Source organism: Schistocerca serialis, chromosome 2 (genome assembly GCF_023864345.2).
Source record: "Schistocerca serialis cubense isolate TAMUIC-IGC-003099 chromosome 2, iqSchSeri2.2, whole genome shotgun sequence".
In the NCBI taxonomy this organism is placed as follows: domain Eukaryota; kingdom Metazoa; phylum Arthropoda; class Insecta; order Orthoptera; family Acrididae; genus Schistocerca; species Schistocerca serialis.
Window position 1 is genome coordinate 387159650 of NC_064639.1, and position 941949 is coordinate 388101598.

The 941949-nt window shown below is 42.2% G+C and overlaps 2 protein-coding genes and 2 non-coding genes across 4 annotated transcripts; 3 read left to right on the top strand and 1 right to left on the bottom strand.

The window, feature by feature from the left end:
- Positions 1–3407: 3407 nt before the first annotated feature.
- LOC126456012 (ubiquitin-conjugating enzyme E2Q-like protein CG4502) lies at positions 3408–654343 on the top strand. Its single transcript, XM_050091767.1, has 8 exons — positions 3408–3461; positions 217219–217309; positions 384801–384872; positions 534614–534868; positions 576894–577128; positions 591458–591844; positions 611600–611745; positions 650088–654343. Exons 4-7 carry the CDS (start codon positions 534624–534626, stop codon positions 611726–611728), a joined length of 996 nt encoding a protein of 331 aa, XP_049947724.1. The 5' UTR covers positions 3408–3461; positions 217219–217309; positions 384801–384872; positions 534614–534623; the 3' UTR covers positions 611729–611745; positions 650088–654343.
- On the bottom strand, positions 515883–515955 carry Trnat-agu (transfer RNA threonine (anticodon AGU)). Its single transcript has one exon. It is a non-coding gene; the product is annotated as a tRNA-Thr (tRNA).
- Positions 618942–619016, top strand: Trnaw-cca (transfer RNA tryptophan (anticodon CCA)). Its single transcript has one exon. It is a non-coding gene; the product is annotated as a tRNA-Trp (tRNA).
- A 130717-nt stretch (positions 654344–785060) lies between the features above and the next one.
- LOC126457213 (NEDD8) lies at positions 785061–828656 on the top strand. The gene is made up of 4 exons (XM_050093320.1): positions 785061–785197; positions 785296–785313; positions 785535–785647; positions 828011–828656. The coding sequence occupies exons 1-4, from the start codon at positions 785180–785182 to the stop codon at positions 828099–828101; spliced, it is 240 nt and encodes a 79-aa protein (XP_049949277.1). The 5' UTR covers positions 785061–785179; the 3' UTR covers positions 828102–828656.
- The last annotated feature ends 113293 nt before the right edge of the window (positions 828657–941949 follow it).

Sequence of the window (941949 nt, forward strand, 5' to 3'; positions counted from 1 at the left end):
TGGCGCGCCCTGGGCATGTGCCTGAACAGCTGAATCTGATTTCAAAAATGGCTCACACTCTGGAACACAATAAAAGATTCATTCTGGACGTTTGTGAATGAACAAATAAATACCCTCATTTCACATGAACTCCTTACAATGAGCCCAGCAACGACCTGGACATGAAACATAGTGGAACAGACGAGGTGCCTGTGGACATGTATCTATTCGGGGATCAATGTACGTGAGAAGATTATCTATTGCGTACTTCAATACCACAAGAATGCGTCTCTTCTCTTCAGAGTATAGTCTCTTAATTACTGTGAGAGAGACTGTGATTGTAAAAACTTTTGTTTTATGCTGTCTTGGTTGGGAAATCCTTTATCTGCTTAGCAGATGGAATCGGAAGTGTTTTAAGTGTTCGCACATCAACATTCATTTTTCCTTTGAAAACTGTGTATATTGTATCACGAATGTAAGTATACTACTACCCATCAAAATTTCAACACCATGAAGGTGGCCTACAACAAATGTCAAATTGGCTTGAAGTGTAATGTATACTGGGTTATGCTATGCAAGCACTTCATCTCAAGCATACAAAGAAGGTAGGAGTAATGCCCCCTATATTCTGTATGTAATAAAAGATTACACTGAGAATTTCGTCTGTTTCTTAGTGAGACTGTCGTAGCATGCCTGGTGTAGGAAGGGAAATGTCTACCAAATCGTACCACAATTCTAAAGTACCTGGATTATGGCCTATTGGGACTGCAGTTTCACTTTCTGTAGTATTTCTGCTTCTGTCTCATGACATGTGAATATGGAATCGATGGATTCAGGAAGACCATACTCAATGTCATGCGAGATTTCAGTGGTCTCTTGCCACTGGCGCCTGGAAGGACAGACATATTGTTTACTCAGCTGTGCACAGTCTTACAGCCTTGTTACTTATCTTGAGTCAGTAAATAAGCTTATTTGCAGCAAGGCAAGTATCTGCAAGGGCACCACGTAGACATGTGGAACACCACACACAACAATTATAGAGATTATTGTACTGGCTTCCCTTGATTTGAAAATAGAGGAATGGGCACAAAGTAACAGATTACAGTGGCACCATGTCGTCGTTTTAGGCCAGTGTCTGTTCTGTGTCAGTCACGAAAACCGACAACGGAGGAAGAGCACTATGCCCATAGTTTGAGGATGACACGGCAGTAGAACAGTAACGTTAGAGTCTTATGGCACCTGTTCTGACAGAGTTTAGTTTTCGTCTGAACTATGTGCAACATCACTGTGTATGAATCTGTTTGTTAGATTGCATTTCTCAGTGTCATATGGCCCACCAACTGCTGTCTTTGTAGAGCGTGCCATGGGGTTACATAACACAAGCATACGTAATTTGCATGACCACCTCGATACAGACTGTTACCTGGCCAGCATGTTCACCAAATTTCACATCCACTGAAAACCTTTTGTTATTGGTTGACAAGAGACTAACAAACCACCAGCATTACAACTGACACAATTGAAGCAGGATTGGTTTAACATACCAATTTAGTTCATTCAAGTTTGGTTCAACTCGGTGCACAGCTGGTTTAGAGCCATTTATTTTTATTTAATCGTATGGTGATTTTATACAATATACAGTTGATATAAGGCAAATGATATTATACAATATACATATGATATTAGACAAGATTAAACCTTAATGTCCGTGTTATTCAACCAGTAAATTGAGCTGGGTGTGAGAGTGAACAAGTCATCGGGAATTCCAGGGTATGAATGAAGTGGACAGCGTCGGACTAGATGTTCAATTGTATGCTATTCTTGGTTACATTCACACATTGGAGAACTGATCCAGCCCCATTTGTACCTGAAGTACCTACAACAACCATGTCCAGTCCTTAACCTGTCGAGGCGGCACGAAAGGTTCCTCGGTAGGTCAAAACCTTTTGGCTTCTTTGTGTGATCAAGGTGATGGGCTCTTGTTGCCAATGTTTTTGTTGACCATTCATGCTTCCAGCTTTTGTTTAGATCAAAACCATCCGCGATGAGTTGTCCTGCAGTAACACTTGTCGGTCTTCTTGATCGCAATCGTTGCTGTGGCGGATGACAGAATTCCTGGTGCAGTGGTAGAGAGGATGATGCAGAGATCTTCTTGGCCTCCCTCAGAAGAGCTTGTTTCCGCCTTAAGTGAGGTGGAGGGATGTGACTCAATGCAGGTAATCAGTGGAGTGGCATGCTGTTGATTTGATGGAACCAGAAATGCAGCGCATTGTGTCGTTAAGTTTTGTGTCCACCTTCTTCACATGTACACTTTCCAGCCAGACAGGTGCACAGTACTCGGCAGCAGAGTACACAAGACTGATGACAGTTAAACGCAGACCACTGAGCTTATGTAGTATGTTGTTCCTTGCAGCTACTTTATGAGAAAGCTTGGTGATGTGCTCTTCGTAGCTCAGGGTTATAACTAGAGTGATTCCGAGATATTTTGGGAAAGGACTGTACCTCAATGTCTGTCCATTGAGGAGCACTCTTGGTTTGTAGTTCGCAGCACGATTCGCTAGATGGAAACAAGAGACTTCAGTTTTTGATGTGCTTGGGATTAATCACCAGGTCTTAAAGAAAGTTGACATCTTCTCCAGATGCTCCGTAAGAATTCGTTCACCATCTTCGAAATTACTGCTCTGTGCTACCAGTGCGATGTCATCAGCATAAATGGGACTGCAGCTTAGTGTATAAAATTTGCACTGTAAACAAACTATGAGTAAATTTTTTATTTGCTATACTTCCTATAGTTGCAAATTCCAGAGGCAGCAATTACCGTCAAATGTGTGGCATAGTGACCAGTTTCTGTTGTAGATGACGATAAGAGAGAGTAGTTATGGTACAAAACAACAGCCAGCAGGGTATTTTGTGTTGGTTACTATGAGGAGTGTGGCGTGGTGACGCGTTTTGTGAAGATGAGAGATCGAACTGAGGGAGTAAAACGTGAGTCCGACAATTAGGCCGAACCTGTCGAATAGCAACCAAGAAGCAAGTACTGTGGTGAGTAAGTCATGATAACAACAGTGCGACGTGAGGCATGCACAATGTTGATTTTATCCTGCTCATGTTTCGTGATTAGCACGAGCTCCTGATGTTGGCAGAGACGAGATACTGCAGACGCTACCGTGGAGGTGTGACAGCAGTGGCCAGCGCCGTTGGCGTGCAGAGCGGCGTGGCTGGCAGGCGCGAGGAGCGAGCAGCGCGGAGAGGTCCCTGGGCAGTGCGCAGTGCGGCGGGCAGGCCTGCTAGCCAGGCGAGGCGCCCGCAGCGGCCGCGGCCGGCCATCGATCTGCGCGGCGCGCACTGCGCATGCGCGGCGTCGCCGTCGCCCAGGAGGCAGCATCCGGCAGCTCTCAGCTGACGCAGCCAGTGTCCGCCAGGCGAGCGACCGCGCCGCCTCGATCTGCCAGCCGACCGCCGCAGCCGCCGCCGGCAACTCGGTGAGTACCACGTGCTCGCGCGCAGCTACGCCCCCTACTACGTCTGTCACCACCAGGAGACCACGCGTTCCGCAAGTAAATTGTGTGTGTCACAAACAGCTGTTTTTGTGATTCTACCTCGACATCATTTACGCAATATACATTGTCCACTGACAACAGTCAACTCAATAAGGAGATGTCAAGCATTTATAGTTTAATCGTAGATACTTAAATCGATGCCATGTGACCAAGGAATTGCTTTCGGCTAGTGTTTAACATTCCGCGGAAACTTGAGGATACCATACGTGTTTAACGATTCGCAATCCAGTGGTTTTGAAATGCTTATGCTTTCTCTCTCTCTCTCTCTCTCTCTCTCTCTCTCTCTCTGTGTGTGTGTGTGTGTGTGTGTGTGTGTGTGTGTGTGTGTGTATGTGTGCGTGTGTGCGCGTGTGAGCGTGTGCTTGAACGCGTGCACGCCTGAACATATGTTCATGTGTACGGTGACAATGAAATAAGTGTTTGACCGGAAATGCTGTACGTCTTATAATGTAGTGTTTTCTGTACGTCAATGTACTTGAATTGCCTTCTGTGTACAATGGATTTCATGTGATATTGTGACTTCTGTTCATATTACTGTAATTTCCTGGTAAGAATTTAACAATGGACTGTTTGTGGTAGAGGAATGCTACAACATGCGCGTAAATATGGGAGAGTGACGTCTACAGTCAGATCGTAATCATTTGCTGAGGCATTTCCCTCGAAACAGATGCGAATCTGTCAGAACAAAACCAACGGCCCATCGCACCGCACAGAAAGAAATATAGTTACAGCTTTCCAGCCGAACAACTTGCTAATATTTATGGGTACTTGAAATTTTTTAGCTTATGTGTTACTAGTCAAACAGTTTTTCTCTGGTGCATTAGAGCAGCTGCTGGAGTTACTACAACTGCGTTACTTCTGCATTATGTTGCATAGTTTATGGTAAATCTAATAGAAACTTTATAGGTTAAATATTTATACAGATTACTGCGAATATTTCACATCAAAAGAAAAGTTCTTATGTAATTCTACCTACACAATTACTGTTATTGCTCTATCAAATGTTCCGCACCTACATTTGTATAATTCACTTATACTTTATTTCCAAGAAGTTTGATGATCAAGAAGATAACGTCCTCAGATCTGGTTAATTTGGCTGACGCTGATGAAACTTCAACGTTTTTTGTACATGGCACTCTAGTGCTGGGTGTTTCCAAGGTAGTCCATAATTTTTCAGCCTAGCTCAGATTACTTGTCGTACGTATACTCCTATAAACGTAGGTGAAACTAATTTCATACTACATCCCAAGAACTACAGCAATATGGTGTACCTCAGAGCATCGTCAAAGGCTATGAAAACTTGATGCCATTGACGTGTCACAATATTAGCGCCGTAAATTTTCACTTTAGTCCTCGGGAAGTTAATGAAACGAAAATGATCAAAGAGAAATGCTATTAAATGACGTCGAAGAGATGGTACTCTGCAAATATGGGAATGCAGATTCTCATATAAACAAAAGTAGTTTCACCTTTCAAGTAGCGAATCTGAAGTGTTATATGTTACCTATAACGACAATGTACAGTGGATAGTGTAAAACACAGCATAAGGAGAAATGCTACACATTAAGCTTACCCTAATCATTTTCGGTGGACTAAGCACAACATACATATCTGTGTCCATCTCGTATGATAATGGGGATACGAAGACAATATGCTCTGTGACAAAACTGACATTCTGCACCTAGGGATGTACCGTATGAACCTCATTGTCAACAGACGAGCATTTGACTCATGCTGAATTCTGGAACCTGGCCTTTTTGAACTGTAAATCCAATTCGGAGGCAAAAATAGTATTTTTTAGCATACGTTTGAGGTACGTATAGGTTGTATGGTTCCTGACGTTGAAGCATACACAGTAATTGTATGAGATATTTACGTTACTTTTACAAATCTGCCGTACTTCTGTTTCAATAAGAAACATCTGAACAAAGTGAAAACTGTTGCCCCATTCCCAATTCAATATATTGACGCTTGCTGTGTTGATCGACTTATGTCAAGTGTGACTGGAGGTTTTACACCTATTCTGATAACCTTATGAAGCAACATTTCAGTCATAGAGCGGCGAGATTTCTAATTGCTCGCACAGTGAATTACAATGTCTCACCACAGACAGCGACTGTTTATTGACGTAGTCAGACTACCTAATCTCGAAATTTATCTGACAGTATAACACAATTAGCAATCTTGGAGAAAAATTTTATTACATGAACGAAACAGCACTCAAAATTTCTGTTTAGGAGAGATAAAAACGATTTGCATATGAATCGTACATTTTTCCTAAACACAGCTTCAGCCACACACAAGTACTCCGTTTGTTTTTCTTATCATGAATATTTTTCACTCCAAGGTTGACCGATTGTTTGCAAGACACTCCAGCGAACTTTTCAGATATATATTCAATCCTTGGGAATGTTCATCGTGTTATCACTTAGGTACTCTCATTGTCGTCTACGGCGTAAGATATTGGCAGCTGACTGCCTTCATAAAATTGACAATTCTAAATACAAGTGGTTCAAATAAGAAAATAACTTATATTAACTACCATCTCATTTCCTCGAAAGAGTGTGATGTACGTAAAATTCATTGAGCATGGGATTTGAAACGTAATTATTTTGTGGCTTACTGCTTCCTTACCTCACTGTGTCATTGACATAGTTTCAACCGTCATAATTACAATAAAATAGTAAGTAGTTCACTTATTAGTAAGCAGTACTCGAGCACTTAATTCCTTAGCGTTAAAGGGCTTGGCTAACGACATCAGTAACTCATCCTAAGCGAAGAACAGCTAACCCAGAACAAATAAGCTATCCTTGGGAGTGAAAACATTCCTTATTTTAGCTTGTCTCTACCTTTCTATTCTGAATGGATCTTTCTATATTCTTTATCCCTTTTTGCATGTCAGCCATAATAAAGCAATATCGTCAAAGAACTGATAGGATTCAGAAAATGCACGAAATTTCCTAGAAAATTACAACGAAACCTATGCTTTTTGCTGATTCACTTGTTAACAACAGTAGTTTTTACATTTCTTGCGTCAGTCTTCGCTTTTAAAATAACTTACTTTTGCTTACAGGTCAAAGCGACAAACTAAAACAAACTGTTGTTTTTATGTTCCTGTCAGAAAATGTGGCTAAGATTCATCCTGGCAGTAGTCGAAATCTGTAAATCGTTTCACAATTGTCAATCGTCTGCATTTATTTGAACACAGAATGGCTGACACTTATTTAGACCCGTTCCTATTCCTTCTATTTTTTATAAGTTTAATTGTTATGTAGTATTTAACTTAAACTATACGTTTGTAAGGAATGATAATTTTACGTCAGCTGTTAAATCTGTCTGCCAACAAAAGAAACGAGACATCAGAAGCGTCATAAACGTTACCGGGTGCGAAAGCGTGCAGATGTCACGTCACTCGGTCTTCCCGTCACGTAATTGGACGCTAAGTTGCCCTTTGGCGAAAGGGTGACTTTCCTGAGTGGCTCGTGCGGGCGTGTAATGTTTTCCTCAGAATGGAAACAACATCTAACCACTCAACTAAGCATTGGTTGTGTTTTGTTTTTCTGAATGTACTTAATTTTTTCCAGGATTCGACATATTCCGAATTCAATGTAGGTGTTGGAGATCGTTCGATCTGTGTGACATATTAAGAGGCTTTTGAGTTTCATGGAATTGCACATGTGGCAAAGACTAACAACAGAAGCACAAGCTGTTTTTATTTCCATTCTAGTTTTTTCTAGTAACATTTCGGCCATTTGCTTGACTTACATTTTAGGGATTAATAGTTTAATCAGCAAATACTTCTGATGCAGACATATTTGATGTACGCGCTAGAGCTGTGGATTTTCGTCATATCAGATTGTAAACATTTCTTGTTAAGCCACAGACTGAAATGACTTTGTCAGAGAAATCCACCGTTTAACTTCGATATCGGAGATGAACATTTCTTCCAAGTATTATTATTTTTGTATCACCGAATGTTCCACCCAATGAATACAGCGTCATCGTATAAGGAATTACGTTCTTGAAATCTAGGTTACGTTGAGACCGCGTTACTCCGCTGTTCTCAACGCCCTATACCTTAGACTGATAATAGACTATTATTAGGTTGAGGCTAGTTTCTCTATCCTCATTTCTGGCTACGTTATTCCCCGTTCACCGAGCGATGTAATTTTCGTATCGCCAACGTAGTTTCCTGTTGTCTACACACCATACTGTTGCTCATTCGCTACTATTGTGTTCTTTACGTACGACATACGTTACTTTGAGGCAATGTTCTGCTTTTGTCTACATTATATAATTTACGTTGTGGTTCGGTTGCTCCTTCCACCATATCCTTTCAGTGAAGGGTATCACTCCTTAATATTTAACAAAAGAGCCTCCGAGAAATTACAAGAGGTCGAGAGACCTAATCAAACGTTCGAATTACGGACTGTAACATAATAATTACAGTTTTTAAAATTATCAAAAGATTAGCCAATAGTCTTCCGAATGCAAGTTCTGTGCACTAAGGGCCATTAATTCGGAATTCCGGTGTTAGTTTAAACATTAATTTTTGTTTCTGCATTTGCCTCAACAGCCGGCCGTTGTGGCCGAGCGGTTCTAGCCACTTCAGTCTGGAACCGCGTGACCGCTACGGTCGCAGGTTCGAATCCTGCCTCGGGCATGGATGTGTGTGATGTCCTTAGGTTAGTTAGGTTTAAGTAGTTCTAAGTTCTAGGTGACTGATGACCTCAGATGTTAAGTCCCATAGTGCTCAGAGCCATTTGAACAATTTTTTTGCCTCAACATTTTTGTGTACTGCTGCTATTATTACATTGTTAGTGGAATAATTGTTGACTTTCGCGAGGTAATTCTGCACTGCGGCAAAAACCTCATATTACCATGGACATCTGAATGGCGCATATGCAAAGCGAAACGGCCGATGTATTTTAACTGCACTTGCTTTGTTACCAATATTGGAAGTATACTGAAATTGGAACCATGAAGTTTTTATAGCCCTTTCTGTGTTTGACGTATTTTGCTCAGATTTCTGAGAAAGAACGTACGAGATCATGCTGAAAAATAATTCCTCACTTATTATGTAAAAAACCCTTAAAGCTTTTTAAATGAAACAAAACTAGTTAACATTCTATATCTGTATTCTTCATGTGTACTTATTTATTTTTCGCCGCACGGAGTGGCCACGCGGTTTGAGGCGTCATATCACGGACTGCGCGGCCCCTCCCGCCGGAGGTTCGAGTCCTCCATCGGGCATGGGTGTGTGTGTGTTGTTCTTAGTATAAGTTAGTTTAAGTAGGTTTAAGTCTAGGGACCAATGACCTAAGCATTTTGGTCCCTTAGGAATTCACACACATTTGAACATTTATTTTTCAACAAAGTCTCCCAACAAGATAGCAGTTTGTTGATACCATCACTGTAGAATGCATCAGTTTGTTGACGAAACCACAACCTCACCTCTGCTTACACCGCTTCATCACTAACAAAGTGAAGACGTCAAAAGTGTACCTTACGTTTTGGAAACAGAGGAAAATCGGATGCGACTAAGTCGGGACTGCATGAAGGTTGATCGATCCAACGCATCGTATTGTAGAAGATGTCGCAGCGGTGTGTGTTGTTGCATTGTCCTGCTGAAGAAGAGGGTGCTCCTTGTGTGGACGAGCGCTTTCAACTCGAAACTAGATTACAGCTCGCTGTTTCTCGCATTCCGACACAGTTACGCTTTACACCGCCGTGTTACACGCTACAATTTGGAACCATCTGGCGGCAGAGGATTGCAACTTGCATCACTGAAGCAGGAAAGTCGACCGAGTAATATCCATGACATGTAAAACCTCAACCGATACTGTGAACAGAATAAAATATTCGGAGAATTCCCTTTCAGCACGCCCTTGTATGTTTACCACAATACGAACTGCCAGTTAAGAAGCTATAGCTACCTATTCTGGTAATACAGTGCAAACTTCTCTCTGAAGAAACGGGCCCTCCTGCAAGCCTATCTTTTACGGGGACAAAAACGCAGACCTTTATTCTTCTCCGTTATATTATTTCTCTTTTTGAACACTATTCTAACTGAGTACACAGCACGACCTCTTTGGAGTGTGCAAAGATAGGGACCAAGAATTGACAAATGGTATATTTTTAGTCCTTGTTAGTGATGCAGACGAGTGATTCAGCTGACGGAGCGGTCTTCAAGAAAGGAAAACGTCCAGCCTCGAAATCCAGACAGACACACAGTTTAAGCCAGAAAATTTTTATGAATGCGTAGCCGCCGCACAAAACCCCCACATGGGTTATGTTGAAATCATGTGCTGATTTTGAATAACATTTGAAACTAACAAAGCCGAGAAGGTGGTGGGTCCAGAAGTATTTCAATTAAATTTTGCATAAAATACGCTACGCGATTATTTCTTCCTGGTTAACGTCTCTCAAAAGTCTCTAACATAGTGCGCATTTACAGGTAGACTGTAAAAGGGCTCATGTTGCAACACATGAATAGCAGGAGTCCTGGCTGAGTCGCGAACCCGAAAACAATTTCAATGAAAGCAATCCTACAAGGTAGATGTCCACCAAGGTAACATTCTAAATTTCAATGAAATTTTGTAAACACGAATAAAATTTTGAAGCTAGGCATGGTAGCCATCTAAGCCATGGCACCTTCCTCCATATTTTACAGCTGCTACCACTAAAAGTGACAAATTACTTTCACATAATATTAATCTATTAAGATTAGTAGATCATATATTACATCCATCAGTCAATAATCTAGGACGAATTAGTTTAAAGGATTCTATGATTTTTCTCGTACCTTTCAAAGAAATTGCATTCAACGCACCAGTATAATCAATAATTGTAGACTCCTTCTACGGAATGTTTGGCCCTTACATCTCGTCCTGTACAGTGACAGGATTGTAAGACTTAGACGTAGCCAATAAAGTATAGCAGCAACGCTCAGCGAATTAAAATTGAGTTCAGTTGACTAAACGCCGGATTGTTCACGGGAAATCCTATTGAAGTAATGAACAATTTATTCAGAACTGCCTATACAGCATTCTTCTACCTCCATAGTTTATCTCGCGTTCAGATTATAAAAGTTCATTAAGGACTAGGGCCTACGGGGACATACATAGGCTTTTACCGCTTGGAAAGAGCGTGGTTGCTGTCGGTAATAGCTACTCATCGTCTTATGCTGTACGGAGGATATTTCAGACCTACCGTTGCGATGCATTTTCTCGGAATCGGGGCGTTCGATCTTCCTCGTGTAAACTGCCTTTCAGTCAAACTAACAAGGGGAAAAAGGATGGTGAAACTTAGATTGTATGGATGACTCTGGAAAGTGAAGATACACCATCAACTTCAGAATTTAAGTTGGTAACAAGGGAAAAATTAATAAGGTAAAGAAAAGAGCCCTCCAAACTTCTACTTTGTGTAAAAAGGTTATTTTAATTTTGCAACGGCGATAAAACGAGAAATCTGAGACCACTGAGATAGAGAAAAAACAGTGAGTACAAGCAGCATTCTATAATTTACGTTCTTCAGTTATATGTAGGAGCCCCATTATTTCTCAAATTATTATTGTTGTGGTAAGCATTAACAGCTACGTGCTTCTTACGGCTTTTTATTGCGGTATGTTAACTGACCCATGATTATATTTCTCGTTAAAACGAAAGCCCAGTATTGCTACGTTTGTATTTTATGCTTGAGCTTTTCTGGCAACTGTTAAGTGTTCCATAATGGTTCATATCGTCGTTTGACTTTGAGCTACCGTACGATAGCGTTGTAATACTTCCTCTCACGGTGTTGTTTGCATGTTTTGACGTTCCGAATCAGTCCGTAATTGCTCCTCAGTTGTTTAGTGTTCCTTTGTTGTAGATTACGAGATTTATTTACAGTTATTGCAAGTACTAAGTGTAGATTGTACCTTCAGTGGCCATTTTTATGTCATGAGAGATAGTATACGGTGTCGTTGCCTCAGGACAGGAGGTGGGAATAACTGATCCTGTGTTCAGCTCATACAGTGGCTGTCAGGTAGAGTGGGAAGGATGGTATGTGCGAACATTTGTTTACCACATTCATTGGCTATTAGGTAACGGGTACTGGTAACAGTTCCGGGAGAGAATGATAGGAAAATACTCTGAAAATATTAACTTTCATTTGTCTTTCTTACTTGTTATAATTTCATTTTTAATTCAGTATTTGTAAAATTAAACAATGCTCCTTTTATGCACCATGCTCCATGGACAACCAGGCTAGAATGCCATCACACTACACGTGTGGGTGTCCACCTCATGCTACTACTTGCATATAATAAAATTTTGGCTCATTTTTGTGCAATATGTGACGTATTTTATAAATGACTGTTTTTCCATCACAATAAACGTGTTTTAGGCATTTTTAAACATTTTCAAGAATTTAATCTTGCTAGTGACAACTTTCGAGTATTATTAACGACAACTGAATTGATCTAGGGTAGGTGGTTGAACAGGGTCAGACATTGGTTTTAAAGGGGTCTTATGAGACCTGTGTATTCACAAAGCAACTCCAAGTGTTACGACAAATTAAATTGAAGCTGAATATCGTATTTGTTAAATATGTAATTGGTTAGATACGATGCGATGGCACATATGTGTTCTCCGTTGCATTTAACTACGGGATGTGAGTTAACTAGTTATTTAACAGTGCTAATCCGAAATCTGGTCGTGTCTAAGCCACTGAAAAACTGTACCGTTTTTTCCCGTTTATTTAACTAACAGTATTTTTTGATGTATGTAGAAGATGAGAACGGGTACGTGTTCTTAAATAAAAAGGTAGAATCATTTAATGTCAATGCCTGGGAGACAGAGGTCTAGGGTCAACTATCTGGTTGGAGAGATTTGCTACATTTGCGTGCACTGGCACCTAACCTTCACGAAAAGCGAGAGTTGTGCCTTTGGCTGATATCACTTTGACGATTGGTCACAGTGTCGGCAGTATTCTTTGCTTTTATTTTCCTCCTTTGTTAACAATAGCTTTGCGTTGCCCCGAGCCCAGGGAAGATGGTAAACTCCTGACGTGGGGCGTAAGGCCATGTTGATGGCCTGTGCTTCGCCGTCTGTATTTGTGGGAGTGCCGTCGGTGCTAATGAGTCGTTACGGTAACTGTCAGGCTACACGCTCACCTCACAAATTTGCACCTGGCCTTATGGCTCTACAGCGCCTGTTTCACGCGATGGTTGGTTTCATAACAGAGTACTCGACCGGCATGTTATCAGCATCTGTATTTCATGGATCCGCCGCCTCTGATGTAGAAGCGTGTCAGTTTCAGGCTGAGAGGTCAATCCGTCCCGTTCAGACTGACCTCATGTTCAGAACAGTGCTCTTATTCGTGCTATGTCTTTCCTTTGACTCTCTTTATGCTCGACATCTCTCCTGCACACTCATAGCCTGGAAGCCGGAACTAGCTCGTCCTTGCATGAGCTGACTTGCAAATGTATTTCGTGGTGGAAAGTCCGTAAATTTTCTGTTCGAGATCTGCGTTGTCCTTGAACCCTGGGTTCCTATGGAGTCAGGGACGTTAATAGCAGACTGTGTTCTTGTAGTACAGAGAAAGCATTATTCGCTCAGTATTTACATGCAAATACCCTCGACAAGTGGATGTAAATACTGCATCTACATTATTCTGCTGTTCCACTAGTGCGTACTGAGAAGGGATTAATTTGTTTGCATATGGTTATAGAAGCCAGTTTTTTTATTTTTTTCTGGCATATTTCGGCCGGAGTGGCCGTGCGGTTCTAGGCGCTGCAGTCTGGAGCCGAGCGACTGCTACGGTCGCAGGTTCGAATTCTGCCTCGGGCATGTATGTGTGTGATGTCCTTAGGTTAGTTAGGTTTAATTAGTTCTAAGTTCTAGGCGACTGATGACCTCAGAAGTTAAGTCGCATAGTGCTCAGAGCCATTCTGGCATATTTAATAGACTATAAATAACTTGGATCTAAAATGACGTTTCTTGTCATGGAACAAAGAAGGAGGAATATACAAAGAGAATACCTATATTTGCCTTCGAAGTGATCTAGAAGGAAGTTGGCCGTAATCCATTTTCAAATACAGATTTATGAAGTTGCTTCAATCTGCCATTAAAGATTTCCTTTGGAATACAGCGAAGCAATGGTGTCAAAAGTCTATGTATGTGACCTTGATGGCAACCATCCTACGGCATTTCGAACTGAAAATAAGAAATCTGAGGTCCTGTGACGTCGGTTCACAGAGTAGGTAGATGAAACATTGAAGTTCGCATACGAGATGCCTGTCTATTTTGTGCGACACAAAACTGGAATAGAAGTCTCTGCACGCACATGCACACGATTGGAACACAAGTCGTCAGTACATTTATTACTTTTTATCCGTAACTTGTATACTACTACTAGCAGTTTACAATATGTTAGCTAAGAGGCTGAAGTGGCTACCGAATACTGGTGTGCGTGTGTGTACGTGTGTGTTAAGCTGCAAGCCAATGCAGTTTTTTTACTCTTTTTTTATTAAAGACCTAAGACTCTTCGTCAGGAACTCGATGCTTCGATATCATCCAGTTCATCACAGAGTTAGACTCTTGATGCCAGCTATCTGCTTCGATGTCCGTCTCGGTATCTGCGCGGTCAGCGTAGCTATATACCAACCAAAGGGGCCGGGGTTCGATTCCCGAATAAGTCAGAGATTTTCTCGACTCGGGCAGTGCGTTTTGTGTAGTTCTCATCTTCATCATCACTGACGAGCAAGTCGCGTAAAAAGCGTCGCAAAGAAAGAGACGCACCCGGCGGCCATTCGTAACACGACACACAGAGAGAGAGAGCCTTCCTCAGATGCGTATTTGTTAATCAACAATTGTCTTTGTATTGATAAAACATACGTCAACACCTATCCACAATTATTTCTCTCCTCCCAGCTACATTAGCCGAAGGTATGCACAGCGGAAAGATTATCGTATGCTACTGTACACGTCCGAATTTCAGTAATTATTCCTTCGCGATCATTAAGGGAAACATCCTTTGAAGTAATGTTTCTTGACTCGGACTGAATTCTGAGAGCAGTGCTGTCAACGGCTTTCTATTACATTCTCTTATTGACAAGGTGGCCGGATTTTCTCGTGTCGTGTTCTAGATGGAACAGCTTACCACAATAAGATTAAACACATTTACATTCGGTAATTTCTTGCCACACATTGCGAGATACTCATACTTCCGCGGTTATACATTAAAAAGTGAAGCATCTACAAGAATACCGAATAACCAAATTTTATTTAGTGTGTGTATGCAGCATAATAAACAGACTACGTGATTATTACGAGTGACGTTCAATAAGTAATGCAACACGTTTTTCTGAAAGCGGATTGGATTTATTCAGGATTCAATTACACCATATTATTTCACGTTGTTTTGGCTACAAAAACCTATTTTTAACATAATCTCCCTTGAATGTGACGGCCTCACGCCACCTTAATGAGAGGGTTTGTATGCCTGCATGATACCATTCTCCCGGCCGACGTTAGAACCGACTCCCTGCTGCATCAGTAAACTCACTATTGTCCGCTTACTGCTTTCCACGAAACCTTCATTGGGCCAAGCAGATGGAAGTCGGAAGGTGCCCCAACTGGTGGACGAGTGTCAGCATTAATAACGAAGTCCAGTTGAGTAGCGAGGTGTTTGATTGTGATCCGTCAGTCACCTCAGAACATCCGCATTTTCCAACACTATAGGAGTCACCGCTGCATGCGGCCGGCCGGCACACTGGAGATCGGGCATGTTTGTGAGACCTTTTGCGATGATGACAGACTCCTCTCCCAAAAGATACACCGCGCTTCTGTTCATTGCCAGATCTCCATCTACATTCTGCAAGCACCAGTGAATATCTGTGAAACTCCTCTTTTCCGCCATAAGAAACTCAATGACAGCTCTCTGCTTGGGACACTATTTTGAAGGTTCAAAATGGCTCTGAGCACTATAGGACTTAACTGCTGAGGTCATCAGTCCCCTAGAACTTAGAATTACTTAAACCTAACTAACCTAAGGACATCACACACATCCATGCCAGAGGCAGGATTCGAACCTGCGACCGTAGCAGTAGCGCGGTTCCGGACTGAAGCGCCTAGAAGCGGCCGTCTTATTTGGAGACTGCGTATAGCGTTACCTCCTATAGAAGCCTCATCAAACTATAGGTGCTGAAGTGGGGGTATTCCACGATGCTCCACAACAAATTCCGCATGTTTTCAGCTGAAACAGTCCGATAGAAAAAATGTGATAGCCTTGGCAGTTGGTGAACCCGCTCAGCATTAAGATCGATCGGTTAGGACTGCAAGAGCAACACAAGGTCTTCCGTTATCTTGTTGAAAGATGTCACGGATACACTGAACGTAGGGCACAGCCACTGGCCTTACGTCGGAAAAGCAACGGCAGCTGTCCAGTTTACATATGTTCGAACCAGAGATGAACGTGTTGAGTACTCTTTGGCACCCCATTTCGTTACGATGAAGAAGACAATCTGGCTAATTTTGTTCTCCTCGTAACCTCCACACCGGAATACATTCACTGTGTTGCTGTAAGCTGAAACGTGACTCACCTGATAAAAAGATGTGGTGCCAGTCCTGTGACAAGTGTTGACATTGGTCGCACCACCATCGGTGCACGTCTACCTGCTGGTGTGTCAACGAAAGCCGCAACTGTAGTCGCCTGCCTGACAGTTCGTCCTGCTCCATATGTCGTATCGCTGTCACTGCGGAAATTGCGTTCTTGACTATAGGGAAATACACTACCAAGTCACATTGATGTTACCACCTGTCGAAAGCCTGAATAACCATCTTTCAGAGCGCGGAGCGCTGCGAAACGTACAGCAAGAGAATCAGTGAGGTTCTGGGAGGTGCCGATAGCGAGGTGGTGCCATGCCGACTCCAGTGACTTGGCCAGTTGTGCTAATTTTCGCCGCGCGGAGTGGCCGCGCGGTTTGAGGCGTCATGTCACGGAGTGCGCGGTCACTACCGCCGGTGGTTCGAGTTCTCCCTCGGGCATGGGTGCGTGTGTTGTTCCTGGCATAAGTTAGTTTGTTACTTTAAGTAGTGTGTAAGTCTAGGGATCGATGACCTAAGCAGTTTGGTCCCTTAGGAATTCAGAAAGATTTGATCATTTTTGAACTAGATTTTTCTGTTGAGGATCCATGATGCGAACAGCCCGATCGAGATGATCCCACAGATTCTCGATTAGGTTTAAATCCGGGGAGCCAGGGGAGTACTGTGAATGCACCCTTCAAACCACGCATGTACACTGGGATCTGTGTGACACTTCGCATTGTCCTACCTAGTAGATGCCTTCGTGCTGACCAAAAACAAACCGCATATAGAAGAGATCACTCAGGGAATTCCACGAAAACATTTCCCAGACCGTAATGTTCCCTCCTTGTATCCCATCAGAGGTTTTTGCCGTACACGCCAACAGCCATCTGCGGTATGGAGAATAATAACGTGATTCGCTTGGAAACATCACCAGTTGCGGTATTGGCGTCCAAGGGCCAACCTTCGTCTCTGGCGAACAGTAGTCAGCATGGGTGCACGAACCAGGAGCCTGCTCTGGAGGCGGATGCACTGCCACTTTCAGTGATCAATCGTAGGGAAGACGGTAGCACCTTTGTTCATCTGAGCGGTCAGTTGCTCAACAGTTGCTCGTCTATTCGACTTTACATATTTCCGAAGCAGTCGTTCGCCCCTGCCATCTACGGCACGTTGTGCACCACAGTTGCCTCGGCAATGGTTTTAGATAGCGCCATTTTGCCGTGCACGGTATATTTTAACCACGTCGGCACAAGAAAAGTTTAAAAACTTAGCAATTTCGTAAATGATTCCACATTTGTCCCGAAAGCAAGTAATGATGCACTTTTGAACGTCAGTTAAATCGCTCCAATTCGGCGAGACTAAAAGAGTGCACTGTTTTCCGCGACCCTCCGACATGGTTTATACACTGATCAGCAAGAACATTTTGACCACTAACGATGTAAGCCCGTCCAGGTGATAGCAGCGTCACGTGGCGAGGAATGACTGCTGGTCTGAAACATGCACGGTGCACGTAGTACCAGTAAGCGTGCTGTCCGTGTGTAGAACGGGCAAGGTATGCCATCTATCGGAGTTGACCGACGGCTTATTATGGTGGTCCGGAGGCTCGGTGTTTCAGAAACTGAACGACTTCTCGGGCGTCCGAGAAGTGCTGTAGCGATTGTCTTCAACACGTGGAGGAACCAAGGTGAAACCAGTTCCAGATGGCAAATGAGGGCTAGAGTGCTGACACATTATTTGCGTATCCGATATAGGGATCGCATCAACTGCAGCCTGAAGATGGCGCATTGAAGCGCCGAAACTGATTGCAACAAAATAAAATAAAATCATAAGGACGTCTGTAAGTGTTTTACTTTCTCACAATAGTAAACGGACGTCGTCCCAAAGACCTCCTGCGAAAAGGATGGATGTACAAAACATCCAGATGTCGTGGGGTTGGGCGGTTACCCCTCATTACAGATGTCGGACGTCATAAGCAGGGCAGCCTGGTAAAACAGGATAGGGGCGAACTGTATCGGAACTAACATCATGTATTAATGCTGGGCAGAGTACAAATGTGTCTGAACACACGGTACATCGAACGCTCCTAACGATGACGACCCATGCATGTGCCAATGTTAACAACTGATTCAAATGGCTCTGAGCACTATGGGACTTAATTACTGAGGGCATCAGTCCCCTAGAACTTAGAACTACTTAAACCTAACTAAGGACATCACACACACCCATGCCCGAGGCAGGATCCGAAACTGCGACCGCAGCGATCATGCAGTTCCAAATTGTAGCGCCTAGAACCGCTCGGCCACCGCGGCCGGCGCCAATGTTAACACCACGACATCGGCAACTATGACTGAAATGGGAACTTTACCATCGACACTGGACGTTGGCGCAGCGGCAGAGCGTTGTATGGCCTGACAAGTCCCTATACCTCCTCTCCTTCATCATGCCGATGGTAGTTCGCGAATCCGTCGTCTTCCAGGAGAACAGCTTCTTCACGCATGTAGTAAGGGTCGGAGACAAGCTGGCGGTGCCTCCATTAATCTCTGTGGAACATTCACGTGGGCATCAATGCGTCCAATGGAGCTCGTGCAAGGCACCATGACGGCAAAGGAGTACTGCACACTGGTTTCAGACCACGTACACCCCTTCTGGTGATCATGTTTCACGATAGCAGTGGCATTTTTCAACAAGACAGTGTGTCATGTCACAAGGCCAGGAGCTTGATGTACTATTTTGATTAACACACTAGCGAGCTCCAGTTGATGTTCTGGATCCATAAATCGCTGGATCTGAATCCGATCGAACACATCAGGGATGTGATTGAAAGTGGTGTCAGAGCTCAACACCCTCCTCCGCGGAATTCTCCGGAGTTAGGTGACTTGTGCGCAGATTTGGTGTCAACTCCCTCCAGGGACCTATCAAGCCCTCATTGCTTCCACGCCACGACACGTCGCTGTTGTTATGCCTGCCAAAGGGTGACCCGCCGGCTATTATGTAGGTGGTCATAATGTAGTGGTTGATCAGTGTATACCTTCCACTGTTAGTGCTGTCAACCGCCGTCTACGAGTTGTTATTGCACGTTGACGTTGAACAAACGATGCTCACATTAATGTGACCCGACTGTGTAGCGTGGCTGTACGATTGTGCACGCCGAGCGCACAACTGCCTACGCTTTCCGACTCTAGTAGTGAGGGGCCGTTGAGATCCTGCAGGGTATCTAGTGCGACCCTCTTGAGCCCATCGATTACATATTGGCATGATCGCCGTGAGATGTCGACCAATGCTAGCAGCAGTATTGCGGAACGAGAAACTGCCGCCTCGATATTCCACGATCCCGTTGCTGCCGCATTCCGAAACTTGTTAGTAGACGTTTATCTGCTTTTATGAGGCAGAATACGACAGTCTCAGTAAGTAATAGCATTTTATGCTATTTCTTCTTCTTTGTTCATTTTCTTGTGACTCTGACCCGCATCGTCGTGGGTTTTCATGGATAGGAACACATTTGGCATGGTTAGTTGAAGGGGTAGTCGCATGCCTTCCTGTCCAGTAACCCCTCGGGCCGGAATGTGTGCATCCCAACTGTCTGCGTGAAGTGCTATTCATGTGAAGGCTAGCGGAAATTTTCTTAATGTCTGGGATTCTTGTAATAGGCGGAACTTGGTTATCAGGGCGATGTTTACCTAGTTGGATGTGGGAAACCGCCTATAAACGAATCCAGGCTGGCTGGCAGACTGACCTTCGTCGTTAATACGCCGGGCGGGTTCGATCCGGGGCCGATGCACCTCCCCGTCCCGGAAGCGGCCTCTTTAACGCACACTGCTATCCACGCGGATAGCCTTTAAATGCGACTGTGATGAGAAATCCGCTACCTAATTTTTCCTTGTGTAGAGAATGCAGACGATGTTACTCCCACATTGAAACACCGGTCGTTTGCATTTCCAAGCACGCCAGTTTGACGTTTATTGCATAGCAACTTCAAGGTTTTGAAATTGTAATGGTCTGCACTGTACGATCAGACACTCTCCACAAATTGTACACTGTTAGTATTTTTAATAAAATAATTTTAAAAATGCGGGATAACAGAATAGAAACAATGCAAACACGCGACGAGAGTTGCAGTCTCCCTACAATCTCAGTGCTGTCCCTAGTGTGTGTAGCTGCCTGATCGATGCAGCTTTGTGACTGTTGTAGTTGCGGCAACAAATACGGTAGTGTAAAACTGGCACCAGAACTACCAGTTGAGGTTAAAGCTTTAGGTACTGCACTCTGCGTGACTTAAAAAGTAAGTTTCGAAGCAAGAACTCCATATGTAAAGTGTCCCTGAAGCAATCAAGGCTTTGAGTCAGTTACATGAAAGCGCTGTCATAAAACAGTTAAATCTTAACTGATTCTGCAGAAGATACAACAATTCAGATAAATCTCCTGCAAAAGAGGGGTTCAAAATCAGGTCTATGTATATTTCTCAAAAAAAAAAAAAAAAAAAAAAAAACATAGTATAGGCCAAATGGAAGGGAGCCACCGATGTACATGGTAACTGATTATAGAAGAATAAAAAAGACTTCAAAACTTAAATATGTAGATGAAGTAACACAACTAAATGCTTTGGGCAGAGAAGCTAACTTACCAAAGACATGAAAAATGAACGTGACATTTCGAGTAACAAGAAATCTGTATAACAAAAAAGTCAGTTCTCATAAATACAAAACTTTCATTAGACCAGAATATGCCTTTATGCTTCAGAATGTCTCTCCTTATGTATAGCCATACAATTACGTTAAATAAAATAAAATTAAATTAAAACAAACAGAAAAATATTAGGATCACAGTAATTATGACAACGGGAAATGGAAATTAAGAAGTAATAATGAAGCTTATGAAGAAACAAAACGGATATTAGACACAATGAGGAAGGGACGACTTTTATTCCACGGGCACTTAAAAAAGACAGATAAAAAAAGAATGACAAAACAACTTTTAGCGTTGACAAAAACATCATTCACATGAATCAATGAATCAAAGAAGTTGAAGCAGATCGTTGGAGCAGATCCGAGGGAAATGGAAATGACGGAAGAAGAAATAGAAACGTTCTGAGCAAAAGTAAACGGTCTCCAGCACTTCCACAATATAAACGGAAAAAGAAAAGTATAGGGAAAGAACGAGAAACTTCTGGAGAGAAAGGAGAAAAGGAAGAAGACTTAAGTTGTTTCATGTGTTGCCTAGTACACCAAAACAATAATGAAGAAATGTGAACGATTATAAGCTTAGCGGAAATGGAATTTTAAGACGGCAAAACTACTTCAAGTACTACAGCGACCTTGAACACTAAAACGTTTCATTACAAGAGCGAGTTGGTAAATGGTGGAGCCGTACGTCCAAGTTGTTAGTGGCGAAAATTGTATAAAATTGCTCTACGTTTGACTTTTTTATGGAGTTCAGAGATAAAGTGCGCAGAGTTTGTCCTCTCAGGTCATCATGCTCGGGCGAACTTTCCGAATCGATTATCGGAATATTAACGACACGAGCGTTTTTGATGAAGCTCCGAGGAACCCAGCGTAGGCCGCCAGACGCGAGTAATGTGGTATTTTTTCCTAAGCTACTCGAAGCCGCAGCATGAACATGGCCAGGTCTGCTTATTAGAAAGTAATTGGTGGGCAACCAAAAAAGAAACTGGCACAATCTCAGCAGATCATACCGCATTTCATCTGTTTATCGTTCACAGGACGCATAAAAATAATTATTTACATTATCACATCCTTTGTCAAGCCATTTCATTTACATTCTGCCACCCCCCCCCCTTTCGCTCTCTCTCTCTCTCTCTCTCTCTCTCTCTCACTGACTCACTCATTCACGCGCCCGCACACACACAAACACACACACACACACACACACATACACACACACATGTTCTTTTCTTTTTTAGCTTCAGTCACTTCACAATTTCATACATACTTTTATATTTTTTCACTCCTATTAGTTGGTTTAAATTTTCGCAATTCATGCCCTTAATCATATTTTGTAATAGTGATGTACCGAGTGTCTCACTGTCAGTTATTATAAGAAATTACAATAAAATAAGTTTTGAAACTATCTAATGGCTAGAAATTTAACAATACACATCGAAACATGAAACCCACAGAAAAAAGTTGTATGCTTCACATTGTTCGGTATGGAAGTTTACTGTAGTTTTTAGTTCACATTTAGATTTTGTACAATAAATTACAACCATCAGTCTCTAGACAAAAGCAAAGCGGAACGCTTTTCTTTCTGTGGAAGTCGGTATATACGAAACTCACTGACCTGTATTTCTTTTGCAATGTTTTATTCAATATATATTCACAATGGCTCGATTTCTAACAGGTCATTTTCATGTGTGACAGATATGTAGATACATTCTTGTCGGTATGAAAGTGAAGATGACCAGTTCAGCTAAGTGCTAATAATATGGGTGAAGATCGCTAATGTATCCAAACAAACATTGAGACCGCTCGTGCACCCATATTCCACGGTGGATATGGACAGCCAGTAGTTTTAACATAGATACATTATCTCAGTGGTTCTATTCTTCATATGAATTACCAATTAGATTATGACTTCAACCTTTAAATACACGCATGATCTACCTCATGTCTTTTAATTACAGAAGCTTGATCATCTTCATTGGGTATTCACCGGTCAGAATATTAGACACCCGATTACAAGTGCACACTGATCACTTTGAAGTGCTGTAGATAGTTCGGAATTGGAATCTGTCAGCCATTTGACATAACGCTAAAGTCGTCGTCACACGGAAACGCAATGGGACTTAACTTCTGAGTTCATCAGTCCCCTAGAACTTAGAACTACTTAAACCAAACTAACCTAAGGACATCACACACATCCATGCCCGAGGCAGGATTCGAAGCTGCGACCGTAACGGTCGCGCGGTTCCAGACTGTAGCGCCTAGAACCGCTGGGCCATTCCGGCCGCCAAGACAAGCGGTTGTCAGCACACGGTACGAGCTGGTTAACGTGATTTTTGCGCTCTCAGCGCTCTGCAGCAGCAGTTGGCTTTGTACGGCTCGCAAACAACACAGTTTCTTCACGAAGATGGACAAGCGTAAAATTCCTTTGCTAGCTCTATTATGACCGATTTTCCACCATTCTCCACATGCTAATCATGTTATGTCTGTGGTATACGTAATTGAAAACTTTAATATCCGTGAACATATAATAAGACAAAAGGGAAAGGTAGATGTCCAGTCGATAAGGACATCAGCTCACCAAATCGAACAAACTCGCTCCTGACAGAGAGCGCACTTACATTTACATAATATCAAATATTACAGAAATTACTTCTATTACTTTCGTAACAAAGTCCTAAACCTTGATAGGGAACATTAAGGTGAAAAAAATTTGGACTTTGCAAAACGCGGTGTATCCTCTTTCTCATAAAGTTGTGCATCTACTAACATGTGCTGAGTGTCTACGTTGAGCGACCTTGTGTTATGTCTTCTAAACGCTTTAATCGCCGAATTATTATTAACCGACTTTTAATTATACCAAATCCTAACAAAAGCGATACGTTCTTCATGAATCTTCACTTTGCCGCTGCCTTAGAACGGCTTACTTTATGAAGCGAGAATAACTAAATACGAAAATTCTTTAACTATCAATATGACCCTTCCCGTAATTATATTACAATACATCGTACCAACAACGATTCGGTCTCGAGACATTCGTTATGCTGGTGCTTAGAAACACATACATTCATAGGGTATAAGGTATAACATAAAAACCAACGAGTTATGGCTTCTACTGAACACGACAAATACAATATGACGTCTCACATGTACTGATTGTGACATAGGGAGCGTTCTTACTTCCTATTGGTTCCGCGTTACGTGGTGGATTGCCGAAATATTGCAGAACTTATTTTGAGTTTCGCGTCAGTAAATGACTCGTCAACGTGAAATAACACGAAGTGACGTCACAAAACTCGTAAAGTGCCAGGTCAACGTTAGCTAACTCGTCTAGTGTGATGGGCAGCACAGTGCAGTCAAGTAATGACTTGTGTCTGTGCTGGTTGGTTGTACGGTATCAACGAGTAAGCTGGGTCGACGTGAACACGTGACAGAACGGCAGAAAGTAACCGTCATGTTAGGACGTGCCCATGACCACATCGCGAATGAATTTACCCCGAGTGTTTGTGTATCGACGTGGACTGTCAAATGGTTCAAATGGCTCTGAGCGCTATGGGACTTAACATCCGAGGGCATCAGTCCCCTAGAAATTAGAACTACTTAAACCTAACTAACCTAAGGTCATCACACACATCCATGCCCGAGGCAGGATTCGAACCTGCGACCGTAGCGGTCGCGCGGTTCCTGACTGAAGCGCCTAGAACCGCTTGGCCACCGCGGCCGGCCGCGGACTGTACAGCGTGTCTACAAGAAATATATACCACTGACAGCTATGTACACGGACTAAGAACACCGGTCGTAAAAAGATCCCAAACGACAGGGACTGGAGAGAGGTGTTACGCCCCGTCAAAGACAATCGGTTCCAAAACCACCGGGAAATGGTGCTGTCAGCGAATTCAGGTCTGTCTCAACCGGTTCCCGAGTGAAAACTGCGAAGAGAATTGCGTGAAAAGACCGCTAATTTTAAATTGCGAAGGAAACAGCATGCAGTGGATATTTGGAACTGGGTAATTCGCAGAAGTCCCTTGCTCAAGCGGCACATGAAACTGCACGTCGACAGTGGACCGAGAAAATGGACGCTGCACACTAGCTTGCTGGAAATGCGTAGTGTGGTCCGAAGAATCGTGATTTTGCCTCTTTTCGAAATATGCTTGGCGGTGAGTGGAACGAAGGCTCATTGAGACGTTTCACCGTAATGCGTGAAGGCTACAGTTCAGGTCGGAGGCAGTTCTGTGATGCCTTTGAGGTGTTTCCGTATCATGAGTGGCGTCCGCTAATTTAGTTTACTGCCAGTGTGAACCTTGATGTTTGCTTCATCTTTGTCGGTAGCCTTTCTCTATATGCCCGTGATGAATAAGCTGTGGTCACTGCTGTCTTCCAAGATTACAACAGCCGTCCTCACAGGTCCGTATGCATACCTGTTGACGAACACATAGGCGTCCTACTGCACCTCGAACGATCCGCTAAACTGTCCGGTCTTAATCTCATAAAAAATATCTGAGGCTATCTGAAACAACGGGTGAAACGCAGCAATCAACATGCCAGAAATTTAATAGTTCTAAAGGGATCCAGTCGTCAGCCAGTATCTTCGCATGGACATGGTACACCTGTAGAAACTTGTGGGCATTCTTCCTCACTGGAGTGATATCATTGTCAAGGCTAGGGGTGGTCCTACGCCGTGTTAGGGTGACTACCTTTTGTATTGACGTAAATTTCATTTATTACGATACCTCTCTTGGACGAGGTTAGGGCAGGAGTTAGGCGTTGGCCTGGTCAAAGAAATTATTCTGGTATTCACCTGGAGTTATTTCGGAAAACAAAGGAAAAACTAGATTTGACGTCTGGACGGGAACTTAAAAGGAAGGAAGGATAGTTGGCTTTAACGCCCCGTCGACATCGAGGTCATTAGAGACGGAATACAAGCTCGGATTGTTTCAAGCACGGGAAAGGGAATGAGCCGTGCTCTTTCAAAGGAAATGTCACGGCATTTGCCTGGAGCGATTTACGGAAATAAAGGGAAACCTAAATATGGATGGCCGTACGCGGGCTTAAATGCGAGTCCAGTGTGCTAAACACTGTGGCGCCTCGCTCGGTGACGAGGACTTAATTGTACCTGTTTGACCGCTGGACCACCTTATGTAGTCTGCTCTCGATCTTTTTAGCGGGGTTCTGCTCTCCTCCATCTTCGGCGGAGGTTTATGCCTGTGGGATTTTCCTTCGGACTTTCAAATGTCAGTAGATAGCTTATTTTCTTCTTTGGTGGTCCACTGCTGTTGTGGCTCTGGGCTAGCACTTGGATGGGTGACCATCCGGTCTGCCGAGCGCTGTTGGCAAGCGGGGTGCACTCAGCCCTTGTGAGGCAGACTGAGGAGCTACTTGATTGAGAAGTAGCGGCTCCGGTCTCGTAAACTGACATACGGTCGGGAGAGCGGTGTGTTGACCACATACCCCTCCATATCCGCATGCAGTGACGCCTTTCGGCTAAGGATGAAGCGGCGGCCTGTCAGTACCGTTGGACCTTCCTGGCCTATTCGTTCGGAGTTTAGTTTTTAGTAGGTCTCTGGGACGTTGTGATTTTGTCAAGACGTCTTGACACGCCGCTTGTTAGTGCCATTCAGTTCATTCATTTAAGGTTTCACGTCTTCCAAAAATGACAACTTTGATAGATCAAGTCCATAAAAACATCTACACATTTCGTTCCGGAGCTCGTAGAAACGAAACAGAATTTTACAGCAAGTGGGCCATCTCACTGGAGTGTGGTAAGGCAACTCACAAAATTCAGAAGATATTTATTAAAAAAAAATCTGGAACTGACGGTGGTTGACTGTATGTCAACGAACGAAGTTCACGGAAGAAAAGACTGGTTTCACTGCACAAGTAATATCTAAGTCTTTCCCACAGAGTGCTTCTGATGTTTGATGCAGCATGTGAACGGGAAACTTGGAATTTGCGAATCTTCCACCCGAGTCCTGTTCTTTGAACATACGTCATAAATTGAAGGCACATAGCAGCCAGGAGATCTAATATCATAAAATAATATTTAAATTTAAATCGTATCACAATGTCTCGTGTTCCATACGTTTTATCAAGCCAATTAAAGTCTTGTTTACCTACTTTGGACTGCCTTAGCAGATATGACATAATAATGGTCTAACCACTTTCAGCACTGTACTTGACCACAAAATAAAAGCAAAAATCTAGATAGTATAGAAGACAAATAAAGTGATACAGCCAAATGGTGGTTTATATTTTTCAAAAGTAGTTCAAGTACTGTCGGCGGGTCGGATGAACTGACATCATGGGCTGGATCCGTCCCGCGGGCCATAGTTTGATTACCCCTTCTCTAAACCTCTTCCGAAGGTAAAGTACTCTATCTACCTGACAGAGTTGCGCTATCAGAAAATCCTCAAATAGGAGCAAAGCGGAAAGCATTATTTTCTTTTGTCTATAGCCGCACTTTTACTTCGGCAAAATAAATTTTTTCTAATTGTTTTGGTTCCAACCGACAGAACGATGCAAAGTGAATTTGAGTGCTCCCTTTTCCAGACTTTGTAGACGATAAATAAGTGTATCGGCCGCCTCTCCCCAGAATAAAGCTGCGACCTCCGGAACCAGTCGCAATTGTACAGAACAGACACCAAGATTCTGTGGGAATACGGACGCTGGGTTTAGCAGCGGGTGGATCTGGCTCTGCCACACCCCAGTTTTTTACCCACAGTTCTTCGACATGTTGGCGGCATATTAGACGCCTGTGGAAACTGATAGCTCACTGTACATTTCCGCCCACGCTATCTATCTGCTCAAAGCCCATGAGGACTGGATGTCTCACTACGACGAGTGCTCAGGTATTCGTTGCGTTGAAGACCAGCCAGCATTTCGCCGTCCATGACACCAGGTTGTCTCAGGCGGAATGGAGTCTGCGCTGCATAAGCTGGACACACAGCCTGCATGCGTGGTCTGTCAGTTCCTTTTAATACAGAGCTTATTGGGAAAAGGAAGGAAGATATTGGTTTAAGATCGACGACGAGTTCATTAGAGACAGAGCATTGCGAGGAAGTTCACGTGTATTTTTCAGTTTAACTATGATGGAATTTCGGGAAATCGGGAAGAGCTGGAGAGGTATTTGAACCGCTGTGCTGCCGGCAGTGACTCCATTGCCTTAACCACTGCGCCAAGTCGTCTTGTGAGCCCGCTCGTGGACCGGACCGGCTCACCTTGCTCTGACAGACGGCGCGCGCCGCCGGGAAGGCCACTCCTAGCGCCACCTGCGGCCGCCGCCAAGGTCCGCGCCCCACCACGAGCGCACGTCTTCTCAACACTAGGATCCCTCCCAGCGCGTGTGTTCTCACCGCGTGCAACAGTTGACGCGCATTCCGTGCACCTGTCGCACCAGCGTGCAGAACTCGACAAGTTCGCTACAGAAACAGATACCGCACAACCAGTCATAAATTTTCTGATCTGTGCGGCAGGTAAAGTGTTTTGCGTCCAGCTTCTTCCCGTAACTGTGGCCGATGACCTGTACGGCCTGATTCATCATTCCGAATTATAACGTGTTAATCGTTATCTTGAAAAAATAAAGTTATGTAATTAACGTTCTGTTTGTTTGTAGGAAACGTCTGCAGTCTTGGTACACATTGGAATACCTGCTCCTCTGTATTGTTGCATACTTGTACAGAGACCAAAACAAAGTGTCACATCCCATAAACAAAGTGGGCTGTCGTGACGTAGTTCTGTTCCTCCATTTGAAGGGGGCAATGCTGCAACAATCCTTCCTGAACCAGTGCAAGTGGAAGGCAACAATGCACCTTCATAAGAGATATTGGTTAGGTGCTGAGTATGCTTCGGGCGTGGTCAGACTAGTCTGATTGACGAAGAACCAAGTGGCAGACAGTCTCTTTGTGAAGAGCGGCCGGCGTGCAAAACAACTTGAGTAGGCTCCATTTTCAGTTTTTCTGTTTATTTCTTACCCTCATGGAAAAATAAGTGGATTACCTGCAGTAGCGTACATGATGGCGATACAATGAAATCGCAGAAGGACCTTGCTATTATTGTTGAACGAATATGACGAACGAGGTCTACTTCGTCTGAAAGGGACAATTACGGCCTTTTGATAAACAGAAGGTCTCTGACGTTGACCCGAAAGTCATGAAAATTTAAACTGGAACCTGACTGTGAAAAATATTTTTTTACGCATCTACGATATCGATTACTAAAAAACGTTATGCCGTAATTGCTGGGCGAATAACAGAATCAATGAAATTGCTCTGACAAAGGGCGACAAGATTACTTCCTCTTCGTGGGTAGCCGGGAAAGACTGATGATACCCCAAGTGAGCCACAGCTGGAGAACTAGTAAATTCGTATAGCATGGATGGCTTGGAGTCCCTGAGGAAGGATGCTCAGCCACCTTTTTTTCAAGTTCTCTCAACTGGACGCCACTTTGGCTGTTAATAATATAATTATTACTGTTAATAATATAATTGAACTATAAAGTTCCAATTAAGGAAATGTAAAGCCAATATGAAAGCTGCTAACTTTTTATTTTAGCGTTTAAACTCCCCTTAACTCACTTCAACAATCGTATCGGGGAAAGAGTACCTACAGTTTAAAGTGTCGTTCCTGGCATATCTTCGCATCATTAGGAGCTGAAGTCTAGCGTAAACTAAGACTGAAAAATTCCGGTGTCTCACCAGGATTGAATCCTAACCACTAGACCGTCAAGGCCATCAGCTACAGATATGTCACTCTATCTACAGGACACGTCATACTTATTACAACTCTCTAAGATCGAGTTAAGAACTGTCTATAAATGCGGATATGAATGAACTCTACAAGACGTGGTCCTCCATTGCTCATTGTGACACAATATTCTGTATATATCGATCTGTACACCGCTATAAAAGGCTGTCAAGCGTGGAGCACATAGCTTGCCGAACAGGGCTTGCGACACATTATCAGTTTAGTATAAGGAAGTGTGCCGCGATGGCCTTCTCATGGCCGGCCGCAGTGACCGAGCGGTTCTAGGGCCTTCAGTTTGGAACCGCGCTGCTACTACGGTATCAGGTTCGAATCCTGCCTCGGGCATCAATATGTGTGCTGTCCTTAGGTTAGTTAGGTTTAAGTTGTTCTAAGTTCTAGGCGGTTGAGGACCTCAGATGTTAAGTCCCATAGTGATTAGAGTCATTTGAACCATTTTTGAGCCTTGTCATGGTGCGGCAGTAGCAAAATAGGAACAAGTGTGAATGTTCTGTGGCGAAAATACGCCCGTGGAGTTCGGGTAGCCAAGTTCGGTGCACACATTGTCAATATTCAGGCTAACAAAGATATCACATAGGAAAGAAGTGTTAGTTATGAAACTCTTTTTAATTTATTGGCTTTTGGGACGATTCCATATAGCTGTCTCCACAGTGAGATGTCATCTATGACGATACGAACGTAAGTACAACAACCAGTCCCTGAGCGAAGAAGCTCTCCGACCCGGCTGAGAATCGAACCCGAGCCCCTTCGCTTAGCAATCCACCGCTGTGACCGCCCATCTACAAAAGCGGAATTCTTTAAAACTTGTTGACGAAACTAAGACTCGTTGCCAAAACCCTCAAGTCTCGGCAAATATCTTGCAGCCTAATCTATGCAAGCTGACTCACGACCCACTGGTAGAAGAGCTACTGTGAAATTTGGTAAGTAGAAGATAGGGAGTACCAGAAGTAAACCTGTAGAGAAAGCTCGATCGGTAAGAGCATTGCTCCAGCAAAGGGAGATTCCAGGTTCGCGTCCCGTTCTCGCACATTATTTTCCTGCCAGGAACTTCAATTAAAGCAATCTCCACTGGAAAACAAAAGATGTACTGTATTCTGAGAACGTAACTTTGTTCTCATACCCGGTGACCACCAGCTTATGTCTAGCGTAAATGCAGACTGGAAAATTGAGAAAATTTAGAGAACCAGAATTTGAAGCCGACTGCAGAACAGTTGTATTGCCACCAACACACATTTCGCATAAGGACCGCGAATATAAGATACCAGAAATTAGTGCTCAACGGAGGCACATAGACTAGGACTTTTGATTTTTTACGAATATCGGGAATCCGATATATCGATATTTAAAGATTATAAATATATCTGCCCCCGATAAATCGAGAAAAATGTCATATGTCGGTGGAAAAAGTATTGACCTATTGTATTGTATGTAACTGGGGACCTAGAAACGACGGAGAGGCTTCGTGTCCGCCGTAGCCCTCAGTGGTTCACAACGCCACAACAGGCCACAGCAGTCCACTCACCCCACCGCCGCCCCACACCGAACCCAGGGTTATTGTGCGGTTCGGCGCCCCAGTGCCCCCCACCCCCCACCACCAGAGAACGTCTCACACTAGACGAGTGTGACCCAATGTTTGCGTGGTACAGTAATTATGGTTTACGCGTACATGGAGAAAGTGTTTACGCAGCAATCGCCGACTTAGTGTAAGGGGAAAGAGTCCGCATTCGCCGAGACAGATGGAAAACTGCCTTAAAAACCATCTACTGACTGGCCGGCACACCGGACCTCGACACTAATCCGGCGGGCAGATTCGTGCCGGGGACCGGCACGCCTTCCCGCCCGGAAAGCAGCGCGTTAGAGCGCACGGCTAACCGGGCGGGCGAAGTATTGACTTACTGGCTTATAAAAATATCGGCAGCACATTGTAAATATACTCCCACTATTAGAGCTGTATATTCAAGTACTGATTTATTATTAGATATTTATAGATAAATCAACAACTTACCAGCCTACATAGAGCACAAATTGATAGGGAAACGACGCACTTTCACGGTTGGCGACAGCCACTTTGCTAACAATGATAACTGCATGTAAGTGGCAAAATAAAAAGTATCCAGTGGGTCTGTCGTTTGATTTCGTCACATATCAGATTTGTCCGGAACACTTCATGTCGACTTCAGGTTTTTTCATTTCTGCAAACGCCATAGAACAAGCAGTTGTAGTGTCAAAATTGCGTGGTGAAGTTAACGTTGCATTTTCTGTTGGTAGTGCCGAAAACGTCAGCATTTCCACTCACACATCTTTGCTCTCGTCATCTATATTTTTGACCATCATTTTCAGCAACTGTTTTTGAAGAATGCTGACGTGAAGAAATAGCACACTAGTTGCGTCAAAGATGTTACTGAACGCAACTGGTGTGCTATTTCTTCACGTCGGAAATCTTGTTTTCCCAATCACAACGCCCTACGCCCTTGGCCGCGCCCCTCCCCCCTCCCCCGCCCCCTCCCAGGGAAATCGGACCACTACTTTGTGCGACCTACATTTTCTTCACAGAGTCAAAGAGAAAGACTGGACGAGATGAAAGCTCAAAAAGTAGTAAGACTACTTCACGCATTGAAAGTAAAATTACGTTCTACTACACTTTCGAAAGAAGTGTTTCAAATATTTACCGAAAATTGCGAAAAAATCAAGTAAAATAAAAATATCGGCACCTAATATTGCCATTTTACTACCGATATATCGGTGAGAAAGATATCGCAGACGCATATAGATATTATTTTAAGAAGCTTCGATATATCGATATTATGCCAACGGCCCTAATATAGTTAGTCGTTTTTCCTTCGCATTATTTGCGAGTGGAACAGGAAAGTGGTACAGGATACCCGTTATCATGCACTGTATGGTGGTTTGCGGAGTCTGTATGTAGATGTAGATAGTCGATGGAAAATAACCCAAAAAAATTTAATCGTTTGTGAATAAAACCGGCTGGATCGCTTACTAAATTTGATACTTTATTTATTTTCCTTGAGTTGGCGCCTCGATTAGGCAAAGTTTTTAGTACGGACAAGGGCTTTGGGATCAGTGATTTGCTTCAAACTTTGTACACCTTCAGTAGGCCATTAAAACAACGTAATGTGCAAGTAATAAGGTGCAATAATACTTCGGCAGTTCCGAGAAAATCGCAAGAGGAGTTTCACACTTCTATTGCGTAACTGATGTATCTGTGCGCAAGGGCTGGGTGTTAAGAGTTCACGGTGGACAAGTGGTTAGCATTCGAGCAATAGAAGCAAACGTATACGAGGCAATGATTCCAATCCCACTCAGACTTAACTTTTAATCGATATTTTTTCATTACTGATCGTGTTATTTGAATTATATAATGTTTGAAAGGCAATATAATATCAAACAACCACATATATTCGGATGAAGTTTTAGTGAATTTCATGACTACTTAATATTTTTAATTAAATTATTAGAACAAACAAATTATCACTAATGAATGTAGAAACGCATAGAGTTTTCTGACAATGTATGACTGTCATTATTTGCGAAATCCCTTACACATGCAATCTGGTAAGGTACCAGGAACTACTTTGCACCTGGACGCTTCGAGCTGTAGACACACAGGCAGGCCCCATTTGACAGTTAACCTGCCCAAAGGCGATATGTTGCTAATGTAGCACAAACGGATAGTGTAGGCGCAATTTTTTTGAATATCACAGAATTTACACTTATACTACAAGAAACGAAAGTTTGAGCCTCATACACGTTCGTCTTACGAAACTTGAATGCTAAGCACTTGACCACCATGAACTATAATAGCCGTTACCTACAGACAGATACATCAGTTACATAGTAGACGCGTAAAACTTCTCTTGCGATTTTCTCGGGATTGCCAGAGTATTGCACCTTATTACTTGCACATACATTGTTTTAACGGCCTACTAAAGGTGCACAGAGTTTGAAGTAAATCCGTGATCTTAACGTCGTGGCTTCCCTTTGAGACAAAAAAAAAAAAAAAAAAATATGGCTCTGAGCACTATGCGACTTAACTTCTAAGGTCATCAGTCGTCTAGAACTTAAAACTAATTAAACCTAACTAGCCTAAGGACATCACACACATCCATGCCCGAGGCAGGATTCGAACCTGCGACCGTAGCGGTCGCTCGGCTCCAGACTGCAGCGCCTAGAACCGCACGGCCACTCCGACCGGCCCCTTGAGACAGAATTGAGCCATGGGGGCTTCCCTTCTTTCAATTCTCCCGCTGTGCAGACGAGAGAACTAGCGACTCCGCGCTACAGAGAGCGCTTTGCAACCAGGGAGAGCGACCGTGCCGCTATGAGTAAAGCTCAGCATAGTGAAAGTACGGCCAACTTGTCAGTGGCCCACTGCGCCCCTGCTGATACATGTATCACCAGCAGGGTAGTGGGCCCAGAATGGCGGCTGTTGGAAAGTTGGCCTTACTTTTCCTATGCAGAACTTTAACAGTGAGCGGCGAGGCAGCAGGTGCCAGCGGCACAGCGGTTTGCGGCATTGAATCGGACCCGGCTCCACTGGGAGTTGTGCGCTGTGTGGGGCCTGAAGTTGGTCACGTTGGCTGTTATGATTTGGTATGAGGAGTATTGACAGGGCGGTTCTCCGACATTATTCACGAGTGTGCATTATTATAGGCGATATTGGCCCTGTTTGTTCCTTAAGCGCCAACATTTACTTCATTTTTACGTTCAAGTAATTTTCCTCTCAAATGGGGATTCAGTCTGTATGAATTAATGTACTGTTTTATCGTCAGTCTCAGAAGTTGCTTTCAAAATTTATCATATCAAATAATTACCCCCGCCCCCCCTCTCCCGAAGTATTAGATACAGACTATATCTAATACACTTCTACTCGCTGTAACATTTACATTATTTTTAGAATAAAAATCTGCGAGTATATCTGCTATTATGTAGCATCTGTGTTCACCGAAAGTTGTTGGAAGAAGATGCACATAGTTGGAGTCTTTCACAAACGCCAAAAATTAAAAAGAAAAAGAATCTTACTACCATGAGATTAGGCGACCCTGGACGCCAATGGTGCAACGCGATATCCGTACCCCCCCTCCCTTGTGGCAAAACGATCACTGAGGCAGCTCATTGTTAAGAACAGCTTTTACATGCAGGCACTCCAAGCTGTTCATAAATGAGCTCTTCAGTATGTTCTCACGATTGGTTAATGAACGAGCGAACAAGCTAGTTGCACCAGAGGGTCTCCTACTGGCAAACACTAAAATCAGCAACTTACGAGAGGCATTCAGTAAGTACTGCAACACCTTTTTCTCTGGACCAGTTTCGGTTTAAAAAATGCAGAATTCTTTTTGTGGGACGTCGTAGAATATTCCTCCTTCATCTACACGTTCATGAAGTTCCAACTGTTAGTGGGGTTATATGTAGCCTCTCAAATGTCGTCTGCAACCGAGGTGCGTTCACTGAGTTTCTGTTTGAGGAAAACCAGTGTGTCTACGGAGACCTAGCATTGAACAAAAGCACGATGAGTCGTTGGGCGAGTGTTATAATCGCAACAAGGTTGCCCAAACTTCTCCGGTATCACTCGTGCTGTGTGCCTGCACACAGCCATGATTCTTGCAATGTTGGAACTTGCGGACAGTCTCATTCGAGGTCCATCAAACACCTCGCTGCTCAGCTATACGTCTCTGTTGATCAGCGAGAGCATCTCACGAAACTTCACTGTCCTGTTCTTCCTCATCAGACCTACATCCCGGATCTCGCACCTTCCGCCCTCTATCCGTTTGGCCCAATGAAGGATGCACCCAGCGGGAAACAGTACGTGAGTGATGGGGAGTTTATTTATTGACGCAGCAAGACGATGGCTCCGTCGACTAGCAGAGTGGTACCATGCTGACATACAGGTTCACCCATTAAAGTGGCGTAAGGTCGTGCTATTGAACAGGGCTTATGTTCAAAGATATGGTTCTGTAGCGTAAAGGGTGGAAAATAATGTGGTACATTGGAATCCTGAATAAAACGAACCTGCTTTAAAAAAAAGTGTGGCTTTACTTACTGAACGCCCTAAAGTAACTGGTGCCGAGATAAACTGAAGGGCTTATTTCAATAGTGGTACAAGTCCATTTTTGTTCATTGTGAGATACAGAGTCCTAAAGTTAAATGAGCGCTGAAAAATCTGCAGTTGAGATACCAGAAATATCCAAGCATATGGCTTCTTGCTAGAGATGAACCTTTCGTTCTGTTTGTTTGGATCATTAATTTCAGAAGCATTATAGGCAGAAAAGTGGAGGTAATGGACTTGTACCACTATTGAAATAAGCCCTTCAACTTTTAGCTTCAGTATGTAAGTTAAATATTACGCTAAGTTCAAAATGGTTCAAATGGCTCTGAGCACTATGGGACTTAACATCTGAGGTCATCAGTCCCCTAGAACTTAGAACTACTTAAACATAACTAAGGACATCACACACATCCATGCCCCAGGCAGGATTCGAACCTGCGACCGTAGCGGTCGCGCGGTTCCAGACTGAGGCGCCTAGAACCGCTCGGCTACACCGGCCGGCTATTACGCTAAGTTTCCATCTTCATATAAGTAGAAGAAATAAACTTGCGAAAACAATTTAATCCTTTGGTAACACACTTTACTGTTGTATGTCTAGCTCATTAATGCCGCCACAGTTACTAGACCGTTGATTATGTAAATTAGCAACAGTGATTGATTAACCAACAAAAACGTAAAAGCTCTTTTCGTTCAGTCGGAGAATGATGATCGATTGCGCTGAAAGTAATATTTCTCACCGTGGATGAAAGACGAAAGCTTTTAAACGGAGACTCTGTCAACCGTTCGAGTATATTGCGTCACAAAAAAGGGATTAAGCTCAAAACACTTACAGGCGCAGAAAAAATCCATTATTCAAAGTAGCGATTGAGTAGAAGCATTCTATCGACTTTAATGCGGAGAAAAAAGGCAGCGAAGAAATGAAGCGTTCCATTGATCCACGAACGAGACCTAGTCCTGGTATTAGGGAGAAAATCGTTTTGGCAAGGCATTAAAGGATAATCTCCACTCATTTTACCCTATTCCGTTCCCGTGAAAAGGTCGTCGCATTTCTGGCGAATCAACCAACAGCTTAAGGGATTCTGTGAATTGATTTATAACTGAATGAGATTTAATTTTATAGCAACGCGCTTGCGTTCTCTCAGGGCGTATGTACGAAACTACAGGCTTTTAAGAAAATTTAGGATTTTCTGTTAAATAGTCCTTTTTCCCAAATATAATAATAAGCAGATACTGGTCTGAAAATGTTCTGCTGACATTATCATACAATGTGATTTAGCCCCAACTAGAAAATTTGGTGAGCGCCAACAACTTATTGATACGCTAAGTGGTGTAATACTGCAAAAAAACCGTATAATCATTGAAGAAAATTGAAAAAAATGAAGTCACAATGAGTATGAACAATACAATGAACTAGCATTATCTACAGCGATTTCTCCGTAATTTTGAAGGAATAATATTTTAATTTTTCTCTAAATTGGATATGTTGACTTTTTCTTGCAAAACATACGTTTGACACTGTGCTCTTCGTAGAAGTGTGTCAAACTATTAACAGACCACATTTTTTAGTTAATGAATAGCTGTATGACACATTGTGGGAAATTACATCTTATGTTCTAGGGAAAATTCAGAAAACCGACAATAAACGTCAAAAAATATTAGAACGCATTTAAACCTCGTGTGAAAAAATAAACTCTAAGAAAATATGGTCAGTCTAACTTAACCGTGCAATCCCTTAACCTATCGTATGACATGTTTTACAAACACTTGTTACAAGGTAACATGGTTATAAATACTGGCGCGTTGTGTAAACTGAAGCGAAGTATCGAAGAGGGAATAAAACACATACGCAAAGGGAGTATCGATATAAGTCAATCATACATTTTATTGATTTCTTAATACATTTTACATCAGCTGTAATACTTTTCCTTGATATCGTAACTTTTATCATTAATGATGGTATTTGTAGTTCACTTACGGGCACTTTTTCTTCAGATCAAAAATAAGCTATGATATTCGAATCGTTAGGAAGGTACAACACTGAGAACATTACACAAAATTTGATTTAAAGAATTAACTCACATTCCAATCGCCCAACAAAGATACAATACACACACTGTCCTCATCTGCACTTATCAAATGAAATAAGAAGTATAAGAGGCGATGGTAACGAAAAAGAAGCTGCGTTCGAGTAAATAAAAAGGCTGAAAGAAAATACTTGCAACAAATGAAACTAAGCCTCCAGTGACAGTTGATAATTTAGGCAGACAGGGACAATGTAACAAAAGTTGTGTGTTAGTCGCACAAAATGACATTTATCTCTCAAAGCACATATCTAACGGAGGTCATACGTTGAAGCCAGGAGTGTTCAGATATTTTCGTATTTCTGGAAAATAATGTCATTTGTAGCCAGAAACATCATATATAGGTTAGAGAGTATTGAGAGGAAGGAAATTGCAGATATCGTGTGACTGGTGAGGGCATTGCATTTTGGGTCTAGAATGTTGGTCAGCTAACGGGAAACTATTGAAAATCCTATAGTCTGATTTACGTTAGTTGGCATCTGACTTTTAAGGCTCCCCAAGATTGCAATATTGTCGTAAAGGAAATCGGCTGTGTCTTTGGAAAGACACGAATGAATCTGAAATGCACGTGTTCTATAGATCTTTATTCTGCTTCTCTGTAGAAAAACGCTGTTCTTAACGCTAATTGGGGTCGCTGATATGTTAATTTCTTTCGAAAGGGGTTAGCTTTCGCCGTCATGGGAACAGCTTTACATTTATAGAGTCACATCTCTGAAACTGCTGAACTCTCAGAGATAAGTTTCGTTTATTGTTGAATAAAATAACTAGCTCAGCAACAGATCTCTCAAAAGTTTCGTACCGCAATTGAGTTTACATGTATAAACTTCTGAAATCAGTGCTTTCCGCATTTTTTCAATATTTAACTAGTAACAATTTTAAAATGTGTCATAAACTGTTTTCAATTTCAATTAAGCTGGAGTTGCGTTGTTTCTTGAAATAGGTGAAATTTTCGCGGCAAGAAACGTTTCCTACTTCATTGGCAGACACAATGCTTCGCTTAGTGAATGTGGCAACACAGTGGGAGCCGAAAGTGCCAGGCTGCCATTAGAGTATTGCTGCAACCAGCAATGCAGCCGTCTAGCTGTCAAGTGTCAATTATATTAAACTGGACTATTCGAGAAATTCTCTATGTAGAGGCGGTATGTACGAACAGTAACTGGAACTTTGCGAATGTAAATGGTCATAAAAGAAACAGGATGCTGCTATTAGGGTAAGACACGAGAAAAAAACTATTGTGCTATGCAGAGCGCGTATTTACAGTGAACGGCTGTGTAGGGTAGTATCTGAATGTTTTCCAAGGCTATACCATCCATCCCTTTGTTGAGACTCTCCCTCTTTCACCACATGGTTCGCCACAAATACTTATACAGGAGTCAGTATCGTGCTGGACTGTTTGTCTCTTTGATGAATGGCATGAATAATTCGGTATTCCCTGATGAAACTTTCATGCGACGAAAATGTCGGCGGTCGACATTAAAGGACCAGTATTGCCAACTCCTGTTGTACGGGTTCCTCCGATTCAACACAGAAGCTAGAACAAAATCATGTACCCTTATCACCATCAAAAGGAAGAATGGAGATTAGAACTAACTGTCACGCTAATTGTGAGGTTAATAGAGACTTAGCATTAGCATGATATGGTAATTGATTGATTGTTGTTGTTGTTGTTGTTTTGGTCTTCAGTCCAGAGACTGGTTTGATGCAGCTATCCTGTGCAAGCTGCTTCTTCTCGGAGTAACTACTGCAACCTACGTCTTTCTGAATCCCTTTAGTGTATTCGTGCCTTGGTCTCCCTCTACGATTTTTGCCCTCCGCACTTCCCTCCAATACTAAACTGATGATTCCTTGATGCCTCAGAAAGTGGTATGCCAACTAATCGCTTCTAGTCAAGTTGTGCCACAAATTCCTCTTCTCCCTAACTCTACTGAGTAGCTCCTCACTAGTTACGTAATCTACCCATCTAATCTTCAGCATTCTTCTGTAGCACCACATTTCGAAACTTTCTATTCTCTTCTTGTCTAAACTATTTATCGTCCATGTTTCCCTTCCATACATGGCTACACTCCATACAAATACTTTTAGGAAAGACTACCTGACACTTAAATCTATACTCGATGTTAACGAATTTCTCTTCTTCAGAAACGCTTTCCTTGCCATTGCCACTCTACATTTTATGTTCTCCGTACTTCGACAGTCATCAGTTACTTTACTTCCCATAGAAAAAGTCACTTACTACTTTAAGTGTCTCTTTTCCTAATCTGATTCCTTTAGCGTCACCTTATTTAATTTGATTTCATTCCATTATCCTCGTTTTGCTTTTGTTGAGGTTCATCTTGTATCCTCCTTTGAAGACACCGTCCATTCCGTTCAACTGCTCTTCCAGGTCCTTTGCTGTCTCTGACAGAATTTCAATGTCGTCGGCAAACCTCAAAGTTTTTATTTCTTCTCCATAGATTTTAATTCCTACTCCAAATTTTTCTTCCGTTTCCGTTACTGCTTGCTCAATATACAGATTGAATAACATCGGAGATAGGCTACACCCCTGTCTCACTCCCTTCTCAAACACTGCCACCCTTTCATGCCGCTCGACTCTTTCAACTGCCATCTGGTTTCTGATCAAATTGTAAATAGCCTTTCGCTTCCTGGACTTGACCCCTGCCAGCTTCAGAATTTGAAAGAGAGTTTTCCGTCAACATTGTCAAAAGCTTTCTCTAAGTCTACAAACGCTAAAAAGGTAGGTTTGCCTTTCCTTAATCTATCTTCTAAGATAAGTCGTAGGGTCAGTATTGCCTCATGTGTTCCAACATTTCTACGGAATCCAAACTGATCTTCCCCGAGGTCAGCTTCTACCAGTTTTCCCATTCGTCTGTAAGGAATTCGTGTTAGTAATTTACAGTCGTGACTTATTAAACTGGGTAATTAATTACCGTAGTATTACTGAAATCTCAATAAATGTGACTCAAATATTTCAAGACAACCACGAAAAACTTAGGATGGCTTAACTGTTACCCATTTATGAAGTAAACTCTGACGTGTTTGCGTTGTTGCGTCAGACGGAGCTTAAATTCGATTTTTGGTGTAAGTCTTTCAGTCTTCGCCTAAGAATTTTATCTCCTGACAACTAGAATGGGAACTTTATCTACACCGGGAAATTTATCTGTGACCACCAGTAAAACATTAACCAAGATATTCGGAGTTCATGGAGTACTTCTCAAGATTTACGTTCAACAACAAAAACTGAAACTCCGAATGCGTGATAATTTTGGTGTAAAATGTGCCACCGTAACCGAGTTCGCTAATACATGCCTGTCTGGTGGTGGTCGATTCAGGTGGACGTTTCGAATTCTGGTGTTGGAGAAATTTTCGCCTTCAATATTCGGCCGGGAAGAGGAAGGGAGGTCTTGGCGTAAAGACCCTGATCACAAAATATCGGATCGATCTTGTGGACTGAATTCTAAACATCTGCAAGGTGTATATGGTGGCAACGGATTTCACCATCTAGCTTCTCTCATAATCACACAACACGAACATGGCGTCATACGAAACACACATCGATTAAAGTCACCTACAGTCAGGAGGTATACACAACTGTTCCACATCACGAGGAAACGGGTCACTGAAAGCGCAGAGATAGAGAGAGAGAGAGAGAGAGAGAGGGAGGGAGGGAGAGAACCTATCTTTCAGCTCTACCTCACATTCAGAAATGCCTTACAACTCTTTCTGACTGTCGCAAACACAACGTCCAGCAAAGAATCGAAGTGAATAATCACAGGCATATAACTGTCATTTTTCGGGGATGATCATAACAGCGTCCTTCGAATTGCGTTCTTCCTTAATCTGCATGTAGTTTCTAGGTTTGTTTGATTAAATCAACAGGTCTTTGTAATATAAAATCCTTATCGCACAACCGCTTTTAAAAACGTCTATCTGACAAGAGTCGTCCTCCACAGTCGAGTTGTCAGTGCGTCTGACTAATGTGGAGAGGCCGCGTTCAGCCTGGACACTACCAGACATTGGTGAGATGATTGGAACGGGGTGCAGCCAGCCTCGTGATACCAGTTGGGGCGCTTCTTGAATGAGCACCAGTGGCTCCGTTTGGAAGTCTACAACACAGGAGAGTGTGGTGTGCTGATCCCACAGTCTTCCACGACGCATCCTTATGATGCCCTATGGTAGAGGATGAAACGGCGACAGGTAGACGTCGTGTGTCCTTGAGGGTCTGATCGCGGACTTTATTTTTTTTATGTATTTGAACAAGAGCGACGTAGATAGCCCCTGCAGGCCTGACTTGTAGGGAAAGCTGACCCTCCTAAAATCTGCCGACCGGGGTGGCCAAGCGGTTGTAGGCGCAACATTCTGGAACCGCGCGACCGCTACGGTCGCAGGTTCGAATCCTGCCTCGGGCATGGGTGTGTGTGATGTCCTTAGGTTAGTTACGTTTAAGTAATTCTAAGTTCTAGGGGACTGATGACCTTAGAAGTTAAGTCCCATAGTGCTCAGAGCCATTTGAACCTAAAATCTAACAACGCATCTTTCTTCCTCTCCCTCTCCGTTTCTCCTGCAGCCGTCACGGGTTGTAATAGGTCCACAATACTCCACGGTTAGAGGCGTAAATTGACGTGATGATAAAAGTTAAATAAAATGTATAATAAAGAAATGCAAAAGTAACGAAACTATGTGCATAGAGCATTTAACTTTTAATACAAATTAATTATTAATAGTATAATAGTTTTTATTCTGTAGGAGTCCTATTATAATGTCACGTGATGAACGATTATGTCATGACACGAAGCGAATAAAACTGTTGTTATGTGACAGCTTGAGATGGAATCACAAATAAACGATAATGGAAAAGAAGTGAGGAAATTTAGGAATCGTCTCTATATTCGTCTGGAATTAGTTGGGAAATTCATAGGGCAACTAAATTTGGTTGACTGGATGTATCGCAACACCCGTTTAATTTCAGCAACACTCATACCTAAAATAGGTATTTCCGCAGACGATTATGCAAGTTTGTCAAGAGAAAAGCCTATTACTTCGTGAAAATATGACATTTATTGCTGAGTACTTTTAATTCATGTGAAGGAACGTTGTCAGTATGTTTCGAGCACATGTGCTCGTGGGAAAAAAAGGTGCTTGCCACACACAGTTACTTCCTCCGCTTTGTGTTAGCTTAAGGGATGCAGCTCATCCATTCAGACAAGAGCCTCTTAACCTAACAGAGCTGGAAATGCAGCTATGTCTCGTGATGAACTCAAGGCTCTTAATAGTGGCCTACATGAGGCACTTTGCGCAAACGTATTATGATGATTTTTGAACTAAAAATTGCATGATTATGAATAGTCGAACACCAAAATATTATTTCAATTTGCATCCAGGAATGGAAATGCATACAGTGAGACGTGTATTGAAACTGATAGTTGACACAATTGCGTTAAAACTCTACTGGTAATCAGGAATAATTGTTCATTAAGAGTGATTCCTTATTCTCAGTGCCTGACAAAGCGCAGAACTCCTAATGGGGGGAAGAAACGAAACTTCTCTGGTTGGGAGGGTACGTGGTGTTATTGCAGTGATTATAAATTCGAGTCAAATTGACACTGAGCCCACTAATCAGTATGATGTAGCACCCGGTCTGGCTTTGAGGTATGCGCTGATCAGGTCGGAAACGGTGTCAAAGTTATTGCTTCCTGTCCTGATGCAAGCTGGCCACAACTGTTGGACTGGGTTCTTGGTATCCTGGCTACGGTACTGAGACGGATCTGACGTCCGAGCTGGTTCAACATACGATCCACTTGCAACAGTTTGGGGGAATTGCTGGCCACACCAGCACCAAGATGAGACAGTTGCTACAAAGACATTCCATGTGTAGACGAGCATTCTCCAGTTGAAAAATAGCATCACGATACTCTCCATGAGCACAATGAATGTCTGTGACGTACCATTGTGCCGTCAGAGTTCTGTGAGTCATTATCAGCCGCGACCTGAAGTCTTACACGACAGATCCCCACACCATAGCCGCGCGGGGTATCCGCGCCGTCTTGGGCGCCTTGTACGGATCGAGTGGCTGCCCCTGTCAGAGGTTCGAGTCCTCCCTCAGGCATGGGTGTGTGTGTTGTCCTTAGTGCAAGTTAGTTTAAGTTAGATTAAGTAGAGAGTAAGCTTATGGACCGATGACCTCAGCAGTTTGGTCCCCTAGGACTTACCACAAATTTCCAATTTTTCCCCACACCATGACGCCACGAGTAATTCCGTTGTGCCTCTCCAGGGCACGGCCGTACTCGCCGAAGATGGTCACACGGGGTGTTTCAGAACTGTATTCATCGCTGAACACGATGCACATTTATAAGCAGTCCTTGATCCCACTCCAAACGCAACCGTTTGTGCCGTAAGTTAATGAGACTATACAGTAGGACGATAATTCCCTAGTGCTGCTGCTGCTAGTCTCTGGCCAATAATTTGGGATGTCACGAAATGTTACAGGGAGTCCATTACTTGTCCTCGTATGACAGGTGCAGGTGTATGGATTACGATGTGCTTGGTGTACAAACAACGAAATGGTCCTCCCATGTGATGGTCGACAGCACCTTGCAGTCTAACATCAAGCCGCTGTCGCTTCAGAACGCACCGTAAATCTGGATATTGCACGATTCGATCAGCCCACTAGTTGACTAGTTTACATTTTAGGATACCCATAGTGTGGCCTCTTCCAAATTCTGTCTCCGTGCCTTTTATCTGACGCTGTTCACGCCCCTTATATAACCTAACAGGCCTGGCAAACGAGACACTAACAACACTAACGCATTGTGGTAGCTGTTGTACTTGTCGGAGAGCACTACGAATCTAATCATTTACCAACCCACGAATGAAGTCAAAGTGTGCAAAGTTACATCGACATCCAGACATACCTCATGGAATAGTCGGTAACTGATGAATCGGTTTACAAGAAGCAGAATATGTGACGATCGTTTTACGGTAGTGGACGTACTTCCGAGATCAGTGGGAAGTGAAGGCCTCTCTTGATGTTGTACAGCGACAGCCCGATTTGCATGCTGAGGGTTGACATTTTTAAGCAATTCCGACATACTTTTAGGTCCATTTCGTAATATATCTGGAGAAAATAAGAAAAAAATGACGAGACTCCTGCTGCGAGGGCAGACTTCAGGTACTCTGCATTAGCCGTTTGTGCTCACGCCGTCACTTGATGGCTTGCGCTCTCGTATGGAATTCAGCTGGCTCGCGACAACGTCGAACTCTCGCAAATACTTGAGGAGCGCACTTCCTCGTCCGACTGAAACCGATGTCCACGCATGTCTTTCTACACGTCGCCAAAGACGTGATCCGGGCTGTAAGAAGGATGGTGCAGTGTTTCCCAACCAAATCGCTGACGTGTAGCCTTTCTCAGGTTGGCAGTGTGGGGGTGGGATTATCGTGCAACAGGATGACTCCGTCCGACAGCCCTATGGCAGAGCCAGCAGTGGAAACATGCCCCATCTCCCCCGCTAAAATCCAATGTTTTTCACAAGTTCCGGTGAGGTCGTGATGTCCTCCTTCGACTGCAGGGGGCCTCTTCTCGTTGAGTTCCTCGAGCGTCGAACCACAGTCAATGCGCAGCGCTATGGAGACACTTTGCAGAAACATAAAGCCCAGAAATGTTGTCGTACGGAAGCAACCTGTTGCACGATAACGCCCGCCCCCAAACTGCCAGTCGGACGAAGGCTAGGCTTCAGCGATTTTGGTAGGAAACACTGCAACATCCTATGAACAGCCCTGATCTTTCACCGTCTGATTTCCACGTCTTTGCCATACGGCCCGTATCTTCCACCGTATGATTTTCACATCTTTGCCGACCTGAAGAAAGACATGGGTGGACGTCGGTTTCAGTCGGACGATGAAGTGTAAGAGTGGATGCGGTTGTGGATCTGTCAGCGGCCGAAACAGAATCTGATCGTCTCGTCTCCCAGTGGGATAAATGTCTGAACGTGTGTGACGATTACTTTTGAACGGAACCATTCAATGGTCCCGTTGTGGCGTGTGTTCGGTTTTCATTTGACAGCCCGTCATACGTGTAGTCGAAACCTGTACTACAGTCGTTTGAGAGGTGGGCAGACTCGGTGACCCGCTGTAATTTCTGCCTCCACTGTGAGTCACAAACAGTACTGGAAAACGTGAACGTGTAGCCTGTGAAGCGGTGCGTTACCAGGCAGTTTGGAAGGCGACCTCTGGGAAGCGGCGTGCTCCTCAGCGCGAGTGGGCGTGTGTCACTAGCAGCACGCGCTGCCGCGGCGACAGCCGAGGCCGGCCGGTGAGCGACGGAGCGCCTCTGTGGCCAGCCGTAAACGCCTGCGTGACTCACAGCGGCCGCCGAGGATTTCGCGGGTAAACGAGTCGTGATCATTTCCTAGACTGTAGCAGGCGAGCTCTCAGGCACGCTACCACTGAGCCAACAGCTCACTGCCACCACAACAGGTGTTGCGCGACGCTTTCGGAAGGTCGATACCGCTAATCCGCCTAACTGCCTCACAGAAGCTTATCCACCTGTGCCTCTTTGAAGATCAGTTCCTATAAGAAGTTGGGAAGGAATTAGAGTGGAGAAGCATCAAGATTTTACTTTTGTGAGACCTTCTGATATTACCCACTTAGCTAACCTTCGCTTCAAGGTATTTTACAGATTATAATGAGCAACACTTATCTTCGTAAATAAAAGATGTCTAATCATGTCTTACCCCCCTCCCAAACAAACATGCACACACACACACACACACACACACACACACACACACACACACACCCACACGCACACACATACACACACACACATACACAACACACACACAACACATTGACTCACACTCCAATGATATGATTGATTTCTTAGTTTGGGATACAAACATGTTGAGGTAGAATGAGATTTTCCCCCTGCAGCGGAGTGTGCGCTGATATGAAACTTCCTGGCAGATTAAAACTGTATGCCGGACCGAGACTCGAACTCGGGACCTTTGCCTTTCGCGGGCACTTTCCCGCTAATGACAAAGGTCCCGAGTTCGAGTTTCGGTCCGGCACACATTTTTAATCTGCCAGCAAGTTTCATGTTGAGGTAGTTAGGACGTAATTTGTACAAACATAAAAAGAGCCAAATACGTGGTGCAGTCACAGACTTTTAATTAGCACACCGAGGAAATAAAGTTACGTAATTTTTTATTTGCTGCCATATATCTGCAGTCCTGGTACACACTCAAATCACCGCACGACAGCATCACAGCACACTGCTAGAGGAGACAGTTGATGAAGATGAGTGTCGTACGGTAATTTGTTTGCTGTTGTATCAGGCCAATACAGACGCATAACTAGTTCATCTAGATTCACCTGTTACAATTGCAGCACTTCCGCAGGTACCGAAAACGAAATACTGTGCGGTACTCCACAAACAATAATTGCATGACTTTATTCTTTCGAGGTGATAATTAACCTACCCGAGTATATGCTCGTACAGTGGGTACGCATAACGTAGGGACGAAGGTAACTAAATATGATGTCCCACTACCAAGTAACATAGCTCTATAAAACTTGGACGATATGTACAGAAAACTGCTGCAGTATAGTTCATAAGTTAACTGAAAGAAATACACAAGGAGATGGACAGAAATGACACATTTATTCAAAGACAATAATTCCACTGAAGCCACCGCGGTATAACATGTTATCCTGGACATTACAAAAGGCGAGACATGGTTTCTAACAGGGTATGCGATCACGACGGTCAGCAATGTGTACTCTGCAATGTGCTCTCATGCTGGTCACAAGGTTGGCACAGAGCTCTTATGGTAGGGAGTTCCACTGTTCCACCAGCACAGTTGACGATTGGTGGATGATCGTTGGTGCGTGTGGACGTGTTAAATATGTCTCCTCAAATCATCCACACGTGCTCGACAGTATTTTAGCTAGAGCAAGGGGCAAGTCAGTCCATTTACTGAATTTCCTCTAGTGCCCAGAGATCCTCCACCTGCGCTTCTCGATGCGGTCCCGTATTGTCACCCACAAAAATTAAGTCAGGGGCTAATGCTACCCTGAAAAAACGAGTAAGTGTCGGAATAACTTTGACCTGTTAGTATACTGTGTTCAAAGATTTAAAGTCAGAAAGCCCATGCAGCATTATGCATCTCCATATTGTGTAGCTTCTCTGTATGGAGATAAATAATAAGTTGAGTATTGTGAACTAAAGCTGTTCTGAACTGAACTGGACTAGTTCCCTATTTAAAACATCGCACGCACGCGCGCGTTTGTGTGTTGTGTGTTGTGTGTTGTGTGTGTGTGTGTGTGTTGTAAGTAGGCTGTTTAGGTTTTTATGTTGGTAACGCCATCTAGCGCTCTGCATGAAAATCACTGGCTTTTATGTGTGCAGTCTGTGGCTGTTGGCCATTGTTGAAATAGTCGCTGTTGTAGTGTTGGGCATTTGGATGTGAACAGCGCGTAGCGTTGCGCAGTTGGAGGTGAGGCGCCACCAGTGGTGGATGTGGGGAGAGCGATGGCGGAGTTTTGAGAGCGGATGATCTGGATGATCTGGACAGAGACAGCAAATTTGTAAGACTGGATGTCATGAACTTATATATATATATATATATATATATATATATATATATATATAATGACTTTTGAACACTATTAAGGTAAATACGTTGTTTGTTCTTTATCAAAATCTTTCATTTGCTAGCTATGCCTATCAGTAGTTAGTGACTTCAGTAGTTAGAATCTTTTATTTAGCTGGCAGTATTGGCGCTCGATGTATTGCATTAGTTCGAGTAACGAAGATTTTTGTGGGGTAAGTGATTCATGAACGGTATAGGTTATTGTTAGTCAGGGCCATTCTTTTGTAGGGATTTTTGAAAGTCAGATTGCGTTGCGCTAAAAATATTGTATGTCAGTTTGGTGTTGATCAGAATAAGTAAAGAGAGTAATGTCTGAGTACGTTCAGTTTTGCTCAGCTGTTTGAAAACCAAATAATGTAAGACGTTTATCGGCACAGCCATTCATTAATTTTTCTAAGGGGAGGTTTCAGTGTGTGTGTGTGTGTGTGTGTGTGTGTGTGTGTGTGTGTGTGTGCACGCGTATGTTCTAATCCTAAACAATGCAAGTGGTATAATTACGTATAAGCTCTCTGTTGAAGAGAGTCTCCAAAACAGTCTGAAACTATGTAACTCTATTTGAATAAACTTCTACCAAACTACTTAGAAAACGAAAAACTATATACTAAATGAGCTGTGCTATGAAACTGAATTCTGCAGTGCAGTGCGCAGTGCTACAATGCATGTCGTCATAGTACGTGAATTGCAGTTTCAGCACTCGAAGCTAACAGAAATTTTCTGTGCAAATGCCTTGGCTAAATGAATTTCAGTCACTAAATGATACACACCCAAATGTAACACTGCACGGTAAAAATAATTCTGTCTGTATAAGAAATGAAATCTGAAACGACTTTACCAAAATTTAATCTGATAACAGCTTTGAAATGCAAAGCTAACTGTAAATGATCCTGCTGTATTCTGACTGTGATGTTAAACTGGCCATAACTAATTTTTGAATGGCTTACCTGCGGCAACGGACACTCGGTACAGCTCGAAAGAGATGAACATAAACGTACAGCGAAGCAGCAGACTTGCTAACGGGAAAAAAGCCACGCCTAGTGTAACACAAGGACGTGCAGCTATTCTAAGCATATTAAGCTACAGTTTTGGTCACTGTCTTTCGTAGAGTGCAGTGTGGGAACACGCAATTAAAAATTCATTTCTTTTGTGAGGAGACGATGGAGAAAATTGCATTTACTAAATGATGTAGAAGAGACCATGATTAAAAAACTACACTGAAACTCTGATACCTCGCTCAACAATTATAACCATCTTCACAAAACTTACTAATTAGAAATATGACTCTGCCATGAGATTAATTATTGAAATGACAAAGGAGTAGTATCTGTGTCTTCTGAACGCAAGCCATGTGAATTGATAACTTTACTTAATCACGTCTCAATAATCGAACTAATTAACCCGAACCAGAGCCGGCCGCTGTGACCGAGCGGTCTAGGCGCTTCAGTCTGGAACCGCGTGACCGCTACTGTCGCAGGTTCCAATCCTGCCTCGAGCATGGATGTGTGTGATGTCCTTAGGTTAGTTAGGTTTAAGTAGTTCTAAGTTCTAGGGGACTGATGACCTCAGGGGTTAAGTCCCATAGTACTCAGAGCCATTTGAACCATTTTGACCGCGCACTTGAGCGCCCCACAAACCAAACATCACCATCATCATCTGCCTTGTATTAATGTCTAACAGGTGTCTGGATTCTTTTGATTAGATGATGTACCTTAAGCATGTGAGCTTCAGGGTCAAGTACCTGATCTGTATCGGTAGCCATATTTAAACTCCTAAATAACACCTCATATTTCTTCATCAGTTTTTGTTATCCAACCAATGGCATGCCTATTATTTGCTTCCATACCAATATTTTGGTTCAACTTCCGTGCTTAAATGTCCTTTCTTCTTGACAGTAAATTATAGCTCTCCGCAATTTTCAACATATTCTCGAAACTTTCTCTATAAATCGATTGATACGAGATCCCTAACACATACTTGCACTGTGGAGTTCGACCTGTGGTAAGTCGCTTCGAATGCTGGCGATGGAAAAAATTTTCACTGCCATTATTTGGCCGGTAAGAAGAGGAGAGGTGTTGGCGTAAGGTTTCTGATCCTGGTTTAAATACCAGACCTCTCCGCAATGTTTATGAGAGCAGGGCGGAGGAGGAGGAGAGTAGTGTTTAACGTCCCGTCGACAACGAGGTCATTAGAGACGAAGCGCAAGCTTTTCGTTTTGTTTTTTTTTCTTGTCATTTTTTTATTGTTTTTTTTTTATTTGACCGTCAGCTTGGGTGAGGGAAGGATGGGGAACGAAATCGGCCTTGCCCTTTCAAAGGAACCATCCCGGCATTTGCCTGAAGCGGTTTAGGGAAATCACGGAAAATCTAAATCAGGATGGTCGGCGACGGGATTGAACCGTCGTCCTCCCGAATGCGAGTCCAGTGTGCTAACCACTGCGCCACCTCGCTCGGTGCAAGAGCAGGGCATGTGACACTGTTGATGGTGATCCGTCCGTCGGGCGGGGACATTATGCTTGGTGGGCCCCCTGGTGCCATGCGCGAGGAGAAGGCCATGTACTGGCACCGGGTTTCACACTCTCCGTTCTCATATCATCATCATCATCATCATCATCATCATCACCATAGGACACAAACGTTACACTACACACTTCCTCCCCCCCCCCCCCCTCACTACTCTCTCTCTCTCTCTCTCTCTCTCTCTCTCTCTCACACACACACACACACACACACACACACACACGCACACACACACACACACACACACACACACACACACACACAATACATACATGTGGTATTACGAAGGTTGTAGTGGAGTATGTTAAAAAATAAACAAAAACAAAATCTATGTGATCTGAGGCTTTCCCGGCGAATGTGTTGTGTCCAAGGTTCTCGGGTGTCCAGCCGGATCCGATCGACGAAGTTCCACGATATTTCGGCGAATAACCGTTCCGCCGTCATCAGGTGGTGCTGATGGAATTCCATAGAAGGGGAACGAGGGTATCTCAGGGAGGGAAGAAACGTTCTTTATCACTTACCTGTTAGTTTTGTTTCACCTTCACTCTATATGTGTGGAGTCAGATCCGTTGACTTATGTTCAATAAAACCATAGTTAGTTAATTGTTACACTGATACCTGTTAAAATGACACCTTTGGAAAAAAAACTATAATTTGATGGAAATCTGGAGGTCATTATATCGGTAATTTTTCGGAAATTACTGTTGCATAATGGCTGAAAGAATACTGAACTGCACCGATTAAAATATTCGAAATGGTATTAAGTGTATTAAAAAATGTAAACTAAAAGTTTTCCAGAGAAAGAATCGTAGTAAATATACAAAAAACGTTGAAATAAAGGAAAGCAAGGCTTACATGACGAGCAACTTCATAATGGGATGTTACCGCAGACATTTCAACATGTGAACTCTGTGATGGTGATACATATTGCATAAAATACGAATGCGCTCTGAAACTTTCATAAATTAATCTCCGTTAAAGCTTCATAAATTATATTTGTGTTTAATTAATCAGTTTACATTTTCCTCTCATTAACAGCTTGCCTTATTTGAAGTCGTTTCAGCTAGCGACGTAAACTCACCAAATGAAAATGCAAATATATTTCTGGGACGTATGTAGATACCATATTGAAAGTGGAACGGAAGTACATATCCTGGATATTTGATTTTTACATTGTTGGCTCTAATACTGTACTATTTTAGAACACTGTAGAGAAAGGGTTTTCGCCTTGCAATAACTAGACTTTTTCTGTCTGTCATCACAGTTTCTTTTCAGAGTGCGCGGTAAATTTTTTATTGTCAATTCAACCACGATACGTAGTTACTGAACTGTAATTATTTTGTAATTCTAATAATGATGAATTTGTATTGACGTCTCCACGAATGTTTTTTTTTTTCTTTTTTTGGATGTCATAGGGACATTTTGTCTGCTTCCTGAGATGTGTGTGATACGATGATACGACTGAATTAAAAGAATTTTAATACGCTAGAACCAAACGTGGCCGAAACTTCGTAAGACACTTCATTTTCATCATCATCATCATTATCTTCTTCTTCTTCTTCTTCGTCTTCTTCCTGAAACGTTTCTGCTTATACCGGTCGTTCACAGAGCTTCTTCGAAGCTTTTCTTTTCTATCACAGTCAATCATACAGCAGTTCGCTGTCTTCCAATTGGTCTTCGTCCAGATTCTGTCCAATCTAAGGCTCATCTTGGGAGTCTTTCTGGTGCCTTTCTTTTAATGTGGCCAAACCATTAAAAATTATTTCTCTCCACGGTTGCTTTTAGGGGGCTTGAATTTCAAGGTCTTTCCTATTTTTCATTCCTTATCCTGTCCCGTCTCGTCTTACCCAGGATCCCTCGTAGAAAGACCATCTCTGTTGCTTGCATTCTTTTCAGTCATTTCTATGCCCAAGTTCAACTTTCTGATCCATAGGTCAAAATTGGAAGATAATGACTTGTATATAATGATCTTTGCTTTGGTAGGTATTTATCAATTTATGCTTGTCTGATACACAGTTATAAAATTTCGAAAAAAATTCTGTTCCATTCGAAATTTTGATGTTTTCTTTATTGGCTAATTTACTTCCTACATACCTGAAAGGATCTACTTCTCTAACTGTTTTTCCATTAAAACTTATATCTTTCATTTTTTACATTTTTCCTGCTTCACTTGCAAGATCAAGTAGTACAGCCAAAAGATCGCCTGTAATGTTTGCTACTTCCTTCTCAAAACTACAAGTAATCACAACCGTAAGCAGTTTCATTTCTTCAAAACGTCGATTTCAGGCGAATATTGAGACTTTGGGGATGAGTCCCAATTCAAAATGGAAATATTTGAACTGGAAAAGGTAAGATGTAAAATGACTAGACTTTACCCTTAGAATACAGTGATCAGCTAATTATCTTCTTCATATTCTTCTTCTCTTCAGTTACTATGTTACGATAAATCCTATCCAGGGGCCCATTTCGCTAATGTCAGTCCCATACCCCTATTTTTAAGAAGAATTACTTTTGAATACTAACAGAAATCTAAAACTATGCGTCTTCAGCAGATGCTCATATAATCTTCTCTTTCAGCTTTCTATTTTGCTAAAATGTGATTCTACCTTAGGGATTTTTCTTTTTATCAGAGAGTTCCTCTCAAAAAGTCGATTGCTATTTTTTTGGATTTGGACCTCATCAACTGTTCGTAAACACTAAAGCTGCATCTAAAATGAACTTTTGTGTAGTCGTATGTGTTCGTCTGAGTTTTGGGTTTCTATGCATGTACATTACTGTGTTTCCGAATATACTTCCAAATTTTCAAAGCTTGTTCCTTGTTCATATCCTCGTTACACGAAACAATCGCAAGTAACTAACATCTTTACTTTCTCTATAATAATAAACGATAAAGAAGCACTTACGGTTCCCGCGGCTTTTCCGTTGCGTGCTGCTGTTGGTAACGGTTTACGTGCTGAATTATGTGAATACCATGAATCATAGGATATGGGTAGCGAATCACATTGCTCATTCGTAATTTCCTATGCTTCGTAAAAGAAGGTAGCTGGTGTTTTATTTCATTCGCAGGAATTTAGGCTGAGAAATGAGGTCACAGGCTAGTTACGACCTCAAACACAGCGAGGGCTTTGTCGTGACAGTGGTTGTAAGGATCGTTTCAGTTGCAGCAGTTTAAACTGGTCGCACACTAACCACTATCTTGGCAATCGCGAGACATTCCGAAAAAAGAGTAAAATAAATGTGAGAAACAGATTATAAATTTCAGGGTTGCCAGTTTCACTCAGTAATTTAAGGTGTGCTTAGATCCCAACCTAGAAATTACCTCGGAAACCGTGACATAGACGGAAGAAACATGTTTAGCTGCAATTTTCATAGGCTATCGTATTCAAACACCGAACCGATTACGATCAACAGTAATGCAATGGCAGCCGTAGCACGCAACGGAAGAGCTGCGGAAACAGTAAGTGGACTTACTCAAAAAAACTATTGTATTATCGCATAAAATATTTCTATTGCGACTAATCTTCAATATTCTGTGTGATGAATAGATCATCAGCATAAACATCGCAGTTACTGAAATTCTTTTTGCCTCATGAATCAAATGAATCCCTAGATGAACCTTATATTTCCAAGTTATAAAATAAATATTAGACGCTGTTGCCGATAGGCAGTGAATCCTCCATTTATGAAGAGACACTATTCTATTAACGATTGATTTACATTACGTAAAATAATTTTTTTTTTACTACGGGAGTATTACAACACTTATGGACAACGTTATCAGGACATAGTTACTGCAGAAAGTTTAAAGAAAAATTCTAACAAAGGCTCTTATTTCATTCAGAAGGTCTTTTAATTTTCATTACTTCGAATTAAAAGAGCCACGACGCCTGCAAAACGTAGCACTGGTTTATATTTTTGCATGTTAATTTATCTAAGAACAAGTACCTGTTTGAAAATCGGTAAATGGTAAGCGCATTTTACGCAGAACTTTCTTCTTTCTTAGAAACACTTGGAAACACTGATCTCGTAATGTGCTTCAAACCAAATATTTGGACCGTCTAACGCATATGCTAAACAGATGTAATTCAGTGCGTACTTTTTAGGAGATCGTATGACTAGCACGTAGTTCCTTACGGATTACGAAGCTTGTAAAGCACGGAAGAAACTAAATAATAGCCAGGACGGTGTACTGGCGCTCTGCAAGAGCGTCCCCAGAGGCCCGTTGGCTTGTTTACGAGGGAATGTAGGTCAACCGCCACAGTAAAACGTAGCACCACCATTCACCAGGCATCACAGTAAAAGACTACACTGGGGAGCCCAAATGAAGTGGTCCGCACTCGCTGCGGTGGGTGGGAGGAGGGTGCTTCGCCGAGCGCCCTCTCTCTCCTCCCCACCCTCCCTCCTCTGACCATACCCCCTCTCCCTCCTCCACCCCCCCCCCCACCACCGTCTGCCGCAGGCGCTCACCCTTTCTTGGCTGGATGTTTGCTCCTTGCTCCAATCCGCTCCCTCCACCGCGCCACTGCGATTCACTTAATGTCAGCGGCGGCCTTCTGCAAAGCCTTTCAGAGGTCAAGGTTCTACCAGATTTGGCCCGAGTCCGTTGCATGAATAATACACGCCTCGCCACTTAACAGAGAGATTCCTGCAGTCGTCGTCTCCTGCTGTCGTGTTCCCGCAGTGAGTGTTCTTTGCTTTACCGCTGATAATTTCCTGTACAAACGGTGGGCTTTAATTTCACTCGATTATCTGAATAGAAACAGCATATTATCAGCTCAAAGCTACGGCCGAATGATAGAAAGAGCTTGAAAAACGTCATATTTCTATTGTCAAGGATTGCTGATCTATAATTCTTGATTTTTCACTACTCTCGCTCTACAGGTCATCTTCTGGTGTTAATTGCAACCTCCTCTGTGGCAACATAGTAACTCTGATACATCAAATGAAACATGAATCATCACACACACACACACACACACACACACACAAACACAAACACACACACACACACACATATGCGCGTGCGTGCGTGCGGTTGAAAATAGTCTGAAAAGCTTGTAAAGGCGTGCTAAGAAATAACTGATATCAAAAAAATTCCATACGTTGCGCCGTTTCCAATTTAGCCGATGAAGCTAGCCGATCAAGTTGCTGCGTGTGAAAATTGAAATAGCCAACCAACGACAGTGTAGCCATACAAGTTCTGCGTTTGTTTTCCTCAAACCGAACAAACGTAGCTTTTCTCACCTTGCTTAAATTTATCACTTTCTAAAAGAGGCACATTTCAACTGGTAATGAGCATTTAAGCAGCAGCAGAATATGATATAACGGGAGTAGGATTCGTTATGAACAGGAAGCCAACGCACAAGTGTGTTACTTTGAAAGCTCGGTCATACGGTTGTTCTCATCAGAATCCACAGCAAACCAACACCGACAACCATAGTTTAGGTATACATGCCGACGTCGCAAGCTGAAGATGAAGAGATAGAGAAACTACATGAGGATGTTGAATGCGTAATTCAGTACGTAAATCTAACAGTCATGGGAGATTGGAATGCACTTGGAGGGGAGGGAGCTGAAGAAAAGGCTATAGGAGAATATGAGCTTGGTACTAGGAATGAGAGAGGAGAAAGACTAATTGAGTTCTGCAGTAAATTTCAGCTAGTAATAGCGAGTACTCTGTTCAAGTTTCATAAGAGGAAGAGGTATACTTGCGAAAGGCCTGGAAATATGGGAAGATTTCAGATTACATCGTGGTTAGGCAGAGATTCTGAACCCTGATACTAAATCGTAGGGATCACCCAGGAGCACATTTAGACTCAGATCACAGTCTAGTAATGATAAAGAGTAGGATGAAGTTTAACAGACATTACTCAGAAAAAATAAGTGCGAAAAGGCGTGGGATACGAAAGTATTAAGTGATGAGGAGATACGCCTGAAGTTCTCTAAGGCTATAGATACTGCGATAATGAATAATTCAGTAGGCAGTTCATTTCAAGAGAAATGGACATCTCTAAAAAGGTCAGTCAAAGAAATTGGAAAGAATAACATAGCAACAAAGAAGATAACTGCGAAGAAACCAACTGTAAAACAATAAATAATTCTGTTGATCGATGAAAGAACTGTTCAGGAAAATTCAGGAATACAAAAATACACGTCACTTAGAAATGAAATAAATAAGAATTGCACGGAAGCTAAGGTGAAATGGCTGCAGGAAAAATGTGAAGAAATCGAAAATGAAACGACTCTCACAAGGACTGACTTAGCAAATAGTCAGGACAACCTTCGGTGGCATTAAAAGTTAGGGTGGTAACATTAAGAGTGAAACGGGAATTCTGCTGTTAAGAGTGAATAGATGGAAAGAGTACGTTGTGGCCTCTATGAGGGGGGAGACTTTTCCGATGACGTGATTGAAGAAATAAGTCGTTATAGAAGAGATATAGGATCCAGTATTAGTGTCAGAATTTAAAACAGCTTTGGTAGACGTAAAATCGAGTAAGGCAGAAGGGATAGACAACATTCCATCAGAATTTCTAAAATTTTGGGAGAAATGGCAACAAAACGACTTCTCACGTTGGTGTATAGAATGTATGAGTCTGCGATATACCATCTGACTTTCGAAAAACATGCACACAATTCCGAATACCGTAAGAGCCCAGAATGCGAGGATTATCACACAACCAGTTTAACAGTTCATGCAACCAAGCTGCTGACAAGACTATTATGCAGAAGAATGAAGAAGAAGATTGAGAATGTCTTATATGACGATCAATTTGGCTTTATAAAGGCAAAGGCACCAGAGAGGCAGTTCTAACGTTGCAGTTGATAGTAGAAGCAGGATTAAAGAAGGATCTTGCGAAGCTCAAAGGATATGTCGACTTTGAAAAGCGTTCGATAATGCCAAGTGATGCAAGATATTTGAAATTCTGAGAAAAATAAGGTTACATACAACATGTACAAGAGTCAGGAGGGCATAATAAAAGTGGAAGACCAAGAACGAAGTGCTCGGGTTACAAAGGGCTTAAGACAAGCATGTAGTCTTTCATATATATAATGTGTGTGTGTGTGTGTGTGGGTGTGGGTGTGTGTGTGTGTGTGTGTGTGTCAGTGTGTTTCTTGTCCACCAACCCTTTTAATATTATTATACTTCATAGGTGACAGGTATCACAAACTACTGTGACAGTATACATTTTTTAAGTAATGGATGTGTATGTGTTGCTTATTTTGAAATTTACTAATTGCTGTATGTTAGGAACTTAACAGGCATCAAGACAACAGCATGTAATGTGCTTAGCAAAACCACTCGTAAAGATTAGAACAGTCAACTGTGTGTTTCTCGTAATTAATAAAAGGACTGCAGCCTTCTTAACATATTTTTGCTTTTCAGAAAAGTCATTTTTAAATGAACGGTCTGATTAACAGCAAAAAAATTTTAGTTCGGCATTCTACAATTCTGCGATGCCTGACGTTGTGTCTTGCACATCTACTGGAGGAAGAGCCTTGACATCATTAGCAAGCATGCAGTTCTTACGTTATTTTCTGGGCTGACATCGCCATTTACTGCGTTAAGATTCTCAACAATCTCAGCTGTTTTAGTGACATATGCATGCGTTGCTATAAAGCGCTGAGCTAATGTCCGAAAGCAACTGGCTACCGGTTTGACTGTCCAGAGTAAGGTTTTTGTTGTTTCCACGTCACAGTAGCGATGACAACCGTAGAAATGATTCGAATTTGCTTACATTACGTTAGCAAGAGTCCAAGATTGTTAAGAGGATATCTTATTTGCAGACGAAAGCTAATTTAATGTTTACAAATAGTCTAGAAAGCCCGGCGGCGGCGGTCTATAGTTATGTAAGTATTTATCTTTGGCTGGGCAGGATTATGCTCTCTTATTAGTGACATTATTTTAAAAACTTTAAAGACTCTTTTAAAAGACACAAAATTGATAACGAAGTAGGCGGAACCTTGAGGTTAAAATTAAATATGAGACGCTCAAAATATTTCGGGAACTTATAAACACGTTAAAGTTATCAAAGAATTCTTATAGTCGCCACGTACCAACGCCGATGGGAACATATGGAGAATCTTAGACACTCGCTGACCCTCTTGAGCAGCCCCACATCCCCACAACATGTCATACACATCGTTCTCACAGGTCTTACTAAAATTAATTTTTATATGCAGTTTCTATTTTTTAATAAAGGTCGTAGTGTAATAACATGGCACTAGCAGTTTCTCTACATAAGCGTCTACATCGACATCTGCACTCCGCAAGACACCATACGGTGTGCGACCGGGAGTACATTGTGTACCACTGCTATCTCCTCCTTTCCTCTTCTAGCCAGAAATGTTTCGCGGGAAGAAAGATTGTTGGCAAGCCTCCGAGTAAGCCCAAATCTCTTATGTTCATTGACTTTTCTCGAGATACACGTAGTAAGGAAAAATATATTGGTTGAATCATCTATCGAATTTTCACAGTAAACTGCACAATGATGCAGAACGCCTCTCTTGCAGCGTCTGCCATTTGAGTTAACTGATCATCTCCATAAAGCTTACTAAATTATCCTGTAAGAAACGTGATGCTCTTCTTTCGATCTTTTATTTTTCCTTTTCAGTCCTTTCTGATACAGATCCCAGTCTGATGAAGTTTTGGACGAAGCTATGTCCTTTGTGGATGGACTACTGTTCGCATTCTTCCAATGAATCTGTCTGCAATATGTCTCATCTATGATTAGTTTTATGTGGTTGCTCCACTTCAAAACGCTCCGTAAGCAACGTCCAAGATATTTTGTGGATGTAACAGTTTCCATTGATTGATCTGCAATCGTGTAATCGTAACACAATGGGATTTTCTGCCTGTTTATCCACAATATGTTATATTTGTGTATGTTGAGGGTCAACTGCAAATCCGTACACTATGCGTCACTCCTATGATGGTCTTCCGGAATATCGCTACAATTTTCTAGTGTTGATACTTCTCTGCATGCAAGGACATAACTCCACTCTTCTCCAAAACGTGAAAGATCTGCATTTTTTCCCAGTTACTGGCAGCGCTTCGTTCCTCCATCAATATTGCTCCTAGAAAAGGAGCAATTTGTTGCGCATGCCCTATGTGGAATCGTATTCGTATCCCATTATGTCCAACGGTCAGTGCTTACCGATATGGATGCGATAGTATGCGTACCTAATATGTTCCCAAAAGCCGTCACAAAATCGGGATTTTCTGGTACTCATACCTCGGGTTCTATTGGTGATTAAAAATGGTAAGTTCATGTGTTTGGATTGGCCTTGGGGTAGAGGCCATTTATGTACCCAGAAGAAGGACTGTCTTAATGTTAGTTCTTTTTGCATTTGATGTGATCTGTGGTGGACTTCATGGGCCTTATTGAGGCACCAATAGTTCATGGGCGGTTCCTCAGAAAGACCCCACAAAAAGATATTTTATATGTTTTCGCCTCACTAGCGGACCGAAACCCCCACCTAAGATTCCAAGTTGGCTGGTCACAGCAAATGGCTGTAATTTTTACAATATGTTCCTAAGATCCCGATCTCTAACAGTCTTGAAAATTATCTTCATATCTTTATCCGTTTCTAGGACACAGAGGTTCAAAGTTACCATACTAGTAAACGTGAAACACACACGTTAAATCCGGTGTGAGGCGAAAACGTTATCTGGTAACTCCATGTCATAGTACTGAAGCACATGCAAACTTTTCTGCACGTTAACTCCGTACTGAGGTGTGAAATTATTTTTGCGTTATTTCAAGTTCACATATGCGAAGTATCTAAACTTTACTGACCAATGCAATTCTCTTCTTATAAGATACATTCCTTGGTGCAGCAACGAACGGAAGGAAACCAGCTGAAAAATACTCCTATCGGAGCACAAGATGTGAATATATTTCTGTTTATTTAAAAGACTCTGAGCGATAAGTGGCTAGCAGCAGCCTCATTCTATTCTCCTCAGACCCTTGAAAATTTTTCTCAAAAATTTTGGCTTGTGAATGTATTCTCACAGAGAGAAGAACGCAGTGGCAGCGGCACAGAGACGGAAAAGTTATAAACACTGGATGATAGTAGACGGTGGTTGCCTTATAGAAAGAGCGAAGGAGACAATGGTAATGTGTGTATGAGAGAGAGAGAGAGAGGGACACAGTGACAATGGAACATAGTTAACAGAGGCAGAACATTACAATGAAAAGAGAGAAGAAGAGAGGGGAGAGAATAAAGAGAAAGTGGAAGTGAGTGAGAGCTAGAGATAAAGAGTGACAGAGTATATGTCAATGACAACGACGAAGAAAGAGAGAGAGAGGGGGGAGGGGGGGAAGGGAGAAACAGCGAGTAGAGACAGTAGCAGTAGTTAGGAAGGAATTGGATATTCGCGGTAAGAGGTAGCAAGAGGGAGGCAGTGACAGTGGAAGAAGACTATAGTAGTAGGACAGAACGAAGGGGACTGTGACTGTGATACAGGAGGCAATAAAAGAGAGACACAAAGAAATAGTGTCAATGGTTGTACCGAATGCATGAGTGAGAAAGGTCAACTAAAAGTGAATGGGTATGAGCGACTTATAGCGATGGAGTGGTAGGTGTGAGTGAGTCACGGGAGTCTGAGGTGAGCTGCTTGTTAAAAGAAGCGCGAAAATGTTCGCATGCCAAAATTTTTGGGAAAATTTTTAAAGATGCTGAGGTAGGTAGCACTTTAGATTCAGTCTTTCAGATAAATAAGAACGTGTTCGCATTTTTTTCTTTTTTTTTTTTTTTGCTCCAATAGGAGCATTTTTTATAGTAAATATGTAAACGATCCTTGAAACGCTCCTAAGCTACTAACACAAACTCTTTTGCAAACCAAGAGAAGTATGTTTCTATAAATTTTTTCGACTTAGATTTTAACATTTGTGTCTTTTTCATATACATCTTCCCGTTTTACTGGCAGCATGTTGATAATGGAACATCTAGAATTGCGCACACCGTTTTTTTTCGACCAAAAAGGAAACGTTAGGCGGTTACAAACTGTTTCACAGTTTAGTATTCTCTGAATGAAATCTGCAGTATCTTCTAAGTAAGTTCACGCTGCATACAGGGACGGCAGGGCGAAGAATTCTGAGACTCCTGAATAACGACTTAAGTGAATTTCAAATTAAGACACCTTGAGGTTATGGTAAATCATCCCAGGTGAAGAAGACATTCCCCACATCAACATGATGTTAGAAAGTACTACCTTAAAGTACTCCAATTCACATCATTTTCCTATCCGTTGCGTTTTTACCATAGAATCGTGTTAACGTTCTTTGTCATATGATCTTACAGAAACAACATGTCTGTAAAAGATGTTCTTCGCCACCTGAGAAGACATAAATGGAAGCCAATAGCGCCTTATCGGGCACGCCTGTGCCGTAGATTCGATCGCCAGCATCTTAATAATGTGTTGTGGTTTGAGGGTATAAGGCGCTGTTAATGGAGGCATTAAGCCTTGTGATCCGCTGACTGCCCATCGGCAGGGGCAAGTTATAATGCCGCACTAGATTTTGCCTTTTCCTTCTCCTATGTCTATTATAAGCAACAACACTGGACTTAACAGCCTTCTCTGTCGAACATTTAGGTTTAACGTACACATTTCCTTATAACCATCCAAGAAAGCTGCAAAGAGGAAACAAGTCAACGACACACAATCACTGGACAGCTGAAATACCACTCATACCGTACCAGCCATTTTTGTCATTCTAGCTCCGTGTTTTTTTGTTTTACAGCGATAAGCAGTAATGCTTGCATCAACCACCAGAAGTGACTTCAACGCTTGATGTACCTGTCATGCAATCAGTACATTATTCATGTACAGTTATCTATTCAACTGCCAGTGGCAGCTCATTCAGCAAATCTGGCTGCTTCCTATGTACAGAGAATCGTGAGGCTTTGCAAAGTCTACATTGGCGGCCAATAGAGTGGTGTATTAGTCACATCCCACTCCAATACTGCCAGCCAGTAACGCATACGCCAGGTGTAAAGCTATTGTTGAGCGGTAAATCAGTTTACAAAATTCTGGTTTAAGCTGTTCACTAATACGGCGCAGTGTCAGAATTATGAGTTCCTTTATGAGAACCTCTGGTTTCCAGTTCTTGAACAGATGCTTCACGGAGCTCTTGCCGTGTCAGGTACGTCTGCTTCGAGCTTTCGATGGAAGGAAGGGAAACTAGGGTTTAAAGTCCCATTGACGTGGAAGTCGTCAGAGACGGAATTCACGCTCGGAATGTTTCAACGATTTCAAGAAATCGTACGTGCCCTTCCAAAAGAACCATCTCGCCATTTGCCTCGAGTGATTTAAGGAAACCACGGGAAATCGAAATCTGGATAGCCTGACGCGGATTCGAGGCGGAGTCCTCCGGAATACGATTCCAGTGTGCTAACAACTGTGTAATGTTATTAAAAACAAATGGTGACCAACTACATGGTCGTCCACTGATAACTAATGATTCCTGACCTGACTATGGAGAACACGTTGTCTATATCTAGTCTAAGCTCGAACGTTAAAATATATCATTATTGAACGACTGGTGGTTCTGTAACTTTGGTTTCACATACGCGAGCATCGTTTTGAGACAGGAGATATTCACACTATAGTATCTTCGCTGCAGTTTAAAGCAATACTAACAGTCGACCTAGGAGAATGATGGATAGTGGTCATTGCCTTCGTCTGTTTCAGTACCTGTTGCTTCTTTTATCCTAACAGTCAACAGAGCTTAGCATATTGCCCGAATCAACTAAGACATCAAATTACAACTACCTGTTGTGAATGACCAAGCGTTCCAAAAAGTAGCGATTTGAAATCCTGAAACAGTTCTTAAAAATGTCGAAGGCCGTCGAAGAATAGGCAAAAGAAAAATACCACGCTTTAGGAACGTCTTAGACCAGACTGACCCCAAAACGTTGGGCAATCTAACACTGTCGCTGAAGAGAGACGAGACTGTCCATGGTGCATAGCACAGGGGAATTGGCGAGATGCCTAGGAATAAAATATGAAGAGAGAGAAGGCTATACTAATGTCAAGCGGGAAGTGTTTACGGAATGGACATGGTATGCAGACGAAGAGTAAGACGTAGACAGCATAAACGTCAAGTGGGCAGCTACTAGTAGTAACCATTCGTCGAAAAATCGTTTTGTACCTGATACAAAGTTTAGTAACATATGCAGTAAGGACAGAAAACACAATAAGCTTGTACCTTACTGACACACTGTCATACTGCGAAATTTTCCGGACCTCCGATATACCATCACTGACAATAAGCTGCATACCTTTTACGACAATATTGTGACGAGAAGCTACGTCTTAGTTTCCTGTTGGTCGCCTCCCTTCGCTCTCTTCACTGCTAAAATTCCGTCTGCATTTCCACCTGTGCAAGCTAGGTAAGATGTCTGGCGGCTGATACTTCTGGTATCGGTATCATTGCCACTGTCCCCTGTCCCATTCGCGAATGGTGCGTGCGAAGAACGAGTGTCGGTAAGTCTTCGCATGAACTCAAATTTCACCGATTTTCTCTTCGTGGCCATTTCAAGAGGCTCGTGCGGGAGTAAGTAATACACTAGCTGGTCAAAAGTATGCGGATACTTGTTAGTAGACATTAATATAGGGCAGACCAGTCCATTTATATTCTCTAGGGATTAGCCAAACCCAAATCCTTCCATCGGACTCCCACAGGGTGTAGCTTGATTCATCACTCCAAATCATTCGTATGCAGTCATCCACCGCCAAGTGGCATCGCTCTTTCCAGGAGCTCAAGCGTCGTTTAGCATTGACTCCAAAAATACGTGGCTTTTGAGGGGCTGCTCGAGCATGATACCCCATTCTTTTTAACTCCTTATGCATAATGATAGCTGGCCAGCTTTGCAGTTCACGAGTGATTCCTTCCACATACTTCATGCGATTTTTGACAACCGCCCTCAGCAATGCTCGGTGGTCTCTGTCCGTCTCTACGTAAGGGCCGCCCGGTTTTGGTTTAGCTGCAGCAGTTTCCTCGCGTTTCCTTTTCACAGTCATATCACTAACAGTGTACTTGGGCTGGAAGGGTTGAAATGTCGGTGACGGATTTGTTACCCAGACGACGTCCAAGTCCATGTTCGTAGGCACTGAACTCTCCTGAGCGACCCCTACTCCCAGCCTCCTTTTACACTGGAAGTCCGCCTTTTGTGACATACCGTGATCGATTCAGCATTACATAGGGGTGCCCGCATACTTTTGATCAGATATTATACGTTTCTTGGAACTGGCGCTCTCGGAATTTAAACAGTAAACCTATCCTTGATGCACAGCGCCTATATTGTGGTATATAACATGAGAGCGTTTCCATAACACTCTTGCCCTTACTATAAAAACTTTTAAAGAAATACGCCGCTCTTCTGTCTCTTAACCTGCCCTGTCTGATACCTGTCTCAGATTGACGAACAAGTCTCAAGAATCGTTCGGACAAGTGCTTCGTGAAACACTTCGCTTTCGATCGCAAGAGGGGCATGATACATACACTGCAGAGTATCTGAGAAGTCGACGAAGCGAAAGTGACCGTGAGGTAAACAATAAGAGGAGTCTTCAATGAACTGGAAAGTAAAACGTTGCAAACTGATTAAAAACCGTAAGAAGCTCTGGTGCTACCTAAAGTCAAAAAGTGGATCAAAATAATCCTTCCAGTCGCTCAGTGACAGGGTGGCTTCGAAACGAAAGGTAAAAGAGAAAACGCCGAAATACTAAATTCGGTCTTTCAAAAGTATTTCTCCATGGAAAGTCATAGTACGGTCTCTCCTGCCAATCGTCACATAAACACTAAAATGGCTGTGGTAGTGGAGCAAGAGACTCAAGTAAAAGACACCTCGTCCGGATGAAATAACTTGTAAGACTCTACAAAATATTACACTAAATAACTTGCTGAACATCTAGCAGTAGTTTATCGCTGGAGCAACGAAGAGTACGTAGTGACTACAAAATAGCACAGGTCATTCTCGAAGAAGGGTAGGACAGATGAAGGTCTAAATCGCCAACGAAATCTGTTGTAAAATTATGGAACACATTTTATGCTCGCGTATTATTACGTTTTCGCAGAACGAGAACCTTTTCTATAAAAATAAAATAGAATTTCACAGAGATCTTGAGAAAGCCAGCTTGATCTGTTCGTCCATGGGATCCAGGGCGACCAGTAGATCGAGCGTTCCTTTCTATGGCAAGACATCTCGTACAGTTCTGCAGCTTCGTTTGGTAAACAAAATAAGAGCTTACCGACTATCGGGCGAGATTTCTGATTGGTTTCAAGACTTTCACGGGGGTATAATTCAACTCGTCGCTCTTAACGAAGCAATGAACTCGCATTCCAGAGGACGATGACTCAAATCCGCGTCCGGCCATCCTGATTTAGATTTTCCGTGATTTCCCTAAATCGCTAGAGGAAAACGCCGCGGTGGTTCCTTTGAAAGGGTACGACCAATTTACTTACCATTCATTCAAACATTCCCAGCGAGTCGTTAACCCCAACTTCCTTCTTAACGGAAGAAAATCGACAAACGCATAAGTCTGTTCAGGAGTATCAGGGAAGTGTGACAGGACCTTTTCGGTTTACAATACACATAATTATTCTAGTGGATAACCTCGAAAACTCCATGAGGCTGTTCGCAGACGAAACAGTTCCTGACAATAAGGTAGCAACTCCGGAATATCGTAACGAATTTTAAGGGATCTGCAGACGATTGATGACTGATGCATGAACGTAAGTAGACGTTACGTATGGTTCAATTACACTATTGGCGACAGATCACTGTCAATAGTTATGTTGTGTTATGTTATGTTAACCGGGGACCTAGAAACAACGGAGGGGCTCCGTCCACGCCGCAGCCGCAGTGGTCCACAACCCCACGACGACTACGGCAGTCCACTTCACCCCTCCGCCGCCCCACACCGAAACCAGGGTTATTGTGCGGTTCGGCCCCCGGTGGAAGCCCCAGGGAACGTCTCACACCAGACGAGTGTAACCCCTATGTTTGCGTAGTAGAGTAGTGGTGGTGTACGCGTACGTGGAGAACTCGTTTGCGCAGCAATCGCCGACATAGTGTAGCTGAGGCGGAATAAGGGGAACCAGCCCGCATTCGTCGAGGCAGATGGAAAACCTTCTAAACACCATCCACAGACTGGCCGGCTTACCGGACCTCGACACTAATCCGCCGGGCGGATTCGTGCCGGGGACCGGCGCTCCTTCCCGCCCGAGAAGCCGTGCGTTAGACCTAACGGCTAACCGGGCGGGCTGTTGATACTTACGACCGTAAAATAACGTAATAGTAAGCATTCAGGGAGAAATTAACTGGAATGACTACATGAAGGATATTGTAGTAAAAGTTTATGCCAGGCTGAGATTCGTTGTGGATTGTAATTCATGCACAAAAGAGGTGATTTATGTGTTCGAAAGTTTTTTATTGTTGTTCTGAAATCCTTACCAGATTGAATTAAAAGATGCAGAGCAGATTCTACAAAGAGCGGTGAATTTTTTTTTTTTTTTTTTTTTTTTTTTTTTTTTTTTTTTTTTTTTTTTTTTTTTTGTGATACCGTTTAGTCAGATGGAGAGCGCTAAAATTATGCCCAATAAACTACGGTAACAGACGCTACAAGAGAGGCTGAACACACGGAGAGGTTTCCTACTGAAATTCCAACAGAGTGCGTTTCGAGAAGAATCGGGCAACGTATTACTCTTCTCTCCTCAGACCCGCTATACCCCACCCCCAAACACACAGACACACACACACACACACACACACACACACACACACACACACACACACACACACAAGCCTCACGAAGTAACAAGTACGTCAGAGAAATTACACCCAATACGGAGATTTACCGGCAATCATCTTTTCCACGTGGTGGTGTCAGTCTTCAACGGAACAAGTAAGGGGGAAGGAAGACAGTGGTAACGGAAGTACACGCCACTCACCTACCGTAAGGTGGCTTGCGGAACGTAGATGTGGATGTAACTGAATTCCATTTACTTAAGATTCTTCCAACGAATCCCAGGCTGGCAAATGCTTTACCTACATTTAATTGTATGAGGTCCGGACGTCAGTCTAAACCTTCCCTCCAAGAAACGACACATTCCCGAGTATTGTCCCTGCAACGAGCATTCCCAGACGGTCGGGAAATGTGGAGAGGGACACCGCCGTGAGACGAGTCTGTGTTTAGCCGGCGGTGGCGGGCCAATTGTGAAAGCGTTACGGTAATGGACCTGCCGCAAACGACGTGGACGCGGCCTGTTGTCCTCCGGTACAGCGCGCTCTGCGCAGACCACCAGCGTGCGGAGAATGCGCCATTCATTTCGCGTCGTGTCGATTTCCTTTCACCCAGTGAGAACTGCGCTATGGCTTTTTTGTTTTCTCTTCTTCGAAAATTACTAGCCACGTGCATTACGGGTGCTATAAGTACTTGTCGGAAGGAACCTTTCGAAACTTACAAGGCCTCAGTTAAAGATCAGTTTTGTTCCCCTAATGATACAGACCTCACGATACACACTCTAAATTATATGAAAATTGCAGTACCAATGAAGGAAATAAAATTTATGCCTCAGACCAGATTCACAGTGTGTGGCTATATGACGCTTAGTACAGATAAAGTAAATAAGTTTCAATTTATTGCTACGCTATGAGAAAACAAGTTTGCTACGAACGAGAACAAAACCCATTGTTTCGCCCGTACTGGGGTACTGCTGAAGATCGAGAATATTCCAGGCATACATAGCGTGGCAGAGCAAATTTTCACATGCATATTTATTATTATTATTTATTCTTTTCAACTTTGGGTAGCAACAACCATACAGCCAACAGTAGTTACAGAAGTGTCACATTAACATAACTGGAATATCCACAGTAGAAGAACGAGATTTCGGTACACAAACATAAGCTCTTAATGTGAAATAAAAACAGTAAAAGTCCAACACCATACAGCGATCAGAGGTTACAATAGTGCAACGTCAACATTTGTACGATTTTTGCAATAGGACAATGATAAGAATGTGAAGTACAAAGATAAGTTCGTTAAAAACACCAAATTACGACGCAGGGTTCGATATAGTTCGGTTTCCATGGGAGAATGGCATCCACAGAAACTTGAGCCGCACAATTCATAGGTCAAAGTTGTATCACTTCTTCTACTGCAGTGTATTTTATTTGTTCCAGACGCGTTTCACCTTTCACTTTAAGGAATCTTCGTCACTGAAGATGCCTTAAAGCGAAAGGCGAAATACATCTGAAACAAATAACATACACTGCAGGAAGGAGAAGGCGTTTTTTTATTTAAAAAACCAGTATTTCTGTGCCTGCCGCGAATGATAGCCGCGCAAACCTACTTGTTGTAGAAGTTGTAGGGAAGACGTTGCCCTCAGCAACCAATTTCTTGTACAAGACAACCTGTGCGGCCTAGTTTTTAGCAGGCCTACATGCCAATATGACATGATTCAGATGCGCCACCGCCATTGTCCTGATCAGTGTTCAGAAGCGATGATTTTCAGCCGGTATAGATGCGCGGTGTAAAACCCGTGTCACTAGCCTCGTGCTGACGGGAGAGATCAAATGACGTCTACTAAGCTTTACCGAGGTCAACGATGACGTTCGGTTGTATGGCCGTCAGGTGGCCGCCCTTAGAGCGCTGACAGTCGTGCCGTGCGCAATTACACACGTGATAGGCAGCTTTCTTGACCGTCGAGTTGCAGTCCGTATCGGGGAATCGTGCTGGACGAAATTGTCCTTCCGTAATAATCCCCTTGGCGAGGGATCAACAGTTTCATTATGTATAATGCCCTTTTATCCAAAGTAAGCTGACGTCAATAACTAACACACGTATGGTTGACAGATAAGAGACTGTGTCAGATTTGCTGAAAAATTTCAAATTCCCGACTCTCGAATAAAAATGCCCCGTATTTCTCAAAAACTCATTTAAAAAGTTCCAGAAACCTGTTGTCTAGGTCTATATCTGCACTCTGTATACCACTGTGACGCGCATGGCAGATATACTACCCTCTGTACCAGTCATTAGGGCTTTCTCCCGCACCATTCACTTATGAAACTTGGGAAGAATGATTGCTGTAACGCACCCGTGTGCGCTGTATTTAGTGCAACCTCGTCCTACGGGGGCGATATGTTGGGGGTTGTAGTATATAGCTAGATTCACGACTTTAATAGATTCTTGAAAGATTGTAAGTAAGCTTTCACAGAATAGTTTGAGTCACCTTAGAGCGTTTCCCAGTTCAGTTTTTTCAACACCTCCGTAACACTCTAGCGCGGGTCAAACAAATCTGTGAACACGCGCGCTGTCCACGTTTGTATATGTTCCATATCTCCTGTTAGTCCCAATTGGTGCGGATGCCACACACCAGCGGTATTTCAGGATGTGTCGAGAAACTTTTTTTAAACTATCTGCTTTGTAGGCTGATACCATTTCCCCAGTGTTCTAATAATAAAACGAAGTCTACCAAATGCTTTACATACGAGTGCGACAATGTCCACTTCACATCCCTACAAACTGTAAAATGTAAACTTTCACGTCCGGAAATGACACAATTAATAAAATTATTAATGGCATGGTCGAACTGATTTTACCTTACAGCATAAGATGGTTCAACTCAACTGCTGTGGTCATCAGTCCCCTAGAACTTAGAACTACTTAAATCTAGATAACCTAAGAACATCACACACATCCATGCCCGAGGCAGGATTCGAACCTGCGACCGTAGTCGCACGGTTCCGGACTGCGCGCCTAGAACCGCGAGACCACCGCGGCCGGCCACACGGCATAAGAGCCCGGAACATTTTGAGTTGAGCTATTCTGACTGTGAGTAAACTACGTTGTAGTCATAGGATAGCAATTGTTACTATCATTACTGTTACTAATATTATTATTACTATCATTATCACGTGTCACCTTCCGGGTCATATGTAATTAGGAAGTTGTTTGTTTCGTGGCCTTGTCTGTAATCGGGAAGAAATTTCAGTGATCTCTGGAAGCTAGAGCAACTCAAGTTTTATTTTTAATAGGGCTACAAGAGCGCTTTACACGTCACCAAATCCAGATAGCAAGATGTCGAATTTCTTAATAATGAAACCAGTTAACTGTTTGTTCTTTATGTCGTATGACGCCTTGCAGAGAGAAATGTTACCAAACTCAGTCTAATTGTTGTGGAAGTGAGAACATTATGTGCACTTTGTGCCGTCATACGTGAACATCATATTAAAAATAAAGCAGGGGAAAAAGGGGAGTGTTACATATGGCCAATTATGGAAATTTTCTTCAGTGGCGGTTTTGTTTCGTCACCACAAAGTCTGCGAACAATAATATTAACCATCGCAATACCACGGGGGGTACTTTATGAACTTTCGTAAATATTGGAATCGAGTTAGGTACTTTGTATTCTAAAATTTTTGTGAAAAAAGTATTTAGTGTTTTTAATTATGTGTTCTACCAGATTCGATAAACGTGTTAACTTCTCCAGTTAAATTAAAATCGTAGTAGTAGATGTGACTTTCCACAATGAATGTCATATTCAATAGCCTCAGGTTCAGGACCCTAATCGAACATCAGTTTGTTGTTAAAAAGTATGTTGTGAGTAAAGTCAACAAGTAACGAAATTTGTATTTTTTAATTTTTTGTGGTAGTCATTAAATACTCCCTTGCCCTTCGATAGTACACGTAAGTGCGTTGGTATGGCCAAAAGTGTGATGAATGATATTGTCAGGTCCTCACCCATCAGTACCTTTTTAAATACAAAATTTTGAAAAACACAGCCCTCAGTCGCGAACACAATTCGTAACTTAGGTTTCGGTGTCACAAGGGACACCTTCTTCGGACAAAATTAAAACTAAATGTTACAGCATAACGTACCAAAAATTACGAAAGCTGCGGTCATACATGACAGCGTCAGATAGTCAGGTGCAAGCCACTAGGGGCTGCCATGTGTCCTCTGCTACAGTCAACACAAAACTACCTAGGTTACAAATTAATTGCGTTCGCGACTGAGAGCTGTGTTTTTCAAAATTTTGTATTATACAACAGTCGCTGATTGACAGCCATGTTAAAAACCTTAACCTTTTTAAGTCGCAGAGACATGCAAGTAAACATTTTTTCGAATATCTGTCATTGTAATAGAACAGATACAATATTCACTTGCAAACTGACGTAGCATTCTTACTGGTTTACGTAAAGGTAAAATTTTTTGGATGTTTTTCTTTCTATCTTTAAAATGTTTAGTCTATTTACTGTATGAAACAATAACGTTGCTCCTCGGTTTCTGTAACACTCGTTTGCTGTCAACGCCGGTGTGCGTAAGTGTGTTCCTGTCTTCCTCTTGATCATAATATTCTACGAATAGCAAACCCTACTTGTTTATACTCAAAGAGCCACTACTTATTTTCTACCGTAACTGCAGAACATGGGCGATCAGAATGGTGCAACATCCCAAGCACCAGCCCGGAGCCTGCAGCGAGAGTGCCGTGCAGGTGAGTTTGAGCAGCGAGAATCGCTCGACGCGGGACAATGGGCGCATCCCGCGGCGAGTGGGCGCCGAGCCGCTGAGTCACGGCACGCACAAGCGGTGACCCCGGACACGCGGAAGCGACACGGAAAGGCGAGGCGCCGCAGACTGCGCGAGCGCTGCTGGCCCGCTACCGGCGGCCCGCGCCGGCCGGCCTTGGCTCCCCAAGGCGGCGGCCGGCTCCCGGCAGCGTGGCTGCGCGCCGAACATACTCGGCTTTGTCTCACCGCATAGAACCCGCAACGACGACGGCCGAGCCAGTCGCTATGCCCTACTTTCCGCGCTGCTTCCCAATACAATACCACCTGACATTTACGTCGATTCACATTGGTCGTGACGGAACGCACGAAACAACGACCCATCAAATGACAGCACGTCCACGCTAGACGAATCCTCACAGTCGTGTCTCGTCAAGCCGCGCCGCGTCGCAGGGCCCACTACTGCACACCAATGTCAGTTTACGGTGTGTCCGTCTACGTAAATAGATATCGGGATTTAGCATCCTCTATGTAACACCCCAAGAAACCCGAAAACCCAAATAAGAATTCCATGATAATTTAAAGTAGAGAACAGTGTTATCCTGACAGGTACGACAACTTTGACGTAATATAACACCTTAAAGTTTTCATGAACACCAATTTCAATAATAATTACTGAGTATATCATGATAAAAAGCTAGAAAGAAAGAAAGGTTATTTTAATTAGCTATCAAACATCTTAGTAATAACCAAAAATTAGTACGGCGAAAGTTAAGTCCAAAGTAATATGTCGGTCAGAGATAACATTTATTGTGAAAGAGAGTTGTAAACGCGACGAAAAGGAAATTCAATGCGTCTACAATGCTCGATCATGGAAAAGTTAGTCGCTTGCTAGCTTGCTTGCTATCAAGTTGAGAGAGAGCACCGTTTCTTATAGTACTACAAACGGAACGCTACGACATTGTTTCTATTCAAAAAAAGTAATATTGTGTGACAGAGATGCGCGGACTTTGTTCTCACTTATTCTGACTTGAGAACTTGAACTGAAGTGATATTCTGATAGTGTACAACGAGTTAATGAACTTTAATTATTAGAGATTTTATTGTTGGAATCAACCTTCATCAAAGTGAACTGTTACAACGAAGAATGCACGTAGTATCGAAGACTACAATACCTGATTAGCCTGGAGTAGGAAACATTAATACGACCACACGAAGGTAATACAAATACGCCGACTGTAAAAGTTGTCGTAATTGTCACGATCACCGAACCGAAAAGAATCGTAATTGATCTGATCCATCGGCGTGCGTGTGGTGTGATGAACTGCTAAGAAGGAACAATAAAATTACTCGGCAGTAATGGAAATCTCACGTGTTGGCTCCATCATTAATTGAACTGTGTGATAGTTGATGATCAAAATTAATTAACTACGAACATTTTAATTTAAAGAATGACCTGACGAACATTGAGCATTGAGAGGAGTGTTTTGCCGAAATAATATCACGACGCACCAAAGAAAGATAGCATTATAGATTATCTCTGTATTTGCGTCTTGCCGTAATGAACAATTCTGCCTAGCAACGTAATAACAACTACTGATACGGAACCGCAAAAGAATTTTTCCTCGCTTCAGTGATGTGAAACGACGCCGGTGATGAATGATTCACTCAATACTGCAATAACTAACTAACCGGGCATAGCAAATCATCATAAAACCATAACAGATAATTAAAAACAGCAGTTTGCATCGCTGAGAAGACTGTGCGGACTCGCAAACGGACTTTTATACATTCCTCGAGGAACAATTTTCTTTACAGATTTTCAGGTGCAGTTCCACGTTATCCGACGGGGACAACCATCACTGCGCGTTGCGTCTCCATTCCACCGACCGAGCTGTAGCAGTAGCGGCTCAACATCAACAGCGACAACAAAAGGGGAGGGGGGACGTCACATCTACATTAAGCAATTACCAAATGTAGTAGATGTAGCTTCTTCTCCAAGACTTCGCCTGCTGCCACTGCCGGTTCCGTCTTCAAAGTTTCCCTCCGCCTTCTCCTTTCTGTTCCCATACCGGAAAACGTCACTCCTGTCGCGCCTATGTGCTCGTCCTGTTCGTGATCGTGGACACCAGGCCCAGGTTCCGGTTGCCAGGAAAGGCGGATTTGTTCAGTCTGAAGATAACGGACAGTTCTTTCCCTTTTTTTATCAGTCTTGTGACTGGTTTGACGTAACTTGTCACTATTTCCTCTGCTGCGCTATCCTATTCATCTCAGAGTATCACTGGCTCCAAATCTCATCAAAAGTGTCCGGACACACCTTTACAATACGGAATTCACGATAGGCGGACCCGCCACTATAAAAGGAGACGAGGAGGGTCGTGTTGATCGTGGTGAACAGAATGGGTTGCTCAGGAGAGCTCAGCGACTTCGAGTATGGACTAGTAATTAGGTGTCACCTCAGCAACAAATCCATCAGGGCTATTTCAACCCTTCTCAAGCTAACGAAGTCGACTGCCCGTGATGTGATCTCTTTGACATTACTAATTTTACCCGCTAATTGATTGACTGACTAGATTTATTCTTCGTCTGCTTATCCTAAGGCTTAAAAGTACAAAACATGTTTCTTACAAAGGCAGGGTAAATTAGACGTACCACAAGAACTGAAAAAAAGGAAAAATGCTTATAATCAAACGTAATACAGCGCGATGCGGAATATATACATCGGTGCAACATCTGCGAAAGCCTTTCATTGTGATTTTGCCAATTAATCAGTTTCAGCCACCATGGCCAATCAGAAATGACATGAAAATAGCAATAACACAATGAATTTACCGTAGCATACCAACTGCACTACAGCTTTGCGTTATACCTAAAACTTATTTCGTTATATACCACCTAACATAGCGATTCTGCCAAGAGTTTCTAATAAATAAATCTGTCACGTTATTTCACTTCATAGAAACTTTGCTTCTTCCTAAGGATCAAAAGTACCGTACATTCCAAGCTTTATTTGCTCTAAACATATTTAAAAATAAGTAGAAAAAATAACAATTTCTTTGCTTGTCCTTTGTTTACTGCAGACTAACGTTAAAAGCTTCATTCCTCCCTGTCTCTCGCGTTCAGTTACAGTAGTTCTTAGTACTTATATTTATGAACTTAAGTGGGTGAGAAAATTAATATTTAACGTCCCACCATCAACGATATAATTGGAGACGGTGCACAAGCTTATTTTGTGAAAGTAATCGAAACGAAATACGCCTTGTCTTTTTCCAGGGAATCATTCCAGTATTTACCCCAACTGATGTTGCGAAACCATCTGCAGGTGGTCGCTCATGTCGGCACCAATGATGTGTGTCGCTATGGATCGGAGGAAATCCTCTCTGGCTTCCGGCGGCTATCTGATTTGGTGAAGACTGCCAGTCTAGCTAGCGGGATGAAAGCAGAGCTCACCATATGCAGCATCGTCGACAGGACTGACTGCGGACCTTTGGTACAGAGCCGAGTGGAGGGTCTGAATCAGAGGCTGAGACGGTTCTGCGACCGTGTGGGCTGCAGATTCCTCGACTTTCGCCATAGGGTGGTGGGGTTTCGGGTCCCGCTGGATAGGTCAGGAGTCCACTACACTCAGCAAGCGGCTACACGGGTAGCAGGGGTTGTGTAGCGTGGACTGGGCGGTTTTTTAGGTTAGATGGCCTCGGGCAAGTACAGAAAGGGCAGCAGCCTCAAAGGGTGCGGGGCAAAGTCAGGACATGCGGGGGCCAAGCAGCAATCGGTATTGTAATTGTAAACTGTCGAAGTTGCATTGGTAAAGTACCGGAACTTCAAGCGCTGATAGAAAGCACCGAAGCTGAAATCGTTATCGGTACAGAAAGCTGGCTGAAGCCAGAGATAAATTCTGCCGAAATTTTTACAAAGGCACAGACGGTGTTTAGAAAGGATAGATTGCATGCAACTGGTGGTGGCGTGTTTGTCGCTGTTAGTAGTAGTTTATCCTGTAGTGAAGTAGAAGTGGATAGTTCCTGTGAATTATTATGGGTGGTGGTTACACTCAACAACCGAGCTAGGTTAATAGCTGGCTCCTTTTACCGACCTCCCGACTCAGCAGCATTAGTGGCAGAGCAACTGAGAGAAAATTTGGAATACATTTCACATAAATTTTCTCAACATGTTATAGTCTTAGGTGGAGATTTCAATTTACCAGATATAGACTGGGACACTCAAATGTTTAGGACGGGTGGTAGGGACAGAGCATCGAGTGACATTATACTGAGTGCACTATCCGAAAATTACTTCGAGCAATTAAACAGAGAACCGGCTCGTGGAGATAACATCTTGGACCTACTGATAACAAACAGACCCGAACTTTTCGACTCTGTAAGTGCAGAACCGGGAATCAGTGATCATAAGGCCGTTGCAGCGTCCCTGAATATGGAAGTTAATAGGAATATAAAAAAAGGGAGGAAGGTTTATCTGTTTAGCAAGAGTAATAGAAGGCAGATTTCAGACTACCTAACAGATCAAAACGAAAATTTCTGTTCCGTCACTGACAATGTTGAGTGTTTATGGAAAAAGTTCAAGGCAATCGTAAAATGCGTTTTAGACCGGTACGTGCCGAGTAAAACTGTGAGGGACGGGAAAAACCCACCGTGGTTCAACAACAAAGTTAGGAAACTACTGCGAAAGCAAAGAGAGCTTCACTCCAAGTTTAAACGCAGCCAAAACCTCTCAGACAAACATAAGCTAAACGACGTCAAAGTTAGCGTAAGGAGGGCTATGCGTGAAGCGTTCAGTGAATTCGAAAGTAGAATTCTATGTACCGACTTGACAGAAAATCCTAGGAAGTTCTGGTCTTACGTTAAATCAGTAAGTCGCTCGAAACAGCATATCCAGACACTCCGGGATGATGATGGCATTGAAACAGAGGATGACACGCGTAAAGCTGAAATACTAAACACCTTTTTCCAAAGCCGTTTCACAGAGGAAAACCACACTGCAGTTCCTTCTCTAAATCCTCGCACAAACGAAAAAATGGCTGACATCGAAATAAGTGTCCAAGGAATAGAAAAGCAACTGGAATCACTCAACAGAGGAAAGTCCACTGGACCTGACGGGATACCAATTCGATTCTACACAGAGTACGCGAAAGAACTTGCCCCCCTTCTAACAGCCGTGTACCGCAAGTCTCTAGAGGAACGAAAGGTTCCAAATGATTGGAAAACAGCACAGGTAGTCCCAGTCTTCAAGAAGGGTCGTCGAGCAGATGCGCAAAACTATAGACCTATATCTCTGACGTCGATCTGTTGTAGAATTTTAGAACATGTGTTTTGCTCGCGTATCATGTCGTTTCTGGAAACCCAGAATCTACTCTGTAGGAATCAACATGGATTCCGGAAACAGCGATCGTGTGAGATCCAACTCGCTTTATTTGCTCATGAGACCCAGAAAATATTAGATACAGGCTCCCAGGTAGATGCTATTTTTCTTGACTTCCGGAAGGCGGTCGATACAGTTCCGCACTGTCGCCTGATAAACAAAGTAAGAGCCGACGGAATATCAGACCAGCTGTGTCGCTGGATTGAAGAGTTTTTAGCAAACAGAACACAGTATGTTGTTATCAATGGGGAGACGTCTACAGACGTTAAAGTAACCTCTGGCGTGCCATAGGGGAGCGTTATATGACCATTGCTTTTCACAATATGTATAAATGACCTAGTAGATAGTGTCGGAAGTTCCATGCGGCTTTTCGCGGATGATGCTGTAGTATACAGAGAAGTTGCAGCATTAGAAAATTGTAGCGAAATGCAGGAAGATCTGCAGCGGATAGGCACTTGGTGCAGGGAGTGGCAACTGACCCTTAACATAGACAAATGTAATTTATTGCGAATACATAGAAAGAAGGATCCTTTATTGTATGATTATATGATCGCGGAACAAACACTGGTAGCAGTTACTTCTGTAAAATATCTGGGAGTATGCGTGCGGAACGATTTGAAGTGGAATGATCATATAAAATTAATTGTTGGTAAGGCGGGTGCCAGGTTGAGATTCATTGGTAGAGTCCTTAGAAAATGTAGTCCATCAACAAAGGAGGTGGCTTACAAAACTCTCGTTCGACCTATGCTTGAGTATTGCTCATCAGTGTGGCATCCGTACCAGATTGGGTTGACGGAGGAGATAGAGAAGATCCAAAGAAGAGCGGCGCGTTTCGTCACAGGGTTATTTAGTAACCGTGATAGCGTTACGGAGATGTTTAGCAAACTCAAGTGGCAGACTCTGCAAGAGAGGCGCTCTGCATCGCGGTGTAGCTTGTCGCCAGGTTTCGAGAGGGTGCGTTTCTGGATGAGGTATCGAATATATTGCTTCCCCCTACTTATACCTCCCTAGGAGATCACGAATGTAAAATTAGAGAGATTCGAGCGCGTACGGAGGCTTTCAGACAGTCGTTCTTCCCGCGAACCATACGCGACTGGAACAGAAAAGGGAGGTAATGACCATGGCACGTAAAGTGCCCTCCGCCACACACCGTTGGGTGGCTTGCGGAGTATAAATGTAGGTGTAGAAACCTAAATTTGGATAGCCTCCCGGATTTGTACCGCTCTCCTCTCGAATGGAGCTCACACGCCACCTCGGTCGGCATTTATATCCTTGTTTACCCGCAGTGCAGATTATTCCATTGCACTTGTATTCTAAGACATCGCGTCTCTTTCGCGACAGACAGTAACATAGACATAGTGGGTATTGTGACACATAAATACCGTGCAAATACCAAAAACCGGCAAGTGAGTATCCACTAACCAGCAACGAGAAGTATAATACGCTCGTAAAACTGTTGTCCCTTTTTTCCTGTAGCTCGAGGACTGTTTGCTTTCAGAGATGGTTTCATGCTCAGATGGATTTAATATTATCATGTTTCTAGGGACTGATGCCTCCTTTACTTTACGATGGAATGGAAAGGTGTTTGTTTTTCTGCAAATGGTTTAAATTATTAATCTGTTTTTCAATGTTTTAGTTCTTTGCATTTTTTGCTTTTAAGGCAGAAAAGGGAAACTAATCAGGAAAGACCTTCCAGATTCCTTATCCTTGATACAAGGTGATGAAGCAAGAACAGTTGAACGCGTTTCTATACCCATCTTTAACAAGATTACTATAATGGATCCCCTCCCTCTGACCCCTCCCCCCCCCCCGCCCACCATGATGCTAGCTGAGACGAGGAGGGGAGGAGGGCGGGAAAGGGGGTAAGGAGGGGGAGGAAGGGAGGGGGGAGATACAATCGACTGCGCCCTCCCACCTGCTGACTTCATTATTTCTCTCGCCTTATTTTACTACTGTCTGTCCTGTTTATGTTAATCACATCTTTAGACTTTCTAATTTTACTTCTACAGGTCTCCTGGCCACACTGCTAGAAAGAATTCTTTATTCCATTAGTGTCTTACCCTACATCAGGACGAGACGGGTGGGAGGTGCCTCTCGCCATATATGAGTCGTGGTTGAGCCTTTAGTCTGCTCTCTGACCTGCAGTCCGGTCTGCCTCATCTCCCATTCAGCATTGCTTTCACTTCCTCGATTTTACCAATTCAACACCACAACTCGATCAAATTTCTGACTGATGTCACCAACCATAGCTGGACCATTCTTTGAACGAGAGACTGCTAACCTCACTGTTTAGTCATCTCGCACTCACCAATCAGGCAATCAATTAACGAACGAACCAACCTATCCAGGATATTACTTTCGTGGGTGTTGCAAAATGGCTGAAACACTCTGGCTGGTGCGTGTTCCAGCGAAATGCTCCTTTTTCCAGCGTGCACTATGATTATGCTACATTATCAGATCTGATTGTGCAATGTTGGTATCAGGCATTCACTTTGCGTAGCAATATTCAAAAATTCGGATTTACAGCGTTGCTTCCTGGTGAGTTGCACGATCTTACAAGGTAATTTAGTTGCTTAAGAGATGGCAGCTCCTTCCATCAGTTCACCACTCCAAATACAGTACCTTAGAATGTCTCTAGTTTTCCTTGGACGCATGACCTCCAGAACAGTCGTTAGATGTTTTTCCCGACTGCTCTACTGAATACCACGTAGTAGGTTCCTAGAAAACAGTGTACACTTGCTCAGTGGCCAACAGACGCACCGGCTAAGATAGAGTGACCTCAGAGGGAGCGATGCGCTGTGTAAGACGAAGAGGTGGCCTCCCGAGCAGCTGTGGAGGCGGCTGCGAGGCCGGCCCAGCCATTAGGCCACTGACGATAAAGGCGACCTGACAAAGGGGCGGCCTTGACCACCGCGTCCGCGCCTAGCGACTGGCCGTTCGTGCGACGCCCGTAAGCGGGAACTCTGTCAGGGCACTGCACTTCTCTACAAAAGATCCTAGCATACGCTGAGAACACAAAATCCGTGGAGTATTAATGCTTAAGGCGGAGAAATGTAATACCAATAGCCTTCGCAGCTACATCAACCCACAAACCTCTTTGGAGTGTTTGTTTACACCCAGTGAACATAATGGGTAGGATATACATGTTACAACAGAGTAATGCAGAAGTATGTCATTTCTGTCACAACGAATAAATAGAAGGAGGGTGGCGGGGAGATGAGCAATGGCAAGGAGCAGTGTACTAAGTGACACTTCAGCCAATAGTGTCATTTCCGTGCAGCTGTCACTTGTGTGCACTTCGAGACGCGCGTAAAATAGTACCGTTGATTTTCACGTTATTTTCAGCATGAGTACATCGCTTTGCCACTGCAGTACACATTATGGTTAACATAAAGCAAGTATGAAACTTCCTGGCAGATTAAAACTGTATGCCAGACCGAGACTCGATCTCGGGACCTTTGCCTTTCGCGGGCAAGTGCTCTACCATCTGAGCTACGCAAGCACGACTCACGCCCCGTCCTCACAGATTTACCTCTGCCAGTACCTCGTCCCCCTACCTTCTAAACATTACAGAAGCTCTTCTGCGAACCTTGCAGAACTAGCACTCCTGAAAGAAAGGATATTGCGGAGACATGGCTTAGCCACAGCCTGGGGGATGTTTCCAGAATGAGATTTTCACTCTGCAGCGGAATGTGAGCTGATATGAAACTTCCTGGCAGATTAAAACAGTGTGCCGGACTGAGACTCGAACTCGGGACCTTTGCCTCGGAATGTAGGGGCGAGGTACTGGCAGAAGTAAATCTGTGAGGACGGGGCGTGAGTCGTGCTTGGGTAGCTCAGGTGTTAGAGCACTTGCCAGCGAAAGGCAAAGGTCCCGAGTTCGAGTCTCGGTCCGGCAGAGAGTATTAATCTGGCAGGAAGCTTCATATCCGCGCACACTGCGCTGCAGAGTGAAAATCTCATTCTGGATAAAGCAAGTATGTCAAGTATTACGTTTACAAGGGGCAGTGGCAGTTTTCCAATAACATATTTTTGTCTATAGAGAGTCAGTAGCAGATAAAAAGTGGCCCAATGTGGTGCTTGCCAGAGCGCTGCCGTTTACCAGGCAACAGCTGAAACTATGAGTGTGCGACTGAGAGATACAGCACCATGGTGACGTCGCAAAGTACTGAAGTACTAGGTGGTTATAATTAAAGTGCAGCTACTCAAGGAGGTCGAATGTGGGATAAATTATTGTATGGTAGCGAAACTTGGTAGGTGTGCTAATGCGTTAATGCGGAACCGATTAACGCTGATAAAAAGTAGTAGTGCCAATTTAGGCCACCAGGTGCAAATCTGGCACTGTACAGCACCTCGTCGACGTCTCCGGTACTCATATAGAGCAAATTGTGTAAGTGGCGGTTAATAATAAAATTAGCATTATGCCTTCATCACTTGTTCGACCTTTTCTGCTCACATACCGTTCCTAATCTATTACATATGGAAACTTTTCTATACATCTTTCTTGCATTCACAGATGCAGCTTTATATCTACTGGCCAAAATTGGGACTAATTTTTTCAGCGTAAATCGGTTCCGCGTTAATGCCTTATAATATCAACGAACTTTCGCTGTCATATGATAATTACAGCCCACAATGGACTTCTGTGAGTAGCTGCGCTTTAGTTAAGACAGCCCCAGCATTCGCCGTCTCTAAATTCGCAGAACACCCCAAGCACCCACCTTCTTACAGGTACACCACTTCGGGTGTATGGTATTGTTGCACAGACAATCACGACTCCACCGTTGACGCTTATCAGATGCATACTAAAACGGAGAAATTTCAGGGACGGATTCCTGACTGGAAATGGAGAAAAAATGTCCTATGAACACGTGTCCATAAATGCATCGTTGACACGGTGGATGGCGCTGACGAAGGACAGTTTCTTTGACTACGTGCGGCGTGTTCCTTGTGTGTTGCACGCTGTGTGAATGTCGCAGCTTACTGTAAGCAGCAGACTGCTCCGGTATGCATGTCGGTGTTTGTGTACGGCCACGCAGATGGAAAAGGTCGAGAGACAGCACGGCTATACCAAAACAAATACCCTCACAGATACCAACCACATCACATAACATTTCGAACGCTTTTTGGGTGTTTGTGTGATCATGGGTCCTTTCAGATAGACAAAAGTGCAAGGAAATGGCGAACTGTGCGTGCACCAGAGTTGGAGGACTGTGTTCTACAGGATACCTTAGTACAAACTCCAAGCAAGTGGCCCGCCAATATGGTGTAAGCCAAAGTACGATTATGTGTATCCCGCATGAAACCGCTACTATGCATATCACCTGCAGTCGCACGGAGTCCACTTTGAACAGCTGTTGTGAGGTGGATACGATGCAATTCTGTGCAGTGTTCGGGGACGATTTGTTGTCGCTGCACGAGCACCGCCCGTTTCCGGACACATGTTCATAGGATCTTTTTCCCTCCATATTCAATGAGGAATCCGTCCCTACAGCTCGTCGGTTTTATTAAAGTTCACCCCGTATTTTTCGTTTACTTTTCACCTTCGTCGCAGTACACATTCAGCCAGCTCAGCCATGCTTCCTGCAACACGAACATATTTGTTTTAGCTACTACTGAGGCTAGGCAAACAGTAGTAGCACATCTGAAAGCCACGCCAAAGGGCGTTGTGGAATACGAATCAAAGAACTTCACTTTAGAGGAACAGAGCCATCCCGGGACGAGTGTGGTCAGCTGATTATTCATCGTAAAAGAAAGGACGATCATTCGCCGTTACTTGATGACTGCAGCCAATAGCGACCGACGAAAACTCTACGAAAAGATCTAAATGTCATAATGGCAGACTTAAATGAGTTTTTAATTCAGGAGCTACCTTTGTGGCACTCGAGCTGTAGGTAGTCGATTCAGAGCCAGTGATAGGCTTTTCTTCCGTCAGTATTTGGTCAGCAACGGCAGGAGTCAGGCTGGCATCCAGTTTTATACCTCCAGACTTCGCACTGTATACAGTGTAAAAATACGATGTTACTCCTAGTTCTTAATGAAATGACTGCATGCGATGGAAGGGACATTAAGTTCGGAGGCCAACTTGGTCTTCTTCAACGTGTGCAATGTGGAGTAACAGGAACGGGAGAAAACTCTATTCATGTCACTCAACACTCGTCACCAGAAGAACTTATAACCATCGGCCACATGATACAGATACGAACACTGCCGTTCATAACGGGTCCAAAGGAGACAATAAGAAAAAATTTCCACGGAAACTGCAAGCAAAAGACAGAAAAGGAAGTAAATATCACAGCAGTGATACAGATATCTGTGCTGTGGTAGGCTGGTGAAATAAACATTCCGGATTAAAGTAATAAGACTTAAACGAGCAGTGCACCGGAGAGGATGGGTACCTTTGCACAGAAAACAGATAAAGGGTAAACAAAACAAAGACGAAGGGATGTCGTAGTGAAAGCGACTCAGTAGGTATCGAAACTTGAAGAGACAAGAGAACAAGTCTGCTGCCTAGGAAGCAAGGTTAGAGAGGTGACCGACGAATCACATACGTAAGCGGCAGATGGAAGCAGGTAAAGAAAAGTTTTTCCAATATATGAAACGGTAGTATGAAATATTGGCATGGAAACGAGGGATAGGTTCTGGAATTATACTCCTGAAATTTAACGTTGTGTGAAAATGAAAGATGTGCCATGCGAAAAGAGGATAAGATGAAGTAAGCACACTGATGTGTAACATGAGTAAGTTCGAAGATAAGTTCACAAAGAAATTATTAAGGGTCGAGATGCTGCAAACAATAGAAAAACGGTGCCAGGAAGACAAGTTGTAATGTACCAGTGGATGGTTTGTAGAATGCGGATTTGAAAAGTGAGACGCCAGAACATGTAAAGATGATTATGCAGACCACTGGGACTACTAAATATGAAGATATGAAATGATGAGAATAAAAAAAACTTCTTAGGTGTTATTGAACCAGTAAAAAGAAGAAAACATTCGGTAGGGTAGAACAACGCCCCTCTGTGTTAGGTTAGCGAGATGGGAATGGCGATACTTCATATCGCCTTTCTGATGCTAGTAGTTGTCACTGATGGATTGGAGTATGGTAATGGAAACACGATATGTTGCATTCTACTTGCAAACGAGGTTCTGTGCGACTTGACGATTACTCTATAGGCCAGCACGTTTTGAGTGTGTCTCGATGCTTGCATAGCGTCTACCGTTTTTCAGCAAGCGTCGAATGATACCAACTGTTACCAACTGCTGCCTGAAAATCATATGCATACCATCATCGGATTCACTTACCGTCAAATGATACATACTCTGCCAGAATAATGTTTTAGATCACAGGGCAAGGACAGTATAAACTGCTGGGATGAACCCAGAGCATCTTTTGTGCTACTTGTTGAAGAGACTTGTCTGTACTCAAGATCCTTCATACACAAACATCTGAGAACTTCTGAAACTATTGTCAAGGCATGGCTCAGGATATAGTAAAATTTCTTACTTTCTCCTTGATGTAGTGATGCTATTTTAAACAGTTGTAGTAAATAAATTATTACATTCAGCTGATGCCGTAGTTCTAAAAATGCAAGTGTGTGATCATTTTTCATCGTAGAAGCAGCTAGCACGACCAACGTTTGTGACTAGAGAGATAGGTAGCGAAGCCAATTTATGATATCTTTATTAGTTATACGTTTTGCTAGCCTTTTTATTTTATAATAAATATTTCTGAATTACCTGTGTGGTAGACAAGTAGAAGTATCGTAAAATGTGTTATTCGCAATTGTGTGACAGCATATTAAAGCTTTTGGATCACAAGGCAGCCGAATGTTAAAGTGGAACATTGGAGATTGTACATAAGCGGCAAATCAGTGCGAACAATTGATGCTAGCCTTCCTTGTATCTGATCAGACGTCGCGTCGGTAACTGAGTAACTACGCTCACCACCTTCCCATCGCTTTCAAACTCCTTCACAGCCTCCCGGTGTCCACCGATACCTTGCCGTATGTAGGTCAGCGCCGGCACTATCCCCATCGGGATTCGTGTAGTCGCGCAACGGAGTAGTACAGACCATTCACAAAGGGCTGAAAGCTAAATATATCTGAACCTGCAGTACATGCTGCCAAATTAAGCCAGGGACATGGCCCATAAGCCGGAGTCTGTGCACATCAAATTCAATATGCTACGTGCTTCACCATTCCATTAGACGGCCTTCCAAATCAATACCGAACGTAAAAACTAAAAAAAAATATCTCAGTAGCCAGTGCCGTGGAAGCTAAAGCGAGGCCATATGCGCTGAATACTGGCCAGCTAGTCCGATAATGTCCGGCTCTGTGCCTGGCAAGTTTTGATGTCAGGTTTCGTTAAAATTCCCGAGCGTGTTAAGCGCACAATTCTACACAATCCTCGGTTAAAATCTCCTTTCTTCTGATCTGGTTGCGGAAGTGGTATTGATTCCTAGATATGTTCAGTCTAACATAGATTTATCATTTTAATCAAGCTTCGGGTTTTTTAAACTACTCCTTATGCAAAACACAATTTATTTCTTCTTATTCATCCAGACATGTTTCGATGGCTATATGTCACCTTTCGTGGGTCAAATTTATTTCTGAAAATATAATACAAAGTTCATGGTCTTTTATCCAGCTTAGGCATAAAAATTATAACATGTGGGTTCTGTCTGGTTTGTTTCGATTGCTCATCTAAAATTACATTGGTAATTAAAAACATTTCTACAGATAGACTTTTGTGCTCTTTTTTGTCGTTTTGACAGCACGTCATCTGTCAAATGCACAGATCACTTCGTGACTACTTTGCAGATGATATGTTGTCAAAACGACAGAAACGGGCACAAAAAAGCCGATATGTACAAATACGTTTTCACTAGCAGTGTAATTATCAGGTGACCAATCAAAGTAACGAAAAGAAAATGCACCAGTTAGGCCTAAACTACATAAGCGACAACAACTTTCATTTAAATTTTACAGAAACAAATTTGGCCCACATAGGCATCGAAGCATGCCTGGAGGAATAAAAAGAAATAAACTGTGTTTTGCATTAGGTGAAGTTTAAGAAACAAAACAAAATACAAAAAAATTAAACTGCAAACACGTTAACAGGAGATTTCAACCAGAGCAAAACGATTTTGATCAGGTTTATTTATCATTTCTAATGTGATTTACTTTTTAACAAAATAGTACACTTTTCCAACGAAACTAACTCACAATATGAAACTTTCCTTTCCTCCACTCCCGTGGAGTCACGGTTGCGACCGCGGTGGGGAACCACGCACTCTTTCGTGATGCACGGCGCGCGAGACTGATTACGGGGCATAATGCTCACCAAATTCAACCACAAACATTTTTTAGCGGACATAGTGATTCTCTGCGCTGCCACACTAAAAATTCTACATAAGGCTCGCCAGTCGCGCCTAGACCCTCACTTCTCACACCTCCAAAGTCAATCATTAAGAGCCCTGTAGCTGTATAACTACTTAAAGTAACATTCCGTGATCCGACCACTAAACCGGAATACGTCAACCGCTAACAGCTCATACACCATCTCCAGCTGGTGGCTAACAACTCCCGCTGATAATCTTCATAAAAACAAAGCAGGAAGACGCTGCAAAGTCAAGAAGCAAAACACCTCACACAAAAACGCCACAGAAATTTGCACGGAAACAAATGAAATTTACTGGTATCAGTTAACCCAAGCCAAGTACAGTACTTATATCCAATACCACCTCCATCTAGCTGATAGCCCCACGCTCTACTCTGAGGCCTCTTTTTCTGAAAAAGTCCACACTCTCTGATAGAAGACACTCGCAGAGAAAATTGGTAAACAGCCTAAGCAGAATTCGAAGCCCATACACAGCAACGCTATTTAGAATGCTGTGTAAACCTCCTGTAGTAGAAAAGAAACGTCGTCGTGCACAAAAGATAACTCACGCCGGACATACAAAGTGACAACCACATCAACATACAAACTCGGCCACAGAGGGCTCATCTCACCACTTGCCACCGCATCCCTACGGTGCTGCCGGCTAAGATCTCGCTGCAACTGAGCTCCACACCACTCTACATCATTCTACGTTTAGTTCTTCGAACCAGTCGAGTTCAGTAGCAGAATGTAGGCATTGTCACCGGCCATCTCTTGCTGCTGGTTACAGCGCTCCTGTAAGGTGCTGCCTTCTGGCAGGACGTTCAAAAATTTTTCTGCAACGAATGCTGCATACACTGGCCGTCATTGGGAACATTACTCTTCCTGTAAGCCAGCCATCTTGGCTCCAGCAGCAACCCGTTTAGGAATATTAGGGAAACAGGCCCTCTCTCTCATGATAGAGTACGGAAATGAGCAATAACAGAAAAAGGTTACTGTTTTTCTTCGAAATATCTTAAGATCAGGAAATACGTGTAACGCATTCAACTTATACCGTGAAAATCTGAACGAGCAGTTGATATGTGGTGCGTAAATTTCCTTTTCACTAAAGTCTGCGCTGCTGTCATACGATACTCGTAAATCAAGAATAGGTTAATACCGTTTGAGGCACCTCCAATCATCTTTCTCCATCATTGTCAAGGATAGCTGACGGTTTCTTTACATTTATTTATTTATTTAGCGTATGGCTCATAACATCACAGTAAAAATTACAGAAACAACACGATTAAAAAAAATCACATATGTATAAACAGAACAATAAATAACAATTTGTATATAAGGACACCACCAATTGTAAATTTGCACTCACAGAAGAGCAATCACAAACAAACGTCCAGCTTAGATAATATATAGTCGATTGCCTCTTGGGTCGCCATTAGGAAATCCTGTGGGTTACCCTCATATGCCCTTAGTGGGCATTCCTGCACGATGTGTTTGACCGTCTGTCTCTCAGCGCCACAGTCGCAAGCGGCCGAAGGAAGTTTACCCCATCTGTGTAAGGAGTCGGCGCATCTCCCACAGTTGGTTCTGATACGATTAAGAGTTTCTTTACAGTCACGATATTTAGCATCTGTTCAACTCATTAAAAAGCAACGACAAATCCTCTCCACCTGGTTTCGCTGTGAGAGCGGAAAGTGGCGTGATTATCAACATCAGTCAGCATGTTGCGTGAAAGACGTGTATTTCGTAACCATTTTTCAGTTTCAAAATAATAAATCAACGGAGGTAGACGGGCTGATGTACATACACAGCTTTTAAAAATACAATTGCGTAGAGTATCAATGAAATCAAAGCTGGTCACATTGCTGTTAATGTACTAGAAGGGACAATACATCACTGACAATCCTATGCTTTTATTATGGGCTGAAACAACCGTTTCGCAAGCGTGCCAAATGCTTAGTGAAGATCAGTTATGAAAATACGAAATGGAGTCATCTGGCGCAGGAGCCTGTCTGTTTTTTTCGCTCTAGAATCTCACAGCTGGTGGACTAATCTGATTCAACACATTGACGAAATTCTAAAATTACCTCTACAAAAATGGGCATGTAGTTAGAAAGAGGCTGCTCTATATTATCTGTCCAGAAGTATCCGGACACCCCCATGGAACGCAGAAGTGACAACTAAATGTCACAGTGGCGGCTCCGCAGTATAAAAGGAGGCGGGAAGTATTGTACTGTAAGTACGGAAGCAATAAAGGCAGAATGGATCAGTCAGCGGAGCTCACCGACTTCGAACACGGGTTAGTGATTGAATGTTACCTGAGGCGACTCCCACGGCGACACTTTAGCCGTTCTAAATCTCTCCAACTCCTCTCTAGCTATTGCGATTGTGGAGTGGGCACAGCTTATCCTATATCAGGAAGACCTCATTCACTGACGGACACGGACTGTCGAACACTGCGAAGGTTGGTTTCAAAAAATAGTATGAAATCAGCGGAAGGAACCGCTCGTGAGTTCCAAAGTGCCGCCAGCAGTCCAGCTAGCACAAAGATGTTGCGTATGAAGTTAAGAAGAATGGGGTAGAATGGTCGAGCAGCTCCTCATAAGTAACTCACTTCTATAGCCAATGCTAAGTGTTGCTTGAGGTGGTTTAAAAGGCTGGAGATGAGCCGCCAGCAGTGGTGGATGTGGGGAGAGAGATGGCAGAATTTTAAGAGCGGACGATCTGGACGTGTGTCCACCAGAAATACTGGATATCATGAACTGATATATATATATATAATGACTTTTGAACATTATTAAGGTAAATACATTGTTTGTTCTCTATTAAAATATTTCATTTGGTGACTATGCCTATCAGTAGTTAGTACCTTCAGTAGTTAGAATCTTTTATTTAGCTGGCAGTATTGGCGCTCGCTGTATTGCGGTAGTTAAAGTAACGAAGATTTTTTTTAGTGGTTCATGAAAGGTATAGGTTATTGTTAGTCAGGGCCATTCTTTTGTAGGGATTGTTGAAAGTCAGATTGCGTTGCGCTAAAAATATTGTGTGTTAGTTTAATGTTGATCAGAATAAGTAAAGAGCGAAATGTCTGAGTACGTTCAGTTCTGCTCAGCTGTTTGAAAATCAAATAACGTAAGGGGTTTATCAGCACAGTCATTCTTAAATTTTCCTAAGGGGATGTTTCAGGGTTTAGGTTTGGTTAATGGCTAGACAACTATCGCTGCCTGCCATCATGTGTAGCCCCAGCAGTGAAGTACAGAGGAGGTGGAGTTACAGTGTGGGTGCATTATTCGTGGTTAGGGGTTATTATAGTGAAGGTTTTTTTTGTGTTTGTTTTTTAGTCATCAGTCTTCTGACTGGTTTGATGAGGCCCACCACGAATTCCTCTCCTCTGCCAATCTCTTTATCCCATAGCAGCTGTTGCAACCCACGTCCTCAGTTATTTTCTGGGTGTATTCCAATCTCTGTCTTCCTCTACAGTTTTTGCCTTCTGCACCTCCCTCAAGTACCACAAGTCTTAGTAGATGTCCTATCGTCCTGTCCCTTCTCCTTGTCACTGTTTTCTGCATATTCCTTTCCTATCCGGTTCTGTGCAGAACCTCCTCATTCCTTACCTTATCAGGCCACCTAATTTTCAACATTCGTCTGTAGCACCACATCTCAAATGCTCCCATTTTCTTCTGTTCCGGTTTTTCCACAGTTCACGTTTCCACAATGCCGTGCTCCAGACGCACATTCTCAGAAATTTGTTCCTCAAGTTAAGGCCTACATTTGACACTAGTATATTTCTCTTGGCCAGGAATGCCTTTTTTGTCAATGCTATCCTGCTTTTTATGTCCTCCTTGTTACATCCGTCATTGGTTATTTTGCTGCATGCGTAGCAGAATTCCTTAACTTCATCTACTTCGTCACCATCAATCCTGATAAGTTTCTCGCTGTTATCATTTCTGCTACTTCTCATTGCTTTCGTCTATCTTCGATTTATTCTCAATCCATATTCTGTGCTTATTACATTGTTCGTTCCATTCAGCATATCATGTAATTCTTCTTCACTTTCATTCAAGGTAGCAATGTCATCAGCCAATCGTCTCATTGATATCCTTTCATCTTGAATTTTAATTTCACTCCTGAATATTTCTTTTATTTCCATCATCGCTTTTTCGATGTACAGATTGAATATTATGGGGGAAAGTCTACATCCTTGCCTTACACGCGTTTTACTCCCAGCATTTTGTTCTTGGTCGTCCACTATTATTATTCCCTCTTGGTTCTTGTACATATTGTATATTACCCGTCTCTCCCTACAGCTTATCACTACTCTTCTCAGAATATCGAACATCTTGCACCAGTTTACTTTGTCAACGCTTTTTCCAGGTCGACAAATCCTATGAACGCGTCTTGATTTTTCTTTAGTTTTGCTTCCATTATCAATCGTTACATCAGAATTACCTCTCTGGTGCTTTACGTTTCATAAAGCGAAACTGGTCGTCATCTAACACCTCTTCAATTTTCTTCTCCATTCTTCTGTATATTATTCTCGTCAGGAACTTGGATGTATGAACTGTTAAGCTGATTATGCTATAATCCTCGCACCTGTCAGCTCTTGCAGTCTTCGGAATTGTGTGGATGATATTTTTCCGAAATTCAGAAGGTATGTCGCCAGACTCATACATTTTACACACCAACGTGAATAGTCGTTTTGTTGCCACTTCCCTCAGTGACTTTAGAAATTCTTAAGGAATCCCCTCTGCCCTATTTGTTCTTGAGTCCTCTAAATCTTTCGAAAGTTTTAATTGTAGTACTGGATCCCCTGTCTCCTCTAAATCGACTACTATATCTTCTTCTATCATATCAGACACTTCTTCCCCCTCATAGAGGCCTTCAATGTACTCTTTCCGCCTATCTGCTCTCTCCTCTGTATTTAACGGTGGAATTTTCGTTGCGCTCTTAATGTTACCACGCTTGATTTTAATTTCACCGAAGGTTGCTTTGACTTTCCTATATGCTGAGTCAGTCCTTCCACCAATCATTTCTTTTTCGGTTGCTTCACATTTTACAGCATTCTGTACTGCGTACAGTAGACGAACAGTTCGGAGGCAATGGCTGTATTAGCTTGTCAGTGGACCCTGTCATAAAGCGCATGCGTGAGGCAGTAGCATTCGTGACCTGCCCAGAGTCTCAGTCTGAACCCAAAGGAGCATCTTGGAGATGTGTTAGAACGTAGACTTTGCTCCAGCTCCCAACATCACTACCTCCTCCGGTTTCTGCTCTTGGGGAAGAAGGAGCAGCCATTCTTCCACAGACATTCACACACCTCATTAAAACCGTCCCCAGCAGAGTTAAAGCCAACAAAGCCAAAGAGTGCACACACTCCATATTAATGTCGACTAACATGTGTCCGGATACTTTTGATCAGATAATGTAATTAATGTTCTGACCGAACGTCGACGCTGCTACATCAGAAGCTGTGAATGGCTAATATTGGATCAGTGGACGGCGCATTAACTCGTGTACTAACCCACTCGCCGCCCGCGGCTAGCGGCAGCGTTCAACGGTATCCACCTCACGTGTCCTGCCATGACTGATTGTCTGTCGAGTGTGCTTATTGCGCTGATGTGGGCCTATGTCTTACACTATATCTACCGATATTTTCCATTCCGTCAAACTTCAGATGAATTCGACAACAAACGTCAGTGCATAACGTGTTTAACGGTAAAGGTCGGTCATTCTAGTTTAAGGTTACTCTTTAACGTTTATCAGTTTTCACCACAGTCCTGGCGCAAAGCGTGTATCACGAAACGGTGCCTGCCAGAGTCAGGCTAATTTCTTAACGAAGCTCGTCGGATGCCCGGCATAGCTGGGCAGGGACGGACAGAGCGGGGCGCGCCTTTCGCCTTTGAGCTGGCTCTGCGCCCACACCGCAGCAGACCTCACCGCGGCTCGGCCTCTCGGCTTCATTCCGCTCCAAGTGGACTTCCTCCCGACAGCGGCAGCACAGGTCCGCTCTCAAGGACTCAGCCGCGAGCCGCAGCAGCAGCAGCGGCAGACGTGCGTCAGACGAATAGCCGCGCCGCGCCGGGCCGGGCCAGCACAGCTGTCACGCGGCTCACGCAATCTGTCCGTAATTTACGTCTTCGCCCTTTCGGTCGCCGCGGGTTAGTAGAAAAACACTACAAGGACAAACAGCTACTAAAAGTATACTAGTTTCCGGCAGATAGTGTCTATCGCAACAGGCAACTCAAAACGTAGGTTGCAAACAGTGCGCCAGTATCGTGTTCTCTGCTAACAACGATACAGAGTGTATGACAATTATAAGCATAAACAGTAGCTGTAAGGACAAAGATACAGTCAAAAAATTGTAATAAACGTGGCCCCGGAAACCAATGGTTTTCACGTAACGACGTGCACTGCAAGGGGGGGGGGGGGGGATATAGTACACCTAGAAAGACGACGTCGATTTTGATCCGATGACTGTATATGCCACCTGGGAGATAGAAGCTGAACTGATAATGGTTTTAATGTCACCCACCAACACATAGATTAGTAGTACAACTAACAGGGCGCTCAGTGTGGTACAGACGCGTGAAACAAGCAGGCAACCATGCCACAGAGACGTTCTCTTGCCTTCTACAGCCAAGTGGGCGAATTTGAAAGGGATCAAATTGTGGCATTCCAAATGGTGGGTCAGTCCTTTCGGAGAATTGCCACACGAGTTGGACGTGTAGCGTCAGTTGTGCAGCGATGCTGGTATGAGTAGTCATGTGAATATTCGAACCGATAGTCCAGGTTCTGGACGCCCACCAGTATCGACTTATCGTAAGGGCAGTAGTGGCAGATTGTACAGCTGCCGCAGCACAGGAGAGCGGGCTTGTGAGCCCGGACGTGTCAACACGAACTGTTGCGAACCGGATATTAGCAGTGGGACTACGGGCACGCACAGCTCTAGCCTGTCTTCCAGTCACACTACAGCACACCACAGCTCGACTCGAGCTGTCAAAGCATCATTTGAAAGATGAGATGGCGAGCCGTGGTCTTCAGCGGTGAACGCAAATTCTGCCTGCGCGCTAATGATGGTCGTTTGTGCGTACGATATAGACCTGTTAAGCGCTGCATTCGTCTAAGATGTACTGCCCCCATCCCAAGCCTTGCGATCTGAGGTGCGCTAAGCTACAACTCTGGTTCACCTTTGGTGTTTCTGGAGGGACGCTAACCAGCGCTCGGTACGCGCAGAATGATGTTAGAGTCGTTCTTCGCCGTTCTTGCAACAGGAAGGTTATGTGCTGCTCTGACAGGACACTGCTCGCCCCGCATTGCCCTTGAAACTCAATGTGCTGTCCAAGACGTGCAGCGACTTCCCTGGCAAGCACGATCTCCAGACTCGTCTCCAATCGAACACGTGTCGTGTAGGATATGATGGTACGAGAAGTGGCTCGTGCCGTTCGTCAACCAACAATTCTTACAGAACTACGTGAACAGGTCGAGCAGCTGTGGCACAACGTATCCCAGGACATTATTCTCTATGTGTACGATCGACTGAATGCACGAATAAGTGTCTGCATTTCCATCCGTGGAGGATACGCCACATACTAACATGGATATATTTCGGCATGGGTCGATAACTAATGCCTCAGAACTGCTTGTTCTGTTGATTTGTAAATGAATTTTTTTCATGTGCTCCGCATTCACTGTTGCAACAATAAATTTTGAGAGAACTGAAAACATCTAAAAAAAATGTATTAACTTCTTTTCGGCGATATATACGCAAACACAGCCATGCAACCGTCACAACACTGCTATTGTCTAACGCTACCTTTATTTCGAAACACCGCAAGTGATAAATTGCCCTCGTTCGATTTCGTCATCATTCCGGGTACTTAAATACTAGTACATGGCTTTTCGGCAACAACTAAATCGGTCGTAGCTCGCCAGTAACAATGTTCCCCCAAACTAAAATCCATTGGATTGTTTGGGAGGGGATATTCTAAAGTTTTGACGTATTCTAGAACTGTTGGTAGTATCAATCACTCCGGAAACACGTCGTAGACGGTCGTCAGTGAATTCAAAACACACCTAAAATTTTTGAACTTATTTCGGCATCGACGAGGTCTCATGCTGAAACCTGTCTCCACGTGAACGGTGGCCATGTTGTAATGTGTTTGTCATGAAGTGCATGTCTCCTCGAGAACTCTTGTTATAAGGTGTTCATGTACTTAGTCGTAATGCACCTTATCGAGAATCCATTCGTTTTTGGACCAACTTTTATTTAGTTTATATCGTGCTACGGATTATATTGTCCTCCACCCGCCCCTTTCGTTTGTAAGTATAATACACTGCCAGAAATAAATCACAACACCAAGGAGGAGCTGTGCGAAAAAAACCAACGTTGCTGGGCATGTTTGTGCATTTGAAAGATGATGTCTATTCAAATTTCACGCCAGTCGCTTAAGAGTGGCGCCAGTAGCGCCTCTATTAGCATGCAAACCACGTTTGCTTTAAATACACGTTGTAACGGTCGTCAGCATCTGTTAGCTTTGAGATTTGACGTAGTGAGTTGATGTTTCTCCAACAGGATAACGCTCGCCAAATTACCGCTGTTGTAACCCAACGTGTTCTACAGAGTCGTGTTGTTTTGGTCTGCTCGGTCACCAGGTCCGTCTCCAATCAAGCACAAGTGGGCCATCATCGGACGACAAGTCCAGTGCCTTCCACAACGAGCATTAATCAACCGTCCCTATATTGACCGACCAAGTGCAACAGTCGTAGTACTCCATCCCATAAACTGACATCGGGCATCTGTAAAACCAGTGCATGCGCCTTTGCAAGCTTGCATTCGACATTCCAGCTGTTACACTGGTGATTAATGTACCAGCATTTGACATTTGTAATGGATTATCTCGCTTTACGTCAGCGTGTGCTCTTACAATGTTATTCATTTAAATATATTATCTAGATAAAATATATTCCCAAAATTTTTTAGTGCTGAGATTTTTTTCCGTCGGTGTAGCCAAATACATCTACATCTACATCTACATCTATACTCCGCGAGCCACCTTACGGTGTGTGGCGGAGGGTACTTATTGTACCACTATCTGATCCCCCCTTCCCTGTTCCATTCACGAATTGTGCGTGGGAAGAACGACTGCTTGTAAGTCTCCGTATTTGCTCTAATTTCTCGGATCTTTTCGTTGTGATCATTACGCGAGATATATGTGGGCGGTAGTAATATGTTGCCCATCTCTTCCCGGAATGTGCTCTCTCGTAATTTCGATAATAAACCTCTCCGTATTGCGTAACGCCTTTCTTGAAGTGTCCGCCACTGGAGCTTGTTCAGCATCTCCGTAACGCTTTCGCGCTGACTAAATGTCCCCATGACGAATCGCGCTGCTTTTCGCTGGATCATGTCTATCTCTTCTATTAATCCAACCTGGTAAGGGTCCCATACTGATGAGCAATACTCAAGAATCGGACGAACAAGCGTTTTGTAAGCTACTTCTTTCGTCGATGAGTCACATTTTCTTAGAATTCTTCCTATGAATCTCAACCTGGCGCCTGCTTTTCCCACTATTTGTTTTATGTGATCATTCCACTTCAGATCGCTCCGGATAGTAACTCCTAAGTATTTTACGGTCGTTACCGCTTCCAATGATTTACCACCTATGGCATAATCGTACTGGAATGGATTTCTGCCCCTATGTATGCGCATTATATTACATTTATCTACGTTTAGGGAAAGCTGCCAGCTGTCGCACCATGCATTAATCCTCTGCAGGTCCTCCTGGAGTACGTACGAGTCTTCTGATGTTGCTACTTTCTTGTAGACAACCGTGTCATCTGCAAATAGCCTCACGGAGCTACCGATGTTGTCAACTAAGTCATTTATGTATATTGTAAACAATAAAGGTCCTATCACGCTTCCCTGCGGTACTCCCGAAATTACCTCTACATCTGCAGATTTTGAACCGTTAAGAATGACATGTTGTGTTCTTTCTTCTAGGAAATCCTGAATCCAATCACAAACCTGGTCCGATATTCCGTAAGCTCGTATTTTTTTCACTAAACGTAAGTGCGGAACCGTATCAAATGCCTTCCTGACGGCATCAATCTGCTCGCCAGTGTCTACGGCACTGTGAATTTCTTGGGCAAATAGGGCGAGCTGAGTTTCACATGATCTCTGTTTGCGGAATCCATGTTGGTTATGATGAAGGAGATTTGTATTATCTAAGAACGTCATAATACGAGAACACAAAACATGTTCCATTATTCTACAACAGATTGACGTAAGCGAAATAGGCCTATAATTATTCGCATCTGATTTATGACCCTTCTTGAAAATGGGAACGACCTGCGCTTTCTTCCAGTCGCTAGGTACTTTACGTTCTTCCAGCGATCTACGATAAATTGCTGATAGAAAGGGGGCAAGTTCTTTAGCATAATCACTGTAGAATCTTAAGGGTATCTCGTCTGGTCCGGATGCTTTTCCGCTACTAAGTGATAGCAGTTGTTTTTCAATTCCGATATCGTTTATTTCAATATTTTCCATTTTGGCGTCCGTGCGACGGCTGAAGTCAGGGACCGTGTTACGATTTTCCGCAGTGAAACAGTTTCGGAACACTGAATTCAGTATTTCTGCCTTTCTTCGGTCGTCCTCTGTTTCGGTGCCATCGTGGTCAACGAGTGACTGAATAGGGGATTTAGATCCGCTTACCGATTTTACATATGACCAAAACTTTTTAGGGTTCTTGTTTAGATTGTTTGCCAATGTTTTATGTTCGAATTCGTTGAATGCTTCTCTCATTGCTCTCTTTACGCTCTTTTTCGCTTCGTTCAGCTTTTCCTTATCAGCTATGATTCGACTACTCTTAAACCTACGATGAAGCTTTCTTTGTTTCCGTAGTACCTTTCGTACATGATTGTTATACCACGGTGGATCTTTCCCCTCGCTTTGGACCTTAGTCGGTACGAACTTATCTAAGGCGTACTGGACGATGTTTCTGAATTTTTTCCATTTTTGTTCCACATCCTCTTCCTCAGAAATGAACGTTTGATGGTGGTCACTCAGATATTCTGCGATTTGTGCCCTATCAGTCTTGTTAAGCAAATATATTTTCCTTCCTTTCTTGGCATTTCTTATTACACTTGTAGTCATTGATGCAACCACTGACTTATGATCACTGATACCCTCTTCTACATTCACGGAGTCGAAAAGTTCCGGTCTATTTGTTGCTATGAGGTCTAAAACGTTGTATATTTACGGAAATAAGTTCTGCATTGAGCGAACACAGATTCTTCTTCATTAACAGCCGAACATATTGCGGTGAAGTTTCGTTATCGTCGGTCGTACTGGCTGTAAATCGACACTCACATCTGCAAGTGGCATGCTGCACTGCCATATTAAAATAAAGGTATCGATTGCGAAACAAAAAGAGCTAGGAAATGAAAAAGCTCCATTGTGAGAAAAACTAGAAATGAAAACAATCATAATTTGTTTGTTAACGAAAAACTTAAGAAATAACTGTACTCCACTTCTGTATCTTCACTTTACTGGTTTCAGAAATAGCAACCGGCTCAGCCGAAACTGGTTTGGACGAAAATAAGTTTTTGCGCCAATAACTTCATTTCTACATGATGTGGGCGAACCAACAGTCTAACGAATATTGTACCATTCTCGTATGACACTTTGTGGAAATTTGCTTATGATGGGCTCCAGACCAGCGCCTAGACACAACCGTTAATCCGCGCTGTATCCGTCGGTGAACAATGGGAGCAGCAACACGCATCGAGAAAAGCAGCCGTTAATGAGAGCTGCTGGCAGGCGGAAGTGTGGGCCGGCAGTAATCACTGCGCCCTCCGCCTCTGCCGCTCTGGAGCCGGCGCTGATTGCACTCCGTGCTGAGTCGCGAGGATTACTCTGCCAGCTCGCAGACACACGGCGAGGTCTTGCTAGTACTGTCGGCGGCAAGAAAATTTCATTCTGCACTACCAAGGGCACAGGACAGATCAAATAATACAGACTAGTTGCCACGATAGTAATGCTGTGGTTTCCAGTTGATGAGTAGATTTGTGTGGTTGCGACATCTGCGTCGCGGCCATGTCTGACGCGACATGGCACCTCTTGTTGTGGTACAGAATTCCTGGCCACGCTCTTCCTCTTGCTATTTTATTCGCCAGAGTCAATTTCAGGTATTTGGGAAAGGAGGTTGGGGGAGGGTCTATGTCCAGTCTAGAGCCAATGGGTCTGTCTTTCAGCAGTCCTTCCGAATAGTTCGTGGTTGAGGCGTGCATCTACATCTACATTTATACTCCGCAAGCCACCCAACAGTGTGTGGTGGAAAGCACTTTACGTGCCACTGTCATTACCTCCCTTTCCTGTTTCAGTCGCGTATGGTTCACGGGAAGAACGACTGCCGGAAAGTCTCCGCGCGCGCTCGAATCTAATTTTACATTCGTGATCTCCTCTGGAGGTATAAGTAGGGGGAAGCAATATATTCGATACCTCATCCAGAAATGCACCCTCTCGAAACCTGGACAGCAAGCTACACCGCGATGCAGAGCGCCTCTCTTGCAGAGTCTGCCACTTGAGTTTGCTAAACATCTCCGTAACGTTAACACGCTTACCAAATAACCCTGTGACGAAACGCACCGCTCTTCTTTGGATCTTCTTTATCTCCTCTGTCAACCTGACCTGGTACGGATCCCACACTGATGAGCAATACTCAAGTATAGGTCAAACGAGTGTTTTGTAAGCCACCTCCTTTGTTGATGGACTACATTTTCTAAGGACTCTCCCAATAAATCTCAACCTGGCACCCGCCTTACCAACAATTAATTTTATATGATCATTCCACTTCAAATCGTTCCGTACGCATACTCCCAGATATTTCACAGAAGTAACTGCTACCAGTGTTTGTTCCGCTATCATATAACCATGCAATAAAAGATTCTTCTTTCTACGTATTCGCAATACATTACATTTGTCTATGTTAAGGGTCAGTTGCCACTCCCTGCACCAAGTGCCTATCCGCTGCAGATTAACAATTTCGCTAGGATAATAATAGGAGCAGCACCAGGCGGGCGCGGACCTCGAACGGAACGCCCGACACAGGCCGGGCCTCAGAGAGCTGCCACAGATGGCGACCAAGTCGGGCGCCGACGTCTGAGGGAGCACCGGGGAAGAGACAACACATTACAAGTAGCGCCAGGCGGGTGGGGACGGCAAAGAGAGCACACAGCACCCTCTGGGTATAATTACTGGACAAGATCCTTCAATACGGCAGTCTCAGGTAGCACCTGAAGAAGGCAACGAGTTACGTGGCCGAAATATTGTGCCAGAGCGACACAAACATCCGGCAGTAGACCCGCTTATTCCACATCTCATAGTCAAAAATACTTTGTAGACTAAGCCAGTTCATTTAGCATGCGTTTTGTCGCGGAGAAATGCAAACCATTTGCAGGGAACTGAGAGTTGTTACCGAATCAGTTTCTGCATAATATGTTATGTTCAGTTCTACCATTGTTTGTAAAAACCACGTGCTGTGATGATTCAGATGTGTCGGTATCAATAACAGCAGATGCTGAACGTTCTAATCGAAAATTCGTTATTTTTTGACCATAGCGCACGCAGGATTAATATTTCTTGATCGCTGAACAGATTGGGCTACTTAGCTGCTATCGAATCCAGTTTGTTGTTATGCCATAAGATGTAACAAAAAATGTGTGTGAAATCGTATGGGACTTAACTGCTAAGGCCATCAGCCCCTAAGCTTACACACTACTTAACCTAAATTATCCTAAGGACAAACACACACACCCATGCCCGAGGGAGGACTCGAACCTCCGCCGGGACCAGCCCACAGTCCAAGACTGCAGCGCCTCAGACCACTCGGCTAATCCCGCCTGGCCCAAGATGTAGCCACTAAGTAACAATATGTATTAATAATTTCAGTTTGCATCGAGACCTCTTCACTATTAACAACGTTTAGAATCCCTTATAGCCACATGTAATAACAACAGCTTGCTAACTGCTATCTCCAGTAACATTATAGAAATTTTCTTTACACAGAGGCTTCCCATACAGTTCTTGAGTTTATTTATCCCTGTGGTGGGAATATAATGTATAATCGCCTGTCACCAGCTTCAGAATTCACACGTCCTGTAGAACAATGCAGCTCACCGTATGAGCGTCCCCACTGGTCAAAGATAAATTAGTGCGAGTGGTTATGTAGGGTCATAATTAGCTTCGACGAATCCAATTTAACTGTAATGATGCGAATCTAGATTCGCCACTTGATTGCCAAATTACCGAACACACTTCTGATTAACCGGCTTGCCCAAGACACATAATAAAATAAGTTTCATATGAAAGTAGTGCTCCCTCTGAACGGCTTGTGTATGGTTGAGTGATACTTGGACTCAACAGAAAAGCTCTCTTGCACAAAATACGTGAGTGGGACGGGAAGAAACCTTACTAAGTGGTGTGACCTACCCTCTGCCATCCACTTCAGAGGGGTTTTCAGTGTACAGATCTCGACGTAAATTTAGTTCGTGAACAGCACTAATCAAAATTTCAGACATTATAACTTGAAACACGAAAAAAAGGGAAGTTTCAGTGTTAGGCTGACGGAGATGTCGCCACTGCACTTGTGTGCCGCGCATCTGAAGTATGGCTGGACGTGGACAGTAACTGGTACTCAACATGTCAGGCGGTGGGATCAAACAAAAATAGCGTCTGATTTTAAAACGCTGATCAGATTACAATCGTATTCACTCTATGACAAAACCAGAGATATTTTAGTCGACAGCTGGCTGTGGCAGATTGTGAACAATAACTATCGACTCAGTAACAGCTGACCTCATCTCGCCATTGAGGTTCGTTTATTACACCGCCATTTTCAGACTCAAAAATTAAAAACAGGAAAAAAATCCAGCACCCAGATCTTTGTTACTATGTAAGTTACTCCATATGGTACTCCCGGGTACTCATCACTCGCTACAGCAAATTGTTTGCATGATAAAATTAACACTAACAAAAGAATCTAATCGGTTCTACAATTTGACAATGTTTATTTCTCTGTATACTTACTGTACATAACCCTTTCGATGAAATATTTCATTCCGGGTGGTTATAATTAAAGTGCATCTACTCAGAGACACTGTAATTATCGTATGGCAGCGAAACCAATGCATTGATGCGGAACCGACCTACGCTGGAAAAAGAAAATAGTTCCAATTTTGGCCACAAGATGCAAATCTGGCCCTGCAAATGCTAGAAAGACGTACAGAAATGCTTCCAGATGTAATGAATTATGAACGGGACATGGCAAGAAAGTCAAACAAATGAGAGAGGCATAATGTTGATTTTATTATTAACTGCCACACAATTTGTTCAATATGAGCACTTGAGACGTCGACGAGATAGTATACAGCACTAGACTTGCACCTGGTGACCAAAATTTGAACTTTCTTTTTTTTCCGTAAATCGTTTCCACATTAACGCATTACCATACATACGAAATTCGCTGCCATACGACAATTACGGCCCACACTGGAGCTCCATGAGCAGTGCACTTTAATTATAACCACCCGCTAAATTCAGGTGGCTGTGTGTCCCTTCTAATGGTCTCCTCTCCTGTCACTTTCAGTGTCAAGTTAGTGATTGCTGTCTTAATGGCCAATTAACCTGTCCTTACAACACCCAGCTGGAAAAATACAAATCAGACGTTTCCTGCTAATCCTTCTCTGGTTTTGCCGCACTTCCATAAACACTATGCTCCCGAGGAAAAGTTCGAGAAACATCTTGCTAAGTCGCATCTGGATATTTAATGCTAGTGGTGTTCTTCCGTTAAAGGGAGCTGTCTGCGCCTGTGTCAGTCAAACTCAGATGTGTCTCTTGCTTCCATTACGGTTTTTAATTTTGTGTAATAGATATCGCATTCTTGACTCCTTGTGCTATCTTCCCCACTTCTGAAGTTCAACAAGTTGCTATTCCTCTTTTTACTACTCATAATCACTTTCGTTATACTTTTCTTTATTCATAAAACTTATGTTATTTTGTTACACATATACTGTCCATACTATTCAATATCTATTACATCTGATTTGCTTTGGCTTATATCTCTTACTGCTAATCTGTAAATTTGTATTTGCGATCAAAAATTTTTCTTTACTTCCTCATAGCGGTAGCGGTAAACTGTAATCCTGTGTTATGCCCACTTAACACTAACTTGTCCTACATAATTTTCTGGGTTTACCACTTCCAATCTGATCAATCTACAACAATTATGGTACACTGTAGGGCACGTCCCATTAAAGTAGCTCTATGTATTACTCTACAAAAATTACTGAAAGAATTGCAACAAATGGCTCTGAGCACTATGGGGCTTAACAGCTATGGTCATCAGTCCCCTAGAACTGCTTAAACCTAACTAACCTAAGGACATCACACAACACCCAGTGGTCACGAGGCAGAGAACATCACTGACCCCGCCGGGAATCGAACCCGGGCGCGGGAAGCGAGAACGCTACCGCACGACCACGAGCTGCGGACAAAGAATTGCAACAACTAGCCCCAGTCTTCCCAGCAATGTTTATTTTCTTCAGACCATGCCACCTGTGTATCACATTTCAGAAATTCCAAAAATGTCTTTGGAAAAGTTCTAGCATGAATTTTAAGGCTTCTGGTATTATGCCCTGCCGGAAAGAAAATCGACAAGACAGATTTCTTTCAAAAGTTATCTCTCACTGCTGTTTGTTTGGGAAAGTAAAAAAGAGTGACTTGCTCTTGTTATGTCTATGCAACATTTGCATGGTAAGCCGAATCAAGAGTGACTGCATTATTTTGCAGACAAACGCTCTCAGATCAGAATGAATCTATCACTAATGGCGTCGTTGTGAACGTTATATTAAATCCTGACCTCTTTTCCTTCCATCGAGACTCTACTCCTGTTTGCAAGAGGACGGTGGTGGTGGTGGGTAGTGTTTAACGTCCCATCGACAACGAGGTCATGAGAGACGGAGCGCAAGCTCGGGTTAGGGAAGGATTGGGAAGGAAATCGGCCGTGCCCTTTCAACGGAACCATCCCGGCATTTGCCTGAAACGATTTAGGGAAATCACGGAAAACCTAAATCAGGATGGCCGGAGACGGGATTGAACCGTCGTCCTCCCGAATGCGAGTCCAGTGTGCTAACCACTGCGCCACCTCCCTCGGTGCAAGAGGACGGTATCGTTGCCAAACGTGTATGAGCTGTAACTGGAGAAAATCGCGCTGAGTACCCAGAGTTGAACCCAACCTGTGTCTTTCTGATTCTTAACCTCAAATCGCAGGGAATGAATTTCATCAAACAAATGGGTTATCTTTGATGTGAAGTCTATTCTCCAGAAACATTTTTCCTTTCTGGAAAGGTAACAAGATTAGAATGTCAATGGATGAAGAGGCTCAATGAGGATGGTGCTGAATTACATGTTTTGATAGAAAGAGGAATTAAGTGTGTTTTTTTTAGGTAGCATAGCAGACGCAATATAAGCAAAATGGACGAGAAACTTTAGGATGAATTAGGAGACGATCAGTTCGGTTTTAGGAAACGTAAGGCTCGAGAGAGACAGTTCTCAAGTCGTTGTTGATAATGGAAGGATGCTAGAGGCAGCTCTAGATGGTAGAAATTGTTGGGGAAGACAGAGACTGAATTCATGCAGGATATAACTGAGGACCTAGGGTACAAATGCTCCTCTGAGATGATAAGATTGGCTCAGGAGTGGAATACGTGTGGGCGGGGGGGGGGGGGGGAGGGAAGGGTGGCGGGGTCACGTCAAACCAGTCAGAAGACTGGTGACTCAAAAAAAAGGGCAGTTTGCCTCCATAGTTTGACAACTACTCGGCGGCCCCTGTGGAGCAGAGGGAGAGCGCGATGCGGCGGTAAGAGGCCTGAGTGGAGAGACGGCACTTGGTTTTACTAGCGAAGTCGGGCCGTGTCGGCTGGTAAGTTGCTCTGTCCTCCCCGCAGGCGGGTGCCGGCCTCATATCCGCAATGCCCTCTCGCACACACGCGGACCGTACACAAACGGCGGCTGCCGCGTTTGTGCTGAAACGTTTACGAGACAGTCTCATTACTTTCAGGCATATGTAATGCAATGAAAAGGTCTCGGCCAGTATTGCAAACATCTCACCTCTACCGTGTGGACGAACTGAGTGTTAACGCTTTTGCAATCAGCCATTTTTGAGTCGCATATGCTAAAAATATAATGTGTATTTGTACTGTTATGCAGCGTTCTACCTAAATTGTCATACATCTTACTGTATACCATGTAAAAATATGGAAAAATACCACTTACCCATAAATGTATGTAGTCTATTAAGAGCTTAAAGAGATTGTTCTAATTTTTTGCTTTAAGTTGACAGACCAAATTTTAAAAAATCTTTAAAATTTTTATAAACATTGTACTTTAACTTAAGAAGGCTCACTGCTATCCACAGAATCCACACACATTTCTGTGTAAAATGACATAAGGGAAATGAATTTTTTATAATAATTTAGAAAGATAATAATTATTTATTTGAAGACAACGTTACAGTACTCTGTGCAGTTGCTTCAGTGTACTGTGCTTCTTCCGTTTTTCTTCACATCGTTTACAGTACCACCGAGAACATCATTGTCACTTTCTGAAACGTTGCTGCTTTCGCTAAGACACTCTGAATCACTAGTACATTCCAGAACTTTACGAAGTCCTCTACCCTGCCCATTGTAGGATGAATTTTTAACAAAAAAAAAATCACAAAAGTGAAAAAATAAACTGTAACTAACTAAAAGACAAATTACACCGAAACAACATTCAGTCATGGTACTGTATAAAAACAAGAATGCAGAAGGACAGAATATAAGGAATTACTGTGAAATATGATGCCAACAAACGAACAACGCAGTAGCAGAATAATCGAATGCCGATATTTACCTGAAACGAAGCTCAGTCGATGATAGTTATCGACCTACACATAGATTGAAGCGTTGAACATCTATAATCGGCTTACCATCACTATATAGTGGCGAATACTATAAGCTAAGCGAGATAAAACAGAGCACCAATGAATTGGAACGCTAACAGTATTAGCATTGGTAGGGGAACGATGATAGATCATTTCCTGACATTCAAAGTGTTAAAAAAGAAATATACGTTATTTTTGGCTGAATTCGCAATTTGCTGTCTGTCACTTACACTGATTATCCAAAACATTATGACCATCGGCTTAACAGCGCATTGTTCCATTTTCGGAACGTAATAGAGCAGCGATGTTGGTTGATTCGAGAAGTCCCTGACATGTTACTGGAAGCGTGTCTCACAAGATGTCTACACACAGGTCACGCAATCACTATAAATTATGGCCTGTGGTTTGTGGCCGCGGAACTGGCGCCAGACCACGCACCAGATGTGTTCCATCGGATTCACAACTGGTGAATTTGATGATCAAGGCATTAACGTGAAATCATACTCTCCAAACCACTGTAGCACGACTCTGGACACGCTGCAGAAAGGTGCCACTGCCGTCGGGGAATACCTCAGGCATAAAACTAATGGCACTAAAGCAGAAACAGAAATTCTCAACTCCCTTTCCAAATGGTACCTTACAAAGAAAAACACAGGAGAACTGTCCCAGTTTCATCCTCGTAGCACTGAAAATATGAGTGAAATAAGTATTCTTGTCAGTGATGTTGAGAAACAGATAAAATTGTTAAAATGTAACAAAGCTTCAGGGCCCGATGGAATTCCTATCCGGTTACACTGAATATGCAGCTGTGTTGGTTCTTCTGGTTGATCCGTCGAACAAAAGCCCTTGATACCGATTTGTTGTAGACTCTTCTAATGGAATGACTTCAATCGTGCTAACCAGGATGGTTCCGAAAACATATATCACGTGAAACACAAATCGCACTTTTCTCACATGGTATACTGAAAGCCATGGGTCAAGTCTGCGAGGCAGATGCAGTATTTCCCAATTTCCGAAAGGCATTTGACTCTGTATGTGAGGCGGCGGGTTAATTATAATATTGATAATCAGTCATATGTAATAAGAGGAAATATTTAGAATATTGTTCGCCGTCTTTTACGGGAGCCCGGAAACTACTTCTCTGGTCATCCAGAAAGCGATGGATAACATACTGACCATAGTTTCCTGTCTGCAAGTCCACAGCACTATGAGCGGTTCAGAGGCAACCTCTACGGTAAGTTCCTATTAAATCGTCTTTCGCCCTGACTTCTGATAATCAAAATAATTGCTCGCCACAAAAGTGGAAAATAATTGTCACCACTTGCCACGCGGATTTTTTAACATTACAGGCGGCAAACTAACAGTTACTTCCGCGAAATCTAGGCGATCCAGGACGGTGTACATTCCTCGCGATTTCACTTCCTATTTGAAGCGAAAACATTGGTTTAGTTGCAGTCCGTCTGTGTTGTCAGCCGAGACATCGCGTACTCCGGCGTTTGACTGACATGGATGGTATGGTGGCTGGGTGCGAAGTGAAGCGAGTCTTGCCTCTCAGGCCGTATTTATATACGGGCGCAGCGGACGACCAAGAGAACATCTGATGTTATCCGCCCTATGCCCATGGAAGCAGCCTGTAAACGGCGGCTTTCTCGGACACACAATATTTTATAACAAGGTTGCGTATTAATTTAAAATCTCTTTAATTTTTGTATGACTGTACTTAAGTTGGTTAAAATCAGAGAAAAAGCATTTAAACTTTGCCGTCTAGAATTTTCAGAACGGAACTGACAGTAGAACATGACCTCTGAATTATAACTTTAAGAGAACCTGTATTTGTTACTATTTACATCCAGGCCTTGAAACCTTTTACAGCTTTATTATTTAATAGGTATCATCATGTGCTTTAACCAAAACTTTCTGGCATTAATATAATAGATACTTAATCTACTACAAATAAGGATGTTTTTGTGCCAAATTTAATTTTCAGCAAATTACCCGAAAACTACTAGCGGTAGCTCAGTGGGGTTACATAATTAGTGTTCCTATACTAAACTGAAGCTTCATACAAATTTTCATATTTCTAAGTCTAATATCAAGCACTTTCAATTTTTATTAAAAAGGTGGATTCTGACCAAAATATTGCTTTAATCACGTTGAGCCTTGTACCAGTTCATTTTACCAGATCTGCACATTACGACCAGTGTCTGGGTTATCATTTAGCGCCACTTTTTTTTTCATAAAACTATGTATTTAGGGAAAAATGTTCATCTGATCGATCTGAGATTTGACAGGTTATACATTAATATACTAAAGCACATGCTGACAAAGTTTGGAAAAGTAACTTTAACTTTTAATTCCATTCTTAAATTATGGTGCAATACATGTGTGCTACGCACAGACGCGTTGTGGTGACGTGGTGCTGCTAGCAGTGAACAGGGGTAAGTTCCGGCGCACTGGCTCGCCTCTGTATCTCTCAAATGATACAGCGCTTGTTTCGCTACATGTACCACACCTTTGTTTATTATCAAAAGTACGATCACGTAGGGTTATCTAGCAAAATATGTGACTGGACAGAGAAATTTGTGCTAGGACCACCTGCAGAGCATCGGCACTTCGTGCTGGGAGTGCGAATTGGCCCTCGATGTAAACAAATGCAACGTATTGCGAATACATAGACAGAAAGACTCTTCACTGTGTGTTTAGACAATTGTAAAACAATCACCGGAGCAGTGACATCCGTAAAATATCTAGGAGTATACCCATGGAACGATTTGAAGTGGAACGACCACATAAAATGCATCGCGAGTAAGACAGATGCCAGACTGAGATTAACTGGAAGAATCCTCAGGAAATGTAGTCCATCAACAAAGGGAGTAGTTCACAAAACACTCGTTTGACCAATAGCTGAATATTGCTTGTCAGTATGGGATCCATATCAGGTGAGTCAGTTGGAGGGAATAGAGAAGATCCAAAGTAATGCAGCACTTTCCGTTACACGTTCATACAGTAAGCGCGAAAGCGTCACGTAGATGCTCAGCAAACACCAGAAGCAGACGCTGCAGGAAAAGTGTTCTGCGTCACGATATAGTCTATTGTTAAAGTTCCGACAGCGTACATTCCTAGAAGAGACTACCAGTATATTGTTCCTCGTTCGTGTAGCTCACGGATAGGCCGTCATGATAAAATCAAAGAGATTCGTGCTCACACGGAGGCTTACCAGCAATCATTCTTAACGCGATTTTACGTGACAGTAACCGGAAAAGGGGCAGGTGACACTTGTACACAAGGTGTCCTCCGGCACACACTGCAAGGTGTCTTTCGGAGTTTAGATGTAGACGTTGATTTAGATGTTGTTGATAGAGGTAATCCCGAGAAAGCCTACTTACAAAGTATCAAGAATTGGCTTTAAAGGGTGGCTCTAGGCGTATACTAATACCCTCTGTGTATCGCTCCTGTAAGGTTCGTGACGATAAGATCAGATTAAGTACTGCACGCATGAAGACATTTAAACACTCACTCTTCCCGAGCTCAGTACGTGAATGGAACGGGGAAAACCCCTAACTGGTACAATGGAACGATCCTTCTACCATGCACTTCACAGTGGTCTGCGGAGAATAGATGTATATGTAAAGGATGCAAGTAGTCCGCAATAATATTCACGTAGTCCACAGCTGTCGTAGTGAGTATGATTACTGCCACAAACATAACGAAGGTCGAGTGAACGTCTGCCAAACCAAAATACTGCCGCACCAGCCAGCGTCAGTGGAACAGTCGAGCAGTCATTTCCTTGGATAACGGCGTATCTGGATGAGACCATCGATCTTGTGTAGCAAGAAATATGATTCATCCCAGGTGACGGTTTCGTTGACCTACGGTCCTACTTCGATGATCCCGACGATGTCGTTGTGTCAGCATGGGAACAAGTGGGTCAAATGGCTCTGAGCACTATGAGACTCAACGTCTGGGCTCATTAGTCCCCTAGAACTTAGAACTAGTTAAACCTAACTAACCTAAGGACATCACACACATCCATGGCCGAGGCAGGATTCGAACCTGCGACCGTAGCAGTCTCGCGGTTCCAGACTGCAGCGCCTAGAACCGCACGGCAACTTGGCCGGCTCTGTCGTCAGATCTACCACATATCGCCACATGTCCTGCTTTACAGAATGGTCAAGCCTTCGATCTCCACGTTATGCGATGAGGCGTGGACGTACAACACATTGACGTCTTCTCGTAGTTTCACCGTCCTTCAAAACTTCTGCTCACGACAGCTACACGCGAAAAGCCGTCCATCTTTGTCGTTTCAGGGGTAATCATATCCTGGCTCCGGGCCGTAACCATTTACCCGTAGTCAGTCACATACGCCGGTGTATTTTTCCGTTTGCGCCTCGTATTGTTGCTAGAATGATCCTACACTCGGCTCTGTTCCGCTTTTGTGGTTTCTGAGCTGTGTGGCTCGATCAGCGATATTTCCGCCGCCGGTATGGGTCATCTTTCCGGTTGTGTGCGCAGTGCGCGTTGGCGCCACCTACCGGACCGATCGGGGAGCGAGCGGTAAGCTTTAGCAAGTAGCGTGGAATTTTGCTTTGGGACGCCAAGCAGTAACGTCGTTTGCCAAGTCTGGCGGACAGTACAGGTGTGCGAGGCAGCAGGAAGAGCACATCTAAAAGGGGCTGTTTACCCGTGTGACGGCGCCGTAGCAAATATCGCCGGCGTGGAAGCAGTCACGTTACTGGGAAGCCGTTGGTGTATTTCGCTTGCTATATGTCTCCTGGCATCGGGATCTGCGGCGGCTGGCTTCGTCGAACAAGCAAGAGGGTAAGGGCCTTCCTTGTGCTGTAAACTGTGGCCGGAATCGACTACTGGGTTCAGTGCTGTTGACTTCATTTTTTCGGCCGCTCGGTGCTACTCCTACTGAATCTGTCCACGAATGTGTTAATCTCAACTTGCTTAGTACGCAAGGTTCTAGTGAGAGCTGTATATGATGTGATGATTAACGTTTATTAGGGCCTGGAGTACTGATACATTTTTTTGTAGATTGCTACTGTCACTTTAACCGCAATTGAAAATATTTTGGCTGGTCCTTGGCTAAGTGCCACCTGGTTATTGTATTTATATCACACGACGGTGTTAAGCTGGCCAGTTGCTATAGATATACGTGGATAAAATTTTCCCTGGATATATTTTGCCGTGAATTGTAATAACACTACTGTTACGTTTCTATATGAAGTAATAGTGCGTCTGAGAGACACGCGTCTAATTCTAAATGAGTAGTTTCATAAATTCTTCGGAGTTACTGAGAGGGCAGTTGTTATTGTGTGTTCAAATAGTTTGAAACTGATTCTGTTATTGAAAGTACGAGAATTCCTTCAATGACAGTATGTGCATATTGTTGTAATTCTGGTTTTATCACAAATTTAAGTGTGGCTATTTGCTCTAAGTCGCTTTGTGTTTTTCGTCGGGGCGGGGGAACTCGATATACCGGTAGCCTGCACGCTAGTTACTTGCATTTGATTTCGTTTTATCGAGACTTCTGCTGTTTGTCCTGGTAGCAGGTGCGGGGTCCCGGCTGTGTCCTGCTTGTGCTGTTTTGTATTTTCCGCCCCCTTTGCCCGCGCGTGCCGGCTGGCCGTGTATCTAGTTCGCTCGCGGCTTCATGTATAATTGGCCTTACGCACATAAGATTTGTACTGCTTAACTGATGTGCATTAATAGGTTGAATAATTCTACAGATGATGTGCTGTAATGAATTGTTGGGTTTCTAGTTACTTAAGGCAGAGGTCAGTCTGTTGTAGATACCCACTAGTTCTGGGATTTTTTGTGCCTATTCGTGACCGTCGCTGCTCCCGTTTGGGGGTCCATGCCGAGCCTGTATTGGAAACAGTTGAGTGAGTGTGTGTCCGCTTCTGGGAGTAGTTTGTTGAATCCCACGAGGTTGCTTGGTCACATGAAATTTTATATTTTATATCCTACATTGTACGGTGCCTGCCATTTAAGTAACGTGGTTGTGTGCCATGGTATCTGATTTGTTGTTTCCTGTACTCTGAATTTCAGTTGGTAATGCCAATCACAGCAGTAATGAAAAACTACATTTCCTTGTTAAATTTTAGTAAATTGTTCTTCAGGTTAATCATAGTTTTTGAGTAAATAATTTTTAACTTATTTCACTAAATGTGTAATAGGCTATAAGTGCCGTGGTTTATGAATGTTTATATTTTGAAGTAACTTGCTCCCACCTAAATGGTGATTTTAAAAATGTGTTTATGATTTTATTTGTTATTTGTCTTGTTTAAATGTGCCAAATAAATGCTAAGTGCAACTGTCGATGGTGATTGCCTGATGTGTGTCTTGGTCCAGTCCTACCGCCCCACAACGTATTGTGCTGAGCTTGTGTCGTTGTGTAAAAGATTGAATGCCATGCTGTGCTGTCACATCAGCTTCATTACCACGTCATCTGCCAGCAGCGCTATGAATCTAACTTTTGATTGCATTGTCATCTAATAAGAAATATCTACTTTCATACAGGGTGTTCGGGAATTCCCGTTAGAAACTTCTAGGATTTGTAGAGAAGAGTGAGTACATAACCAAAAAAAAAAAGGTTCAAATGGCTCTGAGCACTATGGGACTTAACTTCTGAGGTCATCAGTCCCCTAGAATTTAGAACTACTAAAACCTAACTAACCTAAGGCAGGATTCGAACCTGCGACCGTAGCGGTCGCGCGTTTCCAGACTGTAGCACCTAGAACCGCTCGGCCACTCTAGCCGGCTGAGTACATAACATTCTGAACATGAACCCATGTCCATATCGTTTCCTTCCTACGACCGTTTCAATCCATATGTTTAGCTCATTCACTTCTGTTTGAGAAAGTGAATTAGGCGTGACGCACCACAGTTATTAGTAACAATTCTAAAGGAAACATAACGAGACACCCATTTATCATTTAAGCACATTTGTTTGTATTAGCACTTAAACATATGTGTTTACATTTTTCCGAAACAAAAAGTAACTCAGCATACTGTATGTACAAGAACAGTACTGATACATTACAATAGCGGCTCGATATGGCAACCACCAACGTTATTACAGACGTACCTACGAAGCATCTTCTGGTATACATCTGCCATCCCACCTGGTGTCTCTTCAGTTTTTAGTGCAGGGCCAGAATTCGTGCCAGCTGATCTTCATCTGTCTATACAGGAGTCTCGTAAATTAAACTTTGCATATGACAAAACAAGCAGTAGTCCAGAGTTAAATCCTGCGATCGCGGCGGCGAAGTGGTTGGACCACCTCGGCCTATCCATCTTTCACCATATAGTCTCCCGAGATGTCTCCAAATCGGATCTGAGAAGTGGTGCACCATTCACCTGCAACCACGTATCCTAACGGGCATTCAGTGACACAGCCTCCAAGAACGGGTCCATTACGTTTTGTAGGAAGATCAGGCATGCAGGACAAGCAACTCTTAACTTTTCTCGTCCCCTCGGCAGACTTAGAAGCGTTACACATCTGAATGGAAACCGTTGTCGAACAGAAATGTTACGTCTTTGGACATGAATTACTATTAAATGTATTAAGTACACACTCCTCTTTACAAGTGCTAAAACCCTGTAATGGGAATTTCCGAACACCCCATGTGTGTGGTTTATGTTCTTTCGGATATTCGGCTGTCCGAACGTGACCAGCCCAAATTTCCGACTTGTGGCGCACTACATACTTAGTGCCTCCTGTCTAGTACCTTCATTGCTCACAGACTCACACTAATTCCCGGAAGAAGTCGGACAAAGAGTTCATCTGCACTGAATGATCTTTAATTGCCGTCAAGGCGCATATTTTTATATATGAACGCGTATTTTATATGTGTCTCTTCTTTCGCTATTGTTTGTGCTTGAGCACGGGCATAGAGCGTTTAACGCACATAGAACATTTATGCGGTAGCTACTGATTTCTTCGGTTACGTTTGTCCCAGTAATTACGTAATTTGGCACAAACGTTGCAGCCCGCAAAAACTTTCATTTTCCTACACGATACATTAGCATATTAATATCTAGCGTCATTTAAAACAATTAATGTTCGGTCGCTGGATTATCCGCTCCGCAGCCTATCAAAGTATTAAAGACGTTTTTAAAAAAATGGTTCAAATGGCTCTGAGCACTATGGGACTCAACTGCTGAGGTCATTAGTCCCCTAGAACTTAGAACTAGTTAAACATAACTAACCTAAGGACATCACAAACATCCATGCCCGAGGCAGGATTCGAACCTGCGACCGTAGCGGTCCTGCAGTTCCAGACTGCAGCGCCTTTAACCGCACGGCCACTTCGGCCGGCAAGACGTTTTTAAAAACTACCTTTTTCAGTCTTTGTCGCTGTTGGTTATTTCAAGGTTTCCAGTTTCACACACAGTCACACATCTTCGTGACTGTTAATACCGAGTTCTAATCCAGAGTTACAATTATTAAAAGAAAAAAAACTATCAGTTTACAAAAACAAAAATATTCGTAGTTACAGAGTAACCTGTCGTACAGAAATACTAGAATTCATTGTCATTTACTGAAAACGAAGTTGTATGTAATCCCTTTATCTTACAAATCAAGATCATTTTGGTTGCCGCAAAATTACACTTGAAATAATTAATACACAAAACAATACAGAGCATGTTCTTAACGCCACAGACTTTTTTCGCTTCTCGTGACAGTCGGCATAATCGTCTTGAGAGATTCAGTAACTGTTTAGAGACGTAAGACAATTCAGATTTATTGTTCCGTCTCAGATGCACATGTTTAATTAGATTACATGTTTCAATGAGTCTGGATCATCTTCAGATCTAACAACGGAACCTCCCCATCGCACCCCCCTCAAATTTAGTTATAAGTTGGCACAGTGGATAGGCCTTGATAAACTGAGCACAGATCAATTGAGAAAACAGGAAGAAGTTGTGTGGAACTGTGAAAAAATAAGCGAAATATAAAAACTGAGTAGTCCATGGGCCACATACGCAACATAATGGAAAAATCTGAGCACACGAGGGGCGTGGTCCCGTGGTAGCGTGAGCTGCTGCGGAACGAGAGGTCCTTGGTTCGAGTCTTCCCTCGAGTGAAAATTTTACTTTCTTTATTTTTGCATAGTTATTATCTGTCCGTTCGTTTATTGATGTCTCTGTTCACTGTAATAAGTTTAGTGTCTGTGTTTTGCGACCGCATCGCAAAACCGTGCGATTAGTAGACGAAAGGACGTGCCTCTCCAATGGGAACCGAAAACATTTGATCGCAAGGTCATACGTCAACCGATTCCTCCACAGGAAAACACATCTGATATATTCTATACGACACTGGTGACGGCATGTACGTCACATGACAGGAATATGTTGTCGACCCACCTAACTTGTACACTTGGCGAATGGGTAAAAAGATTCTTCTACCTTGCCCGATTTAGGTTTTCTTGTGGATGTGATAATCACTCCCAAAAAAGTGATGAAAACATAAGAGTTTGTCACATAAACTGAAAATAAAAAATTAAACTTTTCACTCGATGGAAGATTTGAACCAAGGACCTTTCGTTCCGCAGGTGCTCACGTTACCACGAGACCACGGCGCTCTTGCACTCCCAATCTCCTTGATATTGCCTATCTTCCCATGAACTACTCAGTTTGTATATTTTGCTTATTTTTTCACAGTTCCACACAACTTCTTCCTGTTTTCTCAATTGATCTGTGTTCAGTTTTTCAAGGCCTATCCACTGTGCCAACTTATAACTAAATCTGAGGGGGGTGCGATGGGGAGGTTCCCTTGTCAGTAGTTGCATCAGCAACTCGTCTTGTCTACTCACAACGACAGAGTCCAATACTCTTGCGGTTCTGAGTAGACAAGACGACTTGCTGACACGGCTACTTTGATCTGAAGATATTCAGAGTGATCTAAACATCTAATCTAATTAAAAATGTGCAATTGAGACAGAACAATAAATGTGAATTATCTTAATTCAGAATGCTTGTGCATTGTAATGTAATACATATATATGGAAGTGAAACTGATAGTGTTTCTACTGTATAACATAGTTTAGTGTTTAGTTTACTTTGCAACTACGAATGTGGTATGCAACACAATCTTTTCTGTGAACAGATTATTTTCTGTTAACTTTGTAAAGCTTAGTATTAGGAGACCAGTTGTCGTTGACTATCTCATTTCTTACTCGAGCTGAAATTGGGCGATGGTACATTAAACCAGTTATATTGAAATAATAAACAGCGACAGTCAACTGGAGAACGTATTTCTTCTACAAGCTAGTATCGCGGATCATTCTTTATTGACAAGAGTGTACAGTTTCGAGAAAGAACAGTGGTATAAACTCTTGGCTCAGATCCGGGAAGAGAGAGAGGGTTTCCTTCCGACCATCCAGAAATAGTTCTCTGAGATTTCCATGATGTACTTTACACCATTGTAAGTTGATTCCCGTGCCTTTGTCGATTCCGTTTCTAACAGACGTGATAGTGGCGGCACGATGAACTAACCTTACCTCTATCAGCATTTCTTCTCACACCCCCTCTCACCCGGTGCTTGCCCTTCACTTGAATGTAACATACGAGTATTTCCTGCGAGCTACACACCAAGAGCAACGACCTTGTACATCGCGAAACAGATATATCATCCTAATACATTCATCATTGCCATAATTTAAATCTGAGTAGATATTTCGTGTACTTCTTAGAACATATTTAATCCATTTTAATTTATGGATGTCTTTGTCACACTGACGGCCTGTGCGCATCGAGATGATGAAGTTATACAGAGTGTTGTGGATTGGCAAGAGAGCCAACCCACTATGAGAGGAAGCCCAAAGGCACGCGTTTAAGCTCACGCAGGCTGGCGTGAGGTCTGGAACAGGACAAGGAATTTAGACTTCAGAAAAAAGGTGGTACTTGGTGGAATACTTAACTTTAACCAATTAATTTTGAACGTAGCTCTTGTCTGTACATTATTTACAATATCAATAGTAACTGGTAATGACGCCTTGCTAGGTCGTAGCAAATGACGTAGCTGAAGGCTTTGCTAACTATCGTCTCGGCAAATGGGAGCGTATTTTGTCAGTGAACCATCGCTAGCAAAGTCGGTTGTACAACTGGGGCGAGTGCTAGGAAGTCTCTCTAGACCTGCCGTGTGGCGGCGCTCGGTCTGCAATCACTGATAGTGGCGACACGCGGGTCCCACGTATACTAATGGACCGCGGCCGATTTAAAGGCTACCACCTAGCAAGTGTGGTGTCTGGCGGTGACACCACACAGAGAAAGAACAGTTTTGCTTTAGCAGTAATAAAGAAATAGCCGAAGCAACTTAGCTGTTAAGATTGAATTCTCTTACACTGTATTACATTGATTGTATGGTGTGGTGCGTGCGATGCGGGAATTCGAACAGGGACCTGTGAATAACAGCCCATTATGAAAAGAAGGAAACAGAAAAGTCCGTGGCTAGGTGAAGGTTTCAGGAGGCCCGTAAGGCACTCTTATATGATGTATTTGATAGCACCCTGCTCACGAATGGCAGGATTCGAATCTCGGTCTAGCACACAGTTTCGAATTGTCACATGTAATCACCGTTAAAACTTACTTTTAAGCACCAGTACATTCGTCCAAATCATTACTTTCAATAGTGCATAGCTTTATATGTCTCAGGAGGCTAATGTAAGTCAGGTTAACGGAATATGATTTGAGAAATCAGATTGGCAGCGAACTTAACCGTGGTATGAAAGCTTCAATTACCGGATAACATCAGTCCGTTAGTACATAGCATATTACGTCTCCGGTTTTAATGCACTGAAAATAATGAAATTTGACCTATGAATGAGCAACTACGTATTTTGAGTAATTGTAGTGAAATAGGAGGTACTGCACCATAGCATAAAGGAAAAATTAAAATTCTCAGTGACTCATACGCGAGTTCAATGTATAGAAACAAGACGTTTTGATCGTTTACCTAATAACATTCAGTGTGTGACAGGTAGCACGGAAGTTTTAAGTTTAGTGTAAAATCATTTCTCCAGGACAATTCCTTCTATTCCATTTACAAACTGGTAGTAATCGTTCGTAGACGTCCTGTAAACTGACTCGTTGCACAGCATTTCCATAAAAGAATCATTCAAATGATCTATAAAACATTTAACTAATCTCTAAAGGACTATTAATGTAAGTTAAATCAAGATAAATAGCAACCGACATTTTCAACTGTTCTAATACCACCTATTCGCGTTTATCACTCCTTTTATGAAAGATACGTGCAGTGCAGATAAAACTGCTAATGGAAAATAACTTACTTGAAAGTAATTTCTTGAAGTATTCTTCGCTGCAATAAGTGGCTGTATAGAACCACTCCATATTCTTGATAATCCCCAAAATATTATTTACAGAGTTGGAAAGTAATGTGCAAAGCGACTGATGTACTCGTGTACTCGGATGACACAATGCAAAATAGATATTGATCCTTACATGTTCTACCAAAGACGCTACTCGAACGAAGAGCTAACATCACTTACGCGAATACACAGCTGCAAAGCACGTCCAGTAAATGAACCTGAAACCTTATGTAATGTAAAATTATGTCAGTGCAATATGAGCAAGCATTAGTCTTACCACCAGTCCCGGACAATATACATTAAAATGCCCTTCTCAGTTTCACAAGACAGATGTCTGAAATTTACAAGACGCTGGCAGGCATAACGATGTTCACATCTTCAGGCGAAAATTATGTATTAATATTACTGGCCAGCTAGACTCCACGTTCAAAATACTGTCTAAAGAGATACCTTGTACTACTGAACCGAAGATAAGGCTATTCGAGCAGACGAAAAGAAAGGGTTTGAGTCATATGAGTGATGTACAACTCACTTGGTGTTACATAACATGAAAGACCTTTATGAAAGACGGCTTTCAGGTGTTACAAGAGTGTATTAACAAAAGCAGCGGAGTATAGTGACTTCGGTGGAAAGACGACAGCAATTGTTCGCTGGCTGCCACACTGGGTTCCGTCCCCCGGTACGGACCTTATTCACAAGAGCGCCAGGAGATCCGCTGTGTGAGGACGGCGAAGAGTGTGAGTGACCTTGTTTCCAAGTTCCGACCGGGCAACTTGCCACAGTGTCAATGCCGCTCCGCCAGCTGAACTTGGTTTCGGCCTTGTCTGTCGCAATACGTGTTTTTGTCCCACTTTTCCGCTCAAGTACACACATGAGATACACAGCGTCCTTTTACGTGTACGTAAATACTTTGGAAGCCACAATATTTCATACAATTATTTGTCACTCCCATTCCCTTAAAAGCTACGAGAGGAGTGCTGGAAAAAGCAGTCTGTGTAAATCTGTATCAACCCTCCCATGTTCTTACGGTTGTTCCGCTGGATATGTAGTGGAGGCAGTAGAATCATTTTTCAGTCTATCTCCAATATACTGTTTTTGAAACTTATTAATATCTCAAATAACTTACTAATATCTTAAATATTCCCTTTCACAATCCACGAGCATCTCCTTAACACTTCCCTAGCTGAACCGCCAAACGACACTGATATTCTTTCAACACTTCCTGTAGTCCTGCTTCTGATACTCGGGCAGTTATCAAAAAATGTCCTGAAGCTTCTCATACGTAGATTCTTTTGCATCTGAACTATATTTTTCCTCTACTCTTCTAAAAAGAGAGCGTTTATTTTCTGCTCCCACTACTTATTTTATGCATTCGACCCAATTTTCTTATCTTGATAACAACATATCTAGATATTTTATCGAGTCCAGTGATATACCAGTAAAATAGTTAGCTCAGTAGCAAACTCTGTCTCATCCACATGCTCATTTCCTTGCACTCATCCATATTTACGGCGAGCTACCGTTTCATGAAATGAATATTTTATCTAAGGTTTTCCCTAACGTTATAAAATGATTCTTTGCTACACATAACTGCATCGTTGCATCACATAATAGTTTGCTGCCCATGGCACCTGACAGGTCGTATATTTTTATTTGTTTCTGATGAGCACCCATCATCCAAAATTACGTACTGCGTTTCTTAAATCAAAATGTCGACTTTTCGATTCATTCAACATAGTGAAAAGAATTATTACTTTTCGATTCATTCAACTTAATGAAAAGAATTATTACTTTTCGATTCAGTCAACGTAATGAAAAGAATTATTAATCAGGAGGAAAGTCGAAGGACGTGTTAAAGAAGCCATTAAAAACTTTCTACAGTAGAGAGGTAATGTCTTTACGTCCCATCCAGAACAGTGGTAGAGAGGACAGAGCCATCACAGTTGAATAGCAATCTCGTAAGATAACTGTTAAATATTTGGAACCTAAAATGTAGGCTCACAATCACTTATTTTGTTGTATTTCGAAGGTTCATCCGTTCATCATAAACAACTTAACACAGGAATCTGAATTCCGTGGAAAGTGTAAACAAAAGTTCGTCCAGGCAAAGAACCCAGAGCAGTCTCATTATCTTATAAAAGTGAAAAGCGTTAAAACACAACGATTAAAAAGTCAATAAAATGATCGTGGTCACTTTTTCCGTAAACATATCGTGCTCAAAAACGTAGCCCTCCAGTAAAGGTACTTCAGCAAAACTGATTCAGCATGTGTGTTGACATTCCGCTTGTCACCGCGACACAACCAACTTTCAAGTCACCAGAGTATAATCTATTTTTGCAGAAGTATATCTGATGATGGGCTACTTTTAAAGAGGAGGACGTTCTTACTGTATAAGAGAAATGGCCAGGAAACTTTTATTGACTTTGATACGGATGTGTTGTACCGTTTTTACCTACAGGCAATGAAGACACTATTGCGGTAATTGTATACTGATGATCGCCTATAACTGCTTTCCATGCAGTGCAGATTCTCGTATTTATATATTATTGACAATGAAGGCATGTACCATCGAAACGAGTAATAATTACTGTCTTGCATCACGGATGTTTGAGACTAGATTTTAGCTTTTAGGTTTGTTACAGCCGAGACGTTGCATCCAATCACGAATAAAATCAACAACTGCACTGCAGGCCCACAGATAGAGCGAAAGGCTTACAAAAACGTGCTGAATGATTTTAAAAGGAACGTAAGGAAAGCTATTCGAGCATTGGAAAGTGAAATTTGAGGTACAAAGTTATTTTCTAATTGCTTCCAAATGTTTACCAACTCTGCATCTATCTAGCTGATCGTTGATTATACTAGTAGTGAAACCGAAGATGAAACGAAGTCAATCGGTCAGTTACGCCGAAGAACTTCGGATTACAGTCCATTCTTCTGAATGCGACACTGTCGCAGAAGTAACTGTTTAGAGGTAATGATAATGGAGTCATAAAGCAATTTAAATCTTCCATTAGATGGAGGTAATTGGTGATGGTACGGTATCTGTTAATGGTATATTATATCGATTACGACTCTCCTTCCAGTACCAAGTTGCAGAGGGACTCTGGGCCAGAAATTTGAGAGTAAATGCGAGGAACTACAGACATATGCCACCGACGTTAGTTGTAAAATTAAATAGTACATGTTGCCTTTGCGTACGATTACTTTTTTCTTTTTTTGCCGAAAATCTCATCCCCAAGGATTAATACCTCTGTACGGGCTTTGTAAATACCTAATTCAATACTCACCTTGCGAGTTTCCTTTAGTAAAGCCATATAGTTGTTGATATCAAACCTCAAGCAGATGCAATTGTTCTCGCGTCCAGCAGCGTTCACATTCATTTTCGCGCTGCTGTCTAGAAGCTATCAGTTCGTGCTTAAAACTTTATCAAGCCAAGTATGCGGCTGTACTGAGAATGTGTTAGCAAACATAACTCAGTTCTCGGTTTCGATGTAACGTAAGAGTCGAAAACAAAGGCCGGCGATAAGCCTTAGCAAAATGTCGTCGGCCAATAACTCTTCACGACCTGTTAAGTACTTCGGTCTTTCTCTGAAGTTGTTCGCAGTCTACATCTTTAGAATTTCGTCGCGAGATGCAGAAAGACAGCATTATAAAGACTGATACAAAGATTAGCATCTGAATTCCACCCTACTTGAATGTAATATAATCCGAGTAAATAGGCCATACAGCCAATGTTATTGCACTTCCGTCGAACAATCACTGAAGAAAGTCAAAACCAGAAAAGTAAGGTAGTGCCAAACAGGAGCGGACTAACGTAGAACTATCACATAAATAAAGCGAAGGGGAAGGGAGATCCCATTATAAAATGCATTGGAGGAGTAGGACGTAAGTGAACTTCATCCACGAAGAAGGTAACATAGCCTACAAAATTGTTGTCCGGTCTATGTTTCTTTGTTAGTCGTCAGTCTGGAATCCCAGTCATGTTTAAGGGAGAATGTAGAGAAGTACAGAGAAGCGCCACGTTATTCGTCAAGGATATTGCTTGGAAATACTTAGTAAACTCTAGTCGGAGTTGTAGAAAGATTGTTTACATTGCAGAAATATTTACTCTTAAAACGGCATGTCCAGCCATTCCACGAAAAGTCGGACACATAGCATCTCTTCCCACATGTTTATCACAAGCGTGATAATGGTATAGTTTGAGAATTTCGGGCATACTGCCACTCTTTCTTCCGCGTATCATGAGTGTACAGGATATAATGTGGGGAAAAATGGAACTAGCACACAGCGTACATTTCGCCGACCCTGGCTTTCAGAGAGCTATTTTACAGGAGGGGAGTTGTTCCAGGCAATACAAAATAAAATAGTTGTAATTACGCTGTAACTGGACTGAGTTGCGTGGGTCACACTCCGCGAGTAGTTGTCCCAAAGTTCGCTGTTTCATCCACCAATACAGTTTCTGTAGGTTGTCACTTTTATTGATATGAGCCACAGTAAGATGAGGGAAGACTAACGTCACAAACGAAGTGATGTTTTTGTGCCTTGCTTTTTGATTCTGACTGCGAAAGAAAACAAAACAAAATATAAATCCCTCTTGCTGAGCCGGCCGCTGTGACCGAGCGATTCTAGGTGCTTCAGTCCGGAACCGCGCTGCTGCTATGGTCGCAGGTTCGAATCCTATCTCGGGCATGGATGTTTGTGATGTCCTTAGGTTAGTTAGGTTTAAGTAGTTGTAAGTCTAGGGGACTGATGACCACAGATGTTAAGTCCCGTAGTGCTTAGAGCTACACTCCTGGAAATTGAAATAAGAACACCGTGAATTCATTGTCCCAGGAAGGGGAAACTTTATTGACACATTCCTGGGGTCAGATACATCACATGATCACACTGACAGAACCACAGGCACATAGACACAGGCAACAGAGCATGCACAATGTCGGCACTTGTACAGTGTATATCCACCTTTCGCAGCAATGCAGGCTGCTATTCTCCCATGGAGACGATCGTAGAGATGCTGGATGTAGTCCTGTGGAACGGCTTGCCATGCCATTTCCACCTGGCGCCTCAGTTGGACCAGCGTTCGTGCTGGGAGTGCAGACCGCGTGAGACGACGCTTCATCCAGTGCCAAACATGCTCAATGGGGGACAGATCCGGAGATCTTGCTGGCCAGGGTAGTTGACTTACACCTTCTAGAGCACGTTGGGTGGCACGGGATACATGCGGACGTGCATTGTCCTGTTGGAACAGCAAGTTCCCTTGCCGGTCTGGGACCGATGACCATAGCAGTCTGGTCCCTTTAATCCCCCAAACCAAACCAAACCTTGCCGGTCTAGGAATGGTAGAACGATGGGTTCGATGACGGTTTGGATGTACCGTGCACTATTCAGTGTCCCCTCGACGATCACCAGTGGTGTACGGCCAGTGTAGGAGATCGCTCCCCACACCATGATGCCGGGTGTTGGCCCTGTGTGCCTCGGTCGTATGCAGTCCTGATTGTGGCGCTCACCTGCACGGCGCCAAACACGCATACGACCATCATTGGCACCAAGGCAGAAGCGACTCTCATCGCTGAAGACGACACGTCTCCATTCGTCCCTCCATTCACGCCTGTCGCGACACCACTGGAGGCGGGCTGCACGATGTTGGGGCGTGAGCGGAAGACGGCCTAACGGTGTGCGGGACCGTAGCCCAGCTTCATGGGGACGGTTGCGAATGGTCCTCGCCGATACCCCAGGAGCAACAGTGTCCCTAATTTGCTGGGAAGTGGCGGTGCGGTCCCCTACGGCACTGCGCAGGATCCTACGGTCTTGGCGTGCATCCGTGCGTCGCTGCGGTCCGGTCCCAGGTCGACGGGCACGTGCACCTTCCGCCGACCACTGGCGACAACATCGATGTACTGTGGAGACCTCACGCCCCACGTGTTGAGCAATTCGGCGGTACGTCCACCCGGCCTCCCGCATGCCCACTATATGCCCTCGCTCAAAGTCCGTCAACTGCACATACGGTTCACGTCCACGCTGTCGCGGCATGCTACAAGTGTTAAAGACTGCGATGGAGCTCCGTATGCCACGGCAAACTGGCTGACACTGACGGCGGCGGTGCACAAATGCTGCGCAGCTAGCGCCATTCGACGGCCAACACCGCGGTTCCTGGTGTGTCCGCTGTGCCGTGCGTGTGATCATTGCTTGTACAGCCCTCTCGCAGTGTCCGGAGCAAGTATGGTGGGCCTGACACACCGGTGTCAATGTGTTCTTTTTTCCATTTCCAGGAGTGTATTTGAAACATTTGAACCTCTTGCTGAAACGTTAATAGCAAAGAGGGAAAAAATCGAATAGTAACAAAATTAAATGGTGCACCATTCAGAGAGGAGAGTGACAGTATTTCTGATTGTGCCGGCAGTGTTCACAATTATTTTCATGAGTATTTTGAGAACTCAGAATTATAAAATAATTAATTTAAAAACGGAAGGATTCCGAAACAGACGAAAGCACACATCCCTAACTTTGACCTTGCATATGCAGTTAATACCAACAGCAGTGGTTGAAAGTGCCAATAGACATACAATAAACCCCTGCCGGAACAACGAGCGAAAACCGATTTGAACAAGATTGGTGATTCACACACACTATGCTATGACTGCATTATGAAGGATATTCTCCTATGTTTTGTTAGCTGTTCGCGAACCATTTGATCGGACAGATCAAGAAAAGTTGACGAGCTGAGTTATAAGTTAAAGAAAATGTAACAGAGAGCTGCATGAAATCAGGGAAGTACCAAAAAATGCTTTACGAGTTTTTAATATGTGTCATTCTTTCGCAATTGAGGCGAGAAAAATTTGTATTAGTCATTCGTGCGGAGGGCATGCCGATCAGACACTTCACGATGAAATTTTTGTATATGAAAGAAAACCATGCACCTGAAGCGTAAAAATTATCACACCCAAATGTACTCACCTTTTCCAACCCTGTGATGTTTATTTTACAGCTAGGCTAAAACGTGTACTAGAAGAATTCAAAATACTCCCTGTTTGCTAAGGACAAATAGGAAAATCGCTTCGAGGAAAGATTGCATAAAAATACATTCCATAATTCAGCACCAACTAAGAGTACCTGCTTACACAGAAATAATCAAATAAGCGTCGTTCGCATAGAAGTTGCTGCATGAGATAACAATAGTTTTGAATCCAAACAAACTGTGCTTTCCGGTAGCGCATCTGGAAAATCCGTGTGCCTGGAAGGCAGTAGCTTCCATTAAACGCCCGTGCTTCGGTTGCTTCTTCGACAAATATCAACCGGAATACTGTTCTAGCACAGCAAGCGATGCAAGCGATTGAGACTAAAACGATTCTGTATTGTAATCTGTAACGGAGTACACATTTGTAGAAAGTTTCCTGTAGTGATTGATTTCTTAATGAAATTACACCACTGGCCATTAAAATTGCTACACCACGAAGATGACGTGCTAGAGATGCGAAATTTAAGCGACAGGAAGAAGATGCTGTGATATGCAAATGATTAGCTTTTCAGAGCATTTACACAAGGTTGGCGTTGGTGGCGACACCTACAACGTGCAGACATGCGGAAAGTTTCCAACCGATTTCTCATACACAAACAGGAGTTGACCGGCGTTGCCTGGTGAAATGTTGGTGTGATGCCTCGTGTAAGGAGGAGAAACACGTACCATCACGTTTCCGTCTTTGATAAAGGTCGGATTGTAGCCTACCGCGATTGTGGTTTATCGTATCGCGACATTGCTGCTCGCGTTGGTCGAGATCCAATGACTGTTAGCAGAATATGGAATCGGTGGGTTCAGAAGGGTAATACGGAACGCCCTACTGGATCCCAACGACCTCGTATCACTAGCAGTCGAGATGACAAGCATGTTATCCGCATGGCTGTAACGGATCGTGCAGCCACGTCTCGATCTCTGACTCAATAGATGGGGACGTTTGCAAGATAACAACCATCTGCACGAACAGTTCGCCGACGAACCTGGGTACACGAATGGCAAAACGTCAAGTTTTCGGATGAATCCAGGTTCTGTTTGCAGCATCATGATGGTCGCATCCGTGTTTGGCGAGATCGCGGTGAACGCACATTGGAAGCGTGTAGTTGTCATCGCCATACTGGCGTATCACCCGGCGTGATGGTATGGGGTGCCATTGGTTACACGTCTCGGTCACCTCCTGTTCGCATTGACAGCACTTTGAACAGTGGACGTTACATTTCAGATGTGTTACGACCCGTGGCTCTACCCTTCATTCGATCCCTGCTAAACCCTACATTTCAGCAGGATAATGCACGACCTCATGTTGCAGGTCCTGCACAGCCCTTTCTGGATACAGAAAATGTTCGACTGCTGCCCTGGCCAGCACATTCTCCAGATCTCTCACCAATTGAAAACGTCTGTTCAATGGTGGACGAGCAACTGGCTCGTCACCATACGGCAGTCGCTACTCTTGATGAAATGTGGTATCGTGTTGAAGCTGCATGGGCAGCTGTACCTGTACACGCCATCCAAGCTCTGTTTGACTCAATGCCAAGGCGTATCAAGGCCGTTATTACGGCCAGAGGTTGTTGTTCTGGGTACTAATTTCTCAGGATCTATGCCCCCAAATTGCGTGAAAATCTAATCACATGTCAGTTCTAGTATAATATATTTGTCCAATGAATATTAGTTTATCATCTGAATTTCTTCTTGGTGTAGCAATTTTAATGACCAATAGTGTACTAAGGCGAAAATGACTATTTTCGAATAATTTTGCCTTACATTTACAGTTTAATAAAATTCAGTACGATGATATTTAAAAAAAGACAAATGACAGCATCTGATCCACTTCCGCCAGCGTCGTAGTAGTGAACCTCAGCTTGTGCTCTACGCTCGCTTGGTCCAAACCTGCAACGTTACCGGATACAAGAGGTACGCGAGAGGTCGATTTTCTCGGAAACTAGGAGCTGTCCCTCGAAAAGGTCCCAGCCAGGTACAGAGGGCAGGTCCCTCTACACCATAACTACGTAATACACACAGAAATCCGTAATTACAAGTTATGATGGTCCTATTGCAAAGCTACTGATATGCAATCATTTCTTCGACGATCTGAACTTTGTTGAGGTGCTGGAGGCACGAATTTAAAGAATTTATCACAAAAAATGAGTCACTGTTTGAACATACACTGACGGATAAAAACGCAACATCAAAAAATAATTAATGTAGTGTAATGAAATTTCGGGAATACTTTTGTTGAAATGGCTCTGAGCACTATCGGTGGTCATCAGTCCCCTAGAACGTAGAACTACCTAAACCTAACTAACCTAAGGACATCACACACATCCATGCGCGAGGCAGGATTCGAACCTGCGACCGTAGCGGTCGCGCGGTTCCAAACTGAAGCGCCTAGAACCGGTCGACCACTCCGGCCGGCGGAATACTCTTGTCTAGGTAAAAGTGATTAAGATTGCCAAGATAATATGTTAATAGAAGCACGAGATAAAGCCATTGCAAATTGAAAAGCTTTTACATTTATAACAGATGTTGGCGCCAGAATGCTGTCTGCAAGCATGTAAACGTGGATTCATTGTGTTGTACAGGTGCCGGATGTCAGTTTGTGGGGTGGAGTTCCACGTCTGTTGCACTTGGGCGGTCAACACAGGGACGGTTAAAGTTGCTTGTGGATGCCTCTGAAGCTGTCGTTCATATGATGTCCTGTATGTGCGCGACTGGAGTCAGATCTGATGATGGAGTAGGTCAAGACAACAAATCGACACTCTGTAGAACAAGTTCAGTTAGAACAGTTGTATAAGGACGTGCGTTATCGTGTTAGTGAACAACCCATAGAATGATATTCATGAATGAAGCACAACGGCCGGCCGCTGTGGCCGAGCGGCTCTAGGCCCGTCAGTCCGAAACCGCGCGACTGCTACGGTTGTAGGTTCGAATCCTGCCTCGGGCACGGGTGTGTGTGATGTCCTTAGGTTAGATAGGTTTAAGCAGTTCTAAGTTCTAGGGGACTGATGAAAAAAATGGTTCAAATGGCTCGGAGCACTATGGGACTTAACATCTGAGGTCATCAGTCCCCTAGAACTTACAAGGGAACCTCCCCATCGCACCCCGCTCAGATTCAGTTATAAGTTGGCACAGTGGATAGGGCTTGAAAAACTGAACACAGATCAATCGAGAAAACAGGAAGAAGTTGTGTGGAACCGTTAAAAAAATTAGTAAAATATACAAACTGAGTAGTCCACGAGCAAGATAGGCAACATCAAGGAGAATGTATGCTAAGGAGCGCCGTGGTCCCGTGGTTAGCGTGAGTAGCTGCGCAGCGAGAGGTCCTTGGTTGAAGGCATCCCTCAACTGAAAATTTTACTTTCTTTATTTTCGCAAAGTTATGATCTGTCCGTTCGTTCCTTGACGTCTCTGGTCTCTGTTCACTGCAATAAGTTTAGTGTCTGTGTTTTGCGACCGCACCGCAAAACCGTGCGATTAGTAGACGAAAGGACGTGCCTCTCCAATTGGAACCGAAAACATTTGATCGCAAGGTCATACGTCAACCGATTCCTCCACGGGAAAACACGTATGATATATTCTATACGACACTGGTGACGGCATGTGCGTCACATGACACGAATATGTTGTTGACCCATCTAACTTGTACACTTGGCGAATGGGTAAAAAGATTCTTCTACCTTGCCCGATTTAGGTTTTCTTGTGGATGTGATGATCACTTCCAAAAAAGTGATGAAAACATAAGAGTTTGTCACATAAACTGAAAATAAAAAATTAAACTTTTCACTCGAGGGAAGACTTGAACCTAGGACCTCTCATTCCGTAGCTGCTCTCGCTAACCCCGCGACCACGGCGCTCTTTGACTGCCAGTGTCCTTGATGTTGCTTATCTTGCGCATGGACTACTCAGTTTGTATATTTTACTAATTTTTTTCATAGTTCCACACAACTTCTTCCTGTTTTCTCGATTGATCTGTGTTCAGTTTTTCAAGGCCTACCCACTGTGCTAACTTATAACTAAATCTGAGGGGGGTGCGATGGGGAGGTTCCCTTGTTAGAACTACTTAAAGCTAACGAACCTAAGAACATTACACACATCCATGCCCGAGGCAGGATTCGAACCTGCCATCATAGCGGTCCCGCGGTTCCAGACTGAAGCGCCTAGAACCGCACAGCCACAATGGCCGGGCGGGACTGATGACTTCAGATGTTAATTCCCATAGTGCTCAGAGCTATTTGAACCGTTTTGAAGCACAACAGGTCGAATCATCAGATTTACGTACAAATTTGCAGTCAGGGTGCATGAGATAACCACGGGAGTGCTCTTGCTGTCATACGAAATCACACACCAGACCATAACTCCATGTGTAGATCTAGTGTGTCTGGCATGCAAACAGGCTGATTGCAGGTCCTCACCAGGCCTCCTCCTGATTAATTCACGGCCGTCACTACCACGGAGGCTCAACCAGTATTCATCATAAAACACAACAAATCTATACCCTGCCCTCTACTGAGCTATCGCTTGACTCCACTGAAGTCGCAAATGGCAGGGGCTTTGCGTACAGTGGAATGCACGCTACAGGGCGTCTGACTCAGAACTGTCCTTCGAAGTACCCGATTTCTAACAGTTCTTTGTCACTGTGGTGCCAACTGCTGCTCAGATTACTGCTGCAGATGCAGTACGACACGCCAAACCCGTGCGCAGAGTAAGATGGTCTTCCCTCTGTGTTGTGCCACACGGCCGTCCGGAGCCCGTTCCTCTTGCGACCGTACATTCTCGTGTCCACCGCTGCCAGCAGTCATGTACGTGGCTACATTCCTGTCAGGTCTTTCTGCAGTATCACAGAAGGAACATCCATCTTCTCGTAGACCTATTACACGTCCTCGTTCAAACTCAGAGAGCTGTTAACAATGGCATCTTTGTCACCTTAAAGGCGTTCTTGACTAACAGCAACTCACCATGTCTAGTCTCAAACGACTGCTACGATTGGCAAGAAATTTGAATATAAATCACTTTTCAGATGTAGAAGCACGCCTACTAAGTTTTTTTTATGTCGTTTAACTCCTTCTTGGTGTTGCGATTTTTTTCCGTCAGAGTATGTTAGGAAACTTAAGGTTTATGCAGGGCAACAGCTTACGTTAGATTTCATCACCCCATTGAGATATTCATACAGAAGCGTCACGCAAGTCGCTTCTATATCACTAAAACAATTCGCAGCACTCCTAAAGGCTGTTTTCTGATCTTAAAACTGGGAAATTAAAAAAAGATCTGAACTTCTTTGTTTTTTGAGAAAATGGCCAATTTAAGACTGAAATCCTTGAATCAATTGACTTTTTATGTCACAAACATTACAAAACTATGTAGTTTTCAGTGAACAATGGAATTACATTTTGGTAATTAATAAGAGAGACAGGTAAACGAGTAAATGGATCAAGAAACAAGCTGGAGTAGATGCAATTAGGATAGAAGACGTAATTATGACTAATGAAAACGAAACAGAAGCGTGTGGTATATGCAGCCAGTCAACTGTATGGTATATGGACAGAAGACGTTGTCCACTGGGCTCCAGGAGATAAAACCAAGAGGATACGATGGAAAATGAGTAGATGACATGAGAAAACATGCAGGATCGTCTTGGAAACGTTCTGTAGAGGCCCTGTAGTACGTAAGTCCAGAGATAGTCTTCGTTCTCATTGGATGTCAACTGTATCATGGTGATTGTATATATTTATCGCACCACTATTATTATTATTATAAAAGCTATATGCCAGGACTACGAGTATTGAATATCGGGTGCAGAACTATTGTCGTGGCATACAGGGACACTAGTGTGAATGGCGTTTGTGGCACCGATTTCTCACGCCGACATTTTTCCCTGCAGGAAATTTAAATAAAGGGTACGATTGCCGTCGTAAACTGCAGGTCTCAGACAATTCCGACTCTCTATCTATAGACGCGTGCTCCAGGCTGTTAGTTTTACAACGTGACGTCGAGTACACGAAATACCAGTCAGAAATGTTACTCCGGTTGCCGTAGCATGACAAACGAACATTACGGTAAACACCCGATAAATATTTCGACAAATGAAACGCTGTATTCAATATTTCATGCAACGGCGTCGTCCGAAGTTGGACTATTGGGTAACGGCATGTTAGATGTGAAAGTAATAATTTCCGGATCTTCCACAATATGGTAACTTTTCCTGAAATAATCTTCTAGTGATACTTTTACAAGGGCATGTCGTTATCTCGGCGTCTATATAGCTAAACAGAAAACACTTTTGCTCCTAGAAGACTTTCTTTTACAACTACATAATCGGTAAACTGTTTAACGCTGAACTCGGAGGTTAAGCAACCGGGAAAAGGGGTCAAGGTGGCTAATGCCACATTGAATACACGGTCATTCGCCTGAAGCTGAGAAGACAAGAGAGTAAAATTCACAAAATACACATCTGTCTCGAGTCTTGTTCAAGCATCTAGATCAAACAAAGACACACACACATTATTCCATACATACAGTATAAACCCAATCTGCATGCAGTAATTATGCGTGACTTCGATACAGAACTCAGTTATCCAGAATGAACATAAATTTCCCTTCCAGTTAGCTGATTATTTGGTTGTTTAGCTGCGATAGCTATCAATTAATGACAAACGCGATTCTCGCATGGCCAGCGCAACAGACGGATCACAGGCCGATGATCACAAAACTGTGGAGACAACATAGCTGTAATCACACTGTGACGTTTCATATTAAAACTGATAAAGCGTAGTCCGTCGATTAACGGTGAAATTATTTCCAGGTTCAGCTTTACTGTGACCCATCCTACTGCGATCACCACTTGGATAATGGTATGCATCGCCTTGCAGATGTCATTCGATAGTTTGACTATTAATAGCCTGAGCGAACGTGGTTCTCGACTTTTCTGTTTGTCCGGGCTGTTCGCTTGACCGCTTTTACAACAGTAAAACACATTTAATTCTTTATGAACGTGATGCTATCAATGCCGTTGCTACAAAGACGATTGTGAAACATAAACAGGATAATAGACGTTTCTTCCAAACGTGTTTTCTTTAAAACTAGAAAGAACACATTACATTAATTTTGTACTATTAAAAATATAACATCACACGTTAACTGTCATATTATTGGAGGAAGAACTTTTTTATGTAACAATAGCGACTGCACCTTCGTAAAATAAATACTTATTTACAGTCTTGTAAAACTACTGTCGTACATTATGACCAATTACAGTGGCATGATTAAGCTGTGAATAGCAGCAGATCCTGAAGAATGCCAGCAGAGGCGTCGAAACGTCAATCATGTGGAAGAAAAGCCGTGACCTAACATCGTAGAAGAGTTTACTTCAATCGTTAGAGATATGTGTACAGCATAAGATGCATTGTACAGCAGAAACGATTAATACTGTTGATCATGCCGCTGATAATTGGTGTAATAACAAATGCTAATTCGGCATATATTCTTCTTGCGTAGCTTCGACCGAAACTATTTCATCAATACATTCAAGATACTAAATGTCAATGCTTCAAAAATATTTTTAACCTCACAAATGCCTCTGATTTTATAGATTATATACAGAGCCGAGAACAGACAATGAAAGTCGAGTACTAAGAGGGAAAGCCGGCCGCGGTGGTCTCGCGGTTCTAGGCGCGCAGTCCGGAACCGTGCGACTGCTACGGTCGCAGGTTCGAATCCTGCCTCGGGCATGGATGTGTGTGATGTCCTTAGGTTAGTTAGGTTTAAGTAGTTCTAAGTTCTAGGGGACTGATGACCACAGCGGTTGAGTCCCATAGTGCTCAGAGCCATTTTGAACTAAGAGGGAAATAGTATAAACTTGTCCGATATTGAAAATTACCTGGATTCTAAGCATGGTATCCCAAAGATTCTTTGCTTGACCCTGTTTTGTTCCTGCGGTTAAAAGACTTATCTCCCATCACGTATCTCGATGCTTTCAACTTCTTTGATCGGCATCTCTTCCCACCATTTAATTATTTCAGAGAATGCACAGTTCTCCATGGCGTGTTGTGTGTGAAGTAGTGGGAGGGATTTAGAATGCAGCAGAGAGAAACATCACAGGCCTTCATTAATGAAGAATATTCATCTATGGTGTATGTTTACGGCTTTTGCGACCGTAGCGCTGTCGCTGCTGTCAAAGGATACCGTCGGTCCTTTGCGACACGCGAATTCCTAATCGTAGAGCATTTACCAGAGAGTTCAGTACAATGACTAAAACTGGTATTCTTCAGAGTTCCCGTTTTTCTTCGGAACGTGTAGTTCAACAACCCATTGCTGAAATGGTGCGCTGTAGTCCTACAACCCACAGACGGCTACTTCCTGCACGTATCAACGTCCCAAGAACGCGTGTTGACGAATATCACATTCGGAAAAGTTGTACCTATTTCACGTACAGCGTCTCCACAATCTTCACATTGGCGACAATGCTACACGATTTGAATTTTGCTACTGGTTGAATGACAACCGTTATTTCTCCCACTAATACCGTTTACTGATGAAGTCACATTTATGCGAATGGGATCAACCACACACGTAAAAATCATCTATGGTTCTATGGTCTGCCGGCCGGAGTGACCGAGCGGTTGTAGGCGCGTCAGTCTGGAACTGCGCTACCGCTACGGTCGCAGGTTCGAATCCTGCCTCGGGCATGGATGGGTGTGATGTCCTTAGGTTAGTTAGGTTTAAGTAGTTCTAAGTTCTAGGGGACTGATGACCACAGCGGTTGAGTCCCATAGTGCTCAGAGCCATTTTGAACTAAGAGGGAAATAGTATAAACTTGTCCGATATTGAAAATTACCTGGATTCTAAGCATGGTATCCCAAAGATTCTTTGCTTGACCCTGTTTTGTTCCTGCGGTTAAAAGACTTATCTCCCATCACGTATCTCGATGCTTTCAACTTCTTTGATCGGCATCTCTTCCCATCATTTAATTATTTCAGAGAATGCACAGTTCTCCATGGCGTGTTGTGAGTGAAGTAGTGGGAGGGATTTAGAATGCAGCAGAGAGAAACATCACAGGCCTTCATTAATGAAGAATATTCATCTATGGTGTATGTTTACGGCTTTTGCGACCGTAGCGCTGTCGCTGCTGTCAAAGGATACCGTCGGTCCTTTGCGACACGCGAATTCCTAATCGTAGAGCATTTACCAGAGAGTTCAGTACAATGACTAAAACTGGTATTCTTCAGAGTTCCCGTTTTTCTTCGGAACGTGTAGTTCAACAACCCATTGCTGAAATGGTGCGCTGTAGTCCTACAACCCACAGACGGCTACTTCCTGCACGTATCAACGTCCCAAGAACGCGTGTTGACGAATATCACATTCGGAAAAGTTGTACCTATTTCACGTACAGCGTCTCCACAATCTTCACATTGGCGACAATGCTACACGATTTGAATTTTGCTACTGGTTGAATGACAACCGTTATTTCTCCCACTAATACCGTTTACTGATGAAGTCACATTTATGCGAATGGGATCAACCACACACGTAAAAATCATCTATGGTTCTATGGTCTGCCGGCCGGAGTGACCGAGCGGTTGTAGGCGCGTCAGTCTGGAACTGCGCTACCGCTACGGTCGCAGGTTCGAATCCTGCCTCGGGCATGGATGGGTGTGATGTCCTTAGGTTAGTTAGGTTTAAGTAGTTCTAAGTTCTAGGGGACTGATGACCTCAGCTGTTAAGTCCCATAGTGCTCAGAGCCATTTGAACCATCTATGGTCTCAGGAAGGTCCACACGTTACAGTGGGCACTACGTTTGAAGTTTGTTTTTCGACCAGTGTTTGGTGCGGAATGATTGGTAACATGTTGATAGGCCCAGTCATCTTAGAACATCGAATGGCTGGAGAGAATAATTTGCATTTTGTGGAAGATTCGTTTAATTAACACTTGGAGGACGTTCCTTTCGCCAGGCGGATTGCAATGTACTTCCAGCATGACGGTTCCCCCTCCAAATTTTACCAGACGTGTGAAGAAATACATCAACCCTAATCTTTGGATTGATCGTCGTAGTACAATTAACTGGACACCGAGATCCCCAGCCATTACGCCATTAGATTTTTGTTTGTGGGTAGGATGAAGTCTGAGGTGCACAAACGAAAGGTGAATAACGAGATGGCCGGCCGGGGTGGCTGAGCGGTTCTAGGCGCTACAGTCTGGAGCCGCGCGACCGCTACGGTCGCAGGTTCGAATCCTGCCTAGGAGATGGACGTTTGTGATGTCCTTAGGTTAGTTAGGTTTAAGTAGTTCTACGTTCTAGGGGACTGATGACCTCAGAAGGTAAGTCCCATAGTGCTCAGAGCCATATGATGCTCCAGAGCCATACACCACACACGATGGACTTCCCTCTCGGTAGCGCCACGAGGTTAGCAGAAGCCCGGTCTTCTTGCGACCGTATATTCTTGTGACCACCGCTATCATCAGTCATTTACAGTGGCCACATTCCTGCCAAGTATTTCCGCAATATCGCAGAAGGAATATCCAGCTTCTCATGGCCCTATTATACGACCTGGTTCAAACTCACTGTTGTGTTCGTAACGGCGTCTTCGTCGCCATCAACTCACCACGGCCTGTCTCAACAGCTACAGCTTGTATTTAAAGCAAACAAGTTTGCATCCTCATACTGGCGCTACTATCGTCGGTCTTATGCGATTGGCGCGAAATCTGAATGGATATCATCTTTCAGGTGCAGGCACACCCCTATGAAATTTCGTTTGTTGCACGACACCTTCTTGGCGTTGCTATTTTATTTCGTCGTTGTAGTTAATGGTACCGTGTCACCGTTCATCATCTCTGAGGATTATGTAAGTGTTTTTTTACCAATAATAGTAAATGTTCTATTGAACATCATTTAGCATTTATACGTGTTGACAGCCTGAAGAATTAACGCTTACCTGAAGGCGACAAGCTATCGGGTACCACACTGGATTGTTTTGTCCAATCCCTGTACGTGAGTCTCCAAAGTTTCCTGAATGCGAGGCGAGTGCGTGTGTGTGTGTGTGTGTGTGTGTGTGTGTGTGTAGTATATGTGGTCGAACTATCAGTTTCATGCGAGCTGCGATAATGCCAGAGAAGCAGCACAGCGACATCCGACGACCATTACGTCAACGCCCTTTCTTTTGTAAGGCGAGACGAAAGGAAGCTGGGTGGTGGTTAGTGGACGTAGGCTTCGCCTCCCCCGGGGAGCGTTAAACGGCGCCGGCAGACAGCAGCGGCAGCGGCAGTCGGCGGCCGGTGACAGCTCGGGCCCAGGCGCCTGGCGGCGGCAGCCACAGAAAAACGGCGAAGCTGCACGTGGCTGGTGTCGGGTGTCGCTCCCACACGGAGCCACACCTGCTGCCGCGCCACTCACGCGCTGGTGGTCCACACGTCTGCAAATCACCGCGCGGAGCCTCGACAGAACCTTTGTGAACAGCTGATAAAACGTCACACTATTACAGATTAAATAGTTCTGCTAACAGTGTTAATGTACTTGATCCGAGAAGCAGCTAACAGGGTACATATCTGTCTTCACAAGGTAGAAAATAAAACATAAAAAACTTTTGGCCAAGATTTATGAACGTGTTTTTCTGAGACAGCTACCAGTCACAATTTTTTGTTAACTTGTTTAAATCATTTAATACGCAACCTGTTTCAAGACACAACTTCATGGTCAGCCAAATACACTGAAGCGGCAAAGAAACTGCTATAGGCATGCGTATTCAAATACAGAGATATTTAAACAGGGCTAATACGCACTGCGATCGGCAACGGCTGTATAAGACAAATGTTGTTGTTGTCATCTTCCATCCTGAGACTGGTTTGATGCAGCTCTACATGCTACTCTATCCAGTGCAAGCTTCATAATCTCCCAGTACCTACTGCAGCCTACATCCTTCTGAATCTGCGTAGTGTATTCATCTCTTGGTCTCCCTCTACGATTTTTACCCTCCACGCTGCCCTCCAATACTAAATTGGTGATCCCTTGATGCCTCAGAACATGTCCTACCAACCGATCCCTTCTTCTAGTTAAGTTGTGCCACAAACTCCTCTCCTCCCCAATTCTATTCAATATCTCCTCATTAGCTATGTGATCTACCCGTCTAATCTTCAGCGTTCTTCTGTAGCAGCACATTTCGAAAGCTTCTATTCTCTTCTTGTCTAAACTATTAATCGTCCATGTTTCACTTCCGTACATGACCACACTCCATACCAATACGTTCAGAAACGACTTCCTGACGCTTAAATCAATACTCGATGTTAACAAATTTCTCTTCTTCAGAAACGCTTTCTTTGCTATTGCCAGTCTACATTTTATATCCTCTCTACTTAGACAATCATCAGTTATTTTGCTCCCCATATAGCAAAACTTCTTTACTACTTGAAGTGTTTCATTTCCTAATCTAATTCCCTCAGCATCACCTGACTTAATTCGAGTACATTCCATTATCTTCGTTTTGCTTTTGTTGATGTTCATCTTATACCCTCCTTTCAAGACACTATCCATTCCGTTCAACTACTCTTCCAAGTCCTTTGCTGTCTCTGATAGAATTACAATGTCATCGGCAAACCTCAAAGTTTTTATTTCTTCTCCATGGATTTTAATACCTACTCCGAATATTTCTTTTGTTTCCTTTACTGCTTGCTCAATATACAGATTGAATAACATCTGGGATAGGCTACAACCCTGTCTCACTCCCTTCTCAACCACTGCTTCCCTTTCATGCCCCTCGACTCTTATAACTGCCATCTGGTTTCTGTACAAATTGTAAATAGCCTTTCGCTCCCTGTATTTTACCCCTGCCACCTTCAGAATTTGAAAGAGAGTATTCCAGTCAACATTGTCAAAAGCTTTCTCTAAGTCTACAAGTGCTAGAAACGTGGGTTTGCCTTTCCTTACTCTTTCTTCTAAGATAAGTCGTAGGGTCAGTATTGCCTCACGTGTTCCAACATTTCTACGGAATCCAAACTGATCTTCCCTGAGGTCAACTTCTACCTGTTTTTCCATTTGTCTGAAAATAATTCGCGTTAGTATTTTGCAGCTGTGACTTATTAAACTGATAGTTCGGTAATTTTCACATCTGTTAAGACCTGCTTTCTTTGGGATTGGAATTATTATATTCTTCTTGAAGTCTGAGGGAATTTCGCCTGTCTCGTACATCTTGCTCACCAGACGGAAGAGTTTTGTCATGGGAGAGTTTTGTCTGGACTGGCTCTCCCAAGGCTGTCAGTAGTTCTAATGGAATGTTGTCTACTCCCTGGGCCTGGTGCGCAATTATTAAATCGGTTATTGCTGCTACGATGGCGGGTTATCAAGATTTAAGGGACTTTGAACGTCGTGCTATAATCGGCGCATGGGCGATGAGACACAGTATCTCCTAGGTAGCGATTAAGTAGGGACTTACCCTTACGACCATTTCACGAGTGTACCGTGAATATCAGGAATACACTAAACCAAGATATCTCCGACATCGCTGCGACCGGAAAAAGATCCTGCAAGTACTGGACCAACGACAACTTACAATAATCGTTCAATGCGACTGAAGTGCAATCCTTCCCCAAATTGCTGCAAATGTCAATGCTGGGCCATCAACAAGTGTCAGCGTGCGAAACATTCAACGAAACATCATCGATATGGGCTCCCGGAGCCGAAGGCCCACTTGTGTACCCTAGATTACTGCACGATACAAAGCTTTATGCCTCGCCTGGGCCTATGAGCACCGACGCTGGTCTGTTTATGATTGCAAACCTGTTGCCTGGTCGGACGAGTCTCGTTTCAATTTGTATCGAGCGGATGGACGTGAACGGGTGTGGAGACAACCTCATGAATTCATCAAAGTTGCATGTCAGCAGGGGACTGTTGAAGCTGGTGGAGGCTCTGTAATGGTGTGGGGCGTGTGCAGTTGGAGTGATACGGGACCCTTGATCCGTATAGCTACGAATCTGGCAGGTGACACATGTGTAAGCATCCTGTCTGATCACCTGCATCCGTTCATGTCCATTGTGTATTCCTACGAACTTGGGAAATTCCAGCAGGGCAATGCGGCTCACCGCACGTGCAGAATTCTCACATAGTAACTCCTAGAACTCTCTTCTGAGTTTAAACAATTCCGCTGGCCATTAAACTCCCCAGACGTGAACATTATTGAGCATATCTGGGATGCCTTGCAACATGCTGCTCAGAAGAGAACTCATACAGATTATGGACAGCCCTGCAGGATTCATTGTCTCAGTTCCCTGCAGCACTACTTTAGACATTAGTCGCGTCCATGCCAGGTCGTATTGTGGCACTTCTGCGTGCCCGCGGGGATCTGCGCGACATTAGGCAGATGTACCAGTTCATTTGGCTCTTCATTGTATAAAATTACAAATTATAACACAATTGCAAATAATTCTTGATGTAGTTGTATTTTGTCTCGGAATGTGCCGTTTCAGATTAACAGAGTAGGTCAAAGCACATGCCCCTGCAGAATACAGCTACTATAAAAGCTATGTGTATTTATTTCAAATGTTCTGTATTGCCATTAAACTCTGAAGATGAAATTATACCCCAAAGAGTTGGACAATTTAAGTTAAGATAGTTAATAAATAATTGGCTTGCTTACTCTCACTTACACCGAGGATACGTCCCGTTCCACTCATATGTAGAGCAAAATAATATCTCATTATTATTCACAGTGCTTATAGTAGCCTGCGTATGGGGATCATAGTAACTGAAATGTGCCACACTAAAAACTCTATAATAATAAAGATATAAAAAACGAAATAGCGTATATCATCTTTGACATTACTAGTAAACTTCGGAATATCCGAGGAAACCAGACGGATGAAATGGTAACGATATTCGCAAAGTTAAAGGACAAACGATTTGGTGAATAAAGACATGAAAATATAGAAACTTGGAATGTACGCAGCCTTGCCTATAACGAACATGAATTACTAAGAGGAAGCTAAAAACGGTAAGAAGGGCTTGGTTATGCTGTCGAAAACTAAGGAAAGTAGAAAGGAACATGTGATTTGAGAAATTACTCAATAATTTATAGCGGTGAGAATGGAGCAGCAGCAGGAGCAGCTATTCTAGTTAATAAAAAACGGAGGAGCAGAATTACATTTTATAGTTCGACAATTGGGTAAATGAAAGTAATGTAACATGCAGATTTAAAATAAAAAAGGATGTATGAGTATCGCATCAATGTATGCTCCTGTAAAAGGAAGAACGGCTATAGTGCAATAGCAGGCGATATGAATGCTGCATGAGCCCATTCTAAGAACCCAGTCGCAATAAATGAGGAAGGAGCAATTAGTCAGAAAGGAAAAATATTATGAGTCTTTGTGAACTTCCGAGTAGAAAATACCTTTCTTAAGCTTGGAGAGGATCACAAATTTATCTGCGCGTTCCACGGTTGTGCGTCAATAATGAAGAGATGGAAAAAATAATTTAAGTCTTGACCGTGATAAGAGTATGGATATAAACTCTGATCATTTCCTTGTATGGTGCAAAGTAAAATTTAAACTAAATGGGCAAGAATATTACACAAAAACAAAGCATCACAGGAAACAGTATGAAAAACTAACTTACTAGAAGATACTAAGATCAGAAATTTATATCAATCACTTGCAAGATTATACATGGTAATGGAGTGTATGAGTACTGTTATCAAATTAGAATGGCAGAAACTAACTCAGCTGATTGTAAGGATGGCCCTCGAAACCTTGGGGAAAAGAAACGAACACAAAACTAAAAAGTTACTTACTATTTGGAATGAAGAATTAAAGCATGCTGTTCAACGGAGAAAGAAGCTACACCTACAAAGAGTCATAGATGAAACTCTTCAGACATTGGAGGACTATGAAACACAAAGAAAACAAAGAAGATACTAATAGCTGCACGAAACGAAAGCTCAGAAAAATGAATATCTGGACCAAAGACGTGCTCACAGTCCAAAATCTACCGAATTCAATGTAATGAAAGACCTAAACAAAGATGAAAAGGATGTGGCAAGTTTAGACATTCTAAATAGAAAAGAGTCGGTGAAGTCCTGCAAAATCTATGATTGGAAGAAGAAGAAGAAGAATAAGAGGAGAATAAGGAAGCAGAAGAAATGAACAGAAGTCTTTCGGAAAATGATAAAATAGAAATTCAGGAACGTCAAGAGACCTTAACAAGCTATAAAAATCGAAAAGCTCCTGGAATGAAAAATCTAAATGTTGAAATTTTGAAGCGCCTACCAGAAGAAGCTAAGTATAGGATTTTAGATTTTTTAAATCAGTGCTGGTGGCAAAGAAAAACACTAATGAAATGATCAAGGACAAATTGTCGAAATTATAGAGGAACAAGTCTCTTAAATATGGCACACAAAGTATATGCGAAGCTATCTGCAAATCGAACGAGAAATATCGTTGACAATACATTAATAGAAGAACAGGTTTTCGGAAAGGATTATCCTTCTCAGATAACATTTTCGTATTAAAACAAATAATAGAAAAAAGAAGAGAATATAATGTAAAAACATACGTAGTCTTTATATACTATAATAAAGCTTTTGATAACGTGCACAGATGAAATCTAAGGAATATTACGAATTAAAGAGAAATATCACTAAATCTGATTGAAGTTACACGAAATGTATATAGAGTAAAGTACCTAAAACTTGCATCGCAAATATTGCTGAAAAGTGCTATAGATATGTGGCTTTCACAGAATGAATTGGTAGTCAGGATCTCGTATTGTTAGACAGTAAAGAAATTGTAATATCTAGAAAGTGTATTTTTTGTGTAAATATCCACTCTTTTAAATGGAACAACGCCTATTGACGTCAACAAACAAAAAGTAAGGTAAATCAGAATGTTATTGGTGTTTGTTGTAAGATTCTAATGTGAGTAGTTTCTAAAAAGTGTACGTTTGCGCAAAAAAAATACAGTTTCTAAGTATTATTACAATCTGTTGATTAGTTAAAAATACGAGCCCCTGACAACTAATCCATTATGAAACTTCCTGGCAGATTAAAACTGAGTGCCGGACCGAGACTCGATTCGGGACCTTTGGCATTCACGGGCAAGTGCTCTACCATCTGAGCTACCCATGCACGACTCACGCCCCGTCCTCACAGCTTCATCTACTAATCCATTTAGGCGTTTCACCCTGTATACAAGAACACGTATTACTGTAAAGCTAGAATCTTGAAATGTCGTCCAAGGAAATATTAATAAAGAAGTCAGATAAGGGTGCTGCGCTTTCAAATATACATTTATACGAAGTTTCTAGGAATAGAAACAACTGATTATGAAATGTAATAAAAAGTACAGCTTCAAAGGAAGAAATTTTATCAAATCTCCCCAGAGGTCTTTCAAAGCTGTGAAAACCGGAAAGCTTCTTGAATGGGCAATATAAATATAGAACTTTTGAAGTACCTATCAGAAGAAGCTACGTATACGCTTTTAGATTTTTTAAGTCAGTGCTGGCAGCAAAGAGGACCAGATTCCAGTTGCGGATAACGAAGATAACTTACTCTTTACAGGGTATGCTGTGTGAACCGTATGAAAGATCATGGCACCACATTTTAAGCATATCGACAAATAAAACCAAGTCCGCGGCATATCAAAGCTCCCAACCAAGATGTTAATCCATATTAGTAAACAAAACTATTGAGGAAGCTACCACGTTCAGGTCCTTAGGCTATGACATATCATATCCCGACGAAGTGGATACTGATAAAAAGATTGAGAGATTCATTATGGTGCGTGGCACCATGAAAAGAAAGGTAAGGGGAAAAGCACGTAAAGACACCATGCTTCATTTTAAAGTTACGGCGATTCCCTGGGGACTACGAAGTGGAAGCTGGGCATGAACTCTAAAGCACATAGTAGACTCCAAGCAGCTGAGTTGAGATTTTTTATCATGACAATGAGTAGAAGCCTATCAATTGTTTTGTTTGTCTGTATGATGGTCTGTCACGAATTGTTGCTACCATGTATTTGTATCACATGACTGACTCTGGTTGTGGCTCATTTACCACGCGAACAAAGGTTACTACGTTTATTACGTCTCGTAAAGCGCACAGCTTTACACTTCCCTATGGTTAACTGCCATTCCTTGCACCAGACCTTTATTCTTCCAAGAGTTAAATGGCTATTATTATATAGTTTCTGCCACACTTGCTTCCTCTAAGGTAACAGCTACATCTTCTCAATGCCTTTGTTGGCACTAATTATTCCCTACGTCGTCCTGTTAACATGTCTCCTTTTCCCCTTGTCAGTCCTCCCTCTGACACATTTAAGTCACTTATGTTTCACAGATTACTTCCCGTCAGTGCCAAGTGTAGTGTGTTTACCGAGGAGTCCTTAACCACTGCCGGGCGGAGTGGCCGTGGGGTTCTAGGCGCTACAGTCTGGAGCCGAGCGACCGCTACGGTCGCAGGTTCGAATCCTGCCTCGGGCATGGATGTGTGTGATGTCGGTAGGTTAGTTAGGTTTAATGAGTTCTAAGTTCTAGGCAACTGATGACCTCAGAAGTTAAGTCGCGTAGTGCTCAGAGCCATTTTGAACCTTAACCACTAAGCTGACTACTGTCTCTTACGGTGTATTACTAAATCCAAAACCTTTCGAAATCTCTCAACGTTCAACGCATCTGGTTACACTTATCCAACGCTTTCGGAATACCGTGTTTTAAGAGCTTCATATGGGTACATGTTTTCGAAATGCATGCTTTTCGTCACCGATTACATAGTTTTATTGCAGCTGGGTCTTTGTATTTCAACGCTTTTCTAAATGTAGGAGATAGTTTTCAGTAGGAAGAAACTGAGGTAAATTCTGGGTAAACGAAGAGAATTCTATATAAGACCTGACAAGTACTTCATTAGGTTTCGGGGCATAAGTTGCAGCGAATTCAAATACTTACAAAACCCATCTTTTCAGTGGGACAGGAAATGAATTGTAGCAGCGGTATTTTATTTTCCTTGCCACAAGAACATTTACAAACAGGATCGATTCTTTACTGAAAATGGAAATAAAAGTTTGGCGTCATTGGCCAGGAGGTCCCTTATGGGGCAGGTCCGGCCGCCTTGGTGCAGGTCTTATTACATTTTACGCCACATTGGGCGACCTTCGCGCCGGATGGGGATGAAATGATGAGGAAGCCAACACCAAGTCTCTGAGCGGAGAAAATCACCGACCCAGCCTGGAATCGAACCAGGGCCCAGAGGATGGCAATCCGGCACGCTGACCACTCAGCTATCGGGGCGAACAATTCTTTGTCTGTTTCGAACCTAGGTAGAGATCTCTTCTAAACAGCACGTTGCACGGTATCCCAGTTACGCTCAATAATGTTCATGTCTGGGGAGTTGGTAAGCCAGAGGAAGTGCTTAAACAGAGAAGAGTGTTCATGGAACCACTCTGTAGCAATTCTGGACGTGTGATGTGTCGCATTGTCCTGCTCGAATTTCCCAAGTGCATCGAATGCACAATGGACATGAATGGATGCAGGAGATCAGACAGGATACTCACGTACGTGTCACCTGTCACGGTCGTATCTAGAAGTATCAGGGTTCCCATATCACTCCAATGCATACGTCCCACACCATTACAGAGCCTCCACCAGCTTGAAAAAATTGGTTCAAATTGCTCTGAGCACTATGGGACTCAACTGCTGAGGTCATTAGTCCCCTAGAACTTAGAACTAGTTAAACCTAACTAACCTAAGGACATCACAAACATCCATGCCCGAAGCAGGATTCGAACCTGCGACCGTAGCGGTCTTGCGGTTCCAGACTGCAGCGCCTTTAACCGCACGGCCACTTCGGCCGGCTCCACCAGCTTGAACAGTCCCCTGTTGACATGCAGAGTCCATGAGGTTGTCTCCCTACCCGTACACGTCCATCCGCTCGATACAATTTGAAACAAGACTTGTCCGACCAGGCAACATGTTTCTAGCCATCAACAGTCCAATGTCGGTGTTGACGGACCCAGGCGAGGCGAAAAGTTTTGTGTTATGCAGTCATCAAGGGTTCAGGAGTGGGCTTTCGGTCCCGAAAGCCCGTATCAAAGATGTTTCGTTGAATGGTTCGCACGCTGACTCATGTTGATGGTCCAGCATTGAAGTCTGCAGCAATTTGCGGAAGGGTTTCGCTTCTGTCACGTTGAACAATTCTTGTCAGTCGTCGTTCGTCTCGTTCTCTTAGGATCTTTTTCCGGCCGCAGCGATGTCGGAGATTTGATGATTTACCGAATTCGTGATACTCAAGGTACACTCGTGAAATGGTCGTACGGGAAAATTCTCACTTCATCGCTACCTCGGAGATGCTGTGCCCCATCCCCGTGCGCAGACTATAACACTACGTTCAGACTCGCTTAAATCTTCATAATCTGCCTTTGTGGTAGCAGTAACCGATCTAACAACTGCGCCAGACACTTGTTGTCTTATATAAGCGTTGTTGACCGCAGTGCCATATGCTACCTGTTTACATTCTCTCTATATTAATACGCATGCCTATATCAGTTTCCTTGGCGCTTCAGTGTACAGCAAATTTCTTCGCATGTTTTGAGAGTGCTTGAATTGGAATTTTGGTATGATAGTTACAGCGTTAAAGGCTTCACTTACGGTTGATCTTGTTTATTTATGCAGCGTATGGCGAAAAACAAGGCAGTATTATACAGATATAAGACGATCGTAGTAATGGAAAACAGAGCATAGAGTGAAAATACTTTATACATACAGAATAATAGCTTGTTGTTGTTGTGGTCTTCAGTCCTGAGACTGGTTTGATGCAGCTCTCCATGCTACTCTATCCTGTGCAAGCTTTTTCATCTCCCAGTACCTATTGCAACCTACATCCTTCTGAATCTGCTTAGTGTATTCATCTCTTGGTCTCCCTCTACGATTTTTACCCTCCACGCTGCCCTCCAATACTAAATTGGTGATCCCTTGATGCCTCAGAACATGTCCTACCAACCGATCCTTTCTTCTGGTCAAGTTGTGCCACAAACTTCTCTTCTCCCCAATCCTATTCAATACTTCCTCATTAGTTATGTGATCTACCCATCTAATCTTCAGCATTCTTCTGTAGCACCACATTTCGAAAGCTTCTATTCTCTTCTTGTCCAAACTATTTATCGTCCATGTTTCACTTCCATACATGGCTACACTCCATACAAATACTTTCAGAAATGACTTCCGGACACTTAAATCAATACTGGATGTTAACAAATTTCTCTTCTTCAGAAACGCTTTCCTTGCCATTGCCAGCCTACATTTTATATCCTCTCTACTTCGACCATCATCAGTTATTTTGCTCCCCAAATAGCAAAACTCCTTTACTACTTTAAGTGCCTCATTTCCTAATCTAATTCCCTCAGCATCACCCGACTTAATTAGACTACATTCCATTATCCTTGTTTTGCTTTTGTTGATGTTCATCTTATATCCTCCTTTCAAGACACTGTCCATTCCATTCAACTGCTCTTCCAAGTCCTTTGCTGTCTCTGACAGAATTACAATGTCATCGGCGAACCTCAAAGTTTTTATTTCTTCTCCATGAATTTTAATACCTACCCCGAATTTTTCTTTTGTTTCCTTTACTGCTTGCTCAATATACAGATTGAACAACATCGGGGAGAGGCTACAACCCTGTCTTACTCCCTTCCCAACCACTGCTTCCCTTTCATGTCCCTCGACTCTTATAACTGCCATCTGGTTTCTGTACAAATTGTAAATACCCTTTCGCTCCCTGTATTTTACCCCTGCCACCTTCAGAATTTGAAAGAGAGTATTCCAGTCAACATTGTCAAAAGCTTTCTCTAAGTCTACAAATGCTAGAAACGTAGGTTTGCCTTTTCTTAATCTTTCTTCTAAGATAAGTCGTAAGGTCAGTATTGCCTCACGTGTTCCAGTGTTTCTACGGAATCCAAACTGATCTTCCCCGAGGTTGGCTTCTACTAGTTTTTCCATTCGTCTGTAAAGAATTCGTGTTAGTATTTTGCAGCTGTGGCTTATTAAACTGATTGTTCGGTAATTTTCACATCTGTCAACACCTGCTTTCTTTGGGATTGGAATTATTATATTCTTCTTGAAGTCTGAGGGTATTTCGCCTGTTTCATACATCTTGCTCACCAGATGGTAGAGTTTTGTCAGGACTGGCTCTCCCACGGCCGTCAGTAGTTCCAATGGAATATTGTCTACTCCGGGGGCCTTGTTTCGACTCAGGTCTTTCAGTGCTCTGTCAAACTCTTCACGCAGTATCGTATCTCCCATTTCATCTTCATCTACATCCTCTTCCATTTCCATAATATTGTCCTCAAGTACATCGCCCCTGTATAGACCCTCTATATACTCCTTCCACCTTTCTGCTTTCCCTTCTTTGCTTAGAACTGGGTTTCCATCTGAGCTCTTGATATTCATACAAGTCGTTCTCTTATCTCCAAAGGTCTCTTTAATTTTCCTGTAGGCGGTATCTATCTTACCCCTAGTGAGATAGGCCTCTACATCCTTACATTTGTCCTCTAGCCATCCCTGTTTAGCCATTTTGCACTTCCTGTCGATCTCGTTTTTGAGACGTTTGTATTCCTTTTTGCCTGTTTCACTTACCGCATTTTTATATTTTCTCCTTTCATCAATTAAATTCAATATTTCTTCTGTTACCCAAGGATTTCTACTAGCCCTGGTCTTTTTACCTACTTGATCCTCTGCTGCCTTCACTACTTCATCCCTCAAAGCTACCCATTCTTCTTCTACTGTATTTATTTCCCCTATTCCTGTCAATTGCTCCCTTATGCTCTCCCTGAATCTCTGTACAACCTCTGGTTCTTTCAGTTTATCCAGGTCCCATCTCCTTAAATTCCCACCTTTTTGCAGTTTCTTCAGTTTTAATCTACAGGTCATAACCAATAGATTGTGGTCAGAGTCCACATCTGCCCCTGGAAATGTCTTACAATTTAAAACCTGGTTCCTAAATCTCTGTCTTACCATTATGTAATCTATCTGATACCTTTTAGTATCTCCAGGGTTCTTCCATGTATACAACCTTCTTTCATGATTCTTAAACCAAGTGTTAGTTATGATTATGTTGTGCTCTGTGCAAAATTCTACCAGGCGGCTTCCTCTTTCATTTCTGTCCCCCAATCCATATTCACCTACTATGTTTCCTTCTCTCCCTTTTCCTACACTCGAATTCCAGTCACCCATGACTATTAAATTTTCGTCTCCCTTCACAATCTGAATAATTTCTTTTATTTCATCATACATTTCTTCAATTTCTTCGTCATCTGCAGAGCTAGTTGGCATATAAACTTGTACTACTGTAGTAGGTGTGGGCTTCGTATCTATCTTGGCCACAATAATGCGTTCACTATGCTGTTTGTAGTAGCTTACCCGCATTCCTATTTTCCTATTCATTATTAAACCTACTCCTGCATTACCCCTATTTGATTTTGTGTTTATAAGCCTGTAGTCACCTGACCAGAAGTCTTGTTCCTCCTGCCACCGAACTTCACTAATTCCCACTATATCTAACTTCAACCTATCCATTTCCCTTTTTAAATTTTCTAACCTACCTGCCCGATTAAGGGATCTGACATTCCACGCTCCGATCCGTAGAACGCCAGTTTTCTTTCTCCTGATAACGACATCCTCTTGAGTAGTCCCCGCCCGGAGATCCGAATGGGAGACTATTTTACCTCCGGAATATTTTACCCAAGAGGACGCCATCATCATGTAATCATACAGTAAAGCTGCATGCCCTCGGGAAAAATTACGGCTATAGTTTCCCCTTGCTTTCAGCCGTTCGCAGTACCAGCACAGCAAGGCCGTTTTGGTTATTGTTACAAGGCCAGATCAGTCAATCATCCAGACTGTTGCCCTTGCAACTACTGAAAAGGCTGCTGCCCCTCTTCAGGAACCACACGTTTGTCTGGCCTCTCAACAGATACCCCTCCGTTGTGGTTGCACCTACGGTACGGCTATCTGTATCGCTGAGGCACGCAAGCCTCCCCACCATCGGCAAGGTCCATGGTTCATAGCTTACAATGTTAAATTCAGTTTCTCAGTCCAGTCAACAGCAACTGCGGTCAATACCAACAAACCCTTGGCATTGCCATAAATGACATTAAGAGACTACATTCCTGCACAGTATGTTGGAGGGTCTCCCCATTGTTTTGCCCGCATCTGTACTATAATTTGGGCCTTTTTTCAGTTTTGAAAGGAAGTCCCTGCATACACCATGCCACCTATGGATTCTATCTCCTATTTTCAACCCTGATGGTTTATTATGGGTATTTAAATCTGTTTGAATTCATGGTGGTGCATGTTGGATTAATACTTGCTCCCATATATGATGTATAACAAATACATCAAGAACTTCAGCATAAGCTTTTACAGCCGGAAATCAGCCTAGCAGACGTAGCTCTTGTAATGTAGCCATGAATGAAAAGCTCGGTTTGTCCAGCATCTACTTCTGTAGCAGAGCATCCCACCTCTTGAGTTCAGTTTGCTGGTCAGCTTTCTGGTATAGTTGCCCTCCCGGTCGGCAAGCGTAAATGGTTCAAATGGCTCTGAGCACTATGGGACTTAACATCTGAGGTCATCAGTCCCCTAGAACTTACAACTGCTTAAACCTAACTAACCTAAGGACATCACACACATCTATACCCGAGGCATGATTCGAACATGCGACCGTAGCGCTCGCGCGGTTCCAGACTGGAGCGCCTAGAACCGCTCGGCCACACCGGCCGGCGGGCAAGCGTCTTTCGATTAAACTGCGGACTGGGCTGGCACTCGAAACAGGATCCTTTACTTTCGCTTGTAGTACGCTTACCATGAACCGGAACCTGTAATTGCGACTAATCTGTGACGTGAATGAAGATGAAACGTGTTACATAGGCGATTATATACAGTGTGAGAGCGTACTTCATGATGCATACTCACCCATTTTTAGACTTGTTGGACGCCATAAATCTGAACTTCATGATAACTCTCCATCTCATCCAGTCGCCTTTGCGGGAGTGTGAAACAGGCGGACAAGCGAGGCACTCCGTCTTGGTGTCCTCCAGTTGACGCCCAGACCGTAATTCTCTGCCACGGCTCGTTCGCATCAGTTAGCATCCCATTTGCAGCGACGAGAACTTGCTGTTGCTTCGAATGCTGTTACACCAGGCGAGCAGTACAGTTAGCTACTGGTGTTCATGACAGGTCTTCCTTTTCAGAGGACAGACATTAGCAGTAATCAGTAAACAAGGCCAGCGTGTTAACATAAGAGTCCCACGGAAATTTACGCACTAGGCAAAGAGTTTGAGAGAAAAGCAAATCCACCAGTGCATTTCCGTAAAATCCGTTCCACATAAGAGGATACTGACTTTTTGGTGCTCACTCACATTTTGCCCAGTGCTCGAAACTTGACAGGCGGTTAGAAACAAAGAAAAATAATTTCTTCTGATTTCATTTCGTTTGGACCAATGCAAATCTCTATTAAATGTGTCTTTAAGATGGTACTGTATAACGTGGAATCTCAATCCTTTTCGTTAGATATTTTTTTATCAGAATTATAGATAACTGCAGTAAAAGAGCGGACAGAGAGAACACAGCGAAATGCTAATCTTTCGCAGGCTAAACCACTTCCCGACAGAGTTCTACATGGAATTCCACTCACAACTGACAATATTATTACACCGAATTTATCTAGAAAGCACCAAACTTCCTAAAAGTGTAACGAACAACTATTCATTGAAGATTTGAAACGCTGACCGATGCAGAGACGTTATTATAGCAACTGGCAATAAAGCTGAAGTGGAAACCGCAATTAGTATTGGTTTTTAACTCTTTTAACGCCATACCATGCGTTCAAGTGTGTGTACTTCATCATAAGGTACTCACGTTCGCCTGTTTTGTTTTCAGCGCCACAATTTATATATTAGTGACTAGAAAACTTTACCTTCTAGAAATTGTTACAGTTATACTTGTCGTATTAAATTCACCACTCAAAAATATATACGTAAAAACATGTCCTCTTTCAAGGGGGCGCGAACGTCAACAAAATATTTGTCGAATTTCTGAAAAGTGAAGCATGAATATTGTCATTGTGAAACATCGCTTCCCTTGAATCGCCAGTTGTCTACCGGTTCTTACAAACTCGTTGCTTGTTGCGAACGTTCACACATCTTCAAACATACAATCATACCAACCTACGAGCCGCTCTCCCATCCCTGTTCATCTTGCAAAATTGAATTTGAATGTATCACATCAGACCCGCCTTAGAGTTGATGACTGACACAAACGACACCGAAGCAACTACTCCAGTACTGCTTTGATTCGTTTAGGGAACTCCTTAACGGATGACCTATCGTACATGACAAGATAAAATATCTCCGTCTGTCAATGGGAACTGTGCTTTTAAACGAAAAATGCAAATTTTCTTCGAAGTAACCTCATAAAACATAGTCGGATTAGTGGAACAAACAGAAGCAATTCAGAGGCGTGCTGCTAGATTTGTTACGGGTAGCTTCGATCAGCACGCGAGTATTTCAGAGATATTTCCTAAATTCAAACAACTATCTCTGGAGGGAAGAGGACGTCCTTTTAAAAATATTGTTGAGAAAAGCCGGCCGGTGTGGCCGAACAGTTCTAGGTGCTTCAGTCTGGAACCGCGTGACCGCTACGGTCGCAGGTTCGAATCCTGCTTCGGCCATGGATGTGTGTGATGTCCTTAGATTAGTTAGGTTTAAGTAGTTCTAAGTTCTAGGGGACTGATGACCTCAGTAGTTGAGTCCCATAGTGCTCAGAGCGATTTTTTTGTTGAGAAAATTTAGAGAAACCGCGTTTGTAGCTTAGTGTAGAATGATTCTACTGCCGCTAACGTACATTTCACTTAAGGACCGCGAAAATAAGAGAAATTATGGCTCATACGTAGGCGTATGGACAGTCGCTTTCCCCTCGCTATATTTGCGTGTGGAACAAGAAAGAAAAGACTAATAGCTGTAAAAGGTATCCTCAGTCATGAACCATACGTTGGCTTGCGGTATATGTACGTAGACGTTGATGTAGTACAGCTCTTTTGTAGTGCTTTCCACGGAAATGATTCCATCCGTGAAGTGCAGTACTTGAAGATCTATCATACAGAAAATCTAGGGTGCCATAAAGCTCTCACTGGCTTTTCCAGACATAAACGTGACTGGGTGTTTGTGTTGTCCTCCTCATTTCATCATCATTCATGAAAGTGGCGAGACTGGACTGAGTAAATATTGGGAATTTGTATGGGCGCTGATAACCGCGCAGTTGAGCGCCTCCACAAACAAACATCATCAGACATAAACGTAATTAGATTTTGGAATAGGTTGAAGCCAGAGAATGCCTAATCTGGAGAACAGGATGAATGTCCAAAATCTGCCTACCAGTTCCTCTGCTTCTCGATGGAAATACTCTGACTCCGTAACGAATCAAAACTTGAACATTCTTATGTTTAGCTGAAAAAAAAGAAAAAGTGCGGGTAGGTGCAAGACTCACTACAAGCAACTCATGGATCTAACTTTTGTAATTGTTAAAATGTAATTAGGCGCATACTAAATCTTCACATGTTTGTCTGGTATGTATTGCCCTATAAATAAATTGGAAATCCACCAATTCCACTCAGCGTTTTCGGGGGATCTTCATTGGTTTGTAATGCAGATACCGCAGTATATTGACAACTGCTTTGCAGATTTCCAGATGTATGTGGCTCCAAATGTCTACGTACAGGTCGTGCAATTTCAGCAAGTTACGGGCTGGTGGTTTTTGGGTGCGTAGCTGGCGCCCGATAGAAATGCAGATGTACTCCATTGAGTTCATTTCAGACGAATTTCATAACTAAGACATTGACGTGACTTCATTACAGTGTTCCTCAAACTGCTGCAATACAATTCTGACCATTTTATACGAAGGCGAAGAAACTTGCGCAGGATAGAGTAGGATGGAGAGCTGCCTCAAACCAGTCTCTGGACTGAAGACTTCAACAACAACATCCAGGAATGTACCATCGCCATCGTCATCGGGGAAGACATAAAGTGTGAAGGGTCCGCAATAATGCTCCACAGCTTTCGATAACCAGCACAGGTCCCACGTGAAGCCCACATGAGTGTCTCTCACAGCTTAACACTGCCGCTCCCCTCACCCGCGACCGGCATACGTGGCGCAGTGCGTGTTTCGCAGAGAGGTTCACGTGGATGACTGCGTATGAGGACTCGACTGTCGACAAAACACTTGTGGATCCATCAGCACTTACTCTGACAGAACTGCTACAGATCACCAGCTATCCTGCTTTAGAGTGAGCAAGCCTCCGACCACCACGTTTGTGATGGAGCGTGTTCAATGCCTTCTCGTAGTTTTGCCATCTTTCAGCCACTTTCAGTACATGTTCACGAGAGTAACTGGGAAACGGCCGCCCAACTTTTCCGTTTTCAAAATGCTGATTTCCGTGGAAGTCCCCTAACAATTTACCCTTTGGCAAAGTCTTTTATGTCAGGAGATGTCTCCATTCGTGGACCGTACTGCTGCCAGAATGATTCGTCTGTTCCGCTTATAATGAGCACTACAATATTTTTGTGGTCACAGGGTCCATATACTGAACAATCGAAAACATACATTACAACTACCCCCCGTCAATGTCTGTTCAATTTTTGCATCGGTCTGGCAGCATCCGTATTTGGGCATCAAACTATTCTTAAGGCGTATCCCGCTGCCACTGGTAGACAACTGCATGAAGTTCGTCATTGGTTGTGAACTTCTTACCCCAATGAACTCTTTTATTGCATCAAATAGGGCACAGCCGCTAGGGGACAGATATGGTGCATACGGAGGTTGCGGCAGCACAGTGAACCCTAGTTCTCGCACGGTGGCAGTGGTCTGGTGACTGACAAGTGGCCACGTTTTCTCATACTGGAGCAGAAAGCCACGGTCCCATTTTCCGTGGCGACTTTGTTTAATGCTTCGTCGGAGTCAGTGCCATGAACTACAGCACAGATCACTGTCAAGGGTCGTACTGAGAGGGAACCAATCCACCAGCAGTATCCCTTCCTGATCCCAGAAAACAGTCGCCATTTGTTTCTGCGCGAATAGTCCCGGCCGTGGCTTGTTGTGACGAGGGCTCCCACTATACTTCTACTCCAGCATTTCTTTCCTTGAGTCTCGTAGGACAACCATGACTCGTCGGCGATGACCACGCGCTCAAAGAACTCCACGGGACTCCACTGTACTGTTGCACCAACTGTTGACATATCTCCACATGATTCTCTCTCAGCTCATTGCTGAAGGCAGGGGGCGTCCATTGTGCACACACCTTCTTCATCTTCAAATCCTCATAGATGGTGGTGTGGAAGGCCTTCTCTGGTTCATCAAACGTTATTCGCCCGTGCCCCATTATCAAGTCATTGACACGCTGTGCATTGTTGCAAGTTGCTGGACGCCCAGTGCTTTCGCGTTTCTCAGCGCAGTTCCCGCCGTCTCTGAACTCTGATACCCAACGAAACACGGATCTGCGACATGGTGCTGTTTCCCCACATATGGGTACTAACCTCTCATGGATATCTGAAGTAGTCACTCCTTCTCACTAGAGAAATCAAGCTCTTCAACATTGCCCATGCTTTTCTGCTTCCATGTTATCTTTTCGATATCCACCATTGTACACGCAGGCGGGAACAAGTACTGCTGCAATGCGCCACCTGTGAGAAGCATCAACAAAATCCGGTGATGACAGAGAGTACTATGACCTATCTTATCACATACAACGACACGTATTTTATTTGCAGAACTTATAGGGGGAGTGCCATTCAATACTGAATGGACTATTCTTATCGTGTCAAGTGCCCGCAACGCCACCAAGTGGCATTTAATTTCGCGGAGGGCAGTGGTCTTAATACAAATAACAGAAACCGCGGCCGGCATCCACCCTATTAAAATCTTTCTGTGTTACTACCGCCCCACATTAAAAACTTTGTGTTACCACCGCCCCACATTAAAAAGTACTTAAACTTCTAAGATACTAATCTGATGTTGTGGCTGTGTTGCAGCCGCTTTCCCCAGTGCGTGGACTAATTAGCTAGGCTGTTGGTGCTTCAGTGTATTGCGTTTCTAATGGTATCAGAAGATCATTGAGTTCACAGTTCGCAGAATTTTTACTGGCCGTAAAATACTATTGGGATCGTCGGCTATTTTAGTATTTTAAGCATTTTATGAGATGGCGCAGCAATACACTCAGAAGGGTTTCAACAAATAGTCATAATGTTCTGCCTCATCAGTGTTATCTCCATTTGCAATCCCCTCCGTCCGATGCACAGCTCGCCTTGCATTTGGTTGAAAAGAACAAGTATGTACAGGGGTTCGGATCCTGAAAACCCCATTCTGCTTGTCAGTACAATTTCAATTCTTTTTCTTCTCAAAAATATTCGTAGTTAGAAACTCGTTTGCTCATCTTCCATATTGGTGCGATGTTGGTAGAGAAGAATTTGGGCTTACAGTAGGTCATATCTCAAACAAGCGGCTCTGATTACTCAGTGAAAGAGTGAAATGAAAAATGCTTCCGTGATTTGCTCTTCAGTGGTAATTCTTCCTTTTTTGAATGCTTTAGCTATTGGATTTCCTTGAGAGGAAAGAAAGAACGATTATAATTTTCAAACAGTTCGTTAGTTTCGTACTTTGTGTATACTAATGAAGACGTGGAGAGACTAGTATTCGTGGGAGAGTTGCATGTATTGGCAGCGCTTAAGTTGTAATATATATATGCCTTGTAGCCATGAACTGACGTAAGGAGCAGGCGTCAAGCGGTGCTCCCACACGTTTTATAGAAACAGGATTACTTGCATGTTGCACATGAAGACTGCTTCTTTTCTTTGTTAACACTTCATTCAACCGTATGCACAACTTGCATTAATGGTTTCAAATAGAGAGGCATCATATTAGTGTCTATATATTTACTGAATCCATTTATGTATTTCCCCTTTTGTGTTATCTGGAAAAACTCACACAGATTGCTTATATTTCTGTCATCTTCAGCAATGTATGTTTCTTCGGGCCAGTGGGCTGTGGTCATAATTTTCAAGTCTTCAAATAGCATTTCGAATTTTTCGTCACGTTTGGCTTTTAAAGAAGTAAGGTGTGAAACTTTGCTTACATTTTGCACTAACCGCTGCTTGGGATTTTCTGCCAAGCTCCCCAAAAATTTTCTGCGTTGAATTTCTTTTACTTGGCTGTTACTGTGTAGAGTTATGTCTTTGACTAAGTAAGATTTCACAGCGCTCATGGCTTGCTCTAAACATGGATCTGGACAATATGCCATTAACTCTACAACGTGGGCTGTGCGCTTAATTACCCTACCAACAGCTGATAGTGGGATCTCTCTTTCATGTAGACGCAAGGATAAGTCGGAAAGCTCTGTTAGGGCATCATAGAACAGACTTAAATTCTTAATGACTTCATTACTAGTCATAACTTTCCATACAAAAATTGTACCGCCTCTTTCTTTGCCATCTCTTTTAGGATCATTTGCAAATTGTGTGAAGTGCTTTTATAAGAGTCCGTAACTAGCTACAGGGCAGTTTAATAAGGCTTTGTCGTTATTAACAAATATATTCTCACGTTGAATCGGAAATTTAATATCTTAAAATTTCTCGTACTACCACTCAGACGTATCGGAGCATATATTTTGCCGTACGGGAATTGGAAATTCATTTCATACCGGTACGTAGTGTGTATTTTTCACAAATTTTGTCAGACAAGCAGCATAAGCGCCACTGAACTGGCTTAGCCGTACGAGGTGTCTGGTAGCCAGTAGGTTAAAGCTTACGCATAGTCGGTGATTGTACTCAGCAACGGATTTCGTTAAACGGTACGCCCGCCAGCAGCACTGTGTACAGTTGTGGGAAGCTAACTGGGCGACAGGAGGCCGTGAGCGGCCAATTCTCACGCTGTGAGGCAGTGATTCAACCTGAAGCGGTAAATCAGCACGCCGCCACGCTCTTTACTGCGCGCAAGCTACGACAGTAACCCGATCCGTTGTTTACCATCCTTGTTGTGGAAAACAGTCTGAGGATGAATCCAGGGCACAGTTAAGGAAATCCATTTTCTCTTCACACTTTCCAGGAAGCAAGAAACAGGATGATTGTAAGTGATTAATCGGTTTCTTAATGTTGTTATTTCCCTGACATTGAACATTAAGGGAAGTTTCAAGTTACGCATTTGGTTTCACATACCGTCTAGGGATATAATTTTACAGTGATTTTGATTACAATATACCACCGTTACAGAACTGTTGTAGTTGGTTCGTATCGATTATACGCAAAGAAACAGACTTGATGTGGTTCCGCGGGCATTTGGATGTAAATATGGACACAGTATGGGCACACTCTCACATGCATCTATATGTATCCCTGTCTGTTGTATTTATGCCAATTTTGAGGGATTGTAGTTCTCGACATAGTGCTTAACTAGTTATGTTCGGCTACTGTCGTCCTTCCCGGATTCATGACACTTGAGGAACCATGGACCCACTCTTTCCGCTTATCTGACGAATCGCTGATTGTGTCGTTTATTCACAGACAAGGAATTTTCGGTCCCGTCCACGCCGCAAGATTAAAGTCGTGATTTAGCATACCTAACCTGATGATGTAGTTTCTAAAATACGAAACCACTTGGTAAATAAATTATTTACAAAATAACAGCCAGGTGATTTTTATTCAAAAGAAAATATGGATACACGATCTCTTAGCAGTCGGAAGGCGGCTCCAAATGCTTTGCTACGCGAGACGCACTGCCAACAAGTTAGAGGTCTGGCTGGAAAGGCGAGGATACAGTTGTTACAATACTGGACAGGAAATAACGTCCCACGAGCGAAAGTGTATTTTGACGTTTTCGAACAGTGTGTTTCGGCAGATATTTTCATTGCAAAACTATCACATTGCACGTGTATTATATATGCTGTATGTAACAAGTTACAGTGGAGGAGAAAGAACAGCCTTTACGTGAAACCTGCCTGCCTAAAGCGCACAGAACGTTAAAATGACTTGCGAGAGTGCAGCCAGGTACCATCTCCGACAACCGCTTGTCAACGATGTCACCTGGATACACTCCGTATTTCAATAACAGACTTTATTTCGGACGTGACTGGGCCCTGCCAAATTGCCACGCGGATTACTGAGTCTGGCTGCAGACACTTGCACATGGTTCCCTCTCACGCCAAATCTCTCTCTGCGTGTTTTCTCCTTCTAGGGGAGTTCACTCCTCCTCTAGCACCTTTGTTGAAAACGAGAACATGCATTATCACAGGTATCGGCTTCATCACATCAGAAGCGATCAAGGGGGCCTAACGAAAATCGAGGTACCATTTGGTCCCCTGACATACACGCTGATCTGTTATAGATTGCATCTACAGGTTATGTCAAACATTTTGAGTCAAATTGAAACAGGTGACGGTGGGACGATCAATGCATCATGGTGTAGGGGTAGCGTCTTTGATAAATAATCATCCGTCCCGGTTTAGAAACCCGTCACCACTCAAACTCTGATTAATAATCAGCATTGGCTGCCGAAGACTTCCGACATAAGAAGACGGCCTTGTCAAAGAGGCGGAGGAGCGGACAGAGGTTCAGGGCACTGTCTTGGGGTGGAAAACTGCCCTTAAAGGAGAAAGAGCTGCATTAAAGACACATAACGTGTATCCACAGGACATGTGGCCTGTAATTGAAAAAGTGTCATGATGATACCTCCATTGGCAAAATATTCCGGAAGAGTCTCTCATTCGGATCTCGGGGAACGGACGGCGAAGGGGCAGGTAACCATGAGAAAAAGACTGAATAACCAACGAAAGGACAACGTTCTGCGAGTCGGGACGTGGAATGTCAGAAGCTTGAAAGTGGTAGGGAAACTAGAAAATCTCAAAAGAGAAATGTAAAGGCTCAATCTAGATATAGTAGGGCCAGTGAAGTGAGATGGAAATAAGACAAACATTTCTGGTCAGATGAACATATGGTGATATCAACAGCAGCAGAAAATGGTATAACGGCAGTAGGATTCACTGTGAATAGGAAGATAGGACAGAGTGTGTTACTGTGAATAGTTCAGCGATAGGATTGTTCTTAGCGGAATCGACAGCAAACCAGCACCGACAACCATAGTTCAAGTGTGCATACCGACGTCACAAACTGAAAGTGAAGAGATAGAGAAAGTGTATGAGGATACGGAACAAACAATACAGTACGTAAAGTGAGATGAAAACCTAATAGTCGTGGGGGACTGGAATGCAGTTGTAGGGGAAGAAATACAGAAAAAGGTTACAGGAGTATATTGGCTTGGGACAAGGAATGAGAGTGTAGAAAGACTAATTGATGTCTGAAATAAATTTCAGCTAGTAATAGCGAATACTCTGGTTCAAGAGTTACAAGAGAAGGAAGTATACTTGGAAAAGGCCTGGTGATAAGGTAAGGAGTGAAGGAATATGTGGAAAACACTGACAAGGAAAAGGGTCTGGATAATAGGACATATGTTAAGACATCAGGGAAGAGGAAAAAAACTGTACAAGAAGACAGAGATTGGCATACATCCAGCAAATAATTGAGGTCATAGGTTACAAGTGCTACTCTGAGATGAACACGTTGACAGAGAAGAGGAATTCATGACGGGCAGAATCAAACCAATCAGAGCACTGATGATTCAAACAAAAAACAAAAGAAAAATACATTGTATTGAGATAGGGAACCAACAGATGGAATTGCATATTCATTGTGTTGTGGAGATTGTGGACATCATCAGCGTAAACCACATAACAACTACATAGCCCAAAGTAATTGTTCAAAGTGAGGAGCACCAGTCTCAATGCAATCGTAGCAACGGAATTTTGGAAATTTGTGGCAAGGACTATGGGACCAAATTGCTGAGGTCATCGGTCCCTAGGCTTACGCACTACTTAATCTAAGTTAAACTAACTTACTCTTAGGACAACAGACAGCCATGCCCGAGGAAGGACTCGAACCTCCGACGGGGCCTGCAGCTGCAAGGCCGCCCCGGCGCGCTCGCCAGCCGAGGACGCGCATCCGCGAGGTCGCCGCAGGGGCGCTCGTGACGCCGCCGTCTCCTCACATCGCTGGCATTTGCGGCGTTCCAGAGCTGCTGGAGGAATACCCTTGTGTACCACAGAATGGAAAAGAAAGGTGGAGCAGACGTTAGCACACTGGACTCTTGTTCGGGAGGACGATGGTTCAATTCCCAGTCCGGCCATCCATGTGTAGGTTTACCGTGATTACCCTAAATCACTCCAGGCAAATGTTAGGGGTGAGGTAATGGAGATCGCTACTACTGTCATTGCAAACGTGTTCAATTTTTTTTTTTTTGTAATTTAAGAGAAGCTGCGCCTTATATGTAGATACTGTTTTAAATAAGGATAACGTGTCTGGCGATATGACAGATTCAGTGCCCCGTTAGAGCTTCTGAAATTCCAAAAGTTAATGTTACGATAACGATATCTAATCAGTATATCGAGCACCGCCACTATTATACCTACCATCACTGGGTTTTCTTGAGAGTTACTTAATATCTCATCAAACGTTTCACGAGGCACTTTTAACCACAAAACTATAAGTTTTTCGTTTGATAACGAGTTACTTTCTAACATCACCGTGTACAGAGCTAGACTGCCTCATGACCACACCTAGTAGTCTCTCACTTGCCTGTTCAGGCAGCATTTCCGTCTGAGATCGGCCACCTCCGCCGACATTCTTCCCGTAAATTTCAGTCATTTGTGCATCTTCCAAAAGTTCTTTTCAATGAATAATGTTGCAAATAGGAAACATCAGTGTAAGGATTAAGGGAGGTAGGACGTCAAACGAGTCGACTTGGAGCAGGAGAGGCATCACAGGACATTTTACTTTTACAGCTAAATTCATAAAACTTTGTCAGAATCTTCAGGAAGGATTCAGGATTCGCACTCATTGCAGTGGAAGTTCGAAAACAGAGCAAAATAAATTTTTTTGCGTGCGAAATTTCATCATTTTTTCACTTACTAATGGCTGCATTTGTTGCTATAGGTACACTTTTCTTCATAAGTTAGAGAGATTCTTCAATGAATTTTGCACAGCATACATACCATACTCACAGGTGTATGAAACTCTGGAATTTATTTAATTTATGATAAAACGAATGAACTGTTATATTTTAAACTTCATGTTTAGAAAAAACACAAATTTTTTAGTTAATTACCTCAATTTTTGCCACAGGTTTTAATAGATTTGGAAAATTCTGGAGTTTCATACACCTTTAAGTATGGTTTGTATCCTGTGCAAAATTCATCGAGGAATCTCTCTTACTTATGAAGAAAAGTGTACCTATAGCAACAAATGCAGCCATTAGTAAGTGAAAAAAAATGATGAAAATTCACATGTAAAAAAAATTATTTCGTTATGTTTTCGAACATCCACTGCCATGGGGATGAATTCTGAATCCTTCCTGGCCATGCTGAGAAAGTTTTATGAATTTATTTGTAAAAGTATAGATAGTGGAAACTAAAATATTCTGTGGTGCCTCTCTTGCTCCAAGTCAGCCCGTTTGACGTCCTACCTCCCTTAAAGTACGATCAGCCTGGTTTTTTAATAAGTTATTTAGTAATTATTTTCACTTGAAGTTAAGGAAATTGCAGCGAATTATTAAAGGAGCTCCTACAATATGCCGTACCTCAAAGAAAAATTATCCTACCGAATGAAACTTCCCCACGCACTGGATCCAGATGGCTCGACTTTTGTCGTAGTGGAGTGGATAATGGATAACCTACCTATTCTGGCAGGCACAGCCACAGCTGTGAATGTAACTGTGTCATAATGCCACAGTCTGTCCTGATTTACGCTTCCCACGGTTTCCCTACATGGCTAAAGGTCAGTTGGACGCTTCCTTTGAAATGGTAAATTTCTTTTTCCATCCTTTCCCCGAATCCAAATTTGAGCTTCGTCTCCAATGACCACATCTTCGGCAGAACGTTAAATCCTAACCCTCCTCCTCCAGCTCGACATATTACGCCGTTTTACTGCCAGCAAGGCCTGTGCTTGCATCGCCAGTGACGCGGTCACGTACTGTGCCTCAAGCAACTTAACTAGCACACCAACTGAGTGAGGTCAGGACCAAGGCCATCGAAGACACGGGATCGCAAAGTTCACTCCACCAGCGCACCTGTCAACAAGCGGCAGGAGACAAAGCTGTCTCCCTGGCAGGGCAGTCAGTACGCAGCAATACTGCTGCTGTGAAATACTTAACCTTCATACTCCCAGTGATCAGCTACGAGTGAACCAATGAATGACCACTAATCGGTTACATTCATACCTTGATGCTCATTAAGGTCAAACACAAAAGCTCTGTTCACACTAGAGGACGCTTACTCGTCAGCACAGAGTATCAGACACAGCTTTATCTATTTGCTTACATCAGCTTCCTTAACCAATTTTCAGTTTCAATAAACTCCACCAACAGCCGTATACTTTAAGATATTTTATTTTATTCTGAAAGCAACCAGTTTCGGCATTTCCTTTTGCCATCTCTGGGCCCCATACGCTTTTATCCAAATAAACGAACTTGTCGTACAGCGCCATAAATCACTGGATCTCGTGAATTACGATCGTTACACAATTGCCTCATACGAAGACGTGACAGCAACTGATGGTGAAGGTTGTTAGGATAATTCAACAATGGAATGTTGGTGTGGATGAACAAACACGCATTTCAAAAAATGGCTCTGAGCACTATGGGACTTAACAGCTGTGGTCATCAGTCCCCTAGAACTTAGAACTACTTAAACCTAACTAACCTAAGGACATCACACACATCCATGCCCGAGGCAGGATTCGAGCCTGCGACCGTAGCAGTCACGCGGTTCCGGACTACGCGCCTAGAACCGCGAGACCACTGCGGCCGGCAAACACGCATTTGAATGGTAGCTTCATTACCAGGCCTTTTTCATTGTAATCATGTGTGTTTTGTGATTGGGAAAGTTATTGATACCTTTTTCATTCGTTTGGTTAGCGACATAATACTCAGCATAAACGGAAAACCTTCTATTGGTGTCTGAAGGCCTAAGGCGCGATGATAACAGCGCACCTGCAGTGTTAGCTTCTAAAAACTGGGTAAAAACGTACACCACAGTTAGTCAGAACGCCTGCTTTTAGTCGTGAAGGACGTTACAGAATCAAGAACGCGGAGAATGTTGCAACGAGTTGTTGCAAAGTTCAGTTTTGGTCTCCCCCCCGTATAACAATTGCATTACCTACCTGCGCAGTATAATCACGGAGAACATAACATTTCTGCAATGTGCACACGGTGGCTTTATCTTCGGGTTAAGCTTATCAGTCGATAGCTTACGGGCGCAGTTCACAACGGCAACTCCTGTGTTGAGATAATGGCTTACGTGATATGAGTTGAAAACACAAGCTACAAAATCACATCGTTGAAACAGTTGTGCTCGTCTCATACCAATTGCCTCTTGAGGCTGTTGTCCCACATCTACAACTACGAGCGCTATTCGGAAAATAAGATCCCGTCGGTAGCGAAATGGAAACCTCAGTCAAAACCAAAAGTGTTTTATTTGCAGCAGTTTGCTGCACCTTCCAGTTATTTCTCTACATAGACACCACTCCGTGTTTATACACTTGTCGTAGCATTGTGCCAACCTTCGAATGCCCTCGTTATAGAAGGCAGCCGCCTGTGCTTTCAGTCACTTCTCAACGGTGGTCTGCAGGTCGTTGACTGTGCGAAAATTTTGTCTTCATAGCCAGCACTCCATAGGAGCAGAGATGAACCAAGGGAGCCAAGTCCGGGCTATATGGTGGCTGATCAAACACTTTCCATCGAAAAAGCTGCAGGGGCGTCCTCATTGCTGCTGCAGTGTGGGGCCGAGAATTGTCATGAAGAGGGAAATGCATGAGATCAGGCGAAACCATACCAGGTGGGAGACTTTACTATTCTAGGTATCATTACGTGTTCACTGTGTACTCAGAAGTCTGTGCTCAGAACTGAAAAGGGCAAAGTGATGCGATCGACGCTGCCCAACACGTCTTTGCAAAGCTTCGCCAGATTTTCACTGTCGTTTCTCGTACTTATGCGTCGAAAATTAACTAGGACGTAGTACACAAAATATGCTGCTCAGAATATGAGGATTTGGTGACGTCAAATGTCAGCGAAGTTCTAACGCTTCGCCGGCAAATTTTATGTCTTTGAGTAAGAGGGTGGCTGCTGCAAATCTGCCACGACAGGTTATTTGATGTAGTTAATACTCGAGGAATGGCTAACATATCTACAACGGTCAACTGTTTGGTGCCTGAGGACGTAACTTTAGAGTCACGATACTAATTGTGAACCGTTAGGAGATCAATAAATCTTGTCGCACAACGTGTTGTGGTTATTAATTTACTCTTAATAAACCCCATTACGAATTACCGAAAGTGTGTTAGCAGATGATCCAAATGACTTAGAGCCGAATGCTTGAAACTTGATCATAAAGTGCTTAGTCGGAATTATTCTGAATTGCTCGAACTCTTCTTCCATTCGTACAAGTTATGGGGTTTCTGTGGTAATGTTGAGATCCGCAGACTGACTGGAGTTTGGGTAAGCATTCTAACTTGTAATGCTTGTGTGTTATTAGATTCTATTAAACTGGGATGTGCTCATGTTACGGTTACTCCTGAGGCCAAAAGAACAGCTGTATTAAGTAATGGAATTTGTATAGGATTAAAAGGTTGAACTCCTATTGGAGGTCATAATATTCCTAGTTCAATCAAACGCTCATTCTATACATCTCCGTCTCCTTACGGCTCAGGTGCAGTGTGCTTCCGGTATCACTGTCACTACTACCGTTTACTTCTTTGTATTCTATACTATAGTTGCGATCGTGTCAAACTAGCATAGTTTGACGCATCGATACATAATGTAAGTTAATAAAAACTCTCCTGTACCGTACAGTACTGCTTTGCGTGGTATTTTCATATTTTATTTCTAACTCTTCCAGTTTTCAGCACTTTCACCGGTCCGTACGTCGCCTTGGACTAGATTCTGGAGATCTCTAGGCCGTATCGAGCGCTCCGTCCATGCTGGAGCCTCACGAAGTGTGCTTATATATTCAACGGATTTGCATACGAATTACAATTATTTCAGGTGAAGGTAATTACTTTTGCTTATTTCTAGCATGATACCCGCTTAAACAGTAAAATTTGGGCTCAATTTTTAAGACAGCTTCCCGAAGCAATCCATATCCGCACTGACGGCACTAAAACCGCTGTCTTTGTTGAAAGCGCCCTCTTCATTCAAAGTTTGCCGAACGATTTACCTAAAATTGCCGAGGCAAGCATCATGAACTCGCGACCGTGCTAGAAGCGCTACCTTTTTTCTCGCTGGTAAAATCTACTCAACTGATTATACTCAGTAATTTACTGTTTCGACCATTCTGAAAAACTTTATTCCTAGCATAAAGGATCGTTGTACTGTTGACAACGATGAAAAATGTTATCTTCTTGTGGGTGTTGGCACTTATCGAGATTAATGAAGTCGTTCTTCGCTTAGTCAAATAGGTTGGTACAGTAAGAGAGATACAAGCTGAAATTTCAATTCCAGCCAACATTTGAACACCGTGACAGCAGAACAGAGAGAAGTGTTCAAAGAAATACAATTAAACTCGATCCACAATGGAAATTCATCTGGGGCGGATGAGATGCTTGTGAGTGTATACATAGATTATGCGAAATAAATTGTTCTCCCTCTAGCATAAATTTACTACAATCACTAGAGCCACGATGGATACCAAGCGATTGGGGAAATGTGCATATCTTTTCCGTTTTTTAAAGCACGGCTGTCGAACGGATCCAAGTAATTACAGGCCAGTGTCACGACGTCATTCTGCTGTAGAGTTGTGAACCATATTTTCTGATCATGCTTAATGATGTTTTTGGAGAACGAAAACCTCTACTATAAAAATCAACGTTGGTAAATGAAATAGATATTGCAAAAAACAGTTCGCCCCTATAATTGCTTGGTCTTCCGTGGCAAGAGTCTGTTAACACGGAAGTTTCCTGGGTATGGTATCGCGTCATACTGTAAAAAGCTATCATTGACGAAATCAATGTTTCGGCCACGGTTACACTGGCCTTCTTCTGGGTCTATTTGTTCAACAGTCGACCCAGAAGAAGGACACTGTAACAGTGGCTGAAGCATTGGTTTCATCAATGATAGTTTTTCACAGTATGACACGATACTATACCTAGAGAAATCCCACGTTATCAGCTCGCTCAGTTCGTCCATTAAATCTAGTGCGGCGTGGACAAAAGCACCCAGATTGACGCTGTGGTCATCAACTTACGGGAGGGACGCAATGCAGTTCGGCGCCATCGTTTGTTAAACAGAATACGAGCTCACAAAGCACAGGGCCATGTTTGTGATGTAAATCAGATTTAACGGTAGAAAATCAACATATGTAAAGCTGATTGCGAATTTACGCTATGGAAGAGTTACAGTGCCGGTATGCTTGCAATTGTACCGCATGGGAATGTGGAGGGAAGTCTGGGTGAATAACACGAAGAATAACAATTAGCTACATTTATTAACAACAACACATAAATTAAAACAAGAAATAAGTGTTTTACAGTGAAGAGTCAAGCTAGACCAATCAACTGTACAACTCTTTAGGATACGATTTTAGAAAACTAAAACCTAGATTTACTTCGCTAAGAGATAACTTTACGAAAACTGAAATATTATAACAGATTTTCTTCAACGACCATCAGCTTATACTGAATTTAAATGTTACTGCTTTACTACAGTCCAAACACACAAGTCTTTAAGAATGAACTACAATATGAAATAGTAGCTTGAATTTAAATTAAAATAAATTGTAACTTAGTGATTTAGGTTTAAAGCAAACGTAGTACACCACCATTCAATAAATGACTAAGTTCAAATAGCAGTTGAACTTACGGTGCTAATACATACGTACTCCAACTGTATTTGTCGGTTACAATGTACGACTGATTCAGAAATAAATTCCAGCAACCAGATTGTTTATTCCTCCAGGGGAGCGTACATCTGGTCAATCGTTACAGTGCCACGTAATACTACTATGCATCATAGGCCACACGGCTACGTAACGGTGTACACAATACAAGAGCTCAGGTAATCTGAAAAGAAATCTAAGCTAGTGCCCACCTTGCGCGCAGGGTAGCCGCGCGGTCTGGGGCGCCTTGTCATGGTTCGCGCTGCTCCACCTTTCGGAGTCGAGTCCTCCTTCGGCCATGTGTGTGTGTGTGTGTGTGTGTGTGTGTGTGTGTGTGTGTGTGTGCGTGTGCGTGTGTGTGTGTTTTGTACTTAGCATAAGTTTGTTAGATCAAGAAGTGTGTAAGTCTAGGGAACGAGACCTCAGCAGTTTGGTCCCATAGGAACTCACCACAGATATCCAAAAAATTTAGTACCCACCAATAACCGTTATAATTTCACTGTACTAATCTGGACTAGATTTATTATGTTTACCCTGAAAGAGTCACAAAGTGTAGCAGTTGCCAACGAGGGAAGACAGTCGTTCGTATATTAAAAGGCAAAGTCCACTTAACTTCTCGTGAATTACCATAGTCTATAATATATACTAGGCAACAGACACTAAGCAGGTAAGTTAAACAGTTCAAATAACCACCAGCCAACTCTATTACAAAAGCTCTTTATTATTAGTTGCCGGTTAACTCACTGAGCCTTATCTCACTTACTTATAAATAATTGATAAACTAGTCTTGGTCACTTGACACAATTTCGCTTGTACTTACAACAACGTAAGAAAAATAAAAGTGCCGATACTAATAATTACACAAACCGCACAAGGATTAAACGGAGGCGCCGCCTGTGAGCAGAGTAGGATTCGTTTAAAATAACGGTCAAATTAGTCACACATCTCAAATACCACTACTGCAGCTACTAAGCGGGCGGACAGCACTGCAGAATTACTTAGCCCGTCCAACGCTTTAAAAGAAACGTACCGTTCAGTTTCAGAGTTCCTGGTATTTCCATAGGCTATATACGATTATAACTCCCACCAAAGAAGTTTAGCTGTGAGTAAATCAACTATCGTCCCGTAGTAATTTCCACATCCGTCAATAGTAGGCAGGAACGCTAAGTGGCATCCAACAAGGACTGTGACCAAGACGCCAGACCGTATAACGGGACGAATACGACACACTTTTCCTGTTACCAGCTCGGTAACTCATGCCCCACATCGAAGTGCCTGCCGAACTACCTCGAACCACCACCGACTGGCTCCCTCCGGACTCCCGCCTCCCCAGCATGGCCCACTGGTTGTGCCACCGTTGCAACCAAAAACTTAAAGTGCCACAGATGTGCCACCAGTCGGCACACAATATGTATAGGTTTATTTATAGATAACTCCTGCATTTCACAAGAAAGATTGTGCAGAAATTATAAGACATAAAAAAATACAACGTATCAGTCAATGGACCATCTCTTCATGTTTTTAAGTTACGTTGTAGATGTTCAAAAAGAAGACAGTTTGCGATAAATGTCAACACGTACGTGCGATTCAAAGAATTCGCTGACATTAATTGCCCATGAAGAGGCGACAGGGACGCGCTTTGGAAATCTATTCATTGGGTAGCGCGAATTAATTCGATGCGGCATTACAGAGCGAATGGTTTATCTCTATGTTCTGACATGCATGTCTCGTAACGCAACGGAGCATATTAGTAATACAGACTTTGAGAGCTGCTCTAGGTGTTCTTTTTCTCTATGTCTTGCACTTTTAATGCAATCGTCTTCTGAGACCCAGGACATGCCTATGAATAACCTTGTATTAATGATCTAGTGGAAAATATTGGCTGCTACATGTGGCTATTCGCAGACGATTGTGTTGTCTGTAAAAAGGTTACACCTCCAAAACACTGTAGCGAAATGCAGGAAGTTCTACAAAGAGTCTATGCGCAGTAACAGACAGTTGAGCCATAGGTAAATACATGCAACGCATCACGCATAAATGGGCAGGGAAGGGAAGAAAGTGGTATTATTAGTACTCCTCGACACTCATCCTAAGGTGGTTTTCAGAGTGTATATGCATACGAGAGGGGGGGGGGGGGGGGGTTCAATAAGTGATGCAACAATTTTTTCTGGAAACAGGTTGGTTTTATTCAGAATTCCAATACATCATCTTATTCCCATCTCTTTTGGCTACAAAACCCTATTTTTCATAATAATCTCCGTTCACTGCAACGGCCCTACACGACCTTACTGGGAGGCCCTGTATGCTCGCATGGTACCACTCTACTGGTCTACATCTTGCTCCATGAATGACCTGCCCGTCATCCACAGAGTGCATCCTTCATTGGTCGAAACAGATGGAAGTCGGAAGGTGCGGGATCCGTGCTGCAGGGTGGATGAAGAAGAACAGACCAACGAAGTTCCATAGTCTCTGACGATCTGCGACAAAAAATTGTCACCATCAACCTCGCAATGCGCAAGCACTTCCACACTGATGGTCTTTCGTCGCTTTTTATGGTCTTCTGTTAAGCGGCGAGGAAACGATCGGGCACACACCATTGAGTATCCAAAATGGTGGTCTCTCAGCGATACCAAAAGAGACGGACAGTTGTGCTGCGAGGTGTGTGAGCGTGATCCGTGAATCACCTCGAATGAGAGTGTCCGCACGTTACAACATCGCATGAGTCACAGCTGTGTGTGTCCGGCCGTCATGTGGGATATCCGACAGGTTTGCGCGACCAAGTGGCGATGATGAAGGATGCTTCGTCCAAACACTCACCGTGATTTTGTTCACTGCCAGGTCTCTGTAGACGTTCTCCAAGCATCTATGAATATTTGCGATGCCCTATTTTTCCGCCAAAAGAAACTCAGTGACAGCTCTCTGCTTGGAACGCACCTCTGTTGCAGACGCCATTTTGTCGGCTACGTATAGCGTAGTCACCTATCAGAAATTCATGAAACTATAGAGGCTGGAGCAGGAATATATCACGATGTCCAGCAACAAATTCCACACTCTTCATCCGAAACCGGACGAAAAAAATGTATTGCATTATTTATTGAACGCCCGTCGTAAGTAGAAACCTCAAATACGAATTACAGACACGTATTATTTATGAGCACTATAGAAGACCAGAACCGAGGATGCAATCAGATAACAATACACGAAGACAAGAACTTTGCAGCAATTCACTCCATATTTCCAAAGTCAAAGTAGTCCAGGTTATCTATTGTGAATACGTAGTACAACTATATCATATATCAGTCTGGAGATTATGATCCACCATTTGTCCAAATGGAGCGGCTTCATCTCATTATCAAGGTCCATAAAACGTGGAAAACGCAAATCATGATTTTGCTTTGTTAGACATATTAACATACAAATACTGGAAATGGAACTCGGTCTATATTGCCCTGTAGTGTACTTTAATTTAATATGCCGTTAGGCATGGTCAAAAATAGTAAGTAAGCGTCAAACATGTATTGGCAAACAAATAAGATTCTCCATTAAGCATGTCATGGTTTAAGGTTCCAGCAGCCCTTAACACTTTCACAAAGCTCTGTTTACCACAGAACTCATCCACCAAACATTGCAGTAGCTTTTTACGTATACATCAGTGCCACCAATGATACAGCAGTCGACACAAAACTTTTTTAAATGTGTGTGTATTTGTTCAGCTCAGGATCTCCTGTTTCGAAAGCCAGCCTGCTCTTCTCGTAGTCGACAATCCGATTCTTCTTGTATTCCTTTCAGAAGGCTTAGGCAAAAGACCTTGCCTGACAGCAAGAGAGGCGTAATACCTCTTTAATTTGTATAGTCGGTTGGATTTCCTTTCCTCACTAGTGTAACAATGATGGTGATGAACTAAGTCCGGACTTCCAATTTCAAAATTTCATTTGAGAATTCATTGAAACCAGCCGATTTATTAAACGCTGTGATTGTTGCGCATACCTCTATTTGTGTGATATCACCTGTTTTTACCATTACCTCTGGAATTTTTGGCTCAGTGAGCGTTACCTGAGTAGCCTCATTTAAGGTTTCTTTGGAGTATTCTAGTCATTGGGCAGCTTGTCCATCTATTATGAGCAGAAGTTTGCCCCTTTTATCTTTTATGTGGCCGTTTGAAAAAGAATGCCCTCCAATAAGTTCTAAAACGATACGGTATAATGTCCTGATGTCGTTCAGAGAGGCAGCATTTTGCGCCTGTCCATGTTACTATTCAAACTACTCTATTCTGTAGCTCTAGAACCGCTTTTGACTCGGCGGTCTAATTCTGCATATTTTCGTCTAGCTGCCTGATACTCTTGCTGATCTTTAGCTTGCTCACGCTGTTGCTTTACCATCTTTCTTTCACCTATCATATAACAAGTTCGACCTCGAATCCATAAGTCTTTCTCTGCGTTCTTCCCCGTCATTCAATTCTCTTCAGCGCGTCTAGTCACAGAATCACTACAGAACCAGTATAGGATAATCTGAAACCCTCACTATTACCATTCATGCGCTGTGCTGTAGCAAAGGACCCAACAACATGCTAAAAGCCATTACAGTCATTCCTTATTAATTCACTCGTATAATCCATAAGACGTGCAAAATAATGACCGGGAAGTTCATCAAAAACATTCTGCAGCTGCTCATAAAAAGCATCATCTTCTTCATCGTTTTAGTCTTCCGTTGATGCATAGTCCTGCACAGCAGTTGTCCTGGTGTGAACAGAATGAAAGCGTGCAGCTAGACTCAGGTTTAACAACCAGAGTCTTCCCAAACATTGTGGTGACACCTTTCCGTTCTAATGGAGAAAAAGAGGACTCACACCATCTCTGTTTTGGGTTATTCAGACGACCCGAAATTATGGCAGCGGTCTTTCAGAAATTTGTATAGATGGGTCTTCTGCTGCCAAGCAGTGTGAGGCTCTGTTAATAGCATAGGATCACAATGCTTGTTATGCGCTTTTCAGACATACTGTCGCTACAGACGTTCGCATATAACACTTAAACAATGACGCTCTTTGTGTAAAATTTATCGAGTAGAAGTAATGTGTAAATTAATTTTCAACTTCTGGAATATCACCTTATACTATGTGTGAAAATGTATTTCGCTGTTTGACGCTGAAGGGCTACACATAATATAAAACAAATTTTCGTACTCTATCTAGTAGGCCTACAAAACGTCCCAAGTAGCCGAGCAATATGGTAGGAGCATGATAACTAAAGAGGGGTTCCCTTTACAGAAAAGTGGCCTGTCCCAACTACAAAATGGCTCTGAGCACTATGGGACTTAACTTCTATGGTCGTCAGTTCCATAGAACTTAGAACTACTTAAACCTAACTAACCTAAGGACAGCACACAACACCCAGTCATCACGAGGCAGAGAAAATCCCTGAGCCCGCCGGGAATCGAACCCGGGAACCCAGGCGTGGGAAGCGAGAACGCTACCGCACGACCACGAGCTGCGGACTGCCCCAACTACAGGCTCAGGCTCTTTTGTGTTTATATCTTAGCGGTCAGAGGACAATAAAATAATAATAATATCAATAATAATAATAATAATTTCTTGCCCTCATAGTAACATATAATGCTGAAATAATTACATGTCAATATTAAAATTCTTTCGACGTTTTTCTTTTTTTTTTCTACATTTGGCTTTATACAAATAAACAAGAAAAAGCGATTCTATATACTGTTATCGTGTCAACTATCAGTTTTGATACAGAGCTACTTTATCTATGGTAGTGACTATTTTACCATGGACATTCGCCTGCATATTATCAAGAGCACCAGAAACCTTTCCAGCAGTAGTGTTAGTTATCACCTCCAACGACCTACGATTCTTCTTTGCACTGTAATCAGGAGAGGTCCTACAACGATTGCTACAATCCTACACTCAATCTCGTCAAAATTACTTTAGTCGCGGAATTCGCATACGATCGGACGATTTAAGACAAGCAATCTTTATAAAGCAGCAAGACATACAGCCACCATCTTTGATCCCATCAAGACCAGTGACCGTTTCAGCCAATAATTGCTGTCTAGAAACACGTTCTAAAGAATACAAAAATCTTCGTAATTCAGCTACATCCAACATCATTAATGTATCCTACACTTTCGAATGCTTTCTTCCTCAAGGAATTATTCTCAGTGACACCCTCCTTCGTCGTGTTTGCCACTGCCAGATGGTCAGATGGTTTAATATACGTCCATAAGCCTATCCTTTTTCTTGGTAGGTTTTGTCACAGGCTTTCTTGTATTTCTTAATGTCTATTGATTACTTTATCCACGTAATTCTTAGCGACCCCTCCAACGTTTCCTTCATCTCACAGATTTCCTCATTGTTCAGACTTACTTCTCTCCACTAGTGAGCTCCAAGCTTATATTTTCATATTATTTTGCTCAATTCTATAGTAATAAATAAGAGTGAAGTTATCTTTCGTCATAAATATAGTCCTCGTATGTCTCACTCTCCGCGTTTGCTTGCTCATTTCACTTATGTTCTTTGTGCCTGCTTAGTAGCAAGCTAACATATTTCAGTTTCTCCCATTTACACCCGTTTTCTTGTTCAGAAACTTTTTAATGCCTCCTCCTTGCTATTCGTATTGATTTTATTCTTAAATTTTTTTTGTTTTCCTTATTCTGATTGTACAATCATCAATCGTCGCTTAAAAACATGTTTCAGTTGAGGCCATTTGTTGCTTAAATAAAATGTTTTATTCGTCATCATTGGCCAGTTTAGACCACATGATCAGGATCAAGTGCCCAGTAACATAGTGCCATCTTTTTTATATTATTGTGTTCAAATAGAGTTCTCTCTTTAGAAATTATTCCTCTTCCCCTGTTTCGCCTCTGCATGACACCATTTACACACAATTAGGAGTGAAATATGCTTTAAATAGTTTATAACTCTTAATTTTTCTTTGTTAACTTCTCCTTTTTTATTACTCTAATAAAACTTTTTAGACATTAATCAAAATTTCCTGTTAGTTACATATTTCTCTGTAATTGCCTCACCAGCGGTTTGCATTACAACATGCGAACTGAAAAGAATTCGTGCGATCACTTTTCTAATATTCGTACAACTGGGATAATTAACATCACTACGTAAAAGGTTTCCCGCCAACAGTGCTGTCCTGCGAGAGTCTGGACAAAACAACCTTTACGGGCAGTTAGCTTGCTCTACCGCTGCGGTAGCCCTACTGCTGCCCACAGCAGTACAACATCTGTTCTCAGTGCTCTGCATGTCGGCGCCACAACAGCAGCACGTGCCTGTGGCTACGTAGTACAAGTTTGCAAAGCTGTTGTGTCCTGTTGTTTCACTCAGGAGCTACATATTCAACCGAAAACTGGAAACTAGCCATTACGATTATAGAACTGTCGCGCTGAAAGTTATAAAATTTCATTTACCCTAACGAGTGTGTTTGCTTTCAACATGTGCTTTTGAAAGGGACTGCGAAATGTTACCCCCTACTACGGACGTCCCTGGCCAACTGCGCCAGAGTATTGCTAGCGTGGTGTGACCTCCTTTATGTTGCAGAACACAGCAGCAGACATCTGTAGTAGAAACACTGTGTATCGTGACGCCAGTCAACAGACACATTGGTGCGTCGCAGATGTAAATAGTATGAAAATGGTCTGAGAATGACTTCTTAAGAATAGAAACTTCTCAGGATCTAAAAACTCAAGAGCAGACCATGAAGTCAGATATATATAATGTAAAATGTGTAGCATTCCAGAAATTTTACATTGGTCAAATGCGCAGGTCTGTTAATGTCTGCTGTAGAACATAATAGCATAGGTGGTAACAAAACAACCTTTGATTCTCATCTGAAACAAATGCGGACATTAATTATGAAACATAGATCAAAATCTTGATATGTCATTCGGCACCGGGGACCGAATCGCACAATAACCCTGAATGAATGGTTCGGGGTTGTGGACCACTGCGGCTGCGGCGGGAACCGAGCCTTTCCGTCGTTTCTAGGTCCCCGGTTAACATACAACATACAACCAGTAAGATTGCGGACGCTCTCTGCAAGAGGATGGTTAAAAAAATATGTGCACCCAAATGGTCCGAGTCGTGTTTGAGAATATGAGAATCGACTGATTTTAATCATCATTTTAAACACCTCAGTTTAATTGCCACTGAAAGTAGCGTCGAGGGAAATCTAAGAGACAATAGCAATAGAAAATATAAACCAAGCAGCATCATGTAATAAAGATTTGGACTGATGGAATTAAAGCAAAACTTGACAACTTAATATGAGAAAGGCCCCAGAGAGGTGAATGGTGGCGGAGATGAAGCAAGAGTACTTCTCGGACAGACCGGACCATTCCTTCTGTGGACAGAGGCTAAGCAGTATTTTCTGAACACGTCTGATGGAGAGAGACACGTCTAATGGAGAGACTCAGTCAAGCATATCTGTTTAGGACATTTAAAGCCGACGCACTACAAACCTCCTGCCACCACACGTGCTCACCCTGTTGCCTGGAGCCGCGGGCAACCATCCTTCAATGCATGGGAGTCACGCCAGGAGATGTTAATAAGCTATCCTCCACTACTATGAAAGTAATTCCCAAAACACGTCTGATTTAAATGTAGTACAGGCCATTTAATCAAACATTAATTAATTTTCAGAGCAATGTCATTTTTCTTGTCGTATTTTGACGTGCTGTCCTCACTTTCGGCCTGCTTTTGCCGAGGTTACTCAGAAGATGGTAGACGTGGTCAAAGGTCGAATGGACAGAGCAGGTGTAAGATGAGATAGAGCATTTTGACGGTTGAGTGCCGTACTTACAACCGAAGCATGCACCCAACGAGTCACCGCTATCGTTCCACGATCGTATTTCATTCGTTTATTTCGTAAAGTTGAAAACGGAGAGACGTCTATTTCGGCTAGTTTTCCAGAAAAACTTTCGATCTCATCAGTCCTCTCGCCTATCATAAGCTCAAGTTAGTCCGGTAGCCCAGTGACTAAGAGCAGAGTTCCGAAATTTCACGCCTCGTGATAAAATCCGCTCTTATGTTTTGTTTTTCTTTTGTTACCGCGGAAGTATGTCACATCAATATTTTTTGCGAAATTATAAAACGCAATGGAATTACTGACAATAGAAATCACCTTTTCAAATGTTATTACAAATAGATTGTATGATCACAAACCCCATATAATCTTATATAATTAACAGTACTTGAAATCAAAAACGTAAAGATTACAGTATTTCAGTTTTGGCTTTGTTTTTAAATTTTAACCTCCGGGAGAACCAATACATTCATAGAAACATTCAAACCATAAAAATTCTGAGCACCAGAGCCACATCCTAAGGCACATGCACTACAGTCAAATGTTTTTGTCTAAATATCTTAAGGAAAACAGCCTCACGAGCGGTAAACCACGCATATCGAAGCATTTTTCCTGGAATTGATTGTGGGTTATTTAAAGTGTATATTGTACTGCATAGCTTCTACTTGTGATTTCCCTTCGTAGTGCGATGAGTGTACCGCACTTGTATAATCGGCGAATGTAGTTTTCCAACTGGCCGTATGGCTTACGTAACAATATACGCTTCTTCGGACAAAAAGCCCATCATCATTTTCCCACCCCACAAGTTAATAACATACTGAAACCCATTTCCACGCAAGGTTGCAAAACTTTGTCCAGAAACGCATGATAGGTTTCTTCCGTGACCTTATCAGATTTTGTGGCCGTTGCGTGCACATTCTGAGGTCGTTCCATAAAACAGCTAACTTCATGATGGACTCGAGGACCAAATTTGCCACGAACTTCTTCGAGAGAAACGAAAACAATTGGTAGTAGTTTTTTGAAAGTTATTAATCCGTGATAAAACCCATTTTTAATAAGATCTGCAATCGTTATTTCTTTAGCCATTAGTTCCATTGTATTTCTAGATGTCATAAAATACCGATGTCACATTCTTTCACGAGAAGGAAAGAAAAAAAGACATCAGATTGGGTTTTACTACGTAGCACAAAATTTAGAAAGTGTGCTCTTAGCCACTGCGCTACCATGGCACTTGGTTGCACACCGCGCGGGTAGCCTGATGACGACGCGACGAAACTTTGACCGTAATTTTCTCGGAAATGCGAGTTGGGCCCGTTATTTTCATCGTACTGTCCTGCAAGTTTTGACCGTATCATAGAGCGACCCAAGGGAGGGTTCCCCTTGTTAGATATGTAACACATGCTTCTCAGCGCGAGCGTTTTATAGTAACCGACATTTTTTGCCGTCAGGTTTGTAGTTTGACACCTTGACCGCGTGCGGTAACGCACTGATCGTCGGTTAGCGATCCCATTACTAGTCAGCTGGCCTGTAAACCTTTGAACCTCGATTTATCGATTGGATGGTACTAGAACATGAGGAATGGAAGTGTTGATTTCATTGCGATTCGCTTTATTTAATGTCGCTACAGAAAATCTGCATACACCAAAAAACCAAGTATTCGGTTTAACGGGAAGAACTTATTGAGAGTTTGCAGCTGCTGTTTTTCCAACAGAAACTCTGAAAGTTCTGGCTTCTGTTCTGTTCATAAAATGAATATCTTCATTAAAACCTGACTACGCACAAAAGGGTATAGCTTCGTCGGCAGCAGACATACCAATCGAAATGAATGTGACACTACGATGCTTTTTTAAATCTCTATCTTCCTCTACAGTTTTTGTCCTCTACAGCATCCTCTAGTACCATGGAAGTCTTTCCCTGATGTCTAAACAGATGTTCTATCGCCCTGTCCCTTCTCCTTGTCAGCGTGTTCCACATATACCTCTCCTCCCTGATTCCGCAAAGAACCTCCTCATTCCTTACTTTATCAGTCCACATAATTTTCAACGTTCGTCTGTAGCACCACATCACAAATGCTTCGATTCTCTTTTGTTCAGGCTCTCCCGCATACAATGCTGTACTCCAACCGTACATTCTCAGAAATTTCTTCCTCAAATTAAGACCTATGTTTGATGCTAGTAGACTTCTCTTGGCCAGGAATGCCCTTTTTGCCAATGCTAGTCTGCTTTTAACGTCCTCCTTGATCCGTCCATCATTGGTTATTTTGCTGCCTAGGTTGCTGAATTCCTTAACTTTATCTACTTCGTGATTATCGATTATGATGTTACGTTTCTCGCTCTTCTCATTTCTGCTACTTTTCGGTTTACTCTCAATTCATATTTTGTACCCATTAGACTGTTCATTTCATTCAGCAGATCATGTAATTCTTCTTCCTTTTGGCTAAGGATAGCAATGTCATCAGAGAATCTTATCATTGATATCCTTTCAAATGGAATTTTAATTCCACTCCTGAACCTTTCTTTTGTTTCCATCATTGCTTCTTCGATGTACAGACTGAAATGTAAGGGCGAAAGACTCCATCCCTGTCTTACACTCTTTTTAATCCGAGCACTTCGTTCTTAGTCGTCCACTCCCATTATTTCCTCTTAGCTCTTGTACTTATTGTATATTACCTGTCTCTCCCTAATTCTTAGTCGTCCACTCCCATTATTTCCTCTTGGCTCATGTACTTATTGTATATTACCTGTCTCTCCCTATAGCTTATCCCTACTTATCTCAAAATTTTGATTGTCCACTCTCATTATTCCCTCTTGGCTCTTGGACATATTCTATACTACCTATCTCTCTCAGTAGCTTATCCCCATTTTTCTCAGAATTTGGAACATCTTACACCATTTTACATTGTTCAACGTTTTCTCCGGGTCAACAGATCCTGTGAATGTGTCTTGCTTTTGCTTTACTCTTTACTCCATTATCAACCGCGACGTCAAAATTGTCTCTCTGGTATCTATTGTCTTTCCTAAAGTCAAACTGATCGTCATATAACACATGCTAGTTTACTTTTCCACTCTCGTGTCAGCAACTCGGACGCTTCAGCTGTTAAGCTGATTGTGCGATAATTCTCGCACTTGCCTCAACTCTTGCAGTCTTCAGAACTGTGTGGACGATACTTTTCCGAAAGTCAGATGGTATACCGCGAGACTCATATATCTTACACGCCGGAATGAATAATCGTTCGTTGTCACTTTCCCCAACGAGTTTAGAAATTCTGATGGAATGTTATCTATCCCTTCTGCATTATTTGATCTTAAGTACTCCAAAGCTTTCTTAAATTCTGATTCTAATGCTGGATCCCCTATCTGTTCTAATAAACTCCTGTTTCTTCTTTTATAATATCACACAAATCTTCCCCCTGATACAGGCCTTCAGTGTAGTCTTTCCACCAATCTGCTCTCTTCTCTGCATTTAACAGTGGAATTCACAGTGTACTGTTAATGTTACCACCCTTGCTTTTAATTTCACCGAAGGTTATTTTGACTTTCCAGTATGCTGAGTCAGTCCTTCCGGCAACCATTTCTTTTTTGATTTCTTCACATTTTTCATGCAGCTATTTCGTCTCAGCTTCCCTGCACTTCCTATTTACTTCATTTCTCAGCAATTTGTATTTCTGTATTCCTGAATTTCCCTGAACATTTTTCTACTTCTTTCTGTCATCGATTAACTGAAGTATTTCTTCTGTTACCCGTGGTATCTTCGCAGGTACGTTCTTTGTACCCATGTTTATCTTTCAAACTTCTGTGATGGCCTTTTTAGAAATGTCTATTACTCTTCAACTGACCTGCTTATTGAGCTATTCCTTATTGCTGTATCAATAGCCTTCGAGAACTTCATGCGTATCTCGTCATTCCTTTGTACTTCTGTATCCCACTTCTTTGCGTACTGACTCTTCCTAACTAATGGCTTAAACTTCAGCCTACTCTTCATCACTACTGTATTGTGATCTGAGTCTGTATCTTCCCATGGGTACGCCTTGCAATCCAGTATCTGATTTTGGAATCTCTGTCTGACCATGATGTAATCTATCTGAAATCTTCCCGTATCACCAGGGTATTTCCAAATATACCTCCTTCTCTTGTGACTCTTTAACAGCGTATACGCTATTACTAGCTGAAATTCATTGCAGAATTCAATTAGTCTTTCTCTTCTCTCATTCCGTGCCCCATGCCCATATTCTCCTATTACCTTTTCTTCTACTTTTTCCCCTACAGTGGCATTCCAGTCCCCCATGACTATTAGATTCTCATTTCCCTCATACGTATGGTATTACCCTTTCAATATCCTCATTTTTTTTGTCAACAGTCTACTGACTGGTTTGATGCGGCCCGCCACGAATTCCTTTCCTGTGCTAACCTCTTCATCTCAGAGTAGCACTTGCAACCTACGTCCTCAATTATTTGCTTGACGTATTCCAATCTCTGTCTTCCTCTACAGTTTTTGCCCTCTACAGCTCCCTCTAGTACCATGGAAGTCGTTCCCTCATGTCTTAGCAGATGTCCTATTATCCTGTCCCTTCTCCTTATCAGTGTTTTCCACATATTCCTTTCCTCTCCGATTCTGCGTAGAACCTCCTCATTCCTTACCTTATCAGTCCACCTAATTTTCAACATTCGTCTATAGCACCACATCTCAAATGCTTCGATTCTCTTCTGTTCCGGTTTTCCCACAGTCCATGTTTCACTACCATACAATGCTGTACTCCAGACGTACATCCTCAGAAATTTCTTCCTCAAATTAAGGCCGGTATTTGATATTAGTAGACTTCTCTTGGCCAGAAATGCCTTTTTTGCCATAGCGAGTCTGCTTTTGATGTTCTCCTTGCTCCGTCCGTCATTGGTTATTTTACTGCCTAGGTAGCAGAATTCCTTAACTTCATTGACTTCGTGACCATCAATCCTGATGTTAAGTTTCTCGCTGTTCTCATTTCTACTACTTCTCATTACCTTCGTCTTTCTCCGATTTACTCTCAAACCATACTGTGTACTCATTAGTCTGTTCATTCATTTCTGCAGATCATTTAATTCTTCTTCACTTTCACTCAGGATAGCAATGTCATCAGCGAATCGTATCATTGATATCCTTTCATCTTGTATTTTTATTCCACTCCTGAACCTTTCTTTTATTTCCATCATTGCTTCCTCGATGTACAGATTGAAGAGTAGGGGCGAAAGGCTACAGCCTTGTCTTACACCATTCTTAATACGAGCACTTCGTTCTTGATCGTCCACTCTTATTATTCCCTCTTGGTTGTTGTACATATTGTATATGACCCGTCTCTCCCTATAGCTTACCCCTACTTTTTTCAGAATCTCGAACAGTCTGCACCATTTTAAATTGTCGAACGCTTTTTCCAGGTCGACAAATCCTATGAAAGTGTCTTGATTTTTCTTTAGCCTTGCTTCCATTATTAGCCGTAACGTCAGAATTGCCTCTCTCGTCCCTTTACTTTTCCTAAAGCCAAACTGATCGTCAACTAGCGCATTCTCAATTTTCTTTTCCATTCTTCTGTACATTATTCTTGTAAGCAGCTTCGATGCATGAGCTGTTAAGCTGATTGTGCGACAATTCTCGCACTTGTCAGCTCTTGCCGTCTTCGGAATTGTGTGGATGATGCTTTTCCGAAAGTCAGATGGTATATCGCCAGACTCATATATTCTACACACCAACGTGAATAGTCGTTTTGTTGCCACTTCCCCCAATGATTTTAGAAATTCTGATGGAATGTTATCTATCCCTTCTGCCTTATTTGACCGTAAGTCCTCCAAAGCTCTTTTAAATTCCGATTCTAATACTGGATCCCCTATCTCTTCTAAATCGACAACTGTTTATTCTTCTATCACATCAGAGAAAACTTCACCCTCATAGAGGCTTTCAATGTATTCTTTCCACCTATCTGCTCTCTCCTCTGCATTTAACAGTGGAATTCCTGTTGCACTCTTAATATTACCACCGTTGCTTTTAATGTCACCAAAGGTTGTTTTGACTTTCCTGTATGCTGAGTCTGTCCTTCCGACAATCATATCTTTTTCGATGTCTTCACATTTTTCCTGCAGCCATTTCGTCTTAGCTTCCCTGCACTTCCTATTTATTTCATTCCTCAGCGACTTGTATTTCTGTATTCCTGATTTCCCGGAACATGTTTGTACTTCCTCCTTTCATCAATCAACTGAAGTATTTCTTCTGTTACCCATGGTTTCTTCGCAGCTACCTTCTTTGTGCCTATCTTTTCCTTCCCAACTTCTGTGATGGCCCTTTTTAGAGATGTCCATTTCTCTTCAACTGTACTGCCTACTGCACTATTCCTTATTGCTGTATCTATAGCGTTAGAGAACTTCAAACGTATCTCGTCATTCCTTAGTACTTCCGTATCCCACTTCTTTGCGTATTGATTCTTCCTGACTAATGTCTTGAACTTCAGCCTACTCTTCATCACTACTATATTGTGATCTGAGTCTATATCTGCTCCTGGGTACGCCTTACAATCCAGTATCTGATTTCGGAATCTCTGTCTGACCATGATGTAATCTAATTGAAATCTTCCCGTATCTCCCGGCCTTTTCCAAGTATACCTCCTCCTCCTTTGATTCTTGAACAGGGTATTCGCTATTACTAGCTGAAACTTGTTACAGAACTCAATTAGTCTTTCTCCTCTTTCATTCCTTGTCCCAAGCCCATATTCTCCTGTAACCTTTTCTTCTACTCCTTCCCCTACAACTGCATTCCAGTCGCCCATGACTATACTTTCTTTATCTCTTCATCTTCAGCTTTCTCCGTCGCTATTTGCACTTGGACTATTGCTGTCGGTGTAGGTTTGCTGTTTATACTCATAAGAACTACCCTGTCACTAAATTTTTCACAGCATCACAAACTCTGCCGTGCCTTCCTATTGATAACGAATCCTAGTCCAGTTACACCACTATCTCTGCTGTCGTTATTACCCTATACTCATCCGACCAGAAATAAAACTTTTGCCAATGGAGAGAGCATCATGATACTTCTTCAGCGGCTAAAATCTCGTATTTTGATATGTAAGGAAGATAATATTCCTGAAGCAGTATGTACCGGAATATTATATGGAAGTGCAACATAGCCCGTGAATAAATCGGGCGAAGCAAAGTTAGAAGAATTTGAAACATAACACAACAGGAAGTCTGTTGTAAAGTAAGTAGCCAGGTAACTGTGCAATTCAGACATAATTGAAAGAACAGGCGACGAAAGAAATCTTTTTTATTTTCTTTCATTTAGTGGCTTTTGATCCGTGACTGAACTCTCAACTACAATTTATTTTATTTATTTATTTAATCGTATGCCTAGGGCCCCCCGTCGGGCAGACCATTCGCCGAGTGTCGGTCTTTTAATATGACGCCACTTCGGCGACCTGCAGTGGATGAGGATGATAGGATGATGATGAGTACAGCACAACACCCAATCCCTGGGCGGAGAAAATTCCTCGACCCAGCCGGGAATCGAACCCGGGCCCAGAGAATTGACATTCCGTCACGCTGACCGTTCAGCTACCGGGGGCGGACAACTATAATTTATACGTACTATTGGTAACCAATGTCAGTTTTGACTATTATCTACTGGATGTACAACATCCATTTTTAGCAAAGGAGGTACAGTTTGTAAAATTAGTATGTACGCACCACGCTTAACTATGCACTGAAATTAAAATTCAGTTACAACAAAATAGTATCATTATCAACTAAATAAGGTTGTAAAAATACACTACACTTTGTGTCCAGCTTGTCTTCTGACGCACTGGGTAGTTGGGGTCCGTCGTCTTACAATTCGATTCTTCGTTTCGGTTCAGCTCCCTAGGGGTGGCGCCTCTCGCATTTGGTCTCGTGTTTCCGGTCTTCTTTGGGGCCCCCACCCCACCCCACACCCAAAAGAAAATAGAAAAACTCTTGCCGTACTCGCAGGATACAGATCTTGCCGTTTCTGATAATATGGGGATTCTAGATCCCTTGAGAGCTATGTATGCCGTTGTTCTCAAAAGAGTGATAACACAGTGACGGCCTTTATACTCTATGACATTGAAATCCGATCAGTGCTGTCTGTCTTTTCGGCCCATCGTAATATCATATGCTTCATATGATTTTATTTTCGTTCTCCTTCTTCTTCTTATTCTCCACAAACGCAAAGAGTGCTGTCGATCAGTCTCGAACTATGTAAATGTTTTTAAAACGACCGTGACTGAATTTTATTCGACGCGACGAACGATGTCTGTGTTTCGTTCACTGCACTGCAGGACATGAAGAACACAACATGTAAAACATATTGTCGTGAATGTAAGATGTAACAAATATGCAGCCATGACAAGATTAGAACAAAATACAGATCGATATTGCCAAACCATAGAAAAACTCGTTAAAAGACAGCTTGATCGAGAAATATTCTCTCATATACAGAATGATTCAAAAACCGGTATTGGTTTCCCCCTCATATTATTTAGTCTCATAGGATTGTCATACACGTCTTAGAACTAACACGGTTATAAAGCAGTAGGTACAGAGTCATAGAATTTTCCATTGTTCAGCAATGTCTCCCGCAAGGTCGATACATTATTTCAGAAAAAGGTGGGTTCATTCCTTAACGAGCGCCAGCACTGAGTCTTCTCAGAAATCTTCTCCGTTCGTGGAAGAGAAGTCTGTCGCTAATGATCTCGCTGGCAAAGAGATATACAAGACTTGAAGGAAGGTAATACCAGAAAACGAAAAGACGACCTAATTCGTTCCGAGCGTAACAGAAAGCAAAATATTTGTACAGAGCTTTTAACAATGTATGAGAGAGTAATTGTTTAATGTCATTAACTTTCGCCTCGTAATTGGGTCGAGGTGTGACGTTCATATTTCGTATATATTTTCATCGCACTAGCAAGATACCGCCTCAGGTATATTCAGTAGATATCAGTAAAAAGTGACCTAACTTAGATGTTCGAGGTGTGTGAGTAAGTAATAAGACTGCCCGAGTTTTGTTTTGTTTTTTATTTTATTTTATTTTTTTTTTTTTTAGGCAGCAATACTGTCCACTTCAAAGTAGATCCCTTCGGCAACTACACACTAGCGGAGCCGTTGCTCCCTGTCTTAGTAGCAGCGCTGAAAGGCATCAACTGGTAGGACTTTTAACATGTCGGTCAAATTATTTTGAACGTTCTTCAGAGTACCAAACTGACGCCCTTTTAAACCATTTTTCATTTTGGGAAATGAATAAATTCATAAGGACTCAGACCAGGTGAAAAGGAGGGCTGTGGATCAAAAATGTCGTGGTGGAAGTGGCCGTGTGATGTGGGGCGTTGTCATGAGGCTGCGACCACTTGTCTGCAGTGTCTGGTATCACTCGATTCACCTTGTTCCTTAACCTCTCAAGTTCATCTTTATAAAACACTCAGCTGACAATTCGTCCTGGAGGAGCAAATTCCTTACGCACGATACCCCTACTGTCAAAAAAGCAAATCAGCTTTGTTATGATCTTTGATTTGCTCATTCGAGCTTTTTTTGGTCGAGAAGATGTCTTGGTGAGCCGAACCTCACCTGTGCTCGTACGACTGAACCATTGGTGGTCATTGGCAATACTCTCAGGAAAGTCGTCACACACGTTTCTTCGACTGTCCTTTTCCCCAGTTGGAGGTTTTTCGGTACCATGTTGGCAAAAATCTTTCACATGTGCAAAATTTAGGTCAAAATTAGATGTATGGTGAAAGGGTCTATCTCTTCAACCATCATTCTTATTGTGAAAAATCTGTCTGATCTCACTGGAGTACGCACACAATCGACGTTTCCGTCAGTTTTTGAAGTTGAAGGTCTCGCTGAATGAGGTTCACCTTCAACTTGTTCTCGGCCCTCCAGAAATGATTTGTGCCAGCGAAAAACTTGTGCTCTTGATAAGAAATCTTTCAAAGGTCACACTCACGGATTCCCCACGTTTAACACGAAACTTGATAGCATAATGTTGCTGTTCCATTTTCACAACAGACAACAAAACACTTCACTGATGCCGCTCTCAAAAACCAGATGATGGCTGTACGAAGCTGAAAGTCTGACTGAGCATCTGGAATGGATGAACACAAGTAGAACAACACAGCGTTGACAGATGAGTCTGTGTTCTCAATATTATTTCTCTTCCACACATCACACAACTAAAAATACAATCCTTCTGTTACCTACAGACAGTTTAGATTCAAGTCATTTCGTTAGTTTTTCGTCCTGGAATAACTTACAATAGCTGAAAACACATCATTACCCTGCGATTGTCGTTGTTATTCATACGGATACGAGTTACCAGTTTGTGCTGCTATGGTCTTCAGTCCGAAGACTGGGTTTATGCAGCTCTCCACATGAATGTACCCTGTGCAAGCCTCTTCATCTCCGCATAACTCAGCAGCTTAAATTTCTCGCCAAGCGCAGTGCAATGGTTTCGCTATTACATGACCTCTCGCCAGCAATGCATGGCCGGCACCATAAAGTCATTATGGAGGCAGGTACTACAGCGTCCCTCAGGAACCTGCTTCCTGGTCTTTCCTGCATTTTTTGTCATGGACACCCCTTGCTGCCTCCAAACTGACGATTCCTTGACGCCTGTCCTCATGCTTGTTGACAATCGCTTGACACATGGCGCATCAAAGCAGTTTCCTTTCCGCCCCAAACTGCTGAAAGCGTACGAGTTCGTCATCGTTATACGGGCTGTGGGAGTGGTAGCGGCAGTTGGTGCCGGATGCCCTTTGTGATGCCGGAATTTGTGTGCCCCATCTGTTCGAGTCCAGAGTAAATCTTTGGCAGGATCGCCTCTTGTAACCCTGGGAGCGGCGCGTTAACGCTCTCGGCTGTCTGGGCGGACCCTGAAAGCACCATAACTCGTCATAAATATATTTCATACTCATTGTTTATGTTCCCCTTCTTCAATATTGTATGCATATACGTTGTGGCCTTCTGCATGTATCGAGGTGATTAAGTAATGAAATAACAACTGTCCATCTGATACCACACTCCATAAACTATTAAAGTTCTTGGCTCAAGTGATAACGCCCGTAGCAGGGCCCATCATTAATATCACCTTAAAAGCGCAATAGTTTATTAGATTAATGGCCCGTTTTATCAGGCTGAGTAGCAACTAATGATCCTTCCAGCACGTGACCTGAAAGTTTCAATTTTCCATGAGTTTTTAGACTTTCCAAAGAATAAACTTTCCGCACTATTTCACGAAATTATTTTCACACCAGAATAAAATGTTTTACTGCAAATCACTTCTCATTCAGACTCGTAGTCAGATTAAAAGGCCCGTTAATCTAATGATTCATAGTGGTTTTAAGGGGATGCGTATTTCAACCAGCAATAATCGCTAATGGATCGGATCTAGAACAGCTCACTCCACTCCTATGAGTGGAAAATGAAAAAAAGTTAATAGGCTATTAATGTTAGGTCTCCACATAAATAATCTTCGAGCTACAAATGATAGCCAATAAAGTGCAATAAGGTACGTTGAGTATATTCTTGAAATAAATATTACAGGCCGTGAGACGTTTGTTCCCCCACATCTTATAAATATTTCAATTCATGGTCAATTCAGAGTTAAAGAGAACTAAATTTTGACCTGGCTTTGTGTGAGGTACGTCGTAAGTCAATCAAGAATAATAGTTGGCCACAATATTATAGCACGTGAGACTAAGGGCGCTTCGGTAGGCTTATCGTGAGACTGCATCGTGATATTTTACTAGGACACGCTGCAGCGCGGAGTGACCGCGCGGTTGGAGGCGTCATGTCACGGACTGCGCGGCCCCTCCCGCCGGAGGTTCGAGTCCACCCTCGGGCATGGGTGTGTGTACGTTGTTCTTAGCATAAGTTAAAGTAGTGAGTAAGTCTAGGGACCGATGACCTCAGCAGTTTGGTCCCTTAGGAATTCACACACATCATTTGAGGACACGCTGGAACACTTAGCAGTAAATGCGCGACTCTTTTGAAATCTTTCACAGTGCAATGCGCTTTCCTTAGTCACCGCTGTACTTGTTTACTGTAACGTCATCGTGTGTTTCCGATAACCGCCACACGAGGCCAAGCGCTGTAAAAACGCGGTAGGATAACACATTGCAACGATTGATAGAACATAATTAAATCTGTTCGCTCAATTTGATGTTCTCTGTTCGAACAACTATAATTTACATTCACAAGACTTACAAGGGGAGGCCGCCAATTGTGAAATTCAGATTCGATTCATACTGCGCATAATAAAAGCTCATGGCCAGAGGTGTAATGTGGCAAAGCAGCAAGATGCACTTCTCAGCCGTTGTCGAGAAAACCGACAGTTAAAAGAATACTCTCCACGATTAATAACGTTCTACAGCGTCGTGGCGCAGCGGTAAGCGCTCGGGTTTGTAATCCGAAGGTCGCCGGATCGAATCTCGCGCCATGCAACCTTTTTTTTTTTAGTATTTGTTTTTTGTAATTCAAATGTGTATTTATATGCACACACACACACACACACACACACACACACACACACTCACATATACACACACACACACACACACACACACACATATATATATATATATATATATATATATATATTCCCGGTAATCAGTTGCAACAATTATGCATATAATAAGTTGTTGAAAGTCGTTTGTCGTGGAAAAACTGGCGACTTCAAACATAATTGTTTTCCGCAAATAAAGTTGTATTTCACAAATTTTATTAATTGTCTTCATAATGTTTACCACGTATAGTTAACGGAAGACGTAGAAACGATATTCCGAAACGAATACGTATAGTGTAAGTCAAACGTTCGAATTAGAATAGAGACCCCACGAACACAAATTTGCTGTGGCAGATATGAAATATAAACTCCGTTACTCGCTCGTTTCACTTGGACAGATGTTGAATGGGCCGAAACGAGCCCCCGCATAACAGGTAGATGCGGTCCCTAGCGCAACTTACAACATCGTCGAAAATCAGTGCGGATGTGAGAGCTATGGTACACCCTGTTAAACAAACGGAAAAATGGAGGCAGTACAATTGGAGAGCGATCCGCCTTCACCAACATGCATAAGCAATTCATTAATAGTTTATATATAAATTTGAATTACAAAAAACTAATAATGAAAAAATGTTGCATGGCACGGGATTCGATCCGGCGACCTTCGGATTACGAACCCGAGCGCTTACCGCTGCGCCACGACGCTGTAGAAAATTGTAAATCGTAGAGAGTATTTCACCGCAACGGTTTCTTTTAACTGTCGATTTTCTCGACAACGGCTGAGAAGTGCATCTTGGTGCTTTGCCACATTACACCTCTGGCCATGAGCTTTTATTATGCGCAGTATGAATCGAATCTGAATTTCACAAGTGGCGGCCTCCCCTTGTTAGCCGATTACACGAAATATTAACTCCTGTGTTCCAGGAATAAATTACCAATATATATTCACCAAAGGTACTTCATAATAGTTGAGATTAGCTAGCGCTAGAATAGAGTTTGACAAGAACTGTCTATCGTTGCTAATAAACTAACGTTCTAAGTAACGTTCATGGAATGTCGCACCGAATACACAGAACAAACCAAAATCCGGCGCCTCTAGCGGCTGGATTGCGAAGTAATTGACAGATCACGTAAACAGAGCAGACGACGGTAACTGACCATCTTGTTCGCTACAGATTTCATGTTTCTTATTCAGGAGCGGTGGCGCCCCAATACACCATGGCTGCCAGAGTATTGTGGCCGGCTTTCGTTGCTCACAGCGTCCTGGCATGGTTAATTTCATTTTCCCCAGCACCTCCGGATAATGCGCCGCGTAGTTACAAAACCTTCTTCTATAACAATTTTACGCACGTTAGTACAAGGTAAATCAACTACTTGTGGTTTCTTCTGGTCGCTCAGAAATGTTGTTTAACTTATTCTTCTATTTGAACATTCCGTGCGAGGATTAAAACTTCATATTTAACGTTGTCAATGGCAATGCGTTACTACGTTGCACCCTTTTATTTCCGCTGAGCAGTAAAAATTTGATCACTGTACTTTTCCTCCACAGCAGTACGACAAACCGTCATTCTATGTTCGACTGGTTGAAACAGAGAAATAATCGTAATGTACATCTCTATAGCTTCTCTCCTAGTGTATGCAAACCTACACAGCTCTTAACACAGAATGACATCTATACATGGTGTCATATACCGAACCCCCCACACGCAGCTTGCTTTCATGATCTTTCCACAATACAGGAGCCAAACAGTTAAGCAAAACAGAGGACGCCAGAGGCAATGAACCTCCTCGCTATCTTATTCCCTCAGTCGCTCCATTCCTGAGTCTACTTACTATGTCTCACAACTCACGATCGGAACTGTTGTCGTACAGGCAGGTTTAACCGAATTAAAACGGGAACACACAATTGCCGCTTTCAGAACGGCCTTCGAATGTGATAGTCCGTCTCCGGCCAGTGATGTCCTTTCCCTTTAAATCCTTGTGCTTTTCCTCTCCCTCTTACTTAAGGAATCTCACTCAGCAGCCAGCAATTACAAGTTCTTGGTATATCTGTGCGATCATAACTTCATCGTCACAATTACGTCTAGGCCAGAGTCTTAACTTTCTCTACCTCTATGTAAACCGTCCGATGTAGAACAGAGTTTCTCGTCCTGACTAATATATAATAGTAACTGTTACAAACAATGTCTATAAATATGAATGAATGCAAGTGACGCTGATAATGCAATATGAATTATCAGAAAAAAAAACGAAAAAAATTATCGGTGAAGTGGAAATCTGAAGCGTTTCTCTAAACAAATTGCACCTTGTCGTATATTACGCTGTGGAATAATGAGAAAAGGTATGACAAATTATAACACTTTCGCAGCATGCACAAATTTTTTTCTAGCTGTACTGCATACTTGTAAGAATTTGGAAAAAAAAATTCGCTTACATGGACACGAGTCACTGTCCGCCATGTATACATATTCCTATGTCCATAAAGCCTAACGTAGTGAATATGAGAAAAATGAATCATTTCATCTGTCTCGTTACTGTTTGCTGTTTAGAGCAGAGCCATCGGTGAAATCAAGAGTGAGTGCATCCGTTGAGTGCCACCGCCGACTTCAGCGTCTCTGACGTTGCTCCGCCACAACCGACCAACTGCCACACACTCACCATGACACGGAAATATAACTGCCACACTAAAGAAGTTAGGACAGTACTAGTATCGATAAACGCTGCTGCTGCCACTGATGGAGGCAAGTGAGCAACTCGTTCAGATAGTAACTGAGGGAGGAGAAAGACGCCACTCGATGGTGACAAAATGCCCAAAAGGAAAAATGGCATTAGTGCGAGCCGACAACGGCTCAGTTCCTTTTGTACGTACCTCCACTATAGTCTCATAACTTCCGTAGCGCCTTGTGAATATCCAGTGGCAATCGCGGCCATGAACAATGCACTATTAGCATCCTGTGGTGCGCGAGACAAATGGTTCAAATGGCTCTGAGCACTATGCGACTTAACTTCTGAGGTCATCAGTCGCCTAGAACTTAGAACTAATTAAACCTAACTAACCGAAGGACATCACACACATCCATGCCCGAGGCAGGATTCGAACCTGCGACCGTAGCGGTCGCTCGGTTCCAGACTGTAGTGCCTAGAACCGCTGCGCGAGACAAATCACACGACGTATTCTCCCGTAAATTTGCACAGACTCGATTAATTCTAGGCACTGCTATACACATACTGTTACGCTAAATAAGAGTCGCCAGCCTTGCTTTGATCCACGAGACAGGGTGAAAATAGGCCACCCTGCAGCAATCAAACAACTTTTCAAAAGACACCCAAATCGAACTACTCGATTGGAAAACGAGCACTGCGAATGGTAACTACAACGTCTTCAATCAGTTTATAGTACCTCCTCCACACACAAAACAGGATGACAGGCTAAAGTTAAAAGGGGAAATGGCATACACAGAAACATGACAAGTCACCATTGGAACCAATGGAATTTATTGAATTCTATAAGACCTATCCAAGGTCGCCGCGTTATCAAACACTGCTTCCAGCTATCTGATGTTTCTACGTTCTGAGCCTTCTATCCCTCTAATAAATTTTTGCTCATTAAGTAACTCCATTTCTCCCAAAATCGAAAAATAAATACTGTACATTGATCACTTAGAATCATGGTCGTCAATGGATACAACCTCGGAATAAATATTCAGTGTATGGGTAGTTTTATAGTTAGTAATTATTCCGTCATTGTGTCCACTGACTACCATATCACGTGTTACTATGCACACGAAGTGATTTTTGTTACATACAAGGACGATGAATCCACGTACATTTGTGTACCTGAAAATGAGCACAGGCTCGAAACTGACCGGTAGAGCATAATAACTTACTCATTGAACATGAAATCCGGGGATAAATAATATTCTTTGGATTTACTGAGGCTACGGTTTCCACCAATTGGAATTCAAAAAGTTTGTCCCCGTCACCCATTTCCGCTAAGATCAAGTCTGAAACGGCATATTCTGGTGTGGTAAACACCACTTACAGATTAGGCCTTAGGTCTGTTCCGACTGGCTGATGCTGCGGTGCTGTGGGGGACAGGGCAGTACGATGGGCGGTCTGTGGTCATGGGACAAGTGATCACCATGTCGCCAATCACTCAGCCGTTATTGCCAGTAGATGAATTCTGCTCATGCAGCTGCTCCTTTATTCTTCGAGCAGTTACTCATTTTGCCTCGCCTCAAGTAGCGGAGTGGACCTCGTACCAACCCCTAAACTAAATAATAATAATAATACTGGGAATCTAACCCGGATCCTTCCGCCCCGTAGGCACCGGCGCTTTCTATTTTACTATTCGGCTACGCAGGGGATGCATAATGAAGTTATGGAACACAAATGTTCTGCCTAGATATTCTTTTACATCAGTCATACAAAAAAAAGGGTAAGTGTGATAACATAGTCATCAGTTCGATAGGGAAAAACCGACGGATCTGACCTATATTACCATAAAGCGAAAAACTAATTAAGAATGAACTGACAAGCTTCTTTAATTTTGCAATTTTGTGGTAATAATTATTTACGATTCGCAAAACTTCCAGCAACTCTGAACTCTGCGAATGGTGAAACAGTGTTCAGTGCATCGCGAGTTCTATCTACATTTCCTTCTAAGAAAAAGAAAGTTAGCGATCCATTGCAAGGGTAGATACATCTGACAACAAATGCTTCCTCTGCGTCACTACTATCCTTAGCGGCACTTGTTTCTCTCACAACCGGCACCCCCATTAAAAAAAAAACTAAGTTAAAATCTGTGCAATATACTTAGAATTACTGTTTGTAAATCGCTTGGTTGTTGAGCTCCTTACTTCTGAACTGGCGGAAATTGTAAGTTGGGGGGGGGGGGGGGGGGGGTGGGGGAGAGATTGTTTGGGGAAGGAGACCAGACAGCGAGGTCATCGGTCTTATCGGATTAGGGAAGGAAGTCGGCCGTGCCCTTTCAGAAGAACCATCCCGGAATTTGCCTGGAGTGATTCAGGGAAATCGCGGAAAACCTAAATCAGAATGGCCGGACGCGGGATTGAACCGTCGTCCACCCGAATGCGAGTCCAGTGTCCAACCACTGCGTCACCTTGCTCGGTGAAATTGGAAGACTTCAGGCTGCTAATCCTTTGTTTGTTACCACTGCCACTAATAATAATAATAATAATAATAATAATAATATAATAATAATGTTTAGGCCCTACAACACTGTAACGCCGTTGCGTAGTTAGCATTCTCTTGTGTTGCCAGTTAGTTCGTTTATTGTTGCATAGCGAATAATGAAGCAATATCCAATCTATTGGGGGAACTTCATACAACTTGATGCCACACTTTCGTAGTATAGTAATGGAAATATTTGTTTTTATTTAATTTGAGTTATTTAGATGAGTTATTACGCCAATTTTTGTTTGAAATTTATAAGTTTATTAATATAATAAAATAATTTAGATTTTTCAATGAAGCTACAGGCTTCAGAATAGCAAGCAGGTGTTATATTGTTCAATGTTTTGTTTTTAGTGGTGTAATTATATCTTTTAGACCGTAGCGATATCTTCTGCTCCGTTACCTCTCTCTCAGTTAGAATCTCGTTTACATTTATGTTAGTTATCGAAAAGGGTTATTTATGAAAGTTTAGTTTCGTACGAGTTACAAATAAAATAGAATCAAAAGTAATCTCTGGTTGAGCTTCGTTATTTGTGAACTTTAATATGTGTAATTATTGCAGTGTTAAGATTTTAATCTGAGGCTAATTAGTTTAAAATGCTAGAGTACACTTAGTATAATTTTAAAGTCAGTCTCAATTCAAAAGCAGCTAAACAATTTTCATGAAAAAGTTAACTTCCGATCGCAGCACAGAGTGATCGGCTGTCATTTATTTGAAGAATTTCACTGACTACATTGCAGCAACCTCTCTGACTTCCAGCGTGTAATCTCACGTGAAAACTTAATTACGACGAATATAAGGTGTCAAAACATTTATTTTCAATAGTGAATGCTTGAAATTAATTCTAATTACAAACAAATAGTGCTTGTTTATTGAATTAGACTGAGCTTACTTAATAACAGGGCTTGTGAGCCGACCATTCTGGCCGAGTGGTTCTAGGCGCTTCAGTCTGAAACCGCGCGACCGCTACGGTCGCAGGTCCGAATCCTGCTCGGACATGGATGTGTGTGATGTCTTTAGGTTTGTTAGGTTTCAGTAGTTCAAAGTTCCAGGGGACTGATGACCTCAGATGTTAAGTCCCATAGTGCTCCAAGCCATTTGAACCAGTTGAAGGGCTCGTGAATAAACAATTTACGAGTATGTCAAGCTACGCTACGTCCGATATTACTGTTACAAGAGATTTTAATTAAGTTTGTGATTCGTCCTCCTAGCTTTAAATAAAAACAAACTGAACATGACCCTGCAGATTGAAGACATCATCACCCGCCAAACTGATAAACTAACATTTAGCATCTACGAAAGAGGAGGAGCCACAAACTCAGAAGCTGTTTGTATGATACTCCAGCATATGTGACGTGTCTCAATTTTTCTGTCATAGATACATATGTATAGTTGGTGGGCTATGTGAGGAAGCCGTTGTTCATACATTAGTTTAACGAGTTGTAATCTCCACCACATTATGTCACGCATTAATGCTGCTGTTTGAAAAAGAATGTCGTTATTGGTAACTTTGGTAAACAACCATACAGTCTTACGAAACAGTGGCAACAGTAACGATCTTTTAAAAATAATTTAGTTTCGTGACCGAAACGCAGTTCAACCTTTTGGGTATTAACAGTAAGAAGATTACATTCTACGCTACAGAGGGTAATTACTTCCAGTTTGGGAAACACTGTACTAGAGTTTATAGTAGTACTAACACCTTGGTGTGGAAGGAGAGAAGGAGCGGAGCACCTAGAAGCCACGCGAGTGGTCCGCTGCGCGAGGTGACGGGGATCCGCGGCCAGAAGACGTCTGGCCGCAGCTGCAGCTGCTTGTCGTGAGATGAGCCGCACGCATGCGCAGAGGGCGGGCGCTCCTGCAGCACGTGTGCAAGTGTAATGACAGGATGTCCACCCACTTACTCATCAATTGCAGGCAGTGTCACCAGCTGTGACAATCTGTGAGGTGTGCACACGGTGTTCTGCAATTGCCGATCATGGGATTTGGCTGACTTCTGGCCAGTCGCTCGCGTACGATATCATGTACACCGTTCTGTCGCCCTGTGTCAAAACCAGAGAAACTGTTTGGCTCCAGCAGAGAGATAACTGGATTATTATTCATGGCCGCTCAGTGTCAAGTGCCCTTGTGTAAGCGTGAAGGCGGGTTCATTTAAATGGACTGAAATGAGATTTTTTCCGTTGTTCAAATGGTTCAAATGGCTCTGAGCACTATGGGACTCAACTGCTGAGGTCATTAGTCCCCTAGAACTTAGAACTAGTTAAACCTAACTAACCTAAGGACATCACAAACATCCATGCCCGAGGCAGGATTCGAACCTGCGACCGTAGCGGTCTTGCGGTTCCAGACTGCAGCGCCTTTAACCGCATGGCCACTTCGGCCGACTTTTCCGTTGTCAACTGTAAACCTCGTTCATTTTCCACTTTTGACCAATTTCTGCTGTTATGCCATTTTCACGTGCTCATTAAAGTGCATGAGCTATCAGCGGGTAAACATAATACTGAGGACAGGTAGTCATGTGCACAACTGGCATAGAAACACATTGAAAATAGAAACAGAAAAGAGAATACTGCTTATGCGAGTCAGTTGTAAGATCAGTAGTGATCTAACACGCAATATCATAACTAAGTGCACGTTGCAGAATTGTTGTCGTTCTTGTTAACACAACACAGGTATCTGAACCCGGTTTCAAACAAGAGCTCTATGTTTATACAGGGTGTTACAAAAAGGTACGGCCAAACTTTCAGGAAACATTCCTCACACACAAATAAAGAAAATATGTTATGTGGATATGTGTCCGGAAACGCTTAATTTCCATGTTAGAGCTCATTTTAGTTTCGTCAGTATGTACTGTACTTCCTCGATTCACCGCCAGTTGGCCCAATTGAAGGAAGGTAATGTTGACTTCGGTGCTTGTGTTGACATGTGACTCATTGCTCTACAGTACTAGCATCAAGCACATCAGTACATAGCAGCAACAGGTTAGTGTTCATCACGAGCGTGGTTTTGCAGTCAGTGCAATGTTTACAAATGCGGAGTTGGCAGATGCCCATTTGATGTATGGATTAGCACGGGGCAATAGCCGTGGCGCGGTAAGTTTGTATCGAGACAGATTTCCAGAACGAAGGTGTCCCGACAGGAAGACGTTCGAAGCAATTGATCGGCGTCTTAGGCGTCTTAGGGAGCACGGAACATTCCAGCCTATGACTCGCGACTGGGGAAGACCTAGAACGACAAGGACACCTGCAATGGACGAGGCAATTCTTCGTGCAGTTGACGATAACCCTAATCTCAGCGCCAGAGAAGCGACGTGGTCAACGTTACCTTGTACATCAACAAGGTAACGTTGACCACGTCGCTGTATGGAGAGTGCTACGGGAGAACCAGTTGTTTCCGTACCATGTACAGCGTGTGCAGGCACTATCACCAGCTGATTGGCCTCCACGGGTACACTTCCGCGAATGGTTCATCCGACAATGTGTCAATCCTCATTTCAGTGCAAATGTTCTCTTTACGGATGAGGCTTCATTCCAACGTGATCAAATTGTAAATTTTGACAATCAACATGTGTGGGCTGACGGGAATCCGCACGCAATTGTGCAATCACGTTATCAACACAGATTTTCTGTGAACGTTTGGACAGGCATTGTTGGTGATGTCTTGATTGGGCCCCATGTTCTTCCGCCTACGTTCAATGGAGAACGTTATCATGATTTCATGCGGGATACTCTACCTGTGCTGCTAGAACATGTGCCTTTACAAGTACGACACAACATGTGTTTCCTGCACGATGGAGGTCCTGCACATTTCAGTCGAAGTGTTCGTACGCTTCTCAACAACAGATTCGGTGACCGATGGATTGTTAGAGGCGGACCAATTCCATGGCCTCCACGCTCTCCTGACCTCAAACCTCTTGACTTTCATTTATGGGGGCATTTGAAAGTTCTTGTCTACGCAATCCCGGTACCAAATGTAGAGACTCTTCGTGCTCGTATTGTGGACGGGTGTGATACAATACGCCATTCTACAGGGCTGCATCAGCGCATCAGGGATTCCATGCGGCGGAGGGTGGATGCATGTATCCTCGCTAACTGAGGACAGTTTGAACATTTCCTGTAACAAAGCGTTTGAAGTCACGCTGGTACGTTCTGTTGCTGTGTGTTTCAATTCCATGATTAATGTGATTTGAAGAGAAATAATAAAATGAGCTCTAACATGGAAAGTAAGCGTTTCCGGACACATGTCCACATAACATATTTTCTTTCTTTGTGTGTGAGAAATGTTTCCTGAAAGTTTGGCTTGTGAGTTCTAGCCCCAGTAATATACCAGGAAAGTGTATATTTGTAGCGATAGAAGAAATGGAAATTAACTGTTCACTTTATTGATACGCAGAGTGCTCACATGTCATTGACAGCTATGTCCCTGAAATGCCTCCGTACACTGTGTGTTTGTATTGATAATATGGTATTCCTAGGCCAGGTGCTCTGGATTAACATTTGCGTGCCAGTTTTATCTGCAAGTACGTACATCGAATTTAGTTTATTTTTATGAAACTATAGTGATACAGATTAATTATTTATGTTGTTGTACAGGAGACCTGAAGATACTATGGTGATCGAACATGGTAAAATGTTTGTTCAGTCTACCACCTACATTAGTGAAAATGACGTTCTAAAAATACTTACAAATTATGAGCCACCATCTTCATAAAATATACTAATTTAAAAAGTCATATACTTAGCTCTTGTTGGATGTATCAACGACAGTGAGTTTCTCATTGCCACGCGCATTCTAAGAGTTCCCGGTGATTTACACTGCCCCGTATCCAACTTGTTTACTCACTTTGCATGTAAAGTTCAATATTGAACTCTTTGTTTCTATCATTCATCAGAGCGGTTCGGTATTTCAGAACAGAACTCCTTATCTTATCGAGCGATGTGTCGCGGTAGTAAGAGCGGTCTCAGGATCATTACCGAGCAATGTGTCGCGGTGGTAAGGAATTTGGATTCGAATTCGAGAGCACCAGGATTCAAATTCTCTTTCGTCCACCAAGATTTAGTTTTTCGATGAATTCCCTAGATTGTATAAGGCAAAGGCCAGGATGGTTTCGCTGAAAGGGAACAGCTGAATCCATTGCCCATCCTACAAGGACCCGACGTTTTGCGTCGTCTGTAATGACATCGTGTCGATAGTAAGTTAATCGCTAATCTTCCTGCATGGGGAAGCGTAATTTGCACACGAAAGAGATGATTAATAATATTCACAAACAAGCGATTCTTGGGTATTGTTCGTTAGTCGGAGCCCTTTACCAAGCTGAATTAATGAAAGAGAAAGGGAAGATCAAAAGTGGAACTGCACGATTTGTCACTCGTTTATTTAGTCACAAATATTGCGCAAAACGTGACACATTGCATTTTTCGGAGAAAACCTCAAGAGCAACTCTTCAAATTCATCAGAAAATTTTCCTGATACTTCACACAACAGTGTCGGAAAAGTGAGTCTTATAACCAACATAGTCAGATCTGCAGATGGCTGTGTGGAACCGGAACCGTTCACAAAAAACATAGATGGACAACAAAATCTGTTGGTGAAGAAATGTTAAACGAAGTGCAGAGGAAGACACTCAACGCCTTGCAGGATCTCAGTGCAGCCACGGGGCTAGCACCCAAAATGACGGACATACTGCGTCTAATCAAAAGTATCTGGATATCGCTTCGTAATGCGGAATTGACCACGAGACATCACGAGAGCAGACCCGCTGGTATAAAATGAGGCGGAGAATTGTGCTGTCAGTAACGAAGCAGTGAAACAGAATGGGTTTGGCAGCAGAGGTCAGCGACTTCTAATGTGAACTAATCTTTGAATGTCACCTGCGTAACATCTGTTGGCGGTGTGATTATGAAGTGAAAATGCAAAGAAACAACTACTACAGCTAAACGAAGACCAGGAAGACCTCATGTACTGACGCACAGATACCGTCGAGTATTGCAAAGGCTTGTTGTAAAATATTGCCTAAAATCGGCGGAAGGAATCACTCGTGAATTCCAGAGTACTTCCAGCAGTCCAGCTAGCACTGACTGTGCCCAGGGAGTTAATAAGACTGCGGTGCAATGGAAGAGCAGCTCTGCATAAGTCACAAATTTCTGTATTCAGTATTAAGCGTCACTTGAGGTAGAATAAAGAGCGACGCCTCTGGATGGTGGATAGCTGGAAACGAGTAATTTGGAGTGATGAAACAAGCTACACTCTGTGGCAATCAGATGGAAGGGTTTTGTCATAGCGAATGCCTGGAGAATGTGACCTGCTATCATGTGTGTTGCCAACGGTGAGGTACGAAGGAGGTGGTTTTACACTATGGAGTGTTTTTCGTGGTTATGACGTGGTCCCGTTATTGCGCTTAATAAAACGTTAAATGCAGAAGGATGTGAACACATTTTACAGTCAGGTGGTAAGTCATGGGATAGCGATATGCAAACCTCCAGATGATGATAGTATCGCGTACACAAGGTATAAAAGGTCAGTGCAGTGGTGGAGCTGTCATATGAACTCAGGAGATCTACGTGAAAAGGTTTACGACGTGATTATGGTCGCACGACGTGAATTAACAGACTTTGAACGCTAAAACGTACACATGGGACGTTCCAGCTCGGAAACCGTTAGGTAATTCAGTATTCCGAGATCCACAGAGTCAAGAGAGTGCTGAGAATGCCAGATTTTACGCATTAACTCTCACCAACTCCATCGCAATGGCCGACGGTCATCGCTTAACGACCTAGAGGAGCGGCGTTTGCGTCGAGTTGTCAGTGCTAACAGACAAGGAACACTGCTCGAAATAGCAGCAGAAATCAATGTGGGACGTATGACTAACGCATCCGTTACGACAGTGAGGCTAAACGTAGTGTTGATGGGCTAAGTTAGCCGACGACCTACGTGACTGCCTTTGCTAACACCACGATATCACCTGCAGCGCATCTCCTCCTCTCGTTATCATATCGGTTGGACCCTAGGCCACTGGAATGCCGTGACATGGCCAGGTGAATGTCGATTTCAGTCGGTAACAGGTGATGGTAGGGTTCGAGCCTGGCGCAGACCCTGCGAAGCCGTGGACGCACGTTATCAACATGGCACTGTGAGATCTGGTTGTGGCTCCATAATGGTATGTGCTCTGTTTATATGGAATAGTCTGGGTCCTCTGGTCCAGCTTAACCGATCATTACTGGAAATGGTTATGTTTGGCTTCTTGGGGACCATCTGGAGCCATTCATGGACTTCTTGTTCATTAACAGCGATGGCTGTCACTAGGCCAAAATGGTTCACGATTGGTTTGAAGAATATTCTGGACAATTCGAACGAATGATTTAGCCACCCGTATCGCCCGACGTGAATCCCAAGGGACATGTATGGGACGTAATAGAGAGGTTAGGCCGTGCACAACATCATGCATCGTCAACACTTTCACAATTATGGAACGGCTATAGAGGCAGCTTGGATCAGAATTTCTATAGGGGACATCCAACGACTTGTGGAGACCATACCACACCAATCTGCTGCACTAAGCCGGGGAAAAGAAGGTACGACAGTATATTAGAAGGTATCGCATAGCATTTCTCACCTCAGCGTACAGAATTTTGTGCTGCGTGCTTTAGAGGAACAGTTCGGAGACTATGATTCTTTCACCATGACACTGCACCCTGTCGTAAAGCAGCAACTACGAAGTAATGGTTTGCCGACAGTAACGTTCCTAGAAATGACATTCCCGATCTGAACCCAATAGAACACCTCTGGGATTAGTTAGAACATCGGCGTCGCTCCAGACCGCAACATCCAACATCATTATCCACTTTGGTTTCCGTTCTATAGAAAAATGTGTTGTCATTCTCCTTCATAAAGACAAAGAGTGGACACACCACATATTAATGTATACTAATAAGTGTCCTGAAACATTTCATCAAATAGGCTATCGTCCGCTAGGGCGTGCAGCATCGTACAGTCACTTACCTTGAGCATGGGAATGTCTTTTTTGCAGAAAGACAAGTATCTACACGGACAGGACGACGATAGCTTTCAGAGTGGCGATCGTTATTACGGCTTCCCTTGACGCAGCATCAGAGAGAGGCGCGCAGACAGTGGCACCACTTTGCGTATTCGGGGGACTCCCTTTTGCCGTTTAGAGCTGCATGATGAACGATTGCTTCTTTGGAGTCTCAGAACGAACTTTGGCAAATGGCATTCGTCACCATTACATAGCGTAACTATCTGAATAATTTCTTTTATCTTTTCGTACCTTTATTCAATCTCTGCATCATCTGCGGAGCTAATTGGTATATAAACTTGTACTGCCGTGGTGGGTAAGGGGTTCGTGACTATCTTCACCACAATAACGCTTTCACTATACTGTTCATAGTATGTTATCCGCGTTCCTATTTCTTATTCGTTATTAAACCTACTCCTGCATTACCCCTATTTGATTTTGTTTATAAAGCTGTATTCATCTGATCAGAACACGAATTCCCACGATGTCTAACTTTAGCCCTCCATTTCCCTTCTTAAATTTTCTTACCTACCTACGCGATTAAGCGGCCTTACATTTCACGTACCGATCCGCATAATGCCAGTTTTATTTCTCCCCATAATGACGTCCTTCCGTGTAGAGCCCGCTCGGAAGTCGGGGACTATTTTACCTCCAGTATAGTGCCGTCATCATTTAACCACACACCAGAGCTTCCTGCTCTCGGGAAAAGTTACAGCTGTAGTTTCCCCTTGCTTTCAGCCGTTCGCAGTACCAACACAGCAGGGTTGCTTTGTTTGATGTTACAAGGCTAGATCAGTCAATCATCCAGACTGTTTCCCCTGCAACTACTTAAAAGGATGCTGCCCTTCTTCAGGAATAACACCTTTGTCTGACCTCTCGAGAGATACCTCTCCGTCGTGGTTGCGCCTGTGGTACCTCAGTCACGCAGGACACCCCATCAACGGCAAGGTACATGCTTCATAGGGGTGGGAGGGGGGGGGGGAGGCCTATCAGTAAAACCTCGTTATTTGCATCCTTCCAGATGTTGCAGTAGTGTAGATCCTAGTCGTTAGAATGTAAAGGATACTACCGTGTTTGCACCAGATGTCTATGGACAACAGACTACGTCGTATGGAATAACTTCTCTTAAAGACAAAATGTTCGCTGACGCTTCCCTGTGACGCTAGGCGTCTTTTATTGAATTCGTCAGCCCTAGGGCGATGAGATTTTACCAAACTAGCAGGGTCTGCTAGCAGGTGAGCTGCATCTGAATACTACCTCCCCCAGTATTCACAGTCCTGACACATTGATGTGAACGCCGCCCATGTTCGACGTCAAGCCGTAAAACCCACTCATAGAATGCCAATGTAGCACTACCAATGGAGGTTACACGAAGCGTGTCGGAGATCGCGGAAAATAGTGCAGTCGTCTTAATGTGGAAACAGCGATATATCTGCTGTCAAAAAGGGCGTGATCATTGGCTTTCGAGTCAAAGGTGGAATCATTTCCGAAACGTCTTTGTCTGTGGTTAAAGTATACCTCGCATAGCAAAATGGCGCTTCTAAAACCGGCGCCGAGTCAACTGTGTAGATATGTACAGGCCAAAAGATGTCCAACTGTTGAGCAACTGATCACCCAGATGAATCGAGGAGCTACCAACAGTGCCTCCTCAACGATCGATCCGAGAAAGTTCCCGTGTATGGGCTTTCGCAGCAGGCACAAGATTCGTGTATACATGCTGACCACTGTTCATCGGTAACAAAGGCTAGGATTTGCACGCCACTATCGCAACTGGACGTCCACTGAATGGCGATAGGTGGCCTTTTCAGATGAACCACGTTTTATGCTGCATCGGACAGATATCTATTGGCACACACAGCATGAAACGTCTGAAAGCAAACACCGTGCAACAACCGTTCAATCGTTGCAACTCCGAGAGGGAAGAATGTTTCTGTGCGGCTGGTCCCGGAGGAGGTTCGAATCCTCCCTCAGGCATGGGTGTGTATGTTTGTCGTTAGGATAAATTAGGTTTCGACCAGAAATCCTTAAGAATGAGTGTAATAATACCATAAAACAGCCGCTTTGTTGATATCGTTTTATTAGACAACCAGTTCTGACGTTCCAGTCATGTCATCTTCAGGCCTGTTGCACGAATGACACCAAGTAGCACTCGTGCATGTGTGACACGCCGCCATTAAGCGTATCTGGTTCCGTAGATATCCGAATTTCATCAATTTGTGAAGAGCACACATACTCAAGAAGTTCGGATATCTACGGAACCAGATACGCGTATTGGTGCCTTGTTTTGTATATCCACGACTGGTATTTGGTGCCGTTCATGTAACAAGCCAGAAAATGACGTGACTGGATCGTCGAAAAGGTTGCTTAATAAAACAATATCAATATAAAGGCTGTAGGTATAGTACTATTACATTTCATCGACCAGCCGCTGTCCAGAGCTCCTGGACCCAGGATGGAGGTACGTTTACATAAGAATGAGTGTCTGTAAGCGACAAAGATATTTCAGAAGCTTGGAATGGCTCCTTTCATGCACAGCAGGCGACTGGTTTACAAGCCGTATACATTGCGTGAAAACGCCGCAAACTGCCTACGCCCTTCCGCCTATCAGAGGTATAAAACTGTAAAAGAAGCCTAGCTTCGTTGGATGCATCAGCGAACATTTTGTGCGTAACGTAAGTTCTACATCTACATTTACATACATACTCCGCAATCCACCATACGGTGCGTGGTGGAAGATACCTCGTACCACAACTAGCATCTTCTCTCCCTGTTCCACTCCCAAACAGAACGAGGGAAAAATGACTGCCTAAATGCCTCTGTACGAGCCCTAATCTCTCTTATCTTATCTTTGTGGTCTTTCCGCGAAATATAAGTTGGCAGGAGTAAAATTGTACTGCAGTCAGCCTCAAATGCTGGTTCTCTAAATTTCCTCAGTAGCGATTCACGAAAAGAACGCCCCCTTTCCTCCAGAGACTCCCACCCGAATTCCTGAAACATTTCCGTAACACTCGCGTGATGATCAAACCTACCAGTAACAAATCTAGCAGCCCGCCTCTGAATTGATTCTATGTCCTCCCTCAATCCGACCTGATAGGGATCCCAAACGCTCGAGCAGTACTCAAGAATAGGTCGTATTAGTGTTTTATAAGCGGTCTTCTTTACAGATGAACCACATCTTCCCAAAAATCTACCAATGAACCGAAGACGACTATCCGCCTTGACCACAACTGCCATTACATGCTTGTCCCATTTCATATCGCACTGCAATGTTACGCCCAAATATTTAATCTACGTGACTGTGTCAAGCGCTACACTACTAATGGAGTATTCAAACATTACGGGATTCTTTTTCCTATTCATCCGCATTAATTTACATTTATCTATATTTAGAGTTAGCTGACATTCTTTACACCAATCACAAATCCTGTCCAAGTCATCTTGTAACCTCCTACAGTCACTCAACGACGACACCTTCCCGTACACCGCAGCATCATCAGCAAACAGCCGCACATTGCTATCCACCCTATCCAAAAGATCATTTATGTAGATAGAAAACAACAGCGGACCTACCACACATCCCTGGGGCACTACAGATGATACCCTCAACTCCGATGAACACTCACCATCGAGGACAACGTACTGGGTTCTATTACTTAAGAAGTCTGCGAGACACTCACATATTTGGGAACCAATCTCATATGCTCGTACCTTAGTTAGGAGTCTGCAGTGGGGCACCGAGTCAAACGCTTTCCGGAAGTCAAGGCATATGGCATCCGTCTGACACCCTTCATCCATGGGAAAAAAGGGCGAGTTGCGTTTCGCAGGAGCGATGCTTTCTAAAGTCGTGCTGATGCATGGACAGCAACTTCTCTGTCTCAAGAAAATTCATTATATTCGAACTGAGAATACAGCGTGTCACAAAAAGGTACGGCCAAACTTTCAGGAAACATTCCTCACACACAAAGAAAGAAAATATGTTATGTGGACATGTGTCCGGAAACGCTTACTTTCCATGTTAGAACTCATTTTATTACTTCTCTTCAAATCACATTAATCATGGAATGGAAACACACGGCAACAGAACGTACCAGCGTGACTTCAAACACTTTGTTAAAGGAAATGTTCAAAATGTCCTCCGTTAGCGAGGATACATGCATCCACCCTCCGTCGCATGGAATCACTGATGCGCTGATGCAGCCCTGGAGAAAGGCGTATTGTATCACAGCCGCCCACAATACGAGCACGAAGAGTCTCTACATTTAGTACCGGGGTTGCGTAGACAAGAGCTTTCAAATGCCCCCATAAATGAAAGTCAAGAGGGTTGAGGTCAGGAGAGCGTGGAGGCTATGGAATTGGTCCGCCTCTACCAATCCATCGGTCACCGAATCTGTTGTTGAGAAGCGTACGAACTCTTCGACTGAAATGTGCAGGAGCTCCATCGCGCGTGAACCACATGTTGTGTCGTACTTGTAAAGGCACATGTTCTAGCAGCACAGGTAGAGTACCCGTATCAAATCATGATAACGTGCTCCATTGAGCGTAGGTTGACGAAAATAAAATGAGCTCCAACATGGAAATTAAGCGTTTCCGGACATATGTCCACATAACATCTTTTCTTTATTTGTGTGTGAGGAATGTTTCCTGAAAGTTTGACCGTACCTTTTTGTAACACCCTGTATATTCGAGAATCCTACAACAAACCGATGTTAAGGATATTGGTCTGTAATTTTGAGGATCCGCCCTTCTACCCTTCTTATATACATCCCACTCTATACGAGGTAGGTTGAAGTCGCCTCCGACTAATATAGCATGATCCGGGTACTTCTGCGATACAGACTGTAGACTCTCTTTGTATGATTCTAGAACTGTCACGGTGGAACCTGGTGGCCTGTAATAACACCCAACAATTAACTTTATTTCTCCTAGCCCTGTTAAACGTGTCCAGATAACTTCACAATCGTGATCTATCACCCCTAGACATTTGACGTGTGAAACACATCTCAAGTTGGTAACCGCCTTATTAAAATACCACAGAAAAACGAAAGGTTCTGAAACCCACATTTAAGAACTAGTGTAAAAAAGCCCAACACAAAACACGAGCCTAAGCATTAAAAGTGTGCATCGTTGGAGGACACGGGCGCACCGTGTACCGTGCGCTGCAGACTGTGACGGGGCGGGAGGGCGCAGGCGTGTTTGCCATGCAGATGAAGTCGTTGCTTAGGCACCGTGTTAGCGGCCGGCCCCAGTAATTGCGGCCATCCACTCAGGCCATCCGCCGCTGCCGAGTTGGCGCCAACTTGCCGTGGGCGCCGGCAGCGCTACCTGTATCCGGCCCGCGCCAACTCCCGCCCAAGTCCTGTGGGACGTTAAGGTAAACAGCCTCCGCCCGCTTATCTCGCTTTGCAACAAACTCCATCTTGACCTTACACAGAGTAGCGCACGTTTATCGCCAACAGAAACTCGTCCAGAGATTATGGAGGTTTATGAGGGCCCTGCTTCTTCGTTTTCAACAGCTAAAAACTGCTTTTAACTTAGAGGTGAATATGATGGAACTATTTTAACCATAGTAGGCTGTTAGTTTTACTTCTTTAATGGCCGGCCCGGGTGGCCGAGCGGTTCTAGGCACTACAGTCTGGAACCGCGTGAGTGCAGGTTCGAATCCTGCCTCGGGCATGGATGTGTGTGATGTCCTTAGGTTAGTTAGGTTTAAGTAGTTCTAAGTTCTAGGGGACTGATGACCTCAGAAGTTAAGTCCCATAGTGCTCAGAGCCATTTGAACCATTTCTTTAATGCACCATGCATATACACCGAGGTGACGAGTCATGGGATGGCGAGATGGTGGTAATTTCGCGTGTGCCAGGTAAAAAAGTGTAGTGCATTTTCGGAGCTGTCGCCTGTACTCAGGTGACACATGTGAAAAGATGTCGTACGCGATTATGACCGCATGACGGGAATCAACAGACTTTGAAAGCACAATGGTGATTGGAGCAAGATGCATGGGACATTCCATTTCGGAAATGGTTGGGAATTCATTATTCCGAGATCCGCAGTGCCAAGAGTGTGCTGAAAATATCAATTTTCAAGCATTACAATGCAGTGACCGATGGAATTCTCTTAACGACCGAAAGCAACGGTGTTTGCGTAGAGTTGTCAGCGCTAATAGGCAACCAACACTGGTGGTAACTAACAGCAGAAATCAATGTGGGACGTACGGTGAAAGTACGCGTTCTGACAATGCGGCGGAATTTTGCGTTAATGGGCTATGGCAGCAGATGACCGACGCGAGTGGCTTTGCTAACAGGACGACATCGCCTGCAGCGCATTTCCTGCGCTCGTGCCCATATTGGTCGGACCCTAGACCACTGGAAAACCGTGGCCTGGTCAGGTGACTGCCGGTTTCAGTTGGTAAGAGCTGATGGTAGGGTTCGAGTGTGGCGGAGACCACACGGAGCCATGGACCCAAATTGACAACAAGGCAAGCTGGTAGTGGCTCGATAATGGTGTGAACTGTGTTTACATGGAATTTATTGGGTCGTCTGATTATGTTCCGCTACGTGCAGACCATTTGCAGCCGTTAATGGACGTCATATGCCCAAACATCGATGGAATTTTTAGGGATGACTATGTCACTGGGCCACAATTGTTTGCGATTTGTCTGAAGAACGTTCTAGACAATTCGAGTGGAATGATTTGGTCACACAGATCGCCCGACATGAATCTCGTCGAAAATTTTAGGACGTAATCGAGACGGCAGTTTGTGCACTAAATCGTGTACCGCTAACACTTTCACAATTCTGGACGACTATAGAGGGCAGCGTGGCTCAATATTTCTTCCAGTGATTTGTTGAGTCCAAGCCGAGTTGCTGCACTAAGCCGGCGAAAAGGAGGTCCAACACGGTATTATGAGGTATCCCATGGCTTTAGACACCTCAGTGTAAATTGCATCATTGGTCAGTTTGCACCTTAGCCCATTTTTAACATAAGACGAAACAGCTTTTATAAAATGTGACACAAACATCACCAACATGTTGAAAATGGTATGATGAGTGGCAGATAGCTCTGAATGTAGAGAAATGTAAGTTAATGCGGATTATTAGGAGAAACAGTGCTGTAACATTCTAATACAGCATTATTAGGGTGCTGTTTGACACAGCCACGTCGTTTAAATACCTGAGCGTAACGTTGCAAAGCGACATGAAATGGAACGAGCATTTGAAGATTGTGATGGGAAGGAGCATGGTCGAGTTCGGTTTACTGGGAGAATTTTAACAAAGTGTGGTTCATGTGTAAATGAGACCGCTTTAGGACGCTGTATTCCTGAATACTGCTCGAGTGTTTGGGATCCACGCCAGGTCGGATTAAAGGAAGAAAAGAAATTTGGAGACGGGCTGCTAAATTTGCTACCGGTAGGTTCGCAAAACTTGGAAACATTATGAAGATACCTCCAGAACTCAGATGGGAGTCCTTGCATGGCAAGTGACGTTTTTTTCTAGGAACACTATTGAGAAAATTTAGAGAACCGGCATTTGAAGCTGACTGCAGAACGATTCTACCGCCCCCAACATACATTTCGCGTAAGGACAACTAAGATAAGATACGAGAAATTAGGACTCTTATGGAGACATAAAGACGGCAGTTTTCCTGTGGCTCCATTTGCGACTGGAACAGCAAAGGGAATGACTAGTAGCGGTACAAGGTACCCTCCACCATGCACCGCATGGTGGCTTGCGGCTTATGTATGCAGTTGCAGATTAGCACAGTGCGTTAAAGTAATAAAACTGTCACGCTACAGAGGTTAAAATGATTCCACCATTCAGAAGACATTTGAAAAATGACATTATTCCACCAGGAATAAATAATAAGAGTTTTACTACACTTTACGTGAGTAGTTAACCACGAGATAGTTTTGCGCTACGGAAGTCTCCATTTTTTCAAATCTGATATGTGACAAACGTTATCATTCTCTCAGCATTGTTCGTAGCGATTCAAAAAGAATCCGGCTGGTGTCTGTTGCTGAATTTTTACTACGGACGAGACCTGTATTCCCAATTTCGTCAGAAACGTAGTAGGTTTCAGTGCAGTCGGCCTTGATCAAAAAAAGCAAAAACGATTTCATTTCTTAATGTTATTGATTACCATTCAAACGGTAAAACAATAACTGGCCTATTTTACGCATCTTCTCTAAGCCAACTGAGTATAAAAATGCGTAAGATGAAGAGAGGCTAGCAGAAGTCACCACAAAGCCAGCTGTGGAAAATCAAAGATTTATAGCAAAAATTATTGGTACGTCCACCCTAATTATCATATTTAGTATCCTATGTCATTCAACTTATCCATTATCTAAAGAAGCTCGGGCGGCAAAATGTATATATTTAGTGAATAGAGATCGACTGATTTCGTGCGGTGCTAACAAGATGACCATGCCCACTGATCATCACCGGTTTCGTCCAAATTTATGGAATAGGCAGGGTTTGTCCAGAAATGAAAATCACAGAAGTGGGAGCTCCAGGTGGCCAAACGTTTACAAAAAAAAAAAGCTTTTTTGTAGCTAGTAACGCGAGGTATGTTCGCTTAGTTTCTCGGAAGCGGGTTGCGCAGCGGAATGAGTACAGAATGGTAACCAAGGGTCGAGGTGTCGAGTCTCAATGTGGAAACTTTTTGATTCATGTATGTTACTTACACTGCAAATAAAGCGAAATAGTGCTCAGTTTATTGTGTTTAATATTTTCATAAAGGGCATCAAAAGGAAAAGAGAGGCAAAGGAAAATTTGGGATTCCAAATAAATTTGCATTAAGGTGTACACGAGAACTTCGGGCATAAAATTAGTTACTTTCATTATATAACTGAGAGTGATTTACGCGTGCTTGGTTGATATTCATCGGTGAAACGGGAAAGCAGCAATTCTATCAGCATTTTGCAGACATTATGAAGGCCCCATTTTTTACAATTACATTGTTGTTTACATAATTGGTTTACATTGATAAAAGGATCTCTCGCATAGCAAACCACATGCAACGCACCATTTATCCAAATACTTGTGACGGTTGCTGGTGGTATTCAACGGAATGTATTTTGATGCAGTCTTCTCGGAATGTGATTTCTTTTTTTCTCGCGATATGAGCAGTTTTGTAGGTTTTTGATCAAAATCTTACATGATGATAAAAGTATACATTGCTAGTTTACACTAGCAGAGTGCCTTCTAGGGGCAGCCACTTAAACACTGCACGATGGCAATAATTCTTCATCTTGAAAAATCTTGTTGTATAATTGTGGATTTTCTCTCCTGAATAAATTTGTTCTCCTGCGCTTAGGAATCGCTTTCTGCATCAAAATACATATTGAAGCAAAACCCGATCGAGGCCCTGTCTATGTGGCAACATTCTTTGCGTCACTTTAGTCACTGAAATACGCAGGCTAATTGTAAATCACTGTTACTAACTTCTAGGTTTTGTGGCAGCAAAAAAAAAAAAAAAAAAAAAAAAAAAAACAAAGCTTCGAAACACAAGTTCGAAAAATCTTTTTTCCTAAAAGTGAAATAGACTATACTAATACGCCAGGATGAAAATTTTACTCTACACCTTGGGGGCTCACCTAAGCCATTATGAACCAACTTGTCAAAAAACTGTGTATCTTGTCACAACTCGATAGGCAGGTTAGTCAGGTGCTTACACATACGGATGTCCAGTAACCGACCCACCGAGCGATCTGCTGTAGTGGTTAGCTCAATGGACTTGCCTACGGAAGGACAGTGGATCAAAGTACCATCCATTCATATTTATGTTTTCCCTAATATCCTTAAACCGTTCCAAATAAATGCTGGGTTCGTTCCTTTGAAAAGGACACGACCGATTTCCTTTTCCATCTTCTCTTAATCCGAGCTTGTGCTCCGTCTCTAATGACCTCGCTGTCGACGGAACGTCAAATTGTCGCCTTCCTTCGTAAGCGTTCACGTTATTATTTCTGCCCTTTCTGCAGTAACAGAGTAATAATTTCATTTTTATTCTGAAGTTCCAACTTTAGCGTCTTCTCCCATTCATAATTTCCCAGTCGATATCTTCCATTAGGACACAGGTTATGTCATGTTGTTAAGCTAGCGTGAAGTACGTATTTGTCGAATATTCAATGGCGGCTGCCTCCACTGGTACAGTATGTCTTGTATAATGTACAATAGTTCAACGAAATGTTCATGAACAATGCTGCCCCTTTCGTAGGTGGGGCACTCGTTGACTCATAACACGACTCCTGTTGAGATAAGTAACTGACCACTTGATAATGGACTATCAGCCATTATAGATGAAATTTCATGAGTAGCTCTGAATAAACAGTATGTATGCATTTTCGTCTTCCTCCTCCTCCACTATCTACGATTGCAAATACGTATGACTAGTCTAGCTACACCGAAAGTAATAGTTAGAAAACATACTGCATATTTCCAGTGACAACCGGTAGTAAATATTCGGTGAACATCGAACATCGATGAGAGTAATATTCGAAGACAATTTCTTCAAGCTTTTTTGGCTGAAAATGATAATTTTCAGATTCTCGTACTTGCAGGTGACTTAATGTCATCTTACACATAATTCTGACAGCTACCATATATATATACTCTGTGTGTCCCAAATATAAATTGTTTACTGTTTCGTCGACAAACAAGCTATGAAACAGACAAACAACGAGTGAAAAATCTGATTCTCGGTTTGGATGGAGTCCAGATAACGAGCAAACGAGTTACGCACCTCATATGCTGACGAATACGGATGGGGAAACTATCAAAATATCAGCTAAAATGACCTCAACCCAATGCAGAACTGAAATTGTGGAGGTTATTTCTAAATGTATTCTATTCAGAATACCACCTCTGTACCTTCAGCGAATGAGATAAACTGCGAAAACTTCGAACTGGGCGGTTGTTTGAACTCCTGTCCTTCAGAATATGTTCAAGTGTCTTAACCACCGAACCACCACGCTACGAATGTGATGATGTGCTTGTGGTATTCATGTATACTATGAACGTATTTTTGCAATCAGTTTTCTGTGAAACTGTCTCCCTTCACTTATCATTATCCTGGCATTGGTTATTTACTTGCTTTCAGCGAAATGCTGACGTACTCTTACGACAGATGTTAATTGTCAATGTAAAGATGTATGCCAGTTGTGCTGACTTTGTAACAAGGGTCCCTCATTACCTTAGACGAACTTTGCGTTATCAATTTGGCAACTTTCTGTGTTACTTCCACCACTCCTTCACTAAATGTTGAGCTCATAGCCCCTAACGGTGCCGCGCCTCCGCCTTGAATATCTCCAAGAATGAGCTTCTCCTGTTCGGTGCCATTACACTTAAGTTGCGGGCACCTGCTACCGAGGAATTTATCTGCTCTACGTGCAGGGAATGAGGTAGCCAGAGCGTGCCGCAGATTAAATTAATTCCGCGCCTTTCTGGCGGCGTCAGCACGAGGATTACGAGAATTTATTAGCCGGCTCTTCTCGCCAGAAGTTCCCTCAACTGCTTTAATTTCCTTGCTTAGGACGTTGCCAGTTTCCTTCGTTCCGCGCCTTAACTCCACGTTTTACGTTGCGAAGGGTAAATCTCAGGAGGACAAGCTCTGCCTAGGCGAACGTAATAAAAAGCCGTTCCAAAAGGTAACTTCAGTACTTCGACTGAAGCTTGAAGAAGTCCTTGTGATAGTTGTTTTCTAATTCGGAAGTGTGTTTCCGTGCGTTTTCCGACATCAACCGCTGGCTTCTACAAATTCTAAACAGAAAACAAAAGCGTAAAGCACTACAACAGTGATCATGTGAAAACCAGATGCGTTGATGTTGTATAAAAGCTGTTTCCCAACAGCAATAACAGAGTAGTTTTATACTACGCACGAAGATGTCTTGTAAGTACATTTGTACATTTTGCTCTTTCTCCTAGGTCAGATTAATTATTTAGCATGGAAAAGCTACATATTGCAAAGAATTATAAACGAAAACGGTTTTCCACTCCACTTTTGTCGCCTTACGTATTCTGTATGTAGATTATAGTCCGTCATAAGATAAAAGAACAGTAGCTGGTGGCTGTTACAATTTCAGTAAGACATCTGTTGTATTTTCATGTATCCATAGTTTCATGGAGATATCCAACGGAACTAACTTTTATAACATGAAATTTTAAGTTATGACAAATAAAGAGCCTTTTTCTGAAGCAGATTGTTAGGAATAGATGGATGATAAACGCAGATCTATGATAAACGCAGAGAGAGGAGAATTCGTTAGAATTATACCACAACACCATGACTCTAACGAAAACATCGGCCCCTTGAATGCGGTACTCTCCTCCAAAGTGTCAAGGAGCGGTCCAGAGAGTCTACTTATTCTTATTTGTACTCTCCAGCTTTCCATAGCCCGCACCCCAAGGCTTGTTCCGGAGCCTCAATTGTGTTATAGCCCTGGGCGTGAAAGGCACGTGTAGTTTAGCGCACAGTTTTAAAATTACGCGTATTATCTACCCATATATATTATTGTGTGTGTGAGTATGTTTGTTACCCCTTCACGATGAAACGGATGGACAGGTTTTGAAGAAATTATGAATGAAATTATCATATACCCTGAATTAAAACATATACTATTAGAAAAAATGTGTAGTGTAAGATGTTTGTTGACTTGAAGAATATAATGCGCAATGTGGAACATTAATTACTCTTAAAAAAAGCTATTTAATCTTTGAGTTTTGAACTTCGGTGCATTTATGAAAATGTTTTTATTGTTTAATGTCTCCTACATAATAACATTCAACGTAATAAATAAAACGTTTATGCAATCTTCAAAGCGTTTAGTCCATTCCTTCATACAAGGCCATTGTATTTTAGCCGCTAAGCTTCAGGTGTATCGTATAGCTTCCGAAACGCTTGCAAACTCACAACGCTGGTATCATTTAAATGCTGTAAGACAGAGAGATGTGATGCTTTTACACGTAGTACGTGGCAGATTTCTATTGAGGCTGAATTTTGTTATGATATGGGAGTGTATCCGCTGGTAACAGGCACAAACGTGAGGCCAGATGACATTGCTGCAAGTAGAAATATTATGAAATTTACGCTTCACCGAAACTAGAAATGGCTTATTTTCTGTCTTCGTCGACATAGCGTGTTTGTTACTCCTTCACGCTGAAGCGGCTGAACGGATTTGAATGAACTTTGGAACTGAAATAGCCTATGCGCTGAATAAACACACATAATACCTTTTATTCACAAAGAAAGTCACAGTTCCCGTGGTATGGTCAATGTGACTGCTGTTCTCGTGGGATGGATAACGTGACTGGAATGTCGTCCGTGCGACTTAAATATGAAATGAATACATTAAGTATAGCGTAGAGATTAGTTTTTTCCTTACGTACACGAGTGAGTTGTGAGTGACGTACTTTCTGTCAACTTCTCCCATAGTTTTTTTCTCGGATGCCGCGCTGTCTACTGGGCCGCAAGTGGTTGGCGCCTCAGCACCTCTAACAAATCACTTTTTTGAAGGAACGTACTCTTGGATAGTGAGTTTCAGCATTAATATTTCTTTATAAATAACTGTTCATCCACGGGTAAAACAGCGTGATGCAGCTAGTACAACATATACTCTGCTGAAAAAAAAACCACTTCTGATTTTACTCTAGTAAAAGGTACGCATGCAAGACTACAGGATAGCTTGAATGTAGTCGAAAAAGAGTAAAGAGCAGTTTCAGCAATATAATGGTATTCAGAAAAAATTTCCAACATGCTGTAAACACGTGAATCGCGAAAGAGAGATATTTCCTGGCAAGAATTTAAAAAATGTATGCTTAGAAATGTTGCGTTTAAATGGATGGATGTTCTGTAAAGGCTCCAGATGCGCGGAACAAACAAGGTATGATATCAATAATGAAAGTTCTCCTTTGCACATTTACAGCTGATTGATAACGTTGAGAAACGTAAAAGGTGGCACCAGTCCGGCAGTCAGATCATCGCCCAGCCATCAATAATGATGTTTCCCGTAACCGAATAAGGCGAATACCCGGATGATTGCCGGCTGGGGTGGCCGAGCGGTTCTAGGTGCTCCAGTCTGGAACCGCGCGACCGCTACGGTCATAGGTTCGAATTCTGCCTCGGGCATGGATGTTTATGATGTCCTTAGGTTAGTTAGGCTTAAGTAGTTCTAAGTTCTAGGGGACTGATGACCTCAGAAGTTAAGTCCCATAGTTCTCATAGCCATTTGAACCATTTGAACCCGGCTGATTCCTTTGAAATGTTTCCGTATCCTTATCCTATCAGAGCTTGTGCCATGTGTCTAGCGACGTCATCGCCGACGGGATACTAAGTACCCTTCTTTTCTTCAGATGTGAATATGTGGTTTTATTGAAATGCCCCTTACCTGCGGTAGCTCATGATCATTTAGAAGAATTCTGTGTATCACCTCATCTCTAAACAATGAAAATGTGTCTGAACACATTAAAACAAATACTTCTTTTAGGTGACCGTCAACGGCTGAAATATATAAGCTTGGCACTGTGTTGTTTTTTAATTTACTATTTATTCCGACAGGTTTCCGTCCAGGGAAAAGAAATGTGTAAAAACCCTCACATCTCATGTAAGAGTATGATAGAACAGTATCGTCTTTACTGCAGATACAAATATTGTGCACACCGTAATATCGCAGTATCCTGCAAAATGCTATAGCCCATTCAGTGGGAAGACACAAACTGACCCTATAAAAATCTGAGTCCCATTCAGTGGACAATGTCAAATTGCCAGTGAATGAGCCACGGCATTTGTTTAAGAATCTTCTATATTATGTTGCGCACGATATTTGTGATTGCAGTTAAGATGGTAATTTGCGTTGTACCACGTACGACATGTAAGACATTTCAATTTTTTTTTTTCGCTTTGGTTGATGGTTCAAGATCGAAACCTGGTGGAATAAATAGGAAATAAAAAAAAGTACTGTCTATGTATTTTCTACGAGACATTTGAAAGGTCAAGTTGAAGATGCAGTCGGCATGGTCCTATATCTTTTTAATAGAAGTCATGAGGTTCTTCCATATTTATAATGAAGTTAAATCGAAACCAGAATGTGAATTGAGAATCAGTGACTTTACTTGGAGACGGGACATAAATACCGACACGCATTTCCTAAACGATTTGTCTGGAAACGCTAACGTACTTTATTGGGAAAGTTTTTGTTAGTTTTATTCACCGCAAGCTACAAGTAATCGTTATCATATGGTCGTATTTCTGTCTTTCCAGGAGTGCTTCGCAGGGACTGCTCATCCCTGTACAAGAGACTCCGCGCTAAAGCAGCTGCCGACCGCTCATTACAAGAACGACGACGCTCTGGGTAAGCAACTGAACCATTCTCTCTCTCTCTCTCTCTCTCTCTCTCTCTCTCTCTCTGTCTGTCTCTCTCTCTGTCTCTTTCGCATGTGTCACCTCCACAGCAGTGAAAGTTGTCGTGGTCTCACGGATAAAGAAATCGTGAACACTCTGGTGAGTGCCCTCACGGCTGGAGGATATAATGAATCTCGAAAAACCCTCATTGCATTTGGAAGTTCACTCCACTGTGATCGGCACTCTTTTCTGTAGCTCTCTTACAAACCGGTGCGAATCCACGTTAAATTAAATTGTAGAGAAGTGAAATCTCTATGCTGCTGAACATACAAAAGCTTCCAGAATGTTAATATTCTGTTCCATTTTTTATTCCTTTCTGAGCAACAAGGTTACTGAAACATTACTTAATGAGGCAAAAACATGAAATGTAAATTCAAATCCCGCTTCTAGTATTTATTACCACTTCAAATCTCTACATGTAAAAGGCAATGGCCCGACTGACTTATCATCGGCCAGGCCAAACCACTACGGATAAAAATTTGAAATTTGCGGAGGGTGTTGATTTTATACGTTAGGTGTCGTTTAAGAAGGGATTTTTTGATATTCCAGCCCCAAGGGGCCGAAACAGCGGGATAAAAGGCTTTGTGAAAAATATGTCGTTATTAAGGCAATTGTGGAGTTGTAAGTACGAAAATTGGTATTTGGTTTCTTGGTCAGAAATAAAAAATATATATACTTCGGTTTTCTTGGAAATTCAACCACAAAGAGGGTGAAGTAGTGGGTGAAATTGTTTTTGAAAATAAATCGTTATTAAAGAACTACTAAAGCATTTTTAAAGCTACATCTATTAAAATTTATATTTGACTTCTCCGTCATAAATAAAAAAATGTGTCTCACTGTTTTTGGAAATTCAGACCTGTAAGGGAGTGAAAATTGAATGAAAAGTTTTATGGAATTATTCCGTTATGAAAGCATTTTCAATGCTAAATCTACGAAAATTTGCATTTGACTTCTCTTTCTCTGTTAGAAATTTAAAAAAAGTGTTTCACTGCTTTTGGAAATTCAAACCCTTAGGGGGTGAAACAGGGATGAAACTCTTTAAGGAAACGTTTTCATAGTTAAAAAAATTTTAAAGCTAAATGTATGAAAACTTGTATGTCACGTCTCGGATATGAAGAAATACGTGTTACGGAACGAAAGTTTCTATGGCAATATAGCCAAAGGAATGCAAAAGGGATAATCAACTAAAACCTTGGACTCCAGGTACCAGAATAGCTTTTTGGTCAGAAGTATTTTTGGAAGAGAATGCTTCTATGGCCTTAATTTGCGTGAAAAGTTTAGAAGGTATTGTAGTTTGTGAACAACCTAAAAATTTCAGTAGACAAAAATGTTTAAGAAAATCTGTGCGGATCACATAGTTTACCCGAGCGAAGCAGTGGGCGGTAAGTGAGTGAGTTACTAAGTCCCGAAGTCATTAATTTTACCAATCATAGAATGCAATAGATTCGGGGACTGGTGAAAATAATCATCGAAGATAATATTTTAGTTCGCAGAAAATCCACCACACAGTTGAAGTAATGTGTTCCCGAAATAAAGTTGACAATTTTTTGCTGCCGTTCGAAGCAAGTTAGGGCATCCCGTTTCTTAACTGCGTCGTCAGAAATTTGTTCGCTTAAGGATAATTTCCAAGGGGGTCGGGCTTTTCCGGCAGTGTACCTTTCGTCATCGTGTTGATGCTGTCCAACACTGCGTGTAGTTCGACAGCCTCTTGAATTGTACTGTGCATATGTTTTTGGAAGGTCTACCTTGGTTCCAGTGTTTCCTTCGGCCTTGGGTGTTTGTGGAGAAAGAGCATTTCCAATAGAAATTACTCATCATTCCTTTTATATTCTTTATGGTATGAGTTGATGCAAAAAAAAATACAATGTATGGGAGAAGTCCTAGTCGCTTCCTTACTGACCTGTACTGCTTTCATCTAATTCTGAATGAAATAAATGTTTCATTGATGATGTAATATTTATGGAAACGCGAACGAGCTAAAGTTGTATTCTAATCAACCAATGAAAAACGTAACGGAATGAAAAACCACAGGCCCCTCAACAAGTACGTGTCTTTGATATTTGAGACTCAGTCGAGACTTTCTGCGCTTCGTGTTGAGAGACGTCTTATTTAACCTGCTATACTGTACATTCCAAATAATGTGAAACACATTGGATCAGGCGTGCGATGATCTACGTACGCTATCCGATCCCTATTGGATTTAGCCCGCTCTTCGTAATATAACACGAGGCTCGTCTGCCGGTGTCCTTCTTTCATTGTATTCCACTTCCACAAACAGCATGTAAGCGTTGTTCGTCTTTCGTTCACACTCTTATCGAAGAATTAGTTTTCTGGTGCGTGACTGAAATATGACTTTCTACTATAGCTGATTTTGTCTGTCTGCTTATTCTTGTAGGGTCGTACAAATGGTTCTACGATCACGAATAAGTAGAGCTGAAGAAACCGTGTTCGTGTGTGTGTTCTGTTTCATATTTCTCTAAAAATGGTTCAAATGGCTCTGAGCACTATGGGACTCAACTGCTGTGGTCATAAGTCCCCTAGAACTTAGAACTACTTAAACCTAACTAACCTAAGGACAGCACACAACACCCAGCCATCACGAGGCAGAGAAAATCCCTGACCCCGCCGGGAATCGAACCCGGGAACCCGGGCGTGGGAAGCGAGAACGCTACCACACGACCACGAGATGCGGGCCCATATTTCTCTCTCTCTCTCTCTCTCTCCCCCTCCCCCCCCCCCCTCCCTCTCCCTAACCCCCCTCCCCCCCTCTGTGTGTGTGTGTGTGTGTGTGTGTGTGTGTGTGTGTGTGTGTGTTTGTGCTTATTTGTATCATTTGGTGACCGATCCATTATTTGCGAATGAGAATACAAAATTGAAAGGAAACGAGTGTAGCAGCCTGTTCAAAGGAACCACCGCTACACTGATTTTGCTGTGGGAAACAATACAGAAGCTAAATCGTGACTTCAGGACGAGGATTTGAAGCTCACTTCTCCTGGATATGAGTCCAGTGTGCTAACTCACCGCACCAGTCGTGACTGCATATAATAATACTGGAACCACTCATGGGCCTGCAGAGGAACAGTAAATTTATTTTTTCCTGCAGATGCTTTTTGGGTCGAAAGAGGATGTCTTCAGTGTAGCAACGAAAAGGGTAATCGATATGACATACTTTACTCGAACCGTGGAAGTGGGAAAGTTTCCGTCGTCATCTTTTGGGCTGTCGGGTGTGAAGAGTGTGTAGAGTTTCTTCTTTACCAATGTTCTAGGTAAAATACCAAACGACTCCGACAAGTAATATGCAATGCAATACATTGTTGACGCTGATCTGTTCAAGGCAACCGTTAGGTTGAACAGTTAAGCTGAACAGACCCTTAAGTGGTTCCATAGAGGACCTGATTATATGGCAGCACCGATTTTTATTTTCTTCTTTTTTTCCATCATCATTAGCAATGGCACTGATAATGTTCTGTAGTACCAGTATTCATCGCAGTAGTCCCTGCTAGTAATCTGCACGTCTGGGAATGGACGCTTGTGCTGTCGCACTGGCGTCCATGCGAAACACTTTTACAACAGAATTTTCGGCAAGAGAAGATTCTTGAGAATTAAAATAGACTTCACACGGCTGCTTTACGCGTCTGCTACGTTCAGTCACGTATTTTATTACATAGGATGTCCACAAAAGAACGACCCGGTTATAAATTTTAATATCATCAACTGTAAGTCTTGGAGAGTGTTGGTTCAAGGTCGCGATTGAAGAGTAACTCGAAGAAGCGTATACACAAGTATTGCTTTGTTGTTTTCCAGATTGTAGCGCCACATATGGAAATCACTGCTCCTAAATGTACAGCATTTTGTGTTCTGCTGTTTTCTAAGAGTGATTCTATAATTCAAGTTCAACGCGCGTTTAGTATAAAGTTTAATTGTGATCCTCTAAGTGATAAAAACATCCGCCGAAAGTACAGTTAGTTCGAAACGACCAAAAGTGTCTTTCCTTCGTAGTCCTAAGAAGTCCGCTCGGAAAGCAAGTCTTGAATTTCAGTTACCAATGACGACAGCATGGAAGTTTTAAGAAACCCATAGCAGTTACAGGTGATACAAGCTTTCTAGCTAGATGACTATAGCGTATGTTATAACTTCGCAAGTGAGTAGTGTTGCAGCAGAAGGATAATGCAATTTTTCATCTAAGTGAGGCAACTTTTCACCTAAGGGGGGGGGGGGGGATGGTTAATACCAGTAGTTTTCGTACCTAGGTGTCACAACATGCTCATTGACCTGTACAATACCAAGGAGATGCCACAAAATTAAATGTTTTCTGCGCTTCGTCCCGACGTAAAGTGTACGGATCGTCTTTTTCCCACTGAAGCTACTTAACAGAGGTGGGTTGTCTGGATACGTTGCAAAAGAATGAGAAGGTGAACCTGAAGGCTTTATTTGGCGAGAAGATGGAACCTTTCCCCATTGACATCCCTTTGTACGGAAGTAGTTGAACGTCGAATAGTCTGACCTTTGGATAGATCGTATCTACGTTCCGCCACTAGGTAATGATTTGCCAGAGCTGGTACACAGAATTTACGAGAATATTGTTTGCTTATTAACCAAGGCGTGGAAAGAATTTCATGTTTGGTTGGATGTGAAACGTATAACTAAAGGTGCACATATTGGTATATTCAACATTTGTAACAAACACTTGGTTAGTTTGTCTTCAATTTGACATATGGTCTAAATTAAAATTTTGTAATATACCACCGAAACTGGAATGTTGTTTTTAGGACACCCTTTATTTTGTAGGACAGAGAACCAGTACAAGGTATTTTTGTTTCTTTCTTTTTTAACTGAAATTTCATTTATCAACCCCTAAAATAAAATAAAAGTTGTTATATCAGAAATTGAACGGAAAAAATACACGTATATAATTTACTGTGCGACGATATTTCCCTGATATCGTGTATAAATGTGTGTGAATCTCATTATACGCCAAGTCCTAAAACAACTTACGCCATAGGCATCGTGATACGTTTTAGATTTTGAACTCGTCATAGTTAAAATATTCAAAATGTTAAAATGCGTACCCGCAATACACTTTTTACCTTCTGTTATTGACATAATTTTCCTGTCCATATATAGCGTTGATAATGCAAATTTAACTTTCCGAAACCGGTCTCCGAATAATTTCATAGGAAATTGTAGCTGGTCTCTGGATCTCCTTCCTTTACAAAATGGATTGCACATCTGTGGACCTAAATAAAGCACTCCGTGGAAATGCATCAAAATAATGCTAGTTTGTTTATGTGTACATTGTAACACCTCAGTTTAGCCTCTGATGTAGAACACCATAGCTTTCAGTTAGTGTTTACGGCCACACAAATTGAAACAATCGTGGGTATCAGAGAGAGTTTATGTGCAGATACAACACACTTGTATTGACTGTCTTTTAACACCGTGTCCTTGACTGTTGAGACATTGGTCCTACTGGTGTTCCAGTTTTCTTGTCCCCACATCGTTACGATGCCTATTACTTCCTCCTTGGAGGAATCCACAGGACGCCAAGCCGCCGAGGACAAGAGTCAGTGCGGTTGCATATTGCGAGACATTACTCGTATATGTACGCGAAGGGACACGCTTTCGCTTGCCGTCGTTCTACTGTACGATAGTCAAGACATGAAAGGATCACGAGTGAGTCTATGGTACAGCGTAGGGTTCGATAGTTCACCGTAGCGTGGAACAATGGGCGCGATGAGGGCGCAATGTGCGTCCGTCTCTGCTAAGCGTTGGCTCCTTTTGTGTAAGACAACACAAAAGAGGACCGACGGTTCATAATGAGGATTCAGTGGGTGCCTTTTACATAGAGTTCTCGGTCATTACCACGTGATACTGCACCACAAAGACTGAACTTCTGCGAATCCATTTCGCTAGTATATCACAGAAATCGACGAATAATCATTATCCCAAAGGGCACGTCAGATGGGACTGTGGTGGCGCAAATAACTTCTTAAACAAAGTGACAGTCCTTGGGTGCGTTGCCTAAACCAGTTGTGATCACTCGGAAGCTCTTGTGTATTGTGGCTTCGTTTGTGGAAGGCAAGACATGTGGTTGATGACATTCCATGTAAATTGTGTCAAATAGTTTGAAACGGCAGCCCCAACACAATTGCACGTTATGGACTTTCACCTTCTCTTCTGCAGACGTCTCGCCGTTCTTAACGTCAGCATCTTGTTTGACTTAATATACCCCACTGCTGGGAAGAGATTTCAAAATTATGACGATGATACTGTCAAACAGTTAGTTACCTCTTATTACTATATCTTGCATCGATCTTCGATATGAAACATGCTACCTCGTTATGATAAGTGTCCCAACACAGATATCAGTTATTTTGTAACACACTTGAAGGTCCGAACTCGAGTTTACAGCTGTTTCCTTCTACTACAAATTGCTGCCTTGCTAGTCGAACTTACGTCTCGAAATTCCTTGTTAGTATCAGTGTACTTATACGAGATGTCTTGTATGCCCATCTCAGAGCCGTGTCTTGTCTATGTCACGATACTATAGACAATGCCAACGTTACTTCACCCTCTCACATTTCAACAGTAACTTCTCTGATGAAACATTTTTTAACCCAGACCGATTAGCGCGGGGTCTAGAGTTCATGAAATGAATGCTGACATTTTTCCTCGTATATAGTTAAACCCTTATTTAAAATACTTGCTGCTCGAAACAGCTTCATGCAGGTTGTTTGCCAGTATATCACATCGCTTTAGAGGATAACTAGCCTTTCCCCAGAGGCTTCGCCCGCACACGTATACTGATCACACCTTCTCCTGCCCCATGTCCACCTCTTCCTCTTTCTTTGTGTCCAGTTCATCCTCCCATCTCCATCTATCTCCTCCTCCTTACCCTCTCTGTTACTACATCTTCGCCTCCCCCACTCTTTGTCCATTTCTCCACTCCCTCTCTCTGACCATATCTTCCTTCCCTTCCTCTGACCATACCCTCTTCCCCCATTCTCTGCCTCTGCCTCCTCCTCTTTCTTTTCCACCTGCCCACCAACCCTCTACACGTTCCACCTCTCTCATTCGACTACCCCTCCCTCCATTTCATCCTGCCTTTTACTCTATGCACCCCCTTCTCTATCCTTCTCAATCCGTCCCCAGCCATGTTCATCAGCACATGTAGCCTCTGCAATATAGTTCAATAAAGCGGACCAGTACTACATCCACAGCGTATCTGTCATGCAGGAGAGTCTACACATCAGGGGTTTGAAAATCATTTATTTTCCCCTGACATACAGGTTGCCACCTGAAGCAGGTCGATAAGGCAAACTGTTGCTATTAACTTTAAATGCTATAAATGGGAATATTTTAGGTTAGGTTTTGGTGTGAGGGGGATCAAAGACCATTTCATCGCCGTAATTTAACCAGAAGTGTAGGAGAGCTGGTGGCTGGTGGTTTACAAATCCCAGACGACATAACTATTGAGCTGCATTCCAAACTTCTGTGCAGTGTATCAGGGGAATTCGGTCATCTGTGAATGTTGAGCTTGCTATCTCCCTTGGTGCTGTACGAGAGGAGTATGCACTGTATCAGAATAGCTTTCACCTTCCCCCTTCATTTTTGATACAGAAGGTACAAGCACCTTGCAATAAATGTTCTATTAGCAAAAAAAATAATAATCTGGAAACAGCCTTCCATTTCTGTAGCTCCGGTTTCTGTCCACCTTGTTTCTTGCAGGGCCAATAGATCAATTTGATACTTATCTGCCTCCCTTACTACACATTTTGCTGCCCCAGGTTGGTATAGGCTTCTGACATTCCAGGTCCCTAGTTGTATTTCCTTCCGTAGTCCTTGTTCTTGCTTAGGTCGTTTTACAGAGATCAGCCCTATCCGAGGCTCTTCTGTGATGCTAGTACCGGTGATTATTTTTTCCAGTACGGGTTGGTAGCCCGTCGCCAACCCCCAACCTGGAGGACCAGGATTTTTCATTCGGAGTTTTCTCCCGTAGAAAGATTGGCTTCTCCACGCCTATAGAGGTCTTTCTGCCCTTTTGTACATATACCAGGGAATGACAGGAAAAGGAAATGGTGAGGACAGGTTTGGGATAGGAAAGGGGAGCGATAGATCGTTGTGGGACACACTTTGTCTGGCTCCTCCCCTTTGGCCTGTCTGGCATGGGTGACCCTGCTGGTAGCTACGCTACTGACGGCATAGCCCTCCGGATCCGGAGCGCGCAAACCTCCTCGCCCACACGGACAATGCTACGTTAAGGCGGTGTCCCCTGAGGAGGTGATGAAGAAGAAGATTAGCAAAAAAATAATAATCTGGAAACAGCCTCCTTGGCTGTGACAAACCCAGTTCCCCACAATATTCTTTCATCTATGATTGTTAGTTTGGCAAGAGAACTTCTGTGCAGTTTGGAAACTGCAAGAGAGGCACTGTCAGAAATGAAGTTGTGAGGGCAGGCAGTCAGTCGTGCATGGATGACTTAGTCAGTAAGGGGTAAGAGCTCCTGAGAGGAAGTATAAAAAATGAATTAAATTCTGAAGTTGTACATTGCTGCACAAGTGGTACATGAAGTTTAGGAAAATATGACAAATAAATACAGTGGTAAGATACTCATGTCCAGTTTACGTGGCCTGGAAGAAGTAGCGCAGGGATGACAGTAACTGGAATTTATTGTACATATAATTGAGTGAGTCTAATGTGCACTGGTGATGAATTCAGACTCTGAGTATAAAAAGTTCAGAAGATTGTGGCATAAACTCAGTAATTTAGCGAAACCTTTTTTCTAAAGTGAAATAGAAGAATCAACCAACCGTTGACAGGGAAATTTCGCTGCCCTTCCTCCTTCATTTTGCTACAGTTCGTGGAAAATACATAAACATTACGAAGTTTCGTCCCACGTATGTAAAGTATTATTCGAAAACTGTACAGTATTTGACCATAATAACAGGGTCAGACATCTGAGAGAGATTTTCCATGGAAACTGTTTCAATGTTTTTGATGTATCCACGGCGCACAGAGGCTCCACGCAGTTCAGCAGAGTCAGTGAGGTTGCCCGTCTAGCAGGCGTGTGCGGCAAGACGACACTACGGTTCCGGTCAAGCGTAGTAAACATCAAAAAAGGTTTTGCATTACCACGGCTCCCAGAGCTCCTGAAAATAGACTTTCACTGTGGATATTGTATCACAGACACAGCCCCTTTGACTGTTCAGAGATGTCACTAAACCCTCCCAAAGACGTAAACAGCCATGCATGAGCAGCGCCTATTAGGCGGAGGGGGTCCGACAGACGATCAGTTCCAGTCATTTCACCAGGAAGGAAGTACACGGCTCGTGTTGTCTGTAGTTCAACCATGTCTAGACGGTCAATACCGCGGTTCGATCGCGTCCGCATTGTTGCTTTGTGCCAGGAAGGACACTCAACAAGGAAAGTGTCCAGGCGTCTCGGAGTGAACCAAAGCGATGTTTTTCGGACATGGAGGAGATACAGAGAGACAGGAACTGTCGATGACATACCTCGCTCAAGCCGCCCAAGGGCTGTTACTGCAGCGGATGACCGCTACCTACGTATTATGACTCGGAGGAAACCTGACAGCAACGCCACCGTGATGAATAATGCTTTTCGTGCAGCCACAGGACGTCGTGTTACGACTCACTGTGCGCAATGGGCTGCATGATGCGCAACTTCACTCCCGACGTCCATGGCGAAGTCCATCATTGCAACCACGACACAATGCAGCGTGGCACAGATCCCAACAACGTGCCGAATGGACCTTCACCGATGAGTGTTGCATATGCCTTCAACGAGGCAATCGTCTGATACGTGTTTGGAGGCAACCTGCTCAGGTTTAAAGCCTTAGACACATTATCCAGCGAGTGCAGCTGATTTGGGGTGGCATTATGCGGGGCCGACGTACGCCACTGGTGGTCATGGAAGGCGCCGTAACGGCTGTACGATACGTGAATGCCATCCTCCGACCGATAGTGCAACCATATCGGCAGCATACTGGCGAGGCATTCGTCGTCATGGACGGCAATTCGCGCCCCCATCGTGCGCATCAGGATAGCGACATCGCTCGACTAGAGTGGCCAGCATGTTCTACAGACATGAACCTTATCGAACATGCCTGGGATAGATTGAAAAGGGTCGTTTAGGGACGACATGACCCACCAACCACTCTGAGGGATCTACGCCGAATCGCCGTTGAGGAGTGGAACACTCTGGACCAAAAGTGCCTTGATGAACTTGTGGATAGTATGCCACGATGAATCCAGGCATGTATCAATGCAAGAGGACGTGCTACTGGGTATTTGAGGAACCGGTGTATACAGAAATCTGGACCACCACCTCTGAATGTCTCACTGCCTAGTGGTACAACATGCAATGTGTGGTTTTCATGAGCAATAAAAAGGGCGGAAATGATGTTTATGTTGATCTCTATTCCAATTTTCTCTGAACCGAGGTGACGCAAAACTTCTTTTGATGTGTGTATATTGCTGCGCCGGTCATATGGATCTCAGTATCGTTCCTCCCACCAGTATTTAGAGGACTGAACGGCCTGACGACAGGAGAATGAACAGGAGTTCAACTGGAGAGTCAGCGGATCTGTTTACTGGCTGACTTACTGCCAGATAGTACGACATGCATCACTTCCTGTTCTCGACGGCCGCCGCTCTCCTACAACACTCCTCACTCAGCGAATGGAGGTGGAAGTGTCAGTTAATCTGATGAAGCTTCTAATACTAAGTTATTACTAGTCAGTAGTGTCTAATAGCTGTTGTGAACTTTTACTCAGAGTTGCTACAATATTTTATGCTCTTTCAATACATCAGTATTGTTTATTTTTCCTTAGCTGTAAGATACACTGGAGGACGATGTCTTATCTCTCTTCCATCTAATGTCACAAATGCTCAAGGTATGTTTCCGCTAACACAGTCCAAGTTGGACAGCTCTTACAGTGCCCCATCCCTCTAGAGACAGGTTTCGTGATGGTGCTGGACAGGGGAGATTGTAAACTTCTGAAAGAGTGCGGCGATTTACGCCAGGAGTGTGAGAACAGGCAATGTACTGATGGAAAATTACGTTTCCATGGCGTTGTAGGAACAGCAGCAGAATGGGCTGGAGGCTGATCTGAATATCTTCTGTACTGTAGGTGCACAGGCAGCTAAGGGTATAGCTCTCCACGTCATGAAACTTAATGTGGTTCACTTATGATATATGCACTGCATAGACTACAAATACCTAGAAACGCCAGCACGGAATCTACTGTCACAAACCGACACAAATTTGCCCCATTATTTTGTACAATTGTGTTTTCGGGAGACCGTCAGATTTTGGTTGCTCGGTGACGAGTTGTGAGATGAAGCTTGGCGAAAGACAGGGACGAGGAACTCGTATTTTACAATTTCTAACATAGTACTGCCTTCGAAAACATTCAAGGAATTGTGAGAAGGCTTCTGAAAATACAGTTCATGTAGATAACTGAGATTTTATTGTGGACACGTGGGGGGGCTGGAAGGTCCTCTAGAGGCACTGCCTAATATACTATTCGTAACTGCATCCTATGTCGGGGCCACTTGTCCGTGGAATATACCAACGCTGATTATCGTAGTTCTGGAGGGTAGCTGCGTTCACATTCACGTCTTGACTACTAAGTTAAGCAAACGTCGTGAGCTGACAGCATACCAATCGTAGCACAATCAACGTCGCATCCAGCATTACTATAAGCTGAATTACGACGAATGGTGTCTTTCATCTAGCTTCCTCTCATAACTCTCGGCAGAGAATTTTTATACGCCCATTACTTTTTTCAATGTTTATAAATGACATAGCAGACGACGTCGAAAGTTCCATTAGGTTTTTCACAGAGTATGCTGTTCTGTACAGAGAAGTCGCAATGCTTAAAAATTGTGGGGAAATGCAGGAAGACCTGCGAAGGATCGACGCTTGTTGCAGAGAGTGGCAGTTGACCCTCACCATTTTGTATCCTAGTGCGCATACGCAGACAAAAAGAGCCATTATTGTATGATTACACTATTGCAGAACAATTACTGGAAGGAGTTACTTCCGTAAAATGTCTAGAAGTATGCGTACGGAGCGATTTGAAAAGGAACGACCACATAAAATTGATCTCGGGTAACGCGGATGCGGGACTAATATCGTTTGGAAGAATCTTCATGAAATTCAGTCCATCGACAAACGAAGTAGCTTACAAAACACTCATTCGACCAAGGTTTCAGTATTGCTCGCCATTCTGAATCGGTGCCAGATAGGATTGATAAAGCAAATAGAGACATTCGAAAGAACAGTATCGTTTTTCTTTACAGCTTCATTTAGTAAGCGCGAAAACGTTATGGAAATGCTCATCCATCTCCAGTTCCTGATGTTGCTAGAGAGCCGTTCTCCGTAACGCTGTGGTCTACTGTTAATGTTTCGAGAGCGTACGTTCCTCGATGAGTCAACCAATATACTGCATCATCCTGCGTATACGTCGCATAAAGACGATGAAGATAAAATCTGAGGAACTCGAGCCCACATAGTGGCTTACCATCAATCTTTCTTCCCACGAACCATACTCGACTGGAACAGTGAACGGGAGAAGGACCCTCCGCCACACACCATGAGGTGGCTTGTGGAGTGTAGATGTAGATATAGGTTAGTAGTGGAGTAGGTTACTAGTGTAGTGGAGTATTGGGTGAGCAGGGTGTTGTGTGCGAACGCTGCGATAGTGGAGGCACTGGTGTTATGTTAGTATGTATGTGTGTGTGTGTGTGTGTGTGTGTGTGTGTGTGTGTGTATGTGTCTGTCTGGCACATTAAGTCCATTTACTTCGAATTTAGTTTGGGCAGAGGCGTCGATAAATTTGTAGAAAGACATATCTCCATTACGCTGTATTTAGAAAAGTACTGTTTTGTTTTTCCGGTGCCTGTAATACAGGCTGTTTATAAATTAGTTATACAGAAGAAACCTTTAATTGTGAAAAAGGTAAATAACTTACAGAAAAGTTTAATACAGAACTGGATGCAGTAAATTTTCAAGTTTTATTTACAAATTTACCATACGGATACCTTTCTTGACATGGTAAATGTCGTGTCTCTAATCAATTTCCTGCCAAATCCTATGAAGCAAGTCTTGATGTAAGGTGGAAACTGCTGTCTTATGCTTTGTCGCAAGCTCGGCGACGTAACCCGGAAGCGGAGGAACATACAATCTACCTTTAATATAGCCCCACACAGAGAAGCCCATTGGGGTTAAATTAGGTGGCCGTGGTGGCCAGCATATTGCTCCACCACATCAAATACAAATCGGCACATTCCTACGGAGATACGCGACAACTTCACGCTGATAATGAGGCGGCGCGCCATCTTGCTGGAAAATAAATTCTGTCCCCATATCCTGTAGTAATTGAAACTATAGATAATTTCAACCATAGGCAGGTACAATTTACTCGGCAAAAAAAAAGGACCGTAAATCTTGTTACAACTTAAGTACAAAAAACATTTGCCTTAGGCGAGTAGCGTACATCTTCTATTACGTGACGTGGTTTCTTCTCACCTCATATCCGAATATTGTATCGAGTCACTTCAGGGCAGGTATGGAAGGTACATTCACGAAACCATAAACAACATTCAGCACTATCTGCACTGTTATGCGACTCCATGATGATTACTGGAATAGCTCATTCACGTCTGCCACGTAGCCGAAATGTCGGAACTGCCAGTGTTAGATGGAAGTAAAATATACCGCATTCAGTGCTGTATCAAAAATTTATGTAAGTTATTTACCTTTTTCGCAATTAAAATTTCTTATTGTATCGCCAATCTAGAAACACAGTGTATATGCTATTATAGAAGAAAAACACAAGTGATCCATAACAAATTATAGAAAACGAGACATGCACGAAAACAACCGTGGTACTCACATACAAAGCGCGTTACCCGTGCGAAATTTGGACGTATCAGCGGCGGAATGAGAGGGTTCCTTGGTGGCGGACGCGTGTATTTTGTGGTGGCAGTGCGACGCCGGGCAGCTGGGAGAGGACGCCGCGTAGCCCCTGCGTGCGGCATGGAGTATGGAGGGCTCTCGTGCCGCAGCCCCTCGCAGCTCGCGGCTCGCAGCTAGCGGTACCCCCCGGCTGTCAGGTGCTTGCCGCCCCACGCACGCCTCTACTTCACGTCTCGCTCCGACATCCACTCCCTTGTTTGGCACGTAACAACGCGTGCAACGACTACAAACAGCCTGTGTGCTTCCCACAAGTACAGCCTGCCCCTATTGTAGGATACAGGATTCTTTCCCTCCCCCCCCCCCCCCCCCCCCGAGAATATCGTCTAATTAGTCTGGCAATCAATACTGAAACAGAAAGCAAGAACATGAGGGTTTGACGTGTCGACGACGATCAAGTCAGTAAAGGAGGGGCACAAGCTCAGACTGGCAAGGAAATCGACTAACTCGTCCAAAGGAAACGTTACCGGAATTCAATTTGGAGATTAAGAGGTTTCATGGAAAAGCTAATTATTTACGGTCGCATGAGAACCGCCACCCTCCAGAACGCTAGTCTAGGGCTGTGCCATCTCCCTCTGTAGAACCGAAATGTATCATAAATCAACGAACATCTACATCTACATGGGTATCGACATGGGTACGCTGCAATTCACACTTAAGTGCCTGGCAGAGGGTTCACCCAAACACCTTCACAATAATTCTCTATTAACCCACTATCGAACAACGAGCTGAAAAAAGGAACACCTACATTTTTTCCGTGTGAGCTCTGATTTCCCTTATTTTATTATGATTATCGTTTCTCCCTATGTAGGTTGGCGTCAATGAAATAATTTCTGAAACTACCTGGCAGATTAAAACTGTGTGCCAGACCGAGACTCGAACACGGGACCTTTGCCTTTCGTGGGCAAGTGCTCTACCAACTGAGCTACCCAAGTCCGCCGCTCGTGGTCTCGCGGTAGCGTTCTCGCTTCCCGAGCACGGGGTCCCGGGTTCGATTCCCGGCGGGGTCAGGGATTTTCACCTGCCTCGAGATAACTGGGTGTTTGTGTTGTCCTCATCATTTCATCATCATCCAGGAAAGTGGCGAAATTGGACTGAGCACAGATTGGATCATTGTACGGGCGCTGATAACCACGCAGTTGAGCGCCCCACAAACCCACCATCATCATCATCATCATCATCTGAGCTACCCAAGCACGACTCACGCCCCGTCCTCACAGCTTTACTTCTGCCAGTACCTCGTCTCCCACTGTGGGGACGGGGCGTGAGTCGTACTTGGGTAGCTCAGTTGGTAGACCACTTATCCGCGAAAGGCAAAGGTCCCGAGTTCGAGTCTCGGTCTGGCACACAGTTTTAATCTGCCAGGAAGTTTCATACCAGCACACACTCCACTGCAGAGTGAAATTCTCATTCTAAAACAATTTCTCATTCGGAGAAGAAAGTTGGTGATTGAGATTTCGTGAGAAGATTCCACCGCAACGAAAAACACCTTTAATTTAACAGTGTTCATCCCAAATCCTGTATCGTGTCCGTGACACTCTCTCCTCTACATCGCGATAACACAAAACGTTCTGCTCTTCTTTGAACTTTCTCGATGTACTTCATAAATCCGACCTGGGAAGGATCCCAGATCGCGCAGCAGTACTCCAAAAGAGGACGAACAAGCGTAGTGTAGGCAGTTTCTTTACTAAATCTGTTACATTTTCTAAGTGTTGTGCCAATAAAACGCAGTCTGTAGTTTACCTTCCCCACAACATTTTCTATGTATTCTTTCCATTTGTTCGTAATTGTAATTCCTACGTATTTAGTTGAATTTACGGCCTTTAGATTAGACTGATTTATTGTGTAACCGAAGTTTAACGGATTCCTTTTAGCACTCACAGTTTTCATTATTTAGCCAATTTTCGCAACATTCAGATATCTTTTCTAAATCAGATTTCGTATAAAATACCATGTTTTGATTTATTCTGTTTGAAGGGTGACCACGGAAAATATTTTAACTTTCGGGGACAGCTGAAGAGTGATTATGTCAAACATTCTAAGTATTAGGTTTACAACTTTGCTTCCGCCGTTTTGCAATGGATAACAGTAGCGGGAAGTTGGGTGCATGTGGCAGGTCGTAAGTGTCATACAATAAGTTTAAGAGTTTGTAAACCTAACGCAATCGAAATATTAGTCAATTTGTGACGGAAACATAAAATTATTCTAAACTGAATATTTATTTATTCATTGCTTATCAGCCTAACCAGATTAGGGCCTTAAGCCCTCTTTACATCTGACCAGCACCAAGACATAAAAAATTACAGAACTATAACAATAATAATAATTTACATTATTAAGATAAATAATAATTGCGAATAATAATAATAGTAACATTGATGATAAAGTAATGAAGCAATTAAGAATATGCCAACTTACGTGCCCAATTCTCATAATTTCTTGGAAATTTTCATTTTCTATTTTAACATGAATAAATCGGTGGTTGAGGATCGTAAAATACTGGGTGAGACTTATGATGAGTCACCCTTTAGTGACCGAGCGAGGTGGCGCAGTGGTTAGCACACTGGACTCGCATTCGGGAGGACGACGATTCAATCCCGCGTCCAGCCATCCTGATTTAGGTTTCCCGTGATTTCCCTAAATCGCTTCAGGCAAATGCCGGGATGGTTCCTTAGAAAGGGCACGGCCGATTTCCTTCCCCATCCTTCCCTAATCCGAGCTTGTGCTCCGTCTCTAATGACCTCGCTGTCGACGGGACGTTAAACAGTAATCTCCTCCTCCTCCTCACCCTTTAGTGAAAAAACGTGCAGACAACGGTTTCAGCCCTTCAAGAAGGGTGATTTTGATATCGAAGAGCGGTCTGGCGCTGGAGGAGATATTTTTGGAGCTGCTGAAACCTACGGATCAATCGCAGGAGATCGTTATGGAATGCGATTGATGCTTTTGATGACAAACGGCCACAGTACGTTGACAAACGTGAAAAAATTGATTTTGCAGCATGACAGTGCTCGACCCCAAATCTCAAAACCCGTCAAAACTTAGTTGGAGACGTTGAAACTGTAAATCCTGTCCCACTCACCGTATTTTCCAGACTCTGCTCCCTCTGACTGCCACATTTTTCTACCAGTGGCACACGACATGGCTGACCGGCAATTCCGGTAATATGAACACTTGCAGAATTGGATCTATTCACATATCTCCTCAAAACCACTCAGTTCTTCCACCGCAGGATTCATATGCTGCCCGAAGGGTGACAGAAAGTAGTGGCCATCGAAGGCCAGTACTTTAAATCGTAAATGTTTCGTAGGTTTTTGACAATAAAGCCTCGAAATTTGAGAAAGAGAGGGGGAAGCAGATTTGAAGACCCAATATCATTTTTTTCCCAAAAATCATTTTCAACGCTCTTGTGTTCCCAGGTCCCTACACCAATTCCAAGTACCAAATATGGGAAAGTGTTTCAAATTCGTTACTAGATGGCGCATGTACTTTGTGCTAAAATTGCTTCCTTCTGGAGTTTCAAGTGGCATGCGTCAAAGTCTCCTAGGTTTAATTTATGCACGTTTATTTGGATTTGTTTGGATTTGGTTGTATCAACAAACCAGCTGTGTAATGGAAGGAGACAATCTGGATTTCAAGACCAGAAAAAAAAACCTGGAGAAGAAGGGTAAGTGAGGTCTTTATCGGAAAGACATTCACAACGTGGTTGAAGCTGTGAACACATTCCAAGCAATTCTAATGCGTAAAACCGTTTTTATAGATACTCCTGAGACATTGTTGTCAATGTAGACGTCTAATATTTCCAAACACAGTATGGTCAAAATGTCCCTGCTCCATTCATCCCAAATGTTAGTTAAAAATTCTTACTTTTAAACAGAAGAAGGGAAAAATGTCAGCGAATTCAAAAGATTTTTTTTGTTTATTTATAGACGCAATCACATTCTTATGACGCAGTCATAACCAGTTTCAGCCATACAATGACCATCTTCCGATTCTAACAAAATCACTCACTCCATTGACAAAATGTCGTTTTTTCCCAGATTCAAAAGATGACTGATGTATCACAAGCTGTACTATAGCTGAAAGATTAACAATGTTTATCAGTTACAAAACAGAAAGATCTGGTGATGATATCATTTTTCTCTCAACAGCTCAGAAATTGCTACAATAAATAGTATCTGAGCCCAAGAAAGGAGTTGCTTAAGAAGACCGTATTGAGAGATTTTCTTACTGAATATAATTTTGTAATTCTCTTGTAAAAAAAAAAAAAATTAAAAGATGTAAGAAATGGCTTTTGTTGACTACAGCTCTACGAGTTAAAAAATTACTGCCCTATTTCTGTACTCGTTTTATCACAAATAAGATGTGGCTCAGCATTAATAGCACTTGAAACAAACACCTTATTGGCACTTAAAACCTGTCAGTTCTCTCGTGTGACATCTATAGCGTCCGTAATAAATTATTTATTTTTTTTATTTCTCTCGTTTCTTAAGGTGATGAGGAGAGAAACATAATTCTGTTGTATCATAATACCTTCCCAATTTTTTTCAACATAAGTAAGTTATGTACAAGAAGAGATATAATCATTATTTCATGATTCTCTAGACAACTGCCAGAGGCATTTAGAACGTTGTTCATAAGAGAAAATGTATTAGTTTCAGATGAGAAATCCTGCTCCGAAAACTATCAGTTATGGAAGTAGTTCACAAAATGTAGAAGTTGCCTTGATCTACTGACGATGATAAGAATCCACGTACACACATGATTATAATAATTTTATTTATTTTTTCAACCCTCAAAAAGTTTTACGTTAAAGGCAATTGTTTAAAGTGGTGTTGCCTAGTTGCCACAGATGCGAGATATCATCTCACGTTGTTTATCATATCCGCTGAAACATTGTTGGTGTACTTCAGACTACTTCGTAATCAACGAGAATACTTGTCTTGCCACGATATCTTCTTGACAATCGACGTCTCTCCCACAATAGCCCTTTCACGTAACGCAAACCATATGAAACGAAATGGGGTAAAATATGGTGAAGGAACTAGCCACGAAACATGTCTTGCTGTTCCTATCCATCTTTCAGGGAGCTTCTGATGTTTATATTCACGCGTTTGATGGGCACATTGAACTGAGACTAGAGTTGCGCTCCAGCGAAACTACTGTTCAATACTTTTGTTACACTATATAAATGGCGCAGTAAATCGTAGGATTATCGGTAGTATTGGTGGCACTGCTAGGGAAATAAAGGTAAATCAGTGTGTAAGAGAGAAACTGAGAACTGTAAATGGGAATGAAATGGAATAGGCAGAGTATTGGCGCAAACGTGCAGTAAATTCAAATTAATAATGCAGGAAAAATTGACAGTTATTAATGTTACCCACAAATCATCAATAAAAAACCGTCAGGGCCTAGTTTGGGAATACATACTACTCTGAAATTGGACATGTCGAGGAGAGGGGAGGGGGGATTAATCATTTTATCTCACCACATGACAATACCGGCGGGGCATGACGCCGCTGGCGGCTAATGTGATGTTGACGAGAAGTGTCGATCTCCATGCGAGTAGGCGTATTGTCGCGTGGCCATTGATTGACAGCAGTCAGCCGTTATCTCCGTATTTCAAAGTATCCACGCGTTTGTGGGCTATGGTGGAGGAAGGAAGACTGGGTTTGAGGTCCCGTCGACATCGAGGTCATTAGAGACAGAGCACAAGCTCAGATTGCGTCAAGGATGGGGAAGGAAATCGGCCATGACCTTTCAAAGGAACCATCCTGGCATTTGCCAGGAGCGATTTATGGAAATCACAAAAAACCTAAATCGAGATGACCGAACGCAGGTTTGAACCGTCGTCCTCCCGAATGCGAGTCGAGTGTGTTAACCACTCGCTCGGTGTGCGTAATCATGACAGCTACTTAACTCGTCTCATGTTCTTCGCTTCCCGCTTAATCGCTCTTCAGGTAACACCACCACCCAGTGGTCGACGTATTTGCGTTGTATTCGACAGAGCAGCAACTCTCCGGCTCCCAGAGCACATTCGGCGTCTGTTTTTTGCAGGAGTTTGACTGTAGAGGCAGCATGCACATTGTATTTCGAGTTGTGTGTGTGTGTGTGTGTGGGTGGGGGTGGGGTGTGAGATGGTGGGAACACAGGCAAATGCTTCTATATCCTTGTACAAAACCGACAGAAACATTACACAGTAGGAAATGAAAACGATGTTACAAGATGACAACAGGTTTCGGGATGAATGCAGGGATCAGACTCACAAGAAGACAGCTCCTGAACGGTTTTTTCCAAATTTATGGTATATGCACCGTACGGCTAGAAATATAAATGATAGAAGTGGGAGCTCCAGATGTTCTACTGCTTCGGAAGAATAGCATTTTTACCGCCAGTCGGGTGATGCATCGACTATTTATGTCAGCGTAATTTCTAGGCAGCGGTTAGCGAAGTGGAAAGAGTACATACTGGTAATCTGAGGGTAGTGGGATCGAGCCCCTACACGGAAATATTTTTTTCCATTTTCAGTTTTTAAGATACAAACAATCCAAATAAACAGAAATAAAGCTAAAAAAATGGTTCAAATGGCTCTGAGCACTATGGGACTTAACATCTGTGGTCATCAGTCCCCTAGAACTTAGAACTACTTAAACCTGACTAACCTAAGGACATCACACACATCCATGTCCGAGGCAGGATTCGAACGTGCGACCGTAGCGGTCACGCGGTTCCAGACTGAAGCGCCTAGAACCGCACGGCCACACCGGCCGGCAATAAAGTTCAACAATGTATTGTATCGATTAATATTTTCACTATAGGCATGAAAAGGAAAGGCAAAGCAAATTTGTAATTGCAAATAAATTGCCAAAAAAGGATTGTAACGCGTACTCGAGAACTTGGTACATAAATGTAGCTACTACTATTATTTTACAGGTGAGGATTTACTCGTGCTGGGGTGATATTCATAGTAAAATCGAGGGCATCCGTAATTTCCTCGACATCTACACCACGAATCTATTGTGGTGTCCGAAGCTCAAAATTAAACTAACAGAATACAGTGTCTTCGTGGACGCTGTAGGTACAGCCCTTTCTTGAAAATTTATTTGCGATCCCAAATTTTCTTTTGCCTTTCCTGTTAATGGTTTTATGAAAATATTGATAAAGATGATACATTCAGCATAATTTGGAATTATTAGCAGTGTAAGTAACGCAAAATATGAAGACAGGCAAAGAAAAAAATTCGCGGGAGGACTCTGCCCTACGACTCTTGGATTACCGCTCTGTTAATTTTTCTCTACGCTAACGGCTATCTGCAAAACTATAACAAAATGACTCATACCTCACCCTACTCGCGCGTAAAACGCTTTTTATTCGAAATGCTTGGCCATGTGGAGCTCCTACTTCGGTCATTTCTGGCCAATCCACGTATACAGGTATACCATAAATTTGGACGATATCGGTGATGACGAGTAGGCGCAGCCCCTTGTCTAAAAACTATGTAGAAAGCAGGCCGAAATGCCTTTAGTATGTAAAGTTATAGAACTTTACGCGAACAGCATGCAAATCATATAGCTTAACCTCATATGGGAACTTTCAAAACGGATGTCCTGTGTGACTTTCAGAATGATCACATAATGAATCCAAATAAACTTAGCACGAACTCACAATGATTTCTACTTCCACTCTTGTTCTTCAGGGTGCTAAATTTCCCATATGCTTTTCATTGATGAGCTCAATTTGCAATGTCACCTAATAAATGATTGACGTTGCAGGTTCTTACGCTGTCCGCCGTTACGGTGCCAATTCCCTGGCGGCTTACAGTCAAGATTTTCTTCTGAGAATGCCTTCTCTGTATTTGCTAAATTTCCCATATGCTTTTCATTGATGAACTCAATTTGCAATTTTATCCAATAAATGATCGACGTTGCAGGTCCTTACGCCGTCTGCCGTTGTGGCGCCAATTCCCTGGCGGCTTACATTCAAGATTTTCTTTGCAAAACTTCTGAGAATGCCTTCTCTGTATACCTGAGTTGCCAAGAAGGCTGTAGCTTAGCAACAGACCCATTTGTTTGTAATGGAGATGTCTTTAGCTTCGCCCTCCCCACCTCATGTGTTACAAGTAGGTCATCGAGAACTTGGTAGCATCACTCGGCTGTGAGCTACTATTTAAACGAGACATCCATTTCTGAACCAAACACAGCAAGTTTAAACTACAGCTGTCCTTCTTCTGCGGCGTTCAGATCCCTTTTGTCCAGAGCGTTCGACTGCGAGATATTAGAAACCTCAGTGTACACGATGTTATGCGGGAAGAAAGCATTTATGCACTAATTAAATATACAGCGCAAGTAGTGTACCGCCTCAAAATATTTGAAAGAAGACGACATGACCGCATAGAATCAGCAATATATTCTTTTTTATTCGATGGCTAGATTCGAGTTCGTTATTTATCGCCTTCTGATCAATGTAATCAAATCATACTGGACTGCAATGCCCTCTTACAAATTCACCACGCACATGTATTGACGTCTTTACTCAACGGCGCATGTTTCATTATTACGCCTATTGAGTATCCCATCTCTGGAAGAACGGATTTCAGCTGGGTAAATCACATGCGCAGAAAATTAAGGATTGACTCCACAGCGCTGCAGCGCCTGTTTCCTAAACACAATGCTAAGCCCAAAGTCGGTAGGAGTTACATCTTGCACTTCTTATGAAATGAAATGCAGTGAGAAAGGGACAGGATGCAAAGGAATCGAGGCTAACATAGAAGTATTTGAAGAAACATAGTCCAATTGAAGTTCTTACGATCAGCACAAGGATACTGCCGTGCTCGATAAACTCGAAATTATGATGTTCGGCAGAGGTATGAAATGAAACTATGGCCGCTAATAAGACTATAGTAAATTCCCGTATTAACTTCCTTTGAACAAACGTTAAGATATACATGTAATTACTCTCAAGTATTACTTAGGGTTTTGTCGAACTTGCTTACTGTGACACACTTACCAAACACATTTTTCCTCAAAATTCAAAATGAAATATTCAGTTCCTTCCATAGAGCTTCTATATTTCCAATCTCCTCTATGTAGTATTAACATCTCCAGTCATACAAATCTGAATATCATTTAAATTTCTGGAGCATGTTTTCGACATTACTCAAAATTAGTTACCCAAAGGTAGCATTATGTAACGCTAGAGATTTTCCTACTTGACATATTTTAATGTCACTTCTGAAATCGACAGAACATGAATTTTCTTTCTGCAGATGTTTCATGTGGCTTCCTCTTGTCACACGGCAGATGTCTAGTCTATAGGAAATTTCTTCGCATATGCTCGAGAGTATGCCCGGGGACGACCTTCATCTTTCTCCCTATGTGCCACACAATCTGTTTCCATAAGTGCTTTTATAGTCTGCCTAAAGTGGAGCTTTGAGAACCGTTCTGAAGCGTCTCTTTACAACAATGTTGGCGACGATGTTTAGTGGTCCGGCAAGGCACACATATTGTTAGCACGTTCCGCAAACCTGCTCGTCTATGTTGTGTTTACCTAATGGTGCGACATCTGCCGGCGTAGATGTGAAACTTGAGGACATGGTGTAAGGTGTGAAGAAGGTGTGAATCAGTCAGTAGTTTCCAAATTATTTAGGGTCACTTTCAGGTATCTATTTTAAAATAACCCGAGACAGTCAGTGTTCCAGATTTTCTTCTAATATTGAGCTTGTTGTAAATTCAAATGGTTCAAATGGCTCAAATGGCTCTGAGCACTATGGGACTTAACTTCTGAGGTCATCAGTCCCCTAGAACGTAGAACTACTTACACCTAACTAACCTAAGGACATTACACACATCCACGCCCGAGGCAGGATTCGAACCTGCGACTGTAGCGGTCGCGCGGTTCCAGACTGTAGCGCCTAGAACCACTCTGTCACTCCGGCCGGCGCTTGTTGTAAATTAATATTGCTACGTTTACTGCTTTAAGCCACATTTATATGACTCATTAACGTCACCTACGCTCTTTTTCCAAACTTACTCACCCTATGTTACTTTAAAAACCTGTCATTTATTGTTGTAGAACGAAGAAACTGACTTACTAAGAAGTCAGCACCGTTTCCCAGAACTCTGAACTGGTTTCATGTATTACGAAAGCAAAGTCGTTTAGTTTCGACGCACACATCAATTTCCTAAGAAGGTTTTCTTGCAACAGCTGTCCAAGGAAAAGTCACTGGAGGGACAGGTAACTAGTAAAGATCGAATCGTAGGGTCACGTCAAAACATTTCGAAATATGTGTCTAATGTTGGCATCAACACTACCCATAGACGAAACAGAACTGAATGAGACGTTAACTTTACGTCATGTCAAAGATACTGTGCAAGGATGTCATGACATAGCATTTGCCAGGAAGATGGCTTCAGGTAAACATTTTGTGTGGTATAGGCTTCTAGTCTGCTGATTTTTGCTGTTCACCTCTGCCTTACGCCATTGCTCTTGTTCGTATATTTTGTGATTTTCACATTTTTATTTAGTTACTTGCATTCTCGTGACACAAGCCAATGGTGTTTTAAGAGAATAACAACTTTTGTATTAGAGTCTGTGTATGAATGAGAAAGTGTCTCATACACAAAAATTTATTATTTATGGTGAAGGAAAAACCCGAATTGTTCGTAAAAAAAGAATGTAAAAAACACTCGGAAAATCATTTTCAATTACTGACTCGACAGTGCATCAGTCACAGCCAAGGGGTGAAGGCTATTTCAGGTCTTTCTGTTCTCATGACTATGAAACGTAAAGGAAACAAGCCGAAAGGGACATGGCAAAATGGCGGTGTGATCTACCTTAACATATTCTCTCCGTACTGTCGTCACGTTTTCATTAGGTCGCTTTCTAAGTGTCTATTCGGTACAAATTTTGCAATTGATTTTAAACTAACTTCCCTATGAGCTAGTGTCTTGAAAGATTCAACATAGCTCGGAACTGGATGACAGGGCAATATTAAATCCCTTTGTTGGGTGGTTGGGTGGTGTTCACCATTGCCATTTCACAACGAGCTAGAGACCTGAAATTTAACACAACTGCCAACAGGATTAAAATGCAATATTAACTCGTTTTCTTGTCTCGTGCGTGACGGAGGGTACTATGTGCACCACTATTTCCCCCTTTTTCTACTGTTCCGTTCACGAATGGTTGGCGTGTACAACGATTCCTTTTAAGTCTGTAATTTTTACATTCATGAGACGTACGTACGAGGAAGCAATTTATCGGTTGATTCAGACGAAGAGAAACTAATACATCCGAAATGTAACACATGTCTCTTGTAGCCTCATGAAAATTTTTAAAATTCATTGAGAAATTTCGCATACAAGACTAAAAAGCAGAAAATAATGATTTATGTAGAAATAATTTCTTAATGTAACACGTTTTTAAAAATGGCTCTGTGCACTATGCGACTTAGCTTCTGAGGTCATCAGTCGCCTAGAACTTAGAACTAATTAAACCTAACTAACCTAAGGACGGCACACACATCCATGCCCCAGGCAGGATTCGAACCTGCGACCGTAGCGGTCGCTCGGTTCCAGACTGTAGCGCCTAGAACCGCACGGCCACTCCGGCCGGCTATCACGTTTTTAACTCGAACTAAAAAGTAGAAACTAATTTCGCTTGTATATCGTACTAGGAAAAGTTATTTTATGCATTTCAGTGCGATTTAAGAAAGTGTTATATTAAAAACTGATTTTTACATAAATTATTGTTAGATATTTTATGTAACAAACGTAAGTTGGTGTTTGATGTATTTTACTGTTTGTATGGCGCTTTTGCTTTAGGTGCGTGTAGCGTGAGTAGTTTAAGGGGCTCCGGAAAGGCTCAAAATCATGAAAAGTTCAATTTTTACTTTTTTGCGTTTTCTGAATCTGCAGACTATTATCTTTTAATAGATATATAATTTATTCAATTCCGAAGACTACAACTATTTTTAAATTTTTTTTGAAATGTGTTCTACATGGGCGTGACCCACTGTGGCGCTGTTAAACTGCTGTCAAATGGTGTTATTATTAACGTCCGTGTTCATCAGGTACATTTTAGTGATGTGAGATAAAGTATGTGTTGTGGCTAACCTGTGATGGTTCAATATATATAGCTGGTGTGATTGTCGATTGTTTCATGTTTATTTACTCTGTCGTTATCTCGAAAATATTCGTAATTAATTCTGTTTCTTGAGTCTCTGTTTTGTTGAAGTATAATAATGAGTAAAAGTAAAGTTATTAGAAATCCTCTGAAGGCTTTTAAGGAAAGGAGAAATGTTGGAAAGCCAAAGGTATGTGTTATTACTGTAAACAATAAAGACGATAACCAAGTGAGTGAACCTAACCTCTCAAGTACACCTGCCCATAGCAGTCAAAGTGGGAAAGAAAATACTTCACAGAAGAAGCTTGGTTCAATGAGTGAAAACTATGAATGTTTTATGGGCGAATCGGATGTGAGTGAAATATTTGATATGTCGGTTCTCAAAGGAATTTTTTCAAACTTTGTAAGATGCATTCATTGTAGTGAAGTTGGTCTGGAACTCTCCATAATAAAGCACGTAGGACTTGCTAGTGAAATACAACTGAAATGTGATAAGTGTTCATACATGACCACCTTTTGGAACAGTGTTGCAGTAACTGCAACTGAAGAAAATGGTAGCAAAATCTACGAACACAACAACGAGCGATGCTTGCTTTAGACAAGGAACGCCTTCGGGCTGCAGACGGGGCTGTAAAGAGTCTAGAAATACAAGCAAGAGTAAACAGGAGGAGGAACAAGAGGAAGCTGGAGGAGGAGTTTGCAGAGGATGAAGATAATCCATCCTATGGACCTGGAATGCACTAAAAAGTTAATCCAATCTTTGTCGCTCGATTCCCAAAACTTTTATTTTCTCATACTAATTACATGTTCTCTAAGGATCTTCCAAACATATTTGTTTCAAACTTTTAGTAAATGTTACACAGTACCTTCTGCATAATTTAACACAGCCTTTTTCCAAAAAACTGTATATTTTTGAATATATAAATAAAAAATTGCAAAAAAATGTTGCGAATTTTCATTACAATTGAAAAAAAATCATCTTTAATAACTGAACTAAAATTTTGTAAAATCCCTGTGTTAAGTTGCAGCCGATATTCCAATAAATAATCTGTAAAAAGTTCAACTTCCTACCTCAAATACTTTGTGAGGAAAGATGTAATTTATAAGCGTTATTTTAACATTGCAAGTATAGGGCGTTCCGGAGCCCCTTAAAATATGAGCATTGCCAAAAGCTTACAGTATAACTTTGTTTTGAAGCTGAAGAAATATATCTGCTACGATTGCAAGATAGGTAACGTATTGACAATTCCCTAACTTATGGAATGACGGACAGTCCCACAAGACTCCATTTTCGTCATTCAGCACACTACTCCGCAATACGACGTGATATCGGCAGTCAGTCAACTCTTGTGTGAAGTGATCGTCGTTTCAGAGTTCGCTGACCTGACGTTTTCGCTGGCGTCCTGTGTGAATCGGACTCTACCAGGACAGGGCAGGAGCGAGTCGGCAACCAGTGACGCAGCGAGCACGCCGCCTCACAGCCGGCGCTGCGGGGCAATTAGAGGGAGGACATTCCGGCGAGCTGCGGCCCTTGTCTGACACACCTGCCGCTCTCACGGCCACCGACTGCTGCGGACGGCCAGCGTCGCATTCGCCCCTGTCGCAGGCCGGCTCGTAACGACGCCGACGTCGCTGCGTAATTAAACTGTTACACCTGCACAGTTGCGAGCAACGGCCTGCGCTCTGGCGCAATTTCTATCCGTCCTTTCTATTCCGGCCTTTTTTTCCGTTAACTTTTGCGCGACGGAAATACATTTTAATGTTCAAAGAGTCTGTAGGGTATAGAGGAGCTCTTTCCGCTCATTTCAACTGTGAGCCCCGTACAGGGTGAACTTTAATAAAATCGACAAAGTGTAGGGACAGATTCCTGACAGGAAACGGAGGAAAAAAGGTCCGGTGAACAAGTGTCCGAGAATGGACGGTGTGCGTGCGACGAGGAAAAATCTTCTCGGAACACAGTACAGAGCTTTATATCATCCACGTCAGTACAGATCTTCTATTTGGCCGGCATGGGATGCAATGCACGCGTTCACACATCGTAAAATGCACTGTCGTACTCCTTTGCACATACCAGCCTCTCTCCGAATAGAGTCACAGGTGTCCGGTCTGCACATCAAGAAACGGTACACCATACGCAACGCTTATTAAATGCCCCCAACTGGTATTTTATTTCAAGCACAAAGCTTTTCCTACAGAATTTCATACTGTGCTGTTCGAAATATAGTTCACGAAACATGCCGAGGTATATGGGAGTGGTTCTGCGGTGTACTCGTACATTTGTCTTTGCCAACTACAGAGGAATGGGAAACCATCGCACGTGACTTCCACAACAGACGGAATTTCCCCAGCAGCATCAACTGCATAGAAGTGAAAAATATAAGCAAGAAATGCCCCAAACAGACAGGGTCGATATATTTCAACTCTAGGGCTATATTTCTGTCGTATTGGAGGGAATACCTGATGCAAATTACAAGTTCATTGCTATCGAAGTTGGAGCTTACTGTAACCAAAGTGATGTGGGAACCTTTTCAGATTCAAATGTGTGTCAGCGGTTTGAAGCAAACACTTTAAACGTACCACAGAATCAAAATATTCCGTCGACTGACGTTTCATCACCCTTTGTTCTGTTGGGTGATGATGTCTATCCTCTAAAAACATATTTATTGAAACCATATTCAAGACAAAAACTTACAATTGAAGAACGGATTTTCAGTTATAAACTATCAGGGGCTAGTCAATGCGTAAAATATGTTTTTGGTATTCTGGTAGCCAAGTCGAGGCTTTCAAAAGCGGAACTGCAAATCGATCCACATAAAGTTTGTTGCATAATATAATCATCGATAAGGAAGGTCTTCCTACCCATGATATTCCTGAGGTGGTCTTGGAGCCCCTACGCAGTGTTCCAGACACGGAGATATAATTACTACGGAAGAAGCGCGTATGGGGCTAGAGAAACCCAGAAAAATTATTTTGCTGGTCCAGCAGGTGAAATTCCGTTTCAGTACAACCTACTATAATAATCTATAGCTCTACAAGTCATATTCTTGGCGGATGGATAAAAAAACTAATTCTAATTGCTTATGTACCTAATTAATGTAAACCTCATATTAGAATAGAAAAATTTTGCTTACTGCTAGTGTTGAGTTCTGTAGAAACTTTCTCTCACTTTTGTCGTGAAATATCTCTGTTATGATAATGTTTGTCTCTCATACCCCACAAGCACCTGTTCTCGTGTATAACACTGTTCAGTTTATAGTAATCCATGGTGAAAAACCCAAATCACTCGAAATTCAACGTACGAAAAAACCCAAAACAGACACACGTAGCACGAAAAAATCAAACTTGTTGGAACGCTCAACTGGTTCTGACAACGTCGTGCATGTTCTGACGCGTTCGTCGCTGCCTATGTAACACTCTCATTGGAAAACAGGCGTTTTTTTGTTCGGCCGAATTCGTCAGAAAACATTTTCGCCAGAACTCGCATAACCATAGTCTTAGGCGACTGATGCGAAATTTGAAGAGGCGTCACCTTTCAGATGTAGAAACAAACGTACCAGTTTTCGTTTATGGCGCACAACTTCTCCTTGGTGTTGCGAATTTTTTTTTCCTTCACTGTATTTTGTTCAGCTTCTCACTGAGATTTAATACAGCTACTATTTAACAGCAGCGCAGAATAATCTGAAAACACACTCTAAATGTTCTGATTTAGTGAAAGCTTGTGGCGTATCTAATAGCCTCCTGTACAGTGTTACTACCACCTGATGCTAGACTCTGGTGCATACACTGTCTCTTACACAGCCGCAAGAAACTAAAATCAACTGACACTTCAACGACACTATTCCACGACAAAAAAGATTCAGTGCACGACATTCGGGTCATAGAGGATGGGTGGGCAATATAGAAACGGTTTGTCAGTAAATCATAAGTAAAATAACTTTTCTACTTCCACCCAAGATATTCTTTTTATTTATGTTTTTCACGGCTCGTTTCGGGAAAGGGTTCCTATTTTCAAGTACGTTAAGTGGTATGCTCTTTATTCCCAATGTTTTCCATGTATAAGGTGCTGCATTGTTCTGGGTGTTTTTACTGTGATGTATAGAAAAGCCCTCAAGTTTTAACTAACGATCGATCTTTGAATAGAGTTAGTATCGAAATATGGGAAGAACTTCAACTTCCTGTTTCCTTGTGATGTACTTGCGCAGAAATTCACAGACATTAAGCAGCACACCTAGTTTTCTTTGGGCAGTATGCAATGAAATTAGAACACGCACATAAAAACACAGATGTTTTAACATGTAGTCACCGCAGGTAATGTCATAGGTCATCCAGAGTATGTACAGGTACAGAGGGTATTTATTTTGATAATTTGGATGATTATTGGTCATATACACAATATAAGAAATAAAAGACCGACGCACAACTAAGGAATTATCCGAATGGGACGGAAATCGGTAGATGTGGTGTCCATGTTAAAACAAACAAATCATTGCAGTTTCCGAAGAAATGGATGATTTATTCAAGAGAAAGAGCTTCAAAAACTGAGCAAGTCAATAACGCGTGGTCTATCTCTGCCCTTATGCAAGCTGTTTTTCGGTTTGTCATTGATTTATAGAGTGGTTGGATGTTCTCCTGAGCGATACCGTGACAAATTATTTCAAACTGGCACGTTAAATCGTCACAAACCTTAGCTGGTTGACGGGTTCTACCCATAATGCTCCAAACATCCTGAATTTGGGAAAGATCCGGTGATCTTATTGGCCAAGTTATGGTTTGACAAGCATGACAGAAAGCAGTAGAAGCTCTCGCAGTCTGCGGGCGGGCATTGTCTTGCTGAAATGTAAGCCCAGATGGTTTGCCTTGAGCAGCAACAAAACGGGGCGTAGAATATCATCGACGTACCGCTGTGCTGTAGGGGTGCGCCAGATGGCAATCAAAGGAGTCCTGTTTTGGAGTGAAATGGCACCCCAGAGAATCACTCCTGTATGTCGGGCAGTATGGCGGGTGGCAGGTTGGTATCACTCCGCTGTCCGGCGCTTCCCCAAACATGTCTTCGCTCATCATCGAGTCTTGGAATCTTATTGACTGGAGTTTAATCGTCTTCAGTGATGTCCCGATTTGAAGTGAGCCACGATGATCAGCGAACACATTACTTTACGTTGTAAAATTTTTAAAGACGCTACTCACAATGGCAGACTGAACAGAGGCTGTATACTTTGGGTCCAATGCACTACTCATCGGTATCTTTGAATCGCTTCCCTAGTAAAAGCAAAGATTACTGATTTCCTATAGAGGTTATACAATTCTAGATAACGGGGAAATCTTGACGGTCACTTTCTCTTTTCTCGATTGTGGTTAACTTTTTGACACTGATGTTGGTATCCTCTGGCATACAGTCCGGTTTGTACAATCTATGCGTAGATGCAAATACTTCTCAATTACATTGAAATTTGAAGCCTTTGGTTTATACTGTTTGCACAACGAACTGTCAGAAGCCTTAATGAGAGTAAGGATTCGTGCTGCAACCTCTTCCGCTGCGTGGGTTGCAACACCCACATCGCTGAACTGTTTAATTATGTCTGATAATTATTGATGGTACTGTAACGTTCGGCTTTTCCGTTACTCGGAAAATCCCCACGTATCATTTCAGGGTAAATGCGAGGTCGTTAACGAGCACTAATTCTATAGGCGCCCTCCCACACAGTTTGTAATAATAGTGACGTCATCGCTCGCTGTTTTCAGTGCCCGTTATAGCCGATACGGAGCATGTACGAGTCCCTCTTCACATCCAGAATTCTGGAGAATAATTTCATTCGCCTTGATAGACTTATTTTATTGCTCTGTTTGGATGTACCGGCTTTATGTTTACGCGCACTACTTGATAGTATTCACTTTCATTCAGTTATATACAAACATCAGCAAAAGTAGCTACCCAAATGGTTGCACAAAGCTCGAAATGTCAACTAAGAAAGAAAGACAAACATCTTACATATAAACAAAACGACAAGATAAACCCCCGAAAAACTTTCATACTGTAGATATTATACAATGTAGTTATACTGAACGAGAAAAAAATCGCAATTATGAAAAATAATTAAATTAGAGTAATGGAAATGGAAATGAGCGTTTGGTGTCATTGGCCGGGAGGCCCCTTACGGGGCAGGTCCGGCCGCCTTGGTGCAGGTCTTATTACATTCGACGCCACATTGGGCGACCTGCGGGCCGAATGAGGATGAAATGATGATGAAGACAACACAACACCGTCCCTGAGCGGAGAAAATCCCCGACCCAGCCGGGAATCGAACCCGGGCCCCCTTAGGACGGCAGTTCGTCGCGCTGACCATTCAGCTATCGGGGCGGACATTAGAGTAATGAAATTTCTAGGTAACATATTTAAGTGACTGACAATGCAAGAACACAGGCTAACGTAAGCGCGAGCTAATCCATTGCAAATCTGAAATGCTGATTCGTTAATAACCGGTGTAGTCCCCAGAATGTTGAACTGATGCATGCAAACGTTTTTGCATTGTGTCGCAAACGTGCCAGATGTTAGTTTATCGGATGGGATTCCATGCCTGTTGCACTTGGTTGGTCAGTACAGTTAATGCTGGTTGTGGATGACGCTGGAGTTGTCTTCCGATGATGTCCCATATGTACTCGGCTGGAGACGGATCTGTTGATCGTGTAGGCCAATGTAAAATATCGACAATCTGTAGAGCATGTTGGGTTAAGACAACGGTGTGTGAAAGAGAGTTATCCTATTGGAAAACACCCTGTTCCTCAATGGCAGCACAGCAGGTCGAATCACCATATTGACAACAGGGTGAGTGGGATAACCACGAGTGTGCTCCTGCTGTCATACTGAATATCACCGTAGACCTTAATTCCAGGTGAAAGTGCTGTATGTCGAGAACGCAGACTGCTTGTGTTGGTTAGAACGAGGTGTTCAACTGGCCTGGTTCTAACCAACACACAGCCATGACTGGCACCGAGACAGAACCAGCTTCATCAGAAAACACAACAGCCCTCCACCCTGCTCTCCAGTGAGCTCTCGCTTGACACTACTGCTGTCCCATATGGCGGTGGCATGGTTAGCAGAATGCACGCTATAGGACGTCACGTTTGGAACTGTCCTTGAAGTCAACGATTTGCAAAGTTTGCTGTGTCACTGTGGTGCCAGCTGCTTATAAGATTGCTACGATGCCCCAGAGCCATTCGCCGAACACGATGGTCTCCCCTCTGGGTACTGCCACGTGGCTGTCCGGAGCACGATCTTCTTGCGATCGTACGCTCTCGTGACCACCGTCGGCAGCATTCAAGTACAAGTATGTTTGCAATATCGCAGAAGGAACATCCAGCTTCTCGTAGCCCTATTATGCGCCCTCGTTTAAGGGCATATTTGCCGAATTATTGGCATTGTTGACTAACGTCAATTCATAACGTCGAATATCAAAGGGAAATAACGCTCACGATCGTTAAAGCGTGTATCTAAAGCAAACGTGATTTTCATCGTCAGAGGCTGGCGCAAAATTTGGATAGAGATCATCTTTCAGAAGCACGCCTACCAACTTTCGTTTATGTCGTACAATTCCTTCTTGGTGTTAAGATTATTTTACGGTAGTGTAAATATGGCTATATACATGTGAAATATACGGAAATATACGTAGGTGAATTTTTGTGCTCCTGACTTTGTGAATATGTGGCTAGGGTAGTCACAAATAAAATCCCCATCGTAGATTTTAATTCTTTTAGGCCCCAATATAAATCAGGATGATGCATTACTAGTCAGGATCTGCAAGGCGAGAGAAAAGGTTAATGAAAGTGGTGAGTAGGATTTAGCACTGTATAAACTATCAGATCAAATGCATCCGGACAGCAGTTAGTGGGCACTGATAACGATTGTGTCTACGTTCACCATTATGAACTCTGTCCGGGACACTTTCAGTGTCTGAGTGTCTGTGGAGGAATCGCTGCCCATTATTCCTCAAGAGACCGCTCCCGGTAGCTGAGTGGTAGCCGGCATGATAGCTCAGCGTGTTCGGTCAGAGAGCTGGTTGGCTGAGTGGAAGGTGTAGTGTAACGACGTAAGTTTTGTATAAATGATTTTCTTTTGACATATGGCCTTGTGCAGACTTCGTCACCAACGTCAGTTACAAAACACTTCGGAATTATTTAAGCTCTTTTTAAAGTGGTCGCTGAATGGTTCTTGAACGAAATTGTAATTAAAACATCATCATTTGAGTCGTATGCGCAGAATTACGTCACTCAGTCCAATTGGTTTGCGCAAACGTTTTTCAATTTAGATGTCGTTTGTTTCTTCTCAGAAATTATATTAATGCAAGTTATCTGCTTTAATAAATATTAGAACCACATTGAATAAACTTTCAAGACTCAAACTCGCGATGAAAGTTGTCAAAAATTAATAATCCTGTCAAATAAATTAGTAATACTTCTTCCTTAACATAATTCTTCATAAATAAATTCTCGGAACACGTATTTAAACTTTTGTAGTATACACTAGTTTATTATCTTCCTATATACTACATATAGATGTGAACCTGAGCCTTAACAAGATGGGACTGAACATTTCCAACATGATTAAACTTTCTATGACGTCATTGTTGTAGAAACATTACAAATTCTTATTTTTTCAGTTTTTAGAAGCACGACGCAAATACTCGGTTTCAGGATCTTCTGTTGCTCTTTGGCTGTCGACCTGCGACGTATAGTGGCCAGCAATTTTCTCTCTGGTCCCGGCAGTGAAGATGCTGTCTCCGTTCGTTGCGCCGCCCTCTCCGTACGTGAAACATAAAAATAAATACAAAACTTTAGATAATTCACAACCATTACAAATATTTCAAAATACATAAACAAAACACTAAATTAAACTTATATTCACCTGGAAACTGGGCTGACACTGGTGATGGGTGACGCTTCAATTTCACGTCCCACTACAAAGGATCAACAAACGAACTTTAACGGACGTCATGTGACGTCCGCAACGACCAAACACAACGATCAACAACGAACAAAATGCAAAAAAAGAAAAAAAAAGTGGTCAGCGTGACAGAATGCCAATCCTAAGGGACCGGCTACGATTACCGGCTGGGTCGGACATTTTCTCCGCTCAGGGACTGGGTGTTGTGTTGTCCTAATCATCATCATTTCATCCCCATCGACACGCAAGTCGCCGATAGTGGCGTCATGGCGTCACATCGAGAGACTTGCACCCGGCGAACGGTCTACCCAAAGGGAGGCCCTAGTAACACGACATTTTATTTTTATTCCCCAAGATATGAAATCGGTAAGTGATGTTGGAAGCTAGGGCCCTGAGTAAAATCGACGTTTTAACGTATCCTAAAGGAGTTCCATTGTCGGGACTCTTGGCAGCCCAGTCCATTTCATGAATGGTATTGTCAACGAATCATTGCCGCGCAGATGCTGCTTTATGAAAGGTACATCGACGTCCATTGGACGCTAAGCCGAGATATTCTTTCCTTTTATGACAGAGTGCTTTGTCAAGCGGATACAGTCATCGTCACCGAACTGTTCCTCTACTATAAGTCCACAATGCTGTGAGACGTATTTATATCATTCCGCATTAACGTTTTCTTAACCGCAGTAAGAGAGCCATACCCTAATCACGTTCCATAACACAGCCTCTTCTGTACTTCACCATTGACACTACACAGATGCCAGGTAACGTTGGACCCAAAACCTTCCATCGGATTGCCACCACTCCACATCACTTGGAGTGGCCGCGCGGTTAGAGGCACCATGTCACGGATTGCGCGGCCCCTCCCGCCGGAGGCTCGAGTCCTCCCTCGGGCATGGGTGTGTGTGTTGTTATCAGCGTAAGTTAGTTTGAGTAGTGTGTAAGTCAAGCGACCGATGACCTCAGCAGTTTGGTCCCTTACGAATTCACACACATTTGAACATTTTTCCAGTCATCCGCATTCCAACGAGGTCTATAGTTTCACCACCTCAACTGTCGCTTAGCATTGCCTACAGACATCTGTAACTTACGAATAGCTGCTCGACAATTGCTCCCAGTTTTTTAACTCCTTACGCACGGCCATTGTTCTAGCTGAGCTGTTGCTAGCACTTTGGATCCAGGCGTTATTCTTTCCGCTAGTTTCATGCGATTTTTTATAACCACATTTCGTAATGCTCGACAGTCCCTGGCAGTCAGCACATGAGGTTCGGCTGGTCCTCATTTAGCTGTGGTTGTCCCTCACGTTCCCGCTACACAGTCACATCAGCAACAGTCAATTTGGGCTGCTTTAGAAGGCTTGAAGTATCCCTGTTGGACTTGTTACTCAGGTGACATCCAATATGTGTCCCAGTTCGAAGTCACTAAGCTCTCCTGACCGACTCATTCTGATGTTACTCTTTCCCTACTATCAACAAAATACACCCAGTCTACGTTTACTTTGGCCTCTCGTGACATCTACTGGCCAACTGCGCATTACTTAGGGTGTTCAAAAATGGCTCTGAGCACTATGGGACTTAACATCTGAGGTCATCAGTCCCCTAGAACTTAGAACTACTTAAACCTAACCAACCAAAGGACAGCACACACATCCATGCCCGAGGCAGGATTCGAATCTGCGACCGTAGCAGTCGCGCGGTTCCGGACTGAATTGCCTAGAACCGCTCGGCCACAAGGGCCGGCTACTTAGGGTGTTAGCATTCTTTTGATTACATGGATTTTGTGCGTTATTGTTGCAAATAATGAAGCAAATCGCCCCTGAAATAAAGAAGACCTTCCGGATTTGAAAAGTACGATTAAATGCATTTTAATGTATAAGGAAAGAAGGAATCGATGATCAGCGAGGTTTAGCGAAGCTGGATACTTCAGCATTCCTGTTAAATAAAGTGAAAGTTTGAGAACGAGGCGGGTGAACACTCTAACAGACATGATACGTTTCTTCACTATGCGTAGGACACAACATATTGATGCGAGACAGATTTCGTTAACCTATACAAAGACTAATAAGTAGAATTAATGTGGGATCACTGGTGTCCCAGCAGCTTTTCGGGAAATGACAACCAGCGGATTATGCGAAAGAAATACGGTAGTTCATTCTTCTGTGTCTGTTGCCAACGATAATTTCGTACTAATGAATTTAAACCTCGAGCTGGCACGCCTGTGTATAAAGTGCGCCAACTACAAATAATATTATCAAATGGCTCTGAGCACTATGGGACTTAACATCTATGGTCATCAGTCCCCTAGAACTTAGAACTACTTAAACCTAACTAACCTAAGGACACCACACAACACCCAGCCATCACGAGGCAGAGAAAATCCCTGACCCCGCCGGGAATCGAACCCGGGAGCCCGGGCGTGGGAAGCGAGAACGCTACCGCACGACCACGAGATGTGGGCAATAATATTATCGTGCACAGTTCCATTGTTGTTTTACAATAACAGGCCCCTACTTATTCCTGCATTATTGTTTCAGCTAGCACAGCGAGAAGTTGTGATGTCATAAATTCACCTGAGCTCAAGTAATTTAAAATAAACTGTGATTCTGTCATCTTAGTGTACAAAGCACGCCGCGCTCCCGATCATGTTAGTAATTTTTCCTTCACTTTAATTTCGTTCCTTTTTAATCGAATCAAAAGATAACACATAACAAGCGGGTATATCACTGTACAGGGCGGGATCAAAGCTGACAGACAACGAGCTTGATTGTTTACTCAATGGGGATCCTGAGTTCAGCTCTGTACCAGACAACGAAAACGATGACGACTCTGAAGGAGAAGAGGAATTTATCACACGAAGTGACCACGATTCACATTCTGATCAAGTCCATGATTCAGATGATGACTGAGAAGAGACACTCTCCACTTGTGGTATTTTTATTGGGAGCGACAAAACCTGTAAATGGAATAGAGTATGTCCTAATGTGACTTCTAAAATAAAAAGAAAAAATATTATGAAAATATTCCCTGGGACTACACGTGTTGCCAGAGGTGTCACAAGTGAAACAGAGGCTTTATGTCAATACTTAGTCTGGAAATGATTGATGAAATTGTAAAATAAACGAACATATACCTTCAATCTAAGAAAGCATGTGTACAATATTCCGGGGAAAGAGACGCTAAGGAAACTAAAAGATGTGAAATAATGGCATTGTTGGTATTACTGTATCTCATCGGGACTAAGAAAGCAAACAACACAGATGTCACTGAACTGTGGACAGCAGATGGTACTGGTATGGAGGTTACGAGAGCTGTCATGAGCTACAGAAGATTTCTGTTCCTTTTACGATGTGTCCGATTTGACGACAAGAGTACAAGGCAAGAAGGAAGACCGAGCGAGGTGGCGCAGTGGTTAGCACACTGGACTCGCATTCGGGAGGACGACGGTTCAATCCCGTCTCCGGCCATCCTGATTTAGGTTTTCCGTGATTTCCCTAAATCGCTTCAGGCAAATGCCGGGATGGTTCCTTTGAAAGGGCACGGCCGATTTCCTTCCCCATCCTTCCCTCACCCGAGCTTACGCTCCGTCTCTAATGACCTCGTTGTCGACGGGACGTTAAACACTAATCTCCTCCTCCTCCTCCAAGAAGGAAGAGTAACTGATAAACTTACTGCAACAGGGCAAATATTGAACGCCTTTGTGGTGAACTGCAAGAACGCTTATAGTGTGGGACAATTTGTGACAGTAGACGAAAAGTTGCAAGATCTCTGGGGTCGCTATTCTTTTGTTCAGTATTTCCCGAACAAACCAGCGAAGTACGGGATAAAGATTTTTGTTTTAGCAGATGCTAAAACATTCTTCACTAGTAATATTGACGTATATTGTGAAAAACAACCTAAAGGACCATACGATGTTTCTACTTCTTCCTGTGATATTGTAGGAAGGCTAGTTACTCACATTGAATACTCAGGAAGAAACAATGGATAATTGGTACACTAGCTATTACTTAGCCAACTCCCTTTTGAAAAAGCGACTGATATGCGTCGGCACGTTGAGAAGAAACAAACGCGAGATCCCACAAAAACTTTTACCTGGGAAATGTTGGGCTATCCACTTCCCTTTATTTGGGTTTCAGAATGATGTCACGCTAGTCTCGTATGTGCCGAAACAAAACAAGGCAGTTATATTTCTTTAAACTATGCACGATCTTGGAACCATTCACGAACTTACAGGTAAACCAGAGATAGTTTTGGATTACAATATAACAAAGGGAGGAGACGACACAGTCGATCGACTGGGAAGTGCGTATTCCATCGCACGGGTGACAAGAAGATGGCCATTGGTTGTATTCTGTGCTCTGATGGTTATGGCAGGAATCAATGCTCAAATAATTTTTCATGGAAATGAGGCAAATCCAAAAAAGAAGAAAAGAACTTTCTAGAAAGATTTAGCACTGTCTCTTATGAATCCTCAACTAGTGTAAAGAGCTGATATTCCTTCACTTGCTGCCGACATTGCTACTTTCCTCGTGAAATACAAAGACCAACATGTTGAAAGAACTGAGGAGCTACCAGTAAGAAAAGAGGTCGGTATGTGACATGTGGCCGAGGAGGAAACACATCTGCTACCGTAAGGTGTAACTCATGGCATAGCTTTGTTTGCAAGGGACACATAAAAACAGTGCATACATGTGAGAAGTGTGGAGGAGTTCCCGAAAATGCGCAAGACAATTAAATGTGTATATGGAAGGAACTTTGTGATAACTGATACTTCTTCAATATACACAACCTTTGTTCTTTTATATAGCAATGAAAGAGTGGTTTTGTTCAGTATGTGCTTAAAAAAGTGTTGGAATAGATTGATACGTCACCTGCAGCAATAGAATGATATGACAGTTCATTTGTTTGATCAAATAGTAAATTAGCGATGTAATATAATTTTCTTGTATTGTTGTTTAAATAAACTAAAATTAAACTGTGATTTAGCTCATACATGTTCCCTTGGTAGCATAATGATAGTTTCTGTCTACGTGTGTACAAAGTGCGCCACGCACCCGCTCTTGTTACAAAAAACGGCACGCGTGCTCGAGGGTTAAAAAAAATGAAGAAAAAGAAAAAAAAACTATGTTGACTTTGCAGTTACTCAGTTGGGTGATGATGGCCTTTCAAATAAAGGTCTTCATCATCCAACTGACAACGTCTTCAAAGAAGACAATGCAGGCTGTTTGAAAATTTCAGTTATAAAATCCTAGGACTTGTAGAGGGGAGTGCGTACACAATATTTTGAACAGGAACCCATGTCCGGAAAATAACCATTTCCGTTCTACGATGTTTTCATTTCAGATGTTTAACTCATCCATTTCTCCCTCAGAAAATGAATTAGGCGTGACGCAATACACTTATCAGGTAACTAATCGAAGGAAATATAAAGAAACATCAATTTATCACTTAAGCACATTTGTACCTTATTACAGACATCGTACGTACGAAGCACACACCAGGGAGATCCCACAAGGTCTCTCTTCAGTTTCTAGTGCAGCGGCCAGAACTTGTACCAGCAAATCTTACTCTGTTTCAATTTTGCATACAAACCCATAAGAAGTAGCCCACACGAGTTAAATCCGGCGATCACGGCGGCCACGTGGTTGCACCACCTCGCCTTATCCATCTTTCACCGTACTGTCTTTCGAGGTGTCTCCGAACCGCACGTGAGAAGTGAGGTGGTGCACCATCATGCTGAAACCACAGGTCCTGACGGACATTCAGTGACACAGCTTCCAAGAACGGGTCCATTACATTTTGTAGGGAGATCAAGTATGCAAGACCAGATACACTGAGTGCGAGGAGGTATGGCTCCATTCAAATGACCGTCCAGAATACCTGCCCATACGTTAATACCAAACCGATGCTGAAATCTCTGAATGTGGATGGCATGAGGATCATTGTCTGCCCAGAAATGGCTGTTTCACGAATTCAGGACACAGTCGCTACTGAACTTATATTCACCTGTGAACAGAACCTGATATGGAAACAGGGGTGTGTTGATACAGCGGAGCAGAAACCACATGTAGGAGGTAACACGTCGTGCAAACAGCTGAACCCACAGCGTGCATCCTTTGTAAGTTGTACGGATGTAGTTGTTGCTCACGCAGAACGTTCCAGACGATACTGTGCCTAACACCCACTGCACGCGCAATTATTCGAGTACTCGTAGGCGGGTTCTCTTCGACGCGATGCAGTACATCCTCAAATTCGCGGGCGTGCAACGTTGCCGTGGAGCACCATAGTCCTGCACCCCACTGTGTGTACCTGTTTCTCGGAGAAAGTGTATAACTTGGGCAAAAAGTTTATGCGATGGCGTGCTACGTTGCGGAAAACGTTCGTGATACAGCCGAATAGCAGCTCTTCCGTTAACTCGAGTTTCGGCATACACAAAGAGCGGGTCTGTGAATTCCGAAAACGTGTACCGAACCGTATTTGCTGTATCGGAGACTCACAGATATTGGATAGGTTTCCCATCAAGGCAGAAGTTAAGTGGCATCAGGTGACCGTCTGACGTAGTACACATCTTTCTGTCTACCTTATTGCATACCAGGACAAGGAACTCTCAGACTTCTTTCGTTTCCTCAGCAGACGGGAAGTGTTACAGATCTGAACTGCAACCCTCGGAGAACGGAAACATTTCCTACTCAAAATATTATATACTCACTCCCCTCTACAAGTCCTAGAACTCTGTAACGGGAATTTCCGAACTCACTATGTACCAGTGAAGAAAATGGGAAACATACGAGGGTTGGAACTCTAATAGTGGCAACGATTTATTTGCTGCTCGCACAAAATAGAAAAGTGTTTCAAAGTTTTACTGACCTTCAAAGTAGTCACCATCATTGTGTATAACCCGTTGCCAGCGATGTAGAAGTCGAAGAATACTCTTAGCACTGCCACTTGCGTTGACAGTTCGAGCGGGGCGGTCTAATACCAGACGAATTTGCAGCAGTCCTTAAGTGAATGCCGTGAAGTGTTCCCTTCAGTTTATAAATCGAGTTGAACTCACTAGGGCTTAAGTCAGGGGAATGCAGTAGGAGGTATAGCACTTAGCAGCCCCATTAGTAAAAAAATCAGTAACAGCTTGCACTATACGTGCTTGACATTGTCCTACAAAATGATGGTCAGGTCCTGCAGAAAGTGTCATCACTTCTGTCTCTAAGCTGGTCGTAGGTTGTGTTCCAAAAATGAAGAGCTTACAGTACACCGCGCCGCTCTAACTGTTTACACAACAGCCACTGCTAAGAGGATCCTACGACTTCCACATCGCTGGGAACGGGTTATACACAATGCTGGTGACTACTTTCAAGGTCAGTAACACTTCGAAACCCACATCCTTTTTGTTCGAGCTGTAAATAAATAGTTGCCACTATTAAAGCTCCAACCCTCGTCTAAAATTCGTACTGAAATTATTGCAAAGCAAAACTTATCTCTGAGACTGCAGTCATTACAACGACACAAATATTAAACACCGAAGTCACAATAGTGCAATGGAAGGGTGAGAAAATTTATATTATTCGTTACAAACTGGTAATAAAATTGAAATTTAGAGCTAAGTAGTTATGTATTTTTACAAGCAACAGCTACTCCGACAGAGAGAACAGTACGTAACTACAACAGAAATACGCGTACCCCTGTAAATATTGAAAACATCGAAAACATAAAAAAAAAATAATTTCAAAACAAAGTAAACAACAAATTGGGGAGTGTTAAGATTTGCTTGGGAGTATCAGGTGAAGGTTAGGAGCAAACAGATGCTAAGGTTTGTTTGATTATTTAAAAATAATTTGATTCACAATTTGTATTTTTCTCCCGTCTGTGATTAAAGAAGAGATAGATGCTGATCTTGTGCAACTAACACAGAACATCACTGATGGACAGAATAGAGGGAACAGAAACAGGAGCACTAATTTGGGCTGCAGTCTGTGTAACAATGGACGGTAGTCATCATACAGCAAAACATTTTCCAGTGGCATGTACAATTTTTGTAATAGCAGAAGTGTCAGTGGCAACATTTAATATAAGTTGATAAACGATTTTCCACAGCATGAATAACAGTCTATTCTACGATGACTGTCACAGGTAGGTGCCGAAATAGTACTATGTACGAGGTAATTTGATCAAGACATGGAGTAACTGTGTAGTTTGTATCTCAGTTTCAATAAATTAAGTAAAAATACCTTCATATAAATATCTTCTCCAGTCATTGAAAAGCCCACTGGGAAGCTAATTCTTTGTTTTTTGGATTTAAACCTAGCTTATAATTATCTCTCGGTTGGTTCAGCAAGTTACGATTTAAAAACATGTAAATTATGTTGGGCAGGTTGAACACGAAACTTCCAGTTTATCTTCCCATATACAGTCTCACTAATAGATCGGCTATAAAAACACTTTCTTCACGCAAGAATGACGCAAAATAAACTGCTGGTTATTCTGGCACTGAATATTTCAGTCACGAACGCCGCCCGCCATCAACAAGATTATCTTTATAATTTCATAGATTAGCCGATTCAATAAATAGAGCACTTGAATGTAATTAGGTCTGCTAAAGTTTACTCCATGTTGTGCACTGTTGTAATACGGTGGTGCGCTTGCATTGCCGTAATACAACGGCTACTCTTATTCTAAAAATACTGATATTTTCCGCCTGGAATGAAGCACAATGAAAGATTTAAAGTGTTTATGTCTTCACTATAAATTAAAAATTCATACAAAACAATGAAATTTATGTACTGCGTTCTATATCTCTCTGTGAGAAACGAACAGCGAGTTCAACCTGTGTTCAATTTGTTAGTTTTTTTTCTATAAATTATACTAATAGAGGACATCGTCAGAGGTTATGAAGAGGCAAGTGATATAAAATATTACCTTTAACTTGTTCCTACGATAACAGTCTGCTAATTAGGAGCGTCCATTCGCAATATTTTATTTGCAGTTATATTGAGACATGTTGTTGTTGCGGTTTTAAGTCCGAAGACTAATTTGAAGCATCTCTCCATCCTGCTCTATCCTGTGCAAGCCTCTTCATCTCCGAGTAACTACTGCAACCTACATCCCTCCGAATCTGTTTACTGTATTCACTTATTGGTCTCCCTCTATGATTTTTACCCCACACGTTCCCCTCCAGTAATAAATTTGTGATCCCTTGATGTCTCAGAATGCATCCCACCAACCGATCTCTTCTTTTGGTCACGCTGTACCACAAATTTTTCTCCTCCCCAGTTGTACTCGGTACCTCCTCATTAGTTACGTGATCTACCCATCTAATCTTCAGCATTCTTCTGTAGCACCACATTTCAAAATCTTCTGTTCTCTTCTTGTCTAAACTATTTATCGTCCGTCTTTCTCTTCTGTCCATGGCTACACTTCATGCAAATACTTCCAGAAAGGACTTCCTGGCACTTAACTCTAGCCTGGACGTTAACAAATTTCTCTTCTTCAGAAACGCTTTTCTTGCCATTTCCACTCTGTATTTTACATGTTCCGTACTTCGACCATTATCAGTTACTTTGCTTCCCAAAACAGCAAAACTCATTTACTATTTTCTCATATCCGAATCTCATTCTCTCAACATCACCTGGTTTAATTCGACTACATTCACTTCTCCTCGTTTTGCTTTTGTTGATGTTCATCTTATGTCCTCCTTCCATATACTGTCCATTCCGTTCAAGTGTTCTTCCAAGTCCTTTGCTCTCTCTGCCAGAATTGCAATGACATCGGCAAACCTCAAAGTTTTTATTTCTTCTCCCTGGACTTTAATTCCTACTCCACATTTTTCGTTTGATTCCCTCACTACTTGCTCAATCTACAGATTGAAGAACATCGGGAATAGGCTACAACCCTGTTTAACTTCCTTCTCAACCACTGCTTCCCTTTCATGCCCCTCGACTCTGATTACAGCCCTCTGGTTTCTGCACAAATTGTAAATAGCCTTTCGCTCCCTGCATTTTACCCCTGCGACCTTTAGAAGTTGAAGGAGAATATTCCAGTCAACATTGTCAAAACCTTTCTCTATACAAATGCTATAAACGTAGGTTTTCCTTTCGTTAACCTATGTTTTGTGAGAAGTCGTAGGGTCAGTATTGCCTCGCGTATTCCTTCATTTCTCCGGAATCAAAACTAATCTTCTCCGAGGTCGGTTTCTTTTGTAAATGATTCGTGTTAGTATGTATTTTGCATCCGTGTCTTATTAAACTGGTGGGTGGGTAATTTTCACACCTGTCAGCACCTGCTTTCTTTGGAACTGGAATTATTATATTCTTCTTGAAGTCTGAGGGTATTTCGCCTGCCTAGTACACCTTGCTCACCAGACGGAAGAGTTTTGTCATGGGAGGCTCTCCTAAGGCTGTCAGTAGCTCTAACGGAATGTTGTCTACTCCCGGGGCCTTGTTTCCACTTAGGTCTTTCAGTGATTTCTCAAATTACTTAGTTATTACTGTTAATCGTCTATAGGTTATTTGTGGTACAGGAAACGATGACGCAGTGATACGTGTGTCGAACCATTCTATAGACGAGGGTTATACAGGGTGACGAACATATATTGGTGCACGAAACGTTATCACAGCAAGTCAAACTCGCCATCTTGTCCTCATGGTCGTACACCTTCGCCAACAAGTGTCGTCTCACCAGTAGAGCCCTAACCTGGTGTGAACCTGCTCGCTTCGTTGGTCTGCTGCAGTTTGTTGCTGCCTGTATTGATGGGACATTTGTCACTGGATAAGTTTCCATTAACCAGAAACTATTAACCCTTAGATCGTAAAAGGTGCCTCAACCACTGACATGCCGACATGTTGGACGTGTCTTGCTGCAATTTGTTTTACAGTGTTGGCAGCATGCGTGTTGAACGTTACCAGGGCGACTGTACTAACAGCCTGCATTGCTGGGCGGTGTAGCGGACAACCACCAAGTGACGGTTGGGCCACAATTGAATATAACTTGCCATCGCCAGTCCCACGTATTAATTGCAAGGAGATCATCGGGCACCATACCTTCAAGGCTTTAGATTAGATGCACTGTCCCTATTTCAGTTGAACTCAACAATTTCCAAGTGCTCACAGAGATTTTACAGACTTTTCAGAGGTAAAAGCTCCGAAAACTCTTTGCAAAATCTCTGTGACTTAGTGACAGCGGTACAGTCAGTTCTTTTTCGCTACTTACAATACTTAGCTGTTTAGCGCAGCTAGTGAAAATCAGGAAACATGTAAGGAATCGCCTGTTCCAAAAGAGGAGAAAGGATAGCACTGTGGACTACGGACGAAGTGAAGATGTATTCATTTCTCTGTCAATGAAATGAGGAAACGTACTGTTCAAGAGGTCTTGAAACCGATTAACGCATACGTAAACATCAATTGTTCATCGTTATTGAATAAAATGCTAATTAAACTGGCATTATATTCGAGAGAAAACTGGTACTGTAAGTTAGACGTAGACATGCTTTCTCTTCAGATGGGACGTACAGTTTTCACAATTTGAAATGACAAGACATGAAGAAATATGGTTTTTTTTACACCAATGCAACACATAAAAAGTTAAATTCATAAAAGAATTTCTGAGTTGTTGGGTACCTACTAAAGCCCTCAGTCGTCCTGTTTTCCGTGGTTTCCCTAAACTATTTCAGGCAAATACCGGGATAGCTCCTCCTTTAAGGCCACAGCCGACTGCCTATCCCATCTTTGTCATTCCAGACCTGTACGTCGGTGACTGTTTTCATATATGAATTGTAATACCAACACATGTGCAATACGCTTACAAGAGAGATCTACGGTAGTAGTAGTAATTAGAGTAGGTTATGCGGTTGTAACTCACGTCAAAAGTCTTATAATCTAGAAAATCATGACACAGGTTCAAAAGTGACATGCGTGGAAGTAATTACAATCCGTCAATAAAGCGTTGCAGAGGAAAATATGCCATTTTTACACACAAAATTCACAAATGAAGAGCTAATATAAATTACTGTTATTTATGTCGATTACTCTCTTGTTTTCAAAATTTTCTGCACTTTTTGTACGTGATGACACTAATGAAGAACTGGAAGTGCAAGAAAATTAAAAGAACGAAAGACAAACGACTATTAATAGTCTAAAGTAAACCGGTGGATAAGACACACACAGTGTCTATCTCTGTTGACGTTACTGCGTTATAGAATTCAATTATACATGGTCATAGGTTCAAATGGCTCCGAGCACTATGGGACTTAACTTCTGTGGTCATCAGTCCCCTAGAACTTAGAACTACTTAAACCTAACTAACCTAAGGACATCACACACATCCATGCCCGAGGCAGGATTCGAACCTGCGACCGTAGCAGTCCCGCGGTTCCGGACTGCGCGCCTAGAACCACCAGACCACCGCGGCCGGCCCATGGTCATAGGAAATGGAGTTTATCGACAACCAGATCTCTATGAGAACCAACATAAAAGTACTCTAGGCGATAGAATAATTGCTAGAGAAGAAGGCACTTTGTAGCAAAACGTATGTATAAATACAGTAAAAGATTGCAATAGGATCAATATAGAAAACCTGGGGATACTGTGTCACGGTATAGTGTGTTCTGTTAACTACGTAACATATACAAATACTTTTAAAGTTGTTAAAATGTTACAAAAACGGCATGAACTTTTCTTAGACACATAAGTCACACTAAGTGTCTCAGTCATACTCAGATAACCCAGAAAATACGGCGACTGCTCGCGGTGAGGACGAAGGTCCAGGTGTAAGGCTCATTTTCATTTGTCACCGCATATTCGTTTTTAAAAAAGGAGAATATAAAATTTGCAGCATTAATGTGCATTAAGTTCATGTAATTAAGCTGTTTTGAAGTTATATACGGGGTGAACGATAACTCCGCCAACAAACTTTCTAATGTTCTTCAGACATATAAGAGACCCACGGCCTCCGGCGGCTCGTCATTGCATTTCACAAAAAAATGGTTCAAATGGTTCAAATGGCTCTGAGCACTATGGGACTTAACTGCTGTGGTCACGAGTCCCCTAGAACTTAGAACTACTTAAACCTAACTAACCTAAGGACATCACACACATCCATGCCCGAGGCTGGATTCGAACCTGCGACCGTAGCGGTCGCGCGGTTCCAGACTGTAGCGCCTAGAACCGCTTGGCCACTCCGGCCGGCCATTGCATTTCGTTTAGTCTCTTGTCCCAATTCGCTTTGTGTCTGTACTGCACCGAAAATATCAGCACAAAAGTGCAAATGTAGACAGTGTGTGCTGAGTGTCTTGTTTCTCGGCACCTGCTCTCGACAACAGTCGTGCCCTGTTTAACTCGTTGTCCTCAAGTTTGCGTTCAGTACTACTCGATTCTGTCTTAGGATCACTTTCCCGCCAGTTGGGCGCGAACAGTGATACACAGCAGTACTGTGGATAGGTTTTTCCGATGAAAAGTCAGGCGATATAAACCTCGTGTATGGGTTCACAACGACTCTGCGCTGACGTGTTCCACCTTCGACGGTAGCTGCATCAACACACTTTTGCATGTGAGAGTTGTTGGATTACTATATGTTGTGTGTTATACGCTTCGGTTATTACGTACTACAAGCTTTTTCACTACTTTGAAAGTATTATTACTATGTAACGAGCCACCGAACCGTGGTGGATCTCCTACACCAAAATATTCAGAAGGTATTCCTGAACAACCTCTGAAAGTATGTCGATAGATTTCTGGTTCGTCCTATATATTAAGCATATTTAGCATAACTCGAACGGAATGGTTAGTGTCTTGAAAGCAGATTGTAATAAGAATATCATCAAGAATAAAACGACAGTAATAGATCGTAGTGGAATAAAATCGGACGATGCGGAGGGAATTAGGTAAGGAAATGAGGCGCTAAAAATAATAGATGAGTTGTGCTATTTGAACAGCAAACTAACTGACGAACGGCGAAGTAGAGAGTATATGAAATACAGAATGGCAATAGCAAGAAAAGCATTTTTTGAAAAAGTGAAATACAGAACTAAATACAAGTGTTAGGAAGGCTTTTCTGCAGGTGTAGGAAATGTATTCATATTTGTGAATAAGAACCACCATCAGCTGTATATTGGAATGATGATAGTGAAAATTTGTGCCAGAGTGGGACTCAAACCCGGATTTCTCGCTTTATGCGAGTAGTCGCCTTATGCGTTTCGGCTATCCGAGCACGTATCACGGCCAGGTCTAAATTTCCAGATGTCGTCAGCCATGTGTCGCAACTTCCATTCATACGTTACGTGTATTACCGTCCGTGAAGGACAGGTCTACTGAGAATCGGGAGTGTGGTATTGGTGAATAAATACGACGTGCATGCACGCATGCCTTGTGCGGAGGTAACTCCTGGACCATAACAAGTACAAGAAGGGAATAGAAGCTTTTGAAATGAAGAATACTGAAGATTAAAGGGTTAGATCAGATAGCTATTCAGGAAGTACCAAACCAAAATGGAGGGAAAATAAATTTATGGCTCAGTTTCAGAAAAAGAAGGTTTGTGTTTTGATAGGAGGCATCGTAGAGCGTCAAAAAATCATCCCTTTGGTAATGGAGAGAACTCTGTGAGGAAGGAGATGGCGGGGATGGGTAAAAATTGAGTCCTAAGGTTGCTCGACAATAAGCAGGTTTAAATGGTCGTATGTTGCAATAGCTATGAAGAGATCCAAAGGCTTGCACAGAATAGACTAGCATGGAGAATTTCAGCAGCCCAGCCTTTTGACTGAAGTCCACACAACATCAATGACGTAATAGCTTCTAAAGTAGATAATGCAAGTTTTGCATCTCTCTAATCCGTTACTATTTATGATGGCGGCTGTGGTACGGCGAACAAAGTTCTTTTCAGACCTGAGGAGCTAAATTAATCAGCTAACTGCAGAGTATATATTTAGGACAAGATGCGAGTGATTTATGAATAGCTGTTGATATAACAGTTTAAAAGGACCCAGCACTTCCACACATTTGTGAAATGGGGTGGGGCGATAGTTTGGAATAGTGCGCATCTACTGCGACCGATGTGCACAGTTGACAGTGGCATTGTGCGATCGCGTGGGCGCGTGACAGCTGAGTGACGGGTGTCCGGCGTTAATTGGAGGCCTGCCCACGCGGCAGACGCCGCGGTTTGATGACACGGCAGCCAAACGCAGAGCCGGGGGCCGGGCGCCGCCAGATAAATCCCACCATTTGCGGTCTGCCCGGCTGCGGCTGCCACTGCGGCTTTTCGACGCCGTGCATCGTGAACATGCGTCGCACATAGCCTGCCGGCTAACCGGGGCGCGTGCAGTTAACAAAGTCACCGCTTCACTGAGCGGAGCTTCTTTCATAAGCACAAGCAGCACTCCTTTCTTTCTACACTACTGGCCATTAAAATTTCTACACCAAGAAGAAATGTAGACGATAAACGGGTATTCATTGGACAAATATATTATATTAGAACTGACATGTGATTACATTTTCAGGAAATTTGGGTGCATAGATCCTGTGAAATCAGTACCCAGGACAACCACCTCTGGCCGTAATAACGGCCTTGATACGCCTGGGCATTGAGTCAGAGCTTGGACACCGTGTACAGGTACAGCTGCCCATGCAGCTTCAACACGATACCACAATTAACCAAGAGTAGTGACTGGCATATTGTGACGAGCCAGTTGCTCGGCCACCATCGACCAGAGGCTTTCAACTGTTGAGAGATCTGGAGAATGTGCTGGCCAGGGCAGCAGTCGAATATTTTCTGTACCCAGAAAGGCCCGTACAGGACCTGCAACATGCGATCGTGCATTATCCTCCTGAAATGTAGGGTTTCGCATGGATCGAATGAAGGGTAGAGCGACGGGTCGTAACACATCTGAAATGTAACGTCCACTGTTCAAAGTGCCGTCAATGCGAACAAGAGGTGACCGATACGTGTAACCAAAGGCACCCCATACCATCACGCCGGGTGATACGCCAGTATGGCGATGACGAATACACACTTCCAATGTGCGTTCACCGCGATGTCGCCAAACACGGATGCGACCATCATGATGCTGTAAGCAGAACCTCGATTCATCCGAAAAATTATATTTTGCCATTCTTGCACCCAGGTTCGTCGTTGAGTATACCATCGCAGGCGCTCCTGTCTGTGATGCAGCGTCAAGGGTAACCGCAGCCATGGTCTCCGAGCTGATAGTCCATGCTGCTGCAAACGTCGTCGAACTGTTCGTGCAGATGGTTGTTGTCTTGTAAACGTCCCCATCTGTTGACTCAGGAATCGAGACGTGGCTGCACCATCCGTTGTGGATAAGATGCCTGTCATCTCGACTGCTAGTGATACGAAGCCGGTTGGGATCCAGCACGGCGTTCCGTATTACCCTCCTGAACACACCGATTCCATATATCTGCTAAAAGTCATTGGATCTCGACCAACGCGAGCCGCAATGTCGCGATACGATAAAGCGCAATCGCGATAGGCTACAATCCGACCTTTATCAAAGACGGAAGCGTGATGGAAGGCATTTCTCCTCCTTACACGAGGCATCACAACAACGTTTCACCAGGCAACGCCGGTCAACTGCTGTTTGTGTATGAGAAATCGGTTGGAAGCTTTCCTCATGTCAGCACGTTGTAGGTGTCGCCACCGGCGCCAACCTTGTGTAAATGCTCTGATAAGCTAATCATTTGCATATCACAGTATCTTTTTCCTGTCGGTAAATTTCGCGTCTGTAGCACGTCGTTTTCGTGGTGTAGCAATTTTAATGGCCATTAGTGTACGTCTACATTCATATCTGCACCTATGATCATGTTGGTTCAACTTTGGAACGCACTTGGTTCAAATGGCTCTGAGCACTATGGGACTTAACATCTATGGTCATCAGTCCCCTAGACTTAGAACTACTTAAACCTAACTAACCTAGGGACAGCACACAACACCCAACCATCACGAGGCAGAGAGGAACGCACTACATCAGTGATTGTGCGTGGTATAGATTCAACAAGTCCTTCAGAGATTTCTGAAGTTATGTGGCACCAGATGCTTTCGCACATGCCACGCACTTCATTTAAATCGCTTGCCAGTGGTTTATTTGTGCGGAGATGGGGCACGACAGCGTCCCAGATGTGTTCAGTCTCGTTCAGATCAGGAAAATCTCTTCTTTCGGCGGAAAAACCGAGCATCTCATAGGAGCTTGCAGAATGTCTACGGAGACCAGGCAGTGAGCAAAAGCACGGTGAGTCGTTGTATGAGGTCTGTCATCCGATCTCCCTAGCGCTGGTCGGCTGCACGCAGCTGTGTCTCCTGCAACGCTGGAACGAGCGGACACCGTCATTCGAGGTGCTCTACAGATCACATTGAGACACCTCGATGCTCTACTGGATGTCGCTGTTAGTAGTGCTGACACATTCTTCCGTCAGTTGTGGTACTCAAAGGTGCATACCCACCGGTTTCCTTACTGCTTAACAGTAGACCATAAAGAGCAACGAAGTACGATCTGAGCAGAATTGCTTGCGCGTTACGAGGCTGATCGCGACCATTTTGTGTCGAACATCGTCTCAGGCGATGAAACATGGATTCATAATTTTGAACCGGAAACAAAATGGCAGTCTATTGAGTGGCGTGACACCACCTCTCCTGCGGAGAAAAAGTTCAAAGCCGCGTGCTCAGCAGGTAAAGTTATGGCGACGTTCTTCTGGGACTCTGAATGTGTTATTCTGCTTGATATCTTTCCTCATGTTGCAACGATCAACTCTGAAATTTATTGTGCTGCCCTCTGGAATCTGAAGAAACGCTTCAGCGTATTGGTCACCACAAAAATGCAAACGAACTACTTCTACATGACAGCGCAAGGCTAATCAAAAGGCTGCGCATCCGAGAGGAACTCACAAAACTTCATTAGCCCGTTCTTCCTCGGGAGGACGACGGTTCAATCCTGCGTCTGGCCTTCCTGATTTAGGTTTTCCGTGATTTCCCTAAATCGCTCCAGGCAACTGCCGGGATGGTTCCTTTGAAAGGTCACGGCCGACTTCCTTCCCTAATCCGATGAGACCGATGACCTCGCTGTATGGTCTCTTCCCCCAAACAACCCAACCCAACCCGTTCTTCCTCATCCATCCCGCAACCCGTATCTCGTGCCTTTGAACTTCCGTCTGTTTGCCCCAACGACCGATGCACTCCGTAGGAGGATCATGGGGACGTTATTGACGCAGTAAGACGTTGGCTCCGACGCCGACAGTAGAGTGATACCACGCGTGCATAAAGGCCATCCCAGTAATGTGGCATAAGGCCGTCACATTGCACGGAAATTACGTTGAAAAAAATGATTTTGTGGTTAAAAAGTGGGGAATAAAACCAGCCTGCTTCCAGAAAAAAAAATGTTTTCCATTACTTATTGAATGCCCCTCGTATTAACCACGATCGGGCTCCAGTTGATGCCGACCGAATCTGTCATGGTGCCTTCCATTACTACTACATACCCGTTAAGGCCTAGCTGCATCCCCCACAGCGTAATGCTACACCCTTCAGCGTGGGTCCATGGTGCTGTGCATGTGGAGCCAGACGTTCTAGTGGGCACTTCGGTTTCGGGCAAGACTGTCGACCTGGAGTAACAAAAAACGCGATTCATCCGGCCAAGAGCACGTTCACATCCATTCTCCACTGGATGTCGATAATCCTGTCGCCACTGTAATCTTAATCGATCGTTGGAACAACGGATGACGATAATCCTGTGACCACTGCAATCTTAATCGATTATGTCGTTGGAACAACTGGGGACACGTAGCGGTGTCTGCTTAGATGCCTCGCGTTCAATAATGTATGCTAAATAGTTTTCGCCGGTATACTAGTGCCTACACCTGTGTTGCACGCTGTCGTCATATACGTACGAATCGCCACCTATACTGCTTTACAGAGCAGGCAAGCCGTGGACCTCCACATTCTGTAAGGAGGTGAGGACGTCCAACAACTTGTTGCCTGCTTGTGATTTCACTGTCCAACCTCTTTCCATAGATGCTCACGACAGAAGCACGCGAAGAGGTGGTCGTTCCCATTTGCCAGACCGTAACAAAATATAACCCTTGTTCCAGTCTCTTCTGTCAGTGAATTTCTGCATCTGCGACCCGTATCGTCTCCAGAACGAATCCCTATTGACTCTGCTCTGCTTATACCCTTTCTTCACCGCGGCACGTACCTGCAACGCCACCAGGCGGCACTCAGTCGCACGGTAGGAAGTGGTCATAATGCACGCATGTCCAAAAAAATATAGCATCGAACCTTACAGGTACTGTCAAATACAGACATTGGCCTAATATATTTCACTCTCAAGTCAAGGTAACATGGCGAGGAAACTAAATAAGGCTCTCTCTGTGGGTGAATCACATAAGAGTGCGAGAACAATGGGCACCAGACACTGGGACGTGGATGTTTAGGTATGTCCGTTCTAGTCTCGGCCCGGAAAAAATTTTCATTTGTTTCCAATACACTGTATTCAGAATTTGAGAATACATTTCATGACTTAATGTTTTGGTTCATGAGTGCATACTCCATAAGCCACCTTATACTGCGTGGTGAAAGGTACTGGCGGAAGTAAAGCTGGGCAGCTTAATCGATAGAGCACTTGCCGGCGAAAGGCAAAAGTCCCGAGTTTGAGTCTCTGTCCGGCACACAGTTTCAATCTGCAACGAAGTTTCGAAGGTACTTTGTTTACCACTATCAGTTCGCTATTCCACTGAATAATAACTCGCGGGAAGAATGGTCGTTAGTACAACAACATGAAAGTTCGAATGTCTCTTGTATTAACCTCAAGTATTTTCGCAAGGTATACGTAAGAGAAAGAAATCTATTGGTTGATATTTCTAGCAATGTACGCTCCCGCGATTTTGACAGTAAGACATACGGCGACGCTCAACGCCTCTATTGCAGTGACTGCTGCTGCAGTTTGATAAGCATCGCCGTGAAGCATCCGCACGCACTGAATGAAACTGTGTCGAAACATAGGAACTTCTTAGGATCTTCCTATTTTCTCTATAGATCCATCTGGTGAGGGATCCATACTGACGAATAATGAGGGAGCAAGGATTTTGTATGCTGCCTCCTTCGTGGACGATTCTTGCAATGTGTCTGCCTCGTAGGCTCGTATCGGCCTTTTCTAGGATTAGGTTCACATTCTAAGACAAAAAAAAAGACTTGCCGTGGGAACTTTCGCGGCGGATGGATTAACGTGTGACGCTGCAGAGCAGTTTCACAGCGCAGGGAACGTGTCGAAACCAGGACATGAAGTCCTTGCAAATTTCATTCTGTGGGCTGTAACTATGGCTCGCAGACAGGCGCGTGAACAATATGCGCAGATGTCAGTATTTGAGAGAGAACGTGTAGTTGGGCTCAAAAAATCCAGTTGGAGTAATTAGCGAATCGTTCCACATTTAAATAGGAGCGATGCTAGTATTCGACGATGTTGGCACGAATGGGTGAACCATGGGTGGACACAGCGACAAAAAGGAAACGGTCGACCTAGAGAGACGACAGAAAGTGAGGACCGAGTGATAGTCTGAGAGGCACTAAGAGCCACGGATACAGCAATTTCATCGATCCGACTCTCAACTGGTGCTTCAGTGATCACAAGGACCATTAACATACGACTCACAAAAAAGAGCTGAGGTCACAGCGCCCCTTGCGCATACCACTACTGACCTCCGTACACTAACAACCCCGTTAGCTGTGGTGTCGACCACATTTGGCCTGGAATCTCATTGAATGAACTATAATTACTTTCAGTGATGAGTCCCCCTTCGAACTGAGCCCCGATGACCTGCGAGGGCGTGCCTTGAAACGGCCTGGTCAGCGATGGGATACTAACCTGTCTATCACTCCCCATAAGGACCGACAACGTAGTGACGGTCTGGGATGTCACTGCGTTTCATAGCAGGATCCTTTTGGTAGTCATCTGCAGTGCCCTAACGGTACAGCGGTATGTCGACGATATTCTATGCACCGTTTTGTTGCCGCTCATGGTAAGTCATCTTGGACTTGCATTTCAGCAAGATAACGCCCGCCCGCACACGGCATGAGTGTCTGCTGGTTGTCTTCGTGCTTGTCATACCCTCCCTTGTCTGGCAAGGTCGTATCTCACCTATGGAGAACGTTCGGAGCATTATGAGGAGCGCCCCCCAATCATCACGGCAATTTGTCGATCTAACGCACCAGTTGGACAGAATTTGACATGATCTCACTGAGGAGGACATCCATCTACTCTTTCAACCAAGCCAAGCCAAATAACTGTTTTAATAAGGGCTAGAGGTGAACCAGCGCATTATTGATAAGCTCACGTTTTTAGGATCTTTCTCTTGAATACATCATTCAGTTTTCCTGAAATTGCTTTCGTATCCAGGATGTCAGATTTTCGACTGTTTATGAATACATTTTGACGTAGCAACTCAGTTGCACTGTTGACTGGGTTTTGGTTTGGTTTGCTTATTATTTGTAGTATCCCCAGGATGACTAAAAAAAGTCATCCGTCTTTCAAATGGCTCGGTGTTGTTTACTATGTTTTCCTACCTGCAGCTAATCTTTTCATCTGTGACTAGCTACTACGTCCAACATGCTCCGTAATCTGATTCGCATATTGCAGCAATGCTGTTTTCTCCCTGAACTGCTCCTGCCAGACCCAAGCTAAGCACTGCTGGCGCCGTAGTAGCCTACTTGTCCCACTCGCCTGTCCCTTCCGGCAACGGACTCCCATACACTTCCCTCTTCACTTATTCCTTCTCTTACTTCCTCATTTCGAGCTTTATATGCGCCTTAATTTTTAATATTCCTGCATAGCATTGATTTCAAATGCTTCCAGTCCCTTATTCTCAAAGTTCCGATCGTCCACGTTTCATTTCCGTACAGTGCGGTGCTCCGTACTAACACTTACAGAAAGCTCTCCCTTGTACTCGATACCTGAAGATTTCTTTCTTCGCATTTTGCAGTTTTTTTTAGTATCTTCTTTACTTCACCCATTCCTAACGTCTTACTTCCTAAAGAAGAGAATTTTTTTTACTTCTTCCGTTACTCCCTATTTTGATATTCAACAACCGTTATCTCTTTCCTAATATTCTTCATCACCTTCGTCTTTCCGTTGTTATCATTGGGACTTAGGCTTACATCTGCATTACATGGTCTAAAATACTATAAGCAAATTTGAAAGAACACAGCCATTATAAAGGGAAAAATGGTCGCAGGTATTGAACTAGCTAATCAAATTTGGAAATCTGTGGTAAGATCTTATGGGATCAAACTACTGAGGTTATCGGTCCCTAAGCTTACACACTACTTAATCTAACTTAAACTAACTTACGCTAAGGACAACACACATTCCCATGCCAGAGGGAGGACTCGAACCTCCGACGGGAGGATTCGTGCGAACCGTTACAGGACACATCAGACCGCGCGGCTACCCCGCGTGGCCTAGCTAATCATTTAGGACGGCTAGCCACTTCGGAAGATTTATCTTCAAAATTACTAGATATAAATACTGAACAGAGGCCGACGTACCCTACTTCTGAGTTGTCATATACAACTATAGTGTTTAAAGTAATCGTACGTATACAATGTTGCCGAAAAAATTAGTTTTTATTGCTGATAGAAGACTTAATATTGACTTTTATGTTCCGTATATGTTCTTCATACGATAGAACATTCCCCTTCAAACTTAGTACATCTATCCGACACAAAGAGGACGTTAGTAGGTAATGAATGTCTTAATTTTCACATAAGTGGTACTGATTTTCACAGAAGGTGTTACGAATATAAGTGCTGTTATTCTATTTCTTTGCACATTTTCTGCCGTAAGCAACTTCTACCTTGAGGCTCATTTTGTGAATGTATACGTTGATCATGAAGTGTCTGATGTCTGCTACTCTTCTCTGATATCCTCGCTAAAGCTTTCGCCATATAAGCCTGCGTTTGATCGAAGGCTGTCACAGGTTCAAATCGATGTTTGAAGTGAGCACAGCAGGAAAGGCTAGTTCCGTAACATGGTAATGACTGACACGTCTCTCTCGTTCTCATCAGGAGTTTGTTAGGGCTCTTTCATGTTTGCAGTGAAGTCGCCAAAACCAGTAAAACGACTCCCCCAGCTAACTAGACTTCATTTGCCATATTCGTGGTGCGCAAATTGCGGGTGGAGTTGCGCATTCGCTGAAAGCTTTCTAACGAGTGAAGACAACTCTACCATTTAGATTCCTTCCTCTTCCGCACGATTCCGCAAAATGAAGTTATTACGCCTCGCTGGAGAGGTTCTCCGTGCTAAATACTCCTGCCTGCGGGCCTATTCCGCCTGCAGCAGTAGCGGTGATCCTCCGCTGCGTCCCATGCAGTAGTCGCAATCTGGCAGCCGGTTTTCTGTGGACGCTAATTTCCCAGCGGAGCTTGCAAACGTCTCCCCCCAGACAGTCAGACGCGTCACCGAAACGAAAACAACATTTGATGTGGATATTCTTTCCCGTGTATCTGCGCAATACAAATGAGCTACCACTAAGTAATTCTGACCTGATAGTTCATTATTCCTTCACATATAGGTATAATTTCTTATAGGAGTATTAAAAATTGTTCTCTGTTCGAAACAATAAATGATTTCCAGATTGCATCTCGTCAAAATTACACTACTGCCCATTAAAATTCCTACACCAAGAAGAAATGCAGATGATAAATGGATATTCATTGGACAAATATATTATACTAGAACTGACATGTGATTACATTTGCACAAAATTTGGGTGCATGGATCCTGAGAAATCAGTACCCAGAACAACCACCTGTGGCAGTAATAACGGCCTTGATACGCCTGGGCATTGAGTCAAACAGAGCTTGGATGGCGTGTACAGGTACAGCTGGTTTCGCAGGGTTCGAATGAAGGGTAGAGCCACGGATCGTAACACATCTGAAATGTAACGTCCACTGTTCAAAGTGCCGACAATGCGAACAAGAGGTGATCGAGTCGTGTAACCAATGGCACCCCATACCATCACGCCGGGTGATACGCCAGTATGGCGATGACGAATACACGCTTCCAATGTGCGTTCAGCGCGATGTCGGCAAACAAGGATGCGACCATCATAATGCTGTAAACAGAACCTGGATTCATCCGAAAAAATTATGTTTTGCCATTCTTGCACCCAGGTTCGTCGTTGAGTATACCATCGCAGGCGCCCCTGTCTGTGATGCAGCGTCAAGGGTAACCGCAGCCATGGTCTCCGAGCTGATAGTTCATGCTGCTGCAAACGTCGTCGAACTGTTCGTGCAGATGGTTGTTGTCTTGCAAACGTCCCCATCTGTTGACTCAGGGATCGAAACGTGGCTGCACGATCCGTTGTGGATAAGATGCCTGTCATCTCGACTGCTAGTGATACGAAGCCGGTAGGATCCAGCACGGCGTTCCGTATTACCCTCCTGAACACACCGATTCCATATATCTGCTAAAAGTCATTGGATCTCGACGAACGCGAGCCGCAATGTCGCGATACGATAAACCGCAATCGCGATAGGCTACAATCCGACCTTTATCAAAGACTGGAGCGTGATGGAAGGCATTTCTCCTCCTTACACGAGGCATCACAACAACGTTTCACCAGGCAACGCCGGTCAACTGCTGTTTGTGTATGGAAACTTTCCTCATGTCAGCACGTTGTAGGTGTCGCCACCGGCGCCAACCTTGTGTAAATGCTCTGATAAGCTAATCATTTGCATATCACAGCATCTTCTTCCTGTCGGTTAAATTTCTCGTCTGTAGCACGTCATTTTCGTGGTGTAGCAATTTTAACGGCCAGTAGTGTATCATTGTGATTTGACAGTTAAATACAATTACCGATAGTATCTCATTTCTTAGTCAAATTCGCTCAGCAACGCCGGATTTCATTCGACTACATTCCATTCCCCTTGCATGCTTTTTTATGTCCATGTTATAGATTTTTTCTAAAACACCATCCATTCCATTTAACTTCTGTTCAAAGTCCCGTGCTGTCTCTGAAAGAATTACAATATCATCCGTAAACCTTAGTTTTTAGTTCTTCTTCCTGAACTTTAATTCCCTTTCGAAATTTCTCCTTGGTCTCTTTTACTGCTTCTCAATGTACAGGTTGAATAATGTCGTGGATAGGCTACAACCCTGTCCGCTACCTTCCCTATCTCTGCTTCCGTTTCATGTCCTTCGACTCTGCATTCTGGTTTTTGTTTAAGTTTCAGATAACATTTCGCTCCATGTGTTTTATCTCTGCGATCTTCAGAACAGCAGAGAGCGTATTGTCAAAAGCTTTCTCTTGCATGCTTTAAAGAAACATCGGCACACACACAAACAAACAAACAAAAGGAACGTGTAAAATAGTTTTGTCACGACCTATTCTCCTAAGAAAATAAGTAATTCTGAAAGATTGTCGTCTACTCCACTGACTGTGTTTTGACTTTCAGTCCTCAATCAAATTTTCATATCATATCCTCCATCTCACCTTCATTTACTTCTTGTTCCCCTTCCAAAACATTTACGTCAAGTTCATTTTCCTTTTATTGCTTTCTACATGTGCTTAGTACTGGCTTGTCATCTGAACCCTTTATATTCAGATATTTGCGTCTCTCTTCTCCGAAGTCCTCTCTTATTTGTCTACAGGCGTCGTCTGCCTTTCCCCTAGTTATGAATGCTTCTACAGTCTTCAATTTGCCGTATAGCTATTGCTGTTTAATTATTTGTGCCAATAATTAATCACACGCTGCTAAAAGTAGTAAATAAATTGTTATTTATATTAAGTTTATATTTATTTATGAATAGATGACACTACACCACCTACAATGGCACTGAACTGTGTGTTAGTGGTATGTAACTCACGTATTTTGAAAAATATTCTTCTAAATGCACATTGGCCAATAGAATGTACGTAACTGTTGAAAATATAAAAAATTCTTCCAGATTTGAAGTTCAATTAAAGTTTGCCGAAACTAGTCGGTCACGTTTGTAACTCATTCGATCTGGGCAAATAAAACTTCAACCAGAAGATTATATTTTTTTATTTTGAAAAATTTTCCTTGCATTGATGGGGAAACATGCGTCAAAATGTATGTCCTAATGTAATGAAACCAAAGTAGTGTCGTCAAGAAATACACACAAAATTAGCTCTGCTTCATTACACATTTTAAGAATATAATGTAAACTAAACGACAGTGCTGGCACACTTATCCTTTTAAGGGTACTTCTGTTCAAGACAAACTGATGTCCAGTAATAAAATATTCTCGGATTTCAAGCAGCTTCAAGTGGTTAACTGCCCATGAGCTTTCGGCGAAGATCATCTCTGCCATTGTCAAGTGGTAGACTGTCGTCTGAATGCCGCTGCCATGCTTACAATACATGAAACAACAGAGATCAAAATATCGCAGAACACTTTCAGTAGCGAGGTGGATTGCAGTTGAGTACGGCCTGGGATCCCATGATCGGAGAGTTGAAGCTGGCGTGGCGGTCGCTCAACCAAAATATTGCCATTTATGGCGCGGGACTCGACACCAGTGACGTCACTGACTGAGGCGCGGCTATATATGCACGACAGAGCCATTCAAACAACAGTCAATCACTTGACAATGGCAGAGTCGTTCTCTGCCGAAAGCTAGTGGGCAGTTAACCACTTCACGCAGCCTAAAAACTGAGAGTATTTTATTGGTGGATATCGCAGCGAAAGGATGCACTTGTACATGAGGTACAGTAGCCACAAAATACTTGTATGTCACAGCGTCGTTAGTTGTCGGTATTATAAGCTTATTCGTAGTCGTCAGTTTTGTAATTGCACAAAATGGAAAATTATGTAGCAGCTGCTGGAAAATCGTCTTGTGACAGTGGATGAAACAGCCCCAAATGTGAACAGTAGTTATGGCTCAGTACATCACATTATTCACAGAATATCTGCTAGATGTGTGCCGTAGTAGCTCATTCCAGAACACTTTACAGTACTCATCAGAAATTGAACCAAGTGATTACCATATGTTCAGGCCACTCAGAGAGGTGGAGGAAAAAAAATTCTTTCCGATGAAGAGGCGCGGCCGATGGAGCACACGACCAAAATATTTTTTTTTTTCCAGAGAATCCGTACACTACCTACGCGCTGGAGGAAGTGTGTTGAACGACAGGGAGACCACGTTGAAAAATTATACACCTGTGTTCCACATTTGTTCAGTATTTTTTAAAACATTTAAGGTTTTCATTTAATCCCTCTCGTAGAAACTAAATAAATTTCTTAACAACAAACACAAATCCGTTTACGCGTTCACTATCTGTTTTTGGGTTAACAAGACTTCTGAGCTAGAAAATGCCATCAAGGATTACATATACAAAATAATGCAACACTAGCATCCCCGATTGTAAAAAAATCCTTTGCAGTATTTCTCAATAAAAGAAACAGTTGAAATTATCAGAAGCAATCTGCTAACCCATAATTAGATCAGTACTGCAGGATGTACAGTAGTAATTAAATTTTAAGAGTTTGCTTTGGATTACAATTTTTTCACCTTCAGTTACAAAAATACCATCGAAAAGATGGTCTTGGGTGGGTAATAGTCTGGCTGGCACTTTAGCAGATAATTTTGTGAATGATTTAGAATGTAATTTCTTTGCTCAGTTTCCAAACCAAAAATAATAAACTATTTAATATAAACGTTATGTCGACGATATTTTATTACTGATAGAGGGTGACACCAATGAGACTATCGCATTTGCCCAAGCAATAGTCAGCGTGCACTCAAAAATAACTTTTACTACGGATGTAGAAGAAGAGCACTTCATTAACTACCTAGACCTTACTAATAAGAAAGTTGATAAAAAACACATTTTCGATATTTAGAAAACGCACATGCAAAGCCACAGTGATATAAAAGAGCCACTGCAGTGATTCACCGGCTCCATCGTTTCCCTTTGGTCGACGATGAAATACCTATGGAATTCAGCATTTTAGAGCAAACTGCAATAGCCAATGGCTTTTTATAAATGACGTTATGCATCCCTACAACAGGCTAAAAAAAAAACGAAAAATAAATGGTTGGCAGACGCTCTCAGAAAACAGTACTACTAAAGAAAGAACGAAAACCATCCAGATGCAATTTCACGACAGTACGTCCCAGCAAATAGAGAACTGTTTCAGAAAACCGAATGCTAGACGTGGTATCCAAGTTTACGCACTAAAACTTTACGTGAAACATAAGTTGAGAAGTGCACGTGTCAAATTTAATAGCTCTGGTGCATATAGGGTTGATTGCAATAATTATAATAAATAATTTATCGACCAAACCGGTCGCTCTTTATTGTAAGATTTAAGGAGCACTTAAAGCCAAGTAAGAAAACAGCCTCTGGGATGCACTTAACAGAAACCCGCCATACTATAGGGAGCATTGAGAATAGTATACAGTATTCTCCGCATGTCGCAAAAAGGTGGTACCCTTGATGTCTTGGAAGAGATTGTAAAGCCAAAAAGGAGGAGCCAGGAAGTGTGCCCCATGGGCAGCGCAGTTTAGTATCAAATCCCTACTTTGCCTTGTTTGATAATGTTTTACTTTCTTCATTGAACGCCTCTCGTGTGTATATCTTACCCAGTCGTCACCTCATAGCTGTATATACTACATCACATACTCGTTTCATCTTCTTGGGTTGATCGCATTACTCTCGTGTTTGATAGTCCCTTGTTTGTTAATGTAAAGTATTTTATTGAATGTATAATCACACAACTTGACAGATCGGTTTTTGTGCCCTTTTTTGTCGTTTTGACGGCATGTTATCTGCAAAGTAATCGTGAAGACATTTGTGCACTTTTAATTACTTCTTTGTAGACAGTGGTTATCTTACTGTACTTACATTTTCCATCGTGTTGTTTGTCTCTAGTGCGTATCTCTTTCTACTCCTACAGAGTACATTGTTTGCACATACTTTTTTACATAATTTCACTCTGACATTTACTTCGTACTGTTTTCCACCAAACGCGTCTTGAACAGACACTTCTGCCTCCGTACTCATTGAGAGGTGCAGTGTCGTTATCGCTACACACTCGTTCATCGATTGCCTTATATTTAGTGTGGGTGGTAGTTCTGAACGTTCCGTGAGGACTATGGTGGTCTCTCTGCAAGGACTGAACTTAAGTGACGTGTGTGTGTGTGTGCAAAATGAGAGAGACAGCCTGATGGAGGAAGAGACAGAGGGAGAAACAGATGGAGGAAGACTAAGAGACAGAGGGAGAGACACGTTGAGGGAGAAGGGGAGGGAGAGACTAATGAAGGGGAAGGTAAAGGGAGAGGTAGAAGAGATAGAGGGAGATATCTGAGGGTGTTTGACTATTATGTTTTAGTTGGGGAAGTGTCTTTGTATAATTCATCGAGTGTTTCAGTGTTTTTTTTGCACAGTGTTGTATTTTCGTTCAAGACTTAGTTTCCTTGTATCATCGCTTTTTGTATGTGACAGTTCTCTACTGTGAGGTTTCCATAGAGACTGTTGCTTTCTCTGAGAATTTTTACATCAGTGTCAGTGTTTTTAGTGTTACGATTTTCTTGTATGATATGATCTGAAGAAAGTGAAATGTCTGCTGTTTACTTTTTAAGGCTCTGAGGTGTTGAGGACGTTTGGAAACTTCTGTATGTATGTCGTATGTAGATAGATTGGCATCAGCTACAAGTTAAGCTACAGCTTTGGAGAATTTGTCTTAGTGTTTACATTTTTCGGTACTGTGTTATTTGTGTGGAATGATATTCGTAGTTCTTGTTTCTTCAGGGTGTTCTACACCGTGTGGGTTGTTTTCTTTCTGTATCTTAGTGTGCACCATGCTGTGTCCTTTATAAAGCATTTGGTCCCCTTTGTTTATCAAATGTCTGTGTTCCTGATTCTCTTTTGTGACTGGTGATTTGTTGATGGTTTTTTCTTTTTAATTGACATTTTTTATTTTGTTGTTCAGTTTGTTTATTATTTGTGTGTTGTACCCATTATCTCTCGCTATCCTTTGTATTGTGTTTACTTCTTTTGTGTAGTTGAGTTTATCCATTGGAATTCTATTGAGCCTGCATAGTAAGTATCTGAAACTTAAGAGTTTGTGTGCCTGGCGTGATTGCAATGGCTGTTCTTGTGGCTATAAGTTTTTTGAATGTCCCAACCTTATGTTTCTTCTTGATTCTGTTTATAGTGATTTGTAAGAAATTAAGTTTCGTGCCTGCTCCTGTCCCAGTGGTGAATTTTATTAATGTTAATTCGAAAGGTTGCGGGTAAAAATGCACTCGTTAGCCCGAACAGACTCTTTAAAATGCACCCTGTATCAGCGCCGCCCCGAAATCATCAAAAATAGTTTTCCGTTCAAATATCGGAAAACTAGTAAAATATTAATGCCGCTCAAAGAAGCACGTATCCTCTTCTTTATATTTTGCAGGGTATGGTGAGCCTCAGTACCGCTTTAATAGCATGGCACATAAATACTGCCCTAATCGTAAAGTTCGTTGATGCGTGAAGCTACAACCATGTTACGAGGCCGCACTATTATGGGAGTTGTTACCAGACGCCGGAAAGAGCAGTAAACTCTCCTGTGGAACTGGAGATGAAATAACAGAACACTCTCATAATTTTATAACGAGGTGAATCTACAAAGTGTTCATATTTACTTAAACACGAAATCAGAATTTTAGGCACAGCGACAACGACGCGATTTTCTCATATTCGAGTTTTGCAGTAGAGTTTGATTAAGAGTCATTCCTTGCGTTAAACGGAGCGAGATGTACGCTGATAAAAGAATACCATTTACCGAAAATGACGTTCTTTGGTATCGCAAGGCCTCAGATACCATTAGTTTAATCCACAGACTTTTCATGCTGTCTCGTGCATCGGGAGTATGGAAGAATATAAAGGTGATACATAGTATTAGGACATCAAGCTAAACTAGCTGTTGATACCACTCCAGAGGAGTAAGCTAAGTGACAGTTACAGGTGGTCGGTCTCTCTCTCTCTCTCTCTCTCTCTCTCTCTCTCTCTCTCTCTCTCACACACACACACACACACACACACACACACACACACACACACACACACACACACACACAGTTAACAACACAGATTTGCCCAGGGGTTTGAACGTCTCGGATTCGATTTCTAGTGATCAAAGTATTTGAAAATATATGCAGCGGCAATGACAAGATGACGAAAACACGACGTAACGCTCCATATGTACTAATTCCTGTCATCTAGAAATAAAATTATGAGGAAGAGTTCACATTTTGAAACGGAAACGTTGATGGCGAAAACATTATGGTCACTGCATATTGTGAAACAGAATGCAGCCTAACGGCTTTGTGGGCTCCTGTCGTGGAAAGGTATGTATATAAGTGAAGCGGAGAAAAATGGAGAATGATACTATAGACGATGTAGGCGGCAATAGGAGAACTCCACTGACGAAAACGAACAAAGGACGGATTGCTATGGCCCGGCGCCTGGAATCAGGCGTTCCGAAACGGTGGGTTCTGTGTTCTCGTGCTTCTATCGTTATCATCTGTGAAATGTAGTTGCCTGACGGTGAAACCAAGCGTACACGAAAAGGTATCGGACATTGTCTACTTATAGAATGTCAAAGTTGAAGGATTGCCTTCTGTGTGAAGCAGAATAGGTGGCTATCTGAAGACAGTACAATACTGGCGCAGGCGAAAAACGTTTCAGGGCACACCACTCGGTGCACATAGTTGAATATGGGGCTCCGCAACAGACATCACTTATGTTTCCCGATGTTGTCTCAGAGCCGTGCGGTTAAAGGCGCTGCAGTCTGGAACCGCAGGACCGCTACGGTCGCAGGTTCGAATCCTGCCTCGGGCATGGATGTTTGTGATGTCCTTAGGTTAGTTAGGTTTAACTAGTTCTAAGTTCTAGGGGACTAATGACCTCAGCAGTTGAGTCCCATAGTGCTCAGAGCCATTTTTTTTGTCTCAGAGACGTCTATAATAAAGATTGCAGTGGACACGGAATCATCAAGATTGGACCGTATATCAATATAAAAATGTCGTCCACTCGGATGAGTCACGTTTCTTGTTACACAGGGTCGATGATCGTGTCCCGATAAACTGTCCTACTGGCGAGTGGTTGCTCGAAACATGCACCGTCCCACGGGCGTAGGCCGCCGGTGGCAATACACCCGAACTCGGGACTTTTGCCTTCCACAAGCAAGTGCTCTACCAACTGAGTTACAGAGCCGTGAGTTGTGCTTCGGTAGCTTAGATGGTAGAGCACTAGCCCGCAAAGGGTAAAGGTCCCGAGTTCGAGTCGTATTCTTAGCTGGCATAACAGACAAAATTTAAAATTCACAGTTATGTTTACAGCAATCTGTTGTCTCTTCCCTTTCGGTCGATGTCAAGATTTCATTAAAAATCACCAACAACGAACACATAAGGACATTGTTCTTTCCGTGCTGGGAGATCTAAGTTTGGAGCGATTTTGTAATACACGATATACGACTCTCAATAGATCGTGTCCTATGGGTTTGGGACCAGTTTCGTTTCGCTAATCAATTCTGCCACATCCGCTACCTCGCTAACTTCGTCTCTGCGCGCCAGATTACGAAGTTTGTTAGGCAACCCACGATACGCACGACTGCTGCGGGAAACTGCCTTTGTGCATCGCTGTGAATGGACGCTGTTATAATGTGGTTAACTGCAACAAATGTTGGCTGTGTCTGTGTATCTGTTTTCCTGTTATCATTTAACTACAGATGATAAATCCGCTGTAGGTGACCTAGAACAGCTTTTCATTTGTTCACGTAATAGCACTAGTTGGACTGAACGTATATACAGAATAACGTTTTGAGGCTAATCTGCTTGCAGCGATAATGTAAGCTTCAAAGGACTCTCAATGCTACAGTTATTCAGACAATAGTGAAACACAGTATCTGATTCTGTCTGTACTTACGTTTATCAATGTATTCCATCATACATGGTGCGGCAACGTTCATAGTAGGATATAAAAAACACGCCATCAGGCAGTAACTGTAATTTATTCATTACCTCTTATGTCAATTAATAGTTAAAGGAATGCCACGTACTAATGTGTAAGTCATTGTCCATTGCGTGGATTACTTTTTGAAAATGACTCCTGTCAAATGATGCCTCCTCTGCACGACACATTCATCTAGTCGGCGTTGGAAGCTTTCCATAACTCAGTGTAACGAATTCCCTGGGACATTGCCGATGACAGTTCTGATGCGATCCTTCAACTCAGGAATGGTGGCCAGAATTTGCACGGATTTCTTGCGACAGACATTTCCCGGTAGAGTAATTTCCCGTTTTGGTGACATTTCCTGGCCGACTCGCTCACCTGACCTTTTATGTGCAGACTTTTTACTTTGGGGCTACCTGAAGCAAGAAGTGTTCCGAACACGTTGTGCCACCATTCCTGAGTTGAAGGATCGCATCAGAACTGCCGGCGGCAGTGTCACAGGGAATACGTTACGCCGAATTATGGAAAGCTTCCAACGCCGCCTAGATGAATGTGTTGTGCAGAGGGGGCATCATTTGACAGGAGTCATATTCAAAAACTAATCTACGCAATGGACAATGACTTACACATTAGTAAATGGCATACCTTTAACTATTAATTGACATAAGAGGTAATAAATAAATTAGAGTTACTGACTGATGGTTTGTTTTTAATATCCTACTGTGAACGCTGCCGCACCCTCTATTACATCATTGCAACATATCGCAACTACACTCGTGCAACATTTTGAAATGACACATAACACAGCAAGTAAGACTAGGAATCTCTACAGTTATAAAGACGCGCTAGGCAAAGTAATTTCTATGCAACAAACGCTAAAAATACAGAACAGTTTTCGAGTAAGCGTTGTAATTATTTGATTTTTTAGACGATGACAAACAAAAGAGTTTATTGTGCTATTCTCACTATCAATGTCGAAGCTAATTACCTCAGTTTTCACGCGGCCAGACAGGACATTTTGATCTGTCGAAATGTGCAAACATGTCCTGTTTTAAAAAGCCTGAGTTTAGACAGCCGATCACGCGTATGCCAACGTTAGATGAATATACGATGTAACTATAAAACTGGCGGACAGCTCTCATAATCTGACAAATGGTTATTCGTATGTAGCTCCGGGATTTCTGAGGAAGTGTGCCATGGCTCTTAACAAATGAAATCTGGACTCATGTGATCAGCTCACGATTTTTGAGTCGTCTAGGGTGCAACCGATACGGTTACGAGTTCAAGGGAGGCGCTGCATCTGATGTCGTGCTGTTAGCAAAGGCACTCACGTCGATCGTCTGCTGCCACAGCCCATTAATGCCAAATTTGGCCGTACTGTCCTAACGGATGCGTTTGTGTACGTCCCACATCGAGATCTACGGCTATTTCACGCATCGTTGCTTGCCTGTTAGCTATGACAGCTCTACGTCAACACCGCTAGTCTTGGTCGTTAAGGTTGTCGGCCACTGCATTGTCCGTAGTAAGAGGTAATGCCTGAAATTTGGCTTTCTTTTCATATTCTTGACACTGGGGCCTTCGGAATACTGAATTACCTGACGATTTCCGAAATGGAATGCCTTATGCGTCTAGCTCCAACTACCATTCCGCCTTTAAAAATCTGTTAATTCTCGTTGGGCGGCCGTAATAATGTCGGCAATCTTTTCACATGAATCCAAATGAGTACAAATGACAGCTCTGCCAATGCACTGTCCTTTTATATCTTCTGTACACGATACTTCCGCCTTCTGTACGTGTGAGTATCCACGTCCCATGATATTTTTCACCACAGAGTGTTACACTATACAGCGTGGTCCATTGATAGTGACCGGGCCAAATGTCTCACGAAATAAGCATCAAGCGAAAAAACTACAAAGAACGAAACTCGTCTAGCTTGAAGGGGAAAACCAGATGGCGCTATGGTTGGCCCACTAGATGGCGCTGCCATAGGTCAAACGGATATCAACTGCGATTTATTAAATAGGAACCACCATTATTTATTACATATTTGTGTAGTACGTAAAGAAATAAGAATGTTTTAGTAGGACCACTTTTTTCGCTTTGTGACAGATGGCGCTGTAATAGTCACAAACGTATAAGTACGTGGTATCAGGTAACATTCTGCCAGTACTGACGGTATTTGCTTCGTGATACATTACCCGTGTTAAAATGCACGGTTTACCAATTGTGGAAAAGGTCGATGTCGTATTGATGTATGGCTATTGTGATAAAAATGCCCAACGGGCGTGTGCTATGTGTGCTACTGAGTATCCCGGACGACATCACCCAAGTGTCGGGACCTTTCGCCGGATAGTTACGTTATTTAAGGAAACAGGAAGTGTTTAGCCACATGTGAAACGTCAACCACGACCTGCAACAAATGATGATGCCCAAGTAGGTGTTTTAGCTGCTGTCACGGCTAATCCGCACATCAGTAACAGACAAATTGCGCGAGAATCGGGAATCTCAAAAACGTCGGTGTTGAGAATGCTACATCAACTTCGATTGCACCCGTACCATATTTCTATGCACCAGAAATTGCATGGCGACGACTTTGAACGTCGTGTACAGTTGTGCCACTGGGCACAAGAGAACTTACGGAACGATGGCAGATTTTTTGCACGCGTTCTATTTAGCAGCGGTAACATAAACCGGCATAATATACACTATTGCGCAACGGAAAATCCACGAGGGCTTCGACAAGTGGAACATCAGCGACCTTGGCGGGTTAATGTATGGTGCGGCATTATGGGAACAAGGATAATTGGCCCCCTATTTTATCGATGACAATCTAAATGGTGCAATGTATGCTGATTTCCTACGTAATGTTCTACCGATGTTACTACAAGACGTTTCACTGCATGACAGAATGGCCATGTACTTCCAACGTGATGGATGTCCGGCTCATAGCTCGCGTGCGGTTGAAGCAGTATTGAATAGAATATTTCATGACAGGTGGATTGGTCGTCGAAGCACCATATCATGGCCCGCACGTTCACCGGATCTTTGCTATCGTGATCCACCGACAACGCCTGACATCATGCGTCAGCGCATTGTCAGTGCATGTGCGAAAATTACGGAAGGCGAACTGCTCGCTGTTGAGAGGAATGTCGTTACACGTATTGCCAAATGCATTGAGGTTGACGGACATCATTTTGAGCATTTATTGCATTAACGTGGTATTTACAGGTAATCACGCTTTAACAGCATGCGTTCTCAGAAATGATAAGTTCACAAAGGTACATGTATCACATTGGAACAACCGAAATAAAATGTTCAAACGTACAAACGTTCTGTATTTTAATTTAAAAAACCTACCTGTTACCAACTGTTCGTCTAAAATTGTGAGCCATATGTTTGTGACTATTACAGCTCCATCTATCACAAAGCGAAAAAAGTAGTGCAACTAAAACATTCATATTTCTTTACGTACTACACGAATATGTAATAAAAAATGGGGGTTCCTATTTGAAGAAACGCAGTTGATATCCGTTTGACCTATGGCAGCAGGGACCGATGACCGTTGCAGCCTGGTCCCTTTAATCCCACAAACCAACCAACCAACCTATGGCAGCACCATCTAGTGGGCCAACCATAGCGCCATCTGGTTTACCCCTTCAAGCTAGACAAGTTTCGTTCTTTGTAGTTTGTTCGTTTGACGCTTATTTCGTGAGATATTTGGCCCGGTCACTATCAATGGATCACCTTGTATAGGACTTTCCCCTGAGCTTCGGCTATACCTGCGGTAGGGACAAAAGGTACCATGACACCTGTGGACTACGTGATTATTGTTGCGGATCACCTGCATCCCTTCGTGCAGGATGTCTTCCCCAACAGCGATGGCTCTTGAACTTCAAGCTAATCTTTATTACTATTGTCACGAATTTATTTTATTTTATTGGGAGCGTTAATTTAATTTAAATTGATATGGAGGCACTGTTTTTAGAGTTTAGTGTTAATGTTTTCACTGATTTTCTCGTATTATATTTATGGCTCAAATTTTTCTGTTTTATATTGCACGCCATCGCACTTTCAAAGATGACATTCACTGTGTGATCGTGCCTCGGTATAGATGAGTAAATGCAATGTTTTAAAAATATTGAAATTTCATTGATGACGATAGTCAGTTAAGGTCTGATAATGACTAAGTCAAAAACCGGCTAACTAAATAAACTGATCCCGTAGAACAAAGACAATATTATCCTTTTCATTTATAATTATGTTGCACTGCCAACAAGCGACGATAGAATCAGTTTATGTTACGTCCTTAGGTAAGTGAAACGGCAGCTCGACGCGACATCTGTAGGTTAGTCGTGCTTTTCGGCGACGTTTATGTTTCAAACCACGAAAGATTTAGTTGTTACAAGACCTTCTATATAAGTGATTCTCAACTATTCTGCGACCGTTACCCCGAGCGTAAGCAGATTTTTAGTTGGTATTTTCCCTCCCTCCCATATCCCGTAACCTAACCCCTCCATCATAATTAATTTTTACAAAGAAAAACAATTTCCTCTGAACTCTTTCACATCTTTAAAATGGCGGAAGATAAATGATATTTAATTTTTGTAGATGTCTTACTAAACCACGAATTAATCAAGCAATGAGACAACTGGTACTGTTTATTTCTACCATCCTTTTTCTTATGTAATGATGAAGCAATTCTCTGTGCGTCATGAGTGCCACGTACAACTCCTTCTCAGAATATCAAGTTATCCACGCTGAGAGAGACACTGATAAGGAAATTTCACTTTTGTTCTTATCGAAATTTGTTTCATCACACTCTATATCCCATTTAAAATAAACCAATAAAAATTTGTTGGCAATAATTACGCTTACTGTCTGTAAATCATTTGATCGTCGGACACCTACCTTCTGAACTGGCTGAGATTGGAAAACTTATCGCTACCAAAACTTTGTGTCTGACCACTGTTGCTAAAAATAACAACAAAAATAATAATATTAATAATACTGTGTAGGCCCTACAGCAGTGTAGTAACTATTCAAAACTTACTGATGTGTTGTGCTGTTAATTAGTTCGCTTATTGTTGCGAAACGAATAATGAATCCACTGATAAACTGTGGGAACGATGTACAACTTGGGAACAGACATTGCGTGAGATATTTAAACATAGGTCATCTATACATTTACTGTTACGGATGCGTAGTACAAAATAGGATGTATGTTCAAATGGCTCTGAGCACTATGGGACTTAACATCTGAGGTCATCAGTCCCCCTAGAACTTAGAACTACTTAAACCTAACTAACCTAAGGACATCACTCACATCCATGCGCGAGGCAGGATTCGAACCTGCGACCGTAGCGGTCGCGCGGTTCCAGACTGTAGCGCCTAGAACCGCTCGGCCACTCCGGCCGGCCAAGATGTATGTGCACAGGGAGTGTACTACATGAGAAAATGTTGTTCATTTGTTACACAAACTGTAACTACTATCGCACTGTGCCACACATTAATGCTACTATTTAAAAAATGTTGTTATTGGCAACTTTGGTGATCAGCATTATAGCCTTATGAAGTAGTGATGATAGTAACAATCTATTCAAAATAATTTAGTTTCATGACTGAAATATAGTTGAAACCGTTTGCTTTTACTCCTCATAAAGTTACATTTTACCCCTCAGGGGGTAATCACCCCCGTTTGGGAACCACTGTTCCAGATGATGACAAACAACTGTGATTGAACTTAATTCACAGTGCGCATGGAGATGGAAGATAATTTCCTTTCATGTTCAGCTTTCAATAACAAAACTACGTTCCATTTATCTGGAGGAATGATCCGCTACAACGTAAGAATATGAGGAACGCAGCAGCCACGCGCTAAAGTCGAAAAAAGCTTTTTGAATTTTTCGATGTTTCCCGAGAAAGGGTTTGTGGTCAGTTCTTTTTTTCGAAAAAGTCGCATACAGAAATTAAGTAGCTGCATATGTTGAAGATCTGGCTGTTTCAACATTTTGTTTCTCAATATGCAGTGCTCCGCCGCACTGCCATCCGCGTGTATGGCACTTCTTAACAATGAGCTGCCCCAGTGCTGCATCGTTTCAAAGAAGATGGTAATAAAATTTGAATACACGGGCGAGCTTGATGTAGCACGTGGAAGAGGAATTCATCCTGTCCGGATGGAAGTTATTGAAGACCGTACTGTTGCTGTAACTGACGATGCAGCACGTGACCTGTGTAGTGTTAGTGCCCCTGCAGTGTCACGAGAATTTTCTACCACATGGTCAACAATACGGAAAGTTTTGCGGTCTATTTTACACTGGTACCTGTACAAGATCCAGACGGTGTAGCAATTGAAACCTCACGACCCGCAGCAACATTCTGAATTTGCTCTTCAGTTTCTGACACGGATCGAAGTACATAACATGTGACAGGCCCATATTCTATGGAGTGACGAGGTCCATTTTACACTACAGGGTGCAATTAATAAACAGAGCTGCCCAATTTGGGGTACTATTAAACCGTGTGTTGTTTACGAAGAACCATTGCACTTGCCATATGTGAGTTTGATACGTTTGCACGTTATCGAAGCCTCCTTGTACAGCATGCGGTTCCTGCTTTGAAGAGCGCAACTGCGTGGAAATCACTGTTTTCAAGCAAAACGGTGCAACACTTCCTGTTGCTTACCTAGCGAAAAAAGTGCTTACTACAGTGTTCCACGAAAGTGTTATCTGTACGCAGGTTTCCCAGATGCATAGCCGGCAAGATCATCTGATCTGAACACATTTGACTTTTGGCTCTGGAGATATCTAAAAGAATGTGCATAACAGGGACACGTTCGGTCTCTACCAGTTCACCTGCTCTGAAGGCCAGTATACGGGAAAACGTTGCTCCGATTCCACCAGAACTTCTGCGAGCAGCTGTTGATCACGTAGTACTACGGATGCAGCGACTCGTCGACGCCTCCGCTGCTCGTATTGTAAGTGGCAGGTAATAAAAAAATCAACTTTATGCCTCTCCCCCATTGTTTGACCTTTTATGCACACGTTTCTAATCCATTACTTACGAAGACATTTCTATAAGTTTTTCTTATATTCACAGCACCAGATGTGCACCTGGCGCCCGAAACTAGAACAACTTTTTTTCATTATGAATCGGTTTAAAATTTCTAATCAAGCTTCGCGGCCATACAATAATTGCAGCCCATACTCGATTTCTGTGACTAATTGCACATTAATTATAATTTCCCAATATGTTAAAATGGGAGTGGGAGTGAAACTATACTTTTCCGGCAGTGTTCGAGTTTACTTCTAGCATTTTCCTTGGAAATTTGTACGAAAATATAAACACTAACGTGTATTATAATACTGCTATTTGTTTTGGCGGTTTATCGGATTGTTTTAGAACATTACAGCGTCGTTAATTTCGAGATGGATGAAAGAGCTCGTCGGACAAAATAGTAGCCAACCCATTAAAAGAGCAGCCTGCTCGCTTCCGAGGTGGTTCCAGGAGGTCAACCTGACCCTTGACCACTGACACTAAGTCATGGCAGCGGAGTGGTGGGTTCGCAGTAAGATGGATCAAACTGCAGACGTGACACACGACACAATGGCGAAAATCAGCTATCGTATTTGGACGTGCCCATGACAATACGGTGAATGAAGATGCCCGATTTATTGGTGTATTGATGATGACTGTACAACCTGTCTACAAGGAATGACGTGCCACATTCAGCCATTTAATACAGCAAAAAGAAGCACTGGCCGTATAAAAGATCCTAACCCATGGAAACGCGACACGAATGTCAAGGATATAGGTTTCAAATCCAACAGGAATGGCCGCTATCATCGAGTAGAGTTCCATTTCAGCTTGCTTCCGAGCGAAGACAGCGGAGAGAAATGTATACAATAATTTAGAATCCTATACCTCAAATGACGTCATTCTTCTCATTGGGACATAAAATTACATGTCACTGCTGGACCAGACAGCGTAGAAAAGCGTTGTCTCGAGAGTCACGACAGCACCTCTTTTCAAATCAGGCATGACGTCGTATGCACCGACAACGCAATTAAGGTTTCAATTTTCAATGTATGAAGGGTGTGGTTCAGACCGCAGATGGTTCACTGATGTTTTTGTGGTGATTTTCGCTACCATGACTCGGGAGCCGTCACTCAGGTTACCGTAAACATGAAACTAGATGTTCTTCTTAGCGCGTCAATGACAACCATTTAAATGAAGAGCAGTGCCTTAGCAGGGTGCACTGTTTTTGGAATTTGTGATGCTAGATCCTCTTCCGTCACGATGCCTAAGGAGACGGCATAAACAGGGCAGCGAAGGAAATGGATTGGATCATCGTGTGCTCAACACCACACACATCAGACACACCTTGGTTATCGTAGAGTTCCCATTTAATATGGTAGTTTTACTTCGTGTAATGCCCACGCGAAGACCATTAAGTGATCTCCATATTGGCTGTGACAGGCTGCTTGCAAGGGATAGGTCCTCTATTGTTGGTGTCCAGTGACTTTTAGCTAGTACCTGCCAGCGTTGAAGCCTCTCATCCGTCTTTGACTTCACTAAGGTATAGGAACTACAGATGAAGCTTTATCTACTGCGAAGAGGTCGAGCAGCACGTTCATGCCCATGAAGTGGGTGTCTGTCGACGGTGCTGACTTAACTCTTTTCAGGTTCCGCTGTCACTACCCGTCTGACACCGGATTGAGCAATTGTGGCCGGAAACTGGGTCTTCTCGACTGGGATTCGTGTCAAGCATCCTGTCACCTGCCGGCTAGTTTTGTGAAGAGCAATGTCAACCTGTTTCGACTGACGGGGTTGGTACTACACAGGGGAAGCATATTTCTTGCCGATAGCACGAGGCTGGAGCCGACACCGGAAGTAAATGTGGGTGTGCTCCCCAACTTGTGCCTTTGAGTTTTTTAAGATACTGTTTCATGCTACGACCTTCATTCTGACACTATCACAATGTTCCTTTGAATATCAGATTCCTATCAGGAATAACCGCGTGGTACATCGAAGTAGAGCTGTGACTGACAGGAGTTCTTAGCCATGAGACTTTTAATCTGTAGTCAGCATATTTCACAAGCTGCGACATCGTTTTTATGAAACAGATCTGATGATGGTCATTAAAGACCGAAACCGGTAATCTGTTAACAAAAAGCTTGTGACCATAGACGTAAATTAAAGGAAACTTGTCAGCATATTTGATACGGAGAGGAAAATCGCTGACATAAGTTGTTGAGTACGAGCACCGAAGACGTCGACGTGATCAACAGTTGCTCGAAGAAGTTCTGGTGGAATCTGGGAATGTTTTCCCGTATTCTGCCCTTGAGAGCAGGTAGAGTCCCTGGTAAACACATTTCCTTAGAGATCCCAAAGCCAAAGGCACAAGAGTTCAGATCAGGTGACTTTGCCGGCTATGCATCTCTGAAACCTTGTAGATAACATTTTCGTGGAAGGTTGCAGAAGCACGTTTTTCACTGGTCGAGCAACATGAAGTGTTGCGACGTCTTGTTTGAAAACAGTCGTTTCAACACAGTTGCGCTCTTTCAAAGCAGGAACCACATACTGTACAAGGGGTGCAAACGTATCAAACTCACATATGGCAAGTACAATGGCTCTTCGTGAACAACTCGCAGTTGAATAGTACCCTAAATTGGGTAGTTCTGTGTATTAAGTGCATCCGGTAGTGTAATATGTGCATCGTCTCTCCATAGATAATGGGCCTGTCACATGTCATCAACTTCGATCCGTACCAGAAGCTTTTGCTTGGATTTGGCTTCAGGCTGTTGGCTTCGTAATGCTTTTCTATTTCATCAAGAGCCTCTCAATGCCTCCAGATGTCTTATACCGGGAACAGAGTGCCAGGTCGTCGACATGAACAAATGAGGTGCACGCCTTGTTACATGACTGATCGTTCGTGCACTAGTTAAATAGTGTTAGAGCAAGAACGCTACCTTGGGAAGGCCGTTTTTGTTTTGCGCCACCGACTTTTATGTGTTGAAAACTAACACAGAAACTTTTGTTGCCGAGCAGCTCTGCAAAGATCTTCACTAAGCTGTAATCTTTGGTTGTGTTGCACACTTTTGGGAGAATTTTCCTGATGTGTCGTAGGCCGCTCGCAAGTCAACAAAGGCAACACAGGTGACAAGATCATTCTCGAAGCCGTGCTCGATATGCCCCCGGATGTTTATTTTTCTCGGAGGGCAAGTGCTGCCATTTCTTCATGTATGAGTCCGCTAAATACTGAATGAGAGTAGAGATAGTTAAAGCAAAAGTTATGGTATTTCAAGGATTGGAACCCATAAGACACAGAATTGTAGGAGATGGACCATTAATTGAACAACTAAGATGATTTAAATATTTAGGGTGGAATTTTAAATTTCTCTAATCAGATGATGCAGAGCTCAAATGGGCCAGATTCAGGCACTTCTGTTGAACCATGTAATTTATATTAAAACTTAACGTACGGAAAGAAACATTAATTAAACTTTCCACAGAGATAGCGTTGCCTTTTCTGTTGTACGTTAGTGAATGACGGACCGTAAAATCTGATCAGTTATGACGAATCGAATCATCAGAGATGAAGCTCCTCCACGTTGTAGCAGGATATTGATTATTGCACTATAAAAGGAACACCGATATTAGACAAGAACTAAATGTTGAATCGATTACAAACATAATTAAGAAATACCGACTGAACTGGCAAGACAATATCCACTGTATGTCTAATAATAGAACTAAATCTGGAAGACGATGATGAAGTTACTGTGGAATGCGCTGGTTATTGCTTTATCAAGCCTTTGACTCTTCCGGACATCTTTCAGAAAAGCTCCTGTGGGCAAACTTCTGTCGACATGGATCTTTTATTCAATCTTTTGTGCTGATTCATCAGTGGCTATGTCAGACTTTCCATTCCAGCTTTATGGAGACCACCACGTCGACTTCATGAAATATACGACTCTTTCTAGTTACACTTCCTAAAACCCATAAAAATTTTATCTTAAACAAAAATAAGTATCGGTAACCATTTCCCCATTTACGTGCAGACAACCCTATTCTTGCAACACAAAAAATATCACTACTGAAATCTAATGGCCTGGAATGTGAATGTACGCAGTTACGGAGAAGACTGTGCTGCCTTTTGTGAAAGCAAATATTTTCTGCCCTTTGACTTACGTATTTATCCAGACGCTCTTCCAACAATGTCTACGTTTTCTGATACAAGAAGCAACAAGACACATCTTTACTATTAACAGTTCATTAATCAGGAATTGTTAAATACTCAACATTTGCCTGTACTCTGGTGTTGGCCCATAGATGTCTCATTCCGAACGTAATATGAGAATATAGACGAAAAATGAAAACGTAAACATAATTAAAAACAGGATACACAAAGGGAAAGAAGGTAGTGGAGCATCAATAAATCGGTTATAGCTATATGATGCCGATAGTTGGATCTGAGAAGTGTTGCCGTCCAACAAAAACACTGTTCATCCTTAATGCTGTCATACCACAATATCTCCAAGTAGTAAGTTAAATTCCTATGGTATTGTGTGATGTAAAATAGTGACTATGTGACAAGCAATTTTAAATTATGAAAATGAAGAGGACAGTACGATTTAAAATTCAGTACTATATTTCATAAATAAAACCGTTTGTAGATGAGGATACATAAATAGATAGTAGAGTAAATTCTATTAGCTGACGGCCGACTAGTACTGGATAGCGAATTGTATCAGACAATAGCTGTTTCTAAGCTCTAGCCCAAGTGTCAGCACCTTGCGCGGCACTGCAATGTGAACTATGGGGAAACAACACGACTCATGTGATTTTCAATCAAAACAACAGTGCGTTTTGGAAAGTTTTTCTGTGCACGGACTCAACCTTGGAGCACTGTGCATTTTTGTGCATTTATTACATTTTTACAGTGTCTGTAGATACAACACACATTATTTCATGTACCACAGGCTGACAGTATCTAACACAAGTAATAATCGGAATGTTTTTGTGAGTTTTTCTTTAACAGGCAAAGACTGAAAAATGAGGACTTAAATGCGATGAAAATAACGTTAAGGAAGCTGTAGATACAACACCGTTATTTATATTTACTTGTAAATATTATTTATTATTTTTACTTGTAAATATAATTAATGGTTTTTCGTGTTCACCCACTTTACGTGTGCCTTAGTAAATCATTCAGAAAAAATACTGCTTTTAATTGGTTAACCTCAATTAATTACTCATACAAACTACGTCGTTATAAAACGTATAACATACTGAGAAATAGATTCGCATTGCATGTTACATCGCACAATGATACGTAGACGAGAAAATCAAGCCGACTGATCCCTGATGACTGTGTGATGCGCGAGGATGTCCTAGTGTCAGGCAGAGTGGGCGCTGTTTGAAGTCGTCAGCGCTGGATAAGCAATATTTATCCAATTGATATCCGCGCCGCCGATCAGGTCAGCAGTGGAACAGTTTGCTCTGCACACAGTTGACGTATCGATTCTGGCAGACAGCAAGATGGATACGCCTGTCCAGCGCAGAACCGCGGTAACAGTCAAGTAACGCACAGTTACCGCCAAGATTCGTCCGAACATAGACCTCTTTCACAAATAAGGATCTGGTTTCACTTCAACAAGTAACCGACCAAAGAAAGGTCACGAAACATTTCTTGTGTCTTTTAACACACGCCGGCTTCAATATCGCTGTGTACATTATGCTTTTTGTTGTTGTTCTGTTACCAAATATATGAGCGATACCTCCGTAACACGTCTGCAGTGTAAGGATAAAATTTGGATGTGGTAAGTTCTCTGATTATTGTGATATCAGCACCCCTGGGGAAGATGTAAGGCAGTTCAGATTAGTGTCAAGTCAGTGACGCCGCTGCAACTTTGTGCTGTTTCACTCGATTAACTAGCCCTATTGATCTTTATTTGTGTAGATAACTACTGTCAAAGACCATAAAATACACTCTAAAAAAACAAAGATAAAAAACATGACACACCACGGAGGAGTTATCCGAATGGACCGGCTGCTGTGGCCGAGCGTTTCTAGGCGCTTCAGTCCGGAACCGCGCGCCTGCTACGGTCGCAGGCTCGAATCCTGCCTCGGGTATGGATGTGTGTGATGTCCTTGGGTTAGTTAGGTTTAAGTAGTTCTAAGTCTAGGGTACTGATGACTTCCGATGTTAAGCCCCATTTGACCCATTTATCCGAATGAGGTGGAAATAAGCATAAGTGATGTGCACGCAAGTACAAAGAAATGGTTATAATTTCAGAAAAATTGGATGACTTATCCAAGAGAAAGAGCTTCACAAGTTCAGGAATTCAGTAACGCGTTGGTCCACCTCTAGCCCTTATGCAAGTAGTTATTTTGCTTGGAATTGATTGACAGAGTTGTTGGACGTCCTGAGAGATATCGTGCCATATTCTGTCCGACTGGCGCGTCAGACCGTCAAAATCCCTAGCTGGTTGAAAGCCCTGAAATCTCGTCGACTGGAGTAGAATTGTCTCCAGTGATGAGTCCTGCTTCGAACTGAGCTCCGATGATCAGTGAGAACGCGTCTGGAGACGTCCCAGACAGCGGTGGAATACCAACCCGACTGTCGCCGCCATATGGCCAGACATCAAGGAGTGATAGTCTGGTGCGGTACTTCATTTCATAGCAGGACCTCTCTGTTATCATCCGTGGCACCCTTATAGCACAGCGGTACGGCGACGATATTCCACGACCCGTTTTGTTGCCCATCAAAGAAAGCCATATTGGCTTCCATTTCAGCAAGATAATGCAAGAGTTTCTACTACTTGGCTTCGTGCTTTCCAAATTTTCCTCGTCTAGCAATATCGCCGGATCTTTCCCCAATTGAGAAAATCTGGAACGTATGGGCAGGGCCCTCCAACCACTTCGGTATTTTGACGCTCTAAGGCGCCAATTGGACACAATTTGACACGATATCCCTCAGGATAATACGAATAGTGAGTTGCATAAGTGCCATAAATGGACCATCTTCTTATTGACTTGCTCAATTTGTGATGCTCTTTCTCTTGAATAAATCATCCAATTTTTCTGAAATTTTAAGGATTTGTTTGTCAGTGCACGTACACAACATCCAGTGATTTCCATCCCATTTGGATAATTCCTTCGTTGTGCGTCTTTTCTTTCTTGGAGAGTACTTCTATAGCAAAATCTTAAACAAGGAATTATTCACTATCTTCTTTGTTGCTTGTATGCTCACGCTACACAAAACACGGCATTTCTGTACTTGGAAGAATAAAATAATTTTGATGAGTTATATAACTGACGTGGCTGATTCGGCTGAAATTTCATTACTTTAACGGAGTTCGAAGCTGCCGTCGATCTCTATAGGATTTTTAACATATCTCCGCTATTAAGGACTAGTGAAGGGCTTTTACAACGAAGAGCCAAAGAAACTGGTACACTTGCCTAATATCGCGCAGGGCCTCCGCGAGCAGGTAGAAGTGCCGCAACACGACGTGGCATGGACTATCTGAAGTAGCGCTGGATGGAACTGACGCCATAAACCCTGCAGGGCTGTCCATAAATCCATAAGAATACGAAGGGATGGAGATCTCTTCTGAACATCTCTTTGCAAGGCGTCCAGGATAAGCTCAATACGGTTCTTCTCTGGGGAGTTCGTTGGCCAGCGGAAGCGTTTAAACTCAGACGATTGTACCCGGAGCCACTCTGTAGCAATTATGGACATGTGGCGTGTCACATTGTCCTGCTCGAGTTGACCCCGTCCGTCGGAATGCACAACTGACATTAATAGATACAGGTGATCAGACAGCATGCTTACCTACGTGTCATTTGTCAGAGTGGTATCTAGACGTATCAGGGGTTCCATATCCTCCAGCCGCACACGCCCCACACCGCTACGGAGACTCCACCAGCTTGAAAATTCCCCTGCTGACATGCATTGGTCCATGTATTCACGTCTCCATACCCCTACACCCCGTGCACCCGTGGTCTAGAGGTAGCCATAAGATTGCACCTGTGGTCTATGGGTAGAGTGTTCGATTCTTAATCAAAACGTCTTCGGTCCCGCTGCTGCTTAAATTTTGATAAATAATCAACATTGTCAGCCCAAGACTTCCGGCATAAGAAGTCAGCCTCATTCTGCCAACGGCCTTGTCAAAGAGGGCGAAGGAGAGGACAGAGGTTCAAGGCACTCTCTTGTCCTAGGTGTGGGAAACTGCCCCTAAACGCGGAAAAATCAGCAATGATCAATGGCATGAGTATGCAAAAGGTAAAGGAAACCATTGCATTCATGACGCGTAACGTGTATCCACAGGACATGTGGCTAATTGTATAAGTGTCATGATGATCTCTCCATTGGCAGAAGATTCCAGAATAGTCCCACAGTCGGATCTCTAGGAGGGATTGCCAAAGGGGAGGTTACCATGAGAAAAAGATTGAATAATCAACGAAAGGATAACGTTCAACTAGTCGGGGCGTGGAATGTCAGAAGCTTGAACGTGGTAGGGAAACAAGAAAAACTGAAAAGGGAAATTCAAGGCTCAATCTAGATTTAGTAGGGGTCAGTGAAGTGAAGTGAAGTGGAAAGAAGACAAGGATTTCTGGTCAGATGAGTACAGGGTAATATCAACAGTTGCAAAAAATGGTATAACGGGAGTAGGATTCGTTATGAATAGAAAGGTAGGGCAGAGAATGTGTTACTATGAACAGTTCAGTGACAGGGTCGTTCTTATCAGAATGGACAGCAAACCAACACCGACATCGATAGTTCAGGTATACATGCCGACGTCGCAAGCTGAAAATGAATAGATAGAGAAAGTATATGAGTATATTGAAAGGGTAATACAATATGTAAAGGGGTATGGAAATCAAATAGTCATGGGGGACTGGAATGCAGTTGTAGGGGAAGGAGGAGGTTACAGGAGAATATGGGCTTGGGACAACGAATGAGAGAGGAGAAGGACTCACTGAGTTCTATAAGAAGATTCAACTAGTAGTAGCCAATACTCTGTTCAAGAATCGCAAGAGGAGGAGGTATACTTGGAAAAGACCGGGTGATAAGGGAAGATTTCAGTTAGATTACATCGTGGTCGGACAGAGATTCCGAAAGCAGATACTGGATTTTAAGGTGTACCCAGGAGCAGATATAGACTCAGATCACAATATAGTAGAGATGAATCAATACGCAAAGAAGTGGGACGCGGAAGTACTAAGGAATGACGAGATACGCTCTAAGTTCTCTAAGGCTATACAGCAATAAGGAATAGCTCAGTAGGCAGTACAGCTGAAGAGAAATGGACATCTCTAAAAAGGGCCATCACGGAAGTTGAGTAGGAAAACATAGTTACAAAGAACGTAACTGCGAAGAAACTATAGGTAACAGAAGAAATACTTCAACTCATCGATGAAAGGAGGAAGTACAAAAATGTTCCGGGAAACTCAGGAATACGAAATACAAGTAGCTGAGGAATGAAATAAGTAGGAAGTGCAGGGAAGCTTACACCAAATTGCTGCAGAAAAAATGTGAAGACATCGAAAATAAATGATTGTCGGAAGGACAGACTCAGCATACAGGAAAGTCAAAACTACCCTCGGTGACATTAAAAGCAAGGGTGATAACATTAAGAGTGATACGGATATTCCACGATTAAATACAGAGGAGAGGGCAGATAGGTGGAAAGAATACATTGAAAGCCTGTATGACGGCAAAGATTTTTCTGGTGGGAAAGAAGAAGAAACAGGAGTATATTTATAAGAGATAGGATATCCAGTATTCGAATCAAAATTTAAAAGACCTTTGGAGGACTTACGATCAAATAAGCCAGAAGGGACAGATAACATTCCATCAGAATTTATAAAATCATTGGGGAAGTGGCAACAAAACGACTATTCACGTTGGTGGGTAGAATTTGTGAGTCTGGCGACATACCATCTGACTTTCGGAAAAGCATCATCTACTCAATTCCGAAGGCGGCAAGAGATGACAAGTGCGAGAATTATCGCACAATCACCATTACAGCTCATACATCCAAGTTTCTTACGAGAATAATATACAGAAGAATGAAAAAATGGAGGATGCGCTATATGACGATCAGTTTGGCTTTAGGAAAGGCACGAGAGAGGCAATTCTGACGTTGCGGTTAATAATGGAAGCAAGACTAAAGAAAAATCAAGACACGTTCATAGCCGGCCGCGGTGGTCTAGCGGTTCTAGGCGCTCAGTCCGGAACTGCGCGACTGCTACGGTCGCAGGTTCGAATCCTGCCTCGGTCATGGATGTGTGTGATGTCCTTAGGTTAGTTAGGTTTAAGTAGTTCTAAGTTCTCGGGGACTGATGACCACAGATGTTAAGTCCCTTTGTGCTCAGAGCCAAGACACGTTCATAGGATTTTTCGACCCGGAAAAAGCGTTCGACAGTGTAAAATGGTGCAAGGTGTTCGAAATTCTGATAAAAGTGGGGGTACGCTATAGGGAGAGACTGGTCATGTACAATACGTACAACAGCCAAGAGGGAATAATAAGAGTAGACGACCAAGCAGGAACTGCTCGTATTAAAAAGGGTGTAAGACAAGGATGTAGCCTTTCGCCCCTACTGTTCAATCTGTACATCTAGGAAGCGATGATGGAAATAAAAGAAAGGTTCAGGAGTGGAATTAAAATTCGAGGTGAAAGGATATTAATGGTACGATTTGCTGATGACATTGCTGTCTTGAGTGAAAGTGAAGAATAATTACATGATCTACTGAACGGAATGAAGAGTCTAATGAGTACAGAGTATGGATTGAGAGGAAATAGAAGAAAGACGAAGGTGGTAAGAAGTAGCAGAAATGACAACAGTGAGAAACTTAACATCAGGATTGATGATCACGAAGTAAATGAAGTTAAGGAATTCTGCTACCTAGACCGTAAAATAACCAATGACGGACGGAGCAACGAGGATATTAAAATCAGACTAGCTATGGCAAAAAGGGCATCCCTGGCCAAGAGAAGTCCACTAGTACCAAACATCGGCCTTAATTTTAGGAAGAAGTTTGTGAGAATGTACGTCTGGAGTACAGCATTGTATGGTAGTGGAATGCGGACTGTGGGAAAATCGGAACAGAAGAGAACCAAAGCATTTGAGATGTGGAGCTACAGACGAATGTTGAAACTTGGGTGGATTGATAAGGTAAGAATGAGGAGCTCTGTACAGAATCGGAGAGGAAAGGAATATGTGGAAAACTCTGATAAGGAGAAGGGACAGGATGACAGGACACCTGTTAAGACATGAGGGAATGAGTTCCACGGTACTAGAGGGAACTGTAGAGGGCAAAAACTGTAGAGGGCAGGAACTGTAGAGAACGACAGAGATTGGAATACATCCAGCAAATAAATCAGGACGTAGGTTGCAAGTGCTACCCTCCGATGAAGGGGTTAGCACAGGAGAGGAATTCGTGGAGCTCCACATCAAACCAATCAGAAGACTGATGACAAAAAAAAAAAAAAAAAAAAAAAAAAACACTCACTTGCATCCGATCATCGATGCAATTTGAAACGAGAGCCATCCAACCAGGCAACAGGTTTCCAGTCATCAACAGTCTAATGTCGGTGTTGACGGGCCCAGGCGAGGCGTAAAGCATTGTGTCGTGCAGTCATCAAGGATACACGAGTGGGCCTTCGGCTCCGAAAGCCCATATGGTTCGCGCGCTGACACGTATTGATGGCTCAGCATTGAAATCTGGAACAATCATGGGAAGGGTTGCACTTCTTCAACGATTCTCTTCAGTCGTCGTTGGTCCCGTTCTTGCAGTATCTTTTTCCGACCGCAGCGATGTCGGAGATTTGATGTTTCACTGGATGCCTGATATTCACGGTACACTCGTGAAATGGTCGTACGGGAAAATCCCCACTTGATCGCTACCCCGGAGATGCTGTGTACCATCGCTCGTGCGCAAACTATAACACTACGTTCAAACTCTAAATCTTGATAAGCTGCCATTGTAGCAGCAGTAACAGATCTAACAACTGCACCAGACACTTGTCGTATTATATAGGCGTTGCCGACCGCAGCGCCGTATTCTGTCTGTCTACATACCGCTGTATTTGAATACGTATGCCTGTACCACATTCTTTAGTGCTTCAGTGTATACTGGTTTAGCGTGGCGATCGGGGGTATAGCAAGAGGTATGTTATGGAAAGCTTTATTATTTTATATGTTTTTTCACACTTTTCGCTAAGTATGAACTTAAAGTGCAGTAACAGCTATTAATGGATGACAGCTGAGTAGGCTGCGAAAAGCCTATTAACAAGAAACTTACACATCTGGACCATTCCAGCACGAAACCAACTACAATCAGTGTTAATAATCTTATTCGAGGATACTAACGTACTCGAATATTAAAACTGTAGAATTTGCCCAGATTATAAATCTTCTTGTATATCGACAGCACCCTAACTGTCCATGGTACTGTTTATTATTAACACACTGCACATTCGTTCCAGTCATCGGAATTTCGACTTAGTGCCTGACGTCCTGTCCACCTGAACGCCTCGTGATCGTATCATCACCACTCATTTGACATCTACAGCTGTGTAAGGATTTTTCTTTGTTTTTTCCATTATTATGACCTACTGTCGTGTTGGGCCTGTGTGTTTTCTACACTCATTGGCCAATGTTCTAATAGACTCACTGTAATTCATTTTCAGGCTTTCTTTTCGTACTGATATACTATATTTTCGACCTTTTATGATCTCATGGAAACCAGAAAGAAAAGAACTTCTGATTACTTGGCTCGTAACAAAATGTGGAGATTGAAATAATGCTATATGACCCTAATTTTGGCTTTAGGAAAAGCAAACGCACCGGAGAGGAAGTTCTTTCGACCTAGGAAAGTTTTTCGACCTAGGAGAAGGGACCGACGATGCATAATAGTGGACTCTGTTCGAAATTTTCGCGAAACTTGGTGTAAGATTATATAGAATATGCACAAGAAACAAAAAAGGAAGAAGAGGAATGGAAGGCCAAGAAGTAAGTGTGCTCGAATCAAGAAGTGTGGAGGAGTATTAGGCAGCAGATTAGCGACAAATTTAACATCAAAACTGTGGACTACAAAGTAAATAAAGTTAAGAAATTCTGCTACCTTTGAAACAAAACACACATGATGGATGAAGCAAAGCAGACCAGCTCAGGCAAAGAGAATATTCCCGGTCAAAAGAAGTGTACTTAGCATCAGACACCGATCTTAATTTGAGGGAGAACTTCCTGAGAATACACTTTTTGAGCACAACATTACATGGAAGTTTATAATGGACTGTGGGAAAACAGGCAAGAGAATCGAAGCACGCGAGACGTGGTGCGTAAGAAGGATTAGTGGTCTGAAGAAATGAGGATGTTTTCCGCAGAAATGGTGAGAAGAAAACCCTAACAAGAATAAGGTACAGTACTGTAGGACATATGTTTGGACATCATGGAATAACTTCCCTGGTATTTGATGGACCTATAGACGGTAAAAATCTGTAGAGGTAGACATATTAGAGAATATGTTCATAACAAAAATACGGGGTAGGCCGCACCAACACATTCGAAAGACTTGATAACCCCCTCCCCCCCCCCCACCCCGCCCCCACCCCGCTCTACACACTCTCACACACTCCTTCCCCCGCATTGTGTAGTGACTGCTTTAGGTTGGTAGTTTCTACGCTGAGTAAGAAAGCGACTTGTAGTTGCAGTTATTACACGCAGACACTTACGTGAAAAAGACTTACGTGAAGAAGACTTCCGTGAACTCATCCAGCGTCAAGCTCATGTGCTACAGGCGACCTTACATGAATGTGACCCTCAGGCACTGACTGTTATTCGTCATGTATTTCTGTATGCTAATCCCTTCACGACCGAGAAAACAATGCACACACAAATTATACGTTAAGAGTGAGCGATTATACACAACATACATTTCTGCGATAACTACCAGTAATGAATAAAAGTTTTCACACTTATTGAAACTTGCAGGTATCTATTTGGATTTTTTACGTTCACACTTGAAGCCAAAAAGATTTCTAACACATACACTCAACAGTAACTCTTTGTTCGCCATGTCTGGCTCGTAGTTTTCTGCAATACCTGTAGTCTCTTTTATCAACACGTTTCGTGTCAGTTAACTAGAGGATCATGGACTCACATATATCTTTCACAGTTCGCGACTATTGGCCATCACGAATATCGAAACGAAAAGAAAGTTTAGTTCTTTCTTTCACACTCGAGGCCAATGTGTTGACTTTTTGTCATTTTTTGGAAGAAATGTTCTGTAAACGAGAACTTTATCGGCTCTACAATGGAGTATTTTGAGAAATACTGACTTTCTCATCTGACAGAATCGTTAGAAATTACCTCGACATATTGTCTGGCCTTCTAGGGAAATTTTATAGTGTAATATAGTTTATGTACACCGGTCATGACCCTGTCTGCAACAGAAACACATGCCAACGTTGATACTACACATACACACAATGAACTTCAAGAAATTGACAGAAAAACGACGCACGTACGTTTACTGCTGCTTAAGACACGTCCAAACGCTACCTCCTTCCTCATTCGAAAGTGCAGTCGCAAAGGAACAAAACTGCAAAGGAATTACAGCAAAAATTCTGTATTTTGCTTATAAAACTGATACTGCTTACCTGTAGGTAAGACACGGTTATTCGAAAGGCAATTTTTTTCAGAGATAAGATGCAAAAATTTGGTGCTTGTAAACAAAATACTTTTGCAATTGAAATATCTTCAGTAGTTTGCCTCTTATGACTTGCATAGAGTTATCTAAAATCAATTTATAGTTCTCTCAGCTGCGATGAAGGTCATTACTGTTTGTACCAGTTTCGATTGTTATTGGACGCAGTCATTTTCCTGAACAATGACTAAATTATATATATTGTGTCCTGTAGTAAAACTAGTGTTTTTAATGTAATGTAGAGTGAGGTTCAATGCCACGTATGATCCACACAGACCTGTAACAGAAAGAATTCTTTGACCTCACAATGATTATGATTATTAGTAAAAATCGAATCTGGTAACAATAAGAAAGGTTTTCATAGCAGCTGATACAATATGATTTTCGATATTTTGATGTTATCCGAAGCTACAAATTCCGTTAGGGTTGTTTTTAGTAGGAAGTTTAGTTGGATATTTCGGTATGAAATTGCTTCACGACACTATATTCTTATGCATAAGCAGTAACGTAATATCGTCAGTTAGTAATTATGTCCCACAAAATTGCTCTGCAGTTGTAAAGGTTCGGACATTTCACAGCTAAATGGCTGCACAAATGTGGATAGTTCTTTAAAACTGAAATACACGCTTTCTGATGTCGTGAGATATTTAATCGGCTGCGCTCATATCTGTACAAAGTTACGCTTTCTGATTTTGCGGGGTTCTTAATCATCTGCTTTCATACTTGTACTAAGATTGTAGACCTGTATGAGCTCCAGTGTGGTTTCATTTTTGTCTTCATACGTCTCGGGAAATATGTGTGCACTTGGTAAAGAGTCTGATCAAATTTGCTTGTCGTCTGCTTAATAGCGCAGGAGATATCCCCCAAAAACAGGAAATCTCGCAGTTTTTAATCTGTTATCTATTTTCGAGGAATGACGCGTTCTCAATGTCCATGCCTTTCTTGGCTGTTGAAAGCCTAAAGCGCCTGTGGAAAATCAAACAGGAAAAAGTATTGTGTAGATACATCTTTATGATAACGGCCGCAGAGTTAAAAAGTTCAATTAATTATTGATCCCCGAGTGGACCTTGCTAGATGTGTCACAAAGAGTGAATACAAAATAAAGTCTTGAAAGAAGTCAACGATCGCTGCACGAACATCCTACATCATTTATTCAGATCAACTGTAAATTGTGCGTTTCGGCAGACTGCTATCATCAGATTCAAAAAGAAAGAAATAATCAATACAGAATTGAGTGCTTGCAAGGATTTGTCTGCAGTGGAACAGCGACCATTAGAAACTAAAATTGTAGACCAGCCGCAAGTCGCATGTAATTTTTCATTATTTTTGCACGTTTCTCTTGATCAACGCATCTTCAGAAATCACGCTACCGAGGGCCACCAGTTAGAAATATCTGACTGTTAAGAGCTACATACAGCACGAAATTTGTAACGTTTCGCTCTCGGCTGCATAATTTCTCAAGATCTTCACGTTGGTCGAGAGAAATGTGTAAAAATAATGAAAAATTACATGCGACTTGTGGCTACTCTACATTTTCAATACAGAATAAACAAATTTTGTAATGAATCTCACCATCCACAGGTTGGCACTTGCACAAATTAGCAGTTGCACATGGCACTGCTAAATTTGACATATTCTTCATTGGTTAATTTTTTCTTCTTGAAACTGATGATGGTACTGTGCCGAAAAGGCTAATTTACAGTTGACGTTGATAACTAGCATACCATCTAAGACCAAAAAAGTCGCACCACAAAGCAATCATCCGAATGGTACGAAAATCGGGAGACGTGATGTACACGTGCAGACAAACAAATTATTGCAATTCCAGACAAATTGGATGATTTAATTAAGAGAAAGAACTTCACAAATTGAGAAAATCAATGAAGCATTGATTACCTATAGCCCTTACGCAATCAGTTATTTGGTTTGGCATTGATGGTGGAATTGTTGAATGTACCACTGAGGTACGTCAGGTTCAGTTCAGTTCAATTGACGCGTCAGATAGTTGAAAACCCAAGCTGGTCCGAGTGCCTTGCCCATAATGCTCCAAACGTTCTCAGCTGGAAAGAGATCCGGCCTGTTACTGGTCAAGGTAGGGCTTGGCAAGCAAGAAGTTTCTGGAGACTCCCTGAATGCCGGCCCGATATCAACCTGACTGTAGCCCGGCTTGTGGCCAGACATCCAGGAGTGATGGTATGGAGTGCGTTTCATAGCAGGACCCCTTTGGTTGTGATTCGTAGAACCAGTATAGCACAGCGGTACGTCGACGATATTCTACAACTCATTTTGTTACCCTTCACGGCTAGCCAAGCTGGGCTTGCATTTCAGCTAGATAATGTCTTCCCGCCCACGGCGAAAGTTTCTACTGCTTACCTTCGTGCTTGCCACACCCCACCTTGGCCACCAAGGTCGCTGGATCTCTCTCCAATTGAGAATGTTTGAAACATTATGGGCAGGGCCCTCCAACCAGTTCGGAATTTGATCTAACGCGTCATTTGGACAGAATTTGGCACGATATCCCTCAGAAGGACATCCAACAACTTTATCAATTAATACCAAGTCGAATAGCTGCCTGCATACGGGCCAGAAGTGGACCAACTTCTTACTGACTTACATGTACCGATTACCATCCCATTCGGATAATTCTCCTGTGGTGCGTCGTTTTCTTTTTTTGTCTTAGAGTGTACATTAGAGAGAGTGGCGTTTTGCCAGATATATATACAACCACATGTTTACGCCACAGGTCACTATTCCCAAAAAAACAGGGGGAAACAGTCAACATCTGTATAAAATGGGATTTATGTGAGGGTCACTCCAAAAGAAATGCACACAATTTCTTTTAAAATCCATCTTTTATTCTACATGTTTGAAAGTTTCACAGTGTGTAGATACATCCTTTAGGAACAATATTTTCATTTCTCGATATAATTTCCATCCCTCTCAACTGCCTTACGCCATCTTGGAACCAGCGCCTGTATACCCGCAAGGTAAAATTGTGGACCAACCTGTTGGAGCCACTGTTTGGCAGTGTGCACAAGGGAGTCATCATCTTCAAACCTTGTTCCACGAAGAGTATTTCAGTCTCCCAAAGAGATGATATTCACGTGGAGCCAGGTCTGGACTGTAAGGCGGGTGTTTCACTGTTGTCCATCCGAGTTTTGTGATCGCTTCCATGGTTTTTCGACTGACATGTGGCCATGCATTGCCGTGCAACAACAAAACATCCTGCTTTTGTCGATGTGGTCCAAAACGACTCAGTCGAGCTTGAAGTTTCTTCAGTGTTGTCACATATGCATCAGAATTTATTGTAGTTCCACTTGGCATGGTGCCCACAAGCAAGAGTCCTTCGGAACCGAAAAACCCCGTAGCCATAACTTTTCGGGGAGAAGGTGTGGTTTTGAATTTTTTTTCCTTGGGTGAATTTGCATGATGTCATTCCATTGATTGCCTCTTCATCTCTGATGAAAAATGATGGAGCCATGTTTCATCACCTGCCACAATTCTTCCAAGAAATTCATCTCCACCATTCTCGTACTGTTCCAAAAGTTCGCTGCATACCGTTTCTCTTGTTTTTTTGTGAGCCATTATCAACATCCTGTGATCCCACCTGGCACAAACCTTTTTAAAGCCAACATGTTCAGTATTCTGCAAACACTTCCTTCCCCTATCCCAACGTAGCGTGACAATTCGTTCACTGTGACACGTCTGTCAGCAGTCACCAATTCGTTAACTCTGTACACATTGCCTGAAGTCTATGCAGTACGAGGCCTGCCGCTGCGAGGACAATCCTCAATATTGCCGTGCCCACTTTCATCACGTAACTTGCTTGCGCACCGACTAACTGTACTGAGATCGACAGCAGCATCTCCATACACTTTTTTCAACCTCTTGTGGATGTTTCCCACTGTCTCGTTTTCACAGCACAGAAATTCTATGACAGCACGTTGCTTCTGACGAACGTCAAGTGTAGCAGCCATCTTGAAGACATGCTGTGACGGCGCCACTCACGGGAACAGGTGGAACTAAGTTTGAAAACAAGCGGGAAGGATGTATCTACACACTGTAAAACTTTCACACATGTAGAATGAAAACTGAATTTTTACAAAAATAGTGTGCATTTCTTTTGGAATGATCCTTGTAAATTGACTATTTCAAAGGAGACAATATATTACAATTTATCTGCCGTTACAGACTGTTACGAACTTTCTGTGTTCACCCTGACATTTCAAGCGTGCGTAGCGGCAGAGGCAGTACAAAATGAGTTGTCGGGCGTTTCCGTGGCTTTTTCTGCAGCGCGGCCACGTAATCAGTGGGAACGGCCTCGGGGGGCAGTGTGTCAGCAGCAGCTGCAGCAGCAACAGCGCTCTGAGGTGCAGCGGCCAGGCTGCTGGTTCGTTACTGGCCTCTGGGGGCGCGGGGGTCGGGGGTCAGTTTACGGAGGCCGCTGCTGGTTGGGCGGCTGTTACATTTTCATCAGGCGCCGCGGGATTTGCTACACGCCCTCTGAGCGACGACGGCCGTATTTCTGCGCCGTTTCCCGCGGTTCTGCAGCCGCCGGAGGTCCGCTGTTTCCATCGCGGTATCCGGGCGTCTACTCGGCAGGTGGCGTTCATCACGTGAGGCGTGACACGTCCCGTGTATTTTCAGCACGTGGCGCAAGCGTAATTTGTAGTAGTGTTTCAACCATGTTCCAACGCTCTACAAACATATCGTAGTATTCTAAAACCAGAGAAATTTTTGTCCTGTACCTTTCCAACATTTCATCTGTTTTTTCTAATATTGTTCTTTTCATCTGCTTTCGAGCATTACATTTCATTGATCAAGAATTTCCTCATTCATCCGCTCTGTAAAATACTGTTGTACAACATGGCGTCATGGAATTACGTGTACTACTTTCGCAGCCTCGCCCTGTAACAACGAAACACCAGCTACATATTCATACCTTCCATTGCTAAAATTCTTATTTTACTAACATAAGCTGCAATGAAAAACTTCAGTACTGGTATCACTTTCGTCACTAATCATCATGAGTCACAGGAAGTTTCCTATTAACAGGAATTGTTTATGTACAAACTGGGTGTTTACAAGGAAAGTAACACTGGACTCGCATTCGGGAGGACGACGGTTCAATCCCGTCTCCAGCCACCCTGATTTAGGTTTTCCGTGATTTCCCTAAATCGTTTCAGGCAAATGCCGGGATGGTTCCTTTGAAAGGGCACGGCCGATTTCCTTCCCAATCCTTCCCTAACCCGAGCTTGCGCTCCTTCTCTAATGACCTCGTTGTCGACGGGACGTTAAACACTAACCACCACCACCACAAGGAAAGTACAGCTACTCACAGAGCTCCAGTGTGGACTGTAACTACCGATTTACACTGGAAAAAATTAGTTCCAATTTTGACCACCTGGTGCAAAGCTGACACTGTATGGCATCTCGCCGATGTCTCCGGTGCTCATATTGAACAAACTGTGTGAGCGTTGGTTAACAACAAAATCAACAATATGCCTTTCTCAGTTGTTTGATCTTTCCTGCAAATGTTCCGTTCTTAATCTGTTACGTACGGAAACATTTCCATATGTCTTTCTTGCTTTTTGCATTCGCAGCGTTGCTCGTGGTGGCCAAAATTGGAAATAATTTCTTACCAGCGTTAATAAGTTCCAGTTTAGCGCATTGGAATACCCACCAAGTTCCGTTACCTCTGTGAGTAGCTGCACTTTAATTATAACCAACCAGTACATAAAGTTCAGCTCCACTGTGAAGAAAGTCAGAAACTTAGACTGAACAACACAACCCGAGACAGAAAATCTAAACATTAGTGAGATGATTGCACGGCCTCTACCGCCTGGGGTTCGAGTCATCCCTCAGGCGTGGGTTCGTGTGTTTTTCTTCGCATAGGTTAGTTCAAGTAGTGTGTAAGAATAGAGACCGATGATCTCAGCAGTTTGGTCCCTTAGGAATTCACACACTATTGAACATCTGAACTGAGATGAATTAGAAGACAGGCATCTTCCACGTTAAGTAGGCCCAGAGTGAGCAGGGCCTCAAGGACGTAGAGAATGTGATAACAACAAAATACGTAACATATATTTATAAATTAATAAATGTGCAGATATGCCTTTCTCAATTTTTAAGGGAAATGGTGTCGAAGAAATGGAGTAATTTCTAGTTAGAAACTTTCTTACTTATAAGTTAGTAGCAAACTTGGCACATGAAGTACATTAAATATTTTTACAACACTTGCTCACAGATGTCTTATTAATGGACTGAAGACGAACAAAAGTCAGAGGTTACGTAAGACTCACATTATTGCATATTATTAATTACATATACAACAACTAGAAATATTAAGAAATTCATCAGTGGACCTTCAGGCTTCTTTTAATTTGTATTTCATTACTCAGCAGCCAGATTTTATATGGCTGTTGACATGTTATCGAAAATCAATATTACTGAATAATAAATTTTCTCTCTACGAAAAAGATGCTACAAATTTTTGCGTAAATAGTTTGAAAAAGATGTAGAGCAGGCGCCCAGTGGTTTCCCAAATAAGTTCCATCGTATTCAGATCATCCGGATTTGGTGGCCAAACATCACGTGAGATCACTACCAAAGTCCTCAAACCGCTAGAGCACGATTCTGGCCTTGTAACACGAACAGTTATCCTGCCGGTAGACGTCATCGCCGTCGGTGAAGACGTCGAGCCTGATGAGGTGCGCGTAGTCCGGAATAATGTTGTGATGTTCACGTAGTCCACAGCTGTCACGGAGCCCTCCACTGCTGCTACAGGTCCCGTGGTGGGCCCAAGATAATATCCTCCATTGCATAACACTGTCATCAGTAGCGTGCGCCCTAGCCGGAGTGCATGTTTCGAGCAGCCGTTTGCCTAATGACGGCGTATTCGGTCACAGCCATGGAATTGGCGAAACAAGGGAAGAGATTCGTCCTCACGTTCCCATTGATCTACAGTCCAGTTTCGATGATCCCGAGACCAATTTAATCGTTACTGACGGTATCGTTGCATCACTGTGGGAACGCATAGGGATGTTCAACAACATGCTCCGAAATACTTGTGCCCTGTACCAGCTTTGTACTCTGTCGAAAGATTTTCCATAGACCGCCACTCACGAAGATTTGCACAACTGGCAATCCTCCGACTTCTAATTTGTGTCACGAAAAGTGGACCCCCCATGTTTTGTCGCCTACTCGTCGTTTTATCGCTCGTCACCCACCTTCCGCAGATGTTCATGATATCAGCATGTGAACAGCCACCAGCTTTGCCGTTTTCGAGATGCTCATTCCCCACGTGCCGGGTCACAACACTGCCTTCCGTCAAAGCCGCTAATGTCAGTGGACTTCGGAATTTGCGTCCGTATTATCGCCATAATTATTCCCCATTTGCGTCTGATTCGTTTACACACTTACTTTAACGCATCAAGTGCCCCAGTACCACCAGACGGCATTCACTCCCTCAGTCGGCAGTGGATATAAGGTTTTCGGTCACAATTGCATCTAAAATGTCTGTTTATTGGTATTTTTATCTTCCTCTGCATTATTTAGACGGAAAAAGGCCACACTAGGAATTGCAAATTTCAGCAGAAGTTTTTCATCATTTCCTCGTGACCAGTCGCATCTGGCGAAGTTAATGTATTAAATAAACAGAAAAGACATATGAGTCATCGTAGTGAAACCTATTTAAATATTCTGCAAGTTTAGCACAAAAAATTTTTAGAAGCCACTCTGGACATTGTACAACATTCAGAAATTTTCTGACAATGGGTACACTGAAGTTCTCAGTACCTTTAACAAACTTTGACTTAAGAAATACCACCCAATCAAGGCTCATGTTGCACATTTTACTTTTTCTTCTATTTCATTTGCAATAAGTTTGTCACTATTTTTGTAGACGAATTTACATGATAAATCTTTAATGCTTCATTTCATTATGGTTATCATAATTGCAAGAAAATTGTAGAGTATTCGACAGAAATCTTGTTTCCCTAAAGTGTATCTCTGTGTAATAGCACTGCTTCAAGAGGGTATTTTTGAAACTGCCGAGCTCATGTGACCAATGGTTTCACAGGGTAGTTTGTTGTGACTATCAGTTTATGATATAAAACTACGTAGAGGAACAAACAAATAGTGAAGCATATTTTACAAAAAATCATGAGTTTTATAGTGCTGTACTTCATTTTTTCCAGTAGGGGTCATAAGTCTTTTTCGTTTACTTAACAGCACTATCCCCTTCACGTGTGACACTTTCATCAGACAACGACGAGAAGCCACGACTGAAAATTGGAGAAGATGAAGCTTTGCTCTTAAGCTTCGCATAAGCACCCTTTTAATCTGCTTCTACATACATACTCCACAAGCCACTATACATTTCTCTTATTTTATATTCGTGGCCACTTCACGGAATGTACGTCGGCGACAATAGGATCGTTCTGCAGTTCAAATGCCAAGTGTCTAGATTTTACCAGTAGCGTTCCTCTGAAAGAACGTCGCCTTCCCTTCAAGAATGCCCATTTGAGCTCCCGAGGCATCTCCGTAATGCTTGCTTGGTTGATTTGAGGGAGGGTACGAAACAGCGAGGTCATCGGTCCCACCGGGTTAGGAAAAGATGGGGAAGGAAGTCGGCCGTACCCTTTAAAAGGAACCATCCCAGCGTGTGCCTGAATCGATTTAGGGAAATCACGGGAAACCTAAATCAGGATGACCGGACGCAGATTTGAACCGTCGTCCTGCCGAATGCGAGTACAATATGCTAACCACTGCGCCACCTCGCTCGGTAGTAATGATTTACTTCCGCGTTGTTGTGTTGTTCGAGCCTCCCGGTCACTAATCTAGCGGCCCGCCTCTGAATTCCTTCAATGTGTTCCTTTAACCCAACCTCGTAAGGACCTCAATCACTTGAGCAGTAGTCAAGAATGCGTCACACTAGTGTTCTATATGCGGTCTCATTACAGTCTCCCAATAAATAGAAGTCGACCATTTGCCTTCCCCACCATTCTTTTTGCCATATTTCAACACGTTATTTCTTCCGAAACTAGAGAGCTTTATTTTCAGTTGCCTTGATATGACACGTGAATGAATCGAGGTCCACAAACTTGTGCTGTCTCATACAAATGCAGAGATATTCACAGGTACCTCTAGGGCGACAGAAGAGGACTGCATGAAAACTGAGAGACATACACAAATCAGCCACATATCAGTAGATAGAAAATTTCTCCAATTCTGTAACTTGCATTACATGTGCTCAGTATGGTCACCGTTTGTGATTGGGCAAACGTTAGTTGATAGTTGATGGTTGGAGGGACAACATCACAGTTACGGATCGTCTGTGAAAACCAATTACAGACGCTGGCCACTGATGCAGCGTCTATGCGGATGGTGTTAACCATCTGAACAACAGCTAAGGCCTGAAGATGATGCACTGAAGCAGCGAAACTGGTAGCCATACAATAAATGACATCACAAGGACGGCTGAAGGTGTAACATTTACTTAGATAACGTTAAAATAAGTGTACATTTCCTTGAAGCCCCCTCTGCTGCTGACCAAAAAGGTGCAGCAATAGCAGTCCGCTTTGGATAAATCTGTTCATTAGGTTGTCTGTCTGCAGAGGGAACTAATTCGATGCCACAATATGGAGTGGGTGGTTTGTGTAAATGCTGATACACCTGTCGCCTAGTGGTGTGCTCTGCAGCAACGCCACTGTGCGTATTTTGCATCGAAGCTTAGAGAGATGCGCTATCCACTGATACTTCTTGGATTCTTCACGCGGTCCACTTCTGAAACACCGGAGGTACTAATGAATAACCATTTTTCTGGTTGTGAGTGTTGAGCGGCAGGTTTTTTGGTCATACAGTATGTTACTGCAAAGTAACTTTGGTGTATGCAGGCTCGAATGTGTCTTATAAGACGGAACAAGTTCTGTCCAGCAACTTGAAGACGAAAATATATATCTTCGCAATCGATAGCGTGCGTAACACAATAAACAAAGAATATTTTGTTTTTTATCGACTACAGCCGCTAAGCCAGTGCGTTTTCAGTGTGTGTTCAATAGAAAATTGCTTTGTCTGCCTCCTCTATATAACTATGGAGAATTCTAACCTTACTTGCTGCGTAGCGTATCATTTTAAACTGTTGCAAGAATGTTATTGAGATAATATTCTGTAATGATTTAAAACGTTTATCATTATGTTCCTTTCTAAAAGTAAACAGAACCATATTCTGGGGTCACAACTGTGTGAAAAATTGTAGCATTGTACTATGACTGCAGGCAGATTAACCTTAAAACACAACTTCGTACATGTGTTAAGTCCAACTAGTGATACTACGTGAATAGGTGAAAAGATGTTCTAGGTCACACAAATCAGAATTATCCTTTGTAGTTAAATGATAATAGGAAAACAGATATACTGACATAGCCAACATTTATTGCACTTATTCGCATTGTAACAGCATACATTCACTGCGACGCACATTGGCAGCTTCCTGCAACAGTTGTGCGTATAGTGGGTTGCCTAACAAACTTCGTAATCAAGCGTGCAAAGAGAAGCTAGCGAGGCAGCGGATGTGGCTGAACTGGTTAGGGAAACGAAACTGATTCCACACAAGTAGGGTGCGATGTTTTGGCACCTTTTATTAAGTATTACAAAATCGCCACAAACTTCGGTGGCCAAGTGCAGATATACCAATGAGCTTTTGTGTTCGTTGTTGGATGATTTTTAAGGAAATCTTGAATTGGCAGAAAGGAAACAGATTCATGATCGCTTTAAGCCGAACTAGGGAGAATAAATTGTTCTGTAATACCATCTAAGAATCCTGAACGTACAAAGAAATCTGTGAACAGTATGAAAGGATTATTTTTACGAGCAGCACTGAGCAGTGTAATGTTAATGGAATAACGTCATGGTGGGACACGCCTATGTTGTTTAATGAACACACAGCTATTTTCACGCAGTAGACGCGGTAGAGCGGAACATACGTTTTATGTTCTTGTTTCTTTGCAAAGGTAAATTTCGTCGCCAGATGTTGTTTTACACCCCGGGCTTTATTTACTCTCTGCCTGCCATCCATATGACCTTAAACAATTTCTTCGTTGTACACTTTAGATACTCTTGAAAAAAAATGAAGACATATATATTTGAGTTAGTATTCTTGTCTACTGAAGCCACCGGAATTTTGCGAAATGCTATTAGAAGTAAGTCCAGGTTTAGAACGTTGAATTATTATTATTATTATTATTATTATATACATACTTTTACGTTAAGATTTCATATACAACATTGGGATTTAGCTAATATTCGCATTGATTGCATCAGTCTCATCGGCGTCTTGAGAGACATACGAAGCTGTACGGAAAGAATATCTTAAAATTATTGACCCCTACGCTTACTACAACAGGGCAAAACAGTGACACATCTAAGCCTTTTATGATGACATAGTAAGATTTATTCGTACAATGATTATAAGGAATGTGAGTGAAAGCTCCTGCAAAAATTGTCAGTATGCGCTAGGTTTACTGGAATTCTCCCAAATACCTTACTTGTTGCACATCCTAATTCCAACACAGATCTGATTTTCCGGATTACGAGTGCTTAATCCGATTTAAAACAGTATGTATTCTTTTGGATATGACACCACCAAGATTTCAATGTCTTACAGAATAACTGTCCATTGAGCAATATTTTTTCAGTAACTACGTATGCATACACATCTGAACTAAAAACTCGCCTGATCCTTGACGGAATTACATCATTGCACTTACCGAGGTGAAAGTGCTACCAAGATAATCATGTAGGCTTGAAGCCTTGCTCTAGCTTATATGTGAATCATTTCAAGAAACAGAATTTCAGCGTAATAGTTACATTAATTTTACATACTCCTAGTTAAATAAGACACGCACGTATCCTTGATTCGTTTCTTGGAGTTGATATTGGCAGAGCAAACTAAACAATTTTAGTACTTTAGAAAGTATTAGCAGCTTACCAAAAGGAAAGCTTGCCCGTGTCATCGGTTTGATGATTTCTTGTAGAACTGATTAATGTATGTTGCAGACTGCTGCAGGCTTTTTATTCGTTATATGAGCTAGTGCCTGTAACATACAGTTCCTCTGTCTCGTTCTTCTTTTCTTTTGTTTTTTTTTTAAAGATAAGGACTCTGTTGCTTTTCTTGAAAGACTTCGTATCGGTAACCACAAGTCTCATCAGCTAGTATCTGCACTGTGATGACAGTATAGTAGTAGTAGTAGAGGGGTTTTGGGGGCGCACGACAGCATATGACAGTATAGGAATACCCAGATGCTCCATTTCGATAACTGTAACAAAATTCCGGAAGATGGAGGCATAAAAGGCATTGAAATAGAGTGCAAACAAGGCAAACTGTACTGGTATATCTAAATACGTTAATACACAACTTTGTTTCTTGTAAACTATTCACCTGCTCTGTCTAGATGGTTCTCGCAGGACATACAAATAACACTTCATTGATGATTTAGATAAATAGTTTTAATAGGGCTTGAATAGGGAATATCCCAAATGTGTACCAACCAAGATTTGTCATGTCATATTGTGTCACCAGTACGAGTTTTTAGATTATTGCCATTGTGTATCCTGTGTTCCATTTTCATCTTGTCGACTTGTTTTAGTATACTCTGATTGTAAATCTTGTCTTCTATTGATTAAATCCTTTGTTAATCTTATGTAGCCCGTCCGGTTAGGCGTTCGGTCTAGCTCACTTCTTTCCGGATTGGGAAGAAGTGCCTGGTACCCGGCACGAACCCACACGGCGGACTTGTGTCGAGGTCCGGTGAGCCGGCAAGTCTGTGGATGGATTTTAGGCGGTTTTCCATCTGCTTCGGCAAATGCAGGCTGGTTCCCCTTATTCCGCCTCAGCTACACTATGTCGGCGATTGCTGCGCAAACAAGTTCTCCATGTACGCGTGCAGCACCATTACTCTACCACGCAAACATAGGGGTTACACTCGTCTGGTGTAAGACGTTCCCTGGGGGAGGGGAGGGGGGGGGGGGGGAGGTCTACCGGGGGCCGAACCGCACAATAACCCTGAAAGAGCAGTTCGGTTTGGGGCGACGGAGGGGTGAAGTGGACCGCGGTAGTCGTCGTGGGTTTGTGGACCACTGCGGCTGCGGCGAGGACGGAGCCTCTCCGTCGTTTCCAGGCCCCCTGTTAACATACAATACAATACAGTAATCTTATGTAACTTTGTACCAGGATACGACTTAAAATAATATCTGCCATGGACTGCAAAACAAATTGTTATATAACATTTCCTGTGCTGAGATGGCTGTATGGGCACGTTCCGAAAGCCGATAATTGAATAAAAAAGTAAACAACGAACCTCTAAGAGCGGAAAATTAGTATGAAACTATCCTGTGCGCTACAAAATAAAATAATTTAGAGCTGAACTGCCTGTTACCCAGGGTACTGGAAACAACACGATTTCCATCCCTGTTTCTCGGATATAAAAATAGCGGTGCTGCCGCCCTTGGAAGGTCTTCACTTTACCTAGTAATACTTGTACGTCTAAAGTTGGCGGAAGTCAGCTGAAACTGATCATGGCAGTAAAATACGCCACATAGACTGTTCTTGTATTGTGACGTAACAAAACAGGGATTGTGTTCCTCGTGGCGACTCTGGAGATACAGCGAGGTTACAAAAGTCATGAGACACCACCTGATATCGTATTTGACCCAATTTTGCCAGGCGTAGTGCAGCACCTCGACGTGGCAAGGACTCAGCAAGTCGTTGAAAGTCCCCTGCAGAAATATTGAGACACGGTCGCTCTATAGCCGTCCATAAATGCGAAAGTGCTGCCGGTGCAGGATTTTGTGTACAAATCGACCTCTCGATTGGGTCCCGGTTTCGGGTGATACGTGTGGCAAAATCATTCTCTTGAATTCTCCAGAACGTTCATGAAACCAGTCAGGAACGACTGTGGCCCGGTAGCATGGCGCATTGTCATGGGGACATGAAGACCGTGAATGGTTGCAAATGGTCTCCAATTAGCCGATCTCCAATTAGACGAACATTACCATTTTCCGTAAATGATCGGATGAGCTGGACCCGAGGACCCAGTCCATTCTATGTAAACACAGCCCACACCGTTATGGAGCCACCACCAGCTTTCACAATGCGTTGTTGACAACTTGGGACCATGGCTTCGCGGAGTCTGCGCCCCACTCGAACTCTACCATCAGCTCTTACCAGCTGAAATCGGGATTCATGTGACCAGGCCACGGTTTTCTAGTGGTGTAGGGCCCAACCTACATGGTGATGAACCCACGAGAGACGCTGCAAGCGATTTCATGCTTTTAGCAAAGGTGCTCGCGTCGGCTGTCATAGCCCATTAAGACCACATTTCCCCGGCTGTCCTAACGGATACGTTCGTCGTATGTCCCATATCTATTTCTGCGGCTACTTCACGCTGTGTTGCTTGTCTGTTAACACTGTCAACGCTACACAAACGCCGCTGCTCCAGGTCGTTACGTGAAGGCCGTAAGCCACTGCGTTCGCCGTGGTGAAAGGTTTTCTTGTCACACTCTTGAAACAGTGGAGCTCGGAATATTGAATTTCCCCTGCGTCTAGCTCAAACTATCGTCCCGCGTTCAGTGTGTTAAATCTCGTCATGCGGCCATAATCACGTGAGAAACCTATACACACGAATCACCTGAGTTAATGACAGCTCCGACAATGCACTGTCCTTTTATACCTTGTGTACGCTCTAGTACCTCCATCTGTATATGTGCAGGTAGCTATCCCAGATAGCTATCCCAGTACTTTCGCGGGCGGCATGAAATACCTTTGTCATAATGTATTACTGGAATCGGAGGCGCCGAACGATACAAGGAGAGGAAGAACGGGATCGGAATGCGGTTCGCCTAGGTTCCCATACTAGGACTGCAGACTGGTGCCGCAGTAGGGGGCGGGCTGTCGGCTGGCAGATTTGCGGTTTGGCGCCAGCAGCGGGCGAGCTGTGTTGCATTGCGGCACGCGCCGCACCACACCACGCCCTGCGGACTCTGGCCAGACACGAGTTCGCCACACAGCCTACTACCCACCTCACCCCACCCGACCACTATCCTCTCCTACGATCGCGAGCTACTTGACCACATAAGGTCCTCTCTAAAAGTTTTAGCAGCCTACAAATAAGTTTTCGTTCTACAGTCCATGTTGATACGCTGCTGACCATTAAAATTGCAAGAACAGGAAGAATAGCAAATAACGGAATTTTACTTATCTTAAGTATATAGTATGGGAAGGACAATACATTCAAAAACGTGTATATGATGTGGGGTATACAGAGACCGAAATTTACTACGAGGGGCGTTCAAAAGGTAGTACAACACATATTATCTGAAAGAAGGTTGGCTTTATTCAGTATTCCGATAAACCATATTATTCCCCTTTCTTTTCGCTACTAAACCCTACTTTTCGGCATAATCTTCGTTCAATTCGACAACCTTAAGCCACCTTCTGGGAGGGCCTGTATGCCCCCATGGTACCACTTACTGGTCGATGTCGGAGCCAACGCCTCGCTGCATCAGTAATCTCCCCCTCATTCACCTACTGCTTCCCGCGGAGTGCATCCTTCATTGGACCAAACGGATGTACGTCGGAAGGTGCGAGATCCAGACAACAAGTTGGATGAGGAACAACAGTCCAATGAAGTTTTGTGAGCGCCTCTCGGTTGCGGAGAAGTGTGTGAAGCCTTGCGTTTCATGGAGAAGGAAAAGTTTGTTTGCATTTTTGTAGCGACGAACACGCTGCTGTCGTTTCTTCAGTTTCCTGAGGGTAGTTCAACACACTACAGAGTTGGTCATTGCACCACTGCGGAGGACATAAAACAGAATAACCCCTTCAGAGCCCCAGATGTGCGACGCCATGACTTCACCCGCTGAGCGTGCGGCTTTGAACATTTGCCTCGAAGTCATGAATCTATACTTCATCGCCTGTGAGAATATTTGAGAAAAAGTGGTCACGACCAGCCTCTTGGCGCGCAAGCAGTTCCTCACATGTGGTCCTTCGTTGCTCTTCATGGTCTTCTGTTAGACGTTGAGGAACCCAGTGAGCTCACACCTTTTAAGTTCCCCAGCTGTTGGATGAGTGTCTGCACTACCGACGGAGATGTCCGGTTGACCAGCGGAGTGTCTGATCGTGATCTGTCGATCACCTCGAATGAGAATGTCCGCACGTTTCAGCATTACAAGAGACACTTGTAACAGTTGCGTGCGATCGACCGCTTTCGGGTCTCGTCATGCAGGCACCTATGAACAGATGCGTTGTTCTGGTTTTCCTCCATAAGACACTCAATGGCAGCTTTCTGCTTGGAACTCACCTCCGTTAAAGACGCCATTTTGAAGACTACGTATAGTGCCACTAATCGTAACTTAATGAAACTATAGCGGCTGAGGTGGGAATGTTCCACTATGTCCCACAACAAGTTCCCCATTTTTTCAACTGAGAGAAAAATATGTTACATTGCTTACAGAACGCCCCTCGTACATTACAAGATCAAACAGCTAGACGGGATTGCATTGACGTAACCAAGTAAAATATTCCTCGTTCTGAACTGCTTTGTAGAAGACATTTTGATGTACATCAGAAAGAGTTGCTAAAAAATTAATTTTTCTTCATGGCGTTAAAGTCCTCGTCTGGCCGACATCCAGTTCTCCAAGGCTACCTACATTCACAGTTCAAATGGTTCAAATGGCTCTGAGCACTATGGGACTCAACTGCTGAGATCATTAGTCCCCTAGAACTTAGAACTAGTTAAACCTAACTAACCTAAGGACATCACACACATCCATGCCCGAGGCAGGATTCGAACCTGCGACCGTAGCGGTCAAGCGGTTCCAGACTGCAGCGCCAGAACCGCGCGGCCACTTCGGCCGGCTACATTCACAGTACCAAATAAATATTTTATATACACTACTGGCCATTAAAATTTCTACACCAAGAAGAAATGCAGATGATAAACGGGTATTCATTGGACAACTATATTACTAGCCACGGGTCGAAACACAACTGAAATGTAACGTACACTGTTCAAAGTGCCATCAATGCGAACACGAGGTGACCGAGACGTGTAACCAATGGCACCCCATACCATCACGCCGGGTGATACGCCAGTATGGCGATGACGAATCTACGCTTCCGCCGCGCGGGATTAGCCGAGCGGTCTTAGGCGCTGCAGTCATGGACTGTGCGGCTGGTCCCGGCGGAGGTTCGAGTCCTCCCTCGGGCATGGGTGTGTGTATTTGTCCTTAGGATAATGTAGGTTAAGTAGTGTGTAAGCTTAGGGACTGATGACCTTAGCAGTTAAGTCCCATAGGATTTCACACACATTTTTTTTATGCGTTTACCGCGATGTCGCCAAACACGGATGCGACCATCGTGATGCTGTAAACAGAGCCTGGATTCATACGAAAACAACTGCCATTTTGCCATTCGTGCACCCAGGTTCGTCGTTGAGTACACCATCGCAGGCGCTCCTGTCTGTGATGCAGTGTCAAGGGTAACCGCAGCCATGGTCTCCGAGCTGATAGACCATGCTGCTGCAAACGTCGTCGAACTATTCGTGCAGATGGTTGTTGTATTGCAAACGTCCCCATCTGTTGACTCACGGATCGAGACGTGGCTGCACGATCCGTTACAGCCATGCGGATAAGATGCCTGGCATCTCGACTGCTAGTGATACGAGGCCGCTGGGATCCAGCACGGCGTTCCGTATTACCCTCCTGAACCCACCGATTCCATATTATACTAACAGTCATTGGATCTTGACCAACGCGAGCAGAAAATGTCGCGATACGATAAACCGCAATCGCGATAGGCTACAATTCGACCTTTATTAAAGTCGGAAACGTGATGGTACGCATTTCTCCTCCTTACACGAGGCATAACAACAACGTTTCACCAGCAACGCCGGTCTACTGCTGTTTGTGTATGAGAAATCGGTTGGAAACTTTCCTCATGTCAGCACTTTGTAGGTGTCGCCACCGGCGCCAACTTTGTTTGAATGCTCTGAAAAGCTAATCATTTGTATATCACAGCATCTTCTTCCTGTCGGTTAAATTTCGCGTTTGTAGCATATCAACATCGTAGTGTAGCAATTTTAATGGCCTGTAGTGTATTTTAAAATTGTACAAATGTGACATACGTAATAGAAGGATCTAAGGTCTGCCATATAACGACTTTAAGGGTGAAACCCGTTGCAGAACAATGAACGTTTTTAGCGGCTTGTAGCGGTTTTATATGTAAATCAATTAAACACATTCTCATTAATCTACACTAATATCTGGAGACATGATGTCTTTAACGTTGCAGCACATGCCACATTTACACAACGAATACGACGATCAAGGTGATTATATGGATGGTCAATAGAATTAATATATGGAATTTGCACTGAAGAACTTTAGAAGGTGGTTCACCTGCCTAACATCGTGTAGGGCCCTGCGAGCACACAGAAGTGTCGCAACACGACGCGGCATGGACTCGACTAATGTCTGAAATAGTGCTGTAGTGAACTGACACCATGAGTCCTGCAGGGCTCTCCATAAATCCGTAAGACTACAAGGGGGTGGAGAACTCTTCCGAAACGCACCTTAAAAGGTAGCCCAGATACCCTAAATAATATTCATGTCTGGAGAGTCTGGTGGTCACTCTGTAGCAATTCTGGACGTGTTGGGTGTCGCATTGTCCTGCTGGAGTTGTTCAAGTACGTCGGAATGCACAATGGACATGAATGGATGCAGGTGATCAGAAAGGATGCTGACGTACGTGTCACCTGTCAGAGTCGTACCTAGACGTATCAGGGATGCATACCACTACAATTGCACACGCCCCACCCCATTACAGCTTGAACAGTCCCCTGCTGACATGCAGGGTCCTTGGATACATGAGGTTGTCTGCGTACCCACACACGTCCATCCGCTCGATACAATTTGAAACAAGACTTGTCCGACCAGGCAACATGTTTCCTGTCATCAACAGTCCAGTGTCGGTGTTGACAGAACCAGGCGAGGCAGAAAGCTTTTTATCGTGCAGTCATCAGGGGTACAAGAGAGGGCCTTCGATTCCGAAAGCTGATGATATTTCGTTGAATGTTTCGCACGCTGATACTTGTTGACGCCCAGCATTGAAATCTGCTGCAATCTACGGAAAGATTGCGCTTCTGTCACGTTGAACGATTCTCTTGAGTCGTCGTTGGTCCTGTTGTTGCAGGATCTTTTTCAGGCCTCAGCGACGTCGGAGATTTGATGTTTTAGCGGATTCCTGATATTCATGGTACACTCGTGAAATGGTTGGACGGGAAAATCCCCACTTCATCGCTACCTTGGAGATGCTCTGTCCCACCGCTCGTGCGCCGACTATGACACCACTTTAAGACTTACTTAAATCTTGATATCCTACCATTGTAGCAGCAGTGACTGATCTAACAACTGCGCCAGACACTTGTTGTCTTAACTGGTGTCGCCAACAGCAGCGCCGTATTCTGCCTGTTTATGTATCTCTATACTTGAATACGCATGCCTATACCATTTTCTTCGGCTCTTCTGCGTGTATATGATGAAGGTACTGATTGTGGCCAACCAACCACACTTTTATCTGTGTGTCAAGTTGCAGTGTCACATTGAAAAATGTTGTGGGGTACTACGACACAACATACATTGCTGTAGGACGGAGCGGCTATGCTGGGAAGACACTTGCGGGCGCCAGTGGCACAGCGCTGCGGAGGGTTGCATGGGCGGGCCTTTGTGTAGTGCGGATGTCGGGCGCCGGATAGCGCCATCTCGTCTCCTCCCGGCCAGTGCTGCGCTGCGCTGTGTTTCGCTCAGATGTTTGCTGCCACCACGTCTTTTGTCTCCGTCGGCGGGCTTTCTTGCCCCGCGGAATCTCTCCGCCCCTGGCAACGCGATGCGACACAACAGCTGCTGTTAACGAGTCTCTGCCTCTCTGTCTCCCTCTTTCTGCTACGCCTATCTGCGAGCGGCTCCCGAAAAACTCGGGCTCTAAGCGAAACTTGTTGTGGGAGCACTGTCGAAAGAGCGCAGTTTGGTAAGGCGAGCCCTCGGGAAGAGGGAAGAACTTGTTTGAGATGAGGCCTGATCTCCACGGGCAGGCACTTTGCGGATGGTCTGCACTCTCCCGTGGACACATTTGGCAACTTTATCTCTCATGTACGGCGTAGTAATGGTTTCCAGAGGCTGCTTTAAGTGCTCACTCCTCAAACATTCACTTAATCTTACGACTGTAGGTTTTTGCGATACAGAGACTATCTCGTGAGTGTTTCGCATGAATTCGCTTCTATAAGCGAGACTGGTCACACTAATATAGTAACGCGCGATGTGGTGCTGGCAGGCTCGAAATCCTGGTGTGTGACATAAATCCAGCACCAGTATGACGCGACAGTCCTGGCATCAATGCATCTCTGAATCAGCAAAAAAGCGTGATCTTCGGTAAGTGATCTTTAATTACCAGCTGACAAACGCGGCATCGCTGTGGTATCATACAAAAATGAACTGTATATCTAGTGTAACATCAAAACAAAAATCATTTCGATGTATTAAATGAAATTATAAAATAGATGCACAAATGAATATGTATAATGTATAAATACAATATCAAAATTAAGAAACATGATTCCGGACATTTTCTGTACTCTGGGCGTAGCTTTTTTGCGTGTCTACAACACGATTTTGTAAACGTCTCTCTGACAACATCCCTCTATAGCTCTATGTACCGCCGTCATTTTCGTCTACAGCCCTTTGCGCTTCGCAGTTGAGAGCTGTCAAAAGCGCTGCCAGGTGACAGAGATGACCTAAGGTGATTCCAATGTAGGAGTGTCTTAGCGGTAAAGAATAAAGTGATGCTGCATCGTCCAACTACCTCACTGTTTATGACGTCATATCTCTTTAACTATGTGTCGTAAAATGACATAATTGCATGGCTGCATTCAGCGGCTTATGTGCATACCGTCAGCGAAATGTGTTGCGAATAGGATTACTAGAAGATAAGTAATAAATTTAAACTTCATTCACAATACAGCTGATTTTCGCGCATCTCAGTTTTTATGTCGTCATAACTCCTGAACTGTGTGTGGTACCATGATATGCGAGGGTAAGTCAATCATTATCCTCAAAGTAGCTATAAAATTTTATTGAAACTTACAAGACCACCATTTTTCGACATAGTCTCCTTGCGTTTCAACACACTTGATCCATCGTTGTACAAGATTCCTGATCCCCTCATAAAAGAAGGTTCTCGGTTGAGCTGCGAACCAGGAATGCACCACTTCTTTCATTGCTTCGTCCGAGGCAATCGACGGCACCTTAAAGCCTGTTTGAGCAGACCAAACAAGTGATAGAAGGGGAAAGATCGGGATTATAAGGAGGATGATCCAGTACTACAAATTTGAGTTTCTGGAGCGTTTCAGCAGTGTGGGCAGCAGTATGCGGACGGGCATTGTCGTGCAACAACACGACACCTTTTTCCAGCAGCCGCGCGGGATTAGCCGAGCGGTTTTGGGCGCTGCAGTCATGGACTGTGTGGCTGGTTCCGGCGGAGGTTCGAGTCCTCCCTTGGGCATGGGTGTGTGTGTGTCTGTCCTTAGGATAATTTAGGTTAAGTAGCGTTTAACCTTAGAGACTGATGACCTTAGCAGTTAAGTCCCATAAGATTTCACACACGTTTGAACGTTTTTTTTTTTTTTTTTTTTTTTTTTTTTTTGCCAGCAATCCTCGGCGTTTGCTTCGAATTGCAGGCTTTAGCCTGGCAGTATGCATCTCACTGTAACGTACACTGTTTATTGTTGTGCCCCTTTCCCCATAATACTCCAGTACTGGACCTTATGCATCCCCCACCCCCCCCCAAAAAAAAATTCGTAAGCATCAGTTTTCCTGCGGACGGTTGTGCCTTGTACTTTTTCTTGCACGGCGAATTTGGATGTTTCCATTCCATACTCTGCCGTTTACTCTGTGGCTTGCAATGATGGATCCATGTTTCGTCACCAGTAATGATCTTGTCTAAGAAGTTATCCCCTTCGTCACAATAGCGATCCAAATGTTTTTTGCAGATCTCCAAGTGCGTTTGTTTATGCAACTGTGTGAGTTGTTTTGGGACCCATCTTGCACAAACTTTATGGAATTCAAGTCTGTTGTGGATGTTTTCGTAGGTAAAACATGACTACTTTGCAGACGATGTGCCACTTAGTCAATAATTAATCGTCTATCTAAGAGAATCATTTCACGTGAACACACAATGGTTTCGTGCGTCACACTTGTGTGACCATTTCGGAATTTTTCAATCTAATCGTAGACACTACGTTATGGAATGACACTGTTCTCGTACTGTACCGAAAATCTTCGATGAATTTCGGTCCCTGTTACGCCTTCCGACCACAAAAAACAGATCACTGAACGTTGCTCTTCTTTGGTGCGAATAGACAGCGGAGCAGCCATGATTAACACCACGGCAGCGATAATGAAACTAACCTAGCAGCTTGAAAATTGCAAACAAATAAACAAAGCATGCTTCATCAACGTAAAACGACAGTACTACTAAAATAAACAAAAATATAACTAAAATGAGGATAATAATTGGCTTACCCTCGTAATTTTGTAGGTGCATTTAGCGGCATGTGTGATTACTGCTGAGAAATTTATTGCGAATACAGATAGTAGCACAGAAATAATAAATTTAAACCTCATGCATGATGCGGCAGCTTGTCACACGTCTCATAGTTGAACTATGAGAGTGTTGGCTGACGGTGAGGGATATGTATACCAAGTTTGGTTGAAGCCGGTCAAGTGGTTTGGGTGGAGATTTGGACACACACACACACACACACACACACACACACACACACACACATACACATACACACACACACACACACACACACACACACACATGCCAGGGGACTGATGACCTCAGAAGTTAAGTCCCACAGTGCTCAGAACCATTTGAACCATTTGTGATAATCTGAAAGGCGAACAGCTTGGTTTGATACTAAATTATTGAAGTTCCTTTTTTTCTTTTAATTCAACTTTCATTGGCAGCTATGTTTGCGGAGGCACGGTGTAATGACCACCCTCAGAATTTTGTAAGATTTCTACTTAGTCCCCAACTACATCAATTTTCGGATAGCCATTACTAAAACTTTCAAAATATTGTTATAAAATCTTTTGCCTTGATAACTAAAATACATTGCATTACAGTTGATTAGCACTTTCGGTTGCTAAACAACAGTTTTCAGATCATTCACGATAAAAACTCTGAGTCTAAGAACGTTGTAGGCTAGAACACCATCGTCTGATAGTATATCTCGGAACACGCTCATTAATGAGCCAGGTTTCAATACATTGTTGGTTATACCAACGAAGTTACAGTGTGTTCTGATACATTGTATTAAATAAGCTTGATCAAATTTTCTTACTTTTATATTTTCCATTTTTAATATTGACGAATAAAAGTTCGTATCGAGAATGTGTAAACTTTGTACTCAGATATACTTCTTAATAAGCATGGTTCAGAACTGCACTCTGCAACTTCGTCGGTATATTTCCAGAATGAGGTTTTCACTCTGCAGCGGAGTGTGCGCTGATATTAAACTTCCTGGCAGATTAAAACTGTGTGCCAGACCGAGACTCGAACTCGGGACCTTTGCCTTTCGCGGGCAAGTGCTCTAGAGTTCGAGTCTCGGTCGGGGACACTGTTTTAATCTGCCAGGAAGTTTCGTCGGTATAATCAACAATGTATTGAAACCTGGCTCATTAGTGCGCATCTTCCGAAATATACTACCAGAGTATGGCGTTCTAACATTCAGTGTACGTAGATACGTATTCCTTACCATGAGTGGCCTGATCATCGTTGTTTAGGAACCGAAACTAGTAATCCACTGAATGTGATTGTGCTTTTGAGATCAAGACAATAAAAAACTAACTCTCATTTCTTGTTCCACCGCAGCTGCACATTTTTGATTAGATTACATGTTTCGATCACCCTGGATCATCTTCAAATCACAGTACACACATGTTCAGAAAAGAAAACAGAACACATTGAACGACCAGAGACAAGACGATCATATTCACAGGACATCTACATTAGTATGTTAATCAGAAATGGTTAGCATTTAAACCATGTCGCGGCCGTTGTGGCCGAGCGGTTCTAGGCGCTTCAGTCCGGAACCGAGCTGCTGCTACGGTCGCAGGTTCCCATCCTGCCTCGGGCATGGATGTGTGTGATGTCCTTTGGTTGGTTAGGTTTAAGTAGTCGAGGGGACTGATGACCTCAGATGTTAAGTCCCATAGTGCTCAGAGCAATTATAGCCATTTTTTGAACCATATCGGCCCGCTGGTTGAACGTCAACATCGATATCGCGGTGCAGTACCACCTGCCGGTAAAATGTGCCTGCAGCTGTAGTTGTCGCTATAAACCGTAGGTAATGGACCAGTCTTACTTGAACAGACGTGCAGGTCGCCTCCTGACGTATGCGCGAGCCATAGCATCGGATCAGTGAGTCTGAAAGAGGGCACATTATTGGCATGAGAGAAGGTGATACATACATTCGGGAAATTGTGCTCATATGGGTCGAAGGGTTTCGGCAATGCAACGGTTATGTGCAGAATGGTTGACGGAAGACCGTAAAACACAACGAGATGGGCCAGGTCGCACCACCCAGGTCACCCTACGAGAAGATCGACACGTCATCCGAATAGAACTGCAGGCCCCAGCTCTGGGGCAACAGTGTAACATCGTACACTATCAGGATTGACAGTCCATCTCAGTTTATTAAGGCATGGGTTACGTGCGCGTTGTCCACGTATCCCCCTATATATGACGAATGTGCAGAAACATGCTAAACTGCAATGATTTATGGAACGACATCAGTGGGGACAGGAATGGCATCAGGTAGTTTTTTTTTTTTCGGACGAATCCAGGTTCTGTTTGTTTAAGAATGATGGCTGCATTTTGATTCGCTGCAGAGAGGGGGAGCGGTTTCACAGCGACTGCATTCGCACAAGACATACAACTCCAACTCAAGGCCTTATGGTCTGGTGCGCTATTGGATACAACCACAAATCACAGTTGGTATGTGTCCAGGGCAGTGCGACCAGTGTGACCTACGTGAATGATATCCTGCGACCCGTAGCCATACCCTTTCTGCACAACACACCAGACGCCACTTTCCAGCAAGACAATGCACGACCACCTGTTGCTGCACGAACACGTGCCATTTTGGTGTCAGAGGATGTCACCCTTTTTCACTGTCCCGTCAGATCACCAGAGTTGACGCTAATCGAAAATGTATGGACTTTGGAACCAGGTGGCTGCAGCATGGATGACTATACGACAGGACGCACCGATGCCATCACGATGGAACAAATTATCAGGGTCCATGGAGGGTGCTGTGCCTACTAGGCAACAGCACACATGCTGGACCGACGTAGCTGAAATGTTGATCATGTCTTGTAAATATGAACGCAGCCCGCCCCACACACCCACACTCCCAGGAACTATGGACCTTGCCGTTGGTGTGGAGTCTTGCGTGCCTCAGCGAAACAGACAGCCGTACCATAGGTGCAACCACAACGGAGGGGTATCTGCTGAGATGCCAGACAAACGTATGGTTCCTGAAGAGGGGCAGCAGCCTTCTCAGTGGTTTCAGGGGCAACAGTCTGGAAGACTGACTGATCTGGCCTTGTAACACTAACTAAAAGGGCCTTGCTGTGCTGGTACTGCGAACGGCTGAAAGCAAAGGGAAACTACAGCCGTAATTTTTCCATAGGGCATGCAGCTTTACTGTATCGTTAAATGATGATGGCATCCTCTTGGGTAAAATATTCCGGAGGTAAAATAGTCCCCCATTCGGATCTCCGGGCGAGGACTACTAAGGGGGGCCTCGTCGTCAGGAGAAAGAAAACTGGCGTTCTAGGGATCAGAGTGTGGAAAGTCAGATCCCTTAATCGGGCAGGTAAGTTAGAAAATTTAAAAAGGGAAATGGATAGGTTAAAGCTAGATATAGTAGGAATTAGTGAATTTCGGTGGCAGGAGGAACAAGACTTCTGGTAAGGTGAATATAGGGTCGCAAATACAAAATCAAATAGGGGTAATGCAGGAGTAGGTTTAATAATGAATAAAAAAAAAATAGGAGCGCGGGTGATCTACTACAAACAGCATAGTGAACACATTATTGTGGCTAAGATAGACACAAAGCCCACTCCAACCACAGTGGAATAAGTTTATATGCCAACTAGCTTCCAAGGGGACGAAGAGATTGATGAAACGTATGCTGAGATAAAATATTCATTCAGATAGTAAATGGAGACGAAAATTTAATAGTCATGGGTGGCTGGAATTCGATAGTTAGAAAAAGGAAGAGAAATATGGAATGGAGGTAAGGAATGAAAGAGGAAGCCGCCTGGTAGAATTTTGCACAGAGCATAGCTTAATCATAGCCAACACTCGATTCAAGAATTATGAAAGAAGGTTGTATACATGGAAGAGGCCTGGAGACACTGGAATGTTTCAGATAGATTATATAATGGTAAAACAGAGATTTAGGAACCAGGTTTTAAATTGTAAGACATTTCCAGGGGCAGATGTGGACTCTGACCACAATCTATTGGTTATGAACTGTAGATTAAAACTGAAGAAACTGAGAAAAGGTGGGAATTTAAAGAGATGGAATCTGGAGAAACTGACAGAACCAGAGGTTGTAGAGAGTTTCAGAGAGAGAATTAGGGAACGACTGACAAGAACAGGGGAAAGAAATACAGTAGACGAAGAAAGGGTAGTTTTGAGAGATGAAATAGTGAAGGCAGCAGAGTATCAAATAGGTAAAAAGACAAGGGCTTGTAGAAATTCTTGGATAACAGAAGAAATATTGAATTTAATTGATGAAAGGATAAAATATAAAAAATGAAGTAAATGAAGCAGGTAAAAAGGAATACACACGTCTCAAAAATGAGATCGACGGGAAGTGCAAAATGGCTAAGCAGGGATGGCTAGAAGACAAATGTAAGGACGTAGAGGCATATATCACTAGGGGTAAGATAGATACTGCTTACAGGAAAATTATAGAGACTTTTGGAGAAACCATTTCCATGAATATCAAGAGCTCAGATGGAAACCCAGTTCTAAGCAAATAAGGGAAAGCAGAAAGGTGGAAGGAGTATATGGGGGGTTTATACAATGGCGATGTACTTGACGACAATATTATGGAAATGGAATAGGTCTTAGATGAAGATGAGAGATACGATACTGCGTGAAGAGTTTGACAGAGCACTGAAAGACCTAAGGAGAAAAAGGATCCGGGAGTAGACAATATTCCATTAGAACTACAGACAGCCTTGGGAGAGCCAGCCCTGACAAAACTCTACCATCTGCTGAGTAAGATGTACCACATAAGCCTAATACCCTGAGACTATATTAAAATTCCAATCTCAAAGAAAGCAGGTGTTGACATATGTGAAAATTACCGAACTATCAGTTTAATAAGTCACGTCTGCAAAATACTAACACGAATTCTTTACGGGCGAATGGAAAAACTGGTAGAAGACAACCTCGGGGAAGATAAGTTTGGAGTCCGTACAAATGTAGGAACACGTCTGGCAGTACTGACCCTATAACGTATGTTGGAAGATAGATTAAGGAAAGTAAAGCCTACGTTTCTAGCATTTGTAGACTTAGAGAAAGCTTTTGGCAATGTTGACTGTAAAACTCTCTTTCAAACTCTGAAGGTGGCAGGGGTCAAATACAGGGAGCGAAAGGCTACTTACAATTTGTACAGAAACCAGATGGCAGTTATAAGAGTCGAGGGGTATGAAAGGGAAGCAGTGGTTGGGAAGGAAGTGAGACAGGGTTGTAGCCTATCCCCGATGTTATTCAATCTGTATATTGAGCAAGCAATAAAGAAAATAAAATAAAAGTTCGGAGTAGGAATTAAAATCCATGGAGCAGAAATAAAAACTTTGAGGTTTTCCGATGACTAATTCTGTCAGAGACAGCAAAGGACCTGGAAGAGCAGTGGAACGGAATGGACAGTGTCTTGAAAGAAGGATATAAGATAAACATCAACAAAAGCAAAACGAGGATAATGGAATGTAGTCGAATTACATCGGTTGATGCTAAGAGAATTAGATTAGAAAATGAGTAGTAGATGAGTTTTGTTATTTGGGGAGCAAAACAACTGATGATGGTCGAAGTAGACAGGACATAAAATGTAGACTGGCAATGGCAAGGAAAGCGTTTCTGAAGAAGAGAAATTTGTTAACATCTAGTGTAGATTTAAGTGTCAGGAAACCGTTTCTGAATGTATTTGTGTGGAGTGTAACCATGTATGGAAGTGAAGCATGGACAATAAGAGAACAGGAGCTTTCGAAATGTGATGCTACAGAAGAATGCTGAAGATTGGATGGGTAGATCACATACAGGGGGTACTGAATAGAATTTGGGAGAAGAGAAATTTGTGGCACTACTTGACTAGAATAAGGGATCGTTTGGTAGGACATGTTCTGAGGCATCAAGGAATTACCAGTTTAGTACTGGAGGGCAGCGTGGAGGGTAAGAATTGTAGAGACCAAGAGATGAATACACTAAGCAGATTCAGAAGGATGTAGTTTGCAATAGGTACTGGGAGATGAAGAAGCTTGCACAGGATAGAGTAGCATGGAGAGCTGCATCAAACCAGTCTCTGAACTGAAGACCACAACAACAACATCTCTAGTCGTTCAAGGTGTTCTGTTTTTTTTCTGAACATGATTATAGTTACTACAGAAACTCGTCTTATCTATTCAGAATCACATATCAGAGTCTTCTGATACGCGGTTCTGAGTAGACAAGAATGATTGCTAATATTACTTCTATCTTAAGACGACCACTGTGATAGAAACATGTAATCTAATTGAAAATGTGTATCTGAGACGGAACAATAAACGAAAATTATCTTAAATTTCAATACAGTTGCTGAATATCTCAAGACGAATATGTCGGCCATAGTGAGAATTAAAGCAAGGTTTTGGAAATGTGTAGGATTGCTTAGCTGTAGCACCTGATTATGCCATTTCTTACTGTTAACTGCTACTGTTGTTGTTTTTGGTGTTGTGTTCAGTGTGGAGACTGGTTTGCTACAGCCGTCAAAGCTAATCTATCCTGCGTAAACCTACTCTTTTCTGAGTAACTGCAACAACCAAATGCCATTTGAATCTGCTTGATATATTCGTTCATTTGCCTCCTCCTACAGCTTCCAACCATTATTAAAATGACGATTCATTGGTTGCACACCGGTAACCTAATTACATTGAAAGCCGTTTCAAGCATCAAAATGAAATAGAAAATAACTGTGTTTCGCAAAAGATGTACCACCAATACTTCGTATGTAGCGAGAACGGAACTTGAACAAAGAGCTAATTATCCCCACAATGACTGATAGAAGTAACAAACAAAAATTAAAAATATTCCTCCGTAATGCCGGGTCTTTATGGGAAGACTGACTGAATATATCTGATTATAAAATAAGGGTGAGAGCGAACCTGACAAGGCGAAGGCAAGCATAGAATTGATTGTAAATGTAAAAGAGCAATTATTGTATAATTGCGAATTGGGAGCACGATGGCCACAGCTGACGCTTCAGCAATGCCATAAAACGCGGCAGATTGAATGGAATAGAGGTATCTGCAGCGCCCGCACGCAGACTCCCGGCAGTGCAGTGAATGGACAGCGCGGGTGTTCGCTTGTCCCGGCGCGGCCGGTTTTGCGCAGTAAATATTTTAGCGCTCGCGATAATCCCGTTATCCTGGCGAGCTCAGCGCCGGCGCCGAACGAGTGAACGCATTTTTTCAGCTGTGCTGCCACCCTCCACCACACCCCATCCCCTACTCCGCTGCCTCTGGTAGATGAAAGCTCTGCAATCGTGGAGTCCTTGGAGCTCCACAGCGTTAAAAAGTCACGTGGGTTTCACACGGATGACGTTACTGCCTGCATCACCTATACCAGAAACATTTACATCCTAAAAGATGCTGTGGGGTGGAAGGGGAAGGGTTAAGCAAATACTCGCTCTTTGGTAATCAGTATCATTGAAATTAAATTTATTGTACTACTTATCATTCATGTAATATTGTCGAGACACTATAGGTGTTCCAAGTGGATGTACGATGGGTATTTATAACGTTTTAACTGTCACCTTGAAAAAATAAAGGCCGTAAAATTGTATAATGTGGTCAGCACTTCTCTTCATATTCACTTTCCAGTTCCACACCTTTTTCGAAACGATGGACATTTTGACGGAGATTTTGACTGTAAAGGTCTGCATTTTGGGTTTCCAGGAAACGCTCCAACTTGAAAGTTAAATCATCATTCTCGAAATTACCTGTCATACAATGGTTTCTTCATTCGAGTCGAGAAGAAATGAGCCATTTCTGGAAAATACGAGGGCTGTCCAGAAAGTAAGTTACGATTGATCGCGAAATGAAAATCACAGTGAAAATCAGAAATGTTTCATTTGTAACAGTTAGCTACACCTTTCAGCTACTTCTCTACGTAGTCGCCGTTCTCACTCAGACATTCGTCGTAGCGTTGTACCAACTTCCCAATACCCTCATCATAGAAGGCAGCCGCCAGTGCTTTCCGCCAATTCTCTACGCTGGCCTAAAGCTCGTTGTCTGTGCCAAAATGTTGTCTTCATAGCCAGCGGTTCGTTTGAGCAGAGATGAAACTCAGTGGGAGACAATTACGGGCTGTATTGTGAGTAACCAAACATTTCCAATTGAAACGATGCAGGAACATCTTCATTGCCCCTGCAGAATGAGGCTGAGAATTGTCTTGAAGAAGAAACCACACGACAGTTATGTAATGTTGGTTGCATAGCTTCGGGGGAAAATTCTCACCAGGTCCTCGTACTTGGCGGGAGACACTATCTTCTATAACATCTTTACGCGCTCACTAAGAGCTCAGGAATGAAAAGAGCGACATAATTCTACCTAGATTCATACTAGAGACACTGCCCAACACATCTTTGCAAAGCTTTATCGGATTTTCATAGTCGTTTCCACTTCGCGACCGATCGTAACTTACTTTCTGGACAGCCCTCGTAGGACGGGGTAGGGTTGGGAGGGGAGGAGGGAGCAAAATTACCATAGTTTGCTAGATCTCGCAAGCAACATGTTTGACTTACTTGCGCAGAATTAGATGGGGCTTTGTTGCGCACCCAGCAATATACGATGTTGTTAAGGCGGCTGAGTGGTTGGACTGAGACCAATATTTCTGCTGCTCCCTAAATTTAGAGAGGTTTTTTTGAATGGGTGTAAACGGCCGCGGGACCCTATGGGCGGCGACCTCCTGTCACGGACAAAACGGGAAATGTTGCATGATGTGATTTTCACTGTTATCAATATCGACTCGATCGAGAAATTTAGGTCTCCGAAGATCAAGGACTCCGTTTCTCGCGATGCCTCCTTTTTTTCTATATCAGAGTTGCCCTTCCTGGTAGTTTTTATAACTATCCATCGTACAAGGTCGATGCGGCCGACACCTGCGGAAAATACGCTTGTCAACGCCCGGTGCAGCGGTTACACACGCTGTTTCTGTCCTTTCCGGTGACGCCTTCCGTGTAACTGGTTTTGTCGACAACAAATTTGTGCGAGACTATAGTCGACATATTCTTCAAGGGAGAACAACATGTACCGATATTTGAAACTGTTCTGATATAACTTTTCAGTTTTAGCTGCACATTTTTCACTATATGACACCTATCTCTCTGGACCATCTTCTTTTTCCTGCCCGGGGTCGCATTTTAATCTGAATGTGGTAATGTTAGTACAGGGTGTTCCACAATTTTTGACGATTTCATATTTGAATAACACACGCACACTAATCACGCAACGAACTTGAACATTTTACACAAATTACAACATTTACTCATGATTACTTAGGAAATACTACACGGGCAAATGACGACCAATCGCGGCTGCACATTACTGGAGGTGTTTCACCCAGTTTTCGAACACACTTTTCGTAGCTTCCTGACACGCAGATGATCCGCCCGGAGAGCCGTACGCTTTAGCTCGCCGCTTCGGGATTCGCGGAGACACGTAGGCTACAGATCGAAGCCGTATGGCGGATTAGCTAAAAGGACTGACGTGCCGGCCATCCAATATGTACTTTTTAGACGGTTTTCCTCATCCAACTAGGGAAATACCTCTGTACCCAATCCCAGCAAACATTTAAAAAACGCTCTCACATTCTCCCATGGGATAAAGTTAGACGCAGTCAATCAGTCTACATAAATTCTGACCGCGATGGAAGGGAATGAGAGGGGGCGGGGTGGGGGGGGGGGGGGCGGGAGGGAGATATGGCAACAGGTAGACCACCTCCTAGGACTAACATAGCCACATCCATATTAAAATGCTGACCCCGTGCAGAAAAAAGAATAAGATACCTGATAGGAAGGTATGTTTACCGAGCGATGTAAGGCAGCTGACAAGACACTGTGCTCGTAGCAGTAGGCATTTCTTGCCACTCATATTTGAATTTGCTAAGTAAAGGACGTAAGACAGGGATTTAGTCTTGCGCCCCTACTGGTCAATTCATACGTCGAAAGGTCAATGACGGAAATAAAAGATAGGGTAAAAGTGAAATTAACATTCAGGGTGAAATGGTATCAATGAGAAGACTCGCTTATGACATTGCTATCCTCAGTGAAATTGAAGAACAGTTACAGGATCTGGTGAATGGAATGATTCGTCTAATGAGTACATAATATGGACTGAGAGTAAATCTAAGAAAGACGAAAGTAATGGGAAGTAGCAGAAATCAGAATAGCGATAAACTTAACAGCGGGATTGACGGACAAGAAGTAGATGAAGTTAAGGAATTCTGCTACGTAGAGAGCAGAATAACCAGTGACGGATGGAACAAGGAGGACATCGAAAGCAGACTAGCAATGGTAGAAACGGCATTGCTGGCCCAGAAAACACTACTAGTATCGAACAAAGGCCTCAATTTGAGGAAGAAATTTCTGAGATTGTACATCTGGAGCTCAGAATTGTATAGTAATCAAACACGGACTGTGGGACCGAAGAGAAAAGAAGCGTTTGGTAGGTGGTGCTACAGAATAATGTCGAAAATTAAGTGGACTGGTAATATAAGGAATGAAGAGTTTCTCCATACAATCGACAAGGAGAGGAATATATGGAAAAGACTGACAAGATGAAGGAACAGGATTACAGGACATCTATTAGGACATCTGGAATAACTTCCATAGCACTACAAGAAGTTGTAAAGGGTAGAAGCTGTAGAGAAAGACAGAGAGTGGAATACATCAAGCAAATAACTAAGGACGTATGTTGCAACTGCTTCTCTGAGATGAGAAGGATGGCACAGGAGACGAATTAAGAGCGAGACGCATCAAACCCGTCAGAAGAATGATGAATCAAAACCAGAACAAACAAAAAAAAAGTAAAAGGAAACAAATGCCTGGATGCTTCTTTTGAGATGGGCACGACCGACATCCTTTCATAGTTAGTTTGTGCTCCGTCTCTATTACTTCGACGTCATTGGCACGTTTAGCTTAATCTATCTTTTTATTTCGAAAGTTGTTATGTCTGGCGACAGAAAACTGAACGCATAGTAGTACCCTTGCGATAAAGGTTCTCAATTTTGTACAGTGACAGTGTAAGATCTTCCAACAGTGCAGCACAGGAAATTTGACTTGTTATCACTCTCGTGGTTCTAGTCAGGATGCATCAGAAATAATTTTACGAATACATAAATCAAAGTAAGTCACCATAAACAAATTCATAATTACTCCTCCGTTCTGTAGTGCAATATAAGCTGCTTGGGAGCTTTACAGTATGGTACAGCTGAATGTCATACCAGAATTTGAACTTGTAACTTTGCTTCTAGCGGTAAATGCTCTTAACAACAGCTATCCTGTCGGTCTTTGATTTGAGTCCTGGTGCGGTACACATTTTTAGTCCGCCATGAATTTTAAAAATAGATCCACACTCAAGTACAGAGTGAAATAATCATTCCGGGGATGATATCTATGCTGTGTGTAAGGCATTTCTTGCCGATATGTCTTCTTCGAGGATTGATAATCCGCAAAGTGTGCAAAAAAGCTTGTACGTAGTTTGAAAAACAGAGGAACGGATGCTCACAGAATGAAAGCTGCCAGGACAGTTCATGAGTCGTACCGGGATATCTCATTCGGTTGCACTGTCCACAGTAGTGACGGTTCCGGATTCGATCTCAGTTTCAATCTAGCAGGAAGTTTACATATATTAAAAATACAGGGTGGCTATAATTAAACTTTCACTACTTGAGAGAACCCCACGAAAAACGTGTGATCGTAGGACAATTAAACTTTGTGGAAACTTTTAGACGGGCACGGGGAAGGGAAATAACGAATTGACCATTGAAAGAAACACATTTTAAATTCCACATGAGAGGGTAACATTTACTAATTGCTTACCATATTTACGTTCTAGATTACGAACGTTGCTCCACGTGACGACCATCTGCATCCACAACACCTTGGAATCGCACTAGAGATACCCTTTCACAACTGTTCGCAGCACTTTTCGAACGGTGAATAGTGGAATGTTCAGCTGTCGTGACACAGTTCATGCACTGTTTGAACATCGCATATTGCATCCATAATTCTCCACGGGAACAGTAATATTATCAACAATTCGTGGCGCTTTTAACCATCGGATTCTCTCAGGAACAATTTCCGAATTGCCAGTTAATTCGAACTTTTCAATCATGTTCCTCAAACCAGTTGCGGAACGAGGATCTCTCGGTATTCCTTTAATCTGTCGATACACTCGAAGAGCAGCAACACTATTGCTATTGTTTCAATAAAACAGCATTACGAGTGAAACCCCGCTCAGTTTGCACAGATCCGTGTTGGCTGTCTGCAGCTGGAATGCACACTGCTGATTGTGTTTCGGCCCTACTCCGCTGTACCAGTGCCAGCACCTAACTCCAAGATATGACAGTAACACTGTAAAGCTGAGTACTCATACGGTAACTAGTTCTCCGTCTTCACTGGCTAGGGAAGCGAAAGTTTGATTGTAACCTTCCTGTAAACATGGAATTTCCTGGCAGATTAAAACTGTGTGCCGGACTAAGACTCGAACTAGGGACCTTTGCCTTTCGCAGGCAAGTGCTCTACGAGGTACTGGCAGAAGTAAAGCTGTGAGGACGGGGCGTGAGTCGTGCTTGGGTAGCTCAGCTGGTAGAGCTCTTGCCTGCGAAAGGCAAAGGTCCCGAGCTCGAGTCTCGATCCGGCACAGAGTTTTAATCTGCCAGGAAGTTTCATATCAGCGCACACTCCGCTGCAGAGTCAAAATCTCATTCTTCCTGTAAATATATATCCGAATTTTTAAGTTCTCTAGTTACTTAAGAAGTAAAGTCCACTAATTCAAGCTTACAACTAGGCTACTAATTAAAATTCACTTTTATACAGAGTCATTCAGCTACCCCTATCACTGTCGTTTCATTCAACCGGAAATATTATAGCTGGCCCTCATAAAGTAAGCGCGAGATTTTCATTTTCCCTCGCTCTCAATGCGCAAACTGGTTAGTTCTAAAAAAAAAAAAAAAAAAAAAAAAAAAAAAAAAAAAAAGTGATCAGGACCTCTTTGTAGGAAATATAATATAGTTACGTTTCGTACTGGAATATGTTTTCGCTAGAGATCGTAGTTTTCGAGTTATTCAACAAAAAAGTACAAATGTGATCTTAAAACTCACCCCCACTCCCACACTCAACCGCCATCAGTCAGGATTTCTAGAATGTTGTTTGACACTCCCGCTTACCACTGTACAAATGTTTTCGACTGCACCAATCGGTTCTCACATTCGATTTGTGTCGGTCATTGAGTGGCCTTATTACGCGACTGGTTTAGTCGCGCACTTACAAATTGTAAAACTGACGTTTGCGAAAGTTTTGCCTAACAAGTTTGCGAATTTTAACAACATAAAATAAATAATTAGATCGTTGTATTCGTCAGGCGTTCTGACTACGTAGCTACTGTGCTTGTAAGGGTTAAGTTTAGATCAAACTCTCAACGTAATTTCTTTTAGTGTAACGTTTACAAAATCTTTTTTTTTCGTTCATTACCCTCACGGGCACGTTAATTAAGTATGTTAACGACATAGCGGGCTATGCAGGTGGCTTAATAGACAAATTAGTAGAGACCAAAAAAAAGGTCGACTATCGAGAATAGTTCCGTGAAATCGGAAATTTTTGTACAGTTCTGGGAGGTAGCGCCACGAGCGAAATACCAGAAATCCCTACTGGTAATCGATGAGGTTCGTTTGAAGGTCAGTTTTGTACGTTTTTCTTGAATAACTCGATAACTTTGGCCTCCACTGGAAACATGTTCAATTACAATATTTAACTACATTAAATTTCCTACAAAAAGGTCTTCTCATTTTTTCTGTAGTAGTAATAGTTTTCGCGTAGCGCGAGAGAGAATATGAAAATCTCATGCGTGGTTTGTAAAAGCCAGTTGTAACATTGCCGGTTTCATAAAACGACAGTGGTAGGGGCTGCTGAATCACCCTATAATATAACTGAGTAATAATATCCATATAAATCAATCAGCTGACGCACACGTTATGCCTTCCACGGCTATTTGTTGCTGTGGAGGCGGGTTTACATTTGACATTCATGTCCATGTTAGGTTAGTGTTTTCTGACCTTTCTGCATACATGATATCTCGCAGATTAAACTTAAGTGACGTCAGGTGCCGTCTGACGTAGTACACGTCATCCAGTCTACTCTACTGTATACCAGGAGAAACAGCTCTGAGACTTTTCTCTTTCCCTCAGCAGATTTGGACGCGTTAAACATCGGAATTGAAATCTTTGTAGAACGGAAACGGTACGTTTCCGGACATGGGTTCCTGTTGAAAATATTATGTACTCACTTCCCTCTAGAAGTCATACACGTTAGTAACGGAAATTCCCGAACACCACGTCATTATCATCATCGTCGTCATCATCGTTTTCCAACTTCAGTTTCCCGGGTGTGGTGTACAAGCGTTCGCCATCTTCTTCTGTCTTCATACATGTTCTGTTCCAGGACAACTTCCCATTTTTGTCCTTTCTCCTTCACATGTCAGTCTTTATCCACCGTTTTCTTGGTCTTCCCAGTGGTCTCCTTCCTGTGAGGTTCAGGTTAAAATACTTTTTTCCAGGTCTTTCACTGTTCGTTTTCATTATGTGCCCATACCACTGAAGTCGAAGTTTCTTTATGACACTGGTAACAGGAACCTCAATACCAGCTAATTTCCTCTTAACCTCATTCCTGATTGTACCTGTTCTAGTTGTTTGATTCATAGTTCTAATAAATCTCATTTTGTTGCCTGAATTGTGCTGAGGTATTTGTTTTGTAGGGTGTATGTTCAAATGCGTGTGAAATCGTATGGGACTTAACTGCTAAGGTCATCAGTCCCTTAGCTTACACACTATTTAACCTAAATTATCCTAAGGACAAACACACACGCCCATGCCCGAGGGAGGCCTCGAACCTCCGCCGGGACCAGCCGCACAGTCCATGACTGCAGCGCCTAAGACCGCTCGGCTAACCCCGCGCGGCTTTAGTTTCTAAAGCATATGTAAGAATTGGTGCGAAATAGGGGTATTACATGATCGCTTTTGCTTTTCGTGGCAATTTATCGTCCTAGAAAAGCTGCCTAACTCGACTGTAAAAACTGGATGCTTTATATGTCCTGCTGAGTGCTTCCTGCCCAATAGAGTTGTCTTTCAAGATCATGCTTCCTAGGTACTTCAAATGGGAAGCATATTCTAAATTGACTCCTTCTATAAATATGTTTGAGGTTGTTCCTTGCCTGTTGAGGAACATTTATACTGTCTTTGTTTCATTTATTTTTAGTCCAAAACTTTTGAATATGTTGTTCCAATCATTAAGTTTCTTCTGTGCTTCAGCTTGTCTCTCTCCGTACTATCAAATCATCAGCAAAAACCTGAGCGTTTGGTCCGCTGTCTATTTTCTTGATATATTTTGCCTTGTCCATTACTATTAAAGACAGGAGTGGTGATAGGGCACGTCCTTGTTGGTCACCTCTCTTTGTTTCAAACCATTCTGATCATCTGTTAGGTAACGGACGATCGAGGAACACTGTCATACGTTTTTTCAATGCCCACAATCACAAGATTTCTTCCATACTCCCAGTACTTTTCTGTCAGCATTCTTACTGCAAAAATAAGCTCCATAGTACCTCAGTCTTTCCTAAATTCATGTTTTTCTTCCTCAAGTAAAGATTCTGCTATCTTTCTAAGTCTCATTTCTATTATCTTTCCTAACAGCTTCAGGGTGTGTCTTAGCAGCATGATGCCTCTGCAATTTCCATTCGTCGACTACCCTTTTTGAACTCCTTTGCTCCAGTCTTCTGACTTTTTGTTTTCTTCCGACATCGCTAATAACACTCTATATAGCTGCCTTTATCACGTCTGAGCTGAGATCATCGAAGCATGTCGATTTTCTATTCCGCATGATCTTTCATGCTGTTTCTACCTCACGCCATGTTAATGGGTGTCCGTTATTTTGGACTTCAATAATTAATTTACAGTGTTTGATAGCTGTGTTGTCCCCTTCTCTATTTGGCAGCGCGTTGAACAATTTTTTCATTTCATTCCTCATCCATTCCTATGTTCGTATTGAGTTACGGTCATCTGCTTCCGGTGCAAAGATACTTCATATTCACTTCGTTTACTCTTCAGTTGTTTGAATAGAAAATTCCTACTTTCCTATCGGTCTTCCTCTATCCTCGCAGTAAAGTCCTCCCAACACTTGTCCTTTTCTTCCTGGATCAGTCTTTTTACAGCTAATTTCTTTCTCCGATATTCCTGTGCTAGATGTCCAATTGCTAATTCATTTCGTATATCATCTATTTTCTGTTTCTCATGGTCTAATTTTCTTTTCAGTATGTTCCTGTCTTTTACTGCTGTCTTCACTTGATCATTCCACCAAGGTGTTTCCTTCTCTTTTAGTGAGCCATTAGCTTTTCCGGAAATGTCCGCGGCTTCTTTAACAAGGGTTTCTTTGAATAAAGACCCATTCTTCTTCTACTCCCCCATTCTCAGTTTTGGATAATTTGGCTGTTTATCATGCTTCGTAGTTTTTCATATCCTTCAAGACCCAAGTTGAACTTGGCATTCTCTTTTGCTTAAATATTGACACTTGAACATCTTTTAGGTCAGTTAACAGCCGCTGGTTGCTATCTAGGCACTCACTGGGCATGCCTGTAACATTTGTATCATACTGACCACTTTTCTATCCGTGTTGATGAAGTCTATCATAGTCTTGAGCTTTCATCCCAGTTGTATCTCGTTATTTTATGACTTTGCCTCTTCTGATACCACGTGTTCTGTATGGTTAAGTTGTTACGCACGCAGAAATCAATTATGTTCTCTCCTTTCGCATTTCTGTTCCCATAACGATGAGGACCGATTGTGTTTTTGCGTCCTAGTCTTTCTTTACCACCTTGAACATTCAGATCGCTCATATCGATGGTGTTCTCCTTTGTGATTTGTTCTTCAGTTTCATTAAGGAAATGCTCTTTATTTTCCGCGGTACATCCTGTCTGTGGTGCATATACTTGCAAAACAGTATGCTATGTATTACCAGCCGTTAGTCTCATCTGGATGATCCTGTCACTCACGTATTTGACGTCTGGTTGTGTGTCTATATCTTTATGAAGAACGAGGCCAACTCCATTTTTGGGTTCACTGTTGTTACCACTACAGTATATCATATATCCATTTGTCAGTGATTTCTTCCCACAGCTTTTCCACTTTGTCTCACTCAACTCCAATATCCTAGTTTACCTCTGTCCATAGGATCTACTAGTCCATCAAATTTGTTGATGAGAGTGAGGATACTGAATGCTCCAATTTTTAGTCGTTCCTTTTTGGGAGGGTCTTGTGTCTTCCGGTATCTTCCATGAGCATCAGACATTTGCCCGTCGTTACTTCGAGCGGTACTAGAAGAACTGTCGGTCTTGTGTTTTTCATTCTTCCATCCGAGGCCTGGCTTAGGTTTGAAAGCAGTATATATTTGTTGAGCTGCTGACATTCTATGCCTTCTTTCAGGGTTTTCTCCCTTAGCCTTTGAATATCCTTCTTCTCCACAAGGCAGTGCCGCCTGAGGTAGCCGCACGGTCAGGGGCGCCTTGTCATGGCCCGCGAGGCTCCCCCCGTGGGAGGTTCGAGTCCTCCCTCGGGCATGGGTGTTTGGGAAGTCCTTAGTGTAAGTTTTTTTAAAAAAAAAAAAAGTTGTGCGTAAGCTTAGGTACCGATGACCTCAATAGTTTGGTCCCTTACCACAAATTTCCAAAAATTTTCCACAAGGCAGTGGTTTCCTCTTCTTCTTATTCTCAGGGAGGATAGTTTGCCTCATCCGCCATCTCCGCCATTTCGAAGGTCTCCTTCTACGCCAAAGGTGCAGCTCTGGTCTTCGCCCATAACCCTAGGTGAGGGTTCCACTTTATACCCTCTGAAACTGCATCCCTGGCTGAACTTAGCCATCTTTTCACACCGGCCTACTGAAGTAGAGGATTCCCACCCACGCATCGTGCGTCAGGCTAGAATTACTCAGGTGGATGGTAGGGGAGGTGCCGCTATCTCCCATGAGCCAGATTAGTGGTTGTGTATGATGTCACAGCCTGTACATAGTACAAGTAGTCAGGTTTAAGATGCCAGGATAGTCATTTCGGAAGCTGTCAAGTGAGGCTGTTAAGCATGACAACGCGGATGGTAACGCTCGCGCATCTTATCAGTTGTATCAAAAAGGGTTTTTAGACAAAAGTGTCGTGTCTAATACATTAATCATCGAATACTCTCTATCCATGGAACATGGATTACTACGCTAGAAATAAATCAAGCAATTACTCGTTACGTTATAGTGACAGTAATGGTTCAAATGGCTCTGAGCACTATGGGTCTTAATATCTATGGTCATCAGTCCTCTATAACTTGGAACTACTTAAACCTAACTAACCTAAGGACAGCACACAACACCCAGCCATCACGAGGCAGAGAGATTCCCTAACCCCGCCGGGAATCGAACCCGGGCGTGGGAAGCGAGAACGCTACCGCACGACCACGAGATGCGGGCAGTGACAGTAATACCATATGTCAGAGGCCAGATAACCTCCATTTACGAAACATTACATGGCTAATGAAACAACTGCTGAGCAAATCAAGAACACACTTTTTATTGCTGTGTGCAACGGTGCGGAGCGAACGCGATTCTCTGCTACTGCGTAAAACCGCAGTGAGTTTTAATGAACAGCTCGGCACGCGGCGTCACCAAGTGTAAACGCCGGCGAGCCGTGTGACGCACATTCGGATGGACTTTTGCCACGTCAATTAATATTTTGCATGTCGTATTTAATGTAGCCTCTCATTTGGCATAAAATAAACCACCTCCGCCACAACAGAAGGCCCATTCTGCCAAAACAAACACGGTGGCACACACAGTTCAGTTGACAAATTAAAGGCCGAAATCGTTGAATTTCGTTTGGAAATCGGATGATGTGCAGCTCGTTAGATACTCATACAAACCGGATTCGGTGTGCGGAAAAGGACGAAAGTAACCTTTGCACGATGTGTCACTACCAAGTAGTATATCTCGATGATGCTTGGGCCATACATAGAAAGAGGTGTTACGGGTAATGCAAAAGATATCTAAAATAGGCAATGAGGAGAACAGAAACAACACTTTTATTTAAAGACAGTAATTTACCTGAAGCCACAGTCATTCATGATGGTCTCCTTGATATTACGAAAGGCAAGACATGGTTGTTGATTAGCACGGATGGCAGAGCATTCTCTGCAACACGCTCTCATGCCGGCCACGAGGTTGATAAACAGTTCTAGAGGTAGGGCGATACTTTCCTCCACCAGCGCTGTTGACAAGCTAGATGGTCGTTGGTGCATGTGGATGTGGTGCAGTACATCTCGGCATCGCATCCCACAAGTGCTCGATGAGATTTAGGTCGGGGTAACAGGAGAGCCAGTGCATTCGCTTAATAAACTCTCGTTCTAGAGGAGCGTTTACACCCGTGCAGCTTTCAGCTAGTAGCCGTGAGGTTGTGCTTCGCCCCACATGCAAGTAGAGGCACTTGTCTCCGTGTCTGGTATGAGGAGAATACTGGGTCCCAGGGGCTCCGGACTTTGCACTGGTGGATGCGCCTCCTTGCCTCTTCGTACAACGGCTGCATACGGCTACTGCGCACGGAAAGTTTCACAGATGTAAACGCATCTAAGGAGCTCTTCCAACTGCATTGTTATCCGCAAAAGTAGTGAGGGTCGAATGCATCGCTGAAAAATCGCATGCGGGGATGGAGTACAATGTCACAATAACATGTACTGGCGTGAGTACCATGTTCAAAGATTTGGATGTCAGTACGCTCATGCAACATTACGCCTCCGTATAGGGCAACCATCGAACCACAGATAATGTTCGACAGTGCTCACAAGTACAGGATGACGGCATTACCATCAAAGCGAATGGAAACTTGATAAACAACAAGCCATAAGTCGAAAACATTTTGAATAGTCATTTTTTAAATGTTGTGGAGAAAATCTAAATGTTCATTAGAAGAAGCAAGGTAGTTAAAGGAAGAGGCCTTACCCACACCATTTGATACAAATGAAATTCCACCCACCTCTCCTTCTGAAATTAGGAAGATAATAAACTCTCTCAAGAATAAAAGCTCACATGGAATTGATGGCATTTCCAGCAGGATAATTAAAGCTTGTTCCCAAGAAATAAGTGGGGTTCTTAGCCACATATGTAATAGCTCTCTGAAGCAGGGTATTTTCCTAGATAGACTGAAATATTCTATTGTTAAACCACTGCATAAAAAAGGGGATACGTCTGATGTCAACAACTACCGCCCAATCTCTCTTCTGACAGCCTTAGCCAAAATTCTTGAGAAAGTAATGTATTGTAGAGTAGCTTCACACCTTTGTAAAAATAAAGTTTTAACGAAGTGTCAGTTTGGTTTCCAGAAGGGTTTTTCAACGGAAAATGCTATATATACTTTCACTAACGAAATATTAAATGCTCTGAGTAATCGGAAGTCACCCGTTGGGATTTTTTGTGATCTATCAAAGGCTTTTGATTGAGTAAATCATGGAATACTTCTAGATAAGCTCAAGTACTGTGGTATGAATGGGACAATGCTCAAATGGTTTAAATCATATCTAACTGGAAGAGTGCAGAAAGTTGAAATAAGCAGTTCACATAATATGCAAAAAACTGGTGATTTCTCGAACTGGGGAACAATCAGGAATGGGGTGCCGCAATGATCGGTCTTGGGTACTCTGCTGTTGTTAATATATATTTATGACTCGCCATTCTATATTCACGAAGATGCAAAGCTGGTACTTTTTGCCGATGATACAAGTATAGCTATCACACCCAACAGACAAGAATTAACTGGTGAAATTGTAAACGACGTTTTTCAGAAAATCATTAAGTGGTTCTCTGCAAATGGGCTCTCATTAAACTTTGACAAAACACAGTATATACAGTTCCACACAGTAAATGGAATGACACCATTAATAAATATAGACTTCGATCAGAAATCGGTAGCTAAGGTACAATATTCAAAATTTCTAGGTGTATACATTGATGAGGAGTTGAACTGGAAAAAGACACTGAGAATCTGCTGAAACGTTTGAGTTCAGCTACTTGTGCTATTACGGTCGTTCCAAATCTTGGCGATATACGTCTCAGTAAATTAGCTTACCACGCCTATTTTCATTCTCTGCTTTCGTATGGCATCATATTCTGGCGTAACTCATCATTGAGTAAAAGTGTTTTCATTGCACAAAAGCGTGTAATCAGAATAATTGCTGGAGCTCATCCAAGATCATCCTGCAGACACATTTAAACAGCTAGAGATCTTCACTGTAGCCTCACAATATATATATTCACTTATGAAATTTGTTATTAACAATCCGAACGAATTCAAAAGTAATAGCAGTGTACATGGCTACAACACTAGGAGAAAAGATGATCTTCACTACTCAAGGTTAAATCTAACTTTGGCTCAGAAGGGGGTAAATTATGCTGCCACAAAAGTCATTGGTAACTTACCTAATAGCATCAAAAGTCTGACAGATAGCCATATAGTATTTAAAAGGAAATTAAAAGAATTTCTTAATGGCAACTCCTTCTATTCATTAGATTAATTTTTGGATATAGTAAGTGGGTAATTTCCTCTAACCCCCCCCCCCCCTCCAAAAAAAAATTGTCATGTAATATTTTGTGTAATGTAATATCTTGTGTAGACACCTTTTATTAACCTGACACGTTCCACATCATTACGAAGTGTCGTTTTCTTGATCTATGGAACAAGTACTAATCTAATCTAATCAAGGGTCCTTCAATAAGTAATACCCCTCATTTTTTTTAAATAAAAAAAAGCCATAACATACGCACACAAACGTCCTTGTTGGTGCTTCATATTTGATGTTTGATCTGTGCGCCGGCGAAGTTTCCAACCGTTCTGGTATATTGCAGAGCCGTAGTATAGCGTCAAATTGATGTCTACATCCGACTCACGTTACAAGCAGCATGCTGTTCTTGAATTCTTGAGGGTAGAAAAGGAAACCGTGGTGAACGTGCATAAACGTTCGTGTGGTATGTTTGGCGATGCTGCAGTTGGTGGGAGTACATTTCGGCGATGGGTAAAGAAAGTTACAGCCTCAGGAAATACAGAAACAGCGCACCATGATCAGCCACGCTCGGGACAGCCTGTCACAGCCACTGCTCCAGACATGCTGAATCGTGTGGATGCCATTATTCGTGGCAACCGACGCATCACAACTCGACGTTTGGCTCTACAGTTGTCGGTCAGCAATGTAAGTGTGTCTGTAATGATCGAGACTGTAGGATATTCAAAGAGGTGCTCACGATGGGTTCCACGAATGCCCACAGTGGACCAAAGAAAGGCCACTTCATTTGAATTGTTGGAGCATGCCGGCCGGCCGAGCGGTTCTAGGCGCTTCAGTCTGGAACCGCGCGACCGCTACCGTCGCAGGTTCGAATCCTGCCTCGGGCATGTATGTGTATGATGCCCTTAGGTTACTTAGGTTTAAGTAGTTCAAAGTTCTATGGGACTGATGACCTCAGATGTTAAGTCCCATAGTGCTCAGAGCCATTTTTTGTTGGAGCATTTTGAGGCCGACGGAACACACTTTGAAGATGTCGAGACTGTCAGTCATGCAATGAAAAGATGGCTACGCCTACTGGACAAGAGTTTTTACCAGCAGGGAATACTCATTCTTGCACAACGTTGCCATACGGCCATAGAAGGTGACTGAATGTAGAAAAATAGGACATGGACAAGACATGTTGATATATATTTTCACCAAATTCTGACTCTTAACAATAAGTAGGTTCTGAGAAGAAAAGGTGTGGCTTGTACTTTGCGCATTACGTGTGGTTGGTCCAGGTGTTACGGTGCTGACCCGCAAATTTTTGTACGTGGTACACTGGCCAGTCAACATTACTGTGACACTGTACTCCCTCCCACTGGGGGTTTTTTTCGGAGGTGCGTTCACCCCTGATTTCATTTTCATGGGTGACAATGCGCGGTCACGTCGAACGAGGAGATATTCGGCGATTGGAGTGGCCCTTCCGCTGCCATGACTTAAATTACATCGAGCATGTATGGAATGTCCTGCCGAGACGTATTCAAACACGTCTACATGCACCAACGACCAACCAGTAGTTATCAACCGCTCAGTAGGAGGAATGGAACGCCCTACCGAAAGCACACCTTACCAACATTGTGACCAGCACGAGAGCTCGTTGCACGGCACGCACCGTCGTGCGCATTCATCTCACACCCTATTAAGACCAATGTTCCGACTTTTTTAATATCCAGGGAAGCATCATGATTTACGGTGAAAGCAGTATAATTATTGTTTTCGAATAAACGCGTCATTTCTGTTCGTATCACTGCGTGTTACTTTGTCACCCTCTGCACTGTACTGTACTACACTGTAACGGTCCTTTATACGCATGGTCCAAGTTTCATCAAGCTATGTTACTTGGCAGTGACGTATGCTTCTTCTTACCTAACTACAGCTTCAAAAAAGCAAGCCAAAATACACTGATCGGTTAGCAACTTTATGATGACATTCTTAATTGCATGCTGACACGCCTGTGCAACACAATGCAGCAGCGATTCGGTGTGGTATGGATTCGACAAGTTCGTAGAGTTCGTAGTAGGTTAGCACCAGAAGTTTGCCAACCGGTCACGCAGTTCTCGTAAACTACCGGCCGTTGGTGTTCGAGCGCGGAGATGGCACCCAACAGCGCACAAAACGTGTTCCATCGGATTCAATTCAGATCAGATTTTTTGGCCAAGAAATCATCGTGTTTTCACTCTCATGCTCCTCCAACCACTGTAATACGGTCGTGGCCTTATCCTGAGGGTAGTTGCCGTCGCCGTCAGGAAACAAATCAAGCATGAAGGGATGCAGGTGGTTCGCAACAATATTCACGTAGCACACTGTTGTCACCGTGCTTTCGATTACTACCACAGGTTGCACGGAAGCACGTGAATATTCCCCATGTCTCCCGCAGCCCTGTGTCCGTGGCGCAGTGAACAGTTGCAAGCATTCGCCTGAAGGTGTATTAGAACACGACCTGCTGGAATAACGAACGTAATTCAACCGTCCGGACAACAAGTTTCCATTGACTCGCGTCCATTCTCGATGCTCCCGTAAACATTACTATTATAACTGACTGTCGTTGGGTCAACATGGTAACACGTAGAGCTCGTCTGCTGTGAACTCCGTGTTCAACAATGTACGATGAAGAGTGTGCTCCGAAACACTTGTGCCAGTAGTAGCTTTATTCTGTGTCGTCAGATCTGTCACATATGGCCTCCTATAATACTGCACTTTACAGTGCGGGCAAGAATCTGACCCTCACGTTCTGTTACGAGGGATAGACGTCTAGCAGCTAGTCGCCTACTCCTTGTTTCACCGTTCTTCAACCACTTTTCACGACAGTAGCACGCGAGCAGTCGACCAACTTGACGTTATGGGATATGATCTATCCAGCCCATAATAATCTGCTCTTTTATCCTAGTCAAAGAAGTACAAATAACCTCGGTAGTGTAACAGACAACATAATGAAAGTCATGACCTTGCGGCGTGAGCCCGGCCGGGTTGGGGCCAATGTGAGGGGAGGGACGCATGTAAAGGTCATTCTTTTTAAGTTTCTCTCGAATATCTAGAAAATCGTGGCAACTTGTGGAAATACACTCCTGGAAATGGAAAAAAGAACACATTGACACCGGTGTGTCAGACCCACCATACTTGCTCCGGACACTGCGAGAGGGCTGTACAAGCAATGATCACACGCACGGCACAGCGGACACACCAGGAACCGCGGTGTTGGCCGTCGAATGGCGCTAGCTGCGCAGCGTTTGTGCACCGCCGCCGTCAGTGTCAGCCAGTTTGCCGTGGCATACGGAGCTCCATCGCAGTCTTTAACACTGGTAGCATGCCGCGACAGCGTGGACGTGAACCGTATGTGCAGTTGACGGACTTTGAGCGAGGGCGTATAGTGGGCATGCGGGAGGCCGGGTGGACGTACCGCCGAATTGCTCAACACGTGGGGCGTGAGGTCTCCACAGTACATCGATGTTGTCGCCAGTGGTCGGCGGAAGGTGTACGTGCCCGTCGACCTGGGACCGGACCGCAGCGACGCACGGATGCACGCCACGACCGTAGGATCCTACGCAGTGCCGTAGGGGACCGCACCGCCACTTCCCAGCAAATTAGGGACACTGTTGCTCCTGGGGTATCGGCGAGGACCATTCGCAACCGTCTCCATGAAGCTGGGCTACGGTCCCGCACACCGTTAGGCCGTCTTCCGCTCACGCCCCAACATCGTGCAGCCCGCCTCCAGTGGTGTCGCGACAGGCGTGAATGGAGGGACGAATGGAGACGTGTCGTCTTCAGCGATGAGAGTCGCTTCTGCCTTGGTGCCAATGATGGTCGTATGCGTGTTTGGCGCCGTGCAGGTGAGCGCCACAATCAGGACTGCATACGACCGAGGCACACAGGGCCAACACCCGGCATCATGGTGTGGGGAGCGATCTCCGACACTGGCCGTACACCACTGGTGATCGTCGAGGGGACACTGAATAGTGCACGGTACATCCAAACCGTCATCGAACCCATCGTTCTACCATTCCTAGACCGGCAAGGGAACTTGCTGTTCCAACAGGACAATGCACGTCCGCATGTATCCCGTGCCACCCAACGTGCTCTAGAAGGTGTAAGTCAACGACCCTGGCCAGCAAGATCTCCGGATCTGTCCCCCATTGAGCATGTTTGGGACTGGATGAAGCGTCGTCTCACGCGGTCTGCACGTCCAGCACGACCGCTGGTCCAACTGAGGCGCCAGGTGGAAATGGCATGGCAAGCCGTTCCACAGGACTACATCCAGCATCTCTACGACCGTCTCCATGGGAGAATAGCAGCCTGCATTGCTGCGAAAGGTGGATATACACTGTACTAGTGCCTACATTGTGCATGCTCTGTTGCCTGTGTCTATGTGCCTGTGGTTCTGTCAATGTGATCATGTGATGTATCTGACCCCAGGAATGTGTCAATAAAGTTTCCCCTTCCTGGGACAATGAATTCACGGTGTTCTTATTTCAATTTCCAGGAGTGTATTTTCCAGTCCAAAATTAAACTATGTTAAATTTCCTACATAAAATATGCTATTCATTTTTTTCTCTCGGACCAATATTTTCTGTGTTGCAGGAGACGGAAAAATCGCTGATTAGTAGTATTAAAAATTGCGTTCTAAGTATAAAAATTGATGTTTATTGCTAAATCAAGTGGCTTAAGAACAAAAATTTGTGTGCCACATCTAAGTGCATTAGATCCGCATTAAGGGATAACTTGTGCTCTGAGGGTGTATCAGGGTACAAAGGCGGAAGTGGAGGCTGAAGGGAAGGTAGGTCGACGAACTGTGATCATGCAATCCCTTCTTTCATTGGTCAAATATTGTAAAATGAAGAGCGAGCGGGCGTTTCTCTACCGCAGCACGCCACAAAACCTAACTGTGGCGTAGTTCATAAAGTTATACCCTCCCTTCCGCAGTTCACCGTACGGATCACTGCTGAAGCAGAGTGCAGACGCTCCCGGCGGAGGCAGAAGTTAAACTGGGAGTCAAGACAGTGTTGTTATTCAGTCTGTACTGTGAGAAAGCAGTAAAGAAAAACGAAGAGAAATTTGGGAACAAAAGTAAAGTGGAGGGTGAAGAAATCAAATTTTTTATGTTTGCCGATGACGTAGTTCTGTGAGAGACAGCAAAGAGCTTAGAAGGTCATTAGAACTGAATGGATAGGGTCTTGAACAAATGTTATAAGATGAACATCAGCAACAGCAAACTACACTAGGACATGCCGAAGCAACCAGAGTACAAAATGAGATTGTAAAGTAAATGACAAGTTTTGATATTTGAAGAGCAAACTAACTGGCGATGCTACAAGAAGAGTCAGTCTAAAATGCAGACAGACAATAGCAAGAAAAACTTTTCTGAAAAGAAAGACTTTTTTAACAATTAAGATAAATTTAAGTGTCTGTAAGACTTTTCTCTAAGTATTTGGAAGACTATTGTCTTGTAGAGGAGTGATACGTGGAAAATAAAGTGTACAGATAAGAAGCAAATAGCTTTTCAAATGTGATGCTACAGAATAGTGCCGAACATTAGGTGAATAGATAGAATGGCTATTGCGGAAGTACTGGGGCGAATGAGCAAAAATAAATTTATGGCTAACTTGACTAAAAGAAGAAATAGGTTAACTGGACATATTTTGAGGCCTCAAGGACTCGTCAGTTTGGTAATGGAGCTAAGTTTGGGACGAGGAAGCTGTATTAAACCAGTCTTTGGAATGAAGCATAAAAAGACAACAAAGACATCTCGGAAGAAAATCTACTTTGTTTCTAATATTATCATGGATTTGTGTGTAATTCCCTCTACAAATAAACAAATTACAAATTAGAATATTACTATAAACTACCCGAGCAAAGGTGGTGAAAATTCCAAATGTCAAATTCAGAGTACGGGATTCCGCCTCCTCTGGACAGATGTTGGATGGTGTAGCAGCTCCAGTTGTAGGGTCTGAGCCCTTGCCACCCTTCGCTGGACCCCTCGCTAGCGGCGTCGCATCGCAAGGCGGCAATTAACAGATCCCTCGTTTTATTGACTTCCCCCCTTATGCTGCCCCCCCCCCCCTCCTCCTCCTCTCGAAACGTCCCCTCTGCGGGACTTTCGTCCGGTCGATAGCGACAGGCGGTTATCTAAATCGTCCCCAGTTAACGACGATCGTACAACTGCGTCCACTGTCGTAATTAGTGTTATCAACAAGCAGTAGAGAGTATTACAGTATTCAACGGATAAGAGGTTCTTGTCGACTGTAGCGGATCGATAGTTCGTTATAGTTTATTTCAGTTTGTTTTGTTTGTCTGTTTTCGAAGCATTTACTGCCGTTATAAATCATTAAGGTGAGGGAATAGTACTTACGGACTGCCATTAATGGATTTGTTCATCAAGTACGGAAATGATGTCATTTCCAAGTACTTAAAATGATGTACAAAAATTGTTTGTGAACTGATGCACCGATGTCACTTAATACTGGTTACTGTTTCACACAGGCACAGTGCAGTCACTGAAGCACACAAATAGCAACCTCTTGTGACATTTCGGCGACTCATTTCTGGATATTGTAATTATAGTACTTTCTCAAAAGGTTAAATTTTCCTTTTCGTCAGATCAGAAGGTTTTCGGATACACAAAGACATTCAAATTTCGTCATATGGACTGTCGTTAACCTGTGTACTGTTATATTTTCGCCATTATCCAATATAATTTGTGTAACGTAACAATAGTAGCAAACGATCTATTTAAATCTGATTTTATCGATTAAAAATGAATCATGAAAGCCTTCAGCTGTGAAAACAGTTGGTTCGTTTATGAATAACTTTCCTGCAACCACTTATGATTTCCTTTAATTTATGTTTCACACAACGCGCTTCACGAAATGATTCCCATTTTCAAGTGCATTTTTCTCTGCACGTTATGCCATTTTCACATAAGGTTTTTGATGTGTGCGGTTCTATTTCGTTGTGTTGCATTTACTGTAATATATACACAACGTGCATTTTTAGTTTGTCCTCTACCATTAAATGTAATTGGTGGCGAAATTTGAAAGAACTTGTCCTTACAGTGCCTTACACATGTTAAACATCACATACTACTTTCTGTTCACAGTATACATCGAGAATAACTTAAATAAGTAAAATGCTACAAGGATGTTTTTAGATGTTGTTAACAGACATAATTTATCGGTCTTCCACAGAGTATGGTACCTTCTTGTACAAAGGTTATTTATCTTAACAATCTGGTTCATAATTTGCTTATATCTATTTTATAATGGTGCTATTTCTACGTGTTACTATTTTTATTTTAAGTTTACTGCCGACTCATTTGAAATGAAATGAAATGCTCATGTGGCATTGTTGACCGGGAGGCCCCGACCGTGGAAGTTCGGCCGCCGGATGTAAGTCTTATTTCAGGTAACGTCACGTTGTACGACTTGCGCGTCGGTGATGATGAGATGGTGATGAGAACAACACAACACCCAGTCCACGGGTGGAGAAAATCTCCAACACGGACGGGAATCGAACCCGGGCTCGCGGCATGGGCGGCAAGCACGTTACCACTGAGCTAAGTAGGCGGCCGAAGTATCTGAAGAAATTCTTAGATTCACTTTCAAGTTTTCCGTTTAATATATTATCTTCTTGTTTACTGTAATGCGAATATATTGTCGCAGTAGAAGCTAAGTAGCACAGTCGCCGTAATGACAGCACGGTAGCTCAGCGTGTTCGGCTAGAGAGCCGGTTGGCCTCTGTAAGTGAAGTTAGTGTTCGTCATTAATCTACTTACACCTTCTTCTACGTGACAATATCTACAGTTCTTCTAACACATCCACTTTATGCTCTTTATTTAGTCGGCGGAGTACTTTGGCATTTTGCTCTGCGTTTCCAAATGGGTGTCCTGTATTATGTACGTGTGCAGCTATTGCTGATGTTGTGTGTCTGTTGTGTATATAGGTTTTAATGTGCTCTGTGAACCTGATGTTGAAATTTCGTCACGTGTATTATAGGTAGAACAGCACTCCCGGCATGTCCCTTTGTATGTTCCTTTGTATATTCCGAAGTCTCAGTATGGATCATGATTACACTTTATATTATGTATTAGTTTTTGTTGTAGTTTATTAGCTGTAGTAAACCGACTTTTTACTTTGTTCTCTTTGAAAATATATGTGATCTTCTGTGATATACTGCCAACGTTTGGGATGCTGTGTCTGGCTCTCTCTTCACTGTGTCAATGATTGTGTCAACCATGGAAACAATGTAATCACTGGCAACTACAATCTGTTTCAGTATGTTGATTAAAAGATATTTTAGTTTCCCTCTATAGTACTGATCTTAGAATGACTGTTATGTGTTTGGAATCCCCTCTCACTATCAGCAGAACGTATGTACATATCTTCTATAAAATTTGTTTTCTTTATGCAGGGTTCATGGCTGCTAAACAGTTTTCATTCTAAGTGATTTACGCATATGACAGCTATGGTACCAGATATACGTGCTCTCCCTGCTAGTCCATCTGGTTACTGATAAATGTTGCCATTAAAAGTTAAGGAGTTTTATCTTAGGATTAGCTGGAGGAGCACCAAAAATTCAACGCTCTCTGTGTTTGCAAGTTTCTTAAGTTTCATGAGGTTCTTTCGGATTACTATTAAAGCTTCTTGTATAGGTATGTTTGAGTAAAGGTTGGTAATGTCAAGTGATAAAAACTGAGCATCTTGGGGGAGGTTTTTGGCTTCTTCAGTTAGTATCACGCTATTTTTTATAGAGCATGTTCATTCATAAGTATACTTTTTCATCAGTATCTTTGCCAGTTTCTGTGACTCTTTGTATGCTGGGCTGTTTATAGAGTTTGCCAAGAGGTATTTCAGATTACTTCTTTCTGTATTTTTGGCTATGCTCTTAGGCTTGGCGCCTTTGGATTCATGCATGTAAGTCATTTCATTTCAGTTTCTGTCATTACGAAATGAGTATTCTTTAAGTTCCTTGAGAAAGAAATGAAGAAAGATAAATACTGATGAAAAATTACATATATGAAACAATATAATCTATAAAAAAAGCATGATACTAGCTGAAGAACTAAAAGCCACAAAACTCCCCCAAGATGCTCAGTTTCTATCACTCGACATTACCAGCTTTTACTCAAACGTACCTATACAAGAAGCTGTAACAGTAATCCAAATGAACCTCATGAAACATAAACTTGCGTACACAGAGATTATTGAATTTATGGACCTCCTTCAGCTAACCCTAAGTTACAACCTTTATATTTAATGGCAACATTTATAAGCAACCAGAAGGCCTAGCAGTGGAACCATGTATATCTGGTACCATACCTCTCATGTACGTAAAAACTTTGAACAATTTAGGCAGCCATGGACTCTGCCTAAAGAAAATGGAATTTTATAGAAGATACGTGACACACTGTTAGTGAAAAACACAACAGACGTACTAACTTCCTTGAATAATCTACTTGAGAAAATTATATTTATAGTGGAACACGAACAAGACAAAAGCACCGATTACCTGGACCTAAATATTACATGACACAGCAACACACGCACTTTCAAAGTTTATAGGAAAAATACAATGACCAGCACCACAATCCCTGCAACCTCATGTCACCCAGACATCCATAAGTCAATGCTGCATAGGGACACTAATATACTTTTGAACCAAAAAAATAGGCAACATGAAATAAACATTGTTGAGTTTACATCTAAAACATCTTTGTAACTGTTTGTATATGTGAGTTATTTTCGATTTATACTGTGTACGGATAATTGCGTGAGATGTTTAACAGGTATAACGTTATTCACAAATGGACCCTAAGAACACTGTAAGTACAAGTTCTGAATTCCGCCGCTAACTACGTATAAAGAGCGGTAACAAACTAAAAATTGCGCGTTGTTTTTATATTGGAGTAAAGTCAACAGAACGAGGCACACCTCATACATCAAAAGCATTACGTAAAAATAGCGTAATACGCAAACAGAAACGTGGTTGAAAATGGTAATCGTCTCCCGAAAAGCTTGGTATAAAATATAAATAAAAGAAAATCGTGTCTGGTACCAGAAAAGTTATAAACTAAGCCATTAAACTATTTAAAGTATCTGTTGTTCATTCGTTTGACGTATTGTCTTTTGCTTTTAAAAAATCATTTGATATGTACACTGGAACACACGGAACAAAATGTACGAATAATACGGAGAATCAGTGTAGTACATAAATACTTTTTTAGAAGCAGGAAAGAGTGGATTCTGAAACAACCACATAATCAATAGTTGGTGGAACGGCTTCAGGTCTGACACATTTATGGTAATAATATCAGCTCACATACTGTCTTTGTACTTCAGGATGCAAGTTATGCGACACACGTTTCAGGGACACTCTGTTCCAAGTCCAATGACGATTAATTTCACTAAGAGCAATGTGTTAATAAATATGCCTTTAAACAGTTGTATGTCACATTGCTAATCGACAGAAAGGATAGGTAAAACAGTGACAAGAAAATGAATTAGGCACACCTCTTACGACGAGGGGATTTTAAGAAGACTATAATGGCAGACCAAGTAACTTTTATTGAGTGCTACACTAGACATGAAAGTAAAAGACCAGTGACACTATTTTTTACCGTAGTCACCAACTGAAAAGAACTTTCGGCAGGTTCTACTAATCGCTTGTTCTTCGGCGACCCATAGGACACGGAACCATTCGAGAAACTTTGTATGAACGTCATCGCTGAAAAATCTACGATTGCTGTGAATCAGTTCCTCGATTACCTGGACGTTGTAAACTACACTGATCAGCTAAACATTATGACCACCGACCTACTATCGATATAAACCCGTTCAGGCGACAGCAGTGTCACCTGGCGAGGAATGACTGCTACTCAGACACACGCACGCCGCGTGTGGTAACAGTGGGACTTCAGGCCGTGTGTAGAATTGGGAAGGCGCACGATCTATCTGAGTTTGACCGAAGGTAGCTTATGATGGCCCAGAGGTGCGGCAAAAGCATTTCGGACGTTGCGCAACTTGTTGGGTGTTCGAGGAATGCTGCGTGAGTGTCTTCAACACTTGGTGAAACCAAGGTGAAATCACGTCGCGACGTAGTGGGGTTGGGCGACGACCCCTCATTACAGATGTCAGACGTCGTAGGCTGGACAGACTGGTAAAACAGGACAGACGGCGACTGTAGCAGAACTAACATCAGATTTTTAAGGCTGGACTGAGTAAAAGTGCGTCTGAACACACGGAGAACCGGACACTCCTAATGATGGGCCTCCATAGCCGACGACTCATGCATGTGCCACGGTTAACATTATGGCATCCGCAAATACGAGTGAAACAGTCGACGTGACAGTTGACAGTGGAAGTTGGCGCTGTGACAAAGCGTTGTATGGTCTGATGACTCCCGGCATCTTCTTCATCATGCCAATGGGAGTGCGCGAATCCGTCGTCTTTGAGGGGAACAGCCCTTTGACACCTGTACTTAGGGGCGGAGACAAGCTGGCAGCGGTTCCTTTGTGCTCTGGGGAAAATTCGTGTGGGCACCCATGGCTCCAGTGCAGCTCGTGTAAGGCACCATGACGGCCAAGGAGAATCGCACACTGCTTGCAGGTCGTGCACACCTTCATGACGATCATATCTCCCGATGGCAGTAGCATTTTCAACAAGATAATGCGCAATGTCGCAAGGCCAGGAGTATGGTGATTTAGTGGTTCGAGGAACAAATTGGCGAGTTGCACTTGATATGCTGGCCCCCAACTAGCCAGATCTGAACTCGATGGAACACATCTGAGATGTGACTGAACGTGGCGTCGGAGCTCATCGCACCCTTGCCGGAATTTACATGTCTGTGCAGATGTGGTGCCATCTCCCTCCAGCTACGTACCTAGAGTGGTGCTGCAGTGGTTATCACATTGGACGCGCATTTGGGAGGGCGATGGTTCAAATTCGCGTCCGGCCCTTCAGATTTATGTTTTCCGTGATTTCCGTAAATCGCTTCAGGCAAATGACGGGATGGTCCCTGTGAAAGAGCACGGCCGACTCCCTCCCCCCCGTCCTTCCCTAATCCGAGCTTGTGCTCCGTCTCTAATGACCTCGTCGTCGGCGGGACGTTAAACATTAATCTCTCCTCCTCTTCCTCCTCCGACTTACCAAGGCCTCATTGGTTCTATGCTAAGACGTATCACAGCTGTTACCGGTACCAAAGGTGCAAATATCGGCTATTACGTAGGTAGTCATCATGTTCTGGTTGATGAGTGTACGGTAGATGTCGATGGCCTTCCTTCCAGATCAGCATTAGCCACATTTGTGCGGCTTTTATCAAATTTTCGGCACCATTTCACTATGGCTGGATGAGAAATTGCGTTTGGTCCACATCTAACAGAATTTCAATGTGAATCTGTGATCAAGTTAGACGTTCTGCCCACAAGTACTGTACAGCCCAGCGTACTTCAACTCTGGAGTAGGTTTCCAGCAGCCGTGCCATTTCACTCGCATCCTGTGATTCACATGTTAACGGCACTGTAGCAGAAATATTTCTACAGGAGAAAGATGACGTACTCTCTTTGGGCGATGCGCTTCCCGTTTCGCGCAATGGTCTTGGTGTGCAATAACATTTGTGGTTTACTTTTTGAAGCCCTACGTAGTTCGTAGCCTTCCCCTCCGGAAAAGTATGACGCCACCAGACTAAGCTTTCTTGCGTTACACGGTATTTATCATATATCAAAAATAACAGCAATGTTTCGTCGCGCCAGGTTTATAGAGTTTTCAGGCACAGTTTATAGACCTGAAGATCGCCATACATTTTATATTATTTTTTTCTGATGTGTATACTATTATTCCAGACAAAAACAACTTATTGTGCTGTTCTGCAGATCCAACTTCTCTTGCGGAGAAGCGGCGTGCATCTGTAGTTAAATTCAATTACGTTGCTTCTTCGGTTCGTGTCCAGTAGCAGGACCTCATCAACCATAACCTCAAGTTTATCTAAGACTGTTTTAAACAGCTTTTACTTTTTTTGGAGCAGTTCTCTCAGTAGATATAACCGCACCACCGTATCTGCATTTACTCCTTCCTGCCTGTACCCCCTTCCGCACGCCACTGTAACTAACATCATCACCAGCTCAAGGCGCTGCAGTGCTGCCCAGCTCTTGGTTCTGTTCTTGGAAGACATTTTCATCGCCTGTAGACGATTTTCGAGGAAAGGAGAGAGAGTTTCGAAGAGTTCCTAATTACCAGTATGTTGTCTATGTTTTGAGTTTAGCTTCAAATGTCTTACAGAGTCTCATGTAGTTTTAGTGCCTGTGACACTACCGATGGTGATTGCCTGCTAGGAAAGTTATGCTCTGAAGCATCCACGATGCTAACTGTCTCTTTCAGTCTCCACCCTCAGCCTTCTTAGCATTTTCATAGTCATCCGTGATAGAACAAACGTGTCAACACACTGCACAACTACGCATTACACTTTTGCACACGAGACAAGTACAAACTTGACGCACTGTATAGTTTAGGGAACGGGGAGCCCTGCTTCAGCACATCAGTGTCTCAGAAACACCCTGAAACAACTCACAGAGTTCGCATTAGGACCTGTTCCGTAGTTTTTGTAGTGCATTGAACTTTCCTTCCTTTCACATTCTCACCATTATCTAATTAACTGGGCCCGTATAACTTAATGCATATCCTGTGAATCTCTATCGGAAGAGGTCTTCCAGCATTTTAGTTGTTGGTATCATCAGTTAATTCTATTCACTATTTTTGTATTACTACCTTTCGAAAAATTTTATTTCAGTATTTTTGTATTATTACCTTCCGAAAAATTTTACTTATAACAAGAGCCCATGTTTAACTTTTGCAAGCGTACTACAGATTAAACTTGGTCGCATGTATGAACTGGCTTCTTATACCTTTCTTGTTTCATATGTCTTGTGTGACGCTGTCTCGTAGCGGGCTGCACTCGTTTTAACACTGCACAGATTTCTCCACGGCACTGGCTTCTTGCGTAGCTTGCATTTATAGCCCAGCGCAAAGCCCAAGCGACTGGAAAAAAGCAACAGATGACTCCCATACGTAAGAATGGACCCGCAAAATTACAGACCAATATCCTCAACATCAGATTACTGTAGAATTGTTGATCATAATCTCAGTTCGTGTGCAAAAAATTTCCTTGAGATTCGAAAGCTTCAATCCAGAAATCTGGACGGATTCAGCAAGCATCGCTCATGCGAATCTCAGCTTTCCCCTTCCTCTCATAACACCCTGTGAACCATGAATGAGGGGCATCAGGTAGATTGCATATATTTCTAGATTTTTGGAAAGCGTTTCACTCAGTGCCACACTGAATGCTGTTAACGAGAGTACGAGCTTACTGAATAGGTTCGCAGATAGGTGAGTGGCTGGGAGTCTTTTTAGGCAATAGAACAAAGTACGTTGTCCTCGACGGCGACTGATCGCTAGAGACAAGGGTATCGTCAGGAGTGCCCCAGGTAAGCGTGATAGGACAGCTCTTGTTCTTTTTATTCACACACGATCTGATGGACCGGGTAAGCAGCAATCTGCGGCTGTTTGCTGATGACCCCAAGATGTGTGGGAAGTCGTCGTCATAGAGCGACTGTAGGAGGATACAAGATGACTCAGACAAAATTTATAATTGGTGTGAAGAATGTCAGCTAGCTCTAAATGTAGAAAAATGTAAGTTAAGCAAATGAGTATGAGAAACAAATCGGTAAAGATAGAATATAGCATTAGTAGTTTGTTGCTTGACACAGTCATGTCGATTAAATGTATAGTAATAACGTCGTAGACCAGGTAAGGATGGTAGTAGGAAAGGAGAATGACCGACTTTCATTTATTGGGATAATTTTAAGAAAGCGTGTTTTATCTGTAATGGAGACCGCATATAGAACACCACTGCGACCCATTCTTGAGTACCGCTTGAGTGTTTGGGATCCCCACCACATCAGATGAAATGAAGACATCGAAGCAAGTCGGAGGCGGGCTGCTAGATTCATTATCTGTAGTTTCGATCATCATATTAATATTACGGAGATACGGAGATGTTTCGCGAATTCAGGTGGGAATCTCTGCAGGAAAGACGACGTTCTTTCGAGGAACACTATTGAGATAATATAGAGAAGCGGCGTTTGAAGCTGATGGAAGAACGATTCTGCTGCCGCCGACGAACGTTTCGCTTAAGCACCTCAAAGATAAGGAAAATCAGGGCTCGTACATAGGCGTCTAGACGATCGTTTTTCCCTCGCTCTATTTGCGATTGGAACAGGAAAGGAAGTGACTAGTTATGGTACAAAGCACTCACCGTTCGGTGTGAATGTATGTAGATACAAAACTTTGGAATTCCATTTCCTCCTACCGTCATTCCAATTCTTATTGTTTTGTTATTGCCCCAAATTCTGTGCTAATGAAGCTCTGGATTGGATTTAATAATTAACCTGGCGATTAATAGTTAACCTACCTTCGTTGGATTAGATCATAAACATATACGAACTTCAGCCGCTTCCTTCCTCTTTTGCGGATTTCTTCCTGTTTCAAACTAATCTTTCACCTGCTTTATTCCCTTCTCGGTATGCTCGAGAATTCTACGCCGTTTTAACTAGCACTTTGCTTCGTCAGTTGTCACATTTATTACTCTGTCCTATCCGAAGACAGTTTATATTATTTGTCTGTTCCTGTATCTCGCTCTAATGGTTCTCCGGGTTCAGATAACCGTCTTGCAGTTCACTCATATGTAGTAGGAGTCATGGTTTATGCCCCAAAATTTACGCAGTTTGTGATGTAATTATATACTTTACGAGTTCAGTAACGCAGGTAGTTACGGAATCTCTGCTTCAGGATTCCGCAATGCATTCTCTTTGCCCGCGGCCATACATTGCGGCGTTAAGACCTCACGTGACCTTTCCAGTGCACATGAATATGCAGCCATTATTATGCTAAACTGACGCTTATGGGAGAACATAAATTCCGCAATCGCCGTCTCCCCTTTGAACTCCCCAGCGAGGGGACTATACATTGCGGGTCTGAGGCTGGCACGTTCTCTTTATCAAGTGTCGCGGGGTAGGGAGGGCTGGGGTGAACTCTGGCGAGGCGCCCAGTGCATACCAAACAGGGCGCCGGGCTGGAGATGCCACGCACTGTCTCCTGCACGACGCCACCAATACGTGCACTGCGCCTCATCTGCATGACTCTATGTAGAGTTCATGACGGATCTGGAAGGTTATCCGCAGAACAGTATAAAATATAAAGCCGTCCATAGAGTTCACTTTACGAAACGAAAGTCACATGACGTAGTAATATATATGTAACACAGCAAAGCACAATAAGGAAAGGAGGACACTCGGCCAGCGTAGGCGAATGAGCAGGAAACTGAGAATCCAGCGCGATACTCAAAATCACGTCTCTCCGTCTACCATCTGACTGAAGGTCAGCAATGTTCGAAGGTCAGCAATGTAGCCACAGGTTCCATGAGTTCGGAAAGCGTCATTACCGGAACATCCGACGCCAGTATCGCTCCAAATAGCAGTAGAACAAGGTATCATTACAGCGACCACATGCCCCTCCAGCAGATGTTATGCATATTTCACTATTAAACCACTCGGGCCTCTAACGACGTGATTACTGGACAGACTGTCTGTCATGTAAGGCGAATTTCTTGCAACGATGCGAATCCACGTCCAGGTTGACGTTAATGACGTTGTCATCGAAGACACATGTCTTTTTCCATATGTTCCTCTGGCGGTACCTTTTTTTTTTTTTTTCACCAACGGCGCAGCATAGATTTAAATGGCTCCTTTATGCCTTTATCTAACATTCTCTCCATTTGCTATTGTAGAACTTCAGCGTTAGGTCGTTTTCAGGTCTTTAAAACGGAAGCACTAAACATTGGATGCATTAGTATAACTTACGAATTTAACACAAGAACAAATCACACACTGAAGCGACAAAGAAACTGGCACGCATTTTCAAATACAGAGATATTAAACAGGCAGAATACGGCACTACGTTCGGCAACGCCTATATTAGATAACAAGTGTCTGGCGCAGATAGGTTACTGCTGCCACAATGGCAGGTTATCAAGATTTGAGTTTAAAAGTGGTGTTACCGTCGGCGCACGAGCGATGGGATACAGCATCTCCGAGGTAGCGATGAAGTGGGGATTTTCCCGTACGACATTTCATGAATGTACCGTGAGTATCAGGAATCCGGTAAAAAACCAAATAGCTGGCCGGCCGGAGTGGCTGTTCGGTTCTAGTCGCTACAGTCTGGAACCGAGCGACCACTGCGGTCGCAGGTTCGAATCCTGCCTCGTTAGTTAGGTTTAGTTAGTTCTAAGTTCTAGGCGACTGATGACCTCTGAAGTTAAGTCGCATAGTGCTCAGAACCATTTGAACCATTCGAACCAAATAGCTGGTATCGCTGCGGCCGGAAAAAAGATCCTGCAAGAACGGGCCAACGACGACTGAAGACAATCGTTCAACGTGACAGAAGTGCAGCCCTTCCGCAAATTGCTGTAGATTTCAATGCTGGGCATCAACAAGTGTCAACGTGCGAACCATTCGACGAAATACCTTTGATACGGGCTTTCGGGGCCAAAGGCCCACTCGTGTACCCTTGATGACAGCACGACACAAAGCTTTACGCTTCGCCTGGTTCTGTCAACACCGACATTGGACTGTTGATGACTGGGAACATATTGCCTGGTCGGACGAATCTCATTTCAGATTTTATTGAGTGGATGGACTTGTACGGTATGGAGACAACTTCATGAATCCATGGACCCTGCAAGTCGGCAGCGGACTGTTCAAGCTGGTGGAGGCTCTGTAATACCGTGGAGCGTGTGCAGTTGGAGTGATATGTGACTCCTGATACGACTAGATACGACCCTGACAGGTGACACGTACGTAAGCATCCTGTCTAATCATCTGCATCCACTCATGTCCATTGTGCATTCCAATGGACTTGGGTAATTCCAGCAAGACAATGTGACACCCCACACGCCCATAATTGCTACAGGGTGGCTCTTCTGGGTTTGTCCGCAGCTCGTGGTCTCCCGGTGGCGTTCTCGCTTCCGGAGCACGGGGTCCCGGGTTCGATTCCCAGCAGGGTCAGGGATTTTCACCTGCCTCGAGATGACTGGGTGTTTGTGTTCTCCTCACCATTTCATCATCATTCGTGAAAGTGGCGAGACTGGACTGAGCAAGTTTGGAAGTTTGTACAGGCGCCGACAACCGCGCAGTTGAGCGACCCTCAAACCAAACATCATCATCATCTTCTGAGTTTAAACACTTCCGCTGGCCACCGGACCCATAGACATGAACATTACTGACCATATCTCGGATGCCTTGCAAAGTGCTGTTCAGAAGAGATCTCCACCCCCTCGTACTATTACGGATTTATAGACTGCCCTGCAGGATTCATGGTGTCAATCCCTTCCAGCAGTGCTTCAAACATTAGTCGAGTCTATGCCACGTCGTGTTGTGGCACTTCTGCGTGCTCGCGGGGGCCGTACACGATATTAGGCAGGTATACATGTTTCTTTGGCTCTTCAGTGGTTGTCAATTTGTGCTGGAGGATTATAGCTTACTTATTGTAAAATAAATCTATGAACATCCAAACGGCAGTTTGCATCCAAGTATTTCATACGAATAAAAACCGAATAACTATGTTGTCTCCTGTAAACGAGCTGAAGATGAATAATTGTACTCACTACGAGTACTACCTTCCATTGAAAGTTAAATACCACTGGCTGGTACGCGTCGAGTCGTGAAATGGAACGACTTGGCTTGGCTCACTCTGCAACCTCTCTATCTTGTGTCATTCACCTACACGTCTTCCGACCAATGCGCTCCCATTCAGTTCGAGAAACGAAGTAAACAGCAGACCAACATTAAATTTCTTCTGCAGAAGCAATATTTAGTGCATTAAGTTTCCTATCGTTTTCTTATTTCTGTATTTTCTATTTTTGAAGGATCCTAGGGAGCTCAAATTTCGAACAGATCATTTTTAAATGGAAAGGAGCCAAATTGTAGTGTAGCTGAAGAAGAATTATAGAGAATTTTAAAAAATACCATTGAAATCTAACTTAATATAAAACGTGCACTTTCTCTCATGACTGCAAACTAACATAGCCGTTTGGGTGCAGGTACAATATGTGATCAAAAGTATCCGAACACCTAGCTGAAAATAACTTTCAAGTTCGTGGCGCCCTCCATCGGTAATGCTGGAATTCAGCGAGGTGTTGGCCCACCCTTAGCCTTGATGACAGCTTCCACTCTCGCAAGCATACGTTCAATCAGGTGCTGGAAGGTTTCTTGAGGAATGTCAGCCCACTCTTCACGGAGTGCTGCACTGACGGGAGGTATTGATGTCGGTCTGTGAGGCCTGGCACGAAATCGGCGTTCCAAAACATCCCAGGTGATCGATCGTATTGATAGATGCAATCGCCATCCCCGAATTGCTCTTCAACAGTGGGAAGCAAGAAGGTACTTAAAACATCAATGTAGGCTTGTGCTGTGATAGTGCCACGCAAAACAACAAGGGGTGCAAGCCCCATCATTGAAAAACACGACCACACCATAACACCACCGCCTCCAAATTTTACTGTTGGTATTACACACGCTGGCAGTTGACGTTCACCGGGCATTAGCCATACCCACACCCTGCCAACGGATCGCCACATTCTATACCGTGATTCGTCACTCCACACAACGTTTTTCCACAGTTCAATCGTCCAATGTATATGCCCCTTACACCAAGCGAGGCGTCGTTTGGCATTTACCGACGTGATGATGTGTGGCTTATGAGCAGCCGCTCGACCATGAAATCCCAGTTTTCTCACCTCCCGCCTGTCATAGTACTTGCAGTGGATCCTGATGCAGTTTGGAATTCCTGTGTGATGGTCTAGATAGATGTCTGTCTCTTACATATTACGATCCTCTTCAACTGTCCGTGGTCTCTCTGTCAACAAACGAGGTCGGCCTCTACACTTTTGTGCTGTACGTGTCCCTTCACTTTTCCACTTCCCTATCACATCAGAAACAGTGGACCTAGAGATGTTTAGGAGTGTGGAAACCTCGCGTACAGACGTATGACACAAGCGGCACCCAATCGCCTGACCACGTTCGAAGTCCGTGAGTTCCGCGGAGTGCCCCAGTCTGCTCTCTCACGATGTCTAATGACTACTGAGGTCACTGATACGGAGTACTAGGCAGTAGGTGGCAGCACAATGCACCTAATATGAAAAACGTATGTTTTTGGTGGTGTTCGGATACTTTTGATCACATAGTGTAGGTAGAATCATCAATTTGTTTGAAGCTTGATTTATTTTCTGTAGATAATGTTTGTTCACACGATAAGAAAAGTCCTGTGTGATGCAGTGTAGTTATTTTGGAGGCATATTTACTCTCTTGTTTCTCCATGCATAAGTACCTTTGCAGATGTGTGTAGCAAATTTCTGAACAGTCGGCAGGTGATAAGTGAATGTTGTCTCAAAAATCAACGTATGCCAGTCATTGAATGCTATTTTGTCTCGGTCGGAGCTGAAAGTTTTCCTACAGGTCGGATAGGGGACCTACAGATGGCGTAAATATCACGGAAACTGGATGCTCAATAAAATAACGATTTGGGAATTTAGACGGCTAGAGGTGGTCTGATTTCACAAGCTGCGTTATGGTCGCAAATTGAATAGTGACCCGAAAGTAGAATAAATTTCCTTTACTTCACATCTATGCTCACATATTTTTATGTCCTTAGACTGCCGGTTTCAGTCAACAATGACCATCTTCAGATCCGTTTTATAAAAACATGTACTAATATACTGGAGCCATAGTGGCATCGTCAGATGGTTGTGTTTAGCATTTGACGATGCCACGGGCTCCAATATGTTAGGACATGCTTTTATAAAACAGATTTGAAGATGGTCATTGCTGCCAGAATCCGGTAGTCTAAGGACATAAAAATATATGACCATAGATGTGACGTAACGGAAATTTAGTGTTTTGATTGGATACTCTGTACTGAGCGACCGAGGTCCCGACGATGGACGTACAGAGACTACGTTATACGAGCTGGAGTCGAGTAGGATTATCGATCTCCTGGAAATGTGTTGATCATATCCTACTTAGTCTCATACAACGTATGACAAGGTATGGCTCTACGACAGTAATATAGGTGTGTAATCCGTGAATCCTTGAATAGAAGAGGTTCGTACGCAGGGGCAAGCGAGTACTGAACCATGCAATGTGACAAAGCATGCGCTGACCTCCGTGTGGCCGACATGTCCATAACGGATTGTGTGTGTGTGTGTGTGTGTGTGTGTGTGTGTAAAGAAGAGAGTGGTCTTCTAAGGGCAAAACCATGCAGTCGTACAGCGAATCAACAAACAAAAAGTTAACGCAGCTCGGTCCGGGCTGTGGATTTTTCCTGAAAATGTTTTCTTATCAATATGTGATTTAATTATCAATCTCTTTAACAAAATGGTTACAAAGAACATTATAACACACGCTACGCAATAACATTAAAGGACCACTTTTCTGAAACCCTGTCATTTTCTCCCATTGTGACGCGGAAGTTCCTCCCTCATGGTGGAAAAGCGTGGCAGCCTGTGACGTCACCCTAGGGCTCGGCGACGCTTCAAACAGCAAGTTGTGGACAAAAGCGAAAAAAAAGGCAATGCTCAGAAGTTCTTATGAGGTGTAAGGTGAATCACACTGTTGGTAATTTCACCACATTTCTCTCTAACACCAAGACGGGCGTCTCACTTCATGGGAAAGTCGCCACATCTCGTGCCTGAGGAAACACAGATGCTAAAAATCGAAGCGAAAAGTCTCCAGGAGCACCCCTTGTCTTACGGAGTCCATTATCACACATCTCGCTTTCGAAAATGACAGCTTCCAGTGCGATGTGCAACAGGACGACGCTCTTGATAACCTTCGACACTGTTCACCCGCTTCCATCAATTTCAAGCGTGTTTAAGACTCATATGAAGCATCATTCATTATTTTGTAATTTTCACACATGTTCTGGCGAATACTTTTATTGCTTTACTTTATATTCTAGCAGTGTTCCGCAGGCTCTTCACAACAACACCAGAATCAATATCTTAGCTAAATGGTTTTCCACACTACACCAATGTATAGCTTTAAACAATTCTAATTCATAACATACACCGGAACGTTGATGTCACAGGCAAAACAAATACTGCGCAACAAACACGTACAGACGTGATCTATCCGTTGTGGGATCAGACATTACTTATACATTATTATCTCGTAGTTATTAGTGATTCGTATCTGACAACAATTTGTCACACGAGAAAGTTGGATCAACGAGTGAATACACATCAAAAACTAGCTGCTACAGGCGGCATTAAATCATTTAAACATATAAGGTGTCTTGGGAAGTGTTCTTCACCAGTCACAGTTAATGTTTTGTGGACGCGTGTGCAAACAAAACCATGTGACATTCTCAGGAATGTGCCCAAACTGACGCTGATTCCATGTCAAGACCATTAAAAGCACTGATTGCAAAACGTCACAGATTCACAACAAAACAGAGTCAGAGGTCCTATGCAATTCCGTAATGATAATCATTTGTGTAGCGTCACGTAGCTATCATGTTGTGTAAAAATCATTTTAATGACAAGTACCTTTCTGACTTTTTGGTGTTGTAATTTCATAAGGGTCGTGTACACTGCATTCGAAGCTCAGCAGTGAAGAATAGTTAGATGCAATGAACTGCCGCCTGTTTTCATGTTGTAGATTTTGCAGTATTAGTATACAGCAGACGCGTACTTGACATTCGACAAACTAGTTTTTGTTTTCCTGAATAAATTCCACGTCCGTGAGTTATTTCAGATTTATTTAATCCTATTTGTACAGAGATCTGGACTGATCTGAAAGTGTCAGTTTAACAGAATGCAAAACTGTATGTTTAAATGTCCAGTGAGTAGTACGTGGTGGACGTACCGCGAAATGAAATGAACTCCGAAGTGGTTTTCAGGGAGACTTGGGAAGCAGCGGTGCTTATCAGCGCCATAAAATATGCAGATAGCTAAATCGGATGCTGCGATAGGCCACCATCCGCCCCTTCCCGTACTTATCCCCCTATAATGGAGCTCGTCGTGGAACGGTGTTTGCCTTTACACTCGTGGAGAACGACGCTATTCAACCCAAAATACCCTACGAGATACCGACAGTAAAGCTTCAACTGAATTTTTTGTCGCATCTAAGGTTTGTTTCTGTCATTTCACTAACTCGAGTACAAAAAGTGGTATTTTTAGTCGTTAAGTTAATGGCTATAGTGTGGAAGACCCAAGACAGAGAACACTCAGTAAACACTTCCACACAAATACGCAGTGTTTTCTACAAAAGACTTCAGCTTTTACTCGAATAGGAAAGTGCCAACGTGGTTACCGATGGTTGTAAAAGTTCACGACTCTGTGACGAATACGGGAAGAGCAGAGTGACCGTTTCTCTAGCGAGCAATACATATTAAAGTAAAGGGATTGCTACCGCATGAAACATGCAGAAAAACGTTGTTAAGACTTTTCGCAGCTGCTACTGGAAATCAGCTAACACAAGAACATTTTTGAAAAACGTTTGAGTACTGGAATTAAGGCTGAAACAGGTCAGTTACTATATCTCAACGCAAGAATCTGATACGCATGGGAAGTGGTGACAGATCAACCACACATAAAAATCCATAACAGTGTAATCATTGTAAAGGGTGAGTCGGTGCTGATGTTACAGTTTTTCAGGCACGGTGGAGTAGGGTAAACGTATCATTTTGCGGTAAGCGACCCTGGTCCGGAACCGACCGATTTGAAAGTCTTAAGCGAAAACCGTTCTGGTATCTCTGGTAGTGTTTTTGTTCAGATTGTAGGGTTGTGTAGCGTACCGTGTACAAAGAATAAAAAGTATATAGGGTGAATCGTCTAAAACTTACACCGCTGATATTTCGGAAATGGGAAGTGCTACTGATGCGCGGTTCTGACAGAACGGATTGGTAGTTGGGGCTCTTATTGATAGCTAATAAATAGATTATAATAATACTTACAAAGTGTATTTTTTTAAATGGAACCATTCCTATTGAAACTAACAAATTAACACTTTGCCGTCCCCACGTTTGGTACAAATTTATTCGCTTGGCGCCGGCAGCGCTAATTCAGATTACGTGGCTTGTCGCCGGCCGCTTGTCAACTTTCCGTTGATGACAAGCTTCAAAACATTGACTTTTGAGTGCTTTAATTTTTCCGGAAATCCTGTCTTTTGCCGTATTGTTCCACAAACTCTAATTTTCTTTTCAAGTAACTTCTCTGCAAATTCTACACTGTTTGAATAAGTATACCTGTAGAGGTGATGCCACTTTGCATAAGAAAGTGTCAATAGTTCCATCACTGTTTTTGCTCAAGGCTGTCCAGCGCCCGAATATATCTTGAATGAGGAAATGTATCCCGAACTTGAATCACACAGCATCCGAATGAGTATGTCATATTTCGTAATTTTCGACGGATCGTAAACTTTAAAATTTAACCGTCCACTGGAGGGTATCATTCCTTCATCAATTAAGATCTTTTGACTTAGATTAAACGTTTCTTTAAATTTTTTGGAAAAATAATCAATTACGAATTGCATTTTGAAAAGCCGGTCGGCGTTATCCGGTTCATTATTGCTGTTGGTAAAATGTATAATTGATAATATTTGACTGAAACGGTTGCGGGACATCGTTTTGCGAAATATCGGTGTATCTGTCAACGGATTCGTTGACCAATAATCATCGATCCTTGCTTTTTTTACACTTCCCATAAGGATAGCAAGCCCAGACCATTATCTAAGTTCGGGTTCCGTAGCGTCGACAATATTGGCATTTTTAAACCAGTTTCCTTCTATTGAAATTTTGACTGTAGTAGTTGTTGGTTTCGGTACTTATATATTTAATCTTTGGGAAATATGTTTGGACCCGGAGATCCTTCAAATTTATTATTGGTCCTCGGTAAATCAAAATCTGACCACTTTGCACTGTCTTCTTCGTCTGATTCATTCCGAATCAGTTGGCAACCGCAGCGTTCGCCGAATTCTTCTTGGAGGTACTTCAATATCTTCCCACGATTCTACTTCACTTTCATTTTTTTGATATCCGATGTCTTCTTCCCAATCGGCCGAGTAGTCCAGAACGTCAGACAAGACGTCCGCGCATTCATCGTAAATAATCGTATCGTCTTTCTCGTCTCCCATGATGAAAGGGCACAAGCACTCACAAAAACAAAAAACTTGTTGACGTGTGCAGCTTATTGTTATCTAAAAAAAAAAACGACAGAATGCAAAAGATACTAAAGCGCTGTCGCCGGCTACTGCGCGATACTATGCTCATGACACCACTGTGGTGTCGCCGGCCACTAACAAGGAGAAGGCATCAAGACACGGCCAACTGTTTCGGCTCAAATTTGGCAGGTCGCTTGTGTACAACCTAAAACGAAGGAATCTAAGATATTTTGGGTCAACACCCTCGAAATTTTGAGAAAATCGCCCCTAAAGGTTATGACGAGTAATCGACTCAAAATTGGCGGCATCGATAGATAATTGTAAATAGACCATTTTCCATCATTAGGAGTAGGGTTCGAAAATGCATACTTTTCCAGAAATCGAGGTAAGAAACTTTTACAACTGCCGCTTCTGTACCCACATGGTAAACGCTTTTCGCCGACAGCATCGATAGCGCAACGGCCAAGGTAACTGGCTGGGACTTGGAGAACCCGGGTTCGAATCTCGGATGTTGTTCTTTTCGTTTGTATTTTTTCCATATTTCAATTAATAGGGATAGGAGGGTTAATAAGGTAAGTATTATTATCATTCCTTATTGATTTACTTACCTTATTAACCCTCCTATCCCTATCAACTGAGATATGGAAAAATACAAACGAAAAGAATAACATCCGCTGCGTTTCTTCGAGATTCGAACCCGGGTTTTCCGATTCCCAGCCAATTACCTTGGCTATTGCGCTATCGACGCTGTCGCCGAAAGCCGTTTACCGTGTGAGTACAGAAGCAACAGTTGTAAAAGTTTCTTTCCACGATTTCTGGAAAATTTTGCGTTTGCGGACACCATACCTGATGATGAAAAATGCTCTATTTACAATTATCTATCGATGCCACTAATTTTGAGTCGATTACTCGTCATAACCTTTAGGGGCGATTTTCTCAAAATTTCGGGGGTGTTGACACAAAATAACTTAGTCCTTCGTGTTAGGTTGTACACAAGCGATCTGCCAAATTTGAGCCGAATCGGTTGGCCCTGTCTGAGGCCTTCCCCTTGCGAGCGATGCTTTGCACACGACACCACTGTGGTGTCGCCAGCCGTTGACCGCTATTTCGCGCACGACACCACTGTGGCGTCGCCGGACGGCAGAGTGTTAAGGTAGAGTAAATTAGAACGTCAGTGGCGTTGGTTGCAGGATTCTAGTGCGGGTCGTTTACGAGATATCGTATTTTGAAAAGTTTCCACACCGATACTTGTGCAATACCTGTGACAGCACACACTAAAGAACAACACTAGCGCGTAAATTACTTACGAGGACCAGTGAAGAGACAATCGACCATCACAGGATGTGTTCAGAATGACCACCGACAGCGGCAATACACGCTTCCAGTCTGACATGGAACGAATGCTGCACACGTTATAGCAATTCAGCGGAAATGTTCGAGCAGGCTGTAGTAATACGTCGTTGCATATTATCGGGTGTAGACAGCCTCTTTCAGCTTTCCCCACAGAAAGAAGTCGACAAGAGTCAAATTCGAGAACGGTCTGGCCAAGGTACTGGTCCTCTGTATATAATGCAACGACGTCGAAGCAATTCGTGAAGACAGGCTGTACTACTACGTGCACTGTGGGTTGGACAGCCATCACGGTGGTGCCGCAGCTTCCTCCTAATCTGCAGACGAACGTCTTCCGTGGAAGATGATCTGTTAGGAGGCTGGGCGTTCAGCGATCCTACTATAAAAAAACGGGCCTATGAGCTGATGGTTCACTATCCCAGACCACACTTCTGCATTCTATGGACGCTGACGTTCCATCTGATGAAGCCAACGGGGATTGTCAATAGGCCAATAGTGCATGTTTCGGCGGTTTACCTGACCATGACTGGTAAATGTTGCTTCACCACTAAACAAGAAACGTGATATATCTGGTGTACCCTGTGTACAGAAATTAACACGTTTCTCACAATCGTTTCCATGCAGTTCTTGATGGATAGAAATTTGATAACGATGGCACCTATGTCGGTGGAGATGCATAGGACACTTGTCTGACACTTGCCGCTTCTTCATGAGATCAACTGCAACAGGATCAAGAACATTAATTTCCCCTTCTTCTACAGTCACTTTTCTCCTTATGTTACGTTGCCTAGGTGTTACACTACCACTTTCACGTAACCGGTTGCAGAAGTTAATAAGTAACTACCGAGATGGTTGACGTCTCTTGGGATATCTTGCCGCATACACCGTTCAAGAACGTTCTTCCTACACTCTCCTTACATATAGCGCACGTCGGCTTTTTCTGCATTGGTAGATCTATGGTGCACTCACGACCTACTGCTTGGACTGCCACACACTGATTAGCACGTAACAGAACACTCAAGGAACACGTAAGCACATTGTAAGCAAACATAACAACATCATACCTAGCAACTACGCAGGTTGAATGGTACAAACATGCGTCGGCGTGGATACTTTTATAAATACGATACCTCGTAAACGACTCGCACTAGAATCCTGCAACGTACATCACTGACATTATAATGTACGCAAATTTCAGATTTTTTAAATTTCAATAGACATTATTCCATTTAAAAGAGCATGTTTGCACAAAAAATATACTTTCTAAGTATTATTACAATCTCTTTATTTGCTAACAATACGAGCCGCTGACTACCAATCCATTCTGTGAAAATCGCACATCAATAGTACTTTCCATTTCCACAACATTTGCAATTCAAGTTTTAGGTGATTCACCCTGTATAATGGTATGATTGATTAAATACCTCCACTTCAACATTAATCTTTCAGTTTGTGATCCGTGCAGAGGACTTCATGAAAAAATAACCGCAGGTCCTCTCAAACATTATATAAATACCAATAGCTTTGCCGAGATGCGTGTTTTCTTAACAAATGTCTGCTCCACGGTGCGAGTACACGGTGCTACATAACATACTTTAAAGAACATTTTTAGCAGTCTAAAGAATGAGTGAGCGGTTATATAATGATCAGGGTTACTACGAATAAGAAATGAAAACACTGCAATAGTAAATTTCTTTACCTTGGAGTTACTCTTTTGAAAATAACGGACTATTTCAGCCTGTGCCATTTGTCGTGATAATATATCACTATATTCAGTGTGACAATAACATATAGTGAAGCAGTCGAAGAAAAGTAATTGCGTCCAATTCGCTCAATGGCTGACGAAAGAAGAAGTGCAGAAGTACAAGAAAAAGAATGAAAGTCGCCTAAAACAGATGATGGACGAAATTCCATCAGACTGTCTCTATGTAAGCGTTTACTCTCTCTGCTAATAACTAGAGCACTCAATATAAATATCAGCTGTACTTAATCAAAACGCTGTAGTAGGTAACTTTTAGAGGCCCAGACTGAGAAAAAGAGCCCAGTAATCATGGGCTCTAAAATGCATACCTTAGGGGCTGTTACCACCTGTTCATCTTCACTACTGTGAAACACATTTCTTCTACTGAACAAGTTCTCATAGCTCATATCCATTATAGAGCCCATGATTACTACACTTTTTACCTTGCTTTGGTCCCTGAAAGTCGTCTATCCTACAATCTTAGCAACAACAGTACCAGTACGTTCCACTGTCAGAGGTATTGGAATGGTTTCCGCTTATAACATTCGGCTCGGTCGCTTCTGGAGAAAATTCCCTTACTGATGTAAATCGATATATTTATCGTTCTCCATCATCCGTGAAAGTTTGTATCATCATCAGGGAATCATCCTGCATAAAGGTAAACACATCCATGTAGGTCAGTAAAAGTCTCCCGCTTCCTTCCTCGTAGCCGGCCAGAGTGGCCGAGCGGTTCTAGGCGCTACAGTCTGGAACCGCGCGACCGCTACACTCGCAGGTTCGAATCCTGCCTCGGGCATGGGTGTGTGTGATGTCCTTAGGTTAGTTAGGTTTAAGTAGTTCTAAGTTCTGGGGGACTGATGACCTCAGAAGTTAAGTCCCATAGTGCTCAGAGCCATTTTTTCCTTCCTCGTAACCCAACGCTTTATCAATTTTACTTTAGCAGAATGAAGTACAGAACATCAGTATCGATAATTTTCTAACAAATTATTGTTTGGGACTCATATATGGAGAACTAAATTACAAAGATTGGAGATGACATGTTGAAAAGAATGAAAAACACCGATAAGCTTAAATGTAAAAAAAATTCTGTATCTGGTAACAAGGTCAATTCTTCATAGCCGGCCTCTGTGACCTAGCGGTTCTAGGCGCTTCAGTCCGGAACCGCGCTGTTGCTACGGTCGCAGGTTCGAATCCTGCCTCGGGCATGGATGTGTGTCATGTCCTTAGGTTAGTTAGGTTTAGGTAGATCTAAGTCTAGGGGGCTGATGACCTCCGATGTGAAGTCCCATAGTGCTCAGAGCCAATTCTTCACACTGAAGCCAGTGACCAATTAACCCGGAAACAGCTCATTTTTGGAGCCATATTTACTGGAACCTTTTTTGCATCTATTATCGAATACTTTCACACGTGTATGTTTTACGCTATTAATTATGATATTCTCTGTACTCACATCGTAGCAACCATACGAGATACACGAAAGCATAAACAACAAGCTAAAGAGCCTATTACGCTGAACAGTAACACTTTTTACGCCCATAAAAAATAAAATTAAATGTGATTCATTAGTACGAACTTAAAAGTAACTAAATATTTTGTATAATTAGTAACTATTTAACCAAAGGTGACATAATGGGGATTAAATTGACAGAGTAGAGAAGTCCATGAGCCGCATCAGTTGAAATACCTACCTTTGTCGGCAACATTATACAAGGTGTTTATAAATGAATATCAGGGTTTTAACGCTTTATAATATTTATTACATTAAACTTACAGTTATAAATGATATGTCAAATAACAGAGCAACTCAAACAGTTTTACCAAGAACATTATAAATGTTCAATGTCAGCACCATTTGTCACACGGCACACATCAAATCTGTAGCCCAAGCGCTGGATAGGCCGCAAGGCGCCCACTGACAGGGCTTGCTTTGCATGGCCTCCACGTTCACTCGACCTAACACAATGCGATTTTTTCCTCTGGGGCTTCATCAAGGATCGTGTGTATGTTCCTCCGCTACCAGCAGACCTCCCTAAATTAAGAAATTGGATTGAAACAGCTGTTGCTACAATCGCCTAAGACACACTTATCAACGTTTGGGAAGAACTCAGCTATAGACTTGATGAGTACCATGTGACAAATGGTGCTCACTTGGACATTTATAAGGTTCTTGGTAAAACTGTTTGAGTTGCTCTTTCATTTGCCGTATCATTTGTAATTGTAAGTTTAATGTAATAAATATTATAAAGCGTTACATCCCCGATATTCGTTTATAAACACCCTGTATTTCGACGTTACAAGGCAGTAACATGGAAATCTAATCAAAAGCGAGTTTAATTTATGAAACGTGGCAGCTACATAAATAGGAATGCAGCAGTGCTGGAAAATCAATACGTACTATCATTATAATACATGTTTTATATGATATACTTGGTTGTTTTGAGTTGATTACTGTTGTCGTAATTAAAGTCTCCCGTAATTTAAATTTTATTATAATTATGAGATGACTTATTACACCAGCCTGAAGGTGAGATAATTTTTCGTAAGAATGGTATGAGACTGATTATTAATTTAAAAAATTGTGCACTATTAATGAAATAGTAAAAATATGTAATCTTGATATTACGTTTTTATTAATTCCAGACGAACAATCCATCGTATAACGTACTGTACTTAGATTTGCCCGCAGTAGACGGACCTGTGATCGTTTTTGCAGCGCAAAACTCGATTGTATCGGTTCCCACTTAGAGAATTCTCTCATGTGTACCCTCAGCACTTGTAAAGCATTTCAGTGTTACATCATAGTTTGGGTTTTCATTTCGTAGTTTTTCGGACTTTGCCGATTAGTTGAACTTGTAACGTTTCCAATAGTATTTAACGATCCTGTGTTATTATTTGTGACTTGATGAACGGTTGGGAACTGCATTTATTTGCAGTTGGTGGACCAGTCGGAAGTTGTACCTGTGTCTGCCACAGTGGGGTATAGAGCGGGTGCAGTTACAGAATTTGGCACGGAAGGCTATTCCAGCGACATAAAATTGTTGAGTTTGTTCGAAATCCAAACATAAATTAATTGCACAACTATTGCATATCAGGTTTGTAGAATTAAACTATTTTTTTCTGTTTATAGCCATATAATTGTCATTTCAGGTATTGTTGAGCAGCGACTTTCGCTTTGTTAAAATATGACAACCAAATATTTGTAAAGAAAGCTGTGAATTGCAACGTCTATTCTTGACTACTGAATCCCAATGATCTCATGTCTGTGTTTTAATCTGAGCTCTACGACCGAAGCAAAGGTTTCCGGAACATGCTAATACTGTGCTCAATTTTACCTGTATCATAGTGGCGAACCCTGTGTGAGTCACTCCCATCGCAGTGATATCACGGTAAATTTTTGACGGGATATTCGTGAGAAGATAATTGTGTTAAACAAGAAGCCGTTAATTGTATTCGTTTTTGAGTTACGAAATTATTATCAAGCACAGTTTTTCGTCACCAGTTGATAATGTACAGAGCTAGTAGCGATTGCACTGCCTTTGTCAGTTATAAACATTAAACACTTCGGCGAACATTGAAGTGCTCGTAGTATTTTCCACTGTACAATCATGTAACTCGCACCTTTTATGCACCCATAATATGATTTTTAAAATCGTTAATTTTTGTCGGTTCTGCGGACATACTCCCGACCGTGACCACAGACCATTCCCTGTTGTCTCTCGGATCTACGTATCTCCCTCTTCACCGAGCGAGGTGGCACAGTGGCTAGCACACTGGACTCGCATTCGGGAGGTCGACGGTTCAATCCCGCGTCCGGCCATCCTGAATTAGATTTTCCGTGATTTCCCTAAATCGCTCCAGGCAAATGCTGAGATGGTTCCTTTGAAAGGGGACAGCCGACTTCCTTCCCTAATCCGATGAGACCGATGACCTCGCTGTCTGGTATCCTCCCCCAAACAACCCAACCCAACCCTCCCCCTCTTCAGTTTCTCTATTACCGACGCCACCCTTGGACTACCACCCTGTCATTCCTTTGGTACGGTGTGTCCACCTGACTGCCATGCCGTCATCACGCGAACGCCAAGCAATTGTTCACAGTAACAAAATCCATATTTCTTCTATGACAGCCTGATGAATTGTGGATGAAGCCCGACCAACAGACATTACATGCATTGAGCGAAAATAATAGTGCATTGAGAATGGCTGGCTTCTAGCCGTAATCTAGATCTGCACAACAAAATTTAAAAAGGATGACTGATCGCTGCAATCTATAGTTTACAAGGCAATATAACAGTCGCTGAGTGCAACAGCTTTCTGGATGGAAGGCAACCTGATGAACACTATACGTTTTCAAACTATTCCTTTCCTTGTAGTACTTTTGGAACCAAAGAGTTAAATCAAACTGGCTCTGAGTCCAGGCTCAAATTCAAATTTAATATGTCTATTAAGATTATTAAAATGTGTGTTAATAAATATGTGAGGTGCCATCTGACGTGTTTAAATATATGGTCACCTTATATCGGATTTTATTTATGATTCAACGAACAGTTAGGACTTGTATTTACTCTTTGAACAATAAATTATTTTGAGTATCAGCGCTCAGGATGCAGAAATTTTACGGTATTGTTTTCACTATAAGGGGACTCACTAGTCAGTGGATGAACAAACATTTTTTAAGCACACTTGAGGCAGGACTTTGCTGATTATACCGAGATAGTGTCTAGTTCACGCTCAAAGTTTGCATTTGTGAATAATACCTGCGATATTTGTTGAAATAAGCAGTTCCTTTATTGCAACCATGTTAGCTACAATGATCTGTAGTAGCTTGTCCCATTATCACCCTAGCATTCATTTATTACGCATTTCCAGGATATGATGCAGTCATTTTGTGTACTGAACTACGGTTATATACGACCACCCTCCAACACAACGAATCGCTAAAAATCGTTTGTATGGTTGAATTTTAGCTAAATCGGCGATATTCGAGCCGTATTTTTAATACATTTTACCATATTCACAACAGCAGTCACGCCGTCCTCTTCTTCTATATACTTCACTTTTTTGTGGCAAATTTCGAGAAACAAAGCTCTGATGTTGACCATTCTCTGTGTGTGCAGGTGTCATGAGGTCGAGCTGAGCCGCTGGCAGGTGGACGGGTTCCGCTACACTGCTACTGTGCTGACAGATCGGTGAGTGCCCGGAGCATGCAGTATATGTTGAAAGGTTACTATAATGTTTGCATTGTGATTGATCAAATTTATGTACGCTAAATAAAATATCCAATGTTCAACTGAGTAGGTTAATGAAGCTGGATTCTACTGAGTAATAATTCGTACAATGCACAAATAAGGACACATCACTGACGGCAAATTATAAACATATTAATTCGACATTTGAACAAAGGTGACTTGAAAAAATGTACTTCCTGTGACCACCGGATCCACTGCTCGTCGAGTTCCCTTTTGAAACTGAAAATCACAGTTGATAAAAAGAAATTAGCTACTAGTGTAAGACATCGAGAGAGGAAAGGACAGTTACATAGCCAGATTGATAGTACCGCCTGTTATAGGCTTATGAAAGCCTGCAACAGATGGTAAGTGCGGAAAACAAGAATAAATTTGCAGGAAAAATTATTCATTATTGAACGAGATCTGTTTTAGTTTCCTGTGTTTAGTCATTTTATTTACTTATTTTATTTATTTATTTGTGGAGTCATAAATCTTCTTACTGGTTCGATGTGGTTCGCCACCAAGTCCCACTGTTTGTTGGATGAATTTCAATCTCTGTCATTCCCTGCAGTTTTTACCCACTACAGCTCCCTCTAGTACCAATGACGTTATTTCCTCATTTCTTATCCCATGTCCTATCATCCTGTTCCTTCGTCTTTTCCGTGTTTTTTTCCGTACTTTCCGTCTTTCACCGATTATGCAGAGAACCACCTCATTCTTTTCAGTCTGATAATTTTCAACGTTATTGTGTAGCACCGCATCTCAAACGTTTCGATTCTCTTCTATTCCGGTTATCCCATTTCCATGATTCACTATCATACAATGCTGCGCTCCAAACGCACATGTTCAAAACGTTCTTCTTCAAATACAGACCTAAGTTTACTATCAGTAGACTTCTCTATCACAGGATTGCCCTGTTAGCCTGGCTAGTCTGCTTTTTACGTTCCCCTTCTTTTGTCTGTCATGGGTTATTTTGCTTCCAAGGTAGCAGAATTCCTTAACTTCCTCGTGATCACCAATATTCATGATAAGCTTCTACCTATTCTCATTTCTGCTGCTTCCCTTTACTTTTGTCTTTAGCGGTTTACTCGCAAACTATATTCTGTACTCATTACATTGTTCATTCTATTCAACAGATACGATAATTCACTTCAACTTCATTGGAGACTACAAGGTCAACAGCAAATCTTATCGCTGACATACTTTCACTGCGAATTTTATTCACTCATCAATTTCTCTTTTATTTCCGCCAATATTTCTTGGATGTACAGATTAAACAGCAGGGGCGAAAGACTGTATCCCTGCATTGCACCTTTTTTTCGTCTTTAACGTTTTGTAAACAAGACTGTCATATAAGGTAGACTCGCTAGTTAATAATATACAAAATCCATAAAGAGAATGCGAAAGTCCACTAGTAATGGAGGTAACAGTGCACATTATTCAAGCAAGGAGATCAAGGAAATAATTGTAACGGGCATTTATATACACTCCTGGAAATTAAAATAAGAACACCGTGAATTCATTGTCCCAGGAAGGGGAAACTTTATTGACACATTCCTGGGGTCAGATACATCACATGATCACACTGACAGAACCACAGGCACATAGACACAGGCAACAGAGCATGCACAATGTCGGCACTAGTACAGTGTATATCCACCTTTCGCAGCAATGCAGGCTGCTATTCTCCCATGGAGACGATCGTAGAGATGCTGGATGTAGTCCTGTGGAACGGCTTGCCATGCCATTTCCACCTGGCGCCTCAGTTGGACCAGCGTTCGTGCTGGACGTGCAGACCGCGTGAGACGACGCTTCATCCAGTCCCAAACATGCTCAATGGGGGACAGATCCGGAGATCTTGCTGGCCAGGGTAGTTGACTTACACCTTCTAAAGCACGTTGGGTGGCACGGGATACATGCGGACGTGCATTGTCCTGTTGGAACAGCAAGTTCCCTTGCCGGTCTAGGAATGGTAGAACGATGGGTTCGATGACGGTTTGGATGTACCGTGCACTATTCAATGTCCCCTCGACGATCACCAGTGGTGTACGGCCAGTGTAGGAGATCGCTCCCCACACCATGATGCCGGGTGTTGGCCCTGTGTGCCTCGGTCGTATGCAGTCCTGATTGTGGCGCTCACCTGCACGGCGCCAAACACGCATACGACCATCATTGGCACCAAGGCAGAAGCGACTCTCATCGCTGAAGACGACACGTCTCCATTCGTCCCTCCATTCACGCCTGTCGCGACACCACTGGAGGCGGGCTGCACGATGTTGGGGCGTGAGCGGAAGACGGCCTAACGGTGTGCGGGACCGTAGCCCAGCTTCATGGAGACGGTTGCGATTGGTCCTCGCCGATACCCCAGGAGCAACAGTGTCCCTAATTTGCTGGGAAGTGGCGGTGCGGTCCCCTACGGCACTGCGTAGGATCCTACGGTCTTGGCGTGCATCCGTGCGTCGCTGCGGTCCGGTCCCAGGTCGACGGGCACGTGCACCTTCCGCCGACCATTGGCGACAACATCGATGTACTGTGGAGACCTCACGCCCCACGAGTTGACCAATTCGGGGGTACGTCCACCCGGCCTCCCGCATGCCCACTATACGCCCTCGCTCAAAGTCCATCAACTGCACATACGGTTCACGTCCACGCTGTCGCGGCATGCTACCAGTGTTAAAGACTGCGATGGAGCTCCGTATGCCACGGCAAACTGGCTGACACTGACGGCGGCGGTGCACAAATGCTGCGCAGCTAGCGCCATTCGACGGCCAACACCGCGGTTCCTGGTGTGTCCGCTGTGCCGTGCGTGTGATCATTGCTTGTACAGCCCTCTCGCAGTGTCCGGAGCAAGTATGGTGGGTCTGACACACAGGTGTCAATGTGTTCTTTTTTCCATTTCCAGGAGTGTATTTACGGACTTCGTCCCACAGAGAAAGATGATTATCCAATATTTTAATAACACCACGGTAATGCTCAACAGAAAAATTTAACAATTAACTTGCTTTCAGCTGAGAGGGGCTACGTAAGCATGAGGGAGTAACGGATGACAAAGACTGTGAGAATGTCCTCGCCCACTTTGTTCCGAAACTCAAACCATTCGCAAAGCACTGAATTCCGATTCACACGAACCGTTCATAAAATGAATCAATTGACTACGTATGAAAGAGACATTCAAAGCAGAGTGAAGGTAACGTTGAAAATTATGAAAGCAGTACCTCTCCTATACCCAATAGCATCGTGTGATCTCTCTCATGAAAGTTTCGTTGTGCAACTTTCCATCTGCCCCCTACCACGAAATACTATCAGCTTCGCTAAATGCTAAATCAAAATGCACCTTCTCAAACTTTCCCTGCCAAAGCAATGACTCGTTGTCCCTTCAGGGAACTCAGTGATATATTACTGTCTCTCTGCCGTGTGTCAGTCCAAAGAATAGATCGCAAAGTTTTCAACCGATTCACACAGGCGCACATCTTTGGACATGTAGTCGCCTATGTCAACTTGAGTTAAGCAATTAAAGGAGACAAAATAGAAACCAAATTTCATTTGAGATGAAGATTGCTGTCTGCTGAACAAGTTTCTCCATCCTCTTCTTTCCTACTACTCACAAAGTCCTTGTTAGTGTTGTTAAATCCTAATCCGAATTCTGTATTAAGTTCAGAATCACAGATACACAAAACCAGTACACAAATCCTTTATTTTTTGCTATAATCTGCTGCATATTAACCACTCTCCAGAAAACTGCACCGGCTGAAAATCTGCTAAACTGCAGGTGATAATGGTATTCGAATAAAAACAACTGCGTCGTACAACTCCAAAAGATTATCTATTCCTACATTTTAGTCCTGGCAATCATACATACATTTTTGGTGAAGAAATGGCTTGTTTTCTATAATGCAAGCGCATGTTTGTTTTTACACAGAAGCAGGCTCACAGTCCAACCAGGAATATATCTTTTGTTTCTTATTTCTTCAATTTTCCCAATTGTCTGGCAAGAAGTATGAAATTCGAGAGAGCTGCCCCACCTACTGAAACAGCAAAACAGTAGCAAAGTGCAGACACGTCACTGAAGCAAATCTAGACTCACCCCCCACCCCACCCCACCCCACCCTTCCCCACCTATCACTGAGACCCTGATCTCACATGAATATGCTGTCCATTTCACTCAAGAAATCTTACTTTCCGCTTTGAGTTATTCTACTGTGAACCTTTGCAACAACAACAGTTTCAAATAACGCCACGCACCCTTGTTTCCCCCCGCCCCAGCCACCATCCCTAAAAAGCTCTATAAAAGGTAGATGGTTGCCATAGCAGACGGCGATTTCGTTTGAGGTTAGTCACAGTTTACCACAAGAAGTACACAGTGGTGTGGTTACAAGAGGTATGCCTCTATGTATCAGAGCTGGAAATATGCCAGTTTCCTTTAACTTTCGAGATAAAAGGTCAAATTATATTACGTAGACAAATAAGGAATAAAACCGTAGCATAGATGTCACAGTGATTGCACTTCTTAACTTTCTGGGTAGGTCCAGCACACTTCATTTTAATCTTAGAGATGATGTGTTTATTGTAATGGATAAATGCGAAATGGAAGGAAGGAAAGACAGCGACTCAGACTGAAGCAGCCAGGTAGCCCAAAGAATACTTCTTATGTTACTGGGAATCTATATCCTGTAAGTGCTATTGACCAAGCGATGTGGTGCAGTGGTGGAATACTAGAATCGTATTCAGTAGGACCGCAGACACCCAGATTTAGTTTTATCCGGGATTTCCCTAAATTGCTTAAACTACACGATCGTATGGTTCCTTTGAGAACTCCGCAGCCTTGACGAACCCATGCTTGTGATCAGTCACCAAAGATCTCGCCGTCGAAAGGACGTGAAACACAAACCTTTCTCTCTTTTCTGTATATACTTTTACTGTAGCATGCAACGGTTTCAAAAATATTAGTTATTTCCGTAATATGGATCCTCTGGAACTATATCTTTAATGGTTTTGTTTCCTCACTATTAGCCCCACATACTGTATCGTAGCTTTCAATCTATTCTCGTTAGACAATGTGTCTATAGAATGAAATTTTCACTCTACAGCGGAGTGTGCGCTGGTATGAAACTACCTGGCAGATTAAAACGGTGTGCCGGACCGAGACTCGAACTCGGGACCTCTGCCTTTCGCGGGCAAGTGCTCTACCAACTGAGCTACCAAAGCACGCCTCACACCCCGTCCTCACAGCTTTAATACCGCCAGTACCTCGTCTCCTATCTTCCAAACTTCACAGAAGCTCTCCTGCGAACCTTGCAGAACTAGCACTCCTGGAAGAAAGGATATTGCGGAGAGATGGCTTAGCCACAGCCTGGGGGATGTTTCTAGAATGAAATTTTCACTCTACAGCGGAGTGTGCGCTGATATGAAACTTCCTGGCAGATTAAAACGGTGTGCCGGACCGAGACTCGAACTCGGGACCTTTGCCTTCCGCGGTCGAAGGTCCCGAGTTCGAGTCTCGGTCCGGCACACCGTTTTAATCTGCCAGGAAGTTTCAATGTGTCTATACTATAGACAATGTGTCTAATAGTATATTTTAAATACGACAGTATGCCATCTTAGTCATTGTATAACATTAAAACATTTGATAATGGCAACTTAAAGCCGAAATTATGATCATGTAAATGTAACACTGCAAAAAAAAAAGAAAAAATATGACTGTGACCCCACATTATGAAAAATTAATTTCTGAAAGTGTTTCGCGTAACAACCTCGAAGACAAAATAAGAGAAATTAGGGCTCTATTGTAAGCTTATAGACCGTAGTTTTTCCCTCGCTTCATTTGTGAGTGGAACAGGAAAGTGAATGATACGGTACTCAAGGCCAAACACTATATGGTGTCTTACGGGTGGTTGGTTGGTTGGTTGGTTTGGGGAAGGAGACCAGACAGCGTGGTCATCGGTCTCATCGGATTAGGGAAGGATGGGGAAGGAAGTCGGCCGTGCCCTTTCAGAGGAACCATCCCGGCATTTGCCTGGAGTGATTTAGGGAAATCACGGAAAACCTAAATCAGGATGGCCGGATGCGGGATTGAACCGTCGTCCTCCCGAATGCGAGTCCAGTGTCTAACCACTGCGCCACCTCGCTCGGTTTACGGGTGGTGTATGTAAGGAGAATGTATGTATCTAAAACAAAGAACAGGTCTATACGTGGAGAGGCGCTGAATGAAACGCGTTTGGCTATCAAGAGGACAATGATGGAAGCCGTCAATGACTACTGTAACGTAAAGCTGTCGAAAGACTCTTCACAAAACCCATAGAAAAGACCTGTTAGTTGCACTAAACTTAGTTCAGTCAGACACGAAAGAGACAGGAACTGAAACTGAGAGTAGCAAAGCAAACGCAGAAAAGCTTAATTCTTTTTTCAAATGCACCGTTACGAAGAAAACCCCACGAGTACTGCCCCAATGTAATTCTCGTATCACATAAATAATGAGTGAAATAGATATTAGTGTCAGTGGCATTGAGAAGCAGCTGAAATCGTTAAACTGAACAAACACCCAGGGCCCGATGGAATCCCTATCAGATTCTATACCCAATCTGCGACTGAGTTACTCCCTCTGTTTACTGTAATCTACCAGAGATCGCTCGAACACAGAACCGTGGTCGGTAGCTGAAATGAAACCACACGTCACACTCGTTTAAAACAAGGGCAGCAGAAGTGATCCACAAAACAATCATCAATATCCTAAAACGATGCTCTGAGTCTAAACGTAATCAAGTATCTCAAACAGAATGAGGTCCTCCGTGCCAGCCAGCATGGATTTCTAAAACATGAATCATGTGAAATCCAGCTCACACTTTTCTCACATGACGCATTGAAAGCCATAAATCAAGACAGTCAGGCAGATGCAGTATTTCTCGTTTTCTGAAAATAATTTGATTCAATATTACACTTACGCTTGTTATCAAAAGAACGATTGTATGGCGTATCAAAGAGAAATTTGTGACTGGACTGAGAATTTTTGGTAGGGAGCATGCAGCAAGTTAACCTCGATGGAGACTCATTAACAGATGTAGAAGTAACTTCAGGTGTGCCTCAAGAAAGTGTTTTGGGTCCCTGGAAGTTTTATATTAATGACGTTGTGGACAATATTAATACTAACCTCAGAATTTTCACAGAGGATACAGTTATCTATAATGAAGTGCAGTCTGAAAGAAGCTGCAAAAATATTCAGTTAGATCTTGATAAGATTCCAAAGTGGTCCAAAGTTTAACAGCCTGCCTTAAACGTTCATTAGAGTAACTTCGTGCACTTTACAATGAGGAAAAACGTAGTACCCTCTGATATACATCAGCGAGCCACAATTGGAATCGTAAACATTCAGATACCTGTGTGTAACACTTAGCAGGGACCTGAAGTGGAACGATCACACAGACTCAGTTATGGGTAAAGCAAGTAGCACACTTCGGTTTATTGGTAGAAATTGGACAAAGACAATGTCTGCAAAAGAGACTGCTTACAAATCACTCGTCCAACCCTTCCTAGAATATTGCTCAAGCGTGTGCGATCCATATCAAGTAGAACTAACAGGGGATATTAAATGTACACGGAGAACGGCAGCACGAATTGTCACGTATTTGTTAGACCCTCGGGAGAGTGTTACAGAGATGTTGAAAGAAGACAGAAGTAAACCAATCCCAAAAAATCTACTTATCATGTTTCACGGACTGACTTTAAATAATAAATCTAGAATATACTACGGATTCCTACATATCACAGCAGTTAAACGGCATTCTTCCCGCGCTCCATATGTGAATCAAAGAGGAAAAGCCCTAATAACTGGTACGATAGGACTTACTCTCTGCATTGCACTCCACTGTGGTTTGCAGAGTGTGGGTGTAGTGTAGACGTAGATACATATCTTCCCTACGAAAGTGGATTTCAACCGGAGTCAAATTTTTCTTCCTTTACGACGAACATCAGTTGTCAATTGCTGAAATACAATATGGTTTTTAATACTATATTTAGTATGTGTTTATTCGTGAACGTGTGAAAGCATTTGTTCAATGTGAGACCTGAGTCGCTGAAAGTGTTACCTGGCTGAATTCCCGGAAGTTATTTGAACATTTGTTCAATGTTTCCGTGAGTTCTAATTTGGTTGCTCTGGTTGCTCTGAAGAGTGCATCGCTCTTCACAAGGAAGTACTGGTGCTGAGCGGTATAAATGTACAGAACACAGATCTCTCCTGAATTACTGCAGTCTGCCTAATCAAATGAGTCTGGCTACTTTTTTAAGAGTTCTCTCGGAATCACTGGCGAGAACCTGGGTGCAAAGCTAATTTAAAACGTAACTACTCTAACAAAATTCACTCGCTGTGAATAATATGCTAGACTGAGCAACGTAATTGCTGCGCCGCTCCGAAAGGGAATACTTTAATTGTGCAATTCTGCCGAGTATTTCGGGCTACGGACTTCCATTTGCCGCGCAACGTCACACAGTTCTTATTATGTTGTTATAAAGCTCACAATAATTACTTTCTGCCACTCTCTTTCGTAGTTTATCTTTTGACCCTTAGCTGTGGATGGAAGACCTGTATCATAAAACGTCATCTTTCGAAATCAAAAAAATATTTCTCCTAAATTGAACTTCGTATCTATCCTCAACGCAACTTCCTTCTTTTTTATTAAAGTGTTGCTACTTAGTATAAACATCTAGTGAATAAAACACGTCTATGATAATAATAAAAGTAAAAACAGCCAGAGATAACTTAGTGCGGAACAGAAAACTTAAAACTACGCAATTATCTCGGGAACTGGAAAAGAAGCGTAATAGGTAGAACAATTGTCCTATGGCATCTGACATCAAGGGGTGACTCAGAATTTAAGAGAGGCACAAAACGACATCTTAGTTCTATCCTAAAATGTAGCAATTCAATTTTCTTCGGTAACAGAAGGAACACGAATCGTGTTCGCATCAAAATGTGCCCCTTTCACCATTTTTCATAACCGACAGATGAGTCAACATTAAGGTACAAATTGCCAGTAACAGTACATTCCCCGTGCCACATTACGGTAATCTATGACTGATCACAAAACAATCTTTAGCGATGTATCGAGAGAGACGGTGACTTCGTGACATAGTTTTTCTTTCAGGCGACAATGGAAATGATGCAAAAGTTGACTCCTACTTCAGCAGAAAAATCAAATGTCATTTGAGAACGCAACTACAAATTCCTATGTGGGTTAATTAGTTAATTTAGTCATTTTTCTACACTCGCATCTCACGCCACATATTTAACTACGTTGTTCTGGCGATTGTTCCGAGCAGATATTTTGAATAACTATTTCGTCCGTAATGGACTGCATTGTGTGCGCTGCTACTTAGTCAAGTATTACGAAGTGGATTCGCATTTCGTGAATCTGTATTGAAGTCACCTGTTTGCGGCACATGAAAATTTGCGCCGGACCGGGGCTCGAACCAGGATTTCCCGCTTATTGCGAGCGATCGCACTAACCACTTCGGCTATCCTAGTGCGCCTCCAGGAGTGACCCAGACTTCAGCTTCCGCTCGCACACTTCGTGATTCCCGCGTTCTGGAGGCGTGTTCGGATAGCCGAAATTTTTAAGGCGATCACTCGCGATAGTTGGCAAATCCGGAGTCGAGTCCCGAGCCGGCATAAATTTTCCAGGTGCCAATCCAAATTCGCGAAATGCGAATTCATTTCATAGTACTTTGCTGTAATCATCATAGCAGTGTCGGCTCCTTCATATTTGCACTCATGTCTGAACGACATTGTGATTTGAAGATACAGAAACTGTATAAACACAAATATTGTAACCATCAATAATATTACAGCAAAAATCTTGAACAAATAGCTTTGGTCATCGACACCGATTTAGTACAACCACTACGCACTTCACTTCTGATTTCATCGTCATCAGGTGATAAGTTACGTTCATTACAATCTTTTTGTGATTACTGAACTGCACATCAAGTGACAGCAAACATGTATATACACATTAGAAGAATATTGAATAGACAGAAAAACGAGGACACTCATACAACTGACCCTTATAGACACCAAATCCAAAATAAAATTTATGAGAGAAATCTCAGACCCATTCGAGATGCATACAGGGGTCAGACAAAGAGATGGTCTCTCACCACTTTTATTTAACACTGTCTTGGTCAAAATTATCAAACAATGCGAAGGAAAAGTAAAATGAATTCAGTAAGGAAGAACTTTTGCAAACAAGACGATTATAAAATGCTTGGCATCTGCAGATGGCATTGCACTACCCAGCAACAATAGATAAGAAGCAATGTAATGCTTACATGAACTCTCTGACAAAACAGGTCTACAGATATCGTATCAGAAAACGCAATACAAAGAAAGAAAGAACAACGAAACCAAGCCATGTACAGAAAATACGGAAAGGTTAACAGAGTGGAAAAATTCAAATACCTCGGGGAATGTATACAGATAGAAGGATTAAACAAGGCATCCAACATACAAAGAACAGAAAAGCTTCAGAAACTGTACTGACATGGGCGCACTATAATAAAAGAAGTATTTCAAGACAGGCTGAACTCAGCCACTATAGTAGAGTTGTGCTCCCAGAAGCACTCTACGCATCAGACCACAATATGAGCGTCAGGCATCACAAAGACAGAAAAAATAGAACGTAAAACCCTCAGAATATTTTTTGGAGTAGTACACAGAAATGTCATATGGATGAAGATATCAATCAAAGAATTACATGAACGCCGACTAAAGTGATATTGACACATGCACAGAATGAACAACAACAGACTCACCAACAGGATTTTTGATGCAGTAAACAGTGGAATCAAAAAGCCAACTTCATTCAAGAAATAGAAGAATACTTAAAGCAATAAATGAGAGAGACAGATTCAGAAACAAAATTGTGAAAACGAAATCTGAAATTAATAAAAACGAAGGAAACAAGCAAAATTTGGGCAGAGCAAAGGAAACAGGAACACAGCCAAAGAATGAAGAGGTTTTGGGAAGAGAAAACGAAGAGAAAAAAAAGGAAAAAATGAATAGTCATATGACATTCAAGAAACCACCATCCTGGAGGCAAAAATGTGCAATAATAATAATAATAATAATAATATATGTGTATGTGTGCGCGGCACAGTTTTATTTATTTTAATATTGTATTTCTATGTCAGTCACCACTGTAAGATGACATATGACCTCGAGAACGAATTTCTAATTTTGCAGCGCACAGTGCGCGCTGTTTTGAAATTTCCTGGCGGATTAAAACTTTGTGCCGTTCGGAGATTCCCTTTGCGGGCAATTTTCTTTCCAGTCAGCTACAAAGGCAGGATTTACGATCCGCTGTTACAGTTTCGCGGCATCTCTCATCTGCGCTCCAAACTTCAGAGAAGCTCCCAGGGGCACCTTAACGGGATTCGCATCCCTGCAAGAATGTTGAGAGCGCATCGTGCGGAAGTTACGGTTACGGATTCGAGTCGAGTTGCAGCACACAATGTACTCTGTCGTTAGGTTTCGATATGCAAAAATTTTTTGTGCATTTATAACAGTATCGTATTGAGTGCGACTTTCCATTTTATGATATTGTCGTGCTCATCGAAACGGGTAGTCGGTGTAAAACAGTCGTGACAGACGAAAAATTCTTGCTTCGAACATCCTGAAATCGTGTGTGATGTCAGGCTTAAGAAGTCTATATACATCTTACACTGCTGTTTCCTGGGAGAAAAAGTCCTGGAGCTTGTTCAGATCATGTCACAAAACAGTCCAAATACTGGCGCCGCTTTTATTTTCTCAAGATTAGTCAGTTTCCATAGATTTTCAATCGACAACTTTCCGGTGTAATACTGATTCCTGGTTTACATTTATAACTCATCAATCACACAGTCTTTAGGAATGTGGGCACCACTATGTCCCCAGTCCTTCCCCACCGCAACCAGTAACCCGGCCTCCTGCGCCGAAGTGGAAGCGGCCACTGAGTGTAACCACCCCGGCCGTGTCGTCTTGGCACGCCACGGTCGCTGACCCAGTAACCCGCCCACCATGGCACGTGTAGCTCCGCGTCGCTTAACGCCCTCATTTAGTAACCTCAACGCGTCCCCACTCGTTCATTCATCTACTGCCATTTCGTAACACCAGAGCCAGCGCGTGCGGTAGCCACGTGTGTGCCTGGGGAGGGAGCAGGAATTCGTGTCAATCGTCTCTCCTCGTAATGGATCCTAGTTTTTGGTAATCTATAATTGCAAGGACGAACTTAAATAGCCTTAATATAAATTTGCTTGCCTAACTGGGTGTTAAGAGCAAATTTGATAATAATAATACTATTCAAAGAATTCGCAGATGTGCAGCGGATCGTCCAAGATGGTTCATAATTCGTCGTACGGGCTACCCGTCTTTCTGAAAGAATGCGCTGCAAGAGCAGTAGTTCTACGTGAATGAAACCAACAAGGGTGAGGGGGTGCTAACATATCCAGAGAAAAGCAAGCGCGATGAGGCAACGGCTGTGAAACACGTATATGTTTACTGTCTCTGCTAACGTGCTCAAGGTTTTTTACAAGCAAGCAAGCAAGCGCGATGAGGCAACGGCTGTGAAACACGTATATGTTTACTGTCTCTGCTAACGTGCTCAAGGTTTTTTACTAGCGTGTGGCACCCTGAATATAGGACATATTCACAACATAGGGAAACATGAAAATAAACCTTGTAGTGTGCATTTATCACGAGCTGTTGGCTTGCCTGTATTGTTCTTGTTCCGCCTGATACGAAACAAGTGAGGCTGAATTACGAAAGGAAAATGGACATCACATATAACTGGAGGAAGAAGCATAGTAAATGAGTGTAAAACACACACGTACCGACCGAAGACATTTATCACTTGGCCGTGAAATACTGGGGGATAGATCATGGTTACGACAAGAGCAACCAAAAATAAAAGAAATTATATCAGCGAATTACATGAAGCTGCATCAAAGTATTGTATTTCAAAACAAGTGGTGTTTAGCTATGCCCAGCGTATAGGCCGGAAGACAAGACAATGTCTTGCGCTATCACGGCGAAATAAAGTACATGAACTATAAATTTCGCAAAAGATCCATGATCAGCCGGTACGGTAGTGCAGAGTGGCATCCGGCACGGTAGCTCAGCGTGTTCGGTCAGAGGGTTAGGTACTATCTGTAACAAAAAAACTGAGTGAATGGATCAACGAAGAGCCTAAATGGGTGTCATCGGACGTCCACCTCGATCCAATTCAACGAACAATATAGAATAGGGCAAAAAAAAAAATAAAGCTTGGTCAGAGGGTTGGCTGCCCTCTGTAAAAAAAGAAAAAAAAACTGAGTGAAAGGCTAAACGATGAACTTGAACGGGTGTCTTGTGACGTCGTCTGTGACCAAACGGATCGATCGAAAACGGAGAAAATGATCAATTTTTAAAAAAATGAAGTGTCCATATAATTTGGGTGTTTGTTGTGATACATGAACAGAGAGGAATTTAGCCTAGGAAACGATGATGCACACGGATCGCGAGCAAAATCGATTAGTTTTCTCTTCAGTACGTGCCTATTTGACTCTATATGCTAGAGAATTTTGACGCCGTCAGAAACGGGAACAGAATGCAGAATGTGTTCCGCTAGACCAAGAAGAAGCAACAGCTGAATGAGGCCACAGCGTAGCACTCTCTCTTCAGCAGACAGTGTTCAGTGTGCCCATGCTCAGGGAGGAAGAAACTAACAACTGCAGTCTATTACAACATGTGGGTGTGACAGTTGAAATGGACCACTTTCAACGGTGATTAGATAAAGAAGTGAGAGGTGTCTACACAAAAGCCTATATCCCTTCTTAGGCCAACTTCTAACAGAATCTAAATAGATTCTGTCGGTACAGTACGCGAATACTGTAGTTTACAACCAGAACCAAAAACTAGGTTTTGAACTATCATCGAATGATAATGAGACATGACTTACTTAATTAGCCATTGCAAACTATTCCTTTTGATCTTTGCAACGATGCTCTATGTTCATGGTGGTCAAACACAGCCGAAAGCGCAACTTACTATCAGCATTTAGTGAATGCTGAAGATTCCCCGTAACAGCATAGATTTCCTGTTCTACCTAATGGTACCATTTCCTCGTCGGATGGCTTAAAAATCAAATGGCTCTGAGCACTACGTGGCTTAACTTCTGAGGTCATCAGTCGCCTAGAACTTAGAACTAATTAAACCTAACTAACCTAAGGACAGCACACACATCCATGCCCGAGGCAGGATTCGAACCTGCGACCGTAGCGGTGCTCGGCTCCAGACTGTAGCGCCTAGAACCGCACGGCCACTCCGGCCGGATGATTAATTATACTTCTTGATGTAGGAAATCGTTAGAGATATGCAATCTCTCCTTGAGACATAATTATTTTATCTAATATTTTGCTGCTTTTGCTTTTTTTAAAAAATTTAGTCTTTTGACTGATTTGACGTTGCCCGCCACGAATTTCTTTTAGATATACAGAACCACATTTCGGTGGTTGTTCTGTTGGTTTGTGGTTTTGATACAGAATTGAAGCGTCATTTTTGTGGAGATAAGGGAACAGCGACCGAGAGATATCCGTTATCACTCCGAATTTTATTATTCAATTGTTTTAACCGTAGCCATACATAAAGCTGTCCTTAGGTTGGTGTAGAATTTTTCAGAGTAAATTATCACATAGCAGTATATAGGTAACACTGCAGACACTTGACAAAGACATTACAGTATTGGCGCTTTACACTGAAGTGGATCAACCCAGTAATCGAATTTCTGAGAACTTTTAATTGTTTTCCATTCTTTCACTTTGTTTAGAGTGAATCGACCAAACAGATGATCACTCTTCTGGCAATGAAGAAAGGAAGTATTGGTTTGAATATTTCGTAGACACCGAGATCATTAGAGACCAAACATGAGCTCTTATTGGGACTTGATACCGGCCACAGCCACTTTATGGGAACCAACCGGGCAGTCACCTGAAGTGGTTTAGAGTAACCGCGGAAAACCTAAATCAAAGTTGGAAACAATTATTTAAACCTCTCTCCTAGTAAAAGATTGTTCCAGTGTCTTACTGAGTACAGCGTTTGTTTCTTGTTACTCCGTCTACACAGCCCGTATATTACACCAAAACAAAGAAATACGTTTCGATTACTCCGATTCAGAGCATCATTCCTCAATCTTTACGTAACGTATATATCGTGATAAGCGTACAAAGTTACGATTTATAGCTCCCAAATCCATTTCCTAGGCCATTTATGTTGTAAAAGTCAGTTGAACGAACCCCTCCCGTTCTGTCTTTGAACTGGGAGGAAGAGAAAGTTTGCAGACACGAAAAGGGATGGATATTCAGCGGCACGGGTCACCTTTGATGTTTAAAAAAAGCTTCTCGGGCGAAGCGCTGTCCGGGTTGAAAGAGAAAGGGGGCAGTGGTCGTTATGCAACGGTAAGCAGTTTTTAGCGGAATGCGTCACATTTCAGTGTTGTTGGTAGTAATATTTTCGTAATGGATCACTCAAAAAGCACTGAAATAGTCGTCTTCCGTCAATTGAGTTTCATACTGGGACCCTCAAGACGGTTGCAATCAGTAAATGATATCGCTGCAGACCTATATCATTGATTAGTTCAGCGCAGGTGGATTTTTCTCCGTAATGCACAAAAAACGTAAATATCGGTTATACTAAATCAGACACCTTCACTGACATAACTTTTAGGTTGGACAGGCCACTTGTAAATTTCCGAATAGCTCAGTTCGTCATTCACTCTTCCCAGCTGATGTACACCTTTGACGTGAAACCAGGCAACACTATACTGAATGGCCGGAAACGTCATGCAAGACTCCAGCGATGAAAATACATTCTTTTTGTCACTAACGTAATCAAGTCTTCACAATGTCGTAGCCGTTGTTCGGCAACTCCATCGTCGTAACAGTGATATATCCTGCTAAATTGGCTTGACTATCTTATCATCTCGATGAAATATGCTTAATAATTCCTACTTAAGATATCATATCGAGTTAGTAAAGTTTTTTGATTTCAAGAAAGTCGTTGCATGCTTAGGCTACCCCTGCTCTCATTTTTCACGTTGTAAGCTACCTACCTCAGCTAAGATTATGGTAATGAAAGAATTTTTACTGTAGTAATGCCTTGTCCACATAGTTGTAATGTGCTCACTCTCTAAAACAGTAGTTGCTTTCGATATCATTTCTAAATTTGCGGCAGCCCCTGTGGCCGAGCGTTTCTAGGCACTTCAGTCCGGAACCGCGCTGCTGCTGCGGTCGCAGGTTCGAGTCCTACCTCGGGCATGGATGTGTGTGATGTCCTTAAGTTAGTTAGATTTAAGTAGTTCTAAGTCAAGGGGACTGATAACCTCGGATGTTAAGTCCCATAGTGCTCAGAACCATTTGAACCATTTTTCTACATTTTCTGCAAAAGCTGTTATCACTTACTTTCGCAAATCTTTAACTGAGCTGATAATTGTCACAAGTATGTGACGAATATTAACCCTAGGTGTCATACATCTCCTGGAAACCTCACAGGAGTAACCATAGTCGTTCAAGTTATATCACCAATAAAATAAGAAATAATCTCTTAACAGATTCGAAGCAACTGTCTGTGACACGAATCTGTATTTTCTTCATAATCTCGTTATCAAACAAGACGGAATAAAATATGAAACCAATGATCAAGCTTGTTGTATGTGTGACCTATGGTAGATCTAAAGGTGAAAAACTTATGAAAGTGCACAACTGCACATTCCCTATTTCTTCTGCTTCGTTTCTTTTTCAGTAGTCATGCACTCAGTTTTTTACATTCTTAGCCCACAGTTTGACTTATTACTCCGTGACATCGATGCGTTAGTCTATTATCCATACTATCTCTCCATTTTGGTTATATTCCTGATATCCAAGTTGTATATGACACAAGGCAGCACGTAGATACAGTCTGTTTAATATCAACAGTGCTTCGTATCTTACTGTTTTTTGACATTTTGGATAAGGCTGTCTTGCCTGCATTTTTAGTTTTCTTAAAATAAGCTTTTGTCATAAGCCGGACAGGGTAAATATGCAACTCGTTTGTATATTCCAATGGCGTAATCTGCCGTCGCTTTGAAGCTATCCCTTACATTGGTGTCTGGTAGCGGAGCTCCACTGATTATTGGCTGGAGCAGGCTGTGGATAGTAGTGAGCACATTGCTAGCTGTCCATAAGGTTCTTCACATTCCTATTGCAGCTGAGACTGCACAGTACTGCTGACGATGTTGGGCAGCCCTCGTATGCTCACTCATATTCGGGATTGGTACTGACTGATCTTGGTAAATTCTCGTAATATTCCTTTTTCTTACCGCCGAAGTAACTTCAATAGTCATTGCGTTTATATTATACCAGAATCGTAAATTTAATTTTTCGTCCCTACGAAGATCATTTCTCGATTAAATTTCAACTGGTTTTATATTTCATGTTGTGAACTTCTGCATGAACCACAACTAGAGCAAAGATAAAGGCCTTAACTAAGCAGTGTCATGTTTGCTCCGTGGCACAGGAAGGCTATATAAGGCAAGGCCAGTTGCTGGTTCAGATCTCATTGGACTATCTATGTGCATCGCTTCAGGAGCCAGTATGGAATTCAGTAGCGAAATGCTAAGAAAACTTTTGCATTCCGCTGTCTGAACGATCAGCTTATTTTTATTTATTTTTACTTTTAATCGTCGATATCTTTGTGTGATGCAATAAACTTATTCATTATTTGTTATTGTTACTATTATTGTTGTTATTCGTTCACTCTCAAGAGTTTTCCATTCGAATTTGGTACCCACGGAAATGACCAATGAATGTGAAAGAATGGAATGTTGGACGTCTCGCCTTACAGAATATACATATTTACCTCGGCGTCTTATTTTCAGGGTAATAGGAAAAACCTAACAAGAAAAGTCGACAGTCCGAGGCTGATGACACAGGCAGTACTCTGCAGCAATTTATGTTTATTTAACACCATGTCGGCAGATACATTCGTGTCGCAGTATACCACTCAGCATTCAGATACCTAGTATAGATGCTACCACTGCTACAGATAGCTACGAATTTGTGACCTCGATCATGTTTTACCACTGGTTCAGCTACTGGTTTCGTGTTACATCTGGAAATGGAAGACCGTATTTGACAATTTTGTACTACTGCTCTTGGAATGCCAACGAATAAAACAGGGTTTTTTCTTGCTTTCATTTACTCAGCTACATAAATTAACACGGAAATTCCGGGTATTCAAGTCCTTGTTTCACTCGTGACATTTAATTTCCAATAACACTCGTAAACCTTCTGGCAACATTGATCCAGTGCCTCGTGGAGGCAAGCACAGTGGTCTGGATTCGAGTATCAAGCGACACCACACACAAAAGTTGCTGAAAAGGTTCGAAGGAACCATCAGTGACGTGGATTTGGTGTCTTTAGATCATTTAGGGACCAAACAAGAGGGGAACATTATGCAACGACTTAACAGGTTAGATGGAATGCATTACATGGATAGATCTCAAGGTGAAAAACTTACGAAGGCACAGAATTACACATAGCTCACATCTGCAGTTTAGTTTCTCTGTTAATGAACGTAATTTTGTTTCTTGTCTTCTGAATCCTCAAATGAATTGATTGCTGCGTGACAATGAATAATTTCTTCTTGCTTCCACCACCACCAACAGACTTATGGCTTCTCGTGGTAGTCGTGGAATTGTATTTGTATGTGGCACAAGACTGCACATAGACGCTGCCGAGGTGCAAAGTAATTAACATCTTACTGTCTAAAAACAAGTGAAACAAGTTTGGTTTCCAATTCCTTTTTATTCGACTGAAGTAAGTTTTCTTTGCAAACTATAAATTTATTTCATTAGTTTGTATTTTGGAACAATTTTAATCGTGATGGAAAATAATATACCTCAATACTACACATGAGGCATGCTGCTTGAAGAGAAACTAATTTCACTGGCTTTGCTATCTTGCGCTGAAATTATAAAACATCGGAGTTAACAGCCTCCTTCCACGCCGTAAAACTTCAAAAATGAATGTAACTGTATGCCTTAATATGGATAGCCTGAAAGGCAACGTTAGAAAGTTGCTGCATAAAAACCAAACATACTCCCGCGTTCACTCTGAGAGCTTATATAAGACGGACATGCCAAGCATTTCACTACGTAGCTGCACCTGGCACTGCTAAGAACTGGCTAGAAAGTTGCAAATATTTGACTACGTTGTGACAGCGCAATTACTTCTGCGTGTCGTCCTGAATTGTTGCGTCATTTGGCACTCTGTTTGCACTCCGGTGGTTGTTGTTAGTGACCGAGTGAGGAGCGTTTATATCCGCTCTAGCCGGGTGTTTTACAACAAAAGCTAGGCTCCCGTCACGTAGCCAGCTGGAGAAATGCAGCTTTGTGCTACAGTATGTAGCAGTCTACACTGAGAAGACAAAAAAATCATGGGATACGTCCTTATATTGTGTCAGACCTCCTTTTGCCCAGCGTAGTGTAGCAACTCGACTTGTCGTGGACTCAACAAGTCGGTGGAAGCCCCCTGCAGAGCCTTGCTGCCGTCCATAATTACCGGTGCAGGATTTTGCGCATGAACTGACCTGTCGATTATGTTCCATAAATGTTAGACAGGATTCACGTCGGACGATCTGGTGGCCAAATCATTGGTTCAAATGGTTCAAATGGCTCTGAGGACTATGGGACTTAACATCTGGGGTCATCAGTCCCCTGGAACTTAGAACTACTTAAACCTAACTAACCTAAGGACAGCACACACATCCATGCCCGAGGCAGGATTCGAACCTGCGACCGTAGCGGTCGCGCGGTTCCAGACTGAAGTGCCTAGAACCGCTCGGTCACACCGGCCGGCGCCAAATCATTGTCTCCAATTGTCCACAATGTTCTTCATACCAGTCGCACGGCGGGTATTCGTCCATAAAAATTCCATCATTGTTTCAGAACATGAAGAACATGAATGTGCTCCAAGTAACCGAACCTAACCATTTCCAGCCAATGATCGGTACAGTTGGACCAGAGGACCCAGTCCATTCTGCGTAGACACAGCCAACACCGTTATGGAGCCGTCACTAACTTCTACAGTGATTTGTTGACAACTTGGGTCTATAGCTTCGTGGTGTCTACACAACACTCGAACGCCACCATCAATTCTTACCAGGTGAAATCGGGACTCAACTGACCAGAGCACGGTTTTCCAGTAGGCCAACCGGTACGGTCTTGAGCCCAGTGTTGTGCTACAGGCGATGCTGTGCTATCAGCAAAGATACTCGCCTCGGTCGTTTACTGCCCGCACTGACCTAATGGATACGTTTGTAGTACGTTCCACATTGATTTCTGCGGTTATTTCACTCGCGTTGCTTGTCTGTTAGCACTGACAACTCAATGCAAACGCCGCTCCTCTCGGCCGTTAAGTAAAGGGGGTCGGCCACTTCCTTGTCCGCGGTGGGAGGCAGTGCCTTAAATTTGGTATTCTCGACAAACTCTTGGCACTGTGGATCTCGGAATATTGAATTTCCTAACGATTTCCGAGGTGAAATGTCTCATGCGTTTAGCTCCAATTACCATTCCGCGATCATAGTCTGTTAGTTCCCGTCGTGCGGCAGTAATCTCGCCGGAAACGTTTTCATACGAATCACCTGAGTACAAAAGACTGGTTCGCCAATGCATTGCTCTTTTATACCCTGTGTACACGATAGAACCGTCACCTATATCAGGCTATATCGCTATCCCACGACTTTTGTCACCTCAGGGTATACTCGCTCTGGCTCGGCATGTTGCGTTAAGAGCTAGGCTCCCGTCAAGAGGCCAGCTGCAGAAACGCAGCGTCGTGCTACAGCATGTAGCGGTCCAGTCCGCCTCTGACGGCAGCATGCTGTGTTGCAGAACATGACGTCCTGCCTGAGGCTGACGCAGCAACAAGAGGGACAGAGGTTGCAGTACGTCTACAAAAAGTGGACAACTGCATCAAGCCAGTCTTCGGGCTGTGCTGCATCAAAGCAGATTTTTGTCTGTCAAAACCACAGCAACATTCCGACAACTGGAGTTGATTTTTGAAGGCAATGACGTATATTTTTTGCATGGGTCATCCATCTTTTTATACGATCGTTGTAGAAACAGCTCAAAAACTAGTAGCTGTCCGTAACTGTGGCTGACTCTCTGGGAGCGTTAGGCACGCAGTGGCCGGTGCTGACCGCCGCTGCCCACGTCGCCGCCAGCGGGCAGCGGGCACCTGTGACAGCGGCTGCAGCCCGACGCGTCCCGCCGCCACCAGCCACGCCGGCCGCCTCCGTTCGGATGCTGTATTGATCGCTAGGAGGCGGCGTCGCGGCGGCCGCGTGGTCCCCAACACCCTCCGCCACGCACCACGCGCTGGCCCCTTTCGCCACGGGAACAATGCGCACCACCCCACTCTGGAAACGCATGCCACACCGATACGTACTACAGTATTTCGGGGCCGGAGGCTTTCAGCCGTTAAAAGCAAACGCCTTTCTGCCAATGCGCAAACTGTCTACTCCATGAAACTCTCATTCAGTCGATGGCTCCACATGGGCAAGATGAGCGGCTGTAGGAGCGTTCTGGATCATAGCGTTCACATGAAGTTCGGCCTACATCCACTACTTCCACATTCTGTACGCTAGCATATGGTGGAGAGTACTTCATCTACGAGGATCACACCAAAAGAAATGCACACTATTTTTGTAAAAATACAGTTTTCATTCTGCATGGGTGAAAGTTTTACAGTGTGTAGATACATCCTTCCCGCTTGTTTTCAAACTTAGTTCAACCTGTTCCCGTGAGTGGCGCCGTCACAGCATGTCTTCAAGATGGATGCTACACTTGACGTTCGTCAGACGCAACGTGCTGTCATAGAATTTCTGTGCTGTGAAAACGATACAGTGGGAAACATCCACAAGAGGTTGAAAAAGGTGTATGAAGATGCTGCTGTCGATCGCAGTACAGTTAGTCGGTGTGCAAGCAGGTTACGTGATGAAAGCGGGCACGGCAGTATTGGGTATTGTCCTCGCAGCGACAGGCCTCGTACTGCACGCACTCCAGACAACGTGCAGAGAGTTAACGAATTGGTGACTGCTGACAGACGCATCACAGTGAACGAATTGTCACGTTACGTTGGGATGGGCGAAGGAACTGTTTGCAGAATACAGAAAGTGTTGGCGTTAAAAAAGTTTTGTGCCAGGTGGGTTCCCAGGATGCTGACAGAGGCTCACAAAGAAACAAGAAAAACGGTATGCAGCGAACTTTTGGAACAGTACGAGAATGGTGGAGATGAATTTCTTGTAAGAATTGTGACAGGTGATGAAACATGGCTCAATCAGTTTTCACCAGAGACGAAGAGGCAATAACTGGATTGGCATCATGCAAATTCACCCAAGAAAAAATATTCAAAATCACAGCTTCTGCTGGAAAAGTTACGGCTACGGCGTTTTTCGATTCCGAAGGTCCCATGCTTGTGGACATCATGCCAAGTCGAACCACCATAAATTCTGACGCATATGTGACGGCACTGAAGAAACTTCACGCTCGACTGAGTCGTGTTCGACCACATCGGCAAAAGCAGGGTGTTTTGCTGTTGCACGACAATGCACAGCCACATGTCAGTCAAAAAACCATGGAAGCATCACAAAACTCTGATGGGCAACACTGAAACACCCGCCTTACAGTCCTGACCTGGCTCCATGTGACTACCATCTCTTTGGGAAACTGAAAGACTCTCTTCGAGGAACAAGGTTTGAAGATGATGACTCCCTTGTGCACGCTGCCAAGCAGTGGCTCCAACAGGTTGGTCCACAATTTTACCGTGCGGGTATACAGACGCTGGTTCCAAGATGGCGTAAGGCAATTGATGGGGATGGAAATTGTGTGAAGAAATGAAAATATTGTTGCTAAAGGATGTATCTACATACTGTAAAAAGCCGAGCGGTCTAAGGCGCAGCAGTCATGGACTGTGTGGCTGCTCCCGGCGGAGGTTCGAGTCCTCCCTCGGGCATGGGTGTGTGTGTTTGTCCTTAGGATAATTTAGGTTAAGTAGTGTGTAAGCTTAGGGACTGATGACCTTACACACATTTGAAAATTTTACACACTGTAAAACTTTCAAACATGTAGAATGAAAGATGGATTTTTTAAAAAAATTGTGTGCATTTCTTTTGGAGTGACCCTCGTACCATTATCAGTTCCCTCTTTCTTTACCATTCCTGACGGGTACGCAAGAGACTCTCGTAAGTCACCGTTTGAGATCAAGCATCTCTGATTTTATATAAGCCTGCAGGTTTTCGTGTCCGTTGTCACTAAAGTTAAAATCTTCTGGGTTGTTAGGCAGCCTCCTATTTCCTGTAAAATAATTGACGTTTCGGCCCCTCTGCTAGGATCTTCTTCAGGATCTTCCGGTGTCGAATACTGCTAAAACACTGTCAGAGACCAGTGTCGGGTTCTCTTATAAAGAGGAGTTTTACCGTGTTTCTGTTGGAGAAGTGGGAGGATTGTTTAAAATTCTTGTGACTACCTTTGGTGGCGTTCGTCATAAGCTCTGATTTTACCGTCCTGGCCATTTAGCAAATGTGGGAGGAACCAATATGTTGACTTAAACGTTTTCTCGACCTCCTCCTATAGCTTAGAGACCGAGCTAGAAACACGAGTCAGGCACGATTCGAATCCGCGTTGAGGATAAATGACTTTTGGTCTTCTTCGCCAGAAAGCATGAGCGTGGCTTCTTGGCGGGTTTTCATGCTCTTTTAGGCAAATTTTCGACTGGTCCCCAAAGCCTGAATCAGAAAATACGATTGTCTAACTGTGAAAATACGATAGAACGCAGTACAGAGTTTAAATGTTTCACAGATAGACAGCACACAAGACCTCCCTGTACTTTCCGTCCCGTGATGCAAGAGGAAGGGTATCCGCCTATAAAGTCAGATAAAAATAAGTTTGTCAGATATTGCAAACGTGTGACTCCGTACGGCGAGATAAACGCGATGAAACAGAGGCAAACACACTACCAGAATTTTAGCCGTAAACATCTAGGTGACCCGCACCACCACTCCAAATTAAAGATAAGTCCTGTGACGGTGTTACGCATAGTAGACGAATTCTTAACAAAAATCACTGCTCTACTTTGAATCTTTCCTATCTCCTCTACTAATCCTACCCGACAAGGGTGAGAAACTGTCGAGTAATAGCCAAGAATCAGTCGAAAAACTGTTAGCCATTTCTTTCATAGATGAATAACGTTTCCTTAAGATTCCTCCAAAACACTGCAGCCCGGCATGTGTATTACCTACAACCACTTTTATGTCGTCACAACCCTTTAAGTCACTCCGGGCTTACACTCCTATATACAGTATCTGATCAAAAGTATCCACCCTTTACCTTTATGTGGCTTTAACTCTATTGGAAACACTTTCAGTCACGTGTCGGAAAGTATGTGGAGGAACGGAAGGGCATTGTCCCTCAAGAGCGCAAACCACAAATGGTAGTGATATTGCACTCTAAGCTCTCATACCGAAGGAGTCCCATTGGGATCAGCTCCTGACTCCGTCAGGACAGTCCATTTCAGGAATATTTTTTTCCCGTACTCCATTGGCTCAAATACGCTACTTTATGACAGGAGGCATTGTACGCAGGTACAAACAATAATGTCTCCGACTGTAGCCGCTTAGTCTGAGGCGCCTTGCCACGGTTCACGCTGCTCCTCCCGTCGGAGGTTCGAATCCTCCCTCGGGCACGGGTGTGTGCTTTGTCCTTATCGTAAGTTAGTTTAAGTAGTGTGTAAGCCTAGGGGCCGATGACCTCAGCAGTCTGATCCCATAGGAACTTACCACAAAAAAATCTCCGAACTGTTCCTCTACTGTATGCACTACAGACTGATGTAAAATGTGTTCATATTCTTCAGGATTTAGCCGAAATGCTGGTGGAAAAGTAGATCACCTGAGGCAGTTCCATTCTCGCACAGCTTAAAACGCCAGATCGCTACAGATATAAAGTAATTCCCCTGATGACTGGCACTGAAAGTAATCGCACCTTATAACATGACGATTTTTTTTTTTTTTTTTTTTTTTTTTTTTTGAGTGATATACTTTGCATCGACCGAAGTGCCATCCTCACATTGCGTCGGTGGTCATTACGGACAGACCATTGTTCCCATGCAATGTGTCCGTTACGATGCGCTTTCTCGTCCCAGTTACATCATTCATTCATAAGCAACAGCGTGAAGTAATGAACTTGAGCGTCTCGCGGTGACAGCGCGGCTGCGAAATGTCAGCGGGTCGCGGGAGCGATGAGCGGCACTCCGGCGTGGGCAGCGGGGCGAGGAGCGTCGGGCGCCGCGCCGCCCGCAATCCGTCAGCTGTCCGGCACAGCTGGGCCCATTGTCGGTGCCTGTCATCCACCTGCCCACACTCTGCCCTCACGCCACGCGCCACGTCACAGTGCTCTCTCCAGTCTCCGCCCGGTAGGCCGATCCGCCGTTTGAGGGCATCGTTCCAGCGCAAAGTTTCAGAACGTGGAAGGCCAGTAACATGTAACGGGACATCCTCCTCTAGCATTGCTTTCCTCAACAGCAGTTGTCGATACCAGTATTATTTTTCGAATTTTGGACAGATCAATACTATCTTAGCTGCTTTCCTGAGAGCATTCATATACTGGCCATTACAATTGCTACACCACGAAGATGAGGTGCTAAAGACGCGAAATTTAACCGACAGGAAGAAGATGCTGTGATATGCAAATGATTAGCTTTTCAGAGCATTCACACAAGGCTGGCGCCGGTGGCGACACCTACAACGTGCTGACATGAGGAAAGTTTACAACCGATTTCTGATACACAAACAGCAGTTGACCGGCGTTGCCTGGTGAAACATTGTTGTGATGCCTCGTGGAAGGAGGAGAAATGCGTACGATCACGTTTCCGATTTTGATAAAGGTCGGATTGTAGCCTATCGCGATTGCGCTTTATCGTATCGCGACATTTCTGCTCGCGTTGGTCGAGATCCAATGACTGTTAGCAGATTATGGAATCGGTGGGTTCAGGAGGGTAATACGGAACGCCGTGCTGGATCCCAACGGCCTCGTGTCACTAGCAGTCGAGATGATAGGCATCTTACCCGCATGGCTATAACGGATCGTGCAGCCACGTCTCGATGCCTGAGTCAACAGATGGGGACGTTTGCAAGACAACAACCATCTACACGAACAGTTCGACGACGTTTGCAGCAGCATGGACTATCAGCTCGGAGACCATGGTTGCTGTAACCCTTGACGCTGCATCACAGACAGGATACTGTCTGCAAACTTAGTTGCGAATAGAGTCGCTAGCAAAGAAGTAACAAATTAAAACACGTCCGATACTGAAGTGTTGCTGCAGGAACAGCGAAAATGTTGTAAGCGATAAACTTTTTTCCTTTCATCATTTTGTCGGAGAAGTAAACGTAAAAAGTTTTGTAAAGGTTTGAAATTATGTGTAATGTTTGTTGAAAGTCACAAAGTGCACTTATTCTAAAATACTGGATTAATAAAGTCCGGATATTTGCGCGCCGTCACTTATACTGCCCTAACACAAACACTCAGTTTCTATCTGTAATACTTGTTTTATTGTGTTAAACGTCGCAAATAAGAATATACCTCCTACTGAATTAATTATGACAGCATTTTAAATTTTTAAATTCGGCGAGTAATTGAGCGAAATATTGTAAAAAAATTTTTTAGTTGTCCCTAGATAGGAAACCTTTAACTGATACCTAGTTCTGTTTCCGGGATTGTCGTTTGGTAATACAGACACACATGGATATTTACGGACCTGTTTTCCTGAAGATGGTACGCAGCTGGTTATCGACGACTGTGTTCTCAGTTTCGTAAGTACTGTTTGTAATCTCCTCCCTCCTTCCTAATACCAGTTATTGTCTACAATAAGCTAAGTTTTTAATGAAAAATTTGAGTAGAATGAATATTGCAATAAACTTTCTGGTGTACTTAACTTTTCATGTGCAGTTGGCTCAAGTTCTTCTTATCTAGGGGCCAGATTCTTTAAGCTGAAATTCTCGCATTTGAGATCCTCATGGTTGAATCGATCTAAATAAATTTGAAGATTGCTGTTACAGAATTTTTGTTGTTACATTAATATATCTTGTCACATTTTAGTATATCATACAGTCTTTAAATTTTCACATTAACAAAGCCGAAATTACATTGTTCGCCCAAAATACAAAAATACGTCCGTTCAAATCAGAGGAATACTTACTGCTACTTCGCTCTGCGGTAATAACCATATTCCAAATGGTTTACAATTTTTCTTGACAAATGAATTTCTATTAATTTCGATTTAGTTCATAAATGAATCCAGAAATAAACAAAGTAAACAGTACTAGATTGCGTAATTAATAATACAAATTTTTAGTGTGCCAAATAATTCGTAATTTCAAATGTTTCTAAAAAAATAATTGTAACTGTGTATTCAGAGCTAATGCTGATCGGTTGTAACATAGAAAATAAAGTAATTCCTTTTCATAAATTTTAGTTTGAAATATAACATATTGTGTATAAAATTACACTACTGGCCATTAAAATTGCTTTACCAAGAAGAAATGCAGATGATAAACGGGTCTTCATGGGACAACTATATTATACAAGAACTGACATGTGATTACATTTTCACGCAAATTGGGTGTATAGATCCTGAGAAATCAGTACCCAGAACAACCACCTCTGGCCGTAATAATGGCCTTGATACGCCTGGGAATTGAGCCAAACAGAGTTTGGATAGCGTGTAAACGTACAGTTGCCCACGCAGCTTCGACACGATACCACAGTTCATCCAGAGTTGTGACTGGCGTGTTGTGACGAGCCAGTTGCTCGGCCACCATTGACCAGACGTTTTCAATTGGTGAGAGATCTGGAGAATGTGCTGGCCAGGGCAGCAGTCGAACATTTTCTGTATCCTGAAATGCCCGTACAGGACCTGCAACATACGGTCGTACATTATCCTGCTGAAATGTAGGATTTCTCGGGGATCGAATGAAGGGTAGCGCCACAGGTCGTAACACATCTGAAATGTAACGTCCACTGCTCAGAGTACCGTCAATGCGAACAAGAGGTGACCGAGACGCGTAACCAATGGCACCCCATACCATCACGCCGGGTAATACGCCAGTATGGTGATGACGATTACACGCTTCCAATGTGCATTCACCGCGATGTCGCCAAACACGGATGCGACTATCATGATGCTGCAAACAGAACCAAAATTCATCCCAAAAAATAACGTTTTGCCATTCGTGCACCCAGCTTCGTCGTTGAGTACACCATCGCAGGCGCTCCTGTCTGTGATGCAGCGTCAAGGGTAACAGCAGCCATGGTCTCCGAGCTGATAATCCATGCTGCTGCAAACGTCGTCGAACTGTTCGTGCAGATGATTGTTGTCTTGCAAACGTCCCCATCTGTTGACTCAGGCATCGAGACGTGGCTGCACGATCCGTTATAGCCATGCGGGTAAGATGCCTATCATCTCGACTGCTAGTGACACGAGGCCGTTGGGATCCAGCACGGCGTTCCGTATTACCCTCCTGAACCCACCGATTCCATAATCTGCTAACAGTCATTGGATCTCGACCAACGCGAGCAGAAATGTCGCGATACGATAAAGCGCAATCGCGATAGGCTACAATCCGACCTTTATCAAAGTCGGAAACGTGATCGTACGCATTTCTCCTCCTTCCACGAGGCATCACAACAATGTTTCACCAGGCAACGCCGGTCAACTGCTGTTTGTGTATCAGAAATCGGTTGGAAAGTTTCCTCATGTCAGTACGTTGTAGGTGTCGCCACCGGCGCCAACCTTGTGTGAATGCTCTGAAAAGCTAATCATTTGCATATCACAGCATCCTGTCGGTCTGTCGCACGTCATCTTCGTGGTGTAGCAATTTTAATGGCCAGTAGTGTACCTCTGACGCGTTTTCACAGAAGGGAACGACTAGAGTGGAGTAGTCAGCATGCCACCCAGGCGCTCGAACAGTGGACCAATGTTTTTCTTACAAACGCGCCCCGAATTGGTCTGGAGAGTGAGTCTCGACGTATTCGCATCTGAATGGAACGTGTAACACGATTTCGGGACACAAGCGTTGTGGAAAGAGTCCGATACCGAGGAGGATCCCCAACGGTGTGGGCAGGGATCATGTTGACCATTCGAACAGCTCTTCATGGAATTGTTCGGGTGAATCGGCAATGTTCAACTGCCGTCAGGTGTCGTGACGATATCTCGAGACCTCATGTGCGGTTGTTTCGAAGTGTTGTGGGCCCGGACATCGTTTTGAAGGACAATAGTGCTCGACGTCACATAGCACGGGTGGTTGATGTTTTCTTGGAACCAGAAGATATTGCAGGCATGACGTGCCCTGCTCCCTCTTCTGGTTTCAATCCCATAGAGCATGTCTGGGATGCGTTGCATCACGTCAGCATCCACCAACCACTCCTCAAGATTGCGAGCAGCTCTCCAGGAAGAATGGGCGTTATGGCCTCAACATGAGATTGATGACATCATTCACTGCATGCCCCGTCGTTGTCAGGCCTGTTTTGTTACCATAGGTGGTCACACTCCATGCTAAGCACAATTATAAGTTGTCAGAATGTGTTTGCAAATCCGTTAAGTTGAAAAAAAAGCGAAGAACATTTTTGTCTACCATTATGCATTTTCCAGTTTTTTATGTTCTGCATTCTTTACATTGCTTCTACTTCACTATCATCTGTTTATAGTGTTTTGTGCAAAATAAACGCAGCCTTGCAGAATTTCCGTTTATTCCTTTAATTTTGGACACCAATGTAGTTAGTAGTAACTTCAATCTATCGCCGAGATGTTGGCGGAAATGAATGTTTAAAGTCAGTGGTAGGCATAAAAGTCTTCTGAAATGGTACTGAATTCTTTCTTAGAAAATTACTTTCAACAATTAGTTCGTGACCCCACTCGAAGTGTAAATGGTTGGGAAAACATACTCGACCTCTTAGCAACAAATAATCCTGAGCAACTCATAACGGATACAGGGATCAATGACAACAAGGTCGTTCTAGCGAGACTGAATACTGTAACTTCCAAACCCACCAAAAATAAAGGCAAAATTTGTCTATTTTAAAAATCAGACAAAAATTCGCTTGACGGTTTCCTAAGAGAGAGTCTCCACTCCTTCCAGTAAGACTATTTAAACGTAGACCAGATGTTGTTCATCAGCCTGCTGTATATTATCGCGAAAAAAGGGAGAGAATGTCACGGATATGATACGTGAGTTGGGTGGGAATCATTGAAGCAAAGGCGCTTTCGGTGCGGCAGGAACTTCTCATGGAATTTCCATTACCAATTTTCTCCCCATAGTGTGAAAATATGTTATTGGCACCCACCTATACAGGGAGAAATTATTATCACAATGAAATAAGAGAATTCAGACCTCGCATGGAAAGATTTGTGTGTTCGTTTTTCCCGCACGCTGTTCGAAAGTGAAACAGCATGAAGGTGGTTCCATGAACCTTGCTCCGAGTACTTAATTGTGAATTGCAGAGTAATCATGTAGATGTAGATTTCAGTTTCTGGCTGAGAGGTATAAAGGACCAATCTGCGCAACAGAAATACACAAATCATTTACAATCGTGGGCGAAATCTTGTTATCTCCTTTATCAATATAACTTAGTAACACGCCAGAGAACGAGCAAAACACGAATATGCCGATGTAAAAAGAAACAAGGCATTGTAGAATGCAGATAAATAGAACAGTATTCAGTAAATCGGACGCTGTGACATCGTGGAGGTGACTATGACGGCGACTGTGACTCCAGCCTGGAGTCGGTCTCACGATATAAATAAGAGATACGCCGCCCAGCAGTACCACGAGAGTCCTGCTGGCCACCGGGGCGAGAACACGTACAGCGCCACAGCACGGCACGGCACGGCTGACCTTGTATACCGCTGCAATGTCACTGCCCGCATTACAGAAACTTTATTGACGCAGATCGAAAAGAAAACGTACTGATAACACGTTTTAACCCTCTCGGTGCATTAGCGGCGTGTATGGCTCTGAAAATTAGAAGAAGGTGTCATTACCTCCGCCACACAGATAATTTCGACATTTTGTAGACTTTTGGAAAACATTTTATGCTCCAGTATTATGTCACTTCCGGAGACCCAAAATCTCCTCTGTAGAAATCAACGACGATCGTGTGAAATCCAATTAGCTCGGTTCGTCTACGAGGCCAAGGAGGCAATAGGCACCGGCGCTCATGTTTAGGCCGTATTACCCAAGTCGGTTACGTGATGAAGCAGATACGAGCGTCTTGAATATCAGACCTGCTTTGTGAATGTATTGAGGAGTACCTAGCAAGCGGAACACAAAATCTCATTCTTAACGGAGAGAAATTTTTCGTCGTAAAAGTAACTTCGGGCGTACCGCTGGTGACTATCATAGGACCTATACTTTCCGCAAAATCTACAGATAACCTACTGGATAACGTCGGAAATTCAATGACGTAATTCGACGTAGTCGCAACGCTTAAAAATTGCAGAGAAATGCAGGAAGATCTGCAGAGTATTGAAGTTCGGTGCAGGGATGATCAGTTGACCCTCAACAGGCACAAATGTACAGCATTGCTCAAGAATAGGCAGAAAGCGGTATTACTATATAATTACAAGTCTGGCCAAGAGGCACTAGATTCAGTCGTATCCATTAATTGTCTGGGAGTACATGTGCGGAGCCATTTAAAGTTTACCGACCACGTAAAACTAATCGCAGGTAAGACAGTACGGGCCACTCATTACAGAACGCAGCATATAAAACTGCCGTTCGACCAGTATTTGAATATTGCTCCTCAGGCTGAGATCCTCACTGGATAGGACTGATAGACGAAATCGAGAACATTCCAAGAAGAACAGCGCGTTTCGTCATTGGTTAATTTGGCAAGAGCGAAAGCGTCGCTAAGATACTCAAAATCAGGTTAGAGGCGCTACAGGAGCGGCGATGTGCGTCACGTCTCGCTTCCCACGCCCGGGTTCCCGGGTTCGATTCCCGGCGGGGTCAGGGATTTTCTCTGCCTCGTGATGGCTGGGTGTTGTGTGCTGTCCTTAGGTTAGTTAGGTTTAAGTAGTTCTAAGTTCTAGGGGACTTATGACCACAGCAGTTGAGTCCCATAGTGCTCAGAGCCATTTTTTTGATGTGCGTCACGGTGTGGTTAAAATTCCGAAGACGTTCAATCCTAGAACAGTCAACCAATACACTGCTTCCTCCTAGGTACATCCAGCGAAAATGTTAGCATAAGAGACTTTAGAAATCACGCAGAGGCCTGCCAACAAACGTTACTGCAGTGGACCGTTCGGGAGTGGAAAAGGAAATGGGTGGGGATGGGTGAGATTCGGGAACAACAGTGATACACGAAGTACCCTACATTACGCTCCATAAACTGGCATGCGTAGTGTTAATGTAGATCTAGTAGAGTATCTCCAGACTTTCATTGTTTCATAGCCGTCCTCAGCATGAAATAATTTCCTCCCAGCTGCAAGCCGAAATGTCGTTTAATTTATTATGTTCTCATACGTTACGTAATGACTGTGCGAGATGCTGAGTTTGTGATGAAATTGTCTGGATCTTTTGACGTATTTCCACAATTAAATGGAGTTATAAAAAATTACACAGCTTCAAGAAAAGGTATCAACCCTCATAAATCATTTTCATTGACATTATTTTTAAGCAGCGCTTCAGTTTCGAGAAATTATTGTCCGACATCGGTAGCACTCTGTTTGGCAAATACGTGTTCCCAGCAATTGCGTCTCCGCCACACACCATTGGGTGGCTTGCGGAGTATAAATGTAGATGTAGAAAAATGTAACTTCAAGGAAAAGAGAAAATTATAAAGGCACCGGCCTTTTTTGGAGAGCTTAATATTCACGCTAGTGGTTATGTTACCACTTCTGTATGAAAGGACTCAGTAGTAATAGTTTCAGTTGCGTTATTTCGTTGTACTCGATTAAAGGACCTGAAGTGAGTAATCCACTGAGTTCCTCAGAGTAACTGCTAAGGAAAAACAACAACAGACATCTACAGCAAAATATTACTATCAAAAGTGTGAGACTCCTGACATTTGCGTTATATACGTAGCAATACGTCAATACGTAATTTGGTACCTTAAACAGCACTGCAGAGAGACACTGTTGGTAGGGACGTAATATAAAGGAAATTGTCAGGATGTTTCCTGTAATAGGCACACATAGCTGAAACACTTAGTGCAAAATAGTTATGGATGGAGGTATCATAACTTTTAAAATTGATGTTATAGTGATTGTTTTTAATTAGCATAAAAAGTCGCATTTGAAAATTTCCTGCCAGAGGGAAGAATATTCCCTCAATTGCGAATATTTACTATGGGATGTTCCACATCTAACGTCAACAGGTGTTTGATTTTTGGAAAACACAGTATAATTACTGCCAACAAAACAACTCTTTGTAATCTAACGCTAGCTTTGCGTCTACATGACTACTCTTCAATTCACAATTAAGTGCGTAGCAGAGGGTTAATCGATCCACGTTCAGACAACTTCTTTACATTTCCACTCTCGAACAGTACACTTATATCTTTCCATGCAGGCTTGAGCAAAAACAATACTAAACTGATCTCCCAGCCTCCAAATTCGCCAGACATGGCCCCATGTGAATGTTTCCTGTTCCACAAAATAAAAGAAACATTAAAGCATTTACAGACATAGATGGAAGCAAAACTGCCGTACATGGCCCAAATTTGAATGTCTTTACATCTGTATAACTCTCCTACAGTTCACAATTAAGTGGCAAATACACTTCTCGGTTTTTCCGTCTCATCGTACAAGGTACTGCGTAAATCTCACAATATTTCATCAATGAAATGAAATGTCGCGTGGCTAGGGCCTCCGGTCGGGTAGACCGGTCGCCTGATGCAAGTCTCTTGAGTTGACGCCACTTCGGAGAATTACGCGTCGCTGGGAATGATATGATAAAGATGAAGGCACCATAATACTCAGACTCTGAGCGGAGAAAATCTCCAACCCAGCCGGGAATCGAAACCGTGCCCCTTTGCATAGCATCCGGCCACGCTGACCACTCAGCTGTCGAGGCGGACATTTCATCGATGCAACATGCTCGACTTCTTCAGGTAGCGGTAGTTGCTGCAGTCACTGAGCAAGACGCATGGCAGATGGTTCATCGAACCATCTTCAAGCTATTTCTCTACCTTTCCAATCTCGAACGTCGCGCGAGGAAATCGAACACTTAAATCTTTCTGTGCTAGCTCTGATTTCTCTTATTTTCTTACGATGATCATTTCTCCCAATGTAGGGGAGCGCCAAAAAACAAATTGAAATTCTGATGATAAAGTTGTTGATTAGAATTCCGTGAGCACATCGTGCTGCAACGAAGAGCGCCTTTGTTGTAATGATTACCATCCCGATTCGTGTATCATATCCATGGCAATCTCTCCCCTATTTCACGATTTAAAAAAACGAGCTGCCTTTGTTTGAACTTTTTTGATGTGCTCCGACAATCTTATCCGATGAGGATCTCGTACCGCGAATCAGATCTCCAGTAGAGGTCGGACAAGGGTTGTCTAGGCAGTCTCTTTAGTTGAGCTGTTGCTTCTTCTAGGTGTTCTGCCAATAAAAGGCAGACTTTGGTTCGCTTTCCTCACATTACCAATGTCGTCGTTTCAGTTTAAATTATTCGTAATTGTAGTCGCTAAATGTTTAGTTGAACTGCCAGCTTTAGTTGAACTGGCAGCCTTTAGATTTGTGTGATTGATGGTGTAACCGTAATTTAACGATACCTTTTAGTCCTCATGTGGATACCTCACTCTTTTCATTATTTTGAGCCAATTGCCACTTTCCGCACCATACAGGTATATTGTCTACATAATTTTTCATTGGTTTCGGTATTCTGGCGACGGTATATTACAGCATCATCTGTAAACAGTCTGTTAGAGTAGTTCAGATTGTCTCCTAAATCGTCTATAAAGATTAGGAACAGCAGAGGGGCTATAACATTTGCTTGAGGAACGCCAGATATTACTTCTGTTTTACGCGGTGACTTTTCGTCAGTTACTACGAACTGTGACCTTTCTGAGAGGAAATTACAGATCCAGTCGTACAACTGAAACGCTAATCGATAGTCATGTAATTTGTTTGGGAGTCGCTTGTGCGAAACGGTGTCAAAAGCATTCTGGAAACATGGAATCAATCTGAGATCCTCTGTCGATAGCACTCATTACATCGTGTTTCACAAGAACGACATTTTCTGAATACGAGCTGACTATCTGTTGAGTTAGAGGTAATTCATAATGTTCGCAGATGGTATATGTTCCCGAATCCTACAATAAATTGAGGTCTGTGATAGAGGTCTGTAATTATTTCCTTTGTCTGGTATCGGCGTGACATGTGCAGTTTTCTAGTACTTAGGTACGGATCTTTTGTGAGCCAGCAGTTGTATATACTGCTAGGTATGGAGGTATCGTATCAGTATACTCTTGAAGAAACCTAACTGGTGTATAGTCTGGATCGGAAGACTTGCCTTAACTGATTCAAACTGCCTTTCAACGCCGAGGATATCTACTCTACTAATATTGCTTCTATTATCTGTATATTTCGCCGCGAAAGGGGAAGAAAAATGAAATTTCTCTAATCCCTTGCTATTCTATCTCACACCTTGTTGCATAGTGTAACTTCTTTTCACCTTAATTCCTGTTTGAGATAAGTATTCCAATATAAAGTAGATGTTTCACAAGACAAAAAATGAGATGCGTGACACAATCAAGGTATAACATAAGTGAGTTGTAAGTTGATGACGTCATTATTACATGTACTCTCAGTCATTGTACTAACGCTGCTTTGCTGACACACCAGATTTAAAATACTTTACATAGCTATATCACCTATGTCATTGGAGTTGCAAGAAAATGAACAAATAACGATGTTTACTTTTTGTCGGTCAGTTGCACGATTGCCCCAATGATTTATCTCCTCTTTCCTGATATATATACACTCCTGGAAATGGAAAAAAGAGCACATTGACACCGGTGTGTCAGACCCACCATACTTGCTCCGGACACTGCGAGAGGGCTGTACAAGCAATGATCACACGCACGGCACAGCGGACACACCAGGAACCGCGGTGTTGGCCGTCGAATGGCGCTAGCTGCGCAGCATTTGTGCACCGCCGCCGTCAGTGTCAGCCAGTTTGCCGTGGCATACGGAGCTCCATCGCAGTCTTTAACACTGGTAGCATGCCGCGACAGCGTGGACGTGAACCGTATGTGCAGTTGACGGACTTTGAGCGAGGGCGTATAGTGGGCATGCGGGAGGCCGGGTGGACGTACCGCCGAATTGCTCAACACGTGGGGCGTGAGGTCTCCACAGTACATCGATGTTGTCGCCAGTGGTTGGCGGAAGGTACACGTGCCCGTCGACCTGGGACCGGACCGCAGCGACGCACGGATGCACGCCAAGACCGTAGGATCCTACGCAGTGCCGTAGGGGACCGCACCGCCACTTCCCAGCAAATTAGGGACACTGTTGCTCCTGGGGTATCGGCGAGGACCATTCGCAACCGTCTCCATGAAGCTGGGCTACGGTCCCGCACACCGTTAGGCCGTCTTCCGCTCACGCCCCAACATCGTGCAGCCCACTCCAGTGGTGTCGCGACAGGCGTGAATGGAGGGACGAATGGAGACGTGTCGTCTTCAGCGATGAGAGTCGCTTCTGCCTTGGAGGCCATTGATGGTCGTATGCGTGTTTGGCGCCGTGCAGGTGAGCGCCACAATCAGGACTGCATACGACCGAGGCACACAGGGCCAATACCCGGCATCATGGTGTGGGGAGCGATCTCCTACACTGGCCGTACACCACTGGTGATCGTCGAGGGGACACTGAATAGTGCACGGTACATCCAAACCGTCGTCGAACCCGTCGTTCTACCATTCCTAGACCGGCAAGGGAACTTGCTGTTCCAACAGGACAATGCACGTCCGCATGTATCCCGTGCCACCCAACGTGCTCTAGAAGGTGTAAGTCAACTACCTTGGCCAGCAAGATCTCCGGATCTGTCCCCCATTGAGCATGTTTGGGACTGGATGAAGCGTCGTCTCACGCGGTCTGCACGTCCAGCACGAACGCTGGTCCAACTGAGGCGCCAGGTGGAAATGGCATGGCAAGCCGTTCCACAGGACTACATCCAGCATCTCTACTATCGTCTCCATGGGAGAATAGCAGTCTGCATTGCTGCGAAAGGTGGATATACACTGTACTAGTGCCGACATTGTGCATGCTCTGTTGCCTGTGTCTATGTGCCTGTGGTTCTGTCAGTGTGATCATGTGATGTATCTGACCCCAGGAATGTGTCCATAAAGTTTCCCCTTCCTGGGATAATGAATTCACGGTGTTCTTATTTCAATTTCCAGGAGTGTAATAGTACACCTGTCTGTAAACACGATTATAGCCCTTTCTCCGTGTCTTATATACACTTTTTTTCTACAGTCGATTGTTAGATTTTCGGTACATGGTGTTTATAATTTTGTCTTTATTTCAAAATTTGTTTACCCTTTTCTCTTACTTACCCATTTTTTTCTTTTCAGAATCTTAGTTTCGTTGTCTATGATCTTTCTCTTTCAGTTCTGTCAGAACTGATGATCACTTTCAAGCAGCGAAGTAGGATTAGTCATGGTTTCCTTAATTTCCTTATAGCTTCTTTCTTCATTTTTTTTTTAAATTCAGTAGATACGCTGTAAACATAAGAGAAGCATCCACTTTTTTTTCTTTTACGGATAATGTGTATACTAACAAGCGGAGAGCCAATTTTAAGCCAGGAACTATCCTTATTATTTACTTTTAATTATTATATAACTCTTAATACATCCAACAATAAAAGGTCCGGTACAGATTCGTACTCAACGTGAAGGTTACACGTTGAGCTACAGACATGCACAACGAAAAGACTGTTACACGTTTACCTTTCGGTCGAAATCTTCTTCAGAAAAGGAAACCCACTCACACGTTCATTCACATAAAGAAGTACACTTCACAATCTCTGGCAGCTCGGACCGGAATGACGGAGATGGCGGCCATGTGTGTGTGTGAGATGTGCTTGCTAATGCGGATGAATGTGTGTGTGTGTGTGTGTGTGTGTGTGTGTGTGTGTGTGTGTGTGTGTGTGTGTGTTTTCTTTTCTGAAGAAGGGCTCGGCCGAAAGTTAAACGCGTAACAGTCAATTTGCTTTGCATGTAGGCAAATCAATGCGTCGTCTTTACAGTGAGTAGCGATTTATACTTTCCAGTTTATTGTTGATATTCAAACCAGGAGGTTCCATTGTTTGATTTTTCTTAACATATGCAGCTCCTCTAAATAGTGTGATTGTAGTTTTGTTGGCCTTAATACGAATACTGTGCACTATAGCTACCAAATGGAGTTCATTAGCAGCTGTTTCAAAAGATTCCTCACTAAGAGCAGTTATTACAAGCAATAACCAAACAAAATAGTTATTATGTGTGTGTAGTTCTTACTCTTCTGGATCCAGCGAATTAAATCGTGGTTCCAATAAAAATGAAAATGTACTGAGATGGTACTGCATCCTAGTCATTTTTTTACTAATGGTTTTATTGAAATCTCTGTAGACACTTTTCGCTACTTTTCTGCAGAATAATCAACGATTTTTTGTTGTCAGTGTCATCAGACTGAAATTTTTTTGATATCATCGCTTTTTTTATTTGTCTAAGAGTATAAATGTATCTGCATACGATTTTCCTCCGAGATACTCAGACTGATATTCAAGCCTTTGCTGCTGTTTTGCGCAATTTCTAGATAATAATTTGTAATATATATTGCTTGTGGACATTTCTTGCTTTCTTACGAACGCCTTTGTCACACACGGTAAGAGAAAGAGACGTAAGGAGACGTCCAGATGGGTGAACAGCAGCTGTAAGTCACGCACCAGACTAGCTGCGCACTGCGCCAGCGAGCAGCGTCGCAAGCGAGAAATGATAGCGCTGCGAGGCATCGCGACACACGGCCGTTAGCGGCGGGCAGTGCGTCAAGGCGACACATGTGGGACCTCCCATTCTGGAGTGTTGGCGACGAAATTGTCTCCCCAGACCCGTATTACTCACGTCACACATGTTGCAGTATAGCACCGTCGCGTTTGCCGACAAGACAGAGTGTTGATGTCACAGCAGTCCACACTCTGGATTCGCCTTCGGGAGAAACAAGTTTTAAATTCCGATGTGGCCATCCAGATTTAGGTTTTCAGTGATTTTCTAAAATTTTTACTGCCAATTCGCCATGGTTCCTCTCAAAAAGAACACGGACATCTCAACAACCTTTCGACGAAACGTTAAATGCTAACCTTTCTACCTTTCCAAAAAAACGGAGAGGAAGACAATAGTTCAAGCTAGAATGTGAACAATACCTGTAGTTTCACCTGTAAGGGAAGGTGAATATCAGAAAAACTCCACAGGTGAGTCAGGACGAGAATATCTTCCACTATCTCGGTCGCCATGAATTTGAATCTTAGCATTATCAGAAATACCTGGTTCTTCTGGAACAATAAAAATAAGTCTATACTTAACAGCTGTGCTAGTGACCCCAGACACCTCCCTGGATTTTTCTGTGCCAATATCGTCTTCTGTCTGACGAAAGGTTTAGCTTCCTGTTTTCCATCGTGACTATCAATGACAGGAAAAAGTCTAGTTTGGGGCACTCTCTTAATGAAATGTTCCCAATTAATTTTAATAGATCCTTCTGTTAACATATTATTTTAAACTGGATTGACACAAAATTTTGACTATAGCAATTAATCAAAACATGTTTTATATTTACAAGGCCATTGTTTCTTGGTTGCCTGTTACTGGACTTGAAGAAAGTAGTCGTCAACTGGTACAATAAATAAATGCTGTAGAACAAAGTCTGCGTTTTGATTCAAGACTTCCCGTTTTTAAATACGTTCCATCAACCTGGCACTTCAGGTGAATGTCTTTTTAGAGAGCTGTTTGGACTGAAATAACTTCTTTGTACGTTTCTAAATTAATTTTGTAACATTCTCTTGCAGCACCATTATAAATGTCTGGCGTTCCTTCTTTCCTACTTTTTCCATTGTCCAACTTTCATTTCCTAAGTGCATTGCTTGAGGTGTAAATTTCCTTGACTTTCTTTTTTCAGTTATAGTCCTTCATTCATCTGGTTTTATTTATCTGTTCCAGGTCATATTGCGGCCTGATCGTAAACAGGAGATTTGTTACAGTTTTTATCTTGCGCAACTCTTATAGTCAGCTTGTTATTGCTCTAGCGTTCGTCATCAATTTTGCCTTAGGTCTCTTTTCATTTTCGTTTTAGTTCACAGTGAAAGCAGGAAAGATACAAATAGTTACATGACCAGGTCGTGTCTAAGAGCCTTAATTCATTTCAACTCTTGTCACTACTCTGATTTTCCTCGAATTTTTCTCCATCCTTCCTTCCGATCTTTCTCTTGTCCTCAAGGTTCCAGTCGATCACAAGTATGACCACGTCATCTTCTGTTTTTCTGAACACCATTTACGATCCAATACCTTGACATCGACTCTTCTGGTCTGTTATCCGAGGGATTTCATTCTTGTAAGGACTGGATATTTAACAACACCGACGGATCGGAGTCCTTTCTTTGGTAACAATAATTGATAAGAGAGAAATGCCGTCCACAGAGTAAAGATTTTAGAGAGTGTGCGCTCCATTTTATATCTCTTGTTACATCTCAAGGTCCTCCCCAAGACATTGTCGATTATGAGAAGAAACTGCAATGGAGAGATAATGATCTAACAACCGTGCCTTACTTCTAAGTTTAACTTACTTCTACAAATAACTAAAATTTCTTGATATTTTAGATAAAAGGGAAATTAATTCTAGCTCAACGGACGGTAGTGGATCTCAGTGTCCTCACTCAAAGACCAGAAGAGAATTCGACGATCACATCATGCTAGACTTATATAACTCCCATTGTATGTATTTTATTGTAACTGGGGACCCAGAAACGACGGAGAGGCTCCGCCCCCGCCGCAGCCGCAGTGGTCTACAACCCCACGACGACTACCGCAGCCCACGTCACCCCCTCCGCCGCCCCACACCGAACCCAGGGTTATTGTGCGGTTCAGCCCCCGGTGCCCCCCCCCCCCCCCACCCCAAAGGGGACGTCTCACACCAGACGAGTGTAACCCCTATGTTTGCGTGGTAGAATAATGGTGGTGTACGCGTACGTGGAGAACTTGTGCATAGTGTAGCTGACGCGGAATAAGGGGAACCACCCAGCATTCGTTGTGGCAGATGGAAAACCGCCTAAAAACCATCCACAGACTGGCCGACTCACTAGACCTCGACACAAGTCCGCCGGGCGGATTCGTGTCGGGGATCAGGCGCTCCTTCCCGCCTGGAAAGCCGTGTGTTATACCGCACGGCGTACTGGATGGGCTATATAACTTCCGTACTTCCTGCCCATTACTGTTATTGTAACAAAAATCTTTATATGGCATTAGTGGTTGGGAACGACTAAACGCTGCTCGGCATTATGTCATGAAAATAAATATGTGAGTTTAGCTTGCTCCAACTGAAGATGAAACTTAAATAGCTCGAACATTTTTTATGGAAGTAAACAAATATTCGGTAAGTAACTTGGCCATACTTAACGGTATCTATGTGCAGTTTATACACAGTTACGCGTTTTACAGTATCCATAATGGATAAGTTTAAGCGGCTCAGCAACCCAAATTAAGTGTATGTTATTGGTTAGATGGCGGCTGCGGTATGTAATCTCCGTACACACATGACAAACGAGACTTCAATGAAATAAATTCACTCAAGCGAAAATAATCAAATCAATGAGAATGGAATCAACTAAAATAAAAGACGAGAAAAAATATTAGATAAATACATCCAGAAGCGCAGAACGTGCACCGTGATGAATATGCCGTGACAAAAGAAAGTTTGTACCAGTCCAAGATTTGAAAACAGATCAACTTAATTCGCGCAGTAGTCTTAAACACATAGGCCACCCGCGCATGTCTCCAGGACAGACTCAAATTTTCAGTGTGGCTTATGCCTGAGCCACAAATTTTCATTTACAACAGCATACTCATTAAGAGACTTAAATTATATCTGCAAGCCACTATTGTGTTCTTCTAGTGCTTAACATTATTAAGGAATCTATTTCTTTTTTACTGCACTTTAACGGTTAAAGAGTTATCTCACTTTCGCGGAGGATTGTACCTAACAGAGTTTATGAAATAATGCAAGAAATAAGAAGTAAAAACTGAAACCCATAATTACGTTACAAAATCCAAATGAAACATCAAAAATTAATGACAAGTATCAGGTAAAATTTAACAAATGTTATTTGTTGTTTCATTTCCATCACTTAACTGAATACAAAAGTAATATAAACCAAAAGAACAATTTATATGGGGTTGGAATAATTTCTAGAAAGGAAAAGGAAACGACCTATAAGGGTGACCGTTAATATAAACTGGCAAATTATGAAAGTCTGCGACGTAACACCTGCGGTCGTGCATTGCCGTACATATTTCTGTGGAGTGTGTTACCAACCAACGACCAGAAGCTGTAAACTAAACTAAACTCCGTCCGAACAGGCTTTGGAAGGCCCAACGGTATCGACCGGCCGTCGTGTCATCCTCTCAGCCCAGGGATGTCACCGGATGCGGATACGGAGGGGCATGTGGTCAGCACACCGTTCTCCCGACCGTGTGTCAGCTTACGTGACCGGAGCCGCAACGTCTCAGTCAAGCAGCTCCTCAGTGTGCCTCACAAGGCTTGAGTGCATCCCGCTTGCCAACAGTTCTCGGCAGGCCGGACAGTCACCCATCCAAGTGCTAGCCCAGCCCGACAGTGCTGAACTTCGGTGATCTGACGGGAACAACTGCGGCAAGGCCATTGATCCTAGAAGCTGTAAAGTCACCTTAATATTCGAACTTTTATCCAGTGACACACGGCGTTGTTTTGTTGTAAACAGACTGATAGCATCTGTCCACGGCGATTTAAGGTGGTAAAGCGGCATGAAACTAGCAGGCGGAGGCAGAAGTCAAACTGAAATTAATCGTAACCCTATAGGAGTGTAATTACCCGTGAAGCAACTGTTTGTTAATTTGGGACCATTACGAAGTTGACTTACCGAAAGAGATAGAGAATATCGAAAGAAGAACTACAAACACGGGTTTGTTTTCTTAGTATGGGACCGCCATAGACAGTCAACGAACTTCAGTGGGAGCCGTTACGTGGCAGTCATTGTGCGTCGCTGTGAGCTTCACTCTAAAAATTGGTAGATTCCATGTTCCGATATGAGTCAAGAACGGATTCTTTCACTTTTCCCAGTATAATTCGTGACAGAATACTTCATGGCTGAACAGCCGGATGCCAATGTAGAACGGACACGTATTTCAGTAAGCGACCATGTTGCCATTATCAGCTGCGCTGATGATCTAGGTGCTGGCTAAGGGTTTATATCTCCTCCACACCCTCCCTCCCTCCCTCCAACCACGCGCTCTGTGTGCCGTTCATGCCCAGGCGACGGTGCGTGTACAGTATTTACTCTCGCCCTCCTCAGGCCTACACGTCGCTTTGTCCGTGGTTTGCACCCAGGGAAGCGTGCTGTCGGTGTCTCCACCGTTGTTGTTGTCGTGCCACCACCTAAATAAGTTCGTTGTGGGTTGTCTCCTTCGTCTCCTTCCTCTTCGAAAACAGGCCAAGTGTGGGTACCTATGCGTTATTAAGGATGTAGCTACTGTCACGAGTGAGCAGCGGTTCCCTTACTCAAATATCGACGGACACTTTAACTCTCATACGGACTTGTGGAAAGCTTTTTAACAGTGAAACTGTACAGCTTAAACATTTCCTGTGTTGGTCATTGTATTGTTGGAGGTTCCACATAACTTGTTGGCAGTTGATAACAGACCTGCGGACAAACTAGAAGCATCGTCGTGTCGAACGCTTTCTCAGTGGACAACTGTAAAATTTCAGTGGTGGCATTATTGACCCACGACATCGTAAGAGTTTCTGTTTACTGTATGGTTACAGATTACTTACCAGCTGAATATGATTTGATGTTTAAGCTTAATTAGTGTTTCTATTTATTTTCAGTGTTGCTATGGCTTTGGGCTCTCATTCACGTAAGTCAGTGCTTGATCCAATTTTTTTGGATTTGTGAGAAAAGGTCAGGGGAAGCTGAAGGTATCGATGCAAATTATCTCCAAGATGAAAATGACACATCTTACAATACTGAACATGTAACTGCTTCAGAACAAAGCTGTGACTCTAGTGAATCAGATAATGAAGAAAGAAGCGAATACAGAGAGGAGTCATCTTGTTTGGCTAAATGGCTCTGAGCACTATGGGACTTAACAGCTATGGTCATCAGTCCCCTAGAACTTAGAACTACTTAAACCTAACTAACCTAAGGACAGCACACAACACCCAGCCATCACGAGGCAGAGAAAATCCCTGACCCCGCCGGGAATCGAACCCGGGAACCCGGGCGTGGGAAGCGAGAACGCTACCGCACGACCACGAGATGCGGGCCATCTTGTTTCTGTGGCAGAAATAGATATAAGTCGAATCCCAGAGGAGTACGAAAAAACAAGCCCACAACCTGATCATCAAAGTTCCTCAGTTAAAGGCCCTGAAAAAAGATTGGAAAACTCGTGAAGTCCATTGGAAGTATGGATGTGTTTGTCTACGAGAGATACGTCAGAATAAATTTGTCAGACGTGTCCTTCAGTGACATGTAAAGAGCGGAGAAGAGACATTGGGTGAATATTATTTGTGAAAAATTGTGTATCGATTCATATGGGGTGTTCAATCTGCTAATTTTTCACACTCTATATGTTCATCTTATGGCAATCTATGATTGTTTAATGTTATTTCTAATACAATAAATTACTGTGAGTTTTTATGTTTTATTTCACTTCACTGTTATACAGGGTTACATAAACTTTTTTTTTCCTTTTGTGATTTATTTTGAATTGTTTGCGTCTAACTGGTGTATTGTATTCTATTATATACAAATATGAAATTCATGAATAAATATTTTTGATGAATGTAAAATAAATTATTTTTACTTGTTAAAACAAACTGGTATTCTTTTTGACGCCACAACACCAATAATGATACAAAGAAGTAACAACTCCGTTTGAGGGTAAATGAAACAGTCCTCCAAGATAGCCGGCTGTGTCAGATGCTGTACGGGCGCTCATGCCTAGGCGCAGACCGCGACAGAGCTCCAGATCTGAGGAAGGGGGAGATGGATGTCCTCTTCCAGCTGTTCATCAGTGCAGCTGATGATGGAAACGTGGTCGCTTGCTGAAATGTTGTGCTGGTTGGAAACTGACATCCAGCTGTTCAACCACGAACTATTTCACCAATATATTAATTAACTGAAAATGTATATCACATAATGCTACGAATAAAAAATTAGAAAAATTCGGGTGCATAGAGGGCGGTGTCGATACTCGCCCTTCAGGTGCACCGTCCCCAAATGGAGCACAGTGCGGTAGCATGCGAAATACTGGAAGACGTAGCTAACTCGGTATACATTTGTCGATCATCTTTAAGCTGTGGTAAGAGGATCATTTGAAACAGGTGGCTCGAACTGAAGAGAAGAAGTACTTAAATACCATTCCATTTAGCCGGCGTATGATTTGACATAATTACCTAACGTAAATGCTGAAGTGGGATGAGAATGGTTTCCTATCCCTTCCTTAAGCATTCTTTGCTTGTGCTCCGTATTTAATTATCTCTACTTCAATAAAACGCTGCACATCAAGTATCCCTCTTTGCTTTCTCTGTCTCGGTATTGGAGTAACTCATCAAGCTAAAGGCTTACCATCCCGAAATCATGTGAAACGAACTGCTGTAGAGGTCTGTTCAAGGAACAGATAACTGCTTCTCAATATATTTATTCTTTAACGAAAATTGTCTCTAATACTTCATTTCGCTATTTCGCTTTAGTCTCGGGATCTTCGGCCGGGTAATTAACGATTTTTCTCACGTTTTGCCAGTCGAGTGGCTAGCGTTGTGCGAGATTCACCTTTCATTGGTGGTGGCGGACTGGGCAATGGACAGTGAGTCTTTGACTGTGCTAGACACTCGTGTTAGCGAAACTTCAGAAAAAAAAGTTAAACAATCGTCCGCTGAAGATCTAGAGATGAAGACCAACGAGAAATATGAGAGCAAATGTTCACAAAAGCCTCAGAAATTTAATAACAAACCTCTTCTAAAAACCAAACGTTTCAGCTAACGTGTCTATTACTAAGGAGCTCACATTTTCGACTTCACAGCAGCTGTAAAAGTTTTAACTACTAATAAATTTCAGTTTGAGAAGCGCCTAATTGGCGGCCAATTCCTTCTACCACATTGACGAATTTCTTAGTAGAACTAAATGACATATATCATTAATAATTTCAAACAAACTGAGTGTTCAGTAAAATATAATTTCTGCACATGTCCAGTGTGCTTCACAAAGTGAGGAAGTCAATAACGCATTGGCCCTTATGCAAGCAGTTATTCGCTTTGGCTTTGCTTTCCAAACTTAGGCCTCCGCGACGAAATAAGCAGGTGTGAAATTGGGTGTCAACAAAACATCAGTAAAACGTTATTGAAAAGTCTATTTCAGTTCGACCGATTCGCCACAACGCACCATTGGCAGCGACTGCCCACTTTGGAAGACGTGATTGTTACGCGGGCCTGCCTACACATGTGGCTGAAGGCGCCGGCGCTCTGGGAGCGTGGCGTCGGATAACGGCGGCGACGATGGCGGTGACGCGTACATTGCTCAGGTCGATAGACGTGACGTCATACGACGCCCAGGGCACAGATCGCTCGTCTGTGTCCCAGTTGCCGCGGAGCGTTATACGCAGCAAACACATGACTACGTATGGTTTCTAAAACAAGTGGTGCTACACACTCGAAACGTTACATTCGCAAAGACAGTCGCTCACGTACCACGCAACACATACAATATCGATATATGACGACCATCCAGTGCTCTACAGTAACTCCGTTATGTTCACAATGTGCTGTAAATTAATATAGAAATCGAACATTCTATAAAAATGGAACAATTATCTTTACATCATCTTTGTGTTGAGGAAGTAACTGACTGAAACTATATACATAGATTCTTACCTCATTAGGAATAGATAGTGTCGTTTGGAATACCAGATTGTGACTCGAATAAGGAATTCCTTAATAAGGAATAAGGAATTCCTGTTTCGAGCTCACCGTAACAAGACCTACGATTTCCAAAGATTCTCCCGCAGTTTACTGAGGAACAGCACGGAACAGGCGAAGGACCATTTCTTGCCCTGGTATAAGAAAATTGATCAAATGGCTCTGAGCACTATGGGACTTAACATCTGAGGTTATCAGTCCTCTAGACTTAGAACTACTTAAACCTAACTAACCTAAGGACATCACACACATCCATGCACGAGGCAGGATTCGAACCTGCGACCGTAGCAGCAGCGAGGTTCCGGACTTAAACGCCTAGAACCGCTCGGCCACAACGGCCGGCCCTGGTATAAGAGACGTTATGTAAATTGATTAAATGCATTGAAATTATTTGGAAAAATCTGAAAACAGCCAGAAACTGTTAGGTTGATAATTATTGTTTTCTTTTTGTTTTGATGCATATTATCATCATTTCAACAAATTTTATGACGAGGAATGTTCTTTTACATCCAAAATACAGGCGCAACACCAGAATCCGCTGCACTAAGCTTCATGGTATTACAGCATGGTTGAGTCTGTTAACATGAGGTGAACAAGTTGAGTGTCCATTGTACAGCGCGAAAGTTGATACGAATAAACGTCGGAAATATACAAAGTTGTAAATCGTTAAAGACATTAAAATACGTGAGTACAGTCCAAAAATCTTCATTATTATTGATTACAAGCTTCATTATCGTTAGACAAGTGGATATAAAAGGATAAATGGGCACTCATAACTTGTTCATTTGATATCAACATCTGAACAGACTGGTAAAACAGTGATACATTACACAGTGGATGATGATTTAAGATCGTTAATAAGAAATATTAGACTGTTATCAGTTTTAACATATCTTTTCTAATTAATTTATACCTAAAAAAAACCTGAAATGAAATGATTAGATCAGTAGCAATTGTATTTCAGAATGTCACTGAATACCGATATCTACACACTCATGTCCGACGTTATCGCAATTCTATACGTCCAACTACGGCAAAGAGATCCCCTATTGCGATGCAACTTGCGCCTGAAACTTGTATTGGTTTAACGTTTCAAATAATCTGAAGAACTGACATCCAGAAGCTCGTTTGCTCATTTGTCGACCATGTACTCGACACTTGCTCCTTCGGCCACAGCCGAGACCCGCTTAAACACCGATCGCATTCTTATGAAATAGAGAATGAGGAATGAAAGGGAAGGGATGGATAGGTATTCGTGACTTCCAGACGCACGTGGCGCTGTGGTAAAGCAGTGACGAAAGTTGAAAATGTATGCCGGACCGGAAGTCCAGCCCGGATTTACTGTTTCTCATGACCGGTTGCGTCAGCCGCTTAGGCCATTACAGCGTGGGAAAGTTGGAAATTTGAGTCGGTCCGGGACCGCGTCCTCATGGCTAAAGCGATTACGGCAACCGGTGAGGAGAAGCGGTAAATTAGGGTTCGAATCCCGGTCCGACACCGATTTTCAACTTCCGTCACTGCATTACTTCAATACCGTGTGCGGCTGGAAGTCATGAGTTCACACCCATGCCTTCCTTTCTTTCTCCATTGTCTGTTTCATATAAATATATGCACCAGCCGTGTCATGTCGGACATGTCCGGCAGAACACACACCACTCACATATTCATTCGTTGTAATGGAACAAACATGCTAAATAATGTGTCCAGGTACCACTCTCCCACCTGTACCTGATGAGACAGCGACAGTTTTAGTACCGTAATGAGTAGCGGTTGTACAGCCAGACACATTCAGACTGTTCGTTTGGCGCGTACTTCACCAATGGACGTTTCTACCATTTTAGCTAATTTATCTTAATAGCAGTACATTCTTGTCATGGAATTGTAGAGGCGCGGAACAAAATTTTCCGTGAAGAGGGCCTTCGCCACGAAATAATCGGGAAGAGATGCAGAGAGAAGCAATGAAGAAAGAAGAGCGGTACGTCAATAGATCGGTAACATGTATATGTGAGAGGCGTCTGTTCTGCCGGACATGTTCGACGTGACACGGCTGCTGCATATATTTACATGAAACAGACAGTGAGGAAAGAAATGGAAGAGTTGGGTGGGAATTCGTGACTTCCAGCCGCACACGGTATTGAGGTAATACAGTGGCGAACGTTGAAAATCGGTGTCGGACCGGGACTCGAACTCGGATTTACCGCTTCTGCTTCTCCTAAGCGGTTGCCGTAACCGCTTCGGCCATCAGGACGCGGTTCCTGACCGACTCAAATTCCCAACTCATCCACGCTGCAATGGCATAAGCTGTCGAGGTAACCGCTCATGAGAAGCAGTAAATCCGGGCTCGAGTTTCGGTCCGGCATAAATTTTCAACTTTCGTTATTACATTACAACAGCGCCCTGTGCGGCTGGAAGTCACGAATTCCCATCTATCCCTTCCACTTCATTCCTCATTATCTATTTCATAAAAATACGATCGGTGTTTAAGCGGGTCTCGGCTGTTGCCAAAGGAGCAAATGTCGAGTGCATGGTCGACAAATGAGCAAATGAGCAGCTGGATGATAGTTCTCCAGATTATTTGAAACGTTAAACTAATACGAGTTTCAAGCGCAAGTTGCATCGCGATATGGAATATCTTTGCCATAGTAACACTCATAGAACTGCGATGACTTCGGACATGAGTGGGCAGATGATTGTATCCAGTGAAATTCTGAGATACAATTTTCTTTTTATTCTTCAGTACTGTTTACAACCGTGGCACTAACTGGTAACTGAACTGAATGTATGCCCTCATATCAACAGCATTAGCATCTATAGAGCTGACGGAAACGATGGCAAAAAAAATATCTGGCCAAGAATGTACCCTCGCACCCTCCCCCCCCCCCCCCCCCCCACTCCTAGAACCCTGTGGACTATTGCTATACGCCGCGTTCTTTACTACAGAGAGACACAGGGGAATGTAATTGATACACATTGCAGCTCTAAACGGTGCACCTCTCTCCAGGACAGAAAACAATAATTTCATAGAAAAATTGGAGGAGCAAGGCCAATAGAGAGACCAAGTAAACGTCAGCTAAAAGCAGTGGAGACAGAATTTGGAGGATGGAGGAAGACAAGGACCCATAAATATATGACGACAAGAAGGCGTGACCCGGGTTGCACATCGCATACGGTAAACTTGATTTGATGGCGGTGATCATAATGCTAATAACCAGAGCAGTGTGTATTTTATGACGCAGTCGTGATCCTTAACCCCTTGGGAATAACCCAATAAGCCACTTTAAAATTCACGGATAAAAATCAGTTTATCTCCAGTACGACCTAACATAAAATTACGGTACGTGTGTTTAAACGATAACGACACAATTTTCAGCATCTCGTTGAAATAGAGATGGTTAAGGCACAGAGAACCATCTTGGTCGGACAAAGATGGGAAAGGAAATCTGACGAGCAGCTTTTGACGTTATCAGACTACTTTCTTCTCGAGTCACTTGCGAAAATCGACAAGAACCTGGATTAGTATAACCCGTCGGAGTTTTCATGCCCGCTCCCGCAAAATACATCGGAATCGTATCAGTAAGAAGCTTGTTTCAAATCGCTGTCAAATAATCCTGATTTACCTTTTCCGTAATGTCTTTAATTCCCTTAATGCAAATGTAGGGTTATTTTCTTTCAAGAATAAAATGCTTGTGAACTTCCCCATACCGAGCTTGTACGCTACCCCTAATGACATTGAACATCAAACTTAATCGTCGTCCCTTCTTTTGCTATGTCTTAAAATTTTATAGAACGACGAGTATAACGGTGCTTCTGTACTAGTCTGTTTCAAAGAAGGAAAAACAGTGACTACAGGATACATCAAATTTAGGGGAGTTTACGGACCGACGAGATTAGGACAAATCCAAGAACATTATATAATTTTTGTAAATCCCTAAAATGTACGACTTCACACAATAAGTGCATAACATTATTTCTGAACCGAAGACTATTACTTCACAAGTGTATTTTACAAGAAATAAAGAAAGGACAGAAGAAAATTTGGCCATCCACAAAAAATATCATTGATGTGACAGACAGGTGAGTGCTTCTACATTATCTGAAAGGTGGTGATTTCTACTGTTGTTGATGATGATGATGATGATAATGATGATAATAATGATGACTGCAATAATCCGAAGAAAATTTCTGTAACGGATATGTCTTATAATCCAGGGCAGTAAGTAGCAAAATTTACAGAACATAGGAATCATTGTGACAGGCCTCGAAATACATTTTGTCGACATTGCACCTGCTTCGTATACTTCGTTTGAAACACCCAACTGCTACTTTTTCCTGCGACGCACACACGCACCCATATATACAGGGTGGTCCTTTGATCGTGACCGGGCCAAATATCTCACGAAATATGCGTCAAACTAAAAAACTACAAAAAACGAAACTTGTCTAACTTTAAGGGGGAAACCAGATGGCGCTATGGTTGGCCCGCTAGGTTGCGCTGCCATAGGTCAAACAGATATCAACTGCGTTTTTTAAAATAGGAACCTCCATTTTCTATTTCATATTCGTGTAGTACGTAAAGAAATATGAATGTTTTAGTTGGACCACTTTTTTCGCTTTGTGATAGATGGCGCTGTAATAGTCACAAACACATGGCTCACATTTTTAGACAAACAATTGGTAACAAGTAGGTTTTTTAAATTAAAATACAGAACGTAGGTACGTTTGAACATTTTATTTCGGTTGTTCCAATGTAATACATGTACCTTTGTGAACTTATCATTTCTGAGAACACATGCTGTTAAAGTGTGATTAACTGTAAATACCACATTAAAGCAATAAATGCTCAAAATGATGTCCCACAACCTCAATGCATTTGGCAATCCGTGTAATGACATTCCTCTCCACACCGAGTAGTTCGCCTTCCGTAATGTTCGCACATGCATTGACAATGTGCTGACGCATGTTGTCAGTCGTTGTAGGTGGATCACGATAGCAAATATCCTTCCACTTTCCCCACAGAAAGAAATCCGGGGACGTCAGATCCGGCGAACGTGCGGGCCATGATATGATGCTTCGACGACCAATCCACCTGTCATGAAATATGCTGTTCAATACCGCTTCAACTGCACGCGAGCTATGTGCCGGACATCCATCATGTTGGAAGTACATCGCCATTCTCCCATGCAATGAAACATCGTGTAATAACATCGGTAGAACATTACGTAGGACATCAGCATACCATTTAGATTGCCATCGATAAAATGGAGGTCAATTATCCTTCCTCCCATAATGCCGCACCATACATTAACCCACCAAGGTCGCTGATGTTCCACTTGAGGTAGTCAGCGTGGATTTTCCGTTGCCCAACAGTGCATATTATGCCGGCTTACGTTACCGTTGCTGGTGAATGACGCTTTGTCGCTAAATAGAACGTGTGCAAGTAATCTGTCATAGTCCCGTAATTTCTTTTGTGCCCAGTGGCAGAACTGTACACGACGTTCAAAGTCGTCGCCACGCAATTCCTGGTGCATAGAAATATGGTACGGGTGCAATCGATGTTGATGTAGCATTCTCAACACCGATGTTTTTGAGGTTTCCGATTCTCGCGCAATTAAGCACCATTATTTGTTGCAGGTCGTGGTTGACGTTTCACATGTGGCTGAACACTTCCTGTTTCCTTAAATAATGTAACTATCCGGCGAACGATCCGGACACTTGGATGATGTCGCCCAGGAAACCGAGCAGCATACATTGCACACGCCCATTGGACATTTTGATCACAATAGCCATACATCAATACGATATCGACCTTTTCCGCAATTGGTAAACGGTCCATTTTGACACAGGTAATTTATCACGAAGCAAACGCCGTCTGCACTGGCGGAATGTTACGTGATACCACGTACTTATACGTTTGTGACTATTACAGCGCCATCTAACACAAAGCGAAAAAAGTGGTCCAACTAAAACATTCATATTTCTTTGCGTACTACACGAATATGTTATAAAAAGTGGGGGTTCTTATTTTAAAAAAAACGCAGTTGATATCCGTTTGACCTATGGCAGCGACATCTAACGGGCCAACCATAGCGCCATCTGGTTTCCCCATTAAAGGCTAGACGAGTTTCGTACTTTGTGGTTTTTTGGTTTCATGCTTATTTCGTGAGATGTTTGGCCCGGTCACTATCGATGCACCACCCAACATTAAATTTTCAGATATCATTGCCCCATGACTCCGACACGTATACGTTCCCGTCTCTTAATATCTGTAATAATCGCCGACGGTATCCATCAACGCAAGCAGGAGCACTACCAATGCAGAGGCCGTAAACATGCACCATATCGGCATATTTTTCATTAGTGTAGATGTGTGGCACTTAAGCTGGCGCGTGTACAAACACAGTTAACCGATGCCTTTCTCTCTCCTGTACACTCTGTTCCTCGCATTACTTCACTCACAGACCACGGTCAACTGAGTGTTCATCGAGCTAGTTTAATGGCAGAAAGATATCCAGAGCAAAGAGGTAGACAGCAACAAGATGGGCTACAATAAAACATCAAAGAAGTTGGGTGGGTAAGATACACATGTGTCTGCCACTAGCCCAAAACCACTATTTCATTAAATGTGTTCTCGGAAACTATTCGGAATATGACATGTCCGTATGAAGGTTTTTGCTTCAAATGAGCGCTCCTGACGTATCCCTGAATATTGACCAATCCTCTTTGAACAACCTGTACCTTCTAAGTTATCTTCTTCAGGTGATTGTGCATGTGGAAGTTGTCACTCCATGAAAACAGGATACTCTGTTTTCCATATTCTTGACCCATATGCCTCCTCAGTTTTAAATAGCTGCTTGATGTCGGTTTTTGTTGCTGCAGTCTTCAATCCGAAGTCTGGTTTTCTCTGTAATCTATCCAGTACAAGCTCCTCATCTCTACATAGCTACTGTAACCAACATCCATTAGAAACTGCATATAGTGCTCAAGCCCTGGCTCCCTCTACAATTTTTATCCCCCAAACTTTGCTCGATAATTGAATTCATTTCCTGATGCCCTAAGATGTGCTCTAACCCTTTTTTCGTCAAGCTGTCCCCCTAATTCCTTTTTAATCGATTCCATTCAGTACTCTTCATTAGTTATACGAATTAACTGTATAATATTCAGCATGTTTCAGTAGCACCACAGTTCAAAAGCTCCAATTCTCTTGTTGTCTGGACTGTTTATTGTACACGGTTCACTTCCGTACTAGGCTGCATTCAAGACAAATATATTCAGAAAAGGCTCTCTAACATTTAAATTATTTTCGATGTCAACATTATTTTTTTCAGAAAAGCTTTCCTTGCAATTGCCTGTCTGCATTTTATACCCTCTCTACTACGGCCACCATCAGCTATTTTGATCGCCAAATAACAATACTCGCCTACTACCTTTAGTTTCTTATTTCCTAACTTAATCCCTTCAGCACTGACCTGATTTAATTCCATTCCATTCCCATCTGTTACTTCTGTTGATCCTGCAACCAACTTTTCAAAAACGCTTCAAATGGCTCTAAGCACTATGGGACTCAACTTCTGAGGTCATTAGTCCCCTAGAACTTAGAACTAGTTAAACCTACCTAACCTAAGGACACCACACACATCCATGCCCGAGGCAGGATTCGAACCTGCGACCGTAGCGGTCTCGCGATTCCAGACTGCAGCGCCTAGAACCGCTTGGCCACTCCGGCCGGCCCAACTTTTCAAACTGCTTTTTTTTTTCTTTAACTGCTCTTGATAGTTCTTCGCCGTCTCTGACCGAATTAAAGTGTCACTGGTTAATATCAAAACTTTTTATTTCTTTTTTCTGAACTATGATTCCCTTTCGAAATTCCTTCACAGCATGCTCAGTGTAGAGATATCTGGGATGGACCTCAATCCTGTCTCACTCCTTTCTCAATTACTTCTTCCATTTCATGTCCTTCGATTCTTGTAATTTCAAAAAAAAAAATGGTTCAAATGGTTCTGAGCACTATGGGACTTAATATCTGAGGTCATCAGTCCCCTACAAGAACTTAGAACTACTTAAACCTAACTAACCTGAGGACATCACACACATCCACGCCCGAGGCAGGATTCGAACCTGCGACCGTAGCGGTCGCGCGGTTCCAGACTGAAGCGCCTAGAACCGCTCGGCCACACGGTCGGCTCTTGTAATTTCAGTCTAGTTTCTGTGTGCTTGTAGATAGCGTTTTGCTGCCTGCATTTTATTCCAGTTACCTTCGGAATTTCCAGGGTTGTATTACAGTTAACATTTTCAAAGTCTTTCGCAAAATCTACAAGTACTATAATTGAAGGCTGCCTTCTTTCAAAAGAAGAATTACAGTGTTAGTATTGCCTCGCGTGTTTACACTGTAATCATGGATATGTCGTTTATATCACTTTAAGCTGTGTAAGTATATGAAGTGCAGTTACGTCGAAACTCATTGCAGAGTAATGTTTCATATAATAGCAGCTTTTTGCTGGTGTAACTATATCTTTGATACACACCGTAAAAATTTGTCAGAAATATTACAGCCCTCTATCCTCTATATTATCTGCACGATAGACCTCCTAGACTATTATGAGATACAGAATCAGTGGTCAGAAACTAATATTTTAGGCGGTATGTGACCTCGAATGAGCAATGTGTATGTTTAGGAAAGGTGAGGTATGTCTTTATCCCTCCCCGCCCCTCCCCCCTTCCCACTCCACAAAGGAAAATAAATCGTGAAAAAACAGAGGAAATGACTTTCTGAACGTAAGCAGGAACGACCGAAAGAAGCAATATTATCCTCATTTACACACTCGCGTGTATCCATCGTCGGCAGACTCTTTCTCAATCGTAGCAGCAAGCGGAGTACTGATACTGGGGAGTTCACAATAAGAGTTTATATGTTCTAAATTTTGCTGTTACTAAAGTTTTGATAGTTTGTTGTGATTTTAATTTTTAAATAAATTGCATGACACGTGAAGGAAAATTTTCTTATCGGCGCTTTTCTGAAATGCAGTTGCCTTAGCATGAAAGAGATGTACTAAGTAGTGACGTAAACAAATTTTTATTATTATTAAATTGAAATATTTCATATTTTTATTGTTGTTATTATTAAAACCTAGGCACTTTAAAACTGTGGGTGATGGCAAGCTGTAGTGGAGATGACAGGAGACAATAATAAACAATAAAACGTGACAGCTCCCCCCCCCCCCCCCCCCTCTCCCACCTTTCCCTCACGAGCCGAGCATAGAATCGCGCCATCTATAGTCTTGCACGTGGTTCAAATGGCTCTAAGCAGTAAACATCTGAGGTCATCAGCCCCCTAGACTTAGAACTACGTAAACCTAACTAACCTAAGGACATCACACACATCCATACCAGAGGCAGGATTCGAACCTGCGACCGTAGCAGCCGCGTGGTTCCGGACTGAAGCGCCTAGAACCCCTCCGCCACAGCGGCCGGCCTCTTGCACATGACTTACCTATGAAAGCACAGTACGGACTGAAGAGAAATTGGTTTGCTTAGTCCTACACACACTTCTAATAACACAGCAGGCTAGAGGCAAACTCTTAGTGTTGTATTGCGTGTATCGAGATTGACAGTCCTTTTGAAATATTACTTAAAACAGAAGTTGTTACTCTAAGGTTCAATTTATTAATATTAGAAAAAAGAAAATACTCGTTTACAACCTTAGCTTCTTATGCAATAGGCAGAGGACCACTACTACGTTCATAATCTTGATCTAAGTTTTTGGGACAACTTCTAGAGAACAAAACAACAAAACAACGAGACCAAGAAAATTTAGACCCTGTTAAGTAATGATTTTTATTTTATTTTATGATTTTCTTTCTCTACTGATAAAGCCAGAGAGGCATGTTCAGGTAAATGTCTCATGGAGAGTCAGGGATTATTCAGGTGAATACCAGATAGGCTTGTAGTGGGGAAAAAGGAGTTGCAATGGTTCCAGAATTTGCCTTGCATCCAATGAAAATCTCCCGAAATTCTTAGCAAAACTGTGTGTGTGTGTGTGTGTGTGTGTGTGTGTGTGTGTGTGTGTGTGTGTGTGTGTATGTGTGTGTGTGTGTGTGGTGTTTATATGTATACTTAATAAAGTCAATGACTTACTCGACATAGGCAGTGTAACTGTTGCGTGCAATATCTACTATCCTTGATTACCTGAAAAAATTTGTTTTTCCTACCGGCATTGATAAACGCTAATTAAGAGAACTGAAGCTCGAACCAGGTATTTAAAATGTGTGTAAACATAGGAGTATCGAGAAAATCCTGGCCTGGCCGGATTATTTCGCGTGGCGCAACAGCGCGCGGAAAACTGCGGCCGGAGTTGTGCGGGTGATGGATGCCCGCCACCTGTTTGCGGCGCTGATGTGTTTATAACGCAGCGGCGCAAAGGAAATGGACCGACCGCGCGCCGTGCCGCCAGAACACTGCACATCTCGCTACACATCAATCACTGTCGCCGCGTCCGCATTTCACCGACGCATTAGAAACCGCATTGCTCTTCTTCAGCTACGTTAACCTTCCATAAGTCATCCTACAGCAAGCGGCACGATGCATTTGTTGGCATCTGCAGTGACGTGCACTCGAGTTATGTAAGGTAAGCGCCGGTCAGCCGAGAGACTGAAAGGAGGAAATGTCCCTTCCCTCCGCCTTTCTTCCCATCCCCTTCGTTCGGAGCCCAACCTCTCAGCACATGGGATTTCGTAGTCGTTGTTTAGGCGGAGTAGAGTGTAGTTGTGTTCTGAATTTATAGAGAATTCTTGGATGTTTAAGATCGATTACCACGCATCTGATTTCACTTGATCCTAGCTAATTGCCTTTCATTAAGAGGAGCCACCGAAGACCCTTTTGATCGACATACCTCGCCTTGTATTGAGACTGCTCTGCTCTCAATTTACTACATACATCAATGATTACATCTTTCAGCTATATAACATGGAAATGAAACCTTCAACTGTAACTGGATTCTTCCTTATAGGAATCATCTGTGCAATGCACTAGTTTTGCAGTCTATATGACGTGCAAATCTATTAGGATATATCGAAGAGCAAACAAAGAAGGATATGCCGTTGACTGCAAATTATAAGCATATGAACGCAGCACCTGAAGACAGGTGACTTGAATTTCGATCGGAGGAATGTACTACAGGTGATCTCTGCATGTACTGTTCGTCGACTTACCTCTTGAAGCTGACATTTACAGATAATATGACGACTTAGCTAAGCAGTTACCAGTGCAAGACATCTGGAGAGGAAATTACAGTTAAAAAGAGTCATGCGTATAGCACCCCCTGCTGTAGGCTTCTGGAGGCCTGGGACAGATGGTAAATGAGGAACACGGAAATAAATATCGGGAGAATCATTTACATCTGGACGAGGTCTGTTCTACTCGTACTTTCCCTGTATGTAGTCAGTAGTATTTTACAGACCGTGTGGACTCGCCAAATAAAAGTGTACAAAAACCACCGAGAGAACGATAAAGTTCACTGACAGTGTTAACAGGGTATATTATTACGAAAGATTTGTGCAAGGGCAAGTAAATAATTGTTCCCATTATTCATACAAGTACGGTTCAGTTCCACGCAGAAAAACAACTCTTCAGTAACATGCTTCGAAATTCTTGAAGATAATGCGTGACGGAAAGCTATTAAAATATTCATTTGCTTGCAGCTAATTTAATCTACGCAATCATCATACAAGAATGGATTATGAAATATGGGGCGGATATCCTTGCCTACATGGATAAGAAGCTTAAACCTATTCGCAAATCGGCATTCCAGTTCACCAACAGTACTCTATAAAGCGAAGTAATTAGGCGTCCGTGAAAGAAACATTGTAAGCGGAATGAATGCCAGAGCTTGGTGAAAAGTAATGCCTCTGAATTCTTTAATCTGTCCTATTGAGGTATGACATGTCATGCATATTACTCGATGGACTTTGTGCCTTGCTGGCGCAAGTCGTATCCCTCTGCCCCTAGAGGGCTCTGAATTGTAGCGTGCAACATGTCAATGTGTAACATAACTATGTCGGTGTGTGAGAAACAGCGTGTTGTAATCGAGTTTCTAACAGCGGAAAAGTACCTGAATTTGGAATCCATAGACCTTACCTGCTGCTGGCATCGTCTTGATTCCTTTTTTTTTTTTTTTTTTTTTTTGCTTCAGTGATCCTTTGTGGTGGAACTCCATTAATGGTCTCTTGGTTTCGGGGTCAAAATGATGAAGCCAGCTTTCATCACCTGTCACAATGTTGTTAAGGAAACCATCACCCTCACGGTCAACACGCATTGAGCAAACTTGTGAGCATTCAAGGCACCCACTGTGCCCACAGTTCTATGGACCACACAGTTCTTCGATGATAGCGTGTACTCGCTTTCGTGATGTGCTGGACTTACCTGGGAGCTGTGTCCGACGATTTTCTCTAATGAGCCTCGTCGGTTGCCATACAAGGTCGTCTACTCCGAGCCCCGCCACACACTTCGAGGTTAGCACCACCGTTTCCTTCATTGTGAGCACGAACAAAACCATTACTGATATCGATATAATCATCACCACGCACAGATTTCCTTCTTCTGTGGATTTAGGTGGATTTTACACCGTTTAAAGAGAACAGAGAATAAGAGCGTAATCTACAAGGTGTAAAAAATTATTCCATTTTTTGAGAGGTGATAAGACGGACCGAAACAAGACAATGCTAAGAAAACATTGGCTCCAAAATGCGTACATTAGGAGCTTTAAGCAGTTGTTGATCTCCGGTACTATGAAACACATTTCTACTACTGCCAGCTCTAGGCTATTACGAGGGACCTACAGAATGCAGTAAACACAATCGTCTATTGTTGCTCACGGTTACAGCAAACAGTAGACATCTGTTAGCGTTGTTACTGTAAACGTATTCACGTTTCTGGGAAACTGCAGCACATGCGTTGATTCTAATGAAACGAGTTCTTGTTTTGATAAATTTTCTGTGATGGTCTGCCAAATGGCAACCGTGGAGCCCGTGCAGAACGCGGGCCACCATCTGCACAGTCATTCAGCCTTCTTTTCCAAAGACTGGCAGACTCTGGCTTCGTAGCTCCAACAACGGCTCACCGCGGCAGTCCTCGCAACATTCGTACCTACTCTTATGGAAGAGCAAGTACTGCAAGGACTGGAAGAAGATCCTGGAACTAGTGTACGTAGAATTTGAGCAACTACCGGGGTTGGCCGTTCTCTTGTCTGTACGATCCTGTATGAATAACAGCTATACCCATATCGTATATAACGCTTCCAAGCCCTTCGACTACAAGATCAGCCTGTCAGTAAGCAGTTCTGCCCATGTCTGTTGTAAAAATGTGGTATGATCCACTTTTTACAACAAAGACACTGTTCACTGACGAGACTGGTTTCGCGCGAGTCGGAATTGTCAATTTTCATACGCAAAATGTGTGGGGTGATGCAAAGCATCACGCAGTTGAAGAAGCGAGGCATCAGCACCTATTTTCAACTAATGTATGGGTAGGAATTACTGGCGATAGAGCTGTGGGCCGTTACATACTGCCAATCAGGTTAACTCGTTCAAAGTATCGTCACCTCTTATCAAACGATTTGGCTGCCATGCTAGAGGAGGTACCATTCCGACGATGGCTGGAGCACTAACACCAGACCATTTTTTTCCAAGGTGTCACAAAGACATCTAATAGGGAATAGATTGGTCGAATAAGTCCAGTACGTTGGGCAGCTCTTTCCACCGATTTTAATTCCTTGGCTTTATTCGAGACCCTTTAATGGTGTAGAAATGAACCCTTCATCCGTTGTTTCCAGTGCGTCGTTATCAATCTCGAGGATTCGAACCTGCGACCGTAGCGGTCGCGCGGTTCCAGACTGAAGCGCCTAGAACCGCTCGGCCACACTGGCCGGCCTTTCCCTCGCATGAAATTTTATTGGATCGTTTTAATTCTTCCTGAAATGTCTGCCTATTAACGTGTTTCACTGCAAAAATGTGCTAGTTTCTCCAGTCTGTTTCTTATCCCGTTTTGGATAAACAATCTGTTTTTTCATTACCACGTAAGTCGCAGTGAGATGTTATTCACCGAACTGTGTTTCTGTCGTAGACATTTAATTACTTCTTGGACTTCTTTAACTTGAATGATTTTTGGATCTTGTGTGTTGTTAAATGCCGATATTGTTGCTGTGGAATCAAACAATATAACTGCTTTGTCGAATGTATGTAAATAGTTGTTCAGCCGACTTCTGATCAATTCTGATGGCTTCAATTTCACCTTAAAAATTGCGGTCTTAAAGATTGATAGAAAGAGAGAATTTTGCTGTATGTTTCTACTGCAACGCTTCCTTCTTTCCCCATTAATGAACCATCTGTGTAGATGTGGAGCCACTGATCGTGAGAGCAATATTAATCGTGGAAGAAACGCGACTTGTACGGCTGCTGTCCAGCCATTTCACAATTTTGATAGCTGTTCCTCCCATGCGAATATGTGAAGCTAAAGAGGAACCAGCGTTTGTGAGGAGAGCTCATTCCAATATGTCTTAATACCTTTGCTGCCCAGTCACATTAATGCGACGACTGCCTATGTTCGACGTCAACGTTCAGGGAGGACAAAGAAGCAATTCAGAGGCGAGCTGCTAGATTTGTTACTGGTAGGTTTGATCATCACCCGAGTGTTACGGAAATGCTTCAGGAACTCGGGTGGAAGTCTCTAGAGGAAAGGAGGCGTTCTTTTCGTGAATCGCTACTGAGGAAATTTAGAGAACCAACATTTGAGGCTGACTGCAGTACAATTTTACTGCCGCCAACTTACATTTCGCGGAAAGACCATAAAGATAAGATAAGAGAGATTAGGGCTCGTACAGAGGCGTATAAGCAGTCATTTTTCCCTCGTTCTGTTTGGGAGTGGAACAGGGAGAGAAGATGCTAGTTGTGGTACAAGGTACCCTCCGCCACGCACCGTATGGTGGATTGCGGAGTATGTATGTAGATGTAGAACCAGTCACAGATGGCACGTGGCAGCACTAGAAGTGGAGGGTACATACAACTTATGCGGTTGTCGTCTTAATGCCAAAACGGATAAGTTTGTAAACAGATCGCTTGCCTTCATGGTTAAAGCTTACCGTGCATGGCAAAACGGCCTATCCAAAACCGGCATTAAGTCAGCTGTATCCACCACGGGCCATAGAAGACCGGGGTGAACGACGGCTGCAGAGATGTGTACGGGCGAATAGGCGTCCAACTGTTGAGCAACTGTCCGCCTGGGCGAAACAAGGTGCAACCAACCGTTCAGCGAACGCAGCTACCTATGGGCCTCCGTGCGAGGCGCCTTGTTCATCCGCCTATGTTGATTGCTCTTCATCGACTACCAAGGCGGAATTTACAGGCCAGTAATGCAACTGGACGTCCACTATGTGGCGACAAGTGGCCCTCTCAGGTGGATCACGTTTTATGCTCCATCGGACAGACGGCCCTTGACGTGTACGACGTGAAACGTCTGAAAGCAAACAAGGAGGGAGCATTATGGCGTGGGTAATATTTTCGTGACGTTCCCTGGACGGTCTTGTTGCTCTGGAAGGCACAATGCATCAGCACAATTACGCATCTATCCTTGGGGATCATGTTCACTCCTATACGTAGTCTGTTTTTCCCCGACACGGTGACACCTACCAGTAGGAAAATGCAACATATCACACAGCGTGCATTTCTGTGCGTGGTTCGACGAGCTCCAGGATGAGTTTACCATATTTCCGTGGCCACCAGACTCCCCGGATTTAAACCTAACCGAGCATCTGTGGGACCACCTCGATCGATCTCTTCGCGCCATGGATCTTCAACCGAGAAATTTAGCGCAGATGGTCACGGAACTGGAGTTGGCATGGCTCCACATCCCTGTTGGTACCTGCCAGAACCTCAATGAGTCTCCAGCTGCAAAAGTTGGTTACACCGGCTTTTGACAAGTGGTGACTGGACAATGTATTACTACAAGTAAATGAAAATTTAGACAGTTTTGAAATGGAACTAAAAAAATGTTATAATTTAATCTCAAAGATACAAGAAGAAAATCTGTTCGACTGTCATACCAGAGGAATACTCTAAAAAAGTTTTTTTATCATTGAGAGACAAAGGACTAATTTCGAGATTCTTTTATTACTTCTAGTATTAACTACCTTTTTGTTCTGATGTGCTGGCGTAAAGACGTACTGTATAGTTTCATGTCTATGTGTGTGTTAATGAAGGTGTTAAATGATGAAAAATGTGTTTTATAATTTCTGTCAAGATCAAGCCTAAATCCCATACCAATGGAGTACAAATTATTCTGTTAATGCGAGAAGGCGAATTTTAGATGGAGGCGACGATCTTTACGACGGCGCTGCTCAACAATAGAGGTACGTGATTGTGCTCACTGCTTTCCTTTGGTGGCCGCTAAGATTAATTTCGATGTGTTCTTGCCGAGACATTCAGAACCTGCAATCTCCCTTTTCGTATAAAAATAGGAGTTCGATTGAAAAAGAAATATTCTTAACTTTAAATAATTGCAATTCTTTTACCCAGGCCACGGGGAATGATAGAAAGTACGTGCCTCTACCCTGATTGTACGTTCGCAATCTCCGAGTGTGTTACGACGTAATTATTTTACACACAAAAAATTAAGATAGATCTTTCTCATCAGATCGCAACCACTCGTACGCGAATGTACGTACCCTCTGAATGTGTCTAGTCAGTCGAGCGCATTGTTCTAAAGCTTTTCTGTTAATATTCTGTGGATTGCATCTCCGCAATTAATTTTTGTTTATGCCGCAAATCGCACTTCACGCGAAGTATTTATTACGCAAGTTTCAGGCTCCATTTAATGTCAAAAATTCCGAAGTACGGCTGACTAAGCAAACCGCTACAATAATTTCATATCTCTACAACTACAATAACAAAAACCAATAACAAAAAAAACAATAACAGAGAGAGGGTACGTTACAGTTTGCAGTTTGTGGCTCTAGTATGTACCCCGTAAAGGAACATGAATCATTGACATTGTTGTGTTGGCTGAAGAGCCAACACCGTGTTACGAGGGGAGGCCGAAATGCACGCGCTTTAGCTCACGCAGGCTGGCGTGAGGAGGGAAGAACTATACTGACTTGAGGTCTGGAACATGACAAGGAATTAGAATTCAGAAAGCAGACGTAATAAGTTGATACTTAACTTTAATCCATTAATGACGTACGTCGCTCTTGACGGTACATGATTCACAATATTATCAGTTCAGAATACATTCTTGAAGAATATGGCGCCTTGCTAGGTCGTAGCGAATGACGTAGCTGAAGACTATGCTAAACTGTCGTCTCTGAAAATGAGAGCGTATGTAGTCAGTGAACCATCGCTAGCAAAGTCGGCTGTACAACTGGGGCGAGTGCTAGGGAGTCTCGCTAGACTAGACCTCGCTCGGTCTGCAATCACTGATAGTGGCGACACGCAGGTCCGACGTATACTAACGGACCGCGGCCGATTTAAAGGCTACCATCTAGCAAGTGTGGTGTCTGGCCGTGACACCACAGATATAATGTGTGTATCATAAGGTGTCTGTACAGCACTGTCAAGAGGACTATAGTAATACGAACAGAAGGTACAATGAGAAACATATCATGGGCAGTGAGGTGATGATTTCTATTTACTATATGTGGAGTCCTTGCTCCAGTGACATACAGATCCTCAGCCGGTCCATTTAATTCATGCCTCTCCTTGTAACTGTCAATATACTCTTCTCAAGGATTCTGTCGTGGTGGGGAAACTAGAATTGGGTGCACCAAAGTCTCGAAAGCTGGTAACGGCTGGGAGGACAGTGAGCTCACACCCCTCCTTTCATACCGTCTCCAGATGATGTCATTGACAAACGTGGATACGATGACCGTTCGACATCGCGTGGTCTTCAGAGCTGTAATGCGCAGTTGGTAATACAAGTATAAGGAGCAAAACCATTACTCACTCGCAGGAGATATCAGATTAACTACGTGTAACACCGTATCTAGTCTTGAGAATTACCTCAGTTCAGTGAAGGAGAAAATCCACAATATTCTTAGGTATTACGAAACTGATTCGCAAATTGTGAAGCTGAACTGCCGTCAGCTATTAGCGACAGCTACAAATTTGTGTCGAACCGGGACTCGACCGTGGATTACCCACTCATCGCCTGGAGGCGTGCACGGATAGTCGTTGCTAAGGTGTCCGCTCGCAATAAGTGGAAAAATCCAGGTTCAAGTTTCGGTGAATCACAAATTTTTATGCTGTTCTCAGTCCGAATCCGCAAAATGTGAATCAATTTCATAACATTTACTACAGCTCTAATTGTCAGCAGTGCCTGTTCCTTCAAAGATCCATGAGTGTCTGAAGAACAATGGAACGTGAATAGACACACACTGAATCAACACAGGCATTGTAACCATCAGGTATGCAACATTCAGCTGAAGCCACTTATTGACTGTCCGATCCTACGGAACTAACAAATTGCGGGCATGTTGACTGTCACATTTCTCCCGCTGTTCCAAACTGTCACAGACATGTTCGGTGGATTAAGACGGGTAATTGAGCAAGTGAGTCGAGGTGGGAGACGGCGCCTGAGTGTTCGTCAAACCAGGAATGCAAACGTGCAGCCCTGTGAGCACAGCTGTTGTCATTTTGGAAGACGAGAGTGACCACTGCATACGCATTGTGATGTACATAACAGATTGGCACTCGGTCACCGAAAATGTTGAAACTGGTGCAGAAACCCCATTCAAAACATCACAGAACCACCTCTAGCCTCAACTACACATTCCACATATTGCAGGTTAAACGCCCAAAAGTGTCGTCGGTGTACACAGCGCCTTGTATCTGATGCCAGTTTCTGTGTCGTTGTTGTTGTTTTGTGTGTGTGTGTGTGTGTGTGTGTGTGTGTGTGTGTGTGTTGTTGTTGTTGTTGTTGTTGTTGTTGTTCTTAGCGTAAGTTAGTTTAACTAGTCTAGGGACCGATGACCTTAGCAGTTTGGTCCCTTAGGAATTCACACAAATTTGAACGTTTCGTGGGGGTTGTCTTCCGAAGTGTTATTACAATGTAACGTAATGCAATGTAATTTGCTGAGCTGATACCAAATAGATAATAAATTAAAATGTCAGTTGGGTTTTATTTATAGAAGTGTGAAACATGCGTCAAATGTTTCAAGTTTTCTGAATTATAACTGTCTGCAGCAGAACGAAGACAGCATTGGTGGAGCGCTGCAGTCAGCAGCCGTTATGCGACGTATTTAAAACTTACATTATTGCTTTATAGATGCATTCTTTAATCATTTTTCTTCTTGCAAAGCTGGAGCCCTAGACCAGGCAGCTTTATTAACGAATTTGCCAGTCATTTTATTGTGTGGAGTTACGCCCTGGCGTGTACTACGTCTAAAGGACGACGATTTTCCTTACAGAGAGAGACCATTTGACCTAGTACGTTGAAAAGTCAAGTGTTAGCTAAAAACAAATTTATTTTCACCAATAATTATCAATGAGCATTTGGTTGCGTCTTAATGTGTTCGCAATATATCGTTCGTATGAGGCTTAGAATTTGCATGGAGTTACTAGATTGTTCTTACTGTTTTACCAACTGCAGCAGTATTACCCCACATACAGACAATTTCACGGAAATAGTAATATTTAATTAACATAAATATAAAATTTTCAAATTTAATCAGAGTAAGCGCACATTAAAGTGGTATCAGCAATATAAAAAGGTGAAGGGTCACATTATGGTTTGGTTCAAGTTCAACATCATCTACAGCGATCCAAACCAACCAGTGCGCTCTTTTAAGGAGGCGACTAAAATTTTACTCAGTGAGTAAAAAATAGCAGAAATTTTGGTTTGTTGGAAACATTTTTAATTATTCGTCTACAACGACGTTTCCCTCTTCAAAATAGCCGTCATTAAACACATTTATTTCAGCGCTTTTTCCAGTCCCCGAAACACTTCTCGAATTTGGTCCTTTAGCTCTATCGGCGGTGTGTTTTCAATTAACCTATGTTTGTAAATTGACGGCATTTTAAGATTCCTTTCAGCTTTTGGAACAGAAAACATTCGCATTCGGCCACATTCGCAAAAATGGCGTTTTAAATCTAATCTGTGCCAGCAAACGTATTGAGGTTACTTTCATTTTGTGGACCAAAAAAAGGAAACATAACACCATGTCTGACGAATATGGAGGCTGTAACATCATTATAATATTGTTTTTATTCAAAAATTCATGAAGAAGCAGCGAAGTGAGAGCAGGTGCACTGTAGTGTGGTGCAAAAGTAACGATCTCTTCTTCACAAATCCGGACATCTCTCCAATTACTTCATGCAAACAGCATTGAACTTATAAGTAGTATTGTTTTAGATCCTTTGACCTGGTCGAAAGAATTCATGGTTCATTTAACCATTAAAATCGAAGAACAGGGACAGCACAACCTTCACGTTTCGCCGCACTTGTGTCCTCTTTTTTCGGTCTTGGCAATCCAGAATGTTTCCTCTGGCGTTATTGTGCCTCGCCTTTGACGTCATATCCGTAAAACCATTTTTCATCACCCGTACATCGTTATTAATTTCGTCTAGCGACTCCTGACCATCATTCATTCGCCGCTGATTTTGTTCAGAATTCACGTATTATACCGGATAGTTTGAAAAAAATGGCCATATCCAACTAAAATCTACCGTCATAAATGACATCTCTGTCATTCGAAAATTGTTCATGATTATCTCTTTCACATTTTCCTCCATTCAATCGGTTGATGACGAGCTAGAGAGTCCAGGGCGATCGTTATCTTCAATTCATTCATAGAGTTTTTTGTAAACCTTATACCACAGGTAAGTCCTTGTTTTACACATGGTGCACTCATCTAAAGCAACATTTAACATTTCTAAAAATCCGCTGCACTTTATTCCTTTCTTATGTAATAGTTTAATTAAAATCGTCTGAACCATTTATACAAAATAAATAATCGCCGATACTACCAAAACTTTTTTTGAGAGCTGGCAACAAACTAAATATCTGATATGATTACATTGTAAAAGTATTTTTGTGACGTTGTAAGGTGTGTTGGTTGGGTGTATAGCTGTAGCTGTGGGTGCTATCTCTGTCGTCTTTCCTCTTGAAATTCTGAATTAATGCACATTACTTAAAGAGGGATAAATGACCTTCAGAGACGCAACAACTGTCATTGTCCCCTAACACATCACTCACCTATTGATTTTCTATCCCATACATCGGACTTAGTTTCTTACAACAGGTGTTTTGTCGTCTACTGAAGAACTGATTAACAAAAAGGGAGATGAGGGAAACTACAGACCAGTGAAAACCAGTATAGTCTGGCAATGCAACTATTTAGAAATGGACGCACAAATGAAAGTTGTCCCTATCACGAGATTACTTAACTGTCACTCACAGTAACGCAGCCGTCGGGCGGCCAATGGAATTGCTGTGGGGCAAGTCAAAAGAAGAAAAGTTCATGGAAGTAATAACGTTTTCAGAACAAACATCAGTCTCTAGAGACAACGCAAAATGAATTAACATGAAGAACTAAAACGAAAGAAACTAGCCAGAGGTCAAGAGTGCCAGCACAGTAACAGGGGTCGGGCAATAGAGTTTATCACGCTACATGTCGATTTTCAGTGACAGCATCTCGCGGTGCAAACGAAGCGACAAATGGTTCAAATGGCACTGAGTACTATGGGACTTAACATCTGAGGTCATTAGTCCCCTAGAACTTAGAACTACTTAAACTAAACTAACCTAAGGACAACACACACATCCATGCCCGAGGCAGGATTCGAACCTGCGACCGTAGCGGTCGCGCGGTTCCAGACGAAGCGACAGCACAGCCAAAACCACCGAACTTGCGGCGTGCTTCGTGGTTATGAGCTGTAACTGGGTAACCTCTTTTGATGCTAGTCAGTTGTCAGGATGAGCATTACTGCAAAGGGCACTTGATTCTAAAGCATTATGTCAGGGTGAAGAACACTAAATAAGTTACTTTTTCTCTCTTAACAACATGTGGGATGGGTGGGTTCTTCCTTGGCTCGGGTATGAGGTAGAATGAAACAGCATTTTTACATAAGATAACTTTTATTGAAAGTTTTGTACAACGGTTTCCTTACTGGATTGTTCTGGCTGGGAGAGCGGCAGCTGTGTCAGTTGCGAAGCCTTCTGCTGCGGCAGCGGCGGCGTCTGATTACGCCTGGCGGTGTGTATCTCGTGTCGCCGTCTCGCCCAGTTGACTGGAGACGCGCATCGTGCTGTGGCCCATTTCATTATTGAGAACGAAGTCGTGAATCGGATGGTGATACCTTGGATGTGGCGTTACAGTGTTTCTCTTCTCTATGCGGCGTGTGACAGTGTTGTGCTTCGGCCAGCGGAGCGGCGAGGCGGGGGAAGGCGTGTCCCGGACTCGAACAACGGACTCCAGCTTGCCATCCTTCGGCTGTCAGATCATCATCAGCTCACAGGTGACTGCTGATGTGAGGCCGTCTCCTTCCCGCCCTCACGAGTCACCCGGGTACGTAAAAATCAGTCTTCAAATACCTTCTAACTTAGGTCTTCTGGCGGCGAGGCTGCTGCTTGCTGTTCCATTACAGCGGCGGACTTGGTGCGTCTGTGTACGATGTAGTCTCTTCCTGCATGATGGTCTTCAGCACCGAAACTGAATTGAAACTGGAACTGAACTGTAAACTACTCCTCTCGGGCCCACTGCGTCTCGCGTATTTATTCACTTCAGTTCACTGGAGGTGAACGACTTCACGGTCATTACCTCTTCTGTCACGTTGAAAAGCTTCTCGAAGAATCTTCTTAACGTCGGTCATTGGCTCTTGGAATGTAGGCGAGGGCCTTTGATCACATGTGACAATTGAGAAACACGTGAGCCGGTCGGGCAATGCTCTGACATATGAATCGACATCTTCCGCTTATGTGGGGAGGGCGATGGCTTCTCCTGAACATGCTGACTTCACAGTCATTGCCTCTGCTGCTCTGCCCACTGTTTGCCAGTGTTAAACTGAACAATGTTTTTCATTTATTTTCTAATTTCTACTTCACTTCATATTGATTTCACTAATTTATTTACCTATCTTAAGTACCACTCAACATTGCTCCACTCTTTGGAGAAATTCGCCCTCGAATTTACCACTCAACAGAGCATCACGAGTAGCTGGCAGGTGGCCAACACGCCTGCTCCCAAGGTAATGGAAACGACACTTGCCAAAAAACGGTGATAACTGCTGCAGGACTAACCTTGCGATGTCGACGCTTTCAGAAACTGTAAAAGAATGGCCGAGAAGAGCTGCCCTCTGGAGTACTTAAATACTCGGTCGACGAACTACAGTGCGCCTCCGCAGTATACAACCAGCCTAACAGAGGTAACCGTTCCTGCCTTCATGTTGGGTGGCTCAATCTAGCGCCTATTCCATAACGCTAGAGAACCTTGTGTGTTAATCAGCTAATCGACAGGCCTCAGTTTGGTATCAACTTACTCGGAATTTAACTGGTAGTTCAAATCTGTCTGATCTGGACTGGTCTAGGCAGACGCTGTGGCCTCGCTACGTGCATTATGTGCTTTATGAATTAACTGCGTTAGAACATTTTTACACACAAAAGAGGAAAATCGCGCCATTTGGACTGTTAAAAGAGGCACAATCGAAGAACGCCAGCTACAATTTGATCACAATGCTGTACGATGCACTTTGCTTTTTGCAGCTGGGTGTGATGACGAAAAGGAAATTATTAATTGCTGCAGGACCGAAACAGATGACTGGCACAGTTGAAATGGGCGTTACGAGTCTACCGTACACACAGATGTGACTTGTTGGCGTCGACCAAGACAGCGAGCAAGTGCGCGTGCTTTGGACTGCGTCTCCGCGCCTCGCGTCTGCCGAGGGCTGTGCGTGAATTATTGAACCGCAGTCGCACGCTACGCGCCACGCCAAGCCACGCCAAGCCGCGGCGCCTTGCCGCGCCGGCCGGCCGTCCTAGTGCTTAGCGGCCGGTGCTTGCCGGCTGGCGCCGCTCCTCACTTATTCACCAGCGCCTGCCACCGCCGCCAACAGCACGTCCTCTTCTTCTGAGCTGGGAGACTTAGCTGCCAGCTAGCCTTAAGGGCCAGCTTCTTCACGCTCGCATGGTCGTACGTCTCTTCTGCGTGCGTGATTAGAGCATGACAGGCCGGCCTCTGTGGCCGAGCGGTTCTAGGCGCTTGTTTGGAGCCGCGCTGCTGCTACGGTCGTAGGTTCCAATCCTGCCTCGGGCATGGACGTGTGTGATGTCCTTAGGTTAGTTAGGATTAAGTGGTTCTAAGTCTAGGGGACTGATGACCTCAGATGTTAAGTCCCATAGTGCTTAGTGCCATTTGAAACATTTTTGAGCCAGACAGTGTGCTGCATCGCTGCATTACATTATTTGGCTCTCATCTCTGTAGTTCGTCCATCTGGCAAAGGGAGGGTCTGACATGTGGGTCACCGATTTTGATCAAGATCTGCAAGGACGTTCTACACTGAAGAGCCAAAGAAACTGTAAACACCTGCCTAACATCGTGTAGGGTCCCCGCGAGCACGCAAAAGTGCCGCAACAAGACTTCGCATGAACTCGACTAATGTCTGAAGTAGTGCTGTGGGGAACTGACACCATGAATCCTGCAGGGCTGTCCATAATTCCGTAAGAGTACCAGCGGTTGCAGATCTCTTCTGAACAGCATGTTGCAAGGCATCCCAGATGTTCATGTCTGGGTAGTTTGATGGGTATCGCAAGTGTTTAAACTCAGAAGAATGTTCCTAGAGACACTCTGTAGCAATTCTGGACGTGTGGGGTGTGGTATTGTTCTGCTGAAATTGCCCAAGTCCGTCGGAATGCACAATGGACAGGATGCTTACGCAGTGTCATCTGTCAAAGCCGTATCTACACGTATCAAGAGTCCTTCCAACTGCACATGACACACATCATTACAGAGCCTCCACCATCTTGAACAGTCCCCTGCTGACATGCAGGGTCCATTGATTCATGCAGTTTTCTCCACACCCGTACACGCCCATCCGCTAGATACAATTTGAAACGAGACTCGTCCGATCAGGCAACATGTTTCCAGTCAATAGTCCAATGTCGGTGTTGACGGGCCCAAACGAGGCGTAAAGCTTTTTGTCGTGCAGTCATGAAGGGTCCCTTTCTTGCAGGATCTTTTTCCGGCCGCAGCGATGTCGGAGCTTTGTTGTTTTACCGGATTCCTGATATTCACGGTACACTGGTGAAATGGTCGTACGGAAAAATCCACACTTCATCGCTACCTCGGAGATGCTGTGTACCATGGCTCGTGTGCCGACTGTAATCCCACGTAGAAACTCACTTAAATCTTGATAACCTGCCATTGTAGCAGCAGTAACCGATTTAACAACTGCGCCAGACACTTATCCAGTCTGTTTATATATCTCTGTATTTGAAGAAACATGCCCATATCAATTTCCTTGGCACTACTAAGCATTTTGAAAACAGAGAAACACGTGCTTCGGCGTTTTACTAGACACCACTGAGCTTTTGAAAAAATGGAGCCAAAAGCCGAAAAACGCGTCTCTTTATCTTCAACAAAGAACGTTCAAGGAGAACTTGCTCAAAATCGGTAAGCCACATATCAAACCCTCTGCTTGTGAACGACTGTGGAATTCATGTACAAGGACGAAATCTCCTACTGTTTCAACAAATACAGGGGTGGACAAAAACACCACTAACATAACACATTACTACGCCCAGTACGGTATGCAGAAACCGTTCGCATTCGAAACATCTTCCAGACGTCTCGGAATGGATAAAAGCAGGTCGATTCTGCCTGTACGATAGTGGCATGTAGTGGTAAACATGATGCAGATCGATAGTGATCACGCACCTCTCTCTCCAACGTAGACTACAAACTCTCAACAATACTGAGATCTGGTGACAGTGATGGCCAGGGGAGACGCGACGATTCATCCTAGTGCTCGCAAAAGTCCTCGACAATGCTTCATGAACAGGAGACACTGTTGAGCAAACATTCTACCAAGAGAAGGAACTGGTCAGCCAAAATGGTCACATAATCCTTGGCAGCCCATGGAACACCACGATACGTTTGCCTACATCATCATCGAATCACTGGGATGTTTCACTCTTGGGACGTAAGGACGTAATCTTGGCCAGAAATTGCAAACAGTGTGAAATAAGGCCTGTCCGACCAAATTACTTTCTTCCATTGCTCCATAGTCCAGGTTTTATGCCTTCGGTACCACGGTTTCCTGTTACACGGGCATCTGCATCACTGTTGTATGGTTTTGGAAGCCCAGCTCGCTCTGCAATACCTTGCTCATAAAGCTCCCTCCGCGTTTTTTTGAAACCCAAACGCTTCTACTATTTTGGTAACAGAAGGATCAATTATACGAGCACCAACAATTCGCTCACGTTGCATTCACTTAGCTCCATATTACACTCACATCTGTTCCCTCCACGGGGACGCTTGCAAAGGATTGAGGACACCACACAGGTGTTGTTTATGGTCAAATGCAACAGCACAACCTGCAGGCTTCGCTAACATCTGCATTCATGTCCAAGCATCCACTTACCGCGTTTATTCCATATTTTTGTCCAGTCCTGTATGTTATTGCTGTTGTTTAGTGTTGGGTTTAGTTCAAAGACTGGTTTGATGCAGCTCTCTACTCTACTCTGCCTTGTGCAAGCCTCTTCATCTCTGCACAGTTACTGCATCTTACGTCCTTCTGAACTTGCATACTCCCCAGCCAAACCCAACACTCACCCAACACCCCTCCCTCTCTCTCTCTCCCTTTCAATTTTTCCCACTCCACCCCCTCCTCAGTTCAGCTGTCACACCCCTCCCTCCCTCCTTCTCGCTCTCTCTCTCTCTCTCTCTCTCTCTCTCTCTCTCTCTATCTATCTATCTATCTCATTCACACACACACACACACACACACACACACACACACACACACACATACATACATACATACATACTTCCCTCCGTCAACATACTGACGACTTCTTGCTGCCGTACGATATTTCCTGTCCGTCTATGCTTTGTTCAGTCTACCCATCTAATCTCTAGCATCCTTTTGTAGCACCGTATTTCAAATATCTATTCTCTTCTTGCATGAACTGTTTATTGTTCATGTTTCACTTCTGTGCAGAGCTACACTTCAGAAAAATATCTTTACAAATGATTTCTTACACTTAATTTTATGTTCCATAATCACAAATTCAACTCCTGCAGAAGTACTTTTCATGCTATAGCCAGTCTGCACATTTACCCTCTCTACTTCGACCATCATCAATTATTTTACTGTCCATGTAGCAAGATTAATCTACTACTTTTAGTGTCTCACTTCCTAATCTGAATCCTTCCGCACTGTCTGATTTTGTTAGACCATATCCCATTACCCTTGTTTTATTTTTGTTGGCGTTATAGCCTGCTTTCAAGACACTATCCATTCTGTTCAACTGCTGTTCCAAGTCCTTCGCCGACTGTAATAGAAAGTTATCGACAAATCTCAAAGTTTATTTTTTTTTCTCCCTGAACTTTAATTTCCTTTTCACGTTTCTTCTTGATTTCCTTCATAGCTTGATCCGTGTACAACCCTAACCCATTCCCTTATCAACTACTCCTTTCCTTTCCCGTTCTTTGTCTGTTATAGCCACTGTCCGGTTTCTGTACAGTTGCACATAACTTTTCTGTTCCCAAATTTTAGTACTGCTACCTTCCGAATTTCAATACGTTTAGTCCAGTAAACGTCGACAGAAACTTTCTCCATTTCTACGAATGCTATAAACGTAGGTTTACATTTGTTTGACCTGCATTCTAAGATAAGTGTGAACATTGCCTCGGGTGTTCCCCACTGCCTCTGGAACCACAACTGACCTTTCCCACGGTTGGCCTATACTAGCTTTTCCTTTATTCTGCGATAATTCGTGTACGGTGATTTAAATTTGTTGCCATCTGACGTTTAAGGATCAGACGTGCCGCGTTGTCGCTATATGTACTTTCTGCAGATAGTCACTACGTCGCTCCACTCACCACGGCGATATAAAATCAGTAAAAATCACGTAAAAATCTAAAATTCAGTGTAGATCTCTGCAATATCTCTAAGCAAGTCACAAAATCAGTTATTTCAATGAGGCTTTATTGCAACTTAAGTTTTTTTTAACGGGTGAAATTGTATGTCCGACTAGCAGCTTCAAAGTAGCACGTCATATGCAAAATTATTGAACTCTCTGAAACTTGTTTTCGTTGATTACCAATACATATTACTTCCCAACGGATCTATGCCAGGTTGTGTATCTCATTGCATTTAATATTTATAGGCTTCGGTGACAGCATTTTATCTTTTTGTAATTTTGTTATTACTCAGTTTGTAACAAGAACGAAGTTTAACGCCTCCTAAAAAGAAATCATGTAAAAATTCTGAAACTCACGTGTATTATAGATATTTGTTGTCTCCTATACGCTCCTCTTTCGACTACTTTCACATCATAACGTAAGGCAAATGAAATTATATGTTAAGAAAGAAACTGGTGGTCAGTGGTCGCCGAGATTACTGGTTAAGTTCTCCTTGCTGTACTGGTGATGATAGCAGTCCAGCCTGCTAGCTGTCAGACGCCAGCGATTTTACATCGCAGTGTGTCCCAAATTATGCTCGCAAAAGAGGGTCCTAGATTATTTGGAGATAAGGAAATAACTTTTCCACGAGCTACCGGGATTTGCAACCGGATTACATCGACGACCTGCCACGATATTTCGGCTGACAGCCAGAGAGCAATCTTCAGGCAGTTTTACACTCGAGATTGCTGTTGCACGTCGATAATTTCAGTTCAAAAGCTATCGCGCTGGAACTTGACTATTGACGTTACTGGATAAACCACACCTGTCGAATTATGGGCCACAGGAGCTGAAACTTAGTGCTAAAACTGATAAAATTAGTACAGTTACGTCCTGTACCATGGCTTAATACTGAGTAGTTTTACGCTCTGTTACTGTTTGCATGACACGTTTTGCCAATGAGTGTACGTTTCGTTACCATTTCTCTTCAGTGTTGTACTTCTTCCATACATCTGTGAGCCATCTAAATTATAGGAACGGACGTCTTATGTCGCCTTGGTTGCCAGAGACGGTGTATGATTGTCGTTACATTGTCTCATTGTCTTCGTACCACAGAGACCTACTTTTATGGCGTAAGTTGCGCGTTTGAATCTTTAATCTGGAAGGCATTCTAATTTGGATGCGTGTGGGGGAAGTCGGGGTTTGTCACGTGGACCTACACTTTACCAATTTCTTATATGAATAGGCTTTCACCATATACCTTTGCTATACACAGCTTAGACGTTATCTTTATATACGTTGCGTTTCCTACTCCATAAAGGCTCCTGTTATTCCGTTTTTTTACCACAGTACGCTATGAGGATATTTTCGTTTTTATAGCGAAATTAAATCAGACGTACTGGCACTCTGTGTTGCCCTTTTATTGCTAGCGATATTTGCTCATGATTGCGTACCTATCTACCTATGCTGTTTTTAGTATGTGCCCTCTGACGATACATGTAGAAGTCATTAAATGTTGGTACTATTTATGTTAGATGGCCACAGACAGATACGTAGTTGGCCGCCTATTGCCTGGGTGCTAGTGGACTCGTATTGTCCTCGGAGTCTTTCGCGGTGGCATCTCTAAAATTTTCTCGGCTTAAAAAACAAGAAGATTATACTTAGAATAGTACTGTTGCGTGGTAACATGCGGATCTGGCTCTTGATCTCAGTGCAATTGTTTTCGTAGTCAGTCGCGGGGCTGCCACTACGATAAGCATTCAAGATGTTGGTTTGGCATTGGTTATTGTCCAGGATACTTCTATTTCATTTTCTTATATTTTGTTTTGTTTGTAGGTTTGTCCCCATTTTTTATGATGGAAGGGTACACGCTATTCGCCCCAAATTTTATAATAATTATCTGCAATTGGCGGATACAGCTATTTCACCAGCAAAGCTTGAGTCCCCCTTCCGTCCTACTTTGATGTCTTTAATGGCTACCAGTAAAGTGAGTATGTTTAGTAATTCTCAGTATTAGGTTTTATGATTATAATGTCATGATCTGGGTCCGCTGGATCATATGAATTGACAGTTAAGTTTTTATTGTGTTCTCTTTAGATTTACACCTACAGGCTATGAAACCAGTCGTGTCACGCTAAAGGGTATTCTACAGTTGTAAGCGTTGTTTTTATTGCAAGTTGTTTTACCACAGCTGCGGGTACCCAACACAATAGTTTGGAACACAACGTTGATTCATAGTCATTACTGTTGACGTTAAGCTTTTTCAAATTTTTAGATACTTGTAGTTCATGCTAATGCTATAGTTCCTGTATATAGGGGCCTGGTGATGGTAGAGTTGGCTACCGAAACCGGTCGTAATCAAATAAATAGTAAATACATACACACAGCTGATTCATTGGTTCACATAAATTTATTAGTTTCTGCCTCACAATCCATTTGAAGATACATGTACGAAACATGGCAATAAAATAATAAATCACCGCGTCTCGTGTCTTTTTCAGTTGAAAGCCACCATTTATACTTCACTCTTGAATAAATTCATACCGTGATTTCTGTAAGGTTTCGACCTAGTAGTTTAATAAAACTAACTAAATGTTTTGGAAACATGTTTCAAGAATATCTCCATTTGCATTTGTTTATGTTAGACAGTAAACTGTTTCAGCAATAATATTAGCAGTGTTTCAAAAAATGGCTCTGAGCACTATGGGACTTAACTTCTGAGGTCATCAGTCCCCCAGAACTTAGGACTACTTAAACCTAACTAACCTAAGGACATCACACACATCCATGCCCGAGGCAGGATTCGAACCTGCAACCGTAGCTGTCGCGCGGTTCTAAACTGTAGCGCGTAGAACCGCTCGGCCACCACGGGCGGCTTAGCGGTGTTTATTTACAACTTTGTTCCGCAACGAATGTTATCACTTGTGGGCCACTCAGCACTCAGACGTGCGTGAGGCATCAATAACAACGGAAAAATTCTGTGGCAGAACAAAAAGAAATTTTTGTACGAAACACTCAGGTGTCTCTACCAAGTTTCCGTAGAACATTTAAATAGCTGGGTATTTCCTATTTCGTAAATGTTTCAGGCGTCGAAAGGAGCTACAAACAATTTCGCCAGTTTCTTCATGCTTATTAAGCAATATATTATTCCCTATAAAAACACAGTAACTTTGATGACACTATCGTACTTTAGATCAATGGCCTGCTTCGCAATCGCCGCCTCACCCTCTGAGCAAAGAGTCACACGCTTCAGTAGTGCAGAAAATTGTTTCCTTACAAAACCAGAGCAGGTATTCCTTCATCAAGCAGCCACTTTGTTTTCATAACGTCGCCGAGTGCGTACCAGCACCTGGGATCTTGTCCACATGCGTCATGTAGCAGTCTCAAACGTTTAAACAAGGCCACCTAAGCAGTTAGCATAAATTAGTGATCGGATTTCAGTCGCACAGTGACGTCTTCATAATGTCTTTCTTCACATCATAATTACGATGGACTGATCTGTCTTGCTTATCAATACCAATAGATTCCCTTGAAGCCAAGAAAACGTTACATCAGTTACTTTATGAGAAATATACACTCCTGGAAATTGAAATAAGAACACCGTGAATTCATTGTCCCAGGAAGGGGAAACTTTATTGACACATTCCTGGGGTCAGATACATCACATGATCACACTGACAGAACCACAGGCACATAGACACAGGCAACAGAGCATGCACAATGTCGGCACTAGTACAGTGTATATCCACCTTTCGCAGCAATGCAGGCTGCTATTCTCCCATGGAGACGATCGTAGAGATGCTGGATGTAGTCCTGTGGAACGGCTTGCCATGCCATTTCCACCTGGCGCCTCAGTTGGACCAGCGTTCGTGCTGGACGTGCAGACCGCGTGAGACGACGCTTCATCCAGTCCCAAACATGCTCAATGGGGGACAGATCCGGAGATCTTGCTGGCCAGGGTAGTTGACTTACACCTTCTAGAGCACGTTGGGTGGCACGGGATACATGCGGACGCGCATTGTCCTGTTGGAACAGCAAGTTCCCTTGCCGGTCTAGGAATGGTAGAACGATGGGTTCGATGACGGTTTGGATGTACCGTGCACTATTCAGTGTCCCCTCGACGATCATCAGTGGTGTACGGCCAGTGTAGGAGATCGCTCCCCACACCATGTTGCCGGGTGTTGGCCCTGTGTGCCTCGGTCGTATGCAGTCCTGATTGTGGCGCTCACCTGCACGGCGCCAAACATGCATACGACCGTCATTGGCACCAAGGCAGATGCGACTCTCATCGCTGAAGACGACACGTCTCCATTCGTCCCTCCATTCACGCCTGTCGCGACACCACTGGAGGCGGGCTGCACGATGTTGGGGCGTGAGCGGAAGACGGCCTAACGGTGTGCGGGACCGTAGCCCAGCTTCATGGAGACGGTTGCGAATGGTCCTCGCCGATACCCCAGGAGCAACAGTGTCCCTAATTTGCTGGGAAGTGGCGGTGCGGTCCCCTACGGCACTGCGTAGGATCCTACGGTCTTGGCGTGCATCCGTGCGTCGCTGCGGTCCGGTCCCAGGTCGACGGGCACGTGCACCTTCCGCCGACCACTGGCGACAACATCGATGTACTGTGGAGACCTCACGCCCCACGTGTTGAGCAATTCGGCGGTACGTCCACCCGGCCTCCCGCATGCCCACTATACGCCCTCGCTCAAAGTCCGTCAACTGCACATACGGTTCACGTCCACGCTGTCGCGGCATGCTACCAGTGTTAAAGACTGCGATGGAGCTCCGTATGCCACGGCAAACTGGCTGACACTGACGGCGGCGGTGCACAAATGCTGCGCAGCTAGCGCCATTCGACGGCCAACACCGCGGTTCCTGGTGTGTCCGCTGTGCCGTGCGTGTGATCATTGCTTGTACAGCCCTCTCGCAGTGTCCGGAGCAAGTATGGTGGGTCTGACACACCGGTGTCAATGTGTTCTTTTTTCCATTTCCAGGAGTGTATTACAGGCGAACAACAATTTAGCTGAGAAAATTGTAGCCGAAAACGCAGCTTATGGGCCCCTTTAGATGAACGCGTACAAAGATTTCGACAATCAAGTCTGAACATATATAGTGTTAAAGACATAACATATTAAAACTGAAAATACGTACATTACGCACACGTGACGCACAAAAGTGTAAATTTCTGTACCCAATATGAATGTACGAATTCCATGTGATCTCTGTGGAACAGCAATCATCAAATATCGTTTTTCTTACTTTATGTGGGGCAGGTGGTGTCACCAGTCATCTAACTGCTCTGATGCAGGGTGCCACAAACTCCCTCTTCATCTCAGAGTAGCAATTACACACTATTACTTGTTGGACATGTTCCAATCTTTGACTCCGTCTATAGTTTTTAGTCTCTATATCTCCCACTAGTACCATAGAGCTTATTCCTTCATGCCTTAACACATTCTCTCCTCGCCAGTTCAGTGGAGAACCTCATTTCTTATCAGTCCACTTAATTTTCAGCATTCTTCCGTAGCACCAAATCTCAAACGGTTATATTCAATTCCTCTCCAATTCCCCTACAGTTCATGATACACTTGCATACAATTCTGCATCCCAGATGTACACTCTCAAAAATTTCTTCCTCATACATCACATTATTACTGTATTTCTCGTCTATCCCTGGTTGTTGCTAGTGATCTGCTAAAGCCACAGAGGCGCCACAGTTCACAATGTGAAGGAGGGATACGCTGTACAATAACGATTTTCATAAACACGTAAATATAAATACGTCGATGAAATGACTGATACTTTCGACGACAGTGAACAAGATACTGCTTCTCTCCTCTGTCATACTATCATCCAAGAATGGTTTACTTAATAAAGCGTAGGACATGCATGAAAGCAAAGTTCTATGAATAATTTTGCACTTGGGGAAATAACAGTCGAAAAGTTTCCGGAATGCGCAACCACGTAGTACTTCGCATGCATCTTAAAATTTCTTAGGCTATCTGCACTGTTGTTCCAGTATATTTTGCGCCATTGCAGGAATAGAGTAGTATTACCGGGACCAACCTCGAGCAACGAGGCAGAACGTTAGAAAGAGAAACGGTAATGACGACATTCTACGGTACCCTAACGAGTTTTAACACACATTCCTCATTTACGTTTGTCGTTTCCATCCAGCGCCCATGAGCTGAAGCGCTCAAGCGCTTACTTTCCTCTCCAAATGTTATGCAACGTTCACGATTTATTTTGTTTCAAAGAAGCTTATTTTCTAAGCACTGCGGAGCGAAAACTGACACGATTTAAGGTATGCAATAACAGAAGCAAAAACGTTGCAGTAAACATGAGTCCACCAGCAGACCATTTGCGAGAAAATTACGTCTATATAGCTAAGAGCCAACACTAGTTTCAGTATGACATTTTGTCCCGCTTAATAAAAAGGTACCTGACATGTTAACTTATCGGCTGTGTCCACATCTACACTGCGCAAAACATTAGAGGAACACTATTTCGAAACCCCGTAACTGTTTCTGATTGCGAAGTTTAGCATTCAATAAAATTTTCTGGGTTTTGTGACTGCATTGTCAATGTAAAGAAGAAAAACATCCTGAAGAAGTCGCTTGCAACAGGGACTGAAACGTCGGTAGTTTTACATATATTGACAATACGGTCACAAACTCAGAAAAATTTTATTGAATGTGACAATGGCCGCGGAAGCCTACGTTTATATGCGACGTTTAAGTTTGTAATTTCCCTTAAAGGCTCCTACGGCCTCTGTAAAGGTGCAAAAGCTCGGCGCCCTGTGACGTCACCGTCGGGCTCGGTGACTATTCCAACAGAAAACTGTCCACATATGCCAAAAAAAAAGGCCACAGCTCAAAAGTTCATTTGAGTAGTAAGGTGGGTTAATGATGTTTCGTTGAAATAAATTTCACCACAGTTGTGTCCAGCGGCACTGTGGACGTGTCACACGATGGGAAGGTCGTCGCACCCTCTCTTACCGAGATTTAAAACCTTTCTTTTGAGGTCTCCGCGATGAATGTTAGAACCGCGACGCCTACGGTTGAAATCACTCGTTGTTCTTATGCGTTGCCAGGGAAGATGTTCGAGACACATCGCCTCTCAGAATCGACATGAGGAGCCTCAGGTGGCATAAAGGGAGTCAATGAAACCATCTCTTCACATGTGCGTTGATTTCCAAACATTCTTAGTCGGCCGACCGGACTGGCCGTGCGGTTCTAGGCGCTGCAGTCTGGAGCCGAGCGACAGCTGCGGTCGCAGTTTCGAATCCTGCCTCGGGCATGGATGTGTGTGATGTCCTTAGGTTAGTTAGGTTTAATTAGTTCTAAGTTCTAAGCGACTGATGACCTCAGAAGTTACGTCGCATAGTGCTCAGAGGCATTTGAACCATTCTTGGTCGAAAAAGACACTGCGCATTGCGATGAGCAGCAGGTTGTCGTTCTAAACCTTTGACACTCACGACATACACGGGTGTTTCAACGCTATTCAAAGGACATCGAGAGCTATCAAATCGCATCCCTTTGGAGTGCAAAATGTTCACAATTTGTGCTCTGGTGTAGAGTGTGGAACCATGGGGAACCGTTCAAAATCATTCCATGAACTTTGACCGCGATCCGAAGCAGCAGAGGGTGCCTACGCTTTTTCAGCCCTCCTATTTTGCGCCCTCCTGTGTCGCGTCAAGGAGGGGTGCGGCATTGACACATGCGTTAATAAAGCAGCAAATGGTCCCTGTATGACCCCTCACTTTGGCAATATTCCCAGTGATACCAGTTCACGTTTGTCGAGAACTTTAAAAATGTACTTGCATAGAGAGGACCTCTGAGAGTCCCAGCCACCTGCTAGTAGGCATGCCGGACTGTAGAGGTGTCATGTGGTTGCTTATCTCCAGGCGCCTAGGACTCTCACCTCTGGACGGAATCCAGTGTCTACATTCCAAATACACTAGTGGTAATTAAAATTGCTACACCAAGAAGAAATGCAGATGATAAACGGGTTTTCACTGGACAAATACATTATACTACAACTGGCGTGTGATTACATTTTCACGCAATTTGGGTGCATAGATCCTGAGAAATCAGTACCCAGTACAACCATCTCTGGCCATAATAACGGCCTTGAACGCCTGGGCATTGAGTCAAACAGAACTTGGATGGCGTGTACAAGTACAGCTGCCCATGCAGCATCAACGCTATACCACAGCTCATCAAGAGTAGTGACTGGCGTATTGTGACGAGCCAGTTGCTCGGCCACCATTGACCAGACGTTTTCAATAGGTGAGTGATCTGGAGAATGTTCAGGCCAGGGCAGCAGTCGAACATTTTCTGTATCCAGAAAGGCCCGTACAGGACCTGCAACAGGCGGTCGTACATTATCTTGCTGAAATGTAGGGTTTCTTTGGGATCGAATGAAGGGTAGAGCCACGGGTCGTAACACATCTGAAATGTAACGTCCACCGTTCAAAGTGCCGTCAATGCGAACAAGAGGTGACCGAGACGTGTAACCAGTGGCACCTGATACCATCAAAAATGGTTCAAATGGCTCTGAGCACTATGGGACTCAACTGCTGTGGTCATAAGTCCCCAAGAACTTAGAACTACTTAAACGTAACTAACCTAAGGACGTCACACACATCCATGCCCGAGGCAGGATTCGAACCTGCGACCGTAGCGGTCGTGTGGTTCCAGACTGTAGCGCCTTTAACCGCTCGGCCACTCCGGCCGGCCCTCATACCATCACGCCGGGTGATACGCCACTATGGCGATGACAATACACGCTTCCAATGTCGGTTCACCGCGATGTCGCCAAACACGGATGCGACCATCACGATGCTGTAAACAGAACCTGGATTCATCCGAAAAAATGATGTTTTGCCATTCGTGAACCCAGGTTCGTCGTTGAGTACACCATCGCAGGCACTCCTGTCTGTGATGCAGCGTCAAGGGTAACCGAACCGCAGCCATGGTCTCCGAGCTGATAGTCCATGCTGCTGAAAACGTCGTAGAACTGTTCGTGCAGATGGTTGTTGTCTTGCAAACGTCCCCATCTGTTGATTCAGGGATCGAGACGAGGTTGCACGATCCGTTACAGCCTGTCATCCCAACTGCTAGTGATACGAGGCCGTTGGGATCCAGCACGGCGTTCCGTATTACCCTCCTGAACCCACCGATTCCATATTCTGCTAACAGTCATTGGATCTCGACCAATGCGAGCAGCAATGTCGCGATACGATAAACCGCAATTGCGATAGACTGCAATCCGACCTTTATCAACGTCGGAAACGTGATGGTACGCATTTGTCCTCCTCACACGAGGCATCACAACAACGTTTCATCAGGCAACTACTGTTTGTGTATGACAAATCGGTTGGACGCTTTCCTCATGTCAGCACGTTGTAGGTGTCGCCACCGGCGCCAACCTTGTGTGAATGCTCTGAAAACCTAATCATTTGCATATCACAATATATTCTTCCTGTCGGTTAAATTTCGCGTCTATAGCACGTCATCTTCGTGGTGTAGCAATTTTGATGGCCAGTAGTGTACATTTGTACTGAGTGGGTCAATATTTCATTCTGAAGCTAGCCGTGGCTAGTAACCATACATTTGTACTGACTAGGACAATATATCACACTGACGCCAGTGGCGGCTGGTAACCACACGTACATGGTTATCTAATAAACTGGCTCTTTTGTTGTGCCATCTTTATTAGAAGTATTTTATTTCTTCTATTGCATACATTCACACGTACCAGTTTTTGCTATTAATTATGATAAAAACAAACTCATATACCATAGTTGGCTGGGAGACTCCTAGGAGCACGTTCGATAGCCTAACTGGAAAGGTTTTTGCTGTTCATTATGTGCACACACACCTTTCCTTCACGGAGAGTGACTCGTGATTTATGTGTTATACGTGTAAATCATCGTAACGGTGAGTGTAGTGTTAGGCCATGTATGTATTTTATAATAATGACAGAAGGGAGAGAATGAAATCCAGTGCCGTCAAGTAGCCTATTCCTCTCGAAAAGCACCAAAGGAGCCGCCGAACTTAACATACCCCTCCGACGGACCGATTACCGTCAACAGTGTCACGTAACGTCACTCTATGAGACACACAGAGAGTTTTGGAATTTAATGCACGACAATGGCGTGATAGAGATCAGGAACTTCACATCACCACCCCTCCTTCCCTTTGCCGGTAAGGTAGAGCTCAAATCAGCGCATCCAAGCTCCAGGCACGCCAGACGTTGCTAAACTTTGGTGATCTGATGGGAACTGCTGTATTCAACGAGACACACACTCTTACAATAGTTCCTCAGCGGACGTTCTGTGGTTTACACTTTGTGTGTAATGAGAATATAGTACTCGCTTTGATTTCGTTTAGCGTTTTCAACGAATACGCTTGATCGCGGTCCCATTGGTCTCGAAAGAACTGTGTGGGCACAACGGGAACTAACGCAGAATGCACTCGCCTGGTGGCGGTGCTGCTGCCGCGTGACAGCAGCAGTTTTGTTCTACGCTGGGGGAGCGCTGCGCTGTAGCATTCGATTTGTCGGCCGTTATGTGAGCGGAGAGCCGCCTGTCGTTTTGTCCGACTCGCGCTCACCCCTGCCACCTCACTCTTGTCAGTGGCGTGGTGACAGGCGCAGGTACAGCTGCCGTCCCACCTGATGCCTCTCTGAGTGGCCACCTGCTCTGGAAGCTCCGTTCAGCGTGGGTGAGGGATATAGGCGTGTCCGATGCGTGTATTCTCTTCCCCTCACCAGTAGCTTAGTCGATGCCCGATTATTACGTTATTCTACTAATGAATATTTAAAATTATTCACGTTGAATCAATGGTGTCACACGGATGAAGGTTTTGTCACTATGCTAGCACCACTGCACAGTATATCTCACGTAGGAATCTTTAGAATAAGGTACGATAGATTATGGCACATGCAGAACCGTACTCAACATATTCTCTCGCTCAGTACGGAGGGAAATCGGTAATATGAGTACGATTTACGCTCCTTCATGCTCTGTTCAATGGCTTACAGAGTACATTTGTAGATTTAGGTGAAGTTTTGTTTACATTTGAAGACCTGCCAGTTTCGATCATCACAGAGCCTGTTTATGGACAGAGGGAACGCATGAATATGACGTAACTACACTGATGCTTAATAGCGAACTGATACACCTTTGGAAATTAAGGCAGCAGATATTCTGTGTGTATGGATTCGAAATCCTTTGGTAGCTTTCCGGGGGTATGCAATACACGCAGAATGTCTGCATGCAATTTCCATACGTTACAGGCACTGCTGACGTCCTATAGGGTCTCAGATATGTTCTATCGGTTTCATGTCAGGCGAATTTTGTGCCAAGATGACAGTGTAAGTTCACTATTGCTCGATTCTGCCACAGACTTTCATCCTCCTGGAATATGCCATAGCTATCGAGGATTAAATGAACCGCGAAGGCATCCATATGGCCCTAAAAATGATCACGAAGTCCACCTGTCCTGGTGCCTTCGGTTAATACCATAAGTATCGGGGAAACCGAGATCCATGTACCCTACAAAATAGCACTACCCCTCCCCCGCTCTCCCCCAAGGGAATGAATCTCTAGTATTGTAAACATCTCAAGGAGCTCAATGATGGCATATCGAATACGATCAGTGGCACTTTTCCACTGATGCACAGTCAGTTCTCAGTAACCCCATTCCCACCATAGTCGTATCTGATGATACTGTTGGGCCATCACAGGTACACACAGGGGTCGAGTGCTGCTCAGCCTCACGTCGAGAACGTGGTATTGAAAGCATCCTCGGAAACAGTTGTTCCTGCACGAGCATCGTACTCAGTATCATGGGTGTGGTGGTTTCTGTCGCACAGCTCAAGTGGCCACCGCCGGTTGGCGCTGCAGTCACAGATATCCAAGATGGTAGAGGTGGGAAACTCGAAAATGCAAGATGGCAGAACTAGCCCAGTTGTTCCTTGTAACCCATTAGATATTGCAATCTAGGGATGATGTTTTAAAGTATCCACATAACCTGAATTATTTCGCAAAACAACACTGGTGTTCGAAACTTACGGACGAAAGTAAGTTTTGAATTATGTTTGACTGCCAAGTAACATAGCTCCATGAAACCTGTACCATACATTGAAATAGCTGCTACAGTATACTACAGGAGGTAGCTGAAATAAACACCCAATGTGACCAATGAAAATGGAACTTTAATTCAAAGACAGTAATTATACTGAAGTCAGCGCGATTCATGATGGTCCCTGTACATTACAAAATATGGATACGGTTCTTAGTAGAGTATGTGATCAAGTATGTGATGACCAGAGACAGAAATCCATGCTCAGCAAGGTGGTCCCACATTGGCCATAAGGTTAGTGAGGAGTTCTTGTGGTTAGTCGCTCCATTCCTCCAACAACGCGATTGACACCTGCTAGATGGTCGTTCATACATGAGGACACATCCCTCAAGTTTTCGATGGGATTTAAGTCGCGGGAACGAGTGGCCCAGTCTAGTCGCCGAATATCCTCTCGTCCCAAGAGCTTCTTCTGGTCCATGCGATCGTACATTGCCACATATAAAAATGGTCGGGCACCGCTGAAAAGACGCATGTGGGAAGTAGTACGGTGCCACAGTAACGTTGACTGGTAAATGTGCTGAAAGATTTGGAGATCAATAGGACCATAGCACCTGGACCACCGAAACGATCAAGTTCGACAATGTTCCTGGACGTTCTCACGTCTCTCCATATAAGGGTACTTAGAGTATTGCCCAAAATAATCGTTTTCGAGATCCAGGTTATATTTTGGGAGGGCTCAATGTTGCATGGCGTACTGATGTCCATATCCTAAAGCTTCTGGAAAGACTGCAAAAAAATAAAAAAATAAAAACTCAATTTCAGCAAGAAATTAATGCTGCCGTTTGAAAATGAGCTTAAGGCAGAGCTAGCCACAGAGCGGATTTTCTAAATCTGGAGCCCTTGCACTATTTCGTTTCTAAACTCCAGTTTGACACGAAGCGCGGAACATTAGAATAGGTAGATCGAACTGCCTGCTTTCTATATGCAACAAATGTTTTTGACATAATTGTATAATTGTAAGCGATAATCTTCAGAAATTATTGTATTTCTGTATGCTTCAGAGGGAATATAAATGCGAAGATGAATTTTGTTGTTTAAATGTACTGCTACAATTGAATGTTGTTGTTGTGGTCTTCAGTCCGGAGACAGGTTTGATGTAGCTGTGATCGCTTCTCTGTCCTGTGCGAACCTGTCCATCTCTGCATACCTACTGTAACCTACAACCACTTGAAAGTGATTATTGTACTGAAGCTCCGGTATTACTCTGTAATTTTTATCCACCTCGCTACGCCCCTTCACGCACATCATCACCATAAGTAACAGAAAGAACTGTCACATCACCGACTTGGGATCGGTTTTAAGAAGCCTGATATCTTACCTATGAATTTACATCATGCTGAACATGCTGTATTTCGCGATTATGAACGCAAAATCATTCTCAGGGAAGATGATGTTCTATGTAACATAAAATTTGTCATAATACACAGTGTGTGTGCCCAATCGCTCTTTTTCGAGAAATGATCTCAACCATTTTTACTTTGTTATGGATACCCGTTAGGAGAGAACTACTCGGTACCTCCTCATCCCCTGTTCGGGTCTGTTCCAGCCAAATGACCACCTGCTCAGTTTTCTCCGGTCGTGCTCCGACATCCACATCTATACTCCTCAAGATACCGCTGCCACTTCCCCCTTTCCCGTAGCGAATTATCCATGGGTAGAATGGTTGTTGGTAAGCCTCCGTGTGAGGTGGACAGCCATTCATTTTACGTTCATTCTCTTCTCGCGAGAAATACATAGAAGGAAGCAATATATTGATTGACTCCTCTACGAATGTGCGCTCTCGGAACTTTAGCAGGAAACAACATCGTAACAGCTGAAAGTCTCTCTTATAACGTCTACCGCTGAAATTGGCTGATCATTTCCGTGACGCTTCCGCTGTATTAGATAAACCTGAAACTAAATGTGCTGCTCTTGCTTTGATCTTCTCTACTTCCTGTATCGATCCTTCTGGGTGTTTCAAGGTTACACGGACAAACTTCGAGGGGACGTAGAAGCAGTCTTGAGGAACAAAATGAGGAAAGAATCCGTGTCCGGAAACGTCATCCAAGTTATAGGAGCCGGCGCTTGTATGTGTATGTATGTACATGTTGACCGCATGATGGTGTTACAGATGGGGGTGACGGAGAAGGATAAATGTATCAATTTAAATTAAGTGGCCGTCGACCAGAAACATACGAGTCGAAAGTTTTATGCGAAAATCGTTCTGATACCTCTGACACTGGAATACAGGACCGTTACGTTGTTGCTAAGTTTGAAGGGTGGACAACTTTTAGAGGTGGTAGTACGGACCGAAACAAGAAAAAAAGTCCGGTAAACATGGGCTTTAAATGCATACCTCAGGAGCTATGGGCATTTTTTCATGTTCGCTACGGTGGAAAACATCTCATCTCTGGAACAAATGCTCACAGCTCTTAAGGTACGCATTTTAGAGTCCATGTTTACTAGACATTTTTTCTTGTCTTGGTCCATACTACCACCTCTGAAAGTTGCCTATTCTACAATCTTGGCAACAACAGCACCGGTACTGTGTTCCATTGTCGGAGGTATCACAATGATTCTCGCTTATGATTTGCAAATCGTTCGTTTCTGGATCAATGGACTTTACCTCAGGTTGATGCATTTGTCCTTCTCCACCACCCCTGAAAGTTTGTAACATCATTCTGGAATAACTCCGTATACAGGGCGTTACAAAAAGGTACGGCCAAACTTTCAGGAAACATTCCTCACACACAAATAAAGAAAAGATGTTATGTGGACATGTGTCCGGAAACGCTTAATTTCCGTGTTAGAGCTCATTTTAGTTTCGTCAGTATGTACTGTACTTCCTCGATTCACCGCCAGTTGGCCCAGTTGAAGGAAGGTAATGTTGACTTCGGTGCTTGTGTTGACATGCGACTCATTGCTCTACAGTACCAGCATCAAGCGCATCAGTACGTAGCATCAACAGGTTAGTGTTCGTCACGAACGTGGTTTTGCAGTCAGTGCAATGTTTACAAATGCGGAGTTGGCAGATGCCCATTTGATGTATGGATTAGCACGGGGCAATAGCCGTGGCGCGGTACGTTTGTATCGAGACAGATTTCCAGAACGAAGGTGTCCGGACAGGAAGACGTTCGAAGCAATTGATCGGCGTCTTAGGGGGCACGGAACATTCCAGCCTATGACTCGCGACTGGGGAAGACCTAGAACGACGAGGACAGCTGCAATGGACGAGGCAATTCTTCATGCAGCGTCAGAGAAGTTGCTGCTGTACAAGGTAACATTGACTACTTCACTGTATGGAGAGTGCTACGGGAGAACCAGTTGTTTCCGTACCATGTACAGCGTGTGCAGGCACTATCAGCAGCTGATTGGCCTCCACGGGTACACTTCTGCGAATGGCTCATCCAACAATGTGTCAATCCTCATTTCAGTGCAAATGTTCATGTTCCCTATACGGATGAGGCTTCATTCCAACGTGATCAAATTGTAAATTTTCACAATCAACATGTGTGGTCTGACGAGAATCCGCACGCAATTGTGCAATCACGTCATCAACACAGATTTTCTGTGAACGTTTGGGAAGGCATTGTTGGCGATGCCTTGATTGGGCCCCATGTTCTTCCACCTACGCTCAATGGAGCACATTATCATGATTTCATACGGGATACTCTAACTGTGCTGCTAGAACATGTGCCTTTACAAGTACGACACAACATGTGGTTCGTACGCTTCTCAACAACAGATTCGGTGGCCGATGAATTGGTAGAGGCCGACCAATTCCATGGCCTCCATGCTCTCCTGACCTCAACCCTCTTGACTTTCATTTATGGGGGCATTCTAAAGCTCTTGTCTACGCAACCCCGGTACCAAATGTAGATACTCTTCGTGCTCGTATTGTGGACGGCTGTGATACAATACGCCATTCTCCAGGGCTGCATCAGCGCATCAGGGATTCCATGCGACGGAGGGTGGATGCATGTATCCTCGCTAACGGAGGACATTTTGATCATTTCCTTTAACAAAGTGTTTGAAGTCACGCTGGTACGTTTTGTTGCTGTGTGTTTCCATTCCATGATTAACGTGATTTGAAGAGAAGTAATAAAATGAGCTCTAACATGGAAAGTAAGCGTTTCCGGACACATGTCCACATAAAATATTTTCTTTCTTTGTGTGTGAGGAATGTTTCCTGAAAGTTTGGCCGTACCTTTTTGTAACACCCTGTATGTATACATACACAGGCGCCGGCGCCTGCGGCTTCGACACTCCGTGGCACAGTTGGATGACGTTCCCGGTCACGGACTTCCATCCTCGTTTTGTTCTTCAAGATATCTTCTACATCCCTTCGAGGTTTGTCAGCGTAATTTTGAAGCACCATATAAAAGATACGAGTGCCAGACTGCCGAGCAATATGCGAGTATTGGTTGAACGAGTGTTTTGAAGTTACCTCCTTTGTTGGTGGCCCAAACTATCTGAGGATTGTTCCAGTGGATGTCAGTGTAGCATCTGCTTTACCTGCGATTCTTTTTATGTGCTCATTACATTTTAAATCGCTCTCCTTGCCCGCACTTCCAGATATTTGATGGATGTGACTGTTTTTTTTTTTCACTGTTCTGCAATGGTCTAATCAAACAATACTGGGTCTTTGTGCCTATGTATCAGCGCTACGTAAAAAATTTTATGCCGAGTGTCAACCGTCAGGCAGTGACGCGGAGGATCAACTCTGAATATTACAGTGGGAGGGAGCCACAGCGAACGATGTCCGCACACCTATCGCTTCCTTTGAAAGAGCACTGAAAAATGTGGATAGGAACCAGCACATCATACAGACAAATTGTATTTCCATTCCTGGCAGTAGGTGACACAATCACTCTGGATTATACGAGGGTGATTTGAAAAGTTCTCGGAATCAACCCGAGAAGTCTCCGCTAGCGCAACGAGTTATTCACGTGGTATTCATTGGACTGTTGCCTGTAAACACGTGCCACGACAGTGCTCTTGGAAGAGAGCTGTGGCGATGACGTGGCTCTGTTGTTCCCGCATAGTGATTTGCGAAGATGGATAAAATCGAGATTCGAGCAGTGATTAAGTACTTCGTAAAGGAAGGTATGAAAGCAAAGGACATTTTTGCCGATTTCTTGAATACACTGCGGGACTCTGCTCCCTCATTTTCAACTGTTGCCAAGGGGACAAATGAATTTAAATTTGGTCGGTAGAGCTTAGATAACGATCCACGCAGTGGTCGCACAAGATGTGTCACAACTCCAGAAATCATTGCAAAAGCGCACAAAATGGTCATGGAGGATCGCCGATTGAAAGTGCATGAAATTGCTCACGCTTACCAGATGTCATCTGAAAGGGTACATCACATTTTAAATGAAGAATCAGAAACGAGAAAATTATCTGCAAGATGGGTGCCGCGACTCTTGACGCAGGATCAGAACGCATGAGAATGGACATATTGGGTCAATGTCTGGCCCTTTTTAGGAGAAACGAACAAGATTTTTTGCTCCGGTTTGTGACCACTGTTGAAACTTGGGTGCGCTACTATATCCCAGAGGTAAAACAACAGTCAAAGCAGTGGAAACATGTTGATTATCCGCCACCAAAAGAAGCAAAGACAATTCCTTCGGCTGGAAAGGTCATGGCATCAGTGTTCTGGGATGCGAAGGGGATTCTGTTCGTAGATTATCTCCCCTCTGGGCAAACAATTACTGGAGAATACTACGCTAACCTCCTGGACAAATTGCAACAAAAGACACGAGAAAAAAGGTCAGGTTTAGCAAGGAAGAAAGTCATCTTCCATCAAGACAATGCGCTCTCGCACTCATGTGCCGTCGCGATAGCAAAATTACACGAACTAAGGTATGAATTGTTGTCACACCCGCTATATTCACTTGATATGGCTCCGTCAGACCTCCATCTATTCCCAAAACTGAAAATTCTTGTTGGTGAACCAAGATTCACTTCAGACGAAGAACTGATAGCCGGAGTTGACAACTATTTCAGAGACCTGGATGAAACTCATTTTTGAGATGGGATCAAGGCACTGGAACATCGTTGGACCAAGTGCTTTAATATACAATGAGACTACATCGAAAAATTAAAAAAAAGCTTCAGTGATGTAAGTACTTTTTTTTCTATTCCGTTCCGAGAACTTTTCAAACCACCCTCGTAATTAATGTTAAGCAAGACCGATCAATTCCATGAAAATAAAGGAGAAGCAAAATGAAAAGTTTAAAAGGAAGCAGAAGGTTAAAACGTGTCTAAGAAATGACAAAAAACAATGAGAGGTTGAAGTTCGTGATGCACAGAATTGTCGCAAGTCAAGGCTAAGTACTGTTACCGTACCTTAACAAATATCAGTTAGATAATTTTTAAAAGTTGGGAGAAAAATTATTTGATATCACGAGGTAGGTTATTTCATAGACAAAATAGAAGGACCCACCATAATCACTTGTGGTATGAGAGGAGGGGGGCGGGGAAGGCGGAGATGATGTAGCGTCTTCTGAGTGGTGTTTAAGTAGGAACGCTGTATTTGAAATGACTTGTTTATAATGGAGACCGTGCTGCGTGGTAATACCTTCGTACAGTACACAGCCATTGTAGTCCCCTGTGAAATATTGTATCTATTTTTGGCTGGTGGTTCCCGAGAGGTACATCCAGCTTGCTGATCGGAAATTTTTTCATTCTTCCCGAATAATGGCAGCTTTTCTTGGCAAGGTGAGAAAAACTTAAGTTTTCCAGTACATGTTTGTAATTGACTATCATGATTATGTGTATAGTGTAATGTCATGGCCGGCCATGGTGGCAGTACTGTTCTAGGCGCTTCAGTCCTGAACCGCGAGACTGCTACGGTCGCAGGTTCGAATCCTGCCTCGGGCATGGATGTGTGTGATGTCCTTAGGTTAGTTAGGTGTAAGTAGTTCTAAGTTCTAGGGGACTGATGACCTCATGACCTCAGATGTTGAGTCCCATAGTGCTCAGAGCCATTTTTTTTTCTTTTTTTTTGTAATGTCATGTTCGTGTTGTTGATAATTAGATGAAACACTGAAGCTACCACACAGTTTACTCACTTGAATAACACTACGGGGGTCGATGGGCGCAACGCACGCACCGTATACAATGTAACACATCCTCACAGTAAGACACAACTAGGAGTGATTTGAGATTTAACCCAGGTAATTCTCACATATCCAAAAATTTTTGACACCCCTTAGCAGAAAAATACTTGGGATGAAAGATTAAGCCAGCCACCTCTTGTGTGCCAGCTATCTCATCTATAGCGGCGGATAACGAGGAAATATGACCATACATTATCTGTCGGTTATGTATCTTGCAGGAGACCATAGTCATGTAGAACTTTCTGAATGAGATTTCCGCCATTTGACTGAATATTCTGATATTAATTTCTTTCGCATTATAGTGATCTCAGCTTTGTAGCCATTATCAAGTGCAAATGTGGAATACCATAAAATGTACGACACATCTGAATAATGTTCGCTGCACATTTTCGACATCTTCGGAAATGCCATTTTCGACTTTGTTATGGTAATTTGAAAATTTATTTCGGCCCGAAACATGTTCTCGAATGAAGAAAATGTAAAATATTTGCACTTGGACTGGTTTTCTGTTCTACATCCGAATGACATGTCGTCGTGAACAATTATAAACTAATTGTCGCATTACAGAAAATGAGTACAAAATAAAGTACACCTGCCGTTGTGCACAGCAGACAAACTTTAACATACGAGATATTACGTAAACTAGTTGATGCAGGGATGTGACGCATGCATGTCACAGCACTACCAACTAGTCCATAAATCAACTATTTGTTGTGTGGACGTGATGTGCACATGTAATATCACTGTATCAACTGTCGTATACATAACACAATACATTAACGTTTGCTTGCTGTGGACAATGCCAGCTGATTATGTATGTTTAATGAGTACTAATAATTTTAATTTGATGACTGAATGATAAGACCAGATATATGTTGCAATATTTCGGCAATGATACGTCATTCAGACATGTCGAATATTTTGCGATATTGCACATTTATTAATAATATGCAGTGAAATGGTGGATATTTCATAGAAAAAGTGTTTAAGGCCCGTAGAGTTGACAGCTTTGTATAGGACGTCACAACAGCTCCGTATGGACAGATTCTGGACCATTTTCCTTTTCATGTCTGTAGATAAGGTTTCTGGTCCTTATGTTTTCGAAAACGGAGAATCTTTCTGTTGAGTACAAATGTAGCGCTCATGCCGCATTACTCCAACGCATATTACTGTGGAACCGTAAATGATTCTACATTAGACAGTTTTAAGCCCCAGATCTGAAATTCAATCTCGAACATTCATATCACAGTATTGTTAATTCGAGCGCAATAACGTCGCTATTTCCTTTTGATAATGTAACCTTGTGGTCTGCGTTTAATGCGTGGTGCATGATACGGGCGCTTCTTTTAGACAAAAGTGAACCCAATATCGCAGGATTACTTTCCCGCAGATATCGGCTGTCACGTCAAGTTGCAGTAATCCATGAAAAGCGGCTCTCGGCGCGGCACACATCTGCACAGAGAGCATTAGGCAGGCATAATGGAGGCACAGGAGATGACAGGAGGCTGGGTGACAAACCGTTATTGGATGTCGGGAGGGCTCACAGCCTGTCTAACCGCCGCGACCCACACATCACTCGTGATTGAGGGCAACAGAAACATGATAGTTGAAAGAGTGTCATGCTTTGCGGGTTATATGTTAAAGACCGATCCTAACCTACAGGACAGTATCAGTATAAAACTGCGACTTTGTTTCATTAATGCCTACCGGGTTGGCCGAGCGGTTCTAGGCGCTACAGTCTGGAACCGCACGACTGCTACGGTCGCAGGTTCGAATCCTGCCCCGGGCATGGATGTGTGTCATGTCCTTAGGTTAGTTAGGTTTAAGTAGGTCTAAGTTCTAGGGGACTGATGACCTCAGATGTTAAGTCCCATAGTATTCAGAGCCATGTAAACCATTTTTTTGTTTCATTATTATATTACTGAACACAAAATGTTCGAAGATCGTTATGGGAACACAACCAGTCACAAAAATTGTAATTGTAAGGAGTTTTATGTTATTGCTGTGGGCAGAATCGAGCCATTATGAAAATTTTACTATGTCTACACTTATATCAGTTGTAATCGACATTAATATGCAGTCTCCTGTTGATTACTCTGACAGTGCACTAAGACAAGAGTAGAAATCTGAGGATGGGCATGATGGCGCGATTCCCCTCCAACAGCTCCTTAAGATATTTGCGGCCGGCCGAAGTGGCCGTGCGGTTAAAGGCGCTACAGTCTGGAACCGCAAGACCGCTACGGTCGCAGGTTCGAATCCTGCCTCGGGCATGGATGTTTGTGGTGTCCTTAGGTTAGTTAGGTTTAACTAGTTCTAAGTTCTAGGGGACTAATGACCTCAGCAGTTGAGTCCCATAGTGCTCAGAACCATTTGAACCATTTGAAGATATTTGCGGCGGGTTGTGGTTTTTCCTCTACAATTTCTAACTGAGTAAAAATCGCGGATTTCAACAGCGTAAAAAAAAAATGGCTGTGCGACTCCACTGTATTATGTTGTAGGTAATTAAATTTACGTTTTAAGCTCGTCGCACAAAGCAAACACAAATATGGCTGACTCCAACAACACACCGCAAACACGAAATTGCAAATGTCTCCCGAATCACCAGAGAGAATTCGCCTGACGGCTCTTAGGGGGGGGGGGGGGGGGGCACTTTCCATACATAAATGATTTAACGGAGAATATGAGCAATGAGCAGTAATATACGACAGTTTGCTGATGACGCCAAAGCATGCGGGAGGATGACGCCGTTGAGTAACTGTGGAGTATACAGCATGACTTAGACAGAATTTCTAAAGGGCACATTTTTACGAACCATTATGAAAGAGGCTGCATATAGAACACTAGAGCGTCCCACTCTTAAGTACTTCTCTAGAGTTGGGCTCCCCACCACATCGTATTTAAGAAAGACACCGAAGCGATTCGGAGGCGTGCTGCTAGATATCTTACCGGCAGGTCCTATCAATACGCGAGTATTAGGAATAAGCGTCATGACCTCAAAAATGGGATTCCCTGGAGGGAAGACAACGTCCTTCTCGCGAAAGACTATTGAGAAAATTAGAGATGCGGCGTTTGTAACTGACTGAAAAACGACCCTAACGCCTCCAACATACACTTCGGGAGAGGAAGACGAGGACAAGATAAGAGAAAATAGGGCTCGCGTGGAGGCATATAGATTGTCGTTTTTCCCCCGTTCCATTTGTGAGTGGAACATGAAAAGAAATGACTAGCAGTGGTACAAGATACCCTCTGCCATGCATCGTCTGGTGGCTCGCGGAGTATGTCCGTAGATGTAGATATAGATTTTGTTATGCACATAATCTCGTTCTCGCCGATTATGTACACATTCTTTCAGTTAATGTGAATGTAATAGTGGCATGTATACATCCACATAATTATAAAAATGGATGTACATATGTATGTAAGTATGTTCCACATCTCCTAAACCACTCGACCGATTTCAATTGTATGTCATACACATATCATTTACCGTCTAGAAAGAACCACTGGGGGGATAAGAACAATCCACCTATAAAACTGGTGGGGGTGAAAAAGCAATGTAGCTCACGACGCCAACATATCCATACTTAAGTCACCCAGTATTTGAAACTGAGAGCAATTAAAGACCTGCAACAAACTTTAAACCTAATTCCAAACTCTTACTAGACTTTGTTTTCGTTGACGACGCCCATAAAATTCGCAACGAGAGACGTTTACCGCTCAATAAATTTTCGCAGTTCATGCAGTTAAACGGTCACATGAAGCATGGTGTTTTAATTTATTACTTCTTTCTGCTAGCTACATTCTTGACAAATATGGCAGACAGCATTCCTATATAACACTGAATGTACCAGAAAAACTTACATCGTTGTAGGACACTCATTTCAGGAGATACGACGCCATAAACACTGAGATGAGTGAAAAACTACGGCATCATACAAGACGTTTAAATGTATTACTTCGTTATTACTATATTCAAAACACATTTCGCAGGCGGTAGTCACATATACTACTGGATGTACCTACAAAATTATATCGATGTACAGCATATAGTTCACGTGATACGTCGTAAACATTGAGCTACGTGAAAATTAAACTGCAGGGCGTAATTCGCTAGAGGTACAGGTGGAATATGTGTACAAGTACGCGTGAAATATGTTAAATATGCGTGAAATATACACTAAAGCACCAGCGAATCTGGTATAGGCATGCGTATTCAAATACAAAGATATGTAAACAAGCAGAGTACGGCGCTGCGGTCGGTAACGCCTTTATAAGACAACAAGTGTCTGGCGCAGTTGTTAGATCGGTTACTGCTGCTACAATGACATGTTAAATTGCAAATTTGTGGTAAGTTCCTATGGGACCAAATTGCTGAGGTCATCGGTCCCCCTAGGCCTACACACTACTTAATCTAACTTAAACTAACTTACGCTAAGGACAATACTCACCCATGCACGAGGGAGGATACGAACCTCCGATGGGGCGGGGGGAGGGGGAGGGGGGGTAGCCGCGCGAACCATGGCAAGGCGCCCAAGACCGCGCGGGTACCAAGCGCGGCAATAGCAAATTGGCAAGATTTAAGTGAGTTTGAACGTGGTGTTACAGTCGGTACACGAGCGACGGGACACAGCATCTCCGAGGTGGCGATGAAGCGGAGATTTTCCCTTACGACCATTTCACAAGTGTACCGTGAATAGCAGAAATTCCATAAAACTTCAAATTTCCAACATCAAAAAAATGGTTCAAATGGCTCTGAGAACTATGGGACTTAACATCTATAGTCATCAGTCCCCTAGAACTTAGAACTACTTAAACCTAACTAACCTAAGGACAGCACAAAACACCCTGCCATCACGAGGCAGAGAAAATCCCTGACCCCGTCGGGAATCTTTCTGACATCGCTACGGCTGGAAAAACATCCTGCAAGAACGGGACCAAAGACGACTGAAGAGAATCATTCAACGTGACAGAAGTGCAACCCTTCCGGAAATTGCTGCCGATTTCAGTGCTGGACTATCAGCGTGCTAACCATTCAACGAAACATCATCGATACGGGGTTTCACAGCCGAAGGCTCACTCGTGTACCTTTGATGACTGCGTGACACAAAGCTTTACGCCTCGCCTGGGCCCGTCAATACCGACATTGGACTGTTAATGAATGGAAACATGTTGTCTGGCCGGACGAGTCTAGTTTCAAATTGTATCGAGTGGATGGACGTGTACGGGTATGGAGACAACCTCATGAATCCATGGACCCTGCATGCCAGCAAGGGACTGTTCGAGCTGGTGGAGGCTCTGTAATGGTGTGGGCGTTTGCAGTTGGAGTGATATGGGACCGCTGATACATCTAGAGTCGACTCTGACTGGTGACACGTACGTAAACATTCTGTCTGATCACCTGCATCCATTCACGTCCATTGTGCATTCCGACGGACATGGGCAATTGCAGCAGGACAATGCGACGCGCCACACATCCAGAATTGCTACAGAGTGGCTCCTGGACCACTCTTCTGAGTTTAAACGCTTCCGCTGGCCAACAAGCTCCCCAGACATGAACATTATCTGGGATGCCCTGCAATTTGCTGTTCAGAAGAGATCTCCACTCCCTCGTACCCTTACGGATTTATAGACAGCCCTGCAGGATTCGTGGTGTCTGTTCTCTCCAGCACTGTTTCAGACATTAGTCGAGTCCATGCCACGTCGTAATGCGCCACTTTTGCGTGTTCGCGGGGACCCTACACGATATTAGGCATATGTACCAGTCTTTTGGCTATTCAGTATATATATTAAAAATAAATTTCGCAGACAGTAGGCACATATACTACTGGATGTACCTGGAAAATTATATCAATGTACAGCACATCGTTCAGAAGATACGAGGTCGTAAACACTGAGCTGTGTGGAAATGAAACTACAGGGCGAAATTCGCTAGACATACATGTGGAATATGTGTACAAATACGAGTGAAGTATGTTTAATATGTGTGAAATATATTTCACGTGTGCATATAAGGGCAAAGCCACAGGTAAAAAGCTCGTCCTAAACACCTGTAGGGGTATCAATCAAGTTTGGTACACTTATTAGTTACAATCTGGAAAGAAATGCTATAGGGGTAATAACCAATTAGAGTGAGTGTGATAATGTGGAGAGAGGAGGGAGGACGAGGAGATGGACAGACTTTGAGGGGGAGGGGGAGATGGACTAATAGAAGATTCGAATAAATACATATCCGGGCAACGTCGGGCTCTCCGCTGGTGTCAGATAACTGCCACGCGCATGGCAGAAGGTAAGTGATATGTTTGCCCCGAGTTCTCGCAGTTTCTTGAATTCCATTTGAAAATGGCCAAACGACCGAAATTGCGATTTTGAATTTCTTTCTTTTTAATTTGTAGCAAGTGGAGGCGATGGTGATACCAATCGCAAATAACTCTAATCAGATGAGATCGGTGATCAACTATCGACGCGCAGTGCATTGCCACCGCGGCTCCTTAGCTGTGGCGTCGCGTCGCGCCGCATCACGTCGCGTCCCGCTTTGACGCGACCGCATCAATCAGCAGCTGGCCGGCCGCCGCTCATCTGCCCGGCCTGGCGTCACTAATGCGCCCTTCACGTCGCGCTGCTCACCCACGCGCCCTCTGACCTTACCACTGCGCCCTTGGCACCTCGTCTCCCTGTCCAAGCCGTGTCGCACATACGTGTGTCCCAGACGGAAGAGGGTCTAACACTGGTTACATTCAGATTAAGAGCTAAGGGTTGTTAATATTTAGTTTCTTACTCGCATAAACATTCTACACCTCACAGCAACATTTTAGTTGGCAGTGGCTGTCCAAAGTGACGACCTTCTTAAAATCCTCCCCCACCGTCGTGCAGTGTAGCCGTGCGGTCTAGGGCGCTTTGCCATGGTTCGCTGGTTCGCGCGGCTACCCCCGTCGGAGGTTCGAGTCCTCCCTTCGGCATGGGTGTGTATGTTGTCCTTAGCGTAAGTTAGTTTAAGTTAGATTAAGTAGCGTGTAAGCATAGGGACCGATGACCCCAACAGTTTGGCCCCATTGCACTTACCACAAATTTCAAAGAAAAAAAAAACCTTAAAATCCTTGTAGTTTGTTTTGCAATAAAACAAGTAGCGAGACAGTATCAACGACACCAATGGAAAAAAATTCCAGCACCAGGAAGGAGCTTTGTGTAGGCGTGTTTCTACATCAGTAAGCTCGCGTCTATTCAGATTTTGCGCCGTTATGAGGGTGCAAATCAGGTTTGCCGTAAATACGCGCTGTAACGGCCATGATCGTCAGTTACCTTTGACAATGCACTTAGGGAGTTGATGTTGATCAAGAATGACTTTAAGACGATGAAGACGCCATTATCAACATTTCACTGAGTTTGAACGAGGTCGCGTAACAGGGCTACAAGAAGCCGGATGTTCCTTCTGCGATACTGCAGAAATACACTACTCGCCGTTAAAATTGCTACACCAAGAAGAAATGCAGATGATAAACGGGTATTCATTGGACAAATATATAATACTAGAACTGACATGTGAGAACATTTTCACGCAATTTGGGTGCATAAATCCTGAGAAATCAGTACCCATAAGAACCACCTCCGGCCGTAATAACGGCCTTGATACGCCTGGGCATTGAGTCAAATAGAGCTTGGATGGCGCGTACAGATACAGCTGCCCATGCAGCTTCATCACGTTTCCACAGTTCATCAAGAGTAGTGACTGGCGTTTTGTTACGAGCCAATTGCTCGGCCACCATTAACCAGACGTTTACAATTTGTGAGAGATCTGGAGAATGTGCTGGCCAGGGCAGCAGTCCAACATTTTCTGTATCCAGAAAGGCACGTACAGGACCTGCAACATGCGGTCGTGCATTATCCTGCTGAAATGTAGGGTTTCGCAGGGATCGAATGAAGGGTAGAGCCACGGGTCGTAACACATTTGAAATGTAACGTCCACTATTCAAAGTGCCGTCAATGCTAACAACAGGTGACCGAGACGTGTAACCAATGGCACCCCATACCATCACGCCGGCTGATACGCCAGTATGGCGATGACGAATACACGCTTCAAATGTGCATTCACTGCGATGTCGCCAAACACGGATGCGACCATGATGATGCTGTAAACAGAACCTGGATTCATCCAAAGAAATGACGTTTTGTCATTCGTGCACCAAGGTTCGTCGTAGAGTACACCATCGCAGGCGCTCCTGTCTGTAATGCAGCGTCAAGGGTAACCGCAGCCATGGTCTCCGAGCTGATAGTCCATGTAGTCCATGCTGCTGCAAACGTTGTCGAACTGTTCGTGCAGATGGTTGTTGCCTTGCAAACGTCCCCATCTGTTGACTCAGGGATCGAGACGTGGCTGTACGATCCGTTACAGCCATGCGGATAAGATGCCTGTCATCTCGACTGCTAGTGATACGAGGCCGTTGGGATCCAGCACGGCGTTCCGTATTACCCTCCTGAACCCACCGATTCTATAATCTGCTAACAGTCATTGGATCTCGACCAACGCGAGCAGCAATGTCGCGATACGATAAACCGCAATCGCGATGGGCTACTATCCGACCTTTATCAAAATCGGAAACGTGATGGTACGCATTTCTCCTCCTTACACGAGGCATCACAACAACGTTTCACCAGGCAACGCCGGCCAACTGCTGTTTGTGTATGAGAAATCGGTTGGAAACTTTGCTCATGTCAGCACGTTGTAGGTGTCGGCACCGGCGCCAACCTTGTGTGAATGCTCCGAAAAGCTAATCATTTGCATATCACAGCATCTTCTTCATGACGGTTAAATTTCGCATCTGTAGCACGTCATCTTCGTGGTGTAGCAATTTTAATGGCCAGTAGTGTACTTGACGGCAATGTAGTCACTGTGCATGATTGCTGAAGCGGTGCTCACAGGGAGGTACAGTCCCAAGAAGACCGGGCTCTGGACGGCCATTTGGCACTAACGACAGAGGAGACTGTCGTGTTCGGCATATGGCTCGGCACATCGTACTGCATCTGCAGCAGCAATTTGAGCTGCAGTTGGCACAACAGTGACACAACAAACTGTTACAAGTCGGTTACTTCAAAGACAGATCCTTGGCAGACATGGTATAGCGTGCATTCCACTGACCCCAAACCACCGCCATTTGCGACTTCAGTTGTGTCAAACGAGAGCACATAGGAGGGAGGATGGAGGTCTGCTGTGTTTTCTCACGAAACCCACTTCTGCCTTTGCTCCAGTGAGTGCTTTGTCTTGGTTAGAAGAAGGCCCGTTGAGGGCCTGCAAGCAACATATCTGCCTGCTAGACACACTGGAACTGGAGTTACGGTCTGTGGTGCGACTTCGTTTGACACCAGAAGCACTCTCGTGGCTATCACACGCACTCCAACTGCAAATTTGCACGTCAGTCTACTGATTCGACTGGTGCTGCTACTCATGAATAGCAGTTCGGGGGATGCTCTCCAACAGGGTGATGCTCGCCCACTTACCGCTGTTGCAGCCCAGCGTGCTCTACAGAGTGTCCACCGTTGCCTTGGCCTGCTCGATCACCAGATCTGTCTCCAGTCCACCACGTCGGGCGATGACTCCAGCGCCATCCACTAACAGCCGGTGTTCACCTACCAAGTGTCCGCCCCGATAGCCGAGAGGTCAGCGTGGCGGATGCCGTCCTACGGGCCCGGGTCGGATTCCCGGCTGGGTCGGAGATTTTCTCCGCTCAGGGACTGGGTGTTGTGTTAGCTTCATCATCATTTCATCCCCATACAGCGCGCAGGTCGCCCAATGTGGCGTCGAATGTAATGAAACCTGCACCATGGCAGCCGGACCTGCCCCGCGTGAGACCTCCCAGCCAATGACGCCAAGTGCAACAGGCACCGAACTCCATCCCACAAACTGACATCGGGACCTATACGACACAATTAACGCACGTTTGCATGCTTGCATTCAACTTTCTGGCTATTACACTGGTTGCTAATGTACCAGCATTTCGCATTTGCAATGGCTTTCCTCGAGCTTACATTAACCTGTGGCCTTGCAACGTTAATCACTTAAATGTTAACCAGATAAATGTATTCCTCTGATTTCATTACTCTACATTAATTTCTTCGTACTGTGTTTTTTTTTCATCAGTGTAGTTCCTCTTCGATTTCTATTTGGGCTTCATAAACCAAGAATTCCCAAAGGAAAAGTACTTAGGAGGGAGAACCAGCGATTGCCACGGCCATAGGACATACAACCCAATGAAGAGCGTATCTGTTGTTCAGGTTCAAAGTGACATGATGAACTGTTGTGCTGCAACCATCTCGTCAATAACAAGACCCACAGTTTTCAGAAACTGTGGTAGCACATCTCGAATGAACGCAATGAAATGTCCATCATTCAAGGGGTGTGGCAACAAATAAGGTCTTGTCAGTTGATTTTGCACAGTTCCAGCTCACAAGCTGATATAAATTCGTTTCTGCCTGACGAACTTCCGACATGGCTATTGCGGCAGTTCAAACCACCATCAGGCTGAAAGAAGCCTCGTCTGTGAACAATACAAACTGTAGGAAATTAGGGTGTGAATACTGAGCTGGATGATCTCCTGACGGAACTGAACCCTAGGTCCAATAACATTTCGCTGTCATACTTTGTTTATGAGAAGGATGTAACTGCTCCGCCACTTTTGCGAAATATACGTTTGCGGGCCAACTATCCAAAAATATCTCATCAAATCCTGCTGGGCGGTCTACTTTTTGAAGAGAATCTTGGCCAGCTTTCTGCAGCTTGAATGGTCCAGTTTCCCTTCGTAGTCATAATTTTTTCCAATCAGGGCGATATCTCTTCTTAGTGCATCCGCGTGGCTTTTCGTGCGCTATACGCACTGCGCTATATATCAAATGTACGTGTGTATGTTCCCATATCGAGCAATGATCTGTCTTCAGCAGCCATTCATGAATAATTGTAAACAGAGGTAAACTCCACTATAGACATATCGCAGATGTTGAACTACAGTTTCTTAATGCCAATTTCAATGCGGCAGGCAGTTGCTTCTCGTGAAACGTCAACAGTTTACAAACACGGCTTCCAACGAACATCCTATTCAAGGCCTCCTAAAGCATGAAATATTCGTTTCCGACCATTGTTTGTTTAATCTAAAATAGTTCAGTATTCTCTTCTTTGTCATCAGTCTTCCGACTGGTTTGATGCGGCCCGCCACGAATTCCTCTCCTGCCAACCTCTTCATCTCAGAGTAGCACTTGCAAACTACGCCCTCTATTATTTGCTGGATGAATTTTAATCTCTGTCTTCTTCTACAATTTTTGCCCTCTACAGCTCCCTCTAATACCATGTATTCTCTACCACCTGTATAGCTTCGACCCTAAAGATTTATAACACGTTGTGTGCGAAAAAGGTAATAGGAAAGTAACTTCCTGTTATGTGGGAAGATATTAAGTACTAAACGAAGTTTAAGCTCGCGTAGACAAAGAGGTCATTAGAGATAGACGCTAACTCGGTTAGCAAAAATCTGGTGAATGAAATACGCAGTGTCTTTTTATAAAGAAATCAACGTGTCACTCACATTAATCATTTTAGGGAAACTACGAGAAAGCTAAACTAAGTTTGACGGACGAGGTTTTGAGGTTCTCTTCAACCTAATTCGATTCCAAGGACTTGGCTACTACGCCATTTCGTTCCATAAGATAACTAACATCTACTTCATGGCAATACGGAGCGTGTACCAGCAGACATCTGAAAGTCCGAGGTGCGAAATTGTCCTTCGTGCGACAAATAGTCACTGCAATCGCTTATCACGCCAGTTATCAAGTACGTGAGGTGATTACTTTTCCGTATGCAAAAAAGATAAAATAACTTACTGATGCTGACTGTGAAATTTGGGGGCAGAATGTTATGACTGATAATGCTGTGATACAAACGTGCGGCATGTCGCAGGACAGGCTAAGTGCAGTGTAAGGTTATGCGGGGAGGGACGAGCGTCTGTAGTCAAATGGTTACAATGGCTCTGACCACTATGGGACTTAACTTCTGAGGTTATCAGTCCCCTAGAACTTAGAACTACTTAAACCTAACTAACCTAAGGACATCACACACATTCATGCCCGAGGCAGGATTCGAACCTGCGACCGTAGCGGTCGCGTGGTTCCAGACTGTAGCGCCTAGAACCGCTCGGCCACCCGGCCGGCGTCTGTAGTCACCGATGCACTTAAGCATATTTGGATACAATAGAGAGAAATTGGCTGTTCAAAATTTTATACTTGTCGAACTCTTACCCTTTTGTTTAACAAAAAGCTTTATACTACGTGCTAACTGACGCAATAGGTCACCGAAATTTTATGCTCTTTGAGCGGTCACATTTCCTTCCGAGTCCCTAGGATATACAGAATGGATTCTGCACTCCCGTTCCAGTTGCGACACACACACGCACTCACACACATAAGATTGAACGGTCTCTCGATCACATTGTTACAGTCGCTGACATAGTTCCCACACATTACCGTCGAGACAGAAAGACAGTCTACGGGGAGGGCTTACCGCAGTTCGCCATGGATACGAGTCGAATCCTGTAGTCGATGTTAGATGGCGAAGGCAAGTTATATTGTTGCTTCGGTTATTGAAACGAAAGCATAACGTAAGAGTTCACAGCAAAGTGCGAAAACAGATACGAAAACAGTTCAAAACAAATAACGCTACATGTTGCATTCCGGCGTTCTTGTTTTGCTACACGACAATTCTTATCCACTCATTGCCATCAAAGTATGGGATCTTTTGCTCAATAAACTTTGTATCACTGTATTTTGCATATACCTGAAGCTCATGTTATCACTTGCATTACTTACTTGGGTCACAACTCATTGAATTATTCGTCTGAAACGCTACACTGACTCCGTGAGGCGGGAGTATATAAAATCAAACTCGCGTCCTGTGATGCAAAGTACGCTGGACAGATGGGCATAATATTTTCGGTCATATACGAGGTACACTGAAAGGCTTTAGAAGTGAGGAATTAAAAGACAGGTCTTAAAGGGAATAGAAGACGATCTAGAAATCTTGCACACGGAAAAGAAAGGAAGGATGTTCGATTTACTGGAGTAACTAAAAACTGCTATTCACAGAAAAATATTACAAATTTCTTTTCGTTCAAGTGGAACGCAATGGAACGAGACATTGTAGCATATTTTTGGATTTATTTTAATGCAGATGCACAGGGAACTGGCTTCAATAAATAATGCAGCACATTTTCCTAACGCAGGTAGGTTTTATTCAGGATTCCAATACACCATATTATTCCCTTCTCTTTTGGCTACAAAAGCCTATTTTTCAAAACAATATTTGTTCAATGTGACGGCCTTACTCAACTGGGAGAGCCGGCTGTTGTGGCCGAGCGGTTCGAGGCGCTTCAGTCCGGAACCGCGCTGCTGCTGAGGTCGCAGGTTCGAATCCTGCCTCGGGTATGGGTGTGTGTGATGTCCTTAGTTTAGTTAAGTTTAAGTAGTTCTAAGTCTAGGGGACTGATGACCTCAAATATTAAGTCCCATAGTGCTCAGAGCCATTTTTTTTTATGTCCGCGTGGTACCTCTCTACTGGTCGACCTCAGACCAAACGTCTTGCTCCATCAATACCCCCGAATCATTCACGTACTGCTTCCCGCACAGTACGTCCTTCATTGGGCCAAATAAATGGAGGTGCGAGATTCGGGCTGTAGGGTGGATGAGGAAGAACAGTCCAATGAAGTTTTGTGAGCTCCTCTCGATGCGCAGACTTGTGTGAGGCCTAGCGTTGTCATCGAGAAGGCGAAGTTCATTTGCATTTTTGTGCCGACGAACACGTTGGAGTCGTTTCTATAATTTCCTGAGGGTAGCACAATTCGGTTCAGCATGAGGGAGAACATTAAACAGAATATCTCGTCCAGAGTGCCAGAAGTCTGTCACCATGACTCTACCAGCTGAGGGTGCGTCTTTGGACATTTTCTTCGGAGGAGAGGTGGTGCCGCTCTACTTCATGAATTACCATTTTGGTTCCCGTTCTAAGAAAAGATTCCCGTTCTAAGAAAAGAGCCCATATTTCATCGTCTGTTACGATGTTCGACAAAAGATTGTCACGATCAGCCTCGTAACGGACAGTAAATTCCTCCCAGATGCCCCTTCTTAGCCCTTTATGGTCTTCTGTTAAGCAGCGAGGAATCCAGCGCGCACACACCTCTGAGCATCCCATCTGGATAACGAGTGTGTCAGCACTACCAATACAGACGGCCAACTGAGCGGCAAAGTATTTGACTGAGATCCGTAAATGACCTCGAACGAAAGTGGCCGTGCGTTCCAACATTGCAGGAGTCATAGCTGTGTGCGGCCTGCCGGCACTCAGGAGATCGAATAGGTATCTGCGACCTTGCTGCAATGATGACGGACGCCTCGTCCAACGACTCACCGTACTTTTGCTCACTGCCAGGTCTCCGTAGACATTCTGCAAGCGCCTATGAATATCTGCGATGCTCTGGTTTTCCGCCAGAAGAAACTCAATGACAGCTTGGAACGCACCTCGTTACAACCGCCATTTTGAAGGCTATGCACGAGACAGCGCCGCCACCATTAGAATTCATGAAACTATAGGGACTGAAGCGGGAATATTCCACGATGTTCCACAGCAAATTCCGCATTTTTTAACCGGAAACTGATCGAGAAAAAAATTTTTGTTGCATTATTTAGTGAACGCCACTCGTACTTGTTGTATGGTGCAATTCCCAGTGTTAGGAGACATCGTCTTATGGAAATCAGTAGCTTTTGAAACAGTGTGGGCGGCCCAGGCCACCTCCCATTTTGCCAGATTACGGAAAGACCGGCACATTCATTCATTATCTCAGGGCTCGAGATAGGTCCCCGTCCTCAGGAAACCTGGAAGCCGGCGCTGGCGCTCAAAATAGTGACCGGCACTACCCGACTGGCACAGCTAGGAAATATGTTACATATTGATGGTGTAACTTCGTAAATTATTGTGGTAACAATCTTGGAAATGGAAGAAACTGAATAGCTTTTGAAAGGCAGTCAGGTGATAGATGCAGCGTCTGTCGGGCTTGTACAACACGTGGCAGAAGGGAACAAGCGTCCGCCCCCGCAACAGTGCACGACGAGCGACTAACGAGTTTGTGGAGTGGGGGGGGGGAGGGGGGCCTCCAGTCCGTGTAATATTAAGCGGCTTTTCCTGCGCACCAAAGTTTGTGCTCGCTCGGTGAGCACGTGATCGATACCTGAGCTGCCTACGAGGCGAGCGGCCGTTTAATGGAGTTCCCTTCCCTTCCCTTCGCTGCCCTGATGAGATGGGAAGGGGCGGACATGCCGAACAAGCAATTACTGGCTGCCGCTGTCATGCAGCAGGTAGCCGCACGCCGCCGCCGCCGCCGCTGCCTCTACTCGCCAACCATTTGCAACTCAACAAAATTAAACGCCCGCCCAGTTGCAAGCGCTCGTAGAGTCGCGCTGTCAGTAACAAAAACATCGTCCCTCCTGTTCCGCTTTTGCCTCATCCCATATATAGATACACGGCTCAAAAGAATTACGGAAACATTACTTTGGGCGTCTACCAGTCTCTATTGAGCAATAATTGAGGCCTGGATATGTTACCAAATTATACCTGTATCTTTCACAAATTTAGTACACAATAAGACATCATTACACCCTCGATCGTTTACATAAAACGGACTAAAATGTTCGACGGGAGTGGAAAACCAAATGGAAACAGACATTCATCCCGTATCCTGCGTGCTTTTCGTTGGACTTCGAAAGCTTCAATAACGTGTATGTCCTCCACGAGGATTTATCTCTGCCTGATACCTACATGGCATGCTCCGTATAAGTCTCTGGAAGTATCCGTTCCCATTTTACAATGAGAGCCCGTGATAGATCCTGGACGGTCTCTGGTGGAACAGGACGACCACGGACATGTCTGTCAAGCGTGTCCCACATATGCATGATGGGGCTTAGGTCTGGACTCCCCACCGGCCATTCCATTAATTCAATGTCCAGGCATCGCCCGCCTCGTAGACCTAGGGATTAGAAGGAATTCAGGGCAATCATTGTATGCAGGACCTGTTCACCTGTTCGGTGTACTGCCTGACGCTAAAGTGACAATGGACAACGACAACATCCGTATTACTGACAACTCTAAAGCCTCACCACAACATCACAGAACCTTAGAAAACTGTCGACATCCTGGACAACATTTGGCAGGTACCGGTCACCACGTGTCTCCGCACACGAACACAGCCATCACCGCGAGTCAGAGGATACCTGGACTCGTGTGTGAATAACATGTTTCGCCAGTGACGAAGTTGCTAGTTGACATGGGGAAGGCAGGACTGAAGGCGTGCTGCTAGACGTCGCCAGGTCAAGCGGGGTACTCGAACAGGACGTCTGGCTCGTAAGGTCCTTACTTGTAAACAGTCCAGTCGGACTCAGTGATTCCAGTGCCCCGTCTGTGATCGTCTTGCAGTGCTCTGGCGGTATCCGTGCGACGCCACAATGCAAATGTGGCCAGATATCTGTCATCACGTGGGATTGGAATGCGTCGGCTACCTTGTCCAACTCGCCTTGTGTACTGACCTGTCTACTTCTAGCGTGCCACAATGTATAAATGACACATAATGAGGACATGGGCATCTGATGCAACACGACTGAAAGTTCATCCTTTTCGGACCAAACAGAGCATCCTCGCAACTTTCATTGCGTTAAGATGTCGCGTTGCAGCTGCTTGGTTGAATTCGTCGTCCACGAATGGTAACTGCTTCTGTGTACTTCGCAAGATAAGACCGGGACACCGATCCTCACTTCCTTCTGAGGAGTCACCTGACACCGTAATGCATAACGCAGCCAATAGGTGACGAATGATTTTAATGGTTGCCTACATTGAAAGCGAAGAACTCAAGCCGCGTAATAAGATCGAAGATACTGCCTGTACCAAAGCAGACTTAACAAACCGGCCGTTGATACATGTGCACCCTAATTCTTTTGAACAACGTAAAAATGACATATTCCTCTCATCACATAGTTTTCTAGGCGAGCATGATATGTGGTCAGGCGACCATGCATACCTATTTGTCATTACATAACCAAATTTATCACGACAGGTATAGTGAAAATCTATGTCAATGATGTTCATCTATGACGAGATTTTGTGACGTAATGAAAAATCTAATTTCTACTTTTTGCACACTATATTGCATTGACCATTCGTAATAAGATGAAATTATATTCGAAACGGGATATCAACCTTCAATAAAAACTAAAGTAGCGAAAGATGTGCCACAAGGAAGCCTAACAGGTCCTATAACGTTCTAGTATATACACTGATAATCCAAGACATGATCACCCGCCTAATAGTGTGTTGGCGAAGCCTTAGGACCCTGCGTGCCGTGGATTTGAGAAGTTTTTGGTATGTTGCCGGAGTTGCGTAGTCTACGGGCTGGCGTCCGAAGAAGTTCAAATGTGTGCCACTGGGTTCAAATCAGGGCAACTGGATGACAAACTCGTCAACGAAAGTTTATTATCAGGATTCTTAAACAGCTGTAGCACTATTCTGGCCTTCTGAGACTGACAGCTACCCTACTAGAATGTACTATCACCATCTGTCTTGAAGGATTGCAGGTGCTCCGCAATAATATTCTCGTAGTTCACAGTTGTCATGGTACCTTCTAAAACAACCGCAGGACCCATGGGAGCTCAGACCAGAATCCCCTATAGTACCATAGTCCTCCCACTAGCTAGCGTTCATGGAGGTGAGTGTCTATGGCGCCCGCTCTCCGTATGACGTGTCCGGACACACCAGCGTGACAAGAAACGTGATTCGTCCGAAAGGGCGATACTTTTTTGTTGTTCCACTGTCCAATCACCACGAAAACGTGCCTCAGAAATTGTAGTTGATGATATCGTTTGGTCAAAATGTGAACATGTATCAGTCGTCTGCTGTTGTGTCCCAGGTTAAACAATGTGTGCTAAACGATGCGTGCAGATATAATTGTGTCTGCACCAGCGTTGTACCTTGTCGCCTGACCTGCCACAGACAGTCGCCTATCCTGCGTTACACAGTAGACAAGATTCCGTGATGAAGTCTGGACGTTCAACACCTTATTGCCCACTCGCAGTTTCACCGTCGACCACTTTCCGTAGACACTCAAGACAGGACATCAACAGCCGACCACTTTGAGCGATTCCGATATGTTTGTTCCCAGCTCAGGGCCATAGCAATCTGCTCTTCCCTAAAGTCGCTTATGACAGGGATTTCACTATTTGCGAACCTTATAGTCAGTAGAACGGTTCTCCATATTCTTTTTTTTACTTTATTGTTATTTCATCCGTCTCGTCACATATGGCCAGGGGTGGGCTACCAGTGATGCAGTATCCAGCTCTTGTGTCAAAAGCCTTTTATATACAAAAAAATCCGGCCTGGGTGGCCGAGTGGTTCTAGGCGCTTCAGTCTGGAACCGCGCGACCGCTACGGTCGCAGGTTCGAATCCTGCCTCGGGCATTGATGTGTGTGATGTCCTTAGGTTAGTTAGGTTTAAGTAGTTCTAAATTCTAGGGGACTGATGACCTCAGCAGTTCGGTCCCATTGTGGTCAGAGCCATTTTTTATACAAATAAAGAAATTACTATAAGATACAAGAATGCAATTTTAAAAACTGTAAGAGTGTGATTTACTACACTATTTACATAAAATACGGTGCTTTCTTCTTCGGTTTTCTTTCTTTAAGATTAAAATCAGAAAGCCTGAAAGGTAAAGATAAAAATAAATAATAAATAATTAAAACACGCTGAGAAAGGACGGCGACGTTCAATAACGAGGAGCAATGCACTTTCAGCAAAAAGCTGAAGGAGCTGCACTGTGGAAAAAATTGTTGTGTAGAAAGGAAACGTTGGCTGATTTGTAGGAGGTGGGGGGGGGGGGGGGGGGAGGAAGGACGCTGCATAATGTACAGGTCGTTGGATGGTATGTATTGAAAGGAAAGTAGTTGTTAGGGTGTCATGAAAGACGGAAAGGAAGAAGTAGTTTGGGAGGTGGGCAGAGCCGTGATACCAAAGGGTAAGGGATGAGGAAAGATAGAGACGGCAAAGGAAGGGAGATGCATGATGTGGAGTGGGATACGTGGGTGGTTATAGTTGGTAGGGCGGATAAATATCGGGTGGATTTCTCTGTCTTTGAGACGGTTCCCCATTCGTGTCACCTCCGCTTATAGCGCCTTTTTTTACTGCGTCAGGTGCCCGCAGTGCCATGAGTCGGCATTCTGCCTCGTGGTGGGTAGTGGCCGTAGTGGTTCGGCTAATCGGTGTATAAAAAATTTGTCAACAGAGTCAGCAGCACTGCCGACTTATTCGCATAGGATGCAGTTGTTTATAGAAAAGTATTATTGCTGCATATAGCCTTGCGAATATCAACACGCAAAGTTAGAAGCATACGATGCCACGCATAATAACTGCGTAAAACTTGTGGTCGCGAAACTAAGAAAAACGAAATGTGAAAAACTGTAAAACCTTTAATCTAGTCTGCTATTAGAAGTGAACTATCAGAATGACTTACCATCGCCAATAAAAGACCAGATTTTACTGACAATTTCGTGTTGTCCTTCTAGAGCACTTAGATTAATGAGATAGCTTTGGTGATGTACACTCATTTAGTAATTTTTTTAAATAAAGGCAGAATGTTTATGCTCATTATGTCTAGCTCTATTTAACGTTCTAATAAGCTAATTTATTCCATACGATTTCAGTCTTTCTCGGCGTATTCCACTCATGTCGTTGTGACAAGACGACGCCACCACTCGGCTGATACCCCAAGAAGAATTCATGAGTAATTTATTCCAAACAACGACGATTTGATGCATGTATAAATGATTAAGCAAAAACTTCAAACGATGATCTCTCTGTGCACCTGCTGAATCACCTTTATTAAAATCTGATTTAACGTGGGAATAAAAAGGTTCACACTTGTTTCACCTAAAACCGCAAAATATTCGTCAGTCATCTTGCAGGCAGATGATGTAGGAAAGTACTGGTCGACGTCTCCTTTTGTAATAGCTACAAAAGCCACGCCTGCGGAAATATCCAAAGTTCTTTTCCAACTTTGAAAGAAAGAGCACAATAAGGAAACCGGTGAAAATTCAATGGCAAAAAGAAGTAGAGAACGAAGAAAGAAACCTACTGAGGTGACAGAATGGGGAGAAGTACACAATGTAGGAAGTTGGTCGTTATAGAACGGATGAGGGTGGGGTCGGGCAGTCGTCTCATTGACCAGAAACTCTCACAAACCACAAAGCTCACTGTATTCGAGGACAAAAGGCTAACACCGGGCAGCTGCCCACAGCTTCCAGTTTTCTGTGAATTAAAGGAAATATTTACAACCGATTACGGTGCGCCGCAGCTCAAAGTAAAAGCCGCCACGAGAGAGAAGCTGTTCGGGTTCTTACGAGTGCATTGCGGTAGTAAACGCGAAACGAATGACGGCGACAGGCAGACGTCTGCATGTATCAGAAGAATTGTTCCACTGTATTATGATGGGCAGTAATATTCCTGTCTATACAGAGAACTAGAGACCAAAACCGTTGATGTCAGAATCTTGCAGGAGCCTATGGCATATTCTATACTTTTCGTGCAAATTTACACTGTATGCAGGACTTGGCCAGAAATAAAAGTGACAGAAGTGGAAGCCCCAGACGGTGTTTAGGGAAAGCTACTGAGGTATTAATTATCGCAGTATCTCTAGCCTCAAAGAAGTTCAAACGTATCTATTAATTTCTTAGTAGTTCGGCATCCAATTACTTTTCGCATTGATTCTACCTGACTGGTCACTTAAACTTCAACCTACATTTTATCGTTAATAAATTGTGCGTTCCTGGGTACACATTACAATCCAGTATCTGATTCCCGAATAGCTTCCTGACGTTGATGTAATCTGACTGAAATCCTTCAGCATCCCCCGACCTTTACCTATAATACCTCCTCTTCTTTGTGACCCTTGAAGGTGTATTTGCTATTACTATCTGAAATTTATATATAACTCAATGAGTCTTTCTCCTGTGTCATTCCCATTACCAAGCTATAATTCTCCCTTACCTATTATTTCTTTCACTTACCCTACAACCGTATTTCAATACCCCATGACTACTAGATCGTCATCTCCCTTTAGGGTATAACAACGGTGAAGTCGCTGATGACAGTGCCACTAAAGCAGTTATTAAACACTGTTTTTCGAAATTCCTTCACCAAAGAAGAAGCAAATATTCCTGAATTCCAATCAAGAACAACTGCCCAGATGAAAAACACAGAAGTAGATATCCCCGGTGTAGCAAAGCAGCTTAAATCACTTAATAAAGGCCTCCGGTCCAGACTGTATACCAGTTAGGTTCCTTTCAGAGCATACTTCTATGATAGCTCCATATTTAGCAATTATATACGACCGCTCGTTCACGGAAAGTTCCGTACCTAAAATTGGAAAATTGCTCAAGTCACACAAATTCCCAAAAAGAGAAATAGGAGTAATGCGCTGAATTACAGGCCCGTATCACTACCGTCGACTTGCAGTAGGGTTTTGGAACATATACTGTGTTCTAACATTATGAATTACTTCAAAGAAAACGATTTATTGACACATAGTACGGATTCAGAAAATATCGTTCTTGTGAAACACAACTAGCTCTTTATACTCATGAAGTAATGAGTACTATCGACATGGGATGTCAAATTGATTCCATATTTTTAGATTTCCAGAAGGCTTTCGACACCGTTCCTCACAAACGTCTTCTGACCAAACTGCGTGCCTATGGAATCAGTTGCGCGACATAGGAGACAATCTGAGTAGCCCTATTAGATTGCTTGAGATGATGTCTTCAGATGAACAAAATGAACTGCAATGATTTAGATATATGTGTGACGCGAAAAGTGGCAGTTGACCCTGTATAAAGAAAAGTGTGAAGTTATTCACATGAGTACTAAAAGAAATCCGCTAAATTTCCATTACGCGTTAAGTCACACAAATCTGAAGACTGTAAATTCAGTTAAATACTTAGGGATTACAATTAATTACAAATAACCTAAATTGGAACGATCACATAGACAATGTTGTGGCTAGAGCAAAACAAAGACTGCGATTCATTGGCAGAACACTTAGAAGGTGCAACAGGTCTACTAAAGAGACTGCTTACACCACACTTGTCCGGCCTATTCTGGAGTATTGCTTTGCGGTGTGGGATCCGCATTAGGTGGGACTGACGGATGACATCGAAAAAGTTCAAAACGTTCGTCTGTAGCACTACATCTCAAATGCTTCGATTTTCTTCCGTTCGATTTTCCCAGAGTCCATGTTTAACCACCATACAATGCTGTACTCTAGACGTACATTCTCAGAAATTTCTTCCTCAAATCAAGGCCGATATTTGATATTAGTAGACTTCTATTGGGCAGAAACGCCTTTCTTGCCATAGCTAATCTGATTTTGATGTCCTCCTTGCTCCGTCCGTCATTGGTTATTTTAGCAGAATTCCTTAATTTCATCTACTTCGTGAGCATCAATTCTGATGTTAAGTTTCTCGCTGTTTTCATTTCTACTACTTCTCATTACCTTCGTCTTTCTTCGATTTACTCTCTGTCCATACTGTGTACTGATTAGACTGTTCATTCCGTTCAGCAGACCATGTAATTCTTCTTCGCTTTCACTCAGGATAGCAGTGTCATCAGCGAATCTTATCATTGATATGCTTTCACCTTGAATTTTAATTCCACTCCTGAACCTTTGTTTTATTTCCATCATTGCTTCCTCGATGTACAGATTCATCAGTAGGGGTGAAAGGCTACATCCTTGTCTTACACCTTTTTTAATACGATCACTTCGTTCTTGGTTCTTGGTTATTCCCTCGTTCGCCCCCGGTAGCTGAATGGTCAGCGTGACGGATTGTCAGTCCTCTGGGCCCAGGTTCGATTCCCGGCTGGGTCGGAGAATTTTCTCCGCTCAGGTACTGAGTGTTGAACTATTTAAACCTAACTAACCTAAGGACATCACACACGCCCATGCCCGAGGCAGGATTCGAACCTGCGACCGTAGCAGCAGCGCGGTTCCGGACTGAAGCGCCTAGAACCGCTCGGTCACAACAGCCGGCGCTAATGGAGTCAGCAGGGATTATGTTGACCGCTCAAACACCTCTTTATGAAATTGTCGAGGTGAATCGGAAAGGTTTAACTGCTGTAGGGTACCGTGACGAGGTCTTGGGCCTCACGTACGGTTGTTGTGAGGTGCTGTGCATCCAGACGTCGTACTGATGGACGATAATGCTCGACCTCATAAATCAGGAATGGTTGATGTTTTCTTGGAAACGGAAGATACTGCACGCATGGCGTGGCCTGCTCGCCCTCCCGATTTGAATCCCATAGAGCATGTCCGGGATGTGCTAGGGAGACGGGCTGCATCACGTCAACATCCACCAACCACTCTCCAAGACTTACCAGAAGCTCTGCAGGAAGAATGGGCGATATTGCCTCAACATGACGTTGATGACGTTATTAAAAGCATGCTCCGTCGTCGTCAGGCCTCTATTGCTGCCAGAGGTGGTATAAAGACTCCCTTTTCTTACTGGGCTAATTACTGTTTAGCTCTACAGGGCCTTTATACTGAGATGTTTCCCCACACCACCTAGTATTGTATTCTATGTGTGTGAGTAACTGTATGTTCACTGTTGTGGGTAAATACGTACAGCGTACACAGGGCGGTGTGTGAAACTGATAGCGATTACACTCTTCCGCTGTTGTAGAAATCTGCTACAGATGCTGCAGATACCGTGTTGAGCTGAAAGTGGTAACCAAAGTACGGAGAAATATTCTTCGGGGCTCTGTTGCATAGCAATCAGATTGCTTTCAGTTCTGAGAAATGTCCAGTTACTATTGTGAATTTGAATGATCCATGAAGTGACTTCTTTTCCGAAGAAAACATCGAACTATTTCATTAGAACTGAGCGCTCCCGTCGGAACTGTTCTCAGCTGGTGTTTATTAGTAATTCACAATAGCAGTATATCGCTGGGTGTATAATAAGACGTACCTTCTTGAAATGAACAATATTTTATTGTTCTATTAACTGATTTCCTTCCATATGCACTTATATTTTACAATGTGAATCAAAAACTCGCAATGGCGTCGATTTTTTTACATCACAAGAATGGCTCTCCCCTCACCTAAAATTACTCTTAACAAGAACAAAAAAAACTCTATATCCTAAGAATAATTATATGAGCCCTGACCGCCACAGAGTAATAAACAATATCTTTGTCTCTCTCTCGCACTGTCACAGCAAGTTACGCTGCATGATACATCATAGTAGTCACACCCCATGCTGAGCACATTAATCAGTTGTCAAAACGTGTTTGCAAATCCGTTAAGTTGGAAAAACACGAAGAACATTTTGCTCTACTGTTCTGCATGTTGTAGTTGTTTACGTTCTGTGTTCTTCACTGTCTTCTACTTTCCTGTCACCTGTTTACACATTTTTGTGGCAAAATGAACGCAACCTTGCAAAATTTCCATTTGTTGCTTTAATTTTGGACAGCAGTGTAACTACAGAAAGTAATATTGAAAACACAATCAATTTTTTTTTTTTCGTGCGTGGCCATGTCAAGTTTATGGTTTCTCTGTGTAAGGTTGGTCGTTTATAATTGAAACAGTTACTAAATGAAACTGAATCATCTTGTCAGCTATAGCTTGTTTCAACGTGACTCACTTTAATTTAGCTTACCACTGATTCTGGCTACAAGTACTCTCTTGTGATGTTGTTGTCGACGTACCTTCATCTTGTGGTGATATTCAATCCGAGGACTGTTCTGATGTATTTTTCGGCGCCAATCTATTCAGTGCTAGTGCCTTTGTCTCTGCATAAATACTGCAGTCGTGTGTCGAAAGCTTTTTATCTCAATGCTTGATGATCCTATAAACGCAATTCAGAACAGTTTCGGAATTTTCCTTAACCGGTTTAATGAATGCACTAGAAACAGAAATGCGTTTGGCGATTAGCATTTAACCCATATCTCATATCCTCCCGAACACAAGTCGATGTGTTTACCATCGGTCTCTTACTACGATTAGTAAATCTAATAACGTCACATGGTCACTTCTTTTCAGTATTACTTCATTTCTTTGCAGCTCTAACAGCTGTTTATTAACTCTAAGGAAGAGGTGAGACAAATATTATTTTCCTAATTACATTTTATGGCTTTGTAATTTTCACAATAGCAATATGGAATTTTATGTCTATGGCAATAAGGTTAAAAGCAAATAAATAACCCACTTAAGCCGCAAGTATCTCAAAGCTAAATTTTGATTGCAGTTTCTCCAAGAATTATAAGAAAAGTCGAATTACGTTCGACGCCTTGAAACTACAAAATTTCGAGACAGTTGCCAAAATAGCAGTACAATCAATACGTGTTCACAGAGTTTCGGGTTCGTCTCATGAGCATCCACAGCAACAATAACTGATCAGTTCTTTGCAACAAAGCGTGTTCAGTATTCAGGAAACGCTTGAAAAGTATAAATGGGAGTGCTGCCTTGCTCAGATGTTTTCTGACCGATTAGGAATGTGACTTGAGTGGCATCGATACAATCACAGTAAGACAAGCCTGCGAACCAGCGTATTGGAACTAACAAAGATTTCACATAGACATTCCTGAAACATTTTTTTTTCCATATTTTGTCAGAAATAAAATCAGAAATATCTTAGAACACATTTGAGCTCTCAACTTTGTCTTTAACACTATATATATATATATATATATATATAATCACACATTTCAGTAAGGTTGATTTAATAACTGAAATGGCATCCATTACTTGCTTAATGACAATAAAAATTTCAGCACAACTTACAGGATGGTCGAAATAATGTTATATCTTCATGAGCAAGCAATAAATGCGGTAAGAGGTGCAAAGGCAGGGAAATGGATGGAAAGCGGGAATAAATGACAAAACTCTCTTGTTTTGAGCAAAAATGAGAACTAAAAAAAATGAAGTTAAAAACGTAAATATTAATAAAATTTTACCACATTCGTAGAACTGCATAAAAGGCTTAGAAATCACGTAATAGGAGGCTAAACATTTTTCTAACAAATTTAAAACATCTAGAAATTATGATTTGTGTGGAAGCAAATGATGGTGTACCACATTGCGCGCCAGTAAACAGCGTCATTCTTCTGTGTCTGTCTGTGACGGTCTTGGTGTCTTTGCAGTGTGTTGAACTGATGTATGAGTAGAACATTTCTTGTAGATTTTCATGTTACACATTTATGATGAATGTCTCTTTGGTGCTGTTGTGTACAGAGCAAACGCAGCAGATTGTATGTTAACAATGGATAGCGTTTGTGTTCTGTAAGTTTAATGTTTTCGTGAATGGAGGAGGAGCATCAGAAGAAATAACAATACCCCACATGTTGCATACCGGGGCATTGGCGCTTATTGGGAAAGAGAACAGTGGAGCCCGTGGTATTACGCAGAGACAGATAGCAAGATAACTAAGTCCCGAAGTTTCCTTTTTATAACAGTGGTAAATGGTTTCGAAAGCTAATAGGAATCAAGACTGTGAGAAACACGGTATCATCTCACTTGCGTTTATTGTTTAACAATCCCTCTCTTAATGTAACTATCACAAGATCCTATGTTTCTGAAGGTAAAGTAAGGTACACAAATTTGAACTGAAGTGACCAATACCTCTTTAGTGACGCGCTAATCGAGTAAAAGGTGCTCTGCTTGAACGTCAAATCAGAATTAGACGACAATTCGAACTTCCAAAAATTAACTTTACGTTATTGTCCCGAAAACTGAATTTAAATATATTTCCAATAATTTCCTGTTCTAATAAAGATAAATCAGGATGAGAGACAGAAAATGTTCTATTTTTTTCTAATTTCTACACTGTATTAAGATTCTGGTGCAGTAACAGGGCACTGCGAGCTGGCTATGAAGGAACAGGAATCAACACGTCAGTTCTCGAGAACTGCTTGCTCTACACATTGCACTGGAACACTGATACGGAACTAGTTGTGGCACACAAGAGGCTGGCGTCTCTGGTAAGCTCGTCTCATTCTGTGTTTTTCTATGTCGCTCCCTTTGTGACTGGCTTTCTGCTCTATTGGCCTGAAAGAAACCCTCGGCCCAGTTTCTGTAGAGATAAATGCAGTGCTCTTGCTGGAGAGGACTCATGAAAGAATGAAGTCCCCTCTTGGCGCTAAGAGAAGCTTTTGTGAGGGAAACACGGGGACCTGCTTTCAAGGTGTTTTGGCCGTAGCACTGCGGAGGTCAATGAAAGCGCTGCAACGAAACGCTGTCGAAAGACAAGTATGATACCTCACTCTACGTCTAGCCTCATCATCACACCCACTGTTGAAGAAGAAACAGAGATAATGGAAAAAGAGAACGGACTGTTAAACATACAGAGCAGCTAACGCCACTGGTTCGCACTTAAGACCAATGTGACACAGGGTCGAGATCCAGGAACTCAGAAAAGTTTCTTCGTTCAGTCCCGGTGTGACGTTCTGAAACATGTACAAATAAGACAAAACATTTCTACAAATCCCATTCACAAATGAACGTACAGCCAATCAATATTCTTATAGATGGAATATGTAGAATTACGTTCACATTCGCTGCATCCTTCGATTATGGTAACAGTACGAAAATTGCTTTTTTATGTTAGAAACGAGTAAAATATTTTTCCAATTGTAAGAGGCGATAAAAATCTTGAAAGAAAAATACTTTTCTTGTATCCGACAACACTGTTTTATTTATTCGTGAACCGTTTCGACTCCATATGGCAGCATCATATTATATTTTGGGCAGATCAGTCAAAAAAATTGACAAAAAATAAACAGTTGATTATTTTCAGGAGGTGGTTGCACTTTAGAATATAATTTTAAAATTTTTCACAAAATTAACCTTTATCATTATAGTAAGCAATGAATACAAGAGAGAATTGGCGAAAAGTAAACTATAAATGGTTTCACTTCAGAATCACTGGGACAAGCAGTTCTCTATCACCCTTAATTTAGTGACTTATATTTGAAAGCAATTTCGCGTTTTTCTAGACACAATCCCACATCTTCAAACTTTAGCGATCTCATAATGCCTACAACAAATGAGATTACAAAACAACAAACAAAATTGAGCCAAAAATTTAATAAATTTATATAAAAAATATCGGATGGCTACAATTAAAATGCAGCCACTCACGGAGGCACGGTGTAGGCTATGATTACCGTATGACAGCGAAACTTGGTAGACATGCTAAAGCGTTAATGCGGAACAGATTTACGCTGGAAAAAACATTAGTTCCAATTGTGGCCACATGGTGCAAATCTGGCGCTATACACTATATTTATGATGGCATGACAGCCACGCTCTCATTTGACAAGCCATAACGTGAGTGAACAGTATGGTTATCGATAACAGAGACCGTGCGCGGTTGGTGACAGTGTTTTATCTGAACGGCAGCAGTTACAGTATTGCATTGAGACATTGTCACAGACTCAAAGGTCTGAGGAGAGACCTGAGGTCATTAAATAGTTTAAATATGATCATGAAATTAGAAAACATGGATGAGCATGGCGTGGCATGGGGAAGAGGAAGGCGTCCTAGCCCGGTGGAAGTAACTGACGAGGCTGCTGTTGCTACAACTGACCATGGATCACATGTCTTGGGTAGAGCTAGTGCTCGTGCAGTGTCACGGGAAATCCTAGTCTCATGGTCAGCACACGGAAAGTTTTTCGGTCTGTTTCACACTGGTACCCGTACAAGATCCAGACGGCGCAGCAACTGAAACCTCATGATCCACAGCAACGTTCTGAACTTGCTCTTCGGTTTCTGGCACGGATTGAAGTTTATGAGATGTGGCCAGGCAATATTCTATAGACTGACGAGGCACGCTTTGCACTACAGGGTGTAGTGAACACACAGAACCGCCGAATTTGGTGTACTGTTAAACCGCGTGTTGTGCACGAACAGCCACTCCAGTCGCAGTATGTGACTGTGAGGTGTAGATTCACAAGCACCTTTGTTCTCGGTCCGTCCTTCTTTGAAGAGAACACACCCAGATTGTCTGTCAAGTGAACCATGTCGTCCGCACTCTATCGAGATCTCCTTGTACAGCATGTGATTCCTGCTTCGTAAAAGGACAAATGTGTGGAAACCACTGTTTCCATGCAAGATGGGACAACACCTTATGCCACTCGCCCAGTGAAAGTTATGCTTAATGAAACCTTCCACAAACGTGTTATCTCCAAAGATTTTCCAGATGTATGCCCTTCAAAGTCACCTGATTGAAATCTGTCTGACTTTTGGCTCTACGAATATCAAAAAGAAAGCGTTTGCTAGGCACACATTTGGTCTCTACGTGATCTGAAGGTCGCAGACAGGAACACTTTGCTCAGATTCCACAGGAACTGCGGCGAGCAGCTGTCGATCACGTCGTTTTAACAAATTGTGTGAGCAGCTGTTTATAATAAAATCAACATTATTCCTTCGTCACTAGTCTGACCCTTTCTGCCCACAACCCGTTCGTAATCCATTACAAATGCAAATAATTCTATACATCTTTCTTGCATTCACAGTGCCAGATGTGCACCTGGTCGCCAAAATTGGAACTAATTGTTTCCACTGTAAATCGGTTCCGCATTATCGCACTAGAATATCTACCACGTTTCGTTACCATACGGCAATTACAACCTACGCTGGAACTCTGAGTAGCTACACTTTGAATGTAGCCACTTTCGAAACCACTCGTAACAGAAGTAGTGTAAACTCAATTTGCATTACAGCAACTTTAGATATACTTGTTTTCACTGTCAATGATCTCCCAAATATAATCACAATGCAAAAAAAAAGAAAAAAAACACGTCGCCATCTCCAACAATCATATAGCTCAATCTCCGCTTCGACTATCGCTCTGAACGCTGCTACATTACAGTACTTGCGTAGAAGTACCTCAGCGCTTGATTAGATGTCTCTGTTTCACAGTAGCATCGGCGGTTTTATCTGAAAGACACTGGTAGTTCAAAACAAATTGATAGAATGGTGGTTCAAAATGGCTGTGAGTACTATGGGACTTAACATCTTAGGTCATCAGTCCCCTAGAACTTAGAACTACTTAAACCTAACTAACCTAAGGACATCACATACATCCATGCCCGAGGCAGGATTCGAACCTGCGACCGTAGCGGTCGCGAGGTTCCAGACTGAAGCGCCTACAACCACTCGGCCACAGCGGCCAGCGATACAATGGTGCCTTCAGGCAAAACCACTGGCATTCAAAGGGTTAAATTAAGACGACCATGAACGAAGATGGGGTCTCTATCAAACTGTTTAACAGGTTTTAACTGAAAAATACCTTGTGAGATGACTTTTATGTACAATACACAGCCAAAAATGTCATAAAAATTGCGTTAATAGATGTACTAGAGACCGGTAGATTTGACACGGAACATCAGCTTAATTTTCCATGAAAACTCAATGTCTCATTTTTACTCTTGATTACAAGTAAATTCATTTTTTGCGTGTATGAGAAATACATGAAACTGCAACTGTAGAATTAGCTGTATCCGTCAAAAATATAACAATTTTCTCTGTGTATAAAACTTATCTATCTCTGATTACTGGAGACAACTTCAATGCCAATATCGCAAAAAAAAGCATTTTGTTGAATTACTTTTCGACAGAGTTATGATATCATCGTACCTTATGCTTTAAAAATTTTTACAACATGTTGTTCGCAGCATACGATCCGATGATGACGGCATAGCTCTGTCAAAGCCAGTCATCCAGTAAAATGCTTTTTTACCAGTCTTGGCTTGGAAAGATTTCTCCTGTTACCATACATTGTAGATCGCCCCCAGACTGACCATGTAAGGAATATATGACTATATTTCTGTTTTAAAAAGATACCATGATTTCTGCATTTTCAAATATCTCTGTCTCTGTTATTTGCAACAGCCACTAATCACCTGGCGATAAACTAAGAAGCCGAAAATATTCTCTAGAACAGTTGAAAAATTGTTGCAGTGCATAAGAAAAGTGATTTTTTTCTGATAGAATATCAAATTCTATTTCATAATTAATTTTTATTATCCTAAACATATTATTCTTCTTATTATTCTTATTCTTATTCCTCTTCTTCTTCCCGTCCTTGTCCCATGTTTCGACGTGATCAGCGTGTTATTATTGATTTGGTGTTGTTACTGGTAATGGATAGCCGGATGCTATTCCTGACGCCATCACTTGCCCCGCAGGACGGAATGTGTGTACCTCATACGTGTGCGTCGTGTGCACTGGTATCGTTTTCTCATGTGCAAGTGTAAGAACATTTTCTAAATGTTTGTGAATCGAGTAACGGAGGTGGGCAGGAGTACCAGCCCGGTACTCACTTAGTAGGGTGTGGGAAACCGCCTAAAAACCACATCCAGGCTGGCTGGAACATCGGGACTCTTCGTTAATGCACCGGGCGGATTCTATATGGGACCAGCGCACCTTCTAGTGCCCCGGAAGCAGTGTGGTAACGTGATCGGATATACGGGCAGGTTCCTAAACAGATGAAAAAATGAGACATTTTAAATGCTTTGTGAACTGATTTTCGCTAAAGCAATGATAGGTATTTATTGTATAACCACATATACAAAATATCGGACACAATTACCAAAATCCTTTTCCAGAATGTTTTGGAAATATTTAAGTGACACCAAAGGTTATCACTGGCTAATGAAAATGATTGAATTAACCAGGTGGCTTCTTTTGGCCTTTTGTGATTCAAGACATTACATCGATGTCTTCCAGTTCATTAGAGCAGATGCTAGGAGACTAATGATCTCTGACTCAAAATCATCACACACGAATTTGAGGCTCAAGTGAATCATGAATTTGTGACACGGTGAACTCTATTTGTCTGATTTCTTTACGTCGTCCACTTGCTCTCAACAGACGCCAAGAAACTCATTGCACTCGATTTTTGAGGAACATTTGGTACCCGATGATGATGATGATGATGATGATGATATAGAGAACGAATTTTCTAATCATACAGAAAGGTCACCCGCAGAATTTACATATATTTATAGATGAAAAACCTCTTCGCTTTTGTTAAGTTGCTGATGGTTTAGTCACTAACGAACATGAAAGCTGTTTGTGTATGGGAATGACATTCGGAAATGGAATGTTTTGGCGAGTGCAGACGACGCAACAGGCAACAATGCGAGAAACTTCTGGGCATTTGTTGACAAAAACACATAGTTGGCAGGCCACATTTACCCGACGATGATCGCCTAGTAACTCTGCTGGCCCACTCCAGAGGAAATATGGTGTCCCAAAAGCTTTTTTTATTAGCAGGACATCACAATACACGTAAGATTTCACACATTGTCGAGCAACGAACGCAAGGGCTTTAACATATTTTTCCTGAAGAATCAATTTTGCCAAGATCGCATTTTATTACTATTACGGGTTTTGACAGATCTACTCTGACATCATCAGATTTTGTAACCTTATTACATGTACATGCCTTTCACAACACTGAAAACCACATAGTGATGTTGCGACAAATTGTCGTATAATATGGCAGGGAAAATCATCACATCACAAATAAAATAGTGCACAATTAAAACATACAATACGACGTGCTGATGTCCCAGGATACACTAACATACTGTATAACACAATTAACATAAAATTAAAGTAGAATGGTATTTAAAGCTGACTCGCCTTCTAACAAAAAGGCACATAAAAAGGCGATATTTTATCAATTCTTTCAAGCAGTACGCCAAACACCAACCGATGGTGACCATGCGTTATAGCGCGTGAATTGTATCGCCTCAGGTAGCCAAGAAAAATATGACTGACATCATCTTCTTTACCGCACTCAAACTGAGGAAAAACCAGTTCAGTACGACGTACATGCCTCCGCCGTCGCTGAAGGTGAGGCACCTTTATGGTGTTCTCGAAGTCTTCTGGAGCATAGATTTTTCACTTTACGACTCTCTCTTTCGCTTGGTTTACTATTGAAACCTACGGATGTAATACCGAAAAGGACTTCGTGAAAATAAATTACGACGATCCTAATCTGAGAATATCCTGAAAAGGAATCGACATTTGATGGCTGGAGGTTACTCTACAAATCTGGCTGACGAAACCAATACGAAATGTGGCCGGCATCAGGAGTTATACCACTCACATAATATTCCATATTATACCTTGATAAACTAATTGCGGTGGATGTTCCTAACTTAGCATTCAATAAATATCTCTGTGACCAACAATGACCAGCGAACAATTGCAGTGGAGCAAGGTTGTGTGTCGCATTTAGGGGCAATTAGCTTTAAACCTCTGACACATTTCGTGCTTGTCGTCCTCACATAAGTTCTGCAAGGTTTCCCTAGAGTACTTTCAGTAAAAACAAAGGTGATCTCTTCGACAGGGCACGCCATTCTCTCTACCATTGTCCATTAGATATCGACGGCTCGATAAATTCTAATTTGCTTTCTTTACTTCTTCTACTGTCGTTTCGACAATCCTGTTTCACTTTCCCGACGGTTTCTGTTAAATGGTAGGAGAGTCTTCGGAAATTTCAGGGTAGATTTCTTCTGCAAGCTCCATCAAGAATACCTGATGCCCTGTATTCCATCAGCTCCTGTGGGTGGGACAAAAATGCCAACAGAAAATTCAAGAAATGAAGCCCAACCTAGCTGTTATTTACAGTTACATGCACTTGAAAACGTTAGGCAGTTATTTTGTCAAAGTATAATTTTACTTCCTTCTTAAGAAGGGAATCTGATAATGGCTTTCTAGTGCGTCTAAACCAGTTATGATTCTGTTTGTGTGATCCAAGGCTAGAAAACAAAATCAAAACTTTTATTTATAAAACGGGGACCGTGTTGCGCTTTAAGCAGCATGTCTAGCCTATGTAACCCAGAAAACCATGATGTGCTAATGAATGTCATGCGTTGAACAAGTTTGACGTGGCTGAAGTTGTAGGTATCCCAACTACATGAATTTTATATGTATTACACGAAATACCTAACGTAAATACCTAACGTAAAAATCTTTATCCGCGATTGTTCATTTTTGAGTGAGAATGAATGCGGAAGAACTTCAGTACCAAATGGGGCCATTCATCAGCACCCATTATCACACTCCAGACTTCAATAAAAACAGAGTCCATAAGCTGGGAAAACAACGCATTGAAAAATCCTGGCCGTTTACTTGGCTGGGAAGAAGACCGCTCAGCGTATATTCCCGACTTGAAAACTGTTGTAACGATGAATAACCTCTGTTAACTCATCACTGGATGCTTTGTCATCTTAGGCAATTTTTCAATGGATAGTTGTTTCAGACACGAAAGTTTTATAATCAACATCTCGTTCTAGTTCACAGCCGGAATAAGCATCGTTTGGCATTCAAATCGATTTCTCATAAACTGTTTTCTGCCAGTGTAATCCCATCGATCTATTCCTATTGGCTAACTTTAAAACTTGGAGGACCACCATTTCGTACAATTCGGAACAAAAGATGGTCACCTTGGCAGAGAATTTTTCGGTGTTCGACAAAACCAAAACAATTTCTGCAGTCAATAATTAGATAACTGACACAGTTGTCTTCGTTGCGTGATGCGAGTCGAAATGTATTCGTTAGCCCGACTGTTGTTGTTGTGGTCTTCAGTCCGAAGACTGGTTTGCTGCAGCTGTCCATGAAAATCTAACCTGCGCGAGTGTCTTTAGCTCCGCACAGCTACTGCACGACGACGACGACGATGATGATTAGTGGTTTAGGACACTAAACGGCGAAGTCATCAGTGCCCTAGTTAATGTAACCTACATCCATTTGAACCTGCTTATTGAGTCCAAGCTTTTGTCTTCCCCTAAATTTTTACTCACCACGCCTCCTTCCATTACTAAATTGAAGATTCCTTGAGGCGCCCTTCTTTTACTCGAGTCGTACCTAAATTTCTTTGTTTCTCTCAATTATATTCAGCCCTTTCTCATCTGTTATTCGTTCCACACATCTAATTTTCAATACTGTTCTTTTAGAAACGTTGAAGAAACTTCCATCCTCTTTTTCTCTGAACTGCCCGTCCACATTTTACTCCCGTACGAGGCCACACTCCATACAAATAGCTTCAGGGAAAACCTACTAACACTTAAATTTATATTCAATGTTAACAAGTTATGTTTTTCAGAAATTATTTTATTCCTATTTCCATCCAACATTTTATATGCTCTCCATTTCGTCCATCGTCAGTTATTTCGCGGCCCAAATAGCAAAACTCATCGACTACGTTTGGCGTCTCATTCCTAATCATATGTGCTTTACCTGATTTTATTTATCTACATTCCGTCATTCTTCTTTTATTTTTGTTGATATTCATCTTACACTTACTCTTAAAGACACTATCCATTCCATTCAACTCCTCTTCCAAGTCTGTTTGCCGTCTCTACCAGAATTACGATGTCATCAACAAACCTCGAAGTTTGTTTTTCTTCGTGAATTTTAATTCCCTTTTCCAATTGTCTCCTTGGTTTCCTTCACTGCTTGATCAACGTACTGGCTGAATAACATCAGATTGACTACCCCCAGTCTCATTCTCTCCTCCACTACTGCTTCCCTTTCATACACTTCGACTCTTACAACTGCAGTCTAGTTTCTGTACAAGTTGTACATCAACTTTTTGAGGCTTGTATTTTACCCGTGCTGCCTTCAGAATTTCAAAAAGTGTATTTAAATGAAGATTGTCATCATCTGAAAACGTATAACACAATAATCAGGCCGGGAAAAATTCGCTAATCTCCATATTGTAAACTTGCTAGATCAAATGAATAGAAGTCGAAGGAGACTATTTTTTGGAAATAATCTACTTTTCAGGTGATAAACTGAATTACTGTCTTATTATGCATGTATTGTCGCGACAGTAGAGGTAAATTGATAGCTCTGGCCCTCCTCGTTCGAGAAACGTAGCCGCTGTTGGCTCGGCACCGGACACAGCCGTACCTTGGGTGCAGTTACCTGCATCGCATGTGCCCTACGTTGATAGTCTGATGCGTTGCTAGGCAACAAGGAAATGTCCGTCGGCGACGTGGCGGCGTGTGCAGCAACGTGCAGCGGCGCCGCCGCTTGGGTGGCGGTATGGCTCCACTCGTCACCGCTATAGCCTCACACAACTCACTCAGTAAGTGCTTCGGTCCTTTAGGGCCTTCGACATCGAAGTGTTCAGTAGTCCACTATAGTATACAGTAAGAGACAAAGGAATTCAAGGTATTAGCTGTCAGTGGACATTGATTTATACCAATGTGACAAGTTGAAAATTTGTGCTGGACTAGGATTCGAACCCAGGTCTCTTGCTTACTAGGCAGGTGCGCTAACCACTGCACCATCCAGATGCAGTGATCATCGGAACTGCACGGACAACCCTATCCCGCCTCCAGCCAGACCTTAAGTTCTCAACTTACACCACACGTTTCTGATGTACTGTTCCTATTCATTAGCCTCATTACACGTGGCGTCTCGCTGATTCCCGTAAGAGTTAGAGCTTGGTGTGCATCGGCGCTGGAGGAAGGCAAGGTGTGTTCTAAGGGAGTGCTAGGGTAGTCCACGCAGTTGCAGTGACCACAGTGTCCGGATGGCGTAGTGGTAAGAGCATCTGCCTAGTAAGCAGGAGACACGGGCTTGAATCCCGGTTCAGTACAAATTTTCAAATTGCCCCATTAATATAAATCGGTGCCTACTGGTGGATAACGTATTGAATTCCTTTGTATCTTGATTCATACCGGCTGCAGGATCAAAATGGTGCGCAAAAGAACAGACACCACGTATATAATTAAGGTGAGGATGGCCAGTGATCCTTTCACTGCAAGTGTACACTAAGCTCGAACTCTTACAGGAAATGGCGAGACGTCCGAAGTGATGGAGCTAATGAACAGGCCTCTACATCAGTAGCGTGTGGTATAAACTGAGAATTTGGGTCTGACAGGAGCCGTGGTTGGGTAGTTTGCGCAGTTCCGGTGAACAATGTGTCCGGACAGCGTAGTACTCAGTGCATCTGGCTAGCAAGCAGGAGACACAGGTTCGAATGCTGATCCAGCACAAATTTTCAGCTTTCCCCATTTACATAAATCAGTGCCCACTGGCAGCTAATATCTTCAATTCCTTTGTGTCTCGATTCATAGTGGCTGCGGGATCAAAATAGTGTCTGTTCTTTTGGACATGTCTGAGAGAACAGACACCACATATATATATTATATAGTATGTGCGAGATAAAAGCGCCCCGGGCCAGTAACACCCGTATTCATAACAAAATCTCACTTTATTGGATAAACTTTTGTGCGAACAGAAGGAAAGTTGACTACGATAAACATGGGCTATTGTAGTAGTTCTTCCGGATAATCTACGAACTAGTTTCGAATAGTCGCAGGTGTAGCATATCTTGTGGTAAAAATAAGAGCTACTGCAGATGTGATCTGTTGGTGTATTAACTGGAAAAATCCAATTATTCTGATTTACATTGAGACATTGTTACGTGATGGATGTCATAAGATTTTCTCGTAATCTGCAGTGATTTCCTTGTTGACGTCTGTGTTGTACATGAGAGCAGATCCTAACAGCAATGACTCTTACGACCTTATTATCCCACACGTTAGGTCCTTCTTTTGAAACAAGTCGTGATTTCCAAGGTGGCGATTAGATTGAACTTACGAGCATGGCTTAAATTTATTTGAACATTCCGCTCTGCATTATGTCGTGCTTATCATATTTCACTGTGGCACCTTTTATCTGTCTACCTTTAACATCCTAATGACGTTAATCGAAAACAATGCTGTCATTTGTTCACCCCTCTTATGTAATCAAAAATGGTTCAAATGGCTCTGAGCACTATGGGACTTAACAGCTGTGGTCATCAGTCCCCAAGAACTTAGAACTACTTAAACCTAACTAACCTAAGGACATCACACACATCCATGCCCGAGGCAGGATTCGAACCTGCGACCGTAGCAGTCGCACGGTTCCGGACTGCGCGCCTAGAACCGCGAGACCACGGCGGCCGGCCCTTATGTAATCAGTCAACGCCTCTCGAAGCCATCTGCTATCCTGGATTCTACATTGTGTTCTTAACATATCATTTTCAGTTGACGGTATCTCAAGTTTTATCAGTTGTACTAGTCTATATTTCAGTATGATATAAATGTGTATAAAATATCTCAATATGTTTTAATCTGTCCTGAACGTCTGCTTAATCTCTACCCAATTCATTTAAAAACGGAAAATTCTTTTAGATAGTACACGAATTTGAAAATCAGAACATCTCCATGCGTTTTCTTGTTCGTAAAATCACATTCTTACTCTGTTAAAACAGAATTGTAAAATCAACTGTTTCAGTACTCCTGATTGCTTTCGTTCAGTTAGTTAAAGTACAAACTTGTACACTACATTTAGTTTTTAAACAAGAATTTTTTGACGAGTATCGAAAAGTGACAGGAATTTACAGTTATGAGTCTAACGCCTGCCGTACTGACGGCGGCTCCGTTGTTTCCCCAGCCAGTGCCTTTTGATTCGACATCCAGACGAATTTATGGTCTTTCATGCGGAACTCTATGCTATCTTAAAGGCACAGAAGCAAGTGATGTACAATGTTGCGATAATATTCTCGTCTTCTCTGATTTTCTCGTAGTTCACACTGCTGCTTGTGTTTCAGCCCTACGTCGCAAACTAGTACCGGCGCCTAACAACATGTCATGACACTAACACTACTAACAACGCAAACCCTGCAGCGCATAGTGTGAACATCATTCCTGTAAAGTTGGGTACCCGTACGGTAAATAGGTTTCCCTTTACGCCGGTTCGGATGACGGAAGTTTAACTGTAACCATCCTGTATATCCAACAGGCAAAAGAGGAAGACAGACACTGGAGTACATCCAGCATATAACTGAGGACGTAGGTTGCAATTGCTACTCTGAGACGAAAAGGTTGACACAGGAGAGTAATTCGTGGCCGTCCAAACCAATCCAGGCAGAAGACTGATGACTCAAAAAAAAAAAACCTATGGTGAATTAAAATCCATCTAATAAAACAGCTCCAGTTGGTATTTTCAGCGACTTATCTAAGGCATCTGACTGTGTGAATCACAGTATTCTCCTAGATCAATCGAAGTTTTATGGGACTGATGGTATTGTCAACCAATGGATAATGTCATTCTTAAACAAAAGAATCCAGAAAGTTGTACTTAGTTATTCAATCAGTATAGTCCTGTGAGATAATGCTGGCTGGGGAGAAATCACGTTTGAGGTTCCCCAAGCCTCAATCTTAGGTTCACTACTGTTGCTCATATATGTAAACGATCTTCTTTCCAATACACAACAAGCAGAATTAGTTCTTTTTGCTCATGACGCAAGTATTGTAATCACTTCAACCATATATACAGAAATAGAACAAATGGTAAACAAATTTCTCAAATGTATAGTTTACTGGTTTTCTACAAATGGTTTCATCCTTGATTTTTAAGACACAAATGTTCAGTTCTGCACATCTAAGGGTGCTGCACCACTCACAGTATAACACAGGACAAGGAAATAATTAATAGGGTGGAAACAGGGGTGTCTATATCAATGAGAATTGAAACTGGAAGAAGCGAGTTTTGAAACTTCCAAAAAAATTTAGTTCAACCACATTTGCACCTAGAATCATCGCAAATCTTTGGGAGAGTCAAATCACTAAGTTGACGAGATTTGCTTATTTTCATTCAAAAACGTGCTGCAAGAACAATTTGTGGTGTTCACCCACGATCTTCTTGTGGTCATCTGTTTAAGGAGTTGTGCATTCTAACTACTGCTTCATAGTATATTCATTGCCTCACGAAGTTTCTCGTAAATAACCCACTACAGTTAAAAACGAATACCGATGTACATTATTACAATACCAGAAACAAAAATTATGTTCACCACTCCACATTAATTGTGTCTTTACCACAAAAAGGGGAGCACAATGCTGAAAAAAAATTGTTGATCACTTACCCAGTGATATTGAAAGCCTAGCAGAAAGCAGAGCAAGACCTGAAAACAACCTGAGAAAGTTTCTCCTTGACAACTCATTCCACTGTGCAGAGTTTCTGTTATTGTAATATGTTTTAGGGAAATACTAAAACATGTCTACATATCATTTCCTCTAAAAAAATCAAACTTAAAAATGTTCAGCATGTAACCAAATGTACAAATTAATTTTCGATGTGAACCTAAAATGACTCGTTCCATATTATTACGATTTATCGTGCGAGACGATCCATTGAACATGAAACTAACTATCTAACTAACACTATAGATAGATGATCATAGTATTAAAAATGCTACCGGTAGACTGAGGTTGCACTTCGAAGTACAGATTCAAGACTGAGGCGTGGATGGATAAATGGTGAATATTCGAAGTGTGGAGCGTATTAACGTTTTTGCATTTAGAGAAAGCATCACTAGCTGCAATTCATCTCTGTTTACGGATGTAGTTTTGGGGCCAGGAATTTGATAAAGGCAGAACAGTTGCGGTGGAAAGCAAAGATCAGGGCGACGAAGTACGTCTGCCCCCGACAACAACGTGTTTAGTGGTGAAAGGGTAGATTCAAGCCTATAGCCGACTTTCTATACGCCAGATTCCACACGAACGCAATGCTGGACTACCATAAGACGTGTGCTTGCTGGGTACCGCGGCAACTCTCAGACGAGAATAAAGCCAAGAGAAAGATATCGTCTCTAAACCGCTTAACGCGGTATTAGGTGGAGGGTGTTCCATTTCTTCACCGTATCGTGATAGGTGACGAAACGTGCGTTCATCATGAGACACATGACAGAAAGATGAAAGTAACAGTGTTATGGAGACATCTCTCGTCTCTCTCTACACTCTCCTCCCAAATCATGAGACGTCCAAATCGAAGGAATACGCGAGAAAACTTATGGCAGCAGTCTGTCTGAGACACGTAGGCTTTGATGCTGGTTGATTTCTCCATCCATGCTGACACTTGTTATGCCATGCTGAAACGGTAGCAGAAGGCGATTCGGAGGAAAATTTGAGCTTGCTTTGAACATTAGCGACAGCACCAGACCACATAGGTCCAGGATACGCGTTATGTGGTCCGCTGTTTTCAATGGACTGTAATGGAACACCGTCCATACAGCCCTGATCTCGCACCAAGCGATTATCACCTCTTCGGACCTTTAAGGAAGCACCTAGCCAGTCCCCACTTCAGAACCGATGCTGACGCTCAGGAGGCATTAAGGGGCACATAAACCTTGATCCTGACTCGTTTCATGCCGGTTTCGACAGACAGACTTACCGATGGAGCAGATGAGCAGATGCTTAGACAATCAAGGTGACTTGCGAGGAAAAGCAAAATGTAACAGTGCCTTAGTAATGTGTATCTCTTTGTTCTACTAAATATAGCTTTCTTTCGCAGAGAAATTGTCGCCTTTCTTCCTGAAACATCCTCGCACATATAGTCAAAATTGCCCGGAAGGTATCTAGCCCTCTGTGATGCACGGTGTTCAGAAAAAAATCAAAATGTGTGTGAAATCTTATGGGACTTAACTGTTAAGGTCATCAGTCCCTAAGCTTACACACTACTTAACCTAAATCATCCTAAGGACAAACACACACACCCATGCCCGAGGGAGGACTCGAACCTCCGCCGTGACCAGCCGCACAGTCCATGACTGCAGCGCCCTAGACCGCTCGACGATGTTCAGAGATCTCGGTGAATAGTGCGTACTTCAGCTACTCGTTTGATGGGTTTCAAATAGCTCTGGCCATCCAGATTTATACTTAAATCTAATGTCAAGATAGTTGTCTGAAATGGACACGACAGATTACCCTTTCTTGTTCATTCCAGTATTGTGTTACGTCTCTAATAACCCTTTCGTTGATAGAACGCAGAAAAGTCATATTCATTTTTTATTTCACATCCTACCTCATTTTCGAAGTTTGAGAGCACATATGGGTCTGTAATCCTCTTCATTTTTGTACTGCAGTGTACATAATCTATAGTAAAAAGTTAATCCAGTCTACACGGCGTTAGGAGTGTGAGTGCAGATATTTCTGTTGATGACTGAAGAGAGTGTACTGAACAACATCACATCAGTACATACTTTATTTGCAGACTAATAATTACAGATATTACCAACAATTGGTTGGTTAGTACCTCCAAGTACGAGTGCTGACAGGCTTAGTGCAATTCGTAGCGCAGTTACAACAGTGCACAAAACGTTACATAGTTGGTTATGTAGCGTATTTGCGGGAAAACTGTTAGACGCGGAGAAAAACAAGTAACACCCATTAAGTACCAATTATGACAACATCTGTACCTATACCCTTAACACCCTGTAACTGTCATATTGTTAGTGTAACATTTAAACTCAATTGTTTGAAAACAAAACATTAACTTATAACTGGCGTCCTTTCGTGGTGAAGATACTGATTCCTTACCGTGAGAAACAATCATCGTTCCCAGTACACTCTAGGACTGAATATGGCGCTACATGGAAAAGGTACTATTTAGTATTAATATCTCTGACCTGACGTTTCTAATCGAGTCAAGTTTTATTCCATGTAAAAGCAGACGTGCCCAGCGACTGTATTTTTTTTTTTTTTTAAGCAGTAAAGGGTACATCAGTGAGGTACTGAACAACATTGTTTATTGCATTGTTTACTGCAAATCTATATTTGGTTCACTGAGTGGCCATCTTCAGTGCAGTAAATGTAAGTTCAAACATTAAAAGCACCTACGTATACACATAAGCCCAACTGGACTATTCAAATCAAAGGCTGAGTTGACGCTCAAGGTGTGGAGCCAAGGAGTGTGAACTCAGCCTTTGATATGAGTGGTCCAGTTGGGACTATGTGTATATATAAGGGGTTTTAATGTTTTAACTTACGTTTACTGCACTGAAGATGGCCACTATGTAAACGAAATCTAGATTTGCAATAAACATTGTTGGCGACTTTTTGCTGTACTCTGCACTAACTCCTACTAATCGTTTAATAATCCGACTGTTTAAAATTTCAGTCCGTGTTGTAGTTCCATTTGTATAAATTTTATTCACTACACATCTAAGTGGCAAGCTGCATAATTTCGTGTTGATACCTGTCCCCGTAAAAAGAGATTTTAGAGTTTACAACTTCCCATCCAGACAACTACGTTAAGCCATGTAGCTTTCATCTTCACATAAACATCTGCTCATTATAGTCTCGACTTTCGTCCAGAAGGAGAAGTGTAGAAGTACTCGTACATCATTCTAGCTGAAAGGCTGATGACTTCACGCAATAAGTAAAGAAGAAATCTTTAGATTACGGTATATTAATAATTTTTACTTATGGACCGTCTGACAGCAACTGAATAAAGTTATTCAGTTGCTGTCAGACGGTGCATAAGTAAAAATTATTAATATACCGTAATATTACACGCAACTGAGGGAGACAGGACTATAAAAGTTGAAAAAAATATTTGGATGTTTAAGCGTGGCACAAATAAACGTTACACTTACGTTCAAGAAGTGTTCTCCTCAGGGAGAGATTTCCAGCAGTGAAGTGAAATCTCGCCACTGTCTGTTGCATAGCAGCACACTAAAAACCTAACCAATATAATAGCCTGTGACCTTAACCGTCAGATGTTGACCTTAATACAAAATCTGCTATATGACTGATCTAAATGACTAAACTGTTATTTCTATCAGTCCGTATAAATCTCCGGAATTTGAATCACCAATGCTAGAAATAGATGTTCTGTTGGCGATAAAGGATTTTCAAGACTGCCAGCTAGATTTCGCATTCAATGGACTTCAGTCCAGATTATACCATTGTTATTTCTGTGCGCCACGGTTCTCCCAGATTCCCTATCTGCTCTTCTGGCCATATGATGTCAGAACTGCACAGGTAGTCGGTCTCTTAATTACCTTACTATCGACGACACGGTGAACATTAAGCTTCTCTGGAAATTAACCTGAGGAAAAATACACGGATTCCGCAAGCTGTTTGTCAACTACCTGCCCCTAATGAGGCTGTAATTAATAACTGTTAGACAGCGAAGCTTATGAGTCATACCTATAGCAAATATTTGTCCGCGACTCGGTGCTAACGACACCGGCCAGCTCCAGCATCGCTGCTGCTGTGGAAAACACTGGAAATTTGAAAGCCAGTCTGCAGCGTGGCAGTGCGATACGAGCGTACCCGCGGGCTGCTTTTTTTTTGTTATCGGCTCGAAGCTATTTTTGGAACGCGACACCCAGTTGTCGCGATTTATCCCTGCACAGCCGAGTGCTCGCTTGACTGAACAAGTTTCATATGTCAGCGATCGGGCGTTCCAGCAAACAATATTACTGTACCGGAATTAGATTTTGTTATGAATGGATACGTCCCACTGTGAAAAGTGTATTCCACGGCGATAGGTTAAAGTGTCTATTTCTTGTCATTCGGAATGACGCAGGGTCGTAACATAACCAGTTCTTATGGTATCGCTATTAATTTTTAGTGTCGAATGAATTGGTGCGGAACAGATGACGATAGTTAATAAACAACTCCACGTGGCAGACTAAAGAAGGAAATATGGAGATGCTAGGACTGTGATGATGGAAAATGTTCCGAATTTTGCTATATGGTTACGTAAATATCAACACGTTGTTAGTAACAGTAATACACAGATATAATTATACGAAAGAATCAGCTGAGTGAGGTGGCACAGTGGTTAGGGTATTGGACTAGCACTCGGTAGGGAAGCGGTTCGAATTCTCCGCCCGGTTATCCAGATTTAGGTTTCCCGTGGTTTCCCCGTTTCCCCATGTCGCTTAAGGCAAATTCCAGACAATTCATTTGAAAACAATACTTCCGATTTCCTTTTCTGTCCTGCCCTTCCAAGCAATCGTATTTGTGTTCCCTCTCTAATGACCTCAATGTAAGATTACTCCGAATGAACAAACAGCTGTAGAATAGAGTACTACAAATTAAGATAACGAGAATATGGCATGTTCATTATGCTACCAATGCCCACTCTCATATGAAGTGAATGTTAGTGACGAGGTGTGCCCACGCGATACCATTTTTTCTAGTGCCCTGCAGCATACCAAGGGCAACAGAATCCTATGAATTACGGTTGAATCCCAATGGCTTTTTTGCCTTGAATACACCTGTTCTCCACCAGATCACCGAAGTTAAGCAATGTCGGGCGTGGCCAGTACTTGGACGGTTAACTGCCTAGGTACGCCGCGTGCTTTTCGTTGCTTCCCCCTAGCCTTTACAGTAGGGGAAAGAATGAGAGTGGCATAAAGTCTCTGTTTACTAGTCTTGTCCCTGATCACTAGTTCTTGCGCCAAAGCCCTGGATTAAATTCATGAAGTGAGGGCATGTTACTCTGTTAATGGTGATCCGTCCTTCGAATGTAGACGTTAATACGTTAATCTCGGCGAGACGAGTAGGCCATGTGCCGGCACCGGACTTCACCTTCTCCCTTCTCTCATCATCATCATCGTCATCATCATCATCCGACACGTACACAACACAACACCACACCACACCACACCACACCACACCACACACACACACACACACACACACACACACACACACACACACACACACACATTACAGTCGTTTACACTTAACAGCCAACATTAAATACACAACTCTCACACATCGCAAAGGGAAGGTACCATTGTGAGAAAAGGACACAGAAGCATTTCCAGTACGGCTGTTGAACTGCTCTTCGGTGTCTCCTAGCCAACAATGTCACAAGAATTTAATTTTTTACAAATGGCTAAACGGATAATACTAGGCGTATTCCAAAACTAAGGTCCTATGACCAATATTTAACCGATGGTAGGCCTGAATGAAATCTGACGCATGCAGCGCTGTCTACCGACTCTTTAGGAAACTACTGCAGTGTTGTTTTGATTTAGCAGTCGTTTGCCAGTCGATGATGATGATGATGATGATGACGATGACGATGATGAAAATGATTTGGTTTGTGGGGCGCTCAACTGCGCGGTCATCAGCGCCCGTACAAAGTCCCAATTGTTACATAGTCCAATTTTTTCACAGTTCACTCTAGCCACTGCCACAAATTATGACGATGATGAAATCATGAGGACAACACAAATACCCAGTCATTGGGCAGAGAAAATACTCAAGCAGGCCGGGAACCGAACTCGGACCCCGTGATCCAGAGGCAGCAACGCTATCCACTAGACCACGAGCTGCGGACTTTGCCAGCCGATGAGAGCAGATTGCAATAGCCGAGACAATCGTAGATCCCATAAATTGTGAAGTGGGCGTGTGATTAGATTTTTGCTGGTAAAAGGACATTCAGTTCCTGAAATCAATTGTGAGTTAGGCCTAGTTTAGAGACCTAAAGTAGTGAGTGACAAACAAGTTCGAAAGTGGTATCAAGACTTTCAGAATGGTCGCATAAATGTTGACGGTGAATAGCGGAGTGGCAGATCCAGTATTCAGACCGACGACATCGTTGATCAAATGAACCAAAATCTTCGAATTGATCGCCCAGTGACGATTAGTTGTGTGGGTAATGAATTTCAAAATGTTGCTCGAAACTCAATTAATATGATTGTTACTTAACAATTTGGATATCACAAAATGTGTCCGAGGTGGGTTCCAAAAATTCTCACCGATCAGCGCAGAGGGCAAAGAATATGTAGTGCACGACAGTTTTTGGAGCGCTATAGACAAGATGGAGATGATTTGTTTTCCCACATTGTTACGGACGACAAGAAGTGGTTATCGTAGATCAATGCAGAGTCGAAACAACAATCAATGCAGTGGCACCATTCAAGTTCATCCAACCGAAAAAAAATTATAAGCAATCTCCCTTCTCGAATCGGAAACTGATGGCTACCGTTTTTTGGGACGACAATGGCGTCCTTTTGATTGATTTCATGGACCGTGAGTCAACAATTACAGCTGACGTACAGTGTGAAACGCTAACCAAACTGAGACGTGCGATCCAAAATCGACGCCGTGGGAAACTGTCTTCTGGTATAACCACCCTTCACGACAACGTACGCCCGCATACCGCTGCTGAAACCAAGATAAAGAGTCAAGATTTTCGTTGGGAAAAACCTTGCAGCAAGCGACTATTTCCTCTTCTTGCATTTGAAAAAAGTGGCTGTATGGACATCGATTTCAAAACGACAATGAAGTCAAAACTGGCATTATCAACTGATTCAATTCCCAGATGGCAGATTTTTACCCAGAGGGATTAAAGAAGCAGGTGCAGCATTACAGAAAGTGTATGATGTTAACGGCGATTATGTAGAAAAGCAAAATTGATATGCAGTAAAATATTATTGTCAATAAAAACTTTTTCTCATGACCTTATCTTTTGCGGCCAAACGAACCTTAGTTTTCTAACACACCACATATTATATTATAACGAACGAACATTCACTGTAGCGGTCACGCATTCGCTCAGCAACTTTGCAGTCAAATTCCACTGCAAGTTAAATACAGAAACTTGATAATGCGTATCTTCTGAAATGATAACGTTGTGCGTTATGCATTTGCTGCAGATAGCAGATATTGTGGGAAGCAACAACGCTTCGTTGCCTGGAAACAGATTATTCGTTTCCTATTTGAAGCTACTAGTTTCATGTCTGAAAACAAAATATTTCTGAGACGGTTTTTGAAACCACAGAATGCACAAGGTAGATTCTTAGTAAGTATGAAGATTAGCTGCACTTTGTAATACTTTTCGAGTAATGAAACTGTTTCACTATAGTATTTACGATGTACAAAGATAATTGAATAGCACATGTTATGAACCATTGGGAACTGCTCCTAAATTGTGAAAATTGTGACTATGTCTGAAAAAATGTACCATGGAATTCATTGTCAATGTTGCCCAGTCGAAGATTTCTTTAAAAATTAAATTTACGGAACCTTTTTCAGGTTGTTACACGTAAAATTTAATAGTTTGTGAGTTATTCAGTCTTATGCCGTTTTATTATTAATAGAATCTTCTGAATTGGCTTGAGAACTAACTTATAATAGCCTAGAATACACTTCTAAATGCACACGCACTTCGTAAATAGGTTGCTTACACTTCGCAACTTTTGTTAAAACAGAGAACGAGATTTCCACCGAGGGTGGTAAGCTACAAGCTTTGGCTCTTCTATTTCCAAGAAAAAAGGCATGCACCTTATGCATGCCTTCGTTGCGCAGTTGAAGATGAAAACAAGTGCATTCGCAAAGTCTAAGAAGAAAGGTACTTCTTAGACATACCATTACGCTGATCACAAGCAGTCAAGAGTCATCAAACGAAGTGGAATCACTGTAACTGGTATCTACAATTCTCAACGTCGTCAGCAGGAAAGTGAGCTCGGACCAGGATAACTATTCTGCTTCCAGGATTGCTTTATCGAATGGGCTCGTAAAACGTAGCTTTAAACATAATTTTATTTCTAAGGGGAAACAAACCACGGCTTTCCGTCGGCATGGTCGTCGCATGAATGACGCCATCAGCTATATTTGTTTGGGCTGCCATCAGATACAAGTTGCAAAAGCGAAATTGCAGATATCTTCCGAAACAAGGGTGTCGCCTGACAACTCATAGGCGAAACACCTAGTATAAGGGGGAAAAGTTGTTACTAGTCTCTCGAAAACTTCAGATTTTTATGTGTTACTCTGACGGACATTCACATGGACTAATTTTAAATATATGTGAAATATTCAAATGGGAAAATGTTGCTACAATAAACCGCAGAAAATTCTTCATCAATTTACTCAAGTATCACTTGATAAGTAATATATTTATGCCGATTCTGGACCAAAGAACATATTGATTAAAAACTCCATGCTATAAACCAAGATTTCAATTATGCTGTATCCACCAACCAAAAATTTATTTACACTCACAAAACGAAATTTTTATTTAACTAACAAATAAATTATTCATTTAAAATTTAATATTCTAAATACTAAATTTAAAAAATAAAATAAACATTCTGAAATTTATTAAAATTCAATAACATGAATCAGATGATCTCTATTTTTTTTATCTCAGTATATAAAATTCAATCCAATAATTTTCTCTGATTTTTCATCGTATTCTAAAAAGATTTTAGTATAGCGATCTGGAAGCATAATTTTAAATTTATCATCTAAGAGTAATAAAACTTTATCACCACATTCAGGTGACAAAATTTCAGCTTTTCAAACATTGTAAGATTTATGTTTTTTCATCTCTGATAATTTAGTTGAACACTTCTGCACAACCATTACTATAACTGTTAAGTTCATTTAGTAGAATTTCAACACTCTAAATTTTGTTCATTTTTTTTATTTCACTTATATAGAAAAAAATTGAGTTTTCAAAAGATCAAAACATTTGGAAAACTTTTAATTTTTGAAAATGTAAAGTTTTCATATAGATAAAAAAATCTGATTCCTATGCTTTCAGCTACCTACTTTCACCTACATTTTAATTTCTGTATTTCTTGTCCTTTTTAAAATGGAGACTGAAAGGACGACAAAAAATGAGCAATACATGTGAAAGAAAGTAATGTGAAATGGAAGTAAATGGAGATTACTGAAAAATTTCAACAAAGAATGGACAACATATATGAAAGAACGTTAATGAATGAAAATTGGAAGTAAATGGAGATTGATGTAAAATGAGGACAACAAAAAATGGACACCATTTGTGAAAGAAAGTAAATGTATAAAAGATCGAAGTAAATAGAGATTGATGAAAAGGGGGACACCAAAAGTGGACAACAATTTATATTTTTTATATGTATTAAATGAACAACATAGAGTAGACAGTAAGGAAATGTACTAAATGCTGAGTATTAAAAGATATTACTGAATATGGGGTAAAGTGAGATAAACGTAGATTGATTTGTAAAAAAGTGTATTAATAAGGATCGACTTAGTAGATATTATTCAAACAAGAACAACAACAACAACAATAACATATTGAATAGTACCAATGATGTGAGGCAGATATTAAAAAAATGCACTAACTGTGAGACAGTAAAAAATGTAACAGAATACGAGAAGACATTAGGTAAACCTACATCAATTTGCAAAAATGTATAAGTAGTGATCATATGAGTAGGTACTATATATCAAAGCGAGAGAACACCCAAAATAGTATGAAAAACATGCATAAGGATATAAACAACAAGCAAGATAATAACCCAGAGTAGTATAGGCAACTACAGTATTAGTGAATATGTAATCCATGTAATATTACAAAGAATTTAATGTGTTTTAAAAAAATCATGGAAAAATACCATCAACTTGTAGAGATTTTAGAAAATTAAGGTGGGAAAACAAAAAACATACTACTCCAACTTAAAATAGATTTTATAACTTACTAAAAATCTGTAGTAAGAAATGGAAGAAGACAGAAACGGTAAAATTACAGGTGTTTTTTACAAGAATAAAACACATTACCAGAGTACAAGAGAAGAATTAAATAGTTTGTTAGACCAAGAATACCTAAAGTCGAATGTTTGGATTCAATTTTACTTAAAAACGGTTGTGTAAAAATTACAGTTTACGATAAAAATACGCATTTGCAGAATTAAAAGACTTTAAAAAAACTTTGTAGAAAGAAAGGTGGAAAAAAGGTTCTTAAGGTAATTAACAAATGTTATATGGAAGAAAACGATTCGGATTCTAGCGAAGAAAGCGAAACACATAGTGACAAATATTATACACCCATTTCCACAATAAGAAGTTGTAAAAGACTGCAATGGTGGATGAATTTACAGAAGAAGGACTTAATTTTTGTTTGTTGTTAATTTTATCATCGTGTCGAATTTGTGAAACATAAACAATACATTTTTTATTAAAAATTGTTAAGCTAAATAGTTGGTAAATATGATCAATTTAACAATCAAATTAACGCTATCGTTAATAACCATACGATCAACATTAACGAGCAACTGTAATTAACAAGAGGTCAACGATCAACGAGAAAGAAAACGCTGTCATGTGCTGTGAAAATCTGTGATTTCGTTTTCTTTCATTCGGGCAGTTTCAACTATGATAGCAAGGCATGTAAACGATAAGACGAAGAGTTTTCACAAATACATTCTTTCTCCTTATAAACAGTTTCAAACAAAAATCATACGCAAAATAATCTAATTTTTTGATTTCTTTCTTGCCAGCAGCTTTTTTAAAAAAAATAAAAAAAAAACAGGAAATTTGTATTTATGGTTAATTGGTTTATGATTAGAATGCTACTAAGGAATCTCAATCGTTCGAAATTTGGTAATCCTACCCACTGGAAGATTAAGAATAAAATGATCCCAATCGACCTGCCCACTCATTTTAATCTACTTCAGTTCCTAATCGAGGTTTCATGTGCAATAACAGTAAAACAAAGCTCAAGGTCAGAGAGAGGAGTAAGATGACAAATGAGGGGTGGGGGAGGAAATGGACATGGAGAGGGAGCAGAAGGTGATCCACAGAGAGGGGGAGAAGAGAAGGAGACGGCAAAGACAAGGGGAGGAGGAGATGGGCAGAGAGAGGAGTGGAAGGAGTTTAGAATGGGTGTCCAATTTCCGTATATATTTAGCAATTCTGAAGCATTGGCGCGTTCACCAACTTAAATATAAAATTCATCTTATACATCTTCTAATTAGAATTACATGCCACACATGAGATTTCAGTTTTCATTGCAAATATAAATTCTTAGTTATCGATCTTTTATAAAAGATCGTTAATAAAAATTAAGTGATTTAAAAAACTTTACAAATTAAATTTATGGAGAAAAAATGAAACACCAAATACTATTTTTTTAACTGTGTCCATTGTTTTATACCACAGATGTTGTCTGACACGGCCAGAGTGATAAGAATCGTACAGCGCACAGAACAATAATTTTCATGGCATCGATGACACTGTACAAATGCAGCGTTTTTATCGCATTTTCTCTTAACTCACCTGCAATTTTCATAAAACGATAATTAGATGCATGTTAATTAGCATTTTTTATCTTTATGTATTTTATGCTTCACGGGAAACCACCTAGAACATGCACCTTTGTTTGCATAGACAAGGAAACGAACCCAGGCTGTCTGCTTGGCGGACAAGCATTGCACCGCATAACCACCCTAAATTATTGTTATTTTGCTGAATTAAAGACGCTCTGAAAACTTCAAACTCGATTTCTTCGAAACATTTTTACAGTTATATTTAACTGATTTCAGTGGTATTTGAGTTTTGAACCTCACGTACCGTAAACGCGAGAGCGTGCTAAAAAGTAATGCCTTAGAATTTTTTAATTCTGTTCTTAGCATCGCATGACGAATTACATGTCATATGTATTACTCCATCGAGTTTCCAGCTTAGCTGACGAAAGTTGCAAGCCTATGTCGCTAGAGGGATTCGAATTGTAGTGTGTAACAAGGCGGTGAGTAACGTAACTATGTCGGTGCTTGAGAGACTCTCAGAAAACTGAAAGTACGAATTCGAAGAGTTCGTCCACATATGGAGCACCCTCTCCTTCACCATGACAATGTCGGCCCACGCATAAGCGTTGCGACATCTGCAACAATGCGTCAGCTTGGGTTCACTGTCATCTATCATCATCCATACACTCCCATCCATACACTCCCTACGTAGCCACATCCAATTTTCACCTGTTCCAAAACTTAAAGAACATCGGGAACTTCACTTTGATAGTGATTAAGAGGTGCAAGCAGAACTGAGGCTGTGGCTCCGTCAAAAAAGTCATACATTCTCTCTCCCGTTTGGAGGAATGTGTTCGTCGACAGGGTGACTATGTTGAGAAATAAGTATGAAGACATGAAGAATAAAGATGTAGAATGTTAACAACGTTCGTTTTATGTAAAAAATTTTAAGGTTATTCACATAAAGTTCGGAGGCATCAAAAAACTACAAAAATACGTCTGCTGTGTGGTCTCCTTGTGAGATTCTCTGTTGTGTGGCACCCTCTGAAGACTACCGTTGTGAACCGCGACTAGTGGAGATATAACAATATTTGTTTATGCTTCATTTAAATTTTATAATTTTTTGCTTTAAAATATTCGCATATTGGCACTATGTTTTCTGTATATGTAAAGTAAGGTGCACTATACTGGAAGTTGAAGTTCTTTGCATTGTATGTGAGTAATGTATGTAAAATACTATGTAAATTGTTTATTACGTTAAATAATTTTCTGATGACATTTTGTATTTAAAATATTTTTGTGTATAAATAGTTCATGTTGATGTAAATTTGACAATTGTAAGAAATGGTCACGCTTAGGAACAATGTAAGAAATAGGTGTTACGTAAAAGTCAGTGTGCTTATGTTTGAAACGAAAGTCGCTCTGGGGAGTGGAAAAGGTGGCAAGCGCGGGAAGTAAGTCACACAGTCCATAGGCAGCAGTCATTGAGGCAATACACATGTGGAGCAGGAGAAGCTTTGCCTGCAAGTTTGCACAAAAATGCCTCGGATGAAGACCGCAAACGGCTTACGGCATAGTTGCGAGTTGTTGGGCTACTGTATGTAAAATTGAACGACGTTAAGAAGAGAAATTGAGCCCTTACAGTAAGATAGTTGCAGGCCGTACTGTGGGAGTGTAGCTGTCATAACTGTTCGCCAGTCCCAAGCCTACAGCCACCAGATAAGGTTATTTTGTATTCTACTTTTGTACATCGTGAATCATTAACATAAACTGTGGATAATCATTCTTGAACTTTAAAGAAACTGGTTCACCATGTTTTTCATCCTAATCATACACCTATATAGTGTTCCTTCCTGGTGTTTGTTTGATCCGAGTATCCTGTTTTGCGCACTCATGAAGTGCCGAGATAATATAAAGAGGCACCATTTAAATGGCTTTTTTTATTAAATAATGAAAAAAAATTTCTTAACTATTGCAAAGTGTTATAGTAAAAGTTTGCTTACGTAAAATGCCATCAGAATGGAGCCTAGTTACTAGAATCTGTTAAATGACTATATAGAGTAAGTTCAAAGAATAATAGCTTGTGAAAGTAAGTTCCACTAAGAAAGAAGTTTTCTTGAAGTGAAATTTTCAGTAAAAAAAACTTATGCTTTAGTATCTAAGTATTTTAGAATTTAAGTTTGTTGATTATGGAAAGTGCTTTTCTGAAGGTCCCCTGACCAAATTTTTTTAGCTTCGTTGAAGTAATCTACTGGGCTTTTTCTCTTTTCAAAACGTGATGTATAAGGATTTAGTCCAACATGGTTTACGTGGAGTAATATTGATTTGAAAAAGCAACTTAAACAGTAGCAAGAAAAAAGCAAAATTCATACTTCTGCTTTTCCAGTACTTCACTATTTCATTGCCTGGATAGTCCGGCGACCGTTATTACATATTTTAAACCACTAAATGAACTTGGAACTGAGTTGTCTTAGCTTCAATCTGCAAATCTGTGTTAAGTTCCTATGGGACCAAACTGCTGAGATCATTGGTCCCTAGGCTTACACACTACTTAATCTAACCTAAACTAACTTACGCTAAGGACAACACACACACCCATGCCGAGGGAGGACTCGAACCTGCGACGGGGGGAGCCGTTTAGCTTCAATATAGTACTATTCATACTGCGTTTCTTTCTAACCGACAGACAGAACACACGATCAAATGCTGTAAAAAGGGTAACTCTATTGATTAGCTTTTCGCATTAATAGGACTATCCTCCCATAGTTTATTTTATTTGGAAACTAAGCTAAATTGTAATAAGATGGTTATACGTGGCAACATACAGACAGTGTTTTCTGTTATTTAGGTAAGACCGTACTAAATTACAGTAGTAGTGGCAGCCTTATACGTGGCTTTTCCCGTCACTGGACTATTTGTTCTGTTGTGGTATAGTATAGAGAGTCTATAACAATTTGAAGAGGAGCTAAATAATGGTGCTATTTTTTTATCAGCATTAAGTGACAAATTCGTCAGGCCCTTAGTTAACTTAAGGCGAACGTTTTTACAGGACAAATGTGTCGCTTGCAGCTAAACAGTTCTTTGCTTGCTGGCTGCCAGAGCGCACCTAGTGAGTGGTCCTGTGCGTCGTGTTGCAGGCTGACAACCATGTCGTCGCGCTCTAAGGAAAAGATGGCGGCCGCGTTCCGGCGGCTGTTCCGGCCCAAGCTGGCGTCGTCAGGAGCGGGCGAGGCGGCCGGAGACGCTGCGTCCGGAAGCGGATCCCCGGCCGTGGCGGGTGCCGCCGCCTCCAGCTCCTCCTCCGCAGCGGGGGCGGCCGCTGCTGGCGCCAGCGGCGGCGGCGGCAGCAACTCCAACTCTCCCGTGGCAGCCGCGAGGCGGCTCCTCAGCAGGTCAGGGGGCGCCAAGCGCAGCATTTTCTCTCAACTTCTTTTTTTTCATTTCTTTTTTTGCACCTCAGGTTCCTCTATTTTGGTGCCGTCCTCCATCCCACATTATGAGCTGATTTTTTCCATCTCTACATTTCTCGTTTCAACTTGTGGTCATTGAAACTGCAACACCAAGAAGCACAGTAAACAAAATAGGTTATTTTATTGTGCCTATACAGTAACGATCGTGGTTATCGCTGAAGAAAACGTTTTTCGATTACAGTGGTTTCTTTCGTTTCCAGTTTAACCTGACTGTTAAAATCGCTCAACATAAAAGCTTTCTGAAATAACCGATTTTCGGTTTTTACATTCCTGTTATTTCTAGTAATAAACGTAGACTTCGAACAAAGAACGCAAAAACATATTGACGGAGAAGAGCAGGAGATCTCGATCGGTATTGAGTTCATGCTATGGCAGAAACTGGTCTCATTGTCTCCAGAAAGGATGGCAAAAGTGAAGCAGGCAGGTGCGGCGACAGCGTAAACGAAATGACATAAGCTGATGACTTCCCTATATCATCACTACCTTCCGAACTTCACAAAAGCTCTCCTACGAACCTTACAGAACTAACACTCCTGCAAGAAAGGCTATTGCGAAGACATGTCTTAGCCACGACCTTCCAAGTTTCACAGAAGCTCCTCTGTGAAGTTTGGAAGGTAGGAGACGAGGTGCTGGCGGATGTAAACCTGTGAGCAGGTATCGTGAGTCGTGGTTCGGTAACTCAGCCGGTAGAACACTTGCCGGAGAAAAGCAAAGCTCACGAGATCAAGTCTCAATCCGGCACACAGTTTTAATCTCCTAGGAACTTTCATGTCAGCGCACATTCCGCTTCAGAGTGAAAATCTCGTTTTCCTCGGAACCTTTACACATGAATGCGTCTATTGTGATGTGCGTGTAGAACCGGGACTCGTCTGAAAAAGCGACGTGTTGTCACTCTCGGGTTGTTTGTTGTCTTTGGGCCCACAACTGTCGGCGCGTCACTCTCGACTCCCGTGTCAATAGGACCCTCAACAATCGTTGCCGTGCTGGCAATCCGTGATATTCCAGGCGTCATTGTCCTGGCCGTCTGCGTATTTGTATCACTGCAAACAAGCCCATTTCCTGAGTCAAGCTACGTGATGTGGCTGTGAGATCCCGCACGGCCGAGAGGAAAAGTTTCTGTCCTCTCTGGCGCTAGTTGCGTGGGCCCATTGAGTCCCTGTACGGTTTTGAGTACGGCGTTGTTCAAATGGCTCTGAGCACTATGGGACTTAACATCTGCGGTCATCAGTCCCCTAGAACTTAGAACTATTTAAACCTAAGGACATCACACACATCCATGCCCGAGGCAGGATTCAAACCTGCGACCGTAGCGGTCGCGCGGTTCCAGACTGAAGCGCCCAGAACCGCTCGGCCACCACGGCCGGCAGTACGGCGTTGTGTACGACCCTCCCGAGCCCGTCGTTTCCTTATCTGCATGAGCTCGTGGCATCCTGACCGACGCGAGCAGCAACATCGCGCAAAACTGATAGGCTACGATCCGGCTGCTGTCGAATTTGTCGAATTCCAACACATGTTGGTAGATATTCCTCCTCCTTACAAGTTGCAAAGCTCGATCTTTTCAAAGACAACATTCAAATGCTATGGAGACCTTACAGCATAATCTTTACTTATGCACTGCTGTGCAAAACTTAAGGACGAAAGTCATTTTCCATATGTGTCACTGCCAAGTAGCATAGCTCGATGGAACTTCGACCATACAAAGAAAGAACTGCCACAGTAAAGTGTATAAGATAACTGGAAGACATACACAGAGAGACGAACAGAAATGACACTTTCATTCAAAGACAGTAACTGCACTGAAGTCATCGCATTAATGATGGCCCCTGGACATTACAAAAGGCGGAGCATGATTATTAACACCTTAAGGACCAAATAGTTCTGTTCCAGCTTACCACAGTGGCCGTTTATTGTGTCTCCCTGACTTGCATGCAGCCCGCACAACATAGCTGCCTCGCAGGTCCTCTAATCTCCTTTCGGTACCCTATGTTGTTTGTACCCAACAGTATTTTTTCGGCTAGCTGCTGTGTTTTTGCATCTGCCCATAAACCAATTTACATCCCATCAGTTTTGCATCTTTTGTATTTTGCAATGTTGTTGTTTGAACAGAAAACGTTTCTGTGCATTAAGAAACAATAATTTTTTATGTATGCATAAAATAAGCACCTTTACAAACTTTAACTGTGATATAATTATAAACAGTATTTCAGAGTGTAATTACTATCCTATTCTATTGATCATACTACGTTCAAACTTGTAATTCGTACACAACACATGTTCTAGTAGTTCTTCAGTGTGTTGTACTTCTCGCAGCACACTCCCTTGTGAATAGGCACCTTGCAGAACAAGCAGATGCAGCGGGTTCCCTTCCCAACTTGTGTGTACTACGAACTTTGCAGGACATGGAAGGGTATTTTCTGGTCCCTGATCCAACCATTTCCTCCAAGCTGTGTTTCCTCATATTCCCTGATAGTCTTTGAGGATGGTCTAATTGAGGTTTCCGAGACGTGGGAGTTTTTCTGGGGTCTTCGTCTTCTTCTCCATCATCCCCTTCAGCATTCACTTCAGGCTGCAGTATCAGGCTGTGTCCAACAGGAATGACTTGTATTCATCTTCTTTCCTGGTTTCTGCGTTCTATACACAGCGAAGCCATTGAATAGGGCACAGCCGATCAACCAGGGTACTACCTTCTTGCTCTTTCTGAGAAATGATTAGTACTGCAAATATTGGTTTGCTCTGTCCACACCCTTCAAGTATTTATCGAACTGAAGGATACAGTCAGAATTCTTTACAACACCACTCATGCTTTCTACACTCTTCATCGTAGCTGCATGTACAGTGCTAACTATTCTCACCACTTGCTTGAACTTGCAATACAGCAGTTGAAAAGTCAGTTCGAAGTCCCCTATTGGCCCTTATTGTCCCATAGACTCCACGCTTCTGTGCAAGTGAATTATCTGCAGTTTCATACTGTTATAATAGTTGTCCTGATAGACATACGACAGGCGTCTAAAGTTGTGCCAATATAGAAAAAAGTGGCTTCATCCAGTATGTTACATACGTAACCGTTGTGGCCTCACATACCATTAGCACAAGTAGAACATATTTCACCAGGATTCCAGATTGTAGATCATAAATCCAAGGTATCATGCCCTCGTCAAATAATATCTCTTGGATGGGTTTATACATAGTCTGACAACGATCCACAAAATGCTGGAGAATCGGTCATAAGTTATAGAGCCTGTCTGCTGGATCATCCTGTCGTGAATTGTCGGAAAAGTGCCGTGCGTTCCACATCTGCTGCCATCGATTGCGACTCATCAGCTGTCCGACGTTAGAAGTTTCAAACAAAGGGCCTGTGCTCCATTAGTACCGATAACTGTCCATTTTAACTTGTCCCATCACAAGTATGATCGCTAAAAATCATTTCATTTGAACAACTGAAATGTCGGTCTACTTTATTGTGTTGTGTGATGCTATATATGAATGTAAATTCTGACCGCGATGTAGATTAGATTGTGTTACGAAAACATCAAATAATTCGTCACCAAAAGAGCGAGGTACAACCTCTGAAGTGCAACATGGATTATCGGGAACAGTTGTAAAGCCTAGCTGACCTCCAAAGGTTCCAAATATGTGACTGGATTGTCATTCGTATAGCCACTTCTTGTATCCGTTCCACGTAAACAAATGTCTACCCCGTCATCAGAACTAACATCACTCTCACTCACCAACACACGTAGCTGTTTTAAGTGTTTTCAATGTTTAGTTGACGCAGAGGGCCCAAACTCACTGCCACTATCATTAGTAGTATCGCAGTTGTCATCCTCTGTATCCCTTGGTGCATCCCATAAGGCATCTGTATATAAATCATGAAACATTTCACCGCCACACAAAGTACGTTGCCAATGACACGCTATCTTGTGCGATGATTCCTGGAGCGTAAGATCATCCTTGTATTCATGCAGATTTCATTGCTATCATGATCGGACAAGTGGTCAAATAAAACGGCACTAATATCTTGTCCATCGAATAACGCTAGGTACAGGAATTTTTAGACTGTTTCCACTTATGAAATAAGTAGACATACAAACTTCGCTTTTCGTCAATTATCGTTGTATTCGACTCTCATACACAATAAAACTCTCACTTTCAACATAAATATATAACTTCCGGTAAGTACCTCGTACAGTCGAACGTCAGGAACAAATTAAATTACAGTTAAAAGAAAGTTGGCTTTGATACCATAACTTTTCTTAACATAAATCAGAAAATAAATCTTGCCTATAGCAAGGTTACGTCAAAAGTTATCAAGAGTTCTTTTTCAACTTTCTTTGTTTTAATAACAATAGTCAATGACCCAGTAAGCACAGAGCTTCATATAAACTCTATGGTTCTTCCTTACACACTCACTAAAACATCTAGGGATTGCCCGACAGGCACTTGTCGGTGCCGTTAGTCCGCCGCGTCTACTTTCTTCCCGCGACTGATTTTAAACGTGCACGCACAAACATGTGACGCGCAGTAGATAGGATTCTACCATCCCCCACTCATATCCGGAATCTAGTGTGTTCGAGACGGTAGAAGGCTGAGTGGTTCTAGAATTTACACAGAAATTCTCGAATCACTACACTACTCCATGCCTTGCCCGCAAATGGTACAAACTTTATCCAACGGAGAGTACAGCAGATGTAAACGACGCCCGTGTAGGAATAGGAAAACGGAGATTTCTGTTCCCTGTCAGCCGCCGTTGGCCTCTATAATACGGAGATCTGAGGGCCCGTCATCAGCGTGTCAGTAGGGTGTGTGATCACCATGGACAGCAGTGCACCCTCTGCAGCGTGCTCCCACGCTGGCCACAAGGTTGGTGAGGAGATCTTGTAGTACGGCGTTCCACTCGTTCACAAGCGCTGTAGGCAACAGCTGGGTAGTCGTTGGTTCATTTGGACGTCCTGCAATAGTGTCTCCAGCGCAACCCACACGTGCCTGATTGGATTTTAAGTCGGGGAAAAAGGCAGGCCATTCCATTAGCCGAATATCATCTCGTACCAACGGTTCCACCAACTGCGCTGTTCGCCGAGCGGTTCTAGGCGCTACAGTCTGGAACTGCGTGATCGCTACCGTCCCAGGCTCGAATCCTGCCTTGGGCATGGATGTGTGTGATGTCCTTAGGTTAGTTAGGTTTAAGTAGTTCTAAGTTCCAGGGGACTGATGACCTCAGAAGTTAAGTCCCACAGTGCTCACAGCCATTTGAACCATTTTTTGTATTAGTTGAAAACAGTCTTGGTTGGAATTTTAGTTTTCTTTTACCAACTACGCGTCCTGTGAACGTGAGCACGTTATACAGGTCTTGGAGTCACTCACGTCTAACTATAAAGTATATACTCAGGATAACGAAGGCGATGTTGGCCTGATACACTAGGCGATGCCCTTTAGCTACTCTGTCTAATGGATCGTCCTAAGAAATACCAAATTAAGATCAGCCTGAAGATGCATAAATAAGATAAAACGCGTAGTTCATAAATAATAAACAAAAAAACAAAAATTGCAACCAGCACTGGTTTCAACAAATACTATTAAACACTGGTGTGCTGATTCATGCCACAGTTTGATTGGAAGGATTTCACATTTAACTGCTCATTTCCCGTGTCTTCAACATCCGCGTTTGGCACTATAGTCACGCTGATCTAACGCTATGTCTCGTTCAACTTTCCGTGCTCGATTAGGAGACCTCCGGCAGCAGGCTCCCATACTTTCATTCATTCCCTCCGAGTAGTTAATAAAAAAAATGATATGTTAATTCATCTAACTCGTTCTTATGTTTTGCAGATCAATGCATATAGACCCACTTAGAGCAGTTGTGCTGGTATGCTAACTTCCTAATAATCCCATCTTACTTACGTACACTACCGTAAGATTCATTCTCTCTCTCTCTCTCTCTCTCTCTCTCTCTCTCTCTCTCTCTCTCTCTCTCTCCCTCTCCCTCTCCCTCTCTCCCTCTGTGTGTGTGGGGGGAGGGGGGGGGGACGTTACTCTGAGATTTTTACCGGACAGTTTAGTGGGATATAGTAAACTGTTGAATGTACGTCTCCGAAGTTTTATCACGTTCAAGTCGGCGCGTATCACTGCTGGCTCATACTACATCCTACCATCGGACGGCGTGGACCACTGGTGGCTCACACACGACTCTAGCAATTATGCTACCAGCAATACAGTAATGTATGATGTATTACCTATCAGCCAGGCGCAACGAACAGCAGTGAATATAATTTCCTGTGAGCCTACGGCGAGGGACCTATCTGAACAAATCAGATAACACATAATTTGTGATTAATCTAGTGTAGAATTATTTTATGCTATGTGATCCATTGTTTCTTAAAATAATGGAATCCTGCTTTTTAAAAATAATTGAATCCTGCAATTATCCATACACATCAAAAAAATTTTTGCATCAAACCGGTTCACAGAGCTCCAGAAGATGGACGTTGACTGTGGATAATGTATAACAGACACAGTCCATTTGACTGTTCAGAGATGTCACTAAACCCACCCAAAGATGTAAACAACCATGTATGAGCAGCGGATATTAGACGGAGGGGGTCGGACAGCTGATGAGTTCCAGTCATTCCATCAGGAAGGAGGTACACGGCTCGTGTTGTCTGTAGTTCAGCCATGCCTAGACGGTCAATACCGCGTTTCGATCGCGTCCGCGTTGTTACTTTGTGCCAGGAAGGGCTCTCAACAAGGGAAGTGTCCAGGTGTCTCGGAGTGAAGCAAAGCGATGTTGTTCGGACATGGAGGAGATACAGAGAGACAAACTGTCGATGACATGCCTCAGTCAGGCTACCCAAGGGCTACTACTGCAGTGGATGACCGCTACCCACGGATTATGGCTCAGAGGAATCCTGACAGCAACGCCACCATGTTGAATAATGCTTTTCGTGCAGCCACAGGACGTCGTGTTACGACTCAAACTGTCGCAATGACTGCATGATGCGCAACTTCACTCCCGATGTCCATGGCGAGGCTCTCTTTGCAACCACGACACCATTCAGCGCGGTACAGATGGGCCCAACAACATTTCCAAATGGACCGCTCAGGATTGGCATCACGTTCTCTTCACCGATGAGTGTCGCTTCTACCAGACAATCGTCGGAGACGTGTTTGGAGGCAACCAGGTCAGGCTGAACGCCTTAGACACACTGTCCAGCGAGTGCACCAAGGTGGAGGTTCCCTGCTGTTTTGGGGTGGCATTATGGGGGTCGACACACGCCGCTGGTGGTCATGGAAGGCGTCGTAACGGCTGTACGATACGTGAATGCCATCCTCCGACCGACAGTGCAACCATATCGGCAGCATATTGGCGAGACATTCGTCTTCATGGACGACAATTCGCGCCCCCTTCATGCACGTCTTGTGAATGACTTCCTTCAGGATAACGACATCTCTCGACTAAGTGGCCAGCATGCTCTCCAAACATGAACCTTGTCGAACATGCCTGGGATAGATTGAAAAGGGCTGTTTAGGGACGACGTGACCCACCAACCACTCTGAGGGATCCACGCCGAATCGTCGTTGAGGAGTGGAACAATCTGGACCAACACTGAATCGATGTGGATAGACGCCACGACGAATAGAGGCATGCATCAATGTGAGAGAACGTGCAACTGGGTATTAGAGGTACCGGTATGTACAGCAGTCTGGACCACCACCTCTAAAGGTCTCGCTGTATGGTTGTACAATGTGCAATGTGTGGTTTTCATGAGCAACAAAAAGGGCGGAACTGATGTTTATGTTGATCTCTATTCCAATTTTCTGTACAGGTTCCGAAACTCTAGGAACAGAGGTGATACAAACTTTTTTTGATGCGAGTATAAAGTCAAGATATTAAAATACTAGCCTAGGCCATTTGAATACGACCATCACCCTGTGGCAAGAAACAGGAAAATCAGGTGCGCTAGATGAAGGGAAGCATGAATACGCGTGTCTCTCCTCAGCGATAAAAACAGTTCTCAGCGCTGGCCTGAACGTGTTCAACTCTTCCCTGTCACGTCCTGACACGTCATCTGCTTCTGCTACCAGTGGACTTCAGGCTCCTCGGTGTGCTGTTTGTCTTTCACCCAGTTACTTATGTATGGCTGTTCCAGTTTCCATCGTTCCTCTCCTTTGTGCTTGTTTTTTTACGGTTGTTATTGTTGTTATTGTTTCCAGGGATCGATCACCAACAAAATGATCAATTAAGACACTATACTTCTACTAGTTTACATCCAGCACGTTCCGTTTGTTTACGTTGCCAGTCAGCTACTAATTCCCCTACCGCCGATTCTCTTCAGGATTTCTTGCAAAGCGTTACATTTTTGTGATGTTGACATTTCCCATTCGTATGAAAGCGTCGTCTTTAAATGGCTTCATAGGATCTTCAATATTAATCGTCACGTCATCTATAAACATGTCGTTAAAACTACCAGCACTGAAGCATTTCCTTGAGGTACACTCAGAATCACTTCGTGTCAAAAGTTCCCTCCTCTTCAGGATGACGTAATGAGTTTATCTATTGAGTAGCCTACAGTGCAGTCAGAAAGAGGTTCATAACTTCCCTAAGCTCGAATTTTGTATTTTGTTCATTGGGGGACAGCGTAGAGGGTTTGCTTTCTGGAAATCAAGAAACACAGTATTAAACTACTATTTTTTACCTTCTGGATATTATCGTCGAACATAACGAGTTGACTTTCACGCAAGCTCTGCTTGCTGAATCCATATTGACTTCTGTGTCGGTTTTCTGCCTCCTGAGCTTCGTAATACGGGGCCATAAAACGTATTCAGTAATTCTACAACTAACTAATGTCATCAATACATATGTGTAGTTACGTGCATCTGTTCAACGACACTTCTTGAAAATGAATATAATCTGAACCTTTTTCTATTTCTTTGTAGCTCTTCGTTAATCTAGCATCCTACGATAAACATCTATTAGCATAAAACCCAGCTTTTTCACGTAATCTATGTAGAGTGCAAGCAGTATCTCACTTAACTCATCCGAAGATTTCCTCAAACTGCTTCATTTATTCAGATCTTTGACATGGCCTATGACTTTTACTTTTGCAGCCCCTTATAGAAGTAATAGATAACTGCTGTTATTTTTCCCTCCTCGCTTGTTCCGCAATGTTACACACTATTTTGAGCAAGTCACTATTCTTCTTTCTCTACTCTTCATAGCTTACAGCTTTTCTTTGTGTACCCTTGATAGAAATTCTGCGCTACTCCGTACCATTCAGTAGATGTATGTTTACATTAATTTACCTTTACGAACCTTATCATCTAGCAAGGTGGTGGCGTGTGAAGACACTGATCCTAAATTCGGAAGGATGGCAGTTCAAGTCCTTCTCCGAACCTAGAGATTTTTTTTACGTGATATCCGTATATCGCTTACCGCAAATGCTTATAAGGATCCTTTGAAAATGACATGGGTGGTTTTCTTTCTTAACCTCTCATCTTCCCCTGCACCTCCACCCGATATTGTGGTATAATGGCTTCACTGTCGACAGAACCTTAAATTCTAAACTTGCTTCATTCCTTCATTCGAGCCTTAGCATGGGTTTCTCTTCCCCTTTCACTTTTACTCTGTTTTGAAATCTTCTAGACTTAATGCATTTCTCCATCAAAAAGGAAGCTGAACAACGCTACTAATAAGCTCTTATTCTCCATTAAATTTTCCTTAACATAATTCTGTCTTTCTTGAGTTTCGTATTTTGTTCTCACATACAGGTATTGTAAATTATTAATCTGTCGCTTTTCTAACACAATTGTTTTCTGTATTCTGAATATTTGTTTGTCTCGAAACATTGACGAAAATTTTTTTTTCCAAGTATGTATGATTCTTCTTATTTGTCCTTCCATCACTTATCAAAATGGAAGAAAAGGTCCTCTCTTATTTTTTTTATTTTCTAAAATCAGACTAATCTTCATCCAGTAACCCTTTTGCTTCTACCTTTCTGTTTATTCTCCTCGTCAGAAATTTACGAGTGTGACATATTAGAAGACGATTCTGTAGATCTCACCTTTATAGAATAGTACATCTTTGATACCGTAATTCTTGTGGTAAGTCTCCTGTTCATTAGCGTCTTGACACTAATTAATATAGTCTCCTGCTTCCCACATTCATTTCAATTACTCCTGAGTTATGTCATCAGGCCCTTCTGACCCATCTGAGCAAAAATTATTCAAATCTCTGGAGACGTTCTCCCTGCATTGCTGAATCGTGTTTTATACTGTATCAAGCGGCTCGTCTTATTCTGATTCAGGGCGTGCACAGAGTTATTCCTGCCCTCCACCATCCCTTTGCTGTGCTCTTAAAAGGAAGTTTATTCTGTATATTATACATTACTACTTTTACTTCTCACTTAGCTGAAATTATGTTCAGATTTATCTAGACAGCCGTATTTTTTTCTACAATCTTCTCTGTTATTGAAAATTTTATAATCTTTCTTATTAGAACAATTTAGAAAGCTCTCACTCTACTGAAACTTCGTCCCTTCTGCCGGCGGAGAAAAACTTTAGCCTCATTGGGTATAAATGCCAGTCCTTCCATTCTGAAGATACCTACTGTAACTTCACTAATACAGTCGAAAGAAACGTAAAGGTGTATATAACAAAAACTATAGGATGTAAGGAAATTATAACGCTCTGTCTGCTTTAGATTACTGCAATACGGTCTAAGTCGACCACGGTGTTATTGCACCTGGGAGTGAGGGCGCTTCGGTCGACTCATCGCGAGTCAGCGCGTAGTGGGAATCGATAGCAAACGCACAAATAGCCTGAAAGTATTGACAATGCAATGCGTTTCTCTTAGTCACCAACATGCTTGTTTACTGTAAGGTCACTGTGTGTTTCCGATAAAGCGCAAGTGAAATAATATTGTGGCTGAGTAGTACTAGCATGGAAGCAAACTATAAACTATACACAACAGTATACACACCAGCTCAACACCAAGTTCAGACTGGTTCAAGTCTACCATCAACCACCTGAATTCATTTTTAAGACCTCTCTATACAACAGTGGAGGTGTCTTTCAATAATTATGTTCCTGGTCTTTACCTAGTTCTTGTCGGAATCAATCCGACCCATCTTACAAATGTTGACGACAGAGAGATATTACTTCCAGTTAAAAGCCGCTAGAGAACGCCAGAACTATTTCAGGAACAGAGAAACTACACTCAGCAGACAACATATTAGTTACCCTCTTAAAAGAGCAGACCGGTCTCGCTTGGAAACTGTAGATGACGTTGAGCTGGTTCCACGCGGTCACGGACACACTAAACATGTCGCACGTTATGGGAATATAGTGGTGTGTGTGTGTGTGTGTGTGTGTGTGTGTGTGTGAGTGTGTGTGTGTGTGAGTGTGTGTGTGTGTGTGTGTGTGTGTGTGTGTGTGTGTGTGTGTGCGCGCGCGCCGTGTGTCTGTGTGATAGTCCCCTGTATGGAACCAGCGCATTAACATGGATCGATGTGGATACGTGACAGAATAGCATAAACCATCGTATTTGGACGTGCCTATGATCACACCTGAAGTAATTCCCCAATTTGTTGGTGTATCAAAGTGGACTGTCCAACGTGTCTACAAGGAATATTGCACCACTCACAGCCAAATACCAAGGGTTTGTAGGAAGATGGTATGCGACAGTGACCGGAGAAGAATGTCACGCCGTGTCAATGGCTGTTGGTATCAAAGCCAACAAGCTTTACTGGTACTGTCAGTGAATATAGGTCCCTCTCAACATGGTCTAGAGCTCACATTCTAAGGAAAGAGCATGTAACTTCAACTACCCAAACGACACAGGATCTGGGCAGCAGCTGAATGAAGACGCACATTGTGGTCGACGAGTCGTGGTTTCGCGTCTTTTCAGATGGTGCGAGGCGTCGAGTGCACTGTCGTCCTAATGAGGGGCTTAATCAACAACGTGTGGGGGCTATAGTTTAGCCAGGAGGTGTTTCTGTGAAGTTTTAGGGGCGATTTTCACACCACAACTTGGACCCATTCATTTAGTTTATCGTGGATACGAACCAGTGTGTTTATTTCAACGTTCTCCGTGACTACATGTTGCCCTTTATTCTACGTCTTCATGATGAGTGTGCTGTGCTCACTTTCGCCCTTCAATACAACAACCGTCTTCACAGGGCTGCACACATAAGTCCCTAGTCTGACAAACACCCGGGCATCCTATTTCACCTCCACCGGTCTGCTAAATCAGCTGGTCCTTACCCCATAAATATATTCGGGATTATTTGGAACGGCGGGTGAAATGTAACAACCATCATCCCAAAATTCGGGAGCACCGCAGGATCTAATCACCAATGAGTGTCCCGGCCGCATATTAAATACCTGAACAACTTGTGGACTCACTTTCTCGCCGAATTGAGGCCAATATCAGGGCTACTGGCAGTGTTACGTAGAATCCGCGTGACGTCTCCGTGGAATAACGAAATTTTGTCCGGTGCAGACTCGAATGTATGATTTAGCTCAAGGAAAGGGGGGGGGGGGGAGGGGGGGCTTAGCTCATAAAAGTTATGTCTCACAATTCTCTAGAGTAAACCGAAGTGTTTTCTTAATGCATACATATTGTAAAGGCAGATGTATGTGTGTATGTATTTACGTTCCACATCTCTTCCAAAACCACCTGTTTGATTTCAACCAGACTTATTACGCATATCACTTACTGCCTGGAAAGAAGCACTATGGCTGTATGGATCACCTATCTCGCAAAGGGATGGAGATGGAAGTGAGGCGTACTCACGGCGCACAAACAGCAAGAGTATACTCATCCAGTACTTGAAAATGAGAGCACTTTCTGGACTGCAACAAACATTACACATAATTTCAAACCTTTGCCGAACTTTTCCACGCTGACACCCGCCACCCCCTCAAAAAATGATGGAATGAAAGAAATTATCGATTATTATATTTTCGCTACTCATACAGTAAAACTGCCGCATCCAGCATGACCTTTTAATTTAGAGAAGGAGATGATCAGAGAGATGGGGGAAGGAGGAGACAAACTAGAGTAGGAAGGAGGAGATGGCTGAGGCAGGGAGAGAGGAAATGGACAGAGAAAGGGAAGAAGAGGAGATGAGCAGAAACAGGAGGCACAGAGAAGACAGAGAAAGGAAAGAAGAAGAGATGGGCAGAGAGAGGAGGAGGAGATGGACAGAGAAAGGAGGAGGAGCAAATGGACTATCAGAATTGTAATAAGCGCATCCCTCGGCAAAGTCAGGAATTCAGTTTGTTTTAATACTAGCTGCAATAGCTAGAGTTTCCTTTTTTTACATAGGAAATTATGAAGAAATAGTTGCAGCTTTGGGAGGGGCGGGAGGTGGCTGTGGCCCCATATTCTCTCCACCCCACCCCCCTCCTCCCTCGGGGGATTCGACTCTAGTTCGGTGTGCTTAGATACTCTCTCTGTGGGAACCTGCGCGGTAGATAAGCACCAAATCACAATATCTTACTGTAAAGACTGTCAGCAAAGACATTGTTTTATGATGAATGTGGTCCTAAAATGTTAATTCTGTTTCACATATTGCGCCTTTAAATTCGAGGTGCATGTTCCGTGTATAGAAGTCTACCGTAGTTGATATTGTGAATATACTAATATTAACTCGCATTGTGTAAAACGAATTTCGTTTATTGTGTGTGTCCAAAACACCGCACCATTGACTTACATTAATAGCTGATGCATGTTTCTGAAACAATGTGTATTTCACTAATGACTTGTTCAAATGCATTGTTCAGTTCATTTACGTTGAAACGTGACAGTTTTTCTGGCTGACATGTGCATGTGATAAAACAGTAGTAGAGTTTTCGTGGAAATGAGTTCGCTCACAGTTTGTGAATAGCAATCCAACGTAGTTTGTTGTCGAATTCTGCATAATACTGGTACGAGTTTAATGATTTGTTGTGTGCATACGGCTTTAATCGTTTCAGGGTCCGTGAATAACACTCCGATGGCATGTATCTGACTTATTTCATTGTGATATCGCATGTACCGTGCTCACAGCGGTTGTTGTATGCCGTCCCTCGTGGCTAATATCTGCTGCTGACTGGCTTTGTTCGTCGTGCCTTGTTTATCGAAGCTACGCCTTAATGAGCCACTACGGACATCAGACCCACTGGATTTTATCTGGCACCAATCATGCTCTCATATGTCAGTATCTTTATAGTTGGTTTATGTTAGTGACAATTTGGTTTTAGCAGCTGCCTAGTTTGCAAATACCTTCTGAGAAAAAATATTTGGACATCAAAAGCAATCTTCTAATTTTTGTATTGCGAATTACTCGCTACTGCGAATATCGGCAACTTACGATGCATGGGCGCTGATGACCCCGCTGTTTAGCGCCCGTAAACCTCAAACACACACTTACGATGCATTCATTATAGACTACTGTATGACGCCACCAACTGAGACTACTGGTCTTTTCATGGCCTTCATAATCACAAAGGGCACCCACTTTATAGCGTCATAGCTGTGAAAACAGGTTGCAGCATTACTTTCTCTTTGATTTTTGTTTTCTATTTTCATTTATTATTATTATTGAATATTAATCCGTGACGCAGAACCTCGAACGTTCTTCAGTACCGCTACAATTTTGCAGTCTTCTGTTTTACTTCTCCAGCTGTTAGTTAACATCTATAACCAGTAGTTCTGCAACAGTTAAATACCAAACAATACGTATTCGTCGTAGAATGTAAACTTTCGCGGCCGGTATTAGCGACAGTGCTGATATCTGTATTGTGAGCATTAGGCCGTGGTCCAATCTATAATTCTCTGCCTAACATTTCAGGAGACATCATTAAAGATTTTAACGGCTCAGAAAGCAGTTACAGACCCAAATAAAACAATTCTGACTGTTGTGCTGGTTTGAGTCTGTAACTGCTTTCTGAACCGTTAAAACCTCTGATGATGATTCCAGAATTTGAAGACGAAACGTTAGGTAGATAATTTTGCCTTGGAACACGGCATAATGCCTAGAATACAAATATCAGCACTGTCACTAATAAGTATTCGATCCTGGTGATACTGAATATTGAACCATATGTAATAACTAGATGCCGCACGTTCAGTCCAATGTCTGCTCTTTTAACAAGCTGTATCTGTGTAACAATCTTTACCATCTCCATGGAGGACTTTATTCAATATTTTCTACTGTTCGACTTGAAGTCCTTAGCTCATCATACATATTTAAAATATCAACGCCATGTAATTTGTGCAAGTATCAATTTTATCCGGTATCAAGAGGTTTAAATGTTTATTTTATAATATGTTTGAAATATTATTGATGACTTCCGTCCGAAGAAGATACGCCTAGGGGTAATGAAACTTGGTCAAGGTTTTACATTAAACTTACGCAACCGGTTGGCAGTATACTACATGTACTGAAAATATGTATGCAATCGCGATTATCCTCTAACGAGTTTCAAATTATTCGTTACGTGTCACTTTGTTACTGATCATCATTGCATATAGTGTGTCAGGTAAGCCACTGACACTAAGCGGTGACTCACAACTTATTACTAACACACAATAATTGCTACAGGTGAGCAAAGGAAAACTGTAGATTAACGCTGTTTAAAACCGTTATTGATAAAGGGGGAAACATCAGTATGCGTGTTGTAGGTACGGAAGTTAGTCATTCATTCATGATTCATTCATTCATCGTGTTCCATAGATCCTAACAAGCAGAAGAAACTTCAGAGATACAGAATGAATCAATGCGTAAATTCACAAAGGATAATTACCCTGTAAAAGTTTAATCTGTGTGGAGCAATTAACAATTAACTATCACTGTGATTGTTGAATTAAAATTGATCCTGAATCACGTAAATCAATATGCAAATGATTCTACACTCACTGCCAAAATGTACAAGGGGCGATTAAAAAGTTTCAATTTGAGAGCGTTGCTGCAGCGTATATGCAACGTAGCGCGTCTCCGATGCGGTTATATAAGCATCGACACGTAGGCAGCGGATCAGTGTAGAATTCGTGTCTAACCGATTGCGTGCGGTTAATGCGGAAACCTGAACTACGGCAACATTAGTATCGAATGGGTCCATAGAGCACCAACATGCTATTATTTTCTTGGCTGCCGAAGGACAAACCCCAGTAGACATTGATCGGAGAATGAAGAATATATATGGCACAGCACCTCTGTCGAGAACCACCGTTGTGGAATGTTGCGCTACGAGATGCTTCTACTTCATAATAACGCACTTTCCCATATCGCAAAGCAGAAGTTACGCCAACACGAGTGGGAGTTACTCGAACAACAGCCTACAGTCTCGATCACTCCAAATTCAAATGACACTGAGCACTATGGGACTTAACTTCTGAGGTCATCAGTCCCCTAGAACGTAGAACTACTTAAACCTAACTAACCTAAGGACATCACACACATCCATGACCGAGGCAGGATTCGAACCTGCGACCGTAGCGGTCGCGCGGTTCCAGACTGTAGCGCCTAGAACCGCTCGACCATACAAGCCGGCTTCGATCTCTCCCCATGCGATTATCACACTATCGGTCCCTTAAAAAGGACCTTAAAGGGTCGACGATTCCTGCTGGACGAGGATGTGCTGCAGGCAGTTGTGGACTTCTTCATGCTGTAGGACACGGTTTTTTACCAAACGCGTTTCTGCAAATTGGTGCACCGGTGGGATGATTGCCTCAATGCTCACGGTGATTTTACCTGATTGGCATATCGATTCTGGACTGTGTAGCCTTCGAACGGAAACATTTTGATCGCCTCTTAGAATAAAGTTAAACTGGTAAGGAAATTAGGTCGCACTAAAAACAAATTATGAAAGGAGTAAAACATTGAAAAAATTAGGTTTATTATTACATCATCGATACAAAAATAAATCTCTCAGGACCAATTTGACTGAGTATAGACACGACACAGTAATACGACAAGTGGGGATGGGGGTGGGGAGGGGAGGGGGTGAGAATGGAGTGTCTTATCTCACCACTCAACGAAGTCAATTTTGCATGAAGGCTTGTGTAGCAGATGCGAGGTCGACAGAACGAGTCGTTTATGCCTCGTTTGTTTATATGGATGCGGATTGACAGCCACCAGCTGTTATCTTCCGTCTTCTGTAGCTTTACAGTGATCCTATGCGTGGCTTAACTCACTCGTTCATTCTTCCGTACTGGCTGACTTAATCCCTTAGGCATAGCTCGAACTCGGAAGCTGACACAGTGTTCTTGTGCTTGCGCTCTTAGTGATTATTGTCTGAGTTGATTACCTCACTGAGGTGGCATTAATGTAGTATTTGGAGCCTAAGGTCAGACGAAGAAGTGCAGTCAGGTGCTTAAAGATTCGGGAACCGGAGAACAAGCGATAGCTGCACGACATGGAGCGGAAAATGAGTATGTCACAAAGTGACTCTAGACTCTGGAATGACTGCAGGGATCTGACTCAAACTCTGAATAAAGAATAGGTTTACATGCCCACAGAACACAAGCACACTATTTCTCTCGTCGTGTCCGATTTTCTGTCTCTGCATTGTTAACTCTCTGACTGACTGATTGCTCGCTGTGCAATCTGATTCCCCCGACAGCCTGCTGAACGTCGAATCTGATTCCTCTGACTGCCTGCTCACCGCTTGATCTGATTCCTCCGATTGCCTGCTCACTGGCGGATCTCTTTGACTGACTGTCTGCTCACCGTCTGATATCATTGACTCACTGTCTGATTTTTCATTGTCTTCTTCTTCCCATTGACTGTCTGATCACTATTTTCTCTGATCCCTCTAAGGTGCTGGATTTTCCATTGTATCGTCTTTGTCTTTAGTTGACTTAATTTGCGATCCTACCCAATAACTGATCGACACTGTGTAAGTACACTGCTCATTTCTCATACAGGATGAAAATTTCTGATCTTGCCGTGACTGGTATGTAACCCAGGAACTCCTGTTTCGTAGTCAAGCGTTCCTCATCGTGATACTTCAAGCTATGGGGTGCAGCTCCCTTGAGTAGTGCTTCAAGTATATGTCTGCATTTCTGAATTTTCAAAAACACATACCCAACTACAAATGCACTTTTTTCTAACAAGAATCCCTGCGTTTTGTTCAAGTGTCTCCTGCCGTCTTTTTTGACATGCGGAAGGCGTACGATACGACATGGCGACACCACATCCTCTCCACGCTTCATGGGTGGGGTCTTCGGGGCCCGCTCCTGATTTTCATACAAAATTTTCTGTCGCTTCGTTCCTTTCGCGGGCAAGTTGCGGCATCCCTTAGTTCCTCCAGAGTTAGAATGGGGTCCCGGAAGGATCTGTCTTGAGTGTCTGCCTCTTTTTAGTTGCAATTGATCGGCTCGCTGCAGCGGTGGGGACGTCTGTCTCAGCTTCCTTGTATGCTGATGACTTCTGCCTATACTATAGCTCCACTGGCATTGCAGCTGCTGAACGGCAGCTGCAGGGCGCTATGCGCAAGGCGCAGTCTTGGGCTGTAGCGCATGGCTTCCAGTTTTCGATTGCCAAGACCTGCGTTATGCGTTTCTGCCAGTGTCGCCCTATTCACCCTGAGCCACGGCTTTATCTTGACGGCGAAACTCTTGCTGTGGGGGAGACGCATCGGTTTTTGGAATTGCTTTTTGATACCCAGTTGACTTGGCTCCCTCTTATTCAGAAGCTTAAACAAACGTGCTGGTGCCATCTTAACGCTCTTCGTTGCTTGATTCACACCAGCTGGGATGCCGATCGGTCTACCCTTATACGATTGTATCAGTCGTTAATTCAGTCCCGTCTAGATTATGGGAGCCTGGCTTACGGTTCGGCATCACCTTCCGCATTTCCGTTGCTTGACCCTATCCTTCACAGCGGGATCCGACTCGCCACTGGAGCATTCCGCACAAGCCCTGTCAACAGCATACTTGTGGAGGCTGGTGTCCCTCCATTGCTGATACGGGGCCAACAATTAATGGCCGCATCTGCTGCACACGTTTGTAGCTTGCCGGGCATCCCAATTACCGTCTTCTGTTCCCCAACTCGGTCGTTCATCTGCCAGAACGGCGGCCCCAGTCAGTGTACGATCTCGGTTCGTGTCCGGGCTCTCCTCTCTGGGCTTGACTGTTTCCCTCTCCTACCTGTTTTCCGGGCCCATGTACGTCTACCCCCGTGGTGTGTGCCGCGTCCATACCATCGACTCGATTTGGCACAGGGCCCTAAGGACTCAGTCCGTCCTCTAAGGTCCTCCGCCGCCACTTTCTTTCACTCCTTGCCGCATTTCTAGGCTCTGACATGGTCTGTACCGATGGTTCGATGGTTTCTGGTCGTTATGGGTATGCTCTTACTCTAGTGGATCATTCTGAACAACGCGCATTGCCGGCTAGCTCCAGTGTTTTCACTGCCGAGCTGTAGCGATCGCTCGCGCCCTGTAGTATATCCGCTCCTGCTCAGGTGAGTCCTTCGTTATCTGTAGTGACTCCCTGAGCGGTTTACGAGCTATCGACCAGTGTTTTCCTCGCTCTCTTCTGGTGATGGCTATCGAAGAGTCTCTCCATGCTCTTGCCCGTTGCGGCCGCTCCGTGGTCTTTGCGTGGAGCCCGGGTCATGTCGGCATCCCGGGGAATGAACGAGTAGACACGCTGTCCAAACAGGCTATTAGTGCCCCGGCCTTTGAGATTGGCTTTTTGGTGTGTGATTTCATGTCAGTTTTGCGACAGAAGGTACTTGGTGCCTGGGGTGATGAATGGGGCACCCTGCCTTCACCCAACAAACTTCGAGTCGTCAAGGAGACTACAGGTGTGTGGCGCTCCTCCTTGTGAGCCTCCCACAAGGACTCAGTTGTTCTCTGCCGGCTACGCATTGGCCACACCTGGCTGACGCATGGTCATCTCTTGCAGCGTGAGGAGCCACCTCTCTGTCGCTGTGGATCAGTGTTGACAGTGGTCCACATCTTGTTGGCCTGTCCGTTTTTAACTGCGCGCAGGCAGACGTTTGCGCTCCCTGATACGCTCCCTGCACTTTTATCGGATGACGCTGCAATGACAGACTTAGTTTTGCGTTTTATTCTGGCAGGGGACTTTTATCAATCAAGCTGAGGGTTTGTTTCTTTTGTGTGTTGCGTCTGGCCTTTGGCCTCCGGTTTTAGATTGGGGCTTTTAGTGTGTCTCTTGGTGGTTGGCTTTTCCTTTTTATTTCCATGGTCGGCCAACTACTGTGCCACTCTGTTATTTTATTTCCTAGTTTTCTGGTCTTTGTCTGTGTCTTTCTTGTTCTGTGTCGTCCCTTGTTACCCCTTTTACTTGTTTTTATTCCTTCTAGGTTTTTATGGTCGTTGAACAAGGGACTGATGGCCTTTGTAGTCTGGTCCCTTCAACTCCCACAAACCAACCAACTAACCAAGTGTCTCCAGCTGCTTGTTACTTGGCGGAGTCATTCGCATTGTCCGTCAGAGTTTAAATGGGAAAATTTTTTCTGATTGAGGCAAATATTTCAGTCAAATTCTACCTGTTTGACTTTTTGAAAATTCTTGGAATAGGGAACTGACAGAGTAGCAAGACAAAAGTAAGAAACGCAAGGAGGGATTACCATCACCCACTAAGGAGAGACTAAAGATAAAAAGCTAGATATATACGGGCATCTTAAACAAACATACAGAACAAGATTCGAAACACTATCAAGGTGCGCTGGAAGTGCTTCTTGAATGAACATCTGGAACAAGACTTATAGTGCCAGTGGTACAAGCTGCTTACCGAAAAAAATAAGGTTTCCACCCTTCTCTGTTGGAACTGCTAGAACGGACTGATAAAGTGAATGGAGTTGTGACTTACGTTGATGATATCTTGGTGGTGGTCTCTGGAGTTTCTAGGTGGAAGCTCGAAAAAAATGCAAATCACGTGTTTTCAAAGATGCAGGGATGGTGTAAGAGTAACAAATTAACAAAAACTCCAAATAATGCAAGATGCATGCTGCTTAAGGGCAAATTCTCCATAAAAAGGGATCCAAATTTTGATTTAAATAACAGCTCAATTGCATGAAGCGCTGTATGCAGGTATTTAGTTTTCTTCGACGAGAGAAGAAATTTTTCACCGCATGTAGATACAATCTGTCTAAAGGCTGCTAAAATCGTCCACAAAATTGCCAGCGTCAGCACTGCCAACCACTGCTTAACCCTGGACCCTGTTAAACTGTACCAGAACTCAAAACTGATTGTCACTGTGGGCATTCCATCAAATGTTTGGGCTCACTGGCTCCGTCTTGTACGACACAGAGTCACCCTAAGACTTACGCAGCGAGAGGTTCTAAGGATGGCGGAAGCATTGAGTAGTACACCACCAGAGGGTCTTCTCGTTATCTGGGAATTCGTCCTGCTGACAATCCAGTACGATATCTTGCCGCATCATTTTGTTTATGGCGAAATAATATAAACCATAAGAAATTACAGGTTCCACAATAATTAATACCTTAGAAGTTAGAAAATGGTTCAAATGGCTCTGAGCACTATGGGACTTAACAACTGAGGTCATCAGTCCCCTAGAGCTTAGAACTACTTAAACCTAACTAAGCTAAGGACATCACACACATCCATGCCCGAGGCAGAATTCGAACCTGCGACCGTAGCGGTCGTGCGGCTCCAGACTGAAGCGCCTAGAACCGCTCGGCCACATCGGCCGGCTTAGAAGTTAGAAACTGGACACTTGGCGGATGGCAGAAGGATCGGGAAAGTGGAAATACGAGACATCTCCTATATAGTGTTGTTTCGTACGTCAGAGAGAGACTGAAAATGAACCATATCATCCAAGCAGAGGCATAGTTCATTTCACGACAGGAGACGGCCCTCACCCTTCCACCTCTTCCCACCCCACTATGTACAAGAATGTGAAAGAGGCCTTCAGCATTTTGTGGCTATGGCAATTTAATACCCGTTTAACATGTAGTGTTAACATGTCCACTCCTTGTGGAAGCTGGGTGACATGATCCTCCTCAGAGTGAAATTACGTTACTAATTAAGAAAAATGAAACATTCAAGTTCCTTGAACATAATCGCAAACAATGTCTCTAGGAATGAACTAAAGAAGTTTCTAGTTTATTGGAGAAAGGAGTACACTTATAGCAGACGTCAACAGAAGATGGGTGATTGAGAGGGACTACTCGAATGTTGAGGAGTTGTGAAAGGATGGCGGTTTTGCCCCTGGTGAAGAAATTATGAACTCACAAGTAGCGTAAAAGCGCTGCGAGTTGAGCGAAGTATTGTGTTGGTTAGAAAGAGCGTACGTAATGGTGATATAGTGAAACATAAATACATTAGTTATTAATAATAATACGTTACAGTCGTTTACAAATATTTGTGATGGCTCGATGTTTTTGCCGAGTCTCTCAACTACTGGACAATAAATTATAATTACAATTTTAAATGTCTCAAATTAGCTGTATAGGTTTAATATACCCCGAGGTGGCAGAAGTCATGGGATGCCACCTCGTTTCGTGTGGGACCTTCTTTTGCCCGGTGTAGTGCAGCAACTCCACGGGGCACAGTTTCAACGAATCGCTCTAAGTTCCTTACAGACATACACAGCCATGCTATCTCTATACATGTCCATAATTGCGAAAGTGTTTAAGTTGCAGGACCTTATGCACGAACTGACTTTTCGATTATGCCCCACAAAAGTTCAGGGGGATTCACGTCGGTCAATCTGGGTGGCCAAAACATACGCTCGAGCCGTCCAGAATGTTATTCAAAGCCGGCCGAAGTGGCCGTGCGGTTAAAGGCGCTGCAGTCTGGAACCGCAAGACCGCTGCGGTCGCAGGTTCGAATCCTGCCTCGGGCATGGATGTTTGTGATGTCCTTAGGTTAGTTAGGTTTAACTAGTTCTAAGTTCTAGGGGACTAATGACCTCAGCAGTTGAGTCCCATAGTGCTCAGAGCCATTTGAACCATTTTTTTGTTATTCAAACCAATCGCGAACGATTGTGGCCCGGTGACATGGCGTATTGTCATCCGTAAAAATTCCATCCTTGTTTGGGTTCAAATGGCTCTGAGCACTATGGGACTTAACTTCTAAGGTCATCACTCCCCTAGAACTTAGAACTAATTAAAGCTAACTAACCTAAGGACATCACACACATCCATGTCCGAGGCAGGATTCGAACCTGCGACAATAGCGGTCGCGCGGTTTCAGACTGTAGAGCCTAGAACCACTCGGCCACCCCGGCTGGCCCTTGTTTGGGAAGATGAAGTCCATGAAAGGTTGCAAATGGTTTCCAAGCAGCCGAATATAATCATTTGCAGTCAATGTTCGATTCACTTGGACCAGAGGATCCAATCCATACCATGTAAACACGACCCATACCATTAAGGAGCCACCGACAGCTTTCAACGTGCCTTGTTGGCAACTTGGGTCTATAGATTCGTGAGGGTCTGAGCCATATTCGCAATCTATCATCGCTCTTACCAGCTGAAATCGGGTCTCGTCTGAAAAGGCCACGGTCTTCCAGTCGTCTAGCTTCCAACCGATATTGTTACGAGCCCAGGAGAGGCGCAGTAGGCGATGTCGTGTTGTTAACAAACGCACTCGCGTCGGTCGTCTGCTGCCATGGCCCATTAACGCCAAATTTCGTCGCACTATTCTAAAGGACACCTTCGACGTGCATCCCATATTAATTTCTGCGTTTATTTCATTCAGTGTTGGTTGTCTCTTAGCATTGACAACTCAACGCGAACGCCGCTGTTCTCGGTCGTTAAAGGAAGGCCGTCAGCCACTGCGTTGTCAGTAGTGAGAGGTAATGCCTGAAGTTTGGTATTCTCAGCACACTCTTGACACTGTGGATCTCGTAATACTGAATTCCCTAACGATTTCCGAAATAGAATGTCTCATGCGTCTACCCCCAACTACTATTCCGCGTTCGAAGTCTGTCCATTCCCGTCGTGCGCTCATAATCACGTCAGGAGCCTTTTTACAAGAATCACTTGAGTACAAATGACAGCTCCGCCGATGCACTGCCCTGTTGTATTTTGTGTACGCGATGCTATCGCCATCCGCATATGTGCATATTGCTATCCCAAGACTTTTGTCACATCAATGCATGTACGAAATAAACAGTTTGCTAAGATGTAGGCTGTTTTCCCATTCAGCGCAGGCAAAACTGGAAGACGTACTAAGGTAGCCATAAGATCAGCTATATAAATTTGCATATGACGAAACGTAACACATTCGTATATATATATATATATATATATATATATATATATATATATATATATATATATATATATATACGAAGTATGCTATTACGTAGAGAATTTTCAGTGTCCTGCTTTAAACACACAGGTGGACAGTTTTATGATTCCATTAAGTAAGGAAATAAATTTTGGGAAAGCCTCACCTACCAGTTGCGGCTCAAGCGTTCCCTCTTACCCTAAGCGCCTGGCGGCGAAGTATTACACTATACTGCTTCATTCTATGTGTGTTTGCGTCAGTTAAATGTAGTCTAGTAAATTAGTAGGAAAGCGCTTACTCCTAAGAAAACTACTGCTTTCTAAGTTACATTTAACACTTGTTGTTTATCTGCTACTATTAACTTGATGTTTACATGAATACGTTGTTATTTTTCAAAGTAAATAGTTAGCTATATTTTTAGCAACAGAGATTTGTTTACAGCACACTACGTCTTGTTATTTAGCTTTAAAATGAACAATGTTCATCTTCCCAGTTTTCAAAACGAGTCATTTCGAATAAAATCATCGAGGAGTTGACAGCTGTATCTGTCATGGTCATGTACAGCGTCAGGAAATTCTCAAAGGAGTACTTGAATGACACATGCTCGTGAAGGCGTGTTGGACAGCTTCAGGCAGCTATGGTACACCAGGGACTGGGACCATAGAGATATAGAGGCCCTACAACGAACTTGTGACATCATACTAATCGGCTTGTCCGCCACAATTCGCGAACGCTCAGCTCCGTGCAGGGCTCACGGGAAGTAGATATTTAATTGAAATGGTACTACTAAAGGTCTTAATTTTGTCGCTTGCCATCTAGAATTTGCATTCACTTAAACACACTGTCAAGAATTATTAAACTCCTCTGCAATAATTATTCGCTTCCGGCAGGAGACGGCTGCCAGCAGTTGTAAGACCTGCAGTGTCACGTGCTCTGACGTAGCTGCTAAGTCCTGTCTTCCTCGTGGGCCTCGGCGACACCGAGTGACGTGCAAGAGACCGGCGCCACCTTCGAAACTTCCACCTCCGCGCATGCGTCATTTTTACCTTACGCCCGAAGGTTTTGTTTTCGCGTCGCCTGTATAAGGATTACACCGTGTCAACCATAGCAATTAGTAGTTTTTACCATGGTAACAATGGTGGATACCCATGAAAAGTACGAAGATTTAATTCGAAGGGGGCACTTTGAAAACATTGATTTTATGCATGCATACAGCTCCAAAAGACTCACAAGACACACAACAATATCACTCTAACTGAAAATTACACACAGTCTTCAATTATTCACCAACAGTAATCCTTACGAAATTGTACTTACAATGCACCATACCTATCTCTGTAATATATACCTTCCACTCTAGGAACGTGGCTACCACACTTTATAGATTCCTTTGTTCGGCTCTACTGCTGTCTCCGATAGATCTTCTACACACGAGTTAGATGTTTTATCCAAAACATCTGTCGTTGTTTGTACACATGACGCGCAATATTTGTGAAGACAACTAATGCCCTATATATACCAGCATCAACACTGTCACTATTTACTGAATGTGTATCAAAAATAATATTAAGTTACAACCGCTTCCTTTCCTTAATAAATGCACACATTAAATTATATTACGACCCCTATATTCGATGTACAAGTTCGCGCGTGGGAAAAAACCATTTCTCGCGAATAACGCCACTTATTTGTCAGCGAGAAACCGGAATACCAAAACTAATGGCTGGGCTCGGGTTGAGCACAAACGGCATGCGGGAAAAGTATATGCACAAACCGAAACGTATTAGAGAGCATTGACGCAATACTTCAAGTGGTGTGGAACATTCATTACTCAATAATTCAATAGATCTAGTGGCCACTCCATCCCTCATAAAGCTCTGCCACTGGGGTTCTCTGCTGTTAGGTCTTACCACGACATTTTACGTACTATATTATTTAATCCACTGATCTACTGCAGCGGTGTACCGTAGGTCTCTAGAAGAGTGTAGCGTTCCAAAGGATTGGAAAAGGGCACAGGTCATCCCCGTTCTCAAGAAGGGACGTCGAACAGATGTGCAGAACTATAGACCTATATCTCTAACGTCGATCACTTGCAGAATTTTGGAACACGTATTATGTTCGAGTATAATGACTTTCCTGGAGGTTAGAAATCTACTCTGTAGGAATCAGCATGGGTTTCGAAAAAGACGATCGTGTGAAACCCACCTCGCGCTATTCGTCCACGAGACTCAGAGGGCCATAGACACGGGTTCACAGGTAGATGCCGTGTTTCTTGACTTCCGCAAGGCTTTCGATACAGTTCCCCACAGTCGTTTAATGAACAAAGTAAGAGCATATGGACTATCAGACCAATTGTGTGACTGGATTGAAGAGTTCCTAGATAACAGAACGCAGCATGTCATTCTCAATGGAGAGGAGTCTTCTGAAGTAAGAGTGATGTCAGGTGTGCCGCAGGGGAGTGTCGTAGGACCGTTGCTATTCGCTTTATGTATGAATGACCTTGTGGATAATATCGGAAGTCCACTGAGGCTTTTTGCGGATGATGCTGTGGTATATCGAGAGGTTGTAACAATGGAAAATTGTATTGAAATGCAGGAGGATCTGCAGCGAATTGACGCATGGTGCAGGGAATGGCAATTGAATCTCAATGTAGACAAGTGTAATGTCCTGCGATACATAGAAAGAAAGATCCCTTATCATTAAGCTACAATATAGCAGGTCAGCAGCTGCAAGCAGTTAATTCCATAAATTATCTGGGAGTACGCAATAGGAGAGATTTAAAATGGAATGATCATATAAAGTTGATAGTCGGTAAAGCAGATGCCAGACTGAGATTCATTGCAAGAATCCTAAGGAAATGCAATCCAAAAACAAAGGAAGTAGGTTACAGTACACTTGTTCGCCCACTGCTTGAATACTGCTGAGCAGTGTGGGATCCGTACCAGATAGGGTTGATAGAAGAGATAGAGAAGATCCAACGGAGAGCAGCGCGCTTCGTTACGGGATCATTTAGTAATCGCGAAAGCGTTACGGAGATGATAGATAAACTCCAGTGGAATACTCTGCAGGAGAGACGCTCAGTAGCTCGGTACGGGCTTTTGTTGAAGTTTCGAGAACATACCTTTACCGAGGGGTCACGCAGTATATTGCTCCCTCCTACGTATATCTCGCGAAGAGACCATGAAGATAAAATCAGAGAGATTAGAGCCCACACAGAGGCATACCGACAATCCTTCTTTCCACGAACAATACGAGACTGGAATAGAAGGGAGGACCGATAGAGGTACTCAAGGTACCCTCCGCCACACACCGTCAGGTGGCTTACGGAGTATGGATGTAGATGTAGATGTAGAAATGTTTGCTTCCTATTCTAGAATATTCCAGTCAAGATACATTATGCAAGAAGCAGTACCTAATGCCTGTAAATTTTTAAAGAACTTCGCATTCACTTAGATAAGCTGCTACAACTTTGCTTCCGCCGTTTTGCAATAGACGGCAGTAGCGGCAAGTGGGGTTCGGGTGGTTGGTCATAGGTTTAATACAATAAGCTTAGGCATCTGTAAACATAGCACCATAAAAATATTAGTGGATTTGACTGTTCTCGATTAAGGACGTCAGCTTACGTACCCATTTCTCGCCATTAGCGGGAAGTTTTAATTTTCTGCTTTAAGATAAAGAAATCTGCGGCTGTGGCTCTTAAAATGCTGAGTAAGATCAATGGTGAGGGAACTATTAGTGGAAGAACGTGCAGAGAATGTTTTCAACGCCTTAAGAACGGTGATTTTGATGTCGAAGACCGGCATGGCGGTAGGAGACGGAAAGTTTTCGTAGCTACTGAAACAGATAAAGACAGTCAAAAGACATCATTATCGAAAGCAATTGAGGCGTTCGAGCCAAGCACTGAAACACAAACGGCCACAATACAGCGATAGACACATAAAAGTAATTTTGCAGCAGGTCAGTGCTCGACCCCATGTCGCAAAGGCCGTCAAAATTTACATGGAAACGCTGAAATGAGAATTCCTATCCCTCCTGCCGTACTCTCCATACGTTGACTGACTACAACCTTTTTCGATCAGTGATGCATCTGGCTGACCAGCACTTCCGATCATATGAACAAGTGCAAAATTGAATCAATTCATGGATCCCCACGAAAGACGCCCAGTTCTTCCTCCATGGGATTCGTATGATATCCGGAAGTTGATAGTGTAGTGGTCAGCGATGAGCAATACTATGAATCATAATTTTTTTGTAAGTTTTTAACAATAAAGCCCCGAACTTCGAGAAAAGTCGGCCGAAGCAAAGTTGTAGACCTAGTACTTTTACTTACCACCAGTTTCGATCGTGCAGATTATCGTTAAATAACATAAAAGGCCACTCCGGCACATCTAGCATAAACAGTACCATGTTGTCAATAGTATAATATTTACTGAAGAATTCTATTGTAGTCACAACGACTGGTAAAAAAATCAGGTGCCATCAAAACTGTGATAGTGGTTAGAGAGAATTCTAAAGTTATTCCATATGTTTTAAATGGAAATAATGACAAAATTTGAACAGGGAGGCTCGCTACAATTCATGCTCATTACTCGCTTCAAAGATTCAGTTCACAACACGAACATTATGTTCGTGTTGGCAACGATTACGAGTACTCTGCATACTCTGTTAATGTTGTGTGTTCATAATTTAATGCCTGATGGTAGTAATCGACATTTTTTGTGCTGAGCTACACTGTTCACGAGCTGTGATATATGTCATATGACAATCGTAGTTGTGATGCCTTACGATCTATTAGCAATGGTTATGGCAATAACGAACTTCCCAATCTGTGTTTTATTTTTGTCGACTTGCTATAATCGATAATGGGTATGCTGGACTGACATTTTATAATACCTGATCTTTGTGAATATGAGTACTTTAAGAAAAACACATCGCACTAGGACCCCTACACATTACCAGCTGTCGGATTTGTCCATATCTTGCGGATGTAGGCTGTCGGTCAACGATACTGCCGTTTGGGCCTTTCCACTGACTAATCTTATACACCTACCGGACGACATGTTGCCACCAGTCAAATTCTTAGATATCTCATCAGTTTTGGATGAGGACACGGCTTGTATACAGGAATGGAACAGTTAAGGACAAAAATAAAATATCTTAGAGTAAGAAGAGGGCCTGAAGACCAATGTGTTTGTAGTGCTTGAATATCACAAATGTGTTAGTTTTAACCATACGTACTGAGTGTTGATAACATGTTGATGAGAGCATTGTCTGTCGCAACACGTTGTTGGTAAGTGTTAAGAATGAATAACGTGGAATAACGCTACAAGTTGTGACTGGTATAATGTGCTGGTTTTTTCCTGTTGAACTATTGCCTCAGCGTGGTCAGATTGCAATTTGCAATTTCAGTATCGCGTCTTGTGAGAGTCCGTTAAAATTTTTTCAGTAATTCATGAACATCTTGTCACTTTATCATGTTATATAAACTTCGTAAATACTTCATTCATTATATCAGTGACAAGTAGCGCTAAATCTTCCGTGACGTGTGTGCAGTCAGCCAATGTAACGCTGAAGGAGTGAGATGTGCGGGCCAGTCTGTATGCCAGGAGCCCTTTCCTCGCATCGCTCCTCTTGACTACATGGTTCCTGTTTGTCTCCCTCCTGCCCAGTCTACCCTCATTGTTTCCTCCAAGCATAGCAAGTGTGTGTGTGTGTGTGTGTGTGTGTGTGTGTGTGTGTGTGTGTGTGTGTGCGAGGAGGAGGGGGGGGGGAGGATGTTTTTGTGTGAAGTGTTCGGTGCATATCTAGGTGTATGTGAAATCTTTTACAAGAAATTCACCATGAAATTTCGTAACTAGACAAAACATAAAAGTAAATCCAAACCACTGCATGACTGAAGACCTTGCACTTCGTCCACCGAGCTGGGGGGTGTGAACTGTTGCAACTCCTTTTCTAATTCATATCCTGATTGCTCATAAACACGATTCAATCACTATCAGTCAGCTCAGATTCCGTGTTACATTCTCATACGATTTGGGATAGCGTATACAGTCCAGTCCGAAGGGCAACAACGTATTGTCTGCTTGTTGCTTTGGGTTTTCGACTGTTTTCTCATCCACGCCATTATTCTATTGTTGATTTTTGCCCCTGAGTTTGGAGCACTTAGTCAAACACGTGCCCACAGCACTTGCAACAACCTTGCATCCTTCTATCACGTAATCAGTTGTATAGACTCCTGTCTCATTCATTAAATATTATGTAATATTTTAAATAATTTCGCACAAATCCCTCGCCTGTACGAAAATATTGCAACTTCTACTACGACCTGCTCTTTACTTTGCAATCTTCTCTGAACCTACTCATCTGCAGCTGAATACTTTGAATCGTGAAAGTTGACTAGTCACCGGCTAACGTTACTGAGGTCAATTAGCAGCTTTTTCTAACAGAGTTATCCTCAATTTGAAATGATATCTACCTTTACTTATAACTATCAGATTTCTCGAATTTCTTGTGCAGAATATTTGCTGTTACTCATTTTTATCTCTTTTTTTTATTTTTAGTGCAACTGAGTTATTTTACAAGGGCCAACTTCGTGTTAAAAATAAATAAATATTACATGCTCATATGAATAACGTAACAAATCACTCTTTCTTGCAGCATAGCAACTAAATTAATTGACAATATTTAAAAAGGATTTCTTCTCCTTTCAAGGAGTAGGTAATTCGCCTTTCCCGGTCACAAAGAAAAGTATCACCAACGATTCCTCCGTTTCCCAATGTCTCTAGTCATTATTCCTTATGGCATTCAGTTCAGCCTTGAGACCAATCTTTCTTTATTTTACAGTGCAGTTTTTCACAGTCGGTATTTACAGACTTGGTGATTTCTGTTTTATGTTTGTTAGACTAAGGCAATTTCTGTTTCTGTCATTTCGTCTCCTAATGCAGCAGATATCTTCCGAAGCTATAAACAAGCATGTTAACTTTCTGAACTTGTGAAGTTTACGAATTATCTAACTATGTCTTTGTAGAATCTTAGGACGTCTCCAGTGTTTAGGGAAAAAGTTTAGGCACAAAAATGTTTTCGATCGCGGCCTATTTTAAAAATTTTCTGTTATCTCAACAAATCGACATTTTTACGTCTCTCCAGTCAGCCTTTCATTGTTCTTACGAATATCTGTATCTTACCAAGCCATTTAGTATTCGTTACCCACGTCATTAAGCCGTACATAAAAACTGGTACTTTATAAAACGTCATTCTTGTTTTTTCGCGTTTTTCTATATAACATTTGTTGATCGTCTCACATATGTATTTGTACTTACTCAGTTTATGATCGACAGCCTGATCAGTGTCGTAAGTTTGCCATAGTCAAGGTATTGGAAGTCAGATCTATTGTCTAAAGTTATTTCTCTTCAAATTGCGTATTTTCTTCTAAAAGGCACTGCCTTGCTTTCTTATCTAGAGATTTTCGTATTGCATTCCGAGAAGGAAGGTTGGAAGTAAATCGACGTATATTAATTTTAATTTTGAATGTTATGCAAATTTCTTTGACAGAATGTAATGTACTAAAATTTTCCTTCTCCGGAGCGCGTTTTGCAAGTCGTGTGATGCTTTACAGAAATGTGCAGACCAGAGAGCTGCGCAATTTATTTCTGGATTTGCTTTCAGGCAGAGGCAATTAGTACAGTACATAATGGGTTAATACTGTATTTTGCGCTATATGCAAACTCTGTCGTTTGATTAACGTCCAGGGATATTGTCAGGCGTAAAGGGATTACGGCAGCGTCACGTGGGCGCTTTTCAGCGGTAAATTGGTTTGTGCAGAATACGATTTTAGTTTTAAAACGTGTCGCGCAAATTCAAGCTGCCCTCTTTCCATTAAATGTTTATGCATCATTTTTCGTCGTATTTTGTTTTCCAGAAGTTGATTTAATTTTTCTCGAATCAGCAAAGATAGTGTCCAAGGTACGTTGATCTCAGTGGGATGTTGTAAAACATATTAACCTCTAATTTCTTTCTACTCTCAAGTAAGCTGAATGGACAAGTATTTTCTTCCCCATTCTTGTTCTTGTCTTGAAACAGAAAAACATAAAGCTCGCTAAGCTCGTATATGTTAATATAAATTATGAATCGTGTTTTTGAAGTAAGTACCGTTTTAAAATATGGCTGCTGCATTGCTGTGGGCGGCAATTCTTGCATGCCGGATGAGTATCTCGTTATATTGACTATCCACAAACACCATAATCGATGCATTAATCCGTGCTTACGATCGTTTGTGTTTATTTAAAAGACCTCAGTTAATTGAAAATCTCGCCATGTGTGAAATACGCAGAGAGATTCGTTTTCTGTGTGCAAAAGACATGAATGCGGTCGAAATTAATAGGCAGATTAGCGAAATTTAGAATGAAAGCACTACGAGCGATAGAATGATAAGACAGCAGGTTAAAACGTTACACATGGCCATATTATTGATTATGAGGACGTGCGAATGGGTCATCATGTTTCACCACTGAAGAATTACTGAATACTTTACGCGGAAAGTTAATGCAAACGTTCAAGGAAGCAGACACTTTACGATCTATTTCTTATATAATAAGTTGTGTCCTTTAAAAAAGTTTTACAGAACATTTAAATTACCGGAAGTTTGGCTCACTCTGGTTACCGAAAATATCTACTGAGGCGTACAATGCTAATTCAGTAGCAAGTACTTTGATTTACCTTGAGAGACACAGGCATGAAATTTTAAGCCTAACTGTCACTGGAGACGAAAAAAAAGGTGTACCATGTAATACTCCAATTGAAACAATAATACATAGACTGGATTCACTCAACACCACGAAAGAAAGGTGAACATCATGCAAACAACTTCAATCTGAGACATCATGTGCACTGTGTTTTGAGCTTGTTAGGTGATGATGGGATTTCTTTCACCACAGGGGAACTCAATCAAACCTAAGATGTTTAACTAAACAAAAGTTCGAAGTGATTCGGCAAGACGTCTTCCTTTTCTTCTTCATGTTTATGCCTGTCCACATGCGGCTCAATTATCAAAAAATCTGATCGCTTTATATGGTAGGGACCGACTTGACCTCGTTCCGTGTAGACCTGGTCTGGTAGCCACTGACAGAGAAACCAACATCCATTTAAGGGTGTTAGCGACACGGTAATGGCAATGACCTCAAAAAGGTCGTGTTCCAGTGGTTTGAAAATTAGACGTCCGATTTATTTGGGGATTGAATTCAATAGTTGGCTATTCGCTATAGCAGTTGTCTTAATACTAGTAGAAATTATGGTGAAAAGGAGAGTAAAGTACAGAGTTTTGTGCAACAATAAAATTGTTTAAAAATTTACGCAGTTTTGGTTTCACTAAATATTTAAAAAACTAGCAGCTACAAAGCAAAACCTACTTTGATATCTTGGTAACATTGTGTGAAAGTTTGTCATCCAGTTATCATTAGAGGAGTAATAAAATTTTTCTGAAAATGCAGGGTAAGAGCACACGGGCCTGAAGTACTTGGTGCATACTTAAACACTCACCTGAATAAAATAATAAAGATTACAAATAAATACATAGAAAAACAAATTAGGAACTTTCTATTTTTCGGCGAATTCAAAAATAAATGTCGTAATGATCCAATAGCAAGGCCGAAAAACCGTTTATCAAGGGAAATGCAGAGTGGCAGTATTGCTCGTCATTCTTCTAATGAAGAAACTTTGTGAATCGGCCGAGGTGCTTACTTAGTTTTGCCTGTTTTGAGACTTTCCTTAAGGCAGCCTCTGAAAACCCGGTAGCTTTTGATGCCTGCCATCTATTGAGCTCTTATTTTCAACAACGTCAAAAGATTGACGGTAGAGAGGCTCTCTTAATGGCCGTCGAGTTGATTTTCTCGGTTGCTTTCTGAAAAGAAAATGTCACTGTGGAATATGTGATTATACTCGAAGTGTGCTTATGAGGTAGATACATGTATGTTTGGAAAAACCAGTACCCAATGAGAGAAAAATTACTGAAAAGAAAACTTAAGTTGTCTAAGAACACATGTGGGGTAAATAAACACCAACAATCAATGCTTGGATACGCTAGAAAGAGCGAGCGAGGTGGAGCAGTGGTTAGCAAATTGGACTCACTTTCTGAAGAACGATGGTTCGAATCCGCCTCGACCATCCCGATTTAAGTTTTCCGTGGTTTCCCTTAGTCGCTCCTGGAAAATGCTGGTCAGGTTCCCTTGAAAGGTCGCTGTCGATTTTCCTCCCTATCCTTGAAATATTCGAGCTCAGTCCCTAATGACCTCGATGTCGACGGGACGTTGAACCCTAGTCTTCCTTGTTTCCTTTTTTACGCTAGAAGGGACTGCACAAGTCAAAATACAGGTTATGGGCTGAAAGATCGCAAATAGTTTCTTGATGGAATAAAACTACGCCCCGAGAACTCCTACCCCATGAGACCTGCGTACTTTTACCAAATTCCTCTATTTTCTTTTTCAGCGCGCTACAGATAACACACACAACTGAAGTCGTGGAGAAAAAAGAAGATATTGGTAGGCTATAGCTGCCAGTTCCAGCATTCCAGCAGCGAGAAACCGATCGATCTGAAGCAGTGGTTAGCACACTGGACTTGTAGTCGGGAGGACGATGGTTCAAATCCGCGTCAGGCCACCAAGATTTAGGATTTCCGTGATTTCCCTAAATCGTTCCATGCAAATGCCGGAATGGTTCCTTGAAAAGGGCATGGCCGATTTCCTTCCCTATCCTTGACGAAAATCGAGCTTGTGCTCCGTCTCTAATGTCGTCTTAGTCGAGTTTATCTGATTTTTAAGTAATTTTATGTTCACCTTACACTCAATCGAAACTGAACAAGGTTTAAATCGAAAACGAACAAAAGTCACTTACCGCATTCTTTCCAGCTCCAAGCGTTCCGCTGCCATAAGGTTCCCGAACAGAGCTCACGAGAAGAACACGGCAAGTGCCATAATCTGGTTTCCGAGAAACTTCGCTCAGTGTCTTGGCTTATCCGTAGATACTCGACTGTTTCTGGAAAAAAGATGGTCAAAGTTTTGTAAATATTTTCGAGGTTTTTGTGCATTTATCACGTGATATCCTCGGACGATAGGCTGGCACAGCGGTTAGCATCGTTGCCAGTTAACTTTCAGCCGCGGGTTCGAAACCCGGCTAATGCCTTTATTTTTTATTTTCATTTACATTCCCATATCTGTAGAAGATTGCTACATGAATATTTTGTAGTGTGTACTCATATAACGTTGTCCTTATTCGTCTACCAATTGTATGTCGGATGAATGAATTTAAAAAATAATGAATTATTTAAAATTCTTTTCGGTGAAACTCCTGTAGTGTATCTTGATTCGTAATCGAGTGCAAGCACCACTTTTCACAAAAGTGATCCGTTATGCATGGTTTGCAGCGAAATTGTTGCCAACGTGCAAAATCTTCATCAATGTTAACGACGTTTCTTTCCCGAATGACATTCATTCGAAGAAATCTCACTGTGGCAACCCTGCGATCGCGCGATGCTCGTGGAATTCGCAATATCTGTGTTTCAAATGTTTCTACGATCGGTAACATCCAAGGGAATGCACCAAATCTTCCTTGAGAATAAACATTAGAACAAAATATAAGAATAAGATATGATACGAGAATGAAATATCAGAATACGAGAATTTAAAAAGATTGTAACCCCTCAACATAACATAAACACACACATTATATAACAAATGTAAAACACTTAAAGTGAAATCCAGTTGTCACTTTATAATCAACATAACCCGCTTCTATCCCCAAATTTGATGAGAAACATTCATGTAGTAACAATCTCCGGAAATGGGTACATAACTGAAAACAATAAAAGTAAAAATGAAATAAATAAATACAATAGTCGGATTTCGAACACAGGACCCAAAATTAAAAGGCCGCGACGCTAACCACTTAGCCACTAGTTCGTTTGAACTGATCGTGTGGCAAAAGGCACATAAAGTTCCTTGAAAATACCTAGAAAACTTCGACCGTCCTTTTATTTGAAACGGTCGAGTATCTTCTGATAAGACGAAACTCGTATTCGCTTATTTTCACTCATTTTCCACTGATAGAATTTCCTGGAGAATCAGGGGACGTCACTTGCCGTGTTCACCCCGTGAAGAGATGATGGCGTATGCGCTGTTTGGTGGAAGAATGGCGAACTTCTGCTTTAGGGACCTAAAGCTTCATACGCCCCTTGTCCTGTGCGTACTTTTACACCACCTACCCTGCTTATTTGTAATTCTATCAGAGACAGCAAAGGACTTGGAAGAGCAGTTGAACGGAATGGAGAGTGTCTTGAAAGGAAAATATAAGATGAACACCGAAAAAAGCAAAACGAGGATAATGAGATGTTATCTAATTAAATCCGGTGATGCTGAGGGAATCAGATCAGGAAATGACACACTTCAAGTAGTAAATGAGTTCTGCTGTTTGGGAAGCAAAATAACGGATGATGGTCGAAGTAGGGAAGACATAAAATAAAAACTGGCAATGTGAAGGAAAGCGTTTCTGAAGAAGAGAGATTTGTTAACGTCGAGTATAGATTTAAGTGTCAGGAAGTCCTTTCCGAAACTGTTTGTATAGAGTGTACGGTTCCAATGGCTCTGAGCACTATGGGACTCAACTGCTGAGGTCATTAGTCCCCTAGAACATAGAACTAGTTAAACCTAACTAACCTAAGGACATCACAAACAGCCACGCCCGAGGCAGGATTCGAACCTGCGACCGTAGTGGTCTTGCGGTTCCAGACTGCAGCGCCTTTAACCGCACGGCCACTTCGGCCGGCTATAGAGTGTAGCCATGTATGGAAGTGAAATATGGACAATAAATAGTTTAGACAAGAAGAGAATAGAAGCTTTTAAAATGTGGTGCTACAGAAGAATGCTGAAGATAAGATGGGTAGATCACGTAGCTAATGAGGAGGTACTCAATAGAATTGGGGAGAAGACAAATTTGTGGTACTACTTGACTATAAGGTGAGATCAATTGGTAGGACACGTTCTGAGTCATCAAGGGATCACCAATTTAGTAGTGGAGGGAAGTGTGGAGAGGAAAAATCGTACAGGGACACCAAGGGATGGATGCAATAAGCTGATTGAGAGGGATATAGGTTGCAGTAGTTACTCGAAGGTGAAGAGGCTTGCACAGGATAGAGTAGCATGGACAGCTGCATCAAGCCAGTCTTTGGTCTGAAGACCACAACAACAACAACGACCCTACTTACTTAAAAAAAAAAAGCTGACGTAAAACACAGTGAAACCATATTATCATTAACCAAGGAATACAGAAGTCCGTGATCATACCTTGAAGACCACGTGAAGCCGACCGGCTGCCGCGTCATGCACTGCCACAATATGGCGTCATGTGGGTGTGGTACGGAGGGGCATGGAGCCTGCACACTGTTCTTCCAGCCGTTATCAACTTTCCGAACCTAGCGACCGTTACTTCTCTGTCAAGTAAATCCTCCATTGGCATCACGAGGCTGCGTGCATACCGTTCCAGTCTCCCCACCAAAGAAAAATCATCGGGAGTGTTGGGAATGAAACCTGGGTCCTCCGAATTACAATGAAACACATTGTCTGCTCAGCTACGGAGACGGACACTTTCGCTGGCAGAGACAGAAAACTAAGAAACACTTCCTTTTTACAATGTTAACCACATTCCCCGTTCTTGTCACGCAGTCCTCTACATGAATTACTTATTCGACGGTCTTGTTAGAGTCGCCTGTCCATCTCAGGGACAAGCTGGGTGCTAGAGCCTGCGCAAACAGCTGTAATTTGGTTATAGGTTGTCGCTTGTTGCTGTGCCTACTGCGTGGAATGCCCACTAAAATAAATTATCAGACAAATTTTTAATAATACGACTGATCAACATATTTCCATAAGCTTAGCGTATTTGCGCTTTTAAATCACAGTGACAGTTTCACCTATCGTCGCATGCAGTAGCTTACGAATGATTCACACAGTGTCTGTAGTTGTACACCCTAGTGTAATACACGCTGTAGAAATACATATAGGGTGTACATCATTGGTATATACGCCTTTTTTTCGAAAAATCTAGATACCGAATCTTTGGTTGGACGTTAGTGCCACTTTATTAATTATTAGCTATGAGTTCTGTTCGGTCAGTCATTTCAAAATTGCAACTGAATAATTAAAGCCATTATTTCATAATTACTCCTTAGGTCCAGACTGTAAGTATTATTATCCATTAAGATTCTTTTCAGTCCTAAACCAAAGACAAATACTTAATTTCTGTACCTAGGTCTTTTATAGTTGTTTTCTGTATTCACTAGTAAAGTGACAAACAAGTAGTTTATTCAAAGTTTTGTCGTGTACAGTGTTCACTTTGTTAACGATAGTACATGTGCATATTTGGACTGGCGACCGTAATTTCCATCTCAACAACATACACAACACAAACATTTACTCATTTGTGATGTAGCTATTCTATGTTTCTGATTCCATTTGACAATTTGTTGCCATGAAATGAGATTGTGTTCAAAAGGCACCCTGGACTCGAATTCGGAAGGACGACGGTTAAAATGCCCCCCTGTCCATCCAGCCTTACGTTTTTCGTGATTTTCCTGCATCCCTTAAGGCAAGTGGCAGGGAGGTTCCTTTTAATAGACCACGGCCGAATTCCGTTCCGTTCCTTCCTTAATGCGAGCTTATGCTGCGTCTCTAATGACTGTGTCGTCGACGGGACGGTAAGCTCTGAGTTTCTTTCTTCCAGACTTCAAGATTACATGATCACGGACAAATTTCCTTTTTTCTGGGACAAGTCTTTGAGAACAGCCTCAACATTCACAAAAAGAATTAAATTTGCAGTTAGTTCCTCGTATTCGATTAGCTGCACAAAATCGGCAGTGTTACATGTTTTTGCACCTCGTGTTATTGATGCAGGGGCCCCATCTATACTACTAAACAACTAAAGCAGCCATCCCATCTTTCGTCCCAGTTACAGGTTGTGTATCTTCCTCCAAGATCAACAAAAGTTTGATTTTTAATTTTTCCTAATAATTACTAACAAAATTTAAAAATTTAAAATCGTGTCATAATCTACTAGTAAACAGGTATAAACTAACATTTAAAAGTTTAACACAATAACATAGGTATTAAAGGTAGAAACTGTGTGTATGTGTTGAAGCAGTGTACCCCATGGCGCGCAAATGTCACATTATATTCATCCAGAATTTGAGAATGTCAGCACTTAGCGACTTCTAACAAACTTTACACCTATTTTCAAAGCGATATGAAACTTTTCCTCGAATACAACACCCACAAAATAATGAAATGCAAAAAGTTTACCGCTTACTACATTTCCGCTGTTCATGTACTAAAACTTAAGCATCAAATATGTGACGTTTTAATTTATTACATGTTTACTGCTTGCTCTGTTCGCAACATATTTTTCAGACAGTATCCACATACACTATACACAGTGTCCCAAGAGGAATGGTCAAAATTCAGGGATTTGACAGGAACGGTCAATCGAAGCCATAAAGTCTAGTAGACATGGAACCGAAATGCATACCTTAAGTGTTATGAGCACATCTTCGTCTTCGATACTAAGCAATAAATCTCTTCTACTGCAAGCTTGTTATTTTCCATAGTTTGTAAGGAAGTGATTGGACCAAACAAGACAAAAATTTGTTAGTAAACGTTGGTTCTAAAATGCATACGTTAAGAGCTGTGAGCACTTATTCAGCACAAGAGATGTGTTTCGCACTAGCGAAGAAGAAGAAGTGTTCATAGCTCTGAAGCTATGCACTTCAGCGTCCACATTCAGTTTTTTCGTGTCTTGGTCCATGCTGTCACCACTCAAAACAAGGAAAGCGAAGAGCTTGCAATAGAAGATATTTGTTTCATGGTATCAACGATGAAAAAGTGCTAATAGATCTTAAGATACGCGTTTTAGAACCCATGTTTGTTAGACTTTTTTGCTTCGAATGGTCATTTCTTATCTCTGATTACGGCCCATTCCTCCTGAGACACGCTGTATAACTTATCTGCAAAATCATGTCATTGTACGGCACATAGTTCAATAAATAGAACATCATAGTTATTCAGACGTGTGAGAAGCTACGTTTCCTTAAAATGGAGCGAGCATTATCCAGGCTATACCGACCCAGTGTTTGATAATCTGAGCAGTTATCACAAAATTTAAACATATTTTTAGACGTTTGAAGATGTTTTATATGAGGAAGTTCGATTCTGTAAAGATTGGTGGTTTGAGATTACGGTTGACAACTCAATAAGATAAAATAAATGCCTCATTCATGTGTGGGTAATAATAGTTCTCAAAGATAGGACTAAGTCGATAGGTCTCTACTGAGTGATCGAGAGTTACAGTGATTGGCAACTTAACTCTTGCTCTTCCACTACACATCTTTTGTAAAATGGGAAGACATGGTACATATTAAACTTCAACATTTTTGGGTTAGGCTTTACCGTGACTGTTATTGCTATTGAATGAAACAACAAGTTTACTGTTACCAGTAACTGGTCGTAATACATCACAAATAACCTGTTACATTTTGTAGTATCAAGACACCGTCTTTATTTACAGAATGTTAACAGTTTATTTGTGATGTATTAACACTTTGCCGTCCGCACGTCTCGTACAAATGTATTCGCTAGGCGCCGGCAGCGCTAATGCGGATTATTTGGCTTGTCGCCAGCCGTTCTTGACATTATCGGGAGATTATAAATTGTTACTTTTCCTAATCTCATCGTTAGTTCTCCTAAGTTTTCAACCCTGTTTCCCTACTGTCATGAAATTTCGAAGATATACATCGTAAATAAATACAAAATTTATTTGTTTCATGTATTTGTTTATTTGCATTGTCTTTGGTACTTTGTTTTGCTGCGTATCACATGAAAAAGATATACTGTCTCCAAGATGTAACGCAACTCTACAAGACTTGCACATTAAGTTTGTTGTTCTTTTTTTTTTTGTTTTTGGAACATACATGGCAGTTTCTTCGTTTTCGATTATTCCTTTCGGAAATACGTAGGCCTATTAGTTGGTGTTGCTTTATGTGACTGGAAAGTCTGTTAACCGGATCATGATGAGACATACGCGATGTAGTGGCAACCTCCAAGTTTTGCTCCGAGCATTCACCGTAAATAATCGTATCGTCTCTTTATTCTGCCATGAGGAAAGGGCACAAGTACGTATAAAAACAAAAAAGTTATTGACGTGTGTAACTTATTGTTACCGAAACAAAACACCAACAGAATGCAAAAGATACTAAAGTGCTGTCGCCGGCCACTGTGCGATACTACGCAAACGACACCACTGTGGCGTCACCGGCCACTGAGCGATACCATACCCACGACACCACTGTGGTGTCGCCGGCCGCTGACCGTTATTTCGCGCACGACACCAGTGTAGTGTCGCCGGACGGCAGAGTGTTAATACAGGAAAAGCAGCCCGTGACCACTGGAGACAGTGCCCCAAAGTCGTAACAAAACACACACATGTCGTATTAACACAGGTAAGTCCACGTGCTGACGAAGGTTTCAACCTTTGAAACTCTCTGTGGATATAAATAAACAGATATTGGTAGCAGCAGACAAGATAAAGCAAAATGATTGCTTTGAATGGCGTAGTCTCATGAACGCAGTGGAATTTTTACTTACACAGTTTGAGCACTGACAAAACAGAAAATGCGGGAGTGGTGGTGCTAATGACTGGCTCCGTTTGTCGACAGGCACGGCTACCACCACAGGGACGCGGTGACGCCAGCGGAAAGCGCCGAGGCCAGAGGCGGGGGCGGAGTGGCGGGGGCGGCGGCGCCGGTGCGGAAGTCGGCGCTGAGCCTGCTGCGGCCCAAGAAGAGCTCCGCCGCGGCTGCGGGGGCGGGCGCCGGAGCCGCCGCCGCGGGGCACTCGGCCGACAAGGGCGCCTGCGGCTCCCAGGCCGGCGCCATCGCAGCCCACAAGACGGTAAGAGCAAGCGCCTCTCATCGAAACGCTGCGAACAAAGGGTTTCCCGCCAGGAATGGTCAGTATACAGGGATGTCACAGCAAAGATCATTCGAAGCAAAATCTACATTTACAGCGATACTCTGCAATCCACCTTACATCGCATGGCCCAGGGTATCCCGTACCACTACTAGCTATTTACTTTCCTGTTTCACTCGCATACAGTACGAGGGAAAAACATCTGGCTGTATGCCTCCGTATGAGCACTAATTTCTGGTATCTTTTCTTAGTAGTCCATACGTGCAGTGTATGTTGGTGGCAGTGGAATTGCTCTCCAGGCAGCTTCAAATGCCGGTTCTCTACATTTTCTCATTAGTGTTCCTCGAAAAGAACGACTTCCCTCCAGGGATCCCCATTTGTGTTCCTAAAGCATCTCCATAACACCTGCGTTGTGTTCGAACCTACCAGTAATAAACCTAGCACCCCACCTCTGAATTGCTCCGATGTCTTCCTTATCTGACCTGCTGCGTCTTCCACACACTCAAGCAGTACTCAAGAATAGGCCGCACTAGCGTACTGTGTGCGGTGTTCTTTACAGATGAACCACGCTTCCCTAGAATATCTCCCAATAAACCAAAGCCGACCATTCGTCTTTCCTATCACGATCTTCACGTGCTCGTTCCATTCCATATCACTCTGCAAAGAGACGCCCAGAGATTTAAACGACTTGACTGTGTCAAGCAGGACACTACTATTGCTGTATCCGAACATTACGGGTTTGTTTTTCCTACTCTTTCGCATTAATCTACATTTTTCTACACTTAGAGCAAGCTGCCATTCATCAGACGAATCGGAATTTTTTTCTAAGTGACCTTGTATCCTCCTACAGCACCTACGACACCTTACCGTACATCACAGCATCATCGGCAAACAACAACAGACTGCTGCTCACCCTGTCCACCAATTCATGTATGTATACAGAGAATAACAGCGGTCCTATCACAGTTCCCTGAGGCGCTCCTCGCGATATCCTTGTGTCTGATGAACACTCGCCTTCCATAAATTAAGAAGTCTGAGAGCCATTCATAAAGCTGTGAACGTACTCCATATGCTCGTACCTTCTTTAACAGCCTGCAGTGAGGCACCGTGTCAAACGCTTTCCGGAAAACTACAAATATTGAATCTGCTTGATGCCCTCCTTCGATAGTTCGTAGTATATCATGTGAGAAAAGGGCAAGCTGCGTTTCGCACCAGTGATGCTTTCTAAAACCATGCCGATTCGTAGACGAAAATTTCTCGGTCTCAACAAAATTTTCTATATTCGAACTGAGGAAATGTCCAAGGATTCTGCAGAAAACCGATGTTAGGGATATTGGTCTGTAATTATGCAGGTCCGTTCCTTTGTCCTTTTTACGAACAGGAGCCACCTGCGCCTTTTTCCAGTCTCCTGGGATTTAGAGCTGGGTGAGATATTCGCGATAAATGCAAGCTAAATGAGTGGCCATTGCCGTAGAGTACTCTTTGAAAAATGGAATTTGGTTTCCATCCGGACCTGGTGACTAATTTGTTGTCAACTCCTTAAATTGTTTCTGTACGCCAGGAATGCTTATTAGTATGTCGTACATATCGGAGTCCATTTCATCGTCTAAACGACGGTACGTCGGTACAATTCTCCTGCGTGAATGATTTCTTAAATTCGAAATTTAAAACTTCGGCTTTCATTTTGCTATCTTCAATTGCCCAATTTCCACACCAGACTGGTCAATAAGTGATAGGATGAAAGCCTTAGATCCACTTGGCTGTTAAACAAAGCCCAGAATTTTTCCGGATTCTCTGCCTGATATTTTGCTAAGGTACGAGTATGACGGCGGTAGTAATTGTATGCTTCGTGCATTGATCTTTTCATAAACGCACGAGTCTCTATGAACCTTTGCTTGTCGTCATTTGCGTGTTTTCTTTTGAACCGTATACCTTAAGAGCTACGAACACTTTTTCAGTGCTCATAGCTCTTAAGTTATGCACTTTAGAGCCCATGTTTAATAGACTTTCTTGCATCGAATGATCGTTCCTGTCATATCCCTGAATACTGACAATACCTCCTCGGACACCCTGCACACATGGTGCGCCTGTAGCTTTCGGTGAATGGACGTTCATCTAAACAGCGGCCTGTGTTTAAATGTAAAGATGTGCGGCCACATGGACATGGACGTCGATACGTGCCACGCAGCATACAACACCATCAGTTGTCCTTTTCTCTGGTGGTATCTCGCAATACATGGATGAAGGGCAACAGACAGATTCCATATTCCAATATTTCCGCTGAGAGTTCGTCACAGTGACACAATGCAAACTGTAAGCAGAGGTTAGGATATAGGAGATAGTTTCCCAGATTACGTTTTAAGTAATACGACCCAGTACCTTGTCCTGGACGGGGAGTGTTCATCAGAGACAAGGATACCACCATGAGCGCCCCAGAAAGTTTTGAATATTCCACTCTTGTTCTCTATACAAAGTGAAACGGGTTTAAGCGCAGACGTTTCTATTGGTGACTGAGGACAAAGTGCTGAAAAACATTACATCAGTATTTACGTCATTTGAAGACTAATAGCTATACCCATTACAAGTCTAATTCCTCCAAATACATGTGAGAAGAGCAAACTATTAATGCTTATTTTCCCCTGAACAGTAGGTCAGGTGTTAAAGTGTGGATGCGTGGACGCAAAACAATTAGTCTATGCTGACAGACGTACTCCACTTAGTGGTGTAGTACGACCGTAAGAAAACATCAGGTCGTAAAGTTTGTGACGTGTTTGTGGGAAGACTGTTCGACGTAGAGAAAAAACAACCAGCACACTGATACATGCATATCATAAGGTACCACTGTAAAAATACCTGCACTTGTACCCATTAGACCATGTATACATAAGAGATCCGCCGGATAGCGTGAGCAGCAATCGACGGATATTTGCTGATGATGCTGTAGTGTACGGAAAGTTGTCGTTGTTAAGTGGCTGTAGCGAGATACTTGATGACTGGGACAGATTTTGTGTATGGCTTGATGAATTTCAGCATGCGCTAAATGTAAAAAAAAAATGTAAATTACTACACATATGTAGGAAACACAATCCTGTGATGTTCAAATACAATACTAGTGAAGAGCTGCTTGACAGAGTCACATCTATTGTATTTCTAGATGAAACGAGGCAGAGTGACCGAAATATAAGGAACATGAATGGATGGTTACAGGGCAGTTGAATGCCACTTTGTATTGGGCTAGGTGACAGGACGTAAATTTACATCTACACGATTACTCTGCAATTCATACATAAGTGCCTGGCAGAATATTCATCGAACCACTTTCATCCTATTTCTCTGCCGCCCCCTATTTTATTGCGATGACGATTTCTCCCTACGTAAGTGGGCGCCAACAAAATATTTTCGCAGTGGTGAAGAAAGTCGGACGTTAAACTTTCGTGAAAAGATCTTGCTTCAGCGAAAAATGCTTCTTTGTTTAAATGATTGCACCTCAAATCTTTTATCATATCCGTGGCACTCTCTCCCCTATTTCACGATAATACAAAGCGAGCTGCCAAACTTTAAACTTTTTCTATGTCCTCCGTGAGTCCTGTCTCGAAAGAATCCCATACTGTACAGCAACACTGTTGCAGAGGACGGACAGTCGTAATGTTGGCCGTTTCTTTAGTAGATTCGTTGCATCTTCGAAGTGTTCTACCAATAAAATGCAGTATTTGTATTTGTTTCATCTTGCTCACAACATTATCTATGTGACAGTTGGCATTTAAGTTGTTCGTAACTGTTTATCCCTAGGTATATTATTGAACCGACAGCCTTCAAATTGGCGTGATTTATCGTGTAACCGAAATTTAACGGATTCCTCTTAGTACTCATGTGGATGATGTCACATTTTTCATTATTTAGAGTCAATTGCCACATTTCACACTGCACAGATAACTTCGATGAGGATAGAAGTTGAAGTAGTGAATCAAAATTTGTATCAAGTCTGGGACTTCAATTCAGGTCTCCTCCTTACTAGGCAGATGGGCTGAGCTGTGAAATAAAGTTTGTGTTAGGGTACTCCGTGCAGCTGTGTTAACCTCAATTCCAGGGTGCAAGCACTATACCTCAGCGTGTTCGGTCAGAGGGCTGGCTGACTTCTGAAATAAAAAAATAAAAAAACTGAGTGGACTATTCAACGATAAACTTGAAGGGGTGTCATGTGACGTCCGCCCAGATCACATAACAAGAACAGCGAGGAACAAATGAAATGAAAAAAATCCTTGATATGGCCGTACTAAAAAAAAAGAAATACGGTGTATTTGATCTGCCCAGTAAGCAGAACAATCTTGTTGTGTCACAGATTTTGATTCATTGCTACAGCTCTTATCCTTACCTAAAGTAGAGACTCATTGTGTCTCCAGGAAAACGTAATTACATAATTACATCTGATCCCCACAGATATATTGTCTAAATCATTTTGCAATCGGTTTTCATCTTCTGGTGACGTCACAAGACGATAAATGAGTGCCTCATCTGCAAGCAATCTAAGATAGCTGCTCAGGTTGTCTGCTAAACCATTTATATGGGTTAGGAACAGCAGAGAGTGTATAACATTTCCGCGGGCAACGTCAAATATTACTTCTGTTTTACTGGATGACTTTCCGTAAATTACTACGAATTGTGACCTTTATGGCAGTATATCATGAATCCAGTCGCACAACTGAGACGGTACTCCACTGGCACACAATTTCATTATAAGCCACTTGTGAGGAACGGAACCAAATCTAGAAATGTGTAATCAATTCTAGATTCCTGTTGATACTTGATACATCATTTCATCATGAGAATAAAAGGCTAGTTGTGTTGCACAAGAACGACATTTTTTGAATTCGTGCTCACTATGTCTCAACAGATCGTATTCTTAGAGGTAATTCATAATATTTGATCACAGTATACGTTCCAAAATCTTGCTAGAGATCGACGTCATTGATATGAGTCTGTAAAGCAGCGGATTTGTCCCATTTCCATTCTTGAGGATTAGTGTGACCTGCGCAAATTTCCAGTGTTTAGTTACGAATCTTCCTCCGTGCGAACGGCTGTATACCATTGCTAAGTACGGAGCTATTATAGCAGCATACACTGAAACGAATCTAATTGGTCTGGATCGGAACACTTTCCTTTCTTAAGTGATTTGAGCTGCTCCGCTACTCGATGATATGTACTTGTAAGGTACTCATGTTGGCATCAGTTCTTGATTGGTATTCTGGAATTTTTACTCCCTCTCATTTGGTGAGAAAGTTTCGGAAACTGTATGTAGTGGCACTGTCATAGGTAACATTACCATTGTTACCAAGCAGAGAGCCGGCCGCGGTGGCCGAGCGGTTCTAGGCGCTTCAGCACGGAACCGCGCGACTGCTACGGTCGCAGGTTCGAATCCTGCCTCGGGCATGGATGTGTGTTATGTCCTTAGGTTAGTTAGGTTTAAGTAGTTCTACGTTCTAGGGGACTGATGACCTCAGATGTTAAGTCCCATAGTGCTCAGAGCCATTTGAACTACGCAGAGAAAAAATTGATTTTGTTTCGGTGCTGGTGTACGTTAGATACGACCACAATGTCTTTGGATTTTCAGTCAGATTTCGAAACAGAGTTTCGTTTTGGAAACTATTAAAACCATCTCGTACTGAAATACGGCTAAATTTTGAGCTCCTGTAAGACTTCGCCTCTGTTGAGGAGTAATCTTCTGATCTGTTTTGTGTATCGTGGGGGACCAGTTCCGCCGCTTATTAATATACGAGTTGGTATAATCTTTCAAATTTTGTTGATACTGTTTCTCTGAATTTGAGTCACGTGTGGTTTACATTCACATAGTTAGATCTGAGGGAATGTAGACTGTGTCTTAGGAAGGAGAAAAGCGAATTTTTATCTACTTTTTCTAATAGACATATTCCGACTTTACTTTTAGTAGATTTTGATGTTACAGTATTTAATCTCGTTACAACGATCTTGTGTCACTGATCCCTGTATTGGTCGTGATGCTCCCTATTCCCTCAGGATCATTTGTTCCTAAGAGATCAAGTACGCCATACAATATCTTGCACAGTATAAACGGTGGTGTTAGGAGATTAGGTGCACCACTACAGAATGATCCTCTTTACCGTGAATGATACGTTCTTTCAGCGATTTCATGTGCCCTGCCACAGTGCTACAAAGTCGGGAAGACCGTCATGCAGGATTCTTAGAACTTCCAGGACTCCGCTGCGTACCATTCTACAGTCATTAGAGCCACAGGATAGACAGCAGTTCCACATTCAGTAGAGACCTCTCAGCGTCCAACTATGTTACACCCAGGGCACGTTGATGGCCTCTGCACAGCGAGCAGTGCTTACTCTCGATGGCAGGAGTGATCACAATAATGAGTCTTGACAGTGTAATCGAGAGATATGGAATTTTCAGCTGGAGTGTAATGTGAGTTTATATATAGAGTATCAGCTGAATAAAGACATCCGTTGAAGTGGGAATCCAGCGAAACATGTAGCATAATGGCTGAGTCTGTTACTGTCCCTATGTAGCACTGAGTTTCAGTTAGACTAAACGCCCTCCGCGTGCCAGTATCCAGGATTAAAGGACCAATGAATGGGCTGGCTTGCTTCAGGAGAGGATTCAACGGCTTTATGACACGCTCCCCCACACAATCAGTGTATACATCCAAGCCAGAGGAGGTGCAAGTCACACTAATAAGTGGGCTCTTACTACCAAACTATTTCTAAATTTGACTCGATATTGTAATAACTAAAATAATGTCATATAACCTGTCAACCAGCGAAATTTCATTTCTTTCCTTCCTCCCCCTATGGATGCTTCGATGCTTCATCTTTTTTTTTTTTTTTTTTTTTTTTTTTTTTTTTTTTTTTTTTTTTTTTTTGCAGAGTATGTGGGATACTTAATTCAGGAACGTCTCAGCGAGTCAGTGAGCATCTCCTTGATCGGTCCTCAGAGCATTGAGACACAGTCAAGAGGACTGTGTTTGATTACGGGTGACCATTTCAGTCCTTGTGCAGCATAATGCACTGAGCGGGGTTCTCATAGTCTGGGCAGACCAGCTAGACAACGCATTGAACACACAAATAGTGACACTGACACGAAAATCAATGAGGCGACGTCGAGACAAAAAGCTTGCGACAGGGTAGCATACATTGTTAAACAAATGGAACGATCTTATATGCTTTGTCATTTTCTGCTGTGCCTGATTGATTAGAGTGTATAAATTTAGGAAGGAATAGTGTCCCTTAACTATTGCTCGTAGGTGAGAGGTTTAGTGTCGAGACCTTGTTGAAACTCCGATTTAATACTTGCTGGACCAGGACGAGTACTAGTGACGGAGTGAGGAGCTGATGCGGTGAATAAAATGTTGGAAGCGTGTTCTGGAGATGGGGGTGTTCATAAATTTTGGATTTTTCACGATTTTCATAAATTATTTCTAACAAATGTGAGGAAGAATAGCGCGAGGTGCCTCTTCCTCATAGTTTTCTAAGAAGCTGCTGCTCCGACGATGACCTCATTGTTGACAGGATGTTAACTTTAAAAATTTCCCTCTTTTTCTTGCTCTCACCTGGATATCAGTTTTACGTGGTTGGGCTCTTCCAAATTATCAATTCTATTAATCCTTCCGGACAGACGACCGGCTTCAAGCTTTGAACTTACCGCCGACTGAATTTCTATCAAATTCTGGAGATGTCCTACGACTTTTTCCGTCAATGAGATGAGCTTCGTTTGGCCTGACCTCGTCTTAAAGTTTGATATTACTAGCTACTGCTCCACAAGTATATGAATGTCCTCCCTAAAGCCATAGACAATCAGTGTTACAAAGAAACACACTGAAGTCATACCACATTTCTAGAGGTACTCTAATACGTGTACAGGTACAAATACTGTCTCGTCGGCAGGAACATCTTTCACGGAAGTTGATTTCTGGGCATGAAAATCGTGTCATCTCTTACTCTGCGAAACAATCCGTGGCTCCTCCGAGCAGAGAACGGCTTTCAATTACTTGCTGTTACGTATACATGCGAGTGTTCCCACTGCAAACGCCTCAACCACTTCCATTAAGACTTCTATGCACAGCATTCAACATTGTCACCCTCCCGGTAGCCACAGAAATGTCAGCCCGTATTTTGGATTGTGCCACGTTCCTATTCCTTCAAGTGGACCACATTAAATATCAGTCATCGCGCTGTCCATTATCTCCCCGTTGTTGAACTTGTAGGACGCCGAACCAGTGGTAGAAATTGTTTACACTATTTAGGAACAACAAGATGATCAACGTATAAAAAGTGTAGCTACTTCAGTATCTAGCCACATTTACATATGTACCAATATCATTTCCAGGTTGCATTTGGAAATGATGTGTGGGAAGAACGCCTTTATATAAACCTTCGTATGAACTCTAATGTCTCTGGTTTTTCTCGTCGTGGTAATTTTGCAAAATTTACTTGGGAAGAAGGAATATGTCACCCGATTCTTTTTGGAACGTCCGCTGTTGGTATTTCAACAGTAAACCCATGCCTGATACCCAGTACCTCAGTCTGCATCGAACCCATTTCGCACTAGCCAACAGCGATCCATCGAGGATCGTGCTTTAGCTGACATCCAGAGCGCTTCAGAACAAGCTGGCTACACTAGCTGTTTCGTCTCTCTCTCTCTCTCTCTCTCTCTCTCTCTCTCTCTCTCTCTCTCTCTGACACACACACACACACACACACACACACACACACAGCAACAATTGGCGTTCTACCTTCAAACATGCAACTGTGTACTGTGAAGAGATTCCGCAAGCGAATTACAGTGTCCTGGGTTGCGACTAGCATTTTTGTGTACCTTTAATGTGTTCAAACATACTCGACTTTATTGTCAGCTCGTTAATGTTTTCCCAAATTATTACAACTGATTATTTTTCTTAGTATATGGGGATCATCTTTAGGAAACAATCCAGACACAATACGAAGCAAAAGCGGTCTTTGAATATATGGCCAGAAATGTGCGCTAAGGGACTTACGCCCATTTGCAAGTGCAGATAAAAGATAGTTGACAGTGACCCCAGCATCAGCAACCGGCATCTGACACGGCAGAATGGAATAAGCCAGACGACCGTGTAGAACATTCTCCAAACCTGCCACTATCCCTATCACTTACGACGCATGCAGGCCTCGTTAGACGTGCCCCCGTGACGACGGTTCTGCCGTTGGTTACTTGAATACGTCACCACGGTGCTGTGATTTGTCACGGATCTTGTTTACAGATGTGGTTACCTTTACGAGGGGCGGTATGTTCAACATTCACAGCATCGACCCATGGGATGCAGAGAATGGCCTTGGTTTGGTGGCAGCGAGTCATTAGCACCGGTACAGCCTCACCTTGATGGTGGGTATTATCTGCGACCGCCTTGTGGGAAGGGTGAGCCTTCCACATTGCTTTAGAGGCGAGGCATATCTGCACTTCCTGAGAGTCACCCTGCCTGCTGGTAGAAGTGCCTGTGGTGATACGAAGGGTAACGTCGCTGCTACGTGATAATGTGCCCTCTTCAGTGTGGAGCTAAAGATTTTTTTATCTTCACCTTCAAGTCGGTGTACCCCTCTTAGAATGCATTCCCGATCATATCTTCATTTGCCCTTCTTTGCTCCTAATCCTCTCATTTCCTGCACTTTTTCCCCGTATAGCAAAATCAGCCTGTTTAGGAGAGACGTTCAGTAAGTAATTCAATTTTTTTTCTGAAAGCGGGTTGGTTTTATTCAGATTTCAAAACACTATATTATTCCACACTCTTTTGGTTATGAAACACTATTTTTCGACATAACCACCGTTCAATGCGAAGGCCTTATGCCATCTTACTGGGAAGGCCACTATGCCTGCATGGTACCACTCTACTAGCCGACGTCGGAGCCAACGCCTTGCTGCGTCAATAACCTCCTCATCATCCAAGTACTGCTCCGTGTGGTGTGCATCCATCATTGGGCCAAGCAGATGAAGTCGGTAGGCGAGGAACCTAAGTAGAGGACAAATGTGTCACCACTACCAACATAGACATCCAGATGCGAGGTGTTTGATTGTGATCCGTCGATCACCTCGAATGAGAGTGTCTGCACGTTCTAACATTGCAAGATACACAGCTGTGTGCGGCCGGAAACCACACAGGAGATCGGACTGGTTTGTGCAATCTTGTTGCGATGATGATAGATGCCTCACCCTATGACTTGCCGTGCTTTTGTTCACTGTCAGGTCTCCGTACACATTCTGCAAGTGGCTATAAATTTCTGTGATGCTCTGGTTTTCCGCCAAAAGAAACTCAATCACAGCTCTCTGCTTCGAACGCACCGTTACAGACGCCATTTTGAAGGCTTGGTATAGCTCCGCCACCTATCGTAACTTCATGAAACTATTGGAGCTGAAGCGGGAAAGTTCCACGATGCCTCACGACAAATTCCTCTTCTTTTCAGCCGAAACTAGCCGAGCAAAAACAAGTGCGGCATTCCTCGTTGAACGCTTTTCGTGCGCTACAGTGGTAGTTTCGCCAGTAACTTCGCAAAAATGGAGAAGAATCGAAGTTATGAGGAACCAGTCGGCCGTTAAGTAAACTACTTTCAATGTTACGCGCTTTGCTAACCTCAGTTTCCACCATAAATCACCGAACCACATGTTGCTCCATCTATAAGAAATACGCCTTCAATGGTAAATGGAGCTCCTCGCAAGCGGAGACGGAAATAGGCTGCAGAGCCGCCAGGGCGAAATGCTCGATCACGCGAAAGAGGCTGCCGTTCGTGTGGCCTCCCATCGACCACGGCAGTTCTCCTGGAGCATGGCCGCCTTCCTTTCTTTTACACCCGCCATAAATCAGCCGTTCTACGCCATTTATACCGTGTCCTGCAAAGTTGTGCGGGAGGAGGAGGTTTGAGTTTTATACAGACGCCTCAGAGTCAAGGTCTGCTGCCAAAATTCTCCACAGAATCAACATCACTGGCAAGGACACTCGCAAAGGCTTTGTGAGTGCCTAAAGACGTCATCCCTGAATACTTAATACTACAAAACATGCTCTATGCTGCCTCATCCCTTCCTCATGAATCCTTTTTTATAGATGTACACACACATGATAGGAAGGGAGGAAAGGAGGGCATAGGCGGCAGAAAGGGGAAGGTTAGAGAGTGAATGAGAAAGTTTGTCAGAATCGAGCACCATCGCTCTAGTGCTTGCTACTGTTTGTCAGAATGGAGCACCATCACTCTAGTGCTTGCTACTTAATATAGGTATAACACAATTACGGCAGAAGTAACGCCATACGCAGTGTGACTGCCCCAAGCAGCAATTCGAGACGTATAGTCACGTCTTTCTCTTCGTAGTTACATCATCACATGATGCAAATTCCCTTCCTTGCGAAGTTTCCTCTAAAAAATTTTTCCTTAACTCATTACACAGCGTAAATTTGGTGACTAAATAATTACCTTCATCTGAAGCTCACGTATAGCTCTAGTGAAGGAATAATGCAAACAAATCTGAAATAGGAAACTTCATTAAATGAAGAATTCGGTTTTCCAACTCAAGCTGTCGTCTATTTATAGTTTCAACGCCTATTTCTTGAATTTTGCTGTTTAAACAGATTATTATACATTTACGCTGTAGGATTTTGTGAGATTTGTTGAACAATATTTTTTTATTACCGTAAAAATTCAACATGGCTTCGTTTTGTCGTGGGGAATGATGTCGGTTCTCTGATTACTTTTCTCCCACTCAACTGTGCTTATGGCTTTAATCTTTTTGGTGCCTGTTTCGAAGCAACTATTGATTCACCATACGGGAACTTATGCACTGTGATGGATACCACTGCAAGTACACTCTGTTAATATACCGTTGCAAAATGTGGTCTGGTAACTGTAAGATTTATAGTCTTACAGTTAGCACACTAGAGGAAGAAGAAGAAGAAGAAGAAGGTATATTTGTGGTGCTGTATGATTACAGTTCTAAAGTGCCCTAAGATGAACCAGTAATTGCTTCCAAACAGACTGCAAATAAATGAAAACAATATACGCCTCTGAGCGAAAGAAAAGTAGTCAGAGTGTGTGCATCATTCCCCATAGCAAAATATTTCACCGTAGACGTCCGCGCCTTCCAGCGGTATGGACACAAAAAGACTAATTAGTTCGAGGTAGACTTGGTGGCTATTCTTTGCATACCGACACAATGAAAATAATGGAATAGCTAACAAACAATACAACTTTCTTTATGGAAACCGGTCGATGTGACCTAGCGGTTCTAGGCGCTTCAGTCTGGAACCGCGCGACCGCTACGGTCGCAGGTTCGAATCCTGCCTCTGGCATGGATGTGTGTGATATCGTTAGGTTAGTTAAGTAGTTCTAAGTTCTAGTGGACTGATGACCTCCGATGTTAAGTCCCATAGTGCTCAGAGCCATTTGAACCATCTTTATGGAATTTTTACCATTCCAATGTACATTTACAATCCACTACATCATCATCCATTCTTCGTAGTTAGGTAAGATATTTGAACTAGTCTCTTTATTGAAATGGCGTAAAACGAGTCAATTTACAGGCTGTGTGTAAGAGAACATTGAAGGCGTCTATGTGGGGGATAACTTGCCTGATGACGTGACAGAAGAAGAAACAGAAGTCGATGAGAAAAAGTTAGGGCAATCAGAGTTTAAAAGAAGGAGTAGATAACATTCCATTGGAATTTCAAAATCATTGGGGGAAGTGGCAACAAAACGATTATTCACGTTGTTGTGTGTAATGTACGAGGCTGGCGACATACCATCAGACTTTAGGGAAAACGCCGGCCGCGGTGGTCTCGCGGTTCTAGGCGCTCAGTCAGGAACCGCGCGGCTGCTACGGTCGCAGGTTCGAATCCTGCCTCGGGCATGGATGTGTGTGATGTCCTTAGGTTAGTTAGGTTTAATTAGTTCTAAGTTCTAGGGGACTGATGACCACAGATGTTAAGTCCCATAGTGCTCAGAGCCATTTGAACCATTTTTTTTCTTTTTTTTTAGGAGAAACAGCATCCGCACAACTCCGAAGATAGCAACATCCGACAAGTGCGTGAATTATCGCACAGCCAGCTTGACACTTGACAGTTAATGCATGGAAGCTGCTGACAAAAATAATACACAGAAGTAAGGGACAAGGAAATTGAGGATCTGTTAGATGACGATTCGTTTGGTTTCAGGAGAGATAAAAGCGGCAGAGATGCAGTTCTGACGTTGCGATTCATAATGGAAACAAGACTGAAGCACAGTCAAGATACGTTCCTAGGATTTGTCGAACTAGAAAAAACGGGAAACAGAAAAAATGGATTTGTCATACTGGCATAATTTTAACATTAGCCCAACTCCAATGGGAATGTTTTTTAATGGATTTTATTTGATTTTACTGATGGTCGTAAATATCACGTTACTTGGCGTGAGCTTCTTTTCTCTGAAATTTGTCGTCGGTTATATGTGATTTTACTTGTAAGTAATTTTTTGCTTATTATATTTTTATCCAGTGGTTTTGTACATCCTTTGCACTTGATATTTCTTTTTAACTATAATGTGGAAAACTTCCTCAATAGTTCCATATACCTCTGAAGAAAGCAATTTTACTATTGTTTAAATCTTGGCCAAGGGCTGTTAATAAACCTTTATACCTGCAACTGGTTGGCTGATTTCCTCGAATCATTTATCAATATCCATATTAATTTCAGACCTTCTCGTGCAGCTACACTTCAAATTAGGGTTTTTTTTACAAGTGACCAGTTTTTAAATAATAATTAGAATATGGGGATGGATGGCATTATCCAGAAGAAATGATCTTAGTTTATATTAAAAACTTGTTTAATACCTGTCAGACATTTCATGTTACTATGAAAAGTTTGACTGAAGCATTTTGAACTTCTTTTTGAGCCACTGACAGTGTGTTTGGGCGTGTGGCAGACGGGGGTAACTCGTTGAAGAGGTATCTAGCTACCCACAACATGACTGTTGTTATAAAAGAAGTTACGTAGCAACAGAAGACCTGACGATGCAGCTGTGACTTCTTAATGTATGCTGGCGTAGAAAGAATGCCATAAAAATAGTAGAAGCATTTTATGATCAAGTTTTTCATTAATTTGTTTGCTTGAACCGCAGTTGATATTCTCAACCATTTCATTTATGTGCTTTAGGTAAGAGTATTAGTACCATTTTATATTGGTATAATTCTATCATTCTGAATACAACATAATCAGTGTACAAAATAAATGAGAACACTGGACCCAAGATAGAGCCGCGTGGTAGCCCGTTCTCTGCGCTGCCGACAGGTGCGCGCGCGGCGGCTGATGAAGGAGCTACGAGAGATCCAGCGGCTGCAGGCGCAGCAGCGGCACGACCCGGTGTTCACGGTGGAGCTGGTCAACGACAACCTGTTCGAGTGGCACGTGCGGCTGTTCCGCGTGGACGCGGAGAGCGAGCTGGCGGGCGACATGCGCGAGCTGGGCGTGCCCTGCATCCTGCTGCACCTCGCCTTCCCCGACAACTTCCCGTTCGCGCCGCCCTTCATGCGCGTCATCTCGCCGCGCATCGAGAAGGGCTTCGTCATGGAGGGCGGCGCCATCTGCATGGAGCTGCTCACGCCGCGCGGCTGGGCGTCCGCCTACACCGTCGAAGCCGTCGTCATGCAGTTCGCCGCCAGCATAGTGAAGGGACAGGTGCGTCTCCTCCTCTTCTTCGGCAATCATTCTACATAGAAAACACTACGCTTATAGCATGCTCAAAACTAGCCTTTTGCCCGCATCTTCATCCGCATACGCATGTGTCACATATATTTCACACGTATACCGGGTGTGCAAAAATTCATTTCCCAAACTGAAAGATCTGATGGTGGAGCCAACAGCAGACATATTTCGTTAAGCAACCAGGTATTGGAAACTCAAAAAACACCAACGGAGAAATGATCCCATCAGAGCACAAAAAAGCGAACGTGTTTCTGTTTAAAAGACTCTGTCTAAAAGTGGGATACCAGCTGCCTCATTCTACCTTCCTCAGCTCCTTTACAAATTTTCACAAAAATATTCGTGCTCTTTTTTTAACACGCAAGTCACTTCCCACTCCCACAAGATCCTCTAACTATAACTCACACCCACTAGTACATCACTGTAAACCGCTCATACCTATCACTGCTACTCGCCCATACTCACTCACTCATTCAGCCCAACTCATTGTCATTACCGCCTTGTGTCTCTCTGTCACTGTCTCCTGTCTCACAGCCGCAGTCTCCTTCGTTGTGTCCGACTGCTACCGTCTACTCTCTCTGTCTCTCTCTCCCTCAGGCCCACTCTTACTGCTACTATCTCTTTCGTTCATCCCCACTGCTGCTGTCTCTTCTCACTGTCACTACCTCTGTCTCTCTCGTTGTCACTGCCATGGACTATTATCTCTCAGTATCACTGGCTCTCACCCACTTCCACTTTCTCCTTCTCTTTATTCCTCTCCCACTTGCACCGTCTCCTTAGTTCTTTTCTTGTCATTCTTCTGTCACTGTCAACTATGTTCCACCTCCACTGTGTTCCTCTGTCTCTCTTTTACTGCCACTGTCTCCTTCACTCTTTCAATACCGCAACCACTGTCTACTGTCTTCCAGCATTTATTACATTTACGTCGCTTTCCCACTGCCATTGTCTCCTTCTCTCTCAGCACAAAGAGAGCTAATATTCGCATACCAAAATTTTTGGGAAAATTTTTGAAGGTGCTGAGGATAGCAGAATGAGGCAGCTCGTGCCCCACTCTTCAGTCAGAGTCTTTTAAACAGGAACATATTCGCCTTCTTTGTGCACAGATAGGAGCATTTTTCCGCTGGCTCCGTTCCTTTCACTGCTAGAGCAGGGCACGTCACTCGTACGAAAAGAACTTTGTGTGCAGAAAACTTTGATAGTTTTCTTAAGTGAAATTGAAATAACGCAAAACTAATTTTGCGGCTCAGACCGGCATTTACGTGCACAAAAATTCTGCTTGAGCTTCAGTACTACAACATCAGATTCCTAGAACCCTTGCGTTCATGACAGAAAGACTTTACAGCATATTTCTCCGTGCTACGTCACTCTATAAATACGTTTTCGCCTAACACTGGGTTTTACGTGCGTATTTTACGTTTACAAAAAGGTTAATTTTGAATCTTTCTATCTCGAAAACGGATAAAAATATCAAGAAAATTTTCATGGTTTTTCGAGATCAGGATCTTAGGAATATATTGTTAAAATCATAGACATTTGTTGTTCATTGCCGTCTAGGAAGCCGAGGCTCGGTTTTGGTACAGAAAATCCACGTTTTTGGGGTGTTTCTCGATGACCGATAAATATTTTTTAAAATGGGAAGAGGGCACTTCTAGATATCTTCCTGGAAAATATACCATTAAAATCTGAGCAGTTTACTGCTGTTAGTAATTTATATATCCACTGCTGACGGTGAAAAGCCGTGAAAACGCTTTGTTTCGGATTTTCTCATAAACTGGCGAGGAACTAAATGGTGTCTCCGCAAACCCCCTAAGCCGCACCGTAGACTATATGTAATTCAAAAAGAACCAACCGATTGCTCCATTTTCCTAAGTGGAGGAAGTTTATAATGTTCAAACATTGACCCTGTTCTGTTTGGTATACAAATACTTCGTAGCCCAAGGACTATCCAAAACACTCTACCTTACTATCACCAATAGCTAATAGAATCTGAGGTACGAGCCCAGAAAAAAAATCCCGATTATATGTGCGGCGTTTTGGAACCCTAGAGGTAGCGCATGTTGGTGTCGCCAGCGTACTGATGTCTGAGACCACCCGTGTCGAAAGAGATAAACAAAAAGTACTTTCTTTAAACATCGTTATTCCAGAGTTGATTAAGGCACGTACCGTTGTGACAACCTGATGTCCAAAATGAGCCAGTAAACTGCATGTAACGCTGTAGTACCTGCTTGACTGTTACAGTATATAATATGGAGTGCTACACATGGAGAGAACTTTGTTTACGTTGCAACCGAATGCAGTGGTCAAAGAGCTCATCCAATGTACGACGAAAGTTTCTCTTCACGAAGATGTCCCAATTATTTCACACTTACTGAAATCCACGACCGCATGGGCTTTGTCGGCACACTGATAATATGCAAGTTTAGTGCAGGCAGCCTATGAATGATGCGTACACCTGCCTGTGTGGGAGTCATTCTATTGCGCTTTGACAACAGACCCGAAGCAACTACACAAGCAATTGCCACTCCGTTCGGTGTTCACTATTCTTTAGTATCGAATGTGTTGCGTGAACAGCTGCTTCATCCTTTTCGTCATACTAGAGTACAAGCCTGGGGCCAGATTGACCGTCCCCCGCGGCTTACGTTTGTATAGTGGTTTCTGGTATAGGGTAAGGGAGACTCTCTTTCCTGAAATTGTGCTGTTTGTGAATGAGGCTCAATTTACTCGGAAAATAAGCTATAATTATCATAAATCACATGTATAGTTATGGGAGGTTATAAGACACTATTTTCATTAAACATATGGTCCGATATCGTGGGCCATTTCTTATTTGTGTCCTATATGATGCCTCCTTACATCAGGTGCCAACATACAGACTGTTCTCGCAAGAGCACCTGCCGACGTTACCAGAGGCGTTATCCCTACGTAACAGAATGAGGACGTGGTTCAACATGGTAGGGTTCTGGCGCACTTTGCAAAAACATATGCGCAGCATTAAGTCGTAAATTCGGCAATCGGTGGGTCGGACGGTAAGACCCTCGGACCTCACCCATTAGACTTATTTCTCAGGGGCTCCATGGAACACAAAGTGTATTCTACGCCTTTGGACTCAGAGGAGGAATTAGTTGCAAGAATGCATCACACACTTTCCATTGAACGCAAGACACTCTGCCACGTCGTCACAGCCTCTGTGCTGAAGGTAAGTTTTAAGTTTTCAATATTTATTATAACGCTGCTCATAACGATAAAGGAGTGAAACACATTTAACTTTGCTTTATTCATAGCCAGACCTCATGACCTCCTGGATACTCCGTGCTCATTCAGTATCCATTTCCGGCATGTTGTTGCATATGGAGTTATCTCCATCATAACATCTGTCAGTTTGGGCACTGAATTTTTGAACACCCTGTGTAAATTTCACGTTATATGACATACACAAAACATATTTCATTAGTATCAGTAGCCGGTGATGAGCACGCTCGCTTCCACAATCTTTGTAAGAGATATTCACGTTGATCTTTAGATTTAGCAGCCTGCATTGTAGTGAAACTTTGCTGTATAGCTTGAACCCTTGGGGTTCGTTCATACTCTGCTTCGTTTCTTCGCAGTACTTTAGCTTTTTTCCTTTCCACTGAATCTTACCGACAACCTTCTGTTTCGTTTCACGCATACTGACAATAGTTAACTGATAATCGTTACGAGAAAAAGAACTGACGCTGGCAACTGCCCGTTTTACACCTTGTGGCTCCGGAGAGGACATCAAATGTATCTGTGATATTTAGCCATATGCCATAATCCATGGATCCCAAACACGCTGATAAAGTTATATGTTGGCTGTCGTCTCCATTTTTTCGACCTACCTAAACAATACAAATAAGTGATAAATTTCACTTCTTACTTTTAAAGTATTCCAAATCAACTAAATACGGGAAACAAATCCTTTCGAAAATTTTTATATGCCAACCCCTATACCCAGGGTGGTAAAAACGATAATTTTCTCCCACAATATGTTTGTACAAATAATGAGTATACTCCATATTTGGTCGAAATTGTTCCCAGCATTCGTTACTTACGCCTTTAAGGAATCGTATTTCACCCCCACCAACAGTCACAGGGGGTGCTAGGCACGTCTCACTGTCACAGTAATTTTTTTCTATATAGCAATTACTGCATGTGGCAGTTTCGACAGAAATTACGTCAGCCAGTTCAGAGATTTGTTCATACGTCACTGTTTATGTATCCTCACCCGCACTCCCAAAGGCGAAAGCGTCATCAGGCCTGTCACCAACGAGCCTAGCCACCCCAAAACAATGACTTTGATATCGGTCGTTATCGGATACTTTTAAATGTCACAACTTCCTGCTTCCACCCGTAACCCTATGGGTCGAAGAGCTATACTACCCCATAATATTTTTACACAAATAATTTTAATTGTATAAATAATGAGCTGAAATTGCTTCAGACGTTCCTGAGTTCTGCTTCTAGGTTGTCCCTTTTCCTACTTCCGCCCACACCCTGTTGTATGAGAGGTAGGAGGTTCTTATCCAACAACGGCTATATCCAGGTAGCGACTGATATGTTTATTCGGTTTGAATGAAATCGATCCAGTGGCTTAGGATATATGCAATATGCGTACATACATATATATTAACAACGGGCGATCAAAATGTTTCCGTTCGAAGGCCGTACAGTCCAGAATCGGTATTCCAAACATGCAAAATCGCCGTGAGCACAGAGGCAATAATCCCACCAACGCACCAGGTTGAAGATACGCGTTTGGTAAAACACTGTTTCTTGCTGCCTGAAGAAGTCCGTAGCTGCCTACTGCACGTCCTCGTCCGACAGGAATCGTCAATCCTTCAATGCCTTTATTAACGGCTCGAAGACGTGATAATCGCGTGGAGAGAGATCAAGACTAAGACAGGTGCTCGAGTATCTCCCACTTGAATCGACATAACTTCTGCGTTACTACATCTGCAATATGGAGACGTGCGTTATCTTGATGCAGCAGCATCTTTTGTCGCATTTCTTACTGCACGCACGTCGGAAAGACACAAAAGCCACACTAATCCCTTATCTACATGTCGGTGCTTATATACCCTCATCGGAGTCGTGCTACTTTGCATATACGCTGCAGCATCACTATCAAACAGAAACTTCTTGATCACCCTTACGTGTAAAAAAATATAAAGAAAAATCCTTATAAAATAGAAACTCCTGTATGAACAATAAGAACTTCGGTGGCAGGCCAGTGCTGTGCAACAAAGGCATACGAAGGAAACCAACTTGTAGACAACATAAAAACGTGGGAACAGAAAACGGATGAAGATGAGACTGAAGACAAGGTGCTGCGATAAGAACTACGGAGCTCTGAAAGAACTAAATCGAAACAGGGACTCTGAAGTAGACGACAGCCCTGAGAACTGCTGAGATCCTTGAGAGAGCCAGCCACGAAAAATCTGTCAGTGGTATGTACTATATACGAAACAGATGAAATACCCCCAAACTTCAAGAACAAATTCATAATTTCAACGCGAAGGCAGATGTTGACAGGTGTGAACATTACCGAAGCATCAGTTTTACAAATCATGGATGCAGAACACCAACACGAATCATTTACAGAAGAATGGAAACTCTGGAACCTCTGTTATCCTTAGAACAGTGGAAAACAATTGTATGAACTTTGTAACAACGTTAAGTATCCTAGTGTTGTCCGCCCAGCTAGCCGCGCGTTCTAACGCGCTGCTTCCCGAGCGGGAAGGGTGCCGGTCCCTGGCACGAATCCGCCCGGTGGATTTGTGTCGAGATCCGATGTGCCGGCCAAGCTGTGGATGGTTTTTAGGCGGTTTTCCATCTGCCTCGGCTTGTTCCCCTTATTCCGCCTCAGTTACACTATGTCGGCAATTGCTGCACAAACACTGTCTTCATGTCTACGTAAGCGTACATCATCATTACTCTACCACACAAACATATGAGGTTACACTCGTGTGGTATGAGACGTTCCCGTGTGGGGGGGGGGGGGAGGGGGAGGGGGAGTGGATGGGGTCCACTGGGGGCCGGTCAGCACAATAACCCTGGGGTGGGTGGACTGCTGTGGCCTGTTGTGGATTTGTGGACCACTGAGGCTACGGCGGGACGAAGCCCCTAAGTCGTTCCTAGGTCCCCCGTTCAATGTTCAACACACACAATCCTAGTGTTTAAACACATTTGTATATTCTTGGCAGATACCGTGTAAGAACCTTCTTTAACTGGAGTGCACTGTTGTGTAAACATGCACTGAAATTTGCAGACCGAAGGCTGCCACCGACATAGTGTCTGAGGCAGACGCTGTACGTACGTTCGATACATTTAGCTGTGTAATGATGGGTTCATCTTTGGACGTAGAGTGGGAAACGAAGAGGTCCAAAGACTGCAGATACCTCTAATACAGTCTTACAGAGGAAAGGTATTCGATTCTGACATTTAACGAACATGAACGAAACATTTCTCCTGTTACTGCAATAATCTGCCACAGTACTCTGGCTTATCAAGAGCACAGAAATCAAGATGAGTGATATCCCTGTGTTCCTGTATTATATTCATTTATATACGGGCCGATAGTAATAAAATCATTATTCAATTGTCTCTAATAATATACCTTGCTGCTGCAGTAACTTATTGATGGTGTGGGGTCCCATAGCAGTTGGATGCACTAAATGTGTTATTCATATCAGTCGTTCGGTTGTTAACATCTGGTATGTGCGTCAGTAGGAAAAGATAAATATGAAGCGAGGGATATCAGAGAACAAAATTCGCCGGGATGGTTAACATACCCAAAACAAACTTATTAAATTCACATATGAACGAAATGCGACTCTCTATATATGTACTATAAAATGACAAAAATCATTTCAATTGTGAAGTCTCCAGAGTATTAATGTCTCCACTTCAGATACCGCTTAATAAGAATTAAAATGGTTCTGGCAAAATTGATTACCATAAGGCAAATATTTCTAGGATTGAGCAACGTCGGCGTAACCCAATGTTCTCTTTAGTGAAATATGATATTTTTATATTGAAATGCTTCTGTATCTCTAGACACCGTGTTGCTCTCATTAGTTAGTCCAACTCAGGGACGATCTGAATCTTGACATGAATTTTATCGAAGCCACATCCGCTGTCTGTTTCGTATCTGATACCCCAAATTCATTTGTAAATGTGTCAATTACTTCACCGAAAGCTTGTGCTGGTTACTGGGTGCCAGCTATTGGCGCATAAGTATCCCTTTCAAGATCAAAGCAGCTGTTCAGCTTAATGAGACGAACATGCCCTCACAGAACTCGCGATCTAAGCGATGTAAATCATAGCTAACTGATATAAGGCTGTACCCTTTCGTGAAATTCTAATTAATAATGAAACTAGGAAAGCGGTGACGTGTGTAAAGAGAGTGAGATAGAGTGATTCAGACAGAGAGAGAGAGACAGACAGACAGACAGACAGACGGAGATAAGAGAGGAAGGGAGGCTACGTCAATCCGTACATACTGAGTAATTAAAAGCAGTGCTTAATTTCAAAACTTTTTCGTGCCGTAACACGCCTCTTCAACCATACAAACTACCTCCCCGCCCCCTCAGTCACCCTCCTTCTCAGCCATAAAAATTACAAGTTTCGATTTTTGAAAACTAGTGACAAAACTTACAATGAGAAATCATTTTTTTACAAAATACTGTTCCGAAATTGAGGTTTATAAAGCGTAATTTCTCATAATCAAAACAATAATACCACAGGATTCAATATAAACAACAGGTGCTACCATCATTCCCTCTAGCAGTGTCACTTAGCTTCCTATTTCCGCTCGTTACACATTGATAGAAGTCGTTAGTCTTCGCGACTATGAACTATGAACTGGCTGCTGCCAGCCACAACGTTCAAACAGTTCACTGTAGGTGCTCATTGAATGTATGTTCAGTATTAATTAATGAAGTATTTAGAATAGCGATCAGGATATTCCTGGTCCATAGAGGCTCATGTACAATTCCAAATTTTCTGGAACCGCGCGACCGCTACGATCGCAGGTTGGAATCCTCCCTCGGGCATGGATATAAGTGCTGTCCTTAGGTTAGTTAGATTTAAGTAGTTCTAAGTTCTAGGGGACTGGTGACCTCAGACGTTAAGTCCCATAGTGGTCAGAGCCATTTGAAACATTTTTGAACAATTCCAAATTCCCCATACCCCTGCCGATCACATTACGTTGGTCTCCCATTGTCACGTTTACTGATGCCGGCGCAAAGGTAAATTGTAGTTATGCTGCTATCTGACACACGTACACTGTTTTAAATCTCCTGTGTCGATGCTGCTATCTGACACACGTACACTGTTTTAAATCTCCTGTGTCGACTTGTTCCACGGAACCCAAAAAAATTCAATAGCGAGTACCGGAACGCTGTTTCGGCGCATTCCTGTCGAAATTAGGCCTTGATTGAAAGGAATTTTCTTTCTTCAAAACCTAGTAAATTTTATTGAGACTTTCTAATTCTTTCTACTTTTTTCAAAAGTTCTCTTACGCTTTTTTTTCCTTTTTAAATGAAACTTCGCAATTTGGTCAGCCTATCATGATTTTGTTTGTGGAATTATTCTGTTACATTTCGTAAGTCTGATACCGTTCGAGGTGATGTATTGGATAACATATTACATGCGGGAGCGGTTTGGGTGGATTCACCATCTAGATTTAAGTTTCCCCTAAATCATCCGAGGTAAATGCTGCGATAATACAGACATGGCCGATTTCCTTCTCTAACCTTCGCCCAAGTGTCATCTCTCCTCCCTCTCAAATGACCCAGTCGTAGACGCGACATAAAATAATAATCTTCCTTCCTTCGAAATTTTCGTGTCGGTAATTGACCTTCGTTATTGTCGTCATAAGCAACAAACAGGTGCCCATTCCTATAGAGTAATTATATCATTATAGAGGATACACATTAATATATATATATATATATATATATATATATATATATACGAGCGCGAGTGCGATCGAAGCTTCAGCGCCATTTCCTGACGGGCGCCTGCAACGCGACAGCCCGTGACACAGCGCCACACCAACCTTTAACAGAAGGCAACGCCTACTAACATCAGGTACTGCCTACTGCTGCAAGATGCAATCAGTGAATTATATCATAATTATAGCAGAAACTTAAGATGGTGAAAGTACACGACAGAGAAATAAAAAAGTTCCAGTGAACATAGGTCCACAAAAAAGCCTTTTGCGAATCTGTGTTCAAATGGCTCTGAGCACTATGGGACTTAACATCTATGGTCATCAGTCCCCTAGAACTTAGAACTAGTTAAACCTAACTAACCTAAGGACGGCACACAACACCCAGTCATCACGAGGCAGAGAAAATCCCTGACCCCGCCGGGAATTGAACCCGGCAACCCGGGCGTGGGAAGCGAGAACGCTACCGCACGACCACGAGCTGCGGACGCGAATCTGTGTTTGCGCTCAGTGTGTAGTACGGTACTCATTAGTACAAATGTATGTCTGTATCCTTTTCGATTAAGTCCTCATATGATTACACTCAAGTTTCTCCCATGGCTTATATAAGGGCCGTTCAAAAAGAAACGAGCCGGGGTCTGGGATGCGCAAACCGGTACAGGAGGGTAATATCGTGGCGTGTGTAACGAGGTGTGGTTCCGATCAGAGGGTGGAAGTTCACAGCCCTTCGCCAGAGGATACGCGTGCACGTCACGTGACTATACAGAGCTAGCAGCAGCTTGCATCAGTCATCCAACGCTGCCAGTCGCATTGCAAACAATGACATGGAGGCGTCAACAGAAGAGCAAAGAGGTGTTGTTCGTTGTCTGACAGTGAAAGGAGTAGGAGGAGCGGACATTCGTCGACGACTGTCACAAGTGTACGGCGAACACTGCATGTCTCTTGTAGGGCACAAGCGTTTCAGGGAAGGACGGGTGTCGTTAGCCGATGATGCACAGTCTGGAGCAACACACTGCATTACCGATGACATCGTCCAGCTGGTGGATGCACTCATTACCCAGGACCGCCGAGTGACAGGCTAAGCCATAGCCGCCGTGGTCGGATTGAGCGTCGGAAGTGTTCACACCATCATGAAAGAACGACTGCACATGCGCAAAGTGTGTCCTAGTCTTCAACCACGCCAGGAAGCATGTCGAATGGCACACTGTCGTGCTCAACTGCAGCGTTATGCTCGGCAAACGATTCACCTCGGGTGACGACGTCCATCTGTACGTGCGGAACTGGTTAACATCGCAGCCCAAGGAATTACATGTGACAGCCATTCACCGCCTTGTGTCACAGTGGGACAAGTGCCTCAACAGCCAGGGTCAATACTTCTAACATACAGGTGCTGGTTTCTGTAATTATGCCTCCGGCTCGTTTCTTTTTGAACGCCCCTTATAGTTGGGCCATATATTACATGCATGACTGGCCAGATGGATAGGACGAACAGGGACTGTACTTTGACCTTCAATATCTTCCTGACATCAGTCCCCTGGATTTTCTGTCTGGAGTCATCTCTAATGGAGATTTACAGCTCTCCTGCTGATACAGTTAACAAACTTGGAGAGCGAATTATACAGCCTTGCAAAGACTTACGAGATGATCCGTGGTGTTTGCAAGAATGTGTAATTCACTGCAGAGACTAGTGCACTGTTCTGTCCCAGTGAGAGAACGACGCGTGGAACACCACCTTACACAGCTGCGGGTGTAAGTAAACAGTGATACGTAACGTGCTGAAGCAATTTGTATTTCTTTTTAAGTTAGGCCAATTACTGAGGTCAATTACACGGAGAATGAGTCGAAAAGTCTACATTTGAAATACATTGTTACTAACTGGCACAACATTTCATACTGAGCTCTTCGGTGACTCGAAACTATACTCTTTCACTCCTGACATCATTTTTCAAATTTTTTAAAAAGGTGATGTATTCTAGAATACTATCTCCACTTAGCAACAATAACGTTCGCAGCAAATCACTGATTTTTTTTCAGGAGAGTTGCTCTACTGAGAATTCCATTTACATGTTTATTCACAAAATTATACAGCCATCATATAACCAGTGTTAAAATCCTCCTATGGAGCCCAGAGACGGTGAATATGCTCCTCTTTATTAAAAGACTCTGACTGTCAAGTGGAGTACCAGCTGCCTCACTCTACCTTCCTCAGCACCTTTAAAAATTTTCGCAAAAATGTTGGCTTGCGAACATATTAGCGCTCTTTTTAACATCCAACTCACCTCTCATTCACACAGTCTGCCCTAGCTGTAACTCGCACACACCTACGAGTCCATCGCTGTAAATCTTTCATACCTATCCACTCCCAGTTGCCCATTCTCACTCATTCGGTCCAACTCGTGGTCATTATATCTTTGTGGCTTTCTGTCAATGACCCCTGCCTCAAAGCCACAGTCAGCTTCGTTCTGTCCTACTACTAATGTCCACTCTCATTGTCACTATCTCCCTCTTTTTCTCTCTTACTGCTGCTATCTCATTCATTACTCAAAGTGCTTCTGTCTCTTGTCACTGTCACTGCCTCTCTCTTCCTCGTTGTCATTGTCATTCTTTATCACTGGCTCTCACTAATTTCAACTTTGTCCTTCTTTCTTACTCCTCTCCCACATGGACTGTCTCCTCCAGTCTTTTCCTAGAATATTCTCCCATTGTCGACTCTGTTCTACTGCCACTGTGTCTCTCTCTTTCTCTCAGACTGCCATTGTCTCCTTCACTCTTTCTGTATCGCAGCCACTGTCAAAACCTTCCAGTATTTATTACTTCTCCGTCTCTTTCCCGCTGCTACTGTTTCCTTCTCTCTGAACAAGAAAAATAACGAATATGTTCGCATGCCAACATTTTTGTGAAAAATATTAAAGGTGCGGAGAGAGGTAGAATGAGACAGCTGGTACTCCACTTTTCATTCAGAGAAAATGAAGAGTATATTCGCCTTTTCTGTGCTCCTATAGGAGCATTTTTCCGCTGGTTCCCTGTTTTTCCCTGCCACAACAGGGCATATCACTCATGTGAAAAGAACTTGATGGGTCAGTATAACTTTGATAGTTTACATATGTGAAATTTAAATAACGCAAAACTGATTTTACACCTCAGACCAGATTTTACGTACACAAAAATTTTTCATGTGCTTCAGTACTCCAACGTGGAGTTCTCAGAGACCTTCTCATGATAATGGAGCCCCTTTATACCACATCTGTCCATGCTAAATCACTTTATAGACTACGTTTCCACCTCACTCTGCATTTTACGTGCGTATTTTGCATCCACAAGTAAGATAATTTTGAACTTCAGTATCTCGGATAAAGATATCTAGAAAATTTTAAAGGTCGTTCGAGATCGGGACCTTAGGAATATATCGTAAAAATTTCAGCCATATGCTGTGCGTAGCCATGTTGGAATCCTCGGATGGGTTTTGGTCCACAAGTGACGGTGAAAGTACAGAAAAAAAAAATACTTTTTTGGGGTTCCCGAGGAACCACTCATGAACTAACTGTGCCTCCAACAAGTCCATCAAGCCCACCGCAGACCACATCAAATTCAAAAAGAGCTATCCGATTTCCCCCATTGCTTAAGCACGTGGAACTGTTTAATATTCATACTTTGACCCTGCACTGTACTATGTAAACACCAAGAAGGTCCTTCTGTTGGGTCTACAAATGGTCCCTTGCCCAAGGGCTATCCAGTACATTTGACTTCACCTTTTATCACCAAGACTTAACGAGGTATGAGCACCGTAAAATCCCGCTTTTATGCTTTGCGTTTAGGAACATATTGATATGCATGCTGTCGCATGGTATTTTCTGTGACCTATCTAAGGCATTTGACTGTGAATCACAGTATTCTCCTCGGTAAGTGAGGTTTTTGGGATTGATGGTATAGCCAAAAAATGGATAATGTCATACGTAACCAAAAGGTATCATTGACTGGTTTTCTGAGAATGGTCTCACCCTCAGGTTTAAAAAGACACAACATATTCAGTTGTGCACACCTACGGGTACTACACCAATGATAAGTGTGAAACACACTGAGAAAATAATAAATAGACTGGAAACTTCCAAATTCTTAAGGGGTCATATTCATGCGAATTTAAACTGGGAAAATAACATTTTGGAACTCCTAAAACAACTTACTTCAGTCACATTTGGACTTAGAATCATTGCAAATCTTGAGGAGTGACAAATCGGTAAGCTGACGTATTTTGCTTATTTTCATTCAATAATGTCATACGGAATAATGTGCTGGGGTAACTGATCTTTAAGAAAACAAGTGTTCATTGCTAACAAACGTGCTAAAAGAATAAGATGTTATACTCATCCACGACTATCTTGTAGACGTCTGTTTAAGGAATTCGTCATTCTGACTGCTGCTCCACCGTATATTTATTTACTCATGATGTTTGTTGTAAATAATGCACTGTAGTTCAGAAGGAACAATGATGTATTTATTTATTGTAACAGAAGGTAAAATGACATTCATTACTCCACATTCAGACTGTCTTTAACAAAAAAGGAGGTGCGCAATGCTGCAACAAAAAGTTTGATAACTTACTCAGTGATGTAAAATGTTTGACAGATAGCAAAGTAAAATTTGAAAACAAACTAAAAAAGTGTCTCCTTTACAACCCCGTCCATCCTGTAGAAGAATTTCTATTATTATGACGTATGAAAGGTGGTGGGTAGGAATTACCAACTCGCATCTGTCGAAAATTTTTAAAAATACTTTATAAATGTTCAGCACATAGCCACATTCAAAAATTAATTTGCGATGTGCATGTAAAATGACTCGTTCCATTTCATTACGATTTATCATGCAAATGATCAGTGGATCATGAAACTAACTAGCTAATTAAATTCACCCATACACCGAGAGGGGTAACGCACTGACTAGCCATTTTAAATCCTCCTCCGGTCATCCAGATTTAGGTTACCCGCCGCTCCAGGTAAATGCTAGGATGGTTCTTTTGAAAGGGCATGGTCAATTACCTTCACCGTACTTAAGAAAACAATTCGAGTTTGTGCACCATCTCTAATGACCTCGTTGTCGACGGGACGTTAACACTAACATTCTTTTCTTCCTTCATCCAAGTCAGTTTTCGCAATTAATTATGATCTACAATAGCTACTGGAGTGGGATGGTTGCACCGCTACCCAATGAGACCATTAAGGTCTCCTTTCTGCCCGACAGCTTCCATCGATCAGTCAGTTCATTTTATGTTGTGGCGGACTCGAGTGTTAATATTCGTAAATTACTTCTCTGAACTTTGTTTACTTTCTGATTACTTAGAAGCTGTTATCGTCTCTGATCTTGTTCACATCTACAATGTTTTGAGTGATCATGAAACATATAAACACATCATTTCTTGTCTTTTATGGTCCTTCTACCATAAACCATATTGTCAACAGTCAGAAACGATCAAGCTGTTGGACATATTTCTTCTCTTAAACAATTTAATTATATTGTCAGAATTAGAAAGTAATCTTTGGAGCAAACTGAAACGTAGTATAGCATATAACAAGACGTTTAATTCTTAGTGTGGCATTTCTATTATTAGTATGTTTGCATACTTCACAAAAATTTGTGTTATCTCCAAGATATTGTTCATTAACAATAGTCAACGAAGTTTATGCTTACAATTCACGTTTTTCGGTTCAGTATCCGAAACAGGACTTATAAGTAATCTACGCACATGTTGCTGCCCTCGATGTTTTGGTTCGAAGTAACCGAGGGAATATTGGATTTTCACCTACTGACCACGACATGGTTGTTAGAGACGGAGCATGAGTTCGGATAACACAAGAATGGTGGATGTAATCGCCTTAATAGATGTAGGAGGAGCAACAGAAGAAATCCAAATCGCTAACGAAATAGCTAAAACGTTTCATTTGTGTGTGTTAAGTAGCTGTTTTCTCCAGTATAAATTATTTTTGTTTCCTTTCACTTGGATATACTTATAAAGAGTACATTTGTGTTTCAGAGGATTGGCGGGATCCTTAGGTGATGTATCTTAAATTTTAGCTCTCCCACATACGACCCAGGAAGATAAAGTCATTAAAAGCCACTGTTCATTTACCAAAAAAAAAAAAAAAAAAATGTTCAAATGTGTGTGAAATCTTAACTGCTAAGGTCATCTGTCCCTAAGTTTACACACTACTTAACCTAAACTATCCTAAGGACAAACACACACACCCATGCCCGAGGGTTGGACTCGAACCTCCGCCGTGACCAGCCGCACAGTCCATGACTGCAGCGCCTTCAGGCCGCTCGGCTAATCCCGCGCGGCGTTCATTTATCAAAAAATGGTTCAAATGGCTCTGAGCACTATGGGACTTAACTTATGAGGTCATCAGTTCCCTAGAACTTAGAACTACTTAAACCTAACTAACCTAAGAACATCACACACATCCATGCCCGAAGCAGGGTTCGAACCTGCGACCGTAGCGGTCACGCGGTTCCAGACTGTAGCGCCTAGAACCGCTTGGGTTCATTTATCCTCAAGAGATCTCCATTCAAACTTTATACTATTTTCTGCTACCACTGATTAATTAGATTAACCGTTTTTAATTGAAAACATTACTTACTATTCCCAATTATCAGTTCCATTAATCATATGGCGTTGAAGAAAACTGACGTTCATAAATGAAGTTCTCCTGAACGAAATACACCGTATAATGGATTAAACTAAAGAACTTCGAAAGGTGCTACGTTCCTAAGAGATATTACGGTCTGCTAAAACTGAAGACTGTTATATGAAGATAGACCTAAGACCCTGAAACACAAATTTTGTGACCCTTTCTTAACCATTTTCCTTGCACTCCACCTGCGTAACATCGAAAATCAAGCTGTTTCCATGACTGATAGTTTTAATCTCGGTACAGACTAACGTATGCACTTTAGAAGGCAATAATAGGTTCTTTGTAGATTACTCGAACTCCAGTCGCACTCACGTCGACATTTCTTTGTATTACCGACAGAAAAAACACTTTCGTTATATTCTATTGTTTGTGATTGTGTTACAAGTAATTACCAGAATCTCATCATAATAATCTCAAGAGAACAGGTATTCTACCTGTTAAGTGACTGATGGCAGTATTCGACTTCTGCATGCCTTCTTCTCCAGTCCAGCTACTACTAGGAGGAACTGGTGTTCTAAAAATCTACGAATCTCAGCGCATGCAGCGTCACCTTAGCGCTAGAGTGCATCTCATATTCATTTTTACTGATGAACATAATACGCAATTAATTATTTTTCTCATTTACTTTATTGCTTTAGTATACTCAGTCATTTTTCCTATCTAGTAATTTTCTTGTTTAATATATCCACATCGTGATGTGCTTATGAACCCCTCTCCCCCTTTTTATAAATGCTGCACGATTATAATTCTTTGAGAAAATATGTTTTCAAAAATTCTTTAATTCGTCATGTTTTATTACTGTAATGAATTTAACTGTGAAACTATTTAACTAGCTATTCTTTTTTGGCAATTTAAATTGACGAAGAGGACTTCTCTCTGCCTGTAAAACGTCGAATCGACATCGACCTCTACCTTTACCAGTAATTGCCTTTAATATTGTTGACAACGCAAAGAGAAAGTTACATCTCCATTTGCAGCATGTGCCTTTAGTCCTAGTTTTATCCTCTAAGCTTCCGTACTTTAATCGGTAATACTCGGTAATAATCCCTACAGCGCCACTGTCTGTCTGTCCTTCTTCTAAAACTCCTTTTTCTCAGGAACTGGTAGAGGTATTAAGTTGAAATTTATGTCAAATACTAAGGTCCTTGGTCCGTTGACGACGTATCAACTTAAAGCTTCTATGTATGTGCAATCAAAAATTACGACCATTTATGTCATAATTTTTATAATCCCAAACTCAGTCATTAAAAGCTATATACATGACTAGCGACCTCACAGCTTTGCACAAGTAGCATTAAGTATCTACTGCCAGACAACTTGTGTGGCGGGGCGTATTTTGTTTGCGAACAGCTGAATAGAGTTATGAATAAATTTCAGACAGCAACATTAATTCAATGAATATCATCACTTTCATATAACTTACGCGATGTAAGCAGCACATGCCAGGAAAGTTGTCTGGAGGCATGAATGTTATTTGTGCCATATTCAACTGACGTTTGGAGTGATATCTCATGGCAATGACTGGAGCTCATCGTGATTCAAGCGATATCTTTACAACCAATATAAATATTGGATGCGAATCACGGGTAAATGTGTGTGTGAATGATTCGGTATCTATAGGGGACTGGCTGATGTGGCACAAATAAAAGAATGAAATGAGGAGAAAACACACATGATGTACATGTTTAGCTCATGTTACAGCATTCCTCTTGCGAAGCTTAGTACGCAATGTGATAAATTGTTCACACTCATTGCCACAATTGTTCTTCAAGCACTCTTTAAGTCTAACTTCTTCACTGTGCCACGCGAACAATCCTGTACACATCTAGGTTTGACTCTCCGAAGACATAAAGCTGAACGTCGAGACATCTGCTGCGCCGCTGAAAGAACGTAGCGTATGTAAACGCAGTAAAGTTGTTGAAGTAGTTTTTCGGAAAACGTTCCACTTGTAGCATAAAAAATAAAACTATTCGGGATTCACATGTATCTTGTCTATGAAACTGTTCTCAAACGATTGCAGAGAAACTTTTGGTTAAAAATATTTGCTTATTTGTAGTTATAAGCCTCACATCACAGCTTGATGATGAGGCCGTTATCTTTTCGATATTGGTCATATTTATTACGAGAATTCAAAGTTGAATAACTCTTGCCCGTTGTTCGAAGAATGTGCAATGAATTAAGTGAGCGAATTGCGGTTGCTAACCTGAGGAAAGAACAAATGGGCAATCTGGAATTGCCATATTTCGAAATGCTTATAGCCACATGATTGACAGATGAATGCTAGGTTAAAAGGTAGAGAGAAAAGAAGGATTCAGCCATGATTGGACCCCACAACCTATCGCTTTCCTCCCACTCACATTACGGCTAGACTACCAGACAAGATGTGAATTGATGAAATCTTCTCGGGCTTCCATCCGGGTAGCTGCGTCGAAAATCCACGACGTTTCTATGAGTGTAATTCTCATCATCTTATGGCGAAGATGTGCAATCAATCATAATACAGACACTTCGACAGAAGATGATGAGAATGACACTCATCGAATCGTCGCGGATTTTCGACGCATCTACCTGGATGGAAACCCGAGAAGATTTAATCAGCAGTATACACCGGGAAAGCCTATATTCACATAATATGTGAATTAGATCCCTCCTTCTGTGTCCTCGAGCCACTACTGCTCTCTCGTGCAATGGCAACTGTTCACTAGGTGGCAAGGGCATCGGTTTCACAACTTAACTTCAATCAATCGTAAACAGACAATTTGTAATAAACATTTATAAATTATATAACAAAATCTTCTTCATGAATCAGTGTATCTGGATCAAAACCTCTACAGCAGTTTCTGAGATTAGTTAGCTCTTCACCAACACTTTCTCTTTGAGTAGATGGACACCTGATGACTTTAGATGGCAGTATATCTCCATTTCTTCTATGAGGTCCTTGAAAATGCCTTTCTCAGCCTTGTGCAATAACTTGACATTGAACGTCAGAGAGGTGAGGGTGTGTCCAATTTCAATCAGGTGGGCAGTGAAGCTGGACCTCTCAACTATATCCCACCTACCCAAAGTTACATGTTCACTAAACCTGATCTCAAGCCTTCTACCTGTCTGTTCCGTGTAACAGGTGTCACAGTCTGGACATTCAAGTCTGCATACACCTGATTCGTAGTGTATATTTCTTTTATCAACCCCATCAGCCAAAATACGCACAAGGCTGTTTGTAGTTGAGAAGGAAACCTTTATGTTTTGTTTTTTGAAAACCGATGCCATTTTTGTACTAAATGTGCCACAGTATGGCGAGCAAACGTATTTGTTACCTTCATTTTCCATGTTGTTGCTATCTATAATTTCTCTTAGATTTTGGGACAGTTTTCACAATATTTTTGTAAATTTTATCTACGTAAGGGGACAGGGGTAGTTGTTCGCCCTGGAAATGTGTTGGATAGAGCCTCACTTCTTTTTCATGCTCAGCTGGAGAGAGTAGGGGCTTAAGAAGACGGTTAATAGAAAAATAAAATAGGCATTCTTATGCTGATCTGGGTGACCTGAGTGGTAGTAGTAGCATTTATCGCCGTGTACAACAGTTCCATTTGGTATCACCTTTGAATCTGCTGCTCTGAGCTTAGGAAGTCATCTAACACACATGTGCGAGATGTTTGAACGATGCGATAGAATTGGCCAACAAATAAGTCTCATTTGGAAAACTCAATTATGTAAATTTAATCACAGCTTCACAACTTGAATTACAAAATAAAAATCACAAGCGATAAACAAATCCATAGCAACTGGAGTATCAACGGGCGAAACGAAAGCTTATCTGGGTAACCAGCTGTGTCTCTGTAACAAATAAAAACTGGGTACACGTTGTATGGAGTGTTTTGCTAATTAGTATAGAGATCAACACCAAAACATTTGCTATTCCTTCCGAAATATCCTGTACTTTACTGACCGATTATTACGAAGAATCCTAAACAAAACTAACTACTTCAGCAATTAATTTGCGTATTTGTAGGTTTTGTGAATCGTTCAGCCATTGTCACGTCGATTGAACGTTAAAGTGATGGCGTCTTGTGTCGGCAGGGGCGCATCGCCAGGAAGCACAAGGGCAGCAAGGACTTCAGCCGGCGCTCGGCCGAGGAGTCGTTCCGCAGCCTGGTGAAGACGCACGACAAGTACGGCTGGGTGACGCCGCCGCTCGCCGACGGCTAGCTGCCAGCACGTGACAGGTGCGTGTGTCGGCGCCGCTCCACGCTGCGCGGCGAGGCGTAGCGAGCTCCTGCTCACGGCTGCGCACTCTGAGATAAGCCGAGCCAATAGCCGGCCAGTGGCTACGCGCTGAGAGTTACCGTGCGGCAACGACGACGTGTTTTCCATTTAGTAATACAAGAAAACAAGAAGCAGTAAAATAAATTTACATCTACTAGTGATCGATTTCATGTAACTTTTTTGTTCATACAATTTTTTGTTCATGCAGACTGCTGACTGAGCACCACAGCCTCCGTAAGTTTAAAGAACGTCCGTCATCATTTACATCCGGGTGGTAGTTTAAACCAATAACACCAAGCCATTCCCGATTCTTTAAAGAATCGCTTTCCCGTGTATCAAACGAGTCGCTATTTCACGAATTATTTAATTTGTTAAGAATTTGACGGTAAACATGCAATATATTGGGTAATCAAAAAGTCAGTATAAATTTGAAAAATGAATAAATCACGGAATAATGTAGATAGAGAGGTACAAATTGACACACATGCTTGGAATGACATGGGGTTTTATTAGAACCAAAAAAATACAAAAGTTCAAAAAATTTCCGACAGATGGCGCATCATCTGATCAGAATAGCAATAATTAGCATAACAAAGTAAGACAAAGCAAAGATGCTGTTCTTTACAGGAAATGCACAATATGCCCACCATCATTCCTCAACAACAGCTGTAGTCGAGGAATAATGTTGTGAACAGCACTGTAAAGCATGTCCGGAGTTATTGTGAGGCATCGGCGTCGGATGTTGTCTTTGAGCATCCGTAGAGATAACGGTCGATCACGATACACTTGCGACTTCAGGTAACCCCAAAGCCAATGATCGCACGGACTGAGGTCTGGGGACCTGGGAGGCTAAGCATGACGAAAGTGCTGCTTGCGGCCGATGTGGTGACGTAGACACCAGAGAGCATCGTCTCTTGTGCCCTCACGTCACAGAAGTGTGGCACCTTGCACGTGTGCTATTAGCGCTGATCGGTGGGACGACATCAGACAATGTGTCAGTCGACTGGTTCCTTACCCCTAATATTCAGACCAACCCCCGAACACGACGTAACGCAATGGTGTGGCTCCTGGGCCACACCATTTTCACGATCTATGACCTTTCCCTCACCGATGCTGTCTCTTTCATGGACTCCTTGTGGAGCCAGCATCACCTGGCGGAATCTGACCGGAAATATACCATTACTTTTGCAAGATTTCTGAAAGTTGCAATGGTTCATGGTTATCAAAAGGTGTTCCGGGTTGACTAAGGCACCTCATCCAGGAACTGCCTGTGTTTACCCCTGGATCTTTGTCACTCGGACTCTCAAACTACCCTTGACTTGCCTATACCCAAGATTTGACATTGGCCTTCTGGACATCACTAGAGTAGACTGTTCTATGATACTGATAATATGGCAATTGGTAACATGGGAATTGTGTGCACCTCGTATGAAAAATTATTGGAAAATTAGAAAACACGTAATCTACCTTAGAGGATTATTACTTCGTTAATTCTATGGGCGATGGGATTATCTCGCCAGTTTCGTTTTCATTTGTGTGTGCTGCCGTCCCTGTTTTTAATTTGCCTTCATTTCTATCTTTATTTATTTCTTCCTTTTTAGTTTCTAAACTCATCACTTGCTTCACACCTGCAGAGAGAGGTGTATTTCTGAGTAGTGTGTCGTCGCCCCCTGAGGCATAGCAGAGTATGCCTCCGCTTTTATTTTCGGTTTATGGCAATGAGGCTTGCATATAAAAAAAATTTAAAAAAAGAAGGAAAAAAAGTGCTGGCTGAGCACACGATCATCACCAAACGACGCGTGCAAGAGACCCTTCACGCGTCTAGCAATATGGGGTGGTTCTAATAAAACCCCATGTAATTGCAAGCATGTGTGTCAATTTTTGCCTCTCTGTCTACATTATTCCGTGGTTTATAAAGTTTTCAAATTTATACTGACTTTTTGAACACCCGGTATGTATAGTTCAAGACGCAAAACCCAAATTATATTGGTTTTATTACTTTATAATTAGTCACCCGGAGGCTAACGAAAGAGTTTCGAAAAGATTTGAAATTACGTGTACACTTTATTGAAGTTTCAAAGTGCTCTCATTCTCAAATACTGGACGAACGCCAGGAGTTACAACTGCCACAAAATATACACAGATTTTTGCGTTTAATTCTTGCGTTATTGTCTTAAACCTTTAAACTCTTGACGAGTAGATTAAGAGAGTATTTTGAATTTTAAATTTGGTCAATATATATATGAAATATTAATAATGAAATTTTTGTTGGCCCTGTAAGCCGTTAGACTGTCAACCGGCAACTGGTTCCGTGCACCATGAACCATTACGGCCGTTTAGTAATGTAAATTAATGCTTTATTAAGCACTAATAACGAGTTTCGAGCGATTTAATTAACACAATTGGACCAGAAGTTTGTGGGTATTTTAAGTGTGGACCTTCTCTTTGTTTTAGCCAACGATTATACGAGTATTAGCCTGAAATGGGAATTTTACTGTGTTGTACATCACTCCATCCACTTTTGTCTAGTGATCAGTCAGCCACATATATCTGAGACAGCATTTTCATTACTTTTTTTCAATGGCGACTAAAAATGTACATATGGCCAACACCTACTGCATATACTCTTGTCTCATCCTACAAATAAGGTTCGTAACTCACTGTGAACTATCAGACAAACACCCACGCGCACATATCTCTCCGTTTTTCCACCGCGTCGCTCACTAATCTCAGATTACAGTTATCTGTTGTCTCGCATTTCTGCCACTTCGCATCGTCAGTAACATGTAGTTGAGGGGCGGGGTTTTTCACAAAAGACACAAAAGTTGACAGTTTAGAAGGATTTTTAACATCTGCTTGGCTGCACTGTTCACATAAATTTTAAAAAACTTAAAAATGCAATTCATACATATTATACAAGCAAGAACGTCCCACCCACTTTCACTTCTTGCTCCGCTGTCCGCCCACGCACCGCTACCTTTGTTTGCCTACGCACTGCACACTCCTTCATCGTCCAGTGCCACAAAACTATTCGTGCATGCTCTCGATTTAGTGGGGGTGGCGTGTATGAAGGACGCTTACAGATTTAACGGGATATGTGTAGGAGAACGTAATGCGTTCGTCAACTTTTCTAGGAACGTGCGCTCTCTGAATTTTACCAGCAAACATCTCTCTTGCAACGTCTACCACTATTGTTTGCTGTGCATCTCCGTGGCGCTTTTGCGCTTGCAAAAGTGAACCTGTAACAAAACCCGCTACTCTTCTTTTGATTATCTCTACTTCCTCTACCCACACTTTCTGGTATGGATCCCGGACTGACGAGCAATATTAAAGTAAGCGTGATTTGTAAATACATTTCTCGAAGTCCCATCCATTGACGACCATGCTATGCGTAACGACTCATGACATGTGATTTGTTGTAAACATCTGAGGATGGTACGACCACATCCATTTGTGCACTTGAGAACGAGCACAAGCTCAAAACTAGCTAGTATTGATTAATAAAATACCATTTAAACTAACTGCTTGGTGGAAATTATGTCGTACTTTATAACTACAGTAACTATTTCAAATACCAGAAGTTCCAAATGGAACAGTAAAGAAACAATACTTTCGACAGCGAAGAAGTTGTTCACAGAAAAAAATGCAGCAAAAAGAAAATTTATCTACCTGCACAGAGATGACGTATGTACATTGTGCAATAATGTAAGTCAAATATCAGCACGATTTACGAATAGTCTTATTGATACAGCTTCTTACAGCAGTCACGTCGTACGGAGTTTGTCAAATGAATCAAAAAGTATATCGTGCCTTACCAATAAATTCCTTGGATGGCTTATCGACAACGAAAATCCATCCGAAATTTATAATGTTTACGAGGTGGCGGTTCCTACATGTTCAATAATTAAGAACTGTTCTGTTAGACTGAAAGTTTTGTTGCACATGAACAGTCTGGAGACTATCCAAAAACTGTATTATAGATGAAAGCGTGACGCTTCATTCTTTCCCGGCGGATACGTTCAACGTATGGCTATCGGGTGTACCACCAGATCATATTCTATGTAGCCGGCCACGGCGGCCGAGCGGTTCTAGGCGCTTTAGCCCGGAACCGCGCGACTGCTACGGTCGCAGGTTCGAATCCTGCCTCGGGCATGGATGTGTGTGATGTCTTTAGGTTAGTTATGTTTAAGTAGTTCTAAGTTCTAGGGGACTGATGACCTCAGATGTTAAGTCCCATAATGCTCAGAGCCATTTGAACCATATTCTGTGTAGCCCACTGTATTTGATCTAGGCAACTGCTACTAGGCAGCAGCGACGGGCACTCACAATATCATAACGTCAAGCAATTGCCTCGATAAAATGTTGTGGAACCCACAAAACGTGTTCCGGCGACACTTCCGTGAGCTATGTATTGAACAGATGAAAGTGTCGAGACAGTGTGTGATATGATTTTGGAAGACCGAGTACCGAAGGCGTCTCTAGAGAATTTGGAAAATGCAAAAAAAAAAAAAAAAAAAAAAAAAAAAAAAAAAAAAAAAACTGCACAGGTAAGTGTACCGTTAATCTTCCCTTGAAATAAAAACACTTATCTGTGCGATTCTATTTTTTATGTATTTTCCAAATTGTGCGTATTGGTTCGGTAAACTAAAGTTACAGTGAAAATTCCGACGATATCACTCTTTCTCTCTCTCTGCTCAGTTACTCAGTCTCTTTTGCTCTTCCATTTCTCCTTCCTCCATTTCTCTCTCTCTCTCTCTCTCTCTCTCTCTCTCTCTCTCTCCTGCCTCTGTCCTATATACCACACTGTCCATATTTTTACGTTTAATCTATAATTCAAAGTTGTACGAACGTATAGCGATAACATCTGCTTCAAGGCAACACCTGTGGACGGCTGTCTTAAGAAACTCTACTTTGCAGAATTGTTTTTGTCGCGCCACCACGGCTGGCTCTGCGATATTGGCTGAGATACGAATTTTTTTCTCAAACATAGGAATTTTTTATCTGCAAATATCTTGGTAATCGGATTAACCAAATTAGGAATACTATTTGTATGTTTCCTTTACACATTAAGAGTTTGAGTCAGGCAAATTGTGTGTATAAATGGTTATTAATGGGTGAATGGTTCTGAAAAGTGATTTGCAAACGGAAATTGGGGAAGTTAGTTAATGTGGAACTCTGCAATCTACTGCATGTTTTGTGTAGCACAAAATTTTGCTGGGTCGCCTTCTTCTTCACTTAGCAAAGGTTCAGTCCCGAGTGATGAGAGCACTTTCTCCCCATAATGAACTTCCGCCAGGTAGCAGGAAGAGACCGGAGGGCTTCTCTCCGGCACTAACTTGTCGAATGATTACCGAAACACTACAAATACTTTTGTCTTGACTGAGAAAGCTACGTTGGCTACAGTGTTCCTACCACAGCAGACAGCCAGATGCTGTACTGCTACCAAGCACAATAAAAATTCTATGTACACACTCACTCACTCATTCAAACGGAGGATAAAGAGAGGCAGGAAATTTGGAAGCACAAAATGTAGGCAATATACATAGGGAAAGGTGCTTACTGGAAAAACTTATGTGATTCTCTATCACTGATTGGGGACACATACAAAATACAAAACTAAATTACAAATTACTGGGCATGACCAACCGAAATACAAATTAAATAATAGGAAAAGAATCTAACAAAGGCGTTTCAATGCACAATTTTCAAAATGCATAAAAATAGAATTGCACAGATAAATGTATCGTTTAACTTATCTTGAAATTAAAATAATTGAATTAAGCTATCCAACTTGCAAGCTAATCACAAATCATTAGGTGTTCCATATCGAAAACGACATTGCTGAAACAGTCCTCAAGTAGCATGTGGCACTTCAGTCTTGTTCTTATTCACTCGAAGCAATTTAAGCAAAAATATTACATCCCCACCAAGCCACTATCCGCTACATTGGACAAGTCATTTATTTTTAACAAACACTTTATTGATAAAATTCTCTCGGACTTCCAGCCGTGTCAAGAGGTTTAAAACCCACAAGCTTCCGCCCGAGTGCTCCTCAGCCATTATCAAGTTGTGACCGTCGCTGATTGCTGCTGCCACCCTTATATAGCCGCCCTGCCTTTAGTGACGTCATTGTCCTCACCCCAGCTCCTTAAATGGTACTTTCTTAGTTGCGCACCTGCCACGCTCACTTCAACCTTCCGATAGCCGAGTTCCGAGTCGTACTTACCTGCAGGCCGCCGTCTTTAAAGAGGTTTTTGTCACGAATGTTTTTTAATCTCGATCGCCTCTTTTGTGACGTTATCCCACAAACTATTAGTCAATGTAATAACAGATGTCTCGTCGAATGCAATATGGTGTCCGTTTTCTAGGGCACGTTCTACTACTGCCAGTTTCTCAGGTTACTATAGGCAAAAAATTCTCTCCTGTACCACTCGGCGGCATTCAGTAGTACGTACAGTCTCTCCAACGAAAAATTGCCCACACCCATATGGTATTTTATGTGCTCCTGGTGTTCTGAAGCCTACAACGTCTTTCACAGGCCATATTAGTCATTGAATTTTTGCTGGAGCCCTGCCGAGTGAGTCGATTTTATGCCTCTTTAGGAGACGGGTAATCTTTCCCGTCACTGAGCCACAGAACGGCAAAAACGCAAGCTTCTTCGTGCTCTCCTTACGCGCCTTCTGCTTACGTTTCTTCGGCAATACGGTTTGAGAAATCTGGTGGTTGTGTAGCTGGCTCAGTGCTCGAGTTCCGTCGGAAGGTTTTCATCGTCTGAAACGGTTTCCGCTCGATGCACTAAGATCTTCAGAACTTTGCGAAGTGTGTTGATAACTGACAGCATGCAGACATCAGTCCGTGTGGACTGGTTTCCGGTGAACACTGTGGATGAGACACCCATTTGCTTTACACCTGAAGAGGACGGCAAGATTAATGAAACTTCCTGGCATATTAAAACTGTGTGCCGGGCCGAGACACGAACTCGGGACCTTTGCCTTTCGCGGGCAAGTGCTCTACCAGCTGAGCTACCCAAGCACGACTCACGCCCCGTCCTCACAGCTTCACTTCTGCCAGGTTCGCAGAAGAGCTTCTGTTAAGTTTGGAAGGTAGGAGACGAGGTACTGGCAGAAGTAAAGCTGTGAGGACGGGGCGTGAGTCGTGCTTGGGTAGTTCAGTTGGTAGAGCACTTGCCCCCCAAAGGCAAAGGTCCCGAGTTCGAGTCTCGGCCCGGCACACAGTTTTAATCTGCCAGGAAGTTTCATATCAGCGCACACTCCACTGTAGAGTGAAAATCTCATTCTGGCAATGCCAGGATGGTTCATTTGAAAAAGGCAGTCCTGTTTCCTTGATGTATCTTGTACGATCCAAGCATTTCTTCTGTCTCTAACGAGATCGTTGTCGATAGGCAGTTGTTCCTTATTGGTGCGCTACGTATTCGAAGTAAGCGAAGTCGGTCAGAAATGATAGTTACCCAGTGGACGTCATCATTACTCGCTGCGTTTGCATCAGGTTTCTACGAACTATCATAGGACACTTCGTACAGCAGACGAGACTGCTTTAAACCGATTAATATTAGTTAATTTACTTTATCACATGCTAACAACTTTGGTCCGGGCTATACATTCAAAATGAGTTGTCATAATGTTCATTACAAGATGTAACAGGGTGACAATTATTGAACTATATTAAATAAAATCGTAATAAGTTCTGAACGGTTTGCGTTAGGACGTTCAAACTGCACAGTTGCCCGCGGGGGGATGATGGGAATTAGTATGCGCATGATGGTTTGGTTTAGCAGCGAAGCCCACCTTCATTTGGGTGGGTTCGTCAATGAGCACAATTCGCGCATTTGGGGGACTGGGAATCCGCATTTGGAGATCGAGAAGTCTCTTCATCCTCAGCGGGTGACTGTGGTGTGCAATGTCCAGTCACAGAATGATCGGTGCGATATCCCTTGATGAAACAATGACTATCGTCATGAAGGTTTTGGAAGATGATTTCATCCTCATTATCCAAAATGACCCTAATTTCGACAGTATGTGGTTCATTGCAAGACGAAGCTCGACCCCACCGAATCAGGAGAGTGTTTGATGTCCTGGAGGAGCACTCTGGGGACACGATTCCAGTTCTGCGGTACCCAGAGGCCATTGACATGGGCTCGATTGGCCGCCACATTCTCCGGATCCGAAAACATGCGACTCCTTTTTGTTGGGCTATATTAAAGACATAGTGCACAGAAATAACCATCTAACAATTGCTGCGCCGAAAACAGCCATTCAAAAGGTCATCGACAGCATCGATGTACCGACACTTCAGCGTGTCACTCAGAATTTCTCTATTCGTCTACGCTACTTCATCTCCAATGTTGGCAGGCATATCGAACACGTCATAACCTAAATCCGAATAACTGTAGTGACGTTTACGTGTTGAATAAAATGTGTGCACGCCGTAGTTTGTAACTAATTTACTTTTTTCATATAGTTCAATAACTGTCACCCTGTGTCATTGCTGTTTGAATCAGTTAATTCTGAGGTCATTTACAGTCATTGTGGGAAGGTCTGTACGTGCCTGTTGCTTTTATGATAGGAATGTTTATGTTAGTAGTACGCCGTTACGGATCTACAACACCAATTTCAAGGCCTACATAGACTTTTTTGAGCGGCACAGCTGCTTCCGTTCTTGGATATGAGTGTGCAGCAATAAGTTGGTGTTAAACAGTGCTCATCGAAATAACGCAAATTTCAATTGTACTCTGAATTCTTTCATGCTTAATTTATCGTGAAATATTTTGTTTTCGCTAATTAAAACGAGAAAAAAGAGGAAACGTTCACGACTGAACAAAATTGTAAAAAACAAGCTGCTATAACACACACGTTTACCTTTATAAATAGTTGTATGTGCTGTATTGCAAAACATGGAAGTGAATATGGTGCGGCAGGAAAGCAGCAATGTCATCATACTGTGAAGCATAAACGAGGTAAAGGAACTATCTACTTTTGACCTTCAACTAGTGGGTAATTTAATATTATTTTAAAATAGTCAGTTTTACAGAGAGTGTAATAAAAATACGGCTGACACTCGTTCTAATGTCGTATATTTCGTTTTAGCTACAGTAGCAAAAGCTCACAGATCCCTTCGTCGTTATGCGGTTGGTAGTAGGGAAGTATTATTAGAAAATAAGTTCATCTGTAAAGGAGATAGCGTGTGGAACGCTACTGCCACTCTTTCTTGACTACTGCTCGAGTGCTTAGGTCCTGCGCCAGGTCGTAATTAAAGGACATCGAAGAACTTGAAAGGCGTGTTGCTAGATTTGTTACCGGTAGGTTCGATCGGAGATTCTTCGTAAACTCATGTGGGATTCTCTGGACAAAACATGACGCTCTCTCTGCGAGGTACTATTGGTTAAATTTAGAGAACCGGCATTCGAGCCCAACTGCAGGACGATTCCACTGCCAACAACTTACATTTCGCGTAAGTACCGCGAAGATGAGAGAAATTATCTCGTACATAGGTTCTTTTGGGGAATGGAACAGAAAGAAAATGACTAGTAATGGCATTAGTACCCTCCGGCATGGACCGTACTGAGACTTGCGAAGTATGTACGTAGATGTAGATTGGTGTTCGGTTTTTAGGTCGCCACCAGCATTATAGAGAAGGCAGCACATTAAAACAACACAGCTGGTAAATCATCCGGCGGCCGTTACGGTGAATTAATAGAAAAATATGCCTCGTAATTAAAGGACATCGAAGAACTTGAAAGGCGTGTTGCTAGATTTGTTACCGGTAGGTTCGATCGGAGATTCTTCGTAAACTCATGTGGGATTCTCTGGACAAAACATGACGCTCTCTCTGCGAGGTACTATTGGTTAAATTTAGAGAACCGGCATTCGAGCCCAACTGCAGGACGATTCCACTGCCAACAACTTACATTTCGCGTAAGTACCGCGAAGATGAGAGAAATTATCTCGTACATAGGTTCTTTTGGGGAATGGAACAGAAAGAAAATGACTAGTAATGGCATTAGTACCCTCCGGCATGGACCGTACTGAGACTTGCGAAGTATGTACGTAGATGTAGATTGGTGTTCGGTTTTTAGGTCGCCACCAGCATTATAGAGAAGGCAGCACATTAAAACAACACAGCTGGTAAATCATCCGGCGGCCGTTACGGTGAATTAATAGAAAAATATGCCTCTGCTATGATTAGATAGGCACTGGAGAGAAACTGCACTCCCCAGTTTATATATTACGTAGCATAATGTCGGAAGAACTGAGATTTCGTTCTGTTGGTGTAAAGCAATATTTCAGTAACAAGCGAAAAAGTTTTTACGTTCTCTGTCTACAAAAAAGACAATACTGATTTTTTCATAACGAAAGAAAGAAACGTCGTTTTCGTGGGAGAATAGCATCGACTCGACATGTAAACGGACATTTACAATGTCTACTAAAACACCTATCAATTAAGTATTGAAGTAAATAAAATAAACAGCGGCAGAGCAAACAACAACTGCTATCAGTTTTGATTTGTAAGTGCATGAGAGTATTCACATGACTGAGAAACTGAATCCGAACATTCAGATTTAGTGATGCTGCAGATTTTGGTAAGACTTTTCTGTAGCATTAAGGGGACTTCAGGCAATGGTGTCATTTGAAATTAAGTACGAGAGGAGAAATAATTTTATAAAAAACAAAAAAGTCCCGTGGGTCACTGATATTTAGAAACTCTGAGCTCTTTTATTCTGCTTTTTTGATTTAATACAAATCTCCTCGTCACTCGAGAAGTGGCCAGACTTCTGCTGTTATTGCACTGAATTCTAAATTTTACCAGAACCGATTCGAACAGGTTTAGTTTTTTTTACAAATTATGGTAACGCCTCTAATTCTTTCATGTAACTCTCTTTGTTTGACCTTTGTAAACGTGTCACAGACATTAATAAAATTGACAGCAGCACACATTATGACGTCTGCTTTCGATCAAGTACAAAATCCAACAAATACTGTTTCAGGTAGCTTTCGCACGTATTTTTGTGCGTCTCGAATGACAGTTGACGTTGAGGGGGCAGCACAGACATAAAAATGCTCAGATGAGCAGCTAATCGATTGCAGCCATACACATACACAAACAACACAAACGCCACCGTGAAACACGTAGCTGAACTGATTAATTTACGTTGCAGCAGAAGCTGGTGTAATACAGCAACGGCCAATAAGATTAAAGTAATAAAAAACCAGCAAATGTTGTTCTCACTCTCGCAGAAGACAGAGGATCGAAAAACCTTAAATAAATGCAACATACCTTTCAACAGTAATATCGGCTATATTGTATATCTGTTTGATGGGTAACACTGTTGCGTGTTTGATGTTTAAACCATTCAGAAATGGTCGGTTATTGGTAGATCAATAATTATTTTTCTAGCTGAGCAATAGTAATGCTTGATTGCCAAGCGTCTGTGATCAGTGGTACAGAGCGCAAAAGCAATGAAGAAAGCAAGAGAGGTACTTCGACCGTTCCCTGACTCCGTTTTGTGTGAGCGAGCTTCTTTCTGCTGTATCAACAATGATATTCAAAACAAGAAACTTAAGAGTTAAGCGATGCACATTAATATACTCGTTTCCTTTGTAAGTCAAGATCAGTATCAAAGGAATGTTTTTCATAATTGCAAATGACTTTAACAAAAATTTGTAGAGTGACTGTCTTACATTCTTCGTGTCTTTTTTTGCGCTGCTGTATTATACTCCGATGCTTTTCATAACTTTCAATAAATGAATCAAACAAATAATCGGCTAAATACTTATTTCCAATTAAATGTACCGTAAGTCTACATTTTACAAAAGAAATACTTTGCGTTTCAAAACTTGAACAAGATAAAAATTTAATTTGATATTCTTCCGCATTTTTACGTTTTCTTCGTCACCGTGTATCATATGACCAAAGAAACAATGGACAAACGATTCTTCACCCAAGCAGATAACTCACACTGCTACAGACTTTTCCATTTCCATATCAGTCATCTGTGTTAGTAAAATTCCAAACTTCCCCCAAATATAGAACTGCTTATCACTTTCACAAAAAAGAGCAGTAAAATGCGACATTAATTCAAAATTAGACGAGTTTTATTTCCACCTAAAGATACCATTTTGCTTTGATATTCAATATTTCCTCAACACATTTGAGCTACAATAGGTAAGACATATCGATATTTGTGTATCACCTTAGTGAATGTTGGCTCCAATCCATGGGGGAGAAACGAAGTAAGTTTATCTTACTTACGGTTGTCGCCAAAGGCAGTGTCATTCTGGGAAGTTGTTATGTAGGTATTCACGTGTTAACGTACTTCTTTGAGCGCTCTCGGTCTCCCCTAACTTCTTGTGGCTGATAATACTTTCCTGAGTTTCATCCTGAAACGAGAAATATCCCTCCTCTCCACCCCACGGTTTTCTAACTCATAGTATCTGTTGCAAATTAAGCAATAGACTGTACCTGATCTCTCAAGTCCCTTTGTGCAGTGAACGCAATCTCTCACCAAGTAATATGACCACTTATACATTACTAGCTGCTCCCCGTGGTGTTACTTGCGGGGGAATTAAATAGTTATTTATAAAGAAATGTTAATTCTGAAACTCACTATCCTCGTTTATACGCCATCACAAAAATAATCTGTTGGAGGTACTGAGGCGCAAGCCAATTGCGGCCCAGTAAACCGTGCGACAGCGGAATAAAACACCAAATTTTCAGACGATGGGAGGAGCTGACGGAATACATGTCGCTCAAAACTCACTCGTTTCAAAAAATGTTCAAATGTGTGTGAAATCTTATGGGAGACTTAACTGCTAAGGTCATCAGTCCCTAAGCTGACACACTACTTAACCTAAGCTATCCTAAGGACAAACACACACACACCCATGCCCGAGGGAAGAAGACTCGAACCTCCGCCGGGATCGGCCGCACAGTCCATGACCGCTCGGCTAATCCCGCCCGGCTCACTCGTTTACTTAAGGAAAAAAACTGATCTGTGCGCTAAGCTTAGTGCATTCATTTGATAGTTAATTGTCATGAATGACTTTTTAGTCACGTTGCCTAGTCCAAGGAAACAGTAGTCACGTTAACCATCGCAGGGGAGCAGTGAATTTTTCAGTATAAAAGGTAACCTATGTGTTAATTCAGGGTATCGGCTATCTCCTTTGCGAAGTACATCTAAATCCGTCCAGCCGATTCAGCGTGAAGGAGTAACAAACAAACTCGACGAGGAAAGAAAATAAGCGAGTCCTAGTTCGGTGCAGTGCAACGACGTCATCTGCCCTCACGTGTGATCACCGAGCGAGGTGGCGCTGTGGTTAGCACACTGGACTCGCATTCGGAAGGACGACGGTTCAAACCCGCGTCCGGCCATCCTGATTTAGGTTTTGCGTGATTTCCCTAAACCACTCTAGGCAAATTCCGGGATGGTTCCTTTGAAGCTGCACAGCCGATTTCCTTCCCCATCCTTCCCTAATCCGATGGGACCGATGTCCTCGCAGTTTGGTACCCTCCTCCAAACCAACCAACCAACTTCACGTGTGTGACTGTTACCAGCGTCTAGGCTCGCATACCATAAACCATAACCAGAGCCCGATTCACTAAAAGTCTACCGCGTTCCATATGTAAAGGCACAACGTCCCTCTGCCGTACAGCATTAAATGGCATCGTCGTTGTGAGTCCTCAAACGTCTCAGGAACTGCAAGATATGTACGCCTGACACTCAGCGGCTAAAATGCAACCGGCTGATAAGGAGCCGCGAATTAAACACTTTGCGGCTTGTATAAGCTTTGTAGCCATTGTGTTGACTCGTATTAAGTAGGACATAGTAAACAATACAAGCATTTTAACAAATACGATGCAATTCAAAAAGTCAAAGACTAACTAGATTTTTCTAAGAGTAATTATTCTTCCACATTTTGCGTTATGTTCGTCAGATCAATAGATATCATTTACTACACAATTTTTAAAGTAGTCTCCGTATTATTTCGGGATATAAGATGATTTCATTCGAGATTTCTTCCAGATCAATCCAAGCCGTTTCAGCGTGAAGGAGTAACAAACATACACACATATTTTCGCATTTATAACATACGAGCACACTGATGGAAAAAAATCGCCACACCAAGAAGGAGTTGTACAAAATAAACGAAAGTTGGTAGGCGTGTTTCTAAATCTTGATGTCTACACATATTGCGCGCACAAGGGTGGCGCTAGTAGCGTCACTTGGAGGATGCAAATCAGGTTTGCTGTAACAACATGCTGCACCGGTTTTGACCGTTACTTATCTTTGGAATTGGACATGTGGAGTTGATATTAGTCAAGAATACGTTTAAGGCGGCAAAGACGCCATTATAAACACCTCACTGAGTTTGAACGAGGTAGTGTAATATGGCCACGAGTAGCTGGATGTTCCTTCTGAGATATTTTAGAAACACTTTGCAGGAATGTAGCCACTGTAGGTGATTACTGGCAGCGGTGTTCATGGGGATGTACGTTCAGTAGAAGGGCAGACTTCGGACGATCACATGGCACTACGGAGAGGGAAGACCATTGTGTTTGTCATATGGTTCTGGCGCATTGCACTGCATCTGCAGCAGCAGTTTAAGCAGCAGTTGGCACCACAATCACACAACGAACTGTTACAAATGGGTTACTTTGAGGACAGCACCGAGCCAGACTCCTTTTAGCGTGCATTCCACTGGCCCCAAACCACTGCCGTTTGTGACTTCAGCGAAAGCACATTGGAGGGCAAGGTGGAAGTCTGTTGTGTTCTCTGATGGAAGCTGGTTCAACCTCGGTGGTAGGGATGGCCGTGTGTTGGTTAGAAGCACGCCAGTTGAGAGCCTACAAGAAACCAACCAGTCTTCGTGCAAGACACACTGACCTGGAGGTAGGTCTGGGGTGCGATTTCGTAGGATAGCAGGAGCACTCCGATGGTTATCCCACTCATCCCGATTGCAAATTGCTTCGTCAGTCTGGTGATTCGACTTTTTATGCTGCCATTAATGAATAGCGTTCCAGGGGGAGTTTTCCAACAGGATAACCTTCGGCCACATACCGCTGTCGCAACCCAACATGCTGCATAGAGTGTCGACATGTAGCCTCTGGCTGCTCGATCATCAGATCTCTCTCCAAGCGACGACATATGAGAAATCACGAGACAACAACTCAAGTGTCATTCACAGCCAGCAACAGGTATGGAACTCCAACCCACAAACTGACATCTGGCACCTGTTCAACATTAGGCATGCACGTCTGCGTGCTTGCATTTAATATTATGTCAGTCATACCAGTTATTAGTGTACCAGCATTTCATATTCGTAATGGCTAACGTGTGATCCTCCAACGTCAGCCCCTCAAATATGTTACCTGGGTAAATGTATTTCCGAAATTTCATTACTCTACGTTTATTATTTTTTGGTGTTGCAATTTTTTCCGTCGTGCATATATGAGATTTTAATTGCAAATGTTCTTCCATTCCATAGTCTCGGCTGATACGGCAACCAGTGTAAGATTTTGTCGATGCATTCGCATCATGTAATCACTTTTATGGACTGCGTGTGCTATGAATACTTTCTATAATTTGAAGATGCGTACCACAGTTGAAACATGTCACTCAAATTTGAAAGTAAAATCTTCCGCAACCAAGATTGTATTTTTATCTCAGATTTTAATATTTCATTATTTATTGTTGGACTTCCCATCGATTCGTTTCATCGCACCATCTCAAGCACCGCTCGCCGAGAGTCTTCTGCCTGCCTCCAGAACTCCAGAGAGTGATGGAGGCGCCGCGGACTCTCGGAGCTCACGAAGTGGCTGAAACTACGGTACTTGACAATCCTCTCTGACACAAAGACCTTCCAGTAGAGGATTGCAGGAGTACGCCTCGACTCCCAGTCAATCTGTGAAAAATGTTATCTTGCAAACTGTAGGGGGTTAACTGTATTGGCTCAGTACTGTGTCGTCATATCCCAACAAGAATTTCAGTTTCTAGTCTGAAATTTTCCTGTTGTTGCAAAAGAAATCACAAGAATGGCAATTGGTGCTCTCGATGAAGATGTCAAGTAACATCATAGAAACGTAAGACCTTCTGGTAGATTAAGAGTGCGGTTTATCTCTTGTTCCTCTATGGTCTGTTGGTTGTCAACGCTCGCTACTGACGCGGTAGTCCCTGATTTGATTTCCAGTGACCCCGTCGTATGTTTCTAGGGTGGGAAGATCTGGAACAGGATGAAATTTTGCCTCGTGAGACTAAATAAAAGTTGTTTGTATGTAAACAGTGCCATTGGCAAAAATACTGCCGAAGTAGCGTAAAATCGTAAGTCATGCAGTTTGGTTAGAGGAACAGGACATAGAATTTGTTTCATTTGGTACTAGAAACAACAATTATTGGTTAAAATTGTCAATTTTACAACACCTTCATTGTATCACTATAAACTGCGAGCTGTATCAAGGAAAAACACGTGGAAATCCTAATGCTTTACATTAGGAGCTATATATGGTGTTTCACAATTCCTATCAGGTTTCTACGGATTGTAGCGAGGATTTAGTACAGGAAACCACGGAATCCATGACCGAAAATGTATCATTCGGAAATAAAATAAGTTTGAAGATAGGATCACTTTAAAATCTCCTGCAACCGGTAGGCACAAATCTGAGAACAGTGCCGTCGTCTATACGAGTATCTGTTATTACGACACGACATATAATTTTGCCCACGCCGTGGGTTCTTGTAGAACACACTCATCGACTCCGTTGTGGGTGGCTCGTGAAGTAGGAGATCTGAAAGTGAACCAATCTTCAAACTTGTTTTGCATCCAAACGGTACGTGGCTGGACATGAGTGCTTTGTCAAAACTTTATCTACTAAGTCGACTATCTAAAAGACGGTAACATGAAATGTGAAACACCGTAAATACACGAAGTCTTTGCATCAAACACCAAGGAGTAACATGTCACTTCTTAGAGGCATCAAGGCGTAGGAGCATATACAGTATGTCCCAGTTCCGTTAGAACTGTTAGCGTGATACTCCAAAATGCAATGCAATGCTGTAGCAAGTTACGGCGTTGTGATCCCTAAAGTCTCAAAAACAGCTGTATAGAAAGTCAAATCTCCAGCATTCCTGCAGCAAGCATCCTGGCGACGAATGCACGTAACAGTAGCCTACGTGTCTGACAGTCGCCGAAAATGGCAGTGGAACAGAGAGGCGACATCAATTTTTTTTGAATCCTCCAGTGTTTGTGGGCGAGAATTGATGGAATTCGGCCCGATTACCGAGAGGCAGGTACCTGGTTGCTGTCCCATGACGACACCCCAGTCCACAGAACGAAGATTTTGCAAGAGTTTTTGGTCAGCAAATGGGTCATAGTCATGGATCACCCACCGTACTCGCCGGATTTGGCCCTAGCCGTCTTCCTATTTTTCCCCAAATTAAAGTTGACAAAGAAACCACACAGCTACGACGCAGTTAAGAGCATTTACGGGAATTGTACAGCAAAACTACATGCAACTGCAGTAAAGGACCACAGAGACAATTCCAAAACATTTTTGAAACGATTTCAGTTGTGTTGTGACTCAGGGAGAGACTATTTTCAATAAATACAGCGATTTTTTGAACATGATCGTGATTTTTATTTTTCATAACCACAGGGGTAAGCTATAGAGAGAGACGGGTAATATACAATATTTACAAAAGCTAAGAGGGAGTAATAAGAGTGGACGACCAAAAACAAAGAACTTGGATTATATAAGGTGTAAGATAGGGATGTAGTCTTTCGCCCGTACTGTTCAATGTGTACATCGAAGAAGCAATGATGGAAATAAATGAAAGGTTCAGGAGTGGAATTAAAATTCAAGATGAAAGGATATTAATGGTACGATTCGCTGATGACATGGCTATTCTGAGTGAAAGTGAAGAAGAATTACATGATCTGCTGAATCAAATGTACAACGTAATGAGTACAGAATATGGACTGAGAGTAAATCGAAGAAAGACGACGGTAATGAAAATAGCGAGAAACTTAAGATCAGGATTGATGGTCACGGGGTAGATGAAGAAATTCTACTACCTAGGCAGCAAAATAACCAATGACGGACGGAGCAAGGGGGACGTTAAAAGCAGACTAGCACTGGCAAAAAGGGCATTCCTGGCCAAGAGAAGTGTCCGAGTATCAAAAATAGGCCTTAATTTGAGGATGAAATTTCGGAGAATGTACGTCTGGAGTACAGCATTGTGAAATATGGACTAGGGAAAACCGGAACACAAGAGAGTCGAAGTATTTGAGATGTGCAAAAGCTGTAGAGGAAGACAGAGATTGGAATCCATCCAGCAAATAATTTAAGACGTAGGTTTCAAGTGGTACTCTGAGATGAGAGGATTTTGCCACGGGCCGCATCTAACCAGTTACAAGACCGATAACCACAAGAAAAAAGCCCCAGCCCTAACGGAACTGCCTCTAAACCAGTCATCTGCTCTACGTGAAAGAAGGTGCACAGATTTCCTGATATGCTTCTAAAATATCTTTCTCTTCTTAGAGACACACATTCTGAAGTTTTCCTTGTCACTCTATCAGTGTACTGGGGTAGGTAGCATGCAGCACACATGGTTAGCAGATCCTGCTATTTCGATGAAATCTCGTTGTCCCAGGTCTCAGGAATAAATAAAAAATACCTAGCATCACCCGGAAGAGTCAGTGAATACTTTGTCTGTAGCAAAAGTTGTTCCCCATGACGTAATATATCACCACTATAAATATGATGCAAAGACACTGAAACACCCCGTACATGTACCAAAGAGCGCATACCTGCTGATCTTAAAGATCACAGATCGACTGTGAAGACCCGTCGCTTGCATATATGCCATCCTCTTCGCCACTGGCTTCCATGTATCTGAGTCTTTGCGTGTCATAATTTGACAATTCATGTGTGAGAAATGAAGATAAGGAACAATGAGCTCTGCTCATGAGTAACGTGCTAAATGGGCGAATATCAAGATGACGATATCACATCAGCTCACCATACTTTTTTTCTAGGGAAACACTGCGTGCTCTAACTTCACACTCCTCTGTTAGCATTTTCTGGCCATCCGCACGCGATGCTGACTTTTTAAACTAGCGGACAGTAGACACGCGAGTGGGAGGGCACGCAATTAGCATCAACAAAACCGATAAGACTTCAGAAGTATTTATCTGTTCCCTTGTCCTTGAAAAAAAGTTGCGTGTAGATGTAGCGTACATTCTCACCAATGGAGCACGCGAACATTACTCGTTCCATCTAGATACCCATAATTTCGCACAACATTATTAGTAGATGAGATTATTCAGTGACATTTATTAGAATCAAATTGAGGAAAACTGTTGAATTATGAGTGAGAAGAACGCAATAGCTTCTTATCCAAGTAGTGGCTCCTCTGCTAGAAAAAAATTTCGGTCGACAGGAAAGAAATGGTTTTATGCATTCCAAAGGTACAATCTTCTTGATCCGAGCTTCTTATTCAGCCAGCTGTGCGTATTTGAGACAACGTACCTATTCAGATCGCGAGTGGAGATCGCATTATGCATGCATACGACGATAATTCAACAATTACAGACAGGGTCTTGTCCGCTCTCGTTGTCCGAATGTGGTCTCACTTCAATATGGTACCAAGCATATACTGTTATTTAATCAGCGTAAGCGATTGCGTTGATTTTTCCGTTGCTGTCTCAACCCAGAGACCATGCTTAACTGCAGTATTTTTACAAGCTCTTTGCACGGTTAGTCACAATATCTTTGTTTTCTAAATAAATTAAAAAAACTGACTTAAGCGTATTGTCAGTTTCTTTATGAACACTGAATATTTGATGCAAAATATTCCTCACTAACATAAAATAGATGGGGCTATAATTTCAAACATTTGCCATTTTGGCTAATAATACGCGTAACTTGTTTTCACCAAGATTATAACTTCCTCTGTGCAATTGAATAATATAGTCTCTGGTACATAATACCCTCTTTTTCAAATTAAAGGCAAATTGTCCTTGAAATTAACCACTCAAATCACTGAAGTTTTTAGAATGTTCTGAATAACAGATATTTCAGTATCAGTTGTCACTTTGATCCGCTATCGTATCACAAATAAGATCAATCAAGTTACAGTGCCCACTTGCGTGTGTTTTTATCAGTTAAATATAACATTTACTTGTTCGTTAGCGCCAATATGAATCTTGTCTTTAATATGTATGTTCTTAAAATGGCATTACTCTTCTTAGAATCCACTTTTTCAAATATTCACTTCTCAAAATAATCAAGATAAATCAGAAAAGTAAAATCTTCACATTAATTCTAACACAGACGAAAGTGTCATTGCAATACTAAGCATAGACCGTCTTGCCACATCATAACTTGTTATTGTCTACGTAAACCAGAATACAGCTAGTATGTTTGTGTTTTGCTAAAGGCGGACCCTGTCTAAAAACATACCTATTGTTAAAGCAAACACGGAAAAAAGAGCTTCAACCCCAAGATGATAAAAAAAAGTGTGTGAAATCTTATGGGACTTAACTGTTATGTCATCAGTCCCTAAGCTTACACACTACTTAACCTAAATTATCCTAAGGACAAACACACACACACACACACACACACACACACACACACACACATGCCGGAGGGAGGACTCGAACCTCCGCCGGGACCAGCCGCACAGTCCATGACTGCAGCGCCTTAGGCCGGCCTGTGTGGCCGAGCGGTTCTAGGCGCTTCAGTCTGGAACCGCGCGACAGCTACGGTCGCAGGTTCGAATCCTGCCTCGGGATGGATGTGTGTGATGTCCTTAGGTTGGTTAGGTTTAAGTAGTTCTAAGTTCTAGAGGACTGATGACCTCAGAGGTTAAGTCCCACAGTGCTCAGAGCCATTTGAACCTTTTTTTGCAGCGCCCTAGACCGCTCGGCTAATCCCAGGTGGCAAGATGATCAGATTACAGCTCTTGGCATTTCGGGATCACGGAACAGACTGAATATTTTACAACACGAATTATATGTTTTTCTTTATTCCTTGCTAAAAAAAATTTGGCGTAGCAAGAACTTGACGCTCTTGGCATTTTCCTCATCCCTCTGGCCGCCGACTTGACGGCGTATACGTCCGTTGGCGTTAACTGCTCTCTCGGATTTGAAGTGCGCAGTCACTGCCAATTTCTTACTGTGCCGCTCATAGAATAGAATAAAACAATGCCTTTTGTATTTACATGCAAACATTACGTTATCATAAAGTCCTAATTACATTAAAACATGAATTCGAATTACCATGTATCGTTGCTGCCAGAAAAACCGATAATGACATGACTGAATAGTTCGTTATACTACAACATTCGCATCAAGTACTACCTCCGAAAAATTTCTTAGCGGTCATTGTCACCAAATTGTGTCGTAGCTTCCTACCATACAAAAGAAAGGCGGTGCAGTTTGACAATGCCAAAACTATACAGAATTGAGCTATATAGAATCAGTCGGCTTTGTAATGGTCAACGGAGTATTAATCGCGCGAACAAAGTTGACACTCGGCGCGGTGGCTGATGGGAGCGACTGTAAATGGGAAATGCCTTTACGCCTGCTCCCATCAGCTACAGCGCCGAGTGTCAACCTCGACTGCGCATGTAGTACTTGAACGCCCTCTGCCATTCCTATGTACTCTGTATTCTGTATATGTATTTCATTCGTTTATTTTCACTCTTGTTTGTGTTACCGGCAAACTGTGTAGAATACCAAAATCATTGGGCGCGGTATCTAACGCATCTGATTAATACTTTTCCTAGCATTTAAAATAATATCGGTTGTGCTTGGGACAAAATATGAAAGATAGATGATTTTAATATTGTCACAGCTACAAGAGTTACATACGTTGTTGTTGTAATCATTTCAGTCTAGATCCGTTGAAGTTCAGTTGTTTCAGAAAATCACTTTCGCTAAAATGGAATCTGCAAGCGATAATTGTGAAAATGTTGTGGTTGATTACCGTGCAAATGCAATGAAACAGAAGCTTTTTTAACAGAGTTACAAGTAACAAGGAGTAAGTCTTCAACAAATAGTGTTTTTCAAAAAACGATCGCTATAGGGAAGTTTAGAAAGATTCAAAATGGCTCTGAGCACTATGGGACTTAACTGCTGTGATCATCAGTCCCCTATAACTTAAAACTACTTAAACCTAAATAACCTAAGGACATCACACACATCCATGCCCGAAGCAGGATTCGAACCTGCGACCGTTGCGGTCGCGCGGTTCCAGATCGTAGCGCCTCGAATCGCTCGGCCACTTCGGCCGGCGTTTAGAAAGGTGAATACAGAAAAAACATTCCGGTATTATGAAAAAAGGGTCTACGGTTAGTGCTCTTGTTCTTGAAACTGATAAAGGTCGTGGGAACGCTCGCAACATCTTGGCTGTCGCTTTTGATGTAACAAATGATGGTTTTTTACCAACTGGGTACCAAAGAAGGCATCATAAAGCAGTTGTACACAAGGTCATAGTCTACAGCATGCAAGTCTGATGGACAGAGAAATATCTCTCAGCTCAACTGCAACTCAGAAATCTACCGCGAGCAGATAAGGATTTCCAGAATGAGATTTTTCACTCTGCAGCGGAGTGTGCGCTGATATGAAACTTCCTGGCAGATTAAAACTGTGTGCCGGACCGAGACTCGAACTCGAGACCTTTGCCTTTCACTGGCAAGTGCTCTACCAACTGAGCTACCCAAGCACGACTCAAGCCCCGTCCTCACAGCTTTACTTCTGCCAGTACATCGTCTCCTACCTTCCAAACTTTACAGAAGCTCTCCTACGAACCTTGTAGAACTAGCACTCCTGAAAGAAAGGATACTGCGGAGACATGGCTTAGCCACAGCCTGGGGGATGTTTCCAGAATGAGATTTTCACTCTGCAGCGGAGTGTGCGCTGATATGAAACTTCCTGGCAGATTAAAACTGTGTGCCGGACCGAGACTCGAACTCGGGACCTTTGCCTTTTGCGAGCAAGTGCTCTACCAACTGAGCTACCCAAGCACGACTCACGCCCCGTCTCACAGCTTTACTTCTGCCAGTACCTCGTCTAATTCTGGAAACATCCCCCCGGCTGTGTCTAAGCCATGTCTCCGCAGTATCCTTTCTTTCAGGAGTGCTAATTCTGCAAGGTTCGCAGGAGAGCTTCTGTAAAGTTTGGAAGGTAGGAAACAAGGCACTGGCAGAAGTAAAGCTGTGAGGACGGGGCGTGAGTCATGCTTGGGTAGCTCAGTGGGCAGAGCACTTGCCCGCGAAAGGCAAAGGTCCAGAGTTCGAGTCTCGGCCCAGCACACAGTTTTAATCTGCCAGGAAGTTTCGTATCAGCGCACACCCCGCTGCAGAGTGAAAATCTCATACTGGAATTAAAACATAGTTTACGAGTAAAAACTTCAAAACACTGTAGCTTGTTTGATACTAAAACATTGCCAAGCCAGTGCTGATCATAAGTTACAGTTTCAGCACCCGCATGCAATTATAGTCACTCGTAATAGCCAGCTTATGGTAATTAATCAAGTCCGTTATCAAAAGGATTAACAAGCAGATTGTTTGCGACAGAATGCTCGCACAAATATTACAGTTTGCCGCTACGACTGTTGAGTTTGCGGTCGGTCAAGTTTTAACTATTATTTCATAAAATTTTCATATCCTTTCAGATGTTCTTATATCCACGTCCAAACATGATCACGGCTAAGATCCGAACTGCCCTTGGCCTACAAAATACGCGCAAACGTACTGGCCACTGATTGGCCGATATACAGGGTGATTCAAAGAGAATACCACAACTTTAAAAATGTGTATTTAATGAAAGAAACATAATATAACCTTCTGTTATACATCATTACAAAGAGTATTTAAAAAGGTTTTTTTCACTCAAAAACAAGTTCAGAGATGTTCAATATGGCCCCCTTCAGACACTCGAGCAATATCAACCCGATACTCCAACTCGTTCCACACTCTCTGTAGCATATCAGGCGTAACAGTTTGGATAGCTGCTGTTATTTCTCGTTTCAAATCATCAATGGTGGGTGGGAGAGGTGGCCGAAACACCATATCCTTAACATACCCCCATAAGAAAAAATCGCAGGGGGTAAGATCAGGGCTTCTTGGAGGCCAGTGATGAAGTGCTCTGTCACGGGCTGCCTGGCGGCCGATCCATCGCCTCGGGTAGTTGACGTTCAGGTAGTTACGGACAGATAAGTGCCAATGTGGTGGCGCTCCATCCTGCTGAAATATGAATTGTTGTGCTTCTTGTTCGAGCTGAGGGAACAGCCAATTCTCTAACATCTCCAGAGAGTGTGGAACGAGTTGGAGTATCGGGTTGATATTGCTCGAGTGTCTGGAGGGGGCCATATTGAACATCTCTGAACTTGTTTTTGAGTGAAAAAAAACCTTTTTAAACACTCTTTGTAATGATGTATAACAGAAGGTTATATTATGTTTCTTTCATTAAATACACATTTTTAAAGTTGTGGTATTCTTTTTGAATCACCCTGTACATCATAACCAATCTAATATTTAGTATTAAACAGTGCAACCCCGCTTCTTTTACTTTTGATCAGTCAGAATTTAATAGCTTTTATGAACAATTTATCGAAGGAACAAATTTCTAAAATCCATAAACATCAAAGTAAGTCCTTCTTCAAATAATAAAATTATCGTAAAATGTATCATGTTTTCTCAGTCCCATTAACTGGACAGCTGCACTTCACAATTTCCCCTCAGTATGCAGTTCGTACGCTGACGTATACTTAGTTAATAGAAATAACTATATTCATTTATTTAATACTTCACATTCACACCAATAATCAAACAAATTAGCAATAATTAATCAACGTCGCAATAAATACAGGTTTTTCCCCAAGCGCACAGTTTTAACTACTGATAATTTCATAGCCCGTAGTATGCTGACACCTTTCGGCCACAGCCGAAACTACTAGCATCTAGCTACTGAATCCGAGCCGAGCCCATCTGTCATATGAGACAATTTGACTTTCATTAAACATATAAATTTCTAGTTTCAACATGTTATTTCACTGAAATTTCATACTTAGCCTGTGTCCATTTCATAAAATACCTAGGCATTTTATACAGTTCCTAGGACAAGTATTAAATTAAAATGAACTTAAATACCTTGACAAAAAGTTATAGGTATTCTGCGTATCGTCTACGCATTCTATGCAGTGCCTTGATTTGACACTTTGTAGGAAACGTATGGACTTGGATAAATGTGCCAATTTTCAAGAGGGAATATCTTATCTTTCCCTGTCGATGAGACAATAATGCTCTGGCAAGGCGTTGGTAAATAACTTGTGGAGCAGTAAACGACTAAAATGAATATGCAAGTAAACATATTTACTATGTAACTGCATCGTGGGAAACATGTCCCATATATAACAAAGCAGTAGTGGGTTGCGGGCCCAACACGTTCCATAAAAGTTTTGGGAAAGCTTTACATTTTTGTAGTACTATATTTCACAAATATTTGGTACGTTCGCCTATAGTTGTGCGACTGAAGTCTATTCGAAAAGTCCTTTCATCTTAACCACGTCATATAACTTGTAATGTCGGAGCCAAAGGATACAAACGGAAGATGGAGGAGAAATATGGACACTGCCGCAACAAGTCCCACTCGACGCGTTTAATTCAGGGGTTCCATTCGGCCTCTGCGTTAGTGCGTCTTCTGCCTGTTCTCCGCATCCTATCCAGCTCTGAGGCAAATTACGATTTACATTCTGCCCTCTGCTGAGAAGAATGCGCGTGACAGCAACGCGGCGCCTAGTCCAATGTGCATTGTGACGTGGCTATTGCGGATTACTACGCACCATCTAAAAACGTGATGGTGCAGTTATACCGACATTCTGCGACTGACTTGGTGAATTCAAACTACGTAAATATATTTCAACACTACTCCTTTTCGGGTATATTAATACTTCTGAAACAATAACAGTCCAAGTCTGATTCGTTTTACCATGGTATCGGTTGTTGATGGATAACTAGTTTGTTAACGTTAGTACTATGCTTCCAATTGCTCAAATGCGTTTTCTCGTCACGACACACGGCCCCCTTGTTTAGTTAAGAGGTCGCGATTGTTACGCGGTTTCTCGACTGTGTCTTGTTTACATTGAGGCTTTGATGACGGCATACACGATTCAGGAGAATTCTCGCCTTTGAATGATTTTCCTGACTGCTGTGAGAAGCTTAGGCACAGTAGAGCATCTATTCTACACTGCGTAGAAATGTATGGTAGTACTTCACATCCCTATCACAATTGTCATAGTGAAACTTGTATTTCTCAGATATTAGGAGCTTTTTCTCAGGAGAGGAAAGAGAACATACACTATAAAAATTCCGAATTTTCGTATTTTTCTAATAGCTCAGTTTCACCTTAGTTCCTGATCACATGAATTTATAATATTTCCCTACCTGCGCTATGGATCACATGTGTCTTCTTGAAATGGGAAGACGATTGGTGGAAGGTGAAGAAATGACATCAGTGACAATTATTCTAATACAAACGAGAAACAACAACGAAACAGAATAGTATAACAATAAATACCTAGAAATGGAGAGATTAAATGGCGAAAAATGAAGTTGAACACACGATTCTACAAACAGGGCAATATTTTCTAGACGGTCAATGACAATGATACAAAAAGGGAGAGAAGTATCACCTCCTTGTTAATTTCTAGATTAATTTTCAAATGTACTTTGATCTCTGGGAGTAATACATCCTGTAGTGGTAGGCCACAAGATGACACAGAAACAGAGTGTATTTTTTAACTGTTCAAACACTTCTAAGAAATTTACTATTAGACAGCAATAAATGGGACATCAATCGAATGCAACGTCTTCTCTCAGTTAATTCTTCATATGGTTATACTACCGTTTTTCCCAAACTGTCCTGTAATTGACATAAAACCATTGCGAAAAATTTATATCAAATCGGAATAAATTAATCTCTATCAGTAAATGAAAAATGAATCAGTACCAGTGATTGTCAGTATTTGAAAGCACAGATTACAATTTTCTTTACTGAATTGCACGTGCACCTGAATAAGACGCCTCTATGAAAACACGTTGTTCTTGGCTGCAGGCGAGGGTATGAGCCATAGATCTTAAATACCAGGAGGGAACAGACCCAGCAACGAGGAAAGTCCGCACACACACACACACACACACACACACACACGCACACACACACATACACACAAACACAAACACACACACACACGTCGAAGGCACCGTGCCAGGGGGTGAGGCTGAATAGTGCTTTAAAATAAGCTGCCTTGGCGACGGACACACCAAAGCTGGGAGGGAACAAAGAAGACTGCTTTTAGTGACCTCTGTGTGGTCGGGGGCTCTGGTTCGACAGAGCCCTGGAAGACTGGCTACTGCGGACTAAACTGCAGGCAGTCAGAACTCGTCGAAATACCCGCGCTCGTCGAAATACCCCATAGAAAGTGGAATGGGATAGAAAAGTCTAGGGCTTCTTTAAAAACCGTGAGACGCCGACACTGCCTACAGGTCCTGCAAGTCAGAACGTGTAATGAAATGTAAAAACAGCTACCCTTGGTTAACCTAAATACACACATCAAAAAAGTTTTGCATCACCTCTGTTCCGAGAGCTCCGGAACCTGTACAGAAAACTGGAATAGAGATCAACATAAACACCATTTCCGCCCTTTTTGTTGCTAATGAAAACCACACATTGCATGTTGTACCACCATACAGGTGCATCACGATTGCTGTATACACCGGTACCTCTAATACCCAGTAGCACGTCCTCTTGCATTGATGCATGCCTGTCTTCCTCGTGGCATACTATCCACACGTTCATCAAGGTCCTGTTAATCCAGTTTTTCCCACTCCTCGATGGCGATTCGGCGTAGATCTCTTAGAGTGGTTGGTGGGTCACGTGGTCCATAAACTGCTCTTTTCAATCTATCCCAGGCATATTCGACAGGGTTCACGTCTGGAGAACATGCTGCACACTCTAGTTGAGCGATGCACCTCGTAATCCTGAAGGAAGTCATTCACAAGACGTGCACGATGGGGGTGCGAATTGTCATCCATGAAGACGAGAGCCTCGCCAATATGGTGCCGATATGGTTGCACTATCGGTCGGAGGATGGCATTCACGTATCGTACAGGCGTTACGGCGCCTTCCATGACCACCAGCAGCGTACGTCGGCTCCGCGTAATGACAACCCAAAACAGAAGGGAACCTCCACCTTGCTGCACTTGCTGGACAGTATGTCTAAGGCGTTCTGCCTGACCGGGTTTCCTCCAAACACGTCTGGTTGAAGGTGATGAGAACGTGATGTCAATCCTGAGCGATCCATTCGGCATGTTGTTGGGCCCATCTGTACCAGGCTGCATGGTGTCGTGACTGCAAAGATGGACCTCGTCATGGACATCGGGAGTGAAGTTGCGCATCATTCAGCCTATTGCGCACAATTTGAGTCGTAATACGACATCCTGTGGCTGCATGGAAAGCATTATTCAACATGGTGGCGTTGCTGTCACTGTTCCTCCGAGCCATAATCCGTAGGTAGCGGTCATCCACTGCAGTAGTAGCCCTTGGGCGGCCTGAGCGAGGCATGTCAACGGCAGATCTTGTCTCTCTGTATCTCCTCCATGTCCGAACAACATCGCTTTGGTTCACTCCGAGACGCCTGGACACTTCCCTTGTTGAGAGCCCTCCCTGGCAAAGTATAACAATGCGGACGTGATCGAACCACGGTATTGACCATCTAGGCATGGTTGAACTACAGACAATACGAGCCGTACACCTCCTTCCTCGTGAAATGACTGGAACTGATCGGCTGTCGGACCCCCTCCGTCTAATAGGCGCTGCTCATGTTTGGTTGTTTACATCTTTGGGCGGGTTTGGTTCAAATGGCTCTGAGCACTAAGGGACTTAACATCTTAGGTCATCAGTTCCCTAGAACTTAGAACTACTTAAACCTAACTAACCTAAGGACATCACACACATCCATCCCCGAGGCAGGATTCGAACCTGCGACCGTAGCAGTCCCGCGGTTCCGGAGTGCAGCGCCTAGAACCGCACGGCCACCGTGGCTGGCTTGGGCGGGTTTAGTGACATCTCTGAACAGTCATAGGGACTGTGTCTGTGATACAATATCCACAGTCAACGTCTATCTTCAGGAGTTCTGGGAGCCGGGATGATGCAAAACTTTCTTTGATGTGTGTAATTTAGAAGTGGAAGTAAGAAATACAGCAGTGCTTACAGAGGTCCACCCTGATTGGCCAGCTCTCGAATGTAGACAGAGAGAGAGAGAGAGTGCAAGACACAGTATGGAGCGCCAAATATAAAGAATTTTGTAACTGGTTAACCAACTGTAATGAGAGTCAGGAAAGGGGACCAGCGTCTTTTCAACCAAATTATTACTGGCTGGTACTTGCAATGTTTGTCATTCAGCAAATCAAAATTACGTGACACTATCAAAAAACAGAGAACCGGGTCATCCTTGTAGGAAGTGCACTGCAGAAATTTACTTCTCAGACAGGCGCCCTCTCGGGCAGTCTTCTGATTTCAGCGTCTTGATGGAGAGATTTCACTTCTAGACGACTTCTCTAGGCTCATCTTGGATTAAATACTCTCATCCAGCTGGACTGAACTTAGTTGCAGACACAAGTTGTTTGTCCAGAGTCAGCGACTGATTTTGCAGTCGCTTCAGCCGCCACATGCAGATCGTGAGTATGATGAGATCAGCCACAACAACGAGGCAAACTGTTGCTAAAGTCGAGTCGCCTTCAACGACATTCAGTAATTTCAATCTTTATTCTGAAGACTTGTTTGCAGTTAGATGTTCAATATGGTGTCAACTTTGGCCGTAGATGCAAACACGTACCCCTCCGTAGTCTTTTTACCCTTTTCCATTAACCTTCGGTAATCACGGAACAATTTCAGCGAATGCAGGCCTAGATGTTTATCTATATGTGCGTTCATTTGAATCACATTCCAGATCCCTTGTCCAGGTTTACCACGGCATTAGGTTATTATTATCAATTATTTTTCACTTCTTTTACATGTAATAAACTGAGTTGATTGAGGTCCTTGTTTAATTTCACAGTGAAATGAATTCCTTTATTATTGTTTTGGTGCTAACGATTTAATTGTGTCAGATACGCAGAGCCCCATTAATACAGCCAATCAGACATTTAATTTAAAAGCACCTTCTACACATAGCCAATTTCTTCTGATACGTCTCTAACGTTAGGTGTTCCATATACTATGTGTAATCGCCCATCACCCATTTACGATAGTGGACTTTCTCGTTGCTTCATTCTGTGGCTGCTGTTTCTGAATGTCCCTCACGTGGATCTACTTCAAGGCATGTATGGTCATGTATGAATTTTGCTGACTATTTCTAAATTGTTGAAAATTAAGGAAAAATCTTCTCACAAACCTTCACCAACTATGAATGAATTTCGCTTGTTGATAAAGCACCTAAAACAAAAAACAATTATTACAATACTGGACAGTATTATATCGATTTGAACGAAAGACACGCGAAGCAATTGCTTTACAACAGTTGTATGAGCCAACCAATTCTTGGATCACATTGACACTTGACTTACGTCATCGTGCAGAATAGTAACATGGTTGTTGTTGTTGTTGTTGTGGTCTTCAGTCGGAAGACTTGTTTGATGCAGCTCTCCATGCTACTCTATCCTGTGCAAGCCTCTTCATCTCCGAGTAACTACTGCAATCTACATCCTTCTGAATCTGCTTAGTGAATTCATCTCTTAGCCTTCCTCTACAGTTTTTACTCTCCACGCATCCCTCCAATACTAAATTGGTGACCTCTTGATGCCTCAAAACGTGTCCTACCAACCCATCGCTTCTTCTAGTCAAGTTGTGCCACAAATTCCTCTTCTCCCCAATTCTGTTCAGTATCTGCCTATTAGTTACGTGATCTACGCAACTAAACATCAGCATTCTTCTGTACCACCACATGTCAAAAGCTTCTATTCTCTTCTTGTCTAAATTGTTTATCGTCCATGTTTCACTTCCATACATGGTTACGCTCCCTACAAACACTTTCAGGAAAGACTTACTGACACTTAAATCTATACTGGATGTTAACAAATTTCTCTTCTTCAGGAACGCTCTCCTTCCCATCGCCAGTCTACATTTTATGTCCTCTCTACTTCGACCATCATCAGTTATTTTGATGCCCAAATAGCAAAACTCATCTACTAATTTAAGTGTCTCATTTCCTAATTCAATTCCCTCAGCATCACCCGGCTTAATTCGACTACATTCCATTATCTTCGTTTTATTTTGGTTTATGTTTGTCTTATATCATCCTTTAGGGACACTGTCCATTCCGTTCAGCTGTTCTTCCAAGTCCTTTGCTGTCTCTGACAGAATTACAACGTCATCGGCAAACCTCAAGGTTTTTATTTCTTAATGGCACTGAGCATTATGGGACTTAAATGCTGAGGTCATCAGTCCACTAGAACTTAGAACTAATTAAACCTAACTAACCTAAGGACATCACACACATCCATGCCCGAGGCAGGATTCGAACCTTCGGTCGTAGCGGTCGTGCGGTTCCAGACTGTAGCGCTTAAAACCGCTCGGCCACCCCGGCCGGCTTTTATTTCTTACCCCTGGATTTTAATTCCTACTCCAAATTTTTCTTTTGTTTCTTTTACTGCTTGCTCAAAATACAGACTGAATAACACTGAACGACATTAGAAAATAAAATTCCATCTCATTGTCAGTATCAGGCAGACAGCTTTTCGCTTCAGCCTCCTATTATTAAGATCAGAAAATTTGGTCTTTATTGTGAGCAATTACCGTTAATTGATGTAATTGAATTTACTTCCATGTCTGGAGTCCAGGAGGTGCAAATTATCATCTGGTCTGCAAAATAGGTCATGGTTTGTTCTGTTTTCATCTGATTATATCCTCATAATTGTCTTGAATCTTTTGACCAGAGCTCCTATCAGTTTTTCTACACAATGATTTTATTCCTTCTCAGATGCTATTTCAAGGAATAATATGAAGTTTTTGGTTCAGCTGAATAAGTTAATTTGAATTATACAACCTTCTGAAACAAACGCTGATCAATGAAACATACTCCGTGTGTGAGAAACAACTGACTTTATTCCTCGACTGCTATTACTTCAGATGCTAAAATTTTGTTATTGGGGTCAGCTATAGAAATACAACTAAGTTTGCTTGTAACAAAAAGTGATAATTACACTTTTGTCACGTCTTATGTCACAGGATTTGTAGCCAAAATAAATTACTAGTTTGCAGCGGTACTACACAACTGAACAAACACTCTGCAACGCTGTGTCACAAGAGAATAAAAGATGAGACACACAAGAGTACTTCAGTTCTGTTGCTAAGAATGCACACTACGCGATGATGAACTTTGCCTCTTAATGCCGGTAATGACACAAAAAAATTTATTTAATAATAAAGATTTCTGCATTTACTAACTAAATATCTTGTCCACTATATCCACAGACTTACTTGTAACGTTAAATATAGGTAAAATCCTTTACCTAACTAACAGATCCTATGTGAATCGAATACAACGTGTAGTAAGCTCTCTACTACGAAAAGGCATCACCTCAGTGAGGCCTCCTGGGTTTCTGAGGTACTGTCTCAGAGCTTCGACACAAACTTGCGGTTGATTGTCACGAACTCCTGGTTTTAGGGGACCACGGATAGTCCTTTGCCGAGAGACGGTGTCTTGCAGATTTCCGACTGGCGCCGCGTAGCACCGTCAAAGATCTTCCTTATTCCTAGGCGTGTGTGATGAGTTGACACAAAGTGTGCTGAAGATAAGATACGGTTGTTTTCTCTGCATCTCCTCAAGTGGAGAACTGTTGTTCGGAACATCCGCCATCGTCATGATCGACGAAGATATTCGTGGAAGATCTTATCAACAGGAGTGGCGTTCGTCCAGTGCGACTTTCCAACGGCAGTTAACTACCGCGCCGTAGAGCGCGACTTTCATGATGCTCCAAGACGTAAGCATAATCGCGTACTCGTATGCTCGGTTGGTCATCGTCATTGTAATTCAGTATAAACAAAACTTTTCCCAGAAAATAAATGGGTAAGACACACATTATTGCTTAAATTCAAACGCTCATTGTTCCCTGACACATTGACGCTCCAGGGCGACAGAGGAAGCATGAACCGCCTCGCCTGTGAGGTATTAAAAAACTAAAAACCCGCCTCGATGCGAAAAAAGCACCTAGTGTTAAGTGTTAACTCAGGTTTCGGCGTAGATAACTACACCTTCTTCAGAACAACAATAAAACCCACAAGTGCCTAAGAAGACCTTTGTCAATGATTAAAAGAACACCATAGCTATACATTTATAAACGAAAAAGAAAAGGAAAACACAAACAGTACGTATGTACAAAGTCAAAACCACTACTTACCTTAATGGTGTACGCTCCACCTCACACCGGCCTATGTTCGATGGGCCATGACCCGCCATAAACTGCAGCTACAAACGGTCGCTCACTTACAAGCCTGACCCGCTATCTATGCACATGCGCAAGACAAGGGAAGTCACTTGAATGCACGTGCACATACGAATACGAGGAAGTTTATACGTTGGTCGGGGCTGTGGCTGACAACCACATTGAATTTAATATTTTTCGGAAAAACACGTTTTCCGACAATGTTATACCTGCCGATTTGGCCCATCCGGACGGCCATAAGATGGCCTTTTTTCATTCTAATATTCATCGAGTTACAGCTATCCTTCTTGCACCAGATGCCGTAGAAACTGAACTGATCACACTTAAGAATATTACTATAAATAATGGCTATAGGCCTCAGTTGGTAAGACAGATTTATAACAAGAAAATAAATAAAAATAATATTACGTCTTCCACCCTAGGGGATGCGTTAGATGACAAACAGGTGGCAACGATATCTATCCCTTACATAGGTAATATAAGTTACAAACTGGGGCTTTTACTCAGAGCCCATAATTTCAGAGTCGCCTATTCTACTAATAATAGTTTACATAGGAATTCAATTCACTCCTTGCAGAGCAAGAACGATAAACTTTCCCTATCAGGAGTATATAAAATTACATGCGGGGATTGTCCAAAATTTTACATCGGGCAAACGGGGCGAGCTCTGGGTCTCAGGTATAAAGAGCATATTCCTACTAGAAGCGGTGACGGTACTAGGGGCTCTACTTATGCGGAACACCTTGTGCAAACGGCTCATGCGCCGAGCCCCCCAGTTAATATCGAGTTACTTCATGCCGAGGTTAAGGGCTTAAAACTGGATGTTTTGGAAGAAATACAGATCTTTAAGCATCTGCAACATGTTAAAGACAATATCCTCAATGACCAACTCCTACTAAGAAATAGAAAATTTTTTTAAGGTTTCGCGCCTTCACTTTGTTCTTCTTACTTGTAAATCTGATGATCTGGCGCGCGCGCGCTGATTGACGAGCGCGGTTGGTCAAGCTGTTCATCTTCTTTCTTTTTATCCTCATTTTCCTTTTACGATGAAGGTGATTTTAGCCCGTTGAACACCTCACGTTTTATCCCTATATCTTTATTTCTTTATTACCACGACGTCTTTAGAAGACGTCCCCTTAACCCCCCTCCCCAGGCTAACTACTGGCTTTAGGTATAGTTTTTAAGAGTTCCTCCTGTTGTCATAGGTAGCTTCATATATAAGTTTCTTTACTTGCATGAGCAACCGCGTGCAGTTATTTTTAGGTTTCATCTCCTTTTTAGCTCGTCTCTTGTTCTATCCATTTCATTTTTTGATATACGTTGATCCACGGTTGGGAATATATGGGCTATTTAGCCCCGACCCATGTATAAACTTTCTCGTATTCGTATGCGCATGCGCATTCAAGTAACTTCCCTTGTCTTGCGCATGTGCATAGACAGCGGGTCAGGCTTGTAAGTGAGCGACCGTTTGTAGCTGCAGTTTATGGCTGGTCATGGCCCATCGAACATAGGCCGGTGTGAGGTGGAGCGTACTCCATTAAGTTAAGTAGTGGTTCTGACTTTGTACATATGTACTGTTTGTGTTTTCCTTTTCTTTTTCGTTTATAAATGTATAGCTATGGTGTTCTTTTAATCATTGACAAAGGTCTTCTTAGGCACTTGTGGGTTTTATTGTTGTTCTGAAGAAGGTGTAGTTATCTACGCCGAAACCTGGGTTAACACTTAACACTAGGTGCTTTTTTTTCGCAATCAAGGTGGGTTTTTAGTTTTTTAATATATTAACCAACGACTGCTGACGCGCTGCGATGTTGAAGGTTCTCGCCTGTGAGGCGTTGTTGAAGGATGTCTGGCCCCACTAGGCGGTCACCAATAACAACTGGCCACACTTTCAGATTGAACCGGTACCGATGGTTCGCCGCCACTGCATCATGGGGATGCTCTGTAGTCCACAGGTGGATGTCGTGAAGTTTAAAGACGTTGCACTGCGCAAAAGAAGCTTCATCTGTGAATAAGATGCATGATATAAATGCTAGCCCTATGATGGCCTGTGCGGAAAACTATCGAAGAAACCGTCGCCACAGATGCAAGTCCGTGGGTAACAAGGCCTGCATGCATTGTAACTGTCGCCTTGGAAAGTGTTCCACATAATCGTCTAGATTATCCCACGGTACCGGACCACTTGCCTGATGCTGGTTCCAGGGCCACATTGTACACTGTTAAACACCTTTTTCTGCAAGGCTTGTCTACATACCGGGTACACATGCCTTTGATCGTTACACAGTCCCGCAAGTGAGCCTGTCTCACACAAGCGACGGAACACTGTTGCAAATAGGTTATGGTGCAGTTGCTGCCGGCAGGTATACTTTTCTCGGTATACTCGTCTTGCCGCCCTCTTATTCTCATTTCTATACCCATATGTGAAGATCATGTCTGCCTGCGTAGCTGAGTGGTCACTGTGGCTGAATGCCATGCGGAGAATCCACGTTGAATTCCCGGTATCGCCAGGAGTTTTACCTGGGTTGGAGCGCTGGAAGATGGTGCACTCAGCCTCGTGAACCCAACTAAGCAGGTACTTGACCGAATAGTAGCGGTTACAGGATCAAGAAACTCGACATCGACCGCGAGAGCGTTAGGCTGACCATTTGCCCCTCCATACTGCATCCAATGACGCCATTGGCAGAGGATGGCATGGCGGTCGGTTGGACTCGATTGGCCAGTCTGGGACCAGGACGCGGAACTTTACTTTTATGTAATGACCATGAAGGACTGTTCCTGTTTGGTATACTGGTTCATCGTCTCTCAGCACTGCACTACACGACATGCGTCCACACCATGGTGAGTCGGTAACAGCAATGGATCGGATGCCCCCTTACTGGTAGGTGAGCGCACTGTCGTCATGGACAACATTACAGTCATTTTGCATGTGTAGCTAAATCGCTAGTACAGACAGTGCATTCTCATTTGCCTTGTGTGTTCTCGTATGTGCTTCCAGTCATTGAAACCTATACTGTCATAGATCTTTTATTTCACCGTCAAGCGCGTGTACTCCACTTGTGCAACATTTCCGTCCATATGACCTTTCTTGCTCCTTATCTCCTCGGGGTCGTTTCCTGCAGTTTGTCACCATCTACCGAAATCATCCTATACAGGGTTAACGGGTGTAACTGCAAGTATTTTTGTATGTGGTTCGTTAATATGCACATACATGAGAGGTTTGGTTGTTTCTCGTCTGCGTCGAACAGTCTTCCCACAAACACGACACAATCTTTTCGACCTGATGTTTTCTGCACGCCTAAGTGAACTACGCCTATCTGTATAAACTAACCATTTTGCGTCCACGCGTCGACACCTGACCTGCTGCCCAAGGGAAAATAAGCGTTAATACTTGCCCTTGTCACATGTACTTGGAGGTACTAAACAACCTAAAAACATAGGATTTGTAATGGTCATGATTATTGGTCCGCAAATGACGTAAACACTAATGTAATGTTGTTCAGTACACCTTCCTCGCCCATTACATCTGATATGTACACAGTTTTTCTACAAATAAAATGGTCGTATGGCGTTGTTGGCCGGGAGGCCCCATCCAGGGGAAATTCGGCCGCCAAGTTGCAAGTCTTATTTCAGGTGACGCCACACTGAGCGACCTGCGTGTCGGTGATGATGATGATGATGATGATGATACGAACAACACAACACCCAGTCGACGGCAGGAGAAAATCACCGACCCGGCGGGAATCGAAACCAGACCCGCTGAACGTTAGGTAAACACGTTACAACTTAGCTAAGCAGGCAGACAATTTTTTCTGCAGCTAAAGTATTCAAATGATAACATTAAAATAGAACAAAATTAATTCTTTTGATGATATATTGCAAAATAGATTATGATGGTATGGTTGGTGCTAAGGCGGTGTTGGCGATAATGATAACAACTACGATGACGACGACGACGACAACGATGATGGCGATGGCGATGGGTCGCTTTGTCTTGAGAGTGGTGGGCTCCTGATCTGGAAGTGGGATGTAATAATGGGAGAGCAAACACAGCTTTCATCTAAGGAAAGAGACGGGAAGTGGGGCTTATTGCTGGTATGATAAGTAGATTCCAGGGCGGATTTCTGAGTCAGGAAGATAGCTTGGGATAGGCTACAGAGGGTGTGGGAATGGAGGAAGCGTGTGGGTTGTGTCAGCAGTGTAAGTGCGGCAGTGCCATGAATTGCTTAGGATTAGGAAGCAACTGGGTTGCGACCATTGAGTTTGCTGCACGAACAGAAGTTATGAAGATGTTCGAGACTTGCGTTGATTTTAGGGAAGAGACCAAACAGCGAGGTCATCGGTCTCATCGGACTAGGGAGGATGGGAAGCAAGTCGACCGGGCCCTGTCAAAGGAACCATCCCGGCATTTGCCTGAAGCGATTTAGGGAAATCACGTTAAACCTAAATCAGGATGGCCGGACGCTGGATTGAACCGTCGTCCTCCCACGTGCAAGTCCAGTGTGCTAACCTCTGCTCCACCTCGCTCGGTGATGTTCGAGGAATTTGTGGCGTAGGCACGTGGGCTGCTATGCACTAGGCAGAAACACCCTCCACCGCTACTGATACATATCACTCAAAAAGCTATTTTATTCAAGCTATTTCAGCTCTAATGTCCCTCTGCATAGTTTATAAAGGGCACATATGAGCTAGAGAGAAAAGATTGAGTAAAGAGTAGAAACTTGTCACTGCCCCTTGAGTGTTGTTTTGCTACCTCGCTACAACCGTGCCGGCGGCCGTGTGTTGCAGGTGGTGCTGCCGCCGCTGCTACCGCCCTCGCCGCCGCCGCCACCGCCTCCGCCGCCTCCGCCGCCCCCGCAGTGTTGAGCTGCGCCTCCCGCCACTGCGGAGTGGACAGCCGGCGCTCTCCTCCACGCAGCCCCCTTCTCGACGAGCCTCTATCCTCAAAACATCTCATCGTCACTCTAACTTTCCACTTTCTAGACTCTAGATCAAGCTGTTAGTTCATAGCTACCTGTAGCTTTATTAAGAGACATTTTCTCCTGCTCTAGGACTAGTGTTTATAGTTCACCCAACCCAAAAGAAATAGAACGTCAGCATATTCAAACCCGAGTACGTGACCGCCCTCTACAAGTGGCTAGCTACAAGTAAACTTTACACGTATAGTGTACCTCGAAAGACTCCACCCCCGAGATAACCTCGTCGTGTTTGATCCCAGTGCTTTGATGTCCGCTTTAATCGTTTGGAAGCTGTAACAGCTTCTCTCTTTGCAGTCTGGACTGGCTGTGTACTAAAAGTGTCTACGAAGATACCAAGGAAAAACTTAAATCCGAAGGTGCCGACATACTACTAAATTTAATAACCTATGTTTATCAGACATAAATTACCTGTGATGCTTCGTATGACATGTGGATAATTGTGCTTCTGACGAATGCTTGTTATAGTGTGACGTTTACTCTTATTGAAATGACATGTCTACTTGTACCTCATAACAAAGATTAACATTTTACCATCCAGATAAGTTACGGTGGACTTTACGGTCAATTACACGAGATCTTCCTAAACTATACTGCCGCAAATGACAATAGAAAAACATTGCGGTAAATCTCTAAACACATAATGCACAGCAAAAAATGTCATTTTAATGACTCCAAGTTTCTCTTACGAACACCACTGCTGCCGTTTCAATCTATCTAATTGGTTCTGCAAACATTATCAAGATTTACATTCATACCGTATATATATTACTGACACATAAACTACAAACTGTTATTTAAAAAAATGACATGGAATAGAATTTATTAGTATTACAAACCGAGAGATATGCGGAAATTAATGTTTATTAATATTTGCTCGAAAACTTACTGACGTAAGACTAAAAATACACTTTCGGGATGTCTCTACACGTAGAAATAGTAACATTCTTCGGTCTAAAGCTTGGTCAGTTCTTTTTTTTTATGTTCGTGTGTTTCGGTTCTCATACGTTGCCACGCCTCTAGTACCAAACCAAAATAAAAACTGACTATAAAGAGATCAGTTAAGTCCAGATACAAAACTACAAGGGCGAGAGTTCAGAATGAAGAAAAATAGTAGCAGCTAAATATCATTCCATCCCCTTGAAATGTGTGACGTACAATTAAGCCCGTGCAATAGTATTGTGGTAGTAATCCATTCCCAATAATCATCCTATAAATCATTTTCACTAGTAATGTAATTAAGAACGAACTGACGTGCAATGTGAAACCAGAAATTTCAAGCATCTCGACATACGGTAAATTCGGTTGAGAATTTGCGAGTCCCATTAGGCTTCCTCCCTTAGATCCGTCCCGTATCCGTCAAAGAAAATAAATTTGCGAAGGCCGTCCACTCGTAAGTTATACTGAAACCGTGGAGGTCTCAAGCTGCGGTTCACCATTCTCCCTGCCTTCCACCGAGATAAACTAAACCTCCGTCGATAATGTCCCACGCCGAATTTCCATGAACACCAAAACGGCCATTGGATACTGTACTTTCCCCAAAGAGAACTTTACATTTCTGATTGAATCTTACACAGCATAATTTCTATACGGGTTCACTTCCTCAGTATTAATGTAGCAAGGATAGTAAGTGTCGTAATTGTAAAGTATTTGCTAAGAGATTGGATATGATGCTTTGTAGTAATAAAGTTTAAATATTACACACAAAAACATATACCATATGCGCATTGTATTACTTTTGAGCATAAAATGTGAAAGACTTTGTAATTTTTCACTATTCTACATTTGGGAAATGTTTTTGATATGCATCTGTAGCACAGATAGCTGCTGGAGCTAATTGATATGTTAGTACATGACCTGTTTGGTCTCATGCCATCCAGTCCATAAATATTTTTACTGGTGTCATTGTCACAGAAATGACGTCTCCAACTGCCTTCAACATTTTATTTAAAAAAAGAACGCCCATCAACAGAAGGAAACATTCATCATTAATTAGCTTTTAAAATGATAGGACATTCTGCGATATTTTTTACCTGAAGTTGGAAACATTATTTCCCTACACAACTATTGAAACGTATCTTTGTCTATTCTTTATTTATAATAATTATTTTCTTATTTCACTTGCGAATTTCAGCATATCATAATATAAAATAGAAATCAAACGCTAAAATATAGTTATTTCTCTCTCTCTCTCTCTCTCTCTCTCTCTCTCTCTCTCTCTCTCTCTCTCTCTCTCGCTTGCTTTACTTCGTCGTAACACGTTCCATATGAGTATCCTGTCATCCTATCAATTTTTCTCTATTTAATCCGTATGCCTGTTGGTACATCTATGCTCCTCAATATCCACATCACTAAAATACTGTTCTCTATGAGAGACCACATTTATTTATAACAGAACCATTAGATCACACGTGATTAAGACTTAACGAAATTAACGTATCAAGAGCAAATTGTGCTCGTTGTAGGGCGAGAATCGTATCAGTTATGTTTCTGACAATCGATATGCTCAACTGCAAAGTCTACAGCAAATAGTAAAAAACTTAATAGGCGCCGCATTAGATTCAGAAAAATGTTTTCTTTTTTTTCTCCTCGTTTTGAATACCGATCACTTATGTTCCTACTGTTCCGGGCCTACTATCAGATTAGCCACTTCTCAATATAGAAGTAATCTAAAAAACAGCTGCTATTTTTTCTTATAACCTAGGATGTGTGATTACTTTTAAATTAACTTAAACCCCGTGCCACGACTCTCAGCCTTTATTGGTAGTCGCATTCGTTTCTCCGATGCTGGTGTCTTCTTTACTTCCAACTCTATAGCCATAAATTCATCACCTGTAAAGGTTTCAGGTTGATTTTCAGTATAGCACTACAAAATTTAATGCAAGCTGTGAAACTGTAGCTTGTATCTATAGCATCATCTTCATCTTAAAAACAAAACTTTTTTGATTGGTAACGCTACAATATCCAATTTCTGGATTTCTATGCTACTGTTTTTCAATCCTCTACATTGAGAACTTTCGTAACATTGTGGTCTTATTTCCAGTCTACAGGTGTGAAGACGAAATTGGCTAATAAAGCAAGGTCGTATGGTGACAGTACGATCTACCGATTTAAGAAAATTTTAGTTGGATTGCTATGGAACATGAAAATTAATCATTACTCCTAATAACAGTAAATAATTTTTAATGTTTGAACGTCCCAACGACTATTGTCTTGTGGTACTGACAGTGCTCACTATAATTCAATTGAAACAACCGTTATGTAATTTACAGAAAAATTGTGTATAATGTATATTAGTTTAGCAGCTGCCAAAAAAGATAAAAAACGAACACACAAACAAAATAATAATGTAGGCCAACGTGACAAAAAAGAAAAAAATATTACTTTAGCTCATCTGCTTTTATTAAGAAGCTGAGGTGGTGTATCACAGGCTCTTAGATTCTTCGTGTGTTCCGTTAATTCAGATATCCCAATGGACAATCTACAGTCATCTGTAGAATTTTGTGCTGTTTAGTAAGTCGTTTATTGTTGAATAAAGCACCTCTCCTTTGCACGACGTAGAAATTACCAACTTTGAGGGCCCTACAGGACACGCAACCACTAAATAGTACTTCCCAGATCTCATTACCCACCTGTCAAACATAGACTACATTGCTCAACATTAGCACCGATAATTGTGTCTGCTTCATTGTACGATGTGAATATATTCGATGTCTAGTGCATTGTGTCGTTAAGCTTATTTCTGTCGACTCATGAAACCATGGGAATGCAATGTTCCACTTTTAGAATGTACATTTTAATTGTTAAATGATTACTTGTTCATTTAATACACTGCTGCATTACGTGGAAGGGAGCGACTGAGAAAATAGTTCAAATTAGATATGCTCGTTGACTGGTGTGATGATACTTATTGTGATGTAATGTTGTGTTTTAGATAACATATTATCTTGTCATTGATGGTACAGTGAAAAATATGTGATTTGCTAAAGATAAGTATTAAATAAATCCTACATTTTATTTTAATGAATACGAATTGTTATAAGACTGTTGGTAGACTTAATTCTAATAAAAAAGACATAAAATATTTTATTCGAGTGACTTCTAGTTTTTTCATACTGTATTACCTTTCACACAGCCTACGTCAGATTCTACGCCGTCAGCAAACTCTGTGTAAGTCGCTTGACTGATATCGTCATACATAACCACTGTGTTAACCGCGCAGTCAGTCTGGTAAGCAGTTGTGCCACATGCACATTTCGTGAACAGAGTCGGTGTGCATATGTGGACACTCTCGTTACATTGTAGCTGTGGTGTAGCGGGTCATCAGCTGATGCAATCGCTGCTTACTGGCTAAAATAGTATTGCAATTCAGTGCTTTTGTATCCAGCATCACTTTCGTGCGAAAAGAATTCTGAATGTGTCAGTGCAGTTGACATATGTTTGCAATCAGCGAGCAAATATAGTAGGCTACTTTGGTGTGCAAAGGACGAAAGTAACTTTCACATGATATATCACGCCCATGTAAAATAGCTCGATGAAACTTGGACCGTACTTTACAGAACTGCCACAGTATAGATAGAAAATAACTGTTATAAATTGTCGTAGCTGCATTGGGAACGAACCAGAGCTCCAAGAGCTAATAGAAAGCACTGAGGCTCAAATCGTTTTATGTTAAAGCCAGAGATAAGTTCAGCCGAAATTTTACAAAGAATCTAATGGTATTCAGAAAAGATTCAAATTCAGTTGGTGATGGCGCGTTTTTTGCTATTTGAAGTACTTTATCTTGTAGTGAAATTGAAGTAGATAGTTCCAGTCAGTTAGTATGGGTAGAGGCTAAACTTGAAAACTGGAATAAATTAATAATTGTTTCCTTTTACCGACACCCTGACTCAGATGATACGGTTTCTAAAAGATCTGAAGAAAACTTGAGTATCGTCTCAAATAGGTATTCATCTTGTTATAGTTGGTGGTGACTTCAGTCTAACCTTAATATGTTGCCGAAAATACATGTTCACAGCCGGTAGTAGGCATAAAAATTAGAGACTGTAATTAGTGCGTCTCTACCAAAACTATTTTGAACGATTAATTCAGAAGCCCACTCGAAGTTTAAATTGTCGCGAAAGATTACTTGGCCTCTTAACAACAAATAACCCTGAGCAGAAACAGAGCATCATGACATAAAAGGATCAGTGACCACAAGGCCGTTGTAGTGAGTCTGAATACCTCATCATCAAAACCCATCATCAGTAAACGTGAAATATACCTATCTAAAAAAGCAGATGAGAATTCGCTTGATGTCCTCCTAAGACACAATCTCCACTGTTCCCGAACTAACTATATGAGGGTGCACCAGATGTGGCTCGAATTCAAGGAAACAGAATCTACAGCAATTGACAGACTTTTACCACATAAATTGATAAGACATGGAACTAATCCCCATGGTACACAAAACAGGTCAAGCAACTGTTCAGAAGCAATGAAAAAAGTATGCCACATTCAAAAGAATGCAAAATCCCCAAGATTGGCAGAGATTTAAGGAAATCGAAATTTAACGCTTTTAATAATTTCCACAAAGAAACTCGGTCTCAAAATCTGTCAGAGAATCCAAAAAAGATTCTGGTCGTATGCAAAGTACAACAGCTGCAAGATACAATCAATACCTTCACCGAGCGATAATGATGATAATGTCACCGATGATAGTACCTTAAAGGTAGAATTACTAAATATGATTTTCCGACATTACTTCACAATAGAGGAAGAAGTAAATACTGCATAATTCGAATCAAGAACAGCTGGCAACATGAGGAACTTACAGAAGGATATCCTGGTGTCCGAAGCTAATCACATTACTTAATGAATGTAAGTCTTCCGGTCCAGATTATATTCTAATTAAGTTTTTTTCTAAGTGACAGCTTCGTATTTAACAGTCATACACGAGTACAACCGCCCTTTCGATAAAAAATCCGTGCATAAAGACTGGGAAGTTATACAGTCCACACCAATATTCAGAAAGGAAACAGCAGACCCATATCATTGAGGTCTATGTGCTACAGGATTTTGGAACATATACTGCGTTCGAACATTATGAATTACCGCAAAGAAAACGATATAGTGACACCCAGTCAGCACGGCCTCAGAGAATATCGCTCCTGTGCATCATACCTAGACCTTCGTTCTCATGAAGTAATTAGTGATATCGACAAGGTGTCTCAATTCGATTTAATATCTCTGAATTTCCAAAAGGCTTTTGACACAGTTCCTCACAAGCGACTTCTAATGAAATTGGGTGCCTATGGAGTGTGGGCTCAGTTGTGTGACTGGATTTGCGATTTCCTACCATAAAGGTCACAATTCGTAGTAAAATGCAAGTGACGTCTGGTGTTCCCCATGGAAGTGTTATAGGCTCTCTGGTGTTGCTAATCTATGTAAATGATTTAGGAGATAATCTGAGCAGCCAGCTTGGGCTATTTGCAGATGATACTGCCATGTGTCATGTGCCTTCTACTAAAGTCATCTGAAGATCAAAATTAATTGCAAAATAATTTAAACAAGATATCTGTGTGGTGCAAAAAGTGACAGTCTACCATAAATAAGGAAAAATGTGGGGTCATCCACATCATACTAAAAGGAATACATTTAATTTTTGGTTGCACAATAAATCGTACATATCTAAAGCTGTCAATTCAGCTAAATGCCTACGGATTACAATTACCACCATCTTAAATTGTAATGATGCCATAATAATTTAGCGGATAAGTGAACAAAAGACAGCGTTTTATTGTCAGAATGCTGAAGAGATGCAACAAATCCATTAAATAGACTGCCTACACTATACTTGTCCGTCTTCTGCTAGGTGTTACTGTGTGGTATGGGATCCTTACCAGATAGTATTCACGGAGGACATCGAAAAAGTTTCAAGAAGTGTAGCTTGTGACGTATTGTTGTGAAAAAGGGGAAAGAGTGTCACGGATGTAAGAATTGGGTTGGCTGTTATTAAAACAAAGGCGTTTTTTGTTGTAACGAGATCTTTCAACGAAATTCCAGTCACAACTTTTTCTTGCAAATGCGAAGATATTCTGATGACGCCCATCTCTAAAGGGAGAAATGATCGTAATAATAAAATAAGAGAAACGCGACTGACGAGGAAAGATTTAATTATTTGTTTTTCTCATGCACTCTATGAGAGCAGAGCGGTAGAGAAACAGTATCAAAGTTTTTCAATGAACCCTCTGCCAGGCAATTAAGTGTGAATTGCACACTAGACATGTAGATACAGATATAGAACATAGTCCTTCACTCTCTCTCCGTAATAGCTCATCGAGTCACTGTGCCCCGAAGTAATTCTATTTTATCAATGGAAGGCGCGTCCGTCCGGACCAATAGTCCCTACATATTCATCTACAGCTTCACCTACATGATAACTCTGCAATTCACAATTAAGAGGATACACATAAACACCTTCACGCTGTTTCTCTAGCGTTCCAGTCTCGAACGGCGCGAGGGAAAAGCGAGCACTTAGATCTTTCTGAGCGAGCTCTGATTTCTCTTATTTTATCATAATGGTCATTTCTCTCTACATTCGTCGGCATCAACGGAATGTTTTTGCAGCAGGAGGTAAAAGTTGGTGACTCAAATTTCACGATAAAATCATGCCGCAACTATTAACGCCTTTATTTTAATGATTGCCACCCCAATTGACGTATCAAGTCCGTGCCACTCTCTCACCTATTTCGCGGTAACACAAAGCGATATGCCTTTCTTTAAACTTTTTCGATTTCCTCCGTCAGTCCCATCTGATGCGGATCGTACACCGCGCAGCAATACTCCAGAAGAAGGCGGACACTAGTGGTGTAACCAGTCTCTTTACTAGACCTATTACACTTCACAAGTGTTCTGCCAATAAATCGCAGTCTTTGGTTTACTTTTCAACACAACATTATCTATGTTATCATTCCAGTTTAAGTTCTTCCTAATTGTAATCCCTAAGTATTTGAATTTACAGCTATTAGATTTGTGTATTTTAGCGTGTAACAGAATTTTAGCGGACTTATTTTAGTGCTTATCATTATTTAGAATCAATTGCCACTTTTCGCGCCACACAGATATCGTGGCTAAATCATTTTTCAATCGATTTTGATCATCTGATGACTTTACAAGACGATAAATGCCTGCATAATCGGCAAATAATCTAAGATGATTGCTCAGATTGTCTCCTATGTCGTTTATGTAGATCAGGAACAATAGAAGGCTTACAACACTTCCTTGCCGAACGCCAATATTACTTCTTTTGTACTCAATGGTTTTCCTTCAATTATTACGAACTGTGACCTTTCTGACAGGAAATCACGAAACCGATCACACAACTGAGACAATACACAGACACGCAATTTGATTAGTGGAGTCTTGTGGAGAACGGTCTGGAAAACCTTCTGGAAATCTAAAAATATGGACTAAATTTGATATTCCCTGTCGATAGCACTCATCACATCGTGAGAATAAGGAGTTGATTGTGTTTCACAAGAACGATATTTTTTGAACCTGTGCTGACTGTTTGTCAATCATTTTATTTGAGGTAATTCATAATGTTCGAACAGAGTATATTTTCCAAAATCATACTGAAAACTGACATTAGTGATATGTGTCTGTAATTCAACTGATTACTCCTATTTCCCTTCTTTTGTATTGATGTGACTTGTGTGACCCTCCAAGCTTTAGGTACAGATCTTTCAAAGTGCGAGCGGTCGTATGTGATGGCTAAGTGTGGAGCCATTGTATGATTGCGAAGTATGGAGCTAATGTATCAGCACTCTCTGAAAGGAACCTGATTGCCATACGGCCTGGACCGTAGGTCCTGGCTTTATTAAGTGGTTTAAGCTACTTCGCTACACCGAGGATATCTATTTCCAAGTTACTTATCACGTTGGCAGTTGTTCTAGATTAGAATTCTGGCATATTTACTTCGTCTTCTTTGGTGAAGGAATTACGGAAAACAGTGCTCAGTAACTCTGCTTTAGTGCACTGTCATCAGTGACCACCATTGTTTTCGCACCTAAATTTCGAAAATGCTTATTTATTCCGTATCACGTCCAAAGAGAAAGTTAAGTGACGTCGATCTCCTCACTGCTTGTCATAGGCAAATAGACAATACTTCCGTTTCCTACAGCAATCCCCCTAGAGCAGAGGTGGGCAAATAGCGGCCTGCAGGTCACATTTGGAAAGCTAATGGCTTTTGTACATGCCACGAAGACTTTCAGAAAAATCCGCCTTGAACCGAGATTTCCTACCAGTGCGCAACCCCAAATTTCCACTATGGCGGCCACGTCATAACACATGCGCGGTGTAGATACTATTCGCGCAGTGTTTTTCCGTTTTATCTGGTTTGTTTCCATTCTATCTGTGCAACAGTAACTAAATAAATTTCCAGCTTTAACCGAAACATGAAACGTCTGAAAAAAAGTAAAATCACCAGAATGAATGTCGCATGTTCAATGAAGAACAGACAAACATATATTTCTTTGGTGATAAAGGGAATAAAGCAGTGTGTTTATTGCGTCATGAAACGATAGCCGAGTTTAAGGAGTACAATCTGAAACGACATTACAAAATAAAACATAGCGAATTTGGCTGCAAACTTTCCAAGGAAGTACATTAAATAAAAGCTGCCGAGTGTGTGAAAAGTATGGCTTTTTTCGGATGGCGAGTTTATTAAGCAATGTATTTAGATTTGGCAAGCACATCTGGTCTTCGTAACGAGCTCACAGAACAGCGGAAGACTGCGAGCAAAGATTCTATTTGGCTTTCCTTGGCGAACAAAAAAATGTTCAAATGTGTGTGAAATCTTATGGGACTTAACTGCTAAGGTCATCAGTCCCTAAGCTTACACACTACTTAACCTAAATTATCCTAAGGACAAACACACACACCCATGTCCCAGGGAGGACTCGAACCTCCACCGGGACCAGCCGCACAGTCCAAGACTGCAGCGTTCTAGACCGCTCGGCTAATCCCGCACGGACCTTGACGAACAGATAACGAAAGTACTGCACAACGACTATTCCTTATCCGTAGAATTAATGAGAATTTCGCTAGCACAGAGGAATCAGCTGGTTAGAATCAAGTAAAGATAGTCCTCTGGTCAGGACTTGCCTGAGTGTGCTATGAATTGTCAGGAGAAAAGTGGCTTGTCCTGGAACAAATTAGTAAGCACTACAACTGGTGGCGCCAGAGCTTAGAGTGGGATAAATGTAGTTATGGTAAAGCTTTTCAGAAACAAGTCAAGTCACGAGCACAAGACGCATATAGTGATATCTTGTCTTTTCATTGCATTTTGCATCGGGGCAGCCTTTGTAAATCTGTGGGCTTACTGAACTTAAAGCCTGTGGCAGATCCTGTTGTTGGTGTTGTGAACACAATCAATGCAAGGGCACTCCACCAACGACAGTTCAAATCTCTTTTTCACGATGTGGGGGCAAAGTATGAAGCCGTAATTTACCGAAACAATGTTATGTGGTTGAACCTGGACAAAGTAATGAAAAAGAGTGTGAGCGTTGCAGAATGAAATCCTCTTATTTACGGACACGAAGGAAATATCTCACGATTTAGTTATAAAAAGAAGATGTGAGGAGTAGAGATGCGAGATGAAGTTTTTAGTTGATATGTTTGAGAAACTGAATGAAGTGAACGTCATATTGCAGGGAAAAGGATTGTTTGGACATGAAATTTGGCCACATGAAAAATCGTTCAAATCAAAACTAGATCTGTCTTCAAGGCAAGCAGGTGGAGGTAATCTCTGTCATTTCACTGTATTAGGAAAACAGAGAGTGTTCCTACTAAGATGAGGGATCACCTATAGAGTTTGGAAGACGAGTTCACCAGAAGATTTCAAGAATTTTAAGAAAACTGAGCCTCAATTCAATTTGGTATGTAATCCCATCGCTGCTGAAATTCACACAACATCTGAGGACCTGCAGCTTGAACTTACAGATATGCAATCAAATCATACTGTGAAATAAATGTTTAGCGCTGTGACATTAGTTGACTTTTACAAATCTTCATCAGCTGAAATAGTGTCATGTATGTAGTAATTTGCTGGGTAAATGTTCTCAACAGTTGGGCCTACATATTTTTGTGAGCAAAGTTTGTTTTAAGATAAACATAAGTAAATATCTTTGACAGTCATTAACTTGCAGACTGTGATAAGAATCACAACAAGCAATCTCAATCCTGATTTTAAAAACCTGTAAACAACTGTGATAGGTTACAGTTGACTCATTAGACTAATTCTAAAATTAAATATACTTGCAGACGTAGATGATATGACAAACCAAAACAAATATATTTAATAATACTACGATTATTTTATTTATATTGATTGACTTTTGTGGTGCAATTTATGTCTTTTTTTGAAATACAAAATTAACTAATGGATGCAATCATCTTAAAAAGTATGACCCCCCGATCACCTCCGCTTCCACAAAGTGGCCCTCGATCCAAAAAAATTCCCAACCCTGCCCTAGCGAATTAGGCAGTTTGGTATTTATCTCAGCAAAACCCATGCACAATTATTGGCTAGTTTGCTCATTACACATCGATCCCGTAGATACAGCTGCTTCCTCCGCCACGGGTTACGTCGTATAACTGTTCGAACTCTGTGTTATCCCAAACAATGCAGCAACTTGCTCCTTTAGTTGCTGACAGCACATATCCATCAAATTTACGATACACAAATCTCGAACTCTGTTAGTCTAATGCTCCACTCGTTTTCCGATTCTACTAATTTGTGAGCATGGTGGGCAGTAGTTTCGAAAAAAGACAATAACGATATAAGCTCCACTAGCGCCCTCTCAATGGTGGTGACAGCGTCACTCACCTCAGCCAGGTCAAAGAATGGCGGAACCATAATGCGGTCAGTAGCCACCCCTCAGCCGGCGCGCAAACTCGGCCTCGTTCCTGTAAATGTCATAACCGCTAATAGACAGTTTATATACGATCTCATTCTTCCACAGCTGTTCGAAACTGGGCACCTCCCTTACAGACTTTGTGAAATGCAAGTATCCACTATCAGTATCCGCTAGACGAAGCAAAGACAAAATAAAACTTCCTTATTGTAACTCTGAATATTTCCAATTTTGAAAATTCGCTCCCTCGTGTCTATTAATTTCCAGTTGCGCACACGACTCATCGCACCCGCAGTCACTGTCTGCTACCACTCTTTGGCTACAGTTAGGAGCAGTAGTTCTTGGTTGAGAGATGTGCAACAACATTTAAGTAACATCATTATTAATAGTCTCAAATGACAGATCAAAATTACGAGGTGGACCCCCAGTTCACACTTACGATTCACTTACTACACACTGAGACGACAAAAGTCATGGTGTACCTCCTAATGTCGTGTCGGATCTCCTTTTGCCCAGTGTAGTGCAGCCACTCGACGCGGCATGGACTGCACAAGTCGTTAGAAGTTCCCTGCAGAAATGCTGAGCCATGCTGCCTCTATGGCCGTCCATAACTGCGAAACTCTTGCCGGTACTAGGTATTGTGCACGAACTGATCTCTCATTACCCCCCATAAATGTTAGATGGGATTTACGTCGAGCGATCTGAATGGCCAACTCATTCGGCCGAATTGTCCAGGATGTTCTTCAAACCAATCACAAAAAATATGGGGCGACATGGAGCATTGTCAAAGGTTAAGAAAACGATTTTTGTAAACATAATGTCCATGAATCGCTCCAAAGGGTCTCTAACTAGCCGAATATAACCATTTCGTTCCGATGATCTGTTCAGCTGCACCAGTCCATTATATGTAAACTCAGCCCACACCATTATGGAGTCATCATAAGTTTACACAGTGCCTTCTTGGCAACTTGGGTCCATGACTTCGTTGGTCTGCGCCACACTCGAATCCTACCGTCAGCTATTACCAACTGAAATCTGGACTCGTCTAACCACGCTAATGTTTTCCGGTCGTCTAAGGTCCAACCGATATGGTCACGAGCCCAGAAGAGGCGCTGGAGGCAATGTCGTGCTGTTAGCACAGGTACTCGCGTGGGTGGTCTGATGCCATGGCCTATTAATGCCAAATTTTGCACCAATTACTTAACGGATACGTTCGTCACATGTCCCACATTGATTTCTTCGGCTATTTGACACGGTGTCGATTGTCTGTTAGCACTGACAATTCTACGAAAACGCCGTTGTTCTCGGTCGTTAAGTGAAGGTCGTCAGTTACTACGTTGTCCGTTGTGAGAGGTAAAGGCTGACTCGTTGTATTCTACGCACACTCATGACGCTGCGGATCTCGGAATATTGAATTCCCTAACTACTTCCGAAGTGAAATGTCCCATGCATCTAGCTCCAACTACCATTTCATGTTCAAAGTTTGCTAACTCCCGTCGTGCAGCCGTAACTACGTTGGGAACCCTTTCATATGGATCACCTGAGTGCAAATGACAGCTCCGTCAATACACTGCATTTTTATACGCCATCTGTAGAGGTTCACGTCCTTAGCCCATGAATTTTCTTCCCTCAGTGTATATTAAGATCAAATTCCCCAGAAAAGTGACAGTGTAACTTGAAACCATCCACTGTTGATTTACCGGTATGTGTTTTACTAACAACACCGTAAAGAGTTGTTTTTCTCTAATAATATGCACTGGTGCTCTTGAAACTAATATCCATTCTATTTCTTTAATATGTTGTTGTCGTCGTCTTCAGTCCTGAGACTGGTTTGATGCAGCTCTCCATGCTACTCTATCCTGTGCAAGCTTCTTCATCTCCCAGTACTTACTGCAACCTACATCTTTCTGAATCTGCTTAGTGTATTCATGTCTTGGTCTCCCTCTACGATTTTTACCCTCCACGCTGCCCTCCACTGCTAAATTTGTGAGCCCTTGATGCCTCAGAACATGTCCTACCAACCGGTCCCTTCTTCTTGTCAAGTTGTGCCACAAACTCCTCTTCTCCCCAATTCTATTCAACACCTCCTCATTAGTTATGTGATCTACCCATCTAATCTTCAGCATTCTTCTGTAGCACCATATTTCGAAAGCTTCTATTCTCTTCTTATCCAAACTATTTATCGTCCACGCATCACTTCCATACATGGCTACACACCATACAAATACTTTCAGAAACGACTTTCTGACACTTAAACCAATACTCGACGTTAACAAATTTCTCTTCTTCAGAAACGCTTTCCTTGCCATTGCCAGTCTACATTTTATATCCTCCCTACTTCGAGCATCATCAGTTATTTTGCTCCCCAAATAGCAAAACTCCTTTAGTACTTTAAGTGTCTCATTTCCAAATGTAATTCCCTCAGCATCACCCGACTTAATTCCACTACATGCCATTTTCCTCGTTTTGCTTTTGTTGATGTTCATCTTATATCCTCCTTTCCAGACACTGTCCATTCCATTCAACTGCTCTTCCAAGTCCTTTGCTGTCTCTGACAGAATTACAATGTCATCGGCGAACCTCAACGTTTTTATTTCTTCTCCATGGACTTTAATACCTACTCCGAATTTTTCTTTTGTTTCCTTTACTGCTTGCTTGATATACAGATTGAATAACATCGGGCACAGGCTACAACCCTGTCTCACTCCCTTTCCAACCGCTGCTTCCCTTTCATGCCCCTCGACTCTTATAACTGCCATCTGGTTTCTGTACAAATTGTAAACAGCCTTTCGCTCCCTGTATTTTACCCCTGCCACCTTTAGAATTTGAAAGAGAGTATTCCAGTCAACATTTTCAAAAGTTTCTATAAGTCTGCAAATGCTACAAACGTGGGTTTGCCTTTCCTTGATCTATTTTCTAAGGTAAGTCGTAGGGTCAGTATTGCCTCACGTGTTCCAACCAGTTTTTCCATTCGTCTGTAAAGAATTCGCGTTAGTATTTTGCAGCTGTGACTTATTAAAATGATAGTTCGGTAATTTTCGCATCTGTAAACACCTGCTTTCTTTGGGATTGGAATTATTATATTCTTCTTGAAGTCTGAGGGTATTTCGCCTGTCTCATACATCTTGCTCACCAGATGGTAGAGTTTTGTCAGGACTGGCTCTCCCAAGGCCGTCAGAAGTTCTAATGGAATGTTGTCTATTCACGCGGCCTTGTTTCGACTCAGGTCTTTCAGTGCTCTGTCAAACTCTTCACGCAGTATCGTATCTCCCATTTGATCTTCATCTACATCCTTTTCCATTTCCATAATATTGTCCTCAAGTACATCGCCCTTGTATAGACCCTCTATATACTCCTTCCACCGTTCTGCTTTCCCTTCTTCGCTTAACCTGGGTTTCCATCTGAACTCTTGATATTCATGCAAGTGGTTCTCTTTTCTCCAAAGGTCTCTTTAATTTTCCTGTAGGCAGTATCTATCTTACCCCTAGTGAGATGAGCCTCTACATCCTTACATTTGTCCTCTAGCCATCCCTGCTTAGCCATTTTGCACTTCCTGTCGCTCTCATTTTTGAGATGTTTGTATTCCTTTTTGCCTGCTTCATTTACTGCATTTTTATATTTTCTCCTTTCATCAATTAAATTCAATATTTCTTCTGTTACCCAAGGAGTTCTACTAGCCCTTGTCTTTTTACCTACTTGATCCTCTGCTGCCTTCACTACTTCATCCTTCAAAGCTACCCATTCTTCTTCTACTGTATTTCTTTCCCCCATTCCTGTCAATTGTTCCCTTATGCTCTCTCTGAAACTCTGTACAACCTCTGGTTCTTTCAGTTTGTCCAGGTCCCATCTCATTAGGTTCCCACCTTTTTGCAGTTTCTTCAGTTTTAATCTACAGTTCATAATCAATAGGTTGTGGTCAGAGTCCACATCTTCCCCTGGAAATGACTTACAATTTAAAACCTGGTTCCTAAATCTCTGTCTTACCATTATATAATCTATCTGATAACTTCTAGTACCTCCAGGATTCTTCCATGTGTGCAGCCTTCTTTTATGGTTCTTGGACCAAGTGTTAGCTATGATTAAGTTATGCTCTGTGCAAAATTCTACCAGACGGCTTCCTCTTTCATTTCTCTCCCCCAACCCATATTCACCCACTATGTTTCCTTCTCTCCCTTTTCCTACTCTCGAATTCCAGTCGCCCGCGACTATTTAATTTTCGTCTCCCTTCACTACCTGAATAATTTCTTTTATCTCATCATACATTTCATCAATTTCTTCATCATTTGCAGAGCTAGTTGGCATATAAACTTGTACTACTGTAGTAGGCATGGGCTTCGTGTCTATCTTGGCCACAATAATGCGTTTACTATGCTGTTTGTAGTAGCTTACCCGCACTCCTATTTTTTTATTCATTATTAAACCTACTCCTGCATTACCCCTATTTGATTTTGTATTTATAACCCTGTATTCACCTGACCAAAAGTCTTGATCCTCCTGCCACCGAACTTCACTAATTCCCACTATATCTAACTTCAACCTCTCCATTTCCCTTTTCAAATTTTCTAACCTACCTGCCCGATTAAGGGATCAGACATTCCACGCTCCGATCCGTAGAACGCCAGTTTTCTTTCTCCTGATAACGACGTCCTCTTGAGTAGTCCCCGCCCGGAGATCCGAATGGGGGACTATTTTACCTCCGGAATATTTTATCCAAGAGGATGCCACCGTCATTTCATACAGTAAAGCTACATGCCCTCGGGAAAAATTACGGCTGTAGTTTCCCCTTGCTTTCAGCCGTTCGCAGTACCAGCACAGCAAGGCCCCTTTGGTTAGTGTTGCAAGGCCAGATCAGTCAATCATCCAGACTGTTGCCCCTGCAACTACTGAAAAGGCTGCTGCCCCTCTTCAGGAACCACACGTTTGTCTGGCCCTTCATCAGATACCTCCCCATTGTGGTTGCACCTACGGTACGGCCATCTGTATTGCTGAGGCACGCAAGCTGCCCCACCAACGGCAAGGTCCATGGTTCATGGGGGTAGTCCTTTAATATAACTTTCCCCAAAAGAGTAATGCTCAGAGGCCGCCTTATCTTGATTACCAGTATTGCTCTCTGGATTAATTGCATCATGCCTTTTTTCTTTGTATTTGACCTTTCACAACATTGAGACGCAATGTGACCCACCTTCTGACAGTTGTGGAACTTGATTGGTTTCCTACTATTCTTATTAGAATAAAGTGCTGTAGTTGTTTCCTTCTCTGAATTGTGGTTCGCTGATGTACTGTCCATTTCCAGGAAGATTTTCACTTTTACACTGTCTCCCATAATCGGTGTGCCTGAGCTTTGTAAAACCATAATCGTGGGTACACATTTTCCAGGCAGTCGTGCTAGCAATTGTGCTTATCCATTCATTGGCAATCTCGAACCCAATGTTCCTTAGCTGATTCGATGTATGATTATCTTGCTGAGATATTCGACCAAGTTCTTGCACTTATCTAGTGGGATAATGATAAATTAACGAAGAAATGCGAGTTTCTTGCAAGACCACCATCCTCAAACGCGCTCTGTAATGTGTGCAAAGCTTATTTTGGCGTCACAGCTCTCTCTATGTGTATATAGTCCATTGGATCAATATACAGGGCGTCCCAAAATAATGTACACACTTTTTGAAATTGATATCTCTTTTATTAAAGGAGACAGAAATGCAGTTTTTGTGGGTAATTATTCAAAAGGCAATGAAAAATATAACAGCACTTTCTTTTGTTCCAGGCTTTTAAATATGGTGCTATTGTTGGCTCAACGGAAATGCATGCTAAAGTGTTACTGGAAAACAGAGAATGTGAGTGAGGTATGATGATGTTGGAGGGCTGAATTTGGAGCACCATCACCAACAAGGATAACAATTACAAGAATCTGAGATAAGTTTGACATGATAAGTTTGACATGACAGTGGCACGTAAAGTGCCCTCCGCCACACACCGTTCGGTGGCTTGCGGAGTATAAATGTAGATGTAGATGCAGAGGAACAGTGCAAGATTTAAAGAAGCGACATTGCGGGAGAAAGGGATGTTCAGCAGTCAATGAAAGGCTTGATGCAGTGATCCAGGCATACACAGAATCAAAAAAATGGCTTTGAGCACTATGGGACTCAACTGCTGTGGTCATGAGTCCCCTAGAACTTAGAACTACTTAAACCTAACTAACCTAAGGACATCACACACATCCATGCCCGAGGCAGAATTCGAACCTGCGACCGTCGCGGTCGTGCGGTTCCAGACTGGAGCGCCTTTAACCGCTCGGCCACTTCGGCCGGCTACACAGAATCCCGAATAAATCTGCAAGGCAATGCTCTGGTGAGATCGGGACCTGCAAATGCAGTGTTCATACAATTCAGTGGGCTCATAAATTGAAGCCTTACATTCCAAGACTTTTCCATGCTCTTAATGAAGCTGATCCCAATAGACTGTCACAGGAGAGTCCCACTTAGAAATGTTGCATATGGTAACTCATGGTCTTAATGACTTTTTTGATAATGAAGATTATTGCTTTCAGCAGGTTGGTGCACCACATCACCTTCACATTGATGTGAGGGTATTTGTCAGTTGCACATTCCCTGGAAGATGGATAGGACAAAGAGGGAGTGTGGAGTTTCCAGCTTGATCCCCTGATTTAACTTCTCTACACTTCTGTCTGTGGAGTACTCTCAATAACACAGTTTACACTGCAAGACCACAAACACTGGATGATCTTAGAGAGAAAATTGAGAAGACCTGTGATACTATTCCATCAGGAACAATACACTTGGCATGTCACTCTGTTCTAAGTCATTGTCGATAGTGTATTGCGTCTGAAGGAGCCCATTTTGAATATTTACCACCTTTAGCTGGACCTTAAGGTACATCACAATCATTGTACTGTTTTTCTATCTCCTTTAATTAAAGAGATATTCAGTTTCAAAAAGTGTATACATTATTTTGGGACATCCTACATAACGTCAACTTTGACCTTGCCTTCTGTTCCTTATTTGCATAATTTTGCCCAGTGGACTTCAGCGTACCATTCACTACTTCCCATAAATGGTCAAAATATAAGTACGCTTCACAGCAAATTTCCATGCATCACACTTCTCAAGACCTAGAAGTCGCTCTATCTGCGGTATTTTTACCACACTCATTTTTCACAATTACCTTTACTGATAGTAAAGACAATATTAAATTACGCAAATTCCTGCGCAACTGGCTCGACCGATAGCTTTCACTACACACTTTCACCACTGTTCCGATGATTCTTTTCTTCTGTATGCCAGAACACTACCGTACTACTGTCTGTTTTAAACTAATGTAAGGAACATCATTTTCGTCTAATTTTAATGTCATCTCACTGAAAACACACTTCAAGGCACATCATCATAATTTCACATCTTCAGCTTGCCCTTGACATACATATACATGATGATAACTGGTATTTTTCTTCTTCTTCTGGCCTCGCGGAATTAGCCGAGTGGTCTTAGGCGCTGCAGTCATGGACTGTGCGGCTGGTCCCGGCGGAGATTCGAGTCCTCCCTCGGGCATGGGTGTGTGTGTGTGTGTGTTTGTCCTTAGGATAATTTAGGTTAAGTAGTGTGTAAGCTTAGGGACTGATGACCTTAGCAGTTAGGTCCCATAAGATTTCACACACATTTGAACATTTGAACTTCTTCTTCTGGTTCTTTTTCCCCCTCTACACTTTACCTTGAACTTCTGTCAATTCATGTGTCCGATGCCACCCGTCAGCTGATCTGTGACGTCCTATGTGATGTCACAGATGCGAAAGATGTAAGTGGCCTGTTATGAAATATTATCGTGGTTGTCTTAATAACTGTGCTGTTTATTCCATGTACGTCGCGATTTCCGAGAGTATGGTTAGGCAGGAATCTAAGCGCACAGCTGAAATTGCTGCTAGTGAATTAAGTACCAATCGTATTTTTCATCTTGGTTCTCATATATATTTGGCTTTTTTTTTTTTTTTCGAATGCGTCAAGGTTTCCTAGGGTTAGGTTAGACTGAACCTGAGTGAACAGCTTACATTGCTGCCAGTGAATCGATTGGTAATCTGTTTGTAACCTTAGTTTGCAAATGTTGCACGATTTCCGGGAATTGGGCTAGGCAGGAACCTGAAAGCACATTGCTGCAAAGGAAACAATCTGCAATCACATTTGTAGTTTTGGTTCTCATAAATATTTTGCTCTTTTTTTCCAAATATTGCATGATTTCCAAGAACGAGGCTGCGCAGGAACCTAAGAGGAAGGCTTAAATTGCCGCAAGGGAAACCATTAACAATCATATTTATAATCATAATTCTCACCAAACATATTTGGCTGTTTTTTGCGAATGTGGCATCATTTCCGGGGTTAGGATAGGCAGAAACCTGAGAAAGCAGATTACACTCCTGGAAATGGAAAAAAGAACACATTGACACCGGTGTGTCAGACCCACCATACTTGCTCCGGACACTACGAGAGGGCTGTACAAGCAATGATCACACGCACGGCACAGCGGACACACCAGGGACCGCGGTGTTGGCCGTCGAATGGCGCTAGCTGCGCAGCATTTGTGCACCGCCGCCGTCAGTGTCAGCCAGTTTGCCGTGGCATACGGAGCTCCATCGCAGTCTTTAACACTGGTAGCATGCCGCGACAGCGTGGACGTGAACCGTATGTGCAGTTGACGGACTTTGAGCGAGGGCGTATAGTGGGCATGCGGGAGGCCGGGTGGACGTACCGCCGAATTGCTCAACACGTGGGGCGTGAGGTCTCCACAGTACATCGATGTTGTCGCCAGTGGTCGGCGGAAAGTGCACGTGCCCGTCGACCTGGGACCGGACCGCAGCGACGCACGGATGCACGCCAAGACCGTAGGATCCTACGCAGTGCCGTAGGGGACCGCACCGCCACTTCCCAGCAAATTAGGGACACTGTTGCTCCTGGGGTATCGGCGAGGACCATTCGCAACCGTCTCCATGAAGCTGGGCTACGGTCCCGCACACCGTTAGGCCGTCTTCCGCTCACGCCCCAACATCGTGCAGCCCGCCTCCAGTGGTGTCGCGACAGGCGTGAATGGAGGGACGAATGGAGACGTGTCGTCTTCAGCGATGAGAGTCGCTTCTGCCTTGGTGCCAATGATGGTCGTATGCGTGTTTGGCGCCGTGCAGGTGAGCGCCACAATCAGGACTGCATACGACCGAGGCACACAGGGCCAACACCCGGCATCATGGTGTGGGGAGCGATCTCCTACACTGGCCGTACACCACTGGTGATCGTCGAGGGGACACTGAATAGTGCACGGTACATCCAAACCGTCATCGAACCCATCGTTCTACCATTCCTAGACCGGCAAGGGAACTTGCTGTTTCAACAGGACAATGGACGTCCGCATGTATCCCGTGCCACCCAACGTGCTCTAGAAGGTGTAAGTCAACTACCCTGGCCAGCAAGATCTCCGGATCTGTCCCCCATTGAGCATGTTTGGGACTGGATGAAGCGTCGTCTCACGCGGTCTGCACGTCCAGCACGAACGCTGGTCCAACTGAGGCGCCAGGTGGAAATGGCATGGCAAGCCGTTCCACAGGACTACATCCAGCATCTCTACGATCGTCTCCATGGGAGAATAGCAGCCTGCATTGCTGCGAAAGGTGGATATACACTGTACTAGTGCCGACATTGTGCATGCTCTGTTGCCTGTGTCTATGTGCCTGTGGTTCTGTCAGTGTGATCATGTGATGTATCTGACCCCAGGAATGTGTCAATAAAGTTTCCCCTTCCTGGGACAATGAATTCACGGTGTTCTTATTTCAATTTCCAGGAGTGTACATTGCTGCGAATGAAAGGACTTGTAATTTTGGTTTTCAGTATTATTCGGCTAATTTATTCCGTCGAGGCAGAAGTTAGGCAGGAACCTAAGAGGAGAGCTATGTAGATCAATTCGAGTTTTCCAATTTACGGTTCGTTATTTTTGGGATTTTTCGTTAGACATCTGCTATTATTTCTTTTAGGATTTACATTTTAATTTTTGTCTCTGTACTTGAACTAAATAGATCAAGTCTCGGAAATTGTAATCGACAAATAGAGCTGATCAATACGGCTTAATTATAAATAGAGACGCTAAAATTTAAAACCATGAAAGATAGCACTTCACAGACCTATTGCGAAAAAATAACAAACCTTGGGACCGAAATGTAGAATTGCCAGACATGGGTCAATTCTAGTTATCAGTTCCAAGATTTGTTATTTATCGCAGTACTATTGAAAACAACTGCAAAAACAGAAATCCTACAACAAACCATTGCAAACACTTACTGCAAAAACGCTAAAAGTAATGAACCAACATTTGTTATTTTATGTGTTTTTGCAGTAAGTGTGGGGGTGGGGATAGTGTGCATTCTTTTAGAATTTTCATCTGTCGATTCCACGTTCCTTTATTATGTCATTTACATTAGGTGTGAACTTTCAGTTCGTTAAGGGTTTAACTGTATGTATCGCTTCATTTATTACGGCAAAAATGTGGTAAATAACAAATCTTAGGATCAACAACTAGAATTGACCTATATATGTGTTGTGTGCGTACTGTAAGACCTTCAGTACACACACCATCAGATTATTTGACTTGTCACTCTAACGAAGTAGGTGAGTGTCAGCAATATGTCTCGTGGTCTTATTGTGGCGTGTTTATCTTCTGCCGTTAGGTCAGACGATAGAAATGCCCACTTACATGCTTAGAGTAGCAGGTTGACGGTGACCAACTTTAAACAGAACTTGGTTAATTTTCACACACATTTATTAAAAACAATAACAAGCATAAAAATTACTTAACTTGGTTCTGGATGCTATTTACAATTGACAATCTGAAGTTCCTTTGGTACTGGTACGTTAATCTTATTCTCACATATATCTCTGATACTTGCCAAAAGTGTCCATTCATTTATCTTCATGGCTATGTACAGGAATATGGTAATCTTATTAGGCGCATACTGAAACTTGACTATAGACTGGTACAGACAAATGTAGAATTTGTACAGACTGGTACAGTCTAATGCAGACTGATACAGACTGATGCAGACAAATGCAGACTGACTAATCGGAGGTCTGTACACTCGTTATAATACCTCGCACGTTCATGTATCACTGCGCGGGTGTGATCCGCAAGGGGAAAAGGTTCTACGTTAGCAGCAATCTCATTGGCTGCATTACATATTAATACGCGGATCGGCGGAAGCAGAATTTGGTCCGTCTCTGTGGCAGCGCCATCTCATAATGCGGAGACGGACGAGCGCTGGGGCTGCGCTGTTGTGCTTAGTGGGGCGCGCTCTAGTGGGAAGCTTGTGTACGCGCTGACTAGGCAGAACTATGTACACAACAATATGAGGGCGTGGTGAATAGTAATCTCTCTTAATCTGACTAACATGGCTGTGAGTAACATAACTATACCGGTGAGTGAGGCACAGAGTGCTGTAATCGAATTTCGAATTCAGTGAGGTCGTCCAGTCATGGAATACCCTTTCCTCCAGCATGATAATGCCAGACCACACACGAGCGCCGTCACATCTGCAACAATCCGACGCCTTGATTTCACTGTCATCGATCATTCTCCATAGGCTCATAACCTGGCCTCATCTGATTTACACCTGTTTCCAAAACTTAAAGAACACCCTCGAGAACTTCGCTTTGATGGTGATGAAGCGGTGCAAGCAGAGTTGAGGCTATGTCTTCTTCAACAAAGTCAATCTTTCTACAGTGACAGTATAAACAAACTGATCTCTCGTTAGGTAGCGTTCTCGCTTCCCACGCCCGGGTTCCCGGGTTCGATTCCTGGCGGGGTCAGGGATTTTCTCTGCCTCGTGATGACTGGGTGTTGTGTGATGTCCTTAGGTTAGTTAGGTTTAAGTAGTTCTAAGTTCTAGGGGACTGATGACCATAGATGTTTAGTCCCATAGTGCTCAGAGCCATTTGAACCATCTCTCGTTAGGATAAATTTCTTTGTCACCAGAGTGATTATGTTGAGAAATAAATATGTAGACACGAAGAATAAAGACTTAGAATGTAAATAAAGTCTGTTTAATTTAAAAAGCTTTAAGAGTTTCCATATAAAAAATTCGGAGGCATTACTTTTCAGCATGCCCTCGTGTAATTTCAGATTCTTAATGACCAACTCGCTGATGAACTTACTATCAGCTTATCAATTTTATTTCGAGGTTCCGTCTGAAGAACACTGTAGTGTGAACACAGAGACACTGTATAAACACAGACATTACCACCATTAATAATGTATCCAGGCCTTGACCAGTAAAAATGACGATAAAATATTTGTCTCTATACGGGGATCACGAAGTGTGCAAGCGTAAGGGTTGTAGATTCTGTGGCATATGGAAGTCTGGGTCGGTCTTGAAAGCGTGCTCAACTTGTTAAGACGACCGCTCGCAACAAGTGGGAAATCCGAGTTCGAGCCCCGGTCTGCCACAAGCTTTCATCTTTCACAAACAACTGACGTCAGTCGGAATTCGTAAAATACGAATCAGTTTTGGACCTTCCAACTGGTAGCCCAGCATTTAGAACACAGCTGGGAGGCGTTTGTAACTTCTTCATGATCATACCATACTATGCAAAGTACTAAAATTATTATCTATGTCAATCTGCTGGTTGGATTATGACCCTACCATCAAATACATGTACAATGTTTGTATGATGCACAATGTGTGTATAATATCCGTTATTCAGATGTGCAGTAAGGGTTGTTATACTACTTTATCAGTAATAATAAATTATTGCGTTGAACCACTTTAATTACACAAATCAGTAACGCATTACGTGAAAAATCCTCTTATCATCTGGTAGTCTGTACCGAACGCATACAGTTAAAACACATTAGTAGTCTTTATTAAACAAAGTAAATTAAAAACACATTGTAGTACAGGTCCTCATCTTATTTTAATATCCTCCTCTTCTGTGCTTAACCCTCCCACCACACTTTTTCACCATCTACCAGACCATGGACAATGTTGACTACTTGACGATAAGAGCATTATCTCTCATAATGCTTATTAATTTGTATTAAGTATGATTCTTTGGACTGTTGCTTCAGAGTGTTAAATTTTCATTTCCAACTAGCCTACCTTGTGTTAACCTCATAAAATTTTGGCACTAATCTATGAACATCTTGTCACTTGAACAAATTATATAAATTTCGCGAACACTTTAGTCTTTTACAACATCATTTGTATGTTGAACGGTTCTACCGTGATGTGTGTGGAGTCAGACAATGCATTCACGAACAACTAAGATGCGTGAGCCAGCCTATATGCCAGGGGCTCTTTCCTTATATCGCTCGTCTTGGCTACACGGAACCCGATTCTCCCTCTCTGCTCTATCGCATTATTAACTTTATGAACATGTAGGTATGTTTTTATTTGAGTGGGTGGATGTGTGGGTATCAGCGTGGATGCGTTAGCCATGTAAGTTTGTAGCTAGGCAAAATATCAACGTAACTCCAGATCACTGAATGACTAAACGCCTCCGTCTGTCCAATTAACTCATTAGATCTCATTTTCTACATTATCTTATGAGTGCCAGTACGCACGTTTGAATCACTATCAATCAGCTCACATTTCATGTTGCTTTCTCATGCGGTTTGGGATACTGTACACCAGGGTCGGCGATGGCATGCCAAACTGCACGTGAGCACGATGTGTGGGCTGCGTGCATGCCGAGTCTCAACTTGTCGCATCTTTGTTGAGTACTTCTAGGAAGTGGCCTACTCGCTACAGCGCAACAATTCTTTTATCATTGCGGTGCGGCATTTTCCTGTATCGTGACTTGCTTCAGTTCGACAGAATCGTGGTGACAGTACTGTCTATCCTTTGCTTTGTATTCGTGGTATGAAAGAAGTTCCCAGTTCAGTGGCTGTTTGCACAAATAGATGTAGTCTAGCGATCTATCGCCATGAACCTCTAAATCGAATGCCAATGACAGAACAGAAGGTTAAGAACTGTAAATATCTGTTATGCGATATGCAGTCGCATAACCTACGGGTACCGCAAATTTTCTCTGGAACGACAACAGCATGCAGAGAGAATTTTACGATTCAGTTGAAGATGAAAGAGCAAAAGATTACAACGATTCACAAACGGGAGTCATTTTTCTGTACATTAAGAAGCACTTTATGCAAAATTTACAGGCAAGGAGCACATGATGAAACTGTTGGTCCGAACAGTAAATTTTCCGAAGTCGCAGGCATTATTCCACTGTTAGTTGCAAGAGTTTTCGATAAACCTGTACGACGAGTATGGAAATTTTAGATATTACTGCAAATTGCGTTAGTTAGGGGGCATGCCTGGAACGATTTTATCGATTTAAATCCCGCTTTTTCGAACTTCAATATGGAAAAAGAGAGCTGGAACGGAAGTAGAATACCCGAAATGGATTGCAAAAAAAATGGTTCAAATGGCTCTGAGCACTATGCGACTTAACTTCTAAGGTCATAAGTCGCCTAGATCTTAGAACTAATTAAACCTAACTAACCTAAGGACATCACACACATCCATGCCCGAGGCCGGATTCGAACCTGGGACCGTAGCAGCAACGTGGTTCTGGACTGAAGCGCCTAGAACCGCTCGGCCACCGAAAATGGATTGCAGATCGACCATTTTAAGACGACTACCCACAGACAGACATTGTAAGGGGAGAAATAGCTTACTTCTGATTTGATGGGGACGCATTTGAGAAGAAAATTGCATCGTGGAAGGAACATGTCCTGACAAAGACATCATCCATTTTCCTAAGCTCACTGTCGTTAAAGAAATCGCGACGTTGGAAGAATTCATCGTGGCCTTGAAAGTATTACAAGGACAGTTCCTAAACGTTGAGAGTAGTACCAATCTCATATCTGCTTTCAAGTTGTTTTGGAGACTATTCGCTGTTTCAATTGAAGGCGCCCCTGCGCAGGTGCGCATGGCACTGATTGATCTGCAGCACTATTCCTATTTAAAAGACAAATTCTCTTATGTTAAAACTGTTCAGGAGATATACATTGTTTTCCTCGGGAAGAGTTTTAGCGTCTCCGTTATAAGATTTCAAATGTGATAAATTAATCGATGAACGTACACTGATGAGCCAAAACATAACGACAGCTGCCCACCGCGAGGTTGAATGCCTCCTGGTGTTTTTTCGGGCACGTGAGCAGTAAGGGAAGAATGTAAGCGGAAGAGAGGCGATTAAGGTGTCATTATACCGAAGATACGGACCGTAAATGCGGAAATCCATTGATACAAGCGATTGTCAAAAGGCACAGTCTTATGGCCCTGCAGCTAGAAAGGAGAATCTCGGAAACAGCGAAGTTGGTCGCCTGTTGGCGTAATACTGTCGTGATCGCCTAGGGAAAGTGGTTGAAGGGTGGTGAAATAACGAGTAGGCCGTATCGTATTGGATTACTACGTCTCATTACAAAACGTACAGGTCGGGGGATTTCCGCTGTGTTACCCAGGATAAGCAGCGATCTGTGGCAGAGTACAATGCTGGTGCAGGCACAAATGTGTCTGAGCAGACCATACAAAGGCTATTGTTGAACATGGAGGTCCACATCACACGACCCCTATCCGTTCCTTTGTTGACCGAACGACTTCGCCAGTTGTGATGGCAGTGTGCACACCGTCACCCACTTTTCACTGTGGATCAGTAGAAACGTGTCGCCTGTCGAATGCATCGAGTTTCTTGCTACACCATGACGATGGCTGGGTCTTACACGCCTTCATCCAGGCGAATGGCTGCACGAATATGCACCATGCCACAGATGCAGGCAGAATTATGGTATGGGGTACATTGATTTGGGCTTCCATGGGATCTGTGGTGGTAATCGAAGGCGTCATGACGGCAGTGAACTACATGAACATTACTGCGGACCACCTGCATGGCTTCATGCTTGAAGTCTCCCCCTGGGGCGATGACATCTTCCAGTAGGATAACGGTCCGTGTTTCAAGGTCAGAATTGTGATACAGCCGTTTGAGGAGCATTATACTGATCTCACATTGATGTCTTGGCCAGAAAATGTGCCTGATCTACACCCACTGGAAAGCATATCGGGCGCCAGCTGCGCGTCCGTAACAACCATCCCTTAATTTGCGGAAATTGCTTGAGCTGTACGTAGTCACGTGATGTCATACACTTCTGGAATCCTGTCAAGGACTTGTAGAATCCATACGAAGCACAATCTCTGTCGTACAATGTTTGAAAACACATTACTAAACGGGTAGTAATAATGTTTTGGCTCATCGGTGTATGTGTGTGAAAGAATTTTGTCGATTATTGTATTAAATGAGTCACGAATATGTGACAACCTGAGTACGAAAATCTGTGAAATCGCCTGCGTCTGTACGAATGCCGACAGTTCGTACCAGATAAAAATTATATTATGTGTTCAGCGCCCCAAAAATAATTAAATAATACTGAAAATTAGTTTTTGTGATCTATGTTGTTGAGAAATATGAAATCAAATTTATGCAATGTGGCTCCATTCTCATTTAAATGCGGCACTTTCGCAGTTTTCCCTCTTCCCCTTTCTCACATTCAGACAGCGCAGTGTGGTGGTGGGGGAAATGCGTATCCATGCGAGAGATGCGGTATGTGAGCAAGAGCACAGCCATACATCAAGTAGCAAGAATGTCTTTTCTCGTGTCTTTGCACCCGCGACTATTTTCTGTACCAGCACATCTCGATGACCCCATTGCTCTGCTGTGAGTTTTTGCCTCTGAGATTTGAGCACTCAGTCAAGCACCGGCCCCCAGCACTCCTAACAACCATTCAATCTTGCATCATTTAGTAATTTTTTTATACTTTCTCACTCACGAAAACTGATTAGAATTTCATATAACCTTCTGCTTCTATGATAATAGTACAGCTTCGATAATGATCTGCTCTTTGCACTCCAATCTTCCCTGAACCTTGTCATCTCATGTTGAACGCTTTGAGCCGTCAAAATTGATCAATGGGCAGATTTTTAAAGGCAATTAGCTGACTCTTTTAACAGCGTTATCCTCAATTTCAAGCGATGTCTGCTTTAATTATAACTGTCACATTTCTCGAATTTCTTGCAAAAATGTATGCTTCCATTTATTTTTCTTTCTTTTAGGATTTCGTATCTTATATGTAAAAACGAAACCCTTATAGGATCACTTTGTCACCGGTCTGTTATCTGTCCGTCTGCCCGACTCTTCAAAACCTTTTTGCTCAGGAACAGCTAGATGTATCAAGATGAAGTTTATTACACATACTATGATCTACGGTGCCTTGACGATCTAAAAACGTGAAGCTTCTAAGCCAATGGAAACAAAAAATACGACCATTTAAGTCACATATTTTGATACTCGCAAACTCACTCATTAAAACCTGTAGGGTACTCCCCTCGACGTAGAATCATGAAATTTGCCAAGAAGAAAGGTTTTACAGTATAAATACAGGATAATATTCAGAAAGCGGTTAATTAGTAATTATATAACACGAAAAAAATCTCTTTTTGTCATTTGTTAGTCGACTTCAAACTCGAAATTAAAATATCCTCGAAAGTCTTGGAATTTCTGGGACCGATATATGCCAGTATGGATGACGATGACAGACAAAAATCGTCGAGATCCTCGATTCATGAACTGGTATAGGCAGGCGTATTCAAATACAGAGATCTGTAAACAGGCAGAATACGGCGCTGCTGTCGGCAACCCGTATGTAAGACAACAAGTGACTGGCGCACTAGCGATGGGACACAGCATCTCCGAGATAGCGGTGAAGCGGGTATTTTCCCGTACGATCATTTCACGAGTGTACCGTGAATATCAGGAATCCGATAAAACATCAAATCTCCGACTTCGGTCGGCCGGAAAAAGATTCTGCAAGAACGGGGCCAAGGAAGACTGAATAAGAGTCGTTCAACGTGACAGAAGTGCAACTCTTCCGCAAATTGCTGCAGATTTCAATGCTGGGCCATCCATAAGTGTCAGCGTGCGAACCATTCAACGAAACATTATCGATATGAGATATGAGCTTTCGGAGCTGAAGGCCCATTCGTGTACACTTGATGACTGCACGACACAAACCTTTACGCCCCGCCTGGGCCAGTCAGTACCGACATTTGACTGTTGATGGCTGGAAACACGTTGCCTGGACGGACGAGTCCCGTTTGAAATTGTATCGAGCAGATGGACGTGTACGGGTATGGAGACAACCTCATGAGTCCATGGACACTGCATATAAGCAGGCGAGAATTCAAGCTGGTGGAGGATCTGTAATAGTGTGGGGCGTGTGAACTTGTAGTGAAATGAGACCCCTGATACGTCTAAATACGACTCTGACACGTAAGTACGCATCCTGTCTGATCATCTGCATCCATTCATGTCCATTGTGCATTCCGACAGACTTTGGCGATTCTAGCAGGACAATGAGACACCCCATACGTACAAAATTACTCCAGGAACACTCTTCTGACTTTAAACACTTCCTCTGGCCAACAGACTCCCCAGACATGAGCATTATTGAGAATATCTGGGATGCCTTGCAACAAGCTATTTAGAAGAGATCTCCATCCCCTCGTGCTCTTACGGATTTATGGACAGCCCTGCAGGATCCATGGTGTCAGTTCCCTCCAGCGCTACTTCAGACATTATTCGAGTCCATGCCACATCGTGTTGCGGCACTTCTGCGTGCTAGCGGGGACCCTATACGATAATAGGCAAGTGTACCAGTTTCTTTGGCTGTTCAGTGTAATTACGTTTGTACGAAACCCTGAGTGCGCGAGTCATGCTCACACCTGGCCAATGTTATTTAGTTTTTGCGTAAGTGATTTATGTTACTGGGGCCAATTTCGTGTCCAGAATGTTTTTAACATTAAATAAATATTACAGATTTCCCAAGTCCGACCAACAGTGCGATGAAATTCGAATGAATAACATAACCAATGACTCTTGGTCACAGCATAGCACTTAAACAACTTAGACAATGCAGCAATGTAAAAAAAAAAAAAAAAGGAAACACAAAAAAATCTTGTCCTTTCATTGAGTAGGTAATTTACCCGTTCCGCTCACAGAGTAAGTTGCTGCTAATGTTTCCCTGATGTTCCAGTATCTCCTGTGCCATACAGTCTATATGTTAAAACGTATCTCGGTACTGTTCCATGTTGCAGTCTGTTTAGGCGCGAGACTAATCTTTTGTTATTTTACAGTGCAAGTTTTCACAGCCGATATTTACATACTACGTGATTTGTATTTTACTCGTGTTACGATGTAACCTACTGCCTTAGGTTTTCCGTGACACTTTCATCTCCTAAAGCTGTAGACATCTTCAGAAGATATGAAGATGTAGGTCAGCTTGCTGAGCTTTTGAAGTTCACAAATGGCCCTTTTTTAAGACTCTGGGGACGTTTTCAGTATTATGAGACAAATGTTAGGCACAGAAGTAAGCCACAGATCACGGCCTAATACCCATAAAATATAAACCTTTGAAGATTTCTTTATTTAGTTATTTCTTCTTTAAAAATCAGCAGCCTTCTTGATCTTAAGAATCTAATTTACGATCTCCGTATATTATTAAAAAATATGGTAATCATCGTCCATGTATCATACTTCAAAACTGCAACAGCCATCAGTTCATAAAATGCTATTATTTTTTCTTTCCTCTTTCACTCGAATTGTTCCACATCTGGCCTGGTACTTAGTCTGTTTGTGATCGATATCTTTAAGATTATAGTAAGTTCTGTCACAGCCAAGATATTGGAAGTGAGACACTTGTTAGTACATCCGGAGTTATTTTTGTGCAGACTGTATATTTTCCTCTAAAAGTCACAGTTTTGGTTTCCTGTGCAGAGTTGTTCACGTTATATCACGAGCAGATCTGGCAAAAGAGAAAAAAAATACGTCTGTAAATTAGAATTTTGAAAGTTATACAGTATTTTCATCTTTCTTCTGCAGGATATAATGCAGTAAAATTATCATTTTCCAGTACATATTTCGTAAATCGTGCGAAGTGTGACAGAAATGTGCGAACCAGAGAGCTCCACAATTTATTTCGGGATCAGCTTTCAGGCAGAGGGCAGTCATTAGGATAAATAGTAGGTTAATACTGTGTTTTGCATTGTATGAAAATTCCGCTGGCATTTGATTAACGTCCAGGGATGCTATCATACGTAACGAGATTATGGCAGCGTCACGTGGACGTTATTTAGCGGTAAATCGATTTGCGTAGAACAGGATTTACGTTTTAAAACTCGTCGTACGGATTTAGGTTGTCCTCTCTCAATTCTACGTGTCTGCATAGTTTTTCGCCGTGCTTTTGGGAAATTTCTTTTGTAGCTCTCATTTTAATTATTGTCTAATCAGCAAAGATTGCGTCCTGTTGCAAGACGCTGACCACAGCGGAATGTGGGAGGGTATGCTCTTATTCACTTATTTCTTTCAAATAGTCTGAAGTGTCGCGTATTTTCTTCCCTGAAACTGAAAAATATGGACCTCGCTAAGCATCCCGATGTCAATACGAGATACGAAGTATGTTTCTTAAACAAGCACCATTTTTTAATATGTCCGTTGCGGGCGATGACCTGTGCATGCAGGATAAGTACCTACATCTATTGGCTACATACAAACAACATAACGGAAGCATTAGTCCGCGTTTGTGTTGTGTGTGAAATACGTGGAGTTATTCTTTTCTAGTGTGCAAAAGACATCAAAGGGGTCGAAATTAATTGGCAGGTTAGTTACACTTAAAAGTAACACACTAAGAACTATGGAATGGAAATAAAATTCGTTATAATGTTAAAAATAGACGCTTATGATGAAGCGTAAAATGAGCGACTGTCTTTCACCATTGAAGAGTCACTGATGACTTCGCGCAGAATGTTGATACAGATTTTCAAGAAAACCGACGCCTTACGATTGGGTCCCTATCAAATGCGTCTCGTCAAGCTTCAAGGAGTGTAAATTATGGAAGTTATTCAGTATTGTTAAACTACGATAAATTATACCCGTGCTGGGTTCCCAAAATGCTGACTGAAGAGCACAAAACCAGTAGCAAGTGCTTTGAATTATCTTGAGAGGACCAGGAACGAAATATCAAGCATCGTTTCGACTGGAGGCGAAATCAGGGTGGATCATGTGATAGCAGAATAGAAACATAAACATGGAATGGATGCATTCAACGTCAGCAAAGAAAGTAAACTTAGAGCAAACAAGGTCGGTCTGAAACATCACTGTGTTTTGGACCACTCGGAGAGTGTTGATGTTGGAGTTTTTGCGCCAGGATAAAATAGAAAATTCTGAGACCTTAGATTAAACAGCATAGAACAATCTAAACAAATGGTCTGCCTAGTTCAGTAACGTGATTTTTTCAACAACTAGAGCCCCCTGCCCGATCTAGTGCCCGCTTGTTCCTACAGTAGAAAAAAAAAATTGACCGATTCAAAAGCCAAGCCCATTTAATGGCTCTGAGCACTACGGGACTTAACTTCTAAGGTCATCAGTCCCCCAGAACTTAGAACTACTTAAACCTAACTAACCTAAAGGACATCACACACATCCATGCCCGAGGCAGGATTCGAACCTGCGACCGTGGCAGTCGCGCGGTCCAGATTGTAGCGCCAAGAACAGCTCGGCCACAGCGGCCGCCAGGACCACTTAAATACTGTTTACTGGATAACCTGTTTCAACACACTAAAGGTGCCATCATCGGATCGGAATGTAGATTAACATTTATATCGTTATATCCAAATGGTTTATAAATGTTAATCTGATGGCACCTTCAGTGTGTTGAAACCGGTTATCAAGTAAACAGTGTTTAAGCGATCTTGGCTTTTGAATTATTTCTTAATTATGTGTTTATATATTGTAAATAGGCTGTTTATGTTTTCATGTTGGTAACGTCACGTAGCGCTCTGTATGAAAAATCACTGGCTGTGCTGTGTGCAGTCTGTGGCTGGGTGGCATTGTTGGAATTTGCTATTGTAGTGTTGGGCAGTTGGCTGTTAACAGCGCGTAGCGTTGCGCAGTTGGAGGTGAGCCGCCAGCAGTGGTGGATGTGGGGAGAGAGATGGCGAAATTTTGAGAGCGGACGATCTGGACGTGTGTCCATCAGAAAGAGTAAATTTGTAATATTGGATATCATGGGCTGATATATATATTATGACTTTTGAACACTATTAAGGCAAATACATTGTTTGTTCTCTATCAAAATCTTTCTTTTGCTAACTATGCCTATCAGTAGTTAGTGCCTTCAGTAGTTAGAATCTTTTATTTAGCTGGCAGTAGTGGCGCTCGCTGTATTGAGTAGTTCGAGTAACGAAGGTTTTTGTGGGGTAAGTGATTTGTGAAACGTATAGTTTAATGTTAGTCAGGGCCATTCTTTTGTAGGGATTATTGAAAGTCAGATTGCGTTGCGCTAAAAAATATTGTGTGTCAGTTTAAGCACAGTCTTTTATAATTTTTCTAAGGGACGTTTCATATGTCGACCCTTAGCTGAGGATACCTCACTGTAATCTTCTGATTTTTTCTTGTAGTTTGTGTAATTAGTGTAGCTGTTGTTTATTGCTAGCGCGTAATTGTAGAGAGAATCTTCTTTGTAGTTGTAGTTTTTCATTGTTGTACAGTAAAACAGTTGTGGCATGCATGCAGATTTGCACCAAGTATTTCGCAGCTGCGCTTGCAAGTAACTAGATATTATTTTCAGTGCTATGCTAAAGTTTTTTCTTATTTTGCTCTTCAAATCGTGCTTTTCTATGCTATCGTGTGAAATATTGTGACAATAATGGCGTGTGAAAAACGTAATACTAGGCTCCAAAGTAAACTGAGAAATGACAGTGAAGACGATAGCAGTGTGTTAGCTCCACCGTGTAATGAATTAACTAACGTTCAACATTGTAATTTGGTAATTGTGCATAGGGAAATGGAGCGGGCGGCAAATAATGGTGTAGACAGTGAAACAATTATTGAACAGGGAAGCATTATCGATCGATCGGTCGGTAACAGTTCGCCTCAGGAATCCGAAATGACAGGACACAATATTGCAAATACTGTAGATTCAGGTTTTGCGTCCTCACCGTTTTCTCAAATAAGTCAAGACACATTTTCTGCTTTTCAAAATGCGAATATTGCCGGTTCAAATGCACTGCCGAATAGCACTGAGGAATATGTTTCAGACACAGTGCATTGTTATTACAGTTAATGCAACAAGTGGGACAAAGGCTACAAAAGTTAGACACAATGCTTGAACAAAATCAGAAACAAATGGGACAAAATCTTCAAAAGTTAGACAGGATGGAACAAAATCAGAGACAAACACAGCAACAGCTTCAAAAGTTAGACTCATTGGAACAAACTCTTCAACAAACACGTGAAGGTTTAACTGCTGAGTTACTTAAAATCGAATCGAAATGTCAAAAAGTCTGTAATGACGTAAAAACAAAAATTTGTGAGCATTTTCAGCCTATTTTTTCACGTCATGAAAATGCATTGCAGAATCACGAAGCAGCCATAAAAGAATTGCAAACTATTGTTCATGAAAATCACGATACCTTGCAAGCTAAAATTGACTCAGTTGCATCTACCGATTCGGTTACGCAACTTGCAAAAACTCAGGAAAACTTAAAGGACACATTAAATACGATTTCAACACAAATGGACACTCTGAAACTTGGTTCAGAAATACACACTGAGGAAATAAGCTCTCTGTCGGAGAAAGTAGCCGAACTTTCGGATCAGTTCAACAACTTATCCACAAAGGTGGATGATGATCTGATGATCTGAATGACACAAGACCTGTAGCCTTCACTGACACAGAAGAGTATGAACAAATTAAGAAATTCAGACAAAATCAGAATCAAATTAATACGCAACACAAAAGAGAAATCCGGGAAGTACAAGATCAGTTGGCACAAGTAATACAAGAATTACATATTTCAGAGGACACTCACGCTCCAACACAGGAAGAGGGACTTAGAAAAGCGGAAAAGCCACAAAATAATAACACAGGGCATTTCGGAAATTATGAAAGAAATTGGCAACGTGCACCGAATTTTGAGATGGAACCGCCGAAACGACGTAACAATGACCGACATGCGACTCGCCGACATGATGATTTTGACTATAGGCTGTTTATTACTACACGTAAATTCAAAACATTTAAGAATTCTGGCAACGACATTCGTCCACAAGCATGGCTTCAGCAATTCTCTCATTGTTTTCCTCCCAACTGGTCATTGGGGGACAGGTTAGAATTTATGTGTGGCTACTTAGAGAATGAACCAGCTGTAAGAATGCGATTGGTCATTCACGATTGTCACAGTGAAGGAAAATTTTATCATGGCTTCCTCTCAGCATATTGGTCTCAAGCAACACAAGACCGAGTAAAACATAGCATCATAATGATGAAACATTTCGAACAATCTGAATTTTCCAGTCCTGTGAAATATTTTGAAGACATGTTGCACAAGAATCAGTACCTGTCAAACCCATACAGCCCCTCAGAACTCATCCGCATTTGCTTAATCAAATTGCCTGAACATTTACGACATATTATTTTGGCAGGACGTTACAAAGACGACATTGAAGCTTTTCAGGGACTCTTACAAGAATTGGAAATCGACACTGACAATCGCGGGACACGAAAACAGGAACACAACAATTACAGGTCACATCCGTCACAATTCCGTGAGGAAAGAAATAATAACTGGACACGACAAGGCTATTCTTACAACGTAAATCGTGACCACCACAGACACCACCCATATGACAACCGTTGGCAGAGTAGTAATAATTACAGGGAAAGACCACCTCTCCGCAGTAATGACTATCACAGACACAATCAGAGAAACAGACAATATGGAAACCAAAATAATTATTATCAAGGGAGACAGAATAACGTCAGACGCAACAGTCCACCGCTCAGTTACGATTCCGGGAGAAATTCTCCACCACATGACCGACAAAAAAGAAACTATGTAAACTACCGACAAAACGACAGACCTGAATTTCATCAGAACTGGCGGGATTCAAACAGGGCAGATCCCTCTCGACAAGGTGAATTTGTAGAAGTTAGATCTCCAAATCCCAATAACGACGTGCGCCAATAAATAGACAGACAATGACTCATACCGCAGGCAACTACGTGCGCCGGCTGGCTCAGCGAAAAATAACATAGACGCTAACCTTGAAAAAAATTTTAGCATTCCTTACCAACGTATACAACATGATAATTGCTTTGAAGTTGAAACTCTGTGCACTAGGAAGAGTAAAGGACAGCACCACGTTTCACATGTAAAACCGTTTAGTGAGAGATAATCTGCTTTTTAACTTAGTCTTTGCCATACAATTTTTCACTTCACGCTACTAGTACAATTTGTCACACTGAGAAACTGTTAACATGCAACAATGTTTTCAAGTTAACTATCCAGTCTAGAACCTAGGGAACATATTTAGACAGTATTTACGAGTGCATTGTTATAGTGAACAGACGACACAGTGTTATTGTGTGTGTACATTCTTGCTTGTTAGTTGCACGATTACGTAATGACTATAAGGCTCACATACTTAGAACATGTACCGGTGCTGCTAATGAGATTTTAATGCAACATTTTGGTTTACTTGAAAATACATTCTGGATTTAGAGTACTTTCTGAGAGATACCAGATGACACAGTGGTCAGTTTATTTGACAGCTACACGATTATATCACGATGCTACTAATAAGTGATACAATTTATATTATCGCTTTTGCGCTGTATCTGTTTTATATCTGCACAGTTTTTCTGTATTATTCTGGAAAGTAAAACATGTTTTAGTGGCAACTTTTGTGGTATAGCTACAATGAGACAGCCTTTTCCGTAGCACAACAATACGTTACAGCACAGTACTTTCTTCATCACAGCAATAAGCATAATAACTAAGATATCAATACGCAAAGCATTTCACTTTTGTTTATGAGGAGGTGAGTACATTGGCTTCAGTTGAACTTTGCTTACAGAGGACGATAACTACGACAGTTCCACAGAATTATCTTACAACAAGACGCACATTTAGCGCTACAGGACACACATTTGAGTGATTAATTTTGTACTTAAAACATTTATTTTTAAAGATTTTTGAATTACAATGATACAAAGGTTTTCCGTGATACATTTCATTCCATTGCTGTAATCTGTAACACCTGAGGGTATAATTACATTAATCGTCAGGGGGGTACACGCTTACTTTGTGTACTATGTGTTTGGCAAGCACAAGGAGCCCTAGCTAATATGGTATTTGCTTATACAACTTTACACATCGGTACCATATTTCTCCAACACAGAATTACACAGCTATCTGATCATTTAACTGAGAGAGACAAACTTTTTTTACTACATCAGTGACAGATGTTTACGTAATTACACAGTTGGATAACTTCACACTTATTAAATTGTATTTTGTCTGTGCTTTGTGAACTGTTCATATTTTTTTGGAACCATTGTAATACTATGAGAGCTTTGAATGATGTATTTGGTATGGGATCATGATTTTTAAAGTACATTTGAGGTAGATGACACTATTGAAATGAGCAGAGAATTTTTTTTTAGGTTTTGAAATTATTGCAGAAAGCTACGAGGTTTTTTAGATTTGGTTGAGTTCTTATGATGTTATTATTATGATGACGATGTGTATTATGCTGTTGAGGTATGTTTATGATCAATAAGCTGATGCTATATGAGGAATTTGATTTTGCTACTTATTTTTTATGATGAAATATTGAAGAAGTGTCGACGAATATGTATATGTGTAATAAGGTAAGGAATAATGAGTAGTGGTTAGGGACTCTGGTTTGTGAAAAATGATGTTGGAAACCAAGAATCTTACATTAAGAGTTATGAAATGTGTGTAAATGCGTGAATGTATTACAATGCTGACGAAAATTTTTGTACACTCTTATATTTAGAGGATTTTGTTTCTACACATTTGTAACGCAAATTCTCGACCTGTGAAATTTTTTATATGAAACTGTCACTGTAGCGGAAACTGCTGTCGTAAATATTTCGGTAAGAAAGGTAAGTGACCTTGACGTAATGCGTTTTGGGCGCCCAGCTGAGAGATAGTCGTCTGAAAAAAGAAAGCCATTACGTGGAGAAAAAAAGAGGCCATTATCCTCGCTATTGACATTTCTTTGTAGAAAGCATCGCAAATACGACACGTTCAAACTTGAAAACATATGATTGCACTGTGGAGCTCTTAATTTATGATATTTACTAAAATTCCTAATGAAATGATGAGAAACATTTTACATCTATTGTCTTTCTAGTTGAGAGATTGCTGATTTTGTCTAATATCTAGTTTCTAGCTGCACTGTAGCATTGGTTAAAATAAAATTTAATAGATGTACTAATATAGTTATTTTATGCCTACAGATCCAGTAAATAATAATTTTATGATCTACTTCCAAGAAAACGAGGGAACAGAAATAGACATTTCCCTTCACAGGAATTGCATAAGGCCGGCCGAAGTGGCCGTGCGGTTAAAGGCGCTGCAGTCTGGAACCGCAAGACCGCTACGGTCGCAGGTTCGAATCCTGCCTCGGGCATGGATGTTTGTGATGTCCTTAGGTTAGTTAGGTTTAACTAGTTCTAAGTTCTAGGGGACTAATGACCTCAGCAGTTGAGTCCCATAGTGCTCAGAGCCATTTTTGAATTGCATAAATAATTTTTTTACAATTTGGTAACTTGTCTGCTAGAGTAAGTTCTCGTGATGTCTCTCTCTAGTATTAAGATGTGACATAGGTATTAAATATGGCCATTTTAACTGTAATATTTTTTCTGCTTGAACTTTGTCATATTTAGATATAAGTTATTGAATTTGCTGCTGCTTGCCAGGCATAGTGCTACTGAACTTCACTTTGTATTACTACTGATTTATTTTTCTTATTCGCTGCACATTGCCTTATATTAGTTGTAATGTTGCATTTGTTTTGCTAATTTAGATATACTGCTGCATGCTTTGCCAATTTCCATTTTTTTGTCATTGCTGTTTGTGTTAATTGTTTTGTGCTGCTGCATTGCCTCGTCTCTTAGTTTAGCATTTGAGCTCAGTAGATTTAAGTTAGCTTAAGATGGGGTAGGCTATATAAGAGAACGAGTTGTGATGAATTGGAAGAAATGCATTGAGAAGCTGTAAGAAAATGGTTTGGCCAAAAAAAGTATTTTGAAAGAGGATATGAACAAAAAAGTAGGGCTTAGGGACAACAGGTTTAGGTAGGATTTGATTGGAAATAAATGATGAGGTAAGATAATGGAAAATAAATAATGAGGTAAGAAATATGTGAACATATAAATACAGAAAGCATGCTTGGATAGGATTTTTTTTGGTGGAAACAAATGCTGAAATAAGACGAAAGATCTGTGGAATGAAGTTTTGGGTTGGACTGCAGTACCAAATGTTACACTGAAAACAAACCCTGTCCTTTCCTCCTGTGTTATTCTGCTATGTGTTTGTGTACTCTTGTGTATTTGTGTTTTTCCTGTCTTTATGTGTTTAGCTAATAAGATTTATGTTGTAGAATTTTTAGTACTAAGCTACATTCACTATGATGAGGAATACTGGTATCCTTAACTATAATTTGCATTAATAATATGTTATTTACTTTGTAAATATGTTTAGACATTATTAATTCTGTTCTGTTTCAATGCCCATGTGTGAAAGTAAAGTTTCGAAAACTATTCTCATTATTTTATATATTTACTTATGTCATAATTCCTGTAACACTGATGTATATGTTTATTTCGATTCTTCTGTAAAGCCCCTATTACTACAAATGTTATCTGTATTGTTATGTTCTTCAATTATGTATTTTGTACCTTTGTAATTGTATTATTATGTTGTAAATTTATAATTGTATAGCCACCAGTTCTTCAAATTAAGTTACATTTTACTGCACAGGTTTTTGTTGGTCATAGTACACGCAATATATGCGAGAAAAAAAGAGAACTGTTAGCACTTGCACGTGTGTTGATAATTCAGCAAGGGACTGGTTAACAGCATTGCTGGTTCTAAGGACAATACCAAAAAGTTTTTAAGTGTACAAGTGGTGGTTTATGGACTTGCTATATTGCCTGCAAAACTCTTTAATGGTGACTGTACACCCACACAGTCGCAACAGATGGCTGCTGGCCATCTCTACAAGGACTACAGTGGGTCTACACCTTTGATGACCCACCAATACCATTATTTCTACAACGACTTCAGTGGGTCTGCACCTCTGCTGGCCCACCAATACCATACTCTCTACCAGGACTACAGTGGGTCTGGTCTGTGATGGCATACCTACCAATATTATTCAAAACTTCGACTGACTCTGCTGTTGGTTTGCTCTGTTGTGGCCCACTACCTGTCTGCATGTCAAGAGTGAGCACTGTCTTTCCGATGGAAGGACTACACTACTTATTCAAGACTGTATGGAAATCCACTACTTCCATGTGCATTTTCTTTTACTGCTCAGACTTTGAGAAAAACACTGCAATTTTACTGTGATGAATGAACAGGACTGTCATTATGGACTGTGAGAAAATTTTTGCTTTTGACCAACAGTGTATCAATAAGTGTGTGCATATGATATCTTTGTTATTGTAATTATGAAAAAATTTTTCAAATCTGTATTGGCCACTGCCCAAAACAATTTGTAAAATTTTTTGTGGGATGCATGGGGGCTATGTAAATAGGCTGATTAGGTTTTTATGTTGGTAACGTCACGTAGCGTTCTGTATGAAAATCACCGGCTGTGCTGTGTGCAGTCTGTGGCTGGGTGGCACTGTTGGAATTTGCTATTGTAGTGTTGGGCAGTTGGCTGTTAACAGTGCGTAGCGTTGCACAGTTGGAGGTGAGCCGCCAGCAGTGGTGGATGTGGGGAGAGAGATGGCGAAATTTTGAGAGGGGACGATCTGGACGTGTGTCCATCAGAAAGAGTAAATTTGTAATATTGGATATCATGGGCTGATATATATATTATGACTTTTGAACACTATTAAGGTAAATACATTGTTTGTTCTCTATCAGAATCTTTCTTTTGCTAACTATGCCTATCAGTAGTTAGTGCCTTCAGTAGTTAGAATCTTTTATTTGGCTGGCAGTAGTGGCGCTCGCTGTATTGAGTAGTTCGAGTAACCAAGATTTTTATGGGGTAAGTGATTTGTGAAACGTATAGTTTAATGTTAGTCAGGGCCATTCTTTTGTAGGGATTATTGAAAGTCAGATTGCGTTGCGCTAAAAAATATTGTGTGTCAGTTTAAGCACAGTCTTTTATAATTTTTCAAAGGGGACATTTCAATATATACATATATATATTTCATCTATCCTAGGACTTGAGAATCCCCGGATTTTTGCTTGTTATCGATATTGATAGTGGCAAGATATTCTTCCCGGGAATCCTAAGACCGCATAAAAATCTCCACAGAAATTCCTCAAACTGGCTCATACATACAAAAAGCAACGAACAAGGGACCAGTTTATGTATGTTGAGAGAGAAGATTCAATTTTTTATTTACTTAGTAAAACCCCTTTTGACGGATGATGACTACTTTGTATGTTTAAATGGTAAAAGCTACTTTTATGTGATAAAATTACAGTTTAACATTTTTCAGGTTTTTTACTTTACTTGTACTGTGAAAACTTACTTCTTACCAAATTCCATGATACTAGGTCAAAGGGAAGCCCCTTTTAGTTTTTTATGAATGAGTTTTTGAGTATCATGTCCGTATTTCTTTACTAAAATGACTTAGAAGCGTAACATATTTACATCTCCAACGGTCCATGGACCAAAATATGTGACATAAATTTGAATTCTATGCGTCTACCTCTTCCAGAGAAAAACTGTTCTTAAAAACTGGACAGAGAGACAGGCAGATGGACGGAAGACAAGGGATCCTATTAGGGTTCCGTTTTCACAGAGGGTCAGCGACACGACAGCGGCAATTCAAAGCGGCCGTTCACAAGTGAATGGAAAATTAGGTGGCAAATTTGTACTGGAACAGAATTCAGAAGTCAGTTGTTTGTTATAGTGCGTGCCTTACAACAGGTGAAAATTATGTTGAAAAGTGGATTAATGTGTAGGCTTTCGCCTAACAATAAAATTGTTTTAAAAATGAACTTGTGTTTGTTTAATATACAAATACACTGCAGCGCAAAAAAAACCGGTATAGGGATGCATATTCTAAAACAGAGATATGTAAACAGGCAGAATACGGCGCTGCGGTCGGTAACTCCTATATAAAACAACTGTATGGCACCGTTGTTAGATCAGTTACTGCTGCTGCAATGGCAGGTTATCAATATTTAAGTGAGTTTGAACGTGGTGTTATAGTCGGTGCACGAGCGATGGGACACAGTATCTCCGGGGTAGCGATGAAGTGGAGATTTTCCCGATCGACCATTTCACGAGTGTACCGTGAACATCAAGAATCCGGCAAAACATCAAATCTCCGGCATCGCTGTGGCCGGAAAAAGATCCTGCAAGAAAGGGACCAACGACGACTAAAGAGAATCACTCAACGTGACAGAAGCGCAACACTTCTGCGAATTGCTGCAGATTTCAATGCTAGGCCATCAAGTGTTTGCGTGCTAACTATTAAATGAAACATCGTCGATATGGGCTTTCGGAGCTGAAGGCTCATTCGTATACCCTTGATGAATGTACGACACAAACCTTTACGCCTCGCCTGAGCCCTCAACACCGACATTGGATTGCTGATGACTGGAAACATGTTGCCTGGTGGGACGAGTCTTGCTTCAAATTGTATCGATAGGATGGACGTGTACGGGTATGGAGACAATTTCATGAATCCATGGACCCTGAATGCCAGCAGGTCCATGGACCAAAACACGTGACATAAATTTGAATTCTATGTGTCTACCTGTTCCTGAGAAAAACTGTTCTTAAAAACTGGGCAGAGAGACAGCTGGTGGAGGCTCTGTAAAGGTGTGGGGCGTGTGCAGTTGGAGTGATATTATCAAGGGAGACAGAATAACGTCAGACGCAACAGTCCACCGCTCAGTTACGATTCCGGGAGAAATTCTCCACCACATGACCGACAAAAAAGAAACTATGTAAACTACCGACAAAACGACAGACCTGAATTTCATCAGAACTGGCGGGATTCAAACAGGGCAGATCCCTCTCGACAAGGTGAATTTGTAGAAGTTAGATCTCCAAATCCCAATAACGACGTGCGCCAATAAATAGACAGACAATGACTCATACCGCAGGCAACTACGTGCGCCGGCTGGCTCAGCGAAAAATAACATAGACGCTAACCTTGAAAAAAATTTTAGCATTCCTTACCAACGTATACAACATGATAATTGCTTTGAAGTTGAAACTCTGTGCACTAGGAAGAGTAAAGGACAGCACCACGTTTCACATGTAAAACCGTTTAGTGAGAGATAATCTGCTTTTTAACTTAGTCTTTGCCATACAATTTTTCACTTCACGCTACTAGTACAATTTGTCACACTGAGAAACTGTTAACATGCAACAATGTTTTCAAGTTAACTATCCAGTCTAGAACCTAGGGAACATATTTAGACAGTATTTACGAGTGCATTGTTATAGTGAACAGACGACACAGTGTTATTGTGTGTGTACATTCTTGCTTGTTAGTCGCACGATTACGTAATGACTATAAGGCTCACATACTTAGAACATGTACCGGTGCTGCTAATGAGATTTTAATGCAACATTTTGGTTTACTTGAAAATACATTCTGGATTTAGAGTACTTTCTGAGAGATACCAGATGACACAGTGGTCAGTTTATTTGACAGCTACACGATTATATCACGATGCTACTAATAAGTGATACAATTTATATTATCGCTTTTGCGCTGTATCTGTTTTATATCTGCACAGTTTTTCTGTATTATTCTGGAAAGTAAAACATGTTTTAGTGGCAACTTTTGTGGTATAGCTACAATGAGACAGCCTTTTCCGTAGCACAACAATACGTTACAGCACAGTACTTTCTTCATCACAGCAATAAGCATAATAACTAAGATATCAATACGCAAAGCATTTCACTTTTGTTTATGAGGAGGTGAGTACATTGGCTTCAGTTGAACTTTGCTTACAGAGGACGATAACTACGACAGTTCCACAGAATTATCTTACAACAAGACGCACATTTAGCGCTACAGGACACACATTTGAGTGATTAATTTTGTACTTAAAACATTTATTTTTAAAGATTTTTGAATTACAATGATACAAAGGTTTTCCGTGATACATTTCATTCCATTGCTGTAATCTGTAACACCTGAGGGTATAATTACATTAATCGTCAGGGGGGTACACGCTTACTTTGTGTACTATGTGTTTGGCAAGCACAAGGAGCCCTAGCTAATATGGTATTTGCTTATACAACTTTACACATCGGTACCATATTTCTCCAACACAGAATTACACAGCTATCTGATCATTTAACTGAGAGAGACAAACTTTTTTTACTACATCAGTGACAGATGTTTACGTAATTACACAGTTGGATAACTTCACACTTATTAAATTGTATTTTGTCTGTGCTTTGTGAACTGTTCATATTTTTTTGGAACCATTGTAATACTATGAGAGCTTTGAATGATGTATTTGGTATGGGATCATGATTTTTAAAGTACATTTGAGGTAGATGACACTATTGAAATGAGCAGAGAATTTTTTTTTAGGTTTTGAAATTATTGCAGAAAGCTACGAGGTTTTTTAGATTTGGTTGAGTTCTTATGATGTTATTATTATGATGACGATGTGTATTATGCTGTTGAGGTATGTTTATGATCAATAAGCTGATGCTATATGAGGAATTTGATTTTGCTACTTATTTTTTATGATGAAATATTGAAGAAGTGTCGACGAATATGTATATGTGTAATAAGGTAAGGAATAATGAGTAGTGGTTAGGGACTCTGGTTTGTGAAAAATGATGTTGGAAACCAAGAATCTTACATTAAGAGTTATGAAATGTGTGTAAATGCGTGAATGTATTACAATGCTGACGAAAATTTTTGTACACTCTTATATTTAGAGGATTTTGTTTCTACACATTTGTAACGCAAATTCTCGACCTGTGAAATTTTTTATATGAAACTGTCACTGTAGCGGAAACTGCTGTCGTAAATATTTCGGTAAGAAAGGTAAGTGACCTTGACGTAATGCGTTTTGGGCGCCCAGCTGAGAGATAGTCGTCTGAAAAAAGAAAGCCATTACGTGGAGAAAAAAAGAGGCCATTATCCTCGCTATTGACATTTCTTTGTAGAAAGCATCGCAAATACGACACGTTCAAACTTGAAAACATATGATTGCACTGTGGAGCTCTTAATTTATGATATTTACTAAAATTCCTAATGAAATGATGAGAAACATTTTACATCTATTGTCTTTCTAGTTGAGAGATTGCTGATTTTGTCTAATATCTAGTTTCTAGCTGCACTGTAGCATTGGTTAAAATAAAATTTAATAGATGTACTAATATAGTTATTTTATGCCTACAGATCCAGTAAATAATAATTTTATGATCTACTTCCAAGAAAACGAGGGAACAGAAATAGACATTTCCCTTCACAGGAATTGCATAAGGCCGGCCGAAGTGGCCGTGCGGTTAAAGGCGCTGCAGTCTGGAACCGCAAGACCGCTACGGTCGCAGGTTCGAATCCTGTCTTGGGCATGGATGTTTGTGATGTCCTTAGGTTAGTTAGGTTTAACTAGTTCTAAGTTCTAGGGGACTAATGACCTCAGCAGTTGAGTCCCATAGTGCTCAGAGCCATTTTTGAATTGCATAAATAATTTTTTTACAATTTGGTAACTTGTCTGCTAGAGTAAGTTCTCGTGATGTCTCTCTCTAGTATTAAGATGTGACATAGGTATTAAATATGGCCATTTTAACTGTAATATTTTTTCTGCTTGAACTTTGTCATATTTAGATATAAGTTATTGAATTTGCTGCTGCTTGCCAGGCATAGTGCTACTGAACTTCACTTTGTATTACTACTGATTTATTTTTCTTATTCGCTGCACATTGCCTTATATTAGTTGTAATGTTGCATTTGTTTTGCTAATTTAGATATACTGCTGCATGCTTTGCCAATTTCCATTTTTTTGTCATTGCTGTTTGTGTTAATTGTTTTGTGCTGCTGCATTGCCTCGTCTCTTAGTTTAGCATTTGAGCTCAGTAGATTTAAGTTAGCTTAAGATGGGGTAGGCTATATAAGAGAACGAGTTGTGATGAATTGGAAGAAATGCATTGAGAAGCTGTAAGAAAATGGTTTGGCCAAAAAAAGTATTTTGAAAGAGGATATGAACAAAAAAGTAGGGCTTAGGGACAACAGGTTTAGGTAGGATTTGATTGGAAATAAATGATGAGGTAAGATAATGGAAAATAAATAATGAGGTAAGAAATATGTGAACATATAAATACAGAAAGCATGCTTGGATAGGATTTTTTTTGGTGGAAACAAATGCTGAAATAAGACGAAAGATCTGTGGAATGAAGTTTTGGGTTGGACTGCAGTACCAAATGTTACACTGAAAACAAACCCTGTCCTTTCCTCCTGTGTTATTCTGCTATGTGTTTGTGTACTCTTGTGTATTTGTGTTTTTCCTGTCTTTATGTGTTTAGCTAATAAGATTTATGTTGTAGAATTTTTAGTACTAAGCTACATTCACTATGATGAGGAATACTGGTATCCTTAACTATAATTTGCATTAATAATATGTTATTTACTTTGTAAATATGTTTAGACATTATTAATTCTGTTCTGTTTCAATGCCCATGTGTGAAAGTAAAGTTTCGAAAACTATTCTCATTATTTTATATATTTACTTATGTCATAATTCCTGTAACACTGATGTATATGTTTATTTCGATTCTTCTGTAAAGCCCCTATTACTACAAATGTTATCTGTATTGTTATGTTCTTCAATTATGTATTTTGTACCTTTGTAATTGTATTATTATGTTGTAAATTTATAATTGTATAGCCACCAGTTCTTCAAATTAAGTTACATTTTACTGCACAGGTTTTTGTTGGTCATAGTACACGCAATATATGCGAGAAAAAAAGAGAACTGTTAGCACTTGCACGTGTGTTGATAATTCAGCAAGGGACTGGTTAACAGCATTGCTGGTTCTAAGGACAATACCAAAAAGTTTTTAAGTGTACAAGTGGTGGTTTATGGACTTGCTATATTGCCTGCAAAACTCTTTAATGGTGACTGTACACCCACACAGTCGCAACAGATGGCTGCTGGCCATCTCTACAAGGACTACAGTGGGTCTACACCTTTGATGACCCACCAATACCATTATTTCTACAACGACTTCAGTGGGTCTGCACCTCTGCTGGCCCACCAATACCATACTCTCTACCAGGACTACAGTGGGTCTGGTCTGTGATGGCATACCTACCAATATTATTCAAAACTTCGACTGACTCTGCTGTTGGTTTGCTCTGTTGTGGCCCACTACCTGTCTGCATGTCAAGAGTGAGCACTGTCTTTCCGATGGAAGGACTACACTACTTATTCAAGACTGTATGGAAATCCACTACTTCCATGTGCATTTTCTTTTACTGCTCAGACTTTGAGAAAAACACTGCAATTTTACTGTGATGAATGAACAGGACTGTCATTATGGACTGTGAGAAAATTTTTGCTTTTGACCAACAGTGTATCAATAAGTGTGTGCATATGATATCTTTGTTATTGTAATTATGAAAAAATTTTTCAAATCTGTATTGGCCACTGCCCAAAACAATTTGTAAAATTTTTTGTGGGATGCATGGGGGCTATGTAAATAGGCTGATTAGGTTTTTATGTTGGTAACGTCACGTAGCGTTCTGTATGAAAATCACCGGCTGTGCTGTGTGCAGTCTGTGGCTGGGTGGCACTGTTGGAATTTGCTATTGTAGTGTTGGGCAGTTGGCTGTTAACAGTGCGTAGCGTTGCACAGTTGGAGGTGAGCCGCCAGCAGTGGTGGATGTGGGGAGAGAGATGGCGAAATTTTGAGAGGGGACGATCTGGACGTGTGTCCATCAGAAAGAGTAAATTTGTAATATTGGATATCATGGGCTGATATATATATTATGACTTTTGAACACTATTAAGGTAAATACATTGTTTGTTCTCTATCAGAATCTTTCTTTTGCTAACTATGCCTATCAGTAGTTAGTGCCTTCAGTAGTTAGAATCTTTTATTTGGCTGGCAGTAGTGGCGCTCGCTGTATTGAGTAGTTCGAGTAACCAAGATTTTTATGGGGTAAGTGATTTGTGAAACGTATAGTTTAATGTTAGTCAGGGCCATTCTTTTGTAGGGATTATTGAAAGTCAGATTGCGTTGCGCTAAAAAATATTGTGTGTCAGTTTAAGCACAGTCTTTTATAATTTTTCAAAGGGGACATTTCAATATATACATATATATATTTCATCTATCCTAGGACTTGAGAATCCCCGGATTTTTGCTTGTTATCGATATTGATAGTGGCAAGATATTCTTCCCGGGAATCCTAAGACCGCATAAAAATCTCCACAGAAATTCCTCAAACTGGCTCATACATACAAAAAGCAACGAACAAGGGACCAGTTTATGTATGTTGAGAGAGAAGATTCAATTTTTTATTTACTTAGTAAAACCCCTTTTGACGGATGATGACTACTTTGTATGTTTAAATGGTAAAAGCTACTTTTATGTGATAAAATTACAGTTTAACATTTTTCAGGTTTTTTACTTTACTTGTACTGTGAAAACTTACTTCTTACCAAATTCCATGATACTAGGTCAAAGGGAAGCCCCTTTTAGTTTTTTATGAATGAGTTTTTGAGTATCATGTCCGTATTTCTTTACTAAAATGACTTAGAAGCGTAACATATTTACATCTCCAACGGTCCATGGACCAAAATATGTGACATAAATTTGAATTCTATGCGTCTACCTCTTCCAGAGAAAAACTGTTCTTAAAAACTGGACAGAGAGACAGGCAGATGGACGGAAGACAAGGGATCCTATTAGGGTTCCGTTTTCACAGAGGGTCAGCGACACGACAGCGGCAATTCAAAGCGGCCGTTCACAAGTGAATGGAAAATTAGGTGGCAAATTTGTACTGGAACAGAATTCAGAAGTCAGTTGTTTGTTATAGTGCGTGCCTTACAACAGGTGAAAATTATGTTGAAAAGTGGATTAATGTGTAGGCTTTCGCCTAACAATAAAATTGTTTTAAAAATGAACTTGTGTTTGTTTAATATACAAATACACTGCAGCGCAAAAAAAACCGGTATAGGGATGCATATTCTAAAACAGAGATATGTAAACAGGCAGAATACGGCGCTGCGGTCGGTAACTCCTATATAAAACAACTGTATGGCACCGTTGTTAGATCAGTTACTGCTGCTGCAATGGCAGGTTATCAATATTTAAGTGAGTTTGAACGTGGTGTTATAGTCGGTGCACGAGCGATGGGACACAGTATCTCCGGGGTAGCGATGAAGTGGAGATTTTCCCGATCGACCATTTCACGAGTGTACCGTGAACATCAAGAATCCGGCAAAACATCAAATCTCCGGCATCGCTGTGGCCGGAAAAAGATCCTGCAAGAAAGGGACCAACGACGACTAAAGAGAATCACTCAACGTGACAGAAGCGCAACACTTCTGCGAATTGCTGCAGATTTCAATGCTAGGCCATCAAGTGTTTGCGTGCTAACTATTAAATGAAACATCGTCGATATGGGCTTTCGGAGCTGAAGGCTCATTCGTATACCCTTGATGAATGTACGACACAAACCTTTACGCCTCGCCTGAGCCCTCAACACCGACATTGGATTGCTGATGACTGGAAACATGTTGCCTGGTGGGACGAGTCTTGCTTCAAATTGTATCGATAGGATGGACGTGTACGGGTATGGAGACAATTTCATGAATCCATGGACCCTGAATGCCAGCAGGTCCATGGACCAAAACACGTGACATAAATTTGAATTCTATGTGTCTACCTGTTCCTGAGAAAAACTGTTCTTAAAAACTGGGCAGAGAGACAGCTGGTGGAGGCTCTGTAAAGGTGTGGGGCGTGTGCAGTTGGAGTGATATGAGACCCCTGATACGACTCTGTTATTGTGACCCACATGTCGCCACACTGGCGACTATTGACTCATGGCTCTTAACGCAACTCTCCACAGTAGCTTCCATACTACTTCTCATTCCTTCTGGTAAAGACTTACAATGTTTGCTCAAAGACTGTGTAGGCGCACTACACAACCAGTATGCTAACATCTGTCGAACGAATTAGACGCAAATTGGAAGTACATGGAAAAATAATTCAACGGTTTATGACATTTAAATACATTGGCACTGAATTGTTAAGCTGCGGAAATGTCGGAAAGGAGGTTGTAAGACCATTAGCTCTCGCAAGAACTTAACTCCAAGTCGTCATATTCACATGCATCGGAGGCCGACTTCTTACACTTTACAGAAGCATATCGCCATCGGTTACAACTCTTCTCAGGATAACTGTCGCAAATAGGTCTATGCTGGCCAGTGGAACTCATCGACTGCCTCTCTTCGATTTTCATCATTCTTCTAAGAAGGTAACTGCGAAGAAACCATGGTTAACAGAAGAAATACTTCGGTTGATCGATGAAAGAAGGAAGTACAAAAACACAGAATACAGAAATACAAGCAGCTGAGGAATGAAATGAAGAGGAAGTGCAGGGAAGCTAAGAAGAAATGGATGCATGAAAAATGTGAAGAAACTGAAAAAGAAATGATTGTCGGAAGAACTGACTCAGCATATAGGAAAGTCAAAATAACCTTCGGTGAAATTAAAAGCAAGGGTGGTAACATTAAGAGTACAACAGGAATTCCACTGCTAAATGCAGAGGAGAGAGCGGATGGGTGGAAAGAGTGCATTGAAGGCCTCTATGAGGGGGAAAATTTGGCCGATGTGATAGAAGGGGAAACAGGAGTCTATTTACAACACATAGGGTATTCAGTTTTAGAATCAGAATTTAAGAGAGCTTTGGAGGACTTCAGATCAAATAAAGCAGAAGGGATACATAACATTCCATCAGAATTTCTAAAATCATTGGAGGAAGTGGCAACAAAAGGACTATTCACCTTGGTGTACAGTGTGCATGAGTCTGGCGACATACCATATGACTTTCGGAAAATTATCATCCACACAATTCCGAAGACTGCAAGAGTTGACAAGTGCTAGAATTATCACACAATAAACTTAATAGCACAGGAATCCAAGTTGCTGACAAAAATAATATACAGAAGAATGGAAAAGAAAGTTGAGGATGTGCTAGATGACGATCGGTTTGGCTTAATAAAAGTAAAGGGATGAGAGGGGCAATTCTGACGTTGCATTTGATAATGGAAGGAAGACGAAAGAAAAATCAATACACGTACATAGGATTTGTCGACCTGGAAAAAGCATTCATCAATGTACAATGGCGCAAGATGTTCGAAATTCCGAGAAAAATAGGGGTAAGATATAGGGAGAGACGGGAAATATGCAATATGTACAAGAGCCAGGAGGGAACAATAAGAGAGGACAACCAAGAACGAAGAGCTCGGATTAAAAAGGGCGTAAGACAGGGATGTAGTCTTTCTCCCCTATTGTTTAATCTGTACATCGGAGAAGCAATGATGGAAACAAAAGAAGGGTTCAGGAATGGAATTAAAATTCAAGGTGAAAGGATATCAGAGATACGATTCGCTAATGACATTACTGAGTGAAGGCCAAGAAGAATTACATGATTTACTGAATGGAATGAACATTCTAATGAGTACAGATTATGGACTGAAAGTAAATCGAAGAAAGATGAAAGTAATGAGGAGTAGCAGAAATGAGAACAGCGAGAAACTTAACATCAGGATAGATGGTCACGAAGTAGATGAAGTTAAGGGATTCTGCTACCTAAGCAGGAAAATAACCAGTAATGAACGGAGCAAGGAGGACATCAAAAGCAGACTAGCACGGGCAGAAAGGGCATTCCTTGCCAAGAGAAGTCTACTCGTACTACACATAGGCCTGAAATTGAGAAAGAAATTTTTGAGATTGCACGTTCGGAGCACAGCATTTTGTGGAAGTGAAACGTGGACTATGGGAAAACGGGAACAGAAAAGAACCGAAGCATTTGAGATGCGGTGCTACAGAGATATGTTAAAAATTCGGTGGACTGATAAGGTAAGAAATGAGGAGCTTCTGCGCAGAATAGGAGAGGAAAGGAATATGTGGAAAACACTGTCACGGAGAAGGGAGAGGATGCTAAGATATCTGTTAAGACATCAGGGAATGGCTAGCATGGTACTAAACGGATCAGTAGAAGGCAAAAACTGTAGAGGAAGACACAGATTGGAGTACATCCAGCAAATACACTCCTGGAAATGGAAAAAAGAACACATTGACACCGGTGTGTCAGACCCACCATACTTGCTCCGGACACTGCGAGAGGGCTGTACAAGCAATGATCACACGCACGGCACAGCGGACACACCAGGAACCGCGGTGTTGGCCGTCGAATGGCGCTACCTGCGCAGCATTTGTGCACCGCCGCCGTCAGTGTCAGCCAGTTTGCCGTGGCATACGGAGCTCCATCGCAGTCTTTAACACTGGTAGCATGCCGCGACAGCGTGGACGTGAACCGTATGTGCAGTTGACGGACTTTGAGCGAGGGCGTATAGTGGGCATGCGGGAGGCCGGGTGGACGTACCGCCGAATTGCTCAACACGTGGGGCGTGAGGTTTCCACAGTACATCGATGTTGTCGCCAGTGGTCGGCGGAAGGTGCACGTGCCCGTCGACCTGGGACCGGACCGCAGCGACGCACGGATGCACGCCAAGACCGTAGGATCCTACGCAGTGCCGTAGGGGACCGCACCGCCACTTCCCAGCAAATTAGGGACACTGTTGCTCCTGGGGTATCGGCGAGGACCATTCGCAACCGTCTCCATGAAGCTGGGCTACGGTCCCGCACACCGTTAGGCCGTCTTCCGCTCACGCCCCAACATCGTGCAGCCCGCCTCCAGTGGTGTCGCGACAGGCGTGAATGGAGGGACGAATGGAGACGTGTCGTCTTCAGCGATGAGAGTCGCTTCTGCCTTGGTGCCAATGATGGTCGTATGCGTGTTTGGCGCCGTGCAGGTGAGCGCCACAATCAGGACTGCATACGACCGAGGCACACAGGGCCAACACCCGGCATCATGGTGTGGGGAGCGATCTCCTACACTGGCCGTACACCACTGGTGATCGTCGAGGGGACACTGAATAGTGCACGGTACATCCAAACCGTCATCGAACCCATCGTTCTACCATTCCTAGACCGGCAAGGGAACTTGCTGTTTCAACAGGACAATGCACGTCCGCATGTATCCCGTGCCACCCAACGTGCTCTAGAAGGTGTAAGTCAACTACCCTGGCCAGCAAGATCTCCGGATCTGTCCCCCATTGAGCATGTTTGGGACTGGATGAAGCGTCGTCTCACGCGGTCTGCACGTCCAGCACGAACGCTGGTCCAACTGAGGCGCCAGGTGGAAATGGCATAGCAAGCCGTTCCACAGGACTACATCCAGCATCTCTACGATCGTCTCCATGGGAGAATAGCAGCCTGCATTGCTGCGAAAGGTGGATATACACTGTACTAGTGCCGACATTGTGCATGCTCTGTTGCCTGTGTCTATGTGCCTGTGGTTCTGTCAGTGTGATCATGTGATGTATCTGACCCCAGGAATGTGTCAATAAAGTTTCCCCTTCCTGGGACAATGAATTCACGGTGTTCTTATTTCAATTTCCAGGAGTGTACATTTGATGACGTTGGTTGCGATTGCTTCTCTGAGTGAAGAGGTTGGAACAGGAAAGGAATTCGTGGCGGGTGGCATCAAACCTGTCAGAAGACTGTTGAGAGAAAAAGTGGACTTTAAAAGTAACGACTTAGACATTAATTTTAAAAAATTTCTCAAATACAAAAAACATGAAGCACTGAAATATTATATTTGCAGATTAGAAGATTTTCTAGCGCTGTTACGAACAAAACGTTTCACATATTTGAATTAAATCACTGATAGCCGAATGGACTGAGTCCAACTCCAGGAACAAAAAAAAATGGCTCTGAGCACTATGGGACTTAACTTCTGAGGTCATCAGTCCCCTAGAACATAGAACTACTTAAACCTAACTAACCTAAGGACATCACACACATCCATGCCCGAGGCAGGATTCGAACCTGCGACCGTAGTGGTCGCGCGGTTCCAGACTGTAGCGCCAGGAAACGGCTCGGCCACTCTGACCGGCCTCCAGGAACTGCCAGGTCGCTGATTCAGTTCTTATTGTTAGTGTCGTTGTTTCCTTCTATCTGAATTCCGCATCTACTTGCAAGTGGAAATGTTAAGTAATAATATATTCAGTCACATTTTTTATGAAAACTAATATATTTCTTTACTTTTATTACTAACTGCATTAAGAAATTAGTATTTTATTTATTCGCCATTGTTACATGAAAATATTGTATACATCAATTACTGTAGCCGTCGCCACTCACACAATCTTGGCTGTTTACTTTCATCTTTTTTCAGCGTAACTGGATACTGCGTTGCGTTACAATACAATTAATAGCTTTCTGCAAGTTATTTTTCACAAACGTTAGTATAAATACATGTCTCCACTTGTGGTTCGCCTTGCTGTTGGGGAGTATTGCTCATTAAAAATCTCCTAGCTTGACGATAATGAACCACTGATGGTCATTCTACACGATAAGTCACAATTTTCAAGGCATTAGTAATTAAAAGTAAACAATATGTTACATTCATTTTAAAAAATATTATATAATCGTTGTTAACTAATATTTCCTTTAAATAATAAATGTAGAATTTAAATAAAAACTAAAAAGTTGCTTCTAGTAAAAAAAGAAGCAACAATTTCGTGTTTAGTAGACTAATATGTTGCCCACTCAGCTACTGGGGATTTCGTTCAAATGTCTGAAATACTTTCTCCTTAACAGCACTGAGCATCAAATCTATATAGGGAGAAAACCAGAGAAGGCAGTCCTTGAATTCCCCTTGTGAGATTACAGTAGCTTCAGTTACCATTTGTCTAGCTGTTTGATTCTGCAAAATTGTACAATATTGTGAAAATGTAGCTGAATCGCCGTGAGACGGGTAGACCGGTCGAAGTAACAGCAAAAAGTTTCGAGCGTTATTATGTACTACGAATGTGTCGAAACCATGATTCAGTTGAATAATTCATAAGTTACACAATTTTCAGTTCCCTGTGGATAATTTATTTATTTATTCATCCAAGAATCATCTCACAATGGTAGCAGTATAAATCATCCCAATGAAAATGAATAGCTCAAAATATGCATACACGCAGAATGTAAAAGCATGCTATCATGAGGCTAGCAAAGGTGGTCGGCAGTGGCCTTGATGAAAGAACAATCCCAGCATTTGCCTGAAATGATTTTGGAACACTACTGAAATCAGCATGGCCGGACAGAGCAAACTCCATCAGCCCAAATATGAGGCCAGTATCTTAACAACTTACCTGCCTCATTCCCCTGGCTCCTATTGTGCAGTTTTCCATGACTTATACACAAATCGCTTAAAACAGTTTATAAAAGATACGTTTGCACTTCGTCGTTGCACACACCACGGGCACCTGCTGGTGACTTGGAACCATGAAAGTGCTGCTTTGCCCTTTGCACTAATTCCACTCTCTCCTGAAAACTGACTCCAGGCCCTTAGACTTGCACGTTTTCATATCCCCTCAATCTGGCTGAAAAACTGAGTCATCGCACCCCCATGATGAATGAGATGTTTAGCTCAGGAGAATGACAAAACATAACTATCATAGATTTCAAAACTTATATTTTCATTATTTATTTTCTTATTTTCTTTTAAAAGCATCGCCTTGTAATTATACATTGTAATTTAACTGGGTGTCGGTAGCTATCGCATGGTATTATTAACCGGTACTCTTAGTCGTCTAAGTAATGTTTGATTGGGCAGTACGCATTACTTATTAAGTATATTTTATCTGACCTATTAAGCAGATGTATTTTAGAAATCTTTTCTGTCTGCTTGGGAAATTTATTGTACGGCTTTGTTCGCTGATATTAAATGTTGTTTTCAATTTTAAGCGTGAAAACTCGTCAAGTCTAACGCACAGGTCTATCAACGTGCCTTTGGTATCTTGCCTTGCCGTTTGATATTTGCAGGCAGCTTCTTAGTCAGAGAATACAGTTCTTAATACTACAATAAAATGGACATCTGTACACTTCACATCAAAAATTATATTCTGGGCCTCACGTCTTAACGTTGCGTCGTTTCTGTGGATATGTATCACACGAACAAGCTATAAACAAACTCTCGTAACTCAAAAATAACCCTTTTTCATTTAGTTTTAGTTAGAGCTCGTCACGACGTGGATTCTCCGGACTCGGAAGTTTCCCGCCATTTAACTCGAAAGACAGGAGGCGCGGGAAGTTCATATAGGTGGATCGAGCTGACTGTATTCGGTTGCAGTCAGAACTTCCTGAAGCATTTGTGTATAAAAATCTTCTGAGAGCATTAAGTTTGTGTGTGCTCCAGAGGAATTATAAATTCTTAAGGAAAGAAAGATATTTAAAATATGCTGCTACCTTTTGTAATAATGGGAATAAAACCTCCAATTTCAAAACAGGGCTTATGTTTAGGAAAATACAAGTATAATTGGTTTGCTAAGAGGATAAAATAGAAGATTACAAAAAGGTCTGAGGATCGCTACTGAATTTAAAATAACTGATGTACTGTTGGTTTTAACTTGCTGTAATTTGCACACTAAGTAATCATCATTTTCATGTAGGAAAAAAACATTTTTGCTCTCTGCTGGAAAAAATTTCGCTCGCTGCTTTTTAAACTAGTGCTACACAGTCAATCTTCGTCTTGACCTAAAAATGTAAACCTGTCCTCATTCTGAAGGTTGGTTCGAACACTGCAAAGCTTTAATAGGCATGGTCTTGTTGCTTCTCTTACGGCTTGTCTTCTTCAGAACTGAAAAATGTCTTACCCAGTTTGACACTGACTCCGTACCATGGCGCAATTTGTCATTTTTCACATTAGCGGACCAATGCTATAGGCGAAAGAAGCGATAAGTGACATAAAAACTAAGGCCAGTTTGACTTGGTTGTTTTTAGGCGCAAATGTGTAAATGGAAAGCTTAACTACAGCCACATTGTCGTTGACTTTAAACTGATTTCTAAATATATTGTTTAATAACGTTATAGTTATTTGCACTATTGATCAATCTGCTTGCTGCAGACATGTTTGCTAGTATGTTTCTAATCGCTGACTCTTGATTCAAGAGCATCTAGGGGCGGCCATTAGACAAAACTTGTCTGCAGTCTGAAGCATTCCGACTGCCTTTTTAATAATACATCACAAAACAATTCGGTTAAGCAACTATGACAATAGTTGGATTCGTGGTCTTCCCTTCTAGTGGTACCTGATTTATAATGAACTAATTAATAACTGTAAACCTTCTTTACCTTTGCGAATTAGAGGTCGATCCCCGTGTTATCAGACATGCAGAAAGAACAAGGTATCGCTTCATTCTCTGCACTGCCAGCCGAAGGACACGCGACACACTCACTTCAGAATGAGCAACGTCCACTAGCCTCAGGTCTCAAAGCCGCCCAGCTATGGCACATAAGAACTGAGGGAGCCAGAAATGTTGTAGTGTGTAGCTGTGCTAAACACAGCATTTCTCACGGCAGTTGCAGAAGCCTCGCACAGGATTCACAAAGGAAACTTGACTGTAGTGCACCAATTTGGAACTTTGTGGTAAGGTCTTATGGGACCAAACTGCTGAGGTCATCGACTATTAAATCTAACTTTAACTTACGCGAAGGATGACACACACACACACACACACACACACACACACACACACACACATACACCCCTACCCGACAGAGGACTCGAACCTCCGACGGGGGAGCCGCGCAGACCGTGACAAGACCCCTCAGACAACGCGGCTACCCTGCGTGGCTGTAGTGCACCAACCACACTTGGTCAGAAAGTACAGAGCGGGAAACAGACTGCAGTGGTCCCAGACGTCAGCAAACATAGGTGTTGTGCCTTACAAAATACAACAGAGCTATTGCAGAGTTCGGAGGCGAGCCTGCCAAGTGAGGTGTGGTAACAATTAATTTAGCAGTATTTAAGCGGAAGTAGGTGGATGCCTTTCCAAACCAGCAGCCGCGGAAGTGTTTTGCATACGTGCCACTAGGCACAGCAAAGTCCAAGGAAGTGCTGCCCGAAAGAGTATAAATACCTAGCCATTTGGTACAAAGACACTAGTGTTAGTACCGCAACCCTTCAACCATAGGGCTGTAACATTTGGGACGCCTTTCGGAAAGCTGTTCGTGGAGCACAGTTCGACTCTGCAACAGGAAGTCTGCACTGAAACAGCTGGAGCTGGAGTCGCCATCTCACCAAGGCACTAGTGGCCCTGGAGAGCAACTCGCTGGCCGTCATCGGGGAGCAGTAGGTCACGGCCGTTACGTCACCTGCCCACTGCCTGCTGGACAGTGCTGAGGGTACAAGTCAAGCAAAAACACTCGGGGCCGCAGCTGGACACCAGGACCAGCCGTCGCTGACAGAGGCAGTTGCGTCACGCTCACGCACCAGCACTCGACCAACGCCGCGCTCTGTCGGCATTGCTGGATGACATACACAAAAAGCTACTGGACCCCTCAACAATGCTGCTGTTGCTTGTATTTAACCATTACAGGGAGAGGTAAGAAAGGTATTTTTATACCTCTGGCTGTTTGTCTGGCACCATACGGCATTCCCCTGCACCCCTTGGCTCTCTATCACTTCGTCACTGTCGAGATGGATCCACAGTTGTTTGATTAGGTTTATCTCTGGGAAATTCAAGAATCGGAATTCCTATAAGAGATTGTGTGTCCCAGAAGATACCATCAGCTTCTTAGGTTCTGCATGACATGCAAAAATAAATTCATAATGAGACCATTCAAGAATCTGTTCTTCATAGATGAAAAATTTCCAAATAGTAGAACTACCTACTGCATGGTAAATTTCCATTTATTATTGTATGTGAGTAAATTTCATGGCATAAATAAAAAGAACAATATGAATTGTTGCTATTGTTATGGTGTTTGATACAGTTCTCCACGTTGATCTAGCCTGTGAAAATCTCTTGCTCTCTGCATAGCTCTTGCAACCAACATCCACTTGAACGTGTTTACTGTAATCAAGCCATAGTTTCTTTGTAAAAATTTTACCCCTTCTCTTCCCACCATTTCCACATTAATTTTTCTTTAAGAACTTAGGAAGTAAGGAAGGGAGATTGGGTTTCACGTCTCGTCGACATCGAGGTCATTAGCGACAGAGCATAAGCTCAGATGGTGCCAAAATGAGGAAGGAAATCAGCCGTGCCCTTTTACAGGAATCATCCCGGCATTTGCCTGTAGCTGTTTGCGGAAATCACTGAAAACCTAAATCTGGATGGCCGGACGCGATATGAATCATCGTCCTCCCGAATGCGAGTGCACTGTGCTCCCTTGGTTTTGATGACTTAGGATATGGCCTGTCAAACTATCCCTTCTTGCCCCTAAATTTCGTTTCTCCCTAATTCTATTCAGTAATTCTTCGCCAGTTATCTGATACACTCATATAATCTTCAGCATTCTTCACATTTCAGAGCTTTTCTTGGTAATACAATTTCTCTTACCCATTTTTACATAAAATAAGTAATCACCGATATTTCCGAAACACATGTAACCTTTTTCGCAATTGACAGCAGACTAAATATCCTATTTGGCTAACACTGTACAGCCACTTTACAGACATGTTTATCAACTCAAAGGCGAAAACATCGGGCACATCAGGGTAATATAACACTTGAAATTACAAAATTCCAGTTTTTTTTTTTTTTTTTTTTTTTTTTTTTTTTACATACCTCGTAAACAGTTATTTTTCCTTCACCAATTTGCGAACGTAATAGAGCAGTAATTCGTGAATACTGGCACGAGGTACCCTTCGCCACTCACTGTACAGTGCTACACACTAATAGGATAAGGGTTTGTCATATTATTGCTCGCCGCCCTGCGACTTTACATAATTCGATTGATTTCGTGATTTACATGGCTTTTGATTTTTCGTCTCGGGGGATTTTGCGATCTATTAAGGCTCTCTTGATCAATTATATCTCTGCTGCCGCCTCAGTTTTATTTGTAATCAAAGGACGAATAGGAAGACAATGGAAAGCGATGAGTTCATTACGGCTAGCGTACATGTTGAGAAGAAATCAGTCACCATTGTCGTGGATGAGAATAATTTGTTCAGTATTTGTCAGGAAATTACGGATAAGTCAATAAAGGTGCGTTGATGCAAAATTTAACTATGTTATATTATTTAGCACAGGCATTTGACCACCCTCCATAAGTTTCAATAAAAACAAATCAGCTTGCAATACAACAGCATACGATGTATATCTCTTAATGATACTTTGGTGTCCGCAAAAAAAAAAAAAGAAAAAAAAAGAAAGAATAGAAGTGAAAGAGCCAGCCGAAAGTCTTCAAGAGTGAAGAGTGAAAACTCAATTATTTGAGAAGATCACACAATATGTACGGCACCATTTTGAGTTGCTTGATTTATAAATATATTTATAAAGGTAAGCTCTGAGTTGACGGCAAGCTTTAGCATTTTCTATGAAGACAGCTTATTTTCTTCTTTTATTTGAATTCTGCCTCCTAAACCGTCGTACAAAGCTCTAAATAATTACAGGATGAGACTGAATGTTATCTATCCATCGTTGACAGACACTGATAATCAAACTTAACAGTAGTAATCACACAGCTTTTACAGTAATTATTTATTCGACTGTCTTGTTCGACTCGTCTTTCCTTCTCGGTGAGCAGTCGGCGATAATAAATAACTGTGGTAAGGCCTTACGGGACCAAACTGCTGACGTCATCGGTCCCTAAGCTTACACACTACTTAATCTAACTTAAACCAACTTACGTTAAGGACGGCACACATACCCATGCCCGAGGGAGGCCTCGAACCTCCGACGGGGGAAACTGCGCGGACCGCGACAAGACGCCTCAGACCCAGGTGATAATAATTTGCGGTGTCCAGCGACATAAAACTGACCACCTTTCAAAAGCCTTAACAGCCATCTTTTGCAGCTCGGACGTGTAGGAAAGGAGGTTTCGGGAGGTACTGACAGGAATGGGGAGCCATGCCGACTCCACTGCCGTGGCCAGCTGCGCCAGGTTTCTCGGTTGAGGGACCCATGGCGCGAACAGTCTGATAGAAGTGGTCGCACAAATTCTCGATTGGGTATCAACCCGGTGAAGTTGGTGGCCAGGGGCGTAAGAGAATCTTATTCTGATGCTCTTCGAACTATGCTCTTACACTGCGTGCTGTGTGACACATTGCATTGTCCTGTTGGTAGATGCCATTATGCTAAGGAGAAACGAACTGCATGTAGAGGTGGACATGACCCCCAGGATTAGACACATATCTGTGGTTATCCATTGTGCCTTCCAGAATGACGAAATAACTCAGGGAATGCCTCGAAAACATTCCCCATACCATAGCGATTCCTCCTGATATGCTTTCAGACGTTTGGTGCCGTACACCCCAACGGCCATCTGTCCGATGGACAGATTCATCTGCTTCATCTGAAACGTCCACCTGTCACCACTCAGTGGACGTCCAGTTGTGGTAGTGGCGGGTAAATTACAGCCTTTCTCGCCGATGAACATCAGTCAGCATTGGTACATCAACAAGGCATCTGCTGCGGATGTCCATACGCAGCAACGTTGGACGCCCCTTGTATCATGATTTTATTTTCATGTATTATTCTGTTGCATGTTGAAATTCCAGTACCGACCGAGGCGAGGCAATTGTTAACATATAGTAATAACATACGGGTCAGGGTGGGGGCGGGGCTGGAGTGCGATTCCTGCAATTCCCCATCCAGATCTAAATTTTCCGCAGTCTTCGTAAATCATTTGAGAGAAATGCTGGTATTACAGTGAAGGACCAAAGATACTGGTAAAGACATGCGTTTTCAAATACAGAGATTGACAACAAGTGTCTGGCGCAGGTACTAGATCGGTTACTGCTGCTACAACGGCAGGTAATCAAGATTTAATTGAGTTCAAAGGTGGTGTTAAAGTCGGCGCACTAGCGATGGGATAGTATCTCTGAGGTAGCGATGAAGTGGGGATTTTCCCGGTCGACCATTTCACGAGTGTATCATGAATATCAGGAATCAGGGAATGCAGCGAAACATCAAATCTCCGACATCGCTGCGGCCGGGAAAAGATCCTGTAAGAAGGGAATCAATGACAACTGAAGAGAATCGTTCAACGTGACAGAAGTGCAACCCTTCCGCAAATTGCTGCAGATTTCAGTGCTTGGCCATCAACAAGTGTCAGCGTGTGAACCATTCAACGAAACATCATCGATATGGGCTTTCTGGTCTAATGACCCACTCTTGTACCCTTGATGACTGCACAACACACAGCCTTACGCCTAGCCTGGGCCTGTCAACACCGACATTGGGCTGTTGATGAATGGAAACATGTTGCCTGGTCGGCTGAGTCACGTTTCAAATTGTATCGAGCGGATGGACGTATACGGGCGTAGCGACAACCTCATGAATCCATGGAGCCTGCATGTGAGCAGGGCACTGTTCAAGCTGTGGAGGCTCCGTAATGGTGTGGGGCGTGTGCAGTTGGAGTGATCTGGACCATTGATACGTCCAGATACGACTGTGACAGGTGACACGCACGTAAGCATCCTTTCTGATCACCTGCATCCATTCATGTCCTTTGTCCATTCCAACGAACTTGGGCAATTCCAGCAGGACAAAGCGACACCTCACACCTCCAGAACTCCTACATAGTAGCTCCAGGAACACTCTTCTGATTTTAAATACTTCCGCTGGCCTCAAACCCCCAGACATGAACATATCTTGGATGCTTTGCAACATACTGTTTAGAAAAGATCCCCAGCTCCTCGTTCTCTTGCGGATTTATGGACATACCTGCAGGATTAATGGTGTCAGTTCCCTCCAGCTCAACTTCAGACATTAGTCGAGTCCATGCCGCGTTGTGTTGCGACATTTCTGGGTGTTCGCTGGGGCCCCACGCGATATTAGGCAGGTTTACCAGTTTCTTTCGCTCTTCGGTGCATAACGACGCGGCCTATTTCCTTCTCTATCCTTCCGCAGTTGACCTGTCCGTCTCCAATGACATAACCGTCGACGGGTCATAAAATCATAGTCTTCCATTCTTCGAAATTGTGATGTCGAAGATTAAGCGTAGTTACTGTCGTCCTAAAAAGCAAATAGACCAAAAACAGGCGCCCATTCCTATTGTCTAATTACATCAATATAGAGGATACACACATACACAGAGAGAGAGAACATACTATTTAGGAACCAAACGTATGTCTAAAGACAGATTCGAAGATGCGAGTATAGGTGCGCTTGGTCTTGGTCCATGTCGCCACTTCACGACTGGCGCCTGCAAAGCGACAACCCGCGACACGACGCCCCACCAACCTGCGAACGCCGGCAAAGTCTACGAGCCGCAGACACTGCCTACCATTCCAGGATGTATCGGGATATACAGATTACATAAATAATAACTTTCTAGTAAATATAGGTCCGCAAACACGACATTTGCAGGTAATCTCAAACAAGTCATTTGCGAGGTTATAGCGAATGTGTGGTTGCCAGCAGTACGAAATATTGTCCTATTTCGTACAAATGTATGTTCGTATGCTTTTCGATTAAGTCCCCATCTGATTACATTCAAATACCACCCGTGGCCTATTTTTGGGGGCGATGTGGTACATCCATGGCTGGGCTTCCGCAAACTTTGATGGTGATGTAAGGCGACATCTAGCGCGCCATTATTTTTGAAGTGCATAGGTCGAGAGGGGTCTGTATCTTGGCCTCCAAGATTCTGACTTTAGTCCCTTGGTTTTTTCTGCTTGGAGTCATCTGGAAAGGAAATATACAGCACACCTGTTGAGACGGGTGAAGAGGTGGAGCAGCAAACTGTACAGTCTTGTTCAGACTTACGAGATTATCAGGGAGAATTTGTAACTCACTACAGAGGCAAGCGCAGTATTAGATCCAAGTGAGATGACGACGCATGGAACAGCTCCTTAAACAGGTACGGGTGTGCAGTAAATTGTGAGATCTAATGTGCTGAAATGGTATTGTATTTCTTGTTGAAGTAAGCCACTGGTGAAACTGGAGTCCAATTAGATGGGGCTTAATCGAAATGTAGACAATATTTCATCCTGAAGCAGGTGGTGGCTAGTAAATACACTTTCACCCACTTCAGTATTTCCAATTAACTAAGTTACACACTGGCTATTAGAGTGAAATGGTTATACTGTTACCCAATCAGATTATTATGGTCTACTTTCCAAGTGAAAACTTCCATCCATCAAAAGGTGCCTTCTATTCCACAATTTATCTATATTATAAGTACGAGCAAGTTATCTTAGGAGAAAGTGGTGGCGTGCTATATACTGCCACATTTCTCTTTGAAATATATCTGCTTGCTTTAAATAAATAATTTCTGTATGCAGGACTATGTTTATTGACCGTTATCAACAAAGTTGAGGCCCTCAATTCACTTTTTTCACTTCAGTGTTCGAAACTGTGCTTACAAATAATCTGCGCACATGATGCTGCTCTTGATCTTTTGAGAAGTGACAGAAGGAATATTAGGCTTTAACCTACTGTCCACGACAGGGTCGTCAATGACGAAACGTGAGTTTGGATAACACAAGAATGACAGATGAAACTGCCTTGAAAGATGCACAGAGAGCGATAGGAAACGTAAATTCTTTTCGAAATAGTTGACCCGTTTCATTTTCGTGTATCAAATAGCCATTTTCTCCAGTATTTGTAAATAGCGAATTTACATTTCGAAGTATTGGCGACATCTTTGGTAATATATCTTCAATTTGCCCACGTAACTCAGTAACATAATACTATTAGAAGTTCTGCAGTTTTGCTCCATTTGAAACAGTTTATTTATTCCGTTGATATCTGTATCTAAATCTCAAACCACTTCCAACCAGCCCTGATTAATTAGACTAACCTTCTTATTTGAAAACGTTACTTATTATTTCTAAATACTAGCAATATTTATCATATGAAGTTGAAGAAAGAATGGAATTCATAAGTTTCCTAGACAAAATACGCCGCATGTTGTACTAAGGTAAAGAACATCTAACAGATTTACGTTGCTAAGAGACAGTCTGGCATGCTAAATTTGAAGCCTTTTTTTTTATGAAGATGGACTGTGCTTCCTAAACACATCGTGAACAATTCATCTCAAACTGAGTGACTCTAGAATATTTTTGTTGCGTTCACTGTTAGCTTTATTTGTTTATGAAATCATGAGCCTTCCACTCCACCTCTGTAGCAGTGGAAATCAAATAATTTCTCCGGTCGATAATTGTAATCGTAATACCAATTTACGTGAGCACTGTAAAATGCTCTTTAGGTTCGTTGTAGATTACTCGTATCCCAATTACATAACCGTCAACATTCGATTACATGAGCAACAGAACAAAAAATTTCTCTACATTCTCATGTTTTTAATCATGTTCAGGTCAATGCAGACCCTTTTCGTCAGAATCTCAAGAGAACAGATATTTGCCTGTTACTTGCTAACGCTCTTTGGAAAAGTGACATGTAGCCCATGGAGATTAAGTGTTTGATTGCTGAATACGACTGCTGTGCACCATCTTCTCCAATCCAGCATACTACGAGGAAACAGTGTCCTAAAACACGCGGATCCAGACAAATATAACGCCACCTAAACGCCAGAGTGCATCTCAGTCATTTTTACTTACGAACTTAATATGCGACCAATTATTTTCCCTTAGTCATTCTGAACGGTGTCTTTACTGTTCAGTGGTATCTTTACAATTAATCTGAATACGGAGGGTAAAGTATGGCCTCAATACAACTGTCGCGCAAACAGAATGTAGTAGGATGCGCCGTACATCAGAGCTGGATGAAGCATGGAATGGAATTTGAGCAGTGAGCGTAAACAAAAATTCTGGCAAAAGAACATTTATTACATAGGTAAATTTAATTACGTACATGAATATGTATAGTGAGCAATGTGATGGTTGCTGTTGCCTGCAATCTATCACGTCGCATATTAATTAAACCTAGAACTTTACTTCGGTGTCCCCAGCAAGGTCTATGATCTATGGAAGAGGAATGATCAAAGGATGGTTTAACCACGAACAATTACATTCACACGCACTTGAGAGACTAACAGGAAGGAAAAGAACTAAAAACCTTCACCATAGCACATGTGAGTAGCAAGAGGAGCTGTTCCCTTGATTTTAACATGCGGAATAAATGAATAAAATTTCTATAAAAGTAAATTGCTATAAAATTGAAGCATAAATAAGAATTACAATTAATTCAGATATTCTACAGCGGAAGATCGCTGTGGCCTTTGCACTGTAGACCTTCTCATAACGAAAGTTATCATAACGAAAGTTCTCGAGTGAGACGAATTGCACAAAATTCAGTCATAAAATCATGGAATTCATACGCAATACACATGCTCTAACGAAAGGGATAATAAACAAAATGAACTGAATCACAATAAACTCAACATAGCTCCACGTGCATGATTAACAATTCAACTGAACAATAGCCTACACCGTCCCTGGATTTTAACGCATTTAACACTCGCGAATTAGCAAGTAAAATTTGTCACACACGATAATAAATTATGAATGATGAAAGAAATCATTTACTTTGACTAGCTTTGAAAAACTCACATAAAACACAACATTAACTTCTCAGCGAAAAGGCACACTTACCGCAGTAGGTCTCACTCATCTCGCGTCCCACGGAACACTTTACGGGCCTTCGCTCTCCAACCAAAATCGCTCCCCGTACCTACGGAAGTAGCCAGAGGAACCTCTATTGTAGTGCCAACCTGTACAAAAAGTTCGTCCAAGGCAAACAGAAAACTCTTTGTTACATGGTACGTGTTTCCTACAGTTGGCTGTTCTGACACAGTGGCAAACTCCTACACTCCCACGGATCTACGCACTGAAATCCTTGCACACTCTCATTCATACATTCAATAGATCGGACAATAAGAGGAAAGAATAGATACATTGAAATATGGCACTTAAATATACAAAACATGTGTGTGGGGCTCTGACAAGTACCAATAACTAATGAAGTGTTAAAAGGAAATATGGATAGTATACTGTGACTACCACAAACACACTCAGCTGCTCAGTCTTTTCCCTTTTCTTCTTTACATCTAGGATAATAGACCATTTGCACCAACAACTGAGGTGCCAGAGGCAAACAAATGAAGCTGTGTGGTGTGGCAAAATCATGAAGAGGATCGGCCAGAGACCCTTCAATTCCTTTTGTATATTGAATTATTTTTCCTATCAAGTAAATTTCTTGTTTAATGCATGCATATCACGATGTGATAATGAGCCACCCCTCCAAACTCACCATCCCCTCCCAATTTTATAAATACTGAACGTTAAAAATTCTTTAAAATTTTTTAGAGCTTTTAAACTTATTTACGAATCATGTCATATTACTCCAACGAATTTAACTATAGAATCTACCAAATTTGCTGTTCTTTCTGCGAATTTGGAGATGCTTAAATAGATAAACAGTGGATTTCTCTCTGCCTATAAAACCTCTACCTCTGCGAACTGCTACCTTTAGTATTGTTGACAACGCAAAGGGAATTTTATATCTCCGTTTGCAGCATGTGCCTTTAGGTATAGTTTTATTATTCTTCATGATTATCTATATAGATTTTATGGACTCTAGATTCTTTGTCTCCTCATTGTATTGACCGTCTGAAATGACTTCTTGTCGGTTACAGCCGCTTACGGAGGTCATGTGATTGTGTCGTATAAAATGTTTAAAAAAGTTATATTCTTCTTCTTACACTGTCAGCCAGCTAAGGTTCACGTTTAAGCCACAAAGTTAGTTTTACGCTTTCTCCAATACTCTCTGATCTGTCCAGTTATTTCTTTCTTATCGACTGTTGCCTTTTTTCTTCCAATGTTTTCTTAAATTATTTTTTTCTTGGAAATCTTCCTAGCTCTTAATTTCGTTTCCGTATTCTCTTTGTCTTCAATTTCATGCTTATTTATGCCAATTTCTTCTAGGTTTTCATTTATTTTTCTTAGGCTTGCTTTCAGTTTTCCAACACGCTTTCTCTCGTCAGTCTCCTTCGGAGCTTTCATAGAAAATTAATCGTTTCTTCCTTTTTTCTTAGTGTCTATCTATTTCTTGTTATTTATAAATTTCGATATTTCTACTGGTGTTCTGTTTCCTAATATCTTTCTCACAGTCTTGCTTTGGTTTTTTCTGATACCTCAATTTCTTTTACTGATCCTGTGTATCTGATGCATATGTGCGTTCTAGCCTAATTATGGTCTTGCAATAATGAATATTTGTTTATTGGCACCTAAAAAACCGCCAGCCTGTGTGTCTAAAGTAGATCGTAAAATTCAATCAATATTTTGAATACATTCTAGATACTAGTGCTCTTTCTGTTCTTAATTCTGCTGATGCTTTACTAAACATATTACTTTATACAATAAAACTTAACAGTAGACATACACTAGATGTTTCATGAGAAACAGTTTATATTTTATGAGGTAGTAATACAGACTAATTCTTAAAAAACACTCCATATAATGTGTCCAATTTTTATCGGACTCACCTATATTCCTGTTGGAATGTAAACGATATGAATAGTCCGAGAAGGTGTTGAGCAAAGGCAGACGATTAAGTTCAGAGTAGATTTTTCTTAAAATCAACCTGTGACTTCAATGTGCTTTCGAATTCTCTTGACATCACCACGAGCAACTCTTCTGAGTCGTCGTGGCGTTATTTTATGACGGCAACACTATTCATAAGCCTAACGATCAATTCGTCTATAGTGTTAAATTTTTCCTCGCAGACTCCGCTTTTCAACCATCCCACCGGAAAAAATCTGAAACATTAAGGTCGGGTGTCCATGGTGGCCAAGAAACGTGACCATTATTACCGAGCAGTGTTATGGGAAATGTTAGTTTTAAATTATATGTCACCTAGTGTCTAGAGCTTGCAGCAGCCTCATCATGCTGGGAGAAGATATCCATCCCTGAAGACAAAGGAGCCTCTTCCAGTAACGCTGGAAACTCGTTTTCAAGAATAGATAATGGGGTTTTGCAAGACGATCCGGTAACACAACAGACACAGACCTAATGAACTGATTAGCTGTTTACCACACTACGTATTTATATAGAAGCGTTATGTAAGCCATCATGAGTGAAAGTGGCTTAATCAGTAAACAGTATTAATGGGATTACTCGCCGATTTGCAATTAGCCAATGACAATATTGCAATCGTCTACTATTACCTGCTTACCGGCGGTGCTGAACTCGCTCTAAGAAAATATGAATAGAAATCGTGCACACTTATAGTATACCACATTTCTTATACGTGGAACAACAATATGTGTAGAAATTATGCGCCTGCTTATTGAAGGATTACGTTCTACCAAGTCAATAATCCCAACTACTTCATCCACACACTGTACTTTTGCATACTAGACACTGCAACAATCTCATGAAGTTCAATGAAACCATGAGTAATCATTCACAAATCTGGTACTCTGCGGTTAGGATAACGTTTACAGTCGTCTCTCCAAGCAACAACAGCGTTTCTATTACAGAATGCAAGTACAATGTAGCATAATCAGTATTGTAAATATGTGCAACATGCTTAAGCAGCCCAGTAGAATTGGTCAATAAGTCTGAATCGCATTTGTAAAATTCAGTTTAGTGAACTTAAGGCCAACTTCACAATTTAAACTTAAAAAAAAAAAAATGGCCAACGACCAATGAACCCTTAGCTTGTGGAACTCCAACACGCGAAATGAAAACTCATTTGGGTAGCCAACAAAACTCGCACACATGCTGTATGGAATGTTTTATGTATATAGTCTATAAACCACATCCTAAAATATTTACTGTTCGTCCTCTATAAACCACATCGTAAAATATTTACTGTTCGTCCAAAAATGCTTTGTATTTCACTACTCAGTTAATTAGTAAGGATTTGAAAAGAAACTAACTACCGAAACAAACAAAAAATGATGTATTCGTAGAGTCTGTGGAATGGATAGGGACGTGTTTCAGAAAGCATAACAACACCAAGGACTTCAATCAGCACTCGGCCGAGGTATCGTTCCGCAGCGTATCTGGACGCGCAACAAGTACGGCTGGATAACGCATCCGCTCGCTGGAGGCTGGCTCCGAATAAGGGACAGGTGTGAATGTGAGCATCGCCCGACGCTGCCAAGTGAGCCGTAGTGAGCTCCCATTGACAGCTGTGCGGTCTTGAGATAAGCCAGGCAAATACTAGGCCAGTGACTACGGGTTGAAATTTCATGTGGCAAGGACGACGTGTTTTCCGTGGTAATAATATAAAAAGTCGTGTGGCAGTAAATTAAATTTAGGTCTGTTCATGATCGATGTAATTTATTTACTTTTGTTTGTTGTTGATACAAAGCGCTAGTATCTTCTTTGATTACCACTGACTGGTCACCACAGCCTACATTTAAAGGGTGATATCATTTCTACCAGGACGCTGGTTTAAACAAGCACCACCCCCACACACCATACCCAATTCTTTACAAGACTGAACTCCCATGTATAAAACAGCTTCAGAACTCTTATTACTTCGGCATGCTGCTTTTATTAGCTTCGGGTTTCTCATCCATAAACTAACGAATACTTTTAGAAAAGGTTTGAAATTACGAGTAAAGTTCCTTGGAAGATGCTTAGCGCTGTCTTTATAAAACACTGGATTAGTCCAGTCTGGATGATATGCACTATGTTTTCATAAAATTTAGTTTTTCACGCATCTCTATGTTGATGACGACATATCTACTGAACTATGCGACGTACAATGACAATTTCACCGATACATTCTGTGGTATATGTGGATGCTGTCTTCAAGATGTGTTGCGGATAGACTCAGTAACTAATACGTCACGCCTGAGATTGAAATTTTAGTGCACGAACAGCGAAAATTTAGAAACCGATAAACTGTTTTTCATTTCATCATTTTGTGGTTGGTATATGCAAAAAAATTTTCGAAAACATTTTAAATTACGCACAAAGTTTTCTGGAAGTCAGTAAGTGCTCTCATTCTCAAATAAAGGATGACTAAAGTCTGTGTAATTTGCTCGCCAAGATTTATAATACCTCAAGACGTATATATAATTACTAACTTTAATATTTGAGTTAGTGTGTTAAATTTTTTACACAGGATTATACCTCTTATTTAATGTATTATGATAGTATTTTAAATTCACTCAATAATTATATGAAATATTGAAACTTTTTTTGGCCCTGGAAATACTTGCAGTTTTCGTGATACAATAACCACCATGGAGGAGAAAAGAGCTAAATCGATACACATTGACGATCATCAACAAACCAAAATGCAAAGTGTTTTGACAAATTACAGTGACATTTCTCAGGAAAAGCACGAATAAATCAACAGCTGCCAGAGTAAACTTGATTTCATTCCTCATAAACCTTTTAATCTGCCATGCCACTGAAACCCCTGGAAAAAGCGAAGTACAGTAATCCTTAGGGGATTACTGAACTATCAAACCGCCATATGACAGCCCACTTTTGGCATGTCGAGAAGTACTATTTCACCTCGATGGCAGAGGTATCAATAAAATCTTGGCAGCAGTCAGAAACAGTCTGAAAATTTAGAAGAGCAATTACAAAAGTTCACTGGCACCGAGTATCTTAGTAACATCAACTTGAGGGCGTCCAACTGGCGAATTCCTTTAGACAGGAAACAAAAGAGATACATTTTCTTTGTTTATGCTGATGGGATTTACCAGCTTACAGATCTTGCCATTTGGTTTATCAGTCAGCTCAGGTATATTCATTGTTACTTTGGATAAATTACTTAGTCCAGAACTTCTGGAACAAGTACCACTATGTGGGCAACCTGTTGATTCCCACTGTCGGCTGGACAGTGCATGTTATTCTTGACTTTAAGAAGCAGGCATTATTGGTAATCTAAAGAAGTCTAAAGTTGGGCAGTCCTAACTTCAATTCCTGGGGTATATTGTCCGGCAATGAGAAACTTAAATACATCAACCTGTTGATTCCCACTGTCGGCTGGACAGTGCATGTTATTCTTGTCTTTAAGAAGCAGGCATTATTGGTAATCTAGAGAAGTCTAAATTTGGGCACTCCTAACTTAAATTCCTGGGGTATATTGTCTGGCAGTGAGAAACCTAAATACATCACTAATTTTCCACATCCTCAGGAAAGGAACAACCTCAAACCTCTTTTAGACCATTGTTCTTTTTGTAGATGTTCCATCTTTGACCAGGCTGCGTATAGTGTTGTTATTTACAAACCTACTAAAGAAGGATGTTCACTGGCAACTGTCGCCGGGGTGCCAAGCAGCTTTTGACAAGATCAACACAAGTCTGCCGGAAGGACAGATGCTACTTCACCCACATATGAACCTAAATTTTTGTGTAACGGCTGATGCTTCGAAAATAGGAAAAATATGTTGCCTATTTCAGACTAAACAGGGTGGAGGACAAAGCGATTGTGCAGACAATCAATTTTGCAAGCCGTATGTTTAACCATTTTGAGCGCGCTTACTCCATGACCAAATTAGAACCCGTCTTATAAATAATTCACTTAATGGCCTGTTTTGTAGCCTAGAAACCACATCATAAGGTTAAATATGGTGAATGACATTTAAATTGCAATATGGCCAGGACCAAACATTCCTTGTATATGCATAATGAACCATGGACCCATGCTTTCCGCTTACCTGACAATCTGTTAATGAGTCATTTATTCATAGACAAGGAATGTTCGGTCCTGTCCATATTGCAACTTTAATGTCATGGTTCACCATATTTAAGCTGATGATGTTGCTTCTGGGCTACAAAACTGGTCGTTAAATAAGTTATTTGCAAGAGCAGCCAAGCAGTTATCCTTCAAGATGTCTACTTATGGCTGCAGTTGTTCGTCATACAAGATAGTGTGTAACAAATTAGAACCCTTAGCAGTGGTGTGGGCTTGTTTAGCTGGACACCACACAAATGTCTACAGTGAACACAAAGCCTTAAGGTTTCTGGTTAGCTGCAGGCTGCTACATCCACATTTAGACTGGTGGCCATTGTCACTTCAAGAGTATGACTTTGAGCTTATAGCTTATGTATGTAGAGGGGACTGCCAATGTGATCGCTGATGCATTGTTGCAGCTACTGCAAGGACTGAAAAATATCATTTGAACATAGACAATGGACACAATATCCAGGTGTTAGTTATGAAAGATGCCACATACCAACGTATTTCCTTGGTATTTGCAAAAGTATGTCAGATCTGCAAGATGCTGATCCTAACTGGTATGACATGAAACAAAAACTTTTAGTTTCTGGAGTATTAAAATGTGTGAACAAACCCAGTGTGTAATGTTAGTTCAGCAAGATGTGACATGGACAGGCGATCAAGATGCGCTTGATTTATCAAAATAAAAAAAGCTGGTAACTTCTGGTGCAATGTTCCGAAAACATCTATGCATCTCATCTCCACTGATACCTACAGAATTCTACCAAATTTAAAAGCTGATGTACAGTACTTAGTATTGTTGTATGATGTGTTCACTAAGTATTTTTGGCTAAATGTAATACAAAATGCAACAAGTATGTCAATATTTGGCACATGCAGAGACCGACTAATTTGTGAGAGTAGGCAAGTCTGAAGCGCTGCTCTGACAGTGGCACAATATTTCCGAGTGACAACTGGAAAGAACTTCTCTGGAACAACGGAATTAGGCAAACATTGAATTTGAGGTACCACTACAAAAAGGAATCCTGTGGAGAGATGGTGTTGCGCATTGTCGTGGTTCACACATACGTATATGGTGCAAAACTACACATAGACTATATGGGTAGAGTTCCTGGAGATCTTCGAACAGGCAGTGACTTATAAAAAAGATAATGAATGTTTTGCCTCAGCGTCGACCCATTCCCATGATAGTGTAAGACAGACAATCTCATGTAGAAAAAGTATGACCAATATTATGGCCATATATGGATATATGGAGGATACTTAGGTTATTGCCTATGTCAGGAATAGAGTGCTTGTGTGCTTCTAAGTGATTAGTTAAGGCAGATCTCGAATTACTTAACTCCTGGTGTTCTCTGAACCGAATTGCAAAAGTACGTTTGGTTTCTCCAACATAAAGACATTGGCAGTCATTACAGTTAATCTGATAGACACCTGACAGTATGTGTGGTTTGTAGTTACGGGTTCCATGTCGTCTAAACTATAGGCCCACTTTCTTCAGGTTATGGGTTCCATGCCGTCTAAACCGTAGACCCACGTTCTCCAGGTCTGACACAAACCGAGGTACTACATGAAAAACCATTCGTTTCGTTTCCTTTCAGTGACCAGGTCTCATACAGGCTAAGTAACTTGTTTAAAAAATATAATGTAAAAATCGCATATAAATCTCAACCGTCACTTTTAGGCCTTATGTAACACAACATTAACACTGCACATGAAGTATAACAAAACAGTAGCATACACAAAATTCACTGCTATGACTGAGGCCAGCTATATCGAGCAAACTGAAAGAAATTTCAAAAGGCGATATAAGGAATTAAAAAGAAAAAACATAGATAGCAAATCTACATTGGCAGCTCACCTTGTGCAAGATACTCCCAGTGCACAACATCGAAAACAACCTTGTAATCCTTCATATTATGAAGAAGGGCTGCTTTATGGACACTTATGAAGAGACAGGAATTTACATTCACCAAGAAAAAGTCGCAAAGTAAGCAATGCACAGTCAGGAGCACCAATCTGTTAGATCCCTACCGCCCAGCTACTGACACCACCCTTTAAAGATTTTCCGCTAGTTCGCAGTTGTAGCTAGCTTTTTCTAAACACACTTTTGTAAGCAGTTGACCATGCGTTTATGCAATGCCGGCACAGCCCTCAACAGTTACCAGTGGTTCAAATTTTATTTGTTAGAGGTCATACCTTTCCGCTGGACTTGGACACGTCGTACATTGCAACTATTTTGCACTTTTCGTTAATTGAAACAAACGCATTCAGATTGCATTTGAAAAATAAGCAACTATAATTCTGAAACACGTCAGAATATACCTCGTACTCTTTTAAGCCTAGCATGTTACCAGGTTTTCGCATTGTACGTTTTTATAATTATGACACTCCCATTTTCCTCATGACAACGTTGGACGCAAAACCTTTTTAAAGCTACTTGACTTTTGCTGTTTTATCGTGTACTATAATATTTTATTTGAAAAACACGTAATGTAATTTTGAAACACATCAGATAACTCTTTTTGAGCTAAACCATGTTAACAGTCCTAAAGTACCAAACTACACAGTTTTTATAACTAAGAGACGCCGATTCTTCTCATCACGTCATTGTGCGTTGCTTCTTGTAATTTATCGTTAAGAAAGAGGGAGAGAAATGGATGGAAGTTAAAATGTTTTTCATCTTCTTTTAAGAATCGAGAAATTTTCTGATGTACTATTCCTCCGAACCATAGTTTTTCGGAAGCCGGGATGAGTCACACTAACCACCGCTGGAATTGAACAAGAAACTCATAATTGAACCAAGTAAATTACGAAGTACCACAGTTTCTACTGTGGATGGTACGTCACGATAAATTCTGTTACCAGCTTCGCTGGTTATCAGGTTATCAATCGTTGTTGGCGACCAGATTTATCAATCGTTGTTGGCGAGCAGTTAAGTTCGGTGACGGCTGCCCATGTTTATATATGAAATACAATGCAACAAATAATTTTACATTACATTGAATAACACAGACCAGAGTTCGTATAGTAAATTTAGGTTACAGAGGTTCGACTTTTCTGTGGTGCGCAAATCTGCACGTAATGACACTTGGTTTGCGCTCTAATCGGCACATCACCAAGCTGATCTTCCAACTCCAATAACATGAAACACAAAAACTTTTATATCATTAGTGACAAGGGGCAACAACAATCGCCTAATCGACAAATATTGAGACTGCTATTATTACTGCTACTTTTATTATTACTACCCGACTTCTTAATGTAACTACACTAATGCTTACAAGCTAAGCTGCTGCAAGACAGAAGGCCAGGGGAGAAAGATAGAAGGCGACTAGTGTCTCTCTTATTCACAAAACATTATTGTAATTCACACCAGCGCCTGGTACTGGAATGTAATGGCAACTTTTGAGGTTTACTTTGCTATCGAAGTATTTACTTACATTCTCTACAGCAAAACATTATTTGCACAATATTTATGCACTATACGTCCATCATATTATGTATGAACGTTTAGCAGTTTCAGATACACTTGATAAAGAAAGGCTGAAACCGGTCATGTGAACTGAATAAAGTTTCAAAAAAACTGGAGCAAATTCTCATCAATGAAGAAACACAGAGTGTTACCGACTGCGCACCAAATTCCTCTTAACCGCTGCCTTTTGATTTACAGCCATTCTTAATTGAGATGGCATTAGAAAACAAGAAACAGTGTGACAGAACGTTCTAAAAGACAGAAGAGCTGCAGAAAAAGGCATATGTGCGTTCTAAAAAGAAATAACAAGTAATTGAATTTCTGATGGGCATTACAAGAAGACTGGAAGAATTTTAAGACAGACGAACGTTTCAAAAGCATGACGAGAAGAATTATACGCTTTTCAAAAATATTTAAGAACAGTTCAAAGAAACACAGCAGTCATTTTAAAAGGTTAGAACAGCAATCAACAGGCCACATACCTGGTTGAGGCTACATGATGATCAAATTGGACAAAAATATCGGGAAAGAAAATTAGAAATCCGAAGACAAGACGAAACAATTAACTGAGGATTAAGTCAGAATTTGCGAAACTAAATTAGTTATGGTAACTCAACAAATAAAGGGCACAACCAACGAATTGCGCAAGGATGTAGATGTGATTAAAGAGTGGAAATACTGGTCACGGACGATGTATCACAAGACAAGAAATAGGTAGAGGAGTTATTACGTAATGAAGCGGGTTTGGTTAGGACCATTCGGGTAAACTTAATGGATCAGGAGAAAATAAAAATGTTGTTCCTATTTAAAGAAGCACAGGCAGACATCAACCGTTACAGTCGTAAACCGATAGCAGAACTGTTTCAGGAGAGATAACGTAATGGTGGGTCAGCAAACAGTACGAGGATCAGAGGGACGTTAATTAGGGAAGAAAGTAGGCAGAAGGGATAGGACGCATTATCTGTATTAACAGTCAAACTCTGCCTTATTCTCGGCGATCCTGTACCGCCATCCGTGCAAGTACAGTCAGCTATGATGGTAGGAATAAGTTACCAGGACGTCGAAGAGGACGAAATTCGAAAACATTTTGTTTCCGCGCAAACGTATGCGCTGTTCCCGGGCAGAGCGAACAGATTTCGTCACAAATTTTGTGTCTAACAGTTCCAGGACGGATTTCTGAGTGCATGGTCTACCGGTTATAAAATCTGTTTCACTCGCACGCATCTTGGGGAAGAGACAGTGGCAATCGTGCAAGTGATCGCAGCAAAATGCAGCACGAGGAGTTACGACGGGCGTTCTTCCACGACGCAAGAGAAGCAGGAACATGTGAAACTAGGCATTTTGATGGTGGAGTCTTGTGCGGGAAATCAGCTCTCGGATGCGCCCTTTGAACACAAAGAACTAATACGGTTCTGTCAAGAGCTAATACGGTTCCATTGCCAGTTGAGGGAATCAGTGTGGAAATGAAGGACAGAGAAGTATGAGCGATATAAGCCAACGGACGAGGCCCCAAATTTGCAATTAAATGGGATTGAACCCCGAAGCCTTCATTGTAAATTGAGAGTGGTGATTAATGGTAACTAAGAAGCAGTTAACGCTTATAATATTCCACTTAAAAGAGGCCCTATCTGTCAGCAATTTATACTAAGTGAATATTGTTGTTGAAATGCATATATTGGTGTGAAATGGGTGAGGTAACGTTTGTATTGTTGGTATGACTGGAGTTTGAATGGGAGGCCGCTTGCCTGCACATTTAAGTTGCACCAGTCACTGTTGGGCGTTGACTTTTGAACAAGGTTGGGTAATCGTGTCTTGTTTGTTAATATACGCTTAACTGTTGTCGAAAGTGTATTCGTCATTGAACTCATTTTGTGATGAAAAATGGTTCAAATGGCTCTGAGCACTATGGGACTTAACATATTGGGTCATCAGTCCCCTAGAACTTAGAACTACTTAAACCTAACTAACCTAAGGACATCACACACATCCATGCCCGAGGCAGGATTCGAACCTGCGACCGTAGCAGTCCTGCGGTGCCAGACTAAAGCGCCTAGAACCGCACGGCCACTGCGGCCGGCCTTGTGATGAAATCTCATGATGTCTGTCGACAATAGATCATGGAGAAATCTGAGAAGGAAGAACTAGTGAAAAGCGTTATTCAGAAGTCTGTCAAAAAGTTTCATGAAACAGGTTCAGTTTTAGACAATAGGCGTGCCACACAACGATCATTCAGGACATTAAAGCAGCAGTTACAACACCTCTCCATAAGTCTTTGCGTAGGTTAAGCCAGGAAAAGAACATTTCACTTGGTTCAGTGTACACAGCAATGAGAAGAATAGTGAAATTTTATCCGTAACGTATGCTGGCTTTCCATGAGCTGAATAATGCTGATTATGTCATAAGGGTTCACTACAGTCAATGGTTCAAGACCCTCTTTTCAGGCAACATTGGCATTTCAGTTCAAGTGTTTTCCACAGATGAAGCTTAGTTTCATTTTGGTAGCTATGTTAATAGGCGGTACTCCTGGACCTGAGGTACTGACAGCCCGCACACTTTCATTGAGTCTCCCCTACACTCACTCAAAATTGACGTACGGTGTGCCGTTTCAAGACCACGAATAAATGGACCTTCGTTTTTTGAAACAAATGTGGACGCTGCCGTCTACCAATTCATCCAACAGTTCATAGCCTTACTGCAAGAGTGAAATTACAATTAAATTAATACAATGAAATGAATACCCTTAGCTGCATACAGGCGTTGATATACGTTAACGGGGACAGTTGAAAATGTGTGCCCCGACCGGGACTCGAACCGAGTATCTCCTGCTTACATGGCAGACACTCTATCCATCTGAGTCACCGAGGTCACAGAGGATAGCGCGACTGCAGGGACTTATCTCTGGCACGCTTCCTGTGAGATCCACATTCCCAACTTAGTGTGCCGCACTGTATTCGTAGTGCCCCTGCCCTTTACATTCATTACTCGCGGCATTACCGCGTAAGAGTTCGGGCAACGTTTGTGCATCCGCACAGCAGATGGTCAAATGGCCGGTAAGCCTTAACTGGTATCTGTTCTTTCGGACTTGTCCGAAAGAACAGATAGCATCTTCATATATATTACTGCAAGAGGGTGAGCGTGACTGCTGGTTGCAACAGGATGGCGCCACTTGCCCTACAGCTCGCTCTACTATGGAGATGCTACAGGAGGTTTTTGATGAAAGAATCATTTGGACAGGAATGTGATCTTAATAATCTGGATTCCTTTCCGTGGAGCCAATTAAAAGATATTGTTTACAAGAGCCGGCCGGTGTGACCGAGCGGTTCTAGGCGCTACAGTCTGGAACCGCGCGACCGCTACGGTCGCAGGTTCGAATCCTGCCTCGGGCATGGATGTGTCTGATGCCCTTAGGTTAGTTAGATTTAAGTAGTTCTAAGTTCTAGGGGACTGATGACCTCAGAAGTTAAGTCCCATAGTGCTCAGAGCCATTTGAACCATTCTTTTGTTTACAAGAGCAATAAACGCACCTCGCAGGAACTGAATACATCACCGAGATAGATACAGTAAAGGTAACAAAAGAAGCCAGGAGCATTCAAAAACGTGTCGAAAAGTGCATAGAAATGAATGAACAACATACACAACACCTGCTGCAATTTATAATAACTTACGATGTAAGTTTGCGAATTAAATATAACTCACAGAATATACTAAGTGATGGGCCTCTTTTAAGTTGAACATCTTGTAGTTCTAGGAATTAAGTAATCACGAAGTATTTTAGGCACTGGATTACGATAGCACAGGTCATAAGTTAGTGGGAAATAGGAGCTTGGCCAAGTGTGTGTGCAAAAGATAAACGTTTGCTTTGTACTGCTCAATAAGACACCGTGAGAACCGTAGAGTGCAGTTAAACGAAGAGAGTTTGCCGAAAACTATGAAATTATATTGATGGTAAGAAAGAGATCACACAAGAGTAAGTTTATAAGTTATAAATAATTTTATGTATGTTGTAGACCATACAGAATGAGAAAAATTGTACATTATAACGTTGTTGTGACAGATCCTCATGAGACGCAAATCATATGGTAGGCGACAGATCTTGTACCTCAAGAGATTCACTGAACGGGCAATGTTAGAGAACAAACAAGCACTCTCACAGCTCTGGGCGAGTGTACGAGGGAGAATAAAGGAGAATGATATGGAGGAATTTTATTGTGGGTTGCATGTGGAAGACGTCCCGGCATGGTTTAAACCATTTAGGCAGTATCGGAAGGTGACAATAGTGCAAGCATCCGACGAGCCATTGGACAAGTTTACTCTATAAGGATGGTACGATACGTGACGCCAGCACCGAGCAGTACTGAGCTCTAACTGCCGGTAGCGATGGGCATCGATCCTGTTGTATTTTGCCAGATGCGATAGGGAACCGAGCTTGTTATGTTTTGCCAGATCCGATAGAGTGCTGAAGTTATAAGGATTTTTCTATTATGTTTAACTGCGCCAGCAGCGTGTGACGCTGAGCGATGATGTAGGGAAGGACAGATTAAGACACAAAGAAATTAATGACATTAGTTGCCAGAGGGTATGAGCTTAAATCATTGGAGAAAGTTGAAAATTTGTGCCGGATTGGGATTCGAACCCGGATCTCCTGCTTCTTACGGCATTTACCCGGTTCCTGTAAGACGTAGTGCGTGGTGTGCATCCGCATTGAAGTGATCATTAGCCGTCCTCGCCATAATAATATGTATGATATGTATGGTGTCTGTTTTTTCGGACATGTCCGAACATCTTGGACCATTTTACATTGTCGAACGCTTTTTCCAGGTCGACAAATCCACTCAACGTGTCTTGATTTTTCTTCAATCTTGCTTCCATTATCAACCGCAACCTCAAAGTTACCTCTCTGGTGTCCCTACCTTCCCTAAAGCCAAACTGATCGTCACCTAAGAGATCCTCAATTTTCTTTTCCATTGTTTTGTAAATTATTCCTGTCAGCAGCTTGGATGCATGAGTTGTTAAGCTGATTGTGTGAGAATTCTTGCGCTTGTAGGCCCTTGCTAACTTCAGAATTGTGTAGATGATGTTCTTCCGAAATTCTGAAGGTTTATCGCCTGTCTCACACGTTCTATCCACCGACGTGAATAGTCGTTTTGTTGTCACTTCCCCCAATGATTTTAGAAATTCCTATTGGATGTTACCCATCCCTTCTGCCTTATTTGAGTCATCCAAAGCTCTTTTCAATTCTGATTCTAATACTGAATCTTCTAACTCTTCCCTGCCGAGTCCTGTTTCTTCTATCATCTCATCAGACAAGTCTACTCCGTCACAGAAATTTTCAGTGCAATCTTTCCACCTACCCGCTCTCTCCTCTGCATTTAACAGGGTAATTCTCAGTGCACTCTTAATGTTACCAATCTTGTTTTTAATTTCACCGAAGGTTGTTTTGACTTTTCTATATGCTGAGTTCATCTTTCTGACAATAATATTTTTTCGATTTTTTCATATTTTTCATGCCACTATTTCGCCTTACCTTCCCTGTACTTTCTGTTTATTCTGTCCTAAGTGATTTGCATTTCTGTATTCTTGAATTTTCCTGAATATTTTTTACGTCCTTCTTTCATCGGTCCACTGATGTAGCTCCTGCCCTGCTTACAGGCAGACATCCATTCCTCTTCAAATGAACTGCCTACTGAGCCACTCATTATCGCAGTATCTATAGCCCCAGAGAACTTACAGTGTGTATCCCATGCCTTAGTACTTCCGTATCCCACTTCCTTGGACACTGGTTCTTCCTAATTAGTCTCTTAAACTTTAGCCTACCCTTCATCATCACTAAATTGTGATCTGAATGAATATCTGCTCCTGGGTAAGATCTTACCCGTTCAGTATCCCCATATACTGTCTCTATCTCTTCATCCTCTGCTTGCGACCTTGGCATGTATACCTGAACTACTGTTTTGAATGTTAGTTTGCCTTCGATTCTGATGTCAAGTGCCTTTCGCTGAACAGTTAACAGTAAATCACTCTCTGCCCTAGCATTCTATTCATGACGAATCCTACACCCGTTATACTATTTTCTGCTGTTGTTAATACTACCCTATACTTGCCTGGCCAGAAATCCTTGTCTTCGTTCCTAATGAACTGTACAGAAAGCAAATATAATAAACTGATTTTTTAGATGACAGAGATATACTGTGAACTGTTAGTGGCTTCTGGAGAATGATTACACACAGTTTGCAAAATACGCAATACTCAAGTGTATGGTTTCACACCCTTCATGGGTAAAGGTGGGAACACTCCCTTGCACATCCTTTGCATTATTACAGAGGTACAGTGCACCAGCTCAACGTAGGGCTGACTCAAAGAGACGTCGGATGACCCCTACAGAAATATAGACCCACGCTTCCTCTATAGCCGTCCACAATTGCGAAAGTGTTGCTGGTGCAGGATTTTGCGCACTTACTGACCTCTCGATTATGTCCCATAAATGTTCAACAATATACACGTCGGGCGATTTGGGTGGCCAAATCATTAGCTCAAATTGTCCAGAAGGTTCTTCAAACATAGAGAAGAAATGGAAAAATATAAAAACTGCGGTTCAGATAGCTGTTGAAGGAACCTTAGGAAACCAGAAAACGATAACGAGGAAGAAAGGGTTAAGAATTCGGACCCCAGATTAGATAAAGTTATAAGAAAAAAACAACACAATTAAGTATCTCAGTGAGGGAACAGAGGAGCGTTATCAAATTTAAAAACAAGAGAGAAATTATGCAAATCTAGCAGTAAGACGAGCTCATCAAGAATCTTGGGACAGGTTTATCAGCGTAATGGACGGCGATATTCACGGAAGGCAAAGGATAGCTTATAAAACAATGAGAATGCTGTTGCTCAAATAAATAACATCCGGCAAGCAAAATAGATAGAACGTTATAAGTACTTGTGGTATGAAGAAAACTGCTCCACAGAGGATATAGTGGATGAAGTTGAAACAGGATGTGCAGACGATTTATTATACATGGATGAATTAAGAGGAGCCCTCAACTCAACAAAAAACAGAAAATCGCCGGTATGGATGATATAAAGGCGGAGCTGCTAAGATATGGAGGCACCCTATTACAAAAGAGATTACTAAATTTACTTAATATGTGCTGGAGCAGCTATTCCAGAGGCATGGTCACTAGCAAAGGTGATATCACTGTTTAAAAATGGAGACCACAATAGCTGCGAGAGCTGTACAGCACTCAGGTTACTTGAAACGCATACAAAGTTCAATGCAAGAATAGTGAACAAAGGGTTAACGGTCATAGCCGAGAGTTTATTAGGCAAAGAACAAATGGGCTTTCAGAGGGGCAGATCGACGACAGATTTAGTATCTATAATAAAACAAATAATCGAAAAACAAAGAGAGTATAATAGGGAAACCCGCCTAGCGTTCACTGATTTTATTAAAGCATTCGATGATGTTGAGAGAATTATGAGGAGAAGAGGATGTCCACAATAACTGATAAACTTTTAAGAAGTCTGTACAAACACACGACTGTAATTTTAGATATAAATAGCACTCTAACACAACATATAGTCACAAACAAAGGAGTAACACAAGGTGCAGTATTTCACCCTCACTTTGTAATAGTTATTTAGATGATGCAATTCGGAGGTGGAAGGAAAGTGTTTTAACGGGGAATTACGATTAACTGTAATTCCTGCTTGAATAGTCTTTTATATGCAGACGACGCCACGTTGCTGGCGGATAATGAAGATGACCTGTAAGAGGGAATACATTTATTAGGCAAGGCTTGGGAAGAGTATTATTTGACAGTTTTAGAAAAAAAGACAAAATCAATGGCTTTCAAAAAGAAATATACTGTACAGACAGAAATTGTGATCGACAACAGAATAGGTCAAAAGTTTTACTTATTTAGGTTGTGACGTCAGATATGAGTATGACAGAGACATATAGAAGAAATTAAAAAAGTTCGCGAGTATACGTGGAACAATAAACAGATGTCTTAAAAATAAAACGGGGAAAGAAACAAGATTGAAATTTTATGAGACAATGGCAGTTCCAATGCTTCTTCACGGATGTGAATCGTGGGTTATAAGTAAATGTCACGAAAGCCACATATAAGCAACGGAGATGTGGTTTCTAAGAGCAGAAAAGGGATGCGCAAGAGCCGACAGATTTAGAAATTCGGAAATTAGGGAAAGCTGAATATATTTAACATCCTCAATGAAATACAAGAAAAGAGAAGAAATTGGAAAGAACATTTCGAAAGAATTAGTGGAGGAAGATTACCTTTCCAGACAAGAAAACTTAAGCCAGTTACTAGAAATCCAGGAAGATTGAGGAAGTGATATGCGTCATAATAGGCAAAGCAAAAAACGGCGTATTGCTTGACGTGAAGATGATGATGATGATGATGATGATGATGATGATGTTCTTCAAACCAATCGCGAACAATTGTGGTCTGGTGGCATGCTGCATTGTCAGCCAGAAAGATTCCGTCGTTGTTCGGGAACACGAGGCCCATGAACGGCTGCAAATGGATTCCATGTAGTCGAACATAACCATTTCCACTCAATAATCGACTCAGTTGGATCAGAGATCCCAGCTCATTCCACTGTGGGATGTCCACACCATTATGGAGCCACCATCAGCTTACACAGTGCCTTGTTAACAACCTGGGTCCACGGCTTCGTGGTGTCTGCACAACACTCGAACCCTTCCATCAGCGGCAGTCATCTGACCAGTACACGGTTTTCCACCCTTCTTCGGTCCATCCGACATGGTCACGAGCCCAGGAGAGGCGCTGCAGGCGATATCGTGCTGTTAGCAAAGACATTTGCGTTGTTCGTCTGCTGCCATGGCCCATTAACGACAAATTTCGACGCACTATCATAACGGCTACTTCCGTTGCAAAGTCCACATTGATTTCTGCGATTATTCCACGCAGTGCTGCTTGTCTGTTAACACTGACAACTCTACAGTCGTTGCAGAAGAAAGAGTACTTCTAGGGGTAGTACAAAACAAGGAAAATCAGTACAAAGTTTTATAGAGCGTATCAGAAAAATCAATATTAATATTAACTGACGGATGAGGATCGTGTCAATAAGGTCATTCTGCGGGAAGCAGAGCAACGGGGCTTGATACGTTTGTACAGGGTCTACCAGCTGAGATGTTCAGATGTGCGCATGGAAAACCTCTGACGAAGCAGTAGCAATTGCGGGAGTTTGCAGAATGAGATTTTCACTCTGCAGCGGAGTGTGCGCTGATATGAAACTTGCTGGCAGATTAAAACTGTGTGCCCGACCGAGACTCGAACTCGGGACCTTTGCCTTTCGCGGGCAAGTGCTCTACCATCTGAGCTACCGAAGCACGACTCACGGCCGGTCCTCACAGCTTTACTTCTGCCAGTATCTCGTCTCCTACCTTCCAGACTTTACAGGAGCTCTCCTGCGTACCATGCAGGAAGGTAGGAGACGAGATACTGGCAGAAGTAAAGCTGTGAGGACCGGGCGTGAGTCGTGCTTCGGTATTTCAGATGGTAGAGCACTTGCCCGCGAAAGGCAAAGGTCCCGAGTTCGAGTCTCGGTCCGGCACACAGTTTTAATCTGCCAGGTAGTTTGCGGCAGTTTGATCTAAAACTGACTCAGTGACCAGACCAAGGGAGAAGCGAGTAGTTTCTAATACAGATGCCATATGTTATCGATGTGGCTCTCCAGGCCACATTCAGCAGATTTGTAGCAAGCCACAGTATTTCAAAAGTGCAAACAGGTTGGACGGTGCTTTCCAAAATGTCCGCATGGAATCAGTGTAACACACACACACACATCTGTTAAATGGAATAGGAGATGATGTGACCTCTGCACAACGCTCCTAGTACGGTTGACCATGGGACACCTCTGTGCGAAATCAGTGGCACACATTTATCTATCCGGCTACGTAAAGGGAAGGTTGTGTAGGTTTTTGTCAGATGCAGGATCACAGGTATCCATGGCTAGTCAGACTATATCTAGTGCCGTTAATTATAACCACCAAGTAGTATATTAATGGTGTGGCTGCTAATAGTGTTCACTCGCTTTGTTCGGCATTGCTGGGCTTATGAACCAGGAGGAGCAATTTCCAGATGTGTATGGGACTTCTCCATAGCATAATCATAAGCTACAATGCCATTCTTTGGCTGGCCTTCCTCGTTAACATCATACCAGCATCAATCTACTAGTGCACATAGAGGAGCTATACAGGACACCACATTATCTCGGTTTTACTGCTGACAGAGCTGAACTATCACAAGAGACACCCAAGATGTCAGGTAAACCGATTATGTACACAGTCTCTTAAACTCGACTTGCAGGACTGGATGAACTTAGGAACTGATCTGCTGGTTAACAACAGTAATAGTAGGGCAGACTATGTTCTAGTACATTTTGTTAGTGCGGGTTGCATACATTCAGGGGCAAGCAAACGCATACATTCAGTGCATCCTGCCCCTCCTCATCCTCCCTCCACCCCTCTGGGAACTCCTCTCACTGATGCAAGTACTGTTACAGGCCTAACTTATTCGAGTACTCCCATCCCACTCTATCAGTTCGATCGACAAACGAATTAATTCGATAAATTAACTAACCCTCCCCCACTGGAAAATCTCCCAGCCCTCTATCTTCCCCCTCCCGCCCACCTGCAGCTGACTGGCCATTTGGCGGGAAATCAATTACAGTGTATGAAATATTGTTTACACAACTTCTGGTTGACAGGACAACGTCAGAAAGATGTTTATTTAAACAGTTTATAGAATACAACACAGTGCATGGAATGTAGTTCCTTTATTTATTTAAAGACTTTGGCAGGAAATCGATTACATTCTATGGAATATTGTTTAAGCAGTTACTGGTTTACAAGGCAATTTCAGTAATATTGATTAATTAAACAGTTTATGGGAAACAAAACAGAGTGTGGAACACAATTTATTTCTTTATTTAAAGAATTTGCCAGGAAACTGACTGCAATGTATGGAATTCTGTGCTAATGTCAGTCCTAGTCGAGGGAAAGAGAAATTTTAGCAAAATTCAATGAAGGCGCGGTTGCGCGATGAAATCTAGGGCCGCTGGCAGAGTGTGGTAACAGACAACAGCCAGCACGTCAGGCAAGGTAAACATGGAACTCACGGGCGCGCAGCTGCGACGGCGGTATTGCACGCACGATTTGTTTTGAGTGGAGCAACAACGAGGCAGGAAATTGCGGAGTTCCTTTAAGTTATTGCGATGTATGAGGCAGAACACTATGCCAGAGCCAGGAGTGGCGATTTGTAAATGGCTGACATATGAGAATTTATCCCTGCCATAGTTTCTGTTTCTCTCTGACACTACGTCAGAAGCGAAGGAGAAACCAATATAAATACCAGGAATGTGCTGAGCTGGCTAGACTCACGGGATATCAGCGGGCGGCACGCCAACACTACGCTTCACCATCGAGTACTGTAAATTAGCTGAACAAAGAAATGTTACCGAATACCGCTGTTATCACTATGCACTGACCCTCAACGCTCTTGAACTTGCTCGGCCTCCTGACGAAATACGGCGTGGTGGCTCCCGGCTTCAGCTCAGCTATCTGGAGTCCCAGGTTCGACAAACCGTCCCCGCAACAGGAATACTGTTTGTTTAAACAATTTGTGGATGACATCGCAGTATGAAATATTCAAACAATTGCAACACTTTTTCATTCCGATTGCGCAAGGAAACGCTGAGTGGGCCTGGTTTATGTTTTTCTACTTGAAACTGGGATGTTAAGGCACTTATTTTTTAGTTTCCTCACTTTTCGAAGCACAAGCGCATAGATGGTCAGAACAATTACATGTCGAAAAGTTCATGACATATTTCGAAACCCGACAACTGATCGTGAAAAGAAACACAGACACACAGCAGATCGGATGTCTAAAAAATTCTCTTACAATCCATAGCACTGTCCTGAAGACAAGACAAATGAGTGGAATTTTCGATGTCCTATAACTGCTGGTCTGGAGATGTTCTAAAGCGACAACTTTCGTAGATACCTTACTTTGCAGCCCGCATTGTTCGAACCAGTCTGCAGAAACTGCTATGCACCCGACAGAGGATATCTTCTGACTCTGTTATGTCATGGAACTTCTTGTGAATGGAGCATTCTGATTGCTTCTTACTGAATTTACCCGCCAAATTACTGTTGATGATGTGGGGCCACTTTCAACCACTTTCTGCAGATTGACAAATTACGAGAATTTCAGCGGCAAACTATTTTGAACAGATCGAAAAACAGCAGTCATATTGCACTGACAGTCACACTCCGCAAAAATGGTATACAGATCATGAAATGCGGAAACTACCGCCAAAGACGATTTACCAGTTAAACCGCTCTGCTACTGTCGACGAAAGCTTGAATTGTTCGGAGTGAAACCGATCTCCAGCCAGGCTATACCACCACAAACGATTGCTACACCCTACCATGTAGTTGTAGTGTACACAATTCGTATCCTGCACCAGACAAATTCATCACTTGTGCATCCTGCATGTGGCTGTCGACCGCCAGACACGCATATCGCAAAGACAGACAAATCCCAAACATAAACATAATCGTCATATATAGTCGTATCGCTAGATTTCCCCCACGAGGTCGGTCGGTCAGACGGAAACTGCCCCGAGAATCGCTGGCCTGGTGCGCGATCAGTGCGCCCTCCCCACACAGCAGCCACTCTCCAAACCGCGTACAGAGGCTGCACTGGTTCCCCCATCAGAAAGGCGTCCCCTAACGGTATGGCCTGCTTGCAGCCGGCGTTTCTGCAGGAGTTGCGATCAGCTCCAGACTCTGTGATTACAAGAACATTTAATTTCTGAAAGCTGTCGATGAAAAATGCTTCGTCAATCGCAAGTTAATTTACCGATCTCGAAACCGATTTCAGCTGCAATGTACGATTTTACACGCAAAAATTATTTATGGTGGTTTTATGCTGAGATCATAGAGTAGCATATGAAAATTTCCGGAATATCATGTATTTTCACATGCTTTGCCAGAATACCACACCATTTACACGATTTGCACTCGATATCAAACATGTAGCAGTATGTTTCCGATCGCTTTGCACAGTTCAGTTACGAAGATAAAGGGTGGAAATTATACAGTACTGGTCATTAAAATTGCTACACCAAGAAGAAATGCAGATGATAAACGGGTATTCATTGGGCAAATATATTATACTAGAACTGACATGTGATTACATTTTCACGCAATTTGGGTGCATAGATCCTGAGAAATCAGTACCCAAAACAACAACCTCTGGCTGTAATAACGGCCCTGATACGCCTGGGCGTTGAGTCAAACAGAGCTTGGATGGCGCGTTCAGGTACAGCTGCCCATGCAGCTTCAACACGATACCACAGTTCATCAAGAGTAGTGACTGGCGTATTGTGACGAACCAGTTGCTCGGCCACCATTGACCAGACTTTTTCAATTGGTGAGAGATCTGGACTATGTGCTGGCCAGGGCAGCAGTCGAACATTTTCTGTACCCAGAAAGGTCCGTACAGGACCTGCAACATGCGGTCGTGCATTATCCTGCTGAAATGTAGGGTTTCGCAGGGATCAAATGAAGGGTAGAGCCACGGGTCGTAACACATCTGAAACGTAACGTCCACTGTTCAAAGTGCCGTCAATGCGAACAAGAGGTGACCGAGACGTGTAACCAATGGCACCCCATACCATCACGCCGGGTATGGCGATGACGAATACACGCTTCAAATGTGCGTTCACTGCGATGTCACCAAACACGGATGCGACCATCATGATGCTGTATACAGAACATTGATTCATCCGAAAAAATGACGTTTCGCCATTCGTGCACCCAGGTTCGTCGTTGAGTACACCGTCGCAGGCGCTCCTCTGTGATGCAGCGTCAAGGGTAACCGCAGCCATGGTCTCCGAGCTGATAGTCCATGCTGCTGCAAACGTCGTCGAACTGTTCGTGCAGATGGTTGTTGTCTTGCAAACGTACCCATCTGTTGACTCAGGGATCGAGTCGTGGCTGCACGATCCGTTACAGCCATGCAGATAAGATGCCTGTCATCTCGACTGCTAGTGATGCGAGGCCGTTGGGATCCAGCACGGCGTTCCGTATTACCCTCCTGAACCCTCCGATTCCATATTCTGCTAACAGTCATTGGATCTCGACCAACGCGAGCAGCAATGTCGCGATACGATAAACAGCAATAGCGATGGACTACAATCTGACCTTTATCAAAGTCGGAAACGTGATGGTACGCATTTTTCCTCCTTGCACGAGACATCACAACAACGTTTCACCAGGCAACGCCAGTCAACTGCTGTTTGTGTATGAGAAATGGGTTGGAAACTTTCCTCACGTCAGCACGTTGTAGGTGTCGGCACCGGCGCCAACGTTGTGTGAATGCTCTGAAAAGCTAATCATTTGCATATCACAGCATCTTCTTCCTGTCGGTTAAATTTCGCGTCTGTAGTATGTCATCTTCGTGGTGTAGCAATTTTAATGGCCTGTAGTGTATCTCTAGAAACCCGAAACCTTAGCGAGGTCATTATGTAGGATGTGGTGCAAACGACTGACTACCTCGAAACTTATCTTGTCTGAGTAGACCTTTATGCAAAACCTCGAAAATGGAGGAAACTGGTAGAGCCACTTGTACTTCTTAACGAATGCCGATGTCAATGACAGAACAGATTCCACACCATCCTAGTGCTTTACAAAATCAACTAAGGTTTCAATACTTATAATCGTATGTGAGTCTCATTTCTAGAGAACTGTCTCTTCCACCTGTTTCTCACCATCTAGATGGAAACAACATATCACAATCAATGTTCTCTCAACCAAATAAAGACGGTAAATGTTTGGAAGGGCAGTACAAGCAGTCAGCCAGTCAATTTACATGGGATAAAATAATTGTCCAGAGCAAACACACGCCAAATTCAATCTTCTCCAATTTCTACGGAGAAGACTCGTAAAACATTCTATCACGGAAGTTGCCGAACACGTACTGAGTAGTACGTCGCTATTCACCCACCTAGAAGGCGACACGATTAGGTCAACTTCACGCTCCAGCTCGGGCAGCTCAGCGACGGCTCGTACCTTAAAGCTGGAAATGTCAATTCGTTCTGTCCAACAGCTATCTCCGCCACTTGCCCGCACGCCTGGCAGAATCGTCCTAGGAAATCAGCCACTGTAATTAAATATTACTGCTGCAGCCCCACTTTGATGACATTCGACAATTAGCGAAAAATTGGAAATTCCTCCTCCAGACGGCTGTGACTCTAGAATTATCAGTATCTATATCCTTCTTATGACTGGCCATAATTTTCCACGTAAAATCTTTCATACCCCTCACAGCTATGGGTACGCTGGTCAAATCCGTACCACCTTTACAACCGAACAAGTCATTTTCTTTGAACATGTCGGAACATGGACCACAGGACGGCTATACTGCAACATATACACATTTCAGACAAGCAGTGCAGTTATCGTTTATATGTATATAGCGCAAGAAAAAATTATGGTGTGTCCACACTCTCACCAGCTAGGTGTCTCGATTCTCCTCAGTTCTAGGAAATTATTTAACGTTTAAGTTTTCCTGTCAGCAGTTCCGGAAGGTGCTGCATCCCTTCAAGACTGTTATAAAGCACGGGCGTCCGGCACGATGTGATAATCAACAGCGCTCCCGAGGACGAAAGGGTTAGAAAGACATCACCGTTATAGGCTGCTGTACTGCAATAAACATCGCAGTCGACAGTGACGATCTGCTTAGGGGAGCCGATGAGGGGGCGTTCTGTGTATCCATTTTTTTACAGCCGTATTGCCCGTCCTGTTTCTACATTGTAGCATATCCAATTAAACCATTGTACTGCTAAACTGAGCAGCTCTTTACGCAATGAATATGTCACCGTTTACGGTAGGATATAGTCCTCAATACGTTCAAATCACAATTGATCACGTCAATTCTATCCTCCCCTTACGACTAGACAAATTAATGAATGGTAGTCTGATCACTTCCCACAAAGATTTGGTGATATGTCGGGACATAAATCACAGTACCTTTACGTTCAAGCAGCATAACATTTCTGATTATTATTTATAAGTGCACAGCGTCCACACAAAAAAAATGTATGTCCACACTCGCACCAGCTGGATGTCGTCTCGCTCTGCCCAGTAGCTAAACCCCCGCCACGTCACCGTCGTTATCACAGATTTGCCGCGGAATAAAGGGTGTCATTACAATTAAAAAAGCCTTCGCGTCTTTTTTTATTTTCTCGATTTCGCCATTCCACGGAACCCGGGACGCCAAGGGGGCGTCTGTGTTAGTGCATTCCATGTTTACAAGCATAATTATCGTAGACCTACCAGACAGATCATACAAATTTCCCTGACTCAGAAATCATGACGAGTGCAATATACTAGAGTAAGTCCATTCGGAGTTAATTTTCAGGGGCCAAGAAAATGGGTAGAGAACGTTCGTACATCGCATTACTGTTCTGTGTTGAGTCTAAGCATATTTTAAGTCCCTCTTGCTAAGCACTGTACCTGTGTAACACTTTGGAGGCGGAAGATGACCGCAAGAAAATTGGGTTTGTTACGAAAAAAAAGTCTTTAGAGCGTCATACAAAGATTTTTGTTTGGTGCTTGTGCGAGAAACGGTCAGTTAATGAGGCATTTCGCCTTGCCAGAATTGGGAAAGAGCCGTCTGTCAGCTCCCCTACACCACCTGCAACTTGATGGTCTAAAAAAAAAAAAAAAAAAAAAAAAAAACTAAAAGGAGAAAATAGAAAATATGCAGTTACATCAGAATTGCGATGGCTTCTGCTTGTCCCCATCACATACCCCTCCCTGCTCCCCTTCTTCTACCAGAAAATCATGTAAAACAATGAATGTGCACCATATTACATATACAATGAAATTTTTCGAAAGAAATTAAATTCTTAGTGAAAAGAAAAGAAGTAACGTTTATCGATTTAGATCCTCGAAATCATTTGCAACTAGAACAACATATTGCATGTAAATTGAATTTTTTTGAAAGACGCTACATACAGTATAAACAACACACTGAAACAATACAAATTTCTTAGTGAAAAACGTCACCTTAAAGATTATGGTCCCTCGATATCATCTTCGAAAACCTCAAACTCATTGGTCACAACTTATTACGTATACGATGAAAAATATATATACTACTTAGGATGATATTGTTGCTGCAGCTGCTGCCACTGCTGCTGCTGTTGCTGCAGCTGTTGCACCTCAGCAGTCATTTCATTCACGATGCGGTGGATATATGCTGAAATAATAAGACGAAATGTACTTAATTCGAAATCGTTAGTGAAAAAGTAACATTTTGCTACTTTTGATCCTCGAAAGCATCTACAGCAAAACCGCGAAGGTTGTTGGAGAATGCAGTCATGTGTGATAGCCTGGTTTTGTTGAGTTTCGCCATACTATCCAGATACTCCTATGTAAAAACCTCTGCCTTGTTACAATTTGAAACTTCTCCTCGTCGGGAAATGCATCTCGAGTGATGTGCATAGTCTTCGAGGTAGAGTTTTAACTCGTTTCTATATTGGTGCCTGTATAAAACGTAGCGAGTCAGGGAAGCAGAGCGTAATTCTTGGCGTCATTCGTTTGGAGGATGAAATATATTTCTCAATGCTCTCGGGCATGACACTGACCTGATTTTTCTCATGATGGACGCAGAGTATGAGCATGCCATGAATGTCTCGCGGGAATTCAACATCTCCACTTTAGGAGAGTATGCAACGGTACTTTCGCGTTTTCGCCAATATGGTATCAGAACGTTTAAGTTCTACCACTGTAAAGACGGAAGATTCGCGATTAGGAGTGTCAGAACTGTGTAGTAAGTAGCGGCAGAAACACCACCACAAAATCACGCAGCACTAATACTCCAAACCATTGACTCTCGGAGAGAGATTTTAACCGTGTTCAACCTAATGGTAAAGTATCGAACTATTTTTCTCCGAATTATACAGTTTGTGGGAAAAGCAATGAGAATAATTACTTTTGGAAACCTTTTATCATACAAAGCCTGTTATAACAATAAACTGTTTCGCTTAATAAAACGGCCGCCAGCCCAAATCGGGCACAGTGTCTACACAAAAAGATGAAGTCAATTTTAGACACTGAATAAGTAACTACTTTCACTTACTACGTAACTGAAACACAACCACTTAATTTCCATTTACTATGGTCACTTGGCAGTAACTACTATTAATCCCACTTTCTGTTACTTATGGAAGTTATCACTATACTTCAGTTATTATTTAAAGAATACACACATATGTTTCAACAAGGATACAAAAAAATATTAAACTTATAGCTATTATTCATATGACCAAAACTATTATTTAACACGACTAAATTTCATTTCTTTCGGACTGTTATTTGTTAACGTTTTACTAACACCAATATTTGTCTGGCTTTCTTTGACATGGAGAAGCAACACAAACAATTACTGTTAAGATTGTTGCAGTTGAACAATTATGTTACTTTACTTTCAGAAATGCAAATTGAAAACTTATCATCATGGTCACGCAAAGCAGTGGCCCTTAAACTGATACGTGCAAACTTTAGTATTTAATAATGATTTTCAGAATTTACTACCAAAACAGTACTATTGCCAGTAATTTACTATTATTCAAGCTTCAATAAACATCAGGATACTCGGAATAAATTCGTTTAGGTAAGGACCCTACTGAGGTAAATGAAATAGGAAAATTACGGTTAAACACAAGGGTACATTTAACACTTATATTCCACTGATTGAAGAAGTATGGTTCATACTGTGATACACTTCTAAATAAAGTACTTTGCCTGTTACTGATGTCGAAGGTGGCGTAAGGTGGTTCTGCGTAGTAACATTGCACAGGTACGGCTCTTGATGTACAAAGCTCTGTCTTCCTCTTGGTGGCGACGATAAAATTCCAAATTTCTGAGCTATGAATTTATTGCCGTACTGCGCCAGTCATGTAGAACACGTCCGAGGCCAAAACCCAGCCTTGCAGGTAAATTCGGGGCCTCTAGTGCTTGACCAACGTAATGCGTGTTCACCCCTTGCAGGGCAGCTACCGACTGTGTGACCCAGTTGCGTGCCAATTCTCACTCGCACGACCCACAACCTTTCCCATTCCACCACAGAACGGAGTTCTGTTCTACCTGTGATCCCTGTTGTTGTTGCTGTGGTCTTCAGTCCTGAGACTGGTTTGATGCAGCTCTCTACGCTACTCTATCCTGTGCAAGCTTCTTCATCTTCCAGTACCTACTGCAGCCTACATCCTTCTGAATCTGCTTAGTGTATTCGTCTCTTGGTCTCCCTCTACGATTTTTACCGCCCACGCTGCCCTCCAATACTAAATTGGTGATCCCTCGCTGTCTCAGAACATGTCCTACCAACCGATCCCTTCTTCTAGTCAAGTTGTGCCACAAGATCCTCTTCTCCCCAATTCTATTCAATACCTCTTCATTAGTTATGTGATCCACCCATCCCTACACCTTTTCAATTTACACTTCTGCTTACAAAAACTCTAAGTATGAACCATCTACAATTGCATGACAGCATATACATAAAAAATTGACATAATTTATTACAGTTGTACTTGAAATATTACATAATTATTTACAAAATATTTTTAATACATTTATTCCTCCTGTGCCAAAGAGGTTATTTTAAACAGATAAACTACACCTAACAAAAGATTACTCTCGTGATAGTATTTGCTTAATTTTTCAAAATTGTTATGGAACAAAAAACTTTTAAAATATACAGATTAATGGCAGTATTATATTTACAACAGCATTACATATGCCCCTGTTTTGGTAATGATTTCTGTCGAGACAATCTTAGCAAAATATCCAAATACTATTGACTATAAAGGGGCCACTTCTTTAAAACTTATTACATTACATTTTATACATAAATATCTCAAAGCAATAGTAGACAAAATTATTTTTCTTCAGTTGCAATAAACGGTTTTTTTACACATTATAAATTCTGGTGTTCAACAGTAATGTTACAGAAAAATAATATTTAGATGTGTGCCAAGAAATCATAAACCTGTACAAATTATTATACATACATTCCAACATAACAACTACAAATGAAGTTTCATAACATAGCTTTACCATTAAATACACAAATTTTTACCTACAGCAACTAATCAGGTAATCATTTTCCAAGAAATATACTAACCAACTGTTTTTCTCATAACCTTTAGTTATATACCAGATCTTTATGTATACCTTAGTTTCAACTGTATTTCAGTAATCTTATTATATTTCATAAGAAAATTCGGCTGCACCATTCAAAAATTAAAGCAGTCAATTTACTATTCTTTTCATAAACAAATAACTACTTTAGAAAATTTTCAACTTTATACTGCACAGAGCAGTCCTTTTCGATTACACATACACAAGAAAAGCAAAACAATTTACTTCCAAATCCAATTACATTATGCTGCGCAGTGCAGTTCACTTCCCATTACAAAGACACTTGGTACCACCATTTTCGCCGCTTTGTGCAGTCCATTGGGTACTATACCATATGCATATTACTGCATTTAGTTACTATGCTGCCTCTGGCAATCTTTGGTAGTCCATCCATATTTTACAATTCTGTACTATTTGTTTCATGTCATTAGGTCCAATGAGTAATGACTAATTCGTTACATATTTAGCATTCAACCTGAAACTTATATACCGGTATTAGAAATTTTGACATAATTAATTTTCTACACCAATATTTACAAACTCTAGATATCATATACTAGTCATAGTAAGGATTACAGTCACATTAGGTTCTAGCTACATAGAGCATAAGGTCTACAACGTTTCTTAACCCTAACTGTCTTTTAGTTTCTGGGTACACCAGATAATAAGCATTGTTATGGCAAACATTTTCCACCAGAGAGGGATCGTGGTAAATGAACTTAAATTTGACAATCTCATGATTAATTTCACAGGGTTTTTCGTGCGTTTTAACAAAGAACAGGTCGCCTTTCAAATTTCACAAATTTAGCTTTTGCATTGTGCCTTTTGTTTCTGCCGTCTGCTTTCTTCCTCATTCTTTCTCTCACTAACTCTTTCTTTTCATCTATATTTAATTCATTACCAGTAGTGTATTCTAACATCTCTTCTACCACACTCCTGCTCTTTTTACCTTACAAGATTTCCTCCAGTGAGAACCCTATAGATTCGTGAGGCACAGAGTTGATAATCGCCTCAAATTTGGACACAAACTTGCCCCAGGCTCTATGATTATGGTCGCAATATGTTCTACATAAACATCCTAATTCTCTGTTACACCATTCAGCTGGGTTGGTGGCTGGATGGTACGCTGAAATATGTATTATTTGTACACCTAAACGTTCCATTCCTTCTTTCCAGATCTTTGAAATAAACTGGGGTCCATTATCTGACATTACAAATTTAGATTTTCCGATTTTGTTAAAATATTCAACCATTCTGTTAAAAACGGCTTTTGCACTAGGTTTCTTCAAAGGATACAACTTTATGTGCTTTGAAAATACTTCCAGCACTATTAGTATACAGGTACAATTTCTGGATGTCTTTGGGAGTGTTCAGTACAAGTCAACACAAAGCAATTCCAAGGTATCCTGCGGAATAATGTTTTGCATTGGCCCTCTGCTTATTAGATTGGGAACTTTCGCTTTCTGACAAACATCACAAGATCTCAACCTGTCTGCTACCTTTTTAACTGCTCGTTTTAAAATTACTACTATATCGGACAATTTTTCCAGACATTTCTTACTTCCACAGTGACCTAACACTAAGTTGATATAATCAGTTATTTCAGTTTCAAATTGCGAAGGCCAACACAGTCGCCACTCTTCAGTTGTCAGATTTTTCCTTTGGTAAAGTATGCCCTTGTGTATTTTATAGAATTTGGCTATCTGCGGATGTTGGGCGGAATCAAATTCGACTTTTACTGATTTCCAATTTTCATCGTCAGTCTGGTAATGCCTCATACTTTTACAAATGGATTCAATCTTTTTCCTACCAGGTACTTCCTTAAGATAGAATATCTGAAACTTGCCGTCTTCTGGGTTTTCTCTGGGGACAGAATCCACATCCTCTGGTAACCTAGACAAAGCGACTGCAACTATGTTTTCCTCTCCTCTCACGTAATGAATGTCATAATTGTACTGTTGTTAAGACAGCGCCAAAAGTGTCAATCTCCCATTCAACAGTCTGCAATCTTTCAGAAAAGTTAATGCCTTGTGATCTGTACGAAGGACTACTTTGTGTCCCCGTAGATAATGCCTGAACTTTTTAAGACGCCAAATAATTGCTAATGCTTTCTTTTATGAGATGGGATAGTTGTTTTCATATTGCGTCAGAATTCTGCTAGCGAAAGCAATAGTCTTGTGTAAAACTTTTCCTGACTCTTGAATTTCCTGAAATATTTCGACACCAGTGCCTTAAAAACTGCTATCTGTTCCCGTATGGAATGGCTGAGATAGCTCCGGATGATGCAGTACATTATCTCTTATTAATTCAGCTCTTAACCTGTCAAAGTCTTCTTGACATTCCAGCGTCCAAATGAAAGCCTGGTTTTTTCTCAGTAACTTATTCAAATGTGAACTATTGAACAGTTGTCCTTTTGCAAATTTTCTGTAAAATCCGAACAGGCCTATGCAAGCTTTGAGTTGCTTCCTGTTTTTAGGTGGAGGACAATTTTCTATTGCTGTTAGTTTTTCAGGATCTTTGCAAATTCCTGAAGTGGTAATGGTGTGTCCTAAAAATTTTATTTGCTTCTGCACGAATTCACATTTCTTTAGCTTCAGAGTCATACCTCCCTTAATTAGTGCTACAAAGACATCTTTTAACATATCAATATGTTCTTGCCATTCCTGTGTGGGTATTAATAAATCATCAACATGGACAGTCAACCTGCTGGTTGAATTCCTACCTGGTACAAAATCTAGGGCTCCAATAAAAACAGATACCGAAGTGTTCAGTCCAAATGGAACTACCTTATACTGGTAACACTTTCCACTTTGCCAATATCCAGCAGTCAAGTCGAGGCTACTTAACTAATGCACGTTCTGAAATTTTTGAAGCACTTCATCCAAACCTTCTGGTCTATCCACTTCCCTTTCTACTACTTTACTCAGAGTTCGTGCATCAATTCACAATGAGGAGCGCGTTATTATATTCACTATACTGCGCTCAATGATGCCCCATTCCTTCATTTTGTCTATTTCGTCTTGAACAGCTGATTTCTTACCAATCGGTACTGAATATGTGTGTACGAAAAATGGTTCATGTGGCAACGTCTCAGTCTGGTAGACAAAGCCTTTCACTAGTCCAGGTAGATCAGAAAACGCACTTTGGTTATCCTCTAAGGTCTTAATTAATCCTCTTTTTAGCTCCTCATTTATATCGGCTATTTCCAATACCATGTCTTTCAAATTGTCTTTCATTTCGTCTTCATCATGTACTTGCTTAACGTGTTGACATTCATGCACATTTGATAAAATATTATTTTCTGAATTGATTTCTACCTTCAAAGATTGATAGGTGTTATTTGCATCACTGGATGATTCTTCGAAAGCAACTTCTTACAAGCCTTTGCCTGTATTAATCTTCACAATTTCATTCGCATATTCAATAGTTACTCGCTGTTTAATCAACCAATCAATCCTCAGAATCATTTCAGTACTTACATCCGGTACTATTAGGCAATAGTGTTCGAAAGTCTGTCCTTTATTGCTAAATTCAGCAAGTATCTGATGTTTGATAGGCTTGCTTGGTTTTCCAGTAGCTCCAATGATTTTGCCCCATACCACAGACATAATGACTAGCCCCAGTACCAGTTGGTCTTTGATGTATTCGAAAAATGATTTCGATATGGCACTTATTTGAGAACCAGTGTCTAGCAAAACATGTACTTTACAGTTGTAAATATCGACAGTTATAACAGCTTGTTAATGCTCTTATTATCGGAGCATTCCTGCTCCTCCCGCAACAGATCCTGTTCAACCATTAGGTCTTCACAAGAAATGTTGCTTATTCGTTTTTGGTCAATATCAGGTAGTTTCTTCTCTGTGGGATTCGCAATGATTTTTGCTACATGCCACTGCACCTTTACTATATCAGGTGGTTCCTGCTTTTACCGATCTCAAATTCCTTTGTGACCTGTTCATCACCTAATCTATCATGATTGAAATTGTCTTCCAATTCTTCTGTTTCGAAACCTGTTTCCTTTTCAACATCTTTGTCTGACAATATAGTATCTGATTTACTTGTTTCAGTCAGGCTAGTTTATTTCAAAGCTGTTTTTCTTATGTCATCCTCTGAATTACACGACCTATGAACCTCCGCTTTCACTTCAAACTGTGTTTAATCTTCCCCTATTTCGATGATCCGTATGTTCTCATTTTCTGCTGTTACATTATATGAATGAATTTCATTTACTTTCTGATCGTAAGCATATTGGGTGGCTTCCATATCGAGTTTAGTCACACTAAGCAAATTGTCATCTTCATCAAAAACCCACTCAAATATCTCGTATACCTTTTCCTCCTTATTTCTGTCACTATCATTTATGTTGACTGCTCGCGATCTTTGCGCGGCGTCTATTATTTCCTCATTTGTACCATTAGCAAGCATCGTCTCCTTTTGGACGAACTGCTTTTCGTCTTCCTTCTCTTCAACCTTCATTAACTTTTCCTTTGCCGCCTCTTCCCATCCATATTGCTTTAAGCCTGTGACTAAATTACTCATTTCTTCACGCCATTCCCGTACCTGCTGATCTTGGAAACTATTCTGCGTATCTTTTGTTTCATATTTATTTGCTGTGGTGGTATGAGCACGATTTACGTAATTGCAATTCTGCGTTGTTTTCACGCGTACTGGATCATCCCTGCTTGTTATGAGTTCACCAAACTCTCCTGTGTCGTCACGCACAGCTGTTAACTGCTCCGCCCCGTGACGTGGTATTTCGGTAGGTCGTTCTGTGACGTATCTCTGTACTGTTTCTCGCCCGGTCCCTGTTGGCAAGTGTCGGCTTGGCGGCCGATTTCCACTGCCGGCGCCATATGGCGTGCTGTGAGCGTTACATTGCATCGCTCTCCTCGCCTGGCTGCGCTCTCCATTACTTTGCGTACGCAACCTACCTAGCGGCTGAAACTTTTCCCTATCGGGTCTATATTGTCTTTCCGCGCGGCGACGACCCTCCACCCACGAAGGCCTTACTTTTCCTGTTCACTGAATTCTTGTGTTCACGGGCCATAATTTCTCCACCAATCACTTTGTCCACCCGACCGCGACCTCTCCCACGCCCCCACACTATGGCGTTGACGCAGTACTGTCAGTCGTGATCGTCCCTAGTATCATCGTCTACATTCGAATAATTCCTATTAGAATTATTCAGTCGATTGTCACGGTTATTTCTCCAGTGGGCTTCGTCATCAATGCGCTCTAGGAAGACCGTGAAATTGGGATGGTTGCTTCCTATGTATCTTTCCGAGTCTTCTGGAAGCTTCTTCCAAAGCCCCCAGATAATTTCGGAATCGGATCTGCGACCCCTCAAATGTATCAATTTCTTGTACCATGACTCACAGTAGTCTTTCATGGACATTCTGCCCCTGTTGTAATGCATTTTAGCCATTATAAACTCACGCCACAAGCAATCCTGCTTCTGTGTAGACCAGTATTCATTGATGAATTGCTGTCTGACTTCATCAAAAGACATACGTTCAGTTTCTAGATTGACACTCCATCTTTTGGCGTCTCCTGTGATAGCACTAATTACTAAATTTATTTTCTCCTGGTCACTCAGATTTCTGGGGAAAACTCTTTCACAACCTTGCAGAAAATCTAATGGATGCCATCCATTATGTTTGTTTTAAGGGTCGAATTTTTCCTCCCCTTCCAGGAACTTATGATACTCTACTTTAGTTACCACATGACTAGGTGTCACCTGTATTTTCTTTTCCAGCTCATTAATATGACCAAGAATATTGGAAGTGTTGCATTACACTTCTGTTTACAATTGTCTAATTTCTCTGCTAACAGCTTTTCAGACTTCTAAACAGTTTCTCTCAAATTTGAGACTTCTGTTTGGCATTCGATATGTACTTCAGATTTAATTTCTTCAAACCGCTTGGTTATAGTCTCATTAATGAGGGGTTTGACATTCTCTTGAATATGTTCAATTTCGGAGTCGAATCTTTCATTAATCCCTTGACCTGACTTTCTCTGTTGTTACTCTATCCTCGACCTTTGCATTCTGGTTTCACTTCTTTAACTTCGCCTATAACTATATTTAATACCTCGCCCATATCATCAGTTCTCTTAATGATGTATTCTCCCTGTTTACTAATTTGTTGATTTTGTGTTCTAATTTGTGTACCAATTTGGTAACTCTGTTCTTTAATTTGTGCTTTCATCTACTTTTCTAGGTTACTATTTTGTTGAATTAATGCTCTCAGTAGGGCGTGAATGTCCAATACATTACTCCTTTCAATTTTGGCTTTCTCAGTTACATAGCCCGATTCTTCTACAGTTTCCTCGTCTACTCTTTCATTCTTAATGGGTGATGGACTCCACATATCACAGAGGTCATCATCCCTTTCTGTGTCTCCTGCTATGTTTTGTTGTTGCTTTGTATGTTTGTCTATCTGACATTCGGCCTCCTCAATTACATTCCCTGTTGTTGTTACTGGGGTACTCATGCCTACTTCTTTATCCATGATTTATTTAAATATAGCTAACAGTTTACTTTTAAATGGTCCCGTAATTCACTCACACCTCCCAAACTGCTACAAATACGTGTGTCTGGACCTTTGTTCTAGACTTGCGCCGCTTCAAAAGTCCTGTCTCGTGGCGACATGCGCAACGCTACTTTCACGTTCTCGTCAATACGGTATCAGAACATTTAAGTTCTACCACTGTAAAGATGGAAGATCCGCGATTAGGAGTGTCAGAACTGTGTAGTAAGTAGCGGCAGAAACACAACCGCAAAATCACGCAGCACTGATACTCCAAACCATCGACTCTTGGAGAGAGATTTTAACCGTGTTCAACCTAATGGTAAAGTATCGAACTATTTTTCTCGAATTATACAGTTTATGGGAAAAGCAATGAGAATAATTACTTTTGGAAACCTTTTATCATACAAAGCCTGTTATAACAATAAACTGTTTCGCTTAATAAAACGGCCGCCAGCCCAAATCGGGCACAGTGTCTACACAAAAAGATGAAGTCAATTTTAGACACTGAATAAATAACTACTTTCACTTACTACGTAATTGAAACACAACCACTTAATTTCCATTTACTATTACTCCCACTTTCTGTTACTTTGAGAATTTATCACTATACTTCAGTAATTATTTAAAGAAGACACATATGTTTCAACAAGGATACAAAAAAATATTAAACTTATAGCTATTATTCATATGACCAAAAGTATTATTTAACACTGGACTGTTTTACTAACACCAATATTTGTCTGGCTTTTTTGACATGGAGAAGCAATACAAACAATTACTGTTAATATTGTTGCAGTTAAACAATTATGTTACTTTGCTTTTAGAAATGCTATTGAAAACTTATCATCATGGTCACGCAAAGCGGTGGCCCTTAAACTGATACGTGCAAACTTTAGTATTTCATAATGATTTTCAGAATTTACCACCAAAACAGTACTATTGCCAGCAATCTACTATCATTCAAGCTTCAATAAACATCAGGATACTCGGAATAAATTCGTTTAGGTAAGGACCCTACTAAGGTAAATGAAATAGGAAAATTACGGTTAAACACAAGGGTACATTTAACACTTATATTCCACTGATCGAAAAAGTATGGTTCATACTGTGATACACTTCTAAATAAAGTACTTTGCCTGTTACTGATGTCGAAGGTGGCGTGAGGTGGTTCTGCATAGTAACATTGCGCAGGTACGGCTCTTGATGTTCTTAGCTCTGTCTTCCTCTTGGTGGTGACGATAAAATTTCAAATTTCTGAGCTATGAATTTATTGCCGTACTGCGCCAGTCATGTAGAACACGTCCGAGGCCAAAACCCAGTCTTGCAGGTAAATTCGGGGCCTCTAATGCTTGACCAACGTAATGCGTGTTCACCCCTTGCAGGGCAGCTACCGACTGTGTGAACCACTTGGGCGCCAATTCTCACTCGCGTTCCCCACCACCTTTCCCATTCCACCACAGAACGGAGTTCCGTTCTACCTATGATCCCTACACCTTTTCAATTTACACTTCTGGTTACAAAAACCGTAAGTATGAACCATCTACGATTGCATGACAGAATATACATACAAAATTGGCATAGTTAATTACAGTTGTATTTGAAATATTACATAATTATTTACAAAATATGTTTTAATAAATTTATTCCATCTATGTCAAAGAGGTTATTTTAAACAGATAACAAAAGCTTACTCTCGTTTGATATTTGCTTAATTTTTCAAAATTATTATGGAACAAAAAACTTTTAAAATATACAGTTTAATGGCAGTATTATATTTACAATAGTATTACAAGTACGCATGGCTTTACATGAACACCGACGTGCACTTGCTTGTGGATGTTTTCGAGAAATTTCGGAGTCTCTGCATGATCACATATTCTCTGGATCCTGTCTTTTATTTCACGGCTTCTGGGTTGTCTTGGGGCATAATGCCGATCCCGACATGCTTCTTTTCTGTGAGCGAGTAATCGATGGCGGACTTTGCCAATGTGTCCATAGGCACGACAAGGCAAATAATCCACGCGTTACATTATGTACCAGTATATAAATAACTTATACGAGCATGCCATGCAGCAATCTCCCCTGATTGGCGAGTTTCGAAGGGTGCCCAGAGATAGATGCAGAGGATTAGGTGGAAAAATCAAGGGGTTAGGGGGCTGATTCTGATGTCGGGTATCTGGTGAAGGCAGAACTCACACACCCTAATAGTTTTCACGATGCGCATGCCGATTTGCCGCCGTGTCCAGAGCAACTAGTTCCGCGAGGAGGTGCCGCCCCAAAGCTCATGACAACACTGGGATGTAAAGGGAGATATACTATTCATTATTGTGTAATTTCCTGTAAGGTGTCAGCTTGTGGATGGAGCTGGTTAGAATCACCCAGGCTATTTCCTTCAACCAGCTGCCCTCGTTGAAAGAATATATTGATTTGAATACGAGACAGAGAGCTTCTGCGACACGTGACATTGAGAAACTTTTTTATAATTTAATGAATAATTCAATCTTCGGCAAACAATGAAGAATCTAAGGGATCGTAGTGAAATCTGGAGTAGAAGCAAATGGAATGGGCGTCATGGTGTAAGAAAATGCACTGCCACTCCAAATTTTAATCGGTTAACCATATTCAATGATAACTTTGTTGATGTGGAGATGGCAAAGACTGCAGCAGAGTTTATGAAGCTTATGTAAGTGGGGATGCGCACACTAGGCTTATCAAAACTCTACATGTACCGCTTTCATTTTGGGTTTGCGATAACTCATTTTCCAGATCCAAATTTACTTTATATGGATAAAGATAGCTTTATCTAATGTGTGAAGAACTGAAGTCCATATGAAGTAATGAGGTACCATGGAAATAAATTCTACACATTCTCATACACAGCCAATAGTCCTTATGGTATTGTTCCACAGAACAAGGTTTTCGGCCTTATGAAAGACTAGGCGGATGGATTGTTGATAGTGGAGTTTGTTGCTCTTCGATCAAAAATCTGCGCATATTGTACGATCAAGTTGCCACTCAGAGGCAGGCTAAGGGGCTTGTCGTACAGCATCGAGAGCACTCTCTATCAAAGACTATTTGCAGGGCCTGTACAGCGGTGATCGCGGTGCTGCACAGCAGCCACCGCGTATGGTGCGGCAATCTAGTGTTTAATCGAGAGGACACAAGGTGTACACTGTGCTGCAGTCTAAAATCGGCCTGTGGTCTCATGCCGATGAAAAGGTCATTCGTGATGAAGGAATTAAAACTCGCTCGTACTCACACTATTCACTTGTAGCGAGAGAAGCAGTGGGGAACTCTGATTGAGTGAGAGGGAGAGAATGAAAGTGTGTGTGTGTGTGTGTGTGTGTGTGTGTGTGTGTGTGTGTGTGTGTGTATGTGTGTGTGTGTGTGAGTGGGTGGGTGGGTGGGTGTGTGTGTCATGAAAAGTGCTAAAAAAAGTGAAAGAAGCTTTTTAAAAATGTAAAAAAGCATGTAAAATACACATCTAACTATTTATTCATACACACTCAGTGTTTGATAGTGATGAAAATGATGAAAAAGAAAACATAAGTGAAACATTATGTAAATAGACACACACACACACACACACACACACACACACACATGCACACACACACACACACACACATAGAATTAAGTAATTTCAGGCATAGAAATAACAATTTCAAATTGTAATTTTGGCTTAAGCAATGTATCTACTTTAAGGTGTAAGTGGTTGTAGATGACAAACTGTAGAACAAAACAGCCACTGTAGAAACACAACACATAAGAAAAACCACACCATGTGCCAAAAAGGTATGAATTCATAATTTATGTGTTTTTTTTTAAGTATCTGTAATTACAATTTAAAAACTAGTAGTTATATGTATACAAACAGTAGAGAAGATTCTTTATCTTTAACAGATGAGAAATAAAAGCCCACTGAAGATGCTGCAACTGCAGAGAAACATGTTTGGGTTAAAAAACGAAATTGTGTTTTGGTAAAGGCGGACCCTATCCAAAAACACACGTGTTGTTAAAGCAAACACAGAAAAAAGGGCTTCAGCCCCAAGATGATTATTTCGACGTCCTGCCACGCATTTCTGAGCAAGCTCTACAACAAATTCCGGTACATCACAGCAAAGTAATACCTAACAATATACATGTAAATGTAAAGAGTATGTCACTTGCAGCTTGTCATGCCAAACACAAATCCGAAATTGAGTGGCTGAAGCAAGAAATTAGATTCCTACATACAAAACAAGAGGAACTCAATGTTGAACTATTCAAAATTCACCTGGAACTAGGAAATCGCATTAAAATCTCTTAAATATTTAACGATATCACGAATACAGTCAAACAAAACACAGAAACACAAATAAAATAAAATGAAACAAACAAGAACAAAAACTAAACACTCTTTTTAGAACAAAACAAAGTTTTTACACATAAAGGTAGAACGCAAGCAAACCACACATTCCACAGACGTCTGGTCTACCTTACTGATACACAACTAACTAACCAAGAAATAAATTTTCTAGAGAAAGGCCCAAAATACAACGTCAACACCCACATCACACACAAAACAGTGGAGAATCTTATCACAGGAAGTGATTACACCATAAAACAACAAGAAAGAAACAATAACCTAAACTTCAATACAGGTCTGACAGAAGAAATAAAATCTATAATTAAAGAAAACAAAAACAACATATTGACAGGAACAAAAACCAGAAGAAAAAACCTCCAGAGAATTAAAGGACAAACTCAAAAACAACGAGGCACTCATTGTGAGGTCAGACAAGGGCAGCAACATGATAATAATAAAACAGGATGAATACAAGGAAAGAGCCTTAAAATTTGTGGAAGACAATAAGACAGCAAAGCTAACCAGTGACCCAACACAAAGATACCAGAAAAACACACTAACACTCCTAAAAACTATCTCACACATATTCACCAATCAGAAAGCAAAATGGCTGAAACAAAAGAACCCCCGAGCACCCACAATGAACAGCCTAGTGAAGCTCCACAAGAATGGCATTCCGATACCCCCCGTAGTCAATTTAAGAAGTTCACCCACATAGCACTTAACCAGAGAATGCACACATACTTACAGAAACAATACATACACACAAATAACAGAAGCATACACAACAGTGAAGAGCTGATACAACAAACCAAAGACATCAACATACCCACAACAGCCACACTCACATCATTTGACATCACATCCATGTACACCAACATCCCCACCACAGAAACCATCAACATCATCAAACAACAATTAGAAGAACAAGCCAAAATTCCCAAACCCCACATAAAAGAAATAGCTAGTATTCTAAAACTAATCACAGAGAAAAACTATTTCTCATTTGACAATCAGTTCTTTTCACAAGAATACGGGTTTCCAATGGAGTCGCCAGTCAGTGGACTCCTATCCAACATTTTTCTCAATCATATTGAAAATAAAATATTTGAAACAATAGTAAGACCCAAACAATACTGGATAATATATTGGTACTGTTATGTAGGTGACATCATATGCCTTGTAGATGAAACACCAAGTCACATCCAACAACTCCACAGCGATATAAACATAGTACACACAAAAAAAAATTCACCATAGAAACAGAACACGGCAAAAGGTTAAACTTCCTTGAGCTCACAATATACATACACAACAATCAACGCCAATTCTCTATAATCAGGAAAGTGACCAACACCAGCACAGCCATTCACAAAGATTCTAATCATCCAATTACATACAAACTAGCTGGCTTCCAATATATGCTACATAGATTGAACAAAACCCCACTCTATGAAAACAACTACATGAATGAATTATAGACAATCAGACAAATAGCAGTAAAGAATGGATATGACACAAACACTATAGATAAACTCAAACACAAAATTAAAGAAGACACCCAACACACAAAAACAAAAGCCTCCTCATCAACTTACAAACAGACAGAACCCACATATGAGCACACATGAACAAGGAACACCCACAACGACAAACAAGTGGTTCACTCTCCCCTACAACAACAAAGCAGTCCATAGAATAGGCAACATACTCAAAAAAAACAAGGAGTACAAAATAGCCTACAGGACAGACAACTCAACACAGAGAATACTAAGAAACAACCAACACAAGCACAGACAAACACAACACATCTGGTATTTACTAACTAACATGTCAGGACTGCAAATCATTTTATATAGGGCAGACAACAAAAACTTTAACACTAAATAAACAGAACACAGAAGGGCATTAAAAAGTTAACAGCTGTCATTCCACATTTGCTGATCTTCTCATGGACAAGAAACATAACCCAACAAACATCAATACTGATTTGAAAGTTCTCAAATGCAGCAACAATCCCACACAAAAACTAATAATTGAAGGAAATTATCAGATATAAAAAGCCATAGTGGAAGGGAAACAAGTGATAAATGAATACACAGCCCTCTGCAATGGAACTGGGTTCTCTGCCCTCAAAGAATTATTAGACAAGACCAACCTATAGAGGTCTCAACCGCCCCCACCACCCCAGCCCCCCCACCCCCACACACACATACACACACAAAAAAATCCTAACACCTACTGCCACATTTTCTCTCTCTCTCTCTCTCTCTCTCTCTCTCTCTCTCTCTCTCTCTCTCTCTCTCTCGCTCTCTCCCCTTTTCACATTCCACACACACATCACACACACACACACACACACACACACACACACATACAAATTCACAGACACCTCTGAAAGGCTCAGGACAAACACCAGGAACACCTTCAACTGTCCCACAGTGAGCCATATTGGTTTTACACCTTCAACTGTTCCACTGACTGCCACGTTTGTTTTTACAGCTGGTAAACAGTGAAACAATGACAGTGACAGTGCCAACTCAATATATAGTGTTGGACAGTGAAGAAGATGAGGAAAAAGAAAACGCAAGTGAAATATTATGTAAATAGACACACACAGACACATAGAACTAAGTAATTTCAGGCATAGAAATAACAATTTCAAATCGTAATTTTGGCTTAAACAATTTATCTACTTTAAGATGTAAGTGTTGTATACATGGAAAAAGCCTGTAGATACTAGAAGGTATCCGATAGATTATATAATGGTAATACAAAGATTTAGGAACCAGGTTTTAAATTATAAGACATTTCCAGGGGCGGATGTGGACTCTGACCATAATCTATTGGATATGAACTGTAGATTAAAACTGAAGAAAGGGCAAAAAATTGGGAATTTAAAGAGATGGGACCTGGATGAGCTGACCAAACCAGAGGTTGTACAGAGTTTCGGGGATAGCATAAGGGAACAATTGACAGTAATGGAGGAAAGAAATACAGTAGAAGAAGAATAAATAGCTTTGAGGTATGAAGTAGTGAAGGCAGCAGAGGATCAAGTAGGTAAAAAGACGAGGGCTTGTAGAAATTCTGGGGTAACAGAAGAAATATTGAATTTAATTTATGAAAGAAGAAAATATAAAAATGCAGTAAATGAAGCAGGCAAAACGGAATACGAACGTCTCAAAAATGAGATCGACAGGAAGAGCAAGATGGCTAAGCAGGGGTGGCTAGAGGACAAATTCAAGGATGTAGAGGCATATCTCACTAGGTGTAACATAGATATTGCATACATGGAAATTAATGAGACCGTTGGAGAAAAGAGAACCACTTGCATGAATATGAAGAGCTCAGATGGAAACCCAGTTCTAAGCAAAGAAGGGAGAGCAGAAAGGTGGAAGGCGTGTACAGAGGATCTATACAAGGGCGATGCACTTGAGGACAATATTATGGAAATGGAAGACGATGTAGATGAAGATAAAATGGGAGATATGATACTGCGTGAAGAGTTTGATAGAGCACTGAAAGACCTCAGTCGAAACAAGGCCCTGGGAGTAGACAACATTCCATTAGAACTACTGACAGCCTTGGGAGAGCCAGTCCTGACAAAACTCTACCATCTGGTGAGCAAGATGTATGCGACAGGCATAATACCCTCAGACTTCAAGAAGAATATAATAATTCCAATCCCAAAGAAAGCAGATGTTGACAGATGTGAAAATTACCGAACTATCAGTTTAATAAGTCACAGCTCCAAAATACTAACGCAAATTCTTTACAAATTAATAGTTAAACTGATAGAAACCGACCTCGGGGAAGATCAGTTTGGATTCCGTGATAATACTGGAACATGTGACCTTGCGACTTATGTTAGAAGAAAGATTAAGGAAAGGCAAACCTATGTTTCTAGCATTTGTAGACTCAGAGAAATCTTCTGACAATGTTGACTGAAATACTCTCTTTCAAATTCTGAAGGTGGCAGGGGTAAAATATAGGGAGCGAAAGGCTATTTACCATTTGTACAGAGACCAGATAGCAGTTATAAGAGTCGAGGGACATGAAAGGGAAGCAGTGGTTGGAAAGGGAGTGAGACAGGTTTGTAGCCTCTCACCAATGTTGTTCAATCTGTATATTGAGCAAACAGTAAAGGAAACAAAAGAAAAATTCGGAGTAGGTATTAAAATCCATGGAGAAGAAATAAAAACTGCAGTTGAACGGAATGGACAGTGTCTTGAAAGGAGGATATCAGATGAACATCCACAAAAGCAAAACGAGGATAATGGACTGTATTCGAATTAAATCGGGTGATGCTGCGGGAATTAGATTAGGAAATGAGAAGCTTAAAGCAGTAAATGAGTTTTGCTATTTTGGGAGCAAAATAACTGATGATGGTCGAAGCAGAGAGGATACAAAATGTAGACTGACAACGGCAAGGAAAGCACTTCTGAAGAACAGAAATTTGTTAACATCAAGTATAGATTTAAGTGTCAGGAGGTCGTTTCTGAAAGTATTTGTAAGGAGTGTAGCCACGTATGCAAGTGAAACATGAACGATAAATAGTTTGGACTAGAAGAGAATAGAAACTTTCGAAATGTGGTGCTACAGAAGAAAGCTAAAGATTAGATGGGTAGATCCCATAACTAATGAGGAGGTACTGAACAGAATTGGCGAGAAGAGGAGTTTGTTGTACAACTTGACTAGAAGAAGGGATCGTTTGGTAGGATATGTTCTGAGACATCAAGGGATCACCTATTTAGTATTGGAGGGCAGCGTGGAGGGTAAATATCGTAGAGGGAGACCAAGAGATGAATATACTAAGCAGATTCAGAAGGATGTGGGTTTTAGTAGGTGCTGGGAGATGAAGAAGCTTGCACAGGACAAGTAGCATGGAGAGTTGCATCAAACCAGTCTCAGGACTGAAGACCACAACAACAACAACAACAACAAGATGTAAGTGGTTGCAGATGACAAACTGTGGGACAAAATAGCCATTTTAGAAACACAACACATCAGAAAAACCACACCATGTGGTAAAAAGGTACACATTCATAACCTATGTGTTTCTTTCAAGTGTCTGTAATTACGATTTGAAAACTAGTAGTTACATGTATACAAACAGTTGACAACATTCTTTATCTTTAACAGATAAAAAATAAAAGCTCACTGAAGATGCTGCATCTGCAGTGGAACAAGTTTGGGTTAAAAAACGAAATTGTGTTTTGCTAAAGGCGGACCCTATCCAAATACATATGTATCGTTCTTCTTCATCATCGTTGTCTTCTTCTTCTTCAGTGCACGACGTGCAGCGTTCAGCACTTGCTTGAAATTCATACCCAAAGCCAATTTAAGTTTTACATGTATGATTTTATCAACTACAAATGTTGTAGTGCGCTGTCCTATACCAATATCCTTTCTCACACGTATTGCATTGGCTTTACCAGCTAAAATTCGATCTGCAGTGTGACGCCCTGGGACATACGCAATGTTGTGTCCCAAATATGCCTCGTCAAGTAGTTTAATCCCCTTATGACCATGAGCCAAAAGTTTCGAAAGCTTTGTATTCGGTCGAGTTTGTCGAGAATACCACCGCCTCCTGTAATGCACCTCCTGTCACACATGCTATGCTGCTGTGCGGGTTTGATCTGTGTACCCCATTACATAGCAAATGGTTAGCGTCAATCGAGATGTTTTGCATTGCAGGAAAACCAAGTCATTTAACTAGTGCTCTATTCTCTCAGTGATTTATGACATGCTCTATGAGAAACAAATGTAGTTCTTAGCTCTTCTGGATTTCCTCGGCATAAAAGCATCCTGTAATTTTAGTGCCACTGCTGTCCTTTAAGATGTAAGTTCACGGATTTTTCCTGTGCACTTGGCCGGTTTGGAAGGTATAACTTCTCAAATGCTGTATTGTGTTTTGAGCTATGTACCAAATTAGACATATTAATTTTCTGTTTACTTGGAGCTATCATTTTAAGACGATAGCACACCGAATTCATGAGTACGTTATTATGAATATTGCCTGCTACCATTTTTATTATGCTATGTTTGGTTCGATTATACCGTGCAATTATTTTTGGGACGATATCTCTCCATTTGTATGAGCTGCAAAGATTAAAAATCCATCCACATTTGACCTTTTATTGTTCTGTTAAGACGTTCCATGATACTCGCCTTCAGCTGGGTGAATGTTGAGTGGTGATGTATTCCATCATAAAACTATTATAAAACTATCCATTGTGATCGGTTTGGGGGTTATCAGGGCATCGATTCGCCCCTGTCTGCAACAAACACTCAAACACCTGCATGGCATTTCTCCTCATGTTTGTTTTAACGGGTTATGTGCAGGCAGATTTGGAGTATGTATCAATAACCATTAAAACATATTTGAATGTACTATTCTCATGTGAGTATTCCCTCATATCTACAAGATCAGTCTGCCATAAGTCATCCAAACAAGCCGGTTTGAGCAGTTCTTGAACTACCGTGTCCATACTCATTCAATTATACGTCTCTCTCTAAGCTCTGAAATTACTTAGACAACCTTATTCGAATGAGCAGTATTGCCTACAGCAGCTGATGCTATGAGCAGTTGTAGTAGATCTTTTATCTCATTGGGGTTGTCGTAGTATATACACTGAGAGGGCTGATTGTTGACTCTTTTATGCTAAATATCAATACCATCACCACTGCTTTACCAAACATCTAGTAATAATATTTTTATAATGTCTCTGTATTTCGCACTGCATTGGTTTCCCACTTTCCTGTGTACACTGGTCAGTTGTAGTATTTCACCATACTCTCCAGATCTTTGGGTGAAAATTTTACTGTTTTTGAGGGTTTTAGGAAAATGAGGTTCAGTAGGTCTGGTGTTCTTTGAAATTTCCTGCCCCTATTTGTACTTTTTTTCATTTAAAGTTATAGGCTGCATGTCCAACATGTCTGATTTTTCACCACAGACACAAAATGTTTTGTCTATCCTTGTGGTGTCACCGCCAGACACCACACTTGCTAGGTGGTAGCTTTTAAATCGGCCACGGTCCGGTAGTATACGTTGGACCCGCGTGTCGCCACTGTCAGTGATCGCAGACCGAGCACCACCACACGGCAGGTCTAGAGAGACGTCCTAGCACTCGCCCCAGTTGTACAGCCGACTTTGCTAGCGATGCTACACTGACGAAGACTCTCTCATTTGCCGAGAAGATAGTTAGCATAGCCTTCAGCTAAGTCAATTGCTACGACCTAGCAAGGCGCCGAATTCAATTGATATTTATTATTCAATTGCTAATTAATATTATGAAGCCTGTATCATCAAGAGCGATGTTCTACAATTATGGATTAAAGTTAAGTATTCCAGAAGCTACGTACTTTTCTTTATAGCATTCATTACATATCCTGTTTCAGACCTCACGCCAGCCTGCGTGAGTTTAAGTGCGTGCCTTTTGGCTTCCTCCCATTGTATCTAGGCTGTCTTGCCTAGACACAACAATCCTAGCATGTCTTTGATGGTCAATGAAATTAGGAATAGCATCATTGTTGTTGTTGTGTAATTTTGCAGAGAGTTCATCGAGAGATTCAGTAACTGGTTTAAACGTTTATCGTAGTGTCTGCTCTCAATCCAAATGTCCTAACCTTTTTAACCGTAACTTCTTTTGAACAGCCTGCCAGGCAGCAATGACGTTATTCTTAGTTGACATCTTGTCATATACTAAGCGGGCTGCTTCACAGCTTGCACATACATACACATTTTGCTCAACTTTTACAGTTGATTCATGTACTTTCGTTTCAGTTCCATCAACATTTACAGCTAAGTCATCTACTTTCTTTTTCAGAATGATGCAGATGTACATCTCTAGTTCTTTAACCCCTGCATCTAATTTGTTGATCAGTCTCAGAAGGGCCTGGGCATAATTCTCTAGCTCCTTAATATTATGTTCGAAAGACTGAAATTTTTTATCTATGTACAGACACATTCTCTTTCTATGCACACCTATCCTCTCAGGCTGAGTGTCTGACATATTGTCCATGGTGTGATGTATACTAACATACTCATCACTTCGTATGTATGTATGTAACTCCTGTAAGTTCAGTCTATTCCTACCAAAATTCAGTTTTCTGTATTTATCAATAACGAGAAACTCGTACTGTGTGTGATTCCAGATATTAGTGCATATCTTTTGAAAACCATTGAATAACATGACAGTTTCTACACGTGCTTGGTAAACGTGTTTTAGATGCAAATTGTCTTGTTTGAAATCTATAATGGGGTGAATATCTGGAATATTTCTAACTGAAATAAAATATGTCAATACCCATATGATGACCAAAACAGAAATATCATAGAATTTGATCCTGGTTTTCCACAGCAACATCACTATGTTTGGCTTTACCTTTTCTGGTGTGTGGGGGTGGGGGGTGGGGGGGGGGATTTGACTGCTTTGACTGAATGTCGTCTATATTACACTGTCTACACCCTGTAGTATCTTTTGTAGTAGCTGGGTACTTGGGCTGAAACAGCGTTTTTGAAGATACACACACATGCTCGAAGCAGACTCCATCCAGGTGCGTTAGTAGTGACATGAGAACTTGCTGCACTTGTACAGACCCAAAATTATAGCTCTTATGTTATCACGAAAGAATATCCTATTCTTCTTCTTCTTCTTCTTCTGGTCTTCTTACACATAATCACAGGACCAGTTCCTTACAATTAAGTCATGATGCTTCACCCACCCTGTCATTACACTGACTACACCAGACTTTAGTCTGCAATGAGCTTTTAAAGAGAAATGAACACTTGTGATATTAATAATATGCATAGCCAGTATAATCCAACCATCTTACCAATTGTGCTGCTGTGGCTACATTATAATAATGAGAGGTTTATGAAGTAAGAAAATAGCGCTGAAATCAATAAAAAAGTAAAATTTGGGAAAAACTCTGATTTACTTAGAATTATCCGAGTAAGACGCATTAAATCGATAAAAAATGTGCACCAATTCTTTCGTTACACCAAATTAAGCTATTTTTGCACTAAATGTACTGTATCTTACGAGGGCCGTTCAATAAGTAATGCAACACATTTTTTTTTCTCGGCCAATTTTGGTTGAAAAAACTGGAAATTTCTTGTGGAATATTTTCAAACATTCCCGCTTCGTCTCGTATAGTTTCATTGACTTCCGATAGGTGGCAGCGCTGTACGGAGCTGTTAAAATGACGTCTGTAACGGATGTACGTTGCAAACAACGGGCAGTGATCGAGTTTCTTTTGGCGGAAAACCTGGGCATCTCAGATATTCATAGGCGCTTGCAGAATGTCTACGGTGATCTGGCAGTGGACAAAAGCACGGTGAGTCGTTGGGCAAAGCGTGTGTCATCATCGCCGCAAGGTCAAGCAAGACTGTCTGATCTCCCGCGTGCGGGCCGGCCGTGCACAGCTGTGACTCCTGCTATGGCGGAGCGTGCGAACACACTCGTTCGAGATGATCGACGGATCACCCTCAAACAACTCAGTGCTCAACTTGACATCTCTGTTGGTAGTGCTGTCACAATTGTTCACCAGTTGGGATATTCAAAGGTTTGTTCCCGCTGGGTCTCTCGTTGTCTAACCGAACACCATAAAGAGCAAAGGAGAACCATCTGTGCGGAATTGCTTGCTCGTCATGTGGCTGAGGGTGACAATTTCTTGTCAAAGATTGTTACAGGCGATGAAACATGGGTTCATCACTTCGAACCTGAAACAAAACGGCAATCAATGGAGTGGCGCCACACCCACTCCCCTACCAAGAAAAAGTTTAAAGCCATACCCTCAGCCGGTAAAGTCATGGTTACAGTCTTCTGGGACGCTGAAGGGGTTATTCTGTTCGATGTCCTTCGCCATGGTCAAACGATCAACTCTGAAGTGTATTGTGCTACTCTTCAGAAATTGAAGAAACGACTTCAGTGTCTTCGTAGGCACAAAAATCTGAACGAACTTCTCCTTCTTCATGACAACACAAGATCTCACACAAGTCTTCGCACCCGAGAGGAGCTCACAAAACTTCAGTGGACTGTTCTTCCTCATGCACCCTACAGCCCCGATCTCGCACCGTCGGATTTCCATATGTTTGGCCCAATGAAGGACGCAATCCGTGGGAGGCACTACGCGGATGATGAAGAAGTTATTGATGCAGTACGACGTTGGCTCCGACATCGACCAGTGGAACAGTACCGTGCAGGCATACAGGCCCTCATTTCAAGGTGGCGTAAGGCCGTAGCATTGAATGGAGATTACGTTGAAAAATAGTGTTGTGTAGCTAAAAGATTGGGGAATAACCTGGTGTATTTCAATGCTGAATAAAACAACCCCTGTTTCAGAAAAAAAATGTGTTGCATTACTTATTGAACTGCCCTCGTACTTTTAGTTGTTACCCAGGAACAACGACATCGACGTAGTAGACGATGTTCCCATGGGCTGCTTCATTAGTGTGTGTCCCCTTGCCTCTCACATGATGGGGTGCTTCATTAGTGTGAGTCCCCTTGCCTCAATTTGGGGTGCTTAATTAACGAAATTAGCCACAAAGAAATTGTTCAAAATTATCCCCCTTTGCTTCACTGCATAAAGTCAATCATCTGCAAAAGTTGTCCACAGTTTTGAGCACCACATCCTGTGGTATGTCTGCACATGCTCTTCAAATACATTGCTCCATATCGTTTCAGCTTGTGGGCTGTCTTTCATAAACAATATTTTTTTAAGAAACCCCACAAGCAAAAATCAGGAGATGTTAGATCTGGTGAACGTGGAGACCACTGAATTGGTCTGCCGCTTCCTATCCACCGACCAGGGGACCGTAAATTTAAAACGTTCCGCACATTTTTAGCATAATGGGGAGCTACTTTGTCCTGTTTGAACCACGTTCGTTGCCTAGTTTCTAAATCAACATCTCCCGTTAGCTCCAACAAATCATTGCAGAGAAGTTGCAAATAAGATTCCCCAGTAACATTTTGATCAAAAAAATACAGTCCTACCCAGTAACCATTTAAAATTCGACACCAGACCATTAACGACCATTTGTGTTGATCGTCAACGGGTCTGTGCCAGTGTGGATTGGCAAGGGACCAATAACGACAATCATGACGATTTAATTCGCAATTATTTTTGAATGTGGCTTCATCAGTGAACATAACATATCTAAAAAAAAAATCATTGTCACCTCTCATCATTTCCAAGGCCCATTGGCTGAAATGCATGTGTATTTGCATATCTTTCAGCATTAATTCCTGTGTCAGTGTGATACGATATGCATGATATTTATATGCCTTCAAAATCCTCAAAACAGTTGATTTCGGTACTCCAGTTTGTCTCTGAATCGCATGACTAGTCATTTCAGGATCCAGCTGAACACAGGCGACACTGGTAAGGGTACGAGTGTCATTTTCACTGCATTCGCGATGACAAGGTGGACAGTGCATGTACGCATATCGAGCTCATTGAGTGCAATTTCGAATAATGTTTCCGTTTGGGTGTCGTCTATATGGGAAACGATCCGCATACAATCGCGCAGCTGCAGCGTAATTGTTATGGCATTCACCTAAAGTTAACATCATATCAACAATCTCGGTAAGAGGATAGTGAGCCATGTTTCGCTAAAGAATAATTTACTTTTGTCAGTTGATGTTTACGGTTCACAATCTGAAAGTGAAGTGACGTCTGATCGCATTGCACCAACCTTTATACTGAACCATAGTTCGCAGTTTCGCCTTGGTAGCGCCACAGTCAGGTGAGCAATGCAATTGTGAAGAGTTCCCTCAGGAGATTTCAGTGCCATTCCGCCTCCCTTCATCAAAAACTGTGCCGGATAGGATACTTTTGTAAAAAAAATAGCTTAATTTGGCGTAATGAAAGAATTGGTGCACATTTTGTATCGATTTTTGCGTCCTTCTCGGATCATTCTAAATAAATCGGAGTTCTTGCCCAATTTTAATTTTCCTCGATTTCAGTGCCATCTGTCAATGGTTTAAAAAAATGTTTCAGACAAAACTTGAATACTTTTTTATGGAGAATCCAAATCTGCAATAAAAAATGGGGGTTTCCATAAAAAAGTAATCAAGTTTTGTTTGAAACATTATATATATGAATGCAATACATCTGAAAAATCAAAAGTTCTTTCTTCACCTTAACTCCGGTACAGACCAAATAACGGTTTCTTGCAAGTGTGGAATTCAGCTTGAATTTCTCTCAAACTTATTGGTTGTCCTTTAGTTTATTTTGGCACTGTGCTAATACACTGGTGTAAATCATCAGAATGCACACCATTCACTCGCAGTGCTGACAACGTGAGCAACAGGATCCCATGGGGCCAATGCTGGTGCTTGTCCTAACATGTCAGAGGTCACTGCAGGCATCGACAAGCCAGTTGTCGTTGCTGCTGCTGGTCTTTACATGTTGGAAGTTACCACTGAACAAAGCATAAGAAGCAATAAGCAACCACACAGACAAAGAAATATAAGAAAAACTTCTGCTGCAGTTCTTTATACACACTTTTAACATAATTGAGCTGTCTGTTCAGTCTTTCCAGCGCCAGATAAAGCTATTCCTATACCAAACATGTTTGTAATGGTGGAGTGTCACAGATAAATGATTGTGTTCCCTGATTTCACATGGAGTGCTGATTCACCATACACTGTTGTAATTGAGATAGTTAGAGCGCCACAGGTAGGCAGTAGGGTATGAGTTGGATAATACTCAGTGGTGATCTGCTAATTGATATAGGCTTCAGCACATTTCATTTCATACCATTCATGGTCAGTAAACTGCACTTTAACAATTTTACATACATTTTCAATTTCTACCAATACACATCAGTCATTGGCTTCTGTAGCTGCTAGTATACTTATATTTAAATGTTTTGAAATTGTAGACGTTGAACTGCATGTTGAAGCAAAAAGCATTAAAGCCCCAGGTGGAACTGGTAGCTTCTCATCTGTAATATTTACACCTTATTCTTTTTGCAGTGCCATCGGAATTCTTTTAAGATGGCTTGTATGTTGGCAGCCAGTACTGTTCTTTACTGTGTGGGCTAGGACCACCTACACACTTCTGCAAGTCATGGTCAGGATGTGTGTATTCATCAATCAGTGGTATAGACAACAACACATCATTGTCCTGCTCCAGCATGCTGACAACGTGAGCAACAGGATCCCATGGGGCCAATGCTGATGCTTGTCCTAACATGTCAGAGGTCACTGCAGGCGTCGACAAGCCAGTTGTCGTTGCTGCTGCTGGTCTTTACATGTTGGAGGTTACCACTGAACAAAGCAGAAGAAGCAATAATCAACCACACAGACAAAGAAACATAAGAAAAACTTCTGCTGCAATGAGTCACACAATCTCGACTTATGGTTTTTCTTGTTCTTCTTCTTCTTCTTCTTCTTCTTCCAGATACTGGCTGAGACTGATAAGCTGCTGCGTCTGCCCTGTACACCTGATGTAGTGATCACATGGCTGAATGTGATGTTCCTGCACTCCTATTGGCCCCTGGGTGGTAGTGGAGGTGGGCAAGACCTGTTTCAAGAGACCTCTGATAGTAGTTTTGTTAACTTTCTCACTCAGCCTGGGTTGTTGCACACATTCAGCTCTTAGACATATTGATGTGCCATTTCAAAAAAGCTAGATAGTTCAAGGACAATCAAATACCTCTATGAGTTGCGAAATGCCTCTTCACCCCATCCTACTGCATCACCATTATTGGCTGAAAAGAATTCTTCTTCTTCTTACACTCATCCATTCCCTTTCCTTTCCAATCTTTGTGTAGGGAGCTATGGACACAGTCCTCAGCTGCGTGATTACAGGTAATATAGCTGGTAAACAATTTTTGTCCAACACAGACGTCCTGTCCACCAAACACATGGTACAAAATAAAGACTTATGTCCACCCTGTCTGGCACATCAGGACAGACTGAAGCTCTCTCACAAGAGTAGGAGGAAAGAGGGAGTAGGGGAGAGGGAAGTGGGTAGGGCCAACAGCACCCTCTGGTGGTGGTGTTGCGAAATAAGTCAGTTGGTCTCTGAACCTAAACGTGAACACGCAAAATTTGATATTCACGCCAATAAATTTGAATTTTCCGCCATTTCCAGGGGTGGTGATTTCCTACGGGGGTGGCAAGGGACGGAATCCACAAGGCTGCTGCGGAAAACTCATGACACCATTAGCGTGGGAGTAATTAATTGATCAATTAATTAATTTACATAATTAATTTGATAGCAATTTGCCATACTACTCACATTCTATCTCGTGTGAGCTGTACTTGATGTGTGCTGTCTTCTAGCATAGCAACAAACTGCTGAGATGTAGTCCCTAAAGCAGTCTTACGATTGATTCATAACAATCGAACCTATTAGTCATATATATGAGTGATACTAATATGCTACATTATGCCTCATGGCTGGACTGTAGTTGAACTGTTGAAGGGCATCATCAAGTGATTGTTTTAGCATTTAATTAGTCAATATGTATGAGTGATACTGTTGATAACTGTGCAGCAGTGTGTAGCCCACATTACAGCTAAGGGTGGACACATCCCTTATTAATGTGCACCAATAGGCGGTTTTCATTAGATAATGCATTAGTCACAATGTGACAGAACATATCAGCTACTGAATCTTACACCACCAGAAGCTGAGGGTGTGCATCAACTAGCAGACCACAAACAGTATTCTCAGTTACAGACAAGCAACAAACAGAATTGTATCATATCACCACATGGTGTCTAGATTCAATTTTTCGTAGCCTGAAGTCATAGTTTACAAGAATGGAGAGAAAAATAAACAAGAAACAGATACTTCATGGAGAATTTTGATTCTACAAATACCATCTCACCATCACTCTTATACCGCTCATCGTCAAACATTGGCCTTCAGGAGTATTGAAACATATATACCCCGTTTTTTGAGCGATGGACCGTAATGAGATTGCATGTTGACTGTTTTGTCAGGATTCACACCTAGTAGAGATGATAGTCATTTTACTTTCTCATCACCTTTTACCATGATGGAATTGGCACAGCTACACAGCAGTAAGAAGCTGCACTCCATCATTCCCCCAATGCTAACTGTGATGATATTGTGACAACCAACAGTTTGTCTTTTACGTTTTCTATAACAGGCTGCTGAATGTGAGAGAAACCTCGGCGTAACTTGCTTGCATTCTATGAGAGTAACAGCTGCTTGTTCTAGCGCAGAACTATTTACATCATATTTAAATCATTGCAGGTCTATTAACGCTGCCTTCGCTCTGGAAGGATGAAGATCATATCCAATAAACTTTTAATTTCATTCAGCATACAATGAAGTGTCAAATAAGATGTTGGATATAGTGTTTCCTCCTACTTACATAGTGTTTGCAGAGTACCTCTTCTTCCAAATGCTTACTCATAAAAAACTGCTGTTCTCCAGTTTAAGTGACATACTGGAATAAAAAAAAAATCTTCCTTCCTAAAATCTAACACCTTCTTCCTACCTAAAATGGAGCACCTTCTCCCTTCCTTCCTAACATGGTGTTTGTTTTCTTGACTGTCACTCATGTCCGCTTTTTTTTTTTTTTTTTTTTTTGTTAGAGGATGGTGTTATTTGATATTTGACTACAGTAAACACAGAGCCTTGGCACCAGAATTCTGACTGCAAACTTCGTTGAAAATTGTTACTTTACAAACTTCCATTAGCGTATATCATTTGTAATAATACCAATAACTGCCAATCAATAGCACTGGGATTATATTTTTCTAATATGTAACTTGATGAATTACCTTTCTCTATCCTAAAATGGTGATTGAGAACAATTTCAATGCAGAAATACTTAATTTGAGGGTGTATTGTGATTTACATCAAGAGTAGGCCTAATTAATTACATTCAGACTGGCAATCTGCATGTGAGATTGCCTACTTAATGTAATATTTTAGCTAGCATGTCTTCCCAAATCAACCTACTTTGCAGGGCAACCTACATGTCAGGGGCAAGAAATGATTTTTCAGACCCCAAATGTCGACTGTACTGCGGGACACGCATGTTGTGTTGGATTAGTGTCAGTCTGTTTTATCAACCTGCTTTTCGTGGCAGCCTCTATGTCAGAGGCAAATCAACAGTTTTCAAGCCCTTTATGTGTAGCCAGTTCTGCAAGACATGTTTGTTGTGGAGTAGTATCGCCCTTCTTTACTGAACTGTATTGTGGCTACAAGTGCCTGTGAGCATGGCTGGGGACAAGCTGAGATGGATAGAGGGTGGAATTGACAGGTCGAGGGATAGGAGGAAATTGACGGTGAGAGGAGAAGGGAGAGAAGTGTGAGGTGGGTGGAAGGTATAAAGGGATGGTAGGCAGGTGGAGAAGGAAGAGGGAGAGGTGGAGATGAGAAGAGAAAGTGGGAGTAGGATATGGTCAGAGGGAAAGGGAAGGAATATGTGGTCAAAAAAAGAGGGGAGGAGGAAATGTGCAAAGAGAGGGGAGGAGGAGATGAAGAGATAGAGTGGGAAGAAGCAGATAGTCAGATAGTGCTGGTAGGATGAGATGGACACACAGAGGAGGAGGTAGACTTAGAGAGGGAGAGGGGAGATGTGTTCAAGATATGTGTCAAACGCATAACCAGACAAAGCCTTTGTGAGAAGTCTGATAATAGCAATAATTATCGATCAGTGTTACATGATGCATTATCTGTATCCCCCTAAGAACAATGTAAATGAATAAATATTTAATTTGAGGGTGTATTATGACATATCAGGAAAAGACCTAGTTAATTGCATTCAGACTGTCTATCTGCTAGTGTGATTGCATGCTTAGCGTATTGTTCCAGCTAAAACATGTTGTTTGTGCATTTTTCTACATTTTTGAACGTTGTGTCACTTGAGAAGTCTCACTGGTGTGGAGAAAGAATATTGTGTCATTTTGGAAGCATCACAAATGTGGAAAATAATTAATTATAGCCTATGTTCTGTCTTAAACCAAGTGGTGTACGTAGAACTAATAATTATCATTTTTGTCAATGTGGACATCTGATAGTGACAGTAAGGAACTAAAGGCCAAACTACGTACATTTGCTACAGTGCAGCCATCTGTTGGTAACAATAAGAAACTTGTGGTAGATAATGAACAATAGATGCTTTCTACAGTGCAGCCATGCGTTGGAGACAGTGAGCAGTTAAGACATAAAACAGCAGTTTATTTTATTTTGCAGTTTTCCGTATTTGTGGAATAGAAAAGTGAGGGAAGCAGAGGGAAGGGGGACAAAGGAGGAGAGGGGAGGGGGTGACCGTGAATTTAACAAGAACAACTGCTTCAGCTGTAATCTGACACCAGATGCTGACCCCACAGAAAAGTATTGATGTCAACAATTTTCAGGCCAAAACTAGCAGTGCTGCACCACTAACGTGGCCTAGATTAGATTAGATTAGATTAGTTCCATGGATCATGAATACGATATTTCGTAATGATGTGGAACGAGTCAAATTCTCCAATACATGACATAATTAAGTTAATTTTACAACATACTTAAGTTAATATAACAACTTTTTTATTTTTTTGTGTTTTTATTTTTTTATTATTTTTTTTAATATTTATTTTCTTAATTTATATCTAAAAATTCCTCTATGGAGTAGAAGGTGTTGTCATTCAGAAATTCTTTTAATTTCTTCTTAAATACTTGTTGGTTATCTGTCAGACTTTTGTTACTATTTGGTAAGTGACCAAAGACTTTAGTGACAGTATAATTCACCCCTTTCTGTGCCAAAGTTAGATTTAATCTTGAACAGTGAAGATCATCCTTTCTCCTAGTATTGTAGTTATGCACACTGCTATTACTTTTGAATTGGGTTTGGTTGTTAATAACAAATTTCATAAGAGAGTATATATACTGAGAAGCTACTGTGAATATCCCTAGATCCTTAAATAAATGTCTGCAGGATGATCTTGGGTGGACTCCAGCTATTATTCTGATTACATGCTTTTGTGCAATAAATACTTTATTCCTCAGTGATGAATTACCCCAAAATATGATGCCATATGAAAGCAATGAGTGAAAATAGGTGTAGTAAGCTAGTTTACTAAGATGTTTATCACCAAAATTTGCAATGACCCTTATTGCATAAGTAGCTGAACTCAAACGTTTCAGCAGATCATCAATGTGTTTCTTCCAATTTAATCGCTCATCAATGGACACATCTAAAAATTTGGAATGTTCTACCTTAGCTATATGCTTCTGATTAAGGTCTATATTTATTAATGGCGTCATACCATTCACTGTGCGGAACTGTATGTACTGTATCTTATCAAAATTCAGTGAGAGTCCATTTACAAGGAACCACTTAGTAATTTTCTGAAAGACAGTATTGACAATTTCATCAGTTAATTCTCGTTTGTCAGGTGTGATTACTATACTTGTATCATCAGCAAAGAGAACTAACTTTGCCTCTTCATGAATATAGAATGGCAAGTCATTAATATATACTCCTGGAAATTGAAATAAGAACACCGTGAATTCATTGTCCCAGGAAGGGGAAACTTTATTGACACATTCCTGGGGTCAGATACATCGCATGATCACTAGTACAGTGTATATCCACCTTTCGCAGCAATGCAGGCTGCTATTCTCCCATGGAGACGATCGTAGAGATGCTGGATGTAGTCCTGTGGAATGGCTTGCCATGCCATTTCCACCTGGCGCCTCAGTTGGACAAGCGTTCATGCTGGACGTGCAGACCGCGTGAGACGACGCTTCATCCAGTCCCAAACATGCTCAATGGGGGACAGATCCGGAGATCTTGCTGGCCAGGGTAGTTGACTTACACCTTCTAGAGCACGTTCGGTGGCACAGGATACATGCGGACGTGCATTGTCCTGTTGGAACAGCAAGTTCCCTTGCTGGTCTAGGAATGGTAGAACGATGGGTTCGATGACGGTTTGGATGTACCGTGCACTATTCAGTGTCCCCTCGACGATCACCAGTGGTGTACGGCCAGTGTAGGAGATCGCTCCCCACACCATGATGCCGGGTGTTGGCCCTGTGTGCCTCGGTCGTATGCAGTCCTGATTGTGGCGCTCACCTGCACGGCGCCAAACATGCATACGACCATCATTGGCACCAAGGCAGAAGCGACTCTCATCGCTGAAGACGACACGTCTCCATCCGTCCCTCCATTCACGCCTGTCGCGACACCACTGGAGGCGGGCTGCACGATGTTGGGGCGTGAGCGGAAGACGGCCTAACGGTGTGCGGGACTGTAGCCCAGCTTCATGGAGACGGTTGCAAATGGTCCTCGCCGATACCCCAGGAGCAACAGTGTCCCTAATTTGCTGGGAAGTGGCGGTGCGGTCCCCTACGGTACTGCGTAGGATCCTACGGTCTTGGCGTGCATCCGTGCGTTGCTGCGGTCCGGTCCCAGGTCGACGGGCACGTGCACCTTCCGCCGACCACTGGCGACAACATTGATGTACTGTGGAGACCTCACGCCCCACGTGTTGAGCAATTCGGCGGTACGTCCACCCGGCCTCCCGCATGCCCACTATACGCCCTCGCTCAAAGTCCGTCAACTGCTCATACGGTTCACGTCCACGCTGTCGCGGCATGCTACCAGTGTTTAAGACTGCGATGGAGCTCCGTATGCCACGGCAAACTGGCTGACACTGACGGCGGCGGTGCACAAATGCTGCGCAGCTAGCGCCATTCGACGGCCAACACCGCGGTTCCTGGTGTGTCCGCTGTGCCGTGCGTGTGATCATTGCTTGTACAGCCGTCTCGCAGTGTCCGGAGCAAGTATGGTGGGTCTGACACACCGGTGTCAATGTGTTCTTTTTTCCATTTCCAGGAGTGTGTATTAGGAACAACAAAGGACCCAAGACTGACCCTTGTGGAACCCCATTCTTGATAGTTTCCCAGTTTGAGGAATGTGCTGATCTTTGCATATTATGAGAACTACTTATTTCAACTTTCTGCACTCTTCCAGTGAGGTACGAATTAAACCATTTGTGCACTGTCCCACTCATGTCACAATACTTGAGCTTGTCTAGCAGAATTTCATGATTTACACAATCAAAAGCCTTTGAGAGATCACAAAAGATCCCAATGGGTGGTATTCGGTTATTCAGATCATTCAAAATTTGATTGGTGAAAGCATATATGGCATTTTCTGTTGAAAAACCTTTCTGGAAACCAAACTAACATTTTGTTAGTACTTCATTTTTACAGATATGTGAAGCTACTCTTGAATACATTACTTTCTCAAAAATTTTGGATAAAGCTGTTAGAAGGGAGATTGGACAGTAATTGTTGACATCAGATCTATCCCCCTTTTTATGCAATGGTATAAGTAGCAACGGTATAAATAGCAGACCTCCTGTAATATGAAGTGGCACTTTCTACTTTTTAAACGAAGTGCCAGTCATGCCACATGTAACTGTAAGTGGCTTGAGGCAGTGGCTGATCCATGCTGATGGCACTTCATGGTGATCGTTTAATTGCGTCATATAGACCTTGAATGAAAGGCAAATGTATTTTTACAGTAAAAAAGGGGAAGGGATGAGGTACTTCATGCCTATTGGTTGAGTGTAAATTGTCCAAGAGCAGTGTGGTCCTGTAGATATTGGCTGTATGCATGATGACTTTCATGCTTTATTTTCCAAGAGAGAAATGGGGGAAGGGTAGGGGTGAGAAGAAAAGGGGAGGGAAGAAGTGACAGTGTGCATAACAAGAGTAGTTGCCTCAGCTGTCATCTGAAACCTGATGCTGATGTCAGCAATTTGCTGGCCAGAACCAGTAGTGCTATACTACTCATTATCAAGCAACATGATTTATGATCCAACCCACGACTGGTACAACCCATAAAGGATTTTCCAATGCCAAATGGGATCACCAATCTTTATAGAAGATACATTCATAAATTTGCTGAGATAGTAACAGCCTTGATACATTTGTTGCAGAAAGGAGCAAAGTTTCACTGGACCCCTGACTGCAAAGCAACATTTGAGCAACTGATATAATTATTAATCACCAGTCCTGTCCCTTCTTTTCATTACTATCAAATGCTGTTTAATAATGCCATGTGACTCAAGCAGATGCACTCTAGGCTGTGATTTAAGGCAAGAAAAAGACGAAGAGAAATGGAATGCCATATGCTTCTAGATAGTTCAATAAGGCAGAAAGAACTGTTCAGTATTGAAAAAGAAATGATTGAACTTATTTTTGGCTTCTGGAAATAGAAGATCCAACAAATAGTTTGAACCACTGAATTCTACAGCTCAGAGAATCAGTTGCAGAAGAATAGTACACATTCAAAGCCAATGGCCCAATTCATCCACTGGACTCGCATTCGGGAGGACGACAGTTCAATCCCGTCTCCAGCCATCCTGATTTAGGTTTTCCGTGATTTCCCTAAATCGTTTCAGGCAAATGCCGGGATGGTTCCTTTGACAGGGCACGGCCGATTTCCTTCCCCGTCCTTCCCTAACCCGAGCTTGCGCTCCGTCTCTAATGACCTCGTTGCCGACGGGACGTTAAATAACACTAACCTAACCCAATTCATCAGCAATTCGTGATCAAACACAATTCAGCTCTGATGACAGACTCCTGTACAAGCAAACAAGTTGCAGCTGACACAAAGCTGTATCAGCAAGCCTGCAAAATGAAGTATTCAGGCGTGCTCATGATTTCATATTAGTAGGACACAGTGGAGGATGCACCACAGAACATCGTGTTGTGGAAAATTTCTGGTGGGTAAAAAGAAAATAAGATGTGGTTCGATATGTAAAGACCTGCATTCCCTCAAGAAGCCAAGATGGGGTGTCAGGATTACCACCACAAAGGTACCCTGATGCAGATAGAGCATTCCAGATGATTGCCCTGATTGTCTACGGCCCCTTTGCTCAAACGACACCAGGGAATCCAAATGTATTAACTATTATCGATCATTTCTCACGTTACTTGGCCGTGGTCATCATACAAAATCAACAGGTGGAAACAGTGGTGCGGGCTGTGGTTAGTCAATTGCTGCTGATATTTGAAACATCAAAAACTGTAATAACTGACCAAGGCACTAACGTTATGTCTGAGTTATTGAAGCAGTTGTACTGACCATTATGCACAAAGAAGCTGTGAACCAGTGCAGTACATGCACAAGAAACTGGCATAACTGCGAGAGTTCAAGGACACTGGGAAAAACATTAAGTTATTCTGTGAATAGTAGACACAATAATTCGGGACACCCTTCTACAGTTCGCCATGGCTGTTTATAACTTTTATAACTCGAAAATCCACGAAGACATGGGCTTACTCCCTATGAAGATGCCTTCCCTTTCAAATTATGCCAACCTACCCTACGAAGAGATATATCCTCAATTAGAGACTTTAGTAAAAGTTTGAAACGTGTCTGGTAATAGCTTAAAAAATGAATACAAAGGTTTTAAGAAGTCAGGAAGGACCCACAACTGTACCACACTTACGCTTAATATCAAAAGCTCGATCATCTAGGTATGAAGTGAAATTTGTGAATGGATTGAGGGCTTTTTGGTAAGGATCGCACAGCATGTTATCTTGGATGGATTGGACGGAGAGTCATCATTAGATGTAGAAGTAACTTCAGGTATGCCACAAGGAAGTGCGTTGGGACCCTGTTCATGTTGTATATTAATGACCTTGTTGACAATGTTAATAGTAACCTCAGACCGTTTGTAGATGATGCAGCTATCTGTAATGAAGTACTGTCTGAAATGTGCTACATAAATATTCAGTCAGATCTTGATAAGATTTCAAAAAGGTGCAAAGATTGGCAGCTTACTTTAAATGTTCTGGAATATAAAACTGTGCACTTCACAAAACGAAAAAACGTATTTTATGACAATAGTATCAGTGAGCAAGCAGTTGGGATCTGCCAACTCATACAAATGCTTGGGTGTAACATTCATAGAGATATGAAATGGAATGATCATATAGCTTCAGTTGTGGGTAAATCAGATGGAAGACTTTGGTTTATTGGTAGAATACTGGGGAAATGCAATCAGTCCACAAAGGAGACTGCTTCCAAAACACTTGTGGGACCAATTCCAGAACATTCCTCAAGTGTGTGGGATCCATACAAAATAGGACTAACGAGGGAAAAAGAACGTATCCAGACAAGGACAGCACAAATGGTCACAGGTTTGTTCGACATATGAGAAAGTGTTACAGAGATGCTGAAGAGACTGAACTGGCAGACTCTTGAAGATAGATGCCAACTATGCCGAGAAAGTGTACCAACAAACTGTAAAGAACCTTGCTTTAAATGACGATTGTACAAATATACTACAACCCCCCTAAGTATCGCTCACATAGGAACGATAAGGATAAGATCAGAATAATTACATCACACTGAGAAGCATTCAAACATTGTTCCCATGCTCCACAGATAAATGGAATCGGAATAAACCTTAATAACTGGTACAATGGGATGTATTCTCTGCCATGCACTCCAGGATAGTTTGCAGAGCATGGATGTAGATGTAGTTGTAGAGTAGAAATGCGAAGATCCTAAGAACCATATTGGGCAATTGATAATGTTATCTGAAAGAAAAAACTGAAAAGTTCATTTCACATTACCAAGGACCTCTCAAGGTAGTCGAGGTGATGTCTCCAGTTAGTGTCAAGCTACAACTCAAAACCTGAAGTGCAACTGTGCACGTGGAAGAATTCATCCATTTCATTGTGAACTGTAGGCAGTAACTAAATTACTGGCAGCTCTTTCTGAAGGGAGAAAGGAAGTGGTTGAATAAAATACGAGAAATAAAGATAGAAATAGGCAAGTGAAGCAAGGTGTAACTGATTTTCCCACCCATTCCTACCTACTTAGGACGCCAAAGGGACAAGCAAACTAGGCCTGGAGAACAGAGGTAGCAACACCAGCTCTGGTCGTCGAGTGCAAGAGAAAGGCAGAAGCTGTCCTTTGAGTGGTGAGATTCTGTTTACGCAGCAGCTGGATGTAGTAATGTCGGAACATCAGTAGCTATAAAGCAATATGTGGGCAGCAGAAAACGAAATTCAGTGACTCGAAGATACCTTTGAGAAACTGCAGTTCATGATGCAGAGCAACACAGGAGTGAATGATATTTGAGAGGAATATCAACTATTATGATCAGCCTCCAAGCCTTTGCATGAACAGCTGCAACAGACCACGGAGCTGATTAGACACAGGTGGCAGAATTTCAAAACATTATTCGCTACTGCCCGCACAGAAGACTTAGAGAAGATAAACATGGTGTTGCAACAGGTACAAGCAACGTGGAAGGGAATCGGGAGATGCTTGGAATGCATACCATACAACTTGCAAGTCTCAAAGAAGACATGACATCCTCAAGTCACATTTGAGAATCAGCAGGCGCAGTAAATCACGACTTAGACAGTGTCAAGATCTGGTTGGATAACGTTGACAAACAGTTGACCATCCTGAAGCTTTTACACACTTTCCCCAAACGTATCACCGACATCCACATTGAAGCCACAGAGCTGTAGACAGCTCTTTTCTACAGTATCAGTAGACACCTGACACCGATACTCGTATCTCCCATACAGTTCTTGGAAGGACTACAAAAAATTCGAGCCGACTTACCAGCACCATTAGAATTGTTAGCAGCAGTAGGGGAGGAATCCGTACCACTGTACTACTGCATAGCCAAGGTAGCCAATAAGCTAAAAGGAACCAGATTAAAGGTTCAGGTGCAGTTAGCATTACCACTGCCTGTCCGAGAATTTTTCCACCCATACTTGCTTGTAAACATGGGGAACCTTGCAGAAATTTGTGCACTTACGAGTGCATGAAATATTATTGGTATCGTCCTATAAAAAGTCACGCACTTTACTTTCCACTTCGGAATTTCAGCAGTGCCAAACTGGGCAAGTCACTGTCTGCCCCACAGAAAAAATGCATACAGTCCCTGAGTGATGTGAGTACACACTTTTCACTCTGAGAACCGTGTGACCAAGTGCCCCAGGGAGGTTGTTACTAAGGAAACTGAATTCTTTCAAAAGATAGGACCACACTGGCTATTCTCAGTACCAAAACTGATTGTTATCATTTGCATTTGCTGTAAACAAGTTAATTACAGCGGCGCAGGGATTGCTGGTAACTGTACACAGTGGAACATCTAAGAACCTACTTTCCTGTCACCTGCCACCAATACTGGAACCACCACCCTAAACACCAGTTAGACATTAATCTACCTGCTAGATCACATCACCATAGGAACTAACACATCGGCTGCCTGCGTAATTCTCAAAGTGTGGGGTAATGTCACCTCAGATGTAGGGTCACACAAATTACACCCTCACTTCCTTCAACCTATGGATCCATAGTAGTCATGTTAGCATCTGCGAAGAAATAACCACAATACATGAAATTAAGCTGTACAAAAAGGGGGAAAACAAAGGTGAACCTATAAACGTCATTTAAGCTTCACAAGATTGCGGTAGTGTACATTATTTAATATAAAAAGGGAAGATGGATGAGCAGAGTAGAAAAGTTATAAGTTCGTTTTTCACTGTGACTTTGAGCAATAGAATGTAAAGTGCAGAAACGGTGATAGGAAAATCAGCATCTCTATTACAGCCAGGCTCTTAAGCAGTAATCCGGTGAACAGGATTAACTTAAACTTAAGAAGGGAGGAAAGATAATGGCCAAAAGCACTAGCAGCATGGAAAGCAGACCAGAACTGTAATCGGGTTGCTGCCACAGCCTGCCCACTGGACGACACCCCCACAAGTCAGTGGAAACTGCCCAACTCCGAGTCACACTCTTTACAAATGCCAGTGAACTGGGACCTCAGTATGCTTCTGCAGCGTCACTGGCACATAACTGCTGCTGGATGATGGATCCCACCATGAAGTACAACGTTCACCAGTCGTCGTCGTCATCGACGAACTTGAGACGCCGCTACATTTGACTTCTTCGAGCCGTGAAACTGTGACTGCTATCTGACTGCCTGATCCGGTGCCGCCAGCACCTGCCACCGATTCTATAGTTCAGGTCAAGCTCTAAGTGTCCTGAACTAAAGTCCCTTTGCCGGAGGGTATCCTCTTGTTGCCGGGAATTCTTTCCTTCATCGGCAGATGGCGGGCTAGCAATATATTGAAAGTTGAAACTTTGTCGTGTAAACGCACGAGAATCAGGGCAATCTTCTACATTCCCGTAGGTATCTGCGTAGACCGAGTATTACGTGTGGACCGACCTTTAAGAATGCTTGACGATGCCTGAACTTACTAAGTATTGATAAAATATCGCAGACGTATTCCATAGATCACATTTTCCCCTCTTCTTGTTGTAATGTTATGTTGCATCTTTGATTCAGCTTGCGGTTGTGCGATTTGCTGTGGTGGGAAAGGTATTCCGGTGTAAGGAAGTTTCTTGTTTCTTTATTCACCTCTCGAAAAAATAAAAAATGCTGATCAAAGTGAAAGTAAGTTATTTTTTAAATTTCTTATAGAGTTTCTTCACTCCTTAACTGCACTCATAGCATTTAATAACTTTGTGTTTATTTCCATGTTCGGCGTGAAGACATTGACGGGAAAGGAAGTAAGTATCGTATTCTTTCATAATGTACCTTAGAATATCGTGGTATACATTTCATACTTGCTTCGAACATCATACTTTTGCTATGTCCTGTAGTTGACTGCAGAATTGTTTGACATTATTTATATCGATTTTGTCATAATCTAAACAATATACAAGAATGCAGTAACGTACTCGTTATCTGGCTAGTAACTATTTCTCTGAATCTGTCCCTGCATGCCCAGATTGAAATAGATATTGAACCAACTGATAAAGTTGAGAGAATAAAGGAACGCGTCGAAGAAAAGGAGGGAATACCACCGCAGCAACAGAGACTGATCTTCTCAGGAAAACAAATGTAAGTAAATATACCACTAACGTTCCCTATTTTCATTGTATATTTCACCTGATTGTTCAGAAACCCCCACTGTCATTGATACGTAAAGTTATACATTAATGCCAATTGCATGTTACCTCACAAAAAAAAAGCTATTGCTATAAGCCATACGATTTGGTAATCAGTTGTCGTTTATTTTGAAATTCTGGAATATTTGTTTTATTACAACAGTCGGGCATTGCGTTGCAGATAAGTTCAGTAAACGATCGTGTATTAAATGTTTTTATGTTGACATGTTCCATATGATATAGTGTGAAAAGATAGTGAACCATGAACATTAGCCTGACATATTGTGTCAGTGATCGTTCTGACGTATGATACGATGTTAACAGGGTACAGACGATTAGTAATGAAGACCAAATGTGTGGTGCTGAGGTATTGACAGTGAAGAGAGCAACACACATAAGTACAAACTGTCAGGAGCAATCAGTGCTTAAAGTTGTGACATGCAGGCAGGTTTACAGTGATGCAGTTAAAATACTAAATCTCACATATTTTTATTAATCCACATGAAAAATCATTGACCAGTTTTTTTTACATAGGCCTACTTGAATGTATCAAAGTACACACTTCATTGCAGATAATTCAAAAGTCGTTTTGAGCAAGGAAAACAAGTAGCTAAGTCAATTATATTTTGTTAATTGGGGTCCAAAATACACCTAACTTGTTCATTGTCAGTTCAGAAATGTACCCTCTGACTGTTTTCAGCTAATGTAAGAAATATTTTCTAACGCTAGTTTCAGTAGCTTGGGGGATTCATTGTTAAATGAGAGTTGAAAATGGTCTTTGTTGGAATATGCATCACCGTATTTTAGCTTCACTTTTATTGCAATGGCTGAATTTTGCCCTAAAACAACAAGCTTTTCTAATTTTGACCTGCAGTTGAGCACATAAGACTCAAATGTGTATGTACTTCAAAATCAGGTTTTGTTTTGGAATCTGTGCTTTTCTAAGTGTCACATCTTTTGGAGTAGATGTTGCATAATTCTGAGGGTTAAAGTGCACATATCATGTTTGGTAGTTCTTCCGCTGCATGTTGGCAGTTTGTTTCCGTTGGTCATAGCCATTCCGGTGCATTCTCAGTTGCCAGTGAGATTCACTGACTTTGGTAACATGTTTCGGCAGGATATATGAATTGACTACTATTGTTTTTGACATGGGACAATGCAAGACTGACTATTACTGATCTGAGACCTGAGTGTCTCCTGGCGTATACAACTTTGAAATAACTTCTGGGAATTCAGCCGGGTAACACTTTCAGCGACCGCCGATATTTCGGCAGTCGCTGAAAGTGTTACCTGGCTGAATTCCCGGAAGTTATTTGAAAATATTACTGATCTGCCTGTTACTGATTATAAGGTTGGTTACTGTTTTCTGAATGAATTTATTGCATGTTTCTTGGAACATGGCAGAATTTCTTGGGGTATTGATAGGTATTCCAATGTTGTAGTCTGGTTGTGAGCTGGTGAAGCCAGCACATGTGACTAGAGGAGACCTGGCTTTTGTGACAGACAGAACTGTAGCGTAGCCCAATGATCATTTCGAAAATTTTGTGGGGTATTTTTCAAAAGGTTGTGTTTACATAGGAACCTAATAGTACACATTTTACAGAATATTCTGCACAGTATAGTCCATCATGCCACCGCGTAATTTCGTACACTTCGTGTCATGACTACATTTATAGAACATTATTTTCTCTTTGGTTCTGCCACCTTATTTAATCATCTGACTCATCATTCATAGTGTCCAGTTCCCGTTATTCCCCACTCACACTTAACAACCACAGCACACAACAGAAAAGTCACTGACACTGTGAATGTTTACCATTCAGAGACTGCGTGAGTCAGTACAAAGAGGATTGTTGCTACTTGACTATTTCCTTGCATATTCATATTAGTCGTCTGCACTGATCATAGTTTATGCCTGGCCATTATTTGTTGCCACTCCTTTTTTTTCTCCCCCCCCCCCCCCCCCCCCCCCCCCCCCCAGCACACATCCTCAACACCATCTACAGCTCCCTTACTGTGAGAATCAGCAAGGAAGGTCCAATCGCTCTGCAGATTAAAAACCTCCTCCACCAAACATAACCTTGAGAGTACATATCTATTTTTAAACTGTACAACACATACATGCAAGTAGTATCTAAATTTGGAAATTTTTCCTTGGGTCACTTGTGATAGCATTAAGAAATGTCACAGCTGATACTAGTCATCCCTTACAATACCATATGACAGCTTTATGTTTTCATTGGGCCAAGCACACTTTGTAAAGGTGATCATTTGCCTCAGAATTCCAGTGTACAGGCTGTATTTCATCTTGGTACGTTGTTGGAAAATATATTCCTAGTAGGCCCTATAACTTGCCTTCTCCCAACTTTCTCCTTCTAGTTCCCAAAATAATTAGCCTTTTCTTATGAAACAATGGACATTAAATGAAAATACGTTCCCGAATCTCATTCAAGATTTTCAGTGGAGCTGTGTTCTTTCTATCCCCGCTTGGGGTTCCCACCAACTTCCATCCAATGCTTCCAGATGTTGTTTTTTTCTTCTCAGCATTGTAATCTTAAGGACTTATGTTGAGAACATAATTTGCATATTTTAAACATTGTCCAATCACACATTATCTATTCTCAGTACTGCAAGACATTTTACTTAGTAGTTCTCTAGGATTTGTTGGAAAATTCAGTATTGCAGCTAGCAGAGATTATTAAGAAATTGTTGCACCTGGCAACCTAGTGGTAAAGTGTATGCCTGAAAACTGAAAGGTCTCGGGTTGAAATCCTGGCTGAAGCATCTCACATTTCAGTCTCTCATTAACATAAGCTTCACACCTCAGTGATATGAAGATCACCAGAAACGACATGTGATTGTTCTGTGTGAAACTGCAGGTGTCCTTTCCCATGTAAGATTAGTGGGGCGAGTTACAGACATCCAAAGTACCACAGTGATGTGCAGTTGGAAGAATTGCACCAGGCCTGTGACGCACACTGAATCAGCATTACTATTGTTGTTGTTCATACAAAGGTATTAAAATTGGCATGATGTTAGTATACATAGATGTTATGAAGTCTAACATGTCCAAGGATTATATGTATGGAATGTTAGGGTTAACAGAAACGTCCAATTCCACCTGTCTGCTTTGACCAGTGACGTCACCAATAATGCGGAAATGACCATTCGTAACTTCTCCCATATCGCGACTGATGTCATAACGTAAACATGACAACAAATACAAAAATAGATCAAAAAACCATCAAATACATGTTCCTCCAAATATATAATGAAACTAACGGGACAAGCGAGAGAAATTGGGGGTTTTTGGGTGGGGCAAACTAAAAATACACACGCCACTAAACCAAATGACAAAAATGATAAAACGACCACAACCTTCCCAATATCAACTAAAAACAATATGCACCGGAATTGAACACTTCCCTTGACCTATGTAAGTAAACAGAAAATACTGATACCAAATCATGAAACCCAAAACTACAACCATGTCCACAATCATCACTATCTCAAAAAGCGCAACAGAAGAATAAAATTGGAATTGAACACTTCCCTTGACCTATATAGGTCAATAGCAATTACCAATACCACACTGTCAGTCTCAAAACTCTCACCCTCACCACACTTAATCCATCCACAAACATATAAACACCTAGAAAATCAAAATTAGAATCGAACACTTCTCTCCACATATAGCTGTCCGTGATCTGAGACGCTGGAACTTTACTAAGCCTCATTTCTTCACGACACACTGAACTCTTCGCGACTTCAGCCAACAGGCTGAATAGCTGATGAAATTTTATTAGAGACAACACCCTGTCCCCCATCACCATCATCTCCAACAACCAAAAACTGTTGACCTTGTCAGTCATATCCACACCTACAAAAGACATAAACCAAAGTGATTTTCCAAAATTCAAACATGACGAACAGAAAAAAAACTACAGTAACGTCGACATAACAAAACCAAAATCGTTAACTCACTGAAAAATATTCTGCTGAAAGCACAGTCACCACCGATACCACGCACATGCAATTCTACCACGCAAGTGAACCCAATACGCTACGACATGCAAACCATACACACACCACCAGAGAGAACCACCGACCACAACAATACGCCACCTATAAACACGCTACACATGCAGACTAAACCAAAAACATTACCTAACACACAAACACACCACCAATCATATCAAAATTACACCTGCAAACACGCCACTCTCACCAATTAAACTCTGCACCGTCATGCCATCACACACCACAACAGCCTTACGTCACAGGTCAAAGCCGACGGGTGGAATCGGACACTTCGGTTAACCTGAATGTTACATCAATTTAAGTACTGACCTCAATGAGTTTAGGAAGAGCTGTTCTCAAATCTAACCCCCTGCCCCCACCAGACTGGTTGGGAATACTGTTGTGGATTCCTTTAACAGCTCTTCATAAGGACAATGTGTATTTGTATGACTATAAGAAGGTGGCACTTGACTAGGACAGCAGGCATCTGTTTTCTTGCTTTGTCTTCTCTTATTGTCGGTGCTGTTTAGGCATTTCAGTGGTGGCATAGGAAGTGAAGGCACGGCGTGGGGGGGGGGGGGGGTGCAGTGACTGTTATGAATTAATGTGTAGATAAGACTGCCCCGTGGTGTTATCTTTTCCCCATCAAGGCAGTGAACATTTGAAGGTGCTCACATCTGATGATTGAAACCGGTAGTGGAGCAAATAATACGCAAAAATGTGGCAGTTTCATCTGTGCATTATTTCACTGTAAGGTTTACCTGATCCCTCCACATTTCTTGTATTTCATTTCTCACCTCTTTCTGTTGTTCATGCTCTGCTTTGGTCACTTCTGTACTTTTTGGGCTCATCTCTCAACTTTTTTTTAAGGTAATTCTGTGACCCTGTTTGGTAAAAGTAAAATTTAATGTGCAAACATGGATCTGTACAAGTTGCTTCTGTATTCATGCTGTTTCCTTTTGCAGAGTAGTGCAGAGCCATTATAGTTTACATTAGGTGTGTACTGGTCCCTTAATGAGAGTCCAGTAGCTTCTTAGCCGTTGGCTTCTATTTAACCTACATCAGTTTGTGGTAATCTCGGAACAAATAATTGTTAACACCAATTTCTTTGTTGAATGTGCATAAACATTTTTGTTGACAGTAGATTCTGTCAGTAGTATTCCCATTTGTAGCATTTAATGAATTGTTGTGCTATGAGCATCCAAAGGAAGAATTTGAGTAAACTGTAAAATTACAAGGAAAGCTATTGGCTGGCCAGTACTTACCTTCAGAAGGGGAAATGCCAGTACTACCAACAGATGGATAACCACAGGAAACTATTCCTCAGGGTGAGGGTTCAAGAGGGTTAGACAGATGCAGTAGGCCACTCAGGCATCCACCTGTAGTCAGAATGAGGGGAGACAAAACTAAAGCTACTCTCATAGATAGCGTTCTGTTGTGGTTCAGTGAGCATGCTGTTTGTCCCTGTAAGTTTTATTCAGTAACTAATAAAGCATTATAAACTTCTGCATTATATTTTACCTTGTTTAAGTCAAAACAGAACTACAGTTACATAATTTGTGGCACTGTGAAGACCCATATTTCTTACGTATCTATTGCTTCATCACAATACTCAGTATAACAGTGTCATTCCACAGGAAGGTGACGTATTTCAGGAATCATCCCCACCTCTCCATCGCTGATTTGAATGAAATTGTGCATATATGTTCCCTATAGCTGAAAACTAATTTGTGTCAAATTTTGAGCGAAAGATTTAAAAAATTCAAGTCTTTAGGGGGATTTCAATAAATGGTTGCAAAATGTTAAGCCAGCTCTTCAACAGTTTTGGACAACTTTAAGGCTGCTTGATATTGAAAGTAATTGAGAGATGTCAGGGTTTGGAAAATATCATGACAATTTTTCAACCCAGTAAGTCTGCAGAGAAGTACTTATCAGATGTACTCAACTATAAGAATATTTTAGAAGTTATTAATATATGAACAGGTCACTAGTTTTTATTAAATTCTTGCATACTTTGCTAACTATTTTTCCTATGTTTGCTGTAACAGTCTGTTACTTTTGGGTGCCATAATTTTTTATATTTACATGACTTGAGAGAAATGCAGGTCTGTGACAACTGGGCATTGAATTACTTCTTCGACTTACCAGATGTGTTTCCTTGCCAACCCAAATTCTCAACTTGGCGCACTCTACACATTCAGCATCCACCACCATTATCCTAAGTTCTCGCAGCCTTATCTGATTCCTGCAAGAGTTTGGACGTAGTGTTCACCCGCACTAAAGTTATCATTACCATCAAGGTGTGTGTGTGTGTGTCTATATATATATATATATATATAGTCACATATCTAACAGATCACAACACACATTGTTGTATTTGCTTTTTTATATCTTATATAACCAAGAAATAATAACTGCACTGGAAATTGGAAACAGCCTATCTCTCACTTGGAGAAATATATTTCAAGTACTAGATGCAGTTGTTCCCAGGTGCACACTGACTAATGTGTGCAGCATTTTAATATCTACAATAAAAACAGAATTGTTTTGTTTACTAAGCAGCTCGAAGATTTTGTACCATAAAAGGTTAAAATTTTGCTTATGACAAATGAAACCAGATGATGGCCGTGACTTACCACCTCTGACAATAGGTGGTGTAGACAATCCAGAGTGCCAGTTAGCCTGTTATTAGTGATTGTAAAAAGAAACCTGATTCACTGACACAGTTCCAATCTGACCAACCCACTCTTTTGTAACCGTCAATATGCTTAAAAGAATTTATTACATGCTTATCTCTATTTGACGTATTGCAAAAGTGCTACTGTAATCCATTTGCAAAAACAAATCAGATGAATTAAGGAAACTCATAAAAATTATTCCTGACTTGCCAGAATGAGTTTTGCAAACTCCTTGCTGCTGTTATTCTCCTCAGTGTCTTCAAGATTAATTAACAAACAGAAAGCAGAGAAAGTGCTAGCTCACATCTTGGCCATTCTCCTCCAAAAGCTGTATTCGTAGCCAGATTAATTAATGTAACTACTAAGCATTTTTTAAGTTTCTTGGAAAAATGCACTTGTTAAAATGTTGGATCCCAAATGTTTCATAGTTTTATCTTAAAGCTCATTTTTTGACCATATATATGGAGGTCTCCAAAACAAACAGAACATTTTCTAATACAAAACGCACGCTCTTTCTTATGAAATAGAAATAAAGTAAACAGGCAGTGAAAATATTTAGCAATAAGACATGAAAGTATGCAAGAAATTTCATAAACAAGATTTTGATGGCATCCAGAATGAATTTGCACTCTGCAGTTAAGCTCATGTACATTGATTTGAAACTTTCTGGCAGTTTAAAACTGTGTACTGGACTGAGGGGAAGGTAGGAGACAAGGCAATGCTGGGGTCTGTGCGTCATGCTCGGATAACTTATTAGAGTGCTTTCCTGTGAAACACAAGGTTCCCAGGTTGCAATCCCAGTCCAGCACACAATATTTGGCATGAAGTGTTAATTTTTTTGATTGCATGTTTACATATTAACTTCTAAAATACTCAGATAACTGCTTCAGTTATGGAGGGTTGATAACAAGTAGGTTCTCTGTGCAGTTGCTAAAGAGCAATCAATATGTTTTGTGAATAATTTGGCTAATTTCATTTAAAATCATCCAAATATAAAGCAGCATCTTCACATGAATGGTGAAAAATTCGTGTTAGAAAGTACATAATGAAAGAGGGTTAAAGCAAAGTAATTTTTCTCGAATTTTCAATCAAATCTAGTTTAAAGACCCTTTTGAACTATTCATCATTTTCTCAAACTGGTGTCAAGAGACAAGATGGGTTATAAATTTGTAACCACTATAACTTTATTTATGAATCTGTTTTATTCAATTTAGCATCATTGGAAAGATAAAAGTTCAATTATTAAAATGCTGGAATGATGCATAAAAATGAAATTTTGTTATGAAGATTGTTTCCAAAGAATTTTTTCCCTCCAAATTCCAGGGTTTCCCCCGTGCCACCACCAGCAAAATCCTAAGTTTCACATAGTTAATTTTTGTTTCATACAATGCCTGTTACAATACTTTCCAGCATAAAAAAGGTAGATGTGACCTCTGTTTAGGGATTTAAACTGAAATAGTATAAAGTAATTAACTAGCTTAGTTTTGTTACTTTTTGGTACAGCAAATGATCAATCCACATCAAATACAACCACGACATTTGTAAAAACTATTTATGCCTTTAAACAAGTTACCAGTGGAGAATATTGTGTCAGACCTGAAAGTATGTAAGCAACAGGTGCTTGTGCTTTCCATAAGGGATCTGGCAAACATCAGCATGAAGAGAGCACAAATAAATTGATTAGACACAGTTTCATTAAAAGGGTTACATTATGACAACTGTTACAACTTTCTCTTTGTAATTATTCATTGCATCATCTCCCAGAATATTGAGCTTTTCTCTAGGGACACTGTCTAAATGTAAAACATTGCTGTGCACTGTTCTTTCAATTTCACAATAAACAGATAAGTCAATATGTTACTACAAGGTGCTAATGACAGAGGCAAGTATGCGGATTCTGGCTTTTACTGCATAAAATAAAGGAGTAAAATATGAGGAGCCGTCCACACTCTTTATCTAAAAGTGTCATAACACCTGCCAAAAAGCATTATGGAAGCCTAATATTGTGGAGCAGCTGGTTTCTATATTCAGTGATGAAACAGTGTTTCTCATCTTGATTTAGGAAGAAGTAATCAGATTTTAGACCTAACCATAACATTAAGTGCCAGAGTATGAACAAACCTAATTTTTCAGAGAAAAATGTATTGCTTTATAAATGATTTAATACTTTTTTCCGTAAAATAAGTGAAACATAAAATACATTTTATTGACGCTTGTAAACAGTTGCTGCAGATTTCATAAAACGTACGAAAAGGTCTTTTTCTCCACTCCACTTCTGCCTCCACAGATATTCGAATACGTGAGTATTTAACATATTACTGCACTGGTTACGCCCATTTAACATCCTTTTTATCGTCGACCAGGTGTTTTCTTTTATGTTACGTGCACCTGTTTCAGGGATCTTGAACGTTAATTTATCGTTCACAATCAAATGCTTGAAACTTTCGTCTTCTAAACACTTGTAAGAACTAAAACACAGAGAAATAACTGTCGTTCCTGGAAGAATAAATTCCTTTATGACATTAAAGAGCACAGTTTTCGTCCGTTTAGCGGCAACTTTAAAAAAACACTTGTGTGTCCCTCTTTGTATTCCCGCGAATATCCACCTTCCTGTGCCTTTATTCCCTTTAGCAAATTTCCTCCTTCCAAGGATTGCTTCGTCGATTTCCACAATCACGCTTTCTCCTCCAAGTTTTTCTCCTTCTCTGAGACACATTTCTACGCACACTTCCCTACACAAGTGTTTCCACTCAACCACTGTCTTCCTCGATAACTTAAGTTCATCAACGATGAAAACATTTCTGCATCGTTTGACCCAGAGATACGTCAACTTCAAAATCGTGATGAGACTTAGCTTGCTTCCCGAAAACCATGTGTTATTTCGGACACTGCAGCTGATTCTGTGGTCATTCTTTTCGCATCCCCACAGAACCCCATCACGGTGGTTTGTACGGCCAATTAGCGTCATTGGTTCACCACACTTCATGCATTTTCTTTCTTGGTCAAGGAAACCATTCGACATGCACCACTTCACTACGTCACCACCTCTGAAACCCATAATGACCAGGTCACTAAAATGAACAGTTTTGTGCGCCATAGCTGAACACCGAATGGATGGGGAAATTGTATTTCGCGACCTAAAGATTCAGACGCATGCCCTCTGTTGTGATGTTTCTCATTGGTTACTTACAGCGCTATGTAATGACGCATACCAACTGTGTGACTTTAAACGCCTCATAAGAGAACCAAAGATATGGCTTATTGGAGCACCACAGTCTAACATAATAGACTGTGGGAGCACTTTGCTAGTGATGCACGCATTCTATGGGGCAACACGGTTGCTTACTGTAGGATAAGAATAATGCTGTCAAGGACAGCTGTTTGAGGAATAGGCGAACTGCTGGCAACGATGGTGTAACTGTGAAAGCATGTTGTATAATGGCATTTTATTCCGCGGTTCGGTATTCGCCGTGTAGCGTTCCCATTCTGTTATGTTGGCAACGCAAATTGATCTTGTGCGCGAAATTAAGGATATACGATTGATTTAGATGTCATCTCTGATACAGTCAATCGTAAACAAGAGTGAGAAGTGTTTCCAATAACATAATTAGTATTTTGAGGACAGATTAGTGGGTATGTTAAAAGTTTAAGGAGTGTAATGGAAAACAGGTGTTGATGTCGCCACAACTAATGAGAAATGTTTTAGCACGCAAATCAACAAGTAACGCAATGAAACAATATAGCCTAACAAAGATAATCAGACGTCCATTAAACCACTAACAGGTATGTGTTTCGAATGTTCGGATGAAAGCAACGGAAAAGGAATGCCAGTTTTTAAATTCCAAACCGTTTGAATGCATATTGGGGAGCTGTTAAGACAGTGCATTTTGAAGGTAAGCTGACACCCCAGGGAAAAAAACCTGAGCTATAGCTTCGATGATGGTTATTCTGCAGCAGTGGTTTTGTAATAGTATATTATTTTTGTTTGTGATAAGGTTATTTTATATTATGTGGTATTTTCAGTGTCTTGCATTTGGTGACAAGATAAAAGTAATTGAGGAAAGCTTACTGGTTCACAATTCTGAGATTTTGCTCACTAGCTAGCTTGTTATATTTGCATCTTTGAATGAGTTATTAATTGAAGCAGCAGTGGGTGACATACAGAAAGAAAATTTGTAAACTCTTCCCCTCTGTACATTAATTCTTCACTAGTTTCGAAAGTCTTGCACATGGAAAGATGCAGATTTTATCATGTAATGGTTGTTTGATTATAATTGGGGCATATGCAGAGAGAATAAGTTGCCAGTGTTGACAATATGCAACCATAAATCTCTTTAGATTACTGAGGTAGAATTATATGTATGGCTTAATGCATGTTAATCTGTTTGTTTAGTCTCATCTGATGTAGGAGGAACAATAATGGTTTATGCATAACTTTAGTTTGTGCATCAGCTGTGGGAGGGAATATGGCTTGGCTAATTCAGACATTCATCTCCTGGCTTAACTTATGGCTTTGATGCTCTTAAAGTTGAGTTGCTTATCAGACTCGCCACCATTTGTCAGAATGCCAGCAATGTTTGCCATATAATTCACAGGCAAGATTCACAACAGCTGCTTCATAAATATGTTAAATTATTGCACTTGAGGATGTCATGCCTTCAAAAACCTTTGAAAAATTTATGAAATATGAATATTATAAATATTCTGGTACCTATTTCATGTGAGCTAATAGAGAATGCAGTGTATATAGAGAATGCAATGTATTATAAATAATTCTTCACGATTGTGATTGCAAGCTGTATATGGTGTGATGTGCTTAAAGGCACTAGGTGTAAACATATTTTTCTTGTTCAGTGTTTCTGTTCATGAGACAATATCAGGTCAGAAAAAGTGAGTGCAATTCAGTGAGCTGCAGCAAAGAATTTTTATATGGGGCATTGATGGGAATTAAAGGATTCTGAAGAAACATTCTTGTGCTCTAACAGTTCATTCTTGTGCAGTTTGAAACTTGTCATGTCCAAGGGCGAGGCAGATTAAATAGTAGTGCTGCTGGCGTTCCTTTTTCTATATCGGTGAAAGCCTCCAACAGAAATACCAGATAGTTAGAAGCAGCCGAGTCATTGGTGGAATACCAGAAGTCATTTCTGAAAGAAAAATTGTTTGAGACAACCTAAGTGACAACTGAAGTCTGTTCTGTAGTACATAAACCAATATTAGTCATAGACCTTATTGGCAACTCCATCATCCGTGGCAGATATTGACAGTAACAAGGATAAGGGAAAAGCATCGTGGGTGTAAAATACAACTGATATAGCATCATTGACTTAAAATGTGACTGACCCTTGTCCCTGATAAACAACTCGTTCACTTGAAATGAAATGTACAATAAGCAATCAGTTACTACTATTACAACTCTCCAGACCTGCAGCGGCTTTCACTGTATCACCAGGACACTGGGGTCTATTGAAGCAGGGGATACAACCTGTTGGCTTTGACCAGTGATGTCATACATTACTCATAGATAATAATGTCTTCATTTTCAGCCATAGATAGTAAAACAGTTCTGTGTTCCGGATAATCACTATCATTGTACATTAAAATAACTGAATATGATTTTAAAAGAGATTGCTACATATTGCTCAAAATATTCTTCGAGTGAATTTATTCAAATAATTGGTTGTTTGCAATTCATTTGGTACTTAATTTCATTTTTAGTGATATTGAGGTAATTTGGACTATTAGTTTCTTATTTTACGACAATTTTTAGTATCTCATTTTCATTTATAGGTATAGATTTATCTGTTCCGATAACTTGGATGATTTGGGAGAGGCTATGGACGTAGACATGTTGGCCACGATTTGTTTTTTATAAATGTGTGGTCTCATTACCGAGTATGTTCAATGTCATGAGTGCGGCGAACATATGCTCCTTGCAAGTGTATCTCGTCGCCATAATCACGACTTAATCGTATGGCGCTGCAGCAAAGATCGGTTGTGGTGGTCCATTAGATGAGGGACATGGTTAGAAAAAATCTGAGCTCGCCTTCAGAGACATTATGAAAATCACGTACTGTTGGTGTTTGAGATCCTGTGTGGCTGTGTGTCTATGAATGTCGTGTGAGTAAGCATACAGTTGTGGATTGGTACTCTTTTTGGAGGGAAGTTTGTGGGTAATACATGAAATATAGGAGGCCGTTGAGGGGCGGGTGTTATGGTCGAAACTGATGAGCCGCATTTTGGGAAAAGGAAGTACAACAGGGGGAAACCTCCAGTGGGATTATGGTTGTTGGGGGGGGGGGGGGGGTTGTAGTTTCAGGTCAAGAGTGTGACGATGTAGTGTTTAAAGTAGTAACCAGTCGAAGGAAGTAAGTTTTGGTCACGTTGCAGAGGGTTCCATCGTAATTTCAGATGGTTTTTCTTCATATTGGGATTTAGGGGAAAGAGGTTATCAGCGTCTCATAGTTACCTACTATATTGAATTCAGATCATTGTCCACAGGGGCTTGCACAAATAGCATAGAGGGTTATTGGTCAGCCATGAAATCTCTTTTAGGGAAAGGGAAACATCGTCACTTAGACAAATATTCATGGAGGTGTAATACTTCCCAAACACACTGTCCGTTTAAATGTTTTGTTAAACAGGTTGGGCAAATGTACCTTGTGAAGTATGTTAGCTAATTTCGCATTACGATGAGGGGTGCGGGGTGAATGTGTGTGTGTGTGTGTGTGTGTGTGTGTGTGTGTGTGTGTGTGTGTGTGTTTTCTTGTAATGTTTTGTTTGTTGTGTATGTCGGTATGTGATTTTTGTTGATGTCTTTCTAGGCTAGCTTTGGTTCTTTTAAGAAGTTCCTGTGTGGTAAGTTCATTTTTCCATTTTTTTCTTTTACTGCGTTTGTCTATTTCGACGTATTTCATTGTTGTATTACACCATTTCTTATGTTTTCTTGTACTCCAGAACGTAATAGAAATTTCGCAGCTTTCGTTCTTCTTTTGTTTCCCAGCACTAGTATCAGTAAGATTTTTTAGAACCTGTACTGGCAGTATTAAAGGCGAAGCGCCCGACGCAACTAAAATTTGTATCCCGTCAGTTGACCTTTACACTGACACTACCTATTCGAAAAGAACGACATATGTAACTTTGATGAGATTTACTTACATATGTCAACTGGAAAGCAGGATACAAATGTTGTGTATAGCTATATAGCTCAACTAAAGAATGGGATACTGTTGTCACTGTTGTGATCAAAACTATAAATTTCAGTCGATACTATTGGTGTTGAAGGTGGAAAAAAAAAAAATTGTGGCTCATAGTGAAGTACAGGATACAAATTTTATGTGTGTCGTCTTATTGCCTCTTCACGTAGTTCAACTGAGGTACTGGTTGCAAGTGTAATGTACGCCCATCTCTACATTTTCGTTAGCAGTGTTTGTTAGCAGCATAGGTCAACGGAAGTTTTGGATACAAATATTATGTACATTGCTCCTTCAGCCATCGGTGGTACTACTATCTACGTAAGAATAGACTATTAGTGGTAGCAGAGGCGAAAGAAACAACACATGTAAAATTTGTGTCCCGTATTTCAGTTGACCAACCTAGTTCAACTGAACAACAGTATATGAATGCTAACGAAAACAAAGAAATCGACGTACACTAAACTTGTATCCCGTACTGCAGTTAACCAATACAGTTCAAATGAGGTTCGAGATACAACCTATATACATGTGACGTGAGGTATTCTATGCTACCAATATTTCCATTCATTTTTCCCCTTCATTTTCCACAGAAGTAATAAGATACAAACATGCGATATCCTTAACGTGAAAATACTACTTGACTTGATACATGTCAACTATATTTTTCGTCTCTTGTGTTCCTTTGTTTCTGAACAGTCTTGTTAGCTCTTTCATCTGTGTAATAAATGCTCTCTTGCCAATTCTGACGTCATTGGTCAAAGCCGACGAGTTGTATCCCCTGCTTCACTAGACCCGGACACTGCACAATTGCAGCAGTGATCCAACCATTACCATGATTAGCAGCATCATTATTTGTAAGTATAAAATCAGAACACACCCACAAAATATGGATGGCCCTTGCTGAATCACTTGCACTCCAACTTCACTACTCGTAGTAACTTCTATATCATCAATGGCCTTATGCACCATCATCACATTATTGTGACCAAAATTGAAAGATGCATTCTTCAGCAAATAGTGTCTGCCTAGTTTACAAGAATGTATGCCTACCAGAAAAAGTTGTTTGGGAACATCAGAAACTGTCACGAACATCAGATTGGGAAAGGGGGGGGGGGGGGGGGAGAAGTTGCTATATTCTCTCCTGTTAACACAGTTCACAGTTTTGCATCCCCCTGCGGGTCCGGGGCTAAGAATAGGCCTGAGGTATCTGCATGTCGTAAAAGGTGACTAAAAGGAGTTTTGCACACTTCCGCCTTTACGTGATGGTCCCCTGTAGGGTTTGAGCACCATTCTTCAAAATTTTCCCAAAGAGTGAGCCAATTGGGAAAGGGCGCCTTACATGGTGCATTGACAGCCTTAGCCTTCTTTCTCGCCGGCTCATTCTCTATCTCTGGGGCGAGGACACCTTCCTGGGTGCATTTTACACCATGCACTACTTTGCGCCTGATATCCAGCATGGTAGTAAGTCTGTTGTGGTGGGGCCGCCATGTGCCCTGTTGGTTCTAGCCCCTGACTACACAGGGATTGCTCTGCTGATACCTGCATCGTTAACTCCCCACGTATGCCAAGGGGTAGATGCCCATCCCCCTGGGACATCGGGACTCCCAGCAATGGCTATCCTGCCAGGTGGCCTCTGCTTTGGCTGGGTAGCACCCGTGGAGAAGGCCCCGACCCTGGGGAGGCTCCCTGGTCGGAGTGGGTGCTATCAGGGCAGATGACGTGTGATAGAATAGTCCTCCATCTCTTGCTGGTGGTGAAGCACCAGCAGTCTCTAGGCGTTCATGAGCTCAAGCTGCGATGGGCAAACATCTATTAGGTGCACTACGAATTTAGTTGTGTGAACATGTTGGGAATGTGGGCCTCACGGGGAGCGTGCGAGGTAAAAGTCCCTGCAGGCGCACTATTCTGTGTGCCCTCGGTGCCTCAGATGGATAGAGCGTCTGCCACGTAAGCAGGAGATCCCAGGTTGGAGTCCCAATCGGGGCACACGTTTTCAACATATCTCCAATGACGTATATCAATGCCTGTTTGCAGCTAGGGATATGGACTGCTCAGGCAATAAGTCGGTGGCAGCAGGTGACTCAAAGGCGTAAACTGCCTCATTGAATGTTCCCCTGCCTTCCCAGTCTCATGACATCATCCTCCAGGCGGTTTTTTCCACCGCATGGCTGAGCTACGGCAACTGTTTAGCTTTACACCTGCTATCTGCATTGCCCTCCAGGAAACAAAGTTCCCGGCAATGCGGACCCCTGCCCTTCATGGTTATGAGGGATATTACAGGAACCGTAGCAATTATAATTGAGTGTCAGGTGGAGTTTTCGTTTATATCCTAAACTCAGTCTGTAGTGAAACTGCGCCCCTTCAAATCCCACTTGAAGCTGTGGCTGTCAGAATAGGACGGCACAGGAAATAACTGTCTGCAATGTATATCTTCCTCCAGATGGTGCAGTACCCCTGAAGATATTGGCCGCACTGATTGAAAAACACCCTAAACCTTTCCTACTTTTGGGAGATTTAAACGCCCATAACCCCATGTTGGGTGGCACTGTGCTTACTGGCCGAGGCAGAGATGTTGTAACGTTACTGTCTCAGTTTGGCATCTGCCTCTTAAATACTGGGGCCACCACACATTTCAGTGTGGCTCTAGGTAGTTACTCGGCCACCGATTTATCAATTTGCAGCCCAGGACTTCTCCCATCTATCCACTGAAGAGCACATGACGACCTGTGTGGTAATGACCACTTCCCCATCTTCCTGTCATTGCCCCGGTGTCAGGCCCATGGGCGCCTGCCCTGATGGGCTTTAACCAAGGTGGACTGGGAGACTTTCACCTCTGCTGTCACCATTGAATGTCCCCCACACGGTAACTTCAATGTGATGGTTGAGCAGGTGACTACGACAATTGTTTCTAAGGCAGGAAACGCGATCCCTTGCTCTTTAGAGTGCCCCCGGCGTAAGACACCCTTGGTGGTCGCAGGAAGTCGCTGTGGCAATTAAGAAGCATCGGCGAGCATTACAGCAACATAAGTGGCACCTTTTCCTGAAGCACCTCATAACCTTTAAACTGCTCCGTGGTCGCATTCGCCAACTTATCGAACGACTGAAACAGGAGTGTTGGAAGATATGTCTCGACCGTTGGGTGCCACACGTCACCTTCCCAAGTCTGGTCAAAGATCAACTGTCTTTTCGGGTACAAGACTCCAACAGGTGTTGCCATAAATGGCATGTTATCTACCGACGCAAACGCGATTGCCGAGCACCTTGCTCGAGCCCCAGCCTTTCGCACTCTCAGACGGCGGCTGGAAGGGAAAGTCCTCCCATTCACTACATGCCACAGTGAATCCTATAATGCCCCATTTACAGAGTGGGAGCTCTTCAGTGCCCTTGCACATTGCCCCGACACAGCTCCTGGGCCTGATAGGATCGACAACCAGAAGATTAAACATCTCTCATCTGACTATAAGCGACATAACCTTGTGATCTTCAACTGGATCTGGTGCGATTGCGTCTTTCCATCGCAGTGGTGGGAGAGCACCATCGTTCTGGTACTCAAACCTGGTAAAAAAAACGCTTGTGGACAGCTATTGGCCCATCAGCGTCACCGACGTCCTTTGTAAGCTGCTGGAACATATGGTGTGTTGGTGGTTGATGGAGTCCTGTGACCTACAGGCTCCATGTCATGGTGGCTTCTGCCAGGATCGCTCTCCCACTGATAACCTTTTCTCCCTAGAGTCTGCCATCCAAACGACCTTTTCCACACGCCAACACCTGGTTGCCATCTTTTTTTTACTTTTCTAAAGCATACAACGTGACATTGTATGAGTGGTGTATCCAGGGCCCGCTCCTATTTTTATCCGAAACTCCTGTCGCTCTGTACTTTCCATGTCCAAGTTGGTGCCTCCCATTGTTTCTTCCATATCCAGGAGAATGGAGTCCTGCAGGGCTCTGTATTGAGTCTCTCTCTATTTGTAGTTGCCATTAACAATCTAGCAGCAACTGTCAGGCCCTTCGTCTCACCTTCTCTGTACGCAGGTGACTTCTGCATTTCGTACTGCTGCTCCAGTAGCCTACAGGGAGCCATCCACAAGGTGCAGTCATGGACTCTAGCCCATGGCTTCGTTTTCCACCATGAAGACGTGTGTCATGCATTCCTGTTGGCGCCATATCGTTCATTCGAAACCACCACTTTACCGTAATGACGATCCACTCACAGTAGTGGAGACCTATCGATTCTTACGTCTGGTTTTCGACGCTCGTTTGACTTGGCTTCCTCATCTTCGTAAGCTTAAATGGAAGTGTTGGCAGCACCTCGATGCGCTCCACTGCTTTAGCAACACCAACTGGGGTGCAGATCCTCCACGCTGCTGCATCTCTAAAGATCCCTTGTTCAATCCTGCCTTGATTATGGGAGTGTGATTTATGGTTTGCCAGTGCCCTCAACATTGTGTTTGCTCGACCCGTTGCACCAGTGCGGAGTCAGACTAGCGACAGAAGCTTTTAGGACGAGTCTGGTGACAAGTGTACTGGTGGGGGCTGGAGTCCCTCCATTGAAGATCAGACTCGCACAGCTGCTAGTCAGTTACGTTGCACACATTCATAGGTATCATGAACATTCTAATTACAGTCTTCTTTTCCCTACCATGGCACTTCACCTCTCACATAAGTGTTCCAGGTCAGGGCTAATGGTTGCAGTTCACTTGCAATCTATTCTGTCTGAACTGGAGTCCTTCCCTTCACCACCTCTCCTCGAGGTCCATTCACATACACCTCCTTGGTGTAGCTGTAGGCCGAAGCTTCGTCTGGACCTTTTGCGTGGCTCTAAGGACTCCGTTAACCCTGTGGCTCTTCGCTGTTACTTCCTCTTGATTCTTGAAGTGTTCTGGGGCTCTGAAGTGGTTTACGCAGACGGCTCAATGGCTGATGGTAATGTTGGCTTTGCCTTTGTCCACAGAGGCCATATTGAACAGCATTCCTTGCCCGATGGCTGCAGTGTATTTACTGCAGAGCTGGTGGCCATATCTGTTGCACTTCAATACATCCCCCCTGCGGGTTCGGGGGTAAGAATAGGCCCGCGGTATTCCTGCCTGTCGTAAGAGGCGACTAAAAGGAGTCTCAAACGTTTCGGCCTTCTGTGATGGTCCCCTCTTGGGTTTGACCTATTTTTTTCCAAATTTCCGTTGTTAGTGCGTGCCATTTGGGGAAGGACACCTTACGTGGTGTTTTTCTATTGGTCCATCATGCTCCACCATCTTGCATGTTACCTATTGTCGTGTGGGGGGGGGGGACTACGCCCAACATCTTCTGGGTTGTCTCCTTCTCGCCTCCTGCGCACTCTTCTTCTTAGCGCCCACAACAACTGTGGACCCTTTCAACACCTAAAATGCAGCACGGTAGCCAGTCCGTTGTGGTGGGGTCGTCATGTACCCTCTTGGTGGTAGCCCCCTGACCACGCAGGGATCGCACTACAGATGCCAGAGCTGTTTCCTCCCCATGCATGCCAAGGAGTATGTGCCCATCTTGTCTGGGGCACGGGGACTCCGGGCAATGGGATATCGGCCAGGTACCCGTTGCTTTGGCTGGGTGGCGCCCTTGGGGAGAGCCCTCGTTCGGAGTAGGTGGCATCTGGGCGGATGTGGCGCAATGAAGCGCAATAAATCACACCAAGCTGGTGGTCGCATGGCCACCAGCGTCTCTAAGCGAGGTAGAGTCGACTTTGATGCTGCGCAATATGACCCTCAGACGTTCCCCTCGTTGGCTGCGCCATGGGAGGGACGCCGATCTAGTGCCAAGCGGGAGCCTTACGTACCGCAATACCTTGTCTGCAGCAGGACTGATGGTGACGCCTTTCTTACGACGAAGCCTCTGTTTTTTGTGGAACACCTGGAGGATAAGTTTGGGGAAGTGGCGGGATTGTCAAAAATGAGGAATGGGTCCATCCTCCTCAAGACGTCCTCCCCAGCCCAGTCACGAGCGTTGCTCTTGTGTGATAAGCTGGGTGACGTCCCTGTTACCGTCACTCCCCACAGTAGCTTAAATATGGTCCAGGGTATTATTTACCATCGTGACCTCTTGTTGCAATCCGATGACGAGCTGAGAGCCGACTTGGTGTCCGTCGTGTACATAGGGGACCCAAGACAAACAGGGTGGCCACCGGTGCCTTTATCTTGGCCTTCGAGGGTGATGTCTTGCCCGAGAAGGTCAAGGTGATGGTTTACCGTTGCGACGTCAAGCCATACGTGCCTTCCCCGATGCGGTGCTTCCAGTGCTGGAAGTTTGGGCATATGTCCTCCCGTTGCCCATCCAGCGTTACATGTCGAGATTGCGGACGCCCCTCTCATCCTGATTCTCCATGTGCGCCTCCGCCTGTGTGTGTCAACTGTGGGGAGCACCACTCTCCATGCTCGCCGGATTGCCCCGTTCTTCATAAGGAGCGGAAGATAATCGAATTTAAGACCCTGGACCGGCTTACTTATCGAGAGGCTAAACAGAAATATGAAAGGTTGTATCCTGCTTCCATTCGAACATCTTATGCTGCAGCCACGTTATCGTCGCCCACGCGAGCGACGGTTGTCGCCTCATCTGTGCCGCCTTCAGTGGGCCCTCGGGGCCGTGTATCTCTGTCTGCCCCCCTCGTGCCTGGGGGCAAGCCTTCCTCTGTTGCCCCCCTAGCAGTTGGGGGCAAACCCTCTTGTGTCGCTCCCCCCACGCTTACTTCGGGAGTGACATCTGCTCCACAACCGGGAGGCTCGATCCCTCCCCCTCCTTCTCCGCCGGCGTTGCCTCCGCCAGTTCCTCTCTCGCAGAAGGGGTCCCTCGGGGCTCTCCCTTCCTCCGTTTCTTCTCCTACCCAGCCGGATGTCAGCCAGTGGCTGAAGGTTCCGCCACCTGCTGGTCGTAGGGCTTCTGCGTCGTCGTCAGCCTCCGACGCTCCTTCAGAGAAGCTCTCCCAGCCCTCTCACCCTAAGGGCCGACGTGAGAAGAAGGAACGGCATGTGTCCAAGAAGAAGGACGTTCCGGCGGTTTCAGCACCGCCTGCTGTACATAGTCCTGGCTCCGGGGATGAGGTGGAGATCCTCGCCTCTGCCGCGGATCTCGCCCTCACAGAACCCTTGGGGGCCTCTCCTATGGACTCAGCTGACTCTCCCCTGGTGGCGGCAGTTGGCTCTGAGGCGCTGTCTGCCTCTTAGTCGCCTTCACGCCCTCCCAGTCCCTTCCAGCTTCCATTCTCCAATGGAACTGCGGTGGTTATTTCCGCCACCTGCCTGAGCTCCGGATGCTTCTGAGTGATTCCCCTGTTCTCTGCATTGCTCTGCAGGAAACTTGGTTTCCGGCACTGCGGACCCTCGCCCTTCGTGGTTATCGGGGATACTATAAGAACCGCGCTGCCTGTCAACGAGCGTCAGGTGGGGTTTGTTTTTTTGTTCACCACTCTGCAGCTCGCCAGTACCCCTTCAGACGCCTTTAGAGGCAGTCGCTGTCAGGGTTGAGCTCTCGCCGGCTATTACTGTTTGCTCTGTTTACATTCCTCCGGATGGGGAGCTCCCCCGACATGTCTTGGCTGCACTGCTGGCTCAACTTCTGCCACCTTTGCTGCTTCTAGGCGATTTCAATGCCCACAACCCTCTATGGGGTGGGACTGTCTCCGATGACCGCGGTCGGGCCGTGGAGCATGTGTTGGCTCAGCTCGACCTTAGCCTCTTGAATACCGGTGCTCCCACGCATTTCAGTGTGGCCCATGGCTCTTTCTCGGCCATCGATCTCTCTCTTTGCAGCCCCGGACTTGTCCCATCCCTCCACTGGCGAGTGCATCCTGACCTCTGTGGTAGTGACCATTTTCCCATCTATTTGTCACTGCCCCAGTGTCATTCTTCTGGGCGCCTGCCCCGCTGGGCTCTCCACAGGGCTGACTGGCCGGCTTTTACTTCTGCTGCAACCATTGAGTCTCCCCCCCAAGGTGACATTGATGGGGTGGTCCGTGTCTTAACCACATCCATCATTTCGGTGGTCGAGGCTGCCATCCCCCGCTCTTCTGGACTCCCTCGGAGGAAGGCTGTACCCTGGTGGTCGCCGGAGATTGCTGAGGCTATTCGCGACCGTCGGTGGGCTCTCCAGCGTCATAGGCGGCACCCGTCTCTGGAGACTCATCGCCTTTAAGAGGCTCCGTGCCTTGGCCCGCCGTCTTATTGCACGGCGTAAGCAGGAGTGCTGGGAGCGGTATGTCTCCTCCTTGGGCTCCCGTGTCTCCCCCTCGCTCGTGTGGTCCCGGATCCGGCGGATTTATGGATACCAGACCCCTATGGGTGTCCCTGGGCTCTCCTTGGACGGCGCTGTCTGCACGGACGCTGCCGCCATTGCTGAACAGCTTGCCGCGCACTTTGCGACGAGCTCGGCGACTGCATCTTATCCCCCCGCCTTTCGCTCTCTAAAGGAGCGAGCCGAGCGGACGCAGTTCTCATTTCACACGCGTCGTTCTGAAAAATACAATGCTCCTTTCAGCGAGAGGGAATTCCTCGCTGCCCTCGCCGATTGCCCTGATACAGCACCAGGACCAGACTGCATCCACGCGCAGATGCTGAAGCATCTCTCCCGGGACTGCCAGAGACACATTCTCGCGGTATTTAACCGCATTTGGAGCGGAGGCATGTTCCCGTCGAAATGGCGAGAGGGTGTTATTGTCCCCATCTTGAAGCCCGGTGCGGACCCACTGGCGGTGGACAGCTATCGTCCCATTATCCTCACCAACGTTTTGTGCAAATTGCTCGAACGTATGGTGGGGCGGCGTTTGTGTTGGGTCCTTGAGTCGCGCGGTCTCCTCGCTCCATCCCAGGGTGGCTTCCGTCGGGGCCGGTCTGCCACGGACAATTTGGTGCGGCTGGAATCTGCTATTCGTACGGCCTTTGCCCGACGTCAGCATCTCGTTGCTTTATTTTTCGATCTGCGGAAGGCGTATGACACCACATGGAGGCATCACATCCTCGCCACGTTGTATGAGTGGGGTCTTCGTGGTCGGCTCCCGGCTTTTCTTCAAACCTTTCTATTGCACCGCTCTTTCCGGGTGCAAGTCGGTGCCGCCTCTAGTTCTTCTTATACACAGGAAAATGGGGTCCCGCAGGGCTTGGTGTTGAGTGTGTCCTTATTTCTAGTGGCCATTAATGGTCTGGCTGCAGCCGTAGGGTCGTCGGTGTCTCCTTCTTTGTATGCCGACGACTTCTGCATCTCATTTAGCTCCACGACTACGGAAGTCGCCGAACGCAGGCTGCAGGTAGCCGTTCAGAAGGCAGCATCATGGGCTCTGACTCACGGTTTTCCGTTCTCTGCAGCCAAGACTCGAGTTATGCACTTCTGCAGGCGTCGGACGGTCCACCCTCATCCTGAACTTTACCTCGACGGCCACCTGCTTGAAGTGGTGGACACTTGCCGCTTCTTGGGACTCGTGTTTGATGCCCGGCTCACATGGGTTCCTCATATTACTCAGGTGAAGCAAAAATGCTGGCGGCACCTCAACGCCCTCCGCTGCCTTAGCCACACGTCTTGGGGTGCAGATCGCTGCACGCTGCTGCGATTGTACAGAGCCCTTGTGCAGTCTCGGCTTGATTATGGGAGCCTGGCCTATGGGTCTGCATCACCCTCAGTGTTGAAGTTGTTAGACCCCATACACCACTGTGGGGTCCGGCTTGCAACTGGCGCTTTTCGTACGAGCCCCGTGGATAGTCTACGGGTGGAGGCCAGGGTTCCCCCGCTGCGGATTCGCCGCCATCGACTGCTCGCCGACTATGCTGTCCACGTGCATTGCTCGCCAGGCCATCCCAATCGTCGCCTGCTTTTCCCTGCCATGGTCCTCCATCTGCCCGAACGGCGACCTAGGTCTGGGCTTTCCGTCGCTGTCCGCGTTCAGTCCCTGCTGTCGGAATTGGGTTAATTCCCTCTTCCGCCTCCCTTCCAGGTCCGTGCACCTACGCCTCCCTGGTGTTTGTCCCGGCCGTCTGTCCGTCTGGACTTGGCACAGGGACCCAAGGACTCGGTTCCGCCTGTGGCCCTCCGTCGCCGTTTTCTTGCGCTCCTCGCCTCATTTTCGGACTGTGAGACTGTCTACACTGATGGTTCCCTGGTTGATGGTCGCACTGCCTACTCTTTTGCTCATGCTGCCCATGTTGAGCAGCGCTCCTTGCCTGCTGGCTGCAGTATTTTTACTGCAGAGCTGGTGGCCATATTGCGCGCTTTTGAGCATATGCGTTTCTGCTCAGGTAGGTCCATCATGATCTGCAGTGACTCCCTGAGCAGCCTTCAGGCCATCGACCGCTGCTATCCCTCCTCTCCTCTGGTGTCCTCCATTCAGGAGTCTGTTTCCGCCATTGCCCGTTCTGGTCGTTCGGTGGTCTTGGTCTGGACGCCCGGTCATGTTGGCATCCCAGGGAACGAACGTGTAGACAGGCTAGCCAAAGGGGTGATCGACGCCCCGGCTTTGGGGATCGGCCTTACGGCTCGCGACCAGCAGCTGGTGTTGCACCGTAAGCTGATTGGGATGTGGGCTGCTGAGTGGCGTGGTATGACAGCCCCGAATAAACTGCGGGCTGTCAAGGGGACGACAGATGTGTGGCGTTCCTCCCTGCGGGCTTCTCGCAGGGACTCGGTAGTCCTGTGTCGGCTGCGCATCGGCCATACATACCTGACGCACGGCCATCTGTTGCGTCAGGAGGATCCCCCCTTGTGTCGGTGTGGGTCCCGGCTGACGGTCGGCCACATTTTGCTGGAGTGTCCTCGACTGCGCACACTCCGGCAATCTTTTAATCTCCCGGGCACTTTGGCTTTGGTTTTATCCGACGATGCCTCCATGGCTGACAATGTTTTACATTTTATCCGTAGTAGCCCTTTTTATGGTTCGATTTAGGGAGGTCCTGCGCCTTTCCCTTTCTGTGTCTTTTGTCCTTGTGTCTGTTGCTGTTCTGGTGTGCCGTCAGATGGTTGACTCTTTCCTTTTTTTTCTCGTGGTCAGTCAACCAGTCTCCGGCCATCCTCCTTTCTTCTGTTTCTTTCTGTCTGGTGTTCCTCTGTCCTGTTCTTGTCTGTAGTGTTTGTTGCTGCATTTGTGTTCTTTTAGCGCCTGGGGGGACGTCTCCTCCCCCTTTGGTTTTTACCTGCTCCGTAGATTTTCGGCTCGCCTGATTTTGGAATGGGGGACTGATGACCTTCGCTGTTTAGTCCCCCTTAAACATCCCAACAACCACCACCTTCAATATATCTATCTGCTCATGCCCTGAGGAATCTCTCTCTCTCTCTCTCTCTCTCTCTCTCTCTCTCTCTCTCTCTCTCTCTTTTACTCCTTGAGCAGCCTACAAGCTATCGGCCAGTGATACCCTCACCATCCTTTGGTGGCGTCCATCCAGGAGTTCGTCTATGCCCTGGAACGATCCCATCGTTCAGTGGTGTTTGTGTGGACCCTAGTACACGTCGGCATCCCAGGCAACGAACTCACCCACAGGTTGGCCAAACAGGCTCTACGGAAACCACTTCTGGAGATGGGCATCTCTGAACCTGACCTGCGTTCTTACTTACCTCACAGGATTTTTCGGCTTTGGGAGATGGAATGGCATAACAGTACACACAACAAACTGCGTGTCATTAAGGAGACCTTGAATGTGTGGAAGTCTTCCATGCGGGTCTCTCGCAGGGAATCGGTTGTCCTCTGCCGGCTCCGCATTGGCCACGCTTGAGCAACCCACGGTTAACTCTTTCGCCATGAAGACACGCCTTAGTCGGTGTGGCGCCCGGTTGACAGTGGCCCATATTCTGGTGCACTGTCCCACTTTGATTGCCCAGCGACGAAATCTTGGGTTACCAGACTCGTTGCCGCTCATTTTAGCTGACAACGCCTCATTGGCTGATTTAGTATAAAGTTTTATTCTTGAGGGTGGGTTATATCATTTGATCTAAGTTTTAGTGCTTGTCCTTTGTCTCTCTCTGTGTCCTCCACCCTAGTGCTTTTAGGGTGGAGATTTGAATGTGTTGCAGCGTGGCTGGCTTTTCCTTTTTATTCTCGTGCTCAGCCAGCCACTGTAATCTGTGTTCTTGTTTTACTCTCTGCTGTTTCTAGCATCTCTGTAGTTTTCTTGTTCCCTTTTGTTCCTGTTAGTGTTTGTTGCCTTTCCTTCGTACTTGTGGTTTTTTCCTTTCTTTCTGTTTTGTGTTTTATGTCTCGTCTGTTTTATTCTCTCACTTGTGGCATTGTTTTATTAGGGACAAGGGACTGATGACCTCGTAGTGTGGTCCCTTCCCCTTCTTCTAAACAAACCAACCAACAGTTTTGCATTTTTTGCTAAACAAAACATGAATTTCGAAAATATTGTAGCACTGGTAACAGATGTGAAAGTGTTTAGCAGGAGATATATTTAAGGATCTTAAAGAACAGATAAATGTCCACTCACTTCCTTTAGTAAACAACACTACAAACTGTTGTTCATTCTCAGACACTGCAATGGCAAGAAATTTTGAGATACAGTGTGTCCCACTCAAATATCCCTGATATCAAGGACCCAGGAGAGAAAAACCACAGTAGATACGACAATGAAAAATGCACCACATTGTAGAGCATCTCAAGGAACTTATATTCCCACATCAGAAGTGCCACATATCGTCACCAGAGTGCAGCATGGTCGCATGAAGTGAAAATGGTGACTCCACAGAAGCGCGCGCAAGCAGTAGTGTAGTTTGCTGAAACAAAATCGCCCATTACTGTGCAAAGAAATTATTGTTGTTTGTATGAATGTGATCCACCTGATGTGAAAACAGTTAAGGAATGGTATAGGAAGTTTCTGGGAACAGGAAGAGTTCTGAAACATCTGGCGGTGCATGTTACGGAGTTTCAGAAGAGACATGGAGGACATCAGACAAACGTTTCTCAGAAGCCCAAGTAAGTCAATTCGTCAAGCATCTGGGCAACTTGATGTACCTCGATCAACATTGCATCATGGTGTTCATCAACGTCTTCATATGTGTGCTTATAAAGTGCAAATTCTGCCACATCTGATGACAAACCACACCAATAATAATTTGTTGCGGATATGCTGCAGCGTATTGATATGGATGCCAGCTTCCTGGAAAGACGTTTATTCTCAGATGAGGCAACCTTTCATCTATCAGTAAAGGTTAATAGGCATAATGTTCGGATTTGGGGTTCGCAAAATCCACACATTGTCATTGAACATGTTTGTGATAGCCCTAAACTAAAACATCTGGTGTGGGCTAATGCTCGACAGGATTGTTGGACCATTCTTCTTTCCGGAACAAACAACGAATGGGTCAGTGTATCTGGACATTTGGAGCAGTTTGTGTACCCTCAGATACAAGACTTGCAACATCATTTTTCAACAAGATGGAGCTCCACCGCATTGGGCAACTGCTGTTTGTGGTTTCCTGCATAGGAAATTTCCCAGTCGTTCGATTGGACGCGGAGGACCCCTTGCCTGGCCACTATGTACACCGACATTACGCTGCTCGATTTCTTCATGTGGGGATTCATGAAGAACTACGTGTATGCGACCAAAGTGGATGATATCCCTATGTTGCGACATCGTATCACTAATGCGATTGCAACAAGAACAGAGGAAATTTTACAAAGAAGTTGGCAAGATATTGAATATAACTCGACATTCTTTGTGCTACAAAAGGTTCACATGTAGAGGTGTATTGATGTTAAATAAATAAATAAATTCTTTGAGATGCTCTACAATGTGTTGCATTTTTCATTGTGCCCCCCTCCCCCTTATTTTATGAAACGATTTTTACGCTAAAGCCTTTAGATACATACTGGGAAAGGAAGTTTGATGTTTTATAGGGAAAAATAATTCTTTGGGAACTGTGTATGAAAACATTATTAAAGAAGAATGGGATGTCATTGAAAAAAATAATTCTTAGTTTGTATTTCATGTTTTATGCCGTGCAAAATTACATTTTGAATATTTTTCAGTCAGTGAAATTTTGCTTTTCAAAGTGTCAAGTCATTTAATTTGTATATTTATTCATTAATAAGCTGACAGATCAGTGTACGCTGTGATTATTAACAATCTGGTGATCCGCAAACCATTTAGCGTGCATTGCTGCACCAGAATATTTGTTACAGAAATATTTTTTTTCCGTTTGTGCGAGTATTTTATTTGCGACAACGTGAGTTTAAGCAACACACATTGTGTAACATCAATAGAGAGATAACATAAACCACACCTACTGCTTGGGATATATAGTAAGACTGTTGCTCTCTGTCAGGTTAGTTTCCATCACCAGAAAAACACTGCAGTATTCATTGGTTGTTTAACATAATTATTCACACATTAAATCACAAATGTAATACAGAAGGGCAGCATGTTTTCCTCCAGAATCTCAGTATCATCACCTTTAATATTGAAATCTTAAGTATAGCTAACAATTTACCCATCCACTGTAGCTACCACCTTTTGTAATCGAAATGTTTCCATTCCTTTGTCTGTAACTGGAAGATCTCTACTTTCCACTTCCTCCCCTTGAATTTGATCTGTCTAATGCATGTATTCAGTAACCACATGGCAGATAATTTGGGGGTGAGAGATCTCCTTCAGAAACAAGAGACATATGGAATTGCTGCTCATTTTCTGAACAAGTCACTCGCAATGTGGTTCGTATTCATTTGTTGTCCCCTTCACATCTCATAAAGAATTTGACACTATTCAAATAGCTTAATCGTTTGTTTTGTTATAACAGTTTTAAGCTGCAAGTTATCAGAGTTCCTCATAGATTATGATCATAGATCATGATGTACATATGTATGGCAACCAGATGTCATAGAGTGCAAACTGCATCTAGAAATGAAAAGTATTAAATTAGTCTTCTTTTCTTGATTAATATAAGTGTTATTTATAGTGTGTACTTGCTAGGTAATAACACTCGCAAATCAGCAGTCTCACTTTAGCTCACCCATAAACAAAGAAACTAATATTTCTTCAGATGGGGGTGGTCTGAAACAGCAGTGCAAACTACTCCAGTAAGTATTATTGTCACACTTCTATTACCAACAATGGCAATTCCTGGATGAAATAATGAAGGAAAGGCAAACACTAACCTGTGGCTGACTGACGTATGGTGCATAAAAACACAATGTGGTGCATAGAAGCACACAAGATTTGCACTTACTTTCAAGCTCTTGTTCTTTTTCGAAGTGAAAGTGTACAGAGACACCCAAACGTGTGTATGTTTGGGCCATCATAAGACCATTGATTATGGGAGAGCACTTGCCTTTCAGATAGAGGGGTTAGAGAATACCACATAAGGTGAGGAGGTGTAGTGAGAGGCAGGTCTTCAGACAGATAACTCAGTGGCTGCACAACAAGAAAGTGATAAGCAGGTTGGTGGAGGTTTAGGGTAGGGGGACTGAGAGCATAGGGTATGATGAAGACAGAATTCCCACCTGCGTAGTTCAGAGAAAATAGTGCTGGAATGGAGTATCAAAATGCTTTGAATAGTGAAGCAGCTGTTGGTCATTTGTCTTGTGGTGCACAGCATGTTCGGCAACTGGATGGTCAAGTTTGCAGTTTGCCACAATTTGACGGTGGCCATTTATGGGAGTAGACAGTTGGTTACGTGTCATCCCACATAGAATGTTGTACAGTAATTGCAGCATAGCTAATGTATAAAATGGCTGCTTTAACAAGAGGCCGTGCCTTTTACAAGGTAGGAAATGCATGTGACTGGACTATGATAGGAAGTGGTAGGTAGGTGGGTGTATGGGACAGGTCTTGCAACTGGGTCAGCCAGAAGTGATAGGCCCATATGGTGTAGGGGTCAGGTCTTGCACCTGGGTCAGCCAGAAGGGATAGGCCCATAGGGTGCAGGATTGGAATAGGAATGAGCAAAGACATTCTGTAGGTTGGGTGATCGGCAGAACGTGACCTTGGGTGATGTGTGCAGGATATCCCTCATCTCTGGGCATAGCTAGTCGAAATGCTGCTGAAGGATGTTGTTGAGCTCTTAAAGGCCAAAGTTATACTTGGTGATCAGAGGGACAATCATCTGGCCTAGGAGATCTGCTTACAGATGAGCTGGATAGTATACTGTCAGTCAGTAATGGCGCTGGTAAGGTTATCGATATATTTAGGCACCTTCCTGTTGGTGGATGGTGCATGTGATATGAACACACTTATTTTTGGAACCATCTGAGAGGTCGGAGATAAACATCTAAGAAATAGGCTTGTTGAAATTAACCTGTGGAAAACCCAGGATGGAATACAAAACCATTATGGAAAAGGATAATTGCTACTCACCATGTAGCGGAGATGCTGAGTCGCTGTGCATATCTGTGACTTAGCAACTCTGCTATAAAGTGGCTTGTTGTGTTGAGAAGGACCAGGTGAAGCCATCTCCACCTTCTCCTTTCCTCTACTCACTCACAAACCCCCCCCCCCCCCCCAACCACCCCTGTTCCCCACCCTGTCTATACCCTTTCTATGTTTTACTCTCTGAAATCATTTTGTCTTGCTGTGCAACACTGAATTATCTGCCAAAAGACCTGACTCTCTCTGCCCGCTCCTCACCTTGTGCGTCCTTCCATTCCCCTCCTCACCTCCGTGAAAGGTAGCTGTCCACAATAAGTGATAATCAACACTCTTGCAGTGGGTGTTTACATTTATTTGTGTGTGTGTGTGTGTGTGTGTGTGTGTGTGTGTGTGTGTGTGTGAGAGAGAGAGAGAGAGAGAGAGACTGCAAGTGATGTAAGTGTATACTTTTGCTAGAGAAAGAGTAAGAGCTCGAAAGTTAGTGCAGATAATCTTTTCTGCAGCATGTTTCTGTGCATCAGTCAATCAGTGAGTGTGTTCCCTTAATTTTATGTATTGTTCTATTACCATAAATTTTAAAGCTGGGGGAACAAAAAATTTAATCAATAATTACTAAGGGCTGTTTTGTTCGAATGAAACTTTGTCTACAGAGCATATCCACTTCTCATGTAATTGTTTGTCAGGTAGTAAATTGAAAACACTAACTTTTGGACCTGATGTTTAATTATCTTTACAGACAAGAACATAGCATATTCTTCCCAGGACACGCTAGCAGGTAACTGATACGTAAGTTTGACACAAGACATTGGATTTAACAGTGCTACTTTTAGTGGTCATAATGTTGTTGAGAACAGTCATAATAACCTAAGACTTCCATGATAACATGAAAGCTCTAAAACAGACGGTGTGTGGATTTCTTGCCCACCTCTGGTAGTACTATGTATGGAGTCAGCAATCAGATTGTATTCAGATTTGCAGAACAAAATTCTTTATAGCCAGCATACATTATGTCGAACGTCACGTGATTAAGGTGTGGCATAATGTTTGCCAATAAATGCACTGCAAATTTAGAATGTAATTTCATCGATAAAACAGTTAGATCGTGTTCAAAAGTGTCAGATTTTGTACACACCATTCTTAGGTGGCTTTATGATTTTCTTTCTATATCTGGAATGAATTAGGCATAAAGCTTAGAAGAGATAACTGCAAGGACATTTCACTTGTCTGCACAAAGTGTCACAGTTCAGGGCCATAGTGTGATAATGGACCACCTCTGAAATTGTGGTTGTGTAGCAATTTGGTTATGAGCTTGCAAAACCAATGAACGGGAATGCCAAATGAAGATTGTGGTAACACTTTTATATTTAGCATACCCTAATGTTTACATTCACACTTTGCATTCTAAAAACTATGTACATACATCATACATAAACTATGAAAAATGCAAGAGAGAGCCCAGTGTGTAACTTCTACCCAGCTCAGTTGCACACTGCCCGCCATTTCCACCCCTCCTTTTCTTCTAGGAGGATGCCACCACATTTTTAGGTTTTGTACATAACTGGATCACATTGGTGAATCTCGGGCAGTGGCTTTGATAAATTAATTCGTTGTATGCATAAGTGAAAGTGACTATACCAACATCAAATGTGGGGCAGTAACATGTAAAAAATTAGCAGTTTATCACACTTTGAAATAATTTTCAGCAGTGATATTTCCAGTTTTGACAGTACGGTATGATTATCCTCGTGTCATAGGTACTAGTAGTATAGTTTCCTATTGTAACTATTATGAAATAAGCAAAATTGCTTGAAGAGTGATATCATCAGGAGGAAATGTCACAGACTGTCGTAGATTAAATCTTATCTGCACATTTAACTTATAGACTGTCTCTGTCTCTCTCTCTCTCTCTCTCTCTCTCTCTCTCTCTCTCTCTCTCTCTCTCTCTCTCTCTGGAATGTATCTAGCAAAATGTAAACAGTGTTACAAAAAAAAAGTCACAACAATCTGATGATGGCACACACTGTGCGCTATGCTCAGTTTATAGATAATCCTATCTGATCCCGTTACAGTACAGCACTGTAAGAGATGTCACAGGTACCTATTAAAGATCAGAAAAGTATGGGTCTAATGTCGAGGATTACACACAATAGAAATCAAGGCACCTCTGTTACACCAATGCCTTCCATGAGCATGTTAAGTCCGAGAACGGTGGTCCTGCAGTTGCTTCATACTCAACTTGTTCTGTTAGTGAATCCTGATGGAGTGGTAGTCGTGACACACTATGATTCCGAGTGCACAATATTGTTTTAAACTAGCACTGACAGTGTGAAATTTCAGATTGTTAGAATCAGATGGCCGCTAACAAAGTTGTTTATGATTAGATTGTGGAGGGTGAGAGACAAAATGTAATTGATGTAGTTTATACAATTGGAAGTGTAATGCATTAGAAGCCTGTAAAAAGTTTTATGCTATAGTCCACACTTCAGTCAAAAAACACGCAAAGTTCATCCAATGCAAACAAAATTTTCTTCTTTATTCCACCTCCACCATGAGAAAACACGTATGGTCCTTCAAATGAAAACTGGACAGTGAGTAACGGCATTGTTATGTCCCTAAGATAAAAAAAGTGTGCTATTTTCTTTTGGTTTTTGCAATTTGGATTTAAGGGTTAATAGAAGGTTTGTTAGCTTAGCACTCATTTCTGCAACTTTTTCAGAGAGCGCTGTAAATTTATTTTAAAAATGAATTACCATTTAGTTGTCTGTCTCTTTTCTTTTCTCACTGAGGCAATATGATGACACAGAAGCTGAAAATGATTTAAAACATAGTTTGGAACCCCACTCATGATGGTAATATGGTGGAACTAATGGCAACAAATAGACCTTACCTTTTGACGATGTCCACATCGAAACTGGTATCAGTGAACAGCAGTTGGGGCAACAATGATTACCAAAGTAGAGGGGGCGTTGATGCTCTTTGGCAGGTTCATGCTTGGCTACCACAGGGCTCCAGTCATGGAGCAGCTTTTCCCTTCCATGCTGCATGTCTGTCCTCTTGCTGTTACCGAGCGGGGTGGCGCAGTGGTTAAACACTGGACTCGCATTCGGGAGGACGACGGTTCAATCCCGCGTCCGGCCATCCTGATTTAGGTTTTCCGTGATTTCCCTAAATCGCTCCAGGCAAATGCCGGGATGGATCCTCTGAAAGGGCACGGCCGACTTCCTTCCCTAATCCGATGAGACCGATGACCACGCTGTCTGGTCTCCTTCCCCAAAAACCAACCAACCAACCTCTTGCTGTTCTTTTTTCCCCTTCCTTGGGAAACATGTCTGGGCTTCTCTCTCTCTCTCTCTCTCTCTCTCTCTCTTCTTCACCAATCCTTCCTCTACTATGGTGTTTGCGGTTTTTTTTTTCCTTCCTGCATGCTCCTGAAGGCCAGCCCACACTTCTGATGTGTTACAGGTAACTGGGTCGGCAGGTAGGGTTTGAACATATCCCCTGGTACAGGCCAGTCCCAGGGAGAGGTGATTGCCTGAGCTGCTACCTTCCCAAATTGCTGATTGATTCCTCTGTCAGGTGTTTGGGAGGTGTGACTTGAGGTGTGAAAAATCACCTAAGGCGGTGCGCCCCTTTCTGATGGGGGCCCCCAGTTGAAAGGAGCTTGCCATCGGAGACACTGGCAATTATGGGGGAATTTCTCACAATGAGCCCATCTTCTTCACAGTCAATGGCTATGAAACGCAAACGGATTGAGGCTAACGATTCAAAGACCCTCCCAGCTGCACCAATGGTCCTTGTGGTTTCATGTACTAAGACGGTCAGTCCTTCTCTACAATCAATACATTTATTATTCGGAAAGGTGTTGATGCAATTTCAGGCCCTGTGAAATCCTGCTCTCGTTTATGCAATGGCCTTATGCTTTTGGAGACTATTTCTGATTCTCAAGCACACCAACAGCTTGCAACTTCGCTCCTCACCAACTCGAAGACCCTCTTCAACGGTGTCACTTGATACCCTCACCCGGCAATCCTCCGTGTCACCAGTGCACACTACCAACCGATTTTGTGCCCTGGACTCTGCAGGCCATCAGTCGGAGAATGCTGATGCTTCTGTAGATCTCATGGAGCAGGATCCTCCTGCTTCTGTGCCCTGTAGCAGCGAGTCTTCAAAGGCTGGCTCTCTGCAGCTGCCAAGGTGACACTCCTTCTTTCTTTTGTCATCTTGACTCTCATCCAGTGGAATGCTGGCAATGCTCAATCCAGGAATGATGATTTACGGCTGCTCTTAGAATTGCAGCCCACTTGTTCTCTGCCATCGGGTAACAAAATTGCGTCCTCAAGACCGCTTTCAGCTCTTGCATTTCTTCCCAGTCTGTTGAGGACGGCATTCCATCTCAGTGGGGGAATCATGCTGCTCATACGGGATGATGTTCATAGTCAGCCCATCTCCCTGACTACCAACCTTCAAGCTGTTGCAGTTCGCCTTTTCCTTCTTCACTTGACATTTCCTCTTTTTACCTTTTACATCTCTCTGTCCAGCTTATTGAGCAGCTACCTCACACCTTTCAGCTGCTCGCTGGCTTTAATGTGCACCATCCCCTTTGGTGTTCTCCCAGAAGCTGTCAGAGAGGTGCTCTGTTGGCTGATTTTCTCAGTCAGCTTCATCTCTTCTGCCTTAACACAGGGGCACCCATGTTTCTTTCAGACTCCATGCACATACTATTCCCATTTGGACCTATCCTGCACAGCCCAGCTTGCCCATCGTCTCAAGTAGCCCGTTGTCTCTGATGTGCACTCGAGCGATCATTTCCCGTGTGCTATCCATTTGCTGCTTCCTATCACACCTACATGCACACCCAAATGGCAGCTTACTAAGGCTGACTGAAGGCTTTACTCTTCTGTGCCAACTTTCAACGAACAACATTTCCCCAGTTGTGATGACCAAGTAGAATATCTTAAAAACATTGTCCTTACCACTGCAGAACATTCCATTCTTCTCACTTCCTCTTTATCACTCCGTGTCCTGGTCCCTTTGTGCACTGAGGCACAATGCAATTCGCTGGCAGAAACATGCTGTCTGTGTTTTTAACCATCATTCTATGATGGCAAACTGGATTCATTATAAGAAGTTGCGTGCACAGTGTTGTTGCATTCTTCGGGATAGCAAGAAAGCCAGTGGGGTTTCATTAACTAGTTCTTTTGACATTTCCACTCCTTCTGACAGCTCTCTGTGACCAAGATCCATTCCCCAATTTCCGGCCATACAGTAGCAGACAATGTCGTCGTGGATCCTACGGCTATCACCAATACCTTGGGCCGCCATTTTGTGGAGATTAAGAGCTCCTCCCACTATCGCCCTGCCTTCTCCTCCATCGCAAACGAGTGGAGGCGGCTTGGCCAATACCCTTCCCTTCTCAGAATTGTGAGTGCTACAATGCCGCCTTTACTATGAGGGGGCTAGATCGTGCTCTCACTTCATCCTGATCCTCCACCACAGGCTCAGATGATGTTAACATTCAGATTTTGCAGCACCTTTCTCTTGTGGGCAAGCACTTTCTGCGTCATATGTACAATCACACCTGAGAAGACGGCTTGTATCTCAGATGCTGGCGTGAAGCCACTGCCATACCCATACCTAAACTCGGTAAGGACAAACACCTTCCTTCTAGTTACTGCCCTCTTTCTCTCACCAGCTGTGTTTGCAAGGTGAAGTTACATATGATTCATGCCCAGATGGTATGGTGGCTCGAGTCTTGCTGTGGGAACAGTCTTCGTCCCCACCCATGAGATTTCATCTTGATTTTTCGTCAGGGCACTGATGACCGTGATGTCGAGCGCCCCCTCAACCCAACTCATCGTCGTCATCCTCATTATCATCATAGAGTCTCGCAATTTACTAATCACTGCATAGTGTGGATTTTGAACGCACCATTCTGCAGTTGACTGTCTCGTCACTTTGTCCACCCATCTCGTGAAAAATTTTCTGCATGAATCCCAGACTGTGGCCATGTTTTTCGATTTAGAGGAAATGTATGATATCTGCTGGAGGCCTGGTATCCTCTGTACTCTCTCTTGGGCTTCCATAGCTGCCTGACCCATTTCCTTCAGGAATTTTTAAAAGATAAGAGTTTTCAAGGCACATGTGGGTTTTACCTTGTCACACCTTTATCCAGGAAATGCGTTCCTCGGTCCAATCCGGAGCACAGTCCTCTTCGCTATCGCCATGAACCCTATAATGGCCTGTCTCCCACCAGGCATCTCCAGCTCCCGCCTTGTCGATGACTTTGCCATCTATTGCAGTTCTCCACGGACTTGGCTCCTTGAGCGGGGTATTCGGCGATGTCTCGATCATTGTTACTTATGGAGCATTGACAATGGCTTTCATTTTTCCACTGAAAAAAATGTTTTTATGAATTTCTGGTGATGCAGTTGGTTTCTTCCACCATCCTTACATCTTGGGCCTGTTGCTCTTCCGCTCATTGAGACTACGAAGTTCCTGGGGCTTGTGCTCGATAGGAAACTTTCTTGGCCCTCTCGCAAATCTTACCTGGTAGCCTGCTGTAGACGGTCCCTCAATGCCCTACATGTCCTCAGTCGTACTTCCGGGGGAGCAGATTGAACCACCCTCCTCCATTTGTACCGGTCGTTTGTCCGTTCGAAACTAGAGTATGGTGTTTCATTTACGCATATGCATGTACGTCCCTCTTACTCCGTCTCAATAGTATCCACCATTGTGACATCAGTTTGGCCACTAGCGCCTTTTACACTAGCACGGTTGAGTTTGTATGCAGAAGCCGCTGAACTACTGCTGTCGCACTGCTGTGACTTTCTCCTCAGCAGATACGCATGCCATTTGTCAGCCATGCCTGGCCACCCATGGTATGCCCGCATCCCTTGTCTCATCTGCTCCGCCTCTCTGTGTGCTGTACACTGTCCATTCCTTAGTGTAACTGGTCCAGGAAAGCTGTTACTTGCTCACTCTCGATGGAGCAACTGTGATGTTTAAGTGGGTATCTGTTCACATTGGTCTGATGGGAAATAAGGCTGCTGCCAAGGCTGCAGACTCTGCTGCCAAGGCTGCAATCCTCGTACCTGAGTGTGCTAGTTCTTACATTCCCTCCACTGATCACTGTGTTGCCATCTGTCAGGAGCTGGAGTCACATTGGTATCACCCCTGGTCCTCCTTTCATGGGTCCTCTCTCAGCAGCTAGGATGACCTCCTTGCGGCCCTCTGGCCATGAGGAGATCATTTTAGCTAGGTTGCGAATCGGGCACTGCCTTTTTAGCCATTACCATTTAAGTGGTGTTCCCCCCACCATTTAGTACATTCGAGCTTTGGCGGTCCACCATTTGCTGACAGAATGCCCCTTTTTCAACCACTTAAGTTCTCATTTGTGTTTGCTGTCTGAATTATCGATCGTTTTAGCAAACGATGCCAGGAGTGTCGACCACGTTTTACTTTCTATCTGTCATAGTAATATGACCTTCGTTTCTCTATGGCGTGTTTCATAGTCCTTCCTCCACGTCCCTTATTTTAGTTGTCTCCTCTTCCAATGATTGGAGTTAACGTGTAGTCGTTTGTGATCTACAGTTCTGACATGGCTTCAAATGACCCTAGTTGCCTATGCAACCAAAACAAACAAAACGAAGTACAAAGGACAACAAAAACAAGCAGAAAGTTATACATGTTCAGTAAACTACGTAAAAAATCGGTAGTGTCGTAAATCACTGAAGAACTTGAAACTTTCATCACAGGGCAGGAGTATGTAGAGGAACTGTGGTTAAAATTTAAAAGAATAATTGACATAGATATTGACTGACTGGATAGATATGTACCCAGTACAACAGTTCATAATGGAGGGGACCTTCCATAGTCATCATAAAGAAACTTCTAAAAGAAACATAGACTAATGCATTATAGGTGAAAAACAAAGCATAGGACTATAGACAGACATGCCAAATAAAATGTTTGGCTGTCAAGATAGCAATGCTTGGTGACTTCAATGACTACCGTAGCAGAATATTGTCAATTGACTTTTCATAAAATCCAAGGAAATTCTGGTCTTATGTAAAAGTTGTTAGAGGCACCAGAATTAGTATCCGGTCCCTTGTGAATGAGACAGGAACTGAAATTGAGGGTAACAAAGAAAATCTAAAATGCTCACTTTCATTTTTAAATATTCACTTAGAATTGAAAATCCAAGAGAATGGCCCCAGTTTAATCCTCATATTACTGAAAAGGTGAGTGAAATAAGTTTCAGTGTAAGTGGTGTTGAGAAAAAGCTGAAATTGTCTAAACTGAACAAAGCTCCAGGGCATGGAATCCCTGTATCTGTTGTAGATCCCTTGAACAAAAAACAATGCTCCATAGTTGGAAGAAAGCACAGGGTGTAAAGCGTAGTTCACACCCATCTACGGGAAGGGTAGAAATAGTGATCCACAAAACTACTGTCCAATGTGCTTGACATTGATTTATTGTAGAATCTTAAACCTATTTGTATTTCAAACATAATGAATGACCTCTTCAATGTCAACCAACATGAATTTGAAAACATCAATCATGTGAAAACCAAATTGCAACTTTTTTCACAAATCATTGAAAGCTTTGAATCAAGGCAGTCAGATAGATGTATTTCTTGATTTCCGAAAAGCATTTGACTCGGTATCACACATATGCTTATTGCCAAAAGTTCAATCGTATGGGTATCAAGTGAAATTTATGACTGTATTGAGGGCTTTGTGGCAGGGATCCTGCAGCATTTAATCTTGGATGGAGAGTCTTCATTGGATGTAGAAATGAATTCAGTTGTGACCCATGGAAGTGTTTTGGGACCCTTGCTTTTTGTGTTGTATATTAATGACCTTGTGGATGATATTAATAGTAACCTCAACCTTTTTTTTTTTTTTGTTGCAAATATGCAGTTATCTGCAATGAAGTATTGTTTGAAAGAAGCTGCACAACTATTTAGTCAGATCTTGATAAGATTTCAAAAGGACTCGAAGATAGGCAACTTGCTCTAATTGTTGAGAAATGTAAAATTGTGCACTTCACTAAACGAAGAGAGATAGTATCCTATGACTAAAATATCAGTGAGTCACAGATGTAATCGGCCAACTCTAACCAATACCTGGGTGTAGGGATATGAAATGGTTTGATCATGTAGGCTCAGTCAGGGTAAAGCAGGTAGTAAACTTTGCTTTATTGGCAGAACACTGGAAGAATGCAATCAGTTTACAAAGGACATTCCTTACAAATCACTTGTGTGGCCAGTTTTAGGTTATTGCTCACGTATGTGGAACCCATACCAGAGGGGAGTGACATGGGATATTGAACATATACAGAGAAGGGCAACATTAATGATCACAGGTTTGTTTGACCTGTGGGAAAGCGTCATAGAGAGGCTGAAGAAACTGAACTGGCAGACTCTTGTAGGTGGTGGTGGTGGTGGTCTGCAGTCTGATATCTGGTTTGATGCAGCTTTCCATGCTATTCTATCCTGTGTGAGTGTCTTCACCTGCAAATAACTACTGCAACCTGTGTGTCTCTGAATCTACTTACGTTATTCATCTCGTAGTCTCTCTTTACAATTTATACACCCCCCCCCCCCCCCCACACACACACACACACACACACACACACACACACACACACACACACACTTCCCTCCAACACTAAACTGGTGATCCCTTGGTGTCTCAGAATCTGTCCTATCAACTGATCGCTTCTGTTGGTCATGTTGTACCATAAATTTCTTGTCTTCCCAATTCTATTTAGTACCTCCTCATAGTTACATGACTTACCCATTGAATCTCCTGCTTTCTTCTGTAGCAGCACATTTCAAAAGCATCTGTTCTCTTTTTGTCCACACTATTTATTGTCTACGTTTCTCTTCCATACACGGTTATACTCCAAACACTTTCAGAAAAGACTTCTTAAATCCATAATTGTTGTTAGCAAATATCTGTTCTTCGGAAATGCTTTTCTTACCATTGCCAGTTTACATTTTAGATTCTCTCTGCTTTGGCAATCATCAGTTACAAATTTAAGTGTATCATTTCCTAATCAGATTCCCTTAGTATCACCTGACTTAAATCTACTACACTCCATTATCCTTGTTTCGCTTCTGTTGTTCGTCTTATATCCTCCTTCCGAGACACTGTCCAACTGCTCTTCAAAGTCCTCTGCCATCTCTGACAGAAGTACAATATCAACAGGAAACTTCAAAGTTTTTATTTCTTCTCGCTGGACTTTAATGACTACTCCAAATTTTTCTTTGTTTTCCTTTACTGCCTGCTCAGTGTATGTATTGAATAACATCGTTGATAGGCTACAACCCTATCTCACTCAGTTTTCAACCAGTGCCTCCTTTTCATCCAAGACCACGTCCACATCTAGGGCAAAGCCTACTGATAGACACAGCAGGTGCACATTGACTTTCTTTCCAGCCCTGAATGTTATTTCCCCTAATGGTTTCCATTAATGCGTCTTAACATTGGAGCTCTCAATAAGTAGCAAACCCTTGCACTATGTACCTCCTAGGACCCTGCTGAAGGAAGAGCCACCTTTCCACCCGCAGGGCAAAAAGCCGAGACCAGTCAGTCAGTGTCCACATTGGCCCTCTGCCTCAAGCAACGCCCTTGTTACCAGATGAAGCAAAGCTACATTTGCCTATGTAATTACTTTCCAGTAAAACCTTTTGTTTTCATGTAAAAAAAATTGAAAACAATATTTTGGGATTTGTGCATGTTCTTTATTATGCATTCATTCTCATTTGATTTTGAGGAAATTATTTTGTTAAAAAGATTTTTTTTTTTTTTTTTTTTTTTTTTTTTTTTTTTTTTTTTTTTTTTAAATCTTATAGTGTGACATCACAGCTTCATAATGAAATGTTCTTTTCGGTGTTGCCAATAGTCACTGGCCATTTTACGTTTGGTCTGTTTCGTGGCATGCATTGCTATCTATGAAATATAGCTAAAATGCCAGAAATTGTTTTTGATTCAGAGGGACAGCCGTAACTCCTCATTTTCGAGAAAAAACATGAGATATATTGCAAGTTATCCGTGACAAGGTTTGCACATAAGTGCCACATGCAAGGCTATTGCTTTCTGATAATCAGAATGCAGATCTACCACATGTTTCTCTTTTTCGTGTGCTACCAGTACTAGTCGACACTAGAAATGGAAAATCTTACTAAAATGAAAAGATGCCGAGACTCGTCAGCTGATGTTGAGAGTGTGTTTTTTCCAACCTATGCTCCCTGATTTAAACAAACTTTGTGACAGGCTCAAAAGAATTATGAAAGTTAAATTCCTGTTACTTCTGAATGAGCAGCTGTACAAAGCCGAGGACATCACCTTGGGATTTCCATTATCATGGGCTGCTTCCATTGCTTGATCAACATCGTCCACCCTTTCGCAGAGTTCACCACCCACTGCAACTTTAACAGTGGTGACTGCTCTGTCTTCAAATCCAGCAATGTTACTTCTTAATATTCCTCAAGCTGAGTCATATACTACTATGCAAAATTAAACAGTTTCGGAAATATTATCGTACATTTATTAATAACTATTAGCTATGTATTTACTAAATTGAATGATGTCCCATACTAGGTGGTTTTACTAAAAATAAACTTTTCGTAGCAGCAATCGTAACATCACTCTTTAACACTTGCACCACTTACCATATTATAATGAATAGTTTCTCAGTAGAAGTGGCAAGTCGAAAATTTCTGTCTTGCTTTGTCAAAATAGCTGGTACTAAATGCTCCAAAAATAGGAAACTGTCTGGACTCATTCTGTAGAATTTGTGTTCTTTGTGGGAGAGCTTATGAGAAACCACAGCTGAACTATTTTTCATATTTATAGCATTTTACAGGTGCACCCTGTACATCCTTATCTCTACAATTTTTGTTCTTTAAATAAATAGAGGGGGTAAAGGAAAACATACAAAAGATTATTCTTTGAAACTTGGAAAAAAATGTAAAAAGTGTAGTTTATTTAATGTACTTAATTGTCAATGTTGTGAGAAAATAATGAATACACATCAATTTTTGCTTGTCATGCCCAAATAAATATGTTCAGTTGAATACTTGTAGCTTTGACAACTTACATTGTATCTGTCATTTCAGGAATGATGAAAAGACTGCACAAGACTACAAGGTCCAAGGAGGTTCTGTTCTACATTTGGTACTGGCACTCAGGGGTGGTGCAGAAGCTTAAAAATCTTCTATGATGGTGGAAATGTATGGAATTTAACGCTGAGAAAGACTGTTATGGTGAACTCACCCATAATGAGAATTAAGTTTTTATGTAATGGCAGTATGGAGAAAGTGTAAACCTACTTGTACCATGTTCAATTTTCTTGGAACAGTGCATGCTATATTTGCCTTAAAATTGCAGACAGCCCACCTGGTAACAGAAATTTGTATTTCTCCTGAAACACATTAAAATTTATTTTGGAATATTATGAAAACTTTATAGCCCAGAATATTTGAACTGAGTTTTAATAATTTTAATAACTAATTATTTCAAATGTTCATAGCTTTTATGTGAAAAAGAATGGGAGAACATTCTTTGGTTGTATATAAAGCTGTTTGTATATATTTATTAATTACTTTTTATTTTTAAATGCTCTGTTTTGCATTTAATGTATGATTTGGAGAAAAGATTTATTACAGACAAAACCAAAATTCGTTGTTGAAAATATTAGTTATCCCATAATGACCACTTTTCAAAAGTGTAAAGTTGTTAATTAAAATTAATTCTTAAAATGTATTGGTTAATTTTTTTCATATCTAAAGCATGATGGTGACTGAAAGAGTGTTGAAACATGAACTGATGTTCAGAAGGTAATATTAGTGAAGTAGTATGCTCCAAATACTATATTATCATACCACCATCAAACCTCAATATAATTACAGTTCCCAACGTAGTTTGAAAAATTTGGTAGTGAATCTCAAATAGTTGAGTATAAAGTTGTAGTATGGAACATTCAGGACAAAATGTTATCAGGTAATCTTTTAATTTATATTAGGTAACCTGCTTTACCCATTAATGTCATAATATTTTTAATCATTTGCTGATAAGTTTCCGTCCATAGTATGTTCAACTGTCCATATTGTGCAGGTAAAGTTACGTGCCCACTGCTCAAACTGCAATTGCACTTAATGCTAGGATGATACCTTTGAAGAGAATACAATCAGATTCCTTCCTTGTCTTTACTCTGTGCTCAATCTCGGGTGGCCTTATTCTTGATGTGATGATGAACATTAGCTTTCTTTTTGCATTTGTGCTTGGGGGCATCTGCAGCCATTTGGCACTGATTCAGTAATGAGAGAAACACTATAACTTATTGTATATTCAAATAGATTTTGTCATTGCAATTTAATAATAGCTGCAAGATCTAGTAAATTTCAAGTGTTTTATGAGAGTATGTTCTTTGGGGCGAACCACATAAAACCTTCTAATACCTAAGTGGCATGCCAGTATTGACTGGAAACTGATAAAATAGTATTTTCCAATATCTTTTGGAGATGAACGTTATTTTGAGGTTTCAGTGTAGAAATGGCAGTTGAAAGGTTGTATGTGTCAAATTCCGATTGGCTGTCTCAATATTCTGCATTTTCCCTAAATCACTTTAGGCAAATTGAGAGTCATTGTTGCATAGTCGTATTTGAAAACTAAGAAAGATGATGGGAAAATGACAAAGTATAGTGGGAAGAACAGTCTTTCTGATGATTGACTTGTCACTTCAAATCACACTGATAGCACCTATCTGCATTTGGTAATGCGTTTCAGTTCTTTTTACAGTTGGCTGTGAAAGTAGTGGAATGACAAGTACTTTTCTACTATTAGCTTTTTCGCATCAGCTGAGTTATTACTGGTCAGGACTGTGTGCTAGTATTTATGAGTTTGGTAGGTTTAATGATCACTTAAGTACCAATATGCTAGCTTGACGGTCACCAATGTACCATTTATCATTAACCATTTTAATTGAATCTGATACACTGACTTTAATACTGGAGTAAATGATTTTTATATTACATTCAGTACATGAGGCTGTACCTCCAACGAGTGACATTACTTCCTCATATTCTTCTGAACCCTAAGTTTGGTTGATTCCTCATAATGCATAAATAGACATTGAATTCAGGAGAAACGACTGACTTGATGACTACAGTTAGTTATATGACATTCAGTTTAGTAAATCTGCTGTAATTCCTTTGGCATTTGCATTGCTCAATAATATGTTATCTTCCTCTAAGTACTGCATAGTGGCCACTGGTGTATGTTTTGCAGTGATAATCATCGTTCCATATAACAACAAAAGTGTGTTCTTAAAGGTGGTTACCTGCTGCTTGGAACATGTTAACTACGTTAAAGTTGCAGTGGTTAATATTTACAGATGTAAAATGTTTCATCGTGAATGCTCCATTTTCTGGAGCATATAAAACACAAACAGTTCGGACATGTGGTATTGCAAAATGCCTTATACTACCAGTTGATGGATATTGAAATGTATGTAATTGTTTTCCCCTCTGTGCTTCATTTCATGCACTGAGCTTCATGATGTTTGTCTCGCTGTGACACTACTATGTCATCCCTTTCATTATGGTGTGTCATAGTTCACTACATGTTGCCCCTCTTCAGTGTAATAAATTACATGAATCAGTTTAGGTTAAAAGTATGTTAAGTATGTAATGGGTAACATTCAGGTGTCTTAATAGTGTCTTTAAATTTCATTATCTTGCCTTTTGTAGATTCTTCTCTCAACTGGTTTGGATTTCTCACTTATCTTTGGTTTCCTGAATAGTTCTACTTGAGCTGTTATAAACGTGACCGTTGATTTCTGTTATTAGTAAGTTTTATTTGTGAGAAAGTATTGATCTTTATCTTTGGAGCTACTTTCAGGAGCATAGAGGTGTATTATGCATTAAAGGCATCATGATAACTCTGTAGTTAAGTGCCAGACTACAGATTCAAGATTCTGTGGTTCAGTGACTGTTTAGTCGTAGAATTTTGACTTGCCACTTGTTACATGTTTGCCATTTCGTAATCTTTATTTGAAAAAAATGAGGAGTATCACCCTTGTTTGTAGTCCAGGTTAAACTGAGAGTTCCCCTATACTGTACAGGGTAAGCCAGTTAAAAAGTAGAGGACATCCAATAGGACCATGCCTAGTAAAGCTCTGTGGTGTTAAAACTAACTGTTGAGTTGGTAAAGCTGTGATCATATCTTTATTGCAATGCTATAATCTTTTTAGCACCACATGAACTAGTTAGGGAGGAATATTTAATTTGTTACACGTAGTGTGTTTGATTGGTGTGTTTTGTGTATTTTTTACAATCTTGTTTCCTGTGTCTGTCAGGTGTTTATGTTTCTGTATTGTGACTTGTAATTCTTTTTTTAATTTGCTTTATATATTTTGTTGTTCAGCTTGTTTATTATTTGTGTGTTGTACCCATTGATTGGTTATCGTATCAGGGTGTCTACGACCCGGGAGATCCGGGAAAAGCCCGGGAATTTTTTCATCCAGGAGAAAACCGGGAAAAACCCGGGAATTTTTTAGAATTCTGGGAGTCTATTATTGTTTTAGTTTTCAGTTAAATTTTTGTGATTTTGACTGGTAAGAAGCAATACTCCCACAAAGGATATTACTCTATCCCGCTTCTGCGGAATAATATTGCAGCAACAAAACATGAACAAGAAGGGAAAAAAACGAAAATAATACTTAAGTCGTCAAGGAAATGCGCCATATACAACAGCAAAACATAGTGCTCATACAAGCGTCTGCCAACAGCAAAGTGTGTCAAAGGCTCTAGGAAGACTATGCAATGCTTCCTAACAACAAATTACCTCCGATGAGCGTTACGTGACAGATGGTACTGGTACTCAAGAAAATTTACATCCGAATCTGGACATACGAATGTGCACTTTGAGCCGAATTGTGCATTTTAGTATGGTTCACGAAATTCCGATACTCTTTGAAGTATCCTCTGATGTCTTGTTTCTTTTGTTACATAGTGCAAGCTCTTTTAATGTTTTACACGTACGAACATATCAGCTTCCTGCGTCATCGTAGCTGCGCATGAGCAGTGGGCGCCTGTTACCTGGCGCTCTCTGGCAACTGCTGAAACGAATCAGTTTCTAACAGGTCACGGGAAAATATTGTGAATGGTTGTTTGAAAGGCGTTACTTTCAAAGTAAATTTACTTTTACACAAGATGAACAGTGTGCGAGAATGTATGATGAATTTCTGAAATCACACAGTGTTTGACCCTCAATTAAAAATCAACTCTTTGAGGACGACCATCTAGAAGAATTTCGAGCCCAAAAGATCAGAAATTTACGTCGTTATTAAAATTTTTGCTAGCACATTTGTGTGATATATCTGAAAGTGTAACACGTGCAAAAAAGATCAACATTATATGTGGAAGCTTAGCGTCTCTTGCAGCTTATTAATCTTCGAGATGACGATTATATGTGAAAGCTCTGTTTTTCTTGTTGCAACACTATGTATATTAATTTAAACCATTAACTTTTCCTATATGTGTTTTCGCGCTACTTAAGAGTGATCTTGCTATTAGCTGACTACATTACGTGTCCTATGCTGTCTTCAGCTGGCGAGACCACGTGACATGAGCTATGACTGGATTACAAAAGCGCGTCGCAATCTTGATTTCAATGCTTTGGAAAGTGACATGCGGTGTATGGTGGAATTAGAATTTATACCTTCATAACACGAAAATATGCAGCGTACATGTTGCTGCACATCGAAGATCTTTCCAAAATGTGTTTTGTTCCCCCTTAGTTTCGTTTCCTAAAGTGCCGGAAAATTCTACGTCGGCATATAAAACCATAAACATTCAAAGGACTGATAAGTTTTACAGTGCCAAGGAAAACTATACTATTACTTAACACGGGAAAATTGTATGGTCACCCGGGAGAAAGTGTATTTTCAACTGGGAAATCCAGGAAAAATCCGGGAATTTTTTTTCCTTGTCCCTGTATACACCCTGCGTATGTAGTTCCTGGGCGTAGTGATTCGAATTGTTCTACTTGCGGCTGTAGGTTTCCTGAATATTACAAAATTATGTTTGTTATTAATTCTTTGTTGAGTGATGCCTAAGAAATTTAGTTTCGTGTTTTCTTCTGTCTTAGTGGTGAATTTATTTTTGGCCAAAATGTGTTTATATCACTGTGTAGTTGTTTTATGCGGGTGTCTGTTTCATCTGTCTAGCAAGTGATGATGTAGTACATCAACAGTAACAGTATTGTTTTGGTTGTATAATTTCATTGAATATTTTGCTTTCAATGTTGTTCAGAAATTGCAAGTAGATTACTGATTGGTGAGCCCATTAGTAGAACTTCTTTTTTAGATAGACTTCCTTTTGAAAGTGAAGTAGTTCTGTTATAATCTTCAAGACGGCTTCAGTTTCATCTATGCGTGCATTTTTTCTATTCCAATGTTTCTTCAGTTCTTTTATATCACTGATTGTTTCTCCTGTTGGCACATTTCTGTGCATAGATGTGATGTCAAAAGATAAAAGATTTGCTGTTAGTGGTACATGTGTGTATCTTCTGTATTTTCTATCAGTTAATTGTGTTGTAGGATTCTGTTATTTGTGAAAGAGTACTATTTCTGTAGTTTGTGTGTGTGTGTGTGTGTGTGTGTGTGTGTGTGTGTGTGTGTGTAGCTAGGTGGTAATACAATGCATTTTTTGAAGTTAATTACCTGTCTACTTTGACAGTTGTCAGTATGACATGGAATTAACAAAGCATGAAAAAGAATTCTTGAAATGGGGTGAAACACAACATACGCACAAACAAGTCACACACAATAACAGAAAAGCAGAATATGTAGAAGAAAAGTTGAAAAGCCCTAATTTGTAGTGGAAAAAAGAAAATGCCTGATCAAGGAGAACAAGACCCACATCAACCTAAAAAAAAAAACAATGGAACAAAATGTATCCAAAAAACTAAACAAAACGTAGAACAATGCAAAGCAAATTACAACCAAAGTGGATAAAGAGAATACCCTGGTCCTTAAAACAAAAGAGAATAATTCTTAGAAGATATCATCACTGAACTAATCAGTGATCCCACCATCACAAATGCTGAGGCAAAATATATGGCATGGATGAATCCCAAACCACCCAACCTGAATAGAAACAGAAACCTACAAACTGATTGAAAAGATAAGACATAAACATACCATCAACAGCGAACTTTTGACATCAAATCTATGTACACAATTGCGACAGGAGGGGAAACAATCAGCATTATTGGAGAAAATTTGCAGAAAAAATCATCTATACCCAATGTATTTAATGTCATGAAATTCATACTCTGAGAACAATTTGGAATAATATCTCATGCAGCTGCTGATCGTCAGATCATATGTAAACATGCAGATATATTTGTGAACCACACTGAAAGCAAAATATTCAGAGAAATTAAACATCCAAATAGTCGAAGGTTCATCTTAAAATGCAGCAGACTGAAACTTAATTTCTTAGACATCACTATGGACATAATCAACAAAAAATGTAATTCTGGAATATTCAGGAAACCAGCAGCCAAAAGTACAACCATTTCAATCACCCCCAAGAACACAACTCTCAACTTTCAGATATACGGTACAAAGGACTACATTGGACAAACTTCTACACACAGGAACTAAACACTGTACGCCAGAGAGGATGGGCACGGCACACACATATTAAACAAATTGGACAGCAGTTTAAAAGAACAAACCATGAACAAAGTACTAGCCACAGCACAGAACCAGGAACACAAACAGAGAGAACCAGTAAAACCTTACAAAGAATCAGCATGGCACATACAGCAAGAAAACCATGCACAGGATTGGGAACATCGTGAAGAAACAAGAACTACAAATATCATTCTGCACAAACAACCCAGCACGAAAAAATCTTAACGTTCAGAATGCCTCCACAAACAAATTCTTCAGTGACAGTACACACTCCATTTTTTGCAGATCGTCTTATACAAGACTACAACCACTGAACAAAATTGAGGTGGATCTTAACATCCTCAGAGAAATTAAGTCTCTATCAAAAACTAACAATGGAGAGCTAATGCATTCAAAAAGTAGTGACACAAGGAAACAGTCTTGAATAAAAGTTAAATTCTCTCTCTCTCTCTCTCTCTCTCTCTCTCTCTCTCTCTCTCTCTCTCTCTCTCACACACACACACACACACACACACACACACACACACACACACTCCCCAAAGTAGACACACCATACAAACTTTCATGAAATATTCAAAATCAGCACCACACTAAACATAAGCCAAATGATGAACACGTGAGCAGTGACAATAACATAGCATCTCTCAAGGAGAATGGAGACATAAATGTTAGCTCAAATCATGTTTTGTAGAAAACACATGTGAAGGAAAGGTGAGAGCAAAATTATATAAAGGTTGTGTGAAAACAATGTACACAATAGCAATGGAAAGAGATACATGACAGGATGGAAAACATAAGTTCAGTAACTTAAATTACCATTACCCGAGATGATGTATCTAAAAAATGCACAAATTTATTCAACTACTTTGCAAATGATATGCTGTCAAGATGACAAAGGCGGGCATAAAAAAAAGTAATAATCCATTTCACCAGCAATGTAATTTTCAGTTGAACATTCGAAACAAACCAAATGAAATGTAATTTATTGGCCAACAATAGATATAAACAACCATAAACTTTGTATTACACCTTAAGGAAGCAAATTTGACACACAGTTGTAGAAACATGTCTGGGCAAATAAAAAGAAACATGTTTTGCATAAGGTGGAGTTAAGGGGACCACACTGTGGTTCAGGTCGAAAAAAATCGATTTTCAGTATATTTAGATAAAGGTCTCATTTAAGTACTCTGAAAGGGGTTTTGCTGAAAAATTTTTTTTCTAGCTTTAAAGAGCATTTTCCTACCATGTGTGTATGTGCCACGCCCACTTTTCCGTCTCCCTCTTTTCAGCATATATTTTAGATCTTTATATCCCCTACATTGCACATTAGTTTTTTTTTTTACTCCCAAGTGTGTTTGCTATCCTTGGAATGCAATGGTCAGTATTCTTTTGTTTCTGCTGTTTGTAAACAACACGCCTTCAAACACATGGTTAGTTTTGTTCAAGTGTGATTGCGAGTAGTTGTTATACTTAAGTTTGCAGTTCTTGTTTGTTTATGTTTTGTTGTGTTTTTTGAAGATGGCGAAACATAAAGGCATTTTTCAAGAAACGTCAATTTAGAGGAAACAAGTTTAGAAAGCTTTCTGTTCAAGAGGTTATGTCACCTGGCAACAATATTCCTAATTATAATTCTTCAACAAGTGCATCATCAAAGAAGCTCTCACCATTTCAAGAGAGGGAGGAGGAGGAGATTAGTGTTTAACGTCCTGTCGACAACGAGGTCATTAGAGACGGAGCGCAAGCTCGGATGAGGGAAGGATGGGGAAGGAAGTCGGCAGTGCCCTTTCAAAGGAACCATCCCGGCATTTGCCTGAAGCGATTTAGGGAAATCACGGAAAACCTAAATCAGGATGGCCGGAGACGGGATCGAACCGTCGTCCTCCCGAATGCAAGTCCAGTGATTTCAAGAGAGTTACAACGAATTTACTGTAAGTGACAAGGGGTGCAATAACATTATTATAAATTTGAGAATATTATCAGATGTAATTTCTAAATTTGTACAATGTAGGCAGTGTGGTGAGTCACAGAGTGTGAAAATTTGTGAGAGTGCCAGTGGGAGAAAATGCCTAGAAATTGTTTTGGATTTAATTTGCACTAAATGCTCAGCTGTGATTTCATTTATGAGTTCTTCAAAACCAGATGCAAGTATCCCTTATGAAATCAATACTAGATTATTTTAGGCCTTTCAATCCATTGGCAAGGGCATGGCTGCAGGGAGAACATTTTGTTCAGTGATGAACTTACATCAACCACCAAATAAATTTGAAGAACTGACTGCAATATTAGAGAAAGCTGTATGTGAGGTCAGTGAGGAAAGCATGAAACTGGTTGCTAGGGATGCAGTGGAAGAAAATAATGGATGTTCGGATATTGCAGTTGTACTTGATGGAAGTGGGCAAAAAAGAGGACATACTTCTCTGAATGGAGTAGTGACTGCCACGAGTGTAGACACCGGTAAAGTGTTAGATGTGGATATAATGTCTAAATATTGCGAATGTTGTAAAGTCAATCAACATAAAGAACACAACTGTGTGGCTAATTTTAGAGCAACAAGTGGTGGTATGGAAGTTCATGGAGTACAACAAATAATTCATTGCTCCGTAAAAACAAGGCATACGGTACACCAAATATTTGGACGATGGTGACAGTAAGGCATACAACAATGTGGTGAACTCTAAGCCGTATGGAGATGCCATTATTAGCAAAATAGAATATGTAGGTCGTGTTCAAAAACGATTGAGAAAACTAACTGTTGATATGAGAGGAAAAAAATTAGAAGATGGAAAATTGTTGACCGGACAGGGTTGGTTAACTAAAACTGAAATAGAAAACTTGCAGGTATACTATGGGCAGGCATAGGAGAAATCAAGAAAATCTCGAGGCAATGAAGAGAGATGTTTGGGCCCAAATCTTCCATAAGTCCTCTACTGATGATAAGCAAGGTCATAGATTGTGTCCATCAGGAGAAAATTCATGGTGCAAATACAATAGGGCTCAGGCAACTGGAGAATCTTGTTGTCACCAGCATTCTCTTCCTGCTGCTGTTATTACAGCAGTTAAACCTATTTTCAGAAACTTGGCTCATCCTGGCCTTCTAAGGTAATGTCTACATGGGCAGACATTGAACTCAAAAGAATGTTTCAACAGCATAATTTGGAACTGCCTTCCTAAAACTGTATGTAGGTATGCATGCAATGAAACTAGGAGTTCATGATGCTGTTATTAAATTCAGTTGTACTAATATTGGAAAGTGTTGCGTACTGAAAAAGCTGGGCATTAATCATGGTGAAAATATGATCACTGGGCTGCAACATTGTGGTAAAATGAGGATAGCCGATGCAGACAGGTCTGCATCTAACATGGCCAAGAAAGCAAGACAAACATCCAGAAAGGTGAAAAAGGAGCTGGAAGACCTGTTAGAGGCCAAAGAAGGGCCATCATATGCAGCAGGACAGTTTTAATTAACTGTAAGTAACAAATTTCAAAAGTTTTTTTTCTTTTAAGTCAATTACCCGCAAACCAAAATTTTCAGTACATATGCCCCATCATATCAGAAACTATCATATAAATTAAAGAAATTTTCAGAGACTCTGCATAACATAAAAAGCCACCTCTGGCACTACATTCATTAATATTCCCCTATTAGGAAGTTCACAAAAAAATATTTTCTGCAGAAAAAACGTAATATTTTTTGTTAATAAATTTAAAAAAGTATTTCTTTTGTTGTTGTTGTTGTTGTTGTTGTTGTGGTCTTCAGCCCTGAGACTGGTTTGATACAGCTCTCCATGCTACTCTATTCTGTGCAAGCTTCTTCATCTCCCAGTACCTACTGCAACCTACATCCTTCTGAATCTGCTTAGTGTATTCATCTCTTGGTCTCCCGCTACGATTTTTACCCTCCATGCTGCCCTCCAATGCTAAATTTGTGATCCCTTGATGCCTCAAAACATGTCCTACCAACCGATCCCTTCTTCTAGTCAAGTTGTGCCACAAACTTCTCTTCTCCCCAATCCTGTTCAATACCTCCTCATTAGTTACGTGATCTACCCACCTTATCTTCAGCATTCTTCTGTAGCACCAAATTTCGAAAGCTTCTATTCTCTTCTTGTCCAAACTAGTTATCGTCCATGTTTCACTTCCATACATGGCTACACTCCATACAAATACTTTCAGAAACGACTTCCTGATACTTAAATCTATACTCGATGTTAACAAATTTCTCTTCTTCAGAAACGATTTCCTTGCCATTGCCAGTCTACATTTTATATCCTCTCTACTTCGACCATCATCAGTTATTTTACTCCCTAAATAGCAAAACTCCTTTACTACTTTAAGTGTCTCATTTCCTAATCTAATTCCCTCAGCATCACCCGATTTAATTTGACTACATTCCATTATCCTCAATGTGCTTTTGTTGATGTTCATCTTATACCCTCCTTTCAAGACACTGTCCATTCCGTTCAACTGCTCTTCCAAGTCCTTTGCTGTCTCTGACAGAATTACAATGTCATCGGCGCACCTCAAAGTTTTTATTTCTTCTCCATGGATTTTAATACCTACTCCGAATTTTTCTTTTGTTTCCTTTACTGCTTGCTCAATATACAGATTGAATAACATCGGGGAGAGGCTACAACCCTGTCTCACTCCTTTCCCAACCACTGCTTCCCTTTCATGCCCCTCGACTCTTATAACTGCCATCTGATTTCTGTACAAATTGTAAATAGCCGTTCGCTCCCTGTATTTTATACCTGCCACCTTCAGAATTTGAAAGAGAGTATTCCAGTTAACATTGTCAAAAGCTTTCTCTAAGTCTACAAATGCTAGAAACGTAGGTTTGCCTTTTCTTAATCTTTCTTCTAAGATAAGTCGTAAGGTTAGTATTGCCTCATGTGTTCCAACATTTCTACGGAATCCAAACTGATCTTCCCCGTGGTCCGCTTCTACCAGTTTTTCCATTTGTCTGTAAAGAATTCGCGTTAGTATTTTGCAGCTGTGACTTATTAAACTGATAGTTAGGTAATTTTCACATCTGTCAACACCTGCTTTCTTTGGGATTGGAATTATTATATTCTTCTTGAAGTCTGAGGGTATTTCGCCTGTCTCATACATCTTGCTCACCAGATGGTAGAGTTTTGTCATGACTGGCTCTCCCAAGGCCATCAGTAGTTCTAATGGAATGTTGTCTACTCCCGGGGCCTTGTTTCGACTCAGGTCTTTCAGTGCTCTGTCAAACTCTTCATGCAGTATCGTATCACCCATTTCATCTTCATCTAAATCCTCTTCCATTTCCATAATATTGTCCTCAAGTACATCGCCCTTGCATAAACCCTCTGTATACTCTTTCCACCTTTCTGCCTTCCCTTCTTTGCTTAGAACTGGGTAGCCATCTGAGCTCTTGATATTCATACAAGTGGTTCTCTTCTCTCTAAAGGTCTCTTTAATTTTCCTGTAGGCAGTATCTATCTTACCCCTAGTGAGACAAGCCTCTACATCCTTACATTTGTCCTCTAGCCATCTTGCTTAGCCATTTTGCACTTCCTGTCGATCTCATTTTTGAGACGTTTGTATTCCTTTTTGCCTGCTTCATTTACTGCATTTTTATATTTTCTCCTTTCATCATTTAAATTGAATATTTCTTCTGTTACCCAAGGATTTCTATTAGCCCTCGCCTTTTTACCTACTTGATCGTCTGCTGCCTTCACTACTTCATCTCTCAGAGCTACCCATTCTTCTTCTACTGTATTTCTTTCCCCCATTCCTGTCAATTGTTCGCTTATGCTCTCCCTAAAACTCTCTACAACCTCTGGTTCTTTCAGTTTATCCAGGTCCCATCTCCTTAGATTCCCACTTTTTTGCCGTTTCTTCAGTTTCAATCTGCAGTTCATAACCAATAGATTGTGGTCAGAATCCACATCTGCCCCTGGAAATGTCTTACAATTTAAAACCTGGTTCCTAAATCTGTCTTACCATTATATAATCTATCTGATACCTTTTAGTATCTCCAGGATTCTTCCAGGTATACAACCTTCTTTTATGATTCTTGAACCAAGTGTTAGCTATGATTAAGTTATGCTCTGTGCAAAATTCTACAAGGCGGCTTCCTCTTTCATTTCTTCCCCCCAATCCATATTCACCTACTATGTTTCCTTCTCTCCCTTTTCCTACTGACGAGTTCCAGTCACCCATGACTATTAAATTTTCGTCTCCCTTCACTACCTGAATAATTTCTTTTATCTCGTCATACATTTCATCTATTTCTTCATCATCTGGAGAGCTAGTTGGCATATAAACTTGTATTACTGTAGTAGGCATGGGCTTTGTGTCTATCTTGGCCACAATAATGCGTTCACTATGCTGTTTGTAGTAGCTAACCCGCACTCCTATTTTTTTTATTCATTATTAAACCTACTCCTGCATTACCCCTATTTGATTTTGTATTTATAACCCTGTACTCACCTGACCAAAAGTCTTGTTCCTCCTGCCACCGAACTTCACTAATTCCCACTATATCTAACTTTAACCTATCCATTTCCCTTTTTAAATTTTCTAACCTACCTGCCCGATTAAGGGATCTGACATTCCACGCTCCGATCCGTAGAACGCCAGTTTTCTTTCTCCTGATAACGACGTCCTCTTGAGTAGTCCCCGCCCGGAGATCCGAATGGGGGACAATTTTACCTCCGGAATATTTTACCCAAGAGGGCGCCATCATCATTTAACCATACAGTAAAGCTGCATGTCCTCGGGAAAAATTACGGCTGCAGTTTCCCCTTGCTTTCAGCCGTTCGTAGTACCAGCACAGCAAGGCCGTTTTGGTTAATGTTACAAGGCCAGATCAGTCAATCATCCAGACTGTTGCCCCTGCAACTACAGAAAAGGCTGCTGCCCCTCTTCAGGAACCACATGTTTGTCTGGCCTCTCAACAGATACCCCTCCGTTGTGGTTGCACCTACGGTACGGCCATCTGTATCACTGAGGCACGGAAGCCTCCCCCACCAACGGCAAGGTCCATGGTTCATGGGGGGGGGGGGGGGGGGGGGGGGGGGGGGAAGTATTTCTTAAAAACTATAAAATGGACAAAGTAGATTTTAGTACAGTTGACTCTGTTAGCATCATGTAACATACAGTAAAAAAAAAATATTAAGGTCCTACATCAAATAGTTTTTTTCAGAAATGGGTCAAATACTTTCCTAAATTAACATGGGTTAGATAGGCAGGGTGTGGTCATCTTAAGAAACCCAAATAAGGTACCTGTAATTTTTTCACACCAAGCAGTCACATTTATTCTATTGCTTTTTTTAGTAATCATAAAACAGAGATTTTGTCATTTCACTGTCCCCAAATGCATCTCTGGTATACACAAATTGCTACTTCAATATCCTTACTGCAGCTGAACAGAATTCAATGCTTTTAGTGTAAGGGTACTCTTTTTTACTATATATTTGCTATGTGGGTAAAAATTAGTGAAATTTTATGACAAAATTAGGCTATCTAATACAGTAGTGTTCCATTAACTGAGGTGTAGTCAGATGTCACTTGTGTAGTAGTAGTAGTAGTAGTAGTAGTAGTATGGTGTATTGGATGGCTTAAAATGTGACAGCAATGCTTAGTTGTCACAGCATTTCATATTGGCCACATTTTATCCACTGGTGTGCACTTGCTCCTCTAGAGATCAGGAGTACCACATGGCAATGTTTCTCAGACAATAAATAAATGTTGCTTTAATATGTAAATAGTTTTCTTTGTTCCTTTTTCCCCATTTAACTCTATGTAAAGTTAATCTTCTGTTTGCCTTAAACTCAAGGATTGCTTTGATGCACCTCTTCATCTCTGCATAACTATTTCAACCTACATTCACTTGATGCTTTTTACTGTAGTCGTGCAGTAGAGCTGCTTGGCTTCAGGAAATATAAAAGGGTGTAGTTTCCTCCTTGCTTTCAGCCATTCGCACTACCAACATGAGCAATACCATGTTGGCTAATATGACAAGGTCCAATCTTTCTCTCATCCAGCATATTACCACTGCACCTACTGGAAAGCATTGCTGCACAGCTTTAGGAATCTGCTATTCAGACCTCTCCCAATATACCTCTCCAGTGTGGTGTCAGCTAGGGCAAAGCTGTCTGTCATTCAGGCGCGCAAGTCATCTCTTTGTGACAAGGTCATCGTTCATGGGGGCCTCATGTGAATATTAAAATGTGAAATATTTCAGTTAGGTGTAGGCATTTCATAAGTTAGCCTCCGTAAATGATTGGCCATTGGATTAACTAAAAGATCTCTCAAAACCAAAATTGTGTATTCAATTTTTATCGTATTATGTTGGTATTGCTACATTACTCGGCCAATTGGAATACAATAGCAGCATACTAGGAAGGCTTATGGAATTTATCAATACCTTTTTCTTTTGGTAACATGTCTAACCAAAGCAATTAGGTAAATACAAATAAAAATGAGCACTGTAGGAAAAGACTGATTGCTACTTACCATAAAGATGACACAGTAAGTTGCAGACACACAATTAAGACCCTTACACATAAGCTTTTGGCCACAGCCATTGTCAGGAAAAGAGAAGCGCACATCATTCATTCGTATAAACTAGCACACATGACTGCGAACTCTGGCAGCTTGGTCCAGAAGGCATCTATCACCTGGGTTGGAAGTAGCAATTGGAGGGGAAGGGATAGCAGTGTGCTGGTGGGGGGAGAGGGAAGTGCTGTCGGGCAGAGTGCACAGGGACTAGACTGGCAACAGGTACAGCATCAGAGGATTGTGAGGAAAACAGAGACAAAGCTGATGAAAGACAACACTGGCATCTGCTAATAGGTTAGTGTACACACAAACATAACAGCTCAAAAAATTGTACTATCTTATGACGAAATCTGTCAATATTTTATGATTCAACCACACACACACACACACAAGACTCATGGAAGGGGTAAAGGAGGCATCAAGCAAGGAAGGAGTAGAGAAGTATTTGAAGACAGGAAAGTAATAGATTAGCAGTTCTCAACAGCGGGTCTAAAAGTGACTTAATTATGCTTACAGAAAGAAAACGGAGGAAGTGGAGCATAAAAAAAAACTGTGGAAAATGGAATGTTATCTTGAGAATGAGAGGAAAGGATATTGAAGTCATCGGTGTTGTGAGGTGCAGCACATATAGCGAGTAGGTCGTAGTTGCAGCTGTCCAATTGTATGTGTGTAAAGCTGATAAATTGTCATACAAGATGAGATGCTGTACTGGTCTAAAACCTGGCCCATCCATAGGATAATTGCCAGATGCTGTAGAGGTGCCATTGAGATATACTTCTATAAGGTAGGTTGATTTTATTCAGGATTCCAAGACACCATATTATTCCCCACTCTTCTAGCTACTAAAACCTATCCATCAACATAAGCGCCATTCAATGTGATGGCCTTGGGCCACCTTACTGAGATGGCTTGTATACCTGCATGGTACCATTCTACTGTTCAATGTCTGAGCCAACATGTTGCTGCATCAACAATGCCCAGTCATCCACATGGTGCTTCACGGAGAGTGCATCCTTTGAGACAAACAGACGGAGGTCAGATGGTGCGAGATCCGGGCTGTAGTGTGGATGAGGAAGAACAGTTCAGTGAAGCTTTTTGAGTTCCTTGTGGATGCACCAAATTGTCTGAGGCCTTGCACTGTCGTGTATAATAAGTTTGTTTGCATTTTTGAGGCAACAAACACACTGAAGTTGTCTTTAATTTCCTGTGGGTTGCACAGTACACTTCAGAGTTGATCACTGCACAGTGAGAGAGGACATCAAACAGAATAATTCCTTCAGGGACCCAGAAGACCATCGCAATCACTTTACTAGCTCACAGTGTAGCTTTCAACTCTTTCTTCAGAGGAGAGGTGTTTGTCATCAATCCATGAAGTGCTGTTTTGTTTCCGGTTCAAACTAATCAACTCATGTTTCATTGCCTTTAACAATGTTCGACAAAAAATTTACGAACAGCCTGGTAATGCACAAGAAATTCTGCAATGTCCTTCATTACACTTTATGGCCTTCTGTTAGGCAGCAAGGAACACAGCAGGCGTCCACCAACTGGTGGAAGTGCGTGTCAGCACTACCAACGGACAGATCCAGTGGTGCAGTGAGGCGTTTCATTGTGATCTGTCGATCATCTCGAATGAGTGTGTCAGCAAATTCCAACGGGAATCACAGCTGTTGGCAGCCAGCCAACACACAGGAGATCGCACAGGTTTGTGTGACCTTATTGTGATGACTGCCGCCTAGCCCAATGACTTGATGTACTTTCGTTCAGTGCTAGGTCTCCATAGACATTCTGCCATTGCCTATGAATATCTGTGATGCCCTGGTTTTCCACAAAAGAAATTAAATGACAGCTGTTTCGGTTGGAACACATCTCTGTTGCAGACCTATTTTTAAGGCTACTTAATAGCACCGTTAGCTATTGGAACTTCGTGAAACTATAGGGGCTGAAGTGTGAGTATTTCACAATGCCCAACAACAAATTTTGAATTTTTTCATCCAAAACTGGCCAAGGAAAAAATGTGTTGAATTACTTACTGAATGCTCCTCATATATGCGAACAGGATAATCATCATTCCAGAACATGACAAAAGAGAGAGAGACGTTGCTAAGATCTGTGTTTAAAAGGAAATACAGGTCAGCATCACAGAAAGAAACAGATGGATTTTGTTTATATGTTAATGTAGTGGGTCATTGTCTCTCAAGGCACAGGAGAGGTTTATCATTGTGACTGGATATATCTTGCTTCCTACTACATATGATTGCACTCACGAATGTCAAGGCTGTAGAGGGTGGAACTAAGGCGTCGCAGCTAGGGCGTGATCGGCAATTTGTCTATTGCAGCTTTCTTGTATGAATGTATGTGGGCTCCAGTGTAAGCAGTCAGGATCTTATACGATCTGCAACGGCCGAGCTGTGTCCTGCAGACATGCGTCATGACCATATGGTGTGACTGCAGCGTGTGAAAGTAGCAGAGAGGCACTTAAAGAGTAGTTACATTCTCTGGAACTATAAAAATTAATAACTAATCTAGAAATAGCCTGAGGAACTTCATATTAGGTACGTAACCTTCTGTTGTGTAAAGGAACAATCTGTCAAAATCTGAAGTCAATAACTGTCATAATTTGGAAGTTAAAAAAATCGGTAAAAAACAGTGATTACGCAACACTTACAAAACTAAATCAATATATATTAATAGTTCACCAACTGTGACTATTTGAAAAGATATGATAATACCTTCAGTGTTTAGATTCAAATTTGGAAAGTTCACATTTTAGAAAATCTTTCGTAATTTTCTGTAGTAATAACTTTAAGAATTTCAAGTAGATATTCATGTTTTGTGTTAGAGTGAGAGTGAAAGAGAGTACTTGTGTGAGTGTATGTGGGACATTCGTCAATATTAAATTTTCAGTTTGTAATTCTCCATAGAAACTTGCAAGAGTTTCAGCTTTGTATCGTGAGAACGAATCCACCAGTGGTTCCCCTACTAGCGGATGACAGATGTCCAAGCATGTTTGAATATGAAACTTCCTGGCAGATTAAAACTGTGTGCCCGACCGAGACTCGAACTCGGGACCTTTGCCTTTCGCGGGCAAGTGCTCTACCAACTGAGCTACCGAAGCCCGCGAAAGGCAAAGGTCCCGAGTTCGAGTCTCGGTCGGGCACACAGTTTTAATCTGCCAGGAAGTTTCATATCAGCGCACACTCCGCTGCAGAGTGAAAATCTCATTCTGGATGTTTGAATATGTAAGAGACAGCCAGAACATTCACGACTATGTAGTTAAATTCCAGACATAAAGTACAGCTTAAAGTTTATTTTATTTTATTTGTTTAACAAGAGAGTTTTGAGTTGCTTATTTTAATGGTGTCAGTGAGCTGAGAGCAGTGGTTGGTTCTTGCTAGATTTTGGTGCGAGCCGTCTCCTGAAAGTCAGTTTTGATTGGCTGTAATTCTGTACAGCCAATAAGAAGTGAGACGGTTTGCTACCTAACGCATGAGATAGAGGGGCTTGTAGAGGCAGAGAGAAGAAGGAAGTGGTGGACTAGCTTTCGAAGGAGCCGGTCATGCTTAAAGTGTCCTAACACATTATGTGTAAAATGAAGTGGTATTGTGACTTCCACGTTTTGGTACAGTGATAAAGGTAGCTGACGTTTACTAGTAACTATTTGTGAAATTTTAAGAGTAGAGAGATATTTTGTTCTGGAGAAAATCGTGTGTGTAAATTTTGAACTAAAAGCATGGCAGTACTAAGTAAATTTTTTAAACTTAGTACTTATGGCAAGCAAAAACTTTATTTAAAGACAACCACTGAATGCCGAATGCAAAAGTAAATAGCAGTTCATTGGCTGTGTTACTCTCGTAAATGATTTCGGAATTTGATTGGAAAAGTTCTGGCTGGCTGAGTGTGACGAGGCCTGTGAACAGGAACTTTAATGATTTGAACACACGTGGGCTGATGATCTTGCTTAATAGCAATAAAAAAAATCCTAATGTAAGTTTAAAAGGGCCTTTGAACTTAGAAATTTGAACATCAACCCATTTCCAATTTATTCTTTACAGTTCACAAGCCTATTTTCAGCTTTTTGTACTTATTAAAGTGGCCTCCAACGTGTAGTTATGAAATCTCAGTTTCTTCAACGCTGCTTTTCTGAGATCTCTTAAGTAGCTGCAGTCAGGAGTTACGCGTGCAGATCTGCAGCAGTATCGAGGTAGGTGGACAATTTGTTTCAGAACCGCCATCGATTGAGGGAAAAGGGCGTTATGTCGCGGAACTTCTGGATATGAAACATAGGATGATGTACTTTCCATGATTAGTTCATCTGATGAGTAGAGATTTGTGTGTATCATAGGATTTCCAAGAACATACTTTGTTGTGTTTAAGAGGAGGTAGGAAGTACAGAGTTGTCAGTAGAGAATCAGTTAAAGCTCAGTGACTTCAAATGTGGACAAGTCATTGAATGTCACCTGAGTAACAAATCCATCATAGAAACTTTATTCCTTCCATAGCCGCCTAAGCCAACTTTTGTGATTGTGAAGGGGAAACATGATGGAATAACCACAGCTAAACTAAGACCAGGTAGGTTTCTTATACTGACGGCCAGGGACCCTCTAACAGTTTTGAGTGTGATTGCAAAAAGAATCGCATGAGTAGTCACCAATGTTGAGCGATGCTTGAAGTGGTGTATGAAGTGATACCAGTGAATGTCTGGGAACAAGCGATTTGCAGTGATGAATCATGCTGTACCTGTGGCAATCTGGTGGAAAGGTTTGGGATTGGCAAATACCTGCCATCATGTGTAATGCCAACAGTGGTGTATGGAGGACATGGTGTGGAGGTTTTCTTTTGGGGTGGGGTCCTTTTATTGTGCTTAAGAAATGAACACATTTTACACCAGTGTGTATTGTGTACAGTAGAGAGATAGTTCAGAGATGACTTATTGTATATGAAATGGACTGTCCTGAACTCAGTGGCATACCTTCCGCGTCAGTCACAATGTCGACTTTGCTCCAAGCACCAGCATCCAACACGTCTACCTTATCCTGTTTTGGCCGTTCAGGAAGAATGTGCTGCTGTTCGTCCACAGACATTGATACACCTCATTAAAAGTGCCCCAACAGAGACTGTGCTGTTATAAAAGTGAAGAGTGGGCACAACCAGTAATAATGTACACTAATAGGTGTGTAGATACGTTTGATCTGATAGTGTATTTAGTATCATATTTCTGTAGGTGCAAGAACACAAAATGATCAGTAATAATCTGTACTTTTCAGATTGGTCAGTTTTTGGTCTGTGAAGTCAGTTTTATGCCATGGCTTTTTTAAAGATGATTTATGGGATATGAAAACAGTTTGTGGCCAGTAAAGTGATGTATGCAGCAGATAGATCGAAAATTTTGTTGAGAAGGCTCTTAAATATAACTTTTAACAACCTGGTGCACTAGAGTGACTTCTTGATCTCTACATTGGAAATGTTATCTAAGTGATGTGTAATCATTGGAAAACTGAAGAAATTTGACAGATCTCAAGGTAAGTCAGAAATTTCACAAATATGTTTCCTCTAAATGAGGACATTAAAACCGGCTGGAGAGATACTCTAGAACAATGGTCAGCTGTTGAAAAATACTTTCTTCAGTTCATACCCCAGGGCAAAATCAAGTTAATGGGTTCTTTGAAATACAAGAATATCGATGAACTGTTAAAACAAAGCCACCAAAGCAGAAATTGTTTGCTTGTGTAAGTGCTCATACATGTTAAAAGATTCACTGGTTCGTAAGAGAACCCTCAATGCATCTAATATACAATGAGATTTCAAACCTTGCCAGGACACCCGGGAATTAATTTTGTGTTAGTACTGCTCCACTGAGCTTGGAGGTATGCTGTGACAGCTGTTTCTTGCCATACATAGTGTTTGACACTAGAGTAAGAGAAAATTTCAAGAAGCTAAGCTCATAAACAGTGCTGCACTTCTATGCAAGCTAGTTGTCTTTAGATAAACCTGTGTTGTGGTATTTTAGACATTTTCCTCCTGCAGAGAGGGCGAAGGAAGGAGAATCTAATCATAGGTTAATTCTTCCAGTTGAGTGCAGTGAACATGCAGTAGGTGATGAGTGAAAACTAGTGACATTAGCAGAAGAGAAAAAAAAATCAGTTAATGACAAGAACCCAGTGGACATTTATCAGTCAGTTTTTTGAGGAGATATACCTCTGGAGAAAAGAAATATACTAAAACTGAGTATCTGACATTGTCCAGGTTTGTATTTATTTCAGTTCTATTAGTCAGTCTCCTCCTCCCCGCCACCCCCCCCCCCTTTCTCTCCGCCCATCACCTCCTCCCCTTCTCTCTGTGACATACAGTAATGTAATTTTGTAGGCAACATTCCGCAGCATATGTACATACTGTATTGCAAATTGAGTTAGTATAAAAGAAGTAATAAATTCAAATGTTGTGCATGATGCAGCTTCTTTCTGTGCATCTCAGTGTTTATGACATATCTCCTAAACTGTGTGTGGTACAATGATATGATTTTGCAAGTACTTTTGGTGATACATGTGAACACTGTCTGCAAAACATTGTGAATACAGTTACTAGTAAAGAAGCAATGAATTAAAACAACATGACCGATGTGGAAATGAACAGTGAAAATGTAGTAGGCAATAAATGTTTTCCTTTTGTCATCATGTGGGAGTGTCAGTGAGAAAAAGTTTTGTAAAGGTTTAAAATTGTGTGTGGAGTTTGTCACAAGTCATGCTCTTATTCTCAAATACTGAATGGAGAAAAACGGGGCATACGCGTGTCATGGCCTGCACTTATCTTTCATCCCCACCGTTACCCTTTGATGGGTAGGTGGTGCTTACACCCACAGCAGTTCTTTCCAGACATTAAGTGATACGTGTGCCAAGTTTGATAGAAATTAGTTTTGGGGGAGATGTGGAACATACATTCATTATTTTTGTGAACTAAAGCCTGTATGGTGCCCGAAAATATGCCCAAGTTACCTGCAAAAACACTGTGAAAATTTGTGTAGTAGTTTTGGAAATAAGCATACTCAAAGAATGAGACAGGCAGGATAGTTTTAAAAGTTTATTATTAGTATAGATTGTGAAGGTTTCATATGCCATTTTGCATGGCAGTGCAGATGTAGAAAGACAATTTTCATTGTCGGGAGAACATTTTGAACGAAGACACTGTAAATATATGTGAAAGAACATTGGATGCTCATTTCACTTAGGGATGATCTGGTGAACTTGTTTGAGGAAAGTCTCACTTTGTAATTATCAATATGGTATGTTTTCTGTTGGCATGCACAGCTCATGTCACATAGATGCAGTACTGTGAACATGAGTGTGTAGGTGAGGAAATGAGAACTGCAGGAAAAAGAAAAAAATGTTGCAACCCAGAATGAAGAGTGAGTTAGGAAAAGAAAAAGTTGTAGTGGCATCGCCCAGTATTTTAGGTAAAAGTATTAAATCTTTAGTGCAAGTGAATGAGAGTAGCATGGGGGCAGCCGCAGAGTATTGCAGTGACCACACTGGCCATCAGCCACGCTGTGTCGACGTGGTGTGCACAATAACAGTTGCACAAGTGAGTTGCAAAGCGAAGATAGCTGAGCTCAGCAGTAAACAGGCTTGTACAGCAAAGAATGATGTAAGGGGTTTGTTAACATCACACTGGAGCGAGTCTGTTATGATTTACGTGATTAGACACCAAATTTTAGAGGTATAAATGGGCAGTAACGAAGTATAAATGAGGCTGAATTTGTGGATAGGGCATCATTTGACGAGAGGGAGGGGGCGTGCTGCTTGGTCATCGGTGAGTAGCCGCACCACGGCGCAGGACGACTGCCGGACTGTGAGGTGACTGGGCAGCACCAACAGCAGCTGCCCTCCCCCCCTTCAAGACCAGGCTTAATCTGCCACTACAGTGGGTCCTTCACAGGACTTGATGCCACAGCCCCACCAGTCTGCTGTCAGGGCGGCTGCTGCTGCTGCTGCTGCTGCTGCTGCTGCCGCCGCCGACACTGAGGTCCATGGAGGGACTCAGCATACAACACCAGCCGCCCTATGTCTGAGGGTGCAGGGCTCGACCCCCACACAGCCACCTCAGAGAGAAGACAGCAGGGCTGCCACCTAGTGCATTGCTTCCCTGGGAAGTGCCGCTGTCGTAAATGGCGTGGCCTTGCCTTTGCCACCAGGTTGGAGTCCTCAGGCAGCATTGCCAGGCAGCATCATAGCAGCTGATGGCAGCGGCACCACTCAGAGCTCATGAGGGGAGGTGTGCCTGCCTCATGTAGAAATAAAAATATAATGAATTTATATTGTCCACAGTGTTTCCATTGGTCATCATCCCCACCACCACCACCACCACCACCACCTGTAATATCACCAGACATGCACCATCCCCTACAGAGGTGCCAGGAAGAGTGGCCCTTAGAAAGTGGTGTCAGGAAGGCTGACGTCTCAACAGTGAAGGGTGTGCCACCCCCGCTGCATGTCGTTTTAGCCAAAGCCCGAGGTGTCGTCGTTGGGGTGAGAGAGACTATTATGCTGCGTGGGATCATAGTTTAGAGGGTTTGGTTTTCTAAAAGTTACATTTACGAAACCGGAAGAACATGTGGATTTTTGCAATTTATGAGTAATGGGAAAGATGAATGGTTAGTACATGTATGTTGCACTCATTGTAATTTACTAGGGCAATCTGTACCTTGCGCTGAATCAGTAGCAGAACTGCTTTACTTTATAACCATTTTGAGCTCATGGCTAGGCCATGTGGAGACTCCAGGTGGGTCATATACAACCGTTTTGGGCACGTGGCTAGGCCATGTAGAGACTCCAGGTGGCTCAGGTTTAGAAAGAAGCAGTAACTTGGTAGAACACGTCGGAACTGACTGTTCTGGAGGTTTTGTTTTGTTCTAGTGTAATTTCTACTGTGGACAATGTATGCAGAGACACAAGGTGTGACCAGTGAAGAAGCAGTGCAGTCATTAATGGATCAGGTGCCTCAATTGAGAGCAGATAATGTGGTTGTGTTTAATAAACTGGCAGAAAATAATCACAAGGTAGAAGTGTTGAAGACACTAACTCTAGGAGTGGATCTGACTGGTGAATCTTGTTTCTCGCTTGTCTGATGGAGCATATGAGGATGTGTTGGCATTTACAGAGATTCTAAAGTCATCAGCTGAATATGGGGCTGATCATATAAATAGTTGTTGCAGATTGCAATGTTGTATTTGTCAGGAGAATCAAAATTATTTGTATGGTGCACAGAAGCCTTGCAAATTGCAGAAAGTTTTGACCAATTGAGACAGGGGTTGGAACAACAATACAGGAAGCATAATAGACAGTTTTTCGCAATTAGGGATGGTACCCAGGAGACATAATGAGGCAGAAGAAGACTTTGTAGATAGAATTAGGAAAATGAATGTTTATGTGTACAAGCTCTCGTTAAATAAGGAGGTAAATAAAGTTGTGCTGCAAGAGGCGAAGCAACGAGTGTACGATGCTTTTTTTAAGGGGGTTGAAACTGGAAATGTCTACAAGAGTGTGCACAGCATAAAGGGGTTAGGTTAGTTTTGGAATATGAATGAATTGAGACGTCAACAGGGGTAAGATAGTGGAAACAAGTATTTACATTGCATATTAAGTGTTTTAATTGCAGCCAAATGGGTCATGTACAAAGACAATGTGACAAATTACGGAACCCACAGCACAAATGGAGTAGCAGGAGTCTCCAACAATTTGGTGGAAATGGCAGTAGTGGAAGTTTTGGTCAACGGATAATGTTAGAGGTAGTCCAGGGAATAGGAATGATCTGCTAAACTTAGAAGGGAGCCTCAGGGCCACTGAAAGGAAGTCCTGGTAGGAATAGTTCAGTCAGAATGCTTGCAGAGGAGGAGTGTGCCATATTGAGGGTTGTGGATGGAAGAGAATAAACTATTGTTGGACACAGGAGCGTATGTATCAGTAGCCTCGAGAGAATTGGTCGGTTGGAGGGAGTAGAATTCACCACAATATGATTTAGATGGGGTAGGAGATAATGATATATGACCATTGGGGGGTCAGTATATGTGAATTTTTCGGTTGGGACAGCCACGTTTAGGTAGTGTGTGGAAATGGTGTCTCACGTAAGCGAGTGGTACAGCATGATCCTAGGGATAGTTTTTCTGCATCAGCATCGTGTCGTAATTGACCTTCGATGGTGTAGAGTGGAACTTAGTGGGAAGACATTCAAACTAGGGAAACTGTTGTCAGCGTTAATCTGCCATGAGGAGTGTCTGGTATACAAGGTGGTCCAGTTAACGCTTTCGCTGCGCCTGACGCTTATAAGTGTCCAACAAGCCATGAGCCTGTTCGCTGAAAAAGGTCGTTTTGCATTTGATGGCAGAAAAGCTGCATGTTGGTCATCACATTTACTTGGTCAATTATTATAACAGTTTTCATTTAGCTACAACTCTGTTGAACCTAAAAACACTTTCCAGAGGTACTCTGAAATTAAATAGGAAATATACCCCCGAAGTATCAGCAAAACTTGGGAGAGGAGAGACAATTGCACGGTATTCTAATTGAGTTATGGAAGGATCGACAAGGGGTTTCCTAAATTTCCACAGAACATTTAAATGTTATGGAGTAAGTGACGAATGCGCGCCAGCAAATAGTCACGAAACCTTTGCTTATTATTTCATGTCATTGACATGCTAGTTTTCAATTCTCTATATCAGTACAACAAATACTCAGGAAATAAAATGACGTTGTACGATTACAGAATGAACATTATAAAGGGCTTCCTTCCACCAAATGCGAACAGGAAACATCACAAACACATGTTGTGCAAAAGCGGGAAGCTACTGCACGGAAGAAGCAAGTTATGAGGAAGCGGTGTAAGAAGTGCGCGGAACAAGACAAACCTGGATACTACTTGAACTGCTGTATAATTTCCCATAAGTAGCAAAAATGCGATAATATCTGGAAAATTCCAATTATCAAAGACAACTTCCTTTATTTCTTTTGACATTGCATGGTTTCTTTTTATGACATGAAAGGTTAGAACTTTTTTACGTCGACTTATTTCATATTGCATTGTAAAGCGTTCACTTCAGTTTTTTGCGAAAGAATTTGTTGTGCTAAATCTGTTTTAATAGCACCGCTATTGAAGTGATGGAGGACACGAGAGAAGCTTCCACATAGGGTGTGTTTCGCTTACTAATTTCTACACATTCGGGCGTCCCCTGGGCGTCTATGATAAATGTAGATGGCTAATTCTCTCATACCAGGAGCAAACATGCTACTAAATTGACGACCTCTATCAGAGTCAATCTTAAAAATATGCATTTGAAGTAAATATAATTTCAAATGAATCCAGTTTCCTTTTTCCTTCTTAAGAGTTTGCGTTTTGGTATCCAAATTTTTCCTGAATGCAGTGGAATAATTTTTTTTTTTTTTTTAACAGATTGCAAACATCGGAATGACTCCTGTGACCCCTATAGGTTCAGAAAGCAAACAGACTTTAAAACATGACCACAATACAGTCGAAGCTTATTTGAAGTAATGCATCTAAGGTGTCGTCATTAAGTCAATATAGAACATGATCCTGCAGATCTTACAAGGTCTTGACGTCAGCCTGTAGCTCAGGTGTGCTTAGGAGCGTCAGCTCCAAGCGGTACCTGCTGTTTCAGTATGTTACTGGCCCGCACTTGCGGCCGCACTGGAGAGTTGCACACCTGCACCGATGCCGCAGCAAAAGTGTTAAACTGCAAGCAATAGCATTAAGGCTTGATTTGCATGACTGTGTTAAAAGGCAATGGAAAACTGCTATGGGTGAATATGGAACTGAACTTGCCAGTAGGTGTGATATGTGTAATAGGGCCATTGGAGGGTTGTGAAGGATTAAACACAGTGTGTTGTGTGGTGAAACGTAGTATTGTATGTATACAGGAAAGGGACAGAGGAAAAGTGGTACCCATCAATGTGGATCATTTTGTTACTAAAGATGTAAAGTAAAATAAAGTAAAAACATTATTAGCTACACTAGAGATGTGGATGAGGGAGGTTGTCACACAGGAGACATGAGCTATAAGTGGGTACAGGATGCTGTGAGGACTGCATTTCATGAGAAGGTGAAGGACCTGTTCCTGGAATTCCAGGATCTATGTTTTCTGAGGGAGCTGTTGCCTTCCACACGAGCCCAACAGGAAATGGAGCACCAGCCTACCGAAGACCATATAGAATAACACTGTCATTGCAGTCAGTTTTAGATGAGTTCATAGATCAATAATTAGCTAACAGAATAATAGAAGAAAGTAATAACCATTGTGGGGCAGGAATTGTAAGAATTGTAATCATACCTAAGAAGTCTGTGGATGGTACACAGAAGTATCGGTTTTATTGTGATTATCACTATTTGAATAGCAAGACTCCAACAGATGCGAATGCTATTCTGAATATCACGAACATCTTAAATAACGTAGGCAAATCCAAGTATTTCTCGACATTGACTGAAGAGTGGATATCTGCAGTTAGAAGTGGCTGCTGGAGATAGACAAAAAAGAGCTTTTTCAGCAAATGGAGGATGCCTCTTGGATTGAAAATGCACCTGTGAAATTCCAGTTGTTGCTGGGCAGAGGATTGATACCACATCAGTGTGTAGTATATCTTGATAACATAATGGTCCTTTCAAGGGATATGCAGGGACATAGACAACATCTAAAAGAAGTATTCAGCAGATTATGATCAGCAGATCTCTCACTCAATGCTGAAAAATGTCACTGTACACTGGAGGAAGTTAACTATTTGGCACATGTCATACGTGAAGACTGATGCAAGCAGTGCAAGATTTTCCAGTACTACAAACTAGGGAATTAAAATTATTATAGGAGGTTCATGAAGAAATTTGCGGATATTGCAAGACTGTTTATGCAATTGTTGAAGAACGGCGTTAAAATTGTGTGGTCGGAGGAATGTCTGGGAGCATTTGATGAGTTAAAGGCGGTGTTGACACCCACTGCAGTTTTGGTGTTTCCACAGTCTTGGAAAGAATTTGTATTGTCATGTGATGCATCAGAGTAGGCCCTTGGCTGTGTTTTGAGCCAGAAGGACTGCCTTTGCATCAAGACAGTTGAACACTGCAGAAAGAAATTACTCTACAACAGAGACAGAGCTGCTTATTAAGGTGTACAGAATAACATACTTCCAATGTTATTTGTACGGGAGGAAGTTTAAAGTGATAAGTATCCATGTGGGTTTAAATTTGTTACTAGCCTTGAAGGATCCAACTAGTAGAATAATAACGTGGGTATTGAAACTCAGTGAACATGAATACAAAGTAATCCACAAGCAGGAAAAGAAGCATGGAAATGCGGACAGGCTAAGCGGAAAGATAGTACAAGCACTGGTTCACGATCTTGCGGAATGATAAGCAGCACAGAACACTGCGAGGAATGGTTTAAAAATTGGCAGTTGACCCTAAATAACGAAAAGTGTGAAGTCATCCACGAGTGCTAAAAAGAATCCATTAAACTTCAGTTACACAATAAATCAGTCAAATCTAAAGGCTATAAATTCAACCAAATACCTACTAATTACAATTATGAACAACTTAAATTGGAAGGAACACACAGAAAATGTTGTGGGGAAGACTAACAAAAGACTGCATTTTATTGGCAGGCCACTTGGAAAATGTAACAGATATACTGAGGAGACTGCATACACTGCACTTGTCCCTCCTCTTTTAGAATACTGCTGCATGGTGTGGAATCCTTACCTATTAGGATTGATGGAGTACATTGAAAAAGTTCAAAGAAGGGCAGCACGTTTTGTACTACTGCGAAATGTGGTAGAGACTGTCACTGAATGATACAGGATTTGGGCTGGACATCATTAAAACAAAGGCATTCTTCATTGCAGTGGAATCTTCTCACAAAATTCGAATCACCAACTTTCTCCTCCAAATGTGAAAATATTTTGTTGACACCGACCTAGATAGGGAGAAACGATCACCATGATAAAATAAGGGAAATCAGAGCTCATACGGAGAGATATAGGTGTTCGTGCGCTATACGAGATTGGAATAATAGAGAATAATGAAGGTGTTTCGGTGAACCCTCTGCCAGCCACTTAAATGTGATTTGCAGAGTATCCATGTAGATGTAGGCAGTATAAGAAACAGCAGCACTTTGGTATGCATGATGGACTATTGTGCAGAGAAACAAAATTAGGACAAGTGGCACTGCAGGCCAAGTTAAAATTGGAAGTGTTGTGCGAGATGCTTGATCATGTCTTGTCAGATCGTGATGAAGGATAGAAGGGTAGCAGAGAAGTATTGGTGGAAAGGAAGGGAGGATGATGTGGATCGGTACATCAAGAATTGTGTGGTTTGTGCACAGACAACCAATTTGATTCAGAAGCAGATATTTTCACAAAGATTGCCAAAAGTAAAAGAACCTTTTAGTTTCATTTTAGTGAATAGGTTAGGACCATGCAACCGAACACCAGTGGGTAATCATTTTATACTGGCCATAATAGATCATTTTTCTCATTGCATTGAAAGGTTGCCAGTGCTGTACCAATAGGCAATCACAGTTGCACAAGTGTTAGTTAATAGGTAGATATTGAAGTTCGGAGTGCCACAGATGATGATAACAGACCAGGGTACGAACTTCATGTCAGACCTGAGGAAGGAACCATGTTGGCTGCTGAGAGTGAAGTAGTTCAGGACTAGCCCACAGCATCCTCAAGGCTAGTGGAAGGACAGAGAAAGTACATAGAACAATTGAAAAAATGCTTTGTTACTACGGGATTAAAATCATTCAAAGTGGGATACATACCTAGCTGTTGGTGTACATGCATATAACACTAAATTGCAACTAGCACTAGCTTATCATCATTCAATGTAATGTATGGCGAAAAGATGCTACCACCTTTCAACATAATTGACCAGAAGAGTGGGAGAAAGGGAGAAGCAGTCCGTGATTTTGCAAGAAAAGTAAAGGAGGTGTCGAACAGGGTACAAAGTGCAAATAGGAAGACTGGAGAAACAGGAAGAGGCAGTGAGGGTGTGTGAGGACATTACTGCAGTATAAGGTGGGCCAATGAGTGATGTTGAGTCCATATAAGCTGAAGGGAAAGACAAAGAAGTTTTTAACATGGTACCAGCGCCCATAACAAGTAGTCGAAACTATGACAACAGAGAATGTGAAGCTGCAGTTGCCAAGAAGGACAGCGATTGTGCCCTTGGGATGTCTGCCGACCATTCAAGGGCATGCCAGACGTGATTCCATGAGAATTGCTAGTAAAGGCAAGGAAGAATATTAAGAGAATAAACTAAACTATGAGCAATGGGAGAGGGAAGTCTTGATACATCAGACTCATTATGCATATTAATTTTGTGCAATTTATTTGTATGTGTAGTGTAGGACGTAATGTTGATAGTAGTGGGGATGGACCTATATATTTATTTGTGGTTGTCAGTAACACAATAAGATAGTCACTGATCAGAGAAGCAGGCTTCTTGGGGGGAGGGTAAGGTGATATGGATCCCTGTCCTCATGTTGCCAGGTGAAGGAGAAGAAGAATGCTAGTTTCGGCAGTACTGTACCTCTTCACTGGGAGTGGAGTAACAAGTCCGCAAGTGTATCACCTGGACAGTGGAATGCTGTTTTCCAAACAGCCAGATGTGATGTCTTCTAGCCGTAAATGGTCTTTAAGTTTAATATTTAATTTGTGGGAGCTACAAAATGAAACTGGAAGGCTGGAAGAAGTATTTTCAGGGGTACAGGAATTGGCATTTAGTAGTGAAAAGGAGAGAGAAGCCTCAAAGGAACAAAGAAATGTGCTTGGGGCATATGCATGATTAAAGGAGCAGATGCAAGAGGTGATTGAAGTAGTTCCGCACGAACTTAGGAGAGTAAAAAGGGAGGTGGATAGATGCTGGGTGTAGAATATTAAAGACAATCTTCGGGACGGCAGATGCAAGAGGCATTAGCAAATTGAATGAAACAGCAGAAGTCTCAAGAGGGTTAGCAGAAGCAATAAGGTGACTGTAGAGTGGCATTGCATGCAAATTATGGAAGTTGGAGAGTGGCATCCTGGACAGTTTATTCAGCGTACAGTGACAGGGTGGTGGTTGCTAGGAACACTCAAAGGGGCAAAACATTTGGTGTTGCGAGGCAGTGGACTACTAATTAATGGGACTAGGCGTAATTTAGTTTATTTGACTCTGTTCAAAAACATGTTAGCAAAGCCAGCTCTTAATTAATTCCAGAGTAATTGCAAGCTTTGTCTAAAGTATTGTTTGTACAACTATATCTGTTAATTTCATCATTTAAACAAATAATTCGGCTTAACCCTCATGGTAGAAGAAAGTGTTAAAAAGTACCAATTTTTTCGATGTATTCAGTTAATTTAATGAATGATGTTTTAATTGTAATATCTGTAAATTAAACATCAAACAATGTATAGTTTCAGTACCTATTATTGTGATGATATATAAAGGCCCGATTTTCAGACGAGAAACCGATGCTTGTTAAGTCAAAAACAATGCATCAACTTAACTGTGAAATAAGTGTAACACAGAAAAGCCATGTGTTGAAACAATGACAGTGTCAGTTCAATACATAACATATTATACTGTAAACTGTGTAGCTAGGTTTGTATTGCTATTAGATGTTCAACAGTAAACTATTGTAGCAGTATGCTGATGTTTGCCTGCAACCTATTAATGAGGCTTATCAGAATTTGCCAATAGTTAACGGGCCATATAACTGTGAAATCTAACCGTGCAACTGCCAGCTATATCATTTACAGTAATCAGTGTTGAACTTCCACCCCCCCCACCCCCATTTTTCAGCCAGAATGACAACACACAGATAATAAAGGAGGCAAGCATCACAAGGTCTGGACCACTGCATAAGCAAAATGACAGCACCCGAAGAAAGGTAGATACCTGCGGAACAAAAGTTACAGCACGTAGAGCAGTTTTGGCATAGAAGATGACAAGTAACAGTGACTTTAAAGAGTTGCAATTCCTAGCGCCATAGTGATTTTGATTTTGTTCTGCCTTGCTTTTTATATTGAGCTGACATAGCATAAGGAAACTCGATTCAGGGGTAATACAAATTCCATTAGATTAGATTCCCAGGGTAGGAGATCACAGATAGATCACCTTATTTGATATAGTAGGTAAGTAATAGTTGGGAACAGACAAGCTGGGGTAACTGTACAGATAAAGATTAGTTTCAATCAAAGTAGAGTAACACGTTGGAGTAAGACCCAAGGGTCCGGATCTTCTCCATGGAGAGAGGCAATGTACTGGCACTACACAATATTTTACTTAATAGTATTAAATCTTTAGTGTAAGTCATTGAAAGTAGCAGGAGGTTGCCACAGATTGTTGTGGTAACAGCCTTGGCCATCAACCATGCTATGGCCACATGTAGGGGACAATCGCAGATGCGTAAGTGAGTTGTGAAGCAAGGATTGCTAAGCGCAGCAGTACACTGCCCCTGCACTGCAAAGAACAATGTAATAAGCAGGTCATTGTCACTACAATGGAGCAAATCTCTTTGTTAAGAGTGACATGACTAGACACCAGGTTTTAGAGAAATAAATGGGCAGTAATGGAGTATAAATTAGGCTGAATCTGGGGACATGACGTCATTAGATTGTGGGACTTAGCCATCGCTGAGTAGCCGCACCACAATGCAGGAGCACTGCCGGACAGCGAGATGACTGGGCAGTGCCAGCAGCAACCTCTGGTTCAAACCAGGCTTTGTCTGTCGCTGCAGTGGGACCTGCAGAGGACTTGGTGGCATAGCCCTGTCAGCTTGCTGCCACTGATGCTGAGACCCAGGAGCAGCTTGGCATCACAACACCAGCTGCTGTTTACTACCTGTCCAACGACCACGTTTTAATACCCATCCACAGCCCACTCCACCAGCACGGAGAGAAGCGCAGCAGGGCCGGCACCTGGCATGTCGCTCTGCTGAGTAGCACCGCTGTTGCAACTGGCCGTGTCCTTGCCTTCACTGCAGGGCCAGAGTCCTGATGCAGCACCCCTGTCGCAATTGACCATGGTCTTGCCTTCACTGCCGGGCTGGAGTCCTGATGCAGCACCACCAGGCAGCACTGCTGTTGCTGCTGGCCGTGGCCTTGGCTTCGCTGCCAGATCAGAGTCCTGATGCAGCACTGCCAGGTGCCGTCCTAGCAGCCAACGCCAGCTGCATCATCCAGAGCTCATGAGGAGAGGCATGCCGCCCTCATGTGGAATTGAAGAAATAATAAAGTTGTGTTGTCGAGTTGTCCACAGTGTTTCCACTGGTTCCTCACCACCTACGATGTTACCACACGTGCACCACCAATTACAGAGGTACCACTACTGAGTGCTCCATACAAAATACGTATTGAACATGTTGAAGAGGTACTGAAAAACATGGAAGAGGAAAAATAGGAGAAAATATTGCCTGTTGATAGATTATTGGATGGTGCAGACAAGTGCTTGAAACAAACAATAAATAAGAAGGTCTTGGTGGGAATTAGTATGGCCCAAGCAATGTTGGAGAAAGCTACAAAAGTTAGAGAACAAGAAATGACGACAATTAGGGACATAGAAAAGGTACAGAATACAGGTACGTGAAAAGCTATGTTACATTCCTTCCATTCCCAGCGCCACCCAAAGAAACGAAAACAAGTGAGACTCAATGACCTAATTTTATAAATCAAGCTAGATGATTTTCCACATTATACTGAAAAATTAAATGTTGTAAAGCTTTTTTGTATTACTTTGAAAATGGTACTGTACAGTTACACTTCAAAGCTTTCTAGTGTTAGTTATATTTGTGCTGAATAGAAGCGTAACAGTATTACTATAAAGTGTAATGACTTTCCAGACCATTTATTATCATTATATGTAATTTTCTAAGAGTTTTATATGTTGACTTACTGTTCCTGGCCACGTATTGCTGTGATTCAGTCTGGTTAAATGGAAAAGAAAAGAGAGGACATATTTCTACTATGTATGGGAAATGGATATGCATCCTGATCTCCTCCTTCCCCTGTCTCTGTTGTTGTTCTCCTCCTCCTCCTCCCCCCCCCCCCCCTCCTCTCACTGTCCATCACCTCCTCCTTTCCTCTTTATTTTCTCCCCCCGCTCCCTTCCTCTCTCCATCTCCTCCTGCTTCCTCCCACTGTCCATTTTATTATATGTAATAGAACATATATAGCCTGTATGTGTCCAAATGTTTATTACAGTAACATGTGAAAAAAAAATCAGTTGACTACTTTTGAATTTTTTTTTAACAATGTTTCCCTACCATATATATATTAAAAATACACAGCCTATATCCTTCCAAATGTTTTTTATAGTACAGTGTTAAAAACTAAAATAAATCATCAAGGACTTTGAGATTTTTGGTAATAACTTTCCCCATTTATATATTACATATTTATTCATGTATTATATATAGGTACATAAAAACACACATACTCAAATGCAAATTTGTGTCAAAATTTTGAAGCAATCAGTGAAGAATTTTTGAAATTTAAGATTTTGTGCAAACAAACATTTACATTTTTATTTGTATAGATTATAATTGAAATAATATAGGCAGGAGCTGGTTGGCGATGCAAATGGTGGACATCATATTTGTAAAAAAAAAAACTAAACGAGTGCAGTGTCGAACAGCTCTTTCTGTGTTCTTACTTCAGTGTACATACAAAATAAGTCCTAGTAGTCTACAGGCCGTCAACAAGCAAATGGATTAAGACTTCAATATTGATTTCATCTGAGGTAGTATTGATCGAGGCCACTTATCATTACTGATAGCAAGTTTGGTTGATCGTCATTGTAACATTCTGAGCAATAATGGGGGCACAATGCAACAGCAATTGATAATGAGACAATGGAAAATCCAAGATGGAATGTAATAATATTATGAAAAGGAAAGTTGCTCCTCACCATGTAACAGAGACTCTGAGTTGCAGATAGGCACAACAAAAAGACTCACAAATAAAGCTTTTGGCCGACTGCAGTCTCAGGCAACTGAAATCACACTGTGAGCAGCGGCACCAGTGCATGGTGCGAGTGGCGACAGGGTGGGGGCAAGGAGGAGGCAGAGGTGGCAAACGGTGAAGTGCTGCAGGTTAGACAGTGGGCAGGGGAGAGATGGAGAGCAGGGGGTGGGTAGCGGAAAAGCAGAGAAGTAAAAAGACTGAGTGTGATGGTGGAATAAGGGCTGTGCAGTGCTGGAATGGGAACAGGGAAGGGGCTGGATGGGTGAGGACAGTGACTGAAAAAGGTTGAGGCCAGAAGGGTTACAGGAACATAGGATGTATTGCAGAGAAAGTTCCCACGTGCACTATTAAGAAAAGCTGTTGTTGGTGGGAAGGATTCATATGGCACAGGCTGTGAAGCAGCCATTGAAATGAAGGATTTCCATGTTTGGCAGCGTGCTCAGCAACAGGGTTGTCCGTTTGTTTCTTGGCCACAGTTTGTCATTGGCCATTCATGCCGACAGACAGCTTATTGGTTGCAGATCACAAGACTGGTTCCACAGGTAGCTTGCCTTTGATGGGATAGGTGATGTTTGTGACTGGACTGCAGTAGGTGGCTGTGGAAGGATGCATGGGAAAGGTCTTTCATCTAGGTTTATTACAAGGATATGAGCCAGGAGGTAAGAGCCTGGGAGCGGGGATAGTGTAGGGATGAACTGTACAATGTGTAGGTTCTGTGGATGGCGGAATACCAACGTAGGAGGGGTGGGAAGGATAGTGGGCAGGACATTTCTCATTTCAGGGCACAACGAGAGGTAATTGAAACCCTGGTGGAGAATGTAATTGAGTTGCTCCAGTCCCAGATGGTACTGAGTTACAAGGGGAATGTTCCTCTGTGGTGGTGGGACTTTAGGAGGTGACGGGAGACTGGGAAGATAAGGCATGGGAGATTCATTTTTGTACAAGGTTAAGAGGATATTTAGTCTGTGAAGGCTTCAGACTGTAATTATCCTCCCAACCTTGTACAAAAACAAATCTCCCATGCCTGATCTTTCAAATCTCCCACCACCTCCCAAGTCCCACTGTCTGGCCACAGAGGAGCATTCATCTCAGTACCAACCAGGACTGGAGCAACTGAATTACATTCTTCTCCAGGGTTTCGGAGGCTTTGGCTACCTCTCGTCATGCCCTGAAAAGAGAAATGTCCTGCCCACTATCCTTCCCACCCCTCCCGTGGTGGTATTCCGCTGTTCACCAAACCTACACAATATACTTGTCCATCCTTACACAACCTCTGCTCCCAACCCCTTACTTCGTGGCTCATGCCCCCTGTAATAAACTTAGGTGCAAGACCTGTTCCGCACATTCTTCCACCTCCACCTACTCCAGTCCGGTCACAAACATCACCTATCCCATCAAAGGCAGGGCTACCTGTGAAACCAGTCATGTGATCTATAAGCTAGGCTGTAACCACCGTTCTGCATTCTATGTGGGCATGACAACCAATAAGCTGTCTGTCGGCATGAATGGCCAATGACAAACTGTGGCCAAGGAACAAGTGGACCTCCCTGTTGCTGAACACGCTGCCAAACATTACCTCTTTCAGTTCAACGACTGCTTCACAGCCTGTACCATATGGATCTTTCCCACCAATACCAGCTCTTCTGAAGTCCCCAGATGGGTACTTTCCCTGCAATACATAGTACGTTCCCGTAACATTCCTGGCCTCAACCTTCATTAGGCACTTTCCTCACGCATCCAGCCCCTTCCCTGTTCCCATTCCACCACTACACAGCCCTCATTCGGCTATTGCTCCCACCGCTATACGGTGAATAGCAGCCTTCCTTTTCGTAATATAGCTATTCATAATTTATTTCTTAAACTACCCTTCATAAAATTAACTAGAAATGTGAAGTTTTGGAATTCAGCATGTGGAAAGACTAATGATGCTGGAAGGACTCGTTGCTATACAGGAGAATGATTATCTGGAAGTGACTCAAGTGATTCCATTTTGGTGTCACAAGGAGCTCCTGAGATGGTATCTCTGCATAGAGTCTGTGTTGCTGAATGTGGAGCTGAGCGACTGCACACATCTTGTTGTATCTCTTGCACCCAGTCTCATGTGCACTGAAGGACTCAGTAAAAGTTCCTGCCAATGCACTTGAGGTTGCGAAGTTTTGATCTGTATTTTAGCAGTGTTTTGTTCTTAGGTAAGTTGTGTATGCTTAGGTTGTATGTTGTTTGCTTGGGACATAATGAATAAACCTGTGATGTTCAAATGGAAGCGTTAAAGCATCTCTGTCAACCAGGTTTAAGTAAGAAGGAAAATTTTACAGAATGATAAATGCTGACCCAGTACACTATTGAGAGAGAATCTACAGGATGGGCAGTAGCAAAATTTACCAAGGATGTACTATAGATGATAAACTTAATTCTTTCTTCAAAAATATTGATAGAATGCTATGAATCCAGCTTTATTTGACAATTGGTCAGCAACAGTTACAATGGAAGCAGTCTTTGTGGTAACATGTGGGATCAAAGTGTCTTGTGTGAGGAAGATAGAAAAGAAAGCCAGCTCTAATCGAGGAATAAAGTGCGCTGCAAGCAGAATGACAATGTTTTATACATAATCTGCAAGGCAAAGATCATGAGCCATGCAAAAATATTCTAAGAACAAAGCAAAGGCAATTTGCAGACTTATTATTCATACTACGAATAAAATTGCTGAGGCAAATAATACTCGATTTTCTGATGACAGTAGTAGTGACAGAAATGGTGATAAATTCAAGTCATTAGCTACTAAAATTGATGGATACATCAGAATAACAAAATAGCCCATCAAAAATAATCCATTTTATTTATAGGTTGTCCATAATTAAAGTTCGAGCTTCAAAATGCTGTATAAAGAGAATCACTACTCAGAATGGAGTCAAATTTGAACAGCATATTATTGACATGGGGGGGAAACATAATGGAACAATAAAAAAATTACGATAATTGTATCAGTAGATGGTGCTGTAAGCGTATTAATGTAAATGACAGATGAATGGCAATACAATTCTATGGTTTGAGTTACACGTCACATCATCTGTCCTACTCAAAGTGCCTGACTGCACAAGTTTGGCTTTCAACAGTTATGGTACTATTAGGTAGGTAAGTCCACCCATCACAGCAAGATCATATCATATGAATGGGAAGAATTGGTTTTCAATTGTCCTGAGACCGAAAACTGCATGGAATGCAATATGACATTGGGTTTTAGTTGTCCTGGGGCCAAAAACTGCATAAAAACCAAAATGACAATTTTTAATTGTCGTGATATTGGCACAAGACATGTTCAATATGCTGCCCACCATTTTCACCACAAGCTGAAATCAAGTAAGAGGATGTTGCACAACAGATCAGAGTGGCTTGGAGTTCATGTTTAAAATGAACTGCACAATGCATGCCTTCAGTCCAGCTATGGTCATAATCAAACATTGAACACATCATCTTTCAGATAACCCTACGGCCAAAAGTTACATGGATTAAGAGAAGGTGATCTGGACAGCCAGGCTGCAGGGAAATTATGCCTGATAATTCTAGCATTTCCAAAATACTTCTGCAGGAACTGCATCACTGGCTTTCAGTGTGCAGAGGAGTACTATCTAGCATAAAATTGACCCTTCTCGCACATCCATGCTGTTGAACGTTTAGAATGATGTTGGTGTGTAAAGTACTCTCATAGCATTTTCCTTGAAAAAATATGGCTCTACAATACATGATTCCATCAATCTGCACTACACAGCCAACTTTGCAGAATGAAGTGGTACCAGTTGATGTGCATGCAGATTTTCCATTACCTGTATTCTGCATATTGACATGTCCTTGGAGATGGAAATTGGCTGCATCTATCCAGAGAAATTTCTGTGGCCATTCATTGTCCACTATCATGTTAGCAGGAATTTCAGGGCAAACGTTTGTCTTGCTGGCAGGTCAGCACGAAGCAACTTCTGAACATGGATGATTTTATATGGATGGCAATGCAGCATGTTTCTTAGGATTTTATGCACCATTCTTGCAGGGATGTCCAACGTTTAGGCAATTTCTCATGCGTTGCATGTTTACACAGTACTGCTTGACCTCTCCTGCAGTGTTGTGGCAACATCTTTGACAGACATTGGATAAACTGTTTTCCCCCCTCTGCCACATTGCACTTCAAAAGAACCAGTGTTTTCAAATTTTGTAATCATTTTCTCCACAGCTTTAGCAGACATCATACACTTGATTGTCTGGAACTATTGCAGGGCTAATGGCACACAGTTATGATTCTAGTAAAAGAGCTTTACCAGCAGCATGCAATCCTTCATGGAGACAGTCATGTTGGGTATCTCAGGCATAAACTGAGTGAACATCCATGTTCCATGCATCTGTTGCCGTGCATATTCTGATGCTCACAGTGCCATTTATTGGTCAAATTTCTGTTAATTTTTTCCCCCGCAAATTCGATGTGATTCTGAGCAGTGGTTCTCTTTCTGCAACGTTATGAATCTGGAACTTCAATTATGTACACCCTGTCCATAATACATGTATTGCATATACCATTAAACAATCAGGTTTGCCAAATCTATTGAATCACAACAATCCTTGTCACTGAAAGGCAGTAACTCTTCTGCCTGTAACAGCACCAGTCTGCTTACTTGGTAGCACATCCCCTTAGATACCTTTGTAATCAATGAAACAAGGTGTCTTCCTTGGCATACTGAAGGATGCAGTGGTAATACCATTTATGTAAGTGGAAATACACTGAGGTGACTAAAGACATGGGATACCTACTAATATCATGGTAGACTTCCCTTTGCCAGGCACAGTGCAGTAACTTAACATGGTATGGACTCAACTAGCCATTGTAAGTCCGCGGCAGAAATGTTGAGCCATGCTGTGCGAAAGTGTTGCTGGTGCAGGCCTATGTGCACGAGCTGACTTCTCAATTATGCCCCATAAATGTTCGATGGTATCCATATTGGGTGATTGGGTTGGCCAAATAATTTGCTCCAATTTCCAGAATATTCTGCAAATTAATTGCAAACAACTATGACCAGGTGACGTGGCACATTGTCATCCATAAAAAATCCATCATTGTTTGGAAACATGACATCTGTGAATGGCTGCAGATAGTCTCCAAGTAGCTGAACATAATCGTTTTCAATCAATGATTGGTTCATTTGGACCAGAGGACCCAGTTCATTCCAACACAGCCCACACCATTATGGAGCCACCTCCAACTTGGACAATGCCTTGTTGAGAATTAGAGCCCAGGGCTTCATGGAGTGTGTGCCACACTCGAACCCTACCATAAGCTCTTACCAATTGGAATCAGGGCTCATCTGACCAGGTCACTGTCTTCCAGTCGTCTAGGGTCCAACCAACATGGTCACGAGCCCAGGAGTGGTGGTGCAGGCGATGTCGTGCTGTTAGGCATTCACATCAGTCATCTAATGCCACAGCCTGATGATGCCAAATTTTACCACACTGTCGTAACGGGTATGTTCATCGTACGTCCCACATTGATTCCTGCAGTTATTTCATGCAGTGTCGCTTGTCAGTTAGCAGTGAGAACTCTATGCAAATTGCACTCTTCTCTGTTGTTAAGTGTAGATCGGTGCCCACTGTCTTGCTTCCGATGAGATGTAACACCTAAAATTTGGTACTCTCAGCACACTTTTGACACTGTGTGCCTCAGAATATTGAATTTTCTAATGATTTCCAAATTGAATGTCCCAGCCCTCTGGCTCCAACTACCATTCTGCATTCAAAGTCTGTTAATTCCCGTCATGCAGCCATAATCTTGTGAGAAACCTTTTTACATGAATCACCTGAGTACAGCTGACAGCTCTGCCAATGCACTGGCTTTTATACCTTGTGTACACGATACTGCCGCCACTTGTATATGTGGGTATTGCTATCCCATAATTTCTATACCCTTAGTGTAAATAAGTGACTGCTGCATTTTGTCCTGTGTGTATGCAGTGACTTGGTTGTAACACAATGAGTAGCGAGCACTGTGTGTCAGATCTGTCAGTGTAATGTGGTGTAAGTTACCTTGGATTGTTCTTTTTCTAATACGGTCACTTTTTGATTTTGTTCTCATGGTCCGGCCACTCCATACCACAGCCATGCACGAATAGAGCATCTCACTATTTCCAACTACTGAACAGTGAACACATCTTCAGCAATAATGTTCTGCACTGTTACAACTATTTACATCAATTGTGAAGACAAACCAAAATATCAGTAACTAATTAACTCAAACACATTTATCAATGCATCTGACCAAATAGATCTTGACTTAAAATGTAAATTTACAATCATCATTTGTCTTGAGCATTTACATTGTAATATAAGAACATAGGCTTCCACGGCCGGTGTCATGGTGATTAAAATTCTTCTGGGTATTATGCCACGTCATTGCTAAAAACTAACAACAATAATAAACTACAACTGGAGTTTTGGCCAAATTGCAACGGCCTTCCTCAGGGCATGACTGGTTTTGCATGGGGATAGGTGCTTCTATTTATTACAGACTATCGATGTCTGATGTCTCTGTTGTAAAACTTTTAATTGGCCCTCTAATGTGATTGGATAGTCATGACGTAAGGGAAGATGGAAAGGAAGAGGCTACTTGTGGATGCCCATGTCGTCAAAGATTGGTGGCTGTCCGCCAATCAGCATTAGGCTTCTGGTCGACAAGTTTTCCTCCTGGTGTGCGCGGCAGTGGACAGACAGTTGCTCTACAGCTGTTTGTGCAGATACGTCTGTGTCCCGTGTAGCTTCTACCCCGCGGCCGCTCGTGGCCCGTTGGACTGGGATGGCCAGTAGCCAGGACGCCAGGAGTTTGTAGCCATCTTCTCTGTCGATGTTGTCAGGCTGCTTAGTAATTTCAATCGCCTACTGTATCTTGCGTACATGCATCCACAATTCTTTCACCAGTGCTCGGGCTTCCTGGAACCTGATAGGTTGTCCACAGTCATGGTGGTGTTCTGCTATTGCCGATTATTATGTTGTTGTAATCGTACATAGCGTTCGTGTTCTGCTACTCGTAAGCTGACAAGTCTCCCTGTTTCTCCTATGTAGGCAGCTCCGCACACACACCGTAGTTCGTAAACACCTGCAGTGTTAAGATTGTTGACTACATCCTTGGTGGACCCTATCATTTTGTGGATCCTGTGACTGCTACGAAAAATCGTCTGAAACCTCGTCGGCGGAGGATGTTGCCTAGCCGTTCACTGACGCCTTTTACATATGGTAAGTGTACCAGTGGAAGCTTCTCTTCTTTGCCTTCTTCTCATGTTCTGCTCCCTTTGGTTTTAGCTACCTTTCTTATGATGTTGTGTTCATAGCTGTTGGCACGAAACGTGTGTTGTAGCTCCTTTAATCCTTCTTTGACGTTATATTCATCGCTTATCCAGTAGGCTCGAGCAGTTAACGTATGCAGAACAGAATACTTTTGAGCTGGGTGGTGGTGGCTATCCGCATGCAGGTACCGATTAGTATGAGTTGGTTTCCAGTATACTGTGTCCCAGTTTACCTCCGGCAACTCTGTATACTTCCACATCCAGAAATGGCAAGGTACCATTGTTTTCAGTCTCATGTGTGAACTTTATCAGTGAGGCAGCGATGTCAGTTCTGTCCAAAGGGTTAAACTTCGCACTTACGCCCACAAAGATTCCCACAGAAGAGATCATTCAATCTGTGGTGGCGTCACTCCACCAAATTCTACAAACAGCAAAACCACCCAGAGGCAATAGCACACGTGAAGGAAGACAGTCCACAAAGAAGATCGAGAATAACAAGGATATTGTGGTCCTACATGCAGACAAAGGAAACGCTACGGTTCTGATGGACACTTCTGAATATGAAAAGAAGATGGACTAACTGCTAAGCAATCCCATTTACAGAGTAATAAGGAATGACCCGACGGCGAGGATAGGCAGAAATACGAAGGCCCTCATAAAGGACTCGAGAACTGATCCTGACACAGCCAAGAGACTAGTCACCAAGGTGCCTGTTCTTCCTAGAATCTACGGAGTACCTAAGCTCCATAAGGAGGGTTATCCGCTGAGGCCCATAGTGAACGGAATAGATTCACCTACATATTATATTGTGAAACATCAGGCACCTACGTTACGCCGTCTTGTGGGACAAACAGACTCCTACATGAAAGACTCTTCCCACTTCATACAACTGATTAAGGAACAGCGAATAAAGCCATTAGACATTACGGTCAATTTTACATCATGTCTATTTTCATTAACGTACCTATTGAGGAAACTATGCGCATTCTACAGGATCGGAACCCACCAGATATCTGCGATCTGGTGCGCTTATGCCTGTCATCCACTTACCTCACCTGGAGGGGAAAAAATTACGAACAGTTAGATGGAGTGGCAATGTGTTCCCTGATCTCCCCTGTACCTGTGGACATCTTCATGGAAGCCTTTGAGCAAATGGCTCTAGCTTGTGCTCTGTTACGTCTCAGTTGTTGGCTACGATATGTGGACCACACATTCGTTATCTGGCCTAACAGTGATGCGGAATTGGGAAACTTCCTCCAGCACTTAAATAGCCTGCACAAAAATATAAAGTTCACACATGAGACTGAAAACAATGGTACCTTGCCATTTCTGGATGTGGAAGTATACAGAGCTGCCGGAGGTAAACTGGGACACAAAGTATACTGGAAACCAACGCATACTAATCGGTAACTGCACGCGGAGAGCCACCACCACCCAGCTCAAAAGTATTCTGTTCTGCACACATTAACTGCTCGAGCCTACCGGATAAGCGATGAATATAACATCAAAAAAGAATTAAAGGAGCTACAACACATGCTTCGTGCCAACGGCTATGATGACAACATCATAAGAAAGGTAGCTAAAACCAAAGGGAGCAGAACACAAGAAGAAGGCAAAGAAGAGAAGCTTCCAGTGGTACACTTATCGTATCTAAAAGGCGTCAGTGAACGGCTAGGCAACGTCCTCCGCTGACGAGGTTTCAGACGATTTTTCGTAGCAGTCACAGGATCCAAAAAATGGTAGGGTCCACCAAGGATGTAGTCAACAATCTTAACACTGCAGGAGTTTACGAACTACGGTGTGAGTGCAGAGCTGCCTACATAGGAGAAATAGGGAGACATGTCGGCTTACGAGTAGCAGAACATGAACGCTATGTACAATTACAACAACATAATAAATCGGTAATAGCGGAACACCACCATGACTGTGGACAACCTATCAGGTTCCAGGAAGCCCAAGTACTGGTGAAAGAATTGTGGGTGCAAGTACGCAAAATACAGGAGGCGATTGAAATTATTAAGCAGCCTGACAACATCGACAGAGAAGATGGCTACAAACTTCCGGCGTCCTGGCTGCCGGCCATCCCAGTCCCACGGGCCACGAGCGGTCGCGGGGCAGAAGCTACACGGGACACGGACGTATCTGCACAAACAGCTGTAGAGCAACTGTCTGTCCACTTCTGCGCACACCAAGAGGAAAACTTGCCGACCAGAAGCCTAACGCTGGTTGATAGACAGCTACCAATCGTTGACGACATGGACATCCATGAATAGCCTCTTTCCTTCCATCTTCCCTTACGTCATGACTAGCCAATCACATTAGAGGGCCAATTAAAAGTCTTACAACAGTGACGTCAGACATCTATAGTCTGCAATAAATAGAAGCACCTATCCCCAAGCAAAACCAGTCGTGCCCTGAGGATGGCCATTGTATTTTTGCCAAAACTTTGGTTTTAGTTTATTATTGTTGTTAGTTCTTAGCAATGACGTGGCGTAATACCCAGAAGAATATTAATCACTATTACATTATAATATGTTCGCTTTCTCTGAGATGTTGGTGATACCTTCAAGGGGCGTCGCCAATGCGTAAACGCCCACATTCAGCAAACGTTATTATGTGTATCACAACTTCATTTTTCTTATCCTGACAGGAAGGGGTTCTTCACTGGGATGTGTTTTCCCCAATTTTGGAGCATATCACACCATACTCCCTGTACAAAATTGCTTTTATCTAAATGTTTGTTGCTGTACAAAAACACATCTGTGTTAGCATGTAACTTTCCCACATTCTTTTCCCCAAGATCATTTAGATCCGCTACTATGTTTGTATTTAAAATTATCCAAGCCAACACATACAGCTGTGTGGCTACAGCTGCCTGAGATTGCAGTTGTGTGTGTGTGTGTGTGTGTGTGTGTGTGTGTGTGTGTCATCCATTTTTGATGAAGGCCTTACGGGCCAAAAGCTTTATTTCTGATAGTCTCTTTGTTTTGCCTATATGCGACTCAGCTTCTCTGTATATGGTGTGTGGCAACTTTCCTTTTCATAATATTATTCACTGTCTTTCATTAGATGGCATTTTGGGGCACTATACTCTTATAAATTCTTATTTTGACTCTTGGGGTGCCTATGGCAACCAAGTATTTCTCCCAAATAATTCCAAAAAAATCTCTCCTTTCCAGCACCACAGTTGTCTCGTCCTCCAGTAAAGTCGCCAAATGCTTCTTTTCCTCCTCTGTGTGTGTGTGTGTGTGTGTGTGTGTGTGTGTGTGTGTGTGTGTGTTGGGGGGGGGGGGGGGGGGCACTTGGCTGTAACACCATGAGTGGAGGACACTGCGTGACAGATCTGCCAGGGTGATGTGATGTGGTGTAAGTTACCTTTGATTATTCTTTTTTCCAGAATGGTCACCTTTCAGTGTTGTTCTCATGGTCCGGCTACTCCATACCACGGCTGTGCATGAACTTATTCCCTTGACTTCATATAACAATCAGGGTAATGCTGTAAGAGAGTGTCTCATTACTTCCAAGTACTGAGTGACGAACATGTCTTCAACAATAATGTTAAGTATTGTTCCAACTATTTACATCAGTCGTAAAGACGGATCCAAATATCAGTAACTCATAAACTTGAACACGTTAGTCAATGCATCCGACCACATCAATCTTGACTTAAAATGTAAGGTTTACAATCTTCATTTGTCTCAAGCATTTACATTGTAATATGTCTGTTTTCTCTGAGATGTTCACGACACCTTCAAGGGGCATCAAGGATCACCCGTGTTACAGTACATAAACTCTCATTATCAAGTTCTCAAAAGTTTTTGATAAGGTAATATGATGTGCCATGAATTAACCAAGTAGAATATCATGTTCGTTTATGTGCTTCTTGTCCTGTCTCCTTAAAAAACATGACTTTAATGTAATTCAAAAATGAAGTTAATCTTTGGAACAAAAAATCTGCTCCAAAGTGCAGGTTCAATGTGGCGAAAGAAAATTAATGATTGTATAGTGATTTAATAATTGAGCCTCCTAGATAGAATTATAATGCATCCCACATATAAGGGGCAATCAAATGAAGCCTGGTCACTAGTGTAGAGTAACGGTACTGATCTTGTTATACACAGTACACATACTCAAAAATAGTCACCAAAACTGATGATACATTTATCCCATTGTGACACTAGCTGGTCGATTCCAACCTTGAAGAAGCTAGTAGGCTGCTGTTGGATCCAGGCCTGGACCCAGTCATACACTTTGTCGTCTGTTGCGAATTGATGTCTGCGAATAGCTTGTTTTAGAGGTCCAAACACATGAAAGTCACATATTGAAAGGTCAGGACTGTATTATGGATGTTCCAGCATTTCCCACTGAAACTGCTGCAATGTCATCTTCACAGCATTAGCCGTATGTGGGCGGGCATTATCATGCAGGAGGAAAAAGTCATTGGCATTTCGACTTGATGGCTCGTCCAAGGTTCTCCAACTCCCTCGACCCCCAAAAATTGAATCAGTCCGCGTTGTTCCTGCTTACTCGCCTGCATGTTTGGTAGTGGACGTTAACTTGTGTGACTACCTTCTCTTCGGCGTGAAATAACATTGGCGCTATGCAACATCAAACGGTGTGCATGTGTCAGTGTCTCAACCAATAGATGGCGCCACCATACCCGCAGTTACGTGGTGCCACCTTACGTGTAAGGCAAAGGTAGATGCACTGACCAGGTTTCATTTGAATGAACCTGATACTATAAGATAAACACAGATATTTACCACGACTTTTGACAGAATTAAGTTCATGTAAACATCATTTATCCTGTGCATATATCGAATCTGGATTTCTGATCGCACACTAGCAGAGATAAAAATTGAGCAAAATATGCTCTCACAATTTGGTCCATTATATCCCCACTCCAGTTGCAACAAACTTTTTTTTATCACATAAATATGTGTGGTGCCATACTATTTTGCTCACTTTTTATAAATTAAAACTTTCAGTTTGTCTTGGGAGGAATGGTCAGTAGTCTGGTATATACAAGAATGGTGATTTGAAGTAAAACGCCTGTAAATGTAGGCTCTAACATGCATGCCGTAAGAGCTATAAGCACTACTTCATCTTCAAGACTGTGAAACAACTATCTTCCCACAGCAAGCTCTATTCTTTCCATATTTTTGAAAAGGGGGGGGGGGGGAGAGTAGTATGGGCCAAAATGTGAAATAATTGTCTAGTAAACATGGGCTGTAAAATCCATGCCTTAAGAGCTGTGAGCACTTGTTCAGTAGAAGACATGTAGTGAAGATGAATACGTATTAATAGCTCTTAAGGTATGCACTCTAGAGCCTCTTTGTACTGAAATTTTTTTCTTGTTTTGGTCCATACTACCACCTCTCAAACTGTGGAAAACAAAGAACTTTTAGTAGAAGAGATTTGTTTCATGATATTGAAGGTTTAGGACCTTTTTACTTCGAATAATTGTTCCAGAATATTGGCCAATCCTCCTGGAACATATTGGTTTTTCAATATGGGCAAAGTTTTGTATTGGCTGGATGGAGGTATTTCCAGATATGCTTTTCATTAAATACAGAATTTTTTATTGGGGTTTCCATTAACATGAATATACTTCTTTTGCAAGAGGTTTTTATCATTTCAGTAGTGAAAAATATAGTTTTAAATTTACAAAATTAGAATAGCATTTTACATATTTTTGGGTCAACATATAGTGTCATCAGGTGAATAGTACCTAAAAAATTTTCCTTGTTATTACATCACATTTGAAACAATAGATTCCTTCAGTATTGTTGCTTTGCTTTCTGCTTGAGTTGGACTGCTTTTCTATCTGGAGCATATTTGTTACTTCTGTCTTCTCATTTGGGCTTGTTTAACAGAAAACCCAGTAAAATTGCGAAAAAAGCCTGCAACCTCGTGAGACTTTGATTGTACGATGAATGATTTTTGTTTACAAGGCATGCTTGAAATTGTTTAAGATTTTTACATCTGAAATTTCAGTTTACAATTAGTTTGTTTCCATCTAGTAAAAGCCTTTTTTTATTGTAGTTTGCAATTCAGAAATATTTACATATTCTGGCACAATTTGTTGTATGTTCATGTGTTAAAAGTTTTATTGGTTGAGTAGAGAATGCTTACATTTTCTACGAGCACTTTTTTGAGCGTCTTTGTAGTTCTTGCCTTGCATTTGAATTTTGTTTATAACATAGTCTAACTTTGGCTGCTGTATATAACTCCACATCAACCATGCTGGCTGCTGGGAAGCTGGATTGTCACTTTGCCGATGCTGCTCAGCTCCAGTTCATTTAAGACTGTGTTCATTTGAGTAATGCACATTTTTTTTGCCCGTACACACCACCACACCAGGCATATTGCTTCCACACAGAAGAGAGATTCACATCCTCGTAGGTGAAATTGCTCTTTTAAGGTACATGTCACTTATTGTTTGCCTCTTATGCACGTTTCTTCCTTTGTTTATCACTATATCTTCCTCCTCGATGATAGTTTACTTTTTAGTGAATACACAACGAAGCGCTTAAAACTTTCATATTGGCATTCAATATATAAAACTCTGTTTGATTCATATCACATGGCAGCAATATGCTCATCTTAGACCACTATCTCAACACTCCAGAGGTAGCATATCATCCTGCATTCAGTCACAGTTAACTTATTTCACAACTAAACCATGAAATTATAACCTGTAAAGTTCTACTAGCATCTCTACCTCACATTGTCCGGGGCAACACACTTGTCTGATCTTTTAAAACATTCATACTGACAAGGACAATTCAGAGGGTATTTGTTCCTTATTTACACTCCTTCATACTGATTCCACTTGCATCAAGCTCACTGAAACAAACCAGTGCCATCCAAATCAACTTGACAAAACAAAATGGAAACCATCTGATCAACTCTGAATTCCCTCAGCTTATAATTCATCACATATCATTCGCTAATTTTAGCTGTCTTAAGGGATTGTCTAACAGTTCCTGTTGTTCAGCTTTCATGTAAATATCCTTTCCATGCATAAAGGAACTTCCATTTCTATAGTACAAAAATTCAATATCTACATAAAACAGTTTGACCATTCACCATAGAAGATTTAACTTTATCATCCATCATCCATAGCACTACATTATAATTCTGAAAATACAGTGCAAGGTTTAAACACTAAAGGTTAACTTATATAACTACCCTTATTCTGACCAACAGATCTGACCTGTCCACCTGTTCATGGTCTTCTACCATAGTTCTGGTTCATAGTCAGTATAGTTCGATACAGAAGAGATTACATAACTCTATTTCTGTATCTCTCTTCACAAATGACATCCTCCTCAAAGATTAACTACAAGTGTCTTGTTACATATAATTATTTATACACCCACATGCAGATCACTAGTTGAAAAATTCCTTAATATCCTTGTGGCCCCCAGTCTTTTGGCCCAGAAAACAGGGGATTGATGGCAAAATTATGGGTGGCGTGACAGTAAGATGAAACTGGTAGCCCTTTATTATATATGGGTTTTCTTCAAGCACTTTGACTTAATGTAATAAAACATCTGTTAAGTGTGCACATTGTTCTTTGTTCAAATATAGAGGTTCTTAATAGTGTATTTATTGGTTGCACATCTAAAGTATCGGCAGTAATGACCTCAGTTTGTTGCATATTTAGTTCACAACTCTCCATGTTCATGTAACCAGTCTTTATGCATTAGCAATATCTACCATGGTCAACATTTGTTTTAACAAGTTCTGTTACCACTTTGTCTCCATCAAGTATTAACTTACATTTCCTCATTGAGAGGTCAATAATGACCTTATTCTCAAGCAGGAAATAAATTTCCAGAATTCAGTCCGCAGGAAAGAGTTAATATCCAACTCTTGTTAAATTTCCTACTTCTATCGATATGCAGGCCTGCCATTTTCCATTCCATGATCTGGTGCCGATTGCTCCCATTACTAGTAAGGTGGGTATGATTATACTTTCACTTATCAATGGAGATCACACTGGCTGCAGCTCCTGTGTTGAGAGTAATTGTGTAGGAAAAAATTAATGCCAATTGTGACATGGTGTTGTCTGTTATCACATTTCACAGTGTTGAATTATAACTCTTCTCTCATACCACATCCTTTGTCATGCTTAATAACTAGATCCATTGATTTTTGCACCTATCCCTCCCTCAGTCACCCAATTGCGGCCTAATGCTGTCATGTTTGGTTTTCCTGTTGGGAAGCAGATGATCAATTTCCATTGTCCGCCACATTACTGTTGTCTTTTGGACCACCTCAGTTCTGATTTGTATTGTATTCTATGGACCGGTTCTCCCACTGTGCTTCTGCTTCCCACAGTAAAATAGTTATTGTTACTCTGCCTGTTCCTGTTATCATCACTGCACACCTCTCCCAGTTCATTCTGCTGACTAGAGAGAGAGAGAGAGGAGGAGATTAGTGTTTAACATCCCGTCAACAACGAGGTCATCAGAGATGGAGCACAGGCTCGGATTAGGGAAGGATGGGGAAGGAAATGGGCCGTGCCCTTTCGAAGGAACCATCCCGGCATTTGCCTGAAGTGATCTAGGGAAATCACGGAAAACCTGAATCAGGATGGCCGGACACGGGATTGAACCATCGTCTTCCTGAATGCGAGTCCAGTGTGCTAACCACTGCGCCACCTCGCTCGGTCATTCTGCTGACCATCGTGATTAGCACAGTAGTCTGTTCTGCATCATGATGATGATTGTTATTGTTGTTGTTTTTCACATTCTGCAAAGATGCTTTTACATCTACTGTAATCAGAGCTATTGAATCTAACTCAGGTGTAAATTCCTTAATGTTAGACTTGGAAACGATGATCAATTTTTCAGAAACATATATAATAATTTCACTTTTAAAATTCTCACTACATCCTGTTGTGTTAAGCCAGCATCTTTTTTGTTCAAATACTTTTTGAGAGACTACCTTGACAAGGCTAAAATGGTACGAGGTGAAAAACTTCGTTACATTACCTTTCTTGCACACCAGCTTACAAATAGTACACTAAAAATGCTCTCTCTAACTCATCATATGTTCGACAGTATTCATCTCATTCAGTCACCATAACACAGCATCACCCCAAACAAATCCTGTGACGAATACTATTCTTTGAGCTTCTGACCATGATTGTGGCATTGCTCTACTAAAAGCCTTTATGAAAACTACTGGGGGAACGCTCTTTTAATCCATCAGGAACACTTGAAACTTCTTGTGCCTTTGCTGAGAGAGGTGGCACAGCGGTTAGCACACTGGACTCGCAGTTGGGAGGGCGATGGTTCAATCCCGCGGCCTGCCATCCTGCTTTAAGTTTTCCGTGATTTCCCTAAATCGCTCCAGGCAAATGCCAGGATGGTTCCTTTGAAAGGGCATGGCCAACTTCCTTCCCCGTCCTCCCTAATCCGATGAGACCGATGACCTCACTGCTTGGTCTCTTCTCTCAAACAATCCAATCCAATCTTGTACCTTACTAAATTTTCTTCCATCATCACTGTGGTGAAATATGGTACCATTACCATATCACACAGTGGGTTGTGGAATACAGAAACTGACCTAGTTGGTTTCACCTGCAGCATTTTGCAACATTAACCCAGAAACAGGTGTCTTCAGAGCCTGGTGCCACCGATCTGTCATTGTTTACTGCACCTTTGACCTTGCTAACTCCTTTTCCATTTCATCAAACTGCTCACTAATGATATTTCACAATAGCAATAAGTCTTGGATGGTTTTTTCAGTTGTCATGTACATTGCCTATGAGTGATTATGATCCTCCGCTATCTTGGTAGAAACCCTACTAACTGCTTCCCAAAGCTCCATATCCATCAGCTGAGAAATTTGTTCATCCCAACCTACTATGTTTGGCCGAAAGTTCAGTGATCTCTTATGTAATAATATCTTGTTTTATAAATATTCTCGGACTTCTTGCCAAATCAGTTCAAGGTAAAACCTCAAGATTTTGACAGTTACATCCATCATCTTCATCAGGAGCAGCTGACTGCTGTGGTGGCCATATACAGACTATAGATGCCTTCTGATTGATCAGTAGTTACATAATGCTGTCGCAGGTTATGTCAAAACCTGTGCTTGTAGTGTCACCACTCCCATAGTGGTGTACACATTGCAACAAATATCTCTGCCTCAGGAGCTTGCTTTCATGCACCGCTAACTCCCACTGTCACAAATGAAGTTCCTGTCACACTTTCTTATTTCTACGGTCTCTTTAATTACAGGATCCCAGTATGTAGGACAAAACTTTTGTTTCGTCAAACAGTATTTTGTGTTTCTTCTTAAGGCTTTGCTCAGCAACTGCAGGTTTCTCCAGTTCTCAATTTTTAGCATGCTGTTGGTGTTGTGCACAGCAGTCAGAAATGGTGTGGACAGAGTGACAGATGTAATTTATGTCATTCTCACAAGGAATGTTGTGAAGCCCATGTATCCTGAGACTGTGTTTAACAGGGTGTAGTGGCATCTTCTTAGGAGGCCGGCAATGTATTTCTCATACCTTGTCTTCCTATGAATCTGCCTATTTTTCGGATATAGCACTGCAGAAAGGAAGGAATGTAATCAGTAACTCATCAAGCGAATGTTGAATGTTTTCCTGTTTCCTTTTCTTGAAGAATGCTGACTTCATATCATGTGAGCCATAGCCGTTCTTTCGGAACACGTGCTTCAAATGATTAATTTTGGAATCCAAGTCCTCCTCATCACAAACAGTTTTTTCTCTGTGTACTGATGTGTTTAAAACTGCTCTCTTCTGGACTGGACAATGAAAGCTCTCGGTGCTAAGCTATAAATCAATCTGCGTCATCTTGTGGTACACTGAGTGGCCGAGATGTCTATCCAACTTCTTGTTGTACCCAAACATTTAAAAATGGGTGTCTTCCTTCTTTCTCTGTCTTGACAGTGAACTGGATGTTTGGGTGTGTTGTACTGTTCACCTGTTCAAGGAAGTGTTAAAGAGCTTCTACGCCATGTGGCCAAACCATAAATGTGTCATCAAGATAACAATAAAATGACGATGGATGAAGGGGAGCCAAATTTAATGCACATTACTCAAAATGTCCCATAAAAAAGTTGACCATTGCTGGATACAATGGAGAACCCATAGTGATTCCATCTGCCATTTCATAAAATTTGCCGCCATACGAGAAGTAGGTGGTCCTCATAACACTTTAGAACAACTTTATTGTTTCAGGAGGAAAATGCTGTGCCAACAGTTTCAGTGTGTCCTCCACAGGAATTTTTTAAATATTGAGACCACATCCAGGCTAACTAAAATATTGTTTGGGCCAAATCTAATCTGTATTATTTTCTCAATGAACATGTGAGAGTTTTTGATGTGATGTTCACAGCAGCCAACTATCGGTGTCCTCAGCTTAGTTAAATATACCTGAAGGTAAAGGAGATGCTGCCCTGTGTTACAAACAGTGTCAGCCTCAGAACCCTTGGGATTTATAACATTCCTTTTGAGTATGGAAGAAGTTACATTGGTCAGACCATCCACACCATTTCTGACTGCTGCGCAGAACATCAACGGCATATTCGAAACCAAGAACCAGAGAAATCTGCTGTTGCTGAGCACAGCCTCACAGACAAATACAAAATACTATTTGAGGAAGCAAAAGCTGTCTCAGGTCCCCACATACCAGGATTCTGTAATTAAAGAGACTCTAGAAATAAGAATTTGTGACAGGAACTTCAACTGTGACAGCAGATATATTCTTAGGAGTGCATGAAAGTGAGCTCTCAATCCAGAGAAGAGGTAGAGATGTTCGTCACAATGTTTATGCAATTACAGGAGTGGTGGCACCATCAGTGAAAACCTTGACACCATCTGCGGCAGCATTGTATATTTACTGACCAATCAGAAGTCCCCTATGGACTATATGATGCTACCACAGCACTAGTTTTAACAATGAAGACAGAAGTAATCATCAAAAGCTTGAGTTTTAGTCTGAATGGACGTGGCGAGAAGTCCAAGAATGTTTTAGGAAATAGGTCACGAAAGTCTGCAGTTTTGACACAGTTACTGTTTCTCAGATAACTCATCTTGTTTACTTGTAAATTCAGCTACCTAGTTCAGTACAATGGACGTCATAGAACACTATACAATAAAATGAAACACCTGCAGTCATCGTTTTGATGTTGTTATATTGCAACCAGTTTTGTTGACTCAGTACACCATGTTCTGGCTTTCACTGATGCTGCGGGATTGAACTCCAATCGTATACACGATCCCATCAGTGGCCAACATCTATGAATTGGCATCTGTAGAATACTGTAAAAGCAATGTTGTGTCTGCAACCATCAACTACCAACCAAACTATTTGGGATTGTGTATATGATTGGAGTTCAATCCCTCAGTGTCAGTTAAGGCCTGAAGATGATTCATTGAGTCACCAAAACTTGTTGCAATGTTATAAAACAACATCAAAACAACAGCTCCAGGTGTTTCATTTTATTATGTAAGTGAGTGGCCCAAGTCCCGCAGATCATAAATCTCAAGGGTGGTTAAAATGGTTCAAATGGCTCTGAGCACTATGAGACTTAACGTCTGAGGTCATCAGTCCCCTAGAACTTAGAACTACTTAAACTTAACTAACCTAAGAACATCACACACATCCATGCCCGAGGCAGATTTCAAACCTGCGACTGTAGCAGTCGCGCGGTTATCGGCTGAAGCACCTATAACCGCTCCGCCACAGCAGCTGGCAGTGGTTCCCAAGCTGTGAATAATTACCACTGAGGAGTAAAATGTTTTTTCGAGTGGGGAAGTGTGGAGGTGAAAACAAAATGGTTCATCTGTATTTTGGTCATAAAGCTAAATTATTTTGAATAGGTCATCATTATTTCATAAAACTTCTATACTAATTACAAAAGTTACCAATAATTAAAAATTTCCAGAATGAATTTCCACTCTGCAGCAGAGTGTGTGCTGATATGAAACTTCCTGGCAGATTAAAACTGTGTGCCTGACAGAGATCTGAACTTGGGACCTTCGTCTTTCGTGCGCAAGGGCTCTACCATCTGAACTACCCGAGCATGGGTCTCAGACTGGCACACAGTTTTAATCCGCCAGAAAGTTTCATCAGTGCACACTCCACTGCAGAGTGAAAATTCATTCTGGAAACAATCCTGCAGGCTGTTGATAATACATCTCTCCACTATATTCTTTCTTCCAAGAGTGCTAGTCTTACGTGTTTGATGGGAGAGCTTGTTTGAAGTTTGGAAGGTAGGCGATGAGGTACAAAGGATGCTCAAAACATTTTGCACAGTTGTCTCTAATTTTTTTTTTATTTTTTGTAGGGGGAGAATGAAATTTTTTGTGAACATACTTCAAACATTTAGCCTCCATCAACTGTGACGCATCTAGCACAATGTTCTTTCCGTGAAGTAAATGCATTTTGGTAAAACTCTGGGGATTGACTTTTACACCATCACTTGACACAGGAAATAAGGTCTTTCTCTCTATCAAATGTTTTACCACGCAGGTGGGCCTTCAGATGACCAAAGAGGTAAAAATCAGATGGAGCCAAGTCCGGACTGTATAGAGAGATGAGGAACAATTTTCCAACCCATTTTCCCGGTTTTCTCCTGCGTCATAAGGGCTGTATGGGGCTTGGCATTGTCATGGTGCAGTCTGATGAGTTGACCCTAAAGCTGTGGTCTGTGGGTCTTGATGGCACATCGCAGCTTGTCCAATGACAAACAGTAACGGTCCTGGTTAATTGTGGAACCAGGTTCCAAAAACTCACTGCCATTGATGGTCTACTACATCGTGGATTGTCCAGTAGAGAGAAATCACCTTCTTTAAACCTCTGCAACTGCTGTGACCCATTGTGTTCTCCCCATAAACGGGGAGTAACGTCCTGTGAATCGATGTGGCAGGGTCATCACCAATCTTGAAGAGGAACTCCACCACCAACCATTGTTGCAACCTGACATCTACTTCATGTCCCATTGTGGCTCACCTGTAAATAAAAGAAAATACTTTTGTATACCAACTTGCAGCTAAATGTTCCAAGTATGTCCACAAAATATTTCATTCTCCTCCTCCAAAAAATAAAAAAATTAGAGACGACTGTGCACAACTTTTTGAACGCCCTTTGTACTTGCAGAAGTAAAGCTGTGAGGACAGGTCGTGAATCGGGCTTGAGTAGCTCAGTTGGTAGAGCACTTACCTATGAAAGGCAAGTTCAGGTCTCCGTCTGGCACACAGTTTTAATCTGCCAGGAAGTTTAAATTACATTTCTTTTTTTTTCCAAATACTAGCATGAATGTGGAGTTACAGCTGGTGAAATGATTGTATGAACAGCTTCTTCCGCACCAGAAATTGTTCAGCTGGTCACTTCGTCACAGTAAATGAAGTAATTGACATCAGAACTCAGCAGTAACTATGTAATGGCTATTACACTGTGGTAGGACCTACACTGTTGTTGTTGTTGTTGTTGTTGTTGTTATCGTCATCATTAGTGACACTGGTCAAACACAAAGCACTTGCAGCCCGAAACCTTCCACTCTCTACCAGCTGAGAAGTAAGGAATCTGACAATGAAGTGATTTACAAATAGTTGGCTTAAGTACACACATTTTATTTAGTTGATTTTAAAGGGGGGTGGCAGGGGGGGGGGTGCAATTTGTGGATGAAGCAAATGTCACTAGAGAGAGGAGTGGCGAAAAAGGAAGCATGTTTCATAACAAATGTATGCCATAAATGTGAATAGTAGCTTTCTTTTCTGAGGTGCCATTGTAGTTATGAGTGTAGCATTTGTGATGCACACAGAATAGCTTCATTACTCTGCAACAACTAAGCTGTACCAATTGACTCTATAGTTTCTGGTTTAGTAAAATATCTACAAAAGCTAAATATTATTTATCTTTTATAATTTTAAATATTAAAGAGTTTACTGAAAATTATGTTTCCTTCTAAAAATCTAAAGTTAATTAAAAAATGGTTCAAATGGCTCTGAGCACTATGCGACTTAACTTCTGAGGTCATCAGTCGCCTAGAACTTAGAACTAATTAAACCTAACTAACCTAAGGACATCACACACATCCACGCCCGAGGCAGGATTCGAACCTGTGACCGTAGCGGTCACACGGTTCCAGACTGAAGCGCCTTTAACCACACGGCCACACCGGCCGGCTAAAGTTAATTAGGCACTTCAATATTGATGGAGGCAGGGGGTGGAGGGGGGGGGGGGGCAGGGCGACTATCAGTTTTACTCTATTGATCAATTTATTCTACTACTAAATGGCTTAGATATCATCTCTCAATAATAAAGGTTACATTGTAATCAGATTTGTAAAAAAGAAACAATTTCAAAGTGCCTTGCCTAATTTTTGAGGTGATATGTAAATCTGATCTTTCACTACTTGAGAAATACCAATTAAAGCAGTAAACTGCTACCAAACTATTCTAAAAGCTACTTTACTGAATTCTGAGTTATTATAATTGAGATTTGATTCAAATATGCCACTATGAAAAAGTATAAATGATGACTTGCATTTGTCTACGTCACTGACAAAGACCCCTCCCTTCAGTGCACTATGCCTGGACTTTTTTATTAGTTCTCCTTCTCCACTTAAGTCTGTTACATTGGTTACATGAAAAAGTAAATTGCATGGGCTCGAGTTTAATGTGCCTTGCATTAACCAACCAGAATATCACATACATTTATATGCTTACTATCTCAGAACATACATAAATCTGACTTTAACAGAATCCAAAAATTAAGTTAAGATTTGGAATGAAAAATCTACTTCAAAATGCAGATTCAGCTTCGCAAAAGAAAATTAATGGTTGTATACTGATTTAATAATTGCTCCCACCATACATAATGATAATGTGTTACTCACTATAAGATGGACTAACTCCACATCTTTATTATTTCCAGTTAATGGAAATCATTAATCTTTGACATTAACAACTGAGTTATGTGAAATCATACACTGGCACAATTAAGTTCGCCTAAACATCATTTATTCATGTGTAATTGATGCAATAACAGTACCTTTTCATATGCGGTAGCTTGCTTGACCAATGAAGATAGAGTGAACTTTTTGATAACTTAATACCATATCATTCTTGAGTCATTGTTCTAGTCAGTTGAAAAGAATAGCGCACAGAACCCAAAATTGTTTCGCATACAGTGACATTAGATTTCTACTCACACACCAGCAGAGAAAAGTCAATGCAAAATATGCATTCACAACTTGAACCATTATAGTACCTTAAAATATTGAATCACCTTTGCGAGAGATGACGGGGTCCCATGTTCAATTCCTGACCGGGTTGGGGATTTTCTCTGCCCAGGGGCTGGGTGTTTGTGTTGTTGTCCTCCTCCTCCTCCTCCTCCTCCTCCTCATCATCATCATCATCATCATCATCATCATCATCATCATCATCATCTGTCATGACAGTGGCTTGAATGGACTGTGTAAAAAATTGGACTGTGATAAACTTGGGACTTTGTACTGGCACTGATGACCGCACAGTTGAGTGCGCCACGAATCAAACATCACCACCTTTGTGAAAGAACCTTTTAATGACAGCTCAGGTTGGTTTACATAGAGTTTTCTCTACTGAAAAAGCAATAAAGGGTTACTCATAAGTACCTGTAGGGTTTCAGAAATACTCTGAAAGAAAACATACCGAAAAATGATATATCAATGGGTAGAACGCTCTCAGAGTTGTGATTCATAGTGTGTGCTGTGACATACTAGCACTAGGGGCCGGGCATGTTAGGATATATTGACAAATCATTTACTTTGTATTGTTGCATCACAACAGTTCGCATCTGTAGGCAATTAAGTGAAAATTTTCAAATTGGGGCCGATATCGTGTCTTCCCGATTAGTTCGTGTTGGCAGCTTCGATTATTTGCATGCACATAAGACATTTGGTCGTTCGCAAACTATCCATATTGAGCACTTGTAATGTGAGTGTAAAAAACTTGAAAATATGTTCTATCATCTGACTATGGTCTGTTTTCTGTATGTCTTACAGTTGTCATGCAGTTGACTTCTAACATCCTTGAGGTGTTAATGATCTACATTCTCATAGACCTAAACAAGAAAAATTGCCCTGTTGGTACTGACTCAGACCTTGGTGAGGTTTTCAGTTTCAATAAAGTATACTCGAAAAACTGAACTGTTGTCATTAAAGGCATTCCTACTGCTTGGATGGCGTAGTGTCTTAACTTAAGAAAATAGAGGGTCACATTAACAAATGATATGACTAGAATAACAACAAACTGATAGTGGAGAAAAACTGAATGCAGTATCCACAAAGTTTGGTGCTTGGCCCCCTCATGTTGTTTACCTACACAAATGATTTATCTTGGACATTGTAGGAGTCTTCAAGAACTGTGCTGATATACTTTGATTCAGTAGTGTCTTATGTTATAACTTTATGAAGCAATGCAGCTATGGTAAATAAGAGTATTTGTGCATAGGAGAGTCCAGTAAGAATATTGTGTAGAGTAAATAAACAAACAACTTGCAGAAGTTTCATCGGGGATTTACACGTATGTGGCTATCTATTTACTCACTTATTGTATTTGTGGTTAACAAGAAGAGTGAAATTAGAATGAAGTGTGCAATTCAAAACAACAGCACTAGAAGTAAAAATAGTTTCAGTATATTGAAAAACTGCCAGTATCAGTATAGTGATATATAAGGAATTGTGAAAAAGATCATATCGGAGGAAATGCTCAACAAATGGAAATGCAGTTCAAGCTTAAATTTGAGTGGGGAAAACGTGCAAGAAAAATATTTCACAATCTAGCAACCAAATATTAAAGGGTTGTTTTGCAGAAATGCAGTTAAGTTTGTGGCAGCAACTTTAAAGATAAAAAGGAAACAGTGATATGTAATGAATGTTAACCTGTTTCTTGGGAAGTGGATTTTAAGAAACTTGATTTTTTGCTAAATTGACATTTTGGTTATTAGGTGAGAGGTGATAAGATTTAACAGTTATGGAGTGGTGATTGTCTCTGGTGCACTGAATTTACTAAAGAGATCGTATGATAAGTTACAATAGGCACATAATGGAAAAGGACAATTTAATTATCTTCTAAACTCTGCTGCATGAATAACATTGCTTCTCAGAGACAGCAATTGTCAAACATATCTGGTGAAGTGAAATTACACCTGTGAGTAAGCAAATTAGTTTTTATTTCAATTTAATGGACATGCCTCACACAATTTCAGTTAAGTAATGAACAAAACAGATTGTTTAAAAAGTTTTACAATGCCAGTTAAATGTCAAGCAATAACACATTAAAAGTTAGTTAAGAAGAGATCGCAAGTGGTTGATACAGCAGGGAGAATCAATGGAGAATGAAGAATTCTGGGTTGTGTTCAAGAGTTGTTTGGGACTGAAACTGAATTCATGTTCCGCATTCAGCTCTTGACAGACAGACAGACCTGAATCTGCTAATATACACAATTATTTCGGATACAGCAGGAATATGACATCACATAATATAACTTGCAAACAATGCAAAAAGTAAGCAAGACACATTAACTACAAATTATCAGCAGGACAAGGCAGTTATGCTACATGGTTAACCAATCATACCTTTGTGTAGACAGTTGCATCAAGTACACTTATGAGGCATGGGATAGTACAAAAATGGGTGAGAACTTTTAAAGATGGCCATACAAATGTGTGTGATAAGGAACGAAGTGGGCAGCAACCTTAAATCATCACTGGCAATTTGGTGCAGAAAGCTGATAATAATGTGAGAGAGAAAAGATGTTTTATGATTTCAGCACTATCTAATGAGTTTCCTCAAGTGTCAAGAAGTGTGTTTTATGCAGTTGGCACAGAATATTTAAATTATTGAAAGTTACACTCGGGCACCAGATTCCTACAAGGATGGTATTGACAGCTAGTTGTACAATACAATAAATACCTTAATATTGGTGAGAATTATGTAGAAAAGTAGATTAAAGTACAGGCTTTCATCTAAAAATAAAACTACTAAGAAAAATCTACTTTTTTATTCCAAAATGGTATTTACTTAAAAAAAAAAGGCCTCATATAATTTGGAAATAAACACTGGGTTGCAAACTGAGTAGTTAAACCATATAAACAACAGACCTTCAAATGTTGTTCTGTGACTTATCAGTCAGGTCAAAAGGTGTTGGCAGACAACTGGTTTGCCAGTACTAGCAGGATAGAAGAGTAAGGAAGGAAATATCTTTCTTTAGTTGGGATGGTGAAAAACAAGTGTGAGATTTCACTGGAATGTGCTTACCTGTAAAGGAGCATCTGTCCACACTTCACTTTTTGGCTTCAGGAAAGGCTGTGGTTTAGTTTCCTCTGCCTGTAAATAAGGAAAGTGTCGTGAGGGTGCAGAATCTGGCTTTTGTCAAACTGTGTTTGTTTACTGATGGGTCAAAAAATTATGGCCACCTGGTATAGCGTCCCCAGTGCCAAATTTTTATCATGTAGCCGTAAAATAATAATTTCTCTGTGTAGGTTTCGATTGCAAAGAAATAATTTATGACAGAATGATCTAAAGAGACGACAAGTTACACTCTCTTGTTAATTATTTAGTCGACCTTACTTCTCCACTTGTCTTTATGGTGACATAGGGACATCTTGCGAGTGCTGGCAAATGTAAGCATATTTGTATGAGTTAAGCATATAATATACTGATTTAATATTATTGTGCGCTTTTAATTTGTAAGAGGTGATCCCGATTTCATGTCCGCCTTCCTTGAATTAACCTACATTCAAGTAATTCACAGCTCAACAATCGCAGCAGCCGATGCAGCCAACGACGCCATTACGTGGCGATATTAACTTATGAAAATTGAGCGGAAGCGGAAAACTCGCCCGCTATTAGCATAATATTAATTTTTCTCCACAGCCGCACGAAGTTGCAGAAATACTTAGCTTTAAGATTCTTATTTTCAGTACCATAGCCGAGACCCAGAGCCAGGACTCTGACTACAATACAATGGTTAACGGAGGTAAGAAAAATACTCTCGCGCGTGTGTGGGCCGCAATTGTAATTAATAACTAAAGATCTTTTGCTTTAAAGTGAACTGACTAGCCGAGGAAATTAATATGAAAAGTTTATGACATTGTTCAACTTAAACGTCATTTTTATTAAGGCCCACCACGTAAGTCGGCAACAATCAAAAAATAATAATAACAATAATAATATATATATTAAATTACGACGGCCGACGGACGCGAGATTGGCGCCGCAACTTTGGGGCCCGATTAATATGATTCTATTGTAATGAATGTAATTATGTATGTGTCTAATTGTTGTAAAATATTAATGCTTGTATGAATTCTTTTACATGTACAACAACAAAACCACACCCTGAGGAGACCTGGAGAGGAAAAAGTGTAGAAAAGAAAAAGGATTGCGAGAAAGAAAAATAAGTAAGGTAAGGCCTATTGTGCAAGCATCCTGTGTAGCTCTGTGCGGAATATCGAACCCGTGTGCACATGAGATACCTTCGGTGTTTTGTGTATCTATGTGTTTATTTTTGGAGGGATAATTATTCGTTTTGTGTATTTATGTGTTTATTTTTGGAGGGGATAATTAATCGTGTGTGTATCAATGTTAAAGATTCGTCAGTGGCTTAAAGTGAATTTAGTATGGGTAAGATAGGACAACCTAAAGCATCCGTACCAGAAGAACAAAATTCTGTTAATATGGAAAGTGAGGATCATTTGTAATACGTAAACGAATCCCAAGCCACCGCCTCGGATAACATAATTTCCGGAGCGGGGGGCGATGATCTGTGGACGATGAATGACGCTCCACAGCAGATTGGGAATAGAGTAACAACTCCACTGCCTGGGCAGGGGGGCCAATCGAGTGCTAGATTAAGCGGGGCACCAGTATGCTCACCGATTGCAGACCCATTTGCAAAATTTCTGCGCAGGTTAGAAGAAAGAGATAGGGAAAGAGATCAGAAACTGGCTCAGATGCTCCATGAGCAAGAGCAACAAAGAGAACAGAAAGAAAGGGAAAAAGAAAGAATGTCAGAACAGAGGGAAAAACAAAGAGACGAGAAACTGGCTCAGATGCTCTATGAGCAAGAGCAACAAAGAGAACAGAAAGAACGGGAAAAGGAAAGAATGTCAGAACAGAGGGAAAAACAAAGAGACGAAAAACTGGCTCAGATGCTGCGTGAGCAGGAGAAAAAATTAACGCAAAAGCTCATTGAGCAAGAGCAGCGCAGTGAAGCAAAACTCGACAGTATCCACAGCGAACTAGCGGAGATGCGGGACGCGTGCAAAGAAATACCCGATCTTGTGCAAAGCTTAGCCGGCGAAATGTAAAAATTACAGATATCGCAGGCTAGGCTTGAAGATAATGTCCGGACTTTAACCAACCGCGTAGATAATGTGGAGATAGATGCACGGAAAAGTATTGACGCATATTTGGAAGTGCAAGCTCAAAAAGTAGAAAAAGAATTAAATGAATGGCTAGAAGTAAAGGATCGCGAGATATCTGCAAAGATTGAAAGCGACGTAAAAACAGCTGTAGAACAAGCGACTGCGGCCGCGAGTGTGAATATTGACGCTAGCGCTGCCGCACTACATGCCGAATTAACACAGATGAAGTCCCGTGTGACTGCGGAGTTGCCAAATTGGCAACAGGAGGTCGCGCGGAGACTGTCTGCGTTGGAAAGCAATGTAAACAGTGGCGGACAGATCATGAATCCGACTCCGCGTACTGATCACTGTAATAACGCTGACGGTAGGCAGGGTGCGAGTGCGCAACCGCAACCTAATGCGAATTATGAGCACGAACAACATGCGATACCGTGCAGCGCACATCACGAAGTGATGAATGTCCCAGAATGTAGCAATCAGACGTGCAAAAAAGAGGACAATGTAATAAAACACAGGACATTCCAACCTTTCAATAGCGAAAAACGAAATGTCCACCCTGTTGTATTTATTAAGAGCTTCAGGAATGTGTTTCCCAGGACATGGACGGAAAGACAAAGAATACAGTTCGTGGTCTCCTTTATTCAAGGTGACGCGGCACTGTGGGCCACCGACGTGTCCGACAAATGTCTAACGATGCAACAGTTTGAAGGTGCATTCTTGCAAAAATTCTGGTCCGATAGTGTCCAAGAAAGACTACGAAAGGAGTTGTACAGTCCAGAAATGTACAATCCTAAGATGGGAACGTTACGCAAATATTTCGAAAAGTATATAAACAAAACCAGGTACTGGGACGAGCCAATGTCCGATCGTGACATAATCAGATTAATAAAAATGAAGTTGCCCAGTGAAATTAAAAGATATTTCATCAATGTGCCGGAATACGATATAGAACAATTCATGGAAATAGTGGATTCTGTTGACTTATTGATCGAAGATATGAAAACCGAAAACAAGTGAAACCATGCAGGCTGTAATCAACAAAAAGCCGATTACAATAGCAGCCACAGTAATGGTAGTAACTTAATACCAAATGGTAACGGGAATAGGGAAGAGCACCGGCAACAGAATCGAGGCACAAACAGTGGCAATGGTTATAACGGCAAAGGTTACAATCGTCAAAATCGAAAGAGACATCATGATGGATGCACGAGTAATGGATATAATGGTAACGGCAATCCGCAATGGCGGAACAACCGAAACCAGTGGCGTGGTAGTAATGAACCGACACCACAGTGGCAACAAAACACAACACCACAATGCAACGCCAACCCTGGTCCATCACAGAACATGTCAGGAAGTTACAACCGACCACCGCAAAACCAGAGCCATACACAGTATCAAAATAGGCCATCGGGGAGGCAGGGCGGCCAACCCAACAGTAGCAACAACAACAACCAGAACCACAATGTGAGGTTAGTGGAAGTGACAGACAACTGTCAACCCACTAATGCTCATCCGTTAAACTAAAGACAGCCACAATACGCTCTCCGTTGTTGGCTGCAGGATGGTGTAGTGAGGGCAGATTCACGGATGACAGCCATAAACTTTGTATGCTGAGATACAATGAGGGAATAAAAATAGAAAAGGAACTTGTAGACATACCGCAGAAATGTAACCGAACCGACAAAAGTGTTGTGCAGGCTATATTGCAAGCAGATATGTACGGAGCACCAATACAGATAATAGTCGATACCGGTGCGTCAACCAATGTCATGAGTGCAAATTTTTACAAGTACTTGAGTCAAAATAATAGAATACCAGTATTGCCAGTGAAGAATTGTCGTGTAACAGGTGCAATAGGTGCACAATCTCATATCATAAAGCACCAGGTGCAAGTCGAGTTTACGGTAGGAAATGAAGCAATGAAAAGCTCGTTCCTAGTAGTTAAGGAATTAGGTGTTGCTTGCATCCTGGGGATGGAATTTTTACGCCAGAGGGACACAAAAATCGACCTCTTGTGCGGGGAAATAAGCCTTATGAATGAGGGTAGACGGGTAATTTTGCCATTGTTGAGGACACGGGAAGTGCACGGTAAATATTGCCGGAACTTTCAGTCGAGATTCGAAGGAATACAGGTAATGAATTTATATTCTGACTTAAGTACAAGACAAACATATTATAAAGAATATATTACTGAAGATAACGAGGAAAAAAGGAAACTGATAGCCATGAAAGTTAGGGAGTCAGAACATTTGACTGAAGCACAACAAAACGAATTGACTCAGCTACTTACAGATTATGAGAATGTGTTTTCGGAAAAACCCGGTGTTATCGAGGGCTACACCTATGACATCGAAGTGGTACCTCACGATACTTTCTGTCACGCAAACTACACCATCCCGTGGTCAAAGAAGGAGGCAGTTACGAAGGAAATAAGAAAAATGCTTGATTGGGGGATAATTGAACCATCTCTATCCCCGTACAGCAGTCCGTTCGTGGCCGTAGCGAAAGCGGACGGCAGTATACGTCTCGTGCTTGATGCGCGCGATATTAACGAAATAATTGTACCTGTCAGAACGCGACCAGAAAACCTGGATGAACAGATACAAAAGTTTTATGGAGTTAAATATCTGACCTCTGTCGATATGCGTTCGTCGTATTGGCAAATCCCACTAACTGAATCATCAAGAAAGTACACTGCCTTTGTGTTTGCCGACAGAAGTTACCAATTTAAAGTTTTACCATTTGGATTAAATGTTAGTGCAGGTATCTTCATTGCAGCGCTCGATAAAGTATTAGGATCGGATTTGTTGGACCGAGTAACGTTGTATGTCGATGACTTATTAATAGCTACTCCCGATTGGGAAAGCCACATGGACACGCTGAAATGCGTACTAAAAAGATTTTCTGAGGTAGGCGTAACAGCAAACCTCGCAAAATCCAAATTTGGCAGGGAGAGAATAAAATTTCTTGGTCATGTAATATCACCTACAGGTATTGTGCCCAATCTGAAGAAAATGGCAGCAATTGAGAACTTCCCTCCTCCTAGAACCAAGAAACAGTTAAAGGCATTTCTGGGTCTAGTGTCATTTTTCAGACGATTCATACCTGACCAGCTTTTAAAAGATAATACCCTGTTAAACTTGTTGAGAAAGAATACACCCTGGATATGGAATGAACTGTGCCAGCAGTCATTTGAGCAAATACGACAAGCCCTTCTGAATGCTAATCTACTGTCACATCCTGACATGTCAAAGGAATTTTGCCTTGCTACAGACGCCTCCACTGTCGGACTAGGCGCTTGTTTATTTCAAATCGATGAGGATGGTGGAAACAAGAACGTAAGAATAATCGGTTTCTCAAGCCGAGTGTTGTCAAGTTGTGAACGATCATATACAGTCACCGAACTCGAAACACTAGCAGTGGTATGGGCCATGAAGAAGTTCAGATACTATGTGTACGGAAAAAATGTAAAAATTTTCTGTGATCATCAGGCCTTAAGTTTTTTGCTGACATGCAAGTTAATGCACGACAGGTTGACTAGGTGGGTGCTTGCTCTGCAGGAATATCAATTTCAAATAATGTATATAAAAGGCTGTGACAACGTAGTACCTGATGCTTTGTCACGGTTGCCGCAAGGTCTGCCTGAGTTAACAACAATACTAGAACAGGCAACAGGGTACAAAATTTTAGTTATGAAAGACCCTACTTGTCGAAAAAAGTTCCTGCACTCGTGCAAGCAACTGCCTAGTTTACAGGACGAAGATCCCGCTTGGGGAAAAGTCAAACAAGAACTCCTATCTTCGGGTGTAAATCAGATAGGTAGCCATTATTCTGTGCAAAATGGGGTATTATATTACCGGAAGGATGTTAACAAGGACTTGTGATGTATCTGTGTACCGGAAGTATGTATCAGTGATTTAATCTGGCACGTGCACCTTTCGTGGGGACACGTGGGTATTGAAAAATGTAGAGCACTTCTCGCATACAAAACTACGGGAACCTTAGTGCCCTTAACACTGCATTCGCGGAGAGGCACATAAACAGCACATTACATGCAAAGTACTCGGGGGATAGGGCCTCACTGTACGTTGCCACAGACAAAGAATATAAAGATCTTCTGACCTTCCTCAAAGATCGGAAGATTGAACACTACACGTACAGAACGCTGGACGAGAGAACCCAGCAGTACGTGATCAAGGGAGTGGACCCCAGCACCCCCAACGAGACAGTACATGCGGCCCTCTGTTATCTGGGATTCGACTGCAAAAGTGCCTCCCGGATGACAGGGTTCCGTACACACGCACCGTTACCACACTACATGGTTGAGTTAGCCGACACGGCCGATTCCCGCGCCATCCTGCAGATACAGAGCTTTCTGCGGATGGACGTACGTGTAGAACACTATGAACCACCCAACGTCCCCCAACAATGCAACAACTGCCAGCGGTTCGGCCACTCGGCCCTTCGCTGCGGCCTGGCAACTCGCTGCCGCGGATGCGCTGGCAATCACAGATCCAACACATGTACACAAATACAACCAAACCAGCGACGCTGCGCCAACTGCGGTGGGCCCCATGCGGCAAACTTCAGACAGTGCAACTCATACAAACAGGCGCTGAAGCGAAAGCGAGACATAAGTAGGGTACTGTACGACATACCACGTCCAAGGCCAGCGCCGAACCCAGTAAGGAACGGCGTAACGTTTGCCACGGTTGCACACCCTGGCGGGACGGCACAGGCTGCGGAACCTCAGCGCCCTACACACACACGTGAAACAACCGCTGCAACAGCCACACAACAACCACAGACAACACCTGAAACCCAGCAAGCATCGGTACCAACACCTATGCCCCCAAACAACACGACCCCACTCCCGGAAATCACGCGCTGCGAAGAAACGCATCGTATACAAGAAAACACACCCACACAAGAACCCCCCGAACCCCAAGCCCAGAGGAGGAATAGACGCACACGCAAACACAGGGCGGGGAACACGAATCCACCACAACAGGCCACACAGCAACAACGGAACAGCAACACACAGGAAAACAGTCAACAAGACACCGAGACTGTAACTCACACTACCATCCCCCTCACCACAGAAGTAACACAGGCGCCACAACATCTGCCACAAAGTACAAATGCCGCTCCTAACAACACATCAATACCCGCACAAGCGGCCGCTAACTCCACAACAGCACCTCAGGCTGCCACACCCAACACCAGCACACCACCTGGGGGAATACTGGAAACACTATTCCCCCGACACACGACCGTTCAAATCCTTACCAAGGTGCTGACGGCCGTCACTACACTCATCACCCAGCTCATGAGCGCCGAACCCGGGCAATACTGGGCTGTCATACACACTGCCATCACAACACTCTTTCACACTCTTACATGAATAATACACCACACCCGGCCCATAACGCAGACCCGCATACACTATCACGGATCCTGTTCTGGAATGCAGACTCGATCCACAACAAAAGGGCAGAATTTGCCGCGTTCATGGAGCGCAAGGGAATCCTTGTCGCGCTACTGAGCGAGACTAAACTTAAACCGCACAAACAATTAAACTTTCCTGGCTATTGTGCCTATCGTACCGACCGACCGGGCGACGCCGTGGCAGGTGGAACTGCAATCGTCATACACAAAGACATTGAGCACACAAACATAGAGCTCCCCGAACTGGAAAAAATCGAGGCTACGGCCGTCAGAGTCAAGTTCAACGGAGCCTACACCACGCTGATATCGGTATACAACAGCCCTGTAGGCATCTCAACACGCGATATCAGCACATTACTCAACATTTCACCGCGAGTAATAGTCGCTGGAGATCTGAACGCAAAACACCCAGAATGGAATTCACGCATACGAAATCCCAACGGCAAAAAATTGTACGAACATTCGCTAGGTAGAAACTACATTACACTAGCGCCGGCTGAACCGACGCACATTCCCTATCAGAGGGGACACAGGCCAGACGTGATAGACATGGCCCTCATCAAGGGCATTACAGCGACACTCAACGTTGCCGTTGAAAACGATCTGCCCTCAAACCACCAACCTGTAATACTATACATCGAGGAAACACTGCAGCACACAGAACAACGCAAGATGTTGGACTACGGGCGTGCGAATTGGACATTGTTCAAGCAAACGCTCGATAGCCACATCCCACCTATACACGAAATTAACGAAACAGCACAAATTGACGAGGCAGTAGAAACCCTCACTAACGCCGTCCAGGACGCAATGGCAGGCACCATACCTGATCGCACCTCACAACAACGCAGTGCGGCCCTGTCCCAGGAAATCCTGGGCCTAATCTCAATGAGGAATCGCCTCAGGAGACAATGGCAGCGCACCAGGCGTCCGTACTTCAAACGGCACATTAACAGACTACAGGGCATCATACACGATAAAATACAAACACACAGAACACAACAGTGGAACCAAAAACTCGAAGGGCTGGACACCGCACGACCTGGCGTGTGGCAGCTAGCCCGACATTTCACCAGGGAGAAAATATACACCCCAACGCTTCAAGGGCCTGACGGACCTGCATACTCAGCGGAAGAGAAAGCAGAACTAATGGCTCGAACACTCGCAGCGTCATTCACACCGAACCTGGTACCATCAGATCCAGCGTTCACACTTGCTACTGACCAAGAGGTAACACGCATTCTAGCCCAACCATCGCGCGACGACATTCGACATGCTAGCACAGCCGAAGTCTCCTGGGCTATAATGCATTCCGCTGCTAGGAAAGCCCCTGGTCATGATGGCATTCAAAACCGTGTCCTCCAGGAGTTCACGGATAAAGCAACTGAGTACCTAACACACATAACGAATGCCATACTAAAACACCAACACTTCCCCGCCTTTTGGAAGACGGCCAAGGTCCTGATGTTCAGGAAGCCGGGGAAAGACCACAGCCTCCCACAAAATTACCGACCCATCAGCCTTCTGAGTTCGCTCAGTAAGATTGTTGAGAAGGTGATTCTCAAACGCATCACTAGGCACTGCATAACAAATGACATCCTGAGACCGGAGCAATTCGGCTTCAGGAATCACCACTCCACAACACAACAACTCCTACGGGTCGTTGAACATATAACACATGGCTTCAACATAAACAAAGCTACAGGGGCAGTGTTCCTGGACATCGAAAAGGCTTTCGACCGTCTATGGCACAACGGCCTCATCCGCAAACTCAGCGACGCGGGATTCCCTGACGGGCTGCTGCGTCTAATACACTCATACCTCACAGACAGGAGTTTCAACACTGACGTGCAGGGAAAACAATCAGCACAACACGGTATACATGCGGGAGTACCCCAGGGAAGCATCCTAGGGCCCCTGCTGTTTAACCTCTACATAAACGATCTCCCAACCACACACAACACAATGATGGCAATCTACGCGGATGACACAGCCATCCTTGCGCAAGATTGGAAACCATCAAACATTACGTCACGCCTACAGACTGCACTCAGAGTGGCCGAGCCTTGGTTGGAGAAATGGCGTGTTAGAGTAAACGTCGACAAGTGCGAAGCCGTTCTGTTCACTAGAAGACCGAAGCAACTGCGCAAACACCGCTACTGCAGACCAATAACTCTACATGCACGCCCAATACGTTTCTGTGAGAAAGTCAAATACCTCGGTGTCTGGCTGGACCGGAAATTACTCTGGGGGGACCACATACAACACATGACCAACCGAGCTAGCGCGAGGCTCAAACAGCTCTATCCTATGCTCAACAGGCGTAGCACACTGAACAGAAGGGTGTCGAGGTCCATGTACATGACACTTATCCGACCCCTGATGACGTACGCAGCTCCTGTCTGGGGATACGCTGCGCCTACACGTCTGCGCCGTCTGCAGCTCATACAAAACAAAGTACTCAAAATCATAAGCAATGCTCCACGATACACACGCATCGCGGACCTTCACCGGGAATACCGACTTGAGACTCTCACGGAGGTAATCCACAAACTCACCACAAGACTATACAGAAACTCCAGACATTCGCAGAACCCGTTTATTCTGAATCTGGGGAACTACGACCACAACCATAGATGGAAACATAAAAGACCAAAAGACATACTTGTAAGGACATAACATCTATGGCCAAGCATACGCAAACATAACGGCACAGGCGAGCCCCTGTTAATCAGACCCATTACTGGATATCCAGCTGGATTGGAGTACACTGCCGAATAACTGGCACCACACAGGGAAGCCGTACCGTACACTGCATGCAAACAAGCTCCACACATCCCCCACACAGTGAGATGATCTATGGCCGATCTCCCACTACTGTATAATGATCTTGATTGTTCCAGGAATGCAGCAGCAGCAACAACTGGGACACATCGCCATCGCTTGTCATGGTAATGATGCATGATACCTATACTAACAAATCCAACCTTGCATGAACTATCGCAGCTAGTAAGCCACTACTGCTCTTACTACCCATCCCACTGTCGCAGAGGTTTTTTTCCCACGGCACGAGCCATGGCACTTTTTTTTCCTCTGCTCTTCAAATCGCTACCCTCACTCGCGTTTCGTCCACTATCTATCACCTGATGGACCGTGTTAATGCGTAGCCTTACCCAGACGCACGGACAACATCACAGCCCAGCATCCTGTGATCCACATACTAGACAACTAACATGTTTACGGAGGTGACAGTAGAACTTTTGGTTTGGTCACCACGTTGGTGCGGGCGTGGAGGGGCCCCATCTCTAAAAAAAAAAAAAAAAAAAAAAAAAAGCACTTCTCGCAAGACAATGTTATTTTAAGAATATGAAAAGAATAATTCAGAATGTTGTAAGGACATGTGTAGTTTGTCAAACGACGAAACCTACAAATCTGCCCAATGTAAGTGAATTGCATCCTGTTGTTCCTAACAAACCATTACGACTAGTTTCTGTTGACATTCTAGGGCCACTACCCACTGGCAGAGGTGGTGTGAAATATGTATTTGCTGTATATGATGCCTTTTCCAAATTTCTAAAATTGTATCCTGTAAAAGCTTCAACGGCCACACCCCTCATTCAGAAATTACGAACAGATTATTTTGTTAATGTTGCCAAACCACAGATCATATTATCTGATAATGCCACCTATTTTACTGATCTCAAATGGAAAACGTTTCTACAAGAGCAAGGTATTAAACACATTTTTGTAGCCCGATTTCACCCGGAGAGCAGTCTTGTAGAGCGTACCTTTAAAGAGTTGAACAGGTTCATGAGAACTTACATTCCGAATCGCCACACCAAGTGGGCAGAATACGTTTCGACTTTTGAGGAACTCCACAATAGATTGCCACATTCAGCCACCGGCTATACTCCACTAGAAGTCATGTTTGGAAATAATTAAACCGACAGCTGGCTGTCACCATTACCAACTGTACCACGACAAGTTGTGCCTCACGAACAAATTATAGCTGAGACTCTAAATAACTTAACGAGGTGCGCGGAGCGCCGAAAGGAGAAGCATGACAAGAAAATAAAGAAGGTAACAGTGTATCAACCAGGTGACTTGGTGCTAATAAGGACTCATCCCAAGTCATCTCTGTTAGCGAAAAAGAATAAAAAATGGCAACCGGTGTATGCCGGGCCCTACCAAATCATAGACATACCACATGGATGTAGCTATTTGTTGGGTGACGTAGAATCGGAAGAGATTAAAGGACTCTATCCATATAAAGACTTAAAGAAGTTCGCTCAGTAGAGCAAGTTTTACATATGTGAATAATAGGTTAAGTTTATAGTGTATTTTTTTTGTGAGTAAATGTTCAGATTTTAGTGTAACATTTAAAGACAATGATGCACACAAGATTAGTGCGATTCAATTTTGTAGATGTTAAGAAATAATAGTATTTTTAAACAATTGCATTTTGAAAAAAAATGAAAGATTTAAGAATATTTTAAAAATTTCATGTTGAAAAATGCTAAAAAAAATATTAAAAAACAATTCAACACAATTAATGATGAAAGAATTTTTCATTAGTGTGTCATGAATATTTTTCAACTGTAGTAGTAACGCAACTTATGAAGTTCAATATTATAGTGTATATGTTGTTCCATGTATTTATGTCTATACCGATCTTGAAATATGCTCAAGCATAATTTACTTAACAATATGAGTGCAGGGTGTACATCACCCAAGGTACCTCATGTGTTGTGGACAAGGTACAAAGCAAATCAGTAAATGCGACTACCGCTAAGCACTGTTAAAATATATTGCCATCTGCTAAGGCAGAGATTTACACGAATTTATAGTGTAAACAAAAGTCACAAATCAAACACTAATCTAGGAACTTGCACGCTAGTCCTAGATTATAAAATGTGTACGATAATGCGAGAGGCAAAGTTTTGTAAAGTTGAGCCTGGCTCTGGAGGGCAAGTACGCAATGAGTGGGCAGACATGACATGGGGACTTACCTCAGATGAGACGGAAATACAATTGTATAGTCAAAAAAAAATCTGAAGGCAAGTACGACTCTAAGTGGAAAATGAAAAGAGACAATTAGTGCGAGAGACTGGTAAAATCCAGCACGAGCCAAAATCCAGTTCAGACTGAATGAAATACATTAGTGTTTGTGAACTAATCGAAACAGTTACTTTAAGCAGTGTGAAAAACTGTGAAGGTGAAACTGTGATATGGACAGTGAAGTGCTAGTATTGAACGTTCAACAGCGGTGAGGACGCCAAACGCCAATATTACGCACGAAAAACTGTGAATTTGCTTATAAATGGGAACTGTTAACGTGAAGTGAACCCACAGTCAATATTTTTGGGACAGACTGTAGTTTCAGTGAGCACAATAATGCGAGATTGGAATGCGATGCGTGGACTGTTGCAAAACAGCGACCGCAGAAACGGCGAATGTTTGTGCTAAGCTCGTACTGGGACACTCACCAGTGCCTGCGAGTGCGGCGAAAACATAAATAATTGTATCAAGACAAAAACTGACGTGTAATGGAAACAGTGGCGCAACAAAACTTCATTCACGGGAGAAGATCCATGTCATGTATTCTGCAAGACAGTGCTAGCTTGACACTCGGAAACTGGCGAAAACTTAACAACTTCTGCCGCACTAATAAATGCTTCTTTCCCAGTAGCGTAACCATCTGCAGCGGGAAACAAATATTACGTTGGTTGTGTGTATGTTTCATGTACTACGTCGGAGATGCGTAGCAGAGCTAACTCCTGCCAACAAGAGCGGGGGGGCGAATATCATCCCACTCCGCCACGCTCGGGCGAGACAGAAGCGCATCACCAACGGTGCAGCCGATCAGCTGATTCTGACGTTCCGCGACGGCGAGAGAGACGCTGGCGTCGAGCGGGCGTTGACCTCTCCGCAGCCGCCGCGACCGCTGAGCACCGAACACACCAACCGACGCCGTCGCGAGCTAAACGTCGCGGCGTAGATCATCAACGACACCGCAATCAATTGTTATAATGACCTCATTTCTTTGCGTAGTGCAACAAAACATTATTTGCACATCCTGTACTCCAATGACATCCCAGAAACATTTAAGTGAAAGTGACCCAAGTAGTTAGTCTGTCGCTCCGCCGAGGTTTTCCCCAGGTTTCCCTACGGCCGCGCCAAATGGGGAGCGAACAGTTGACACCCCTGGGACTTCAAGTTTATGGACTAACTCGTGATTGTATACCTTTGAACACTGCAAAAGTTGCAACCCTAAGAAGAAGCAGCCAAAATAAAACTAGTTGTATTATATTTCCTTTTGTACATGACTGTATACGTAACCAATTGTATATTATATTGTTATGTAGATAACTTCATCTGTATTACACTTTGTGCGCAACACACCTCAGTAATTTAACTTTTTAAATATACGATGTGACATATATAGACTGTGAAAGAAAAATCTGCGTGTGGACACTGTGGACATGAAAGTGGAAATATTTATGTCAAAAAACACGAACATTTTTTATGACATAAACATTTCGGGGGGCAATACAGCGTCCCCAGTGCCAAATTTTTATCATGTAGCCGTAAAATAATAATTTCTCTGTGTAGGTTTCGATTGCAAAGAAATAATTTATGACAGAATGATCTAAAGAGACGATAAGTTACACTCTTTTGTTAATTATTTAGTCGACCTTACTTCTTCACTTGTCTTTATGGTGACAGAGGGACATCTTGCGAGTGCTGGCAAATGTAAGCATATTTGTATGAGTTAAGCATATAATATACTGATTTAATATTATTGTGCACTTTTAATTTGTAAGAGGTGATCCCGATTTCATGTCCGCCTTCCTTGAATTAACCTGCATTCAAGTAATTCACAGCTCAACAATCGCAGCGGCCGATGCAGCCAACGACGCCATTACGTGGCGATATTAACTTATGAAAATTGAGCGGAAGCGGAAAACTCGCTCGCTATTAGCATAATATTAATTTTTCTCCACAGCTGCACGAAGTTGCAGAAATACTTAGCTTTAAGATTCTTATTTTCAGTACCATAGCCGAGACCCAGAGCCAGGACTCTGACTACAATACAATGGTTAACGGAGGTAAGAAAAATACTCTCGCGCGTGTGTGGGCCGCAATTGTAATTAATAACTAAAGATCTTTTGCTTTAAAGTGAACTGACTAGCCGAGGAAATTAATATGAAAAGTTTATGACATTGTTCAACTTAAACGTCATTTTTATTAAGGCCCACCACGTAAGTCGGCAACAATCAAAAAATAATAATAACAATAATAATATATATATTAAATTCCGACGGCCGACGGACGCGAGACTGGCTAAGTGCATATTGACCCATGTTTGGAGCACAGTGTAGCACTGATTCTATGAGGCATTAATTCACCAAGCCCTTGGTAGCTTTCTAGAGGTAGATGGCACCAAATGTCTACAAACAGGTGGTCTGTGGGAGCAGAGCTGATGCCCAATAGCACCCCAGATGGGTCTCATTGTGCTCATATTAGGTGAATTTGGTGACCAAGATACCAGTGAGCGCTCACTCTCAAGCTTTTCAAACCATTTATAGCATGATTCTGACCTTGTGACGAGGACATTTATCATCCTGGAAGATGCCATCACCGCAAGGAAAGACATCAAGCGTGAAGTTCACAACTGTTATGGTACCTACAATTACAACAGATTCCATGGAAGCTCAGGTTAATGTCCCCCATTGCATAATATTGCCCACACCAGCAGACATCCACGGTGTGTTGTTGTTGTCGTGGTCTTCAGTCCTGAGACTGGTTTGCTGCAGCTCTCCATGCAACCTTATCCTGTGCAAGTTTCTTCATCTCCCAATACCTACTGCAACCTACATCCTTCTGAATCTGCTTAGTGTATTCATCTCTTGGTCTCCCTCTACGATTTTTACCCTCCACGCTGCCCTCCAATGCTAAATTTGTGATCCCTTGATGCCTCAGAACATATCCTACCAACCGGTCCCTTCTTCTCGTCAAGTTGTGCCACAAACTCCTCTTCTCCCCAATTCTATTCAATACCTACTAATTAGTTATGTGATCTATCCATCTAATCTTCAGCATTCTTCAATAGCACCACATTTCGAAAGCTTCTATTCTCTTCTTATCTAAACTATTTATCGTCCATGTTTCACTTCCATAAAGGCTACACTCCGTACAAATACTTTCAGAAACGACTTCCTGACACTTAAATCTATACTCGATGTTAACAAATTTCTCTTCTTCAGAAATGCTTTCCTTGCCATTGCCAGTCTACATTTTATATCTTCTCTACTTCGACCATCATCAGTAATTTTGCTCCCCAAATAGCAAAACTCCTTTACTACTTTAAGTGTCTCATTTCCTAATCTAATTCCCTCAGCATCACCCAACTTAATTCAACTACATTCCATTATCCTCGTTTTGCTTTTGTTGATGTTCATCATATATCCTCCTTTCAAGACACTGTCCATTCCGTTCAACTGCTCTTCCAAGTCCTTTGCTGTCTCTGACAGAATTACAATGTCATCGGCGAACCTCAAAGTTTTTATTTCTTCTCCATGGATTTTAATACCTACTCCGAATTTTTCTTTTGTTTCCTTTACTGCTTGCTCAATATACAGATTGAATAACATTGGGGAGAGGCTAATACCCTGTCTCACTCCCTTCCCAACCACTGCTTCCCTTTCATGCCCCTCGACTTTTATAACTGCCATCTGGTTTCTGAACAAATTGTAAATAGCCTTTTGCTCCCTGTATTTTACCCCTGCCACCTTTAGAATTTGGAAGAGAGTACTCCCGCCAACATTGTCAAAAGCTTTCCCTAAGTCTACAAATCCTAGGAATGTAGGTTTGCCTTTCCTTAATCTTTCTTCTAAGATAAGTCGTAAGGTCAGTATTGCCTCACGTGTTCTGATATTTCTACGGAATCCAAACTGATCTTCCCCGATGTCAGCTTCTACCAGTTTTTCCATTTGTCTGTAAGGAATTCATGTTAGTATTTTGCAGCTGTGACTTATTAAACTGATAGTTCGGTAATTTTCACATCTGTCAACACCTGCTTTCTTTGGGATTGGAATCATTATATTCTTCTTGAAGTCTGAGGGTATTTCGCCTGTCTCATACATTTTGCTCACCAGATGGTAGAGTTTTGTCAGGACTGGCTCTCCCAAGGCTGTCAGTAGTTCTAATGGAATGTTGTCTACTCCCGGGGCCTTGTTTCGACTCAGGTCTTTCAGTGCTCTGTCAAACTCTTCACACAGTATCATATCTCCAATTACATCTTCATCTACATTCTCTTCCATTTCTATAATACTGTCTGCAAGTACATCGCCCTTGTATAGACCCCCTATATACTCCTTCCATCTTTCTGCTTTCCCGTCTTTGCTTAGAACTGGGTTTCCACCTGAGCTCTTGATATTCATACAAGTGGTTCTCTTTTCTCCAAAGGTCTCTTTAGTTTTCCTGTAGGCAGTATCTATCTTATCCCTAGTGAGATAAGCCTCTACATCCTTACATTTGTCCTCTAGTCATCCCTGCTTAGCCATTTTGCACTTCCTGTCGATCTCATTTTCGAGACGTTTGTATTCCTTTTTGCCTGCTTCATTTACTGCATTTTTATATTTTCTCCTTTCATCAATTAAATTCAATATTTCTTCTGTTACCCAAGGATTTCTGCTAGCCCTCATCTTTCTACCTACTTGATCCTCTGCTGCCTTCACTATTTCATACCTCAAAGCTACCCATTCTTCTTCTACTGTATTTCTCTCCCCCATTCCTTTCAATTGTTCCCTTCTGCTCTCCCTGAAACTCTGTACAACCTCTGGTTCTTTCAGTTTATCCAGGTCCCAACTCCTTAAATTCCCACCTTTTTGCAGTTTCTTCAGTTTTAATCTGCAGTTCATAACCAATAGATTGTGGTCAGAGTCCACATCTGCCCCCTGGAAATGTCTTACAATTTAAAACCTGGTTCCTAAACCTCTGTCTTACCATTATATAATCTATCTGATACCTTTTAGTATCCCTGGGATTCTTCCATGCACACAACCTTCTTTTATGATTCTTGAACCAAGTGTTAGCTATGATTAAGTTATGCTCTGTGCAAATTCTACCAGACGGCTTCCTCTTTCATTTCTTAGCCCCAATCCATATTCACAGTATAGCGCACTGAATCCTGCATCTGCACCTAAAGCTAAACCATGTCAGATAAATTTCTAAACAATCGTGGCATACAAATGATTCACAGTGTACAATTTGAAGTAATAATTGCAAAAAAAAAAAAAAAAAAAAAAAAAAAAAAAAAAAAAAAAAAAAAAAAAAAAAAAACTCATCATGCACTCCCAAACAAATAATTTACAATTACTGACATGACATTGCTTTCCCACACAGAATCTGAACATGACTGACAGAACCAAATCACGTGATTTGTGTATTGCTAAAGAAAACAGGTGGAGTCTCCTACACCTGTTCTTGTTGTTGTTGTTGTTGTTGTTGTCGTCGTCGTCTTCAGTCCAGAGACTGGTTTGATGTAGCTCTCCATAACTACTGCTATCCATATCCTTCTGAATCTACTTAATGTATTCATCTCTTGGTCTCCCTCTACAATTTTTACCCTCCACGCTGCCCTCCAATACTAATTTGGTGATCCCTTGATGCCTCAGAACATGTCCTACCAACTGATCCCTTCTTCTAGTCAAGTTGTGCCTCAAATTCCTCTTATCCCCAGTTCCATTCAGTACCTCCTCATTAATTACATGATCTAGCCATCTAATCTTCAGCATTCTTCTGTAGCACCACATTTCAAAAGCTTTTATTCCCTCCTTGTCTAAACTATTTATTTTCCATGTTTCACTTCCATACATGGCTACATTCCATTCAAAAACTCTCATAAAGACTTCCTGACACTTAAATCTATACTCAATGTTAACAAATTTCCCTTCTTCAGAAACGCTTTCCTTGCCATTGCCAGTCTACATTTTATATCCTCTCTACTTCGACCATCATCAGTTATTTTGCTCCCCAAATAGCAAAACTAACCTCATACTCTCATTTCTTAATCTAATTCCCTCAGCATCGCCTGATTTAATTCAAGTACATTCCATTATCCTGATTTTGCTTTTGTTGATGTTCATCTTATATCCTCCTTTCAAGATATTGTCCATTCCATTCAACTGCTCTTCCAGGTCCTGTACTGACTGTGACAGAATTACAGTGTCATCGGCATACCTCAAATTTATAATTCTTCTCCATGGATTTTAATTTATACTCCAAGTTTTTCTTATTTTTCCTTTATTGCTTGCTCAATTTACAGATTGAATAACATTGGGGAAAGGCTACAACTCTGTCTCACTCGCTTCACAACCACTGCTTCCCTTTCATGCCCCTCGTCTCTTATAACTGCCATCTGGTTTCTGTAAAATATGTAAATAACCTTTCGCTCCCTGTATTTGACCCCTGCCATGTTCAGAATTTGAAAGAGAGTATTCCAGTCAACACTGTCAAAAGCTTTCTCTAAGCCTACAAATGCTAGAAATGTAAGTTTTCCTTTCCTTAATCTATCTTCCAATATAGCACCTGCTTTCTGAAGTGCATTGCCTGTGTAGACCATCTATCCACTCCTTACACCTTTCTGTGTTCCCTTCTTTGCTTAGAACTGGTTTTCCATCTGAACTCTTCCGCCCCCGATAGCTGAGTGGTCAGCGCGACAGAATCTCAATCCTAAGGGCCCGGGTTCAATTTCCGGCTGGGTCGGAGATTTTCTCTGCTCAGGGACTGGGTGTTGTGTTGTCCTCATCATCATCATCATCATTTCATCCCCATCGACATGCAAGTTGCTGAAATGGCGTCAAATCGAAAGACTTGTACCCGGTGAACGGTCTACCCGACTGAAGGCCCTATTCACACAATATTTATTTATTTATCTGAGCTCTTGATATTCATACAGGAGGTTCTCTTTTCTCCAAATGTCTAGTTAATTTTCCTGTAGGCAGTATCTCTTAGCCATTTTGCACTTACTTTTGATCTCATTTTTGAGACGTTTGTATTCCTTTTTGCCTGCTTCATTTACTGAATTTTTATATTTTCTTCTTTCATCAATTAAATTCAATGTCTCTTCTGTCATTCGAGGATTTGTACCAGCCCTCGTCTTTTTACCTACTTGATCCTCTGCTGCTTTCATGATTTCATCTCTCAAAGCTACCCATTCTTCTTCTACTGTATTTCTTTCCCCTTCTATGCATACAACCTTCTTTCATGATTCTTAAACCAAGTGTTAGCTATGATTAAGTTATGCTCTGTGCAAAATTCTACCTGGTGGCTTCCTCTTTCATTTCTTACCCCAATTCCATATTCACCTACTACTTTCCTTCTCTTGATTTTCTTATTATTGAGTTCCAGTCCCCCATCACTATTATTAAATTTTTGTCTCCCTTGACTATCTGAATAATTTCTTTTATCTCATCAGACATTTCTTCAATCTCTTTTTCATCTGCGGAGCTACTTGGCATGTAAACTTGGACTACTGTGGTAGGCATGGGCTTCGTGTCTATCTTGGCTACAATAATGTGTTCACTATACTGTTTGTAGTAGCTTACCCATGTTCTTATTTTTTTTATTCATTATTAAACCTGCTCCAGCATTACCCCTATTCAATTTTGTATTTATAACCCTGTATTCACATGACCAGAAGTCTTGTTCCTCGTGCTACCGAACTTCATTAATTTCCATTATATCTAACTTTAACCTACACATTTCCCTTTCTAAATTTTCTAACCTACCTACCCAATTAAGGGATGTGACATTCCACGCTACGATCTGTAGAACGCCAGTTTTGTTTCTCCTGATGACAATGTCCTCCTGGGTAGTCCCCACCCGGAGATCTGAATGGGGGAGTACTTTACCTCCAGTATATTTTACTCAAGAGGATGCCATCATCATTTAATCATACAGTAAAGCTGCATGCCCTCGGGAAAAATTACAGCTGTAATTTCCCCTTGCTTTCAGCCATTAGCAGTACCAGCACAGCAAGGCTGTTATGGTGAATGTTATGAGGCCAGATCAGTCAATCACCCGGACTGTTGCCCTGCAACTACTGAAAAGGCTGCTGTCCCTCTTTAGGAACTTCATGTTTGTCTACATCTACATCTAAATGGATACTCTGCAAATCACATTAAGTGCTTGGCAGAGGGTTCATCGAACCACCTTCACAATTCTCTATTATTCCAATCTCGTATAGTGTGCGGAGAAAATGAACACCTATCTTTTTCCGTATGAGCTCTGATTTCCCTTATTTTATTGTGGTGATCATTCTGCCCTATGTAGGTCAGCATCAACAAAATATTTTCGCATTCAGAGGAGAAAGTTGGTGATTGGAATTTCGTGAGAAGATTCTGTCGCAACGAAAAACTCCTTTCTTTTAATGATCTCCAGCCTAAATCCTGTATCATTTCTGTGACACTCTCTCCCATATTTCACGATAATACAAAATGTGCTGCCTTTCTTTGAACTTTTTCGATATACTCTGTCAGTCCTATCTGGTAAGGATCCCACACCGCGCAGCAGTATTCTAAAAGAGGATGGACAAGTGTAGTGTAGGCAGTCTCCTTAGTAGTGTCCTGACAATAAAAGGCAGCCTTTGGTTAGCCTTACCCACAACGTTTTCTGTGTGTTCTTTCCAATTTAAGTTCTTTGTAATTGTAATACCTAGGTATTTAGTTGAATTTATGGCTTTTAGATTAGACTGATTTATCGTGTAATCAAAGTTTAACAAGTTCCTTTTAGCACTCATGTGTATGACCTCACACTTTTCGTTATTTAGGGTCAACTGCCACTTTTCACACCATTCAGATATTTTTTCTAAATCGTTTTGCAGTTTGTTTTGATCTTCTGATGACTTTATTAGTCGATAAACGACAGTGTCATCTGCAGACAACCAAAGACGGCTGCTCAGATTGTCTCCCAAATCGTTTATATGGATAACAAACAGCAAATGGCCTATAACACTACCTTGGGGAACACTTGAAACCACTTCTGTTTTACTCGATGACTTTCTGTCAATTACTACGAACTGTGACCTCTCTGCCAGGAAATTGCAAATCCAGTCATATAACTGAGACAATATTCCATAAGCACGCAATTTCACTACGAGCCACTTGTGTGGTACAGTGTCAGAAACCTTCCGGAAATCTAGGAATACGGAATCAATCTGAAATCCCTTGTCAATAGCACTCAGCACTTCAAGTGAGTAAAAAGCTAGTTGTGTTTCACAGGAACAATGTTTTCCAAACCCATGTTGACTGTGTGTCAATAGACCGTTTCCTTCAAGGTAATTCATGATGTTTGAATACAATATACAGCGTGAGTCACCTAACATTACCGCTGGATATATTTCGTAAACCGCATCAAATACTGATGAATCGATTCCACAGACCGAACGTGAGGAGAGGGGCTAGTGTAATTGGTTAATACAAACCATAAAAAAATGCACGGAAGTATGTTTTTTAACACAAACCTACGTTTTATTTAATGGAACCCCGTTAGTTTTGTTAGCACATCTGAACATATAAACAAATACGCAATCAGTGCCATTTGTTGCATTGTAAAATGTTAATTACATCTGGAGATATTGTAACCTAAAGTTGACGCTTGAGTACCACTCCTCCGCTGTTCGATCGTGTGTATCGGAGAGCACCGAATTATGTAGGGATCCAAAGGGAACAGTGATGGACCTTAGGTACAGAAGAGACTGGAACAGTACATTACGTCCACATGCTAACACCTTTTTATTGGTCTGTTTCACTGACACACATGTACATTACCATGAGGGGTGAGGTACACGTACACACGACGTGGCGACGTGGTTTCCGTTTTCAATTATGGAGTGGAATAGAGTGTGTCCCGACATGTCAGGCCAATAGATGTTCAATGTGGTGGCCATCATTTTCTGCACACAACTGCAATCTCTGGCGTAATGAATGTCATACACGCCGCAGTACATCTGGTGTAATGTCGCCGCAGGCTGCCACAATACGTTGTTTCATATCCTCTGGGGTTGTAGGCACATCACGGTACACATTCTCCTTTAACATACCCCTCAGAAAGAAGTCCAGAGGTGTAAGATCAGGAGAACGAGCTGGCCAATTTATGCGTCCTCCACGTCCTATGAAATGCCCGTCAAACATCCTGTCAACGGTCAGCCTAGTGCTAATTGCAGAATGTGCAGGTGCACCATCATGCTGATACCACATACGTCGACGCGTTTCTAGTGGGACATTTTCGAGCAACGTTGGCAGATCATTCTGTAGAAACGCGATGTATGTTGCAGCTGTTTGGGCCCCTGCAATGAAGTGAGGACCAATGAGGTGGTTGCCAATGATTCCGCACCATACATTTACAGTCTACGGTCACTGTCGCTCTACCTGTCTGAGCCAGCGAGGATTGTCCACGGACCAGTAATGCATGTTCCGTAGATTCACTGCTCCGTGGTTTGTGAAACCCGCTTCTTCGGTAAACAGGTAGAACTGCAACGCATTCTCTGTTAATGCACATTGACAGAATTGCACTCGATGATTAAAGTCATCACCATGTAATTGCTGATGTAGCGACACATGAAACAGGTGAAAGTGGTGACGATGGAGTAAGCGCATGACACTACTTTGACTCAGTCCTCCGGCTCTCGCAATGTCCCGTGTACTCATGTGTGGGTTCATGGCAACAGCAGCTAACACACCAACTGCACCCGCTTCTCCTGTGACGGGCCTGTTACGGACCCGTTTGCGTGCTACGACCATACCTGTTGCATACAGCTGGCGGTAGATGTTTTGCAATGTGTGGCACGTTGGATGCTCTCTGTCCGGGTACCGTTCTGCATACACCCTGCAGGCTTCAGCTGCATTTCGTCAACACTCGCCATAGATGAGTATCATCTCCGCCTTTTCAGAGTTCGAATACACCATGGTCACAATTCCTACAACACTACACTATCACAGACGTCTGGTAACACGGTGTACTACAGTTGGTCTGCGTGCGGAGACGAACGCAGAATAACAATAGCAGCAAGCAGACACTGCGACAGCTAGACCAAACCACAACAGTGCACTACAGCCACACTCGTAAACACGATCGTCATCGTAAACATGTCCCTGCAGATGCTGCTCCCCGACCGTGGCCCGTGTTTGTTACAACACGCAACTGAACGTCAGAGGTTTGAAGCGTCAACTTTAGGTTACAATATCTCCGGATGTAATTAACATTTTACAATGCAACAAACGGCACTGATTACGTATTTGTTTATATGTTCAGATGTGCTAACAAAACTAACGTGGCTCCATTTTAAAAAAAACGTAGGTTTCTGTTAAAAAACATACTTCCGTGCATTTTTGTATGGTTTGTATTAAGCAATTACACTAGCCCCTCTCCTCACGTTCGGTCTGTGGAATCGGTTCGTCAGTATTTGATGTGGTTTACAAAATATATCCAGCGGCAACGTTAGATGACTCACCCTGTATGTTCTAAAATCCTGCTGCATATCGACGTTAATGATATGGGCCTGTAATTTAGTGGATTACTCCTACTACCTTTCTTGAACATTGGTGTGACCTGTGCAACTTTCCAGTCTTTGGGTACGGATCTTTCGTTGAGCGAACGGTTGTTTATGATTGTTAAGTATGGAGCTAATGCATCAGCATACTCCGAAAGAAACCTAATTGGTATACAGTCTGGACCAGAAGACTTGCTTTTATTAAGTGATATGAGCTGCTTCACTACTCCGAGGATATTTACTTCTACGTTAAGCATGTTGGCAGCTGTTGTCGATTCGAATTCTGGAATATATACTTCGTCTTCTTTTGTGAAGGCATTTCGGAAGGCTGAGTTTTGTAAATCTGCTTTGGCAGCACTGTCTTCAATAGTATCTCCATTGTTATCGCACAGAGAAGGCACTGATTGTTTCTTGCCACTAACATACTTTACATACAACCAGAATCTCTTTGGATTTTCTGCCAGGTTTCGAGACAAAGTTTCATTGTGGAAACTGTTGCAGGCATCTCGCATTGAACTCCGCACTAAATTTCGAGCTTCTATGAAGGATCACCAATCTTGGGGATTTTTGCAGCTGTTTAAATTTGGCATGTTTGTTTCATTGTTTCTGCAACAGTGTTCTAACCCGTTTTGTGCACCAAGGAGGATCAGCTCCGTCATTTGTTAGTTTATTTGGTATAAACCTCTCAATTGCTGCCGGTACTATTTCTTTGAATTTAAGCCACATCTGGTCGACACTTATATTATTAATTTGGAATGAGTGGAGATTGTCTCTCAGGACGGCATCAAGTGAATTCTTATCTGCTTTTTTTAAATAGGTATATTTTTGGCTTATTTTTTGAGGATTTGGGGATTACAATATTCAATCTCGCTACGACAACCCTGTGTTCACTAATCCCTATATCAGTTTTGATGCTGATTATTAACTCAGGATTATTTGTTGCTAAAAGGTCAAGTGCGTTTTCACAAACGTTTGCTATTCGTGTGGACTCATGAACTAACTGCTTGAAATAATTTTCAGAGAATGCGTTTAGCACAATTTCAGATGATATTTTAGGCATACCTCCGGATTTAAACACGTATTTTCGCCAACATATTGAGGGTAAATTAAAGTCACCACAAACTATTATCGTATGAGTCGGGTACCTGTTTGAAATCAAACTCAAGTTTTCTTTGAACCTTTCAGCAACTGTGTCATCTGAACTGAAAGGTTGGTAAAAGGATCCAATTATTATTTTATTCCAGTTGTCAACAATGACCTCTGCCCATACTAACTCACAGGAAGTATCTACTTCAATTTCGCGACAAGTTAAACAACGTCTGACAGCAACAAACACGCCACCGCCAACCGCGTTTAGCCTATCTTTTCGGAACACTGTTAGGTTCTTCGCAAAATTTTCAGCTGAGCTTATATCCGGCTTTAGCCAGCTTTCAGTGCCTATAACAATTTGAGCATCAGTGCTTTCTATTAGCTCTTCAAGCTCTGGTACTTTCCCAACACAGCTATGACAATTTACAACTGTTATACCAATGGTTCTTGTATCTATGTTTTTCCCGCACCCTTTCTGACTGAAGCCCTTCTTGTGTTTTCCTGAGACCCTCTAACCTAAAAATACGCCCAGTCCATGCCACACAGCCCCTGCTACCCGTGTAGCTGCCTCCTGCATGTAGTGGACACCTGACCTAGTCAGCAGAACCCAAAACCCAACCGCCCTTTGGTGCAAATTGAGGAATCTGCAGATTACACAGTCGCAGAACCGTCTGAGCCTCTGATTCAGACCCTCCACTTGGCTCTGTACCAGAGGTCCGCAATCGGTCCTGTTAACTATGCTGCAAATGGTCAGCTCTGCTTTCACCTGGAACCTGTTTGCCAGACAAACTGGGGAGGCCTTACGTGCGGCCGCCTGGAAAGTCTTTTGCCACGTGCTTCACCCCGGGGCGACCTCCCACTCGACCACAGGTGAGGGGTCAGCCTCAGTGCGAGCAATAACTGGGTTGGCCACCAGGAGGACCGATCAGAGGACTCTGATGTGCTGGACGTCCATTGGATCCACATAGCTAGCCCAGAACAGTGGTGCCCATCCACTGCAGCCTCAAGCTGTGTAACCGAAGCCATCACAGCCTGAAGCTGAGAGCAAAGTGTCACCAACTCGGCTTGCATCTGCACACAACAATCGCAGTCCCTGTCCATACTAAAGACCGTGGAAAACTAAACTATGCAGATAAACGGACTATCGGCACATGCTGCACAACTCTACTGTAGACCCAGATGAAAATGCACGAAATGTGTCTAGTAATATGCAGATATTCAAGAACCTACCGAAGCACTTTGGTGAAACTTAATAATTTGCTCCTGATAAGGAACTTGTAATATGTCACAAAATCGGTTTACTTTCTGACGCAAATGAAAATGCGAGAACTGTGGCTATTAGATTTTAAATGTACACGCAGAAACTCAAGAAACTAAACTATTAAAGCACACAGATGATATAATAAAATTCCTTCCTGGTTAGGAACTCGTAAATGTCACAAAAGCTGCATCTGTCGCGGTTGGCTACTGCTGCCTGGCCTCTCAACAGATCCCCCTCCATTGTGGTCGCACCTACCGTATGGCTATCTGTATCGCTGAGGCATGCAAACCTCCTATACCTCTTAGGTTCGTTCAGATGGAATTTTTGCATAAATTGAAGGTGGAGGGTGGAGAAAGGAAAGGGAAGGGTAGGAACTGATGATATCAGCTGCTTTGGGGCTTTATGTGGAATCAGTGGTGATGAGTAGAAGTGTTTGCCAAACCGGGTCTCAAACCCGGGATCTGCCTTACTAGGCATACCTGGGTGTTTCTTTCTGAAGCATATGAGAAAAGTGATGTCTTAAAAATTTACATATATCCCTGAATGCTTTGCATCCTAGAAATTCTATTAAGATTAAGTGATAAAAAGTGTTGAATAATACCAATCGTTCATCCACCTGTGAAAGCAAATGACCAACTTCACCTTCACAGTGTGGTTTTACTTATTACTTTATAGTGAATGCAGGCAACACATTCTCAACACAGGCACATTGTTCAGACTCGAATTGATGACTGTTGTCAAGATTATGGACAAGTATAATAAAATAAACACAAACACACAATTATTACATTCTTGTTTCCACATAACTTTATTACACAACCTCTGTCCACCAGTTAGGTCAAAGTTACCATATTGTGACTTGATCGTCGGCTTATTTGTAATAGTAGTTACTGTCCTTTCAAGCAGCCCTCTTCAATGGTAATGCAGTTCTGGGAACAGCTGTACGAGTTCTAGAAACTCCTGTAGTAGTGGTCTTTAGGGATAGCCTTCAGTTGGGTTGCAACATTATGTTGGATGTCTGAAAACATATGATCCTTCAGGGCTGATTTCTCAGTGGGGAGCAAGAAAAAGTCCAGAGAAGACAAGTTTGGGGATTAGGATGGGTTACTGAGTGACACATCTCCACTGTTGGTCACGAACGGCTGCAACCACTTGATCCATCTCACGACCAATTCCTACTTCTTCTGCTATTATTTGCACTGTTGCATGACGATCCTGTGACAAAAGTTCCTTCACTTTCTGTGTGTTGTCTGCAGTGCATGCATTTGCAGGCCACCAGTTTGAGGATCATTTTCCATGATGTTCCACCTTTCTTGGAAGTATTTAGACCACTCTTAAATGCACTTCTGGGTGACAGCATATTATTTTGCAAACTTTTATCAGAATTTCATGTGTGTCTTTTCCAAGTTTGAAACAGAACAGCATATTCATTTGCTGATCAGTTTTGCATTTCTGACAGATGCACTAAACCTTGACTCTACAGTGCGCTGTTTACACATGAGCAGCACACTCACAGTACTGCCACTCGGCAACTTATTCACACCTCTTGACTTGTCCAACAGTGATCCATCCTTACAACTGTGAAGAGTATGTCTACATCAATACGCCACAAGCCACCTAACATTGTGGGGTCAAAGGTACTTCTGATACCACTGACTGATCTTCCCTCTTCCGTGTTCCATTCATGAATGGCACATGGGAAGAATCATTGTCAGTAAGCCTCTGCATTAGTGCATTAGTTCTAATTTCTTGAATGGAATCATTCAGTGAACTTCCTGGACAGAAGTTGTGTAACAGTAACAAGGAAATATACAGGGTGATTCTGTGAAGCTATTACAAACTTTCAGGGAAGGGTAAATATATCAATTTGAGATAAGGGACCCCAGTCTGAAAACAACAAATTGGAAAGTTATAAGCAAAAATCATTCTGATACCTACGACAACGGAATATGTGTACTGGTGCTGTTGTTGCTATAGCTTTGGGTAGGCTACTTTCTGAGGTTATAGTATGGACCAAAACAAGAAAAAAAGGCTAGTAAACATGGGCTCCAAAACACATATTTTAAGAGCTGTCAGCACTCATCTTCGCTACTGTAAAACACATCTTTTCTACTGAACAAGCACCCATAGGTCTTAAGGTGGCATTTTAGGGACCATATGGACTGGGCATTTTTCCGTTTTTTGCCATACTATGTCCTCCAAAAATATGAAAACGAAAGAGCTTCCAAAAGAAGAGATGTGTTTCACAGCATCGAATATCAAACAATGCTCTTAGCTCTTCAGGTATGCATTTTAGAGCCCATGTTTACTAGTCTTTTTTTCTTGTTTTGTCTAAATTACCATTTCTGCAAGTTGCCTACTGTAATGGAACTTTGACTTCCGCGCCTCCGCCAATACAAAGATATAATTTACGATCGCGCACGCAGGAGAGCGCTGTGCCAGCGACCGATTTTATAAATAATTTTGTCTGTCTTTTTACTTTTAGGTAGGTTTCTGTTTTTTCAGAACTAATTGATGACTCTCTCTCTTCTTGTCTTGATAAAAAAGACGTGTATTTTTCCGCGCTGTGTTGAATGTGCCTTTGGGTGAAAATTAAAATTACATGACAAAGCGAGGTCGTTTCAATAGCTAATGAGGAGAAGATAATAAAGGTAACATTACAATTGGCGACCGTGACAGGGCTTGCAATCTTCGGATTTGATACAAGTGCAGTTTGGATTTGATACAAGTGCAGTTATTATAAATTTTGGACATTTTATCTAATTTTAACCACTTAATAGCATCAGAAAATGAATTTGGACTAAGTCTCATTCATTTCAATTGTAATGTTACGTGCATGAAATTTACAACAATATTGTTTTCCCTGTTATTAATTCGTGTTAATTTTCATTTTCATGTTCAGGAAATTAATTTGGTATAAAAAAAAAGATAACGTTCCATAAAATAATTTGCATGGACGCAAAAGAAAAATTTTGGATTGAAAACTGTATATTTGACGCTACATTTTCAACATAAGACTGAAAAAAAAAATGGTGAGTACAGAAATTTACATTTTTTCCAGTTTCAAGCAGCCATCTGTACTTCCTTTATTCCGATCCATTTATTTCGAAATTATTTTTTCAAATTGTAGTTAAAATTGATTTACTACTATTATTGCAAATGATAAGTGAAGAGCATATTCACAGTCATTTATTTGTGAGAGGGAAATTTCAGTACCAGTTTAATAATTCAATTTCTAATTAGAAATCATATAGAAATATCCATTTCCATAAGAGAAATTTCAGATTTCAACATATCATATTTAAAATAATTTTTTTTTGTTTGTTTTTACGGAATTGTGTGACTGTCGTAATTCGTCAACTTGGGCACTGGTTTTCTGTTGTTCAAAAACTACTGTTAACAATTTCTCATTACATCGTTGTAAGTCAGTTTTTGTCTCGTCACTGAATTCCACAAATACCTTTTCTTGTCTCGTAACCTTGTCTGATAAGTCAGTAAATTTCCTTCCAAGACTACTGGTGGTTTCTGTCAAGTTGGCAATTTGTCTCGATTGTTTTTCAAAATTTTGTTTTATGTCCCGTGTCAGTTCATCAAATTTAGTGTCAAATTTCCCAATGTCACGTTTTAAATTGTCGTGTAAAGTGTCAAATCTTTTGTCTAAAGTGTCAAATTTTCTGTTTTGGTCACCAAGTAACTTCAGAATCTGGTTGAGGTACCAAAGTTGATGAATTACGACAGTCACACAATTCCGTAAAAACAAACCAAGAACACTTAGACCTGATGATTACAGACCTTTCAGACAGATTAAATGATGTAACATTGGAGCAGAAATCCTTACAGGAAAAGTTAGGAAAGCTTGAAGACAGAGCAGATGTAGCATCTTTAAAGAATGACACAACTCTAGCAGAAAAACTTGTACATGAATGCAAATTATGTGATGATTATTTCGATGAGAAATTTGAGACAATGACACAGATCATTTTAGATAAGACAAAGGAACAAGTAAAGGGAGAAACAGATAATATTCAGAAAGAGGTACGTAAACTGAAAGAAAATGTAATACCAAGTTCGTCAGTGATACCAAAACCCATAACAGGCAACTAACACATAAATGAGAATCATAATAATGCTAGACCCAGCACACAGCCGAAAATAGAATTACCAATGAGTGATACAAATCCCAACGAACCATTTACAATGCTACCACAAGATCAAAATTACTATCAGACATCACCACATACTATGCACAGTTTGACACAAAATGCAGGACCCATAATGCCATCGGGAGTAGCTGATGAAACATTAGTACGACATGGATACTTTCAGACATTTTCATGTGATGAGAAAGACAAAGTGCATCCGATTGTTTTCATCCGCTCTTTTGATGATATTTTCCCGAGACATTGGTTAGACATATGTTACAAATTTGTTACGTGGAAGAGCAGCTAAGTGGGGGGCAGCAATGAAAAGTCGATGTTTAACATTTGAACAGTTTGAACAAGCATTTCTTGAGGAATTCTGGTCGATCGCAGAACAGCAAAGTTTAAAACGAGAAGTATACAATCCAGAAATTTACAACCCGAAGAAAGAGACTTTACGACAATACTTTGAACGCTACCTAGACAAAACATTATATTGGACAAAACCAGCAGATTTACCAGACGTAATTAGAACACTTAAAAGCCACTTACCATTTCCGTACTGTGATAAATTAATAGGAGTGTCCAAGGACAACATAAAGAATTTTTTTAGTTATGTTGATGAGATAGATGTTGTTTACAGAGATGAGATCAGGAATTTCAATCAATTGTATCCGATCCATCCAAGCAATTCGCGTACGCACAACAGAAATGACAGAGGCTATTGGAATCCGCCTCCGACACCACAACAAAACACTCAAAGAAACAATTCGCACTACACTGGGACAAATCCATTCAACATTAGGAGAAACAACTCGCAGCATTGGCAAGGAAACAGTAATTATTACTATAATGGTTATCCGAACAATAATTACAATCAGAACAATAACAGTTACATTCAAAATAACAACAACAGAAGAAGGAACCGAAATCATACAGATCAAAGAAGAGAGGATAACAGGTACCATACAGGATATTTTCAGAGAAACAACATCCAACAACATCCAAACATGTATTGCAGGAATAACAGTAATGACAATACCAGTTACAGTCATGGGTGAAATAATGTATGGGGAAATCACAATGGACCACCGCCACGACACATGCAATACAGCAACCCTCAATTCGTACCTAACGGAACTCCCAATGCGACGCGAGGTAATTTCAACAACCAAACAGCTGATACTTGGGTGACGTGCGACAGAAATGTAAATATTATTGAGTTAGGCAATGAACCCAACCCGCAGCAACAACCGAATTTGCCGGAAAACGAATGACGACTGAGCTAAGCGCTCGAGTTACGGTCAATAGGGAGCAGAGCGCAACGGAACCGACGATTTGTTTTCTCCGATATGATGACAGTAAGAAAATAGAAAAAGAATTATATCAGGATGTAGATTTTAATAGTACCAGTAAAACAAGGAAGATTATTCAGGCTATAACACGAGTTATGATTGGTAGTTATGAAGTGGAAGTAATGTTAGATACAGGAGCAGCAGCAAGTGTCATTTCAATGTCCTTATATAATGAACTCAAACAAATAATGAACATACAAACATTGCCAGTACAGAATTGTCACATTATAAGTGCCACCGGTAACAAATCAAAGAATGTGAAATTTCAAGTGCTAATTAACTTCACATTTTCAAATATACCACTCAATTACAGTTTTCTGGTAGTAGACAAATTAGTTATGCATTGCATATTAGTAATTGACTTTTTGAATGAATATCAAGCAATCACAGATTTAGGAAAAGGGAAATGTCATTTAACCGTGAACCAACAACAACTGACAATAGAGTTAACACAGGGTAAAAACTTAAACAGTAAACAAGGTAAATTTGAACAGTTACATTTTGTGTATCCACCAGCAATAAACATATGTGATTTAACTTTTAATGAAGCTGTATCTCAGGGAATTAAACCTACTGATTTATATGAGAAATGCACAGAATCTGAATATCTGATGAAGGAACAACAACTTGAATTACTTGAAGTTTTGCAGCAATTTGCTGAGGTATTTGTGGAGAAACCTGGAATTATTAGAGGCTATACTTATGAGATGGATGTTAAACCACACAAAACATACTGTAGAACATATTATAATATTCCTTGGTCAAAGAAACCGGCAGTTTTGAAAGAGATTGAAAAAATGCAAGCTTGGGGTATCATTGAAAGGTCACATTCACCATATTGCAGTCCTATACTAGCAGTTAATAAAGAGGATGGTAGTGTAAGGTTAGTGCTGGACGCACGAGAAATTAACAAAGTTATAATCCCAATCAACACACGACCTATTAATTTGGAAGAACAATTTTTAAAATTTCATAATGTACAGTATTTAACCAATATCGACCTCCGCTCATCATTTTGGCAGGTGAACCTCCATAAAAACAGTCGTAAATACACTGCATTTCTATGTGAGGGACGTAGTTATCAATTTTGTGTTCTACCCTTTGGTCTACGAGTGAGTGCTGGAATATTTATTGAAGCCTTAGATGCTGTTCTTGGACCACAATTGTTATCGCAAATCACAGTTTATGTTGACGACATTGTCACTGCCACCACTACTTGGGAAGAACATGTAAATCTTTTGAAGCAACTTCTGACTAAGTTTTCTGATGCCGGTGTCACTATCAATTTATCAAAGACGAAATTAGGGAGGAGAGAAATCAAATTCCTTGGTCACATCATATCAACTGAAGGCATTTATCCAGACTCAAGAAAAATTGATGCAATAAAGAATTTTCCATCACCACAGAATCGTAAACAACTCAAAGCCTTTCTTGGTCTATCTTCATTCTTCAGGAAATTTGTACCCTACCACCTTCTTAACAGTCCACATCTTCTATCTTTACTCAAAAGAAATAATATTTGGAAATGGACAGAGTTCTGTCAGACAGATTTTGAATCGATTAAGAATGCTTTAGTTAATACACCGTTGTTATGTCATCCTGACATGACGTCAGAATTTTGCCTAGTAACAGATGCAAGTTCCTATGGGCTCGGAGCATTTTTATTCCAAATTCATGTAGAAGATGAACAAACAGTCATCAAACCTACAAGTTTTGCTAGCCGCACGCTCACTGAATGCGAAAAGTCATATTCAGTGACCGAGCGTGAAACACTTGCCATAGTATGGGCATTTCGCAAGTTTCGCTACTTTCTATGGGGAAAACGTACTAAGCTTTATACTGATCATCAAGCTCTTTCTTTCCTGCTATCATGCAAGTTATTACATTCACGTCTTGCACGCTGGTGTGCATCACTACAAGATTATCATTTTGATATTATATATATAAAAGGAGAATCCAACATTATAGCCGATGCTCTATCTCGTTTGCCACAAGGCCTACAAGAATTTTCAGATGTGACAGAACAAACATCAGATTTCAAAATTTTACTCATGTATGACGGTACATTTGCACCTTACTACAAAAACATGTGCAGGAAGTTAGCCATATTGCAGGACAATGATCCCAGGTGGATCCAGATAAAGAATAAATTACGTGCAGGAACAGACCCACATCTTGAAAAATATTACACGTTACACAAAGAAGTATTATTTCACCGATGAAACCCTGAATCACAGCATTGGTGTGTTTGCTTACCTGAAGCTCATGTTGATGATTTTATTTTATTTACACACAGAACTTGGGGACACTATGGTGTAACCAAATGTACAGATAAGATTATACAATATTGCTATTTTCCAAATTTAAGGCAAAGAGTATTGAGTAATATTAGGAAATGCATCATATGTCAGAAAGCCAAATATTCTAATCGCACAAGCATGAATGAATTGCACCCAATCATACCTAAGAGGCCATTACAGCTAATTTCTTTAGATATTGCAGGACCCTATCCACAAGCACGTGGAGGAATGAAATACATCCTTGCTGTGTTAGATGTTTTCACAAAGTATTTAAAATTGTATGCTTTACGTTCAGTTTCTACCACTGCTATTACCAGACGTCTATTAACAGATTATTTTGTAAGAATAGGAAAACCTGAAGCTATGATCACGGATAATGCAGCATATCCCACACCCTGGCTGTTATTCATTAGAATATCCATTAACACATAAACCCCGAGGTCTACATCCACACAGACATTTGAAAAAATACATACAGTAAAATGTTAGCTAATGAGGAGAAGATAATTAATATGATATACAGTTATGATGAGCCTACATTTAAGTTATACAGATACTTACAATCTAATGAATGCAGGTAAGTCTAGAAAGCAATGTGAACCATCCAATAGTTAATATTGGTTATAAGAGGAGTTGCTATTGAGGCGTATACACATCAGAGGAGGCATATACACATTAGAGGAGGCAGAGAACTGAACAGAATTATTTTCTTTAGGAGGCATGTGATAATAGTAATGTTGATATGAGTGATGTGAGTGACTGAATGAGATGAGTGAATGTAATTTTAGTTTAATAAGAGGACAAATAGTAATACGGAGAGAGGTAAATGGAATATAAGAGAATGAATAATGGATAGGTGAGAATGTTATGAGTAATTGAGAATATGTTGAGAGGAGAGAAACTAGATTTGAACGCTATATCACATGTACTCGTGGAATACAGAATGAAAGTAGTGGAAAGAATATTATTTATTGAAAGATTGGTATGCCTGAGATAATAACTTATGTGGTGTCTTATATATTCTTATAACTAAAGGTGAAAGTATAGATTTATGTGGAAAGAATTATTTACAGCAGCCACTGTTGGAAATATACCAGAAGATTTAAATCTATAACACTTTAACACTAATCTAATGGGAACTTGTAATGAAATTTTTGGAGTTATGTAGGCTTGACACTTCAGATGGGAAGAATTATTTAAGAGAGCATATTTAGCAGCCATCTAATGGCATAATTAAAGCTCATCTACTGAACTGAACTAATGCACCATTAAATAGAAAGGAGAATAAGGAGAAAACAAAACGTCAGTCCTCTGTTGCGGCTCATACTCTCATGTTGATGAAATATTTGACATTATATAATTCGTGATTATCTGACAGTATGGAGAGACATACACAAATATTTATTTATGAATAGAATTTTACAGGTACCACAAGGTAAATACAGAATGGATATACAGCATGGAACGCAGCGGCAATTATCTAAGAAGATTTATTTATTTATTAAGTAAAACATTTATTTATATTGCTTGATACTCATGAAAGGAAGGAGATGAACTACACAAACTTTATAGGAACATGATTGACTTGAACTAGATACAGGGTGTTTCAAAAATGACCGGTATATTTGAAACGGCAATAAAAACTAAACGAGCAGCGATAGAAATACACCGTTTGTTGCAATATGCTTGGGACAACAGTACATTTTCAGGCGGACAAACTTTCGAAATTACAGTAGTTACAATTTTCAACAACAGATGGCGCTGCAAGTGATGTGAAGATATAGAAGACAACGCAGTCTGTGGGTGCGCCATTCTGTACGTCGTCTTTCTGCTGTAAGCGTGTGCTGTTCACAACGTGCAAGTGTGCTGTAGACAACATGGTTTATTCCTTAGAACAGAGGATTTTTCTGGTGTTGGAATTCCACCGCCTAGAATACAGTGTTGTTGCAACAAGACGAAGTTTTCAACGGAGGTTTAATGTAAGCAAAGGACCGAAAAGCGATACAATAAAGGATCTGTTTGAAAAATTTCAACGGACTGGGAACGTGACGGATGAACGTGCTGGAAAGGTAGGGCGACCGCGTACGGCAACCACAGAGGACAACGCGCAGCTAGTGCAGCAGGTGATCCAACAGCGGCCTCGGGTTTCCATTCGCCGTGTTGCAGCTGCGGTCCAAATGACGCCAACGTCCACGTATCGTCTCATGCGCCAGAGTTTACACCTCTATCCATACAAAATTCAAACGCGGCAACCCCTCAGCGCCGCTACCATTGCTGCACGAGAGACATTCGCTAACGATATAGTGCACAGGATTGATGACGGCGATATGCATGTGGGCAGCATTTGGTTTGCTGACGAAGCTTATTTTTACCTGGACGGCTTCGTCAATAAACAGAACTGGCGCATATGGGGAACCGAAAAGCCCCATGTTGCAGTCCCATCATCCCTGCATCCTCAAAAAGTACTGGTCTGGGCCGCCATTTCTTCCAAAGGAATCATTGGCCTATTCTTCAGACCCGAAACGATTACTGCATCACGCTATCTGGACATTCTTCGTGAATTTGTGGCGGTACAAACTGCCTTAGACGACACCGCGAACACCTCGTGGTTTATGCAAGATGGTGCCCGGCCACATCGCACGGCCGACGTCTTTAATTTCCTGAATGAATATTTCGATGATAGTGTGATTGCTTTGGGCTATTCGAAACATACAGGAGGCGGCGTGGATTGGCCTCCCTATTCGCCAGACATGAACCCCTGTGACTTCTTTCTGTGGGGACACTTGAAAGACCAGGTGTACCGCCAGAATCCAGAAACAATTGAACAGCCGAAGCAGTACATCGCATCTGCATGTGAAGCCATTCCGCCAGACACGTTGTCAAAGGTTTCGGGTAATTTCATTCAGAGACTGCGCCATATTATTGCTACGCATGGTGGATATGTGGAAAATATCGTACTATAGAGTTTCCCATACCGCAGCGCCATCTGTTGTTGAAAATTGTAACTACTGTAATTTCGAAAGTTTGTCTTCCTGAAAATGTACTGTTGTCCCAAGCATATTGCTGCTCGTTTAGTTTTTATTGCCGTTTCAAATATACCGGTCATTTTTGAAACACCCTGATGTACATACTTGTAGGATCCTAAGATATTTAGAGTGGCACCGCTCTTAGAAACGGTAATAGAGGGGTACCACTCTAAAGGCCCGTCCACACGCAACGATCTGTCTGCGCAAATGTCTGCGCACATCACATCTGCGCAGACAGATCGTTGCGTGTGAACAGATGATTTGCACCAACCTGAGGTGTGTGCAAACCTGGAAGTTGGAGTTGGAGGTTTGAGCGAAACCTCTCAAATCTGTCGGTTCAAACCACATCTGCGCAGACAAGTCGGAGCGTGTGGACAGGAGATCGTTGCAAATCTGGCGCGAAACAGCTGTTTGCTCAGTCTAGTGTTTGTATTTGTGTGCACAGGGCATTAAAATGGCTGATACTCGTCAGTGTTCTCGAGAGTTTGTAAGTGAATTCATTGAAATATACAGAAACCACCCATGTTTGTGGAAGATTAAAAGTAAAGAATATAGTGATCGAGACAAAAAGACAGCAGCATACAATGCTCTAATTGAAAAATTGCGGGCAGTTGGCGCCTCGGCAAACAGAGAAACGGTAATAAAAAAATAATTTCGTTGCGAACTGGTGAAATTATTTGCGGATGTATGTCGAAACTTATAATTATCTCTTAAAGCATGTAACCCCTCATAGTATGAGAAAAATACTTGTATGAGAAGGGAAATTTCTCCTCATGAACGCCTGGCAGTAACATTAAGATTCCTAGCAACAGGAAGGAGCTACAATGATTTGGAATTTTCATCTGCAATATCGAAACAAGCATTGAGTGAAATAATACCCAACACATGTGAAGCTATTTACGCTTTCCTGAAAGATGAGTTCATGAAGGCAAGTCAAGTAAATTAGTCTGTCAGCGAACTGTTTACCGAAAAGAGTTATCCAAAGTTCAGAAATCTAGAAGATCTGGTGTAGGAGTTGATCAAGTATACCAGCCAACGTTATGGTATTTTGATCTACTTGGCTTTCTTAGTGATCAAGAAACGCCAAGACCAAGCAGGAGTACAATTGAAGATGAAATTGGAGTGCCAATGTGCGAGGAAATGGAACACGATGTTATGTAAAACAAAACAGGTTCGCCCTGCAACTCTCGCAGTAAATTTACGTGACAAAACTGCTTTCGCTTTAGCAGCCACTGCCTGCACCATTTTGACCGCTTTCTCTGTTTCCTGCGGTTGGTCTGAATGTTTTTTGCAACACAAGTTGCGAACACAGACCACAACAGAACTTCCTCCATTTCTGTTTTTCAAAATAACTGAATTAAATTTTGACGTTTTCGGGGAGCGTAGTCGCTTGCCACTGATATTTCTTTTCTACACCGACAGATGGCGGGCGAGTAGTAGATTGGGGTTTGTGTCGTGTGAACACACCACATTTGCAGCGATCTTTTGCATGTACAGACATCTGCGCCGATGTCTGCGCAGACAGATCATTGCGTGTGGACCGGGCTTTAGAAACAGCAATAGTGGGGACACCACATTTAGAAACGGTATTAGGTATAGGAAGTTTTACATTATATTAAGTTAACATGTATTTTATTTATCATATTTTATTTTGTGTAGTCCACTGTAGGGGATGACTTTACTAGTATTTATGAAGTAGTTAGCAACCATCCCATGAACCTATCCTCCTACAGAGGGCTGTCTTGAAGCTTGAAATACGTGTAAATTTTATTCCAGGAGGCAAGATGAATTTTAAGTTGAATATTCTAGCGAGTTGCCACAATTATCTTCAAATGTTGCAAGTATAACGAAAAAAAATAAATAAATAAAATGTATATTTCAATCTGAATTTAATGTAATTCACATGTCAGCACAATGATATTGACTGTAACGTAAAAATTTACTATATTTTTCATTTAATTCTGTATATGTGCTATGTGACAACAATGTAACTATCTCATGTAATGATTAATTGTAAATATTTGTATATTTATGTACTTACTATATCAAGAAATGTATTTTAAGTAGATGTTAATGAGCTGCAAAGGACTTGTGCATGTAGCACATGTTTCATATAAATGGAACCGAAAATGCAAAGAAGAAACCAACGTGATGGAATACTGGTCAAGCAATATTTACGTAATGTCAATATGCTTTGAAGTGTATGGTGTTGTGGAAGCCGGCAGATCTTCAGGTTGGTGTAAAAGACAAGCTCATCACCTGTCGTAGGCAGTGAGGTGTTTCCTGTGCCCTCATTGACCATTTATACCCCGGTAGACGCCACCAAAATTCGACTGCTGGAGATCACAATTTCGTGTTGACACATTGAACAAACTTTGGATTTTCTTCAAGTCACACGCAAGAGATCCAGGCAGTACACACACACACACACTCAGAATCCGATACTACGTTTAAAGACATTGGAGCAATATAATAGAAACATTTATTGTTCGAATTAATTCCATTGTAAACACGAATCATGTGAACTAAGTTCAAACGCTGTGCTAAGCAACGATAATACGCTCCAATTCAAAGACATTAATGTTATGACTCCTAAAGAAGATACACACCAAAAAAACTGTATACAAAGACTGATATGCAAAGAGCATTGTGCTCAAAAATATTTTTTGTAATATGTAAATTTCTTATTTCCTCATATATATGCATCTATGTAAATTTTCTATACTGCCACGCTCGCTTGCGGAGCGTGTCAGTAGAGGAGGCATTGTAATGGTACTTTGACTTCCGCGCCTCCGCCAATACAAAGATATAATTTACGATCGCGCACGCAGAAGAGCGCTGCGCCAGCGACCGATTTTATAAATAATTCTGTTCGTCTTTTTACTTTTACGTAGGTTTTTGTTTTTTAAGAACTAATTGATGACTCTCTCTCTTGTCTTGATAAAAAAGACGTGTATTTTTCCGCGCTGTGTTGAATGTGCCTTTGGGTGAAAATTAAAATTACATTACAAAGCGAGGTTGTTTCAATAGCTAATGAGGAGAAGATAATAAAGGTAACACTACACTACCCTAAAATCTTAGTAACAACAATTCCAGTATACGTATTCCACTGTCGGAGATATCAGAACAGCTTTTGCTTATGACTTTCAAATTGATAGTTTCTGGACCAGAATCCCTTAATCAAATTGATACACTTATCTTTCTCCATCATCCCTGAAAGCTTGTGACATCACTTAATCACTTTAGTGCAAAGGAAATGAATATGAGAAAGAGACATTATTGGCCCATACTCTACATTAAACACCCCATACAGATCTTCTTAGCATTCTGATCAATAATGATATAAAAGAGAATAACCACATGAATAATTAAAGTATGCTTACTTTGTACTGAGAAGGATCTCTTAATAGCCTATATTGACCTACAGACAAAAATGTTTAGCTTATTTTGTATAATTTATCTACATTTCCTTGCAGTGTTATCATATACTAATGTAGCTGAAGTAAGAGTATTTATTCTGGAAAGCGAGCTATAAATATATTGTGTAGCATCGGTAACAAAAGCATTTAGTAAGATCTTGGAATTCTTACACTTATATTTCAGGAGATTCACTCATTTGCATAATTTCAAACACAATAAAAATAAGTTTTCTTCTGAACTGTGACACACACTACCATAAACAAGATGCACAAATTATTTGTGTATTGGTATTGAGACATCTTCATGGTTCAGACACCTTTAACACATTGCCCACAACCATAAGACAAGAAATTGGAAATAAATGCAAATGCATATGCTGTATAGATAAGCTGCAATTTTTTCCCCAAAGTAATGGTTTATGCCCCTTCCACCTTCGTCAGTGACATCCAGGAAATTTTATCCTATCACTTTTTATCAGGGTAAACACCTAACCAAAAGTACTATTTGGGATTGTAGCATAAACTGCAAGAGGAATTTACACTGATAACTGTCATGGGTGCAACCACACCATTAAACTTGAAAAGTGTAACTGCAGAACATAAAGTCTTCTATACTAATATCATGCTGGCCACTTCCTCTGTAAAAAAATCTGAAATAAACTAGTTTCCCATTTGGATGTTGGGAAGGGGGTTGGTTAAGATGGTGTGTATCAGGAGAATGAAGAAGGCTAGAATTTTAAAATCAAAGTGCAGAACAATAATTTTGGCCACAGCAGTGTCTTTTTGGATCTTCATTATTAAAGAATCCATGGAAATACCTGTGGTAGAAAATCTGATGAACTGTGACAGAGGTGGCCAGCTGGATAATGTGTGTAACCCCATCATAGAAATGATTTACTCAAAGCAAAGACAACAGTGTGTGCAGTGGTCGTGGTGGGCAGTAATGCTGAGGACAGCCAAGTTCCATATTTCCACCAGTAAGGGCACTGTCCTGGGTAGTGTAGTCCATCTGTCAACATGATTTTGACACATGAATAGAATACTTGCAGTGTACTACATATTAAGGAATGGAATATATCTTCATCAGTCTAAGATGGCTCATCTGAGGTTGACTGCCAGGTGTCCATTTAAATATTGCAGAGTGTAGTTCACAACAATCAGCTGAAAGCTTGAAATTTCTTCGAACAACCAGCATCTGGATGGCCAAATGGGGATTTGGAGTCCCACTTCACCTCACCATTGTTCCACTGGTATGTCAGAGCTGCACATAAGTTTTTTTATGTATAAGGGGAATAGAAAGCAATAGTAAGTTTCTTAGATGACAATCTCTCTGTCCAAAAGCAAAAGAAGGAATAAAATGAATGAGCTGAATGCAGAACTACTTACCACAGAATCTGGGATAAACAAAATGTGATGAACAATAGTTGAAAGCTCAGCGATTTTTTTAACATCTAAGCCAAAGAAGATATAACAGAAAAAGTGCATGAACTCTTATCTGGGGAGAAAGGTTACACATGATGAGCCATGCAAGAAACAAATACGATTCACTTGTAATGAATACTTCATTTGGTCTAAAGTACCAGGTAACAATATGTATGTGGTAGACAGTGTCAAGTAAAGTAAGCTAACAGGGTTCCATCAACCTCTCGAAAGCTGATGATAAACATCAGTAAGCGCCAGCTTATTTCAGTACTGTATTTTTATATTGTATCTCTTATATATCTGACCTCTATGGGCTGTCAAAGTTTTGACATTATGCACCACAGAATCTATGTGCATATAGTCAACAGCATTACAAATTAATCTAATCTTTCCGATGGATTCTCATAGCTTCATCAACAGGGAAAAAAAATTTACATTGTCAAATAGCTTGTGAAGCTTTCAGTAAACTTCATTGTTACTGCTTGTCTATGTAGGAAAAAGATAATAAACAGTGAATTAATACAAAACAGTATGTATTACTTTTTTGAACAAAGTCATTACAAAACATAGCAGACTCATTTAGTTGGAAATATCTAAGATTCAATCCAGAAAAGCTTTTTGAGTGGATATATTTACACAGTAATACACAAAAAGATTCTGTTACTCATTGATGGAATGTTATTTAAAGCAGGAACTTTGAAATTCAGGCCAGCAGACGTATTTTATGCCAGCTGCTGAATTATTATAGACATGAGGTCCTGTTATCATTAAATTACAGTCATGTGTTACAGTTGAATTGATCACTGCAGAAAGGGGGCAAACCACAAAAATTACAATACTGAGTTAAGAAGACCATAGCTTTCTTTGGCTTTGTATGCATGCTTCTGTGAGAGAATGGCACAAGTCTCTTGGTTTAAATGTAGAGACACTATCACAGGCAACACGGTCATTACAGGAATGGGGTAAGTCAGAGACTTCCGCCCTTTCTGCATTGAAGTCACTGAAAGGCGCACACATGACAGCCAATATGGTGAGTTCTGGGGAAAATGTAATAAAGAACAGTGAGGTGAGAGGTATGCAACATGTCAACTGGGCTGGAAAAACCATGAGAACCATATGAGTCAGTAGCAAACTTGAATACATTTTGTGAATGGTTACAGCTGTCTTTCTGTTACACTAACAAGGTTTAAGGTAATATTAAAAAGTATGTTTTTATCTTTTAAGCTGGGGCAAAAGATGTTTTGAGACACTAAATGATGAATATTTCATGATTGCAATCACAACAATGAACTCATACACTAACAGAAATGAACCAGATATTCACTTACAAATACTAATAGGTCTCCAACAAATAAACTACAGATGACCCGGGTCAGTGTGTAATCTTAAGGAATGGTTCTCATCAAGACCATGTCATTAAGAGCAATAGTACAAAGGCAGATTTGTTTAAGAAGCCATTTGCTAGTCTGTACAATATAGGGAAGAAGCCAGTTGAGCAACTGTGTAATTTTCCTCTATCAGAAAGACTCTCCAAAAGACAGAAGAAAATGGAATACTAGCCCAGGAGAAAAATTACATATGAATATGTGGTGTCTGTTCTTTCGACATGACAAAGAGCAGATCCCACATGCAATCCCTAGCTGTGATACATATTATGTAAACTGAAGGTGTGTGGGAGAGAAGGAAAGGAAAGGGAAGGGAAGGGAAGGGAAGGGAAGGAACTAATGATATCAGCTGCATCGGGACATACTGTGGAATCAGCAGCACACATTTTCACTCGTTGCTGCTGATTCAGCAGAAAGTCCTGATGCAGTTGACTTTATCATTTCCTTCCCTTGCTTTCCCTTTCTCAGACTTCCACCTCCAATTTTAATTATACATATCACAGCTGCGGATTACACGTGGTCTCTGTCCTTTTGGACATGTCTGGAAGAACAGACACTACACATTCACTTAATTGAATGGGCTATGAATTCCCAATCATCAGTGCAGATTCACATTTATGTTCAACCTCTAGCGAGAATCTAAAATTAGCAAGCATGGACGGAGACAGTAGATAAGTGGTGGCGCTAGGTAGGTGGGTATGTGGGTCAGCTGAGGGTATGCCAAGATAGGCTGCGCATTTGTGATTAACACTGTGTCCAGAATGTACACTGGTTACAGCTGGTATCATCAGTTCCTACCCTTCCTTTCCCTTTCTCCCCCCCCCCCCCCCTTCAATTTATGCAAGAATTGCATCTGAACCAAGAACATATTCAGTTCTTCCCAACTAAAGGTACACTTCACTGGGAAAAAGTATCTGGGTGCTCATTTCAGTGTAAAAATAATGTACTGCATTTGGCTGGATAGCAAAATCTACTCACCAAGTGGCAGCAAGTGAACACACATATAGAAGGTATTAGAGTTTCCAAGCTTTCAGAACCAGTGGTTCCTTCTTCTGGCATAAGGGTTGAAAAGAAAGGAAAAAAGGGTGAAGGAAAAAAAAACTGGTGAGGTTTAGGAAAAGGGGTAGAGTTTGGAAAAGTCATTCAGAACCCTGGGCCAAGGGAGACGTACCGGACAGGGTAAGAAGGAAAGTAAGAAGTCCAAGTATCTCAAGAGCTGCTTTTGGAGAACTTAAAGATCATAAATGTTGTAGAAATAAATTTTATTCCAAAATGCAATAAGTGCTGGGAAAAAAAGTAAAGAATGAGATGATGTGCTTGGAATGTACTTCAATTTTATGCAGAACTTTCCCTTGCCAAATCAGTGCAATAAATTTTTTATTATAGGCATCTGTGGGTGAACATATTTTGTATTCATAATCGTTATTATCTTCAGAATAAGAGCCTCTGATTAGTGAAAGAATTGTATATTTTTTCAGACAACTGCAGGGGTCAATATAAAAACCATGCTGTTATTCAACTTCTGATTGCACTGATTCACTTTATGTTGTGTGAGATCATTCACTGCTTCCCCATAATGTCATTCATTTCTTCCAGCTGACTGGGACATTGATGTTGTGAAATGTGAAGTCAGAAGATCAGACAGTGGTTATGTGCCAGAACAATATAATTCCTTACTCTGTAAGGTGAGTGTAAACAATAAAAGGCTGTAAATACAGTCACTTGTAATGACAATCTGAATTTTTTCAACTGGTGGTCACAATTTTACAAGAGGATCTGTTGCTCAGAAAAGCCGCACTTTGGATAATAGCAAAGAGAAAATATTTTTTTCTCTAGAATAGCTTAGTGAATTTGCTTACTCAAGGTAAAACTGAATTAGTAAGTGCTAGTGTTCACATGGAAGTCAAGGAATTCAGCGCACATTTTCTTTCCCATAAACTGGCTCTGAAGGCATAATATTACCCACGCAAAAGGCATACAGTGGAAATCTTCTCATGTCTGTATTGGAAGTGTTTTATTCCAACTGTGACCTCTTATGATATCATCCAACTGACTTAAAGAAAGCTCGTTGCACCTGATGAAGAACTTATCCTGGATGTTGCATTTGCATTTTATGTAAATAAAATAAACTGTTCTGCAGATGTATTAGCAGTAGAGAAGATCCAAAGAGGAGCAGCATGTTTCATCACAGGCTCATTTAGCAAGCTCGAAAACATCACATTCAGCCAATTCGAGTGGCAGACACTGCAAGAGATGTGTTCTTCATCATGGTATAGTCTACTGCTAAAGTTCTGAGTGTGTACATTCCTAGAAGAGTCAACCAATCAATATATTGCTTCCTGCTACATATATCTTGCAAAAAGACAATCAAGATAAAATAAGTCAAGCCCACACAGAGGTTTACGAGCAATTGTTGTTCTCGTGAACCATACATGACTGGAACAGGAAAATGGGGATGCGACACTGGTACTCAAAGTACCCTCTGCTACACATCATAACGTGGCTTGTGGTGCATAGCTGTAGATGCAGGTTGATACAAAAAGCCTCCAGGGCACTCAAAAAATAAAGCAGTGCATTCTAATAGGACAGAGTTCCTTCTATGAAGATAATGAATTGGTCATCTTGTGACAAGGAATGCGCAGAGGACTAGGGTTGACGAGATGATGATCCATGCAGTCATTGTTTTTCCTTCAACATTGGAGTTTAATTTTGAAATATTTACCAGAAGATTGAAGTAACTCTATATTAAGTTGTAGTAATGGTTATTAAAAGCAAGTCTGTCTTGTTTCTTTAATGTCAAGCGATTTAATCCTATAGTACTTCTGGTTAAGGTGGATTTGACTGTTTACTGGTTTACATCAATACACTGAGGTGACGAAAGTCATGGGATATCTTCTAATATTATGTCAGACTTGCTTTTCCCCACAGACTTGCTTTTCCCCAGCATAGTGCATCAACTCAACGTGGTATGGACTCAACAAGTCATTGGAAGTCTCCTGCTAAAAAATTGAGCCAGGTTACCTCTATAGCCATCCATAATTGCAAAAGTGTTGCCAGTGCAGGATATTGTGTATGAACTGACCTCTGTATTATGTCCCATAAATGTTCAACGGAATTCACGTCGGGCATACTGGGTGGCCAAATCATTTGCTTGAATTGTCCAGAATGTTATTCAAACAATTGTGGCCTGGTGACATGACATAATTGTTTGGGAAGATGAAGTCCACAAAACATAAAATCCATGACTGGCTGCAATTGGTCTCCAAGTAGTCAAACATAACCATTTCCAGTCAATGGTTGGTTCAGGTGGGCCAGAGGACCCAGAGTCCATTTCATGTAAGCACAGCCCACACCATTTGGAGCCACAACCAGCCTGCACAATGTCTTGTTGACAACTTGGGTCCTTGGCTTCAAGGGGCTGATACAGACGCAAACACTACCATCAGCTCTTTCCAACTGAAATTGGGACTCATCTGACCAGGCCATGGTTTTCCAGTCATCAGGGGTCTAACTAGTATGGTCACAAGCTCAGGAGAAGTGCTGCAGTCTACGTTGTGCTCTTAGCAAAGGCACTCATATTGGTGTTCTGCTGCCGTGCCCATTAATGCCAAATTTCGTCACGCTGTCCTAAAAGATATGTTCGTCATACATCCCATTCGATTTCTGTGGTTATTTCAAACAGCATTGCTTGTCTGTTAACATTGATAACTCTATGCAAATACTGCTACTCTTGGTCATTAAGTGAAGGCCATCAGCCACCGCATTGTCCATGATGAGAGGTAATGCTTGAAACTTGGTTTTCTTGGCACACTCTAGACACTGTGTATCTCTGAGTATTGAATTCCTTAATGCTTTCCAAAATGAAATGCTCCATGTGTCTAGCTCCAACTACCATTCCACATTCAAAGTCTGTTAATTCCCATTGCGCAGCCATAATTATGTGGAAAACTACCTCACATGAATCACCTGAGTACAAACGACAGCTCTGCTGATGCACTGCCCTTTTATTATACCTCGTATGTGTGATACTACTGCTGTTCATGTATATGCCTATCATTATCCCATGACTTTTGTCACCTCAGTGCACTTTATCTCATGTTCCATTTTATCTTATTATAGAATTATTTTTATTTGTTGTTGTTCTGGAAAACAGCAACATTACATAGATTGTGCTTCATATGCAGTGCCTTGCATGATCTTTTTATAGGAGAAAAAGATTTATGAATTGCAAAACAGTGCAAAATTTAGAGCCTGTCACTTGTATATTTCCTAGTGTCATAATTTAGCCTTTTTCAGTAACATTTGGCGAAAACAGATGTGTTCCTATGCATTCTTATATCTGACACTTCTTTGTAGAAAGAGGACAAGTCGAGGCTATACTAGAGACTTGTTTGATGTATCATGCTTTAAACATGCACAATTAAGCTTCTTGAACACTGATATACATCTGAGAAAAAGAGCATAAATATTAATTAATTATTTGAAGAGAAACACTTTTCCTTTCACTACCTCTAAACTTATTTCCTCGACTTATCAACTAATGCAATGAGTGATTCAATTAAACTTGTTTTAATCATGCAAAAAATTGTGTTTTTACAAAGAATTTGAATATTAATATTTCTGAGCAGAATGACTGTAATGAGAAATAACCAACAGTGCTGTAGAATTCTGATTTAATAAAAAACAGTATGTATAACTGAGAAAGAAGTTTCAAAAATCATATGCTTGGAGTACATCAGATTGAAAAATAAAAAGTTTCTCCTGTGGGAAAACACAGGGCGTAAAAAAGAATGATTGTTTTGGAATGGTTTCCAAGATAAATGTACCAGAGATACAAAACATATCTTAAATACCAACCCCTCCTGTGGATATGGTCTTTTCTTCACATTTGATTGTGAATTATGTGTCAGTGATAGTCTGGGAGCCTTGTACATGGAAGTTAGGGACCAGGGAAAGCTCTGGATACTTCAACCATGTCCCTAACCAACAAGTTTGAGATGCTGTTCTCACTGAAACTGTGCCAATGAAGCACAGTTACCTATTGGGAACCCTGCACTGTACCATGTTGGGCGGAGTGAAGTGTAAAAATTTAGGAGTCTGTTAACAGTTGAAATATATGGTGAATAATGGTGTCCCTTAGGGAAATAGCAGCAAGGTATATGAAGGATGATCTTGTGCACTCACTGGATATACCTAGTGACCACTTTCAACATGTTACAGAGACTGTTCTGGCAACCAATGAGGAAATATGGGTGCAGCCAACTACTGATTGTCGCACACTCTGGAGTGAACAATGCATGTAGTCTGGCTTCCAAGGTCATACTGAGATCATTCCAGTGGCAACCAAAAAGGGATTGAAACGACCTACCTTGCTGATGAAATTTCACTGAAACGCACAATCTGCAGCATTGTCCCCAGAATGCATCAACGCCCCCAGTTACAAGTCAAGTAGAAGGCTTGAACCGGAAAATTCAAAGGTCCTGGACAAGCTAGGCTGCAGCTTCCTAGATCAATGCCATAGGGTTGAGTGTGGTATGGGTCCCCTAAATAGGTCAGCAATGCGCTAACATCAGAGGCTACTACCCAAATAGCTTACAGTGAGTGAAACTCACACAAGGGCACTCTTAGAAAAGCAACAGAGCCCACATATAGTAGGTAAAGGAAACTAGCTAAGACCTGAACCTGATATCAGTGAGATTTTTGGCTAAATGTAAGTGTATTCATAAAGGATATGCTAATGAGGAATAGAGGTGGTGTGTTTGTCTCAGTATATAAGAAACTCAGATACACAGAGAAGCTGTTTGGGTAACATCAAGTATCAAGAGTCAGCATAATGTTATTATTGGAGTTTTTTATCAATCATCAGACTCAGTCCCTAGACATAATAAAAACTTTAGAGAAACTTTCAGCTCCTTAACAGGTATGTTGCCCAATCATAGTGGGGACAATAATCATGCAACAATCAGTTGGTATAATTACAATTTCGTAAGTAGCAGTCACATTAAGATACCTTATGAAACAATACTAACCACCTTTTCTGAAAATCACCTAGAACAGATAACTCAGAAACTCACTGATGGTGGAATTATATTAGATCTAAAGACAACAAATATACACTACCTCTTTTAAGATGTGTATTGCTTAAACTTGTACCTGTGATCATGAGGTAGTTGTAGCACCAATGATTACCAAAGTAAAAAAGTCTATAAAACAAGTACAAAGATTACATGTTCATTAAACTAAATAACATAGCAGTAGAATCATATTTCTAAGAGGAACTTGAAACATTCAGCTCTGAGCTGGAGCATGTAGATGAAGTATGGCTGAAGTTTAGCATGATAGTTGACGAAGCAATGGACACTATGTAGCTAGAACAGTTTCAAACGATAGATAGTCCAGATTGGAATATCAACAATTATAAAAAGGACAGATTGCTAATCATCATAAACATGACATGCTGAGTTGCTGACAGGCACAATGAAAAGACTGTTACACACTGAGCAGTCTGCGCAAGCCTTCTTCATAAAAGAATAGAAGACACACACACATTCACACTAGCAGGCACACCTCTTGTTCACAAGACAACTACTCAGACTGCTTTGGGCAGACTGCAACTACTCCATGGAATGAAAGCAGCAAGGAAGGGGCAAGAATAGCAGGGTATAGGTTGGGGAAGAGACTCTCAGTCTGGCAGAGTGTGCAAGGACTAGAAGACAACAGAACAAAGCTGCCAGGTGCAGTGTTGGGAGACTGTGAGGGAAGGGGTGCAATGACGGAGAGGAGCAGAGGAGGGGAAAAGACTGGTAAGTTGGCCGAGAGCAGTGCACAATGAGGCTGAGGGGATGTGAATTGGGAGGAGGTGATAAGACAGGGGGGGGGGGGGGGGGCGGAAACTGATGGGTGAAGGGTATGGGGACAGTCGTTATCGTAGGTTGAGGCCAGAATAATTTCGGAAGTGGAGAATGTGTGGTAAGGATAACTCCCGTTTGCACATTTCAGAAAAGCTGGTGGTGGAGGGGAGGATCCAGATGGGCTGGGTTGGAAGCAGCCATTGAAGTCAAGCATGTTATGTTCAGCTGCATTTTGTGCCACAGGGTGGTCCACTTTGCTCTTGGCCACAGTTTGGCAGTGCACATTCATCCTGGTGGACACCCTCCTATGCTAACCTATTTATGGGGCAATTAGAGAAAACATTTCTAGCTTCCCAGAATCCCAAACCCTGGTACAGTTCAGGTACACTGATGATATCTTCATTGTCTGGACTCAGGACCAAGACACCCTATCCTTATTCCTTCTCAACCTCAATCAACTTCCCCCATCCTCAACCCTCTAGTTCCAGAATCCCTAGTCATCACTGTTGGTGCGATTTCCCTATACACCAACATCCCTCATGCCTATGGTGTTGCTGCTATTGAACACTACCTCACCCAATGTCCTTTGGACTCCTAAACCACTACCTTAATCTTCATACACCATACTAACTTTATCTTAATAGACTACTACTCCTTTGAAGGGAAGGTATACAAACATCTGCATCACAGCCATGGGCACCTGAATGACACTCTCCTATGCTAACCTATTTATGGGGCAAATAAAGAAAACATTTCTAGCTTCCCAGAATCCCAAACCCTGGTACGGTTCAGGTTCACTGATGATATCTTCATTGTCTGGACTGAGGACCAAGATACCCTATCCTTATTCCATCTCAACCTCAATACCTTCACTCCTGTCCACTTCACCTGGTCCTCCTCAACCTAGAGTGTCATCTTCCTGGACACTGACTACCTCCTGTCTTGTGGCTCCATCCACACCTCTGTCTAACCACACCAACCTCCAACAATACCTGCATTTCAACAGCTGCCATCCCTTCCACACCAAAAAATCCATCCCATACAGCCTGGCCACCTGGGTACAGCACACCTTCAGTGACAAGAACTTCATTGCCCAGTATGCTGATGGTATCACAAAGGCGTTCACAGGCAGGCACTATCCCTCAGACCTAGTCCACAAACAGATTTCCCATGCCATATCCCCACACACCACTAATCCTCCCACCACACCCCTTGTGGAAGCCTGAGGTGAGAGACATGTCAAATCCACCCGCCCAGCACTTCCCATTCCTGTCCTGTCACAGGCTTTTCCTACCCCATCAGAGGCTAGAACAACTGTGAAAGTAGTCATGCCACATACCATCTCTGCTTCAATCATTTTGCAGCGGCACTATGTGGGGCTGACATATGCCGCTGGTGGTCATGGTAGGTGCCGTAATGGCTGTACAATACGTGAATGCCATCCTCCGACCGATAGTGCAACCTTATTCGCAGCGTATTGGCGAGGCATTTGTCTTCATGAATGACAATTCACACTCCCGTCTGCACATCTTGTGAATGACTTCCTTCAGGAAAATGACATTGCTTGACAAGAATGTTCTCCAGACATGAATCCTAACGAACATGCCTGGGATAGATTGAAAAGGGCCGTTTGTGATGTGACCCACCAACCACTCTGAGGGATTAACATCGAATCTCAGTTGAGGAATGGGACAATCTGGACCAACATTGCCTTAATGAACTTGTGGATAGTGTGCCATGATGAATACAGGCATGCATCAATGCAAGAGGGTGTGCTACTGGGTATTAGAGATATCGGTGTGTACAGCAATTTGGACCACCATCTCTGAAGGTCCCGCTGTATGGTGGTACAACATGCAAT

Excerpts from the sequence above, each read along its gene's own strand:
- LOC126456012 (XM_050091767.1), top strand. The coding sequence starts at position 534,624 with ATGTCGTCGCGCTCTAAGGAAAAGATGGCGGCCGCGTTCCGGCGGCTG. Across the intron at positions 534,869-576,893 it reads GCGAGGCGGCTCCTCAGCAG|GCACGGCTACCACCACAGGG; the intron begins GTCAGGGGGCGC and ends GTTTGTCGACAG. Across the intron at positions 577,129-591,457 it reads CCATCGCAGCCCACAAGACG|GTGCGCGCGCGGCGGCTGAT; the intron begins GTAAGAGCAAGC and ends CGCTGCCGACAG.
- LOC126457213 (XM_050093320.1), top strand. Across the intron at positions 785,648-828,010 it reads ATCTTCTCAGGAAAACAAAT|GAATGATGAAAAGACTGCAC; the intron begins GTAAGTAAATAT and ends CTGTCATTTCAG.